Source organism: Harpia harpyja, chromosome 12, assembly GCF_026419915.1.
Source record: "Harpia harpyja isolate bHarHar1 chromosome 12, bHarHar1 primary haplotype, whole genome shotgun sequence".
NCBI classification, from domain to species: Eukaryota; Metazoa; Chordata; class Aves; order Accipitriformes; family Accipitridae; genus Harpia; species Harpia harpyja.
In genome coordinates, this window is record NC_068951.1 from 5,219,443 (window position 1) to 6,225,935 (window position 1,006,493).

A 1,006,493-nucleotide genomic window follows, 5' to 3' on the forward strand; every position below is an offset into this window, starting at 1 on the left:
AAACACTGCTAAAGCCCAAGAACTCGGTTAGTGTGGTTTCCATCCTTGCAAGGCTGTATCAGAAACCCTCCTAGCTTAGTTGCTATGAAAGCAATGTCTTAATCACAGCTGAAGGGAAAGAACCTGAAACCTGGACTGCGCTATCCCATGGCATATGATTTATTATTACTATTACTAGCCCCGTTGCAAGCTTCAGACTGAACTCTCCCTTCCCAGAATGGCTCTCCAGGGCCTTGGCGGTACAATTGCTCTCAAGGGCTGAGCTATGCATATATTATTATTATTATTATTGCTGTGCTATTCAGACATGTTGGGTTGTCTGAATTGAATATGAGTAGCTGCATTACAAATAAGCAAAAGGCCACGCTCACTGCTTTCATTGTAACTGCCCTGGCTATAGTTTTTATTTTGGCAAAGAAAATAACAGACATTTTATAACTGGAAAAGCCAAGCAGAGTCATACTGGTAGCCTCGCTTCCCAGGAGCTTAATCCTGCTGGGAGAACATTGGGTACGTCCTGCTGAATCACTAACCTGAGGAGTTCGTTAGCTTCCTTGATTAGAGTGTGGGAGTGGCTTACTATGTGAGAGAAAGGATGAGCTGTCTGAGAAAAAAAATTACAGCACATCAAGGTGGAGCAAGGGTTTGAACTGCCATATACTCTTTCTAAGCCAAGAGAAGTGGAAAAATGGAGCTTTGCACAGGTGTCCAGCTGTCTGTGTGGAGCAGGTTAGAAAAAGCACTTGCTCCCATGTTAATTCTCTTAATCTTGTTACTTTCTCTTTAACCAGCTTAAACTCATGATGTGTGGGTAAGGATAAAACCTCGGTCATTACTATGTACTTAAGAAGGGACAGCAGTTCACATGCTAGATATGTGAATAATGTTTACCCACATTGGCATTTTACAGCTTTCATTTTCTTCCTGCTATGCTCAATAAAAAAAACACTGATTGCCCCCATAATCTGCCATCTTTTCTGCGTGACATTTACTTCACGGTCCTGTTACCCAGAGTTTGTGCCTATAGTTTTCCAGCATCAAATTCTGAAAAACTATACCTGTGAGACTTCAGCCACCCGGTTCTGACCTTTACAGCCCATCGAGTCTCCATCTGGAAGACTTCTCATTCTACTCGTATTGCTTATGCTTCTTTACCATCTATTACGGCTTACATCTTTCAAGCACACGGATAACCAGGACAACTTCTCAACTAATGCTCACCTGCACTGATTTCCTGTCCAAACATCACTACAGCTAATGCAGCCTAAAAAGAGGAGAGATACAAAGTCGTTATTTTATAGACACTGGTAGCTGGACAGCACAAGAAGATGGGGTAAGGTGTTTGCCTGGCTCTGGAAGCTGGTCAATATGGGGATCAGGAAGGAACTGCTTCCTGCATACTGCACCTTACATCCCTTTTCCTTTCTCCTGAGCCACATGCGCTTTAAAAAGCCAAATTGAAAACAAGGCCATTCTGAATCACAGCACTACAGAAACTTCTGCTCTTCCAGGAAAATTTCTGGCGGTGATGGTCTCTGGAAAGCATGATGACTCTGAAGATTTTGAAGCCCAGTGTCTCTGGGAAGACCTGATAGGAGTCCCAACATCCCTCAAAGTAAGCAAGCAGCGTAGTTCAGAACTTAAAACAGAACCACGATCTGAGGTCCCACCCGTTTAGGTATCAGGAGCCTGGGAATTTGGGGTAAAATGAGCATTATTAATGACTAAGGGGGGACATGAAAGGGTTGGCTCAGAGATGGGGGAGGCTGAAAAATATGTTAATAAGCTTTTCCCCAAAACAAGAGTTTCCTTTTCATCACATGTCATGGAATCACAAATGGGTTCACATAGGTTGACACCATGTTTGTGACTAGCACACCTGCCTCAGTTCCTGTGGAAGGTCTCTGACCATTTTGGGAATGCAAGACTCCTCGAGCTCATCCTGGGCTTTAAACTTTAGACTACACTGCGTTGTCTTCAGCTTCAAATATAGATCAGGTCACGGCACTTTGCTTTCATCTGTCGCTGCCAGGGGCTCCAGCTGAACACAAACCTCAAAATGCTGGAATCCGTGTTTGGAGCAGGTCTGTGTGTTCACAGAGAGGTCTGAGTTCATGATACAAACAAATAAAAACCTCTCCATCTCAAATAAATAGAAGAATGTGCACCCGTCAGGAAGGGAATGCTTCTTTCCACCCCAATCTATGTTTTCTAAGCATTAGGAGACACTTGGCAATGAAAGCGTACTAAGCAGTAAAGCAGTCCTGAATCTTGTCATCTCACCTCATCTACAACCAGCCACAAATAATCCTGGGAAAATATTGGCCTCAACTTTCATTTTCAGTCTCTTGCTGAACCACTTGCAAACATATCCGCATATTTTACTCACTGACAATCTCCACAGAGAATCCAGCTTTTCCCAACAAATAAATCAAAGCACCGGGAATGTATTCTGAAAACAGTTGAGACAGCACAGCCTGTAAGCATCTAACAGCTTACTTCAGGAATGGAAATACCAAGTCTGGCAGCAAGAGGCAGCAGGTCTTTGGAATCAATTGTTCCTAAGCAGAACCTATTTTCTGAAAGATAACAAGGGAATTCACAGACGTTAAGAGTTGCAAATGGCTGAATATAGCCAATTCTGACCAAAAATAAGAATTGTCTTACATCCTTTCCAACTGTAGATCCTGATTGCTGGGCTGTTAATTTTTTGCTGGCTTCCCAGCGTATACTTACCACCGCAAAGGCACCGGCACAGCTTCAGTAACCTGCTGAAGTCAAGCAGCAGAGCAGTGCATCTATTTTAACACAAATATTTTTTGTGAGTGGTTGTTTGGCTGAAGCTTTGTGTCACAGTCTGTGATAGCACGACTTTGTGTTTTGTAGCAATTACAGTCCAAACAAGGATTATGTGGACAGGTTTTTATAGAGCCAACAGAGAGAGATATCTTGTTTGATCATTTGTTTAAAACCAAAGCAAACATGAACTAAAGTAGCTGCAATAACAGGTATCTTGCTACCCACTGGTATCTCCATACTGTACAAAGAACAGATTAACTCTGACAGCACTGTCTCAGGAGACTAATATCTCTTTATAGACAGAGAACGGGATTGAGACTCATCACATGCAATTTTTGTTCTCTGGTCTGTAAGGCAGAAAGGATTTTTGCCTTTCCACATCCCGGGACTCGAGAGTCTATCCCCATCAAAAAATTGCTGGGTGCTACCAGACGTGAAGGATAATGTCCTCTAAGCACACCTAACAGTTTGAGTAATAGAAAAAAAACCCTAAACCCCTCACTTATTGCAGTGGCTGCAACATGCAGACAGAAATGACCAAATTTATGTCTCAGCCAAGATCTGGCTGGGTCACAGGAAGATGGAAACGAGGTAGTCAGTCACACACAGCTTTGAAGGCCAACCTGTAACCGGCTTACGTTACACGGTCATTTCTACTTGTGTCACAAATGCAGGTGGGGAGTCCGGATAGATCACAGCTTCCCTGAGCAGGGCTAGACAACCAGGATTTCACCCTATTGGGACTAAACAACATTACAAAACCAATCTGGTCTGATTATTAATTAGTTTTATTATAATACTGCATATTAACTCTAGCTTGAGGTTGGAGGCTGTATAAACTCCTAGTAAATCCAGCTGTTGGCCCGAAGTTTTTATAGCTAAAAAAGACAAGGACAGACAGAAGGATAGAGAAAACAGATCAATGGATTGGGAATTTAGACAGATGGACATGAACTGCCTTATTCCAAGGTCACACAATCAATGAACTCTAAGCAGAGTCCTGCTCTTTACACTTCAAACATAATATGAGCCTGCATTCCTGGTGATGGTGAGATTTCCAGATAGCAAGACAGGGCTGGTTCTGAGAATTCCTTTGCAGAAGACAACCGAGGTGCAAGTATTGAGTCTAGTGCTTTCTAAGAGCTACAGCAAACCTTCAAAATAGTGCAGTGGCAGCTTGAAAAAATTAGGAACTCTAGTCTGCCATTTCATGTGGTCATACTTTGTCCAGGAGATAAACCTACCCAGATCAGACAAATCATCAAAACAACATTGCTTTGCCTGTGACATTGCCACAAGAAAGGATCAGCCCAGCATTAAAAATCCAGGGCTGAAACACGATACTTAGGTAGGGAACGGCAAAGAACTTTGGATTATGTAAATGAGAAGTTTTTCCCCATAAGGTTTCATCTACCCAGCTGGACACAAATGTACCTGAGAGACTTGAACAGATTTAAATACCCATTTCTTTTATCTTCTTATTTACTTTGCTGACTCAGCGATTTCCATTGTTCTAGTATTGCCACTACGGTCACGAGATAAAAGCAGCCTCTGTGAAAAGTATTCCGGAATTTGATCTCAGCATCTTTGAAAGCTCTGTACATAGACTGGATAGTGGCTGGAGCACAGCATCCATGGGGCTGAATTCCTCAGCAGCAAAGGCAGGCCTCCACAGCTGCCTTTGTGCAGGCTGGAAAAAGGAATTCTATCTAGGGATAGAGCCTAGAATTTAGGAAGCCCTCCTTTACTCCATAGAGAGTGCTTCTAATAAATGTCACCATAAGCGTCGTTGCTTGGCATTCTGGTTTTGACAGGGAGTCATTATTTTTGCCCTCTTTTCCATTCACTCAGCCCTACTTGAAATTCCAACATAAACTTCATTTTCCCTAGCAGTGTCACTAGTCGGATGGTGACGCTCCATCTGCAAGGTGTGGACTCAGTCAGGATGCTCTGGCTTCCTTTCAAAAGATCAGCAGCTGCCAGTCCTCTCTGTTGTGGGAAACAGAATAGGGCCAAGTCTGGTCACTGGCATGCCCGTAGGATTTCAGTCTCTTACGCTTGTATGGTTTGTTTCACAGAAGAGCAGAGGAATCTTTCTAGCACTATGCATGCACTGTGCTCATCCTCTGCATCATGCGTCATGTCCTGTCGCTATCTACTAAGTGGACTGTACCCTGTGAGCTGTAACTCATCTTGCCTCTTAGCTTACCGGTGACTTATTTTTATACTTACTCCAATGAGTCCTTGCTTCCACTTTTTGACTTCCTTCTTAATCCTCTAGTCATTAAAGAGCTCCTAATGCAGAGACATACTGGTTTCTTCTGTGTTCTTTCCTTGCCTTTGCACTAGGATGATTTCCTACTGTCTCTTCAATACTATTTGTTTCAGACACTGAGAGATCTCTTGCACTCCTTTATCCCCAAGACAATCTTCTGAAAGGCATCCAAATGCATCTAAGTCACTTAAAAAATGGAACTTGATGTGTTTATGAAAACAAGATTCTGACCAAATTTTCTTTGCTACCAGCGTAGGAGAATCAATGAACCATGAGTATCTTTTAAAAACTCTCCTGGGGGTCCTGCTTCCCAGCAGACTGCCGAAGAATCTGTTTTATATGTAGGTATTTGAAACATTACAACAAACATCAGAAACAGAAAAAGATTTATTAGAAATATTACACAGATTTTTGCATCATACATTTTAATAATGTTAATCTTTAAATATTAGCATGTCCAAATCTGGCAATGCCTAGTATATACATTCTAATGTGCTCTTTGTATAAATTAGATTACGATGTAACGTCTGTACCCAATAGAGAAAGCTAAAAGTACTTGACTGTTAGAGGTGATTATCCCATATGACAAACTCAAGCCTGGACCAACACTCAATAAAAACGTTGTGTCCAGCACTGCCCAGTGGAACTTGGCACACGTGCAAGTCAAAAATGTAGAGACCATCAGCTGAGAAAAATGTTAATTGCAGTTCAGTTATAAGCTTGATTCTACACCATATTGGTAAGTGAGTCTAAATGGCACTGGAGTTGGTAAGAACCAATATAGTCTAGCATAGTAGAAGTTATTGCTGGGTTTAAAAATGTCTTAACGCTCAGTGCCCTGAGTCTTTTTAGGCAAAAGCCCTCTTCTGACAGGAAAATGCATAATCTCATCCCATACAGACTCTGCCTTTTATCAGACACACAAGGCACAGCTTTGCAAACAGCTGGCCCCATCAGATACTTCCTGCTGGAAGACCCCGTACCGTAAGCACGGGAAGATGAGGGTGGTACAAACAAACTAATGAGCCAATGCTCGTATTTTCATTGCCGAGGGAGGGAGAAAGTCAGTGAAGCAAAAAGGTAGATTTTGAAGAGTTCCAGGTCAGGAATCAAACAGGGAAGAACCGATCATTCTGCCAGTTTGCACTTATTTGGTTTGGACAGAAAACTTGCACATAACTGGTTGCACATACAAAACAATAAAAATCATAGAGAAAACCTGTAAAAAACAACTTCAAATTACAAAAAGAAAACCTGCCAAAACTCAAAGAGAATGTGTCTCACTGAGAGGAAACCGGAGAACATGCATAAGTCAAAAATCACTCTGCTTAGTACAGCTGCCTTGCTGCAGCACAGGAAGAACCAGGAAATCTCTGTCCCCTTTGCATTTCCGTGACTGTCACAGGCACAGGAAGGGGAACCTGGCAAAGGGAGCAAGCTCTCCGCTCTCTTCCCTCCTCATCTTCTGAGATCCACCCCAGGCTGCACTCTTAGGAGAAATGTCACTCAAGATGACAGCCAGTAAGGACTCTCAAGCTTATGTCCTTTGCTGTCCACAATGGCCCAGGTATGTATGTCCCATATATGCCCCTCTCCTCACACGCCAGACTTCCACTCTATTCAGTTTCATTGCGTACTTTCAGAAACAGCTCATCAGCCTTTCCAGAAAACCTTCTTAGAGGGCTGACTCTGGGCTCGCTTCTCAACGCCTCTGTACCTTCCCAAGCCATGAAACAATTTGTACTTTCTATGACTCACCAGAAATTCTGGGAGTCAGATTGTATACTTTTCACACTTTAATCTCCTTTCCTCTCTAACAGCTATAGTACAACAGTCACACGATGCGATATCCCTCCATGGAACTTCACGGAAATCCCCATCCTAACCATTCTTCTCACGTGCTCATCCAAAATCAGCTATTTGGTTTCTTGTAGTCCAGCAGATTACCCAAGTACACACATACAAGCATGTGCAGGTATGTTTAAGAGTGACTGTATAGTTAGGGAGCATATGGTGACATGGTAAAGAGATTTCATCTGCCTGAATCAGGGCAAGATCCATTACTCCTAAGAGGCAAAGTCAGGAAGGATTCAGGCAGTTTAGGCAAACTGTTAACTGATACAACGCATTACACCATCCATGTCATATCATCACATGTTCCATTCTAGGACATTTTCAAAGGATTCTCAGAACTTCTATGAAGACTATCCCTATACCCTCTAGCTTAACTTAATGACAAACTCTCTAATTTTAAAGGCAGCCAGAACTTTAATTTTGCAGTTCAAATTTGAGATGTCTTACAAGGGCCTGTAGATTTTCTGAAAATCAGGCTAGTCTGCAGCATCTTGTGTGGGTCAAATTTAAATTCATATTCAAATTTTAAGGCAGCATGAAAAAACAACAGTAATTTCTCAAAATCCAGATCTAGAAATGTAACTGTGCAAGGTTCAAAAGGAAGAAAAAATACACAACATTGTAAGAGTTAAATGAACAAATAAACAATATTCTTAATCTCAAAAAATAACCTGGAAGAGCATCTCTCAATCTCCAAGTATCAGCATTTCAACATGAGATGTTTTGCAGGTTTGAGGACTGAAAAGTAACATTGAACAGATGGTGAAACTGAGTATCTTCTTCCCTACTGACAGACAGCTCCTTGTTCTAACTCCTAAATAAGTAAAAAACTTTTAAGAATATACCATTAGAATTGAGCAGAATTAGTGTTTGGTCTATGCTACTGGGGAGCATGGGAGAATAAGCTGCAAAGAGATGACAGAAACATTGCTTTGCAAAAATAATTAAAAAAAAAAAAAGCTGCTAGATCAAACAGAATGTTTTGTAAAGTTAGAGTAAGTCTTGGAGAAACAGATTAGAATAAATGTCAGAACAGCGCTTAAAGCAAATGATACTGACACATTAGATAACATACATATTTAGTGTACATCTGACAGTCACATGGAACACACACTTCCAGTGACCAGAGGGTTAAGATTATCTTTCTTTTTTAGATCAAGTGGAGCCCTCTGACTTTGAAATGTTTACCAGACGCTGGGAATTAAAACAGTTTTTCTCATTCCTGCAAGTGCCCGATCCAAAGCCCACTGAGGAATATGGAATTTTCTGTGTTGACTTCACTACGCTTTGAACTACAGCCCATTGGAGAGAATTGGGTTCTCTGCCAATGGATACCTCAAGGGAAAAGAGCCTGCTGCATCCACAAGGCAATGGAGCTCTGCAGTGTGACTGCCTTCCTAAATGAACTATGCTTAGCAGCTATTTTTCTCTTCCATCTTATCACATAACAGGAGACTTGTATCTGAGAACACTTAGAGCAACTCATCCTATGCTCCCTAGGGATGGCAGAGTGTGTGCTGAAAAAAAATGGAGAGTTTATTCAATCTAGAAAGCATTCTCTTGCAAAGAAATAACTCTGGCCAGCACTTAAAACTGCTTTCTCACAGTATAGGATGACACAAAGAGTGCAAGGGCACTGTAAGTGCGTGCCACTGTCCTTTTTTATCAGACAGACTCTCAAAAGATTGGACTCAGACTTTTCTGGGGGCGATGGATTAGAATAAATGTCGAACTAAAACTAAGAGCAAGTGATGCTTTTCTCCTCCTGCGAAATAGGCATACACTGCATTCCTCCAAGTTCCTTTCTATTCAATACACTCACTGACCTTGGCCACTGTCATCTATCCCTTAATCCTGTATTTTGTTGCGAGAAAACCAAAGTCTGAAATAGGTTGTTTACTAATTAAAATGTGTTAAAAAACCCCAAACAACAAAGCACTGTGGGGAAGCCAGAGGCTGAGGATCAGCCACCTGCAAAGCCCCAGAAAACCTGAAACCAAGTTCCTTCTCATGAAATAGAAACAAGTGATTCCACAGCCTTTTTCCAGGAGTTAAGAGCAGTGAGCACACACTATTATTTTTTGTGAGAGAGAAATGATCCCTAGCTCCCTACGATTAACACTCACAAAGCATCAAGTCTGGTCACAGGGTTAAACATGCTAACTAAACAACTTTCTTCTACCAGCATAATCTAAAGCAGCTAGGCAGCCTTCTATGAGGTCCTGTACAAAGCATGCTCCCCAAGACCCGCTCCTAGAACAAATTAAGCAGCCTGTTTGATCCTGCTATCCTTAGAGACAAACAGAAAATTTAATTTCATAAGGTGAAATAAGAGAAACGGTATAATGGAAATTAAACCATATCTTTCAGACATTTTACTAACAGTATTATTGAGCTGGAAATCTATTCTCTGGCGCCTTGGAGATTTCCATGAGACAGAGAGGGGTTCCAGTTACATTCTTTGTAACTTGTGAGGTTGCAACTTCCATGGGTACTAATGTATTACTGCGTTCCTTTACAGGGTAACATCACTTCCAAGCATGTAACAGTGTCCTATGGACTACATTTTATTGGACAGAGCACAGGCTGCCTCAAGATTCATGCCTCTACACAGCAATCACGTATCTGTGCTGATTATACAGGATCGACACAGAATAAAGAAGTTACTCCACTCAATCCACAAAAATATGAACTACTGAGATGTCACTGTATTGCTTAGAGAGTCATCACCTGATTACTGGCACCTTGCAAACTAAAGCCAGTAAATTGCATTTGCAATATTCCTATGATAACTGTGCCTGCACAGTCAGCCGGGAAACCAAGCTCTGGCTTCCCATAGTAATCAAGTAATGAAGTTGTAGTAATAAACCTATTTTTCCTCAAAGAGATTACTTCTGTTTGATCTGAAATGAAGTCCCAGCACCTAACAGGATCTTTCAGAGTTCTTTCACTAACTGGTGATGGAACAGAGTGTGGTTTCTGAGTTACAAATGATCCTATTATTATCCTGCTGGTTAAGCTATGACAAGCAAACCAGTATACTTAGTGGGTCAGATGTGTGAGAATAACTCAGGTTAAGGTTCTACAGACCTATGTGCACCTGTCATGATGTTTTATAAAATATATGGAGGCAAGAAAACAACATGTATTCGGGATGAGTTAAGCATGTTTTGGCAAGAAGAGCATTTTTGTGAGCTTTTGTATTAATATTAATCTCCCAGCCTCCCTTGAGTGCCAGCATAGTCCACATTGATTTAGAACTTCATTTTGTAGCAGGTCTCCTGTTGGTGGAGTCTGGTTTGAGGCAAACATTGTTTAGCACAAGGGATCCTCTTCAGAAATATCCCACGCGTGTTTGAAAATGCTTTGCAATTTCCATGTGGGAATAAAATTACAGATGAATTTGGTTTGTATAGATGGACAATGGATATTTATTTGGTTGCAGTCCCAGATGTAATCAAAATTATGGAAGAGCTTTCTTTCAAAGTAAGAGCTTAGGTTGGTTGTGGAAGAGGAGCAAGCAGATATTTAAAGTGATCGAGTGCATCTGTAGCATTCTTTGTTCTCTTCCCCACTTCTGTCCACCTCTTGCTCTGCATCTCAGGTCTCAAAGTACTTGTAAATCTGGGCGACATACTGCATCACACTCTGCCAGTCTGGCCGGTCTGTGTACATCATCTCACTGAGTTCCTGCATAGGACAGACACATTGTCAAAACTTAGTCAAGCACCACCACTGGGAATATCACTGGGTGCTCTGAGTAGCTGTGGCTATTGAACACTACTTCTGCTTCCACTCCAGAGCTCCTTAAAGCCACATACAGTATAAAAGTCCATGGGAATGATCTACTGGCCTAGTGCAGTTCTGAAACTTGTTAACAAACTAGTTAAACAGCCATATGCATTTTACATTCTGAAAAGATTTCTTCCATCTGCAATCAAAGATCAATTCTCTATATAATTCCATTTAAATTGCTGCTTCTTTGCATGTCTTTGGTTCTGTATTTAGCTCATGAACCCCATAATATTTTTTCCTTCATATTAAACTTCTCTCTTCTGTGTCATCATATTACTGACTTTCAAAAAGGCTTTTTAAACAGTTTAACAAACAAATTATCCTTCTGTTTCTTGAAACGCTAAAACAAAAGGAAAGAAAATGGTCTAACAGGCAAGTCTGCCCATGAAAATAGGAATCATCTGGAATCAGCTTCCAAGCGGAGGACATAATCAATACTCTCATTTCAATACTAGATGACCTCCAGAAGTTCCTTCAAATTATATTAATTCTATGATTCTAGAAATTCTTCCTCGAAGTTCTCCTAACGCTATGAACTCTCAGACATGATGGTGCAGCCTTCCCTAGTGCTATGTGAACATTTTCAGTGCAAGCTGACTGACTGACCACATGGCAACAAAGGCTTTGGAACAGCGTGTGCAGCAAATCTTCCCTTGCTAAAAGAAGGTTACTCACCAGGCTGGGTTTGATGCCCACACTTTCAGCAGCTTGAAATGCTAACAGCAGATTTCTCTTCTGTAAAAATAAAACAAAAATTCAAAAGGATTATCATCAAAGTATGATTCCTGAACCCTACCCCGCAGCCGGTTAATCAGTAAGTTTAAATAAGCAGGTATATTCGAAAACTGAAAAACACTAGATTCAATACTTCCACATAGACACTTTTTTGTATTAGTAAAGTATACTCACAAACAAGTTCTTTGTCTTTAAATAGCTCATCTACTTTTACCCAAGCTACAGCCCTCTGTTTTTGACAAATAGGTTCTTGTGAAACTGATTACAACTGGGCAAAAAACCCCGCTGAGGTTCTGTCTTTATTATGAGTGAAAGGTTTCTGAAGAGGTGTGAACTAAATAAGGCATTCCTGTATATAGTATAATTCTTATTGTAATAGATACTAGCTGTCTGAAGTAAATCCAGTAAATCCAGGTTCCTCCCCTTTGTGAGGGTCTTAATAACATTTTTGGAATCCGCTGACATGGTCTGACTTTCAGATACGTCGCTGTCCAAGTAGTTCAATGAATGATCTGGCTGCTTACTGATCCAGCACTTCTAATGTGTGCTGCTAACTCAGGAGTCCAAAAATGCTTTAGCCTTTCAAAAGGGATGCTGTCTTCATGTTTAGCTGCAGCACTCACTGGATTCAGGCAACTTGTCACTAACTCTTTATCCAGCAGTCCCTGCATTTTGCTCTGGGAGCTCACCGTTGGTTTCCTTCCCCTTTTCATCCATTGTGTTTGCTTTTTAAGTTCTCAACTGACACCTGTCTCTTACTGTTGCTCCCATCTACTTATTTTGTATCAATCAAGATCTTGCAACACTGTCTCTCCACCACATACCCCTCAAAACAGATAATGTTCACTATGAATTCTGCAAATGGTGTAGCAGCCCGTACAACAACACTTACTTTATCCTGGCTGTTGAGCTCCTGGTAAGGAATATGTGCAGGCAAATACGTGTGCAGGAGAGCGCAGAAAGCCAGCCCATCACTCCAGCTGCTGCTGAAGTTGGTAATATCAATATTCTGTAAGAGAAAACATGAACCATCCCTGAAGAGTGCTGCACAGTAACAAAAATCTCCAAACAATAGTTTTTATGCAATCATGAAACAAAATCTCAGAGTATTAAAGGAACATAGATTTACATCTTCCATTCTCCCCTTGTTTTTCATGTCAGGTAGAAAGATATCAAATAGGATGGCAAGTTTCAACATCCCGGATAAGTGATTATTAAGGAGTTAAATGTTTTTCACACCAGGCCTCAGAGAAACTCTCTCCAATGCTTTCTAGAAGGTGAGAAATACCATGGGCAGAACACACTGCAGCTGCAATTTTCCTGTGCTAGCAGGAAGAAGTACTTTATCTGGTCCCTTTCAATTACAGAATGGCAGAGATATGATTTCTCCAGCACCTACAACAGAAGTCACCAACATTTTAAAATGGTGTTTTGTAATTGATTTCATGCTCCCTTGTCTCAGGATGTGTTACAGAGGGATGGATTTGTAGAATGATGAGGCAGTGTAATCAGTGTATTTGTCCACTGTTATCTTTCTGATATTACACAGCAGATACATGCTTTAATGAGAATGTGTAATTAACAATTATGACTTGATTCAGCCCCTTATCAAAAGTGGTATCAAGCTGATGAAATACTAACATAGTCCTCAAGCCCTAAATAAAGAATGTGCTTACTTGTATGAGAGAGAGAGGCTTGAACTTGGCAACAGCAACAGCTGAATGGGCAGCTTTCCAAGAGCTGGGCAGATGTGCCCAGTTTGCAGTCATTTGCATGAATGCATGTCTGCATTCTCATATTCTTTATCAGTGCAGCATCTTTCGTCTGCACATCACAGAGCACTTAAGAAAAGGCAGATAAAGAACGGAAGTCTGAGATATAGAATTTAATCACCTACCCTAATTCACAAAATGAGCTGTAAGCGGTTGAGGAAAGAACAGAGGTTTCCTGATGCTCACTCTTCTCCTACCACCCATAGCCACTGACAAATAAATGTGGCTGCATCACTGGTAACAAGTACAATACAAGATCCTTACAGAACAGAAACAAACAGAAACCTTTAAATCTTGTCTTCACATATTTCCTGACATGACAACAAGGCTGAGTTTGCTTGAGAAAGCAGTGTTTCAGGGGGCATGGATATATTAATAAACACCCAATTGAAACCCCAGAGCTGAACTAGAAAAATCTCTGACTTTGTAGCAACGCTCCCACCACTGCCAGCTCCAATAGGAGGGCAGTGAAAAGGAAACATTTTCAAAGAAATAGTCTAATATGGTTGCAATTTTAAATGGTCAGAAACCATCTTCCTTCCCCTTGTTGCTAGATGGTGGGATTCTTCTTTGCTAGTCATGTAGCTTATCACAAGGTGCACTCAGGTGCACAGAGGAAACCTAGTTTCCCTACTCATGACAACTGAAGTCCAGAACGTGCTACATTCAACAGGTGGATTAGAATGATTACAGAAACAGAAACTGATATTTTAACATCAGCCCATCTGTAAAGAACTCCTTTAAAATACAAAGATTACTGGGGGTACAGAGTGCTCTCGGGGTTCTTCACAGGGATTCTCTTGCGAGGCACAGCTGTAGTTAAACATACACTTGTGGCCCAGTTCTGATCCTGCGAACAAGGTGACCTTTCTAATGCTCTTGTTTGCACTGACTGGCCATACCCGCACACTAATGAATTCTCATGGCTAAGTTTTGCTGCTGTAGTAGCAGCTCTAGCTCCAAATACCAGCTAAAAACAAAACAGCAAACTACGTAACAGCTGCTGGAGCATGGAAGGCTCCAGGTATGATGGTACTGCACCAACTCTCACACTACACGGCAGGTGTGGAGCCACCCTCAAATCACGTTGCCAGCCTCATCTTCCTGGGTGCTAAACTTCAACTCAGACTCTGCCACTTCATTTTCTTTATTCAGCTATTTTCCGGTTTCTTTGAAGATTCCCCAAAAGACAAAGCTTTTACTGCATCTCTCATACGAAAGCTAATGCAGATGCACTAAAACCCAGGCAGGAAGTATTTTAGCATATGCTCTTTACTTATGGTGCCTCACTGATTAGTTGACCAACCTGGACTTTGTCCAGTCAGACAGGATTTCGGGTTAGTCATAGATGTCCATAACCAAACATAACTCAAATTGAAGCAGTACAGAACATTTCAGGTCAAAATACCCTGGCTGTAATAAATCTACAAATCTAATGGGCTCAGAAAGCAGGCCATCAGCAGCAGACATTACCGCACTGCACCAGCCACCACATTGTATTTTGCTCTATTAACATCTGTCAATGGAGATAAAAGAAAAGCGACGTAGTGGCTGAATACCATCACAAGAAAAAACCATTTTGCTCTGAAAGCTGTCTTGGCTTTGCCTAATCCATAAAGTTGCACCATGGAAGTCCAACTTTGTGTTCTGGAATTGACTGAAGCTGGATTACTCTGCTTGATGTTTCGGACAAACAAGTTACTATTTATCAATCTGCAGTTAGTGAGAAAGGACTGACTGCCAAATTACAGAAGTGTTTTTAATGAGGCCAATATATTTTATCAGCAAATAGCCTACCATCAAATGCCAATACTGTCATTGTATATTGTATGATAGAAATGGAAAATGGAGATCATACCCCACCTGGCCCCGCTAAAGGCCATGGAAACAGGAACAAAGCCCTAGTAAACCAGCAGGACTAGACAAAAAGGCAACAAACAAAGCCCTAGTAAAGCAACAGGACTAGACAAAAAGGCAAGACATGTTTGTGCGGGAACATTATATCCTATCCTCATTTTCATGATGCTATTATGAGAGACACATGAGATACAAAACTGTTCCTTCCTACAGTATTTCACCAGCCCAGCATCAGTTTGATAATTTTACTTACCTTCGTAGTTTTAACTATACCTAAAACTCTTCTCCTCCTCCCATCTAACAATATCTAGAGACAAGAAGTGCTAATGTCTACAATAAAATCAGAATTAGGTCCAAAAATCCTCACATGTCCAACAGCATTGTCCAGCCAGTCATCTTCAGTAATTCTCAGATCCAAGTCTAACAAACAAGTAAAAGTTCAAGGATGGGGTTCTGCTGACAATATTTAAACCACAGATGAAATCTACTGCAAAGTAGTATGTCACGACCAACAGAGAAAATGAACTCAAATCTGAATTTTTGTCCTAAATGTAAATCCAAAATGAATGTTTGAAGGTTCAGCTCAACTGTTCAGTTAATAGTAGAACAACAAACACTCAGACATACTCAAAACCACTTAGTTGTCATTTTCACATCCAACAAGCATCAGTGAACTGTGGTTTTTTCCTCTAAACAAATGCATTTCCATTTCATACATGGTATAAACCCCTCTCTGGCATTTCATCTTGGATTCTGTGTTAACTACTTTTCAGTTTGGGATATAAGGACATAGTAAATGAAAAGTGACCTTCTGTGTTTTGCTACACTGCAGCTTTACTTGTAATACCTCCCCACTACACCACACCAAGAGGAATTAAGTCAAAATAGAGGCACTCTGATTTCTCAGAAGACCTCTGGCTCCGCTGAAGCCAGAAAAAAAAAAAAGGAAAACAATTTATGGAATGAAAACCTTGGAAACAATTCACTTCTCTTGATTATTTTGGCAGTAGAACTTGTCTCAGTCTTTCTGCCACACCTCTCTATTCCTCAACACACAGTCCATGACTACGTGGGAGCTATTTGTATACATGCTGGTTGTTAATGTACACTTCCAAACTGCAGGATGGAGAGTTTGGCGATTTCTCTGTCTCCCAGTGTGCTTACAGCAGAACCCCCAACCCAGGCTCTGAAAAACTGCGTGTGGCTTCTCATGAGAGACCTAGAAGTTAACCTATATAGGATAGCACCCTTTAGGAGTAAGATGCACCATCAGAGCATATGCAAAATGAATGTAGGGAGAAATATGAAAATGGAATAGGGACTGCAGATCAAACTGAGCTGTAGTGCTCATTAGGCAGGCTGAAAAATTTGCCATCTTTTGGTCACAGTACGTCTCATGGTCACTAGTACCCCAATGTCTATCTTTAGCATGCTATCAATGGATCCACGCTGCTAAAGACATCTGCACCAGAGATTAACCCCTGGCCCATGGGTCAAGGCATGCCGAGTAGCTTAGGCCTGCAGCGCTCAGGGTTACTAGCTTCCTTTGGAGCAGACATATCATACCCATATTATGCAGCACTTGACGTGGGTCTTCCCTGGTGCTGCTAAGAAAATAACTGGGGAGGTGGGGGTGGTGTAGTTGAAAATCTTGAAAGAACATGAAAGTCAGGCCAGAAGAGAGGTGTTTTTATAGCATGATGACATAACCATCTTTACATACCCTGTGTGGAGTGGCAGAAAGGAGCACGGAAAGATATGAGGGCACAAAGATTGCTGGGATAGTGATAGAGTACTGTGTAGAGCATAGAGGTGTCCAGACTAAACTATTTCCAGCGTAGTTCCCAGGCTTCTTGTCAGGGAAAATAGTTCATTCACTTCAAATGAAAGCTTGAAGCTAGCCTGGAACTCTGTGGAAGAAAGCCTGCAATAAATATGACCTTAGCATCATTCTTCCCACCCTGCCCCCTCAGCATACAACATGCCCTCCTGCCTCTCAGAAGTCATTAACCTTAGCCCCCCACCCCAGGAACAGGACCTTTGCTTGCAGATAACAGAGTGCTATGAGAGCCACGGTAAAGACACACAGGGAAATCTGTGTGATCTGTTCTCACTAAAAACAATGTCTTGTTTATCTGAGGGAAAAACAACCACCCCATTAGATTTCACTAGATCTTTGACTCCAAGTCTTCAGTAAAAAGCAACAATTACATCATCCACTCTTCATTATAGCCTGAGTACGTTAAAATACTGACACAAGATAGTCCCACTACACAGATGTTACTGTGCCCACAGCAATGGCTCTCTGAGTCATAAATTTCTCTGTAAGACCCAGAATTATAAATTATAAACATGAATCAGCTTGAAGCTATCCTAGAACTCCGTGGAAGAAAGCCTGCAATAAATATGACCGTAGCACCATTCTTCCCACCCTCCCCCTTCAGCATACAACATGCCCTCCTGCCTCTCAGAAGTCATTGGTACAGAATGGCACACCAGGAACATGCCAGAGTGGCTAATTGTTGAGTTTCAGCCCATACAGAATGTAAACTCTAAATACTGAAGACAGAACTAGTTAAAGTAAATATATTGAATAAACCAAAGGGAATTGCCTTGTTTTTAATAGCAGCTCCCCCTTAACTGGCTCAACTTTCTGCAATCGGTCCTGCTTATCACTAACCAGAGACCCACATCTCCTCCACAGACCAAAAGTCTTACAGCTCAGTGTTTTTATGTGGTTATATTTAGACACAGATTGTCTGAACAGGAACCTCCTTTTCATGAGCCGCATCTCTGCAAATCTGAACTCTGACCCTTCTAACGTAAAATCTGATCAGGGTACCTTGAAGGCAACTTCCAAAGGTTACCTACACCCACCCATCTTTAACAACAGCAGCATGAAACTGCAAATCTAATTTGGATTTATTATACCCTAACTGGTTGGGGACACGTTAGCGGGCTTCAGCCAAAGAGGTTCTATCAAAGGAAGCATATAAGCTTCGAGCTCTGGGCAGGCAAGTTCTAAATACTTCCTAAGAAGTGATACAAGTGAAGAAGGGCTCCTTTTAACATAACCTAACCTCCTGAGCAAACAAAACACTCCAGTTCATCTAAAATGCTGCAGCAAAGATATGAAACATCTGGGCAATCTACTGGAAATATGGGTGAATTAGAAGTGTGGTCAGGTCCAGTTAACACAGATGAAAGGCACGAATGCCTAAAATTAAAGACTGCCTAGATTCTTCTGTAATTACAGGGTGCACCCAGATAACTTGGACAATTGCACACAGCTATTTTCAATGGGTAGCTGCAAGTCTACAGTGATTTGCATATCACAGTCAATCTACTACAAGGAACCTTTCTGAATTCTCTTACAAATCTTTTTCTGTTAAATGGAATACACAATAAAGTAATGCTTCTTGATTAAAAAAAAAAAATCCAGAATAACTTGTGGAACAGCAATGCTGTTTATTGTATAGAGATTAAGTGGCTAGCCAAGATTGGGAAGGAAGCCAAATGACCTTCTATCCTCCAGGCTGTATTAATATCTCTAGTTCAAATGGTTCAGGCAGCTGCAGTCTCTGTAAGAATTGTTTTAACCTTTCTTTGAAACTTTGTGTTTCTATCCCCATCTTCCATATTTCTAATGTTTCTACCAGCCACGTCAGTAAGTCATGCATCTTGTTGCTGATTACACACGTATGAAACAACATAGCTCAGACAACATAAAATGCTATGTGAAAACGCTGTTAAATTATGTAATTACAGCACAGTGAAATGATAAGGAACTGGTGCCAGCTCTTTAAAGGTTATCCCATTTACTGCATTCCTTTTTATAAAGAAACCCCATTTCCCATCACGTTCCTAGGTTCTGTTTGCTCCTTGCTCCACTGCTGCCACAGGTGTTGACTTGGGTTTACAGTTTATCATTTGCTTCAGTAAGTGTGAATTAATGAGCCTTCTTAGCATAGACAAGACATTAGAAAGAGAGCTTATGACTATATTTTTTTGCAAAAGCATCAAACATCAGTTGACTACAGTAGTCACATGGAGCAGGGACATTTAAAAAGAGGAAATTTAACAAGCTTATTGTCATGCATCCTACACAAAGATTTTTCAGCTCCCAACTATTTCAGTCTCTCAAAAGCCAGAGATCTGAGAAGATACCAAAAAGTTAAGCATGTCCAATTTTCTTTATTACCTTTCCTAGTTGTGTCAGACTGGCAAGAATAGGTAGCATGATGATCTCTGAAGTTCTGTGCTAGAAACAAGCTCATCTGACAGAAGTTGTCTCAGAAGCATCATTCAGAGTAAATTGTAAAGCCATTCTAAAATGATCTGTGCACTCTTCAAGCTCAGCTCTTTCTTCATGAGGTATTGAGGAGGTCCATGACCTCTACAAGGCAGCTTAGTTCTGGTATTTTGATTACAAAAGAGATGTGGCGCTGCTATAGCTGAAGTTTTCATAAGAATAAAAAATGACAGTAATACTAAATGGGAGCTAATTAAAGTAAAAAAATGATAATTATGTGACCTCCCATTTCCTCTGCTTGCAAGGTGAAAAACAGTTACTACTGACACTGAAATCATCACTGTAACTAAACATATGAGTAACCTCCCTAATGAGCCAAATAGCATCCATTCGTGCCCATCAGATCTATTGCTCCCAGCACTGTGTGGACTGGCAAACATTTCACTACACCGTTCACATTTTTTACGTTTTCTTTGCATTTTTATATATAAAGACTGACTTTTCAAAATGAAAACAAATTCTGGTGATCAAGGGCTGAGAGTAGTTGCTGGCACAGTGCACATAACACACAGTGAATGTATTTGAACCTTTCCTAGCAAATAATACAAGTTGTTTTGAATGCAAATTACCCCATGACAACATTCTCATTACTAGAAGTCACCTACTTCAAAGGTCTCACTAAATGCTAGTAAAGTAACAGCGGTTTGTACATATTCCTCCTTTTGGGTCTTAATTGATCACATTGCACACCAGCTTCCACGAGAGAGAGAGAGAGAATGAGAATGTATAATGCTGAGTTTACATGGAGCTGGCTTTTTATTACACAAACATACAGGACCAAATGAGAGCTGGTATAAGCAGAAGCAATTCTATGGACATCTCTGGGCCATTTCAGAGATGAGGTAATGGTGACAAAAGATATATATCAAATGGGACTGGTACTTCTGTAATTTACACCACTGTCACAGTGGGCAAAACAAGTGTTAGTTATATCTGGAGGAGAGGCAGAGGTGGATTACACAGCAAGATCAGGAACTAACAAGTTCTCCTCCTTGTAATAATCCTATTAGATATTGACGAGTTCTTATTTTTGCTACACATCTCTTTTCTGCTCTTCAGTATAAATTATACTTGTTATGCTCACCTGCTGAAAGCCAACTCCCTGCTTGCTACACAACTAACACTTCCATCAATCTTCTCACCAACTCATATAAATGACACCACTGCTGAATGCCACAGAGAAGAAACAGACTGGGCTGTGTTCCTTCATTCCCAAGGCTGCAAGAGTGAAGATGCAGCAGCATAGCTCCGAGGACCACACAGATACTCTGGGGAAGGAGGGAGGCAGAGAGGCGGAGGAACTATCCCCTCTCTGTCCAAGACAGCAGCAGAGCTACTTCCTGCCCGGAGCCCTGGTGCAGAATCACTAATGACCACACTGACTGCTCCCACAGCTATTTCTGATTATCTGTATTGAGAGTTCAGAGATTAGCCATGTCCTGGAATTTCTGGGCAGAGGGGTAGGCTGCAGACTGCAGCAGGCTCACGGTAGAGGATGGAAACCAGGTGGGGAGAGGTCTCAACAGCAAAGAATATTCATGGAACAAGCAGCAGGGCTCAGCTCTCTCCCAGTTAAATTCACAGTTTGGAGCTGTTCCAGCTGGTGACCAATCAATTCAGTGTTTTCACTGATTGTCATTGCATCCCGGCAACACAAGGAAAGCGTCTTGGACTTTGGGATGGATAGAATGTAAAAGCTATTTTTAAAATTACCCAGCAGGATAGAAAGTTACGCATGAGAGAGCTGCATGGGCGTTCATTTTATCCCTCCAATCAAGAGACTTGTATTTGTTTACAGGATAAAGCCCCTTATGTGAAAAAAGGTAGAGCTTGGCTCAAGTTATTGGGCTACACTGGAGAAGCACGTTTATCCACTGGCATCACTGTGAAGGGGGTTTACACATTAGTAATCAACCTGATTATTCCCAACATGCCATGATTTGGCTGCTGCATTTATTTTCCAGACCCAACCCTGGGTGCAGCTGGGACATACAGAGAAACTGCATGTACACATTCAGCTATAAGTGTTTTTATTTAGAAGAAGAAAACTTTTATTCTGGAAAAAAATTGGGAATACCTTGAAATTTTAAGCCCATATTTTCATTAATTAAAAACTCTCAAGATTGCCCTTTTTATGAGAGCATCTTCCCAAATATTACTGAAACTCATCATCATCCAATGATACATGATATGATGATCTACATTTTAACAGCTAGGGAAATCAAGGCAATGGTATTATGCAAGACTGCCAGGTCATAAAGATGGTCCAGAGCAGACTTGGGAGCAAAATTCCTGACCAACTTATTGTCAATTTTTATTTAAATACAGGATAATCCCTCCCATCTCAACAGCTACTACCAAGACTCCCTTCAACTTTTGCATAGATAGGAAAAGTCTTTCTGAAGTCAACATCCTCCTCTTTGGCAAAAATCAAAGAAACACAAAGACAGCCAGAAATTTCACCCATTTCTCAGAAACTCACAGAATAAACTAATAACTTCCTGGGGAAAACCCATTGCACATATGTTCTACTTCTAAATGTCAAAATACTACAAGTACTGTGGCTGCGGAGCTCTTGGTAAGTGTGTGCACCCTCTCATAACAGAAGGGATATGCTAGCGTATGGTACTTTAGGGTAAGTGTCATTGTTAGCCAGAGAACAACTTTGTTGCATTAATGGTATTGGGAAATATAAGACAGACAGCTTTTTCCTGCTTGCTCAGCAGGCTCTGGCCATCAGCTTCTAATCTCAGGCACACAGGTTGGTGTGGCAGAAGGGAAATCTTCCCAGTCCTCCCCTGAAGAGAGAGACTCTGCCATGAATGCTGCTTAGAATGAATGGATGGCTGCTATTTAAATCCGGAGGGGTTTTGTTCAGTGTTTTTCTTCACCCACATCACACAAACTGGCAGTTACTTGTTTTGCCATCGATCTTCAGCACATGAGATCACAGTACTGTGGGAATCCAGCCTTTCCACACTGCACATAAACTGTGCATAACACCAGATGTGATTTACCTGCTACCCTTGTTGCTTGAAGACCTCACTTGAAAAGGTGGCTAGAAAACCTGTACGACCACTCCTCAGTGTTACTGCTGAATTACAGAATGCCACCACTTACGTAGTTCTCACGACTAGTTAAATATTTAGATAGAAACCTGGTTAATACTGATATACGAGAGAGAGAGCGCGATAAAATTTGGAAACATACTGAAACAGTTTTATGCTACTTGTCCACACAAACACAAAAAGTAATGTAGAAAGGGTAAGAGAATCACACCCATACCCAAGTGTACATCTTGTGATTAAGAAACAACTGGGTTCTTTTCTTTATTTCTTTAGGACAGTGCACAGCTGTGCGGGGATTCTCAAGGCTTTAAAACTAAGCTCCATTATATTAGTGTCAAAGGAAGTGTTTGACCAATTGTTTTACGAGCCAAGTCCCAGGAATTATATTCTGCCCAGGTTCAGAGGTTGAGAGGGCTGATCCTGGGTTTTGTCCCATTCAGCTCTTTGATTCTTTACTAGAACTGCCAGCCTGAGCACCAACCGTGAGGACTGTGGTAGCATTTGCAATATAGTCTCTGTTCACTCTCTGTGGTCCAAGGTGGTGCATAACTCAAGTGTTAGTGAGGCAAAGTGCTCAGTCGAGACTTAAGACTGAGACAGTAGTTGCTTAAGTAAAAAGGTAACGTCAACTACCCACGCTAATGACGTACAAAGAAATAACAGACTTCCTGTTTCTAACTATAACCCTTAGTTTCCAGAATAAGGAAGAAACTGTCAAACATGGACATGCTAATGTACTACTGGCCATGAAGGAGCTTTTGGATCTCCTATAAAGTAGGAATATCCCTGCTTGATGCATTGGCAGTCGAAAAATAGTCATCCTGGCTGGCTGTCGTACCAGCAGAGAGAGTCCACCTCCCTAATGAGAACGCATTGGCCCCATGACCGCTTGACCAAAGGGAATACGTTATGTCCTCATCAGCCTATCTGCATTTGTACATCTTTGGGCCACACTTAATCTATGCTGGATCTCATCCAGCCAGCAAACGAGTAAAAAAAATATGAGAAAAACCAGGGAATAATATCATGCAATAGGGCTTGAGAACAAAGAGGATATGGAGGAAAAACCATCTAGTACAAAAAGAAAAGGAATGCAAATCGCTATGAGAAAAACAAAGCCACAAATACATAAACAAAAAGCTAGCATTAGTCCGAATTTAAACTGAATACAAAAAGGTAAAAAGCTTTATATTATATCCACCATCAAACCGCTAGTTAACCAGTCTCTTGCTATAATTACTTGACAAACAGCAAGTAATGCAACAGCCTTTATTTTTCTCCCTAAGCTTTTACATCTTTGCTACATGAAGAACGTAGTACTATGCAGAGACACCAACCTTTACATAGTCTGATATACCAGCTTTATGCTTCTAGTAGCAAAAGCAAAGCATTCAGAATTACATTTAATGACTTTTAGGTTATGTTCAGAAGTAATTTGTTTCCAATTTCTGTCTCTCAAGGCTGGAATAGCCATAATAGCAGGAATATTTCAAGGTAGGGCTTTTTTTTCCTCTATCAGGATATTTCATCAGAGCCCTAAAACTATACGTTTTAAGAAAAGGAAGCTTCAGAAAACAATTCACAACTTTTGAGGCAAATATTCAGAATAGTTGGGCATACAGATATTTGTATTTTGCTAATTTAGACTAAACAATACAATATCAGAGAGTATCGCCCTAAAAATAGTTCCTACATACTCCTAAGCATACTTTCTAAAACTGCACAGTGTTCCTGGGACCTACTGCAAAGTCAAATAACTCTGAGTAAGGCATGGAAACAAATAATTTTCTTCCAGCTTTGCTCGTAGTTGCTAGCGTATTTTATGCAGAAAAATTAAAAGGAATTCTTTTCTCCACTACCTGTACAACGTGAAAGCTATGTAAAGATTGCTCTGGTTAGTAGTTTCTCCATGCTGTTGAGATTCCTCCAGATGGTATGAAATCAGATCTGAGGCTGGTGCTGCAAATCAGTAAGACCAATACCAATTTATCAGCCATCTCATATTGGTGTCAGTGCTAATACGGAGCACTACCTCTTTTCCTGAAGATGCCCACTGCCTTTATCCATAAGCTGGTGTAATGACACTGTCATAGTCAGGGAGATGATATAAAGCAATGGCTTGAACGCACAGGTTGGGAATATATGAAATATAAAAATCTTCAGAGGCATAGCTGCCATTTCCCTTTGTCAGTTCTAGAACATTCCTTGTCTCCTCCTGTTTAGCATTCCTCTACTTAAGATGACCGCAGAGGTAGCTTTACTAAAAGAGATGGTGGTTCTTCAACAAGTGGATCCCAAATGGGTCACGTTAAACCAAATATAACTTTGATAAAAAGAATAATCATGATTGTACATTGGAGAAAAGAGTCGGTCTCAGATTCTCTTCTCCTCTGTGCCATAGGATGGATGTGTAGTGGTTGGAAAAAACATGAAAATAGTTCTTTTAAGTGAACCATATTCATTAACACGGTAGCAATTCCCTCCCCTCTCTGGAGAGGGTATATGTGGCAGAAACAATAATCCTCAGTTCTAATGATCATGGGTTAAGTGCCTCTTTATGTTCTGTGTTTTCACAATACATCTGTGGATAGTAATAGACTTAATCCAGAGAGGTTTGGCCCCTTGACAAATGGTCTCCACAGACAGCAAACAGAACCAGGGCACTTAAATAACACCACAGTCACTAATGATATGATTATGGAAGGTGATAATGCAACAAGAATGACTCTCAGCAGCTTCCAGGAGTTACAACTCCTAGGAACAGAGCCTATTAGAAAAGAGGCACCCAATTTCTACTTCACACTGTTGCTATGATGTATAATCTTTTTAAATAGATGAAAAAAACCAACCCACAAGATGACAGAGAAAAAGCTGTTTTAACATAAATAACTTATTCTCAGCAGGCTTTGTGGTTTAAAGGACTTGTGTGATAATTGAGTTCCAGAGCCACAAAAGCAGTTCTCAAGCCTGGTCATCCCATCACCCTACATTACACACCATGATGTCAACAAATTCAGAGAGACAGAAGGAACAGTCTATGTACGTCTGGCAAAAGAGACCACATGCCAGTGCACAATTCTTATAGGGAACCATACATTAGATTAAGGGTGGTTTTTTTAAGCTGGAGATTTTCCTCAAGGAAGTTCTGTACAAAACCACTGAGCTCAAAGCCTTATTTCACCACAATTTTTTTTACTGGTGAGATTTTTTTTAGCACCTCCCCTGCATAATTATTCAAAATTGATGGCCAAAATGCCAGATAACATTCATCTAGGCATAGAAATATGACAATTGAAATCATATGATCGATCATGCCACAGTTTATGCAATCCCACTTTTATATTCTTTTCTCTTAGTCACTGAACTAAGCTTCCTCTTTATTTTCATTCTAGTGATTCTGTTTTCATGTTCTAAATAATTACTCTTTCTCCTTAGCATTCATATCTTTTTGATATCAAATCACTGTTAAAACAGGGATCTTAGAAATGACATAGCAGATTAGAGAAACATAGACGCTTTCATGTTTCCCCTCAGTTACTGTAAACTCAGGCAATTTCTTTTTTTAAAAAACAAACAAAACCCTCCAGGCCACTACTAATTTGTGTTGCACTTCTCTCAACTCCCTCTGGTGTTCTTCTCTTGTTTTATAAGATTCCCTCCTGGGGAACATGCTGAAGTTCAAAGCCAGGGAATGTTCCCACTGTAATCAATGCAAGGATATATGCCAGGAGCAGGATGTAAATTTCTATCTATAGTATAAGCCTTGTATGGATTAAAGCATTTAAAAAGTGCAGCCTTGTGTGCTGGTCCCTAGGTCTTATCCCCAGATACCTTCCCTGGGTCACTAATCCTGAGGAATCAGGGAATCTGGGACATGGGTAGTAGCTGCTACTGAGAGCATCAGTTATTCTAATCCATTTTGCTCATACTGTTTAATGAAATCTGGTATCTTCATAATTTAAACAGAAAGGAATCTCCCTCTTCCTCACCAGCTAGTAACAGGAACTGTTACTAGACCTCAAAGGCAGTACATTTTGCCACTGAAAAAAGAAGTTAAGCAGTCAATCAGCAAGTCTTTTATTCTCTCATTCCACTGTGTCACAGAGCTGAAAACAGTTTGCATCCAAAGTTATCTGTGGTTCTGGACTTCATGTTAGAAAAAACATGACAGATTATACTGGGATTTGCACAGAAGATGTCTCATAGACAGGGGTATTATCTATGGAAAAGAAGTCATGCACATCATCAGGGTTCTGCTCGGTGGAGTTCATTACCTCATTTCCACCACTGCAGTGGCTAAGGCAGGAAGGAGGATGACTGACTTTATTCCACTCCAGTTCTTTGTACTCAAGAATGATAAAAACTCCCTGTGGAGCTTAATATCAGCCTTATCGTAAGAGTGCAAGGGTCTGGGAAAAGCAAGTTCAAGAAGAGTTAGTGAATGCACCGCAAAGAGCACAATGGGAATGAGAATCTGAGGAAGACTGTCCAAGAGATAATGCCTCTAAATGAAGCAGTGAAGATAGAGAGGCAAGACTCTCACCATAAATCAATACTGTGTTTGTCCTTCAGTTCATCTGACTTTAATTTCTGCCCTGAGATCTTATACTCTGGGTAATAAGGCCCCCCACCACATCACAGTCTGAACTTCTCAGACTCTCCTGGATTATGCAGCGTTTGTCAGTGCTTTACCTGCTTGTTCTCAAGAACTGCTGAAAACTCATTCTGCTGCTTTAGAAAGAGTAATGACAGAGGACAACCATGAACAGAACAAGAGCCTCATCAGACCAGGAACCAAAATGACAAAGTTTTTTCTGAAACATCATCTGGAGAGTCACGTAGCAACAACACTCCAGCAGCCATAGATAGCGCAAAGACTTCCACTGTCCTCTGAAGCATGGACATACTTTCCTCCAGAGACTAATACTAAAAGGAAAAATAAATAGACCCAGATTGCCTTGCATGTCTCCTGGGTGGCCTGCTATCTGATACATAGTTAGCTCCACTACTTGGGTTCAGCACAGAAAAACAAAACTCATTTTCTATTCTATCATGAGGGGAATACTTATCACTCTTGGTGCCAGTCTGGTACCTACAGAATCAGGACAGGCCTCTATATTTGCAAAGCCACACAATAATTTCTAAAAGCAATACATTCAGTCCAGCTTGGGTGTAATGAGAGAAAGAAAACTACAGGCTGACTCTCAGAGAACACTTCTAACAGTGAACTCATCAGAGTTAGACTGTTTTAAGAGAAGTGGAGGAAGCTCACCATATGTGCCATTTGAAACAAAAAAGGGCAACACTGTCAGGAGAAAGTGTTACTTGAGAGATGGGTTTGCTGGCTTAACAGAAGTTGGACTTAGAAAAGTTGTATTTCATGAATCATTTTCTGAGGACTGGATGGGAATGTTCCCCCCAACTTCAAATCCAAGACTGGGAGAATTTTAGTAGATGACATATAAAATAAATCAACACAGCATAGAGCATATAATTTCTGGGGATAGTACTGTAGCCTTTCAGGCAGTATCACAGAACTGGAGGCTAAACGCTAACCCTGGCTTTATTCTTTCTAAGGTGTGTCTAAAGTCAAGAGCTTTCTCTGATACCCGTCCTTCTGTGAAATTGGTGAAAGCCAGATGAATATGCCAGTGCTAAGAAATTACTCAAACTTTTATAGATCAGTTTACTTAAAGGGACAGCTACTGTCTTTTCTTCCAAACTCCTGCACCCTGCAGGTAATGATTCATAAAGAGCTGGTTGTGAAGGAAAAAAAAAATTTATTATTTACTTTAAAAGATGGGCTCTGCTTTTATTAAAGACTTGCTCCAGGGTGCATCTCATGTGGTGATAACTGCTTTTGTCTTTTGCTCTAAGTAACAAACAATATTATTCTTAAGAAAGAAAAATCTCAACATTATATCAAACCAAGACTATCCTGCACACCCAGCATATATCACAGGATGAACTGTTGTATATAGTTGCCTTCTACAGCTCAGTTACAAGTAGAACCAAAGGCCTAACTCAGCTGCATACAAACACTAGCCAGAGCTTGATATAAGCACAGCAATGGCATACAAGAACTGGACAAATCATTATGCCTGTTTAACAGTGAAAATCACTCTGCAAAGAAATGAGACATTCTCAAGCAGTCAAAACTTGCTTTGTAAAATTCCGTTAAACTGCAGCAGGTTAGAAAGAGCGGGGCCCTGAGCCGCAAACTTCATTTGGTCAAGGCCACACAAAGAAATATTTCTTTGGTTTTACAGAAATGACCAATGAAAAAATTCTCACAACAGCACATCGCTCACAGAAGCCTACAGAAAAAATATTAGAATGTAATTTCAAAAATTGATGCCAAATTGAAGCTGCTGCGCATATACACTCTGTTTCTCACCATCAGTGACCTTTGATGCAGTAAATATTTTGGGTTTTGTATACAAATTACTGATGGCAATGTAACATTGGGGACTGCAGTGTTAAAGAAATGAAGGAAGAGGATGGAAACACCCAGTAGGCATAAACATGCAAAAATCAGCAGACTGAAATACATATGTTTCTTTGAAGTGACATTGCTTACTGCACACGTATAGGAAAGTGATGAATTACTCTCCAGAGAAAAGTAAAAATGTACCTATTCCCTTACCTGGTAACCTTCAGTCTTCTTTTGGCACCATTTCAACAGAGCATTCCTCTTCGAACCACCATACTCCCGAGCCAGGGCTGCCAGTGGGTCCTTCCTCTCCACACTAATTTGGGGGGAAGCATAATGGAGTAGAAGATAAATATGCTTGAAGTCTCTTATTTTTTACCAGTGTGTAAATAATATCTGTATGACAAAGCAGAATGGCAGCACAGAACCTAAATGTAAACCAAACTGTAATAGGTTTCAGAGCTTGCATTCTATATTTGCCTTTATATGAGACAAGTTCAGTTTGTATCACTGCATACAAAGAGCCAAAAAAATAGCAGCCTATGGGTACTCGATGGCATGTGTTAACCTAGCATTTCTGCTATTATTTTCATCAGCTTTACTTAAAATTTTCAAGTAACATCTTTGCTTTACATATTGAGAACCAGGATTTAGGGTGTAGAACTGAAAGAAACTATCTGAAGAATCTGTAACAGCAAATTCACATCCAATTGAGCTGCTGCAGAAAGAGTTCTTGAATAAAATGAAAAATCTCGAAGCTGTATTGCAGTCAAGGCCTCGAGGACAGCTAAAAGGCCAACAATAAAAACACCCATATTGTCTCCGCCCTACAGCTTCTACTGTTGGAAATAATGGTGGAGATCAGAGGAAAATATATGGGTTTTTTTCAAGACAGAAGAAAATTATGTGTCCAGCTTCCCCTTAGACCTCAAAGCTTTTAGTTTTTGACTCACCACAACATGCAAAGCTACAGTAGGATAATGAGGGTTGATCACTCGTACACATAATGAAATTCTTGTATACAACTTAGTGGCTCCTGAAACCTTGCTATCCTAATTTTGTCATGATTGCTTATCTTACAGATAGTTGTGGTCATTATAATCTGAATTTTGATATCTGGATCTGACACAGCCTGGTAATTCTGAACTGGACAGACCAGCCAGCAGAGTTTCCACTGGAGGCAGGGGTCCACCAGATTAAAACATTCATCTTCATGCCAGGTAATGCTGTCAATCTTTCCAGTGTGCTGTTTTTCCCAGGAAACTGAGTTGGTACCTGAGTTTGCTTTGGGGTTTCAAGCTGCTAGGGGTAGAGGTAAGCATTCTGCTGCTGAAGGCCATAGGGGGTTTGCTCAGGGATTCCAGGGAGGGGCTTTTACGGAGGTAATGGTCTGGTTTCAGCTCTTCATTTCTCCCCTTCAGAAGGTCTGTGGGAATTAAAAAAAAGCTGTCAGTTTGCAGTCTCAGGAATTTGATTAATCACTGTCCTGCCACCCAGCACACAATATGTAGTCTGTTGTTTTGATTCTAAACAAATGTACTCATTTGTTCATTAAACACACATGGGGCTAGGAAACCTTGAGCAGATTAGAGGTGATCATAACAAGGAATGGCTTTGATGATTTCAACAGTACAAACTGCCTGGTTTCCTGTGATTGATACTCCTGCTGGGGGGTAGGGGCCTCAGGTGAATGAGGGGAAATACCAAAATCTACAGTCTTAAAGGTTCAAAAGCTGATCGCCAGATATCTTCACCAGATGACTGACCAGCCCTAGCACAATAATTTCTTTTCTGCCATTAGCAGACTTGTAACAAGAAAGCCTCTTGTCTCCTGAATACAACCCAGCTTAAGGCAGCAGTAAAAGGCACTTATTATCACATGATGCTTGGCATCCTATCTGATAACTTTGGGAAGTCTCAATATATTTGTAGCAGATGCATCTATATTTTTATTACATGTATTACGTATTTTTATAACATATATTTTATGGTATATATTTATAGATATGTGTGTGTATATATATATGAATAAAATAAAATCAACAAAATTAGTAGCCATAGTATCCAATGTTGATAGGTTTTTGAAGAGAAGCCAAAGACATCACAGAAATCAAATTATCTCCCCATGCATATCAATCATGAGGTAGAGCAAGGTACAACACAGGGAAAGCTGACCGCTTCATTTATGTAGACAAACTGTCAACAAGCCATGATCTACAGCCAGCACACTATGAGCTATTATCAGAAATGAATTGAATGTGGAAAACAACTTTTTCTCCTCCTTCTCAGTTACCTCCCTATGTTAATTATCAATTAATGCTGAATCACCTAGAGGATCTCAGCTTCAGCAAAGGCTAGTATCACTGAATCAGTCCTAAATTTCTTTTCAGCAGTAGCTGCGGTGTGTGTATCAGCAGTTGCCAGATAAGCACATCCTTCCAACAGGCATGCAGCTGCCCTTGCTTTGGCTCCTGAATTTCGTACGACTACACCAGCATTCATAGCTGCTGAGAGCTATAGGCATTTCTGCACCTTCTTTCCACAGCATAAAGGGCTGCTAAGCTCCTATCTATTAAGAAGTCCAGATGGAAAAGGACAGAATCCAGTCCCAGGAGACTGTCTCCTTTCCAGCAGCTTGGCTGTTGGCAGAGCTTTGTTGCATTGCATTGCATGCACCTTGCTCCGTCAGGGTCATCCTTCCTTCGACTCACCTGTCCCTTCCTCGTGTGCACCTTGAATCCATAACAAGAAATAGCACACAGCATACTCTTAAAAAGTCTTTTTGTTGGTTTTCCACTATATATTCCAAATGTGTATGACTCTTCCAGCTCCTCATAAAGTTGGATTTATGGGGAATTCCCTCAAATTTAAATAGCCACACCAATCAGACAGCCAACCAATGAATGATTCTTGGGACCATTTTAAATTTAAGAATATTCCACTTAGAGAAACAGATCTACTGCAGAAAGCATATCTGAAACATTATGAAGAGGAATGTAGGTTTCTCACTAATTTATAAGGATGGCAAAAAAAAAAGTGCACTGTCAAATTGTTATTAACATAACTGGACTGGCTAATGGCATGGTCTAATTAGGAAGTGCTGTGCCAATCATTCAGGATGCATTCATGCATGGTACAGAAAAAGGAAGAAGGAATGATCCCAGATAGGTATAAAGGCTATTGGAAGCATCTAGGTGGACAGAAAAGAGGGAGTAGACGAGGGCATATTAGGAGTCATTTGGAAAGAGAAACAGGATAATAATCGTATGAAAAATATGCAACGTGATTAAGGAAAATCACATTCTGTTAGGGCTATCTATTTGCACTATTTAAAGAAACCTTGTGGTTACCGGCTTGAATTATACAGTAGTGCCTGAAGTGGTGCAAGTTAACAGCATCCAGTTTTGTACTTTGAGTCTCACTTGCATGAGTAATATACTTCCTTTGACTTATTTCTGGCTGCTAGAAACTCCAGGACAGAACCAGTAAACCTCTGATTCTAAATGAAAAGATCATAGCCAAAGATCAGCTCTCTGCGAAGTAATCCATTCTCCTCTCCAACGATGTAACATTTGGGTCATATTAAGGACATCACAGAACCCTGCTGTGATACCGGTCAGATAGAATCAGCCAGAAGATTATTATTATGAAGACTACTTCACTCTGAATTTCCTTGGGGATATTTTTTAATTCAGTGCTGTTTGCATAGGGCTTGGATCAACTGCCTTCTAGGATTATTTAGATTGAAACCAGAGCTATTACAACTTTACAGTGAGTAAGCCTTTGCTATGGATTATTGGAACTAAATTAAACCCAGGTATAAAGAGAAGCTGTAAATACAGGAACTTGTTAGATAAGTGACCATAAATTTTTACCATACAATGGCTAATAAAATATCTGTTGATTTCAAGAGATTTTCACGGAACAATTGTCTATGGGTAATAACAGTAATTATCCATCGCCTGAAGTGGGATATTTATTATTAAGGACTGGCATTATATTACACAGTTGACAGATGACTTCACTCTACAGTAAACTGGTAGACATTAAAAAGGTCTTATGTTCTGTTTAGGATCATTGTATACTCTCATGCAAGACATTTTCTGGAAACCAACTGATACAAACAAACTCTGTCTGTTCCACTGATAATTTCTGCTTGCTTACCATTTACTCCTGCAGGAGAAGCCAGTACCATAGACAAGATGTTATTTGTTTATGCTGCCATCTACCCTATAACCTGTTTTGCTGTTCAGATCCAGTACGTCTTCGTTTTTGAATGATGGAAGGGGAAGCTTAGCAGATTATCTGAAGAGTCTAAAAATGAAGACAGGTTCTAATTTCTCTCCTGTACTAGCAAACTATTGCAGAAAATCCAATCTACCAATGAAGAAGTTGTGACTGATTTTTTTGTCCCTCCCTGTAGTTTCACTGAGGTTTCACTACAGGAATATAATATTTCATCTGTCCTTAAAAATTCAATAATCTGTTGTTACTAGCTTTGATTCCAATGCAACAACAACGTTCAGGACTAGATAATCAAAAAAATGGGCCCAGAGAAAATGGGAAACAAACACTAGTAGAAAAGAATATTAAATGACAAGAGAACAAAAGCAAAGTGTGAAACAAAAACAAACGCATCTCTTGAGAGCTCTCAAAACAAACTATTTCGAGCCCAAATATGACTGCTCCTAAAACAGCCACATTGGTATCTGAAATGTTTGATGTATTTCAAATGAAGTTCAATTTAAAAACAAATAAACCCTGAAAAGACAGTGCTTTGGACTTGATCCAGATGCATACATGTTGAACAAAATCCAATCCTCTCCAGTTCCACAGCATGGATTAGAGAGGTGCCATGGATACTTTGGAATAAAGAAGGCAAGTTTGTGTTGGCAAACCATAATAAATCAGCTATTTTTTAGCTTTCTAAGGCTATGATCAAGATGGGAATGGAAACACAACATAATTAATAAGCTCTCTAAAACAAAGACTCTGAAGACACTTTTTCATGTTTCCTTTGACCATATGAGAAGAAGAAAAATGGCCCAGGCAGAGGCCAACAGTTAAAAACAAGCTTTTGTTAGTAAAAAGAGGCAACATTTTTACATTTACTGCAACTTACCTGCAAGAGGAAGGTCTGAAAGATCTGTGTGTCTGGCAACGCCCTTGCTGGCTGGCTTGGCATTATTATAAACAGAATGTCTCTGTGAAACAAACAAATGTACAAAAGAGAATGAAAAAAATACTAGCCATCATGCTTTTATAGGCAAGCAGAAAGAAGCGTTGTTTCTGCTATCTCAAGATCACAAAGCAGATGCAGAAACCTTTCAACAAGGTATCAGCTGTACCTAGAACTGGATAAATGGTCGTGAAAAATAAAAAGACAAAGGGACAATGTTTTTAGCTAGTAATATATTGGTTCCTGAACTATTTCACATTTCTATTTGCACCATTTTTTCTCTTGCCAAACATAATCTAGTGTCACAAACCCAAAGTAAGAATGCCTGTTCCTAACCCTGCCTCTGTTCCCAGCACCCCGAATGATAAGTCAGAAGGATTCTTGTTTCTGCAGCCTGAGCACCAGTGTTCAGCATTAATATCCCCTCAGCCAGGCATTAATAGAAGGTTCCCAGACCTCTGTCTAATCCCATTCTTTAAACTTCCTTTGCTGATTCTTTGAAGGAAATGTGCTCACACATTTGTTAAGTAGTCTTTCAGTCATCTGATTCTTCAGAACACTCACCTAAACACCCTAGCCTTGCAACTGTTTTTAACTCAGATTCAGAGAGGAATGTCCCGTTTTAAGTCCAATGACCACCCAGTCAAAAAACATACAATGGCTTCTCTAGCCTAGAAAAGTTAGCAGACTGATGGTATGCCACCTTCAGCATATGTGGAAATCAGGAAGCACGGTGCATTTGCTTCTCCATCATTCACAAAAGCAGTATTTCCAATAACATTGCACCACAGATTTGAAAATTGCTAACAGAAAGTTAATTAACTGGTGCAGTGACATAAGTTGTGCTATATTCCAGAACAGTTACGCTTCAGGATGAAAAAACCCAAACTCTAAGAGCCCTTCATTCAGCACTGTATGAACTTACTGGATAACTGGGAGCATACAACTTAGAACCTTATTATCCCGTGTCTCTCAACTCACATGCCAGCTACCTAGTTTAGTTTGATGTTTCTTGTAACTCACTCCCAATAATTGAAACCTATTTTCTGGTCAACAGTGATTAAAGTTCAGAATTGTATTCCAAAGAGCTCACATCCGTCCACTGAGACCTCTAAGCTGAAGTCAAAGACAAACTCACTTTGATCCTTTTTGTTAGTACTACAGTATTTGATGTTTCACAGCAAATAAACAGATGAGTTTCCCCTTCCCCTTGTCAACATATGCATGTTGGCATGCTGAAGCTATGTCATGCTGTAGCAAACACTGCATCTACCCATGTTAAAACTACAAGGATGGAAAGAGCTCCTTGTACCTGCATGGGGGAAACAGCAGCTGCTGGGGCTGTCCTCACTGGAATTCCACTTAGAGGGCTCCTGGGGACCTTGTGAACCGTGATATTTTGTCCAGTGCTACCTGCAAGGAAAAACATGTAAACATTTGCATTTCCAACTCAACTAGCTCCCTCTTGTCAGAACAGGGAACCACTGGTATAGTTGACACAGATACTATTTATGTACCAAGCACTGACAGAGAATATCCATTAAGAAGCAAGAAGGCAAAAATTACACATTCACTGCTAGAAAAATTTTTTACTACAAAATACAGTGTTCAAATACCTGAGCATCCTAAATCAAATGATTTTATCAGTGACTTCACAGTGGCAGCAGATTCTGACGGTGTGGGAGATGCTCTGCTAATGCAGACTCCTTGCCAGCGGTTGGTTGTATCTGTCTCTAGAGATTCTACCTCTTCAGCTGTCAGCCTGCAAAGCAGAAATCAGATCAAACTCAGGGGCAACAGGAAGCGCAAGCAGAAATTAAAGGTCTTTATATGTAGTAAGGCAAATCTAACAATGTACATCTTTTATTGTAATGCCCAGAACATGGACCACTCATTAGAATGTTCATGTTCTTTTCCTGGAGTGCCTGGCAAACATTAAATCATTGAGTCTAACAAACTTTTCTGCACTGTTAACCATACCATTTCCACTCCCCATCCTCACACAGGATGAAGGATTATCATAGAAAAAGGCAGTTTGATGAGACTTGTGAGTAATCGTCAATAGTTACCTGAAGATGGGCTTTCAATACAGCACAGGGGCCAAGGGGCTACTGTGGTCCTCAGTGTATAATGAGGAAAGTAACCAAAGAGAAAGATGTTAATTTACACTCTATGTTTTTAATTGGCGTGACCACTGCTGGAGTAATTGTTACCAGTTAAAATGCCATAATTGAAAATAAAATAAGTAATTGGACAGCGTTCAGATAAGAGCCACAAAAATTAAACCAGAAAATATACCTCATAACGAAAAACTTTGGAAACTCAACTCTTACAGCTTATCAACAAGGACACCTGCTGAACAAGTAAACCCTCAATCACAATCCATAAGCAGTTATATGGGGAATAAAACTGTTAAGTGCTTCATCCTAGCAGACACAAGAATACCAAAATTCAATGGCTGAATGGCTGGAATGAAGATAGACAAACTCAAAATAGAAATAAGGCTCATGTTTTAACAGAAAAGATCATCAAATTACTCCACTGAAAAGAAAATTTGAAGTCAAGATTAGGTGCTGGACTTACAGGAGTTAGTACAGGGAAGTCCACAGCTGTGTTAAAACAGCAAATGTAATCATACAACGTAACTGTTGCTTCTAGTCATGCATTTTATGGATCTGGCTGACATTGCTTAGCACTGTCACTGTACTTACCCAGTAGCTCTCAGGTAGACTTCGAGTGTAATTACCTAGCTTTAGTTTAGGAAAGCTGCAATTACATATCAAAGTCTAGTCACATAAAAAGAGAGTATTTATACATTACTTTCCTGATCTCCTAGCTACTTAAGAAATGTGTGCTAATCTGCAGGTTCTGAGGTATCATCACTTTTCCCTACTTTTTAGTACGGCAGGCACCAAGAGCTACATGAATACAAAAGCAGGAATTATTTCATAAGAAGGCTGGAGAGCTCCATCCAGAAAGCGCCTATAGGGTTGAACAAGTTCTGCTGAGCTAAAAATAGGAGTCAGAGTCTTTTTCCTTTCCCTTTTGGCATCACAGTCTACAAAATGCAAGGGGCTAAAGGGTGTCAATGAATAAGAGAATAAGAGTGACTCATGTTTCTATTTTTGGCAGAGTTAAGGAGGTGCTGTCTTTAAGCAGATATTGGCTATTTCTTTGCTAATTCATTCAAGCTCCTTGTGTGCCAGGGGAGCCTGCAGAGGCAGATGGCTAGAGAAAAAGCCATTTCAGTTCCATTCTCCATTTAATCCAATAAGGAGGAAAGTCAGATTGGGTAAGATTCACCGAGCTCTGAGGGAGCCAGTGTTTTGCTAACTTTAAGTTCTACCCTTCACTTTTTCTTCTGTGGCTTCATAAAGCATAAACAACAAATCAACAGGTGATAGCATCTGCACTTTAGTTATACAAAAACACAAAAGCTAAACGAGTCTTGCTTCTAGTAAAGTATGGAGGAAGGATAGATTTCTGCCTTAAGATATGAAGCCACCCAATGCAATCCATTACACTTTCAAGAATTAAATAGGCCACTGTGCAAGAGTTCTGTCTAGTTATCCGAGTAACAAGGGCATACACCAGGTTTGTGGAGTATTATCAGCGTAAGAAAGGAACAGTAAATGCCTGTAGGCCAACTGGCAATCTTGAGAACAAAGCAAGTCAGAGGCATGCTCTAGGCAGCCATCACTTCATCGGTTAGGATTTAACTCTGAGAACAGCTCAAACCCCACAGACTAGTCTCCTCAGTCTAGCCTTTGATTGCGAAAGGATGCAAACATGTTAAATAAAGTTAGAGTAACTAGACCAGCCCCTACGTCATGCCACAGAAAAGTCCATTGAGAAATCACATGCCATTATTCAGTCGTTGTACGGAGTAGCTGGAGCTACTACCGGTTGCAATTTTGTTAGGATCCTGTCTGTAATCTTAAGGCTGTATATTTGTAATAGGCTTCTAAACGTACCCTGAAACAACCTCCTAGATTAAACACAATCACATCAGAAAACCAAGGCCTCTCATGCTGCAAACCTTGGCATGAAAGGTAGGAAGAACAGTGCCGAGACCTATTTGCTTCAACTAAAACCACACATGCCAGCCAACAAGCAAAGGACAGTTATGAGACTTGGTGAGTACCTTCCATTTTTAAAGAGAAAAATCTGTATGATAAGGGGATGCATGTATGTGTACATATATGGGTTTCTTAATAGAGAAGCAGAAGAGTGGGAGTTTAACTTGCAGTAGCAAGATAATTCAGGAGGACAGTATAGGAGAACATGACTTAGAAAGATTAACGACAAGCCATAACTTCAAACCAAAAATGACCCCTTGTGCACAGAATTTATTCAGCTTAGTATAGCTTAGGCCATCCAAGACGACTAAGCAAGCTTTGCTACAAAAAGGATGGATTTGAACAAAATGTCATCTACTGCTGTATGCTTTCCTTGAAACAAGAATGAATGGTTTACATAGATAAATGCTGCAAGTGCAGCTGGCTTAAGTGGAGCAGGTCCAGGAGGAAGCAGAGCACTTTAGCCACAAAGGAATTAAAACGTCCAGTCCTTTTCACAAAACCACTGCCTAGTTTCATTCATTCATTGATGAGAGAAGTAGACGCAGTAAGCTTTTCTCTAATGGCAAGAGTTAGGCTCCTTGTTTTCTAGGTTTGGAATATGTGGACAACAGACCACCAACAAGGTGCAAGTCTTTCTGTGCTTAATGTATAGATTTTGGCAACAACAGCCTTCGTGTGTTTGTGAAATTTCTAAACTGCTCCAATGACCTCTTCGTTACAGGTGGCCTAGGACCACAGAACCATGTTTTCAGAAATAATTACTCTGCAATCCAGTCTTTGACACAGTTCCTGTCATTGTTGTGAATCCTCCTGAACTCCAAGGAACACAAAGAAGAGACACACAGTTACTGATGCACAGAACAGAAGAGAGGCCAAGGGCAGGCAGCAGACAATTCCAGACACTTAAACATTTATTTGGCACTTCAATATATATTTCTTAAACAAAAAACCCAACATTCAACAGCTGCCAGCACAGAAAAGAAAGGCAACACAAGTGTGCATATATGCATACACTTCAGTAGCACGGCACAAAGGTGAAGGCCATGCCAAAGCCAGGACACCGCGTGGAATTCTCTACTAGCTCAGCCTGCTCTGAGACCAGGCCCTTGCTAGGTCTTCACATCCAGGAGGAAAGAACAGGAATCCCACAGCCAAGACATGAAATTCCAGTCCTGGAATGAATCCTGATGATCTCCTGGTAGAGATGGTGACTTCTGAGTTCCTCCTTAGCATCCAAGTAAAGCTCTCTCCAGGTGTCTCCAGTTGCAAAGCTGAACTTCAGCAAGTTCTCCCTGATCATCATACACTTCACCTGAGTTAAGGGCATGAGAGACTCCTTTCTGAGAGGATATTTACTAGGGGCTTGATATATTCATTTCTTTTCCTTCCCATTTCTCCATCTGCAATTCTCACAGGCAGGACAAACCTCGCATGGGACATTCTCTGTGAAAGTCATAGCAGGACATGCTCCTTGGGCACGACCCTGCTTCCTAACAGACACCAAGTCAGACATGCCACCCAGTGGCGAGTGCCTTGTCAATACAATATTAAAAATCTGAAACCATCAAAGCAGCTGATACTGAATAAATAACTTCATGTTTCCATTCAGTTTTCCTGCTGGATTTCAGTAACCTACCGCTCAAGTTTGTGTGTGTATGTATACATGCTGATCTGTAGGCATACATGTATTTAGACACACAGAGATAGATCTATGAATATAATACTATATGGAGAACTCATAATGTGTATGCTCATTAAATTTTACAAGTTAGACATACACACTCAGTTTTATTTTTTGCTTAAGCTTAAAATGGCGTGTTTGAATTTCTGTTTCAGGGCAAATACCCCCATCCCTCCAAAAAAGCCCTCAGTTATTTCAGTTCCCCAAATATCTCTGATTACTTCTTATGGCCTAGTTGGCTTTAAACTAATTCGGAACTTTTTCCACCTCATGGAGTCTTCTGAAGAGAGAAGCCTTCTGAAACAAAGAAATAGGCTCTTGCCCATGGGGAAGAGGTGGACCCGAGCAGCATTCACACTTTGCGATACACTTGACTTTTGCAGGGCAATAAAAAACTGGAGGTGCTTTCTCGAATTGAAACTTCCCTTTTTCAGCTGCAAGTTGAAGGTGTGTCCTGAAGTGTCTCACAGGCCTGGCTATGCATCCATTCAGGGCTGTGTTAGCTGGTAGAGATCAGGCACCTATGGAGATACAGACAACAATCAGGGAAGTTATAGGAAGCAATACAATGCCCATCCTGAGGTACAGCTCTCTATTTTACAGTTAATCATCCCATCATCACTAAATAAAGGGGAGAGGGGAAAGTGCTGATGGTGTTGCTAGGACAGTTGAAGGAGTGCCTTAACACTCCACTAACTCAGCTTTGGGACGTGATAAGCAAACAACAATACAAAAGAAAAAATATTGATGTTGCTCAGATAGGAAGAAATTAAGTATTTAAAGCCAGGGAACCAATTTCAAAGGACAGGGATGGTAGTGTTCCTGGCTCTCCTCTCTTCTAATCATTTAGGACTATCAATTCAAAACGGGTACATGAACACACCCAGGCAACTAGAGTTGCTCTACCTCAATCAGCTTCTGTTTCAGGGTCCTTACACCAAAGGGGATGGAATAATCTCCATTCAGTGGAAAAAAAAAAAAACCCAACAACAAAAATCCAAAAACAAAATCTCTATAAGACAGAACAGCTGCAAAACACAGGCACAAATGAGCAGCACATCAGCACATATAGACTGACAGCAGGGTTTAATACACAGAGAGTACAAGCTTATTTCCAGGAGAAAAAGCATGTAACACTGCCATGCTGTGGCACTTGAGACTTTAGGAGGAAGAACAGAAGCAAATTAGTGGGATACATCACAATCTTCACTTTAGGCTTCCGTTTGAAGATTTGGTTAATTTTTTTTATTATTCTAAGAAGTCGCTCATTTAATTACAGATATAATTTCTCTGTTTACCAAGTACTACTCCCAGCCCAACTGTCTTCCCTCCGTGTTCTTGGTTCAAGGCACATGATGTTATAGTGCCAAAATAATTTTGCAAACTTGAAGGGAAAGAGTCAAAGCGATACCTTGAAACTTCCACTGCTGCTAAAAACAGTGTATTGCCAGAAAGGCTTGGAAATGGGTGTGTAATGAAGCCAAAAAGAGCCGTCCATAATTTGGGTACTTTCAGCAATAACTTCCTTCCTTTGTGTTACAAACCCAATGTAGCATTTCATTTCACCACTTCAATATTTGATCTTAAAACAGCTACAAAAATGAATTTATTTCCAGGGTGAGTGTTCTGAAAAGATGAAACTTGCTACAGGACCATAGGATAATTCAGGTTGGAAGGAACCTCAGGAAGTCACCTAGTCATCCTGCTCAAAGCAGGGCCAGCTATGAGGTTAGACCAGGTTACTCAGGGTCTTATCCCGTCTGGTCTTGAAAACCTCCAAGGATGGAGACTATATAGTTACAATTTCCACCACCTGCAAGGAGACAGTTACACAACAGTGGATTGTAAGCTTTTGCATTTTACTGCAGAGAAATAACATTAATTAGGATGTAAAATATCATAGAAGACTGTCTGAAACATGGGTTAATCAATTTGTAGGTTTCAATCTGTACTAACGTGGGACAAGTTAAATCCTCTCTTCCTTACTCCATTTGTTTGATGCTGGTCCAACCTCCCCCCAACATTCTTAGTCATAGAATTAGACATTTAATCTGTGTTAAAGATGCCTTTGGGAGGCTCTTACCTTCATTCAGATGAACTCTGATGACCTCATCAGGATTTTTTCTGCAAGTTCTTTGGCTGTTCCTGAACCAAAAATGACTTTTTGTCTCATTAGAAGAATGTAACGGTGAAATCAAACTTGGAGGCAGGAACTCAGGCAGCCACAGGCAAACATTAAAATGGCAGGATGTTGTAGGAGATAAATTGGCTTCAAGATCAATTTATGAGGTGGAGTCTAATGACCCTCAAGAGATGGCTGAGATTTTGCCAAAAACCTTTGAGTAGCAAGCTATTTGGAAGGTACATTTTCCAATCAGACCTTAAAAATCAGACAGGAAACTTTCACTAGGGAGGGTCAGATATTCAGCTCAATGCACAGCTGCTCAGCATTAGCAAATATGAGGAATACTTTATAGACTGCATTAAGGTATCATGCTACAAACTGTTTCCACCAGTGCTGAGCGTGTATTAAAAGTCACCACGGGTACCAGAATCTACTGCTGATTCTGAGCAGTAGCATTTGTGAAAGCTGACTAAAAGCAACAATGAGAATATCCCCAGAACCTTCTGGGTGAAAGAAGCTGAGGTGCTGGGGAAGATAGCGACCTCAGGAATGCAAAAATAACTGGGAGTGTAGAACTGGCTCTCAGCAGGAGCTTTGGCGACTTCAAGGATTTGTTTTATAGGTCGGTACAGTTTTAAAATTTCAGTGCTTAGCTGTTGATCACTGCTTTGTTTAGACAATGCCTTACGTAGGCATCATTACCTTCTCCATACCACTCAGTACAGAAATTTTGCATTCTCTGCACGAACACTGTGAGTCAAATTAGTTATACTTAAATTGAGAAATACAAAATTTGGTCTCAACACCTGTCTTTGAAAGAGAATAAATATTTCCCACTGCAAACAGTATATCTGGCTCCATGACCAACGTAATACTCAAAGCAAGCTATACAGATAGTCAATATGACGCAGAGACAGACATATATCTATATGTATGTGAAAAGAGAAGGAGACACAAATGCCAAAACTGACTTTAATTAAATACGTGTCTGAATACCTCCTTCTGGAACTACATATGTATGGATTCTGGGGATCTAATTTCAAAAGCAGTATTTGCAGCTCAGGCTTCTTCTGCCAAAGAGCTGACAATGCAGCCATGTTCCTTATACATAGAAGATAAATATCCCAGTTTGCAAATTAGCAGGTCATCTTTTATTCAATTTAACTATTATCAAATACATCTTCAGATTAAAAAAATAGAAGAATAACGAGGAGAAACTACAAGTATATGATTCCTGACCTTATATATGGACCCCGCTCTAAACAAGAGAAATTTCATTAAGAACAAATTAGGAATGGAAACAGAGCCCAGAACTTAAGTACTGTCTGGTAATCATTTTGTCTGAATACATAGTCTGTAATAGCTTTTCTTTGCATCCACTGGGGACTCTGATAATGAAACTGGAGCTTAAACACATTCCTTTATTTTTCTGAAAAGAAGTATTTCTGTTCCTTCAATCCAGGAATTCTGATCCATACACCTCTGCACAAAAGCCCTCCCATCTTTTTACTTCCATCTACTGTACAGCTGCTGTGGAAACTCCTGAATGGAAAACAGTGAGCAAATATGTGCAACAAAGCTGGACCACCTGAAAGAAGTGACAGGATTCACCGTGTTCCTGTGGCTATTCTACCAGTGGCCACAAAACTACTGGGAGAGAGATTAAATGGAAAAATCTAGAGAAGCAAAATTCATCTGGCACGCACTTTTGATAAACAGTACCACTGTGTGCGTTATTTTGTCTCTCTTTGTTCCCCCTGTACAAATTTTCATCACCGCAGCTCTGCTGGGTCTGCTTGCGTCAATGCAAAAAAAGAGCAGAGCACCGTCTTCTTTAGAAATTTTGGTTCTTCCTTCTAATACATCTTTTGTTTTCCATCTCTTCTTATTTTGTATTTCAATTGTAGTACGATTTTTAGAATGGAAAGGTGGTACATAAGAAGTCGCGCACTGCATAAAAGCCACATTGTAAGGCATCTGTACTGGTTCCAGATTAAATTGTAAAAGTCGCTTTTGTTCTTACCATGCTCCCACAGAGGGAAGCCCCACATATACAGCTTACCATGCTGGGGTCTATCTCTGAATGGTTCACAACTACTGTTCCCTCTCCAACCACTGAGACTACGGCAATTGTTTTACAGGTGGGTCCACTGCATAACAAAGTCACTTTTGGGCTAAATGCTAACCCACGCCACAGTCCAGACCATTTAAAACAACTAATCACATAACAGGTTTCAAATTAAGGACAGGAGATGTGAGATGAGGAATCCTAGTACTTGCATTGATCACTCAGCCAACACGTATCAGACTTGCAGAACAAAGAAGTCCAGCTAGTCCTCATTTTAATTGGAACATATACAGTCCTTGACTCCTCTCAGGTTAAGTAGTTCTCTTCTGGATGTCCCATTGAATATATGTAGCCAGCCAAACTTTTCACAGATGGTTTAATACAGCTGCACAGAGAGTTATGACGGCAATAAAACACAGCGGAATACCATATTGAGAACAAAGCTATAAGAGGATATTGGCAATTGTTATTAATATTTGCTGATTAAAACCTTCATGGCCTAGTTGACAGAACTAGATCGCCAAAAAGAAAGAGAGGCACATCTTAGAATAAGAGACAACAAAATCCGTCAGAAGAGTTAAAAACAGACAACATGCACATCCAAGCCAATGAATAGTTATTGACAAAGCACTGTTTGCATGCATGTTAGCAGTCACAGAGATCAAATCTTGGCCTTTGTAAGTAACCAACCTGTTGCTGCCCTTCACTTCATCCAGCTCCTTCTGCAGTCTGGCACTCTTCTCCTCTTCCTCCTGAAGCTTCCTCTTTACCACACGGAGCTCCTGCTGGGCTTCACACTTAATATCATTGGCTACAACCACTGCAGTCTGCAGATCAGCTTGAAAACGCCTCCACTCTTCTGTATCTTCCTAGAAAGAGCAATTAGAACCCCAAACTGTTTGCTGTAAAAATGCACCTACTTGAGCTGAGCACTTAAGTTATTGATCTCTCTTTCAGTGATCACAAGTGACCAGGATTTCACTACAATTTCAAGATGATGCCAAGGTCAAACTAAATACTTGCCTCTCTACACAGGACCGACAAGATTGAAAAAGAGGAAACTGATGCTAAGCTCTCCCCTCCAATACAAAAAGTACAATCAAAGTTCTTCCTATAGCTATTGATCATTTGGACTTGTGATACTACTACAAGCACTGCTGCTGAAAAGAGCTCGTTGCTACTGATGATTCATGAAGCAGGAACGGCTGTTCCATAATAGCAGAAGTTCATAGGTAGAAAAAGCAAAAGTAATTTGCAAAGGATGTATTATATTTTTCCTTCACGGGCAAAGAAACAGCTAGAAATAAGTGAAGAGAATGGAGAATGAAAGGATATAGAAAGAACTTTTTACAATTGTTCTACAAAAATACAATGCTTCTCTCAAATCCAGTACTGCAGTAAAAGCTCAGCTTAGCTTTGTTATGGAGTCAAAGCCTTACCTTCATTTGCTTAGTCAGAGCCTTCAGCTGTCTCTCTGTATCTTGTTTTTGTTCTTCCAGCTTCACTGCTTTACCTAGGAACAGTAAAAAAGGGAAAATATTATTAAACACACAAAGGCAAAGGTGAAAAGTGAAAGTGGGAAGGCAGAGCAGCCTATTTGGTTTTGCTTCTAGTAATGCCACTAAATAGACTAAGCTGAAATTAAGATACTCTGTCAATGGATCAGGAATGGAATCAACAGCAGACTTGTTACTCAAACATCTCTGAAATAGGTCATTATTTTGAGGCATTAAACCAGACTTTTAAATTTACAGAATCACATGTGCAGGATCACTTACTCAGTACACACACTCCTGGAACACTCGACGTAACACTGGTAAGCGAAATGTGCCACTCATTCCACCAGGTGGCAGCTCCCCTTCCACAACGCGACAGCAACTTCGACTTCACAGCTCTTACTAGTGCTTTTTCCTAAAAGCTCTTTAAAAGGCCAATAATTCCAGCTTCTAGAACGGGCAATACATCCTTCGCTGAAGCATGAGGCTTGGAGACTGTCTCTAATATTATTGTTATAGCACTAACTGTTAAGATAGTGACTTCTGTGCATGAACAGAAAGGATTGGCCAAAATTGGAATACTTCTAAAGTGAGGCCCTTGTCACACGTATCAAGACATGCTTCCTCCTCCCTACTGCAGCCATAACTAAGCCCCCTGAATAAGGTCACTTAAATCCTTTTTTCAGCTCCACCTACTTTCTAGGTCACTGATGAGCTGGTTATTGTGAAGTTTTATAGCACGATGTTGTTCCACCTGGTCCTCCAACTCGAAAATGGTCTCTTTCAGGTTTTTTATATCTGCTTCATTCTCTGATGTTTTTTCCTGCAGCTTCTGGCTGGTTCTGCTCAGTTGCTCAGCCTGCCGGTCACACACCTCTTTCAGCTGACCACACTCAGTCTCAGCCTGGAAGGGAAGAAAGCAAGCTGCAAGTCTGTCTTTACTTCTTAAGAGATATCATGCATTAGAGGTTTTACTGGGCATCTCATAGACTTAAGAATTGAACTTGTGTTCTAAGCATTGTATAAACTGAGTTTCAATGCGAATGAGACAGTTTCGGGAAACATACATGAGCTATGAGTGTCAGTTTTCTTTCCTGGTAATGAAGATAATAAAACAAGATGCTACAAAGGAAATTAAATTTTCTATATGATGACCATAATTCAAAACCAATCTCTGCAGGTAATGAACAGAGAGGAATTATATTCCTGGAAAGCTCCACATCTGGTTATGTATCACATTATGAGAGTGATATCGCTGCCTTAGGGCCAAGACAACAATTAGTTCATCCACATTAACAATCTTGCTGCTTTTACTATGTGCACTTTCAATGGATTGTGAAAACATACGTAGTGGAGCTAGCTACTGCAGATAAGTGTATTTCTGGATATAGGACATCTGGAATTACTGAAGGGGGAATCTGCTGCACTTCAGTTTGTTGGCTCAGGCCCACAGATCAATGCTTCCAGGTTTGGGGGAAGATCTCCGAGTATGAACAAATTATTCAGTGAGCAGCACTGGCACAGCCTGACTGAAGGGCAGCCTTACAGAAGCCTGTGGTCTTGTTTGGGTGTCACAAATAGGCAATGATTCAAAACAGCTTAATTCGAGGCAAAGGAAGAGTAAAAAGGAGGAAACCTGTGGTTTCCAAACCAAGCAATAAAAGTTTGGTACAGAGTCTGAGCACTCAGCAGTTTTTCATTTATTCTTCATAAACTGCAGCTCCAGTAAGCACTTGGGAGCTTCCTCTACTAACTCCATTTGCTGTGGTCACCTATTAAAGCCGAAAGGACATCTGGATTTTCTAAATCGCTCAAATCATGGAGGCGCTTTTTGGCAATGCTCTCTTCCTCCGCAACTAGCCAATTTCACCATTCTTCTCATGATCCCTTCCCCATACAGGAAAGGCTGCACAAACAATCACTCTTTCTGCAGCGGTGGGACATAGTCACTGGTTTGTGCTTTATTAACACTTGTTCTACGATGCCTTGCATTGCAGCTCTCTTCCGAACATCCGGAATCACACAGAAAATAGAAACAGTAACCGACTTAAGCTTGCTTGCAGCAAAGCTACAAACTATCAAATGAAGCAGAGTAAAATTGTTCTAAAATAACTCAACTTTTTTTGCCATTACTTTACCTATCCCAAAACAGAATACTTCTCAGTTTTGTAAAAATATTTTAGTTTTATGAAAATAATCTCATCTGGAGCTTGACCATGCATCGTTAGTCATGTTGCTGTAAATACCAGCTTCTCTGAGCATTAGCTCATGTCCTTGTGTTCTCATTACCAATGACACCTATAGTTCACTACTAATTAATCATGATTACTTATTCAGAACTTAATATTTGCTCTAACTACTCATGCCCATCTCTTCATCTGAATTACCAAGTGATTTTCACTAATATTTGTTCACATAACATCAAAGCAATATTTATTGACCTGTTCTTTGCTCCAATGCTGATAAACACAATTCTATTTACTAAAATAGTAAACTCTGCAGAAGATATTAGGGGAAATTAGTTTTGAATTTATAAACACAGCTATGCTAACAGTTATTCCTGGGAAAATATGTAGATAACAGCAGAAAGAGAAACAATATCATATGATCCCAGCTTCCATTCAAAACTAACTAATGCAATTTAAATCCTGGAAACTTATAATCAATGGCTCAATAACAATCTAAAGACTAACAATTACCTATTTATGGAAGGACAGATAAACAACCATTATATTTACAGCTGTTACTGCTTTACCTTAGCTAGCAGACCCTGAATGTGCTTCAGTTCACTGTTTGCCTTCAGTAGCTCTTGTTTAAGCTCAGTACAAGATGCTTCTAACTGATCCTTTTCTGCATGGGCTACTTTCAGCATCTCTTGCACCTCAGAATTGTCAGTAGCGCACCCCATCACGTTGATTTCTGCGGCCTTTTGTTTCTCGCTCTCTAACTGAGTTTTGAGAGAGCCATTCTCAATTTTTAGACCTTCTAAGGCAATTTTACAGTCCTCCAGAGTTTTTGTCACTGTGCTGTTACTCTGTTGTTCCACTTCTAGAAGTTTAAGCAGCTTCTCATTTTCTTCTCTCAGGCTTTTAATCACCTGCTGGGCATCTTGATGCTCCCTTTCTAAGCTTCGTAGGCTGCTGGTTAACTGTTGCTGAATGTTAAGCAATTTCTCTCGTTCAAATTGTGCTTTTTCAAGAACTTCTGCACATTTCTGTTCCAGTTCAAGGACCTTCCCCTCCTGAGCTCTGCTTTCTTCATTCTTGGATCGCTCTTGGAGGAGAGTCATTAGCTTCTCATTTTCTTGGCTCAGCTGTTCTGCTCTATCTCTATGTTGACGAAAGGAAGTCTCCAGGAGAGCTTTCTCTTCCACTAGCTTCTCATTTTCTGTTGTCAGCTCCTGCACCATTTGCTGTTGATCTGACAGCTCTTGCAAAGTGGCCTGTAATTCTTCTGCTGTGCTGTGGTGATTCTCTTCCATTTTTTGTATTCTCTCTGTAAGAGATGCAACAGAAAGGTCACTAATATTGTTTGGAGAACTTCCTGTAGTGGAGCATTTGGAACCTTTCAAATGGTTGCTGTTGGAGGATGTTGGCCTGGAAGGTACATCTGCTATATGTTCAAAATCAGATGCATCGGGTGACAAGGAAGCCTTAGTTACATCACTGCTGGAAGAACCTGAATTGCGCAGTGCACCCCCATTCACATGCTGCCTGTGCTCATCCATTTCACCTCTTGACACATTTTTTGATGGGCTTCCAAAACTGGATTCTTGGGTAGTTGGGGTTGGGAGGCTGCTGTCACCTCCACTGCTTGTCGTTGTGTCTGAGAGAGGAGAGTTCTCTAGATAAAGCAATTTCTCTTTCAAAACACGATTTTCTTCGCCCAGGCTAGCAAGCTCTTTTTGAAAAGTCCTGTTTTTTTCCTGAAGGGTCCGTATTAATGGATCTATGTCAACAGGTGATACTGTTTCTACATTTTGGTTGGAAGCACCCATTCCTTCAGCGTTAAGTGACCCTTTCTCTTTGCATTTCTTCAATTCACTACGGAGTTTGGTAATTTCAGAATCTTTTGTCTTTGCTTCTGCCAGGAGTTCTTTAACCTGAGATTCCAGAACAGCCTTGTCACCAGTTTCATTCTCTTGCTTGGACTTGCTAGTGGGGCGCACGTGTTTGGTAGGAGTCGGTGTACCGGAAGAGGTGGGGCTGGGTTGTGTTTTCCTAGTATTGGCTTGACCACGCAATACAGCTCTCTCTCTGGATACAGACGATGATATTTCCCGGGGTGCTGGAATCCCTGTGCGCTTTGCAGCTGAAACTGTTCCTTCAAGAGAAAGAGATGAGGCAAACTGAGTTAGTTCATAAAGTAAACAAGTCACACAACAACAATGCTAAAGCCTAGAGCAGTCTTGGAAAAAACACCTGAGTGTTTGAATAGGTTTAGTCATGACTGAGTGTGTGCATTCATGTTTCAAAGGCTCGTATTATTTTGCATTTCTTCCTCTCCCACCCCCCACAAAGGAACACAGTCTGCTGAACTTTTTCGCAGTGTAATAATATCATATGTAGATGCTGCAATACATGAACTGCAACCCCCAATACCAGGATATTAATAATTTGAAAATAAAAATTCTTCACACTACACTTTGTGAAATGCTGAATTTGAACCTATTCATTTCTGGGGAAAAGTTCAGTAACTTAAGAAAAGATACCATCTTTGAAAAAAATGTATGGTTATCACACATAAAACTAAGGTATTTGCATTACGCTCAGTTTATGCAGATCACCATAAAAAAGGTCTGCGAAATTCATGCTGACTGCAGATTTGGTGAAATACAAAACTCTGCCAGCACTTCTAACACTAAGACAATTGTGTTGCTGCAGCTTCTTGCAGAGATGGACGAGAGATTTTTCGTGTTATAAATTCCCATCCTCTTACAGAGGAAGAGCAAAAGGAGATTAGAAAGTTGATGCTGTTCTGTTTGGTGGTTGTTGGTTTGGTTGGTTGGTTTTTTTCCCCCAACCAACTTAATGCAAAGCGTTATGTGATTACAAGGGAATAAAGTTTCTGAGCTGCTGATCTTCATCTTCCAAAGCACTCTCTTGGAATACGGGACCATGGGTACTGAAGAAACAGTAAGAGCCATCCTAACCATGAAAGCATTAACAAGCTGGTTAAAGAAAAGAAGCTGGTTCAAAGGGAGGTATTATATTCCGCTACAAGTGGCAACACTATGAATTTAAGAAATTCCTGTTTTCAGGACCTTACTCAAAAGGAAAAGCCCTAAAGTACAGAGCCATAACGTTTTGGGATATGGTACAATGAAGAGATATTGTCTAATGTAGCCACATAAACAGGATGCAAGGGCCAGTTATGCAAACAGAAAGGGCTAGTGAGCCAGTGTTTGCAATAAAAACAAGTTCCAGAAGCACTCTGGGGGGAAATCCTAGAATCAATTACATCTCCCCACATTTGGGAGGCTCTCTTTGCTGATACACATGTGCAGCACTCACAGAAAATCAAAAGGCAGTTAGGACCAAAGCGGGAGCGGACTCCCTGCCTTACAGAGCAAGCAGCTTCATAACCCTCCCACAGCATTTTTCACACTGAGGAAATCTTGGTGCAGTGATGCACTGTCAGTAATGCAGGGCACTGAAGGGTTAATCTTAACACCACCCAGTTTGCTCAGCATCTCTTTTGAAGAATGCACTAGGTTTATAAACCCCACACAAACAGGAGCCCCTCCTCCTCTCTCCCAAACAAACACACTCTGCAGCAGGCACAATAAACACCCGGAGACAAAGAGCAGCTGAAGAAAAGACCCCTGAACACAGAGGGGCTGTGCTGGGAGGAGAGCACAGAAAGGGCTCTGTGATGGCAGGGGCACGATAAGGCCAGAAACAAAGGCTCCAGTGTTTATGGGAAGAGATAGCAGGGACAGTCTGGCTGGACAGCAAGCAACCCACACAGCTTCATTTAGTCATCTACAGCTGGAGGCGCCAACATATCAAGGCAGCTCCCAGCTCCCCAGTGGAAAAATGCAATGCAAGCAGAGATGGGAGTTTTTCCACTGCAACTTAAATGGCTGCTGGTGTGACTCCAGCCCTGAGAACTCAGAGAACTCATTTCACTTGTCAGAGGTGAAAGCCCCCGGCTCACTGCTCATGCCACTTCTTAACCCGAGGGCTTCCAACTGCCCAGATCTTGCCCCTGTAAACTGCACTCACACTGAGCTCGGCAGATGAGCAAAGCTTTTAATGTCGATGCAGCTAACACCATAAGATGAAGGACAACGGGGAAATTGAATGGACCATGACATGATACATCACTTCCAGCAGAGAAATACCAGCTGAGCACAGCTCCTCCTTCTTCAGAGGCAGAGTTCATGTGGGGTGAACCCCAGGTGTCCAGGCAAGAAAGCATAAGGCCTTGTTTGAATGCACCTCTTGAACATACGGTGGGACAAGTGTCCAGAGTAGAGGAAGCAGTGCTTACACAAGCTATAACCACACTACAGATTTAAGATGTAAAATACTTACTACAAATGGCCACAGATGTTCTTCAATGGAGCCTAAGGGGTGGATTTAAAGCCTTCTGTTATGTCCTGGACTTTTATTCAATCTGAAGGAGTTTTCTACTGTTATAACAAAATTTTATGACAAAGCAAGTGCCCCAAATAACACTTTTTTTTTTTTTTTTTTTTTTTGCAATGCCCAACCTAGTGCAATGACATGACTGTCATCTGGTCAGCACATGACTGGGTAGTGTTATATAAGTAGTGGGTAGTGCTGACGTATTATATACATTACAAGAAATAATGATGCTACTACACACTGGTAAAAATTGCATGGTACTGAGAAAACCACCTTTTTCTAAGAGAAACGTAGCACTTCTGGTAGCAATGCCAGTGTGCTTCTAATCACCACCAGATGACAACTGCAACATGATCCTGAGCAATGGAAGACATATATACAAGGATAACAATTAAATATATTTAACTGGGATTGATTATCTGTACTTCACCAGTTTGACAACCAGTGCAGGCTCTGAGCTTACTCAACCTGTCCCATGTGTTTTGTAAAGAGTCCATGCTCTGCTGACTTGTTCTGTCATAAATCACGAAGCATTTACTATCGATCAATAACCATTAAGCTACCTGGTTTTTTTCATGACATAGAAGTGTTTATGTATTTTCCTCTCTCCACTCTCCGAAACAGTGCCATGTAATACTAAAAAGCCACAGAGAGCCCAGAAGAAAAATAGTTCTGAATGCATATGTATGTTGATTACAAAGCACCAAAGCAAGTATAAGCACTACTTTAAAATTTATTTTATGGGCAACTCCCCCTCTGAATGACCTTGAAATTGATCAGTGTAGCAGTTATAAATGGAACTGCCAGCCCCACAGCTGAGGCACCCACAATGCAGGAACTGGGGTGACATGATTAGCTCGGTACCCCACACTGGCTATGGGAGACTCCAGACAGACACATGCTTGCCAAGCTACAGAACCCAATCTAGGGTCGATTTATGCTGTTGCTTAAAGTGGCTGGAATCACACAGAATTCCACTTCCTAGAAAGTGCTGCTTGTTTTGAGCAGGAAAGAGAAAAAACAATCAGCCCTGCATCTCAAAGGAGACATTCCGGAAAAAAACCCAAACCATTATTGAATATCTTTCTGTTTGGTCAAAATGGTGCATTGGCACCTCATTCCCGTTTTCACTGTTCATCCACCCTGTCCAACTTGTTAGCTTAACTATTCTTCTGTCAACTTTGAACACAACCTCTTTCCCACTGTCCCACGTATCCAAGCTCAGGCTACCTCTGACCAACAGCATATTTCTCATTCTCTTTGCACCATACCTAACCTCCCATTCTCCCAGTCCCACACCCACTCTGCTACTGGGCTCAGCTTGCATTCTCCCACTTAAGAGGAACTGGGAATTACTCCTGAATTACTGCACTGAGAGTTATTGCCTGAAAACCTGTTTTGCTCAGACCGAGGTCACCTCATCATCATGTTTCTCACCTTGGCACCCAGTAAGAACTCCTCCATTTTCAGTACCAGCCATACTATTCAGGTGTGAGGGATTAAACCTTAATATGTATATAGAGCTTATAATTTTCAAAGTGCTTTAAAATTAATAGCTGTTTAACTCAAATCCTCTGAAACACATAATTGTTACCTCTAGGTTACAGGACAGGGAAGCAGAGAGAAATGAAATGCCTCACCCAAGGTCACAGCAAGTCAGTAAGGATTAGGACCCCAGAGCTCCTGGCTGGTGGCCTGCTGTGCAGCTTTATTTTTTGCACCACTTTCTGCCAAGGAATACTTGCTGACTTTCCGCTGGTGTCAGAAACAAAGCGGGACTTTAATGAGATAAAAGTTGACCCCTCACGATGATTTTTTGCCATTTTAATCCCATTTTCTGCATAGCTACAATGTTTTTCACAGAAGAAAGGATCAGGATTACTCTTCAGTTTTTCCACATAATGATCTATATTTGATCCAAGCTCTCAGCACCTGCCACATCAGCTCCCATAGGGCATCCACAAGCAGAATAAAATGTACTACGGAATGGAGAAAACCACTTCCCAATCCCCCAAGGTGGAACACATAGGATAGCTGTCCAGAAGTAAAGTCCATGTAGTACAGCTAATGTAATTACAGTGATAGCAGGTTAAGGGAGAGTAGGTGACAAACATTTTACTATAGTCACCGGGGACACACACATGACATTTTGGAATGAAGATTCAGTAAATTAATCTGCCTTCACACTCCATGTGCTCTGAGATAGCACATATCACTGTCTTCCCAGTAAAGCACTAGCCTTGAAGCTACATTTATTTTACTTGACTCTTAAGTACAATTAAAAGTTCAAATACCTGCTTCTCCAATCCCAGAGCAGAGGAAGAATCTCAGTTGGGAAGTGACTTCATTTGACCTCAGAAACTTTCTGCTTTGAATCTATTTTTTAGAACTGGAGTCAATATAAGATTATTTGCCTCTGGCCTTTGTGCCATTTGTGTCCCACAACCTGCCCTTTCCTTAATCCTTCCCTCCATCAACGTATTAATAACCCAAAGGTTAATGCCATGAGCTTCTGCTGTTCCAGGGACTGAATTAGCAGGGAATGTTCCATTTTGTGCTTTCTTCCTAAATTTTAATCCTGTCAACTCTTAAGCTAAGAACACCACATTTTCTTCTTCAACATATTAAAAATTCAAGTTAGTAATTAATTCTTCCATAGTTTAAGTAGGTACTAAGTCTCCTGCATGTAGAGTTTATCTATGTAATTTAAGCATGCTGATCACCGATTCATTTCAGAAAGCATTTCAGTCATGTAAGACTAAAGCATGAAGACAGATGCATCTTTGGTGTGATGTTTTTAAACAATAGATACCTTACTTGAATTGCAAGGGCAGGATAACAGGAAATAAAAGAAAGCTATTCATAGCACTCTGCAATGTTAAAGTCATACATTTCAAAAAGGTGAACTCTTGCCTGCAGACAAGTTTGTACTCTCGTGATTATCCGCTGCTCTAGGACTGTTACATCTCTTTCATTCCAGCTCCTGCGTTTGCAAGAGACCAACTATTTCACTGTCTTGCGTCTCTGCCATCCCTCCCACCTCAAAAAGGGATAACAAACCAAAAAAGGAATAGCAAACCAAAAAAGAGATAACAACAAGAAATTATGGGCTAACTCATAGCCTCCCTGCCAACAGAAGACTGTGATTCTTCCGTTGTTCTGGAATTCTGTTCCCTTGTGCTAAGATATTTGAATACATTTTTGCCATCTGAACAGAACTCCCAAGCCTCAGATAGAAAAGTGATTCCTGTGATACCTTGAGGAAAAGGTTAGTATACATCAAGTGGGTTGCAAGCATTTAGCAGAATGGCTAAGTACAGAGAATACTATTAACAGCCCATGCTTGTACAGCAAATAAAAAGACCTCCCCATACAATTTTACTGTGCTCTATCACACGTGGCTTAACTGAATTAGGTCCTTCTTATCAGTTTTGGTTTTCAGCTTATCCTCTGGCTGTGACTTCGGTAGATCCTGGACTCAACATGATTGCATTTACTCAGGCTTTGCCAAGATCTTGCTGAGGATCCACAGCAGCATTGGTAACATACAGCAACAGGCAGGTAATGCAGGCATGTACTCATATGTGCTCAGCCTTGCCTGTGTAAGGTCCTATTACTATTTTTAGCCAAATTTGAGCTTCTTATGCAAAAAACCCTGAGTCTCAGGTGTACCTTAATCCCACCTGGTTTATGACACCTAGTGTAGGAAGCCAAAATACAGATGTCTGCTGCCATTTCAGATGCCCTTTAGGCATATTTAAAACACCTTCACCGAACTGAAAGATTTGACAGTACCTGTGGGAGACCTGTCCTCTGCTCGAGAGGCAGACAGAGAGCAACTGGGATGTCTGAAGACATCTAGGATGCCACTAGACATTGAACTGAATGGTCAGACTTTCACAACAGATTTACAAGCTGTGTTCCAAGGCAGGTAATAGCAGCTTTTATGTGCCATTTTCAAAATTACACCAGTACCCAAGTACCACTTAGGTGATTTCCAGCCATGCAATGAACAACTTAACACAATGCATTAATATGTGACTTCATGACATCATTGATCTGCTGAATTTAGTCACAACTAAATCAGAAAAGATGGTATTAGCTCGGAGCCGTTGCACTCTGTTCACTCCGTACGATAAAGAAGTGCATGTTACAGGGAGCCTAGCCACATTTTCTGTCTTTTGTCAATTCAGAGTAAAGTTTTCAGGAACCTAATTAACTTGGTGCTTAAAATCCATTTTCCAAAAGTGGCTAAGCCACTAAGAGCTCAAAGCTTAACTGAAAACCCAAAGGACTTGGCAGATCACTTTCACTCTGCTCCAGCATTGATCCCGAGATTGATACTGAGACTGACTAAGAGTGAACTAGGAGTGCCCTTTGGGAAATGATGACTATACAGCACAGAAGGATTGGTGTACATTTGTCTCTCTTAAAATACTTTCTTATTAAAAGATTTCAGAGTTTTGCATACATGTCTACTTCATTGAAATGCCCTATTTTGCCCTGCCCTTTTTTCCCTTTGTTTAAGCAAATGAAACAGTTAAAAAACAACTTCCCTGCTAACCAGAGATCTTCTGATATCCTAATTAACAGGAAACAGACTGACACATTTCACGGTAGCATGAGAAAAAGCAAACATAACTGCTGAAAAGTAGGGCAGATATATCAGCAACACTCACCCATGCTGTTGCACTCTTTCATACAGATATCTACACGGAAGCAAAATCCCTATAAATGTTCTGCCACATTGTTTAATGCTCCTACCCTTAAACCTCCGGGCATGCTAACAGTAAGACAGCTTGATGAATGGATGCACATAACTAAATCAACTCATGAAGAAGATCTGAATCAGTTCTAAGTGCTTCTTGGGGGTTAGAACAAGAATGGAACTGGATGCAGAAGGCCCGATTTTCTAAGAGATACAGGTGCCAAGAGACACAGATCAGCACCTTCTGTTATTTTCAGAACTGCTTAAGCTGTTCAGAACTTCATATTTGAGAGTGAAATGTCTAAAACTTCTGGTCCACCATCAGCTTAGGTAAAAGTCAGGATAAAGAATGACACTATTACACTGTGACAAACTATTATGGCTTGATCTGCTTGATAGACAAAGGGAACGAGCTGGACAGGTTAGCTATCAGCATTTTTCAGTGACCAGAGTGTTGGATACTCCTTTGGATAATCCTCAGTAACTCAGAAGAGCAGCATACCATTTTCTATCTCTTTTGGGGTTGTCCTGCAGAAAGACAATGCTCCCTGCTACCCGGTCTTTATGCAACAGCGAACAAAGCAAACCTAGGCTTGGCCAGTCATAGTTCTCCTGAATTAGTCTGTTTGCAGAGTATTAGTCATAGAGCCAACACCTTTACAGGTCAGCAACTCTTTGGGAAGGTTCACTTGGACTCCACCTAGCTTTAAAAAAGACAAGGAGATGGCTGCAGAACAACAAAGGTGGTTTTGATAATCTAGCACTAATTATATAGAAGCATCTGCTCAAATAAGGCCTTCTATTCACTTGACAAACACTGAGACTAAAAAGTAATTATAACATGAACTCTTTTTTCTGAAGAATTGTAATGGCCTGTTAGACTGTCTGGACTGCCTGACTACATTCCCTGTAGAATAGGTACAATATGCAACAGGAGGAAAAAACTAGAAGACTAAATGCAAAGATTTTGATCTATGTAATCATTGTGGGACAGTGTAGGAAAGCAACTCAGGTACTGGTATTTGACACAGAGGAATAGAGTAAGAGACCAAAGAAAGAGAAATAAAAATTGTATTACAAAGTATTAGGTAACAACAGATACCTGTATGTGAAAAGTTACACTACCAGAGGTTCCAAAGAAAAAGCAGCAATAAGCATCTTGATCTGAGCAATTCCTAATTAAGACTACAGAGACCACTGACGTTAGAGCTGAAGACTTTGTAAAGGTTGGCTTATTTTTTGTTTTAATTAGAAGATATGAGTCAAGAGATCTGGGGTGCAAGAAGCACAGGAGAAAAGGCGCTATTTTAGTAACTCAAAGACTAAGTCATGACAAAACTACTTGTCATCAATTTAAATCTGCAAATGAACTACTGGTAGGACATTCTTTTGAAGGGTGGCCACTAGAAGAGACTCTCCCATGGCAGGAATGTAACCCAATAGGAGAGACGACCTTATATTTGAAGTAACTCCATTTAGGTCAAATTTTAACATCTAAACCAAGCAAAAACGTACAGATGTACTGTCCAGTACTCTTAGAATCCACAAAAGGCCCTATTTACACTGTCCCCTTCAGTAAGTTATACAGTGGTTTTAGAAAAGGGAATCTCTGCTGCACAATTAAGGAATTTCTTAAAGATCACAAATATTTTATTTTCAGCTTGTTGGATTCACCCCGATCAATAATTCTGTCATCTTGTTCCTTCTTACATAGAAAGTCACTTTTAACTCTTCCAAAAAAGTGTTAAAATGCAATTAGAAAAAGAAGATTAGCCATTCTCAGCATCTAGTGGTTCTAAGCTCTTAGCACAGCCATGACAACAAGAACTGAAGCTCAAGTTCACAGTCACAGCTCAATGCCATTACAGTGGAAACAAGGTCACATTCAGAAGGTAAATGAGACTAGATCTGATAAAAATCCTGTTCACAAAGTCTCATTGTGAATTTCAGCTGACTTTTTCCTCTTTATGGGCCCGTTCACATACAATTCCTCTCTGAATAACAGCAGTAGTAGTTAAAATCTCTTTACCCTGAGACACATGCCCGTGTCCATACAAAAGAGTTCCTCTGAACATTTCTTACGCCATTTACTTGGAGTTTCTGAAGGTTTGCTAAGTCTCAAATGAAAACTCAAGCTTGGATATGCCTATCTTGAATATAATACAAAAACAGTGCAGGTTGTACTGTAAGAGGGAACTTTTTCTCAGAAGTCAAGGGCCAAAGATGTATCTGTGAAGTACATTGGCAAAGCTAAGAAGAGGCAAGAATTGTTCTGTGCATATGTATCCTTAGCTAGCATGCTCAGTCTTTGCTTTCACAAATACAAATTTCCCTTTCAAATCTGCTCAAGAGTCAAGAAGCATCCAAGGGGCTTCACTGTGCCATAAGCCGCTGGCACCAAGAGAATTATGAGGACACCACTGTGTTCACCTCTGAAATGAGGTATACAAAAACCCACAGCATAACCAAACAATGTACATCATGTCTGCCAGCGCAGGTGCAGATTACAAGTGTAATTGCAATCTACCACAGCGCTGCTTTAGATTTCTAGAGTACCCAGCAACCCGGCGTAACAAACATTGAGACATCCAAAGCAAATGGTCTAGCAAATGTTCAGAGAAACTCTATATCATACACTTACTGGAATGTCCCCCCGGTAAACACAAGCCTCCTTTTTTGGGAACCATTAATACCACTGGGCCTGCCAAAAACTTTAGTCACCTGCTAACTATACCCCTTGTCTACCACCCAAAAAAGAATGACTAAAACTTTCTATATGTACCATTATCCCAAAATTAATCTGGTGGAAGTTACAGAAATTCAGAATTTTCTTTTTTTAAAATAAAGTCACCCCTACTTGCTGCTTCTTTTTATCCAATTTTACAGTTTCCACAACCATTATAGCTCATGATTAAAAAAAAATATAATTCTTATATTCCTTAAGAGGGCCTTGACTCTATATACTTGTGACATTAGCACACCAAAATTATAGGGATTTCTGTGTACTGTGACACTTCCTGATTTTGTTTGTTCTGGAACATTTCCTGCCTATGCACCTGTCACAATGACATGGGATCAGGTATAATCATCTCATACCTACAGCAAAATTAATTTTAAGCTAAACTCTATTCTGGGGCTTTTTTAGACAACTGTTCGAAAAACAAAAACACCAAAAAAACCCAACAAAAAAAACAAAACTGAGAAAAATATCCATAAATATGAATCTTTCAGTGAATGGAGACAAAACCTCTGGTGTTTCACTGAAATAAGGGGAGTTTTAGTTTGATCTGCTTGGTAGGTTTGGGGTTTCCTTTGTTTTCTTACCTGCTAGTTTTGAGGCTTCTGCTGTCCAGAGGGCAGTTAGCAACTGCTTTGGGGGACATCCTTGAAGTTTACTAACACTTCCCCCAGGAAGGTGCTGCTCAGAAAAAGCAGTGGATGTGCTCTGAGGTAAACACAGAAAACTAATTTCTCAACTCATACAGCTGTACTAGGATTATTCCTGAGATAAATGACCGCCAACTGGAGTAAGAATCCCAGGATTTTCCTTGATTCTAGCTTGCATACAAGTAATTCTCTTTAGCTCAGAATATGGCTTCCCAGCTAATCTAGCCCAGAAGTTCATCACTCAGCCATTACTGGGTTAACAGTGGTGACAAGACAGCTGTACTTCCATTTCTGGAAAAGGCAGTTATACTAGATAGAATACGAGTGTTGAGTGTCTCGAGAAGTACAGGAAATTAAAATGCAAACAAAAAAAACCCCAACCCTAAATCTAACCATATAAATTCAGTTAATAATGGTCATCATAGAGTAGCAAGTAGATACATTCCTCCATGTACACTGTATATACAATTGCTCTCACAACTGAATGTTAACATCCGATCTGTGGCTGGAAGTTAATGAAGAAGAGTTACCTAAAACCTCCTGGTCCAAGAATTCAATAGGAAAGAAAAGTGAAAAGAATCCTGCTCCTTCAAGTCAAGTCAGGTGCTGTGGATCACTCCTCTAATCTACCAGACTCTACCTGACATCATATCTATAAGCACAAAGGGTAACGAAAAAGCAATTTTAAGCAGGGAAATGCTTAATATCAACATTGTCACAATTAGAAGGCTAATTTATTCAATCTGTTTATTTAACTGTTCATGAGGTTATGCTGTGAATTGAATCGTGGAATTGATTTGGCTATAAAAATACCTGCATGGGTTTCTCCCCCCCGCCCTCGCTTTCTTTGTTAAAGGCAGATCCTGATCTAAGTCACTGTCCTTCCCATAAACACTTCAGCTTGTACCACTGAGGGAGCAGCAAATCACTACAGAGGAATGGAGCAGCAGAAAATGCCTTTACACAGCACTGCTGTTGAGTGCTTTGTATTAGGAAACCATGACCTGAACCTTCCAGTCCAGGAATGCTGCCCCACACTTGGCCAAAAGGCCAGGGCTGACTGAGCCAAAATAACTTTTTCCTCATGAATTCTCAAACTCTGCTAATCCAGAAAGAGGGGGGGAAAAAAAGGATCAAAAATTGAAACATGAAAGGAGGTTCCTCCTCCTCCCCTAAAACAGACGGCAGAACTTAAAAGCTAAAGACCTTTTTTTTTTTTTTTTTTTTTTTTTAAGTTGTTTGCTTAATGCTTAATAACCAGTATTCATTGCATTGGTATTACAACTGCCTTTTGTTTAATAAAATGTGATGACCACATAATAAACCCAGTTTTATTGTCGTTTCCAGCCTGCTTCAGTGAGGGGGTAGGGAAAGGACTGCCATTTAGTTTCCACAGCTCATCCAGAGCTTTAGCTCTGCCTAGTATAGCAATAAGGGAGGCAGCTAGCACTATCCTGAATAGCTGATACGAGGAACTGGGCTGAAATCATTAAAACTAACAACACAGGATGAGATGCATCAAGAAAAGAAATGAGACAGAAGGGGAGAGAGGAATAAATCTCATAACATAATGAGATGTTTATCTATAAAAAGTTGCCCACTTCAAAGCAGGAAGAGCTTCAACTCCTTGGTAAAAAAAAAAAAGAGCTTTTAATTAAAAGATCAGTCAAAGATTTTCCACAGTCAAGCAGCCTCAAAGAAACTATGTGTGGAGGAGGCTGAGAGTAATTTCTAACATGATTAGTCCATTCTTCAAACTCAACAAGGTTTTACAAAAGCAGCATTTCTCAAGATCTAGAAGATAAGGACTGTGGAAATATCCTCAGTCTCTCACAGAGCACTGTCTCTTCCCTTCTGACACCTCCACCCTCACCAGCTTTTGCTCAGGAAAAGCCTGGAGAAATACTATCAGAGCTTTGTGCCTCCCACCTTGGGGCAAGATAGATTGTAAGCCTAGGACCGATGGATAGCCAAGTGGATACTCTGCTTCAGGCTAACCAAAGTTGCTGCCATGTACTTTAGGAGGCCTGGAAATACACGAAATATTTCTGCACGTTGCTTTAGCCAGCCGAAAGCAGGCCATCTTCTGCACACAACCTTCCATTATATGAAGATTTAAAAACCTTTGAAGATTTATTTAAATTGCACCACTTTTCTGGACCGCTTTTTCCATTCAAGGACTGATATTTGCAGATGGGGATGGATATGACACCAGTGCCTTATCCCTCTCCAGCATTAGAATACCAGCATTATGGCTGACATTACATGCTATTGGGAACAAGACTTAGACCCACTTCTGTTTGGTCATATAATTTTTTCATGCTTTTCTTTTTGTTCTCTGAGAAAACAGGATTTTGACAATTTGCCCTTGAACAAGTAAAATGTTACTTTTTCTCTACAGGCTGCAATGTAGCAACTATTCTATCACGTCACGGACAGACAAACACCAGGGCTATTGCACTCTCAGCAAGCTGGTGCTGTAAGCTTTCTCCAAGCAGAGAATACCAGTCCCCGCCATGACTGGTATTCGTGCAAACTCACAGTCTCATCCTCACCAGCTGTTAACTGTGACTAATAGACCTTACTGCTGAGCTGGTTCTGTTCTGCACAAGCATAGGGAATTTCCTCTGCTTTATTTCAGGAATCATACGTGGTTTTTGTCTATGAGAGTAAATATTCAGATACACTTTCGAAGGTCTTTCTCTTCTCTTCTCTGCCTTGCAAAGAACTAGGTTTCTGCCAACAAATTTATCATTATCCACACTCTTGTAGAAACAACCCCTACAAAAGTGAATATAAGAGGCACAATTATATGGTATTATAAGGATTTCTACATGTCAGTATAAATGCTCCAATGTCAAAATGCAGAAGACCTTTAAGGTGTGAAAAATACAAAAGAATATCCTCTAGATGCAGAGGAGAAACCACCTTTGCATTTTACTTTGTTCATGTTAATTAAAACAGCTTTCTATCCTTAGTACAGGATGAGATTTCTCCAGTCAGACTGGTCAGAGACAGTTCAAACAGTGATGATCAGGAATATGCTTAGTTTCTACCTTTTTCTCTATGGCATTTCAAAAACATTACCTTGGTGTGTTCACATTTGCTTTACGCACTCCTGTTGGAACAGCTGTGTATTAAGACGCTTTTGCACAAACCTATCTAAAGGAAACCATTAAGGTAAAAGGCAAAATGACCTTTTTACCTGTAAAAGGTAAACAGGTCAAAATTAAAAGGCTGTAAGAAAATCATATGGCCTTACAGGTTGTTCAGCTGAATTCAAGAATCCTACTGCAATGTCCTGAGACAGAAGGTGTGAAGAAGGGCAGTGTCCTCAAAGAGTAAGAGTTTGCTCAATAACCATTTTGTCTTTTTTTGAAGTAGCCTTTATATTTTCAGGTATCATCCTAGTTTAGAAATGGAACAGATCATCGAAAGCAATCAAAACATAACTAATTACCATTCATCAAATTATCCTGAATATCAATCACCAGTCCATGGCAAAGAAATGCAAAAGAAAGGTTAAGGATAAACTACAATTCAGTAGGGGAAAAAAGAAAAGTCAGCCAACATAAGTAAAATATGTCAAACAACTAACTGCACCCTGTTCCTAGAGCCCCTTTCCATACATTAATAAATATGACTTCACTGAAGTAACTGGTAAAATTCTTGCTTGATTCAGTAGTGTCCTACTTTCACTGATGATTTTTAACAGCACCAAAGCACCCAGCAGGACAAGAGGAAGAGGAACATAACTTTACTCACAGGACATGGGCCTATTTACTTAGTTTCTAATAATCTTTCCAAGCAATTGAACAAATTCAATTCAAGACACAAAAATTACACAGCTCTTCATCTTGGTAATAAATGGAAGAATGTATGTCCTTGTTTCAGCCAACACATCCCCTGTGCATGCTCAGAACTGGACCCTGCAAACTCATGTTAGCCTTACATTTAACCAAGAATATATTTTTCCAGTCATCAAAATCAAATTTGCCTGTAAGAGCTTTACATTTAAATTTTGCTGTTGACAAAAATATACAGCTTGTTAGTTGTGTGCTATGCAGACTGATTAAAAGGGCAGAAAACCGCCATTCTGCTGCAATTCTATAGCCTAAGAGAATTGACCGATGAGCACAGATCATACAAGGACAGAGTATGCTGTCTCAGAACATGCAATCCATATCTATTGATGCTTATGGAAAAACATTATGGCTCCATGAAAAATAATAGAAGGAACATTGCAAAAGAGATTTGTGAACACAGGTCTACTTTGGATTATGGGAAGAAAAAAGCTGATGCATGGGAAGTCTAGCAGTGTCTATTATCATCAGAGATCCTCAGTTTTATATCATCTTTAATCGTCACGCTCAAATTGCTTGGAGATACAGCATGGGAAAGTATCAAAAGAAAGTATCAAAGATTAATCAACTAGTGGCAATCTGTGAGAGTCACAGAAAAATCAGGTTAAGGTCCTCTTCAAGCAAAACAAGTGCCAACGAAATCAGATAAGTACTTTGCTTCAGTTTTACAATTTCATGTTGTTCTGAAAGCTACACTCCCTGTGGAAATCAGGAAATTTTATGAAGAGTAAATCAGTAAAATAGAGGAGAAATTGAAAAGAGAAAAAAAATAACAGAAATTACTTTGCTGAAATACTAGTAGAAGCTCAAAATACAGGACCGCTTCTGAACAAACTCATGAATACCTGCAGGGCTCTGACAGGTTTCAGTAGGAAGACCAAGGTGCAATACTTGCTCAAATTTCTTTGGCTAGCTTTACAACTTTAAGATCTTGTGCAGCCAAATACAACCCAAACAAAAAAAAGTAAGCTTTGCTTTTCTCCAAGGCCAGCATTATTCCCTCTTCCTTTCACCCTTTTCCCTTGAGTCATTTAATACTGTGTTAGAACCAACACGCACAATCACAACCATCCACTGGCTGTTTCCTTATCACTCTGCCACTGTCAAGCCAACTGCAGCACATTAACTAAACTAATAAAACAGTCTTCAAGAAAATTAGCTTTTACATTTGCTATCATACTAGATCAACTATTCATAGATCCTAAAACACTACCAGCACCGGGGCAAAAGCATAGTCTGCAGAGCTCTAACCACAGGACAAGTTCTTGCTGACCAGCTCATTCAGTAAGATTCCCAGCAGAAGCTCCCTGCCTTCATCCAAAAATGGCTTTAATTTTCATCAGCAAAACAATCTAACACAAAACAAAATGCATAAACCACATCCTGCTGCCTACCATGCCCTAAAAGTTCTTCTTGTAAAAGCCTTGGTCCTGCCCACAGAGAAGGTACTCCCACTCAGCACATCCTCCCAGTCAATGCTGAAAACTATTGTAAAGGCCCTTGCCTTAGTGTAGGAGCACTTGTTGATGATCTCTTCCATTAATTTAGCATTCATTGGCCTCTCATCTTGGGATCAGGGGACCTCAGATTATCACTTAACTCTGCCTCAAACAGATAATTTCAGAGGCAGCAAGTTAGTCATACTCATGACTAAACTCCTCTAAGAGGCCAGTCCAAATTGTGACATAGTCTCTTGGCTGTACTCCTTTCACTGGCCTGCAGAGCAGAAAAGACTACTGCCATTTGACATGTGTTTGTCGGTATTTCTGAAATTATTTAATAATGTCAGTCCAGTCAAGTCACATCACAAGACTAATCAACAGAGCTGGCCCTAATTGGCCTTGGAAGAGAAGCTTAAGTCAAGTAGAAATTACCCTCCAGAGGAAAACAAACTTCTTCAATACCAGTTTAATCAGCAGCGTGTTACTACTCTGAGGAATGACAGCATTTGTAAAACCCCCATGCAAGAATGACTCGTGGGAGGAAGAGGTGACTAAGGAATTAAACTATCCACTGGAGAGCAAATTGTGGTTTGCTGGCTCTACTGGGAACAAAAGGTCTACGGCTCGCTGCCCGAGCTTGAAGAGGACATGACTTGCTGTCGGTATTTCCATGAAAGCTGTTATGTGATTCATTAGCTTTGCTGGCCCCTCTCTCCTCTCTCCCTTCCCCCCACACCATCATTAAATTCATCTGTTCTCTTGAGCTCTTGCTTGGCAGAAATGGTGTGCTGACATATAACAGAGTTAAAGTGAACGGCTCCCATGTTTAGAAGAAAGGAAAAAGGAAAAGAAGCAGATGAGAGAGACTAAAGAGAGTACCCAGAAGAGATCTGACCACACCCCCAAAAAAAACAAAAAACAGAAATCACAAGAAATAACATATTTCTACAATAACCTTTATCTTGAAAGTCTCCATATGTTTTACAAACTATATATCCTACACCGAAGAATCCCTTCCTCAAACATAAAATGAAGCCGCCTCTAGGCCAGGACAGAACACACATAAGAAAACAGATCAATACTGGTTTAGTGTATGCACTGACATTTGATATTCTCATCCAAGCCATGTAAGCATGTTTTACAAATAAGCACAGTCCCAAAAAAAGTCTAACCCTTGGATAACCCCACCCGTCACCTTGTTCCAACTAGAGAAGTTAACATTTCCCATTCAACTGCTTCTTTCAAGAAAGTTTTTCTATGTATTGAGTCATTTTTCCACCTCTTCCCAAAAATATTAATCACATCACCTGCAGATGTTTAGAGGATAAACAAAACCCCACCATCACTGTGTCAACCAATGTCAAAGAATCTTAGCACTCCTGTTCAGAAATACAGGCTGCCTCACTGTTTCCAAGGCAAACTAACATGTGAAAGGCTTTCTCTCAATAAACATGGTGCACTGGATAACACTGTATTGTTCCATACAACTCCCATGAAATGTTCCAACTATTTCACGGGTGCTCTGGCCTGTGTTTTTATATACTAATGGTTCCTTCACAGCTGGGGGTAGCCATTTTCAAAAGCAGAAAACTAACTCTACTGACAAACTGCAGCAATATTCACTATTGTTTTACATCATTTTCTGTACTACTTTATAGGTGTTTTCATTCTAAAACCTCCACACGCTTTATAAATATGAATATTCAGAGCACTTGGGTATAGCAGGAAAAGCGACCACTTGCAAGTAGCAGTTTTGGCAAACAAGGGATGCAAACTTTGGTCACACACCACAAAACAAAAAGTTCTTACAAATGACTGTAAAAAGTAGTTTAAAATAAAAGCCTATAGAATCTAACATTATTACAAGTGATCTCTTAAAATCCTTTTTAGACACTCTTACACTTTTAGCAACATGTAGATTAACTTAAAAAGAGGCTATATTGGGCTGTTAAGAGTCTTGTAAATCTTCTGTTCAAAACATACCCATTAGACACCAGCAGTGGATTACTTTGCAAGAAAGATGCAATGGAAGATGTCTTTCCTTTCTCTGTCTTCACCTCTCCACAATCCCTTCCTCAGCTAGTTACATTTCTTTCTGATTCCCCTGTATTAAATACGTGTTACCTTCAAACTGCTCAGTTTAGGGGCAATAATTTCCTTTCTGTTCCTTGACAGTACTGACCAGCCCACCCAGAACTTGGGGTTATCACAGCTGTAACTTCATATCCCGAACCTTAATTGTTAGCTGTAGAGTCAGGATCACTCACATGGGCACTGTCAGACTCTGAAAGTGTTGCTTCTGGGACTTGTATTATTTTATTTAGTTTCAAAACTAAAATGTATCTTTGTCATAGAACTGTAGACTCGTTAGCCAAAATGTTAGCATCCCCATGTCCTGTTACTCCTATTTACACTGAACAGGAAAACCTGTTAAAGTACATCATACTCTCATAAGTATATGAAAATAAGTATTTTACTCTAGGTTGTAATCTATATCACAACAGAGGCATTTAGGATCAGATTTTTAAAGACTTCAGTGTCCAGTGACACCAACAGGAGGAACATGTGTTTTAAAAATCTGTCCCCAGTACCCCAAGATGGTAAGTTTGGGGTGAAAGACTTACAGATGAACCATGCAGTGTCCGTAAAGTTTCCTGAAAAGAAAAATAAACGAGATGACCCTGAATATCATGCTCAGAGAAACAGGTCAAGATTTGATTGTCTGTATTTAAAGCTGGCTCATGAGCTAGATCAACAGAGAGGTCTGTTCCTGGGGTTTATTTCGGTTAATCCATAAGGACCAAACTTAGAGTACCACTGTTATTCAAGATGTAGGTATTCCTGAATGAGAGCTGAATTAAGTTCATCAAAGCAGAAACAAAGCCCAACACAGATAATTCCATGTATCGCATTCTAATGTGCAAAACAAGTGTTTTCATCCTAGTTGTCAAAATCAACACAAACTCTGCTTCACGTGTCTTGACATTATCCTCTGACTTCCAAAGCCAGAGCTCTCACATACAACAAGGAATATGATGTCAGAATTCATTTTGTCAGCAGGAATGTTCTTGGAACTTTTTTCATGATTAAACAGAGTTTTGAGCGTGTAGTTCAATACAAAATGCTCTGTGTTTTTCAGTCATATTCATACCTCACGAACAGCCAGGACATATTAAAACAAGACTTAGGACAGCTTACACTTAAAAACTGAGAATAGTTTTATAACTGTTTAGGTGCAACAGAAGCATAACTCTTTCCCCTTCAATAAAAAAAATAAAAGAAATCACAGGACAAGAGAAAACAAAGGATGAAAGAGATTTTTCAAAACCCACAGGGGGTCTGCACGCTCATTTATCATCTATGTTAATAGTAATAAGCTGTTCAAATCCCACTGCTGGCCCTGCAAAATCAAAGTCAGTTTTCTCAAACTCTGATCAAAAGTTAGCAGTGTACCTCCCCATGCCATTATCCATCTCTCCCTTAGTTTATTATCAGTATTAACCCTCCTCAAATGACAGTAATCTGTTTAGTTCCAGCAAAACTTCTATAGCTGGCAGTGGCCAGTGGAATATAGATTTCAGGGGCTGGGGATGTTGGCAGCCATACTTTCCAGCCTAAAGTTTAACTTTCCCTTAGGGCAGCATTTCTTCTGGTGACTGGATACTGGCAGCTTTTGTGTTCTTCATTAGCCTGCTGATTAACATAGTGCTAGAGAGTTCTCCACTACACCTAACTGCTGTTCCAGCACTCACTGGCAGATCTATTGTGAGAGATCCTAGAGTAGCAATGCAGCGTTGTCTGCCTCTTGCTTTTCCTCAAAATACTAGAGATCAAGTACATATGTATTTGCTTTTAAACCAATAGCTACATATCTAATCTGAAGTTATAAGGAAACCCTGATCAAGCAATAACAACTTTTATGGAATTTTGTGAATGAAATTCCCATGGCAACAGTAACAAACAGAGTGCCAGGAAATACAACCGATTCCAGTTTTCTGTACGATAGAAGGTTCTAAGCACGAAGAGAAACTAAGAAATAAACAGAAGAAATCAGTGGGCCTACTGTTTTTTTCTCATTCGGCATTTGAGAAACAGTCAAAACAAATCAAAAGGCAACCAAAACAGTACTATGGCATCAGGAACAAATTACTAGCCTTCCTAGCGTACAGCATAGACATTTGGCACAAGGGGAATTAGATATACCTGATACTAGCTCTTAGCTTTCTATAAAATCTGCTACTGATTAACATGCAAAGCACTACACTTCTGAAAGGACAATGGTGGTAAGACCTTCCACAAAGGCATCATTTTAAATTCTAAGGCCTGGAAAATTTCAGGCCTCAGGCCACAAACAAAGGTGAAGGCTAACACAGCCGAGCTGCAGATCCTGACAAGTTGTATGTACATCACTAGATAAGCTTTGTAACTTTTTAGCTGCATCATGCAGACTATGTAAAATAATATCTGTCAGGCAATAAGGTCCCTCCCTTGTAGGCATTCTGTTCCAACCAAAGGATTTCTTTCAGAAAATCTTCCCTAAGGACAGTGCTGTGATTTCAGGTACGGAGCAGTAACAAACAGCATTTACAAGGCACAAGGTAAACAGCAGTAATCTCTCTAGCAGGCTCGAAGCCATCAGCATTAGCTACGACAACAGCCTCCGTTCCCGCTCAGTGGGACACGGCGGTTAAAGGCCCCCGGCCCCAGCCCCGTGCCCCCGAAGAACAAAACCCCATCCCCCGCAGTAAGAGCCCCGAGAGCCGCAGGCAGCAGCCCCGGCATTTCCTACGGTCCGTACAGACCTTGGTCGTGCTCCTCCGCTCGCCCAGGCTGGTTGCCCATCTTCGGTCACTCCCCCGGCTCTTCCCCGAGCTCCTCTAGGACCCCGGCGCCCCGCTCATGCTCGGTGTCAGAGGCGGACCTGCCTCTATCTGCTTTTAACGTCTCCGCTTCAGTCAACTTAAAAAGGGAAGAAGTCAGCTCCTTCCTAGTTCCTGGCACCAGGAACAGAGGCTGCGGCTCATGCTGAAGCAGCCGTGGCTCTCCCTCCTAACTCATTACAATATTATGCACCGAAGGCCGGCCTGGGCAGTTAATTAGCTGCCTGACTGCTGGAATAAAAGGAGGGGGAGAAAGAGAGGCAGAGAAAGAGCGAGCGAGCGCGCAGAGAAAGGAGGAGTGACTCAACGAGCACGGTAAGCCACCCAGGGGCAGCAAGCGCAAACTGCAGGCAAAGAACAGCACTGATTTCATCCAGCCCCGCTGAAGCCAGGAACCCAGCTCCACCGCAGACAAGAACTTAGCTTGGAAACTTGAGCAGAGCTTCAGTGCCCCAAAGCAGCCGTGGCTGCAGGGGGGTGAACGGCCAGAGAGCTGTTTCTAGGCCATACACTAGTATAGTTCAAAACAAAATACTGAAATGCAGCTGGGAGTGAAGAGGGGCTGAAGGACCCTCAGCAAAGACAAGCGCAGCCAAACGCCTCCAAAGCAAAGACAAAATTCATTTTGCTCCCACCTGACAACACCCGAAGCATGCTTACCATGGAGCAAACGGACCCTGCCCATAGATCTAAGTACACGGTTGAGTAGAGATACACTTACGCATCTGGTTAAGGACTGCTCTTAACTAAGCTGTCACAAGAATTAAGGGGACCAAATTTCAGAAATGCTCAGCATCTTCTGAAAACTTAGATACCTGAAAGATACTGAAATGGAGACTGAACTCCCCTGAAAACCTGACCACGATCATGAGCATAAGTCTCTTCTGAAAAGTCCTGTCTATCAGATTTGTTCCAATATCCTCTGGGGCTATTCCTGGGTAAACTCGAGCATTCCCCAGCTCTTATTAGCCTCAACTGGTGCTGAGAATAGTCAGTACATTGCAGGCTCACATCCGTATTATAAAAACGGCGTACAGGATACACTGAGTACTAGTAAAACCTAATTCTCGTTGTTGAAGTAAGGATGTGGTGTTTTATTATTCCTAAAAAACTGTTCCAGTGATCTCCAAAATTCCCCTCGTGCTAGTTCCTTGCAAACACTGAAAAAAACAACCAAACCTTATAGCCACTGCTACATCTAGAAGCTGCAGCCACAAATATGATCTACGTACAGTATCTTTATCACCAGTATTTTTGACTGTGACTTGTACTGTAAGAGCAGCTGCATGAGGCAGGCCTACCCACAGAAACTGGCCAACAGCCGATCTTTCAAAGAAAGAAATCAAGATGCTCCTCACTAATAGAGTCATGATGTACATGGGAAACAAGAATACTGAATAACTCCAGCAATCAGTTTCCATTACATGGATAATTAACAGAATCATCTTAATATCTTGGTTTCAACAAGAGGGTTAAAAACAAATTCAGAAATAATATACTAATATGCATCCTAGGCTCAAAACAGATTGAAAATAAAACATACAGAAATTAATCTAGCTAGTTGTGAATCCATTGTTTCAAATAAAAAAAACCTGGAGTTCATTCAATATGACAGAAACAAAATTTTGCTAATATTTCAATATAACAGGGCGAGCTAGTTGTCAATCCTACATTTTTCATTGTTCTTGCTCTGACACTTTATGAATGAAGCTAAAAGTTTTCATACAGCTGTCTACGTGGATGACATTAAACAAAACTCCTGTCTACTTCTATCTTATGACATGCTAAGTACAAAATGCTTTGTTTAATGGATAAGCCATATAAGTTCTATAAAAAAGGATCACTGATAGTGCATTCTTTTTCTAAAAGTCATCTTACGGTCTCTTAAGTCTTGTATCTTATTAGGATGGATACTCGGCTTGCCCTTCTCAAAGGTACAGATACAAATGTCCTCCAACTGCTGTTGAAACATATCTCTAAGAAAAAGAGGTTTTCTTCTATTATAGACTGAAGAGTGACTTCTGCTTTTCTTCAACAGGATTCACCAGAGGGATTGCATTAGCCAAGATAATCTCTTTGGTTGATAAATCCTGGCACTGAGCATTTATTATTTTAACACCTGCTTTCTATTTCTGTAACACAAAAGGAAATAGCATAACAGGGTCCCAGTACAGTATGGGGTGCAAGCCCGGAGTAATTATAAAATGTAATCACTGAGTCAGAGCAAACACACCTAAAATCTGCGCACTGTAGAAGAGTCATGACCGGAAGAACCAATCTGTTATTTTTGACAGTGGCACGAAACATAAGTCAGAACATTCTAACACTGTGATAGGGAAAATGATGTCAGGCGAAAGACTAGTCTACTAGCCCAAGTCTACAGTGAAAGGTAAGGTATGAATTTTAAAATATAGCTACAGCCTGAGCAGAAGTCATAGATAAGAGATTACTGTTTATGGAGCTTACAGATCAAACTGAGGAAAAAGAAAAAGGAATAATGGCAAGCATTACTTCTAGCATGGTGACTAGGTAATAAATTAAGACAGACACATGGCTAAATCTTTAGACAACTATTTGTTATCTGAACATTTTACATTATTTTCCCTTCCTCCTCAGTAATAAAGGTATAAAAATGAATGAATGAACAATTTCATCTCTATAAAGCAGATTAGCTGGTTTCTTCCTAAGCATGAAGTTTGACTCATACCTTTGCACTAACCACTTGTGGGACTGCCAATAAAACCCCACAAACACCCCTTTTCTATATAGTGAGAAGGAGAATGAATTACTCAAGGTGTGACATATATAATTCTTTCAACTCACTAGTCAGACGACAGGACTTACTTGCCAGCCATAACCTTTCCTTGTATCCTACTCTCACAACACAGCAAATGAATTAGCATAACTTCTGTTGAAATTGTAATCCATGCTCAAAAGAAAAAGTGTGAAGATGCCACAGAATGATTTGCAGTGGCTGGATAGCTGACAGTCTCTTCAGAAGGCTAAGGTCTAAAGAAGTTACAGATGCTGAGCAGGACCTCCAGAGGCTGGACCTTCTGTGGAAGACTGAACTAAACTGAATGGGCCCCAAGGGTGGACACTGATTATCAATACCAGTGTTCACAGTATCATGCTCTACTTCTTCCATTAATGCTAAAGATTTTATGAGCACTAAGTACATATGTAGCAGGGAAAAAAAAAAAATCTACAGAGATGTGTATATCATGCACAGTAGTGGACCCCAAAGGATTAGAAATGTAACATCTATGTTGAAACCCAGAAGAGCAAATGTATTTTTAACCATGCTAAAAACAATTTTTTTGTTGTGAGCATACTTGGTGAGGTCATACTTAAGTTCATGGCACAGAACTACAGCCTTCCAGGAACCCATCTGAGATGCAGCTGTCAATCCCTCCCTCTTACTTTACAGTATTAAAATCTAATGTAAGCCAAAAGCTGCTGAAAAAACAGTGGAAAAAAAAATACAAGGAATGCCAAGCCCTCTCCTGATATGCATACTTGTTAGACCAGGCCAGCTTTGCGTTCCTTTCTTGTGCTCCCTCCCATTCTTTAAGTGCAACCACAGTGGCATGCTGCCAAGGCATTCTGGCTGTGGTACATCTAGGCCTAGAGAATTCGTGTTAAGGACCATTTCTCTTCAAACCAGCTGAAGGAAAGCTGATAATTAACCTAGGGCAGGTAGTCAACACAAGGCTGTGTTGACTTTGCTGAACAACTTCACTAAAGAAGCCTGAAAACAAACAAAAACAGAGAGATCATAGATTTGCACTATTCCTGGACCATCCAAGCATGCGTCCCTTTCTGTTTAGGTATCCCTAGCAAGGCTTTTGTGATCATCACAGTTTGCTTACAGCTGTAATGGATCTTCCCTATGTATGTTGGCTTGAGCCCATTAACTGTCAACAATTTAATGAGTCAAGTCATTACAGTCTTTAAGATTTAGCATTTCAGTATCCCTACCACACACTGAATCCTCTTAACTGGCTCAGGTCCCAGGTTGGTAAACATGTGCCAACAAAGTCATTCTCAGGGAAATATACAACAGAGAAAAGGGTCTCTATTTCACAGATTGTTTTAACAAGAAGTTGCATGCAAAATCTTAAAACACGTTAATAGATTCAGTGCAGTAAACGTAAATTGTGCAGTAGATCAGGACAGCAACAAAACTGAAAGAGGTACATACTGCAGACAGTGTTGTCAGCAGAAGTTAATTCTTACTTGTTTAATAATGCAAGATGACTGCAGACAGCCTGCGAATGCCTCTCAGAAAAACTGTTATCCTTGACAGGATCAGGTATCAGAAATCCCAACAGACAGTCACTAAAATGCACTGCACTCACTCCATTCCCAGTTATGGAAGAAGGTTCATATAATACAGCCAAAAGCAGAACAAAAAAATAATTATGTCAGTCAACGTTCATATGCCACCTTCAGAACAAGGAGAGAGCATCCATCAATAGATCTCTCTAGTTCAAGGAATCATGGGACCGAGATCTCAAGACAACAGAGATCAGATTTTAATGGTGAGACCACTGCTATTTTTTCATGAAAGAACTACTGAGCTCCTCCTGCCCTGCTGGAATAAGTGCCTTTTCCAATTAGAATATCCAACCAGAGTAACATATTTATCAAAGGGGAAAAAGAATCCTGAAGAACAGTTATGTGACACAGTGCCGATTCCAAGCCATTCTAAGATGTAGAACTGTCCATGGGTTACAGAAAGAAAGAGCAAAGATTAGAAGAATTAGAACAAAATTTAACGTGGCAACAAACATCATGCAGGAACTTTTCCAGCAAAGGCATCACAAGTGAACGTATGCATTTGAGTATGCAGGCTATCACAAGGGAAAAAAAAAAAAATCTTTGTAAGAAAAAATATGAGAAACTTGAGAAGTAGCTGCCATAAAATGAATCTGGAATGCCAAATTTGATCTACCTCAATTCTTGAGCCTTCACTTTAGAGGTGAGTGAAATCTTCTAAAAAGGTGCTGAAACGTAGTCTGATTACTTGATACCTGGGGAAATCACAGATAGAGGAAGTATTTTGCTAAGTAACATCAGAGAGGCTAAGGTACAAATTCACATTTGCACCAATACGTTACAACCAACCATGCAGATATTTGTAAGTGTGTGTAGATGTCAATATGCACATCCAGCTACATGTAGAGCTATGGATGTAAATGTAGACACATATTTCCACATTGTTTTGCATGGTAAATTCCTGCAGTACACCTTGCCTGTTTGAATGACATCTTGACAAAGCAATTTTTTTGAGTCTTCCTTTCCTTTTATAACAGTTCTGGAGCTAGAAACTCTTTCTTGGTAAGAAAGAATAATTATGCAAGAGCTGTGTCTTGTACCTGGAAAGCAAAACTCAACTAGCTTTCCAGATGAAGTTTTAAAGCATATTTATTGTTTCTAGGAAACCCCAGATGAGATCAGTCATTAGGTTTCTAGTGAAGTCTTGTGGAACAGAGCGTACCAATCTCATTAGTGTCTCACACTTGTCTCTATCTTTCACAAGAAAAATGAGACAGTAACGAGACTGAATGCAAAGTGCAGCAACCTTTCTACAAACCTATAGTAGTCCTTTGATGTGACAGATCACAAAAAGCAGGCCCTATCAAGAACTGATGTATGGGAGAGTAAAAGGGCCCCAAGGTCAGAGAGCTGTCCTTCAAAAGCAATCACTTTCCTTTTTCCTGTTCTAATTGGGGTGCATTAGCATCTTCTGAAGAACTAAACTGTCAATTACATTTTTTTCAAGGATTTTTTTTTTTTTTAAGAAAGCTTTTTTTAAAAAAAACAAAATACTTTTCTTGAATTTCCTGACCGTGTAGAGAAGGCTTCTGGGTCTGGATTAAATTCACATTTACCTAAATGGTTACCCACATCAGAAAGTGACAAACACTCAGCAAGCAGAAAAGTTAGCAGAAAGAAGACAGTAAATTTGATAGAGTCCATACATTACTCTCAAATAGGAATCTTGAAATGACAATTCTATAAATGTACAGGAAGCTCTGAAATCTGTAGTCTGCCACATTTTCAATGTTGATGGGAAAGAAGCGTATCTAATGAGTGAAATGTGCAATAAAACCATATACCAGTCTCCCTTCTAAAATCAACCACAGTTGAACTTGTTCGAGTTTCACAAGTGACACCTACACCTTCCCAGCACTAACACCAACACTGGTAGTGGCCAGTTGGCCTCATTTAGTTGAAGCCTCTCTTTTCTGAATATCATCACTATCAACACAGAAAAGCTACAAGCAACTGTTTTCCAGGGAAATCAAGATCTTTCTTTTTACATTAACTACATAGCAAACAAATAGTGATGGACAAATGGACTAATGGTATGTGCTCTACTAGAACTAGGAAGGAATTGAAGATATACAGGTATCATATTTAGTCACTGGGACATTAACTCTGACAGTTGGGCAGGAATGTGAGTGACAAGTCACAGAAAAACTCATCAAAATGGAGGCTCTCCTTACTGGAATGGAACATTGTTTAAACCAAACTGTTCCACAACAGAATATAATCTTCAGGGCCTTCTATAGCCTTCACTGATTATACCAAATTTCTTGGTATTTTTATTTTACTATTTAATTTACTAGGCTTATTACAACAGCATGCTTTGTACAGCTTCATTTCTAATGCTGGCAATGTTCCATTCTGGGATTAGTAGCTTTTGTCCAGGTAACCTGCAGAGTTCAGAGTCTCAATGCTAGATGCCTAGGAGATAGTTGAAACTCTTAATATCTTTGAGTTTGCCTCCTTTATACTTCTGTATTGGCACTGTCTCCAACCATTGATGTTAATCAACTCAGCAGACACACATGGAAAAACAACCCACTTTTGTTGCTTTGGTTGAAAATGTATGCCAATCATTAATTTGCCCATTTTATGCATAAAAATAAACAGCCATTTCTGGTGGAGCACGGGATGACACAGTAGGCCAGCCGTCACATGCCTGCTGGCATCTTGGCTTCTCCTGGCCTCCAGAGACACAACACATCCCACTATCATTGTGAGAAGGTATAGCACCTGTCTTCTAACACAGTTTGAGCTTTAGAGAGATGTTGAGCTTGTCAGTAAAATAACTTACTATTTGTAGAAATTCTGGGTAAGTGATTAAAGCATTGTTATTGACAGTTTCCTACTGTTTGAGGCAAATTCAATATGTCTATATAGATTTAGACTTTACTTAGGAACAAAGAAATAAGCTGATGAAGCAGCCTGAGAAAACAAAGTACAGCTATCTGTTACTTACATTTCAAGGATAACTGATACTTCATATTAGAGCTGGCAGGGCTTGATATAAAAATCAATATATTTGTGAGAAATGGGGATGCCTGAAGTATTCTAAATGCTTTCAGATTATGTGCTCACAGCCCAACCCAGTCACACATCCTGGCTGTATCTCTTTTCTAATGTCCAGCATAAGACTTTTTTTTGGTTCCTGTCAAACCTAACAGATAATAGCTGCTGGCACTGAAATAACTTCAAGGAAGCACATGAACATGATTAAACTAGACAGCCTTGAGGGAAATTTTCAGAAAGTGCTTGAATTGGGAGTTTGTAGGGAATGAGTGACAGAACCGAGAGCAAGGATTTGGAATGACTTCTAGGATCCATTGAGCAAGTAATTTCACCTGTCTAAACCTCAAATTTTCCATTTGCATACCAGTACTACCATGCAATGCTCTTCCTGAGAAGTATATCATCACATAAGAAGCTTTGAAATTCTCTGTGAAATTGCATTATTTAAGGTGATTTGGCTTGCAAGCCTCAAAGGATCAGAATCTGAAAAGTCACTGATTTCCTATAATCCTGAACTTTACGGAGAGGACAGTCCTAGTTTTGCATGGAGATATAAATTTCTCTATTTAAACATTTTAAAATAATTTATTTACTATATGGCTTCATAGATTGGATAGCTTTACAAGTACATGCATTAAAGTACATGTTTTTCAAGATTAGTGACCTCTTCCTCCTGTTCTGCAATTTTTCCAACTCTTTTTCATCTATTGAAACATTAAAAGCAATGCAAGAGCTCTGTAAATTTGGTTTTAACATAAAACCAAATTGCTACTTCAGGACAGTACATGGAAAGACATAATACTGTGGATAAGGAAGCTGAATCCAAGACGTTTATTTCTCCCTGCGTGTCATTTCCCATTACTTGGGATTTCAAAACTGCCAAGCAGTTACAAAGCCAAACATCACAGCACAGAACTTCCAGCCAGAATCCATCTCCAGTTTCATTTGCTCAAGTCCACTTGCCAAAAATGGAGACATGAGATTGGCCTCATCTCCCTTTAAGTCGCTTATGATTTACTGCATTAGCTTCCAACAAGGCAGACAGGGGTAGTTATGTCAGCAGAAGGCTAGAATGAATAACTTAAACTCCACCAAGGGCAGCATACAAACAAGCCTATTCAAACAAGCAATCTTGATGTCAATTATTTATTATCTGCAGCATTTGGAACACGTGCTATTGCTCAAGGTCAACACATAAGTGCTGGACAGTCACACTCAAAGAAGAAAGAAACCTAAGCTTTTTTTTTTTTATTTCCGTACCTTGTTTCTTTTAATTTCCCTTACACAATACCATAATACCGAGTACCACCAGAGTGTGGCTGGAACTAATATAATATAATTTCAGTAAAATAATCAAATCACTCTCTTGAATAACAGACAAAGAAAGTCCCATCTAAAAAGCACACATAAGGAAGGGGGTTGGAAGACATGATGTCTGCAGTTAAGACATGAAAGGAAAATACAGAACTGATGAAGGTAATCAAAGAAGCCAAAGAAAGTGGTTTCAGAACAAAATTTCAAGATCTACACAGTTGACTATGTACACAAACATCTGTATTTCCCAGCTACAGGAACATTCTTACTTAGATTAGCTCCACAGTCAGTTAGCATTGCAATGTAGTCTTGATAATCAGTGACTATTTGGGATGCCATTTCAATAAAATATAGAAACTGAAACAATGTTCTCTCCTTTTCTACTCAATGTTCCCAGGAACATGTACCCTCTGTCATATCCGATTTGTAATTTTCCTCTTAACAACAAGATACTGTATTGCAATATGCCTATTGGTATTTTTTCACAGTGTGGCAATCTAGAAGTAGCATTCAGATTTGTAACCTTGCTCACTAATATCTAGCACTTTTCAGTGGCCGTGATAGTGACACATATTCTCAGAATATGGCCAGATTTCCAAGCACCCTTTTGGACTATGGAACCACTGTGAAAATTAAGATATGTAAGATACATGTCTTTTTGTATACCTACCTGTAGATAGCTCCTATAAGACCTGTGACAGTTCTCTCTAGGTTGAAAGGAATTTTAGAGGGGTAGGACATATATTCTTAGCATTTATCTATACAATATACATAGTTCCACACTTGGACTCTTTTCACCCAGCACTAATATTCACGTTCATACTCTACAAATGTTGATGCAAAGCAATATATAAGGTCAGATCTATTGACGTAATTTAAATTGGCAAAACAATATCCAGATGTAACTTGACCTCCATAAACCATTTTACCCTTTGTATTTAAAGTAGTCATCATCATAAATCTTACCCTCCCCCAATCCCAGTTATTATACATGCATGCAGAAGGGGGCTCTCTATTCCTGTGCTAGTATTTTTGTATCTGACATATGTATTCCATTCTGGACTCCCTGCAGTGCTGTTTCCCTGGCTGCATTCCCAGGATCCTATGCTGCATCATCCGTACAGGTTTTCTTCTCCCCTCATTACTCCTCCCAAGCATCTTTTGCCAGCATCATGCCTCTTTATTGGCTGGTGAATCTCAAATGCCTTTGGATACAACTAGTCCCTATTAAATTTGAGGATTTACACACCAATTAACTGCAGAACAGGATCTGTCTTTGGGTTACTGTGAAACATTTATACTGTTACAAGATGCATCATTTTCTTTCAGGGGTGGGAGGAAGTATGTAAAGATTAATTTTTTTTTTTTTTCTCCCCAGAAATCCCTTTCTGGTTAGTAACATTGTTCTGTTACTCAGCCAAACCCTGCAGAGGCTTTGACAAATAGGGAGGTCATGGTCAAATTTAATAAGATCTCACATTCCCTTAGAAATGCCACCAGGGAGCAGACAAAAGCAAGCGTTTGCTGAGCTCCAGGGGGAGAGCAGATCGTTTGCACAGAAGCCCTTGGTATGCAGATGGCGTCGCTGCCTTTAGAAACAAGCTTAGATTTGAAACCAATGGGAACAAGCTGATGGGGCTAACGCTGAGGGAGAGAGCATGCCACAGCGTAGCTTAGGAGCACAAGTTATACATGAAGATGCTAGGGCTGGCTCTTTGTTCTCGCGTCTCTGCCGTGTCCCAGGAACAGCAGGGTAACAGCTCTGCTCATTCAGCAGAGGGAGAAGAGACAATTCTATTCATATGTAATGAAAATGTAAAAAGGAAAGCTTTCAAATTGATTTATTGCTCTGTGAGACAGCGGGCTGCGTACCGCCAACGCCAGCCCTGCGGCACAGCACCGCGCAGGCCGCGACCGCCGCGGGCCGACGGCGCCACCGCGTGGCCGCTCGGGGCGCAGCCACGGGCCCGGGCCCCACGGGGCTCAGCCCTTGACGGCTCCTGGAAACAAACCCCCAGCAGCTTCTCCCTTTTCACTTTGGATTACTGAGTTGTAAGCTGGTCCCCCCCTCCCCGAGGTGGGGTGTAGGATGCAGTGAAAGGCCAGCCTGCAAAGCACAGTATGTCTCGTCCTATATGCTGAATATTACAGCAGGTAAGTTACAGCTGTGCTACGGGGTGGGGGGGGCATAAGGAAAACTCAGCTAGGATCTTGGTCAACCAAGCGAGGCTCACGGCATATTTCATATAAAGTAGACTGTCTTCCAGAATCCGTGTATCTACCTGTGCTGGGCTTCAGTCGACTCTCAGCAAGCTCAGAAATCGCTCCTGTTGTAATGGTCTTCTTCAGCCTAGAGACTCCAGAAGCTGCTGCCACCCCTGGTTTTGTCAGCATGTCATCGCTGCTTGCCCTTTTCAGCTGCAACAGAGATCGTGAGCAACCAGAAGGTTAAGACCTTGAATATTCCCATCAAGTGGTTGAAAATGCAAGGTTCCTGGGAGAAAAGGAACATTTCCATAAAGTAACCCAATGGGAATATTGCTTTGATAACCGTACTAAATAATTTTTTATTAATTTCTACATTTGTTTTGCATTCTAGATATTGGTGAAGTGGGTTAAGAGACACTACTATTTCAACAGTGAAGAATGAAAATGGGAAAGACCATTCAAATAAGCAAATAATTGAGAGGTAGGGAGAAAATAGTTTACAGGAGCAGACTACTGGCAACTCCGGCTTCTCAGATCTTGCTCTGAACAGCATTCATCGTATTTCCTCACTGGTTTACATTTAGTCAAGTATTTGGCCCTGTGCAGGTAAGTGCTAGTTGCAGAGCCTGACACACCCAGCAGGTCAAAGCAGCAAATAACTGGCCTTACTCTATCAAAAAAAGATACTAAAAGTATCTGCTGGTTCTTGTCTCTCCACTCAGGATCATGCAGTTTTGCCCCAATGGTGACCTTTGATCCTCTGAAGAGACTTCTGAGCTATTCCAATAGCAAGCAACTACCAGTTCCTTCCCATGTTTGCCAAACAGGAGTCACCAAACTTTGTGGCATCATAAACTAGGGTGTCTGACATGAACAAAGAACATGCTGGAGACCAAGCCAAAAATCTGAAAATCATTTAGCTGAGAAGCTCAGCCTGCCACAATAAAACGCAAGAGCAGCCAGTGCAAGATCTAACGCAATTACCAATTGGAAATCCCTTATCTTAAACATTATACGATTTCAGCTATTTACCCTCCTTGTTTATTGAAAAACAGTGAACAAAGATGGCCGATGATCTCATGGTGGGACCTAATACTAGTTGTTTTACTAGGGGCTGTAGGACTCAGTAGAAGAGAAACTGCAAAGTCTGTTCACAAGAAAACATTTTGTTCATGTGACCACCAAGGAAATAATTCACAGCAAAAAAGATGCATTGGTTTTCAGAATAGATAAGCTGCAGAATTCTAAAAATTAATACTGACATGTTTCATAAGTTTGGAAGAAGGTAAACTATTTGTTTTACAGGGTATTTTACAGTATGTGGTTTTTAAAACATATTAGTGGATATCACTAATTTACTTAGTAAGCCTTATTGGACATGAGAAAGCAAGGGACCAAGGGACTTGCTGTGTAGTCTTTTTTGGGAGGGGGATTTCTAGTAAAGCAAGTCTACTCTAAATGCGTACTCAAGAAATCCGTGCAGTACAAGCACAATGAACTTAAGATTCAAGGAGAAACGCTGAAATTATGTTGCTTCAGCAAGCCGAAGTAGCAGTTTATCTCAGAACTTTGGTCAGCTGCTTTCCCATTTGTGTGCCTCCATAACAGACTGTGTACCTCTAATAACAGCCTCTAATGTCAGGAAAAATACTTTTAATACTTAAAATAAAAGTATTTTAAAAGACCAAAGCTCTGGAGAGTCTCCCTAGAGCAGTACTTTTTCTATCCTTTTCAGTTTGTGGTCACCTAAACTGCTTTTACAAATCAAAACCCACTTCCTTTGAAGTTGTCCAGTGACACCCAGGGGGTCCATGAACCACAGGCTGAAAACCACTGCTCCGGTTAAATGAAAGGAGAGCACACAACAAGCACTCTCCCCTATTTAGCGGTTCCTGAATGTAAAGTCTTAAAGCAAAATGAAGTCTCTCAGCTCCAATTCTTTCTCCCTTTCATCTCTTTCTCTGACTCAGAGTCTGTGGTTTCCTGGACCCTGTGAGCACGTAAGTTTCAATAGCTGAAGTGTTGATCTGCTCCAGGATACCAAACAGCTAACATTTTGCCTTCTGGCAGAGGTTTTGTCAGCTCACTCTTCAGAGCAGAATGGAATAATCTGACTTTCTGACCTTTAGAGACTTCTGCAGGCTCTACAGTAATTTCTTCAATGTGCCCTCTTCTACAGCAGCAACTATGGTGCCTTTTTCTACCCCGTTTCTTCAAGGAAACCACTTTGATGATCTTGCATTTGCTGATGATCAACACGTTGAAGATATTAGCTGTAATTAGGAAGAAAGCCCTCTACGTTTAACACCATATACAAATTAATTGTATCAGATTTCCTGATTAGGCTCTTCGGTAGTATTCGTTCAGAGATGCTTGCTTCAGCCATACAGCACATACTGCAATGACAAACAATCTGCCTGGAACACCAGGCTGAAATATCCTATTGATAAGATGCTCAGAGCATCTAGGAGTCTACAAAGCAAGTTAAGTAAATTAATCCTTCACTCAAGAAACAGTGACAATTAATGAAGTTTAGACCTCCTCTTGATTAAAATGCTGTACCATGTTATGTATTGTTTACTAAACTTTACTATTGGAAACAGTTACAAACAGGAAGCCCATGGTCTGTTTTCATCACTGGTATCTTGGTCTGTATTTGGACGACAAGGTTATTTTTGTTTGCTGGCTGCAAGGGTACAGATGTAGCAGCATTTCAGGTGTATTACTCCATTTTCTTAAAATTGCTTTGACAGAAGTTTCTGCTATTTTTGAAATATATCTGTATAGAAAGATAGGATTCATAAAATGTGTGTGTTCCATTGCAAGTAATCTCTTTTGTTAATATATTTTGCCTTGAAGGAAGAGAGGCACAGATTTTTAGGAATTCTGGAAATCCATTAATAAATCTCTTTCAGTTTCTTTACATGTGTAACAATTAGTTGAACTAAAAATTTGCCATTTATTTTTCTCCATCTTCAAAGCTAAAGCAATTCCCTCACACACAGACAGTGTAAGAGAACCCACTCATACCTTCTACAAATACAGTGTCTCCCCCATCACATGCAAAATATTTTCAGAAACGTGCATTAGTCTAATACACAACACAATTATAATCTCCCTATGCTTAATACAGTGGTCAAGCTCACTCCAAGTCTTAGGGTCCAAGCTTTTACCTGGAACAAGGCTATAATGCTTGCACAGTCCCTACTGGTTAGTACCTTGCTGAGCCGAGATTCAAAGGCTAGTGAAGTCGAGGACTTGGATGTCTTCATTCCTGTTGAGGTGGTGGAAAGCGATTTTCCTCTGTCAACCCCATGACTCCCTTGCTTTGCCATTGCACTCCAAGGCCTGGCAGTACTCTTCATTTTCTTCCCCAATAACTCAGTCTACAGACCCTAAAAAAAAAAAAAAAGTTTATATATATGTATACACAGGCAAAAGTATAAACTGTCTTTATATCATCTGAAAGAGAGGCAACAGAGATATCTGGCATCAGTTTAAAGGCTGAAAATGCCATGCTAAACTTTATTGCCTCTCTCATACCCATCAAAACTCAGCCTAGAGAATCCCTCACAGTAGGCTGCAGACACTTATTTTTCATACTGACTGGTAACATGAAACACCACAGAAGGAACACCGACTTTTGTTGGGACTATGTAAATCAGAGACTTCTGTCAGCCCCAGCAGAACACCTGTGAATGCTGAAGCACAATGAAAGAGTAACTGAGAACACTGAAGTCCACAGCAATTTAAGACAACCTTGGGATAAAAAGAAAACTACTTCTCTTACTGTTAGATCCAGCATCTACAACTGAAATAATACTCACTTTTAAAAAGTCACATGAGAAGCAAGTTTCCTCAGTTCTACGGAAAATATGATATCTTTAACTTATCAGTCTTCTAGAGAAGCAGCAGTTGATGTTGCCATAGTGATAAAAAGATGTTTCACAATACCAAGTTTTACAAAACACGGTAAAAAAATATCAACTTCCTTGCAAACAAAAATCCAGATCCACTATTCCTCAGAGAGAAACTTACACAAGACAGAAATCCTGCCAGGAATCAGCAAATCAACATGAATTCCTTTTTTTGGATACAGCTGAACAAATTCAATCTGCCAGCAAGAACAACTAGTCTGTTTCTCTCAGTAGGTAGACAGCTGCCAATTAAATCGCTTGTTCAACTTTTGTAGATCTAAAGCCATAAATTTTCACCAGCCATTGCCCAATCCAAACCAGGAGCAGAATAAAATAATCAGTTGGATTTTTTTTTGTTTTTTTTTTAAAGTCCCACCAGCCTGCTGAGTTGGGAGTGGGAAGGAGGGGAGATTGCCTGGTATCTCCCCCACTTCAGTATAAGCAACATTTTTCTTCTGCAGCTTCATTTTCTAAAATAGACATAGGATGTAGCTGCGTATCACTTTTGTGTAGGCAGAGGCTAACTTGCTTCTTGTCTGTTAAACAAGTAACCAAAAGATGTAGGAAGAGATAAGCCTAGTGTCTCAGCTAGGGCAATGCGCTCGCAGTAAGCACACGCTGTTTATCACACTGGAGTCCAGCTGGGCTGGTGTGAACTTGGACAGCAACCCTTTGACAGAGATGCCGAAACAATTTCTTTCTGGCTGTCAGTACAAGGGCTTAGGTCACATTTTGTATCTCATCATTTGCTTTATACTTTATTTCACATTCACAAATAAGAACACTCAGTGAACTCATGGGAAACAAATCTGTTTGGGGCCAAGTCGTATTCAACACTGACGGCACCTTCCAGGTGCCATGATGGTCTATTTAAGGAGTGTTTTGCTGCACAGAGGCAGAAGGGAATGTCAAGTGCTCTGCTGCTGTCTTACAGAGAACAAAGCTAGCAAGTGACATTTCCTCTATTTATCCTTGGTGCCTCTTGCACAGAGGGCTGTCTACTTTCTCCACAGCTCTAACCTGTCATCTCCTAAATAAAGAAATAAAAAAGTTACTAGTGATTATTGCTAAGTATAGCCATGCCTTCATTAAAATTCTTAACACGTACAGTGTGGAGCCATCAACTGATCTCATTAGAGGAGGAAGCAGAGTAATCTTTGTTGAGGATTATGCTGATCACTTGGCTCCTTTTTTAAAAACACTGACAGATACGTAAGCTATATTACAATAGATGATAATGCTTAGCATTCCCACAGTTCATGATCTACCTTAGCAAGCTTTGGTGCTTTACATACTTAACAAACTATTTTTTTAATGGGCATACCGTTCACTGTATTTATATGGGTGAACAAGCAACTACACATGCAAACTACCTTCCTGATTAGATCTCCAAATTATGCAGATTCTGTTTTTTGTAGATCCAGTGCTTGCACACGCATTTTGCTTTATTATACCCTCTGGATTTCTTCATAACTGTATCTCATAATTTCCTGCCTTAAGCTGTACAGATGCTTTCTTGATATCCTAAAGAATTTAATTTTGAGTCATCCATGGCATTTTAAAGTTGCAGTGGAGTGATACGCTCATTAGACCATGATGTTAGAAGTAACAGGATGAGGTACTTAAAAAACCCAAACAAACAAGAAACCATAACTCAAGAAATCTAGCCAGTAGCCTGAGGCAAACTGGCTTTTTCATGTAATGATAGCTGAATTATGTGCCATGTGGATTTAATAATATTTTACTACGCCAAGCAGATGAAATTAAAATTGAAAAGCACATATTTGGATTTATTAGCGTTTATTAGTTTTCCATGTATTTATATGGGAATCGGCATTTGTAAAAGATGGAAATAAGGCTTCTCATGTATTTGGCCAACCTGAATCTGCACTGTAGATAAAGATTTCAGTCTCTGAAGTGAGATCCCAATACATATAAGGCTTGTGGAAAGTACTTCAAAGAATAAAGCAAGGTTGCACACATCTTAAGTTGCTTTCATTCCTAGGTAGGTAACACACACTTGAGTTATTAGAAGTACTGCTTCAGAAGAAGTACTAAACAAAACTACTCCCCCCCCAAAAAAAAGAAAAAAATTCCTGCTGTTCTTTGATGAGAGCAGGAAATCCATTCTCAGAGTCAACGTCAGCTTTTCCTCTCCTCCAAATTCAATTTGTTGCATCACAGGAAAATAAACAACAACAACAAAAAAGTTTCACAGAACTTGTGGGCAGTTGGGACAATGGGAAACCCTAGAAATTCAGTATCATGGAATGGCTCATGGACTGAGTTAGGTAGCCGTGAACTGTCAAAATATTAACTTAGATACATAAAATGCCTGCAGCCAGTTAGCATGAGGAAACCTAACATTAGCAAAGAGAGGTTTCTCTAATCCTTGTGTAAAAATAGCACTTACAGGGACAGTTTATAATAGATTGTATTTAAAAAAATAATATACAGCTTTTATCTAGTTGTCTCAAAATACACCATTTTTTAATACATGAATCATTAAAAACCAACATAATTTTTAAATCTGGAAAGACAAAAAAGCATTTGTGGAGAAACAGATAAGACGACTAAATATGCTGAAAAAAAGAGAGCATAAGGACAGAGTGCTAATAATACAAGCCACAAATATAGAATCATTTAGGTTGGAAAGGACCTTTAAGATCAAGTCCAACTGTTAACCTAACACTGCCAAGTCCATCAAATATATCAGATAATAATGACTGCAGTTTTTGAAGAAGCTCAGGTTAAAAGACACCTCAAATATACCCTTCTGTCCCAAATCTTAAACAAGGCAGTAGTTTGTCACAGCAGTGCAACTACTAAATGGCAGCCTCTGCTTCCTTGATGTGATTTTCAGGCCAAGGCTGGTAACAGTAGCTTGCAGAGACCATCCTTCTGAGCCAGCAGAAATTACATTGCAAGTAGCCAATCATGGCCAGAAACTATCCTTGAATGAGAGCTTGGGAATGGGATCACCACTAACTTATCACAGCTGAATGGATCTTGGAAGACTGTCCCTTTCACAAGTCAGGACAGAGGTAGTATGTATGTACTCATATTGTAACTACTATAACAGGGTATATCGTTCAATACCCTTTTGCACACAACCTTCCAAGCCTTGTGTATCTGCATTTCTGCATCTGTGAAACTGTCACCAGGTAATGGCTCCCAGGGGCTTTAGTACATATTGGTAGAAGTCTACTGTATTTTAACTAAATATCAGCATTTCCTTCCGAAAGGACCCCAGAGAGATTATGACTTGATCTCTAGGCTACCCAGAGAAATCTGAAAGAGAAGCAGCCTTCCACAAGAGATGTAACCAAGCTGCTTTTGCAAATACAGTGACAAAATCACTAGTATTACACCCATTATGTCTCAATATGTTTCAGATGAGACACGCTTCTGCTCATTCTCCCGGAAGATGACTCGCTTTAAGCAACGCCTGGAGCTCTATGATTTTATTTTTAATTTCTTTCTTCACATTTCACAGGGAACTTTCCTTAGGAAGCAAACAGAATGCTGCCATCCCAAGATTCAAAGTCTGTCTTTGGCATCAGCCAGAGCAGGTCACTAGCAGGCCATAATTAAATTCCTGTAACATGCCCTGCTTGGAGCTGTACTCTGAAAACATGTAGAAACTGAAGATAAGCAGCAGCTCCATGTTGAAATAAATGGAGGTTCATGCCAACAATATGTTGCTTCAGAGCAGCAAAATCAGTTCTATTGCCAGTCACTTCCAAACTGCAGGAGTTTGGGGGGGGGGGGGGGTGTTTGTTTTTTAAATCTTTTACACTCAAAAGCACTGGTCTCTGAATACGCCTTTCCTCTGAAACAGGTGCTGCAAATGAGATAATCAGAGGGTTTATAAAAATGTAAAGCTGGTCCTGACAGAGCTTTTTCTCTCAGTAATCATCAGAATTCCCTGCAGGCATCAGAGTTTTAAAAAATTCAGGCCATGCTATATAGTTCATCCTTTCTCACTGGTATTTTTAAAGGGTATTGGGAAAATTTTGATGGGGGCTATTTTGGCAGTTGGCAGAAGTTTTACAGTGGAAAGACAGTCCATTTTACTTGAAATCTTATTGTTTTATTAAAGATTGAGAATGTAGACATTTCTTCATTAGTCAGTCCACACACATTTATTAATAAAAATCTTTAGAACCAGTCTAGAATTATTCCCATTTTATGGCTAGAAAAACTGGATTAAGAATTTATCCTCACTCTCACAGGCAGTCAGCATCAGCAGAAACAATGTTAGGTCTCTTGGATCTTAAGGCTTGGCTATCCATCAAAGGAATAATTCACCAGTCCTGTAGAACAAACTTCTAGGAAACACATTCTGCTGACTATTAAAAGCTATTTTACTCTGAATAACTAAAAAGGATAGAGTGATGACAAGCAATATTATTTCACAGTCAAGAAACTTAGCAGTTACACTATTAAGTAAATAAAAATTATTAGTGTATCTGCAGAAATGAAGTTACATAGGAAAATCCCTGTTGGGGGCTAGAGATACAAATTATCTGTACCCCACATATTTTACACAATTTAGGTTTTGGTTCTCATGTCTGTGCATAACGCTACTCGCTCAACAGGACAGTCAAATTAAAGCAGAGTCATTCAAGTTGCTTTGGGAAAAAGAATGAAAAAAAGAATTATGAAAACTCATTACTAGATCTGGAGAGTAATGTACCAGATGGCACGTTCATTGAGACCTGTGAATGCCCAGCATTTCTGAAAAATGAGGTCAGAAGTACCAACTTTGCAGATAGGAGTCTCAAAGGACAGAAGTCTGTGACACCGGTGGGTTAAAACCCATAGTCCCCAGTGCCGTTTTCCTGTAATTCAGTTACTTTTCATTACATCAAAAGGTCAGGCTATTCCAGAACCTTTATTACACATTCTCATGAAATCAAAGCACAATTTTCTTCTGGTTTGGGTTTGTTGGGGTTTTTTTTAGCATGTAAAATCTGCATCATGCTTATACTATTTTCCTTCCAACCTAATCAATCTCTGCTATTTTCAGACAAACTATCAACTGGAACATAGAAATATCTAACAAGTTCAGTAAACTGTAAAGCATTTTCTAGTGGTGTGTAGGAAGCTATATGGCAGGATAGCCAGCTGGGCTAAAATAGAATTCTTTTCTGCCTTTCACATCAATTCACTTTAAACAACAATTTTTAGACTTGACAGATGCTTCCATATGACTCATCTTGATTTCTTAGCCAATATCAGGAATCAAGCCAGGGTCACAAACCAGGGAAGTTGATAAGTCCAATACAGTAACTGGTAACTTGGAGATAGAAGGCACAGATAAAAATCTATTTGGAAATAAGACTGGGCTAACAATAAAAACAAACGGTTTACTCTTTTGGTCATCTTTAGCAGCTTTCCTTAGGCATCTGCTCCTTTCAGCTGTGTAGTATTTCTGTATCTACCTCATCCATCCTCTCTTTTCTCTAGTTTCTGTTACTTTGTTTTTAGTGTCTTTGAGGCTATCTCAGTGCAACCTTCCTCCATTACTCCTCCAAGTGGAGACACTTGCTGGATTTTTGCTGGTACAAAGCTTAACTTTCATTAGAATTGGATTTAAAAGCCGTGCCCCCCCCCCCCCCAAAAAAAAAAATCACAAGGCAGACCACCTTCTTCCACCCAAACACAACTCAAAGAAACAGACAAGATATGCCCATTGGCCAAAACCTCATCTCTAAGGCTCATCTTGCTTTTGCTGGCCAGAGAAAGAGAATCAATTATAAACCTGACCCCAAACACTGAGCAGCAGTTTCCTCTGGTCTACCTCAGCAGACTTGCTTTCCAATTTCATTTGCAGCTGAATCTTCATGTGTTGCTGGTAAAGTACCAGGAGACAAGACATCACTTGGAAATTTTCATGTCCAGACTGCATGCTACAGCAGGGCAAATTCTGCTGGTTTTATGCAAGCCTCAAGCAAAGATAGTTTTAGTTTTTTGTTTGGTGGGTTGGGGTTTTTCTGTTTTGGTTGGTTGGTTGGTTTTGGGGGTTTTTTTGTTTGGTTTTTTTTTTTTTTACTTTCAAGAGTGAAGAAAAATATATATACAGCTAGGCAGTTTTAGAATCAAGGTGCTTTTGCAAGGAGTTAAAAATGTTGATAATTTCTAGATATAAAACAAATACACAGAAATTAAGACACATACATGCCCAAGGTCACCCAGCTAATAATTGGGAAAATACAAAACAAAATACCAGTCCCAGGATTTAAGCATCAGTGGCTCTGATATAGCTTAAAAGTCACATCTTCAAAAATCTTCATTATGCTAAGGTTGCCCAAAGATTATATCCTCATATGAAAATTATTGGTTTGGGTTTTAGTTTGCTTTGCTTGTTTAATTGCTCTTCTGTAGGACTCTCAAAAAAAATCCCAAACAACTCAGAAAAGCACTTTTAATATGGCATCAGATGAGAATTTTCTTTACAGGGTACACGGCTCACTTCCTCTACAGTATAAGCAACTACTGCAGAGCCAGTTCTTTTTCCCTTCCCTTCACGGTATCAAATGGAACAGACAATGGAAACTCCCTTGGATCTCCCAGAGACAAAGTTACTTTGTCTGTGGTTACAATCGTAAGAGACAATCTTGCATTTCTGTGTTCTTTACGGCATTTCTTGCTTATTTCCTTAGGCTGATTGCTGTAATTCTCTAAAATGGATATTTATTAACCAGTACATAAATACACTGAATGGTTACAAGGACGTCTAAACTACATCAGAAACGGCCCAGGTGAGGACAGTTCCAGCCAGCCACAAATGACAGCTTTCTGGCCATCAGCTCAGCTTCCGAAACCATCCCAACAAGACTGCCACAGTCCAGGTCAGCAACTGCAAAACTCCATGTCTCAACATTGCTTAAAATATAATCCTCTTCCCACCGCAACCATTAGAGTCACTGATAACTTTTCCAGGCATGGACAGATGACAGCAGTGCAAAACCTTCTGCCCACCCTGCTCCACAGAAATTCTCCATGGTGTTTTGGATTTGTGAATCTTTTATTCTTAGTTAGATCCCATGAAAAAAATGCAGAAGTTACAACAAAATCCTCACGTGTGCATATGGACAAAGGATTTATTTAGCTGCATTTCTCTTGTCCTTGTTCCATATTACTGGCCATTTATAAGACAGGAAAATACAGGTATCTTTGCTACTTCTGTAGATAAAATACCCAGAACTGTCATCTGCCACAGGGACTGATGCTTAAAAATCAAGCCAAAGCTGTACTTTGAAACGCCTGGGAACATGCTCCTCCTGTAATTTAAATTACGCTGTTTGTACATGGATATTCAATCTCCTCCTCCTCCTTCCTCACACTGATTACCTAACCAGTCACCATTACATATATCAAGAAAAACTTTGCTACCTCCCTAGGACCCCTGATCTTATAAACAATATTGGGATAAGGAAACAAAAATCCCAACCTATCTGTAATCTTCTGCTCATTAGCCCTCCAGAAGGACAGTGGCCACTACCAGCTGCATGGTGTCACACCTGAAAAAGCCATGAAGCACAATTGTATGCTGGCTGTCAATAAACAGTCCACCATGCTTCTCTGGTTTAAGTAGATTGTGTTGTCTTGGTAAGGTTGAAAGGATGAAAGACTGATATGATCTTTCACTAACTCCAGGGCAGAGATGTAGATTTAAATGTGGCAATTCTGAATCATGTTCATCGCATTACTGATGGATGCACACAAGGAAAAAACCATCATCAGAAGGGTAGGGTGGCAACATGCATTTGTAGGAAGGCGGGCAGGGGCAGCATATTCTCATACTGGGAGAGTGTACATGAAAGCATGTAGTGGCGGAATGCATACATAGAGGTTATGCAATAAATTCCAAGTTTTATCAAGTCACATCAAAACTACATCTAGGAAGTGATTCCACACTACAGAATTTGGAGAATGCATTTTTATAAGTTGTACTTCCCTCATTACTTCAATGTATGGCAAGCAGGGAAAGTGTATCAGTTTACATAGTGCTAACATCCACCCTTTGGAGACCTAAGTCAAAGGGAAGATTCAGGAAGGGTAAAAATGATGCATTGATTCCAAACTTCCTTTTTGAAGTTGCAACCATGTTAGAATCACAAAGAATTAGGTCACTCTGGGCTTTCCCCAATATGACTCTGCCCTGAAGAGATGGGTTTAATTTATGTTCAGTATATTGCGTGCTGAGAACAAAATGTTTTAGAACCATTTCAAGGTAGCTACTGCTCATTAATCCAGGTTCTTTGAACTACTGTCCCAGTGAATACAGCACAAAGCAAGTGACACATACGGTTAACACTTCATGTTTTGCCAACCCGCAAGAAGGAAGAAAAGGTGGTTTCATTTTAGGTAGAGCAAGAGTTATATAACTGCTAAAGAAATTAAGAATAATTACAAGTGGTTTGCCTGATAATTACCTGCCATTACATTTTTCTGTAGCATAGAGGGTAGATACATCTACAAGAAAGAGAAGGAACGATGATGGTTTTTGGAATGGCAGACAGAGACACACAGCACGTGGCTACACGGTAATCCTGACTGGTACATGCACACAGATTGGCAGGTTCCCCGTCCCCTCAAAGTGCAGAGGGATGATATCGCAGCCAATGTGCTGGCTTGGGATTCCACCCGATTCTATCCTCAGCTCCAGCAGAGATTTATTGTACTACCTCAGCCATGTAAGCTTTCTATGCCTTAGTTTTTCCATTTATGAAAAGGGGATCATAATTGTTCACTAAAAAGCATATTTATGAAGATAGGCTCATGCATGTGCCTTGGAAAGGAACCCCCAGAGAAAAAAAAAAAAGTAAAAATGAGATAAATCAACATCTGTCACACAGCATGCAAGTGAGCAGCCTCACATAGATTGCCACATGCTGGGATGTTTCCCCGACTCCCATTTTCAAACCATCACAATGCAGAGAAATAGTCGAGACCTGGAAGCTATCCCTTAGAGGGATATTTATCTTACATTAAAGTGCAGAATAGATCACTGATTAAAGTTAATAAACTGGGAACTTCTGAACATTTATATGAATGACAGTGTGAACTTCTAACAGAAAGGGTTCTTGCAAAGATGGGGACACAACTCCAAAACTGCAGGAGAAACTAGGACTTCTGCATTTTAAGACTATTCATACTGAACAGGAACAGAACAGAACAGATCTAGGCAACAGTATCAATGGTTTACAACTGTGACTTAGGGGACCACTGATGGACTGAAAGACCCACCTCGGTGGACTGCTAATGAAATTAAATTGTTTTAGAACTGAACTGGAAAGGGAAGGGGTAGTACATACATGTGTGCATGTTAGGATGAGGTATTCTTGTGTTAGTTATCTGTCAAATTGTGCAAAGAACACTGTATTTCAGCAAATCAAATATCCTCTCTCCTGCTGAGGTTACAGGGGCAGAGAGCACTTTATAATTTAGAAAGAGTAGAAGAGGAACATGCAAAACAGTCCCTTTCGGAGGTGAGACAGAATGGATTACTAGGGGACATCTAGAAGAACTTAGACTGTGTACAAGAGAAGGGGGTAGAGAATCCCTGTTTTCAAACCAGTTCTACCAGTAATCCTTTACTGCTACACATACAGGACTTAATTACACCTCTACAACTTTGCCATATTACATGCTATATAAATGCTATTATTAGTAGTAGTAGTACGATCAAGCTTCAGTCCACAGTACAATTTTAAGGACAACTGTTAAACTGCTACAATTAAAGGGTCTTGCTGAGAATCCGAACAGCCCTTTGCTGTAGTGTTGTAAGAGGGTACTCATCTAGCATGCTCCCCAGTGCTTTCACTGAACCCCTGCAGAGATGCTAGCTGTCAAACCTATTTGCTTAGCAGCTTGTTCCTTTCTGCCCTTTCTTGACTGGACTATGTGAACATGCAGTAGTAGAGGAAAGTCCGCTCATGTTCCTGCTTCATTTAACTGTTGGAGCACAACCTTAAATTGCTAGAGAAGAAAGCAGAAACAGGCACAGAAACAGTTTCAACCCTTCTGTCACTAAATCTGTAGCAGAGCAGAAGAAAAATACAGTAGCCAGCTCTTACAGACTCACATGGTGGGACTTTTTTTGCTGTTGTGATGGTTTTTAGACCACCTCGAGCCCATTTTCAGCTAATGCAGAATTGTTTGCACTGTACATTTTGTTTCATGCAATTTAGTTTTAGAGTGAGATACTAGGAAAAAAAAGTGTTGAGCAAAGCAGGTCCAGTCACCCTAAGAATACATTACTGATCCTAGAACCCTTCTAGAGGTAATACAGTTCCCACCTTAAAAAATAAAAGATATTAAAATACTTACAGTAAAAGCTTGTCCTCTTTTCTGCATTAAAAAGAAAACTGTCTCCCACCAGCTTCTGACAGCATGTGCAAGCCAGACTGAAAATTCAGGGCTTGAGTGCTTCCCTGAGAGGAAAACCACATTGCAGCGAGACACAGAGAGCTGCTTGAGAAATGATTCACATACGGAAGCAAGCTGGCTTCACCAGCACTTTGGCATTCAGCACACACGCACACACATATGCACACTTGCTTACTCAAGGGAATGAGAAATATCATATTTTCATCAAAGCAAGGAGGATTTATGCAAGAAAGCTATTTGTATCCCACCTCCAAAACACTGAGATGCTTCAATCCGTAAAGCAGACAAAGAGTTTCTTTCAGTATCCCATCATCCCCAAAAGCAGAACTGGACACTGGGCAGAGAGCATAAAACCCAGACTAGTCTGCACGATCCAATCAAGTAAAAACATGCGGTACATACAATGTAGGAAGGGCAAGGAGGTGGCCATAGAAAGAAGGCGTTTTTCAGAGAAAACCACAGAAGCAGCTTTCAGAAGCTTTTGTATTCCACGCTAATAACCTCTCCCCCAGAGTGCCAGCAATCACAGCCAGGACACCTTCCGACATTTCCCTTGCCTCCATCATTGCTTCAAAAAAGTGGAAAAGTGTGTGTGTGCAGGGAAGGAAGATACATTAAGACAGAGGCTTTTACACAAGAAGTAGCTAGAATCAGTCCTGAGTGACTTCTCTTGAGCTGTCCAAGAAGAAGTGTCAATCTGTTCTTTATTTAGAAGAGAGCAAATAAGGGACAAGAGTGAGCAATGCTCAAGATCGTTCCTCTTTCTTATGCTTTCTGAAGATAATTTAGTGTCTGAAAACAAAAAAGAAAGGGCCAGAGATCTTAACGGAGTTAAAGCAGGCAAAGGTAGTATCAAGTTAGAAGAAAGAGAGGGAATGCAAAGAGAAATCAAATCCAAATCTACATTTCAAACACAGAAACCTAAGGTGTTTAGAACTGGGCTTTTTGTTCAACTGTGTCCAGAGGGGGGGCTATTCACTCTCTGATGTCTCTGACCCAAGACATTCCGACTGTGACTACAGATCAGGAATTCTCTCCTGAACTGCAGAGATCCTTTCCCAGCAGTGTGAACCTAGTATATAAGCAATGTTGATGCTACAATAGTAGTCTCATAATACAGATACGGAAGATTTACAATATGAGCCTAAAAAGACTTGCTGCACCTGAATAGTTCAACCTTACCGCACCCTCTGGAACCCCTTACTCTAAAGAAGCTAATGTTATGCCAAGAGCAAATTTACATTTCAGTTCAGTGTTGGCACCACTACTGTTACCTCAGAGTAACCAAACCTTAAGACACAGACTGACTCCAAGCTGAATCCCTTCTGAAGGTATGGATTTGGGATCCAGCTTTCTCATTATATTCTTAAGAGTGTGAAACTCTTGCCTTCAAATCTTAAAACACCAGAATAAGAAGACAACCACACCATGACTTATTTAGCATGTGATAATGGTCTATTTTTGGCAGGTATCAAGCATACATTATTAGTTATAAGTCCCTAAACATTCACCCAATCATGCCAGATGCTATTCCAAGTTCACTGACACCTGCAGTATCAATCCTTCTATCCAGCCTACTTTGCCAGTTTCTTCAGTACCCGAGGACAGGCTGTGTGATCACAGGTAGAAGAACTTATCCATTCCTTACTTTTCATACATCTAACATTTAGAGGTTTTGAGATTATTCATAGCTCGGATAAGAAGGCAATACTTTCTGTCATTCATGTTAACAAAGTTCTTGTAGATATTGTGATCTACATACACTGTGTTTCCCCTCCCTGAGGAAGTGACACTACACTCAGTGATGCATGCATAGGCAAAGAGGTCACTTAGGTACCCAGTGGAGGGACTGCAAGTCTCTCCCTCTGCTTTTATTATGGACCACCTTCAAAACAGAACAGATACAGCTGAAAAATACTGCTGACTCGGAAGCAAACGACTGCAGGTCCCTGGACCCTGAACTCATAAATGGGAGGGACATCAGTTGCAAACACCTTGCTGAAAAGCTTCTTTGTCTGAAGAAAACGCGCACACTTTTTGGACTGCAGCACACTGTCTCTTTGCCATTGCTGGTAAGTTCATATGGGCTCAGTGGGAGAGCAGCATTGTCAGCTCAATAGGTTTTCCTATCCTTCAGCCAAGAGAAATAAAGAACTGAAATGAGCAGCATGGGGAGAGAAGATGAGCTACTATATTTCATTTGCAAAGGTATTTTTAGCTTTGATAAATATAACTTGAGCAAAACCTAAAAATGACAATTCTTGGACATAAGGAGACAGTCACAGCATTTACATGCTTCAGCTTTGGTAGACAGGCTGGAATAGTGGCATACAATTTCCCCAAAGCCAACAAGACCAGACAGTACATTTGTTTATTTAGAGGTTTTCTGGTAGCACTTATTGCTATAATTATCTGATCTCTTTACTTAGACCAAAGAATTAACCAGCACAAAACCTTCTGAATTGAAAAATTGCCTTTCTGTTTAATGAACAAAGAGCCCAGAAACAGACAGCTAAAATGAGTTGGCCAGACTCAGAGAAAGCCTATGGCCTGTCCAGGGCCTTAACCATAATTACTTTCACACAGCCAGGATGAGAAGACAATTTCAAGTAGTGATATAAACTTTTTTAAAGAATCTGCCAGGTTCTCACCCAGCTGGTATATTTGGTTGACAGACAAAATAACAGTGAGCATATTGCTTGCATGCTGCTCAATCCACTAGCTCCCACGACTCTGCAACAAGGTATGAGAGAATAAGACCAAACCCCACTAATCAATACACCTTTAAAATATCGCATTTGAGGAATTCAAATGCTTTATCTTGCAACATGCACTGCCTGTGCAATTTTACAAGAATGAATATGGATGAGACACAACTTAATAGAATGGACAAAGGGCAGAATTTCTAGTAGCATAGCTTATTTGAGAAACAAACGCACATAAAGAGAGTGTGGAAAAAAAGGCTCACACAAGGAACAAGATTTAAAATATCTTTGCATTTACAGATATTTATGCTATATTTAACTGCTTTTGTGCATGCAACAATCTTAATTACAAAGGAGAGAAATTCCATAAACAAGGCTATTATGTCAATAACAATGTCTTTTTAAAGCAAGTCTCTAATTCAGTTATAAGGCTTGGAACATTACTGTCTGGAGTTTTAAACCAAAAGTAATTACAAAGGAAAGTCTGCATCAGACAGCGAATATTAGTGGAGTCAGGCCATGGCTTTGGGACAGCATTTACTCTGTGCTTTCTTCCTCTTTGTACATAACTGATACAAACTTCTTTATTTTCTCAGTTCCACTACAGAAGTCAGGAAGTTCAAGCAGCTAGTGGACATTTGCAGAATGAATCATGGGGCACCACTTTTCACTTTGACAAAAACAACTGCTGTTCAGTTAACAAGATGATGCTGATCAAATGGGTGGCTATAAAGAGTGAACTCCTGGAACTGTTGCCAAAGAGGCTCCGCCAGTGCAAGAAAGCTATGTGTGCTGACTTGGAGAACTCAGATTCCCCCCCCCCCCCCCGCCCCCCCGTGTTTTTAAGAGACTGTTATACAGTTTCATGTTCCCACTCATATACCTGAGGAGCTCAGCCTGTGGCATGGCTACCAGCTTTGACCTGCAACTAGAGAAAATATTTGTTGCTGGAAGAGACTAGAATCATTAAATTTGGAAAAAAGGCAGATATGTTTTATGGAACATGGAGTGCTATAGGAGACAAGAAAAACAGCTTCCTCTGGTGCCTATTGCCAAAATTTCAAAAGACCAGACAACAACTTTAAAATTTCCAAGGGAACAGCCACTAAGTCAAAAATAGAATTAGGCAACTGCCTGTTTCAAAAGTAAGAGTCTGTAAGAGGCACCAGCATTTTTCAGTATTTCTGTCATTTCCAAGTAGAACACTGAAGAGTTAACAGACCTCTATCTACCAAAAAAAAAAAAACCAACCCACAGAACAAGGCAAAATGAGGAAGGAAATCTGTGGTAAAGGAATATTCATTGTATTTCATATATTTAAAATAAAAGTCTCTGATCACTTTTGCACACATTTATCCGAAGTTTATTTTTCTCTGCAATTTTCAAATGTCTGCACTTTCTTAGGCATCAGAGAGACAGCACAAACCAAGGATAGCTTTACTGCAGTCACCCTTCTATTAAAAATGCAGATAAATCCAAATATGTGAAAAAGACAATACTCAGTGCTCTTCCCTGAGAGGGGAAGGTGAGACTTTCAGTGTTCTTTTTTACTTAACTGAAATTTTTTTTATTTCAATGACTAAATGAAAGACTTAGGGGAAAGGGAATATCTCCATTCATTATTATTCCTCACTGTTAGTTTTCTGATATATAAGTTATAATGTGCATTCATTAACAATTCATAGAGAATTACCATATTCAAGTAGCACAGCAAGTTTTTACTACCTACACAGGCAAAATACTGCACAACCCTACTTGCTCCCTTTGTTTATTGTCCGAGAGGGATCACATGCTGGAAAAGCTTGCATTTTATCACCTAACGGGAAAGGAATTACAACAGGTATCCATTAGAAACACTAAGGAGCCTTGAACAGAGAACCATTTCATTAAATTTTTGCTGATCACTGACAATGAAGAGCTGTGCAGGAAAATTAAGGACTGGAAAAGATGTGTGCTGCAGGCTGCCTTAGGATTAAAAAAACCCAACAGGATGGTGGAGGAATGCCCCACTGCTTTGAACTTTTTGGTGTGTTTCAGGGTGATGCAAATAAAAGACCTGAGTTGTCAGCTTTGTTTCAGAGGGACTTGCACTGGAACTGCTGACAGGCCCTGAATGAAGACAGAACTGTGGGGTATGCCTAGATGTACAGAGTGCATCACAGGGAGCCCAGCAGCAACAAAAACTAGGACAAATTAACGGAGAAAACTGATGAAGCACAAGGAGTTCAAGTCCCAGGAGACGAACAAGATCTCTAATGTAGATCAGGATTTCAGAAAAAAAGCTATTGGTAGGGTTTGATTCCCTATACAGCAATGTCTGGAGTTTGTCTTGTTCTTGCTCTCTGCATCTTTTACAGATTATTTGAACAGAATCAGCTAATCATTGCAGTAGCTTAATAACTCATCTGTTTTACAGGTAGGGAAACAAAGGCACCTAAATTACTGACAAAATATCACAAGCTAGTAAGGATCTACAGTGCCCATTGATTTTAGCTCCCGTATAATAAGTCAGCAGTTTTGCGAAAGACATGCATATTGTTATACATAGGCACCCAGAATCAGAGTATAAAAGTCTGGCTTTGGTGACATAAGCAAACCCAGAAAAAAGGGAGAATCTAAATTAAAGTTCAGCAATTCCTTTCTTCCAGACAGCTCGTATGAACAAACATGTTTGCTGCTGCTTAAACTTTTAAATCAACTTAGCACACTTGAGAAATTTAACCACGCAGCTGAAATTTTAAGTACCCAAACACTGAGATCCTCCCAGTATTAACTGCAGTGTTACAGAATAACTATTAAGAAACATGCAGTGGTATAATGCAAGCAAAGTCCATTCTGAGATCCAGGTTCTGCTTTCAGGATTTCTTATGAAAATGACTTCCTTGCATTTCTTGGTTAGTAATCATAATTACTTAAGATTTTAAACCATCAGTCCAAATTTGGCACGCAATAAACATATAACTAAAATAATTTATGAGCACTCTTAAGCTCAGCAAAAAAGATCTTAGTATGTGGATCATGTTGCCTATGAGGCAGGTAAGGACAAATATCAGCGCTTCATCAGCATTAACTCATCCTCCAGACAGGCCAAACTCTTTCCATCAGAGGTGCACAGTACCACTTGCTCTGGCTCTGTCATGTCAGTTGTCCACACACACAAATGCAGAAAGCGAATGCAAATTGCACCTCTCCTCAAGGTCTCTAAGCTCAGCCTCCCATTTTCTCGTACAGAACAGCTACACTGAACAGCCCGTTACATGAATGGAAGCCTCCCTTACCGAAAGGTAGAAGGCCTAAACGCCAAAAGCAGCAGGCACAGCTAATGAAGCGAGAGAGCAGCAGAAACAGGTGCTCAGCTTTCCAAGTTTCCATAAAAGCAAGTGATAATTTAAAATCTCCAGCAGATACTAAAATAGGGGGGTAATAAAGCAAGAGAACAGATTGCATGAAAAGGAAGAAGTATCCTATGGAGTTTGTGACCTGTTTACCATAAAATAAATAAATAAATGAAAGCAAAACAACCCCCTGAGGTGACAGGGTTAGCATGAGGGACATTATGAACCTGCCATGTGGAGAAGCCTATAGAAACAGCAGTACAGAGCAAGAGAGGATGACTGGCCAAGCAACAAGAACTTGGGAAAGAAAGCAGATGAGAGAAGGAAAGGGGAAGATTAGGAAATCCAGGACAGCAGGTAAGTCGCTCTGGGTATTGCCCAACTAACACTGCTAGCCTGGTACACAGCAGCTGAAGCCTAGAGCAAAAAAAATAGCAGTTTGGTAATACAGAGAAATGAGAACACACAAGCCAGCTCAATTTTTTGTACTCCACACTGAATCACTCAACAACTCTGCCTGCTCCTGTGGCAAGTGGAATATCACGATTTTGCATCCTTCATTAGGATTAATTAGTTCATTTGTTGATGGTATCAAAAGAAAGGCCAAGTGTTGGCTCAGTCAAGGAGAGTGAAATTTTCCTATTCCTACAGGAGCTTGCTGATGAGGGCATGCTCTCCAGGGAAAGCTTGGTCTGTCACTACCTGTGTAACTGTCCTCTATTCTCTGATCCGAGGACAGACTCCAGAATCAATCTTACTCCTTTCAGTACCGTTAACATTCACTGTCATTAAAAATAAGAAATATGGGGGTTTTTTCCTCTTTGATATTGTGTGTGATCTCATTCAAACCGTGAAAACAACAGCCTAAGCATTTTGCCCTGTTGTATCTCAGGGAGCTGGAAACCTTCTACCAGCAAGAAACTCTTACAGCAGTTACCATGGTGACACTGGTAATAGATATTTAAAGGCAGCTCACTCATAATCACATCTATTAGATATCAGGAGGCTTTACTCAGAAAGACACAAAAAGCTTGAAACCAGGGAACCAACCAGGTTTAGCGATGGTATAAGTGGACAAGAAATTTATGGAGAGGGATCTGCTTATACCACCATTTAGCTGGACACAAAGGACTCCTGTTCAAATCTGACATGGCACTGAAGCTTGCAGAATAAACTATTTTTAGTTAGTCATTTAAAAATTGGTTCTGAAAGCCTCAATTCAGTAGTGGTGGCTCTATAAATCCTTTCAGAGCAGTCATTGCCAGAAGTATAATAAAAAGCTGTGCTGCAGCTCATCCCACATTAGAACCAGGCTGCTGGAAATTCCCTGGCCTACCAACATCACCTGGAGGGGGTTCCTTCCAACACAGAAACATTGGTGGCGGCTGCAGATAACATTGCTCTCTGCACCCACCCCAATGGCCTGACACCAGGGAACCGATGAGCCCCGCTCCTGCAACGCAGCCACAAACTCAGCTCCAAAGGGACCTTGTCTCCCCATCTGGAGGGTTGGGTAGCCTAAAGAAGCGTCATACTGCTTTTTAGATGTTATTATGCAGTGAGGAAACTTGAAGCTGGATAAACAGGAAGCTCACTGAGTTGAAGAGGTATCTTTGGTTATATAAATGTTAAATAATCTCTTTCTTTAGGTTCTAGTCTGTAGTGTTTCAGTCCACTGGAATGTACAAAGAATCTGCAGAATCAGATCTCTAGATACAAAGCCACTTCACCAAGTTGGCTAAGTCTATGCAACAGTCATCAAATTGAGATTTCCTTTCTCTTTTTGCTGCATATTTCCATGACAACTTTCTTCCAGTATCAACTTCTTTATATTGGAAAGGTCTCTCAAAAGAGAATTGAGGCTTCTATAGCAACAGCTAAAATCCCTGGGAGATGATGATGTCTGAAACTTTATACAGATCTTTTTTTAGACAATGAGTTACAACACAAGTGCATTTGGAATTTCATAGGTGAAAACAAAAGTATATGTAATATTGGGGAAATGGTGAAGATGGGAAGAAGTAACTTGCTGAAGTGGGACAAACAAAAAGAAATCCCCTTACTTTCAAAAAGGACATGCACTTTGAGATATAAAACGTTAAAGAGGACAGGATCATACAGTCATCTTGAAAACCCACATCCTGCTCCTTCTCTCTGGAGTTACAGAACAGTCACAAGGAACAAGTCTGCTGATCCTAAAAGGAGATTTTATTGAAATACCTCCCTCTGCAGTCTATCTTACATTGACCTAAAGAAAAAAAAAAAAGCGTCAGGATGCCTTTTCAGTTTTAACTCCCATATACCCGTCAACTAGCTGCAATCCAACTTTTTTTCAGTACTTTAGCTGTTTGCCACAGTAGTAACAGTATTCTCCAACATTGAAAGCCTTGCTACCTCAGCAGAAAAAAATAACTGCATTCTCAAACAAATAAATTGGTTAAACTCATATAAACCAAGGGAAGTACAGAAGTTAAAACAACTTTCCTTCACTGAATTTAGGTATATTTCACAAAGAACTTTACTTCTCCCATGCCCTTTCAAACCTAAAATCTTCTAAACAACAACAACAACAAAAAATCCCAACAAAAAACCAACTACATTCACAACCTGGATAAGAAGTAGGAAAGCATCAGACTTAACATATAGATGAGAAGACCATAGAATGAAAACATTAAGTGTTGCTGCCAGAATCAGAGCCCAGCAGGCCCCAGCACACTTCCTTTTGTAGCCGCTGGAAACCTCTTTGCTACACAAGAGGCAAGGTCGGCAGTCTGACCAACTGCAAAGCAGCCATACTTTCTTCGGCTTGTGGTGTGACTGAAACCTTCTCCTTTTTTCATGAAAACATCCATTAATTTATCCCCTCTTCCTCTCATTCCCCTAGATCATCACAGTTCTGGTAAGGGGAAAAAGGTGCAGCCAGGTAGGCATGAAAGAAAAAAATTGATTTAATCTAATTATTGTTGGCTTCCACCTTCAGCCACTTCCTGCCCAGTTAGATAACTTCAGAAAAGACTCTGGAACTGGCAGTTTTACAAAATAAAGTTGAGCACTATGAAGACTTTTTTTTTTTTTTTTTTTTTAAATAGCAACGCCAGAAATGACAGCCAAAGCCTATTCAAAACCTGGGAGCTCTACAACTAAGAGACATATGCAAAACCAGGATTTCCAACAAAACCCCCATTATTTCCAAGGTTTATCCTGTCTGGAGAATATTGAAGTGTGGGAGAAAGACTGAGTCACTGTAAAGGTCAAGTGAAATGCAATTATTTAATATCCCCATGTGCTGCCCTCTGCTGAAATAGACGCTGAGCACATTAGAGCATTGCGTCCATTGCAGGCTGTAGAAAAACTCATGATCATCTGCACCTAATGCTGTCATTACACAGGAAAGAGGCACACTCACACCAAACGAAAATATTTCATCTGGGACTAGGCAAGGTTAAAAATAACCTAAGTTCTTATACTGGACTTAACAGCTCAAAGATGAAAGTGTGATTTCAGGGACAGCACTCAGACAGTAAGAGCCTGGTGAAGGAAGAGGATCAAATGCATTGGCTACACGTCTGCAATAATGAAGGTTCACAGGTTTATAAAAAAAAAAAAAGCTGAAAGTTTCATTTGAACAACTTATTTATCAAAGATGTGTTGAACTCTCAGATTCTCTCTCTAAGCCTTAATCCTCCATCTGATTTCACTCACATGAAAAGACTGGTCAGGCAGATCAGATTATTCAAATACTCAAGGACATGTATCTGTTCACGCATAGAACACAGAACAGCATGAATAGGAAAAGGAGAAAACGAAATACCTAAGGGGGGGAAATATATATTTATTTATAAATACTTGTATATATAAATATAAGTATTTTATATAACTGTATTTGCAAAATATTTATTTATAAAAATATTATATTTACAAACAAATAGTAACCCAGCATTTTCTCCAAAACCCAGGAACAGAGAAAAGAAAGTCAAAACAATATTCCAGCTATACATGTAAACTCTTGGTCCTCAGATTCCAAATCCAAAATATCTTTTTTCCCTTTGTGCCTTTGGAAAATAGGCTTTGCAGTGTGACTTCAAGATCAGTCCAACTAGGTTATTTTGGATCAAGGAGAAGATTGAAATCTAAAGTTCAGGGCTCCTTAGGGAGATCATCCTGCTAGCAACCTTCTCTACCTTGTAAAGACACTGTTTTAGTAGATTTTAACTGCACACTTTTCAACAGTTTCTGACCTTTAAAAAAAAAAAAGAAAACCAAGAAAGGAGTAAAAAACAGTGGAGAGGGAAGAGCACTGGGCAGGTGGACCCTACTGGTCCAGCCAGTAGAGGGCAGTGGAATTTAAGAGGAAAGTTGTTGAAAACGAACTTCGTATAATGAAATATTTGAAGAGGTAAAACCATCAATTTAAATTGTTATTTCAACCTACCTATCCAGTCCTAAAATAAGACATAAGCAAGACAAAGTGCAAAGGATAAAAAAAGGAAGAAAACAGATTACTTCAGGATCTCTAGAGAGTTGCGTTTCAGGGTATCAGGAAGATTTCATATTTAATGCATTGTTTAAAAATACTTATTAAGTCTTTAAAAATTTCAGTTATTGAAATACACTACTTCGAAGCATCCTGTCAAAACCATCCCAGATATTTCTCAGGTGTTTAAAAACCTATGGGTAATTTTAACATTAAAATAGAGAAATATTTTTTTAAAAAAGTCAAGAAAGCTATTTTTAAGGCATACCTATCTTCACTTGTGCCGAGCTGAACAGAAAGCTGGTTCTAGTCCACCAGAACAAGAAAGTAAAACAGGCTAAGCAAAATGCAACACAAGCAAAGCAGTAAAAGATTTTTAATGTTCACAGTACCTTGCTTAAAAAAAAAAGGGTACAAAAAAAAAAGGGTACAAAAAAAAAAAAGGGTACAAAAAAAAAAAGGGTACAAAAAAAAAAGGGTACAAAAAAAAAAGGGTACAAAAAAAAAAGGGTACAAAAAAAAGGGTACAAAAAAAAGGGTACAAAAAAAAGGGTACAAAAAAAAAGGGTACAAAAAAAAAGGGTACAAAAAAAAGGGTACAAAAAAAAAGGTACCAAAAAAAAGGGTACCAAAAAAAAAGGGTACCAAAAAAAAAAAGGGTACAAAAAAAAAAAGGTACAAAAAAAAAAAGGGTACAAAAAAAAGGGGGGGGTAAGAAGCACCATTTCTCATCTCATTACCAAAGAGACCAAGCTTCTAAGAGCAAAGGTTTCTATATGATTTGACATGAGTTAAGTTTGCATTTTGTGACAGAAAGACAGATTTTGGTTATTCTCCAAGCCCTTCTGAGATATACACAGGTCCTGAAGTGAAACTGGCACTCTACGCCAGAGGCAGCCAGGGTTTCCTCAGAAAAGCTACCGGAGATGGCCTGACACTCCAGCATTTTCACCTAGCCTGTGGAAAACATGGAAGAGTGAAGATACCTTTCCTGAGCTCAGGCTAAGGAGCTCATACGCTGAGGTGCCATGAGCTCTCACCTCAGACGACGCTTGACGGCTGCCGGGGTAAACCGCAGGCTTCCCGCGCTCCGACCTCCCCCACACGTCCAGCCAGCAGCGCCTCAGGTGCACCACAGCGCTGAACCACCCCGCCGTGGGGCAGGGGCTTCGACAGGAGTCGGTCTCCGCACCGGCAACGGCAGCGGCACCCGGGCTCGGCGCCCACCCCGCTTACCGCCGGGATCCGCTGCCCTCCCCGGAGGGCTGCCCTCGTCCCGGCCGCTCCAGGGACGGCGCGGGGGAGAGGCTGCAACCGCCCGTCCCCGTCGCGGGACCTGTTGCCCCCCCCCAGACACCAGTCAGTCAGGGGGAAACGGCGGGAGGACGGCGCGCGACGCCGCCGATACCTCAAGAGCTTGCCGCCCCCTCCCCGCACCTCAGCCAGGGCACAGGGACTCGGTCCCGCACTGCGGCACCTCAGCCCTCTCCGCCCCAGCCCCGGGGCTGGCCTCGGGCGAGGCCGCCGGCCTGCCCCAGCCGGAACCGGAGCCGGAGCCCGAGCCGCGCTCACCTGCTGCCGCCGCCGCTCTCGAAGATGCTCCAGGAGCCGGAGCCGGAGCCCTCACCTCACCTGCAGCGGCCCCAACGGCCGCCAGGGGGCTGGCGCGCAGCACGCCGGGTAATGTAGTCCCCCTCGGTCCCGAGGGACTGCCAATCCCGTCAGAAGCCGCGCCACTCACCTACCCTCGTCGCGCCGCGGAGCCTGTCGGGAGTTGTAGTTCTCTGCGAAGGCGCTGCCGCGGGGCACGCTGGGATGCGTAGTCGCAGGGGAGCGGAGAGCGGCCGGCGCCTCGCCTCGGCGGAACTACAGCTCCCGTGGGCCCCCGCGCGCCGCCACGGCTGCCGGGAGCCGCGTTACCGGCGCCTCGGGAGGGCCGGGACGCGGTGCCGGGCCGGCGGCGGGTGTCCGAGGCCGGTCATGGCGGCAGTGCCGCCGCCCTCCGCTCCGGGTGGCCCGGAGCCTCCCCCGCTGCAGTACAGCCTGCTGCTGCAGCACCTGGTGGGCGAGCAGCGGCGGCCCCGCGCTTGGGACCCCCGCCGCCCTCGGCGGTATCCCCAGCCCGCCCAAGAGCGAGGAGCAGAAGATGGTGGAGCGGGCCATGGAGAGCTGCGCCTTCAAAGCGGCGCTGGCCTGCGTGGGAGGTGCGGCGGGGGCGGCTGAGGGAGCCGGGGGAGGCTGCAGGGACGGGGCGTTGAGGGGGAGCGGTGGTCGGGGCAGCCAGCTGTGGGAGCGGTTGGGGGGGGGGGGGAGATGCTGCAGCACAGGGCCCCCCGTGTTTAATTTTCCTCCCTCTAAGCCTCTTCCAGTGTCTGTCACAGGTCCCAGGGAGGGTTCTCTGTCTGTCTGCCTTCCTTGCAAAGGATAGATGTGCTCACAGCCTTTCGTCAGCGCAGCACAGGCTGTCGGCAAGGAGGGTGATAGCTGCCGGCGTCTGTAGTATCAAGGGACAGGCCGTTTGTGCTCTTGCACTGGCCCCTTTCACGCTGCAGCGTTGACAGACAGTGGGAGCGGAGGTGGTTGGGTGCCTGCGGGCAATGTGCTGCTCGAATCCAGCCGAGGTTCATTTTATGCTGTTTGTCTTTTACAGGATTTGTTCTGGGAGGCGCATTTGGTGTCTTCACAGCTGGCATCGACACCAACGTTGGGTTTGATCCCAAGGATCCATATCGCACGCCAACCGCAAAAGAGGTCCTCAAAGATATGGGGCAGCGAGGCATATCCTACGCAAAGAACTTTGCCATTGTGGGCGCCATGTTCTCCTGCACAGAATGTGTGGTAGAATCTGTGAGTAATAACTTCTTAAGCATTAAGAAATGTTTTCTTGTACACTTAATCTCTTTTACTAGATGTATATCCCCTGTGTAATAGGGCAAGGGAGTAGGCAAGTTTTTTTTGTTTCTTGGCCATTAAAGCTTTTCAGCTTTGAGACCTGTCTCCAGAACTGCTGTTCTCTGACAGAATAAGCAAAGGAGCGTGCATTAGCGAGGTCCTTTTCAGTTCAAGTCCTGAATGTATTGGCAAGTATAGGCGTTACTTTTTAAAACCCTAGCTATGAGTACTTGTTGTTATTTTAAGACATCAAACTGCAAGTTGCAACACGGTAATTTGAGCCTCTAAAAATTCCATATGCAGAAAGGGATCCTTTGATGAAAGTTCTTAAGTAACAAGCCTGTTTTCTTCTTGTCCCTACAGCAAGTAATGACCTTGTGCAGCTCAGTGGTAACCCTATCATCCATTTTCTTAAATAGGAAAATTAGCCTGCTATGAATTTTGAGTACTGACTTTTAAATGAAAGACACAACTATTTCTTAACTCATGTAGGAGAAAAGTGTATCTGCTTGCACAATGGAGCAGAACAGAGAGATCTCTGTGCTGGTGAAAACTAGCGTGCTCTGGCTATGGAAGTAGTACATCTTTGTCAGCAGGGTGCTCTGGCTCTCACCTGTGCTGAGAACCAGGCTGCATGGCCAGGCTCAGTGTTGCGCTCATGTAGTTATAGTGCCTTTAAAATCTCTGAGCTGGTGCCAGTGCAGAGTGCTGTGTTCTGGGGGCTGTATCGGCTCACCTGAGAATCTTTGCCGTAGCACTGCATTGCACCATATGGATTTGACTTACCTCTGTCGGTGACCCCTTCCTTCCTCTCCTGGCCCTGCAAGTCTTCTGTTTGAGAGTGCAGGGGGCCATCTGCTGAGAATAGAGGGAAGAACATCCTCAGCTGAGAAGGGGCTGGAAGGTCATTTAATCTTTCTTGGTATTAGTACAGATACTGAGTGTTTGTTCCGTATTTACTTGTTGATTCTGATTTTTAATTCCACAGTATCGTGGCAAGTCAGACTGGAAGAATAGTGTTATTAGCGGCTGCATCACAGGAGGAGCAATCGGCTTCAGAGGTTGGTAGAGCCTGCTATGAACTATTTCTGTGATAGGACTCTAATTTGGTTACGCAGCATGCGGTGTTTTTAACGGAACACACACTACAAATCTCTTTGCATGGGGTTGTGGTGATGTCAACGTGAGAGTGTACTCTGGACTGGCAGAACTGCTCTATCGCTTTCCTGTCAGCTTGAAAGAGATGTGTGGGTAGGGAAGGCTTGGTCATACAGGACAGTGAGATTGGAGGAAAATGAACAGAGTTGACTTGAAAGAAAAATCAGGAAATGGTGTTAGCTATCCACACTCTTCTGTGGTGTTGTGGGGAGGGAGCCAAAAATACATACTGAGCAACTCTCTGAAGCTACAGCTCTTGTGTTAACAGAGCTCTGCTTATATGTACTATTTCACTGGCAGTAACTCTGTTAATTTGCACAGTGTGTAAAATGCTTTCCTCCTTTCTCACATATCAATTCAAACAGACAATTCTATTTAGCTGTAAAAGAGCAGGAGCACTGGGATTTTAGTCCAGCAGGCACTAGTGGGGACTTCGGGAAGCCTTGAGTGCTAACAACATCTGGAGAAAAGCCCCAAGTAGGAAGAGAGCTGCTCTGCTCATCAGAAATATCAAACTTCTCTCACCTCTCCTTAAGAAAAAAACCTGTCCACAGAGCATAAAAGAAAAGAAAGTGCTCTTGAAAGTGCTTCTAATTGAGCTTGTTAAGTTGTGTCTGTCCTGGACCTAATCCTCTTAGAGCTTTCAAAGCAGTAGCTGCTCTTCTCATCCCTCCCTAGTCCAACAGCAAAGCCACTGGCAGCGCTCAGATCAGAGCGCACCGAAATCAGCAATGGCCACTGGCGTTTTCTCTTCTATCCTTTGGGGGGAGACTTAGCAACACAGCACCCAGACAGCGTGCCGTGCTAGTCCAGCCGTGGTAGTTTTAAGTAAGTCCGGTGCGTGCCAGGTTCCCCCCTCACCTTGGGCAGTGGTAGTGCCAGTGTTCCCTGGTGGCGGACCGCCAGGTTCCTGCAGGTGTTAAGCTCTTCAAGCCAGCCCAGCGTAAGCTAGTTACTGGGAAGAAAAATATTTTTCCTATTTTGTCTCATTCTTTCCCACCCTTTTTGCATTGCAGCTGGTTTGAAGGCAGGGGTTATCGGCTGTGGTGGATTTGCTGCTTTCTCCGCTGCAATTGATTACTATCTACGGTAACAGTGGGATCCCTTGGGAGCAAGTTTCCCTTTTGTTCCAGTGCTGCTGCTAAGAGCCTGCATCACGGCAGAAGAACCATCAGGCTTACCTTTCCACTGCCTCTGGAGTCCTGATCAGCGCAAGCTGGATGGTGTTGGCCACTTTTCCTGAATGACTAACAATAATCTGGCTCTGAGCCCTGGCGTGCTGCTTCAGGCAGACTTGCGGGAGTATGCGAGGATGGAGCCAGGCGCAGTGAGCAGTATCTCCAGGACAGATCAGCTGACTGTCAGTTTCCAGGAAACAAGCCTGGACTCTGAGCTTTTTCAATCCTTTGGGTCTGACTTTGATTAAGTCTGCTGCTAGCATCAAAAGAGGCAGGAGGACAATCTTCAAAAAGAAAGGCAGTGATTTAGGTTATCATGTATTTGAACGTGCTGCAAGTGTTTTAACAGTTATCAGTTTGCAGCTTGCTACTCTGTTGAGGAGAGGTAAGATCCTGTGGCGAAATAAGTTTGTTCCAGGCTTTTCTTAAAATACCAGCTGAAGACAAACCACCATCTGTACAACTTGTCTTATTTCGAGTACAGAGATGAGAGCCAGATTTCTTTACCATGTCTTAAAGGGAAAAGCAAAAAGGAATCCTTAGCCTTAGAACCGCATGGTTACTGGCAGATGAACAAAACAGTTTAAGGGGGAAAAAAAGAGGTTGTTGCAGAAGTATAATTCTCTGTAGCCACTTGGCTAGCCTGATTTAACCTCACTGTGGGAGTACAAATAATCTTGCTACTGCTTTAACTGCCACAGGCTCACACCATTAGTTCCAGCAGTTTGATAGTAAGACTAGAAAGCAGAGTTGTGAGAATAAACCACTGTTAGACAGATTAACTGGGCATTCACTTAGCACACAGTCTGTTTCCCATCACGTACATCCCTGTACCACCTCTGAGTGCCCCAGTGTTACACTGGGGGAATTGAAGTGCAGAATGTTGGTACTGAAGTCAACATCTGTTCATTAGCTCAAGGAGCTGCTGCCTTTTTGATTTGCATTCATATTAGCCCTCTTGCTCTTCTAACCAAGCTCTGTTCTCAGACCTCAGGGGGTGATTTTTATACTCTGAATAGTTTAGGCTGATTTTAACCTCCATTGAGCCACTCCGCAAGGGCAAACACCCACCCTCATCTTTTTGAGGCAGTGGGATTTCAGATTCAGTGCACACGCCTAATAAGGGTTCTCCCAGCCACTTCTCCTCCTTTGCATCCATGGTTTGACATCCCAGAATAGTGACAGCACTTGCTTACCTGGAAGAGCAATACTAGCAGGGTAGTTTGGCTGATACAGTGGTCAGTGGTCAGTTTGGAGGCATGCTGTCTCTCATTCCCACAGGGGAAGAACTGGGGAGACAGCACCATGTGATCTATCAGATGAGGTTTCCAGATTGCCTGATGTCCCTTGCTGTGCCTGTTCAGTATCCTCAGGCCAGAAGCTGTGCAAGTCAGCTGAATTTTAAGCTTGAGTAATTCTGGGCTGATTAAACAGGCTGGCTCCAGACAGTCCAGGTTTTTTCCTCCAGAATGTACTGAAATGCAAGGATGTAGCCCAAACCATAAGATGTCTCTTAAAAGATTGCCTGGCACAATGCCTGTGCTTATACCACTGGCTTGAAGTGCAACTAGAAAGATTTCCACAACTGAAAGAGAAGCTGTGATGCCAAGGTGATCAGTTAGTGCAAACAGCAACACCACAGGGCTCCTTTTGTGCAAATGTTGGGGCTTTGCATTTTTATTAACATTTTTTTTCTCCTCACATGGTTTACAGCCATTTAAAGTTTATAATCTACAGAAATTGAAACAGAACACAAACAAAAATATATCCTTAACAACTTTTGAAAGTCAAATATTAATTAACAGTTCTATTCTACCTGTAGCTGCAAGAGTCCACCCCCCTTCTTCCTTCCTGTAGGGACAAGCAAAAGCCAGTCATGGGGACGGCCGCAGCCTGTTGTGCCAGGGCTGTGTGGACCGGGCCTCCAGCCACTGTCGCGCGGGGGGAATTTGGCTGTACAGAGTCTCCATCTGGAATGACAGTATCGTGGACAGAGACTTGGACACATGTAACAAATCAGACACACACAGGGATCCATTGTGCAGTCAGATCTAAAACTCGGCCTCCTTACTGGGTCCAGGGCCAAGACAGACGCCTGGTTCTTTTCTGCAATGCTGTTTCCCTTCTGTTTAGCTGGTAGTCAAGAGGAGCAGGGTCTGGAGTGTGAGCCCTTTGGAGGGGGACTGAAAGACCTCCCCTCCTTTAGTCGCTTTGCTGGTGCGGGGCTGGCAAGTGCTGCCTTCCCCGGGGAGGTGGGCTTTGGACATACCTGGTGCATCAGTGGCAGGCGGCCGGGCTCTACCTGGAACAGTCTGTTAGTCAGGAGGGTAAAGGCAACGCCGCTGCTAGCAGGGATACGCTTGGTCACTTCTCATCCATCTCCATTTGGCACAGGAGAGCACGGGGCCAACGCAATCGGGGAGGGGGAGCTTTCCCACAAGGACACGGACTCGGCTCACAGAGCGAAAGGTTTTGTGTCCCAACAGGTACCAGTACCTACCTGTGAGTGTGGGAAGGTGGGGGACATACCGGGAGCCAGGCACTCGGGCAGCCGGAGCACAGCCTGGCAGCGAGCACAGACATGTGGCTGTCCTGCCTTGGGACATGGCATGACAACTCCAGCCATCAGCCTGGGGGTCAGGAACTGGAGCCACTAACTAAAATGGACCTGAGCTGGCTGGGCACGGCTAATCCAGCAGCAACTGCTTTGTGAGAAAGAGAAAATGAAGCACTTCTGCCTTCAGTAGTGAGGGCCACGAAGGCTTTCCTCCTCCTGTCCCTCTGCGCTGGTTTCCAGGCTGGGTGACCATCCAGCTGCCGCAGAGCGCTTGCCTCTGTCAGCCTGGCTGGCACCGAGGCAGGGCCATGTGCTGCCATTTGCCCAGGGCAGTGGGGAAGGCCAAGGAGGGAAACAAAAACCTCCCCATTCTTGTGGCCACATCAGGAATGCTGGTGCCCCGGCAGGCTCTGCCACAGGGCACAGCCAGTGTCGGCAGTCCTTGCGGCAGTGCTGGGCTGGCAGGGGCGTGCGCGCCTCGCTGCGGCAGAGATACGGGTGTACGGCAACGGCAGGGACCCTGTTCCCCGCCCCGCCAGGGCTTGTTGGGGAAACTGGGATCCACATGCCCTGATGGGACCCCCGTCAGTGCCAGAGCACTGCCCTGGGGTCAGCCTGTGGCGGAGGAAGCAGACCTGCCCGGCTGGCCGTGGATCGAGACCAGCACAGCACCTCTCGCTCCAGCCTTGTGTGACAGGTTACCCAAAACGCTACTTGGAGGCGAGATACAGCGAGGGAAGTAACCGCCACGCTACACGCACACAGGCAAAGCGCACGATAAGGGCTGTAGAGGGGACTGGCCTGAAAGCACCCAGAAGAGACGTGGCGAGGAGGAAGCAGCACCCCGCTCCTCTGCTCTCGTGGTCGCAGGTTTGCTCGGGCCAGAGCAGGATCCAGGCACGGGGTCCAACGTTTGCGCAGGCAGCAAGCCAAAGCAGAGCTGGTCATCACCGTCACCGGGGAGGGAAGCCCGTGAGCTCCCAGGCTCTGAAGCAAGCCGGTGCTGCACATGCAGGCGTGGGGCAGGGGAGCTGGGCAGCGAAACAGGCACTCGTGGGACACTGCAGGCTTCGAGCTGGGTGAGACGAGGGGTGCCTGGTAGGAGCGAGCAGGCAGAAAGGAGTCCAGGAGAAAACTAGCCAAGGGGGAAGCCTGTGTCCACAGCCCTTGTCAGTCACTACCTCTTCCGTTGAACAAATATACATAAAACCAATTCTTGAACACAAGAAGGGACATAAGACACGACTACTTTACAGAGAGGCACGGCGCCTGGGGTAGGACCGGGCCACTGGTACGCGATTGTACAGGAGCTGCAGGCGGCACCGTCCTGGGTCCGGGCCGGTCTCCCTGGGGGGCTGCGATCCAGTCCGTGTCCCCCAGCAGGGAGCTGGGAGTGTTTGCAGCTGGTGCCTTCTCCCTGCAGGCTACACGTCCGTGGAGAAGTAAAGTGTGTTGCGTTTCAGCTCAGTGAAGGAGATGGGAGGATGCTGCAGGTAGTAGAGAAGGACCTGGACCTGTAGCAAGCAAATGGGGGGTGTTAGGCCAGAAAGGGGCAGAGCTGCCACCTCCCAGCTTGGCCCTGTGCAGCCACATCCAGCAAAGAGTTACAAACCTACCCAGACAGGCAGGTAAACCCCTCCGCTCCCCACCCCTGGGTGCGGGCCGCAGCCCCACACTGCCAGGACGCCTTCTCACCTGGGCCATCACGTCGTGGGACCAGATGTCGGAGGCCAGGGTGAGATGTGCCTTGCTCTCCCCCTCTGAGGGTCTCAGCAGTGTTGGCCCGAAGACCGTGGCCAGGTTGTGGAGAGACATTTTGTTGATAGGCTCCTTTTCAGCTACCCTGCGGGGTACGGGGAGAGAGGGAACGTGAGCCCCTAACGCTGTTCTCCCGGAGCGGGGCAACCATGGGGCGATGGCAGGGGTAGGGGGGCGAGCGCTGCTCTCCATTCTCCCAGCTCCCAGCCCCGGCAGGGTACCTCCGGCTTGCCATTGCCCGTCACGGCCGCCGGCAAACCCAGGTGCAGGGCAGGGAGCTCTGCCCCCTTCACGGCCTCCGCCGGAGCCGCCGGGCCTGGCCGGGAGCCCCGGGTGTGATGTGGCAGCGACCAAGCCCTTGCTTGCTTATGTGCTGCGGGGCCTCCACCCTTCCCAAACCCTGGCAGGGTACGGCGAGCTCCGCACCAGCCCGTGCCTCCCCGCACCCACTGCCCCCCCCAAAGTCCTCCCTACCCCACCGACCCTGCGGGGACCCCAGCCAGCCTGTGTCGAGCGAACCAGGACCACAACATTGCCATGTTAGGAGGCAGCTGCGCTCCCCGGCACAGGCTGCACGGTTGAGCCCCGGCCAGGGGAGCAGATGTGGGAACTGGCTGTGCCCAGTTCTCAGGATGGAAATGGATTTTTTCCTTCCCCACCCCCCTAGCATCAATCACTTTTTCTGTTTGGTTTTAGCCAAACCAGAGGAAAAAAAAAAAAAAAAACAAAAAAAGCTTCGTGATGCAAGTAACATGAGCCGTGAGCCCTGGTCCCAAATTCGTGGCCAGCTCTGGACAGGCTCTGCGTGCTGCACCACTGCCCTGCCCACAGCCCCGTGCCCTCCATGGGTTTCGGGTCCCCAGCGAGCCCCAAAACTGTCCGCCCCCAGGTTTGCACGGGCTTCATCTGCGCCAAGATAAAGCCTGGCAAACCACGCATTGCTGCACTCGCCCCGGGACAAGTGACACGGGGCGTCACCTGCAGCTTTGGGACATGTCCGCAGAGCTGACTTCTCTGGATTTTGGCCACTCGCTGCAGACAAGTTACAGGGATTATTGCACCTTGTTTTGCAGGACCTACTGCTGGACTGGTGGGAAGGGACTCAGCACTCAGTTTTCCCGCTCAGGGGGACACTGCACAGCTCCCAATTGATTCCTCGTCCTGCACCAAGGCCAGCCGCTCCCCGCAGAGTGCTCGTCCAACCAGCTGCACACCGGCTGCAGCAGCCAAGAGCTGCATCTTGCCAGAGGACGTGTGCTCCCTGCAGAGCTGACCCGCATCAACGGCCGTGCGCTGCAAAATCCCTGCTGGCACCGTGGCCGGTGGTCCTGGGGTGCTGGGGACTGCTCCGTGGGGCACAACGGCTCCAGGATCTCTCCAGGATCCCTCCAGCCAACACTGACATCAGCCAAAGGGACTCGTGGCATGCCGCGTCCCAGCCTGACCCTGGCGAACACGCCGGAGCCCGGGGAGTTACAGCAGGTGGGACACACCTGGGGCTGCACCCTCTTGGAAGGGCTGGGAGAGGAAGGGGCTACTCTGCCGCCTGCCCGACACCGAGCTGCTGTTGCTGGCCCTGGCTGCTGCCTGCAGCCCTGCTCTGCACCAGCACAGCACCATCTGCCTCCAGTTTGGAATCAGCCCGCGGCTGCACAGGCACCACAGGAATCAGACAGCGGCTCTAACTCTGCTCACATCCCATCCCCACGGAAAAGTGGAGACAGACCCATCCTGCACCTCCCACCCGCGCCGGGCAGCCGCCCGGGAGCCGCAAGCCGAGCCGTTACCTTTTCAAGTGCTCCAGCAGGAAGAGGAAGGTGATGAGGTTGGGGTCAGGCAGCGAGCGGAGAAGGTGCATCATGCAGTTCTCCTTGGCAGCAGGATCCGAGAGGGCTGGAGACAAGGAGGGAGAGACCTCAGGATAGGGGCTGGTGACGTCTTGTGCAGCAGCAGGACCCACCACGGCCAGATGCCTCCCGGCAGCCAGCGCATGAGCGGCCGACCCTGCCCTGCAGGGCTCCGCCTGCACCCTGGGGAGCAGCACCACGAGCCGGCAAGGACAGCCAGAACCGAGTGGGCTAAGTTGGGAAGGACCCTCGGGAGTCTCCCATCCCGGAGCAGGCAATGCCAACCAGAGCCACGCTTGGGCACCGACCCCTTCCCCATGCCCGAGCCCTTACCGATCCCCTCCATGAAGGCGGGGTAGAGTCTGTCAGTGAGGAGGGGCTCAGGCAGCTCACGGAAGTACAGCTTCAGCGTGCCGGCGATGGCATTGATGTCCATGTCACTCAGCATGACCAGGATGTCCTTGTTATCTGTCCAGAGAGCACCCACGTGTGATGCCTCCTGCACCTCCTTCCCCTCTGGGTCTCAACCGCCCCAGATCACCCCAGCTGCCTGGGCAGGCTGTCGGCTGGAGGGCAGGGACAGCCCTGCTGGGTCCACAGCACTGTTTTGCCAGGACAGGGCTGGGAAGAGCCGAGCGGTTCCCGCCTGGCTGGGCAACGGGACGCGGAACAATTTGCAAATCCATTTGCAACGTTGCCCTGACTCAGTGTCTCCCAGGAGCCAGCCAGGCGCGGCGGCAGCTCAGAGACACCAAGGCACAAACAAGGCTGGGACCTCTGGGCGTTTGCTTTCCCAGCTACACCCTCCTTCTCTCCCCCAGCCCCTTCCTGGGCGCACCGGCACATTTTGCACACATGCAGTGCAATAACCAGACCCTGGGCTTGCAGGGCAGGGGACCAGGAGCATCTCGGTGCCTGTGAACCCTCCCAGGGTAACGTGACGCGAAGGGCGGCCGTCTCCCGGGACACTCACTTGCATCGAAGACGGCTTTCAACGCCTGGATGTCAGTGGCGACACCAGAGATCCTGTAGATGCCGACCTCTTCGATACCCCTCTTCTCCACCTCCTCGATGCACTGGCGCACGATGTAAGGCACCTTGGAGCGCTCGCGCCTGGCTCGGAAAGCAGAGCCATGAGAAAAAATTCCCGGGGGACCCTACGGCAGCCAGCTCAGCCCTGCAAACCCTGGGCCCACGGGCAGGACGGACTTGCCCGGTGGGAAGGATGGGGCTGGCGAAGGAACAGATGAGACCCCAGCAGAGCGCAAAAGCTGAGCTCTCCGGTGTTGGTGGGAGTAAGGGGACATGGTGCAACCCCACAGCCACAGGGACCGGAGCAGATCAGCCCCCCCCCGAGCCCCGCACGTACTTTGTCACGACGCTGATTTTGACCCCGAAGACGCCGGTCTGCTTTTTGGATGGGGTCCTCTTCAGGCTCATGTCTCTGCTTGTGAACTTCATGGAGAACTCCACCTTGATCTGCAGGAGACAGGAGGTGACTCCCAGCAGCCCGGCCCTGGCCCGTCACCTCCGTATCGCATGAAGGCACAGCACAGCCCCGGGGAAGGGGCTACAATCAAAGCGAGGGGCTGTGTGTCCCCGTGGCCCAGCTTACCCCGTTCATCTCAATCACATCCATGTGCCAGTTCTTCGTCTGCACGGCCTGTGGGTCCAGCTGCGGGGCGAGATGGTGCGTGAGCTCCGCGAGGATGCAGCCCCATGCCAGCCCCGCTGCCGCCCCAGCCTGGCGACCCCCGAAAGCGCCCCGACCCACAGACAGTGTGGGGCACGGGACATGCTCTTCCCTGGCAACGTGCTGCCCATGCCAGAAGGATGGAGAGGGAAGGTCTGGGGTCCCTCTGGCCGTGCCCCGAAGCTGGGTGGGCTCAGCCTCCCCACTCTGGCCCCTGCCGAGACCCTGCTAGGCAGTGCTTTAACCCACACCCGAGAAGCAAGAAATTTCCAAGAAATTAGGACTATTTCTGGCAGCAGATTGATGAAACAGAACTAGGGCAGCGTTTTCCATGCAGAAAAACAACATCTCCCCATAGCCAAGGCTATTTATAACCCCTGGGAATGACGGGCTCCGCTATTTCTGGCTTTGGGGCTAGCGGGGGACTTGGTGATGCTGCCCCGGCACCCGGCCGCCGTGGCGAGGTGCTGGCGTTCCCAAGGCCCCGGCACGTGCCATGGTGGACGCCGGGCCGCAGGGCTGGGCAGAGGTGGGTGCAGTTGCCTTTCGGGGCTTCTCAGTCCCCATCTGGTGGTATCGATCCAGCCCCATCGATCCCCGTAATGCACAGGGCGGGCAGTGGGGCAGAGCCCAGCACTAATGTCCCCTCGGGGAAGGGGATGGGATGTGGGAGCTGGCAGGGACTGGTGGGGGCTCCCAGGGCCACGTGCACGCAGCTGCCATGCGAGGCTCGCGCCAAGCGTGCGGGGTCACTCCTCAAGGACACGGGAGTTTCCTACAGCTGCTGGGTTGGGAAATGCTCCGGGCGAGCGCAAAGATGTCCAGAACCGCTGCTCCGGCCACAGAGCTGCCATTCCCCTGCCCCAGCCTCTGGCTCCTCGTGAAGCCACCACACATCATGATGGGGGGGGGGGGAACCCTGGAGTCCCTCACGTCCCTTCTTGCACACCAAGACCCCACGCTCCCGAGGACAGGATCGAGCTTTCCCGGTTCTCGGCACAGACCCAGCACTGTGGCATCGCCCGACGCCCAGCCCTGTGCCACGGTAAGCCCGAGCAGCTCCTTGGCGACTGCAGTGCCACGGGCAATTCTACGGTCTCCAGCACGGCCCGATGTGCTGCGGTCTCCAGCACGGCCCGGGAATGGCTCCTGACGTGGAGCCTTCCCTGGCGCTCCAGCCTGGCGCAAGGGAGAGCCCGGCCAGCGCCACGCCACCTCCTCCCCGCCAGCCCTGCGGCTGCTGAGAACAGCAGCGGGGGGAGCAGCAGGAGGAGGAGGAGGAGGAGGAGGAAGGCTGCAGCTGCCCTGGGCTCCCGTGGGGCCCTGCAGCAGATTTGGACACCAGGATCACGAGGCTGCAGCCAGCCCGCCGCCAACCCCAGCCCTGCTGCTCCAATTCCCCCGTGTCCCCCCCGCCAGCACCGGATCCCCCCCCCCCCGCAGCGCTACCGTGCACCCACCACGACCAACGCCAGCCCCGCACCACCCGTGCCGTGGGGCTTTCATCCCTTTTCCCCACACAGCCCGGTCCCACTCATGACAGCATCCAACCCTGTGAGCCCCAGGCAGCGGCAGCGAAGCCCTTTGTGCCCCAGCCGGATCGGGAGCTGTGGGCCTCCCCGCTCTGCAGTGCAAGTTTAATTGCAACCACCGCATACGCCTTCCCCATCCCCGTCCCCCCGGGTCCCCCCTGGCTCTGATGGCCCTGGCAGCTCACATCTGGAAGGGCTTTAGCAGGGTTCTGAAGAGAGCTTTAATAAAAGCCAGGTTGGCTGCCGCCAGCACCGCGGACCTTACCCCGAGCACGCCGCCTCCCGCGGCCACTTGTCCCCAGTTGGGCAGAATCGTCCCCATCCAGCGCCCCGCAGCAGCCGGCACGGCTCCAAATTTGGGCTAGTTCAGCCCGGACCACTGGCCTGAACTCCCTTGCAGCTGGGGCAGGTCCCCATACACCCCTGGGGCACCCGCGCACCAGGCAGCACCGCCACGCTGCCTGCTCCCCGCAGGAAGCAAAGCCACCGCCGATGCTTCGTCTCCAGGCGTGGGAGGACGGACGGGAGCATCCACCCACAGAGCCAGAGGCAGCTCCTGCCCACACAGCGCTGGCAAACACCCCGTCTCAGCTCCCACCACCATCTCCTTCTCCTCCAAAGGGAGCCGCCATGCTCCACCACAACGCGGGGACGTCCCGGGCCGGTGGGGAACTGCTGGCCTGGGAGCTCCGGGGAACAGCCCCTGTGCCAGCGCTGTGCAGGATGGCCCAAGAGACATGCTGCTGTCCCAGATGTCAGCTCCTCTTTGGCAGGTCAGCCAGCTTCAACCACCGGCCCGTGCCCAGGGAGACTGCTCAGCCAGGTCACCAGCACCTCTCCGGGCTGCTCCCTTCTGCATCTCAGGGGACGCTCAGCAGCGGTGGTATCCGTGCCCAGGCCAGCATCCGCTGCGGTGCCGCTCTCATCCACGGCGAGGTGAAACACGCTCTGCTCCCGGACACAGGGATGTGCCATCATCCCGTTTTCCCAAATTACCCGAAGGTGTTTGCTCGCAGGACAAGCCCCCAGGTTGCGGAGGAAAAGGCGGCAGCGTGGCGGGCGATGAGCATCCTGGCAGCCCCGCAGCGCTTTGTGCTTCCTGGGGAGACTCCGGTAGCAGAGGGACCCCCAAGTCCTGCTGGTGCTTACCCCCGCAGCCCCTGCCTGCTGCTCATCTCATGCACGGGGTGACTCTGAACTCGAGGGGACAAGGCCACGTCCTGGGATTTTGTCCTCAAGACACCTCCAAGGCCATGTGTGGCGGATACACCTCCTGCGCAGGCAGCCGAGACAGACCCAAGCAGCGCCGGGTCCCCACGGCTCCCAGGTGAGGAGTTGGGATGGCTCCAAACCCCCATGGCGGCTCTCCAGGGCCCCGAGCACCGGGATGCTGCAGCAGGGCAGGGGCTGCCAGGCTGGGCACATCCCTTCCTCGCACCTCACGCCCACGAGGTCACCCAGCCATCAGCTTGGGGCGAAGCCATCGGGAGCAAACTCATGGCTTAGCCAGCGACACCACTTCTGCCATGACCCTACGGAGCGGGTTCCTGGGGGAGCTGCTACAACCAGGGTTGCTTCCCATCAGCGCAGCACCCATAGACATCTCAGCCTGGCCTCCCGCGGCTGCCCCGGTTCCGGCAAGCAGATGCCCCCACCAGACCTCCATGCCAGCAGCTCCCTCCCCAAGGAACAGGCGGTCCCTGAGCCACTCCGTGCCGTGGGGACAGAGCAAACCCCACACCAGCAAACGTTGCCAGCAGCAAAGCACAGCCCTAAAAAAACCGGCGACTCACAGCCCTGTCTGAGAGCGACCCAAGAAGCAGCAGACACCCGCGGCACGCCGGGACCGTGCACAGACCCGCCGGGGCCACATCCTGCCCCTGCAGCCCCAGTGCCTCCCGGTCAGCAGCCGCCAGCCACGGTGGGGACATGTGGGGCTGGGAAACAAAACCCCCTCAGTGTTTTGACCCAGCAACAGCTAGCAGCAGCCACCGAGCAGCCTCCCCGCATAGCCCTCATTGCCCCTTAATCCCCGCTGCGGGAACAGTGGCGGCGGCACAGAATCGAGGTTAATGCCGCTGCGTCACAGGCAGCCCCGCTGCCGCGCCGGCAGCCCCGCCACCGAGCAAACCTTGGCCCCGCTGCTGCCAAACCAAACCCCCACGGGCCCAGGCAGCTCTTGCCCACGGTCACAGCCGAGCCCCAAGCCAGCAGCTCCCCACGCAGGGGTACGGCACGGAGGGAAACCCCCAGAGTCCCCCATGGGATCGTGGGGGCTCTGGGAGAGCCTGCGACGGTGCTGTCCCCCTCCCTTGTCACCTCCGTTGCCCACCCCTGCCCTCCGTCCTCCCACAAATACGGGCAGCATGGGCTGATGTGGCTGCGACATGGCTGGGAGCTGGGGGAAGCCTGGATGGACCCGGGGGGGGCTGGGGGGGGGTCCTTGCAAACCAGGCAAGAGGGGGTACGCAGGCACTGGGTGCTGCAGCACCCCAGGAGCCTGGCCCCAGCTAGCCCACAAGCATCACTGCCTCCTGGGTGAGCCCCAGGGCTGGGCAGGGGGGATCCCCAACTTCCCTCTGCAGGACCCCCCCCCCAATGCAAACACCTCAGCCCCCCCAGCACGCAGAGGGAGAGGAGGGAAACAAACACCCCGCAGGCTGCTAACTGCTTCGAAGAGTTTCCAAAGCACCCAAACAGCTTCCCTGCTCCGCGCACGGACCCCGCAACCCTCTCCCCACAAACAACACAGCCCCCCCATATCAGAACCCCCCCCCACCCCCCCCCCACCCACACAAAGCCACAACCACCACACACACCACAGCCCAGCAACACGACGAAGCTGTCCCAGAGCCCGTTTGGTGCCCACCACCGTGTCCCCAGTCCCCCCAACCCCGTCCCCCGAAAAGCACCTTCTGCCGGAGCAGCTTGCTGCGCACCCTGCCCCACAGACGGGCGCCCGTGTTGGGGGGTCGCTTCCCCTCGGGTTCCTCCACGCCACGCTCCGGCCCTTCGCCCACAGGACCGGGGCTGTCATCCGGCTGCACCAGCACCTCCATCATCGCAGTGAACCGCTTCGGGCTCCGGGTGAAGGGGGAGAATTTGGGGGGGGGGGGGGGGGGGGAGACGAGGGTGGGTCGGGAGGAGCCGGAGTGGGGTGGGGGGGGTGGGTGGGGGGGTGGTCTGGGCTAGGTTAGGAAAGCACCAGCATCCTTTTTGCTCCGGGTGGGGAGATCAGTGGTGGTCAGGGTGGGGGGGGACAGGGAGGGGAGCCCGGTTGGGGCGGTGGGGAGGAAAACGAGCAGGGCTCATCTTCAGGGTGGGAGCCAGGCTGTCGAAAAGCAGCTCGGCAGCCCCAAAAAGCCTCCCTCCCTCCCTCCCTCCCTCCCTCCCTCCCCTTGCGAGGAAGTGACTCAAAGGCAGCCCCCCCCATTCCCCCCCCCCCGGCGGTCCCCACGCGTTTAAACCCTCGCCCTGCTGCCTGCCACCGCTCGGGAAGGTCTGGGGAGCCCCGACATCACAAATCGCCCCCCTTTCCAGAGCGTCCGCCAGCCCAGGGACAGACGGACAGGCAGCTCTTCCCTGCGGGTACAGCAGGCACCGTGCCCACGACAACACAAGGCTCTATTTCAACAGCCACATCCCCCCCCCCCCGGGCATCAAATTGGGGCTGAGGAAGGGGCTGCTCCATCCTGCCCCATCACCCTGAGACCCCCTTCATACACCCGCCGCCTGTCTCCTCACCCACCCCAGGGCATGGGGGCCAGATCCAGCCTCTCCCCTCTGCAACGTGGGCAACGAGCGCTCGCAGCCTGCTCTGCTCACTCCCAGCATCTGTCTGCCACCCCCGCCACAGCACCGGGTACCCCCCCCGCCAGCACCCACCGGACACAGCCCAGCTGCTGGGAGCGACTGGGACAGCTCAGAGCAAAGCTGAGCCTTGCAGTGCCAGGGACACGAGCCCCCCAGGGGGAAAGGACCCCCCCCGGCACCTCTACCCCGACCACGGCACGTCCCAGCCTTGGAAACTGCACGCAAAATGGGGTTAACAACAACAAAACAGGGTTAATGTCAACTGGGAGCGGAGCCGTCCCCTGTGGGCACAGGGTGCCCACCCTCTGCCGGGGACAGGCTCAGGGTGGGGGTCCCACGCTCACCATGCTGCAGACCCCTCGGGGCTCATTGCCAGGATGCTCGAGAGGAGGCTGATGCCAACCCCAGCCCCTCCACGGACCAAGCCACGTCCTCTGTGCCAGCGGGACGTGCCGCCTGCACGTGGCGGCTCTGCAGCCTAGGGAAGCCCCCGCTGCTCCCCACAGAGGGGCTGCAGCATCCCCCTCGCACGCTGACCTGCTCCTGCCAGCCCGTGATGCCGCTAAGCTGCTTTTGTGGCTGACCCACGTGCCTGGGCCATCAGATTAGAGCTGGGCAGCGGGCACCGCGCCGGCTGCAGGGAGAGGTTCGGCCGTCCTGGCAGCCCCACGCACACCACGGGCCTTTGCCGAGATGCTGATGCCAGTGCTCCGTGTCTCCCACTCCTGCCGCTAACTGGAACCAGCAGCGGCTCACGATGAGCCCAGGGACCCGCCGGGGTAAGGACCATCTGGGGCAGCATCTCTGCCTGAACAGCTCAGGGCAGAGGGCAAAGGGGCAGCGCTGGGGCTTGGCCACGACCCACAGCCCCCCCGAGCAGTGCTGCCCATCCTGCCCAGAGCCATGCTGCCTCGTCCCTGCCCCGCCACCCATCCCACTCCCAGGGCAGGGGCCGAGCCGTGGCTCTGGGTGACGGCAGGACGGCCTCAACCCTCACACTGCTCCGTCCAGCCAGGTCCTCTTTGGGATAAGCAGCTCCAGGGCCTCCTCTCTTTCCCTTTCTTCCCCCATGACTTTCGCATGGTGGGGACAAGCTGTGCTGTCCCTGTCCCGACCCCCGTGTCTCCCAGCATGACTCATGTTTGTTGACCCAGGCTATTTCCGAGAGTGCAGCTGGACTGATCCCCACGGGGCATCGAGCCCCTTCCCTGCCCCGGCCCTTCCGCTTGGCCCAATGCCACCCTCACACCGCCGTTTCCCTGCGGAGAGGGCAACAGACGGGTGATTTTTCGGGTATGAACAAGCCGCTGGCGAAGCGGAGCCCCCCCTGCCCCCGTCTCCCACCCTGCGCCCGGCGCGGTGCCGTCCCCCCGCAGCGTCCCATTCCCAGCAGTATTTCCGTGCCGCTCCCTGCTCCCCCAGGACCTGCCCTCAGCCGCTTTCCCACGGAGCAGGCGGCCACGCCGGGCCCTTTGAAGTGGCCTTGGGTCAAGGGCTGCGTCCCAGGCGCGATGCTGTCCCCAGCACAGCGGGGAAAGCAGCCAGACGGGGGGGTCCCCACCAGGAAAACACAGGGGGACCCCCATTCCCAATCAATCCTCGCTGCCCTGGGCCACCCCGCAGCCTGACCAAGGTGGGTGCTGGAGGGATGCGGGGTCTGGGGGCTGCCTGCCCCCCCCCACCTCCATCTGCCCGGTCCTGCTCACCTGGGAGCATCTCAGGGCAGCCCAGGCCTTCATCCTCCCTGCCTGGCAATCGCCAATCAGTGCGGCTCAGCCGTTGCCCTGGAAACCCCCGTTGCCATAACAGCGGCTGATGGAGGCACAGGGGAGGCAGATGGTGGCAGAGGGGGGACAGGATGGCTGGCAGGGGGGGGACAGGGGGCTGCACGCTCAGAGCCCTCCCTGGAGCGGGTGCTAACCCCCTTCCCCACAGCCCCCCGGGGCTGCAGCGCGGAGGGCGGCAGAATGGAAGCGCACGTCTTGGGGGGGGGGGTGACCGCTGGATTTGCCACCTCCACAGGACCCTCTGTCATTTTGTCCCACCTTCTTCTGCAGCCACCGTGCCCTGGGACCAGCCTGATGCCTCGCCCACCTCTCTGCCTTCAACCCCGAGCCACAATCCCTGTACCCAGCTCCCAAAAGCGGAGCTGCCTGTCCACGCTGCCAGGCGTCTCCCAGGCATCACTCCAGGGCAACCCTCCCAGCCCAGGTGCCCCAAAAAAGGTCCACTGTTGAGTAAGAAGATGCCCAAAAGCCCCAGCGCGTACCTGGATCTGCCCCTTGCCCATAATCTTGTCCACGATTTCATTGTTGTCCTTGTTGAGCTTGGTCTTATCGTAGCACTTCTCGTAGCAGAGGATACGCAGGGACTGGGAGCCCTCCAGTTCGATCTCAAACTCCTGGGGCACGGAGGGAGGGTGGCTCAGGCCCAGCACCCCAGAGCAGCTTCAAAACTGGGGCTGGAAGGGAAAGGGGGGCACGGTCCCCTCCCTGCATCCCACCCTCCTCTCACCTCATTCCACTGTGGCTCGGTGGTGTCCCGGAAAACCCTGGTCTTGGCTTTGCTGACAAAGTAGCCGAAGGAGTCCACCTCCAGCGTGCAGTAAAGATCTGGGGGAGCAGACACCGCTCAGCGCCCAAGGAACATCCCCACCGGCTCCCAGGGAACCACTGCGGGCAGAGTGGGGCCACATGCTGGACCCCAGCTCTTCCGATCACGCCGGCCCCTCCGAGCAAGGGTGGGCACCCGCACTTACTGGCAGACTGCTTGAAGCCCTTGGCGGAGTGGACGATGACGTGCAGGAACCCGTAGAGCCCGGGGGACTCGTCATCTGCGGCGGGGAGAGCAGAGGCTGTGTCAGGGCTCAGCTGCCACCTCCTGTGCCCTGGGGCCAGCGTGCGGGCTGGCTGTCCCCGAGGCAGGCTTTTCCATAGTAAGTGCTAGGTGCCTGCGGTGACACCCCAATGTCCCCAACTCCCCCGGAGGGCCATCCCTAAGGCCTGGAAGATGACACATATCCCCCGCTGCCGGTCATCCCTGCCGGACATCCCGAGCTTTCCTGCTGCTGGACAGCCCTGGGGGAAGTTCCCAGTAGGGCTGGCTGGGTCTCGCCCTGGGGATACCCTGGTCCTGCCCAGTCCATGGGGGTGCTAGAGAGACCCCAAAAGCAGCCCCATGTTGCAGCTGGGATTGCTCTGCCTGGGAGCCCGATTCTGCTCCAGTAGTGCCACCTGGTGGGTAGCTGTCCCCCTGCACAGCCAGGGTCCCCGAGCAGGGACCCCGCTCCAGCTGAAGGACCCCCACAACTCCTCCCCAGCATCAGCCGGAGGCAAAGAGGGACCCGCCAGCCCAGCGGACACTCACCATCCTTATTGCTGGTGACCGGGATGTTGTGGACGGTGCGTAGCTTGAAGCAGGATCCCGTGAGCACCTGCAGCTCCACCGAGCTCAGGACAAAGGCCTGGAGGTCTGCGAGAGGACATGAGAGGAGCTTCAGAGGGATGCAGCCAGCACCCATCGTGGGGACTGGAGAACAGCAGGCTGTGATCCTGCAGGACCTCCTGGGGTGGCCAGGAGCCCCAAGAGAGCTTCAGCAGCCCCAAACATACCCTTTTTCTGCAGTTTCTGAATGGCCTCCCTCCACTCGGACCTCTCGTAGTCAGACGACAGCAGGAAGAGGTAGCTCTAGAAGAGAGAGGGCGATGCAGCAGACTGCGCACAGGCAGGGCTGAGCCCGGCCCCCAGCCCACCCTCCTCACCTTCCCGTTGCGGTTGTGGATGCGGAAAGGGATGGCGGGCGAGTTGAGGAGCAGCCAGAATTCGTTCTCAAACATCTTCTTCTTGAGGCGCTCGATGGCCCGGCTCTGCCCCTTGTTGGCTTTCTGCAGGTGGGGAGCAGACAGGAGCTTTTGCAGGCACCCCCGGCCCCCCATGTCCCATCCCTGACCCAGAGGAAGGCACCCACCCAGGCAGCAGGTTCTGCACGGTCCCCAACCACCCACACCCTCCTCTCACCTCCTTCTGCACCTCACTCTTGATGGCTGAGATCTTCATCTTCATGTCCTCCAGCTCGTGGTCAGGGATGACGTGGACCTGCGGGCAGTGCTCCGACTCCTCCGGCGAGGGGAACACCAGGTCGGCCAGGGGCACGTACCACTTGCAGTCGTACTGCTGGTGCTTCCTGCGGCCGGGGCACGGGCACCGATTAATGCCTGACACCCTCCCTGGCTCGTCCCCTGACCCACTGGAGGACGGGGGGGATGGTGACACATTCCCCCCGTGTCCAGCACCCTCCTTACCCCACAGCCGTCTTCTTCAGCTTGGCACAGAGCAGCACGTCGGTGAAGAGGAAGACGTGCCGCAGCTTCCGCGAGCCCTCCGACAGCTCCACCAAGAAGCCATCCTTGACAAGCTGCCGGGTCTGCGGGGCAGCAGGGCTGGCGTGAGAGCGGGCAGGGAGCAAAGGCCAACAAACCGCAGGGGACGGATGCTCCTGTCCCTCTCCGTGGCTCAGCCACCAGGTACATGGGAAGGTCCATGTCCTCTGGGTGCTATTTTGAGTCCCGTACGCTCAGTGGGGTGCCAGCAAGCAGCAAGGACCAGGTAGAGCCCTAAACTTGCACGCAGAACTGCGTCTAGAGGAAACCCTACATCTCCTGACCAAGCACCGTGGAGCTCCTCAGGGTGGAGACACCAGCCAGGGGCTGGCAGAGGGCTCAGCCCTCACCCTGTGCCCAGGCACTGCCCACCCCGCTGGCTCACCTCCCCCTTGGGGGTGGTGACCGCTGTCCTCCGGGGATCGATGTCCTCATTGATGCTGGAGAGGAAGTTCTGTGAGATGCGGAGGGCGTCCTGGAGCAGCGGGTAGTCCGGGTGGTCGGCCGGGGTGTGCTTGAGGAGGTCCTGGAAGGGAACAGGCGCGGGTGAGCTGGCCCTGCGGCACCCACCGCAGAGACCCCCCAGCAGCGCTCCCCATGGCTGCAGGTCCCCAAGAGCAATGGGGGCAGATCCCCCCACCGCCCCCCATGCCAGGACTGGCGTCACACTCACATGCAGGACGAGGGTGCTCCGTGTCACCCGGTCAATGGGTTTGTACAGCAGCGCTGTGGGGAGAGAGGAGGCGTCAGCAGCCACCCGCCGCCGGGACCCCGGCCCCTCTCCCACCCGTGAGAGCCAACACCGCATCCCATGGGGGCAAGGAGGGGAGACCAGATTCCCAGAGACCCCCCCAGGTCCGCACGGAGCCCTGGGCGAGCATCTGGGGTCCGTTCTGCACAGAGTCAGCGACAGCCGGACCACCACATTACTGCCAAGAGCAGGAGAAACCACAGCTGGGCTGGTGTGTGGAGCAAGGGCAGAGCCCAGTTGTCCCCAAGGGACAGGGCACGATGGGGACACCAACCCCGCCACCATGTCCTCCTCCCCTCTGCTGCCACAGGTCACAGCGAGCAAAGCCAGAGAGGCTGTCGTGAACACCAGTCTGCCCTGACTGGGGGACGTCCCCACCATGACTGTGCCAGCGTGTCCCCCCTCCAGGGCAAAGGACCTCCCCGGGCACGGCGCTCGCACTGGCATCGCCAGCTTGCCATGCGGTGGCTGTGGAGCAGAAGAGCTGCTCGTCACCCCCAGCAGCCAGCAGGTTTTTCAGTTTCCCTTTCGGCTCAGCGGCGGGTCCTGTCCCTGCCCTGCCCTCCACGGGCTCTGCCACCCCATAGGACACCCCATATCCCCCCACCCCAGCCAGTCCTGGGTGCGAGAGAAACCCGGGCTGCTCCAGCGGTGGCAAATTCCCCACCCACAGAGAACGCACGGGCCGAGGCATCGTCCCAACACCGCTGCCCCGTCTTCCCTCCCCGCAGCCGCCTGGGCACGTGAAGCTGCGTCCGGGGCAGGGGGGGCAAAGCTGCCCCACACACGGGGCACAGACACCCCCTCCCAGCAGGAAACCAGCCCCAGGGGCTCTTCAGAGGCACATTTCACCCCAAGCAGCTGGACCTTCCTCCTCCTCCTCCCCGGCTCTTTGGGCAGGCGAAGGCACAGAGCACATTCACAGCGCTGTTCCCCGCACCCGGTCGCTCGCAAGCCTCCCCGGGCTGCTTACAGCCATGCCGATGCTTCTGGGTTTTCCCTTCACTTCAGAGCACTTCCCCAAACTGCCAGGGCCAAGCGGGGCCGGCCTTTGGGCCAGGGCAGAGGAGGGAAAGGTGCTGCCCACCCCCACCCTGTGCTATGAGCTGCGGGGGGCTCCCATCCCCTTCCCTCGGAGGGTGGTCCCTCATGGTGCCAGGTCCTGAGAGAGGGGCCCCCATCCTGGCGAACAGGGGGTCTCTGCTCAGGAGACGAGAATGCAGGGCTGGACCCTGAACCAGAGGCTGCATCCCCCGCGACTCTGTGCCAGCTGGTAAAACCGGAGCCCCGCTCCCCTGCAGCAGCCAGCGAGAGCCCTGCTCTGGAATGGAGGGGGCAGGCAGGGTGTTCCCCCCCCTTTCCCCCACCCTAGAGCCATGGGGAGGATGGACCCTCCTGCTGCCATCACTACAGGCACATGCAAAGCACCGGGGAGCCCCGGGAGGGGCTGTCCTGGCACAAGGAAAGGAGCGTTGGGCTCCTCGCCGGCACAGTTCCACCAGCCTGGAAGCCGCACGCAGGCAGCACGGGGCCAGGCACCAGCCGGCAGGGATGCCCGGAGCCTCTCCTCCCCAGCCACAGAAACACGGGCGTTCCAGCCCCATGATGCTCACAGCCTCCGTCAAGCAAACGGGGACCCCTCCCCATCGCCATCCCCCGCGGCACAGCCCAGGCAGAGGGGGTCCCCCCACCCGCCCCGGTCCCTCGCCGTCCCACCACCGGCACGAGCCCCTGCCCGGCGGCGAAGGCGAGCGCGTGGCCCCATGTGCCGGAGCCAAGATGATTCAACAGAGCCTGGAACAAAGACGCTCCCAACTTCAGGCTGCAGAGCACGATGCAGCCTCCACGCCCCCAGCAAGGACAGCCAGCCCCGAGCCAGCGTCCCCGCAGCATCGCTCCCCATCGGCACCCAAATTCAGAGCCACCCCCCTCGCCTCACCGTAGGTGCAGTTACAGCAGAGCCGGACGACGACGAGGATTTCCATGGCAGCCCCGTCTCCACGCAGCCATCTCTGCCGCCCCGTGGCAGCTCAGCCCGGCTGCGGCACGGCATCGGCCCCTCAGCACGGTTCTTGGCGCAGCCGGCGGGCGGGGAGGAGGGGGGTGGGCAGGGGGTGGGGGGCTGCTGCACGCCCCCAGCATCCTAAAGAGCTGCGTCCCCCCCTTCCTCACCGGCTCCGCACACGGCAACACAATGGGCTCCGCTCGCGGGAACCGCTCAGTAATTCATCCGCGCCAGTCCCGCGCGTAGACAAAAGGCTGCGTCCCCCTCCCCACGCCCGCGCCCGCCGTACCCTCCATGGTGACGGACGTGTGGCTCTCCTTCGAGTCCTTGGGGCCCTTCACCTTCAGCTCCTAGGGAGGGAAAGGCCCGTCAGGCAGCCCGCAGGGGGCTGGGGTGGGGGGAAGGTCATTGTTCAAGGTCATGGGGTCCCGTCCCCCCCCCCCTTCCCGCACCCTGATATCTCCCCCTGGACCCAGCCTGGCCACACTGAAGGTGACACATGGGTGCTGGGGTGGACGTGGGGACTGTACGGGACGCTGCCTGGCCAGGAGCAGCTCTGGCTGTGCCCAGCAGTGGGGACACGGTGGACCCATGGGGCATCCTGGAGCAGGACCCAGAGCAGCCCGGGGAGGTTGCTGGTCCCACCGAGCTGAACAGCCCTGCTGTGGAGGGGCTGGAGGGAGCAGGGAGCCAGGCTGCAGCCACGGAGGTCCCCGTTTCTATAGGGGAGCCAGGCATGGAAATGTAGCCAGCAGGAGATGAGCCACAGGTGCCCAGCACCCAGCACCCACGCTCCCTGGATGGGACGAGCAGGTACAGGCTGCCGCGGCATCCCAGAAATGACGGCAGCGAGGGCTGAACCCCACCTGAGCTTGCACGAGGCGGGAGCCAAACCCCTGCAATACTCAGAGATCACGACCCTCCAGCACAGCCACCGATGGCCCTGCCCCTGGGACAGTCCCCAAGGGCAGGGAGAGCATCTCCGCCGGGCAGATGCGGTCGGCGTTCTCTGCCCTGTGCTGGGACAGCCCGGCCGCGGCAGCCCTGTCCCCCCGGCACAGCCCCAGCCCAGCTTACCTCCGAGATCTTCTGGAACTGGTAGTTGCTCTGGCTGCACTTCTCTGCCGTCTCCAGTGCGATTTTGTAGTTATCCACAAAGGCCTTGTAGACCCCCAGTTGGCTGGCCTGCGGGGAGCGGGGGTTAGCCGGGCACCCAGCGGGATGCTGGAAGCCCCCCGCAGCGTGAGGGGCAGGCAGCCACCGAGGGGACACTGGCCAGAGCTGTCCCCTCCCAGCAGGACACTCTACCAGACCATAGCCAGCTGGGGAGCCACACGCTTGGCTCCGCAGGGAAAGCCCTCACCCAGGGCAGGATGGTGGGGCTCCTGCCCAGCCCTGTGCCCCCACAAACCTCCAAAATCCAGCAGAGAGGTAATGAGCGCCTGGACAGCAGAGGCTGAAGCTACAGCCGCTTCCCGGCACCCTTCAGCCTGCCCTCTCCTCCTCCCCTCCCCAGCATGGCCACGGCACCCACGGGCACATCCCCTGCTCCCATCGCAAGTCCAAAGCAGCGGCAGGACCCGGAGCGTGACCCTGGGGAGCCACCGCCGCAGCACCCACAGGCAGCGAAGAGGCAGCAACCTCCTGCCTCTCCCCAGAGGGTCACCCACGCGCCTGGGCTCCCGCCAGCGCCACGGTAAAGCCACACCATTCACCTCCAGCCAAAAACCCGTCACGGCTGACCCACCAGCTGCGGGCATCCCCGCTGCGGCGAGGGGCACGGAGGCTGCCGGGATGGGAGGGCTCAGGCGGGCAGCAGCGGAGGGATGCAACAAGTCCCAGAGCCACCGATGAGCACGTGGCAGGGTGTGAGCTGAGCCACACCGTGGGACCGAGCCCCACAGCATCGTGCTCCATCTCCCTGGCCCTCCTCCTCTTCCAAGCGGAGCAAGCCCCGGGGAAGGCGCATACCAGCTTCTGGAAGAGGTGGCCCATGGTGACGTTGCTGTCCCACTGCTGCACCTTCGGGCACAGGCTGTCGTAGAACTCCTTGTGGATCTCGTAGATATCCTGGATCTTGTAGAAAATCGTCTCGATCTGCTGGAGGGTGAGGACAGGCTGCGACGTAGTGGCCGTGGCCTTCAGTGGCTTCATAGGCTGCCGAAGGAGGAGAAGGGAGAGTGTTTGAGACAAGGGCTGGGAGAGGAACGCTGGGGACAAGGGGGATCTGAGCCGGCAGCGAGGGCTGCCCGGGACTGTGCATCCCCGCAGACTTCCCCGTGGCGGCGGTGACCCCCGCGTTGTGCAACAGCGTCTCTGCCACAAGGGCCAGCAAGTCCACAAGAGGAAGCGGGGCTATAAATACCTCCCCGCCAGGCATACTGGCAGCAGGGGGAGGTGAGACGGGGGCAGCTGGGCCAGAGCAAGGCTGGCTCCGGCGTGCCTCCTGCAGCTTTGCTCCTGTCCAGGTAGTGCCCCGGGTCAGGCCTGCCTGCCGGAGGTAGTCCAGGAAGAAATGACCCCATCCATCCATCCCTCCACCCACCCACCCCTGCTGGGGGACGTCACTGGAGGGGGTGTCCAGTCTGGGGGCTGTACTCACCAACAAGAGGGCCTCCAGCTGGTTGATGTAGATCTCCTCGCTGGCCAAGAAACCGGAGAGCACCAGCTTCCGCATCTCCAGGCCTTTGCCAGCATCTCGCTCACCCTGTACGACACAGCAAGGAGCCTGGCTGAGCCAGCAAGCGGCACGGGAGGAGACCCCTCATCCCACCACCCCATCCCCAGCATCCCTGCACGGGCACGTGTCCCCGCCAGCGTCAGGGAAGCTCCGTGGCAAGGGCCGGACATGTGCCCGCTGGGCGGCACAGCCAGGCTGGAGCCAGCTGGGAAGCCACGGGCTTCGCTCCCCTCCCTGCTCCCGGCTGGCCACGAGCCCAGCGCTGCTGGCAATGCTCCAGCGTGGCGTGCGGCACGGCAGGACTCTCCCAGGGCAGAGTCCAGAGCTGCCCGGTGAAATCATGCCTGGCGGTGGATGGTGCTGCCACATGATCCAGCGCCACCCTTTTCCCCAGCTGAGGCTTTCCCAGGGAAATGCCACTCCAGCGGTCACTGCCCAGTGGCACCGGCGCAGGTCCCAGGCTTTACGGTGCCCTGCTGCCGCTCCGGCTGCCGGCGGCTCAACTCGCACCCAGGTCTGCTGCAGCACTGATGCTCCCGTGGTATGATCCTCCCACGGTATGATCCTCATGGCAGGGAGATGGGAGATGCATGGCTGGGCTGGGGAGCTCTGGGACCCTCAGCGAGGCTCTGCCAGCACCCAATGGGGGTGCCCCAGCCCCTGGACTGCCTCGAACGCCTGGCGTGCCTTGGCCTCCCCCCTTAAAAATCACACTCAGGAACCGGGCTTTGCCACCCAGACGGGGGCCAAGCAGAGCCACGGGGACATCGGTTGCTCCGGGTAATGAGCCATTCGGGACGGTTTCAAGGGGATATTGGTCCTGGCTCACCTCTGCCCGTGCCGCCTGCCCCTGCCAGCCCTGGCTGTTGTATGGGGGGGCCTGGCAGCTCCAACCACCCAAGGAGGGGCACAGTCCCGGGCTGGGCACGGCCACGGATCAGCATCTTCCCGTCCCATTCTGGCGACTGCCAGCCGGCCCTGGGGGCTGCCGCGCCAACCAGGGTGCCCACCCCACGGCTCCCTGCCAGCCTGCACCACTAAGGCCGAGCCGCGGTGACTGGTGCAGCAGGGGGGTGTACGGGGGGGCCAGTTTTGTGTGCTGGGAGCTCACAGGCTCTTTGCCACCGATTAGTCACAGGCTCTTCCTGCTTCCCCCAGCCTGGGCCCTGCGCGGGAGCTGGGAAGATATGGGGCCTGTCTGTGCCCCGCGGGGACGATGCCAGCCGGACCCCCGTGACCCAGAGGGGCAACCCTAGAGCAGAGCCCGGCAGCCGTCCCGTGCAGGAGACCCCCAAGGAGAGCGGAGCCAGAGCCCTCCTCCAGCCCCGTGCCAGCCCCCCGGGGGCACCCAGGCACCCCCGGCAGGGTGGGCGAGAGAAGGGTGCCAGGCTGTACCTGCCAGCACAGGGGTCCCCCCCGGGGCTGCCCCCAAGCCACCGTGGTTTGGGGCCGTTTTGGGGTTGCTGGTGGCTGTGCGGTGGGGCAGTGGCAGAGCGTGGTCCAGCCCCTTCCTGAGCAACCGGCGCCAGCTCTGCTGAGCCACACAGCCCCCCCCGCAGCAGCACGCGTGGCCCCGGCTCCCCCACGGGAGGAAGACCGGGTGCTCGCCCCCACTCTGCGCAAGCACCCACTGAGCTCTTTTGCACCCAATGCCTGGCGCAGCTCTGCCCTGTCCCCCCCGGCCGCAAGCAGTCCCGGGGGAGCGGTGGGTCTGCAGTGATGCTCCCGCTGCCCCCAGAGCTCTGCCCCCCACCAGCACCCACCGCAGCGACCCAGGAGCTGCCCTGAGACCTGGGTGTCACCAGCACTAGCGAGACGCCCCTTGTGCCCCCCCACCCGCCGCCCCAGCACGGGAGCGGGGTGCCCCCGCCGCCCACCTTCTCGCCGGCCGAGAACGGAGACCCGGGGCTGGTGGGGGTTCCTGGCTCAGAGTCATCTTCATCCTCCAGCACTTTATCCAGGTACCCTATGGCCTCCTCTTCCTCCTCCATGGCCGGCCGGGCAGCGGGGGGCAGAGGGGACCCCGCAAGGTTCCGGGCGAGGGCCTCACGCGGCTGAGCCGGCCTGGCCTGACTCAGCCCTGGACGCCGGCCACCGCCGCGGGATGAAAGAAGCCATTATGGGATCCCCGGTGCTCCCGCCTGCCCCGGCTCAGGCCTTCGGCTCCCGCCGCAGCGACAGGCGCTCCCGAGGCGGCCGCACGACCGCTTCCGAGCGGCGACGACGGCAACTCTGGGGTCACCGATGGCGGGCCAAGAGGAACAACCCGGTTCTCCCCTGGCCTCCGCTCACCCCCGGAGGGGGCCGCCGGCGGTGGAGGGCCGCTGCCCGCCGCCGTACACCCCAGCCAGCCCCGCCGCTCCGCCCTGCACGCTCGCTACAGGAAATGCATCTCTTGGCGCTGGAGGTGGGGCTGCTCCGCCGGCGGCATGCGGTCAAGGCTGGGGCGCGCAGCAAGCCGCCTTCTCCGAGCCAGCTCTTCCCCACGCCGGTAGAGCTCGGCGTACCCAGCGAGACTCACGGGGAAGGGTCCCCCGTCCCCTGCCAGGCCCTCCCGTACCCTCGCCCAGCAGAGCGGTCAGCAACGGGAGAGCATCGGTCCCGCCTGCCGCGGCCTCCTGGTCCCTCCGTGTCCCGCGGGCAGGCGGAGAGCCGGAGCGTGGGGATTGGCACCAGGGAGAAGTGACCTTGGAGGGCAGCAGCATCGCCTGGTCCCGTAAGGGGACCTGGTTCTGCACCCCCAGAAGGGTACCGGACCTCTCCCTGCCCCAGGGGGGACTCGGGGCAGGGTAACACAGCTGAGACGCGTGCCTTCCTGCAGCATCTGCCCTGCATCCCATGGGGATCAGCGCTGGCACCTCGCCGCTGCCCCAGTCAGACCACAACCCCCGGGGCAGCCGGGGAGCGGGGACACGAGCGGTGGCGGGGGCACCTGCAAGGGACATCGTGGGCCCTGGCAAATGGGGCAAGACCGGGCTGGAGGAGGGGACGCTAACGCAAGAGCTGTTTCAGCAGTTTCCCCCCTGCTCCTCGGCAGTAAAAGGGGAACCAGCGGCCACATGTGCTCTGCCTGCAGGAGCCAGCTCTCCTCCCCGCGCCTGTCCAATCCTGGAACAAACTCCTGCTGCGAGAAGTGGGCAGGGACACAGACACGGGGACTTTCCAGAGCCCGTGCCCAGCCCTGCGTCCATGCCACAGCTCAGGCTTTACCCAGCCTTTGCTAAGAGGGGTCTGTGCCAGAGCACCGGGACCCTTGCCCACCACGGCTGGGTCCCCAGTGCAGGGAACGCTCCCTGCCCAGGGGAAAGCCACCCGCAGTGCCAAACCCAGCAGCACTGGGGCCACCACCCCACACCATGACCATGGCGCTTGCGTCTCCCAGGTGGGAGAGGGAGAGACAGGCTCTGTCTGCATCCAGTGGCCGGGGGCCCCAGATATGGTCACACCTGCCCCAAGAGCTTGCAAGAAGAGATGCCCCATCAGAAGCCTCCTCCAGCCCTCCGAAAGGCAGCGACACCAGTCCCACCTCACTGGAGAAGAACGATGGGGGCGAGCCCCGCACCCTGTGCCACTGGCCACAGCGGGACCCGCATGCAAGCCCGTGCCCATCACGAGGCTGGACACGTAGGATTAAATGTGCCGGTATTCAGATGGTTCTCCACTAAGCCCCGGCGCAAACAGCTCTAGATAAAGAGATAGAGGCAGAGCCGGTGCTGAGCTCCAACACTTCCCAATCCTGTTAGCGCCAACCAAGCCGGCTTTACTGCCCGCGTCCAGCCCCAACACGCTCCACCAGCCTCCAAGGGCACCGCTTTGCCAGCCTCCCCCAGGATCTCCCCCCCACCCCTGCGTCCCCAGAGCCACCCTCTGCTATCCCTACTGGGAGCCCATCGCCCACAGCACATCGCATCGCCAGGCACCGGGGTGTCAGGGCTGGGACTCGCAGGGCTGTTGCCCAACGTCCTGTTGGGGGACAAGGGACCCTGAGCCCGGGTGGGTTGGACCCAGTCCCGGGGGGACAGGGTCCTTCGCGCAGCGGGGTGGCAGAGGACCGGCACCCACCCACTAGGGACCGCCGTGGGGCCGCGCTGGGTGCCGGGAGGAGGATGCTGCGCAGCAGCGGGCCCTGGGGAGGAAGCCACACCTCTCGCCTCCTCTGCCTCAGCATCCGGGTTAAGGGCTTAACTCTTTCCACGACAAAAAAAAAAAGCAAAACAACCCCCCCAAAAAAAAACTTTCACGTTTTCTTAGACCGGCCTCCTGCCCCGGCCAACCCCCGGCTGGCTGCGGGACCACGGCAGCTTCCCCAGCGCCCGGGGGAGGGGGGGTGTCCCCCAGGGGGGTGTCCCCCCCAGCCCAGGGCCAGGCTGTCGCTCCCCACACCAGTCCCGAGCCCTGTGCCGAGGGACCAGAGACGCCCACTGCCCTGCCAAGAGCCCACTGGTCCAGGGCACACACCGGGGACGCTAGCCCCCATGTCCCCGGGGACAGCGGCCACCCCCCCCCCCCGGGCTCTACAGAAGCTTGTCTTCTGGAAAAAACATTTTTTCCCTTTGGTTTCCCGGCCCGCAGCTCCCCAAGCATCCCCCCCCCCCCCCCCGTGAAACACCCTGGATAAATCCCAAGGGCTTCCCGAGGATGCTCTCGGAAGAGCAGAGGGAGAGAAGGGGTTAAATCTAAGTTCCCCAGAAGAAGAAGGGGGGGGACGGGGGACAAGGTGTCCCTTCCCCAGCTGGCAGCTCGTCCCCAAGTGCCGCTAGATGGAGCCGGCAGCCCGGCGGAGCGGCTGCGCCTTGTCCCCAAGGGCTCCCCGGAGCGGGGGACCCCGGGGACCCCGGGAACCCCAGGCTTCCCAGCAAGGCCGACTGGGCTTCAGCACCCGGACCCCGCTTTCCGACCCGGTTCTGCCACCGGCATGGCGCAACGAGGCAGGGACACAACGCGTCCCACAGCCACGGCACCCTCACCACCAGCAGCAGAACAGGGTGCTGGTCCCCGGAGTCTGCTGGTCCCCGGAGTCCAAAGGGCCACGGCCAGCAGGGTTTGGGATGCCAGGGGACGGTCCCCCAGGTCACAGCAGCACCAGAGGACCACCGACACTGCTGACACAACCGAGCCGGGCACCCACAGCCCCCAGCTTCAACCGCACCCGGTGCAAAGCTCCGCGTCCCGAGCACCTACCCCTGTGCCGAGGCCATCGGTGGGTGTGGGCGAGACACCGTCCCCGCTCTCCTGGCCGCGGGCGCTGAGTTGGGGGGACATGGTGGGCGACTCATCAATGTAGGGCATGGTTTCTGAGCCCTCTGGCAGTGCCTTGGGCTCCTCGTTGCCCTCGGCGTCGTACTCGTCCGCACCATAGTTGAAGTCTGCCAGGGGAAGAGAGGGTGGTGGTGAGCATCCAGGTAGCGGCACGGCCGAGTGTCACCGCACGGCACACCACAACCGCCCCAGTTACCTGCGGCCAACCGACCCCGTGTCCAGGGCCACGCACGGACACGCACGCCCGCACCCGTAGCCCACCCTGGCCCTGCCGGCCTTGGCTGCCTGCTTTCTGCCTGCCCGGCTGAGCAGGCAGAGCATCCTTGGCCCCACAGGGCATCCTCCGCTCCGCTCGCTCGACACACTTCCCTATATTTGCATAATTAACGGCACCGAGAGGCCGCAGGCCTCCTCTGTGCAGGGACAGCTGCTCTGCCAGACACCCTGGCCCCACTCGAGGGGCTCTGCCCTGCCCGCCTGACAGCCGCCATCCCCGTGCCATCCCCGGGGAGGGATGGAGCTGGGCTGGCAGCCACGGCCGCCGTCCTCCCCACTTCCCCGTGCCCATCCTCCTCAGAGCGTGGGAACGGGTGCCAGGACGTCTGGGTCTGCAGCACAGAGGACAGTGCCACCCCCCCTGGAAGAAGGGTGACGGGTGGCAGCTCCATGGCGGGTGGGCAGCCCGGGCCACACGGGGGGGGGGCAGAAGGGGTCTGCTTTCCCCAGCGCAGGATGAGGCCACCGCCATGCCAGGCCAGCACCCATTTTTGGATGCCCCACGCTGTCCCTCATTGCCCATGGCCGAGGGGAAGCCATTTCGGGGAGCCGGAGCCCCAGTGGGAGCAGGGGGGGCCCAGGGTCTGCGGCGGGTCCCTGGGGCGCAGCGGGGGACGGGGGTACATCCTAACCTGTTCCCATGGAAACGGCAGCGGCTCGGTGGCGGTGGGAAGAGGCGGCTGCAGCAGCCCCGAGATGCTGACAAAGGGGAGGGGGAAGGGAGCCCGGCTGCGGCAGGGGCGGCCGTGGGGTGCAGTCGGCACCCCCACCCAGGGCCTGCAGCCAAGACCCCCTCGGCAGCTCCCAAAGAGGCGGTGGGCACGGCTTGCCCAACCCTCCCCAGCCCCTCGCTCCACTCCCCACCCAACAGCCCCATGGCTGTCCCCACAGGCTCCCTGGGCACGGACAGGGGGGAGACCCCAGCCAAGACCCTGGCCGATACTCTGGCCAAAACGGGGTGCGTGGGGGCTGAAGCAGCTGTCCCAGACCAAACCCCACACTGCTGCCGCTTCGTGCCCCCACGGCCCTGCCACCCCCAGCCGGGGACTTCCCTGACTTCCACCAACACCACTCAGCACATTAATATTGCATTCGGCTTCATAATGAAAGTGGATAAATCTTTAAATGAAGGAGCGCTGCGAAGCCTGATCAGGCCGGGAGCCCTGCTGGTGCCAGTGGGGAGGGATGGGGGGACCCATCCTGCATCTGGGGGTGGGATGGAGGAGAGCCCTGACAAGGGCCAGATGCATCTCAGCTCTGCCAGGATAGCCCAGCCCCTCTCAGACCTTGCTTCATTAGCAATTAGCAGCTAATAACCATCCTTCAGAGGCTGGCATGCCACTGTCACCAGGCCACCGCAGCCCCCATCTAACCCTGGAGCTGCCTGGGACTGAACGAGCTGGATGGGCAGAGATGGGGGAGCCCGTAGCTCCTCCTGGTCCTCAGCTTCCAGGGAAAGGGGATCCCTGGCTCTAACCTGTCCTGCCTCCTCATGGTGGGGTGTCCCTCACCCCTCCTGCCTGTGACAGGTCCCAGCTGGGATGCCTCCAGCGCCGGCCAGCAGCCAGGCAGCATGAGGTACATTAACACTGGTGTCACCCCATGATGGCCACCTCCCTGGGACACCCACCCCACCCAGTTCCCCCGAGTCCACCCAACTGGGCACTGTCCTCAGGCTGGGGATGCCCCAGAGAAACCCAAACCTCTCACCCAAGCGTCTTTCCCCATCAGATGGGGTCTAATGGGGAGCCAAGGCAGCAGAGAGGGGACAAAGCTGACGGTCCCCACCACGCACACCAACTCCGAGGCCGTCAGGCTCCACCACCTCCCCACCACCAAGGCCAAGGTCTACAGCTCTGGGCTTTACCGCGGGGTGGGCGTCGGGGGCACCCAGAGTGGCACCGGCACTGTGGGAGACCTGGCAACCCAGGCTGGGGCAGCTCGGCGGCAAGATAATGAGGCACACAGCTTTAATGAGGCGGCTGGGGACCCTGGGAGGTGACACCCGCAGCGGTGCAGGGAAGAAGGCGGCATCAGAAGGTGGCACAGAGGGGGAAGGGACTGGCCTGCGGGGACGCAGGAATGACCCAGCTCTCACGCAGCCGTTGCTCCCAGTTGGAGCAGATCTACGTCCCAGTCCCAGACCCGAGCTGGGGACGAGTCCTACAGGCACCCCAGGGAGAGGGATCCTGCGCTGCCCGCAAGAGGAGGGACGGAGCCATGTCCCCACAGCTCCAGCTGTGCCTCCAGCTGTGCCACCCGCAGCCGTGCAGTATTTACGGGGCTCTCACCTGGGGACGCTGGGCAGAGGGACCTCCCCAGCACCCCCAGCACCCACTGCGGGGAGGGAACCGAGCACCACCAAGCAGCCAGGGCAGGCGAGCGGGACATTGCTGGGCAAGGGGACACAGAGGGGCTGGCCCCTGCATCTCGCTGCCTGTGGGGTGCTCCTGCCACCCAGCAAGCCCAAACCGAGCACCTCCCTCCTTCCCCCGCAGCTGCATTGCCCCTGCAGCCTGTTCCTGCGCCCGTGCCAAAACCCAGTGCTATTTTTGCTCCCGTTTTTTAGCAGCAGTGGAAATCCTCCTGCTCCACCCCAGGCACGGGGACCAAAGGGAGGGAGGCAGCCTGGCCCAGGGGAGCCACTTTGAGGGGTGAGGACACCCCAGCCCGAAACAGCTTTGTAACCCCGGCTGCCGCACACAGCCCCGTGGCCCTGAGCTGGATCCAGCCCCACAACGCACCAAGGGTTGGCACCCATGGGATGCTGACACCCATCAGGGCCAGGGTCCTGCGGGCTGGCACTTGGACCCAGGTGGGTGACAGAGCCAGGAACGCATCCCCACGGGAGATTATTTTCCCCAGGAAAATAATATTTCCGCTCTGCCATGTCTTCCCAGGTCTGACCCAGGCTAATCCCAGCACGATGGTCCCCAAGAAGGAGCACTGCCAAGGGCAGCAGCTGGCTCCTGCCCAGCCTGGGCAGAGGCAGCACAGTCACAGCAGCCCAGGGTGGCATTTTCTTCACTTTCCAGCTGGGCACATGCTGTTCCCCGGCACCCCGGCAGCGTGCCAGCACACCCCAACACTTGCCTGTCCTACCCCACTGCCGGGAGAAGCCCAACATCCACACGGAGCCCGTGAGGTTTTGGGGAAATGCCGTGGTTTCCCTATGCCTGGGTGAAAATTCACCATGACAACACAGATGCGTTAGCTGGCCTCGGACCTGCCTCCGCGGGCCTCCTCCGAAGGGTGGCTCGACACAAACAGCATCTCCTCCGCGCCGTCACTGCCTTCCCAGGTGTGACGAAGGCCGGACCCTGCCCCGCATCCCCCAAAACGTGGGCACGCCGAGTAGCCTCCCCCACGCCTCTCCCCTCCATGGCGAGGGCGGCCGGAGCAGGATTTGGGACGGCAGAGCCATCGCTTTGCAGAGATGCCGCGGCTGGCAAGGAGGGTGCGGAGGCTGGGGCTGGATGTGGCCTCCGGGCTCCAGCTCAGCCGCCTGCACAAGCTGCAGAGCTGCGCCGGACCCCAGGGCTGCCGCTGCTGGATGCGGCCTCCGGCTGCGGGTGTCGGAGGCTTTGGGCTGGAAAACTTGGGGGGGGGGCTCAGCCCTATGCAACGTGCCCCCCCCCCGGCAGCCCCTGCTCCCTCCAGGGCACCGCAGATGCCAGATCTGCGCAGCGGGCACCGTGCCTCCTTCTCCGGAGCATCCCGCCTTCCCACGCACCCATGCCAAATCTGGCTGCCCCACAAACGCCAGGCTCCGAGCTCAACACTGCACCCCAAAAATCACCCCCAGGGTGCCCACACAGCGCAACATTCCCCCAGATTGAACAACGGGGACCCCATGACCGAGCCCCCCCATCCTCTAGCCGTGTCTCTGGCTCCCTTGGCCACCGCTGAGACAGCTGCCGCGGGACCGGGATCGGCACGGCTCCGGCGCCCGTTCCTCCCCGCTGCCTGTCCGTGGGATGGGGGGGGGGGGGATTCGCACTCCCCCCAGACTGCTGCAGGACGCCCCCGGCCCCACCGGCTGCCAGCCCCCCGGTACCCACACCGCGTTACCACAGCATCCTCGGCACAGCGCCTCGGAGCTCGCTGCGAAAATCACGGCTGGGGGAGAGGTACCTTCCCACGGCCACGGAGGGACGGGGATGGAACCTGGGGCAGAAAGCACCCACGTCCCCAAGGACCCCCGTGGGCAGCACCAGCTATCAGGCTGCTCCGGCCCCAGTGAGCCCCACCGTGCCGGGGCCACCATCACCCATCCGGCTCACGCAGGTCCCTGGAGCCTGGGGGTGCTGGACCGACTCCGGCCGGCGTTGCCGTGCCACCGGGGCATGTGGGATGCTCAGGGAGGGGTGCGCGACCCCCTGCCAGCTTCGCCTGCCCCCTGCCCAGGCTCGGCTCAGCTCAGGAGCCCCCCGGTACGGGATCGCCGGCACAGCATCCCTCCCCAGCACGATGCAGCATTACACAACAGGTAGAGGGGGACCCGCCACCCCAGCCCCCCTCGCCACCCCCCAGCCCAGGCCACGTACTGCTGTAGAGGGTGTCGATCCAGGAGAGCCGTGGCAGGCCGCGGTGGCTCAGCGGCTCCATGCTCGGGAGGGTTGTGCCGGCTCTCAGCCCCGCCAGCCGGTTCTCATCTCACAACAAAGGCGACGGACGAGGGCGGGAGGCGGGGGGCCGCAGGCCCAGGCGGAGGCTGGATGGGAGAGCCGGGTACGGCCGCCTGCCCGGGCACACGGTGGTTCTTCTGCCAGGGGTGCCCAAGGAAGGAGGTGCCGCCTGGCAATGGCAGCGCGTCCCGCCTCCCGCCCCTGCTTCGCCGGGGGGAGCCGAGCTCAGCGTCCCCCCGCACGCAGCCACGCCGACCCTCCGCAGGGGTCTGGGGACCGGCGAGGAGGAGGAGGAAGGGACGGTGGTGGTACTGGGGCATGTGGCTGCCCCCCAGGCCACCCCAAGGAAAGTGGGGGGGAAAGGGGAAGCCCAGCTCCATCACCCTTTCCGCCATGGTCTTATCTCCCTCCTATGACCCAGGGATGCTGTGCCCCCTCCCCAGAAAAACCTCACCTGCCCCTCAAATCGCTACGGCTGACGGACGCAGGATCCTCCTGGCCGCGCCATCCCTGGCTCTGGCAGCCCCAGGAGGAACCAGAACCTCCAGGAGCCGGGACCTACCCTGCCCCATACAACCGGGGTCGGCGGAGCGCGGCACAGGCAGGCAGGGGTTAAAGTGCCCTCCCCAGCTGCATGTAGCCAAAGGAAACATAAAGTGCCAGAGTCATCAACCCCAATATGTCAGGGCGTCAGCCAAGCGTTCAAGTGCAGAGACTGCCCTCGTTCAGCCCGTGCCGGCACCGCTGCCCTCATCCCGGCGGTGCGGGCAGCATCCCTCATCGGCGCCCTCGGCCGCATCCTGCCTGCGGGCTCAGCCATGCGGGGAAGGGCCTGGACCAGGCGCCGGGACCAGATGGGAACCAGGCAGGAGGGATAACGCTCCGCCGGGCACAAGGAGAAGGTAGAGCCACCGGAGCGTGAAGTGCCAGGACGCGGGTGGCATTGGCAACCGGCCCGGCTGGGAAACCTGAGGGGACCCTGTCAAGGCACTGCCACCACCTGATCCCCGCTCCCGGGGATGTTGATGCCGGACACAGCCGATACATTTTGGGGGAGCACAGCAATGCCAAGGCTTTGGTTTGGCGTGGCTGGGGCGCATGGAACCACCGGCACCTGGCATCCAGGGTAAGGAGCCACCGCTGCCCCGGCACAGCCCTGCCTCCCAAAGGGGCCGTATCCAGCCCCGGCGTGGCAAGGACCCGCACCCACAGCCCACCACCCCCCCGGGCTGCGAGTCACCGGGTGCAGAGTCAGCGGCAGAGGGTGCAGCCCCGCAGCTGCCATTTCCCACTCCTCACCTGCCCCGCTCCCAGGGATTTCGAGGAGCTGAGTGCATCCCTCCAGCTGCCCCAACGGGATGCTGCTGGGCACCACGACCCCCTTGCACTGCCCAGTGCCGACGTTCCCCTCGTTCCCAGGCCGTTAGCGCCGGGCAGTGCCACCCCTGCCCAAGGGTGACCACGATGCGACAGTGCCACTCTCCGTCCCCCACCAACTTCCCCAAGGCTCCAGCTCAATACCACGGCCTGTCCCCGCTTTGTCCCTTAAAGGTTCCAACGGAGAGTCCCCTCCATCCTCCTCAACCAAACCCCGTGCCCCTGCAGCCCCCACAGCCCCCCGCAGCATGAGGCCCTGCTGCCCGGCGCAGCGAGCTGCCAGGAAGGCGACAGCATTTCGGCTGAGCACATCGACCCTGTTCACGGCAGGAAACCACGCTCCGCTCGCGCCTCGGAAAGCGCCGCAGCAGCACCAGCAGCACCAGTAGCAGCACCAGCAGCACAAGGTGCAGCTGCTGCAGAGCCATGGGGGCAGCAGGCAGCCCACAGCCCCCCCCCCGGGGGCAGCTGGTTTTCCACGCATAGCTCTCCGCATGCACGCAGGGGTTTTTCCACGTGCCTCCCCCAGCCGGACACGCTTCCTGACCACTCCTGCCCATAGCATCAGCCTCTCCACGCCACCATGCAACCCCCCTGCTTCGCATCTCCTCCTCTTTATCCAACTCAGGGCATGAGCTGAGCACTCAGATGAGCCACCCGTAGGCCACCAGGAGCCCTCCACCGGCTGGCCACCCCCCGACGTGACACCACGCAGCAGGCCCTGGCAGTGCCACGGTCCAGGAGGACCAGGCTGGCAAGCGCCCTGCCACCCGGCCAGGCGGGTGGCCTGGAAACGCACCGAGATGTCCAAACCAGAGCTTCCCCCACGCTGCACCCGACGAGCCTTATCTGGCTGCACACAGCGACCTAGGCAGGTGCGCTTGCACAGCCCGGACAAAACAGCCCCACCAAACCATCAGGCTTTATTTTTACTTTAGTTTTCATGCTGTTTTCACCTTTGCAAAACCAACAACAACAAAAAAACCCCAAAACCTACAAAGCGGCTGAACCTCTCTCCAGGGCCGGGGGGGGAGCACCCACCCACATCCAGACACCCATCACCCTGCGGTGACACAGCCCTGGGTGAAGAGACACTGCCAACCACCTTCTCAACTCGCCCCCCCAAACTGCCCCCACCTCCGACTGCAGCACAGCGGCAGCATCCCTGCAGCAAGAGCCGAAAGCTGAATCCTGTGGTTCCTCCCCGCTACCAGCCGGCCCCACGCAGCCTGCCTGGTGTCTGGCTGTCTGCCTGGCATCTGCCCAGCCCCTGCCCACCAGCCCACGCATCGCTATTTCTGGACTCTTGTGCAAGAGGTTCCTCCAGCCACAGCCACACGAGCTTCAGCGCTCGCCCAGGGCCAGACTGGGGCTGGTGGTCAGCGCCCAGGGCTAGCGGTGGGCACCCAGGGCTGGCGGTGGGCACCCAGGGCTGGCGGTGGGCACCCAGGGCTGGCGGCAACCGGAGAGCAGCTCCGCAGTCATCTGCACCTCCAACACTGGCGTGGGGCAAAGGGGTTGTTTTTCTGGGGAAAGAGCGGAGGAGGAGAGGGTGGTTGGGGAGCACCATGCAAGTGGCAGTGTTAGACAAGGATTAAGGGAGCAGCAGAGTCCTTTGGCTGGGAGAGGTGAAGCCTACATGTCCTGGAGCCAGGGCAGGGACACAGCCAGGGCTGCAGAGCCCAGGGCTGCAGTGGGAGACGCCAGCCGAGAGCCCAGCTTTCCGAGCTCCTCCAGCGCCCACTCTGCTGGGCTCTCCAGGAGGTCTGGGCTGTCCCTCGCTGGTGCAGAGCAGCAGCTATCCCCTTGCCAGAGGTTGCAGAGAGGGAAAAGAGGAATAAATGAAAACGTTTCCACCCTCCCCACCAAGGAACATAGCAGGTCCTTCCCGCTGGGCATCCTGAACGTGCTGCTCCTCAGTCCAACTCAGCATTAAACTTCTCCCCCAGTATCACTTTCCTGCAGGACAGGAACCCCAAGGTCTGCGCTGTATCGGCCCCCCAAGCTCCGCTCGCAGCCCCGGGGCATGGCTGAGAGGTGCCCGGAGCGCAGGGCAGCCCCTCCTGCCCTCGGGGAGCCAAGCAGGGTGCCAGAGCCGGGGCAGGTCCTCCCCCAGCTAACCTGGGGAAGAAGGCAGAGACCCAGCCGCAGCCGCAATGCCCTTGGCCTCTCAAAACACCAGACAGAGAAGGAAAGAAAGGTGGTGGCTGCTCACAGGAAAAAGCCTCTAATATCAGATGAAGGCCTGGGCCGGCTATCACATTGTGTCTCTCTTCTGAGAGGGAGGAGATCGTGGCTGTTATCTGCCAGCACGGCAGACCCAGCCTGCTCCTCTCCCACCCAGCCCCAGTGCCAGCACTGCCGAAACGGCTCGGCCAGATTTGCTTGCCACCGCAGGACCTGCGAAGGAGAAGGAAGAGGTGTTGGTTCGCAGTGTCGGAACAAAAACTGCCCATGGCAGAAAGCCCCAGTCCGAGCACAAAGGTCTCCCTATCTGCCAGATCTTCAAACAATCCCTGAACTTTGCAGCTGGAACTTATCTCGGGACAAATCTGCAGGACATCCTCCGCGATTCTGCTTAGGCTGGCCAGGCTCCGCTCCCCAGCTACAGCCAAGAGAGCCAAGAAGTATTGCTGCTACTGATCTACATATGCAAATTGTCCTGCTTAGCAAACACTGATAAAGTAACTAGGGGTGGGAAAGCCAAGTCTATCTGAAGATGTCTCTTGGGGATGCAGCGAGATCGGTGTGCTCCCTCCGGCTGGCTCCCGGCGGCTGCTCCGGCCGACCTCAGCAGGAGGACAAACCCAGCAATGCCATGAACCAGTGGCACAGGTGCCATTTTCCTGGGATGGATGCACACTCCAGTGAGCTGCCTTGGCTAAACCCGGCTCCTCTCTCTAACCCAAGGGAATATTAATCCCCCGCCAGCACGGGGGAAAGCGTCTCCCTCCGTTTGCTGCTGCAGGGTTGGCCGCAACAGACAGCGTCCAGCAGAAGACAGAGCAGAGCCATCCACTGGGATCCCAACTGGCAGCATCGCTGGCCATGCTGGGCAGGAGGGGAGGAGGAACCAGCCGAACAAAGAGCCCCGTTGCACAGAAGTGTCTTTCCAGGGGAAAAAAAAAACAAACAACAAAAAAAAACCAAACCAGATTTCAATAGACTTACAATGCAAATGTATTCAGGCCCCGCAGGGCACTTCTGGCTGTAGCCAGCCACCTAATGAAGGCTTCTGGTGCATCCTGCTGCTGCTCCTGCCTGGGGACCACCGACTGCCCCACAACCGGCCACCGCTGCACCGAGCCTGGAGGTCCAGGGGGGGCCACCTCCGAGCCAAAGCGCTCACCCCCATGGCGGGCACAGCCCGTGGCACCCTTGGCACTAAAAGGGGAACTGCGTCCCCTCCTTCCCTTCCGCAGGGCACCGGGGCAGAGCACGCAGCCCCGTGCTGCTGCCCATCGCCTGAACGCTGCTGAGCAGGGGGAGCTCAGGATCATCTCTGCCCCAAATGCTGGGGGACAAATACCCAGCCAGTGGGACCGTGTTCAGCTGACGGCACACAGAGATGCACAGGGATGCTGCAGCCGGGTGAGATGTCGGCATCTCTAGGCCGATGAGACCAGGTACCGCAGCCGTGCCGGGGGAGAGGAAGAAGCCGCCCCGGGAACGCTCACACCAATTTTAAGGATCTGCTTTGGAGGAGGTGCAGGTTCGTGATGCTGGGCAGCAGCCAGATTCCCACTGCAACCACGCTAAGCTGACGCAAGAGCTGACGGCAGAGGGGAGCAGGCCAGGGGAAAGCCGGACCCAGCCACGACAGCTTGCCTACAGCCCAGACGCACCCACCAGGGCCGGCTCACCCACCGTCCCCCTGCCCGGTGAGAGGGACAGGGACCCCCGTCCCGCCGCACATCCATCCTGCTCGGCGTTCGCAGGGTGCTGGCGCCTGGAAGGGCTGTTTCTCCATCCAGCAGATGCTGTGGCTGCTGGCAGCTCTGCCCCGGGGCAGAGATCCCCAGGGTGCCCGCGGGCAGAGCCGCTCACAGGTTTCCCCTTTGCCCTTCCAGCTCCTTTACAAGCCCTCCACTATTTGCCCATTGCAGGGAAGTTTCTCCAACAACCAGCACTTACTGGTCTCATTTAAAAGGTATGCTTTTAAACAACAACTGTTCTACTCAAAGGCTTTTTAACCTCGTGAACTTTTGCATTTATTTATGATTTTCTTTAACAGCGCCAACCCTGCAGTCCCTGTCTCGGGCAGCACCACTCTCCGGGGAGGCAGCCCCACATCACGCAGGGGTTGTTGTCACGCTGCCATCAGGGGGGTTTCATGGAGAAAAGCCACCTCCCAAAACGCTGCCAGGCCCCAGAGCAGATGGAGATGGTTCAAAGGTCCCCAGGCAGGCCCACACACAGCCACACACGCACACTGCGGTTTTGTACCTTCGCTTAAGCAGTTAAAATTAAACACCGAGACTCTGTCTGGCCTTCTCTGGCCAGAAGAAGAATTTCCAGTATCTTCACAGCCAAACAAGCGCTTTCCAACAGTGGGGAAATATGATGAAGTAAAAATTTAAAAAATAAATACGAGGACACAGAGGTGGTAGATGGGCTCTTGGGGAGGGACAACTCCCACCCACGCACCTCCTCGCTTTGGCACCGACTCCCAGATCCCCTCCTGGTGCTAAAGGAGGGGGAAATGGATGCACAGACAACGCAACACTTCACCGTCCTGGGCGCTGCGGGATCACCGCTCCTTTGCCTCTCGCATGCCGTGACCTACCCCAGACAGAAAGAGATGCACCAGGATAAACTCTGGACTTTGCTTACTATTTTCTGCTCTCCTTTTGCTAGGGTTTTTGGGGATTTTCCAAGAAAGGGACGAGGAACCAGCAGGGTCCAAGGGTGGCTCAGGCCAGCAGGAGAGAACCCTGCCTGCAGCGCTGCCCCATCACCTCCCTGGCTGTGGAGGAGTTTCTGCGGGATGGACAGAGATGCCACTTTTGCAGTATCGTGTATTTGCCAGCAGCAGCATGAGCTGAAAGCAGGGATGGAGCAGCAAGAACAAGCCCTGCCTTTACCCAAACCATGCCAGGAGCCCCCAGCACAACACCCACAGCAATCCAGCCCCCAGCTGGGTGTGCAGGGATGAGGCGACCGATGCCCCGGAGACTCCAGACACCCCAGGGCCCCCTCCCCACCTCAGCCCTTTGGTGCACACACCGACACCGCTGCCTTTCCGTGCTCACCGCCCTTCGAGGCGGGGACCCCACGGCTGCCGGCAGCCTCCCTTCCCATTTCCCAAGGTACTAGTGAAGGTGGTGTGGCAGGGCGAGCAGAAGAGCCCACGTGACTCCAAGATCTTTCCATGACAGAAACTGTAATTCCAGCTAAACAGAGGGCTGGGGATTTCATTTACGGCACAGCTCACAGCCGCAGCATCCTGCTGTAACCAGATCCGCCAGCCAACCCCATCGTGGACTATTCCAGCTATGCCAGTGCTCCCCAGCCCAGAGCTCGCATTTCTGGGGTGCAGGGTGCTGCACAGGGCAGGTCGGGGGCTCCCGAACCCAGCAGCCTTCCAGAGGAGCTTCAGGAGCTCCCACGGCATCCCACCTCCGTGGCAAAGCCGGCCTCTTTCTCCGCTTCCCAAGGGCAAAGCAGGGAAACCCAGCGCCGAGTTTGTTCCACCCCTGTGCACGCTACCTGGCTGCCGGGCACAAAGCATCTCCCGATGAGCATCACCGCATCCCTCCTCTCGGTCACCAGCACAGCCGCCTCCCGCCCGCTCAGCTCACCCTCTCCTCGTGGGTACCAACCCGCAGCACCGGACCCTTTGCCCCAGATTCGTGCTGCGGCAAAAGGGAGGTGACGGAGGCAGCACCCAGCCGAAGCATCGCCGCACCCCGGCACACCCTGACCACCTCCCGGCACGGCCACGCGCGGCACCGCGCATACTCAGCTGTGAGGCCAGCTGCGTGTTTAGCCACAGGGACAGGTGACGGCTGAGATGAAGGGAATTTTAGTCCCTTCCACGCTTCGTTTTTAGCCATCTGCTCGCTGACGCTCAGATTTTGTTGGTCCCGGGTGAGCTGGCACAGGCGTTATCTCAGATGCCAGGATCATGTATCTGGCTGTCACACGCGCTGCTCGCATGCAATAGCCACAAACAGGGGCATCTTGCAGATTTCCTCGCTTTAAATCAGATTAATCACAAGCTACTTAAAGGAAACCACTGTCTTTCCCTGGCAATTCCCAAAAAGACAATATTCAATGCTCCTTTGCTTGCTGTCCAGATAGAGCTGCCGTAGGTTACGGTGAAACAGCCGGGGGCCGACCGCGTTCAGCCACAGCCACAGCACTGTTAAGCTCCAAAATTCACATTAAAATACTGAGAGATGCAGGCAGAGCAGTGCTAACCAAGTTACACACAGCCTGGACTGCTGGCAGGAGAAGCCAACAGCACTGCAATCAGGAATTTTTCATTATATCTGAAAAATAAAAAGAAGTGAGAAGAAAACAATGGGAGCACTAAGTTAACCAACTGTCCGGAGAAAGGGGGACCCAGGCAATGACCGCACGCGTTTTACTGTACTCGCAAATTCTGCTTTTAAATGTCAGCGCCGTCGGTGCACACAGGCACCCTTATAACGCGCAACAAAGAAAAGTGCTGACGCTCGGGAAAGGCTCGGGACAAGGCTGGGGAGAGCTCATCGCCACCGCCGTCAACCGACCTCCGCGCAGAGCCCGGTTGTGCCACAGGGCAAGGAGCCGGGCGCTCGGCAGAGGGGACGCTGCCTCCTCGGATGAGTGCAGGAGCTGGGGACCGTGATGGAGACCCATTTGGGGGGGGAGGAGGAAGAAGAGGAGGAGGAGGAAGGGGCCACATTTAACCACAGCAGACGCAACCTTGGATTTCAAGGTCTTGCCCAAAAGACTCACCCCGACCGGCTGCAAAGGTCTTGGTCCAGCCACCTCGAAGGGCGGCACGGGGCTGGAGGACCCCTCCGAGTTAGGATGCTGGGACCGTCAGGGACTTGCGCTGTGCTCCAGGGAAGCCCCTTTAACAACATCCCCCCGGCCTGAGAGCAGCCTTGCACAGTCCTGGGTGTTTGCAAACATTCAGGAGCATTACCCAGATATAAATAAAATGCAGGATCTGAGTGTAAATCAGAAGGATTTGTGCTTGGTTGCTCCAACATACTCGAGCCCCCTCAGCCGGTGAGCAGCAATCCAAAACTACAACCAGTGCTCGCTGACGGGGAACTGGAGAAGGGCTTGGGGCGGCCCTTTGAAGGCGACACATCGAATGCCCTTGGTCCTCACCGCAGGGCTGGGAGCAGGCTCCCACGGCCAGTCCCCACCGATCGGGGAGAGGCACAAACACACGTGTGGGCGAGCCCGGCGCAGTATGGAGACACCACCGAGAGCAGCCATGTACTTTGGACATTTCACCTCCAGACGGCTCGGGAAGGTGAAATGGAAACCGAGCAGTTCTCCGGCCCTGTAGACTAATGCGATAAATATAAATTACACTAAATACTAAGCACGGTTCGACAGCAGAGCCCTTGCTACCCAGGCCGTCTTAAACCAGCACGATACAGCCTTGGGGAAAAACCACCACCCCAAACAATCGAGCAAGAACAAAATTAACTCAAGTCAGCTGCAGAATTAGCGACATAAAAAGTGACATTCCCTAGCTGTCAGGACTGTGTTTGAACCGGGATTAAAGCTGATGCAATAACAACTTCCAGGCCACTGGAAGTAGGACAGCGTGATGGGCGACAGCGCTAGCTGGCTGCGCCTTCAGTGCCACGAAACAGCCAGTCACTTGCAAAATAACGTTGTCCTCAATCCGCCCAGCGAAACGCCCCGGGACACCTCGCCGCCCCGACACGCTTCCGCTTTAGCGGCTCCAGGACTTCCCCACGGGACATCACAGGGTGTCACCTGAGCAGAGGTGTCCCCGTGAGTCAGGTCACACCTGGACGAAGTGACTCTCCCGCAGTGTCCCAGCCCCAGATGTGGCTCCTGGGTCAGTGGCACATCACCAAGAGCCAGCTGCAGGGGACCGACCAGCCACCCTCCCTCCTCGCATGCCTGAGGATGGGGCCTTGGCACGGGATGCCCTCGGAAGTGGGACAGGGATGACACGGGGCCTTGGGGTGACCTTAGTGGTGGGACGGGGACAGCAAAGGGCTGGGGGTGGCACTGGCCGTTTGATGGAGATGGCACAAGGGCTTGGGGTGGCCTCAGCCACGTGACGGCACGGGGTGCCCCTGGCTGCGTGACGGGGACAGCCCGGGGAGACCGTCAGATCCTCGGCCCTGCCACAGCACGGGGCGCACCGACCGCGTGACGGGGACGGCGCAGCGCCTCGGGATGGCCTTAACGGCGGCACGCCGCGGCACGGGGGGACGCGGGGACGAAGCGGCACGGGGTGCCCTCGACCGTGCCACGGGACCTCCGGACTGGGACACCCCTCGGCCACGCAGCGGCACAGGACGCCCTTGACCACGCGACGGGGACACGGCACAGGGGACCGGGGGGGCCACCCTCGTCCCCGGTGTGGGATGCTCTGGGACGCAGGGTGGTGGATGACCCCCCCCCACCACCACCCCCCCTCGGCCGTGCCGCGGCCCGGGGCACCCCCCCACCCCTCCCCACGGCACCCACCTGCCGAGAAAGCGTCCTCCGCGTCGGAGCTGCCGCCGCTGCCTCCCTCCGGGGAACTGCCCGCGGGTGGACCGGCGGGGCTCGGCGGCGGACTGGGGGCGGCGGGTAGGGACGGTGGTGGCGGTGGTGGTGGCGGAGGGGGGGGACCACGGGCCAGGGCAGCCTCCAGGTAGCCCACTTTAAAGCGTTCCTCGGCCAGCGCCCGCTGTAGGCGACGCAGGTGCCGGCGGCAACGCTCCAGCTCCCGTTCCATGGCCCGTACCGAACCCAGTTCCATACTGGGCGCCGGTTCTCCCGGGAACTCCGCTTGCCAATGCCTTGCGAAGTCCGCCCGGGCCGCCTCGCCCGCCGCCATCCCCCTCCCCACTCCACCCCGGCCCGAAGTTTCTCCCCCCCCTTCTTCTTCCTCCTCCTCCTCCTCCTCCTCTTCCAGCCGCCGCCTTCCGCCCCCCGCCGCCGCCGCGGGGCCTGACGTCGGTGCCCGCCCCCGGCCCGCCCCGCCTCGGTACGGCCCCGCCGGGGCGGAGAGCGGCACTTACCACCGCCCCCCCCCCCCCCCCCCGCCCCACCGGCTCCGGTAAAAGAAGCGGCCGGGTTACCTGTAGCCGGGTAGCTTCGGTTCTGCCGTTCCCCGGGGAGCACGGCCGAACGCTGTCCGGGCTTTGCTACGTGATGGATTTGGGGAGCCCGGGAGGGATGCGGGAAAGGGGGGGGGGGGATGCTGTATTCCCGGCTGTTTTCGACCTTTGGTTTCTGGGGAATGTGGGCCGGGAGGATGCTGTGCAGGCGAGGAAGCGTGTGGTGCTGGCAGCGTTAGAGCAGTTAATAAAGCGAGAGCTAATGACACAAACAATCCCACGCGCTGCGAGAAATTCGTCCCCAAGCCAGGAACGACAGCCTCGAAGGAGCGGGGTAGCTCCTGTGCCACCGAGCTGCCCTTCCCCAGCCACCATGTGCCCTGGCCTTGGCTATGGAGCTCCGTCCGTCTCCTGACCATCCTCATCTTCTGGCCGGTGACACCCCGCCTGCCCTGTCGGGTCTCAGGACGGATGGGCCATCCCCACCAGACGGAGGGGCAGGCAACAAACTCCTGCGGTGGGCGACGAAGGCCCTGCATAAGGCTTTTCGCCCATGCTGTGCCGCAGCACATGTGCCCGCTGCATTTAAGCTGCCCTGCCCCGCGGGATGGGGCTTTCCAACCCCGCACCCTGGGCAGGGTTGGCGGTTCCCCTGTGCCATGCAAGGTGCTGGGGCATGGGACCTCGAGGAGTGCCAAGGCAGAGGCAGGAGTCTCCAGGAGCTGCCTTCCCTTGCCTCCTCCCATGTACTGCACGCTGGCTGGCTGGGGATGACTCACAAGCCTGTTGTCCCTTATGCCACATGGCCGTGCCCCAGCAGGAACAAAGCGCCCTATTTATTTACGCACGGGGCCCAGGCAGTGTCGCAACAACCGCCTCCTCCTTCCCTGCCGTCACCACCTTAGAGCGGGGGGCTGCACAGGGGCGGGCACCTCCCTGCGTGCCAGTCCCTGGCTCTCGTGTCTCGGCACCACGGTGTCCCTCCGGCACAGCCGGGCCTCCCGGTGCAGCCTTCCCGCGTTGGCTGCCCCCTCATCACCCCATCAGGGTTTCATCTCCGGTGAGGGCTGCGCTCCCAGGTGGTCCCGACAGCTCTCACCTGGAAGCAGCAGCAGTTTGGGGGTGCTGGATGAAAGTGGGTGACGGGCAGCCTGTCCGGGGCTCTTTGCGGGAGCTCCAGCCCCCACCCAGCAGTAGCGTTAGGGGCAAAGACACCCAAAACACGCCTTTGGGCTGTGGGACCCGTGAGAGCTGAGACGATGCTGCCCAGGACGGGCAGGTGCCCAGCGCTCAGCAGTGCCCCAAGCCCAGTGTGATACATGCTGGAGAGGTGGGGAATCCCCGGGGGTCAAACCCCTTCGTGGAGGCTGGGGAGGAGGGGGGAGTGCCATGAGTGGCCTGATTTATGCATGGCGACGGATAATTACAGCTCTTTCATCATCTGTCAGGCAGACGGGCCCAGCAGAGCCTTACAACACATTTCTGGCTCCCTGTCTCAGCCCATAAATCTCTCCAGCGCACGGCGATAAATCAGCCGGGGCCAAGGGAGCGGGGCCTGGGTGGGCGTTCCTCCTGGCCTCCCACCCTGTAATGGGCACCTAGGTAGGAAGCATCCAGGACGAGGTGGGGATGGCCCAGCGGGATGCGCTAATTACAGGCGGCAGGTGGCATCCGATGACCCGTGATTTACGGTCTGGCCTTGCCCGCTTCCGAGAGCTGAGGCTGGATCCCTGCAGGGCCAGGGCTGCCCAGAGCCGAGATGCTGGGAACCCCCAGCAGTGCTCCCCAGTGAGCTCCCTGGGGGCTGTGGGCAGGATGGGGACAGCCTCGGGGCTGCTGCCTGCCTTCTGCCCAAGCATCGCCCCAGCTGGGACTGGCTTTGTGCCCAGCTCGGCCACCTCCGGATCTGCTCCGTACTGCACGTCCTGACCTCCCACACCAGCAAAAACTTCCCCGCGGCAGGGATCTATCCTGCTTAGCTGTGTTCTGGACAGGCACGTCTCTAAGTGGGTCCGGCATGCACGTCCTGCCGACATTCAAGCATCCCGAAGAGCCCCTCGCTCCCGAGCTGAGCTCACCGGGTAAGTCAGTGGCCGGTGGAGCATCTGCTCCTAGGCAGAGCGAGACTGGGCGGCCAGAAGGCTGCTGGGGAGAACAAGAGGACCATAGTGAGTGAGCACAGGTGAGTGCTCAAAAATATTTGCAAGCTTCACCTCCCTTTGAAGTCCTTCTGCCTGGTCCTCCCCTCTCCCTGAGGCCCCGGCTCCTGATTTATTGGGTTCCTGGAGCAGAGGCACCTAAATTAGCTCCAACTTCAAAGAGCCAAGAGAGGAGAAGGGCAATAGACAAATAGCCCCCCGCTAATTGTGGCTATTGATCAAACACGAGCCCGGACAATCAGATAGGAAGGGATGGATCAAGGTGGGGGCACGTTCTCCCAGGGCTCTGCTTTTGCACCGGTCACCCCAACAATTTGTCAGACCCACTCCTGGGCCATTTTTCAACATGTTACCCCTCACACAGGAAGGCATTTAGCGACCGCTTGCTAATGAAACGATGGATAAACACACGTGGTGGTCCCACGCTGCTCAGAGGACGGGGACCTGGCCCTCCCCATGGCCTCCGGACCTGCCGCATCTGGCAAGTCCTCCGTCTCACCAGCTTGGGGATGCAGGGAACAAGGAGCTGCTTTCAGCTGCTTCTTCCCCAGAGTAAGTGCCGGGCAGGCCCGGCAGCGCCAGCCCAGACAGCTCTTCCCCCCCGGGCTCCCCGCTGCTGGGAAGGGACAGGAAGGCTCTGGAGGCAGGTAACACTTTAGCTCTTTTATCACCTGCCCCAATCCCCCCTGCCACATTCCTGCTTCCTACTCCGCAGGGCAGAGGCGTGCCAAGCCCCACACATTCCTCCATCGGCTCCCGGGGGCTGCTCCTGCCCAGGCACCCACCTACCTCCGTGCCCACGGATGCTCCCGGCTCGCCGGGGTGCAGATGCGTGGAGCAGCCCTAAGGCACAATCTCAAAGGCAGCTCGGCGCTCCAGCCCCGTACCTGGGGCAGGAGTCATTTTGTCTTCTCCTGCACTCAGGTGCAAGACTCACTGCTCTCCTCAGCAACCTCACCACTCCGTGCCTCAGTTTCCCCTAGCTGGGAAATAACAGAAATGCCGCAGCACCACTGAGCGTGCGGGAGCAGAGCCCAAGCCCTGTGCCAGGGTGGTGATGCCGCATGGGGCTCTGCCCCATGGCACCGTATAAAACCCAGGGATGACCCGACCCAGGCTGAGCCGCCAGCCCGCCCAGCAGAGGAGAGGGCAGAGCAGCATGGGGAACTCCTGCAGCGACCAAACTCTTAGCAGAGACTAAAGCAACCGCTGCATTGTGTGCTTGGTAGAGGTCCTTCCCCGCCTTGGGGCCTGTGAGCACCTCAGCACCAGCACCCCACGCTCCTCCAGCTTGGCACCGTGCTCAGGAGCATCCCCGCGGGCAGAAGCCAGGCAGGCTCACCCTCTGCCTCTCCGCAAGGCAAGCACACCTGCAGGCAGGTAAGGAGGGTCGAGAGGGAGCCACGTGACGAGCCCCGCCGTGGGGTTTTTAGAGGCGGCTGCGTGTCCCTGGAGGAGTGTCTCCCACACCTCGCAGGAGGCAGGACCGCAGCAGCACCTCTCCCGCTCCCCCCTCACCGCGGCCATGTCCAGAGCAGCCATGGGGAAAGGCACGGCGCCAGAACCCGACAGCTCGGAAGAGGAGCTGGAAGCGGGGGCCGCACCCCAGGCATGCTACGGGCAAGGTCTGTGGGTCCCCCAGGGAAGGGAAGCAGCCGCCTGCCTGGGGGACGCCGAAGGGATGAAGGTGAGGAAGAGGAGCAGGCCGGTGCGCTCTAAGGCCAGGAGAATGGCTGCCAACGTCAGAGAGCGCAAGAGGATCCTGGACTACAACCAAGCCTTCAACGCCCTGCGGCTGGCCCTCAAACATGACCTCGGCGGCAAAAGGCTTTCTAAAATCGCTACCCTCCGGCGAGCCATCAACAGGATCACGGCTCTGTCCCTGTCCCTGCACAGCACCGGGCGCTGCTGGCCCTGCGCCCACTCCGAGTGCCGCAGCCGAGCCGGGGTCCCTGCGCCGGAGCTGGGGGTGAAGGCCAGCCACCCCCAGTTCCCCTCGGATCCCAGTTCCGCAGACGCTGCCGGCTCGCAGCGCTGCCCTCCGTCCCCTCTCTATGCCAGGTTTTCCCCTGAAAGGCAGCTCCATCACTACGAGAGCCCGAAGGAGGATCGCTCCATGCCCAACCATGCCTATTGCTCCAGCGGGATCTACCACCCCGGGCTCCGAGGCGCCTGCCAGCAGAGATACACGGGCAGCCTGCAAGACCCCCTGACCGGGACGGTCCCCTGGCAGCTGGGCTATTGCCAGAGCTGGGGCCACCAGCAGTGCCTCCCCATCCACTGACCCGCAGGGCTGGGGTGGTGAGACGGCACCGGGAAGGTAACGCATCCGTGGGATAAACGGGGTGGGGTGGGGGAGCGGGAAGGGACCGTTGCGCACGAGAGAAGCGCTGCAGGATGCAGAGCTCAGCTGCGATGCCGGCAAGAACCGTGAGCCCCCCGACATGTCGTACGGGACCCCAGCGCTGTCCGGCTGCGGGTCTCCGCTTTGCGGGAAAACTGGGGAAGGCGGAAAGTCCTCTGGAAGTGCCAGCTCTGTGTTTCTTGTTGCGAGGTCTCACTGTTGCCGATTGTCACTGTTATTTATTCTCTCTTGCTTGCTCTGTGAGAAAACACGACTGACAAAGCCAACACCAGGGCACTGGCTGTTAATATGTGTGGGGTGGACAGATGGGCCGTGGGGATGACGCTAAAGCCCCTGGCTGGCTGGTCGCTCTGGCTCCCGCCGGTGAAGGAAGGGAGCAGAAACAGGGAAAGGTTAGTGCCCGGGGACTTTTGATGCTAAGCTCATTGGTGCAGACGTTTGTGCCCAGCAGATTTGCGAGGCCAGGCTGGGAGGGGAGACAGATGTCGGCTTTCATAAAACCCACTCGTCCGTTTGCGGCTTCCTCCTGATCGTGGCAAAGTGGCTCTGGTGGGACAGGCCGACAGCGCGTGCCTGGTTGGTCCCAGCGGTGGGGAGGAAAGGGGAAATTTTACTAAAAAGGCCCCTTTGGCCCCCTCCCTCTGGCTTAGAGAGCTCAGACCGGCTGGGAGGGCTCCCTTCTGCCCGAGGCTCAGCAAACTGGAATTGCTGCAGGAATTAGGCAGGGTTTTACAGCCACGCACACACCACAACCAGCAGATTTTTGGATAGGGCAAATTACACGGCATGATTCCCGCAGTGCTGAGCCCCCGCAGAGCTCCTCCAGCCCCAGTGCTCCCAGCGGAGCCCCAGCGCTGGCTGCCCACCCACCAAGGGCAGTCCGAGCTCTTTCCCTGCCCGGGGTGGGGGGGGGCACATGCTGGAACAACCATCTCAACCCTCCGTTCTGGTGTGCCAGTCTCCCTCCCCAGGGTCTCCTCCTCCTCCCTTAAGCCCCGGGTGGGACAAGGGAGCTGGCAATGAGCAGAGGAAAGCTAGCAGCAGCCAGGAGAGAGAGCTCTTTGCTCAGCAAAGGAGCCTCTTTAAAGTGCTGACAGTGTGAGGCATCTCGGCTTTAATCTCCAACAGATGTTCCCCTTACCAGGAGAAGGCCTGCAGCGATGTCCACAGAAGGAATCCTGCTTCTCCCAACAGCATCCCTGCTCTGGGGGGGCTTTCCCTGCTCTGGCTCTCCCCGGAGCAGTGCATACCCCTGCTCTGCCCCGTCAGCATCCATCACACCGGGAGTGAGAGCCCAGCAATACCAGCATTCGAAGAAGGTTTAAGTGAAACCCAGCCCTAAGCCAGACATGAACCAAATTTCAAATTTGTCCCCCTCCCAAATTTGCATCTGCAGGTTTTACCCCCCCCCAGCTTTGGTGGTCAGGCAAAGCGAGATAGATGGAAGCAGATGGCCAGAGAAGCAGGGGGGGCATAACCCTGCGAGACCCCCCTGAAGCAGGGTCACCCCACTGCTCTCAGGTTCACATTTACGAAATGTGCGTCCTAATTCTGTCCAGAGGCTGCAGGATGGGATAAGTCCGGGGGGGGGGGGGGGGGGGGGAGCTGGGGGGGCAGCAGCCTGGCAGGCTCTGGGCAGGGCTGGGCAGCACGTCCCAGCTGGCAGTAAGCTCTTTGGGCACCTCTCAGGGAGGGAGAAGGGGCTGGGTGTGCCCCGTAAATGGCACTCACTGCCAGGGAAATCCTTGACAAATTTGGAACTGAAGCATAACACAGAATGGGTGGAAAACTTCTATCTTATCCAGGCTCTGTGGGTTTTTTTAGCCCTCCCTCCTGCCCCTCACAGCACCCCCCACTCCCAAGGATGCTGTTATTTGCTTTACAGGACATAACCCACCCCCACACCAGCACCCTTTCTCCTTTGCGGGTCCTAGGTAGGGACACCATACCTGCCACTAATCCGGTGTCCCCGTCCCCAGCTGCCACGTCTCCAGGGTCACCCACGCAGAGCGAGAGCAGGGCAAGCTCAGCCCAGCGTGCCCAGTGCCTCCTCTCACCCTGTTACCCGAGGCAAGATGCTTTCCCAGAGCGCCTGGAACCCGGGGTACCACCGAGCACCCCCACACTGCCCAGACACCCTCACACCTCCGGGCAGCAGGCAGCCCCTGCACAGGGCAGCTCAACCACCTCCCCCCCGCAGCGATGAGGGGTTTGTGGGTCCGGTCTGTGTCGCATGTGTCCCCCCACTTGCCTGGGGAAAGGCTTTCAGCCAGGACGGACCCAGGGACAGCAGGACTTGTGGGTACCGGTACCCAGCACAGAGCTGCTCCCGGGACCGGAGGCGGCCACCGAGCGGAGCCCGTGGGAACCCCCGGGAAGAACCGGGGGGGAGATCGGTGGGGCGAGACAGAGCCTCGGGCTTGGGCGACGAGGGGACGCCCCGGTTTTCCCAACCTCTCCCACCCCGTCAGCATCCCGCCGGGGGCGGGGGGGGGGACGACGACACACACGACAGCGGCACCGCCTTGCACGGGGTCGGGCGGAGACCGAGCGCGGGGCGGGGGAGGGAGAAACGGGGGACACCCCGGGGGCGGTCCGAGGCCCCGATCCTGCCCCGGGGAGGGGGGGGGGGCCGAGCCGGGCTGGCCCCTCCTCCGGTACGGCCTCCCGCGGGGCGGCGGGCCCCGAGCTCAGAGCGGCGGCGGCGGGGCTCGTTCGGAGCCCGCTCCGCCGGGCCATGGCGAACAGCGGCTCCGCGCCCGGGGGCTCGGGCTCGGCTTCGGGTTCGGGTACGGTGCTGCCCACCCGCTTCCAGGAGACCGAGAAGCTGCTGGCGGCGAGCGAAGGCCGGGAGGAGAAGGGCCTCCGAGGCTCCAAATCCTTTACGGCCGCTTTAGCCGGCGAGGCGGAGCGCAACGGGCACGGGCTCGCCTACAAGTCGGTGTCGGTCGGGCACCTGGAAGCGGCCCCGCTCTCGCCGTCCCGGCTCAGCCTGGGTAGAGCCTCCTCCACCGCCACCAGCACGGCGGCACCGGAGCAGGGCCGTCCGCGGGACTACCTGGTGCTCGCCATCTTCTCCTGCTTCTGCCCCGTCTGGCCCATCAACGTCGTAGCCCTCGTCTTTTCCATCATGGTGAGTACGGGGACCCACCGGGAGCCCGGAATCCCCGCCGCCGGCTCCCACCCACCCCGCCGCCGCCCTCGACGGCCGGGCAGCGGCCGCCCCGGCGCTGTCCGCGGTGCTGCACCGGCGGCGACCGGGAACGGCGGGGAGCGGGGCGGGAGGAAGCCCCTACAGCTCCCGCAACTCAACCGGGAGAGCCCCGGGGAATTGGGCTGGGCTGTGCCCGTTCCCACCGGACTCTTCGATCGGGCTCCGGGGAAGGGAGGTGGGTGGAGGCGGGATGGGACCGGGACAGCTCCCGGGGGAGGTGGTGGGATGGAGATGGATTTTGGGGAGGGCGGTGGGATGCGGGAGGACCCAGGGCAGGGCTTCGGGAAGCCCGGCGGCTCCGGTAAAGCCGGTCCCTGCCGGCAGGCAGAGGTCCAGAGCGACTCGCCGGGCTTCCCCGGGAAAGAGCTGGGAGGCGAAGCAAGGACAAGGGATCTCCCTCCGCATCTCCTAGCAGCCCAGCCCAGTCCTGCAGCACTGGGGAGACCCTGCCTGGGGGCTGGTTCCTGTCCTCGGATGCTTCAAAGGGACAGCCTGCACCTGCAGCTCTTTTAGTTGCCCTGAAGAAGCAATTTTCTCCATTAAACATCCCCCACACCTCAGCAAATACACCAACATCAGAGCAGGGGAAAATAAAGCCAGCCGGCCTTCCACCTGTCTTGAGTATGGGTGGCTCAGCCAGCACAGCCCTGCAAGTACGGCCACCCCCTTACCCGTCAGGACGCCCCACGGCTGTACAGCCCCCGGGCACCTTTTATACCCTTGATTTGCAACGGAGGCAAATCTTTTCTTTGGAAGTCAGCTTGGGGAAAGCAGTTAGCTGCTTACCACACAGAAATACACTGAGGGGCACCTGCAGCCAGCACTTCCCCTAAAACCACCAAGAACTCGAAGACAGACACCAGCAGTTGCCACAGAAAGCCCTCTAGAGAGACCAGTTTCCATTTTGAGGCGGAATCATCACTTCTGCCAGTGCCAGCTGTCATCTGCGTGGTACAGCTGTGTGGCAGAGCTTGTTCAGGCAGCATACGGGGAAGCCAGCCAGCCTTGTTTGGCTTTGCACTGCAACGAGAGGGGAAGCAGCTGGGTATTGCATATCCATGGTAATAAACAAGGTCTCTCACGGGGATTTTCCAACCACATCAGCCTTCATGCAAAATAGATTCTCACACTCTCCCTTGCAGGCGTTAGAGCCTCTGGCGCGGTGGCGATGTACCTTGGGCCACATAAGCCCCATGGAGTAGAAGACTAAACAGTGAAAAAAGAGCAGGAGTCAGTTCATACTGCTGGGCAGTGAGGTACCAGTACTTATTTACTGTGTTAAACCCGAAGGGAGGCAGGACCAAAAAGGCAATAAGACTATTTGGCTGCCCTCTGCTTCCAAGGCCCTTGACAGCATTGACCAGAGCCCACGCAGAGCTGGGGAAGGAGATGCCCGACCCCAGCCCTCTGGGGCCACCGAAGCAGAAGGCGCACTCGGATGAGCTTGTTCTCCAGGACAAGGTTTCTAGCTCACACGGCACATTAATAGCCAGCGCGCATCCTCTGGCCCCTTCGCAGTCGCCCCTGTACTCCCTGTCCCATGGGACACTTAATTTGCTACTGCCCTTTCTAGTCCTGGCCATGCCTATACCATCACCACCACCACCCCCCTCCCCGGCTTTGTCAGCCAGGGACACTGCGTGGCGGAGCGGAGCAGGACGAGGAGTGATCCTTGCTCCGTGCTGACCCTGGGGAGCCAGGAAACATCTGCCTGGGTCCTCCTGCCAGCAGGAGCAGCTCTCAGGGCATCAGCTGATGTTTCACCTGCTTACACCAGGCAGGAATTTAGTTGCCAGTGACCCCCGAGGTTCCCACAGGCTTAGGTCTCCCCACAGAATAAAACCCAGGAGTGCCTGATCACACACAAATCTGAGCAGGAACCAGGTTTTCGCGATTCCCGGTGCCTGGGGGGGGGCAGGGGGGACCTTTCCACAATGTGCTGATGTTCCTTTAGCTCTGCAATTGTATTTTTCTTTCCTAAGTCAATGCTTTTTGCACATGAAAGCTTTTTTCTGGGTAATAAGCAGCAACCAGAGAGGAAAGCAAATGAATGCTTTTGGGTTTAGTGTCTCATAAATCATTTTTCAAAAGCTGCTCTCAGATCTCAGCAGGGCCTGTGGCCAGAGGTGGAGAAAAAAAAAAACCTGCTCTAGCCCCCAGCCTGTTCCTGATAACACTGGTCTTGTGGAAACGAGTTACCTGGAGGCTCCTCCACTGACCCTTGGATGCATTTTCTTGACCAAGCGAGGACCTGGCTGCACTAAGGGGTTTGGGTCTTTCCCCGAGCCGGGGAGCAGGGCTGATGGACACAAAGGCAGCACAGCCCCACGGGACCCATCTCAGAGGAGTGCAGGGCAGGGCCGGGTCCCACACGCACGCACTGTATTGCTGTTATCAAACCCTTTCCCCTTCCTACAAAAGGGCAGCCACATTGGGGGAAGAAGCAGAGAGGTCAGTTACCCGTGTACAAAACTCCAGACAAATGAAATGAAGTGAAAAAGAAAGGTAAATCCAGCCAGAAGCAGCATATAGTAATGCCAAGGGCAATTCTGCACAGCACTTGGTGTCCAAAATAAGTACTGTCATTCCTGAAAGATGTGGGAGAAGTCAAACTATCGTTACTCATTTCAAATGGCACAGTCATCTATCCGAGTCTGATGTTGACTTATACCTCTCTCTGAATGTTTTCTTCAACAAAATGCAATTGTCGAGGATTAATGATTTATTCTGAGTAACTGGTGGAAGGCAGCAGAGTGCATCCAAAGCCAGTTCATAAATTGGGAAAGATTGCGGGGAAGAGGAGGCGACAATTTGTCTTCTCCGTCCCTGGGACTAGCGCAGAAAAGTAATTGCCTTCATTTGCAACAGGACAACTTAGGTGATCTATTAGGGGACAAAAAAACCCCTTCTGAACAGTAACTTGAACAGATAACAGTTTGAAAACAGGTAAGATTAATAACTCTTTTGAATCACGCAGACTTACCTGGCCCCGTGGGTGCTGCGGTACAGCCTGCCCTTCCAGCCCCACTTCTAGGGTCCTTCAGATTTTCTAATATTCCGCTGTAATACGGAGTCCCTTGGCACACACACAGTGACTCACTCCCCCGTAGCCCTCAAGCCTTTCTGAGATACTCTGCCTCGGCGAGTCTCGATTAATAAACAAGATGTTAATGTTTTTATGTGGAAAGCAAAACACAGGATTAGTGATACTAGAGAGCTATAATCAAACCGTTCCACACCAATGAATAATATATGTACAGTAACAAATGCTTGCTAAACACCCCATGCCAATGCTGATGTATTTTTCATAATTGTTCAGGATAAATGAGCAGTAAACACTTCCAGAAGCTGTAGTGATAAATATATCAAATTTGTTAGCCTATATATTTTCCGTAGAAAACAGCTAAAATGGTGTATTTCACTGCAATCTAACCCACACCCTGCAAAAATACTACACTTGTTACAAAATTTGGAGCCTAAAAAAAAAAAATCCCAAATGTTGGAAGCCGTCAGTGAGCAGGGCAGGGATCTTGTCAGTCCCTGGGCTGCTGCGTCCTCCCCATCTCTCGCCACCAGCCCATGAGGCTTCATTTTGTCACCTCCTGTTCTGTAATGAAAATAGGCTCTTGGCTGCATCCCATCACTTTTAGATACGGTCTGTCAAATGTGCTGTCGAGACCAGAAGAAACAAGGTCTTGAGCTCTCCTGGCGTCAGCGGTGGGGACATCGTTATACAGGGTGGCACGTGAGCGGAGCAGGACGTTCGCAGGGATGCAGTGGAAGCAACCGCCTGTTTGAGGCTCCGCTATGTTATTTACGTGGCGATACAAATGAAAATGAGTACATGGAAACCTTTAAAGCTGCATTTTACCTACCCGAGCACTACGGAGCAGCAGCCAGCGCGCAGCCCGGGCTGGGGCTGGGGGCCTTTTGGTCATGGTGCTGCCAAGAGGGTAGTGGTATTAAAGAAGGCTGAACGGGAAACGGGGTAGTAACATCAAGTATTTGTTTGTTTGGATTCTCAATGATGTTTCACGGCTAGTGCTGGAGCTGTGCTAGGTGTCCTGACTCTTACTTTTTTTTTTTTTTAAACATTTGACAGGGGACCCTTTCCAGCACAGTTATTTCTGAGATACACATTTTTTGAAAGGAAAGTGGGATTGTTTTAATACAGGTCCACCTTTAACTCTTTTTAACTAAATTTTTTTTTTCTTTTAACTTGGAGTTTCCTCAGTTTTAGCAGCCACGCTCCAAAGGAAGGAGCCGGCACATGGTACGGGGCTGTGGGGAGCTGCCGGCCCCACAGCCTGCCCCACATCTCCCACTTCTCCTGAGACCTGGCTCGGCTGAAGCAGCATGGCTGGAGATGGACGGGGCAGGGGAAGAAGCCTTTAACCCCTGTAAAAAATGTTAAATATTTAAAAGCCTCTCTAAAGAAAGAGTAACTGCTTCAAGGCAGTTAAACTATCTACAAAATCCCGCCCCCAGTGAAGTTGAGGGGAATTTTGCCCGACTCCTCCATGGGATCAAGGTGACAGAGGCGGGTGCCAGGCTCCCTCCTCCCCCCAGCCTGCCTTGCTTCCCTTTCCCCCCACTCCAAGCCTTCCCAATCAGGTAAAAACATTACTGCTGGACTTTAAAATTCCTTATCCAATTTCCCTCCCTCCAAAACCCCTTCCCGATGGGTTTCACGGGAGGCAGAAGGGCGCCGCGTGAATTTGGGAAAGCTTTTCGGTCCGGAGAGCCGCGCTACTCACAGACCGTCTGCCTCTTCCCGAGCAGGGAGCTCCCGTTTTGCTGATGGAGGGGCTCCAGCCTCTCCACCACACACGCAGCGAATGCTGACGCACGGTGAGTAATTTCACCGTAATAACCTCGCCGTGGTACTGCGCGGCTGCCCATCTGCTAAGTGCTAGGTCCTCCTTCAGCCAAGTGCAGGAAGCCCAGCACACTCGCTCCGGCAGGCTGGGGAGCACTTTGGGCTCTTCTCTCAGCAGCAATGCTTCTCCCTCACCAGGAATTCTTACTTGCAGTATTTTTCACTTGGGAACCCAATGATTGCCGATTACAAGAGCAAGAAGCGACATTGGTCCTTATTTAATTGCTTACTCTGAAGGTTTACGATGCATCTGCATATTACACTTTTTCTGATGAGCTGTGCTTGGTCTTCAGGTTGCTGTGTGTGCTTGGCATAGGTGCAGGCTTCTCTCGCCCAGCAGGTCAGCACCGCTGCCGAGCATAGGGCTGTAAGAGAGCTGGCACTGAAGCGCAGAGGAGTCAGACCACAGCATCGCCCTCGCTGCCCCGTCAGGCACCGGGCAAGGTTTTGGTGAGCCCATGCTTATCCCATCTTATGTCTTTTGGGTGTGAGCCCAAATCCTGCTCAACCCACCCAGCCCCTTGCAGCTGTGGTCCCAGCAGCACTGCTGGGCAGACCCCGGGGAAGCTTCACTAACCCCCCCCAGAGGTGCGCCCAGGGCCTGGGACTCTGCCGAGCCCATGGGCGGCCAGCCCTGACCGAGCAGTGAAAAGCAAAGTTTCCGAGGGAACCGCCAAGTTGTGTTCTCCATCCACCCTGGGTTGCCACCTGTTCACAAGGACAAGGACCGCTGCAATTTCAGACATTGGAATGGGCTGCCCAGGGAAGTGGTTGAGTCACCATCCCTGGAGGTATTCAAAAAGCGTGTAGATGGGGTACTCCGTAACACAGTTTAGTGGGCATGGATGATGGTTGGACTCGATGATCTTGAAGGTCTTTTCCAACCTAAATGATTCTATGATTCTATGAATTTATCCCACTGAGAGCCTCCCATTAAGACGCCAGTGTCCCCCAACATCAATGCCAGGCAAGTCCTGTTCTAGCTGCAGCTCTTGGGGATTTCTCTTCATCCCTTAATGAGTCCACATCCTCAGCCCTGGCACAGCCAGGGAGCCCTTTCTTTTAGTTACAGAGCAGAGGAAAGCTTTCGCTGAGCTGCCCAAAGAACTCAATAGAGGAAATCACAGTGTAACTGTCCCACGCTGGGGCTATTTTTTAGTCACTCCAATAACACACAGACTTGAGCCAGTCCAGCTCCTACCCAAGGCAAGCAGAACAGCATCCCAGGTGGGCTTCTCCGGGCACATCAGTTTAGCAGGACCACAGGCTGTCAAAGCCGTGGGCTCGCAGAGGTGATACACGTGGAATCCTGCGAGAGCCCAGGATGGCAGATCCAGCTCCCCAGCTGATGCAGCAGCTCTCGTTTTGGGGTCTAGAGGCAGAGAGTCACCCCAGAGCTGCAGCCGTTCTCAAAAGCCTCTTTCTGTGTTTCCCCCCAGTCAAGGAACAGCGGGCAGCAAGGGGACATGGATGGAGCCCGGCGACTCGGCCGCATGGCCAGGCTGCTCAGCATCGTCTCCATTATCCTGGGGACCATCATCATCGTGCTCTACGTTTCACTCAGCGTCAGAGGTAACATCTCCTTCTCTTTTCCCCAGCCCAGCTACAGCAGGAACCTCACAGGGCTCCTGTCTCCAGCCCAGTTTATAGGACAGACCTGCCCACCACCCACCACCACCCTAGAGCAGGCGGTGCTCCATTCCCACCCCACCTGCAGTGGTAGGGCACTAAGCACCTGCACGGTCCAGGCTGGTTTGACCATCGCCAGCTGCACGCACACATGCAAAACACTTTGGAGAACGGGCTCCTTGCAGTAGCAACGCACACGGTTCAAATGACCAGAATGGAAAGTCCTCCCTGTACTCTCCCATAGTGCACCCAATTAATTCGGGTGCAACCTAAGGTCTAACCCTGGCAAAGGCTGTGGTGGGTTTGGAAGAGTGTAGTGGGGTAAAACCAAAGGGGTCCAAGGACACAGATCAACCCGCCCAGAAGTGCAATCCCAAAATGTCTGGGGAACCTCCCAAACACAAACTCACCTGCCAAAACCAGCATGACCAGCATGCAGCTCAGGCAAACGGGAACCTCAGAAACACACAAAGCCCAAACCAAGAGCATAAGGGAAACATCTGTAACTACTGGAAGCTGCCCTAAGACTCTCTTTATTTTACAGTTTCCTAGAAGACAGACATTTTAGCATGCAAACACCTCGAAGAGGAGGAAGACAACTTTCCTTTTGGGGTTTTTACTTTCAGCCTTGCAACAAAAAATTGTCACAGTGTAGGTGGGCAGCCCTGGACAGCCTGCTCTGGAGCGCCGTCTGAAGGAACGCATGCTTCTACTTCACCGCCTCTTGGAAATGAGTTTGTACAAGTGATGGGATAAAAAACATCGCAAGAAGGAATGGGAAAGGACATCGGACGCCGAGTGGAGAGGAGAAGGGGGAAATCTACTACCTCATTCCCCTCCAGCAAAACTCACGGAGTGGGGAGACAACTAAAGTACAAGAGGAGGAGAGAGTTTCAAGAGCGAAGCTTATTTTAAAAGAAAAATTTAAGGCGAGAACAGGACATTTTGAAGAGTCCTAAGAATTTTGGCACAAGTCACTGAATTTTTGGGGGGTTGTTGGTTTTTAAATCATCAAATTCTCTGTCTCTACAAAAAAACCAAAGCTCAAACTGCCATCAGGAGCTGAGAGCTGTTCCACGGAGGAGGAGGGAGAGCAGAGCTGCAGCAGGACCACGGCTCTGCTCCAAACAAAACGCAGCCGCAAAAGCTGGAGGATGTGGTGGGTGCTTTTGTATTTTTGATGACAAAAAAAAAAAAAAAAAAAAAAAAAGAGAGACAATGGCCATTTGCATGCCTTTGGGAATGTTCTCCATGTCTGTTCCTACAAGCTCTTTTGTCACTTAGGGCAGATCTCAGAGCTGGCAGAGCAGGATGTTGCTGCATGAGAACGCCGGGCTCCTCCTCACCCCAATCCCATGGTGGGGTTTTTATGGAAGGAAAAATAATGCTTTCTATGCGAACCCACACATTTCTCTCTCTGTGCACCCAAAGTGAGATTAATACTAGTGGAGGTGAGAAAAGAGCCTGGTTAATCTGTAGCAGCAGTACCAAGGCACGGAAAGCCTGTTCTACCCACTTGCACATTTATGTCACGTCATGTCCATCACACAAAAGCTTCAGCATGATCCAGCCCCCGCCACTGTCAGTGCTCATCTCCCCGACCCTTTTGAGCTTCAGCTTAGGGTCTTCCAGCAGATTTTCAGAGGCACAGAGGAGTTTAAGATCCCTGCTCCTGTCCCTGCACCCTTCACACGCTCTTCTGCATCTCTGAAAATCTCCAGCATCCCCAGAGCTGACGGGCGTCAGTTCCACAAGTTCCACATGTATTATTTTTTAATGTTTTATATTTAACATAACAAGAAAATAGACTTTGCTCCTCCCGATCTGCCTATAGGTACCCCACGCCCCACCACGTCTTCCATACCGTGCGGCTCCTCGGCTGTTTCCCGCGGGATCCGATCCCACCACGCTCCCCCCAGCCCCAGCCCCTCTTCCTCCCCCTCTCCCTGTCCTTGCCGCGGGTTGTTACTGGGGTTGGTCTTCTCTCCGGCCACCCAGACTATGCAAAGTTTCATCGCCTGTTATTTTATTCAGGCTTTGTAGATGGCTTCTGGCCATATCCATTGGCTCCGTATTAGCTGAGCCTCTCTCTTTTATCAAAACTTTGCGGGCACAAGTACATGGCCAAGAGCTGCACTCCCCGGCCCTTCTGTTGTCTCCAGCCGACAGCCTGGGACCTAGAAATATGGACTGCACTGAGAAATAAGGTGTTTCAGGGCAATTCTGCCCCCTACCACCAATCTCCTGAAAAAAAACCCCCAAACTTAGACCAAATCTAATGCTTCTGAGGGCTTGTCTACATGGAGAATCTACTGCACACCATAAGAAACTTCACAACACGGTAACTGCTTGGCACTAACTTCTTCTCTGGAGTATGTGAGTGGGCACGCGTGCGCACGTGGGGTTAGCACAGGGTAGCGGTCCACTGTAAATCCACGCTGTAGTTACTCTGCAGTAACTAATGTGCAAAGCCATGAGCATCGCTGTGAAAATTCTCTTGTCACCTGTTCGATTGCTCCTCTTCAAAGTGTTTTCTTTTGCTAGGTGTTATTTGAATCCAGGGGCTAAGCAAGCCAAATCCCCTAGACACACTGTTAACACTTTTCTCTACATTAAAAGGGATTCCAGAGACTCACAGCAATAGCACATCACCACAGCACTTTCTTGGGCTCCATTCCCATCCGCCCCTTTGCCAGCGCTTTATTACAACCTATTGGCTTCTAAAATGGACAAAAGTTGCAACGTTTCTTTTGCACTTCATTTTTTGTGAGCTTCAGCAAACAGGGGCCCCTGAGCACTGCTGGGTGCGAGATCCCACCCACAGCCGCTGCCACGGTGCCCCTTAGGCACCAGATCTCTTCTTCCCAAGCTCTTCAGAACTCCCCCCTGGAGATTCAAACTCTGATCTCATGATTGATGAAATCCCATCAAATCCCCCAAACGTTTCCTTCTTTAACACTTAGAACCCGAAAGCTGCTTGCTGGGAAACACACATTATTTTTTTCTGAGCTACGTAGGGGCAGTGCTGCCTGTCTGTGCATCTTCTGCCCTTTGTTCTTTGAGCTGCTGAAATTCAGCTTATGGTAAGAGCTGAGCAAGCTCCTCCTTGGGCAGGAAGAGGCGACATTCAGGGAAAACTGCTGCGATGAGTTATAGCACTTGAGAGCGCCAAGTATTTATTAAGTAAGAATTCAAATGGTCTTTTATCATTATATAAAGCCTTTCATCTAAAGTGCTTTACCACATTTAAAGGATTAAACCTTGCCACCCCCCACGAGGTGGGTTAGCATTACGCTGCTCTAATTGCATGGATGGCAAAGTTGCTCAGTCATATGCACTGTACAACTCCAAAAAGAAACCCATTTTTCTTTCTTCTCCTTAGTAGAACCTTGTATGAATACAGATTTCCTTTGAATCTGATTTTTCCAAAGAGATCTAGGCAAACACACACTACACTTCAAAATGGACTGGGATACCTGCAGTTGTAGGAACGAGGGGGCTTTGCGAGGCAGCTGCAATGGTCCTTGCCAGGAGAAGTCCCAGGCTGGTGAAGCAGAGCAGGAGAGGTACCAGAATTCATCTGAACGCAGGAGAAGGCAGAAGCTTTCCCAAAAAACCCCACGGTGATGATTTGTTGCGTGCACCCAAATGTGGTTTGTACCTCATGTCTTAGCCTGTATCATCAGGCTGCTGAGGCAACTCCTTCTCGTCTCACTATTAAGTACAATAAAAAAAGAAAAATTAAGATACTTAAATTCCTTTCATTTTAAAATCTTCTTTCTGATTAGATACAATTGTACTGCACTCTTGAATACAGCTTTTTTTCCTAATCCCGCATTTAAATCCAGGGGAAAGCCTCTACAGTTACTCCTAGCAAAATATTTTCTCTCCTTGTAACCTGGCTCTCCAGTGCTAGAGAAATAAACTCCCCAGGGTTATCTGGGAAGTCTCATCTCCCTGCTCTCCCCCAGCTTCCCTGTACATTTTGCAGCCTGATATTTTGCAAAGGTTTTACCACTAGATCCTTGCTCTCCACGTCACGCAGAGTTTTATCCCAGCTCAGCTGCCTATTTGGCTCTTTTGGGTGCATTAGCGTATATTCACGAAGGCAGAAGTTGCTGGGTCCCCAACCCTCGACACACACCTCACCTGCGATCGTGTTATGAGGAGGTAAATCATGGCAGAACTTCATCCTGAGGCCACCAGCAGGCACGGTTCCTCCTTTGGTCCACATGTGAGGAACAACAGCATCCCTCATAATTTTTCACTGATTTAGTGTTCGCCTAAGCGCAAGCACCTTTTTTTCCACATCCAGGCACGACTGCTCCTCTCCTTACCTTCATTTTTAGCACACAGGAGGACAATCGCAAAAACTATGTCACGAAAAGACTTTCCCTCTCCATCCTCCCAAACAAGCCCTATTACTTATGTCACATCTCTTTGCCACCTGCTGCAGCCTCCTCTAAGCACATACGTCAGAATCGAGTTTTCTGTGTTTGCAATTATAACAGTCACAAAATCCTCAGGATTTGGCCAATTTCTACCCCCTAGTGAAGCAGGCAATAGGGGAGAGGCGAGAGATCCAAGCGATGCGGTGGCAATCCAGGCTTACCTGACAGCAAAGTTGAGCTGGTAGGAGGATAGCTTGCTGAAGAGATGGAGAAGGTGGGAAACGTCTCTAAATGTAAGTTGAAGTAGGAGTTACGATCGACAAGTGTGAGGTCCTGGTGGGATATAAATACACGGTTTGCACTGCTCGGCAAGTCTCTGAGCAGAGCGGATGGCTGATGGCACCTCTCTGCCATTGGTGTCCCCAGGCTCCTCTCCCCAGGGTTTGGCGGAGAGCCGGGCTCTGCGGGGCGGCACAGAAGAGCCCTTGCTGGGTACAGCGATGCTAGATCGAAGGCTTAGGCTGAACAAGCAATTTGCTGCTGCCGAGCAGACAAGCTAGCTTGGGTTCATACCAGCTTCTCGTAGGATGCGATGACTGATGGTCGGAAAAGGTCTAGCACGGGTCAACTGGTCACAGCAACACGCTGGCTGGTGCCCGCCTGGGAGCCTGCAGAGGAGACCAAAGGGATTTGAGCACAAAGGGAGGAAAGAAAAGATTTGATTTCAAAGTTTGCTCTCTTAATGATGTGTTTGCTTTTTCTGGGTGGTATTTCACTCCCTTCCAATTTACCCCTCTCTCCCCATCTTTGTGAGTTTAACGTGCTTTCCTCTCAGCATTTCTGCCCCTAGAGCAGTTCACGAGTCTCACAGGCTCTTCCCTCCCATCCTCGGCCTTTCCTTTAATGCGGGACAGGTCTTGGCAATGAGATGTCATCGCTGGGCCTTGCTGAAAGGGGTTATCGAGGGGTAGGGAACCTGCTCCTCCAAGGCTCTGACCCAGGCTGGCTGCGGACTCAAGCACGTACCGCTGCAGTAGCTGACCTTCCAAATACAGATTTCTCCATGTAGACAAGGGGAGCCGATCCTGCCTTTTATATAAAATTAAAACTCTGTTTGCATTCGGTCTGAGTCCAGGGAGAGGCTGTAGAAACACATGCACTGGGCTGGTCCCATGACTATTTATTCTGTTTTTCCCGATACCCCCAACCTTGCCCTATCACTTTATTATCACAGAACCACAGCCAAGGTTGCACAGTCAAGCTGAAATAATTTCAGGTTTAAGGTTGATTTTCTTTCAGCGTACATCCTTTAATTTTGGCAAAGACAGTTAGGTTCGGACTGAAAACTCCCATGCTTGGGCACAAGCCAAGGGGGTGGTGGGGGAAAGCAGCCTTTTCAAAGTGGGAATATTTGTAAAGCATTTGCTAACACCAGTAGGTAGCGAAATTCAAACCTATAAATACCCATCCAGGATAAGAAACATCAGAAAGGGAACGTGTGCAGGATTCACCAAGGCAACCCTGATACCACTTCGGAGCAGGTGCCCTTGTTAGATGGTGCCCAGGACACGATCCTTTGCGTGGAAGTGCAGGGTCTATCCTCCCCGCTGCCGCAACCACTGTCCATGCACCGGCTCCTCCTGTTTTGAAGCCAAACTGGAAGAGCCGTGTTTCACACGCAGCATGAACACATCAGGAATTGCAGCTGGGCGCTTCTCTTTGCTGATAAACGTTTCTTTTTCTGCAGGATGATATGATATATCTTATATACTTTCTTTGTATTTCTTGGCATGAGAAAAAATTAAAATGTAACATGCATGGTCAAAGCTGAACTTGTTTCTTCTGTCTAAATGAGAAAAAAAAATATCCAAACTACTCGTTTAACTATTGCTTCACACGCCAAGAGCAAGTAGATCAGCTGGTATTTTGGGTGCAATGGGTTGCAAATAAATACATGTCAGCAAAAGGCAGAGGAAAACAGCACAAGTCAGAGCAGAGAAGGGTCCAGAGGGATCAGCCTTGTGCTGCGGAGACAAGCGGCACCGAGCTCCTCGGGAAGCATGGCTATTGCAGGAGATCTCCCCCCAGCCATGCCACCAGGCACGCCAGCCCAGGGAAGCAGGAGAAATCCTCCTTGCTTGCAAGGCACAAGGATGGGATGGGGAGTAGCCACTGGGAACTGCTTCTCGTTGCTGGCCCTGCCTCTGCAGTTCGGTATTATGGGGCACAACCAAGTACGAGAGAACAAATGCCAAATCTGCTCGAAAACCAGAATTATTGTTCAAAACCATAGATTTCAAGAATGAATAGCAATATTTGGTCTCCACTCAAAATCCTAAACGCAGGCTGCTCCCAGGAAACAAGTCCTTTTTAAAGTTTGTTAAGCCAAGTCTTGAAAATTCAGCCATTACCAAAACCATTGGCTTTAGTCTTTTCCCAGGAGGAGTTTTTCCAACCAGTCACACTGGAAGGCTGTTGACTGCGTATAACACGCACCTTGGGTCACTACCAGTTTATTTCTGTGTAACGGCACACCAGTCAATCAAGGCTGTACTGAAGATTAGTTGCACGACAACTTCATTCAGCTGAATCCTAACACCCTCCTCTGACTGCGCATCTCTGGCGTCCTCCGGGAATGAATGGCAACGCAGCTTCCAACCCAACCCAGCTCGGAGAGAAGACTTGCCAAGTCTGAGATGAATTAGTTGTCTTGCAGAGCTCTCTCCTCTGTAGCAATACGCTCGAGCTGTCCAGACTTCAGCTCAGGGTAGGACTTACTGGAGGTAAGAGAGTCCTGCAGCTGCCCGAGGACAACTCCTTCCCTCTCCCAGTAAAGCAGCACACACACGGGAGGCAGGTGCCACCACCACCAGCAGCCGGGATCAAAAATTGAGGCTTTATGGCCCCAGAGCAGGTATCAGACACAACCCTTCCACTTTCATCCGTGTCTACGATGGAAAAAAAAAATAGATGTAAATTCTCTGCAATGTTGGCAGCCCGCAGCGTGATTCAGCAACAAATGGACTTAATGGTCCTGCCTGGAGCGCGTCCTGCCGATGAGATTCCCTCCAAGGCAGAGGCAGGTCACTCCCCACCGAAAATGGCTAGAGGCATTAAGGAACGCTGAGCCCCCAGCGCTGCCTACCTGTCATTTTCATAGGCAATATGATGATACATAAGTCTTTTCCTTTCTTAAAGATGCAAGCTGTAGGGTTTTTTCTTCTAGAGGGAAAAAAAAAATAAATAGGACCACCCCCCCCAGGTACAAAAAGCCAGCGAGGATGTAGATTAAATGTTCATGAACTCATGAAAAACAGACCTGCTATCCTCATATGTATCTCAGAAAATGATCAAAGGAACAGTAATTAGTTCTTCTAGATCTGCTGCTGCCCACAGCACAAAGCTCAGCCCCTATAAGCCGGAGCTTGTCTCGATACTGGATCTGTCCCTAAGGTTTCCTATTTCCTATGGTTCAGGCAGCACCACACAGGTACATCAGTGCCCAAACACCTCCCAGAGAGACAAAGCTGCTCTGCAGCCTCGAACTCACCGGGCAACAAGCTCAGCCTTCTTATTTATCCCACAGCCCTTCTCTTACACTACACTTCCCACCCCCTACCCGCCTCTGTAGCTTGCTGGGGCATTTTTAACAAATCAAGCACATTTCTTCAGTGTGTCCATTCCCCATTGCTTTGAAAACTGCAAGTCCAACTAGATCTGCTGGTTCTTACTCCTAAATACCCATCCCTTGTAACACTACTTAAATTGGTGTTCTTGATATTTAGTTTCACGTGCCAGGGCTAGGTTATCAGCTGCTAAAACCTCTATCTTTAAGAGCCTCCAGCCACGAATACTTACAGCCGCGCAGGTCCCAACTCACACTGTACTACAGCTACTCCCATTTTGCACTAAGGCTGGACTTTGCAGGAAGCCCGTGTTATCTAGCAGCAGTGTTCCCTTGCTGCCTCTGCTCACCCAGAAGTGCAAGAGGTATTAGTGTCTGCACAAGGGACCTTGGCAACACGAGTGGGATTACAGGGGAGGTCCGAAGAGCCACCTCTCTTTGTCCTGACGGAGAAGCAAAACGTAGATGTTTAGAAAATTCAGCGTAACTTACTTCTCACTACTCGGCAAAGCAAAGGGACTTGTGGTTGTGGTTGGTGGTACCCATGCATAACAAAAGACTGGGACAGAGTGGCCCTGGTGGGGAGAGCTTTCGAGGAACAGATGCAATTTGCATCTTAGCACACGATATCTGAGGTTGCTTTAAGTCATCTTTGGCCTTCGTTGTGTATTGCTTTAAGAATTCAGCAGGCAAGAAGGCTGAGCAGGAAAGAACAATGGTTTTGTGCCGGAGGAGGAGAATTTTACTTGAATAAAAGACCCCTGCACCATGGAGAGATTTCCCTTCAGTGGCGAGATGTCCATCGGAGCATCCTGACCGGAGCATCGGAGCAGCTGGGCAGGTGCAAGTTCCAGACTCCACAGACCGAAGCTGGTAGCCTCGCCTCTGATGTTTTGCTAAAGAGATGGGAGTGCCAAGTGCTTTAGCCTCCTGTTTTATTAATATGCTGCTCTGATGGGCTCATGTATAATAGATTCGCAAAGGAACAGCAAGAGGTTTACATCCAATTTCCATGTTGCATATATTTTCTACTAAACACTATAGGCTCTCCATTCACCTCTTAATCTTTGTCTTCGGTAATGAATTTGCATGAGCTTTGGGGTTCAAGCAAAGGACAAAAAGTTGGTCACCAGTTCTTCAACTGGTTTCCATGACTTTGCTCCGGACAGGAGCTACGAATTAAAAGCACAGGGAAAACATTTTCATTTTCTCTCTCATTCCTAACATTGGCTGCTGTTGAAAAAAAACAAGCGTGCAGCTAAGGTACCCTCAAAACAACGCACAGCCTCTTGGCAAGTCATTTGTGAGGCGACGGAGCCGGAGCCCTGGGCTGCTGCAGCCGCCGCAGCCACGCAGGCAGCAGCATCGCGCAGTCGCACCGGGAGAGCTCAGGGCTGCAGATCTGCAGCAGCAAGGCCGTGTGATGGGCAGCACACAAACGTGCCTGGCTCTGGTGCAGCTCACTCCGATTTGCAGAGACACGCAGGGCTTGTAGCTCAATGCTGGCCAGAAAAAATAATAGATTGCACCCCAAACTTCTCGCTACTCACAGAACAGGTTCTTGGCTGTAGAGATGAAGCAAAAGACAAAAGTAGGGTGTATGGTGGATGTCTCCTTCAAAATTTGAAGTTCACCAAACACAACTCCTGGTGGGCTCCGGTAAAAGAGCAGAGAAACTGAATTTGACTTTGTGAGGGTGCCAAAAGCCTCAGTCTTCCTATTTTCCTACCCAGAACCAGCCTTCCCCTTTAGTGATGACAACTTTTTTGCAGCACGACTCCGCACGTTGCCTCCAGTTCAAAGCTGTCACCGCTCCCCTGCAAAGGCAGTCAGAGCGACACAGCCACGGCTCCCACCTCTACATAGCGAGACATTTAATCAGGAGTCTAGCTGATCCTATGTGGCACAAGGGAGACGTTTCTATCGCGTCTCAAACTCATTTTTTTAATCAGACAAGACATATTCGATAAACTTAGAAGGACCGGTGGTTAGGATTTATACAATTGAAAAGAGGAGAGCCTGGCTTGCACAGGTAAGTATGAATTGCACCAGCAGATCTGGGCACTGCTCTAAATGAAGATCTTTCCTTTCTAGTGGTTACTGCTGGATCCTTCAGAAGATGAAAACTCCCATCCTGCAATTTCTAGAATACCTAAAATAGAGTAATGGGGATTTCTCCATGAGCTAAGCTACCTAGTTTACGTGCTTAAAAAAAAAAAAAAAAAAGACGACTGATGGTCCTCATTGTTTCCAGCTTAGCTGTAATGTTAGATGCTATTCTTGCTCAAGAGCTGCCGAACGCTTCTGAAGCTTGTGAAGTTGTTTGCTTTAATAGCACACAGCGTGAAACAAAGCAAAGACGGGAAGTGTTCCCAGCAAAATGCCTCCTTCTGCTGAGCTCGCTGTATCTCGCTGGCTCTTGGAAATGTTTAATTATAGGCTGCAGATTCTAAAGCATTTTCTTCCAATTATTTGGTCTCAGGTCCAATTTCATAAAACCTGAATTTTAAACTCCTTCCCAGTGAGGATCGATGCAAACGGATCACTTCATCAATTCCAGCTGGGCAGAAAAACAAAACAGCACCTCGCCCACTTCACTGTAATTCATTACTGGTCTGAAACAGCTGGCCCAGCTACACAGCAAACCATAATAAAATTAAAGGAATGTTGATACGACCTGGTAGCTTTAAAGCTTTAGCGATCACTTTAGTGATGCTTTATTTTTATCTCCATTTTTTGATTGCAAAACGTACAGCGGGTATAAGCTGAAGTGTTCCCCAAAATGAGCTAACAGCTGTGGAATAGGCTCTTCCTCCCCTGCCCAGGCGATGGCTTGTCTCAGCCTCTCCTGCCGAGATCTCCCAGACCGTGGCCAGTCCAGCACTCACCTCTGAAGGGCATTAGGGGCACCACGCTTGCAGAAGGGACTCGGCTGCTGAATTAAGGAACATCTCTTTCTCAGGAAGCGTAGGAGAAGTTCATTCCCCTGGGATGTAGCCGTGCCTGTGGTCAGACCCGAGAAGGCCGGTGGTGGTACAGGATGGCCAACATCTGCCTGTCCCACACGGCAAAGTGCCCGGCAATGCTCTGCCAGCAAAGACACAGCTGCCTCCGGGAGCCTCAGGTTTTCAAAGGCCAAACAGACACACGTACCTGAACGAATGAAAAGGACGGGAATACCAAAATCCCCACGGCAGCATCCTTCACATCCCTCCTTTCCCCTCCCAGAGGCACCGCGGCACAACTCAAGCTGAAGTATCCCTGAAGTATTACAAGAAGAGATGAACTTACTCATCCCCCAAACGTTTGTGGGTTTTGTTTTTCTTTTTTTTAAAAAACCCTTCATCTAAACCAGAGTGTAGGCTTGAAAATTATTTACATTTCCTGAAATGTATGGAAACGCAGGAAGAGCTGGCCAGCAGATCCCTCAGTCCTGCTGTAAGGTACAGACACAACCTGAAAGCGCGGTTACCATCTGAATACAAAGACCTATTTATTTCGAGAGGGCAGACGTACACCAGGAATGGTCTCTGCTGCAGGCTGAGAGCCCTCCCGCCTTCTGTCTCTTTCTAAGCTGTATTTCTTTACATAAGCAGTGCATGCTTTTATAAACCTGACTCACAAACCTCCCCACCAGTAAATTTAGCGCTGGTGATACATGCCTGACCTAGAGGGAACTCCATTTATAGCACAGCAGGGAAATATCCACGTATAGCCCTTCTGCACTTGGCCTCTCTGCTCGGGTGTTTCTCTTGCGTCCAGGAGACGGGCTGATGAAGTCCAAGCGTCGGTTCAGCCTCCCCCCTACGCTGGAAGGTGGGGGACACTCACGGGATCTCCCGCTTGTTCAGCGCCGTGACACAGGTCCCCACCAGTCTCCACTGGTGACAAGGTCCTTGCGTGGTGCACTTACTTTTTAACGTAATAAATGATCATTTGTGTGGTTTTAGCTGGACCTGCCAGGGACACCTGATCAGCACTTTCGCAGCTACTCACCATTTCTTTTTACATCTGCAATATTCCCGAGCATCCTGCAGAGTCTTAAGAAAAGGTTCCCTTAAAAATCTGACATTTCAGCAGCATTTCACCCTGAAAGAAGCCAGCTCAGCACAGGTCTGAAGTCAGAGGGATCTGCAGCAGATGACACGGCCAGGCACAGGCACGCGCAAACTCTATATAGCTCACAGCTCAATGGGACTTTGGAATCTGCAGCGAGGAGCTTCTAGTTCTTTTCAGTGCACCTTCAAAAAGACAAAAGATGAAGAATATTGTCCCCGCTTCCAAGAACCCTGCATCAGATGGATGGGTATGGGCAAGGAAGATAAGAAAAGAAACAAAACATCATCTGAAGGGACTGAAGCCAACCCGTTTACAGCAGTTGTGGAAGAGCACGCTGGGCTCACGCACCGAAGCAGTTATCAGTGAATTTTCAGCTAGAGCTCTAGGGGTAGCTTTGATCGATAAGCTTCAAGTCACCCTGGGACAGCCTTTCTGGGCTTCAAAGTAAGGATAGATTTTTTTTAAAAGAAGTGAAAATTACGAGACCAAAAATAAATTCATGTGTTTGAAATGTCTAGTTGAAGCCAAACACCCGGGAAGCAAAGGACGAGAATCTGACGGGCAGTGCGGTGAGCAGACGAAGAAAAGTAAAGCAACGCAAGATACGAGACCTAAACGGACACGATCGCAGAAGACCTCTCAAAATCACACCACTGGCTGACAGAGGATTCACAGGGTGTGGAAGTCAAGACAAGCAGAAAATAATCCACAAAGAGAGAATTGCAACTGCTGTTTCAAAGGCAGAGGGACTTTGATTACGGCCAGACTTCTGCTTTACTAGCAGTGCTATCAAAACTGGGTTAGCAAAGCCTCAGGGTCCCATTAAGAACAAAGAGCAAGGAGGGCTGCAGTGACAGGGAAAGATTAAGCAAGGGATGAGCAGCAGCACACATGCTCGTAACGGTCTCAAACAGCTTGCAAAGAAAGGGGAAGATGAAGGCAACAGCAGGCTCCGAGCGTTTAATGAGCACAGCCCAGACGCTAAGGCGCAAGCACTGGCAGCACAGCTTTTGGACCTGAAGACCCCCGTTTTGCATATAGGGCCGGCATTCAGAAAATGTAAATATCTGCTGTAAACATCGAGATTTGCTATTAAAACATTCAAAACTCAAGTCCACGCAGCAGTACGTCTCCCACATTCAGTGAAACGCATAAAACAAAAGACGCTCCTGTCTCTCCCTACGAATTTCTAATGGAGCGCTCAGCTCTCTTTCAGCAGGAAAGCTGCTCATGGAATTGCACCAGGACTAAAGGAGCAGAGCACGGCTCATCCATAATGCACGAACACCCACTGTGCCTGAGCTTGTCAGGAAGGACAGCAGTTTTCAATATGAAACAACAGTATTCTGGGAGGCGGATGGTTAAAAATATGTATCTTACGCCTGTGCCACTATAAATTATTGACTGTACAGGGAGTTGGAAAAAAGGATTCAGCTCCATTAATAATTTATTTTCTAATCCAAATGAAGATGGAATTTTATGCACCACTTATTACCAGCGCTGCAAACTGGAAAAACTAACTGCACTTCCCACTATCCGAAATCAGAATTGCCTTTCCATTTTCGAAACAGTTTTTGAAGTTTCTTCTCTAGCTTGAAATACACAGTCAGAGCCTTCCCTTGAGAAAGCATATGGTCATTCCTGAATATTTAGTAGGCACATTAAGGATACAGAAATCCCTCTCTACTTTAAAGCAGCATTACAGGCACAGCACGACAGCTCTGAAATGAAGAGAACTACCTCTCTTCACTCCCAGCCTTATGCAAATAGATGGGTATCACACTGGCAGGCAGATTTTCTTGTTTGAGAAAATAAATTTGAGTGGCATCAAAAGATTTAGCACCAATTGCAAAACTACCAGATACAGATGGGTCCTTCAGGCACGACGCTGCCTGGTTTGAACACCTGAGGATGGAGGTGGTCCGGACCACAGCAGCGCGAGAAAACAACTGCAGGCCACCAGAGAACTTCAGGGAGAGAGTTTTTACAATTGCTTGTACCATGTTCAAAGTATCAGCTTATTTTTGGCGTTTGTGTTACGATTGGAGAAGTTGGCGGGGGCGGGGGGAAGCTACTCAACTACTGAGATGTGTATTAAACCAGGGGGGAGGCACCTTATGCTGAGAAGGCTCTTCAAATCAACATCAGTTGACGCATCAGTTTTGGTGTGCATTTGGGAATTAAATGTTTTATACTATGGATACATAGAAAACTTTTTAAAGCTTACCTCTAAAGAAAACCATCCTTGGTCCATCTGTCAAAGAACAGCAAGAAAAAAAGTCATGACTATATTCAGACCCTTCCAATGCAGATTCTTGAAACAGAAGGGGAGAAGGGGAGTCCAGGTCTGCACACGCAGGTAGGAGGAACACATCTCCCACCAAACCAAGCGTTTTGGGTCAGGAAATGCTCCATTGCATCTGGTATTTGGTACAAAAATGGAGAACACACTAAATTGTTCAGTGACAATCCCAAACTGGAGAGATGAACCTTCTCTGCGTCTTCCCTGAAGTTTAGGTAGGCAAAGATCATCATGGGGAAAGAACCAAGCACCTTGCTTAGAATTCTAATTTATTATTAAATTACATATCAAAGCTTTTTTAAATACATACAGAGAATGCACAATAGGTGAGAACAAAAATAATTACAGTTACAATAAAATAAGTTTCAAGAAGCTATATGAAAAGCAAAAAAATCAGAAAGTGCAATCAGAAACTCATTTACAAGGGTCTGGACTGGGATATTTTGTGAGAAAGAGTTTTTTTGTCTTGAGTGTTTATTTAAACTGCTCTCCTCACTCAGTAGTAGACAGACCAACAGCCGCTTAGGTATTCAGAACTGAAAGCATCACCACTGGTTTCAAATATCCAGCTGACAGGAGAGATACGGGGCACCAAGAGGACTTGCAGATGTCACCCAGAATATGGCTCAGTTTTGGCTCAGTATGTCTTTCATTGTAGCCTCCTGTACTGCACATTGCTCAATAGGACAATTGCTCTGAAGGATTTTGTAATCTGATACTTGTTATAAGGAGTTTCGGAATTATTTCCTCCTTCAGAAGCAATACAGCTGTTACCTCTCCTTCCTGTTTCAAATGAAAGCTTTGGGGAAAAAAAAAAGAAAGAATAGGAAAACATTATGCATCAAGTGATCTTGGGAAACAACCTGCTATGTTTAGAGAGTTAAAATAGTCCCGACTAAATGAGTTACACAATCAGAAGTGGTGGGCCAGACTTTGCTCCCTGTGCAGCAGTTTTGGGGGTTTCAGAACACAGCTCCTCGGAGGACGCAGCCCTGGGGGACAAGCTGTGAACCATTTCTCGGAAACTTTCACATCAGCTAAAAAAAAAAAAAAAAAATCTACTTTTGCTCTTTTGTTTTCAACATTCAGCGAGGAACCGACTCCTTCTCACAGTAATCTTAAGACCGTCCAAAAGAAAGGACTTCTAAAACTACAAATGAAAAATTCTAGTTGATTATTCAGTGTAATGAATCCAGCAGGAATTTATACCACACTTCGACAGGCAAAAGCTCCTGAAATCAATATTGGTTAAGAAAAAAATGTCGTGCCTTCCCAGGAAGGGCAAACTCTGATATTACCAGAAGCACCACACTGCTTGGTCCCAGAGACATACAGGATCACAAAGCCCTGCCTCCACCCTTGCTCAGGCACGCTCCGGTGAAGGGCTGGGGATAAATTACAGCTGTGGTCTGGGTTATGGCCACACAAACGCTCACTATTGACTGAACACGCAATACTGGGTGTTGCCCGAATGCCATTCCTCTGCTCTAGCAACCAGCCCTTGAAGATCAGATAAACATGTAAAAAAATAGTCTAAAGAGCAAGGATAAAAATATTCGCATCCGTGTGAAGCATGGCATCAAAAGTTATCAATAAGATTCCTTACGTTTTAATGCCTGGCTAGGGGGTTGTTGGACAAGTTTAAAGTAGGTGCTTGTGTACCGGCAAGAATAAAGTAGAAATTAAAAGAGAGTGTGTGTGTGAGAAATGTGCCCTGTAGAAATATTATGGATTTTCTCACTTCATTTCAATGGCTTCGCAATAATTTTCTCAGCACAATTCTATTTGGTTGAGTTACGAAACTGCAGCTTTGCCAGGAATTGCAGAAATGAGAATTCTTTAACCACTTTTTTTTCTCCTTAGAGCAAGAGGAACCACACAGAATGAAAAACTTAGAGAACGTATTTAGCAACAGGAGACATACAAACCTATATTTTGGGATTTGAGATTAAATACTACAATCCACTGTTTTCATTTTACAGTCCATTGCTCTAACTATAGGTCCACGTTATTAGAGACGTTCAGGAGAATTAGCAAGTCTTTCCCCTTGGCTATATGCGAGCGCACCACTTCAGAGAGCAAAGCAGAACTCCTGCTCACATTGCTAGAGGACTACAAGAAAATGATGAAGGGGAGACTACAAGGTTAATTAAATGTATTTTCCAACACAAAACTCTGTCTCAAAACCAACACAAATAAAAACCATGGAGGGGTTGCCAACACTGAAACCATTTCCAGTAAAGCTTTATCAGAGAAAATTCAGCATATTTCCATTATTTTATACTAAAATATATCAGTTCCTCCATAACATTTTCATAACATGAAAAATCAATTATGTTTACATATTTATTATAATCTACATATTTTCCATAGCAGCTTTTTCACACAATAAGATTAAATATATGCACCAAATAATTAAGTCCAGTAAAAAGACTGGTTGTAAGATTAAATAAGTGAATTTATTTACGGTACTGCAGATCTCATATTGCCAACTATATAGCAACCAAATCCTACAAATCCTAAACAGAAGCACGACTGCTGATCAGGGTCCCTTAGGGTGGTGGTGGAATCAAAGAAAAAGCATCGAGAAGAAGAGGTTTGATCTCCCAACACACAGATTCAGTAATAAACCTCCTTTATCCATCAAGGTTTTTCATAAACCCCTTTAATGAACACTTCATTTCAAACCAGAAACATTCCCAAATCAACCAAATAATCACCCTTTATTTAAAATACAAGCCCCACAGTTTTACACATATTAATTCCAAATGCTTTCTAATCCCAACAACAAGACGACTGATTAGAAGCCTCTGTTGACTTTTTAGCACAAAGTTATTAGTCTGCAAATAAGCCTTCAACTCCATACAAACATTTTAGGCGCAACAGTGTGGTTTTGCACACTACACAGGCACAAGTCTCTACTCCCTCCAACAGGTACTTCACAGACACTATAAAAAGCAGTAAAAAATTGCGTCTGTCCCACTAGACTTTGTTCCAGAAAAGAACCTGGAGACTATCTGACATTTGTGGGTAATGGCATACATGAAATCTGTTAGGAGCACTGTAAATTGATTGTGAAAAGAATTAATCAAGTTTTTAGAAAGATATTTCAGTGCCTCAATTTGAATTTATTGGGTTATGATATGACAGATGGAAAAGAGCTGTTGAAAGAGCAGAAAAATCCGTAATTTGTCAATCTGCAATATCAAAGCCATTCCTGACATCAGCTTTGTTTAGAGATGCAAACACAACAGGATTCATGTTGCATGTCTGGACAAAAAAAATCCTCCCCCCCGCCCCAGATAATGGTAAATAATACTTGTTTCGCTATTCATACATTCGACTCTTTACTATGAGGAGTTATGTCCAAAAATTTTGCACGCAGATACATTTGCCTCAGGTATAACTGTCATAATTTTAATTTCTAATTGACAGTTTAGATTATATCCTACTTACAGTGTAAAAATATTAATGCTATTAGAATAACTTTATCTAAATTACAATATAGACTTTTCAAACTGCTTATCATGTCTTTATAAAGACTTTTATGATGCCAGCCAAAATCAAAGTATTTACACCCAAAAGACTACTTTTAGGTGAACTTATGTTTGGTCACTTTTCAGATGACTGAACACTACAGTAAACAGCTGCTAGGACGCTGCGCTCCCTTTTTACAAAGGGGGACTTACTAGTCCCTTTAAAGCCACGAGAAACCTTACAAATCTTCCACTGAGGGTAGTTTATCCATATTGTGTGCAAAAAGTGAACTGAACAATCCTTTTTTTACTTTGAGGAATTTGTGTGAAGCACAGTTTTCACAGCACAAATTATGCAGAAATAACCAGTATCTCAACCATGAGTTAAAAAGAATTACAGAACATGTATTTAGTAGTAAAGCAACCTGATGGCTTAAAGCTGCAATATTCTTCTCACAGGGCAAAAGTGTTCAGTACTGCGCTTGGCCTACACGGGAAACTGGCTTACTGCAGTTTCCACCCAAGGCAAGCGTAACAATCTTTTTCTACTTACCAGCCAACAACAGGCCTCCCCACCGCCGCTGAGCAGAGAAACTGTTCTACCGGTTCTGATAAGCGTCCCATATTCACCTACCTTGCAGTGAGAAAGGGAATTACAGACAAACAAACCCCACAAAATTTAACCAAAGGAAGATGTATGGCAGGGAAGGAGAAACACTGCAGCTTCAACCCAAAACCAGTGTCACAGTCTACCATCATAAGCTCTAGACATCATGCTGATACTCGCAGCCATGACGAGCAGGCTGTTTGAAGTCTGTCGCTTCCCCCACTCACTTTTCCTTGACTGGGGGGGAGGGATGGTGGTGATGAGTTTAGCAGAGTCCATGGGGGAACATCCATCAATGAAAAGCATATAGCAGCAGTAAGATGGTACAGATGCCAATAATGCCACCCAAGATGAGAGAATCTCGTCGCTTCCGAAGGTTGATCCTTTGAATCAGGCTGTTCACTGCTGGAAACCGATCTTTAAGGAATTTGAGTCAAGGTCATATCAGCAAACACTATCTTCACTAGCAAGCCCCAAAGTCTGTATGTAGAAATCCCAATACCGCAAGAAATGCAGAACTACTCTCAAGCTGGAGAAAGCAGATGCAGTAAAAAAACCTGATGGATAGTTAGCAGGATTACAACTGTACTTCACTAATAACAGACAATCAGAGAAGAGAGAGAACAGAACAGCTTAGAATTCACATTTACACAGAATTCATCACCTGATCACCTAAATTACCAGCGTTTGATATACTTTAATCTCTAATATGTGAGGCTTAGTTACTTTTAATAATTGTGTTTAAATGAGAATGAAAAAAAAATAAATGGGGCAGTTATATAAAACATCTGCGGAATTTATTTAATGGAATTCTGTTACTGGTGAAGGGAACAACCAAAGGCATTTGACTGAGAAAATCATGCACATTGCATGACTACGCATTGTTCAAGTATAGCACATAAGGAAGAACTCCTCCTACTGTAGAATCATAAAGATGTAAATCTATCTTTTAATGTACAAAATACAATTGCCAACAAGATAATACATTTCAGAGCTTCATGTCTTTGGAACCAAGAATCTTTTAAGGCCAAAGCTTATTGAATTTTTTTTTGTTCTTGCCAGTTGCTAAGAACTGTAATGAAATTTATGGGTTACCAAGATACATCTCTTCAGGATGTAGTCTGTCTAATCAAATGATGCTAATGTTGTTCTTTGGGCCCTTATGACAGAAAGGAAGGAGTAAGTGGGAAAATGACAAACATGTATGACTTGACAAGCTGGCACATTCTTTAGCCATGAGCACAGAATATGAAGAGAAACCAACAAGCCAAAATCTTAACATCTACAGGACTGTGACAGACAAGAGGATACTCATGTCATGAATACCCTTAGCTGTAAATGATAACAAGCAGCAAAGTATGCCAAGCTTCAGCTCCGGACAGTCTTGAAAGCAAAAAAGTGAGAAGTAAAATGAAATTATACTTTTACAAAAACATATAGCAGGGAAGGCCATAAAATGCTGTTGCAGATCTCCACCTGAGAATCGAGCTACATTGATTTATATGCAGTATTCAATTTTGAGCAAAACCAACTTATTCACCACATTCATCATTAAGATGCTTCAGTCAGATTATCAAGTGAGACTGGTAAAAAAAATGGTCCATTTGTCACTAATGACAATACCACTACAGGTTATACAGCCACTGACATCAAAAAGCATTTTGATCCCCAAATGACAGAGTGAAAAATTGTACTATACCTCTTCTTATGCTCTGGCAGCACAAATTTTTAGGAAAGGATACTAGCCAAGGTATTCATCTTGCTTTGTATTGACTTCAACATCCCTCTCTGTGAAGTCATATTTTCTTTAGTTGCCATGGCAATGCTGGAGAAAGAAAAAGACTGGATCAAGTTGTTGGTGCTAAGAATAATCTACAGCTAAAACAAGAGGAAAGCAAGCAGGCAACGCTTCTTTAGAGAACAATGAATGAGGTGAAGCAATATGAATGAAACCACATTTTTTCCATTAATCTCTATCCTTTACACTTAAATGATTTCTCTTTTTATCTAAGCCATTAACAATTGAAAACTCCGCGATCTCTTGAAACAGGCAGGGTTTTGCCACATCTCCCCCAGCCCCAACAAAAAAAATAGTACTACATTACAAGCAAACCTAAAGGTACTCTTCCGGCATAAATTTTAAATTTAGAAGTTTGTTTAATCACAGAAGCCCCATACTTACTTTCACTCTAGAGAGCATATGAAATTTTTTGTCTGCCATCAGAATATGATGGCTACAGAAATATTAAGCAAGTAAGAGCTGACTCACAATTAAAAATCAATTTGCAAAACGAATATGCTGGTTGAGAGGAGACATAAATGCAGTCTGAGACCCAACACAGCTCACGGAGCTTCACACAGAAGGTTTCCGGACAATTAAGCCGGGACACAGAGTCAGCAGGTCTTTGAAGACATTTAAACACAAATAAGTGTTGGGATCTACTTGCTTTGACTCAAGATTAATACTGTCCCCTGACTCCAGATAAGTGGGCAAAGCTTGGATTCTCTTCCCAGCAAGCCCAACCTGACCGTCTTCCATAAGCTGGAGTTGAGGGAGCTGGTGTATAATGAAATCATATCGAATGATGCTTCCATCACAGCACAGGTAAAATACATTTTTGAGCTTTGGTCTTAATTAAGAATATCATCCATGGGGTATGTAAGCTTTCATACGCTGTTTCTTTACTAATACATGGTCCAGCTGCATGTACTTTATCCAAATATAAGAACACAATACAGATGAATATAAAACAGAATCTCCTATTTCAAATTTAATACATTCTGGAAGTTGGAATAAAGCAACTGTGCTCTTAAAAATAAGACATTTAAATGAAGATTTTAAAGAACTACTCAGCTGACAAAAATTCTTCTCTACCTTGAAGTTTCTCTTCAGCTCGTAAAACAAAGAGTTTTAACATGGAAAATGAAAGGGTAGGCTACTACTTGCAGCCCCAGGTAGTATTTCATGTAGCTACTTCGAATGCAATAGCTTTGTCAAGAAAAACTGCACAGGGTCATTTACATCTAGAGAAACAGCACGTAAAAGTTTAGGCTCTAGAGATACGGTGCTTAAGAAGGAACAGTATGACAAATACTGCTCTCCTTGGCTGGCACGCATTTCAAAAATAAACAAAGTAGGACATAAATACAATATGGCTGGATAATAACTCAGAAAATGTCACCTGTATTGCTGTTGACTATATCTACACGAATAACAATGATTAAAACAAGTTCTTGGACAAGTTTGTGAGCCTTAAATATGGACGGAAAATGTTCTGGAAGAATAAAAGTTAAGTGGAACAACACAATATATCAGATATAAATATGAGAAACGGGAACTAAAGCTGGAATTTCAGAGGAGAACAAACAGGAAAATGCAAAATGCTTCTTTTACCCAATACAAACATCCAGATTTTCAAGAGAATTTTATGCTTGCTCACACTCAGTGTCTGTATACAAACATGATACAAAATCACGGCTAACGTGAGCATTATGTCTAAGGAGGGGCAGGTACAAAGCACTGAAACACACAGTGCTAAGCCCAACATTATTCTCAAGTTCTGCAGTATAAACCGGACATTGCATTTTACATAAAGCCTTAATATTTACTACTGAACTCTCTGAATGCACTTGCTCAATACATCTGATCCTCAAGCACTGTTCTGTACTGAACTCATCTGGGTTTCAAGGCTTTGGGCTTATCTTCCTATAACAGTTAAAATGTTGAAACATCATTTGTCCAGATATTAGTACTAAAGTACTTAGGCTGACCTGGCATTTTAGTACTGGAAGGTGATTAAAAAAAGCACCTTTATCCAGCTTAGTGTCTCTTTCCAGGTAAATCTGGTAGGAAAAGTCAGACACACAAATTATATCCGTACACTTATTAAACATAGAACTGGCATTCCTGACATTTTAATAACAAAGACCATTTGATACGTTTTATTTCGAGTTTCTCTCTGAACAAAACAACATTTGGAATGAGCAGCTCTGGATCATCTCATGTACCCCTGGCTTCTCTTCTAGGACACTAGAGCCTGCATCACAAGAATAGATGGCAAAACCCAGCAGAGCCAAGTCTAACAATTCTCCTTCAAGACTTACAGCAAAAGGTCAGTATCACAGTTCACAAACATCTTAAAGAAGAAAACAGCCCGGATCAATGATCCCTAAAGTATTTCTGGAGCAGTGAGTTCCTCTGGGCTCCTTTCCATTATATCTACCTGCTCCATCTCAAGTAGCCCTTGATACAGTATCTTCAGCCTTCCTCTAATGTGCCAGGCAAACTTTAAGGAAAAAAAAAAAGAAAAGGAAAAAATCTGCTACCACCTCTTCAGGTGGAAGCTGCCTTTTCCAACTCTGGTTTTGCCCATAAAAATTAAGAGATAACCAAGCCAAAGCCCAAGTGTTGTAAGCAGTATGATTTTTTTTTTTTTTTAGCAGTAGCAGAATACTTCGGAAAGCAAGACAAGTTCATCACACAAACATATGAGAGACACAGGCGGCAGAAGGGCCATCCAGCCTATGGCTCTCATAGCTTTCAGGTCATAGAAAATACTCTTCCAAAAGCTCTATACAGTGAATTCTTTTAAATAGAACAACATGCATTGCCAGGGCAGATCAATATATTATTTTAAGGTTATATTAGCATTCTAGTAAACTTGGACATACATTAGGAAATTGGAGTTTATCAGTCATAAAGAGAATATAAACAGTTTGATAACTTGTAGGCAAAACCCTGACATTTTCAATCAGCAACTCTATAAGAACAGATTTAACATTTTAATACTAAGTTTTGAAGCATTAGATTAAAAAAAAAAAAAAAAAAAAGGAAGTTTCAGGGCAGAACTATGAAGAACCTTCAAGCATTTTTTATTTACAGCTGGCTATTTAGCATTTTTTCTTTTATACTTTTCAAGTGCCAAATCAGCACAAAGTAAAAATGAAACTCATGGTTAACTGGAAGCAACAGGGCTTGCAGTCACCTCCTTGGTGTTTATAAAGGGGTTGCCAGAAGCAGTTAACCAATGCTCTCTTCGTTTCTGCAAAAACAACAGAAGAAAGTTTACGAAGCTTCTCTTCTCAGACTGCATAGTACTGTCACTCAGCTCATTGTGTATGCTTGTTCTTGTGGATATACTAACTCAACTAACCCATAAATGCAACAGTGTTATTTGATTACACCGGACAGGCTTTTCAGGACTAAAATTAGAAGAAAAGAAAGGGAAAATTAGATTAGAGGAAAAATGAAGAATCAAATCATTGCCTACCCAACAGTGCATGAGTATACAAAGAAAAGCATCTGGGAGAAGGTGTTAACAGAAATTCTAAACAGACAATAAACAGCTGTATATCAATACAGAAAAAGCAGTTACCATCAAGAGCTGAAAAACAGGCTACAAAATTAGAACAGTAAGTACATCAAATCATACCACACGTGAAAAGATATGGCATTTGACAGATTATATACATCTACAACTCAGCATACAGGTATTTTAATCCTCTAAAAAGCAACAAACTCGCAAAAACATTACATTTGCTATTGAGAAGAGCACTCAGGAAATTTTGAATTACTAGGAACCAAGTTCGGGAAAAAAAAAAATTTCCTAGCTGTACATAGGAAAGCTTGCTCAGTAACCTACAGCTTCTTATCTTACACCCCCACACTGACTTGATACTTGTCCAGATGAAGTTTTAGTACAACATTTCTCAAAGCATTCCTGAATTAAGCCACATGTTTTCATAAGATGCATCCAATGACTCATTAAGGCATCCATTAATTTACAGAAGTGAAAACACAAGATGATTGCCAGGATATAAAGTGTTCCTGAGACACCTCCAAAATGCCTTTGGAAATAATTATTACAGATTATCATGGAACACAAGGTTCCTGCTTTAACTTCTGAGGAGTGGAAGTGTCCATTTCATATAAAAAGGCAGGATGTAACTGTTTAAGTTTACATATTACAAGATTGGAACCTTCTTCATTTCTTTTATCCAGTATTTTGAGAAATCTAGCTCAATGGGCTAGGTTTTACTGAAGAGCTCTGAAGAAAAAAAAATTGTAGTGATTACCATTTTTAGTATGATATGGTCTAGTAATGAAATGTAATTGTGATATCCATGAACAAGACTTTAACTGGATTCTAGCTACCATTAAAAAGTCAAAATTCAAGTACAAAGCACAGTTCTTCATGTATAATTTGATTACTCAAAACATGAGCTGGTTTACCTAAGTCTTTATATCTGTAAATGAGACTATTAAATTTAAGAACTACCACACAGCTCCTGGGGAGTAGTCCACTGATAGGTCTTGGACAGTCTTAAGTATTGAAGCTTTCTCATATCCTTCATTAGACAGTTTTGGTTTCGCTCCCATCCCTAACATATGCTCATTGACTTACTGCTCCCATTTCTTCACTGACAAATGCATTTTTTAAAAAAATAATCACGTTCTTCCCATTCACAATATTGGCCTCACTTAGTTACTCGACACCATAATCTCCCCAGATCAAGAATACCTTTTTCTTACGTTTTGAAACTTCTACACAACATTTATGATAAAAGATTAAATGCTTCTTACTGGAATCAAGATGACCCTGATTTAACATTTCATTTGGAAACTAGCACGAACTAGTCTCAGTGTTGCAGTGGCTTGAACTACTAGACTTGGGTGTAAACCAAGTTTCTAAAACCAGATGGTATTCTGCTCTCTATATTTAATATTAAAGCACTGCTGAAGTACAACATTAGAGTGCTACACTGCTGCAGAAATCTCTTCTAGGTAAGCCCGAGGTCACAGCCACGAAGAACCCACCCATCTCTCCCACAAATCAGCAGGAGTATCTCAAATTCCTATGCCTGCAGCCATATTTCCTCAAAATTTCACTTATAAGTTTGTCCTTGAATGTTCAGTAGTGCTGTGGGTATGCAAGCAACTGAATTTCTCTTCAAAAGTAAAACTGATATTTGTATGTAGTTTGCAGTTTTCACTGGCATGAAAAAGTCCAGAGTAATAAACACTTCCAGCTATTATCACAGTCAAACCAGTCTAACATGCAGAGATACACTTCTAATGCTGCTTGACTTGGAAGCAAAGTGTTTTTACGTAGACAAATGCTTAAGCTGTTGGGTATTTTCACTCTGCGTAGCAGCCATATACATACAGCTTATTATCAAGGGAAATGTACCAAAAAGTCAACTCCTTGCTTCATCCATTGAGACAGCTCAGTCAAATCTACATTGATGAAGAACTAAAACAAAGCTCTAAAGGAACAAGACGTGTTTTTAAAAATCAAATAATTCATGTATTACTGGAACTTCTGCTTCATTTTGTACTCCATGAATCATACTTGCTCATTTAAATTCATGACAACGTCTATGATTAAGGGAATGGACTCTGTGACTCTGCATAGAAATGCAAGCTCTAGTTTTAAATCGGTAAAAATTCTGATTATATCACTTATTCTTTGCGTATACATACATCTATATTAATATCTATAAATATACACGTGTGTGTATATATGCATATGTGTACACACACACACAGTATCTTTCAAATTAAAGACTACTGTGTCTTTTGATGAAGCCTAACTCATGCCTTTCCATTCTGTAAAGTTGAGATTCAATGCAAGTGAATTTCTCCCTTTTGTTAAATCCTATTTATTACCTAAAGAAATACCCCAAATACATAAGGAGATTTTTTTTAACATTAAATCTATGGGTTTGGTCTAGCTTCACAGGGGAAATAAAGTCCAATCTGTTAATTATACAAACACTGACAAATCAGCCTGAATCAGGCCTCAGAAACAGTCTTACAATAAAATCCTAAGAACTTGTCACACTGTACATGCAAAACTATAAAAAAAATTCAAACTGAGCCAACCTAAAAATATAAGTTGTTGGAAAACAAGAAATAAATAGTTTGCTATTTTGGAAAAGTGATAATGTTTGAAAATGAAAACCCGAGAACACCAAACATATTAAGCAGAATCTATGCTTATATTTATATCTGGCCAAGAGAAGTGAGCACTGTTCCAAAAGAACTGCAGTACAAAGTACCACATCCCACTCGTTTCTGGAAAGAAATATGCTGCAGTAAGAACCCATGTCACATAATTCATTTAAAAACTGATTAAAAGTTTAGTACTAACAAAACATCTGGAATGACAGCCCTACTCATCGCTTTAGTTACTGCATCATTGCAGCTTAGGTGCCCATATATGCTCTTGCACCTATGTTTGCTTCCATGGAGGAACCACACAGCGGGAGGGTCGGGCTCTGCACTTCTTCGGCTCTCTTCTCTACAGAAAGTTAGAGCAAGGGTTTCACAATTAGTGCTAACTCTAGAGTCCTGGCAATGGAGTCACCGGTACGCAGCTTGTCAACAAAAGCCTCTGCATGCACAGAAAAATGCTTTCCAGTGTTTAGAATCACCACTTAATAACAACCCCTAAAAGAGTAAAAAGTGATTTCTTGACTTCCTGAAATACACCCAAATAATAAGTAATGAACTACAGCAGATGTAAACCTTGAAGACGGAGCAGTATTAGTAGCCAGAATAAGCTAATTACATCTCACTTCACTCAAGGAATCTGCATTCAAACAGCCTCCCCTGCACAATTCCCTCTTTTACTTGGTTTACAATAGATAAAGCAATTGATCATCAGAAGTTGGGTATATTTCTATCTGCTAAATTCACTTCAAATGCAGCAGGGTTTACCACCAATTAATATCATACCTGAATACTTGCAATTACTGGGGATGACAAGGAAAAAAAAACAAAAAAACAAAATTGACCCTGGTTTCAACCGAGTCAGAATTGAATTAAGATGATACAAATAAAATTACATTTCCTGCTCAATGTAGTTAGTAAACTAGCTCTTTTTCTGCAAGAAGAAACTTAGAGCATTCTTGGCAACAACTGCAACAAGAAGTTCATTTACTACAGATAATAAATGGTGCAACAAGGAGTACTGAAATCCAGCCTCTTAAAAATCCAAGTTAATTTATTAACAGAAGGAACACTTTCAGTAAACAGCACCAAGGAGCTCTGAACCAAGCCGCGTGGTAGGGGACTATTGCATGAGAAGCAGTCACTGTGGAGGTAAGTTGATTTGTAGTCAACCGCAGGACTGGAGCTCATGCAAATGAAACTTAAAGCAGTTTTAAACCAGCCAAGACACCTACTGATGGAGCTCCTACGCATGGAGCTTCTGAGTAGGCTCAAAACTGATGCAGGAACTTGGGTGAGTATTCACGTAGCTGCCCTGTTCTGAGCTCCAGTTTGCCACGGCTAATTTCCCTTGCACAGGTAAATCGACATGGAGGTTCACTTATCACACACACACATACTCTCAAACTTCTCTGATGACACATAATCAAGAGGCTAGGTGAAGAGCTCAAATGATAAAATACAAGTCATTTTGCAGAATATTAAGCTTAAGAAATCACCATACGCTGTTTAATGCTCTAGTTACTGGAGTGGCAGCAAATAAGAGATTCAACAAACGTTGAGTATTTTTACGAGACGGAAAAGTAGGGCTATAAGCATGGCAATAAAGGAGGCGATTTTTAATCAGGAAAAGACTAGAACCCAAAGTAAAACAAACATTCACAGTAACTGTGCTAAGTTTGGCAAATACCTTTATGAGGCTATGGTGAGATTATATCCACATTTTCAGACATTATTGTACTGACCACTTCTGGTTCATCACTGCACATTAATGTGGTTTAACACATTCCTCCACCATGTTAATTATGCCGAGCCCGCTGTGTGTACTTAAGCTAGCTAGCCCTTAATGGACATAGAGCCTTGCTGCACCTCTAATTACTCCTCTTGATCACTTATGCCAGTACATGCATTATCTGAAAGCATACCTTGCTTGCTTTCTTCCTTTTTTTTTTTTAAAGCAATAATCTAAAATTTAAAACCATTAAGTTGGGCACTGTGAATTACTGGTTTGCAAAATCCCAGAGTTCAATGGAAGATTGGGAAGGGCAGATGATAAAAGTAATTCATGATGCTACCGTTCTAAAATTCCTAGATCAGTATCACACAAGTATTCAAATCACAGAAAAACCCCAGAAGATAAGTAACTATACAACAGCAATTACCTCTCTAGCGCTTATGGAAGAAGCCCTTACCTATATCAGCTGCACACTAGGGTGCTGACTACACTGAAGGATTACAGAAAATCATGTTGTAGAAGAGTGTCACTGTGAGAAGAAACAGCTTGACTACTGGAATAGCCCTCAACAGCTCAACCTGAGATTCGCTCTGCTCAATCATCCCCCTTTTTTTTGTAGGGGTTATTCAACTTTGAACAGAAATGCAAATTTTCTAAACTAGGATGAATAAAATATTTAAGCAACACCATTACGTCAACACTGAATAGAAAAAAACCTGAAACCCACCAACACTTCATTGTAATACTGCCTATGAGTTGCAAACAATATAGTTATTGTATAAATAAAATGACTGGTATCTTTAGACACAATTCAATGGAAACGCTGATTGTACAGAAAATAATGAAAATTAGTTAAGTTCATTCCTACCTTATTGTTTCTTCTATCAGTCGATCTGAGCTGAAAGCCAAAAGGAAAAAAATGAAGTTAAAAAAAGTAACAAGAACCAAGTATTATTTTAGATTATTAAATCAATGATCGCCATAATACAAGCCTTAACAAATTTGCCCTTAGAAGGTCTTACTTCAGGATGTTGTCACTTTTTGCTACTACATAGATTTGGAATATGTAATGAGAGTCTTTGGAGAAGATGCACATAGTGTCCTCCGGAGTAGCATTTCCTAACTGTATGCGAGAGCAGATGCTCCGGAGAACACATAAAGCGCTGACTGAGAAGACAGAAAGAGGAATGGACTCCATGATTCATGGCTAATTAATGTTAACTGAGCCTGTGTGTACCAGGTGCCCAGGACAGTGGTGGAAAGGAGTATTGGGGAAGGAAGTACCTAATTTTATTGCATTTTAATCCTGGTGATTCCTGCCCACCCCTTCAAAAAACTTAATTAAAAATAAAAGCTGAGAATTGCTTCCAGGTAGTAACATCTCAAAACACTGCTTCAGAGCAAATTTACCAAACACTGTTTTATGGTTGTTAACGAGGCAAGTTCTTTCTGTAGTAATATCAGTTGGATAGGAATTAAGTGATGCTTATGAGAAACAGAATACAGACCATCTGTAAGAGAAAGACCTTGATAACACGTGCCCCTTCTCCCTCACTGCCACACATTAATCGAGTTTCTATGTAGCATCGCTGGGAAAAGGACAGCCTAAAATACACCACCACAGAGAGAACATTTCATTTAAAAAAATGGATGTGTGAGATTAGGATCACAAACAAGATCCTCAGAAGACTTGAGCAATTTCTCTTTTTCTGTACTCAACTTATATACAGGTTTTTAATCACTGTTTTACAGCCAATTATGAAATCCCAGAAAAACATATATTGTTACAGCAATCAGTATCTAAAATGTGACACTGACATAGAAGAGGTGACTGCATCCCCGATTCCCACGTTGCAGAAACAATGATGCATCCCTACAATTGCTCCATTTAGCCCATAGATTTACGCACACTCTAGTAGAATAACTGAAAAAAATGTGAGTTTGCAGTTTAAGAAGGAAATCAATCTGACAGAAAGAAGTTTTATGTTGTACTGGATATTGCTTCCAGTATTAAAGCAGAGTTTTTTGCTGCCAAAGTAAAAGGATTAAAAGACACTGAAAGGGCATGACCGTCTTCATCTTCCATCCTCCTTGTTCCAAGTGTTTTGCCACCTCAGGAAGGGAAGCTATCAACAGCCTCCGGCGCAGCACAGTTCTGCCTCTGACTCAGCCAGAGCTGCCCGATTTGGAACTTTTCTTCTACCCACAGAAATTCTGGAGATCCCCCCACACCTCCAGCTGGAGGCACGGCAAAGGAGCACGTTGTGCAGCGTGCGTGCGCGTGTGTAAACGGCTGGGGGGGTGGGGGGGAGATGCTAACAGAATGTCCTTATTTGTCTGTGAAGAGAAGTGAAAACATGAAGGTTGCTATTTCAGTCTAGTCCATGGCTTGAAATATGGAGACAGCACACAGAGCACTAAAAATATTTTGCCCAATTTTAAGTTGAGAGGAACTCAACTGGGGCAGCAAACACTGAAAACACTGGAACTGGAACACTTCCTTCTGCTCCCAAAACAAAGCCACACTCCAAAGATTCACATCAGTTGCAAGTACATCGGTTTAATCAAATAAAACCATTTTCATTCACTGTGAGGTATTTATTACCACTGGCACAGAGAAGTAAAACAGCATAGTTATGTACACAAAATGATGTAAGCAGTTTCAAGTCTCACAGCATGTCCCCAAGGCAAGCAGAACAGAAAAGTGATGCATTAAAGATTTCTGTAATTGCTGATTCTCAATGATACAAAATTCAACTGAGAATGTGCCTCTCATACATAGTCTCTAACAAACAAGTGTATTATGTGGGCAGTACATAATAAGAATAAACCACAAAAACATCAGAAAACAGTCTGAAAAGCAAGAATAGTGCATAAGAATGCACAGTTTTTTAAAAAGGATTTTTTTTTTTTTAACTTATTAACAACAAAAAGATATCAGGAGCCTAGCTGGAAATAAGTTACACTTACAAAAATTCTGTGGAACAAAACATTGCTAGAACAGTCCTATTAAAAAAAAACCCGCTACCCTGGAAAAATCACCACCAGCATTACCAGCTCTTTGTCCATTTAACTGATGAAATTATAGTATTTTCATGTTGATGAACTGAAGATGACAGGGAACACATTCAGAGACCTTAAGTGAACTAGGATGTTCTCCAAGGTTTTCAGAGCACAAAAATTAGGCTTGCCAGTTTGCAGCAGAGACACTAACTGCTTTTTATGTTAGCGAAAGCTGTAGTTAGGCAGTTTTATTACTTAATCAGAGATGTAAACTCAGAAAGTATTTAAAAGCTTCAGATTCAATTATATTATACTGCATTATTTTTTATATATGTAAGTATGTATACACATATAAAAATAAAACCTGGAAACATAGCCACCTGTAAAATCATGACACGCAGAAGTTAATAAAAATGTATAAACCCAGTAATAAATAGTTCTTAATACCAGCAAACACAGACATTAGATGCAAGTGCCTACACAAGGCATTTAACAGGCACCTGAAGTCACAAGATCGATGTTTCTCAACTTACGTGGAGGTCACCCCAAGTATTTAAAAGGATGAGGTGCATATGAATTTTCTTCAGAATGACTGATGTATAGATAAGGGCAGACTGAACTAACTCTTATAGTCTTAAATAAATAGCTGGGAAACATACAGATTTACTGAACACAACTTCCAGTATGTTCTTCCCACCCCAAGAAGCATCATCTTTTGACGGCCCTGAGAGGATTTCCAAAAACGTCTCTACCTGCAAGCTTCCAGCAGGTGAACAAACTCCAGCAGAAAATGGCAGTGACATTCCCTGAAGTTTTGGTAAAGGCAGCGTGAGCAGGAACATTTTATGGTAAAAATCTGCACATCACAATCCCTTAGAGTTCTGTTAAATGTAGTGCTTCCTGCAAAAGTTCAGTTTAAGCAGACGCTAGAGGCTTTTCTAAAGGCAGTAATATACACTCATACAGCATCTCTTAAAGTCTTTCAAAGTTCTTGGCAAATACAGATTGTAATGTTCACTTACAGTGATACCCAAACAGAAGCAAGCAGTTGTTTCCTCATTTTACAGTTCATAACCATAGAAAGTAACAGTCAGATTTAAGGAAGATCAGGAACACAAAATACAACAGGGCCCAGAGACCCAAGGGAAGTTTGCAGATCTCTGACTATTAATAACCCATTTTACACAAGTATAAGTTGTTCTCACAATTATGAATAATGTTCATTTCAACTGTTTGACAGAATAAAAAATAACACCGAAAGAGGTAATTTTGCTTAACTTACACATTCCAAACTCTACAAAAAGAGGCTCTTAAAAAAAAAAAAAAAAAAACAACAAAAAAACCCTCTTGACTTTGTTCTGCTTTCCAAGCAAAGACAACAAATCCAGCAGATGTTACCTTATGAACATCCAAGTAAGCAAACGATGGTCCTGGGCATTATCAATCTGATTGGTCATCTGTTTCGATAAGCTATGCATTTTCACCTGTCGAGATGGATGGCACTTTGCCAAAGCCATTTAAAAATACCATACAAAAGAAACGCTTAAAGATGCTGAGGCAATCACCTACTGTAATAAATGGCACAAATCCAACAGTGGCAGTTATGCACATGAAATAATGGGGCCTCTGTGCAACTGCTGTCTTCAGAAAAGATTGTGCAGTTTGTCATTTAAATATGCAGACAGGTAAATTAATCCAAAGGAAAAATTAAGTGAGACATGCCTCTAGGATAGAAAAGAAGCCTGCCCATCACATCAAGCTTTTACAACTAAAGAAAGCATTTTATGTTCTTTGGTGTTTTAAAGCAAATATCTACGCCAGTAGTTAAAATTCAGTAATATAGACAATTACTTAGATGAGGACTGGGCTTCTCCCACATCCATAGATTTTACTGCTGACTTACTAGCTAGATACCCAATACAAGCAGTTGTCAAGAGAAACAAGATACAGCAGTTAAGTCATCTGCACACAACTCACTTCGCAATGCACTTTAAACCCTTCAGGTGAAATTAAGGGCAATATTATCACAAAGAATAATTTAAAAGGACTAGGGAAAAACCCTGTAGAATAAACTAATAGAGCACTTAATTTTCTTACTTTCATAAAGAATAATTACAGAAATAATAATTTTACTCTGTTCTTTCTCTAACTGCAAGATCAATCACTAGTCTCAGCTGTCTCAAACTGCCTGCAATAAATCTTTAATATTTTCACAGTCCTGGATCACCAGGCAATGTGGAGCTTCCAGGGATGCAAATATTGCAAAACATACTTGATACTCTAATACAAATATACAGATTATGATGAAGCAAATCAGACTTATACAGTCAGTTATTTCCATCCTAATTATCATTCCCAACTCACAAGTGAAAGAAACACTGTGTGCACACAAAAAAAACCCAGCTCCAACACATTTTTTCTGCTTGCCATCAACGTACCTCATCATCTAAAAAATTCAGAGATCATTAAGCTCTTTAAAAACTTAAGTAGAAGAATGTAAAGCAGAACACTTTTTTTTCCTGTGATAACAAACAAGATATTCCAGATTTTATCAGACTTGTCTCAAGCTTGGTTCAATTTAGTGTCAAAGAAAGAGCGAATTCCAGGTGCTTATCTAGATTGGACAGTCTCCTACAGTTGCTAATGAAGACAAAAATTGGTGTAGAAGCCTACTCATTGACTGAGACCCAACACAAGAGCGTGGCGAGACAAATGTACCTAGGGTATACAACAGCCAGAGAGAGAAAATTTATAATAGAGGGCTGTGCAGACCCCACAAAATTCACTCCTGTATTTTTATCGAAGAGCAGAAGTAGCACCTGCTACGAATGCACAGCATGCAACAGCACAGGGAGGAAAACGAATATATTTGACTACGAAGCATACATCTTACATTTCCAGCATAAGAAGAGCTAGCTGGCCAAAAACAAAGATGTGAGGTAAAACGAGCATTATTAGGAATGAACAGTTTGCCCACAGAAACCATTCTGAAAGCAGAGAAAGGTTCAAATACCGATGCAAACTGCTACCTTTTGTGGGTTCCCTTTATATGTTAATTAAAGCATAAATCTGAATGCTAAGGAGATACAATGTTTTCATGCTTTCTGTTGCAGTAGGCAAAATGAAATAAGAGCCTACAACCATCAAACATAAAAACCAGCACAAACATGAGCATTAAGTCAATGTATAGATTTGCTCCAAAGGACCAATACATTATTAACAACATCACACCTACAAACTCTGAACACGTAAGTAATCTCATTTCAGCAGATCATTGTACTGGGGAGTCTGACACTCAGTAATCACTTTCAATAACAACGAGGAATAGTTGCAAAATTGGAAAAGAAAAAAAGCACAATAGCACATCCCCACGTTGCTTTTAATCAATGCAAGCAATTTGTTAAATCTAGAATGAAAGGCACTGGAACATAATCCATTGCTCTAGGCAGGAGTTAACCAACATTATTTGGTGTTGAATTTCTGTCCAGATGGTTGACATGTACCTTGTATATGAGAAAAAAAAACCAAGCAAAAGGCATGCTTTTCACCATAGGGAAGAATCTGCCAAAGGATTTCCAGGAAAATAAACTGGTGAAACCCACTCCTGCCAACCTGCAATCCTATGACACAAAATTCACTAAAAATTGGACTCCTAGCTACATCACTAAGTAGCTATCTCGACAGCTTATCAATTCCAACGATTTGGACTTAAGATAAGCTAACGTAAGTACTTTCTTTGCAGCTGTCTAACATCTGTAAACATGTCTACATATGCACTGTAACCAATGAAAAGATTAGTTGTTCTAACTCAGTTTAAAGAACAATTTAATGGATGCAAGCAAATACCAAGGGATGCTCTCCCTTTGCGGGGAGATCCCTGAACACAGGGATCCACCTTCACAGGACTGAGAACACCAACAGGTTGTTTCTCCTGGATTTCCAAGGGGTACTGTCTGCACTTCCACTGAACTCCATGGACTTGTCTGGGAATTATCAACAGAGTGAAAGAAATGTTTCTGCAAAAAGAGGAGTTAGCCAAGAAAGCTCTTTGGCACATACAAAGACTACTGGGGAGAGTGCCTGATGTTTGAGAGTCCCAAGAGGGTGAGCAACAGCAATACTTCTTCCTTTAAAGCAAATCTATAAGGAAATAAGAGCCTTCTCGATAATCTGCAGTATACAGTTTACCCAAAGAACGCAGTTAAAAACTTAAATTGAAAACAGCTCCTATCGTCTAAATGAAGTGCAGCAGCTGGTTGCCTATTAGTAAGCATAAAACCAATGCCAGGATGGCACCAACAGCCACATAATGAGGTTTCTAGAGGCTCTCTATTCATGGTTGTGAAAGTTCCTGGACAGACTGACCCTCCCATATAATTGCTCCATATTACCCATAGGAACAAAGTTAAATGAACTGAGAAGGGCAGGCCTTACTGTAAGTCATTATCAGTAACCACAACTGTCAGAACAATTCCAGTAACTTACTAATGGACTATATCGGCATTTCCTCAAATTTTACATGGTGCATGCAGAACTAGCATTCAGTGGGAGTGCTGTTTTCATGATTTCCTCTGATTTAAAACATATAATTTAGATTATACCTTTAACTAAAGGGAAAACCCCTCAACACCAAGCAACACAGCCTTTGATATCCAACACTGATCTGACAAAAAATGAGCTCTACCAAGATAACCTGTCATTACTGATTTGTTGGGCACACACAGACAAGATAGATAGCCAACTTACAAGAAACACAAGCAGTTTATAATCTGTACTGTAACAAAAAAGATTGTGCCACTTTTCTAGCTCAGTGGTTTTTGACTAAAGCTAGAGAAAGCTAAAAAAATTGTTCTACTACTCACGCACTCCTAAGTAACCCAGAAAAGAGAACACAAGGGAGAATGTCTTCAGAAGAGCCTCATCATATAAACAACGTTGTGATTAATATCTTTTAATTTCCAGTGAAGCTAACACAGAAATGAAGTGAGAGTTATCCCTAGGATGACATCCCAATTTTAATTTAGTACAAAACCCTAAAATACACATTGATAGAAATTTATTCTGCTTCCTAACTGCATTTTCACCTGCTCTGGTTTTGAGGGTTTGTTTGGTAGATGTAGAAAGCTATATGGCTTTCATCCAGGACTTGACCAAGTACCTAATGTTACAACTACCTACCTGCCTGTTCATTAAGGTTCAGAAAATTATTCTTAAAACTGCATAGTTAACTGTACAATATAATGAACAGCTGGGGTTCAGAAATTAAAGTGCACACTACATTTAAACCATCTACAATCCAAATTCAGGATGCAATTCATTAATGGGTAAAGATCTCAACATTTTTCTTCTGACCCAATTTCACTGTGTTCTTAGGCTTGTCTTTTTATCTAGGACTGAACAAGATGCATTCTTCCAAAAGTGCGACTATACCCAATATAAACAAGTCTCTCAAGTGAGAGGAAAGCACTCTGCATCTTTCACTTGACAACAAAACTAAGGTCCTTTAAAGGTTCCAAGCAAAATTGTATTATCAGGCTACAACAGGCATGCTTTAGTGGGAATTTGAATATAGTTCTGCTTACCATCATGGATTTGATAGAAAGTATATATCCTCAGCCGACGGGAGTCAATGCTTTTTATCAAATCACTGGTAAAGCAACACACTAAGATACCTGCATAGCCTATCATTCAGCAGCCAAGAATGATGAGAACCTCCTTCTGATGCATTAGTACAGAGGTTCAACTGAATAAACTCAAGAATGACTTTTATATAGTAATGTGATAACTTTCCAGAGGTACACTCTGTATTTCAGAAAAATGGAAATAATCATTATTTAACATATCCATCCACATCAAATGAAATTCAACAGGTTGTTTTTACTGAAGGTTCCAATAGCAAATAACGAGCAAGCACTTCTGGCCTTAAAAAATAATGAAGTACGCAGCCATGCTGACAAAAAAAAAAATTACATGCTGCATTAGAATAATAAGTAATTCTCAGATTCCACAAAAGAAATTCTATAAAACTCCACAATTGTTGATCCTGTTCAAAAGATGCACCTACTTTTCAGAACCAACCCATGTAAGAAGGATTTAAGTAGTTGTCAAAGTCCTAATTTCAATACAGACCATGGGGGGGGGGTGGAACTGTCCTAGTTAAGAAACAGTGTTGAAAGGAAAGCTAAAAACAAATAAAACATGCATCACTGACTTGTTTATTTCTGAAATGAGCAAGAAACTTCAGAAGCAAACACAGAGCTCTGAAGTTTGAAGTGTGGTTTTATATCCCTCCCTCTTGCCTAATCAAGGGCATCCTGCTGTTTCAAAGGTAAAGCCTGAAACTGAAAACCAGAGCTGAGTTTTAGTCCCAACCACCCTTTTTCTGTGATATATTCAGGTAATCTTTCACACTGTGTTGTGAGGGTTTTTCTTTAGTTTCTGCAGACATTCATAAAGACCTCAGTTCCTGTAGCCTCTTTCCCAGGGGTACATGGAAGTTCACGCATAAACCTTCACATTTTATACAGATGAAAAGCAAACAAGGGGTTTGAGGTTCCTTATGGTAACACCTGTGCGACTGCATCCTTTGTCACCCGGATAATTCAATTTTGTATTGGAAGTTACAAAGGAAGACCCCAAACCAGGTTTTGTGCATGTGTGTGGTGGGTTCATTGGTTTTTTTGCTTGGTGCGTCCCCCCGGCCTTTCTTCAAATATCATTCATTTTAGACACGTTGAGGTATAAAAATATCACAACAGTCATCAGTGTCAGGGAAATTATTGATTACAGTGTTTTTTAAAGCAATCCAACTATAAAGAAAGCATGTAAATAAACCTTATGAGACAAATATAATCTTTGGTTTAGTGTTTTGGGTAGGTTTGGTTTTTTAAGTCATAAATACAGCACAGGAAGATGAAAAGCACTAGTTGATTTTACTCTAATGAAGCTCAATCTATTTTTAGAGGGAAAACCTCTTTTAAATCCTGAAGTGCTTGGCTGATTTTCACGTTCTTTTATTAAGTTATTTATAAATAATAACAATACCCAGGAGAGCATCTTCTTTCATTGCCTGCAAGCTTTGAACCTCCCCAAATTCTCATTAAACTACTTCAGTAACTTGCTCATAGAGTCATATAATTACAGTCACATAATAAGCAGTGAAGTTTCTTTTTTTCCAGAAGACATGAACTGTCTCCCTCATTTAGCAGTGTTTGCTATTAAAATAAGAAAACAGGTAAATTGTGCTCAGTCTGGTGTTGCAGTTAAGCATATGACATGCCCAAGTCTCATATTCAGTCTGGGACTATTACAGGGGAAGCCAATCCAGCCACTTATGAAGTGGCCTTGTGTCATTCTGCCACGAATCTTCAAGAGACAGAGGTTCTGCTGGCAGGCTTGGAGATAAAACCCATTCAATCCCATGTAGAGATAAGGCTAACGGAAGAAATCACTGATGCATAACTGCTATCGAGAGAACTCTGCAGCAATAGGAGACAGAGCAGAAAGAGAAAATAGAATTGTATTTTGAAACAGGATTATGGTACAAGTTGTTGTGCACCTTTAAGTAAGCTTTTGCAATACCAAAAATCCTCCATTGTTCAAATCTCTTCCTTGAAAACCACTTTATCTGTGCTGTCACTCAGACAGAGCATATAGCCCTGCCCAAAAAGTCTGTGTTACAGATATTCAATGGTAAGTCAGTCAGTAAGGTAACTGCTGCAGTCATCCTGACTGGCTAGCTGAGACACTAGCACGCACTTTTAATGCAATAGTTTCTCAAACTTCCTTACTCCAGAAACAAAGAAAACAAGTCAATTGCATTTGGGAAAACAGTGACACACCGATGCCAGAGCTCTTGCAATTAATGGCCAGCAGAGAAACATTTTAACCCAGATTCCTCAATCTCTGCTTGCACTGTATCTTCCAGTTCAATAGATAAAGTGCTGCAGCCTTCCATTACTATTGCACAGCAAGTCTGCAGCCAAACTACACCGTATTCGGTGCTTCTTGGCAAACAGTCCAAACCAAGGCCATAGATAGCATGTACTGTCCTTTCACAGCAGATCTGTTTTGGTTTTTTCGTAACCACTATAAAGCAAAGAAATTTATTCATTATGAAGTGCTGCTTCAGTTAAAATCTGTATTAAAATTAAGAGAATGGACCGACAAGAACACCACATTCTGCTTTGACATGAACAAAAAATAAGTTCAATTTAGAGGCAAGTTTTGCAATTAAAAAACAACAAACAACAAACCCTTATTGGACCTGATTAAAGTGGAACTCAGCAGTTCTGAGGCTGCAGAGCAAGCAGCCAGCAGGCACCCAGGGAAGAGGCTCATCACACTCCTCCCTCCCTGCTGCTTCCCCAACCACCCTGGGAAGGAAAAAGGAATTGGTGAATTAGCTGTTTTTCCTACAGTCTCCTTCTTTCCAAGAGAAGATGAAGGAGATGCAGTAGCGAACCATGTGTCAGCCGGAGCAGTTAATGCCCAGGCATCTGTGTGTTCTCCCCCTGCAACTGGAGGCAAGAGAAAAGATGGAAAGGGAGACAACAGCAGTTCTCTGGTTTTAACCCAACACTGAAGGTCCACTGAAATCCAGAGGAACCTGAGCAGCAGCAGCACAGTGAATGGAAATCAGGGCATGCGGAGCAGAAAACAGGGATAACAAAAGAAAAGGAAATTAAATTCAGGTAGAAAACTGGTAGCTTTTTCCCAAAAGATCAACACACCTGTAACCAAACACCCTTGTAAGGTGTCTCTGCATCTCATTAAGCGGACTTCTCTGTGCAAATCAGTACTGAAGTGAAAATTTGTAAGCAACATCAATATTCAGAGGAAAAATGGTCAACAAGTCACTCCCTCTATTAAGATCTGGACTGTATTACGAACAAAGTTTGAAAGCAGTTTCCCGGTGATTATTCTCTACTGAATGTGGCCATTTCTGCCCAAACAACAACAGGAAATTTGAAATCTGCTGAAAAATGGAATGCAATAATAATAGTAATAAAAGTATTTAGTACTCCAGAATACTTCACATATATGAAGTACTGCACAAACATTAATTTATCCTAATCATCTCCATGAATCAGGTATGTATTATTAATAGCACCATTATGCAACTGCTGCAGATTCCCGTTATTTCTTTTGCTCACTTCTCTTATTCCTCTTCTCTCTTTCACATGCAGAACACATCCCTCTGATTTGTTTGCTCTCCTTTTCTCCTTCCAAGCTTCTCACCCACCTACTCTGGCACCCCTACCCTCTCTGTTCCCAGTGCTAAACATTTTAAGACACACAGGGATGTTTTATGTCCTTAGCTAGCCTGAACACTTTGAGCAGGTTCATCTCATTTACCTGCATCACTTACACCTAATACTCTAAGCTGAAAGTTTTTTTTTTACTGGATAGAGCGATGCCTGCATAGCAACACTCACCAGAAACATGCAATCTTCTGACAACAATTAAAAACACAGCTAATGATATCTGCACCAGCACAGGAACCTGCTTCACCACCAGCCACTTCTTTTGGAAAAGGACAAATGTCTCATTTTTGAGCACTGGAGCTGAGTAATAAAGCAATAGTCATACAATGGCCGTACAATGACAGAACAAATCTACTACAGCAAATTCTGGCGACCACTAAGTGGTCTAGTTTTCATTTAGTTTTACAAAGAATTCATCATAGGCAACAAAATCTGTAATTTCCATCTAAACCTTGGAAGCCTTCATCAATTTTTAGACAAATTCATCAGTATCACCTGATATGATACCATCCACATACAATGCAAGTACTAACCCAAGGGAAATTTTCACTCACATACATAGGCAATATTGCAAATTTAATCAAACACATTAGTCCCTTGTTTGCTGACTTAGACTATAACTCATTAATAACTGCAGAATTTCTCAGGGCAAACACTAAGTTGAAAGGACTCCTTCCTCTGAGGCAGCACTTTTCAGAGCAGTTTTTAAAATGCTAAGCTAGATCTATTCATCAAAATCATTTTCTTTAGATGGAAAAGAGTATTACAAGAAAAAGGATGACTTCTTCACCTCGCTGGCCAAAAGCATACAAACAGAAAAGATAAGACAAACAGCTTTACTGAATGGCACAGACCTGAGAAAACAAGCATTCAAAAATCAACTGCAAACATGACCACACTAGATTTGGTATTTCTTTAAGCATCTGACATGCCAAAAGATCTGAGGTATTAGGTAAAAATATTAACAGGGCATCAATATTTGACAAGACCCATCTTCCAGCCTCATTTTAATTAACAGGTGTTAAAATTTTTATTTAAAAATTTAGGCATTATTGTTTTTCTCTCCAGAGGCAGGTAAAACTATCCTTAAATCGTCTCCCACCTACAGTCAATATAATTTCTAGACAAATCTCCTTTCCCAATAAAACTCAAAATCAGCTAATTTATAAAATTAATTGAACCAGCAGTAAAGCTTTCCATTGAAGAGAGAAGAACACAATATGCTTTCTCTAACCCTCCCAGAACTGGGGTGCAGCAGAGCAGAGAGCCCTGCATGCCCCCAACCTGAGGGCTGCCCCGGCAGCACCACGATCCTAACGTGAAAGTGCACAATACCCTTGTGCCAGCAGCGCTGACACAGCAGCCAGCCCCACCCAGGCAAAGCGAATCCAAATGGATGCACGATCCTCACGGCTTAATGGATAGCAGTTTTATGTATTACAGGCATAGCAAGGGTTTGCACAGTGCTTCAGCTGTTGTAATTCCCATGGTGCTTAATATATGTCAGATCCTTTTATTCATCAAAACTTCGTACTCACAGATTTTTTAATTCCCCTCCTTTTTTATGATTATCTACATATGTAAAATTAAGACAGACAGATTCTCCTTCATTCTTAGTCCTTCCAGAAGAGATGATCTTCAAAATGTGACAGAAAAATAAAAAGCCAGATTTAGGCAAAAAGCAGAGGTCCAGCTTCTCTCCAAAGTCCCTCCCAAGAAGAGCTTTCTGGCTCTCCTACTCTTACTCCCAAGTGAGATACCACCACAAACAATACCGCCTAGGGCTGCCAGCATGCTTTTTAAAGAGCATTCACGGAAAACACCGCCAAGAGTAAACTCAAGTTTCCGCTTACCCTGTCTCACATGGTAGTGCATAAAGAAAAAGGCTGACAGATGAGTCTGGTACTCTGCAGTGGGGTAATAGCTCATATATTCTCCATTATCAGATCATGGAATAAATGTGTAACAGGTTAAAGTACTTAATATCATAAATTAAGGAGGGTCAAGACCAAGAGAATGCTCCAATATTTGATATAAATATATCATTTTTGTGGCATTAGTTCATTACTTTGCAGCATATAATAATACACTTGCAAAGTTTATGTTCCCATCTCCATTTTTCAAGCTCTTTTCATAGGTTTCACAACTTCACTAAAAATACATTTCAATTTTTACTGTAGTGTCTTTGTCACAATGTATATATATTCATCATGTAGTTCTACCAATTAGTCTAGCACCATGACTTACTGCACTGCAAATATTCAGCATCAACACTCAGACAAAGCTTGTCAGCTTATCCTAGGAGCATGTTTGGTGTAATCTGCCAGCTTCTGGTGATTTCTTGGGACCTTTTGCTAGCTTTTACAGCTTTTTGACATTAATAGCTCATTAACTGCTTTCTCTGAAGACAAATATGTTGAAACTCTTTAATAATTTCCTCTGCCAGTATGTCTTTCTGAGCTTACTGATTCTCAATTCAAAGGTTTTGAACATCTTGCAAGCTTTGATTTCTGGCCAAGGCTGTCTTCTGCTTCTACACCAGATTTCTTCACACACCCTACAGTTATCTCCACCTTGCAGTAGTATTCCATGATGAGTTTTGGCCCTGTTTCTTAAAGATCCCCAACTCACACTTATTTGTTTTCTTTTTCTCAGTGTCATGGGGTTTTTTTTATGTCTTGACATTTCCAAATAATCACCTAGAAGATGGTTTAACTGTTTCTGAAACTACCTTATTTAATTCTATTTTTCATGCATTTTTATCCTAAAAACATACTGGAGAGTTTAGCATGTTTAAAGAGATCAAAGTAATCGATGCCTCAATGAATGCGAGGCTCAAATTCTGAAGACATCTGCCAGATAACATTTACAAAATGGTTTAAGTTTTCCTCTCTTCATTGTTTCAAACTTTTCAAAATATTGCACTCAGAGGAATGTCATTTTCTCAGAAGTATATTTTACAACTCCAGAAATATTTTATCTGTAGCCTTCTTTAACAAAATGCCAAATGTATAAAAGAATTTACCACCCCTCCAATAAAAAAACAAAGCAAAATAAAAAAACTCAAACACAACATCTAGAAAGAATCAGGTTTAGTCAGATTAACTGACACTGATTTTTCAAAGTCCAACATTTCAGGCAACATTCACCTCCAAAATATTAAGACTGGGGTTTTTTCCTGGAAACTTTACATTTCCTGATCATGCACGTTTAATAATGAATTTAACCTAACAAAAGTCATAATTCAAGCTTTAAATCAATTAACTTCTAAGTTTTAAAGGTATTAAAGACAATTGAGGATGAACTGGTGGTAAGCCACAATCGAAAAATTTGGTTTTAATTTCCTGTAAAAGCTTTTTGTGCAGTTCTGGCTAGAAGTTTAAGTTATCTTTAAGAAAGCACATTTGAGAAAGCCACAGGCAATTTTTTATTATTTATTTTTTTTAAATGAAAGCCTGCCCTCTTGTGTAAGACTGAGGTTTAGCACGACTACAGTCAAGAACACAGAGGCACAAAGATCAGGGCTACTCCTTGACTGTCTAGAAAACATAAACCTTGCAGTGCTCTTCTACTGAACTGTGCTGCTTTTGCTAAATGGGAAACACGCAAAACAGCTACTCATAATTTAATGCCCTCTCTGCAACAAGAATAAAAAGAATGTGCTTTCTATTCTGCTTGTTATCTTGACCAATAAACCAGAGTCAATTTGGAAATATTGAAGTACGCAGGTAATTTTGGAATTAGTCTCTTCCATCACCTCTCGTAAACTTTCAGTAAAGACAAAAGGAAAAAAAGGTTCTTCTCTGTCCGACTCTGACAAATAAAGCAGAAGAAATGGAAAAACAGCTAAATCATTGGGACTTTCTGTTTTGTTTTTTAACCCTTATCCCAGTTAGTATACTATAAAGGCATCTACCTTCTTAAGAGAGGAGGCCAAGCATGAAGTCTGAGTCACAAGGGACTTGCGAAAGCCCACTGAAGACAACATATAGATGTCACTTAGTGTTGACAAGATCCTAAAGTCAAAATCACCGAAAACTACCATGACTACTACCTACTGTATGCACTTCACAGTCAGCTTAAGCAATAAATGTTTATCCAGATGCATAAATAGCAGCACTGTCACAGAATACATACTGCAAGGCATTGATTGTGGACACACATAACTACAAATGGACAAAGCTTTCACTCATACTTGAAATTAAGAATGTTTCATCCCCCACTAAAGTTAGACACCTCCAACATAAGTAAATAACAAATAACACCTACTTTCGAAGGTGTTCATGTTCCTTCAGGAATAGTTCTGTTCTTCTGTTATTCACGCCAGACCCACTTTTATATGATCTAAAACCCAACAACAAAACAGAATCTTAACACAACCTTAATAAGAGTTGTGAATTCAAGTAACATTTTGCTTTATTCAGAGCACAGATGAATAAGCTATGCCAAGTATTCTGCTACACGAGGGTTTCCACCTTCTCCCTCCAAGGACAGTCCCATACCATTGCTATAACAAACAATACAACTTACTCGATATCTTTTCGTACTGATCCCAACAGATTCTCCCTTTCTCGTATTGCCAGAAAGTTCGCTTTGGTCTTGTGGAATTCATGTGTATAATCCTGTAATGAAACAATTATTCCTAAATTAGGATCCTGAGATCAATTTAACAGTACAATATACTCAAGTAAGATCCAACCATCTTTTAAAACGTTAACTGTTTTCTAATTCAAAGTGGTTCAAATTCAAAGACCAACTTATGAAATTAATGTCAAAAATGCTGGGAAGTTAATGCAAAGTATTTTTAAAACTCACTGATAGCTACAGCTAAGGTCATAAAGGTAAATCCACCGTAATTCCTTCTCCCAATTTCATGTACCTACACCTTTCTGATGAATTATCATTTTCTGTTGGAATTTCCCATTACTGGTTGAATCAGAAGCCCTAGTAAAACCTACTTATTTGGTGCGGTGAAGATGTTCTTGGGTTTATTTTGTTAAGTTACACGAGATGAAAAAAAGTCCTTTCTGAACAGTGAAGACAACTTCTCTTTTTTTTTTTTTTTTTAATGTTCAAGTTACAATTTTACATTTGAAAACATTTCAGGCAGCTGATACTTCTCAAAAACCAACTTAACTGGCAACTGGTGTCCACCAAAACCATTGTAAACATTCAGCACTATTTTTCATATAAATGCTACGGCATTTACAAAATACTAGGCTTTTTACGTTGTGTATTGCACAGATGCAAAACAGAAATCAAACTGTATGTGACCAGCCAAATAAAACATGCGTTTTTAACATTAGTATGCCATGAAAACACCACCAGTTTGAAACATGGTTGATTTATAACACTAATTAGTAGCTTTAGCCATCACACTTCCTTCAGCTCCCTTTAGCAGTTTAGATAGTTTCACAATCAAACTTTTCTTAAGTGTGATGTTCCCTCTCATGTTGCTATGTGACAGACCACACAGACAAGATAATTTATTACAGTACATTTCCCCTTTTGCTATATAAAAGATACCTACATAAGATATCATGCTTTACTGTTTTTTTCTTAGTGAGGTACTAGTCACCAATATGACATAAAAAATGTTATTTTTTCAACTCAGAGTTCACTGACTGGGATGCCTGGAGAGAAGAAAAGTGAGATGGGATTGGTGGCATCTAAATCTTCTGGTAAGACACTCAAGCATGCTGCGATATCAGCACTGCTAATAATTATTCCAAAGAAACAAAATAAAAGCAAGAAGGTCATGTATTTGTTACCTGCAATATGTCCCTATGACGCTGTAACGTATGCATCAGTGCAGCATTCAGGGACGGGACTCCTGCACTATTTGTGTATTCTGCCATTTTGTCATTTATTCCAGTAAGCTAGAGGAAGAAAAAAAAAAAAACCAACCCAAAAACATGAAATGGCTTATTCTTGTAAGAAAGTTACAACGCATAAGTTGAAGGAGCTAACTCTAATGACAGACACATACCTTCACAAACACTTGTCTATCGCTCACACTAGTATTTCCTAATATTCATCACAGAAACCTGTACTGCAGTGTTTCCTAGATGCTGAAGTAAAACCACATAAACTTGAGTTACCTTTCCAAGAAGTTGTTCAATCTCCACAGCCATGGTCTCAAACATTCTGTCCTGGCTTGATCCATTTAAGAGAGGAGTTGTGTCGGAGCTAAGGAAAAAGAGGAGCGGTTACTGAAAAGTACATCATCTTTTCATGAATGCAAGAAATACGGAAACACTAGTGTTAGGTGTTGGCACGCTCCACTACCCAGGTTTCCTAGAGAGATGAATTAAGCTCAGAAAAATTACGTTTTCTTATCATACATGCCTTTAACTCTTATCTGAGCTAATGACACAGTATCATCTGGGGGAAATATAACCTCTCCTTGCCTGACACCAAACACTTGTCTACTACCAGCACATGTCTAGCACCAATGCCCTTCTCCCCCCAACTTTTAAGCTTGATTGATTTATTTATTTATTGGCAGGAGGGACCACTGTACTATTAGTATGTTACACCAGCTATATAATTACACCTTAATAACACAGTGCTAGGGCAAGCCACTGACCTATTAAGCAGTCAGTGTTCTACAGAGCAATGCAAACCACACAATTTATCGCAATTACAGTTTCATACAGTACCACCTTCTCTATGCTTTTTAAAATAAACTAAAACCACAATGAGAAGTCATATCTAAGCAACAGAATAGAAACACAACACTTTGTATGCCAGCCTGCAGAAGTATGACAACTAATACCTTTCAGAGACTACTCTTTGCTTTGGTAAGCTACCGTAACTAGAGTAAGAGAAGTAAGTTTTGCACAGGACAGCAAAAATAAGTAAAACAATTAGATTACATGGCAAGTAACAGCACAGAGCTAGAATCAAGAATGAGACTGGGACTCTGATTCAAGAGTAACGTGATGATTCTTGAGGCGCTCTCAGGCTTCCAGAACCAGAAATTCATGGAGAAGGTTCAAAAGTGATTCAATCACCAAACTAACTAACTAAATAAAAATATCAACACACATACACACAGTAGTCACACTCACAACTAATACTCAGTGCTGGGACCCATGGTTAATAAGCAAAGAATGGCAGTTTTTAAAGGTTGTGCACAGGGACAGAGATGTTGATAATTAGTGCTGTGGAACTGCAGGGAAGACCTCAACTCTGACCCGTAAGCTAGAAAGACTTGAAAAGTTTTATCACATTAATTCTTCAGTCAACCATGAATCTGCCTAAAGCAAACTGAAACTACTCGTATATGTATGTATATATACACACACATACATGTATTTATCTGGTTCATATATACATATAAAAACCTCCGTATATATAGCTCTCACTACTCATCTTAGGAGAAAGCCAGAAAGAAACAGCTACCCCTTCTGAAAAGAGGGCTAGTCCCCTGCGCAACCTTGGACCAGTCACAGCTGCTCAGCGCTCCAGTTCCCTTATCATTAAAACAGAGATTACAAATACTACACCAGCCCACCTGGGAGGTGTAAGGCTAAATTGCCCTAATACTGGAATCCCTGAAAACCTCCTGCTAGTTTAATACAAGAAACACTAGAAAATAAAGTCGATGTAGTGAGCATTAAAAAGCCCTATCATCAGTTCACACGCTAACCCCCGAGTTACAAACTGAAGTTTAAATTCAGCTTCCCCTAGTGACACATACGCTCTCACGATGCACCACGGCAGCCCACGCACCTTCCTGACTCACATGCCAATATCGCTCAATATTGCATCAAGACCAACACCAGCGCCAAGAATTGCTGAAATCAGCTTCTTAAGAAGCTAAGCCTAAAAGCCACAGGTGGGACTAGCACTCAGCAATTTTTAAAAACGAACCAAGTACCACAAGCAGCATTTAAAACATAACGAAACGGGCTAGTACCTATACCTGTCGCGCCTTCCGTCTCGGGTGCTGCTGTAGCTGGTGCAGAGTTTGCTGAAGGAAACCAGCTTCAGGTCCAGCTCGTTCTCCAGCTGCCTCGCCTGCTTCCTGAGATCTGCACGGGGCAGACGAGAACGGGGAAGGGGGGGGAAGCAGTCACAAACCCGCACGGTGACCCCACGCCTTTGGGGGACGCGTTTTCACGAGGTGCTTTCGAGCGGAGCTGGCGCATTCCCCTCGGGAACCCCAGAGAAAGGAACCCCACAGAGGAAAGGGGGGGACCCTCGCAGATGGCGGAGCACCCCACGCTGAAAGGAGGAGGGGGGGGGCTCGGCTGAACACCCACAGGCCCTGTCCCACCCGAGCGGGAGGGTCCGGCGCGGGGTACCGTCCCCCTCACCGCGGGTCCCAAGGCCTCCCCGCCGCGGGGCTCAGCCAGGCACCGGCGCCTCATGGCTACGGGGCCGAGGGGGCCACCGCAGCCTCCGGCAACGGGCGGCGCCGGCCCCCAGAGGCGGGCAGAGGGAACCTGGCGGCGGTTCCGCCCTGCCCGCACCGAGCTGTGCCCCGGGAGGACCCCGCGGCACGCAGCCGCCCCGTCCCCGCCGCCCTCAGGCCCCACTCGCCTTCCCAGTAGTTGCTGCTCCCCGCCGCCATCTTTGTTGTCCAACGTCAGCCGCGGCCCGGAGAGTCCGCGCCGCCGAGAAGAGCGGACTAGAGCGTCTTCCTAGAAGGCGCGGCGCCCGACGGGACGGGCGGACCTCCAGCCGCAGCGCCCCCCAGCGGTTAGGCGGGGCCTCACGCCGGCGGTCTCCGTACAGCGCCGAGCACCGGGCGGGAGGCGCCGGCCCCGGCCCCGGCCGCCCAGCGTCCTCCTTGCAGCCCCGACCCCCCAAGGTCCGTTATAGGAAGAACGAGCCAAGCCAGGTGGACATCAAAATAGTTTTATACAGATTACTGGATCTCGGTATACAGGTAAAAAAACAACCCACACAGAGGGCCCCGCTGAGGGCAGAGCCAGGCTTCGCCTCACGCCGCCCCGTCCCGCTTCGAGGAAAAGGCGATTCAAGTCCCTTTTAAAAATGTACATTTGAAGGCACAGTGCACGGACCGACACGCTCCAGGGGCAAGCGCCCGCGGGGGACCGGCTCCTCGCCAGAAAGGGCACGGGCGCTCCCACGGGTGGACGGATGGACAGACAGACAGACTGACAGGGAGGGGAAGCCGCTCCTGCCTTCCCCAAACTGGCGACAAACAGGCCCAGCGCTTACTTGCTGCGGCACCGAGCACAGAGTGAGAGCCAGACACCCCACCTGGTCCTGCTGCGGAGAGAAGTCTCATGCGTTTGCAAAACATCTCAAATCCACTCACCTTAAAGATACGCACCTACTCCAAGCTAATTGCAAAATGCACTCTCAGAGGGAAAGGGCTGATTCCTAACGAGACTTATTGCTAGTGGGACAAAGCAAGGCCAGCTCAGTCCGTTACCTGCTGCCAGAGCAAACAAAGCCCAAACAGAGCCCCAAGACCCATTTGCAAACTCAACTTTTATATAAAACCCCAGCTGTGGCTCTCGTTAAAGCCCTCAGAAGCAGGAAAAGTTCAGAGATGAGGCAGGGCTAACGCTATTGCGTGCTGCAGCCCATTACACGTGGCAACAGGTCACAGCCCAGGACCAAATCCCATCCTCTGCTCAGCACCATGAGCTGGGAGCAGGCACAGAGATGGTCATGGCTCCTGCAGACAGAGGCAAAAAGAGCAGCTCTTTCACGCCACAGCAATGCAGGACAGGAGCACAGGGAAGGCTCAGCCTCATCTCCCTGTTCCCAGCATACCTCCCCAGCCAGATCTTATCACATGTTTCTTGCAATATAATTCCCCGTGGAACAGGGAAGAAAGTATGCTGGTGTCTATCCCTCCAGGGTGTTTATCCCTCCAGATAGCTACACAAAATCAGCTGAGATGATGAGCATGACAGCATGCCCACAGGCACGTGGTTCTGGAAGGGCATTTACTGCACACAGAGAGGAGGAACAGCTCCTTCCCCAGGTGACATGGCCCAACAGCCTTCAGCGGGGAATCCACTGCACTGTTCCCCCAGAGGAGACCAGGTCAGAGCCCTGCAGAACAGACCCCATTCATACATTTGGGTACAAACACCCCCCCATAGACACCACGTGCAGGTTTCACTAGTGGGCCTCCCCAAGCTCCTGCAGAACAGATGCCTGAGATGTTGCTGCGCCAGGCTCCTGCACCCCAGAGCTCGGGTCAGTGGGGCAAGAATTAAAAGAGAAAATGAGCAGCAAGAAAATAAGTGCCTATTCCAACCCCAGCCTTCTGCCCAGAAAGCACAGGAACATCAGAGATGCATAAAGGCTTTGAAAATCAAACGTTTCAGCCATTCTTCCCTTCTAGACATCCCTTCTGTTCCCCACAAATCCCATGTGTCTTAGGGATGCATGCTGCGGCTCCTCTTTCCAACTTCCCGCCAAGTGCTACAAAACAAAATTTGGCTGCTTTTCCCTTCTCCTTCAGCACAGCCATTCAGCCCTTCCTCATGCTCTGCATCCAGGTCTCCGCAGCAGCGGACACAACTGCAGACACACAAGCAGGTGGAGCTCTTGCTACGTACTTCAGGGACGCTGTAGTAGCAGAACAGAGCCAAGCCAGCAGGCTAATCTGATGCCTACCATCACCAGAGCTTGATGAGAGAGCATTTCCAAAGTGCTCTGATCACTAAATGGTATTAGGTGGACGATGGCAAATGGTACAGCTTTTCTTCAAAATTTAAGACTGAAGTTGGGCCATGGATACTCCCATGACCTCTCCCTGCTGCTGCAATAATGCTCAAATACAGTGGTCAGATTTCACTGTTTCCTCCTGAATAGTGGTGGACTTGAGCAAAACTGATCAGGTGAAGTCAGTAACTGATTGCTTTTCTACAGTATCCACCACAGTTTATCCATTTGCTTAAAACAACCTTCAGCTGCTCTTTCAGACACTGTGCTGTTGTAACACTAACATGAGACCCCAAAGGCCAAGTCTACTACACAAACGAAAAGCAACCAGGGGTGATGGGGATAAAGTTTCTTTCTTCCCCAGAAGTCAGGAACAGCAGTACCGCAGAGCTGGCAAGTAACTGAACTTTGTCAGAGTTCACTGAAGCTCTGACATTTGCTCCTTTCTCCAGCTCACATCAAGAATGGATATCATCTCCCCCAGCTTTCAGGATGCGAAGTCACTGCCTGGAACTAGCAGCACAGTAGAGGTGCTCCACAACCACTGCAGATCATAGCAGGCCACAGCATCTCATGGTGGGGAAAAGCTCCAAGGGACCAGCTGAGAACCAAGGGCTTTTTTTTTTTTTTTTGGTCTTTTTCCAAGGGCTGCTCTGCAGAACGTGGAGTGAAGTGAATCTGGCTTCCCCCAAGTACAGAGTGGAAAACATGAAATCAAAACAGGTAGAGAAACTGCTTTGGAGTGTTGTAACTACAACTCCATGCAGGTCTTGGGGCACTTCCCCACCATCTGCTCACTGTGTTGAGATGCTGGGGAAGTGCTAGGAACTCTGCCGGCCACCCTGTTAAGTTGCCTTTCAAAAAACATCATGTGAACCTCCAGATCTTGACCCAAAATGTAACAAGCCATGTCCTTAGCCCGAACACAGCCTCCAACACCCACTGATTTGCGTGTACATGGGAACAGAGCAAACAGTAGAGGGAAGTTGGGAGCTGCCACCCACACCTCTGGAGGACACATCCTGCAAGCTAATGTTTCAAAACTGAACCACAGGGATCGCCCCCCACCACAGGGTCTGGTCCATGGGAACCTCCTTTGCTGCCCCGGAGGTGTCAGTGTTTGCTGGAGTACAATGTTTCTTCTTCAGTGTCTGTTTCATCCTGGAATTCATGGCTCAGGAGGGACTTCTTTGAGCCAGTGGACATCATGCGGATTTCGTCCTCGTAATCGTCATGGTGCTGCCGGAGGCGGTGGAAGCCATCCTTGTGTCTGTTGGACTTAATTGAGCAGACACACCAGATGATACAGGCGGTGAGGACCAGAGCAGACATACTGGCACCTGCCAGAGAGAAGACATTAAAGTTAATGCCATGTTCCCCTACCCCAGAGGCTCCTAGGCTTGCCACCATCTCCCTCCCCCCTTCTACAGTCACAACCACTTTCCTCACTTCACTGTGACCCTACTTCTTCCTCCTAGGCCACGGAAGACACACCATGCAAGAGAGCTGCTCCCAGAGCAGGACTACACTAGCTTTCTGTGCTTGCAATCTAGGATAGCATCATTGAGTTTCTCTGCAGATCACTGGGTATAAACTCTAGCCTCCCCAGCAGCTGCCACCTCAACAACAACAAAAAAATAATAAAATAAATCTCTTAATGCTTACCTGGTGCCACACCCCTCAAAGAAATCTTGGGGAAGAAGCAAGATCTCCCAGCTCTATGCACAAACATGCTCTCCCCATTCTAGGCATCTCAAAGTCCATTCTGGACCCTTCAGACCTCTGCAACACACTCTACTTCCTTCTTCCCTCCCTTCCTCCCTCCCGCTAGCCCAGCATCACCAGATCCAAGGGTTGTTGGACCAGTTTGCAAGGACAAGCACGTGTTCAGAAGGGAAAGCAGGAGATGGCTTAAGTCTGCAGGCTACTTTTCCAGTTCAGTGAAAAGAAGGGTCATTGTCAGCATGAACTTGTACAGAAAGCAAAGCTCAAAAGCTTTGATCAAAAGTGTCACTTTACCTGCAACAGTTACAACCAGCTCCCTTGGCAGACCAAATATCCTGTTTTCGGTATCAAATACAATGAACACAGAGCTGGGTGCATCATGACGTACAAAGACCTGCAGAAGAAAGATATGAGAGCTCAGACTGTCTCAAAGCCTGCACCTCTATCAGGTGTCCAGACAAAAGAGATACTTGCTGACCAGGGCAGGACCAGGGAGGTGCCAAAGACAAGCGCAATGGAAAGAAAAGCTACTGCCCAAAACAACCCTGCTATGCTGGGAAATTCTTCCCCATCCATTATATCAAGGCAGAAAACAGCTACCCTGGGCACATAATCAGCAGCTAAACACAGCCAACTAGGCAGAGCCCAAACAGGGATGCCTTTATATGACAGGGAGTGGGGGGAAGATCTCGGATACGGACATTCACGTACCTTGACATGTTTCTGCTGGTACCCGTCGGCTATCGCATCGATGTTATGCAAACCTGGAGCCAACAGCACATGGAAATAGCCACCTTCTTTAGTATAGACCCTCAAGCCTTCATTAAGAACAATGGTAGCTTTAGAAATTGCCTTGCCACTCTTGTCTTGGACAAACCCATGGACTCCCTTATGAACCTGAAATAAAGCATTTCAAACACTTCAAGTTCAGATCCAAGCACACGGCACATTTGTAACTAAAATAGGATCTAACCTTCCCCTCAAAATACAGCCCATTCTCCATCCCTGACCCCCATAATAAATAAAAGTGCACAATACTTCAAGGACTGCTTAGCCCACCGTGAGACAACACAGCACAGATGTTTAACTCTTGTGTCAATGCTTTTCCTGGTCACTTGCTGCCTCGGTTCAATCCATTCCTCATACAGTCTAAACTATGACTGTCTGTAATTACACAGCACCAACAAAAACACAAAGACTCTCCATACTGCTTTCTTCCTCTCCCCCTCCCCACCCGGCCCACTACCTTCACTCCTTGCCAGAATTTCCTCCCACAGACTGTGGCTCACCTCCACAAGCATGCTAAGGAGAGATTTCCTGTGGTCTGCCCACAAGCCAGGAAGCTGTCCGGTGCTCGGGAAGTAACAGCAGCTGGTATAAACAGTTATCTCAGGACAATGACCAAACATAACACTGAAATCCTGCAAAAACCAAAACCACGGTTACAAGAGAAGAGGTGGTATTTAAAAAGCTTTGCAAAGTGCAGCTCGAGGTGGGGAAATTTTGCCCAGACGTCAGAACAAATACGCTTTTTAATGCTTGTTTAGTAGAGCTGCAAAGCCTTGTGCTGTGATGAAGTACCTTCATACTTCCCAAGTGACTGTGCCATTCAGAGCCACGGATCACACCGCCAGGAATATTCTCATCTGTGAGAGCAAGAACACAGCTGTCAGACAGATCTGCTCCTAGCAATGTCTAGCACAAGCTGACGGGGGGGGGGGGGGCTAAAGGATTCAACCAAACATACCTGACTTATTTGGACAGCCTGGCTGGCCCAAATGCATCAGCGGATGGTTGTTTGCATACAGAGATGCCAAATGCTTCAGAGTTTCTTTGTTCTCCACTACAAAGAGAAAAGTGAGACTTAGAGTGCAACTCCTATTCACTGGAGGGGCAGATTCCCATTCTAGCCCCACAATCCTGTATTAAACAGTGACACACATTGTTTCAGGGACATTCCAGATTTTGTCTAACACTGAGGGGTGGTATCAAAAGCAGACTTTATACTGGCTTTGGCAGAAGAAGGTTGAAATACTGTTGTAGGAATGGAAATGGTAAGTGTTCTGATCCCTAGCTAAATCCTGCGAGGTTTTATAGCTTTACTTAACAGACTGGGTACTCCACACGCAAAGGGCTGAACACAAAAGGAGGCTACAGAACACCACCAGCGCAAAAAGCTCTTACACCATGCAGTCACATGAACTTCTGCAAAGATAGCCCGAGGGTAACTGTGCGTGCAAGGCCCTGCAGGAGTTAGTCATACCTGTCTGTGCTGGCGTAAGTGTACGTGCAAGGCCCTGGAGGAGTTAGTCATACCTGTCTGTGCTGGTTTATCATACGGATAAGTGACAAGCAGAGATCCTCCATCTAGCGCAACAGAGAGGCTGAAATCCTGCTTCAATATCAAATTCTCTATGATGGCTTTGGTCTCAGGCTCTCGTGTCCCCGAGTACCGGGAGTAATTGCCTGTAAGTCAGAACAACAAATAGAAAAGGGAATTGATAACAGTTTCCTCTGCTATTTGAGAGGCCAGCAGAAGTACATTCTTTGTTTATGTCTGAATTAAGTCTGCTGCATGTATTAAAAGGTATTTGTTAGATCTCAGCAGATGCACCTGACAGATCAAATAAAGCACCTAGTCCACGCTACCCATAGGGGGAATTCATCTGCAAAGCTAAACAAATGTGACACGTCACTATTTCCCAAGCTATTTACTTTTGTGATACAGAAGGTATTTCATGTGTGTTTGCTCTCCTCAATGTCACCAAACGGACATTTTCTTAAGAAAGCATTTGGGATGATCCCAGCCAAACCTGGCCAGAGAGAACACTTTGTCCCCAGGAAGGGTGGGCATAGCACTGATATAGTGCTATGCATATAGCAGGCAGTTACATGGAAAACAGGAAAGCATGAAAAAAGGAGACTGTTTCTGGGGAGCACAAACAGAGGGTATTTTTCAGAAATCCAGGGCTGAAAGAAATCAATTAACAGGAAAAATACATTAGGAGTCATCCAACCTCCAGACTATTCCTAAAGAACTCTGCTTTGTATTTTCCTTGCAAATAAAAGATTGCAAATCACCATCTGTAAAGGGGATTCAAGCTTTGGAAGCTTCCCAGCAGCTGTGCTGCCTGAGCTCCAGGGCAGGAGTACTGCCCTCTTTACAGGTAGACCCTGTAACCAAACAAATACACCCAATCCTAGAGCAGCTAGCAGGAGACTTCTACAGCAGCCTGCATTTCTACAGGGACACTACACATCACTTTGCTTTAGTTTGCTTTACTTGTGAAGTCTGTGTCCAGATCTCTGCCATGAGCATTGGTCTGGCCTATCTTCGATGTGCAGCCTCTCTCCTGTGCTATCTCACGTCCATCTGGATTCAAGGAAGGCACAATCACAATCCGCGTTCGGTCAATCAGCTGAACAAAAGGAGAAGAAACAGTACATAAAGTGCAATTAGTAAGGTTCATTCTCTGTACACCTCATTTGCCTAGGAACTGCAGTTAGATGTTCCCACTCGCCCCATGGATCTCACAACACCTCCCCATTATGCACAGGATCACTGCAAGCCACAAGCCAGTGTTAACAAGGCAAGTCTCTCCCAATGAGCACTGTTTTCTCGGGATATAGCTGGAAGGCTCCAAGACAGTCCCTTGCATTGGCTCCTCACCTTTGTAACAGCAGTATTCTTCTTGTAGTTCATGCAAAGAAATTCTGCCAGTGCCAGGAGCAGCTCTGTACCAACGGGAGCGTTTCCGTGAATACCAGCAACAAATCGGATCTTTGGCTCCTCAGGCTCAGACTGGTTGGGCTTGTTGGAGATTTCAAGGGACCAGAGCTGACGGAACTCAACGCTCTGACCCAAACTGCCAAGAGATGAGAAACCAGAGCGTCAGCTCAGGAAGAGAGCACACCTCTAGCCTGACCTTAAGGAGAAATCCCGGTGTGGAAAGGAACTGCTGCCAACCTCCGTGAGGAGGCTGCAAAGACAAGTGACACACAAAACACAACCACACCATGAGAGATTTGCAGCAGCACCGAACAGAAGTCACTATGAACATCAGTTTGAACACAAGCATCTGTGTAAGATTATATCCAGGTCCAGATGTACAGGACACCCAAAGCTCCATATATCTCTATATAGCCTATGACATCACGATAAATGTGGAACTGCTCAATGCCTCTGTGCTTCCAATATTGGGGGGGGGGGGGGGGGGGGTTGGTTTGGGTTTGGTTGTTTTTTTTTTCCTTCAGAGCATGATACATCTGGACATCAAACTAATTTATAAAGCACCCGGTGTAGAGGACAAAAGCAGGCCTATTTCCAGTAATGCAGAAGTTGTTGCTACAGTCATGCCATTAAGTTAGCAAACTGAATGCAAGCAAAGCAGGCAACACAATCAGGGCTGATGCAACTGGAAGGACAATAGAGGCTACAGATCAGAAAAGCAGCCTTGGCACCAGCAGGGACAGCACATGAGCATGTTGTGCCTGGTAACAACAAGCAAATGAGGTCCTGGGACAAAGAGATTTGTGCTTTCTGAAGCTGACAGAGGGTAAGCGCTACAGGTCACAAAGAAAAGTAGAGGACTGCAGCAGCTGGCCTCCTGCAGGAGGCCAGAGACCTTGGCTCAGGGCAAGCTAACTCAAACATGTCTCGCGCTACTGAATTAAAATCTGAAGGCAGACCATCAAAACAGGCCATCTGAGATTTGTAAGTCAAATTCGATCACTTTTGCTGGGAACTCTTTAGCAGGGTGGATGTCAGAAAGGATTTGGGAAAGGGAGGAAATAGAGACCATGGAACAGAGGTATTGGCAGAAACTTGGCATATCAATGCTGGGAATATTGCCAGTCCCAGGCACCCCTAGGGAACTGACGGCACCCTAGGTTTAAGTCAGTAAAATGATGTCTCAGGAAAAAGCACACGGATGCATTTGCGAGTCCCTGCAGATAATGCTCTGCCACGATGTCCTTACACACGGGGCTCCCTTGAACTTGGGGACCACAGGGAAGGGGAGGGACGAGCTCCCCATCTCTGCGCTGCGTTTATGGCTCATCATTTCACTACTTCCCTACCACAGGCTGCTGCTCAGGGAGGAGCTGAGCACTGCTGCTTTGAGTTTTTACCTGGTGAGATTTGTGATTTGTGGGTAGTTCAGATTGAGGCCTCGGAGGAACTCAGAGAGGTCCTTGTAAGGGCGGTATCGATAAGGAGAGACATCCCCTGAGGAGGTAAGCAGGAGGCGCTCCAGGCCATTCTCAGCAGAGAGATCTTTGATCAGGGTCTCAAACTCCTTCTCGCTGGGGTCACTGGTGTCTGGGGTGTTCAAGACCGGCACCTTCCCCTCCTCCACTTTGATGTCTGTCCGTGAAAGAGTGAAGTTGACCTGCACCCCACCTTTGCTGCCAACTTCCACCATCTTAGTCACTGGATCATACCTGCCCAGGGAAGAGAAGGCACAAGGAAACATCAGGCATTTGAGACCTCACACAACAAGCCATCCCCCTTCCTGACTAGACACTCACACGGGACTGCTACTGCTCCCCAGCCAAAAGTGAGAAGCATAAAAAGGAAGAGCAAGAACACTTCAAAGGGACATGGGAGTGGTAGGAGGACAGGCAGCAGCTCAGGGCCCAACATGGCGCTGAGCTGCTTTTGGCTCAGGTGTTGCAGGGTTACGTGGCAGACTGGCAGGACAAGAAGTCAGGCTGCTTTAACACAGAGGTTTTGGCAGCAGTTGAAGTGATGAAGTCATTTCTGTGGGCTGCTGCCTGCAAGAGAATTTCCCCTAGAGACACCAAGTTATCAACTCCTTCCCCACACCACCTCCAAACAAGGAAAGATTTGGATTATACACCAGTGCCAGGTGAGCAGTCTTTGACACCAGGGTAGCATCACATTGCTAACTCTGCACAGGCCAGAGGGTGGGAGAAACAGCCATGCCTACATCTGCCATAGGCAGAGGCGATGGAACTACTCCTGACTGGGAAGCCAGTCGTGCAGCTGTTTGCTCCTTGTGCCACGGCTTGCTCACCCTCGGGCAGAAGCTGTGATTTTGTATGTCCCCTGGACCAAGAGGCGCCAATAGTCTCCATCCTTGTAGGTGGTCACCGGGTGGTCGATGTCGGCAACGCTGATGGTGGCGTTGAGAATGCCCCTTCCGTCCATAGCATCCAGCACAAATCCCCAGACGCCGCGGTGAACCTGTGCACAGACCCGGAGCCCTGCTGAGTGCCAGCCCTCGCTCTGCCTCCCACCCCACCCATCGCTGTGGGAGCACAGACACCCAGATCCCACCAGCTCCCAGCCCAGGAGGTTCAGCATTCCCAGAGGAGCAACGTGTTCCAAAGGGGTTCAGGTTAGACTTGCCAGCAGCTGGCGTGGACAAAGATCAATTGTTTGGCTCAGGGTGCCACCACAGCACTGTTTGCTCCACATCTTTGTTTTCATGCCCCAGATACGCAGCACTACCACCAGCCCTGGACTCAGATGGGAACAGCACTTAAAGACCCCTCCAGCAGTGGTAAATAACAAGGCCACACCTGCATCACCTGGCTGCTGTTTCCATACAGATTTCTGGTATGTTGAGAAGGAGTGGAGAGGAGTCGTCGAGACGGGTTCTGATGGGAATGATTTCTGTGGAGCAGGTACCCAGTCTAGCCAGGAAGCAGCACTCCCTTCAGCCTAGCAGACTAGCCAGTTCATTCTGGCACATCTAATGTAAACCCCAGAGGCAGCTCACACAATTGCTTGGGGTCAAAGTGTCTCACCTGTTTCATGAACTGGAGGAGAGATCGACGATTCTGCTCCCAGTACTTTGGCAGCTCCTCAGCTTTTGGATATTTCACACAGCCCAACTCAATGGTCACTTCAAAGCAGTTCGTATTTAAGTAATTCCAGTCTTGCATCCCACCTACAACAGGAATGTAAAAAAAGTTTTGACAAGGTCTCCTGAAGGCAATTGTGCCAAAGCTCAAAAAAAAAAAAAAAAATCAAATCAGATAGTAGAGAAAGATGAAGTACAAACTACAGCATGCATTTTATAGCTGAAGAGAGAAGGCTTTTACGCAGGGCAACGTTCAAGCTTCAAAGGGATGCCAAAATAGCAGACAAATAACCATCCTTCTTGTAAATACCTTTCATGCTAATATACTGCTGTAAAATTTTATGAAACCATTTTCCTAATAGCCAGAAAAACTACCCTATAAATTCCTTCCCCCAGGAATAACTTTGTCTGGGTACATTATTTAAGAGGTTATAAAAGAAACCTGAGTCCCAGTAATCTGGGCTGACCAATGCAGAGTTTGCGACTGATCAGGCTAAATTCTTTAAGCTGCACGTGCATTAACTTGGAGGTACACAATGCAAGAGACTTAGGGTTTACTTTACCTGGAACGTTGTACCACTGAGCCCCATTAGTGATGCCATGCGGGAAGTACTCAGTGGGGTACATATCCTTACAAGGGCTTCCCTGATACATCTTTGTATTTTCCTAAAAAAACAAGATACAACATGTGAAGCTGAGCCTGCACTCTACAGCCACTGGCACTTTTGTTCTAACGTTAGTCACACACTCAGGGTTACCAAACGCAGACATTCATGTAGACATGTGTTTGTATGGCTGCAACACAGACAGACTGCACCCACAGCCAGCCCTAACCCATAGACATCCTTGCTCTCCTCCTGGCCCGTGTACAGCATTTTCTACCACCGTTCAGTGTGTTGGCCCCTGTGCCTGCAAAGAGCCCTCCTCCTACAGTGCCTGCAGACAGAACATGCTGGACATCCACTCACGGAACAAGAGCTTCCCGCAGGACCCTTCTGCTGTGCCTGCAACACCAGGTGCTCACAGTACCCGCGCCCTCCTCTACCAGCCGCTCAGGAGATTCCCGACAGCATCAGGAGTTAACCCAGCAGGATGTGCCTGTTTTCCAGTTAGAGCTTTACCTTGGAGTAGGAAAGCGCCAGCTGCTGAAACACAGCGTCGTCTGGGGATTTACTGTATATGGCTATTCCTTGTTCATCATCATCAAAGGGGTAATTAACCACCAGAGAACCTGCAGGGGAAACAAGCTTTGACTCGTACTTGCACGCTTTCCAAGTCATCCCTCAGCCTAATATGGGAAGTTTTTCTTTTTCTCTAAAGAGTCTTCCGTTTCTCAAGACTCGGCATTAAACAAAGTATTAAGCCAGTGGCTAGAAGAGACAACAAAAGCACAGGAAGAGATAAGACCGCACCCAGCTGGGAAGGTGAACCCAAGCCACGACACATCAAAGGTTTGGCTCCTACATGTGGGAGGGATGAGCACAGCCTCATAATGATCATTTTCACAGAGGACGGAAAGCAAGGGGAGGAATTTCCCAGAACATGCATGGTGCTCTTGGCCCAACCACTGTAGTTTTTCAGCCTTCTGGAGTTTATTGCGAGCACTGACAGATTATAACATCTTTGGCTTACTGAAGCTTTCTCTAAGCAAGTTGTACTAATAGCACCGCGGAACCCCAGACACCATCACTGCTGGAGAACTGCCAGCTCCCTCGTACCCACACATGGTACTTCAGCACTACAAAATTAAACATGCTAGCACAAGGCAACCACCTGCAAGTTACCACAGCTACAAGCTTGCAGACAAACTGTCTAGGGAATAAGCTGTAATACAGAGACTTAATTTAGATCACTCCAAAAAGATAATTAAATTACAGCAAATTTCATAGTTCTGCCACGCGATTCAAGGCAGGGAACCCTCAGGATTACAATGTGTTCCCTTCACTTTATAAATACTACGAAGCCTTTAACAGCCGCAGCACTATATCGCATTCCCAGACCCAGCTGCTGAGCAACCGCTGACAAGAGACTCCATCCCCATCTCCCAGCGGGCAGGGTGCTAGCTACTCCCCAATCCACGTGCTCCCTTCAGAGAAGTGGTTGGGATCCTCCCAGCAGCCTCTTCAACTCCCTACAAATGTGCTTGGGGACATGGTTTTCACCCTCTGTTTCTGGCTTCTGATCCATCTTCCAGCAGCGTAAACAAAAGGGTTGATTTACTCTTTGTGTAGGCCCTTTGCAAATGGCCTTACCCCCATTGCAGGAACCTGGCTGCCTTCGCCCCTGTCATTTCACAGCAATGCCAAGGGCAGAGAGCTCTCTGCAAGAGCTCCAGTTCACGCCTAGAACACTACAGAGATACCCCTGCAAACTCCCATCCCTCGAACCTCAGCGCAAAGGAAGGAGCTCGATTTGGCTGCCATACCTCCGTGCAGGTTTGCCGAGAGCACAAATGGGTAATTCTTTAACCAGGTCATGACAGCGCGAGTTTCTGGCTGCAGAGGGTCTGCCACATGGAAGAACTGATCTGGGAAGTTCCGGTTCAGGTCGTAGTTCTTGCTGTTGTTTCTGCCAACGGTACCTCCTCTGTCTCCTGAAAATTAAACACATGTTCAAGCTTGCACCCTATGCAAGCACCCACTTCAGTGCAGAGGCTTCATCCTCTTACTACAGAGCTTACAGTTATCAATTCACAGAAAACAGCAGAGAGCACAACAGTGCTGGCTCCCTACACCCCAGAGTGATGGGACCCCCACGCTCTCCTTCAGCGACAGGCCTGCTCTGCACACAGAGGCATCCGGGGGCCCTTTCAGCAGGTGTTTGCACAGGCTCTCAGCGCCAGCCAGACCACAGCGAGCAGAAAGGCAGCGAACCATGAACAATCCCAGCAGCCGGATGTCACGACCGCAGAAACCTCAGAGCTCACCTTCTGAAACCAGCCGGACAAGTTCTTTGTTAAACCCAAGCAGAGCTCTGCTTCCAGAAAATCATTCTGGACGGACTCTGTTCTGCCAATCTGCAAGAGCCATGCAGTTTTAAGGACCTCCTTGAAGGACGTTTTTGCCAATTTCAACATCATGATAGAAGTCTATATTATCCTTGGACAAGTGCTCTGCAGACAGCCTGGCTCCCGCATCACATGTTACTAAGAGCATGGACCAAAGCACAGCAAGCATGAGCTGTGTCAAAGGAATGTCTTTTTTTAAAATAAGCCTTGGGATAGCCACAAACCATAAGGGGACCCAAACAGGGGCAACATATAGCTCTGCCGAAGCATAAGAGCTCTCTCCAACAGCTTCAAGCATCAGTCGGCTGCCCACATCCTGCAGTGCAGGGTCCACCCACTCATTCCACGGCACGCACCAAGTGCCTTCCCAGCCTCCCTGGGCGGAGAGCACTTCTCCTCCAGCAAGGCTTCCAGATTTCTCAGAGAGGTACCACGAACCCAAAGGATTGTTCTCAGAGCTAGAAACCCCACGGATGTTTCAACACAGACAGCAATACCTTCCTGGGACTTCTCATAGCCATCAGGGTTCATGGACGGCATAATGTGGATCCGTGTGCTCTGGACCAGGTCTGTCACTTCAGGATCCGTGCCAAAGTTCTTGCAGAGGTACTCGATGAGGTTCAGGAGAAGCTCTCGCCCCACAACTTCATTCCCATGCATGTTACCGATGTACTTGAACTCCGGCTCACCTGAATACATAAGGCCACACCAAACAGGCAATTATAACCACTTATATTAAAGCTTGGAGACATCTCACCACCCTGAGCATTGCACTCTCAGGCCTTTCTGCAGGGCCAGAGGGCTTTTACCTAAAATTTACCCTTCTGCTTCCACAACACCAAAAAGGACAAACATTGTTTCAGGGAAGCCGCTTGGTCTTTCTGTCCCCAGAGCTCCACAACCAGCGTACATGTCCCCAGCAATGCACTTTAACTCACACTAGTGCCACCCACTGCACCTGGTCTTTTTAGAAAGGATACTGCAAGGAGCAGCTCAGTGTCTCTTCAGACAGTTGCCAGCTCTACGCTCCTTTTTGCTCTGCCCACAGTCTCCCAAAGCAAAGGGTCTGGCACTAGCGCCTCGCTTAAAAGGATTTCCCACGTTACCTGCTTCATGGACGCCAGGGTTGTCAGAGATCTCCATTACGTAGAGCTCCCGCAGCTCCACCGACTTGCCCACAGAGTAGAGTCGAGTTATGTTGGGGTACTCGTTGGCGTACCGCCGCAGAAAGATCTCCATGTCTGAGAAGTGATGGTGGCGGAAGTCCACAGGTTGGACAGGTTGATGGAGAGAGGTTGGGCTTGGGGCCTCTGCCTGCACCGGGGTGGGGGTGATGGTAGAGACAGGAGCAGGCGTTGCTGTGAACTGCGTGACGTTAAGAGCTGGTGGCATTACAGTTGGCTGCAAGGAGAAATCCACTTCTGTGGCAGCTCCCTCCTTCACCTCGATGTTCTCTCTGGTCACTGGTGTGTAACTGTGAAAAACACAGCTGGCTTCAGGAAGGAGGCTCTGCAGAACAGAGGCCAAAGCCCCCTGCAGCCTCTCCCCCATTCCAGCCTACTCCTCCCAGCCTGAACACACTGGCGTGTTAACGACTACATGAGAGATTCACCAGCAAACAAGCTGACGGGACTCGTCCCGCTGCCACGGGACCCAACTACGCTGCTGTCCTTGCTGTGTCAGAGGCACAAGTTCCTGTTTACAGACTCGCCGGGGAAGAAGCCACAGGCGTATCACAGGGCTAGCCTAGGGGCAAGCTACGCATTCACACCCAGCCTTGAGACAACACAAACTCTTACTGGGGCAAACCTACTCCGCTTTTTCCCTTTGCCCAAAAAGTAAGATGCAAATTGATACAAGCAATCAAACAAAGGCGACAGAAATGCTGTGCACCCAACAGCACCCCGCTGCAGGAGGGCGTGGGGTGAACAAACACAGCTGCAGTTCTAAGCTGGAGTCCTTTACCGCTGCAGCTTCCAGCCAAGCCCCTTAAATACACAAGATGCTTTGGGGGAAGAAATCAAGTGAAGGAACACGAGCAGTTGGCAGTGTGCATGCAGGCTGCCACAGAGACATTACCCCATTACAACTGCAGTCACGTTGTAGGTCCCAGGCACAAGCAGTCGGTGGTAATCACCAAATTTGCCTGCTGTGATGTTATGAGCAATACCAGCAACAACAATGATCGCGTTCTCCAGGCCAGCTCCAGTGACTGCATCCCTGACAAAGCCTTTCACACCAATGTGGACCTGAGGAAAACAATGCAGGAGCATGGCTGAAGACAGGCAACATCAGGGGAACCGTGTCCTCACCCAGCAATACCCCCCAGCCCTTCCCCAAATACGGCAGAGCAGGACAGCTGCCAGGCAAAGACATTCAAGGGCCCATGATTCAGACAGCGTTTGGCCAGATGGCAAGGACAGGAATTCAAGCATGCACTGGGAAGGCAGCAAGATCTCAGAATTGATCCTCCCTAACAAACCCTCTAATTCATCAACAAGGGCACACAACAATATGAACATAGCAGGGTTACACGCCATACTGAAGGACAAGAGGCAGCTGCCTCCCTTTCCAGCCTAAATTGTCACCTACTCAACTCATACACTGGGCATCTGGAGACAGCCTGGCAGAGGATTCTGCAAGCCAAGGCCTCAGCAGTGTTGGTGCTTTTGAACATCACTGGAGATTCACAGCAGTGAGGCTATACAGATACTCTGCATTACTTAGTGAGATCTGCACTGACCAATCCCTCTAACACAACCCCACGAGACCCCTCTCAGCAGAGCTCTGCTATCATGGAGGATGTGGGAACTGTGGCAGAACCACAGAGATACACAGCAGCTTTGTAGCCACCAATCTCTGCACAGCAACTGCAGCAAAGCAAGCCACAAGAGCAACTGAACACAGTGTGCTCAGCCCACCACGGACACGTGGGTTTCACAGCTGCTGTCCCCATGCCCCGTCCCAGCCCACACTACCTTCTCAATGAAAGCAAGGAGAGAGTCCCGGTTGTTCTCCCACTCCTGCTGAAGCTCAGAGGTCGGTGGATATTTGCAGCAGGACAGCTCCAACGTGATCTCAAAGCAGTTGGCCCACACATAGTTGTAATCCTGCATCCCACCTAAGAAAATGAGGCAGAGACATGTCCCAAGAGCAACGCACAGACATCCTGCCACAGGACGCACATTTTTCCTTGTCCTTCAGCCCCCCACAGCATCTCACCATGACGCTGCCCTAGCTCCAGAGTGAACAACCTAAGGAGGAAAGTCAGATCAGATCATTGTGAGAGCCTGTGCTGGGGAAGATTGAGCTCCATTTCTCCCAGTAACCAGCATGCTGGCCATTCAAACCAGCCACAGACAGTTCAAAGATGACAGTCCCTTCAGTCTCACTGCTGTCAGCTGAACTCAGCAGCACAGCACTTGGAAATTCATATGGGTTCACTCTACTGTGAAGACATTTTCCAGACACTACAAATCCAGTATGCCAGGGCAGGCACACCAAGGTTTGAACGCTACTGCTGCCAAGTCCTTCACTATGTGTTCCAAGGTACCTTTAGATTTGTGAGGTCTTCCTGCAAGAGAAGTTACTCCACCCAAATAAGCTTCAGGCCTCTGATACAAAAGAACACACCAGACTATCAACCCAGGAGGTGGCAGCTCAAATCTGCATGCAGAAATCAGTTTCAAGGACCACACAGCTCTTCTACCAAAAAACTCTTAGCAAAACTCCAGATGAGAAGAATGCTTCCCCTTCTCTACTTCCTCAGCTGCTCTTTTTCTCCAACTCCTTATCCGAAGGTCTCCATTTACTTGATATTTAGAGCAGCTCTAGCAGAAAGTCTGACAAGGTCTGACGTGGTGACAGCATGCAGTGAACTGCAGCAAGTCACCTTCAGGAAACTCTCCTCTTGATTTGGGAGGGCAGTGATGCCTCCCTCACCACTGAGGACTCCTGTGACCCCACAGCAGCCAGGTCCTGCAAGAGGAGAACAGGACACAGACTTGTCCACCTGAGAAACTCGAACTGGGAAACTTGCTCTTTTCTCTGAGACCTCCAGCCAAGTCACCAGCCTCCTCCCACATTTCTTCTTTAAGGCAACACACTCAAATCAATTTAAGGATGTTGCAGCACCTGGGCACAGCTTGCTAGCTTAGTGTTAAACCAGCACCACAAAACAGGAGTGCGTGTCCCAGTATTAAGCTCATCTTGCTATTCTTGCCCTTCAGAGAAACCACAGGCACTGCTATGAATTGAAAAGGTCACCTTGTTCCAGCAAGTATCCTGACTCCATTTGCTGAAGTTTACGTTCAACCCTCAGCAAGCAAACCTGTTTCTCAAACAAGAATGAATCATGTACCAGCAGGACTTGAGGTCCGCAGGTATCACCACTCATGATCAGGAGCTCAGAATTCAGCATGCTGCTGAAGGCTGCAAATGTTCAGCCCTCTAAACATTCATGGGAGCTTTCAACAGTAAAAAGGACATTCCAAAAACACCACAAGTCTGTGAAACAGGTTTCAGAATCAAATCCCACCACATGACTGTAGCCAGATGTCATGGCCACATGAGAGGATCGTTCCCACCACTACCACCACCACCAAATCAGGCAGTTGTTTCAGCATGGAAAACACACCACGCTAAGTTTTATGCATACTGATGATATCTTCTGGGTACACAACCTTATTCTGTTACAATCCAGGCAGACTGGCACGCCATGGCCTTGGCCACCACTTCCTAGACAGCTCCATCCCAACCTGCACAGCAGCGCCTGGGACCGCTCAGCCCAGAGACCTCTGCGCACCAACTGAATGACTCCCACCAGCGTCAGCGGGACCCAGGGGTGCAGGCAGTGGGTCTCTTCCAGATGAGTTGAGGAAGTCAAACTGGCTCTCAGAAGCTCATCTGTCACAGAACAGCTATACATTTGCTCTGCAGGAGACAGATGCAAACTTCAGGAGGAACAAAAGCAGAAGACAGCCTGTGGCACGTGTCATGGCACCAGCCTGCAGGACCCCAGCAGGCAAGTCTGTAAGAAATGCATACTTTGCGCTCCCAGCCTTTGCTTTGCCCACCAAAGTGCTACTTTAGTGCTATGCTAATACACCTCACTTGCTTTGTCTGAGCAGTTTCCTAATCATTCACAAGCGAGGGAACCTCCAGGGTGCTGGCCAATTAACCAGCCAGAATGGATCAATACCACAGTGCAAATGCACTACCTGGCATTTGCAGAGGCTGTGTTAATGCACGGCCCGGAAAAGCTATCAGCAGCACTCTACCCAGCAGAGGAGACTTATAATAAACGTGGTGGCTGTAAGCATTCACTGTCCCACAAGGTCAGGGACCGCATCTCTGAATTCAATAGCCCCACTGCACTCAGGTAAAGCAGAGATGGACTGACAGCATAAAGTAGGATTTAGAAGAACAGACCCCTGGGAAGATGTGCGGGACGGTACCACAACAAAGATGTCCCAGTTCCTCTCAATTCTTCTGGGAGCCTGCTGCTAAGGGAACACGAAACTTCTATTGTAACAAATCAAACGTCACTTGCTGCCAGAAAAAGCATTGCAGCTTGTGCACGGGCTGAGATCAAAACAGGAAAGAGACTTTTCTGTCCAGCACAAGGGGCCAAAAAGTGTTGGAGGACTTTAAAACTCTCAAACTCGGTTCAAGAGGTTAGAGGAACAAGGCCTGCAAATCTGATATGTAGTTCTATTCAGCTCCTGTTACCAGGCTCCAAAAAGTAACCCACAGCAGGCTGCTCTCTCGCCAGTAAACACCATGCAGAGTGAAACAATTTGCCAGCCTATAACCATCTGTTCATAGCAGGACGCTAATGCATTTGAAAACATCCATACGTAAACCAGAGCCATTATGAAGCATATTTAGTGCTTCATCTGCCATTCAAGCAAATTTAGGACAGATGCTCACCCATAATAGAGCAGCAACGGACTAAATTAGAGCTTGCTACATCAATTTCGGTAAAACTGTCTCTTCGAGAAAGTAGTCCATTGCATGCTTGAAAATTTGGATTGTATTGGCTGCACTTATTTGGCCTTCACACGGCCCGGCTGCAGAGCAGGACAGTTATTTTTACAGCATATGGAATGACTTATTTTTCCACATACCATCTGCACAGCCTCTCCTGGCTACGCAGAAGATCTGGAGGTGTAAAGAGAAACCTGTACACAGCCTACCATTAGCAGAGCACTACATTGACGGAGCAGAGCAGAAAAAGCACGCCCAAGGCAGAGGACTGTCAAGATTGCAATGCTTCTACTCTACCTATCTGTTTGGGTAATATCTAGGATAACTTGCTGGATTTATTCCAGCATTTTTTAATCACAGGGTGTCTTTTAGCCCACACTCCATAAAGCTTCAGCCTCCCAACGAAGCATCATACCTATTTTACCGGTGAGGAAAGCAAAGCAAAAGCAAGCAGCTTACAGTCACAGCAAGTGACTGCTCTCTCCTGCTCTGTCCCACTCCTTGAGCATCAGGACTGCACTTCGGGGAAGGATCCCAGACCTCTTGCAGCGCAAGTGCCGCAGAGTTCACGCTGACAAGCACGCCTCTGCTCCCTGCCAAGCTCAAACCAGGCAGCCAAGCAGGAGAATGCAGCTCTCTAGAGTCAAGCCCGGGGATCCAGATACCATAAATACACCCCGTGCCAAGAGAAGCCTTCCAGGCCAGCCAGGAAGGACTCTATTTTCAAACTGTTCTACGCAGAAACCTCTCTAATTCCAGGTCTCGCTGGAACAGACATTAGGAGATTAGACCTGCAGCTAAGTTAAAGCAGAGAAATAGTCGTGTCTGCTCTGCAGAGAGAGCAGATGGCACAAAGCAAGCTAGAGACATGATTAAATACGTGGCACAGGTCACTTACTCTGTGGACAGAACCAATTGTCTCGTAGCATGAGACCGGGTGAGCACCAGCACCAAACAGGCAGAGGAATGTTTTGGTCTATTAGTCTGCAATCACTAAAACTCAGAGGAGGTGAGGTCTGAGCCTCCAACTCCAGCAGCTGCATCACACAGCCCAGAGCAGCACAGCCCTGCAGCCTTCTTGGGGCTCTCTCAAAGAGGAGGGCAGGGTCTTCCCAAGAGCTGCACCATCACAGCACCACCCAGCAGCTCACATTAGATGTGAAAAAAGGCATCACACCCTCGAACCATCAAGCCAATACTTTTCTCAAGAAGAAAGAAAGAATTGCAATAAGAATTTTATGAAAACACGTACAAACACATAAGGGCAGCTAATTGTGCATATCCCAGAAAGACATGGCTGAAAACTTCTACGAGAGCTCACGCTGTGCAACTGCCTTCTGCCATGCCCAGGAAACAGAGGCCACCACAGTGATGCCATAAGCACCCACTGTTCTCAGCACTCATTTTAACTGCTCCGAGTTTCACGCCACTAAAAGCTGTTCGGAAGCTCAGTGTGGCTAGTAACCACAGTCAAAACAACCTAGTAAGCACACATGTAACCTAAATCGACTTTCAACCTGAGAAGTGCCTTCTGGTAGACACCAGAAGCACCTCAAACACTTGGACATCAGAGAGTCAAACTAGCCAGGAAAATAACTCTTAGGAAGGGACTGCAAATAACGACACGACCTTCCAAGGCTGCCCACAAAGTACCCTATCGAACGTTACGTTGAATTCAGTTTCTGAACTGGGCTCTTCACAAAATAAAGGCAAGCACGTTCCTCCCACAGACTAAGACTTAAGCGGTTTCTCAACCGCTTTCCAAGCATCATCTGGACCATACACCCGACCAGACTTGCATGCATTTACTTGATCTGAACCAGCCTCTCGGTAGTTAAAACCCCCAGAGGTTAAAAAGGAAGGAAGAGTAAGAGCATGTAAAACAGAGATAGCCTCTAAAAAGCAACCCAGTTACAAACGTGCTTATCTATAGCAGCTGGAATGCAGAAGCCGAATTCAGCTGCCTGGCAGAGAGCCATCTTTCTCTGTGCACACTTGACCTTAACAATTACTCCAATGGTTTGTACTTGCCACCTCGGTTTGACTCGCATAAGAGGTTGTTTGCAAATTCAAATGAAAGTTAATGGGGTCTGGCACCAGCATAAACCTGAACTGGTAACTTCGGAACAATGAATCCCATGGCAGTTTGCTTTCCAGCATGTTTGATTTCACATGATAAAACGTGGCAGGAAAATTTCCACCTGTTGAGACTTTATGTTCTCATTTCTTTGTTTTTCCTGGCTTTAGTTCACTTGGAGCCTGCAGTCTCTCCTGGCACAACCTGATCCAGAGGCCAGAAGTGTGTGCCCTGCATCGTTCACAGAACTCTGTGCTCTGGTTATCTCTAGAGCTCAGCCCAGGGAGCTCCTGCAGAGTACTGGGATTTCCCCAGCCTCATTTTACCACACATTTAAATTCTGCAATCACTGGGAAAGGCCTCCTGATCCGAGTATGAGCCTCAGCAGTCCTTGGCACGGAGCTGAGTGAATCAGATGACTCAATACAGCCACCGTGGTGGTTTTGCTACTTCTGTCACACACTGCCTACAACTGACTCCCCTTTGCCTGCTCTTCATCCACCACTAAAAATAAACGTTAACACCTACAGTCCCTGAAGGGACACAGTAACTTCACACAACATCAAAATACACGTGTACTGGCCTCTGCAGTATCTGTTAGTTCACCCGTGCTCTCCCCTGGATCTCAGCTCCCGTGGGTTACACTTTACATGAACTCCTCAGCCTGGGACGTGCTCCGAGGGCTGCCATCACCCTCCACGTGTGCATCTTTAACAGCAACGAGAGGTAAATCACTGCTTAGGGGAGATACCACACAGGTGCCCAGCAGCTCCTGTCTTCAACCTCAGTAATGCTCCATTCTGAGAGTTAGTGTCGGTACACCCTCCCTATAATCTCTGCCCGTGAACTGCCTACAGCCATCAGCGCTGAGCCCGAGATTGCGGCTTGTCACAGCGAAAGAGTTTATTTCTGCAGAGGCTGAATGCTGGAGGCTATTGGACATAATATAGGCCACAGCAATGGCAGCACAGAGCAAACTGGTCTCAGTTCACACCTTGCCATTTCCTGTGAAAGGAAAGTAGGCGAAACCTCTGCTCTGCTCACTGGCAAGACAAAGGCAGCCTCAAAGGCTCACACACCAGCGCCACAGCCACTAGCCAGGTGCCTCACATCCTAGCAGGAAGATGAAGAAGTTAACCCTGCAGTGAAAAACGCTGCTCACTGCGGGCAGGGGAACACAAGCCCAAAGCTCTGGAACCACCCTCCCTTCAGAGAACGCCCATCCCACTTCATTAGCAAGGGCAGAAAACATGAGAGCTGCCGCTAACAAACTTCCCGGCTGAGGTATTTGCTGGTAACGACTGTCACCAGAACAAGGCGGCACAGATCATCCAGGATATCCTGTTCCCCCATAAGCAAATTCACCAGACTACACAAACCTTTCTCCTGCTGGACTTTTCACAGCAGCAGAGTGAACCTTGAGCCAGCAAACACCAGGGCTGGTGTGCTCAACAGGGTGGAGGGAAGCAGACAGGTGCTAGAGAAAGAGATAAAACTGCATCTTATTTGAACATGACATCTTATTTGATCAGTGAAATCCTGGGGAATGATTCAGCCACCACTGAAATCAAGACTTCCTCTTCCAGCACAGAGGTGATGTGTTCAGGCCCAATAATAGATCCCTCTCCCTCCTTCCCAAGCAAGGTGGATGCAGGGTTAAGATAGGAGTCAGCTCTGAAGCCTATGTTTTGGAAAGACACCGTCTTAGTAGAATTCGTTAAGCTGTAAGCTCTGAAGGATAAACAACATTCAATGTCACTGCTTGCTCAGCACTACTGCCTTCATCCCTCAGCCCTAGCATGAGGGAAAGCAGAGCAGTCCAGGCACAGCAAAGCAACGCAACTTCTTCAGATCATTTATGCAAATTTTTTGTTGTGTCCTCACCACAGAAGTTTCTGCACGGTCTGGCGAGGCCACGGTTGTACAACATCCGCTGAGGGGGCATGGCAATGGTGTAACTTCTTCTAATGTCATGGCCAAGATTTCTCTTTCTGCCAGCCCACAGAGCCTTTTCCACAAGAGCATCTCGTCACAAAAACTGTCATTTAAATCCCATTTACAGCAAAACCAACACACACAGAGCAGCCCACTGCGTGGCTGAGCCAGGACAGCCACCTCCAAACAAGCAGAGTGTGCACCAGGAGATAATTTGCTTATGTTCAGATCACCTCCAACGCAGCTGCCTAATGGAGTGATCAGGAGCTCTCCTAGAAGCCCCAGCAAACTGAATTTCAGATCCCTTCTACATCCTGCCACACTGGTGGATGAGAACAGGCTGTGCTGGTTGTCACCCTCTGCACAAGTCTAACAGCAGAGCAGTTCATGGAAAAGCTGCCTACCCCACTTCCAGCGAGAGCAGCTAGCTTAGCTCAGACCACGCATTTAAGTTTTACGTAGTTTTACAGCAGGCTATTCTATAATCATTTACAAAATTACAAATTTGGAGGTTAAAAAAAACATCACAGAATACTGGCATTGGTTTAATACCTTTAATACTCCATCTAGAGACCTAATGACAGTTCACTTGGCAAACAAAGCCTCCCACAAGCATGATAACTCTCCAGCATCTAACAGGGTCAGGAAGAATTCTCCATTTTGCTGTGATCTCTTCCCTATGAACATCTCCCAAGCTGTGATTCATCAAGCACTTACTGGTGTGCCCGTGATGCCACCTCCCTTCATTTCAAGCTGCTAGAACACATTCAAAGTTAAAAATATCACTTCACCCACCGTCCTTTCCTCTGTGATAATCACCACTGGTTTGGATGTCAGTTCTCAGCAGGAGCAAGAAACTCTTTCTACAAGACACTCTGTTAGGTGAGCTAGCAGTTAGAGCGATTCACCAGCACAGCTTACCTTCTACATCATACCACTGGGCACCGTTTGTGATACCATCTTGGAAGGTTTCTCCCTCCTCGCCAGGACAATTGGGTTTGCCAGTTCTCATTATGGGGTGATGTGACGCGTAAGCTTTTGCCAAATATTTGAACACTTCGTCATCAGCTGATTTACTGTAGACTCCTGTAGGCTTATGTGTGGGAGAGTCATCATAGGGATAGCTTGCAACCACCGAGCCACCATGAAGATTGCCAGAGAGCAGAAACCTGGGGTTGGGAAGGAGAAGAAGAAAAAGAAGAAAGAGTCATACTGGAACAATTTCAACAGGAAGGTGGCTACAGCTGCCCAACCAGTTATTCTGCTGCCTTCCCACCCAAACTGTGTTCTCAAGAGCCTCCAAACTCTATTTGGGATCAATGAGGCAAAACGCGCCCACTGGATAAGGTGCCCAGCAGTAACACCACTTTGGAAGAGGAAGCGTTCAGACCCTGCTCCATCAGCCCCGTGCAGGGAGAATGCCTGTGGAGCTGCTGCTACACCAAGGTTACGTTAACAGATATGCACTCGTCCAACACTGAGTCAGCTACTGCTGGACAAAAAGATACACGGTCCTGGGAGATGTATCCCCTCATATTAACGGCAGCCTCCAACACAGCGAGCAGGATTGTCAAAGGGTCTGAACAGTGTCCGAGTGGGAGCACGTTGGAGACGTCAGCAGATTTTTGCAATAAACCAACTCTCAGGACTGGTTTATTCACTCCCCAAACTGACATCTGGCATTACTGGAGATGAAACAAGTTTCTTGCTGCAGCCTAAGACAGAGCCCTGAAACTCCATGACAGACAAGCAGTGCCCTGCACATAAAGCGATGTACACGGCTCTTTGTCAAGCTTTGAGCAACGCCTGGTAGGTACAACAGAACTGACTTGCACAAAAAACCCCTGGATGTGTGACAGAGCCATTAAAATCCCAAGACAGAAAATATAGCATGGCATGACCTGTATCACACTTTAATTCGATCACGGGCAGCATAAGCATTTCAATGAATCCCAAAGGTAATTGTCTCTGCTCTTCCTCTTTCCACCAAATACAGCACTGAGGGAAAAAGAGCTCTCCTCCTCATTCGGTCAAATGGGATTTAGTTTCTGAGCAGAGGTAACGTGACCAAGACCTTTGCCTTGCTTAAAATAGTGCACACGAATTGCATTACACGCGCTCTCTTTTTTTTTAATCAAACAGTTCTGTTTACCCATTCATTTTTCTATCAGTAGTTATGTTAGTCTAACAATTGTACCAGCATTAACTGGTGCTGCCAGGCAGAGAGATGCACAAAGCACCATGTTCTTCCTGTTTCACCCTGGCTTACATGCAAATCCCACCTCAAACACTCATGCAAAAAAAAAAAAAAAAAAAAAAAAAAAAAAAAAAGCCCAAGGTATTTTCAAAATTATATTAAGAACATGCATTAGTTTCCCTAGTAACTAATTTTGAGTTGAACCAAGTCTGGAGGGATTTTAGTGCAAACTGCTGCATCAGACCTGTCCTAAAGGATCCTTAGGACAAGCAATTACTGGCGCAGTTAATGAAATTCCTCTAGAGCAATAATCCCCATGGGCACTGCCATCCACCAAGTTTTAATAAAGATAGTTTGTCCAAGCAAATTTTGTTCCCTAAAACTGAGCAAACATTATATAACGCTAAACGTTGTGTGTGTTGGTTGGATCCAACCAAGAGCCCTACAGTGCACCGCGGCCGTCAGCCAGCCCCTCTCCGTTTCTCTCTCTATCCCTGTTTTGGGAAGAGGGCCACAGTTTGTTTCAGTGCATTGCTCATATCTGATCAGACTTTGCATTCTGGCTTTCTCTGCCCAACTTCACATGGTTGGTTGCACTGACCTTAGCGGTTTGGACCTTCCACAGTTCTCTAAAGAAGAGCACACAGCAAATGAAGAGACAGTGCCCACTCTGGCCACTGCGCTTTCTGTGGCTGCCCCAGGCCCCAAACCAGAGCTGGGCTTCAACGGTGCCATCTCCCCTCCCGGACTGCCCCGCTCCGGGCACAGAAGCTTCCCACCATCCACCCCCTTGGAAGGCGAGAGCCTAACGGGTCAGCGTGGGCACTTAAGGCTCAGCCCTGCACGCTTCAACAGGAGGACAGGCGGGGAAGAGGGCTGCAGGAACAGGGCCTGTATTTGGAAATGCTGCTGCACAGAGCGTTATTGCTAAATCCAGGGAATTTTCCATAAAACACAAAGACGGGGGGAAGCCCTGCTTGACACAACTCTCTGTTAACGTGTTTGTACACAGACCGGCTACGCACTTAACCCCAAATATTTTAAGCATCCCACAGCTCATGGCAAAAGCCTTATCGGCCCGAAGAGCAAGACCCGCAGACAGGCTCAAGATGAAGTGGACGAGAAGTTTCCAGCTTACAGGCTCCTGGAGAAGGGAGACACGCGGATGACCACAGAGACCGGGAAGGCCTGGCCGCGTGGAGGGCACGGGCTGTGCCCAGCGGGGCTAGCATGGCTCCTCGGCAGGTGCACGGCAAACCGTGGCCACCGAACCAATCTCCCGCACACGCTACCCAGTACGAGGGTTAGCCGGGTCGCTGGGTGCAGGATTGGCCCCAGCTGCCATAAAGGGCCAACCCAGTGCAGAAGGCAGGCTGGGGAGAAACAGGTGGAGAAGCAGCTTGGGGTTTTTCTCCCCCTGCAAGCCCTGCTAGGAAGCGCTGGGAAAGGCTGAAAGCAGGCTGAAGCCCCCAGGGAGCGGAGCCGAGGGTCTCGGGCCGGGGGTGGGGGATCCGGTCCGGTCCGCACTCACTTGTTGCGGCGCATCCAGCCGATGAGGGCTCGCACCTCGGGCACGGGCTCCAGGTCGGGTTCGGCGGCCCCGAACTGGTCGGGGAAGCTGCGGTTGAGGTCGCGGCTGCGGCTGTTCTCCCGGCCGCCCTCCGCTCCGCCGCCGCCGCCGCAGTCGCCCTCGCGGGCGCGCTCGAAGCCGTCGGGGTTGAGGCTGGGCAGCAGGTAGAGGTCGGTGGTGTTGAGCAGGCGGCCGATGCGCTCCTCGCCGCCGGCCCAGCCCCGCACCAGCTCCTGGGCCAGGCGGAGCAGCAGCGGCCGCGCCAGCGGCTCGTCCCCGTGCATGTTCCCCACCAGCTTCACCTGCGGCCGGCCGGGCAGGGCCGAACCGCCGGGCTCCTCGCCGGCCCGTTCCGGTCCCAGCCCCGCCGTCAGGCGCAGCACCCACAGCTGCCGTCCCTCCACCGACTGGCCGATGCTGAAGAGCCGCGCCAGGCCCGGGGGGGCCGCGGCCGCCAGCGCCCGCAGCGCCTCGCCCAGCTCGGTCGAGTGCAGGTACCGCAGCGCCTCGCCGGGCGCCGCCGCCTCCGCTTTCTTGATATGGGCGGCGCGGGCCGGGCCCAGCAGCAAGGCGCAGAGGAGCAGGAGCGGCGGCAGCCCCCGCACCGCGCTCGCCATGGCCCCGCCGCACGCCCAGCCTCGCCGCTCCGCGGAGCCGCCGGGCAGCGGGAGGAGGAGGAGGAGGAGGCGGTGGCGGCTCGCCCCGCCCACGGGCGGGCGCTCCTTCCCCCACCCGCCAATGAGCGGCGGGGGAGGGGGGAGGAGCCGCTAGGGCGAGGCGGTGAGAGGCCAATGAGATGCGGTAGGGAGCGCTGCGTCACGATGCGGTGGGGCGCCGGGGAACACTGCGGCGCCCCCTGCGGGCCGCGCCGCTGCCGTGGCCCGCGCTGCCCCCCGGCCCCGGCCGCCGCGGGGGCCGAGCGGAGAGCGGGAGGAGGCGGCGAGAACCGACCTGCGCTCCCCGAGGAGGTGATTTTTCTTCCTCCTTCGGGAGAAAGCGGCCTTTGGCATTCCGCGCTCAGTATTTCCTCTCCCGAAAGCCCCCGCAGGAGCAGGGCAGGGGCCCGCGGAGCCTGTCCACGGCGCTCCCCGGTGCAGCAGACATCAATAATAATCCAAGACCGAGTTATTGCATAGAGGGGGACAAACACCAGCACATGGCGATACTCCCCATACCTCAGAGGGGTGTCACAACACGCTGTTGCAGCAGCCTCCTGTCCAAAAGATAAAGCCAAGCCGGAGAAACGGAAAACACAAACGTGGCCGGGGCTGGAAGGAGCGGGGTGGCCTCTTGCCTCGACACAGCGACGAGCTGCGGTTCACAGGGGCCAAGGTGCCGCTCCCGGTGCCCGTCTTCCCGGAGGGAAGCACATGTGGCCTGCTCTGACTGCGCTACCGGCTCAGACCAGACCTCCGGGGGATTAAAGACATTTTGACACCGTTTGATGTTTGTTATTGCGTGTTGCTGTATGGCGAGCTACTGCAGAACTGTGTGCCTGAAAAAATATATAAATAGTACTTCGGGGTTTCCTCTATTCAGATCTTTGCTAATTCCTTTTTTGAAGCAGGCCAGATGATAACAAGCAGAATAGCTTACTCCACAAAAATTGCGTTGCAGTCCATAAAACTTTGAAAGTGTCCATCTCCGACAGCAGATTCCTGTTGATTCCCATTTAACTTTTCATTAGTATCTCATGTACGCATCTGCTTCCCAGCTCTGGCATTTCCTGTTGGAGATACAAGCTCCGAGTCTAGCACATAAAACTCATTTTCAGGGGAACCATCAGTGGTATGACTCTTTCATCCCATTCTGGGATCCTTTGCGTGAGAGATCAGATGATGCAAACTGTTGTGTAAGCCAAGCATGGTACAGCATCAAAAGGGCTCTGAGGAAAAGCAGAGTAAATTGGCTTCTCTTTCTTGGGGCTCATCTGCGCTGCACAGTCATTAGGAGGGGACAAGGAGGGAATGGGGATTATCCATCAAAAAGATGCCCCAGATCTAATTAAACTGGAAAAGCCAAAAGACCTTGGTCAACAGGACATTCTTAAACCAAAAGGGAGAAGGAACATCAAGAGGGAATTTGGCTGTCTCAAAAGTCATCACCATTACATAGGTTTAAGTCCTCAGTCTACAAATAAATTGCTCTGGATTTACACAAAGTAACTGAGCTCATTTCCCTTTTTAGCTGATAAAAGCCCAGTTGTCTGGAATTTCAACAAACCAATTGTAAAAGCAGCATGTGGCAGAAGACTGATGAGTCATCCACTCATTTTCTCAGCAGCCAGTAACAACAAAACCTTCTCATTTCCTTGGGCCAACCTAAGGGAGCTCTGCCTTCTGGATCCCTGGGTGAGCAAGTCCGCAGATTAGGGACCGACCTGCAAGAAGCCTCCTCCTCTTCCTCCTCACCTCTGCCCTGTGCTCGTGCTTGCTGAGAGCTTCAGCCCTGGCACTTGAGAAGGTGGTTACTCAGGGGCTGTGGCTTTTGCCTTACAACACTGTCTGCAGTGGTTCCAGCCACAGAGAAAGAGTGCGGTTTCCTCCTGAAGATTGGCAGCAAATGGTTCCCTGTGAACCGGAAAGATGGAGCAGCTCAGTCTTTGCAGATTCCTCGCAGAGGGAACGAGGGATGACGCCACAGCAGGGAAGTTAAAACTGCTAATATTGTTTGGCAGCACTTCACAAGATCAAATCAGCACTTGGTTTTCCAGTAGAGCACTTCCAAGAAATCCCACTGGTGATGAAAGTTCCTAGGTAGACAAAAATATCTGAGGTTCAGGCTGTAGAGCAGCCACAGCAGAATACAGTCTTGAAAGAGAAGCAGATCTGGGAATACTGCTACGGAATGTCCCGTACTGGCCATCAGAGAGCATCTAAATCAGGCAAGAAACAGGCACCCAGATTAGCATCATCCTCAGTCATTTTTGTTTCCCAGAGGAAACAAAAACCCCTTGAAGTCCAGCCCGCCAGTGGCAGAGGCATGTTTTCTGTCCAGGAAAAGCACAAAGCCATGGGAACCTGGCAGATAATCTCTGCTACGATATAGTCTTACCCCGTGGCTGAGGCAGGAGACTGCCTTGCAAATTGGTTCAGTCAGGTAGAAAATGGAGTTTCACGAGTGAATGATGCAAAGCAAAGACTAATAGTATTAATTTCCCTGAGCGCTGCTAAGTGTGAAAGCTGGAAGCTACTAAACAGGACTCCCTAGATAGGAAACTGCAAGGACCAACATTTAAGTATAATTTAATACAGATAAGTCACTTTTATCTCCTGTAGAGGACCTGTATTGCTAATTTACTGCCAAGTTCCTTTCACATTTCCTTTTATTTGGGACCATATTTCTCAGAGTAGGATAGCAACAGCCACACTAGTGTACTATCTTTAGTCTTCTAAGTCAAGATTGGTGACTGTAGGCACCCACCAGTGCTGGATGCAACCCAGAGCGCCTAGGAAAGAGGGGGACCAGTGCTGATTGCTGGTAACAGACAGCTGCACGTACTGCACTGCAGCGGTTTGGGGGGGCTTTCATGCACAGTCCTGAGTTTCTACAGTCACTGGCTGCTTTCTTCACAGCACAGGAAACATTGGCAAGTGCCTCGATGCTCTTGATTAAAGGTTAGACTTGCCCTCTTGGAATGTGGTTCCGTTTCTTGCACTCACTTCAAAAAGGGAGAGTTTAAAAGATCCAGGAGCAATTGTTAAAAGCGATTACGGTGGTTGTCTAAGCCTAATTTACTCACACTCCTGAAAGAGAAGTACGAGTGTAGCAATATCGGTAAAAGCCCAGGATATGGTTCCTTGTTGCATCACTAGGAGCGCAGACTCTCTGGGGGACTTCCCACAGCGCAGATGAAAAACACAAGGGGAATTACCATCTCAGAAATACATCCTCCTCCTCCTCCTCTGAGCCCAAAGGTTTCGGCAGACCTGTCCATGAGTGTGGCATTGCTTTAGCCTTCTGCAGGGTTTACTGTCTCTGAGCTTCTGCCGTGGTGATCACAGGGATCTCATCCTGTTTCCAGTGCTCCCAGAAGGTGACTTTCCTCCCTCCTGGCTGCCAGCTCCTGTGGGTGGGTATCCAGTAGATGGCATCCGCACCCAACACTTGTGCTGGAGCTTCACCTTCCAGAAGGCTTCTCTTCCGCTTTATTTATCTCAGGGTCTGTTTCTCCGTTAATGCCTACTTTTCATTTGAATGTTTAATGCCCTCTAAGCAATTTATTTTAAAATTTCGCAATATTCACTCGTTTAGTGCGCCTTTCGCTATTCTTATTCCTTCCCAAGAATAAAGATCACTTATCGTTCCTCTGTGTTCAGTGGCATAGTGTGTAGTCTTTTACATAAGGACCATCAGAAAATAGAAATATTAACAAAATTATGAAAAAAATACTTGAGATCTGTGCATCTCAACAGTGGAAAATATATGGGGTATGGGCTGGGAGTCTAAGAAATCAGAGCACGTCGCATCTCCATAATATTTATAATTGGGAAAAATAGGTTTTGTGGGAGGGAACAGGAGTGCTGAGTAAGTTCAAGTAGCATTCCCTGACAGCCTCGCTTTCCAGCCCAGATATCTGGCAAGCGGAGGCAGTGGGTTTGGGTGTTACAGTCACTCTCCAACAATGGAAGTGTTGCAAAATATGTAGCACCACATATTAAAAAGGGATTAAGAGTGGGGAACCACAATGAGTAGGAAGACAGGGGCAGCCTTTGAGCAGAGCCTCAGGCACTGTTGCAGAAACATGTTTTCTGGAGCGGGATTACAGCTTTGTTGCAGGCATTGTTTGCCTGACAAACCAAACCATAGATACAATCCCCAGCTCCCACATGTCTGTGCAGATCCTGCTATGCCCCGGACTCCAAGACCAACCTTCAGACCTCACAACGCTGCTGAATATAAATCAAGTTCTCACGTGCCAGTGAAAATGCAGGGGATTATGGGTTGTGCCCCCTACCCCTGCAGGCACCGAGGATAACCAAGTGGAACCCAAACTGCTGTGAAGTTTGGAGTCGGAGGTTAAGAGACCCAGTGGAAAAGAAACTTCTGCCCAATCTCTATCATGTTCTAAATCTTCTCTTCTCAGGTTTCTAAGGCTTGGATTACACCCGGGAATAGACTGGTGTTTATTAATTAATTCCCTTTGGGGCTGTTCAGAGTCATATTTAATAACAGTCTTATTCTGGGTTTGTTAGTCCAGTGTTGCCATAAGGATGACAAGCAGGAACCGGTGTGGTGGATTACTCTGGCTCTGGCCCATGGTCTGTGTAATCCAGCCTTGACAGTGCCCAATCCAAATACCTCAATCAACAGGGCTGGATCCTTTGCCGTAGAGAGTTACGCAGTATCTGCCTCACTGAAGAGGTTCCTCCCAGTCTGAGTCATTAGTGGCTGCTTTACATTCTGGAACATGAGGTTTACGTCCCTCCTAAACATAATGGAAAGGTGGATAACGCAACCCACAAAACTCTAGACCTCAGTAATTAGACACCCACAAGATAATTACGCCCTGTATAAAAAGAAAAGTTTAAAAAGTCATTGCGAAAGTAATTCTTATCAGTTTAAAAATCCTGCCTTTCAGTGCCTCTGGCCAACTAACACCTTGCTTTTCTAGTCTCTCTTCCTTCAGCAGATCTCAAAGCCCATTGCAAAAGAGGACACTGCCACTGCCTTCACTTAAAAAACGTAAACCAGATGTACCTGAGCTCACCCTGCTGCCTGTCACACAGACCTGCCGCAAACCTGGGACAGATTTTGCCCAAGTCCCGCTTGATGCCGTGCCTTGCATCATGACAAACCCACCATAGAACAGCTGTTACCTGACAGTCTTTTCGTTTACTCCCATTTCTAGACTAAAAAAATACCCCCAAACTCCATACTTTTATTCTTTACATCCTCACTTACTCTAAACACCTACTTCTTCTCCTGGATTATCACTGCAATACAGTGACCAGAGGGAGCGCAGACCTCCCTGCACTCTCCTGCCTTCGGCTCATGTCTTGGCAGAAGCACATGAGCCGTTTCGCAGCCCGTTCCTTTGCCTCCCTCTCTATTTCAACTCAGCTTAATACCAAACCACAAAGATCACTTTACTCTTAGGAAGGACATTTTGATTGAAGTTTCTACTGGACCGTAAGCTAAGATTTAGTCAAATGCTACAAGGACAGGACATGCAACTTCCTAAAAATGGTGGAAGAAGCTAAATTTATTTCTTAAAATTTCTTAAATTGAGTTTGAAGGTAAAAAGTGAGTGAAAGGGTGGACACTAATTTCTAAAATAGCAGTTTTCTAGAAGGCAGGCTGAGTACTGTCTCTTTAAGGGACTTTGGTAAACATACTTTTTTTTAACAGAAAATGATTCCCTGTTAGTTTTAAGGATAAACCAACGAACACAGAAAAAGTCATACTAAGAAACACTCAAAGGTGATCCATGTTTGCAACAGCCCCACAAATAAACAGTGCTGTATGCTTGTGTGCTCTCTGCATACAGAGAGCCCTCACTGCCAACCTCTGCGCTGCTGAGTGGGGCCACTGCGTCTACCAGCAAAGAAAACACCGAGGATGTGTACCAGGCTCCTCCTGCTCATGCAATGCACTTTATGGCTCTGCTGAGCTAGTTCCTGACGAGTGACGTGCCCTGTGTCTGCGGGGACACTGACAGCAGTGAGAACACGGTCTGGGGGCTGCGAGGACCCCATCCTTTGCAACCATGTCACCACCATCCTTCTGAAGTATAAGCAGGCAATTTCAGACACTGTTTTCTCCGTAGCCAAGTGCTTCAGTACCCTCCGCAGACAAGTGCTTCAGTACCCTCCGCAGACACGCAGCTGTGCACACAGCTGTCCCAGCAGTGGAGGGGACCCTCGCTTCACGTTGTGGCATGCCCAGGGGCTGAGCTACCCACAGGAGTACCCTGGGCTACACACCAGTGAGCAGGACAGTGTCTCTGCTCTCTCCTCTGCCAACATGCAGTTCAAAGGCTGAATCCGTGCATTTTCTCATTTTCCAGGCAAAGGAGGACAGGGCAACAGAGCTTCGGGTAGGAAGGGGCAAATCAGAGTCTACTCCTGCTCTAAGGTAATCTAGGATAAACTTCCTATGGCTTGAAACAGTGTTGTGAACACCCAGAAAGCTGAGAGGGAAAAGGTATTATTTTTGGCTGAAGGTCTTTATAGCTGATGCAGGAAGTCTCTCATTAGTTACTCATTGCCTCGGCAAGTCTCATAAAACAGCCAGCAGAGCCCAGCAAATACTTTTCTTCAATGTTCTGGGAGCTCAGAAAGCCAGGAATTGAACGAGGCCTTGAACCCATTTTATGGACTCACTTCTTACTAAGCTACCATAAAATATTAAAATTTAGACCTTATAAATAAGGTGGGGAAAGAGCTGTGCATTCCTTAGCAGAAGCAGCCTCTCCAGAGACCTTCCCAAGGTAAGTCCGGTGCTACACAACCCAGAGACGGGTTCCCCTGATAGACAGGTGATTGCAGACAATGAACTCATGCAAGAGGGATTAAAGACATAAAACTCCCTCGATTCTGCTCTGAACAGGAAAAGGCCCTGCAACAAATCGACTTAGTTTATGCCCTGGTGACCCTGTCCCCCTCTGCGAGGGCTCTCCCCAGGGTGTCTTGAGGGCAGCAAGCAATTAATCCCGTGAGCCCCGAGCAGAAGCAGCAACGCTGTGACCCCTCTCCGACAGACACCAAGCAGCTGGGCCCCTCCGAGATGGCACAGAGAAGCAGCCTCGCAGTCCCCTATGAAGTGCCTGTCCTTGCTGTTTGCTTTTTGGCATGCGTAGTCACAGGTAAGCAATGGAAAAAATCCATCATGGCTTTGTCCAAGCCCCATCACGCCAACATGCGAAACTGTCCGGGGTTGGGCAGTGCCCGGGGCGATGTGCCACACCAGCATCCCAGCTTTCAGATGTTCTGGAGGTCATCTCCTGAGGAGCATCTGAAAACTGGTCTCTGATTTTGAGAGCAGCGGAGAAGGGAATGGGGAAGCTTCAGTGTTTTCCAACGTTACTGCAGCAGCTGCACAGGGATGATGAGGCCACCGTTTTCAAACCTGCTCTAAGCAGTGAAAAGTGTGATGGCTTTGGCCACCTGGGAACACCAGGGAAGAGACCGGGAGCTTCAGACTTCTTATATTCACAGGACTAGAGTGCCTTTTTATTCTGCTGTATTTTTAGTTCATTAATCTATGACACAGTCTACAGTAGCGAGTTTCAGCCCGTTACAAAAATTTATTTCCCATACTGGTTCCTCATTTTTAATATGTCCTGAGGTTTGTACATTAGACAAACTGCAGCTCTCCAACAGCTGGACTCAGACTGGCCAGGGTGCGGCTGAGGAGCTGATTAAGTAATTTATGTTCCCAAGCGCATTCAGCTCCAACCAAAAACCAGTGTATCAAACTGTGGGCACAAAACCAGAGGGCACAGGTATGCTGCAACTGTGATTTGCAGCAAGAGGGTGAGCAAGACTGGCGGGATGGGGATGATCTTTTGCTGTGTGTGTTACATGGTCACCGCTGGTTTTCAGACCTTTTCATATTACAGGTCAGGCTTTGGCATTCTTGCAGTCCGTTGCAAAAGCCCGACTTTGATTTTAAATAACTGTGAAGGGAGCTTTGTGATGAAGACAACTTCTTGCCTCAAAAACTAAAGTCCCACCTGAAAACACCTGTTAGACTGAAGCCCGAAACTCTCAGTCCCTCCTCCAAGGTCGAGGCCTGGAGAAGCTAGCAGGGCAGCTTTTGTAGGAAGGGTACAGCTTAGGGTGCTTAGTGCCCTCGTTCTCCTTTTCCAGGTTTGGAGTTGTCTGTGAATAACCATGCTGCTGACTTCTCCCTGTCTACATCAGCTGGCCCTCCCGTCTCCCTCTCCTGCCTAGTACAGAACAGCAGCCAGGCTGAGGAGCTGCTCTGGTATCGAGGAGGCGGCAAAGTGGATCTGAAAGATGGGAATAAAGTGAATGTCAGTAACATCTGCATATCCCCAGTCACCGAGTCTGACAACGGAGTCACCTTCACATGCAAGCTGGCACGGGACAAGTCTGTCCAGGTGTCTGTGATCCTGGATGTCCAGTGTGAGTTGCAGTGGTGGATATTTGTGCAGAATGGCTGGGGTGGGATGAAATAATGGGCTGAGCACCTCGGTGTCTGGGCGCTAGCTGAAGGCGGGGTGTTTTGCACCCTTGTACGCTGTCTTCACCAAGAAAAAATGCGTTTACGAGGAGATAACTCACGTGACAAGACACTCCCTTTCCACAGTGGTGCTTATGGCCTGATCTAATGCCTCTTTTATAGGGAGTGGGTGGGCCCTTAAGGAAGAAGATGTTCTGGATATGTCCCTGCCTCCACCTAGATTCTTTCCCAAGGATGCAAGTCAGGGCAGAGGAGTTGCCGTCTCTGCCACTGATTGCCCTGCTGATTCCCGGGGATCATGAAAGGCTGCACAACTGTGGTGTGTTACACCACTGAACAAGGTGCACAAGGGATGTGTAAAGGGAACTTATTTTGCATTAAATGGTGAGCAGCATTATTAATGACCTGTTGAACTGCATTACTGTGAACAGTTCCTCCCCAGCTGACTGGAGAAGAGTCCCTCCAAATCGAAGAAGACAAAGATGTTACTCTGACCTGCAATGCCAAATCCAACCCTCAAGCCCAAACAGCTTGGTATAAGAACAAGAACACCTTGATCCTACAGCAAAATCGTTACCAGCTGTACCAGACTAGTCAGGTCTTTCAGCTCTCTATCAAAACAGTACAGAAGTCTGACAACGGGACCTACACCTGTGTGGTGAAATCTGCTTTGGGAGAGGGGAGAAAGGATTTCCACCTGATAGTTGAAGGTAACAAGGCTGCTGCCAAACAGTAAGATTTACAAATAACTCTCCATCCTCTTTTATTATGATAGCAATCAATTTCCATTAAGGAGTGTAAGTGGAATGTGGTAAATTCCCCACGTTAACTTTTGAGGGCACAGCGACAGCAAGGAGCATTCCTTGCACCTGTGCCTGGCACCACAGCACCAGGAAGGGGCTTTCCTGCTCTACCTGTTATTCAAAGGCATTTGGCAAGCGTGACCTCAGGCAGGCTCATCCCACTGTCTCACTTTCCACGCTGACAGGGCAAATTCAAGTGTGGTTTAAAGCACCTTAGGTCTTACTTGAAGCTTCTTACTTTGACCATAGTATTCTGTCATGCCTAAAGAGCTGCATAAGGCAAGAGAAGTTGTCCTCCAGAAGTGACTATGGCCCTGCGGACAACAGGGAGGTGGAAGCCTCGCTGGGGCTGGATGCTCAGGTCTCAGACAGGTGATGCTAGGTGAGGTGACCCACCAGGCATCCATTTCCCACCCAGTGTCCAGGCCCCTCTCATTTCTGCACTCTCAGAACAGGGAGGAAAGCAATGTTAGCTGTATCAGTGATACTTCTGGACAACCTTATTTCCATGCGTAAGAGTGCCTTGGGGATCTTCTTCAGGGACCGATGTTTCAATTCTTCCTTCAGTTCACTAAAATACAGGCTTGGCTCCCTTCTTTCCAGGGGACTAATGCACACAGTCAGTCTGCAGACAGCAGAGAGGGCACAATTCAAATCAGCAGTGACAGCCATGGGAAAAGAATTATGTCTTTCCACAGTTCCGTGAAATGTTCTGGTTTATATGACTGTACTAATCTATCATGTATTCAACCTCCCCTCTCTCTTGACAGATAAAAAACCTGTTTTTCCCAAGGAGGCTGTCATTGCTGCTGCCGTGGTGGTTACACTCACGGTACTTTTTGGAATTGTGGCTCGAAAAGATAAAATTTTTAAGGTATGGAAAGCTCTAGTTTCTTAGGAAAAAAATAGTATTGTTTTGTTGCAATGCTCTGGGTTTTTCTACCTTTTCTATTCTACTTTGTAGTGTGTTCCTATCCACTGTTAAAGAACTGCTACATACTACCTCCTGCTCTAGAATTACCAGTAGATTAATCAAATATTAGATACTTTTAAGGTGGAAGGCATTACACACTTGCAAAATATTCATACAAATATCCCTATGGCTGGGAAATACAAAAGATAACAAGACTGTTTCTTTATTTGCAGTGCTTCAAAAGATCAAGTGAAACAGCTCTGTAAGTATTTGGCTGCTTATTCATGCAACTTCCAAACGAACCCCCTTCTTTAAGCCTTGGCAGAACCTGGGAAACAAAAAAACACTCAGCATGCTAAACCCAGCCATGCTGAGTTACCCGAGCTCTTGTTCTGGCTGGCTAAGATGAGCCCGCACTTTCTCTCCCAGCAGAGAGGGGTCCATGGGAACACGGCAGGACACATGCAGATCCTGCCCCAGGCATGGCACGGCTCCTGCCCTCTCCCCGGCCATCCCAGGGTCCTGGCTACGCCTGTGTGGAGGCAGTGGGGAACAAACATAATGGCGTATCCCCAGCCTGCCAAAAGCTTCCTGGAGCTGAATGCAGCCCAGGTGAATTCAACTCACTTGTTGGGTTTTTTCCCTTAGTAGGTCATTTTTCATTTCTTTTTTTCATCTTGCTGCAGGTAAAGACCACGAGGTTCCTGTGCACAGCCAGAAAACAACATTTCTAGTGGTGGAACTAAGCCCTTGAATGAGATGATGAGATAAAGCACTGAAACAAGTTTTTGGGGGTCAAGTTTATATGGTCTTTTCAAAATATAAGTGTTTGTTTGTGCCTGTTCATTCCAACCTACTGCTTAGAGCACCGATCACGGGGATGGACTGCCTGAGCTGTTGCCAGATCTTGCCCTCTATGCCTATTCCTACAAGGTATGCACGTGCAGTCAGGCATGCGGGTTGTGGATCGGTCTACAGAGGAATCCGTACCAGGTTGCCACAGACTACAATGTTGGTGCACGCAAATAAAGTGAGGTGTTGAGCTGGCAGCCGCTTTCCTGGCTCCGTCCTACAGTGCCATTCCACAGGGTTTTAGGGGTGGCGGCCACCCAACTTGCTGCCCCTGCCTTGTAATCCTATGGGCATCTCCACTTCTGTTGGCCAGGGTGAAAGCTGCCCGGCATTTTGCACTGCTGTTCCACCTCCCGTCTCCCTTGGCTGAGAGCAGACCCCAGGGCTCGGAGCAGCCCTAAGTGCTCAATACACAGTGGAAATTTCAGTGTGAATGCTCCAGCACTGCCATGGCAGGAAAAGCTATCCCGCCCCCAGCAAATATGCCACTCGTTTTCTGAAGGTCCGGGCAAACTTTTAAGGCCTGATCATGTCTTGGAATTGTAGATTACCAATACCGTCAATGAACACCATGTGCTGTAAATCTATTTGAGCCTGCGATGTGCAAATACTCTTCTTGGAGGAGCAGGGCTGTTACTCAACAGGAGGCCTCCGCAGCGTGACCCGGAGCGTGTCCTTGACTGACATCTGCCTGTGCTCACGGAGGGCCGTCACCCCGCCATGTCGGTGCCAGCTCACGCTCCCAAGTGCCTGGTCTCGACACACGTAGAGGGGGTGACACCGCGGGGCTACAGCCCCGGGGGCAGCGGGACGGGGGATGCCCCAACGCTGCCTGCCTCCCTCACCCAAACGGCCCTGAGGGAAGGCGGCTGCCATAAGCCGCCCGCCAGCACTGCAGCTCCTCAGGGCGAGGAGAAGGCGGCGGCGGGAGCGCCGCGCGCCGCCTCAGGCGACGCCGCCGAACGTTCTCGAACCGGGGGCGGCGGGGTGAGGGCGGGGGGGGGGGGGGGTGAGGGGGGGCGGTGTGTGCGCGCGCGTGAGGCGATGGAGCAACCGCCGCTAGCTTGTCCCTCGCGGCGCGCCGTCCGCCTCCCGCCCCCCTCCCCGCCGAATCTCTCTCTCTCTCTCTCTCTCTCTCTCTTCCCCCCCCTCCCTTCCCACCCCCGGTGTGTGGCCCCTCTTCCTACTTCCGGTGCCGGGTCTATAAGAGCCGCTTCCGGCCGGGCGCGCGACCTGCGGGTGGGCCCCGGCGGTGGAGCGGCGCTTTCCCGTGCCGGCAGCTCGCGCCGCCTTGTGCCATGAACGCCCGCGGTGAGGGGCGGGGCCAGGCCGTTACCGGGGCAACGGGCTCTGTGTGTGGAGGGAAGGGGGGGGTACCGGTTTGGGGGGGGGGGTTGTCTGGGGATGTCGGTGCCGGCGGTGACGGCTGCCCGTTGTCCCTCAGGGCTGAGCACGGAGAAGGCCGCCGCCTTCAGCCGGCGGCTGCGGGCCGAGCCGCAGTTCCTGCTGGCCCAGAACGTGGCGACGTGCAACGACCCGCTGGAGGTGTGCTTACAGCGGCAGGTGGTGCAGGACACGGTGCAGGTCTTCCAGCACGCCGTGCCCGCCGAGGGCAAACCCGTCACCAACCAGAAGAACTCCGGTAAGGGGCTTCGCCGGCTGCCGGTGGGGATGTGGAGGGGGGTGCTCCTTCGGCGGCTGTGGCGTTTGGGGAATGAATGATGTCATGGTGACTGGGCTCCTGGGAGCGATGGCTGCCTCTGGAGTCCTTTCGGAGGGCTTCGGAGCCAAATTGAATCCCCGCAGCGTCCTCTTGAGGTAATAACAGCCGCTAGACTTGCGGCGGCTGCCTGTTTTTCCCTTCTGTGTAGTACAAGATAAAATCAGTTGAGAGAGCTGCGTTTGCAGCAAAAGATTTGTGAACTTCTTATGAGCTTTTCGGTATTTACAGTCTCAGCCAGAACAGTGGGCCCAAAGGCTTGAGGCGCAACGGTGTCGTGAATCTTGTCTTTAAAAAAACCTGGCAAACCTTATGCAGCTCTTAGAGTACAGGCATTCCAGTTTAATTCTCGTTCCTTTGATCTCTCAGGGAGATGTTGGATCTTTTCCTGTCTCAATGCAATGCGTCTTCCTTTCATGAAGAAATACAACATCGAAGAGTTCGAATTCAGCCAGCCGTATCTCTTTTTCTGGGATAAGGTACAGTAGCACAGGTCGCAGGTTGTGCTAGGACAGCTTATGCAATCGGGTGTTAGTATTGGGGCAGAATTTCTTTTAGGCTGGGCTGTCTTAACAATCCAGGTGGAAAACATACATGAGAAGAAACTTCAAAAGTTGTTTAAATACCTATTTTAAATGTAGGTCGAGCAAAGTGGGACTTTCAGCTTGAGAAGAAAGTTGTCAAGATGTTCATGTTTTGGAACAGTAAAAGACTTCTTTCAAGTGTTCTGCGTATTTTGCAAGTTACTTGTAGGATGCTTATGGGAAACGTGACAGTAACTTTCTGTTGAGGTTTCGGTTGCGCTTGTGACCTACTGATCTGCCAGCTGTGTGCCTGCTTTTTTCCCCCCTAAGGGAAATAGAGAAAATCTAGTACAAGTTTGGGCCAGGGTTCATTGCATAACTTTTGTTTCACATTTCCTATTCCCCTACCCTCCAGCTCTGTACTAACTCACTCCTAAGTATTTGGTCTGTAACAGAAAGAAGTTTATAGGATAAGCGCTGGAATGCTAGAGGGAAAATAAGGACTTCAGTGGATGAGCAGAAGGTAGCTTTACCTAGTTAGGACTTTGAAGAACTGAATATTCAGCAATTAATTAATGCATAGTATGTCAGACTTGAGAGTTTTTTTCCTGTCTGTCCGTTTCAGGTTGAACGTTGTTACTACTTTTTAAATGCCTTTGCGGAAACAGCTCAGAAAAAGGAGCCTGTGGAAGGAAGACTGATACAGTTCCTGCTCTCCAATCCCACGAATGATGGTGGACAGTGGGATATGTTGGTTAACATTATCGGTAAGAGAACGGGTCACTAGGAGTGCTTCCTGAAATTGCACGCTGTTTTGAGATGAGGAATGAAATAGAAGAAGAAATTGAGTTTGAGACGTGGGAGTTTGCTAAGAAACATGATGCCATTAGCCACTACCTTTTTTTAATCAAAGACCTTTTTCATGCCAGTTTATAAGTAGTAGGCTTAAATCTTGTCTGGGATCTTCACTCTTCCATATTGCTGATGATGATAGAAGCTCAACAGAAGTAATTAGATATCCCAGACTTTTCATTTAGTAAAAAGGTTCAGTCCCCTTTTACTTCAGTCATCAACTCAACATTATTTATTTATATCCATGTGTACAATTTTTAGGGCATGTGGTAAGGAAAAAAAAACCATTGCTAGACTAGGGTGTGTCTACAAGGCAGAAGCAAAACTACTTACAGAGTTGCAGCCTGGAGAAAGATGTTATAAAGAGCAGTGAGAGGGAAATGATGTGGAATGTGGCAATGCTGGTCTTGAAAAGATCCAGCTTAAGTGCGAACTTCCTTACACGGATTAAGGAGATACTTCTCTGTGTTTGAATTACACTAGCGCTTGCTTTCATTTGTATTGTGAAACAATGTGACACCTTTGTAAATCAACAAGCCAACAATATAAGTTTAGAATCACAAAAGGAATTTGCTTCTTTGAAGCCTGGAGGTTATGTTTTTTCCCCATCCAATTGTTAGAAATATGTAATCAGGGCAGAGAAGATTTTGGATGCTGCTGTTATATCCAGAGCATTGCGTGGTGTGATCTTTCATTGGTACCATAATGTAGGAAGCAAGTGAGCTGCTGCTGGTGCTTTATATATGTTGAGGAGGAAAGGAGACTGGGAAGTTAGTCACTTAACCTTAGATAAAATACATGGAATAATTCAGAAGAGGCCCAGTTCTTTAGAAGATAGTTCTGGAGCTTAATTTTCAAGTAACCAGGTTGTTTTTTTTCTGGTGAAGAGAGCTCCTTAAAAAGCACTAATTTGTTTAGAACTTTTAAGTGTTGGATTAAATGATACTGAGCAGCTCAGGGATTCCACTTTTTGGGACCCCTGTGGAATGCGGATCAGAGGTCAAGATTCAGTCACAAATTAAAATGTAAACTTTGAATACTTGTAACCTTTAAATAAGAGACTTTCCCTTATAATCTCTGCACAAAACCCAACTATATTTAGCTTTTACGTGGGTATAAGCAGAAGCACGAGCATCTACTGTGTGGAAAACACAATTGTTAACCCATAGTTTTATTACTTTCTTTTAGAGAAGTATGGTGTTGTCCCCAAGAAATACTTCCCGGAGTCTCATACCACAGAGGCTACTAGAAGGATGAATGAGATCTTGAATCATAAGGTAAAATTGCTTTAGATGATATAATTAAGGGGAGTGAATGGGAATGAACCTGCTCCGAGTGTTCCTAGCCACCTTAATTTCTCTTAAGTATTAAGTGCATCTCAGCAACTTAACTTGCTTTTATTCAAAAAACAGCCTAAAGTCTCAGCAAAGTCTGATGTTAATCTTGAAACATGGAGCAGGAAGGTGTGTTTATGGAAGATGGCCATTGCCAGGCTTCAGTAGCTTGAAAGTACCTTACATGGTTCCTAATCCTCAAATTTCCAACATGTTAATTCTTGACGTGTGGCTGATTAAGTCTGTTTCTGCAAAACTAGCACTTGGCATCTAGGTGACTTTTTTCCACCCCCTCAGTATTTCATCTACTAGTACGCCAAGGTTTCTAGAGATTACTGCCAAACTTGATGGAAAGTATGTTTCAAAACACTGAATCTTAAAAATAAGCTTTCAGTATAGAAGTGTGCAGCTTTGTCTGAAGGAAGGTGTAAGATCACTCCCTGAACTACAGGAATGAATTAATCTGGGAAGATGCTAGTGTAGGTAGCTAGATAAAAAGGCAATTCAAGCATATTTTTATAGTGGGCTTTGCTTATTTTTTTTTTCCAGTTCATATGCTACATGCTCAGGGAAAATTGCCTGCTGAAATCCACGTAAAATATGTAAAATGTGTGCTGAAATGAGCTTAGATGCAATGAACAGTGTTAATGTTATTCTAGTCTCGAACATTGCAAACCAGCTGGTCTTGTGGGAGCCCCACTCACTGTTCCTGGCCTTATGGATGGTGACAGTAATGGGAAGCATGTGCTGCTCTTACTGCAATTCTGCATGCAGTGGGGAAATGCTCCATTCTTTTTATCAACCAAGACATCAATTATGCATTAGAATTGCAAAATAAATTTTACAGTATGAAGACAGTCTGTTCTCTGTGAGTCACAGAGGTGGCGATGTGCATGGATGTTGCAGCATCAGTTATGGAACTGGAAGAAATCAAGCCTTAAGAAAATGGCTGTAAGCTTCACATCAGTGGTTGGAAAATAGTAATTAAGTTACAACTATTTGTTAATTTCTGATATTTTTTTTGTGATCTTTTAAATCAGTGAATTATCTTGATTATTTTTTTTTTTTAAGAACTGATATCTAACAAAGCCTTCTGAAAGGGATTTTCTTTTCACTTTGAAAACATGTTACAGAGAGTAAAATAGGTGCTTGAAACAACCAGATAGGAAGTCCTGAAAACTGTTTAGGTGGCACCTTTCATACCCTTATAATAAAATGACTTTCTCTTTAAACAGATGAGAGAATACTGTTTGCGGCTAAGAAATATGGTGGAAAGTGGCACAATTAAAGGAGAACTTTGTGCTGCAATGGACACGATGATAGAAGAGGTAAATATACTTGTGTGACATGAATCTTCTTGGAACATGAGGCTAGAATGGATGAGATTTCTTGCTTACTCTTCGGTAGCTATTGGATCAGCCAAAACAAGTGCCTTTTGTTTGCCTAACTAGGAATGTTTTGTATGGCAGTGTGCTTGGAGGTATTCAAGTGAATTTTTTGAAGTGGTTTGTTGCTTATCTCATTCTGAGTTTTTTCTAATACTTCCAAATATCTTGAATTTATAGATTCCAAAACTATGATGTTCTACAGGTACGTCTGCCCCTTTCTGTAGGAAAGCAGCATTTTGTATCTGAAGAGATTGAAATAGTGGCCTATCAGGCTTTTATAAATAGTAGGAAAGAGGCAGGTTGAAAATTGCATTCTGATGGCTTTGAATGTAAAATCTTACAGCACAAGTGTTATTGCAGAAATTCCCCACAAGAGAGCAGAAAAGAACAACAAAAGGGAGTCCTCTGCATTATGGAAAAGATGCAAGCCGAACACAAGGCTGAATCCAGCTGTGGTCTGATACTGAGGGGCAGCAGAGGAAGGAATCGCAGCATCTGTTTCTGGCTGTGTGAATTAACTCAAAATCAAATCGATCAGCAAGTCTGTAGTATGCAGTGTGTGTGTAGTGGCTGGCCCTCCATCTGTTCACACTGAATATGATAGTGCGGCATGTCACTTTTCTCATTCAGTAGTCGTCATATTTGATTCTTAAATAGCCAAAAGCAATTTTAAAAGTTCAGGATGTTTTATTTTGACCAAGTGCTTGCACTTTAACAAAAAAAGTATATATTTAATTTGTTTCTCAAACATACAATGCAAAGTGACCTAGTGGTTTCAACGTCTGTCTTTAGATGACTCAAGAAATCAAATGTTTTGGTTATGTGTGTTAGTTTTTCTGCAATCCAGTAAACATCAGTATTAGGCAGAACCTAACTTGGGCTATTTCTATAAAGCTTCAGGCAGTTCCACTAATATGCAAATATTGATTAATGTGTTGGTTTGGTTTTTGGAAATTCACCTTTGCACTTCATGTAGAAACCTGTAGCTTCTTTTTATCTAATTTTAAGGTTAGGTTAAAAAAGAAAACTGATTCGTGTTCCTTGGGTTATATTACTGAAACAAGCTTTTGAAAGGTATGCCTTAGTATCAACAGTAATTCTGTGCTTTGAGCCTACCCCAGTATGTTGCCAATCAGCACGTAGTTCAAAAGTGAATTAATACAACTTATATCCAGTGTGTGTGTCCAAAAGCCCTTGGAGGATTTTACAGCAGACATCAAAAGCTTCCTACAGATGTTCATTTTTAGGGCAATGACATACAGTTCACTGCAAAATGTCTCTTTGTTTGTTTAGAGCCTCTTGCCCTCTGTCAAGGAATCCTGGAGACGGCATTAAAGGCTCATTAACTGATTGCAATTTGTTCTGTAAAAAGGTTGTGCTTAATTCTCTGAAGTGAACACAGTTATTTCCTCTCGCAGCAGTAATAGTGGTTTGCAGCTTAAGTGGATTTACTTTCAATAAACATTGTAGCTGAAATGTACAATTGCACCTGTCTTGTATACTTTAAAAACACTTAGTTTTAAAAGTTTGAGATCAATCTTATTTCCTGTGTTTATAAGTGGCATTGCAACTATTTTTTTGTATGTGGCAAAGCAGAACTTGGTTTTGTTCTGTGAAGTTTTATTTCCATAGCAAATCTTCGTTCACTCATGCTGGGAGGCAGTGCTTTAGTTAAAATGGGGCAGTTGTACTGGAACACAAGATTAAATATTCACTCCAGAACTGTATAAACATTCTTCTTATCAAACCAGTGCACAGCAGGTCAGAAGTTGAAATCAGTGCAGTGCATGTGATTGACTTTTTCTTCCTTTACTGTTCTCCTTTGTAGACTATTCCTTATCAGGAGTGTCCTTTTCCCCTCCTCGCTCATTTTGTTTTTTAGCGTAAGCCACTATATCTTTGTCTTATCTTGGTTCTAGTTGTCGCTAGAGTGATATAAGTCACCTTTTAGTTTAAATATTGATAGAGGAAGCTTGTGAGATACTAAGAGATGGCTTATGATGGGTGTGGTGGCAAAACAATTGAGGGAGGCCATTCCCAGGCTCTACTGCCTCTGTTAACTTGAGACTTCTGTCTCCATCATTTTCCTTCCTCTGGCTGGACTCTGCTTGCTCGTTGCTCTCCTTTTAGGCGTTTTTGTTGCTTATTTTGTTTTTGTAGCCTCATTGCTCACCACTTGGGGTTATGTGAGGTAATGCGGGTGTATCCACAGCAAATGCTACCTTTTGTGCAGTCTGTGCAAAATTAAATATTTATATTAGTTTAGGGATTTACATTTGCTCTTTAACATATTTATTGAGAAATAAATGTGTGAGTTCCTCCAGTAAAAACATTAAGCCCACACCCTTGTTTCAACATAATTAATCTCTTCACTTGTTTTCTTAAATTGCTTAGAGCAAGAACACCTTTATTTGTATTTTGTGCACAGCCAAATAGTGTTACTTAGCATGAACATTGCACTCTTTTTGCCATCAGCACAAAGTGCACACTAGCACAAAGCTAGTTCTTACGGAGCCTTAGGATCCATATAAATCAGCTCAATTAGCTCCAGAGAGAGTAAGTCTGCGTTGGGAAAGGTATTCTGTCTCATGTCCTGTGGAAAGTCAGTGAGAGGAAAGTGTGAAGATTGACAGCCTAGGAAAGCTGGCACAAACCACAGGCATTGGATCCTAGTGCAGAAGGTGCTGTTGAGATTTGACTCGCCCTTTTCCTGTTTTAAATAACCTGTTGGTTCCTTGCAAGGAAAAGTCTTGTGCTTGAGACATGAACAGAGCTGAAGTAGACCAATGTCAGCTGAAGTAAAACAGATTCAAACCCATTTAAATATGATTGAATTCTCTGTCCCCAGAGTACCTGTGGCAGGTCCTGCTAAATATCCTTAAAGACAGTCATCTGGTTACACTGCCTATGAGTTAGCACATTTTATGATAAGCCCTGTGAGAAAGTACAGTAGTGATTCTAAAGTGCAGTTTCATATTCTGATTTATAGGGAGGCTGATGACTTAATCTGGTCAACTTTTTGTGCTAAAAATCAGTAGAAAGCTGCCAGCTTCAAAGGATGGTCACAGTCGGCAGGCAGGGATCTTGAATTAAATTACATAACCTGCCAGCTCAACCCTAAACAGAGACTTTGTTAAATGTATTAAAACAGACAAGAAGATTATTCTAGGCTTTTCAAAAGAAGCAAAGGCCCATCTTTGAAATCCAAATGAACATTACAGGAAAAAAGGAATTGGTATAGGGGAAACACTGGGATAAAATGCTTTGCTGCATGCATGTTAGAAGGTCTGGTTTGTCTCTGCATGGGGCAGACCATGTGGTGGAACAGGTGATGCTGAATGCTTAAGTGTTTCTAGAATCACTTTGATAAAGTTTTTCTTCCACTGGCAAGGTATCTTGTTGGAGGAGCTTCAGAATTGCTGATGAAATGTTGGAATGAGACTGGGCAGTGTATTGGCTTTTGCTTTTGGCTGCTGCATTCCTAGGATAACCTGGAATTTCTATGTTCAACCTTAAGCTTCTGTCTTGCCTGATGGTTTGCCTGAGAACGTAGAGTGTGAGAACGGAGAGAGATTCTGCTGATTTTCCTTTCAGATTGGTTTTGAACTGTTGAAACACCTAGATTTCCAGAGTCGAATGCGAATAATTCATGTGTGTACATTTATTTGTGTTCTTCAAAGGTGGCCGTTAAGATCCCATTTCTCCAGTTGGTTCTCATGTGGAGAAATCCATTTGTCATTGGCATTGCTGTGGTGGGAGAGGCAGACCTGCATGTTTCAGCAAGTTCACAGCTCTTTGCTTCTCCGGCCAGGTATTCAGAATAGTGAGCACTTGCCTGGGCAGCCCTCCGGAGACCTTCTGCTGGGAGTTCCGGGATAAGGAGAAGAACTACCACAAATATGGCCCTCTGACACCGGTCCAGTTCTACAATGAGCATGTGAAGCCTTACTTCAACATGGAGGACAAGGTTGGGGATGCTGAAAGGCAGTAGCTTCCCAAGACCTTTTTTTGCTGCTAAGCCACTCATTTTCCGCTGTTGCAAGTGTACTGTCCACCCCTGTAACTGCACCATATGGGATGGGTTTCGTTTCCACAAGTCAAAGATGGCCCTATGTTTATTCTCCCCATTCTCCTGTTTGTGCTCTACCCTTCAATTACCTGGGATCTCGCATTGCACTTCCATGATGATTTTGTAATGATAAAATATGTAATGATCTAATCAGTCATAAAATGCTGCAAGACAGCAATTAGAGAGCAGGAATAACATGCAAAGCTCTATGCCACAGTTATGAGGTGAACTTACAAAACAAAAACCAGACAAACATAACCTTAAAAAGCCTGGTATTTCAGCCAAGTGGCTTGTTTGCTAATGGGACACACAGCTAGCTGGGACAAAAGCAATTCTCTGAAATCCATCTAGATTTACTTCTCAAAGATTTCTGTTAAGTTGCACTTTAATTTATGACATCTTGGTTTTTGGCAGATTTGTCTAGTGAATGATCCTCGGCCTCAGAACCCATACAACAGGCTGTATACAGTGGAGTACCTGGGCAACATGGTAGGAGGGAGGAAAACGCTCTATAACAACCAGCCTGTTGATGTCTTGAAAAAATTAGCTGCAGTGTCTATTAAGGATGGCGAGGTTTGTTTGTTTTCTCTTCATGGATGGCATGGTGAAACTCTCGTAATGTAAAACAGTGGGATATGGCCTAGACATGACTCTTCCTTCTATTTGTAGGCTGTGTGGTTTGGCTGTGATGTTGCAAAGCACTTCTATGGCAAGCTGGGAATCAATGACATGAATATGTAAGTAGAAAATCAAAACAGAATACCATTTGGGATACTTGGCTAGGACATAAACAGTCCTTTACTTTAGCTGTTTGAGAAACTAATTTGTACATACTTCAGATTATATACCCCAGAAGAGTATAATTAAGTAACTCAGCAGCAACAGGAATTTTTTTCACTTGTTAGCTAAAATCTGAATCCTTTAAAGATGCACTACAAGTGGTTGTTAAATATTCTTACTCATTTGAATTGTCTAGTATCTGGTGAGAGAAACTCCAAAAGGGATTACTTTTTGCATTTATTCTGACACTAAAAATACAAGTTGAACTTGCACGCCTGTGCACTGGCTTCTGGGACAGTGCAGTCTACTGATTCCCTGATTTACCTATGAGAATTCTCCCTGAATCCTTTTTGATACTGCTTATGTGGTTTTCTAATAGATTTAATCATGAGCTGGTGTTCGGTGTCTCCGTCAAGAACATGAACAAAGCAGAACGATTAGTCTTTGGAGAGTCAATGATGACCCATGCCATGGTCCTGACAGCTGTCACTGAGAAGGTAGAGTCTCCCTCCAAAAGTTCTGATGCTTTCACAGATGTATTTGGATATTCTGGCAGCTTGTTTGTGTTCTGGGCTCATTCACAGTGTGTAAGCTGTTCTGCTAGAGTTCAGCATGTGTGCCACAACACCCTGGTGCACAAGGCCTAGGTTGTCTATTCTCCTTGTGTTGTTTGTGTCTGAGTGCTCAAAACTATAAATATTTAACAGGCAGGAAAGAATTTTAGACAAGTCAAGGGCTTCTTTCCTTCTGCCCACAAACTTTTACTGGAGAAAGGGAAAAGAAAGTCAGCTTCTATTTTTAAGATACCAGAAAACCTATGTTAACAGATTCTGATATATCTTGCTGAGCAGGAAATCCAGTACGACAGCAAGTATTTCCTACCATGTCCCACTGCATGGGTTAGTCTAATACGTATTTTAGAGCATGAAGCTCCTTCTGTTAAAATGCCAGTAGGAGTCACTTTGCAACAATCTTAACCTCCTGCAGCTTGCTGGCATGTGAGCTCTGACCTACTCATAATTAGGGAAGGAAAACTGTGTCCAAAATAGCTCTGTGGCAAAAAGTAGGCTGAGATGAATCCACAACTGAATCTGCTCCTGGCAGTATAACAAAGCACATACGAAGTAAAAAGAAAAATGTGAAAATTTACAGCTCAGGATTATCTGCAATGTTGATGTTTTCCATTTATTTCCAGAAGCTGTCATTATTAAAGTTTCTTTGAAGTGATCTCTTCCTGTCCAACATGACCTTGGCTTAAGAAATAACAGCGTGCATATAACTAAAAAAGTTTGTTTAAGCTCTGGGGTTTGAGGACTTGAGATGGGACTGCTGAGTCATAGGAGTTTTTCTGAGTTACTTTTTACAACTCAATATAATTTTTCCTGTTATGTTCTGCATTCAGAGCTCTTAACACTTCTGTTTTGTGTATCAGACTGCATGAACATATTTTAAAAGAAATTTTCATTGTTTTTCAGTTAGATACTAAAAATGGTACTTTTCAGTGTTCAAAACCTATTCACAGCTGAAGTGTGTATGTTTGTACTGACTGTAGCCAGTTATTGGCTGGACTTCATTGGCAGCTATAGTCTATGGTCTGTATTTTCAAATTCATACTTTTGCATGCCTAAATGTATAGTTGCATAAAATGTGATCAAACATGACTTGATTTCTTTAAGAAAAGGATGTGTATAAGATCAGTATATGATGGATGGTATCTCTAAAATCAAAAGGTCGTTTAAAAGAAATTATCCTAGAACAAGTTCAGCACTTTGAGGCTTTTCCACATTCAAAATGGACTAAGTTGTTTCTATATTTTGTTTGAACATGTTGTCTTATATTAAACCTTAACTTAATCTAAAGGAGCTTTGACAAATTGTTGTAAAATGTAATACTGTGGATTTACCTACTTTATAAAAAGGCTTTGAAGATTTAAAAAATCCTATTACAATTTTACAATATAAATTGCTGTGGATTAAATGCACCTTTTGGTTAAAAACTTAATGTTCATAAACGTGTTTATCCCCGTTTCTGTCTGATAGCATCAAGAGTTGACTTATCCTTAGGCTGGTAGCTCTTGTGTCTCATTTTAAGGACAGTCCTATATTTTTAAGTGAGAATAGAAGCAATACAACAATATTCCATTGAATATTAAAAAGGGATTTGTGGGGTGTTTTCCAGGTTAGTTTTTTGTATTAAAAAAGAAAAAAAATTTTAGTAGCGAAAGAATAGCTATTCTTTGGTTCCTCAAGGGACCTGCTGTTTTCTCATGAGGCTGCGTGAAGGAAGTAACAGTTTACTTTGTGGCACAGCAAGCCTATGAAGCTGTTTTCAGTGCTTTTATGTACTTGGTAGATTTGAACCAGACTTCAAATACACGCAATGCAGGCTAGAATACTGCACACTTCTGAACATGAAGTCAAGTGTACTTCATGCTTGTTAGAAGTCCTGTATAACTTTCAAAGCACCTGACTTGGAGCTGTATCCTTCAGCTAGATTCTTCAAGTGTTTGCACTTGCTCTCACTAATACTGTTCTAAATTATTACAGTTGCTTCATTGCCCTTGTTCCTTTCCTCTCGTTCCTAGTTTGAGCAAGTTGTGCATTCTGCATTTCAGAAGGCCCCCATGCCCTGATAGGCAGTAGGGAAGGCTGCTTAAATTCTGTCAGTCAGTTAAGTCCAAACTTGAATTGAGTTTAATTTTTCTGGTTAAAATAAATATTTATTGCAGGCTCTCTTCTTGACCACATTTCCTCATATTTTATGTAAGTGGGTAGACAAGTATTTGAGAAAATTACATTTCTCCAACCATTAGCAAGAAACCATTGTCTGAAACTTGCCAATGCCTGTAGGCTTTTGGGAGTGGAGCTCTGTGGTTTACTGGTGCTGGATTTAGTCTTGGAAGGGTTGGCTGCTATAAACTCGCATGGTCCTTCACTACTGAATAGCCATCAACTTGTTTTGTCACAGGATGGGCAAGAAGAGGCATTTGAAAAATGGAGAGTGGAAAACTCCTGGGGTGAAGACCGTGGTAATAAAGGTACAGTAATTTATAGTAATGGGACCAGAAAGCTGAACTTAGTGTTTGGAAATAAGGAGGTGGAAGGGGGAAAGGGGATGTGCTGTGTGTCCTTCACCAGGACATGCACAAAACAAGCCTGCAAGCAGCATGTAGGATCACTGAGTTATGGCACTGTATTCCTGGAAGACAAACATTCTTCACTTAAATGGGATATACATCTAAGTAAGTAAACCAAATGTAAACATTGAATGGAGAAGCAGGAAATGTCACTGGATAAACTCAACACTGTGGTTGCAACTTCAACTGTAGAGGCAATTGCATTTTGGGGAGGTGGCCATAAGTGATTGATGCTGACATTGTTTGACAGACAGGGCATCTTGGTCCCAAGAGCAGGAGGACAAAGTTGACAGAAGCACCTACATTGGAGGCTAGAACTGGAACTCTGAATATAGGTTAATGATGTTGGGCATATATTGCCTTAATACTACAGCTTTTGACAATCCAATAACCAAACTGTTTATTTTATGTATGGAAGGTATGGGAAGATACTGGTTGACTTTAGATAAAGTTCATATTTTATCAAAGTTTAAATACTTCATTATAACTTTAAGGTTGATTAGTTTATTGCTGTAAAGCTGCTTATTTTCCTAAGCAGTGTATACCAGTTTGCTGTTGATCACAAGTAAATTGCCAGCTACTATCCCTGCCAAAAAAACCCAGCAGCTGTAGGAGTTTGACAAGTGTGACGGGGAGAGCAGAACCGTTGCTATTTTGTTGCTCATAATCTTTTGCTGCAGAACACAAGTCTGGAAAAGCTGGTAGCATTAGTCTGAAAATATGGTAGTACTTCTTTTCTGAGATACCAAGAATTCCAGTGGGCATGTAAAACTGATCTTTTAATAAAGGGACAAAAGATAAGAAATGCTTTGCAGTATCAAATAAGATAGGATCACTTCCAAGAACTGCACTGTATAGAAATGCTTTCTCCTTCTAGTATGAAAGCAGAAATAAAGACTTCACTGCAATACCTTTAAATGTACTAAAGTTTTTGGTGACAGCTCAGCTTGAATCTGTACACTACTGTTGTCTCGTCTTTGGGACCTCATACTGGTTGTGTCTGATATTACTTAATTAATCTTCCTGAGTCGTGTGAAACCTAAATGGTTTATATTGTCTTTTAAAGCACTGTTCATCAATCACTGCAAGCTTTTACGTACTGATTTTGTAAATGAGGAAATGAGGGTATGGCTGTTTCCAGCTTGTGCTGTGAACAGCTGCAATGTAAACTGTTCTAGCTTCAACACCTGTCTATAAAAAAAAAAAATTTAAAAATCATAATTCTGGTTGCTTTTCTGAAGCCACGCTGAAAACATGACCTGCAGCATCCTTGCAGTGTTTCCCTCTGGTATGACAAGCACTAGTAACAACAAAATCCACTGTTAACATGCAGTTCCGCTCATGCCAGGCTTTCTGTGTGAACTTGCTTTCCTGTCGAGGACTGTCTCAGCCTGCCTGCACTATTGTTCCTTTACAAAGGGTTTGTAAGTGCTGTAGGGCTGTAGCGGGGCGTATGTGCCAGCCTGGCATGGCACATGGGCAGGCAGTGTGGACAGAATGGTGAGTCACAGCTGAGTGGTGGTTTAGGAAATTGCTTCTAGTTGCTTCCCTGCTCAGTCTGGGAATGACTGGAGAGTGCTGCTCTGCCTGGTCTGGGGGGCCAGCTCTGACCTCCCCTGGCCCTTGGTGAGTGGGGCTGATGGTGTGAGAGCATTTCTACTTTGGTCTGCCAAGGCCTGTGGTCAGTCAGCTTTTCCTAAATGGAGTGAAAGGAAACTCCATGATTTTTGTCATCTCCTATCTGAGATGGGGGCGGATGTGGACTCAGCCATGGCATAAGCTCACTGATGAGCATGCCAAGCCAGACTTCAGTGTGTCCCACAGCATAACACAGTAGTCATTGCTGACCACATTTTTCTGTTGCACATTAATCCCAAATGTTGTGCTCACAAGATCTGGTATGGCTGAAATTTCCCAGGATGTCAGGGTTTTTCTTCTGGGAATAGACTATTTCCAGAAAACTCTATTTTAGGATGTGGTCTTATTCATAAGCTTTTGATATCTTATACATGAACAGCTAACTAAAATGTAGAATATTTTTGGAACAGTGTCTTAATTTATGTTCTTGGTCTTGCAATAGTGTCTGTTCTGAGTTAGCAATATACATTCACAGCAAAGTATTCCAATAAAAATGTTTAGTCTTGACAAAACAATGAAACTGTGTTGATGTTCAGCCTTCAAGGCTCATCAGTGTGGCAGTAATAAAATATAGTTTGGAATGTTGGATTAAGTAAAGAAGCCAAATCAATACTAAAAAGAAGTAACATCAAAACTTTCCTTGTCTCCAAATATGAACTAATAACTATTTTGTTAAGCACCTTTATGTATAACAGAGAATATAAAATATAAAAATGCCTGGTTAGTTGTGCTCTTATTGTCGGAACACTTTGTTTTGAGACACTCCAGATACTTGATTTGTGATGTTAGATGCTACTAGTGTTAGAGGAATGCTTCCAGGAAGGAAGTGCCTTACTTGGCTTGCTTTACAACTGCTCAGCGTGGACTTTGGTTAGTACTCCAAACATTCTGAAGTTAATAGGTGTCTGTCAGCAACTTTGTGCTACCCATATATGCTCCTTGGCCAAGGTTCAAAGTTGTTCTTTGAGTCCTGTCTTTCTCCAGTTCTAATAATTTCAGGATATTGGCTATTACTCCCAAACCACAGTGCAGTAGACTGAAGCCTGACACTGCTAGTAAAAGTTGTACCTGTTGACCTGTGACCGAACAGCGGCAGTTCTGTGCTAGCGTTACTGGGCTGGAGCATCAGTGAATGCTCTGACGGTGCTGCGGAGGCTGTGATCAATACATATGGAGAGCCGCATGCATTTTTGGCTTTCTTTGCTTTAAGCATGTAACCCAAAATCAAAAAATAAGAACTACAGCAACTAGAAATGAAAAGTGTAGTGCCTTAGGCTTTAAGTTAGAAATAACACTAAATTAACCCAGTTACCTAGTCTTCTTTGCCTATTACTTTCAACTTGTTTACTGGCTTTGTAAACTTAACTTGCTACTTGGTTTGCAGTAACAGTTTATCCTCCTTAGACATTATCTCTTTTCCAAATATGGATTCACTTTTCAAGAATGAGTTCTTCTAGAGCCATTTAAGAGGAGCAAGTTGTTCCTTTTGAAATGTAATAGGACCCCACAGTGACTAGAATAAACCCTGCCTGTACCTTGTATGCATGTATTGTATGCATGCCATCTATGTGAACTTTTCTGGGTGAGTCACTGTCATTTATCTGTTTTGTACTGGTAGAGACCACAGTCTGTGGAAGAAGTCTTGCTCACTGTCTATATTTTGTTTTGGTTAGGGAGTTGCCTGGAAAAGTGCCTTGACAGAAAATCCCATCAGAACTAGGAAGCTTGACTCTATTTCAGACTGCTTTTTTCAGGGAGGCGAATCCCTGAATGATTTCCTTAGGTATGACCAGACAACCCACTGTTGAGCTAAAGGCAATTGGACATATTCTTCAGAGTCCATTCTCAAACATTAGAAGAAGTAACTTCACAGGGTTTCCTCCTCTTCCTCCTGCCCTGCTTTTTCACTCTTCAGCATCCAGTACTAGTTTGTGTAGGAGGGTGAAGATTTGTAGTCTGTCCTAGCTCTCTTGCTATGCCACCGAATCTGTCTGGCAGTGATTTTTTTTCTTATCTGCCTTGTTAAGGAATTGGGAAGCTGTGCCTGGGTAAGTCTGGTGCAGATAATCAGAATCCACATCAGTAAAGAGACAGCCAAGAATGATGTTAAACTTGGCACATCCCAGTTGAGGCCCAGTTGGGTGTGGGGAATACAAGTAAGCCCCAACTCCGTTATTTCTTGGACAGGATGATAAAGGGTACAGCCTGCAACAAAACACCAGAGACTAGATTTTGAGTCATTAAAAAAACAAGCAAACAAATGGCTTCTCATTGGTAGGAAATAGAAGTGTTTTTTTTCACATGGGGGGTCCCTCTTGCTTTGCTCTGAGTACAGTTTAAGGTGCCAGGTGACACCTGTTTCCCCAGACTTGCATGGTGCAGGACTGGAAAGACTGTGATTCCTAGTTTGGGCATTGTTAGTTACATGCTCACATTCTGCAGAGTGGGCAGAACTGAATTCTTGTGGTAGCGCTTGTCCTGGAGAAAGGGAAGCCCTGGGAAGAGCCTAGCATTGCCTCTCCTAAATATTTAGTAATTACATTCATATCTGTTGTAAAAGTGTTTCTTGGAATCCTGTCTGTTTTTCCTCAAGAAATGAACACAGCTGCTGACAAACATTGCTTGTTTTTTGAGGTAAAAAAGTCACTTCCCAGTCAAATATTTCCTCTGTGTGTTTTACTGGCACTTTGTCAGCCATACAGGCAAGTTTAATTATTCTGCTTACTCTTTTGTTCTGGAGACACAGTACGTTATTACCTAACTTTGAACCCAGCTTATCCCATCGGATATCTTTTTTTAAAAGCAAGCAAGAGGGGAACACTAAATCACACTATCACATCCATTTGATAGGGGGTCCATCTGCTTGTTTTGGCATGAAAAGAACTTGTGATACATCTCCAGCTAGAAGTCAGCTCCCTTTTGACTTTTTAAATCTCTTGTACTGGCTGTTGCATACATACTCTTCTGCATGAAGACATTTTAAGAATTTAACTGTAGACATTTAGTGTCTGTATATATGTGTATATATATATATCATCCCATAAGTACACTATGACAGAAAGGCACTTAATTTGTCCTCCCTGTGGAGGAGTTATGGCACGAGCATGAAGTGCCTTGTACTAGGTCCTTTGGGAACTTCCAAGGGCTTTATTTTCAGGTGCCCAAATATAGGTTATGCAGTAACTCACAGGCTGTTCATGCTTGACTGACCTCTCCCTGGCCAGCAGCTTGTCAGTTTTAAAATGCTGTGTGTTCAGGTTTTCCTTTGGGTAAGTTAGAGAAATGTGGACCAGCTTCATACACAGAGGAGTACACTTCTGTAGTCAGGTGCTGTGTTGTGTTACAAGGTGATGCTGTTCCAAGTTCTTTGCTGTATTCTGGCCTTAACATACAAATGGTTTGAGTTGAAGCAATCAATTAATTACCTGAGGTAAAACTTCATTGTGTACCCTGCCCAGAAATGCAATAAACTTTTCTGTTTCTTTTTCACTTCTGCCTGTTACCTGGATGGAGTGCAGAGCTCAGTGTTGCCTTAGGCAGGCTCTTAGGTATATGTATTGCTGCGTATAAAGTATGTGTCTCCTTTTAATGAAGAAATTGATAATGGCTTTCATTGTGACACCGGGCACAGGCCTTCTCAAAGAGCGACCTTACTTATTTGCATGTTCTGAAGTTCTGCTTGACGTTTCCTTCTTGTTCAGACACTGCGATCCTAATCAGCACTGTCAAGCTTTGAGATACAGGATGTCAGAAGCAGAGTTCATTATCTTCTCAGGGTGCAATTACTTGTTGGCTCTTGGGAGTGAGAGGTTTTTGTGTGTCCCAAGAACTCATATCCTGAAGAGAGAATAATCAAGGCAGCTCCTTTTGGCAGTGTTTCCAAAATGGCTTCTAGCTTGGATTACAATTGATAGGGTTTTTAATTTATGGGAATTATCTGATCTCTTGCTTTAGAAACAAGATGGTGTAGATAGATGCATTTATTGTCTATATTCTTTGGACATTTTCTTGTTTCATTTGATTGTGTGATGATACTGTATAAGGACATGAGGAACTTTATTACATAAAGTCTTCTCATCTGTCTTCTAAATGCTTTCTTTTTCCCAGCCACTCTTATTTTCAGTTCACCTTGAATAGTTTGTTTCCAACAGTAGCTTTCTGCTAAAACCTGTGATACTCTAAATGTGACTTCCCCTCCCCCCCCCCCCCCCAGTGCAAAGGCTGTTCACTGAAATTCTCAGTAAGAATTATATTAAGGGAGAAAATTAAGATTTAGTTCAGCCAAAGTGTGATTTAGATGGCTTTACGTTTGAGGAAAGCAGGTGGCCTCCTCTTACTGCAAGAAATAAAACAGCAGAGTTTTCTTAAGCTGAAGATGGTTTGGATATTCACCTGGAAAACTTCCCTTTTCTTAACAAGGTCCTGAAAACTTCTGAAAACTTCTAAAGCCAGAGACTCAGTTAATCTTACATTCTGCCTTAAATGCCCTTTTTCTTTTTTTAAGGCATTGTAATTGACTTGAGTATTCTCAATGCCTATTTTAACAGAGGAAGCATAAGTGATGAATATTCTGGGTCTTGTTTTTCCTAGCAGGCTTCTTGCTTGTCTTTTACTGCACATGAAGTACATCCGGTTAGCCTATATCTTAATTTCTTTGATTATTTTTTTTTTCTTTGTCTTGAGAGATATGAAGTATGACTAGGTCCTGTTTGTAATGCATCATTCATAGGTGAGACGTGTATATATGACTGCTTCACTGTATTGGTAATGGTTCTCTGTTGTAATGACCTGTTTTCATCTCCAGGTTACCTGATCATGACTGATGACTGGTTTTCTGAGTACGTGTATGAAGTTGTGGTGGATAAGAAGCATGTACCAGAAGACATCTTGGCAGTGATGCAGCAGGAACCAATTGTTTTGCCAGCTTGGGACCCTATGGGGGCTTTAGCCAAGTGAACTATGGAATATTTGCCTCTTAACGGTCAACCAGAAGTAGATGCAATAGAGAATTCCGGTTGTTGGAAGCCATAGCCAAATGATAATGTGACCAAGCACTCAGCATGGTCCGTATTCTTGAAATGTAAGTTAACGTTTTTTGGGAAATAGTGCTTTACTGACTTGGCTGAATAAAGCTCTCAGACAGGCTACCGTGCAAAACTAAAAAGGGAAAAGGAAAAAAAACTCAAAATGAAAACATATTACAAGTGCTGTCAATGGCAGTTTGATTTTACTTTAAATTTTTACTAAAAATCAGTGTAGTAACTTAGTAGAATTATTTTGACCAGTGTTTTCTCTAGAAAAGATGGCCACAAAAAGCCGTTTAGAATTAACAGCTAGGTGATAGAACAAATACATCAAGATACCTATAAATTAACCATCCATGGTCCGACTTGTACCATAAAAGAATGCCCAAAATATTTTATATATTTACATTTTTAGTTTTGCTGAAGTTTGGGAGGGGACCTAAGAATTGAAACTGCTAAAAATTACCTTTAGAAAATTTTCTCTTCCAGCAGAATTTGGGTGGAAACGGTTTCCTTGGGGTTTCCAGTTTCACTTATTATTCTTCCATTATTGAGCTAGGACTGGATAACCCGTATCAAGGCCCAGCGCTATGCCTGTGTGCACAGGAGCGCTATTTTTCGGTTATATTAGCAAGAACAACTATAAGTATGTTCACAGGTGGAGTTAGTGTCATGCTCAACAGAAAAAAAAAAAACATTTTAATTGCTGCATTTTATTTGGATGTTTTAAAAAAACCAAGATGGTGCTATGAAGCTTTTGAATAAACACTTTCTAAAGTGACTGGTACAGTTCTGTTTTCTTTTTTTAAATGAAACTCATGTGACTAATGAAATGGGAAGATATTAGTGACCCACAAACAAATCTTAAGTGAGCCAGAATGTGAACATATCAGGAAAACACGCTGCTTTATGTTCTCAGTAGTCAAAGATGCTCCTCTCACTGAACAAAGATAAACACAAACATAGTATCTCATGCACTGCAGGCACTCAAATAGTTTGAGCACAGTACTAATCCTTTGATTTAAATTGTGCCAAAATGGCAAGCTGTCTTTGCGTGTAACGTGACAGTTTTCCTGTTCTTTATGGGGTTTAGTCACAGGCAAATAAGAGGGTAAGTAAGGATAAAGAACCGCACAAACACAACTGCCAGCTACCATGGGTAGCAGATAGATGTTGCTTAAGTTAAGTGCAAGCAAAAAAAGGATGTTTGGTATGGCCATGGTACTCTACAATTTGGTTTGACTTTTCTGCCATTTGGACTACAGAGGTAGAAAGTTATTAAAGGATTATGAAAGTGTATCTTAGGTTAGTTACACAAATGTGTGTGTATATGTATGTGTACATATTTACATATATTAAAAATGCCAAGCTAAATCATGTCTGCATGTTGCCTGCTAAACTAAATCCAGATTAGGGTTTGTCTAGGCATCATCCAAGATGATTCAACCTGCTGTGATTAACATTTCCTGAAGTGGGCAGGAGTGCTGGTTAGAGAAGAGAATTTGGTGTGGAACAGCAGCAGGAGGTTATTGTTACTGTCCTTGAGTGATGTGTTTTAAGAGTCCGTGCCCTTTGCAGTGTTTTCTGCACAGGGTAACAAAGCTGTTCTGGAGACGTACAGAATGTATCTTGGCAGTACAGTGATATTAATATTTGATTCCCTTCTAGCAAAATTCAGCTCGTTATCCTGGGCTTATGTCAAAAGGTTTTCTGTCATCTCAAGAACTATGAGGGTACAGGAGCAAATGGCTGTTGCTCTTGGCTTGCCTTTTCTAGTAGCAATGGTCAGAAGCAATAACATAAAGCTATAGTTTCTAGATTTTCCTAATCTAGAAGACTCCAAGTTCAGTGCTCTTTTTCTGTGTCTCCAGACAGGTAGATGACCTTGCTTTCTACAGTCTTGACTGGCACAAGTGTGCATCAAATGGTTATCTTTCTGGAAGTTTGGGCATACCCTTTAATTAGCAGGATATTGTTGAATAGTTCATCTGTCAAATATATTTAATTATCGCATTATTGTAAAATATTTTGCCACCATTTCTGATTTATACTCTATGCTCATCAAAATATGATCTCTAGCAAGCCATGCAAATGTATGTCATATAAGGAACAGTGCCTAGCCAAAAGTAACTGGATATGCAAACAGAGCATGCAGAACAGGTGTGAACTAAGTTTGAGTGGTGTGGAAAGAAAAATATAAAAAGTCATGGTTGATCACATACTCTTGTAGAAAAAAGTAATGTAACATTGGGGTGTATAAACAGAGAAATAGCCTCCAATAGATGCAAAGTTACCCAGCTCTGCCTAAGACTGTTGGGGAGTGAGCTGGAGCGCGGTATCTAGTTTAGGGTACTCCACCTCAGGGCAAATGCAGATCAAAATGAGTGTAGAGAAGAGCGGTAAGAATGATCAGAGGACTTGAAACTGTGATTAGTAAAAGCCTGTTTAGTCAGAGAAAAGGGGACACATCATGCTCTGAATTCGTAAATGGATGCTTTAAAGAAGGGAATTTTGTTCAAAAAGTCATGGTCTTCAACTGCAGCAAGATTTAGTGAGATTAGGAAAAGCTTTCTGGTGATAAAAATAGTGAAGAACTGGAATAGATTGCCTGAGGATGTGTGATGCCTCCATTGGCAGAGATCTTTAAGAACAGGTTACAGAAGAACATGTCAGAAGTGGCACTGGTAGAGTCGACCCTGCCTTTTGGCAAATGGGTGGACCAGATGATCTTTTCAGGTCCCTTTTGGCTTTACAGGTCTGTGATGCGCAGTCTCTACCTCATGCTGTGTTACTTGCATCAAGGCGAGTAAACAGTCTTGTACTTGATGCTGAACCCTGGTGCCTCTGAAACAAAGCCAAATCTCTGGGGAAGCTGTATTATGCACAATATTTTGATTATGACTAATGTATGTGGTGTTTTGGGGGCTTTTTTTTCTTCCAAAAGGTCAGTGTTTTAGTCTTTCAAAATCTTTCTGCTTATGACATTACACTAGTTCTTCTATTTCCTTTATGCTATCTATGAGAGGGGGATAGCAGCCAAAGAGAGTTAAATTTTTCTCTGGAGTTTAACTGACTAACATTTTTGTTGCCCATGGCAGCACTGATGAGGATTGAGTTTGACAAATTAAAAACTGTTTCCAAGCCAGTTTTTTGTTAATTTGAGTATTTAAAAGTATTGTCCAGCATGTGCTTATCTCCACAGCTCTTGCCCAGATATTTCCCTGTACAGCTTATACAATAGTATGTTTTTTTCCTTTCCTTCAAATAAGCACAGAAAATCCACATGGCTAAAACACGTTATAGGAAATGAAGCCAATCTGGCAGAAACAGTTTTGCATTTGTGCCCAGCAGTTTTATAAGTTCTTTGTAAGAAGGAATGGGGAAGAGGAAGGGAAATAGATATGTCAAAGCGAGAGCTGTATTTCTTCTGTTTTGAGGACTAAGGGCAGCTGAACAAACTGTTCTAAGGTTCATGCTAATGACACTCTTGAATTCAAGACTGGCACAATATTAGGTAGGATATTCTCTGTTTTTGCTAATGTGTGGTAACAGCCCATGAAAACCAGTCCTGTGCCTTTGGTAAGAATCAACAGCTGCGCACTCTTGCTAAGTAGCTGTCTTTGTTATCCATACAACAGACTGTCGTATTTTAGGGCGAGTGGGCTTGTTTTTAAACAGTAGTTTGAAACATGAATAAACCCAGTACGTATAAAATTATTTCCCATTAACAGCTCCTGTTGATGTGATGTTTACCGGATCACTCTGCCCTTTTGTCCTAAAGGAAAAATCACTAATGTGATCAGCAGCCCTCAACTGGGGGATTAAGAATTGAGACAGTTGAGCAGATGATTGAGAGGCCATATGCGCCGTACAGAGGCTGAGGAAGTTTTCCTGCATAGCATGAGGCACAACTGGATCCAGAAGAACCTCAGTCTCTTCTGAGGTGCATGGAAGTTAAGAGTACAGCCTGGAGATGACAGAATGGATTAGCAGACTTGGCCCAGCACCTCTCCAGCAGGGTAGTATGGCAGCATGTAAACGAGGAACAGACTACTTAACTCCTGTCAGTTTGCAGGAAATGGTTCAGAGATGATCAAAAATTAAATACTTTCCAACTGATGGAATGGAAATAATGTGGAAATAAGCCTAGCTTGCTACAGGTTTAGTCTCTCAGCAAAGAAAACTCTGCCTTACAAACTGTAAACCCAGATTACAAAAAAAATTAACATCCAACTGGTAAAAAAGATGCTTAGGTTAGAATAAAAAACCAAACCCAATTCATGCCCACTGTGTTTCAGTGCTGCTTCTTCCTTTAGTTTATATCCTTTACAAATCCTTAAAAGGCTTTTGGATTGTTGAGGAACCAGCCATCTAACAGGTAGTTTCCTTTTCCAGTTTGTCAACAAAACCATGTAGTTTTCATGTGGTAATTCAAAGACAGTTTCTCTGACAGGTGGAGAAAAGTCAAGAGTCAGAAAATATTAACTACTGCTAACTAAGAAAAGGAAGAAGCAGGAGGAGAGGTTATGTGTAGTAGCGGTTCGTAGGTTCTCAGAATCAGATTTCTCCACCCAAATGCACTCTCAAAACAGTTGTAGTGGAAATAGCAAAACCTCTCCAAAACTCATCTAACTCCCAGATGTATATCCCAGCACAGTCAGCTTAGAAAATAGCAGGGAAAGACAATCAGAATTTCTTTTATCCCAAAGCCGATCTTAATAGCTTCTAAATGTAGTCTGATTCCTAACTAAGCAAAAGATGGGAACAAATAAATACTTCAGGATTTGTTTGTTTTGTGTTATTTGGAAGATTGTTCCTATCCTCTTATTGGCAGTGAATCAGAGACATGCTTGCAGAATTATTATTAATCTCTTCTTAGTACAGCTGGTACTACTGTTATTAGGTAATTTGATTGATGCTTCCCATTCTTGTGCAGGCATTGGTAACTGGAATCTAAAGCTGCTCTATCTGTTAAGAACTGTGGAAGTGTTTGAAGTTATGTCTTGTGTAAAGTTCGTTTTCTTCCTCTTGTTTTTTCATACTTTCCCTAAATCATTAGGATTTTGCCCATCAATGCACAAAAGATTTAATGAAATTTTGGAACTGACTCAGTACAGGACCTGAAAGTTTTTCACATATGGGATAAATAAGTGTCATAATGTTGAGGTGTCTGCCTGAAATCTCAAGTCTGTTATTTATATTATGCCCCAAAGGCTCCAGACTGTTTGGCAAGAAATTAAAAAAAAAAAAAAAAAAAAAGAAAAAAAGAGCATGCTGCTGCAGAAGACCTTAATTGGGGGAAAAAAAAATCAACTGAACAAAAAGGCCAGGATAATTCATGAAAGGTGGTTTTGTGTTCTTAATATGCTGGTTTTCACATTACAGCTTTGTATGCCCTACAAAAATAACAAAGTACTGACATTGGGTGGCACTGATGTGAGCAGATGAAAGCAATTTAACTGAAGTGTTGACCAAGATGAATGGTATGCAATAGTGTTTCAGAACTTGTTAAAAGAACTTACACTTAAGCAGAGACTAAGATGGAGAAGAACCTCAGACAAAGGTCGTGATGCCTCTAAAACTTAAAAAAAAACAAAAACAAAAACGTAAAGAGCAGAAGGACCCAAAGTAGAGAGAATTTATTTCTTCTAAGAGGGTAGAAAAAGTGAGTTTGGAAAATCCATTCCACTCTCCCAGCAGTGGTGAGCTGGAAATCTGTATGAAAGGGAAGGCACAAATTCCTTGTACCATCTGTCCTCCCACCTCCCAAGAAAGAAAAAGCCTGCTATCCAAAGCATGGGGTCTAATCCACAGATGGCTACTTACACATTAAAACATTGTACTTTGACCTTCATAAAGGTTTAGCAAGTGAGGCATGATAGTATCTGGCCTTGCAAACCCTTCAGAACAGGACAAAACAAGGGCAAGGCTGTGTGTGATTTAATAGGCAAGGACAGTAACTTGTGGGGTTTTTCTCCTGTCTGCAGCTAAGCGGAGATTAACATGACCAAAACTGTTTATTTTGGAAAGAAGAGTACAGGAGGGGAATTCAGCACAGCAGAGAGACGACGAGTTAGATACTGCTATTTTCACTAAAAGAACAATGAATCTCTAACACAACTGAAGACAACAAGCTTAATTTGACAAAACATTTCTAATGTATTGCCCACAAGAATTAATGGGAAAGCAAAAATTATTTTAATATGTTTCCTTAATATTTGCAATTGCAATACCTGAGCTATCCTTGAGATGGTGCAAAAGACATGCTGCTGGCTGACTGCTGCTCTCATTAAGGGACCAGAAGACAGAAAAAGGAAAGTGCTAATTATATCCCTATGCTTTTCAGTTTTAAGAGTTTGTTTTCTTTTCAATTGTTTGGAACAAGTCTCTGAAAACTGGCAACCCCTTACAGCAGAAGGGCTGTTGCTTTAATAATTAGCTATTCTTATTTGTCCCCATTCTGGTTTTCCACCCCCCCCCCCCCCCCCCAAATCTGCCACCTAAACTATGCCACTATTTCGTTGACCTGTGATTTATGACTTCTTACAAACAAATTGTAAAGTCTAGGAATGAAGAAATCCTGGATGAAAGAAGCTGGAGAAAAAGCATGTGTCACATTTTGAGTGAGATATTTTGAGTAGTAGTAAGAAGAAAGGAAATTACTTGTTGAGCTTACTGAAGCAGCAACACGCTTTTAAAGAACTTGTGCTTAATGCTTTAAAACAAAACTAAACCTTATTTCTTTATTAAAATAATGTAAATATTCAGCAATAGCAATTATTCTTTCCAAGCCCTTTTACTGTGATAATACCCCAGTCCTTGCTATCTTTCTGTAATCTACAGACCCACCTGCAAGCTTGTAATTTACTGACTCCCTCAAAACTTCCGTCCCGTTTGTTGTCTCCATCATCATCACCATCCTGTTATTTACAGCTGTAATAACAGCCAGCAAAATTGTCCCTTACCAGAAAAGCTTCCCTCCTTCTCACTCTGCCTTCATTGGATCCTGCTCTTTTGAACAGATCAGAACAGACAAATGTAGCCACCCACCTCTAGGAGGAAAACTGAGCTGCAGCCCTGGTGAAACATAAAGTTTATTTGACTAAAGTGACGCAAAAATTCTTGAAGAGCTCTTTGGCAGCAGATTATCTGGAAATCAGACCATGTGAGGGGGATTGGTGTACAAAAACCTCACCAAGATGCTGAGTTGCCCACAGGCTGACTTCCCGAGACTCTGAAGTAAATGTGGGTGAAGGTTACTCGAGCTTGGATAACACCAAGGAAAGCGCTTCAAACCCATCTGAAAGACAGGTACTTTATAACTTTGTTTTTAACACTCTGCTATCTAAGGTACTTTATGAAATTCAGACAGATTCCTACACGCTGTCTTCAGAGCCTACCTTCTGAAGCAAGCAGATACTAGAGTTTCATTAACTTTCACTCCTCATTGCCTCTTTCCACTTTGGTTATAAAATCTGAAACACTAATGACAGTCTACAATGTGTATAATACTTTTTGTTTCATTTTAAATTAACTTTTAATGTTCTAGAGTAATTTCTAAAACATTGGGACAATGTACATCTAACAAAGCTTTGGGGGGAAAAAAGATACATTGATTTTTGGTGAAAGTTTGCTTTTTTTTTTTTTTTTTAAACTTTTTATGCTTTTTCTTGCTTTTTTGATGTTACATGCTCTACTCCATCTTGTTCAGGCACTTGTCCAGCAGTTATGAATGTTGGGAGTCAAATGCCTGTAGCAGAACATGTTATGACAATCTGAAATTCAGCAGTCCACGTAATTGCATTATGAATGTAAAGTTTATTTAAAATTTACAAAAAAGCATTAAACTATAAAGAAAAATAAAGGAAAGAAGCAGAATCTGAAGAAAAAAAAATCAATGCAAGCTGTTATTTATTTTAAAAGAGTAAAGTAAGCTTTACTAACCACGTTAAGTTATATTTTTAAAAGGTAAACTGTTCCAGCACAGTAAATTATCTAACTGAATGGGACAGATTTATTGTAAGTAATAAACCTGAAGAGTATGTCATAGATATATTTATAGTCAATCATGTTTACTGCTGAAATCAACTGGCTTGCTGTGTTAGTTTGCTAAGTAATATGGAAGTTTAAGTGAGGAATGCAATGTAACTGAATATATAAATAGTCATGGAAAACATGTTTTGATGTATTAAGAAAGCCTGGGGAGAAAAGGATTGTGCATTTAATGGATTTGGATTCTTGAAAACATTGTGGAATTTTTTTAATGTGGCTTGTTAGCTGTCAGGCACTTTACCAGGGAAGGTCTCATACACTTAGGCTTCATCTTCTGGTGCTTTTGATGAGTGAATTGACTGTAATTTTCTTGGAGAGTACTTTGTAAACTTGGAATATAGCAAATGATTGTTGTGGGTCCATTTTCTGATTGGACAGGGTGTGATGAATTTCAAATGGATATATAAATCAAGAAAAACTGCCCCCAAACTGGAATTTAATAAAACCCCTAAATTATTCCCCCACATGGAAATATGCAGTGTATTTAAGCTCTTTCCTGCTTTCCTCCATGGAAATATAAACCGCCGAGTTTTCATTAGGAACAGTATTAAGAGCCTAAAAAAAAAGTTCATTCTGTATGCTGGTATCCTTTCTGATCCTAATGTTTTAACTCTTTTCCAAAACCATGTATTTGCAGCTCTGTTGATCTGGCAATCTGTATCTTATAGAACTTACACAAAATAATGAAGCCTGTCTGTGGGATAAGTGTTTCATAAAGAACTTAAGTAGAATTTGGAGCCTGGATAAAGGGGCTGCAATTTGGAGATAGCCATTAATAAGCCTCCTTCAAAGAAACATCATCTGGAAACAATGGTGATTGTTTCTTTACTTTCTTTATGTAAAAATATCACAAACATAACCATATACATGCTGGCATATATGTGCGGCCAGTCTTTGACTTGAATCTGCAAACAGGTCTTTTACTTGAAACACCGTGCCCATTAATTTGCCGGTGCAGAGTTATATTAAGGAACAGCGCTCTATTTGGTGGTATTTGCTGTGTTATGACTCTTCCTTCAAGTTTATAAAAATAATTTGAGGAAGAATACAAAAGGAGTATCATTCCCTCTAAGCTTATCTGTTTCCTTGCACTACATATGGACACTCTCAAGCCATAAAATGCATTTTCTCCCCCCTTCCTCCGTTCTTTAAGCGACTGTCATAAATTTGGCAGCATTCCCACTACAATGCAGTGTCTGTCTTCTCAACAAATTTTTAAAGGTAAAATCTCTCTTTCCTGCTAACTTTTTAATTTCAGACTCAAACACGGACAAGATTATGACATAAAACTTACAGCACAGGTTTATATTCCCCCAATACTATTGCTTTCAGAAGCACTATTTTCACATCTTACCTATATTTAGCCTTCTCTGGGAATACATGAGTTAATTGGAGAGAGCTCACTGCTTATGCCATTCTCACTTTGGTAAGTAGCCTTTTATTCTCCCAGAAGGGCCATTGTCTCAGTGGGACTACTTGTCCAGTACAGTTCTACTCTGTTTTAGTAAGAATGTGAGCATGCCCTTGGAGACCTGCAATTATTCATATACAGGATCCATTTTGTCATCTACATGCTGCAAGTTTCTTACAAAATACTCACAAATTACAGTAATGTGCAGAAGTACCCAATCCAGTTATATTTAAAATCACTGGCACTGGGATCAGACCTGCTATGTGTGGAAATAATTTACTGGACCTATTAATTTCAGTGGGGTTTGATCACTCCTTATCAAAAGTCAGTTTTGATTCTCTTAAACTAGACTAGAGAAGCATAGCTAAAAAAAATCCTGAAGAAATCAGTTTTCAGTTGTTGAGGGGTGGTCTAGATATCAGCTTATATCTGCTTTGTACCTAATACTTCTGATTCTGTGGTTACCAGCAGCCCTAACAAAGCTGGGACTCTGTATCTTACTATGTCTTTATGAATATCAGTTTTTGAAATCTGAAATACAATCTGTCACACTTGCTATCAGCTCGCCCAATGGAAACAAGCTAATAGAAAAGGATATTCTAGGTACTAATTTGTTAATGAAATCAGTGTACGTGAACACAGTCAAAAGCAAAAGGCATTAATTTTTTGCATTATGAACTCTAAATATGACTCACATGTGACAAACAGCAGGTAAAATTGATCATAATCTAGTACTAGCAATCTAGTTTCAAGATTTAACTGGCTGAAATTTTTATTTTCTAACAACTCCCCACAGTATGGCAGCATCTGAGCTATCCCATAATAACTTTGATTAAAAGGTTACTTCTGGCTTGTGTGAAATCAGAGGAAAAATATGAAGCCTCTATACTCCTTCACACCATACATGCAGCAGAACAGGAACGCACTAGCCCACAAAATGCCGCCAAAAGGAATAATCTTTACGAGGTTCTCACTGTCATCCAGGTCGCGTACCTCCACTCCTGCGCAAAAGGCAAGACTAGGACTGTGTGAGGAGATACAGGTGAAGATCAGAAATGTTTACTGCTATGTTTATCAGAGTCCAGTACCTGGAAACACCCAGGTACGTGGCTGTCGGAGGGTCATGGTTGATACTGTGGCTTAGAGGTGAGAACAGTACCTACAGATAAAAACCACAGCTTTTTCCTGCGTGGGATACGTGATTTCTATCTTGTCATACAAACTTCTCGCTTGATTTTCTAGATAAAAGTAATTTCCTTGGACTCTTTCCATTTACATGCAACAGCCTGTGTGAACTGCATCTTTATTGCAAGGTATAATATGCAGTCAAGCAGCTACATAATTTTAACAGTCTTAAATACTTTGTGATAAAAGTGAGATTTAGGTCAAGTTAACAGAAATCATCGTAATGTTTGCTTCTGTTTGCCAACACTGTAGGCTAACTTTTTGTCTTAAGAGTTCGAAGTACTTTAATTCTTTGCAAGTGCTAGCATGTAAATGGACAGACGTAAGGCAGATGGAGGAGCAGCGTGAGTGATAGCGATAATGTGAGTTTTGCTACAGGAATGCAGCTGTAACCCAGTGAGTGGCTGGTACTCCAGCAAGCATTGGTTTATCAAATTAGCACAGGAAAAAAGAACATAATTTGTATGAAGTGAAATATATGCAAATATACAAATTTTGCAGCTTTGCGACTTAAAATGTATTTGATCATTTGGACGCAAGTAATGACTTCTGTAGTCATGCACAGTGAGGCTGAACAAGCCCTTGTGCTGAGGAATTCAGGAAGTCAGTGCTGCCCTACCTCAAATAAAGTAATCTCCAGGTGACTTGAAGCATTAAGATTTGCCTCCCTTGAAGCATCTGGTATTTGCTGCACCTCAACCTAATTGTTTTAATATCCTAGACACACTAAAAGTCCATCTCCTCCTTTAAAAAAATACAGAGAACAGGAAAATCATTTTGTTTTAAAGTGCTGGAAAGATTTGTTTTACTAGATGGCAGAGCATTAAAGGAAAGGGATTCCCACACTGCCACGAGAGGTCACTGCATGCCTCAAGAAATAAACAAGGCGATGATACATCAGTTGTGCAGCTGCCTGCTCAGGAAGGAACCGGACCCCAGGACAGGGATGATCCTTGAGGATTGCTTTGATAGAGGCAAAGGAGTTGGGTTTGAGCATCAAGGGATGTACAGGCCTTTTACATCTACAGTGCTGGTTCAAATTTAGCTCTGTGTGGGAGTAACAAAAAATTATAATTTAATTAATATTTGGCTTATGTGAACTGTGTTGGTGGCTTCAGCCAAGCTTGTAGAAACACATGTCTTCAATTATCCATCCCAGTGTTTTCAAAAAACAAGCAAAGCGGGGAATAGTTGTGGAGGACACGCTGCCTTGTTCCAGGGTCCTTCTCCGGAGCAGAGCTGAGGGTCACTCCTCTTTAGTCACTCTTTGTGTAAGGAGGAGTGCAATTTACAGGGCTGGCAGCATGGCACCTTTTACATGCTCCTAGACAGCACAGCATTATGGAGATGAAAACTGCCCTTTAGAATTATCTCTGTTCAGAGCTACCGGAGAGAGAAAAGGCGCGGATGCTTAGTGCTTCTCAAAGGAGCAAAGTCATGTCTACAAAATACGGATCAAAACAAAATGAAGGCACAGCTATCTTTCTTCTTTTTTTTTTTTTTTTCTTTCTTCTGTAACTAATTATGTTGGTGATAAGAAGGCAATGTGTATTTATGTAAAAGCAACCTTTGCAACAGCTCAGATTGAAAATAGGTAATAAACTGCCATTTCTTATATCATTCACTATTGTCATTCTAGCACCTGTAACTGAGAGATCGGTGCACAAAGAGGCCTCGGTGGGCAAAATCCTTCACTATAGCGTAATTTTCCCCCGGATGTCTTCCCTAGTGATCCTAGCATACTTCCCAACACCAAAAGCTCTAGTTCTGTAGCTGGTTACACTGTTTGTAGCAGTTACAATTCCTTCAGATAGTTTTTTCTTGAATTGTTAACAAGAGGGTGGAAAAAGTACATTCTCCCACAGTTTTTTACAGTGTAATGAAATCTTCTGATTCTGCAACTGTTCTGTTTTCATGTGCCAACTATGCCACTGTGAACACCACCGCACAGCTGTAGAGTCCGTCACTCCAGAGATTTCCCAGGGTAGCTGACGAGCTGTAATTCTCTTTCAGAAAGGAACAGTTCAAATTCCAGGTGAAGCCCCTGAAATTTCACAAATCATTTTGCATATTTGAGGCTCAAACTACTGAAAATTCTACAAAAATATTTCAAATAATGTGATATTTCTTTCCTGTGGTCTGCAGAAGGCCAGAAGGAGCTTAGATCTGGATAAGACAACTACCTTGATTGTCACAGATCTGGGAAATCAACCAGAAATTCAATGACCTTTCCTCAGTGAAGAAGGTGCCAAGAAGTATCTATGTGCAGTAAGAGTTTAAGTCTCAGGTATGGAAAATTCAGTCTCATGAGATAATGCAGTTAAATCAACATCCTTTACTGCTTTCCTATTTATGAGTAAGAGGTGTAAAGTCCAGAAGGGCTCAGGTTACTTTTCCATATTCCTATCTTATATTTAACATGCTCTATACAAGGGGAGCATTGGCTGTGGCCTTTCCTAGGATTTTTATGTTGCCACAAGTGGTGGTAGGATTGTTTTCATCTCCATAAGCTCTTTTGGGACATTTGGAAGGTTTCGGACTCCAAAGACATTCAGGTTTTATAGTCTTGCAGGTAAAACAGAAACTCCTGTTCTTTCCCATAGTATTCTGGAACGCTGAAGATGTTTCAGTCCTTGTGGATGATTAACTAAAGGTAGCAAAGTACTGCTCTTCTGAGAATTCAGCATTAATGATGCACTGCTTGCTATATGGTGAAAAGAACATTATCTGGGTATAGACAGAATGTAAGCCTGAAGAACTAGAGATTTCTGAAAGTTATAAACAACAACTTCAAGGGACTTTTATCTCAAGAACATCCTCCTGTTTGCTCTGGAGCTCAATAACTTTCATTGTCTTTATGCTTGCACTGATAAATGTTTAGGAAGAGGTCTAACTGTCTTTGCACAAGGCTGAAAGCTGGGAAAAACTTGAGTTTTAAGAGCTCTGGCAATGAGCAAATTCTAGTGATGAGAAAATAATCTCTCTCTGCTTTAGTTTTTTCGACAGTTAGAAGTGAAATAATGCTTATTCTTCTGCTAGGATGTGACAATGATATTTACTGTGGTAAAATACTTTGAAAAGGAAAAAATGGATGTAATTATAATAATTTAATCTGGAGTGGCATCATGTAGATTGTGTAACACTTTGCTAGCTATAACGCAAGGTTACTACCCCAGGGAATTTACAGCACAGAGGATCAGCTCCTATTTCAAGATTTTGTTGAGTAAAGGCAGCTGGGCATTTACATTACCTGAACAAATGACCCACTGAATCACAATACTTTTTGTTCTGAAGGAAAAGTTAATTGTTTTATACCTTTTCTTTATTTTGGAATGGTTTACTTCCCCTGGATTACACTTCTAGCACATAAAAAGAGGACAGGTAAAGCCAGGGATTTTCCCAGTGCCTGGATTTTTGCTGGTGGTGGACAGTAACACAGGAGTAGTGCCCACTACCCTTCCCAGGGCTGGAACTATCATGTTAGCAGATGCAAACAGAATGAAAGATGCCTTTATGTCCCCGATGAGTTAAATAAAACTGGGGACGCGTTTTCTCCTTTAGACCCATATGTTAGTTCTTACTCAAAACAATCAAATTGAAGTTTCCTGATCTTTTTTTCCTTGTTATTAGTGTTGACTTAGCCTCAAAAGTTAGTTGATGCAAACCACTGAGATTTAAATACTTTTCTAACCTTTCATTTAAGCCTTCTAGGTCTGCTGCTAAACATAGGAGACACTGGGATTTCTGAAGAAAGGTGGGCATGAAATGTAGTTTGTATACCCATTGTTCTCTTATATTTGTTGAATTAATTCTTTTCCCTTCATACTGGGTGAATCTAGAAATTGCCAGTAGAAGTCACAGGATGAACTGAAAATGAAAATACAAGCCACACTAAACTCTGCCCTCATTTTTGCAAACGGGGAGTCCCACAACCTCCCTGGTTGTGAAACCAGTGTTCAGAGGGAGAACGTGGTACCAGAAGACAGCAGAACTGTGTCTGCCTGTGAGTTGTCCAGCAACGCACAAAGTCCAGCAAATCTGCCCGAGAGGTTATAAGCCAGGTACACCGACTTCTGCTGTAGAAGAGGATGATTGCTTCCTTCCTTTCTCTGTACAAAATCCTGAATGGATTATCTGCTAAATGATTCACATTGCATGCTGTCATGGTTAATTACTTCCGAAAGTATTCTAATCACAGAATCTGTCAGTTCTATCTTGAAAGTTACCAGCATCAGTAAGCCCTGTAATGGATTTTTAACTATTTGTAATTTCTTAGATGGTGTTTGTGCCTTCAATCTGATGGATTTAAATATGGAAGAGGAATTCTAAAAGTGCTGGCAATACACTGGGAATAAAAGTGTGGGAAGACAAGCCACAAGGGGACTCTGTGCTGCTGTCCGTCTGCAAGTGATCAGAACAAATCTCGGACAAAATGGAAAAAAAGGCAACAAGCAATGAGACTGAGCCGCTGACTTCCAAGAAAGATGTCTCAGACTGTAACGAAGGAGAAGATTGTAAAGAGAACAGACTTCTGGTCAGGAACCCTAAATCTGCCCTACGGCTAGTGGAGGATGGCAATAAAGTCCATCCCAGCCAGGGAGATAAAGGGGAGGCAGCTCAGATCTCAAACGGTTATTCAGGGGTTCAGAGCTCTGTTCCCTGCAATGGAATGGGAGAGGTGGAAGATGCCCAGTGCACTGCCCCAGCAGCCACAACCACCACTACGACCACTACTTCTACCACCTGCGGAGCAGAAGGCCAGCAGCAGCTGATGGAGCTAGAAGACAGAGAGACCTGGAGTAAAAAAATTGACTTTCTACTCTCTGTCATTGGATATGCAGTGGATCTGGGAAATGTGTGGAGATTTCCTTATATATGCTATCAAAATGGAGGAGGTCAGTGACTAGTTCTGTATGCTGTTCCTTAATGCTGAACTTCCTTGCTCATGAATGGATGATTTAGTGGCTTATTTTAATATAATAAATGACCAAGGGGAAATTACTTACTTTTCAAGCAGACTGGAAAACCTAAATACTGGGATAGGATAACTAGACATATTAAGATGGAAGAAAAACTATTTAGCAAGATCTAAAAAATCAGTACAACTAGAAGCTGAAAGCCAGTTAGGTGCAGAACCACCTTCCAAGAGAAAAGACTGAATCCCTGTCCCAAGGAGTATTTTAAAATCAGATAAACCAACATGTCAAAACCAACTCATCAGGAATGCTAGCTCTTAGACTCACTGACATATCAGCCAAAATATAAATCTAATCAAGGAGATCCTGGAAAGGACTTTTGTCTCCCTGATGTAACAAAGGCATTTTACTGAAGAAGTTAACGATTTTATCTGTAGCCCATCTCACAATTGTATCCACTGCAGCCAGTACAGTCTTGATGAATCCTATGTATACTTGTTACAGAACATGAGAAGTTTGGCCTGAGTCTTGCTTCCTATTCACACTGCAAAGTACATACTCTTACGATCGGTGTGGCATACCGGCTAGGGAGGGAATAGGCATTTTCCCTGTGGGATAAAAGGAACTGTTGTTTATGGAGTACTGGTACTGTTGGAAGAGAAGTCCTATGAAGAGTTACAATCATCTGCTTTTTTTCTTGCAGGAGCATTCCTCATTCCTTACACAATTATGGCCATCTTTGGAGGGATTCCTCTCTTCTATATGGAACTAGCACTAGGACAGTACCACAGGAATGGGTGTATTTCAATTTGGAGAAAAATATGTCCTATATTCAAAGGTAAAGAAGGGAAATGGAAAATTCCTAGGAACTTTCTGAATAACTGGAAGATTTTCCTATAAAGGTGAAATTTCTGAAAATAATATGAAAATCTCATAAAACAAAGTGTGCTGGTTTTGGCTGGGGTAGAGTTAATTTTCTTCATAGTGGCTAGTATGAGGCTAAACCACGACACAAAGCGAGGCTTGTTCTACACAAGATTTTGGCTTTACAAAGAACACTTTCATAAAACTTTATGTACACCTGCAGGTGTGTGTGTGTACTCTCATACACACGTATGATGTGCAACTCTCAAATTGATTAGATAGAGGCCAGTCCACTTTCTCTGACCCAAGCCTGAAAATATAAAAAAACCAACCAAACAAAACAAAAATGTAATTAATAAAGTGCAACATTACTGAATCCAAGGCAAAATTATAAGCCAGGAAAGAATAAAGAGCGACTATTTCTATTACAACGAAATGATTCCCCATCTTCAGCCTGGCCTGTCAATTGCTATCCTACAACACAGCCTTCTAGAGTAAAAGGACCTGTTCTATATGCTTGTTTACTCTTGCTCCCAGTGTTATAGCTCTGGTCTTGTCTTTTTTATTTACTGAGTGCAAGATGCCTATTTCTAAATTCCAGGAATTTAGCAACACATGAAAAAAACTATATAAGCATGTTCTGTCTTGATTAAGGATGCTTTCTTGGAATCAGACCCTGAGTGTTTCCGAAGCCACAAGAAATTCCAGTATTGTAAACACTTGAGAGGGTATGTGTACCTCCTGCAGAGCTGCTTTAGACAGTTAGTAATTGTAGTTGATGTGATAACCAATTCCTTACTTTTTTTTTTGGCCTAAAACTTATACTCACTTCATGTAATTATTTCCTGCCTTACTAGGAATTGGCTTTGCCATCTGTATAATAGATCTTTATGTAGCCTCCTACTACAACACCATTATGGCCTGGGCCTTTTACTACCTCGTATCCTCCTTCACGGCGGAGCTGCCATGGACTAGCTGCACAAATGCTTGGAACACGGGCAACTGCACTAACTACTTCAGCAAGGACAATGTCAGCTGGTCCCTGCACTCCATCTCTCCCGCAGAAGAATTTTATACGTAAGTGCATGTAAGTGAGGACAGTGATATTGGACAGAATGGTGGAACATGTAGCAAGCTTTTCTTTAGGGGGAGCAGGGCTGTTTATTAGTGGTACCCTTTTCTGAACTATTCAAATAACTGAATACTTGTAGGTGTATGGGACAGTACTCTATATTTTAGATCAGAGGTTCCCAACCGCTGTCAGCTGTCATCACTTATCATCACTGGTGTACCATTAATATCAAACTCTTAATTAAAAAAAATCCAAAATTACATGACTCTGAAGGCTATTTATCAAGGCCTCAGGACTACTTGTAATGCTCAGACCACAGTATGGGACTGTTCAAAGCATACTTAACACAAGCATTTGTTAAAAAAATACCTATACTGTGTTTTTCTTTCCTCTTTCAGCCGCCAAGTTCTACAGGTGCACAGGTCCAATGGGCTGGATGACCTGGGGGGCATTAGCTGGCAATTGACCCTCTGTTTATTGTTAATCTTCACCATTGTATACTTCAGCATCTGGAAAGGGGTCAAAACATCTGGCAAGGTGAATGCAAAAGCAAGACAAATCAACTTGGTACAGTATAGTCTAGCAGCAGTTCTCAATGAGCCAATTAACTTGACAGAGAATTATCTCAGATTGTCTTCATGACAGGGATTATAGGCTCATGTATTTGGGAAGCACTTACTGTAGTGGCTGCCACTGTCAACCAAGTAATATGTAACAACAGTAAGTTATGCCACTGTTCTCTGGACAACAACCCTGCCAAGAGAAAGTGTGGGTATAGATGTGCAAACTGCCTGTTTACAGACATTCTGAGAAGTTCACATGAAGATGTTATAAATGCTAAGAGCTACAGTAAGAATAACTCATTATCACCTGTTAACTTTCTACCCATGGCAAATGCTGTCTTGCTGTTTTCCCTCACAGGTGGTATGGGTGACTGCCACATTCCCTTACGTCATACTCTTTATCCTGCTAGTGAGAGGTGCGACTTTGCCTGGGGCTTGGAGAGGTGTCCTCTACTACTTAAAACCTGACTGGCAGAAACTCCTGGCCACTGAGGTAAAAAAACATGATAAAAGGGTAGAGATTTGCTTTTAGCCTATTAGCACGTACATACTTCAATGTCTATTTTCAGCATAGAGCATGATTAAACAGATGTCTTAGCATGGACTTAAAAGCCTGACTTCATGCTCTTGTTGAAACAGTCACGCTATTCTTTCCATAATTATAAAGATTTTTTTAAAGATTACGAGTCCACCATGAATTTAGCTTGAACTAATATTAGGGTTCCCATACAGTAGTTGAATAGAATTAGTGATATGATTAGAAAGAAAACAAGTGACCCAACAGTTTTTTGCCAGGAAAACAGTGAACAGCCTGACATTGAGTGAGAAGCTACGATAGCTGCTATACTGCAACAAAATCCTTTACCTATGACAGTCACACTGAGCAAACTAAATTTACTAAGCCCTAACAACTGGTCTAGCTGCAGGTTTTTTGGCTGTGAGGGGATCATTACACACTTGGGCAGGCTGTTCCACAGCCCAACGGTGTTCACAGTTGCCTGTATTTAAGTAATGCAGGTTACTAGAGTTGAAACTTCAGACCTCCATCCTGTGACAAGCTTTGGCAGATAAGCCCAAGGATACTCTCTGTAGCCACCAACTAAAACATGACTCAGTAATCAAGTGCATGTGGAGAAGGAATAAGTAAGTTAGGCCTGCATACACCACCAATATTGGAAAAGAAAGGAGGAATGAGGACAAGACTGAGCTAAACAACAAACCCCAGACATTGCAGTATCTGATTCAGCTTTGAACTCTGTGGATGACAAGTAGTCCATCAGGTCAAGGCTGCACTTACTTCTCTGCCTATGAAAGTGTCTAGTGAGGAGGGTGATGGAAAAAACCCAAAGCAATAAATACTACAAATACAAAGATTAAAAATTCTAATGTTTGCAAGTCTGCTGCTGCCCAGCTGATATGGAGAGTTCTGAATGAAGAGGAAATGAAAAGACACCAGTCTCTGATAAAGCAGCATCTCCAATAAGGGACCACATCTTCTGAAAAAGCAATAAAGGGCATTGATATTGTATTGGATGTATCTGGAGTGAGGACAGCAGATTGCAATCTGTGTGCTGGACGATGACAGAGCTCTGTCTGTGGATGATACAGGATGGCCTCACACGATGGAAGAGAATATTAGAAATGAGTTGTAATGAACTCCATGTTTCAATCAAAAGAGGATAAATGAATGAGGACTTTCACCTTCAGAAAGAGAAATGATACTGTACTTTACAAATGCTACTCATTAAGGCTGTGGCCACTTTTCAAGTACAACAGGCTTTTCATAACAAGATCACCACACTTGCATCTGTCATGGCTACAACAAAGCTGAATCGAGTCCTAAGGACTAGAACTGCATCTACACTGTCAAATGTATTTCCATAAATCTAGGAAAAATCTGGGCAGTGATCATCTACTACTTAGCCTGGAGGACACACAGCCAAACATAGGACTATTCCACAGCACACAGAGTTTGGAGGAAGATGGGCCAAGCCCGCTGCAAAATCATGGCTAGAAAGTTCTCTATACATTGCAAAACTTGTGTTAAACTGATTACAGGCAAATCACTGTGAATTAATCTAAGATGCTGTCAGAAGTGAAACTGCCAGTGAGTACTTAAAACAGTGTAAAGAGATACAATAAGCACTGCATAGGCACTAAAATTATAGTGGATATTTACAACTCTCACAGATCTACAATAAATATTCATATTTCAACATGCTCTCTTAACAAAATGTTTGTTAGACCAGGACTAGGATATAGGCAGACTAGTGAAACACGGTTTTGTAGGCCTAGGCGATATTCTGTATATGCCGAACTCACTCAATCTGTTTCATGTCATTTTTTCTTGATTTTCAATATTTTTCAGGTTTGGGTGGATGCAGCAGCTCAGATTTTTTTCTCCCTTGGTCCAGGTTTTGGTGTCCTATTGGCTTATGCCAGCTACAACAAATTCCATAACAACTGCTACCAGTGAGTTCTACCTTATTCTATAAGTAAAATTGAGTTGTTAAAATATAACTGTGGGTATTTATGAAAAAGAAACACAGTGCTGGTGAAAGGCACTGAATTGTCAGACCTGTGTACCTAGAAATCAGACAAAAGCGTAACAGAACAAAAGTCCTTATTGAAAGAACCTGCAATCTAAAACATTTCTTCTCTGTTGTGCCTACCCTAAAGAAAGATAATCTCTACCAATTACAGCGAGGATTCTAAGATGTAGAAACCTGCCACAAAAAATTGGATTAAACCCCTGCCAAACAATCGTATCATAATTATTTAATCTCAGCAGTCAGTTAGGAGATGACTTTAGAGTCTTGAGCTGAACGGCAATTTACAGTTGTTTCCTTGTTATCTTAAAAACTCTTTTATAACTTGTAAAGTAAAATTCTCAATTCTTTAATATTCCTGTAGTAATTCCTATTTTTTTAAAACACCAGTATACATCCAGCATTGAATCCAGTGTCAGACTAATGTTACAACATCTGTTTAAAGTTGAAGAAAAAGTAGTTATGCTTTTTTTTTTTTCCCTCTTTCTTTCAAATCCGCTGTTTGGTTTTTTCACTGTATTCCCCTAGTTTTTCTAGGAGTCTATCCATATCATTAACTCACCCCATCTGGTAGTAAACTACCCTTTCTAGCAGATGCTGATTCCCTGATATGAGTTAGGTCTTCTGTTGCAGAGATGCTCTGGTTACCAGTACCGTGAACTGTGTGACTAGTTTTGTGTCTGGATTTGTCATTTTCACTGTGCTGGGATACATGGCTGAGATGAGGAATGAAGATGTATCAGAGGTTGCCAAAGATACTGGTAGGCTAACTTTTTGTACATATCTCTCAAACTGCTTCTAAGATAGAATATATTTGTATATTATCTTCTAGACTGACAACAGCCCAAATTATGCAAAATATTTAGTATATAATTCAGGATACTGACTTACTTTATGATAAGGCACTGTTGTACAGCTAAAAATTATTCCATAAAGACAGCATATAGAAATCATAATGCATGCAGCTTCACAGACATGGTGGTAACTGCACACTGCAAAATAGCCTGGGGGGGAGAAGTTTTCCCCTGGAAGACAACATGGTACAGTGAAACTGCCTGTCCTCCTTCCTCGCAGCAGTAGTGCGCTACCAATTATCCCTAATTCTCTGTTCTAATATCAGGACCCAGCCTTCTCTTCATTACGTATGCTGAGGCCATTGCAAACATGCCTGCTTCCACTTTCTTTGCCATCATCTTTTTCCTGATGTTACTCACGCTGGGATTAGACAGCACGGTGAGTAGACAGTATGCGAGAGAGCGGACCTCTCAGATACTTGGTGTATGGCCTTACCCCCGCAAATATAAGAAGAAACAGAATTACAAATCTTGCACTGTCACTAAAGGGTTTAAAGCAGGACTGGCATCTCCATGTGCCTTCTGTAAGACAGCAACTATTACTCCAATTTTGACATAAACAGGCCCAAATAAACTTAAATGATTTGCCAGTGTCATACTGTGACAATTAGTAACAGACCTGGAAACACAACCAAAGCCCTTGATTCATAAATTCCTGGTTGAATGCAGCTTTCCAGGCTCCTTCTCCCTTGTAGTTGTAAACTTACAAAGCAATTACTAAATTCTGCAGTTTTTTCACACTACTTGGATTTAAAAGGTGGGAACTGGAGATGGCCTTCTCAACAGCACTGCGAAAAGGAGACGTTCTAAAAACTTGCCACGTGAGCCTGTTTTTACAGCCTGAGAATCAGCACCTTCCAGGAAGGCTAAACTTGGCTGATTTCACAATCTTGGTTCTACTGAGCCACCAACCACTTATCAGCATCCTGTTACTTGTAATATAGTATTTCCTCTGGATGATAAGCACTTCCTACAGATACATGAAGACTAAATCCCCACCTTAAAGGGTTTAAAAGTTCTGAAGAAAGACTGTTTAAACAAGTCACATCAACTCTACAAGCAGAATAAAGCACCAGTGTTTTAATGCTTTAAAGCTCCTTTAAGCATTGAAACATTCTTTAAAGCAGGTAAAACTGCCCTGATTTTTCCATGCTTTTCAGTTTGCAGGGCTAGAGGGAGTGATTACTGGAGTACTGGATGAATTCCCGCATGTCTGGAGCAAACGCAGGGAATTGTTTGTCCTTGGTCTGACCATCGTTTGCTTTTTGGGGTCATTAGCAACCCTGACATTTGTAAGTATTTTACCCACTCCTCAGCTTTCCTTACTGACAGTTTCCTGCAAATGACATCTTGGAGAGGGTAGTATTTTTTGAAGAGAGTTTCAAGAAATCAGATTAAATCTCCAACCTGTTTTCTTTATGCATTAGAAATCTATATCTGTAATGAATGTGAACAGTATCTCTTACTACGAAATGTGTTGCAAAATGATCTATTGCAATTCAGCAAAACTCTTAATGTGCTACACATCATAAATGACATCATTGCTCCAACTGCTGAATCAGTAAGCAGACAACCTTCCACATTTTGTATATGGTTTACTTCTTGCTCTCAAAAGCTCCATGCTTAATATGAATTATTATTTTAATTTTCACGTTTGAAATGTATTTTGAATTTTAAAAAGAATGATCAAAAAATCATCTGCTAGAAAATGCTGCAATTTACTGTTGCTGTTCTCCAAAAATTTCTAGCAATTTCCTGGATCTTCCTCATCAAATCAGGCCAGAAATCATGAACGGTTGCACCAAATAGTCTCTGTGGGGCTTGCGGGACTTCATTTTCACAACAAGCAACATTTTGAATAATAAGTGTAATGATCATAAGGGACAAGGAAAAATTACTTGGCTTTCCTGTCATGTTTCACTCCACTTGCTCATTTATGTGCAACTTCCTTCTCATTTGAAGCATTTGCTGTAAAAGGAGACTTAGTTCCGCTCCAAGACACAATGCCCTCCTCCTTCATGATTCTAGATCCCACATGGAAAGAAAGCAAAGTAACACCTTATTTATCTCCTGTTCAGTAACTCTAACTTAAGTTGGAGAAAGAAGATGCCATCACAGAAGGCATGCAAAAAGCCATCCCATCAATCCCCATCAAATCTCATTTGTTCATTAAAACGCAGCTAGAACTGCCAGCAATTCAGTTTTATCTTTTCTGCATGGCAGCCCCACTGGTGAAATATGTTCACAGAGAGCGAGCAGATCAGCAGTAGAGTACGCTCAAGGATTTCACTGGCAGGAACAGCCACAAAGCGACAGAACTGACTGAATTATCCATCTGTGGATGCCCTGGTCCAGACGAAGGCAATAACGAACAACAGTATTACAGGATTTCCGTCACTCGATCTTTGGTTCACTGACAATATGATCTCCTTTCTAGGGAGGTGCGTATGTGGTAAAGCTGTTTGAAGAATACGCCACTGGTCCAGCTGTCCTAACAGTCGTGTTTCTGGAAGCAGTTGCTGTGGCCTGGTTCTACGGTACGTCTGCTGCCACGTTGACAATGCTAACCCAAACTTCTGAGCTTCTGCAGTGTAGCATTTCCTCTGTTTCTGCAGACAAGATCACTGATGTCTCTGGAAAAAGTCTGCAAAATCTTTTTTACAAAATCACCAATTACCAAATCTGTGAGAATTATTATTAATTGTTCTCTGACAGAAGTACAGTGACATCTAAAATAAACAAGAGCTACAGTTCAGGATAATTAAGGATTTAATATAATTAAGAGTTATAGGAACAAACCAAGTCTTTCATGATGGATTCTGAATTTATTTGCTATGCCTACAAAATGCTGTGCATCTACTTACAAAAAACTTACCTGCTGTCGCCACTCTCCTCCCACTTGTCTCCACAGGCATCACCCAGTTTTGCAATGATGTGAAAGAAATGCTAGGCTTTACCCCAGGCTGGTACTGGCGAGTTTGCTGGGTAGCAATTAGTCCCATCTTCCTTCTGGTGAGTTTTCTTTATAGCTTGCTTTTTCCAGCACAAGAAAATTACCATTGAACACTGCAGCTACGTAGACTTCTAAAAGCTTAATTACAGAATCTTCTTGTGAAGTTCTTCAGTAACAATTCTTGTTAAACTAAAAAGGCTCAATTAGTGAAAAACCCAACAAAATGCTGCAAGGTCTTGTTACTAAATCACTATAATGATTTTTGTAGATGAGCTAGCTAAATAAGACTGGGTTCTGCATAACTCCCCTTCTTCCCTCTGCTGAACAAAGTTACTATTTACCTGCACAAAATGAAGCAATAAAAGATGATGATGAAACATACTGTCTGGGGAGTAAAACCAAGACAAGTAAATATACTGTCTCAGCAACTGCTGACTGATGACTTTAGAATATTTCACTTAAAATTTACAGCAGTTAATTGCAACCTTTATAAATCTGTAATTCAGAATTGGAAATACTGTCCCAATGTTTGACTTGCTAGTATTATTAATAACATTTTAACGTAAAGTGTTCATTTCCTGATCCAAAATTAGTTCACACTATCTTTTATTGTTACTAGCCTTAGTGGGAGCAGAGCAGGTCAAGATGAAGTTTATGAAACACAGAATGTAGACTTAAGACCTACAGAGTGAATTCAAAACACTTGTAATAATCAATGCACAATTAACAGATTTTCATTTTATTACTCCTAGAAAAAGGGGAAAAAAAAAGCTATAAGTAAGTGTGACACCACAAATAATGTTTATACTACTGTCCTCTTCGTGATCCTAAAACAGTAAAATAAACAGAGAGGAATACAGCTCTGGTGATGTGGTTACTAGGCAGAGCTATTTGTATTCTCTGTGGAAAGTAAACTAAAAAATAAAGCAAGCCCAGAAGGTAGTATGTTATTTCTGTATGGAAATGTTTCTGGTAATCCTGATCTTCTGATGATACTCTGGAAAAAAATGGAGTCAGAGATCCTTCCAACGATAGTCACAAATATTACTCCTGTAGTATTCAACTAAAAGTATTTGTTCTTTCACAAGAAATTTTTCAGTCATGAAGGATATGCACAGGAAAATGATCTGACAGCATTAATTGAGCTGACGACAGAATACTATATCCAAACTAGTATTAACATTTGTCAAAGCTACTGAAGATCCAAAATGCTATGGAAAAATATCACAGGAAAGATAAAATTTGTAGAAAATAAGTAACAGTGAAAAAACAGAATCTGTATAGCTTATCACAGAGAAAGCTGAAAGCTGATGTGATTACCACAGGTTAAGTTCTTTAACCGTTTTTGAAATAGTATTAAAAGGGTCTACAACCCAATAAAGAACAGCATAAAACAACAACATAGCAGCTGCAAGTTAAATTCAGACAAAGCAGAATTGACATTGATCATGATTAAATACAGGACAAGTAGCTAAGGGAAACTGTACACTCCCCATTTCTGGTGGCTTAAAATTAAGACGATGCCTTTCTGGAAGGGGTGCTTTAGCTGCAATCAAGTTATAGGGCTCAATACAAGCATAACTGGATGAAATGCTGCACACTGGTACCAATCAATCTGATTTTGTCCATCTAACATCTTTCTATCCTTTAAATGTACAAGTGTGGTCCTGAGTTTTCTCTCTTAATGCTTCTTAAGCAAGAAACACCACAACATTTATTTATGGAATAAGCAATCCAGAGGAGAATTTTTACCTAGTTCCTTTCAGTTACTGGTTGGGCTATACTCTAAAGCTCCTAAGCTCTTTTAAACTTCCTGAAGGAAAGTCTCAATATCCAAAAGTGGTTTGAGGTTTTTTTTGGTTATGGTTTTTTTTTTTTTAAATCCATACTAATGTCATTTAGGATTTTTTCAGCATTGACATATGTTTAATCCTTCTTGAGTCCTACTCCGTTTTTTTTTTAGTTCAATGCTATGCTGGGACAGAGTTCCCTTAAGTAAATTTGTGCCATCAAAATACATGTATTCATACTTTGTTATCTTATTTTTCAGTTTGTCACTTGCAGCTTTCTGTCCAATCCTCCTGAGCTACGGCTTTTTGATTATAATTATCCCTACTGGACTACAGTAGTGGGTTATTGCATAGGAACTTCTTCAGTCATGTGTATTCCAATCTACATGGTTTATCGGTTGATCATCACTCCAGGAACACTGAAGGAGGTATCCATGATGCTCTCTTGCTTCTATTTGACTGTTGGGAAGGAGGTGATTCCTAGAAACATTACGTGTAGATTTTTCTGGGGTCTGATGCCCCAGGACTTGAGGATTACTGCTGTTCTGTTCCTAGCCAGCTGATCACTAATTGTCTTCTGCCCATTCTGAGCAATTCACAAATCTCCCCAGGTCTTACTGAGGCCATTGACATATTCATATAAAAATTAAATCAAGTATTTCTTTTTAAGCTCTGGTGAACTGGAGGCTTTTCCTAGAAATCACACAAGACACAGTATCATGTGAATGAGGCAGTGAAAAATTGGTTCCCTTGGATATGTCTGTAAGAACAGGTTTCTTTTTCTCTCCCACACTTTGTAAGATTTCTCTGCCATAAATTTGTGGCAGCCTGTGATGACATTTTTGGGCTTTCTTGTAAGTGCACATAAATACCAGTTCAGAAACAATGTGTTCAGTTGGCTCAGGGTATCCAAGTAAGCTCCAAAGTCCTAAAGCATTAATACAACATCTGTCAAACTTTGATTCAAATTGTATGTTACAAATAATTAAAAAATAATGCTGTGCACTTCTATAGCACCTTACATCTTCATAGTGCTGAGGTAACAGAAGCCTGAAACATCCTTGTGTTGTAGTTCAAGAGGTGTAACTCAAACTAAAGTCACATTTTTATTATGAATCTCTTTCCAAATGGCTGTCATATTACGTATTACCTCTAAAATGAATCAATTTCTAATACTGATTTCTTTCCAACAGCGTGTTCTGAAAAGCATTACTCCAGAAACAGCTACAGAAATTCCTTTTGGAGACATCCGCATGAATGCAGTATAAGCTGACCTGTTTTCTGGGGGGAAGAGAGGGAGAGCATAAAATATAACTTTCCCCACACTCTCCCACCCAAAGAATTACGTTTCCAGCTGAGACAACAAAGGGAGGAGTTTTCTGTGGAGGTTGCATCACTGACAACAGGCATTTGGAAACATGATGCCTCCAGCACATTTATCCAAGCAATTCAATGAAATCTACTGTGCACTTCTAACCAGACTGAACTGACTGAGAACTAATTCATTCTGGAAACATGAGGATGGCTGTGTGCATGAGAATACCACTACTCCATGCACGGGCACTGGGGCTGTTTGAAAGTGTGCGTGATTGCACAAGCCACTATAGGACGAATATCAGCGGATAGGACTAGGTGTAGAATCCCAAGTCTGTGGCAGTACTCCTGTATCTTCCTCAATGTGATCGTTCATACTGGGCAATGTCATATTCGCTTCTAAGGTTCTAATTGCTTAAACTACATTGAAAAACACAAAAATATTTCTGATAGCCATACATTACTCAAGTAACACAGGGTTTTATAAACTAGAAAAAAAATCAGTAAATTCCCTAGGTTTGTAGTGGAGTAGACAGAGGAAGAGGAAACAATCCTGAGCAGCACTATATACAGCTCTGCATACATTAGCACACACATCTGATAGCATTATCCTCCCTTTCCTGCATTTTGTAGATGGTAACAGTTTCTATTGTTTCTTGCATAACAAATACCACAAAAGCATTTTTTGTAATGTTGTAGCCTTCACTTTCCTTTAGACCCAATTAAGCTGCAAAAACTCATCATGGGTTACTTGACAAGAACCTAAGTTGCTAGCACTTACTATACTGTTTTCATAACTCATCTAAATATTCACAAAATCATTGTCCTGACAGACCTAACACTTACACGTAAAGAAACTACAGACCAACAATGAATTTTTGAGTTCCGATGCCAAAAAGTGGAATCTTAAAAATCTGCTTCTCTGCTTTTTGGTTTTTATTTAAATTTAAGTTCATGCCTAAAATTTGCTGGAGCCTGTGACTTTTTCTATTCTTTCCTAGTACAGAACTAAAGTTTAGAATAATCCTTTTGGCTGGTTGACAAACATACATTTAACAAACTATAAAAACCTACTTTGAAGATTTATTAGCTCATATTCTAATGAGAGCACATTTGGTTTTCACCCTGAAGAAGAAAAGGAGGGGAAATTTTATTCTAACAAGAAGTTGAGTGGAGTTCAGCAGGATTGATTCTCATCAGAACTATTATATCAAATTTCAAGGCACTGATATACAAATGAACTTCCGTGCACACACTAACCTCTTTATATTATATGCACACACATGCTCTCCAAATGTAACTGCCCTTCAGACTGACTACAGTTGTCAAGTCAGTTCTGCTGCAGTTACATGGAAGTTCAGATAAACCTAAGTAGGCACAATTTATGTAAGAACTTGCATTGTATTTTTACTCTACCACATCATAGATTATAACAAAAGTAAAATAAAATAGAGGATAAAAGTCTCTTTTGTATCTCATGGTCTACGTAGGTAATGTACTGCTAAAATTAACAAGGTTACATATGCATTCATAGCAGCATGCATTAAGAAACCTGTTGAAGAGTTTACATCAGTATGAAGAACTTACCATATTAGAGGAAAGCAGTGACAGTGCATTTGCCTTTTGAAATCGCTTCTGCCAAGGTTTTTCTCCCTTAGGTGTGCAGACACCTCCTGGAGGAAGGCCTCTTACACTTCAGCTATTGACTTGAGTTCACTTAACTTTAGGTCTCAAGCCCAGCTTCTAATAAGGAAATAACTTAAAAGGGACAAGGACTGTTCTTTCAAACTACAAACAAAAAGACTCCTGAACTATTTTTAAAAAGGGAATGTTCTTTCATTGCCACTAGAAAAACATAATAAATCTGTCTTACTGGACAGTTACTCACAAGAAATAGTTTTGTAGCTTATCCCTCAAGAATATTTGAAAACTACTTCCAAAACTGGCTTCATTGTAAGGAAAAGAGGAACAGTTTGGGAATTCTTTTAATATTAGAAAGTCACTTAGTTATTAAGTTGCCAATCAGAAAATCACTGATTTTTTTTTTTTTAATCAAATTTTCTGTTGTGAGTTCATTAATGAAAAAATACATATGAAATGTCAATGTAAGATTAATGAGGTACTCGTATCTATCCAATATCAAAAAGTGTGGGAAATAAAGGAGAAAACCCTACCCTGCTTCTTCACTCTTCAGACTAGTGTTCAGCTAATGCTACATATGTTTCCTCCTAAATGGATAAGTATTTAAATAGATAAACCTTACAAATGGATTTTTTTTTTGCCAGGCTTGATAGTGTTTCATGCTAGGCTCATTAAACAAAACAAAAAAGAAAACCCCACACACCCCTCAAACCAACACAAAACTTACAGTTCCAATTTTTGGTCATTTAAGTATAGCCACTTGCAAAAGCCTCTTTAAACAGACATTCTGCTACCTTTTATTAGAAAGGGTGAAGGTGGGGACAGAAATGATTGAGTTAACTATGGCATTATCTGTGTCAAAGTTTCTCTTCAGCCCTTGCAAACAAACTGAGAACGTTATTTCTAATGGAATAATTTGCAGAGTTATAACTGCAGAAATCACTGCTATTTAGTGTGCAACACTACTGATGTTATTCTTTTATAACAGCATTTGAAATGGCAACAAAAGATGCATCTTTAATTTGTATTTTTTTAAGACACTAATATACGACAGACATTGTCTCTCTGGGTAGTTTTAGCACAGAATGCTCAGCAACTTCCCAAGAAATGCCACTGTTTTCTAGTGGATTAAAAGTCAGCCAAGAAGCCCTGATATTAATACAAGCCCTGCAACAGTCACAGTGCTAAACAGGGCAAGGCCTCTCAGCTTGAATTTCTCAGCTGAAAAATGAGAATAATGCACTCCAAGTACAGATGTACTGAGAAAGGGTGAAAGTTTTTAAAATTATTTGAAGATATAAAACACAGTGTAGACATGCAAAGTCACAGGAAAAATATTTTTAGAAATAGACTGTCCAGATCATTTGTGATGTTAGATCTTTGCTCTCTTTTCACTAGGATAATCCAGTCTGAGGTCTTTATGGGAACAGGAGGCAAGGAAGCCCTCCAGAAGTGGATTAAAAAGGCTTTTTTTTTCCCTGAATAATACAAAGATAAAATACATCCATGTTTTCATTCTATGAAAGCTGAACTTGCAAGGCAGTTCAGTCCTCATTATTTTTTTTGTTACATGGCACGCTGGTTTCAAGTTTTCTAAATTTTCTCATGATAAGTTCATTTTTTAGTATCTCTATTTAGCCAAGTGGTTGAAATATTGAAAAATTTATTTCATTTATTTTTTATCATTGATTCTTTTTTCTTCCTTTTACATATCCATCTGAAAACATTTAGAGTAACCAGTATTTATCAGGTAGCTCAACAAGTAGCCATACATTAAACATTGTTTTTGTAAAAAAGCTAGTTATATTGATACCAAATGGGCTGCACTGCAATTAAAAGTGTTTTGAGGCAAACAAATTCCTTCTCTTCAGCTCACTTTCTGCTTATCTATCATATGAGTATATCCTACCCTCTATTCTGAATAGTGAAAAGGAAATTATGAAACCGGTAAATTAGGATCATGTTTGCCTTTTAAGCAAAGGGAATTAAACTGGAGTTTTAGCTGTACAGAACTAAGTATTCCCTCCAACTTGTACATAATGCACCTGTATTAATTTATGCGGTTGTTACGTTACAAGTGTTGCAAGCTGACTGTAAGTCATCAGTATGTGCCTTGTACTGTAAACTGTTATTGTAATAAATTTAATATTCATAAGCCATCTTTAGACGTCTCTTGTGCCTCTCTCTTACAGGAAGAACAAAGATAAAACTCAATTCCAAGAAAAAGCAGAATATCTAGTCCAGTTTACTACACCAACAAGGCCTCTTTGACAAAAAGCAGAGGATTTCCTTCAGTGTTTGAACCTTGGCCCACTGCTAAATACTCTTTCATTCTACTCCAACAGAAGAACCAATACACATTACATTTGTTTAGACAGAACAGCAAAAACAAACTGATCCACGTTTGGAGTTAAGTGCTTAGTTACTTGATTAGCTTACATATGAAACTCATTCCATTTCAAATCTTTGTACACTGGCAGGCTTGGCATTTAATTTTACTCACATTTTGTCTCATTACTAAATCTGCTGAACAAAATATTAGAGAAACACCAATCTCAAAATCTTTTTTTTAATATTAGTTCACCTTACTGTAGCATAAAAGTGATAAATTTACTAGAAAACAAAGTGAAAGAAACCATTGTGAAAAGCATTGAAAATGTATTCTAAAAACTGCAACCGCTATCAGATAGCCTACTTACCAAGTTATAGTTCGGAGATAGATAACTTTATTCTTGATTACGGACCTTTGAACAGACAGACTGACAAATCTAAAATATTACCTCCAGTAGAACAAGCAGGTATGACTGTAGTACATGAAAAGAGACTTATATACCTTATTTCACACAAAAAAGATGCAGTATAATAACACACGCATTAAAAAAGACCCATGCATTAGATCCAGTACGTATCTTATACTTTATTTAAGTGTTTCTGTACATCAGGTCCCCAAAACCAAAGCCCACACATAAATACAAAATTCATATATCAATATGCATTTAGCTTACAAAACGCCATACTACGTACAGAAATCTCCTAGATTATTATTCAGGCTGTTTTTCTTGCTTTTTTCCCCATTTTTACAGGTCTGTCTGCTTCTCATTTTTGAGAGCATCACTGGGCAACAATGACTCCCACTAAGGTCTGAGAATACCTTTGTTTCAGCAGAGCTCACTGTTTCAGCTGGTGAAAGGAGTAGGGGCTGCCAGGGGGAAGTATTCTCACCTTATGTTGTTTAACACTTCTAGGTCTGTCCCAGAATCTTCAAGTACCAAGGATAGGGTACTGAAGGCCAGAGTCAGCCAAATTTAGTATTTCAACTGTATAAACAGACTAAGGGTGTGTATCAAGGGATCCATTAATCCATTTCAAAAGTTGTTCTTCTATTATGGCACACACAATTTCTTAAATGAAAGCCAGTAATAAATAGCTAGGATACACTTTTACTTCTGTACAAGAGTCCGTGCAGCAGTGGCTTTTCCTCTTGGTTGAGAGACCAAGTGTTTTTGTCCACCACAGGGATATTAATCTTCTTCCTTCTCAATGTAAGATTTAGTACTGACACGTGCCATTTGCCTTGCCAAATAGCGGTCCCTTGCTGACATGACTGTCTCTTCATTGCTCCGTTTGGCAAATTTGCTCATGCTCTCAGATGGTTTCTGGGCTTGTTTTTTCTCCTCTTTCTCCCCTTCTTCTCCAGCTTTACGTTTCTGCTCAGACAAAATTCCAGAGCTGGATCTTCCCTTCTCATCCACCTCTCTTTCTTTTCCCTTTCTCTCTTTTTCCAGATCAGTCTCTCCATCTTTTTCTAAAGACGTAGGAGTACTTTCCCTCCTCTCTCTGTATTTCTTTTCATCACTGCCACATTTCTCTCTCCTCTCCCTCACATGATCTTCCTTTTCTCTGCATTTCTCTCCTCTCTCCTTCTCTCTGTCATTATATCTATCTTTACCGTTTCTTATTCTTTCTTTCTCTCGTTCCTTTTCTGAACCCTTGTCTTCTCTCTCCTTTGCCTTCCTCCATTCTCTGCCATGTCCCTCCCTCTCTCTTCTTTCCTTCCCCCTTTGTTTATCATCTTGCTCTTCCCTCCTTCTGTAGTTATCTTTATTAGTGTGATCTCCGTATCTATGTCGCTCTTCCTTTTCCCTTTGGTGATCCTTTTCATGGGTCTTACTTCTCTCATAATCTTTTTCCCTGTACTGTTCATCATTTCCCCTTCTGCTTGGTCTGCTCTCTCCCCTCTTTGTAAGATGGGCTTTTGTGCGCAGCTCTTCCTCCACACTGGATGAGCTTGGTGACCTGGAACGCCTCTGGCTCTTGTGACGTTTAGCCTCCTCTTCACTGCTCACAGAGCTCTCTCTCCTTTTCTTCTTTTTCAAATTTACTTTACTATTTTTATGTCTCTTATCATCATCACTACTATCAGTTCCTAAGTCAGTATCAGCATCTGGATTACTTTCTTTCTTAGCAGAGGGCTTCAGTCGTTGTCTTTCATATGGGCATTTATTCCTTTGGTTGGATTCATCATAACAACTGTCAGATTTTTCTTCCTTTATCCTACATTTTTATGTTAAAAAAGAAAAAAACAACATTACACAGCCTGAAATCTCAGACTTTTCTACAAACTGGCTTCTGGTCAGTACTTAAGCAAAAGATGCTCCTGCAAAGTCTAAGAAAGCAAATCTATCTGTGGCTCAGGTTCCAGGAATCCAGCGCAAAGGATTTCTGTTAAGTATCTGTATCTGGTTCATTCGTGAATGCGAGCTGTTGAATTTATCTAAAAGAATGACTATGGTTAAGTATCTGTAGCCTCCATCTAAGGAAAAAGACATAGATTTGTATTCCTGTGTAAGCTTTTTGGCAAGCCACACATTTTTTCCTATATGTTTATTCCTCTATTCACATCAAATAATTATCCAGAGAAGCAGCAGGTTGTATGTTTTGTTGAGAGAGGTAGGAACATAGCTTCCATTAGTAGTTGTAGATTTTTTTAATCCGGTATTTCTGAGGATCTCATTCTTGTGGCTAGATAGGAATTAGTATCTATTAACAAGTCATAGATTCTTAAATACAAAAAACCGACCCATGCAGGACAAGTTTGGGCAGTAGACAGAAGGTTATGCTTTGTCATTCTTTTCTGACTGATAGGGAAATATGTGTTTACTCACACAAGGCACATGTCTCTTCTTTTTAATCATACAGCTACAGTAACAGTCAGTGGTAAATTCTTATGAATCAGCACACCATCTAGTTAGATTGAATGTTTGATGAATACTTCAAAGGATTGTTAGTCTATGAACAATGACTAAAAATTATGCTGAAAAGTTTGACAATTTCTTTAGTAATCCAATTAATTAAAATGACAAGTCAAAGGTGGATCACTTTAGGGACAAGTGATACAAATTCTGAGATCTGAAAAAATTGAGCCATTTTCTCTCTGTATCCTAGTGTACCACTGTAAGAAAGAGTAAAATTAAAAAATACACCTGAGCTTATTTGAAAGCCTTGCTGGAAGCACCATCTACAGTACTACTTCTTTTCCCCAAATTAATTTTATATACAATTCACAAAGGGAACATTTCCCTAATTTGCAAGGTTAAGAAACCATCATTTCAAATGATCTCTACACAATACAGAACTACATCATCCAGAAGACGCTCTGAAAGAAGAACTATTAAAGCAAATGGACAACCAAGTGGGCTGACCACTACTGCTACTGTTTTTATAAAGAGATGCAACTGAGTTAACTTAGATTTCATCAATAAAAAGAAAAACCATAAAATGCAAAATTCATTTAACTACCTCAGTAGCAATCTCTGAGCACCACTGAAACCAAGCAGGTATTTCTCTTTGGTGAAAGCCAAAGACAGGATGTTTTTCCAAACACATAGGTATACTAATACTTTAAGTCTCAAATGACAAAACTGTGGTCTCAAATTTCCCATTTTCTGCTTAAATTCAGGAAGCTGTTCTGCTTTTCTTCCAGTCAGTAATTCTTACTTCCTACTTCTTTTACACTACTTTCCCCTATTTATTTCCAATAAGGTGGCATATCCTTATACTAAAGACATAATCGAGAATTCCCTTATTTCAGATAGATAGCTGAGTAACTTCACTGTGATCACATTCTTCATTTAAGCTAAGAATTTACTTTCTAATAATCCAACCTCAGATCTAGAAGATCTCTTGATGAAAGCTGCATTGTCTTTGTGATAGCACGCATTTAACTAGTGACATCCAGGTTTAAGGCCCATCTCAAGTGAGGTTTGACCTGAATGATCCATTGTTGCATATAAGAAACACATCCCCTTCACTGTATTTATCCACAGGGCAGAATTTCACCATCTCAACTACATAAATAATTCAGCCTCATCTCATTACTTTGCCTTGGAATGTGCATATATTAAGATTTTAAAATATTCCCACCGGATTTCCTATATATTTGATTAATTTCCTTTTACCACAGCGTCAACGCTCAATTATTTTTTATGAACCTGTAAATATGGAATAAGGACAAAGTTAGAGACTCACATTCTTTTCAGGAAATTCATATGACAACATCATTTCCTATGACTTACCTCTATGCTCATTATTTTACCTTTTGTCTCCCTCATGATTCAAAATACGTAACTTAATGCAGATTGCCAAATATTATGTAAACCAAAGTAAATGTAGGTTAGAATAATACCAAGCAGTATTACAAGTATGACTGCCCTCTTGACACTTTTTAAACGTCATCCCTCTCCCACTTGTTTCTCTTATAGTTTATACCACTGATGATCATTAGACATTTTCCAAACAATTCAGTAAATCAGATGTATGAAGTAATCAGCCTTCCCTACCAGTGTTTTAGTACTCTCTGTCTAATTGTTACAATGTTCCAGTGAGTCTGAAATCACAAACAGCCAGAAGCTGGTTTATATCTGAAAGCCTTCTGGAATCGCATCCTACCTGGCTTCACGGAAGCTGCATTTAGGCATCTCTTCTTCCCCTACCCTCTGGTTTAAAAGATGTCTGTAAAATCCACTGAGATCCTTCTGTTTAGTCACATCCAGGTACGCTAAGAGAAAGAAAGTAAGGTTGGACTTACTGTGCCACAAATACTCATCAGACACAATTCAAAATTGGTAGACTGCAGTCTCCATCCTGGAGGTTTTCAAGCCCAGAGCAGAATTGACCTCATAGCAGACCACACTTTGAGCAGGAGGCTGGAACAGACGACCTTCAGAGGTCCACTTCAACCTGACTCATCTTATGATCCTATACCCTATTCTTTACACCTATTCTTGGGACACTGTACAGAATGTCTGAAGTAAGCATTGTAAGCATCACCGTACCCCAGTCTTACAAGTCTTCCTTCAACAACTGACCGCTCCTCAAAAATTAAAAGTAGCAACCCAAACAGTACTTGACACACAAACAGAGGAGCTTCCTCTGTTCCTTTAGTAACATGTACAAAGGAAAGTAACATGCAAAGTGGGATCTGATTCAGTATCTGCTATCTGGTCCTTTTTGATTTTAATTATCTCAAGCCTCACTGAGAGACCAGATGATGATGTTGTAAATCATGTATAACGCCATACTTCTTTTTAAGGGGAATTATTTCAGTGTGAATCTCACCCTCAAGAGCTGCCTCTCTTCTTTCTCTTTCCTCCTCCTCAGCCCTTTCTTGCAGCTTCTTCTTATAGGCTGAAGTCACAAAAGCCTCTTTGTGGGCAAACTCTCCTCCTTCCATTTCACGCTCTTTCTGAATTTTTCTTTCCATTCTTTTTTCTTGCTCCTTCTTTCTAATTTCAGCTGCTTTGAGGATATTTTGGATATATCTGGGCTAAAATAGGAGGGAAAAAAGGTATCAGGCTGAGAGGTAATTGAGGTGGCTGAGAAAACACAAATTGGGATTGATGGAGATGTTGAAGAAAGCTGGTAATGGAAGAAAATTGACAGAAGCTAGTCTAACATATTCTCACACTGTTTGATAGCTATCTGAAATAAGCTGTCATTCCCTTTTAGATCACTAACACGGCATGCTTCCCAATAACAAAAGAGGTTGCTGTATTCAGTCAAAACATTCAGCCCATTTTTGACTAGGATGATTTTTGCTCTGACTGAAATTAAATATTTTTTGATTTCTCACCCCTCTGTCTTCTGTTTTGTAATAGTCTTGCCTTTCTATTGCTGTAAAGGAGTGGGAAGCTTCCTTTTATACCCACATGACCTGACAAGAGCTTCCAAATGAAAGAGAGTAAGTAACTATGAAAATATCACTTGTCAGGATAATTCAACAATGCTTTGAAACAAGGCATTGGGCTGTGGAAATTGGCTCACATTTCACAAATGAAAGTTAATTACTTTAGTCTTCTGACAGTCCTCCAGTAACCACACTAGTGAGTGAGGAGGGATGATTTATGTTCGTTGGCTTAATAACGAAAGAGTCCTTATTATCAGAAGTAGTATTGTTGCAGGGCCCATTGTCTCTAATCTTGTTATCCCATTGTAACATTCTCTTCAGAAATACACAGAAAGATATATGTGCATCATAAGTTGGGTGGGAAACTTGTAGACTGCTGCCCTCCAGAATACCACTGAGCAGGACTCTGAAGTATCTGATGAAATAATAGTTTTGCCAAAAGTCTTGAAAATTAATACCTGATATAACAGGATTTCAGCACAATACTTGCATACCCCATGAGAAAATGCATTTGGCAAAGCTTAAAAGGTAATCAATCATAGTTATTCCAAACATACAGAGATAAGACAGACAGCATACATTTTCAGGTATCGACCTTTTTGTCATCTTTTCCAGATAACACTCTGGCATTACTTTCCTTCTTCTGCTGCTGCATTTCATCATAAATACTGTCATATTCATACACTGTAGCATCTTCCTCCAAAGCCTTCTGAATCTCCAATTTAGTCTAAAAGAAAAAAAGGGGGGAGGAGAAGAAAAGATACCAAAAAATTCAACATGAAATTTGTACTATTTTCCAAAATTTTATTCCTATATTGTAATTTAAACAGATCTATAGTATAAACCTATCCATTGGAACACTGAGTGTAAATTAAAACCAGCCTGATCTACAAAGTTCTTGACGGTTTACCAGGATTGAGAAGACAAACAATCAAATCATCACCCGCATTTGCAGTTATAGGAAATACAGGAAGTAAAGCACAACAGTCAAAACAACACTGGAAACTTCTTAATGACCAAACTGTTCCATCAAATAATGTAATTAATTTTTTTCATACACACCATTTAAACGAATTTTACTGTCTGTTTTCATCTATAGTTTATCTCCCTTCCCTAAAGCTCCAAATAACAAATATGTATCAATGTAATTCAGGATACGATTCCATATGTCACAGTTCTATCTTCTGTTTGTACAGTCAAGTTGGAAGTAAGAACTGTGAAACAGTTCAGTTTTTAAAAGCCCTATCAGAAAAAAACAACTACTAGGGGAGCCCTTAGATCAGATAACCTGACAACAGAAGAGGAATGCTGAACAGCACCCATAAAAGTTTCTCTCAAGCACATATTGCCTCCATCAAAAAAAATAAATGTGTTAAATGTATGATGCATAAATAGCTTTTTCTTCTAGCTATGTCTTTTATTGGTCTGGAACTTTTTAAAATGTAAAATTTGTGTTTCTTCTGCACAATTTATTCCTTGATTACAGTAAAAGGCTCACTGTTGGTATATATTTAAATATTTAAAACCCCAATACGTTGTAACATTACATTCTAAAAATGAAACAAACTGTTTGAGAAATTCTAAAAACATCAATGCATTCTATGCCACAAAACAAACTTTGACATCCTACATATTTAAGTGCTTGCATTGAGTAAACAGAAATTTTGTTGTGTTTTAAATTATGACCAGCTCTGTGTTAAACCTCACTCACGCAGCTTTCATCAGGCAGTTCTTCAGCTACTCTGACCATAGCCAGAAGAATTTCAAAAAGAGCAATCTTGCCCAGAAAAGTGAAACAAAATCATTGCTAGAGGAATGGTTCTGAGAATTTCAAGTCAAGTTTTAAATAAAGTCTTGTGCTGCAAAGAGCAATGCACAAGACCATAAAATTATATGGAATTTTTTTAAAGGGTAACTCTAACTCTGAAGTTGCACAATTATGTTACTGCAATTATTTAATAAAAGGGAATGGATGCAGTAATTTCTTAATCTGCTATGTGCCTGAAGAGTCCCCACCGCATCTTACCTGTTTCATTGCCTGTTTTTTCAATGCTTCTTTCTGAAGACTTTCACCAACAGATGGCTATAAGAAGGAAACATTGCAGAAATAAAATTAATTACATTGACACAGCTCATATTATTTTTCTACCATTCTAATGAATCCCATTACATAAGTCAGTCTCTCACTTCAACAGTATTTTTCTGTAAGCAAGAAAAACTGAAAGTTCATTCACAAGCATACAATGAAGCAGCCTTTTCAATGAACACAGTATTGCAGTACCTCAACATATATATGTGTATATTTTTTTTTTAATGAAAATGGTGATGAGCTTAAGAACAGTATTTCAATGACATGTGTACCTCAAAAGCTGCACAAAATTTCATGCCATTTCACAAAACAAGTAATCTCTGTCCAAGAAATGCACAGAGACATAGGTCTGTGAAAACTGTTCAGTTGCAATGCCTTCCTCCAGCCACTGCCATAAAACGGGCAGAAAAGACATACCCGTCCACTATGGCAAGAGTCAGTCTGTTGGTGCAAGAAGCTAGCACATCAGCAGGCAAAACATCGAGCAAAGGACAGCTAAAGCCAGTACTGAAACAAATTCCCAAGAGAAGGATGCTTCTAATACATCTCTTCACTCCCGAACACTACAATTCTTTCAGGTTTTGCCATTAAAAAAAACAACAAGAAAAAAGGAAAACACAGAACACAAACCCCCAAATAAAAATAAATTGGAATGATAACTTCCTACCAATTTATATATCAAAAATGTTTTAATGTTCTTGGGAATTATATGTTTGTGAATAAAGAAGGATAAATGTTCTCAATGACTTTTTAAATTGTATTTCTAATAGTCTGTGAAATAGATAGGTGCTATTCAGAACATACATACTCTTCTTCCAGCATGTAAATGTCATCAGACATGTAGAAGTCACGAGCAGACATTCTTACTGACAATCACATGAAAAAACTGTATTCATAGTAAAAGACAAATATCCAAACGGATATGGCACTTATTTCAAGTCTGATCTGTATCATTAGTTACGTATTTTTAGAAATAAGAATACTGCTGATTTGAACAGCATGTACTTCAAACGTTAATGTTTCATTTTTCAAGATTAATACGCTAAAAAATAGCAGTACTGATCTTCCCTAAGAAAAAACATATCCACTACTGAAAACACGTTTTCTAATCATACTGTCTTTTAAAAAAAGCTTTGCATTTTACTTGGTTTTGTCTTTTAATTAGTGTTGAACTAAACTGCCTATCTACCTTTTCTCATCCAATAGATAATACTGTTTATTAAACAGATTCACTATAAATAACAGGACTCGTATGCTTGTTTATGTCATTAAGTATCTCTTGATCTTAAAAAGCAGAAATAGGAAGGAAAAATCCTTTTGCATTTTGGCAGCTTCCCAAGTTTTGTAACTTTGACTAATACATGCTCTGTATCACATTTTAAAAGGACAAAGAGATTGTGTAATCAGCTCTTAATAAAATTAAAAAATGGTAACCAACTAGCAAGGAGCTTGGCAGCAGGGACTAGGATCTTCTGAAATCAAACAGAATTAGCACCATGTAAATTCAAACAGATCCCCTGAACAAGAAGGCTTTTGAATACATTTGATGTTTAAAATAAAATAATAACTTGTCGTGACCCCTCTTTCTTATGCTATTAAAATTTTAACAGATGTGTCAACAAGGAAAAAAACCAAGTGCTTTTCCACAATTTTCTATATGACAGACTGTAAACAGTCCAAATATTTTTTCACTGGTTAATTTCAGAAACAGGGAACAAGTTGTGCCATGAACAGGAGAATTAATGGAGTTTCATTATATGTGACTTTGCGACCTCTGTCTCTTTATTTCCTTTACCACTTCCTCAGACACCCTGCCTGCTGGCTTTGGCAGGTGGGCAACACTGTGTGTGACCAAAAGCTAGCCCTGTGCTGAGCAGTCAGTGAACAGTTCCTCCTCAACACTGAGAAAGATTAAAATCACAAATTCTCATCTATGGCTGTGCCTTTATCCAGCTGCCACATTTCATCAAGATCACAGGACCGCAGTATCTTCGGGACCGCTGCCACCCAGCAAGGATGGTTAAGATTATTAGTGAGTTCACAAGTCATATGGGACTAACAGGTACATACAGGGATCACTTCTAAGGGACTTTTTTCTGCTATGCAAACCACAAATAATAAAAAGACTTGCAAGCTTCTGTGTAGCTTTTAAAAAAAGCCAGAAAGGTAGTATCTCAGAGGAGTACCAAGTAATTCCAAACTCAGCAAGAGAAGGTGCTAAGGCAACACTGTCAATATTCAGGGAAGTACATATGGTATCACAACATAGCATCCACTGAATTCTAGATACTCAGACCTTTGCTCACTTCCCATAAACATGCCAGTACTTACTTTTGTAAGTAATACTACAATCAGAAAAAACTGAGACACAGAATATTCAAAGTATTCCTTCCTAGCCCACTCCAAGTGAGGGACTTACAGACAAAAATGGGAACTTGAAAGGGCACATATTCCAACTTTTTCTGGTGCTTTAATTGCTACATGCAGACTTAGATAAAATCCAGCTCTGATTTCAAAATGTTAAACCTTGTGGTTAAACTACAGTAATAAAGGGAAACCGTGATGTGTGCTTCCATGGAAGAAAAACCCTGCACTGATTCAGTTATGCTCAGCACTAGAAAGCAGCCTCTCTCTCTTACTCAGCTGCAGATAACCAGGTAAGGAAGCAGACCACACTTCAGGCTTTAGGAAGCTGAGCTTGGCAGATATTAGCAGCACACTCAGAGATTCCACTCTGGTATCAGGGACTACACCCTGTATACTGCAGCTTGCTGATTATCTGGACTAGAATTGGATATAGCCTTTTATTTATTTATGTAGCTGGCTGGCTGGTTGACGGGGAGAAATAGATAGTGGATTATTTAGTTTAAAACAACCTACAAGAATCCTGGCTTCATTCATCTAGTATTTACCTCTGGCTTTCAGGGTTCATGAGCTGATGTTGAGAAATATTTAAAATACTGCACTTGATCTTTATGTCATATGCTTTCTTCTAAAAAAATGCTATAAATGAGTCAGTATACATTTCTTAATGCAAACAACTGTTTTAAATTGACAGTGGAGCACACGCCAGCATTACACAGAAGACCTACACTTCCTCCCGGCTCTTGGGGAAGAAGATGGTCCTCTGCTTGACATATTAAGGGTCATCACTGAAGGATTCCTTTACCAGACACTCTTCCACTGGTTTCACAGAAAGGTACCTGAACAGTAAGGAATCTCCTGGGCATTATGCCAGAAAGCAAGGGCTCAGTAGAAGACAAAACAGATTCTCCAGTTATATTTACAGAATAAGCTTTATTCCACCAAAATATATGAAACACTGCTTAGAATGTTTTCCTTGTCTGCCTACATGAAATGAACACGTTGATCTACAAAGATTGCATAAAAAAAAATGTAATATATAATCCTCATTATTGTACATATAATTGTAAAGAAGTCCACCTGCGATTTGTTTGTCTAGAGTGGCAGTAAGTTTACAAAAAACAAACACCTTCCCTAATAGTTTATGGTTGACAATTTCCTGCCGTGCTATGAGCTCTGATAGATGAGAACTTCCTGTTCTTTTGTATTGTTTTTACTTATCAACTGCCCATTTATTAAAGGCCCTATAAGCTCAGCAATCTGTCTCATACTTTCCCTGAAGTCAAGCTATTCTTCTGAAGCACAAAGCTTATAGTTTAATATTTTCTGGAAGGAGAAAATGTTTTAACCCTAACCTGTGAAATGACACAGAATCCATGCAAATCAAGAAACTCTCAGAAATGAGACTCTCCAGTCTACCACTCCTACGAGACCATGGAAGATAGCTTGTACACAACTGAAAATGTAAAAAATAAAAAAAAAAAAATCACCCCAATCTACTAACATTTCTCATTGTTCTCTCTGATTTCTTATCTCCTTCAGGTATCTATAAGCTTCTTTCAGGTTCTTAAGTGCTTAAGCTACCTCCTTATTTTTATCCTGCAGGCACACACCCCTTCTAAGTTACTTCTTAAAATGTCTTCTTTACATTGCTCCTACACAACCAAAGGAGAACAGACATTCAAACTACTGACCAATGTTTTCGGTTTGTCTCAGCTATGTTCAACTCATGACAGAGCATGCAAACCATTTACAGCTTTATACAAAAAGCTCAATTCAAAGTTCAAATGCAAATACCTAAAAAGGCAATTCCACAAATGAGACAACCAAAATTTCACTCTCTCACAAATTTGCCTTCTCTGCCCTCCCACCACAATGCCCGTCTTCCCACATCTCAGGTCCCAACTGCAGTTCCTCGGTTTCCCTCTGCATCTCCTGCTTCCTCCTGTCTCACCTAGACTAGGCGGCCAGCCCCCAGCTTCCAGTCTTTCTCCTTATCAGGGTACTAACCGGGTCTTTGTTTTGCAGCCAGACACATCTAGTCTTGTCGAATTCACTTGAAATTGGCCAGTACATTCAGAAACTTACTATGGGCAAATGTCAGACAATGAATCCTATAAAGCTTTTTTTAGAAAACCAAACCAAAAGGATAGCAAATGATTTAACTGAATGTGCCTAGTTTAAAGAATACTCAAGCTCTATTTATCCTTCTGAGTTGCTACTCATTTGTGCTTGGGAAAAAAAAGCCAGTTGCTGTCATTGGGGTTTTAGAAGTAATTCCTCCTAAACTACTGCTGTAAATGACATCATTTCTGGAGCAGAGGGTGCAGCACCATTTAAGCACAGTCTCAGAAAACAAGTCTTACTCTGTGACTAGTATAATTTTCAGTGTTGAAAATGGTTTCTAGGAAGTTACAACCTTAAATCTGAAGCTGAGAATGTCTTGTAAAAAACATCACAACTATTTCAAAAGATGCTCTCAAAGTCTATGCGAGATGCCTGACTTGGTTTTCCCCACTGACTGCCACAAGAGGTACAAGACTAACAAATTCTAACATAATAGCTATTCTTAATGGAGTATCTCATATTAGCTGCACAGCCTGCCTCCTAAGGAAAAGCATTTGTGGTTGCTACCAAAACCCCAGGCATGGTACTTACTGATAGACAATATAAGACATCACTCCATTCCTTTTTTAAAGCCAGAAGATGTTTCTGCTCTAGTATAACCTGTTATGAAAGACCCATGAGGGGGCTTTGCCCTCTAACATCGCCCTTTTGAATTCTCTACATGCTGCTTTACAGTAGACACATAAAATAAATTACCTTTGTTTAAAGTGAAATACATTTTAAAGGGAAATGAAATGCTTCAGTGACATCAGGCAGATTATACGCAGTTTGATTTTAATCTCTCACTACAACCATCTAGTTTTAACTGGATGTGCAGAAAAATATTTGACCAAACAGCAACAGCAGGATAATTTGGAGCTCTATTTGATTAGCAAGTGAAAGCACAGATACTCAGCCAGTTCACAAAAAGCAAAGCTTACATTTATACTGAGCTAGCCAGTCCAAAAGCACTTTATTGTTAAAGACTGAGAAATAGACACTTTCAGAGCAAAATTCATCTCACTGATTTTAGCCATCTACTTTAGAACAAGATAAGTTGTGTCTCAGAAGTACCTGCCTCTCTACTGACTGTACAGGGAGCTCAGGGAACTTAAGTGTAGATACCTGCATGTTTTTTATGGATCTTGCCCCAAGTTTGTGGCCCTATGTGGCTATGTCTCTGAAAGGCTAAGATCTGACTCTGCTCACTTCATTCTTCTCACATCAGATAAGGAATCTCAGACTGAGAGATCTTTGGATTCATGACACTTTGGTATCAAAACATCTTAAAATAAGCTACTTACACTCTCATGTATATGTATTTAGCAGTGAATTGTTAAGGCTTGCCCTCATCGAGACCTATATTATCCAACTACAGACTGCACATGGAAGATCACTAAATGTACGTTAGACTCAAGTCTTGGGGGGGGGGGGGGGGGGGGGACACGACCAAAAAACCATCAGGTAACAGATTCATCTCAATTCATACACTATATGAGTCATGGCTACTAGCAGAAGATTAAGAGAAAGAACATGAAAAACAAGTCACGTACAGAATTAGCTTTCCTCGGCATTCCCTCCTAGCTTCCAGAAATGAAGAGGTTAGGGACTTCCTGAACTGGAGGATGCACCTGGACCACTGTTTGACACCAACAGCACCCCTTAATTTGACTAATCCATTTCTGAATCCATTTATATTTTTGGCCATGCCACAATATCCTGTGGCAATGAGTTCCACAACTTAATTACACATTGTGTGGAGAAAAACCCCAACTTCCTTTTGTTTAGCTTAAACCAGTCACTTGGTAATTCCGTAATATACCCTACTGCTCATATTGTGAGAAATGGCAAAATCACTTTACTTTCTCTGAATCATTCTTGATTTTACGTACATCCTCTTGAGCTATTCCTCTCCACTTGCTTCTCCTCAATTATCTCTTTTCTAAGAGCCCCTTTAGTCTACTTAGTCTTATTTTGCCTGAAAAGTGTTGCATCAACTCTGATCATCATCAATACTCATTACTTCGTTAATCTTTTTTTTAGTCATACTGTATCCTTTGCAAAGTTGCAAAGTGAATGGAAGGATCTGTAAGCAAAACCAAAAATCTGAGTCTACAACCAGATATAGTCTTCTGCTTGTTTTCGGTTTCTTCCTTTGCGCCAGCTTAAACACTCCATTTATCTTTTAGACGGTCACTAAAAAAACCCACCAAATCAAGCTGTTACATTCACAGAACTATCCACACTGACTCCACGATCTCTCTCCTGAATTTAGCACCCACTGTGGTCTATGAACAGTTATTTTTTCAGCGACACTTTACATCCTGTAGCAACAAACCAGTTTTGAAAGGCTGGTAAGGTGCAGGAATGTATGTTGGGCAATTCTGATACAATCAAGAAACAGGAATTTTATCTGCTGTGCCACAGAGATATTTTCAACTAAATTCCAAAGTTAAAACAGAACGTGGAACAGTACGCTGGGAATACTGACAAGCCACCTCTCTGAAAATGCAATGCATGAATAAGGCAGTAATACTTTTGGAGAAAATGGATTGGATATATCACAAATAACAGTAAGCCAAAATGGAAATTTATTTCTAACATCTCATAGTTTGTTGAGGTAACATCTATTCTCTACAACAGGCTTTCCTAGGGGTAACAACCTTCCCTCCAGTTTTTTAAAATAGCAACAACTCCTCATTATGAAGGCAAATAATTCAGAACTATGTTGGCTACAAGTAACTACAGTCACCTGGTTTACTTTTTCCCAGTTGACATTGTATTTCAAGAAAATTTCCATCCCAGATGTTCTATTTCTTATGAACTAACCCAAAGATCATCTTCATCAGCAACTAACATCCATTAATGTACTTAGCCACAGCAAAAAACCCTTTCAAATTCCTTCAGCAAGGGTACAGGCAAAATCTTAATGAAATATGCACAGTAACATTAAAAAAAAAGGGGAGCAAAAGTTTGGTATCTAATATATAACCACAGACCAAGTCAGGTGTGCAGATTTCCCAGCACAAATATTAGAGTACAGTTAAAAATACATAATCTCCAGACATTTGAGATGTAGTTCTGACTGATAAGGTAGCAGACAGGAAATGAAACCCCTCCCAAATGCTGCTCCTTATCTTGAAAAGCTCTGAAATTATTATTGAACTAATAAAGTAATTTTGCTTTTTTAAAAAATGATCTTCTTTGATAAAGGCAGTTATGAGATTATTACTTTTTGCCGGGTATGTACCATACTGATGAGCATGACAACTTTTAAGAGCCTTTATAAACAGACTCTGGTAGGGAATCTGTCAGCCTTTCTGAAAGGGAGGATACTTGATCCGTTACACTAAAAGTTAGTAGACAGCAGCATACATTATTATTATTATAATTATTAGCATTCATTATTTTGCTTTAATGTTTAGATATTAAGAGAAAATGGAGAAGTGAAAAAATGCAAGATAGCCCCACAGTCAGGAAGGTTCCCAGTCCTACCGTGTAATGTTTAATGGCAATAGATTAAATCAAGCTCATTCTTGGGATCTGGAAAATGTGGGGTCAGTCCCTTAATGTAGAGAAAGGCACCAAATCCCAAACTGACAAGGAAGTGCTCCTGACATTGAGGACAGCAGATCTGCTGTCATCTCCATTAGCTGTATTTAAAGGAAAGCCTCTCTTTACAGCCATGGTGCTAGGTATGAGCTCAAGTGGAAGGATGCACGTCCTGATAGCACTGAGGACAGCAGCTAAGTGAGGAAAGAGATGGGATTTAAGACATGTTCCTGTGATCTCTGTTTCCTGTAAGTCCTATAAGATGCACTGAGGCAGTTTCATGTTGAGAGTTGAGTGGATGTTACTAGGAAGGCCCTTGGCCCTTCCATGCCCCATATAAAGGTTGCTCAGACACCTTCAAAAGCAGCATTCTGGATTCTGTAATGGAACCAGGCACACAGAGGCTGGGAATTGCTAGATTCAAGCTTTCTGAGACATAAAAATAACAACCGCTAGTTTATTATAAAAAAAAACTTTTTAAAAAGAAATGTTTTGGTAATAGGAGTCAAAACCTGACAAAGATTAATTGATGCTTTATTAGCATTGTTTTTTCAACCACACAAAAGAAAGAGCATTGAATGAAGCTCTAGAGCAGTAAGAACATTTTTGTAACACAGGTTCTCTTTCTGAATTTCAACTGACTCTAAACTTCAACTTCTTAAATGTTAAAATTCTAAACAACAGGTATATGTAAAGTTTATTTTCTGGATTTTGTGGAAAAAAGCTAAATATGCACATAAATGACATTATGATTAAATTATCACAAGTAATTCCAGATTGATAAAAACCAGTAAATTGCAACATCATGTCCAGAAAGCTCCACCCATGTGGAGAGTTCATCTCCACAATTCTGAGTTTCTATTCTTTACCTGTGAACTATGAAGCTACTGGGTTTAAATCCTTCAAAAATTCTGTTTTAAAAGTTGGGTTTCTGTAAGGTATCCAAACCAGCCTATATACCACACCAGTTCTTGAATGCTCCCCATACTCATAGCAGTACATCCAGAAGTGTAATTTTTACAGTGTACAGCACCCTCTACTGGGGCAGGTAGAAAGCCAGTATTTTGAAGGTAATACTTAAAAAAAAAGGATAATTAAAGGAGCCTGTAGAAAAGAACACTATCAACATCATGCAATATAGTCATACATCACGGAGTATCAACAAACTCTGTAATCACAGAAAAGTTGTGTATTGTTCAATCTAATATTAGAAGTATTGTGAGTACCTCCAGAACTACAAGTAATTCTCATTACTTGCCTTTTTTTTTTTTTTTTTTTTTTTGCTTTAGAACTTTTGGGTTGTACAGCTTTGCTTTTGTTTACAGTGAGTCCAAACACCACAGATCAGTTACATCAAATTTGGGTGGAATGAGCTAAAGGATAAAATACACTTAACAACTACACTTTAAAGTTAATATCTAAGAAATGTCTGTTGATTACTGCTGTCTTTCTATCTGCAGACAACTTTACCAGTGATAGCCCACAAATTTCTTTACAAGCTAGATACTGTTAACTCTTGCAAACAGGTTGCCAGTGATGAACTTTTGGAAGAGTTAACAAAAAGTAACTAACAAGTCATCACTTCCATGTAACTTGCAGTAAAGAAAACAGATCATATTTCATGCCCAATTCCAAAATTATGACACATATCTTACGGACACTTGCATAAGCTGATGCAGGCATTAAGGGTTGTAAACAAATAATTCGCAGAATATGGGGCAAATTTCAGAAGAAAACTGTTGAACTGACCTCTTCATCAGAGTCATCTGCAAACACTGAGAGTTTCTTCGAAACCAGATTTTTCTGTGGTAATTTTTTTGGCATAATGAGCCCGTATCTAGGAAAAAAATTAAAAGTTACCTTTAACATTACTTACAACAAAACACATAGCACGTTCCAAAACAAAAATCTACCATTTACAATTTTAGAAACAAATGATCAGCATCAACATAATGTATCAAGTATGGATCAATCTGAGCAGCATTTGCAGCAGTGCGCTTAGCCTTGCCACATGCTTGCCAGCTTCTTCCACAGCTATTGCTTTTTCCATGCAAAGTTTCTGGGTGCAATGATCTTCCTAAATTAGGCCACAAACCCCTCTTGTCCAGAGTTCTCCAAGTTATTTTTTTGTTCTACCTTGGAGAAGTAAAAAATTACTACTGTTTAACCTGCAGAGAGTTAGTCTTAGTCTACACTAGACACTATTCCGTAACGATGTTTGCTGGTGCCATAAGAAGTTCACCTATTTTGCTCGGCAACATAAACCACTAATCCACAGACACAGCTACAGCAAAAGACAAGATTTACACTCAGCTTATGTCATGCAGAGATTGATTAACTACACCTGCAGAACTCTTCTGCTGACACAGCCAACCTGTGTGCTCAGGAACACTTCCTAAATTTTCGGTAACGAGCAATCCCTAAATCAGGAATTTCTCCCCCACCCGCCTTTCCCCAAGTCCATCACTGAGTAAATAGTTCGTCACAGCCTGCACCGTGGAGCTGGAGAACTCCACGATGCCGTAGATACTACATCATCATTGTGACGAACGAGTTGCTTCCGTGTGCTCTGAACACGCTCCCCAACAGCTCCCACGGACCCGGCTGCGGGGAGCCGAGAAGCAAACCGCAGCACCTCGGCCACGTCAGGCTGGTGCTCAGGGGGTGGCTGGGAAGCGGCAGCTGCACAGCGGGTTGTCTAGGAATCCTGAGGGGAACCTACTTCCCAAGAGGAAAAACTATCCCCCGGCAACACCGCAGCAGCCGCCGGTGCCTTCCCACTGTTTGTTGTTTTGTTGTTGTGGTTTTTTTTTTTTTTAACAAACACAGTTTTAAGTTGAGGCCAACACGACAAGGCTACGCGGTAGACATGCGCTGGCGGGGACGAGCGAGCCCCGCTCCTGCGGCCCGGCCCGGGGGTTCTGTCAGAGCTCGCTCCGGCCCGAGGCAGGGCCTCGCCCTCAGCGGCGGCCCCAAGGTTCCCCCCCAGCCGCTGCCCCGCCGAGCAGGGCCCGCTCGGACCCTCCGCCCCGAGGAGCCCGGCGGCGGCGCGGCGGGGCCCCGCAGCCCCAGCTCCACCGTCACTCACTGCTTGCTCAACGCCGCCATCTTGTCCCGGCCGCTGCCCTCGCCGCCGCCAAGTAGAGCCGCCTGCCGTTCCGCGGCCGCAGATTCCTCACGGCCGAAACGCCGCCCTTCCCCGCCAGCCCCGGGGGCCCCCCCCCGCACCGCGCTCCCGTTCCAGAAGGGAAGCAGAGAGCGGGCGGAGAGGGCCGGAGGCGGGGGACGAGTTTTTTTTAACAGCCCATTGCCGAGTGGCGAAAGTGCCGATAGACGAAGGGCTGTTGCGGGCGGCCCGCGTCGCCCTGAGGGGAGCCGAGCCGAGCCGAGCCGAGCCGAGGGCGCCGGCAGCTCCTCGCGGCAGTGGCCGCTGCTGCCCGCGGCCGGGCACGAGGGCCCGCGTGGGCCCGGCGGCGGGAAAGGCCCCTGAGGCGGGAAAGGCCCCTGAGGCGTCCTCCCTGCGGCAGCCGGTGGCCGCCGCTCCTCCGGGGGGGGGGGGAAGCGGTGAGAAGCCAGCGTGCCCCCGCCACTCGTCACCTACCTGGAGATGTCGCTTGTTGCCGACTAAAGAAAGAAAGAAGAGTTTAATTTCCCGGAATTTTATTAAAAAAGTGATTCTGCCCAAAGAAACCTTATTGGAAAGATGAAATCTTGCTGCAGACGGTGCGGTTGGCTGTAATCTCAAGCTTTATGCCAATAAGAAAGTGTTTTTTTTTTTCCTATAGTAAAATGTAGGGCTTTTCCACAACACATTTAGAAGAACTTGACAAAATGCTGATTAACAACCTGTAGTTAAAATTGCTCCTAAAAAGTAATTTAAGGAGACTGAATCTTGAAAATTTTTGCTGTATCATTCATGAACATTGTAGCTTGGTAGTCATAAACTCGCCCCTGCCTCTCTCTCATCAGAATTAATTAAAAAAAAAAACTTCACTCAAGCTTTTTAAAGTGTAGTAGATATATTTATACTAGCAAAATTGTTTCCTTTAATGTTTTTATTGCTTTTTCTTTATAATCCCTAACAGACTTCCTAACATCTTAACAACAAATTCTTAGTAGCTATGCATAAAAAATAAAGAAGCGACAGTTAATTTAATAAAAGATGTCAAATACCAGAATTGCTAAGGTTGGTTGAGGAATTAAGAGATTTAATTGGAGGTACACTGGAATTGGGTGCCAAAAGTGGCTAAAGGTGGGGTTGTTTTACTGTGTAGGCTCCTTGTGATCTCTGCTAGCAACAGGCAGGTGTCTACCCAGTGGTACAAGTACTCGGCTGGAGCTGAGCCCTGCTGCCACACCGCCGCTCGAGGTACACCTGAAACAAAGAAGAGAGGTAAGTCCAAAAGCCCAAGTCAAAACCGTGACCAGTGTTGCTACAAGACTGAACAGAAGATCATCGCATCAGTGGAGCTCCCCCCGAGTCCGATAGTTCCACCCTGGAAAATGGTGATGCTTTGAGAAGCACATAGCGTTGTTGTGACAGTGGCTGGTCAAGCATAGGAATGCTGCCTTTTTATTACAATATATTTTGTATTGTGGTAGGTCTTCTGTTGCACAGAGTGGTCTGCTGTATTTTAATACTAAACATTTGGTAATTAAAAATGTAAAGAGAAAAGTGCTTTTTTCCCAAGCTCAGATTTGATTTGAGAGTGATTATCCTTCAAAGCTCTTTTACTAAATGCTATTAAAGGTCAGCACAGAATCATACCATTAAAGGTTGCTCTGTTGATAGAGTGTAGGTTATTTTGTGCTCTGTTCTATATTACAGCACACATATATGGAACATAAGGGCGTTATCCAACATACACCATGTGTGAACACTGACGGTCATTTTAAAGAAATTGCTATAATTGTGAGTTATACCTGTACTGACACCACTGATCTGACACTACTCTCAGAACAAGTTCCATCCTGGGAAGCCAAATTTTGTAGCGTACCAGCAGTTTGCCAAAGCTGTATTCTTTCTAATTACATCTGCGTCCCCAACTGGAGGAAGACTGGATGCTCTAGGCCTGCTTCATTCTTTCCAGTGAATTAATTTAATATATATGAGGAGAACACATGAAAAGGAGCTATGACTGCATTAAGTGTTCACTGTTCATCAGTAGGCAGGATACTGTTGATAAATATCTCCAGCTAAACTAACAAGTCTTGTCCACATTTGATTTTTAACAGGCCTCTTCAGTCTGGCATTACATCATCAAGTGAAAGATCTCAACAAGAACAATAGTCATTTCTCTTGCAGCAATATTGCATAATAATAATAATAGCCTCTTGACTGCTCTGGCAGCAAAAAAGCCCACATTCATTAAAGGAGAGAAAGACAGACTGAAAACCAGCTCCTGTATATGGCCAGCGAGTATATTAAGTACCTGGCAGATGGTGTTTACAAGGAGGAGGGCTCACGCTGTCCTCCCACCATCATGTTGCTGTTTGGAGCTGGGTGAGTCCCTAGGGCAGGGCACGGAAGTCTGAAGTAGATTTACTTGCCAAAAGAACCATCATTCTTAGTATGTCTTTACATATTACTTGCCAAAAGAACCATCATTCTTAATATGTTTATCTGGAGGTTTACAATGAGATCACTTTTTCTGGTAGGTTTCAAAGCTGATCTGCTCCCCTTTCCTTAAGGCAGTGAATTTTGATTCTAAATTTAACAGGTTTGCTTTTATTGACCAAAAAAGACTGCAGATATTTAGGACCCTTTATCTGTTGTTTAATCTGTTGTGAAATCAAAGTTAATTTCTGAAGTAAGGACCTTAAAAGCACTCAGCTGAAAGTTGCCACTGACACTGTTTCATTGCTGAGCTGTGTCTGGTAATCTCACAATTAGTTCATGATATTTACCAGTGATGCAGTCCAGCAGCAGCTCTGCTTGAACTTGTACAGATGCAGCAGTTGGATCAAAGCAATAAATCTCCTGAATCAAACTGTCATCAAGTTTCTGCAATGCAGAGAACAAAAAGTCAGGTGGCAGTGAAAAACTTAAGAAAGGGTTACAGAATTAAAGGTCGCTGAGAAAAGCACATAGGAAATCTGTAGGTAATGAATTATTTCACTGCCAATTCACCCTTGGCAAATTCTACTGTATTTCTTGAGGGAAGAAGAGCAGAAAACAAAGTCTCAATATTTTGAAGTCTCACCAGTTTACACTGACTCCAGTTCTCAGTCTTCTCTGACCCCTTCCAGTTTGGATGGAGAAGCAACAGCACAGCCTTAACTATGTTATGTACCAGAGCTGGTGGTTCTACGTAGCTCTTTATTTCAGCAAAGCTCTCGGCATCAAGTTTCTGGACACACTCACGCAGGTCCTGTAGCATGAATCGGTGGAACAGAATCCCTGCATGCCTCAAATTTGCCATGTGTTCTACCTCTAGAATCAAAAGCAAACCTTTCAAGAAGTTGCTCAGAAACATCTGCTACTCAAGACTTATGTTATTGACTGAAAGGCTCTGTCCTCTTTATGATTAACTCTTTGTCTCCTTGATCGATTAATTTGTATACAGCCCAAGTATCCTATGCAATTTTAAAAACGGGTATGTGCTTGAGAAGGAGACAAAGCTTGCCTCAGGGGCACGCAGAGGTCCTGACACCATGAAAGGTTCAGGCATGCAGGTAATTCTGTAATTGTGACATTCAAATCCTTTTGATCTTAGTTGGGGCAGTTCTGAGGAGGACATACTAGATCCCTAAAGGGAACAAAGCACCTTGCTTCACACCTTTGATTTCAGTGGGACTTGTGCACAAAATATCCTGTGAACCAGAGTCAAAATCTAAACATTCTGTTTCATTCTACTCTGCTAAGCACTTGGGCTTGCTCAGGAGTAGTTTACATGTACCAAAAGTTTGTATTTGTCTTTCCATATTTGTAGGTATTATACTTTAGATGTGGTTTTACTGAGATTCCTAATTTCATCCCTAAAAAACCTATCTTGGCTCTGTATGCACAATACCCAGTACATAGGTTGGTTCTGTTTCCTCTAAGGACATCTTCAGTATCTCAAAGCAGGCAGCTTGGGCCATCTTTAGCGTTTTCTGCAGGTCTTTGTGTTCCTGAGGTGGTAATTTCTGGTGGCGTCCAATGCTGATATCAAATATCCCAAGAGCTTGTCCTGATAGGTCACGGAGAGGTACTGCAATGTGGTATTCTCCACAGACAGAAGTGTAAATGACCTGTGAACTGTCTGTGCACTTAAATAGGTAATCTCTGAAATGAGAGTAAAGAGAGGAAAGTGTACTAGACGTTACCATTCCCCTTACTTTCGGTAATTTATTTAGCATATTTTAGTAAGATGCCATTCATGTCTTGTTGTTAAAACAAAGGTATTACGTTACTGAATCATTTTTTATTTCCTTGAACTGAAATATGCACAGCTTTAAGTATCACTCAAGCCATATACAAAAAGGAGAAAATAGCATTGTGGAACACAATATTGCTTAGCCAAGGCAATTGCTGAAAATCATAAAAATTTAAGGAACCTTGCTTTAAAAACAGTTTCCTGTTTATAGTCGCATTGACATTTGTTCTATAGAGTTTTATAAAAAGTAAAAACATCTGCTGGAACAGCAAATGGCTGTTCAACCAACTTTGACAACAAGGATGGTATGCTTAAAAGACAAGTCTGTGAGGATCTTGGCAGTGGAAGAAAACAGATAGTTGAAGGAAATGAGACTAATATGGCCAGGGAAAAAGATTATTCTAAAGAGCAAAATGGTTCAGTGTAGGCTCTAATCCTGCAAACCTTTCGCAGCAGATGTAGAGCTTGCTTGGCAGCTCAGCTGGTAAGCATTAAGTCAGACGTTAAGTTTTTGCAGGCCTAAACTCAAAGAAAAACTCACCCCTTCATAACTTAGTATCACATGCAAACACACCAGAAGCCTTGATCGTGAGAGAGCTATAGCCAGACACTCCTGCAGGGTTGCATTACCATGGGCTTTACATAATGTGGATCATGCCTGATGCAGGCTGGAGCATAGGACCAGAGGTGACTAGTTTGATTGCAGGTCCTGGAACCTACCTTAAGAGGTTTTCTTTTCTGAGGAGAAGGACAGGAGAGCTATGATTTTCTTTTTGTCCTGTATTATCTGTAGTAATCATCTTGCGCAGAGCATAGTCCCATGTCTGCCAGAGAGAAAAGGGGGGTTTAGCTGCATCCAAGAAAGGAACAGCCATTTTGAAGCCTGGAGAGGGAGGAAATTGTTTATCTCTTAAAGGAAACTCCTATGTACATTCAAGTGCAATGGGATGGTTTAAAGACATTTCCCAACAATGCTTGGTTTTATTCCCAGAGTGTATTGCTCAAGATGGATGAAGAATGTGCCCTGGACCTCCCTCAGCTATTTAATCCACCCCCAGGCTCCACACTGAGGAACACCCACAGGTCAAGAAGAGGTTTCCCTTCTTTTTCCCATCCTGTTGCAGTCCTCTTTCTCGTGTCATGGTTGTGTCAGTGTGCCTTGACACATGAAAAGCATAGAGGGGAACAACTGACCTCGCTATCAGGCAGCTAACAAGGGAACAGTGCAGACCCTGGAATGACAACAGAAAGCTGCCAACATAAACCATGCTTATCAGAGGAAGCAGCTGAATTATGGCTACAGCAGATGTCATACAGACTTTGTGATGACACAGGATCAGTCCTAAATATTTCATACAATTTTTGTCTTCTTAACTTACTTGTACGTGAAGTGACAAGCTTCCCAGGGCCCAAGTGCCTGCTGAACAATTGGAATATGATCTGCAGGGAGGGGGGCTGCTGTTACAAGCTAGCTAATCGGGAAGCAGCCACTTCCTGAGTTGTATTTATGTCTTGGCTGCTGACATTAGTTCAGAATGAAGAGCTAATACATTAGCTAGGACGTTCTTTTTTCCTATAAAAATACCATAATTTTGACATGCACAAAATCTCCACAGAAGAGCATCTCCCTTTGTGGAGGTCCCAGACAGCAAAGCTTTAGCAGGGACTTGCAGTGTTGGCTAACCTACAGACGGATGGATGGATGGATGGGTGAGTGTGGGGTTTTGCTCTATTGGTTGCTATGCGGCTGTGAGCACTGATGTAGGAGAATATTCCCTTTTCCCATGGAGAATCATAGAATGGTTTGTGTTGGAAGGGACCTTAAAGAGCATCTAGGTCCAACCCCCCTGCAGGTGACAGAGACACCTTCCACTACATCAGGTTGCTCAAAGCCCCGTCCAACCTGGCCTTGAACACTTCCAGGGAGGGGGCATCCACAGCTTCTCTGGGCAACCTGTTCCAGTCCCTCACCACCCTCACAGGGAAGAATTTTTTCCTAGTATATAATCTAAATCTAGCCTCTTTCAGTTTAAAACTGTCACCCCTCGTCCTATCACTACACTCCCTGTTAAAGAGTCCCTCCCCATCTTTCCTGTAGGCCCCCTTTAAGTACTGGAAGGCTGCTGTAAAGTCTCCCTGGAGCCTTCTCTTCCTCAGGCTGAACAACCCCAATTCTCTCAGCCTGTCCTCACAGGGGAGATGCTCCAGCCCCCTGATCATCTTTGTGGGCCTCCTCTGGACCCGCTTGAGAAGGGGCTATACTAGCAGTGCTCTTGAGTTGTTTTACATGGGAGGATGAAAAGACTGAAGAGTGACCTCCTTTACAGAAGGAAACTTCCCTCTCTCCCTTTGTAGCCCTTTTGTTGCACAGGCAGGCGCAAGAATCTCAGGCAGGCTTCAGTTTTTAAGATAAAACCACTGGGAATTCACAGGCAGCTAGAAATTACATGTCCTCACCAGAGCAGCCTACCAGCCCCTGACTATTAGAGGCCTTTTTGCTGCAGCAGTCTGCATACCTTGTCTTTGCCAGGTTCCACCAGGTACGTAATAACAGTGTGGATGCTGGGTGCCCTAGGATACAACCAGTCCAGAGCAGTAACAGTCATTTGTAGAACATTTTCCAGTGTGCAGATATGGTGGTAGGCTTTGCTGAATGCATGAGAAACTCCCTGTGAAAGCAGAATCCTCCAAATGAGCCAGACAGTTCCATATGATTTGGGGAAAAAAAGCTGGGGAAACGTCCATGCAGCAAAACAAAGCAAAATGGTTGTAACAAGTTACTTTAATCAGAACTTGTAAAGCCGAAAAGCGACTGTGAAATGTCCCTTATCAAATAATGCTCTAAAGCTGCAGAGCACCCCCGTCACAGCCAAGTCCTAAAGTAGACAAAGTTGTTTTTTAGTGGCGATAGCCAAATTGCCTGGTAATGTTGGCTTGCTGCGCTCCCTGCTGCCCAGATGATGCATCCACAATGAGGCTGATGCTAAAGAGCATCCCAAAGAAATCCGGACTGCTATTGCTTCTAATTATTCCACCATGTAAAAAGTAAGGTTTCATGCCACTTTATGGAAACTAACAAAAATATGAGGTCCAGAGCTTCAGGGAATAAAAGCTACTATCTTTGGGCTTTGCACAAAAGTGCAATTAGTTTACTAGTCAGGAGAAGCTCAAATACATTCTTGATGAAGTGATACCTCATAATCAATTACAGATAAGATGCTAATCAGTAAGATATTGCTAAGGTGTTCTGCTCACACCACTGTCACCATATACAGTAAAAAGGGCCCCACAGTTCTTTTCCTAGTTGTACATCTTACATTTACTCAGAATGAACATGTAAAATTCACATGGTCCCTACACAGCTTTTTGAAGAGTAGTCTAACAAACTGCTTTGTGATGGTGCCCACCTGATAGAAACTGACCTCATGGGTCAGAAAGATGGTTTTCTCACATTGGTCCCGAAGAGTGTCAAGTCCTAGAATGCCAAAGGCTCTCCAGCGAGCATCATGCAATGGCAGTATCAGGAGTGAACCTTTTCTCTCTTCCACTGGGCGGTCATAATTCCAGAAGTGGATACTTCCATGGAGCTGAACTCTTGGAACATGGATTGGCTTTCCCTCTTCAACAGCTGCAAAGCTGAAAAATAAACTTATGAGGAGGTTTGTTAAGAGTAACAGAAAACCTTTAGCAAAGCAATAAATACTGCAGCTTTGATCTCTCCCTGCTTTTTGGCATCAGAGGAGGAAGGTGTTAGCTCCTTACTCTGACCACACCCAGAAATACCACATTTACCACTTGCATCCCAAAGACAGTGGTAATAAATAAGGCACTTTTCATCCTTAGGACATTTTGAAAACATCAACTAATGAATGTAATGAAAAGGAATACAGAAGCTAGGAGCAGTTACATTTAATAGATTAGAAGCAGCAATATTTAAAGAAAGAGACAAATATGCCTAGCTTTTGAAAATGAGAAGTAAAGAGGCATGAAAGCTGTTTATAGTGTAAACACTAGGGAAGGAAAGGCATTGTTCTCAAAAACATCCTGTGGATGTGAACTGGGAAAAGGGAATTAATTTTTAAAGAAGAGAATGTAGGCCCAATGTAATAGACATTTGCTAAAGGATGAGATTTATTAGACTGTGAGCTAATCTCCCCAAGGAAAGGAGTGAAATCCCAAACAAAGCCATTCTAAGTAGACCACGCAGAGTATAAGGGCATGTATATGATAATGAATCATTCCACAATGGTCCCTGAGGATATTTCCTCTCTGGAGTACTCTATCAACCTCTGTTTCCAGTGCACCCCAAACATTGCCTGGTACCCCAACAGTCCAAATATTTTTTAGAAAAAGGAACAATTATTTGCAACTTTTCTTACCTGACTCCCTTCATGTCTCTGTAAAGTATCTGGTTTAGAACATATGGCGCATCATCTGCGGTACATGCCACATAGTGTAGGAGAATCTGTCCCCGCTCTGGTGAGAGCTGGTTCTCTTCCAAAAGGGCAATATAAGCACTGATCTTGTTATCCCCATGGGTTTCTGCATCCTAGCAACCAAATGTTTCCTATTACATTATGTACATCAGCCATTGGCCATTACACTTATTTCATGTACTTAGCACTTGTCTCATTTTTTGCTGAGATGCTCTTCTGGGTGACTGATTTGGTATGTCATGCACCAACTGCATGACACGTATGTGCCTATGCTGTGATCCCGCCTGACCAGTACTATGCTCTGTTACAAGCAAAACCACTTGGTATTTTAATTGGCAAGGAAAATGGATTTCTTTTTTCCTGCTGCTAATAGGGAGCAGTTCATATAAAAATAATCCCTAATTATAACCTGTGCCTAAGCAAAACTCCTATGGATTTCTTTTCCAATAGGAGATTCCTTTGACACGATCAAACAAGTGCCAGAGTTGCTATTACAAATCTAGAAAATATTGTAAGAACACTTCAGCTACCATGAGAGAAGTTTGGTTTTGTGGAGGGCTTTAATGGTAAGGACAAACATCTAAAGTGTTTAACTTGCAGCTGCAAGTTAAAAATGAAACTATCATCTCCACTACAAATTAAGCAGCTTTGTCCCAAACTGACTCTGGTGTGTTTCATTTCAGAAGCTCCAAAACTGTAACTATGGATTTCCAGATTTGATCTGAGTCAGCTCTTCAAAAAGTGACATAAGTATCCATGAAATGCATTCTGTATTGGCAAAGCATGGATGAGAATTCTTGTATTGCAGATCTGGCCTATGACTGTTTCTGTGTATAACCACGGGCTCTCCTGAACATCGGCTAAGTACAGAACAGCACAAGGAAACCAGCCTCAGACCAACTTCCCATGCTACCTGCGAGTTCCACTCAAATGCAGCAGGGGCTGAAGTCAGTGTCACAATCCCAACACAAGCGATTCTTGTGCTCTGTGAGATGCGTACCTGGGAGAGGGCCTTAAACACTGCTTTGTAAACTGGTTCCATGCTTGCTCCACTGGTCTCAGCTGCTTGCTGGATATTGTACAGCCATTTCCTTCTGGTTAAGCTTTGCAAGCACTTCATGCGACTTTGTTCCACACTTGCGGTCAGAAATTCCACCAAGTTATCAATAGCTTCATTCTCATTGCCAGGGAACTCAGAAGCAACTAACTCAAGGAAAGTCTGGAATGCCTTTGGGGATAGCTTCCCCACTCTGCTGAGCTGGGGGTAACGGCAGCAAAGGTGTTTCTTTGCTAGTAGAAGAAATAGAAAATAAGACAGGGACAATCTAGTTGAATAATAAGTTTTGCTTTTCCTGTGCAAAATATGAATCAAGCCCTAAACTGGCTTTGGGTGGAGTGCTCCAGTCCATCATTCTGGGTTTCTTCCAGCTATCTCCTAAATGGAAGTTGTCATCATGACAGGTAATCTCCAGCTTCCAGACTGGATGCACCTTTTCCTCTAGATGCCTGCTTTCTCACCTACTGAGAAAGAAACCTGCACGGCATTGCTCCTGTGCCCCTTTTGTACCTCTGCAACATACCTAAACAACAAAGGTCAATGGAAAATAGGAAAGCTGCTTGGAGTTATCAAAAATCAGAGGTATCTCCACATCAGAACCAAATTTTATGGACACTTGAGGGGCTGGTGGGACTGGGCTGCAGGTAGGCATTCTGCATACAGTAATAGTAGTTGAGACCTTACAGAAAAACTACTCATCACTCCCATTAAAAATGTAAATGCCAGAGTCTACGGATGATTTCACAGATCACTCATATTCCTCGATTCCCCATTATCTACCATACTTGCAGGCATTATATTTTTCTTTTGAGGCCCTCCAAAATAACTATCGTTCTTAATTACCCTTCTTTAGGTGCCTTGGATGAATTATTGAAATAACATTTGGCTTGTACTAAATCTTATAAACAAAGAAGAAAACAAAAGCTCTATTGAAGTTGTACAGAGGTTGGGACAACAGTGCTCCGGAATCATGTGTACTGGACTAAGAGATGTAGATGTGGAGCAAGAGAACTTTTATAAGAAATACCGGGTTTAGAAGAATAAATTAGTGTGAAAAAAACACCTAAAACAGTCAAGTGCTGCCTGTTAGCTCCCAGGGGAGTGAAGGAGTAAAGATCACTGCACAGAGGCTGCTCCTTCCCATCTTGCACAAGGCTGGAGAGTGGAGCTGTGCCTCAGTCCCCTTTCTCATGTCCCAGGGACTGCAGCTGAGCTTGCCCAAACGCGGGCAAATAAGCTGCAGTAGAAAGGTCTGGCAGAGTTGCCTTTTGCTTGGAGGAAGGGGGAATGAGGAATGCTGTAAGGGTCAAATTATGACTCTCAAGAATCGCTTTCCTGTACCTACTCATTCTAGTTCACAAAATTCCAGTTTGCCCGGAGGTCCTGAAGACAAATGGGACTCACCCTCAGACTTGTAATCCTAACAGACTGAGCATGAAAATCTAAATTTACCTCATCGGTTTCTATTCAGCTGTTACTTAGATCAGCAGCCGGTCTATCAGCATTGTTCAAGCCCTGTGCCAGCTCTCCCAAGACCCGCTGCTGCTGCTGTTGCTGCTGCTGGTGCTGGTGCTGTTGCTGCTGCTGCTGCTGCCGCCCACCCCACAGCTCTGGGCTCACGGGGGAGCTCTTGCACAGCCTGCCGAAGTTGCAGGCAGCCTCCCGGCTTTGGCAAGCCGGGATTCCTCGGGTGCTCTGCCCAATCTGGGCTTGCCGGATCATGCTCCCGGCAGTGTCTCTCCTGAGCATTGCAATGACTAACACTTTCATCAATTATTTTTTTTTTTTCTGCATGCTGATTTCAAATCCTGTTGGACTCGAAGAAGTAAAGAAAAGGGAGTGATTCGTCAAGCCGCTTTCGACTAGCGATATAGGTAGAAGTGTGATTTTGCTGTTAAGCAAAGAGTATTTTGTGATCAATATATACAGCGGGCTATAAGGAACAGTGTAATAGAAAATGCTTTGATTAATGATGCACGGGCACAGGCAGGGAGCTGCTCTGATTGCCTCCCACTGCACCCAAGACACTGATGTTTATGGAAGCTGAGTGCCTCCTCCTTCCCCCACAGAAGTCAGGGGGCATTTTATCACTGATTTTAGCTATAGAAGTAGCAAGTACTGACTGACCCCCATTGTGGTGGAGGTGACTGTTAATGCTGTGTTATCCTGTCCATCATCTAAAGAACACTCGGTACTTTTTAATTTCAGATTTTCTGACAGAAGTAGGATGGAGAATTTTTTATGGTGTAAAAATGTTTGGATTTTCACCTCCACTTTCTCCTCTCTTTGAAGAAAGAGGTGAAGAAAGAAATACAAATGAAGTTGATCATAGCATGATCAGTGCCTTCATTACTGAGCCACAGCATAACAAATTGTTTTCCCCATTGTATCTGTAATGTTACACTTTTCACTTACAAGGAAAATCAAATAATTCTACCCATTTTTCACTCTGTGTTTTCATCCAGAAGGAGTGCAATGTCTGTGAATCCTTCCCGCAAACCTGCTTTTTCCATGATGTCGTTGAGAGATTAGGTTGAAGCTGCTAGGAATAGTTTTATGTTGCTTGTAGGTGGTATTGGGTTTGCTATGCTATCTTTCTATCTATTTGTCCTTTAGTTTATGAGTGCTTCATGGAAGGGACTACATCTTTCCATATTTCTGTAGTGTGTTCTGGCATGCTTTGAATACAGGAGAGCTGTAAACTGCCAGTTTCTTCTGTGGCTGTGCAGCCTGGAGACAATTAACTGTAACATGCCAGTGCACTCCCCACTAGCTTCCCCAAGTGAGCTAAAGGATAAAGAGATTTTGGTTGTTGCCAAAATGAGCCATTTTTAGTAATGTGCAGCAGAACAAGCAACATGAAGATGAACATGAATATACCAGTCCTCTCCACCCAAGAACACACGCAGACATGTTCTTAATTGCTAATACAGTATTTCAGAGCACCTAATGCCCACATGTTAATATGTATGATGCTGTCAGACAGGTCTAGGTGAACCTGCAGCACTTCAGTCTGACCCAAGTCTATTCTGTCAAGGACCAAATTTGCTAAGTTTATTCGAAGAAATGAACCAACAGAGAAGTGAGACTCAAAGTTGCTATCTAATTTATGAGAACTGTGCAACAGTGTGGATTACTAAAGGCTATTTGAGACCCATAAGGAAAGCTGGTGTCCTCTCCTACAAGATACATTCCTGCAGACAGCACAGAAAGTCTATCTATTAAAAATAGCTGGATAACACAGATGGGCTAGACTAAAAGTGCAAACATGTCCTCAGGCTTTACGTGTGTTTTTCACTGCCATATCACATTGCATGTTACAGCTGAAATAATTTTTTAATGCATCACAACATCATGAAAGCATCGGGCTACCTCTCTGATTGGGAATCTTTTGCAGAGGAGACTTGCACAGGAGGAGGGGATGGAGCTATGCATTAACAAGTAGGTCTGGATAACTGTTCCTTTTCATTTTATACATCGTACCATGTATGCTTATGATTGCTTGCAAAAACAAAAAATGACTGGTGCTGGCCAACAACTTCATTAGCACTGTCATTGAATGGTTTAAGGCCTACTGTGTTGACATTGTTCTCTCAGAGCAGAGCTGTTCCCTTACCCTTCCTCAAGGCCTCTTTTTCCATCCCTTCCTTGAATGTGCTTAGAACAGCATCCACCTCTTCCAGGTCCAGAAACCCGGATGCATTGTTGTCCCACTTTTCAAAAAGTGCCTCCAAAAGCAGTTTCCGTTGGGCCAAGCGAGAGATGCGGTGAACCTACAATAAAGGAACAGCTGGTCTTTGATAACTCCTGGACACTGACGCTCAGTGTCTACACAAGTTTGGAAATGGCAATGGTATGCTGATCACATAATTCCTATGGGCCAGGCCAAATCTGTACATACACAGCTCAGACCTGGAGATGAATCATTAAACCTGGGAGATGTTTGGAAACACTAAACACAGCCGACAGTTCAGTTTTACCAGGCAGAATCAGCACTGCAGAGGGTTAGTTCCCAGTGAACAAATGAAGACCGTGCTGGATCTAAGGTGACATCAACTCAGGTAAGTGCAAGTTTTCCAGAATACAAATGTCTTCCCAGCAAGAGCTAACCACAGCCTTGTTATTAACGCCCAAAGATGTGACAGATTGTATTTCTGTACATTGTTATTTTGCTGCTGCTGCCCTGAGGTGCGTGGGCTCTAAGCAAATGCATGTACAATTTGTCCTTTAAACCCAGTCTTTGCACAGTATACAGTGCTAAATGGCCAGAGTGGAATTGTCTCAAAGGCCAAAATACTGGCAGTGTGTGTTGTGTTCAGTCTGAGGACAGTAGAGCCATCAGATCCAATAGCTCATCCAAATTAGGTCAGCAGCACAGAGGGAAACTAGAAAGAGGTCTGAGGAAAATGCAGCCAGAGAGGCTACTATGCATAGACCCACCACGAAATATATCTGTACTCTGAAGTGATATGGGGCACCCTGATGCTGTGCATGGGGATATTGCTGAAGGGGAATATATTTTTTCAACACATGGCAAGAACACTTTGTAACTTAAACACAAAGAAGCATGTGCACGTTCACACACAGCCATGCACATAGCAAAACCAAACACACTTGTTTTAAAATCCTCCCCAAAACATCCCCAACCTCATATGCGCATGCCAGTGCAGTAGGTCAGAGATCAGGTTCTTGGCTATTATAAAGGTGAATAAGCAGAATGGAATGTTTTGAGCTCTTCCACAATTAACTGTCAACCTGCTGTCTCACTGAGTCCGGCTCTAGAACAGACAGACAACCTCTTACACGATGAGTCTGTCATCACTTCTAGAGCTAAGGGCTAGGGAGGGAGGATCCATATGAAAACAAAGGGGTAAAAGGTCTCTTGAAGAAATAGAGAATGCAAGGCTGCAAGTGAATAGCTCTGCCAGCATGAGATTAAAAGTTGACTTTGTCAGTGTCTGTAGGCATTTGCTTGTTTTTTGTTTGGACATGGGATCAGCAAAACTTATCAATATTTACTTTTTCTAGTTGTTCTATTTTTTCGTCTTCTGTCTGTTTGTATTCTTCTTTGATAAATGCAATAAACCTCTTCACAGTAGGCAGAGAAATGTCTTCACCAACAAATGTCTCCATGAGCTGTACAAACTGTGGCAGGTTGAGGCAGCTTTCATCAAAGGCACTCCTAGTACGAGAAGCCCAACGGTTCTGAATCTCTGCCATGATGGGATGTAAGTCTGAAAGACAGAAAGCACAGTGTGTTGCAGGAAGACAAATGCTGCCCTGAAGCTGGCCACGTGGCAGGTATCAACGCGGTCCTGAATCCTGCACTTCCTATCCAGTGAAAGTATGGCTGAATACAGACTGACTCCATGCTGACTAAGGGCCTTAATCTGCTTATACTTTTCAAATAGTATCTCTTCAGATTTATGCTGCAGTCTAGCATGGATGCTATCATACAACCAGATCAAATCACTGAACACAGGTGAGCTGAGATTACTGTTATACAGCAAGTGGCCTTCCGAGACAAAGACTACACTGCTCTTATCTTGAAGTCAGCTTCGGGAATTAGTGTTTGTATTCTTGCCCAAACTTTCAGCTCACAGCAGTTACTGGCATGTCTGCAGACACTGCCAGCCACAATGTGCCCAAGTGAACACACAACTTTGTGACCAAATACCTGGAAATCTAGTGTTCTCACGCTTCCAGTCCTCTGGAATTCTTGCTCCATAGCTGCTATACCTGCAACTTAGGTCACAAGTCAGAAAGTCACCTGATGAAAGATAAAATATACCTTGTAATGATATAAGCTTTTAAAAAAGACACAAGATACAGCTTTTCTAAAAGCCTTTAAATACATATATGCAAGCTATAGTTTCTAAAGCAGATGAAAAGAGCTGACATGAGTAGTTACCTGACCATGGCATTTCAAACTCCTCGCTAGTTTCAGCTGGAGAATCCTGTCTGTCTGAGTGTGCTGGACCTGCAATTTTAAAAAGAAATCTTCTGTGAACCAGAGCTTACTAGTCTGAGCACCCTGCTGATTAATATGTAAAATCTACCTCTGTGTCTCTGGAGTTACCCTTGTTATCAGTAGCTATTTATTTTTACTGTCTGGAAATACTGCTTCCTGAAATTCACCTGGTGAATGTTACATTTCTTAAGCCCAGCTGCAAATACCCATTTTAGCAAGAGTAATAAGATAAATTCTTTTCCAAGATAGGTTCAAAATGATATTCAGACTTCTTGCTTCCATTCGCCTTTCTCTCAAAGAGCATTGTACCACCACACCATCGTTTCTGCGAGAACAGGGTGGGAATCTGCTCTGAAGGTGGAAGTACTGAATGCCCCAAACAATGCAGGATGCGCATCCAGGGACTGGCTGAATGACAGGTTAGCGCTGTGTACTGGAAGTTAACCACAGAAAGCTGTAGGTATCACTGGGCTGTACCATCGGCTTTACAGCCCTTTTTGTAATAAGTCTGTCACTAGACTGCTCTGGCAATGTAGACCCAGTTCTTGCAGTGTTTTAAACTGTGAGACACAAGAGTGTATTCACAGAGCGCTAGCAAGGAGGTTGGTCCTTAAATACCCCTTAGGAAACACAGTTGCCTGACCACAGCCTTCCTGGACTAAGGGCCTTTGTACACAATTAAGAAGTATGGTAGTCCTTTGGAAACACAGTGAGAGATTAAAATGAAAGGTTCCTGCTAAATGATCCCATACTATATCTCCCTATGGGCAATCACAGTCTAAAAATTATTAAAAGTCATTTCTATATTTTACATGCTCAGGCTCCTCTCTTGCTATACTAATATTACAGGGTGAAACAGAACATAAAGTTTCTCCTTATTATAAAAATGCTGCTGCTTCAGAAAGTCCCAGCTTGAATTAAAGTGTCTGCTCAGTGCCTTGAATACAGATCACCAGCAAAGTGACTCACCTGCCGCCCTGTGAGAGGAACACACTCTGAAACCTTGGCAGGAAACACCATGCTGACAAGATACCAAAGCTTATGGTCTTGTGTATTCAGAAATCACTCACATGCTTTCAATAGTTTTGAAATGGATTAAAACCACACCTATAGTTAAACCAGTCCAAATGTATATGTTGAAAAAGATTAAGGTCTGCCAGAATAAAGGAGAATGCTTTACCTTTACCCTGGTCTTGCAGAAGGTCCTCGTCCTGCAGTCTTGTCTCTGAGCTTGTCTGTTGGCCAAACTGGCTGCCATGCTGCTTAGAAAAACTCTCTTTTCTTGCAGAAGTTTCTTTCACAACCTCTGCAACTGGAGCATCCTGTTTTGAAGCAATGATGTCCATGTCTGCCACAGCTCTGTCTTCTGAGGTTGTGGTTATAGCTTCAGGTGCTGGTCCTGAAATTGTGTTGGTTGCTTCTGCAATCCCATTGTCCTCCTTCTGACAAACTTGCTCTTCTGAGCCACGTTCTCCATCCAAGATATGATAATCTTCTTCCCTATTTGTTTCTGTGTCAGGCTCTCTACCGGGGCTAAATTCCTCTTCCTCTACCTGTTTTTCAGATCCAGGTTCTCCATCTCTACTGAGACTGTACCCAGGAGAGGCTGATCCTGGGAAAGCTTCCTCCTGTCTGTCTGCACTTGCAGACTTGGTTTGCCTCTCAGTTTTGATATCTTCACGGAAACTGGATTTCTCCCTATGTATGGTATCTCCATCCAAATCACTAGCTTCAAAATCAGCGCTTTTCACTGCTGACGCAGCGTCCTCACCTTCCTTTCTCAACTCAGCATCACTTGATTCTGCTGCTTGGTTTTCTTCTTCAGAAATTCCTCCAGTCTCAGCTTCACTTATGCTCTTTTGTTCAAAAAGACCTTCTCTGACACTAGTTCTCATTCCATATGTGCCTTGTCTATTATCACCTACAGATTCAGATGCTAAAATCCCTCCCTCAAAAATTCCTGTTTGTGACAAGACTAACTTCTCACTGAGTTCCTCACAAACTTCCTGGTCATCAAGGTCTCCCCATAAATCCACAAGCTCAATCTCTTGCAGCTCAATTATTGGCCCTAAAATAGAAAAAATATTGATAAGTTGATCGTTTGCATTAGTTTTATATTCTCTAGCATTGCACAAGAAAATTCAAAGAAAAAGAAAAGAGGTATTTCCTAGCAAATACAAACACTGTCAGAAAGTACCTTCTGCAAACATGCATCTCAGAAACACAGAACTTCAGAATGTCTTTGCCTGCAGAGAACTGCACTTGTTATTGTGTATTACACCATATTTCCTTTGAAATAAATGTTTCATAATTCTCCATATGAAGAAGGAAAGCTGTAATTTGCCTTGCATTTGATCTTAGCAATTAATGAATGTCCAATATCTTAAAAATATTTTACTTTCCCGTAGATGATTCCCTGTGTTTTTTCTTATTCTTTCCATGTTCCTGGAGAAATTTTAGTGTAAACACAAAATTAACTTCTAATATTGCCCAGTAAGAAAGAACAATTGTTTCAGGCAAAGTAGTCTTTCTTTAATCCTACTTTCAAAAAGTGATTCAGAATTTTGTGGGAAGGAAAAGGTTTGGATGCTGAAGTATTTCTGAACATTGCATCACAGTTTGCAAAACATGTTTGCAAATTATGGTGTATAGGTCACAGCATTCATTTGGGTCCTTTTTTAGGCTCTGTTCACTTCTGGTAACACTTATAAAACATATATTCACTATACAACCCCATATGACCTCCTAATGTTTTAACCACAATTGAAACATCCCATATACTTACACTGTCTTGGGTTACAGAATCCCCTCTTAGCAATCACGGGGCTTCTGTCATAGAAGTCTATCAGCAGGGCAAGTATTTTTTGTCTGTCTAAGAGACCAACCTAGACAAAAAGATTACAACTATTATATTTTTTCTCTGGTTCTTGGGACTTACATCAACATTTGCAGCACTACAAAGGCACCAATACCTAAGAATTACTGTGACTGAAAATTATCCATTACCAGAACATCAGTACAAATTTCAAAGAAGTGAATTTCATTTCATAGAGGCAAAAATTTCTTCTCTGGGCTTAGCTGGAACTCCTCATACCTATCACTTTGCAGGCACATCCTCTTGCATATTCTTGACAAATTACAGTTGATGGTTGTAACCCCTTCTGCCAAAGGAGTTCTTCACGTAAAGATCAAAGCTTCAACATTTCATACTTTCAGGATGGACACTGATTGCCAGACAGTACTGCAGAAGAATTTTCACATATTGTGGGCTGTGCTGTATTATGTTAGTGACTGCACATTGTAGTTTGGTTTTGTGCCCCACCATTTCCTTTGAAGCATTACGTATTGGCAACTGCCTGGGAAAATAATTAGTCCAAAATCTGAGCTATTACGACAACCTGCTTAATTTCCTTTAAAAATCCATACACATTTGATCACAGAGGTGAGAGAGGTATCTGTAGTTACAGTGCAGAGGAACATGCAGAGTTTATTGCTCAGAATGAGTCCTTGTTGCTCAGAATGAGTGTATGTAGACAGTAAAACCAGGAAAAGACAATGAAATGGCTCATTTCCAATCAGGAAATTGTGAATTTAAAAAGTAAAGCAAACCTAAACGATTGCAAGATTTCCATTTTATGGTGAATTCCTGTTGTCATTATTTAAGTCCTACCACCTTTGTAATCTCCCTCCCATTAGGGAAAGACAGTAGTTAATTAGAAAACAGATTTACTTGAGTTCATTATTTGTAACAAGTAGCTTTCCAACTGAATTATTGATTTCCTTTTCACATTTTGCTCTTAAAGACTGCAAAATGTAAAATTCACTGAGCTTTTAATTCTTTGTGAACTTTTCCTGCCCTTAGGCTGAAGAACTAAAGGAAGAAGTTTGCTGCTCTTTTCTGGAAATGAGCTCAAGATGACTGCGTTGTTTATAATCTAAAACCATCATTAATAGCATCAATGTTTAGGAACAGAGGACTTGAAAACAGCTGAGAGATACCCATCATTTAGTGGAGAAGTGCTTCCCAAGGAAGCTAATACTGAAAACTAAGTGAATAAATCACATTTTCTGTTACTGCAACACTTTTACTGTAAAGGGAATTGAAAGTTGTTGCAAATTCTGACAAAGGATAAGAACTGAACTGTAACTTGTTGTCCAGTCCAGTTTTAGTGTTTCAGACTCCTGTATCTTAATTCCTGCTGGTAAAAAAATGCTGGAAATTACAGCTGAATTTCAGCCATGTGTGGGTTTGGAACAACAAATGTCATCACATAAGTCTGTCCCTAAATTTACAAGATGCAGGGCCTGATTCCCAGTACCTTAATCTTCTTGACTTTCACATACAAATATCTTGCATGTTCCCATGCAAACATTTCTTTATGCTGTTTGTTTTTCAGATGAATATATCAGATCGGATTCTGCATCCATTTAGTAGATACGCAAACACAGAACATGTTTTTGAAGACGTTACCAGATCTCCATGGAATATTTGGATTCTCCATTCAGTATTTCCATTACACACACTTAATTTTCCCTTTAAATTTCCTCAGCTGTTACTCGTCACAATCATCTGCTGGTTGCCTTGAAGCTGGCAGCAGTAATGCAAGGCTTTGTTTTATTAAAAAGGTAAATCAATGAATGAAGTACTATTAAAAAGAAAACAATAAAGTATTATTGAAAAGAAAATAAAAATGTTGGTTTGGGATTCAGATACTTTTTTGTCATGTTAAAATAATATACTTGGAGGATTTAGATAACTCAGATTCTAGAAGAGGTTTTTTTGTGATTTAGATGAAATAATTTTATTTTTATATATTGCTAAATATAGTAAATTCCTTTTCAGAAATTACCGAATATGAATTAGGGGTATATTTTCCACCTTTTTTTTAAACATTTCCAATTTATACAGATTTGCCATTCTACCAGAGGTTCCTGTTATTTCAGGACACTTTTCCTTACAACTTACCTTGGGAGGAACATGTCACAGTAAAGCTATGTGTAGAAGAGAGGAGCATTACAACAGGACAACCAATTCCACGGTTCTACCCCCAGTTATGCTACCTTTCGGCGTTCCTAAATTTACTAGCAAAGGTCATGTTTCTTTGTACTTTGTGTGCGACTGGGGAGGCTGATGAAAGATTCCTGCCCATCAGCCCTTTGTACTGAGTCTTGTCGGCAGGACAGGTACGGCATCCACTAGAAATAACAGCAGACCATCTGTGTTTGTACAACCGCCCAAAACTTGTCTCCACTTTTAACCAGTGCCAGCTTTAGTGGCTAGAGAGTTGAAACATGTTGGCCTAATTTTCTTGTCACCTCGATATTGGCAGGTGATGATTCTGAGTTGTTTTCAGCAATGTTCCGTGATCTATGAGTAATTCCTTTAACAACACAGACTAAACCAGACTTGCCATTTAATCGGTGATAGGTCAGTGTTTAACTGCTTGATTGTTTTTCTGGAAATGTGACGTGTGTACCTTGAACACCACAGTATGCTTGTTAGCGAGCAAGATGGGCAGAACAGACACTCAGAAAAGGTCATGAGAAAGCAGACTTTGTTGTTGCTGTACTGCAAGGAAGGTAATCAGAAGTGTCTCAAACGTCATTAGTTTGAAAACTCTGACTAAATTCAGTTACGTTTAAAGATCCCAAGCTTAAAACATCCCTGAAAATTAATGCAGATTCTGTTATAATGTATAAAAGAAACTACACTTGATACATGTGAACACGGAGAGACGATAAGCTTAAAATTCACAGAGCAATAGCTCTTTCTGGGCATTAGAGCAGTAATTCAACTGTGTTCTGGTATTGTCTTGGAAAGTTTCTGCTTCACTGTATAGTCCAGGCTGTTCTTGCTGAGCTGCCATCCTTCTGGATGCATGCATTTGAAATCATAATAATGATCATGTGGATACCTTCTAATTTGACTGTAATTTAAACACTGCTTTCTCAGCTCCCTGGCCCTAATTGCAACTCACTGAGGCAGCCAGCCACACTCACCATGCAGACTGGAATAACTGCCTGCTACCAAACAAATGTAAATTAGGAACTGAAACAACTGCTTTGCTGTGCTTTGCAGAATGAGTACTACAGGTAATGGATCCCATTCAAGTGGTAGAATTCCTTGGGTTAGTTTGCATCTTTTATCTTCCCTGTGGGTACAGTACGGCAGGACTTATTAGAGCTATACAAAAGAAACCAGGTCAGGTTTAAAAGAACTGCATGGTCCACACTACAGTTTAGTGAACTCAATTTGCAGAGCAAGGCTACCTCAGAGGCTAGATACAGCAACCATGTTTGTGCTCTGATCATTTTTTTCTGGGCAGCGATGGCTTCTGTGCTGATAGCTGCTCACTCTTGTTATGTTGTGCTAGTATTTTTGGCTCTTTGCCTCTGAGATTCCACTGGGATTAGTAGCATGGAGATGGTGATTACTGCCACAGAAATAATAGGAAGAAAGTCACATTAAAAAACATGAAAGGGAAAGAAGGGATCCTTTCAAAATGCATGGCAAAGATAGGACTCGGCTTTATATATTACTCTACCCAGGAAGATCCATCATAGCTCTTCTTGACAGAGGAATAGGAAAATGAAATGTCTTCTAGCTAAGAAGTAGACACATTTCTTTCCTCATCCCTGAAACAGCAGCTTGCCTGCTATTCTCTCAAACACACCATTGGTGTTGAAACGTGCTCTGTAATTCCATTCTCTTAGAGGTAATGACATTATTAGCATGACATTGTAGAGCACAGTTCATTCTGGGTAGGCATGCTGTAAACATCACTAGAGGAGTGCTGGATGGAATATATAATTTATGTAGGGGAGAAAACTGTAAGATTATGGCAACCATTTGCTGTGTAGTAGCCAGCAACTGGCTATCTGAGGTACTCATAACAAGTACCATACTTTTTGGATGAAGCCCAAGTTTTTAGCAATAGCTTATGCCATTGATTCTTCAGCTCCTGCAACTTACTGGTTTTCTGATAAGTCTAGCTTTTTTTTTTTTTTTTTAAAGGGCATGCAGGTGTATTCAGAGGATGACAGATAGAGTTTAGAGCTGCTGAAAACCAAATTATGGCTTTTGAGTTCCATTTCCAGCTCTGTAACTGACTTACTGTATTTTAATTTCCTGTCCATAAACTGTGGCTGAAGTTCACAGTACTTTTCTCAGAGAGGTTGTAAAGATAGATTATTTTGCATTTTAAATTTAAACTATGAGATTTATTGATAGAAGCCCTAAAGGTGTATAAATTAATGCAACATAATTAATGCATTATATTAGTATTGTGCACATTTATTAAGGTCAATCTATATCAGGTTATCTTTGCTGAAATACAGCTGAATAGACAAATTAGGACCCAAACATTCTGAACGTGCTGTGGGAACAGGTAATGACCAGAAGTACTAAAGAGCGTAGCTAATTTCTTCTCCAGAATCATCAAACTTCAGCCCCAAGCCATCAGGTTAGGTCATTCCATTACTAATTAGCTATCAGCTCATAGGCTATTGGCTATATCTGTGTCTAAGAGCTATGAATTTGAAGACAATGCAGCACTTACTTACTTATTTTTCTCTAAAATAATGCCGAGTAAGCACAAATATAGTATCTAGAGTCATGAAGAATAAAAAGAAAGCAGTGACCCAGAGAAATACCAAACTGGAAGCATCACCATATTGAAATTAGGTTGAGAGCTGCTTTGCCTACCTTTCCATAATCACAGTCTAGGAAGAGATCAGCAAACATTTGCCTCCACGTATCATGTCTTATTGCTTCTTGGAAGTCATCAGCACACCGACCGAGATGCTTCAGGATTTCTTGGAACATGTCATTTGAAAAATGTTCAGTGTAGGAATGGACATACTATGGAGAGAAAGCAGCAGTGTAAATGGTTAGCTTTCTTCAAGTATTTTCACCTTTATTTGAGCTCCTAAAAACCTGTTGCATGCAATGAAATAGATAGGAATTTGTAGTTGAATCTGCTAACATAATGCAGACTTGGTGCATGGACGCTACGCTGCCTACTTTGTTCTTTCTTTCAGAAGCAGCAATATTCTCCAAATAAGCCTGGGACACCGCTGCGCTAGGCACTGCACAAACACATGTTGAACAGTTCCTTTCCTGGCCCAGAGGTCACTTATCGTGTTCAGTGGTTCACAGATGCTGGATCAGAATCCCTCCTATGAAATGTCATTGCTTAAGCTAGGCTATCTCAGGGAGGATATAAGTCCTCCATGGTTTTCTGTAGCATTTAGTATTCCTGACTTTACTCCCAATGAGGCATTTTGAGCCATTATTTTTTGCAGAACTGACAGTCACTCAACTCTCTAATGCCACAAAATGACCATTGCCCACAATTTCAGTGTTTAGAGAACCAGCCTGGATACAATAAAAAAAGGAAAGAGCCTTTTGAAAATGAGCCTGCTGTCACCTAAGTCCCCTGACACTGGGAATACTACTGACTCGAGATTTATTTTAAGTTCTAGCCTTGGAGACACTTTAACACTTTGGATTTATAGCCATGTGGTTTTTATGAGCAAAAGCAATATGGTTCTAAAAATGTGGTGTGCATGACATAAATAATAATGGCCATCAGAACAAACCACAATCCCAAAGCCTGTGCCGAATTATTATAGCAGGTTTCTGGAGCCAGCCACAGTAACAGGGAGCCCATACAGTTAAAAGGAAGAATTTCCAAAACACAGAATGTTTCCCATTATCCCATTTTTAGAGTATGGATACCTGACATAAGTGCTAGAACGTCTTGGACTTGTTGAAATGCCGCACAGGCATTAACAAACTGAAATATTAATATATGTTATTATTATTCATGTCTATATTGCATAATTTCCAAATATATGGGACAAGTGGAGAAGAGAGGAAGAGCAGAAAAGCAGCAGCCAATGGCCTGAGGGGTGGCTGGTGGGAAAGACGAACTCCTAACGCAATGTGTGGGTTTTCTGCATTTCAGCATAAAAAGAGAGGCTGTAGGTGGGTTGGAGAGAAGGTGGCAGATCTGGGGCTACATGTATCTACTAGCTTTTCAGAGCTATTACCTGGAGCCCTGTGACAGATGAACCTTAAAGATGACAGCAGTTGGGAGGAGGCAAGTTGGACAAGCAGCTTGTTATTTTGTATGTCATCTTGATGACACATCCAAAGGCTTGTGTATTAATACTGCTGTCTAACAGCTTCACAGAAAATTTTTTAGAAGCTTATGTTCAGCTCTGTGTGCAGGAGGAACTATCACAGTCATAAGCTTTTCTTAGCTGATGTGTGTAAAGCACTCTACTGTGTAAAGTACTGTACACATAATAAGCACACATTTATTTATTATTAACCAAGAGATTTTGACACCCATCAGAAGAAAGCTGGCACACGTCCTTCTTGCTATCCGGTGTGAGACCTCACTGTAGTTTGTGAACACATTGTCATCAACAACAATGGATCTTTGCTTTTTGTTCCTACTGATCTCAACAGAAATCGAGTAAGCCACATGCAGTCATGGAAAATAATCTCACCTTTAAAGCCTGATTCTGACCCTATGAAGGCAATGTGAGTATTTCCCTTGGTGTAAACACCTTTCTGTCAAGACTGCTGGGGCGTCTGCATGTTAGAGTACAAAGCCAGTGAAATAAACTATTAAGGACTGGTCCCTGGGATTTAAATGCTTTTAATATAAAAGACCCCACGAGCTTGTCACGAAGGATGTAAAAATACAACAGCCACTCTTTTGCATGTCCGAAAAAAAACCCCAAACCCCAACAACAACGTGTGAGGTCTCTCTACTGAGTTTCTAGCAGCCTTTAAGTAACCCAAAGCTGTACTGAATTCAAGGGGAAAAAAAGCGCCATTTAATTTTAAGGTCCATTAAAAAGCAATGCTTTCCACATGTGAAAGGGCCTAGACCAGTGTGGAGAAAGATCATCTCTCTTTCTGATTTTGGTGGATGATGCAAACTGATGAACAAAGGTAAATTGTAGCTGAGGATTAGAAGCAGCCCTGTCCTGAGAGCGAGGCCTGTGATTATGGAGCAGTTTCCCAAGGGAAGTGATGAAAGCTTCATCATTTGATTCAATTAAAAGCGGGCTGGAAAAAGCATCAGAGAATATATTCTGAGAACAACGTTGCACTGGCTGGTAAATCAGATAGCTTGACAGTCCATGTCTTTTGTACTTCTGAGCTCTGTTGTAATATCTTTAACTGAGTTAAAATAAAGAGTACACAAAATATATTTTAAAACATTTTTCTAATGCTAATGGAGCATGAATTCATTCGGTGCTTGTACATGTACCATAGGGGTTATGGATTGATGCTTCGTTGCAGTGACAAAAGCAACTCTCTGGGCTCCCATTATCCACAACAGTTTTCTTAATTAAATGCAGTTTTTCAGAGGTTAAATTTAAAAATACCTCATTTCATGCTTAAAAAACCCTTCAACAAGTTATCATAAAAATGCATCTCTGTGCAAAATACCAAACATGTGAGTCTCCTGAGAGTGAAGAAGGCACAAAAATCACACATGGTTGCTTGAAATTAGTCTCTGCACAGCTGCTTTATACTCTGTTTTTAATTATTGTAACAGCACCCACTAGCACTGCTGCAATTGAGGGTCTGTCATTATTTCTATTCTAAACATCCCTTTTCACAGGTTTAATTACCCAGCCATAAAATTTAGCTCTGTCGTAGGTAGAAATGGCTGGCAAACTCTTGGCCTGGAGAGTTTTTCAGTAAATATAGTTTGAACAGATTGGGTTGTTTTCAAATTGATGAAGAGTAGAGTAATGGAGTGAAACTTCCAACTACATTTATTGACTTTGGTGAGTTAAAAACACACTTCTGATGTTTCTCAATAACAGCTTTTGACTTTAAAACTGTGTATTTTTCAGCCTGGTTATGCTTCTCACACATTTATGACACTTGTTGCAGTTTGGTAATGGCTCGGGCCAGTAATGGTTCAGGGCAAAAATGGTAGAGCTTCTCATCCCAGTTCATCACTTGTTGGGTTTTAATGTGGTTAATAGAACTTAATCACAAATAACAATACTTTGGGGACAGTACTAATTACCTCAGGTTGTATTGGGACACCAAACCTCCCTTGAGCAGCCAATGCAAAATCTGAATTCATAAGTGATTCAGGGCTTTGGCATTCTAGAAAGGGACTGAGAGGGATGTCCTAAAAACCACTGCTTCGAGGGTAACTTCTCAGAGAGCAGCACAGGCTGTGGCTCTGAGGAAAACAAAATACTTCCCCCTTGCTGGCCAGAATGGAAGCGTTGTGATAGCAGAGGATGGATATGGGGATGGACCATGAAATGTCCTGATACAACCAGTTACATGGGATGCTGGAGAAGTGAAGCCCTTCACTTACTCATCTTAGCCATCCCCAGGGAAATGCTACTAGTTTGTGATAAACATCATATTCTGAATCGGATGCTCTTATTTAATTTCTCACCTCTGTGAATTCATCTATGTTTACTTTTTTTTCCAGTGTCTCTACGATTTCCAGCTTCCTGTCACAGATTGCTAGTAAAAAATGAAGGGATATTGGTTTAGAAAGCAAACAGTTGTGGTTTAGCATATTGTACACATTTTTTTGCACACTGTATGTTACATTAACTTTCTTCTCATGCTGGATTACATTTATTTGAGGTTATCCTACACAGTAGCTGAAGCATCTGACTGTATAGAGGCTACCTAAATCTGATTCTTACATATTTCTCTTGCTGAGAATCTGCACTTACCTATTCAGAACTGTATGGTCATATTTATTCTTGACATATGTTGGTGCAAATTGCAATGACTTTAACAGTACTTACAGCTGATTATGTGAGGGAAGAAATTATTTTTTATTTAACAAGCAGATAAAACTGCCTTAAAATTCTGGGGACATGGATTCTGCTTTGCAAGAGTGGAATCTGAAAATCATAGTAATTTTCCCGGGAAGATCTGTGGGAATATTTTTACTGATGACAATATTCAAAACTATCTTTTGGTCAGCTTCTGGGCTGCTATAATGAAACTGAGAAGATATGTCAAATGTCTACATAGATTTCTGAATGAGGTCTTTGAGCACAGACATACTATTTCTGTTGGGATTATTTTTCTGTTCTTTCTTCTACAATATATCAGGATTAATGAGAAAATTCACCATAGAATGCATTTCTCTCTTGCTGGTTAAGACATTCCTAAACTGTACATTATCTTTATTAAACTATAAAACAAAGCTTAATGTTCTGTTAGTGTATATTGGATGCTATTAAATGAAATAAATTAAGAAATGGAGCCACACTATTAGTGAACTATGACATAAAGCACCTCCAGCATCTGGAGAGCAAGGATCTGGACAGAAACTTTCTTCTCAATCTCACGTCCCAGCATCTGTTCACACTCGAGAACCACAGCCACCACAGCAGGAGCACAAGGGCTGCGTTTGGCATTCTCACAGCGTACTACCAATATAGGATGATTACTCAGAGGAACAATTCTGTAATACAGAAAGGGCTGAGCAAGGGCAAGCTCTAGACAGAGGTGACTCCAGCAGCAAGCAGAAATGCACTCTCGAGGTTCCCTGCTTATCATCCCATCCTCCAGCAAAGGCAGATTCGTTATTATTGATGATTATTACAGGCTCTTGATGTAAAGGGCTGGCAGCAGGCTGTATGTTGCCACTTCAATGTTCCTGGCTCTATCTAGTCAATTATCATTATTCGAGGAGGTGAAGTGTAAGCTATATAAAGTGGACAGGAATTATGTAAATCTGTCTGTGCTGATTGCTCTGGTACAGAGGGAGGCCCTTGTGCTATGTGTCACTGGCATGCCAGGGACTGGCAAAGGGAACAGCTAGACAAGATGGGCTATTTGTTGGAGTGCAGGGTAAGCTTCAGCATTTCCCCTGAAACTATAAGAAATAACAACACTGTCAGACTTTAATTTTGTTGATCCTACCTTTCCTCCACACCTCCCAGTACGCCAAGCTGCCCATGGGGTTTCCAAGACCTCCCATGAGATGAACACCATCTGATAGGGCAGGTGAAGGAGGAGGTTGTTGTTACACTGATTCTTAAAAACAGTGATAAGCACATGGCAATGTCTGGCTAGTGCAGGATGTAAGTGGAAAGCGCCTGCATCTGATCTTTTTATCTCTGAAAGATTTTTTAAACTTCTTTCCATTCTTTTCAAGATCATATTAATGAACCACATGGTGGTTCAGTCTCTTTCCAATCTGTCTGAAGATTTGTGGTGCATATCCTAGCTGGTGTAACTACCCTTAGAGAGTCTTTCTCTATTATCAAATCCATTTGCTGTTTTTTCACAGTTTGCATCAGAATTCAGACCACAGAAATAAAACTAAAGGAGACACATCGAAAACTTACCTTTTCTCACATCTATGGGAGCAGAAGCAATGACATCTGGAAAAGACCTCAGGGCACTCTGAACCTACAAATCAAGGTAATAATAGTCAAAGGCCTGTTTCATGCAGACAACGGTAGGCAATTACTAAAATAAATCACCCAGAATAATCAGTTGTACGGGCCAGCCATGCTTCTTACCACACATAGGTGAGCCCTGTTAAATGCGGACCTTGTCTATGTTGTGCTGTGTGTAACCACAGGCCAATTTCCTAGGGGCCTTGTGTGACTTGTAAGAAAGATGCTTGTGCCAAGAGATGTATGACAATTACTGCAAATCTCATCTTTTATGAGCTGCAGTATCAATTTGTATGAGTCCCAGGGGTAGAAAGAAGATTTAATGGAGGCCACAGGAGAGCAAGGGTGGCTGCCCCAGACCTTTTTAAGGGGATTCTGAGGGATAATCAGCTGCAGAGAAGGACATCCAGTGATGAGGTACATATCCAACAACCTCAGGAGTATCTGAGTACCTTACGGGGCATTTAGCTTCCCAGGACCTCTGTGAAGAACGCATTGCAATCCTTCCACGTGCTCGTGGGGAGTCAGGGCTTGGTGAGGCTAAGTGGTAGGCAGCGACCTGCACCCTGACCCTAAGGGACGTCAGAGCCATTACCCATCCTTGTGCTCCACGCTGCCATGCCAGGGCAGATGACACTACCATAATCTTCCTTTTCCTCCTATCTGGAACAAGCATAGCAGTGTGTTAACAAGGATCTTGCCTAGTTACCAGTGCAACCGGTATTCTGCCACTGACATCCACCGTCCACTCTTTGAACTGAATTGCCAGCACCTCCTTTCTCATCTCTTTCATCTGAGACTTCATATTGTCCACCTGCTCCCTGTCCTTACGTTTGTTCTTTGCCTCCACCTTCATCCTGGCCAGCCTGCAGGACATGGGAATATGGTTTAGAAAGATACCATCATAAACATGTTTAAGATATATAATAGATTAAGCCTACCCTGAAGAACAAAAGGAAAGGAAATAACTTCTTACTGAAATTCTTGTCCTTCTAGTACAAGCAGATTTTTTTCCAAAGAAATACTTGATGTTTGAGGCACAAAATTATTAGTGTGACTACTGGACTAGATACTAGTGATCTGCTTTTCAGAAGGCAGCTCCAAGGAGGTGAGAGTATTTATATTCTGACATGTATCATCTCCTGAAATCTAGTGTAACTATGAATCTGAAGAAATAACCTCTGAGTGTCAGATACGTGCATGTGGACAGAGCCTCTTGTAGAGTACGCGGTAGACATTTAAGGGAAAATCATCTGTACATCTCTCCTAGTCTGTGTAGTTTCAACAGTGATAAATTTTACCTTCACGTTTATAGTAGTATTAATCATTTATTGTGTAGATGTCCTTCAATTTCCTTTCAATTTTAGCAGGAAGAGAGTTGCCTAATTTTGCTACACTTGATTTACCAACAAAATTGCACCACTATGCATTTGTCTCAAAGCCTAAGTACCATTTCACATAAGCACTTCACTGGCAAAGAACAATGTTCAATGAAATTTCTTAAGCAGTCTCACACAATAAAGTCCTTACTGCCTCAGGACAGGGATAATAGACCAACCTCTCCGTCATTTTGAACACATGGCGTTTGCAAGCTTGGACTAAAAGTACCTCCCTTTCTTCTTCCTTCTGTTTTCTTTGTTTCTCTAATCACCCAGCCATGTTTTTCCCAATCCTCCATTTTGCACAACAAAAGAACTGAATCAGATTGATCCTGTAGAACTCATCTGCTTTGGTTTTGACTTTGTTCATTTATGAAACAGAAAAAAAAAAAGCCCTTAGGAAGTTCAAAACACTTAGAGCCAAAGGATCAGTTCATATGGGGAGCACAGTTCCTGCTCACGGGGGCTGCTGGAATTGTCTGCATTGAGACAGCTGCCCTGCTCACCTCTGCGGCTCTCCCTTACACCCTCTTTTGTATTGCTCCTCTTTTGTACCTGAGAACACACTAGTCCAGAAACTATATTTTAACTGATGATTTCTGCTCACTTGTTCCCCGTTTCACACATCATTGTGAAGATGGGGTCATCCTGTCCCTGCTCTCTTCTGTTGCTATGGGGTCATCCTAGACATTATAAAACAATGATAACTGTCTTTAATGAATAGAAAGGCCTGTTCAACACGTTACACCAATACATTTTGATCACAGTCAGTTTTATCACTAGGTACTTGTTCTTCATGGCCACTTACTTACCACAGAAGTTTTTTAATGAATAACCGGGTTCCTTAATCAGTCATGGGCCTTGCACAAGTGCTTGCTGAGGCAGTTCAGCCACCGGCACTTTGATAGCAGGGGAAGGGTAAAACAATTTCCTATCTTCTGACTCCTTCGCAGACACAGCAAAGAGCAGGTATGTAGCAGGTACCAAGCTAAACGGACTAACAGATTTTTCTCCAATGTATGCTACAGATGGAAAGAGAAAACCAGACCATTTCTAGCTGCAGGTCCTCCTCAGGAGTGCTCTGCAAGCTGAAAGCAGAGCTAAGGCCATACTAGGAGTTGCCTCTGGTGATTAATTTGGGCAGTGCCCAGCACAAGTTACAGTGCGTGCTGCACCTGCACTGTGCTCCAGTTTTGCATTTATTTCCAGGATCCTAAAACACCAGGCAGCTGCATCCTCTGCCTGGTGTCCCTGGAGCAGGACAAAATGCTTCCTCCCTAGACAATAACAGCAAAACAGGCTATAGCAGCGCTGGGCACCCGTTTCAAAGTGAGATCATTTCAGTATTAGACATTTCCAGAAAAGATGAGATGGCAGGGAGGGTGACTTGTCCCTGCAGAATGAAACATGTTTCTTCAGGAAGACAGCCGCCTAACTCCCACACAAGGATGGGTGACTCAGATGGAAGGACTATCATTCCTGGACAAATAAAGTCTCTGTTTCAGGTATCAGTCCATTTGGATGAGGAATTTCTCCCATCTGTTCTCCTGCATGCCTTGACTCCCGGTCAGGTGGCAGTTAAGGAGAGACCGGAGGAAGCCTGAGAGAGCTCTCTGAGGACTGGTAAGCTTTAGGTAAGAACCTGTGGTGAAATCCTGCCTTTCCTGAAGGTAAGGTCAAGGCTCCTGGGAGATTCATTGGGGCCAGAATTCCACTCCTCATCTTTCTGGTGCTTATATGAGAGATTTTGAGCACAGACTGGCATCTCTCTTGTAACATTTTTTTCCTGTTTAGAAAGCCAGTGACTGACATTAGGAGCCTCAGTGCTACACGGTGTCGGTAAAATCCTCTGTGCTGCTGTGGTTTAAGAATCCTATGCAAATCCCACAATACAGCCATCACAAATATGTAAATCCTGAGCTGCTCTGAATGCAAATCCCATGATACTACTACCAGCGGATATGCAAAACCTGCTACAGCTATGGCTACATAAACCCCCGTGGCAGAGCTGTCTACAGAGAGATTGATTTCTACAAGTCTTGATAGTCACTTCCTTTGCATCAGGTCTCATAGCTACAAATTGAGAACCTGTCTCCAAATGTAAACATGGACTTACTTAACAACCAAGGCCAAGATAACAAGTCACTGGTAGCCAACACTTTGCATTCTACAGGCAAATCTGACCTCTCCAGAAATAAGCTCTGATTCATAATGAAAGCTAAGAGTATTTTAGCAGGAAAAAAAACCCAAACCCAAAACCAAACGAAAAACCCAACCCAAAACCCCAGGAAATTTTATGTATTTTAATTCAATTTCTTTTGCAAAATAAAAATGATACATGGTTCTGAGCTTCCTGCATCCAGGTGTCCTTCTGTGAAGCAATATGAATGGTGAAACAGTCCCCAAAACAAAGGTGTGGCAAGGCTGGCATCCTAAACATTCCCCCAGAACAGTGTGTGCTTGAGTGAAAGCTCACTGAAAAAGAAGATGTTTCCCCAGATCATTTGTTTCAGTGGACTGGCGTTTAAAAAATAAAAAATAAAATTGAAAATCTTTTACCAGCTCTGGTTGTACTACTGTATGTCTGCTTATGAAGAAAAACCAAAAAGCTGAGCTCTTACACACTGACCACGATCAGTCAGTTATAATTTCTTTTATCTGTGGGGAAAAAGGAAGTTAAGTGACTGTATGAAATTCACTTATCACACTGCTTTAGTTGTATTCACACAAAGCATGTTCCTTTGAACTGTAACAGTATGTGGAGTAGAAATGTAGAGAAACTCAGAGCAGTAGAGAGAGATTTAACACATTCTTTTATTCATTATAGTACCGGGAACTTCAATTATCTTCATTTAGAGTTTATGCATAAGACATGTCAACATTTTACTTCCCTAATTCCTGACACTGAAACCCTGAAACCAATTTTCAAGCTGTATGTACTATTTATGCAAATAGAAGAGACAGCCATTCAAATAGAAGTCATTATTCTACAAACACAGATATAGTATAAAGTGATCTAGTAGTGAATGAGTAATTTTGACATCATTCACAATCACCTCTGGGCCATCTATAGACACAAATGTTCACTTCTATATTTTTCTGAATAGAGCAATGAAAATGAAAGCATTATTGTTCACCTAATGGACTCACATTCCAACCTTAGCATATTGTAAGATGTCATGGAACCCCCTTCCAATATTCAATAAATATTACACTAAAGCACTACACAAAGTGCCTACACTTGCCTACACAAAGGTAGGCAAAGCGTAATATTACACTGAAATACACCCCAGAAATAAGCAACATAATAAAATACAAAACAGTTTCTTCTTTAAAGGGAAAAAAGAATCTGAACGGAAAGCCTAAGTAAAAATTCTAGGAGAAGAAGTTTCTACAGAGAAACCATCCTGAAGGAGGAAAAAAAGGTTTATTTTTATTAAGTTTGGAAGAATATAGAAGAAATTATCTGAAGAGTCCATAGACCTTTGATACTAACAGCTGTCCTAAAGAACTGCTGTCACCAACCTAAACCGGTTTGAAAGCAGTTTGCATTTCACATATGTAATTAAGATAGAGTCTCAAGAGGAATTATATACTTGTGAAGGGCAGAATATGCCTTAAACAGGAATAACTAGTGTTTCATTTTGTGTGACATGGTCTGGCATTTGTCTTGCTTCTCAAGTTTTTATGAGAGACAACTACCATCTCTGGCACTGTACTCCACAAGGTTCATTTTGTTTGACACTTCGCCAGCCAGGCTGCAGTCACACCATTCCTTTTGTAAAACACAGACCAAGACACCAGCTCTGGTCTTGTGACCAGCCACACTTTCAACTCTCTCACCTCTCTGATGTTGTACCTGGCATCTCAGTTTTTAGCTCCTCCGTGACCATCTTCATTCCTCTCAGGTATGGGCTTGGTTTTGTAGAAATACTATACTGAGGATTATGTCTCATCAGATATTCTCCAAGAAAACAAATGGGATTAAATTTGGTTGGTTCTTTGCCTGGTGCAAGCACATTCTTTCTTTCCACTTCCATTAACAGTTTTTCCATTCCTGGGATTAATGTAGGTAGGAGTTTGTCAAGCAAATAGATGCGTGTATCTAGTGACTCTTTCTCTTCACTGAACCACTCTTTGGACAGCCAGTCACAGAGTTCCCTCTTCTTTACCTTTTCTTCTTTTGCCTTTTGTGCACGAATCATCTTCACCTTTGTCTCCTGCAGACTCAGACACCTCTGCTGTACTTTTTCATAAAAACACTCTTTCCACAGAGCATAATTACTAAGACATGGCAGCTCATCATTCCCCTGGTTTCTCTTCATTTCTGTGGCAGTCAAATTCTTACCTCCAAGTTTGGGATGTTTCAGACCTGCAGTTTGGGCTGCTGCTTCTGGCTGAGCAGCCATACTTCAATCACTGTGACACAGAACAAAAGCAGCATGTTATATAATGCCAAAAGATGCAGCAGTGTCCTAGCAGATGACACAGTGTCGTGGTTTAACCCCAGCCAGCAACTAAACACCACGCAGCCGCTCACTCACTCCCCCCCACCCAGTGGGATGGGGAAGAAAATCGGGAAAAGAAGCAAAACCCGTGGGTTGAGATAAGAACGGTTTAATAGAACAGAAAAGAAGAAGCTAATAATGATAATGATAACACTAATAAAATGACAACAGCAATAATGAAAGGATTGGAATGTACAAATGATGCGCAGTGCAATTGCTCACCACCCGCCGACCGACACCCCGCCAGTCCCCGAGCGGCGATTCCCTGCCCCCACTTCCCCGTTCCTATACTGGATGGGACGTCCCATGGTATAGAATACCCCGTTGGCCAGCTTGGGTCAGCTGCCCTGGCTGTGTCCTGTGCCAACTTCTTGTGCCCCTCCAGCTTTCTCGCTGGCTGGGCATGAGAAGCTGAAAAATCCTTGACATTAGTCTAAACACTACTGAGCAACAACTGAAGACATCAGTGTTATCAACATTCTTTGCATACTGAACTCAAAACATACTGTACCAGCTACTAGGAAGACAGTTAACTCTATCCCAGCTGAAACCAGGACACACAGGAAGAAAGTCTATTGTTAGGAATTAACTAATATTCTTTTTCTATGTTCCTTTTTATTCTGTTACTGCTGCTTTGTACTCTTAAAAAAACACAGCCCCTTTACTTCAAAGATCAGTAAATGATTTATAAAGATTAATTATGTATCACAACAGCCCGTGGAGACAGAGCAACTAAATAAGTGTGTTCCTTTCTTACAGGAGAAGAAACTGAGACACAGAAAAGAAGTGATTAATTCCAGGTCACTTAGACACTCAGAAACCAAGCGGTGAACAGTGCTCGGAAGTCTTGTCCCCCAGTTCTAACCAGTGGATTCCTCTTACCCCTAGTATCATTATTTCTGTTTAGGCTTCATTCCATGCCTCCAGGAAATCCAGTGGATATGAGACAAAGGAAGCAAGTAATGGAAAATACCAGATGCCTAGGAGCAAGATTCCTCCACATGCCGCCTTCTGCTTCATCTTTTCTGTAGCTGTGAAAAACAGTGAGGAGGCTTGTCCCATAGACTACTGTATTTCAACTTTAGCAATTATTTTTTCCTCTGGACATTTTGTTAAGGTAACGGGGACACAGGTGTATGGGTCAGCAGAGCTCCTACAGAAAGGGAAACTCTATACCATGAACTCTGTAATTAAGCTGTTCACAAGCACTTAATCTTGTAGATTATTCTGTAAAAGACAGACCTACAGAGAGTTGCAGATACCTCCCTTTACAATTTCCCAAACTCTCCTGTTTTCTTCTCAAAATGTTCATTCTGTGAAATGTCAGGAAGAAACTGAGTTGCTCACAAGGCACAATTTGAAAACTGTTGCTGTATGTCTCCACACATAACTGTCTGCATTTGTAATGGGATTTACACATACAGGACAGAGCAGAATGTTGTCTAACTACTTGATTCAAAGCATGAAAAATCACCAGCATGCTGCAAAAACCCCAGCTCAGTGTTAAACAACAGCAAGGGAAAGATGATATTAATAGAGTGAGCCTAACGTCTTTCAAAATTAAAGATGAAACTCCACTCTGAACTTGCTGCCACACTATCCTTTTCAAGCTCTCATTTAAAAGTGCTTTTCGCTAAGGCCTTTCAGTATCCATAGCAATACCATTGCTTTTGATATGTTTTGCTCTTCATTTTTAAGCATTTGTAGCTGTTCTGAAGAGAGTTCAGCCTTCCAGGAAATGCATAAATGTGATCTACAGCCCTCCTGGCACACAAATGTAATTACTAATATGTTGACCTTCTGGTTCATAATCATTGTTTGAGTCCAAATACTGCTTGGATAGGTAGGATGCTTCACAGCACTAAATTTCTACGTTTTCTCAATGGGCTTGTTGGCATCGTCTTATGATTTGTTTTCAAGATGATTACCTGCTGGGGAGTGAGATGAATTTATGGATCAAGCTGCCTGCCTGACCCACGCAGAGGGTTTTAAGATGGTAGCTGGTTTTGCCACCGAAGGACATGAGCTGTAAAGGAGTCCAGATTAATAACGGTAGAAACAGAAACCTGTCAACCCTGTCAAATTGTTCCTTGCTTAGGTGAGTTTCTTTCAATAAGCTGTAAAACCAGACTCTTTCTGGTTCAAAGCAGGGTGTTAACCAAATGTTCTGGTCACATTCCAAATCAGCTGGTTTTGTCGTGCCAAAATAAACTGTTCTTGCAGTCTCAAATACTTATATTATTTTTTAACATCCTTTATGAAACCGCTTTGCAGTTTCTGTGCAATGTTAAAGTGACAACTGCACGCTGCTTTATGAGGTGGCTGATTCTGAATAATGATGAATATATTTTCTACACTGCTCTCAACCATTTGTTAGGATGATTTTGAGGATTAGTAAATGTTTATAAAGTACCTCTATGTCTCTGAATAAAACAAAGCAAAACAAAACAAAAACTAAGTGTGACTGTTCTATCTCAATTCCATGGCATTCGCGTAACTCCATGAACAGAAGCAGAGCATAGAGAACTATGCCCACTGCTTTAATGCAGGACAGATAAAGAAGAAGAAGAGGGTATGGAAGAACATACAAACAGCAAATAACTGTTAAAATAAACAGCAAAGGAACGCTAGAATCAGACCCTGAAACTGGGAATTTGTGGAGAATTAGAGGGACACACCTCCAGTTTGTATAAGACACCAGTGGCTCATAAACTTCAGTGCTGATTTACATCAGTTGAGAATTTGGCCCATAATATATAGAGCTCTTGTGGCCTATGACATTCCCAAGTGGAGGCTTGATTGTCCAAATAATGGTAAGTATGGTGCACAGAGACAAGCTTTAGAAACACCCAGGAAATTTGAAATGTGATATAAAGTTTCCTGTAAGCCTTTGTCCAAGCTGAAGGCAAGATAAGCTTTTCATTATTTAGTAGGATGCCACTTTCCTGGCTCCTTTTCTGCGAGAGAAATATTCTTGCTGGAATCCCTGCAGGTACAGAAGGGATTACACACAAAAGTAATTATTTTGTGTGTAACAGTACAAACAACAGTACAAAAGATTATTCCTCTGTTTTCTGTACAAAACGCAAATCTGCTCATAAATAAGATTTTTATGGTTTCATTGTTACTCTGTTAGGGGATTTTGATGGGTGGGATAGGGTCAGGAAAGACTAAAGTTTGTCTAAGTAAATATTTTGGAGATGTTTGAGTTACAAAAGTCTTTTCAAAAACAGAGTTCAACCTCTTTGACACTCTATCGATCAGAAATAGGTTTGCCTTTCCCTAATGTGCTTCATAGAGCATGTTTGTCTCACCAATCACAAAAAGCCCAATACCCTTTTCATACATGATCTTCTTTTCAATACAATTAAAATTTAAAAAGTCTTTCTCTTTTGCTTTCTGAAGCTTTGAAGAACTGTTTTTCTTACCTTTGGAGCAGGTATCAAAATAGATGTCATTTGTCCTGCTTTCAAAGTGGCTTTGCAAATGAATAGGAGTTTAATATATGCCCATCTGTTCTCAACCATTAAAAATCTTAAAGTGAATTAGGGATTTCTCAGACCTGCTGTGGAGCTGTGCTGTGAGTTTTACTCCTCTGTGTATTTGCAGTTGCTAAGCAATAATCCCAAAGGTTGCTATGTCTCTTCCACGACTCGGAATTGCTGTAGGTTGTCTTTTGGCTTTGGCAGCCCAACAGACTCTTCTGTACTGAACTTAGATCATTGCATCACATGACTGAAAATAAAATAAAATAAAAAAGACTATGAATAGCAACAGACAACATTAAGGGCACAAATAGTCAGAGAGAGAATCCACAGGTGCCCAGCGACAGGAGGTTTACCTTCAGATTGAAGGTTCACGAACTCCAGAACTGTCGCAAGTCCATTACCAGCTGAACTGAGGACTGTATTAACCAGATGTGAGAATCTGCGAGATAAAAAGAAATTAAATACAAACTCAATTTAAACATTTGCGGGCTCTCGTTTTTGTAAAGAACTGTGTCGCTTTGAAGCAGCCTTGCAGGAAAGGCATGTACAGCACTAGTAAAGGGGGAGTTTGTAGTGACGTTTTCTTAGACTGCCTTTAAACCTGAATCTAAAGGAATTTGATGAATCACCTTTAATAACTTCTCCTATATTCTTGAAGAGTAATATGCAACACAGGGAAAGGAGAAGGGAAATGCCAAAAACATCTATGACAGCCATTCTGCACTCATTTATACTAACGTAAATCAGGTGCCTGTTCAGTGATTTCCTTGGTGTTATGTAGGACTTCCAGCTGAGAAATTTATGGCAATTTCTGCCAGGAAACAAGGTTTATCTAATGCTGTTTTTCCTTTGTATTTTGCACTGGAAGAAGCATGATCTTTGGACTGCCTACCTGCAGGAAAACTGAACTGTGACTTTATGTATGGTATATGTCATTGGAACAGCTGCACGGTACCCTACCCTCTAGCAAAGTATTACTCTCCATTTTATGGGACAGCTGACCTTGTTACAAAACTTGATGAGGTTTAATATAAATAACAGAATTTTTCCAAAATCTGATACAGTTACCGTCAGTCACATTTGTTCTCTAGGAACTCTGGAGTTTTAATTGCAGAATCAAAAATTTCATTCTCTGTCCACTTGTTATTTATTACAGCAACCACAACACCAAGGTAAATAATTATTAATTTGTAAAACTCTGGAACTGGAAATAGCTCTAAGTGACGTGCACCCAGAGCCACAACATACACCCAGTATAACATTTATGCTGCCCTTAAAAAAAAAGTTTTAGTTTTGTTCCTAAGACCTGCCATATAAGTTACAAAGTGTGCATGTTGTGTACGGGTTTTTTACAAGGAGGAAATTTGCTCAGAAATTACAATAACAATTGTACTTTAGTGAACAGTCAAAAGCCCCAATTTTTATTTTATTTTCATACTGTCTTCTGGAAAGTAGGACACCATAGAAACTTCTGGTGTTTGTACCCGACAATGTTTATTTTCTTCTATGTACTCCTGTACATATTTCAGAAAAATTTGTATGGTTGTAACTTCTATAGATACCTTTGGCCATCTATGCTAAGTGTCTCTCTGAAAAAATGTTTCTTCTGGACACTCTCAATACTACTGGAACACCAAGCTTACCAGTGTAGTAATATGCCGTAGACACTACAATATTGACTTGATTTTAGAATTCAGTATTTGCTTGCAGAGAGAAAATACAGCACAAAAACCCCACAAAACACATATAAGTCAACTCTCATGTGAAAAATACGCTGTAATAAAATATCATTTCTTCACTATTCATTTGAAAAAACATGTATCAGAAGGAAATATGCTCATTGCAGTATATTTCCAAGATGTGTTGAAGTATAGTATCAATTATGTCAATAAAATGAAGCAGAAAATTAGTGCACAGGAATAATTTAAAATGAAGCTTTAAACTGGATTGTGCACTTTTTTCCTCAAAGCAGTTTGCACGTGATTAACTCCTGTTATCTCTTCTCCCAGGTGGGCTTGATTTTTCCCCTTTGCAATTCAGAATTCTGTTGCTATTATGATTAACTTATAAAACTTTACCTTTTTCAGTATGAAACATAAATTAGAAAAATACTCTCCCTTTTCTTAAAGTGATTTTTTAACCCCCAAACAAGAGCATACAAAGAGAACTTGGAAGGAAGGATCAAAATGGCTCTATTTTTATTTTTCTGGAAGTGGAATCCCGTGGGTTAAGCAAACCTTTAATCGCACCCTATTTAACTTGGCCGTTATCCCTTAATGTTTTTGCTAAGCAAAGTGTATCCCTTTATTATGCCATCAAATACTTGCACTGTTGACAAAATAATGGGCTGAATATGTCATCACAGATGTTTTGCTGGAATTGCCTCTTCTATCTTTTTTTGTTTTTCTGTGTAAGATACATTTTGGGAGCACTCTGTTGCCTTTTGCAGCCGATGCCAAGACTATGCAATAAGAGCCCTGACATGTAGTAATAATAAGTTGTGTTAGCCAGAGAAATGTTTGCAGTGTATTAAAGAAAAGAGTCAGTTTTGGAAATGCGTACAAAACTGGCCCGTGTATAGCTTCACATCCTTTAAATGATATATTGGGCTAAAGCTGCAGGTGCTGACCGCAGTCCTTTCAGCACAGGAGAATAAGGCCACAGGCTTCCAGTCTCTTTTTTATACCAGCCATGATACTGTGACCACAGGCTGCCCTCTAATTGCTCTTTTCAATCAGAATACATCTGCCTTATAGCTTCCTCCTCCACATTTAAATTCTGCTGCTAAAAAACACTGCACATGCAAATTATACCTTTCTAATGGCTCAGAGAACCATTGCAATCTGTGATTTTTGTAGTGAATAACTGATATGTTGGACCTTTAGCTAACTGTAGATAGCAACTCCATTATTTACTTGTGGGGTAAATGTTTTCAAAAAGTGTTTGCTGTTCAAATACCCGGAAGAGCTACAGGATATATGAAAATTACACAAAAGTCTATTTTGGAAGCTGGTTTAAATAATAATTTCTTGATAGTAATCCCTGCACGACTGTTGCTCAAAATCCAGAATGAAACACCAGTCCCAGATGAGGGAACTGCGAGAATACTCTGGGAACTTGCAGTCTTCCACCTAGCCTCTGTATCAATGCAGGTGTATCTGAACAGAAGCTACATGCCTCGAAGCAGCCCTATAGTTGCAGGAATCCATTTGCGTGAAACAAACCAACCTAGATATTATACTTTAGAGAAAGGTGAATAGCGTTAAGATTCCTGTCATATGCCAGAGAAGAAAAAACTTTCCCATCCTCAAATGTGACTCCTGCCTCCACTGAAAATCATGACAAAAAGTTTACAGCAGCATGGCCTTGTATCTGGCTACCACCTCAACACAGTGGTTGGTAATCACAAAGAATCTCTCTTTCTGCTAAGCTTCACGATGCTTTGTATAACCAATATGTAGCCAAGCACTTCAGTTCATGCTTTTTATGTTCCCAAAACCTTCTCCGAGGGACTACAAAGTGATGCAGGATCATTTTTACCTGAAAGAGAGAAATGCTTTGCCAGGAGACAAAGCACTTCTTCAGTTTCACAGAAAATAAGACAGAAAAATGTAGTTAGGAGAACAAATACCATATTTGAGTAAAATATAACAAAAAGCATCTACAATGAATATAGCAGCAAACCTAAATAATCTTTAAAATTATTGAAAACAGAAAGGTTCCCATGTGCTCCATTATATTGCTGATCCATGACGGTTTTAGTTAACGTTTTACTGCTGTTCTTTCCTGAACTGGGTACGAACTAAATAAAAAGGTGACTAATATGGTCTGAGAAATATACTTTATGCAGTTTAGTTATATAGCTGGAACAAGTAGTAAATATTGATAGGAAAGAAGTTCTGCTGAAATTTCAGCTAGAGCTTTTTTCAGTAGCCACACCTAACAGCCTTACTGGTCTAGCTATGTCATTTGAAAGTGTGAAAAAATCTGGCATGTGCAACTCACAAGCACAGAGCAGTCCTTTTTCTCCCCAAACTTGCAGCTTGCTTTATCTATAAGGGCAAAAGGATGTCTGTATTTGGAATAGTCTTTGCCAGTCTGTATCTACTGTACAGATACACCAAAACCACGTGTATTGCAGATTTGCCCACAGAGAAGATAAGGCATTTAATATATAAATGGGAGGGACCGGACAAGAGGCTGCTCAGAAAAAGATACTGTTTTATTGGGAGGCTGTGGAATATGCAGAACTTAGGGAATACTAATTTTAAAGGGGTCTGGAAGGCATTTTCTTGACCTCTATGCCATAAATCAGAGTGCGCTGCTAGCACACTTCCCATAAGTATTGTGATTCAAAATAACAACATGATGGTTGTAAAACGCAGGACAATGACTCTTTGTTTACCTATGGGTTTTGCTTATTCTCCCCATGTGCTCGGATCCCACTGGGGGCTCTTTTGGACTCGTTCAGGACCCTGGCTTGCTGTGCAGTGTGCTGTGTGGGCTCAACTTTAGTTCCGCTTAGGGAGCCTGTCCTTCCTCCTCTCTTGTCCACGAGGAGGCAAAATGCCTCATTAGTGAGCCCGACTTCTTCACTGCAGCAACGCCCAGCTACCAGAGCCTCCCTGCTAATTATTTTGCCTGCAGGGCCCTGGGGAATAGCCTGAAGAGCTGCCCCATGGCTCCTCTGGTGCTTAGATCTACAGGGGCAAAAGAGTCTCGTACGGTCCTGTCAGTCTGAGCGGCAGATGAAAGCAATATGGACCAAGTGCTCAAAAGGAATCAATGGGTTAATACACACTCTTGACAAAGAAGAGTTTGCTCTGTTTAATACTTAGACTGGCTTCTGTTTACTGTACATAGTGTTGTCATTAGATGCCCAAGACATTTCTCGATCCTAATTACCTCCTTGTCAAAATTCCCACGGATTTGGTAGCACCAGGCTGAAACTGCAAAACAAACGAAGCTTAATAGTATTTGGCCCTTTGTCTCAGAACCCAAACCATCAAGCAGTATTGCATTCTGGGGATGTTTGAACGCTTTAAATGTCATGTATACATATAGGACTAGTTTTTTAATGTGTTTGGGCTTGCGCATTGATGTATAAATAGGTGTTATACGCTGTTTTCATTGCAGAAGGAGTTACTATTGCCCCCTAACCCAAGGAAAAGCTACAGTACGTGAGCATTAAGGCCAAGGCTCACTGAGTACGGTGCCATACGCGTTGTTACGGCTCCCAGCAGGATGGGATTCCAAAAAACCCATCACTTTCGCACACCAGAGCGCCCTGCCAGGAAGGACATTCCGAGTGGCCGCAGCCAAGCTGGCACACATAGCTAAAACTCATCTCTCGGGCTGAGAGGCCGTCGAGGGAATGACGAGACCCCCCCCCCCCCCAAGCCAGGCCCATGAACCGTGGGCGCTGCCAGCCGGCCTCGCAGGGGCCGGGCTGTACCTCGGGAGCCAGGCGGCGCGGCAGGGGTTAACCCGCCGCGGCGGCCCGGGGGCGGCGCCGCGCTGACAGGTGGCGCATGCGCCCTGGCGCCTTATTGTGCCCGGCCGGCCCAGCCCCAGCGCGCCTCAGTCGGCGAGAGGCCGTTGGCGCGTGTGGAGCTGCTGCCCCCTGCGGCCGGCGCCGCGCCACCTCCGCTTCCCTCCCCGCCCTCCCGCCGCCGGTACTCGCTATGGAGTAAGGCCCCCCCCGCGCTCGGCCGGACGGAGGGGGCCTCCGCCGCGCCTCGATGGCTCTGGTCACGGTGCAGCGCTCGCCTACCCCCAGCGCCACCTCCAGCCCCTGCGCCTCGGTGAGTCCGACCGTCAGGCGCCCGCCCGGCGCTGAGGGGAGCGCGGCGGTTGGTGGCCGTTAGGGTCCGGCGCGCGGCGGTGCGCATGCGCGCGCCAGATCGCTCCCTTACCCCCCCCCCCCGCCCTCCTTCCCGCCGGTCGCCGGGCCCTGACAGCTCCGTGTGGGCAGCGGCGGGCGGGCCGGGGCCGCTGAGGTGGGCGGCCGCCGCTGCCCGCGGTCCCTGAAAACGGGGTCAGACAGTCCTGCGGGGCCCTCGCGTCGCTGTGGCCTGGTGACAAGCGAGGGGAGAGGCAGGGGTCCTGGGTGCCCCTCGGCAGGCCCGGGTTGGGGAGGTGGGGGGGAAGCCGGTGGGGCTCAGCGCTCCCAGCCCTCAGGCTGCCGAAGGGGCTCTCGGGCACCTCAGCCCGAGTGGTTCCCGCAGGGTCCCGGGCAGAGCCAGCCCCGATGCTCAGCCCCTGTGTAAAGGTGCTGCTGCCCCATCTGTAGCGCGGAGCTGTCTAAATAAAGCAGGCTGGTTTAATTTTGTTTTCATTGTATGTGGTGGGAGAGAGGCGGGAAGAGTGCGTGGAAGCAAACTGACATTGTTCGGGCTACTGCTGTTGTAAGATGATTTCATCTGACAGTACCCTCTGGGTATCTCCAGTACGTGGTCCTTCCTTTGCGAAGAGCTAAGATTTTTTTTTTTTTTTTCCTTTTTTTGAATGTTGCACATAATCTTCAAGAGGCTGTGTCAAGCCCAAGACAGATACAGAAAGGTCAGATTTCAAATCTCTGGGTGAGCTGTGCAGAATGAGCAGATGTTCTCATTGCTGCCCTGAATCAGGAAGTGAGGCAGTCAGCGCTAAAGATTTCTTGCTTTCCATGCTCTTTAAACTTGGGACGGGCTGTTGTTTTAGTACTTCTGTATTGTAAAATCTTGCACGTTAACCCCTTAAACTGCTACCTACCGATTATGTGTCTTGTTTCTAATATAACTAAGGATGAGAATGAAAACAGTGAGCTTGCTTGCACGTTCTGTATGCTTAGTTCTCAGTTAGCTTTTTTCCTTAAAAAACCTCATGCGTTGTCACACTAGTGTTATGTCTGGTTTGCAGATGTTGGGGGGGGGGAGTGTTGAAATCCCAGTTGCTTCTGTCATGGGGGGGATGAAAAAGCCAACTACTCTGAAAATATTTCTTGCTGCATTAGGTAACCTCTTCTGAAACTAGACCAGTTACTTGACAGGTCCTGCCTGCCCCGACAGCATTTTAGCTGTCAGAACACTTTTTTTTTTTTTTTTTTTTCCCCTCCCCTCTTTCATTCCCATGTCTCTCCTAAGGTATGTTTATTTAGCAACACAGATTAATTTTGCTTATATTTCTCTGCTATAAATATTAATGTGCTGCATTACTTCAGAGGTTGCTTCCCCCTTTTGACTTCTTTACCCTTTCCACTATTCCTTTTCCCACACATTTCTTGCATTTAAGCCATCTTGTGAGAATAGGTAGGTCTTTCTTCGCATCTTACTTCTTTCTCCCAATTGGATGCATAACCCCTTCCTTTGTTAAATATTTAATATATATATGAACAATCAGTTGTATTCTGTAAGGCTTTTCCATTTGGAACAGCCAGGCTGTTTCCCAATCAATTAAATTAAATTGAAACTGTACTGATTTGTGAACACTACTTAGTTTTTAAATATATAAACAACTCCCTCCAGAGCCTGATAAATCCAGAGAATGCAGCTTTCAGTATATTTATCTATGTTCTCTTTCTTCAATCTCGTAGTACGGAGGTGTATTCTGTACCAGTGGTCTTTGTAAATCCTTGGTGCCCTATGCTAAAGTAAGCATGTGACTCTTTTCCTGCCCTGGTTTTGGTTCTCATAATTGCTTCTACTTTCTCAGACATTTTTGCAGTCTAAAGTGGAAATGATGTTCATTACATTCTGCCCTTAACTGCTATTGTTTGAGTACTTCTGCATTTCCTGTTATAACTTCCTAACCACACTTTAGGGTTTTGACTGCCCTTTTGGCCTCTTGTTAGATAGCTTGGGTTGGTTGTTTCTCTTTCCTTCTGTCAGAATTTTGTTGAGCTTGTGTGTGTTCCTCCTCTGTCACAAAGTTGTCATTTCTTAATGAAAACTTTTGGTATCATTTCAGATTATGATCCTTCCTAAGCTGCTAAGGTCTTGTCAACAGCACAGTCACCGTTTTAGTCCTTAGGAAGGCTTTGGTCCTGTGAGCCTTCCACACTTGCTGTTCTTATGGATCCATGTTGACTTCAGCAGGAGGACTTGATTCTTTCAGTTTTAAGTGAAACTGGTTGAAAGAATCTGTTACAAACTGATGGTAACTTCCTTCTGTACGGACTGGTAGCTCTATCTCCAAGTTACCTCTTTAAAAGAAAGCTCATCTTGCTGAATAATTTTTATGAGTAGTATAAGGGTCTAACTTGCTTCGTGAAACTGTGCTGTTTCTGAACAAAGATTATCTGGTAACTGCTGGAACTTTGCTGTTCCAGCTTCTGGGCAAGGAAGAAGCATGTCGGTGTGCAAGCATATGGCTATGTCTAATTCTGTTTCCAGGTCACTAAGAATTTTGAGGACAGAAATGGATTCTCTTTTAAATTGCTCGATGTCTCTTTGCTTTAGAGATAAACTTCTCAGACAAGGAGAAAGGGTGAAATTGATGTCCTCAAACTGAATTTTTGCATTAAGTATGCCCTATAAACAGTTATAATTGGCTCTTATGGATTCAGGGGAATAGCTGATCTGAATCACTCTGAAATTGGATGGCTTTTATTTATAGGTTTTTATCTTGTTCTCATTGCCATGGAGCATCTCATGAGCATTCATTTCAGGTTAGTTCATGCAAAGTGTTGATTATACATTCACAGCCCTCTGGTCGCTCAGTGACTTGTGAAATTCCCTTAATTGTCTGTCCAGACTTATGCTATCTATTTGGTTTGGCCTTTGGTTAATGCAGCCACTTCTGAGAAATAAGACTGCAATCTTCACTTCTATACAGCAGAACAGTTGTCTTCTGATGTGCCATGTTAGCAGAAAGAAGGCAGGACTGTACTAAAGTGTAAAGATACCATGAGCCCGAGAGGGGCTACTTGGTGCTGGTCAAGGCCTTTGTTCGTCTTGTAACACAAAATAAGATATCTTTTTTTTTTTTTTCTTCCCCCTGTCTCCTTTGTGTGTTTGGGGGGAGATGAAGGGGGCAGGTGTTCTCTCTCCCATCCCTCAAAGAAGGTTGTTTTGGGAGGAGGAGGACTTGAGTCAAAGTGACGGAAGGGCCCTGCAAGTATGCATCTGCATTGTAGCAGGCAGGCACAGTAGTCCCATCATGAACAAAAGCGGTGAAATAAAACCACAGTGTTCACAAGTGCTACTCAGACATGCAGTCACAGCTCTCCTAGGGCAATTTAAAAAACTAGCCTGTTGCTTCTTCTATCTGTACCCCAGATTCTTTGACCCAATATCTATGGCATATTTCCTGTCTTGCAGGACAGTAGCTTGTCAAGTGGTAGGGCTTTCCCATCCTTCCCTTCTAGCATCTTCATTTCGGTGGAAAAAAATGAAAGTGTATTTTCTTTGGGTTCTTTCTTGACAACTGTAAGATAGTGAACAGAAAGAAATCTGTATGAATTTAATTTGCTGTATCCTTTGCTTCTGGAGTTTAAATTAAAAAAAAAAAAAAAGTTGCTCACTGTTGTTAACCAAAATATAACATTTTAAAAAGGAGTAAGTTGTTTTGCTTGGCTGTTAGTGTGCATGCATTGTTGTTCGAGGCAGTTGTTCATACTGTCTTTGTTTACATAGAAGTTTTAAGTTAGTTTTGCTGCTTATATCTCTAAGCCACAGAATGTCTCTCAATCTCCTGTTGGTGTTAAGCTGCAGATGTCTTACGCTATCTGACAAACATGGCACATCTCTATTGCTCGCTCTGTAGCAAAAGTATGGGCACAGCACCCACATTGTCAGGTCTAGAAACAAGCTGCAAGAAAGAATTCTAGCTAAAGCAGAGAAAAGCTAGTAAAAGGTGCCTGACTCAAAATCCTTTGTGAGCCTTGTTATCTAAGGCACTGGAAGTTGTTGGGTAACTTCAGTCATAAGGCTAGCATTGAATCTGTGTCATCGTGATGATGGGAGCAGTGGAAAACTGCTCTAATACTCTTTGTAGCTTTCCAAAAGACTTTTGATAATTATCTGTATTGGGAAATAATCTATTGAAACTTGTCCTTTTAAATTATTTTTATGCACAGTTCTAAAAAAAAAAAAATCTGTAATTTCTTTTAAGGGCTGTTTTTCCTTTGTCTATTACATCTCTTTCCTGAGAAGTGAAGAAGCTGGGCAGGCAATCTGGCCCTGACTGCTCTCGCAGTTCACTTGTCTTCCCTACCCTCAGGGAGACAATATGCTTTTATTGGAAGGGAGCGATTGACCCAGAAAGAGAGGATACGCTGCATATATTGTTATAAAATGCACAGTTTAAAAAAAAAAAAGAAGTTTAAAGCAAATGAAAACCTAAGCCATTTGACTTCCCCTCCTTAATCCCAGGAGAACAGCTTGAGCAGGAAGCAGAGTCCTGCAAACGTATTTGGGAGTCTCTGTCATGTTTTGCTTGAGAGCTCCTTGCTCGTGGAACATACAGGAAATATTTTCCCACTTATTTATGGGGAAGCTAAATATAACATTTCTCTACCCCTGGTCCTGCAATTGCTATTAAACAATGTGGTAATTGTGAGTTTACTTAATCATCGGTAAGTCCAGTCTATCTCATGTAGAACTTCTCTTTCCTTTTTTTTTTTTAAAAAAATAGTTAAGATCTTGATAGCTGCTGCTTGTATAGGGTTGTGGAGAGTTGATTTTTGGAGGGGACTACAATGGAGCAAGAACAGAAGCTTCTTATGAAATATTTAGTAGACAGAAATGCCTGATACTTAAAGATGCTATCATCTGTTGTTTGCTGGTTTTCCTCAACTGATGTTTTTCAGGTGTAGCCATAGCTCATTCTGAAAACTGAAGTTTTCAGAGGCAGTGGACCAGAAGAATGTGCTGACTCCTGCTTTAGGCAAACTTCTCATAGTGCCTTACAGACACCTCAATTTCCTGTGTTGCCAGCTGTCACTGTTTGGGAGATAAAACTGTTTTAGTTAGGTGATTTGTAACTTCCTCCCTGTCTTTCAAACTTCTGCTGAAACCTCTGCAAGGAAAACAAGAGGCCTCTACCTCTTGTTGGCTGTGATGCTGTCTTGTTAAAAGATGAAGGTTTCTATCCAGCTGTACAAGACCAGGCTCTTGCATTGCAGGGAATTTTTGTATGTGTAAATGTATTCATATGTGGTGAGACTCTCCTCTTCCTAGAGCAGCTTGATGGTTAACCTGAAGCTGCTTGGTGACAAAAAACCAATCCTTCTTTGAAGATTTGTTGTCCATTGTATACACACATGCCAGGTTCTTACAGAGTTCTGTATGACATGGAAGGTCCTTTTTTAGGTTGAGAATAGTAGTTGGAGCTGAGAAGGAGGATGATGACAGTTGAATTGGAACCTCACTGAGGATCATATAGAAACATTCTTGAAACTTGCAGAGTACAGGAGTCTATTTTTTTCTCTTTTTTTTTTTTTAAGGGATCTAACTGTCCTTTTGTAGGATATCTCAATGACAGCTTGATTTTTTTTTTTTTTAATTTCTTCCTGAAACAGCGAACCCTTTATTTGCATTTCCCAGGTATGTTTATAGTTTTTCTGAGGATTTGTACCTTACAGCCACACTGATGATGGTTAGGTTTGGTTTGTATAGTGGAGTGGTTTACTTTTTGCTGGCTTTTTTTGATCTGATTTATGAGGAGTGTAAATTTGGACCTGGCTTCGACTGACTTTGACTATCAGGTCTAATATGCTGTGCTATTTGTTATTGTGCTTATTGAGCTAAGGAAGTACCGAATATAAAATATCTCTTTCATATTGTGCTTTACATTAGATTGCTCACTCTAAGGTTTCTTTGCAAAGCTGGCAGCTACTTCTCCCGTATCCTCCCCCCCCCCCCCCTTTTTTTTTTTGTTCTGTTTACTGGGGCATTGCTTTACAAGTTGTCAGTTTTGGAGTATTTGTGTCTTGACCAGTGAAGTCCAGGCGAAAGAAGCTATGGTAGCTGGCCTAGAAGCTGAAGCCTGCTTTTCTTGGGGGAAGCCAAGCTTCTTGTAGTACTTTGTCAGTGTTGACCTAAAAATGGCCATTTTTAGGTTAAGAAGGAGATTTTGTCTGTGTACTTATTTCACCTTTTTCTTTTTTTATTCCACTGAATATGATGCCATTTGTGGCATTTTAGATAAAACAATTATACAGCTAAGTTGCATCTTTCAAAATATGAAGTTAGGTTGAAACAAACCGAGTGAAATATACATTGAAGTTGTCACTTCTTGAGTTCCAGGGGTACATAAATTCTTGTGCTTTGAAAAGGAGCTTGTAATTTGAAAATGCAAATAGCCTGTGATACTGTAATAAGTCATTATCTGACCAATATTGATTCTTGCTGTTTAAGCAATGAAAGAAGGTTGAAAAGGGCAGGGTACTGTAATATCTACAGTTACTCTGAGAGTCAGTGACACATTTACTTAAGTGGAGAATGCTATTTTGGGTGGAGACTGCCATTCAAAAAGCAGTCTGCTGGAAGTATTTTAGTGTAAGAGGGCTGCTGTCATGCAGGGGTAATGCCTGAGGATTTCCAGTTACTGGGAAAGAAGAATCCTGAAGGATCTATAGCTGCAACTATTCTGTCTTGGGAAATGAAGAAAAAAAAAAAAAAAAAAGAAAATAGCCTTTGGGCAGCTTAGCTCAATGTAGCTGTTCCCTCATCACAGCCTGCAGCTCAAGGTTTCATTCTTCAGTTACAACAAACCACATCCTCACAGTACCACAGTGCAACTTCACTCTGCTGAAGCAAGAAGGCTGTCTTGCAGACTGGCTCTCAGGAACATCTGTACGCTGGAAACTCTTGTTGTCCTTGCAAGAATGTACTGGACAGGAAGACTTCAGAAATGCTCTTGTACTTTTAGAGTTCAGCTGACATGAAGCTTTTACTGTCTTCATATCTGACTCTTGCTGGTGCCATTAGCAAGAAGTATGTACTAAGCTGCTGGTCTTCTGTGACTTATACTTCTTTTATATAAACTGGCCTTGCAACATGAGAGCACTAGGCTTGTCCACTGCCTGTTCCAAGTCTTCAGGTTGTTTAGTTCAGCCTGTGAATTTAAGAGGAGTCTCTTCTCTGTTCCATTGATTTGCCTGAGCATCCTTTTAATTTGTTTGTTAGGTAGTGACAGTGAAGCTTGTATCTTTCGTGTAAAGGTTGGGGGTGATCTTGGAAGCAAGAGAAAGAAACAGGTGATACCTACTGGAAGTAGTCAGCGATTTAAACAAGGCAGGCAGGGTTTCTTACCTGTTGGCTGGAAGCTGTTCCTCCAGAGTGCTCTGTTTAAAGGGATAAAAAATTATGAGGGCTAAAAACCATTTTTGCATTTCTGAGTTGGGCTGTATAAATTGATTAGATTGCTGTCAGTCATCTGCAAAATGTCTTATTGCAATAGTATAATATTGCAGTGTGTGTGTGTTCATGTGTTTTAGTTGTCATTTGGGTGGGCTTATGTATGTGCGGTTTTGAATGTGTCAATAGCTTTTTGCCCAAATAGAATTGCTCTGAATATGCATCTTATCAACGTTGCTCATTGCAGGCTGATCTCCTCTCAGAAGGCATAAAACGTTGCTGTAAGATGAGTCACACAGTTAAACAGCTTGTTGCTTCCATGGTGAGACGCACCCTTACTGTGTATGCCAGCAATCGTGAAACTCTTGGCAAATACCCTGTGACGTGAACTTCTTATGGCCTTGGTAAATGAAATGCCTGTGGCACTCGCTGAAATGGGTTTTGCTTGTGGGTGCTTGCTGCTTTTGGGTATGCTAGTCCTCCTTTTCCTGAGGAACTCCTCAGCTGAGGCTTCATGGAAATAATGACGTTACTGCATCAGTGTAGGCTGTTTCAAGGTGACATTAGTGGGGAACTTAAGGCCACAGCGTAAACTTCTTGCATTGAAGTAATCAAAGACATCAGAATATTTCATCTGACCTATTTTGAAAGAACTGTTTTATCACAAATCATACCAGAGCTCAGGAGGTGGCTTGGATGCTTGAGCTTTCCACTGCTTTGCAAGTAGAGCAGTGCAGGAGATCTCTGGGAAGTAAATTCCAGAGATGTCATCTTGGGAGTTGTGCGGGTCTGAGACTTGTGATGCCAGGCTCCTTGTTGCACAGCTTACCCCTTGCCCACACCCCAGTGAGGTGAGCCACAAACAAGTCCGAGGTGAGATAAAGCAGAAGGCTTCTGAAAGGCAGAAGACCAAAACCTGACTCCTGTGTACTGTGGGTCCGTTGAGTCACATATTTTCTCTATCTGGTAGGCTTTAACACACTTGCTGTAGCAAGTCTCTCCTTAGGAGACAATCTGCAGGCTGCTTCTGTTAGTTTGCCTGTCACTGGCTTTGCTGTGGTGTGAGTGGGGATGCCCCAAAGGGAATTTGGAGCAGGTTCAATATCCAAGAGTTTGTTCTCCCTCTTAGAACAGATGAGAAGCAATAGGAAGTAGTTGGGAAAGAATGGCACTGGAAGGGTTTTGTTGAGGGATACTGCATTCAGTTGTTAGGTCTTGAGGCCTCATTAGCAAAAACGCAAAAACTGCTGAGCTAGGCGTGTTTGTCTTCAACTTGTAACTGGATTAAATATCTGAAAAGTGGATTTTAATGTGGAAAGCTGGTCCTGTCACAGGGAACTCTGGTTGTCCTATTACTCTTCCTGGCTGCTACCATGTCCCTTCTGTTTTGATGAACAGAATTATGACATTTAAAATTGAAGCAAGAACTTTTAAGACTTGTTGAACTAGCTTGGTGTAGCTTCAATGGCTAACATCTGAGAAATGTGTATACTAGGATTCTTGAGAAAAAACAAAACAAAACACTAGGCTTTTCATCTCTATACCTTTTAGCATGATGATGGGAGGGAGGGATAGGGCATATGCCTTGCATGTGTAAAATGCTTTGCTTTCCAAAGGAGAGCTTTGTTGGTAGTTAGAGGTAGTCTGAGTCTTGTGCGTGATGCAGGACCAACCCTTTGGCTTAATCCATCTGAAGTTGGAATTTCCCACGAATCTCTGAAGCTACTGAATGCTTAAGAGTCCCGAGTGCCACGTTCCAGGCATTTAAAAACAAAAGCCCCTAACCTTCACTTGCGTGTGGAAAATCTGTGGGCTGCTAGCCCTCTGTCTGAAAAAAAATTTGCAAGGTCTTCCTCAGCCAGGAAAGGGCCAGTCCTTAGCAAACTGTCATTAAAAATACAGACCTTCTTCTGTATGTGAATGTCGATGCTTAGGAGCAGAGAGTCAGCAGTTGTCTGTGAGATGGCCCACTTCTTGTATGGTAGCAGGCATCCTTTTGAGTCTGCTGTTTCTTTGCAGTAGTCCTGACTTCTGGAGCATCTTCTGTAGGAAACAGGGTGTCACACTGAAAATTTAGCTCATAAGTAGCTGTGGGGCAAGCAGGAAAGTGACTCAGCTCTCTGACCTACAGACAGGAGCTAAACCTAGTTGCAAGAGGAAATACTAGGTGACAAGATAAAGGTGTTTCTGGAATAAGGATTGATTCTTTTTTTGTTGTTCTTTGTTTTTGTTGTTGTCGGTTTTTTTGTTTGTTTTCCTTTCCACAGTCCTCCTCAAGAGTTTAAAATAGTTTAAAGACAAACAGCTCTGGGCCTGTTCTTCAGATGATGCTGTAACCACTGTATTTAAATACAGTGCTTCAAAATGTGATTATGAAACAGTTAACTAGCTGCCATGTTATATTGTCTTCCTGGGTGAAGTGTAAACCTCGAAATGACAGCCTTCTCTTTAGCCTTTTAAAATTGCAGAATAGTTGACAAAGACTTAATTCACTTTCTGAACAAGTGTTTTTCTTATGTAACATCTAGTGAGTTTCATTACTGGGAGTTTCCTCTGTTTTTGTTTTCAGCTGAGTTGTGCTTATGTGGGGTAGCAAGCTTGTGACTTCAAAAAGTGAAGTGAAACAGGACAACTTAGGCTTTTTTGCTCTTTGTGGCATTTCTTCCTTCTTGGTAGTATTTTGGTTGTGCAGCAGTTCATAGAATGTGTAAGCCTGAATTTCAACACTTAAATGAATCTCCAGACAGCAGCTATCCCTGTACTGTGGGTCAAGTCTAATATTGCATAAACTTGCCAGTACAGTTGCACATGGAAATCAAATATTAATATGTTATCTCTTGCTTTTTGTGTTGGCCTGCCGCTGTGTCCCTCAGCACTTTGCTGTGAGGTGGCTGGGGGTGACTGCCTCAGTGATGTGCTGGGGGTGAATTGTCTTTCTGTGCAGCTTCTGCTCTGCTCCTGATTCTTAAATAGAAGAGATTATCAGGGCAAAACAGTATGAACATAGCATACTTTCAGATGCTTTCCCAAAAGTTGGGCATAGTTATATAAACTTTAAGGCAAAGGAGGAATTATCAGTTAATGTTTATAGTATGACTGGAACAGAGTTTGCATAGTCTCAGTGGGTGAAATGAATATTTTTCACATACTTTGCAGATCCCTGATCTCAACTTGTGCTGCATGCTGCAAAGATAACAACTGTGCCACAGGCTTCTGCAACCTACACTTCTGGTCTTTGAAGTGGAATTTTTCTCTTTTTACACATACACCAGAAATTGCTCTTGTCTGGAGGAAGCTCTATTTAACTTAGATCTGTTCACATTGACTGTAGATGGCTGAGATAGAAACTGCCCCAAAATAACTATTTGGCTCTCTTAGGAGTGAGGAAGTTCAAACTTGACTTTCCCTTGAGGAGAAGGGAAGTTTTACATCTTTTTAGTATTTGGGGAGAAGATGGCATGAGCCAAAATAAATTTTTAAACTTCAGTAATTGCTTGCATCTTGATTCTAAACTTGAGATGTGTCTCATTTAAAAAAAAAAAAAAAAATTAGAAAACAAACACAACAAACCCCACACTAAACAACACCCCCCTCCTAAAAACAAACCCCCCAAAACAAAACCCAAAACAAAACTACTTAGCTTGGTCAAAGTTTAAACTTGCAAGTTTGGTTTTAGAACAGACGAGCCCAGAATGCCTTGAGCCAAAGGGGGTATGTGCAAAGATAACTTCAGGTGAGAAGCAATCTGTATTTGTCAGAATTTCATTTGCTCGCTATGAAGTAGGACATCCTGGACATACTTCACTCTTTTTAAACTTTGCTTTGATGGTGAACATTTCTTTACACATGCTGAAGTTCACTGTGGGAAATACTGAAGAACCCTGAAGTGGTTGAGAGATACCAACAGGGTATTAGGGAAGAATCTTTTCAGGGGGCAGAGGATCGGAAGTGATTTGCCAGCTGACTTCTGATAGCAGTCACTTTTGCTAACGCATAGCGTCACTCTTTTTGGCTTGGTTTCAGTACCTCTGTGTGGTGTGGAAGCACACTGTGTAAAACGTGAGAACTTCCTGCTGTGGTAAGGAACCAACAGCTCTTCCAACAGGTGCAGCCTTTAGCTGCAGTCCTGAAGACAATAGAAATGTTTGCTTTCATGGGCCTTCAATATTGTCAGCCTCAAACTGAGTATCTTGCTCATGAAGGAGTAGTGGAACAGGCCTGAGCCTGGCCTGAACCAGTTCAGAAGGCAGAGCTCTGTTTGCTGCATTGCACTGCTATGGTAAGAGAATTAGGAGGGTAAGCTGTGTTGAAGAATCTCTAGTCCATGATGGTGGCTCTGACTGAAATGGAATAATCTTATTTTAAAGGGTGCTCTAAATGACTAAAGCTTTATAAATATTAATTTTGTTCTTTTGTTTCCTAATAAAAGGCTTTTAGTCATGAAATCACTATTTATTAACCTGACAAACTAATAGCAAGCTCTCTTCTTCCAGTGTATGCATGTGCCATATCACAATTCTGCTTGTCACCATAATAAGAACTTCATTCATCTGCTTTAAAATGTCATTGATGATAACCTGGCAGTGGCCCAGCTTGGAGCAAGTTAACTACAAAAGACTGCATTGTAAACCTTTCTGAGAGTACATGCTACATTAAGTCTAAAATTAAAAAAAAAAAAAAAGAGAGAAAAATGTGCAGGCTGGTTCAGGCTGTATACAACTGCCAAATAGCTTCAAACCTCTGAAAAAATGGAGCTCTGTATAGAGGAGTTCTGGCTGAAAATGGGATAGTTTGGAATTAAGGGTGCATTCTGCTCACTTCAAACCTTTGAGGTACACTGAATTTATAAGCTTCATCTTAAAATGGGAGGGCATGTCTTACTGAACACAGGCAGCTAAATAAGAACTTGTACATGTAAGGATCTTATTTCCTTTAGTATCTTCCTTCTTTGACTGAAGGCCCAGCGTAAAAACTACAGTCTGAAAATACGTCATAAGCCTCTGGGAGTTAACCACTAGTAATACTGTGAGGTAGTTTGTCTCAGTTATAATAACCTTCCCCGACCCCAGCTGCAGTCTGTATACCAACGTATTTATCCACCTGTAGGTTCACACAGTGCAAGCAGGGTGTCTGTCACACACGCTGAAGTTCAAGTGCCTGGTCTGTCTGCCACCTCCTCTGGAGGTATCTTGAGCTGCTCATTGCTCTGGCAATCCTGTATATGGGGCTTCATGTCCATGACAGTTTAGGGCTTCTTGCCTTTGACTGTCCTGTTCTTAAAACTATTACAAATGAAACTTGTAGCCTGGATGAGGGTGAACTGAATTGCTCTTGAAACAGATGCAGAGCTTGTGGACTTCTTTGAGAGAAGCTCTCAGAGATCTTTGAAATGGGCCCTGCCCTGTGCTATATATGAGGGCTGTGTGTTTTTGTACAGCCCCTGCCTAAACTAGCTAGTCTCACTGAACAATTTAACAGTTGAGCAGAACATGAAGGTTTAAGGCATCTTCATCCAAGGTCTTCTGGGAGCAATGTAAGCATGCAGTAAATTACCATTGTTCTCATCCTACATTCTAGAGATGTAAAAGGCTCAGGCAGTGTGGTGAAGGGCTTGCTCAGAACTGATGGGTGTACAGTCTGATTTCTTAACTGGAACGGGGACTGCAAGAGTCTTTAAAAAAAAAAAAAGCTACAATTTCATGCCGCTTCACTTCTGTGGTTTTTTTGTTTTGTCTCTTTCTTAAGTATAGTGTATGGACAGCGCCATGGGTTAGGGAACACTTCAACTTCATCTTCAGAGACTTTTCGTATGTAGCCTTCTGCTGAAGTCAATGGGCGTGGAGGTAAGCAGTGCTGAGTGCTTTATGACAACATCACTACCACCCACTCTGTAGCCTGATGCACACAACACTCCTTGTATTTGAGCATTGTTTTTCTCCGAAAAAGTCGCATGCAGTTGCACAATGAAGACACTGCTTATTTGTGTAATGGAAATCTATTCCTACTTGTTGGTACAAAGTGCAAGCAGTGGGCCTCAAAGTGCGGGAGACTTCACCGATACTGCATGAACACTTGCCACTGAACTTCAGTGACATCCCTGTATTAAGTCAAAATAAAAGATGGCTTCACAGTTGGACTGTGAGTGAGTGGGATTTGAAGGTAGGGTTGAATGTTACCACTTGAAGCATTTGTGCTACTGATGCTCAACACCTTTTGCCCTGCTATTGTTTGTTTGTTTATGTATTTTTACAACTGCTGAGTTTAGTGTCCCTCAATGGTTAATCATTTTATCATGAGCCAGTCAGAATCAGTGAGAGTTTCCTGTTTCCTTGTCTTTCTGTTGATTTCCTTTTCTGTTGAAACAACTTTCTCTGTTGAAACAACTTAGTTACTGCATTCTTCAGTTTCCATCTAGTGGCTTAAAGCGGAGGGAGGGGAAGACTGTCTGAAATGGCCTGATATTCTCACAGAGATATTGACAGCTGGGTCTGGTGACTAAATTGTTATGATAAAACACAAATTCATTAGTTGATGCTGTTGAAATCCGCTGACTTTTCTGTACTCCTAATAGAAGGCTTTAAAATATCCAGCTGCAGACTGATCCTCTCCAAGCATGTGACACTGACATCAGTCCTAGAAGTGAGGCATTGAACTGGCTCCAAAAATGAGCTCATCGGGTGATATTCAATACACTGATTTAGCAAAATATTAGCTAATTGGATTACATGGTCACCTGTACATACTGTTTGAAAGATGGGAATTCATTCCAATTTTAGCTGCTGTGATTCCAGATATCAATGTTATAATCGTAAGATCCTTTTGATAGGATGCTGTGTTCCCACTCTATGTTGGGAGCAGGGCTTGGCAGAGCCCATCTCTAATTGCCACTAATTTGCTCCAAGATTTGCTGGTTTCTTTGCTTTTCTTCTCCCTGCACCCCTCCCAATAAGCTATAGGGAATAAGAGTTTGGGATTCAGTTGTTAAGCCGTCCCTCTAAAGCCACTCATAAAACTTGTTTAATTTTCTTATGGCTCTCTTGACTTGTTTAAATGGCTGCATAAAAACATAACTATGTCCTTTCCCAGGAGTCTGGATAGTGGTTCATCTTCAGCTTGACCTGCCATCCAAAGCAGAGTGACTAGTCATGACCGAAATAAAATTAAACTCTGGCAGAACCATCCTGGAGGCTAGCTACTATGTGCATCTAGCTTCCACCCCTCCTGTAGTTTGACGTTAACAGTAACTGCATACTTCCTCTTATGACCCACACACAGGGTGTGCATTTGGGCAGCACATCAGAGTGATGGTGCCCCTGAATAAACACAGTTGCCCATTATTTTGTAGACTTGAAGAAATTCTGTATTTACTTGTAATTACAGTAGGAGTATGTTCTAGATGCTAGTGTCCCAGCATCTCAACATATGCCTGATTATTTATTTATTTGAAACATGGGCATAAGAGAAACAGTATGTTAGAAGAAGGGTTCATGTGACTTTGTGCAGAAACATTGTTGTCTCCCTCCCCCCACCCGTTATTTTCTGCCTGTTATTGCACATTACAGGATTGTTTGGTTTGGATGCTGTTTCTTGCTGAATAGAAGTCTTTATTGAGCTAGCCATAATGTTGCTCTTTTCTTTCAAGAAATACTGCTGCTAACTTAAGACAGAGGAAGATGCTGTATCTTACAGGGCTGTAACAATGTTGTCTGAATTGTGATCTTTAATTGTGCAACTAAAGAATTATACCGTGAAAAACAGGACGGAAAAACTGCTGCTGATATATACAGAAAGTTGAGGTGACGAGAGGCTCTTAAGAGACATAGGAAGAACTCTGTTCCTGCAAGACTAAATGATCCCTTAGAGTAGCCAAGGAGGCTGGTTGATGTGAACGCTGTGCAAAGTTCAGTGGAGAGTGTGCTCTGATGTCCCAGGTGATACTGTCTCTTCCTACTTCTTGTTTACAAGAAGCTGGCACGTTTTCAGAATAAGCTTCTGAAACATACTTGGTGGGGAGGAGGATGGGGATGACAAAATACTTACTTGCATCCAGAAAGTTAGCTACAGCAGTAACTATTCAAGTTGGCTTAATGGCTGCTGCCTGCTTTTGGTTAACTTTGGGAATTGTGCTGGTGAAAAGTGAGGTCTTGGGGTAGGACTGTTTAGTTCCCGTTGTGCCTCAGCACATGCGTTCTCCAGCAGCAGTTCAGTAGCATACTTCAGATGCTGCCTCTGCAAAACGATGAAATAAACTTCCGCTTTTCCCAATAAAATGCCTGTGGTACACGTGTCACTTAGTTGTTTTGGTTCATCTTTATTTAACAATAGCAAGAGTTGTGCAGAATACATGTAGGGTATGGAAATGGAGAACTGACCCCCATCTATCCTCTGCTGTTGGAGGGCAGGAGGAGGTGGGGAGAGAGGGAAAGGAGGAAAACAGCTTTGCCCGTGCCTGTTTTGATACTGAAGAGCTCTTTCCAGTGATTTGAGAAGGGGGTGGGGAGAGAACCAGATGCTCTTAGGAAGTTCATACCATTGTTAATAATGTAATTCACAGATGGTGGTGAAGGCCTTGAAGAGGCTTTCACGCAGTACTTATGCTCTGTAATAGACAGATCATCACATAAGGGCTCACAAATAGAGATGACTTAATCCCAAGGATGAGTCTACAGTGATCTATTTGGTAGTGGCCCTGCAGATCATTGTAACATTTTTAAACAGTTAAGAGCCTTCAGGATCCCTGAGTGTTGAGCACTACTCCAGGATTGGACCAATCCCTAATTAAATTGTCGGGATAAAATGTTAGTATAGCTTTGAAACTTTTCCAGTGAAAGTGGCTCTTATGAAATAAAAAACAAGTTCCTTTGTCCTGGTACAGAAATCAATACAGATAGAAGTGTGAAAATCAGTTTGTACAGTGCCATGTTGTTAAGAGGCAGTTCTGCTTTTATTTCCATTTACCTGATTGGAGTTGGAAGCAGACCTTGTATGTGTTTTCTTCTGAATAGCTGTCAGTCCTTCTTGACAGCTAAAGAGAGGGATTGTGGGTTGCATGTCCTCTTGCTTTTTGAAAAAGTAGTCACTCTTACATATAAGCTTTATAGCAAATGAACAGGTTGCTGCTCTTCAAACATGCAGAATCAGAAAAGTTTTAGCTCAGGTCTATGCAATTAAATTCAAATATTTGTATCTTTGTGAGAGGCTTATTGATAAGGTCTTCACTGACTGCTGGTCAACTTTTTTATTGACTGTAAGCTATGTAACTAAAAGTATGTATTAGGAACTTTAAGCAATACTAGCCTGTATGGTAGCACTAGCAATCAAAAGTTTCAGATAACATGAGAACTGATCTTTGCTTTGTTGTTCGCTGCTGTCTTTTCAAGTGTAGCTCCTCCCTTCCTAAGAGGTGTTTCCATAATGTTTTTTTTATTATTCTTAACTTCTTCAAGTTTAAATTGTGTTTAGTAAATTGGCTTCTTGTGATGTTTGTCACGTGATCGTTCATGAGCCCTGAAGAATGTGCTCCTGTGACTTCAGCCATGTATTTGCCCGTACCAATGCAGGCTGTATGATGTGTTCTTGTTGGTCTTGCATTTTGAGCTGAGCAGTGAAGGGGGTGGGGGCTAGAAAAAAGGGGGACTATTTCAGGGCTAAGCTACCAGAAATTCTCAGACTGCTTAATTTGTGACCTTGTTCACTAGTTAAATACAATCCAGGATTTTCTACCTCTTCCATATTTTCACAGAAATGCATCAGAAGCTGGTTTGTTTGGTGGTTTGGTTTTGTTTTTTTTTTTTTTTTCCTTGCTATTGTCTTTAAAAAACAGGGGGAAAACCACCATGCTTTGGTAAAAGAAATATCTTGAAATCTTGGGGGAAGAGATTTTTTAATTTTTTTTTTTTTTTTTTTTTTTTTTTTTAGACCTTGGTGAGGGTTGTGTGCTTTAACCAAGAAAGCTGGAAATTATCTACTCTCTTTCACATTTTTGCATATATCAGCTGTGGCATCTGTAAAGCAGTATCCTTATTACTGCAGTAAAATGAACAAAGTTGAAATTACCATATCTGTGCCAAGAGTTTACTGTTTCTCCACAATGGCCAAAGTTTTTTAGCACTAAAGTGCTGTTAGTGAACCTGCATACAGCTCCTAGTCCCACTGCTGGTGTGTGATGTCTGTGTCCATTCCACCTCTGCACAGTGGAAGCTGAGCCCTCCCAGGGCTGAAGACTGACAAGGTCAGACTTCATATTAGGTTTGTTTTAAGCAGTGCTTTCAAGCATTTGGGCATCCTTCTATTTAATTTCCTTCCTTGGCAGCATATAATACTGTTTTTCTATAGATATGTGCTGCTACTGCTGTTCAGTCCTCTGTGTTTATCCCCCCCGCCCCTCCACCCCGCATTTGATACAGCAACTGCTGTTGGGTCTAAATCAGTGTTCTTAACTCTTTGAGATCAAGGCTTTACAGGAGAGATGACTGTCAGCTAAAGTTGTTCGGTGTTGTGAATTTTCTGCTTGTGGATGCCCTGACAGTAAAGCTGTCCATCTTTAGTAGCCTTCATTTTTCAGCAGATGGGCTGTGCTCTGGAGTTCACATACTATTAAGACTTCTTTGTACTTTTTATGTCTGTGTGGGCTAATGCATTTCTTTAGATTTGAATCTAATATCAAAATAGCATCAGTTTAATACAATGTTTTTTGTATCACCTTTTTTCCTCCAAGTTGGATTTTTATTTTCCGCTCTGACTCTAGTATGTGTTGCTTCATAATTTGGGGTTATTTGCTTGCTCTTCACATTGTTTAAAAAAAAAAACCCAAAACAAAATCCAAACCCACAAAACTCTGTTTTGCTTAGCTCATACAGTATTTCCACTTGGCTCAGAAGATGTGAATTTGTGAGCTGAGGGAATCCTCATTTGGCTGGTCACCCAAGCTTTCTTCAAGAGCATTAGAAGGATCTACAGCTTAAGTTCATCAGAGGGCTGACCTGCTCTAGTCTTAATGAGATTTATTATACATGTACCTTTTGGATTCTATGGCTTTGATCGTCAAATCAATCTGTATAAACCTGTTAGTAAAAGCAAAACTGTTGACAGAAAACTGATTCTTTACACTGAATCTGCCCTGTGTTAGGATTATTGATTTTCGAAGTTAAAATAATACCCCTTGTGCCATTGGCATGCAATTTATCTGCGGTGTTTGGCTAAGTGCTTGTATTCATGCTTCCCTTCTTAGCTCCTCCAATCTTCTCTCTCAGAAAACCACATTGATCAAAACCTGATATCACAGCTCAGGCTTGGAGAAGGTGGAAGAAACAAATCTGGATGTTACAGTTGATGAGTGATTGTATGTGAATTTTATGAATAAAGCTGCAATCCTAATACACGCAAGAGAGGTTGGGAGGGGTGGGTCTCGACCAAACGCGTGTGTGTATTTTCCCTAAAATTGCCTTTGGCTTTCATAAAAGCTTGACAGCATTTAATAATTTAAGTCTTGTTAACTTAAAAAACCTGAGAGTTCTTGACTTGCTCCAAAATAAGTTCCTGTGAACTTTCAGCTTGTCAAATAGCTGTGGGACTCCAAGGCCTTGAAAGGATCCAGAGGTACTGGAGGGGTGTAGATGTGCACCGGTTATCACTGGGTGAAGGCAGAGCATGGGCAACACAAGCAGGGAAACTGGTGTCTGGAATGAGACTATCTGAGTTAGTCTCCTCCAGAGCCGCAGGAGATGCAAGATGCTGCAGTAGTTTGGCTTAACTTCTTTGAGTTTGGTGACTTCTATGGCTGTGTTAAATCTCCGTGGAAGATGCAGGTTGACGGGCCTATAACAGAGCTGGCCAGTGAACACAGTGATTTGACTTGTTCCATCAAGGTTTGGCAAGCCTAATGACTAGGTCATCTCTGGAGCTGTGAAGAAAAATGTGGCTTGTCAATAACAGAATTCATTAGCTTTCCTCTGCTTGTGCTGGGTACATGCAGCACTCAAGTCTTCCGAGGCAAATGCATCGCTGGGTGTAACGCCTTTCCTTTTTTTTTTTTTTTTATAAGTAAACCTATTAATGGAAGCAGAGCGCATAATGTAATCTTAAAATAGCTACTCCATGAATGCAGAAACATTCCACTTCTGACTAATTGGCCATTCAGAATGAGCGTTTAAATACACGCTAGAGACTGAGCGGCAGCTTTCCATATCTGTGTGAATGGAGTTAGACATGTATTGCAGCTCAGAGCTGTGCAGGCGTCTTGCTCCTTGTTTTGTCGTCTTACACTGAGATAAGCAGGTGTGGGGTAACTGCTTCTAGCCTGGGAAGCAGAATGCATATTCTACTTGCTATCTCTTTAGTTAGGGAGGCAAGCTGATGGGGTTGTTCATTCTCACTACCCCCGAGACTGAGGATCTTGGGAAGGACTAGGCTGATAAACAGTCCTCAAAACCAGATTTCTCTTTCTGTTGGTTGTGAATGACCAGGAACACAAAGAGCTTATGGTCTGAGTCCTGGCTCTAGTGCATAGCTTGAAGAGCTTGGCAAGCACCAGGGAGCCCATGTGCAGTGTTTTTTCTCTGACAGGCTGCTCCACAGCAATGCGTGCTGCTCCAGAGCCTCTGGCTCAGCTTCACAATGAGAATAAGACATGCAGATGGGTGTGGGGGCTGCGGGGGCAGGATCCGTGTGGTCTGTCGGGTCACTGACCTAAAGCCTGTCCCAGCTTAAGGATTTCTCTTGCAACTGCTCACTGCCTGCCCAGGGGATGGTGCTAGGTTACACAGGGCTCACTCCCAGGGAACAAGTGCCTTTGGAAGTGGGTAAGGTCTCGCCTGTCAGAAAAGGACACACTTTCATACAGCCACTTGTCCTTGCTTTCTCTGTGCTATAGCAGGGAATAGAGAAGACTCTTCGCAGGATTCCTTTGCATCTTCACTGGGTGTGTTTCACTGTGGCTTTTTTGTGGGGGCAGGTACTCATCTTCACTGGGTTGGACTGTTGATGCCTCATGTGTAAGGAGACAGTCCTCATGGTCTGCATGTGTTGGAGTGTATATTACACTGGCCTCTCCTGGCAGGCTGAGTGAGCGCTGAGGACCGGCTGCATCCTCTTAGTACTGCCTTCATTCTCGTGCCCACGAGGTTCAGCACTAAGGGAGCTGGCTGGTCCAGGTCAGCCAGGCAAAGTTTAAAGAAGTGATTTTCTTTTCCTGACCAGTGTTGCTTTTCCAAATACCGCATGGCCTCTATGACTATAATTGTATAGCCATCTCATTTAGACCTGACCTCAAAGGCAAGTTCTCCTCTCCTCCCAAAAAGGGGGATTTTCACATAAGGGCTTACACTGGTTTAAGGCTGCTTTATCTTAGTACAGCATAAACCTGTTTCTAGTTATCTTAAGGCAGAAAGCAACTGGAGGATTTGGATCGGACTGGATGATTGATTCCTGCTGACTTAAGCAATCCATAAGGAGTGCCTTTTGCCCTTACCTAGCTAATCTTAATTTCCTTTTCTGGCATAGGCAGGAAGTACTTACTCTCCACTGTCCCTTGCAGCAGGACAAAGTTCTGGGAAGTGCCATATTCTTGAATATTGGCTTCTGCAGCTCTGCTCTTCAGGGGGTTATTTATGCAAGGCCCCAGCCAAAGGGAAGGGAGAGTTTTAACTGGATTAACCTCAAGAAGAGAGTGTAGGGATTTAGGGATTAAGGAACCAAAGGCAGCCAGCAATCGCTGACTTAAAACCTGCTGTAAGAGAGCCAGTCTCTATAGACTGGAAATACAGTCCTTCCTTACCTGCATAGTGTTGAGATTGGCAGTGTTTTTACCTTTGAGGTATTAGAGAAGATGGTCTTAGGGATGCAGGGAATGTGAAAGGTGTTTTCTCTTAAGACTTGTGTATTGATGGCAAACTGTTCATAATTGGCAACCCTTTAAGAAAAAACTATTGAAGCACTGAGTGCTCAGATGAGATCTTAAACCTGGCACTTGGAAGGTATATTGGTGGCTTGCTCCAATATAATGAGAACATCTGGTTTTGATAGACTTGTAGCTCTTCTAACTTCGTGCATTCCCCTTTTACACCTTCTACCCTTGCCCTAAAGTGTCTCTATCATCCCATATATTTTTTTCCACTGTTGCTGTTATGCATCCCCTGCAGGGAAAATCCTAGTAGATTACAGGATTGATAGAAAGATTGGGAGGCACGGGAGAGATCAACAAAAACCTGTTACTAAGGAGACATGAGTTTTAGCATTGTGTCTCTAATGGCCAGTCTGCCGAAGGGGAAACAGATGGTACAAAGGAGGCTGGGATTATATAGGCAAGTACTGCAGGGCCACAAATCTGATACATCTATTGAACTTCAGGGGTCAGGCAAATCTAGGCTTGTGCGAAGACTAATGGGGTTCCTTTGCCTTTGGCACAGTGTTTCTCTCCTTCTGTCATTAAAGGCGGTTCTGGACAGTGGGCTTCTGCATCAGCCATTCCTGCTCCTGGGAACAGCCAGGTTTGGCATGGAGTGAGGGCAAGTGGCTGTATGGAAGCGTGTCCCTTTGACAGGTCAAGCTGTACCCACTGCAGTGGCACTTGCATCCTGAGGCAGGGAAATAACCAAACATAACACTGCATTCTGGTTTAGTACAGCTTTTCTCCTGTTACTGATATACACATGTAGGAATGTGCCGCCTTTTCTATCCTGGGAGAATGGGAGGACGGGTGGTGGCCACAGTTGCTCCTGGCTTTTGACACAGCCTGGCCTTTATTGCAATATAATGTTTCAGGGGCTTAAATTTCAGGAGTGATGCTCCCAGCTACATGCTGCTCGCTGGGTGCCTGCTTTCCCTGCTGCTGCCTACTGTCTCTGGAGAGACGTGAAACGACACTGCCATTCCGGACTGAGCAGTGGGTAAATAAGCAAAGGCAGAATTCATGCTGGCTGAGGAGAAACAGTGCTGGAGTCACTTTTGCAAGAGACTAATTAAGATCTGTTTTTCTTGTATTTAACTTTCAGGCTCTAGAGAGTGTTGCAGTAAACAGGACACTGATTTGTTAATAGATGGAGAGTGCTAGATGACTACAGTACTAGAATTAATAGCTTGACAGCATTTCCTTTTTTCCTTTTCTCTCCTCCCACAGCAATTTGGACTGATACCCAAATAAACAATAACAAATAGATTTTTGGAGGAGCTGGCTGGGAGAAATAACAAAAGTCAAGGGGCACTCGTTATGCAACTTTGTTCTGCTCATATTTGACTCATCCAGAAAACCCTGTTCTACTCCTCAGCTTCATTTTCCTTTCTCTTTTTTTCTTTTTTCTTCAACCACTGTTGGAGGAGGTGTTATTATATTTGCTGCCTTGCTTTTGGTCTCTCGGAAGCTGCTTAGACCCTTGTATCTCCAGTTGGCTGTAGGCATGCAGTGCTGAAAGAGTGTAGGCAGAACTCTGCTGTGGAGAAACAGTGTACAAGAGCCTATAAACCAGCTTGTATCAGGCAAGAAAAATGGCTCAGCGTGTTGGCTTGAGTTCCAACAGCATGAGACTAATACCTGGGTGTATTTTTTAAAGAAGTGAGTGATTCTGAGTAGTTTATAACTGTTATGTTCCAGTTCTAGTAGCAGTGGTCCCCTGCTAGAAGTGGGGCAGCTGGGAGGCTGTTCTGCGCCCTGGGGATGGAGGATGTGAACAAGGAGTACACTTTGTACCTTGTGATTCCCTCTGCAGTGTCTTGCCAGGGAATATCTTCAGGCGTTCCTTTCCCTCTGCTCTCCAAAGACTCTGCTTTGTGTCCTGCATGTACGGAAAGCTGTCCCAGCAATTCCTTTTGAAGTTTTGCCTGAAACGCTTGGGGTTTTTTTCCCTACCCACATGGAGGCTAGAGGTGAAGAGACTTTGCTGCCAATTCCTGCTCTCATATAGGGTCTAAACTCCTGCTGTTAAACCTCTACCAGCCACTTCTGTTCTAGATGTGTCACTGCAATAGAGCAGAGACTCCCCGGCTGTGCTCTTGCTTGAATCCAGGGTTATGCAATAGCAGCCTGCAAGTGCCAACACAGATGCTGCTGCATCCAGACAATGTAGTTGCTTGGATACCTCTTTTTTTTTTGTTGGTTTTTTTTGGTGGTATTTTTTTTGTTTTTCTCACAAATGCTAGGTAACAATTTGCAACTTGTAATTGTACCATTGAACACAGATTCAGGCTAAGCAATGTTAAGAATTTGAAATATTAATGACTTCCTCTCCATGTTGCTTTTTAGAGGTTGGGTATCATGGAATTCGGAAAGATTGAGTGTTGCTCTCCTCCCTTTTCAGAGTCTTTATTTCACCTTCTTAAGTGTTAAATAACTTCTCACTCTCAGAATTTTTTTCATCTGGAAAATCATCTTTTAATTATTGATGGAGTAGGCCAAGGGCCCTAAGTGGCCTGGCTGCTGGTGCTTATAGTTCAGGTAGGTCATGAAGATTTCTGTGCTGCTCCTAATTCATCCACGGTGTTGTACATTCATGACGTCAAGAGGAGATTTGACAGGAGCTTGCAGGGATTGGATCTCGGAGGAGCTGAGTGGGTGAGAATCTCTTCTAACGTTCTGGCAGGGAGAAAGATGCTTGCGTGTTACAGCCAGCCACTTGGCTTTAAGAGCGTAGTGCTGAGCTGGCATGGGGTGAAGATGCAACTTAAATGTGTCTCATGGATGGCTGGATGTGCTTTCCTCTGTGCAGTTTAAGGCAAGCTGTCAAAATGAAAAGCCTGTGCCTGGTTATGCTGCTGCTGACCAGGAATTAGATTTTTAACAAGAGAGCTATGCTGGCACAGCTTTGTTCTGGGGACACAGTTATGACATAAATAGGAATGGTATCCAGATAGCTCTACTCTTGTCCCATTGTGGGAATAATGTATTTCATATATGTTGCAGGTGAATCAGCATTGCTTTAGTGACCCTACTATACATTTTGGGAAAAGTCAAAGTTCTGGAGTTGCAGCTTGAACTGTGCCTGCACAGAGGCCTAGAATAATGCCCTGGTTTTCAATGGAGATAACTGTAGGGATACAAATGAGGCTGCTGTGAGTGTGCACCAAGGTAAACTAGATGCTAACAGGAAGATGGCTGATTGCAAGACAAAGACCCTTCCCTTTGCAGTGTACCTCCCTTCCTTCCACCCTCCTCCTCCTAAAATAGCTGTTCAGCATGAGGAGTGAAAGCCAAGTATTTTCCTCTTTTAAAAGCACATTTAATGTTTGCTCATTTCAATGGGAAACTGACTTAAACCAGAAGCTGGTGTTGCGCATCTGCTATGTCTGGTCTATGTCCTTATTTCTTGTAATGCGTAATAGTATTGCTCATAAACAATAAAAGATTATCAGTTGCAGTTCCAGGTCTCCAACTTCTCTGTGTAAGGCTCATTAGCAAGTTTGCTTTTCAGGCTCCTTCAACCCTGTTTAGTTCTAGCTGTCTTTTTTTTTGTTTTTTTAATGCAGCAGTTCAGGAGACTCCCTCTCCCAGCTGGAAACAGGCCCAGCTTCTAAAGTGAAGATGTCAGCCTGCTGCTGGCTGAGGAGGTGCATGTAGCCATGCTGCTTCTGAAAGCTCTTGAGCGCATTGGAAGGTTGAGCAAGATCTGTGTATTAACAGGTAGTGAGTGACTGGAGGGGGTCTGAGGTGTGAATGTCCATCCTTCATAATTGCATAGGCACAATTTCATGTGTGTAAATGTGTCACCCTGCATGAATGGATAATGAATGGCTGCTCATTGCAGTAACCTGTGGAGCTGGGATTTCATTTTAATCACAGACTGTACGTTGTGTAGAAGCCCTGCCCTGAGATTCACCAGTGTACGCCGCGTATCTTTGACTTGGTCTTAGTCAAACTATACCCTTGACATCACAAACAGTTCCCAGTATGAAAACTGGAGTTATAGTGCCTGTGTTTATACATCAGGCGAGTTTTCTCACACTTGTCCCATCACTGTAAGTATTTGTTATTGTTGTAGGGAAACAAATGCTTCTAGATTTTAAGATTTCCAGTGGACAACTTCATTAGCTTTGCCTAAAAGGAGATTAAGCGGGGTATCTTCATGGTTCTGGGAGGCATTAAATCTAGCAAAACATTATAATTCTGTTAAATACCTGCCTTTTCTGTCACACTTGCGCAGTGTTGAAAGGTCTTTAAAAGTTAGAGGAAAGGCCTATTCAGGGAGACAATAGATTATTTTTTTCTTGGTGTCTGTAAGTGTCTGGAGATGACATGCTACTACACAGTTTCAGAGAGAAGTTATGTATCCCTTTGGTGTAGGGATATTTAATGTGAATATGTATCTACAATGTTTGGTTGGTTTTTTGTTTTGTTTTGGTTTTTCCTTTGGGTGTGTCTCTGTGATTAAGGCAAAAGCTGTTGTACTCCCCATCAGGCAAGCTTATTTCACTGAAGAAATTCACTTGACAGTAATCTCCTTTTTAATCTGTTCTTGGGGTGTAGTGTAGCAGGCTGTGTCACACTGTATTTCTCATCCTGACTCTTGTTGTACCAGTTGGAGGCTTCTAATTTTTGTCTTCAAGTGTTTGAGTTTTATTTCTGCAATTTTTAGTGAAGCCTAATCTAAACAAGGTTTGCATAAATCTCTTAGCTCCAGCGGGAAGATGAAAGCTTTGATAAGGAACTTGTTTTTTTCTCTCTCCAGAGTAGGAGCGCAATGTCTTTGACCTAAATATACCAATTACTGACACAGCAAAGTGATACAGAAAACAATCTGGAAGGAATGCCAACCACTGAATGAACACTTGGCTGCAGAAAGCTATTGCTTATGTGGTACCTCAAACACAGAAGAAATGTGAGGAGGAAAACTGTTCATTCAAAACATTTCATGCAAATAGTGATGGGTGAGAGAGAAATGGCTGGAGAAAGCTGCTTGTTTACCCCTTATCCCTATAGCTTTGGAAAGGTAAAAGCACTATGCAAAACACAGTGCAGTTCTCCCCTTTCCCGTTTGTGGCCTAGTTTTCGCAGTTTAGCTTTTTGAAGAACTTTTATGTCAAACAAAGGCTTCTTGGTAGCAGCTTCTATTTTTAAAAAGTGTTTGGCAAATGTAAGTATTTCAAAAAGTAGCGATGAACTAGCTCTCTAGAGCATACTAGGTGACTTTATAAATTGGTTTCATAACTTTTAATAATGGTTAAGGTTAACCATCTCCAGAGACCGAGGGATTCTGAAGTGAACAGGTTTTCAGTTCAGCTTTGAGACCTATCCTCCATATGTGAGTACTTGCACATCGCTACCATGTTGATGGTTTCCATAATATACCGAATAAATCGGTTCACACAAACTGCTGCAGATTTCTGGTTGTCTTTGTTCTCCATGCTGCAGCTGTGGAAGTTGCAAACTCTGTCTGCCCATTTTTTTGGTGGTCAAATCACCCTTTTTACTACCAAACTGCTACTAGACAAAGTCAGGCTGGATAGAGTACCTGTTACAGTTCAGTATCCCCCCTCCAGCCCTGGAAGCTCTAGCTGGTGAATTTATGTGTAGTCTTGGGCTTCTTGCAAGAAAAAAGGGAACCTTTTTATCAACCCAGGTTTTCGAGTCAGCCCTTGTTTCTTTTTACCAGCCAGAGTGTTGTTGCTGGCACTTCAGCCTTGCTGCAAATGCAGTATGTGTGGGCTTTTTGCTAACACAGTTTATTTAAGAGATTGATACAACTCAGACTACTGTATGAAAGTCTCTCTGCTACAGAAATGTGTAATAGATATTTGGCAATCTGACTCAAACATTTGTCTGTCTTTGTTCCCGCAGATGTTTTGAGATTATTGATAGGACCAGCCTTGTGCAGGGCCTGCTGTTGAATAGGCATCTGTCAAATATTTCGTCTTGGAAGGTGTTGAACTTCAGTTCTATGTGATGTCCATGCACAGATCCTGGTCCCCTGGACTTCAAGGGCCTCTCCTCATTTTCTTCTTTGGGCATCTAATGCCAGTCTCGTGCAGATGTTGGATACCCCAGGGCACCTCTAATGTCACCATGTGTCTGTGTCAAGGGTTGATTTGAGCCCTAAGTAATCTGAACGTCCAGTAGATGCTCTTATCCCTAGGTGACTTGTACTGCATTAGAGGAAAGGCTGTGGCTGCAGTAATGGCACCCTCTCTGCAATACTCAACCAGACTGGGTTATCCATGCGTTGGGCAATAGTTGGGGGAGGGTGGTTTTTGTACTGACTTGCTTAATAGTTGCTGACACGCAAGGAGAGCTCCTGTATGGAGGAGCTTGCACTGCACTGTACGGCTGTAGCCCAAACAATACACCGGGAGACTGGTGGATGCTATGCAGAGGAGTATTTGCATGGTTTAACAACTGGATCGGTGCCTGGCTGCACAGCCTCCGATTTGACTAAAGCAGCTGCCTTCTTCCCAGCAAAGGTCATGTTCGGCTCAGAGGCACTTAGTGTGTGTTTGAACAACTGGATGGGATCTAGCCAAGGAAAGGGTAGGCAGAGAACTAGAAGATCGCTCATTTAATTACAAGTCTTTTCTTTGTAGTACCTCCTTTGAGACTGGGTCCAGAGTTGTTCACGTGATGGTGGCTTGACAATGTTAAGTGAAAAGCCTCTCTGATGGCGTGGCTACATCTGAATCTTGCTGCGGCTTTGGGGGGATCTATATTACCTCATTTTGTGTTGTATAAATAAGAAGCTGCCAGTTGCACTTCACTAGGAGAGGTAAAAAGGCTCCAAGTTCTTTATCTCATGTAGCTTCTCACAAAGTAGCTTCTGCGTTCCTACTCTTGCACAAGGCCTCTCTGCCCCCTTTTAATAAGGATCTCTTTAAAAAAGAACAATATTGACTTTGAAAATTAACAGCTTCAAGAAATGAGTGTGGTTTCACATCCACCTCTGGGTTCTGCCTTCCTGTGAGGAATTCGGGATCACTCGCTGCTGGCGTTTGCTGTGCAGAGGATTCCTGTAAAAGGGGAAAGTGTACCAAACAATGAAAATAATGAAGTTGCCCATCCAAAAAGCAACACCTAGCCAAGATTTAGAAAATGGAGAAGGGGGAGAGAAGTTCTGTAATGTCTGAAGTGTGCACGTCACAGCTATGAGCAAAATGTTGACTTGTGGGGTGAAAACTGTCTAAATTGTCAGTGCTGTCTTGATATTGATGCCTGTGACCACTGACACTCCTGATAAAAACACTTCCCAGGCATTGTCTTTACAGTCAGGTATGTTGGTATAAAATCATATGTAGCAAGCAGTTATTAAATTGGAATGTCTTTTAAGGTTTGAAAGATGTGTTTTTAGGGTGTAGTCTGTGTGAAATGTTCCTTGGTTAATAGAAATGTAGTGATTGTTAGACACATGGCTTATGCTAATAATCATATCTCTTACAGTAAAAGAACTTGCTGTGATGTTCCTAATGTTAAATACAGGCAGACAGCTCCATTCCCTGTACGTAAGAATGCAGATTGAATCTTGTTTATCGTTACATCAGTGTGCAAAAAGGAGATTTATAAGAGCAGAATTGTTTGCGTGACATGGAGTGACTCCCATTGTATAGAACAGAATAGCACTCAAAAAATTTCTCTCTTCTCCCTTGCCCTTTTGATGACAGATAGTTGGCAGTGGATCAAAGCACAAACAGGATTAATGTTTTGCATATTCTGTCCTACATGGCCTGAAAGGAGCAGAGATGGAATTTTTCATCTTTCACTTTGAACTGCATTTAATATTATGGCCTAGTTTAGAGCTATGCGACTCATTCCTTCCATTTCCCCCGAGGCCTCTGTTTCTGGTCAAGGAAAGCAGGGCATGACTCCCTCTGGACCTCATCAGTGCTGTTCAGCTTCCTCCTCGTTGCAGGCTGGTGGAGGAGGCTGGTTTGAGACTGCAGCAATCCAGCATCAGGAATCTTCAAGTAGCATTTGTGGAAGCTGCTGTCTCTTGCACCTATTGCTGTCGTTACAGCAAGGGTGCTACAGGGCACAGGGAACGTGGGGCTGGGGCAAGATCCAAGGTTCTTGCTACCACCTGTGCGAAGGCAGCTTTAAAAGCCGAAGTGGGTCATTGTCACAGGTCACGCCTCCAAATACCTGGTTTCATTGTCCAAGCATGCTTCTTCTCAAATGTAAACTGCCTTCCCAAAGATGTCCTCAGAAAGGAATGTTTTGGTCCACTTTTTGGCTGATGAATTGTTGCACTGGCAGCAGTATTTCCTCCTCTTTGGAACTATACTGAAAATAACATGAAAATTTGAAGGTGCTTATTTTAGTAGTCATGTCAGTATTGGAGTAATTTCCTTCACTGAAGCTTCCACTTGACCATGCATTGGGCACGTCTTCTCTGTCCTGCCCTCCCCTCTAGTGGGGTGACTTGTCATTGCAGCTTAGTTTTGGCTCACAGTTACTAAGGTTTTTGTGATGTTTTGCAGCTGCAGAATTTCATAGTGACCAGAACACAGCGCAGAGAACTGTAGGATGGGTATGGTATACACTGGATGGTAGCATGGACTTGTGGAAGAGGAGAAATAGTAGTGGTGGGATATGTGAAATGTGGGAGCATTGGCTGTATCTTCTTCTGTGCTGAATGCCCTCTGTCCATGAGAAGGTATGGATGCATTTGCAAAGGAGATAGTTGATGGGGTGAAGATGATTCAGATAACCTGAACCTGACCACTCTGTAAATACCAGGAAAAACATGAGAGACAGGGAAGGAGTAGGCTGCAGGCTGGTCAGAGTTGCTGATGATGAGGAGGTTAGTGAAGGTTAGTTTTGTTCCAGATAGCATCCTAGGTGCTGGCGATGGCTCTCTTGCTCATATCGCACTTGTCTACAGTTCTGTTTTTGTAGACAGTCAGCTATATTCTGAATAGATGTGTTTCTCACACAAATCTGCTACATTTATGTCTAATATTAAAGAGATCTTGTAAGAGCTTCAGCAGGGACAGATGGTAATTGATTGGGCCATGTCTAGCCTCCTCCACACTGAGCTCTTGAGGGCTGAATTTTGAGTGGAGCTAAGATAATGAGCTGCATATTTCAGGATCTTCTCCTGTCATTTCTGGGACTTTCGGCTATGGCGTACCAGGCTTGCCAGTTGCTGTGACAAGGATTTTTTTGGCATGTGGAAATGGCCATTCATTATACACTAAAAATGTTTGCATAGCTGGGGTTCTTGAACAGCACAGTAGAGATTTCAAGTGCTCTTTCAGTTGTTCTACCTTAGTGTGGGTTTGAGGAACTTGTTCTCTAGCCAAATATAGGCTTTTGACCTGTTTTGGCTTATTCAAAAACCCCATCATGTCTTTAGCTGTCCTGCATGTAATGAAACCTCTTCCCATCCCCTCTGACCTCTTCTTCTTGCCCCCCCCCCCCCTTAACTTTTTTTTTTTTTCCAACCCAGGGAACTCATTGGAGCTTGTACTCTGGCAGGATGTGAGAAGTTCCAGTGATAACAAACATATCCACAACAGCTAATGGTGTTTTCAACAGGACTTGAGATAAATAATGAATTTGTTCAAAGGAATCTAACTGCACAGCTGATGCTGGCTTCTGGTTTCTTGTCTTGCTGATTTTGTTCAGGACACTTAGCACACTAAGTCCTTAAGGTGATGCAGTATCCTGAGTGAAAGGTGTTGTGGTTCTAGTATCTTTCTTACACTCAAGTTTGTAACCCCCATCTAACACCACCATGCTAATGCTGTGAGGCCGTTACATCAGGTCATGCCACCCAAAGTAGTGGGGTGGGATTGGGGATTGGGCAAAGCCAGTGGTGGTAACTGTAGTGCTAGTGTCTTTCAGTTTAATAGGGCTGTGATACTTGACTGACTGACCCTTCAAAGATCTGGATCCTCATCCTGCAGATCTTGTGTGCATGTTTTATTTGTGGGGTTTTTTTTAACTGCTGCTACAAGAACTTGTAGTATGTGGGTTCGTTAAGGAGAAGCCATTGAGATGTGTTGCGAGTTGTCCACTGCTCCTAGCAACTAGTAGTGTAAAGGACATGCCACATCCCTCTGTTTCTGCAGGCAGATCTCTAGAAGCTAGTGCAGAGTCTGCACACGATAACCCAGAGAGACCTTATGCTCTCAAATGCAGGGGCAATAGACAGTTGTCCACACTGGCACAGCCCAAGGTGAGTTTAAGTCTGCATGCTATATCTGTTTGCCATAACTGGTGCGTGGCACTGAGGAGGTGGCCTGTGTGGCTTCTCTGGTGACATCAGCTGCCTGGCTAAGAGGAGCACTGTGTGATCTTAGGGATCGGAGCTATCCTTTTCACCACAGTATTTTCTACTCCAACCTACTGGGAGTTGCCTGCACTTTCTACTACTGGGGTGAGAAATGAATATACACTCTTTCAGGAAGTGCTAGTAATTAGGATTACAAATTTAGGGGAAGAGGAGCAAGGCAAGGAGGTATGAGAAGTATTTAGGACTGAAGTAGACTTTCTTTTGCTTGCTGTAGAAATGCAGGTACTTACTGTTTCATGCATGCAAGACAGTTAAACACTAGCAAAATGCTTGGAAGTACTTAATTTCTTACTTTTGCAAACCTAAAATGCTGCTGTTACCACCTGTCAAGCCAAAATAGGCTAAAATACAGAATGAGCAGCATGGTCCATGGAACAGCTACTGCCCCTGAGGCGTTAAGCAACGCAGTTGAAATGTGTGGAGACTTTGGCTGTGTAGGGTGCATGGATCGCCAGGACAGCTGTCCAGTGTCTGGAGCTGTGGACAACAAATAGTCTGGCTCAGATAGGTCCAGAGCCAGTGTGGTTATTACAAAAGCTTGAATAATGGAAAGTGACTTTACGCCATTGGATTCTTTAGCAAGGCCAGTCTCGGGGCTGTATCCCAGAGAGTATCCTGGAGTGTCCTGCCAGACAGGGAACGCAGCTGACACTTTATCTTGGGAACAAGGGCTTGGCTCCCTGGTCTGAAAGAGCTCTGTGGCTGCTCATGTGATGACTGCTCTTCATCTGTGTATTTGCACCCTTCTGAATGATGCTACAGCTTGTTCTCTGTTGACTGTGGAGTTCATTGGTGTTTTCATTTTGAAGGGGTCAGGAATGCTAGCTTCCTTATTGAGTTGCTGCGCTGATTCTAAGGTATGGTGAGTAGAAGGTATTCCTGCCAGCTCTTGCTTGTTGTAGATGGTTTGCAGGTTTTAGCTTGAATTTGTGGTTGCAGGTGGCTCCAAGTGAACTACTTCATGGTGGTGTTCTAGTTCTGTTCTTAGAAATAGAAGACCAGTAGCAAGCATGCATTTTCTAGTTACTCATATCTCTCAGATTCAGATAGTTTAAATAAGAGAGAAACAGAATATCCAGCAGGCGTATCTGCATTTAACTCTATGAAAAAATGAACTGAGTGTGATCTTCACATCCAATAGGCACAAAGAATGTAGTTCAAAAGATTCTCAGGAAAAAACTTCTGTTTGTATGGTTATCTTATGGAAACTTAACTTTTCCACTCCTCCCCTTTTCTGAGCTTGATGCTTTTATGTGTTAGTTTCTGTAGGTTTTGTAAATGTGTCTATTCCAGAATCTTTCCCTCTCCTGTCGCTTCCCTTCCTCTCCTGCCCTGGGCAGCAGGTAGGTACATGTCCTCTTTGGTGGGGCTGAACCAGAGGCCTGGGGACATGCAGTTCCTCATTTCCTTTTTTCCATCAACTTCATTTGGAATTGACATTTATCTCGTTTTCCAGCCTTCCCCCAGCCCATGAAATCTCTTACGCACCTTTCCTTAGTTTCTATCTGTGTGCCGTGGTATGTAGAACAGAAAGCAGTGTGTGCATGATAGAGCATCTTCCAAATTGCTCTCCTGAAGCAAGCTGAAGAGGAAGAAAAGGATAGTTTCCCTTCTCAGAAGAGCTGTATAGTCGCCCCTCGGTTGTTCATGGGAGAATGTTATCAAAGCCTATTGCAGAGGTGTTTGGGCAGGGGCCAGTGCTGGGGAGGAGAGCACCATGACTGTGTTGGTATAAATCGAACTTCATCCTTGCGTGAAACACCATCACTCTCTGCTGACGTTTTGGCTTCAGGGTTTCAGCTCTTCTGCAGGTGTTTGCAGAAAAGCAACTCTGGACTCTCTTTATCCCTGCTTTCCTGCTTCAGAAGCACAGTAGAAGTGCATCATTTTGTGTTTGCCTTCAGGAGTATTATAAAATGACTCGTGAGTAATGCAGTAAACATGACCGTTCACTATACTATTGCCATGATACAACATGTGCCAGCATCTTTGCTCATGAGAGGATGTGTTCATCTTAAATGATGATGGGATGAGTGATAGAAAAGGGAGAGAAATGGAATAACTGTACTGGAGCTTGGGAAAAGTTAGATAGAAAAGAGCTCTGTACCCAGTTAGAAAAAAAAAAAAAAAGAACACTTCAGAGAATTATGTGCCCCCCGCATGACTTCATTAGTAGAACATTAGCAACCCTATTGTCATAGAGGCACAGGTCTCTTGCAACTACCTGCTTGCTGGTTTGTGTCTTGAAAAAAATGACCAAAATACATCATGCCATACTGAGGTCTTGCTCTTTACTGTGGGTCAATTCTGTGCAACTCCTGTTGGACTTTACACTGCCAGCAAATGGTGGGCACTCACTGGAGAGGAGATCTTCTGCAGGAGAGAAGCCCAAAGCAAGCTAGTCACAAAATTATCTTTTTGCTTCCTTTGTCACCTTGTGCTGAACCCTGGTTTTCTTGGGATGCCCTTGCCCTGACTGAATGCTTGGTATGTTTTAAAATGTGTTTGGTCCCGCAGACCTACACGAACGTAGTAAGTTTTCAGTGATAAGACAGATCCTATAACCCATCGCCAGCCAGTGCCTGGCAATGCATATGTAAATGTACTGTGAAGCAGAATTAGTTGCTGAGATCTCTCTACTGAGGTATTGCTTTGGGCTTTAGTAGGTAAGCCTAGTAAAATTCCACAGCATGTTAGAGATAGCGCATATTAATTTTGTATCTAAAGCAGCTTTCTAGTCTATTTGCGCTCACCCAGTCCTGTTTGGTAGGTTTATTACTTGCTGGTTTTGTGGATTCTTACACTTGTTTGCTGACACTGGACTATGAATTCATATGATCTACATAAAGGTAATAAAACCCAGAGGTTTTTGCCTGGAAGTAAACTATGTGTTTGGCTCTTGGTCTACCTTGTTTGGCAGGGGTCATTTGAAGTCCGTGCAAATTCTTGTAATGTTGAGTTTTTAAAAGGGTTTTGAGAGAACATGAAGTGACAGCTGAGCAGAAAGTGAGTTCCTCTATAGTGACAGCTACGTGCAGAAGCAGTGAGAGTTTCCTTTGTCTTCTACCATCAAAAACCAGTGAAATGCAAGTCTTTGGATTTTGCATATATTAAAGCATATTAACTTTTTTCTCCTTTCCTATGTATGCAGGAGGCAGACAGTGGGGAAGAAGAATGCCGGTCCCAGCCCAGAAGGTAAGATTGTCACTTGAGGCTTGTGAGAGTCCTCGAGGATACCTTTCTGTGTGAAATGTTCCACAGGGCTTTTTTTGTTATTCTGGCATGTTCTGCAAACATGCATCATTTTCTGCCTATTGTTAATGTTGCACAACTGTCTTATGTGTACCTTACTGAAAAATATATTTAACTATAGCCTAAATGATGCTCCCAGTAAAGGGGTTGCTGCAGCAGGAAACGGGAGAAGTCAGATTACACGCTGAAAAATACATATGGGGAACAGTTCGCAAAGAAGTCAGTGAGTATATTCTCCAAACTGTTGCTTGCATCCAGGAAGGGGTGTCTTGCCTGTGGACATGTTCTGAGTAAGATGGTGATACTCCATTTCTCTGTGCATGTGGAGACTTTGCTTAATCCTGGTTGTGTTGTTCCTTAGTTCCCTCCAATGTTGTATGTTGTTTCTCAGGATTTGGCCCATCATCAGAATATTCTGAGGAATAACCATACTAATAAACTCTTGTTCTCTGGTTAAAAAATCTCTGTTGCCAACAAGGATTGTTGGATTATCCTAGTTAGCAGGAGCATCACAGGAGAGACTTCAGCAGTGATAGTCATCCTCTAGCTGTGTTTCTTTTCCTGGTTAGGCCCTTGTGTATGTCTTTGGGATTTGCGAAAAGTTGTACTTCTAGAAGCTAAAGTACAGGGTAATCCTATGCCATAAGGGCACCTGCTGCTTAAAACAGTATGTTCAATGGATGTGTAGGTATTTGCCACTGATGCAGGTGGTCAAACACCTACTCGAAAGTTAGGAGAGAATTTGCAGGGATTTTTTTTTTTAATTGGGATTGTTTTGCATGGAGATGTTCACCTTTCATAAATGCTGATTTCAGTTGCTTCAGGAAGAACCTTTTTTGATAAGTGCTTATCCCTAAAAACCAACCAAACATTGAAACTCAACTGATTGAACAGTGACAAATATGAATCGTGATTTTCTAATGTAGTTGTAGTCTTAAGGGGTAGACTTCTTGAAGTCTTGTAAGCTTTGTCTCCTATCCTCTAAGCCATCAAAAGAATGGCTAAACTTAATGAAAGCAAAAAGTGTATATACCAGGTAACTTCTCCAGCAGCAGGAGCGCTTTCTTGGCTTAAAATGTTGCGGTCAAATTTTACGAAAGGCGTAAGATTCCCTCCAGAGTGAGTAAAGGGGAAGTGAAGGTGAAATAGTTCTCCCTTTATGAGCGGTGTGGCTGTTACAGTTCCTTGCTTAATGTTGTTTGTGTGAGTAGGTAACAACAGAAGCCATAATTTCTACTATTTAAAAGGCTTTCAAAAGTACTTAAAAGATTTGGGCTTTGGATCTGGGGCCAACTTGGATGCATCTGCAAAAGAAAAAGCTGTGCTGGTTGCACATTCTCATGATTTCAGTGTAGTCCTATGATTGTGTGGCCCGGGGAAGGTGACTGGTCTGTTTCCTTCAGTCTTCTACCCTTGAAGATGATTTAAGAATTGCTGTTTCTTCATTTTACAGCTTTCATGACTGAGAGGAAAGCTGGAAAGCACAATTCCCAAAGGTTCAAACTGAACTCAGCTAAACTCTGATTTTTAATTTCACTCTTAGCCTTCCAGCAGTCACAAGATCAACTCATGACTTGATCTCAGTATACATAATGTATTGGATGGGGATGGGAGGTATTTAATTGTTGTGGGCACTTACTTAACAACAATTGTAGGTTAGGTTTGAAACAAGGATTTTTTAATATATTTTAAATAACTTCCTGGGGTAGGAAATGACAAACTGCTGTTGATGTGGTGGTCTGAACTCCGTGACTCCTGTTGCTGGGGTCAGAAAGCTAACTGAAACCAGGATCCTTCTTAGGGAAAATAAGGGGGTGGGTGTTAAATGTGTTTGGTTACGATAGGATAAAAATAATAGTCAAATGTGGTAAGTAGTCAACCTGGAGTCCTGCTGTGGAGGAGCAGCAGACGTCTATAAACAGCTTTTGAGTGTGTATAATCCCCAGTTTTCAAGGGAACATAGCAAGTTGTAGCTATTAAAAATCCAGACAGTAAAGAGGCAATGGACTGAATTTGGCTTTAAAAGCAAAGGTACGTTATCAGTTGCAATGTTGCCGAAGTAGCGCACTGCAGCAGCCTGACATTCCTAGCTGCCTGCCTGGGCAAGGCCAGGCTGGTGAAGTTCTCCTGAGGCATAATTCAGGTGACCTGGCTGTAGCTACAGTCAGTGTTTGGGGTGGAATTTTTGCTATTTGTTAAAATTCTTCTGACGAGGAGTCCTTCTGTCTCCTGCACTCATGTAAAATTTGTTCAAACACTACCTCAGGGTAGCATGGTTGGCATCAAGCAGGCCCAAAGTCATCCTGTTAACTAGTCCTGTTAACTGGACATTGAATGCAAGAGTACTACTGTGGCTAAAAGCATGTTTTGGTTAATAAATAACACTTCAATATTTATTAAATAGGATGTTAGTGCATAGAGATGTTAATGCTTGCAAGGGAATTAGCGTAAGACCTAAGGATAAGCACATAGACATGTTGGGTGTCAGAAGATTTTTGCAGTGATCAGTCTTGAAGATGGCTGAGTATAGCCTTCATTTCCATCCTTCTGAGTCCCTATGTCTCTGCAGAGTCTAGGGATTGCTGTCTCAAAAGAGACAAACGTTCCACTTAGATCCAGCTCAACAGCATTGCTAGTCCTGTGACTAGCAATTTCTAGATAGCTTCTTGTGTTAGGTTTCTGCTGTTTATCATTTTCTCACTGATGAGATATGGGATATATATTGAGGTGAAGGGGAACATGCAGAAAAGACTGGCAGTAGGACAGCAGGAGTGATGAGTGCTTGTTGAGCAGAGGCCATGAAGAGCAAACAGTCCAAAATGTCCTCCAGAGAGGCAGAGAAGTGAGTTTCAAATAGGAGCTTAAACTTGTACATAGGTACAAAAAGATCATCATACCTAAAACAAATAATCTCTCTGGTTGCTGACCTGTTCATGCTCTTTATGATCTAACACCACAGAGGACTGATTGCATGGACTCAAGTCTCGTAGACAAAGGAGAGGAAGTGTGTGAAAATGTTGTTTAAACTTAAACCTGCTCTACAGAGCAGTCAAACGACATGACAAGTCTGCACTCGCCACAAGACGGCTTCTGCCAGCACCATCATGGAATGAGGAGCTTTCTGCTTTGTGAATTAGCAGAATCCACTTAAAGCTTTTCTCCAAAAGATGGAAAGAGCTATTAGATATGCAGAAAGAGAGTTCATGTGTGCTCTGCAATTATCCTTGGAAGATGCTTGAAACGGTAGTTTCTGCGAACTCTTTTGTACTGATGCAAAGAGGAATGGTTTGTTTTCCTGCTTGAGGAAAGTACGTGGGTATACTGAACACGGACCTAATTTTTATAAAGACTTATATCTATTACTAAAAACCAAGGCAAATTAATACTGCAAATACATGAAGCTGAGCAAATGGGTGAAAACCAGCTTGGCTTCTGGAACTTTTTTTCTTGCACCCAAGCCCTGCTCTGGGGGAAGCCCGGGAGAGTCTCTGTACCCTGCTGTAGCTGTGACCGTTCTTGCAGTTTATGGGCGAGATCCGCTAACCCTTGATGTGGGTCCAAGTTCTTGCTCTGGAGTCCCTGATTGAGCCAGTCCTTGTCACCTGTCTAACTCTTGGCTAATGGGACTAAGACAGAATACTGCATAAGCAGATGTCCTGAACAATCTATTTATTACATTTATTACCTTCATAGCTACCTTCTAGACATTTTTATTGGACTATCTGGAGGCTGTACAGCTAGCTGGCCTGCGCATCTCTCCTGTCCCCAGACGTGCTGCTGCCATGCTGAATACACTTTTAATGGAGCATCTGTGTTAACAATCTCTTTGCATCATCCCAATGTTGTTGAAACTTACCTAAAATGCACGTGTACTGAGCTTTGAGTTGTGTTTACACTAACTGACCTATTGACATTAAGGTTTTGTGTGCTCTGTGCCAAGGTTGCAAGGATTCAGCATCTTTGTTTTGCTGACAAACTGTATCTCCAGGGCCCGGGGCAGCAGCGGTGCTGCAGTCTGCATTGGATTCGCTGTCAGGATCTGCCAATTGCTTTTTGGGTTTATGTTTGAAATGGTGCCTCTATTTCCACGCTATCTGTGAATTTACCACTTCTGTGTGCCTTGAAACAGCTCTGGTTACTGAAATGCAGCATTTGAGTCTGCACAGTAACTGCTGCATATAAAATTGGGTAAGCCGTATTGCCTAGCGAGGCTGCTGAGGACTTCAGAGGAATTCTTTGAACTTTTATGGCCTGGTGCTTGGTCAGACTGAAGTCCATTTGCTTAGGTAAAGCTGAGGAGCAATGACACATTGCCTTCAAGTGCCACAGAAAGTGATTAGGTCCTACTCGAAATCTGGTGTTTGTTACCTGAAAGTGTTCTCAAAAGTTGCTTGTCCTCCCTTCTTCAGGTGGGGGTGGGAGGGTGGTGTTAAAAAAAGGGAAGAAAAAAGCAACCCAACCCAACACCTTTTGCAGCCTAAGTATGCTTACCTTCTGGTTTGTTTTTTTTAGTCAAAATAGTTCCTTCCAGGAGTGAACTGGGAAGGAAGGCAAATCAGATTATTGCCATGATAACAGTTGGATGTGCCAAGATGCCTCAAGGTTTCAAGCTGCGAGTAAATACTTTTTGTTTTAGGAGTGGAAGACCACAGTCTGATGCAGGAGCTTATGGTTTGTAACAGTATAAAAGTTGTTTTCAAATAGTAAGTGGAATTGGTGCATGTGTTTCCCTGTATGGGGCAACAGCTCAATAAATTGTAAGCCAATTTGTTTGTTTTTTAAACTGACACCCACTGTAAGCTTCTCTCTACCTGAGGGTTATGGCAGATGCGTGCTAGTCTCTGGGAGAAAGAGGGGATTGATTCTGTGATACGGAATTGACTGCACTTCAGAAGGCTCGTTTGCAGTCCACTCTGAGATGTGTGAATCTGCATCATCAAGTGTCTGTTGTGAATTTTGGAGATGTATATCATTGCCATTTGGTGTTCCTGACATTTCTGGTTATCCTTAAAGCCTATCTGGTGTTACAAGAGACTTCCGAAAACCATGCTCTGTGGGTTCTAGCAACTAAACCTTCCTTGTGCTTCTTTTGCTTGCTGCTGTAGCTGCCAAACATTTACTTTGTTGGTACTTGAACGGTAGCTGGATCTTCTAATGGGTGTGCAAGACAGTTTGTTAACTCCAGATCTTGAGTAAGAGGGGACTGTATGTGTGGTGTACAGGAAAGCTTGTGTTTATCCATGCCAGAGATTACTAAGCTTTTGTAGTATGAACCTTATCTTTAGAATGTGTTTCCTGTCTGTCCATCTTTCTGTCTTGCCTTTCAGTGACAGCTTAGCCTCTCTGTGGCATTTACTACAGCTGCTTGTGGAGAATGTAATACCGAGATAAAGAATGGTTCTGTTAATCTGCCAGCTATGCTGACCACCAGAAAAAGTTCCACGGGCCACATATCACAATTCATTATAGTGGGTCTGTAGTCTTCATTTTTGAATACCAGGTGTTTTATCACCAAACTGTGAGCAAAGGTATAGCATTTGTAGTAAAATTTGGGTTTATTAAATTAGTAACAGGTATCTGCAGGGCTAGTTCACAGCAAGGTCTATGTCTGTGGTTGCAACATGTTCAGTCCAGTCTGATTACATACCTGTGGATCACAATAATGTGTAAGATGACTTCAGGTGTGATCTTCAGGTTGAAGGATCAAGCAGACTAATATTGTTGCATTACCAAATTACCAGGTAAACATATGATGCTATAGCAGGGAGCTCGCTCAAAATATGAATGCTTATGAAAAGTTTTATTTAATTTGTCATTCTAAGTGTGTGAACAGAGAAGAATGAGGAACAAGGCAAAGACAAACTGGGAAGTAACAGGAATGAAGGTGGGTCAGATCCTTCAGCTATCAAAAGGGTCTGCTCCGCACAGAGCAAGCCCAGAACAGCTGCCCCCATGCACTTGTGCTGCTTCTTCAGAGGTTAGCAAAGGAGGGGCTGACCAGGAGGTGCCATAAGGATTCCATACATGCTTGTGTCTCCTGCTGAGCATGAACCAGGTGCTCTAAGCTACAGGAATCTAAGTTAAGGAAAGATTCCTGTTGTAAATAGAAAGGGAAGCTCCAAAATAGCCGTTCTGGTCCTTTCCTGGTAGGGCACCTTCACAATTAAACATGAATCCTCAGAGTTTTCAGCTTTGCGTGGATTTCAGGCACATAAATGTATTTTGAGAATCTGGGCCAGGGTTTCTGGACTTGTTGCCATTCAGCTTTTTGGTATCTTTTCATCAAAAACAGTCCTTTATAAAATTAGGGGTGTGTTTTCGACAGTTCAGAGGATTTAGACCTTTCTTTTCCATAGGTCACTGAAATAACACATTACCTATTTTATGATCTCAGACATGTCATTCAGGCATATTTCTTCCTTGCTGGACTTAGAGCAGTGCTTTAACAGTTTGCAAGGGTCTGCATTAAGTTTTTGGTAGTGATGTAGATGTTTGCATGGAGAGCTTTTTGCTGTGCAAATAGAGTGCATTGTAGTTTTTGCATCCGAAGAACTAGTTTCTTCAGAGCTCCTCTTGAATTGCTTGAATGCACGCAGAAGGCAGCTCTCCAGAAAGCAGCAGGGGAAGGTGGCTGTGGGAGAAGATGTTTCAGCAAAAGTCGTGTCGTGGTGCATTACCCCTGTCCAATATTAGTGTGGCTGATTGAGAGACCAGAGGGATAGACACTGCTGCTTGTGTCCCTTTTCCTACCCCTGCTGCCTGGTGGCACTGCTCGGGTCCCTTCAGCCGTCTTTGCTTCTGCCTCTGTAAAATGGGTGTAATTGAGCATTGACCTCTTTGTGTCAGACCCTCTAAGATTTAATGGTAGGTAAACTGTACAACGATTGGGTGTGTGGTTTGTGAGGGAAGGGTTTAATGAAGTGATAATATTGCAAAATAGGTGTTGAATTCTCAACTAAGAAGCCTAATCATTGATCATGATGGGCAGCTGACCAGACGGGCTTTAAAAGTAGGGTTTTGTTCTTTCTGTGATGCTTATCACCCTACCCCTGTGCCTGTCTGATTTCTTTGCTCAAGAACTGGAAACAGAAATACTCTTTGACAGCTTAAATAACCAAATTTAGAATGTAGCTTCCTGTTCTGACTGGTTCTTCAGGATTCAAGTATAGTTTTGCGTGCCTTCCCTGATCCTGCCTCCCCCCTCTTTTTTTTTTTTTTTTTTTTTTAAACTAGATACAGGCTCCTTTATAATTACTTTGTTAAATTTCCCTTACTGTGTGTAATAAAGCTGGTGTATGTAAGCACTGCCTTGGTGGGTGGTATCCCTCTTACTCCCTGGGAAAGCTTTGTTTCTTTACTATACTCTATCTCATTCTGCGCTGCGTGCATTGGCTTGTTAATGATCACTGCTACTGAAATGGCTTCATGTTTTCCTGATAAATTGGACTACATAATACATAACACAGTAGGCTTTGTCTACCATGCTAAAAATGGCCAGAACACTTTTGACAGATCAATTCTTCCCTCTGAGGTGGGGAGGCAGCAGCAGGAGATGAGTGCAGGAGAGGTGCTGCTCTCAATGCATCAGTCTCTACCTGTTTACCGGTTTGCTCTACCAATTTAAGGCTCTCTCCAGATAAGTCATCTGTTTGGACTCTTAACCCACTCAGATTCATCTGTAGACTGTTCATTGCTGAAAGCCATGTGTTCTCACAGCAATAGGATGAATTCACTGACCTCCCACCAAAAGAGCAGAGGCATCAGATCCTTTGACCCTCAAATAGCTGGAGTGTGGCACCATATTCTTCAAAGCTACCTCTTAGGACCCTTTTTCCCCATCAGACCTGATGCTGAGACAGCTGTCTTTGTGGGGAAAGACAGAGTATAGCTGCCGGTGAGAAAAACAAAGCCCTTGGCCCCACCTCCGCACACAAATGAACTTGCTACCTCTGCTCTCTCCGGCAATGCCTGTGCAAGACTCAGTGCTCGGCTGTGGGCAGCAACGTGTTGTTTTCAAAATTCTGTAACTTTTCATAAACGGCACCGGAAACAGCTGCCCAGCAGTAAAGAACAAACTTTCCATATGCGCTGTAAAGGTGGCTGAGCAGGCACTGCTGTAGCTCATCACTCTGTGGGGAGAGGATGTGATGGTGGTGAGGGGGAGGTTTGTCTGCCTAATGCAGCAGCTTCACGAGTTTTTTCGTAATCCCCTGAAAACATGGGTCCGGGTTCTGCATTGCCTTATCTGTTACACTGATGCTAATAGATTGAGGCCAAAATTCCTACACCTGACAACATCCCACTGTTCCCTTTACCTCGAACACAACTAACGTTAGAGCTGTAGTACCTTCCACAGGTTCACCCTGCTGTGTTGGAGGAAGAGAAGAACGTGCCTTGCTTTTGCAGAGAGTACCTGGAGTTCAGTCCAAATGGACTTAAAATAATACCCAACCCTTCATACCCACTGGAATAAGTTTCTAGAGAGACTATGGAAATATATCATCTTCATTAGGGCTCTTCAAAAGGTGAGAACTGAGAGGACCAGAGAAAGTCTTGCTGGCAGACATATTCTGAAGTGAAAAGAGGTCACTGGGCCCCGGTGTAGGCTAAGAATTGAACGTGTCTAATAAGACAATCCGTGCACCAGATTTTATCATTTTAGCATGTGAGCAGACACTAGGCAAACCCCTGTGAGATAGGAGTGGGTGGAATATGGTGACACTCACACCTTTGTTGTGTGGTCTGACAAGAAGCAGCAATTCAGCCTTAAGCTGTTGATCTTGGATCGAAACATTAGCTTGATTAATGCCCTCTTTGCATGTGGACTATGTGAACTGACAGGACTCCGTGTCCAGCTGTAAGCATGCTTTCTGCAAGTGTTAAATCTCTGCATGCTAATGCAAAACCTGACCAGAGCGCTTCATGCATTTTTTTACTGGTGACCTATGTACCGAGGCCTCAGTTGTACAAGCAGAATCCTATTTGCAAGTTGCTAGCCCCGTGCAGGACACAGAATTACTCTGTTACATCACTGCAAGATCAAAACATGTTAAAATGCACAAGGAAAGTAAGGCAGCTGAAGTTGCTGGTGCAAGCAACTGTGGCTGTATAGCTTTGAGATAGACACTGGGGGACATGATGATTGTATGAATAAACCATGTATTTTCAGCTTTGTCTGCCAGACAGAACACTACAAGTCAATACAAGAGATTTGTGCGGGCATGTTCTCTCTCCACCCCCTTAAACTTCTCTCCAGAGGGAGCTCTGGTGGGCATTCCCTCCATTCCCTCTGTCCTGAAGTGCCTGGCCAGACACCCTTAGCACTCTTCATCGTAGGTTTTTTCCTACGTATCGTAGTTTTTTTCCATGATGCTTCCATAACTGGTTCTAGCTGCTGGAATAGCTGGCTTAGCTTTGCAAAGGTTTTGGGATGGGTTTTTTTTTGTACAGTGTGTCTTGCATGATATATAGACAATAAACTGTAGTTTATTGGTCTGTGTGGTGTTCAAAGGTTAAATGAAATCCTGCTGCCCAACAAGGGTTGTGTTGTACTGAGTGCAGATGCGGTGTTGTTTACCGCTTGCCTCTGCAGCAGGTGGCATGGCCCTGCTAATCCTGTGGCCTCCTGGGGAGTGCAAAATGCGGACCGAGAACTCGGACAGGCAGTGAGTGCCCTTTTCCCCGCAGCAAAGTGTAATTTCGTGCACTGGGCTGGGAAGCACTTGAGACCCTAGACAGACTTATTTACATCTTGTCATATAGTGATTAATGGCTGTGCTCACATGCTCTATTGCAGCACAGTAGTGATTTAGACTGCTACCTGTCATCACTGCAATTCTGTGCGCTTTAAATTCTTTATATATTTGTCCCAGCAGAGTGCACCTGCTTCCAGCAAGGAGCAGTTTCTTGGCTCTCTTGTGACCTGCTGCCTTCAGCTCCATCTTGTTGTGCATCCCCTCAAAGCCCCTTCTTTCTGCCTGCTCCTTGCTCCTGCATGCTGAGACGTCAGGTTCTTGGGTCAATACTTTTGCTCATGTCTAAATGTAGGATGCAACTTTGACAAAGAAATAGGGTTGCTCCTTAAGTCTGATTTTAAAATGCAGACTATGAAAATAACACATGCTCTACAAATGGACAGTGGGAACTGAAATGCTAATCTCACTAACATGTAGCCTGAAGGCACTGTCAGTCTCAGGCTGGTATTTCAACCTTTATGGCAACAAAACCAGGTTCAAATAGCTTTTATTAGTGCAGATTTCAATATGTGGACTTACTTGAGGATTTCCTACTCCTGTTTTCTAAAGGTTCAAGAAGAAAAAAGCTGGGATATTTCTATCATTGTTTGGTCTCTTAGCATATGGAGATGCAGTGGATGATTGTATTAATCCAGGACTAATTAATTTACAAATCTATTATCCATATGAGTAGCTGCTTTAAGAGTATTGGTTGTAGTTAATCACTGCACTTGTTTTCAGCAGTTTTTAAGGGCTTGCCTTTGTAATGTTTGTCTTTGTAATGCATGTAAGAAATCTGACATCTGTCTGGACAGTATCTAAGTGCATTTAGTCTTCTACAATGCTTGAATAAAGCCCTTAAGTTATTAATTAGAATAGAACAGAAGTTCTGGGTTTGTTTTTCAGTCTATGAATGTGTGGTATGTGTTACTACTGAGTATGAGGTTCTTGCCAGTCTCCTGACCTCTGGAAGGATTGAGTTACCCTCCATTTCTCTAATGTCCTGATTTTTCCATTGCTTCTTGCAACTGACTTCATTTTTGCCTGACAAAATGATATTTTTTTTTGGCACTGCAGCAAGCTGGCACTGCATTTTCTTTACAGCTGTGAGAAGCCATTACCAGAGATGTGCTCTTGGCTATATAAGATGACATTGCTTATATTAATGCAACCAAACCATATTCTAACAAAACTTCCAGAAACACAAATTCTGCTGCTTTGTCCCTTTCTCTGCGAGTCCCTGAAGTGGGGATGGTTGAGACCTTTCAGACAAGTGTCTATTTTGCTCCTATGAAGTCTCAGACCTGAAGCAGTTGCTGTCATGCTGTCTGGTTGGTTTGGGGTTGTTTTTTTTTTTTTTAAACCCCTCTCTGCTTCTCTGAAAGTTTTAGTTAATAGTTAGAAATACACCCTAGACAAAGCTTTCTTTTGGCTTCTAGCTCTGCTGTCTGATCATAGGGGCAGTTCTGCAGTGATGCGCCAGCAGTATTTTTTTGCTATGGAGTAGGTGTCATTAATAAGTGCAAGTGTTTAAACTTACATTTTCCACTGTCAGCTCACTTGTGCCTTGTTACTACGTCTGAGCATGTGCCATCCACACCAGACGGCTTAAGAACAGTGTATTATTTGTGTCCCTCTGTGCTGGGATGTCCTGCATTCCTATGGGAAACAGAAAACTGAGCTAGCTTCCAAGATTTCTCGGTTGTTTTCCCACACTCCTTAGTTAAACTGCTTGCTTGGTGCAAGGGCTGGAGAAGGCAGATCTGGAATAGAGAGTTTCTGCTTTGGGGCTGTCCTGTGTGCGGGACTGGATTGAGCGAGCTGCCCCCCAACTCTCTCCAGTGGAAAACTGTATTAAGTTTCCCTTGTGCTGTACCATCTGAATTCCCAGCAGCCAGAGGACAAGATTTTTGTTCTAATGAACTTCCTTTCTTCCTTTCCTCTTGAGGGGCGATGGAGCTAAAGATTAAATAGCATTGAAAGGCAGCTGCTTCTCTTCTCCTTTGGCAGAAAATGAGTTTTCAAGTCTCTGCACATGAAAGTTACTGCCGAGAACTATTTTCACCCCCCCGTCTCCTGCAGGAGCGAAATTAAGGTCATTTCCTAAGCACCCGAGTTGTCGCTGCCTGCCTTTTGCAAAAAAATCTTTTTGATGTGCTGCTTCAAACCTAGTTTCAAAGTTTGCAACCTTCCCCGGCTGTTCTGGCCTAGAAAAAAAAAAGGAAAAAAAAAAATACAACAAAATAGCGCACCCACGCTCGCCAGCGTCCCCCTTCCCTCTTTCTCGCCCTCCCGGGGGAACCAGCGATCAAATCCCGGTCCCTGAGCGAAGGGGAGCGCCCGCCTGTGCCCGCCGCCACGTGCGGGCCGGGGGCGGGGCCTGGCCCGGTCCCGCCCCGCTGCCGGGGCCGCTCCTGCGCACTGGGCGGGGGGGCGGCCGGAGCGCGGCGGGCCGCGGGGCAGAGCGGCGGGCGGCGGCGGCTCCCGATGCCGCGGGGCAGGGCGGCCGCCTCCGCGGGGAGCCGCGATGATCCCCTACTTCTCCGACAACGCCGTGATCTCCCAGGGCGCCATCGCTCAGCTGTGAGTACCGGGAGAGAACCGGCAACGACCGGCAAATCTCTCCTCCCGCTTGCACCTCGGGTGCCGCTCCGCCTGCCCGGGCTCCGAACGGGTCTCCTCTTCCCCGGTGTGCCGGGCGGTCGACCGGGCTGGCCGTTCCCAGCTCTCCGTCGTTAGCTCCGCCGCAGATTGCCTTCGGGCAAACTTTCCCCTGGCCGCGGAGCCGGCAGCGCACACCGGGAGGCGGCCGGCGGGAGCGGGACTGCGGGGGGGGGCACCGGCACCGCAGGGCTGCCCGCTTCTCCGTTACCGCTGACTTCCCTTTTTTTTCTTTCTTTCCCTGCAAAAACTCTGGGTCCCAACCAAGCGCTTCGGTGAGTCTTTGTACAGTAGCTGCCCAGGGCGACTCGGGTCTCCTCTCGTCGGAGCCGCCGGTTCCTCCGTCCCGGGGCCGGGCTGCAGCACGCTCCCCTCGCCGCCCCCCGCAGGCACACAGCCGGGCTGTGCGATGGTAGTGAGGTGCAGGCTTCCTGTGGCCATGTACCTTGGCCCTCTTTTGGGCTTAAAGTAGAGATTAGCCCCTTGATTTGATCTCTTGTTTTGGCTTATCACAAGGTGGCAGATAGGGGCTGCGGATTTGGGGTGGGTTGGTTGGGTTGGTTTTTTTCAGGTCGGTGCGATAGGAGCAGGACTGAGACCTGACACTCAGGACCTGCAGGTCGTGAGGGGGAGACATGAGCCGATGCCAGTTTTTAGGTACTGCCAGTCTTGGGCAGCTATGAAGTGCAGAGTGAGTGTCTCTGTACCCCATACTAAGCGGCTTGAAAAAATCAGTCTCTCCAGCTGCACACCCCCCTTTGAAATGCAGATACAAATAATCATTTAATTTGTAGACAATTAACAGTGACTGCCCGAGTTGTGGGGTTTGGCTGGGAGGATTAAGGAGGGAAATGGCTGCTATGGGATGGTAGATAAGGCTTTTAGAGAGATAGTCGCTGCAGTCTAGTCACGCTTGATATTTCTTTAAAGAAGCCAAAGGCTCTTTTATCTCTTGGAAACATCGTGGAAGGTTTCAAGATAGTAGGATAAAACGCTGGGTCCCACCTGGAACTGTGTTCTTGTCGCAAGAAGCTCCTGCTAGAAATTGAGCTGCCTTGCACTTGCGAGGTCTTTAGTAGATAGCCCTGCTTACGCTTGATATGGAAATAAGTCTCTAGACTCTGTGGCCTCTTTTTTGAGCATTAGTAATCACTGCTGTAGTTGGTAATCAGTTTAGGTAAGTCTCTGAGCCTTTCATACTCAACCCAAAATGCTTGTAATTAGTCATTTTTTTTCTGCTCGCAGTGTTGCCTGTAAACTTTATGGCTTTCCCTGTGATTGCTGATAACGTAGGTTTAACAGTGATATATATATCTGAACTGTTCTGTGGAAGCAAGGATGCAAATTGGATGTGCCCTGGGCTTTGGGAAGTAGCGGCAATTCTGGAATTGTGGAGAAAAACTCAACCTACTGTAGGCCGAAACATTTCCTTAGAGCTCAAGATGATTTACCAAGCTATATTAGGTAGCTAGGTAACAATTTAAGTGCTTTCAAGATGTTTGTTGTATACCCTCTCAAACAGTTAACCCACAGTTTGAGACTGTATGGAGAGGGATCAATAGAAAGGGGAAATACTGCTCCCTGCTCTCTACTCCCTCAGTCGCATGTAGCCCTGTGGTGTTGTATCTAGTAGTAGTTTAAATGGCCACTTGGTTGGAAGGACCACCCTTTCCTTTTTCTGGGGAGAGAGATAACTGAGTTATCAGAGGAGCTTATGCTGTGCTTTGCCTCCTGGAAAGAAAGATTAATAAGCATGAGAATGACAGAGCTTTTGGCCCATGCATAAAAGTTTGCACAAGGCTGAGCACTGGATTAATATTTTGATAGCATTCTCAATCAGAACGGTGCTGTGGCTTTCAGGATGGCATAATAAAGACCTGTTTTAGAGTTTATATTTACAAGTTCACAAAGGCAGTTTAATATTGGATGCCCTTATTTAATTGTGGGCAAGACCTAAAAATCCAGATTTTGTTGTTTTGCTGTGCTAAAAATTTGTTCTCTGTGGAATGGGAAGGGCAGTGGTGACCCAAATGTTATCAGAAACTTCTGTTTCAGTGTATTCTTTAGTAGATGTATTCGGCTAATCAGCTCTGACTTTCAGAGATCAGCAGAAATTACTCTTGTGTTGACGCTTTTAGTCAGTAATGTAGTCAGCTGGTCAGGGTTTAATTCATTTCAGGTTCACAAGGATTCAAATAATGTCCGAGAGACTTGTGTTTATCAAAATGCTCAGAATTTATAGTTGTAACTCATTCCAGAAAGTCTTGCTACTCTCATTGAACCTAGTGGGAATTCTGCTGATTTACTAGTTTATTTGTGTGTAGGATTCAAAATTCACTTTGGTCTACTAAAACTTTAAGGCAGCTGATGGAAAGATAGAAAGAAAAAAGCAAAACTTCAGACAGCCTGCAAATACCAAAGAATTTTTGGTAACAGAAGAAACCTGGAGAAATTGCCATAGATCAGTTCTTCCTGCCTGCAGTCACTTCCTCTGCCTTTGGCCAAGTTTTAGGTATCTCATTCATTGTTGGTGCCCCTGAAGTGTTTTTTCCGTGTCCCTGTGATAATGCCAGATTCCTCTGTCGCTCAGTTTTCCTCTTTATCTCGGTAGCAAAGAAGGATTATCCAGGGATCAGGGCGCTCGCTTGGGATTTGGGGAGACCCAGCTCTTGCTCCCTGCTGCGCCACATCCTTCCTGTGCGACTGTGGCCAAGTCCCACCAGGCTGGTGTTCAGCAAGGGAGTGGGGCCTGAAGATGCAGATGGAACCTGAGAATTAACTGCCTCGCCTTGGTGCCCGCATCCCCCTGGCGTTTTTGTGCATTTTTCTGTGTGTTCAAATACTTTTGTCTCTGCCTCAGCTTCCTTTCTGCAAAGCAGCAGTGAGACCCTTCCCTGGGTTCACACTGAGCACGTGTTAAAGCACTCCAATACTGTTTACTACTTCATCCTCCAACACTTTGGGAGCCAGATGGATCTAAAAACATGAATACGCTTGCTACTTTCCATGGTTCTCGTACTTGCTTCATACCAGTCTGTTTTCTATTATAAGATGTTAACTGATAGTTTTATAAGTATTTTAAACCTTGGGGGGGGGGGGGGAGCTAGAATAGATAGTTTCTTCACAGTGTTGTGGGTATATCTTGGAGCTTTAAAAAAAAAAAAAGTAGAACCCACAAGTTAAACAGAATTGTTTTCAGTGAAAGGTTAAAGATAGCCACAAAATGTTCTTGCAGACTTGGCTTAGCAGCCTATTGCTCTCTCACATAATTGGTTTTCTTGTAAGTGACAACCCTTCTTCTGCGTAGTGTGAAGAAACAACACTTTACAACGTAAGAGGAAGTTACAGGCTGTACAGGTAATTACAAACTGTACGCTAAATTACAACACCGGGTAATTCAGTCTCATTGTATTGCCGCCTCCTTGCTGCAACCTGTCTTTGTGCCTAGTTTGCCTTGGCCCTTGTCCTCCCCCACCCCATTCATTTACCTTTGTCATGCGGCCATGGCCTTTATGCTAGGAAATTTCATGACCATCTAATTTTAAATTATGCCAAGTGGCAAGCCAGGAACTTAGGTAGGTGCGTGGCTGCTGTTGCCATTGTTTGGAGAGCTGCTTATTTATTTATTTATTGTATGGGAAACATTACAACCTTTTTATCTGCTCACAATGTTATTGCTGCCAAAAACCTTGACCATTCAGCAATTAGAATGCAGTCCTTCAAGCAGCGTGTTATTGGAAATCTTTAATTGCCTCTGTGCCGTTGTAAGTGCTGTAGCTTTGTGAGTATTTTACCATTGTGCTGAGAGTTGATGATATTTAAGAGTTGACGAGGAGATGCTTGGAAACAGCTGCTCAAAAGAGTGGGAGATCAGCAGAGTGATTCCAGTTACCGCTTTCAGCTCTAGTTGAAGTTGCTTTATGAGCTGAGGGTCACTCTGGTTGGAGGTGCTTGAAATAGAGAAACAAGTTGATTAGTTCTTCATCTCTCGTAGGGGCTGGTAGGATCAGTATGGACTATTGCAGTTCTGTTTTCCATCTAAGTGTGTATTATGCGCTCAGGGTTTGTATGACTGCAGAAGACAGCCTCGTACTCCATCAAGGACGCAATGTGAATGTGCAGGCAGGGGAACCTGACCCCTTACCCTTCCTGCCCACCCCTCCGCACAGCTGAGCTCACCCAGCACAGTGGATGGGCTTCCTGTTGACTGAGCAGAGTCGTCGGGGATTTCTCATCTTTTTTTATTTCTTTGCTGATTGTGATAACACAAATGCAATGTGTAAAAGGCCTCTCACTACCCACTGATTATTAAAAACTATGCAAGTAAGTTGTGGTAATTGGGTAAAAGTAGTATGCTGTGTGCTCCAAAGTTGATCATTAACTAAGCCAGGGCTGTATTGTTCATAACTACTTTTCCTGTTTGGCTTTTCCTTTTATTCCCCTGGAAGCTGTGGGTATTTGTCTCACCGATCCTTCCTGGTAGGGGGTTGGAAGAGAGACAGAGATGGTTATCAGACATAAAATCAAAACTTGAGCAGCAAACTAGTGTTTCAAGGACAAACCCCCCACACCACCACCCATTTTTAAGCAATATGTCTTAGTTAGGAAGCCCATGCTGCTGGGCTGCCAAGTTCACATTTTAAAAGGCTGTGAATGGTGGAGTTGCCTCTGAGATTCTGTGTTGAAACTTCTGCAGATGTTCCTGTCTCTGGAAATGCTTGGGATTTTTCTAAAGACTACAGAGCAGAAGGACCCAAGTGAGATTATCAAGAGAAAAGGACCTTTTGGGGCCAGTGAATAGGCTGGCTGGGATTTTTTTGCAGGACTCTACTTCCTTCTACCTTTATCACGGAACCTCTGGCTAAAATATTACTTCATTGTTTTTTAAACAACTTCAGCCTAACAGTCCTGAAATGTTGCTTCCAACTAGTATTTGTGGGGTCACAGAAAGTTTAAAATTCTGCATCCCGTTCTGCAATAGGCTCTGCAGAGTTGCTGTCTCCTCTGCATCAGTCTGACAAACAGCATTTAAATTATCAGCCCATATGGGTTTAAAACTCGTTCAGCAAATATTTTTTCTCCAGTGTAATGGATGTAATGTGTACAGAGCAAATCTGCAACTTGAGTTTCCAGCCGTGGTGTTTCGTAGCAGCTGGCTGAAGACTCTTATTTCCACAAACACATGGAGTAAAATTCACTCCTGTCGTTAATTCTGAATGCTTGTGCTTTTGCTGAAGTATTCAGAAGACACCCCTTTGCTTTGCGTATGCGCCTGGGCCTTGATTTCAGCAGCTTGGGAAGTAACTGGAGACTGGTGATAGTTGTTCTGCAGCCACATATGGCTGTGTTGTGTAGGATTAACCAAATGTTTTGTGACAGAGAGAAGCCTTCTGGTTTAAGGACATGTCGTGGTTTAACCCCAGCCAGAAACTGAGCCCCATGCAGCCGCTCACTCGCCTCCCTCACAGTGGGATGGGGGAGAGAATCAGAAGGGTAAAAATGAGAAAACTCATGGGCTGAGATAAAGACAGTTTAACAGGTAAAGCAAAAGCCACACACGCAAGCAAAGCAAAACAAGGAATTCATTCACCACTTCCCATCGGCCGGCAGGTGTTCGGCCATCTCCGGGAAGGCAGGGCTCCATCATGTGTCACTCTGAACGTCCGTCCCCCCCTTCCTTCTTCTTCCCCCCACTTTATATGCTAGGCATGACATCATATGGTCTGGAATATCCCTTTGGGCAGTTGGGGTCAGCTGTCCCAGCTGTGTCCCCCCCCAACTTGTTGTGCCCCCCCAGCCTGCTCGCGGGTGGGGTGAGAAGCAGAAAAGGCCTTGGCTCTATGTAAGCACTGCTCAGCAATAACGAAAACATCTCTGTATTATTAACACTGTTTTCAGCACAAATCCAAAACATAGCCCCATACTAGCTACTATGAAGAATATTAACTCTATCCCAGCCAAAACCAGCACAGGACATCAGCCTGCAGATGAGGGAGGCTGGGGAAAAGGAAAAACCTGTAGAGGTGAATGATAAAATTAAGGCGTGCCCTAGCATTCACGAAGGCTGGGGGTAATACAGGAATCCAGCCTGTGAGATCTCCATGTAGGGTCGGCACTTCTTGGCATTGGCAGCTTCTCAGATTTGGGCATTTCTAGGTATTTTAAGGCCACAGGCTCCTCGTTCAGTGCATTTTCCTGTTTATCCAGTACTTATCTGGCCCTCATCAACATTGTATTCAGCCCTTTGGGGTCTCTGGGTTTATTTGTAATAAGCCATTTAAGAAGTACGCTTTTTCTCAAAACACCTTTGTTACAAGTAGGCTAAATCCACAGACTGCTGAACCATAAATGATTTAGTCCTTTCTTTTAAACAAATGATCTTTGTCACTTAGTAGTGAAGTCCTTAGTTTGTTCACACACTTCTCACAATGGCTTAATGAGGTCCATATTGTCCCACCACCCTGGGCTTTCTCCTGCCTGTGATCTCCTCAGTAACAGCACAGTTCTGGGTTTGGTTCACACTCTGTTAAACTTCCAGCTTTTCACTGGAGAAGTGCAGGTTTGTTACCTCTGAATTTTGCAGTATGGCTCTCATGGAGGCACAGAGATGACTTGGAGGAAGTTCATCTCTCGGTCCGGTGCTGTGTTGAAGTACCTCAGGTGGTTTGGGACCCCTGCCCCTGCAGAGGACTGTTGAGATGAGCTGAGCTTAGACTTAATTGTCTGTATACCAGTGTTAACCGTGTATAACGAACTGTGCTGTATTTCCTCTGTCGCTGTGCTTTGTTCGCTAGCGTGAAGAGAATGAATTTGCTCGGCTGAGCGTCTTGTTGCCCTGCAGACTCCGTTCTTACAGCATCCTAGCAGGATGCTTTGGAGTGGGCTGTTACCTGTGTCTTGGCTCCACCACCTCTAGCTCATCGAGATGGTGGCCGGCAGATGGGCACCGGCAGCTGTATTCTGGGTGTATTGCCGATGTTTCGTGGGAGACTCCAAACAGCGGGTGGGACTGGAGGAGGGTCATTTTGATTAGCAAAAGATAAATACACATTTGTCAGGTCAGAATTTAAGGGGGAACCTCATTTGCACAAAGGTACAGATGGGAAAAGCTATCATCAGTCTTACCTTTTTCTTCTAAAACTTAATCTGTTAGTCTTCTGCTTGCTTTCTGCGACTTGATGCTGGATTGAAATGAACCCCAAATCGGTTTTTTTTTCTTTCTTTTAAGGCTCATTGTGTTGTGGTGTGTGAAGAGTTGGTCACTGACTTTTTTGTTGTTGTTATTGTTAGGGTTGTTTGCTTTTTTTTCCTTTGTTTGCTTTGAAAAAGAGGTGGAGAAATCAAAAAACAAATGCAAAGTGGAACAGCTGCATTCCTCCGTGTTGCAGAGACTGAAAGCCGGTTAGTCTAAATAAAAACAAATAATTTGTCAGCACCACTCTAGCCCTCCTGTTGGTTTGCCACGATGAGAAAGTTGTAAGAAAGCAAATGGAGGAATATGCATGTGCCTCATTAACAAGCAGGGCTGACAAGTGAAGAATAAACATCCATTTGAGAGTTACGTGATAATACGTTCAGCCTGTGCATGGGAGCAGGGCTGTATTGCTAAGCCGTCCCTCTAAATGCCAGGGTGGGTGAGCAAGCCCAGGAGCCTGTGTTTTGGAGAGCAGCATCTGCAGGACATAAAGGAGATGGGGCAGGACATCACCAACTTTCCCAGCGCAGTCACCAGAGCAAAAACTTGACACAGTCGTAATGTTACTTTTTTGTCCTTTGTTCTTTCGAGTACGTCATGAAATGTTTTATGAGAGGCTCTCTAGCTTGAAATTAAGCAAATATCTGTTCTGGAGCCTTTTTAAAAGCTGTTTAAGAGCCTTTTTCCTAAAGTACACTCTGTTCTTGTTAGAGACTTCTCTGGGTCTGTGATACTCAGCAGCGTTTAGTATTCTTTTGGTCTTTCTGCTTTAATGTGTGGTTTTTAAAGGGGTTTGCATGCTTTTAGGAAATACAAAGACCTGAGTTAACCACTAGATTTGGATTTGGCTGCCAAACTTCCTAAAGTGCTAATTCTGGTGAAATTTAGCACCCGACTTTTGCAGGGATAAACACATCTGGAATCCCTACTCTTTGGAATTCAAGCTCTTGTAAATTAAAACTTTATTTAATGTGTTTCCAGTCTGAGTCTTAGCCAGCGAAACTTTGCAGGGTTTTTATGTTGAGTTAGAAATGCATTTTGAAGTTAAGCGCTGACATCTCCTTTATCTGAAAGTCACATTAAGGTGCTAAAAGAGTAGGTTAATTTGCACCTGTACTGAGGAATCACAAATGCAAAACTGCAGGGTGATGCTTCAAAATTATGCACGTTGCTTTGTCTCCTTTTATTTACTTTTTTTGTGAGCAGGTATCATGAAGAGTGGATGATTCAAGTGGTACTGCTTCCCCGCTTTTATTTAAAATACCTGTATAAAAACATTGCAATTCTTAGGAACAGTTTGAAGAAGTTCACTTGTCTGCTACTTCAAAATCTCCCGGTTCCTTTTGCCTCTTGGGCTGCCCTTCATTTCAGCCTTTAAGTTGGGAGATGCTGCGGTGGTGTTAGACATCCTACAGTCTGTCAGCTTCTGTTTAAAGTGGTATATGGTGAGTGATTAATGGAAATTATTTCAGGAATAAAGGACTCCTGGTAAGCTGATCCCTATTCAGAGTGCCAAAAGAAAAAGCAGAGTCACAAGGGATGTTGTCTCCAGGAAGAACTTGGTACATCCGTGGGGGGAAGAGTTGGATTAGAAAGTGATGCTGAGTCTGCATTTTGAAATGCATCATAATTATATCTCACGGTCTGATTTGGAGAGCTTTTCCTGATGGCTCCGGAGACTGATTGTCACTTACACCAGCAAAACGTTGGAGTGCTTTTCTTGGCTTCTGCCGGGGTAGGTGTGCTGTACAGGGGAGGGCTGTGTGCACTGAGCACCAGTGGACAAGGCAGTGTCTCACCCATCTGCTGGGGAGCAGGCTGTCTTTAAAGGCTGAGTTACCCCATTCCCCGCAGCGTTGGGTCAATTAACCCAAAGTGATGCTGTATTTCTTCTTTGGTTTGCAGCTTTAAATTAAATCTGAAGTTTGTATTAACCTTGCTTATGCTAAGGACTGTCCTTCTAAGCGTTGCCTTGGATTGAAGAAAAGACACAGAATCCATGAAACTATTCCAACTATAAAATGTTTCTGATCCTTTGTCTTTGATGTTTTCTCACTACTAACTGATTAAAATTTGAAGTTATCATTTACAGCCACATTAAAGTTTGTATTCCCTTAATTGTGGCTTTGCTATTCGAAGTCACTGGCATATTTGCAAGGGTGAGCAGATCAATAGCCTGGTTACGGGCCATATCAGTACAACAGGTAAAGCTCCCTGTGACTTCCAATTTCGAATCAAAACCTATTGAAAGAAATCTGGCACGTGGCTGTTCTCTCTGAAACAGTTGACAAACCATCTCGCATTGCTGGTTACCGCTGACTGTCCTTTTTTGCTAATCTAAAGGGACAGTCAGTCCTAAACGGATTTTACTGTTCCTGCTGGAAACTGTCATTTAGGGATCAAATAGCCCTCGTGCATGGGGAGGATGCAGTAAGAATGAGAGAAAATTGAAAGTGCTGAATGCTGCAGAAGTTAGAATACTGAACAAATAACTTCCTTCTATTTTTTACGAGTCAAATCCAACAGCCTCTTGATGATTTTTGATGCTTTTGGTAAACAAGCATCTGCTTCTTTTTAGCACAGAGGAAAAGGCTTATTATTCAGCATTGATTTCTTTGTGTGGAGACAGAGTGGTCCTTGTTTTGGTGCTCTATTTACAGGGGTCCGTTAATGTATTTACTGAGGGCAGGCAAGGAGGCTGCGATCAGAGCCAGGCTGCTTCCCCAGCGTAATTCCTCCATCCCATGCCCTGCTCCGGGCGTCAGGGCGGTTGCAGAGCTGAGTCCTGGCGCGGTGCCGCTTGACAAGGCGGCAGGACCTCTGCTCCCCGGCTGACCGCAGCCACGCTCACTGCTGGCCACCTCCACCATAACCAGCAAAAGAAGCGATGGAGCGATGTCCTCCTCAACCTGTCCGCACCCGGGCTGTGGCTGCTTTGCCCTTTCCAAATCTGAGGCTGGGCTTGTGCCTGTGGGAGCCGTGGCTGCTGGGGAGGGTGTGGGGCTGTGTTGGGTGCGCAGGGTGCCCTACTTTGAGCGGGTGCCAGGGCACTTGCCAGCTCCTGGTCAGACTGTCCCCGTCTCGGGGAGACGGCCAGCACTGGCGGTGATTCAGGCAATTCAGGGGTCTCCTTCCATCTTTAAAGTGCCGGACATACTTTGTCTAAATATAGGTGCCCCTGGACTTGGCTGCTGCGGGGAGGGACAGTATGTTGACCTTAGCGTGTCTCTTGTGACTTGTGTTACAGTCGTATTTAAAGCCATGGGGTCCTTCTTGCAGGGCGCTGCCAGTCAGGCCAAACATGGTCAGGTCTGTGACAGCGATGAATCATGCACGTGCAGGGAGATGGGAGTAAACATACGTTTAAGACAGGATATTTTATAATTAATTTAAACGCAGTGGGGAGAGACCTTTCAGGCTTGTTGGTTGTTAACCAACTGCTCAAGGATGTGTCAGCTATTGTTTAAGGTTTAAAAAGAAATGTGCTGTGTATGATGGCAATGCTTTCGAACTGGTGGCAGAGGAGATTATTGCGTGGTTTAAAGATGATCAACGTGGACTGTGTTAATTCTGAGAGGGAAAAAAAGATAAGTATATGTCAATCAGAGGGGTGTTCTTTCTGGAGATAACTGATCAAGAAGCTTTTTTTTTTTTTTTCTTCTCTGAGCCTCGATGCAATAGGTTCTTCTTATGAAGTTTTCTCATGTTGATTGAAGTGTTTTTAAGAATATATTTGTGAAAGCATTCTGTTCATACCACAGCAGCTGGCTCGTTTTGGACAGACTGAGCTGGTGGGAGTGCGGCACATGGTGGTAAAACAGTGCAGAGTGCTCTCTTGGGTATAGCTGTCCTGCTCTGTGAACCCGATGGTATGCACTGAAGTCCATGGATGTTTAAACAGTATATAGCGCAGGAAGAATGTTGTGTAGGGCTTTAATCTGGGAATGTCTTGACTTGGAGACCTGGAAGCCTTTGGGGACTATCACGTAAAACAAATTCCTTTCGTGGTCTCGGTTCCGGTTTGGGTCTCTTGCTTAAAAAAGTGCATAGAATCAAATTTCTTCTGTAAACACCAAGTGCCCCGACTTCTTAATAAGCATCCTAATTGTGTTAGTCACCCCCTTTCTAGTACGTGAACTGCCGTGCTCGGACTGTAGAAAAAAATTATTTTGTGTGTATCTTCAGTCTCGAATTCCAGAGCACGTCAGAGCTTTGTTTGCACAACTTGTTTTGCTGTTGCTTTTTGGAATATTTTTCATTCTCTCTGCGTGGATTCTCTGAAGCCACCTTGGAGGCTGACCATGGGCCACCCAACACGTGGCTTGCTGGGACTCCCTTAGTTTTGTATAGCAAGGTAGAGAGTCAGTAAAGTTTTTTGCTATTTGTGCTGCGTGGAAAAAGAGTACATTTCAGTGTGTGATAGCTTGCATCCATCCTTGCATAACTCTGTTCTTCTTCATTGCTGTGGTGAATCATACAGTCTGCACCCAAGTTTGTATTCCTTGAAATAAATTATTACCTGATGATCTGTGCTGCAGCAGGATGTCCCAGCCCATGCTGCGTTTCAGTGGCAGCAGCAGCTCTGCGACTCGGCACATCTCGCTCGCCCACGAGCTGCCCAACCTCGGCGCGAGGATGTTTGCCCGCTTTCTCGGCCGCTGCGCTGAGGCTGCCGAGCGCTGGCGGGAAGCGATGCAGACGGGCTCGGCAGCGAGGTGACGCAGGGAGGGTTGCATGTGTGTGTTACTGTATGAGCACGCGTTGAGCAGCAGCCCTGTGAAACGTAATATGGAGCTGCCGGCAGCAGGCATGGGCGCACAGATGGGTGGGAAGGCAGCGCTGAGCTCGCAGCGTTTGCTCTGCCGGGTGGGCTGGTGAGGAGGGAGCCGATGCCTATGCAAGGGGTCTGCCCGCGTTGCCTTTGATTTAGGAGTTTGTATGTTGTTGAGCTGGTTCATTCGTAGGCTAGGGGTATGTGAGGGGAACAGGAAACCCATGTGGACTTTGACTTCTATCAGACATTATAAAATGTCTTCCTCTGCAGTCCAGCTTAAAACAAAATCCAGTCTGCTTTCCCGCAACAAATAAATCCCAGCCCTGCCTGCAAGGGAATACATTTGATAGGAGTTCAAAGGTCAGCTCACCACTGCAGAGCGAGGCTCAGGGCACCAGGAGGCAGAGGAATGCTGCAGGTGGTTGTGGTTGTCTTCGGCACAGTGCAGACCCGTTGCAGCTGCGTGGGCTGAAAACTTTGGCTGCAAACAGCAGCTGTCATTGCTCCCCTAGCTGGAAGCAAGGCATCTTTGGCAGGGATGAGTTTCTCAGGCCAGAGCTGTCGTCTTCTCTGCTGTCTCCAAAGGATGCCACTGCTCTCACCAGTGTACCCAGGCTGCCCAAGCTGCTTTGACTCTGAAGTTTGCAAAATGGTTTCTGGAGCTCAATTCAAATGATCCTGGTGGCAGAGGAGCACTGATGGCATGTGTGTGTGATGGGTTTTTTCCAGTAGTGGGCTTGACTTGTAGACTGTTGGTGGGGTATTGAGTGGATGTCAGCATTCCCTACAGCCTTGTTGGATGACCTGAGGCTGGTTAGAACCCATCTCTGAAACTGTGAATGTGGTTGTTTTGCGCATCTGAAGAAGTTGCTCTTCACTTGCGGACACAACCATGCTCATCAGTGCTCCCTTTTGCAAGTTGTACCCTCTCTGAATTTACCATAAATTCTCTCCTCACTTGGAGCAAGTAAAAGGAATGCCTTTAGAGTTGCAATGCCTTTAGAGTTCAGATTCACACCCATCATCCTCACTTTTGGGTATCTTCTAGCAAACTGTAAGTTTTTCTTGTTGTCTTAGCTCAGCTTCAGCAAATGTCCATATTGGAGACCAAAGCAAGGGAAAAGATGACTTGGCTATGGTGAGAAGGGATCAATAGGTAAGTTAGTACAAACGAGTTACCATTGGCATTGCAGATCTTTCTGTGATTATGCCTGTCTGTGTCATTGCAGCTAAATTATCTATCCAGGGAGTCCCACCTTGGAGCAGAGGAAATGCCTGTAGACAGTTCCTTAAAAAAAAAAAAAAGACACAAACACAGATGTTGCTAAAAATGCAGTTTGCGTCAAACATCTGAGATGGAGTGGGTTCCCACGCTTTGTTTGTTTTTCTCCTTGTGCTGTTTCTTAAGTTGCAAAAGTGCTGAGTGGTGAGAGACGGCCTTTGTTGGAGAACCGCTTCCCCTTTCTCTCCCTGCCCTCAATGTTGTCACCTCTGTTGACAGTGTTACAGAGCCCTTTTCGGTAAGTCATGGCCCTTGTTTTGCTCTGCACTGGGTTTGTTTCTATTTTGGATATCAGAGAAGCCTAGACTTGTCTGTGTGTGCTGCCAGCTGACCCTGTTAATACAAATGTCAGTGTAGAGCAATCCTGAGTTATCCTTGCCTTTTCCATTTCCCTCTTGTTGTGGTGGCTTTTCGTTTACTGTGTTTTGGGGTGTTTTTTATCAGTGACTGGTAGTACTTTGCTTTACACAGCCCTGAGATCTGGCCTCTGTGTGAAGAGAACCAGGTGCCTTCATCACTTGCCTAGGAGCAAAGGCTTAAACTGGAAGCCAAACATTGCTCTCCTCTATATAATTCATTAATACTGTTGGCAGTTATTAAACCAGAGGCTATAAAAAGTAGGCAAGGGAAATAGGGGTGTTTATTGAAAAACAAACTACAGTGAAGGTGAAAGAGTTAGGCACTTCTTCAGGGAGGGATGCTGAAGGTGTGTGAAGTTCTCGTCCAGTGGTTTGATGGAGAAATGCCTTTGGCTGCCAGGCTGCACATACTTACAGCTGCGTACCCAGCCATCATTGCACCCTTGGCTGGGGGATGGATGCTTTATTAACTAGGACTTTTCTTGTGGCCAGGTAAAGTGAGTGGGAGGCTGGCGGTGAGAGCAGATCCCAGTGCAGGTGTGATGCTGTGCCCCAGGCCTGCCTGCAGAGGAAGGGAAACAGCCAGTTTGGGAAGGGGAGCAGAAGCGGGAGGGAAGTGGCTTGAGGTGCTGAGAAAAACAGCAGGCTGCTTGGCCTGCCCTCCTGTAACTTTTTCCACACCAGACACAGCAAGCTGCAGTTGGAATTGCTGCTCTCGCAGGGTGAGTCCTGGCCTGCTACAAGAGCTTGCTCACTTGTCCCCAGCTGCCCTCCCTCCACGCCTGGCTCCACGGCCTCAGGAATGAGCTAAGCATTGACGCCTGCTACGCCGCTCCTGCCAGTGTGTGAATTTTGGTCTTTTTCTTGGTTTTGTGTTTTGCAGCCTATGGATTAAAGGAGGATGATAGAGCTGAGCTGGCAGCAGATAAGATGTGCAGTGCAGAGATGCGCACTCCCCCCCTGCAGCACACTCCAGCTGCTCGTGTTTCAGCAAAATGTCGGGGGGCTCTTCAGGGAGCAACCTGGCTTGAAACCAAGATTTTTTTCTTTCACTTCCTGGTAGACACCCTTCTGCAGTACATCTGTTTGCTGTCCTATGCCTGTTTAGCTGCTGGCTCTTCAGACGGGGGCTGCCTTTCACTGCACACGCGAGCAGCGTTTGGTAGAACGGACTCCCAGCTGAAATCCCCAGTGCTTTAGTACAGATGTCTGCATTAACACTTCCCATTTTCAGGGCTTGGGCTGCCGAATGCTCCCAGTTAGTCAACAGCAGGGTTAACTTGTGTCTTTCCTTACTGTCAGACTTCCCTGCCGCCTTTCAGTCAGTGTTTGTGCTTTTCTTTTATTTGCCTTTGGTCTCACTGGCCGCTGGAGGGCAAGGGTACGTCCTGCAGATGGGTTGGAAACTTGAAGCCCTTCCTGGTGGTGTACAGTTCTGCCAGGCAGCTTCTTGTGTTTGCAAAGCTTGTGCTGGGTGGTGGTTGTGTCCCAGGAGATGCCCTTTAGGAAAAACTCCTTTTTCTCAGGAGTCGGAAGCCTCTGTGGTTACTGCACAATGCTCTCGTCATGGGGAGCTACACCTGGAGCCGGGCTTGCCATTGAAATCCCAGCGCAGCCTCTTGGTGCTGAGCTGTAGCTTGCTAACTCTGTTAGGATGCTGCTTCAGAGCGCTTTTCTGCAGGGTTCTGGTTAATAAATACGTGAGGCTGACAGAGAAATTATGTTTGTATTTCTGTAAACAGTCCACAGGTAGTGGACTTTTTTTCAAATGTCAAGTATCTTGAAATCTTCGTTTCCCCTAACCCATTGCTTTTTAATCTCCCCCTTTCTTCTAAGGACCAGGGGGAATGGGACAGGAAGATGCGACCTCCCTGCAGGGCCTGTGTTGCTGCCTGTGTGTGGTTGTGGGCACGGCTGGTGAAGAGGTGACAGCATGAGGAGATTTGTTCCTCGCCACACTGACCCATTCCTCTGCGTTGTGCAGGGGGACGGGGTGGGAGGACTTCTCCTGCTGAACCTTTCAGGGGACGGTGCCAGCTCTGTTGGTTGTGCTACTTGGCAAGTGCCCGATTAAGGGCTGGGCTGGACAGGACACAGCCTGCTGTAAAGGAGTTGCTCTGACGAGTAAGTAGAGCTGACTGGAAAGTCATCCTCAGGCTCGCAATAACTTAATTAAGTGTTCATTAGGATAAAACGTTGCCAGAAGCTGTTCAGGTGCCTCTTTGCTTTCCTTGCTGTACTTCTAAAAAGGTTTTCTCTCCTTTCTTTATGAAATAGTTTCTAAAGAAGACTGCAGGGTTCCTTTCTGAGTGTTTTACCTTGAGGACTAAGAATTTTTCATTGAAAACTGGTGGGTGGTGTAGATTCACTTATCTCCTGGCTTGTGGTGCAATACTCCGGACAAGCAGCTCCCCAGCCGAGCAGCCCCTTAGGTGGAAGGCATCGTATGGGGGAGTGGTGGCAAAGCATCAGATGATTCATGTTATCGCATTGCTTTGACATAGTCCATAAACCAGTAACATTTTCTCTTTTGTGTCTTGAAACCAGTTTATTTGGCGTTTGTGCTTCCAGTTTATGAACAGAGCTGTGCAGGGTAACAGCTGGGAGGGCATTCGCTATTTGTTTGCCATCTGTAAGTTTTATGTGGCTCCACAATTTTGTAGCGTAATGAGAATTTGGTATGAACTGTGCAGGGTTTCCCTCGTGCACGAGGAGCTCAGTCGCTGGGCAGCAAGTCAGGGAGCATGGGAATCGCTTCTGTTTCATGCTGTTACTGCTGTTTAGAAACTGGGTCTTCTGAGGGGAGCGTCTGCGCTTTTTGTGCAAAAGACTTTAAATAGTTTTGGTGATGTGCCTTGTACAATTTCTACAAAATCTTTTCTGCCTGGGAAAAAAATTGGTACAAGTAGTCATTTCTGTAGAAGTTGCTTAAGTCTTCCGCTTATGTTGGTTCTCTTCCCAGTAAGCAATGAATTACAAATAGCACATCACTGGTGGCCTTAAGATTTCTACTTCACTTCAGAGGTGAATGGGCTAAACATGGAACTGAAGCTTTTTTTTCCACAGCTGTAGTGCTGAGGGTTGCTTACAGCTTTAATAACTCTTTCATAGATATGTCCCAAATAAGTCTTCTCCAGAAGAAAGCCACTGTGTAGTACGGAGTACTGATGACAAGCCTGGTGTGCTGATAAAATATAACTCAGATTTGTTACCTCTGCCAAGTTGGCTCCCTGTCTTCTGCTCTCCTGGACTCAACTTTTCCCTTAACCACATTTAGTGTCTTTTAATACCCGGTCCATTTCCAGGAGATTGTTTCATAGAGCATTGAAGCTCCACTAGGCTCTGGCAAACCAGATTTTGTGAAGTACTTCAAAGCCCAGGTTATGCTTTGGAGCCATTGAGCTGTCAGCAGGGTAAAATCAGTAGTGGGTGGTAGCGTGGCTCTGCTGTTACAGCGAGCACAGTCCCACATCATGAGAGTTGTTCTGAGCCTCTAATTGCTCTTTTCACACACATGTTTCTACCTTTTGTGTTTCTGAAGCATCTCAGAGTGGGGCCTGCTGTTAGCATCCTACAGGAGGAATCCTCTCTCCTTATATATTGGGGGCAGTATCCAAAGGTGATCTTGCCCTGAAATACGATGCTTTTGGGAAAGATCATGGCTGGGTCTATCCAGGCAGGATGGATCCAGATGGATCAGCCAGCTGTGCGTGGTACAGGGGACATCAGGGCAGTGATTGCTTTTTTTTTTTTTTTTTGGTCCCTGTGTGCATCACAGACACCACAATCAGCATCTCCTGAAAGAGCGGTGTTAAGCTTCGCTGGTAGTTGTTATTACAGCTGCTTGGGCTTTCCTATAAACTTCTTGCCTTTTCTCCCAAGATTTTCTTCACTGCTTGAATCTCAGAGTGGGGGCTTGATTGTGTGTTTGTGTATTATGGAGTTTTTTTGCTAGACTGCTGTGCTGAATACAGATGTGTGGTGTGTTAGGAGTTCATGGCAGGTGATGCCAAGAGTGCCGATAGCATGCCGTGCCCTCCCCTCATCCGCACAGTGGGTGTCCCCAGAGCTGTAACTGGCAGAAGGACGAGGCTCTTGCCTCCACCAGGCTGCTCTTTCCCCAACCGTGCTGATGGCCATCTCCTGCACTCGCTCCTGCCCCGCGGGAGGTGCTGCCCTGCCTGCTTGACCTCCCTGTTCTACAAGAATGATCCGCTTTGCCTCATTCTTCAGCTGGTCCGACCCTTCGTATGGGGAATTACATTCCCTTTCCCTAGTCTTACCAAGTCAAACTTAGTGCTTGTGGTTAATGGCCCAAAACAAGGTTCTCCGTGGTCTTAGGAGAGAAGGTGGAAAGATGTACCTGATGGGAATCTCTTTAGTTCTGCTCATGTTTCCTTTCCAGGTGGGTGGCTGACAGCAGAGCACTGGTGATAAGAGAAAGTGATGGAAGTGAGAAGATTTTTAACCTCCCAGCCCTCTAGCTACCTGCTGCTTTATCCACTAAAAATAGTTGCTAATTCAACCTTCTGGGGAAATCTCAGGCATAGACTAAAGGATTGCTAATATTAGTTGTTGGCTTTGCTGATAAAAACTGGCTGTGACTGCTGAATTCTTTCTCTTCTTGTGCAGCTTAACATTCGTTTGCCTCTGTGGTGAGATTGTAAAGGGAGGAGGAGGAGGAGAGAATGTCTTCTCACTCTTTTCTGTATCATTATCTTGTCTCCTGAAGAGGCTCAGCAAAGCATAGCATGCTGTCTTGCCCCACTCCCATTGTAGGTGCTAGTCTGAAAGCAGAAGTGTACTTCTTCAATACATCAGGGCACTGCTGAATCAAAACATGTTGAGGGAGAAAGATTTTTTTTTTTTTCCTTCTTTTTTTAATTTATTTATTTATTTAAAGTTAGTGGCTTCAGGATAACTCAGTGTTTCTGTAGTTCAGGCTTTAATAAAGTGTGTAGCTTGAGGGCGTTCAGAGGATCTATTTGTCACCAAAAGCCAGAAAGGCTCAGTCAGAACTTTTTGTGAGAAGGGTCTGAGGCAACATCTGTGCTCAGTGTGCCCAATGAATTTAATAGTTTTGTTTGTTTGTTTTTAAGTTTAGCATAGGTAAAGATCTCTGATACCTTTTAATTTGGGATGAGTGATTTTTTTCCTTTTTGAAATTCTGGTTTTATTGAAACATCCAGTGCATGTTTGACATACAGTTTAATTTTAGAAAATAGTCCTGGGAGGAACTTTGTCAGTAAGGAGGAGTGCTGATGTTGTGACAGTGCAGTCTAAACATTGGGATGTGCTACAGGCTTGAAAAAGAAGGTCTTTCTGAGTGTGCATCTGCTTTGCTGGAGCTCAGAAAATTTGCTTTTTTTATATCCCCACCAGCAAAATGGAGAGGTTCCCAGAAATGTGCTTGAGGTTGGGGGGAAGTCCAACTTTAACACAAGCTTTTATAATTCTTGTACCTATAAAAACATAGTCGGGAAAGCCTATTGCTAAAGTGGTCGTGAAACTAGAAGATCACAGGCTCATGCCATGCTGTGTCCAGGTTCTTGGTCACGTTTGATTTCTCTGTGATGCTGTTGTCTTCAGTCGTGCTTAGGTGTGTGCCTGCCTTTGAGTAGCCACTGAAACGTGTCCCTGGAGCAGGGGCTGCAGGCAGCAGTTAGCCTTTGCTTATTCGGTGGAGCAGAAGTAGCTGTGAAGGGCGGTGACTTGGCATGTTCTAGCATTCACCTGCGTTTTGTAACATGGAATTTCTTCAAATATATGGCGGGGCTTTTTACTCTATTATTATTTCCCAGTCCTTGTCCCTTAAAGGAAGGGAATAAGTAATTAGTTTTGGTATTTGTTTAAGGAGAGAAAGGAACTGAGAAGTTCCTAGTCTCTTATTCAGTTGAAGAGAACAAGCCAATGTCTTTTTCAAGGCACAGAGCTGCTGGGGTGCATGATGCCAGGGACTCTCCCATCCTGTCTTATCATATTCATCAACCATCCTGTTGACTGTAGAATTGTTTCTGGCTTTCTTCAAAGTCTGTATGACTATCTTATCAACTCTGAGAAAAGCAGGAACCCTTAACTATGCAACAGGATGGCTTAAATGCAAAATCTGTAGTGTGTCTCCCTTTTTCCATGAGCCACAGCATCTTTTAGAAAACTATTGGAAGATGTTCTTGGAAGTATGAGCTGTTCCACAGAAGTTCAGAACTCTTTATTGCCCCTTTCCAGAAACCTCTCTCCTCATGTGACTTTAGAAAGGGCAAAATCAAGGCTGTAAGTGATGTCTGAATTCAACAGCATTACAGTTTTGCTTGTAATTTATAAGTCTTTGAGAGTTAATTATCATACAACTCATAGACCATAGTTATACGATTTCTTAATCTGTTACGTACACTAATTTTCTTTGGGCTAACTGCTGAAGGGATACATTTGTTTCTGCAGGGCATCAGCTGTGTCTGAACCACAAAGCACAGGGTTAACAGAGTCCATAATTATAGAGATGCGTGGGCTTGCTGTATTAATCGCCGTTTAGAAATGTGGATCTCTCATCTTGACTTTCAAATTGAAAATATAGCCATAGGTTAATCCCCTCTGCCTGCTCAGGTTCCACCTCTGCAGGCAGAGTGGCACCAGTCATATGTTCTGCTTTTCAACATTTCTCTGTTCATGTTGTTCTCAGTTATGCTTTGAATGTTTGCAGTGCTTATATGGGACGGAGGCGGGGAGGAGTTCTTTACCAACAAAATAATTCAGTCTAAATCGCTTCCTTGCAAAAGAACAGAGCATGCATTGAATGCCTTGAACCTCTCTTGTTCTATTGTGTTTCTGCTTTTACAGGCAATAGAGTTTTCCTTATTCACGGTTTGTCTTTCCCCTTGCAGCATAAGCGAAAGCTTCCTCACTGTGAAAGGTGCAGCGCTCTTCCTGCCACGAGGAAATGGGTCGTCTACTCCCAGGATCAGTCACAGGCGTAACAAGCATGCAGGTAATATGTTGTATCTGACAGCTGAGGCTTGTCTGCTCACTCTTGTTTCCGAGTCCACCTTTCTTGAGTTTGTTCTCACCAGATGACACACGTTTCTGTTTACACCAGCTGTGTATTAAAGCTAGACCTGCCAGTCTCAAGACTGTGATATTTAATGCTGATGGAAAAAAAGGTTTCCGTACTCTCTTGTTTATCCTGCAAAATCAAACAAATGAATGACATCAAGGCAGCAATCATGACATCAAGGAGAGCTGAGAACAACTACCCCCCCCCCCCCCCCCCCAATATCGTCCTCTAATTTTTGTATGAGAGGGGCTGGAGGATTGCCATCAAAACCTTCATGCATTGCACTGGGAAACTTGAGGTTATGATACAGGATGAGTAATTGTCCTTCCTGATCTGAAAGTAACCAGTTATGATGGAAGAAAGGGAGGAGACTTGTGGTGGTAAAGAAACCTCTGAGCAAAGTCAGTGTGACTTTTCAGATGGGTGAGCAGAGTGAATAATACAGAGTTGGTCATAATTCCACCCCCTTTATCTGCTGGAAGTTTGGTACGTGTTTTTGCTTTGACTCTTTGTTTGAAAAGTCGGTCTGAATAATGAAAGTTAAACATTTCAGGGTAGGTTGTTTTTCATTGTGTATATGGTGCTTATTCACTGATGGTGTTTTACAGGGATCAGATAGTGTGGAGTTTTTCCCTTCCATTAAACAATCAGCAGGAAAAAAACAACACTGAGACGTTCAGATTTTTGCATATGGGACAGAGGCAGAAACATAGAGATTGGAGTCAACTTTCTTTGCCAAAAAGTGACGACCAAAAGGTGGTTTGGTTTGGTTCCGGGTGTGGATTTCTTTGTGCTTTGATACCATCAGACTGTCATCCAACTCTATATCCGGCAGAGTTACCTACCTGATGACTGGTCCACCTCAAAATCTGTTTACAAACATCTTTATAGGAAGAGTTTAAGTCAAAAGGCAGTTAATTACATACTTCCACTCAGACATAGTACAAGCAGCACCCAAATTGGTTTGAGTGAGATGCATTAATTACCAGTTGTCAGAAGAAAATAAATTGTTCGGAAACTTAATTTAAAGCTGGCCTTTCTGGTTGAGACTGAAGTGAAATGGTGTTCAGCGTGCAAAATAGAGTTAGCAGTCTTTTAAAAGTTTATCTTGACCTGTCTTGGTTTTTAATCTCTCCAAAGTCCTCTGCATAATAGAAGCCCAGGTCAGTTGCTGTCTTGGCTTTACCTTGCAGAGGAGACGCGCTGGATGGGTTTCCTTGTGAACTTGTGCAAGGCAGCACAAACAGCTTTTGAATCTCTCTTGTTGCCTCATCTACTTGCTACAGCTGACTTGCATGAGGTCTGGAGACCTTGCTGGAAAGTAGTTGCTCGTCTAATCAGCCCAGAGCTTTTGGAAGCCAGATTGCCAAAAAAGCAAATACAGTGTGTTGTAATTGCTTACAACAAGACGTATTGTATTGAAGAGGCTGGCTTGCCTAAGGGGGTGGGATTTTTATTCTTAGAAGACTCTCTTTATTCCTGTCTCTGCAACTTACGGGGTGAGATTTAATGAGGCATCAGTACTTGTCCTTTCCTTGGTTTCCCTGCTTGTCAAGTGATGTGAATGGTATAGTATTTTTTTATGGTGCTTGGAGATTTCACTGAAAAGAGACCTTTGTATGAGTGTGCACCATCTTTCTTTTCTGTGAACTTTTCTAACATAACTATATGCCAGCAGACCAAGACACTAAGGGATCAGTGGTGTCGCCTTCCTGAGCAAAAGATCTGTGCCACCAAAATTAAAACAGTGATGTAGAGTGTGTGGCTCTGAGAGGTGAACTGGCCATTAGCCGTGAGCTGGCTGGCAGAGTGTGTGGCAAAGAAAACTGTCTCCTTTCTTGGACTCTGATAATCTGTGCTCAACTTTCATTCCCATGTGTGTGTGGTGACTTATCTCTGGCACACAAAATTAGAAGGGGGGTGGAGAGCGGACATAACTTTGCAGTATGAAATTGCTGCCTATGGATGCAGTAGTGTTTCAAGTGGCTACGAGAGCATTTTCTGGGAAGGTTGACTAACCTTCCTGACCTGCCTTTCTAATTCATCAGAGGTGCTAGAATCCAGCATAAAGAGTAAATGCGTAACAGGAAATAATTAATGTTCACACCCATTTCTTTAATCATATCATCTTCAGCAATGGAAATCACTAGTTGGCAGATTGGCTAGATATGGTACCAGCTGTCCACACTCCTCTTGCTGGGCAGTCCCGCACCCTGTGCCACCTGGCAAACGGGCTGTGTTCTGTAGGATGGTGGGCTTGCTTTTGCGCTCCAACAACACTGGAAGAGGCCATAAAAGGATGGAACTTCCCTGGGGCTTTTGCCATCTCTGGGATACTGTAAATCACTTTTAAGATCCCACCCTAGCTGATGCTTTGCACCTAGCCTGCCAGCTCGAAGGAAACAAAAGCATCTACTTGTTGCTGGACAATGTGATAGGAAGCAGCAGTCTGCCATGAATGCCAGCAAAGCCGATAGCTCTTCATAGGACAGGATGTGATAGCTTTGTGCTGGTTCTGGCATGTTAAAACTTTTCCTTTGCTTTTTCTTAATCCAGGAAGCTTACAAAATGCCTTGTGTCTTTCGGGCTGAAAATGCTGCAAGTCAATTAAAGCTGGCCAAGGAAGCAATACTTTACTTTCTAGCTCTGGAGCTCCCAAGGCTGGTAGGGCAGACTGGGGAACAGGGAGGAGTGCAATAAACTTTCTGAGAATGAGGGATAGTGGAGCTCCTTGACTGATCCTTGCAGAAAGTGTCGTCTTAGAAACTTGCTCTCTTTTTTAAGTATTGAGATAATCCAGTAGTCCTGGTGGTGTGTTTTAAAGTCTGGAAACTTCAGCTCTTAAACTGGTTCCTGATGATGAATTACTGGCAGCAATAGGTGGGAACTGTTACGTTTTGGGGAGAGGAAAACTGAGGTGAGCATCTTTCATTTCAAGCTGCCTAAGACATGTAAATGCCTCATGAGTCAAATACTTGTTGGGCTCCTCCAGGCTGCAGGCAGGAGGTGCTGCCTGAAGCAGAGGGACCTTTGCCTGTTCAGTCGATGGTTCTCCATGATTCCCACCGCACTAGCAGCTGAAACTTCCTGGAACTGAGCAGTATCGCCAGGATTTTGCACTGGTGTTGATGTGGGGAAATCCTGTCTCCCACTGCACCCCTGTGAGGACAAACATCTGATGGATGAGCTGGCCTTTCCTGTGTTACCTATCTCCCTGAATAATTGCTGTTTAGCGAGGCACATGCCAGCCGCTCCAGCGCTGGGAACAATGTCCTTGGGCAGGAAGGAGCTTCAGGTGCTTGTCACCACTGGTACTTCGTATGTGACTTCCCTAGCACTGCAGAGTGCCTCAATTTTTCCCACCCCCAGTTAAAAATGCAGTCCTAGGGCATTGACTCGTTCTCCATATGCTGAAATGTGTTTCAAGGAGGAAGGAAGGGGACAGCAGGGAATGCCGTGTCCTGCATAGCCCACTCCACACAAGGTTGCCTCTGTCCCATCAGGAGAGAGGCTGCAGCAGCCCTTCAGCCCTGCTGTTCCACCAGCTATAAAAATAATTTGGAAACTAGGTACCATGCTCTTGCTGGGCAGTGTTTCTTTCCTTCCCTGTCCCTTTTGTGGCACTTCAAGATGCTGCTTCGTGTCTGAGGTTTCCTTATTTCTGAAAGTTCGTGAAATAGCATGGATTCTAGCACCACCGATGAATTAGAAAGGGAGGTCAGGAAGGTTAGTCAACCTTCCTAGAAAATGCTCCCATAGCCACTCGTGCTGAGTACTTGCTCCGGCATTTGTGCTCTTCCCCGCAGTCTTGCCTAAACTCGGCTTCGTGTCTGTGGGGGAGTGGGAGAGGGTAGAAGAGTAAAGGCTCCTCTTCTTCCCGTTCTGTGCCACCCACCTGGCAGCCTTGCACTCTCCTTTCTGGGAATGTAGATTAATTTTCCGGGTAATGATTGAAAAAACAGCCCATTGCTGGAGGTGTTATTGCTTACTGACACTCGGAAGGTAATGTGCTTGCTTAGCAGAGAAACTCTTGGCTCTCTACGGGCCAGGGCGTAGTGCTGAGAAGTCAGTGTGGTAGGACCAACAGAAAGGTATCTCACTTGTCTTTCAAATGCTTGGTGCTTTAGGAACCTGGGACACTCGGGTCTTTTTAAGAAGACTTTAAAGTTACTGTGTGACTGATTTCCCCCCCCCCCCCCCCCCCCCCCTTTCAATTTTCCTCAGCCCCACCAGTCAAAGTGTAGCAAGCATTTTCTAGGAAAAATTGTAGATGCTTGATTTTTCAGGTGGGAATTCTTAGCCACTTTTGGGTGGAGTTGGTACATAAGCATATGTGGGCACATGCTGCTCTAAGATGGGACTAAATCTCACTTCAAAGGGGATACTCTTGTCTAGGTAGTAGTTCTGCACTAAGTAATAAGGTGGTGTAAAAGAAACGGCAGATTCCTGATTTGAAGCACGTGGTAGAATGAGATGTTGAACCATGGGGCGAGGTCTATTTCTACCTAGTTTTCCTTGTCTTTTAAAGGAACAGAGAGTACCAAAATGCTTTTTATTTCAGTTAAAAAGATAACAGGATTTAGCAGGAGGGAGCATGGTAAGATGGGAACAGGTGAGCACACGGAGCAAAGAACAGCTGACTAAGAGATGGAGTTTTGTCATCTCTGAGTGGGTGGAAGTGACAACGCTCATGGTGACGTGTCAGGTTTCTTGGTGGATGTTTGCTCTGGCTGGACAGCCAGGAACTTGCATGTGATTTAAAACTATTTTTGTGCATTCACCTTTCCCTCTTGCCTGCAGGGGATCTCCAGCAACACCTGCAGGCCATGTTCATACTGCTCCGCCCAGAAGACAACATCAGACTGGTAGGCTGGCTTTTTGCTTATCTGCTGTTAACAAATATAAAGGTTAAGTTCCACTTGACAAATACACCTGTGTAACTCCTGAAAGCAGTGGTGCGTATATGTTTGAGTGGTTTCATCAGTGAGTTTGGGGAGTCGTCTTTGCAACCACAGAGGTAGAAAAGTAGCTAATTAAGAAAGGCCTGCTTATTTGGGTGTTCAGTGAGACAAATTGTATGGCTAGAAGACTGCCTTTGTCTGAACCAAATACTGAATATTTATGCTCTCAAAAAGTACTGTAACTGCCAGAGAAGCTGGGTAAATTAGCTTGGTGTCCTGTTTAAATCAAGAGTAGGTGACTTATGTCTGACCAGCATGAACACCTGCCCTTCTGTGTTAGTTCAGTTGTGTTGCTCACTCTGCTCTCTGAACTTGTTGCATCCCAAAAGACCATGGCTTATCAGGAAGGAGCATGTAGGATTCCCACGTAGCTATGCACCTGTATTGAACTTTGTCTTTCTGCTTTTCTGCGTTGTTGCCTCCTATAATGATGTAATGAGAATTAGGCATTGCTGTTCATAGCACTGATGCACAGTCCTAAAGACCTCTAGAAGCCACAGAAGAGCAGTGAGGAATTTGTCTAGGACATGTTGAAGTGCTCTGCAAGGTCAGGCATGACTGCAGTGTATCTGTATCTCTCATCACTCAGTAGCCTGAAGTTTCTTTCCTGTGTTGTGTTAGTGCATCTTAGCAATGTATGCCCAAAGTAGGACTGTCCGCATCAGAAGTGTTATTCTGGCACCTCTGGTTTGCTGAATCCTCCTGAGCTGTGCTGGAGCTGGACTGATCATATGAGTATAGCTAGGAAACAGCTAAGATTTCTGTGGAATGCTTTAACTTTAAAAACGACCACCAAAAATAATTTGCCAAAAGCAATCTTTGTAAGCAAACTAAAGGACCTACTCTTAAACTTTGCCAGGCACACCTTGCTGTCACTAAAATTTCAGTGAAAGTGATGGGATTGGGGGTGCTCAGTGCTTTTCAGAATCTGAGCCAGGGTTAGAACATTGGAAGCTATTGAACAAGTCATTGTTCAGCAATATCACTGGCTACATTGTGCGATTTGGGACAAATTAGCCTTACAGCTGAATAAGGACTTTGTGGGTTGAGACATAAACCCTTTTGTTCAGAGCTACATTTGGAATGCTGAAATCTTGCATGAGGTTAAGTTCGATAGTCTACTTGAATTTAATTGATTCTTGACGAACGAAGGGTGTGCAGAGCTGCAATAGACTCTCTCATAAAATAGTAGATACAAATGAGATTTGAAATATAAACAGTACTGAGAGAAATGCATTATCTTCTTGGGTTGGCTGCTGTCATTTGGAGGGCAGACTTCACAGCTCAGAGGGCAGCTGAGGAATCTAATCGTCTATAAACCTACACTTAAAATTTAGAACAACTCTTTTTTCTGTTGGAGCTATTGGCAGAGTTTTTTAGCCTTCCATGAGAGCAGGATTAGAGCAATGGTACCAGTGTAAGATGAGTAGGAAGGAGGAAAATGAGTTAAGAGTACAAACTGATTGAACATATTCCTGTAGCTTAGCAGAGTGGGGACTTGTTCACTTACATGTGTTCAGTAATAAAAGAAGTCTTCAGAAAGTTGGGCACTTTTTTTTTGTCTTCAAATCAAATATCCCAATGAGAAATGTGTTCCTGTGTGAAACACCTACTGTCATGTAGCATGAGAAAGATGAAAGGTCAGTATGAACTTCCTTCTTGGAATGTGCTGTTCAGAAGGGCTGGTAAGATACCACATCATACTTCTGACGAAACAAGAATGCAGCAGAAGATAAAGTCGGCTTGTGTTTAGGTGAGCCTAAAACCTAAGAAAAATGTTGCTGGCCCTGAAAGGACTACAGGGGATGACTTGTTCATGAACAGACTATAAATAACCTTCCCAAATTGAGGAGAAAGCTGGCTCCATGTGGATGAGCTGTTGAGAAAGAACCTTCCATCTCATCACAGTCCTTGAAGCTAGGCCATCCTTCCTAGATTGACTGGGATTTCAAATATCTTCATTTAAAAGGCATCAGACCACTTGCGTGATGTGCTCCTGCTGTTGGGTGAGCATATGAAGTAGTGCTTAATGAAAAGGTTAGAGACTAATTTGTGATTTGAGGGGCATGTTGGAGCTCTAATAGTAACTTTTGAGGTTGGCTAGTTTACAGTGTCAAGTTTGCTGTTTTATTATTCCAGTAAGTTTAGCAAAACACATTATCTGCTCCAGTCATGGTTCTTTGCTTTGTGGTAAGGGTATAAGTGTTGAACCTAGAGAACCACAGTAAGTCATGCCCTGTTTGTCTTAATTGGCCCTCTGAAAATCCCACCCGACTGACTTGAAGCTGCGTGACCTTTGTTCGCTGTTTGTCTAGCCCTGTTCTAAAGGGTCTTGCATTAAGACCACACTTCCCATTACTGCTAGCCAAATTGGTTTAGCAAAGTAAGTTAGATTATGTTAATCCTCTTGCTGCTGGACTGTCTTCAAGAGAAGCAGAACAGAACTCATGTGGGGATGTCCCGGACACAGGGCAGCTGTTGTCCGCCTGCTCCCATTTTAGGCAAGTCTATCTTTCTGTTTGAGGTTTGGTTCCTAATGTAGATAATGACTTTAACCACCAAGACTTTGGTGATTGCTTGCTCTTCTAGGTTGAAGAGCACCCTTTCTGTTTTGCTACAAGTGGTTAGTTGTAGAAACAGCCGTCTTTGGCAGAATTTGCACCTTGAAGGACTGACCACTTTGATCCTCCGTGTTTCCAAAGGAATCCCAGTGACTCAAGGAGCAAGAAGGAAAATAAGGCTGGTTTTAGCATGACTTATCCTAAAGAGATGGGGTGGGGCACAGTCTCTCGCTGTACAGAGCACGTCTGTCTGCTGGCATCAGCATTTGGGTAGTTTCTGTTAGTCTTCGGTCCCATTGGACAAGTCTAGAAGACACAGTCTCCTGCCTGCACTTGCTATTCCACCCCCATCACTAGAGCTGCTGCTCCCTGCAATGCCACTGGGAAGCTTTCCCTGCTGCTCTCAGCATAGTCTTCTGCGATAGAGCACTCTGGTGAAATAGCAAGCTCTGTTTTAGCTGCCATGCACTGTTTTAACCTTTGTTGTAGACTCAGCCACATCTTGTGGCTGAGACTTACTGGCTAGCGGACAGGTGAGGTGTGAGGAGGTCAGAGGTGGCTTCCTCTAAGCTAGGAGATGCCATTCTGGCCTCAAGACCAAGTTAGAAAGAACTAAAGGAGCATATTGGGAAAAGCAGCCTAATCCTGAGAGATCCCACACAACAGTTATTTTGTGAGGGTTTTTTTAAGGATAAAATGACTGTTCGAACTGGGCTTTCTGAGCCATGAACTCCTGTGGGCCACCAAGAAGTGTCTACACAAGCAGTGGCTTGGGAGGGCTGCTGGTCTTGAGGAATTCAGGTTCAGTTTGTGAAGGATATCAAACACCCCTTGGAGCTTCAACCGTTGGGTTGCAAGGAATTTGGCAACTGGGTCTTGTCGCAGCAGGCAGGTGTCTGTGCAGCACGGGGCAAGGCTGGGCTGTGACAGCTCCTTCTTGCCTGTGTTTGTTCTCTGCAGGTCCTGCTCAAAGTTCAAGCAGCAGTTTAACAATATGGTAAACATTGAGGCCAGACAGCACCTTGGGGTTGGATTAGGCTGTCCAAAGTTAAGGTTCAGTATACATAATCAAGACACTTCCTTTCTAGGGATGTCCTAGTTTCTCTAGTTGGGATCCTGTGACTAAAGTAACAGCAAATGGCTTGGAACAGAGTCCAGAAAGTGTTGCAAGTAAAGATTGCCTACTGCAGATGTTTATAGGCAAAACTTGCAATGCTGGGCTCCCTTCCCTGGGCTCCTCGCTAACCTGCAGTCTGTTAGTAAGAAGACTTGCTGGAGTGACTTTAGTTCTCACTTCCTCATGGCTTCTGGAGGAGCATTATACTTCAGTGTAGCCTTTCAAGAGCTTCAGTGTTGGTCTGACATTCACAGCTTAGCTGCACAGCTGCTTTCTGAATGCTGTCAGTAGTATTTGATTTGGGGGAGTTTGGGGTGAAGTTCAGGCATCCTGCTAGATCTCTCTTTTGGCACTGGGGTGCACGTGGTTGTGGTAGGAGCAAGGAGGCACAATGACTCTCACCTTTTCTGGACAATCTGAATCCAGCTATGGGTACAGCTTAGTAATAGGGAAATCTTTTCCTGCCAGGTGTAAGGCAGTAAGGTTGCTTCTGCACTGGGGAAGTTGCTAGAAGAATTCAAAGGACCAGCAGGAAACCACATATGAATTAGATCCTAGTTTTCTGTCCAGCTTCCTGGGAAGGTGGTGGAAAGAGTCTCTTTGGAGCTGTTGTAGCACACAGTAGTTTAAAGGAAAGCCCTAGCTCTTTGGACAAAGCCCTCTGAGAGGTGAAGAGCACGTTCAACGCCTGTCTGTCTTGCTGAACACATAATGATTCGTGAAGCTCACTAGGCTGGGACCAGTCAAAGGACTGTGGCAGCCAGCCTCGTAGGCTGCTGTTTAAGCGTAGCCTTGGTGGGACAGAGCAGGCCTACAGCAAGATGAGCAGAAGGCACCAGGAACATCCCAACTGTTCAGGAAAGCGCTGTGTGAGAAGAGTAAGTCGCTTCTCCCTCTTCTGCTGGTTACCCAGCTGAGAAGTACGGGCCATCCGTACTAGTGCAAACTGCATCACTGCTTCTGCGCCTGTCACTCAGCATGAAAAAGTGGCTTGTAAAAGTAATAATGTGTGTTTTGCTGGCTGCACTGCTGATCTCTCTCCTTCCTTTCTTTAGGCTGTAAGACTGGAAAGTACCTACCAGAACCGCACTAGGTACATGGTGGTAGTGTCCACCAACGGCAGGCAAGACACCGAAGAGAGCATTGTCCTAGGAATGGATTTCTCTTCCAATGACAGGTACTCACAGTGTCCAGATGGCGGAAGTCCTTGTGTGCACCCACATGTCAAGTCAAATGTAGAAACCACTGTCTGGTGTCCATCCTTTCTGTGGATAGACTGCTTCAGATTTTCCAGTCTAACACCTTTCTTGAGATCCAGAATTCCCCTTTTATTTCTTGAAAGGAGGTGGCAAATGGGAAGGCAACAGTGCAGGTCAACATTTCCTCCATTCCTCCAAGCCTCAGACTTGTGTGAGGACATTAAGTGCCCTTAAGTGTCTTTGAATGGTGAGGTCCCTAAGCCCTCACATGCATAGAAAAAAAAGCTGCAATTAGAGAAGCTGGACATCAGGGTTCAGGAGAGCAGCTAATAAGAAAGTGACTGCCAGGCAGCCCCTTGCCAAGGTCATGGCACAAAGGGCCTGATGGGAATGTCAGAGTTGCTGATGGCAGATTTTACGCAACGTGTGCTCTCACCGGACATCAGTATGTCATCAGGGTTTAGTGCTTTTGCTTCATTCATTTAAATTGCTGCTGACATCTCCAAAAGGCTGCAGAATGTGGCTGGGAAGGAGCTCTTGCTGCTGGAGTGACTATAAGCCAGGAGGCAGCAGCCCCAGCAGCTTCAGGGGCAGAAGCTTCACATTTAGAAGGGGACACTGGGTGCTTTGGAGGGGGCATGGAGGCACATGACTCTTTTAAAAAAAGAGTGGTATGTAAATCTTGGCCTATGTGGGGAAAGAATCACCTGGATATTCAAATGATTTTGGAAGGATTCATACATGTGCTTACTTCTAGCACAATTGCTACAGGAATGAGTCTTGCTTTTGACCCTAGGTGGAAGAAATTACTTGCAGGTAGCTAGCAGGGTCACTAGAAAATCTGTTTGAACTGTTTGACTAAGAGGTTGCCTTCCAAAGAGCCTGCTGATCACAACAGCCACCATGCTTAATTTCAAGTGCCTTGGTTTGGATGCTTAGCTCAAGTGATGCCTGCTAAAAGGGGGGACCAGCCTGATGCTGCCACTGGCTCCTGTCTCCCTTCCTGTGCATATGTGCCCAGCTGTATCTCAGAGATGCTCTTGCGGTAGTGGAAGAATAACTTGTCCTTGCACAGGTTGCTGTGAGCTTGGAGCTCACTATTGGCTGTGATATACCAGCACAGCCACCTTTGATAACTGAGAGCTTACTGGTATTCAGTCTCTAATAACATAGCAGGGTCATTTTAGCTTTCTGCTAGAGTTACTTAGGTTCTGGATGGTCAGTCTGATGCACCCTCCCCTAGCCCACTTGGTATTTATAACTCAATGTAGACTTGTTGCTATGGTCTCTGATAAGCGCTTGCTGAACAGTATCACTAAAAATACCCTGGCCACCTTGGGAAGCCGTTTAAAAACACATCTTTCCATGAGCTCATCTCATGTTGTCAACAAAAATAGCTGCGTGCCGCAGTGTCTCCTTGTGCTGGGCACCAGTCGCTCCAAGGCATGTGCATTTACAGGGCTTCGTGTCTGCTGACCCTCTGAAGCCTTGAGTCTTGCCCTCTTCCCCCACTTCTCATGAGCTGCAGAGACTGACAGGGGTGTTAGGGCTTGTGGAAATTTGAGTGCAGCTAGTGCAAAGCATAAGAGCAGGAGACAGTTGAATCCAGTTCTTCTTCAAGATGCTGCTTTAATTGTGGACCACTTCTAAAGCTTTGAGGTTCAGCTTTTTCATTTGACAACCTGGTGCAGGTTATGTTGGGGTTCCCCTGCCCCTGACTTTTTTCCATCGCTTGACTCTGCTTTTAACTTAAGCTTTTCGCTTAGCCTTACCGAATGCAGGTGCCTGTGAGGGCAGAGAGGTCAAAGCAGCTGAGAGGGGTGGGATTGCCAAGAGGTGTCTGTCTCAGCTGGCTGTTGTGCTCATCCTCGAGGTGTGGGAGGGTGAAGAAGGGGTAGGAGTCAACAACGGGTGATAGGCTGTGATTGCTAACCTACCATGCTGCCAGTCACCCTGCTATTACACTATACTGATCCCAGTTCCCAGCCGCTGTGGCTGAGGGACAAACAAGAAAACAAAGCTGTGCATTGCAAAATCAGAGCTAGAACCAAACCACTTGAGCCTGAGAGGAACTAATCTGTGAGCTGACTGAAGACTGTGAGCCCCCTCTGACCTTCCGCACAAAGCTTGCTGCTTCTGAATCCTGTTTGCTCTTCTCCTGGGCATATGTTAACCCTTTAAGCTTGCTTGAAAGAGTACTGCTGTACCCTGTGTGTGGTTGATGATCCTTGCCAGACACCTGTAGAACAACACTGGCACTGTTTGCCCTGAAGCAACCATGGGATTTTTCTTTTTTTTTTAATGAGTACAAAAATATGCAATCATTGTGATGAAATTAGAATAATAGCATGGTGCTGTAGCAGATGGGCTGACCTTCTCTTTCTTACTACAGTAGCACTTGTACAATGGGCTTGGTGCTGCCGCTGTGGAGTGACACCTTGATCCACCTGGACGGGGATGGGTGAGTGTCTTTTGTATGTTGTAGGTCAATAGCAGAGGGTCTCCATGTGTGAGCTTATAGCATGGTATATGGGGAAGGATTCAAACGATTGCAGAGCCCTAACAGGTCCAGCAGACCTCCTGCTGTTGACCTGTATCGGGTTAGTAGGCTCAAAGGGCCTAAATCACAGTGGTTGTGACAGGAAACACCAATAATTGACTTATCTGTGAATAAACATTGCACTGAGACAGTGGCTTATGTGTGTGTTTAAGCTGGAGTAAAGGAGCTTTTACTGGTGAGTGGGTGTGTAGTGAAAGCTCCTTAAAGGGATCCTATTATGTGTTCCTCCATCACGCTTGCAGCAGGCAGTGTTCAGCTGAACATAAAATGAGAATGATGATTCTCTGCCAAATAGACACCTGACTTGCAGACTCCTGTTTGTGCCAGTTACAAAGGCTGTCCAGTGAGTGCAGTGCATGGAATGACTTTTCTTTCCTTGGTAGCTGCCCCAGGATCACTTTAGCTGGACTCTGTTGCTCCCAGCTGTGGCACTGAATTTGTGTTGCCAAGGTAAACAGTACAGCCCAGCACTGTCCCACTGTCTTAGTTTTGTTCCTGAACAGCAGCTGCTTAAAAAAAGTTATCTTAGAGCTTTTAGCGTGCTATTTTGATCTGTTTTCTAGCTGAACTCAGCGTTGTTTGTATAGGGCTAGTCCTTTGCTGTTCTAATGTGCTACAAACTATCACTTATTAACTAAAAAGTGGCTTTTGGGACACATTTTTACTGTGCTTTTTTTCTTCTCTCCAGAGGGTTCAGCGTATCAACAGATAACAGGGTTCATATATTCAAGCCAGTGTCTGTACAGGCAATGTGGTAAGTACTTGCTATAATCTGTCCCAGTGATACTTCCTCCAAGGTGTTTTGGCTGCTTGAGCTTTTAAAAAGCAGGTGCTGCTTTGCGTTATTGGTATCTTGAGACCTACTTGAGCAGCCAGAAGTCTCCTTCAGAGACAGGGAAGGAAACCAAAGAAAAAAAAACCATGCAAGTGCTGGTATACAGCAGTGAGTTTATAGTACTGTTGCAGCCATGCCGCCTTCTCAGCCGGGGGCAGGAAGGAATAGGGTACTTTTCCTTGCAAAAGGCTGCTGCTTTGAATCTCTCCGAAGCAGAATTGCTTTGAGCATATGTTTGAGATTTACTTTTTTTTGTCATAAATAAGGAAGTACATGTTGCATGTATTTTGGGAGTCTCTGTCTCCACTGAGACATGTTCATTGTGATAGCGAGAAAGAAAGAGAAGCTGCCTGCGTTTTTCATTCCTTTTAGGGTGGTTCATGTAAGAATGTATTGGCCATGAAAGTATTTCTGGCTCAAGCTTCTTTGCATTGCCGAAATACATCCCCTGTCAGGGTGTCATGCTACTGTGTCACCCCAGTGATTTTGACCTGGATCCTTCTGATCCCAGTCAAAGATTTAAAACAAGCTAAAAATAGGAGAGGGGGATTTGTTTCCCAGCAGCAGCTGAAGAAACTTCTGACATCCCTCATGCAGTGAGAGAGGGCAAACACCTAAACACCTCAGTAAAGTCAAGTCCTAAGCCCCTGGGTGTGCAGCTCTCCATGTCTCATTGCTGGGTGTCCCTGCCCTGCATGCAGGGGAGCTGATGGCACAGTAGGAGCTGTCAGAGCACCCTGTCTTGGACACAAATTCTGCGCATCTTATTTATGGCTTAGGTAGTTGCAGCAGGTTTTGGAGCCAGAGACACAGGTGCCTCTGCCCTCTGAATTGTGGGAACCTTCACTGCTATCCAGGCTTGTCTTGGCATACTTCAGTTAAGACGTGCAAGCTCTTGCAGCATGTGGTTATCCACACCCTTGCAGGACAGCCTAACACTGGGGTTTGTACCAACTGATGGGATGTGAGCAGCATCCTGGATTTGGCTGCTGCTTTATGCTTGTTACCAGCCTGAGGAAGAAATTATAATCCTGCAAGTATTTTTCCCTTTCTAGGTCTGCTCTGCAGAGTTTACATAAGGCTTGTGAGGTGGCACGGAGCAACAATTACTACCCAGGGAGCCTCTTCCTCACGTGGGTCAGTTACTATGAGAGCCATATCAACTCCGACCAGTCATCAGTCAATGAGTGGAACGCCATGCAAGATGTCCAGTCCCACAGGCCTGACTCACCCGCCCTCTTCACAGACGTGTAAGTTGCTCTGGCTCTGCTAAGCCAAAGTGTTTGGCTGTCAAGCACTGCAGTCGCCAAATGAGGAGACAGTTTCCACAAGAGGTGACTCTTAATTAGGTATTGATGAGGAGAGGTTTCCTGTTCCAGGTAATAAGCAGACCCCTAGTTAGGTAGACACCAGCACTGGAAGTTTAGCCCTCCTGGGGCTCCATTGCATCTCCTCCAGCCTCTGTTTTCAGTCTAGTTGTTTACCTTGGGCTTCAGGCTCACAGATCTTGGCTTTTGCAAGCTAAGTTCTGTGTTACTAGTGAGAGAGAGGTGTGGTATATTCTAGTACCTAGGCCTTCCTCTTTCGTAGTTTTGTCCTCTGGTTTCCAGGCCTGGTGTCTCCTGGAAGGAACAGGTTTCTCTGGACTTTGCTCTTATGCTGGTGTGTGTCTGAGCACATTTAGAATAACGTGGTCTTTTTTTCCATACTCAGTTCATTTTGCTGTAAAGTGAAGTGTTTACCTATGGACTTCTGAGACTGTGAGCTTGGAAGCATCCTCATAGGCATCCATCTGACACACCTAAGAATGGGGACAAAGAACAATGCAGTCTTTCATCATTCTGAGGAGCTCTGCAAGTGTGGAACAGGACAGTGTATGGGTCCCAAGCTGTCTCCAGCTAAATGCTTGAATGTCTGGTGATATATGGTCCAAAACAGTGGCTGAGGTAGGCAGGTAGACAGTTTGGAAAGGCAAAATTTATAGGCTGTATCAACACTCAAGGTTTACAACCCCTGTAATTAGTAATTGCTGATGGTACTGATACCATATAACCTCAGAGGCAGTCTGTGTCCAAATGTGATGCCAAGCATGAGGGCTTAGTTGCCTGGTTTGTAGTAGGAGAAATGACTTCACTAGTCCCAGCTGCTTTCCCAGTATAATAGTGCCATTGGTTGATTTATGCTCTCAGATATTTCCTGTTGTTCAGTGGAGTTCAGTGAGTGAATAGTAATGCTAAGCAGTTGTTCAGCTGTGAACAAGTCTTCACACTTGATTGTTTTTTAATATACAAGGAGGGTGGCTGAAAAGTTTTGGCAGGCTGTCAGATTAATATTCTTTTGTAGCTTTTCATATATAAATTTTATGTAACCCACCCTTCCGCTGGTGGCAGCAATTGAATGATTGCCTGAGGACACCTAGACAGCATTCTCTTAATTGAGTCCTGAAATAATGCGTGAGGTTAAAAGCACCATGAACTTTCATGATTTTTATTTGTGAACCACCAGTTGGACACTTGTAAAGCAGAGAAGCGTCTGTGCAGTCACCATCCTGGCAGTCTTCCAGAGAAGCGGAAAGGTGGTGTGAGTTGTTACTGCTGGGTCCTTTCTAAAGATGATAGGTGAGACAGCTCTGTGCTGCTGCTCTCTTACAACTTCCCCTGGTGTTAGGCTATTTTTGCAGCTGGTGATAAAGCCCCTGGCAGCAGAGGCTGGAGGAATGCACAGAGGCTTAGCTGCCCTCGTCTCTCCATGTAAGGAGCTTTCGAGCTGTTACCTTTCCAAGAAAGGTAGGGGGAGGCTTAGATATTGCTCCAGAGAGTATAATGCAGCCTTCCCAATTTAAATTTTACCAAATACCAGAGGTTCTCTGGATGACTACAGTGGATTAGGAGCATTCAGTTGGTCTCTTTCATATACAACTGGGAATCTAAACTGGGCTTTACAGTCACCTGAATTCCTTCCAGCTGAGGACGTGCTTGGGGAAAGTAGTGTGGGTATCTGAGACTCTGCAGAGTATCCAGTCTACACAGTACCTGTTTACAAAGTGCCATGAGTCCAGTTTGTTTCCCCTCCCAGTGACTCTGTTGCTTTCTTCTGATAGCCCAACTGAGCGGGAACGCACAGAACGGCTAATTAAGACCAAGTTAAGGGAGATCATGATGCAGAAGGATTTGGAGAACATCACGTCAAAAGAGGTGAGTGGTGAGGGAGCAGCACTGGAAGCGCTGTTGTGCAAACTAGAGCTCTGTGCTTTATGCCCTGAAGAAAGGCCAGAACAAAAACTTAACATGGCTTCTTTGTGTTCCTCCTCCCCACCCAGATACGCACTGAGCTGGAGATGCAGATGGTGTGTAACCTGCGGGAGTTCAAAGAGTTCATTGACAATGAAATGATAGTGATCCTTGGGCAGATGGACAGCCCCACGCAGATATTTGATCATGTCTTTTTGGTAAGTCTAATGGTGAATTCAAGAGTAAACACGCCTAACGCTTCTCACTATGTCTTGGGTGACACAGGGGCCTCTGGAGGAACATAAAGGAACTCTGAAGGAGAGATTGGCTGATCCTGGGGTCACGTACTCTTAAGCAAGACACAAGATACTAGTGCTATTGAAGAAGAGCAGCCTGGTTTCTTGGCTGCGCTAAACTTTGCCATGCAACACCAGCTAAGCTGTAGACGCTTTCACTAGAGGATGGAAGGGAAAAAGTCTTAATTCTTACTACTTTTCAGGGCTGTTTCCTTTGATGTAGGACCAGTTTTGTAGCCTTAACTGTCCAGGGTACCCACACGCCAAGTTCTTGGAGAATGCCTGTGTTTGGGAAGGGCATAACTACAGCAAAGAGGGAGGGGAGCTGTTGGGGAGAGCTGTGTAACATTCAGGTGGAATGACTCTTGTAACATGGAAAGCTCTGAGTTCGTGTGATCCAGGAGGAACAGAGGAGCTTAAAGAATCCTGGAGATAAGTCACTTAAGGAAACATAAACATTTTGCCTTTAAATGTTTCGCTTGCTTAGTTGCCTTTCATTGCTGCTGGGGCCTGTCTAATTACTGCACCTCCTTCTGGTGAGTCAGCACTCCACTGGATTTCCCAGCCCTGAAGCAACGGACGCAGGTTTGCTTGGGCTGTCTAGCCTATGAGGTTGGCTCAACTTTAAACAAAGCCATTCTTCTTGGACCAGCTGGTCTTTCCAAATGGAGAGGGCCTCTCCCTGTCTCCTGAAGCTTAGTGCTGTAGCTTGGAAGGGATGGTGTATGTTAATGTGAGCGCTCCCAAGAAATTGTGGTGGGGTAGAGCCAGGAAACTTAAAAGTACCTACGATGTAATGGATTTTTTTTTTTTTTTTGCAGACTATATGTTCTCTGGTGAGAGAGACCTGTTACAGGCTTACAGTGCTAGTCAAAAGCAGTACAGGCAATTTGGTCCGCTGCAGGGCTTGGAGTCTTGGCTCTGAGTGCATTTAATGGGAACAAGACCTTTAAAACACGGCTTGCAGGCAGCATCAAGAAGCGCTGTGGCTAATGTGTGGAATAGAAGTATTTGTGAAGCAGCTCTCTGCGGTGAGGAGCAGTGCTGCTGGGGCTGGACACCAGCTTAATTCAGGAGCGTGTATACAGCAAGGCAAAGTCATACAACGAGGTCTCTGGAAAGCATGGAGCTGTTTGCTTCCAGGTGGAGACAAGAGCCCTGTGGGATCCCACTTAAGGAGTGTTAAAATAACTAAGCAGGAAATAAGAGACCTGATAATTGTTGATCAAAGAACAGGAGAAAACGTTTTCACTGCTGCAGCATTGTTCTCCATACCTGTGGAAACTGGTGGTTCCCAGGCCTGAATTAAATTATTCTTCCTTGGCCAGAAAGAGACAACATGAAGCTAACTAAGTCTGGGGGGGCTAGGGTAAATACGGTAGGGATCCAGATATGTTTGTTGACAAATACTGAATAGCGAGAGCCCCCATAGTCCTCCTTCAGGTTGTGCGCAGCTCTGGACTTTGCTGGGATTGACCTGATCTGTGGCTGAAGGCAATGGATTCTGTTGAAATCTGGGCTACCATGGCATATAACATTTGCCCCTTTATTTTGCTCAAAATTTAGAGTCTCATCTGTGCTGAACCCTTGAATGGTGTCCTCATTATCATGATTTCTCTTAGGAAGTAGTTCAGTTTGGGAAGAACCAGCTGCTTTTTGTTTGTTGTATTCCTCGAGTGTCAAAACAGGACAACGGACTTGTCCCCATTAGCTACCAGAATAGTAACGCAGCCCTTCCCTGTGCGTGTACATCTATACGCAGGCTGCGAGTGCTCAGGACTTCTCTGCAAGTGCTGTCATGGGCTGGGCCCGAGTGCATGCCTGTGAGTCAGAGCCCTTGGAGCTCCCCCATCTCAGACACGGGGTGCTTGTGCACGCTTTCTGGGGCAAGCAGCAACCCATCCTCTGGGTGGACACTGCTGCTTCTGCAAGACTGGGAGGTTCTCGCTCTCGGGCTGACGGGGTTTGCGGGCCCGCGGTGGGTATGCTCCAAGGGCCGGCTCACCCTGGCGATGCCAGTCGTGGCCGTGGGGCGATGTGGAAGCCTGTGCTGTAGGAGCAGCCACGAGCAGCGCTGTTCTGCTGGTGGTGGTAGTGCTGCCTGGGTCCCTCTTGCTTACTACTTCATCTGAACTGTCTTTCTATTTAGCAGTCATTTTAGGGCAGGGAAGCAGATAGCTGTGCACCTTAAATTTTGAAGGAAGCCTTTGTCTGAGTGGTTTTGTCCTCGGTCAGGGTTTGTATGTTTGAGCAGGAAGCAAGCAGCTTGGAGGCCCTGTGTGTGCTGCAGAGAAGAGGGTTAGCTAGCCAGGGTTAAATGTGTTTATTTCTCTGCTCACACAGGCTTTGAACTTGGGGAGAAGAGGTGTAACCCAAGTGAGCTTACGGTGTTGCTGCCTTTGATGTGCGAGATGGGTGTTTCATGTATAAAGAGCACCTGGATGGTTTTTAAATGCAGGCGGTCTCTCTTCTGTGGGGTAGAGCTGGCAGCAGCCTCCAGGGAAAGGGTGGAGCGGTCTCCTCTTTGCTGAGGTTGATTTGTCAGCCGTTTGCAGGAAGTGCCAGCATATGGTGCTGAGCTCCTGCTTTGCAGAGCTGCTTGTTGCTTCAGAATGGATCTGGTTAATGGGGTGAGATAAGGTGCTGAACATCAGCCCTGTTATCGCTCTTCTGTGTACCTCTTTACTCAAAAGACACCCTGGTCTCCAACACTTGGCTGGCCAGCTTCCTCTCCCAGTTCACTGGTGACAATCCCTCCCTCCATCAGTTGTCTGGCCATGCCTTCCTTCTGGCTGATGTGTCCCTTTGCATGTTTTCCCTGCAGGGCTCGGAATGGAATGCCTCCAATTTGGAAGACTTGCAGAACAGAGGGTAAGTAGCTTCAGGCCATCAGCTTAAAAGCAAGAGCCTGGCCTCAACACTTGTCTATGCAACAAACTCTATTCCATACCTGCTGTGTAACCTGAGTCTTACTAAAGGGTTTGCAGATCTGAACAAGCTCTTGCTTCCTCCAAACTCCGCGTCCCACAAACAGGCATCCTAAAGTAAAAGAATCTTGTTCCCTGACCTTGACTGACATCCCCTTGGCGAACAAAGGAAGCCAACAATCTCATAGCTATAAGTAGCGAAAAGCTACAATTACTTAACTGGATGCTGCGTGGTTGGCTCTGTGCCCTCTGCTCCAGCCCGTTGTTCTGGACTGAGGTCTCACAATTACAGAGACGCTTTGGAGTCTGGACCTCCGGACTGTGGCAGGAAGGAAAATATGTAAAAGAGCATTTGTTGCTTTGAGTGGGGCCCAGTAGGAAGTAAAGTCCTGTAGCTCTCGGGCTTAGCACTGATGGCTTCCGCTGTCTCCTGCCCTTTCTGCCTTTCAGGCTTAAGCTTAGAGTGTCCTTTCTCTAGGCCAGGTGGATCTAAGCACCAAGATTTTGCAATTAAATAATTATTTATGGGTTTGGCTTATTTGTGCCAATCCAGTGGAAAAAACTAATCGCTCTGCTGAATTGAATTGATAGCATACTTCTGTACCTCAGAGAATCATCCTGGCAAAATTGACTCTCCTCATTCAGCTCAGGGTCTACTGCAGTTTCCTTGGGTCAGACAGGTCCTACTTGACTGCCAGCGATCTCATACTACCTGCTAGGGAAAAAGGGATGTCACTCCCTTGCGGTGCTCTTGTTCTGTCTGATATCCCAGCATGAGTGCAGTTCATAAGCATCTTCCGAGTAACCCTCAGGGCTAAAAATACTGGATGCAGTGTACATAAATACCATCTGCTTTCTTTAGCAGTTTCCTTTCCAGAAAATTTGGGATAAGAACTAAATCCTCCCCAGTGGCTCATTGTCTGTTACATCTTGCTGTAGTTATTTTATGCATTTGTTTAACTATGGTGTTGCTCATGAGCTTATGTCTTCAATCTTCCTGTCTTGTTAGTGCAGCAGGAGGAGAGATTCACAAAGGGGCTTTGAGAAAGTGTCCAAACACTAATTGAACAGTCTGTGCAGGAGCCTCTGTGACACAAGTGTTGCTAACACTTAGAATAGAGAGGTGGTGGGCAAGCACTGTAACCTGACATACTGTAGAGGAAGTTTCTGTCCAGTATGGATGAGCCCTTTTATCAGAGGCTAGGCTCTAAATTGCTCAGCAAAACCTTTTGTCTTGTGTTGGCCGCTGCTTTCTTGCATCAAGTCCCGGTTTCCAAGGATGTAAGTTCAAGACTGCAACTTCAAATGCTTTGAGTTTTGCCACTCGCAAAGCAAGGCAAGGCTGTTGTGTAGCAGCTATGATATATCTCTGAACTTGCTGTGTTCTGCATGCTCTGCATTTTTATCTGCTGTCTGTTTCCATGCAGGGTGCGGTATATTTTGAATGTGACTCGAGAAATAGATAACTTCTTCCCTGGGCTCTTTGAATACCATAATATTCGGGTATACGATGAAGAAGCAACAGATCTTCTGGCTTATTGGAATGACACGTACAAATTCATCTCCAAGGCAAAGTAAGTCTTTTCAGAACAGAAGACAAACTTTCACAAGATGTATACTAAGCATTTTATATTTTCCTACTGGTTTCTTAACTACTTTTCCTCCTTGCCTACCTAGGATCAAAGCATTTTCATTTTGTAGTTTCTGTCTAAGTGTTAGAGTTGCCTTCCATGAATTTTCATTCTTGTGAGTGCTTGTACAAGGAGCAGGTAGACTAGTGAGGGGTTTCTGCCCAGGTGCAGTCCAGGCAAACAGTGGAGGAAATCATTCCTGTAGTAGAGAGCTAACAGTTTGCCTGCTGCTTAGGAAATGCAATGAATCTGCAGAGGTGCTGGTGGGAGGAAAGGGCAGTAACAAATCGAGCAGGGTTTCACAAAAGTAAGAAGCAAAACCTTATAAGCCAAACACAAACATAAGCTGTTCCCTGCATTGTGAGGTTGTATGATGAAGCCCGCAGTCTGGAAGTGATTTCTTGTAGTGTAATGCTCCGGAGCAAACTCCTCCCTTTGACAGAAGTAAATGCCAGTGTAGGTCTCTGAGCTGTCAGTTACAGTGGGTAATCTGATAGCGGATGCTGAAAGTAGGGCCTTTTTACTGCAAAGAACTGCATCCCAGTTATATGAGCCATCTCCAGTTAATTCAGCAGTCTTCTTAAAGGAAAACTGGTCAGAAAGCAGGTTGGCATATGCTGCCTTTAAAGTATTATTTCCATTATAGAAGTCTGTCATCTCTTAACCATGGCTGGTGCTTGCAGTTTCTCATAGCCTTTAAAAGCTGACTTGATTGAGTATGGCTCAAGATTTATTTTATTTAAGATGGTTTCTTTAAAAGACATCATTGTATTCCCTTAAGTATTGATTTCTGAATTGTTGTCATCCTCAGAAGTATTGTCCTGCCCAGAATATTTTCCACTGGGGTTTAAACGATTGGACCTCAGTACTGTATATGAGGTGATGTAAGTTAATAATCTTCCAAATTGGGGCAATTACTGTACCTCCTTCTTTGCCCTGTCTGCTTGTTGTGTTTGGGGGTTTTTTAATCACCAAAAGTATTGCAATGTTTTGACTAATTTGATCTGCAAGGTTGAGAAAGTCTTAGAGCAGTCTAAAGGCTGCTATAGCCCAGTATACCCCAAACAGCGCAGACACCTCTCAGTGTCTGGGGAGTGCGGATGCAGGTACAGGCTCAGACGGCTGCGAGCAGCTGAGGTCTGAGCTTGTCGAGGCATATGACTGTGTGTGCTCTGTGGCCTCCTGGTCTGTCCTGTGGGAACTTCACATGGCTGGCAATCCAGAAAACCTAGCACTTAAAGGAGAAAATTAAAGGTGCCAAACCCAAGTTCTCTCAGCATGCTCCATGCCAATGCTGCCCAGCGCACGGAGTTCACAGAGAAGGGCCGTAGGCTTCCTCCTTGTGTTTCACAGCAGACAAGTGTTTTTGAATTCCTTGGAGCAGACTGCTGGTTGCCCTTTCAGCCTCTGTACCAGCCTCACGAAGCAGAGTAGCTGCTCATTGCACTCAAAGACACTGTTTGCTTTGCCTTCAGTAAGGAAAAATGAATTAAAGGCAAAGGATCTTCCATCGGATTGCAGCTGGGCACTGCACTGCAGCCGTCATTTGAGGTCTCTGCCTCCAGCCATGGGGAGGTCATCTTTTCCACTTGCTTGCATTTGGACAGGTACCGAGGTGAAGGACTGTTATAAACAGAGCGGGAGCAGTGAACTTTCTGCCTATAGACAGCCCTAAGAAATGGTGCTATTAAGAAAAATCTGCCAGGCTGGTCCATGGGGCGTTTGGCTGGATTTGCACCTACTGGTGTCTGGAGAGATGTGGATGGGAGCTAGCTGGGGGTTGAAACACCTGACTGAAGCAATGTTGGTCTTGTACAGCCAATTGCCAAACCCAATAATATGCCATCAGAAGTTTACCATAGAACATATCTCTGTGCTAGAGGCTGCCCTGAACTGCTCAGTATCTTCCAGGGATGTGTTTCTAAACTGTGACGCCACGTTTGTGTGATAGATGCCCTTTTTATTTGGAATACTGCTTGATACCAGTGGGCCATTTGGGCTGAGTTCAAGCATGCCATATTAGTCTTTAGCAGTCTTCATAAATCTCTGCAAACAAGTGATGTTTGTCCACTTTGCGATAAAAGCTTCAGAACTGTTGTAACAAAATCTGTTAAGAATATTAAGACCTTGTTCTTCACTTCTTTGTGTGTCTTGCTCCAGTTTGTAAACTGGATTATCAGATCACATCCCAGACTTCAACTGTGGCCGCAGTGTTGAAAACGTGTTTGATAACACTGTGGTAACGAAGTTGCTATTTTCTTAGGCTTCTCAGAGGCTATGTTTCCTATTTAATGATCCTCTTCTGTCTTTCTCCTGCTTCAGGAAAAATGGTTCTAAGTGCCTGGTGCACTGCAAGATGGGAGTGAGCCGCTCGGCGTCCACGGTGATTGCCTACGCCATGAAGGAGTATGGCTGGAACCTGGACAGGGCTTACGACTACGTGAAGGAACGGCGCACCGTCACCAAGCCCAACCCCAGCTTTATGCGGCAGCTGGAGGAATACCAAGGGATCCTGCTGGCCAGGTGAGTGGAAGGAATGACCCTGATTACCCATGCTAAGGCATAACACTTAAATGATTGACTCCATTATTTTAATTAGAACTTCCATCACTGCATTATGTAAGCTCATGATTGTCTTGGGAAAGAGCGCTCTGTTTTCATGGGTTATCTCAGCTGAGCCTGGGAAAATGGGTATAATAGAGACCTTTTAGGAGGCTGTTTGGTTTCTAGGATGGCTGTTTTTTGGAGACTAGCATCCTGTGAACTGCCATCCAAATGCAGCATTCAGAACTGTGCAGACTCCAGCAGAGATAAACGATGTCCCTATTGCTTGTAACATCACTTGGCAGGGAGCTCGCTTTGTCTCCATCGCAGCCTTACAGCTCGCTGTTGAACATGCCCATCCTCAGCAGCTGGTCTGGTTTTATTTAGATCCCTTCGGTAAGTGCTGGTGTTAGGGGAGGGGACAGGATGTCCTGTGCATTGCAACAGTGGTGTTTATTCCTGCATGGAGTCCTGAGGCTGGTCTGGAGCTGGGCCTGGGTATGGGCAAGTGTGTTGTAATCCCAAGCCTATCACCTGATTAGCAAAAAGACATAAGTATTGCATGTTTCTGAGAAATCCACTTGTAAGCTGTGTTAAGCAATGTCTTCACATGATCAGCTGGAAGGAGGTAGTGATACTCTGTGTTTCACCAGATTACGGTATTTTGTTGAGGATCCTGGTGTGCTTTGCTAGGGAGCAGATCTGAAGCAAGCAGAATTACCCAAGCTGAGCCTCCTGCCACAGGAGATAGCTCTTAGTATGTTTTGACCAAAGTAATTATTTCATAGCTTCTTGGTACTGTTGAAAGGTGCCTGCCTTATGGTATTCTTTACAGCAGCTCAGGCACACATGTGTTCTCTTTAGGGCAAACTTCTCACCGCTGTCCTCTGCTTGGTTTTGTCCCTTCGGCTCTGTCCTATTCACTTGCAAAGACCTCCCTTCCCTTTTTCTGTGCTAATGACTTACCGTTCCCCCTTTGCTTTCTACCTGCTCCCAGCAGTCTGGCTATTTCTGCTTCTGGGCCAGGTCTGGATTCCCAGTTTTTACACCAAACTCCTGGTGTAAGCTCCTCCTGTCGCTGAAGTGTGCTGCTTCTTTCCCTCTGTGCACAGATTAGCAACCTGAGGGCTCCTCCCATCTTAATCCCTGATCGGGTGCACCCACAGGATCTTTGTCCTCCACCTCTTCCCGTGCCTGCGGTCCTCTCCCCTTGCTCCCCAAACGTTGACTGCCATAATGACCCTCTTTCTCTTTGAAAAAGCAGCCAAATAGTATCGAGTCTCAGGATGGATCACAGTGGAATAGATACTTTAAGAAATTGTGCTCTTCTGGACTGAAACCCTTTGAGACAGACACCACACCTGCCTTTGGTGCCTTGTGTGACACCAAACATGCTGCTGGCACCAGTTAATAAAGGTCAGTGCTTAACTCTGAGCTAGAGGTGACCTGACCAGTGTGGTGTGCTATGTAGCATTGAGCAGACTGGGAAATTGGATCTCACTGAGGTAGACTGGATGGAGGAAAAGGAGCTTTTCAGATGTGAAAAACACACCAACATCCTTTGCAACATGTTGGTGAACACCTGTGAGGAGCCCTGGGCTGGTAGCAGCTGGTATATCATATCTTCAAGCCCTCAGCCCTGCAGTTGGTTTAGGTAATCTCTCAGTCTGGTAGTTGGTGGCACACCTGCAAAGCCACCCTGTACAAATATCTTGGTTAGGGATATTCCCCCCCCCCCCCCCCGCCCTTGTCTTCCAGTAATTTATTTTTCAGGAGGTAAATCTTTCTTGCTGCCATCATTTACGTGGTGTGTGGCTCCCCTCCCACTCAAGCACACCACGGCTCCTGACCTACTCTGCAAGTCCCCATACAATGGCACGAACAGGATTACTTGTGAGGCTTTAAAAAATGCAAGAGCAGTGCGTTACATCTGGGGGGGGGGGGGGCTAAAAAGCCTGCAGTAAATGAAGCTTCACTGAAGCAAGGAATGGCCTCTCTGTGCTGCAGAAATGGTCCTTTATGCAGTTCCTCTCTCAGCTCCAAACTGCTTTTTTTGCTTTTTTTTTTTTTTCCCCTCTTTCTTGTCTGTGTTATTTAGCTTTGCCCTCTGGCCTCTGGCTGCCTTGTTTATTGGTGCAGTATTCCAGGACAGGTAAAAAAACAAAAACAAAACCCCAACAGATTCATGCTCATGTGACTGCTCCGGTTTCAGAGGGAAGGTATGTGAGGGCAGCCATGTGCTCGCACTATCTAGTTACGGTTTTGTGTTGGGGTTATAGCAACTGGGATATGTTTTCCAGCTGTAAAATGAAAACCCCCTGCCTGCTTTTAGTCACAACAACAAGTGTGTTTTGCTCTTTGGGACTGTCATACTTCCTGGGGTTAGTTAAACTGTCCCCTCCCTCTGGTGATAGATGCAGAAAGGCTGGGCCAGCCCTGTTTCTTTTATTAGTTATGGTAAGTTACAGGAAAACAGAGTCTGGGATCCCATATGCCTTGTGCAACTTGTGAATCAACGGCAGTAGTTTTATACCAGGGCCTGGAGAGCTGGCTGGAGCGTGGTGGGAGGTATGGGGGTCTCCTGGTCCAAGGCTGGTGTGGACACAAGCTGGCCAGCCCTGGTGCTGCCCCCAGACCTTGTCCCATGCCTGGCACACCGAACGTCTGGGGTGCTGTGGGCTGTTCTCCCTGGTGCTGGGAACGCTACCCAGGAAGGTCAAGAGGTAGCTGTGGGCTCTAGGAAGGGATGTGGGTGGGCTGCTGTTCTCTGACCCTGTTTTTAGCACCTCTCGCAGATTGTAAGACTGGAGGAAGTGTGAGATTAAAAGTTAACACACCTCTCCCAGTGGTTGTTGACATCTGTTTTGATTCTCAGATCAAGGCTGTGCTAGGCAAGTTTTGTTTGTTGATGCACGAGGGTGATTTTGACTTTCAAAATCAGATGTGCAGCAGAGTGCTGGATTTGAGCACCGAAGCAGCCAGGGTGGGAAGTGCCCTCAGAAAACATCAACAATTTCTCCCCAGGTTACATGAGCAGAGACATGGGAACTTTGGCATCCCATACAGAGCCTCAGCAACAACCTGCCTCACGGACAAGCCTGGTTCTGCTGCCAGTGTCAAACTTTGCTCCAAAACCCATTAGAGACAGAGCACATGCACCCCAGAGCAATGCCTTTTGGCGTCTAGTCTTGACCTTCCTCTCCTCTGAAAGGACCCGATTCTGCCCTGTGTCATATATGAAGGTTGTAGCTGACTGTGGGATTGGAAAGCTAAATGTGTGATGGATTATTTTCCTTAGCTGTTGGGCACCCACAGCTAAACTGGTACATTGTAATTAGTTCAATAGCATCTGTTAATTAACTTACTGCAGCCAATGGATGTGTCTGGGAGCATCTGCTCACACTAGCAAGGGACTGGAGAGGTTTTGCAAGGTCTACTGCAGATCCAAGGACCTTTCTGTGGTATCTGCTCTCCTCCTAGGGGCAAACGGTGGAAGCACAGCCCTGTGGCCACGGTCACTCAGCAGGGCCCTTGCAGACACAGCTAGCTGGTGTGGTTTCACTTGGAGAAGTTGCCTCCTTTGCTCTCTGTAAACCCGGAGGCATGGGCCGGGTTGTTTGGCAGGTGGAGATAAGGAAGGTGGTGCAATGCCGCTGGCAGTTGTTTGGCCTTGTGACTGCTCAGACCTTCCTAAAGGGGCTTTCCAAGAGCTGGAGAACTCTTGAGCTTCCTTCCTGTGAAAGGCAGGTGCTGTTTTGGGCTGCTTGTTGACTGTTGAGGATGTCCTCTGTGTTTTACACACACCCATACCCACATCCACTCACTCCACCCTACCCCCTTGGTTACCAGAGCCCAGTTATTGATCACGGAAGCTATTCAAAGAAGGAGTCACAAGGGAAATTGGATTTCATTCAGTGTCCGCCATCCGCTCACGTCCAGGACTAGGGGACCCTGTCTCTTCTGGTCATTGCTGACCTGCTAGCAAATGGAAAAGTGCTTGCTGGCTAAGAAAGGACCAAATTCTGTAGTCAGTTAAACATTGCGTTTGTTGAGTAGACTGATAAAATACTGCTGGGGAATGTGTGTGGAGCAGAATGGTGCCATGGCATTTAGCTACTGGAAAGTGGCTGGTTATTGGATCAACTTCTCCAGCAGCAGGTTTGGCCCTGAACTGTTTAAGTGAAGCTGCAGTTGTGGTCAGTGACTCCAGTATTTGGCACGGTTTTTCATGTAGGTTGCATCCTCTTACAACAAGGTGGGTCTGGCTCCGGTATGTGAAAACACTACTCAACATTTTCGTTTGCTTTTCTTCCCCACAGCAAACAGCGGCATAATAAACTGTGGCGCTCGCACTCAGACAGTGACCTCTCGGACCATCATGAGCCCATCTGCAAATCTGGGCTGGAGTTGAACAAAAAGGAGATCACCACCTCAGCCGACCAGATCTCAGAGGCGAAGACCAACGACAACCAGCAGCCGATGTCTCCTATCTACTCAGCTGAGCTAGACAGGGAGCAGCAGCTCCCAGGGGATGCGAACATGATCGAGGAGGAGATGTGTGTGAAGGAGAGAAGGATCCACCTAGAGTTTACATGTCGAGACTTCCACGCTGAGCAGATGGAGGACAAGCTGAACCTGAACAATATCAATGGCTGTACGGCAGGTTGTTGTGTAGACTCTGTGCCCCCTGATAACTGCCATGCTTCTGAGGCCTTAATGCAGCTCCAGCACCCCTTGGAAATAACAGAGTTTCCTGATTTGACAGTGGACGATCTAGAAAAAGATGCCCTTAAGCTTGATATGAACGTGCACTTGGTTCCCATGGAAGAATTCACTTCGTGCTTAAAAGACTTTCCCCAATCCCCAAACCAAAATTCCCAGAGTCTCCAACAGAATCCCCAGCCCGAAGTGACTGACCTCAGTACAGACAGGATTGATTTCTTCAGTGCTTTGGAGAAATTCGTGGAGCTTTCCCAGGAGAGCCGGTCGCGCACCTGCTCCCATTCCAGGACGGAAGAGCAAGGGAGTGGAAGGAACGGGGTCTCCAGGGTGCCCGTGCTGGAAGTGCCGCCTGCTGCGGATGAGGGTGCAGATGCTCAAAGGAACAGCTCTGGAAACTCTCCTCAGGCATCGGATGACTCTTCCACAGATGAAGAACAACAAAAGGTTAAAATAACTTGCTCGGTGTTTTAGGAACTGCTGCTCAAACCTATCTGTGGGTAGTTCTCTTGCTGTGAGGTTGCTGTGGACAGGGGATTTTCTAGTCCCAGCATTCACTTGAACAGGGTAGCCGTTTGGGGAGGGATTGCTAGATGCTTCCCCTTTTCTTCACTTTTAGATACTCACCCTTTTCTGCACTTTTTCCTTAAACATCTGTTTGCTGGCAGTGGCAGTGCACTGGCTGAGGCAACCTTGACCTGACCTGCTGTGCTGCTCTCATGAGAAACTTATTTTTGAGTTTTGCGTCAGGAAAGCAGATAGGTGGGACTTGACCCACTAATGCAGCTGAACCTTGAACAGCCAAGGCCAGCCAGCATCCCAAACCTGCACAAATATTTATCTGACTTGAGAAATCCACCAAAGAACGGGACAAAGCTGACACCTTTCCCTGATTGGGAAGCACCAGCATTGGGATAGTAAATCAAGGTAGATGTAGAGCTTCCACTGCTGGAGAAAGAAAATGAGCTTGCTCAGGCCTGGGGTGGTGGGATCAGGGATGTCACGGCTCACTTCTCTCCTGGGTAGAAAGATGTTCCTGACAAAATTTAGTAACCTCTGAATTGAGGTACCTTTCTCTTATAATTGCTTTCCACCCTCCCGGACTCTCACAGGGATTGATGATATCCGGGGCCATCATTTTCTGGGAGCCTCTCTTATTTAAATTCCATGCTGCATTGCTTGAATCTTTTCCATCTCCATGTGAGGCAATAAGGCTCTTCCAGATATAATAGGCCAACGCTCTCTCCAGTGATTTGGCAGAAAGAGTGTCTGTGCGGATGGGGGAGCCTCTCTGGCCATTTTCCTCCGGGAAACCAGAGCATTTCAGCGTTCGGTCATTCTTTATGCTGTACTTCTTTTCGCTCCTGTACGTGAGCAGAATCTTTCATGTTTTCAGTTCAAAACTGCACTTTTAGCAGCATCAGGATTTCTTTTGTTAACTGGACTTTTCTTTATTTAAAAAAAAAAAAAAAAAAGGCTAAATTTCCCTTAGAATTAGTTGCAACTAAATAAAAGTTCTTAAATCTCAGTCTAGGTGAAAATCCAGCCTGGAAGATGTTAAATGCAATCTCAGAGACAATTAATGCTTCTACGTTAGTGATCACGGCACTTGTAATGTATCCCCACACACTGGCACGTGCACTTTTTGTTCCTTTGGGGGCATGCACCCCCGTTTCCTTTAAGCTGCTGCCATTTGCTCTACGTCAGCACAGCTGATCCATTTTATCATTCTTCTGTTTCTGTGTTGCAGGAGGTCCCCGAGCTGCCTAGCACAGGCCATCTCACAAGATCCCACTCGGAAAATGCCATTTCTGTGAAGGAAATTATCACAGAGATCGAGTCAATCAACCAGGGAGTAGGAGCTGCCCAGCAGAAAGAGGGTTCAGTCAACCTCACCCAGACGCCAAAGAGGAACACGGTGCACGACCTGGCAGTGGAGGCAATTTGGGCATCAGAAAGGGTGGAACAGAGCGAAGGAGCCTGTGGACACCAGGAAAAGGAGAAGGACCCTCTGCAAGCTGAGCAAGAAGCTGCCCCCTCCTTGCAGCTGTCTTCTGGTAAATCAGACCTGGAGGAAAGCAGCCCTGGGGGCGAGCAGCAAGAGCCTCATGGCTCCATCAATCCTGAGCCCAAGTGGTGCCCTGGTTCCGTCCGGCGAGCCACCCTGGAGTTCGAGGAGCGCTTGAGACAGGAGCAGGAGCACCAGCACGCATCCCCGGTCTGCATCTTACCGACCCGCAAGAACTCCAGGAATGATTCTCCTGCTGCCGAGCTCCTGCCGCGGGGGAAAAACGAGGAGCCACCCCTGGAGCTGGCTCTGGAGGGTGACAAGGCACGGGGTCCAGGTGCTGAGGAGCTGCTGCTGCCTCCTGGGGCAGAGCTGCCTGCAGGCAGACACTTGCCTGCACCCCTCACCTCCCCTGCGCAGGAGTCCCTGCCTGCAGAGCCCAGCCCAGGGCAGGAGGGAACGGATCAAGAACGCAGGACACTGGTCTCATATGATGGGATGGAGGAGCCACCCCTGTCCTCTGTTGTCCCAAAAAGAATTGAAATCGTCGAATACGCTGCCACGGTCAAGTCTGCAGAGCGCCCCGACGCAAGCTGTGAGCAGGGCAGGCTGCCTGCGGCCGTCCCGTCTTTAGATGAAAACTTGAACCCTTCGTTGTGCTCCGAGAAGGCACCGACCTGTCTCAGAGCTCTGACACTGGTAAATCTCTCACTGCCGGAGCACGCGGTACACAAGCAGGCTACCTTCACTGTGGGCAGCCCTAGCGAGGAAGGTGGTGGGTTATCTGTTCACCTCAGTGCTGCTTCTCCCTCTGCCCAGGTGACCTCCACACCTTCGGCCAGCCTAGAACGCCCTTCTTACCCCTGGGTAATTCACCTGGAAGGCGTCACTGAGCAGAGCACAGGTACAGACGATGAGCCGGTCACGTCATGTGGCATTGAGGGAGATGCGACTCTCCCATTCAGGGACAGTCCCAAGCCTCTCTGCAGGGGGGGTGCCGGCACCTCGAGGCAGCTGAGCGGCGAGGACTTCACGAGCCAACGCGCTGAAAACATGGACCTTCTGGACATCTCTTTCCTGTGTTACGGCCTCCCCCACAGCTCCAGCAGCCACAGCGTGGAGGAGCGCAGCAACAGCCCCGGGCTGGTCAAGCAGCGAGCGAAGGAAATAGAGGCTCGGATCCGGCACGCGGGGCTCACCACGCCCTCCCACATGAAACGCTCGGCATCCTTGGCCAAACTGGACTGCCTGGACCTCTCCAAGGACGACTTATCCGAGAGGCAGTCGGCCTCTTCTGATGCCAACCCGGTGCTTCTCACCTGCGTTGCCCTCGGTCGAGGCCTTCGCAGAGGGAGTTTGGAGAGGGACTCGGAAAGCACGTGTGGAAAGCATCACCTTTCCTCCCCTGAGCCCGCTAAGCATTTTGTGGAACAGCTCAGAACAGCCGAGTGCATTGCTCAGAGCAAGCCAGTGGAGAGGCCGCTAGCTCAGTACGCCAAAGAGTGCGGCTCCAGCCAGCAGAATTTGTTTTCCAGCGCAGATCCAACGTGGACTAGCTCCGAGGAGGGTCCTCCGCTGCTCCAGGTGCAGGTCCTGGACTCCTTGTCTCCAGCTCAAGGTCTGGCTGTCGCACCTCGGCAGCAGCACGGGAGAACTCACCCTCTGAGGAGGCTCAAAAAGACCAATGATAAAAAGCGGACAACCAATCCCCTCTACAATACTATGTGATCCTGAGCCCTCGGCTGTGATTTCTTACCGAGAACCCATGGTGTTGCGTTCACGCAAGGGGCAGGTGTAATATAAGGAACATGCACTTTATTGGTTAATTTTATATATATTGTCATTTTACTGTTCCTGGCGCATGTAGGTGTGGGTTGGTTCTTCTGTGTGTGACTCTGACTGCAGGACTGTTTGGGTTTTTTTAAGTTTTTTAACTCAGATAACCTCAAATGTTCTTTTTTTTTTTTTTTTGTTAGTTTGTTTTAAAAGAACACCTTTATCCTGCAAAAATTGATGTTGGCTTGCTTTGGCAAGGTGGAGTTTTGCTTAGAACCAGATCCTAGTTCCTAACTTGAATTTTCCCCATGCCTTGAAATGGTGCTGGGCAGTTGTTGGGGTGAGAGCCCCCATAAATGTGAAGGCTGTGCCAAGGTCCCCTTTGTTTGGCCTTTCTTTTCTGCAAACTGGAACTCCACAATGCTGGCAGATCACTCACAAAGCTGCTTCAGGACAAACTCCCGAGGCTCAGTTCAGCTGGTGCATCCCCAAAAGGAGCACACGGGTAAATATTCCCGATGGATGGGCTCTGAAAACCGCAGGCAGCCTGGCACCGAGATCAGCGCTCACCTCCTGCTGGGGGTCATGCAGAGCCCCCCATTTTGTGGTGAGGTGGAGCAGAGTTCCTCCACGAGCTGCCAAGCTCACCTCTCCTCGGCTGCCCCAGACCAGCGGGTGAGAGGAGGAGAGCCCCCAAAGCCAGAGTGTTCTTTTAAAACAAACGCCTCGTTAGGGTTTTAACCCTCCCGTTACTTGAATACTGCTGTGGGCCTATCCAAGTTCATGGCCATATCATCTGTCCTCTACCCTCCTGCTGCCTCTCCTCCACCCGAAAGCTGTTCTTGTCTCGTGCTGCCTGAGTTTTCTTCTCCCCTCTGCCATGCTCACAGGCACTTCTGATCGCTCCCAAACCTAGAGGCTGTTACAATTGTTACATGACATATTGCCCCTACTGAATGCAAAGCTTTGTCCGCACTGCTGTCACTCCTAACACTTGGCCCGGAGGGAAGATCTTTTCTGGAAGTTTTTTCCTTTTTTTCTTTTTTTTTTTCCTAAATTGTATATATGGTATTTATATAGATTTTTTTTTTTTCCTTGTTCCTACTTTTTTTTTTTTTTAAAAAAAGGGCAAGACTGCATTCTGTAAACTGGAAAACAAAACCACCTTACTCAAACTCAGTGCTGTTCATTGTAATCTGCACAGAAATGGGAGTGGATTTGACATTGTAAGCTGTCTTCCCTTTCCAAAAGTGAGCCTCGATGCCAGCCTTTGCCAAATGTGTCCCTTCTCCTCCAGTCCTGCGTGAAACCCCTGTTACCCCACTGTGGGAGGAGGACTGCCTATCTGCCCGTTTCCTTCCCGCTTGAAGCTGGATTTCAGAAGTGCCAGTCAGACGTGGAAAGCCGTCAGCCGCTCTGAGCCATTCTGCAGGTTCTTACTTCCCCAGAGAACCTGCATTTGAAGGGTCTGCTCTAAATTTCAGCAAATTATTTTCTGGTTCCCGAGCAGTTCAGCTAAATCAAAGCTCCTCGTTTCCAGCCGTGCATATCAGCAAATTGTATGTGTGCTGTAGGAGTGGAGAGAAAGGCACTTGGCCGTGGCAGGAGAGCTTTGGGTCCTGTCTGCAGTCCCGTGGCAGAAGAGCACGTCTGAGCTGGTGCTTGGCTCTGGCCCAGACCTGCCCTCTGGGGAGGAGCGAAGGAGAGAGAAGATGCAGAATGGCTCCAGCTGCTGAAAGCCCAGCATGGAGAGGACACAGGACACGGGGTGGGAGGAGCAGTAGACAAGGCCATGCTTAGAAAGCAGCACTGATGCTGCGGAGCCTTGCAGGCTCCAATGGGACAAGCTTATCTTGAGCCGGAGAGGAGTGCACAGCACCGGAGCGCTGTGGAGTATTGGGAAGCAGCAGGCGTCTGCCCTGGGGAAGGGGTGTCCGTAACCCCCCAGCTTGCCCGCAGCCAGCAGCAGAGGTTAGCCTAGCAGTTTGCAAGGTAACGTGAGCCTGGGGAGGAATCCCGCCTTGCTGTCCTCCTATAGATCCCAGGGATCTTCCCGTGCTGCCTTGCAGAGCCCATACTTGCAGCTTGCGTGCCCGCAGCCTGGGCATGGGGCTGTCAGCGTGTCTGACCTTCTCCAGCAGCAATGTGCGCTTCGTCTCTCCCTTTCCGAGGAGCTTGAGCTCTGCTAGAGGGGGGTTGTCACCCGTGCTAGCTGCACGCTGGAACGCAGCCCGAAGTAGCCCAGCAGGGCCCTGTCCTGGGTCAGATAGCACATCATCCCAGGCCATTTCAGTCACTAGAAGTCATGCAAGTCCCTGGCCCAGGAGGCCAGATACTTCTTTGGGACGCTGAAAGACATTTGGCTTCTCCTAGCCCGCTCCAGCTGGCTTCGGAGCTGGGCAGGCAGTGTAGAAAGGCCAAGTGGCTCGTGTCATTTTGTGAAGGGCAATTTCAGTCCTTGCCTCCCCCACAAACCTCACCAGCCCCTGCTGCCTACCGTTCCTGACCCCAAGGACGTATCTGCCTGCCCCTCCGCAGGCGGAAGGGATGGGGTGCCACCGAGCCTGCCCTGTGGTGGAGGGAGCATGCTTGGCTGGTAGCGTGTCCTGGTGACAAGGATCTGCCTGGGACGGGAAAGCCCCGTGTATAATTTGTTCCCTTGAGAAAGAGAGGAGGAACAGGACGGGAATTGGGTTTCTTTGCCCAGCTTCATCTCAGGAGAAATGCCCTGTAGGAAGGCTCTGCCATGCAGACCAGAATTGCTGCTTCCTTCCAATACTCTGCTGCTGTCTGGGTGCTTCAGCTGGAGAGAGCAGCAAAGGGGCAAAGGCCCTTGCAGGGAGGTTGCTTCGCTGTCCCCTTGTCCTCGGCTCTGGCCCAGCACAACTGTGGTTTTTCTCTGGGAAGCATGTGGACAGATGGAGGGAGTCAGGGAAGGTGGTTTTCTTACAGAGTTATGAAGGCCTTGGAGGTCTGGAGGCTCTGACCTGGATGGCAGAAAGGGGAACGGGCTGGAGGAGCATGTTGTGTGCAGCTCTCTGGGGGTCCTGGGTCCTCCCCGGCCAGTGTCTGGGCAACGAAGCCACCAAGCCCCTGGCATCAGAGGTCTCTGCCTGGAGGCGGTTGTCCCTTCTCCATGCTGGTGACTCATGGGTGGGTGGTGGCTCGCTCCTGGTCCCCGTGGCCACCCCACGAGAGCTTCTTGTGACCCGCTGAGCACCACGGGGAGCAGCATCTTCCCCGGACAGGAAGGAGCGGCACCTCCAGAGCGCATGGCAGCTGACAAGCCTCGCTGATGGGGGAGGGTTTAGGCGAAACCTGTTGTTTTAAGGGCATTTTTGTACAAAGCAACTGTTCTTTTGGTCTCTTGCAAAGCCCTCTTGGAGGACGCTTTATTGTTTACATTGACTCCTGTACAATATCTCAGCCATCACCTCCCCCCTTGCCCGCCCCATCTCCGGCTGTACTGTAATGTGTGAGCCTTGCACAAACGGATAGCGTGTGCGTGAAACTGGTTTTTACACTGCGTTCTGTTGCACTCGATGGTGTGTGTGCGTGTGTGCGTGTGTCCGGTCTGCTTGAGAAGTTGTGACATGTACAAATTTCTCCCCTTTCGGCCCTTTTCTGGGGGTACGGTCCCAGCGGGTGGCAGGGGGGTCAGGAGGTGACGCCGTTTATGGCTCACTTGGGTGTCAAAGGGGCCAGGGATTAGCTCCCTGTCCCTCTACCAGCAAAGGCCTGGTGGAAGGTAACCCACCCCAGCTCCGGCTGCTGCCGGCGACCTCCTGGGAGGAGCGAGCCGCTGGGAATCGGCATGGGCACCGGGGCACTGCGTCTGCCCGGGGGCTCAGAGAGCCCCGCAGCTCTCCCAGCCCGGTGGCAGATGGAAGCCATACCCACCGCAGGTCCCCCGCTCCCGTCACGGTGTGTCCTGCCTTAATCTGGTCCTAGCTCCACGCAAACCCCCACGCTTCTCCCTAAGGGGGGGACCCCCCCCGAGCCCTTGCTGGCGTGAGGCAGAGGCAGGCGCTGGCCTGGCGCAGGAGGGGTCCAGGCTGGGCAGAGGGCTCTCGGTTGCCCTCCGGTAGCGTTGCGAGAGGTGCTAACAGCCTGCCCGTGCTGCAGACATCTCTGTTGGCACAAAAGCAGGTGCCAGTGCCTTTTCTTTTCCTTTATGGAGATGTGATGTCCGTGCGCTGGTTTGTAGGGATCGCTCCAGGGTCGGGCAGTCCAGTCGCACCGTGTGCTGGAGCATGAGCCCTCGGGGGCGGCTGGTGGTGGAGTTGCAAACAGGGGAGGGGAGCGCTTCTGTCTGCCCCTCCTGGATCTTCCTTGGTGGCTGGGATTGTCCCCTTTCCCCCTAAAGACTTTATGAACTGATGTGCTCAGCTGTTTTTAAATGTGAACTTGTGCACTGATGTGCAGATTCAATGTTCTTGTTACCGAATGAATAAAGTTTTATTTTGAAGATGATACAGGCATGCTGCCTCCTGTTTGGGATGGGAGCTGGGGACGATGAGTGATCCGCGCTGCTGTCGGAGCACGGGGCGGCACCGGGGGTCTGGGGAGCCACAGCGGGGTTGTTCATTTGTGTCCGCTGCCAGAAGCATAGATGGACCCATCCTGTCCCAAGTGATCTGTGCAGGGGCCAAGGAGCTGTGCTCCCAAGCAAGATGCTCTTCCAGATCCTGCTGAGATTGCAGGCAAGATGTTCAACCGGGGGTTGTGAACGTAAAAGTTTTGGGATGCTGTGGGTGCCCTGGCTGCACTGCTGCAGGCAGAGGAGCTGTAGGGAGAGTCGGGGGGTTTAAGCTCTAGGCGGGATGCGGCGTTTTAGCAGGGACCCTGGACCAGACCCACCGTGGCCGGCCAAGGAGCCAAGCCAAATCCAAGCACCGAATGACCGCAACACAAGTGGATCTCTGCGTTGGGAAACAGCCCATCACAGGCGAGTTGATTTTGCTCCATCGTGTCCCGTGTCATGGCAAGAAAGCGTGGCACAGAGGTCTCTGCGGGCTCCCTCTGGCCTGCCCGGCTATGGGGAGCAGCGGGGCTGTGAGCAAGGGGGTCCAGAGAGAGCCAAATCCCCCAGAGCTCAGCTTCGCCTTCCCTGCGTGAAGCTTCCTGGGCTCAGCGGGCACCAGGGTGTGGGGCCAGGGGTGCAGGACCATTGCTGCAGGGCATGGCAGGACTGGCGGTGTCCCTGGGGTGCCCCATCCCTTCCCGGTCCCCCCAGCGCCGGCTGGGGAAGGGCTTCCCGGGGCCTTTTCTCCGCTTGCTGGGGATGTGGCTTGGAGTTGGGGACATAGGACACGGGGCTCGCTCTGTCCCCAGGCTCCGAGGGCAGAGCGAGCCAGGGCCATGGTGGGACAGGGCAAGCAGGGGGTGCCTCTGCAGCCCCCCTCCCTCCCTGCCACCCCTTTGGCCGGGTGAGCAAGGATGTCACCTTTTCCCTGCCTTTTTGCCAGCTGCCCCCCTCCTGCCCGGCTCAGCCAATGCTCGTCCTGCTCCGCTCGGTGCCCTTGTAGGGTCCAGGGCTTTGCTGCCTTTCCAGGAACCACGGGCTCCCCTCCCACGGGTCCCCGAGCCCTACAATCCCTTAATCCCCTTGTGCCAGGGCATCCCTGTGGGGCTGGGCTCTGCTAAATCCCAAATCTGGCTTCTGAACGTGCCTGTCACCATCCCGCTACGGCAGGGCTGGGGTTGATGTGGACTCACCCCCATGGGTTTGCAGCCCCCTTGCTCCCTGGGGGGGGACGTGGTGAGCCCACGGGGTGCTGTGGGTGTCGGGACCCCCGGGGCCGGCCCACGGCCATGGTCTCTGTGGGGCTGAGCTGGCCCCAGGGTGCAGGGGGGACCCGTGGCAGGGCGAGCCCTGTGTCCCACTTGAGCCCTGGGTGGGGGTGACCCCCGGGGTGATGGCAGCCGGGGGGGGGGGGGGGGGGCGAATTGTCAAGGGCTCTTGGTTTTCCCCAACGCTTTAGGAAGACGCTGCCTGGCAGGAGGGGGCAGAGGGGCTTCTCCTACCCCCCCTGCACCCCTGGGCCGAGGGGCTCCCATACACCGTGCCGGGGGGGGGGGGGGAGCTGCGGGCACCCTTGGGCCCCCCGCTTTTGGGAAGGGAGCTATGCCAGGGCTGACCCCATCCCTGCGGGCGGAGTGGGGGGGGGGGGCCGGGCAGGGTGCAGGGGCAGGCGGGGCCGGGCCGGGCCCCCCCCTCCCGTCCCCTCCTCCCGGTGCCCGCCGCGGGGGGGCCGTGCCGGCCCCGGCTCCCGGCTCGGCTCAGCTGTTCTCTGCGGCAGCGGCACTGCGCGGTGCACTGAGCCCAGCCGCGCCGGGCGTAAGCGGAGCGGGGCCGGGCCGAGCCGAGCCGAGCCGGGACCGGGGTAGTAGGGGAAGCCGAAGCCGGAGCCAGAACCGGGAACGGGACAGAACCGAGCCGGGCGGAGCCGAGCGGAACGGGGCGCAGCGCCGGGCGCGCCCGGGAGCCGCCGAGCGCAGGTGGGAGCCGGGGAGCGGGCGGGCCGGGCACCGGGAGGGAGGAAAGGGAAGGGAGAGAGGGAAAGGGGGGGCCGGTTGGGCGCTGGGTTGAGGCCCCCCGGGTCCCCCGGCCCCTCGCCCGCCGCCCGGCAGGAGATGGCTATATTTGGAAAGTGACCTCTGGTCGTTCCCGAGCAGCCGCTGCGGATTCAATTGTGGCAACGTAATGGCCCGGCCCGGGGAGCGGGGAGCGGGGCCGTCCTGCCTGTATCCTGCCTTGCACCTTGCCTGCACCCCGCCCGCATCACGCCCGCACCCCGCCTGGCCCCGCCTGCACGCTGCTAGCACCCCGCCTGCTCCCTGCCAGCACCCCACCCGTGTCGTGCCTGCACCCCGCCTGCAGCCTGCTAACCCCCTGCCCGCGCCCCGTCCGGCTGTCACGCCTGCAGCCTGCTAGCACCCAGCCTGCAGCCCGCCTGCAGCCCGCCTGCACCCCATTCAGGCCTGCCTGCACCCTGCTAGCACCCTGCCTGAACTCTGCCTGCGCCCCATTCAGCCCTGCTGCGCCCTGCTAGCACCCTTCCTGAACTCTGCCTGCACCCCGTTAAGCCCTGCCCGCACCCTGCTAGCACCCCGCCTGAGCGCTGCCTGTACCCCATTGAGCCCTGCTAGCACCCCATCTGAACTCTGCCTGTACCCCATTCAGCCCTGCCTGTACCCTGCCCAACTCTGCCTGCACCCCACCCAACCCAGCCCGCACACTACACACTGCCTGCACCCTGCTCAACTCTGCCTGCACCACATTTGCACCTCACCTGCGCCTTCCCTGCGCCCCTGCCTGCATCCTGCCCGTACGCTGCATGCCCTCTGCCCAGCCGGCCAGGCCATCACCCCCTCCCCTGCACGCCTACACCCCAAGCTCTACTCCCACTGGCAATGGATGAGGTGCTGCAAAATACCCGGAGGGTGTCCCCACGGAGCCCACTCACTCCTCCCCAGGGCTGGGGACCATGCCCGGGGCTGTGGGGGTGATGCCAGCAGTGCCAGCGTCCAGCCCCCCTCGGTAGCAGGGCTCTGGGACCCCTCAGCACCTGGTTCCAACCCACACCAGCTCCGCCAGGCCAGGGACGATGCCGAAGGGCCGTGAGGACCCCTGGGGACACCCAGGGACCGGGCAGATGTGGCTTGGCTTGGCGTTGCACGTGCCCTGGCCAAAAGCCACCGGCGGGGACGTGGAGGAGCAGATCTGCTCCTACCTCTGCCCACACCGGCCCCGCAGGCTGGGGACAGCGGTGCCCGGCCCTCCGGGCTGTGGTTTGGTGGCTGGATGTGGCCCCTGGCAATGGCTGAGGCCCCAAAAGAGCACAGGGGAGTCCCCGGGGCGGTCAGTGGCTCATGGGTGCTGCAGAGCCCCAGCTCCATGGGTTTTGGGGTCCCGAGGGGCTCAATGCCCCCCGGGCAGGTCCCAGAAGCAGCGCGGGCTTGGGACAGAGATGGGTGATGGCGGGCGGCGTAGCCGGCGGCGGCCGAGGGCTGGAGACCCCGCCGGGGGGGCTCCTCTGCACCCCGGCGTGCCCATGGGGCTGCGTGGCTGTGCCGGGTCCAGCCCTCGCCCGGGGTGAGTGCCGGGTGAGTGGGTTGGGGGTGTAGAGTGGGTGGCACACGTGGAGCCCCGGGGCAGGAGCCCATGGCGGGACGTGTGGGGCGGGCAATGCTGGAGGCACAGCTTTTCTCCTGGGTGCTGGGTCGAGCCGGGCGACCTCGGGCCACCCATGCAGGACGGGACAGAAGGGGACAAGCTGTGACCTGGTGCGCGGCACCTCCGTGTCCACCCCAAACTGCCCTCAGCCCCGCTTCTCTACTGCAGCCGCTGAGGTGCCAACCCCGGTGCCAGCCACGGGGCATGGCACAGCTGTGGGGCACAGCACAGCCGCGGGGCACGGCACGGCTGCGCATCATGGCACGGCCGCGCATCATGGCACGGCCATGTCCCTGCCCAGCCATCAAGCGGCTCCGGCCACGGGATGCCCGTCCCCAGCACTCGCAGCACTCGCCCCCCCGCCGCCAAGGGCTACCCCCGGTCCCTGCCACGGGGTCGGGGCCACATCGGGCACCATCCTGCACCCTCATCCCTCATCATCTCCGTGTCCCCAGGCTTCCCCCTGTGTCCAGGGTAGGGGGGGTGTCTCGGAGCACAAGGCCTGAGGGGGCCAAAACCCCTCCATGCTGTGTCAAGGGGGGGGTCGTAGCCTGACCCTGCACCCCCCAGCCATGAGCCGCCGCGTGGTGCGCCAGAGCAAGTTCCGGCACGTCTTCGGGCAGCCGGTGAAGGCTGACCAGATGTACGAGGACATTCGTGTCTCCAAGGTGACGTGTGACAGCTCCTTCTGTGCCGTCAACCCCAAGTTTGTGGCCATCATCGTCGAGTCCGGCGGTGGGGGGGCCTTCATCGTCCTGCCTCTTGCCAAGGTGAGCGGGGAGGTTGCCAGGGTCTGGTCCCCCCCCGGGATGTACTGGGGGGACATGCTGATGGGCTCTGCTTTTGCAGAGCTGCTGTGGGCCTGGACCCCCCCCCAGCTTTGCCACAATATCCCCATCCTCGCGTGGGGGCTCGGGGCGGGGACAACCTGGGGTGATCATCGGCACCTGCGAAGGGTGACGTCCCGGGGGTGACCGAGGTGATGGGGGAGACCGCCGGCAGCTTTCTCCCCAGCCCAAATTCCCCGGGGGCACACGATGCCCAGGGAGCATTCAAGTGGGGTGGGGGTCTGCCATGCCCACCCCAGCAGAGGGGCTGGGGACCCCATCCCAGCCCCTCCTTGCCATCAGAAGGGACACAAAACAACTTTTCCCGGCGCACATCGTTCCCCTCTGTGTCCCTACGGGGCCTCGTGCTAAGTGAGCCCCATTCCCACTGCCTGCCTCAGTTTCCCCCTTCGAGGCGGGCGCAAAGCTCTGGCCACCTCCGGGGTCCCCTGCGTGTCCCCGCTTGTGCCACAGCCCCACGTAGTGGCCGGGCTGGGGCTTGGGGGGCACCTGGCAGGGTGTCCCCCCCCAGCCGCTGGGGATTCATCCCAGCACCTCGGCGTTGCAGACGGGACGGGTGGACAAGAACCACCCGCTGGTGACCGGACACACGGCGCCCGTGCTGGACATCGACTGGTGTCCCCACAATGACAACGTCATCGCCAGCGCCTCGGAGGACACCACCGTCATGGTGAGGGGCTGGACCCCGGGTGGGAGGGGGACGGTGGGCACTGGGGGAGCGGCACGGAGCATCCTCCCCCCCTTCGCTGCCTGCGAAGTGTCACTGGCCTATTTTTAGCCCCAGTGCCATGCGTTCACGCTGGCGGCGGCTGCTCTCTCCATGATGCAGCAGTTTGTGCTAAATATACCCGCCCCGGCGACTCAGCACCCAGGAATAGCTGGGGGGGGGGGGAGGCAGGGGGCTGCGCCGTGGCCGTGCCCCCCTCCCTGTGCCCACCAGCACCCCAAGTGCTGGGGATGCACCCCAGGATGCAGGCGCTGCTGTCGTCCCCTCGCCACCCTCCCCGCAGCCTGAGCCGGGATTAACGATGAGGTTAATTGGCTCCGAGGCCCTCAGCCACTTAGCACTCACCTGTGGGGTGATCCCTGCCACCCCGTGCCCCCCTCACCGTCCCGTCACCCCCCCCAGGTGTGGCAGATCCCCGACTACGTCCCCGTGCGCAACATCACGGAGCCGGTGGTGACGCTGGAGGGACACTCCAAACGGGTGGGCATCATCTCGTGGCACCCCACCGCCCGCAACGTCCTGCTCAGCGCAGGTAAGGGGGTCCCGGGTCGCCCTCCCCAGGATCGGGGGGGGGGAGAATCCGTGGGGTGACGACATCTACCCCGTCGGTCCTCCGCAGGCTGTGACAATTTGGTGATCCTCTGGAACGTGGGCACGGGGGAGATGCTGCTGGTGCTGGAGGACATGCACACCGACCTCATCTACAACGTGGGCTGGAACCGCAACGGCAGCCTCCTCGTCACCACCTGCAAGGACAAGAAGGTCCGCGTCATCGACCCCCGCAAGCAGCAGGTCGTGGCGGTGAGTGGTCCTACCATGTGTCCCCCCCACCATCCCGCCGCGGGGTCCCCCCCCCCATGCCCGCCTGACCCTACTAACCTCCCGCACCCCGCGCGTCTCTGTGTTTGGTTTTAACCCGCTAACGGCCGGCGCAGGAGAAAGCCAAACCGCACGACGGCGCCCGTCCCATCCGCGCCATCTTCATGGCGGATGGCAAGATCTTCACCACCGGCTTCAGCAAGATGAGCGAGCGGCAGCTGGGCCTCTGGGACCTGGTACGAGATGGCGGCTCCCCTCCGGCCGGCGCCGTCCCGGGGACCCCGCGGAGCCCGGCCGAGCCGGGGATGCGCCGGGTGCCGGGAATACTCTCCAGCACCGCGTGCGCCCCGAGAGCCTCGTGCGTTCCCCAGGAGCAGGACTCAGCAGCTGTTTTGGGGGACAGATCCGGACCCCCTCTCCCATTTTCCCCTCTTCCCATGCCCCGTGCTGACTCTCTCCCCCTCCTCCTAGGAGAGGTTTGCCCCCCACGAAGGGCTGAGGCCCGTGCGGGCCATCTTCACGCGGGGAAGGATACATCTTTACCACGGGCTTTACCAGAATGAGCCAGCGGGAACTGGGCTTGTGGGACCCGGTAACGAGGCCGCATGGAGTGCCGCCCCGGGAACTTGGCTCCCCCCCACCCCGATCGTCTCCCCCCCCGCCCCTTGCTCCAGCATGGGGTTACCTGCTGCATCCCAACCTCACCGCCCCCAAAAAAAGATGCCAAGTTCCCAAGTGTGCCGTGCTGTGCCAGGCATGGGGAGGGGGCTGGGGGGGGCAGGGAGCGCTGGGGGGGGGGCGGCAAGCCGGGCTGGGGTGCACCCAGTTGTGCAGGTAAGAGGGAGCGGGGCAGGGGGTGCTGGGGGGGGCATGCCAGGCTGCCCACCCGCAGGGTTGTGTACCCCGAGGAGGGGGACGAGCCCCGTCCCTGCAGTGTGCCGTGGCTAACGTGTGTGACTAACCAGGCTGGGGGTTTTGGGGGCCACCGCTCACCCCCCCTCTGCCACTCCGGCCCCGCAGAACAACTTTGAGGAGCCCATCGCCCTGCAGGAGATGGACACGAGCAACGGCGTCCTGCTGCCCTTCTACGACCCCGACTCCAGCATCGTCTACCTCTGCGGGAAGGTAACCCCCCCCACCCCGGGGTGCACACCCCCCCCCCCCGCCGTTCCACCCCATCCCTGGGGGTGCCGGGGCTGGTTGACACCCGTCCCCATACCCGCAGGGTGACAGCAGCATCCGATACTTCGAAATCACAGACGAGGCACCCTACGTGCACTACCTGAACACCTACAGCAGCAAGGAACCGCAGCGGGGCATGGGCTTCATGCCCAAGCGCGGGCTGGACGTCAGCAAGTGTGAAATCGCCAGGTAAGAACCCTGGGGGGGGGCTGGGGGGAGCCAGAAGGGTCAAGGGGATGGCCGGACCCCGACCGCCTCTGTCCCACGCAGGTTCTTCAAGCTGCACGAGCGCAAGTGCGAGCCCATCGTCATGACGGTGCCGCGCAAGGTGAGCTCGCGGGGGGTCCCGGGGGAGATGGGGGGGGGGGTCTGGGACACACGCACACACCCCCCCGTCTCACCGCTGAATCCCTCGCCCCCGCAGTCAGACCTCTTCCAGGACGACCTGTACCCCGACACGCCGGGTCCCGAGCCGGCCCTGGAGGCGGACGAGTGGCTGTCGGGGAAGGACGCGGAGCCCATCCTCATCTCGCTGCGGGACGGCTACGTCCCCATCAAGAACCGGGAGCTGAAGGTGGTCAAAAAGAATATCCTGGACAGCAAGCCCCCCCCGGGCCGCCGCCACAGCCACTCCACCTGTGACCCTGACTTCTCCGTGAGTGTCCTGGGGATTGGGGACGTCGCGGCCGGGGCTGGCTCCCCACCTGCGGTGGGGTTGGAGGGGGCTCCCCAGTGACCCCCCACCTGTGCTCCCCCCCCCATCTGCAGCGGCCAGCCTTGGAGGAGGTGCTGGAGGAGATCCGTGCCCTGAAGGAGATGGTCCAAGCGCAGGAGAAGCGCATCTCCGACCTGGAGGACAAACTCTGCCAGTTCACCAATGGCACGGACTAGCGTGGCGGCCACGGCCATGGGGAGGACTGTCCCGGCCCCCCCCGGGGATTAAAGCCGAGACCCCGCAGAGGGCAGGAGCCCAGAGCCGTGTTCTTTCCCCAGGAGCCAAGGCTGCAGGGAGCGGGGTCGGACCTGACCCCCCACCTCCACTGGCATCGGTCGCATCCTGCTCCTGGGGTGGCCTGCCACATCGACACCCCGCTGCAGCACCGGGGGGGGGGGGGGGGGGGGGGGGTGTCCCGCTTCGTTCCCCGCAGGCTGGGGCTGCTGAGCATCCCTCCTCGGGGACCTGCAAGCTGGATGCCAGCATCCTCCCCGGACGGGGAGCTGTCAGGCCAGGCCCCCCCCGGCCAGGATGTGCTTGGGTACGGTGCTACAACCCCCCCCCCCATCACCCCATCACCCCCCTCGCCTCCCCCTGCCCCATCGCCCCCCTCGGTGGGTGCTCCCAACCGGCTCTTTGCTCCTGGGCCCCCCATTTAATAAAGAGCTCGGCCACCTGTGGCCATGTGGCGGGTACCGGGGACATGGGACTGCCGGGGGGGGGCCCCTGAGTGCACCCCGCTACCCGCACGGCCCCGGCGCAGGCAGAGAGAGGCCGAGAGAGACAAACATTAAAGAGCATTTATTGGTGTTGGCTGTGGTCGGAGCTGCTCGGGCTCCCCCAGCCCTGGCCCAGACGTCGCTTGTGGGGTGCATGGAGTGGTGATGTGGGGGGGGTGGCCGCTACGAAAAGTCCCAGGGGAGCAAACCCGGCCCCCCCCCCCCCAGCCCCCGGTCCCCTGTGTGCAAAGGAGGAGCAGCCCGGGGCGGGGGGAGCCGGGGGTTAGCACCATTTGACGTAAGGTTTCTCTCGGGGTCAGTGCCCAGGACGAGGGGGTGCAGCGCTGCCAAGGGGGGGGCATCCGAGCAGGGCGGGGGGGGGGATGCGAGCAGGGAGTAAGGGGTGGGGGGGGTGACACTGGGCGGCCTTTTGCAGGCACCCCCTTGGCTGCCGCAGTGGACCCCCACGCTGGGGTGGGGGGGGGGTGGCTGTGCAGCCCCGCGCTGGCTGTGGGGTGCAATGGGGCTGACCCCCCCCCCCCCCCGTTGGCAGGCAGAGCAGCTCCCGGGTAAGTGCACTTGGTAGCGCCTGGGCAGAGGGGGGGCGAGGGGGCTGGGCAGAGCCCCCCCCCCCAGCTCTGGGGGCACCTCAGGACCCCCACACGAGTGGCAGCCCCACACGAGCAGCAGCCCCCCCCATCTGGGGCAGGATGTGCCCCCCACCACCTTCCTGGGGTGAGGGGCTGAGCAGCACCCCATAGGGCAGTTGGGGGGGGGGCTAGGGCTGTCCCAGGAGTGGGGTACAGTCTGTGGGGTTGCCACCCCTTGTCCCCGTCACCCCCGCTGCAGGGCTGTCACCCCACCCCCACTCTCACCCTGTCCTGCTGTGGGGTGCTCCCCCCCCCCCAACACCTCAGTACCGCCCCGGCTATGGGGACGATGTCCCCTACACCAGGGCCAAATCCCGCACACACCCCCCTCCCCATTTGCCCTCCGCAGTGCTTGGGCTGGCTCCCCCCATCCCGCTCCCCCCCCCCCCGTACACGGCACCAGCCGCATCCCCAGCCCCATCGGGGTAAGGGGGGGGGGGCTCAGCGGGGGCACGGGGTCACTTCTCCGTCAGCGAGAGCTGCAGGATCCGCTGCAGCTCCTCTTCCTCCTGGCGTGTCCGGCGCTCCGCTTCCTCCTGCTCCCGCGCCGACAGTGCCATGGCCAGCCGCAGCTGCTCCGCGTAACTGGGGAACAGGGCGCTGGGCCCCCCGCCGCCCCCCCCCGGGGCTGGGGTGACTGGGGGACGGGGGGCCGCCGTGTGCTGCGGAGTCCTGGGGGGGGTGGCAGGGTCTCAGCGGGGGTCCCCGCGGGGCTGGCACCCACTCCCGCTCCCCCCCCACCACCACCCCGGGATGGGGGGGGCTGGCCGGACCTTACCAACCTGTCTCCTCGGCGGCTTTCGTGCGACATGGGGTGGGTGCCCGGTTTGCTGTTGGTTAGCGCTTCCCAAATGGTGACCTGTGGCAGGGGGGTGCTCAGGGGGTGGCATCCCCCCCCCACTCTGCCCCCCAGCACCCAAAACCCGGTTCCCCTGCACGAGCCCTGACCCATCACCGTGGGATGCAGGGATGGGGTGAGCATCCCAGGGCAGCGTCAGGACAGGGCGGGCAGCGGGGTACCACAGCCGGGGTGGGGGGGCAGGAGGAAGCTGGGGGGGGTGGCAGTGCCCACCTGGTCGTACTCGCTGCCCGCTTCCAGCAGGCTCTGCTGGATGGCGAACTGCAGCAGGTCATCCTCATCCTCCCGCAGGGCGTCCTGGTGGGTGCCCACCACGCTGTACCCCCGCGGCACCTCGAACAGCGCCGGGTCCATCTCGCACGCCCGGCACGAGGCTGCGGGGAAACAGGCGGCCGGTACGGTTGGGCACCCCGCTGTGTGTGTCCCCCCCTCCCACCCCACCAGCCGTGTTTGTGTCCCCCCACCCCGACCCCACGTACTCAGGGAACTGGAGCTGCTGACGCTGGAGGAGTCGCTGCTGGGCGAGGGTGCCTCGCTGCTGGGGCTGTGCCGCAGGGAGCTGACGGGCTCGTCGCACCCGTTGAGGTTCCCAAAGGTGATGCGGGCGTTGAGGATGTGGAAGATGGGGATTTCTGCAGGAAAGGGAAAAAAAAGCAGGGAGGGAAGCTGGCTGCGCCACCCGTACCGGCGGCAAAGACCCCCCCCGTACCGATCTTGACGGGGAAGCCCGGCGGGAGGCGCAGGGTGATGAAGTCCCGCAGCTTGGCGAAGAGCGCGTTGCTTATTGCCATGAGGTCAATGATGGGGGCAACCTGCTCGCAGAGGGACAGCGGGTGGTCCTCGCACAGCCACAGCTTCGCCTTGAACCTGCCGGGGACAGGCGCTGGGCTGGGGACCCCTGCCTGCCCCCCCACCCCGGGGGCTCTGCAGCGGTCGGAGGGGAGATGGGGGGGGGGTCCCCCCCAATCTGCTCCTTCCCCCCTCACTTCTGTGTCTTGGTGGTGAGCTCCATGGGCCGCCCCATGTCTCGGTTGCCCAGTTCGAAGTTGGGGTTGAAGTACTCCTCAGGGGTGATGGCCGTGGGGTTGGCATGGCTCAGCGTCTGCGTGATCAGCGTCTGCGGGACAGCCCGGTGGGGTGACGGGGGGGGGGAATTTCAACTGCGGGGCCACCCCCCCCCGGACCCCTGGGATGCTCACCCCGTTGTTGGGCCCCACGTGCTGCTCGGCGATGCCCAGGAAGGATTGCAGGGGGGTCTTACTGCCTGCGGGAGAGGAGGGAGTGAGGGCCAGAGCCGGCGCAGCGCCCTGCCCGCCCGGCCCACGCCGGCTCCACCTTTGCTCTTGCCCTTGTGCTGGTCCGAGAGGTGCTCGGTCCGCGTCCGCGTGATCAGCTCCACGTTGGATGCGCCGTAGACCTGGCCGAAGAGGCGGGGAATGGCAGAGGTGGATACCCCCCACCCGCAACCGGCCGTACCCCCTCCGCGGGCGTCTCAACACCCCTGCTCCTCACCTTGGCCTCGTACCCATTCACCATTTCCGTCTTCTCGCTCCTCCAGCCCAGGATCCCGGACTTGTTCCTGGGGTGACGCGAAGTACCGTGAGCAATGGATGGTCTCACTCGGACAGCCCAGGGTGCGAGCACCCTGGGGCCGGGGGGGGGGGCTCGGTGCCGCCCCCAGCCCACCTCTCAAAGGCGATGTTCTTGGTGTCGAGCTGGGTGGTGACGACGGGGGCCGTCAGCCGCCCCATCACCTGCTCCTCGGTGGGCTGCACAGCAGCCAGCAGCACCTCCTGGTCGTGGCCGGCCAGGGCCAACGTCTCCGAGTAGACCACCCGCCGGTCGTGGTCAATCTCCATAACCACCGCGCTGGTGTCTGCAGGGAGGAGGGTCGGGGCACGCGGGGGCAACCACGGTCCCCACCACGTCACCCGGCCCCGCTGCAGTGCCGAGGGGCTCTGCCAGTGCTCCCTGGTGAGGGCGGCATGGGGGACCCCCGTGCCGGCTCACCTTGTCCCCGGAAGACGAAGCTGCGGTTGCCCCGCTGCCAGGTCATATGGTCGAAGCCCAGCAGCGTGGTGTCCACCCGCAGATTCTGGCCGCTCTTCCACACCTTGTAGGTGTCACTGGGGCAGATCTTGGACACCAACGGCACTGGGGAGAGACGGCGATAGCCCAGCCGGGGATGGGGCCACCCTGCACCCCCGAGTGGGCTGCCAGCGCTGAGCTGGGTGGGGGACACATCTGGGGAACCCCACGCCTTGGTGGGACGGGGGTCTGCAAGCTTGGGGGGTGGGGAGGGCAAAGGGCCAGGTGTCCCCCATCTTGGGGATGGATGCTGGGGCTGGGGGACTCTGCTGGGAAACTCCCGCTCCCCTCCCAGCCACGCTCTGCCCCGAGCTTACCCCAGCTGGTGAACTCCCACTTCATCTCCACGTAGAAGTCCTGGGCCTGCAGAGAGCACAGCGGGGTCAGGAGGAGCCCATGGCCGGCATCCCCCCCCCCATCCCCACCCCAGCAGCCCCCTCCGGCGGGAGGTACCTTGCGCAGCTTCTCCAGCAGGATGGGGATCCCGGCCAGGCGCTTGATGGCTCTCTGGTAGTCGCGGTAGCGCAGGACCAGCTGCACCAGCTCCAGGTCGCGGGTGCTCACGGCCTCCTGCAGGACTGCAGGGCAGAGAGGGGCAGTGCCCAGGGGCATCACACGGCACGGCACGGCACGGCGTGGCACGCCGGAGCTGGCCGCTGCACAGGAGCCACGTGCATGTTCCACCGCGTGAGCTGTCCCTTGGGGAGCTGCAGCAGCGAGTTGAGCGTGCCCATGCCCGTACCCGTGCCCGTGCCCATGCCAGGGCAGCTTGATGGAGGACCGAGGCAGCGAGCCCCCCCCGGCTCACCTGTCCAGCCGCTGCGGTTCTCCTTGCCCACGTCAGCGCCATGCTTCAGCAGCACCCTGGCGCACTCGAGGTGGCCCAGCGTGGTGGCCAGGTGCAGCGGGGTGCGTCCTCGGGGGTCCAGCTGCTCGATGTCGGCCTGCTGGGAGGTTGCGAGGCTCAGGGGGCACCGGGGCGGCCGGACCTCGCCCCCCAATGCCCTCCTGCAGATGCGAGGCTCCCGGTCGGAGCAGCCAGGGAAAGCAGACGACATTTGCCGGTATCTCAGAGAGCATCCCCCTTCCTGAGCTCCCTCGAGAGATGCACATGCGCTGCACCCCAAAAGGCTTTCCCTGCTCCCCACAGCCGCTGCTAAACCCATGGGGAGGGTGGGGAGAGCACAGCAGCGGCTGCCAGCACCCAGCACGGCTCGGCACGGTCAGGCTGGGCTGCACCCACCACGCTGGCACAGAGCAGGGGGTACGGCGTGGCAGCAGGGGGCACGGATGCCCCCGGCACGGCGCAGGGATCGATGCAGCTGCAAGCTCGGGAAAAGCCCCCCACCTCTGGGATTTGGAGGGTTTGGGGGGGCTGCTGCCCAGTTGCCAGGCAGCAGCTGCCGGCAGCCCCCCTCCGCCGGGGCCGCGAGCGCGGCGGGCGACGTGGGCTGCGGCGGGCGCACGTGTTCCCTTGCCTGAGCCGGGGGCGGACGGCTGCGTGAGCGGAGCGGCTGCTCGGAGGATCCCCGGGCCCTGGGGAGCTGCGCGCTGGGGCTGCGATTGTTTGTGCCAAGCCCGGAGCCTGGCGCCCAGCCAGCCCCGAGGAATCCCTCGCCCGCCGACAGCGGCGGTGGGCACCCCGAGCACCCACGGGCCCCCGCTTCCCACGCGGGGTGCAACGTCGCACCCGTGCCCAGGGCTGGGGACACGGCTCGGGGCCTGATGGAGTGGCAGGTGGGGGTCCAGCCTCTGTCCCCCCCCCCAGCACCCAGCCGGGACAGAAGCCTTGTGCCCGGAGAGGGGCAGTTGGATGCTGCCGGGGCAGGGGGCACTGGGGACGAACCCCGAATCAAGGCATGGGTTTTGGGGACGCCACCCCTGGGATGTCAAACCTGGGGTACAGGACCCAAAGGTGCCAGCTGGGACCAGGCACCCTGGAGGTGTTTGGAGTGGGGTGTGGGCTTTCCGGCACCCAGGCTCTCGCCCGCAGCAAGTCCCTGCCTCGCTCTTGGGCACGTCCCGCAGTCCCTCTGCCCCAGGGATGTCGCCATCCCTGCCCGGGCTGTGGGCATCCCCATGCCCTTCATCCCCAGGGGCTCAGCAGGCAGGGGGACCCCCCAGGCTGCCCACACTGCCGGAGCAAAACAGCCCCCCCGGTTCCCCGGGAGTCAACGTGCCGCTCCAACGCTCTCCAGGCGACTGCTGCTTCTTAATTGCGCTAATGAAATGACTCTAATTAAAGCAATCGCCCCCCAGCCGGGGGACGGGTGCTGCAGGCTCAGTGGGGCTCCCCAGCCGCAGCCCTGCACCAGCACCGGGCAGGACGAGGGTCCCCACTGTGGGGACACGGTGCCGGAGCCAACCCCGGGGGACATGGCATGACCCAGTTTTTGCCAGCAAGAGCTCAGTCCTGCGCCCTGGCGCTGGGATGGCTCCGGCTCGGGGGCTGCGGCACGGACCTCCGAGCACTGCCCGTCCTGCGACCGTGACACTCACCAGGGCTGGGGACAGGGACAGGGATGGCTTCGGGGTGGCAGCGGTGCAGCGCAGGACTAGAGCTCGGCCGCTCCTCCTGTGCCAGCTGGGCACGTGGCACGGCGCATCCCCTCTGCCGGGGTTGTCCTCGGGGTGGGGGACCCCAACGCCTGCTCCCGGGTGGCAGGGGGGGACACGGGCCAGCGTGGGGAGGTGGTGCCGGGCGCTGCTGTCCCTGCGCACCCCCAGGTCCCTGCCACGCGTGATGGGGCAGGCTGCGGTGTGGGGTGTGCCGGCACGAGGGGCTCTGTGTCACTGCCTGCCACGTCCTCGCGCTGTCCCCACCACGGGGACCCGCTGGCCCTCGCTCCCCAGGTGGAGGCAAGCGTGGACAGGAGGTCGTGGTGACTATTCAGGAGTGACCCACACAGGGCCCGTATGGGGACACGGAGAGGAGCAATGCTGCCAGCTGTCCCGGCGCTTCCCAACCCGAAACGCTTGCATGTGGGGGGGACCCATGCGGTGCCACTGCCCCCGCGTGGGTCCCCAGGCTGGCGGGAGGACAGAGCCCCCGGGCAGGGGGACACCCAGCCCCCAGCATCACATGCAGCACCAGCCCTGACCCGCTTACCCGGGGGATGCTCTGGCAGGGAGAAGGGCTGAGCCGTGTCCCTAGATGCCCTGGAGAGACGGGGGGGGGGGCTCAGCCTGGCCTGGCCCCCACCCCTTTCCCTCAAACCCCCACCTGCCCTGGTGTCTGGCCTGCAGCACCCATGGGCCCCCCCATGCACCCCTGGGGTGCTCTCGCCCTGCAAATGGCAGCAGGGGCCACGGCAAAGCCCCTCCACTGGCCGCGCTTGGGGGGTGGCGGGGGGGGGGGGGTTAGAAAGCCTCTCTGCAGGCGAGCGGGACCGGAGCCACCCTCGCAGCCCCTGCATCTCCCCGCGCCCGCCGAGCCGCTGCCGCCTGCACCCAGCTTTCATCTCCACCGTGCCGGGCTCCTGGGAAAAATGACCCCAAATTACCACGGAAATAAAACAGCCGGCGATGGGGTTGGGGGGGCCGGGGTGATGCTGCCACAGCCCCCCACCCCCCCCCCACCTCGGCTGGCCCCCACAATGGAAGCGGGTGTGGCAGGAGCCATCGCCTGCATCCCGGCAGGAGCATCACGGCGCGACGCGCAGGCCCCCCCCCGTTTCATGCATCAGTGGGGTCCATCCGGCGTGGCCTTCAGCACCCTAGGGTGCCGGGAGCTGGGCCGAGGGAGCGGGGATGCTCGGCACAGCCTCGCTGCCGGCCTCCCTCCAGCGCCTGCGGTTTCCTGCGTCTTCGGGGTTGGGTTTTAATTACCTGAATTGCAACGCCACGGGGGAGAAAGAGGCTGGGAACCCGTCTGGGGATGCACCCGTGGCCCCGCTCCATCACCGGCCGGCTGGAGGGGGGGGTTTCCCGGCCTGGGGGACACAGTGGGTCCCCCCACCCTTAGAAGAACCCTCCTGGCCTCTTGGGGCTGGGAAGCTGCACCCCGGCAGCGTCAGGGCCCTGTGTCCCCCCTCGAGAGGGGCTCAGCCTGAGGGTGGGGAGCTGGGGGCTGCACCCCCAGCGGGGCTGGCAGCACCCCGAGATGCGGGGCGTGGGTCGGGGTGCCGGGGGCCCGCAGAGGCCTAGCGGGGAGCCGAGGACACGTGGGGAGGGATGCCCGGGGCTGCGCGCACCAGGGGATGCAGGGGACCCGCGGGTGGTACCCACAGCTCCGTGCCAACCCCGGAGGCAGCTGACACAGTTCCGGGGTGCAAGGGGACACACACACACACACACACACACACGACCCCCCCCCCCGAACCTGCCAACCCCAGAAAGCACCCTCCTCCTCCTCCTCTCCCTCCTCATCCCAGCCCCAAGCAGGAGCCCAGCTGCAACCCGGCAGCATTGCATCAGCCCGAGCCGAACCGGACCGTGTCGGGTCGTTGTGCGGCCCCCCCCCCGGGGCCACCCCACCTGCTTGGCGCTGAGCTCCCGCTCCAGGTCACGGGCGCGGTTGTGCCAGACGAGGTAATGCAGCGGGTACCTGCCCTCCGGCCCCTTCCTGCCTGAGCAAGACGCGAGCATCCTCCGTGCATGCTGGAGCGGCGCGGCGGGCGCGGCGCGGCGTGGGGCGGAGCGGGGGGCGCGGGGCTCGGGAAGCGGGGGGGGGGCCGCGGGGCGGGGCGGGCACGGCACCTCCCGCCCGGTGCTTCCCCCCGTGGGCCTCCCTCCCCCGCCACCGCACCGCCCGGCCTCATGGGATTTGTAGTCGATCTGTCCGGCATCGCCCCCTTCTTTCGTCTCTTCGCTCCCCCCCCCCCCAGCCCCGCGTTGCTCAGCCCATCACCGTGGCCTCCGACCCCGCGGGGATGGCTGCAAAGGGTCACCTCGCTGGCACTCAGCCCCCCCCCTAATCCTCGAATCCCACCCTTCCTCAAGCTGATTTCCCGGCCGACCCCCGCTCCCCCCCTCCATGGGCCAGCAGGCCCTGGGCACATGGCATGGAAGGGGCGAAGGCGACGGGTGGGAACCGGGTGGGGGGGGACCCCAAGTGTCGTCCCCCCCCCACCCCGAGCAGCGTCAGGCGCGGGCCCCCGGCCCCGTTTCCTTTTCCGCCTGCGTTTCTCCGGGGCGGGCGTCGTGTTTTCCGGCTGCCGCCCGAGAACAATGCGAGGTTGGGCCTCCGCCGGCCGCCTCGGCCTCCCGCCGGCGCCACGCTCCCGGCCCCCCCACCCCGCTGCCCCCCCACCCTGCCACGGGGTCACCGCCGAGGGGTGAACCCCCTCGTTATTATTCTCCGTTCAGCCGTGACGAAGGCGGCGGCGGTCGCATCCCCCACCCCGGTCCCCGCGCAGCATCCCCTATCTCCCTGCCAGCCCCGCTGCCCCATGACGTCACGAGCCATCTCCTCAGCAACCAGCGGTGAGGTCACTTGCGGCGCGGGCCGTACGGCCTGGCCCATGGTGGGGGGGGCAGGATCGGGCCCCATTTCGGTGGCTCCTGCCTGGAGCGGCCGTGCCGCAGAGGTCTGACCCCCACAGCTGCCTGCTGGGCCCCCATGGTGACACCAGGGTGTCCCCCCTGCTCCAAGTGCTTATAGGATCCCAGAGCAAGCAACAGACCCCAAATGGTCCCCAGTCCCCCCAAAATCTCCTGCTGAACACCCCGGGAATGCTGTGGCCCGTCCCGCACATCCCCAGTGCAGTGTCCTGCCTGCACTGCTGGGGCAGGGAGGGAACCCCAGTGTCCCCGGACCCCCAGTCTGACCCTGGCTGCCCACACTGCACCCCTGGGCTGGGGCCAGGGTGGGGAGAGCGGGGGTGCACAGGAGTGGGGTGCACAGTGCCGGAGCTGGCACCGGGAACAGGACTGGGGGGGGTGCTCAGGGCTGGAGCTGGATCCAGGATGAGTGCCCAGAGCTGGTGCTGGGGTGTCCGGAGCAGGACTGGGACAAGTGGGAGGTGGCCAGGGCTGGGACTGGGGTGTGTGGGACCTGGACCAGGACCAGGACCAGGACCGGGACCGGGACCGGGACCACAGGGGTGCCCAGCACCCGAAGCGGGGATGATGAACAGGACCAGGACCAGGACAGTGCCCTGGTCTGAGAATGGGACCAGGAGGGCACCGAGGACTGGGACGGGGGTCAGGGCCAGGGGGATGCCCAGGAGCAGGCGGGGGCGTGCTGAGGGCTGGAACCAGAACCGGGGGTGATACCCAGGACCTGGGTTAGGATAACCGGGACCGGGACCGGGACCGCGACCAGGCTGTGCTGGGTGGCGGGTGCCGGTGTGGATGCGGATTCATCTGTCGGTGCGGGAGCGGGGCGGGGGGGGGGGGGGGGGGTGTTGCGGGCGCGGGGCGGTGCCGGTGCCGGTGCGGGGCGGTCGCGGCGCCGCTGCCGGTGGCGGGGCGGGGGCGGTGCGGCCCCTCCTCCGCCGGGGCCGGGCCTGCGCCGCTTCCTGCGGAGCCGCCGGGCGCTGGGAGCAGCCGGCAGCCCCCGGCGCTCCGCGGCCCCGGGCCCCCGCCGCCCCCGCCCCGCCCCGCCGCCCGGCGCTCCCCCCCCCCCCCCCTTTCCCCCCCCCTCCCCTCCCCCGGCGGGCCCGGGGGTGCCGCCGCCGCCGCCGCCGCCCCGCGCTGGCGCAGAGGCCCGGGCCCGGGCCCGCCTCGCCGCTGAGGATGTCCCGGAAGGCGCCGCGGGCGGAGGTGTGCGCCGACTGCAGCGCCCCAGGTAAGGGCTGCCCCCCTCCCCCGGCACCGGCACCGGACCCCCCCGCTACGACCCCGGTACGACCCATTCCCCCCCCCCCCCCCCCCCAGCCAGCCTACCGCCCCCCCCGCCCCAGCGGCGGGGCCCTTCGCACCTCGTGCTGCCCCCCCCCCCCCCCCCGGAGCCTGGGCAGGAACCTGCCTTGCACTCCCCGGTACGGCTCCAGGACCCCCCCGTGAGTCCCCTCTGTGCCCCACGGTGCTCCCCGGAACACCCACAGCACCCCCGTGCGCCCCCTCTGCGCCCTGCAGTGCCCCCCCGTACACCCACAGCACCCCCGTGAGCCCCCTCTGCGCCCCACGGTGCTCCCCGGTACACCCACAGCACCCCCGTGCGCCCCCTCTGCACCCTGCAGTGCCCCCCCGTACACCCACAGCACCCCCGTGAGCTCCCTCTGCGCCCTGCAGTGCCCCCCCGTACACCCACAGCGCCTCTGTGAGCCCCCGCTGCACCCCACGGTGCTCCCCGGTACACCCACAACACCCCCGTGAGCCCCCTCTGCACTCCATGGTGCCGCCCGGTACATGCCCAGCACCCCTGTGAGCCCCCGCTGCACCCCATGGTGCTCCCCAGTACACCCACAGCACCCCTGTGAGCCCCCTCTGCACCCTGCAGTGCCCCCCGTACACCCACAGCACCCCCGTGAGCCCCCTCCGTGCCCCATGGTACCCCCAGTATGCTCCCAGGGAGCGCTTTTGCATCTCCTTCTACACCCCGCGGCGAGGCCCCTTTGCACCTCCCTGGGTGCCCCCAGGACCCCCCCCGGTGAGTCCCCTCTGCACCCTGCGGTGTGCACCCTAGGGCCCCCCACTGAGTCCCCTGCTCTGCCCCCCCCCCGGAGCCCTCTGACGTGCCCCCAGTGCAACACCCTGGTGAGGCCCCTGGGGTCCCTTGGTGCATCCCCTTCCCCCCTAGGCATCTCCCAGTACACCCCAAATGTGACCCCGATAACCACCCGTGCCCTCCTCAGTGCCGCCCCGGTGCACCCAGTGTACCCCCACTGCACCCAACGCCTCCGTGCACCACCCACAGCCTTTGCACCCTTTGGTGTGGGGGCTGCTGGCGCAGGCTGGGGATGTGCCGGTTGGTGCCAGCAGCACCGAGGACCCTGCAAATGGCAGGATGGGGGGGGACACCCTCCTGTGCCCCCCCAGCACCCCACAGCCGGCACCCACGCTGGCCAGATCCGGACTTGGCGGTGCAGGCAGGCTGAGCCGGGCCGGCGGCGGTTGCGCTGCAAGCCGGAGCCTGAGCCTGGGCAAGATGATTCGTATCCCCGGTGGTGCCGGTGCCCGCAGCCCCCGCACCGGGCACGAGCCCGTGGGCGTCGTGGTGAGGCCGGACCCCCAAACCCTGCCCGCGGTGGCACCGGACCCCCAAACCCTGCCTATGGCCGGCGTGGGTGGCCCCACGGCAATGAATGAATGGGGCTGAGAGTCGAGGCTCGCTCTGAGCCGGACCCGGAAAGCTGCCCGCGGGCCAAGGCTGTGCCGAAATTATTCCGGCCACGTGCCAATGGCCGGATCCTGCCAGGAGAGCCGTCGGCACGCGTGGGCGCGAGGCTGCCCTACCTCCGGGCGGGTCCCCCCCCCCCCCCCCCCGTGTTGGGGGGCTCGGGGTGCCCGGGGCGGTGCCGAGGCTCCCTGCTGGGGCGGGGGGAAATGGAAACCAGTTTCTTCCAATCTCTTATCGCCCGGCAGCCATGTGAGGAAATGAGTTATAAAGTCCAGAGGCCGCTTCCTACTGCGCCGGGAGCACCCGCCACCGCTGCCGGGGATGCGCTGCCCAGCCCTGCGTGGTGGGGGGCACGTGGGGTGCCCCGGTCCCTCTGCCCGGGCTCCCCTTGGCCAAATCCGCTCTGATGGCCCCGGGTGGGAATGCCAGCCGGCCCCAGCCCTCCCCTCACCAGTATGGGGCTGAGTGTTGGGGGTCTCAGCGTCAGCCCGTACCCCGGTGCAGGGATGGAGGTGCCGGGAGCTCCCTTGGGGCTCCAGGATCCCTCCCAGGGTTGGGGGTGTCCCCGTGCCAGCGCTCCCCGAGCTGCTGCAATGCCCACCCGCATCCCACCGCATCCCAGTTGCCCCCTGCAGCGGGAAAGGGTGCCGTCCCCAGGGGTACCCCAGATCCGCCGGGTCGGGGGGCCGCGGGCAGCCTCGCCGGCCGGCTTCCCCCCACTCGGAGCGTCCTGTTCCCGGCAGCGCCCCGTGGGCAGCGGGCGTGAAGGCACAGATGCCGCCGCGTCGGCTGCCAAGGCGCTGCCATCTGTGTGTGCCGCGCTGCCAGGCTGGGGGGGGGCACTGCTCCCCCCAACCACCCCACCTTGGCCTCAGGGCACTGCAGCACTGCAGGGCTGGGTGCCCCCCAAAATGGCATCCTCAGGGCTCTCTGGGGGGGGGCATGGGGAGGGGTCCGGGACCCCACAGGAGGCCCGGTCGCCCACCCGCCTGCCTTCCTCTGTGGGGTCGCGGGGCCACCGTCACCCCCTCGGGGCCATCGTGGCCGGCCAGTGCTGCCACCTCCCTAGACCCTGTGCCCCCCAGGCTGGGGGGGCTCCCCCCCTCCCGTGGGGCCGTGCTGTGTTTGTGTAGGCCCTACAGAAACAAGGGGCGGTGTGGCTGGGCAGAGGCTGGCCGGACTCCCCCGCGGCACTCGGCGGAGGGACCACCCAGGGACGGTTCGGCATCGTCGCCCCGTGCCTGGCTGCGTGTCACGGGAGGGGGCTGTGACCCAGCGTGGGGGGGGGGGAATCCCCAAATCCTGCCTTCGGTGCTGCCGCCGGCATCTGCGGTCCCACAGCCACCCCGTAGGGCCGCGCCCCAACCCAGGCCAACCCCAGGACCCATTTTTTGGGGTGCGGGTGTGGGGAGGTGCCGCCCGGCCGGGAGCGGAGCCCCAGCGGGTGCCGGGGCTGGTGCCAGCGCGGGGCCGGCGCGGCTGCTCAAACGGTCCTTTGTTCCCGACGGGGACACAAAGGGCTCCAGTCCGGCCTGGCCGGGGCCAGCAGCCAGGGCTGGGGGGGCTATGGCAGTATGGGGGGGGGCTACGGGAGCTGGGGTGCCCTGTGGGGCTGGCCTGGGGTGGGGTGCTGAGGCTGCAGAGCCGGTGACCACCGTACGTGGGACCCCACGGGTTGTGGGTGCCCACCGTTGGGGGCCACGCTGTCCTTGTCCAGGACCCCCCCCCCCCCTCCCCAAAAATGCCCAGCCGGGGGCTCAGGGGGTGCGCGGCCTCGCCGGGTGCTGCAGCCGGTCAGGGTGCCCTCGCTCGGGGTGTGCTGCCACGGCGCTGGCATCGTCCCTGCCATCGGCCGCCCTCCTGATGGGGGAGGCCAAATCCTGGCCCCCCCCCCCCCCCCCCCAATTTGGCTGGTGCCTGGTTGCTAGGGGAAACCTGTGGGTTTCCCCTGGTGATGGGCCGAGCCCCTCGCCGTCGCCAGGGAAACGATCGCTGTGGCAATGCGTGTCCCCCCCCCGCCCTAGAAGCAGCGGGGTGGGATGGGGAGGGGACCTGAGTGGCGGGGACACCCGGTGACACCCCCGTGACACCCCCATGCCACCCCGCAGACCCCGGCTGGGCCTCCATCAACCGCGGGGTGCTCATCTGCGACGAGTGCTGCAGCGTGCACCGCAGCCTGGGCCGCCACATCTCCATCGTCAAGCACCTGCGCCACAGCCCCTGGCCCGCCACCCTGCTCCAGGTGGGTGCCGACCCCACGGGGACACGGCGGGGGGGGGGGGACGATGATGGGGACACGCACACCACAGGGACCCCCCCCCCCAACCCCCGGCACCCACCGGGCCCTGCCTCTCCTCCGCAGATGGTTCACACCTTGGCGAGCAACGGGGCCAACTCCATCTGGGAGCACTCGCTGCTGGATCCGGCCCAAGTGCAGAGCGGGCGCCGGAAGGCAAACCCCCAGGACAAAGTGCAGTAAGTGCCCCCCACGCCTCGGGGAGGGGGGGGTCTGCGCTGGCCGGGCACTGCCCTCCCCGCTCACCCCGCAACCTGCTGTGCCCCCCACCCCCCACCCCATCCCGCCCCCAGCCCCACCAAGTCGGAGTTCATCCGCGCCAAGTACCAGATGCTGGCCTTCGTCCACAAGCTGCCCTGCCGGGATGACGACGGTGTCACTGCCAAGGACCTCAGCAAGGTGGGGTGGGGGGGTGCAGGGACACCCCCTGGGTGGTGGGGACAGATTCCACCCCCCCGCTTAACCGGTTCCCTCCTCCGCAGCAATTGCACTCGAGCGTGCGGACGGGCAACCTGGAGACGTGCCTGCGCCTGCTCTCGCTGGGCGCCCAGGCCAACTTCTTCCACCCGGTGAGCGTTGGTGGGGCTCGGGGTCCCTGGGGACGGCTGCTGGGTTTGGGGGGGGCGTCCTGGAGCCCCATCCCGCGGGCAGGCTGCGGGGCTGAGGCTGCCCATACCCGCAGGAGAAGGGGACCACGCCGCTGCATGTGGCCGCCAAGGCCGGGCAGATCCTGCAGGCAGAGCTGCTGGTGGTCTACGGAGCCGACCCCGGGGCACCCGACGTGAACGGCCGGACCCCCATCGACTATGCTAGGTGAGGGCGAGGAATGGTGGGGTGGGGGGGGGGGTCACCCCTGCCTGTACCCCTCCCCTAGGGTGGGCATCACCCCTGCCCATCCTCTCACAGGCAGGCAGCCCAGCACGAGCTGGCGGAGCGACTGGTGGAGTGCCAGTATGAGCTGACCGACCGGCTGGCTTTTTACCTCTGTGGCAGAAAGCCGGGTGAGCGTGGGGGTCCCGGGGGTGGGGTGGGGGGGCTCAGCCCCCATGGGGGGGGGCACGGGGCCCAAGCTCACCACCCCTCTCTTTGCGCAGACCACAAGAACGGGCACTACATCATCCCGCAGATGGCCGACAGGTGAGTGCCCGGCGCCCGCGGCCCTGCTGCCCTGTCCCATGTCCCCCCCGGCGTCCCCGCTGGGCCGAGGGGGGGACCCCGGTCACCTCCCCGTGACTGGCACTGGAGCATCCCTAGGGGGGGGCGGGTGGGGGTCCACTTGCCCGCGCGTTTAACGACCGCCTTTATCCTGTTCTTCCCTCCGCTGCCTTCTCCGGAGCGCAGGGTGCGCCCAAAGTGCATGGCACAGAGGTATTGTCCGCTCGGCTCTCGGCTCCGGGGGAGCCCCCCTGTGCCGCCGGCGCGGGGTCCCCCCTGCAGCCCCGGCCGCTCGGCCCAGCCCGGCACCCGGGGGGCACCCGGGGAGGGGGGGGTCCCTCTTGCCCCCTGCCACCTCTTACACCCCCGTGCCTGCCCGCCAGCCCCGCTCGGTGAAGCCCCCCGTGCCTGGGGAGGGGGTCCCTGTCCTGGTGGGGTGTAGCTGGGGGCCGTTTCGGTGGGGATGGGCCAGGAATAACCCCCACTTTGTGTCTCCCCCCTCCTCACACTCCCCCCCCCCCCCCCCCCCCAAGCCTGGACCTCTCTGAGCTGGCCAAAGCAGCCAAGAAGAAGCTGCAGGCGGTGAGTGGGGGCCGGGGCAGGGCTGGGAGCTGGGGGGGGTCCCATCCGCTCCCCCCATCCTGCCTGACGCCATCCCTCGTCCCGCTGCAGCTCAGCAACCGCCTCTTCGAGGAGCTGGCCATGGACGTCTACGACGAGGTGGATCGCCGGGAGAACGACGCGGGTGAGCGGGGGGCACGGGGTGCAACCCCCCCCCAGGGCTGGGGTTGGGGTAGGCGTCACGGCGTGGGGAGGAGCAGTCAGCGGGGCCACGGCCGAGATCCGTCCGCCGGGACCGCAGGCCCCTCCTTCCTCATTCCTCCGGCCGGGAAGGTTTTCTCTGCGCGAGGGGCCGTCGCTGGGTGCCGGGGTTGGGGTGCTGCTGGAGGTGGGTGCCGGGACACCCCGGGGATGGGGGCTCAGCCTGGAGGGATACACTTGAGCTGGGGGGGTGGTGGGGCGAGGGCCACCCCATTTCCACGGCGGGGTGGGCACCGACGGGCACGCCAAACCCTCTCCCCGCTGGCTGGGGGGGTGCAGAGCTGATGCCCCAAAGGGTGAGGAGCTCGGGGTCCCTGCTGGGGGGCGCGGGGGGGACCCCAGCCCCGCGGGGTGGCCGGGGGAAGCCATTCCCGTCAGCCCGGTCAGGCTCCACTCCCAGCCCCGGCAAGCTGGCCCTGCGCCCGCGCCCGCGCCTGCGTCCTGCCGGCTCTGCCGCTGGCCCCGGGCCCTGCAGCCCGCTCTCTCCGGGGGGGTGGGGGTGTCCGGCCCTCGCAGCCCCCCGGGGGTCTGACACCGGGTGCCTGCCCGCAGTGTGGCTGACGACGCAGAACCACAGCACGCTGGTGACGGAGCGCAGCGCCGTCCCCTTCCTCCCTGTCAACCCTGAGTATTCGGCCACACGCAACCAGGTGAACCCCTCCCCGAGACCCCGTGCCCCCCCCCTTGCACCCAGACCCCTGCTTTTACCCCCTTTACCCCCCTCCCCAGGGCCGGCAGAAGCTGGCCAGGTTCAACGCCAGGGAGTTTGCCACCTTGCTCATCGACATCCTCGGGGAAGCCAAGCGCCGGCAGCAAGGGAAGAGTCTGCTGAGCCCCACAGGTGAGGGATGAGGGGCAGCGAGGGGGGGCTGAGCATCCCCCCCCCCCCCTGCCCTGTGCTCAGCACCCCCCTGCCCTCCCCCAGACGCCCTCGACTACTCGCTGCGGAGCCAGAGTGACCTGGACGACCAGCACGACTACGACAGCGTCGCTTCCGACGAGGACACGGACCAGGAGCTGCTGCGCAACGCCTCCCGCAACAACCGTGCCAGGGTGAGCCTCAGACCCCTGCCCTGGACCCCCATCCCGGCTCCGGGATCCCGGCGCTGAGCCCCTCTCCCCGCAGAGCATGGACTCCTCCGACCTCTCGGACGGCCCCATCACGCTGCAGGAATATCTGGAAGTGAAGAAGGCTCTGGCCGCCTCCGAGGCCAAGGTGCAGCAGCTGATGAAGGTGAACAACAGCCTGAGCGACGAGCTGCGCCGGCTGCAGCGTGAGGTGGGTGCGGGGCCGGTGGGACCCCCCCCGGCTTCAGCATACCCCCCTCCTCGCTGATGCCTTCTCCCCCTTGGCTGCAGATCCACAAGCTGCAGGCAGAGAACACGCAGATCCGGCAGCAGACGGGTCCGGCGCACCCAACCCCGGCTCCCAGCGAGCGGCCGGAGCACGGTCACCCCCCGGGCACAGCCCCCCCGCACCGCCGGGACCGCCAGGCCTTCTCCATGTACGAGCCAGGCTCGGCGCTGAAACCTTTCGGGCAGCCGGTGGAGGATCTGGTGACGCGGCTGCAGCCCTTCGGCGCTGGGGTGAGTGTGCTGGGGTGGGCGGGTGGTTTTTGGGGTGCAGTGGTCTCCTCAGCCCCCCCAGGGTGCTGGGTCCCGTCCCCGCGGGGCCATAACCTTTCCTGTGTCACCAGGAGGTGGAGGACGAGGCTCTGTACTCCATGCACATCCCGGCCAGCGTGTACCGGGTAAGGGGGCCGCAGCGGGGGCAGCTCCTGCATGGAACGTGGTGGCCGTCCCCCTCCTGGGATGTGGCCTCCGTGCCGTCTTGGGACGTCCCGTCCCCCTGCCACCCTGCACCTCCCGGGTCAGGCCGGGGACCTCCCCGGGGGACGGTGGCCGCGGGACGTTCCTGCATGCAGGGTGGTGGTGTCCCCTGTGCTCGTCCTCCCCTGCACGTCACCGGGCTCGACTCCGGACCCTTCTGCGCCCCGGTCAGCACCGGCTTCCCCTCTCTTCCCCCTCCAGATCCGGAAAGGTCCGTCTGCTTCCTCGGTGCCCTTTCCCCCATCCTCCCCGCTGCTCTCCTGCCCGCCCGACGGTGCCCGGCACATGGTGACGTACCGGGGAGCGTGGGGGGGCAGCTCCCAGGGTGGGGGGACCCCAGCCCTGCGTGGGGACGGGGCTGGGCAGCGCCTGACGCCGCTCCTCTCCCCTCTCCAGAGCAAGCTGGACCGGCACGGCAGCGGCACCGACAGCGACTACGACAACACACAGGCGGGTGAGGTCCTGATCAGGTGAGTGCCGGGGCTGGGGATTCGCCGGGGACAGGGGATTGGCGCTGACCCCGGCGGGTCGGTCGATCCCCGCAGCATGGAGGGGAAGCGATTCGTGGAGCTGAGCAAGGATGAGGACTTCCCCCACGAGCTGGACCCGCTGGATGGGGAGCTGGACCCCGGGCTGCCCAGCACGGAGGACGTCATCCTCAAAACCGAGCAGGTCACCAAGAACATCCAGGAGCTGCTGCGGGCGGCACAGGAGTCCAAGCACGACAGGTGGGGCTGGGGCACAGCTTTGGGGTCCCTCCGGACCCCCGGACCAGGGGGCTGCGTTCACACGGGGCCATCCCTGCCACCCCCTGTGGTCGGGAGCCGTCGTCCCCCCGCGCCGCTCACACCGTTCTCCTTGTCCCCAGCTTCATGCCCTGCTCGGAGAAGATCCACTCGGCCGTGACGGAGATGGCATCGCTCTTCCCCAAGGTAGGAGGGGTGGGGGGATCCCCACCAGGCACCCGCAACCGCCCCCCCGGCACGGGTCCTCATGCTGCTCCTCTGCCCCCGCTGCAGAAGCCGGCGCTGGAGACGGTGCGGAGCTCCCTGCGGCTGCTCAACGCCAGCGCCTACCGGCTGCAGAGCGAGTGCCGCAAGACCGTGCCGCCCGAGCCGGGCGCCGCCGTGGACTACCAGCTCCTGACCCAGCAGGTCATCCAGTGTGCCTACGACATCGCCAAGGCCGCCAAACAGCTGGTCACCATCACCACCCGCGAGAAGAAGCAGTGAGCGCTGGCCCGCGTCCCCCCACCCCGGTACTCCCCCCCGGCCCCCGCGCTCTCCGTCTCTCCCTCCCCTCCGGCAGCAGCCGGCACCTGGGATGAGCGCGGCTGCAAGTGGCCTTTAGCCCACGGGGAGCCGGGGTGTGGGGCGAGCCCCCCCCTCGCCCCCCACCCTGCCGAAGAGCTGGTGCTCAGCCTGTGGGGTAGGTGCCTGCGTCCCCCCTGTACAGACCCCTGCCCACCCCCGCGCAGCCCGCCCCGCGGCACGCGCCTAACTTATCCTGTACATAGCCTGTGTAGCTGTCCGTGGCGGCGGTGGCGATGTACCCCCCCCCCACCCCCCCACAAAGCCCTTCGCCGGGCGGCCGGTACCCCTGGGGCCGCCCGTAGCGTTACACTGGACCGGGGCGCCCGTGGGGCCCCCCCCCCACACCCCTCCCCGGGCGTCCTGCCCCCCCCGCCGGGGCCACGCTCCCTACTGTAAGATGTGTCCTTGTACATTTGTATCAATAAAGGTGTGAGCATTGCACGGGCCCTTGGCCCACGGCTCCTGTGGCGATGGGGGGGGTCCCGTCCCCCCCGGGTCATGGCTGTAGGGGATTCCCCCCCCCCAGCGGCGGGCAGAGCTTGGCCACGTGTCCTTCCCGTTTCACCCAGTCCCCTTGGCCACGGCTGGCGGCCGGTCGCGCCGTCCCCGGCACAGCCTTGCCGTCCCCGGCACGGCCCCACCGCTCGCCCAGCCCCGGGGCAGGGCTTTCCCAGCACGGCCCCCGCCATCGCTCTGCGAACCCACCGAGCACCGGGGGCTGCCGGCCGGGGCTCCCGCCACCCGCCCCATGGTGTCCCCCGAGGGTTTGGTGGCCGCAGCTGCGGTGCTCGCCGGCCTGGGCCTCCTGGCCTGGCGTCCTTGGGCAGGGATGCTGGAGGTGCCTGGAGACTCGGGAAAGGAGGAGGAGGAGGAAGAGGAGGGGATCCCCTTCATCACTGAGGATGGCTCGGGGCGCTGCCGGCTGCTGTGCAAGCCCTCGGCGCTGGCCCAGCACCTGGTGCGGAGCTTGGGGCGCTCGGCGGCGTTGCGGGGGGGCCGCTGGCCGTGGTCGCGCTGGCCCCGGCTCCAGATGCTGCGACAGCTCCTGCAGCCGCCCGAGCCGGAGCCGGCGGTGGCCCGGGAGCTCCTGCAGCTGCCCGATGCCGGGGCTGGTGGCCCTGGACTGGCTGGTGGGGCCGTGGGGGGCCGTGGGTAGCTGCGGCGGGGGGCCCCAGCCCGGTGCTGCTGCTCATCCCCAACGCCGCTGGGAAGGTGACGGGGGAGCTGCTGCGGCTGGGGCTGCGGGCGCTGGAGCGGGGCTTCGTCCCCGTCATCTTCAACCGTCGGGGCCACAACGGCTGTCCCCTCACCACCCCCCCGACTCCAGCCCTTCGGGGGACCCCGGGGACCTGCGGGAGGCGGTGACCTACCTACGCTACCGGCACCCGGCTGCCCCGCTGCTGGCCGTCAGCGAGGGCTCGGGCTCGGGGCTACTGCTCGCCTACCTGGGGGAGAGCGGTTCCTCCAGCCGCCTGGCCGCCGCCGCCTGCATCTCCCCAGTCTTCCGTGGCCGGGACTGGTTTGAGGCTGGGATGCCCTGGCTCTACGAGTGGCCGCTGCTCCTGCACCTGAAGCGGGGACTCAGCAGGTCAGTGGGGTCCCTTGGGCCTTGGGGGGGGGGGGGGGCTGGGGTACGAAGGGGGTGCCCCGGGAGCCCCTCGGCCATCCTTGGGGATGTGCATGCAATGGAGGGGGGGGTTGCTGCTGGCAGCGGGAGCCCCAGCGCGGGGGCAGAGGTGCTGAGAGCAGCAAAACGCGCTGGTTAATGAACACCAGCCTGCAGCCGGCTGCCACGGGGCTGGCTTGGCCACCCCTGACCCGCCTGGGGCTGTGGCAGCATCTCGGGGTCCCCAGGGTGGGAGATGCGGCATCTCGGCGCAGCAGCACCGGGTGCATTGGCAAAGCCCCTGTGCTGAACCCCGGGGCGGGAGGGAGGGGGCTGCGCAGGGGCTGCCTGTCCCCCCCCCCCGCCCTCCACTGCTGCTTGCCCCTCGCACCTGACCCCGAGTGTCTGCCCTGTGGGGCTGGGGGGGGGCCATGACCACCAACCCACAGGCTGGGTGGGGGGGGGCTGTGGCAGCTGCCACCCCCTTCCCAAATGCCCTGGGTCCCCATTGCCCAACATGGCCAAATGCTGGTGTGGGCTGGGACGAGATGAACCACCCCATGCCAAGGCTTGAGCAAGAAATACCTCCTTGGGCAGTGCTGAGACCTTGGGGGGGGCACACACAGAAAGGGGCCCACTGGTGGGCAAATGAGGGCCAAAAATGGTAGCTAAACCCCCAAAATGTGGGGGGGGGTTTACCAGATCGAGTCTCAGCAAAGCCCAGGTGGGTGCAGGGTGTTTACTGCAGGGCTGGGGTATTGGGGGGGGGTGGGAGTCTGTTGCCCAGGTGGTGGTGGGGGGGTGCAGGAGGGTGTTGTGTCGTGTGTCCCCCCCCCCCCAATTTCCCGATATCCATTGCAAACGCTGCTGTCACGGCAACGGCGCAGAGTGCTGGCTGCCTCCCGTTGCCATGGTACCCGGGTTGGCACAGGCTGCGCTGTGGGGACCCCCCCCCAGCATCCCTGGCAAAGAGCTGGGATGGGACCCCCCCCCAAACCAGCTGCAGGGGGGGGGTTGAGGCCACCCCCAGTCCCTGCATGCAGGGCTGTGGCCGGATCGCAGCCCTCCCCCAGTTGCTTAGGGTGGGCACGCAAGGCGACAGCATCCCCAGGACAGCCACCCTCTGTGTGTCCCCCCCTCTGTGTGTCCCCCGTCCGTCCCCCCAGGTACGTGGGGTCCCTGACCGAGGCGGTGGACGTGGACAGGCTGCTGGGCAGCCGCTCGCTGCGGGAGCTGGAGGAAGCCCTCTTCTGCCGGACCAAGAGCCGCCCCACCAGCTGGGAGGCTTACTGGGAACGCAACGAGCCCTTACGCGACGCCGACGAGGCGGCCGTGCCGGTGCTGTGCCTCTGCAGCGCCGACGACCCCGTCCGCGGACCCCCGGCCCGCAGCCTGCCCCTGGAGCTATTCCGCAGCAGCCCCTACTTCTTCTTGCTGCTGACCCCACGCGGGGGACACTGCGGCTTCCCCCGGCGGGGACCGGGGCGCTGCTGGGGCCACGAGGCCGTGCTGGAATACTTCAGGGCCATGGCCGAGTTCCTGCGGGCAGAAGAGCGGAGGAAGGGGCTGCCGCGAGCCCGCAGGTGGGGGGGTCCTGCCGTCGAGCCCCCCGACTTCACCTGGCAGAGGTCCTACACCCGGTAGCCCCCGGGCAGGGTCCCACGCGGCGGCGGGGGGGGCTCAGAAAGGCAGGCAGACACTCCGTGTACTAAAATTACTTTATTACAGTTGATTTTTTTTTTTTTAACATTTCCTTTGCTATGATACAAAGGATACTTACAAACAAAATATTACATATGACCTTATTTTTTCTCTTCTCTTATTTTCTGACAACTTGGTAACAGCTTTAAATGCACAATCTATACAATTAATACAGGTTATATATGAGCTATAATGTATGCTGAACCAGAAGAATACCAGAATACTGACAATATACTGTACATTAAGCCTTACCAGTTAGTGCTCGTGGCATTTTCTACAAGAAGGAAAACGCACACCTGTAGATTCACTCATACCAGCTGGTGCTACCAGACATGGATGCAGGAAGGAGTTTAATTCCCCTAGTTAAATCCTTCACAGCCCATCACCGTGGTGCTGGGCCTGGAAACCTCAGACCAGTGTTCATAGTAAAACAGCAGATATGTGTGTGTTTTTTCTAACTAACGCTCTGCGGTGCAAAACCGCGCGGCCAGGCGCCTTCCCCCCGGCACCGCGGCAGCCGGGCTTTGCCATACCTGGAGGATGCCCCAGAGCAGACGGCCACGGCGCTGGGGCCGGACGCTGGGCGAGCTCTTGGTGGTGAGCTGGACCTCCTTACGGAGAGGGAGAGGAGGAAGAGGAGGAAGAGGAGGAGAGGAAAAGCAGCAACAGCTTTGCTGTCATCAGTAGGCAGCTCTGGGGTTTGTGCACGTGAACAGGCAGGCACCGAGGGCGGAAAAGCAAGCCCAAGGCACATCGCTCCCTCGGCATGGCTCGGCCGAACCGTGGGGCTCGGGCCCCGGCTGCACGTGGAGCTCGTGCCCGGCAAAACCTCTGCGGGGTCGGGCAGCCGGCGGGGCTGGGAGCTGCCTTGCGGTTACCTGCTCGCCAGGAAAGGTTTGCTTTTGTTTCGCAGCCAAAGCTAGGGTTGTGTGGCTACAGGTGTGCACTTCCCCTCCTCCCGTCGTGGTCTACATCGGACTGATAAGGTTACTTTTTTGGGTTTTTTTTTTGTTTTTTGTTTTTTGTTTTTAAAGCAACCAGCAAGTGAAGCGTTTTTAGTTGACTGGCAAAAGACCTGGCATTTGCACAGAAGCTGCAAATGGAAAATAGCCATCCCCTCCTCCCACCTGCTGCATCCCAGCCCCGAAAATCCCAAACTGTTGGTGGAAGAAAAAAAAAAACAAACCAACAAAATGGGTGGAGGAGAGGAAGGGCAGGGGGGAACAGGTTGGAAAATACCAGGTTGGAGTTAACATTTCCTTGACTTCACACAATGCTTGTGCAAAAAAGAAACAAAACAAAACCCCCAAACAAATAAAAACCAAAACCAGAAACATGCTGGAAATAATGAAAACAACTGGAAAGTAATATATAAAATTAAAAATATAAATAGGATGTCTGGCTGACTGGTAGAAGAATAGGTCATTTAGGTTACAAAAAGGAATATACATTCAAGAGGCTCTGAACCCAGTGGGGTAACTGATGTTAAACTTGTGTTAATAGTTAGGCTAGAATTCTCAAGTTTGTCTTTAAAATCTTCACAATACAAGCAAGCTATTTTTAAAAAATATACACTATACACACCTCACACAGCTTCTCCTATCCATATTACACACGTTACGCTACCCTCCCATCCACTAAACCACGGGGGTTCCCCACAGCTAAGGTACGCGGCGTGGGCCCCCCCCTTCCCGACCCGCCGGCCCCGAGGTGTCGGTGGGGCAGCGATGGCTGCAGAGCCCCAGGCGGGTCGCTCGGCCCTCCACGTCTCACCACAACCTTCTCAAGCATTTACAAGTCACCAAAGGGCTGTAGCCTTTTATGTTATACACACTTCACTTTGCAACGTTAATTATTTACATCGGGGCTGCCCCCCCCCCCCCATCTTTCAGCTGTTTCTAGGCAGGTAAAAAATGTTCCTGTTCCAAGCAAGCAGGGGGAAGAGCTGCGGGGGGTTAGGAGGGAAGAAAAGCTGAAGAAAGGAAGCGGGTGGTTTGCTTGCCAGAAGCCAAACCTGTACGCGCACGTATGCCTCTCCTTCTTTGATCCTTGAATCCTTACAAGCTCCCGTCCCCTACGACCTCCAGGACAACCAGACCTGGAGAGCACAGCCTCACTGGCGCTCAAACTCCTCTGCTCCCAGCTTCCCGGGACGCCCGGCAAAGCTCTTCTCGACTTGCGGACTTGCCTTTGCCACAAGACAAGGAGCACAGGTCCTTCCTTCGTTCCTAGGAACCCATCCCTCGCTTAGCGGCAGGTCTTGCAGTGCAAGCCAGCCGCAGCCAGGGCAGGGACACCGGGACCCCCGCAAGCCACCGCATCGCACCCACAAACTCGCCCCTCGCGGCTGCCACCGGCTGCAGTCGGGCTCTGCCGGAGCCATGCAAAAACCGCGGCGACGTACTTCAGCTCGTTAACAACCCTGTGCTGATTTCTAAACTCTGCTGAGCTCAGAGTTGCCATAGAAATGCGTGATCCTGGCACTAAAAGCAGGCAACGATCTTAAATGAAAGTCTTTTTTTTTTTTTTTGTCTTTTTTTTTTTTTATTCCCTCCAGTAGGTTTAGATGATCTCAGGTTTAAGACAAAAGCAGTCAGAAGGGGAAAACCAGATCATTTCCAGAGAGGTTGAAAAATAAAAGTCGTAAGCCGGTATTAAACTGCAGCAAAGAACCTGAACTTGGTTCCCATTGAGTTCAGCTCCAGAGAAAGCTCAAAGCCACCGCTCTGTCCCTCGCACTGCCCACCGCACAGCACACGACGCCAAAGGGAAGGAGATTCCACACAGTCGAACACGGAAAACCCAGCTGAAGGCTGGAAGCCGAAAGCCCCAGGTGAGCGGCTGTTGGCCTCCCCGGCCCTCCTGCCCCGTCGGCTGCTTCGCCTCCCCAGCTCGCAATATTGAAGCACAATTCCTTACAGCATCACTTTGACAAGTCTCGGGGATTAGATGCATGCTGAACTACGACTGGCAATTACAGTAGCTTTTTGCTAGCTGGCACATACTGTATCTATAAATTTTAGTACAAAAACTTAAAAAATACAGAAACTAGGTCAATTTGTTAACTACATATTTACAGATAATTACAATTCTTTTCACTCACAATAATTAAACTAATTGTCAGTGAAAATTCAAACTGTGCATGTTCTGAGGTACCCGTACTCAAGGGTGGGGAGCGGGGCAGGGGACCGGAGGGGCGAGGCAGCGGGGAAGATCCCCCCGGGGTTGTTCACATCCGCAGGGGCAACGCTCAGCCCTCCTGTTTACTGGTTCCTGGACTTAGTGTGTGCACTCGGAGAAAGCAAGGAGAGAGGGAACCAATGTTGGGTTTTGTTTTTTTTTTCCTAGGACATGGCTTTAGGATGTTTTGAGGACACCAGACGGGTGCAAAGCCAATCGTCACGTACCAAACTGCCTTCCTCCCCCCCGCCAGAGGAGCCTTCAGGTGAAGTGCAAGTATCGAGACCCACAGCTCGGTGGTTAAGGTGCTTGTTTGCCAGCAAATCCGATTTACTAAGTCCTTCTCTAGCTGACAAAGGCCTCTCCTTCCCCAGTAACGCCTGGGCTGAGGGGCAGGGCAGGGATGCAGCAGGCAGCGTCGCGGCCCCAGCTGGCTGAACCTCATTGTGCAACAGGAACCAGGGTTATCTGCTGCCATCGTTCCCTGGTGGGGTGATGTTCACTATAACCACTAGATCTATCAGCCTTTTTTTTTTTTTTTTTTTTTTTTTTTAGCTGTAAACAGCTACCCACAACCCTCCAAAGCACCTCACACGTATTTCTCAACAGACTCCGGCTCAATCGACTCGTAAAAGTGCAAACTGAAACAAAGACAGCAGAGGGACACCGACCGGCATCCCTGTCTGGGCATCCACCACTCCTCCATCCTTGGCACGTGGCTTTGGGCTCACTGCCAGCCAGCACCAGGGTGGCAAAGTCCCAGAGGCAGGAGCACAGCTAAAGATGACACTACTCCCTTGTGAAAGGGTAAGGATGTCCCAACCAAACCCAAGCCTCTCCTAAAAAACTCAAAAGAGACCATCCAAAAGGGACAGTGGGGAAAATTGCCTCCGAATTCTCCGGTAGCACAAAGAAGAGAGCCCATGGTTGGCACGCTGCTGAGCTGGCTGGACTTCCCTGGGGGGTAAATATCACAGCTGGATGAACATTTGTGACTCAACACATGTGATAACCATTTATCCCCCAAACTGCCAGATGTCTCACTAAGGTGGGGTCTGTAGAGGACAAAGGAGAAGGTGAGAAGGGTCTTCACAGCTTGAGGAGCTCGTGGTATCCAGCATGGCACTCACCCCTCTACTATGAGAAAGACCAGGGCAAGATTTACTAGAAATGCAGAGCAAGCACCCAGGAGAAGAACAAGGCTGTCCTCTGCTTACTGGACTCAAGCAACAAAACACAAATGCCTAAGCAGAATAAAGAATGGACCAAAAAGTGTCTGTGTGTGTATATATATGTATGTATATGTTGTACACACACACATATTTTCAATCTTCCAATTTAGCTTCTCTTTTGATCCTCCACATAACCTGCTCTAGTTATTAGACGCACACAAAGGTAGACGGTGTTCAGAGTTAGCGGCGGCTTAAACTCAGGACTGCCAAAAGTTAGTGCCGGTGCAGCATGCCAAGACCGTGCCAGGCATGTGATCTTTCATGGCGAGACGCAGCTGGGGACTCTGAGCTCAGCCTGCTGAGCACTTCACCGGCCCACTCACCGCCTCCCCAGCAGATCGGTACATTGCCTCAACTGCTTTCCTATCGCTATACCATCTTGTTTTCTTCTCTGCTGTCTTCTGACTTTCTGGCACCCTCTGGGAGCTCTCTTCTCTCCTTTACAGCACACCCATAGCAGCTAGCCTACCCTCCCGCGCCCCAGAAAAAGAAAGCTACAATTAGCAGGGCAGTATTTAAGCGAAGGCTTTTGACTGCGTTCAGCCCTAGCACAGCTTGCGCAGATGTACGTGCCCTCGCCCTAAAGAGCCCTGCCGCAGGGGTTGCTTTTGCTTATGAACAGGAGTGCTAAAGAACGGCAGAACTTAAGTGCCCTGACAGAAATGCACAGCATGAGGTGTGTGTGCACGTATACCCACACACACGTACATACAGAGTATATAAATATATACAAATGAAATACCATATATATCCAGAGATGTGCGTATTCAACAGAGTAATGGTTGACAGTGGTACAATACAATTTATTGCCTCTCAAGAAATGGCATGTAAGCGGGGTCAAGGGGGGGAAGGGCAGCCTGAAGGGCAAGGGGCCCTTTTCCCTGGGGGGGGATATTAATAAACAGCATCATCCCAGGATCGACGAGGGTGCACCCCGTGCAGGTTACAGCTAGTGTGCAACGCACGTTCTTCTGGAGCGGGAGGGCTGGGTGGGATAGAGAGCGATGCCAGCCTGGCCCCAAGCCAGGCAAGGAATGGCTGCAGGGAATTTTCTGTGGAAAGCTCGGTATCATACCCCATTTAGTTCTTCGATCCCTTTGAAGCTCACAGGCTTGGAGCGAATGCAGGTGAAACAGAGCTGTGGCCTCCATTTCAGTGCTGCATCTGAGGAAGAAAGCACGTAACGTTCAACATGGAAGGGAGAGGTGGCTGCTGACTCCCTGGGACCACGGAGAACAAGAAAAATGTGGTCCCTTTCACTGATTTTAATTAAATAAAACCAAAAGAAATTCAAATTAGAAAGAGGTGAAAATGCTGGCTCCTCTGTTTTTTTCATCTCTGGGCTAAACTACATCAGAACTTTCGGTCTTTGTAAAGGGGAGAGAAAAATAACCACAGAATAAGAGATTTCAGGGGTCAAGCTGGTGATTCGAAAATACTGCAAAAAAGTTTGCAAAGTAGTCCGCACAGAAGAGTTTCCCCAGTGTTAAATACGAACATAAAAGATGTAAGAGAACATCTTTGCTGAGGTACTGGAGTAGTTTCCACAATTTACAGATTACAGCATTTTTAAAACCAAAGTTAGGGCATGACTGCAACAAGTACAATATGGAGTAACTGGTGTTACTTTTAAAAATAGAGTTTGCAAACTGATTCAGAGAGTGTTTGCGTCTCTCTAGTGTATAGTTGTTCATGTATCTCAGAAATACACCCGAGATACATTAAAATTCTCAACACCAAGGGCCTCCTCGTATACCTCCAAGGCACAGCCTGACCCTGAGTCCCTCTGGCTACAGCTGCATAATGGGGTGCTTTCTCTTGAGATCACACTTGTTTGGGACAGCTTTCCTTCCCCCACGTACACACAGGGACACACACATTTAGACCAGTTGATCTGAATCAGTTTTTGCAAACTATTTTAATTAAAATATTAACTTGTTGGAATAGTCCAGGTCTGCACATGATATACATGTAAAAATGGTTACTACACAATTCTTTTTGAATACAAAAAAGCCAATATGGGATAGCCATCATTTGGATTCAGCATTCAGTCATGCTTGACATTACACAAAGAGATGGGTTGAGAGAATTCTGTTGAAGTAGCTCAATTTAAGCCAGAGACTTTGACCAAATTCAAACCATAACAGAAGCAAAAGAATGAACCCACTGAACTTGCAGGTATAGCCCGTCCCTGCTGTCGCTGCTGCTGTTTGTGATAAGAGGAGCTGAACTTCAAAACGCTGTGTTAGCACCATGCTCTGGGCACACCCTCCACACTGACATGGTAAATCCCAATACAATTTTGGCCTTTCATTTCATTTTTGTCTTTCCTTCCAACCCCAGGAAAATACAGGTACCTTTCCTAAATCAGTTTCCCTGCATTTCAACAACACTGCAATGCAAAAGAATGACCCCAAAACATCCAATTCCACATAAAAACATAGCAGAGGAAAGGACAGGACAATTCACGGTCACCACTTGCCCCAGGGGGCAACCAGAGTCACCTCCACGGGACCACCGCCTCATCCCAGGCTTCCGTCAACTGTTAGTACTACAAAGCTCCTTACTAAGGGGCTGCTCAAACATATTTCGGTAGAGTTTCCATCTTCAATTAGAGTAATATGCTACGTCAAGATGCTAGAAATCCCAGTTGGATTCACCGGACACTGGCAAAGAGTTAAGGATTGGGAGTGGATGTTAATTTAGCTAACGAAAGAACGTCGCCCTGTTGAGAGTACTGAACAGCAGCGAGACACTAGAGTATTTACTATATAAATATGTCACATGGACAAACACATTCGGAAAACCTTGCTTTTGAGCCCTATAAACATATTAAAGGCAAATCCTAGAGTTAGCAGCTAGTGTTTTCTTCAAGATGATTAGTGTGCAAGGAAAAACATTTACAAAGAACCCTGGCTGGTCAGTCCCCAAGACGGAAATCTTTGCCTCAAGCCAAACTTCATCTACCTGCTCTTTCCCTAGCCCCACAGCGCTGGCTGACCCAGACCGCCCTGGCACTGGCACGAGAGCATGGGGGCATCTCCAGTTCCCAGCGCTAAGGGATGACACGATGCCACAAAGTCATTTGGTTAATGAGACTCCCTGACCCCTTTATCACCGTATGGATTTCACAACCTCCTCTGCTTCCTTTCAGTAGTACAGCAGCTCCAACGAGCCTCTGGAAGTAGTGCCTTCTCGCATGGTGTGATATGCTGCCAAAATACCACGGCATCTCAAGGGACTGTAAAAGTTGTGAAGTATTGCAGCAACAAAAGTAATAAAAAGGAGCCTCACATGCAGCAAGATCTACAGTGGTGATGTGGGTTAGTCATCAGCTGGGAAAGAGTCATTGGCTCAGCTCCTCCTGGTACACTGTGGCAACTAAACATTTAAACAGTTGGCTACACTCTACATGTAAACAGGAAATTGCAACAAGCCAAAAAGGTAATAAATTGGTGGATGTAGTGTAATAATGAAAAACCCGATCAATGGCATTTTGTGACTATGGCATCCTTCAAAATACCTCTGGCATTTGAGACTGATTGGCTGAAAGTCTAACAGTTCTGAATGGAGCAAAAAGGACTACACTGGGCTCCAAGAATTATTCTGATGCTTAGCTAAAATGAGATGTCACAGTATTAGCTGTACAAGTGCATTGCTTACGCTCCTCTGCCCAACCTCGTCTGAGCTACCAGCAGCACAGTCAGGGAGTGCCAAAGCAGGAATACGATTTCAAACATTTCTAGCCTGTTCCCTCCAGACAGGTTTACCTAACACAGTTCTCGGGAAGCTGACCAGTGCCTTCTGAGAGAACGTCACTTCTTACACGACACGGAGCGGGCACTTGGGTAGAAGGGCCCTGCTGAGCCCTGGTGTCTCTTGGCTTCTCTTCTCACCCTTCTTCCTCACCTACAAGTCTCTGAAAATGCCTCTTGGCAGAGGCAATACCCTAGAAATGTATCCAATTTAATGACAAATAAAAATGGAACAGAAGATCCAGCTGTTCCTCCCCTGGATGTTGGTTTAAAGGCAGCTCGCCTGGCTTTTGCAGGGTGGCAGTTCGAAATTTATGGACATGGGAGGAGGTCTCCATTCTCCCTCAGACTTCCTATGGATGGTGTGACGAGGGCAGTCTGAGGCCCTTCTGTCCTGTCAGTGTGACGACCACCAGCCAACTCTTCTGACTAATTGCATATATTTCTCAGACGCCCTCCCAAGACCCCTCCAAAAAGTAAAAAAACAACAAAAAAAAAACCAAACCAAAAAACCACCCCCCCCAAACCCTGCAGCCAAATACTATGACATCCCAGTTAGTAAACACAAAACGTAATGCTTTACAAAATGAATACAATATTCCATGTGCACCCAGCTTCCACACGTCAGCACCGCACTGAGGAGGCTGCTGGGCTGGTGTCTGTAGGCAGTTTCTGTTGGCAGACAGCTCCAGTGGAATTGCCACCCTCAGTTATTGTTTAAGTTATGTATAAGACATGTGTGAACCATTGGATATTTGTGAAGTAACACTTGTGCTCCTGCTCATGCCCTGTTCCGTCCGTCCCCCAGAAGCTGTCCGCCTCAGAGCCTGGGGGCTGTTGCGGACCCCTATAGCACTACTTCGAGGTACCCCCTGCATGGGCCCCGAGGGGTGACCCCATGGCTGGGGTCCACCTTGCATTGGATGGCCCCAAGCTTGTGGTGGGCCACCCATGGGATGACCCCAGTGAGGTCCTGCACCCCCAGTAGGATTGTGGGACCAGCCAGAAGCTCCCGGGTAGCTGTGGCTGAACGCCTCGGGGGAGAGATTAGAAAGAACCATATTACTAAAACCTAGCCTCATGCTTTCTGAGTCAAAGGCTTCGATCTCGCGAGCTTGACGCTCCAGCAGGCTTCGTATCCGTTCGGTACGCTCGTTCTGCAATGCCAGCATCTCCTCCTCGATCTAGGAAGAAGAAAAAAAAAAAAAAAAAAAAAAGAGACAGTCTGTAGTAGCAGGACTCCTTTACAGGCATGGCCTCAAGTCTCTGAAGGACTTGTAACAGCAAGCTAACGAGGAACCCTCTCCCCATGTTTCTACATGGGACTGTATCCAGATCAGATGTCCGCTGACTCACAATCTGTTCTGAATGCAAAAGGGTAAGCCCCATAGACCTGCACATGCCAAAGCATAAATACCAGTTGGAGGGTCTTGGTCCCTGCTCCTGGGTGAATACAGAAGTTTTAGGGATGCGAATCCAAAGTTTGCACTAACAGCTTGACATAGATTAATCTTTTAAGATGCAGCAAAGTCTGCAGCTTCCACACAAGCCTACTGGGAAAGCACCTTCAGAAACAGCCAAGCACAGTGCCCATACACTCAAATACCTGCCAACACAGCTTAATGTGACCTTCACTGTTTGTAGCTGAATCTGATGATGATGACTGCTATTTTCTCCAGGATTCAATGTACGAGCCCACATTCAGTTTCCTCTCCAACGTTCACTGGCCAGATTTTCTTAGCTCATGTTTATCACCTCCTATCTACTTCTTTCCTAAATTGGTTTCTCATATTTCATTACCCTGATACTTTCTCCAGGGTGTGTGGCTGAAGAAAGTAGGCAGCGATGTTTGAACTGTATGGCAGATTACTAGCTAGATGATATGCAAGCTGGCAACTCCAATTTCTTCCCCTTAACACTGTTCCAAATCGGTTTCCAACAGTACTTTGGTAGGGGCACTGGGATCAGCTCCCGAAGTACAGAAAACATGGGGCTATGGCCTCCTGACACCCATCAGACAGGGATGAAAGCCTTTCTTATTGAAACCTTTGCAGTCAGGTGGAGAACCTAAGAATCACTCTATTATCTTCTTGCCAGCACTGAAAAAGCTACTTTTGGCCTCAGTGAAAAAGACCAAATGGGTACAAAGCAGCAGCCAAGACTTTTAGCACAGCTCACTGGCATCTCCCCTGCTGTCAGCAGCAACACAGCCAAGAGGTGTTATCTTGGTCTGTGCTGAAGGTACTGGGCAGAGCCTTGTACTTGTAAGCACTCTCTTGCCTTAGTCAGGGAATATGCAAAGTGATTTCATCTGGAATTTAGGAAACAATCTGCTCCCGCCCGAGTCATCTCCTGAGCCATTTGAGGCTTTCAGAAACAGCCTTATCCACTTGCCTGTTTCTTAGCGCTAGGTGAGTGACACTGACTCTCTCCATAGGGCAGCCTTGCTCACTTGTGCTGAAAGCCACGCAGTGGTCAGCTAGTTTGGGAAAGGCAGAAGAGGAAGAAAGTGCCTTTTCTAACGTTAGCTCTTTAAAATGCTCCACTTGTTTTTCCAGTCCTGCTATCTAAGCAGGATCCTCCTTTTTCAATGTCTTCAGCATGTCCAGTTGCTCACAGTTTTCAGTCTTTGTGACAACATAACACACAGCACTTAGCGCAACTGAACTTCACAGAAAGGCATGCCTAACACACTGCATTAAAATGACATCACTTAGAAACGACCTCAGGATGCAGGACTCTGAAGATGAGGTGTCTGAGGCATGTGGGAAGGAAATGAGTAAATCTGAAGTCTTTTAAAGACACTCTTGGGACGTGCTCATTACTGGTGCAACACAAGCAACATAGTATCAGGGTATAGCTTGTACAGTGCCTCAGTCACTGGCTCTTAAAGGCTGCGCATTGATGGGGCTGGCTACTCCCTCCTTAGCCTCAGTCAGACATGTATGCTCTGGTGAGTTACTATGGTGATGGGCACCATCAAAAATAAAGAGCACTGTGCTGAGAAGGAAGCAGAGTCCTATGCACACACTAACTTCTGGAATCTGGTTTATTATTGAACATCAGGGACTGACTTTGCCACAGGCTACGTATATATTTGTGCATATAAATTCAGACATTCATCTTGCGCACATACCTGCCCTTTCTCTGGCTGCCAGTTTCAGTTAGCACATGCAAGCAAATACCAGGTGACATCCCTGAGCTATCCACACCAGAATACTCACAACTCAATTCTTGCAAAAACAGAACAACACCTATCCTCCCCAAAAATACCCTTGCAAAAGAAGGATGCATCTACCTTTGCACCTACATGTTTTCCCTTGAGCTGCTGCTAAATGACTGTAAACCCACCAAGAAAGAGAGTCTCATTGCTGGGCCACGACTTTGTGACTTGCGATGCGCTAGGACTGCATGTATTACTAAATAAACCTATGGAAGTTGAAGCACCATCCAATTTTTTGCTATTCTAAGGCAACACAGGGACACAAATACACACAAAAAATTATGCTAGGTCTTATTTTAATTGTTTTTTTCCCCTCTGTGAAGTAGCATTCCTAAGCTTCCTAACACCATTACTGATGTCAAATGCTTCGCAGGGGCTTTCTATGCACAGAGACTTCAATCCTGGTCCACAATGAAAGACTTACACGACAATATTATTGGTTGATGTGTGTTTCCTTAAGCCACTGGCCTCACTTCAACTTTTAACATAATGCTCATGCAGTGCAATACATGCTGGTCCCACAGACAAGGAGCAAGGACCAGTAGCAGGCTCACTGTGGCATACTTCTTCCCAGAGCTCTCAGCAGATCATGCCGCCAGAGGGCAATGCACACCCAGCATAAACACATGCTCAAACGCAGGGCTGTGATGGGAGCTGTCCTCTTCTGGACAGGAGCAAAATAACTAGCGATGGGGTCTAAAGACAGCTATTACACATGTGAGCACCACACAGGAACTCTGGGGTTTTTTTTCCACAAATTCAGTTACTTCCAGAGATTCATGTCTACTTGCAGGAGACCAAAGCACAACAGCACTGTACCGTCTTCTTGGAGAAGTTTCCTCGGCTGACCATGAGGTGGAGCAGTTATATGCTGATGAGGGCCCTCTATCAGCCCAGCATCCATCTGTTAGCCTCTGGGAGAAGTTAAATGTAAAGTACCTCGAGGCGACGGTGTAATTGCCCTAACTTAATAATGACCGATCAGCAAAGTTGGGAACTGTTGCGTGAATGGTGATGGCTGGCACAAACAGGGCAAATCAAAGGGGAAAAAGTTTGCAGGAGGAAGGCTGATTGTGTATTTCCTTTCACCGACTGGTGCATTACCCTTCCCCTGGTTGTGTGTGAGGCCACTAACATTTCTATACACACCGTATGTCTGGCACTGCATAAAAAGCATACTTTAACAAGGAGCACTTTAATACACATAGCCAATTACAAGCTGAAATCTAGGAAGCAGCAGGTCACCCATGCCTGTGGGTCTGGCTACTTCAGTTTGCTTAGGGAAATGCTGCAGACAGCAGCATTTCCCATAACAAGCATAATTTCATAGGGAAACTGTAGCCTGGTCTCCACAGACTGACAACGGGAGCAGATCTGCAGTAAAATAGTATTACCATAAAACTCAGGGTCTCAAATACATTTTACCTTTTCTTTTCCCCTCCCCAAAGATACCTACTACTGATACCATGCAAATTCCAAACTCCGCCCCCCCCAGCTTTAAGTTGTTATTGTCTGTCCTCTAATGAGCTGGGGAAGTTAATCTGCAGCTCAGAGACAGAAAGAACAGTTCACTTTCCCTTCTGCCCAGAGAGGCAGGACTCCCTCTGGCACACTTCAAGCAGCTCTATCCCAGCCAGAAGCTGCTCACATAGGACGGCTGAGCTGGCAGAAAGTTTAGCCTATGTGTCACTGAGCTATCATCCCGGAGAGGCAAATACCCAAATGATCTGTGTTACTATATACAGCAAGGTAAAAGCATTTCCCCCTCTATTGATAAGTACAGTGCAATTTAAGATCTGAAATATGTAGCGTGCTAATGATGCTCGCATGCCCATTTTACCTTCTGCTCGAGGAGGGCCCGACGGAGGGATACCCTCTGTTCAAGATCACGCAGCTCCCGATCATGCTGGGCTTCTGCCTGCATCTTGATTTTACTCTGATATGCATTCAGCAGCTCCAATTCTTGCTGCAGCTGCATCTTCAAAACCTGGCACTCTGCTTCCTGTGCTTCATCCAAACGCAGCTGGGAAAGACAGACAATAGAGACGTTTCACTATGGGGTAACCACTCATGACACTCTGGGGGAGGACTGCGGGGAAGGGGGGAGAATGGGATGGGACTTTGTTTTCTTAGCAATACAATTGGTCTCTATTGTATTTCGTTTCACTGAACAGAGGACCTATAGTGACAAAGACTGGTGACAGTGAGCCCACAGTGCTGATGCAAGTGATGCTGATGAGCAGTGGCACCTCAGGAACCACGATCCATACTGCAGAGACCAGACTGCTGGAGGTGCTAACATCCACAGCTCTCCTTTTGCTAGAGGCAAAGAGAAGATCTCTTGCTCTGTTCAACTGGATTAACCAATTACCTGTACACAGGAGGCTTAAGTCCATATCCCTGCCAATGCAGGACTTTGGGCAAAAGAATATAATGACAAACCTAAAAGCAATACGATACTGAACTTTCAGCCTTCCCATACATAAATTAAGCCAGCTACCCTGCCTCACAGCGTCAAAGTTGTACAGAGCGATGTGAGCAGGAAGCAATATGCAAGAAGTGCAAAGAAAACTACACATTCAGTTGTAGCAAGGACTCAAAGCATTGCTCATGTGCTCATTCCTTAAAGATGGAATCTCGGAATGTTCACAACACTTTCGCCATTATTTCAGATTTACAGTCAAAACTCTGGACTCCTCCATGACTCAATGAGCACCTTCCACCAGTGGGACATGCTTTGGTTGGTATCATTGACAAATCAAAACCTAAATGACTTAAGACAGCAAGCTGCACATTATTTAACGATGCTCTAACAGGGATGTTTATGTTGTCAAACTTCATGCAAAAGCAGTCCTCTGGCCGCACAGATGCATCACTTCGCATCTCTGCAACAGCAGCTTCAACTTCAACCTGCCTGAAGGGGGTAATACCTCCTTCCTCTGTGTTTGAATGCTGCTTTTTAAATACAGAGGAACGACTGTGCAGGGTATGGCACATGTAACAAGGAAGCAGATAGCCTGCTGTCAGGATACAGATCGGTTAAAATGCAAACGTCCCTATTTGGCTGAGGAACCCTGGGTCCCTCGGAGGCGACTCACAGCTTGTGTAGAGAGCATTTCATTAATGCTGTGATCATACTGCTCAGCCAGGATAGCCAGCTTCCGGGTCTGCTCCTCCTTGAGCCGTTTGAGGACAGCTTTATGTTCACTCTTTGGCGTGGTCTCCAGCAGATGGTTTCTCAGTGCTTTGTACTGTCTGGTTTGGATCTTGCATGTATCCTGAAACTGCTTCTTTATCTGTAGTTCTTTTGACTGGAAAGACGGAGGGGACACAAACAAAGAAAAAACCAGCATGTTTCAAATGGGAGAAATATCCATTCAAATGGATATTTAGGATTACATTAAGGATATGAGTTCAAGAATCCACAAATGTATATTAACATCTACAGTGCAAGGAGGGAAGCAAAATACACAAGAGGCAATGACTATTGCTGCAGCTGCTTTGACACTGCTACTGTGAGAAACAATTACAATACAGACACTTTTATAACAAAGCTCCAGCCTAAATACAGCTGTCTGCACAAAGAGCCTCACATTTGTCACTGGACTGGATCCAGTCCTGGGTGTTGCTTTTCAAGAAAAGTTCTTGAGGGACAGGACTAATATTTATTAGCACCAAAAGCCATACTTACACATTATTGTGCTTGTATGGCACATATATACGAACAGCACTTAATGTTATGAAAAGAAGCAGGTCTGGTGCATGGGAAGGGACAGGGAAAAAAAGCAACATGTTTTCCATTGAGTGTTTGATGAAGATAAGATGTATTCTAACCCTTGATATTAAAAGCCTGGTTTTCATAAAGATACTAAAAAATGGCTGGGAAAGATTAGACGCTTGAAGACGTACGCCACGAGCAACATTAGCATTGTGCTAGTCTGGCAAACAAAACAATTCCTCAGTCCTAATGGAGGCTCACTGGAGACTAAGTTTTCCCTTTGCACTTGCTAGGACCTCTGTATTGTTTAGAGACATAACTTTGCAATTGCACAAAGGGCTGGGAGACATCAACCCTGGAAAAGGCATCTGGACCCGACTTTGCTGTATGACCTTGAGGAAATTATTTTTTTCTTTCACCTGCCTTACCTGCCCCCAGAGCAGCTCATGAGGGTTAACATCTACTAAGTGTTTTAAGACCCTGAAAAGGAAGGTGTTCTGGAGTTCCCTGTGTCATTCTACAGGAGGGCTGGCAGGGATACTTCTAACTAAGCAAAATCCACAAGCTACGAGCGATGCTGGTTAACTGACAGATAGTCAAGTTCTTCATGGTAAGGAGAAACAAACAAACAAAAAAAACCCTAAACCCACCACATCAAGGCAGTCAGTACACTCTCGGGGTCATTCCCGCTGTCAGCCACCATGGTCAAATCCTGAAGCACTGGGGGCAGGAACAGAGCATAGGACCAGATGCCTGTCCCTTGAATAAGTTGGAAGAGCTCTGGGATCTGAACCAGTAAGGCAGATATATGCGCATGTCTCCCGTCAGCTCCTCCACTGCCTGCTCCTGGCACTAACTCAAGGCTCAGCAGGGTAGGTGATAAGCGCAGCACTTGTAGCTACCTAGAAAGATGCAGTGGGATCAGACAATACATCCAGCCCAACGTAGACATCAGCACGCTTTGCTGCGTAAACCAACAATTCCACTTTGCTAACCTGATGCAGAAAACAGGACAAAGATGGGTTTCATTCAAACCAAAACGTGTATCACAGAGAGGAATACATCACTTTTACCCTTTCTAAATTCACAGGAAGTTATTTCCCTCCAGGAAACCTTTAAGGTTGTTTCTCGCTGCCTTTAAGGGAAGTGTCACCAGGTTACACATTCCCGTCAGGGACCTGGTCACAGCAAAACACTAGCAATCTATTTTGTCCTCACTTTCTGTGAAGTCTTGCTTGGACACCAGACTGTTTACAGGCTTCCAATCCAAAGGCTTTAACAACAGGAAACAGAAGGGAGGGGTAAGATTTCCAGTCAGACTTCTGACAAGATCATTTTGACCTAGTATTGTGAAATACCAGCAAGAGGGTATTCGCATGACAATTAACACACTGGAAATAACAACAGAGCAGTTTTCAGTGAAGGGTGAATTCTAGTTATCGGTCCTTCTAGTGCTGTAATAGCAGCAACAGACACTGACTGTTAAAAACCTGCTTTCAGGACAAAGGACCTCACTAAATGACAAAGGGGAGGCCTGAAACATGTGCCTTCAAGGGAAAAGGTTGCTGGAGAGAGAAACTGAACGAATAGTAAGATTATCTATTCAATTAAGAATACTTGCCTGCATTAGCCAGAAGCAAGAGAAGAGTTAATACCAGGGAACAGTCTCGATAAATAGGGGATTGTACTACAAACTGAACGGTTGTCCAGCAGGCTGCATTATTAGCACTGTGTGTACGCAAAGGTGCTGGATTGACAGCTCAAGCCTGAAATCCTTCACTAATCGCAGAACAGCCATGCAAAGCAAAGTGCAAGCTTTCCATGCTGCCCACAAAACGCTCCAGCCCTGTTCTCACTGGGAAAGGGAAGGGGTTGAAGACTCTGCAGAGGTGAGAAGGCAGCCAAGCCTCTGCAGCCCAGAGAGACCGCTGATCCTGCTGTCCCAACTGCCAGCCAGGGAATGAGAACGGACATGCTGCCCACTCGTGTTTGCACCACATCACCTTAGGGAGGCAGAACTCATTCATACTAATCTCAGAAGGATCAACCTAATACAGCTGCTTCAGTTTTATTCTGCTCAGAGTGCAGCGCAGCTTCCCTGTGAAGTCATCAGCTATTTATACACTATATCCTTGGAGATTCTCAACAGCGATCAGATGGTCCCTTGTTCTCACAAGCTAGGTTTTCACTATTTAATATTATTCTAATATTGACAAATCAGGTATTTATTTTTTTTTGCTGAAGTTCTATTTTCAAGTTGGTTATTTTCTCTGTAAGAAGATAACTTGCAGGTGGTGAAAATTAAGTCAGATGGGAAATATCACGAAGAGGAAAGACCTAGAACAACAAAGAAACCCCATGTTCAGTATGCCATACACTCATTTTGTTACTGGCACAGCTGAACACTGGGTGGAGAGAAGAAGTCTGCCTCCTCAAAGGAAATGTACCAGGCAGCTTTGTGAAAGGCCTTATACTCCCTTCTCAGACACTTCAGAATAAACCACTGGACTTCTTTGGATGAAGTGAAGGCTTACAATGAAAACACTAAGAGCCTCAATTACAGAGGCCCTATAGTTCTGGTCAGCCACCACAGTTACAAGGGCAGCATGAGAAACCCATGAGAGCACAACACAGCAAAGGTCAGCACTAGGAGCTTCCTGAGGACACTGCAGTTGGCTGGTGGTATCTCTCTCTCTTCCCCCTACACTTGCTAGCATACCAGCTTTAATATAAAAACAATAACAAGTTTGAGCTAGCCAAGACCAATAGTGCAGTTCATTTTGCTGCATGCAATAACACAAAGCTTTTGTTTTGTTTTGTTTTTAAATGACACTGCTTCACTACAGAAAAACAGATATTATTCTTGTACATGGAGGGGAGAAAAGGATCAGAAAATGGTGTAGGAGGAAAAGGGGAAAAAAAAGGGCAGTGCAAAGATTAAATGCATTTTAAACTACCACAAAAAAGAAGGCACGTTGCTGTGAACAACAGCTTTTCAAATAAAATGAGGATACACTGCTGCTATGGCCTGCCTACAATACACTGCAACCCTGATCACCATTGCTATGGTTCATACATATGGTGCTTGCAGGGCTGCAGTTGCACCCTGGCAGTTACACAACTCGGCAAATATGACCCTTTTTTAAGGCGGCATTCATTACAGAATGAGACACCTCTTCAAATTAACAAGCTTCAAAATACCTTGGACCTGCATACACTGCAAATGAGAACTGAGCTGCAATGTACCAGTTTTCCGCCACCACCAGCAGCTCGTGCCCAGAGCTCCTACATCACTTAGTACCTTCAGGCTCTTGGGCTGCTGCCGGACCTCCATGACGTGCTTACGCCTCAGCTCCCGCTCCCGGCGCTTGTTGTATTCCAGCTGGTTGGTGAGCTCGGTCTGGTGCTGGAGTCGGATCAGCTCACAGCGCATCTTCTGGATGGTACTGAGATGGCGGAACTCCAGCTCCTGCATGGACTCGTGCTGACGCAGCAGCATGGCGTGCTCCAGGTCCTTCTGTGTCTGCCTTTTGTTTAATTCCTAACAGGAGGACAGAGAGAATTATTAGATTCTTTGTACTTACTTGGATTTCCGCTCACAACGTGACATTTCACTTTGTTCACAAGGGCATTTCTCTCTTTCCAAGGCATTTGAGGACAGAGCGCAGAGTTTCTATGTCTTATCAGAAGCAGACAGCACCGCCACCGGTAATTTTTCCTTCCTCATTTCACTTTTCTTCTTCCTGTTCTAGATGCTCAACAGGATTCACAGTAAGCATTTTCTGGAAAGGACTGAAACTGTTATGTCTGTTGACTTTTTGGATCTAACAATTCTCCCACAACAGGGCACTAATCTGAACATTTGATTCCACATGATCCCCTAAATGCCACAGGGATTACCAGATGGCATTGCAAAACATATCAAACCATTATTTTACCAAAAAACTTTAGATGTAGTAATTAACACTTCAGTGAGACCGGAGTTGGATTGCAGATTGCTTTCACACAGGTGGTTCCAGGTCTTATCTCTGCCTATTCTCTTACCTCCCGAACCAGGTCCTGCTCCAGATTATGGCGGCCAAGGAGCATCCGTCTCTTAAAGCGGCGACACTCCAGCTCCAAGTACTGCCTCTGACGCCTCAGTAAGTTGGCTTCTTCCTCTGCCTGGAAATGCTGGATGTTCTCCTTCTGCTTGGAGAGCCACTCCTGCTTCTCCTTCTTTGGAGTGCTCTGGTTTTCATTCAGCTCCTGATAACAGCAAGATAATTAATTGTGGAATAGTCATATTAAGCTTCTTGGCCCTGAACAACTGGACGGACCTGCCTAATAAACTATGTTTCAAAGCCGTTCCACCTTGTCTTCTCATGGCCAACACCATCCCAGCCTCTCCAAAATGCATCATATCGCATATCTAAGGGAACACCAGGAGACAATTCACAGTGAAGCAAACTTAACTACAACTTGTTTTTGCATTGGCCATTTTAACTGGCCAAAATACTGGTTCATGTCCACAGTTTCCAGACATATGTATTAGCTCAAAATGTAAAAATGATGGTTTGCCACTGAAAACAAAGACACTTGAAGGTCCTGCCATACTGCCTGACAAACATTTTTACAGGCTCCCAAAGGACTGAGAGGTGAAGGAAAGCGTTGTCGACCTGTTGTTCAAAGAAAACTCCAGCCACATGAAGCACATTAGAAAATTTTTGTCTTGCTTGATCAGAACACATACACATTTTTATAAGTAACTCATCAAGGCAGAGCCACTCACTAAGATGCCATAACTTACAAAAGCAATATAAAGGAAGTTCACAGGTGAAATTTAAGGCCACGGTTTCCACATTTGTATTAAATTCAATCCATAGCTTGAAGTATCCTTGGCAAAAGACTTTGCTTGCTTGAATTGCATACTACAGATGCCCATACAGTAACTAGACTTGTTGTGATACATTTCAACTTAAGTATGAGACAGAAATCCTCTGTATTTCATCAGTGTTTCTTGGTGCTCTCTGATCTGCTGCCCACTTAGAAAAAGATTCTATGTTATTATAAAGAGCCCACGCTACTATAGTTTTTGTTAGATCTTTCTTGGCTCTGCTGCTCTTTAGCCTTTTTTTTCTCCTGGGAAATGTCTATGTTTGGGAATATTCCCCTTTGGAGCAAGTTCCAAAGTTGCATCACACAAGTTGGTGGTTGAGCACTAAATGGTTCTTTCAAAAAAATTATTTATAGTGCTTACAGTTTCAGTCACTCCACAAAAAGAATCAGGAAGTTTGATTCTACAGTTTTTCTGCATTTCACAAAGGTCACGATTTTCACTACAATTCAGTGATTATTAAACTATTATTACACAGCTTTCTCCATTAAAATTAAATAGTGTTTTACAGATATTTTCCTTAAAAAAAAATAATCTGCAGGTCATCTTTACTGCTCTGTTCTCTTGCTGCTGCTACAGAAATATCATTTAAGTGATAAGAAACTTCACTAACTGCTGCAGTGCATGGTCAATATCTGCAGCAACAAGGTATGAGAAAAATGCTCATGACCTTTCTTAAACTACCTTTTTTCATTCCTTAGGATTGCCAAATTTGCATGTTTCTGCCTAAAAAGTACTATTAAACAACGGAGGAGTTTGTACTTTCACAAGATAAACATATAGGTGCCAATATATAAATAAACCCTCTTACTCTTAAGGTCAAAGATATGAAACAAATACAGCATGTACAGGACTGCTCATGAAACGCAGAACTTGCTGCAATCCAGCAAAAGATCTCTTGCGCACAGTGGCACTTTTATTTTTGAACGTTCACCGCTCTCGCACTGTATCATACACTGTACTTATATTCACGTTTCTCATTACAGATGAGTTACCTCTTTTAGCTGCTCTTTACGGAGTTTATATTCTCTCTTCTGGGACTCCAGAAAACTGTTCAATTCTTTTTTCTGTTGGGCCTGAATATGCTGTTGAAACTTCTTTTCTTCATTGGCCATCACTTTAGCCTACAGCAAATCCAGCAGCAAATCAGTTTGAGTCCCGATGGATTACAGCTCATGTTCCATTTCAGCCCCAAGACTGGGAACTCATGGTACAGTCACCACGATACTCACCATGATTCTGAATAAGCACGAGTCTCAAGAGCTTGCCCTCACTCTCTTCTCATTCCAACCCCCCATCAACGCACCTTTTTCAGTGCCTCATTTCCTCAGCACTACTGTTCAGCTAGTCTTGCCTAACAAAGTCAACACCTTAGGATAAACTATATCCCTAGCGCTCCACCGAGATCCAAGATGAACAAAGAATCAATAATAATCGCTGTAGGCGGCACCACTTCATTATCAATTATTTAAAAGCATAAAACCCCCCATATCCATAAGCAACTAGATGGCGAACATTTAAGCGTAGTTGGCGTACTTCTCTGCACGCTAATCTGCCTCCATAACACTTGATGGCAGTCAGTTATTGACAGCATATACATGGCAAAAGAAAGGAAAACCCTTACAGTATTTTTTCTGGGCTTAGTCTACTAACATTTAGTATAATGCACTGTGATGAAGGACATACCTTTCCTCTAGTTACATAAACCCCTTAGTGTAAGGAGGTGATGTATTAGCCTTTTTCTAATTAGCAATTTGCTTGGCTCCTGAAAACAGACATGTAAGAGACTACAATGTCATCTCTTCATCAGTGAGGGGAAGTGGACAGTTCAATGTAATTAACAAATATAGACTGGTGTGCTAAACCGTAATCTCCTACCTCTTTCTCCATGGCTGCTTGGTGCTTTTTAATTAGCTTTTCCATTTCTGCAGCAAAATTGTTACGCTGTGTTTCAAGATCTTTGTCCAACCTGAGGCGATGCTCGTCCATCTCTGCCTTCAGTTTATTCTCTAATGCCATCAGTTGCTTCTGGTGTTGCCGTCTCATACGTTTATAGCCAGACATCTGCTCTCGGAGTTCAGAGTCTTGTTCATGTTCCTGCATTTGCCTTGTCACCTAGGAAGATAACCACATCGGGCCAAAGTAAGCTAATGCTTCTTAATCTGCTTTTCAGCAATCTTCAAACCACAAAATAAAACTATTCAGTAAAGAAATATGATTTTGTTGTAAAGAAAAGCACACATCCTAATGGCAGCAGAGCAGATTAAAAACTGAATTCTGCTGTAGAAGATAAGCTCACATGGGCTCCAGCAGAAAAACCGTACAATTGTTATAAAGCTGGTACTAAATAATGTCTTTTTAGCCCACTGCAATGAGGGTGCATCTATACACGCACGTACACACAAATACACAAATATACATAATACGCATATGAAAATAAAAGCCAGCTTACTATTATAAACAGTTTCCTATATTCTACTAGGCATATTGGTTTTGAAAATACCTAATATACACAAATTACATTTGCTCAGGTGTCGCATTTAAACTTTTATTAACTTACATTAAACTATTTCAGTGATAATATCTCAGCCAACAAGGACAGCTCATATTCTGATGAAATCTTAAAAGCTCTAAGTAATTTCACAGAGCAATGTTCAAAGGCAACCCGTCCTATACAACCTCATCAAAATAAGAACTTTAACGTACCAGCGATGCTGTGCGTATAGTAGCAAAGTGCTCTCGGTTGCGATAATGAGACTTGTGGCGAGATACTTGGGGAGGAGACTGGGGTTCTGATGCCCTTGTTCGAGGATCTGACTCCTCTCTGTAGTTTTCTTCCTCCTTATCAGCAAATATTAACATGAGAGAATAAAGAGAATCTGTGTTACTAAGGATTTTTATTTTGGTCTGGTTTAAAAGACATTTAAAAGGAAGGAAAACCATTTTACATTCATCAGCCTTCAAAGATCCTCCTGCCAATAAGCTGGATGAAGGAATATATTGCAACAAGTGCTCTGATCTAGGATCTTTGCTTTTGGAAATTTCACTGTGAATTTTTGTTACTGAGAGAAAAATGACTAATTAAAGCTGAAAATGAGAAAAATAAATGGAAAACTGAAAACTGAGTTAAAACAGTTTACTTCAACAAAACATAGAAGCTATAAAGTAGATTATACCAAGTCTGAAAGACAAAAACAACGTCTTTGTAACCCTGAAAGACAGAGGAAGATTTTCATTACACCCACTACAGAAATACCTCAAAGCAAATTTTAAAATTTGTCACGGTGCATTCCACATTCTTATTTTGAGTTTGTCATTCATCACAGAGCGATTAGTAGTTAGATATGATATACTAATTAACTCCCTGAGGAAATACCTGTGTCTCTCTCGCATATCTGGGCAAAGAACAAAACATTCTAACCACACCTATCATTAGCTAAGGAAACGTTACCGCTTTGCGAAAAGGTGCGATAACCCCTCCATAGCAAGAGCAGCATGGTTCAGAGGGACACTCCCCAGTTTATCCTTCATCATGTAGAGGTAAAGCAGGGGAAGTGGTTTCACAGCTTGCCGTGGCCAGAGTGCTACATTTCTTTTTCCACGCATCTTTGTTCATTAACCAAATATTCGAATCAAGTGCTGGGAAGCTGGGTACTTCAGGAACAGATTTCAGCCACTACTGTGGATCCTGTATTTAAGAATTCACTAACTAGAAGGTAAAAAGGTGGAACTCTCACATCCTTTTGTCCCATGAAGCAGTGCTGCAAATTAAGGGCATCCACTAAATAAACCTATTCGCAACCTGCCGTTCCAACTCCTCACTGTAAAGCAAACTGCTTTTGAAACAATTCAATAAGTAAAAGATTTTTTAGTGAATCAACAGAAATGAACGATTTTTACAGCAATATTCCAAAGTTTCCAGCGTGCATTAATATATTTAGAGCACAATATTAGAACCTGCAGAAAATTACTTGGGATAGCAAGCATTTGACTTTTTGTCATCGTGCCAACCCAACCCTGTCCCATTTTACACCTTCGAAGTTATCCAGTAAAAATCCAATGCTTACCGGCTTTAAATGAATGACAGAGCTATTTGACATCACGGTGTGGTCCCCCTCCATCATATCCAGCTCGCTCTTATCATCCGAGGCATCTGGAAGACTGTTAACACTACTGCTTTGGCTACTGGCACTGATAGACATACTAGGAATGGACTGATTACTTCCGACACTATTCACTGTTCCTGTCCTGCCAACACCGTGATCTTGTTCCTAAGAGAAAGGAATTATTAAGAAAATCCAAATCCATCACAGTTGTATCCTATGGACACTACCAAATGAAATGTTCATTCCATTCCTTTCTAAAGGCATCTACCTGCCACGTCATGGCAGTTCCCACCCTCCAGGCATTGCCATGAAACATTTCTCTTGTGGGATGCCAGGGAGAGAAAGAATCAACCTTGTCAAGATTAACTGGCTGATGTCAGATTCTTTTCAACAGCGAGTCTGTTAACAAGCTGAACTCTATCATGTATCAGCAACAGTGTGTCACCAGAAACTGTTCTGACACCAGCATCTTCTAAGTGCTCAGCTGGGACCCGGCACCTTGCACAGTTCCCTTCCGTACATGACAGAACTGCAATCTAGAGGAATCTCAATTTCTGCATGGTGATTGCAGCATGCAACCCCAAAAAGATACTTTTTTTTAAAATCAAGTACAGACTTCTGTGTCTTAGACTCAGAACAACATTCTCCAGACAAAACTAGAAGACTGTCAAGGGCCTTGTACATATGGTCAAAACAGACGTTAACTGCAGTTGCTGAAAGAGTCCTCATGAAGCCTGACAAACAGGCAAAGAAAGCTAGGATTTACAGAACTGGAAGCTAACTGTTCAAGCATGAACACATGGCACAGCTTCTTGCCAGCACTAGGCATCTACCCTGTTTGTCCTTGTTTGTGCCTTGAGGTAGCTTTATTCCAAGCATAGAGGGGAAGACAGACTTTACAGCCAGGTATGTAAACAGCCTCCATTTGTTTTAGCAATATCTGAGTTGTGGTTATTTAAATGACAGCATCATTCTCCGGTTCAGTGATGAAATCCAAAGTTTCTCTCACCTCCTCCTCCTCCTGTGTTTCGACTGCAGGGCCATTGTGCGCCTCCTGGAAGAGGAGCTTCTTCATTTTACGATACTGCAGGTTGTCCAGTTCTCTCACTGCATCCTTTGTTCTCTGAATCAAGTCTATTAACACCGTTTCGGGCCGCTCCCGAAGAACAAACATGTGCTGTAGAACACACAAATAGGTGAGTGACCTCTTATGCCTCCATTGCACATGCTTTGAGGATAAAATTATGACCACTAGTTGGGTTTGTTAGCTCTCTTCCCTGAAAAGGAGGCGAATACCTTCACAGCTTACACTGGCACTATTTTTAGGCTTCATGATCCAGATAGATTTCAGAATGATTACTTTCTGATGGGAGACGTTGACCAAAAAGTAAAGATGTAAAAAAACCAGAAATGGTATTTCATGTACCATGAAAACAGGCTCTGTTTAAACCTAGACTTCTTTAGATGTTGGGGTATTTAGAGAGTTATCTACTTGTGGTTTAGAGGGGGAAGAGCAACAAATAACATATAAATGCTAAAGGTGTTAGACTGGTTAAGTATCTCTGACCAAATGTTAATTAACACATTGGCTAACTCCCACTTTAAAACCCTTTTCCTTGTTTAGAAAAGCTTGATAATCAAATATTCAGCATATAGCTCTGAGTCATAAAATAGACTGTGAACCTTCAAGCCCAGCCCTAGAACACTTAGCCATGTTATGCTCTTTTTTTGGAAATATTCACTGCATTTCACTGCAAAGGTGGCTACATTTTGCCAATAGGTAAAACAAGTCCTGTCTATGTATGTCAGAAGCAGCTTTTGCAGTCTCCAGATTAAATGTGCTGTGCAAGCATGAGTCATTATTAACACCACTGCTAGTTTCATTTTGTTCCTTTGGAGAACTGCATTGCCATTTCCAACATGTCACATTCCCTACCTGTCTCTGTAAAGTGGCATGCAGCTGTTTCAGACTATAGATATGGAAGGAATACATTCACAAACATTTAATTTCCATCAATGTTCTCTATAATTGCAGTGCATTGCTCAAAATAAAACCAATCTGCAGAATTCTGAAATGGCAGGACTACACACCCACACTGAAACCTCTACTGGATAATTGCATTTAGTTTCCGAATACACAGTTTTTAGAGGCAAAAGTCCTCAGAACCATTTAAGTAAAAACATGCAAAAAGGTGATGATAAAACCTTCATAAATAGCATCCATTTCCCTACAATGCAAAATTTTGGAAAACCGCTGTTTAGCAGAAACATGGCTGGGATAAAAAAAAAAACAAAATAACAAAATAACATCACAAGCACTGTAAAGAAAATGACAAGTTAGTAAAATTCTGAATGCCACGTGATGCCACAAAGGAAATCCATCGAAGTCACACTTACAATAAAGCAGCTTTAACACCTAACTTCTACGTGAGTTGCGTTCACTTAAGAACATTTCAGCTTTTTGCAACAATCTACCACATTGGCTTTGTTTCCAGACTAGAGCAAGGAAAACCAAGTATCTGCAGCATACAGGTGCACAAATGAAGAAAAAAAAAAAAAAAAAGCTAAGAAATAAAGCAAGAGAAAATCTGCAGACAGCTGAGGCTTATTCATGTCAAGGAAAAGTATGGGGAAGAAAAACTGCTTTCCTCTTGCCCCTTTCCCCCAGGGATACTATTAGAACAGAGGATTTCAGTTCTACGTGTAAAGCACATAGGTGATAGGAGAGGATAAAAAGCCTTTAGGGGTATATATAGCATAGAATAAAGAGGGAAGTAACGAAAGGTATTTGTTAACTAGTGCATGGCAGCTCTGTCAGGATTAATTATAATCACTGGAAGGATAGACTGAGCTTAAGAAACTGAAACTCTCGACAAGTTGATGGTCATCCAGTGTCACTTGATGGGGTGTCCTTTTATGATGAGAACCATGCTGGCTGGGAGAGTCACCCGGGGAACTGCCTGAGACACTGCAAAGGGGCAGTAAAGCTAGGACTGCCAGCTCGGTACACTCCACAGCACCCTCAGCTCAATAGGGATAACGGGCAGAGACAGCATTGTTAACCGTAACCTAGTACAGTAGGTGAGACAGAAGAACATCTCAGGGCATGGCCCCTTTTTAATACCACGTGGAAAACAAAAAGGACAAGTAAGCCAACCTTCAGAAGCTCCTCTGATGTAGGCCTGTCTTGAGGAATTTTCTGGAGGCAAGAATCTACGAAGTTTCGAAAATAATCAGACCTGTGGCAAGGAGAGGGGAAAAAAAAAAAAAAAAATCCATCTGAGTTAACGACCCAGTTTAATTCATTAAGGAATCAAGATACTCACATCTGGGTGCTCCTAGCAGAAAGAGTGGGGAGAAACCACACAGACCCAGTACTTCATACTACAGCCTCTATCATCCCTAAGTCAAGCCAAAGGCCACTGCTATTAGTAGGTAGATCCCTTTAACCTCAGCTTCCAGACAAAATGTTTCAGCTTAAGAATGCAAAAATATTAGCCAGTTCAAGAGGAAGGAAAGTTCTGTATAAAAGGCAGACACCCATATATCTCAGTGCAAGCATCAACCCTGTCAAATTCTACATTGCACAAACTCTTCAAGGTCTAATCAGAGCCTCTGCCCTGTTCCACCTCTGTGTGCCAGTGTTTCATCCACAAACTGTATTAGCACACAATCCCTGAAATGCCTTTGGCCCCTCAGACACTTCTACACTATTGTGCAATCTGTCACAAGTAAGACTTAAGGTCATGACTTGTTCAGTAACTTCTCTCCTTCTGTACGCTAAAATTCTGTATTTTGCCCTTTCTCTGACCACAGGTTTTCAGAAGGGCAGGATTATACCCTGAAAACAGCAGCACATCAGTTGTACAGGTTTTATTTCTTTCCTCTCCCACCACTCCCCCTCCCCCATCACGTAATGGGGAGTTTTGCTACTGCAATATTTCAGTAAATTAAATTATTGCATTTTTTGGTCAGAAAAATGCATAAAATGAGCTGAATGTTTTGTCAAGCACCAGGGTGTGAAATAGCCTAACCAGAAAATCTCAGAAGTAGAAAAAATTTCTAAAAATAAGGTACAATGTATTATGTTAGAGGCCTAGGACTACGGCTCGGAAAAATATAATTAGGAAGTTTTTAACTTTAAAATTAGTTTACTGTGTTTGCTGTTTCAAAAGACAGTTGTTGAGGCTGGGAGGCACAAAATGTTACTACTGTGCTTTATTCTTCTGAAGTTTATGCAACAGACACTTGCCACACACAAGCAGTGTCTTCATCTTGCAAAGCACTACTTCAACAAAACAAGATTTAGGAATTGACAGTGTGGTTTGCGATTAAAAAACACTAAAAACCACATTTTTGGCTAGCCTGGGAGCTTCAAAAGTTTACTGACCCTTGAACTGAATTTTTTTACAGGATCTTATGTTCTTCCAGCAGCATGTCCTGTTTCTACTACATTCTAGAGTCTAAAATGCATATTTAGCAATTGGTCAATTTTGTATATAAAATGTATAGTGAACCTAACAAGAACCTTCCAGCTCACATCCTCCCAATAGGAATCCAGCCATTTCAAGAACTCAGCATGACAAAGCACTCCATTTACAGCAATTCCCTACTACATTCCTCCCTCAGTAATACTCACCATTCATTAGACTGTAGTGTAGGGGATTCATTCTGCGCTATGTGATATAAGGCACTCATTGCGTTCATATTAAACAAAGGAGGCTTCCTTTCCGCTACACACAAAAGAAAATAATTTTTATATAGGGAGATAGTCTCATGTGTTTGCTCTTTTTTAGTTTACATCCCTTTAAAAAGAAAACCACATCAGCAGAATCACTATTGCCTGAACATGGAACCCCAAACCAACCCTACCCTGCAATCAGACAGATATGTTGGCATATGTCCTATACCACTGCAGAAGATGAAAGCACTTTGAAGATCAAATGCCTTGTCCTCTCAAGCTTTTAAATTACGTGGTTTATCATAGTTGAGTTCTCTGACTCATTTTAACATACTGAAATAGGAGTAAGTTAACAGTAAGCTCTATACTCGGTGTTTAGCCACTAAGCATTCTTGGTTACATACCCCCCCCCCTTTTTTTTCAACTACAGTTGCTAAAAAGCTAACAAATTTTTAATTCTAGAAGGACAGCAGTGATAAAGAAAAAGCTGGTTACAAGAACCATCAAATCAAACTTAGCTGACTAAGCACATGGGCAGGAAGTCAGTAACAGGCCAACTCTTTATACTATTTTGAGAGTTGCATTCTCTTTGGCTCTTCTCTCTCTTTCAAGCTTGTGTTACTCTTATAGACTGACACAGCATGAAAGCTTAATGAGGAAGGAGATGATCTCACTGTAACAACAAAATCGAAGCTTCATCAGAATGTTTATGGGGTAAACCTATAAAGCTCAGCCTTGCCATAAACATTCCAGAGAAGCTGGTCAGGCCACGAGGACCTTCCTACACTAGTGAAAATGTAACAGAAAACTTTCCTTCCCCCCAAAAAACAAGCAAAGAAAAAAATAATGATAGTTTTCTTATTCTGCTTTTCAATTTTGAGTTGAATAGTAGCAGTAAGCTATGTATCGGAGACCACAGTTCACTCATCGCTACCACAGGACGGACTAAGCCCTACAAATTCCTCAGAACAGGTAAATTGAGGAGTTAAGCCTTTCCTCAAATGTAGCACTTCACCTTCTCTAATCTGTCAGATAACTAGTTGCTGCTATCGAGGATCAGACTGATTATCCATTAAACTATTTTAACTGACCTCTTAAACTATTTTTAACTGACTGTTCTCCCTAGCTTTTTTTTCTTCTTAACTCACCTGAATAAAATAGAAATCTTCAAGAAACTCAGTGAGGCCATTTCTAACACTAAGTGATAATTTGAGAAGGCTACTAGACATCTCATTTTTCTGCTTTCTTCCTTCTTGGCTTATCCAAACCAACACAAATAAGATAACCACACCGACCCAGCCTACAACGCTCTACTGTCCTGACCTAGTCTCACCTCCCACCACGCTAGAAGCCATAGACGAAGCCTAACGCTTCATATTGCAAAAACGCAGCGTGCAGGAAGGCACCCGGGGGTGTGGTGGCCATGAGCTCACTGCATTCCTGGAGCACTGCAGCCAGCCAAGTCTCCTTACTCCACTCGGAGCAGGATTCTGTCATGACAGTCACACCCCTTCAACTTACTTTACATTGGCAACCAAAAAAAATCTCTGCTCTGAAGAAAGAATCTATTTCACGTCCTGGAAGAAAGTGAAGTTGACAGTTTGGAATGCCAGACAGCATTTTTAGCTAAACTGTGCAGTTCACATGGATTAGCGTGTTCCTGAGAGCTCTCGCTGCCCAGCCGGGCTGCTCCTCCACCGACGTCGGTTTGGAGTACGAGCAATGAGATCTGACAAGGATGGTAGGACAGCCTCAGGTGCAACGAGCAGCACTGAACCTCACCATCCTGAGGAAAACTTACAGCTAAGTGCTTCTAGAGAGCTGGATCCTGACTAAAATCCGAGTAGTGCTGTGCATGGTGTTGTGCTTCCATGAGTGTATTTTTGTTCCAAGAAAATACTACATGTTAAATTTAAACAGAATGCCATACTAACATAGGCCTTCTAAATTGACATTCTGCTTTAAGGAGCCTGTTCTAATGGCAATGCCATCATTTCTTTTGGGTTTGATTTATAGGTTACCACTTCAAAACTGGATTATTCTGTATCTTTTTCTTAAAAAAAACAACAAACAAATGAACTACTCACAAGTGAAAAGATACACTGCATATAGCTTTGAAGCTGTCCACTTATCCAAAACTTCATTATTGCAGAACTTGTTAATGTGTCTTAAATTTTCATGCAAACAATATCAACTTATATCATTAAATACATTTTTACACTGGTACTTTTATTGGTTCATTTCTAAAGCTGTTCAGCAAATAGGGTGTTTTTCAGTTCAAAAGTTAACTGCCTCTCCCACAGAACGCGAACACCTTTAGTGAAATAGCTTGGCTATTTTCTTTGTCTAGAAAACTCTTTTTCTTCGGGTAATGAAAACACCAGTTCAATAAACACCAGATTGGAGACTTGGCCTTGAATTCTAGAGAGCACATTTAGATCTTTTCTCTAAAACTCAAGTCCCAGAGAAACCCGGACAATAAAGGAAGCATAGATTTTCTGCACTGTGATTCAGCTGAATAAGTTCTAGGTATTAAATAACTACATTTTATAATTTTTCAAAGGAAATAACTTACCTAACTCAATACAGGTAATTCCAAGAGACCAAACATCTACTTTGCCATCATACTGCCCTTCATCCATGGCTAAAATCACTTCTGGGGCCATCCTAAAATACGAAATTGGTGCTCATAAAATTCTGGGCAATGGAACACATTATCATCATCAGAATTTCAATGAAACAGGCTGTTTCGCTGATTTCAGCTACCATAAACAAATCATTCTCCAAGGTATCAGGCATGAACACAGCATACTGGGAACACAGACCAGGCACCCACACTAGTACAAGCCTGTAGAGAGGCTGCGCGATGTTCTCCTATGCTTTGCCCAACTCTCCATTTATGAGTATCACCACCTTCTCACCCTCCCACATTTCCAATAGTTTAGCTGGCTGCCTAACTCTGGTGAAATAATTATAGCATGCAGTTGTGTAAACACCACAGATTAGGTGTAAGAGATCAAAAGCATACAAGGGATCTGCAAAGGGTTTTGTTCAATGAACCTGGCCTTTCCTATGAAAGAAAAAACACTTCAGTTATTTCAACAACCAGACGTGGTAAGAACATATGAATTGTTAAAACCACTGGGGGGTGTGATTAAAATATATTACAGATGATTCAATCCCACCTCTACCACTTAAAGTCAGCATAAGTAGAACAACAAAATATTTTTATTAAATTTTGTGAACTACAAATACAAGGATTCACAATTTCTTGAAGTCAGAGCCTACTTACTATTTAATCTTTTTTTTGCAAAGTACATTTTATCCCTACCACAACCGGAAGATTACAAAGCTAGCTCCAACAAAGCCCAAGTGTATTAAATCCCAGTAAATGATCTTTTTACTTCACAAAGCCAGAAATGCATAAAACTCTTGGCTTACCAATATGGCGTCCCCACAAATGAGTTGGCAGGAGATGCTATGGAAGCAGACCCAAAGTCAGCAAGTTTCACCTGTCCTGGCTCTGTCAGCAGGATGTTTCCTGCCTTGATATCTCTGGTTATAGAATACAAGTATCAGTATTACTCCTCTCCAAACAAGAAAACCTTCTATAGGACAGACTACAAAACATACCAGTATTCACATGTTCAAGCTCCAGAATACCCACGTTTCCTCCAAATACAAAATATTTAACCTTTAGGTTAATTGCTTAGCACGGCCCTTGATCTTGGAATCTAGTTTGTCTTAAAAATCAACTTAAAATGGCACACCTGGATAAGCTCCATATACAGTTCAGCAAAACCTTCTGAACCAACTACGTCCTTTATAAACGTTTTTCAGAAAGTCCTAATAATGTAACTATTCAAATCCTTCATCCTACTAAAATGCAGCAGATACTTTAAACACAAAGAACATTTGCATCCCATACTTACTGTGTACTTCTCAACATGTGTGTTCATGTAAAACTAATTTTTCAAGTATTAGTGCTCCCCCCGCCCCAGCAATCTTTGCCTTGCAGTGGCTACAAGCTATTTAGGTGAACTCAGCCTGCCTTGCTATTCACTGCTTCAGGGAATAATCAGCATCGTATCAAGTATTGAAAAGCCTAGCAGATTCAAAGCAATTCTGCAGAAATTATGAACACCAGCTGTAAGAGATAGTGCATATGGAGATACATAGCTTGCTAGTATTTGACTACTATAAATCACTAGTTTGGGAGCACATGGGCCCTGCAAAAAGAAAATCTCTGCTTACAAATACTAACTTTGGGATGAAGGGGATACAATCAACAAAATAAATTACCTGCAAGTGTGTGAGACAGCAAAAGTATAACCACTTACCTATGGATCATATTGTGAGAATGCAAGTATGCTAATCCCTGGAGAGCACCATGGGTAATTGCTGCTATTTCCACTTCTTGCAATGGCTTTTTATGAACTTAAGGAAAGAATTTATTTGAAATTCAATATTAAAGAAAACAATGCAGTTTGCAGCATGCAAGTGAGTACTGTTAACAATGTAAACAGAGAGAAAATACTAGAAGTTCATTTTTACTAGGTTCGGTATGAGAAGCAAATGTAAAAATAGTTTGTAGCGTACATTCTATAATCAGATGTAATCTTCTAACTGTAAAACAGCAGCTATTTACTATCAAAAAGAGACTACTTTGCAACCACAAACTACCTTCCTGTCAGTTCCGTGACCATTCTCCTAAATACCTATTTGAGACTCAATACTCAATTTTCCATTAATGAAGCTAAATCCCAAACCCTAGAACTTTACGACAATTCACACATGAATAAACTGTAGCAATACAGATGACTCTCCAGCAGCTCAGCCTTTTGTCCTGAAACGCTTCTGGCAAGGAAAGGAGATGAACAACTTACTGGCCACACATATATCTTCAAAGAAAGTTCACTTCAAGAAGCCTGATAGAAAAACGACCATTTAACAAAAGACCTCATCAAGCAAAACCCTAATACTGCTGCAGTGCTATTTTAGTCAGCAGGCCTACAGTTGTTAGTAAGCATTAGGATCAACAGCAAGGGTTTTCAGAAATAAATCTTGAACTGTCGTGACAGGAGAACCTTAAACTTGGAAGAAAAATAGCTGACTGACAACTTTAAAATATGAACCAAGGAGAAACTAGGCACCTAGGAAAGCCGACATTCTACAGAAAAACCATTACAGACGTGCAAGAATTTGAAAAACTGCACCTGTTCACATACACTCTGCCCCCAAATAAAACTATATACTCAAGGATGATTCTGTGATGCTGTAACTACGCAATACTATACTTCTGACTTTCAATGAAATAAACGTGCGCGCCATACCTTCTAGTAAGTCTGATGCTGATCCTAAGCAATATTCCATAACAAGCTGTATGGGAAGAAATCAAAATAGTTGTTAGAAAGTCTCTAATAGTAAATGTGTGTTTTCTAGATTTCTATGGAGAAATCTAGAAATAATCACTGATGCATACAATGCAGACTGCCATAACAAAATAAGTATTGCTTATAACATAAGCTCCATCCTAGCACTGTCACACCGACCCCTCCCACAAGGACAGCTCTAACTGGAACTAGCACAGCCTTCCTGGGTAAGATAACAAGTAACAAAACTTGTAAGGAAGGCAAAAGCATATTCATAACCAGTTATGTATTGTATTACATACCTTATTTTATATGCACATACTTAACAGGAATGTTAAATTGCACTTAACAAGCTTATCCGAGTATTAAAGGGCTATTTAGGGATTTACTAAAGATTTTGTCCCAGTCAGTTTTCAAAAAAAGAAACTAAAACTTTGTCCTACAGATTTATTGAAGCTAATACATGAACAGTACTTACAGTTTAAACTATTAGTTCAGCAATGTGATTTCTTTAGTATATCATACTACAAAAACTTTGTCAATGAGAGGTGTACGTCACACTTTTTGTTTGACAAAACGCTGCTTCTGCACAGCTAATTGCATCTATTCCTACACATATATTTTTATGCACACAAACTCAAATAACCCAAATTTAGTTTGGGATGGTTGGGGTTTTTTTGTTTGTTTAAATCAAATGTATTCATTTAATTAGGAGATGACAGCCAGAGATAAAACCAGCTAGTTGATTTTTTCTCTGTGTGTGTGTTCAGGTGACATGACAACAGAAGTAAACGATATACAAAAGAATAATTTAGTTAACTAACAGAAATACTAATGACTCAAAATATACTTTAATTACAATTATCAGTAGGATAATTCTAACCTATTCCATTAAAGTACAACTGAACACCTACTTCTGGAACATATTCAGTCAACCTGTAAAGTACTGAACCATTAATACTCTAGTGGCATACCAAATGCATTGTTAAATGACCTGCAAGTATCTAATAAAGTTGCCATTATTTGTCTCCCAGGCAGTACAAGTGAAATTCTCACCTTTCCTTACAGCAAGAAAAGTGATGGATAAATTCTACACCCCCCCCATTTATCGTTTATTTCAAATACTCAGTCCATCAAGGTAAGTACACTAGAACAACAGCACAATCGCCTTACTCTGCAAGTGAAAGGGAAAATTTCCCTAAATCTTGTTTCTAAAAACTACATTCAGTTTTGCTGAGCATCTGTAAGGTCCTTGGTTATTCTCATCTGAGTCTGTGCAATGCAAGTGTTCAGGTGCCTCTTGAAAGCCAGCTGGAGATATTTTAAAGCGCCCTTAACCAAGGCAAGAAGTGCAGAGTGCAGCAGATGCTTACCCATGCTGTATGCTCCCGCAAATAGCAGCCTTTGTATTCTATACTGTTAGGGTGTTTTATTCTTTGGAGGAACTTGACTTCCTTAATAATATCCTGCCATTTCTGTAAAAAATAAAAGAAATAGAAAGACTTAATAAAAATGTTACCTTTTTTTTTGGTTGTTGTTAAGTTAGTATGTCATTTAATTATTTTAAGAGGCAAAATCATCTTAAGGTTCCAAATCAGAATAAATATACACCAACATCATGATGGTCACTGCTTAACTCTTCAACAGATCTACAAAGTTGTTGATTGATTAGGCTGTATGTAAGGATCTCTCATCAATGTAATACTTTATACGTATGCATAGGATATACTGGTAAACAATATCTGAGCAAGTCCTCAAAAAAGCAGCGATCCTTTTTTAAGGGATACCACTTCTGTTGTCAGATCAAACATTTGTCCCAACCTGAAAGAGATGTGGACGATAAGTGTCCTTCAGCAGGATCAGCTCTTGCTTAACTGTTGTAGATATAAAGACCTATCCCTACTAGTAACTATATTACACTGGATGAGGCTCCATTTATCAGCCACCAAATATCTGACTACATTCTTGATAATGTTTCTCCATTACTAGTTTAGTCTTTACAAGGACCGACTTAAAATGAGTTACCTACCAGATAAGGGAATGGTCCTGCAGGAGTAAAAGAATAAACAGATAAAACAAAATCCAGGTTTATACTAAGGGGAGCTCTGCCAGTGCAACTTTAAAGTACAGAAGAGGCCAAAATGTCATGTTCCAACGTGTGCCTAGACACTGCCATTACTCCCCTCGGAGGAAATCACCAAGTCCTCCCATTTGCTGCATATCCACACCTCCTCAGGCAAGAAAGGCAAAAGCTTTTAAGTGCAACAGCAAAAATACAACTACCAGAAAAGATTTTCAAAAACAAATGCAGTAGCTGAAACCATTTAAGTATGCAGACATCAACACAAGAGTGTTGAAACTGAAAATGTTTGTGAGAAAGAGTATTAGTTCTGAAGTTAATCAGAGGTAGGGAAACCTCACCCAAAACCAAAAGGTTCAAAAGCTGTTTTCCAGGTCCTGTTAATCTCTCAGCACACACTTCCTCAGGCATACGTGTGTGGTTAGGATTCACAGATGGACAGAGAGGTCCCATATACCCAAATGCTTTGGAAAATGTGCAAAATCCAAATCCTCCTCAATAAAAATTGTAGGGTTACAGAAACAAATTAAACCAGGGGACATGGTAGCCACAACCGAGGCAGCTGATTGACTAAGCATTTCTCAACACCAGAAATTTCATGAGAATGACATTAGTGCAGTTATACTAACATAAACTCTCTCACCGACACCCTCGTTTCAGTACAAGAACAACTTTAGTTGCCTTTTACCTTTAGCTTCAAAGGCTTTGAGGTACTAAGCAATAAAAGCCAAACCAAGAAAGCAACACGCTAAACTTCTATATTAGGAAGAGAGAGGTGATATATTAGTCAAGAGGTATCCATGATTCCCTGCGTAAAAAAAAAAAAGCTCTGAGATCACATTAAGAGCACAGTACTACATATTTCAAAGGTTTTAAACTTATTTTTAGTATAAAATATGTCCCTATTTTAGAGAATAATTGTTGCCACCAATGATAAAATCTTATTATGAAACCAAAGTAAATATAAACGATACCAGAATGGCCTTCATCAATTTTCTTTACATAGGCTAGATCATAAGTCTAGCAAACTTCTGAACAAAACAAATAAATATAGAAGTAAAATAGAAAGTGTTTTAATCCTGGTCTTATTACTTTCTTCAAAATAAAGAAACATACGCATTGAAGACAAACAAAAGCTATTTCTGAAGCATGCACAGTTTGTTTCATTCATGTGAATAGAGTATTTATAGCTCACAGTAATTAAAACAGTAGGACAAGTAGTAAGTACAAATTATTCTTTCATCAGTACACAGTTAAACAAGTCACCACAGTGACAAAATAGAAACATGCATAGCAAATGTAACTATGAAGCTAGAATTTAGGACTGCTGGAGAGACACTGCCACCTCTACCTCCTACACAGATACACACACATACACACACAGAAAGGAAGGAATAGTTCAGCTCCGTGCAGCGCAGATGATCAATACACAAAAGGCAGGTACAGAAAGCAACGAGTTGTTAGTCAAACTCATCGGAGCAAGACTGCTTCTAAGACTGGAATATAGAGAATGGAAGGAGGGAATCATAAATGCCTTGAACAACATGCTTAAAATAAATACTTCTGTTGAAAAATCATGCCACGATTTGATAGATGTAATTTACCAGAAATAACACCAAATCAGCTGTTCATGTCATGTTGGGCTTTTCAAGAATCTGTATTAACACTTAAACATTTCAAGTATAAAATCAATTTTCTCTGTTAAGCGTCCTAGGGAAAAACACACATCTGGGGTGGCCATGAAAACATTTAACATTTAAATCTCGGAGGCCTACTTTTACAGACCTCTCTGCAAAGACTGCCTTAATCCCTAGCTCTGGCAGTTCTTCCATAATTATACTGCTGTTCAGATTTTCACACTCATTCATTCACTGCTGTTTTGCTTTTGTTTTAGCTCCTCATCAGCACAGTCATTCTAGGGAAGGATGCATTCTGCCTTACTACTTTGTACAAGCAAGACTCCCTTTGAATCTCTCACTACTGCATCCATTGCTATTATTTCTTTGTCCAGTAAGCAACATGGTTATATTGAAAGGTATTTAAAATGGAACATTTAAGGGCAACAAGACATACTAACATACAAATCTACCATTTTTAATTTTCTTTTTCGCTTTCTACACATTTATCTGGTCCCATAAAAGAGCCCTTTCTGTCTGGAAGAAGAGTCCTACCCATCTTTTCCAGGAGCAGACTAGGCAGAAATACAGTGTGAACAGTAAACTAATTTGTTTTGTTTACACAGTACCCTCATTCACCTTTACAGTTATAGGAAAGATTTCTCCTGCTGTAACCCAAGCTAATTAAAATCATCACATATAATAAGTATTTGCAATGGTCAAGATTTAATATGCAACATGTTCTACATACCTCATTGGACTGCTTCCCACTATATGACATTTTCTTGATGGCCACCACTTCATTGGTGCGCACATCACGTGCCTGTAACACGAAAACATGATGCATCAGCTTCTTCAGATCATGATTTCCCATAAGACATAAACCAAACATACTCAAACAAATCTTTATCCATTAGTTAACATTAGCAAAGAGTTAAACTAAAGTATCTTTCAAGGGCTGTGACTGCTGCATCTCTTAGAAATTTCCTTCTGAAGTTAAAGATCAGCCCCCTGTTTGTGAGACAAGGTATGACATTTTTCCATGCTCAGCATCCAGCAAGTCTCTGCCAGAGTCGAGTACCGTCACTTCTGAACTAAAAAGCATAGCTTATAAAAGCAGCTCTGATTCAAGCAGAATGGATTTTCCCTAAATCAACTCCTCTCCCTGCCCAGGTCCATTCGAGACAAAAGCAAGGCTCAGCCCCCTTGTTCCATTCCAAACATAAGCAAAGATGTCACAGATGCACAGGAGATACCAGACACCGGCGGCTTTCTCCCCAGTGCTCCCACAGATTAGCTATTGTGTCTTAAAGGAAGGCAGATGATATACAGAGAGATGGCAGTGGTCTAAGTGACCCATCTTCAGATTCCTATTCAGACTTTCACTTTCTCAGTCCAATCATATTATTATTTACACTGCACAATAAATGTACATGGTTTTTCACACTTCAAAGGCTGACTTCCTGACTTCAGACAGCAACAATCCAAGATAAGACTAGACAAGAAGTTTTGTTTCATTTAGCACCAAAGCAATGGCTCATTCACCCTGGCAGGAGAAGAGGCAGGGCTGCTTGCAGGAAGGATGGCTCAAGACAAGACCCCAGCCACTCCTCTGTTAAGGATTTCAGCGGCACAGGAGGGTGGTGGAGGAAAAGACCTCCGAGTCTCTCTGGTAAGAATAATCAACTTGGATAAGAAGCCAAATGATATAAATCAAAATAATGTGCACCACAGCATTCACTGATGACTGATGAAAATGCTGATTTTTAATATATTTGTACTATCAAGTACAGCCTATCAGAACATGGATTAATGAAATACTAGGACTCTGCCTTTTGTAACAAGGTTTTTCAGTCATGTTTTAATTCTGCTGTTCATCCAAGAGATTCCCAGAATTCCCTGTCAGTCCTCATTTCAACCAGTTATGATAAGCTTGAACCAATAATATTTTTAGTTTTCTTTCTCTTTGAGAGGATCCTTCCTACTGCCTTCCTGATATTACCTCTAAGGTTGGGGGGACGACTATTTTTGGGTTTTGAGACAAAAAAGGAAGAATAAAATTCTGACTCCTAGATCTTTACTAATTAGAGACAATCTCTGAAACATTCAAATCAGTGAAGAACTGCAATAAAACAGGCAAGTAAAATATTGGAGTAGAGCAGAAGGAACGCAGCTCTAACAAAAGAGAGTGGGTTATTCTTCTGCTCCATCTGCAGTGTTCCAGTGTAGTAGGTTTCCTGTGTCAAGAAAAAGCTATTATTACACTGCAGAGCAGGGAGTAGGGTAAGGATAATACCAAAATGATTCAGAGGTGCCAGACTTGCAGTTTCTAAGAAACTAAAACCATGAGGTGAACCAGCAAAATTCATGTCAATTATGAAAGAAAAAAAAGAAACTTTCTGCCACTGCAGGATGTAATAGAAACAAAGAAAGAGACAAGTGTGAACACTCTTGGCCAGTTATCACATAAGCTAAATATACCACACCTTCTCAGGATCACCGCTAAAAGAAAAGAAAGGTAGGTACAACTAACAATGAGAGACTAAACTGCATTTAAAAGAAGGCAGGGGGCGATTTCAGGGTTATATGGATTCTTCTACTTGTTAATTACTACCACATCTATTTATCATCAACATTTTTGGTCCAGGCTGTATGGAATGAAAGCAGCCTGGTGAGGGGGGTGCTATGTATTAGAAAACCCAAGCAAGCAAGCCCTGATTGTGTTTGCCTAAACACCTACAGTCCTTCATCACTACAGCGGGGCTGAGAGAACCATCCCAGCTGACACCCCATGAATGTTAAAATTGTGGAGTTTCATTTGCTTTTTTAGTTTTGTTGCCATCTTGAATAATTGAAAAAAGACGGTTCCTAGACAAAAGCCATGAAGATGTTACAAGGCCAGCTAACTTAAATGATCCAAATGAGCGAGGCTTGTTTTATGGCAGACATTTACACACATACATCCTGCTTTCCTCTGAAAACTCCATACAAAGGATCAACATCTGGTGACCAGAGTAACTTCGGCAGTGATACAAGCAAAGCATGAGCAAAGAAAAGGTGGAGTATGTCATTGGCTTTGGTAATATGCTTCTAAGCAGTTATTAACTATAATCCAATATTACGTTGATTAGAGAAAGTTTGTTTGCATTAGCAGAATCAAAATCTTCTTAAAGAAATTTAAGAGAAGTTTTTTCCCTAGCTTTACAGGGGAATAAAGGACCCAAGACATACACTCCCCTACTTCAGTTCTTTATGCTTATTTAATTCACACTAAATTTATCCCTCCATGATGTTCTTCTCATCTTTTGGGCTTCTGTTTGAGGTATCCAGTACATTACCTGAAACAGTTTAAGGTTGAAGATCTTAGACCTGCCAGTAGTAAAAAGACACCATAATACAACACAAAACTTACAGGTTAAAACTTTGTAACACAGAAATAGCAACAGCGTATCTTCTTTGTTGGAAACTCTCTCTTACTTGACAAAAATAAAAGCCCCCAAATGGGTTGGAGTAGTGCAATGTACTGCTTACGCTTGTCTTTTTTCAAGTGCCAAATTAGACGTACTTTCTGTTAAAAAAGTACAGTCCAAACACCGGCAAGTAATTGCACTCTTTAGTGAATAAATACCAATCTATACTGAATTGGTAGTCTAAAATGGTGGGGAAAAAAAGAGAAAGAAGGGCCTAGAAATTAATGACCTCTTACTTTCGATCCCTTTGTAGAAGGAGCAGGTAATGGGCAATCAGCCCTTACCAAAACTACAGAGTTCGGGCAGTCTGCAAATGCCACAATGGCAGCTTCTTGCTGATGTTTGGGAATGCTGTTAGCATACAGCTCGCAGGTCACCTCCAGCTGTATGCTGGTTTTCCATACCTGTGTGGTTCATGGATGCCTCGCAAGATACAGTGTTCCTGAAAAACTTCAGTAATATTTCCATAATAATATTTCTTCACAATACTATTTCTACATAGCAGGAAGACAGATTTGTCAGTTCCGTCCTTTTATATGCACTCTTTAACCAAAGTGAGTAAATGAGATCAAGTAAAGGGCACAGGTGAGTACTGTTTCACTAGAAAACACTTCCTCCCCCAGATCTGTTCCCAGACAGTGGCGGCTCATAGTTTTAAGCAGGGAACAAAATTAAGAAGCTTTTCCTAATTAGTTCATCTGTGCTGCATTAAATTTGTGCTGGAAGGTTCCCAACATGGTCTGCTGCAATTATTAACAATGAATAGGCATCTCATAAAATACTGACACAAATGGCTTTCTGAAGGAAAATTGGCAGGTTTAGCCACACCTCCTATAATTATAAATGTGAAAAGGTTTTCTGAGGAAAATGTTTTTTTAATAAAAGGTCTCACAGTATGCACTTTGGTTAACATACAGCAACCTGCAAATGAGGTTACCGTGAGACATCCCACCTCCGGTTGAGCTATACAAGCAGCCTGGGAAAAATTCTGCTGTCCAGACGTTCATGTCAAGTAAGTTTTATGCAGATGAATACTGGGATTCTTGCCTGCAGTAGGGAAGGATGTGACAGGACAAATGACAACAAAAGCACCAACATTCAGGTGTCACACACAAAGAATGGCTTTAAGGGAGCCTGAGGGTATGCAGGAAGGGAGAGAGAACTCAATTTCTCTCAAGGAACAAGAGATAAGGAGATGATCAGACCAAAAGAACTGCATTGCCAGTCAGAATCGATGGAGTAGAAGTTCATGTTTTAATTTGCAGATTAATCCCTGCTTGCAGTGTAACGATGCACAAAAAAGCACCAGGCAAGGGCCACATTTCCAGTTTTTCTTTTCAGTTTGCAAACACCTTACAGATGCTGCAAGTCTGAACGCACTGAGACTGTACAGACACACAAGAAAACATCTCTGCCCCAAACACCATAAAAAAAGATTCACAGTAGTTTCTTTTCCTCAATATGTTCAAAAAAAGCCTACGTCCACAGTTTAAACGTAAAAAGAGACACAGCTAAAATTCACAAGTCGCGGAGCTACTTACAAAATAAACTGCTCCGAAGCTTCCATGGCCAATCTCTCGGAGATCTGTGAAGAGCTTTTCTGGATCTTCTTTGAAGAAGAGCTCTGCAATTTCTGGGTCCTTCAGGCTGCCCGCTCGGCTGGTTGATGGCATCCTGCTGGGCAGTTAGCCGACCGACTATCTGGGTTTAAAGTGCTGCCTCAACCCTTGGTTCATCTGTATGAATGGAGCCTCTTCAGCATGGATTACTGCAAGAAAAAGATTGCAATCCTTCACTGATTATCCTCTTCTCAGAGCCAGAAACAAAGCAACAGTAGAGCAGCTTCCACTTCTTCCAGAGCAAGCATCCCTGTTGTGTGAAGCAATACAACCTATCTGCTGAGATAATGTCACAGTCCCACTGTGACACCAGTGAAGCATTTCTATAGAACACCAACCAAAATCAAAACACAAAACAAGACACATTCCTTGCTCCAGCATCTGCTCAGTCATCTGCAGAGCAGTCAACAGAATCTCTCTGACCTACAGCAATAACCGGTTTGTCTCTAGTGAGCCCATATTACCTTGACACCCTCCCTCTGAGGAGTTATACCCACTATGTCTTAAAAGTACTGTTCGGACTTTGTGAAGTGGATGACACAATTGCATATATATATCATGGTCTTTGCAAGACAAGATATATGGTACAAGTATGACGTGTATGAACCACCACTGCCGTTTACTAATCTGTATTTACACTTTTTTAATTCTGCTCAGTATTTTTTTCTTCTGCAATTGTACTCCAGTTAAGAAGCAGCCAGTGATCAATTTTTACTCATTTCAGCATGCACGTGGAGACCTCTCTAAAGCTTCTCCTTCCACAAGTAAATAAGTCATAGTCCTTTCTGGTTTTTTCTCTTATCTAAATTCATGACTCTATCTTAAAGGGCCTGCTCCTCGGAGTCTTATTTGCAACCCCCTTCTTTAGAGGAACAGCATCCAGAACAGGAGATACCCAGTTCCACACACAACACATGTCTTTCTAATCTGCTTCAGCAGATGCAAACATATATTTTGGTTATGATAGCATATGATAGAGCCTTCTACAATAGTCCATTGGCAAACACTTTCTTCAGAAGAACTTGCAACTTCAGATGCCATTGGGAATGTATGAAATCCTTTCTGTTTGCACCATGCATTTGCTTTCACTTACTCAAAGTGTGCCTTGGAATCTTATCCAGAACAAAAGTATACTTTCAAGTTGTGCTAAAATCTTACTGTATCTTTACAACAGGTGAAGCCAAACAACCATTCCAAGTAAAATGCACTTTTTTTTTTCCTCCTAAAGGAAGGGCCTGGCTATTGGGATTTCCTCTCAATTCCCTGTAAATTGTCACCAATAAAAACAATTCTGTGTCACTGGCAAACAGCTAATCACACAGCTCACCTCTTTCCAAAAATCCCTGTCTGGTCAAGACTTGTACTTTTTTATTCGTATTTCATGTCTCAAATTTGTTTTTAAAAAAGTTTTAGATCTTCATAATGAAAAAAAAAAGACAACAAACCTGAGTTTAACCAATGAATCAGAAGGTCCTATACCTGTCCATTTTGCCTCCTTTTCTGGACACTATGAACTCCACCTTTCTCCAAGCCTCTAGACCATCAATGAATCATTTGTTTTCCCGTCCCTGCAGAGCAATTCCTACAAGGATGGAAAAAGACATACTCCTGCATGTTTATGCTCAGTGGTACTCTTCTCTAGACAGTTGCAGCATGTGGAAGTGCCAAAGACTGCCTGCTCCTTGCTAGTTCAAATAACTGCCAGGATCGCTACAAGGAGAGCACGATTGTGCTAGAGACAGCCAAGACATACCTAGTTGTAAAGTCTGCAAGAGTCTCCAGTTTTTCTGATGAAGACATGCGTGGGAGAGAGAACGCAGGGAAGGGAAGCAAAATCCAGCATTTTCATAGCTTTTCTCCAAGCAGTCAGCATTCAAAAAGATTCATAATGCAACGCAAAACATGTTTCCATGATAGCCCGCTCTCAGGGACTAAGGAAAAACCAACATTCAAATCCCAGTGGTGGACCAAGTATAAAAACATATATACGTACACACACACAGAAAATATGCAGCTGTCCACAACTCTGCTACACTGCACTCATGAGCATGCACACACACACATTTCATATTGATGCGGATCATTATAGGAGCCTTCAAAGCAGACGGCATCAGCACATGACATACCCAACTGCCAATGAAGCCGAGTGAGATGCACAGGAACGGGACTGCAATATCTCCACCTTCCATTGCATAACACAGTAACTAATACCGCGTGGGAAGGGAAATAATTAGCTTCAATTCAGCCTGTACCTGAAGCACACTACATTTATGAAGACTGGAAGAAAAGTTTTTTTTGTTATTTTTCTTTCTTTCTTTCAAACAAGCCAACAATATTCCACTTGATTCCAGCTCTAACAAGCACGTAACACTGAAAGACAACTGTTTCACATTTACAGCCCCCGACGAAACAATAGACAAAAAGCATCAGTCAGAAAAGCGAGAGAAAGGAGCTGGGGGAAGGGAGCTGATAACCAGAGCACACTCAGTATTATTGAAGGAATGTTTCTTGGATCGACGGTAATGATGTCATGTTCCATCTTTTAAGAAGCATCAGATTCTTACAAAAAGGACATTGTTGTTCAAAAGCAACTGCTGCAATCCCAGAATGCCCTTTTCCCTACATCTGTTAGTCAGAGGGGCTAGGCTTGGATAAACCTGCTAATATGGCCAAAAGTCACATGTCCCCGCGAGCGAGCGTGCGTGTGAGAGCCAGAGTGAGGAGAAAAACCCTGCGCACACACAGCTGAGATGGATTACAGCTTTCTCCCCCTCCCCACCTACCCCCGATGCCAAACCAGCCACCAGACTCGTTCTTGGCATCATTTCTGAGCATGCCTCTGAAATGTCATCAACAGGCAACACTTTTTACCACTGCTAAAACTCTTACCAGGCTCACTGACAATACGTGCAGGAGTGGTACAGGACTGGCTACTGCGCTGCCGGACTTCAAATGGCAAATCCAAGCAGAACTCTTCATCTATTGCAATACACCTTAAAATACAGCTTTTCCCCCTTTAATCCTGAGAGCATCAAAACAAATTTAATTATCTTTATTCTTGGAAACAATTGCTGCTTTGAAATGCATGAGAATAAAAACATGAAGTATTAAAACCTATTTAACAGAATAGTCACAAACATGTGCATGACACTGTGCTTATCATCTGATCTGCTTAGATGGAACAATAAAATGCATTAATGTAAATTCCATCCATAAGAAAGCTTTACACAGTCTCGCTTAATAAAGTGCTCCCATTTTTTATGGATACTACAATATTAAATTCCCTCAGTCTTCTTTTTACCCAGACAATGCACACTGCCTGCCAAAGCCCAACAGTGCCAGCAGCCGAGATGCTCTGCCTCCTGCCTTGCAGTAATGACACCTGAACACTTTGGGGAAATGGAAGTGAAGTTAGGAGAAGTGGCATGCGACGTGGTTATTGCATTATTTTAAATGTATTAAAAATACAGACGAGTCTTAAGATTGAGAAAAACCCCTGCAACTAAACCGTACTGAAAATTAGATCATATACCAGCAGGCAGCTGCACTTACGTATTTTGCATTCTTCCACCAATGTAGTCTCTTTACTACAGGTTTTTTGGATTGGTGCAGCTATACTGTTAAACACAATTGCTCCCTGTGGATGGGACTGATCACCTCACCTTAGACAGCTCAGATCAGGTGGCCGGATTCTGGTTGTGGCCAAGAGACAGGCAATGCAAACTCCGACTGTGCTCATGTCTCTGCTGGCTGAAGAAGCAGTCTACCTACAAGCCACCTTGCAGGCTGCTAAATTTAGATAAAATAAATCCCACATTTTTTCCTAGTTGTCACTCATACAAAAAGAGAATATTGCATTGCATAAACACAACTACTGGTACTCAGATCAATTCCACTCATAACCAATAAGGTGACGTAGGAATATGAGAAAGATTCAAAATAAACCAGGGAATGACCAAAGCACAAGACTGGACCAACTCTCTTTCCATATAGTAGGCTGAACTAACTACATTTAGTTAGTGGCTACCATTACTAGTGTAAATGACACCGATTACAGGCCAAAAAGTTTTATCAAATTACTTTCATCTGAACAACTACCAGTTAGTAGAAACAGTATGCACACATCCACAAAAGTCTGTGAATCAATCAGATGTTACATTCCCTGTAATTACGGCTATATTAAATGTACACACACCTTGAACCACTGACATAAGGAAGCTGAAGATGAGGACGGGGTAAGACCTGTCCTCTCCTGAGTTTTCTGCCTCCCTGCCTGCCATGTCATCTCAAGCTGAAGCAAGACCCACCCTGGTGACTAACGTCCCCTGGGATCCTGCAGAGCAGAACAAGCAAAGCTCTGAATGGTCAGTTGCCATGGTCAAAGCGCGTATTTAAGCCTTATGCTACAGAGACCTCAGAGAAATTAAAATCTGTCCACACTACACTAAAACATCAGAAGGCTGTCAGTGTCATAGGTCACTCTTTTCATGTAATAAACCAACGTACTAAGAGAATGTATTTAGTCTTCCCTGCAAAGAAAGGAACCTACTCACTGAGACTTCCACCTATCTGTCAAGTTATTTCTCAAGTTCACATCCAGACCGACTCAGTGAGAGTGACAGTGACTAGAAGATACTCAGTTACACTAACCATGAGATGCATCAAAGCATTTGTAGTTCCTTAAGATGGTTCAAAAGTTTGCAGAAACAATACAGGCTTGCTTGGAGATTATTAGCATTAAAAGGCAAGCACACTTTGTCCATACAAATGAAGTTTCAAGGAATCAATGTATTCAACATTCCTTCAGCTTCTATACACAACAATATTATAACCAGAGTTAAACAAATACGATGTGAGCACAAAACGGAAACAACAAACAGATTTATGCATCCATCATCCTGTGTCTCTCTCCATTTCACCAGGTACCAAGAGGCACACTACACAGACTCCTATGATGGCTAATGAGGCCAACAGGAATGCTGCACTCCATTACTGAATTATAAACAAAAAATTATTTGCAATTTGAGACATAAATCTTGTTTTATGGTATAGCCATCTGCTATATAATACACTTAGCACAGTAAAATCTATAAAACCTTATCTTTAGTATCAAATGTAGGTACACTATGTATTTTTCCCTCATAGAATATACACAACACTTTAAAAACAAACAAACAAACAAACCAGGAGACCAGTTACAGCACCTATGATCTTTAGAGCTGCACACTCTAACAGCAAAGACTATAAAGTAAATATTCAATACAGAAAACTACTAAGACCACCTTTGCAGGTCTTCTTACTCAAAGTCAGAGTGGAAATAAAACAACCAGCAAAAAAAAAACCCCAATACCAAAAAAACAACAGCCCACTGCAACATAACTTCATTTGGAAACTGATATTTAGATTTTTTTTTTTTTTTTAAGCATCTGCATTGCATGTAGTGCAAAGAGTTGCTAAATTTTAGTGTAATTTCCTCTGGCAGGATCTAATGCAAGAGCATCAAATAGATGGGGAATGAGTGTCATCATGCAACTGTCGAAAAAGGGAAAAGGGATTTTCTCTTACTTGCATATGGGTCAGATCCGGGGAGTGTATGAAGCTGAGATTAAATTATCCTCTCAACACACTATTAAAAATTTCCTGAATGGCTTCCAGCTGACACTGAAAATTTCCACCACTATCATAAATATGGTAAACTGGAACTATTGAAAGAACTGACTTTTAATTTTTTTTTTCTTTTACTTGCAATTATGCCTAAAGTGAGAGTTAGATAGTAAGAATGCTTAAAATACTGACTTTTAAACATCTCTGTATAACATTGAGTGCTTGACCTGAAAGCACAATTTTTTTTGGAAGTGGCAGAAAAATCATTCCCCATTTTTGACAGACTGAATAAAAGCCTGTAAGGTAAAAAAAGTAAGCAAAATTCTAGAATGCAAGTTGCTGCTTGTATGCAAAATGTGAAGTAGTCACTATTCCATGCATTTTCAGAAAAAAAAAAAAAACCCAACACAACAAACAAACTTAAATAAGAGTTTTCTAGCATATAAACCAAAAATATCAGTACACGTGAGCTGTTTGGTCATAAACCATGCAGAGGAAACCACAACTGGACTTTCAGTATCATATAATATTGCCTTTTGGGTAGAGGAAGTTTCTTTGACATATATTTGAGACACCAAAGAGGCTCTCCCAGCACAATCATAGAATCATAGAATCATTTAGGTTGGAAAAGACCTTCAAGATCATCGAGTCCAACCATCAATCATGCCCACTAAACCATGTCCTGAAGTACCCCGTCTACTTGCTTTTTGAATACCTCCAGGGATGGTGACTCAACCACTTCCCTGGGCAGCCTATTCCAATGTCTGACAACCTTCTCAGTAAAAAATTTTTTCCTAACATCTAACCTAAATCTCCCTTGCCTCAACTTGAGGCCATTTACTCTCGTCCTATCTCCAGCCACCTGATAGAAGAGACCAGCACCCACCTCACTACAACCCCCTTTCAGGTAGTTGTAGAGAGCGATAACGTCTCCCCTCAGCCTCCTCTTTTCTAGACTGAACAGCCCCAGCTCCCTCAGCCGCTCCTCATAAGACTTGTGCTCCAGGCCCCTCACCAACTTGGTTGCCCTTCTCTGAACACGCTCCAGCAGCTCAATGTCTTTCTTGTAGTGACGGGCCCAAAACTGAACACAGTACCCGAGGTGCGGCCTCACCAGTGCCGAGTACAGGGGAAAATGTACAACAATGTACAACTGCATACCCAAGCACGTCACCACTTGATCAAGACTGCACTGCCAAGCACAGGAGGCTGAGCTCCAGCTGTTATGTGACTGTGGGTAAAATATCTGATCTACAACACTGAAAAACAAGGCCACAATGTATGGAAAGAGAAAACAATGTGTTGAACGGCTTATGTACAGTCCGAGTAGAAATAAAAAAAAAATTACTCATTTTACTCTGAGATGTACTCTCTTCAGGCAAAACTGGTATTTTGCAATACCAGCGTACTCTCTTTGGGCAACAACGGTATGTTGCAATACCCACCCCTCAAACTCATGGGGATGTATGTGCAATGATTTGACTCTAACCTGGTATCAGAAGTGGAATGGCTGTACAGTTGGTGGGGATGTATCAGAAGAGATGATGAAGATCCAGCATCAGAAGAAATGAACACTCGTCACACCAGGCAGTGCTGATACATGTGACTTTAGGAATGATGCTACTACCCAACTTATTTTGTGATCTGCATATAAATCAGCCTTTAAAATTTTAGCCCGATGAATTCTGTGCATGGAGTTACATTATCTGGAAAGATTAAGGGCAGACACATTACCTACTACACATCCCATCACTTTAGTTGCTGTTCATCAAAAGCCAGGTGCTAGCCAGCTTGCTGTGGTGGGTCCTTTCTATAAGGGCACAGACAGAAGTAGTTCTGTTGGCTTATCTGAACTTCAGGGCATCTGCAGCCAGTGCATTACTGCCAAGATTCAGGATTGTCTTCTATCCATCCTCTGCACATCTCAGCAAACACAGGGACACATGTTCATCAGGTTCTTCATAATCACGACGTATACCATGTTTTTTATTGCTTTCCAATTAAAAAAAAAAGCAAGCCCTGGCAATCCACCAAGTGCTGTGGACATTCTTTAAAACCTCTTTTAACCTAGGCTCAGGTTCACCCAGTCAACTCTTTTTTCCTGTTCTGACAAAAGCAGAGCAACTCTCAGGTGCCTTAACATGCACTGCACACATGAAAGACGAGTTACTCTCTGCTCACAGCAGAAGAAGGCTGTTTCCTTGAACAGCTAAAAATCAGCTTCCCATCCATGCTCAATTACACCACAGCAGATGGTATCAAGACAGTTGTATTCTAGGTGACTATCACAATGGAAAGTCTATCAGCACCTCCAAGCCTCTCAAAACGGACAGCAATTTTAGTCACTTGATTCATGTAAAACCACATACCACAGACTACTTGCGTACTTGGGTAAGCCTCTCCCACCAAGCTAACAACATGTTACTTTTCCTCCTCCTAGTTCTGCAATTTGGAAATCTTCCTAGAGTGGTAATTAAGGAAGAAGGAAAAAAAAATCCCAGAAATGAAACAAAAAAACCCTGGAGATGCAGCAAATGGCATTTAGCTTCTCCCATGCCCTGCAAAAGGGGCAAGAGGCACTCAGGAACATCTCCCTCAGGATCCTGCTAACTTACTTTTACCACTTAGTAATGAGCTGCAGCTGAGACAAAAAAAATGCTGACAAAGTAATGAACTTGCCTTTCTCTTAATTATCTTAAAATCATTCTTTTTGGTACACTTGTTCTCCACACTGGATCCACTAGGACTATCTGTCATTAAGGAAAAGGGAGGTGCAGATGAATAGCATTCTACAAGACAGTGTTAGAAAAATGTCTAATATTCAGAAAAAAATTCAAAATGCTGTCACAAAACTGATTAAAAAAGGAACCATCCTGAAACAGTGCCAAGTACAAGCAGAACAAAGACATCTGGAATGGGTTGAGAAAACTGGATTGTGGAAGGTAACTGTGGACCACGGAAAGCCCCACTGAGACGTTGCTCTCCTACATTGCTTTTCAGTCTCAAGCTTGTATACAGAAGATGCTCCTCGGCTTTCTGCCAGTCCCCAGGGGAAAGGAAAAGACAAGATCGCCCCACCTCCGAGTCAGGAGCCCCTTCTGCTGCCAAAGCCTGAAGCAGGTGAGATCTTACAGCTGTGCTGGACACTTCCATAACTTGCCTTATGACAGTAAGGAGCACTTCATGTGGTCTACAACCCCACATGTACCTGTGTAACAACAGTACTGCTTACTGCGAATGAACGCAGATCCTCTTCCGTAGCAGGAGTTTACAGCAAAGAATGGTCATCAAATGCTGTCCCCTTTATATCTTCTACATTCCCTCATCTATGTATTTCTAGAAGGAATAGATTATAAGGATAAGATGACTCTGCACCTGGATATTATGATGAATTCTGGCAGCTTTTTGTCTGCGTGAGCACCTATGTTCAAAGAGGCTTTTCTTCCCCAACATGGTAAATTTTCTTCACCTGACAAAGAGCAAGCCTATCATTCCAGTAAGATTCCTTTTTCAATTTCTTTTAAAATTATTTTTGAGGAATGGTTCTATCTTGGAAAAAACTCTTTGCAGATTTTTTTTTTTCCTTCTTTCTTTCTCTGCTTCTCTACCTGTGTTTTTTCTTGTATTATACTTCTTCACAGAATAGCCTCAGGAAGACACTTTTATGTTAGAATACTGCTTGCATTTCTCTTATACATGCACTTGTAGACTCTGTGGCTTACTTTGATTTCCTCTCAAGATTCTGACACTAAAACGTCCATCATCAACTCCCTGAATTACTTACCCCAGCACACTTTCTGATCCTGCTGAGCTATTCTGCTTGGATGTTTACTTTCCAGGAATGTCACTAGCAAAAGGTCGGAAGTTTCCCAAATCTCCACTGACAAGCCCAGGATATGTGTTTTTGAGTTGGGTTGGGTGTAAATGTTTGTTAGGATGATCCAGACCAGCAGTAAAGCCAACAGTGCAACAATTATCCTGTGCTTTCCATTTAAAGCAAAATGGAAAGTTTTCTGTATTTCTGATTATTTCTACAATCTTTCAAGTTTTCTAAGTAGTGGAAAAGATAACTCTAACTGGGTAAGCCTCTTCCTGTGTTAGACAGATATTCTGAACAAATTCAATCTATTTTGACAAGTTACGTAGGCCAGCTATAATAAACACGAATATACCTAGCACTACCAGCACTCCTGAAAATACGAGTTTTGTTAACTGGCAATTTTTGTAACGTCACTCACCCAAGAAATGCCAAATCTACCACTGACCCTACCACTTAAATAACACAAATAAAAGACACTACTGATGAAGTTGAAAGAAACATTAATGCCAAAAAGCATCCTGCATTTTTTCTCCTATTTAAAACAAAACATCCCATGGCATCAAAAGTTAGACCTACAGAAGAGCTGAAGAAATAGCCAGCATTCATTTCTCAAAGACCAATGTCATGAAAGTTCAAGAAGTGCTAACCATACCCTGACATATTCAAGACTAACATCTCCTGAATGTCTTTGCTTGTGATAGTTCTGGTACATTTATTAAGAAGGTCAGCTCTAAATTTAGTAATTCCTTAGGCTAGCAAAGCTATGAGGAAGGCAACTGGAAAAAATGAAATCTTCTGTCCCCCTTCTTTTGCAATTCATTAAGTTCACAGTCATTGCCAACTCTTTCCCTTTACTATGTAAAGCATCGCATTAATACACATTCTGTGACTGCATCACCTACAGACAGCTCTCTGTGGCCACGTCTCTCGGACTAAAGAGATTCCAGTGCAGGAGATGCTGTGCTGGCAGCACACTGGCCAGGAAGAGGTTAGCAAGCGGCCAGCAGATGAGAGTCAATTAAGTCTAGAGGCAAAAATACTGGGAAACTCCAGCTGCCCATAAAAAAAAAATTACTCAGATATCCTAATGGGACTTGAGTTTAAAGAAACCTTTTCTTGACCCCTAAGCAATTTTGCCCCAGAACAATAAATATAGTAAACGTAAGCAAATTAGCTCTTTGGATTCAGCATAAATAACTCAGAAATAAGCTACTAAAGCTCACAATATAGATAATTACCCTTGAGAAAAGAAGTAATTAAAAAGTAGCAGTACCACACACAGTTTTAGAAAGGAGGCCTGAAAGGAAGTAATTCAGCCTTTCTGACCAATAAGTAAAAAAAATGGAAATGTTTAAATTGAGCTTGCAATTGAATTCACCGGAGTGCAGAAGAATGCCAGGACACATGTCCACCCCAGCCAGAGGCTATGTCCAACCCCCCAGTCCACAGGTCAGACTCTTATTTGAGCAAGTATGAACCTGGCGGAACTGAAGCCAGTAGGAAGGACCTAAGGTAGAAAATAGAGTCAAATACAAACAGAAAAATCCGAGAGAGAAAACTGGAAGATTCTATGGGAATAATCTTAAAAACCAAGCTGTGACAGCAAGAAGCCTCAGGTGGTCATCCAGCCTGATCCACTACCAGGCTGGAAAAAAGCCACGCAGGAGAGCAAGGGTACAGGAAAAAAGGTAAATTATCTGCACAAAGAAGATGACTAGGTATAAGGTATGGTGCTGTCACAGACCATACATCAAGAAAGCTGGTCCTTCAAAAAACTCATAAATTAAACATTACTGACCTGTGGAGATGAGTAAGTCGCTGCCCTAAAAGCCTGATGTAGCTCTAGAGTGATGTATACTTTTGTCACAAGTGCTGTCTCCTTCCAACAGTTGCTGCTCCAGAGAAGCTCCCCACAATGGCTGCAGCCAAACTGAACAGAAGGATTAATTGAACTAATAATTAGTGAAAATAACATGCTAACCACTTGGTGACTGTGATACACTAAGAACTAACAAGCCAAACACTTACGCACTACACTATATGTCATTAAAATAACAGAATAACTCAAAAGGATATTCGAGAAGAAGTGGGCAAAGTCTTACCCACAAAATTATATGAGTATTAATTAGTCATAGGTGGCGAACAGAAACATCACCTCTAAACTGATACAAAACTCTGAAAAAATCAAGAGGTCAGATATGTAATTACACATTTTGATCAAGGGAAAAGGCCCTTGCAACCAGAGTGACCACAGTTCTCTGCAGATCCTGCATAATATTTGCATTTAAGATCTGGAATGGGAGGGAAAGGACACGACAAGTTTTATTTAGGGCAGTTGATAGTACCAGAAAGTACACAGGAACCTTAAAAAAACGTGAATGAGCAGCAAGGCAGGAGATGAAAGGTCAAAAAGTAAAGAACCATCAAGCACATACCTACTTTTAAACTAAACATAACTCAGGAACTGAGCCTTGTGCAGACAGCTCAATGAAAGTAATTGCACAATTATGCAAAGACAATGTCAGACTTTTTTTAAAACAACAACATGGAGAATCAATTAGGAAAATAATATAGAATTTCCGACAATACATTAAGGAAGTCTCTGCCATGGTCTGCTCCTGGCTATTATTCTTCATGCACCTCTAGTAATAAAATGAAAGTACAGTACAAAAAGGCCTCAGAAATAAGAAGGCATAAATGCCCAAGACAACAAACTAAGCTTGAAGAGAAAAGGTGTAAGAGTTAAAAATCATATATAAGAAGGCCATGTCAAGTACTCAGACTTCAAGAACAAGGGGAGAGTCCATAAAATGTAAGAGCAGCATATTTATAACAGAGTGAAGGAATTCAACCAATCAAGCTACAAAGAGCAAAATTAACCTGCAGAAAACACTGCAAGGTACTGAGCCCAAGAGATATAAACATTGCTTTTTAAACCAGACATTTACACGAGTAAGAACATCCACAGACAAGTCAGGAAAGGTATTCCTGAATGCTCCTGGCACCTCTTCTGAAGCAGCCAGTTGTTCACTGCCAGAAACAGCAGATAGGACCAGACAGGCGATGTATTAGAATCTGGATGACAATTTTTATATTGATATTCTTCTAGGGTCAAACAAGCATCATTAAACCACACTTTGTTATGAAAAAGGTCAATTTTGTTTAACACAGGAGTTTATAAAATATATGACTACTATCACAAACAGAAAAAAAGTTTTATTGAAAGGCTGCACAGAAATAATGAGAAAATACCTTACTAGGTTCTAGTAAGGTACACGTATGTGATGGACCTTCATCACTGGGCAAATGCAGAAAAACCTTTTCAGAACAGATTACCAGTGAAAGGCTATTCTGTTCTTTAGAAGGAGTGACCAACCTAATGGAGCACACAGAAAGAGGCGTTAGCAGTACAGTACAGCAAGGGTATACAGCTGCTTACGTAAGTTTGTAACTTAAAGCAGGTTCAAAAAGGTGTTCAAACATATTCCAGCATTAAAAGAGTTTAAAACCTTCTGTAACTGTTAAATCTGTTCTACCAGATTATCTGTACCCATAAATGGAGTACCTTTACCGAGCAATTATTTCACACATTTCTAGAGCCTGTGAGCACCTTCTTTCCTGCTGGAATTCCCCAAAGTCATGGCAATTTGTCCAGTTTTACTCCAGCTCGAGTATTTATTTTTCCTGTCTCCACATGACTGAGCAGGACAATCTTTTAAACAGCACACAGCAAGGCATGAATCAAACAACCAAAAGCAAGCAACAACAAATGAAAAAACACCTTTTTTCACTATTTTACCTACTTGAAGAAATGCTTCTCCAGGGAATTCTGCAAGGTCTAGATTATTTCCCTTTATGCCTTTCACTTAAAAAATAGTTCTCAGTATGTATTATTTAAATAACAAGCATACCCTTTTAATTTGATGAGTTTTATCTGCTTTCATGGAGAAAATGCTCCTTTCAACTAATATACAAAACAATTTAGGTAACAATGGTTCAGATACAGAATATGTCTCAATCGGATAGTTAAGATCATAGGACTGAAGGTCTTATTAAGTCCTGTTCCTGCTATTTTAGGCAACTATATAATAGAATCCAATCATCAAATAATAACCAACTCCTGAGAACTTCCCAAAGCCACTACTCCGATTACAAGGCTGCTCCAGATCCCCACTCCTATTTTGATTAGGAATCAATCTAAGATTAAGAACTGATTAAGACTGATTTACAGTTTGTATTTATTATTTGTCAGTTTATACTGACTTACTCTTTTTCCCATACTGTCCCTAAAGTTTAAACAGTTTTTTTCCCTTTTCAATATTGAGGGATAAACACAAGTACAGAGATGCAGTATGTGTCCCCTTAGCCTGTTAGCTCAAAAAAGCAAGCCAGTTTTACCTTCCTGTATGACACAAGAGGGAGAATTGACTTCCCAGACCGTCCTAACAGCCCTTCCTCATATCTGTCCCAAACTAAGGCTTTTTTTTTTTTTTTTTAAACATCCCTGACCGGAATTCTCCACATCTGCTGATTTCCTGGACACAGAGCATTAAAATTTTAACATCACCATGGTATCAATAGATACACTCAAGTCTTTTGCACCTTTCCATTTCTAACTGATAAACCACATTTTTATATATATTATATACATATATTATTATATATATTTATATATTATATGTTATGATATATTTGTTGTTACTGCATGACCATGCACTTTGTACTATCCTGTTTCTGTCTCTATTATTGCAAATCCTCCAGCTCATTCAGTCCGGCCGAGTGAGACTCCAGGCCTCCTCCGGATTGACAATACCCCCCAACTTTGCCCCAGCAAATTTTATTAACACAGTCCTTTCATGTGTACATCAAGACCAAAACACCATTCAAGCAGCTTCCCTCTAGCCCACACTTCCTCCTTCAACAGCATGAATTCACCTTCCCATAGCCAGTCTCTACACCATTACACCATACTTGACTTTAAGAAGTCTCCAACATGATGCTGTGTCCTGTGCTGTACTGACGTTCGCCTACGTGAGATGAACTGTACTCGCAGTGCTCCTCCAGCCCAGCCACTGTCTTGCTCCATCAGCTCTCCAGCAAGTCTCCTGTTGAGGCTAGTCCCCCTCACAACCCATTTGTCCCCAAGCATGGGAAACACCATACAAGTAGTTTTTAAATCAGAAGGTGTGGGTGGGCACACAAAACGTATCCTTGCTGCAGATGGGGGAAGGGAAGGGATAAGAAGTGTGCAAGAACCATCGTCCTTTCCACTCCTGTGTCGATGGCTACCCCACATTTCTGCCTGGCACTCCCCAGGATGCTCTTGCTCCCCATCACCTTCCTCAACTGCTACGGCTGAGCAAGATCACCAAGCTGCCACAATGAAAGCAATGGCTTCTGGCAAAGACTTAAAAAATAGGTACCAGCTGCACTACCTCAAATCCATCTAGACAGGGCACCAACAGTGAGGACAGGGAAACTGGTTGTGTGACCCTGGGAACGAGTCACCCACCCATGGCTCAGCCAGCCCCGACCTTCGAGCAAGGGGGAAGGAGGGTGCCAGAGCAGAGGACAGGCAGCACCAGCCCGCTCCCATCCCACAGGCTGGTGGTCCAGCTGGTCAGTGCAAGTGCACTGGTCCCGCACTTCCAGCAGCTAGGTGGGAACAGAGACCTCCCTGTCTTGGCACGGAAGGGAGGTATGCAGTCTGTTTACCTAGAAATTTTGGGCACATCTGCTGAAATTCTGTAAACCCGAAAGATTTGTTGCAGAAACTCTTACGTCACTTTCACACAGGAAGAGACAGCGAGATGTGAGACTGAAGCAGGAGAAGTTTGTAACGGCCTGCTTCCCAAATTCAGGCAGTCATAGGTTTGTGTGCTACATTACAGCTGTTCCGTTTTCTGACATCTTATCTCTTATGTACTTATATACCCATTACCATAGTAACCAAATTCCTCAGAATATATAATGTAATTTTTGTATCTAGTGTATTAGAACAAAATTATTAAGGTTACAAAGGCAAGCATTCCAAAATTGGAAAGTGTCAGAATTCAGACTGCCATCTCCCTTGCCAACCCATCTTCACCTGCTGCCTCCCTCCCCATCTCCCAGGCTCCCAAGTCACCTCTCCTGCAAACCTCCAGCTCCATTTCTCTACCAGCTGTAGCACCTTCCTCTTCGATCCCTCTGCAGCCCCAGTTTCACTATACTTCTGTCCTGACGTATTCTTATCTCCTCTCTCATCTGACTTTTATACCTCCTGCATTCACACCAGGCATTTTCCTCCTCCACACTGCCTGGGTGCTCTCCAGGAATGATTCACTGAACACAGGACAGAGATTCCCGACAGTCTAGGAACTGGAAACAAGAGGAGCCTCTCTTGCAGGGAAAAGTCCTTCTGATCTCCCATAGACCAGGGCTGGAGCATCTTCAGCTGCTCTCTGAGGATAACTGCCTGCTCAGCACCAGGAGCTGCAAAATGCCTACGCAACGCATAGTGCTGGTTTACCCTCTTATTACCACTGCACATTGCACTGTAAGAGTGGGTGCCACTAAGGACTAAGCCCCTGTTCCAGGAGGTGTTTTGCAAATACAAAGAGTCTCCATCTTGATGGAACTTATATAAAACAAATTAATCTTTATGCTTTACCTGCCTATATCATTGTTTTATGTATATATTGCTAGGAGGAAGACACATGCATGGAATGCTCAAGTGCTACGTTTTCTCTGAACGTCAGCATCTGCAAGCACTATAGAAGCGAAGAGTGGAATCCACTGCAGTGGAACATACTCAGTAAATTCAGCAGATCTCTCCTTACAGAAGGTTTACTAAAAAGTCCATCAAACCACAGACTTAGACATCCTGTTGCTTGACTGCCTCTCCACTAGAAAGACAGGTTAAGTAGATACATTATTGTGCACATACAGAAGGTAAATGACTACATCTTTTCTCCAAAAACCTGCTTTAAAAAAAATTATCTGGCTCTTTTCTGGTTTTGGCAGTATTACTAATTGTCCTGAATACAAGGGATGAAAGAGGTAGGTCAGCATCTGCACCTGAAGCAAATACTTGGAACAACAATTCAGAAACAAGGCCCACAAAGCAGGTTTTAATGCCCAAGGTCCATCCTACCTAGGCTGACTCTTACTGGGAGTATTTAAAAAAATTTTTCTCCTGTACACCAACTCTTCAGCTCCCAAGCATGAAATACAGCACTTTCTTCTGGCCTGAAGAGAGGAGGAAAGCACTTAAGTCGCTTGAACGTACCTAGTAAGCGTTAAAGTATTTTAAGGCTGAAAAGGCAATTTCAGCTCAAGTAGGAACACATCCATCCCAAATTTGACAGAAAACTGTAATCAGAGATTGGTCTATTCCAATAGCACAGATCCAAACACCTTTATATTTCACGGGTTCTTTGTGTGCTCACACACAAAGCCGCTTAATCCAGCTGTTCTCAGCAATCATTCACAAAAGCAAATGAACGAAAAAGAAATAATCAGCAACCATTTCCACTCCTACCCTTTAGCTGAGGTGAATGATAATTTGATTGCTTCAGTCAATGGACAAAACTATTTTCTATGCCTTTAAATAAAAGGTTAATTGAGATATGGTGGAACCTGCTCTCACACTTGGGGTTTCTGAAAACAAGGTTGTCCTGCCTGTTTCACGGACTCTGGCCTCAGCTTTTGCATGAGGTGAGGCAGGGAGCTGCCAACAGGTGACTTTTCCAAGACTGACCTGATCTTTGAGAGATGTAGTAAAGGAATAGCGTTGCAAAGAAAAAGCCAATTAAAATGATCTTATACTTTTCCTTAAGCATTCACTGCTGGCAGGGATTGAGCTCAAAGGCCTTTGTCTCAGCCAGCACAGCTGCCTGCACCTTGCTGGACGGCAGCAGCAGCTGGACTCTGATCTGAAGGCAATCAGTGATTTGGTCAAAGCTAAACCATGCTACTCAGGGGCACACAATCATGCCATCTAATGAAGGATGGTAACTGAAGATGATAAAAGTTCCTACCCAGTGCTATCACCACATGGCTCAGCTATAGCAGGATTAAGCTGTATGGTCTGAAGGGCTTCCTTAAGATGGTCTGCAAATATGCAACATAGGGGTCTGGCTCTATCAAGATATGGAAGAAGTAAAGCACCAGGGGACAAGGACAGCCACGAGAACAGTCCCAAGAGAGCAGTGGGACAGACCTTGCCAGGAGGACATTAGAAATTTTCAAAAATAAATCACCTGCTGGTTTGTTTTAGTGTGTGTGGGGGGGGTTGTTTTGTTGGGGTTTTTTTCCCCAGAAACAGGGCTTGGTATTCTTTCTCCATTTTCATTTTAACAAATGGACAACTCACACAAAACATTACACTTTTCTTTCATGACACCTCCCAGAGACCCTCCTACTTCCCTGGAGAGTTTATCAAAGATTTTTAGACAAAACAAGAGAAGTTGCCTGCATTAGAGTTTCAATACTGTCACCATATCTGTCCAGGTTCCCTTAAAACGGTCCTCTTCCTTACAGTATTTACGAATCTACCCTACGCACAGCTACGGCTGCAGTGAACTAGGCCTTATTCTGAGGTAGAAAAATTTGCAGCATTTTTCACTTAGATTTTAAGAAAACTCATGGAATTTAAAAAGAGCACATGAGAAGACAATCAGTAGTTACCTAAAATCCAGCTTAATTAACGATAGCTATGCATGTTTAGATTTTATCATGCCACAGATACTTCATACTGAGAAACTGTATTAGAAATTCTGTCCTGGTGAACAGTAGAAGCTTTTACAAAGAGCTTTTCCTTTTGGGACAGAAGCAATGGTTTGCACTGGGGTTGATGGTATTTAATTGCTGGTGAAAAGTAAAATAAAATCATCCCTCTGAAATAAAGACCGTTCATTGTGAAGCTGAAATATTATCAGTCTGTGGCATTCAAATGTGTTTTCTACATGGATTGAAGAAAGCAGATCGCAGCTCAGGCTGAGGGTTTCACAGCCTGCAGAGCGAGGAGGACAGCTCTGCATGACTAACATCGGCCGACTGTGTCAACTCACCAGGATGGAGAGGACCACACCTGCGACATCTCCATTCACAGGTTCTTTGGCATTTCTCAGGTCTTATGCTGGGTCTGGAAAAACGTGGAAAGACCAGCGCTTTGGTGACTAGAGGTTGCTCCATCTCCCTGGGTTTTTTTTCATTTTCACTACTTTCTCCTAAGAGGATATTATCAACTGCCAAAACTCACAATGTCACATCTGACCTATACTTTCATTACCAAGGCTTAAAAAGCACCTGATATTTTCTGAGTATTTAGCAGAGTTGCAATAAACTTTCTTACCTTACAAACATGTAAACTGTGTGAATAAGAGGTGACCTGTCCAAGACCATACAAGTTCACAGCAAGAACAGAAAGGTCTGACATCCCATTTCTTATTCTAACCATTAAATACATAGGCTCTGTGTTTCTTTTTCAAGTTTCACCCAGTGCCCAGTCTACTAAAACAAGGACCAGTATTATTTACCTGATTTTATAATCTTATCTCTCAATAGAATTTACATTTATCACAAGACAGAGTGTTCAACTTTTGCAGAAGAATGGCTAAGTCAGTGAATAACAAGACTCAGGACTGCTAGCATCTTTTGACTCGAGAGTACCAGCCTGCATACCACCAGAGAACATGGGGGCTGAAGGCTGCCTTTGCTCCAGTGGCTATTTAGAGGTAGATGATATCAAATTCCTTTCACATCTGTTTAGATTTCAGGAGACAAGCACCCACATCACACACAAAAAAACCCACCCTCACATCCTTCTGGCAGCCAGCTACTGGAAGGGGCACAGAGAAAAAAGGAGCTCCTTGCCCCTGGAGGCTGCCTGTGAAGGGCACTAGTAGGGTATAAAAGCAGAGTAATACAGCAAATTTTTGCACTATTGCAGTCTGCACTGCACCTACTCTAGGGATAAATAAAATTCCAATCTCTACAATCTCCAAGGCTGTCAATCTGACACCTTTTGTGAATACTAAATTCACACATACAAAGAACTTTCTCCTTTGTAGGTTTTGAAACATCTCGCATGCCGTTTCCTACTGGTAACTGAACAAGCAGCATAATTTCATACCTGGCAATTTGAAGCCTCTTTTTCAGCAGTTTGGAATAACGGATTATGCCTTTTGTTTGTCAGTAGGAACAGACAAATAAGAGAAAAAAAACCAGTAAAGTTTCAAGCAACATTTCCTTTATTAAAAGAAGATCTATTTGCTGACTGCTCCTGTTGGCTAATAAACAAAGGGAAAGTCAGGTGTCCATTTTACAAATTCTAAGAATCTTGGATTTTTGAGCTGGGAAAGTAGGACAACCTCCTGATACCTTGGGCAGATACTGCCCTAACAACCGACCAGCAAAAAGCGAGAACTGCTCCCTCATCATGCATGCAGATCACCCATGCAGCCCAGCTGGACAGGGAGCTACTGAGAACTCAACATGCCATGCCAGAAAACAGTATTTACTTTTTGGATGCAAGCTATAAAGAGCAACCAAGAAGTAATTAAGGTTCCTGAACACAATGGGGCAAAGAATATCAGCTCCAGTGTTGCTCGCTGCCCAGTTCTTACTACATCTGGACAGCTTCTCGGACACCACCAGCCTATCCTCTCACAACCAATACTCAGAGTTTATGGCCTCCAAATACCTGAAAAAGGCTCTCTGCAGATCATTTTGCAAAGTCATTTTGAGTGAGGGAATATCTAAAGCTCTAACCTTAAAAAAGAATAAACCTGTCCATATTTATATGAACCATATTGCTTAGTATAGCTAACAAGCTACATGAAAGCCAGTTGCTGCTAGGCCACAAAAGGGCTCCCATAGAAAAGGAAGAACTCGGATACACTCTTATATTAAATTTCACAGGCTTTAACAAAAATCACCCTGGTTATATCAGTCCTGCAGTTGGTTTTGGCTGCTCCCCTGACCCTGGCCAGGACCCAACAGTAATCTTGGTGGAAGGCTGCTGTTAGTACTACCATGATATTTATACAAACATCTGAAGCATATGGGACACTTCTCTGGTAGAAACCAACACAAACGTGACAAGAAGTCACTGTGCAGTACTTATTTAAATATCTCCAAAACAGTAAAAAACAAACAAAGGTTACATTAAAAGAAAAAAGATCCCTGAACTAAGGAGGACTTAGGTATTTATAAAATGCCCATATATTTGCATCTGGCACATAATCTACATCACACCCTCCAGCAAGGCAGGAAGAAGTTATTTTTGAAAACTTGATAGTCAGATCTGAAAAGAAATAACTGTGCTTCTCTCGCTCTCTTTTTTCTATTAAGCTAATTCCTCTTGTATAAAGTCAGCTTGAAAGCTCCTTTCAAAGAAAAAGGGGGAGGGAGGAGAGGAAGAATCAGATCTGCTTGTTTTTTGCATTTGACATTCAGGTCTCGTCCCCCCGTTTTGTTTTCCTGGAGGACACGGTGGCGCAGACCTCGCAGAATGATGACATCACACCTACAAAAAAAAGCAAAACCCAAACAGGAGGGAAGCAGCTCTCCCTCAAACAAGAGCTCAGAACAGCTCTGCTTCTGGCTGTTACCTTTTGGACAACTCAAAACTTAATGTGTCCAGGGGTAAAATAATTTTCCCTTCAGACCCCTGGCCCATGAGAGCAGCCCATCAAAATGGGAGAAGGCAACAGTGCTGATGCTTTCCAGGCCAGGCAGAATAAAGTTAAAGTGTGTTTAGTTACTGTTTGCCTATAAAGATACCTTGAACAGTACATTGTTTTATGCTTGTTTATGCCTGTTTTATTATTGTTTTCGGGTTATACAGGCAAGTGGCTTTCACCAGGATGAAACAAAGCAAAGCATAGCATGTTTAAGTCGCTGTAAATTGGAAACTGCTCTTACTTAAAGGCTTTATAAAGTTATTTCTTCCATATGAGGTAAGCATTCTAAAAAGCATCTTTCCTGCAGAGCAAGTGCATATGCTATACCAGAGACAGAGGAATTGCTAGATGTGTATGCATGCGGAAGGTAGCACCTGCAGAGGGAAAAAACACGCCTCTTGCAGTGAAGAGGCATTTATACCTTGTCTGTATTTATTAAAACTCAGGAGAGGCCCGTGCTAGAACATGTGCACTGACTGCTCCATGTCACAAGGAGATTTATTCTTCATGTAATACCTGAACTCAACATATCGACATGACTGGCAAGCTCAGAAATAACAGGTTTTAAGTGAGAAAAGTCTGCAAATCTTGGAAGCAAATCTCCAAGATGCTTCCTGGAGATTCAAGACACCAAACTAGATGGTACGTGACCATTTTCCTTGCTCCTAACAATTTATCACTTAAACAGCAACAACAAAAAACAGCAAAGATAAAAAAAAAAGGAGAATTATAGAAGGGGAAGATATTAAATACCCAGTGGTCACATGGTTCCACTGATAGCTACTGAACAGCACAATGGTGACAAATCATTCAATAGCTCTTTGCTGTGATTTTTTGGTAATTAAATATGAAATTAAGGAGATTGCCATCTCCACCTTAAGCACAAGCTAATCAGTATTAGCAGCCTGCTCAATTCAGACAGAATACTAATAATTTCTCAAAGCAGCAGAACAAACACAGCCTTGCTATTAACTTAGGGACAATACTCCAACAATAACATCAACTAACCAGGTATCATTCTCAGATTTTGTCCAGAAAAAGATTTTTAAAAGACATCATTATACAGGATGTCTCACACCTACCCAGAACTTACAAGGCCTGTTATTACTGTTCATCATCTACTTTGAGAAATTCTGGCATAACAAATGGTTGATTTCAGATAAAATGCAATTACAGATTTCTGTGAAGCAGCTGAAGTTTTCTAGAGAGTTTGACTTCAAGACTTTAAACAGTAAAATGGTAAGACACTGGAATACGCTATCTAAATATCTCAATCTCCTGCCCCAGTGATTAAAAACAAAGAAAATGAGACAAGCAACTGCCATTAAGGAAGCATCAAAAGGAGGTGGTCACTCCACTCAGAGAAGGAATTTTACTCCTAAGTTTGAAGTCCGAGATCTGTTATATCGGATGGGCCCAATGAAGCATGCTGAGTCCTGTTGGGTTAACTCTAGAGACTAGTCAGGACAGATGGACAATGACCATCTCTGTAATTTTCTGTTTACATATTTACAGAACGTATTTTAGTGGTGAGACCGTATGTGTCATGTCCTTAGAAATGCTAATCACAGGTATGAAATCACATATAGAAAACCCCTAAATCAGCAGGTGCTCGATGCCTCCAAACCAGAAAATAAGCAGACAAGTAGAATCACAACTCACACCATACTCTCCTTCCACTCATGCTGCTCCGTACCACTCATGCTAGTCCGTATCATCCTTGTTTCCCCAACACCTATGTAAATAGGTAGGTAGATTTTGCAATGCACATGATAAACACCTATGAACTATTTCAAACCAGCACAAGGTAGCATTAGTTACAAAGCTGAAAGCAGATCTTGGAGAAAACTTGCTAAATTTCATACTCCATGGTTGTGGCAACATTGAACAAAAATCCCTCAGAAAACCAAGGTCCAAAAATATAGAGCACTTCCACACAGGGACTCAATTTTCAAGGTTTTTATGCTTTTTGGGTTATTCTAGCTTAAAAATAACATGACTGAAGCACCAAAATCCTTAGTTTTATTGTTTCCAAATAAGCCCCAGCAATTTTACTGCATAGATATGCTTTAAATGAATACCAACACCGTAAACCTCTCTGCAGAGACAGTTAAAGTAGAATCTAGAACGGATAAAAGTTACTAGTGATGAGCTGAGCAATGGCTCACTCAGCAATGCTTACAGATTCCTGACAGGTACAGGGGCTCAAAACTCTTCTTCCCTCCTAGTGTACCAGGTGAGGACGCTTTCAGCTTTTTACAGAAAACAGCAGTGTGCATTTGCATTACACAATAACCAGACCCTTAAGAAGAAGTGAGATTCAGCTGTAGTAGGGACTGCACAAACAGGATAAAAGGATACACTCTGCCTCCACAGATCTCCATAAAGATGTCCAGACAATCCCCAAGTCTTGCAATTATATCTGCACAAGAACATTTTTTTACTTGGGTGAGCAGTTCCCAGTTATCCCTGTGTGTGACTGACTCCCAGAATGAAAAGACTTAGTTTGTTGTTCATCAAGTTCAGAGACTAATCTACAATGCACTAAAGGCCCCTTTCAGATTTATTTAAAAATAAAAATCAGCAACAAGTCACATCATAGTAACACATAATATTATAAATTTCAAGATTTAGCCAGCTCATTCATGAACAGCATCAAACTGCCATTATGATAAGAAAAATCTACATAGCGCTTATATGATGAAACAAAAAAAGCAGTCCCCTGCATCATTAGTAGGTCAGCCAGACTTTCAGGAAGAGATCTGGGACAGTGGTGCTGCTGAACTTTGAGGTCTGTACTGTTCCACCACACACCACAGACAATGCAGCATCTCATACACTTCTGCTTTTACTTTAGAACCTAGGAGGTACTGCAGTCCTGCTGGTTAGATGTTAACTGGGGACTGGGGAGACAAATTCTTCTACCTCTGTCACCAGCTATGCTGGGCAAATCGCTCACTCCCCAACCTGTACTTCAGTATCCCCACCTTATATGTGTGAAAAATAAATATGCATTCATCATCCATTTCAAATACCTTGATATTTATAGATGAAATTCAGAACTGGGAATTACTATTATTATTCTGCCAACTCAGAGAAAATTATAAAAACATCACACATGTAAGATAATCTTTCTGTGTTATAGCTTACTTAAATTTCTATTTGTGTATTAATATTTTATTTCTCATAGTATTAATATTAATGCTAGCTATTTCTATTTAAACATAAAAATATTTGTAATACCTACAAAGAGCATAGTGATTATACTAATTTGTAGTCACTACAGTAATTAATTTTCAATACCAGAGAGTGCAACAGGAAGACTATTCAAATGAGGATCACATACCCTGGTGCTGGACCAGCCACTGTGGAAAGACTCCATGTGATTGCCTGCCGGCACAGTCACCCACAATAACCAATTCCAACAACAAGGGAAAATACAAGATAGTTAAAATAATGTGTGAATTAATGTCTTCAAGACATATGGGCTATTTAAGAAAAAGAACCTACCATTAAAATATTTTGGAAAATGTAGAGACTTTTCCAAAATATTTTAAAGAACAGTGTGCATCAAAAACTGCATGTCAAATCTTTTTCAATAAACTAGCAAATAATTCTTTAAGTCTTCTTTATGGTTTTGTGACTAATTATGAGCTAGTGAAGGTAAATCATGTTCTTTGTAAGTAAACTATTTTCATGTTAGATCTAGTATCCAAAGCACTCTGCTTGTTAGTGTCAAATCAGGAACAAATTGTTTGCCCAGTCTTGTTTTTTGCAAACAAATTTAAAACATCAGTATTGCAATGAAATCAGAGGTAATGGTGAGGATGAGAACTTGCTTCTTCCATAATATTTTATTTTGGATAAAAAGCCTGCATATTGACCTCTTCTTAAGTACAGGTTATCTTAGTGTTTGGGACCCTGTGCTCTGTCTTCCCAGTCAGCAACAGAGTGAAATTTTGAAGACTCTGGTCAGTTCAGGACTGCTGTGTAGGTTGATCTGGTAAGAACACGGTCAACTTCTGAGCTAGCAGCTCACAGCAACATCTTCTGAGAGTGGGAGAAGGAAATATCTCCAGTGACTGTCATGCAATCAACTAAACTCAGACCAAGCATCCTCCCTCACCTCCACGGGCATGCACTCCTGCTTGTACAGCTCTGGGCACTTGACGTGGCTTTTGGAGTGGAGATGCTCTAGGATTCCTTTGCCCATGTATTGTGTCAAATGAAGGAAAAATAATCTTCCATCCTCCACAAAGGACAGATGATCAGCATTCAGATGGGTTCGCCTGCATTCTTGCTGCAAAACGGGCAGGTCCCAGCAAGAATTAGCAGGAGGTTCTACCACACACCTCCAGCCAGAGACTAACCTAGTTTTAAATACTTCAAAGCATGGGTTAGAGGGGGTTTTGTGTGGAAAAGGAAGAAGGAAAATTAAGCCAAAAACCCAGGTAAGAGCTCGGGGTTTGCCTATATGGTAATTAACCTATAATAAAAACGGAGCTTGGCATTCTTAGCAAGGCACTGCCTCTGAAACGTACCATTATTTCCTTCCCAACTTTGATACGCACTTCTAGAAGCCAGCATGAAATTTTGTTAAGGCCTAGGTTACCCTCTTTTTTAATTAAAGTTGCAAACCTCCATAAAAACCTCAATCTAGGAGCCTGCCTGCATACTCGGGATATACCGAGTAAGTATAAAGTGGGGTTTATACCAGTTCAGCTGATGCCAGGGAAAATCATATCACTGCAACACAGTTAGTCTTTATGGATGGTGAAACCACATTACTACATTTAGGCCAGTATATAATTCTCAAGACAAGAGTTCGATATGCAAAGTGTAATAAAAAAGCCCAAGGAGATGTGGGAGGGTGGTGGATTTAAAGGCAGAAGATCACGTGCTGTGCATAGATCCTGTGCTGTTTGACCCTTTAAGAGGCAGACAGCTTACCTAGGGGTACAGAGCCAAATCATACATAAATAGATTTCAAAACCAGGGTTTAACTAGTTTGCTATCTAGGCCAAGAAACAGTTCTGGAACATATTTAACACAGTTTAATCGCATCAAATCATGGCTGGCCCAGAACTGATTTTAACAACTGTCAACTGCTCTTTGGAACAGGCAAAGCCAAAAAGCAAAGATCACTGCGTACAGTTTACAGAGAACACAGAAACAACCCAAACATTCAGAGCAGCAGCAGAAAAGCAAGGCACATTCAAATCCCATGATCTTTATTCAGATTGGGTTACAAGGAAGTGAGAACTGGGAGGAGTTATGCTAGTGACAACTGCAAGCCAGAACTAAAGAAGAAACATGTTGCACTGCCACCGGGACCCAGCTTGAGAAATCCTAGTAACTGATGGTTTCCCATGGAGAAAGTTACTGCACTACTTACTGTATACCCGTGGCCTATTTGAGAAACAGCGTTAGCAAAAATAACCTCTCTTCTCATCTCCTCGGCTGGGGGAGGGAGTGACAGTCTCCAATTAAAAGAGGACTGAGGCGGGAAATAAGAACTGCATATTAAGAAGGGGGAGGGAGGCAAAAATAACAAACATGTGCAATACCACATGCGATTCTTTCCAAGAAATCCCAATACAACAATTCTCTGGGAACGGGCTCATGGGTCTGTTATTGCCTTTGAGTAGCGGTATGTCAGGGAAGAGGAAGGATTGCTGGATGCTTGGAAAACAGACTGAACACATGGACGGGGAACAAGCCAAAAACTGTTACAAGAAATATTCCCTACTCTTTCAACATACTTGCATTTGCATATTCTACTTTCCTATGCTCCTGGATCCCAAAGCTTTCCACGGGTTAGAAATCACCCAGACTGGAATGAAGTGAAGCTAAACCAGCAACGCAAAGAGAGGGACTGATCTTAAAGGGCCTAACCCCTCAAAAACTGTGTCTACCGATGCTTAGTAAAGGGAAGAAAAAGGGATTTTGTAGTTTAGCTGAACTAAGTGAAAGGCTGAAAGCAATTTTACTCACATTTTAAGAATTCAGGTGTAATACACATTGGCTTTCAGTCTGAAAGCTATAAGCAAGAATCTCTGAGATTAAGATTAAACATCAAAATTTACTTTTCAAATATGGCTTGACATCACTGACACGCAGCAAAAGCTTCCAACTAAATTCACAGGCACCACTCACCCACATTCTGATAGAAGGCTGCCCTGTAAACATGCTACACTTGATGAGCGTAGGAGAAAACTGTTTTTATAAAATTACATCTCACTCTAAAGAAAATATTTGCATGGCTGTAGCCAGGAGTGTAGTAAGGGTCAGTGGAAGATCACAGGCACAGAAAACTGCACAGCCTGCCAGCTGTAGAGTTCTGTGATTTTCACTTCTTTCCTCAAGATCTAAGTTTTCCCCAAAACAAAACATTTCTAGCTTTTTCCATTCTAAGGACAATATTCAATATGTAAATCTCATGCTGTCACCCCATCCTGACCCCGAGAGAAAAATCAAAACTACTTCTAGCCAAGCAATACAACAGGCAAAACTATTAGCTACTGTCCACTCGTGTTAAGAAGCCATCATCACCGTAACTCAGAATGTCTGTTGGGCTGTCCTCACCACACCTCTATGAGAAGGAAAAACCTCATCTCTAAGCTACAATGTAGGTACGTAACTAACTCTGCATAGCTGGGCTCAGCAAGCTCCGATTAAACTGGAGAAACTTTTCTGTTTAGACAAAACTTATTGCTGCTTTGGCAATTTCATGCTATGTTTACAGTGGCTACCTTGTCTTTTCTTCTGGCAAAGAAACCAAGATTTAGCAGGATGTGAAAAAAAAAAATTGTCAAGAGTAACAATGCACTAATTTCTGACAAAGTATTAAAGGTCTCAGTGGCTTCCCTTTGGTAATTAAAAAAATACTGTCATTCCAGTGATCACCAAATATTTGTTTAAAAACTGCTTTAGAAAACCTCGTTTGGAGCACTCATTGTGCTGTCTAACATCCATTGTGTTTCTAAAGGCCTTCAGAAAGTATTCCTTCCTCCATGTTTTGTACTGTAAATGAGCACTTAGACAAGGAGGAGGGAATACAGCGTCTAAAAGCCAACTGTGCTTTTAAACAGGTCTCCATCCTTTCCTCCCGTTTTGTGCACACTTTTTCCCCTCAGACACTTTGCACTTCACCTCTGATTTCATGTTTTTAAAGTTCTGCCTTCACAGGAAGGACTCTGCTTTGCAGCTCTGCACAGCTGAGCTCCCTCTGGAACTTCACATGAGGGGATTAGTGGTTTTCTGACCCTTTATCCATTGGATTTTTTCCAGTCTCTTCTCCACAGAGAAATCAATGTATGATGAGCAACTCCTGAGCATGTTAAAGAACAATGAAAACAAAGAATCCTGAAACCTAACGACTACAAGTTTAGGGAAAAGTGCCACCAACCACCTCTGTCTCCAAACATTTCTCTTTGTACAAGCTGTGGTTCCATGGCAGCATAAACTGATCTAATTGCTGGCTGTCGTGGTGCAGCCCAGGCCCTTGGGTTGTCTCTAGCATCACCCAACTGTGCACTGAGCCATTTCAGATCACCAAGCCGACACAAAACTCTTTGCATTTTTCCTTAGGTTAGCTTTCTGCTGGTGTGGCTCAGTGCAGGATCAAAGACCAGAGCCAATGGAATGACATACATGGAAAAGCAGGCGGAGGATGGGACCACACACCTAAATCAACTTCTAGCCTAACAGGAACTCACCAGCAAGTACAAGGCCACACAGACCGGGGTTTCACCCTGCATCATGTTGGTCAAAAGTGAGCAGTTTGTGGAGAAGAGTAAGACGCATTCAAGAGTTATAAAAGAAAGGACAGCCATCAGCCTCAGCAGGTATTAAATCATCCCTCTCTGTACCGCTATAGGCAAGCTTGTCTCAAACATGGTTAACCGAGGGACGACATCTGTGTTACCCATGACGGAGACCCTGCTGTCAGACCCAGGATAACTTTCTCATTCAGATGTGATTCTAGTCCAGAGTTGAAGTTAAGCTCTTCCCTTTGTCCAGTTTCACAAAAGGAAATAGAACTAAAAACCTTCATGCTACATGGCATACTTGAACAGGAAAAATGTAATGGCCACCCATAACCATTGTAATTCAGAAGAAAAGAGCCTGGGTCACCCCTGGTAATACCAAAGACTTCTGTAGTTTCTAGTGTGCACTTCAACATACCAATATGTTGTTTACATGATTTTAATATGAACAAAAACACAACAGAAAATGCTTCTAAGATAGGATCTTGGAGATTATGCAAGTGTTCTCCAAAATACACTGAGAATGGAGTAACACAAGTGATATTTATCATAGCTTCCATACCACTTCTGGATCACAAAGAGAGCCAGATCAACCCTAAACATTTTCTTATTTGACACAACATCTATACCGTCAAATAAACTTTTATGAGGCATATTTTGCAAATGACTGTAGTCTCTATTAAGTTAGATCAGAAGTACATCCTTGCAGAAGAGAGAGACAAGAGAGACAACAGCAGTAGTACATCCAGTCTGTCTTTGCTAGAAAGAGAATTAGCACCTGAAAACGAATTACCTGGAAACCACCCAATGTTCCTGTTGAGCATGCAACGGTTGTGTCAAAGTGGAACTCACTACTGCAGAGTCAGCTACCTACAACATCTTTAAAACAAATCTCTGAATTCATTGCCATATCTATTGTTCTCTACAAAACATCCTCATTACAGGAAATCCACTACTAGGATACATCTGAAGATGTAATTATTAGTGTGATATTTGCTTCTCTTCTAATGTATCTCACCAAGCATAAAAACTGAGGCTGTCTTACAACTCATTAAAAATACGTGATTCTGGTGACAAAACCTGATGAATTATAATGGACAGGCAAAGATGAAAGCTGCACAAATGGAAATGTTATTTAGATGGAAGTAAACATTTAAAATTCTCCAGCTTAGCTTACACCAGAATTTAAAGGAAAGACATACGATAGATAACTTTTTCCAATAGTCTAACTTGAGGCCTGTCACCTTATCTCTACATAATTTTAATGCCAACATCTGGTCCTCTACACGCAGCACTTAATTTCAGTCTAGTTGAGAAGGAAAAAAAAAACAAACAAACAAAACCAAACTATCCAAGGAGTTTTTACTTCAGGCAGTTGTGTTTCAACAGGATTAGATTTAATTTAAGCTGTTCTACCAGAATCACTTTCTCTTCAGTGAGATATTCTTAACAGAGGAGAAAAACATTCTCTCAAGTTCAAAGGACAAATTAAGGTTCAAGTTTATCAATATATTTCAGTCTACAGATAAAAGAAAGAGGAGTCCTAAAAATGGCAAACATACCAGTCAGAACTAGGCCAATGTTGTGGAGAATCTAATATGAAGGCTCAAACCAATCGTTGATTAGGTTTGCCCTTGGACATAAGTAGCAAAAACTATGACACACTCACTATGAACAGGCACAAAGGCAAGGAAAAGGTAGACTCAAAGTACTTTCAAGAAGAATGTATCTAAAACCATATTTAGTGCACCAGCAGTTGTTATTCTGTAATCCTGAAATGTGAAAACAAACCTTCACTAGTGTCAAAACACATCACAGTTTTCCACCGTGTTTTCACTATTATGATGTGCTACCTACTAAAGCTATTTTTCAGACACTGAAGATCTGAACTATACTGTTCAACAATATATATGTGTGTGTGTGTGCGTGTATATATATATATATATATATATAATGTTAGGGGTGGTATTTTGGGAACATTTCATTTGAAGCATTCCAAGCTGATAACCTTTATCCAAATACATAAAACAAGAGCCATGTCAAATGCACTATAAATAGCATTAATAGTAAGGAATCAATAACATCCAAACCTTTAGGTAACATCTTATTAATCCGCCCTTGGCATGCATGGGCACACTGCTGTAAGGGCTCTCAAAATGCAACAGTCAAAGGTGAAGGACACAATTGGTTCAACTAGTTAATGCAACTGCTATTTAACCAACTCAGCCACTAAAATGCCACCTAATGAAATACTCCATACCATGATAAACAGCACAGACAAGCACGATAAACACGAAATGCTTTTCTAAGAAAATAAATGAAAGTCCTCAAGGCTAATATCATTCTGTCATTCTTCCTAAGACATGTAAAGATCTACATTTGACAACAACCATTTTTAATCCCTGGTTCTCCCCCCCATTTCTTGTACCGCGCCCAACACAATGGTACAACTGCATGTTACGGGCGCCCAGGTATCGCGTTTATATTTATTTCTGCTTTCACAGTGACAAAGGTGAACTCTAATGCTCCAAAGATGCTTGCAGCAAAGCAGGCTGAACGATATTTCTAAAGACATACCCACACGCGGGTTACAGAAATCTAGCCTCCATGAGATGTTTTAATCTGACAAATTAAAATGGTTGGGAAACGCTATTTGGCTAACGGAATCGGCTGCCACATGCATTGCTGAGGGGAAGCAATAAAAGGTCTTTAAAATAGGTCACTTTCATCCAAATCCCATACCAGCACCGAACAAAATGGTATTTACACTGAAAACTCACCACTTGGGGAGGAGCGAGGGGTAGGGAAGAGAGCTCGGGGGAAGAAAAAAAAAAAAAAAGGGGGGGGGGGCAGGAATCCGCGCCGGTCTCTGAGCGACCCCCCAGTCCCCCGGGGGCTCCGGGCTCGGCCGACGAAGCCCACCGGAGCCACGCAGACAAAAAGGACCGAAACGCTGGGCACGCCTGGCCGGTGGGAACGGGCAGCCCTGCCCCAGCCCTAGGCCCCGGGCGGCCCCTGACAGCGGCGGCCGCGGGGAACACCCCGCCGGCGGCGGCCGCCCCTCCGAGGGAAGAAACGCCATTTCGCCGCCCGTTCCCCCACTGGTGCTCGGCTCCCGCCGCCGGGGCCGAAGCAGCAGCCCCGAGTCCTGCGGCACTGCCGCAGAGCGCGGCGGGGGAGGCGCCGGCCCCACCGGGCCGCCCCCCCCCCATCACCACCACCCCCCCCCTCCTTCCTCCTCCCTCACCCCTCCCGGGGGCGCCCCCGCCACCGACCCGCCCCGGCCGAGCCCCCCGCCGCGATGCCCGCCTTACCCTCCGCCGCAGCCGGGCTGGGAGCGCCGGTCGGCCCCCCGCGGAGGAGGAGGAGGAGGAGAAGGAGGAGGAGGAGGAGCGGGGCAAGGGGCGGCGGCCCCGCGGGGGGAGGCGCCCCCGGAGGGGCGTCGGGCCCGGCCCCCGCGGGTGCCCGGGCGCGGCGGGCACAAAGGCGGCGGGGCACGGCACCTAAGATGGCAGGGCAGGCGCGGCGGAGCTCCCAGCCGCCGCCGCCGCCACCACCACCACCACGGCCGCCGCCGCCGCCTGGGCCCCGTTCGCCGAGCCGCGGCCAGGCCGCGCCGCGGGGGCACGGCGTACGGGATGGCGAGCGGCGCCGGCCGTGCTCTGTCCGCGGCGGAGCGGATCCCTCGGCCGGGCCGCGCCGGGATAGCTGCCTGCCTGCCTGCCGCCTTCCCCTCAGCGCCGCCCGGGCTCCGGCTGCTCCGTCGCCGCCGCTCCGCGCTGCCCGCAGCCAGCGGCCCCCGCCCGCCCCTCTCGCGAGACTTCGCCGCCCTCTCCCCCCCCCCCCCGCCTCAACCACCGCGGCCGGCGGGAGGGGCGGGGGGCGGCGGTTGGGGGGAGGAGGAGGAGGCGGGGCCGGGGGCGGCGGAGGGGCAGTTGTGGCGCGGCGGGGTGAGGGGGCGGCTGGGTTGTGTGAGGGGCAGTTTTCGGGGGAGAGCTCAGGGTAATGCGGGGGGGCAGTTAGGGTGAGGGGTCGCTGAGGGAGAGGAGGGAACCTTGGGGGGGGGGGGCTGGAAGGACTGAGGGTTGTGGAGAAGGAGGGAGTGTGGGGGAGAGGGGTTGTGGGAGCCCCGCGTGGGGACCCGGAGGGGTGAGAGGGGCCTGAGGGAGAAAATGGGGAGGGGGGGTACTGAGGCTGTAAGAGCTCAGCGGGGTTGGGGGGGGGGAGGCTTGAAGGGGAATGGGGAAACTGAGGAAAGGTGTGGAGAAGCTTAGCTGGGGGCTGTGGGGAGGAGCGGTGAGAAGGAGGGCTTGGGGACGCGGCAGGTGGGGCCTGGACACGGGTGGGGAGATGAAGGAGGAGGGCAGGGGAGAGGTCTGGGGCAGGTGGGAGCTTGTTTGGGGGCAGGTGGGGCAAGGAGGGTGGGTTTGGGACAGGCCAGCTGGGGGTGAGGATACCCGGCTGAGTGGAGCTGCCTTGCTGGTAGGGAGCAGCCTAGCTACAGGCAATAATCCCAGGAGGTGGTAGGTGTCTGCTTGAGCTAACTCTTGTGCAACTGGCCTGACCAAATGGGTGCGTTTCAGACTGTCTGCCCTTGGCAGAACTGTATCCGGTTTATGGCCAGAAGAGGGGGGAAAAAAAAAAAAAAAAAAATCTCATGGACCAAGCACATGGCCTCCCGAGCTGTAGTCTTGGCTTTCAGTGGTGGGTTTTGAACTTGGTAGGTTGTTGAGCCTTTGTGTGCTTTGATATCTCCATCTATGAGCTAGAGATAACAGTTGGCTTCATGCAGGGATTAATTATTGTGTCTTGTAGTCACGTATTTGTTTATTTGTTTTTACTATAGATTACAGCTGGAGGAATTCTAAACAGTCCACCTCTCCTTGTCATGGTGTTTAAGTGTATTGTGCTCCTGTCTGAACAGAGGAAATCACTGAGGTCAGTCTCCCTTGTGTTTATAGTTGCTTTCCCTTTCAGAAGTATGGGGGCAAGGAATCATCAAAATAACAATTTGTACTGACATCCTGATAATAAATTAATAGAAACAGTTACATAAGACACAAAGTTTGTAAAAGGTGTGTCTGCAGGGATTGCTTCCACTTTTAAAGTCAGAATTGTATCTGAAGGGACAGTGTTCTCAGTTATGAAATACCCTGCAAATATTCACAGTCTTGAGGTGTCCCCAGTATGAAATAGTACAATTCTGTAAATCCAGTATTACTGATACCACTGAAATAAAACAAGCAAAACAAACTTCCTTCCTATTTTCCCGTAAACTAACAGGTATTTTGTACCATAAGAAGGCTTTGTATCCAGCAAGTGTTGAGGATGATACTGGATACTATTTATGTGAACTTTGCATTTACCTTTAGACAAGCAGAGCTACTGGGGGCTATTTAACCTGGGATGGGGGAAACCTGAGGAAAGTTGAGAACAGACGTTGGCTGTAATAGTTGTGGACTGCATCTAGAGTTTCACGAACTTGTCACATAGTGGTCTGGTACTTTGCTTTTTCAAATCCCAAGAGGAATAGTAAGACAAATGTGGATCACTTCAAACATATGTTGTTGTAAGTATTGGGAGAGGCAAACTAAAGGTTTATCTGATTATCTCAACCTTGAAGTTGGCAGCTATGACAGGAAACTTGGTTTCATTCATCTGCCAAAGATATTTGTAGCGTATCGTTTGACAAGTTAAAAAGCATTTTTGTAATGGCACAAAAATAAAACCATCCACTTTCTGAAAGTACAGTTTCTGTCTTCTAAAACAATATGGGTTTGGAGGCATGCTTCTGGGGAAATTAAGGACATACTTGAAAGGTAAATATTTGTATTTGCAAACGTTAGAACAATGGTGTCTAACACAAATCTGCTCAGCATGGCCTATCAGTATAAATTTGTTCTTGTATGTGTTTTGTCAAATTAGTGGGTATCATTTGCTTTTGCAGATTGGAAAACTAAAATGGAGCAGTATGAGGGAGTGCCCATGGGGTCATAAGGTAGAATTGAGAATCGGGTTCTTCTGAATCTTGATCTTGTACTTCCTCCTGCAGACAAATTGCCTTTAAAGCTCGTGAATTATGAGAGCAAGAGCTTCGGTTAGTGAGGTCCATGGAGCTAACCCGGCAAACACCAGCAGAGAGTCTGGGCCTCAGCTCTTTGTGTTACACACATAAAAAGATAATGATACCTCTAGGTAAAAATCCTTAGAGTCTCTAACGGTGGCTGCAGAAAAATGTGAATAATGCTTTACCATTAACTGTCAAGTATTTTACTTAAAATACTAGATCTGCATTTGATACGTTATTCAGTGACTGCTTAAAAAATAAACACTATCATCTGTGGACCGTCAGTTTAGAAAAAGTCTGCTGAAATTCTGAAGGAACAGACAGTATGAAAATGATGATGTTTATTGTTGCCAGCTAAACTAAACAGGCACATTTAACATGCTTTTCTAGCCCTGTGATATTAAGCATGCTCTTCCTGCCTTCTCAGATGATCATAGTAGGCATCTAGAAAGTTAGTTTAGCTTAGTTTGCTAATTTCCTGATGCAAATTTAGTTCATTTAAAGAAAAACTAAACAGGCTTGTGTATGTCTGCATCTGGGATTTGCACCAGTGTGTCTATCAGATAGCTATACCCAAAGTTAATTCCATCTGAAGGAGGTGCCAGAACATCAATAAATAAAAATTACAAATTGCCTAGCGGTTCTGCTGACAGGCAGAACTGGTTTCAACACGTTGTTCCCAATGTGCTGCCACAGAGCTGGGTCCTGGGGTAGACCCGTACGACATTCCAGTGTAGACAGGACCTTTGTAAGAGCATGCATCAGCACTCCATAATATTGTAGGAAAGGAAGTAGAGAACAATACTATGTCCAACGGAAACTGTGGCAAGAATTTATTCAAGGCACATTGTAATTACTCAAGCTGGGAATTTGGCCAGGACATTGGGGTTAACACCCCTACTTCTTTAGAAGTGTCATAGTTTATTTTTTTTAATGACTTTAAGTGATGAGAAGCTTGGCTTTCTGTCTCAGCAGAATGACACCACCTCTAGCAGTATAAACTTCTTACAGCAACGCGAAGGTGCTGCTTCAGAACTAACTCAGTGCAGTGATGGGGCCTAGTACAGTAATCATTGCTTTATAAACGCTTTCAGTAGATAAGAGTGTGATTAGGGCAGAGTTTCAGCTGCTGTAATCACAGTCATACCTTCCTTAGCCTTCAGTCCACATGCTGCTTTATTCTGACCTTTTTTAAATGAACAATTGTAAATTTTAGAATAAATCGCAGAATGTGAACCAATGAGATTTGGTTATTAATTCCAATAGCAGTTATGAACTGCACTTGTCAATGCTTTTGTTTTGGGAAATTTGTCGTCATACAAGCAGAATGTAATTTAGCCAAATTAGGGAATATTTTAGTTCTTTCATGGCATTGAGATTTTTAGAATGTGTTCTTTGTCTGTATTATGTACCAGTTTAGAAACTAACTTAAGCTTGTTCGCTGTTCGCAAAGATGATAAGTACTTGTGTGTTTTAGTGTGTGACTAGTTGTGAAATGCACAAGTGAGGAACTGTTTTGCTTTTACTAGCTCATGAAACCTGGTGTCATTCCTATAGTGTAGTTTGGGCCATTATTAAGGGTTACAAGGTTATACAGGAAAAACATGTTCTAGAGAAAGGCTGGTCAAAATAAACGAGGTAGAGTCTTCCAGAGTGGTGTAATCTGGTTTTGTATCAATGAGGTAAATGCTTCAGTACATTCACTGGGATGAAGATACTATGTCAGACTATGCCTCTGACAGTTTGTTATGTCATAATGGCTAAAATGAAGCAATACTGATGTTGTTACATAACTGCTTTTGTATTATATGACAACAATAATAACTCTTCACTCTTCTCTCTTACCTTTCATTAGTTTAAACAAACATGTTCCTTGCTGTGCACTTATGATTGTCCCATGAGTCAAGGGAGTGGTTTTATCTATTAAGAAATGGGGAAACAGTGGCACAAGAAGTAGTACTTGCCAAGGTCGTATGGGAAATCAGTGTCAGAGGCATAAACAGAATCTCAGCCTTCTGACTGTCCCACTCTACCCTCTGGGCAACTAGACAAAAGTGGAAAAGCGGCTTGCCGTATGACTCAACAGCTTTTCCTTCCTCAGCAACTGCCATGCTGGGCAATTACAAGTAAATGCCAGTAGGTCATTTCCACCTGAGTCAAACAGGTTTCCAAGAGACTCTAGGTAGGCATGTCTTCTGCTGGTGAGGCCTCCTCGATGGATCTCTGCAATGGTTTTGCTTTGAAATATTTTCAGAACTTGAAAAAAATTCTCTTTTTGCCAGATGTACATTTCCTCTGATTACTTTCAGGGTCTTTTGTAATATATGTTGCCCAGGGACACCCAGGAATTCTTTTTACCCTTCTCTGCAAGAGAATAACAATAAGCTGATTAAGCTGTCATTTTTCAGGTGCTTTTTTTATACATAGCTTATAACATACAGGCCAAATGAACTGATGCTAGGAAGTACTTCCAGAATATCAGTACAATGTATTTTCACCAATACAGCACGTGAAGATGCACTGCACTTTGATAGATTGGATGCTTAAAGGTAAGTGGTGTTTTGGGGTGTCTCTTGAACACAGCTATAGACAACAATGTTCTTGACTCCCTTTTAACAGCAAAATCAAAATGTGTTGCTCTGAAAACTAACTGTTTTTCCAGGCCATAACAACTGAGTATAGGAGGGTCTGTTCAGGTATCTCAGATCTTTTCCCAACAGCAGGGCTAAAGAGGGTTTTACTCTGGAGTTCGTTCAAAATGGCTGAAATGGGCAGCAAGGATCAGTATTGTAGAGGCCTTGACCTTGAAGAGTGACTGGTGGAAAGAAGCAGCACAGGAAAGGCTTGTGTCTTGGCTCTGGTCCTTGGATGGATGGATAAGAAGAAGCCTTTGGCAGAGAAGGGTGAAAGGTGACTAATAATGTGAAACTGGGAGGAAACTCATTATAGTTATGCAATCTCCAGGTGGCTTTCTCTGTGAGAAGACACCCTTTGTTAGTTGTCCCACTGGCATTTGCTGCTCACGCTGTCTTCTGAATAGAAGTCTTAAACAATTATTTTTCTGCTTGACTTAGGAAGCTTAATTTAGCTTTGTAGCAATGAAAATACAACAGCACCTCGTTTCTTTGTTCTCCCTCTGCAGAATTTCTTTTAGATTTAGTTTGCCCCTTCCCTTTCTTATTGATTCTTTTTCTGGCTGTCCAGTAGTTTAGCCAAAATGAAGAAACTTTTTCTGCTGTCATGTACTCAGCCCCCATATCTCACTTATTGCATGGTTTTCTGTGTCCCTCTTGCCACACTTCCAAAGTTTCATGGGCAAGCTCCACTGAATTTTGGTGTGGTGGTTCAGGATGTTGCCGTTGTCTGGTCTAGACCTTCGCCACAGGTTTCCCTCCTGTAGCAGAGCCAGCAGAAGAGAGTTTGTTCTGTGCCTGACCCTGCTCAGTTATAGTTAGATGTCTTAGCTCAAACCCAAGCCTAACAATCCTGTTACTACAGTGGCCTTTGTGCTAGATTGGCTGGTGTACGGACCTGTATTTACGCCTGCTGACTCTGGTACAGTGATGTAGCCTCTAGAAGAGCAACTTGATGGAGATGATGATTTAAACTGCTGGAGCAAGAGTTGGTGGAACTCTTCTGAGAACCCTTAGATTCCTTATTAGCATGGCAGCTTTTCCAGTGATCTGCAATGGACAGCTCTGCTCTTGACCCCATCTGGATCTTGATCTTCCATTTAATAGGTAAACCGTCACATTTTGCATTGTTGTAAACATACTCCCAGGAACTGATTCTTGTTATAATCTGTAAAATGGTTGTGAAAATACGGCCTTGCTCTTCAGCAATTCGTAGTCACCTATCTCTGAGACATTGTGTTCCACTCTTGAATAAGATTCTAGACCAGAAAGAGAGTTAGACTGCATACAGATTAACAAATCTGTTGCTAGTATCTCTGGCTACTGCAGCATGACTCACCCATCAGCACTTGTCAGTGTCTGGTGTGACCTCATTGAAAGCTTCAACATCTCATATATGAAGGCAGGTTGTAATCCAGTGTGGGAATCCTAAATAGGTGGAGAATGAAGTTCTGAGACTGTGATGATGCATACTTCATAAACATCCCCCTAGAAATCAAATGTGCCATCACCAGAAATATTACAGATTTCTGAGGATCTCTTAATGCTAAGTCTGTCTTTCCCATGCTTCTATTAAAAAGCACCTGCAGCTATTCACAACAGCAGTAGAAATCAGTGCTTGTTGGAAGACTTAAGAGTGGATGGGACAGGTCAGGGAGGAGAAGTTCTGTTATTTGCAAGGGCAAGAAAGAGCTAATGGTTCCTTTTTATTTATCACACCTTCCAGAGCCTTTTTCTTTTTTTTTTTTTTTTTTTTTTTTTATGTCGGTACATGGGGCTTCTGGTATGCTGGTTGAGGGAGACGGGTGAGAAGACAGCAAGAGGAGCTATAATAAAGGGAGTGGATGAGCGAATTAGCTCATGGTACCTTACATGTGTAGCTTAGATGTGTGATGATGAGACAAAAAGTGGGAGGCAACAGGAGTTTAGAAATGAGATGGTTCGCTTCTGGTGCTTGCTGAGTAAACATGAAGCTTGTGCTGAGTGCCTCTTCCTCCTTTCCATGGGCTGTTACACACTAGCAGATACTAGCAATGCTGCTCAGCCTAAACTGAGCCAGCTGCTGGCATTTTAGTTGCAGAATCCACATCTAGTAACAGACACAGCTATTGTCCACTCATGTGCTACAGAGGGAACTTAGAGTCTCTAAAAGCACAAGACTGGCATTGTCCCACAGGTATCTGCTGCCACTTGAATGCCTGGCTGAAAGTGAAATCCCTGGTCTGGTTGCTGTCCTTAGGATATGTGAATGTCTGTTCCTGGCTTGCTATGGATGACTTCTGTATGTGGCAAAGTTGTCAGTGCCAGCCCGGCAGCTTTATCCATAAGCAGCAACGGTTGCTGCCTCTTGGCTTCCCAAACCCACTGTCCTCAAAGCTGCTGCTGCTCACTGGCTCTGATGAGGAACCCAGAGCCTGGCACCCTGTGAGAGAGCAAGGATCTTGCAAAAGTTCTCTGCTTCAGTGGATCACTATGCAATCCCCTAATTATTGTGATGGCAGCTTCTTACGTAGCACTTAGAAAAGTGAAGAGTGTCTGGTATGGCAGGACAGAAAGACACCCTGCCTCTAAAGGTGTGCTGTCCTGGCGACACTAAGGGATCATCCATCCTTAGGAAATCCAATAGAGCTGCTTTGTCACAAAGCAGTTAACTGCAGAAGTCACTGCATCCTCTGCTGTGCTGTGGGATGGACCCTGGCACTTGTCTGAATGTAGTTATGTCCCTGCTGCAGACCTGCTCTTCCTATCCAGACTCTTACCTGGCAAGTTTGTTCTCTTACGCTTTGCCTTAGGTGGATGGTAGTATGATTTCTGCGTTCCTTTTTTTTTTTTTTTTTTTTTTTGAGACTGGAAACATGGATTGGGGCGGGGGGTGGGCAGGTGGGCAGGTGGGCAAAGGTCCTGTTCTGAGCAGATTCATTTTATGTTCTGGTCCTTCTTTCACGAAGGCATAGAAGGTCGTAGAGTTGAGGCATGGATGCGATTTGTAAGAAGGAAATAGGCAACCTTATGCCTTTTCGTCCATGATTCCTTACCATGAAGATCAGCCAGATACTATTTGCTTAGCTGTTTTGTGAATCCAGGGTGAAATAAGTTGATGGCTCTGCCCAGTTTCTAGTACAGAGATGTGGACATACACACAAAATACAGCCAGTTCTAGAAATTAACATTTCTTTGCTGTTCTTTGCACAGAGGCCAAGGCCTAAACGATGTTTTGAGACTGAGCATGCTTTCCCTGGATGATCTGATGGATATGCAGCATGATACACTAGTGGACAAGAGATGGAAGCCCCATAGTGGTGCTGTCCACACTGTGTTCAGCTGTGGGTGTGTTGGGTTAAATGATTGATCCAGTATTTGAAGTCCTGTTGCTTGTTTTAGATCTTGATTTTTAGTATCTTGACAGACTTTTCTTTCACATACTAAAGCATACCTCGGGTTCTAGTAGAATCCTGCTCTTACATCAAGCTCAAACCTCATTGCTGGTCCCTGTGTTCAGCTGGAAATGGACAGACACCATTTGTGACTGCCTGAATATCCTGAGTCACCGATTACCAGCTGGCTTGTGTGCTGCAGTTTTCATTTCTTCCTTTACGACTGCACTCCCTAGAGGACACTCGGAACAATTGCAGTTGTCAGCTAAAGCGTATTATTTGCACTTGTCTGGATCCACACAATTGGTGGATGACCTCTGACTACGTCTATGGGGTGAGCTGCCTGTGATTTGTTACTGTATGCCTGGCGTTTCCATACCAGAAAATAGAACAGGTGTAGGAATATTTAAAAATGCGTTTTCTTTATATTTACTAGTAAAATATGTGCATTGTGGAGATGGCGATACGATGTCTTCATTAAATAATTGGTGGAGACAAGTGATGATTCCAGTAATGCTCTCACAGTAAGATAAATTGTGTGGAAAATGGATGAAATATGAGGATCTAGGCAGGTGATGAAAGGTAAACTAGTAACTCCCTACACTGACAAAGCTCTGCTAGCAGGAGCGTGGGTTCACCATGCAGGAGCTGACAGGTCATCTGTTCTGTCCGTTCTGTCAGACACTCTTGTCATGCTGTGTTTGTTACCCTGCTTATGCAGCGTCCCAAAGCAAGGCAGCTAAAGCTCAGCAGGAAAGAATGCAACATGTTGCTATGTTATTTCATCTCACCAAAATGTTTTCACTATGTAACGCTTACTGCTAGTCTTGTGCAGAGCTCTGGGGGAAGCTGAAACACAAACCACTTCATTGAGCTTTTTGACCCAACAGGTCTTGACATATTGCTGCTGGACACGTCTCTGTGTCTGAACTGCAGCAGTTCCATTCTGTCCTGCTAAGATAACATATTAAACAATATTATTCTGTCCATGGCGTTTCCACCTATTGACTAAAAAGTTAAATTCTTACTAAGCTAGTTTTAATTTACGTGTCATAAAATATTAGTTAATGGTCAGCTGATTTCACTGTTGTGAAGATTGTAACGTGTATATTAACATGGACAGATTAACAGTTGCCTGGGACCAAATGAGTTAAAGCAGCTCCTTCCACTGAAATGCCCAGTGAAACACAGTGATGCTCTATAAATCAAATCTTTGTTTGCAACAGGTTGCCGGTGTTTGCCTGGGACAGTCCATCCTGTTAGCAGGCACTGCTATGGAGGAGATATGTGGGTTGTGCTGACTCATGAAAACAGGTGCAAGTTACGTCACTAGAGTAAGGAGTGGCTCACCTTAGGAGCAGGATTTAGGTTTTAGTGTGAGAACTTTTAAAGAAGAACCTTTAGAAGAAAGTTGGGGGAAAAATACATGAGAGAGACTTGGAAGTCTGACACTCAATGAAATTCTGGTTCTCTTGCTGCATGAGGGGCTTGTCCCAAATGAGATAGGTGCACTACTGTTAATACCACTATCTGAAGTGTCTTGGGAAAACATGCACTATAGCTGAAGATGGCAGTAGTTCCAAGAGGAGTTTTGGGGGGGGGGGGGGGGGGCTGACAGCTGTTCAAAAACTTGCATGTACAGTTACTCCCTTGTTCCTCCTTTATAGATCTGCCTCATCCGTCCCTGTCCTAAACACACCAGTTTCAGTATTTTCTTTTCTCTCCTCTCATTTACCTCCTATTTCCTATCCTTCAAGCTTCCTTTTGTATCTATGGGCTTAATTCTGTTAAATCCAGCTTTGGCTTCTACTCTGCCTGTGCTTTGCACCTGCTACATAGCCCCAGCAAATTTGGCAACCAACCCTTGGGCACTCTAGAGAAAACAACTGTCTAGACCAGGCACCTTCTGCCCATTGCCCTGGATGTACCCCAGAGCTCCCAGGCATTAGTCTGTATTCAGAACAACATGTTGCTCTGCAAATGGTTCCTTTCTGCTCTTCCTTCTACCTTCACAGAGTTACGTGCACCCAACTTCTCAGCAGGCACTAGACTAATGTTTATTGGTCTTTTGTGAAGGTCTGATGCAAAGGAAGATTGATAAAATCTTGTCCAGTGTCTTTGTGGACTCATAATTGCACCTGCCTTTTCCTAGCGACTGAGGCAAATGGGAATGAGGGAGCCCACAGAATAAATAGCACCTCCTGCAGACGTAGAAACAGTGCAAGCTAGAGGACAACAATGCAAAGGCCCTACAGAGCCTCTGGTATCTAGCAGAATTCAGGAAGGTGTGTTGCCCTTTTCTAAAACGATGAGAAATCAAATCTTGGTGTAAAGAGCCCTATGGCATAGGAAGGGCAGAGAAGCCTTAGTGCAAAGTCACAAGCCATTCTCATTCACAGTTAAAGCCCCTGTTGCCCTAAGCAAACACAGAGCCTGTCAGTGTCCTGCAGCTTACAGTACAGAGATGTGACCAAAATAGCTCCACGACTTTACAATGTGGCTAAAAATAGCTTGCAGGTCAGCTTTTTTCTTAAAGGTAGTGGTGACATCAGTGGGAGAGCACTCTTGCTGCTGTTCAGTGCAGGTAGAACAGGGTAAACAAAAACAGCAGCAGTTTAATTAGCTAAGCAGCCTTGAGGAAAGAGGTGATAAGGGGTGGGAAATGACTAAGGAGGTGCAGCAAGAGAGATGGACAAAAACATCAAAGGCCTGGGCAGACCCTCTGCCACTGACCAAGACACTTTGCACAGACAACTTGTCCCTTGGATTTTATTTCTATGATGTTTAAGAGGCATCAGTCTGCCCATTTCCGTCTCACTGTGGCCCATGTCAGGATGTGTCACTGGACTGGCCGGCCAGCCAACGGCAGTGTGTTTCTTGTTCCTCATTTCCAGACAGTGAACACAACCCATGATATCAACTCAGGCCAGTGGCAGATCGGAGACTATGGCCGTGGCAATGTCAGGTGTGTTTTGCAGTAGCCATTCAACCAGAGTGTTGATCTTTTGCAGTGCAGATGTGGAGAAGTCTGGATGGCCCTTAGTTCTAGGGGGATTTCAATATTTGTTCTTGGGCCAAAAAAAAGGCTGTTTTTATGGGGTTGAACTGTCTGTTGTTGTAAAGCATTACATTTTACCAAAGGAGCAAAGCTGCTCACCATGATCCTCGGAGTTTTAGTTCTGGTGTGTATGCTAAGTCTGGCCATGGAGATAAATCTCAGCCAAGTTTGGAAGTTACATGCCTGATTTGAAATGTTTTGGGAATCTAATGTAGGTTATGAGAGGTTTGTCATGCCTGCAGTCGCCTGTGTTGCTGAGGGAAGTGTACTGCAGCAGGCTGTGCTAGCGAGAATTTTCTGTGTGCTGCAGGTTTCATGCCTAGTGATTTTTATGGTGCTGAAACAGAGGAAGGAGGTGACAAAATTGTGAAAAATTGAGGCCAGGTCATTACTGTCAGACGAGGACAGAGTCCTGTAGCCAGTCAGATGTGACGGAACACACTTGCTGATGCTGCTACCAGGAAGCTTGAGAGAAATGTGACTGAATGATAGCAGTGCGCATGTGCCTTTGGAGAAAGGAGGCTATCTGTAAGCTCTTGCAATGCTTTTCTCTGCCCAGCAACATCGTTGCTTCTTTTCCTTGCATTCTGCTTAAGCAGCTGTTCTGCATTTATGATCCGATCTATTCTTTGTATAGGGCCATCTTCACACTGAGCCATCTTCATTGTAACAGCAGTTATCTGAGGTGAAGGACTGATAGCACCTTAGGTTTGCTTTGAGTACGCACTATAAAAAGGGCAAAAGCACTATAGTAACTGTTCTCTTAAACTAGTGTGAGCGCCTTGTAGGACCAGCCCCAGTCTCCATCTATGCAAAATGGCTCCTGTTGCCTTGAAGGAGGGAGACTTCAGCCCAGTACATCTCCAAATTGACAAGTATAGAGAGAATTATGCGCAAGATCAGCTCGCTAAGGATTTCATTTGATGCACAGCTAAGCTGAGCTGAAAGTCAGCTGCCAATAAAAAACAAAGCCCTGCATCCCTAGCTGTGTGTTCTAGTGCATTTTGAAGCTACAGGCCATGTTGGTTGCAGACTGTAGTTAGAACGGGTTATAAGTAAAATCAACTCAATACCACTCCCATGACCATTTAGCACAGTCACTTCTGAGCACTGCAATACAGCTCTCGCTACAGCCTGCTCCTTCCCTTCAGTGAGAGTTGGTCCCTGGTCTGCCCTGCCCAGCTTGCAAATGTAGCTCATCAGCCTCTGCTCCTTTGCACATGAGCTGCATAGGTAATGGGAGGAGGAGGAGGGAGCTCACCAACCTGCCCATCCCAGCCAGTCGTAAAGGCTCCGTGCTTCTTAGGCTTCCTGGAGTTATTTGCCACGTGAATTGTGTGGGTATAAAACTTTGCTGTTTCCCTAAATGCTCTGCCTTTTGCAACAGGAGGTCATTTCCCAGTGGGGAAAACAGGCTGTTGATGTGGTAGGCAGTCAGCTTGTCGTTTGGATAAGATCCAGAGCCGATTAATTTGGGCGCAGCAGTGTGCTAACACAGGCAGAATGCACCCAGACTGGCTCCCATCTAGATAGCGCCGATCTCCCCACGCTGCTCCCTGCTGTCCCTGCAGTTCAGCCTAAGCACAGGTCCCTCTCCTTGCCTGTGCTGGCATGCCCACAGTAAACCATAATTTGCACCCAGTGCTGCTTGCCTGTGTCTCGATTGGTGGCAAACCCTCACACAGCAAATAGTGATTTGCCTGTCTGCACTGACTCAGCTATGCTAAAGGCAGGAATCGGAGCTAAATCTGGTTCAGTAAAGTCTATAGGTAAAGAATAGCCTTCCATAGCAAATGTATGAGGCATTTTAAAGGAACTTGACTATTTCCCAGGCAGTGCACTGCAGTGAGCAATGCTGCATTAGGTGAGAGAGCCTACCCAGGAGCCATTAATCTCAACATCTGTAGCCCTGTGGTTGTAAGCACTGGGGGTTTTCTTCCCCTGCCTGCAATTACTAGATAGCAACTGGGAATCCAAAGGAATCTAGGCTATCTTTAGGAAGCAAGTACCTACTCTTTGCCTCCTCTCAGGAAGCAAGGTCCTTTATTACATCAAGGCAAGGGGCTCACGGATAAGGAGGAAGGGCAGGAAACCTGCCAGGCTTCACTTCTTTAGTGACTCTAAATATTTTCCATAGTCCTAGCACTGTGAGTCAGCATTTCTAGAGCCTAGACTTGTTTACAGCAGCAGTCAGTGAGATGGTACTAGGTAGGTGGGGTGTGGAGGTACGTGTGTGTCTAAAATGAGAACCCTTTGCCCGGGTGCAAGTGGGGAAGTTACCAACTGTCTTTCTGAAATGGGACTAACAGGGAGCAAAGGACTGGATACCCTCAGCGGTAACTGCAGTGGAGCCATTTGTAGGGTAAAGAGTTTCCTAGTGTGAGTAAGGGCATCAGAACTTCACAAAGCTGTGCTGTCTTAGTGCACTTAAAATTAAAAAAAAAAAAAAAAAGGACTCTGCAAATATTTGAGATTATCAGTACAGTGGGATAAAGGTAACACTTCCTGCCTCGAGTGGTTGTGAATTCATTTTGCATTGGCCTGGCCAGACTGGCTGCGTGGCAGGAAGGCTCCCAAACTGTACAGGTAAGAGACCAAACGCTGAGGTTTCTATTCAGAGCCCATACCTGCATTGGAATAAGGAACATGAGCCATGGGATATCTTGTATCACCGCATGCAAGCTTTTTGCCTACACCTCGCTGGGCAGCCTGGAAGGATCTCGTGGCAAAGGGACGTAACATCAAAAACAGTATGGGTTATTTTAGATCTGCAACCTCAGTTCTGCAAAGGTATTTATTTTGAAAATTCTAGTTTCCATAGCAATGTAGTGCTATTCTTTCTCATCTCTCTCCTATTACTCCAGTCTTAGCAGCCATTAGATAAATTATCAGTGAGGCAAACCTTAGCATTTTTTTATCTTGAGTGATTTTATATATGTTGGTTCCTTAGTGAATCAGAGCCAGTTAGTCAAGGATTGACTCATATCCTTTCCTGGGGCCAACATGAGGTCTATTGCAGTGTAAAGATGATAATGAAGAATGAATATTATTAATTGGACTTGGTGTATGAATTCCTAGGCTACTTTCCAGTAGAGTGGGGGTCTTATATCTAGAATTCTGGTTCAATTCTAGATGAGTTGTTTATGTTATGTCTTTAGATTTTACTTGTGTTTCACTATAGCTTCATTAGGACATAATATTCTTGTTCCATATGTGTAGTAAATAAATTCTTTTGTAAGGGTTGCTGTGTACTGCTATTCAGCTGCTGTTCTCCACCCCAGAGGTGACTTCTGGACACAGTTCCCCTTCCCATTGTTAACAGAGCCAGCACTTCATTTATTCTTCTCTTTCAATATGTACAAAAAAGAAGCAGTTAAGAAAACAAAGCAAGCTCTTCTTTTTTTTCTTTTCCTTTTTTTTCTTTTTTTTTGTTTGTTTTTTTTTGTTTCCTGGTGCATCTTGTCTTCCTGGTCAAGGAACTACTAGTCTTGCCAGAATGGTTATGCAGGTTGGAATGTAAAAATCCCAGACTTAACCCTGCAGCAATGATGCATGCAAAAAGCAAAGATGTAGAGGTGATTTATTCTGATGGTGTAGTTTGCCTTTTAAGGAGATGGTTTAGTGAGTTCTTTTGCCTATATGAACTGTATCTCCACCTGGGGAGCTGTGCCAAAATAGCTGTTCAACAAACCCTTTGCTGCGAACAATAGCCTTTGTCCTGTAATTCACTCCTCATCAGTAGGTAAGCAGTGAAGTAAAGAAACTGTGTGGGAGAACAAGAGTGGTATTGTGGACCAGATTCCAAGATAAGGAAGTGGGGCTAAAGATGACGCAAGAGTTAGCCTTCGACTGTCTTCTGCAGTGTTGTCACTTAGTAACTGAAATACCTGAATTTTATAAATTGGAGCATAGATCCATTAAGTTGAGGATGCAGGAACCCCTCTATGGAGTCTAGATATTAACAAGCATCTGCTGCACAGTGACCATTGCTTGCCGTGCCAGTCATTACTGGTCTCTGGTGCCTTGCGTTTTCCTCCCTGTCTAGCTAGAGCCATCAGCTGTCTTGTTTATATTCAGTTCATGAGTTCTTTGGAGTAGATGGGTATTTATGAGTAAATTCTGTGCTTCTCTGAGCTCTCCAGGTGCTGGCTACCTAGCAGAAATCTCCTTTTAAATCCTAAGAGGTAGAAGCTCACTTGTGCCCTGAAGAATTTTAGATAATAATCCTTCTAAAACCTTTATTTTAGATGTTAAATATTTACTTTTAGCTGAATTATGCCTATCCTTTGAGAATACTAATACTACCTTGCTCTTCACAATGTTGCATGTCAGTGAATTCATATATATTTTATGCAAAGCATTAACATGTGGTTGCTTATCTTTTAATTTACCTTTTTTTTTTTTTTCCCCTTCATGTTCTTGTGTTCCTATGTTTTGAGATAAGGTGAACAAAAGTTCTCAAACTGCTATCTCTAGGCCATGCATTCTGTAATACCTTCACTGTGGACTTTTGTTATTCACTCCCTCAGAGGAGAATGGTCCCAGTCTTTTTAATTTTCCTTCAGACAAGGGCTCTTCTCAATCCCTAATCTTGTAGTCAACCATCATTGTCCTGTGTCACATAATGAAACAGCCATTGTAGTAATAACTCAAATAATAACCCTTACAGGGTCAATGTTCTGCCAATGCTGGGCACTGTTAGGTTAGAGACCCTGAGTCCAAGCACAAGTATTGAAGTCCCTGTGTGCCAGATGCAGATGTACCCAATACATAATTTAAAAATAATAGTTAAAAAATCCCTGTTTCAAAATAATAGATACTTGGTATCCAAGTGGAATGAGAATGAAATGCGACTAGCGACCACGTGACTGTTGTGTTGTATAACAAGATAAAAAGTGCTTGGGATTTATGGATTGAGCTTTTTCTCATTTGTCTTCCAGAGGTCAAAGTCTACTGCAAACTGTGGCTGATACAATCCCCCATGTAAGTCAGGCTAGACTGCCTGTGTGTCAGGTCCTAACAGCAGGCAGTTTTTGCAAGAGCACCTTGCAAGGTGTTTGTGCAGATTTCTCTGTGGTCCCTGTGATGATCCTAGGAAGCAGGAGGAGATCCAGAACTGTCTGAAAGCCCAGAGCCAGGATTCTTTGAAATCCTAGACAAGTAATGATGAGAGAATTGGCTCAGGCCAACCTGCTAGCTTGCCTCCCGTGCTGCTGCTTATATGTGTCCAAGAAGCTGCCTCCAGTTTATATGATTGCACTCCAGTAAACAATTTTTCATGCAGATACGGGCAGCAGATGTTACTCATGCCTGTGTGAACACTTCAATGTGTTTACAACAGGGGACGTTCCTCAGATCTAGTCCAATTAAACAATGGATGTATCCACCAGAAGGAGGTCCCACTGGTTACAGCCATTCTGTTACAGCTTGCTCAAAACACTTTGAAGGGTGGTCACACCATCCCTCTTTGGGCACTCCAGGGGATTGACTCGCAAATATGAGCAAAATAAAATTAGATGGTTTAAGTGGCGGCAATCCCAGCTGTGTCCCCACTGCCCGATTCCCAGAAGGGGTCATCCCTGCAGCAGGGTTGGCTGTAGAAAGCAACTCCTGAGTTGCTGTAGTGACAGCCCATTCTTAAGGGTATTAATACTTGTCTGGCTCCTCTGTGAAACAGTTTGGGAAGCTTAACCAGCACAAAAATGTGCACTTTTTCATCGGAAGAATTGTCTTTTAGTTTAATTTTGCAAACAGGCTCAGAGAAGCACCAGTGCTGCTGCGAGAGCAGGGCAGAGGCAAGCAGGCATAGGGAGAGAGACGACTTTCCCTTTTGGGAGCAGCTAGCTGTTACGTCAGTTTTGCTGCCTCACAAAACTATGCCCTATGGTTATTTTTGGTGCTGGCCTGCCTTAATTTTCTGGAGAGTGAATGAAGGATTAATGTCGCGTGCTTATGGCATCTGGAAGTTAAGTTTTTAGAAGAAAGAAAATCTTAATTCAGCATGTGCTGTTAGGTGGAAATGCTTAAATTGTTAGGGATGGGAAAGATAAGTGTCCTTGGTATCCATTCCTACAATTCAGTCGGTGGTTAAGTCCTTTCTTTTTTCTTTTTGCTGCTTTTTAAGACCTCTAACCCAAAGTCTACTATCAAGCTGTCTCTAGAGAGAGAAGTCTTTAAAGAGACCAGCTTTGTACCTATAAATAATGTACACAGCAGAGTACAAAAATGGAGTCAAGGAGAGGGTCCACCTTACCTGAATGTAATTGTGAAGGCCGGTATTGTGAGCTCCGTGAGGATAGCTGTACCCCTGGTGAAGCAGAAGGCTGCAAGGACCACTGTCACCCCTGTCATCCATCTTGACTAAACTACTTCTGGGATCTGAGTCTTGCTCCAACATTGAACATCAACCGGTAAATCATGACTGCATTGTACTGAAATACATTAGATTTCAGAGGCTAAATGTGGCAAGGTTTTGAATAGTACGGTTAGAAACATACTTGGAACTAAACATCTGCTTGAGTGCTTTGTTAGGTTGGATGTGTTAGAATATAGAGAATTTAGCAAGTCTGAACTCTTGCTATAAATGAAAACAGTGGTGAAAAAAAATGTAAATAAATGCCACACATACTTTGTATAAGAGCCCTTCCCAGTATCTATAAATATGGTGATTTTGATGTTTCCCAATTTTGAGTTTTAAACAGGAGACAGACACAAGAAATATTACAAAGCCAGCATTTTTCTTTTCATGGATTAATTTTATAGTTTCAGTTTTAACTTACCTGAAAACACTGAATGGAAATTAAATGTAGTGTCTCAAAGAGGATTGCCTTTGAAAGGAAATTATTTGTTCTTAGAAAATCACTAGAATAGCTTCTCAGTTTAACTGCGTTTTCATAGGAATTCAAAACTCATCTCAGGTCAGACTCTCCAGGAAAACTTTCTCATGATTTCTGTAGCAGTTGATTCATTCCTTGCTGCCTTCATTTTGCAGCTTTAAATGGCAGGTTCTCTGAAAAGCCATCTACTTCAAAGCTTTATAAAATAAAGCTTTGAATAAATTACCGAGTTAGAAATTATGATGGCTGTGCCCAACTTTGTGCCTGGATGTGGGAATGCTTGGCACTGGGTGTGGAATTCCAAGGAAAATTACCTCTTTCCTTTGCATGAGACCCTGCTGGCTTGCCAAACTCAAAGAGCAGCAAGAAGGAAAACTCCTGCAGAGGAGGAGGCACGGAAATCTCCGGTTTCCCTTTTCCACAGAGAACGCATCCCAAACAACTGTTGAATATTAATACGCAGCGTAACTGGTGCAACACTGTGCTAATGATGGGATTAATATAAAGTATAGCTTTTGAAGACTACATGTTCCAGCATGGCAGGTAGGAGAAACCAGGCCACAGTGCAGTGCTGCACGCTGGAACTTGTAGTACCTTTAAAATGCATCTCTGCATTAAGCAGGGTGGTGACCCGCCTTGCAGACGCATATGCAGTTAGCCACCCCATGATGTGGGATGCCTACAGTGCGATGCCTGTGCTTCATTTGCTAGGTGCGTTACTAAAGGTGATGGGCCCCAGGCTGTATGGGTTTGGGATTTTTTTTTTTTTTAATCGGTTTTTGCAAGCTTCGTATAATACTGACAACATGACACTTCTAAGCAGCAAAACTGTTGCTTTGTCTTTCAGGAAGAGACAACCCGCTGTCCTCTGTATTTAGATTTCTGGTATATGTGCGTGCAGAGCTGATTTGTTCATAATTGTTTGCTTTCTTCAGAGCCTTTTGAAGTTTATGTGTTCAAGCCAGTCCCTTATATTAAATTCTTCCAAGCCACCAATAAAATGTCAACTGTGATTAAAGCCTGACTCCTCATTTTAAGACTTGTCTCCTAAACAATGTGAGGTCACTCTGTGAGTCAGCGTTTGAAAGGACCGTTATTCCTGAGAGCATGGGTAAAGCCCAAAGTTCATAGTTGCTTACTTAAATGGTTTTGCTGCATCTTAAATTGCTTTGCATTGTACTGAAAGAAGTGTAAACTGTGGGGCCAGTTTGGCACAGAACTCATATTTCAGGTACATCAAATCTTGAAAAAAATCCTCCATATTAATGTAGAAGTTGGTATTTCTGGTAGGAAAAGTTTTACCTCCTATGTATTAAAGAGGAGGGTGGAGTGGGAAGCTGTGCTTGAGGCATAAACTTTCAACTATGTTCTGTTGAAATAAAACTTGGGAACTGTAAAATCTCTGGGCAAGGGCTCTGTCTTTTGTACACTGCCCAGCAGAACTGAGCCAAAGGCTGATAGGGCTTTCTGGACTGCATTAATTTTGTTTACTTTATTAAAAAGCTAAAAAAAAATATAGCAGGGCATTAAAGCTGCAAGTGGATGCCCTGAGAAGCAAGGAAATACTATTCTTAAGATAGTCTATGCAGCTGTTTATTCTTTTTGTGCTTGTTAATTATAACAGTCTTTAATTACATGATCACGTTTTCTTTTGTCACTCTTCCTCCCTGTTTGATGCGGTCTGCACTGTGAGTATTTGGAGGCAATTAATCACGCTGGAGCAGTGAATAACTCGGAGCAGGACTCTGCCTCCGACTCCAGCCTATCTGTGTCAATCGCTGGTCTCCCCATCCCTCTCTCTGCCCTTTTCCTACCCTCCCGATTAACTCCTGCCTCGGTTCCTCACTGCTCTGCATTCAAACCAAACCCCTTTGTCTCCGTGCTGCCTGGCTGTCCGTGGAGAACCCTTGGGTCTGTTTGCGCTCTGTCTCGGTGTTGAGGAGGGAACCGGGAGCTGTTGGCCGGGGGAGGCAACCTGAGGGGAAAGTCCTGCTGGCCTTTTCCTCCTGCGGTGCAGCATGCTCAGGCCTAGAGGCAGGCGTTCAGCTCATTTAGCTGCCAAACACCCCACTGAACATGCCGCAGCGGGGATTATCGGAGGTTTGAAATGGTAGGAAATCTGTTACGAATTTTGACAAGTTTCAGGTTGTCTCCCCCATCCACTATCAGGCATTCCAGCCACCCGACTGTGATTTTTTTCGTTGAGCATCGGTCAAGGTCTCCAGCGCTTCTCTCGGAAGCGGGCGGGAGTATTTGTCGGAACCTACTTTTCCCTCACCAGAGCTGGTGCTGGAGACGTACCGCGCTCGGCCGGGAGCGGCCGGGCCGGGGCCGGGGCGCGCAGCGGGCTCTGTCCCGGGCTGCGCTGCTGTCGGGCGGTCTGCGGGTGGAGCCCGGGAGCAGAGCGGGGCTCCGGCTCCTGCGGGAGCCTCTGCAGCTCAACCTCGGCGTCTTTCCGAGGCTGCTGCTCCCCAGTTCTCCGTGACTGCGGCCGGAAACCCGGCAGTTTACGGTGTTCCCGCTTGACGGCCCCCTGACCAACTCCCCTCCAGTCAGCCCTCTTGGGCGCCGTTCCAGTAACCCCTGCCTTGGCAGCGGGGCGCGGTTTATCGGCTCGCTTACGGTATAAGCGAGGCCGTGCCGCATCCCGAGCCGCCCTCCTCCTCCCCGGTGACCCTGCAGCGAAACCCTGCCGGGGACGCAGGCCGCTCCTCTCCCGAGGAGGCGAGGCTGCGGCGCCGGGTTACGAAACACCCCGCTTCTGTGGAAGCTAAGGCGCGGGGCTGCTCGCTAGGCTGCCAGGCCTGACTCAGCGGCGGGGGAAGGGGAAGGAGACGGAGATGGCTTCGGCCTGGCCCCTTTTTCCGCCTCGACCGCCTTTGCACGGGTGGGGGGGGGGGAAGCCCACCCGCCCCAAGGCGGGCCCCGTCCTAACCGGCAGCGCGGCCTCACCTGCCGCTGCCCCCGGGGAAGGAGGCGGCCAGGCGGGTCCCGGGCTGCCCCGCCACGGCCGGACCGGGCTGGCTTTCCCCCCCCCTCTCCCCGCACCAGCCTCGCCTCTCCGCCGGGCGGCCGGCGCTTCCTTTTCCGCCGGGCGGCCGGGGCGGGGCGGGGGGCGGTCGCGGCGGCGCGGCTCGCTGATTGCAGGGCGGGCGCTGCCAGTCCGCCGCCGCCTCCCCCGCGCCAGCCGCGTCCCAGCGCCGGAGCCGCACGGCCCAGCAGCGAGCGCCCAGCCCGGCCCGGCCCCGCCAGCCGCCCCCCATGGAGGAGCAGCCCCACCACCACCATCACCACCATTACTACTACTACGGCCACCACCACCACCACCACCCGCAGAGCGCCTACCTGCCGCCGCCCGACGGCCGAGCCCAGCCCAAGCCGCCGCTCCGACACGAGCACAAGCACGGCGGCCCGCAGCACCAGGAGGCGCCGAAGCGGAGAGCAGGTCGGGGCGGGCGGGCGGCGGCGGCGACGGGCCGGGGCCTGTGACCTTCGCGGGGCGGCGGCGGGGCCCTCCTTCTCCTCCTCCTCCTCCGCCTCCTCCTCCCCCGGCCCGGCTGGAAGCTTCTCCGCCGCGCTGGGGCCGCTTCCTGTCCGCCATGTTGGGGCCGGCGCGGCTGCGGGAGCCGCGGGGCCCGCCGGCAACCGCCGCCGCCCGCCGGGCACGTGGGGCCGGGCCGCGCCGCCGCCCTGAGGGGCGCTGCCCCCCGCCCGGGCCGCGCCGAGCCGAGCCGGGGGGGGGTGTTGGGGGGGGCGAGGGCAGAGGAGCTGGTTAAAAATTGATTGGGGGGGGGGGGGGAATAAAAAAAATCAATGAGTCAGATAAGGCGGAGGGGCCCGGCCCGGCCCCACCGGCGGGAGCGGCGCGGCCTGGCCTGGCGGCGCCCGGGGGGGCCTTCGGCCGCCTCCTCCTCGGCCGCCGCCCGTAGCCGGGGGGGCGCAGGGGCTGGGGCCGGGGCTGCTCGCTGCGGGCCGGCCGGGAGAGGGGCTGTGCTGGGCCGGCCGCGTACCGGCGCGCTGGCCGGGCGGCAGCGCCGCAGAGGCGGTGGCCGGGCAGCCCTGGCTACGGTGCGGCCGGGGGCGGGGGGGGGGGAATCGGAGCTCCCATCTCGCTCCCGGGGTGGAGGGGGGGGGGGGCTGCCCGGCTGCTGTGTCTTAAAAAAAAAAAAAAATCCCATTTGGGGGCTTGTGTGGGTTCAAAGCAAGTGCGTGATTATAAGAGCAACCAGAATGCCGCGTACGTTTATTTTTTTTTTTTTTTTTTCCCTTGGAATTTTCATTTACATAATCAGGCGGGAGATGGGAAGGGGCCTGGCTTGCATCAGGAGTAGGGTTGGTAGTGCCCCCGTGGACAGCCTCTGGACCTGATCAGGCATATGCTAAAATAAGTTACTGAGCAAAAATAAGTTGAGTAGTCATTTCACTGGTTGCAGGGTGCCCGGGGTTTTAATATGCCCTTATTCTGACACCCCTCCCTTTCCAGCTATGAAATGATTTGTGAGGTTGCCAAATACTCTTCACCTGTTCACTTCCACATCCCCCCCCCCCCTTTTTTTTTTTTCTTCCCTTCCTCCCCTAAATTTTGGTTGCTGCACCTCTGTGTCCAGGCCATGGCCAGCTGTGCCAAATGTTGATTTGGAGAAAACTCAGGCAGCTGAGTTGTGAATACTAGAAAATTGGAACTAGAAACTGCTGACACACTGACTTACTGAAACGGATTTTGTTCTTCATTTTATTCTTTCTCTCCTCATCTGCGATGGTCTTATGACCACTCTTATTGTTTTGTTTCATTAACAAGTGGTGTCAGGAGTCTTGAGTCATACAAGGTCAGCTATAACACGTTGCTCTTGAGAAGGCTTCCTTTGCATGTCATTCTGAAATACTTAATTTTTAGGCCTTGACTCAGCCAAGAATCCCATCCTATCAGTTTTCTCTGGGATGAAGTACTCATGGTTAATATTCTTAACAGCGTATTTGAAAGTTATAGTGGAAGTTGTGGTGGTTACAAATACTTGCGTGTAGTAAAATCCTTTCTGATCCCTTTCGGCAAACTCAGTTGTGGAATTTCTGTAAAGATTCCTACAAGGATTCTTGTGTTCCCGACTTGCACAGAACTTGAGCAGTTACATCTGCCAGACATCTGAGGCTCCAGGATGTGAGGATAACAGTGATTTTTAGTATAGCAGTTAATTTCAACAATATCGGTAACAACAAAAACATTCTTTTTCAAGCTGGAGTTTTGCCCGCTCTCATTCTTGGGGGACTCCGTGTACTGTGCTGGCTTTGTACCACCGTGGCTGCAGATGAAGCCTTAGGTGGGTCAGTTGTTGCAGGAGATGTAAAGCTTTCCACCCTCGGGAAGGAGGACGCATGAGTCAGAGGAGGAGCGAGGCTAGCGTTCTTCCCGGAGGAGCGGGTGCAGTAGGAGGGAGTCCCTCGGCTCGCTCCACAGCTGGAGTGTATTTGTTGAGCAGGGTACAGCACGCTCTTCCCATCTCTCAGTGGGCCTTCAAGGCTTTTCTTGGGGCATTGTAGGCAGGGTCCTCAAAAGCAATGGGTCTCTGGCCAGAGATTTAAAAAAAAAAAAAAAAAAAAAATGTTGAGGAAGATGAGGTGGTTCGGTCTGGACTGTCCTGGGCATCCAGCTTCAGTGGAATTGCACTTAAATTGCGGTCTTGCTTCACTTCAGAATCGTAAGGCCTAGAAATGAACTTGAGAAATAAAAAGGAAAGCTGAGTGTGCAGCATAACCTCAGGGTTTGGTGAGTTGGAGCCCTCAGCAAGTACTGTACTGCTCAGGTCTCAAGCTAGTGCTGGGTCTCCCAGGAACTCTGAAGTACTGAAGTTTCTCAGTGGGCAGGAGGCCACTTGCCAGTGGTGGTGGAAGGGTGCTTGCAGGAATGCATTTCTTCCCAGTTTTATCACCTTTCCAAAGCTAAAGAGCATGTGTAGGGAGGTGTTGGTTACTATTTTGAAATGAAGTGAGGAAATGCAACTTCCAACTGGACTAGCACATGTCCTTTTGGAAAACGGCTCTTTTTTTTTTTTTTTTTTTTTTTTTTTTCTTTTCCCCTTCACTAGAGATGGCGTTTGGGAAGAGGGTGGGAAGGAGGGCTGCTGGTGTTGCAGGCCTGGGAGCTGATGGAGATGATAGGAGTTGGCCTAGGAGTTGTCCCTCGTTCACAGTATAGATTCTGAACTTCAACAAATCTTGTAACAAAGGCAGCAGATCCCTCTGTCTTGAAGCATCCTGGGAATTAATTTTCTTTCCTCTGTGTGACCTGGAAATAGTAGCTGATGAAATAGTTCTCCAGCTTGCCAGTGATCTTTAGTACACTATATTTTCCTTACAAAGTATCTGCATATACTTTTGCTTTGTTTTGTTATCTGTACGTCACAGTGTTGTATGTGAGAGTCGGTGGCAGCTGGTACTTTCTCCTTAACCCTTCTTGCTGTGGCTTCCAGCAAATAAGCATGTGCTTTTGTATGTCAGACACTAGATGTTTTCCTATTTTAAAATGTCTGCTTGAGGAAACTGGATATGTTTGGGACTGATTACAGCTTTCTGCAATCAGAAGTTTAACATTTCACATTCTAATTCTTGCCTTTTGTTGCTTTTGGCTTTCTTCTAGGCTACGGAGAGCTAAATGGTAACGCAGGAGAAAGAGAAGTGTCATTAAAGGGCCTGTGCTCTGATGAAACCACCACCCCAGGATCCAGGGTACCCAATGGCAGCCAGCAGCTCGTAGACACCAACGTGACCCCAAAGCAGACTGTGAAGGCCAGTGCTTTGGGGAAGGCTGGAATCAAAACCAAGAACTTCATTCAGAAAAATAGCATGGACAAAAAGAATGAGAAGTCCTATGAAAATAAACTTAGAGAAAGCCAGTCCTCAGACAAGCCGGAAGGAGTGTCTATTCCAAATGGTGTGGTAACCAATAATTCTAGCTACATCACAAATGGCTACGTAGGCAAAGGGGCCGATAACGATGGTAGTGGCTCTGAGAGTGGATATACTACGCCTAAAAAACGGAAAGGCAGGCGCAACAGTGCCAAGGGTTGTGAGAACTTGAATCTAGTACAGGACAAAATAATGCAACAGGAGGTCAGTGCACCAACCTTAAAGCAGGAACTTGAGAGTTTCAAGCCTGATTATAGTGAACAAAAGGGGAACCGAATTGAAAATACTAAGCCTGTTTGGAAATACGAGGCTGGGGCTGGTGGAGCAGGCCGGGGAAAGCCTGGGCTTGGGGATGTACAGCGAAAAAACTCTGATGCCAAACCTGGGATTAGCAGCAAGAAATTTGATGACCGGCCCAAAGGGAAACATGCCTCGTCGGCTACATCTAAAGAGGACTCATGGACCTTATTTAAACCACCCCCAGTTTTTCCAGTGGACAATAGCAGTGCTAAAATTGTTCCCAAAATAAGTTATGCAAGTAAAGTTAAAGAAAACCTCAACAAAGCAGCTCAAACCCCATCCACGTCGTCTTCGTCATCTTCGTCATCTGCTGGGGAAACTCAGGCCCAAACATCAAGTCGACTGTCCCAAGTCCCCATGTCTGCTATGAAATCTGTTACTTCTGCTAGCTTCTCGAATGGGCCAATTCTAGCAGGGACTGATGGAAGTGCGTATTCTCCAGGGACCCAGCCACTGCTCTCAACTGCTGCTAGTACTGTACCATCGACCTCCTCTGAGTCAGTACCCCAGGACATGAGTACAACTTCAACAGCTCTCGAACAAAAGAAATCTAGCCTTTTTATCTACCCTTCAAATATGCAAACTGTGCTTCTGGGTACAGCGCAAGTCGATTTCCCGTCGCAGACGAATCAGCAGAACCTGGGAGATATCTTCCAGAATCAGTGGGGCTTGTCTTTCATAAACGAGCCCAGCGCTGGACCCGAAACTGTTGTGGGGAAATCTGCGGATAATCAGTTAATGGAAGTGACATTTCAAGGGGAATATCCTGCCACTTTGGTTTCACAGTGTGCTGAAATCATTCCCTCAGGAACTGAACAACCTGTGTTTCCTAAGGCTTATGAGCTGGATAAACGGACTAGCCCTCAAATTCTTAGTGCTATTCTTAAGCCTGGGACTGCTGTTGAGGGTGGTGTCTTAGCTTTGGAGTCGCATCACACAGGTGACCTACAAAAGGCAGACACCGGTAGCCAAGGTGCTTTAGTGTTTCTTTCAAAAGACTATGAAATAGAGAATCCTCTGGCCTCTCCTACGAACAATTTGCTAGCCTCCGCCAAAGAACAGAGGTACCAGAGAGGCCTAGAAAGGAAAGATAGCTGGGGTTCTTTTGACCTGAGGGCTGCTATTATGTATCACACTAAAGGTAATGGCTTAACTTGCTGCCTAAGGGCATTCTCTTTTTTTTTTTTTTTTAATTTTATTTTTTCAAGTGCAATATTCTAACATGATATATTCCTTACAGCAATTCTGATTGTTTTAAAAATGAGCTTTTTGCTTGCATACCTCTAATGGCAATAAGGATTTGCAAAGCTATTCAAATGGTTGTTTAATTAACGTTAAGAGGTATTTATTGCCCTATTCCTGTGGACAAGCGTAAGTGATGTTGATAGGGATGATACTTAGCTAGTGTGTTTTACATTTTAATTCCTGTGGAACGAGCAGGTCCTCCTAAGCTTCTTGGCAATGGAAGGAGTTAAATGTGTACGTTCACCTGCTCTGTTCCAGCTTTACCAGGTGATATTCTGTCACTGAAAAGGCTTCATAATCTGTACTCACACGTCTACCACCAAAGTGTTGCGGCTTCTCCCCAGGCAGATCAGGCCATGAAATCATGCCTTTGAAGGAAGAAAAAAAATTATTCCTACGGCGTTTCATGGTGTGATCTAATTTATTTTTTTAAGCAAATCACACGCACACACACACATGCTTTTCCCCTGCCCTTCTTGAGTATTATGGCAATGGCAAGACAAATCTTTGCTTATCAATTCTTCTATAAGCTGCAGATTGAATTCTCTCCTTGTCTTTGTAGGCCAAATCTTTCAAATGATTTTATTGCTTTCATGGAGTCCTTTGTAGTCCAGCTCCTTTTTTTCCTGTTTTTTTGAGACTGAAATGATTCAAACCCGATAGAGATGCTTTAAACTGGGAACGAAGAGAGGGAAGCCTGTGGGATGGCTTGCTTTCTGCTTTAGCCTCAGCCCCAGAAGCTCCGAGGTCTTGTGGCAGTTCTTGACTTTTGGTCCCAGCTCGGCATTAACACGAGTGGTTGCGTGTTCCCTTTTGGCACGGTGTTACTTACCTACCCTTGATGAACACAGAGGCAGTTCCTTTTTTATTTGCCCCTGCTTCCCTCTCCCTGCATCCCCCTACCCTGAAGGGAAAAAGGTGATCATCCATTTTTTGTTTACTGTTCCACATACATACGTGGACAATGTGTTGCTCCCCTCTGCAGAAGGGTTGGTATTGGCAAATTTGCTGTGTTTTGACCCGCTGCAAAGTTCTTAAATTACCTGTTCACAAACTCTCTGTATAGCATACAGAAACTTAGATGCCTTCCTTTAGTAATAGCAAGCCCTGTCATTTAAAAATAATAACTCCAAATATTTTTTCCAAGTCATCTTACTCTCATGATGTTAACATTTTAAGCTCTAGTATTCTTGAGAATGGTGTTCATCTATTGATTTTATCTGGGTCCTCTACCCTCTGCTCAGTCTATTCCAGTATTAAAGCAAGCTTTCCATTCTCATTTCTTGTGTCTGCCTGCAGCCTAAATCCCAGTTTCCCATCAAAAAATGGGGGTACCAGAAGGCATAGCATGGTGTAGAAGGGAAGTCGTAGGCAATCCTTTTCTTAAGTTTGCGAATTTTCCCAACGCTTAAGTTTGTCTCTTTTTGTTTTTGTCAGCCTGAACTTTCTTGTAGAAAAGCAACTCTGTGCAGCCTCAGCAAGACTCATCAGCTCTCCCTTTCTCACTAGCTGTGTGAAAGACAGACCCCAGTAAAACAATAGTAACAACAGGAAAATAAAGAACACTCCCTTCCCATGTCCTCTTAAGGAGGTGTTAACTTCAAAGTCTGGCTGCGTTTAGTTCTTCTGAACACAGGAGTTAATTACATTCAATGGCAAGAATGGACACCTAAAGCACTCTTTAAAACACTGATTTCTGCTCTTTCCATGCTTCTGCATGTGAATGGTCTTGCTTTGAGCATCCAGAGCAAGCATCCTTGTGATGCCCTGGGGAAACAGGTTCCTGCCCCACTGCTCCTCTGTGCCGATTTATTTTTCAAGCTCTATCTGTGCCAACTTCAAGGTGTTAGAGGTAAAAGATGATGGATGTTTCTAATGGGTGTTGTCATTAATGCAGTGGTAGGGGTGCTCCACAGCTTGAGCTTGTCTTTCTCCTACTTAGTCTTCAGATGCTATTGCTGGTTTACAGAGCAGGAGATCAGTCCAGGTCTTAGTACAGACTTCTGTGATGACGTTGGGTGTTGCATTTCTGTGTGTGTTCGAGTCTGTTGGGGTGAGTTGGGTTAAGGGGTGTTGGGAGGAATGGTGCCTTCCTCTGCCCCATGCAGGTGGAAAACGCTGTCCTCTCCTCATGGCTGTGAACCTGCAGCCAGAGCCCCACGGGTGAGCTCCTGTGGCACAGTGTGCTGCAAAACGTCTAGAAAATGGAGCTGCCAGGGTGTGTTTGCAGGACAGCAGTGCGATGGTTAATTCCCACACCGTTCTCTCCGTTTATCTTGGGCTGTTCTGAGGTCCTACTTCTAGCCGACCAGTTCCTCTGCAATAGGAAAGGAACAATTTCACTTGCTTATTTTTCACAAGCTGCCTTCCCCTCCTCCCCGCTCGGGAGAGCGTTTGGGTTTTCCTGGGCTGGTGTTAGGGTGTCCCGGGCAGTTGGATCCTCAGATTGTTTGGTTTTGATTTCGAGAGGAGGGTGAACTTCTCCCTCTTCAGATTGATCTGTTTGCTTTTGAGCAAAGTCTCGATAGTTTGATCTTCAAATCTGCCCTGCCTCTGGGGTTATGGACACAAAGAGAAACAGTTGTGGGGCAAGGACAGGGGTGAGCATGGAGCACTGGTGGGGTCCTGGTGCATTCCCTACCTTGAGCTCCTCCATGTAGTTCAGTGCAAGCTATCTGTGGTGTGAGGATGAAGCTTTGGGTATTGCAGTGAGGAATGGGCTCTAGCATGAGTGGTTGCAGTGCTTCGACCTGTCTGTCACAAGCTTTGCACCCTTTTTTGCACTGTTTCTGTAGCCGTGATCAGGTTATGTGGATCCTCATCTTGGACTGTAAATAGGCTGTGGGAAAGCCTCCAGCTTACTCAGTAGCTTTGTTCCAGCAAACCAGGCTTTCCTGTGCGTGGTTTGCCCAGTGACTGCAAAGGGCGTTATAGGTTGTAATTGCTTCACAGCTTCCCTGGGAAAGCATGGATGGAGGAGGTAACGCGCAGGGTGTGCTGGCTCTGGTACAGTAATCCTCTTTAAATCACCACAGCACCCTGCGTGCTGGCAAGGCTGTGCTGGGGTGTAAGGCTGGGTGGCTGCAGAGCAGAGTGAGGTCTTGGTGGAGGAAGCTGTGCTCGTTTGCACATGCCCAGATTGCTATTTCCCCAGAAGTCAGGGTACTGGGAATGTGCTGGCAAGGCTGATGATGCACCCTCCTGTTCCTCTCTTCGATACTTTTTGTGCTGGTTTCCTCTGTGCCCCTGCTCTGTGCCTTGCTTTTTTTTTTTTTTTTTTAAAGGGTAGAAAGACTCTCTTGGATCATCTGATCTGCTTGACTGTAAAACACGATCCTTCAACGTGGCTGCTTTCATTGACAGCGCGTGCCATTCAGTGTTTGTGACAGTGCCTTGAAACACTCGCAGGTGACATACCTGATTAGCAAGGTAGATCTGATGTAGTCGAGCACTGGTGGGCCTACTGTTTATGTGGTTGGAGGCAGGGACCGTAGCTTAGTATGGGAGGCTGGAAGGACCAGGAAGGGGTGACAATCTCGCTTAGAGACTTCTGTCTCTATCACTTAAAACTGAACCCCTGCTTCAGTGTGGCGTTGCCAAAATCCTCATTTTTTTGAGGTGAGACTGGTCCTCACAGATTTTTTTTGGTCCCTCAAAAGAGGAGGCTGGGTGTATCTCAGCTCTACTTCGATGGAAATCAGTATCTTCTTACTGCTTTAGTCCTCCTTTTAAAGACAGCTGGATGCAACGTTTCATATCAGAATAATTCCATTGTGTTTGGGCAGTTGTGGTCTTCCAGGCCAGGTTGTCTGTCACTTACACTGGGCTCTATATGGCAAGCTTTGTGGTGGGAAGCTCAGTAGTTTGCTTGTCCTTAGCTAAAAAGCAAATAATCGAGGTCTCCAGTTCAGCTGCACAGTAGCAAAGACCACATAGGTGGAGGAGAGGAAACTGCAGTGTTTCCCTCTTCTGTCTTGCCCCTAAGTTTCTGCCTGTGCTGCTGCTTTGTTCCTTCTCAGCATCTCGGTTGCGCCAGTATCTCTGCTTGCGTGAAGAAGCAGAAGAGCAGCATGGAAAATAGAGCAAGGCAGCGTGGGCCAGCCAGGAGTGGCATTCGCCGGAATGGTGAACTGGGTCAGAAGAAATAGCAGAGCTGTGAATTCAGCAATTTTCATCCTTTACATTAGGAGAGGGGAAAAAAAAAAAAAGCCTCGGTTTCCCATCCCCCATGGTGGGAAGGGGTTAGATCTCAGTCTGTTGCTTATGGTCTTGTGGGGCAAAAGCTGATTTAATTCTCCTTCAAGTCTCTGCTTTTTCCAGTGGTCAGGATGAGTACAGCATATTTGGTACAGTGGTAGGTCTCCACAGCATTGAATTTTTAGTCTTTGCTTTGTTTCCGGGGCAATCCCCTAACTTAATCGTTGTGTCCTGCAGTTAGAAGCAGAAAATCAGGTGAGGATGGTCCCTCTTTGTTACTTTTTTTTTTTTTTTTAGCACTTCATTTTAGGGACAATTGTCAGTTTATATGTTAGATTTATTAGAACAAAGAACTAGTACTGTGGCATTGTGCAGACACTTCTGTTTTCAGGGGCAGCCTCTCTAGCAAGGAAAATGTGTGTAAAAGTGCCTGTCTTAACAAGTTATCACAGAAAGACTTCTTTCCCCTCCAAGGTTATGTACCAGTCCTGCTATAAAGTTTATTGATCTATGAGGAATCTCAGCACAATTCACCAGAGTGTTCCTGACATCAAAGCCTTCCTCCACTGACCCTTTGTTTCGATGACAGTCCCCAGAAAAAAATGGTTTCTCTCCCTAGAGCTTTTTAGGTGGATGCGGCTGGGGCTGTTTGCCCCAGGCAGTTCCTCAGCAAATGGTGAGCCAGAGGGCTGTGGAGAGGCTGGCTAATTGTAAAAAATTCTGGAAAACCTGAGGTTGGAAGGGGCACAGGAGGTGACCTAGTTCTGCCCCTGGCTCAGAGCAGGGCTGGCTTTGACTCCGGGTTGTGCAAGGGTTTGTTGATGGCATTTTCTCCAGCTGGGCTGGAGTCCGCTGAGAAGGAAGCGTGCCATTTCCCTGGCCACATGTCCTGTTTTGGGAATGGTGGCTCCTGTCTGTTGTCGGGTCTTGACCACCTTCTGCTTTGGAAAAAGGCAGTACTAGGTTTTGGGTCAGTATCTGAGAGAGGTGGACTCAGACTAATGGTGAAGATACCCCTTTTCCCATGCAGGGGTGAGCGATTGTAAGAATCCTTGCTTGAACTCACCCTGGAAGCTTTATCTAGGGGTAGCGGGCTCAAGAAAAGAGTTCCTTGAGCCCAAGGAAGGAGGGCTGAAAGCAGCCTTGGGGCCTCTTACATGACCAGCTCGTGGGGGCTGCCTTTTCTTCCAGCCTGCATCCCTGTGCTTACTGCTCGGGTTAGCTGGAGCCAGGCGTTAACGCAGCGGTGGCTCTGCTGAGCTGCCTGTCCGCCAGGTTGGTAACCGAGGTCTGTCCAACCAACCACTGTTACAGTAGTCATGGCACTTGTCACAGCACCTTGTGATGGTCATAGGTGACCACAGCCCTTAACCGATCCAGAACTGGGAGGAAAACTCACTCTAATAATATTACCCAGTAAAGCAGAATAAATCACAAAATTCCATCTTAAGATTGAAGGCAAACCTTTGTTTTCCTAGTTTTGTGTTGCAGTTAGCCCAAGACTTATTTTTTGTTTTCCTCTGTGAAGTTGTTTCAGTTGGTAAATGTGCTTAACCTGTGCTATCCTGTATCCATGTGCTGCTGGCCAGGTAGAGGGGAGGACCTTGCTCTTGCTCTTCTGATGGCAGACGATATTCAGTAACAATTGATATCGCATCCAGTTTACTGATGGTCTTTGTTTTTGTAGCTTTGTCAGGCTGCGCATCTGCCAGCCAACGTGTCCAGGTGTTTGGGATTTACAGGACACTTAACACCACCTTCTCTCCTACCCCTCTTTCTGAAGGAGAAGGAAGATTGAAGTCTGAAAAGGTTGGGAAGTTTGGGTGTTGGTTTGTTAGGTTTTTTTAAAACAGAATTTTGACAACTTAGAAATTTTTTGGTGTGTTTTTGATAGTATCTCACTGTCTGTCTTATTGCCAGGCACATCTTAATACAAGCAGTTCACATTCTTGTGGTGTCCAATGAAGTTAGGATCAAATGGAAGTGCAAAAGAAAGCATGATCTTTTGCGTGGAGATAGAGTAGCAGGCAGCGCTTCAGCCCCTGCCTTGTATTTGATGCTCAAACATTGCTCTAATGTGGAGGAAGCAACAACTTCAGAGTAGTTTTCTGTCCCCTGCCTTTGAGGAAAGCTGTTAAAATAGGTGATGTTCTTCAGCCGTTGGGAAATGATGCATCTAACTTCACTGAATGGAAAACTAGCTCTGCTGGAGGTAATTTTAGTAGCTGGTTCGTTTTACTTCTGGGGAATCTGCATCTGGCAGATGAGGGAGGTAGTCCCTTGCTAGGTTGCTTATATCCCTGGGGGTGTTAGAGTCTGGTTACTATTCCCAAAGCACTTAGGGTTCCCCCGATGAAAGTGCCAAGTATTGCTGTTATTATTGTGACGCAAAAATAACAGACCTCGTAAAATTTTGTCAGGGCCTTCCTTACAAAAGACTTAATTGTGCAGAGAGGGCTGGCAATATTTATTTGCATGCAATTTCCTGCCCCAGGGAGCTTGAGACTGTAGCAGACAAAGGACAGATGAAGGGTTGGAGAAGGGATGCGAACATGCAAGCGATTGATCGAGGTGACACTTGGCACACATCATGCTGAGGCCATGAGTTTTGTAGGGTTTTTTTTCTTCTTCCTTTCCCATGCCTGTTAGTTTACTTATTGCCTTGTTTTGTGCTTTACTGCACATAACTGTGCGGTTTAGTCCATTGCCATTCTCTGTTCCTAGCCCCTACCGAGGTCTAGTCACCCTCCTTTCTGGCAGAAGGCAGACTTGAAAGATTGTTCTTGCAGGTTGTGTTCCTACTAAATGTTCCTTTTCTATAATTTTGTCTCTTAACCTTGGGCACAGGGTACAGTTAGTGTCTTTATAAATATTCTAGCTCACAAAATTCCAACTCGATAGTGGCTAAATGGTAGTTATTTTAAATAGGTCTCTAAAGATGTGACTTAATTTGGGGGATATCTTAAAGGGAAGAGCATTCTGTTTCTTAATGTGAATAAAAAGAGCATTTAACTTTGCTGTTATTTCTTAGGTAAACAAAAGCATGTGCTCTTTCAGTGAGAATTGGGGAGGGTTTGTTTGTCTTTAGCCCACAAGTGTGTTGTAGAAGTAAATTGGGGAAAGCAAGCCAAGCAGGCAGCCGGATGTCTCGAGCATCACACCTTGTTCTCAGATGATATGTTGGCAGCAGTTTTGCAGTGATGTTAGAAGAGGAATCTTTGCATGGTGTGCTTCAGCAGATGGATGCATGCTGTGAACCATGAGAAACTCGCTTTGTCCAGCGGTTCTGATTTCACACACGCTAAGCGTCAACTCGTAAAAATCATCTCTCCAGGCTACTTGTTGAGGCTGTAATGTGTGAAGTCGTGTTGGAGTCGGAGTAGTAAAGCCCGGAGTTAGACTGTGATTTGTAGGTGTGGAAAATGGCGATGACATTTCTGATGCTCAGTTTGGCCATCTGACCCTTAAGACCATGTTACAGCCATCTCACTGCCTTTTATTGCTGGATAATTCATGTCAAATTTATGCAGCCCTGTGGGCTGGGTTGGGGCTGCGCTGCTGGGCTGGACGGGATTGGCTTTGTCTGAAAGCCTCAGCACAACGGCAGCGGTGTCCTGCCATGCTCAGAAAATTAAAGCATGTTTGGAGTTGTCTCTAATGGCAGCATCAATCTGCATAATAATAATGGTCTTCTCATTTTGCCTCCACAGAAATGGAATCGGTTTGGAATTTGCAGAAGCAAGGTAAGGATATTGGAAAGAATAAATAAACCACATTGCTCTGTCCTGGTCTGTCTGTTGATGAGAGCGGATTGTCTTGGTGTCCGGGGATGCCTGGATTTAGTTCTTCAGTGCCTACTGTTTGTAGTCTGGGTTTATCTGTGTTTTGGATCGCTAGAAGTCAGGACAGTAAGCTTTACTGTAATGGCGGGGTGTTCAGAGAGAAGCAGAGTCTCTAAGAGAGCAATAAAAACAGTGTCAAACTAGATTTAATGAGTCTTTCCCCTACGTGTATACAAAATTGCTTTCTATTTCTGGTGTTGGGTGTCACACCCAAGAATTAAGTTTTAAATTCTGGTGCATCCCCACAATTCACCTGTGAAGATGTTCTGTGTTAGCTTGTGGGGAGAGTGGGTACGTGGAGACTCGTGTGCTGCTGCCCTGGGGTGTAACGTGGGGAGCAGGGACTGCTCTGCTAGAGTCAGCCAGGGCTCCTGAGTGCGTTTGCAAGAGGTGGTGTCACTAGGGGTCCTAAGGAAAAGTTTGTTAGCGTCTGATTACCTTGCAGATCTCTTGTGACTGTCTTCAGCCACAGGTCCTGAAAGCAGCTTGTCGAAAACTTAGGATTTTGCTTTCTTTCCAGATCCCAAAAGGATAATCACTTATGATGAAGCCATGGATCGCCCGGATCAATGAAGGTAGCAAGACGAGACTGCCTGTTATAACCTTTCTGCAGCATTTGTGCTGTTCATGGGGGACAAAAGGCTTTTATGCTCCTTCTAAATCTTCAGTGCAGCAGAGGAACCATAACTAGAATCACAGGATAATATATACAAATATATATATAGTTATTTAAAAATGGCAACTGAAAGTAATTAGACTTCTTAAGGAATCTGAAAATTTATTTCAACGAGACTACACACGTGATTATTTAATCTCCGGTACTGAATAGATTTTTTTCGTTTTTTTGTTTTGTTTTTGTTTAAAGAGTGAATGCAAGTGATTAACGAATACAGACTCAATTTACAAGCCCGGTTCTAAAGTTCCTGCTGTCGTCTACATGGGCAACAGCAACCCACTGGAGAGGCATTTCCACTTGACAAGGTTTCTGTTTCTTGTTCTGTGACTGTAGTGACACACTAATCACAGGGAAATCAGGATGATTCACCATCCTTCCATCTCCCCTTTCCCTTCCACCTTCCCTATTTGTTTTGGGGTTTTTTTTTTCTGTTCTGTTTTCCACTGAATGCTGGAGAAACGCCTTGAAGTTTGCAGAGTTTCTTTTTTTTTTCCAGAGAATTATAATCCGCATGTTTTGCCAGGAGTAAAGCAGCAATCCTGTGCTGGGGATGTTGTCTTAAAGCATCATTCTTCTGGGGGAAAGATGGTAATACTGCAGTTCTAGGATGCATGGTGAAGTCACACAGTTGACCTGGCTCCGGTTACATGTTGGACTATTGCAACTGAAGAGTTATTTCATTTTAAAAGACAACATGCAAAAATAAGCAATCTGTTTAGGCATTTAATATGAAAAAAAAAAAAAAACCAACAAAAACCCCACTGTTCCCACAGTTTAATGCCATTGTATTACTGGGAGCAAAAAAAAAAAAAAAAAAGGTATCTTCTGCTTTCAACTGTAGGTGCTTCATATTTGCTCTGTCTGTCTCCTAACACTAAATGTGCTGGATTTTTTTCCCATTTTCATTGGAAAACTGAAGAGGAATTCAGTTCTGCTAACTTTCACCCTTCTTGAATTATTTTTTTTCTCTTAAAAAAAATTTTTTTTCAAAAGAAAAAAAAAAGGAAAAAAGAAAAGGAAAAAAAAAAAAAAAGAAAAATGGGAATTTGAATCCTTTTCAATTTGTCCATAGAATGCCAATGGCTGGGCTTCCCGCACCTGCCCATTGGAAATGCTCTTTTATATTTTAATGCAGTCTGTGTATTTCCGGGCTCTGCTTCTAATTATCTCTTAATAAAAATATATTTTATTACAAAAATGGAGGGCTTAGGAATGAAAATAAAAATTTAAAAATGAAAAAAAAAAAAAAATCCCAAGGAAAGGAAAGCTTCCTAGCAGTGGTAGAGAAGGCTGAGCAGACTGCAGGCTCCAGCTGTGTAACCCGCTCTGTCCCATTGCAGCTTGTTTAGCACGTCCAAATCATCTTGGGGTTGGGTAGTTTTTCTGGGTTTTTTAAAAGGTGGAAAGTTCACAGGATCCAGTGCAAGAGCGAGCAATGAGTGAAGCAAAAATGGGTTTTCTGACCTACCCAAGTTCCATACGTACCCAATGCTCATCGTGGGTGTTTGTGGCCAAATGTTGGCTCATGTATGTCTGGGTATCGAGGTCAGCAGCAGCTGGTGTTTCCTAAAATTTGACTGGATCCTATGGGGCATTACAGGAAGCAGATAAGCCCAAAACTTTCGCCTACCCCTTGTGCTTAGATTTATCCACTTTTTTTCTTTTTTTTTTTTTTTTTTTGTTAACTAGGAGTATGTAGCATGCGTTTTTTAATTGTTTTTATTCTTTTAATAAGATTGTTCCTGAATGAGACGCTTAGGTTCATGGTGGGACAATGAAACTTAATTCTGTACCTTTTGTAAGATTACTAGCTTTCTGCCACGCTTAGTTTTAAAAGTTTGACTATGGATTGCCTACTCCATTTTATGTATAAAATACTATATAGTATAATACTGTAGTGTAATACTATATAGTAATCATGTATTGTATCAGTCCAGGTTCAGAAATGTGTGGTTGGCCAGTCGCAAATAGTTCTGTTTCACCTATAAACTGTACCAGCTTTACAGGTGTGTGTAACTTTCAGATGTATAACATGTTTACAGATGTGTCCGACATCTAGTCCTCTGACGTTCCTATTTTTAATTCTGTTGAGTCTCCCAACTGCTTGCCAAAAGTCGGAATCGCCTCCAGCTCTGCTGCGGAAGAGCTGGGGTGTTCCTGAGCTTTAAAGTGTTGAACAAACTGGATGGTGGGACTGGGAAAATTAAGGTGGAAGAAATGTTTTGGTTTGTTTTTTTTTTTTTAATTATTTTCAAAAAGTTGAAGGCTAATAGCAAAGTTTCCAGTTTGTTTTACTGGCTTTAAGGCTCTGCTGTGTATTTATTTGCCTTGTGTAGTCACTTGTCGCCTTAAGGGCTGGGTTCCATTAAAAAAAAAAAAAAAAAAAAGAAAAAAAGAAAAAAAAAAGATAAAAACAAACCCTGTTTTGCTTACCTGGGGTCTGCGCTGTCCTGGTACCCCCGCCCCCAGATCCGCTTTCGGGGCTGGCACGATGCAGAAGCGGAACAGCAATAACCCATGCTGAATCTGACCCTGCGCGTTTAGAGAGATCCGAGTCTTGCTGAATATTTGAGGACGCTCATCTTGGCCTAGTCCAGTCTATCTTCTAAATAGCGAAAGAAGTGCTGAAAGAAACATGGTTCAAGTGATGGGTTGGGTTGGTTTTTTCCCCGATGTTCGTCCCTGCTGCTTTGCCTCGCTGCGCATGGTCCCTTGCCGGCAGGACCCATCCAGAAACACCCTCTGCAGCTTCTCTGCTGTATTTCTGACCATCCTGTCTTCAAATGTCTGTCTGTCTGTCTCCATGAGCTCCACGGCGTGTGCTCAGCGCTGAGCAGTTAGGAAATTCTCTCTCTGAGCTCCTGTAGCTCTGGCTCACTGGTGCAGGCGGTATTTCTGGGATAGACTATTGCCTAGAGCCAGGCAGGACTGTGGAAGAAACTTCCTCGTGCTGTCGTGTAACTTGCCCTGTCGCTGTCTGCAGTCCTCCCGAAGTCCTCACACAATTCTTTACTGAGCACTTATTAAAAATTAAGATTTAATCTGTTTTCTGATTATTTTTTGTGTAAACTTATAAAAAAAAAAAAGAAAAAAAAAAAACAAAACCCTGAAATTGAGCTGTGACTAATTTAGCACATTTAAATAATGCTAAGGTGTTACTGATAAGTCTCATGTTTTGTTTTGTTTTCGTTTGACTCAGAGTATTAGTACTGTAGCATAAACCAAATACAGCCCGGGAAGGGGTGCAGCCGCCTTCTCTCCCGGGTCTGCACCCAAGGGTGTCTGTGCGTGCGGGGGGGTTGGGGTGGGGGGCATCTTACTTGTGTAAGGAGAGCGAGCGTGTATTTATTTGTGCCATTGTTTTCATTACACTGAGTAAAGTAAGTTTTAAAACAAAACCCCTTAAATATGTGTAGTATCAGAAAGTGGCACTAAGGGTGAGATCATGACCTATTTTTTTATTAGCTCTGAAGATACTTATTCAGGTTAAGGCTTCTTTCCCATTTCTGTTCCCGTCGTGGGTCCGACGAGTCCCTTTCCTCCGGTTCCCTTGCCGAGGCTGTCTGTTGGGTGGAGCAAGGATTTCTGCAGGGGCAGGGGCTGTCTCCTTTCTCCTCTGGTCTTTCCCCACCGCTCCTCCTCTGCCGGCAGGTCCTGTCGGGTGTCTTTTGTCCAGGACCTTGCGTAATGGAGGCTGGAGCGCGTACCGCCGGCCAGATCCAGCATGGGATCTGCTTTCTCTTTGGTGGATCAGGGAGTGTTTCGTCCGTTCCAAGAGATGATTTAAAAGCTGCTCCATGCTCCCGTCTCTGGTGAGGGTGGTTTGGGGACCTTCAGCCTTTCCGTTCCCTCCCGCTCCACCTGTCTGGTGGATTGGCAACGCGATGGCTTTCAAGGTTTGGTTGGAGTTTGGTTTTGGTTTAAACCCACCTTGGTCATCCGTGAAACCTGTTTTCGTTGTTGTTAGAAATCTCTCGTCTCTTTGACAGCGTGGGTAGCTCCAGGGCGTGGATTCTGTCGCTAACCCACTTCAAACCGTTGCCCTTTCTGAACTGTAAATCCCGCTGTTTGCCTTTCATAGCTGCTGTGAACTTCTTTGAAATGTGGGAAAAAAACCCAAATCTCATTAGATTGCGAGTATGCCAGCTATTTGGCGGCTGGGAGCGGGTGACGGGTTGAACCAGCTAGCTAAATCGAAAGGAAAATCGCTTCCTGCTAGGGGGAAAAAAAAAAAAAAGAGATGGAAGTTGTCCTCTCAGTTGCATGTGTAATTAGTGCTTTTCACCTTCAAGACAGTGTTACCGTAGCATGATAGCATCCTTTCCAGAAGTGGCCGGTGGGTGACCTCAGGGACATCTGGGAGTGATGGCATTCACAGACGTGTTTCAGAACTGCTGGTAGTTTTCCTGTGCGTTCAGTTTTTGCTCTTGATTCGGCGTTTTCAGTAAACTGCTATGGTGTCCGAAGCTTTCAGGAGTCTCGTCCCTAGAAGATTTTTCTGTACGTACGTCCGTAGTGATTTGTTTTCCTTACAGAGGCTGTTTACAAGGGAGATGGTCGAGGTCAGGAGGGGAGAGAACAAGGCTACACCTAATTTAAAGCTGCTACACATTTTCACACCGGTGCGTAAGGCAGGAGGAGGGCTGGGGCTGGAGGAGCGCTAGCATGGTGGAGTAGCCGAAGAAGCCAGAGTAATGCTAGCTTTGGCCACCGCAAGAGCATTTTTTCCATGCGAAAAGGCCCTAGCGCAAGCAGTTGAGAAGCAGGAACCTGGGCTGGTGCGAAGGAGCAGAAGATCTCGGTCTGCGCTGCCGGACGCGCTGCCTTCCAGAGATTACAGAGCTTTAGACATTTGCACAATACGTGTTACACCACAGGGTAAGGCTGGCTTTCTTGTATCCTGCTCGAGATCCTCAGAAGTGGCATCGCTCAGCAGCGCGACACCGAAGCAGTGGATGTCTGGGGAGGTACAAGAGAGCTCCGCAGTGGCCTTGTGTTTGGGGCATGAGACCCTCGGAGGCATGCTGCTGGGGGTGTCGGGCTGTTCTCTGTCCTGGGACAGGAGCAAAAATCATACCTGTGCTTTCACTAGGGGATGCTGAGCTGTATTTATCTTGACTGTTAATCGGAAAGCTTCATATAATGTGTCCAGAGCTCTAAAGCCATTTTGTAAGATAGCAGTATCCCTTTTCTACAGCCTTATTGATGAGTAGAGTATCTTTAAAAAGAAGAAGAAAAAAAATAGTTCATTTCTTTCTGTGGTATGAAACTTGTGTACTGCAAACATATGAACGTTTAGCAAAAACACAACTTACAGTTTTCTTAAAAAAACAAAAAAAAACCAACAAAAAAAAAAACCCTGTCTGCTTTCCATACAGTCTTTCCTCAGGTGCTAAATAAGGGTTCCAAAAATGGATACTGCTTTAGGAGTTTCTGCTTTATTCTTAAAATACATATTTTTTTGCTTAGGTGTTGTAAAGATATTTTAACAAGAATGTTTTTTTAATGTAAATAAGATTGTGTCTTTAATTTTTGTTTTATCTCCTTTTTGTCTATATTGAATAGTCTAATTTTCATTTTATCCTTTTGAGAAGGACCCTCTTATGACCTTCCTTGAAGACATTTCATTAAGTGTTGCTGCATTTGAGAACGAATCTACAACTGTTCATTGTTTTGGATTAATGCTGCTGCTGCTATAAGTAACCCTGAAAATCAAGAATGTGTGATGCACTTTTTTTTTACATGACCATATAGTTGCTCTGCAGATAGTTGAACCCTCCTGTAACACAGCCACTAACTCTGCGGGTAGCATAGGAACTGGGGGAGCTGGGGTGTAGGAGAGGGGTGTACCTGATTTTGGTGCTGACCTACGGGAATTTCTATGCAAAAGCAAGCAAAGGAGAACTCTTAACTTGAGAGAACACTGTGCATTTTTTTTTTTTCTTCTTTCCTTCCTTTTCTCAAGCTGCTATTGGAAGGGTAGTACAAATCCCTGAGGTTTTCAACTTCTCCTTCCTCGATGGCTGGTGGTGTGGGAAAGATGCCTGAGTAATTTGTAAGGTAGAAAAATCTCAATCGACTATTGTCTCGTCTCCGGTTTTAATATTTTTGTTTTCTGTTTGAATCTATCTACGGAAGGAAATTGTTCATCTCTGCAAAAAGATCTTTTTAATGCTTTATCTCAATGTGAAGTTAACCAGCAGTATTAAAGATTGCAAGGCCTCCTTCCTGCCCACAGCCCCGGTGTTGCGGTGTCATAGGCTCCTTCTCCAGCTGCCCTCGGCTGCTGGGGAGCGGTCGGTGCCCGGAGTCAGATGTTTTCCAAGAAAAAAAAAGCGAGGCCAGGCCATCTACCCAGCCAAAACCTGACGGCTGAGGCGTGAAAGCCCACGGCTTAGGGAGTGGTGGAGAGAGGTCCTGCTGCATCGAGGTGCTGCCACGGGGCACGGGCAGATCCAGAACCTCTTGTCTTCATGGGTCACACCTGGACCGCCACAGGGGGACGCGTACCGTGAAGGAGGAGTTTACTGGAGGGGGAAAAAAGGGAATTTACTTGACTATTTATAGAAGATCCTTTAGGAAAATAAAGTACCTCTGTAAAGTGAGGGAAGAGTAAGGAAGGTCCAAAGTCATGTAGGAAAAACGCTTGGGGATTACAACTGCCTGGAAAATAGTACCTAAATAGCATAGGCCAGAACTCTCTGCCTGTTTAATTAGTTTATTCAGCATCAGGTTTTTTTTGGCCAGCGTTTGCTCTTTTACACACAGGCGTGTGTGTGTACATCTGACTAAATGTGCCTTGCATGTGTGCTTAGTCTTTCTGAAGAGAGTTTGTAGTGGTGCGTGAGCTGCTGGGACGTGGCGTGGGATGGCTGGGCTCCCGGCGGGCAGCACAATGACCATGCCCCATCTACAGTCGAGGGTTCATTAATGTCCTGGTGACCCATCGGATGGAAATGAGACTTGGACTCGAGCCTGCGTAGTGGCTGTCTTACAGTTTGGGGACGATGTCCTGTGGGGTGGCACCTTTCCTTTGCTAGCACAAGCCGTTTTCTGTGACTTTGGAGGGGAGTGGGGGGGAGAGAAAGAGAAGCTGCTTTGCTGTTCTCCTGCGGACAAAAATAAGCATTGCCATGCTTTGCCTGCAAAGCCCAAACAAGTGAAGGTCTGGAAGCGGCTTTGCTCTGGAGTTAGGGCTCTCTGTGGCACCGGGGATCCCGTTACCCGGGGGATTTATTCCCTTCCAGGTTGTGGTTCTTGTTACTGTGGGGTTTTTTCAGTTTTTTTGTAAAGGAGAAGTAAACAACGCCGTGCTTAAAGTTAACAAAATAGAAACGCTTAAGTTTGCAGTCAGTGACTCAGAATACAAAGCTGTGCAATTCTTGTTTCTTCATCTCTCTCCCGACTCACTCGCCCCAATGTGTGATTCTGTCCGAGTCTTTCTGTACTTCTGCCACTGTAAATGTGAAAGCTTGCTTGCATTATTTTTTAGAAATGCATTTTGCACACTCGGGTTTCGCTGAAGCTCCGTGAAAAGGTTAGTTTGAAGCAGATGAATAAAGCTATGCACATGTTTTGAAAGTTTAATTTGTGTCTCATTACCAGAAGTGACTTATCTGCCCTCTTTTGCATTCCTGTGCTGTCATTGCCTGCATTATCTTCACCATCTCGGAGGGTATGATGTAAGGTGACAGTTCTTTGCTGACAGCTGTAGCAGAAAACTGGCGCTTCTTGATTATTTTAGTAGCCTCTCTCTCTCCTTTGCTTTCTCTGTATCTCTCTGTATAGCTATATAAATATATATATTATTTTTTTATTTTAAAGAGCCTACTTTAGTAATTGAATTGGAGGGAGCGGGGTGTGCTGGCTTGTGTTTCAGATACACTTCATACTGTCGGATGAATGAGTGCCCTTTTTTTCTCTGGTCGAGAGCGTGGCGGTGGTACCCACCGACATTCCACCAGGTGTGCGAGCGGCAAGGGGGACAGGGAGCGCGTGGCCGGACCCCACGCGAAGCAGGTTTGAGGAGGGGATGGAGATCCGTCTGCTGCGTTGCAGGCTGGTGGCATGGGCAAACTTGAGGCTTCTAGTGACAAAGTTAACTGAAGAGAAGCCCTGCTGTTGCGTATTCCCACTGTGAGGTGGGAGGGACAGGCTTCCTCGCTGTCCCTGCTGCGGGAGCTGTAGTCCATGGCCTGCTGGAGTGGAGGGCGGGCTCCCGCCGGTCTCTGGGGCGAGAGCTTTATTTTAGTTGTGTTTTCATGAGTTGGGTGCGTTGGGTTGCAGGTACCACCTTTGGAAACTTGTTGCTTAGCCCAGAGCCTTTGTGCAGGAGAGTCGGGATTTTGTGGCGGGAGAAGGACCCTGACAGCTTTCTCCTCGTGTTCCCTTCGCCGTGGCAGAAATTTGTACTAACTTGACAGCTTTTTTTCATACAGAACAGGGCTGCTTTTCTATCTACCATCACACGTGTACTTACACACCTTCAGCGGCTTGCGAGCCTCTGAAGGTCCTCAACTTGTTTACTGGGGGGACGGATGCCCCTCTCTTCCCCCCCTCCCCCTGAATATTTCAGTGTTAAGGGCGGTGCGAAACACAACCGCGCTCTTCGACTGCGAGCTGGGGCTGGAGAGGTCCTTCCAGGCGGAGCCGCCGGAGCCGTCTCCTGTCCTGTCCCCCCCCCCCCATCGATAAGTTCTCATTTCGTTCGGTTTCCTGGTGTGTATTAAAATCGCCGCGAGGGGTTGTGCTCTACCTGCTCAGGAGCTGAATTACCTCTGACCTGCAGAGAGGGGCAGCCCCTCTTTGTTGTCGATGTTGTAGTGTGTGACCACACGAATCGGTAAAGGTAGTCTTTGTTTTCTTCTCCCCTCCCCGGTATTTCCAATTAGGTTAATGCACTCTGTGTGCCCAGCTGGAAACGTAGGCGTTTTCCCGGTCGTGAGAGGGTGGCTAGAAGAGTTAGTGTAATACCTGCTGTAGCTGTGTCTGGCGCAGCCCCTTGCGCTGGTATGGGTGATGTCACGGACTGTAAGGATAGGTAATGTCCATGAGCTGTAATGGCATGATGTATCTTTACCAATGATGTCATACTTCACACTAAATGTTTAAAAAAAAAAAAAAAAAAGTTACCTGAAATTTTGTTTATTCTGCACCAACAGGTCTTCAAAATTTATCCAAATTTTATTATTTTATCAGGAAAAAAAAGAAATTTGTGTAGATCGAATACGTTAAGACAGACAATAAGTGATGTAAATTGTTGAATAAAAATTTTAAAGTTTGTGGGTGTCAGCGTGAGTTTCTTTTTTGCGCTCTCAGGGAGCATCCCTTAGCCCCGGGGATGCTGCGTGGCTGACGACTCGACTTTCGTTCCCTCAAGCCTGGCAGCGCTGGCCCCAAAGCCCACGAGCAGCGCGGCACCGGTGGCTGTGTGTACGTGGCTGCTCGGTGGGGCAGGGGGCTGGGAGCGTCCTTTACCTCGACAGGGGGAGGGCAGGGAGGAAAGGAAGCCACGCGGCGCAGAGCTGCAGCGACCGGGGTTTTGGCTGCTGTGTTTGTGTGTACGAGACAGTCGGGGGATGAACTTGCCTTGGTGTGAACCCCACCAGGCTTCAGCCCTGCTTAAAATAGGCAGGGAAGAGTCCGGTCCCTGCTACTGGCATGGGGATGCGTGACTTCAATTCCAAACACTCAACAGCAAACACCAAGCTGGTTTATCTTTTTCTTTCAGTCACATTTATTGGCAATTGTGGCAGTTGGTACCGTTTGGGAGTGTTGTTCCATAAGCAGTTGCAGTACAAGAAGGGGTGGTTATTTCAGGAGGGGAGTATTAGCACCAAAAGGGAGCCGGTGAGCTTTAGAAACCTTGCAACGATGTACTGGAAAGTGGGGAGTTACTGCTGGACACGCCTGATGGATTGGATCTGGGAGGTCTGGGCGTGCGAACCCCACTCTCTCCAGTGCTTGTAGTCTCCTCCGTGGTGGTCAGACTCCAGGACGTACTGGTAGCCACGGTACCCGGGATACTGGTAGCAAACCCAGCTGGAAGAAAAGGAGTCGTCAGGCGGGCCGTAAGGGGGACAAGAGGTAAGCTGGGGGTTATGGGGTGTCCCCCTTCCAGCTGTGGTAGCACAGCGACGGCAGTGGTTTGTCCCTGCCCCGTGGTCCTTTGCCCATCACTTACGCGCCACACTGGATCTTCATGGAGCCCACTTCGTTGTTGGCCCAGCCCATGGCCTGCAGCGAGGGGTAGTCGTCGCCTATCTCCCACTGGCGGCCGATGAAGTTGTCTTTCTCGAAGATGGTGATCTTGGATTCCTTGTGATTCTGGGGGGGGAAGAGCAGGGGGTGAGGGGGAGGCAGTGCTCCCTCTGCAGCATGGATGGGAACAGTGGGGCGATGCCTGTTCCTCCCTATGGCATTGCTCACAGTATTTCCTGAAGAGGGAGGTGTTCAGACCCCGGGCTGGCTTTTTTGGGGTGGGGTGCTGGTTTTCCCATAACTCAGATGTGTGGAGGTGCTCAGCAGGGTGGTGCTGGGCCAGGGTGGGGCAGGGGTTGACCCGGGAGGTGTCAGTGAGAGCTATGCCACAGCTACTCTCTCAGGCTCGCTCCCTTGCCCTGGTGCTATTGCCTGGGACGTTTTAATGGCATCAGAGACGCGAGAGCTCCATGGGAGCCAGGACACTCACAGCGGAGCAGACGGGGCGGAAGGACATCAAGCGCTCGATGTGGTAGGCGTTGCTGCCGCTCCAGGCGTCCCAGCGTGGGTACTCTCCCCTCTCCAGGATGAACTGCTGTCCGCAGAAGCCGGTGTGCTCGTAACCGACCCAGCTGCAAAAACAGAGCAAGGGCTGCCAGGGCTTCCTGTGGCAGCTCTGGGCCTCCTGCTTGGGGCTGGCACCGGGGCACAGATGTAGGTGCAAGGAAGAGGTTGGGGTCTGGCCTCTGCCCACAAGTCCGGGAGGAAAGGAAGAGGTGCTGGATGTGTAACCGTGTCTGGTGCCTGGGAGGCTGCCCGCGTGGCAGTGCCGGCATCCCCCGGCTGAGGCGGGTGATGGGGTCTCTCCCTCAAGGGGCCCAGCCTGCGAGGGTGGCTCGCTTTCCCCTAACTGCTCTGTGGTTATTTACGCAGACCGGCATCGCATTAGCATGCCACAGGACACCGGCGGCTGCCCTTCTCTCCCAAAGGCCTCATTTCTTACTTGTTTCCCAATTACAACCTGGTACAGCTGGAAAGACCTCAATTCCTAATGCCCAAACCAGGCAGAACTCATCTGGCTCTGGGCCAGGCAGGGAGCCTTTCCCCTTTCTGGGTCCCCCTCTTTGCTGAAAACAAACAACGAGAGGTGAGAGGGGTGCCTCCGCCCTGCAGGACACATTTTGTAAGCCCTGGTGCTGCCCACAGAGAGCCTGCCTGTCCCCAGGGTGGAGACCTCTCCTGGGCAAGTCCCCTTACGGAGACTGGGGACGGGACAGCCGCAGCCGGGAGGCAGAGGCTGGGCTGGAGGCTGGAAGGAAGGTGGCACAGGCTGTGCAGCCCACAAACCCCCTGCTTTTTGGGTACGCGGGGTGCTGAGGGGCACGCTGAGCTGGGGGGGTTGAGGGCCTCTTGCCACCGACCAAAACTGAGACTCAGTCCCGTGTCTCGCAGTCGGCCTCCCCCCGTGCAAGGTGAACAGCCTGATTAGGAACACGTCAACTGGAGCAGTGAGCTGATTACGGCGTGAGCACGCATGCTGCTGTAATCCCATTAGCATTACAAATCCTAAATATAGCAGCGCAAATCTATCTTGTCTGCTTCCCCGGCCCCAGCGGGATGCTTGCCGTGGGGACCGCTCCTTACACACAGCGTCGCGGAGCAGCTCGGGCAATGTCTTGCCTGTGCCAGGGAAGATTCCCATGCGCAGAGAGAAGCCCGGCTCTGCTCCCTACCCCTATCAGCGACTGGGGCAGCCCAGCGCAGGCTGCGGGAAGGCTCTGCTCTGGCCCTGGGGAGCTGCACGGTGTGGGGAAAGCGTGGGGCAGAGCAGGACTGGGCCCTGGGGCATGAAACAGTGGTTCTTGGGCATGATGCTTCACAGGGTTACACAGGCAAGATGGGGACCAGGCTGAGCTCAAGAACCACTTGCTGAGCACTGATCGCTGCATCCTTGGGCAGCATCCCTGCTGGGCACCAGGGAGCTCCAAACCTGGCTGCTCCCAGACTGCGGGAGGCAGTTTTGGATGATGCCAAAGACACTGCCGCCGTCCTCTGGCCCTCTGTCTGTATCGGTGCTGCCCAGCACTGGCTTGCTCTACCCTCGCAGGGTGGCATCCCCCGTGCCTGGCTTCCCCCAGCTGAGCAAAGAAAGGACAGCCAGCCCTGCTCCATGCTCAGGCACCCCTCGTCCCGCCAGCCTGCCTGGGAAAGCATCCCCACCACTGGCAGCCAGGTACTCACGCGCCGCACTCCACCTTCAGGGAACGGATGTTGTCGAAGCCGCACTCCATGATGTTTGGACAGGCTGAAGTGAACTCCATCCTCTTGCCCTGGAAGTTTTCTTGGTCGTACACAGTGATCTGGAACGGAGAGCGAGCTGCCAAGTTGGGAACCGCCCGGCAGCGGTCCCAGGCCATTCAGTGCCTCTTCGAGACAGAGGGTCGCGCTCCGTCCGGGGAAGAGCCGGCGGAGGCTGCACCGGGCACCCCTCTGGGCTGGGACGCAGCCCCACACGCCTCCACGCATCCCTGCACTGCTGGCCCCGCGGCGCCCTGCCTTGGTGTCGGGGGAGCCGCATGCTGGCCCCCGCTCCGCTCTCCTGCTCACCCCTGCGGAGATCAGTTCCCGGGGCAGCGGTGCCGTCTGGAGAGAGGAGCGGAGCCGTTCTGGGACGGGCGGGTGGCAGGGCTGTGGCTGGCGGTTCTCCCGGCCTCTGCTCCGAAAGCTCTAGGGCAAAGAGGATTAACGGGGGAAAGGGCGAGGGGGAACTCCCCGGTGGGCTGCGGCTGATGGTCTCCTCTCCCACGACAGCTCCAGGCTTCGGCGGGGTGCGCCCTGCTTGCGCACATGCTTCTCCTCTCCCTCTCGGCTCTCTCCTTGAACCGTGTCCCCATAGCTATTGCCAGACCCCTTGGGGCTGCTCCCCACCTTGCTCCGCTGTGCCCACCGCCCCCTTTGCAGCCCTCGTGCCTGGCTGGCCCCTGCCTGCCCTGCCTGCACTGACAGGGGAGGGCGAATAAGAGCGTGTGGCTTTTGGGGACTGCTGTAACTGCCTGGCACAGGACAACCGGTAAGAGCAGGGCACGGCTGGGCCAGGGTGCTGCAAAGAGGCTTACGAAAAACACCCGGGAGGTGCGTGAGCAGGCGGGAGGCAAGTTCCCGTGGGCAGAGAACAGGGGTACCTTGCTTCCTGTGCTCCCCCCTGCCTCACTGCCCGCTGTGCAGCTTTCCTGGCCCCGAAGACTGGCTTCGTCCCTCTCCCTGTGTCCCACCTGCACACCGGGAAAGGCGAGGTACAGGGGGTGCGAGGACGTACCTTCCAAGGGCCCATGGGGACAGGCAGAGGGTTTGTCTGAGCCATCTTTGCTGCTGGAACGGTGTCTGGAGAAGGAAGGAAAAGCCATTTGTACCGCAGCGTGCCCCTGTGCATCCCTGCTGCCTGCTCATGGGGCCGGGGGCCGGCTCTGTGCCCGCTGCCCACGGCGCCTGTTCGAAGGCAGCTGCCCCGCTGCTGGGGACAAGCTATGCCAGTCGTAGCGAGACCCTCTTGCTAGCCGCAGGATGGGGTGGGGGCAAGGCAGGGGGCTCCGGGATACATCCAAAGCAGGGTGCTCCCTTCTCACCGCGCGGTGCCCCTTTCCTCCTCCCAGCCACGGCACGGAGCCGGCACACCTGCCAGGGCACAGTGCCCAGCTCCCCCTTCTCCTTCCCCGAGGCCAGGCCATTGCTAGGAAAAACATCCCCGAGCTGGAGCGGGGAGCTGCGGTGGGGGGCAAGGGCTGCCCGGTACGTGGCGGTGTCCAAGAGACCCGCCTGCGCCTCTGTCCCTGCCCCGGCACCCCGGCTATGCCTCCCTTGGGAAGCACGGTGGGCTCCCACAGATGGCCCCGGCTAATGGTGGGAGATGCCAACCGGTGTGCTGTGCCGGCGACCAGGTCCAGGTGGGTGCCAGGAGCGGGGTGCCCTGCGGTAGAGGGGCTCTCAGCCACCCTGGCTGCCAGCGGGGACATGTGAGCCTGTCTTTTGCCACGGGAAATGGCGACGGTCCCTCTGGGTGTCTTTTGCCACCAGGCAGGAGGAAGGGTGTCTGCCCGGCAAGCCGGCGGCGGCAGGGGCGAGCAGGGGGCGAGGTGGAAGAGGTGCGAATCGGTCCCAGGACTCACCTAGCTCAGGCGGTTACTGCTGCTTCGCCCATGTAATGTTTGCCTACTTCAGCGGCTCGGCTTTTATAGGGTGCTGCTGGCCGGGAGCCGGTGCCAGTGTTTGCAGAGCCGTCAGCACAATGCTTGCTCTGGCATTGTCCCGCTGATCCCCGGAGATTTCAGCTGCTCATCCCCATGGTCTGAGCCACATTCTTAGGGAAAAAGAAAAAAAAAAAAAATTTTGATAATAAAAAAAAAAAAAATAATCGGGGCGGCTGTTTGCACAGATAATCTTGGGCACAAATGACTCAACGTTTTGACTGCTCTGGCATTTTCCAGGGGCAATGCACCGCGCCGTCACGGGGCAAGCGCGGGGGCTGGCCCGGCCCTGGCACCGGTTGGCACGGTGGGGATGGCACGGCACCCTCCCGGCGAGACCCCGCGGGTGGTGGGCTCAGCTGGGTGCCTACCGGGCACCGCCATTGCCCTGCTCCGCCAGCCAACGGCGGGTCCCCGTCTCCATGTCGGTGCGGACACCCTCCTCCCACCGTGGCCTCATGGTGGGCAAGAGGGGGCCGTGAGGCTGCTCCTCCCAGCACGCTGGGAGCCGCTGTGGGGCTTCCCATTCACCGGCCCGGCAACCACGGCCCCACGGCCGCACCGAGCCCCGGTGCTCGCCCTCCGGCTCCACGCAGCGGTGCCATCGCCCCGGCCCTGTTCCCCCGGGGGGAGCCGCCATGGGCCTGGGAGGCCTCAGGCCTGCGGTAGCCATGGCAATGAGGCACCCCTAGGCCTCAGGCCTCACGGTAGCCATGACAACCAGTTCCCGCTCCCCCTTCCCAGCAGCATGGCTCCCTCAAGGACCCTGGCGGGGCGGGCGCTGCAGGCCCCAGGGTGCCATGGCGGGCACAGGCCCAGGCCGTTGGGGGTCACGAGGCGAGCGTGGCGGCGCGGGCTGCTGCCTCAGCGCATGGCTGCCGGCACAATGCACCGCCCGCGTCTGACTGCCCCTTTTGTCTCCCCGCCGGGCGGCCGGCACAAAACAAAATGCCCCGTCAGCGCTGCCCGCGGCGGCACGGCCTGGCACCCGGCCCGGGGGACCGTGGCGGGGCCGTGCTGCAGGGATGGCACCCGACCAGCCCGGCCTGAGGGGGCCCAGGGGGGTCCTGGGGGACCCCTCCTGCGGGCAGCGCTCCGCCATAGCGGGGGGAAGCTGGGGCTCGCCGGGGCCTTTGCCCTCGCCGGCTGCTGCCAGGCGCGGCACCGGAGCCTGGGTGCTGTGGGGGCACGGGGATGGGGATGGGGTTGGCCAAGCTGGGGGGGTGACTGGGAAGCAGAGCTGTGGGGTTGCACCCCCGAGGCTGACTCTGGCTCCCGGGGCTGACCGTACTGCCGCGTCCCGGCAAACGTGGGGTCGGGGAAAGGGAGGAGCAGAGCCACCTGCCCGCTGCGGGGCTGCCAAAAAGTGGGGCTGGTGGTGGGAACACTCCTGCAAAGCCCGCCGGGCACCCTCCCTGCGCACCCTGCCATGTGGACCCCTGGTTGCGAGGGGGAGGCCGGGCTGGAACTCGTCCCCCGGCTCCCTCCAGACCCTCGGGCATGCCCCGGCCGTGGCTTCGGCCGCCCCGGCGATGCGGAGGCTTTGCCAGGAGCTTGGTGCCACTAGAGGGAGAGCGTACCCCGAGCAGGCCACGCCGCAGCAGGCGCATGCGGGTGTACAGCGCGTGTAAGGGGTGTACGGCACCGCACACCCCTCTACACCCCACACCTGGCTCCCCTTGGAAGGGAAGACGCCGGCTCTGGATGCAAACGGTCCCAGGGCAAAGCCTGGAGCCAGCAGCCACCCCAGGCCAGGAGCAGGGTCGGGGGAAGGCCCCCCCTGCACACCCCAGGTCCGGCATGGCCAAGGACAGGTCACCTTCAGCAGAAAGCAGGACCCCAGGGTACGGCTCGGGGTGCTGCGGGCTCCCCAGCCGCTCTCCAAGCTCACACCGAGCACTGCTGGCGGGGCAGGTTCCCCACCTCCCCGCGAGGACCTGGGGGGACGGCGGTGAGCGCCCGGGGAGCCACCGCTGCGACGATGCTGGCGGGTCCACGGGTTGTCTGGAACAACTGGTTTTTCTAGATCCCAGAGCCTATAAAAAAGCAGTGACCTATTTAGGAAACCCCACGGTGCTTCGAAACAGATGCTTTCGCTCCCAGCCCGGCTCGGGGCCCTTGCCGCTCTGGCCAGCCGTCTGCGCCTGCCGGGGTCACCACGAAATGCTGCTGGCACCAGTGCTCTGTCCCGCTTCTCCCTAAAAAGCTTTGGGCAACACAGAGACTTTCCTTGGGCACGGGGCTTGCTGGTGCCTGTGAAACCCCATGCCAGGGGAAAGCTCTTATGGCAGCCCAGCCCCTGGAAAGGGGCTGCAAGGTCGGACGGGATCTTGTGGGTATGGGCACCTGGCTGCCTTGTCGGGAAGCAGGGAGGTGTTTAGCCCTGGGGAGGTGGCAGGACGCTGGCCCCGCTGGGTGGCTGCTCGTGGCAGGGCTGTGTGAGACACCGGAGACGCCGTGCTGTCCCACGGCTCAGCGGTTCCAACCGGCATCAGCCCCGCCACCACCTGCCCAGCATGATAAGGAAGCAGGAGCTGCCGCAAGCTGTAACCGGCTGTTCACCCGCCTGTGCTGGGGAAGCAGGGCAGAGGTACAGTCGCACAACGTGTCCCCTCGCCACCGCAGCCGGAAAACCCTCCTGGCAGCCGAGCCAGGGCTCTGCCTTCCCTCCAGCTCACCCATCCCCGTCCCTGCTTTCCGGACGGCTGCGGCTCCCTGCGCTCGGTGCCACGTGCCTGGGACAAAGGAAAGTGTGACAAAAGCAGGCGCCTGCGCTCGCTGCCGCCGTCCTTTGCCGCTGCAAGGGCTGCGTCTCCTCCACCACCGCCGTGTCCCGAGGCCCAAGGCCCAGCACGGGGCCCCTTGCACGACTGCCAGCTTGCTGTCACCGTGCTCCCGCACACGCGTGCTGCTCCGCTGCTGCAGCGGGGCCGTGTCCTGGGCACGTGTTGTGCACTGGAAATCATACCCAGCCTTACCGCCGCAAGGGAACAGGGGCTTGTGATGCCCAGGCAAGCGTGTCCCAAGACGGGGGGGTGAACACAGCGTGATTCCCAACGCTTGTGGAGGTGCTGTTTGCTGCTGCAGAGATGCTCCATGCTGAGGGCCGGATGGCGGGGGCCTATCCCCCATGCACGGCAGGGCTCAGCCTCCAGCTAGCGCAGAGCCCGGCACTGCTGCGCCGCAAGGCAAGGTGGTGAGGCTGCAGCTGCAGGAAGACCCGAGTCTCCCTCACCCTGTCATGCTCATTGCAGGAGGGCCAGGACCATGTGGCTCAGCCCAGCTCAGCCTCCCATGGACGGTGGCAGGGTTATGGAGCGAGTGCTCTGGGGTGCCCCAGGGCAGGGCAGGAGCCGTGGGAGGTGGCAGGGATGGTGCTGGGGGCAGACCCCTGTCTCTGTAGGTCCCTCTGTCCATCCCGAGCTTTCCAGTGGAGATGAAGTGCTCCCTGCAAAGTGCTTTTGGAAAGAGCTTGTGGATGCCTGTATCTGGGGTCCCTGCTCCCCAAGCCCCGCTCCAGCTTCCCCGGGCTGCTGGGCCACCCACGTCCCGCAAAGGGCCCAGCGGTGGCCCAACGGCTCCCACGTCCGATGCAAAGGGAGGTTGTCCCAGCAGAGAGGCTGCGGGGCTTGTCTTGAAACCATCTGTCCTAGGGCAGCCACTGCCAGCCTTCACGCCGTGCGTGGTCAAGGGGGTGCTGCAGGATTTTAGCTGTATCTGACCGACCCTGATGCGACGTCCCAAAGCTGGGCACGAGTGAAAGGGGTGTAACAAAGGCTTTGCGGCTCTTGCTGCTGGGCTCGCTGAGAGATGCTCGTCGTTAATCACGTGCTGTCTCCTGGCCAAGGCAGCCAGGCACCGTCCTGAACAGTCTGGTTCCTGCAGGCTTACAGCCCTCCCTGGGGACAGGCGGTGTGAGGAGAAGCACCGGCCGCAAAATGGCTCTGCAGGCTGCTCCGCCACGTCCTGCTTTGTATTCCCCAGGCTCAGCCCACGCAGCTGCCGGTGGGGACCAGCCACCCTGCTCCAGCAGCCTGAAGCCCTCCCTACGCCGGATCGGGCGCTGCTCTCGATGGGATCCTTCCGAAAAGGGGAACCCCGGGAACGCGCGCTGGCGCGACGCGCGGCGCTGCGCGTGCACCAGCGTGAACGCACGGCCCGCGAGCGTGTTTTCCAGCGCCCATGTTGCGTTGCAGGGCGAGGACGGGTGCGTGTTGCAGGGCTGTGCCAGCGGGACCACGCGTTACTGCTGCGTGCTTACCACGGGTGTGAGCACACGTGTGTGCGTGTGCACCAGCTGGGCAAAAGCGGGCGTGCAGGTGTTCCCGTGTGCGCTGCGGGGTATGCGTATGCGTGCACGCCCCAGTTTAAGAGCAGGCACGCGTGTTGCGGGGTGCACCCCGTCCGTGGGTATATTCGGGGTGTGCTGCGGACACGCACCGGGGCTGCCTATCGCAACGCCTGAACGTTCCCGAATAAACCAAAAACCCCACCGTACCGTTCCGCACCGCCTCGTTTTATACCGTTCCGTCCCGTACCCAACGGAGCCGCGCCCGGCGCGCCGCGCGGCGCGCGCAGAGCCGGCAGTGCCCGCCCCGGTGCGGACCCGCCCCGCCCCGCCCCGCGCTGCCGCCGCCGCCGCCGCCGGGGCCCGGCACCACCACCACCACCACCACCGCCGCCAGTACCGGGCCCCGTTCCACCGCCGTTGCTGGGTGAGTACCCCCACCGCGTCCTTACCGTTACCGGTAACCGGTACCGGCCCCGGGGCGGGGGCACGCAGCGCCCGGCGTGGGGCGGGGCGGGGCGGGCTGCGGCTGCATCGCTCCCCCCCCCCCCCCCCCGTTTCCCTTCCCTTCCCTTCCACGGGCTGTGCGTGTGCCCGTGCGTGTGCCCGTGCCGTTGCACAAGCGGAGGGGGGGGGGTGCGTGTGCGCGCCTGCCTCCCCCCCCCCCCCGTGCTTTTGCGGGGTGCGTGTATGCGCATGGCCCCGCTGTTGTCTTGCAGCACCCGTGTGCGTGTGCATCCCCCGGTGTCCTGCAGCGTGTGCGTGTGTGCATGCGTGTGCGGCGGCCCCCATTGTGTCACCTTGTGCCTGCTCCCCGTTGCACTGCGGGGCGTGTTTGGATGCGGGGCGTGTGTGTGTGTGTCCCCGCAGCCCCGTTGCATTGCAGCACCTGTGTGTTTACCACACGCGCTGTGGGGTGCTGGAGGTGTGTGCACCCCACTGGGGGCAGCTGTGTCCCCAGGGTGGGCACGCACCCTCCGCGAGGGGACAACCAGCCTGTACCTGCAGGGTGCCCCACGTTGGGTGCCCCAGCACCCACAGCAGGGCTCCTCGGGGCCGGCCCCGCTTCCAGGGAGAAACCACTGGCCTGGGCCTTTCCCGCACCACTGGGGAATTGAGTCCGAAGCCATTAGCCCGGCTCACCGTTAACCGCATCACCGGCACTGGCACCTGGGTCCCTTTCTGGGGTGACACAAGGGGACGGTCGGTGGCTTTGCAGCAAGCTGCTGTGCTGGGGGCGGCGGGGGCTCGTGGGGCCTGCGGCCGCCACGGCGCCTGCCTGCATGTTCATTTGCCCGGGGAGGAATATATAGAGCGGCGGGTGAGGGCTGGGACGCGCGTCCAGAAATAGTGTGGTTTCCAGCCGGCCTGTGAGATGCAAATCCTCTGGTCAACGAGCGCTGGAGCTAAACTTAGGGCAATTACAGAAAAGTGTGGGCCCACGGCGGGTGTGCAAGGGTGTGCGGCAGCCGGCGTTCCCGCACCCCAGGCTGGCTCTGGCACGCCGGCACCGGGGACCCCCACCCGGCAGCACCCACTGCTCCATCCCCCACTGGGAGCCGAGCGTTCTCACAGCGCCTGCATCAGCCCTGAACTTTGCCCACTGACGAGCTGTGGCTCAGCCCTTCGCCTTTACTGTGGGCTGGGCCGTGCAGGGGGTCTGGCTGCAAACTGGGGCCCGAACCGGGCACGGGTGGCGGGGGGAGGCACGTGCCCAATGGCAACGGGGCTGTGACCCACCTGTCCTGCCCCGAGCTGGTCGCTAAATCGTTTCCCGCTTTCGCTCCCACCCAGCAGAGCCTGGCAGCGATCGCCGCCCCGCCACCTCTGTTTTGTAAGGACTCCCAGACTGGTTTATTGCCCGGCTTTGGGGCGAGGCAGGTGCCTGTACCCCACGCATGCACCCTGTGCACCCTCCTGGCCCCTGCTGCCGGCCCCGGGGTGACGTTTCAAAGCCAGGCTTGGTCCCTTTTGCTGCCGCAAACGGGGTTCCCATGGCAGGAGGACCCCAAATCCCACTTTGGAGACAGCCTGGCGGCACATCCTGGCTGTGACTCGGGTAAATCCGCGATTGTTTTCCTCGTGACGCATCCCAGCGTTGTCCGTAAGGGCAGGCAGTTCAGAGGAATTTGGAAACCCCCTAAATTTCCTTGTTCTGTGGAAAACCTGTGTCTGGCAAGGAGGCGAGGAGCCATCGCGCAGGTCAGCCCCTTTTTCCCTGTGTGGGAGCTGGGCTGGCCGCTCGGCATTGCTGCCGGCAGCACCTGCTCCCTGGCATGGCGTTGTCCCTGCCCAGCCGGGCACAGCGGGGGCGTGGGGTGCCCCAACACGGTGCGCCCAAGGAGGCGACAGCCGCCAGCTCCTGTGCTGAAGCGGTGGGCAAGCGTGGCCCTACCGCCGGCATCGCGGCGCGGGGAGCAGAGCGGGGAGGGCAAGCGACTGGGAAACTTGCACTGCAGGTCCCTGCGCGGGGAGCGTGTCGGACGAGATTGCGTCTCGGGGAGGGAAGGAGTGGCCCGGAGTTTCAGTGAACGCCTTCCTCCCTGCCTGAAACTCCCCGGCGCCCTGGCAGGGATGCGGGGGCTCATGGCCGTGGTGGGGGGATGAAGGGGAAGTTACATCCCCCTCGCTCCTGCTTGTGGGGGCTCAGGGAGGGTTTTTGGGTTTGGAGGCCTTGAGCCGGGTCTCCCTTTCTGCCACCGGGCCCTTCGAAGGTGACATCCGCTGTCCCCTGCCAGCTCAGGTGTCACAGCAGCGTCCTTGCGTGCGATCTCCAGGCACAGCCGGCGCCCGCGGGCACCTCTCCCTCCCCTGTTATGGCTCATGCACGCCGCTGCCCTGAACACGCCTGGCGATGGGTAATCCCGGAGCGAGCCCGGGCTTAGTCAGAGAAGGCGCTTTGGGTCTGATTCAGGAGCCAAAAGACGCTCAGCAGCCGCCTCTTGCTCGCAGCGTGGGGCTGCAGCCATCCAGCATCCCCGGTGCGTGCGTGCCGCTGGCGGGAGCCTCCTCGTTGAAAAGGGAGCAAACCGCAACGGCGTCCCACGTGGGCCGGGGACACCGGTGTGTGGAGGATGCTGGGGTCTTCAACCCAGCCCACGAAGCTCCCGTTCCCCCTGTCCTGCTCCTGCCAGCGGTGGCCTTGCGTGGGGCACACGTGGCCGGGCCGCTGGCTGCCGGCGCTGCCTGATTAGCGATGCAGATGGTAACGCTTGTTCCCCCTTTTTGTTGAGCGTACAAAGGCCGGGAGGGAGCGTGTGTGCAGGGGAGAGAAACCACCGAGGACAAAGAGCGCGCCAGCCGCCTGCCTCCCAGCGCCTCGGTTCTAACCAGCACCTGCCCGGTGAGCATCTCTACTTCCGAGGGTCCCCCCACCATGGACCCGGGAAGGGGTCCCGGCAGCCCCCTCCCTGCCATGGGGTGAGCACGGGGTGCTCCCAAGGGTGCAGCCCTTTCTGCATCCCCCTGGCCACGCCGCTTCGGGGATGCCCAGGCAGCTGGGGTACCGGTGGCACGTGGCACGGCAGGGGGACAGGGACGGGCGCAGGTGGTTCCCTCCCTGCTATTGTCTGCGCTGAGGCCCCGGGACCACCGTGGAGGAGCTGGCAGAGAGCAGCCCCCGTAACGGTGCGGCCACGGGGCCCTTTGCCAGCAGCACCTGCTGCAGGTCATGGGAAGGAGCCGTGCCGTCCCCGGGCTCAGGTCAGCCATCAGCCCGCAGCTGGCATTTCTGGAAGAGGAGAAAGGAGCTGGCTTGTTTTCATGCGTTTTGGGGTCCTGCCCAGCCCAGGTTCTGGCTGTGGATCTAGGCAAAGCCCTGGGTGCTGCAGGGGAGGGCAGAACAGGCAGAGCACCGGGGCTGAGTGGTGTGGTCAGAGCCATGGCAGCCCCTCTGGCCGTGGGCAGGAGGCTCGGAGCCGGCGAATGCAGCCGCCCGGCCACACTGCGTGCCCGACCTTGTCCTTCCGACTGCTTCCCCTCACTGCCTCGTCTGTATCACGCGCCCGGGGCCGGCGCCGTGCCGTGGCTTGCAGAGCTCTGCCCTTGCCTGCCCTGTGGCCAGGTCTCACCCGGGCACATGTGCTCCTGCCCCGGCCCCAAGGGACGGCGGGGTTCGGGCAGTCCCCTGCTGTCCCCTGAACCCGTGTGGCTTTGCCAAGGGGAGGCCTGGTTCCCCATGTCCCACTGGGTGCGTTCAGGGGCAGTGGAGGTGGCCCAGGCAGCGGTAGTAATGCAGCACTGATGCTGTGCTGGAGCCAAGGTGCAGCTTGGCATGGCACGGCACGGCACAGCATGGCATCCATGCACCCCAGGGTGCCTGCAAAGCCCACGCTATCAGCATGGGCAGCACCGCCTGTCCCGCCGGGTTGCCCAAACCTTGTCCCCGCACCCATCTGAGAGCTCTAAAGCAGATGCTTCAAATGTGGGGAATTTTCCTGTTGTCCTTTGTGCTGAGGTTAAGTTCCTGCGCAGCTTCCTGCCCCGTTATATATAGCTGTCAGCCCGTCCCGTGCGGCGCTGCCAGCCGGCTGCTCCAGTTTGGAGTTGTTTATCCGCAGCCCGAGCGCTCGATGGAAGTCGAGGGGGGCTGGTGGGCACCAGTTGCCCCGGGGGCAGACAGGTCCCATAGCAGCCCTGCGCGAGGCGAGGCTGTGGGTGCTCCCAGGCGCTGGGTGCACGTAGGGTTTTCTCGGGGAGGGGGGCCAGGCTTTCTGCCGGGCCACGGTTTTGCTACTGGCTGGGTGCTCCCCCCGCCCTGCGCGGGATGCCCAAATGAAAGAGCGACTGTTCCTGGAGGTTGCCGGCAGCGTCATAAGTTTCTACGTTGCCCTGGCTAAAATTAGACGCTTATCAGTGTTTGGGAAGGACGTGATATTACAGGTTCCTGTTTATTAGAGCAGCCTTCACTTAGGGCCGTGTTTCCGGCTCCCTCCCCGCTGGGGAAACTGCCCGCGGCTGTCCCCCGCGGCTTTGTGGTGGCCGGGGCCGGGACGAGTGGCAGAGAGGCCTCTGTTTCTTCGACAAAGGGCTTTTGAACCGGTGGGCGAGACGCCTGTGGTGCCGCAGCCGGCAGGGATGGGCGGTTTTGCCGGGGGAGCGTCCACGCCGGTGGTAACCGCTGCAAATGCAACCGGGATGCCTTCGTCCCCTTCCCACCCGTGCTGCTCCGAAAGGGCTCCTGAGCTGTGAGAGATGCTGGGGGGGGGTCTTGCCCGCAGTCAGCCCCGGTGCTGGCGTGGGGATGCGTGGGGGTGCCAGGCTTCTGGGCTTCTTTCAGGTCATCCCTGGGGATGCAGGGCCACCCTTGTTGCATCTCTGGGGCTTGGTGCCCAGCCAGGGCAAGGACACAATGACCGGGGCAGTCTCAGAGCCCCGCGGTGCCCCCGGGGAGGGGAGGGAGAGTGGGGACACTGGGACATGGCCCAGGGCTGGGGGTGGCAGCTGGGGTGACCAGTGGGGTAGAGCGACGGGCGGCAGGGTGAGTGTTGGCCATGCCACTGTCTGATGGCACCCTTGCCTGTCTGTCCTTCTGCAGGCAGGCGGCCGTGCCGTGACCGGTGACCCGACCCAGCGCCCTGCCGTGGGGGCGAGTGTGCCCCGAGCCCCCCTCCACCATGTTCAACCTGATGAAAAAGGACAAAGAGAAGGATGGGGCCCGAAAGGAGAAGAAGGAAAAGAAGGAGAAGAAGGAGCGGATGTCGGCGGCCGAGCTCAAGAGCCTGGAGGAGATGAGCATGCGCCGGGGCTTCTTCAACCTCAACCGTGCCTCCAAGCGGGACTCCAAGACCCGCCTGGAGATCTCCAACCCCATCCCCATTAAGGTGGCCAGCGGCTCTGACCTACATCTCACGGACATTGACTCTGACAGCAACCGGGGCAGCGTCATCTTGGACTCGGGCCACCTGAGCACGGCCAGCTCCAGCGATGATCTCAAGGTGGATGATGCCAACTTCAAGGGCTCGGTGCTGCAGCGGGCGGCCAAGTTCGGCTCGTTGGCCAAGCAGAACTCCCAGATGATCGTCAAACGGTTCTCCTTCTCCCAGAAGAGCCGGGATGAGAGCACCTCAGAGACGTCCACCCCCTCCGAGCACTCGGCGGCCCCCTCCCCGCAGGTGGAGGTGCGCGCGCTGGAGACCCAGCTCGCCAAGCAAGGGGTCCCCCCGGGACACACCTGCACCCCTCCCACAACCTCCCTGCGTGCCAGGGCGCCGGAGCTCGTCGGCAAGAGGTTCCCCGCCGAGCTGCGGCTGCCCGCCTTGGTGCCCCCGCAGCCCCCCACCCCGCGGCAGCTGGAGCTGCAGAGGCGCAACACCGGCGATTTCGGCTTCTCCCTACGCCGCACCACCATGTTGGACAGGGCCCCCGACGGGCAGGTGTACCGGCGCGTCGTGCACTTTGCTGAACCCGGAGCCGGCACCAAAGACTTGGCATTGGGGTTGGTGCCGGGTGACCGGCTGGTGGAGATCAACGGACGAAATGTGGAGAACAAATCCCGAGATGAGATCGTGGAGATGATCCGGCAGTCGGGGGAGACGGTGCAGCTGAAGGTGCAACCCATCCTGGAGCTGAGCGAGCTGAGCCGCTGCTGGCTGCGGGGCGGCCAGGGGATGCGCCGCGCTACCTGGGATGTGAGTAACGCCGTCCCTGCCGTGTGGCCAGTGCCCTGGGTTTCTGCTGGCCGCCAGCGTCCTTGCAGCGGGTGTTTGCGTTGGCAGGGGTCGTGGGAACCAGCAGGCACCGGGGCTGCTCTGGCCAGGAGCGATGCACAGGGAGGAGCGGGAGGCTGTGGCTGGGATGCAGGGGCGATGCCTGCCTGTGCCCCGGGGCGGCAGAGCGGCTGCAAGGATGGGTTTGCATCAGGGCTTGCAAACCGGCACCGGTGGGTTTTGCCCCCCAAAATGCTCAGTGTGCTGTTGGGTTTGGCCTTCCTTCTGCTGGAGGGGCTCCGGGAGATCCCAGCTCTGCATCGCATGGGGGAAGTCTGTCCCCATCCCTTCACTGAGGTCTGGCAGGGAAGGGAGCTTTGCTCCTTGCTGCCGGGAAATCCCTAATGCTGCTTTGCAGGAGGGGCACTGCCTGCCCCGCTGCCTGCCCCGCTGCCCGTGTCGGCCTCCCCCAGCTGGGATCCCTCCCCGGGGACTGGGGCGGGCGGCGTGGTGTGCCGGGGGACGGGAGCTGCTGATGGCGTGCGCAGCCCTGCGCGTGCGGCTGGTGCTGTATAAATAGAAACTTAATGGCTGGGTGACCCACATCTCTTGTGCGAGCCGCCCAGCTCTGATGACCCTGCCGTGGGCTAACTAGCGACCTGGCCAGCTGGTGGCCCGGCAGAGGCCCCCCAAATGCAGACAGCCTGCAGGGCTGGACCCCCTCCATGGTGGCAGGGGGGTGCAGCAGCGCGGCGTTGGTTTAGCTTATAACTGGGCTTGTTTAGTGTATTTTTAAGCCTTCCTTAGGGAGGGGAGGGTGCCTGTGCCCACGGACCAGGTCGCCTGCACCAGGGAGAGCCATGGTGAGCACGGCGGGGCCCCATCCCGGTGGGGTGGTGGTTGGGACAGAGTGAGAGTGGCCACAGTGAGGCCGTGGCGGTGGCCACGGGGCTCCGTGTGCTCCCCGAGCAGGCGCCGGTGCTGCGGGGTGGAGTCTGTGCCGAGCGGAGCGCTGGCTTTCCGGCACCTCCTCCCCGGAGCCCGGCAGGCGTCACCGGGCAATGCCGGCTGTACCGGCCGGGATAACCCCTGGCCGGATAACCCTACGGGGCCGGGGGCCATGGCTGCTGCCCTTGCTGCGGTACGCTGGCATGGGGGCAGGTACGCGTTCGATGCCAGCGTACGGGGGTCGACGAAGCGCTCGTGCTCGCCAAGAGCACGGTGCTGCGGCTGGGAAGGAGGAAGAGGAGACGCCGGTGCCCTTGGGGCTGCGGGGGAGAGGCTGTAGCATCACGGCCTTGCGCCAGGTCTTGGCACGGTTAGACGGCATCAGCCGGAGGAAACCGGCCAGAGGGGCGGCAGTGACCGTGTTTGTGGCATCTTCGGGTGCCACTGCAGCACGGGCACCTCCTGGCGCAGGATGCTGTCCTCCTGCCGTGTGGTGCAAGGGTGCGCCGGGGAGACCCGCCGCGGTTTTGCCGGTGCTGGGGAGCCGAGGCTGTGGTGCAGGGTACGGTCGGGTGTCCCTCACCCGGCAGGGCCGTGCAAGGTGCCGGCGCACAGGGAGGCCCAGCTCTCCCCCAGGCCCTGCTAAGCTCCCTGGAATGTTTCTGGTCCTAATTTAAATAAAAATGATCCTTTTTGAAACAGGAAATTATAGACATATTTTGGGCTGTTGCTCTGGAAGCCCCTCCCCGGCTGGAGCGGGGATGGTGCCGGGCTCCCTGCATACTGGGGGGGGTTTAACGCCCTTGGCGGGGGCCATGCCGAACCACCCTTGTCCCCGCGGACCCACGCCTCAGCCGGGCAGGGGCAGCACCCGCCGTGTCTGGGGGGGCTCTTGGTGCTGTGGGGTGTGCAGGGGGTCGGCTGGTGGTATGGCGTGGCCGGACATCGGGGACCGGGTGAAACCACCCCCCCCGTGTCCCAGCCTTGCTCCTGGCGCGGGGCAGCCAGGCTGGCTCGGCTCCACGCTTGTATTTATTTATTTACCGGCGAAATTCCTCTGGCAGGGCCCAGGCGTGCGCCGGCCGGGCAGAAATATTCCAGAAACGCCTCCGACTGCTCTAGCACTTCTGTGGGACCACAGGCATTCGGCAGCCACGCCGGCAGACCCCACATGCCATGCTCGCCCGCCGGCCACAGGCGCCCTGGTCCCTGGAGGTTGCTGTCCCCAGGATTCAAGGCCACTGTGCCACAGCGTGGCTGGGTGCCGGCTCTTTGCCATGCCCCACGTCCCACCGGGGGACTCCACCGGGAGATGGGGGGACATGGGGTGGGGGCTGGGGGACTCCCATTGTGCCAGACATGCTTTCTCCTTTTGGCCACGCTTCTTCCAGGGGAAGTTCTTGGGTTGGCTCTTCCTCTGCCCTCACCGTAGGGATGGTGCTGCTGGGGCATCCCCGGTGTAGGGGTCCCCGAGGGACTCTGGGGAGGGGGCTTGTGTCCGGCAGGCTTGTCTGTGGGGTCAGTGCATCTCTGCCGAAGTTCCCGGTGGAGGACCGAGAGGAACCTGCTGGCCGGGCAGAAACACTGCTGTGGCTGCGTGGCTGGACTGGGGGTCCCAGTGGAGATGGGCCGTGGGAGCCGGGCTCCTCCCTGGTGGGTGGCTCCGTGCCCTGCCGTAGGAATGCTCGGGACCCCCTGGGAAGGCAGGACCACTTTGCATCTCCTGGGTCTGTGCGGGTTTGCCTTGCTGTGGAGGGGGCTGCGGCGGCTCTGTGTGCCGGGTCTGGGCCAGTGCCTTCACCAAAGCTTGTTCCTGCTGTCGGGGACGTGACCGCAACTTTTTGCTAATAACCCGGTGGCTGCTGCCAGCACTACCTGGGGACACCGTGGGCACCCTCCACCGCGTTGTGCCAGCCCTGCCAAGGGTGTTTGCCGTGGCCTCTCCCCAGCGTGTGCCTGGTGCGGAGACGGGCCGGGGCTGCCGTGTGGTGCCAGCCACGGGGCAGTACTGCAAAACCTGGCGCTAACAAGGGCCGGACGGGCCAGTGCTGGCTTCCCCGGCACGGGGATTTCCAGCCCGCCGTCAACACAGCCCTCCCGCTCACGCCAGGACCCCCTGCTCCCTCCGGGAGTGGTTTTTTGGCTCAGGACACGTCCGTGTCCCTGGGGTTGGGTAGGGAACCTGCTCAGGCACTGGCTGGAGTCCCCGCCATGCCCGAGCCCAGGCGGTCACCACCTCTCCTCCACGCCGCCGGCGCGCCTGGCTCCCTGCCGCCGGCCTCCTCCCGGCAGGCCCCGCGCGGAGAGGCCCCCGGCCCCTCGCCCGCCACCCCGCTCCCGTTGTTTCCAGGGAGACCTTGGACTTCCAGAGGCAGCTTTGCCGCAAAAGCGGCTTTACCGTGGGCTGCCGTACCGTGCCGGGGGGCTGCTGGGCCGGCACACGTCCGTGGTTCCGGCCCTCGCTTTGGGGGGCTGTCCGTCCCCGGGAGCGTTTTCGGGGGGGGCTGTTGTGTTCATGGGAAAACAAAGGGAGGAGCAAGTAGTGTCAGGGCCGCACCGCCCGACACGATGCCGGACACCCCGCTATGACGTTAGGCACCCCACTCCGCCACCAGGCACCCCGCCACGGGACACCGGGGTGCAGGAGCGTGCAAACCCATCCCTCGCTGCGCAGGACCCTCCCTGGCTCCCCCCAGCCCCGCGGCTGCGCTCGGCCTGGGGACGTCTTTCCCCGCTCGCCCCGGGGCGGGCAGTGGGACGGAGGCCGGGCAGTTCCCCCCGCAGCGCCGGGTTGCCGCAAGCCCACATCACTTCCTCCGGCGGCGGTGGCGGCGGCGGTGGCGGTGGTGTCGGCGAGGCCCCGCTGGCCGCGTGTCCCCCCCCGGCGCTCCCTCCGGCTGCTGCGCGCGCCGGCGGGGCCCTCGCATTCCTTGGCTATTTTTAGGGTGGCCCTATCAGCCCAGCTGTCCCCGCGCCGCCGGCTGCCGCCCCGCTAGTGCCTCTCCCACCGCGCTGCGCCACGCTCGCCCCGGTGGAAACCCCGCTCCCGGCTTGCCCCGACCCTGCGGTAAGGTGGGGACCCCCCTGGCGTGACCAGCACGGCACGGGGGAGCACGAGGGGGGCACGTGGGAGCCAGTCTCGGCATCGGGGTCGGGGGCCGTGAGGCTGCTCTCGACCCTGGGGCGCTGTGGCGGCCGGGGGCTGTTTCATGCAGCCCCCCGGGGACCCCGGCACGGGTGCTCTCCAGGGACCTTTGCGGTGGTGGCAGGCCGCGCGGAGGTGGGAGCGCCGTGGGCGGAGGGTTTGGGGGCTCTGACCCACGGGTGGGTTCGTCTCGGGACCCCCGTGCCCAGCCTGTGCTCTGGGCGCTGGCATTTCACGCTGCGGTGACAGGGGGGTACAGGGGACCCCTTGGGGCCGGGGTGATGTACCCCCAGACGGGTGGGTTGGTTTGGTAGCCAGGTGCTCCTCCATGCTGTGCCTGGCCCTGGGAGGGGGAGTTCTCCCCACCGGCCCTGGGCACGACCCCCCTGGGATTCAGAGCGTGGGGTGGCGGGACCCCACCGGGGCTGCCCGGCCGCTGGCATGGGGTCAGGCTCAGAATAAACCCCGGCTGTCAGGGCAAGCAGGGCGCCCAGGGCAGAAAATATCCCTTCCCTCATCCTGGCATTTGCTTACCGTAGCGGGCTGGCCCGCCCTGGGGGGGAAACCGGGGCACGGTCCTGCGGCCTGACTAAAGGGGCTTTTTTTGCACAATGAGTTTTAACCGGGTCTCAGCCTGGCCACCTGTCTGTCCCCAGAGCCCTTCCTATAGGCACTGCCTGTTTGTACGCTGAGCAGGGCCAGGTGAGCTCAGATCCCCATTCCTGAGGGTCCTGGGTTCCCAGGGCTGGCAGGGAAGGGCACGTGTTCATACACTGTGCCATCGTTCAGCGGCCCGCATGCCGGCCCCAGCCCGTCTCACCTCTCCCTCTCTCCCCAGCCAGGGTTGCGGCTCCATGAGACATCGCCATGGCGTTTTCATCCCGGTTTGCATTCTGGGAGCAGAAGGGAAGTTTCTCACGCGTTTGCCTGCACCCCACATTCGGGTCACGCTGCCACACGCTACTGACCAACTCCCCCAGTTTGCCCAGTGCCAGCACCATGTTCGGAGCGGTGATCCCAGCCTCTCGCTGCGCTGCCATGCCAGGGGCCGCACCGAGCAAACGGGGAGCTGCCCCGCGCCCCTCCGCAGCACGGCTGCGGTCACCGATGCGGCTACGCATGCGATTACTAACGCTACCACTAACGACCGCTTTGCGAGTGGCTAGTGAAGCCCCTAACACGGTGTGAGCCACCTCGGTGCCGCCGGCTGGCCCCGAGCGCTTGCAGGAGCTATGCGATGGCGAGCAGGGGAGCGTTGCCTGCGGGGTACACCACGCGCTGCCGCCGCGGTGCCACGGCCGAGCCCTGGAGCTCAAGAAGCACGACCCATGGCAGGGGAGGGTTTGGCTGCCCACCCCCCTCCCAGAGACCCCTGGTCACCCTGCTCGACAGGGAGCTGGCACGTCCCACGGTGCGGCTGCCGCAGAGATTAGCTGGTGACACTTAAAACGTGCTGTGACGCCCGGCGGAGTGACGTGCAGAAAGGCAGAGCCCCCGTGGGGAGCAGTGACGGGGCTCTATGTACCAGCTCGCTCACCGGCTGCATGCAAGGAGGGGGCCCGGGCCAGGCGGGCAGGGCGCTTTCCTTTCCCACTTTTGGGGTTTGCCATAACCAGGGTGCATCTCTGCGCTTCCTCCCACTTTTTTGGCCGCCGGGAAGCCTGGAAGGACACATGTCCTCACCCCTGGGGCTGCAACGGGCTGCAAATTTGGGCTGTTAAATGCAGCAGCCTCCTGCCCCCCTGGCATGGAGTGATGGTCCCGTTGGCTTTTCCTGGTTTCTGCGGCTTTTCCGGCAGCGAGGCCCCGTGGCGGGCTGAAACGCGCTCCTCTTGTTTGTCTGACCCTCAGGTCAAGGACGAGGACAAATCCTTAGCTGTGAAAAGACCCGGGAAGGAGGATGGGGCTGTAAGTGTCACAGGGCATGGGCAGGGTGGAGCTGTGTCGGGGATGGGGCTCACCCTCAGTGGGGACAGACCCCGTGCCAGGGCTTGGGAGCATCACGGACGGTCTTGGGCTCAGCATCCCTCCCCGCACCCGCCCTGGTCCCTGGGGAGCGCCGGTGGCCGCTCCAGAGCAGCGTGTGGAGGGTGGTGGGTGTTTTTGGCAGGGATGCTCGGCTGCTGGCGCACGGTGATCTCTCCCCCTCCGCCTCCCCAGGGCTTGTCCCTGCCCCGCACACCCCAGCAGGACGGTGGGTCGGTGCCCACCCCGTGGTTACAGTGCCGGCTCCTGTGCTGCCCACCAAAGCTGTTGGCAGAGAAGATCTTGCGGCTTGCCCTGTGCGTTGCGGAGAGGCTGCCGGTGCCCTGAGCACTGAGTTTTACCCCCTTACATACTGGCAGCCTGAGAATTGATGGGTCCCTGCGTGCAGGGCTGGGGAGGTCGCCATCGCTCCCAGCCCTGGGGTCTGGTGGGGAGCTGTAGGTTGGCTGGAGAAGGGGACTGGGTGCTGCGTCCCTCGGTGCCGGGGTCTGGCTGGGAGCTGCGCTCCCATGGCAGGGCATGAAACCCCAGGCACCACCATGACCCGAGCAGTGGGTGCTTGTGGTGGCAGACACCGCACCGTCGGACCTCCACTCACACTGGTGTCGTTGTGGCTGCAGTCAGAGAGCCTGAAGGACGCGGCGTCTGCACCCCCAAATCCTGAGCCCCCGAAGAGCCCCGAGCCACCCCCCGGGCGAGAGAAGAGCCCGGAGCCGGTGCTGAACGGGGCAGCCATGAACGGGCTGGAGGGCCCGACTGCCGAGGCGCAGGGGGACGACGGTCAGGGGCTGTCCCGCCGCAGGGTGGTCCGGGTGGTGCGCAAGGTGGTCCGCAAAGTCCTACCGGGGGAGGACGGCGGCAGTGCCAAGGAGCCGGGGCGAGACGCCAAGTCTGCCGAGCCGGTGCCACCCCCCAGGAAGGAGGAGACGGGCCGTTCTGCTGTCCCAGCTCCCCCCACCGCGCCGCCTCCCCCCGCTGTGCCAGCAGCCCCCGCCAAGCCGGAGCCCAAGGATGAGATCTCGGCGGGGCTCAAAACCCTCATGGCAAAGGGCAAAACCAAAGAGCACCGGCCACGGCTCCGGCCGGGGGACAGGCGGGAGGAGAAGTCCCCCGAGCCGGCCAGGGGGGACGCGAAGCCGTCCCTGTCCCCAGGCGCTGAAGCCAAGCCGGAGCCACTGGTGCAGTCTTCGGGAGGGAAAGCGGAGCCGGCAAAGGCACCCGCTCCGAAACCCACCGCCCTGGAGAGGCACAAGGTACCGGTGTGTGCACGGCGGGGGATGCTCTAACATGGTGGCAGAGCTGTGCCGCCCGGCGTGGCATGGTGTGAGCTCACCCGCATGGTTTGCAGTGGTTTTGGGGTACGTGGTGCTGGGCGGGGGTCACTTTTCGGGACAGTCGTGTGCGCTGCGGCACCCCATCACGCTGGCCCTTGTCTCCCCCATGGCTCGTGTGGAGAAGAAGCTGCAGCCTGGCGAGAAGCGTTCGACCGCTGCGAAAACCGCCCCAGCACCCCCCCAGCAGGTGTGTGGGAGCAGCGACCTGGGTCCTTGGGCATTGCGGGGTATCCGCCGGTACCCCAGCTGCGCCGGCCTCGGCACCCGCGGGTCTGCGCCAGCCTTCACCCTGGTACCCACCCTGAGCGCCGGCGGGCTGCAGGGCCGGGAAAGCCTCTGCAATAGCCCCTCTGGTGCCTGCGTGCCCTGAGTGCGAGGCTGGTGGGGGCTGCGGGGGCCGCGGGGTGGCCAGCCTGGTGCTAATGGTGCTCTGCCTCCAGGCTGCCCCCAGCCCCGCGTCCCGGCTGAGCCCGTCGGAGGAGGCACAGCGCCGGCTGGAGAGGATCTTCACCGCTTCTGTAATTCCGGGGGTGTTGGCGCTCGCGTGCTGCCCGCCCGGGGATGGGGACACGTGGGCAGCGTGCGGCTGCCCCGGCCGTACCGTGTGCTCCGCACGGGGTGATTGTAGCCCTGTGCCTGGCTACCAGCCCCGTGATCCCTCTCTGGGTGGCATCGGTAGCAGGGGACGGATGACCAGGGATGCCAGGGGATGCCAGCGGTTTTGGGGTCATTGCCTGGACCAGTGTGCCCGGCTGTGGGGAGCTGTGATGCCCAGCAGCCCTTGCTGGTGGCATCCCCGCAGCAGCACGGGCATGGCTGCCCGTGGCTGGGGCGATGCCCAGGCAGTGCCGTGGGGGTTGTGGCCGTGCCTGGGCCCCGTGGCGCGTGGCGGTGCCGCTGCTGCTCTCTGCCTCTCACCCCCTCTCTTCTCCTTTCTCTCCTCCTTCCTCGCTGCTGTTAGCTGGACCCCGCCGCCTCCGCCTCGGCACCCAGCCAGGTACCGTACCCCCGTCCTCAGGAGCCCTCTGCCTCCACCGGTGACCCCCCGCCATCCTCTGTCTGCCGCTGGGCTGGCGTCTGCGCCCGCGCCTCGTGCTGGAGCGTAAGGCTTTCCCCGTCCCACCCTGCTCCGTGGGCTGCCGCGTCACCCACGGGGCCGGAGGGTGCCGGGGTGGCCGGAGCTGGGTGCCTCTCCCCAGCGGGGCTGTGCCGGGAAGCTGGGTGTCCCGGGAGGATGCTCTTGGTGGAGGTGGCACGGCTAGGGCGGGCAGGGGTGCAGAGCAGGACAGAAAGGGGCAGAGCATCTGGTATAGGCAGGACGCACGGCTCGTGCCAGAGCAGCCGTGGCGTGCAGCGCTGGCCGGGCTTGCAGCGGGTCAGCACGGCGGCCCCCAACCCTGGGGGCTTTGGCGGCGGGGCCTCATAGCCGATGTCCTTCCCGGCTCTGTGCGTCCCCGGTGTCGTGCTGGACCTGCCGCTCTGCTGGCCACAGTGGTGGCCCTCACCAGAAGCACCCACGGGGTTTGGCACAGCGGCACTTTGCCCCCGCTTGCTTCCCCCCCGCCGCTTTCTGTGCTGTCTGCGGGGCAGAGATTAACCCTTCTCGCCTTCACCCCCCATCTCTCGGCCTCGCCAGGGTCAAGCGGACGATGACCCGGCAGCCCCCTTTGGCCCCGTCCCTGCTGCAGCTCAGGTTTGGCTTTGGGGCTTGCCCTGCTCCTGGGTGGCGGGGACGTCCCCGCTGTGCTGGCTGTGCCAGCCTGGCATTTCCCATGCCGCGGTACTGTCATCACTGTGCCATGTCCCGTGTTCCTCCGTTATGTCCCTGCAGTGTGTCCTGTGTCCCTGCCCCGTGTCCCTGCAGCACGTCCCATGTCCCCACAGCATGCCCGGTGTCCCTGCATCCCAGCATGTGGCTGGCATGGGTGCCCGCTCTCTGGGCTGCGGTTTGGGAGCTCGGCCCCTCCAGGCTTGCCCAAGGTGGCCGTGGTGAATGCGCTCGTGGGCCACCGTGACTTCACGTCTGCCCCGAGCCCATGGCAGGGTCGTGGTGGTCTCTGCAGCCCCGAGCCCACTGGGGTCCCCGGGGGCAGCGAGCAAGCTGGGCGCGCGTGCTGGGAGGACTTGGGGCTTGCGGAGGGTGGCCATGGCTGCCCGGCACGTGGCCCCGTGGCCAGGCAGCCCTGCTCCCTCCAGCCCCAGGGACGTGGGGAGGGGGTGAGATGGAGAGGGGAGGCGGGTGACCACGACTGCCCCACGTCCCGCTGTCCCACAGGCCAAGACGGAGGAGCAGATAGCGGCCGAGGAGGCCTGGTACGAGACCGAGAAGGTGTGGCTGGTGCACAGGGATGGCTTCTCCCTGGGTGAGTCCTTCCCGCGGCACAGCGAGCCCCTCCGGTCCGGCTGCGGTGTCCCCGGGGGGCTGCCCGGCATGGCCCTGCTGAGCACCTCGTGCCCCTCGCAGGCAGCCAGCTGCGGCCGGAGCAGGGCAGCCCCCTGCCCGAGGGCAAGGTGAAGGTGAAGCTGGACCACGACGGAGCTGTCCTGGAGGTGGAGGAGGATGATGTGGAGAAGGTAGGGCCACGGGGTGGGGGACAGCGGGGCAGACCTCCCGTTCCCTGCTTGATGCCCCCCCGCTACCTCACCGCCAGGTGAACCCCCCCTCCTGCGACCGCGTGGAGGACCTCGCCAGCCTCCTCTACCTCAACGAGTCTAGCGTGCTGCACACGCTGCGGCAGCGCTACGGCGGCAACCTCCTGCACACCTACGCCGGCCCCACCATGGTCATCATCAACCCGCTGAGCTCCCCCTCCATGTACTCCGAGAAGGTGACGCTGCTGCCGGGGCCAGGGGGGACCGGAGGGGACAGGCGGCTGGGAGCCGTGTCACCGCGCAGAGGGAGCCGGTGGGGATGGCAGGGTGCTGACCCTCGCCCGCGCCGTGCTTTTCCCTCTACCCCCGCCAGGTCATGCACATGTTCAAAGGGTGCCGCAGGGAGGACACGTCCCCGCACATCTACGCGGTGGCCCAGGCCGCCTACCGCAGCATGCTGATGAGCCGCCAGGACCAGGCGGTCGTGCTGCTGGGCGCCAGCGGCAGCGGCAAAACCACCAACTGCCAGCACCTTGTCCAGTACCTCGCCACCATCGCCGGCAGCACCGGCAAGGTCTTCTCCGGTGAGTCCCCGGCGGGGTGTGGGGTCCCCGTGCCACCTGCGCACGCCCCTTGCTTTGCGGTCACAGCCCTCCGCAGCCTCCTGCACCCGGCAGCGGCCAGACACACGCCACACGGCGCGCTTTCACTTTCTCACGCCGGTCCCTTTACCGCGCTCTCGAGGGCTGCTGCGGCGTGGCGCACGGCACAGGAGCAGCAGTGCTTGCCCGGCCAGCGGTGCCGGCTCTGGCCGCCCGCCGCACAGCCCCTGCACCCCACCGCTCCACTTCTCTTCCCGCAGCGGAGAAGTGGCAGGCTCTCTACACCATCCTGGAAGCTTTTGGCAATAGCAGCACCGGCATGAACGGCAACGCCACCCGCTTCTCCCAGATCATCTCTCTGGACTTCGACCAGGCTGGGCAGGTGGCATCTGCCTCCGTACAGGTGAGGGGGCCAGGGTGGCCTCCACCCCCAGCATGGGAGCCGGTCCATCCTCACCGGGGCAGCTCCCCTTGGCGTGGGAGCCGGTCCATCCTCACCAGCGTGTTTTCCTCCTGGCAGCCCACGAGCCCTGCCGCAGACCCCTGCCGGCCGCCCGGCTGTGCTCGCAGTGCTTAGCAGCTGGGCAACCTGCTCTCATCTTTGTTCGCACCCAGACACGCACAGATCAACTGCCCGTCCTTGCTGAGTTAGCCCCGATATCGGGGTGTCTTTCTTCCAGACGCCACCCCAGTGTCATAACAGCAGAGCCCTTAAAATTCAAGAGAGCCGCTTTGTGCTCCCGTAGTAGCAGACACCCCAGGAGAGGAGATGCTCACGGGTTGCTTGGGTGATGTTTGCATTCATACGATGCCTTGCCGTGTGGGGAGACTCTCATGTCTCCGTGGGGACCCTGGGCAGGCAGCAAGGATGAGGCTGGGGTGGGCTGGGGAGATCTTGGTGGGAGCGGGGCCCTTGGGGATGGTTCCCAACTCTCCCACCTCCATCAGACGCTGTTGCTGGAGAAGCTGCGCGTCGCCAAGCGCCCGGCCAACGAGGCCACCTTCAACGTCTTCTACTACCTGCTGGCCTGCTCTGACAGCACCCTGCGGTGAGCCAGGGAGGGGGGCAAGGTCACGGCCCCTGGCCCAGGGGGTCTCCGGGGTCTCCCACGTGGGGCCAATCTCGGTGTTTATCCCCGCAGGACTGAGCTTCATTTCAACCACCTGGCAGAGAACAACGTCTTCGGCATCGCACCCCTCTCCAAGGTCGCTGCGATCGGGCTGGGTGGGGGACTGTGGGGGGGGGCTGCGGTTCCCCGGCCCATTCAGGTACAGGGGGAGGCAGAGCCGGGCTCCCGCACCAATGGCTCCCATTGCTCTCCACAGCCGGAGGAAAAGCAGAAGGCAACCCAGCAGTTCAACAAGCTCCAGGCTGCCATGAAGGTGATGGGCATCTCCAGCGATGAGCAGAAAGCCTTCTGGCTCGTCCTCGGGGCCATTTATCATCTGGGGGCTGCCGGGGCCACAAAAGGTAACCAGCTGCTCAGGGCTCAGAGGCATTAACAAGCCAAGGCTCGGGGCTGGTGGCTGCATGGGGTCCCGGAGCGATCGCCAGCACCTCAGCACCTTGCAAATGACCCCCGCCTTGGTGTGACCGAGCCCTGGGGGGATGTTTGGGGCTGTGTTAGCTGACAGGGGTGTTTGGGGCAGTGCCCTGCCACCCTGGGTGCTCTGGGGGACCTGGCTTTGCCCCCTCGGTCGGGGTGATCCCGCCGGCTGGTGGGAATCGAACACCTCCAGACCCAGGGCTGGCCCCTGCCAACCTGGGGGACCGGGGGCCTGGCTGGGGCTGAGGGAGTCAGGGGGTGCGTGTCCCCTGTCCCCAGTGTAACACCTCTCCCCCCTGTCCTCCCCGCAGAGCCGCTGGCGGACGGAGCCGGTAATCGGAGCCGTGGGGGGCTCTGCTCCGGGTGGTGCCGCGCGGTGCTGGTTTAGGGGCTGAAATGGGGGCTTGGGATGCTGCTGGTGTGCCAGGACCAACCCTGACCCCTGGCTGGGTTCTGGCAGCCCCAAATTTGCCTGCTGCCCATCAGGACCCCCCACCCGGTCCTCTTGGCACCATTGGTGGCGTGGGGCAGGGCTGCCCCGGCACCCAGAGCTCACCGTGGGCTGCAGGGCTTGCTCTGACGGGCACCGGCTTCACTCTCCATCCCGGGGGGTGGTGAATTAGGCTTCGTGGGGCTGCTCTTCTCCCCCCGGGGGCTTCAGCCTTCCCCCCGCGTCGTGCTGGAAGCCCCCGTGGTGCTGCACGCTGGCGGGAGGGCCTGGGCACAGCACATCCGAAATGGGCACCTGGAGCTGGCGGCTGCACCGAGGGAATTTGCAGCCCTGGGGAAAAAAAGATGAGGCGGGGATGGAGAGGGAGAGACCAGAGGGGTCTTGGGGGCACAGCGGGGTGCAGTGCTGGCCCATGGGGTGCTTCAAGGCACTAGAGGGCAGCAGGGCCGCACTGCAGCCACTGCGGCGGGGTGCTCCGGTGGCTTGGGAGCCTCTTTATGGGGGTCTGTTGGGGGGGGAACCCCAGATCCTGTTCAGGGGGAGCATCCCGGCCCTAACTCCGTGCTGCTTCTGGAGCCTCCCCTGCATCTCGTGGACACTGGGGATGCTCAGAGCCAGCTCAGTCGCATCAGCCCCCATTTCCTTGGCCCCTCGACATTTGTACAAGGCTGGATCCGACAGCGGCTCCCCATGCACTGGGGCAGAGCTGAGCTGCTCCCCGCCAGTGCCCACGGTGCAGCTGGGGTTCACAGGAGAAGGGCCCCCACGCCGGGTCGCAGCGTCTCACTGCAACGATGCCTGGGGGGAGACCAGGCTTGGCATGTGCGTGGGGTGGTGGTGCCTGCGCGTGGCATGTTTTGGCAGGAGGGCGTCCCCGTGCCGCGTGTCCGCGCTGTCACGTGCCGTTGTTTCTAACCCTTGTCTCTGTTCGCATGGTGCATGCTGCCCTTTTGCAATGCAGACGCCGATGAAGGTAAAGTCTCGTTCTCCACGCGTGTCTCTGGCTTCCCCCTTCCGTGTGCCACCGCCTTCCCACTGTCGTGTCCCTGCGTGTCACCATTAACCTGCTCCCACCTCCCCTGCCCTCACCCGGCATCCGTGTGCTTGTGTCCGGCAGCCGCGGTCTGTCCTGCCGCATCACGGCGGGGCTGCTCGGTGCATGCGGCCGAGCAGGGATGTGTCCCTGTGCTGGGGCAGATCAGAGTCCTGCACCGTCACAGGCCCCAGGGGTCCCTGGGCAGCGGTGGCGAGGGGTGACCCCCGCTCCCTGTCCCACGGCGTGGCTCTGGGCTCAGCCCTGCAGAGGCACGAAGCCGTTCACCCCCATCTCCTCTAATCAGACCCCAAAACACGCTTCCTTGGCCCTCCGGCACCAGCCATGTGTTCCCACAGTGCACAGCATCCCCAGCCTACTCTGGGGGACCCTGAGACCATCCCAGGTCTGGCTGGAAATGCCCCCCATTTGGGGGGATGCCCCAGCTGACACTGAGCCTCCTTCTCCACCCTCCAGCCGGGAGGAAGCAGTTTGCACGGCACGAGTGGGCTCAGAAAGCCGCCTACCTGCTGGGCTGCAGCCTGGAGGAGCTCTCCTCCTCCATCTTCAAACACCAGCCCAAGGGCACCCTGCAGCGATCCACCTCGTTCCGGCAGGGCCCCGACGAGCCCCCCCTGGGCGAAGGCAGCACAGGTAGGGTGAGGGACGGTGGGGACAGTGGGTGGCCCGGGGGACGCCAGGATGGGGACACTCAGGGTTGCCTTGGGCAGGTCCCAAGCTGACGGCGCTGGAGTGCCTGGAGGGCATGGCAGCCGGCTTGTACTCCGAGCTCTTCACCCTCCTCATCTCCCTCCTCAACAGGTACGTGCTGGGAGACTGGGGGGAGAGCCGGGGAGGGGGGGGCTGGCAGCACCCGCTCACCCCGCTGTGTCCCTTTGTCCCCCACAGGGCGCTGAAGTCGAGCCAGCACTCGGTGTGCTCAGTGACGGTGGTAGACACCCCCGGGGCGCAAAACCCGGAGCTGGCAGGGCAGAGCCGGGGGGCCACCTTCGAGGAGCTCTGCCACAACTACGCCCAGGAGCGCCTGCAGCTCCTCTTCCACCAGCGCACCTTCGCCCGCGAGCTGGAGCGGTACAAGGAGGTAACGGGGTCGCGCAGGGCTGCCATCGCCTCCTCCCCTCCTGCCCTCCCCTCTCTGCGCAAGCATCTCCTACGGTGTTCCCCCCAGTTTCTTAACCCACAGTCGTTCTGGGCCGGTTCCAGCAGAAGCAGCTCTGACACGACGCTCGATGCAGCAGGGGTTTCCCCAAGGCTCCCGCTGCCAGCGGTGCCTTTGCCGGCAGCTCCGGCCCCAGCCAGGCAGCTTTGCCTGCCAACGTGCCAGACCGGGAGATGGTGGGGTGGCTGTGGGTGGTGGTGGTGGGGAAGATCACTGCTCTTGCTCCATCTCAGCACCGACACCCCAGGGCGACCTTTCCATGTGTCCTGGTCCCCTCTCGGCACCCGACATCGCCCTGTGCCATGCCAGCGCAGTGGGGCAGTGGGACACCGGCAAAGCCCTGCCTCCTGCCCAGACCCCATTGACACCAACGCCCTGATCAGCTGCCGAATCCCTATCGCTGCTCCCCCGTCACGCAGGCACTAACCCCACCTCTCTCCCCCTTCACCAGGAGAACATAGAGCTTGCCCTGGCTGACGCCGAGCCCGGCTCCTCTGGCTCCGTGGCTGTTGTAGACCAGCCCTCGCACCAGGCGCTGGTAAGCACCCGCCGCGCTTCCTCGTGGCCGCCTCACGGCAGTTTGTAGCACGAGGCAGCGGCCGAGTGGCTTTTGTGGCCCTTTGGCGGTGGTTAGTTAGGGGAAGGAGAGGGGCTGTCCCCAACGCTTGGCCATGAGAGCGTGTCTGCGAGCATGCATGCAGCCCACATCCCTGGTGCATCCCCTGGTATGGTGTTCCCTGCTTGTCCCGGGAGCTGCCCATGTCACGGGCAGGAGGGTGAGGAGCCCTTGGGTGATGCCCAGGGTGCTCCGGTCCCCAAGGTGCTCAGGTCCCCAGGGTGCTCAGGTCCCCGGGGTGCGCGGGTCCCTAAGGTTCTCCAGTCCCTGGGGTGCTCTGGTCCTCAGGCTGCATAGGTCCCCAGGGTGCACCAGTCCCTGGGGTGCTCCAGTTCCTGCTGGAGGAGGCTGCAGAGACCGAGGGGGGGCTGCTAGCACCAGTCCAGTGCTGGGTTTCATCCCACGGATGCCTGAGCATAGCGTTTCCCATGCCAGTGAGCATCTCGCTGCCCGGAATATTATGTACTGACTCTTTCCTTACTGGGTCTCCATTAAGCAGGGGCCCTCTCACGTCGTGCCACTTTTCCTTGCTGCTGATAGCGGCTGAGTTTGCATGCTCCCTGGGTGGCCCGGGTCCCCTGTGTCCCCCCATCCCCGCTCCGGCAGACACCGGTGTGCCGGACCAAGCACGGTGTCGCCCACAGGTCCGGTCACTGGCCCGCACAGACGAGGCGCGGGGGCTACTGTGGCTGCTGGAGGAGGAGGCACTGCAGCCGGGCGGCAATGAGGACACCTTGCTGGAGCGGCTTTTCTCCTACTACGGCCCCCAGGAAGGCGGCAAGAAAGGTCATGCGGGGCCCGGCACCACGGGGCCGTGTGTTGGCAAAGCACCGGTTCCGTGCCCATCGGTGCCATTTGTCCCCACAGGGCACAACCCGCTGCTCCCCAGTGACAAGCCCCGACACTTCCTCCTGGGTCACAGCTCGGGGACCAACTGGGTTGAGTACGATGCCACGGGCTGGCTCAACCATGTCAAGCACAACCCGGCCTCCCAAAATGCCTCCGTCCTGCTGCAGGAGTCGCAGAAGTGAGTGGGGTCCTGGGGCAGCGGGGGGAGCACAGCGGGGAGGAGAGGTGATTTTGGGGGGTGACCTCCCCTCCGTGCCCCACAGGAAAGTCATCAGCAGCCTGTTTGCCGGCCGTGGCGGGTCAGCACTGGTACTGTCGGGCTCGGTGGCGGGGCTGGAGGGGGGTTCCCAGCTGGCCCTGCGCCGGGCCACCAGCATGCGCAAGACCTTCACCACCGGCGTGGCCGCCGTCAAGAAGAAATCCCTCTGCATCCAGATCAAGCTGCAAGTGGTGAGTGAAGGGGTGCCAAGGCGGGGTCCCCGGGTCCGGCTGGGGCACCGCCGCGTGTCACCGCTCAGCCCGCTCTCCCATGCCTGCAGGATGCCCTCATCGACAGCATCAAGAAGTCTAAGCTCCACTTCGTGCACTGCTTCCTGCCCAAGGCGGCGGGGGGCGGCGGGGACCCCCGGGCTGTGCCGTGCCGGCGGGTGAGCGGCAGCGAGCTGGAGCTGCCGGCGGAGCACTGCGAAGCCGGGCTCATGCAGCTGGACGTGCCCCTCCTGCGCGCTCAGCTCCGCGGCTCCCGCCTGCTCGACGCCCTCCGCATGTACCGCCAAGGTGAGCCGCGCCGCCGGCACCCCTGGCGCGGGGATGCCAGGGCTGCGGTTCACGTCCCGCTGCGGGGATGGATGCCGGGGGGGGGTCCCGGCTGTGTCTCCTCTCTGGGGAGCCAAAGCCCCCCTGGGGAACCCCTTCGGCTCGTGCCCTTGCTCCGAGCCCCGTAGCTGCCAGCCGTCCTCCCAGGGCGGTCCTGTCCCCGTCCCCCCTCCCCTGCGGGGCCGTTATCTGCGCCGGGGACAGGCATGGCCTTAATTGGGTGTCTCCGCTGGTGCCGCCGGCTCCTGGCAGCTCTCCTGCTGGCAGTCGGCCCCTGTCCCGCTGGGGCGAGGGACTCCGGGTTGTGCTCAGCAAAGCATTTATCGATACGCGTGGCTGGCCGCCCAGCCGAGGTTTTATTGCCTGGAGGCCGGACCCTTCCTGCCACGATCGGAAATCGATGCTGCCCGCACACCTCCTGGATCGACGGCTGTGGCCAGCCGGCTGTGCCGGGGTCAGCGTCTCTGTCAATACCCCATCGTTAATTAAGACGTGGAGGCTCAGCACTGTGAGCCTGATGCAGAAGTTGGCTGCGGCTCAGAGCGGAGCCGGAGCAGGGCCTGTTTGCTTGCACAGGCAACATGTGTGTCCCTGCGCTCCCCTCAGGGTGTGATCTGGCCACTTTCTCCTCAGATCCCGGCCAAAATTGCTGGAGGACACAGCCAAAGAAAACCTCCCGGGGAAGGCCAGGGCACTCTGGCTATGCCTGGCCCCATGGGGACCTTGTGCCAAGTGGGGGTGTCCCCATCAACTCTCCCAAAAGATGGGCACCAGCAAGTCAGGGCACACAGGGCTGTCCCCGGCCATCCCCCGGGCGTCCTGGCTGCCCTTGCAGCCCCGCTCTCTCTTGCTCCCCGCAGGGTACCCTGACCACATGGTGTTTGCGGAGTTCAGACGGCGCTTTGACGTCCTGGCCCCGCACCTGACCAAGAAGCACGGGCGCAACTACATCGTGGTGGATGAGAAGCGGGTGCGTGCCCCGTGCTGGGGCCGGCGCTGCGGTCTGGGGTCCCCTGCACTCCGGGGGTCCCCTGCACCCCTGGGGTGCCGCCAGCCAGCCCTGACACCTCTCCCTCCCTGCAGGCAGTGGAGGAGCTCCTGGAGTCGCTGGACCTGGAAAAGAGCAGCTACCACATGGGCTTGAGCCGGGTATGATGCCCGACACTGGCTGCGGGTAGCGGTGGCGGCACGGGCAAGCGTGGGCGGCATAGCTCGGCACGGCGCGGCAGGGCAGCACAAGGGCGGCACTGTTTGCTCCCACCTACGGCATTCCTCGTGCCTGGGAAATAAAACCCCCACGGCGGGACAGGACCAGTGGCTGCAGAGGGAAGAGCCGCATCCCCACCAGCCGGAGCAGCGGGAAGGTGGCACGGCGTGGCCGGAGGGATGCCGGCACTCGTCGACATCTCATCCCGTTCCCTTCCCGCAGGTGTTTTTTCCGGGCCGGGTCGCTGGCCAGGCTGGAGGAGCAGCGGGACGCGCAGACCAGCAGGAACATCACCCTCTTCCAGGCAGCGTGCAGGGGCTTCCTGGCACGGCAGCAGTTCAAGAAGAGGAAGGTTCGTCCCAGCAGCTCTCCCCTCCCCGCTCCGCCGCACAATTTCGCCTAAAATGGGCAGCGCAGCCTTTCTGCCGGCGCCTGGGCCAGCACCTCCTCCTCCCGCCTCCCCCTGCGACCGCCCAGCCGTGGGGGAGCCGTGGGGGGCCGGGGGGAACTGGGGGGCCGGGGGGAACCGGCAGGGAGGGTGCTGGGCATCGCCGCGGCGGGATGAAGCGGCGTGTCGGCTCCTACTTTTATTATTAAAGAGGGCATAAAATAGGCATCTCGGCGGCACCTTGCCTTCCGCTAGATTAGCGTTTGGAGGGGCTGGAGAGAATCAAAGAGCGGATAAGCCGGGTGCAATTAGCCCAAATGCTAACAAAGGGGAGCAGGCCGGGGTGCCGGCAGGGGTGCTGAGCGCCCGCCCGCCCCACTTTGCCCTGCCGGCAGCACCCCGTGCTGACACCGTACCCTGTGCTGATACTGTGCCCCGCACAGATCCAAGATTTGGCCATCCGGTGCGTGCAGAAGAACATCAAGAAGAACAAGGGGGTGAAGGGCTGGCCCTGGTGGAAGCTCTTCACCACCGTGCGGCCCCTCATCGAGGTGCAGCTCACCGAGGACCAGATCCGTGGCAAAGACGTGGGTATCTCTGTGCCGGGGGATGCTGGATGGAGCAGGGTGGGCTCAGGGGAGCGTTGGACCCGGGAAGGGCCCCCCAGAGGGCTGGGACGCAGGATCCTGCAGTGGGGTGGAATGCAGGACCCCCACGGTGGGGTGGGATGCCGGGTCCTGTGGTGGGGTGGGATGCAGGATCATCCTACTGTGGCACGGTAGGATGCAGGAGCCCACAGTGGGGTGGGAGGCAGGAGCCTAGGGAAGGGTGGGATGCAGGAGCCCACAGTGGGGTGGGATGCAGGACCCCATGGTAGCGTGGGATGCAGGAGCCCGTGATGGGCTGAGATGCAGGACCGCGGCTGCCCTGCACCCCGTCAGTGCCAGGCAGGCTCGAATTGCTCCCTAATTTGCGAATCAGCATGTCATTAGCATCCCGAGAGCCGGCTGTTGCATGAGCCCAATTACAAGGCGTGGAGAATGGAAATGAAACCGTGTGCCGAGAGGCATATGCGGGGCTCCGTGCCGTGCTGGCAACCAGACACTCGTGCCCCCGCCGAGCCCGCCCGGCGTGGAGCCGCTGCCTGGCTCAGCTTTCACCCCAGCCTGCCGAAGACGAGGACCTGGGGTGGGGGCACCTGGGCCCCCTCCTGCCCCCCCCAGCCTGTGCTGGGACCAGAGGAGGGGAGAGAAAGACGCGCTTGAAGCTGGCAGCAGGGCACGCCTCCCCAGTGCTGGCTGGTGGTCCCTTGGGCATCCCGACGGGCCCCCTCCCTCCCCACCTGGGCTGGGTGCACCCAAACCCTTTGGCGAGCTGCCGATGGGTGGGTTTCTTCCCACCCCCTCTCCCGGGGGGGTTGCGGTGACCCCTCTCCAGCTTCACCGGGGCTGCCTGGCGTTTCGACACCATTTATGGGGTTGGAGTCAGCACCGCGGTGGAGCGAGTTGGGGAAAAGTCCCTGCTCAGCCCTTGGCAGGGGAGAGCGGCCCCCGCCTCGGGGAGCCCCCACCCTGCCCACCCAGTGCTGGGGGGGGTGGAATGCTGGGGGGGGGTGCAGAGACCTGCCAGGCTCTTGCTTGCCAACCTCTTCCCCTTACGCCTGCCTCCCTCCCTCACCGCCCGCTCTGTTGCAGGAAGAGATCCAGCAGCTGAAGAGCAAACTCGAGAAGGTGGAGAAGGAGCGTAACGAGCTCCGGCTCAACAGCGACCGCCTGGAGAGTAGGGTAGGTCCTTGCCGGCACCGGGAGGGGTTGCGGTGCTGTGCCGGCCTGCCCCGGCCCATGGTCCCGCTCCCCTCCTCTGCCGCCAGATCACAGAGCTGACATCGGAGCTGACGGACGAGCGAAACACCGGTGAATCGGCCTCCCAGCTGCTGGACGCTGAGACGGCCGAGAGGCTGCGGGCCGAGAAGGAGATGAAGGACCTGCAGGTAAATGCGCCTCTCCCCAGCCTCGCAGCGTCTCCCGGCCCCCCCCGGCTCTCACCACAGCCGTGTTCCCTCCCAGGCCAAGTACGATGCTCTGAAGAAGCAGATGGAGTCCATGGAGATGGAGGTGATGGAGGCTCGGCTCATCCGGGCGGCCGAGCTCAACGGGGAGCTCGACGATGATGATTCAGGTACCGTACCGTCCTGCCTCCAGCGCTCGCCACCGACAGACCCTGGGTTCCCTGTGGTCACAGCACCGTGCCCACCACCTCCACGGTGGCCCCGTACCACTCCACGCAGCCCCTCAGTGACCCCGTTTCCCTGCACAGGTGGCGAATGGCGGCTGAAATATGAGCGGGCGGTGCGGGAGATCGACTTCACCAAGAAACGGCTGCAGCAGGAGCTGGAGGATAAGCTGGAGGTGGAGCAGCAGGGCAAGAGGCAGCTGGAGCGGAGGGTGAGTAGGGCTCGGCCCCGGGGACTCCCCGGTCTGCTCAGCGTGGGGACGGGCAGGGGGTGGGCAGCCGCTGCCTGCTCCGAGCTGAGGGAGGACGTGGCCAGGGCAGCGGGGACGCGGTGGCTTCCCGGAGCCCTCACCGCCCTGCCTGCTCCTGCCTGCAGCTGACGGACCTGCAGGCAGACAGCGAGGAGAGCCAGCGGGCGTTGCAGCAGCTGAAGAAGAAGTGCCAGCGCCTGGCCGCGGAGCTGCAGGACACCAAGCTGCACCTCGAGGGCCAGCAAGGACGCAACCACGACCTGGAGAAGAAGCAGCGGAGGTGGGGACCGCGCGCTGGCGGTGGGAGGGGGGATGCGGGGGCGGACGGCATCCTCGCCGCCTGGCGAGCCTCTTGCAAAGTGGCATTACCATTTTAGCAGGGATTTGGGCACTTCACCAGCTCCCACTTGGCTGAGGTCTCTCCAGCAGGATGGGGCTGCCTGGGTTGGGTGTGTTCATTGGGGGCGGGGACCCCGATGCCCTTTTCGGGGACCCGGAGCCAAGTGATCACACCGTGGGGGGCCGTGCCACATGGTGGAGGCTGCTTATGCCCCACGTCTCTGCTCGGCACTCGCTCTCATCCCATCTCCTCTCCCAGTCCCAAAGTTTGCTAACGTTATTAAGCAGCAGGGACGCTTTCATCTCATTATGGTAATGATCACACACACAAATACAGCGAGAGAATCCAATCTAATTAATTTCAATTTCCGCGGATTGGAGTCTGTGCTAATGCAGCTGTTTATTACCCAGTGCGAGGAAAAATGGGGATTAGCTGCCGAGGTGTTTAAGGGAGGTCACAAACTCAAGCGCAGGGTTGTTTTCCAAGCCCCAAAGGCAGCGATTTTGGAGCAAACCCGGCTGATCCCATCCCAGGGGCATTGAGAGAGGCTGCTCTGGTGCTGCCTGGCTCCAGGCTGTGCTGAGCGCTCCCCCACTGGGGGCTCGTGTCCCCTCCGGGGATGGGACCGGTGCCACCTCCCGTGGGGACCGCGGCACCGGGGCTGCCGCTGGGAGAGCCGAGCTGCCGCAAGAGCCCGTCTCTGCTGCGGACCCCGCCATGCGTTGCAGCCCCTCCACGTCCTGCAGCCCCTCCGCGTCCTGCTTGAAGGGTGCGGTGTCCCTGGCTGCCTCCGGGTAGCCAAGCCCCCACCGTTAGCAGCCACAGTCCCTGCTGGCATGTGCCGGCCCCGCAGGGTGGCTACTGGGGCTGCTGGGGTCTGTGCATTGGTGCTGTGCTCTCCGTTAGCCGCTGAGCGAAGGCGTCGGGAGGAGTTTCTCCAAGTGGCTCCACACCGCCGTGATGGCAATTAAAGGCTCAGCAGCAGCACGTTTCGAATGAGCACTCGGCGGCACGCCGCCCTTCCCGGTGCCTGCTGCTGTGGGATGGGGTTGCTCGGCACTGTGCCAGTGGCGCAGGGCTGGGGACCTGACCCCGGTGCCCGTGGCAGGGTGCTGAGCGCCCGCTCCGCTCTCCCCGCACAGGTTCGACAGCGAGCTCTCGCAGGCGCACGAGGAGGCGCAGCGGGAGAGGCTGCAGCGGGAGAAGCTGAGCCGCGAGAAGGACGTGCTGGTGGCTGAGGTCTTCGGCCTCAAGCAGCTGCTGGAGGTGAGCGGTCCCCGGTCCTCCCCTCAGTCCCCCAACCGGCAGGTGCCCCGGGCTCACGGTGTCCCCTTCTCTCGGCAGGACAAGGACTCGGACATCACGGGGCTGACGCAGAAGGCGGAGGCGCTGGAAGCCGAGCTGCAGGACATCTCCTCCCAGGAGTCAAAGGATGAGGCCTCTCTGGCCAAGGTGAAGAAGCAGCTGAGGGACCTGGAGGCGAAGGTCAAAGACCAGGAGGAGGAACTGGACGAGCAGGCTGGGACCATCCAGATGCTGGAGCAGGTACAGCGGGGAGGGGTGAGGTTTCTGGGTGGGGTGGTTTCATGCAGGGCTGTTATTACCTGGGCCGGGCTTGCCTGGGAAGAGGAGGCGGTCGCCCTCAGCCCGGCGTCGGGCCAGGCATCGCGGCTGCCGACGCGGCTCCTGGCCCTCTGTGCCATGGCCCGGCAGGTCACTGTGGGGCGGGCAGCCCGGCCGGCCTCGGACCGGGGGGTTTTCAGGGTGAGTGGCACCCAGGGAGCGGCGTGGGGGGGTCCCCACGTCCCCTTTGCTCTGACCGCATCCCCCCCGTTTGCAGGCCAAGCTGCGGCTAGAGATGGAGATGGAGAGGCTGCGGCAGACCCACGCCAAGGAGGTGGAGAGCCGCGACGAGGAGGTGGAGGAGATTCGGCAGTCGTGCCAGAAGAAGGTAGGGCTCAGCTGTGGCCCCTCTGCCCAAGGGGGGCCAGGATGCGTCCCGGTGCCCCAGCTGGGTGCCGGGAGCTGCCAGCCGGGCACTGTCACGCAGCACCCGGCTCCCACGCGGCCACGGGCCAGCTTCGCTGGCCTGGCAGGTCCGACCGGTCCCTCCGCTGCCCTGGCCAGCGTACGCCGGGCTTCGTGCCTCTGGTTGCGCAAACACCGGGCTGGTGGGGTCACCTGGCATCCCCGGTATGTGGGGACACACGAGAGGGAGGTCCCGGCCCCTTCCTGCCGCCCTGACTGGGTTGCCCTTGCTGTCCCCCAGCTGAAGCAGATGGAGGTGCAGCTGGAGGAGGAGTACGAGGACAAGCAGAAGGTGCTGAGAGAGAAACGGGAGCTGGAGAGCAAGTTATCCGCCATCAGCGAGCAGGTAGGGCGGGGGACAGCCGGGCACGTGCCTCGCTTTGGAGACCCCGAGGTGGCCATGGAGGGGTGGGCACCCCGCCGGCGCGGTGCCCTGACACGGTCCCCCCCTGCCGCAGGCCAACCAGCGGGACTTCGAGACGGAGAAGCGCCTGCGCCGGGACCTGAAGAGGACGAAGGCGCTACTGGCCGATGCACAGATCATGCTGGACCACCTGAAGAACAACGCGCCCAGCAAGAGAGAGATCGCCCAGCTCAAGAACCAGGTGTGCATCCAGACCCCACCAAAAACGCAGCCCTTGACAGACACGGGGTATACCCATCCCCCGGCCGGGCACTGAGCCGTGTCCCCGCAGCTGGAGGAGTCGGAGTTCACCTGCGCAGCCGCCGTCAAGGCCCGCAAGTCCATGGAGGTGGAGATCGAAGACCTCCACCTGCAGATTGACGACCTCGCCAAGGCTAAGGCAGCAGTAAGTGTTTTTGGGGTGCGATGCACCGTGATGGGGCCGTGCCCCACCTGCACCCAGGGGGAGACCTCCACTGGCACATCGCATGCCGGCAGGGTGATCCCCTGCCGCTCGGTGTGGTTTTGGGGGGTGGGTGCTCCGCTCCCGGGGTGCAGTGGGAGATGCAGGCGGCTCCCCCCAGCTGGAGGAGCAGCTGAGCCGGCTGCAACGGGAAAAGAACGAAGTGCAGAGTCGGCTGGAGGAGGACCAAGAGGACATGAACGAGCTGATGAAGAAGCACAAGGCGGCTGTGGCCCAGGTGAGGGGGAACAGCAGCCACGGCACCCCTGACCCCCCGTAACACCCCTCTTGGAGCTGGCACAGTGGGGTCCCCGCTGACGGCCCCGGTGTGTCCCGCAGGCGTCCCGGGACCTGGCGCAGATGAATGACCTCCAGGCACAGCTGGAGGAGGTCAGCAAGGAGAAGCAGGAGCTGCAGGAGAAGGTGGGGAGCACCGACATTGGGCGCAGGCGTGCGCCCCGAGTGAAGCCAGGGGGACGGGGGGGCACCCAGACACCCACTGCCCACCCTATGGGGTGGCCCCTTGCACCCTGGGGAGTTGCAGAGCAGTCCCATGGGGAGCTCTCCATTGGGACGGGCGCAGTGTGGCTGGCAGCTCTGCTCCACGGCGGTGTGGCGGGGGGCCAGGGAGGTTGTGGTTGAGGCTGAGGCTGTGCACCCCCCCCCCCCTGCAGCTACAAGGCCTGCAGAGCCAGCTGGAGTTCCTGGAGCAATCCATGGTGGACAAGTCGCTGGTGAGCCGGCAAGAGGCCAAGATCCGTGAGCTGGAGACCAGGCTGGAGTTCGAGCGGACACAAGTCAAGCGCCTGGAGGTAGGTGCTGGGCTTTCCCTCCGCTCCGGCTGGGACCGGGATGCAATGGGACCGTGATGTGAAGCTGCCCAGGAGCTCCGCTGAGCAAATCCTCGATATCCCCTCCCTAGGACCCCCCACGCTGCAGCCCTCCCCTGCTGGCAGCCCATCCCCATCCTCACAGGGAAAGCTCCCTGCAAGCACCGATAACAGTAATCCACCACCCAGCCCGGCAAAGTGCTGCTCTTTCCCTGCACTGACTTACGGAAATTATAGACTCTCCCAGCCCCGCTAAACGCAGCCTGCTTTATATTCTGCCTTTGCAGCTCTGCCGGGGGAGCGGAGCAGCTTAGCTCTCCTCTTAATATTTTCCTAGCTGTTATTTCCCTTCCTCACTCTCTCTGCCGGGGCCATAAATATGCAGCGGCTGGCTCAGCGGCTGGGGGAGAATGGGAGCTATTTTTTTCCCTACGTTACACGCTGTAATTACTTCACACACAGTTAAATCTATTTTTCCAATTCGACAAAGCCCCCACGGTTGTTCTGCCCCTTCCTCGGCCCTGGGGGGAGTTTATCCTCCATCTCCTTGTGTAAATTCATGGGGATGGGATCCGTCGTCGCGTGAGCCCTTGGTGGTATTGCTGCAGGGTGAGGGGTCCATGGGGGGATCTGGGGTGACCCCGCGCCCGTCGTTTTGCAGAGCCTGGCCACACGGCTGAAGGAGAACATGGAGAAGCTGACAGAGGAGCGGGATCAGCGCGCGGCCGCCGAGAACCGGGAGAAGGAGCAGAACAAGCGGCTGCAGCGACAGCTCCGCGACGTCAAGGAGGAGATGGGCGAGCTGGCCAAGAAGGAGGCGGAGGCTAGCCGCAAGAAGCACGAACTGGTGAGGCACCCACGATGGGACCGGGCAGGAGGATGGGGGGTTTTCCCCGCGGTACCTGGCTCACCCCGCTCCCTCCCCGCAGGAGATGGACCTGGAGAGCCTGGAAGCCGCCAACCAGAGCCTGCAGTCGGACCTGAAGCTGGCCTTCAAGCGCATCGGGGACCTGCAGGCGGCCATCGAGGATGAGATGGAAAGCGACAGCAACGAGGACCTCATCAACAGGTGAGAGCGCCTGGGTCCGGCTTCCACGCGAGGCACGTCACCAGGGCTCACCGCTTCTCCTCGCCACTTCTGAACTGCCATGGGGACCCCTCGGCTCTGCCTGGCCCTGGCAGGATGCCGCCTGTCCATCCATGCATCGTGCACACGTGCATCTGTCCATCCGTGCGTTGTGCACACGTGCATCAGTCCGTGCATCTGTGCATCCATCCCTCCCTCCACCTGCAGCCCCCGTGCAGCTTCACCCACTTGCGGAGGTGCCTGAAACGCAGCCAGGCCCGTGCTGGCTGGCTGGAAACAGTTTGGGGAGCCCCAGGAGCCAGGGCAGCGCAGGCTGGCAGGAGGTCTGGGTTGCTGGGATCCAGTCCAGCCCGGAACACTGGGATCCAGCCCAGCCCGGGATAGAATCATAGAATCGTTTAGGTTGGAAAAGACCTTTAAGATCATCAAGCCCAACCATTAACGTAACGCTGCCAAGTCCACCACTAAACCGTGTCCCTAAGTGCCACATCCACACGTATTTGAAATACCTCCAGGGACGGTGACTCCACCACTTCCCTGGGCAGCCTGTTCCAATGCACGATAACCCTTTCGGTGAAGAAATTTTTCCCAATATTCAATCTAAACCTCCCCGGCCCAACTTGAGGCTGTTTCCTCTTGTCCTATGGCTTGTTACTTGGGAAAAGAGACTGACAACACGTCACTACAACCTCCTTTCAGGTAGCTGTAGAGAGTGTAGCTCAGAAGACTTGTACTCTAGATCCTTTACCACATTTGTTGCCCTTCTCTGGACACGCTCCAGCACCCGACCCGGGATGCTGGGATCCAGCCCAGGATGCTGGGACCCAGCCGGGTGCAGCCCCACGCCAGGGGTGCAGGGCAGCCACATTTCCCTCCCTTGGCCCTTCCCCACCATTTAATTTGCCCCCCATTTGTTCTCCCCCCACTTGGTCTTTTTTTTTTTTCCCTTTCATTTGATTTCCTTTCTGTTGTGTTTCTTCCCCCTCCAACCCCCTCCCCAACCCCTCCCAGTTTGCAGGACATGGTGGCAAAGTATCAGAAAAGAAAGAGTAAACTGTGAGGAGCTTCTCTTTCCTTCCTCCCCTCCCCTAACCCACACCTCACCCCCGCGGGCCGGGGTCCCGCATGCCACTGGCCCACCTCTGCATGCCCTAACAGCACCCATGGCACGGCACGGCACGGCACGGCACATAACTGCATCCCATGTGGGGGGACAGGGGCTGAGCCCCCGGGGCGGGGGGTGATGCTCTGCCACGGCTAATGATGAGCGTATCGACGTGGAGCGGTGATGGAGCCCCGCTGCCACGCACAATTAATATCCCCCGCCGCGGTCGCTCCCCCGCGACCTGGGTCCCGCTTAACTAACGGCACGCTCGCCCAGACATAAATTGTGTTTGACGTGGAGTTTAATTCTGCTGGTTATAAAACCTTAGCTGCCCCCAGAGTTTGTTTACGGGGCTCGTTGGGGGTTTTTTTGTTGTCATTCTGTGTTTTTTTGTTGGTTTTGTTTTTGTTTTCAAGCCCAGCATTGCCTGGATGTATTGCAGGGGAGGGAGACGCGCGTGATGGAGTGCGGCTCGTTGCTTTGAATTTAACGAGGAGGATTCATATACAGGGTCTATCCCAGCCTGTCCCCTGTGCCGTCTGCTGTGTCCCCAGGCAGGGAATAAGCCCAAAGCCAGGCGGATAAAACGGCCGTTTAAGATCATATGATATATCCCTTCCCCGGCAGCGGCTTGGTGGGAGCCCTCGCCTCTCACTGGCCAGCGGCAGAGCGGGGAGAGAGGGGGCCGTGCCGCTTCGATTTCCTTATAGATCCCGCCGGTACTGCCATAACCCTAATGAAAGCAGTAAGCAGTTAGGTATTAAGGGAGATTTATGCAGGGATGCTTTTAACGTGGAGGAATGGATTTTGCAATGCATACGGCACCTTCTTTCTAAAGGCAATCAATATGGTTACGAACGGCCATTATAAATTAGATGGTTTAAGCCAGATAGGGCTTTTTTTATGCCGGGATGTAAATCAGGGGCTCTCCGGCACGGCAGGGCTGTAAATCTGCCCGCCACGCTCCTGCACCCGCCTTGCCGGAGTCGTTTCTGTTCTGCCTGCTAAACTCCTGTTTACCCAGGGCCATCAACATCGCTCTTCCTCGCTGTAATTTTGCGCTCGACGGTGGCCTATAAAATGAACCCACTTATTTCCTTCCCAGCCTTGGAGCTGGAAATCTCCTGTGTTTCTAGAGTCGTGCCCCTCACTGCCTCGACGCTGGCCTCGCCGTCTTACCTTTCCAGCCCCGGAGCCATGCAGTGGCAGGGGGGGATGTTGGGCAGTGGGTGCAGGAGCCCCTTGGCTGGGCAGGGGGGTGGTTTGGGGGTTCGGGGGGGTGCGTGGCACGGCTGTGCTTTGGGGAGCCCCTAGTATGCAGGTTAAGCTGTATGCATGCAGGTTGTGGCCTGGGAGATGGAGCAGAACCACGGGATGGGGTTTCGCCCATGTCAGGGTACGCAGGCAGCGGGTGCTGGGGGAGTTCGGTGCCCGCCAGTGCAGTTTCGCTTCCCCAGCACCCAAAATCTCACCGGCCCCTGCTCACCTCTTGCTTTCTCCCACCCCGACCCGCTCCTCCGGCAGCGACGGCGACTCGGACGTGGACTCGGAGCTGGAGGAGCGCGTGGATGGGGTGAAGTCCTGGCTCTCCAAGAACAAAGGCTCTTCCAAAGCACTCTCAGACGACGGCAGCCTGAAGGGCAGCAGGTGGGTGCAGGGCTGGGCGCAGGGCCGGCTGGCAGAGGACAGGGTGAGCTGTGCCGGCGGACGGCCGGGGTGGGCACCCGTGGGATGTGACACTCTGGGTGCCGTGCTCCCACCCGGTGCTTGCGTGGCCGGCCAGGGAAGGGTTAACGCCGGCGAGCAGCTCGGTCTCCATTGGGGACACACGTCCCACCGCCCAAGGGGACCTCCCTGGTCCCCCTCCCCGGCATCCCACCCAGTGCGGTACTGGGACCCACCCTGGAGGCGGATGGGCATCCGCAGCCCCCACCCAGTCTGCCTCCCCAAGGTTCCTGGTGGTGGGCTCTAGCCTTGTGCATTCTCCCCCGCTCCGGGGCCGGATCCTCCCTCCATCCTTTGTAGCCCCACCACATCCCTTCCCGCACCTCTCAGCAAACACGGGCTGCCCACACAGCCCCCAGCAGAGGCGGGGGACATGCCTGGGTGCCCCCACGGTGCAGGGCCAGCGTGGGGCTGGGGCACACAGCCCCACTCCTGTTCCCCGGAGAAAGCGCTCGACTGCTGAGAGCAGATTGCTTTTATCCAAACCCAATTTCCTAGCAGGGCTCTGGGAGTCCCAGGGGGCTCCCCCCTCTCTGCCAAGCAGGGGGGAAAGATCTGAGATGGCTTTTTCTTAATTGGTTTAATTTATTCAGCAGTGCAGATGTAAAACATTTTGTTATTGGAGATAATTCCACCTTTTCTGAAGTTGGGAATCAAACGCAGCGGCTCCAGGTAGCTGACAATGAAATACATTGAACCCAACACTTTAGAGGGGAATCAAAGTGCTGGGCTAGAACAATTCCCCCATTTACATGACATTTTTCCGCGATGCTATTTCCCGCTGACGCAAATTACCGAGGCTGCCTCGCCGCCGCTCTCCCCCCCCTTTCCCTCGCCCGCTCATCTCCGTCTCTCTCTTGTCTCCCCGGTGCGTGCGTGGGGCCGTGGGGCCGCCGGCACAGGTCAGCCCCGCCGGATGGTCCCGAGGCCGAGGAGCGGCCGGTGTCCGTGTTGAGCTGCCTCAGCTATAGGAAGCGGCCGGGCCTCAAGGACTCCATAGGTGGCCACGGGGACGAGCAGACGCTCTTCAGCGCGCTCAGCGAGCGACCGGCTTCCCCCGAGCGTGCTGCCCACAGAGCGGCCCGCAGCGGCGAGCCCGAGGACCGGGCGGCCGTCATCGCCCGAGCCTTCGCCGACGCCAGCGGCCGGGCTCGGCAAGGGCTGGGCAAGCGTTGGTCCCTCTCGGCTGCCGACGGCGAGAAAGCCTCCGTTGCCTCCGCCCCGGTGAGCCGGGCCTCCTCCGCCACTTGGCGCGGGCTGGAGGACGGGGATGAGGGGGACGAGGGCTGCTCGGTGCTGAGCTTCGCCCTCTCCAGCCCCGGGAGCTTGCGGAGCCGGCGCGGGGGGCCCGAGGGTCGCCCCGAGTCGCGGCTCTCCCTGGCCCGCAGCCGCCTGGAAGAGGCGGACGAGGGGTCCCGTGGGCAGCCCCCCCTGGGGCGCAGCTTCTCCGTGCCTCCCCGGCCCCGCAGCGCTGCCTCCGAGGAGGGGGTTCCTGGGGACGCCCGCCCCGTGGGGCACCGCTCCTACCTCGACTCCGATCTGGAAGCCGCCATCCAGGAGGTACTGAGCTACCGCCCGCCACGGGCCAGGGGCTGCTCCAGCCCCGAGGCCGATTCGGGGGACGACGGCCGGAGCGTGCGGAGCGTGCGGAGCGCAGCCCCCCTGGGTGCCGCCGACCGCCCCCCTGGCAGCCTCCGTCGCTCCGCATCTGCCCTCGACTTCTCCCGGCGTGCCGGCCGGCGCCGCAGCAGCTCAGCCTCCTCCGAGGAAGAGGAGCGGAAGAAGAAGAGTGCCAAGAAGCATGCCAAGAAGGCCAAGAAGAAATCCAAGAAGAAGAAGAAGAAGCAGCAGTCGTCATCCGACTCAGATTCCTCCTCCGATTCCTCCTCCAATTCCTCCTCCGGCTCTACCAGCTCCTACCGGAGCACCTCCAGCGTCAAGAAGGGCCCGCAGGCGGTGGGGGGCGAGGAGCCAGGACGTCCCGGCCGGGGCAAGAAGGAGGAGAAGCAGCGGAAGAAGCAGGTCGACAGCCTGGTGATGAAGTATTTGTACCGGCCCGAGAGCGACTGAGGCAGGAGGTGGGAGTGGTGTGTGCCGTGCAGCATGAACCTCCCCGTGTGCCACTAACCACTCGCCCTAACCCTCGCCCGGCTCCGGGCATGGAACCCATCTCTGCCGGGCACCCCAGGATGGGGCACCCCGCTGCGCCCGCAACAGCCCTGCTTTTGGGGTGCTGCAGGGCATCCCCGATGCATCTCCGGCCATGGGGAGCATCCCCGGCGTGGTCGCAGCGGGACCGGCAGCTGCCCGTGCTGCCAGGACGCAGCGTGTTTGGGATTAGCGGCTGTAGCGTGCGGGACACCGGGAAGCGCTAATCCCTTCCCGGCTCCCCGGCCACCGGCCCAGGACGCAGCTGAATTTATTCCTTCAGGAAATTTAAGGGCTCGCTGGGCAGCACAGCATCCCCGCTCACCCCAGGGGATTTGCCGCCCCGGGGATGGCAGTGGGTCCCAAAGGCGGTGGGGAGGAGCGGGACGGGTACTAACACGCACCCACTGCAGTGTGTGAGCATGGCGGGGGGAAGGCAGCACCCACGGCGGGGGAGCCGGGGTGGGTGGTTGGGGTTCGGAGGTGTTTCTCAGGGCGGCCGCATCCCGCTGCCCTGCGCCGTGCAGGGTGCCTGTGATGGGGAATCGGGGTGCAAACGGCCTCACCCTGCAGGGCTTTGGGGCTGTGGACCCTGTTTGATGGCAGAGGAGAGGGTGCGCCGGGGCTTGCCGGCAGCGATTTCGGAGCGGGTTCAATCCTTTCCGATGGCTCGAATAGGAGGAGGGCTGGAGGAAGGGAAAAAAGCCTTTTGGAAATGTGGTCACAGTTGGGCTGCCCGCTGCTTGTCCCGGGGCCGGGGAAGGCATCACGGGGTGGCAGCAGGGGGGAAGAAACACCCCCAGCACCCAGCCATGGGCTCTGGTGCAACTGGGACCCTCAAGTGGTGATGTCCGCGAGCATCGGCGTTTGCATCCACGGCCACGTGCCTTTTTCTGAGCGCGTGGTGCTGGGTGCCCGTGGAGGGTGGCAGCCACCAGGCAGGCTCGGCTTGGCCCCGCTGCAGAGCAGGGGCTCAGCTCAGCCCAGCAGGGAGTCAGTCGCAGTGGAGCATGCCCCAAATATCTTGGAAATAATAAAAAAGGTGGTGATCGAGGCTCCATCCAGCTGGCTGCCAGCGTGCCGGCTCACCGCAGCTCCCGGTGTAGCCGGTGGGGAGGTGTGCCCGGAGCTCTGCTGCGGCACTGCAGCACGCTGGGGGCACGGACCCCCCCGCCTCTGCCCCCCACTAACCCCGCTTTCTCCCGCACAGCCCCCCGAGCTCCCGGCACCTTTTCGCCTACGACAGATGGGATGAGGAGCAGGATGCCGGGGAAAGCACACGCCGCTCCTCCCGCAGCTCCCCCAGCGCCAGCGAGGCAGAGAGCCGGACCGCCGAGACCCCCGCCTAGCACCCCCCCACCATTTCCCATCGCCCCAAAACCACTCAGCTCCACGGGGCCAACCCGGGCAGCCGGTATTTCTTCTGCATGGGGCAGGGGGGGACACACGCAGCTGCTCCCCCCAGTCCCGGCCATGGGGGGAGCAGCCCGGCCGGCTCGCTGGCTGCAGCCCCCCCGGCCGCCCCCACCCTCCCACCTCCCGTCTGTCCTCGGCGGCAGAGCCGGCTGCTCCAGCACCCTGGGTTTATTCCTCAGTGCCTGCTGGTTCCTTATTTTATAACTTAAACTCCCCCCAACCCAGGCACCCCCACCCCGGTCCTCTTAAGCCCCTTTTAGTTGAGCCAAAGACGTCTCTCGCTGGCCGGGCCCTGGGGAGCAGCCGCCCCGCAGCCGGGAAGGGGACATGGGGACGGGGTCCCACATGCCCCCTTGGGTTGTCGTCACCCCCCCTTACCCCCACCCCCCACCCCACCTGGTTGTTTTGCACTAGCCCAGCTGTGCGTTTCTCCCCCCCCCCCCCACTTTACTTTCAGTATGAAAATAAACGTCATTTCTGGCTGGTGATACTGGCTGCTGCCTGCTCTGCGTGCTGGGGGGGGGTGATCCCGTTGCAGGGGGGGTCACCCCGTTGCAGGGGAGTGTTTGCATGGTGGTGGGATCTGGCGGGATGGATCCAGCCCCGGCGAGGATGCGGGGCTGCATGGAGGGGCCAAGCTCGGCACCTTCCCTGAGCCTGCTGCACCCACGGGTGATGGGGAGGGGAAGGGGGGAGACGGCCCTCGTGGGTGCCGGCACTGAATCATTTATCAATCTTCATAAATATGCAGATGAGCAGCGGGGATGGGAGCCCTCTGCCTGCTGGCGTTAATTATTTAACGCGGAGGAGATGATGATGTGCATCGCCGGCTGCCTGAGCGGCACACGGCTCGGCCTCGGCTCCGGCACCCGCCGGCCTTGTGCCGGGTGCTGTCCCCTGCCCCCCCCCCAAAAGCCCCAGGGACCCCCTGCACCCCCGGGACCCCCCGCACCCCTGGGACCCTGGCAAACCAGGTCGTTTGTTCCTTTTCCCCACCATCTCTTGGAAACAAATGGGCCGAGCTCAGCGCTCGCTGCCATAAAGCCACGCTGCGCTAATGCGCTTTCATTAAGTAGGAGCGATCTAATGATAATAAAATGGCACATTTAACATTAAAACATTTAACTTGACTCCTAAGCGAGTGTGTCTGCACTGTTCCAGCTCCATCTTCATGAGGCTGACAAAGCTCCTTAATTTGTTTCTGGGGAGCGGGTGCTCGGCAGACAGCTTGGCACCATGCGGGATGCTGGGATGCAGGGATATGGGGATGCTGGGATGTGGGGAGGCAGGGTACCAGGATGCTGGGATGTGGGGGGTACTGGGTTGGCAGGATGCAGGGGTACAGGGATGCAGGGGTGCTGGGATGCGGGATGTGGGGATGGAGGGATGCTGGGATGCAGGTAGCAGGGATGCGGGGGTATGGGGATGCCAAGGTGCTGGGATGTGGGGATGGAGGGGTGCTGGGGTGCACAGATGGGAGCTACTGGGATGGAGGGGTGCCAGGATGCTGGGTGCTGGGATGTGGAGTATGGGGATGTGGGGATGCAGAGTAGCTGGGGTGTGGGGGTGGAGGGGTGCTGGGGTGCAGCATATCGGGACACCGGGATGCAGGGAGATGGAGATACGTGGGGATGCCAACACACTGGGATGTAAGGACACCGGGATGCAGGGACACAGCTGCAGGCCGGTGGGATGCCGTGCAGGCACGGCTGGGGCCCTGCACCTACAGCGCAGCCCGGAGCACGCCGGGGAAGCGGGTGATGGCGAAGGGGGCCGTGCTGTGGGACGGCTCCTCACCCAGGCTCAGCTCACACAGCAGCTTCCCCACCACCGGCGCCAGCTTGAACCCATGGCCTGTGGGGAGGAGAGGGTGGCTGGGGGGGGTACGGCCACCCCCATGGTCCCAGCCAGCTCTGGGGTGCTGGGGCGGAGGGAGGGCTGGGTGTCCTCGCCTACCCGAGAAGCCGGCCCCGATGATGATGTTGCTGAACTTGGGGTGCTTGTCCAGGATGAAGTCTTCATCTGGGGTGTTCTGGGGGAGTCGTGGTGTGAGGGTGTGGGGTCCAGGGTCCTCTCCTGGACCCAAGGTTGAGGGGGGAAGGCATGGCAAGGTCCACCTTGGGGTGAAGGAAGGCTTGGGACCCCAAACACCTGGGTCCTGCTCCTCGGGGTGGGGGGTCTCACCGTGTAGAGGCAGGTCTCCACCACGGCCGGCCGGGGCTCCAGCCCAGGCAGGTAGTTGCTGATGAAGCTGCTCAGGAGGGCGATGTCGGGGTGGGGGGCACCCAGGGGGACCCCATCCCGCTCCTCGGGGTCAGCGGGGCTGCCGTGGTGATAGCACACCTGGGGGCCAGCTGGTCAGGGGGGGGCCGGCTGCGGGGTGCCCTCACTGCCACCGTGCCCCGCTCACCTTGACCAGCCCTGGATACTCGAGGGGGGGCAGCCCGTAGATGCCGTGGGGGGCTCGGCGCAGCCCCAGGGCCATGAAGCAAGGACCAGCTCTGCCTGTGCCGGGGCTCCTCGGCTCCTTCTCCCTCCAGTAGCAGACGTCGATGCGCAGGGGCTGGGGTGACCGCGTTAGCCCTGGCCACGGCCACGCCGTCCCGCGGTGCCACCGACCCTTACCTGCAGCGGCAGATGGAGACCCAGGGGTGCCACGAGGGCACCGGTCCAGGCTCCGGCCGCGATGATGAGCCGGGGGGCTCGGTACGCTCCGGCGGTGGTGGTGACGGTGAGCATGGCCCCGGGATCAATGCGCAGCACCTTCTCCCCATCCCTCAGGGTGCCCCCGTGCCGGCGAAAGACGTCCTGGGTGGGGATGGTGACGGGATGTGACTGCGGGGACGGAGCCAGGGGACACCCAACCCATCCCCTTGGCAGCACCCACCTGCACCGCCCGCAGCGCCCGGTCGGCGAAGAGCACCCCACCGGTGCCATCCCACACGGCCACCTCGCCAGCATGGAGCCGGAGGCCAGGGAACCTCTGGGCCAGTGCCGTGGCGTCGAGGACCTCGCCGGCACGCAGGCTGCGCCGGCAGCCTTCCAGCTCCGGGTTGCCCGCCGGCCCCAGCACCACCAGCCCCGTCCGCCTGTGCCCGGCCAGCCACGTCAGTTCTCCCCTCACCCCCTCCCCGCGCAGACCCCCCCCCTTGCTTTGCCCCTGGGGGAAACTGAGGTACAGTGGCACTGGTGATGCTCAGGATGTGCGGCACCCCACGGCGGGATGCTGGGTGATACGGGCAGGGGGCATGGGCTGATGCGTGGGGAGGGTCTGGATGCCAGCATCGCACTCGCCCCCCCCCAAATACAGCAAGCACCATCAGCCCTGACCCCAGCAGTGGGGGATCGTTTAGATGTTCATTTCCTTAATGGCACTTCCTTTATGGAGCCCCATAAATCAGCCGGAGCTGACGGCTGCCTGCCGGGATGGCCTCATCCTGCCCAGCGCCGTTCCCCAACGGGGTAGCAGCCGCAGCCCCCAGCCCGGACCCACGGGGAGGGAACGGTGCCCGGTGGGGGCTGTGTCCCCATCCCCATCACCTGTAGAGGCTGGTGCCGGCCTCGGCCTCCAGCCGCTGCCAGAGGCGGAAGCTGTCGGGCATCATGCGGGCATAGGGCGCTCGGGGGTAGGCGCTGCGGGTGATGCGGCTCTGCCCGTGCGAGCTGCCCCGCGAGTGGGGCAGGATGAACTGTGGGGCACAAGGGACGTGGGAGTGACCGCGGCCACCGCCACTCCTGACCCCGCCAGCCCCACGGGCACCGGCGCCGTGACGCGGCGGGCACGTGGGGACAGAGCCTGCCCTGCCAACCGCGGCATGGGGAAACAGCAGAAAATGGGGGTCCTGGCCCTGGGGACATGGGGGTCCTGGTGCTGGGGACACGGGACTGCTGGCACTGGGGACGTGGGAGTGCTGGCACTGGGGACATGGGGGTCCTGGGGACATGGGAGTGCTGGCACTGGGGACATGGGGGTCTTGGTGCTGGGGACACAGGAGTGCTGGCACTGGGGATGTGGGGGTCCTGGGGACATGGGGGTGCTGGCACTGGGGACATGGGGGTCTTGGTGCTGGAGACACAGGACTGCTGGCACTGGGGATGTGGGGGTGCTGGCACTGGGGACATGGCGGTCCTGGGGACGTGGGAATGCTGGCACTGGGGACATGGGGGTCCTGGTGCTGGGGACGTGGGACTGCTGGCACCAGGGACCAGGGGTGTCGGCAGCAGCTCCGCTCCGTGCCATGGCAGAGGGCAGCCAGGTCTGCAGGCGCCCACCCCAGCGCATCGGGGCTGGGGATATGGTGGGATGGGGACACGGCAAGGCTGGGGACACCGGTACCTGCTCCAGCAGGAGGGTGTCCCTGTGGCGCTGGGCCAGGTGGTAGGCGGCGAAGGAGCCCTGGATGCCGGCCCCGATGACAATGGCGTCGTAGGTGGCTTGGTGGGGCTGGCTGGGGGCAGCCATCTCTGTCCTCGTCCCTGTCCCCGTCCCCGTGGGCAGCTGGGAACCGAGCCAAGGGGAGGGAAGGGGCAGAGTCCGGCGGAGCCGAGCGGTTGGCAGAACCTTGGCCGCCCTCCAGCCCTTGCGGGGACGGCGGGGGCCGCATCCTTCCCACCCCTCGGGGCTGGCCAGGCGGGAGCATCTCCATACCCCCACCGATGCCAGCGCCCAGTCCTGCTGGGGAAGGCAGCTTGTCCGGCAGCGATGGCCCAGCCGGCAGCGCCAGGAAAAGTTCGGCTTCCTCCTTCCCCAGCCGCCCCCATACCGCTGTGGATAGGTGTTTTTATCCCTTTTTGGCACCCGGTCCCCTCTGCTCACCCCAACCCCAGCACGGCACAGGGACCACCAGGACCAGCTCCCCAACCCCGCAGCCCTGGGGACCACAGAACACCGCGTCTCCCCATCACCTTCACACCCCCCCACTGCAGCGGGGCCCCCCCCAGCCCCACGGCACCTCCGGCAAGATCAGAGTGAGTGGGTGGGATAAACGTGCTGGAAAATTATTTCCAATAAATCCCCCTTTCCCTTCCTGCCGGTGGCTGCCACCTCTGGCTGCGGCGGGATGTGGGGCTCGGCAATGCTCCCATTTGTGTGTCGATGGGAACCCCCCCTTGCTTGCTTCAAGGCAAACAGTTTTTTTTCCTCGGGCACAATTTATTATGGCCATAAACTACTTTGTTGCCACCTTTTGTTGTTGATTTTTTTTTTTTTAACGGGAGATAGGCGTGATTTAGGGCTCGCCAGAGCAGCCGGGATGTGGCGCGGGGCCCCGTGTCCCACTGGCGGTGGTGGATTTTGCAAGCCTGCAGATTTGGGGTTTGGGGACACTCAGCGATGCATCGGTGGGGGGGATAATGTGGGCAGGGGCTGCCGGTTTTGCCCACTGCCGCCACTGCCCAGTGCTGCCTGACAGCTAATTAGGGGAAATAATTTACTCTGGCTTTCATGGAGTAAAAGGCATTATTTACTGGCTAATTGTCGTTATTATGAAATGTTAAATATCATTATTTATTTTGCCGCTCGCCTTCGGTGATGAATGAAGCATTGAGGAGTGCCAAAGGCCCACGCCAGGCCCGGGGGGGATTTCCAGGCTGTCCCCAACCATGGTGCCCAGCTGGGTCACGGGGACACCCCAGGATTGTGCAAAGGCAGAACCGGCAGCTAACAGCGACGGGGAGGTGAGAGGAGGCAAAGAAGGAACGCAGGCAAAGGCCGGGCTCCCCCCGGGGCCCCCATCCACGCCGCTGCCTAGGACCACTTATGCAACGAGTGCGTGCTGGTCTCAGCATCACCGCGATGCCCGGGGCTCTGCATCTCACGGTGCCCCATTAAATCAGCACATCCTCCCTCGCCTTTGATGTTACAAATAATTCACCAATTTCCCTGGGTTTCAGCTTGCTTTTTTTTTTTTTTGCTTTGAACAGCCCCTCTACCTGCTCTTCCTTTTTTGCTGGAAGATGAAGAATAATTAATTATCCGTGAAATGTTAAATGGCAAAAATGAACTCCTCTGCCGTTAACGCTGTGTTAATAGATGGGGCTGGAAAAGCCTCATTCATGCTGCTACAAAGCTGGGGGAGGCTGTCAGTGGGGTGCGGGGACGGTCACCGGCGCTGGAGGGTGTTCCACCCGCCGGTGCACGGCCGTCCCCTCCAGCGCCGGCGACCGTCCCCAAGGCTCTGCAGGACCCCTCAAGCCATCACTTTCATTGCACGGATGACCCCAACCAGGGCTGATCCCAGGCATTGTAGAGGTCTGCACCCCCAGACCCCAAAAAGCGGCTGCATGGGCTCATCTTGCCTTGGGTTGAGTTTTTGGGGGCCCCCCCCAAGCCTTGTGCCTGGTCTCTGGCATCCCTGCTTTCGTTCTCTTGACCTGGCTTTAAATTAACTGGAGGTGATGCTTGTGGCAGGAAGAAATCCGTTTCCTAAAGCAGCCGGCGCGGGTCAGGAGAGCTGCGCTGAGAGCACAGTGAAAATGAAATATTCCCTGAGCAGGCTGGGCGGATGGATGGGAAAGCTCGGGGCTGACACCGGCACCGGGGGGGTGTGATGGGGCTTTGGGAAACAGTCCGGCGCAGGCTGCGGGAGCTGCCCCAGCTCAGATCCATGCGGAGCTGGAGAAATTGGGAACGAGGAGCTTTGGCCAAGGCCAGGGAGGGCTCAGCAGTGGCTTGCTGCCCGCTGAGCTCTGTACTTGCCGCGCCCGCTGCACCATTGCATTTGCTGCACCCATTGCACCCGCTGCACCCTGAGATGGCGGCTGAAGTTTCCCAAAAGCCCATCATGAGCCCTGCAAGCACTTTGTGCCAGGCTGCGCCAGCCCCATCCTCCAGCAAGTGCAAAGCAGCACTTGAAAAAGAATTAGGGAGCGACGTGGCTCCCCGGGGAGCCGAGGCTTCGTGGCTGTGGGGAGCGCGGCGTCCTCACCGCCATGCCGCAGCGTGCCGGCTCCGGCTGCGCTCGCCTCCATTTAACTCCCCGGCCCTCGCCATGCTCGACGCTTCGAAGGCATTTGCAACGGGCTTGTTTGCTTTGTGTCAAAACCAACAGCCGCCAAAGGCAGCCCCTCATTAGCAGTCCAGGTACGTGCCTGGGGAAGCGTCGGGTGGATTAAAATTATTTAAATATCATAATATTAGAAACTTCAATTTGGCCTCAAAATGCTCATCTTCCAAGCCCTACCAGGGTTTTGGTGCATTAAACATTGATGGAGCTACCGGCGGATCAAAGTTTCGGGTTTAGCACTGAAAGTGCTTTGCGGGAACGCCGGCTGCCCTCCGCCCAGAACCGCAGGCCCCCCCGGGACGAGAAGGACCACGGCGGCGTCTCTGCCAGCCCACCACGGCCGTGGGGCTGGTGGCACGCAGCCTGTGCCGTGGGGCTGGCCACTGCTCTTTCCTCCCCGTGCCGAGCCGCGCAGCGCATGGTTTGCCGTTCTCCATGGCAGGAGCGGTGCGTGCCGGCAAAGCAGGGCCTGGGATTAAAAATAAAAAAACCCCACCCGGCGATGGTTGCGTGGGCCGTGTTTGCAGCCGGGGCTGGCCGGGCTGCGGGGGATCCGTGCCGCGCACGGAGTCAGCGCGGAGAGGCGAAGCCATCTGGGCTTTCGTGGAGATGGGGAGGGGGTTATTAAACAAAGAGCTGGGTTTTTCTTTTTTTTTTTTATTTTTTTTTATTTTTAACACACACGAGAGCCGTCCAGCAGCCAGCGCGGAACCGCTCGGTGCTGGTGCCAACACCATCTGCCTGCTACAGGGCTGGCTGCCCCCCGCCACCCCGGGGGGAGTGGGACCCCGAGCTGGAGGGGCTGGGGAGTGGATATCGACCCCTCACCATATAGAATAAGGGTACCCCCCCCCCCCCCTTGCTCTGTGCTGTGCCCAGCTGCCAGGGCTGCCCTGGGCCCAGGTTTCCCTGCTTGGGGGCTGATGAGCCCAGCCCCAGTCGGGGCTATTTAGGGATGGGGAAGGGCAGCTGGGGGGGGCTGTGATGGGTGTTCTGGAAGGTGCAGCGTGGGGGGGCAGGATATGATGGGGTGGGCATGGAGGACCTTTCCCACGGCGGCTCCTCAGCCCGGGGGTCACCAGCATTCGGGGGGGGGGGCGGAGACAGGAGAGATAGGAGATCCCCCTCCCCCAGCCTTCAGCTCCCAGCATTCGGAGGCGCCGCACTCGGAGAGTTACGGCACGGGGAGGGGGGGGGGGGGCTGGCAGGGAGGAGCCCCCCCCTTCCCAGCCCGCAGGATTGGCGGGCGCCGCACTCGGAGCGTTACGGCGGGGAGGGCCCCCTCCCCGCCCGCCCCCCTCCTGCCCTGGGATTGGCGGGCGCCGCACTCGGAGCGTTACGGCGGGGGAGGCCCCCCCCTCCCTCCCGGCCCCGGGATTGGCGGGCGCCGCACTCGGAGCGTTACGGCGCGGCGCGGCCGTGCCCGCAGCGCGGAGCTGTCCGCGGTGCTGACCGCCGCCGGCCATGGGCTCGCCGCCGCCCGCCCTGCTCCTGCCGCTCCTCGCCGCGCTCCTCCGCGTACCGGCCCACGGTAAGAGCCGACCCCCACCCCCCCCCCCCCCCACCCCGATCCCCCCGGTCACCCCCCCATCGCGGTTACACACACACACACACCCCCCCCGTACACACCAATCACCCCCGGTCCCGGTGGTTCCAGCCCCACTCCGTCACCGCCAAACTTTGGCAACTTGCGCTCGCCCCCGGTGCGGCAGGGGAGAGCCCCCGGTGAACCGAGAATCCCCCCCCCCCACCCCGTTATCCGCTCCCAATTCCCCCCCACCCCCTCTCCCCGTTGGCGCGGGGAGCGGGAGCCGCCGGGGGCGCGCAGAACTGGTGCAACGCCGCCCCCGGCGGGCTCCGGCGACAGCCCCTCTGCCGGTATTACCGGTGGTAGTGGGGGGGGGGGGGGGGACGAACACACCGCTGCACCGGGCGCTGGGCAGGCATGGCACCGCCCGGTGGGACCCGCTTTCCCCGCCCGCCGAGCCCTTTGAGCCTACACCCGGCAGCGGGCTGCGAGCCGGTTTCCTCCCTGCGGTCCCCACCGTAGGGCTTGGGGACATTGGGCTTTTCCTCCACCCGCCACCCCCCACCTCGGTTGGGGTGACCCCTCCAGCTCCGGGGAGGGTGTAGGGGAGAGGCAGGGATGGCGGGTGTTGGTCCTTCCCAAGGAGAGCAGCCAACACCCAGCTCGGCTCGTTAGCTCTGCCACCCATGGGGTACGGGCAACCTGGCAGCCTCGACGCCTTGCGGCTCCGCTGCCCCAAAAAAACCAGGATTGAGAACCCGCAGGGGTTTTGGGGGGGACCAGCTGGGGCTTGGGGTGCCCTGGTCCACCATGGCCATGCCGATGGTGGGCAGCATGCACAGGGCGAGGAGCGGGCAGGGGTCTGGTCCCACTGGCCCCAGTGGGATGCAGGCAGCGGGATGCAGGCTGCCCGCATGGCTCAGCCGAGCTGCAGGCAGCAGCCGTGCCGGGAGTTACATAAACTCCCCATCTGGCAGCCGAGCCCAGCCAGGGAAGGGTGCCGTGGCCCTGTGCCCACTGCTATTCCTGTCTCGCTCTCCCACCCAGAGCTGCTGCCGTAGCCCTCTTGCTTGGGGAGAGCGTATGGGGAACCCTCCACAAGGCAGAAAGAGGGACAAGGCCATGGCACCTCCATCTCCTGCCCTGCCGGGGGGGCAGAAGCGAGGCTGGAGGGGGCTCTGTGCCCCTTGCTCTGTCCTGGGAGCAGGGCAGGCTTCCCCCAAGGGAGGCTGGTGCTTACAGTGTCACTTTAATGATTTCTAATGAGCAATTACCTCTAGTCAGTCCCCTAATTTCTGAATATCAATAAAGTTAATTAAACTCTGCATGTGCATTTCCCAGAGTGTTAGAGGTAGGGATGCCCTGGGAGATGCTGAGGTCTTCCCAGGGCTGGGAGCCATGGGGTCCTGTCCACTTTGTCCCCCCACTGTGTGGTGGCAGCTGCCCATGGGCCTTGCTCACCCACCTCCTCCCTGTCTCCCATCAGGCAGGTCTTCCAGCCCAGCACCCCAATTTCTGTGCAGTACTACCATGCTTGCTGTCACCATGGCCTTGACTTAGCATCGATGGGCTGGCGCGTGGTGGGGATGTGCCATGGGTCCAGGGGATGTAGGGACAGGGGTCTCGGACCCCTCACCCAGGCTGGGGGGATTGGCAATGCCTCCTGGGTGGTGGCGATGCAGGGAATGATCCTGTCTCTCTCCTGCTACCCTGTGACCTGCAGGCCTGTCCCAACCATGGGGCAGCACCAGCCCCCAGTGCCCATGGGGTTTGCCCCAGCAGAAAGTGGGGTCTGGGCCCCACGGTGCTGGTGCAGCCAGGGGGTACGGTGCTGGGCACGGCTCCATCCACCCTGCCCCACCGCACACCCTCCCCACCACTCTCCAAAGCCACGGCAGGCTGGCTTTTTTGGAAGGGGGTCATCTTTACCACGCTGAAGGGAGCTCTGTGTAATTTGAGGTCCTGGCAGCATGGGGTAATGGGAAGCAGTGTGGGTTGCGGTGGGGGGCATGGGGCTTGGCTGTGCCCCCATGAGCTGTGCCACTCCGTCCAGTGTCAGCTGGATGCACTGTGCCCGGGGGGATGATGCATCTGGTGGACACGACGTCCCTGGGGATGTGGGTGCTGGTTGGGGCCTCGGTGCGAGGAGGGGGCTGGGAAGGAAGCAGACGTCTGCTACAGTAATTAACGGCGTGTGTGTTCGTCCCTTGCGTGCCTCAGAGGAGTTCATCACCGCCACGCTGCCGTGCCACCAGGCCAGGATTATCTGGATAATGCTCTTAAGCTGGAGGGCGGGCAGGCAGGGCTGCCCCGCGGGGATGTGGGGCGCAGGCTGGGCCAGCCACCGTCCCCCTGGGAGCCTGGTCACCACAGGACCGGCTGTGGGTTAGCGCTGGTTCGGATGAATTTGGCACGTGGCGCTGCGCCGCGCAGGACTGCGGCCGCAGGTTTCGTGCAGCTGCCGGGCAGAGCTGGAGCAGCAGGAATATGGGGGGGAAAATGGGGTGCAAAGGAACCTGGGCAAGGGCACAGCAAGGGCAACCCCAGGCTCGGTGCAGAGCAGTGGGGGGGCCCCCCCATGTGCTGCTGGTGGGACCCCCAGACCGGCACGGGCCTCACCGGCGCTGCGTCTCCCCATGTGCAGCCCTGTGCCAGGTTGGGGGCCGGGGCTGACCCCCGGCTGCTGAGCCCCCCTTGAGCACAGGCAGTCCCCGGGGCAGGTGGCTGAAGTTGTGTCTCTGGCGGGAGAGGATAATTTCACCTCCAATCAATTCTTTAAATGCGCGCAATTGAAAGATTGCCTTTGAAAGCTGCCTATAACCAGGGAGGTAATGGATTCCCTCCAGTCGCAGGCAGCAGCTCAGAAGCGGCAGCATCCCTTCCTCTGGCTGTCAGGGAGACGGGGCCAGCCGGAGGACCAGCGCCTCTCCCGCCACGGGCATACTTGGACGGGCGAAGGGGCTGCCTGGACCCATCGGAGGGAGCTGGGGACATCTCCATCTGCCTGGCTCCCCGCCAGCCTGCCCAGTGCTGAGACCCAACACCGCTCGTCACATCTTCCGAATCGCTGAAGGGTCTCATTGGCCGGGGTTGGGGATGTGCTCGATCCCCTGCCTGCGGGAGAAGCAGCAGGAGCCAGCCCGCGCGCTCGCCGTGCCAGCAGGGGTTATTACATATATAATTTAAATGCAGTAACGAGCTGTGCTGAAGGGATCAAATATTAATCAGCCGCGAGAGCGCTGCTGTGACCCTGTGAAAATGGAGAGAGGTGCTTGAAATGCCAGATCAGCCGGTGCTGGGCGATGCGCCGGGGCGATGCCCGGGCACGGTGGGCTCCGACGGTCCTCAGCTGCCCTGGGGGGTGGCAGCAGAGGGGGACACGTGGCCCTTGGTGGCTTCCAGGACTGGATGGGTGACCCTATGTGAAGAGCGGTGATGGGGCAGGGTACGGGGTCTGCTGGCAAGGGGACGCTCACGTTGAATTCCCAGGGGGGCAAAGGTGGGCGCTGGGGGCAGCCGGGACGCCGACGCCAGCGGGAGCAGGCAGCGATGCTCCGTGCTTCCCGCCTGTTGGAAGGGAATGGTGTCTGCGGGGAGGATGACATGGCTGAGCAGCCCAACACGGAGCCCGACAAGCAGCTCTCGCTCGCCTCCCGCAACCGTATTTCAATTACTGTCACCGGCAGCGGGTGGAGGGAAGGGGAGCCGGGAGAGCAACGTGGCTCTGCTCTCCCTGCCCGCCTTCTGTCCCCATGCCAGGCAGGCACCCTCAGCACCCAGGGGTGCCCTTTGGGCTGGGTGCCCCCTCTGCCACCCTCGGTGTGCTGGGGGGGTGAGCTGTGCTGGGTCCTGGGGGAGCCCAGAGCTGGCACAGAGCCCCGGGGGGGGGGCTGGCACCCATGCCTTGGGCACCCCAGGGTCGCACAGAGTGGGTGCTGCCCAGCGGCGGAGGCTCCGTCACGGGGGATCCTGATGCAGGTCTGGGGGGGCTGATTTGGGCACTGCCAGCACAGGGAGGGGGGACATGGCACCGCACGGCTCCAGCGCTCAGGTCCAAAATAGCAGCAGACATGCAATTTATCACCGCCGCCGCTCAGGGAAATTGCTGTACAAACGCATTAGCTCCGCAGGGAGAGCGGGGGAAGCGGGATTACATGGGCCGTGGGCAGCGAGGAGGGGATGGGGGCACCGCCGGCACCCCGCAGCACCCACCAGGTGGGGAGGGAGGAAAGGCCCGGGGATGGGCACCCTGATGCCTGCCGGGCTCTGGCCTCATGCTCACCCTGTGTCGGTGATGCTCGGGGCCCGGCGTTTGGTATGTCAGCCGGCGCTCGACCGCCGCCGCTGCGATGCTCCAGGGAACCGGTTGCGGCGACATGTGACATGTGTCAGCGGGTAAATGACTGTTCAATTCAAGGAGAATCGCAAAACATACAAGGTCAAATGCTTCCCCGCCAGCGCCGCCATGAATATTAAAGCTGGGCTCCTCCAGCAGCTGCCGGGGCTGGCAGCCATGCTCGCCCGTGATGGCACTGGGGCAGCCCCTTGGGTCGTGTCCCCCCCACAGTGGCTCCGGCAGGCCCGGCTCGGCCGTGGGCATCTGGTCTCACTGGCGATGCCGGGGTGGAGGAGGTCACGGGGTAGCAGGACGTGGATGCCGGCGTAGGTACCAACGGGGTGCCCAGCTTGCCACGCCGGGTGCCGGTGTGTCGGCTGCGTGGCAGCGGTGTCGGCTGGGCGGCACGGGGGAGCAGGGCTGTGCGGTGGGGAGCTGGTCGCACAGCCCTGCCTGCGCCCACCCGGCCCTGCCTGCACCTTCACACCATCTGCCTCCACCTGCCTGCGCTCGCCCACCCGCTCTTGCTTGCACCTATCTGCCCACCCGCTGCCTGCACCCACCCATCCCTGCCTGCACATTTACACCACCCACCCGTGCCTGCCTGCCTCCTGACGCTGCCTGTACTCTCACGCTGCCTACGCCTGCCCACCCGCCGCCTGCGCCTACCCTCCTTCCCTGACTGCTCCTGCCCACAGAGGGTGGCCCCCGCCGCCTCCCGGGGGTCCCCATTCCCCAAGGCCACCGGGGTAGGGGACAGAGATGGGGATCTGGCATCAACCGGGCATGTCCCCCCATCCTGTGACTGCTGGAGGGGCTGGAGGTGGTTGGGGGGGGGGGGCCTGGGGGCCATGGAGGGGGGAGCGTGGCACTGGCTGCCTGACAGCTCATTCATCACGACTGCCGGCCCCGGCCATGGGGGCAAAGCCAGATTGGTTTTTAAATTGGAAAATAAACCTGGACTCCTGTGAGCTCCAACTCCTGTCCTCCCCCCGCGCCAAGGACCTAGCTGCCCGTACCTCCCGCCTGCTCCGGCTGCCAGCCCCCTCCTACAGATGGGGAAACTGAGGCACAGCGCACCACCGTGCCACAGAGCCATGACGCTCCTGGGGCAGCCGAGGGCTCTGCCCTGTCCCCTCTGCTGAGCCGGGAGCTGTGTTATTGCTTTCTTGGCGGGCAGCATCGATCGGTGCTCCCCGGGTGGCTGCGTGCCACCTTATTTATTTATTTGCAACAGCAGGCAGCATCGATTCCTGCCGGGGGGACAGCCGCCTGCCGCAGCCGGATTAGTCTCTGGCGTCTCCCCGGCTCCCGGCTGCCGTTAATAGAGTCCTGCCCGGCAAAGCCGATGTGAGGGATTAGGACCCTGGTCTGGCTGCGAGCACGTGCCACGCATGCCGAGGGGGCCCAGCGGGACTCGACAGCCCCTTTGCAAGGGTCTGTGCCCACCCTGAGCCCTGGGGGGGGTCCCTGCTGGGTGCCGGGCCCATAGGGCTGGGTGCTGGGTAGCAGGGTCCCGTGTCACCAGCCCCTGGTCACCTTGGGGACATGGGAGGGACACAGCTGTGACACGGTCACTGGAGATAAGCTGCTTAGAGACATCTGTGGAGGTGGAGGCTCTAATCCTGAGGTGCTTAAGGGGCATGGGTGGCAACATCTGGGCACAAGTGGCAACATCTGGGCGCCTGCTGCCTTCCCACGGTGCCCCAAGCATTCTGCATCCCCAGAGGACCAAGAGCATCCCAGTCCTGAGCATCCCCCGGTACTGGGAGCATCCCGTGGTACCCAAAGCACCACGCAGAGCCCGGGACAGCACCCGGTGCCTAGGCACTGCCCAGCCCAGCCCCAGCACCCGGATGGGACCTTGCTGCAGGGTCCAGTCTCACCCAGGACCACTGTGGTCCCCAGCACCCCGGGCAGCTGAGATGCCACAGGCAGGGGGGTGCAGGGGGCCACGGTGGGCATCTCTGCCCCAGCCTTCACCGCACGGAGCAGCCGTGACGGCGCAGGGCCCGGTCCCGAGCACTAATCTGCTATTAAAGCCTAAAAGAGATTTTTGGCGCCCTTCAGTATAAACTCATTAACTTTTATGTTCTAATAAATGGATCCTATTAAAAAATAATTCTGGCCTTGCTGGGGGGCAAGTGAACCTTCCGGAGCCGGTGTGGCCAGGTGCTCGCCCCCCCGCTGCGCCCGGGGCATTATCACCGTCCCAGGGCCATGGCAGGTGGGTGGGGGGGATGCCTGCCAGCACCCAGCGGCTCCCCGCCACGCTGCTCACCCATGCTAATGTCTCTTAATAATCCCTTAAAAGTGGCAGTCGCGGAGTAATTAATCTTCGCGGGGCCCTGCCCTGCTACGGATCGGTATAATTACCCGGTAATTGGCAGTATCGTGTCATCAGCACCTGTGCATGGCGGCGAGACGTGCTCACACGCTATCACGGCCTCGTGCCCCACACCGGGTCACGGAGAGATGCTGGGTGCCGCCGTGGCATCCCCGCTGCCGTGGCATCCCCCCTCTCACGGCATGGTGGGGCTGGGGAGCTGTGCCCCCCGGTAGAGGGGACTGCGCCGTGCCAGATCCAGCAGGGAGAGATGTTGGGTGGCTCATTAGGGCTGATAAAATTCTGGGGTTTCTTTGGTCTAAAGGTTGTAAACGGCTGGGCTGGGCACGCCGGGGATTTGCCCAGGGACTAATGCATGGGAGGGCTGGGGGGCCGTGGGGGGGGGATCCCCATGGCTGCGGGTGGGAGGTGGGAAGCGTCGGCAGGGAGAGGGTCCCTGGTAGATTATCATTGCCTGGGGACGGCCTGGCTGGTGGGTGGATGGAGAGAAGCCGAGCTCTCACGGACTCATTACACTGGTGGCCTGGAGCAGGGTCCCAGTGTTCAGGTTCCGGTGGCGTCCCTGGTGCAGCCGGTCACGGCAATCACCTGCGTGTCTGCACCATGCGGATGCGGGGTCCCGGGGGACCCTCGGCACAGGACGGCCACCTCCGTAGAGAGGGACAAGCTGTGACCAGGGACACCCAACCCCAGGGCTGTCCCCACCGGGGCTGGGTCATGGGAGAGGTGGGCACCACTTAACGTGGTACAAGCTGCAGCTGTGCATTAATTATCCAGGGCTTAATTGCCAGGGCTGCCCCAGTGAAGGCTAAGCTGGGGCGAGGTGTGGCAGGGTCCCACTGTATGTGGTCGATGTGCTTGTTTGCCATCCCAGTTTTGGTGCAGTATTGGTGTGCAGGGGAGCACTAGTCCTCAGGGTGGCACTGGCCCGTAGTGAAGCGTTGGTCCATGGTGAAGCGTTGGTCCCCGGTGCAGCACAGGTCTGTGGCACCGCACCAGCATCGCTCCCCGGTACGGTATCAGTCGCCAGTGCCGCATCCATACCTGGCGCAGCATCAGTCCAAGGCTTGGTCCCGGGTGCCACATCGGGCACAGCATTGGTACGTGATGAAGCATCAGTCCCTGGTGCATCACTGGTCCCCGGTGCAGCATCAGTCTACGATCCAGCATCGGTCCACAGGTTCCCGGCACCTCATGCTCTCTCCTTCCCCCAGGCTTCAACGGGCTGGCGAGGAAAACCGGGGAGAGCGCTGAGGCCGAGGGGGAGCCGACGGCCCTACCCACGCCGGCGGAGCGGGAGGCAGAGGCTCACTTCGTGAGCACGGCACCCACACTGAAGCTCCTCAACCATCACCCGCTGCTGGAGGACCTGCTGCACGAAGCCTTCCTGAAGAAGGACTACCTGGGCCAGGCGCCATTCCTGCCTGCTGGCCCCGGCCCCCTTCTGCCCGCCGGTGCCCTCCAGCTGGCCCCCGGCCCCCCGGCCCCTGAACCCCCCCCGCGCACCCCTGCCCTGCCCAGGGCTGCCTTCCCCACCGACCCCCTGACCACGCCGGCAGGGCGCCCGGGGCCATGGGGGGAGGCGTGGGGGGCCGTGCCGGGTGCCGACCCCTCGTGGTCCTCCGCCGGGGTGCCGGAGTCGAGCCCCGCGTCCCCCAGCTGGGCACCCGCCACACCCGGCACATCCCTAGGACCCCGCGCCGGGGCCGGCGTGGTCCCCAGAGATGAGGAGGGGACCACCACCACCTCCACCATCACCACCACCACCGTCACCACGCTGCAGGGACCAGGTGGGCGCTGGGGAGAGACTGGGTGGGGGGAGCTGGGGCAAAGCGGGGCTGAACCAGGGTCTCCTCTGTCACCAGCCCCCTGCAACCGAACACTGGCGGGTCCTGAGGGCTGGCTGGTGTCCCCGGAGCTGGCCGCTGTCCCCTACGATGGCAGCCTGGACTGCACCTACACCATCTCCGTCTACCCTGGCTACGGCGTGGAGCTCAAGGTGAGCTGGGAGCTCCGGGTGGGATGGGGTGCCAAGTGCCCGCAGGCAAGCGTGGTCCTTCCACGCCGCAGCTGGGTGGCTGTGCACGGTGCAGCAAACGCACAGTCTTGTCCTCGTCCCTGTCCCCACGTCCCCGAGCCAGGAGAGCTGGCTCATGGCATCACCCGCCCTCGGGCCCCGGGACAGGGATGCGGACGCACGGGCCGGTGGGGTGCCCCAGGACGTCCTGTTCCCACCGGCTGCCGCGGCTGGCACCCATCACAGAAGAAGCGATGTGGGATTTAATTACCGAAGCACTGATGGAGAAGGCGTAAGCAACGCCGGCGGGTGTGACGCTGTGGTGCAGAGCCAGGAAAACCCGGTGCCCATCTGCCAGGAGCAGAGGCTGACGGCAGCTCCCACGGTGCTGAGGCCTCGTGCTGCTCCCGTCGGCGGCACGTGGCTGCGTGTGCCCACCTCTGCCCGGCCCACCGCGTGAGCTGCTGCGGGGCAGCGCCATGGCTTGCTGAAAGCCAGGGGTGAGCCGGAGGCAACAAGCTCCACGGTCAGCCCCTGCTCCTCCAGCTCGCACAGCAGCACTCGCCGGTGCTGCTGCTCATCACCGTGCAGCACTGCTTAATTAACATCGTTAATAGCAAATTGCTCCGGAGAGTTGGAGCGCACGCTTGGCTGTTGGCGTGGGCCCGGCTGTGTCACGGTGCTCCGGCTCTTTGCACCGCAGAATGGTTTATGGCACTGCTAACCGTGTTTGAAAGGCGCTGCCCCACGCAGACAAGCTCCAGCACGCTATTGACCACAGGGAAGCCATCCGAGGACCGGCTCCGAGGCGGGTGCCGGCATGATGCTGGGGTGGTGATGCTTGGCCATCCCCTGCAGGTACAGAACATCAGCCTGGCGGAGGGGGAGACGCTGACGGTGGAGAGCACGGGGGGCCTGGAGCCCACCCTCCTGGCCAACGAGTCCTTCCTGCTGCGGGGCCAGGTCATCCGCAGCCCGGCCAACCTCCTCACCCTCCGCTTCCAGAGCCCCCGGCCCCCCAGTCCCAGCTCCTACTGCTTCCGCTACCAAGGTACGGGGCAGCACCCACCACCGGCACAAACCCCCCAGTACCTCCCGGTGGGGCTCTCCCACCAGCACGGCACTAATTCAGAGTGTGGCGATGTGCACCGGAGTTAATCTGTGCCGCTGGCGGGTTAAGCGGGCACGGACCAGGGGAAGAACACTAACGGAGAGCTAATTGGCGTGAGCAATTACGGGCTCATTTAGCATCATTACTGTCAGCCATAGGTGGCGTGTCACCCAGCCCTGCAGCACTCAGGTGCTCCCGGGGGGCTGAGAAGGAGGGTGCTGGGGTCCCGGGGGGGTTTATCATCCCACCCCGTAACGCCGCTACCTGCCCCCAGCCTACCTGCTGAGCTGCCCCTTCCCGGCACGGCCGGCTTTCGGGGAGGTCTCGGTCAGCAGCCTGCACCCCGGCGGGGACGCCCGTTTCCGCTGCGCCGCCGGCTACCAGCTGCAGGGCGCCCGGCGGCTCACCTGCCGCAATGCCACCCGTCCCTTCTGGAGCGCCCGTGAGCCCCTCTGCCTCGGTAAGCACCGGCACCGGGGGGACGCAGCACGGCCGGCACGGCACAGCGGCCGCTGACGGTCCTTCTTCTGCAGCGGTGTGCGGCGGGGTGGTCCGGAATGCCACGGTGGGACGCATCGTCTCGCCCGGCTTCCCTGGGAACTACAGCAACAACTTGACGTGCCACTGGCTGCTGGAGGCGCCCGCCGGCCACCGCCTGCACCTCCACTTCGAGAAGGTCTCGCTGGCAGAGGATGACGACAGGTTTGGTACCGGGGCAGGGGAGGAATGGGAGGTTGCACCCTGGGACAGCCCCGCACCAGGCACAGGTTCAAGGATGGGGATGGGTGCCGTTGGCCACAGTCAAGGATGGGTGCCGTTGGCCATATTCAAGGATGAGTGCTGTTGGCCCTGCCCATAGATGGGTGCTGTTGGCCACAGTCAAGGATGGGTGCCACTGGTCATATTCGAGGATGGGTGTCAACTGGCCATATTCAAGGATAGGTGCTGTTGGCCATGTTCAAGGGTGGGTGTCATTGGCCGTGCCCAAGCGTGGTCACTGTTGGCCATCGGCCACGGTCAAGGATAGGTGCTGTTGGCCATGTTCAAGGAAGATACCATTGGCCATGCCCAAGGATGGGTGCCATTCATCATGTTCAACGATGGGTGCTGTTGGCCATGGCTGGGGCTGGGTGCTACCATCCATGCCCAAGGATGGGTGCTGTTGGCCACGGCCAGCACAGCACGCTGCCCCTGCCGTGCCTTGGCAGGCTCATCATCCGCAACGGCAACAACGTGGAGGCACCGCCGGTGTATGACTCTTACGAGGTGGAGTACCTGCCCATTGAGGGGCTGCTCAGCACCGGGCGTCACTTCTTCGTGGAGCTCACCACTGACAGCAGCGGGGCCGCTGCAGGCATGGCACTGCGCTACGAGGGTACGGGGCCAGGGCGTAGCAGGGGCACCCGGGCATCCCCATGCCCGCCTGGCCCCCGCAGACCTTCGCCCCTGTGCCCGCAGCCTTCGAGCAGGGGCATTGCTACGAGCCCTTCGTCAAGTACGGGAACTTCACGGCCAGTGACTCCCGGTACCCCCGTGGGCACCACGGTGGAGTTCAGCTGTGACCCCGGCTACACGCTGGAGCAGGGCTCCACCATCATTGAGTGCGTTGACCCCAGCGACCCGCAGTGGAACGAGACGGAGCCAGCGTGTCGCGGTGGGCGCTGGGGCCGGGGGGTTGAGGGGACGGGAACTGGGGGTCAGCGGGTGCCGGAGTTGGGGGTTGCTATGCATGCTGGAGATGGGGATGGGCCATAATGGATGCTGGAACCACCGTGCTGCAGTGCGTGCTGGAGCCGAGGGACACGGTGGGAGCTGTGGGTGCTGGAGTCAGGGATGGGCTACAACAGATGCTAGAGCCGCTGTGCCATGGTGGGTGCTGGAGCCAGAGCCAACGGGGATGGTGGATGCTGGAACCGGGGGGCTGTGGTGGGCGCTGGACACGGGGTGGCGGGTGCCAGTGGGTGCCGTGGTGGGTGCCCCCATGGCAGTGCCAAGCCCAGCGTGCACCCACAGCGGTGTGCAGCGGGGAGCTGACGGACACGGCCGGTGTGGTGCTGTCGCCCAACTGGCCGGAGGCGTACGGCAAGGGCCAGGACTGCATCTGGGGGCTGCACGTGGAGGAGGACAAGCGCGTCATGCTGGACGTCCGTGTGTGAGTGCGGGGACGACCGCGGGATGGGGACGGTGGGACAGGGGGGTTTGCGCACCCCCCCGCGCTCACGGCTCCACCGCCCCAGGTTGCGGCTGGGCACGGGGGACGTGCTGACCTTCTACGATGGGGACGACCTGACGGCGCGCATCCTGGGCCAGTACACAGGTGCCCGTGGCCGCTTCAAGCTCTACGCCTCCACCGCTGACGTCACCGTCCAGTTCCAGTCCGACCCTGGTGCCGGCGCCTTTGCCTATCGGCAAGGCTTTGTCATCCACTTCTCCGGTGAGCCCCATGGTGGGATGGTGTCCCCGGTGTCCCCGGTGTCCCCGCTGCCCTGCTCACCCCATGGACCCCGCAGAGGTCCCCCGTAACGACACCTGCCCCGAGCTGCCGGACATCGCCAACGGCTGGAAGACGTCCTCGCAGCCAGAACTGCTCCACGGCACCGTGGTCACCTACCATTGCTACCCCGGCTTCCAGCTGGCCGGCACCGACCTCTTGATGTGCCACTGGGACCTGACGTGGAGCGGCGACCTGCCCTCCTGTGAGCGGGGTGAGCGGCACCCACCAGTGTCCCCCTCGCCCTGCGGCGCGTCCCCGGCAGCCGCTGTTACCGCCGGTCCGTCCTGCCCGCAGTGACCTCCTGCCGGGACCCCGGGGATGCCGAGCACAGCCGCAGGGTGGTCTCCAGCCCTAAATTCCCAGTGGGAGCTACCGTGCAGTACGTCTGTGACAAGGGCTACATCCTGGCGGGCGCCGGGACCCTCACCTGCCACGACCGCGCCGCGGGGGGACCCAAGTGGAGCGACCGTCTCCCCAAGTGTATCCGTGAGTCGGGTACCCCCTCCCTGGGCACGTCCCCCAAACCGGCGGCAGGCGTTGACGCCACCGTGCCCTTGCCCCGCAGCGGAGACGTATGAGCCTTGCCACAACCCCGGCGTGCCGGCGGGCGGGCGACAGAGCCCCGAGCGGCGGCTGTACCCGGCGGGAGCCACCTTACGCTTCTCCTGTGCTGCCGGACGGGTGCTGCTGGGCGAGGGCAGCCTGCGCTGCCTGCCCGGGCACCCCTCGCGCTGGAGCGGCTCGCCTCCCATCTGCAAGGCGGGTGAGAAGATCCCCCCCCCCACCCCAGCACCCCGCCAGCACGCCTCGGCACCCCGCTTCTCGCCGCTGATGCCGGCTTCTTTCTTCCGCCCCTTCCAGCGTCCTACGATGAGTTTTACAGCAACCGCAACCTGGATGGTAAGGGCAAGGGTTTGCCGGGGCAGCCTGGGGTGCAGCCGGGCACCAACGGGTGCAGCCGGTGTGGGGTGGCCCCTCGGTGAGCCCCCCAACTCTCGCGGGCAGCTGTGGCCAAGGCCGTGCCCTCGGGGACGGCGCTGGAAGGCACCAACGTCGCCATCGCCGTCTTCCTGCCCATGCTGGTGGTGGCCCTGCTCATCGGGGGCATTTACCTCTACTTCTCCAAGTGAGTGGCCGGGTGGTCCCCCGTCAACCCCTGGGGTCCCCATGGCCCCCCCCCCGTGCCCACTCCAGCTACCGTCTCCCCACAGGCTCCAGGGAAAACCAGCCCTGCAGCTGCCCCTTGCCGGCTCCCACCCTTACGACCACATCACGGTGGAGTCGGCTTTCGACAACCCCACCTACGAGACAGGAGTAAGTACTGGCCCCCGCGCCACGCCAGCCAGGGCCGGGCACCCCGAGGGACCCTGCATCGCATCAGCCACGCGTGCCAGGGGCTGTGCGTGGGGTGGGATGGGGTTATGCCCTCCGGGGACCATGCATGGGATAGGACATCCATTCGGGGACCACGCGTGGGATGGGATATCAATTCAGGGACCATTCACATGATGGACATCGATCCAGGGACCACACATGGGATGGGACATGCATCCCGGGGACCACACATCAGCTGGGGCATCCATCCCGGGGACGATGCATTAGACAGGACATCCATCCAGGGCCCACGCACGGGATGGGACATCCATCTAGGCACCACACATCAGCTGGGACAACCATTCGGGGACCACACGTGGGCTGGGACATTCATCCAAGGACCAGGCGTGGGAAGGGACATCAATCCAAGGACCACATATCATCTGGGACATCCATCCATGGGACCACACGTGGGATGGGACACGCATCCCCAGGGCCATCCACGGGCTGGGATATCCCCCCCTCCCAGGGCCCTACGGGGTGGGAGATGCCCCGTCCCTGTCCCGGGCATGCCGTCGCACTGCCGAGTGTCCAACCCCTCGCAGTCTGTTTTCTTTGCAGGAGACGAGGGAATATGAGGTGTCCATCTAGGCGCGGGCAGCGTGGAGCTGGGCACCGCAGCCACCCCTTCTGGGCCCCCCCCGTGCCCGCCGGCCCCCCGGCATGGGCCAGGCACACCTCTCCCAAGGAGACTCAAGCCGAGGCGCTCGGCGGGACCAACCTGGGTGCCGGCTACCCCCCCTGCCACCCCCAACCCACCCGGACCCCCGTGGGGTCTGCGCGAGCCCCCCGACCCACCCGGACCCCCGTGGGGTCAGCCCGAGCCCCCCTGTCACCCAAACTCCCACCCCGGGCTCACGGGGTGCTGAGCCAGCGGGGATCCCCTGGCCCCATCCTGCCCCCCCCAGGGGCACAGCAGCCCCCCCCCCGGCCCCTGCAATGGAGGAGGGACCCAAGCAGGGGGAGTGGGGCCGTGGGGATCCCCCCAGGTAAGGACAGGGCTCCCGGGGGCTGTGGCGCGGAGGGGGCAGTGGGATATCCTGCAGAGCCCCGGGGGGGGGGCGAGGGGCTTGGGTAGCCATTGGATTTCCCCCCCCCCCCGCCCACCCCCCCCAGCACAGGGCCTGGACCCCCCCCCGCACCCCCGTGTCTCCCACCACCGCCACGCAGGGACGTGCCCCCCCTCCCCCAGACCCCCTCCCTGTGCCCCGAGCATGCTGTGTCGTCCCCCCCCGGCCCCCCGCTTGCTTCCCCCTCCCTGGGGTGTCCCCTCCGCCACCGGCGTGTCCCGTGTCCCGTCCCCCCGTCGTCCCCCCCCGTCCCCCCAGCAGAGCTGGATCCGGGCCGCCAGCCCGGGATAACGGGGTGGGCGGGGGGGGGGTGTCACCGGGCACGGCTGTGCCCCCCCCCCGCGCCCCCCCCGCCGCGTCCCACCCGCGCTGGTGGCCCCGGCTCCGGCCCCAGCCGCCCCCCCCCCCCATCTTTTGGTTGTTTCATTAATAAAAACTGGTGTTTTAGAAGAAGCGGTGGCGTCTTCCTCAGCAGGGCCGGGCACCCCACCCTGCGCACCCACACAGCATCCCCATGGCATTTCCCCCCCTCCCTGCCCCCTCCTCCCGCCCTCTGCGGAGGAAGGGGGGGTCAGTGTCGCTTTAAGAGGCGTGGCCTCCGCGGGGTGACGCCACGAGCAGGGTCCCGCCCTCTCCGCACAGGCGCGCCGCGCGCCGCGCGCCACCTGCCGGCGGGCGGGCCCCGCCGCCCCGCCCCGCTCTGCGCCGTGACGTCACCGACGGCCGCGCTCCCTCCACCCGCTCCCCCCCCTCCCCTGCCCTCCCTCCGGAACGTGACGGCAGCCACGCGCCTGCGCGCCGCCCCTCCTTCGCCCCTCCTCTCTCGCGCCTGCGCGGGAAAGGGAAGGGGGGGGTGTGGGGCGGAGCGAGCCCGAGCGCGCGGCGGAGGGGGGAGGGGGGCGGTGCCGGCGTCGCGCCTGCGCCATGGCGGTGCGTGCGCCACCCCCACCCCGCCCCCCCCTCCCCCGCCAGGGCCGAGAGCGGGAGGCGGCGGCGCGGGGCCGCGCCTGCGCGCGGGGCGGGTGGGGGGCCCGGCGGCGGGGCGCGGTCTGCGCCTGCGCGGGCGGCGCGGCGGCGGCGGCGGGGCCCTGAGCGTCGGCGCCGCCTGTGTGTGGTGCGTGCGCGGTGCGTGTGCGGCGGCGGCGGGCGCGGGGCCGCGCCGCCCCCTCCCTCCCTCCACCCCTTCCTTTACCCCCTTCCCCTCCTCTCTTGCGCGGCATGGCAGCGGGCGCGGGGCCCCCCGCAGCCGCCCCCGGGCCCGGCTGTAGGAGGAGGAGGACGACGACGGGCAAGCTGCAGCGGCCCGTGGGCTAGGCCCCGCCGCCGCCCCCTCCTCGACGCGGAGTCGCCGCCGCTGAGGGGCCGCCGCCGCCCCCCCCCCCCCTTCCCTACACCCCCCCCCCCGCTTCGCTCCCTCTCGCTGGGGGGGGGCTCTCGGGGCCGCTCCCGGGCTGGATGAATGTGGGAGAAGATGGAGACCAAGACGATCGTCTACGACCTGGACACCTCCGGGGGGCTCATGGAGGTGAGGCCCGGGTGGCGGCGGGGAGGGGAAGGCCTGACCGGGGAGGCCGCGGGGCTGCAAAATGGCGAGGGACCCCCCCCCCCCCCCCCCCCCCGAGCCCCGTGGCCATAGAAGGAAGTGCGGAGGGACGGAGGCGGCTCGCCCAATCCCCGGGAGAGGCCCTCCCGGACACGGGGCCGGCGGGCGGGGCGGGCCCGGCGGAGGCCTTGTCGTGTGCCCCCCCCCCCCCCCCCCCCCGCCACCTCGAGTCCTTCCCGGCGGTCCCGGGGCCGCTCTCCCCCGGCAGACAGCTGGGAGAAGGGCGCTTGGGGTATAGGTTCGGTCCCAGCCCCTCTCTGTCTGTCTGTGCATGTGCAGCAAATCCAAGCCCTCCTGGCTCCCCCCAAGAGCGAAGATGGGGAAAAGAAGAGCAGGAGGCCCGAGAAGGAGCCCAGGCGAAGTGGCAGGGCCACTAACCACGATAGCTGCGATAGCTGCAAGGAAGGAGGGGATCTGCTGTGCTGCGATCACTGCCCCGCCGCTTTCCACCTCCAGTGCTGGTAAGGCTCGGTGCGATCTCCCTCCGGATCTGGCCGTCCCGGTCCAGGCAGCACCTTCCCTCCAGCGGCTCCCGCTTCCCGTTAGGTCCCTGCCTTGCCTGGGGAGGGGGGGGAACGGGACACGGGGCCGGGTGTAGCAGGCAGGAACAAAAAGGAGGGGCAAACCCCACTCGGGTCCATCCCCCCCGAGACTAATCCGCAGCAGCTGAGGTGAAAAGCTTCCTCGCTGCTTTCTCTGGGGGGGGGGTGGGGGGGAGTCCACCACCCTCCTTTCTTTTTGTGCTGAGCAGCAGCCGAGAGGCCTAGAGGAGGAGCGAGGCCGATGGCTGCGCGGCCTGGCTGCTCTGGTGCTGCCCTTACCCAGCCTACCACACACCTTCCTCCACCCCGGGGCGGATAACTTCCCCTCCTCGCCCTTCTCTAAGGGTGCGTTGCTTTGGGGTGGGGGGAGCTCCGGAGGGTCCTGGCCAGAGGGGGGGAAGCGGCGGTGGCGTCTCCGCAGCAGGCCTTGACGTTCCCAGCGCTTCCGTGCTGCTGCAGCTGCTGGGAATAATGGAGGTTGCTGTCTCTGTGTCTCCCTGCCTCACTGTTTACAATATGGCGACCTTCCTTTAAATTATATTTTTATTCTCAGCGCCATTTTGGCTGCATATATGACTTCCAAACCCTTGCAGCGCTCCCCCAGTATCTCAAATGTGGAAATACCTTCCCTGTGGAAATCCAGGCCTCCAGACTTTAAAATTGGCCGGGTTTATTTCTTTCCCTCCTTTTTTTCCTTCCTCCTGACCCTTCGGACCTGCTTGTCTCATCCGTAGGAGTGACTGCCGTGAATTGGGGGCAGTCGGGTCCTCTTGCTGGGAGTTGCGTGGCTTTGTTGATGAAGGCAGATCTTCCTGCATGCAAATCGGGGTGCCGTGTGGGAGTCGAGGTGCGTGTGGAGGCGGTGGCAAAGCTCTAGTCGGTAGAGGCTGCAGCGGGGAAGGACTCTCGCTGCCTTCCCTCACGGCTTCCTAAGCTCTCGGCACAAAGCGACCCACCAAAGGCACCTGAACTTTACGCCCCAAAGTTTGTTCCTTTCTGCACTGGGAGCCCAGATGCACCCGAGGCCACCTTACCCGAATCTCCCCTTCAACAGTTGACACAGGCGGGCGGTTTGTGTTAAATTAGCGCAGCCAGAGTGGATAATGGAGTGGAGGAGGGAGCGGGGCAAGTCAAACAGCTGGAGCTCGGGCGTACAGAGTATTCTTCCTTAGGGGAGATTTTTTAACCACATTCCTTTCTCTCTTTCATGCTTTGGAGCTTTGTTTGCCACCCTGTTACAGCTGTCTCCTCTTTGCTTTTTTTTTTTCCTGTTGTTTTTTTTTTTCTTCTTCTTCTTTCGCTTGGTGATTATACTGTGTTTATATGCTAATTGCAGGTCTCTGAACACTTATTAAACTGATTGCTGATACCAGGAAAACTGACTGTGCGGTCACAGTTCTGTAGGGAGTGTCCCGTTAGCAGCATGTAGCCAGACGAACCCGACAATGCTGTAGTGTGCAGCCATGACATCATCCCTCCTACCCTGAGGAAGTGCTACTGGTGGTGGTTGGTGCAGGTCCTCTTAATATTTAGTAGGAGGTTACTTAATTTTTTTATTATTGTCCAGCCTTCTCCGTGAGCTTTAATTTAAGTTTGTTTTTCTTTTATTAGGCATAGTTGCTTAAAACTTGGTGTTTGCTTTCAGGTGCTGCTGAGCACATCCTGATCCTTCTCTTAGTGAGGTTGGGGCGATGGCTAAAACATCACATTTTGAGATGGAGGAGCTGTGACTAATGCTGTAGAGTTTCCTGGTTGATTCTGAATCCTAGTGAAACCTAACTGTAAATGTGACCACTTTGTGCATGGCTTAAATCTGGCTAAATTTCACGGCTCCATTTGGCAAGTTTCTTGTAGTTAGTGAGTGGGAAACAGTCATGTAAATCGGATATCTCTAAAGCTTTGGCTGTAGTTGAGTTAGTTGCATTATAATTATAAAAAAAAAAAATCTTTGGCTAACTAGTCACCCTTCAGAACAGAAATGGAAGGGGCAATTCTGATTACACCTTCTCACTTCACTTGTTGCCTTTCCTGGGGTATCTCTCAGCCAACCATTTTGACAGTAGCCCAAACTCTGCTGCGGGAGGTGGCGTGGTCTGGAGTGGCACAGCGCTGCTGGATAGGCTTTGCCTAAAGGCCTCCGGCTTGGGCCTGGTTCTGCCTCCCTGCTTGTGGACCTCTGTCTGTCGCTCGGCCAAGGCCTTCAAGTGAACCAGGTTGTTTCGAAGGGATGCTCAGGTTTTGTTTTTGTGTTTTCTTCCCTCTACCTCCTACATCTTGCTTAAAGTAAACTTCCGTTCTGGATATAAACTTAGGCATAAAGGCAGCACTTGCAACTTCCTTTCTGCCTCCTTTTTTTATTTAAAGAATAGCAGCTGTAATGCAATTCTTGTTTTAAGTCATTTGAATAGGAGTTTAATATAGTGCTGGGTCATACTAGCTGAATTGGGTTGACAGCTTACCTGTTCTTTAAATATTTATTGTAAGCTTTAGTACCAGGTTGCATTTATTATCAATATAGCAGAAAACAAAAAAGCTCTTAATTGGTCTAGGATTTGTAATCAGTTGATTAAAGCTGTATAGGAGAGGCCATATTATAAAAGAAAATGAATGACAGGGGTGTGATCAGCCCAAGTCATGCAGTCAGCTGGAGGCAAACCCAGGAGTTAACCCAGCTCAGTGGCCCATAAACTAGTTTTGTTTCTTCCTGTGTAGAGAAGGCTCTTCTGTATCACGTTGTTTAAATCTGTAGCGAGCAAGTTGGTTTCATTAGGTGTGTGGTTCTCAAACTTCAGCGGTTTGTCTTAACTTCAGCTTGGTACCTAAACCTGTTGTCTTCTGCAGACAACAGAAGGTGCTCAACCAAAACCCCCAAAACTTTCCGATTCTGATAGTATTACGTGTCTCTGATGGTAAATAACAAGTTTTGTTGATACACTGTGGGAACGACTGCTCTCCTGAATTAATGTGGGTGGAAGGGGCTTCCCAATTCATCTCTCAGGGTGTCAGCTCTTCTCACAACTCCGTTTCAGAATTGCTAGTTCAGCATAAAACTCCTACAGGTACTGTAAGTGTCTGTGGACCGGGAGAGTTACCAGCCTGGCTGCAGATAGACTGGCTTGGTGGGAGAGATACAGGAAAGTGTAAAATCCCTTCCAGATACTTAGTTTCAACTTGGATTAGTATTGTAGTCAGGTGACTGTTTTCAGGTTTGAATTTACGGAGAGTTCTTTTTCCGTCCTTAATAGTTCTTGAAAACAGGACATAGGATTTTTAGCTCTTAAGTCTGCTTTTGGTTATGCTGTTTGCCCATAATCTGCTGCTTTGGGTGATGGTGCAGCGTGCATTTTCATTCTGATGTTCTGCCTTAACCCAGGCCCTTGGGAATGGTGTACACTCTTTCTTTACATGATTGAAAACCAATTTTCCAGTACTACTTCTATTCTTCCCCGTTTATATCCTCCTTCTGGCTATGTGATTGTTAGAATTCCCTGTATTTTCTTGAGCTCATGGTAAACTTGGTTCACGTTGAAGTCGGTTTGCAAAGTGACTGATGTTGCAAATTCATTACAGCTTCGCTGAAGGATTAGAAAGATCCCTGGGAGAGGAAAAGTTTAGTTAACAAGCTGGGGGAGGGGAGTGACAACAGGAGGGAGAACTAACAGAACGGTTTTGTGTTTGTTTGTTCTTTTTTTTTTTTTTTTTTTAAGTCTCACTGCCCAAGTTTCTGGTTGGAGGAGCCCAAAATTGCTAACCTCGCTGAACACTGCTGTTCAAGTCCCTGTTATATATCGCATGCTGCTGGCTGTGAAGCACTGCTAGCATGGCAAAATGACCTGAGTTGCCTAAAGCTGACCAGCTGCCCGTTACGGTAAACAGACAGTACTAGTTTTGTGGCACTGCCCAGCAAAAAGCCTTCCCTTAGCTGCTGGATCACCCCGCGGCTGTGCTGGGAGAGGTACGCTGCATCCATACTGGGGCCTGCTACCTCCATCAGACTTTTTGCAATGCTTGCCTCTTCGTGTTTGTATTTGGAGCGTTTGGCTCCATTTCCCCTCTGATTTGGCAGTCTTCGCCGAAGTGCTGTTGTCGAAGAACTGGAGTAACAGAGCTGCAAAGAGAAGTAGATGAAGCTAAACTAGCCTGAGTTTTGCATGTTTTCTATGAGTCATGTCAGTTAAGTGCTTTGCACAAAGAATGGAAAAAAGTTGCGTTTGACTGGTAGGACATCAATAACTCTTTCCCCACCTTATTCAAGTCTAAAATGTCCTGCCTTATCTTGGCATTTGGTCTAGCTTTGGGGGTTTTACATAAATATCCATTCTGTGTGTGGGGGAACATTAGCCTGTCAATTGTCTTAGCTAATCCTTCCCTTAATGGGCATCTTTGGCTGCCTCGGGGGTTTCAGGTGAAACTTTGGAAACTTTGAATGGTCTGAAGCATCTGCTGCTGCAAGGGGTAGCAGGATGTCCAGAAAGGTGCTGGAGAGGCTAACTTTACGCCTAACAGTGAGCTACAGAGGAGCAGGGTTTCAGTACACTGAATTACATACTGTCACTGGCACCTCTGGCAGCTTCAAAAAAGCTTGTAGTTTAACTGCAGAAAGTTTTTGGTTTGAGGCTTTCTGGGTTTTGGGTTTTTTTACATTAAATGACTGGCAAAAACCTACTTTAATGTTTATGTAATTGCATTTTGAAGATCAGAGTAAGCTGTTCTGTTACAAACATTAAATGTATCTATCTTAACTGATAGTTTGTTAAAACAATATTCTTTTAAGTATATACTTTTTAAAAAGAAAAAAAACCCAACTTTTGTTTTTATGTGTCCTTGGTTCTGATATTTTGGTAGGGTTGGGGCCAGTGTAGTCTTGGTCCTAAACCAGAAGGAAGCAACTGCGCTGGCTTGGTTTCTCGGTGCGGAGGGTAACTGCGCATGTGTCTGCAGATGTGGTAACATGATCAGTCTTGGCAGTTCTGTTCGGCAAAGTTGTACCAATGAGATCTTGTGCTCTCCTTATTTTGTCCTAAATCTCTCGATGCAAAGGCAGATAAGGTCAGCTTAAACCTACAAACTTAAGCTGAGGGCACCAGAGAACCATTCACAGTAAGAATTCGATGAACTAATCTAATTTGGGGACTTGGAAACCACATTTCTCACCTATGTGTGCATGCATGTTGCTCGTGTTAAACTGAGCTTGGGCAGATTTTGCAGTGTGGGCAAGAGTTGGTTGTTCAGATCAAGCTGTGGATGGCTGCTGCTGTTCTCAACATCAGTGTAAAGTGGTAGGAGCAAGGCATTAGGATTCTGACAAAGTCAAGGAGGGGGATGTTTAACTGGTTAACTTACACTTTGTCTTCAGACGTGGCTGCTGGATGGACTAGCATTATCTCAAACATCCATAATGATTTGAAGCTGTTTAAAAAAGGGCACAGTGCCGAGACTGTTAATAAGGAAAGTTCTCCACTGTTTTGTCCCTTTGCTTGGGAAGGTGCCAGTTTTATGTTGACTGGGACTTGTGGAACTGAGAAGTCTCTTTTTTTTTTGTGCTGCTGCAGGGTCCATTTTTGAGTTGACTCCTCAAGTTCAGTAGGATGCAGCGCCTTGATTTGAGGTGGGGTTCACCCACGGCTTTGTTCGTGCTGTGCTGGAGCTGGTCTTTCCTGGTATGTCAGACCCGCAGGCATGACTCACGGGAGCCTTTCAAAACGTGGAAAGGTCTTCCCAGAGGAATTCCAGCTCCTCCAGGCATTTGCAAAGGAAATTCTTAATTGGATTGGATTCATAATACTAATCTGCTAATGACTGTTTGTTATGGAGATCTTAGCGCTATCTTGTAAATATATTCACCTTCATTTAGCTTGCCTTGTGTCTTTTTATCACATACAAGCTCAGTGCTGTTAAGATTGTATAACTGCCTGTGGATCTTATAGTTGGGAATGGGAGGACTACTGTGTTTGTTACACAAAATCATATAATGCTTTCATAATTCTCCCCTCTCTCCATTTCTCAATGTTGCTTTAGGTGTGGTTAGTAAATGGGAAGTGGTTATGATTAGCATGTCTAACATCTGGCTGGGCTTCTCTTACAGCGGGTATGAAGGACATCTTGGATGGGGAGTGCCCCCATGCTGTTGTCAGCAGCAGAACTGTGAATTTCTAGTAAGAGTCAGGACCAAACATGCTTTTTTTTTTTTTTTCCTCCTGAAACTGACCTTTTTGACTTAGGTTGTAGGTGCTGTTGTGATGGTGTGAAGAACACCTGCATGTAGGGCAGGGCTCCTGGCTGTCTCCCTGTGTAGGACAGACTGAGTCAATTGGAGATTTCAGTTGTAGCATCGATACTGAAACAGTTTTTCTATGTAGTAAAGGCACGAACATCAATTCTTCTGTTTATTGACCCACACAAGTGGATGTTAAACTGTTTTTGTTGCTAGACTGACTCACTGGTACGTGTCAGGTTCTTGAGTTTTTCCTGTGCTCTGGAGCCCTTAATAATCCTTGAGTCAGTAGCAAGTAGCAGGAATCTGCTGTGAAGAAAGTGAGCAGTTACTTCCAGAGTAGGAAGGAGGTGTATCTTCCTGAAAGCAAGTGTTACAAAGCCTGAATATTTAGGGAGTGCTACCTCTTGCAATATCAATCACATGTGAGACGGACATACCTGGGTTTTTTTTAACCCGTCAGGAAGTAAGCTTGGACTTCTGAAAATGCTAATGTATCTGAGACTATAATATGGCTTTGTCATAGGGGTATGAAGTACTGGATTTGAAAGAAGTGAGCGTAAGCAAAAAGCGTCTTGCCACGTCAGGTTACTGGCTAAACTTGTGATTTTTGTGACACAGTCAGATTGCCGGAGCTGGCTTTTTCTACTTATAGTAGTCGATCTACGCTGTCTCCAACTCCACTGCTCACTAGATGTCTGCCCAGCTTCCTCAAAGGAATGCTGCAGTATCTAGTAACTCTGTAAGCTGAGTAAAAATAGTGTTGTATCTTCTTTTTAATAAAGGGGTTGACAGATATCAGTTGTAATGCAATTACATACCTTTTTAGGGTATGGAGTAAATGCTCCCTATAGCCAAAAATGAAGAAATTCTATAAATCATTCTTCCAGTTGGTGTATCAGATCTTGAGTACAAAAGGCAAAGAGCATCTCAGCCAGCTGGGGGAAATCTAGCGCCTGAACCCAACTCTAACCTATTTCTGCTGACGTCTGCTCTGCACGAGTCACTTGAAGTAAACTAGATGGAGCTGGAGATTATTGACTTTGAACCCTGCAGAAAGCAGTGGCCTGAGGATGCAATTTAGCAGGCTGAAAACCCCATGCTGAATTTCTGGCAAGCGCTAGCGATTGGTGTGAAACACCTGCCTGTACAGCCTCTGACTTTGGGCGAGGCATCATGTGAACTTCCCAGTGATCTCCGTCTCGAATAGCAACAGGAGCAGCATATGAAGGTGATGGGAAAAGGCAGAAAAGACCGTATACCCTGCTTTAAGGGTTTTTTTGGTGGATATTTCTATTGCTGCTCTTTTCCCTCTCTTCCCCAGTGTTCTTGGGAAAGCCTGGTCCACATGTAGGTGTCAGAATTATACTTCACTTGTGCCTGTGTGAAGACAAATTCATACTTTTGCTTTTATGGGTCTGTCCTTCATCCTCTTCTGATGTGCTGCTTTCCTTTTTTCCACCTTATGGCTTCTGTCCTTTCACCCCTGTCTCCTTTGAACACGTTCAGTATGGCTAGGGCTGAATGTGTTCACTTTTCAGAAACCTCTCAGACCTGTGTTTTGATTATTTTTTTTTTTTTCTCCACCAGAGATGTCTCTTCATTTATTGTTCTTTAAAGACAAAATTGGATGAAGTGATTCTCACTAGAGCTGTCTTGTTCCTCAGCCCTCTTTCTTTTCCCTGATGCTGCCCTATGTGTCATCCTGCTTTGAGAAGATGACTTCTAATCTGTTAAGAAGCTGGTGCTGTAAAGATCTGAACACTTAATAATGAATCTGGACATTGAATTCAGGCTATTGTTACTATTGTCTGCGGTACAGGCATGAGTGATGCATGGGAAAGAAATGGGAGTCAGGTGTGCAGAATGCCTGAATTTCTGGGTCTGACCCAAATTTTCCAAAGTCAACAAGTCTTCCTATTGACTTCGTGATTTCTGCTTGTAAATACAAAGTTGGACAGTTGCCTAGCAGATATGTCCCAAATATCAAGAGTTCATAAAGAACCAAACTGATTTATAAGAAAAAAAGCAAAACAAACCCTCAGTGCGGTACAGGTGGCATTATACACTTTTTTATGCTTGCTTATTTATATAGGTATATACTTGGTTTTTTAATATGTATACAGAAGTCTAATATCTTAAAAAAACAATACTTCCTTTAATTTTTTCGTCAGCTGTTAATGATGCTAATAACTAATGGGTTATCTAGAGAATGGTCTCTGTGGGCCATGCTCTTTCTATAAATAGAAGTCACTAATTACTTCAGGTGATCACATGTTTACATGCAGCTTATCCAGTTTATTGGACTCTCCTGCTTGTCAGGTCTGAGACAAAGTTCTACTTCATCAAGTTGGAGGGAACTTTTTCTGATTCCCCATGAGTCTCAGGATTGCCTGCGCAGGAGTGCATGGGGAGGAGGCTGGAACCCTGGTGACAAGTGGGAAGGGAAGCGAGGTAAGGTAGATAACACGTGCTTCTATGAGGGTGTACTTAGCTCTCTCTTCCCAGGATGAGACTAGCGGGAGCAGTTTGAGGAAGGATACAAGTAAATAACTTCACTGGCTTCAAATTTCACAAAATACTCTAATTCACAATACACTAGCGCTTTGGCTTGTGAAACGGTACCTGGCTCTTAGGAGCATCGATCGTAGTACTGCTGCCAGAGACTTGAGCCGCTAGTCAGCACAATGTTCTACCCTTGCAGTGCTGAACACTGGCTGTTTTAGAAGATAGAAATAAGCACGCAGTGAATGAAATTTTGGGATCTAGCATACTGGGTGATAATACTTCTTAAACTCTTATTTAAGAGTTTGAGTCTTCCTCTGCCCTTGTACTGGTATGTGGACAGATTATGTTAGCGTACCTTTATTTTATCTTTGCATGCGTCTTGTTTCTCACTGTTTGGCCATATAATGGTGTTTTAATCCTGCTTCTGTTCTCTTGTCTGTTGCTGAACCCTTATTTCCAACTCTGGCCATGCTGTTGGAAAGATGCATGCTAAGCAGATGCAGTGTTCCAGATGATGGGATAATTGGTGACCTGTGAAATGGTCATTTTGGTTCCCTTCCTTGCATAGTGGCAGCCAAAATAATCATGTACTGACCTGTCCAGTGATGTCCAGGTCTCCTTGCTGGATGTTACTAATTTAGAACTACTTATATGCATGCTCAAGACTTTCACTTCAATGTAAACAAAGTTACGCTGGCTGCTATCAAGTTTTTTTCACTAGTTCCCCCAGGAGTAGTTGCACTGCAGATGATGCTCTGTAGTTAATGTGAATTGCACTACTGGCTTCAAGTAGGTATAACTTATAAAATATGTGAGCCTAATTGGGACCAGAAAGTGTCTGAAACTCTCTTAGTTTTAAGGTGATCGGGTCATGCTTAGAGGTCTGTAAAGAACAAAAATTATGCCTGGCTTATCTGAAGTTTGGTGGTCTTTGCATTGGTGCTTGAGAAATCTTTGGCTTCATTGAGAAGATGGTTTCTTGTACTCCTGAGTGTCGTGACTTTACCCATGTTAATGAGCAGAACTTGTAGACCCTCGCTGAGTAGTTTGTGCTGAGGAATAATCCTGACACTACTGGAATAGAGGAGAGAACCGACAGTATTCCTAGTAACCATCTTTAAGGTAATGGAGTCTGACTTCTGTCTTCAGAAAATAGTAAACTCTTTGTTGATCCAAGAGCTGCAATAGGAAGGTAAGAGAGTTCCAGTGGGGAGGAACTTGAAACAGGCTGCAGCTGTTAGCTTGTTTTGTGTGTCTTTATTATGTATAAGGTAAAGGCTCCGAGCACTGGGTTCCAGGTGTCCTCCTCCTGCAGGGTTTTGGAGCAGCTGTGAACAGAAGTGTGTAACTTGGGCGCAGTAAAACTGTTTCAAAGAACTGAATTTGTAAATGATGCAACTTTCTCTGTTTCTCAATGGGGCTCTTGTGATGCGCTGACAGTGAGGTTGGTTTCCTGGTTTGTTTTAGTTACGGCTGCCATTGAGGCCCTGCTGTAGGAAGCCAGGGAGCCTTGTTCTTTATGAAGCTGGTAGAACAGCTGTAGCTCTATCCATCATTGGGATAAATAGGAGTCCAGTAGAAGAGCCAAAAGCTTTCTTCGTTTATCTAACTGGCAAACATAACCAGCATCCTTCGTTATAAGCCTGTCATTGAGTCTTGGTGAGTTAATTAGAAGATTTCTGAGAAGGAAAAATGTTCTTGCCTACATTTTTCCGTGGGGTTAATATTTTGCCCTGCACAGAAAAAAATACCTAAGTCCGATTGTTGAAAACAGAATACATCAAAGACAAGTTGTTCAAGAAAGCTTCGCCAAACAGTGGTTTGTTTTCCTGCCACCATTATCCCACCCTGATAGCTGGCTGCAGCCTGGTGGGTCCAGAGCGTGCTCTTAGTAGTGTCAACGTGCCTTTGACGCAAGATGGCCACCAGGAATGCTGAGTGTAAATAACTTCAGGTTTGCTTATAACTGGTTCCTTTGAGAGCTATGGCCCAGTTTGTATTGAAGAAGGTGCCATTCCTTTGAGCGTTTGTTTACTTATTTATTGAGGTCAGCAAAGTGAAGAGTAATTGCAGGATTTAGACTAACAACAGGCATCTGATGTATGAGAGCTCCAGAGTGTGAAATTGAAAAGCTAAGTGGCTTCACGCTATTGTTTGCTTGATAAAAAGTCCTAATATATGGATGACTCTTGAAGATTTTTTTTCTTTTCTTCATCATAGCCATTTAAATTTTATTTAAGGGAGGCTTTGCTTAATGTTCTGACCATAGGAGCTAGTCCAAAAGTTTACAAGAGCAAGTCTTGGCAACACAAATCTGCTATGAATTTCAGGAGATGCTGCTTAACTTTTTTAGAAAAAAGCCATGAGACTAGTATTATGGCAAGTGACTTTGTATCAGCGTAGTGGATTTTGAATAAGCTGTGATAAACATCTCTAATTTTCAGAGGCTTTGTATGAGTTGGTCTTCCATGTGTTTGTATAGGTATTAACTTTGAAAGTCAGCCTCAGTTTTTCAGAGCTGTCTTTGTCTTAAACTCAGAAATATGTTCTGCTGAGCAGATTTGATTTGGGTGACACCAAACCTTCCAGGTAAAATAGTGCTGGCCACCACTCTTGCCTGTGATGACAACAGGGGGAAACTTTCTGAAACAAAGGCTCAGCGAAATTGTACAGAACAGTACAACTGATTGGTTTGTAGTTGAAAGGAGATATGTTGTAACTGAAGATAAAGTTGGTGCTGTACAATTCCAGGTCCTGTTGGCAGCAAACACTAACGGCTGGAGATCTGCATGCTAATGAACCTATGAAAGATGGGGAGAAAACAGCCATGGTGCTCCTGCCAAAGTGCTAATTCTTACCTTGGTTATGAAGATCAAGTATATTGTTCAGATTTAAAAATCAGTTTCTCTTATGCTTAAGGTAAAAGGTTGAAGAATGTGGTCATAACTAGTCAATTAAAACAGCATTCTTTAGCGCTTCCCTGGCTTTATGCTAAGACCCAGGAAATGCTCTCTGCTTGCAGAGAGGCCAGCAGTGCAGGAACAGCATTCATCAGTCTTTGTTAGTGCAGCGAGCTGCCTTGATGAACAGTTCATTAACCAGGAGAAGCAGAATCAGTCTTTTAATACACTTGCTATAGCAGTTAGGCCCTGACAGTGAGCAAAAAACCTCAGGAGGCTAGTCTGAGAGCTAAAACCTTGCTGCTGGTCTGAAACTAATCTTTCATCTTTCGCCCTCCTTCCACAGGCCTTTGGGTAGCAGCATTCATTAAAATGCTTCTCTAAGCTGTCATTTAAGAGTCGTGTGTATGTAGGATCTCATTGGTTTTGAGCAGATAGTTCAAACGTAACAAGTGGGGCAATAACATAAACACTTAAGAAGAAACCTGTTCTAACTCTTCTAGGCATCTCTTAAGATTCACCATGGTATTAATTGTTTCATTGTAAAATGAGTAAGATTGAGGTAACAGTTAAAACAAATAACTGGAGGCATCTGGCAGCGCGTGGATCCCTGGCAGGCCGTGCATCCATTGGAATGGGGCAGACGTGTTTCCAGCAGTTCAGGCACGCTCGTCGGTAGCTTCAGAGGGCTAAAATTCACTACAAACAAATCAAAGTGTGTGGGGTTTTTTCCCCGGGGGTGCTGGGAAGGGAGGAGGGAATAGGCCAGATGAATCCGTACTGGCTGTAGCTGCAGATCTAAGAGCTCGGTTTCCGGCAGGAGTAAAACCTGGACTTGCAGGATCCACCTTAGGACTCAGAATGGATTTATGCTGCAGCAAGCACAGGAGGATCATTTGTTACTTTCCTCCTTCCACCCCCCTTCCCCGCTTCCATTAGCAAAAGATTAGTTTGGGGCAGGGGGGAGTTATTTCAGCCAAACATTTGAAGCTTCGTGTAAAGCAGCCAGTAGTTGAGGCTTTGGTGCTCTCATCTAGAGCCTGATCTCTTGTTCATCCAAGTCCTCCAGGAAATGAGAAACATAAGCTGCAGGTATGTTTGAGCATATATGCAGAGCACTGCATTTCTGGAGCGCCTGGAACACAGAGGCCTCTGAAACCCTGCACTCCTCAAAATGGCTGCCAGATGTGTTGGCTCTACTGAATTCCCCGGAGCCTGACACCAGAAATGCTGAGGTTATTACCAGTTTGGTTCTTGCTGTGTTCTTCCTTCAGTCTTCCAGGCACAGTGTTGCAAGACCGAGTGTGACCCTGGGTGGCTGCAGTACCTGCAGAGGCTTTCTGTTGGCACACTGGCGTGCTCGGGGCAAGGCTCACTGGGACTCTGTTTAAACACAGGAAGCATGTTTGTTTTTACAGCTCAAGCTTGGGAGCCTGGGCTGGGATCCTGTGCCATTTCCCCGTGCTAGGAGCAAGATTCTCGAGGAAGACAGCCTCTCCCTTTGCTGCAAAGTACAGCTCTTACTGGCCAACAAATCTGCATCTTGCCCTCTCTGGCTTGCCACTGCTGGAGAGTTCTTACAGCTTAACTTGGATTTGTTTTGATATTTGTAGGTGCAATAAACAGTATAGAGACTCGTGAAGTGAACACAGTCTGGCTGCCCATGCTCGCATGGCTTCTTGGGCCGGTCTTCTAAGCTCCTCGCTAGTGTGGCTGCACTGCTGCTTGGTCACCTTGTAACCCAGTCAGTCCCTGCTGGATCCCTTGTAACCTCTTTCCCGGTCAGTGGGAAATGGAGCTTCCAGGTCCTGCGATAGCATGTCTATCTGTTGAGTGTTCAGCACAAGAGAGTAGACTCGCTATGGAGCTGTCTCTAGCATCAGTAGGCAGAACTTTTAAAAGCGTATCTTAAAGCCAGGCTGCATGGTAACTGGCTGTTTATCTGACAGCATGTATGCTTTTCCTGCAACAGTCAGCAGTTTGCTAAAATAACAAATCTTAATGATAAAAAGGTGTTGGAAAGTACTTGAGCTAGTAGTAGGATCTGTAAGGAAAGTGTATCATCTAACATATGCTGCTCTGCGTTTAACTGAGGAAGAATGTTTCTCAAAATAGTCCTCCTTACCCCTTCATCTAATTTGCTTTGGTTTATTTCTAGCATCAAAATGAGAATGTGATTTCGATGTGATACAGCTTTTATAGTAAGTGCAGATCCATGTGAGTAGGATGTATCTTGTGCTTTATAGCCAAGGCAAGCTGTATATGGTGACACTTTTAAGAGTATTTGGGTTTTCTTAAGATAGAAAGTGGTTTCCACCATTAAGTAAGTGTGCCCAGGGATGGAGTACATGGGAAGCAGTGGGTAGACTTCATAGCAGCTTGTTCAGTTGGCCTCAAACTGCAAATTCAAAGGATGGAAATGCCTAGATATGTGACTGTGCTTGCTGCACGGGAATCTGTGTAGTCTTACATGGAGTGATTAAGTTATTTAAGGAGGCGTTGGTGTTGGGGGGAGGTATACGAGTTGCACACAAGTGAATCTTCCATTTATCTTTGCTATTCAATTCTAAGACTGTCCTCTGAAACCATGGAGCACGCTACATTGTGGAGATGAGATGGGTGTCATGGAAGACTGGCATCTTAGAGGTGTCTTGCTAAGTGGATGTATGGGGTAGCAAAACTGGGGAGCACCACTGTAAAGAAAAAGAGGAAGTGCCTGGAAGCGGAACTTGCACAGCTACCCTGACTCGGGCTGCATGTATGTGAGAAGAGGCATTCCAGAAATAACAGTAAAGCTTTGTATTTCTCTTGTAGCAACCCTCCGCTCAGTGAGGAGATGCTGCCTCCGGGGGAGTGGATGTGTCACCGCTGCACTGTACGCCGCAAGGTAAAGCCTCTCGTAACAGACATGATCCCTGCCCTGTTGACTGTCCATTTGAAATGTGAACCCTGTGTTTTATACCTTCCTCTCCCCTTAATGTGAACGTATATACCACCAGAGTTGCTCTTTGTGCTCACGGTTGCGAAGGCCTTTGTTAGGAACAGGCTTAAAGAAAATGAAGGGGTCTTGATGAGACCCTCCTGGTATTTTTAACCTTGCTACTAGGAACCAAAACTGAAGTGCCTGATGTGTTCTTGTCAAGCTGTGCCTTTTAAACTGTTTGCCCCACCCCTTCTGGAAAGGAGGGAGAGCTGAGGCACAGAGGGAATGGGAGCCATGCTTGAGGAGGTGAGCTGTCTACAGGTGAAACAGGAGTCAGGTTAATGCAGCTTTGGCATCAGGGCTGTGATTCTGGTTAATCTGTGTTTTTTTAGAAGTGTGGCTTCACAGCAGTTGCACATCAGCAGAGGATGATGTTATGATTTCCTGGGCTGTTGAACAGGATGGGGAGGAGATGATTGGGCAAGATTGTGGCTTGTCTTTGTTTTTTTTCCTTGATGCTCTTTCTCCAGGAAGCTATCTTGCACAATGTAAACATCTTACTGCTGTGCCTACGTAAGACTGCGTAGCAGAGGGTTTAGAAACTGCACCAAACTATCTAGCAACTGTTCCCTTGAAGTGACACCCAAAACAGATTGGAAGAAAACTGTGTACTCAGCCTTTTGTTCCTGAAGCGATTGCCTTGTCATGTTTCCAGGGTACTGTTCAGCCATCTGCCAACAGTAAAAATGAAGGTTGCCAATTTAAAAAATAATAATAAAATAAATAAAAAAACAGAGAGAGAGAAAAAAGGAAAAAAGTCCCCAACTTTTCTGTATTAAAAATTGCCTGATAACACTCTGTTCCTTTTACAGACCATTTTAGTGATCAAGTAGGTTGGTTCATCCATATTGGTGATTCTGTCAGGCACTGGAGCAGTGCACAGGTGCCCATACTAAGCCGTGCAGCATCCTCTCTTGTTACAAAATGGATCTCGCGGTGATTGCAAAGTATTGTTTTCCTCTGCTGTGGTTCTTCCTGCCCACCTTGTTGAAGATTCCTGTCGTCAAGAGATAGGAGAGTGTTGTTTGTATATTGTGCTTGTATTCTCAAGCTGACCTTCTTGTTCCATAATGGGTTTGGATGCACTGCCAGGGTTTAATAGACTGCATCGACAATGAACGGTCTACTGTGGAGTTTCTCAGTGTTGGCTAGCAAAGTAAACAGAGTTGTCTGATTCGTCAGGTATTTAGGACTAGATGCTGTGAAACGTTGTCCTCATCTGGACTCAAATATGGCTATCCTGAAAGGAGAGAGACATGCTAATTTCCTTCCCCATGCTTGGTTCCCTTCAGCTGTTGTCATCTGTATGTTAGCTGCAATCAAATTGGTTTTGCTAGGTCAAGGCTTTAATGACTTTACAGGGGAAGTTGTAGTGGCTCAAGCCTTTTCAGATGCTTTGTCTTCGATTGCATATTTGTCAAGGTTGATGTGCTTTGTTTGTGGCCTCCATGATAAGCCTGCCTATTCATGTCGTGCAGAAGCGAGAACAGAAGAAAGAGCTGGGGCAGGTAAATGGATTGGTGGACAAATCTGGGAAAAGGACCACCTCCCCCACCAGTGACGCAGACCTGTTGGACAGGTCTAGCAGCAGCATCAGGGCTAATGCGCATGCCAGGATCTTGGAAAGGAGAGCAAGCCGGCCTGGCACTCCCACATCCAATGCCAGCACCGAGACCCCCAACTCAGAGCAGAATGATGTCGATGAGGACATAATTGACGTGGATGATGACTCTGCCATTGCAGAAATGGACTGTGGGCAGCCCCAGCTGAAGCGACCCTTTGAGCTTCTTATTGCTGCTGCCATGGAAAGGAACCCAACGCAGTTCCAGTTGCCGAATGAACTGACCTGCACCACAGCACTTCCAGGTGAGCAATGGCTTGTCTAGTGTTGGTGAAGATGTCTGCAGTTGCATCCTGCTGCTAGCTTGCCTCTTTTCCCTCTTGACTCCTTGGTAGCTGTGGCTCCAGTGATACTCACTGGTGAAAGCAGAGGGTACAGAAGTACCCCTGGTCGTCCTCCAGCTGTCCAACAGCAGGTGGCCTTTCAGATGTGAGCTGTGGGGACACTGCTACTACAAACTACACCTCCATCAGCACTTGTGATAGATGCTTGCTGTTGTCACCTTAGTCTAGGTCATCAGTTTGAAGAAAAGAATTCCAATTGTCAAAATACTTGATTTTGATTTATGATATGATAATCTAGTAACAAAGTAATGACTTAATGTATAGGATGTAACTGAAATTATTAAGTGTAAAATATGCCTGTCTTTAAAGCCAACCTCTGTCACTTAAGGCTAGATTTAGTGGTTGATAAGGGTTCCTTAAGCAGCTCTCTTTGCCTTTTCTGTTTGCCTCTGCCTGAGATGATTATGTGTATCTACCAGAAAGCAAACTCTGCTATGTGGGTAACCCAAAGCCTTTTAAAATTTGCTTTCAGGTACTAGTAAGAGGAGGAGAAAGGAAGAAACCACAGGAAAGAACGTGAAGAAAGCACAACACGAGTTAGACCACAATGGTTTGGTTCCCTTGCCGGTGAAAGTCTGCTTCACATGCAACAGGTACTTGACTTCCAGGGAAGCTCTTCAGTGTAGCTGCACCCTTCACAGGAGCAAAGTTCTTGCTGAAAAAAGTAGATTACCTTTTTCCTTTCCCATTCTCCTTCATTGACTTGCTTACAATCCTCTAAATAAATGGGGGAATAATCATCTTTGCTAAATAACAGATGTTTAACCATGGCAAGTGGAGGTGTGGCTTCTGCAGCCTTGCGTGGCTGTAAAGGGTTTTAAAACGTAGCCTGAAGAGAGTGAGCCATCTTGTCCTCAGTATTTTTCTACTAAGAAAAATTCTAAAGTGATGGTGGTTTAGAAAATGGAGATATTTGTTCATGGTTCGTAAAGGAAGTATGCGAGGAGGTGACCTTTAGGAAATAGAAATCTACCGAGAGAGATATAAGCCCAAGACAAATAGGAATATTGTGCTGAAATAGTAAATCTGAAAACCAGTACAAAATACTGCTGTTTTTTATAACTGCATAAAAAAATGCACAGATAAATCCCAATTCAAAATGTCAGTGAAAACGAAAAACTTTATTTCAGGATCCCAGTCAGAGTGAGTTTCTGGAGGTGGGCTGGAGACTCAGGTGGGCTTTTGTGGAGAACAGCTGATGACTTTGTTGTAGAGTGAAGACATCTTTAAAGCCTGGGGAATCGGATGTAGGTAGCTTTCTGGAGTTTGAGACTTGTTCTGAGAACATCTTGTTGAAGTAAATGTCCCAACTTCACACATGATTCATCGGAGGAAAATTGTAATAACCTAAATCTGAGATTCCCTTTTGATTTTTGAATTTTTGCTCTAAATGAAGCCACTCAGAACTAACACACAAGGTCAACTTGAAAAGTTCCTTATGTGAGTCTGACAGGTGCTTACAGCTTTCCAGCAACGGCATCTCCTCCTGCCAGAGGACCTCTTCTGCACCAAGAAACCCTCACGTGCCTGGGCAAGTCCTTTTGCCTTGAGCGGGTCTTGCAGAAGGTCCATATAGATCAAGTTACAAATTGGAAGCCTAATTTTGGATGCAGGTAACATAGTGCAGGGGAATTGGCGGGGAAAGATAAGCTAAAGTGGTTAGCTGAGCTTGCCGGCGTGTTCAGTGTATATTCTGTATGGGAAATAAGATATGGTGCTCTCTTTGCAGGAGTTGCAGAGTGGCACCTCTAATTCAGTGTGATTATTGCCCACTCCTGTTCCACATGGATTGTCTGGAGCCACCGCTTACTGCCATGCCTCTGGGTAGATGGATGTGCCCAAATCACATAGAACATGTGGTGGTAAGCAGGACTATGATTGCAGTATGGTAACCGGATGCTGGAGTGGAACCTGGCAGGTCCATTAAAGGACAAAGTACAACAAATGTAAAACAGCTTCTGAGCTCTTATTGCTCCCTGTAACGCTTGTAAAGCTCCTGCTGCAAGCAACGCACTCTCCAAAGGAATATGCTGCTGCTATCTGCAATAAAATAAAAGATGGGGGAACTCCTTCCTGTAACTGAAGCTGACAGCTCAAATTGTGGCTTACTGACAGCTTGTCTAGTTTTCGGACTGGACTCCTTAAGATCTAGATGAGCTTCCAGAACTGTGATACAAAGCAGCACAGTGCTACAAATAGGGGAAGTAATTGTTTGCATGCTTAACCCAAAAAACTTTCATTCCAAGAGGGAGTTTTCATTTGTGGAAAAGCAGTGTACTTGACACTAAATACTCAGGAAACAGGGGGCTGAAACAAAGGGCTTGTGCCCAGACAAACTGCTTCTGAGAGCATTGATGCTGCTTAGTAGGCCTCTAAATGCTTTTGTATTCATCTCCAGCAATGTGCCCTTTAACAGAAGTGGTTAGTGCTGCAGGAAACGAATAGTCTAAAGCTGAGCTGATGCTGTACTGCCAGTGCTACGAGGCGTTATGAAAGTCTTAGGGTACATTAGAGTGACCCGCAGATCCCTAACTCCTGTGGCATTATCTGATCACCCAGCTGAACCAGAAGAACTTGACCCTGAGTAATCGGTGCCGAGTATTTGACCGGTTCCAGGACACCATATCTCAGCACGTTGTCAAAGTGGATTTCTTAAACCGAATCCATAAGAAACATCCTCCGAATCGCAGAGTTCTTCAATCAGTGAAGAGAAAAGGTTTGAAGGTATGTGTAAACAAGTAGGTGTTGGTGAAACTCCCTGTATATGTATTCTAGTCTGGAAGGGAAAGCAGCATGTCCCGTAGGGATAGCCTTTTGGGGCAGGAGGAAGAGGGTGGGGTCTGAATGAATGTGTTGGTGAGAGGTCTGGAAGTCAGCAGTTACTTTTCACTACATGTAGGGTTTAAGAAGCTTTTTTCCTGCCAACCATAAGGCTCAGCTATTACAAGTAAGCCTTTAAATCTGGCACAAGCATAGAAAGTACAACACAAAACCTCCTGAAGGTGGCCCTGCATTCAGAATTGGGGCTGCTGCATGTTCTGTGTTAAAACCCAAAGAGTATTTGCTGCCGGAATGACTGAAAAATGCCATACAGGTTTCCCTTCTTACTTGGCCTTTTTTGCATGATTTCTTTCATGCTGTAGCCACCACATTGTGCTGAAGTCATGCCTGACCTAAGGGAATAAAACCTATTAATTTCAGCCTAGCTGCATCAATTTAAAGCACTCGGTCCTTGAAACTTCTAATGTATTGTCTGCGGGGTTCCTTTGGGTCAGAAAGCAGCAAACACGAAGCATAGTGCTGGTTAGGCACTTTGTTTAACTAGTCATTCTTGAGTAATTGTTCTCATGTGTGATCTTCTTTCTCTACAATGTAGGTTCCTGATGCTATAAAGTCCCAATATCGGCTTCCACCCCCGTTACTTGCGCCTGCAGCAATTAGAGATGGCGAGCTGATCTGTAACGGGATCCCTGAGGAACCCTTGCAGAAGCACCTTTTGAACACTGAGCACTTAGCCAGCCAGACAGAACAACAGGAGGTAAATGAAGTCAAATGCTTGGACTCTATGTCTGTAGTTGCTTTGGTACAAAAATCTCTTCCATTTCAGTCATGATCAGAGCAGTTGTCTAGGAAACCAGTCTCAAAATCATGTCTGAAGGTGATAGCTTGTCTTGTCTCTGACACCCTTGCCCATTAAAACTTCATTCTGGCTTTCCAGGTGAAATGTAAAACTCCTCATTTGATACTTCAGGGAAGTGGTGAAATAGGCTTCTGGCCTTAAGAGTGGAGTGGAGGGCTTTCTGTCTAGATGTCATTTTTATTTCCTGGCAGAGGGGAAATACTTTCCACTTTGATTATGTAACGCTGCTCTCTGACACGTTTATTTGTATGGTAACGTCACATTTCTGGGCTGCTTTTTATTGCTGATAGAATTGGACTTTTAAATCAAGGTCAAACGAATGTTTAAATCTTGTATGAAACTTCTTGCCAGATTGCACAACGCAAAGGCATGTTGCTTTGCAATCAGTGGTGTAGTCAAGTCCTTCTGTTAGTCAGGCGGGATTCTTCTATGTGGCAGGTGCACATTCACCATGGAGCTTAAAACTTCGAATAAATCTTTTGGTCTTCCTCTACCTTGTGTAAAAGGAAAGGTGCTCTTCACCCCAGCTTTGTCAGGTGACTCCCTATAGCGTGAGGTAGATCAGCATGCTACGCAGTAAGTTGGAGGATTGTGTTTGGATAGAAGCCCGTAGTAGTGAAAGATGTGTTTGTAACTAGCTGAAGAGTTGCAACACTTAACAGGTGAAGAGAGGGAAGAGTTTGGGGGTGAGGAAGTGCATCTTCTGCCTTCTCCCTCCTTTAATCTCAGCTCCTCTCTGTACTATCCCCAGCACGGAGATAAACAGCACGTAATTCCGGTTGTGCTTTTGCACCTCTGGACAAAATTTTCTCCTGATGTAGATGAGCATCAGAGCAGATGCTGTAGTTTCAGGCTGCATCAGAGCAGTCAGCAGCACAGTGAGGCAGCTGAATTTCTTCGAGCTGGGTGAACGATGGAGTAACTGTTAAGGTTTGGAGCACTGTCTGTGGAGCTAACGTGGACTTTTTTCTTCCTCCCAGTGGCTCTGTAGTGTTGTTGCGCTCCAGTGCAGCATATTGAAACATTTATCTGCTAAGCAGATGACTTTGCTTTGGGACTCTGAACAAACAGAGAAGGCTGATATTAAGCCTGTTATTGTGGCAGACGGCTCACTCGCCAACCCTTACCAGGCAGCTGACAAGGCACCCACACCTTCCCTCTATTCCATGTCATCCTGCACCTCAGGGATTACCACCCAGAATTCCTTGAGCTCCTCGCAATCCCAGCAGACTTTATCACAGGAAGATGTCAACTGCAGCTCTTGTATAGATAAATCCAAGAAGGTGTCTTCTTGCGGGACTTCGAATGGGCCGACAGCCTCTGACATTAAAGTAAATGGTCCTCATTTCTATGGCGTTTCATCTGAATCTTCAGCACAGTTGACTGACTCCCAGAGGCTAATCGGGTCTGGTAACACAATACCTGTTTTGTCTCATCGGCAAACGTGGCCTCGGCCCCTCACGCCCCCAGCAACTTGCGGACTTCTGAATCACACCATTGGAACCATTGTCAAAACAGAGAACGTAGCAGGACCCGTTTCTTGTGCACAAAGGGGTTCTGTGCCGGTCACAAGTATGCCTACGTCCATATCGAGCTCCTGTGCCAGCCTGGAGACCACCAGCACTTTGCAAAAGAAGAATGTGCAGACACAGATAGGACCGCCGCTGACAGCAGACCTGCGATCTGTGGGCTCCCCTCTGACTGCCACGAGGGCTCTCACCCCTCCACAGGCTGCTGGAGATGGGATCTCTGCTGTTGGGTCCACAAACAGATTCTGTTCACCAGCACCACCTTCAGGTACGTGCCAAACAGCTGATCTCAGCCCCCAGGGCTAAGAGAGTGTTTGGGCTAAATGTTATTCTGAACCTCAAGGGTTTAGCAGTATGCCCTCATCTAACTGGGAACTGGGCTTTCTGTGGAGAGCTGCGAGAAGTTTCTCAAGTCTCCTCTGTCTTAGGTCCCTCCGTGGGAGCCACAGGATGTATTTTTGCTGGCTGCTTATACCTGAGAGGGGAACTCTGTCCTGAGAAGCAGGATAATAGATCAGTTTAATTCTGGAAAGCAACAGTGGTTTTAAATCAGTTGGCTGCTGTCTCACTGTTTCAACAACTGGCCACTCCAGTGCTGCTTTAAAACTACCGATTTGTTTTAAAGCACTAGTTTGATTGCAAGGTAGTCCTTCTCACAAGAGCAGCTGTCTGGCATCTGATCCTATGATCTCTGTACACGGTAACAGTTCTGGCGGTGGTTGTGTCCCCTAGTACAGACGTGTTTGAAGTCTTCAGCTGCACAGCCTTGATGTTAGAGAAACACGGACTTGGGAACCCGTAGTCTGTTTAGTATCTGCTGGTCTGTTAATACGGGGTAGTTATGGACTTGGATGTACCATCTCTGTCCTGAGTTGTACGCAAAAAACTTGCTGTTAAAGTGTATATACCCATTCTTCAGTATAAAAATAGCAAGTCAAAGATGTTGAAGTCAGAGTAACTGCCCATAACTCAAATTCTGCTAGAATAAGCTTTCACTTAAAGCATTCTTCTTCTCTTCCCTTCCCCCACACCAGCTCAACACTCAAAACTAGTAAACCCTTTGTGCAGGTTGGGTTGAAGCAGTTGCTGAAAAGCACGCGACGAGCTGTCTGTCACTTCTCTTGCAGTTCCTAGCTGCTCTGTGGCAGGCTTGTGTAGAGTGGCTCAGATCTGGTGATTGCAAGCAACAGAGGCAACATCTTTTTATTGTTCTTGTTAAAATTCCTTAATGAATAACTTCTGAGCTTTACCTCATGTTTGGAAGCAGTCCTCAGAGTACTTGGCCTCCTTGCTTATTGCTGAACAAACTTGGTTACTCCAAGGCTGCTAGTTTGACCATGCCCTGCTTAGAAATGCAAGGCTGGGAGAAGTTTTGGTAGTGGAAATGAGACCATACTATAGAAAACTTCTTGCTTGTGGTTTGAAGAGCACTACAAACTCTACATAATTTTGCAGTTACTTAAGATGTTAAATAATTGCTTTTGGTGCAAAGCTTGCATTCTACAAAATGCATATTAAAGCATCATTTTGGTGCAGTGTCTCTTGGGAAAGGTGTAAATATTTAGATGTTCCATCTAACATGATACTTGTATATATTTATAACAAATCTTAAATTACAGTGTGCAAATTCTCTTGCCAAGTACAAAAATACACATAATTCATGTCCTTTTTATTGCCATAAATTTCAGGCATATAGTAGTTCTACTTTTAAGCAAACCAACTCAAGAAGATCTGGTATCAACAATGCATTAAAGGGATTTTGTTTCCTGGCATTTGCCATTGCCTCTTTCAGCTTGCATGGTCACTGCCAAAGCAGTAGGATTTTATTTTGTAAATAATAAAATCTGCTTATGACTGTCAAATTCTTACTGGGCAGTGAAGTACACCCCAGACTTTATAATCGTGCAGAAATAAAAATGTGGCAATTGTCTAGGTCTGAACATGCATAAAAAGTACAAGCTACTTCACAAATGTCTCTAGGTTTAGCAAGCTCTTCAAGCTCCTGGGGACTTGGTGCTCATCTTTCCAGTCTGTGTAGGACATCGCTTACAGCCCATCACTGCTGCTGCTTCGAACAGGGAGTAGGAGCTTAAATGTATAGGTCCAGAATTCCTCCGACAACTGGAGGTGAGAGGCAGAAGCCGGCAGTTGGCTCTGTGTTGAAGGCACACACTAGTCCTTCTGTGAGAAGAAAGCTAATGGCCTCTAGTTCAGGCCTTTTTCGAAGCATGACTATGAGCAAAATTAATCATTCTGAGCAGCTTGGAAGCAAAGTGCCGCCTGAGGGCTGGGTGCATGTCTCACGAACGTCACAGTGACATATCTTCTCTGCACCATCTTTCTCTCTAGATGGTAAGGTCAGTCCCAGCACCTTATCCATAGGAAGCGCTTTAACTCTACCCTCATCACTCACTTCAAACTCTGCAGCTATGTTGGACCTCACCAGTTCCCTGAAAGCATTTATGGATGGCGGTGAGTATTTAGTTCATTATCAGTCTCTACTAGCCCTGTGTGTTTTGCTTCCCTAAAGCATTCTGTCTCTGCTTAAGGAAAAGTTCCAGAGATAAAGAAGGGTTGCAGTCAGGTGAGGGCAGGGCTGGGTATACATTACCTTAAATATGTCACATGCTTCCCTACTTGTAATGTTGCCAAGGCAGCAAGGCCAATGAAGTGTTTCTGCCTGAAGCTTTTCTGGGGAATGATCATGGGCTGCTTTCCAGGTGGAATTCACATGCACAAACCTGCAGCCCTGCCATGTTGTGGTGCTAGCTGCAATCCAGAGCTGCTCCCGATGGGCGTAAAGTCCAGCAACAATAGATCTTGTAGTCGAGCAGTCACCTGAGTGGTGATGCTGTAACGGATTAGTTAATTTTCTGATTTATTTCTGCTTCTGTCAGTCTTCTCCTAGACAGGCCCATTTTTTATTTTCCTTTTGTTGCGCTTGGCAAGAAATGCCAGACCTTAGTGGAGTGACTTCAGGAGGAGGAGATTGCTGAACAGCAGTCATCAGTAGCATAGCAAGGCTGTTGCCAGAGATGACTTCTACATCTGAAGAACAGCCTTTCTGGTGTTGCCTGTGTGACCCTCTTTTCCTGGGTGAAGCCCGACTGCTCAGCCTGCCCAGGCTACCTCTCTGCTATTGGGGAAAGGCTGTTACAGCTCTGCTGCTTCTGCTTGCCCTTTTAAATGTTGTTGATGTGGAGAAAGCTCTTGGAAGAAGAGGTTAGCCAGCCTGCTTGCTGCCAGAAAGCAGACCTCTGTAGGGCTTTACAAATACAAACACTTAAAAGCTATCAGCAACAGATCTGCTTTAAAGCTCGTTAATAATATTGTCTGAATTGCCCTGCTTGGTTTAATTGACCCTGCTACGAAAGCGCGTGACTCAAGAATGAGCCTGTAGCAGCTTCAAAGGTGGTTACAGCTTTCCTCTGTAATGTAGGGTTAGACTTTCAAACTAGGTAATGGAGCTTCACAAGAAGGACCCAACCTGCTACCCAAAGGGGCATGATGTCTGCCTCTGCAGACCTGTTGACTCTGAGCCAAACCAGCAGATTTTCAACTTTAATCAGTCCTTGTTCCCCTAAACTTCTGCTTGCTGCCTCAGTTGTAGCTCTCTGGCCATCGCTGGCACTCTCCTCGCATGCTGCTCATGGGAGATGATATGAAGTAATAGATCACCTATATGTAAGATTCTTGATACTGCAAAATTTGTCAAGTCTTTGCTGTTGAAGCAAATGGCAAGTTTGAAAGTGGGACAGTTAAATCCACTGCAGCTCAGATTGCACCCTTTCCATGAATAACTTACTAATTGCTTTTTGTTTATTAACAGAGATTGAGATAAATATGCTGGATGAGCAGGTGATCAAGTTTCTGGCCTTGCAGAGAATACATCAGCTCTTTCCTTCCAAAGCTCAGTCTCTAGCGAGCAGTGTCAGTTCCCATCAGCAATCTCCTGTGGGAAACCACATTGAAGGTAAGAGCAGCCCTAGAATAGTTGGTTTGTGTTGAGCCATAGCTTTTTGGCACTCCCTTGCCTGTTCTTTGAAGGAGATCTCCCTCTTCTTCTGGTATCTGTCTGATGCTGCCTTTCACGTTTCTTTCCTCTCATCCCCCCACTCTGGATACCCACTGGCCAGAAACTCCTTCAGGTCCCTCTACTTAATTATTTACAAATTATGGCAATGAAAACACCTTCAGTAACTTCTGATTTTCTGCTGGAAATCTTTAGTGAAGTTGTGTTTTATTCATCTTAGAATTAGCAAGAGATGGGAAGGTTCAGCTGCTTTTGTTTTTTCCCCTCCCCTTTGAGATGGGCAAGAGAAGTATGTGAATTCCTGCTCTCTCTTTCTGGAGAAGTTGCTTGTGACACAAGCAAATGAACAGGAGGAACTGGGGCACAGAATATATGTGTGACGTTGTCATTGCCTGTTCAGAATAATGTCACCGTCAAGCTGAAATACTAAATGCAACTAATGCAAATAATGAAAAACAACTTGCGCTTCTGTTGGAAATCTCCAGATTCCTGAGTTCAGCATGGGCCTTGTTTATGGTCACTGGTATTGGCATGCTAACACCTAAAGCTTCAGGGGGAGCATGGCTTCATGTTCCTCCGCATGCAGCCAGGCCATTTAATCTGCTTTCAAGCACTAGCTGGACAGCCTTGTTGTGGGAGCAGTTGTCTGCTCCTCCTTCGCTAAGCCTGGGGGTAAATATCTAAGATAAGATCTTTGGAAGTCTGCTAGCTGTCAGTAACCTTCTTCTGAAACTCCATGCTTGCCTGCTTGCTTGCTGCTGTAGCATCACAGCATTCTCTAAATGCTTTGTCAATCTTCTTTTGAACACTGCTGTAGGACACAGCACCAGGCTGTGACATGAGCTGCGTTCCTGTGCTGCTTGTAACAGACGAGTTCTGGAAATTCTTCAGCAGTCTGCCTTTCAAAAGGCAGATTGATGCTGTTTTAACCCATCACCCTTTTTGGGCAGGAATGATGCATCCAGCTGACTGTTTAGCATTGCTGATGAAATATTAGATCCAAAGCCTTTAGTGAGCCCCGTTGAGCAAGCAGAGCCAAACAGCTGAAAGGACTTGTGCCGGGCAGCTGGGCAGAGGTGGGAACCTGCACGTTTCAGTTGCGTTGAGTGCTGCACGTCCAGTGATGCCACTCAGTGTGGCCAATGTTCTTGATGTAGGTGACTCTGCAAACAGTCCCTCGTAATCCTCATGTTCTGTTCTTTGATTTCACACTCCTGCTGTAAAACTGTCATGCAGATGTGGTACCAGGAGGGGCCTAAACTCTGCATTTAAGCAGCTTATTTTCAAAAGACAGCTGTGGAAATCCTAGCTAGGCCTGTGTGGTCCAGAGTTTGAAACCTGTTCCACAGGAGATGGTTTTCTGTCCAGTTAATGTGGGCACGTGAGAATGTGTGATTTGGACTTGGCTGCTAGGGAGCTGCTCTGGAGGCTCAGCCCTGGAGTAGCCGTTGTCCAGTGTGCCGTAGGGACTGACCTGAGGGTAAAGGAGTCCACTTGATAAATCATCCTGTCCTGGGAGCTGGGTTGGTCCCTGGACAAGCCCTGTTCCACCGGTTTGGTTTTCCTGCAGCTTCACTAAAAGTGAAATTGCAGTTGTTAAGTTGGTAACATTCACCAGCACCAATTTTTTTTAAGTGGCACTTTGACAGCAAGACTCAGCTCTTTTATTACCCAAAGTGGAAGAGATTAAGAAAGAAGCTAGTGGTAGGAGGCTTGTGTTTTCCTCAGTGTGGCTCCATTGTGCACACTCAGTATTAAAACTCCCCCAATTGCATGGCTTGTGTGGGTTACTGGAGAGAGCAATTTTCTCTGACAACTGGCAAAAAGATGTTTAACGCACAAACATTCCTAGGAGGTTGGGAATTGGAGCTGAGGCCAAAGCTGACTGCATCCTCCCTAGGATCTGTGCTTTCTGGAGGGTAGCTCTGTGGGCACTGGGGTCAAGCAGCCTTCGTAGCTGATAACATTGTTCAAGTAATTTCTTTTTATCTTGCAGCGCAAAGAAAGGAAGTACAAGCCCGGGCGGTGTTCTATCCTCTCATGGGCTTAGGGGGTGCAGTCAATATGTGCTATCGAACCCTCTACATTGGGACAGGTGAGTAGCTTTTTCTGCCCTGACCTTTCAGAATCAGGGTGGTTCTCCCTGGCCCTCCCTAAGTGTTTGCCAAGCGGGTATCAAAGAAAACAGACGCATTGTGGCTGCTTGTACTGGGATTCTTCGCTACCAAGAAATGTGGAAATTCCCCGTCAGCTTGAGTCTTTGAGGGGTTGCACCTTTGTAACCTGGCTGGTATCAAAATTAGCGAAATGGCTGTCCTGTAGATTTAATGCCTTACTGAGGGAGAGGAGAGTTACAGTTTGCTTGCAGGTTTCATTTCTTTCTGCCAGATTCTTCTGGTGCTCTGGATAGACCCAGCAACTGTGAAATGCTCTTCAACCTTCGTGGAGCTGCTAGCCTTCCCTTCCCCCGCTGAAACTTTGTTCAGTGGCTTATCACAGCATTATTCATGCAGTCCTGGGAGCTTGAACAAAGGCAGTTGCTCCCCTGTTGTTTTGCTAATTGAAGTTTAATTCTGTCTGTTGTTCTCTGCTGCCTGACAGTTTTTTCTGAAATGAACTGAGCCTGTTTTGTCCTCCCCATTGACAGGAGCTGATATGGATGTGTGCCTTACAAGCTATGGTCACTGTAACTATGTGTCTGGCAAACATGCCTGCATATTCTATGATGAGGTGAGTGCCTGAGTGTTTTGGGTTTGGGGGGGGGTGGTGGTTTGGGTTTTGTTTTTTGTTTGGGTTTTTTTTTTTTTCTTAATTTTTATTATTTGGCATGCATGGCAGTGGGAGCTGGAGATGCAGGCAGCAGGTTGTCTTTGTGTGGTGCTCCTTTGTGGACTACAAAGTAAGAGCCAGGGCTGTGAATGGTTTCACTCCACTGAAGGCTGCGTCAGCGTTTTCTGTCAAACCCTTTTCTGAAGCACAGAGCTCTGCCAGCATGATTTCTCTGAGCTAACTGCTTGTGGACAAAGATTGACCACAAGTAAGCACTGTCACTGCTGGTGTCTGGGGAAAGAAAAAGTCGTAGAAACGGTTCGATACTTTTTGATCCAGCTGCGTTGTTAATAAAAGCTAAACTTTACATGTCAACATCGAACCTCAGCTGGAACAAAACAGGGAACTGCTCTGAGTCTCTTGCTTTCAGGTGTGATGGTGGTGCAAAGCGTTCGTGCCATCTGCAGTACTCTGTATAAATTATTTATGTAGCTAAAATTTCAGTTAAGCTCTCAGCATAAACACAGGTCTACAGTTGCTCCTTAACTACAGTCCAGAGATAAGTTTGTTCTTGAAGTAAATAGACTGGCAGGTCTGCCCATAAAAGCACTGCTGGGGATATCTCTTAGCATGGAAACAGTCTTTGAAGCAAGATAGTCTTTTATATCACCATTTGTCAACCAGCTATTGAGCAGGATCCAGGATTAACCCAGAGCCAGCTTTAGCCATTCCTCCAGTGCACTACAAGCTACAGAACACACTTGGTAATGGGACCCAGACCTTAAATCTGTGTTGAAGCATCTCTTCACAGTGGTCAATGCTAAATCAGACTCTAGGCACTGAACTTCTTCCATACTCCAGCAGGCCTCCTGCAGCTGTGGTCACTCTAGAGGGAGAATTCCCCCTCCTTAGCTCTGTCTGCTGTTTCTGCTTCTGGCCATGGGCAGCTGAGGCTTGGCCTTGGTTTCTGCAGTCTAGCATGTTACTTGAAAACTTACTCCCCTGTGCATGGGGAATTTTTGTAACTTGATTAATGCTCTCTAGTCCCTGGGGGACAAGGTCTTCAGCCCTCAGATGATTCCCGTGAGCTAACCTGAAGTCTCCTTCACTCTGTCAACATCTTCTGCAAAGCTCAGTTGAGTGTGACGCTGCTTGTGTAATGCTTTGTGTCACGGTAATGTCTCTTGGCATTTCAGCGTCTGCAAAAGGCCTGTAAATCCCAGACTGTCTCTTACCTTGTGGCTGCTGCAGCGCGCTGGCATCCCTCTTGCCATCTTGTGTCTACTTTCCAAAGCACACCTTTTCCCTGCTAGGCGCAGGTCTTGGGCCAAGTTTGCATCTAGTGTTAAAATGGTGTGCTCGCTTTGTGAGAATCAGCTTGAATCCCTGTTCCCAAAAGATCTGTCAGTCCAAGTGCAGTAGGTAAAACCTGCTTCTTTTCAAAGCTGCTTTGGCCCTCCTTTCCTGCCGGGAAGCAGCTCTTGCTGGGGAAAGCCAGCTCTTCTGTAAGCATGAGCCATGCACGAGGGTCAGGTTGGTGGTCTCTGAAGCTGGAGGATGTTTAACTGCTCTTATTTAACCATTGACAGTGGAGTGCTCCAAAGAGATATACGGGCAGAAGCCCTTCTGATGCGATGTCTTGATTCCCTCCTCTTCCCTTTTTTTTCAGAATACGAAACATTATGAGCTGTTGAACTACAGTGAGCATGGGACGACCGTGGACAACGTTCTGTATTCGTGTGACTTCTCGGAGAAGATGACTCCCACTCCTCCCAGCAGTATTGTTGCCAAAGTGCAGAGTGTGATAAGTGAGTGTTGAGACAGCACCAGCCCCACGTAACACCACAGGGAGCTATTAGAGGGGGACAGGAGCGGGTGCAAATCGATTCCTTGTTGGTGCACCCCTTGCAAAAAGGGGAGGCTCTCCACTGGCCTCAGCCTGGGTTACACAAGACCTTCCTCTGCAGGCCTAGGGAGTGCCTCAGCCTGCAGAGTGCTCTGCTGTTAACCCCTAGTAACTCCTGCCTCTGGTGCTGGAGTTAACCAAGCTCCAGGTCCGTGCCTGATGTCAGCTCTGGCTGATGAACTCCAGTTCAGAGCTGGACTGAGGAGTTTTCCCATGCACGTCCTCCCCTCCCACGCTGTAAGCAAGCTATCTGGGCTGTGCTACAGGCATCCCATCCCTGCATGGCTTACTCCTGCTCTGCACCTGATTGGTTTCCTCTTTTTTTTTTTTTTTTTTTTTTTTTTGTTTGGCTGCCGATCCTGTTTCCCTTTTATCAGCCGCTCACTGCAGACAACTGAAATGCCTCGTGGCTGGAGGATCTTACCCCTGAGGCACCTCAGCAGTAGCCCCTGTTGATGAAAACAAGCTGCCGCTGGCCTGCCCGAATCTTATGTGTGTTTTTAATTTTCCAGAACGACATAAAAGCAGAAAACAAGAAGAGGAGCTGCATGAAGAAGCTGCTGTGATGAATTCGCAGGCACAAGGGCAGCATCGGAAACCCTGTAACTGCAAAGCCAGCAGCTCCAGCTTAATAGGGGGCAGCGGGGCTGGCTGGGAGGGGACAGCCCTGCTCCACCATGGCAGTTACATCAAGCTGGGCTGCCTGCAGTTTGTTTTCAGCATTACCGAATTTGCGACCAAACAGCCCAAGGGGGACACTGCCTTAGTACAAGACATGGACTTGGAGGAGAAGCTTTCTCTGAAACCCCACCAGGTGCCCGTGCTGCGGTCCAACTCAGTTCCCTAGGAATTTTAGGAAGAGAGCTTTGGAGTAAAGAAAACACCCTCAGACTCTTGCAATGCAAAAATGTACAAACCGAGGTGGGATTTTCTGTGTCGGCCCAGAGACTGTTCACACGCCGTTTGCATGAAATGAAGAACGTTTAACTTTTTTTAATTTTTCTTTTTTGCTCAAGTTTTAGGGGCATTTGCACATATATTTGTACTATACATTTCATTTTAAAAGGAAAACTGCAGTGAGAGCAGGACGTGTCAGAGCGAGGGGCGACCGCTGTCTGACTCGAGGACTCTCTCTGACAGATAGTTCCCATGCAGTTGTAAAATAATCAGAAACTTGTTCTATTTTGTGCCAGTGACAATAGTTTTATATTAAAAGAGAAATACAGTTTTCATACAGCAAATCTATACAATATCATTGTTTTATTTAATGTAAAGAAGCGCTCTTCTTCCCACAGTTATTTTTTCCATCCCTTCCTGCTATGGTTGCACTACAAGTAGCTACTGTGTATTATGGGCAGTGAGAAATGAGTTCTTTTCCTGGTGTCCATCCTATTTTTATTTCAAATAAGGAAAAGTGTTGGATTCTGTGTAAATACATCAGTGATGGCATTTTTCAATGTTTTAAAGCTGTGTACAGTGCTACATGTGGTATGACGTTCCTCAAATTGTCTATTGTAGCAGATCGTTTGTCGTAACCTGTCTGTCTCTTTTGTTTATATGCCACCTCCCCGCAGCAGAACAGCTAGTTCCACTGTACATAGTAATTGTAACGTTTTAGACTTTACAGAAACTTTCCTGTATTCTGTATATAAAAAAAAAATACTTCACATTCTGTTTTCTGACTGTCTGTCTTAACTCTTGTCACCACAACCTGGACCTTCCCCAGAGTGTCTGACTGCAGAAGAGGAGCCCCCAGCTGCGGGAAGGGGCCGTGCCGAGGTGGCAGCAGCCTGGCGCATCCTGCGCGGGGATGTGGGATGATGCTGGTGGTCCAGGATGGGGACCGGAAGGTAGTAGAACAGTTTGGGTCGGAAGGGGACCTTCGCAGGTCATCTGCAGTGAGCAGGGACATCTTCAACTCGATCAGGTCCAACCTGACCTTGAGTATTTCCAGGGATGGAGCATCTACCACCTCTCTGGGCAAGAGAGGTGGGGTCTGGCTCTAGGGGTGACAGCGTGCACCCCTTGCCCTCTCCCTTAGGGCATCGTGCTGTGCAGCAGCCGCCTCTCACTGCTCAGGGTTTGCAGCAGAGGAGGCAGCTTGAGGTTTGCAGGCAGGCGGCCTCGTCCTCTCCCCGTCTCACCTCTGCTCCCACCCGGGGCCGCACGAATCCATCTCATCCCGCAGAAAAAGGCTGGGTGTTTTTTGGTTGTTTTTTTTTTTTTTTTGCAAACCCGGGCGCTGCGCTCTGTCCTGATAACCCCATGCTTCCCTTGCGAAAGAACCCGCCTCGGCCCCTGCCCTCCGTCCTTCCTCCCGCCCCGGGGGAGGCGGAGGCCGGTTGCCGGGGCGGGGCGGGACACCGAGGCGGCGGCGGTGGTCGTAGTACCCGGTAAAACGGCGGCGGGATGGGGTGGACGCTGCTGGGTGCCGGGTTGCTGCTGGCCCTCTACACGCTGCTCCGCCACGGGCTGCGCCGCTCCCCGCCGCTCCGCGCCCGCCCCGAGCTCCGCGGCCGCACCGCCATCGTCACCGGTGAGCGCCGGGAACGAACGGCCCCGGGAAGGAAGGAAGGAGGGGAGGGAGGAAGGAAGGAAAGAAGGGAGGGAGGAAGGAAGGGCCCGGCCCCGCGCTCACCGTTACGCGCTCTGTTCCCGCTCCGCAGGGGGAAGCAGCGGCATCGGGGCGGCCACGGCGCTGGAGCTGGCCCGCTGCGGGGCCCGCGTCGTCCTGGCCACCCGCAACGCCCCGCGGGGGGAGGCCGCCGCCCGCCGCATCCGCACGGTGAGGGCAGCGGCAGCGGCACACACACCCCCCCTCCTCCCGGGACAGCCCCGTGGGACGTCCCCGGGTACCCTCGGGGGGCAACCTTGGGTGACGCCGGGCGCTCCCGTGGGACAGCCCTGGGTATCATATGGGCAGCCCCAGGACACCCCCGTGGGCACCCCGAGGAGACCCCCGTGGCACACCCCGGGGACAACCCCCAGGAGACCCCTGTGGGCGCCCTCAGGGGACCCCCAGGACTCCCCTGGGCACACCATGGGACATCCATGGACATCACATGGGCACCCTCAGGGGACCCCCAGGACACCCTTGGGCACCCCCAGGAGACCCACATGTCACCCCCAGGAGACGTCCCTGGGCATCACATGGGCACCCCCAGGAGACACCCGGGAGACCCACATGGCACACCCCAGGGACACCCCCATGGGACATCCCTGGACATCACATGGGCACCCTCAGGGGACCCCCAGCAGACCCACATGGCACACCCCAGGGACACCCCCAAGCACCCCAAGACACCAGCACCCTGTACCACGGGGGCTGCGTGGACAGCCCCAGCCCCAGCACGGGGCACCCCCCCATCACCACCACCCCCAGCCCACTGCAGCTCCCCCCCCCTCACCCTGGGCCAGATCCAGTCCCCAGAGCATCCCCTCTACCCTCGGCCAGATCCAGCACCCCCACACCCCAAGGCAGGGTGCCCCCCACCCCAGTCCACCCCAGCCCTGTCCCAGCCTGCGCCGTGCCTGCAGGAGACGGGGAACGCAGAGGTGCTCTTCATGCAGCTGGACCTGGCCAGCCTGCGCTCGGTGCGAGCCTTCGCCACTGCCTTCCTGCGCCAGGAACCCCACCTGCACCTCCTCATCAACAATGCCGGTGAGCGCCAGGACCCCCGTCCCCCTTCCCTTGCACCCCCGGATCACCCACCGTGGGTTGCCATCGCCTCCTTTGCAGGGGTGAGCGCCGGGGGCACGACGGAGGATGGTTTCAGCCTCCCCTTCCAGGTGAACCACCTTGGCCATTTCCTACTCACCCAGCTGCTGCTGGAGCGGCTGCAGAGCTGCGCACCCAGCCGTGTGGTCATCGTCGCCTCCCGCGCCCACTGCGCCGGCCGCCTGCGCCCCGACACCCTGGGCCGGCCACCCTCCGGGCTGTTGTCGACTTTCCAGGACTACTGCGACAGCAAGCTGGCCAACATGCTGCACGCCCGCGAGCTGGCCACGCGCTTGCAGGGCACCCAGGTGACGTGCTACGCCGTGCACCCAGGTAGGGACCCGGCTCTGCAACCCGGAGCTGGGGCCGGTGGGACGGGGGTGGGCTCAGCATCAGCATTTGCGTGGGGTGTTCTTTGCACGGGGTGTCCCTTCGTGCAGGGCGGGCTCTGCGTGGTGCGGGCTTCGCACAGGGCTGCCTTTGCACGGTGTGCTTTTTGCACGGTGCGCTTTTTGCACGGTGCAGCCCTTGCACAGAGAATTCCTGCACGTGGAGCATCCCCTCGCGCAGAGTGTCCTCTGCATGGCGTCTCCCTTTGCACGGAGCACGGCGCAACCTTTGCACGGCGTCCCTTTGCGCGATGCCCTTTTCGCGAGCGCGCCCTTTGCACGAAACATCCCTTTGCGTGGGGCGTCCCTTTGCAGGAGCATCCCTTTGCACAGCGTCCCTGTGCACGTTGTGTCCCTTTGCACGAAGCGTCCCTTTGCGCAGCGCACCCTCGCACAGAGCATACTTTTTTGCATGGAGCACCGTGCACCATTGAGCCGCGCGCCACCATTGCGAGGCCAGATGGGGCACGGGCAGCACCCCCCGGGGAAGGCCGCGGCAGAGCTGCCCGTGCAAAGGCCACCCTGGCGCGGCCGCTTCCGTTTCTCGCAGCAGAACCGGCTCCCGCGTGGGCCCTTCCCCGCCGGGAGCCGGGATGCGCCACGGCCGCTTCCCCTCGCCCCAGGGTTCGTCAACACGGAGCTCTTCCGCCACACGCCGCTCTGGCTGAAGCCGCTCTTCCTGCCGCTGGCCTGGCTCTTCTTCCTCGACGCGGCCGAAGGCGCCCAGACCTCCCTCCACTGCGCCACGCAGGAGGGCCTCGAGCGTTTCAGCGGACGCTACTTCGCCGACTGCCGTCTGCAGGAACCGTGGCCGCCGGCCCGCGATGACCGGCTGGCCCGGGCGCTCTGGGAGGCCAGCGAGAGACTGGTGGGACTGGGGGGGCCCGGGGGGAACCCCTCGCCGGCCCCTGCTGCTGGGGTACAATAAAAGTGACGGTGGCAAAAAGGGAGGGAGCCCCGGGTTGGGTGTGAAATGGAGCCCGAGGAGGAGGCAGAGGACGGCCCGCGGGGGGGGGGGAACCTGAGTGGGGGGCAGCGGCCATGTTTGTGGGGCTCTCGCGACGCAGCCGCCCCGCCTTGCACACGCACGCACGCGGCGCCCAACATGGCGGCGGCGCGGGATGCTCGGCCCCGCCCTCGAGGTGAGGCGAGGCGCGGCGCAAGCACTGACCTTCCCAATATGGCTGCGCCCGCTGGTCGCGGCCGCGACGTGCGACGCGCGGGGGCGGGGCGGCGCGGGGGGTTGTGGGAACGGGCGGTGAGGCGGTGGCGGTGGCGGCGGTTGCGGACACCGGGCACCATGGGCAACTGCCACACGGTGGGGCCCAACGAGGCTCTGGTGGTGTCAGGTACGGCCGGTGCCTCGCAGGGGCTGGGGACGGTGTCCCTGCCGTGGGGGGTTGGGGGGGGAGAGGGGCCCTGAGGGGACCCTGTCATGGGGGGGGTCCCTGAGGGAATTGGGGGGGGGGGGGGGTGTCTGTAATGGAGTCTACTAGGAGGGGGCCCTGGTGGGAATTGGGGGGGGTCCTGGCTGTGAGGGGACTCTTGGGGGTCCCTGAAATGGGTGTTGCGGGGAGTGTCTCTGTCCTGAGGGGGTTTTGGGGCACTGAGGGGGGACCCTGCGATGGAGGGGGGGGGTGTCCTGTCATGGAGGGGCACTGGGGAGAAGCAGTCCCTGCCTTGAGGGGACCCTGGGAGGTGGTGGGGAATGAGAGGCCCTGCCTGGGTGGGGAGTGTGGGATCTGGGGGGTGTGTTGGGGGTGCCTGCTGCAGGCTGCTCTGTGATTTGGGGGGGGGGGGGAATCCCCTGTAGGAGCACTGGGGTGTTGTGGCGGGAGGTCCTTCCTTGAGGGGGCACTGGGGAGGGGGTCTCTGTCATGAGGGGACATTGCGGCATTGTTTGGGGGGTGTCCTGCTGTGGGTGGGCACTGGGGTGCTGGGGGTGTCCCTGCCGTGTGGACCCTGGGGCTCCCCGGGGTGGGGGTCCCCGTAGCGCAGAGAGCGGTGGGTGAGGTCGCGATGCCAGCGGCACGCCCCAGTGCTGCTGCTGCTGCTTTTGGATGATGTCAAGCAGTGGCACCAGCAAGGCTGCCAGGCTCTGGGCCGCTGCCAACAGCCCTTAGCTTGGATTACCAAGAAACCATCCTGTTTCTGGGGGGCAGGTTGGCTTTCATGGGGAGGGAGAGCTGGGTGTGAGCATCCCACTGGGGCAGAGAGGGCAGCTTGGGGCAGGGCACCACGGGCCTGTCCCTGGGGTGCCTTTCGCATCCACCATATCCTACTGCTGCTTTGTTACTAGCACGTCACCTGGCCTCTCCGTGGTGCTGTCACTGGACGCAGTTGATGCCCACCAGATATGTACAGTTTTCTCTTCAGGCAAGCTGGTTGCTTAGGTTACGGTTAAATAAACCAGCAGTGCAGTCCCCTGTGTCTGATTCAACCTGTAGCTGCAGGGTTAAATAAACCAGCAGTGAAATCCCCTGTGTCTGATTTAACCTGTAGCTGCTCCAATACTCTGCCGAAGCTCCAGACTGCACTTTGGCATAGACCAGGCTGCATGCAGACAGGACTTAATTACCGTTAGGTGATGTAACAGCTTGCTATAAGGGCTGGATACTCCGCTCTTGTGTGACAGGCTGGGGCCAAGTGCAAGGTAATAACCAGGTTAGATACAGCTGTTGGTCACTTCATGTGTCCTCAATCGTGTTAACGTCCTTTCTGTCAATGCTGGACTAGTTTTGTGGAAGACGCTTTGATGCTCAGACCTAAACTCACCCGGGAGAAAATGCATGTGAACGTCAAGGATGTGCTACGATCACAGCTCTGCCGTGCATGTGAAACTATGTTGTTATGTTTTTGGAGCCAAAGCCTCCAGCGGGCTGTGGCACTTGCTTTTCTGGCTGGTCTGTTATCAGTTCATCTCTCTTGGATAACAGACCTGTTATGGGAATTACTGAGGAGATGCCAGAAGCAGGCTGCAGTTTTGGAAACAAGTATGCCTGCTGTGGCAGCTGCTTCTAAGGAGATACAAACCGCACCCACCAGCTGCCTGGAGCAGCAGTATTTCTTGCAGTTTTCCTGGTCTTCTGCACATTTCTGCAGTTCCCGGCTGGGATCTAGAGCTGATACTGCGCTTCCCTCTGAAAAGACCCCTGTCAAAATCAGCGCTGCTTGGTGAAATGCCATGTCCTGCGGGAGGAATCGGGAAGCTGTGCTCCAGGTGTGCCAGGATGCCCTTCGGTCTTAAGAGCTTGGTTTTGCTTCTGTTCAGCTCTGAAGTTTACAAAATGCGGCTTGCAGGATGAGCCAGCAGGAATTTATGGCATCTGCTTGCAGTTCCAAGCGTTATGCTTTCCCACAGCCGGGAGCGGCAAGCCGAGGACACTCCTCGATGTACAGCCACATTCTGGGAAGGGAGCGTAAATCGTGCCAGGCTCTGCAAGTCAGAATTGGTTTCAGTGCTGCCACCAGACATGGTTTTCCTGTGCTGCTGCCCAATGTGGTCTGCAAATGCTTGCTGTCTCCTGAGAGCACCGGCTGTGAGCTTCAGGGGCAGCCCGAGAGGTTGTGGGAGCTCTGTAGAGCCCCGCAGCTCCTCTGCGCTTATGTGCAGAGTGAACGCCAGGGCATTAGTGGGAGGGAGGCATGTAACTACAAGCAGTTGTGGTTCCAGGAACTTGAGCCGTGTCTCTCCGGGGAAAAGCAGAGAGGACCTCGGGGGCCAGCATTTATTTGTGTGACACTAGGTTGGATTTGGGGAGGGAGGGGGAAGGGAAGAATAAACCAACAACAAATAATATTAAAAGCAGGCATTTGGCTTGGAGTCTTGAATTGTCATATAGTTGTTATTTGAAAGACTTGACTTTGCAGGAAGGCACCTCCAAATCATGAAGCTGATTGGAAAGTTTTCTTTATTGTAAATTTAGCCTGTGCCTCTTGAAGGAAGTTTGATCACATGCCTCCCCTGGCATGTGGGTTTTTTTCTGAGGAGTGATGTTCTTTCTTTTCACTTTCTTGAGAGACGCTCGAGTTCCTCCAGTGCTCAAGGAGCAGCCAGCCATGCCTTGGGGAGGTCTGTGTGTGCAGGAGCTTCGTAGCCTTATTTGGGAAGCTGCTCCCAGGCACGGGTCGGCGTTCCCACTGACACTTGCGTCCTTCCCCGGTTGAGCAACACGGATCTCCTTCTAAGAAATTGCACGTGGTTAGCCAATCTGTCCGTGAAATGTAGACCCCAGGCTTTGTAAGAATGCTCCACAAAGCCCTACAGAGACAATGATGGTCTCTGCAGAATGTGGGTCTAACTTTGCTGGAGGGCAGCCATGCTTGGGAGCCTCCCGGTGAGGTTTGGTACAAGCTCTGAGGAGGCTTTGGCAGGCACCTGGCCCATCACTGGGTCCTCTCCAAGCGCAGCTGCAGCCAGTCAAGTTTTCAGGGAGATATACAAAGTACCTGTTTGTCCTGATATCAAAATGTTCCCACCACCTAAATAAGTTGTCTTAGATGCATAATGCTGGTTTTGGGTTACAGTCTGGTTGAATGCAGCTTTCATGGCTAAGGATCGATCTGCTAATTTTGAAATACAATGCTATAATATTTCTGCAGAGACTTATAATAAAGAGGTATAATTTATAATGGCCGCATTCATCTTACAGTTACCATAAGTAAATAGCGTTGCCCAAATCTCTACAGTTAGGGCATTTTCCTTCTGGCTGTTGAGGGCAGCAGGGTGGCACCACGCAGCAATGGTCCAGCAGCCAGAGGAGCCTCGAGGTGAGCACCTGGAGATATGTGACAGGGGAAGGTTGGCACAGCCCACCGTGTTCCTGGGTCAGAACAAACTGCCGTTTCATCGAAAGTTCAGGGTGTGAAAGGTGGAAAAAAAGTCAGGGGAGTTGCAGCCCAGTCAACCTAGCTTTATTTCCTGGGAGAGTATTGAAACAAATACATTGCTCCTAAATGCCTAGAAGAAAACAACTACACTGTATTTGCTGAGTATGAGCCGTGCCCAGCTGATCTGACTTCCCTCTCAGGTGAGTTAGCACTCTAAGGGAATGAGGAGAAACAGCAGGTATTGTACACCTTGCCTTTGCTAAGGCTTGTTACGCTCTTACGATTTCTCAGAAGTCAGCTTGAGAAATATGGTCCAGCCCAGTTTCTCAAACTTTACTTTAGTGCGGTGCCCTTTGGGGCTCCTTGATCTCTGTCAAAGTAAGAAAAGAGCTAGCAGTTAATTCCAGTTTTGTGTAAACATTTCCTGCCGCACCCCAGCAGTCAGGGGTAGTTAACCCTTCTGGAGGTGCTCTAAGCTCTCACATCCTGTTACTGCATCCTTCTTATTCCTGCAAGAGGAACTGGTCATGATTTTGAGCCAGTGTGACTGTGCTGTTTTTATGGTACTTCTCGAAGTTTTGAAAGCCTGAAATAAAGGCTTCTTGAGGCTTTGCAAGCCCTTCCTGCACAAAAGGAACTTAGGCAGCTCCTCTGTGGTGTTTCCTTCTCGGGAGGTAGTTCTTCAGCTTTTTGCCGGTGGTGGAGCTCAAGGTTTCCCTTGTCAGGTGCTTGTTAAATCTCCAAGACTTGCAAATTACTCTTCAGAAAGCATAGCAGGAGAAAGAGGTGGACAGAATAGCCTTGGGGCTTTCCTTTTGGTTTCCAAGAGGTATTCTAGGGTAGTATGTCTGTAGTTTTGTTGTATAACTTCACTGTGGTTTGTCTTCTCCAAGTTTCTGTTCACAAGATGAGTTAAACTAAACGTGTGTTTTTTAAACTTGCTCCGTAGCATTGATAGCCGTAGTTTAAAACAAGTCATTTTGATATAGATTACATCCAAAACAAGCTAGCCAGCATAATCTGCTTTCGTCTGCTGTGGTGACCGTCAAAGGATTTTATGGATTCAACTTGGAACCCTGCATCTTTTAAAATAAATTTTTGTTAACCTTGTACCATTTCTGCATGTGGACAAAGCCTAATTTATATGCACAGCAGGGCCTAAGAACCAGACACTGACTTTAGTCTAGACCCTGCTTTATTATGTGATTTTCTTTATGTATGCCTTTGCCTTTTTCTCTCCTCTCCATTATGTCTTTTGTCAGTAAATGTTTTCAATTATCAATTTTTTCCCTGTCTTTCTGCACTTGCTTGTTAACACCCCATGACATTTCCCAGCACAGGGCTGTTTCTCTACAAACCCAGCTTCTGTTGGACTGGACCAAGCTGCTTATTCCCAGCTTTGGTGGTGGGTCCTCCTGGAGGAGGAGACTGCAGCACCAGATTGCCCTGAATGGAGGCATGAAGATGGCAGCACTCTCTGTGCAGGTGAAGGCAGTGGTGTCTGCTCAGTTCTTGTCTTCAGCCTGCAACAGTCTTTGGGAAGAAATATAGTTATTGAGTTATCGTAGCAGCCTGTTTACCGTGACCTGATTTCTGAACACTCACCGCTTCCTGCCAGAATACAAGTGTGTTGCCTCGAGTTACCTTGGGAGAGCAAATAACACAGAGCTTGTTCACAACCTCAAATTGTCCCAGCTTTGATGTTTTGAGCCCTGTGTCTCCGTAACTGTTGGGGCTCCTGTTCTTTCTTGCGTTCCGTCCATCAGGGCAGCAGCTTCCTGCATCTGCCGAGAGATCCGTTTATCTACAAACTCCCAAGCGATTAATCTCATTTCATAAAAAACCAAAACAAGACAAAACAAAAAAACCCAGATGATGTGCTTTCTCCTGGCTCTGGGAATTCTTGCTTGAACATGGGACCCCTTCGTTTGGGAAGAGGCCAAGCTGGATGGCAGCTTCCCGGCTATGAATCCTCCGTTTGTAGTGCGCCTGGCCGCCGTACACTGCCCCGGAAGAGGGACGGTGGATGTTTGTGGAAGCAATGGCCAAGTGGCTGTGAGACTCAGGCTGCTAGAACAGTGGGTGTATTATAGCTGGAAAAGGCAATTTCTCTGCCAAATCTCATTGTGCAAGAGGGTTTATTCTTTAGCCTTGCAAAGATTTCACTTTGTTGGTTCCTTTTTCACTTGCTTTCTGAGACTTGGGAAAGAGGCTGCAGGGCTGCAATGGAAAATGAGCGTTCAGCTCATCTGACTTGCGTTACCAGGACGGAGCTCTGCTGTGCTCAGACGTCCGGCTTGCATGAAAGCAACCAGCTGGCATCCCGCTCCTGTTTAATGTGTTAGTTTTCCCTGTTTTTCTTATGCTTTGAACACTTTTTGACATATAATCTAGCTTGGTAAACTGTGCTGTGCAGCAGTGTTGTGTAGCGCTGGGAAGCAAACATGGGGCTTGCTTTGGATGTGCTACTAAATAAGGTATTTCCTTGCATTGCCTGCAAAAGAAAAGAAACGTCTGTGTGGAGAGGCACATTCGTGTAACAACAGTGGGTTTAGGGTGCAGAGTTTTCTCAGAACATTATTATGAAATGATTACCAGAGGTTTGGTAAAGACCACATAGACCCTGTGAAATAAAATACCTTTCCACGTGGAGCTGCTTTTCCCAACTGCCAGGAACACCTCCCTTCCTGTTCTTGGAAAACAAGGGCCTGGCGAAAAGGCTGAACTAACCGGGCTGACATCCTCCAAGAAACGTTAAAAGGCGTTGTGGTTAATACGATGCAGGATATTGTATCATCAGCTCCTGTAACTCCTTGCCTGGCTGAAATAGCCTTCCAGCTACAGGAAGAAGCTATCCAGAAGCCGTCTTGGAGGTGGCAGAATATTCCTCTAGGCTGTGGAGCACAGGAGACCCAAAAAAGTGTGTAAATCTGTCTCACATTTGTGTTTACTTCCTACTGAAATCGGAAGGTGAAGAATTGTAGATGAGGCCGATGTGCCGGTTTATCAACTATTGCGTGGAAGCCAGTGAAGCAGGCAGTATCTTTAGCTGATGGTGGAAGATGGCCAAACACTTGAGGATGGAGAGGACGAGGAGGAGGAGGATGGGGAAGACAGAGTCCCCTCCTGCGGTCCAGAGGGCCCTGCCAGCATGCTGGCCTGGATGTGTACTGCCTTTGCTTCTTCATTTTGACCTACTGCAGCAAACTTAACAATTGTTGTCTTCCTTGAAGGGGCTGTCTTCTGTAGCTGTGGTATGCTGGCTTCATAGTTCTCCCTTTCCCCTCCCACAACACAAAGCTCCCACAGCGCTGCAGCCACGTTGTTTTCCCTGCGTGCCCGCTCTTCCTCTGCGCTGGCTCTGTCTTGCCTGCGTAAATACGTCCCGCAGGGCTGAAACTGTCTGTTGCTCTGTTGGTACAGCGCTTGTCTTGCTGAGGCCCTTGGGCGCTGGTGTAGTAAGTGTGATTATGGATAACAAACTAGGGACGGAGTGCTGGCTTGATCTGCAGCTCGCAGCCCTGCCTGGTCCGAGCCAGAGAGCTGCAGAGCTCCTCCCTTGCCAGGCATGAAACCTAGGGCTGGTCGCTGGCAGGGTGCTCTCTTGAAAGGTAGCAGGCATCTTTTTCCTTGAATCAAAGATATGAAAATCCAGACAGCATCTTCCAGCTTCACTGGGGTCAAATCTTAAATGTGTCAGAGGATTTCTGGAGGCTGCCAGAAGTCTGGGCACAGCAAGCTCTGTGATGGACCACCCGAGCCTCAGGCACTGTAGTACTTGCACGAGTCAGAACTAGCAGATATCTTTGGGGAGCTCAAGGGTTCTTCCATCCTCCAACACTGACCTGCTAGCTTTTTGGTGGGTTTGAGGGTGGTTTGCAGTGTGGGGTGAGGGAAAGGAGGTGGATTTCTTACACGGCTTTCAATAACAGAGCTGGTTAAAGATACTGAAGCATGTACTTACAACGATTCTGGTTGCTAGAAGTGCTTAAACTGCTTAACAAAACTAAAATAAAATCCTGGTTTGAAATACAGTTGCTTTGTGTGTATTATTGTTCATCATACTGAATTATTACAAATACTATTTTCCCATTTTATAAGACAATTCTAAAAAAAGGTTGCCTTTGGAAAATTACTGTGTGAAGCCCATGGAGGTGCGGAAGAGCATTGGGTTCCCCAGTGGCTGGCTGCGTTATGGCCGACTGAAGGGTGTTCCAGGGCTGCTGTGAATCTTGGAAAGAGGTTTCTGTGTTCATTATTTATCAGACACTGCAGGCATGCTTGGATTCTTCTGGGTCATGCTGCAGAGCTTGGCTTGGTAGCAGTGGGTGCTGTAACGCTGCTCTGAGGGGCTGGGGGAACTGATGACCACCCAGGGTGCCCTTTCCTCAGCACTAAGAGGCTGGGCAGGCTTGTTGTGAAGTTGTTCTGCTCGTGACTCACTCTGGGTGCAGGTTTTTCCCTGGCTGAGAGCAACACGTGTGTGTGTGTAATCTCTACAACTCTGTGCTTTCTGCTGTGCTGCAGGTGGCTGTTGTGGCTCTGATGTAAAGCAGTATGTATACGGAGGCTGGGCCTGGGCTTGGTGGTGCATTACTGACACCCAAAGGTAAGGAGACCCCTGTTATTTGTGGGTTTGGAGTAGGAGTTAGGCAAAGCCATCCCAGTGGGGCTGTCAGCAGTATCTTTAGGAACACGGGACTGGGCACTGCATATGAAACCATGGATGAGCGTCAGCCCAGCCTGCTGCCTTTGGCTGTGACCAGCTCCTGGTCCTTCGAAGGAAGGCTGCCTTGCGTACAGCACTGTAAGTAGCTGGAAGGAGCAATATGTGCCCTGTGCCTTGAAGCATGGGGAACGTAGGGTCACTCACAACCACACAGCTTCTGGCTGTCCTCTACTTTGAGTGGTGGGGGCTGAGGTTGTCCAGGGCCCTGCAGGAAGTAATCCTGTCATTTCGGGCTTACCTGACAGTAAACGATGATGTACAAAATAAAATTGCAGGATGGAGGGGTTCTGTGCTGACTATTTGCGTGGGGCAGCTGGGTATCATGGTGCAAAAGACAAAAAAAGAAAAGAAATCCCATGCTTTCAGCTTGGAAGTACTTTCCAAATGGCCTCTCTGTCCACACCTCTCCTCAAACCCAAGTCAATCAGATTTTTGTTTTCTTTTTTTTCTCCTCCCCCCCCCTTTTTGGTTCATTGTTTTTTATTTACATAAAACCCAACAAGCTGAGAGGGCCATAGCCTGGCTGGTCATTGTGTTTCTTCCTGTGCTGGTGCAGTGAGTGCTGAGGAAGGCGGCAGCCCTGCTCTCCTCTGCTGCTGCCTTTGCAGCGCTCCGCAGCTATGAGGCTCTCACAGAGGTACTGGGCAGCGGGGCCACTGGCCTGGCTCATCCATGAGTTCACAAGGGAACCTGAGTTCTGCCCAGTATGGCCCAAATCTCACCCAGTAATAAACACGTTTGTGGCACGCAGTGGGCCAGTGCCCCCTCCTGCTCCTCAAGTCTCCTTTTCTAAAGATACGCTGACTGCTGTCACTTTGGGAGCAGGCTGTGTTCCTATTTAAAACCACGGGATTTCCTTTCTCTCCCTTTCCTCAGTCGTGGATTTTGCTTGCTGCTTCTTACTGTGCTGGTCTCTGAACTAACATGCTGTGACAGTGCTGCTGTCCTGCTAACGTAGCTCTTGGTCTTTAGGATCCATGGGAATGTTACTTTCTCCTAACACCTCCCTCATGCTCATCACCAATGCAGGTTTCCTCCATCTGTGTAAAAGATAATAGGGACAAAGGATAAAGATGTGACTTTTGGGTTTTTGCACTGAGTGATGGCCAGAAGTTGTAGTTAACCCTTCCTGCTTGATCTGGCCACCTCTTTTCCCTGTTCATGTGTTGCCACCAGCAGACAAAGTGAGCATGTTGCTGCCCTCGCTCTGCAGAGGATACACTGCCGTAGCTGCTGCTCACCTGCAGGTCAGGCAGCTTGCCTTGTTCGAAGGGTTTCTGGCTGCTGCTGGCATTTGACTCACGACAGCTCTCGGGTCCTCTCCCAGGTGGCTGGTACTTGGGATTGCTACGAGAGCCTACCATAGTGCTCCCACTGCATGAAGAGGTCTCAGCTAACACCTGCTGCTTTAGCCCGGGCTCTCCAGTGATGCTCGTACGAGGTGGGAAAGGAAGGAAAGGCCCAGCTTGTGGGGTCAATGCTTAAGAACTGCGTTTGATCCAAACAGGCTTCATTCCTGAATTTTTGAGAGGCATCTCATTGGGAGAACTGTTGATTTGAACAAATGGTTTCTGCTCCTCCTCTTGTGTGAGAAGCCCAGAGAACAGTGCAGGACCTTGACCTGCCATGTGCAGGAGATAACAGATGTATTTGGGAGGCTGACTTATTAAGTTAAGCAAAGGCTGAGTCCAGGGCCAAGAACTGCTTGCCAGGAGTGAGCTGTCATATGATAGAGGTCTGTGCATTATTTAGCGAACAGGGCTCTTGACAGGAATGCCAGCACCCAAACAAATCTTTTACTTTAAAATCTATACCCCTGGTTCATGCCATGGGATATGGGGCTTAATTCTCCTTTTGAAAACAGTGCCTTTCCCAAATACCATAAGCCATGCCACAGATGGAGCCTGCTCCATTAACATGAAGAGCGAGACACATTTCCTCCTCTGAAATTAGGACATCTTTTCTGGAACTGCCAGCGCTGAGAGCAAGAGAGACAGCAGCAATTGTGTTGCTGTCAGCGGCATCCCGCCAGGTAGCACTAACCTGGGAACAAAAGGAACAGTTAGAGCTGGCAGGGTGCTGGGCTCTTATCCTGCTGCAACCTTGAGGACTGGAAAAAAAAAAGAAAAAAAAAATCCAATCCCTGTTTAAGGGTCAGAAATAAAAGCAGTGAGAGAGGCAGCATGGTCTTACACGCCTCTGGGGGAACCAAATGGTATTATTCAGCTTCCCAGAACAGCACTTGGAAGCACCTTCTCTCATCAGTGCCTTAGCCAAGGGTGGGTAGCCAGGTCCCTGGCATTTTCATTTTTCTGGCCCCTCTTAAATGTTGGCATAGAAGCATTAAATTATTACAAAAAGGAATTTTCTGTGTGTGAAGATTACTCCAACAGAGAATTCCAGCTGACTCCAGGATGGCAGTTCAGGTAGGATACACAGTTCAGTTTCATCTGCAGTGACTTACGGGGCGCAGGGTGGAGACGAGCCCCCAGCCTGTTTGTCCTCATTAAAAGAAGCAGCTAGATGCTGTAAACTCCCCACAGTGACCAGAGAAGCTGCTCTGGCCCAGCGTTACGCAGCCCTGGGAGCAGGCAGTGGGAGAAAGGCAAACTGAACAGGGAAAATTGGAAACCTGAAAGTCTTGTCTGTCCTTTGCAATGGGTGTCTTACTCTCTGATAACTGCTTTGTATATTTGCTGTCCTACCCTTATTCCTCGCTGCTCAGACTGTCTTTGGAGGTTATGACCATCCTCTGTCGCTGTGAGAATATTGAGACGTCGGAGGGGGTCCCACTGTACGTAACAGGGGTTGCACAGGTAATAATCCACCAGCTTCCTAACATTGTGTCTAACCGTTTATCCCTCTGTTTTGAGCAGCAGCAACAGCAGCAGCAGCAGCAGGATAACATAAAAACTAATGGTTTTCTAATGGGACGGTTGAAATCTCAATACCCTCGTCTCCTTCCCCTTCTCTGGCACTTGCCCTGGGGCGCACTCCACAGTTTATAGGTAATGCAGACAGATGCATATTTGTCAAATTCCAAATTCAGCATTGCTGTACTGGCTCCTTCTGAAAATGCTGCAGACATTTGCTCCAGCTGTAACCCTTTCCTCAACAGCACTGTTTCCATTGTGTGCTTGGTGGAGAGCAGAAGGGCATCTGCTTTTGTGTGGAGCCACAAGCAGGCCAGACTAGCTTCTGGGTTTGGAGCAGGTGGGAAGGCAGGTTTTGCGCTGTTTCAAAAGGAAACCTGTACACATGTGGGGAAATTGCAACTGTACCTGGCTCTGCAGTTTTGGATATGGGTTTCCACTCGGCCCTTCTTCCTCTGCATGGAGACAGTGCCCATTTTGGATGTTGTCACATTTGAAAGTACAGCATAGAGACCTCGGATGAGTTGCAACATACAGGACTAGCGTTTGCACTGTGAGCCGTTATGAACCAGTGTAACAGTAATTGCCAAACATCCCTGTGACTTGCCAGCTAAGAAGCAGCACAGTATTGAAATTAAATGCCAAGTATAGATTAGGTCTTCAGAAGGCTAAAATCCTGCACTAGCTGATCAAAGCTGTGAATACATACGGCAAAAAATGCCTCCGCGTGTTCTGGACAGTGGGATCTGTTTTACCAGCTCCCAGCTTCCGTGCCAGTTTAATTAGGACAGTGGCCAAGGCAAGCATGAACTTGCAGAGATACATTTCGGCACTTCCAGCCAGTCCTGGAGCGACTCGGCGTGCACGCAGCAGCCCAGTGCAGCCCCTTCATGGTTCAAATGTTTGACCTAATGTTCACTGACACAAGCTTTCTGCCCTATGGCTCCCTGTCCTGACTCCCAGCGCCTTCCCGGCTTGTTATGGCCAACACGAGAGCCAGGCTTTGCTTCCTGAAGCAGAACCTGCCACGGCCAAGCATGTCTCTTGTTTTACCAAATCATGACTTGCAAATTGCTGGGTCTGGCCAAAGTACCTCGAGCCCACCCTGGGTGACTGAGAAAGCTCTAGAGCTGCAGGATCTGTTCCTGGGTGCCTGATACTGTACAGGCATGACCCCAAAGAGCTGGAGACTCGCTTCTATCTGCCTTTGGGTCACAGGACACAGGAAAAGGGAGAGGTGAACCAGATCAGGGGGTAGGTCTGCGTTAATGCTAACCCAGCGAGGGCAAAGGCAGGGCTGCTTCTTGCAGCATCAGCACCAGGTTTTTGCCAAGCACCAGGGCTCCCGCGGGGGTGGCAGTGCGGGGCCGGGGGGTGGCATCCTGGGTCCATGCTGTGCTTTTAAACCAGTGACACCAGCCAGCGAGAGCACGTGCTGCCCCGGCGTTGGGCAGCGTGGCACAACAAGCCTCTGACAGGGGGCCCTTTGAGTTCTCAAAGCTGCTAGCTTCTGGCCACCTTGCTAGCCTAGCAGACGGGAAAGGGTCACGGTATCATTTCCAGTCTGGCTCCCAGCCTTTCTCTGCTGATAAATTGCCTTTAAGCGTTATCTGGAAAATCTATTTCTTGGCCAAAGTGACTTGTCTGTCTCCAGTCACAGATGTAGTCCCTCGGCTGCGTTCTGCACCTGTCTTACATTACCTGTGATGAGTGCGGCAGGTAGCCCGGGGCAGGAGATGCAAAGGGAAGAGCTGAGTGTGTGTTACCTGGAAACGTGCAAATATTTTACGTTTTTTGGCAGGATTTCCCTAGAGATAATGACGTTACAGCCCAGGTGTGAGGACGTAGAGACGGCGGAGGGGGTAGCTTTAACTGTCACAGGTGTGGCACAGGTACAGTAACTCCAAAACATCATTTCAGGAATGCATGTCTCTAACTTAAATCTAGTTTTCCCCCTTAAGAGGTTGCTGTTGCCCAGGAACAGAAGCCAAATGCTCTGAAACACATTCTTGTACAAAATCACGCTGACCTTGTTGGTTCAAACACACTACAGCATGTTCCATGTTGTGAAGGGGGTTGTGACCTCTCCTTCTCTCCCCAAAATCATTCCTCTTTTTCTGGTGTCTCATTTGTCCACATGGCAAATGAGGTGTGTGGGGATGACTTGATCTGTTTGTGAAACGCTGAAGTACCACAGTGCCCTTGGAGCCACGTGTGACCCTGCAGGACTGAGCCATTCACTCCTGAGATGGTGTCGAGCATTATGTTGCTTTGGATTATTATTACTAGCATGTGGACCTTGTAATTCTTCATGGTGAGTTAAAGCTTAAAGAAAGAACTTAGTCCCTCCAGGCACTAAAATTTGTGTGTAAAATTTCTGGCTTGAATTGAATTTTGATTCTCTGAAGCTGCCTTCATACGTGAGAACCAGCTCTTGCTGCTTGTGATAGTACACTTAAACACCCATGTTTCTTAGACTCCAAGGCCTGCTGCCCTGATACAGAGTTTGTCCTTGTGACCAGGTCCTGCCTAGGGGAAGATGCTGGGAGGGAAATGTTGTTAGCTTTTGACAAAATTTGACTCCCCGAATAGGCAGCTGGATGCTTTGATTTAAAATTGCTCCCGACAGCTCATTCTGGGTGTATAAAACCAAGATAGCGGTTCTGAGTGCACACAAGGCTGTGGTCACCGCGTGTCCCAAGGCATGTCCAGGTCTGTTGTTGCAGGAGAGGTGACGGTCACATTCGCTGCGGTGAGCAGTGGAGCTGAGGGGACCTGCTGAGTGACACAGTGATGTGACCAAAATCCCACATGCGTCAAAAGGCTCCCCCCAGGGAAGAGCACCGTGGCTGCTGCAGCCCTTTTAAGACCAAGTGCTTGACAGATTTCACCCAGCGCTTTCCAGAGCAGCAGATTCCTCCGTGGGTTCATTGGTTTGCTCTCAGCTGACATTGCAGAGGAGCTGTGTGCTGTGTCTGTGCATAAGTGAGGATATGAATTCAGCCAGGAGCAGTTTCTGGATTGTCACACATGGCAGAAGGGCTGGGCACAACCATGACTCAACAGCGGATAATCCGTCGCCCTGCTGCTGTTGGGGAATGGGGCTACATGCAAGAGCACCAGCACGGGAGCCAGCATCTTGGGCTCATCCTGGCTCTAATGATGTGAACCAGTGTCCTTGTTTTCAGTTTTTCAGTTCTTTATATCCATTTAGCTGCTAATGTGTCACGTAACCGCAGTGGTCTTTGCATGGTTGGCAAAATATGTGCACCCCTCTGTCCCCTCACACACATTTCATAAATCTGTAGGCTTTTCCTTCTGCATTTGGAAAAGGTATTTCTGTGAAGGCAGCATTCCTTTTTGACCTAATTTTGGGACATCCTTGCATTGCCTGCAAAATGGTCTAGGCTGGGCGGCGCATGGTAGCAGAAAGCTGGATCACCAGGTGCCTTGATTTAAAAATGCAGCTCCCAATTCATCTCATTCATGTTATTCTCTTCTCACTGTTCATTTTTTCCACTGTCAATTAATTTTAAAGGTTTAGGCTTGTGAGATGCAAGGAATTGCCCTGCAGAAAGCAGGCTTGAGGCAGCTGGGGACACGCGTGGCAGAGGATACCTTAATTTTGCAGAAGTACTTTTGAGGCAAACGTCTTTCTTTTAAGGGCTTGTGCATAAAAAGGAAAAAAGTAAACAAATTATTACTAGAGAAACACCTTTTAAAATGTTTGCCGTAATAATAGAAGTGCTTAATGTGCATAAGGATGCTGTTCTTTTTTTGAAGAGGGATGTAATGAGTACTCACCAGGAGCCTCCTTCCTGTTGGCTGGGTGCTTTGTGGTGTGCGGGGATGCTGCTGCCTTAGGCCAAGCTGGGCTTCGTATCCTTCAGTACGATTTTTCTGAGCCTCAAGCTAATTGGATTGTCTCTGCTCACCCCTCGCTGTGATTGCAGCTGGCTGGAGCTGGGTGCGGCGGTATCGATCCTTCAGATGGAATTGTTTTATGGAGGCTCTCTGATTTCCTGCCGGCTAAACTCTCTCTCTGATGTGAATGACATTTGAAGAAGCACCAAGTGTCGCAGTGCCCTGTCTGAAATACTGGAAACAAGCTGAGCGCGAATTGCTCAACTCCGTTCTGTTTTGTGCAACCTTTGCTTCGTAGGTTGACATCTATATTCAGTGGATAGCCAGGCTGTTTGGGCTGCAGGCAGGCTGCTGGCTAGCTTTATTCAGAGAGGCTGAATCATTCCTTGCTCCTGTTAAGTACCGCAGGGACTCTCTTAATGAACATCCCGCTCTGTGCTCTGACTGTCCTCTCCATAGCTCCTGAAGGGTGGGGATTGTTTAGAGAGGTGGAATTGCTGGCAGATGCACACCATAAATGCTGCTGCTGAGTCTAATTGGTTTTGGTATTTGCAAAAACCTCCCGTTTGCTGCGAGATGAGCCTTGTGCAGGGCCCACATTCCCGGGTGCAGCTCCATAAGCAGCTCTCCCAACTCCCCCTTGTGTAGAAAGTGCACACTGCTGGCCCGGGGTGCAGGGACGAGAAACCGCTGTGGTCTGGCCCTGTAAGGAACCCAGAGGTCTTGGGGAGAAAGCAGAAGAGGATTGCCACGCTTGCCCTAGTCCCTTTGGTTTTAGACTAGGAGACCCAGCCTGAGAAGCAAAGGTAGGAAATAGGCTCAGCCCAGGTTGATGTTGGTTCATGTTCCTAGGGATAAGGCTGTGGCAGCTGAGTCTTGGTCAGCTCACCGTGTCCAACATGGTCCTCCTCTGGTCCTCTTAGAAGGTGGTGGCTAGTCCCTGTTGTCCTGCTCTCTGGCAGTGCCAGGGCCAGGTGTTGCTGTTTGGCTCCAGAGGTTAGGTTGCAGGATTGTTTCGGATTTGCAGGCTATCAAACCAGGCTTTCTCAAGAAATAGTTGTGCTGCTTTTGCCAGCAGTTTGACCCTGAAAAGTGGTCTTGTAGGTGTCAAGATGAGGTCTATAGGCTGTGAACCCATCAAGAGCATGCATTGGGACCCTTGGAGGGCCCCTGTGCAGCGCCTGAAGCTTTGGAGATCTCTGAGACAGGACCATGCTGGCATTGCAGGTAGCAGCAGGTCCAGCCAGGGCCTTCGGGGCAGGACGCAGGGTGCCACCAGCATCTCATGGGACAGGAGGCACTGCCCAGCCCAAATGTCTCCATGAGAGGGTGCTGTGGGACCCGCTCAGCACCCAGAGGTCCCAGCAGAGCTGTGTGGCTCATATGGCCCTGCTTCCTTCTCTGGTGCTGCCAGACATGTCCCTGTGTCCAGGCATTGCCTGAGCCCTCAGACTGGACCTGGCCACCAGGAGCTGTCACCTTGGTGGGTTGTAGCTCCTCATAGCTGGGTCCTATAGAGCTCCATGAGCACACATCTCCACTGCCTAACGCCCCATAGGGATTTTTAACCCACTTTGCCTTTAAAAAGCAGCCCCGTGACCAGCAGGACCATCGTAAGACCCTGGCTTGTCTGGAACTGGAGATGCTTTTACATCTGGCTCTGACTGTGGGACGTCAAAGCGGCGCTGGGGCGGCTGTGTCCCACCTCTGCAGATTGTTACCAGACTGACTGTGCGGAGTGGGACAACTGGGTCCTGGCTGGGGCACGTTGGGGTCACTGCAAAGCCACAAGCAGGACAAACCAGTGTGCTACGGCCATCTTGTCTGATCTCTCCTTGCAGGGAACGCTGAATGGAGCCCCTGTTCCCAAGCTGCTCCTTGGGCATGTCAGACTCTTCCTTGTTCTCTGCCTTTCCCGTGTCAGAAAAATTAATTCTAGTGAAGGAGGAGGAAGAGAAAGGTAACAAAATGGCTTTTGGCCAGGGGTAGTAATAGAAAGTCTTCTCCTCCTAGGTCTGTTTTTTGGTGCAGTGGCTGAACTGGTAGTTCAGGGCTCTTTGGTAGAGTTTTCATCAGGTGGGACTTATAGGGCCAGGCTCTGTCCCCACATCACCCAGTAGCTGCTGCTGTGGGATAGATGGCTGCAGGGAGCATCTCTCCATGCTGAGCTGCAGTCGGGGTTTGGAGAGGTGTCTGCCCTGGACGCTGGCACTGCTGCATGTGCCTGCAGCAGGGCTCACCCCAGCAGCGGTGAGCAGGGGCTCGCTGGCTGGGCCGGTGGCCCGGCTCAGTGTGGTGACAGCTCAGCATGGTCCCTTGGAGCATCAGTGGCATGGGGGCCTGGCAGCCTGGTGGTGGTACTGCTGCTTCTGCTGCTGCTGCTGCTGTTGGGTGCCTGTCCCTCTTTGGACAGGTGCCTTCAGTCCCTTTGGTTTTATCTCCTGTCTCTAGGTGAAGATAATGACTGAGAAGGAGCTCCTGGCTGTGGCCTGTGAGCAGTTCTTGGGGAAGAATGTGCAGGATGTGAAGAACGTGGTCCTTCAGACGCTGGAGGGGCATCTGCGCTCCATCCTAGGTGCGGACAGGCTCGCGCTCTTGAAGGCATCTTGAGTAGCTTTCTCCCTTCTCTGCTGGCTGGTCCCAGCAGTATTGCAGCCACAACGGATGCTTCCTCTGCTGACTGCAGAGGTGGCATCTTAGATTGTTCCTCCCCTACAGCAGCTCCTGCTGTGTTGCTGGGTGTTGTGGTAAGTGAGTTTTCAGTGCCTGCAGTAAGAGATGTCTGAGTCCCCATAGGTTACAGGTGTGTGTGGTGGTTGCACTTGTGAGACAGATGTCCGTCTGCACTGCAGGGTCTGGGCAGAGGATTATGCCCTTGTGCCCAGACCTCAAGAAATTAGGGGCAACAAGGATGTTGCTGAGCTTAGACCTACACCATTGTGTGTTACCTGTTCCAAATAAAGTGCTTCGCCTTCCTTCCCTCTGCAGGTACCCTGACAGTGGAGCAGATCTACCAGGACAGGGATCAGTTTGCCAAGCTGGTGCGGGAGGTGGCAGCTCCTGATGTGGGTCGCATGGGTATCGAGATCCTGAGCTTCACCATCAAGGTACGCCCAGACGTAGGGTGCTGTGCTATGGGGCTCCGGCAGCGCTGTAGAAGCAGCACGACAGAGCCTGGCCCTGTCTCCTCTGCTGCAGCTGGCTGAAAGGCTCCGGCTGACAGCCTGCCCCAGCTCTCCGGGAGTTTCCATGACAGCCGCCGCAGCATGTCCTGTATCCAGGCAGCGGGGCAAAGAGCACCCGGTAGCTGCCTCTGTAAACATGGCTCGTGGAGAGAGCTTGCTGATAACCAAGCCTCCAGGGAGTCAGAGGGAGGATGGTGGGAGAACCTGCCTCTCCCTGTCACACCTGTTTCTGTTTGGCAGCAGGCTGACATGGCTCGTTCTTAACCTGGCCTAACCGCACAAGTGATTGCTCTGAGCTTCAACAGGAAGAGAGCAAGATGGAGTCGCTCATTTGAAGTGGTTGTGACTTATCTTCCCCTCTCCAGGATGTCTATGATAAAGTAGATTACTTGAGCTCCCTGGGAAAGACTCAGACTGCGGCTGTCCGAAGGGATGCAGACATCGGTGTGGCAGAAGCCGAGCGAGATGCTGGCATTCGGGTGAGTCTGGAGATGTGCTGGGCTTCCCTGCAGCAGCCTGTTTTGCTCCAGCTGCACACCCTGGACCTCTGCTCTCTGTTTCCTCTCTGCAGGAGGCAGAGTGCAAGAAAGAAATGCTGGATGTCAAGTTCATGGCAGATACGAAAATAGCAGATTCCAGACGGGCTTTTGAATTGCAGAAAGCTGCCTTCAGTGAGGAGGTCAACATGAAGGTGAGAGGTATCCAACAGCCCACCGCTGTTCCCTGGCTGGTTTGTGGTGGTATTGGTAGCTCTGGGATTTGCCAGCTTCCTCCTCTTGCATGTGTTAGGAGAGCTGGAGGTGGAGAACCTGGGTTTCTATGTCAGTATGAGCTCCTTGCAGCAGATTCCTCTCCTGTTCGCAACAGTTAGGTGCGACTAGGAGGAGAGGAAAGGGTGGGGAGGGTCATCCAAGCTGAACCTGGTTGGGCTCAAGTGCTGTGGGAAGAGCACACAGGGAAGGACAGCAAGTGCAGTTCTGAGGATTGGGATGTCATCCTTGGATGGGTTTGGGAGCAGGAGCCATGTCTGGTTTCAGGGCCTGCCAAGGGTCCTTATGTCTGCACACAGGAGATCGTGGCCAAGATCCCTCTTCTCATCTCTCCTGTGTGCAGACTGCAGAGGCCCAGCTGGCCTACGAGCTCCAGAGCGCCCGGGAGCAGCAGAAGATCCGCCAGGAGGAAATTGAAATCGAGGTGGTGCAGCGCAAGAAGCAGATCGATGTTGAAGAGAAGGAGATCATCCGGATGGAAAAGGAGCTGATAGCCACTGTGAAGCGGCCGGCCGAGGCTGAAGCCTACCGTATCCAGCAGATCGCCGAGGGCGAGAAGTGAGTGAGCCCGTGACCTGGTCCAGCCCTGAGCCTGGCTGCACGCTGGGCTGGGGTGAGGTGGGAGAAAAGTACAGCAGGTGCTGCTCTGAGACCCAGCTCGTGGGCTCTCTGCAGGGCAGGCACGTGGCTGACAGGGAGGGAAGCAGTGCTGGGTACGCTGCGGGGATCTGGGCTGCTGGAGGGCTGGGTTTCCCTTTCCAGGGTGAAGCAAGTCCTCATTGCGCAGGCGGAGGCAGAAAAGATCCGCAAGATCGGAGAAGCAGAGGCTTTTGTAATTGAGGCCATCGGGATGGCAGAGGCTGAGAGGATGAAGCTGAAAGCTGAAGCGCTCCAGCAATATGGAGAAGCTGCCCAGCTGGCTCTAGTGCTGGATGCGCTGCCTGAGGTGAGGAGGGAGCAGCTTTCCCCTGCTCTGGGCAAGTGGTGGGGAGTTCCCAGGCTGGGCCAGGTCTCCTGGGGGCACAGGGAGGCCCTATGTGGCCTGTAGGGACTTTTCCCAGCAGGCTGATGAGCAGCTCCTTGATTCTTTGCTTGTCCCACCCTCCTTCTGTGCTTCCCCAGATCGCTGCCAAAGTGGCGGCTCCCCTCTCCAAAGTGGACGAGATCGTTATTCTCAGTGGAGAGAGCAGCAATACAACATCCGAGGTAAACCGTCTGCTGGCCGAGATCCCTGCCTCTGTGCGTGCCATCACTGGTGTGGATCTCACAAAGGTGAGCCGGGCACCGGCAGCTGGCAATTTCTGCAGCTCTTAGGGCACAGAGACTTGCCTGAAAACTTACAGACTCCTAGGGACCCTCTCCTCCCCCAGCCCTGCCCAGCCGCAGAGTGCAGGCAGCTCCCTGCTTCCCCCTCCTCCAACCCTAACAGCTTCTCTCTTCCCCTCCTACAGATTCCCCTGATCCAGAAAGCCACCGGGGCCCAGGCATGAGGCTGGGCAACCCAAAGCTAGCGAAGATCACTCCCTGTTATGCACTCAGACATCAACTGCCTTCAACACGTGGGAATTCCTTTTATATCAAAGACAATTGGAGTTTCATTTTTAAGCTCTGGTGCCTTATTTTGTAGGGCCAGAAAGATGCATGTCCAATCAGCTGCTTTTTTTATTACAAAGGCTGGGAGGGGATTTATTTTGTAATTAACTGTATATTGTATCAGGCCGGGGTTTGGATCCGATCCCCAGTTATGACTGGCAGCTTGTCTGGTGTTGCAATCCCAGTGCCTTGCTGTTCTCTGTCCTTGGGTGGCCGCCCAGAGCTTGGAGCAGAGGCTCGGCGGGACACAGAGCATGGAGTGTGGAGCTGTAGGTAGAGAACAGCCAGGACCTACCTCCCCTGGGCTCCCTGCCCTCCCGCAGCAACCCTCCTGGGCACTGCCCAACCCCTGCCTCTGCCCACAAGCTGTTTTTGTGGCTGGCTTTCCCCATCCGAGTGTCTCGCCCACAGGGCCCTTGCAGTGCTAGCACTCCTGCCCAGGCTGGGCTTCCCTGGGGTGGCAGTCACCCCCCGGGGAGGGTGACAATCAGACACTGCCAGTGGGTGCTGCCCACTCCCATGCTGCCTTCCCTCGGGGAAGTTTCCTCCCGGGATCTGGAGAGGAGAGAGCTGGGGGGGGGGAGCTGACAGAGCGTTAGCGGAGGGAGCCCAACTCAGCCCTAGTCTGAGCCAGGCTTGGCAAGGTCCCACCACCAGGAATGCCAAAAAGTAGCGCTGTGCCAAAGCCACCCCCTCCGAGAACGAGGCGAAACCACCGAGGCTGCTGTCCCCGAGTGCTGTGGTACATCTTGTCCCCCCCAACTACTAAACTACCACGGGTCAGAGGGAGGTGGGGGACCAGGCAGGGTGCTGTGGTGGGGACGGGCTCCTCCAGCACCACGGCCTGTACAGCTGGCCGGGGACCAGCGCTCCTGGGACTGGTGCCGTGGCCCTGAGTGCTGGTGGGGGGATGCCCCGACAGGCAGTGCAGAAGCCCCTACCTCGCTCGGTCCCCCTCCCTCTTACGGCCAGTGGCTTTGCTGTCCTGAATGACAATGTGAAAGAGGTTGTCCCCGTGTGTGTCCTGTACTCCCCACAGTGCCACCGTGGCCCTGCGCTGGCCCGTGCCCCTTCCCCAGCTGTCTCGACGCCTGTGTTCAGTGCAGCCGTAGCAGCCAAACCCACGTGTGAAGTCGGCCTGGCGCTGCTGTGGGGTGGTGGGATGGTGACCCGCGCCCGCACCGTGGGGTGCTGGGGGTCCCTCCGCTGGCTCATTCACCCACAGCTCAGTGCTACCCCCCACCTCGTTGCCGTAGGGTGGGTGCAGGGACCCGGGCCAGTACTGGCCAGTCCCTTTGCCAGGAGTGACCTGCCGTGGGGTGGATGGGTGCTGCGGGGGCGAGCGGCACCCCGTCCCCCTCTGTGCCGCCGGGGTGGGGACAACCGGCGTTATCAGCCCCCGGCTTGTGCTCACGCCGCGGGGCCGCCGGCGCAGATCTGGCACTTGCTGGCGGGCGTGCCGGGCGAGGCGTCCTATCTGCATGTGCGTGTGCATGCCTGCGTCCCTGCGACCATCACTGCTGTATGATAATAAAGCCTTGTCACCATGTGCCTTGGCTCTTGTCTTGTGCCTGCTGCACCCATCTCCCCTGCTGTGGCATCCCCGGGCCTAGGGCAGCGCCAGAGCCGGTGCTTGACCGGCCGTGGCATGGGCCGGCTGGGGGCTGCTGGCCCCGGAGCGTGCGGGTGTTCCCGCTGGGATGGGGGAACAGGGGGTGCATGGAATTGAGGTCCCGGCTCACGCTGCTCTTGCAAAGCTGCTGGGAGCTCGTGGCCTCCCCACGGTCACCATGTCCCCGTGGGCTCCTTGCCCCATCCCTGGGGCTGCTCCTGGTCAGCCCTAGGTGGGGGCAGAGCCTTGTCCTGCTCCCGCACGGGGTTGAGCATGGAGACAGGAGCCACTGAGGATGGCTGATGAGCTCCAGGTGCATCGCCCTCGTTAATCCGGGGAGCCGATCACTGTGGGGGCACCCCAACCAGTGGCACCCCAGGGTTCAGAGCAGGGCTGACGTGGACCAAAGGCTCTGCCTGTCCCAGCGGCCAGGCTGGTGGCAGCAGCTCATGCTACCACCATCTCCCCCCGCTCTGCCGCTGGCTGCGCGCAGCCCATGCCCTTGCCCTGCCACGGGAGCCCCGGCCCAGCCCGGTGCACCCTTCCCTGCACTGGGGGACAGCAGGGTGGCTCTGGGGGGTACCTGTCCTTCTTGGGGTCAGCCTACAAGCAGGACCAATGGTGCTCACGTGGGGGGTTTTGCTGCACTGCCCTCCCAGGCGCAAAGGCGATTCCCTCGTGCCCTCAAGTTCTTCCATATCCCTCCCGAGCTGGGCAGGGGCATGGGCAGGACAAAGGGCCCCATCCCAAGCACCCTGCAGCAGGGTGGCCCTGCAGATATACCGGGTGGGGACAGCTTGGCAGCCCCCAGCGGCTCCTTATCTGCAGCCAGACGTGCTGCCCTGGAGCAGCAGGGCTGGCAGGAGGGCTGCAGCACCCGGGGGGTCCCGTGCGGCACCTGGGGGTCCCCACACCAGCTCTGTGGTGCAGGCCTGGGGGACACTCGGGGCCCCCTCTGCCCCACGGGGTGCAGGGCCACAGGGAAGGGCTGCCCTCAGGTGCTGTGGGTGCTGAGCAGGCAGTGGGGCTGGCATTGGGATAATTCCGTGGGGCTCACCTGGGGCTGGCAGGCCTTGGGGGACTCTTGGGGACACTTTGCCTATGTCCCTGCTGCAGGTGCTGGGGTGCCTGTGCTACAGTTTGAGGAGCACTCCAGGCCCCCCCAGGGCACCTCTGGGTCACAGCAGGGGCCAAAGACAGGAGGGGACAGTCCCTTGCAGCCCCCAAGTCCCGGCATCCTCATGCCTGGGGACAGGCTGGTGCCAGGGCTTGACCCTGTGCCACCTCCTGCCAGGGTCTGGCCAGGCTGGGGGGAGCGTGGGTGATGCTGTCCCTGTTCCTGTCACCCAGAGGTGAGAGCGGGTCTGGGGACATCTCGCGTGGCAGGGCAGGGTCCCCGATAGCCGGACACTGCTGCTTATCAGGGCCCCCCCCGCAGGCGGTCCCGGCGGGGGATTATCACCTCCCTGCAGGCGACTTCCAGGAACGCCGTCGTGTGCCAGCGCAAACAACCCGGCGCAATGGCATGGTGCTTGTTGCAGGATGTGGCCCTGTGGGGACAGACAGGGCTGGGGACACGCATAGCTGGAGGGGGGACATATGACCAGGGTCATGCACAGGCAGGTGACACTCATGGCTAGGAACTGCAGCCATTTGGGGACACACATGGCCAGGGGACGAGTATGACCATCATACTTGTCCCCTGGCCACGTGTGTCCCCATTTGGGTCATGCGCAATGAGGTGACACAACCCTCTTGGAGACACACATGGCCAGGGGGACATGTCCTTTGGGGACACACGGCTGGGGGATACATCCCTCCAGGGGACACATCCCCCTGGGACGGGGCACATACAGGCAGGGGACGTGTACTCCCAGAGGACTTGTCCCTGCAAGCTGGGGAGCACATCTTTTTTGGGGGGACACACTGCTAGGGGACACATCCCTTGGGAGCATATATGGCCAGGGGACACAGTGCTTTAGAGGTCACCCACCCCAGGGGGACACAGGCTCCCTACATCCACATGCATGTACCTCATCTGGGGGTGCCTGTGCAGGGTGACCCCCTGCATCCACATGTCGCCCCGCCACCATGCCGGGTCCCATCCCTGTGGGGCTGCCACCCTGCCATGTCCAAAGCCCCTGTCCGGCAACTGGGAACCAGTTTGCAATCTGTAGCTCCCAGTTTGGGGTCCCCCCCACCTATGGGGACAGACCATCCTGGTGACCACAGGGGTCAACACAGGAGGACAGGGGGCTTGCGGGGGGCCACCCCCCGTGCCAGAGGCACGGGGGGTGGCCCCCCGCAAACCCCCTGTCCCCAAGCCCCACTATATGGGCTATGCCAGGCTGGGGGGAGCTGCTTGGGGCTGTGCCCCCCCCCCAGGCATGAAGGGGTTAAGGGGCCCCATCCAGCTGTGCAGTGCAGATGTGAGATATGCAGATGAGGCAGAGCAGGTTTTATAAGGCGGGTGCACACCCAGCATCCCGCAAAGCCCCAGTGCCACCCCCATAGGTAGGTGCCACCTCCTGGGGAGCTGCTGTCCTGCTCTGGGGTGGTGGGACTGTGGGGGGACAAAGATGGGGTAGGGGGGATGTTGGGGTCAGGGGAGTATTGGGAGCCTCCATTCTGCTCCGGGGTGGTGGGATTGGGGGGGGGGGGATAAAGGGGGTGCTGGGGTGGGGAGGCTATTGGGACCCTTCATCCAGCTCTGGGGTGGTGGGACTGGGGGGACAGGGATGGAGTAGGGGGGGTGCTGTGGTCAGGGGGGCTATTGGGAGCCTCTGTCCTGCTCCAGTGTGGTGGGACTGGGGGGGGGGGGTCAAGGAGGGGGTAGGGGGGATGCTGGGCTGGGGAGGTTATTGGAAGCCTCCATCCTGCTCCGGGGGCAGCAAGACTGGGGGGGACTGGGATGGGGTGGGGGGATGCCAGGGTGGGGAGGCGGTGGCCCCGGTGACCGTGCTCTCTAACGGTGCTCTCCCCATCCTGTGCAGGCGCTGCTCTCCGTTCGCCCCGTGGCATGCTGCCCGCCGCCCCGGGCAGGATATCATCGTATACTGTAAGTTCACTATGAGACACTACAGTATAGATGATGTACTCCCCCGGGCTGCACCCGCCGACGGGCCCAGAGCGCCGGCTGCGACGTGGGACCACGGCGTGGGGCACGGATGGATGGGGTTACGCGGGGCTGGGACGTGGGACACGGGACCGGGGGACATGCTCAGGGAGTGTATGGGGTGGGGAAGGTTGGGGGGACGGGGGCACCCCGAGGTGCAGGCGGCTCCGGGAGCAGCCAGGGACCCGTGGCCAGCGGGGAAACCGTTACCATTACTGAGTTTAGTAATGGTAACGGTTCTGCCGACGGTCGCGCACGCGGCACGGCACGGCACGGCATGGCACGGCGTGGCACAGCACGGCACGGCATGGACACAGCGATGGAGCCCAGGGGTCGGGCATGGGGCAATAAAGGGGGTTATGGCACCATGGCTCTGGCTCTCCTTCCTCACCACGTCCCCTGGGGGCTCCAGGCCCAGCGGTGGGGCTGGGTCACTGGGGTGTACTCGGGGGCTCAGGGGGTGCAGGGCGGGACAGGGAACCTTGGGGTGCCTTTGGGTGTTGGGGGGTGCAGGGGTGCCTTGGGGTGCAGGGGACCAGGGGGTGCAGGCAGGGCTTTGGGGTGCAGGGAGCGCTGGAGTGCATTGGGGTGTATTGCAGGGGTTACTGGGAAGAACTGGGAGGCACTGGGGTGTGTTGTGAGGGAGACCGGGGAGACTTGGGGAGCATTGGGGTGTGTTGCAGGAGGTGCACTGGGATGCCCAGGATTACATTGGAGAAGAGAACTGGGAGCATTGGGGCTCACTGGGGAGCATGGAGGAGCAGTCAGATGCATGGGGTGTGTTCTGGGGGCACTGGACATCCTGGGGTGCACTGGGATGGGTTGGGGAGTGCTGCAGGGAGCACTGGGACACACTGGGGTGTGTTGTGGGGGCCACTGGGGTGCACTGGGCTGTGTGATCATAGAATCATAGAATCATTTCAGTTGGAAAAGACCTTCAAGATCATCGAGTCCAACCATTAACCATGCCCCCTAAACCATGCCCTGGAGTACCCTGTCCACTCACTTTTTGAATACCTCCAGGGATGGTGAATCAACCACTTCCCTGGGCAGCCCATTCCAATGTTTGACAACCCTCTCAGTAAAAAAATTTTTCCTAATATCTAACCTAAACCTCCCTTGCCTCAACTTGAGGCCATTCCCTCTTGTCCTATCTCCAGACACCTGACAGAAGAGACCAGCACCCACCTCACTACAACCCCCTTTCAGGTAGTTGTAGAGAGCGATAAGGTCTCCCCTCAGCCTCCTCTTCTCCAGACTGAACAGCCCCAGCTCCCTCAGCCGCTCCTCATAAGACTTGTGCTCCAGGCCCCTCACCAACTTGGTTGCCCTTCTCTGGACACGCTCCAGCAGCTCAATGTCTTTCCTGTAGTGACGGGCCCAAAACTGAACACAGTGCCCGAGGTGCGGCCTCACCAGTGCCCAGTACAGGCGAACAATCACCTCCCTGTTCCTGCTGGCCACACTGTTCCTGATACAGGCCTGGATGCTGTTGGCCTTCTTGGCCACCTGGGCACACTGCTGGCTCATATTCAGCCGGCTGTCAACCAGCACGCCCAGGTCTTTCTCTGCCGGGCAGCTTTCCAGCCACTCTTCCCCAAGCCGGTAGCGCTGCATGGGGTTGCCGTGACCGAAGTGCAGGACCCGGCACTTGGCCGTGTTAAACTTCATACAATTGGCCTCAGCCCATCGATCCAGCCTGTCCAGATCTCTTTGTAGAGCCTCCCTACCCTCAAGCAGATCGACCCTGCCTCCCAACCTGGTGTCGTCTGCAAACTTGCTGAGGGTGCACTCGATCCCCTCATCCAAATCATCAATAAAGATATTAAACAGAACAGGGCCCAACACCGAGCCCTGGGGAACACCACTCGTGACCCGCCGCCAACTGGATTTCACCCCATTCACCACGACCCTCTGGGCTCGGCCATCCAGCCAGTTTTTCACCCAGTGAATAGTGCACTTATCCAGGCCACGAGACGCCAGCTTCTCAAGGAGTATGCCATGAGAGACAGTGTCAAAGGCCTTGCTGAAGTCTAGGAAAATAACATCGACAGCCTTTTCCTCATCCACTAGGCAGGTCACCTGGTCATAGAAGGAGATCAGGTTGGTCAAGCAGGACTTGCCTTTCGTAAACCCATGCTGACTGGGCCTGATCCCCCTTATCCTGGACTTGCCATGTGAGTGCTTTCAAAACAAACCATGATGGAGCACTGGGGTGCACTGGGTGCACTGGTGTGTGTCGCGGGGGCACTGGGGTGTGTCGTGGGGCGCACTGGGGTGCACTGGGCTGTGTGATGGGGCACTGGGGTGCACTGGGCGCAGTGGGGTGTGTTGTGGGGGGCACTGGGGTGCCCTGGGGCGTGCTGCGGGGGGCACTGGGGTGCACTGGCCTGTGTGATGGGGCACTGGGAGCACTGGGAGCACTGGGAGCACTGGGAGCACTGGGCCCTATGCCAGGGTGTCGCCGAACTGCGCCGCGCGGTGTGGCCGGCAGGGGGCGCTCCCGCCGCGGCGTCCCCGCCCATCGCCCCGCCCTCGCCCCGCCCACGCCAGCCCGCACACCGCCCGCCGCCCTCCTCCTCCTCCCCACAACCCCCTGCAGCGGAGAGTGGCGCGCTGGGCCCGCCCGCCTCCTCTCTATGCTCCCCCGCTTTGCGCCAATGAGAGCGGGCGCCGCTCGCGCTCCCAGCCTGCCCCGCGGCGGGGCAAGATGGCGGCACACGTCGCCCTGGCGGTGCCTCGGGCAGTGCGCTGGGCCGTGAGGGTCGCCGCGGCGGGGCCGCTCCTGCCGGGCCCAGGTGGGGAGGGAGCGGCCGAGGCCTTGCTCCGGGGTGGGGGGGGCGGCGGGGGCCGCCGCCGGGCGCGTTTCTGAGGCGAGCCTGGTGGCGGGGCCGCTGCAGAGCGGGGGTGTGAGGCCGAGGCGGGCCGAGCGGGGCCGGCCCCGGAGGCCTTGGGTGAGGGAGGAGGGCTGTCCGGGCGCTGCGGGGTGGGGAGAAAAGGGGACGACACGATTTTGGGGATTTTTCGGTATATGCGGTGGTTGCCGCTGTTGTCCTTCCAGCCCGTCTTCTGGAGAGCTGCGCCCCGCAGGCCACCGTGCTCCCTGCCCGCTGGAGTGGGAGCAGCTCCGGGCTGGGCAGCATCCTGGGCATCCCTGCCGAGAAGCCGAGCGATGCCCTGGGCCAGCACCCACCGCCCGTTGCCACCAGCAAAGGTGAGTGGTACCAGCTGCCGCCCCAGTCCCAGCGCTGGGACAGGTGATCCTGATCCGCTGTGGGTTTAGCAATGTTCAAGTTCTTTCTTTTCCCTCGTAGAGGAACAAGCCCGCCTGATACGGGATCAGCCTGACCAGCCCCAGAACCCCAAGGTTTTAAGAATTGCCATTATTGGAGCGCCCAATGCTGGGAAGTCCACGCTCTCTAATCAGCTCTTGGGCAGAAAGGTAAAGCTGGGGTGGAGAACAAGTTCAGGTTGCTAAATTGCTTTTTTTGACCTATTCTGGCTGTGTAACATGTTTAATTTCTTACAGGTTTTCCCTGTCTCTAAGAAAGTGCACACAACCCGATGCAAAGCCCGGGGTGTTGTCACGTACGAGGACACACAACTGGTAAGCTTTCAGACCCGCTCCTGCCTGGGACAGTGGGGACTGTTAGGCAGACATTGCAGGGTTTTCTCATTTGTATCCCGTGGGGTCCCTTCTAATTGCACAAATATAAGTTTTAGCTTGGCCACTAACTGCAAGCAACTTTACAAGATCTGTCTTTTCTCTCTAGATCATTCTGGACACACCTGGCCTCACTAGTCCCTTTAAAGCCAAAAGGTATCAGCGCTGTTGTGGGGAGAGCGGAGGGGCGTCCTGTCCGTTGTGGTTCGATAAAACCAGAGAGCGATTTCCACTGTACAAAGTTTGTAAAATAAGAGTGGCAGAAATGTGTATTTTCAGCCTTATTTTGGTCTCCAAGTTTATTATTGTTGCAATTTCAGTAGCACACAGAGCCTGTGGCATCCCTTGAGCCCTGTTACATTTGATTCTGCATATGTGCATGTAAGGAGGGATGTCACAGCCCGTAAGGCAGCCTTGTGGCAGCTGGGATTATGGAAAACACTGGTTTTCCCCTGCTTTGAGGGGAAGGAAGATGATTGTGATCAAGTGTGTCTGGCTTACTCGTTTGCATTTGTCTTTTCAGACATAAATTAGATAAAGCCATGCTGACAGACCCATGGGACAGCATGAAACATGCGGATTTAGGTGGGTACTCAAGTCCTCTTGGATGAAGCCAAATCCTTTACCTGCCACAGAAGTTTACAGCTCTCTAGCTGTGGTATCTGGATGCTTATGGGGCAGCAAAGGCAGCCCTGGGAGTGTGAACTTATGAGGGAGGAGGGAAGGGCAGTGAAAAGATTTGAAATATTGAGCTGAGGAGGGGGTGAGAATTGCCTGGTGCTGAGAGGAGGCAGCTTGTGTTAATAATTGGGCTTGGATGTTAAGTTTTAGCATGTGTGATGTCATTACGATGACAGGTATAAACTGCATATTATTATCAATTAAAATGCTCCTTTTTGGTTCCATCCGTGTGCTCTCCTGTAGAAGAGAGAGAAGTAGCAGCAGGAGGGAAGTGACCATAGACTGTAGGGAAGCTGAAAACGAACATTTTGGAAAATGCAGGTTCATTCTCTTTCCCTCACTCTTTTCTGGCAGTTCTTGTTTTGGTGGATGTGTCGGATCACTGGACGCGAAACTCTCTGAGCAAGGAGGTGCTGAAGTGTCTTTCTCAGTTTCCCCAAATCCCCAGTGTCCTGGTTCTGAACAAGGTAAATGAGGAGCTTGTTCTTTCTGCCTTCTACAGTATGTTAGGCTGGCATCTTCAGACAGTACCTGGCATCAGCAGTGGTGTGTTTTCAGGTCACTGAGTCTGGGTGTGTTAAAGGACATCGGTTTCCCCCTCTGTTGCAGAATATTTAAGTGTGTATGTATATATATGTGCTGCATGTGCAAGCATCCCTGAAGCTATATGCTGCAGACTGGGGTTTAAATCGGCCTGGGAAGAGGAGCTGGCACCACAGGGGGGTTGGCCAGCAAGAATCTCAGCAGAGCTGACAGTGAAGGTGTTGCTGTCACGCAGACAGTGTTTGGACAAGCTGTACTGGAACTAGTGACACGCTCTGGTTTGGCCTCTGGTTGTAAAACTGTCCGGTTCTGTTGCAGAATCCTTGTCCTGCAGCAGCTGCCTCCCCTGAGTGGTTTCTTCTGGCTCCTTCAGATCCAGGGCCCAGCTGCCAACCTCATTTAGGACAAATTTCTGACACCTCTCTCTCTCTCACTTTAGGTGGATCTGCTAAAGAACAAGTTTATCCTGCTGGAACTAGTAACTGAACTAACAGAGGGAATTGTAAATGGAAAGAAACTGGAAGTGAGATCTGCATTTAAACATAATTCCAGTTCTTCAGCAAAGTCTGCTCTTCAAATCACTCAGGCTTCTCCACTTGACAATAGGGACCCTGAGTCTCACTGTCTGCAGGAAACAGATCAAGCCCAAGAAGGCTCTAGCTTGGACAACACCAGTGATAGGAGAGCTTCTGAGTCCAGTCTTGTCACAGAAGAAGCAGAAGGGCCAAAGTGCTCTGGACCCAGAGATCTAAAAAATACGAAAGGCTGGCCGTGCTTCCAGGAGATCTTCATGCTGGCAGCTCGCCATGGGGAGGAGGTGGATACGCTTAAGGTAACTGCAGTCTGAACTTCTGTTACGCTTTGAGACTGGTGTGCTCTTACCCTTGTGGGACTCCAGTACTTCATACTGAACTTCATCTCCTGTGAGGAAGTAGCAGAGCTGGTCGTCTTGGCCTGGGGCGGGGGGGGTGTTGTCTGTCAATGTGAAGTATGTCCATACTGTATCTCTAGAGTTTTCTGTACAGAACTCTTTTTATTTGGGGCTCTCCAAACAGCAGCTTGTTCATAATGATGAAGCCACCCGACGCATTATCTTTCAGCTGCAAGGGATACCGTGGGCTTTTGTAACTCATACAAATGGCTCTAGGGAGGTGTGACCCTTTGGCAGGGTTTGAATTTCAGAAGCTTCCCTTTCTCCTTTCCCTGCCAAAGAGACTAAACTACTGCCCTGATGCCTGACTAGCAGCAGCGTCCTCATAGCGACTCACTGCAAGATGAGCACAGGGGTTGGTGGCACCGCGAGAGTGGTACGTGACAGCTGATGGGTGTGATGTGTGTTTTGTGCTGACAGCGGTACCTCCTGATGCAAGCCAAGCCAGGCCCTTGGGAGTTTCACAGTGGGGTCTTGACCAGCCAGTCACCTCAAGAGATCTGTGATAATATCATCAGGGAGAAGGTACTGGAGTACCTGCCACTGGAAGTGCCCTACGGCGTGGTTCAGGTGGGAAGCATGTGCAAGCAGACTTGCCTTTGAGCTGTTTTATTGGAAATATCAGACTATGTGATGAGAATCCCTTTGTCTGAATCTGTGAAATCTGCCAGACTCTTTACAGGCCCCATGGGGTGACTTGGGACTCGCACGTCGGGTGCTGAGAGATCCTTTGTGTGTTTGAAGGGGGGTCCTCCCCTGCGTGCTCGTGTCGGGGAGCTGAGCTGGCGTCTCTGAGGGAGTGGTGTTTGCAGTTCCCGAGGCGCTTTGCAGAACTGCTGAGTGCGCGCTTGCTGTTGCAGGTGACGGAGATGTGGGAGGAAGGACCGAGTGGGGAGCTCCTCATCGTGCAGAACCTCTTGGTCCCAAGGAAGTCTCATATGGTGAGTAACAGAAGAGAGATGGGGCACTGGGGAGCGTGAAAGGAGGTTCCCTCGGTCCAGCCATGCGCATCCTAGCTGTGTCCCCCTCTCCCTCAGCTGAGGGGTCTCTGTTGGGAAGAGCCAGGTGCCTGACACAGTCACAGGCTGTTCAGTAACAGCTTACACCTTTCTGAAGTTGCCCGTGGTTTAATCTTGGGATTTCTCAAACTGCTATACCCCCTTTAATTGCTTCTGTGGCTGCACTGTTGTTTTCTTGGGTGATTCCTCCTCGCAGTTAAGCAATGTAAGGAGGAGTATGATGATCTTCTCTCTGGGTTTTAACACAGATGATGTTGATTGGAAGAGGAGGTAAGGTTATCAGCAGGATCGCTCAGGAGGCTGGCCAGGACCTGATGAATGTTTTCCTGTGTGATGTGCGCTTGAAGCTCAAGGTGGATATGAAGAGTTGAGCTCTTTGCCTATATTTTAACAGCCCTTGGGCTCTCTGGTCATGTGGAGAAACTGGTCCTGTGGGTATCCTGGCACTTTTGTTCAATCCAGAAACAGAGGATGATGGAATCAATATAGCGGGCTGAAGTAGAATATATTATTCTTTGGGGGAATGGCCCAAACTGAAATAAAATCTTCAGACCTTCTACAACACCTTATCTTGTGGAAGCTGGGGACAGACATCGGAGAACCGGCTGCACGCACGATTCTAGTACTGCGTTTACAGAGCTGTCATCCGCTACTTTTGGGCGATGTCTCGCATCCTTGCTGTCAGGTGTTTGTGCCTGGAAGTTCAGGAGCATCTCCTGTCTTTTAGCGGACAAAGGGTTGCAGTGAAGGATTATCAGCACACATTTGCCATCTCTTCTGAAGGCTGAATGACTCCAGCAGTGGTCATGCAGGAGGAAGAGGCTACCGCTGCCCGCACAGTGGTCTTATGTTGGCTTTCCTCCCTGCCCCGTTGAAGTTCATGGGTGTGAGTGTATGGCCGTGTAGGGAGTCGGTATTGCCCAGGCAGCCTGGGTGGAAGGCTTTGCTGGCTAGCAGAAACACTCTGTTATGACTGGGTGTGACAGAGGGAGCTCATAAACTCTCTGTAGATCCTCTAAAGGCCAGTGGTTTCCAACTCCTGTGTGGGAGCCCTTCCCATAGGCTTGCGTGTACCATCCTCTTAGATTACTGCCAGCTGCTGCTTTAATTTTGACCTCTTCTGTGCAGTAGTTTGTAAAAACACTTGTTCCTTCTTTCCCTTGTCATCCTTTCCTCCAACTTCCTAAGCAGTTTGCTGCTCCTGACATGTGCTACTCGCTCCAGAGGGCTGGGTCTGGTCACAGACTCATCTGAGTGGATTCCCGGAGAAGCGAGAAATGGAATCGTGATCCGTTCTCCGTGTGTATACAAGCTGCTTCCCTGGCCACTGGTGAGAGGAGCAGGGAGGTCAGAGAATGGCTCGCTGGGCTTGCGAGCATTTGCTGGAGCATATTAATCAGAAAGGGAAACGGAGCAGGGAATAGGCATCTTTCTGCCTCTGTACATCTTGTTTCTGGTGCGTGCTGAGGTCCTGCCTGTCCACCCCTCTGGAAGATTGGCTAGTGAATGAAAGTGGAGTGGTTTGGTCTGAAGGTGCTGCTAGCAGCATCTTATAGATGCTCACTTCTTCAGAATGGCTTGTCACGCAAAATGAGAGTGGACCCCCTTTTCTTAGGAGTTTAATAGTTTATTGCACCAAAGTTACTTCAAAGTCATTACTCTGCACCAAGATCGCAGATACAAATGTAGAGGCCGTCACAGCTAAAGAAAAGCCCAAAACAGGAACAGCAGCGGGTTCTGCAGCTCAGGTTTAACGGGATGTTGGGGATGGAGAGCAACTGGCACAGGTCAGGGTGCGAGCAAGGCTTGGAGGCTGGAGGAGCAGGGCTGGGGCCCTGCGTGCCGCTCTGCGGAGCCCTTGGCATGGAGCGCGGTGGAGCCTGGCACCACATGTGCGTGCCCGGGGCTCTGCACTCCGCGCCAGTCTGTACGTGGACCTGGTGTTTGGGGGCTTGAGTTTCGTCTTCGCTGTGCTCACGTGTTTGGAGCCCTGGGGAGCTTCCTGCTAGAAATCCAGGTAAATCATCCCTGTGTGCTGTTAATAAATTAACATCCCTGAGTGACGAGACACACAATTAAGAGATGTGGTGGGGTCTGCTGGCGACTCCCTGCTCCTGCCTGGAACCCAAACCCGTTGAGCAAACCCTGTGCCCGCCGTCCTCCGGTGCAACATCAAGGAGATGCTTTACCGGCACCGGCAAAAGCCTGCATCTGAGCCGCTGAAGGATTCTGCCATCAGGAATGCACGATTGTCTGAAAGCCGGGTTGAGAAGCCTCTGGACTGGCCTGCCTTGTTTCCCCCGGAGCAGGGGACACCGTGGTCCCTTGTATGCTGCTATCCGACTTTTGTATTTTCTTTGCAATAAAATGAGGTCCCAGCACAAGCGATTGTTCTCATCTCCTTTCTTCCTCCCCGTCAGCCAGACCTCCCAGCCACCACCTTCCATCCGTTTCATTCCAACTCCAACCAGGCTACTTTTATGTCTTTCCTCCTTTTCTTCCTAGCCGAGCTTAGATCCCGTTTGCTGAGCTGTGGTTTCTGAAGGTTACGCCTTGTAGGGGGAAAAAAAAAAAAATAAAAGCCGGGTAAGCCTGCTTTGAGGGGTCGGCAGTGTTCCATCGGTCAGGGGTACAAGGGGGAGACCGTTCCCTTTGTGCATCTGTGGCGCCCGGAGGTCAGGGTCAGGCTGATGCCGCCGTCCTGGGCGGGAGAAGGGATGGAGCCGAGCCCCTGGGGCCGATGGAAACGCTCCAGGCGTGGGAAGAGGTGAAGTCTCTCGACTTTCTGACCTACAGCTCGTTAATGAGGTTTGATAATTAGGCTAATTAGCCCGGTGCGAGCCAATCGCAGTGGTGGAAATGGCTTGCTTTAATTGACTTTAGGAAGGCGGCGGGGGGGGGGGGGGGGGTTGTTCCTCGAGGCCTCCTTGGTGCAGACGAGCCGGGCTGGGGCCGTGATTGAGCCTCCGCCCCACCGGCCCCGGTGCTCGGCGCTGTACGCGCCACCGGGCGCCGCCAGGGGGCGGGGCGGCGCGGCGCTTTTCCCGCCCCTCCCCCCCGGCCCCTTCTGAGGGGAAACCGGCGCATGCGCGGGGGGGGCGGGGCCGGCGGGGCCGTTGGCGGGCAGCGCGCGTGCGCGGGAGCGGCTGGCGCAGCCACCACGGCGAGAGCGGGCGGCGGCAGCGGCGGTGGCGGCGGCGAACGGTGGGGCCGGCAACGGGCACAGCGGCGGCGGCGCCATGAGGCCCGGGCAGGGGCACCGAGAGTAAGTACGGGAGAGAGGCTGGCCGCCGTTTACCTCACAGGGCGGCGGGACCGGCGCGGCCCACACCCCCCCCCCCATTGTCCTTCCCGGGTGTCCCCTCCCCCCATCTTCTGAGGCAGCGTGAGGTACCCCCGCTGTCGTGATCCTCCTCCTGTCGCGACAGCGCTGCGGGGCCGCTCCCGGGAGGCGGCTGAGGGACGGGACGCGGGGACGGCGGAGCCGTCCCCGCGTCCCGTCCCTCAGCCGCCTCCCGGGAGCGGCCCCGGCCCACCCGCCTCCCCGGGGGCCTCCTCCCCTCAGTCCGGAGCTCCCCGGCTCGTCCTTGTGAGGAGACGAGGGGGTGGGGGGGAAGCAGGCAGCCCGCCTAGGCTCCTCTCCAACGCCGGCACCCTGGAGCTTTAAATACCTTTCCCTTGATATCAACTACACAGCGGGAATCGCGATAATACGTCAGCCGTCGCGACAGAGAAATGCCTTCAGGAAAAAGGAAGGGGGGGGGATTGCGGTTGCGATGTGTGCAAATCCTTTGTGTGATTCTTTCCCGAGAAAAGTGTCTTTTTGCGAGAGGTATGGTTAATAAATTACTCGTCGTTTTTATTTCCTACCAACCATTTTTCAAGCGTCTTAACACAAGCATGGAGAAAACTGCAGAGCTTGACTTATCTGTTTTCAGTCCACTCGTGCAAGCAAAGTGCTTAAATGCTTTTGGTTATGTAGCATATGATCTTCCCAGAGCAGCACCTGCGAGGGCTTACGGACGTGTTTTATCCTTCTCTTGGTATTGCCTCTAATTGCTAGGTACAAGTTTTAGGATTAATTGCAGGTACAGCTTAGTAAGTTAAGTAATAATTCGTTGTACTCGCTTCTTACCATAGTCCTTAATTTTTCTTGCTTTAATCACATCTAACGTCTCAAGAAAATGTAAGTTTATTTGGAAAACTTTTTGCAACAGTACTTTTATCTCTTTATTGCACAGACCCAGTTCTTTGTTGCACTGGTAGTCGCAGGAGAGCACGCTCTCAGTAGACAAGGTTGGGTTCCCGAGTGATGTCATTTGTGCTGGAGCAACGGTGATGACTTTGTGATTGAATAAATCCTACTGGATGTGTCAGGCTTCGTGATTTTGTGTGTGTGCGTTGTAGAAACTTCATCTGATTCAGCAGCCGACTGAGAAAATCCTGTGATCGGCACTACGTAGGCAGTAAGGGAACATAGTGATGATAGTTGCTTTTTCTTTTCAGCACATGTATTTCTGATCAGGTCTTCTTTCACTTAAAGAATTTGAATTTGTTAGAGTCCATTCATTTAAGTAAATTCATAAAGCAATGGGGAAAGACACTGTTGAAGCATATTACAGATAATAGTGTTGGAGAGAGCAGGCTTGCACAGCCAGCAGCCTGGAGGGTGACAGATGCAGGGAGAGCATTCAGGTGGGTCTGGTGTTCTGTAAAGCTAGTCCAGAGGGTCCAAAAACTCCGAGGGAAACGGCAGCGGCAACAGAAAGCAAGCAGTGGTGGATTAACTGATGGGTAATTTTTAGTAGAGGAAGGTCTGGATCAAAAGCAAGTAAGAGTCAGAACAGAGGGTAAGATTTGCAATAAATACAGGATCTAAGCTTTCAGGGGAAAAATACTTCCATAAAAGAAAGGCTATTTATTTTTTAAATTATATTTATACTGTGCAATTGGGTAGAATTTCTGAGGTGAAGAAATCAGAGATTGACCCTTTTCTGGGGGAGCCGCAGGTCGAGCTGGAGCTAGAAGATGAGTTCATGAATAGGCTGTAATTTACAAGCATCGCTTCACGTATTTTCAGTATTTCTCAACTATTTTAAGAAGCCATATTGAGTTCAAGCCCAACCAGCCTGATTGTCTAGAGAGAGGAAGGATGTGTATTGCTGGAACAAGAATTAAGCAAAAATAGATAAATCTGACATAATGGATGACAAGGGAAAGATGATTGCTGAAAGATGCTGGCACGCTCTCTGTTCCTTCATGCTTGGCGTATATTTTGTTACGTTACATGGCTTTTGAAGTGTAAAAAAAGAAGAAAAGAAAAAAATCTCATTTTGTGCTGAGATAAAAGAAAAGGCAGGTGCTTAAATTCTGTTAAGGATCAGCTCTGATACTGGCATTAAGTAGTGACCTTACTTACAGTTACCCTTCTGTCATTTTGTGAATTTCTCAGTGGAATAAATAATGCACTTAGCACCAAATAAATACCATTTAATAAGATGGTATTTTTGATCCCCCTTTCACTTCACATTGCAGACAGATTCACACTTTTTCTGCTTGAGCGTAGCCTCGGGTGCTATTTCTGTTAATAACATTAAAAAACATGTTGGAGAATGTCTACATAGTATTGTTCTTTCTCCAGATGCAAAATTATGTTCTCTGTAACTTGGATATTTGCCTTCATTTAAGTCTTATTTGTGTTTTTTTCAAGTTGTCCCCTGATAGATGAGCTCTTATATCTACGTTTGCTTCTGGGAACTGTTACCAGATCAAGAGGCGAAGTAAGGATTTTTGTCAAGGACTGAAGTATCTGTATTTTCCAGAAATGCAGACTACTGTATGATGTACAGGGAGCCTTAGAGTGTGTCCTCACCTGCACTCGCTGAAATGCCTGGACATGGGATAGAAACTTCTACAGGTGTCTCCTCCCCAGTGCAATACTTTTCTTTTTCACCTTGATTTGTCCATTCATCTTTATTCTTCTTCATTTTTGACCTCAACTTGTTACTGGCCAGCACACGGAGATGGGGAGAGGAGGAGGTGGAGGTGGTTGCCCTGACTGCCCTCACCCCAAAGCCTCCATCGCTGGAACATTTTGTGTTCTGTATATTGCTGGCTCGCTCATCTTCAGCAAGGTAATAGTGAGGGGAGTTACTGATTTATGAAGATGGGAGATGAAGTAATGTCCATTCTGTATTTCTCTAAAGCTTGGTAACTTCCAGGATTCTGGGATTTATGGAATTATTAAATACACCACTGAGAACATAGCCACAACCTGACTTGCTTGATTTATTTAATAGATGATCAGAACTTTTAAAGAATTTCTTTAAGAACATGTAGTTCACTGAAATACTACACCCAACAGTTGAGTAACAGGTCACTCTGTTGTGCTGTAGACTGTAACCAGGGCCTGCTGACTCCTCTAAGGCTGTTTATGGGGTGAGATGCTCCCAAAGATGAGTAAAGGTTTCACAGTTTTCTGCATCTGTAATGGAGTGTATCACCCCACCATTTTCAGCATTTTAAACGTTTTCAAACTGGGAAATTAAGTGAATAATTTAAATTTTTATTCCTTGTGTGGTATGCCATATTCCCATTTTCCCCATTGTATTTTGTGACTCGTATTAAAATCTTAACCGTAATGGTCTTTGAGCAATTTTTCTTTTAATTGCAGATCGTCAGTTTGAATACGAATGCTAAAATGAGTTTGTCACGCTATTCATCGTTTTTTTCTTTCTAAAAAAACCTGCTTTCCAAGTACTGATTCAGCTGCTGAGGAACAGAGCTCCTGAAAAGGCTTTCTGCTGACTGGCATCCAGAAAAGTTGTTTTTAACTTTGCCCAAAGATGTTTTTCCAACGGGTTGTATTCCTCAAAAGCTAAGTTTATTATCTGAAATAGGCATAGTTTGGCCTCGGTCTTGCCTACACCTGGAGCTGACAGAGACTGGTGTGTTCATGGGCTGCTGGTTTCCATGTTTTTAGTAATTTGATTTAAATGGGCACTTAAAAAGATGACAACAACTGTGACGCATGGCTGATCTGGCTTCATAGACCCTGTAGACCCCTTTTCCTTAATTCGGTATGTTCTGTCTGAGTGTCTCTTCATGCCTCCCTGCTCATTTTGTGTTTGGTATGTTGTTGCTATAATTATTCTCCCATTGTGCTCAGGAATTATGCATAGTTTAAGTATTCCTGTTGCTTAACTTCTTTATACTGTTTGAAGATTACTCCCAAGTTTTCAGGGTTCATGAAGAAAATGGTGATATTTCGTTATTGGAATAATTTCACAAGAATATAGTTTGGCTGCAGTCTGGCTTTGGTACAGAATAGCAGGGGTGTAGTACTTAGGGTGTGCTGGGATGAAAACTGGGAGAGATTTTTAATGTAAGTTTTCAAGTCCCATGCTGCGATTCTGGTCTGCTGGATGGTGTTGTGTGTGGAGTGCATGGAGCTGTTGAGTTGAATGTCTGGGTTATTGATGTATGTAAAGATAACTGAACTGCTCCAGGCTTTTAAATAGATGCGTTGATGGGTGTACTATAGGGAAATGTGTTAGAAAACAGGTTTTCTGTAAATGCAACACATCTGAGACAAACCTTTAAGTAAAATTCTGTTGAATTAGGTGACAGACCCTGCCTCCAGCGGGAGTGGGCTCTGTAGCATCTTCAGTGTACAATGAGTGAGAAGGTTTTTTAATTTCTTACGATGTCTGTAGTAATGTGATGCAGAAAAGGTGAACCATGAAAGTGAAGCTATTTTTAGTATTTAAAAAAAAAACAGTCAAAAAATGATCTACCGAGTGATACGTTGCTGACGTCTGTAGTGCAGCCAACCCAATTAAGGTGCCGTATATTGTTTCCAGCAGGATTCTGATTGTTTCTAATTTGGGAACCATGTGAGAGCAAGTGGAAATAGGTGAAATGACATGCTTTGCTCTTTGGAGTGGATCTAGCATCTAGTTATTTTCTGTAATTTCACTTCTCATACTTGGGCAATCTTCCTGTCCTGTGCTTCGCAGATAAGATGGTAGCCATGCACAGCCTTCCCAGGTGACTTCTTCCTATGTGGTGGGTGTGGGGTTCCTGGCAGAGGAAAATGATTTGCTGCTATAGGGAGAGCACAGGGCAGTGGAAAAGAAAAAAAAAATCGTGTGAGTTTTTATTTGGTAAAATATTGCATAAGTCAGTGTTCAGTGGTGTGGATTTTTTTTTCATTTCCTGACCCCAGCGTATCCTTTGCTGTATCCTGCTATCTCTCTTCTCGCCTTCACGTTGTTAAACTTCGAGCGTACATTTTAGAGGACTTGCGTATCACAGTCCTGCCCTTTCCTGTGGCTGTTGCCTTGCCACTCATTTTGTTCCTCTCTGTAGGCAGTTTCTGCACGCAGAACGCTTTGAAAAATGTCGTGTGATTACTGTCTTGAGCCAATACCATTTATATATATATAGTTTAAATTCTGTTGGATGGAAATAGCATTGTATGAGCCTTTTAAAAAAAAATTACGCAGATGCTCCCACTGTCCAAAGTAAACTTCCTCCTCTGCTAATCTTTTTTTAAATCTGGAATGGAAAAAAGCATACATTTTTAACATCTGGAAAGGGGAGCCCTTCATACCTACTTTATTATTCTTCTATCCAGCATTGCACTTCATTCATCCTTCTATTCTGTCACTGTTTTTCTTAAGTTTTTTGTCTTCTAAGCTAGAGGAATGTCGCGTGCTTTGCCTTCATTGTGGACAGGCAAAGTTAGGTATTTGCTTGCCCTTCTCTTCCAGCTCATGACTCTGTTCTGATTCTGGGTTGGGTTTTTTTCTTCAGCTACAGAAAAGTTCTCAGCTTTTGCCTAGAATGGGTACTGTGTTCCTAGAGCTGGTAATTCATGCATCCTTTGACTTTAAATTGTTCACAACTATGCTGAGCATTTGTGAATGAGTGTGGAGGAAAATCAATATATGAAAAGGCCAGAGCAGGCAAGGGAAGACAGCTCTTCCAGCGCCTTTTTCCTGGTCACACCATTGCCTGATTTTTAGTTTTCCTGCCCGTGAACTCTTCAGTGTTTAAATTTAGAAATGGCTTGTTTTGGAACAAGTCACTTTTAAGATCGTTTCCAGAAGATTTGTGTGTAATTTAATCCCATTCAGGTTTGCTCCTCTGCTGCTCTTATCTGTGTTTAGCTTGTTATGCGAGACTTCAGGTTGCTCATTCTCCCTGTACCTCTCCTGGTATTTTCTAGAAATTTGGGTTTTTTACCAGTCAAAACTGCAACAGCATTTATGAAGCCTTTTACACTTTTTCTATTCCCTGTTTCCATTCATTGACAAGGTGGTATTTTTAGAATTGTTATTTTGTTAAAATAGCCTGAATGTTTAAAAAATAAAACTTCAGTTTCTCTGAAGGATCTCATTAGTGATTATTATTTACATGCTCTAGAAATGGAATGCATGTACTTTAGAAATTAGCCAGAATAATATATTTAATATTTCTAATGTATATTATCTTGTATTTACTATTCATTTCCAACACAGCTTAGTTTAATATTTCAGGGCGTCTTCTTAGAGATTATCAATGAGTGAAGTTGCCGATGAAGAACCAAAAAAAGGCTTCTCAAAATGTGACAGTACGACATAACATTTCAACCACTTAAATTTAAGTCGAGGCAGGAAAGAATTAAGATTTTACATACTTCCATCTAGTGTGCGTGAGGGAAATTGCATCACCGGTTAAAATCCCAGCCAGTCTCCTAGCAGTTCCAGTTGGGCAAGGATCATCTCATCCATTGGTCTTTTTTGACCAGTTACTGCTGATAAACTGTGTAGCATCCCAGGGCTGACAGATTTTAGCTCTAAGGGTTTATGTGGCGGTAGCTTTGCGATGTCCATAAAATGGCGACACGCGAAGTTTAAGAAAAATCACCTTTCACCATGTGGCGTTCATACTCTCCTTCAGTGTGTTCTGCTCTATTTGCTTGTCATTCTGTGCTAGAATTTCAGCTGCTTGATTTATGAATTACTGCTATTGAAATAAAATTAAAGCGGCTGTTCAGTTATTTAAAAGCCAATTAAATCTGATTTTATTCTGATGTAACAGTTCCAATGAAAGTGCATAAAACGCAGTCTGTGGAAGAAAGTTAAATCTAAAAATGTTTAGTGTTTATTTTTTATAATCTGTGCTTTAGATGGCTTGACTTGCCAAATACAATCCATTGCAATCTCTCAGCAGTGAGTTCAGATGTTAGAAGTTACTCTAAATAAGAAAATAAAACAGTTTTGGTGTTTTCAGTGATCCTATGTGAACCTTTAGCGGTGGCTGCTGGTTGGAGAATTTATTCAACCCAGAGAAATTAATTTCTCTTGTTTGCAATGCTCTTGGAGAATATAATTTATTTACTAGCCTTTGGTGACTTTTGAAGGTAGAAACAGTGGGTCTTCTGGGACTTGCATTTCTCAAATCATGGGCTGTACTGTCTTGAGGGATCAGCATTTATATTAGTTGAGTTTCCAATATCAGAATGTACCAATTACTGTGAGGTCCCCTGCTCACAGGGTGCTCAGGACGAGATGCTTTTAGAAACACAGCCCAAGAACCTCAAGTGGTCTGCGCAGGACAGACAGAGATGCATCGTTTGTTGTGTGGTGTTGGGGAGCAGAGTTCACTCTCAATGATCTGGTGGGGTGCGGACATGCTGAAAAGCTAACGGTACCAGAAAACACCCTACCGAGCCTTACAGTCCTCAGTTGTGTTAGCAATAAATACAGCAAGTGGAGAATGAGCAGGTACTTTTCATTATGTGTGGCAATTAAAATGTATCTCTTGATTGTGGCATTTCTTATTAGGGGAAATGACAATGCCAATCCCAGTTTTATTTTGACAGTTTAACACTGTACATTATATCTTCTGTGGGGTGGGAGGGTGCTGGCTGAGCCTATTTTGATATTAAGGGTCTGGTTTGCCTTATTTTTTATTAAAAATAAGTCATATTGCTGTGGATGTAATTTTATTTCTAACTAGGCAAGCCTGCACTAGCACTAGCCAGCTCTCAGGTTTGTGGCGTCTGTCTCCGACAAGATCACAGATACGGAGAAAATGATTTATTTTAGTTTCCAACACTTAGATAAAACTCTGTTTTTGTGCAGATGGCACTGAAAGGATAACACATAGCTCAGACAAAATCTGTATAAAGCACCGTATATTTGTTCCAGAATCCAAATCTTCAGTACATCAGTAATATTGAGATTTATACTTGTATCGTACTAGCCTGGGTTTTTTCAGCAGATAGAATTAATTGCCACATGTAGAGGTCAGTGGGGTTGGTGTACTCCAGTCTGTCTGCTCCGTGCATCTTGGTGGAGTGCTTCCAGCTGCCCAGCCTGGTACCCGGAAGAGCTGTTGGGTATTGTCTGGTTGATACTGGAGAATGTGTTGGGGTTTTTGGATGGAAAACGTTAAGAGTGGTGCAGAGCAGGAGTGTGAGGACGCTCGGCTTTTTCGAGAGAATTGGAGATGGTACAAGTGTTTGTGAGGGTACCTGCTCTTCTGTCAAAGGCTTTTATAAAATGCTTTAGTAGAGCATGATAAAGAAAATTCTGATAGTTGCACTAAGTCTAAATAAATATTTACTAAACAACATTAATGGATTTAAAATGTTTTTAGGAATAGTTATTAGTCCTTCAGTCTTGTATGGTGAAGAGAGTTTTGTCTCGATGGGGGGCTGCCATTTTAATGCTTCCTGGCAGGAGGCCTATTTTGATCATGCAAATTAGGTTGGAAAAAGTAGGCTAAGCCATTAAAAAGTAGGAGAGATCATGAAATTTTAAATTTTTAATGTGGCTTTTTTCCTAATGATTAAGATTTTTGTTATCATTGTTTATGTATGTCATTTCATTTCCTTAATTCTCATGTCCTCATCCCTTAACACTGACAACCTCGGTGCCAGTTGCTTTTGCATCCACTGCTCAAAATGGAAGACATAGTCTGTTGGCTATTTTATTCCCAGCAAGGTGCTTGGAAATATTGCCACGTGGTGGGTTTTGTTGTATAATTAGAAATGCAGATACAGACTTTTTTGTTGCACCATGGTTAATTTTTTCTATTCTGTTAATGTTAATAGGGACTGAAGGTTAAACTTGGCTTATGTAAACTCTGAGTATTTGCAGGATGCTTATTGGCAAGGGGATTAATTCTGGCAGTGAGAAAGAGGCACGCATGCAAATGGGCGAGGATCAGAGCTGGTGCCCAGCCCGCTGCTGGATGGGTGTCAAGTGAGAAGACAGTGGGGTTTTCACCAGGATGATCTCTACGGGCTCCACCTTCCCCATCAGTTTCTAGCTAGGGGAACGAGCCACTTGCCAGCAGAGTGGCACGGCACTGGTGGAACATGGGGGCCCGCTGGGGATGTGGGGAAGAGCCCCCCCGCTACTCCTCCTGGCCGGCATGTGGACCTGCTGGCCACCATCCTGCAGAAACACTGCAGCCCGTCCTTTGCATCCCGCTCCTCCGGGCAATGAGCGCGTCAGCAAAATAACTATCTTGGTGCCTGCTGGCTCGCCAGCTTCATTTAATTCTATTAATTTTTAATAGAAAATTAATATTAAGCTAGCATACTTCTAACGTGACTTTGCCTGTGTGCAGAAAGACCCCCCATTTGTGTTTGCTTTGGAGGAGAAGAGTGTTGGATCCTGCAGGAGTGAGACCCTCGTGGTGGTGCCAGCAGCCAGAGCAGCATGGGGCTTTTTGCTGGGGGACGTATCTTTGTAGGGCTGTCACCTTCAGCAAATACAGTAGTAGTGCCCTGTTCCGCTTCAGTGATCACAAATATTGGTTGGATTTCAAATGTATATCTCTAAAAGTAGTGCTCTGTGGCGGGGTGTTGTTTGTATGCTCTGCTGCTTGGATAAACGGAGGGGAACAAGGGATTGCCAGCTAAATGTGTGCAACAAGTGTATTGTGTGTCAATTAGCACAGAGCTGACCTGACCAGTGTCTAGTGGAAAATGCCAAGAGTTGAATAACAATTTTATGAGGACTCCAGTAAATATTAATTTAAGTGATTTAAGGTTTCTATTGGTGAAAAAAAGCGCATATTTTTAACGGTGGTTTTCACTAGGAGCTAATAAAGGAGAGTTGTGTTGGAGTTGGCGAGTTTGTACCCAGTCACTCAACTGTGGCTTTGCTACAGTTGATATTCTGCAGCCTCCAAAACAGTAAACTTGAAACAAGAAGGCCTGCTCTGTGAGTTGATGGTATCTTTCTCGTTAAGGTAGATTCTGGGAAACTAAGCTGCATTCCTTAGCTCTTGCAAACCTTTTTAATTGTTTTTTCTCACAACCTTAGCTCGATCTTATCACGTAAGTAATTGTTGCATCATATTTGCTTTATTCTCTCTACTGGGAAGTCAGATAATTGCTTTATACTTTTTGATGGGAAGTGTTTGGGAAGGCTGTTACCTCCAAGATGCCGATGAGCAGTGCAGCGACTATTGCAACACTTGCGCTTCTCCTAGCTTTTCTGGAGCTCGACAGGCAGCGAGCAGGAGAAGGGAGGCATGGATGGATGGCACCTTCTCTTGGATTGAGTAGCAGCCATAAAGTTACTTGGTGTGTTAGACTCCATCATAAAAGTGAAGCTACCAGCTCTGATGTGCCTTGTATTTGGGTATATCTCATCTGCGGGAATATTCAGCCAGACTTTCCTTATGAAGTAGTATTATAGGGTATTAATTATTCATAGTCAGTTTAATTCTTCTTTCTTGCATATTTAATTGTAATAGCATGCTGTATGTCACAGTGATTTCCCAGAAGAACCGTACACCAAAGGAAAAGCATTCAGGTATATAGTCTTAAATATGTCCGTGCTAATCTTTGTTGTTTAATTTTGGAGCAGAATGGGATATTATCAGATGTTTCTTGCAGGGAAACAATTATGCAAAATCATGATTTCGCTTAATCTTTTCAGCTAAATTCTTCAAGCTGAAATAGCTGGTTTGATTTTTCACTGATGACATTTACGTTGTCTTGCTTTTTTTATGAGGAAAAAATGCTTAATGGGAGGGAGGACGTGACTTTTGTTTTCTTCTCTGAAGGGGGGAACCTCTATCAAAGACTTTGGAAGTGCCAATCGATTCCTTTCAGAAGATGAAGGAAGGGAATAAGATTTTTATTGAGGTTTTTTTTCAGTGATCAGAATAGCAATGCCAAATGCTTGTGTGATTTAAGGTTGGGGTTTTTTAACAACTAGGATGGGCTCTTAGTGCTTGACATGAGAAGATATCTGAGGCACAGAACTGCAAACGCATTCACAATTTGATTTGCATTATCCTCGTTCTAGAGCTGTTTCACGCTTGTAAGGCACTTGGTGAAACTGAACCCCTTGTGTTTGGAGAGCAGGATTGTTCTCAGAGATTTACCGTAGGAGTTTAAACTTCTGAAAAATCTGTTTACAATGTGTCTGAACCGGAGGATAGAGGACACAGTAGAGACTGTTATCTGTTTACTGCTCAGATAAGGAGGTGGAATAGATTGCTGGCCTGTTTCTGAACTCCGCTTAATGAATGGTTGCTAGGCAAATTGCATCTCAATCAGCTTAATCCTCAAGATGTCATTTACAGGTCTGCTCTTTGTGAGGGCCAGAACCGTGTGCTTTCAAACTGTACAGGCCAGAAATTGCTAGCAAAGCAGCTTAGAATAGCTTGTTCAAAAATTCAGCGTACATGTGTTGCTGAGCTGCCCAATTTAAAGTGCCTGTTGTCACAGGGCCATCGTCGCACGGCCATGCGCTAGATTAGATGTTCGGTGATAGACAGGAGGCAGCAGCATCATTAGCACCATTTCTGGATCAGCACAGCATACATCATAACGTTTTGGCACTGGATTAACATGAAAGAAAACGTTTCTAAATGGGGACTGCACTGCTGATATGATGAAAGGTATTTCTGTTTTGACTGAGTTTGCTCAGAGCCGGGTGTGATTTCGGGGTGTATAGGTGGGACATGATTAACTTTGGCAAACAATTGAAAGTGGGAGGTGGTGTTACCTGGCACGGGGCAGGGGGCTGGGGCTGGTCTTGGTGAGAGATCTCTAATTGGGAGAGGGCACGGCCTGGTCATATGAAGGCTTCAGCCTGCCTCTGAAACCGTGGACTTTCTCCCGCGGCATGAGGAGAGAGCCAATTACTTGCATATGTTGGTGTATGTGTTGCCTACATACGTTAGGCTCATGATTTAATCCAAAGGAAAGGTTTCCTAACATAGTTAAGCTTTAACAGTCTCTTTGTAAAGAAAGATAACAAGATACTTGTTTTTATTGGTTTCCCATGACAGTGATTAATCTTACTGCAGGGAGAGCATTGTTCTTTGCATGGCTACACCTTCCTTTCCTTTGAAATATATCCTGTGTGAGTGCTGTATGTCATGACACCGAACAGTGTAAATGCAAACTGGAAAAGACTGGACTTGTTGAATGCTAAAGATGTTTTAGAACCGTTTATGGTCACCGTGTGGTGATACAAAATGTCCTTCATGTGGCATGGTTATTAAAAGTGCAGGTGAAAGTGTAGCATGTGAACTTTGCAGTGCTTGCATAGTTTGGATGTGTGCAGCTTTTGTGCTATTCAAAAATACTGTTAGAATTTTAGGAAAAGATTGTATTAAAACATTGAGAGCCTCTCCAAATAAAGCATAAATAAAATATTCCACCTTAGTCACCAGCAAAGTGACGGTGGTGCTTGCATCTTTATGCTGTAGATGGGAAGAGGACTGTTGAACAGAAGACTTTGTGATCAGAGGGTGCTTTTCATGCAAATGAAGATTTTATTACATGCTGCTGAATCAGGGGCTTGTGTAGCGAGAACAGCACAGAAGTGATAAGATCACTTTGTCATAGCTTGAAATTTTGCCCAGCATGTCTTTCAGATTGCTGAAGCGGGCAAGAAACACTCTTTTTAAGGGCACAGCAGTAACTGATATAATATTTTGAGGACAGGACTTTTTCCTCATGGTGTGGTCTGTCTGCAGTGATCTGCCATGTGTCTACAGCCCTGATTTCAAAGCAGTGAGGAACTGAGTAGGTGACCCTGTGTAGCAGCAAAGTCATAAAAGCTCCCCTTCCTGATGGGATCCCAGTTCTCCTCTTGCCTGAATGGGTACAGAATTTCCTCTCTGCTGCAAGCTAGGAGCCGTTAGTGTTGGGTAGAGCAGAGTTGTCCATCCTCTTGGCTGGGATAGCCTGTGTTGCCTGTTCCAGAGTCGTGTGGGGGCCCTGCACATGCTGTGGAGCTGTGTGTTACTGCGGAGGGAACCCATCCAGGACTGGCTCTGTTGGTTTTCCTTTTATATTGACATTAGCTAATATCGTCTTCCCAATGTCCTTCTTTCATGGTTAGAACCAGTTTGGTTTAATGAGGACTGTTGTTGCCAACAAGCAAATGGATATGTGTAGTAGAATAGGCATCTAAATCTTGCCCTGCAGATGGGTAGTGTTCAGCATCCTGATGTGACCTTGGTAAAAGTTCTCTGGCGTGTTACTTTCCCTCTTTATTTGTCTCTCTTGCTGTGTGGCAGCTTTTCTTACAGCAAAGCGTCTGAGCTATTGGAAATCTGTCCTCTTCTCTTCTTCTCTCCAGAGACATTGTCAGCCTAACACCCAAGCTACTTAGATTGACGCCTGAATATTCTGCTTTTGCACAATCAGGAGGCATTCAATGAAGTAGCAAGGTGACAAGAAGTTTAAGATTTAGGACTGACATTTTTAGGCACTTTTCATTCCGTAATTTTGAATAGTCTTGGTGAGGAAGGTCAAAGGCTTCCTTCACATGGGATGCTCCCATATGTGTGTGTTGAGCATCCATCAAAGTGTATACCACAGGGGAGAAACATGCTTAACAGCCATCAGATTGCAGTGTGGAGCTGTTCATATTTCAAATTCTCACTGAAGAGTCTAGGAACAAAATCTAACCCTGCGTTTTCTTGGAGGGTTTCAGAGTGGCAGGACGGAACCTTTTTCATGTTTTTCTCATGCAGATTATGGTAAGGATTATTCAGTGTTTAAAATCTGGTTTATACTGGCTTCTGAATTTCATCTAAAATAAACATCTGTAGAGCTTTTTGATCTCCTGTGCAAGACTGTTGTCTGCCTCACTTGTTAAAATGACTTCTGCTTAATTTTTAGTGAAAGGCAAAGACCTAGATCATTTCAGCCCAGAGGCAATCGAAATGGTTCACCTTCTGCAGTTAGAAATTTCCACAAACACACAGCCTATCCGACAGATATTTAAAATCCTTTCTCTTAGGGAGCGTGGCAGCAGTAGGTATCTGTTTCTTGTGTGCTGCCCTTTGGGATCTGCAGGGCTGCTACCTGTAGTGTGATTTGTACTTCTGCAAAGCCTCGTTCTTCCAGTGCTGAGCACGTATCGGAGCGGATGCTCCATTCAAGTAGAGTTACAGTCTTGTCCCTTTGCAGCTTGCAGTACAAAGCCCTCCTCGAGAAGATTGCCACGGTTTGCCAGTATCCTGCAGTCAGATAGGTGGAACAGTGTCACATAGGGAGTAATCGGTTATTTATTCAAATAGCCATTACATCTGGAGTATGTTTTCTCTGATTTGACAGGAGCTCGCTTCTCTACTCTTCACTGGAGACTGAAAATGTGTGCCTGTGGTGAGAGTGCTGGGTACGTGCTTCCTCTGTCTTCTGGCTTTGAAATGGGTTCCTGTTGCTCTTTGACAGACCCTGAAGCAGCGATCTGTGGAAGCAGCATATTCATAGCAAGAGTGACTTTACCTCTTTGTTTTCTCTCTTTATTTATGTCTGTATGGAATCAGCTGGTCCCGCATTATGTGTGAAGTAGTTAATTTTTAGCCTGCATCTGTAGGATGTGATTTCTCCCCCTCCCCTCCAGTCGCTTTGATCAAATCAAATAAAAATGCAACGCTTTCATTTCTAGTTTTGTAGTTTCAAAGACAATCTCTTGACATGCTCTAGCAGTCTGGACCCGAGTCCTTTTTTTTCCTTAGTCCAAAGGCATACTGTCTTGCGCCTTTCTCTGTATCAGCAGTTGCTATCTGCATTGGCTTTTATCTGCATCAAAAGACAAATGGAAGAGAGCAAGACACTGCAGGAATGGGAAACAGACTTACATGTGCAATGGAAATATGTAATCCTTACGTTCAGTCTGCCACATAGAGTACAGACCAGTTTCTATATTGGAAATCTGTAGCCTGTACTCCTAGAAATGTGAGTTTAGATTTTAGGCTTTGAAGGTTGGTTAATCCCCCCAGCGGTTAATACCAACATAAAATTTTCTGTGATGTCAAGCCTTTCCTTCTAAATGCTATTTTTTTTTCATATGTCAACTATACAAAGCAATGCTCAATTTGAGAAATTAGCATTCAAACACTCTGTAAGCACTTTATTTTTGTCCGCTTTGTGAGCAGCTGAACACACGTCCAGGCTGAAATACGCTGAGCTACTGCTTCCTGGCGAGCGTGCCAGTGCTGCTTGGCATGAGAAGCAGTGAGAAGGCTCCCGGCCACGCAGACAGGGGAGAATTTGGAACTTTGTCTGGTGTCCTGAAAAGGCACTCCTGACCTCTGTCCTGGAAGAGCACATCTGCGTATCTCCTGCTTGACTGCATCCCGGGGGAGAGGATCCCAGCTAAGCCGTACTAAGTCATACCCAGTTTCTCAGCGAGTTGAGCACTCTGGTCACTGTCATCTGGATCAAAATCTGAACCGTGTCTGATGGCATTTGTAATGTCGTGGTACACATTACTCTTTCAGAGTAGTAGTGCTTAAAGTAAAGTGCATTCCTCTCTGCATTAAGCAGTCAGATTCAGCTGTTCAAAGCAAGTTGATAAATTGCTTTTCATTAAGTGTCTGAGCGCCAAGGGGTTCAGTATGTGTTCCAAGGAAAAAATACATTAATTACAGCTTCTGTAGAGCATTTATCAATCACATAGTTATAAACAGTGCTAATGCAGTTAATTGAAGGTAGAAAAATTTACCTTTTGAATTTGTTGACTGTAGCAATTCCGTGGTTGGAAAGACGAATTGTCTGGAAATTAAAATCAGGCGATACTTTGAGGATTGCCTGAGTAACTGTCTCGAGTATACGCTTGACCAGACCCTCGTGCAGTGTTCAGAGGGCGTGTGCTGCCTTTGAGTGCAAGATGCATCGTGGAGGTCAGGGCTGCCCATGGTTGTTACAGCCCAGGTTATCAGGAGCTCAGCATTTGTGCAAGTGGGTTTGTGCTGTGTTTGCCGTTGAGGTACGGTCGTATGGGCTGCGGTAGCAGTATTTGTTCTTTTCTCACCCACGCAGCCAGGTTGTGTTTACCATGCAAAAAGATGTCTCACTGACTGTAGTACAGTTACAACTGCCTCTGTGTCCTGTCCGTACAATTTATTTATTGCCGTGTGTGTACTGGGGTTTTTTTAAAGGAAAAAGGCAAGTGCAGAGGAGGAAGGATGCACAAAAGCAAACAAAAATCTCCTGCTCACCTGTAGTCAGTAAAACTTACCGTGAAAAAAGAAATCTTTTGTGAATGTAAACTTTGGATAAAGGCGATGTATTGGCAGCTGCTGAAGGAATCGGGTGACATCATGCTGAAGTTTTTTATCAGGCCTGCAGACAAAAATCTCTGGTGCTTGTGGCGTGCAGAGGTTTTGAAAACATCTTGTATGCTCGTGTTGCTTTCCCTGTGGCTCTTCTGAGCTGCCAGCCATGCAACTGGCCAGTTTTCATGCTTCTCAGGAAAACACTGAGAATAGCAGAGACATTTTGCAGTAGCTCACAATTAATGTATTTCTTGTCCTTTCTTCTATCGAGTTGTTATGAGATGGCCTTTGAGTTTCTTGGAAGACTGATAAGGACACTAGGTCTGTGTCAGGAGAAGCCAGCGGGGCACCAGCACCTCGTTCTGAAGGTTGATGGGAAAATGCCATCCCAGTGTCTGGCCCAGCTCTTTGGTATTCACCTGATGGCTTGTATTTTCTGCTGGTGAGTGTTTTGTACTTGTGTTGCAGCTTGTTTCAGGTTCGTGGAATGCTTTTCATCTTTACAGTAGGCTGCACAATATCTCCAGCTACAGAAGAAGGTCTTATCTTGCCCTTACAAATGGTAAAATGTGTATCTAAGAGCTGGTGCGTTCATGGTCCAGCGGGAAGCTCTGGCACTGTGCGCAGTTACACAGAGAACTCCAGTTTTGCATCTTGAGTAAAAATCTGCCATATATTTCTCCGCTTGCTTTGTAAATGGGCTGTTAAAATTTCGCCATGGGTGGGACCTTAATTCAGTATCCAGAGAGCGAAATACCAAACCAAACAACTGTCAGTGTAATTGTACAGGTCAAAATGGTACGCATGCATAACCAATGCAAACTGAAATCCAGCTCCCCGTGAGCCTGCCCACCTGTGTTCATATATCACAGGCACACCTGGTCCACAAGTGAGTCACTTTTTATTTTTTTTCTTAATATGTGAGTTGAGTTTTTTGTTCTGCATGAAGTCTAATTCATTCTGCCTCATCTTATTTGCAAATAAGTTCTCATTTTCAAGTGAATATTTTTGAAACGGGACTCAAAACGTATTTTTCAATATCTAACAAATGTCTGGTTTGTTGTTTGTGTTGCATAGAGGTAAAATTTGTTCAAAGTTAGCTGTGAAAAGATGTTTTTTTGATATAATCAGCTTGTAATAAACAGGGGAAGATAGCTACTTTCCTACTTGGGGAACTGTCATAATCTGTAACTTCTAACGATATTTTAGAAGGAAAAACTGTCATCCTTCTGTCATGTGCAGCCACAAGGATTTCTGTAAGTCATGATTAAGACTTTAATTCTGGGCTTTTACAGAGTAAGTGTGGAATGAGAGAAGATAATGATAATGGTGATCTGTGCAAAGCAGCCACTGGAGAGGGAGCTATTTCATGTTTCCTTTCCCCTTCACCTAGGCAGCTGTTTGCTGTACTTACAAAAAGCTTCCTTTTCAGATCTGGGAAGGCAAGAAAGTTGAGAGGGAGGAATTCTGGCGGAGAGTGGCTTGAGGAAGCTCACAGCTCTTGCATGTTGTGGTAAAGTAAACCCCAGAATTACAACCTTATGCTTCTCCCAGACATTGAACACGTAGGAAAGCTTCACATAATACTGACGCAGTGCACATTCTTGCTCATGATGTTGAGGTTATAACTGCAGACTCTCCGCTATGGCAAAGGGGTCAATGTGTATTTTGGTTTCTTATCACTTGAAGGCAGAAGGAAGTTGCATACGAGGACGGAGAATGTCTGTTGGTGGCAATCTGTGGTGCCTCCATTGGGGTATGTGTTAGCAGCATCCTGTAATTTGGTAGTCATTGGGCTGTTCTGGGTTTGCTTTGGATAGAAGTCATCTCAGCTAACCTTAATACTGTCATGTTCACATGAAAACATGCACACTCCTATCTGTAAGCCTGTCCCGTATTTTACAGCAGCTGCTGTGATATTATAGATGCTGCTTGAGCATGTAAGAAGGTCGGTTTCGTTTGCCCTGAGGATAATGGATGCTTTGGAGGAAGGAATGTTTGTTTGTGCCTCTCAGTATCTTGTTGAAGAAAATGGTATCTTCTGCGAATGTTACAGTGATGGGTAGGGAGTCTGTTTTGCATTTTCAAAATGCAAATGTAAGCCTAATGTCCTGGGAAAGTTATGATTTTGATGACAATGCTGTATTTACCTGGCTTTTGCTCTTAACTGCTGCAGTTCAACTGTAGCATCCTTTGCTCCCTCTCCTAAATGACGGTGCAGATTTATGCACTGTGAAATGTAACTAAGATACATCCCAGACTGTTTCTTCATTCCTGTTTCCCACTAGTATGGCATTAAAAACTTGGAATTGGAGGTTACCATATAAAAGAAGAAAGAAAATTAATTAAAGGTCAGAGTGCTTTAGTGTAGTGAAAACTCAAGAGGAGACAAAGTTATTCAAATCGCTTTTGACTTCAGGCAGGTCGATTTTCCTATTTCTTGCATATGTTCCCATGGTAAAAGTAGTATCTCATCTGTCTCATAACTGACCACTAGCATATGTGTTTCAAGCACAGCCAGAAATACTTCTTTGAAGCTTTGGCCAGGCCCTACAATCGTCCCAACTTGTCTTTTCTACATCTTTCCTTCACCTTAGAAGCAGCCTGCAACACCTGGCAAGACCTACTTATGTCTGTGTTGTCTGTCAGCTCCTGCCACATTGCAGAATACAGAGTTAAATCTAAAAATAGACTTAAAAAGAGGTGAGGGCTTTGAGCAAAGTAAAATAAGCCACTGATTTGGGTCATGAAAGGGAATTGATGTCACTGGTTCTCCATTGCAGCTTTCTTGAGTTAAGAAGTTCTGTTCTGAGCTGCGAAAATGTGGAGGAGCAGTGGTGAGCAAATGGTACTCAGGAGAGGGAAGGGTGATCTGCTTCCACTTCTCCCCAGGAGACTGCCCGGACCATGAGCCTGTAAGCCTGACTTGAGAAGTCAAGGTGGTATTGAATGCTCTGCAGTTTCATTTATCTTCACAGTCTTTTTCAGTTGTAGAAAACTGTCACCCACTGCTGTCCTTTTAATAAGGAGCAACCATGGCATCGGGTGATTAAATGCTTCATCCAAAATTACAATTACATCAGGAACCTGTGATGAGCCAGATACTTCCCTCGATCTCTTCTGTCATAGGCTAGCCCATAATCAGAACACCAGTCTTCTAACATAAATCTGGTCAAAAAAAACCTTAAGCCACTGTAAAAAGAATTGTGTGCAATTTTTGTCGGTTTCAGAGTGGTTATGTGGCTTCAGTAATGTTTGTTAAGTGCTTTGATACGCTTTGGTGAAGGGCAGAGTGTTAATAATTAAAATTGGAAGGAAGTTCTAAAGTAGCATGGAGGATGACGACTGCTTTCTGGTCTGTTAGTTAACAAAAATGCAAAATATAAACGGACGAATCAGCAGGAATTTAGTTTAACGCTCCCTTCCCCCAGCCACCTGCATGGGCTGAGCACAAAAAGCAGCTAATTGTCTGCTCCGCTGCAGAGTTGAAAGAAGCTGGTCCTAGAACAGGAAAGGCTATTGAACTGCATGAAGGTGGTAAATTATCAGCACTGAAAACCTTTTCAGTTGGTATCTTTACGTGCTCAAAAAGTACATTATTTGTACTGGTATTTACAGCGTTTGAGGGCTGATGAAACCAGCATCTCGTGACATGAATCTTACGTTTCAGTCCATGTAATTAAGAGGTCAGTAAAACTGAAACTTGTTTTTGAAACTCTACGCCTTCGCCGTGTTTGGGTATTGTCGAAGGGTGTGTTTGGTGAGGACGGGCCCTCCTAATGGCTTTATCTTGGCCCAGCTAACGAGCTGTTTGCAGAATTGCTCTGTGATTTGCAGTGGGCAGACTGTAAAAGCAGCCTCCTGTTTGTCCATTTTACTGCTAGGAGTTTCATTTGCAAAGTGCAGGCAGGAGCGGGCTTCTTGCCAGCAACAGCTTCATTCAGATTAGGGCTTTAGTTCAATTATGTCCAATTAACTTTTATTGCAGATAGCAGTGATAATTACTTGCAAGTCAATTTTTTGGCTGTGGTTATCCCAAGGCTAAAGTCTGAGCTTGATGGATTTTAATAACTGAAGTGACGTATAGCTTTTCCTCTTTTTTTTCTTCTTTAGGCCTCAATTAGATGAAAGGTCAGAAGCTATGTAAAAATCCATCTTACAATTAAAGCCAACTGTTCTAGTCTTCAGCAGATGCGTAGTACTGTGTTTTAAAATAATCTCTTGGGACCGACCTAAAAAAAGGCTTTTTAAACTCTAAGATCATAACCTTGAGCTCGCTGCTACTTTATCCGAAGAGTGAATTTGATGGAGCTGATGTCACATGTGGCAGTACCTGCCCGCCTGGAGCCGAGAGCCGCCGCCTTGGCTTTTTTTAACTGCACTACATCCTGTTCAAAATTGCTCACCTAGAAGCCTTTAGTGGTAGCCCTTGGGCATGAGGAGCGTGATGTGAACAATATTCCATTTAAGTGCTGTTACCCCAAAGCTTCTTCATTTTCTTCCTTGCTGAGCATTGCCATCTCAGCTCAGGGAGAGGAGCAGAGCTGTGCTGCAGCAGGTACCTCCCCTCTCCCAAAGCACCTCATGTACATTTGAATTCTCTCTGCCTTCCCCTCCAAACTGTTTAATTTTGTTGCCTGAGTAACATTATAAATGGAGGTCAGCCTAAAAGGTGAAATGGTTCACAAGCAAAATCATAGTTAATTAAACTGCAAGAAGCAAAAATTGATTTTGATTGAAACTGTTGGAGGGCTCTACAAAAGGTCCACCTGAATGCAGAAAGCCAAAAGGTCCTGTGCTGGCAGATGCTGACAGTGCACTCCCCTTGTTACAAAAGGCGACTTTCTATTGTTCAGTCTTCCTATTTATTTATCCCCAAGTACACTCGATGCTATTGTGATTTATTGCCATTTCAAAAGACTACCTCTCTGCGCATTATTTTGCAGTTTTCCATTTATAAAACATTAAGAGGATGTGATACTGGCCGGCAATGAATACAGTGCTAGTTTGGTAATTTTGTTCCAGGAAATGGTAAGATTTATCTCTGGCTCTTCAGCAGTCCTGGGAAAGGGCCATTCTGGTAAGTGCCCAAGAATAAAGGGGAGTTTTAGGGCTGGAGAAAGGCAGGAAGCCTGCAGGATCAGTCTAGACACTGTCAGGCGCTGCATGGCTGACTGGAAGGAATCATATTGAACACTGAGGTTGGCGGGGGGTTCAGCGTCTGCAGTTGACATGAACAAATTTTTGAAACCCCTAGATTTTAGGTTACTTTGGGAGAGGGAAAAGGAATGAGTGTCATTTGGTCTCGAGCAGCTTGCTGGGGGGTAAATGAGACACTGAGTTTCCCTTGGAGCATGAAAATTGGCCCAGATTCAACTACATTTCCTGGCAAGCTCTTACAGACATTTGTACCAAAGAAACTTCACAACCCGAGTTAGTTTTTGTTTTTGTTTGCAGCATTTATATATGCTGAACTTGGAATATGCCGCGTGTGCTTGGGGGTTGCCGTAAATCCCACCAGCGGTTATGGAACTTCACAGGACTACCTTGTGAATAACGAGGAGAAGCGAAGCGTATCAGTGCTTAACAACCCTCACACGGCTTACGGGACCCCAGGGTGCTGGAAACTTGGAATAGTTTGGAGCTTTTCTTTTGTATGTGGGTGGATGCTCCTGCTTCCTCCTGGCCCCAGGCTTTGTGAACAAGCCCACAGTTAATCATGGAATTTCAGACATGCGTGTTTACTTTCAGGAACCTAACTTTAGACTTCACCAGCTTGCTTTCGTCTAAACCAGCTCAGTTTCCCATATTTCACTGGCCAGGGATGGTTTGTGGGGAGTGTTTCCTTTGTGTGCTTACCCTGTAAGGCCTCTTGGGAGCTTCAGAGACTGGCGTATTTAAAAACTTGGCAATAACTCTGCATATGTGGTCTGTTTATATAATGATAAAGCTGTGTTAGAGTATTAGAGATTTCCTAGTAGTACCAAGTTGCTTTACACCTAGGTTTTACTCTAGCTTGTAAAAGTACTCCCTGGCCTGAGGAGCACTGGGTCTGGCAGAGGCAATACTTAAACTTTGAATATCAGCCAGAAAATAATATATCTTTTTTTTGTCCAGAAAGGCAATATCATGGTAAGTTTTACTGGAACTGATTCTTAGCTCTACAGGGAGGGTGTCCCTGGGCAGTGGGAGGAGGTGAGTTCTTCCGTCCTACCCCGTGAGCCTTGGTGGTGACAGGACTTACTCTGAAAATCAGTGCAGGGGACACTGTGCTGCCTGGACCAAAAAACACCCTGATGTGCAGGTAAGGCTGAACATAACAGTCCTTGTGGGGATGTGACAACTACCCCCAAATCCCAAGCACTGCAAATTTCTCTTAAGCTTAACATGCTTTGACTTAATTATTAATAACTCTTAGGAGAAAAAAAAAAAATCTGTTCATGTGTCTAAACCTGCTGTTTCATAGACTGTCCTGCAGTAAGTGTGCTGTTAAGATTATATCCTGCAGCCAGATTAGATTAAAATCAGTTCAAAGAGGGGTATTTATTTATTTATTCATTCCAATCTAAAGATTGTTTTCCTCTAGGAATGTACTTTATCTTTTTATATATATTTTGAAGACAAAGCTCGTTACGCTGTGTTTGGCAGTATACAGAATCAGTTTAAAATACAATTTAAAAACTTCAAGGGTTTTACAGCTGCCCTCTATTGCCAGGTGCCAAAGCCTACTTGTCAGCTTGCTCTGCAGTTTGTAGCTGACTGGTTTAGATGACAGCGTTACTGAGCCTGGTACAGCGCAAAAACCCCTTGGTTCTTGATTCACTGTGTCCACTCTGGTTCCCCCAGTAACACACTGCTGTCTTTGGAGGGGCTGGGGCAGCAGCCCTGCGGGGACCTTTGCAGGTGCTGGTGCCCACACAAGTTGCTGCCATGAAGCCAAGTCTGCTAGTGAGAAGTCTTGACGTGCCAAGTTCAGTTTACCTCCTGCTCTGGACTAATTAGAAGCAATAAAGCTGAGCGCAGGAGGGGATGATGGGCCCAGCTGCCTTTGTGTCAAGACCCTGCGCTGCCAACCTGAGACCGTGGGTAACAACAGTTTGAGACAGCCGTTAGTGCTCACCTCAATCCCAAATACAGTCCGTGAGGGGGGTTTCACTTTATTTTAGCTGGGTGGTATGTTGGAGTTGTCTGCGCTAGCTCGGGCTGAAGAAGAGTCAGGTCAGAAAGTAGTAGTCAGGTGCTGAGTATCTCAAAGGGAGTAAATGTTAATTAATTTCTAACAAAAAAAAGGACGGGCTTTTTTGTAAAGATATTTCAGATGCTTTTGTTTTCAAATACTGAGATCTGGGTTTTGAAAAACTATATTAATTTCATAGAGAACAAAAACTGGAGCAGGATTTTTAATTATAATACAGAATTCAGTGATGGAGTTATGGTCAGCACTTCTATATAAGTCTGAATTTCTTTTTTTAATGCTCAGCAGTGACCTAGATGGCATCAATTTGGTTATTGCAAATCAAGCTAAAAGAACGATTTTATGCTTCTACTTAAAAAAATCATTTGAAGTCCAGTATTTCCTTTAAAATGATTATTGCCACCCCAGTCTTTTATGAACCTTTGGCATTGCCTAAAATGATTATCTGCCTGCGGGAAAAACTTGCCTTTATAGCCCTCTCTGAAACGTTACTCTCTGTATTGGAGCTAAAGCTTCTGTAAATACATGTTCTGACCTTCAAGGAAATACTGCTGTCTTACTGCAGAAGCCTGGCTGTTCCGAGTTGAATGCTGTGACCACTCTTAATCACTTGTTCTCTCTCCTAATGTGCCATTATCCTGTTTATTGCTGTGTGCATGGCGCTGAGCCTCTCTATGGCACTTCAGCCAAGAGGCTTACTCAAAGAGTCACAGTGTTCAGGCTATAATGAGCGTTAATGCCGGAGCAGGTGAGCAAACCCTCTGCATATCTTGCTGTCAGAAATGCTACTTGTTCAAAGAGCATGTTGAGTGCAGTGCTGCGCTGCAGAGCGCTTTTCTCTCTCGGGGCTGCGCACAAACTTGCCATCGGTTAAGGTCCTTTGGCCATGCAGGGTTGGGAAGTAATGCTGGGCTGGCATCAGATGTTACTGGAGTAAAAGGTAGATGCTTAGGTGAATATGGGACTGGTGTGATCTGATGGTTTTCTGACTGTGGTGAAGGCTCTTAATTTTGTTTGCCTGCTTTTCACTGTGAAATAGGTCTTGTTTTTGCCAGTCTTCTGAAGTTGATGAAATGAGGAAAAAAGGAAAACACAATTTTTATTTTTTCTTGCTGACTGTGAGTGTTTCTGTTGCTTACTCAGGTAAAGCTCTGGCAACTCACAGTGGTTTTGTCTTCTGATTAAAAGGAGCTGGATTCTTGTTTTGTCTTTTTGGTCTTGCTGGGCATAATTGGGGGCAAGAAACTGCTGCCCACAGGCTCTCTGCAAAGTTTCACTGAACATTGCATACTTATAGCAATGAATGAATCTCATCTATAAAGGTCGAGCAACTTTTCAGTTCCTAAAGCAATTCCTTTTAAGTTGTGGGTGTGAGAGGTTTTCAGTCATCATTTCTGAACACCTTCTGAAAGACTCCAAGAACTCCACCTCCTACAGAGGGTGGGAAGAAAATCCGGGTTTAGATTTATTTTACAGCGTTTTACAAGTACATATCTTGGACTTCTGGTAGTGCAGATCGTTACTGTCTCCTAGGGATGAAATGGAGAATGATGTAAACTTGTTCTGTTGGTGGTTGTGCTGTAGGCCCTGCAGCTTGGTGAGGTTGTGTGTTTGTTTCTCACGGCACTGAGTCACTGTTACTCTGAGTGGGCAGGGTGAATGGGCAATAGCATGGAGTTGTCAAGCTGACATTCAGTGCCCAAAACTATTTTTAATTGTTAGTCACAGTGCCACCCAACGGGCTCGGTCAGCAACGCTCGGTCAGCTTTTGAGAGCACTCGCACAGAGAAGATGCAGAATTTTTTGTAAATTAATATTTGTATGAGGTTTCTTGGCCGCTGGTTTAATCAGCTTTTGCATGTTGAACTGAGGAGGTGCATATAAACATGGAGCTAATGAATTCTACACAGAGAGTAATTGCTGTGCTATGGGAAAGCTTTAAATCCACGCTGTTTGCTGTATTGGTGCAAGTACTCCTTGGGCGGTCTGATTGTGATGGTGGCGTGAGGTTAGGTTTCAAATTAAAGTCTTTAAAACGTTCCTGCAGAGAAATCGGCTTTCAGAGCTTTCTGGAGCATGAAGGCAGTGGTGCTATCCAGGATGCAGCGCTGACGTTGCCGCGTCGGGTGTCATCCAAAGGTTTCATTCACATCACTTACGCAGTCCTCAGCAGTACGGCTCTTTCAGAAGTGGCCTCTGCGGGGTTTCTGCAGCCATGGCTTCTCGTGTCGGTCTCGAGCTTTCCGCTTCGCCTCTTTTGATCTTTGAATGCCTCCCCAGTTGCTTTAATTGGGGTTTGTGAAACAATGACCGAAATTAAATCAGCCTATAACGTTTGAAGCCTTCAACTCTTTCCATGTTTTGGGGGTCATATAACAATCCCCAAGGCCTTTCTAGCTGCTCCTTGGGTGTTTTGGCAAAAGCACTCCCTGTATAGCAGTACCGATGCTTTCGGAGATCTGGGCAAGGAGGAGAAGTCAACTGATTTCTCCAGCTTGGGTCAGCCAGCCCGTTTCCCAGAGCTTTCTAAAGTGCTCGTGGCTGGCTGTGGCTTGCCCCAGTAGCTGCAGCGGGGGGTATTTGAGCAGGGGATTGGGCCAGGTGGTCTCTAGAGACCTTGTTCCAACTTAAATTTCTCTCCATAATTCTAGTAACGTTGGGAGACTTTGAGTCTGAGTTAGCTTTGTTGCTGGGAATCGCCGCTTTGTATGCCAGTGATGGGATTTGAGGGTAGCTGTGCAGTGTTTATATATAAAGAGCTTTCGTGCTCAGTGCATTCATTTCGAGGTTTGATTTCCTAAATGCTGAACCTTTGCAGTAGAGGATGGTGGCACCTCTGCAGCTCCTTTGTGCAGAAGGCACGTCTTGCCGTTTGTCTAACCCAGAGCCGTGCAGGTCAGCGAGTCTCCTATGAAATGAAGGAAGTTGTAGCCATTCATCTTTCAGCCTAATGGACCACAGAAATTACAAGCTGTAGCATGCAGCTTAATCTTGCCACAAGGCAGAGTGCTGCATACTTTGCCTTCAATTTATGCATGCCGTGCCTTTTTATTAAATGTAAAAGAGCAGTTGACAGGATTTCTCCAGAGGACTTGCTTTGGCTATACCTGGTAGATAGCCAGCGCATTTCAATATATAGTAAAATGAATGATGGTGGTTTCTTTACCATTCATAACAACCACCTTTGAAATTTGAGGGTAGAGTTATGGATTATCCTCTGTGTGTCAAGCAGCAGAGGAGAGCGAGATGGCTATTTTGGTTTTAACCCTGCAGACGACACACTTCTTGAAGTATTTCCGTTGCCGTTCTGAGATGCAGTAAGGGCCGGAGCAGCGGTTGCGCATCTGTGCTTGGTCAGGCCTTCACCAAGGGATGGCTCTTTGCCGCTTTCTTTTCTCTGTTCCTCCTTGTATTATAACTTTGAATTGTCTCTCTGTTGTTGCAGTGTGCAGAGGAGTGAATGCCCCATGTTGTGTTAGTGCCTGTCTGCCATGCTGGCCTGTCTGCCAGGACCAGGTGACCTCTCCTTTCAGCTTCTTTCTTACACGCAGATGAACACTGGACTTCAGAAATGTGAGTGACGTTTTGTCTGCAGGATGTGGTTAACTGTTAAATCTGGCTCTGGTACAGCTGTGACATAAACGTTTAGGATACAGTGGAAAAACTATTTAATGTTAGTCTTTCTTTTGTTATGCCTTCAAGGCATCCATCAATAATGGCTCTGAGAAATCGCTGTGGAGGTTCATGTGTGTGCAGCAAGCTCTCCCCGCTTCCTGGCTTTACAAAGGTTAATTTTAACCACAGCAAGATGAAATGCAAGTGAGGTTTCTGTGAGATTCGTGCCTCTTTGCTGAAAACATTTTGTGCTAAAAGTGTGCCAGCTGACTTGCTTCTTAACACAACTTTTTCCTGACTCCTTTCACTTCCATTTGTTTAATTACTCCTAGACACCAATAGAAGTTGGATCAGGCTAATGCAAACCTTTTGAGGTCAGCAGCTCTGTTGTTCTACATACCTGGGGCATATACTGCAAATACTAGTGTTCTAGCCCAAATTACTAAAGTTCAAAGTTTCCATCTTCCTTCTGATGTCTCTTTGGTGCCTCTGAAAGTATGTCTGCAGAGTACTCTGGTAATTCTTTTTTGATAACTTCAGTCATTTTTTCGATAGTTGTGTTAGTATTTTTAAGAACAACTTATGCTTGGGAATGTAAGTTTACTGGCTACAGATTTTTTTAAATCTTACTCTGTCTCTCCTCTTTATCACTGAAGTTGCACATTGATTGTTCAGCTGAAATTTCAGAAATACCAAGGTTTCTATGTAAGATCTGTGTACTTGGTTCTTAGGGCTGTGACCTGTCTCTTGTATTTGAAAGGTGCATTGGGAGATCTCCGTACCCTCAGTTTGCTGATGGACTCCTTGCTCTTTAAAACGAAGTAATTTACAGTCCAGTTGTAGCTAACTTGTTAATACATTAAGGCTTGTGATGCTACTGAAAATAGGTAAGAGAATTTTGCAATTAAGGGTGACATGCTCAAAGTCCTGGTCCTGCCAGAAGTGGATGACACTGTTCACGTACACACATGTGCTCCCCCACAGCACTTGCATAGCATTTATGCTAACTCCACAGGCTTGGTAATTGTAATGACACTTTCGACAATAGTAGAAATCTTTTCTCACAAAAGGACTTCCTTAGATGGCATGAAACCAGGCATTCCTCTCCTTTCTCTTTTCCATTTCCAGTTCAAGCTTTGCTGACCAAAACATGCTTATTCAAAAGATAGGTTGTTGTGGTGAGAACGTGCCTGAGTCCTTGCATTATGTGAAGTTTCTTTGGTGGATTGAAAAGCTTAGTTCTGAAAGCAAATTGTTGAGGTTCATGTGAGGGTAGCTGTGCATAAATCAGGTATTTGCTAATAACACATTTACGAGGCAACATGCTGGTATGTGGGCAGTTTCTTAACCTGATAGTACCTGATGCTGTTTCTGAGAACTGCTTATCCCTGTGCTGAAAAGAATTGCTGTATCCTGCTTACTGAAGAGCTCCGGGTACTGTGTTTAAAAGAATTTAGGACATAAAGTAGCTGGCAGGCACTGGCTGGCAGTGGTAGTGCTCAGCTGTTCCATTTTGTTTTGATTTATATGGAAAATGAAACTGCTCGTACAGACCTTGCTCACCCCTGCTGCAGATGTGTGTAAGATTAATTGGTGCATTTCTCTCCATACTGTATATGCACAAGTAGTCTAGCCCCTGGCCAAAGGAAAGCTGAGTTAATGAGCATTTTTAATGAACGGTGACTTGTGACTTTTGATGGGGGGTTGGAAGCAGTCTTTAATAATAGTGCTCTTGCTTTTATAAAAGGCACAGAACTCCACATGACAGCCTTTATTCAGACTTAGAGTGTTTGTATTAGTAATTTTTTAAGTGTAGTTTTCTGGATCAGGCTTTTTATTAATGCTTAAAAATCCACATTAGCTCAATTATCTTTTTTTTTTAATTATTATTTCACTTTCAAATATGAGGCTTTTTTCTTAAAGGTGGTCTGTGCAAGTAGGAGTTTTGTGGATTAATATGCATATATTTTTTCCTTTAGAAACTAATCATTACAGGACTTCCAATTTCAGTATTTTTCTTTGAATTCCAGCCTGCATCACAGGAAAGGCTAATCCTGAAATTCATCCCTATCCACGCAGGGGATTTCTCACTGACTCCGTATTGATATTCTCTCCTTACTCCCAGTAATTCCAGTATAAACCTGACCAGTCAGTCGGGATACTGGAGGGAAGACTGTTGAGGCAGTGTCCGTAGCCGCTGTCAGACATAGCAGCAGTGCTGCAAGGCCTGGGAGAAAAAGGGTGATTTTTCATGACAGTGGTGCAAAGTCAAGCTGAAAGGTGCTTCTTGGAGAGCTTTTGTTGGGGGGCAGGGGGAACAAAAGAGCAAAGAGCAGGTTGGGACTGAATATGGGGTCATCAGCTAAATTGAGTCCTTTCTAGGGGTGAGGGCTCTTTCTGTAAAGCCTGTAGAGAAACTGCTGCAATTGAGATTTTTATGCAGAAGATGGGCACAGCTGTTTTTCGCCTGTCCCAACACAGATGCTCTCATTAGGGTAGGAATCCTGAAGGCCTGTTTTTATTTTGTTTAATGTTAATGAAGATTTAACCGTAGGCAGTTTTAAAAGCAGTGGGTTTTAAAGCCTTAACGTGAAATGCACTTAAAAGATGTTACATTAGTGCTGAGGTGAGGCAGAGAAATATATCTCATTTCATGATAAAAATAGCTCCAGCGGTGAGACGCGCACAGGAATGTGACCAGATGAATTGGTTGCCACGGGATTAGCAGGAGTGTGAACTTGCAGCTCACCAATTTATTGGGGTAATTGCTCATATGCACAGCTTTACCTTACAGTAAATATGAAATAATTACTTTTCAACAAAAGTATTCAGCCTGGCATTTACCATTAGGTAGCTTTGTGGAGCTCATCCCATTGTTTTCTTAATGTAGCTTGTTCATCTGCCTCATCATTTTATGGCCTGATCCAGAATTCTTGCAGTTGCACACAAATGATGAGTGTATTCCAATACCGGCATTTTCTTTCGGTCTACTCTAGCTGCTTTTCCATTCACTTAGTTACCAGACCTAATTGTTCTTTACTGGTTTGTAGGATATTTGTATGGGATATTCAGACTCTTGCTTGCCCCGTAATGCCCTTCTCCTTTGTCCTAATTTTTTGGTGCCTTAATTATTACAGTCATCGAATCTTGCCTATGGAACTACTAGCAAAGTGCATTTTAAGCAGCACGTTGGGACGCTCAGAAATATATCACCTTCAGGCCTAAGTAGAATGGCTGAGTTAGTCCATAGTAAAAGGAGCGTAATCTTAGTTGTACACAAAACAGGTGCTGTTTGAAATGGTGGTTCATTTCAGAAGATCCTGTCCAAGGGATTTAAAAGATGGTTTACCATTTGGTAGGATGACAAACTTGATGTTGTTGGTGCATCATTTAAGTTTAACTGAGGGGTTATTTTCTCTCGTCAGAGGAAGGAGTTCTTCCAGATTCGGGATTACAGAGGTATTGTAACTGATAGCTGCAGCCTGTTCAAACATTGGTGTTTTAGCTGCTTTCTAAAAGCTTCCATTGCAGTTCCTGTATAACAGAAAAATAGATGCTTAGGTAAAAGAATATTTAGTGTATCTGTTCAGTGTTTATATTTACCACCTAATTTGCTGATATACTTATAGAAATGGAAACCAGCTTGGGAAATTTTGAAGGTAATGGTGTCTTAAAGTATCTACTTAATTTTCCATCTGAAAGTAAAAGCTTTATGTGACAATGGCTGTAAGCGTAACATAAACGGTAATACAGACAGCTGTGGGTTCCTTTGTCCATTGTTGATGGTTCTTCTCTGATTCATGGTGAGTTGCAAGGGTCATCTCTTGAGGAAGAAACAGAATTTAATGAGTGTGGGCAATGCTAAAAATAAAGGTTGGGATTTCATGAAGGCCTTGGCTGTTGAGGCAAGGTAGCACTGGCAAATGCCATTTGGAGGCTCTTCTTTCCATTAGGAGCATAGCAGCTCACTCAGAAGGACAGATACAAACCACCTGCCTGCTGCAGCAGGTACAGGGATGTGAACAGAGGATGTTCGGGTTAATATCAAATGAGCGTTTCCTTTGATTAAGAGAAAGGGTGGTACGTGTCAGTGTTTGGACAGCACAGGGAGTAAGAGTAGAAGCAGTGCCGTGGTACATGCTGTGCTAGAGATGCAAGACAACCTGCTTGCAAAGCTGCGTATTTCACAAAAGATATTTTTAATATTTCTATAATTATCCTTTCTTTTGGTATCCATCCTATTTTCCATTTTCTGACCCTTACTTTCTGAAAGTGAGCGCTCTTAGAGCAGTGCTGTCCCTCACCTGTAAAGACTGGAAGCTGCAGGTTGCAAAGAGAGAGGGAAGGCTGGTACTCATGTATTCAGGAGTCTTTTGGAGGCAATTTGCTTAGAAGAAGCAGAGGTGGATTTTCAAGAGGAAGGGCTGTTTGCCTGGGAGTATCAAGCTCTTTGGAGCATTAGATTTCCTTGGGTCAGAGGACCAGATGTGGGGCTGGGGTGCTCTTGGGCTCTGGAGGAGCTGGCTGCCGCATTTCCCGGTCTTTCAGCACAGCAGCAGATGGCATGGGGATGCTGAAAATTTCATTGAAAAGGATAGGCATTTTTTTCCAGTAAACTGGTTGCAAGGTGGGGGGGGGGGGGAATTAAGCAAAAGCAAAATCGGATTGCCAAAGCTGCAAGCCATTATTTGAAGATTATAAAATCACTTCTAAAGCAGTAGTCCCATAGGAGTTAAGCAGCAGAGCTGTGATAGGGGAATGGCCCAACTCTCTGCTTGGAATATGATTGTAGTGAGAGAGGCACAAACATTTCCCTAGATTTCTGAAGTTCTTTCCAGAAGCAGTTTGAGCTTGTGGGCAGGGTAGGTATCTGGTGAATTGGAGTAAGTGAAACCACACTCCTGTTTCCAGAAGTCTTTTGTCTGTGTCTGGGGAGTAACATGTTTTTAATCTTGTGAGGTAATCACGTAATTTTCCTGTGTGATACAAGGATGCTGTCCTTAGCAAGGTGCCACACTGAAAATTCAGCTGAAGAAATAATTGCAAGCAGTAAAATAATGCACATGTAGCCTCCTTCCATTTGCTGAACTTGGACTGACAAGGGCTTCCTAATGGACAAAAAGACACTCAAAGTGCTTTCAGATGTCAGCATCTAGAAAAGAACTCAGATGTAAACAGAGGCTTGAGCTGAAGTGCTTTGTATGTGTATTGGGTTTGCGTGGCAAGGTTGGGGGGGGGGGGGTTGCTACAGGGCTGGCTTCTGTGGGAAGCTGCTAGAAGCTTCCTCTGTGTCCGATAGAGCCAATGCTGGCCGGTTCCAAGATGGACCCACTGCTGGCCAAGGCCAAGGCCAAGCCCATCAGTGACGGTGGTAGTGCCTCTGGAATAACGTATTTAAGAATGGGGAAAAAAACCTGCGCAATTGCAGCTGGAGAGAGAAGTAAGAATATGTGAGGGAAACAGCCCTGCGGACAGTAAGGTCAGTGAAGAAGGAGGGGGAGGAGGTGCTCCAGGCATCGGAGCAGAGATTCCCCGGCAGGCTGTCCCCCTGCAGCCCGGGGAGGACCCCACGCCGGAGCAGGTGGATGCCTGAAGGAGGCTGTGACCCTGTGGGAAGCCCGTGCTGGAGCAGGCTTCTGGCAGGACCTGTGACCCCATGGAGAGAGGAGCCCACGCTGGAGCAGGTTTGCTGGCAGGACTTGTGACCCCGCAGGGGACCCATGCTGGAGCAGTCCATGCCTGAAGGACTGCAGCCTGTGGAAGGGACAGACGCTGGAGCAGTTCGTGAAGAACTGCAGCCCATGGAAAGGACTCATGTTGGAGAAGTTCGTGAAGGACTGTCTCCCATGGGAGGGACCCCACGCCAGAGCAGGGGAAGAGTGAGGAGTCCTCCCCCTGAGGAGGAAGGAGCGGCACAGACAACGTGTGACAAACTGACCGCAACACCCATTCCCCATCCCCCTGCGTCGCTTGTGGGGAGGAGGTAGAGAAAAATCAGGAGTGAAGTTGAGCCCGGGGAGAAGGGAGAGGTGTGGGGAAGATGTTTTAAGATTTGGTTTTATTTCTCATTATCCTACTGTGATTTTGATGGGGAAATCAGTTTAATGTATTACCAAAGTCAAGTCTGTTTTGCCCGTGACAGTAATTGGTGAGTGATCTCTCCCTGTCCTTATCTCAACCTACGAGCCTTTCGTTATATTTTCTCTCTCCTGTCCCTCTGAGGAGGGGGAGTGATAGGGTGGCTTTGGTGGGCACCTGGTGTCCAGCCAGGGTCAACCCATCACAGTATGGTTCCCACCTCAGCTTTACATGGGTTTAATGTTTAATTCATAACTTTCTGATTTTGAATTACGAGGTAAAGATACTGAGAATGGCTTGAAGAACCATAGGGAGGCAGCCTCAAATTGAGAGAATAGAAACTAGCCCACCACTGCAAGCCATAAGAAATATTTCAAGCTGGAGACAATCTGATGTTTATAGCATGTTACCTGTTTTTCTCCAACTGTAAACATACTCTGATGAAACCACTGGTTTTGTTTTGCTCCCCTAGGCAGGTCTTGCCTTAAGCTGAACTGGGGGTTGTGTTGGTCACCAGGTAATAAAGGGAATGAGGTATCTGGTACACGGTCTGCTGGTCTGGGAAGATGAAGTTCTTGCCTCTTGATTCCTTGGAGATTTTCTACCCTTGTTGTGCAACTGTATTGCCCTGGGGTTGATCCCTTGCTTACCAGAATCGGTATTGACGAATTTTCTTTCTCCGCAGGGGACACTACACAGAAAATGAGATCTGCACAGTATCCTACCCCAGCAGAATTGGATGCTTATGCTAAGAAGGTCGCCAACAATCCACTGACTATAAAAATTTTTCCAAACAGTGTCAAGGTTCCCCAGAGGAAACACATACGCCGTACTGTGAACGGACTTGATACTTCGGGCCAGAGGTACAGTCCCTACCCGTCTCAGGCCACCACAAAAACAGGCCTCCTGGCGATAGTCAAATCTCCAGCAAAAGGAATTATCAAAGACTTTGACGGGACACGCACGCGTCTGCTGCCGGAAGCGATGATGAATCCCCCTTCCACACCATACGTTGCACCTAGCACTTTAACCCACCCCCAGGCGCTTGCTCGCCAGCAGGCTCTCCAGCATGCACAGACTTTGCCGCACCCCCAGAGTATACCGCAGCCACAGACTTTGCAGCACCCTCAGGGTATACCACAGCCACAAAGCTTACCGCACCCTCAGGGGATACCGCAGCCGCAGACGCTGCCGCACCCTCAGAATAGGCAGCAGCCGCAGGGCTTGCAGCATCCTCAGACCATGGCACACCAGACTCTGCAGCACCCCCCAAATCCTTTGCTGCAGCCAGGTTTACATGGAAGCAGAAAGATGCCGGATGCAGATGCGCCGCCGAATGTGACCGTGTCTACCTCAACCATTCCCCTCTCTATGGCTGCCACCCTGCAGCAGAACCAGCCACCGGACCTGAGCAGCATTGTGCACCAGATTAACCAGTTCTGCCAGGCCAGAGCTGGCATTAGCACTACCTCAGTATGTGAGGGACAGATTGCAAACCCCAGCCCTATAAGTCGCAACCTGCTTATCAATGCAAGTACCAGGGTATCTACTCACAATGTCCCTACACCCATGCCTTCCTGTGTAGTAAACCCTGTAGATCATGCTGCTGCTGCTATTCCTCCTGCCTCTGTTAATGTGCCCATGGTGAATATTAACAGGGTGCCGCCCGCGTACCAGAACGAAATCAAATCGGTTGCGTGGAACCAGCACCAGCTTGCACATCTGCAGCAAATGTGTGGGGATGCTGCTGGGCCTGCTGGACTCGCAGGGAAGCACCCTCAGAGAGAGATCGCAGGGCAGAGTTTTCCTGGCAAAACTTCAAACTACTCTCAAGAACTGTGCATGGGCCAGTCGTTCAGCTTGAAGCCCCCCATTGAGAAGCCCACGCCTTCTCCACCTGTGAATGGGTTGCAGGGACCCTTGCCATATACCAATGGGCACTATTTCCAGCCCATCTGGAATAACATTCTGCCCACACCCAACAGTGACAGCTCTGGGTCCCAGGACCTCGCCATGCCTTTTCATGGGGGACAGCCAGCAGGAGCACCGCTAGATTGTGCAGGAGGAACTCATTACAGAGCTGGAGCTGGCCCATCCAGCCAGAATAATGTGATGCAGACCATGGATTACCTAAGCGGGGACTTCCAGCAGTCCTGCTTCAGAGATCAGAGCATGGCCGTGCTGGGAAAAGTCCATCGGCCTCCCATGAACCGAGCACCTGAACCATCCGATAGTCGAAATCTTCATATTCAACACCCAGGGTATAGATAGGCTGCAGTCACTTTCACAGACAAAAATTATAGGTTTAGTCTTAATTTTAATTAATAAGCAAGGCATTTTTAACTTGCAAACTTGTGTGATCATTATAGTAACCATTGGAAGAAGACATACTGTATATTTAAAAGCTTTGCTTACATGTTATCTATCTCCTTTATGCATCAAATATTTAACATGCCTTTTGTGTCAAAGAATTTCATTACACTACTTCACGCCACAGCTGTTTTCCTCACCACAGAATCCCCTTTGTGCAGCTTTTGCCTTCTGCTTAGTAGCTCCTTGCTGGACTGATGTTGAGTTGCTGCAGGGTTTTGCAGTTGCATCTGTTCCCTAGCTCCGTCAAGAGCGAGGTAGCGTAGCTGCTTAAATTTCCATCTCAATTTCCTCTGAAGATTAAGAGTAACAGAATTTGTCAGGAAGCAGGGCTTATTTTCAACTCGAAAGCCCATTTCATTAATGCATTAAACATTGACCATTTGCACTGTCTAGAGGCCTATTTAATTGAAAAAGAAGCCTACATTTGAAAAGAGCTAGCTAGGGGTATGTATTTAGGCATTAATATAGGAAGAAGCTTTTCAGCTGTTTCTTGCCGAGACGCCTGCATTTATTGTTTAGACTTTGTCCAAAGTCAAAAGTCTCTGGCAGATTTTTCTGACGCTTTTGTTTTGCGGACAGGGTATGGAGGAGGGGGGAATGGCGGTTTTAGGACGTAGGCAGCATAGCTGCCATAGGTAGCTGCCTTTTTTCTGCATCGTATTTCCCTTCCCCGCTCCCCTTTCGCCAGCGTAAGAGCTAAGTTTGTCTGAACCCCTTGCTGCTAGGAGTCTGGCCGTCCTGATGTGAAAGGAATCCAGACCCACTGACAACTCCAAAAAGGGTTCAGCCGCCTCTCCAGTAGCTAGAATTAATTTCGGGGCGAGGAGATGTAACTCGAGCTCGTCTCCGGTGCAGTGAGCGGGTGCGCGGGATGTCGTGGCACGGTCCCATTGCGGCAGCAGTACTGCTGAGACGGGAGACGGTCGATCTGAAGCAAAGCTCCCGCTTGCGAGCCGTTGTGGGACCGATGGTCCTGTATTCCTCTCGCATCAAAACACCACGGCAGATTTAACGGAACAATCCTTCTCTCTGGGAATTAGCGAAGCTATTTATAACATCCCTTTTTCCCAGGGTCTCGGTGCCTAACTCCTTCTGTTCCTTTCCCATGTCACTTCTAGCAGCTAGTCAAGTCAGTGACCATAGGACACTAACTACTGGGTAACCTCAGCATCTTGTTCTCCTCAGTGTACCGAAACATACCTTTCCTTTCTAACAGCTGAATTTGTTGTGAGTAGAAAATTTCTCATCTATGTTAATGAGACTAATACTTGAACATAATGATCACAATCAAGTTTGGAAATTAAAAAAATAATAAAAAAATAAATGCATTGATTCTTTATATGTACACTGGCTAAAAATATTGCTCTACACTGTAACTTTTAAGTGTAATATTTCTGTATGAATGTCGCCTGGTAGTGTGGGTTTGAGTAGCATTGTGTATGGGTGAACCCACTGGCCTCCGCCATCCACTGGCCTCCCTCACAGCCCTTTGAAAAACAAAGCCTTAAGTATTTGCTCCTTGAACTTTCCTTAACGAGCATGGTTTAAAATCTTAAGACATCATACAAAATTAAAAAAAAAAAAATAAAAAATAACAAGTTTTGAAGTGACGTCATAGTTGGCTAGAGATTCTTAAAAGTTTTTCGTAAATGGAAAAATTAGAACACATTTATTTGTATTTTTTTAATTTAGACGTGTAGTCCTGGGCTGTAACAAATATTTAGGTTTCAAAGCTTAGCAGAGTACGTTTTCTGACTCCTTGCGTAAGTTAGTACACTTATATCATGTCATTATTTAAATTCTTTTAAGTGTACTATAAACCGTTCTTTAGTGGTAACTCTTTAGCAAAGTTAAGCAATTTGACTAAAGACGGATTAAATTATGTGTTGGCTTGTGTTGCCTTATATTTAAAAAGGAAAAATTGCCTGATTGTGTTATGCCAAATGATAGCAACATGAAGTCCTAATTTATTGTTTATAATCGTATTCCTGCAGTCTTTGTGAAAACTGGTAAATATACATCTATGAAAGAACTAAAATCCTGAGGCTTTTCATGCAATATTTTTCTGAATACATTATATTGGAAGCCAAGGTTTGAGTCTGAAGCTGCTTCCCTTACAGTCTCCCCGCCGTCTTCCCCGTCCTACTCCCCCAAATCGATCTAGGGCTGTGCTATGACTTAACCTTTCCTGCTGAGTTAGTTACTGTAAGGTGTTCTGCTACCTGAATACATACCTTTTTACTAAATAAAATATTGGCATCTCCTCTGTTCAGTAGCCTGCTACAAATCTCAACCCAGACTGTTATTAAAAGCTAATTTTTTCCTCCTGCTCTTCTCCTGAGAGAGAGACTGAGTCGAGTCCCACGTTGGGGTGTTGGTGGAAGTGGTGTCGATGCCTGGGAGGTGTTTGCGTTAGCGATGGCAGCACTCTGCGAGTTGTCGGGGATTGTTCTGCACGGGCAGTCACAGGTAGAGCCATGACCTCTGAGGCTTTGCCCCGGTACAGCAGGACCAGGAAGCAAAAACACTCCTGAGACTCACCCAGGTGGGACATTGCTTGAAAAATAGGAATCGTTTTACTATTAAAATATACTGAAATATTTCCTTTTGTTCTAGGAGTGAGATTTTTCTTTAAACCAACCCTTTTCACTTCTGCAGCAGCCTGTTGCTGACGGGCTCTCCTTCGTTCTCCTTCCCCACTCATCTTCTGTAAGGAGAAACGCAAACACTGGCCTGCCTCATTCCCAGGTACAACTTCAGAGAGCAAACACTGAATACGCTGCGTAGGCGCCCGGCATGGGGATCCAGATGTGGCACTCTCACCAAGGTGACAAAGGGAAGAGCAGATGAGGCGTGAGCCAGAGGCCAGTGCTCCGGTGTGTGGTAGGAGGTCTGCTCTCCTGGAACTGGTTTTCCCCACGCAGTTTTATTTCTGCCCGGTGCAGAAATAAGAGTAACCTAAAGGCCAGGGACACATATTTGCCCTGAGCTCTCCCCGGGACCCCAAAGCAGATGGTCGCCTGCCTTTGGGGTTCACACTGCTGCTCCCGTCACAGGGCTCGCCTCACCTTTCTGTCTGTCTTTCCGTCTGTGGGTCAGTGCCTTCCTGATTGCTGACTCCAGCACAAGGCTTCAGTTCCCCTGATGGAGCCTGGGTACTTGCAGGTGACGGTTCTGCTCCTTGAGGAAAGAGTAAGGTATTTTCAGATTTTTTCCTGAACTATTTACGCTGCCTCATCAGCACTGAAATCTGTCCCCTTTACAGTACCACACTGATTTAGCAGAGTATCGTTATTCTGATGGTTCCTGGCAACTCCCTTGCCAGCTGGAGGTGGACATTAGATAGATCCTAGGAGAGAGAAGCATGAGAAGTGGTGTAAACCCTTCCACGAGGAAGCTTCCATCTCTGACGTGTCTTGTCGTTCCAGCAGAAGCTTTGAAGCTGTTAAATTGCAAGCCCAGTTTGTTACAGCCCAAAGTTAACATTTTATAAAGAGACTCTTGAATTTTCTTTAAGCTTATGATGTGAAAGATGTCTCAGTGGGACTCGGCCGCTCCCGTAGAAACCAAACAGAAATGTTTGCTGGGGCTCACTGGGGAGAGAACTGGGAATTGCTGCTGTATTTCATTAAACTGCAGACTGATGATAAACACTGCTGCTTATGTGCTACGGGTATGAACTAGAATTTTTTTTTTTTAATTTTTTTTTTGTCCGCAGGAAAAATAAAAAGCAAAAAAAAAAGAGTGAAAGAGCGACCTGGTCCCTCTGCCCCTTCTGCTGGTTTTATGCAGTGTGAGTGTGTGGCTTGTGTGGCCGTGGTCAGCAGCACGGGGAGCCACGGGCAGCATGGGGTGGGTGCTTGTCCCAAAGGGAATTTGGGGAAGGGTCTCCGTGGACTTCTGAGGTACAAAGTTGTCGGGCACAGCCTGGCTGCCCTTCTCCAATAAGAGCACCCAGAAGGTCTGGGAAAACAAGAAAGAGACAAAATCTCAGAGCCAGAAAGGTGCCGAAATAATTATTAAAAAAAGGAGTCGTCGAGGAGGTGGTTTAAGTCCTGTCAAGGTGAACTCAGAGAGATGTTTGACGATGTCTGCAAGGGTTAGGGCTGTCCTGCGCCCTGAAGGTCTGCTTTGCCTGGCCGGGACAGAAACATCTTGGGGAGACGTAGGGCTGCTTCAAAAGCTGGACCTGGAAGGTTCCCTAGAAAGTACTGACTGCCCTGCAAATTGCTGACCTAATAGTGTGTAATAAACTCTGAGTTTTGCTTATTAACATAATACTAAATACAAAATTTTAAAGGGGATTCATAATATTTGTAGACCCCCCTTCTGGAAGATAGGAGCTGTGAGGGTTTTCTCCCCTTTCCAGTGATCACACATCTAATTTAATCTGCGTGCTTTCATCTCTAAGAACGACACAACTCAAAACCCATCTCCTCTGCGCTCACTGCAAACATCTGAGCGTCAAAATCCCTCCGATGGCAAACTAATACCTTTCATACTGTTTCCAGTGTTCCCCAGATACTTAGAAACATATTTGGTTCCCACATGCTTTTCCAGGAATTTGGGCTAAACCGGGCAGCTTAGCCCAGCTAAGCTTAGCTGGGAAGAGCTCTGTTTGCCCATAGGCACTGCTGCGTCCCGGTTCCAGCGTCCAGAAACGCCATGCCGACAGCAGCCGCTCCGTCCATCCACCCTGGGGAGACGGAGCTTCAGGATCCTCCTCTCCTTTGACTCGGCATCGCTGGAGCTCCTTCGGTATCTGGATTCTTCATCTGTCCCCCCCCAACAGGAGGAATCCCTTCTGCAAAGCTTCTTCAGGAGACTTTTACGTCGTCTTTGCAGCTAGTTAGACCTGTTTACTGGACCAAAGATCTGGTGCGATAATGAGCCAGCAGGGACTTCGGCGTAAGCAGCTGCTGCCACCGCCGAGGAGTTACCTGCAGCCACAGCTAACTCGCACTGAAGGCTTCTGGCAGATGGCAGAGTAAGATCCAACCTTTTAAAACTTCTTCAGGGCCAAATAGGGGTTTCTTCCAAAAATTTAATTTCTGTGCTTGGACTTTTCGCCCCCCTACACTGAGCTAACTGTACCCTGGTAGAGGGTGGGAGGATGCGAACGTTGAATTTGACCCAAAGTAGGCAACGTGCCGAGGTGTCCTCTGCCGAAAACCAGCAGCACGTCGTCTCGTGATGGAGGCCGTTTGGAGAGGAGCAAAAAAAAATCAGAGCTGAAAGAAGTCCTGCTTGATGGGGGGGGGTCCTGGAGGGTCCACAGGGGGTGGAGGAGCTAAAGGAAAGGGGCACATTGAAGTCAGATCCTCGGGTCTTAGCTGGGGGGGGGGCTCGTGTTGGACATCCCCTAGCAACAGCCGCCGTTCAGATGCTCTTCCAATGCTCAACAAGGCCAAATTGCAATAAAGTTACTGGAGTATTTTATCTAATTAGTTTAAGTTAATTTCAAGGCAATTGGGTACAAACCATTAATTCAGCTGGGATGGCTGCTAGCCTATGAGATGCACTAAAATTGAAGCAGTGAAATCGCACCAAGATTTAAGTGGTCCCACTGTAAAAACCTTCTCCTTCACCCCCCTCAAACCCCCTCGGTCCTGGGGAGGCAAAGGGCTGGGGGAGGGAGGGGAGCCTGGCCGGGTTTTTAATAAAGGATGTGCAAAGCAAATTTGTCTTGCGTTTTTCTCCTGATGAAATACTAATGCCTGGTTTAGCCATCTTGGCTAAGAAGCGTCAATAATCAGCACAAATCGGGGCTCTTACCGCCTGAGCAGTAGATGAAATGGTTTTGCCAAAAATTCTCCCTGTCTACATGCCAAAGGTTTTGTAAGATGTTAAAAGGATTTGGTGTTTAACTAGATAAGCGCATCGCCAGTGTGGTTGGGGATCTTAAACAAGCAAAGTCCAGCCCCTGCCCTCCAGCCTGGGGGGGGCTCCTCTCCCTCTTGTTATAGGGAATTTGATAACACTTTCCCCTATGGCTTGAGCATCTCATGAAATACCCAGCCAGTGTCCAAGCCCCGTTGGGCCAATGGAGCCGGGAGAAAGCTGGCAGGTTCTGAGCCTTTAGAATAAATCTTCAAAACCAACAAGTTTCCAGGAAGTTTATTTTTCTACTAGATATTTGAAGCTAAATTTAGTAGCAAATCGATTTTTCTCCTTCTCCCCCATGAATATTAAGAGCATCACCTCCTGCTTCGCAATCCAAGTCTAGCAAGGGGTTTGCTCCCCCTTTTTATGCAAACACGTGAAGGTTAAGAGGTGCTTGACGCTCCGACTGACATTTCCAGCCAGGCACTGCACGGTGACGTGTGGCTCCGGTAAATGGAGCTGTCGTGCGGCATTCATCGACGCAGGGTGGGTCTGGGCTGGCGTGCCGGCGCTGGGAGCTACTGGAGAGCGGCACCTGATGGCAAATTTCACATTTATGATTGGAGAGTGAAAAAGAAGAAAGGAAAAAAAAACAAACAAACAAAAAAACCCCAACCACCAAGCAGGGAAAGCAGAGGGTTGGCAATAGGTCCCTGGGCAGGGGACGAAGCAGTGCGGGGTCACCGACCCCGGCTCCCAGGGTTTGTTTTTCTTCTCGGCTTCCCGGCGCTGGGCTTTCGCTGAGCACAGCCAGGAGCTGCCGCGCAGGCTTTCACCAGCATCACTTCACCACAATAGCTGAAGCTTTTAGTTCATAAATAATCTATGGATTTTTTTTTTTTTTTTTTTTTTTAAGGTAACTGGTGAGCAACAAGAGGCTGCTGACACCCTGCTGTAGGGCCTGGCTATAGGAACAGGAGAGGTCCCATGCAGACTGTGTGTGCGTGTGTATATACACGCCTCTGTATATAAAAATACATAAAATGTATATAATAAATAGAAAAAAATAAAAAACATAAAATACATATAAATAAAAAGTATGCAGGACAGGCATTGGCCGATGCGCTTACCCGTAGCTAGCTCAGGCCACGTCAGTCCTAACCCAGTGAAAAAGCAGGTTACGGCTCTGTAGGCAGAGAAGAAATAAGAAAAGGGGAAAAACGTGGGGTAGGGCAGCGGGGGTTGGCAGTGGTGGGTGCCGTCTGGGGGGGCTGGAGCAGCCGCCGGGGCCGTGGTTCTGCTCAGCCTGCCCCGGGGCTGAACCCCCCCCCATCCGCCCCATCCCGGGGCTGGGTGCCCCCGAGCCAAGCGCAGCGCCGGGCACCAGCACCGGCACCGGGTGGCCCCAGGCAGCAGCGTGGGCTGACACTGGGCAGCGGTGTAGGGCTTGTGTTGGGTACCAGTATGGGCAAAAACTGGGCATCAGCTGGGGCCAGCACTGGGCATCACTACAGGCTGGCAGTGGGCACCAGTACAGGCTGGTATTCAGCACCAGTACAGGCTGACACCAGTCACAGAACTGAAGAGCATCAGGCACCAGTTTGGACTTGCATTTGGCTCCAGTGTGGGAATGGCAACGGCCACCAGTACAGGCTGGCACTGGGCACCAGAAAAGGCTGATACTGGGCTGGCATTGGCCACCAGTTTGGGGTGGCATTAGGCATCAGGACAGGCTTACACTAGGCAGAGGCATGGGCAAGAACTGGGCATAAGTAGGGGCTGGCACTGGGCACCAGTACAGCCTGCCGTTGAGCACCAGTATAGGGTGGCACTGGGTGCCAGTATGGACACCAGTACAGGCTGGCACTGAGCACCAGCACATGCAACAACTGGGCATCAGGTGGGGCTGGCATTCAGCACCAGTACAGGCTGGCACTGGGCACCAGTACAAGCTGGCACTGGGCACGAGACCAGGATGGCACTGGACACCGAAACTGGAGGCCATCAGGCACCAGTATGGACTTGCATTTGGCTCCAGTGTAAGACTGGCAATTGCCACCAGTACAGGTTGGCACTGGGCACCAGTATGGGCTGGTACTAAGCACCACTACAGGCTGGCAATGGATACTAGAACTGGCTAGCATGAGGCACCACTTTGGACTGGCACTGGGCACCAGAAAAGGCTGATACTGGGCTGGCATCAGCCACCAGTTTAGGCAGGCACTGTGCACCAGTATGGACTGGCATTTGGCTCCAGTGTAGGAATGGCATTGGGCACCAGTATGGGCAAAAACTGGCCATCATTAGGGGCTGGCACTGGACACCAGTACAGGCTGGCACTGGGCACCAGTATGGGCTGGCACTGGGCACCAGTATGGGCTGGCAGCTCGCCCCATCCCCCAGGGCCCCCTAGTGCCACCCCCAGCCCGGGGGATGTGCCATGACCCCGGGCAGCACCAGGCCAACCCACCCCCCCCCCCCATGCTGGGCTGGGACCCACGCGGGGGGGACATTCCTGGGGGGGACGGGGACACCCTGGCAGTGCTGCCCCCCCCACCCCAGCCCAGCCAGGGCCGCGGGGTGCAGCTAATTAGGGGCTAATTGTGTTAAGCTGGGGTGGCACTAATGCAATTGCGGGATTAGCCTGCAGAGATGGTGACCCCCCCCATAGCTGCTGGGGTGATTGGGGGGGGACATGCGACATCACACCTGGGGCCTGATACAGCCGGGCCCCCCCCCAAACTGCCCCAGTGCCCCTCCTGCCCCCAGCCGTTGCCCACCCCCCCTTGTCTGGTCTAAATCCCTGCCTTCCCCCCGTGGCTGTAATTGCCCCGACACTAACGAGGGGCCAGCGGGGAATGGGGGGGGCCGCAGGACAACAGCACCCCGGGGCTGGCAACAACCTTCCCCCCCCCATGGCACATCCCCACTGCCGGCGATTACCGAATTAACCGTCTCCATCTGAGCCCGTCTGCCGCCGGGATGTGGGTCAGGGATTACCCCCCCCCGTGCCCCCCAGCCCAGCCCTGGCTCTCCCCGTCCCCAGCACCCACGGTTGCACCGTGAGCACCCCCGTGCCGGCAGGCGCTGGGGGGGGGGCAGGGGTGTCCCTGTCCCCCCCATTCCGTCCCCGGCCGGGCGAAGGAAGGAGGTTCAGACGGCCGTAATAAATACAAGAAAAGTTTATTGAAAAAAAAAAAAGAGGTGGGGAGGGGGCAGCGGGCCCCAGCCAGGGGTAATAAATAACAACCGTGCTCCTGGGGGGGGCACCAGCTTACAAAATATGGCTCTGGGCAGTGGGGTCCCGCGGGGTCCCCAGCAAGGCTGGTGGCGGGCTGCCGGGCACCCCGGTGAGGGGCTCGAGGGGCCCAGCCCACCCCCCCGGCACCTGAGAAGGGGCTGCCCTTGGGGGGGCAGCTGGGGCTGCAGCGGGGTCCCAGCCCCGGGAGGGACGTGGGGGAGCAGCCCCATCCCAGCCTACCTGAGAGCCGTCGGCTGCGGCCACGGCAGCGTCCTCAAGCCGGGGGCACCGGCTGCGGGCAGGGGCTCAGCACCATCTGGGGCACCCCTGGGTGGGCGCCCGGCTCACGTTCGGTCCCCCACCTCGGGCACCGGGGCTCAGGCCAGGATCTTCTGGGGGATCTCCACCGAGGCTTTGATGAAAATAGCGTTGTCCCGCACGTAGTTCCGCTTCTTGATGTCCTCGTGAGAGATGAACTTGGGGTAGCCGAAGCCCAGGGTGCTCTCGTCCAGGGAGCTGCGCGAGGGTCCTGGCTTCTGGAAGTTTTTCCAGTTGGGATCGGGGTGGAAGGTCTCGGTGATGTGCTGGGGCTTGGAGAGCGAAGGGTCGCTCTGGTCCAGCAAGGAGAAGGTGACACGGTAGGAGAAGGGCCACTCCAGCAGGTTGTCGTACTCGCCCGGCAGCACGCGGATGTAGACGGAGAGGTGGCTGCTCTCCCCGCTCCCGTTGCCGTTGAGGAAAGCCGAGACCTGGAGCTTGTAGCCGTACTTGTGGGTGTAGAAAGGGGGGCTGAAGAACTCGTAGTTGCTGCGGGCTTTGGCCTCCTGCAGCTTGCGGGTGTAGTCGGCGATCTTCCAGATGAGGGTCCCGTCGCTGCTCACCGACAGCTCCTCCACGTCCCGCCGCAGCTCCAGGATCTCCTGCCGCTGCCGGCTCACCAGGGCGCACACCATGCCCAGGTGTGCCTTGGTGCTTTCCTCCAGGTGCCGGCCCATGGCCAGCTTGGGGCACTGCGGGGACAGCGGAACCGTCAGCAGAGGGGTGCCGGGGGCATGGGACAGCGTGGGGACACGGGGTGGGACAGGACAGGAGAAGGATGCCTTGGGGATGTCCTTGGAGCATGGTGGTAGTGGAGCAGGACGGCACAGAGATGCCGTGGGGACACGGGGCTGGCACAGGGACACCTGGGCGGCAAAGTGACGCAGGGGTGAGGCAGGACAAGGATGGGGACACCACGGACACACATGGATGGGACAGAGCAGAACAGGGACACCACAGGGGTGGGACAGATGTCAGGGCAGGAGAGGGGTGGGGATGCTGTGGGGCACAGGCACGCCACGGTGGGGATGGCACAAGGATGCCGGGGCGGGATGGGCACAGGGCCAGGGTCACACTCACCCGGTGCTTGCAGCCAGCTTCCTTGAAGGGGCACAGCAGCATGGCAGTGTTGCAGCTCTCCTTAAGGTGGGTGGGCACGTCCTCCCGGGCGATGCTGGGTGTCCCGCACTGGTTGGGGCAGGGCACAGGGTACCGGGGACACTGGTACTGGTGGTTCTGGGGATAGAGAGTGGCCAGCTGTCAGCCGGGGCCGGGAGCCGGCGGAGCAAGGGTCCCCGTGGGCCCCGTCTCACCTGGATGGTGTCGAAGACGAACTCCTTGGCGCAGTAGGTGCAGGGCTGGGTGCGCTTGGGGCACTCGGCCAGGGTGTGCTGGGACAGCAGGCGCCGCATCATGCGGGCCCCGCACTTGTTTTCGCAGTACACGCTCTCCTGGGGACACGTGCCCTGGTGGCCCTGGGGATGGCGGCAGCATCGTCACCCTCCGGCTGCCCTCACCGGCCAGCCCTGTCAAGGGATGGGGCCACGCGGTGCCCCCCATGGCCAGGCTGTGCCCCCCCCGCCATAGTGTCTGCCACCCAGGCTCTGTCCCCACGCCCAGGTTGTGCTCTCCCCCCCTGGTGTCATGCACTGTCCCCACGGCCAAGCTGTGTCCCCCATGGTGTCCTGCCAGGCTGTCCCCATGGCCAAGCCGTGTCCACCGTGGTGTCCTCCATCCAGGCCATGCCCCCCATGACAGCCCTGCCAGCTGTGTCACCCCCAGTGTCCCCACCACGGCCATGCCCCCCGGCACGGTGACACCCCCCCCCCCGCTCCCGCCACCCACCTCGAAGGCCTCCCCGGTGAAGTCACTGGCGCAGAACTCGCACTTGACCCGGCGCTTGGGGCAGCCGTGCTGGACGTGCTCGGGCAGGTCGCGACGGCTCAGCTTGGCGCTGCACCGGTTGGGGCAGGGGATGACGTTGAAGCCGCAGGTGCCAAGATGGGCCTGGGGAGCACAGGGACGGTGAGGGGGGGGCGGCCGTGGGGCACAGCCTTGCCCCTCTCCTCCATCCTGCCGGACCCTACCTGGAGGTGCTTGATGAGCCCGCTCCAGCGGCAGCCCTCCTCGCTGTGGATGCAGCGGATGGCCAGGCTCAGCACCTGCGCCTCCAGCTCCGGGTCGGGGTAGATCTGGGGAGGCAGCGCCGGGGCATCAGCATCCCGCACCGGGCTGCGGGGGGCTCACGGACCCCCCACCCCAGCCTGGCCGGGAGCCACAGGCACGCTGCCCGGGGCCGGATCCCCCCCACCGGCAAGTGAACAAGCGCCCTTTGTCGGGAGCGGGTTTCCGTTCCCCGGCCCCGCGGCACAAAGGGCTCTTGCTTCCGCACGGGCGCCCGTGCCAGGCTGGCGCGGCTGTGCCAGGCGGGTGCACGGAGCCCGGGGACGGTGCCTTGGCGAGGGGGCGCAGGTGACGGAGACGTCCCCTCGCAGCGGGGTACCACGTCCACGTGCCAGGCTCACCTTGGCGTAGTCCAGGGGCAGCTGGTCCTCGGGGCACTTGAAGACGCCTTCGCTGCAAGACACAGAGAGGGGTCGGGCTCGCTCGGGGCTGGGGAACGGCGTGTCACCGGTGACACAGCCACGATGTCCCCCAGGGTCCCCGCCATCCCACCCCAGGACGTCGGCGCTGCGCCTCTGCCGCCGAGCGCTCGCCCCATGCCAAATCTAGCCGCGGCCCTTGGGGAGCCGCAACTCTAATCCTGCTCCATCTGTTTGAGCTGGGAAATGCCCCCGCCAGACGAACCCCCCCCCCCCGGGCAGTCATCCCCCACCCGAGCCAGGCACGGCGGCCGTGGTCCCTGGGGGCCTGGGCCAGCCGCTACGAGCGTGGCACCATCTGGAGCCCCGACAGCCCCCTCGCCCACCCCGGCCCCCCCAGGGATTAAGGCAGGGTGCCGGCAGCTGGGCAGGAGCGGTGCCGGCGGGGGGCCACGGGCACCCACAACCCCAGGTGCTGGGGCCCTGGGTGGGTGGTGGGTGCAACAGCTGGGCGCCAGATGTGCAGCCCGGATGCGTGGCCCCGGGGCTCCTGTTCCGCAGGAAATGGCCCCACCAGCCACCGCGGTGAACCAGGACAGGGGACAAACAGCCGTCCTGGAGGGGTCTCTATGCCACTGGGGCCCCAGGACCGGGTGCTCCTCCCGAGAGCCGTCCCCGAGGTGGGAACGACCCTGCTCAGCCCTGACCTGCAGAAGGGCAGCGTGGGGTGGAGGGACAGGGACGGAGCCGAACAGGTAGCCTGGCCTGTGACACAGTTGGCCAGGAGCCACCATCAGCCACGACACCGCGCCTGGGGACAGACGAAGACGGCACCCCGCACGCCACCCCTGAGGGGCAGTGGGGCGGGAGGCCATGGGTGCTGCCCACAGGGACACGCAGCAGGGACACGCAGGGACCCCGGGGCTCTGGCGTCCCCGAGGTGGCTCTGGACGGAGGCCACCAGGTCGCCTTGCCGGCGCACAGCCCCCGCACGTCTCATCAGCGTGCATCCTTGGCAGGCGCCGGCACGGCCTCAACCGGGGCTGCCAAGCGGATGCGAGACGGCGCGGCAGAGCCAGCAGTGCCGCCTGGCACGTGCTGGCCTGGGACGTCCGGGCACGGCGCGGTGACATCCCCTGCAGCCACCATCCCTGTGCTGGGGGGGGGGGGGGGGGCCAAGCGACCCCCAAGAAAACCAGCCCAGCGCTTTGGGGCACAAGCTCCGTGGGGTACGGCTTCATCCAGCCCTGCCACGTGCCCGGTCTGTTTGCAGCGGGTGTTTCCGTGGGAGTCACCGGGCACCCGCCGAGATAAGCTGCTCCCAGCCAGGGCTGGGCACCCAGCCCTTTCCGGGGAACCCATGGCTGGCATCGTCCCACGGCTGGCATCTCCCTACGACTGGCATCGACCTACCGCCTTTCTGGGGGCAACTGGCCCTGCCTGCACCCCGTACACGGTGTCGGGGTGCCGGGGCTGGCGGGGAAGCGGGCCCGCGACCCGAAGCCAGCGCCTAATCCCCAACAAAGCCTCCCCCATTCCTCACGCTCGGCCGGGCAGGGAATGTGCTGAGGCAGCGCCCGGGGGGACCGTCCTTGCCTCTGACCTTCGCGGCGTGCCGGGGCGCAGCGAGGTCATGGGGTGGGGGTACCCCCCGGCACCCGCCCCGGCACCCGTCCCGGCACCCACCCCGGCGCCGTGGCGGGGCTGTACGGCTCAGCCCGTGAGATCCCCAAACCTGATCCAGTGCAAACAGGGTGGGGGGCTCGGTGGGGGGACACTCTGCGTCCAGTCACCCCAGTAAAGCCGAAGTGCCCTCGGGGCGGCCGCGGGAGGGGAGCGGAGGTGCTGCCTGGCACCGGCCCCGGTGAACGCCCGGTTTCGTAGAAACCAGCCCGTGGCGGCCGTGCCCGCGGGGGCCCCCGGCCTGGGCAAAGGTCGCTTCGGCCGGGCGAGGCGCAGCCGGAGGCGGCAGCGGAAACCGGGGCCCGGGGTGACGCTTCGCACCGCCACATGCCCACAGAGGAGGGGGGGCGGGCACCGACACCCCCTTTTGCCGCGCTACCCTGGGACCCCCGGTCCCCGCACCGGGCACGACGGTCAACAAGCGGGCAGCACCGGCCCCGGCATGTGTCCCCCACGGGCAGCCCCCGTGGGCTGCCGGTACGTGGGCTGCCAAACCGCTGGGGGGGGTGAGAAAGGGCCCCGTCCCCTCGCTCCCAGCGAGCCCCCACGGCCGGGTCGCGCTCACCCGTGGGACTGGACCCCCCCCACCCCCCCAGTCGCTTCCTCCGGCGGAGCCGGGGCGGGAAGGAGTTAAGCACAAATCTTTGCAAGGGCTCGAAACTCACCGCTCCGGCCTTCACCCAGCCCTCCTCTTCCTCCTCCTCCTCCTCACCGAGACTGGCCACGGGCCGCTGCACCCCACGGGGCGACTGTCACGGGCTGGGCGCTCCCCGCACCCCACTCCCCGACCCGGGGCACCCCGCACCCCCGGAGCACCCCGAACTCCCCCCGGGGCCGCCGTTGAGGGGGGTGGGGGGGGAGAAGAAAGCACCCACTGCCCCCCCCCCAAAGGTGCGAAACCCCGGATCGGTGGGGAGGAGGAGGGGTGGGGGTGACCGGAACGCTCCCTGGGCAAAAAAGGGGGTGCGCGGCGTGACGTCACGCCGGGGCGGCCGTGACGTCGCGGCGAAGCTCACCTGAGAAACTCCTGCAGGCACGTATCGCAGAACCGGTGGCCGCAAGTAGAGACGCGGACCGGTTCCCGCATGGGTTTCCCGCAGAGCGGGCACAGCACCCGCCGCCGCGGCCGTTCCAGCAGTTTGTAATCGTAGCCCGGCATCCCGTAGCCCCGCTCGCCTCCTCCACCGCCTTGCTCGCCACCTCCTCCTCCTCCGAGCTCCGCGCCCGGCTCCGCCCGGGGGCCGGACGGGGAACGGGGGGGGCGGTGGAACCGGCCTGACACCGCCCAGCGCCCCGGGGCTGGGGGCCGGGCACCGCCGCCGCCTCCCGGTCGGGCTCCGCCTCTCAGCACCGGGGCTTGGAGCGGTCCCGGTACCCCGGAGGGAAAAGGGGAGGGGGGGGGGGGTATCCGGGGAGCAGCCGCTCGGGAACGGCCCCACCGGGTGGGGGGACACGGGATGGGACACCCACCGCCCCCGGGGTCAGCCACTCCGGGAGTTTGGGGAGCATCGCATCCCACCCAGCCACCCCGGGGGCTTGGACACCCCCCCCCCCCGGCCTCAGCTTCCCCCTCCCAGGGCCAGGGCTCCGGGGGGAGGACAGGCACCGTGCTCTCCTCACTGAGCCCGCGTCCCCGCCGTGGCAGCCCGGGTTCCCCGGGGGGGGACCCCACTCCTGCACGCAGCCCGGAGCTGCCGCTGAGCCCCTGAGCGAGGCCTGAAGTGGGGGACAGACACGGCTCCCTTACGCCCTCAGTGCCGCAGAGAGCGACCCGTGTCCCAGCCATCACCCGCAGCAGGGTCTGAGCTGGGCAACGGCTGAGCAGGACATGGAGGGGCTGCCCCGAGCCCCCCCACCCACGCCACAGGCACGGGGAGTGGGGGACACACACACACGCTCCCGTGGCTTCATGAGCTGGAAGCTGGTGTCCCAGGCTGCAGCCAACAGCCGCCCTCCAGCCCGTGGTTCCTAACCTCCTAGCAAGGGTTTGGAGGAGGGAGAATAAAAGCAAATCTGTCTGGCTCCAGCCCCCACTTCACTCTTTCAGAAACCAGAGCAGCATATGGGAGTATTTGCCCCTTTCCCTAGAGATGGAGACGAGCAGATGACAGGCTGCGAGCATGTGTTAGTCCCACCAACGCACGCTCCAGCCAGCTTCCCATTAAGGGCGGCAGTTGCTCCAGACCCAAATGTTAGCAGTTTTCAATTAGCAAATGGCAGAGGAGAGGGATTCCTGGGGGACACGCTAAGCAAGTCAAGCTCTATCACTTGTCACTCAAGGAGCTCACGTTACCCTTCTCCCCGAGAGGCTCGGCTTAAAATAAAATCCTCCAGCAGCCCGGGGGAAGGCAGGCGGGCAGCCTGCCTGCTCTCGCTGCTGGAGCTGCCAAGAAGGGGATGGGTGGCTGATTTCTGGGGTTACCCTGAGGGATAACAAACAGGTTACCCTGCCACGGCCCGAGCTGCAACAGGGCTTTAGCTCCCAATACCCAAATAGCGGGGAAGCTTGTACATCGAGTGTGAACAACCACACCGAGGGACGTGACTACCTGGCAGCCTGCTTGGACGGCAGAGAGCACCGAGCTAAACTTTAACCAGCTCCCAGAGAGCCTGGAAACCCAACGCGTAAAAACAAATGACAGTGGGCAACTGTACAGAGAGCAGCAGGGTGCACCGGGCACCTCTGAGCTGTCACGGGGGTGGCAGCCTGGGGTTGAGATGCTCCCGGGCCAGGTTTGCTCAGATCTGTGATCCCCTCACGGCAGGATCTAGAAGCAGCCCCTCGGGTCCATTTGGTTCTGGCACTAAGTCACAGCACGCCCTGGAGCCAGGCTCGCCTCCCAAAGGGAGAAAAGCGCTACGCCAGACACCCGCCCCAACACGCTGCGACCTGGCCCTGTCTAAAAACCATCCCTGGACACCGCTACGGGACCAGGTTCGGGCCAAAAGGATGGGCCCTCGGCCCCGTGTGTCAGCAGCCCGCAGGGCGATGGGACTCCCCGTGCCTCCCGCGCAGAAGGCATGGGACACACCACTCCTGCAAGCTCAGAAAGCCTGCGTCTCCGATGATAGGCATGAAACAGAGCCAAGTTTTATCACTATTTACTGCTTCTCTTTGATGTTCTAAAAATTTTTCTTTCCTAACTTCACTGAAGAGCATCTCTGCTAATTAGCCAGGAGCTGACAAAGCCATCAGAAGGCGCTGGCTGTGGCGACAGGACGGCTGGGAAGTGTCAGACCCTGCAAACAAAGATCCCCTCCTTTTCCCTTCTCCCTACCGAAAGCCCTCCCCGCACTCAACATCACAGCCAGGCGTTTGTCTCGCACAAAGGCGACACTCAACCTCCGGGCAGGGCAATTCCCTTTGTGGATGCGATATGTTCTCGGGACCCCCGTGATGGGTCGGTCCTTGAACCCATCTGGGCTCGGGGAGGCCTCCTGCCTTCTTCCCCCAGCCTCTCCCTGCCCCGCACCCCTGCTCCATCCCTCCGCCTTGTATTTAACTTCAACTGGAGGCACAGAAAACCTCCGCTCCGGTTCCTAAAGAAGTTAAGGTGGAGCATTTTTGCCCCAGGGAAAGGAGCGGGGAGAGTCCTCTCCCCGCTTCTGGGGCCTCGTGCCCAGGGAAGGTAGGGGTAAAGGGAGGGAGGTGGCTGGACAGACGGACAGCAGCCGCACCTTCTGCCAAGCCTCGTGGGAACGGGGATATGACCGCGACAGAGGTGCCGGAATCAAATCAAATCAGCTCTGGGATCAGCAGGCGGTTCGGCCTGTTTCCTGCTGACAACAATGGCCCCGGGTCAGTGGGATCTTAGCGAGCACGGGGACGGGCTTTCCCCGGGTGACAAGGACCAGAGAGGACCCACACCAGCCAGGATACAGAAGACGGGACCGGGCAGCCTCATCCCCGCATCGCCTCCCCTACCCGCTCCCTTCTGGCCTTGCCTTCCTTAGCAGGAAGATCCACGGGGACGTGGCCGATCCACCACCAGTTCCGCAGAACGCGGGAACAAAACAAGGATAAAGGGAGAAGCCCTGAGACCTGCAGTTTTCACCGGGAGCTTCTGCAGGGAAACAAAGCAGCAGACGTGAGGAATGCAACTGGCCTATTTGCCCGGGCTGCTCTCTGCCTCCGGCAGCGCGGACATGCCTCGGCTTGTCGTTTCAAGAGCTATTGTTGCTCGGGGCTGGGGGCCTCTTTGTTTCCTTTACCCTTTCGCCAGGCTTGGTCACAGCCTGGTATTAAATTATTCAAATCATCTCGCTGGGCTTCACAGCTGAACTCCTGCACAGAGCACACAGGCTGCGAAATCCCAAGGGCTCCAGCCCTCGCCGCAAGCCCCTGGCCCAGCACAAAGCACGCTGGTCCATACTGGTTCCCCCTGCCCGGAGCGAAGGGTCCCGATATTCAAGCTGGTGACACCTCCAGCCCCAGCACTGCCGTGCAAAGGCCTCATTAAGCCATAAAACAACCCACCTAACACCAGCACATCAGTGGGAACAGGGGGGCTGCCAGGGGGCTCACCCCTGGATTTGGCAGCCCAGCTGGAGCAGGGAGAGCCCTTCCCCTGGAGCGGTGGCATTTTGGTCCCACCACCGACAAGACAAAGGGTGGCAGAGACCTCTGTCCTGCCTGCCTGCCTTCCTAGCCAGCCCTCAGCTCTGGCGAGGCTGTAGCAGAACACCAGCCCCTTCTTATGGGATGTGTTTGCACGCGGTGTGGGGCGAGGGGAGCCCCGAGAGCAGAGCACAACACAGCCAAGAAGAAATCTGTTGCTGTAGGAGCTGGTGCTGCCGCCAGCTCAGCGCAGGGAGGAGAGGCAGCAGCCCAGAGGGGCTTCGAGGCAATTTAACCCAGCCCAGCAATTATTCTGGTGCCCAGGTCGGTCTGGGAGCGAACGCCTTCCCCTCCGCCGACAGCAGGCTGCCGGAGCCGTCCCTCTAACCTGCAGCACAAGGCGAGTGCCAAGGGACTGGCAGAGCCTTTGAATGCAAGTCAGCTTCCTGGGATAGCAGGGTGTAACCGCCTGAAAAGGCAGCTCCACAAGAAACAAAAACGGCAGGGAAAAACCCATGCACCCACCCTGCCAGGAGCCAAAGAGGGAGGCCATGTCTGCAGTCAGGGCTGCACACGCCTCTCCCGGCTGGACGGGACCTGCTCCCTTCCCCAGCCGGAGCCTGGGAGGCAAAGGAGGAAAGAGCAGGAGACCTGGAGAAATTCATTACCTTTCACATGACAGAGGGATCAGTCGGCTTCTACCAGAGCCCGGCGAGGCTTCCCTCATTGAAAACAGGAAAGAATCACAAAAATAATTAGAGAGATTTCATCTCAGCCAGCTTATGAAAGCACTGACTTTATACACAACAGATTGGCAACAGCACAAAGACGGATGTGAAAGGCAAGAGCATTTGCAATGTCAGGCAGATCAGAGACAGAAGCTCATCAAAAAATGGCCCAGGGCAGATGTAAGTTAAAAAAAGAAAAGAGGAGGAAAAAAAAAAAAGGAAAGGAAAGGACCCTTCTGGAGATAAAAACGTAACTCCTGTCTGTGACATGGCGATATGCCCCCTCCTGCCTGCAGAAAGGATCCCTGGTGAAAACTCATCACCTCCCTGGAGAGATCTGGGTTAAAAAACTTCAATTACTGACAATCGCTCGCTGTGTTTTGCTGCCTTCCGCTAGCTCAGCTGGGAGCCAGTGAGCTGGTCAGCAGCAGGATTTAGGGGCCTGAGGACAAATGTCAGCTGGAGGATCCTCCAGTGAGCTCCCAGGGCCAGGGGAGGCTGTAATTGGAAAGCTCCAGGCAACATTTCAGGAGAGCGAGCCAGGCTGTGCCACACAGAGAGGCTGCTCACGACGGGTTCGGCCAGCCGTGCAGGCCAGGACCCTTGAAAGCATGATGAACAGCTCAACAAACGGGTGAAACGTTTTATGGGGGGGATGGGAAAGGACAGACTTCTCTAATTAGAAAAGAGGTTTGCACTTAGTCACCCAGTGTAGCGCCTGGGGCCTTAACTCCAGACACTGCTGTGCAAAGGCTGACAGCTCTCTCAGACACCAAGCTGTCAGCCTGGGCTTTGTAACCAGAGACACTTTCCACAGGAGAAAACCACCTCTGTGCTCCTCACCCTTCTACACAGGCACTTCCAGCAGGGAGGGGCAGAGCCCCAGCCTGACCCTCTGAATGCAGCACCGGAGCTCTGGGGACGTTTGCCCCACAGCATGGCCAGGGCAGCAGCTCTCAGGCACTGGAGGTTCACAGCGACCCTCGTTGATTTGATGAGACCAGCTCCGGTTCCGTGGGAACCATCGTTACGAGCTCCCTGTTTCCAGACCGCTGCCTTCAGAGCGCGGCCGAGGAGCTCCTGAGCCTGGGGATGCAGGTCCGAGCCAGGCTGTAGCGGGCAGCAGCGAGAGGACAGGCATGCCGAGCGGCTGGGGGGAGCCCCAGCATCTATATGACGAGGCTGGATGCGGCACCTCTCAACTCAAACTCACTGGGAAGGCGACTCTTCCACAGCAGCTGAAACACAAAGGGCGAGAACCAAGAATAAGCCGTAAGCCGCCATCTCAATGAAGCTACAGGGAGCAGTGCCCTGCCCCACACAGGCCAGATACCCAACAGATGGGCACTGCAATCCCTGTCCCACTACCCCAGGAAGCCACTGCAAGGTCTCAGTAATGGCACAAGCAGGAGGCAGGAGGAAATACAGTCTCTTAGGGCTTGCGCCCTCCTCCTCCTCTTCTCCAGCACACCTGGCTTCTCCCAGTTATTCCCGTGTTTGCAGTGGGATTGAGAGAAGGGCGCAGCAGCGGCCTCACGATGAAGTGGGCAGAAGCCCAAGCCAGTCAAAAACAGAGTTGGCCACATGGGAGGGAAACCGCAGAGCGGTGCAGAACTGCCGCCCCAAAGGTGGAATGCTGCTCGCCTGTGCCAGCACCCTCTCTGGGCCAGATCACAGCTAGAGCTGACAGCAGCAATGACATCACACATGTCACTGGTTCTCGTGTTCTCTCTGGAGAGGTTTCCAGGCAGACTGAGCTGCATGAAAGCCCAAAGTTAGATCTCAGCTTTTTACAGAGCCCTCGATGCTTTTTGCACCCTGGTTACTGAGGGATGCTGGAGCAGGTGAGGCTGCTGCCCTGACACCGCTGCTGCTGAGTTTGTACTTCCAGTACTGGGACAGGCGGGTCGAGGCTTCGGACCGGGCAGTGCAGACGGACAGCAGTGGGGCTGCATGCTCAGTTCCTGCTCTTATGGTGCTGCAGGTGGGAGTCCCCAAACCAGCTGCCACAGAGTGCAGGGCAACTCCAGCAGCGGAAGGGGAGAGCAGCCTGCAGCCTTCCTGCAGAGACAAAACCCTTTTACTCCCATGACAAATGCCCTACTTGTTCCCGAGCCCAGGGACTCAGCCGTTCCCTGTCCCCTTCACGTGGCAGCAGGCATCACGTGAAAGCTCGGCACTTGCAGGGGAGGAAAGAGAGCCATGGCCAATTCCGCTGCGCTGGGGCAGTCAGCTGGGCCTCCTCCCCTCCAGGGTGTAATTAGCTTCCTTGAAGTGGGCTGAGACTGGAATCCATCAGCCCAGCGCTGAGACCATAATCAGCCTGGCAGAGGAGGAAGAAAGGCCCCTCCAGCAGTCTGGGCCAGGCTCCCATCGTACATCCAGGCAACGGAAGGGCAGGTCACACCATGGGCACGTTTTAACCGTGCAACGATGCTGCCTTTGGCCCGAGCAGAGAAGAACCACAAAACCATCGCTATCTTTTCCAAACCACAATGGAAAGCCAGCAGCCAAAATGACGCCTCAAATCTCAGCTTCTATTTCAGCAGCATCAATTAGAGAGCTGCTCTTTTTGGATACTCGGTGGACCGCCAGCACACCAGCTCCCCACCAGCCACAGCTTGGCCAGCCCACCTGTCTGGGAGTGCACGAGACCGCCTCTGCTGTCCCTTTGCTCCCCTAGCCCAGCGGAAGCGGCAGCGTCACACTGCTGCACAGCAGAAGGGGAATTTTTGTGGGCTTCAAGTTAGTTCTTTTCATCTCCAGCTCTAGAGGGACTAGAATAACACAGAGCTTACGTGCCAGGGTTACTCGGTACAGCTCCGGTCACAAGGCGTTGTGTCTGGCTGGACCCTCATGGCAGGAATCACAGTAACGAAGCTTCTACTCACGCTTTACTGCCAGCAGTGTGTTCCCGTGGCAGCAGGCTACGGAGGTCACCAGGTACGGATGCGTCTCCTCCAGCTGCACCGGCCTTGGCACTCCCGTTTCCTCATCCTTCCTGCCCAGGCGTCCCCTGGCTCCTTTCCCCCATGTGCACACCTCGCCGTCTGCAGAGGGATAGATACACCTTGCTGCACACAGAGCTCACCAGCAAACAAAAACAGGCCTCCCATCTCCCCAGTACCGCCCTGGGCTATCTCCAAGGCCTGCCTTGGCCACAGCATGGACTGCAGGCAAGAAAGCCAGGGCCTGCTGCAGCCCAGGACACAGGGGCTTCAGCCTCACCTGCTCCGATGGCCACAGTGAAGGCATCCCCACAAGCCACCACGGTGACCTTCATTGCCTGGAGCCCCACAACCAGGTGGGGTACGCGGCTGTTGCGGGAGGAGTTGGTGCCCAGCTGCCCGTGCTGGTTGCTCCCAAAGGTGTAACACTGGCCAGAAGCTGACAACAGAGATGAGAGAAACAACTGGCTGTCACCCAAGGATGCGCTGAAGCCCCTGAAGCTCTTTGCTCTCTACCATGCTGAGCATCCTGCTCCACAGAGCTCCAGCATCGGGAGCAGGGTGCCTCCCGAGCCTCTCTGAGGCCTCTGCCCACGGGAAACAGAGGCAGGGGGAAGACAGAGAAAATGCAGGTTCCCCCTCAGGGATTTGGGCACACACCCCTCACCTGTGACTGCAGCCGAGTGCGCTGTACCAATGTCAGCGCACAAAATCGGCTCTTGGTTCAAGGGGGCTGACTGGGCACACATGAACACGGTGGCCTCTTCCACCTGGTCCTCTGGGGAAGGCTCCTCTGCTGAGCTGATCCGATCTAGGCCCAGTTTGTTACACCTGCATGGGAAAAAACACAGTTCAGAGTCGGCCAAATGCAGCCAGGCACAGACAACCCAGAGGCAACTCTTGCCCTAGCAGAACTGCACCATCAGCAGCATGATGCTGGGGAGTAGGATCACACAGAGATGTCTTCTAGAGCCCCTTGCTCCCTCTTCCTGGGCTGGACACAAATGGACAGGCCCAGGAGGCTGTAGGCAAGCTCTGGAGCACAGACCCTCACCCCTCTTACCTGTTACTCCCACAAGCAAGAACATGGTTCTTCACTGTGAGGACCATGGAGGAATCGATGCCGCAGATGACCCTCTGGGCCTCATGCTCCGGCGGGACTGTGACCTGCTGGGGGGAGTTGTGGCACTCCAGGGTACCCAGCCCAAGGCGACCTGGCAGGAGAAACAGAGCAGGGCTCGGCTGATGGCAACACACAACCCAAGCACAGCCCCATGAACAACAGCCTGCATGTAGCTGCTGCGAGAGCCCAGCCTGGGACCTATCGCCAGAGAAGGCAGCGAAACCCAAACCACGGGGCCCTGGTATGCAGTGAAGCAGCTGCAACTCTTCCACACCCACCTAGCCTGGCACATCTGGAGAGGACTGCAGGCAAGCAGGGCCAGCGAGGGGAGTAGGAACAGGCAATGGAAAGCACAAGCCCTGTTTTGCAAAGCAGACATCTCTTACCATTATCCCCCCTGCCCCAGGCAAACACTTCCCGTTCGTTGGAAACCGCTAGGACGTGAGACGCACCACAGGCCACCTGCACCATCTCGTAGCCCAGCAGGGCCTCCACGATCTTGGGCTGGCAGGGGAAGAGCAGCAGCCGTCAGCTGAGACCTCCCAGCCTGCTCGGCTGCTCCCATCCCTCCCACCCGTCCCCCCCAGCCTCAACACAGTGCTGGCAGCATCCCAGTTTTCATCTAACACAAACACCAGAGAATTTTTTTGTTCCAAACAGTCTTCAAAGGGTTTAGAAACTACGTGCACACAGCACAGAAGATAATGCAAACATCTCTGGGGTGGAAGAAAGCAGCCAGCACAACGGTTTGGAGAGGGAAGAGGTTCAGCCGAAGGGTTGGGATTCGCCCCCCTGCCCATGTGGGGAGTGCCAGGGGCTGTTAACGCACGCTCTGAGCAGGCAGGGGCTTGGTGCAGGATGCGTTGGCTGAAAGGCTCTTGTGCAGAGGAGCTGTGAGCTATCAGCTACATATTCGTTAGGGTGTGGAGAGACCAGGATCTCCGCATTTCGCCCAGCCCCTGCTGTGACCTGCTGTTAGATCTGACACCTCGCCACAGCGAGCCTCTTTCTCATTATCTTCTTCAAGTGAAAAGCACCATTTGTTGGGATCTGGCTGCTGCTCCCAACTGGTCTCCCCTCCCCAGCAATAAGGACGGAGCAGCTCAGCTCTGGACGGAGCAAGAACAAACGAGCCAGCTGACCACAGTGACAAATGGCACCAGTCCCCGGGCTCGGCTGGAAGCCATTGGCTGCTGCCACATCCGAGGGCAGGCGAGGAAGAAGCTGGAAGGGAGCGACGGGCCCTCAGCCCTAGTGTTCCAAGCCAATCGGAAACACACAGCTCTTCTTTAAATACTGGCTCTTTTGAAAAATAACTTTTCTCAGTGAACCCTGGCAGCTGCAGGCCAAGAGTGAAGCAGGCAGGTGTGTGATTGGAGGCAGCCTCCAAGCTGGGAGCCTGCCAACAGCAACCACAAGGCAGCTCTTGACTTCCCCCACGCTCAAAGGGATCATTGTGTAGGGGGGGGAGAGAGAAAGAGAGAGGCAGGTTGGGTCTTTTAAAACCCACAGTGACAGGGAGAGGAGGGGGAGGGGGTCGGATGCCAGAGCATGCCTGGGATGCGCATCCCTGGAGCTGGGATGAGCCCTTTCACGTGGCACAGAGGGCACGATCCATCCTCTACCCTGGGGGAGCAGCACACCCAGCACCCTCATGACAAACCTGGCTTACGTCCGTGAAGTTTCCATGCCCCAAACAGCCATTGCTGCCGCTGCCGAAAGTCATGATTATCCCCCTGTCTGGTAAAGCAGAAAGAAGTCGTGTTACTGGCACACGTGAGGCCCTGCAAGGCACACACAGCCCGTGGAGCTGGCCGTGGCTCCCAGGACAGCGGCTCTGCTTGGACCCACTCTGACTCATAATTTGCTGCGGGGGCCAGAAGCCTTCAGCGAGCTGCCAGAGAGCAGCAGCCTCGATGTGCTGTGACAACTCGCCAAACAAACAGCAGATGATAGCAGAGCACTGAGATAACATTATTGCAGCTGTGTACGCAGGACCTGTTAACTCCACGGTCTGTCAAGGTGTTAAAATACACAGAGACACTCACTGAGCAGCCACCTAGCAGAGGGGTGGCAGGAAACGCCATGGAGAGGTAGGACAAACCCATGCCTACGAAGTTTGCCAGTTGCATATCTGTTGTTTGCTGCCCTGATCCCCAGCAGAAGTGCAAACAGGGCTCCCAGAGGACCGCTGGGAGGGCTTTGCTCCACAAACATGGCCTGGTGTGGGTGCTCCCCTGCCAGCCAGAATGCCTCCTGGCCCACTCTAAGGGGGCTTCAGACCCTGCCTTCCTGCGGCTGAGGGCAACCAGCCCTGCAGGAGCTCACACTGACTTCTCACTGCAACGCCAGTCACTGCTGGTCACTGCTTGTGTCTGCATCACACTCACAGAGTAGGTGACAGAGAAAGGCTGAACTTCCCAGACACTCCTCACACTGCAGTCCCCACTGTACAGGCCAGTTCTGGCTTCAGGTGTCACCACTGCAGCCAGGCCAACAAATTTGTGGCCCTCCCCACAACAGACAGACCTTTGGGACCAAGTTGACCAGTGTGGCATCATAGAAAGACCGTGCCTGCCATTTCTGACTCCCACCTGATGTCACACGAGAGGCCACAGAGGCCTTTGTGTCACCCCAGCCCAGTGCATCTCCTGAGTTCCTCTCTGAGCAGGCTCCCCGGGCAGTCACGCTGCATTTGCAAGCCAGCTGCCATGCAGAGAGGTCTGGGACTCAGCCAGGCAAAGGCAGGAGGCAGCAGCTCACCTGTGAGGCAGGCTGTGAAGAGATCACCGCAGGACACGTGTTTGATGGTCACGCCAGACTGGCCCTCCAGAAAGCGGGACACAAACTGAGGCTGGAGCTGCTCGGTGGCTCCTGGGAGAGAAGGGCCTCCCGCAGCACCCATCGGGGGAGCCTGGCGGAGACAAGCCATGTCAGCTGCTGCACCTCTGTGCAGCAAGAGCTGGGTTGGAGAACTCAGAAGAGCCCCTTCCCACAGGCTTAGCAGTGTTACCCGCACCCTGGACGGGACAGTGGTCCTAGGGGGACGCAGTGCCAGGGCCTATGCATTGAGCAGAAAGGTCTCCTCCTCAGAAATCGCACATCCGAGGCTTCCACAGCCACTGCCCGCCCCAGGTTCCCCGTCACTCACCTCCCACATGATGAGCCGTCCCGATTTGGTGACCCCGGCCTTCTGCGTCCTGCCAGCAGACACCTGCACCACTTCGGTGTTAAGCATGGGCAGGCGGAGGGGGGTGGTGATCCCACTCCCCCAGGTGTAGATGGATGACAGTGGAGGAGGGATTCCTGTCCTGGCTGAACCACCTCGAACACCTATGGGTCAAAGAGAAATCATCAACGTAGATCCCTGACTCTTCTCCCACAAGAAAAGAAATGACACCAGCCAGTCTGGGTGCCAGCAGAGCTGCCTGCCAGCTAGCAGGGCCAGACCAGCGCCAGTCCAAGGCTGGCAAGGGGCTGCTGGGGAGCTCCCAGCCAGGGCTGAGAGAAACACATGGGAACAGCTCCTTGTATTTTATCCCAGAACTGAGGGAAGAGGCACCACGACAGCTCTAGCTAATTGTTACCGGTGCCAGCTGCATTGCGCTGCACTGGGACATCCCCCCTCAGCACCCCTGGCTGGTTCCCAGCCTTTGCTGGGAACAGCAGAGACTTGATTCAAGGGTTCAAAACCTAGAAGAGGCAGCTGGAGAAAGAGCGCTGCTTGGTCCCCAGAGCCAAGGTGCCCGTGGGCTCCTCCAGGCCTCAGGGAAGGGGATGTCTCTTAATTTTCTCTCTGCAGAAGCTCAAGTGCCTCTCTGACCCTCTGTCATCCAAAGGAAAGGGTCCTTCCAAATTGAGCTGTGTTGAACACACTGTGCCAGGACTCACCTCTTGGCCTGGCACTGCTCACTCGTCCCCCCGTCCGGCTGTGGGTTACTGTTGGCACGGGAGCCAAGGGTTTTTCAGGCCTGCCAAACCAAAAATCCAGTCCTTAATGTCAGCTCGGCCCCAGAGGTCCTGCAGAGCCCTGGATCACAGAAGGTCTGGGCAGAGCTACAGCATAAGCCACGGCTGAATAGCTCACAGAATTGCCACAGTAGGTGCTTTAAACCACCTGAGAGAGGGGAGTTGGCATCAGTTCGCTTCCCCCTGAGCACACAACTCTCTATTCACTGTTACTGCGATGACAAGCCCGCACCTGCCATGGCCCCAAGCCACTGGGCCAGGCTTGGCCTGCAGCAGCTGCACGTTGGGTAACACAGGGGAGCTGCATGGGGACAACACTCTCTTCGGAGCTCGTAACAGAGACAGTGAGCCAGTCACACACGTTTTGGGCTGTGGCAGCCCCTCCCAAGGGACACTAAGGTGGCAGTATCACTTGCCTTCTCATTTTGACACTGCCCACGTCAGTGTAGAGGTTCAGAAGGGGCCGAATGCAGATGGCCTGGGCCATGATCTCATTCAGCTGGGGCCGCTTGGAAGGATCCAGGTTCAGCATGCTAAGGATGAGCTGGCGCAGGTCAGGGCTGTATCTATCCGATATTGGGGCAAAGGTCCCGCTCATGATCTTCAATACTAAGGCAGGAAGATTCTGGAGAGAAAACAAGAGAGAGACATGCAGTGGCTGGGCGGTCAGAGGTGAGACCAAGCAGCAAGAAGTTCTCAGCACTGCCCTCTGCCTTCACACCTCCAGGCTCAGTGACAGGAGTGATCCAAGCATAAATTTTCACCTCTGTACGAGGCCACGGCTCCCTGTGCTACATGTAAATCATACCCCTCTTACCGCAGCTTCAAAAGCCCTCTTGAGGCTGGCGAGTTCGTACAGCACACAGCCCAAAGCCCAGATATCACTCTTCTGGTTGTAAGGCTTCCCTTCACAGAGCTCTGGGGAGATGTAGCACGGAGTTCCCACAACCTAGAAGAGACAAAGGATTTTACCATGATGCTGTGAAACTGGGGCAGTGAGGTGGAAAGAGAAAGGCTCAGTTTAGAGCCCAGTGCGCTGGCTGGCTAGAGCACCACCAGCCAAAGCTGAGTGGAGCGGGGCTTTTGTTCCCTGGTGTCAACATCTGCCTGACAATCTCGGTAAAAAACACAAGCATTTGCCTTTCCAGTGACCTCCCTCGCACATACACAGATTACCTCCAATTTTGTTCCTATCCACTTAAGAGAATCAGAGCCCAGAGCAATGAGCGTGATATAAACGTCTAGTCAGATTAGACCAGGTGGGGAATGATACTCAAGTCTCAAGCAGAGAGAGGAGATTAAGACAAGGCAGGGTGGCGGGGCACAGGCAGGAATTCAGTTGCCAAGTATGTGTCAGACAAGCCTGCAAACACCACACCTCCCACTGTGACAGTGGGAGGAACCCTGTCTACCCTCACCAGCAGGCCTAGACACCCCATCCTCTCCCAGGCTTGGGCGGGCAGGCAGGTCTTTTTCTCACCTTTCTGCAGCCTGCAGAGCTGCAGCAAACTTGGGCATGAAGACATCAGCCTATGTAAACTCCAAGGAGCAAAGCAGCATTGTGGCACGTGGATGTGGCCTACTGCATGTATGCTACATCCAACCTCGCTGCCTACAGCAGCTTCCAAGAGACTATCGTGAACCAAGTCCAGAGTTTCTAGCCTGCTGCCATGGTGGTAAGTAGTTCCCCTGCAAAGCCAGGCCACTCACCGTGTAGGCTTTACTCTTGCTGCTCAAGATTTTGGAGATGCCAAAGTCTCCGATCTTGACAATCATGCGATGTTTGTCCAAGAGGATGTTCTGAGTCTTCAGGTCGCGGTGCAGGATCTGCTTGGTGTGCACATGGTGGAGAGCCAGGAGGATCTGCACAAAGAAGTGCAGGATGGTATCCTCATCCAGCAAGGAGTTACAGCGCTTATGAATAAACTCCGCTAGCGTGCCCCCTGCAAAGAACAATAAAGGGCTATCAGCAAGGGTGGCTGCACAGGGCAGCACAAACCCAGCCTAAAAGCCGAGGGGATTTAGCCACGGCATCTTAACAAGTCAAGCGCATGGGAAAAAGCACATCCTGGTGGGACACGCAGCACGTCCTCCAGTGCTCCGGAGACCATGCGGAGAACAATGGCAGCACAGTTGGTGGGACGAAGAAACAGCGAGAGAAAAATTACTGTTGACATATTGTCAAAAGCAGCAGGAAAAGAAACGCTAAAATTACAGCTCTTGGAGGAGGACATAAACCTCGATGGCAGAACAAGATAAGCCTGTTCTGCAAAAGAGAATTCTTGCAGTCCAAGAGGCCACGTGGCACGGAGAGGCCCCTGTCGAGAAGGGGAGGTCCAGATTCAGGGCTCACATACAACATTTAACAAACCCTCATGCAAATGTTGATTTAATCTTAAACTCCACAGCAAATCTCATTAGAAATCACACCTTTCCACACAGAGGTGTGGGACCAACAGCGTGGCTGAGAGCTGACACAGGGAAACGTATGTGAAACCTAAGCCAAGGGCAGATGGTAGCACACTTATCAGCAACAGAAGTGTTAGAAATCTCTTTGTTTTGGATATGACTAGCAGGTGTAAGGCATAGAATCACAGAATCACAGAATGGTTGAGGTTGGAAGGGACCTCGGGAGGTCACCCAGTCCAATCCCCTGCTCAAGCAGGGCCACCGACAGCTGGTTGCCCAGGACCACGACCTGTCTTTTGAAATATCTCCAAGGATGGTGACTCCACAACCTCTCTGAGCAACCTGTGCCAGTGCTCAGTCGCTTGGCTCACGGTCAACTTGGTGTCCACCAGGACCCCCAGATCCTTTTCTGCAGGAATGTCTGTTCAAGAGAGAGGTGTTTGGACTCTTTGGGGGTCCAAAGCACAGGATCTTTACAAGGAGCAGAACACGGGGCCACGCCAGCTCAACCCAAGGAGAGCTGAAGGCTTGGCATCCCCTGGACCAGCAGAGGAACCAGCTGCGGGCGCTGGGGGAGATCAGGGCCCACCTGGGGCGTACTCCATGGCGATCATGAGCGCCTTGTCCTCCAAGAAGTTCTCGTAGTACTCGATGACGTTGGGGTGGCTGAGCAGCTTGAGGACCTGGCACTCGTTCTGCGCCGCCAGCCGCTCGTCCTTGCTCATCTGCTCCACCGGGATCTGCTTCAGGATCACCAGCTTCTGGTCGGCCTTGCGCAGGCAGAGGTGCACGATGCTGCAGGGACAGGGACAGGGCCTCAGCGGGGGGTGGCGGGGGGGGGTGGACGATGGGGACAGGGCCTGGCCACCACCCTGGGGTGACACATGGCCCCTGCCCCCCCCGTTGCCATGGTAACAGGGCCTGCAATCTCCCTCCCCGGGGTGTCACACACCGTGTCACCCCATCGCCATGGCAACAGCCAAGGCCCGGACCCCCTCCTCCCCCCCCCAGGGTGCCACACGCCGGCTGACCCCCCGCGTTGCCATGGCGACAGGGCCCGTGCGCCTCGTTGCCGTGGTAACGCGGCCTGCGGCCTCCCACTCCACCCCGCGGTGCCACACGCCCGGCGCTCTCCCCACACGCGTTGCCACGCTAAAAAGGCCTGGAGACCCCCCCCCAGACTCCCGATGCCCCCCCTCCGGCGCCCCCGGGGCCGCCCTCACCCGAAGGCCCCTCTCCCCACCACCCGGATCCGTTCGTATTTCTCCATCACTGCCCCGGCCCGGCCCGGGCTCCTCCCGTCTCCATGGAGACACTTCCGGGTGTCGCTATGGCGGCCGCGGGAGGACGAAAGACCTCAGGCCGCGCCCGTTCCACCACCACGCGTGTAGGGCCTTGCGGGGGGGCCGGCAGAGGGTAAGACCACCCCAAGGGTAGCACCCTGGGAGAGGGGTTTGGGGTGCCCCGAGCCTGCCCCCCCCCCCAGCTGGGGGGTGCCAGCAGGACCCCCCCACCCGCACCCCCAGAGAGCAGCGGTGCCCGCAGCAGCCTCCTGCCCCACAGCCCCGAGTCCGGGGCGTGGGAGTGGGCTGTGCTGCTGTAGGACCAGGGACAAGGGGGCCCGGGTCCCCTCCCTGTCCCCCCAAGCCCGCTTTAGACCCCCAGGACCACCAGCACCCCTGGGGCCGGCCGTGGTGGCACCTAGAGCATGGAAAAGGGGGGGGGGGGTCCTGCCCCGCACCCAGGGGTGACTGCCCCTGTCCTGGAGCGGGGACAGGGACAGCGGTGGCAGTGCCACCCCCACGCCACGCCACGCCACGGGGCCATGCTGCCATCTAGCGACACCGAGCAGGACCCGGAGTGGGGGGGTGGGGGTGGTGTCAGCCCCCCCTGTGCCTGCCAGCGCCCAGTGTCCTGCACCGGGCCGGGGGGGGAGGCCATGGGGCAGGACCCACGCAGGAACCAGCACCCAGCCGTGTCTCGGTGCCCACAGAGCCGGCCTCGCCCTGCTGCCATCCTGATAGTAGGGGGCACTCACCGCCCCCCCCCCCCCATGTCTTCTTGGGGGCTGTGTGGGGGTGCTCGCTGATGCACACCCAGCCAGTTTGGTGACTATTTTTCCACGGCACCGTGGTTTTTCCGGACGGCTGCGCCATGCCCGGGACACGCACACGGTGCCCGGGACACCACACCAGCTGTGCAGTACTGGGACAGATGTGCAGGGCCCACCGCAGACGTGCGACGCCTGTCACGGATGTGCTGCGCCCACCCTCCTCTGCTGCCCAGTGCGGACGTGCAGCGCCCTGCACGTGTGCGGTACCCGACACCCACGCGTGTAACGCCTCGCACGCTCGCGTGCGGCACCTCCCGCGCACAACAAGCGGCGCTCAGCAGGGATACGCGCGGGAATACGAGCGGGAATGCGCGCTCAGCAGGAACGCGCGCAACGCCCCGTGCACACCTGGCCGCGGCACGCGCCGCGCCGCGCCTCGCCCACGCGCGTCTAACGCCCCGCGCACCCACGCACCAGCCCGCCCTCGCCCGCCCGCTCCCGCGCAGGCGTCGCTGCGGGAAGGCGTGGCCAGAGCCCGGGGGCGTGGCCTGCGCTTTGGAGGCGTGGTCAGAGAGGCGGGAGGCGTGGTCAGCGAGACAAGGGAGGTGTGGCTATCTCCGCCCCGCCCCGCCCGCTCGCCCGCCCGCGCCGCCGTGCGCCCCGCGCCACCGGAGCTGGGGGCGGGGGGGGGGGGCGATGGGCCCGGGGTGGCGGGCGCCCTCGGCGGCGCTGGTGGGCGGCAGCGTGGCTCTCTTCGGGGTGCTGCGGCGGGCTGCCCTGGCTCTGCCCCGGCCCGCCGCCGTACGGAGCCGCCCCGGCCGCGTTTGGCGCTGGCGGAACCTCCTCGTCTCTTTCGCACACTCCGTGCTGGCCGGGCTATGGGCCCTCTTCAGGTACCGGGCACCGCGGGGGGGGGGGGGGGGGGGGGGGGGCAGGGGCACGGTGCACACCCTGAGAACCGGAATCGGGGCTCCGGGACCCCGCGGGAGGACGAGCCCGGGCGCTGCCCCCCGAGGGAGGAGGCACGGGGCGGGATGCTCGGGGTCCCCGTGTCTCCCGTCCCAGCGCCCTGGCTGACCCCCGTCCTCCTCTCCTCGCCTCCAGCCTCTGGCATTCCCCGGAGCTGCTCTCCGACATCCAGGACGGCTACAGCGTCTCAGGGCACCTGCTGGTCTGCTTCTCCTCGGGTAAGGAGCCAGGCAGGGCGATGGCCGTGGCCACCCCACCGGGCTCTGCCCACTCCCTCTTCGGCCTTGCCCGGCACGCTGGCCCGGGATGAGCCCCCGGCTCAAGGGCCGGGCGACTCTCCGTGCCGCCTGCCTTAATCACGAGCGTGGAGCCCACAGGCTGCCAGGGCCCGGCCATCTCCCCACGCTCAACCGGAGCGAAGGCGTTTCCGACGCCTGGAGCACAGTCACGCCACCCTCTTCCTCCTTGCTGCTCCCCCTTAGGTGCACATGCCAGACCCCCTCAATGCTCTCCTTCATCCCACAGGCTACTTCATCCACGACAGCCTTGACATCATCTTCAACCATCAGTCCCGCTCGTCTTGGGAGTACCTGGTGCACCACGCCATGGTGAGTACGGCCCCGGGGAGGTGAGGGGCCAGCATGGGGGGGCTACCACACACCCCAGGGCTCAGCCCATGCAGGTTTTGTGTGCTACGGCAGGGCAAGCCGGAGCCCTTCCCTCCACCTCGCCCTGGCCGCCAGGTAGGCTGCGTATCAACAAGGCAAGGGCGCCCGGCAGGGCAGGACGCCTGCCAGCGTCGGCTCCGAGCGCTGGGAGCCAGACAGGCTGCCGCGCTGGGCGAGGGAAGAGCTGGAGGCTGGTCCCAGCTCCCCAGCGTAGGGAGGTGTAACTGGTCCCGGGGGAACTGGCTCTCCAGACTGGTTTTCTCTTGGCTCAGGTGTCTGGGGGGGCTGCTGGGATCTCTGGATGGTGGGGGAGCAGCACTGTGTATGCCCAAACCTTGGTGGGGAAGGACTTGCCTCCCCCAGGGTGAGGAAAGCTGACCCTGCCGTGCCCACCCCCCCACTCCCAGGCCATCTCTGCCTTCGTCTCGCTCATCATCACGGGCCGTTTCCTGGTGGCGGCAATGCTGCTGCTGCTGGTGGAGGTGAGCAACATCTTCCTCACCGTCCGCATGCTGCTGAAGATGAGCAACGTGCCTTCCCCGGCGCTCTACGAGGCCAACAAGTACATCAACCTGGTGATGTACTTCGCCTTCCGCCTGGCGCCCCAGGCTTACCTCACCTGGTACTTCCTCCGCTACGTGGAGGTGCAGGGCCAGGGTGCCTTCCTCACCGCCAACCTCCTGCTGCTCGACGCCATGATCCTCATGTACTTCTCCCGCCTCCTCCGCTCCGATTTTTTCCCCTCCCTGCACAAGGGCTCTGCGAGGAGAGACGTGGATGGTGAGAAGTTTCTGATAGACTGAGACATGTGTGCCGAGGAGGACCCGGGCTCCAGCTCCTGGAGGTCTTGGCCTCTCCAAACCTGCTCTGATGTGCCTTAGGGCTCGCTCCCTGGCCCCGGGCCCTGCCTCCACCTGCTCTGCTGCCTAAAAGCGCTTCCCTGCTGGACCAGCCCGACAGCCTCGCCCAGCCATAGGGACGCTGCCGAAGCCAGGGGCACGGCTGATGGAGAAGCAGCCCAAGCCGGCTTCTGTGCAGGCAGCCGGAGGGCCAGGGGTGGCTGCGTTTCGGAGCTGATGGCCTGAGAGGGTTGCGAGGGAAGGGACGAGTCCCTCCCGTGGTGATGTTGGGTGTTATGTGCATTAAAATCGGTCTGTTTACTGCTGCCGCAGCACGTCTGGGCTGGCTTTTTCTGTGGGGCAGAGCGGGGTCAGGGAGAGGATGGCAGGGACAGGGCCATGGGAAAGGATGTGGCCCCGTTCCCAGCGGAGGGCTGGTGGTCCTCAGGGAGGGAGAGGGCATATTGCTGCCGCTCACTTTGTTCTAGGGACCCTCCAGGGATGCACTCAAGCCCGCTGGGTCCTACCAGCCCAGCTGCACCGTGCTGAGCCTGAAATTGCAAGGCCCCATCCCTCCCACGGATGGGTCCCTCCCCTCCTTCTTATTCATCTGCTCTTCCAGAGACCCAGGGCTGCGCAGGGAGCAGGGGAAGGAAGCCAGGAGAGGTACCAAGCCGTTGCTGCAGTCCCTGACCTGCCTGTCTCCGGCCCAGGCTGAGGAGCCTGGCTGGGCTGCATGACTCACCCTGCAGCCACATGAAGTGGAGCTGGCATGGAAAAGCCCTCTGAGGCCATGGGCCCTTCCTGGAAGACTGCTGCATGGTCGCATCCCCCCTGGAGCGGTCCTCACCGGCACAGCACAGCTCCGGCCCCCTGCAAGCGTGCTGGGTCCTTTCCTGCAGCAGCAGGACCAGGCTGCTTCCAGCAGCCCCCCCCAGAGCGGTGGGAGGAGAAAGGGGGTTCAGCTGCCCAGGGGAGCAGGGCCAGAACCGGCCCAGCCGGTCCTGTGGAGTACCAGAGCATTGGGAAGGCAAATCCTGCTGACGTGACAGCACCGGACTGGCAGAAGCAGTGGGGCTTAGAGGGACTCCTGACCAGCCCCTGCTCCAGGGCAGGATCCGTCCTACCAACCCCACCGCCAGCCCAGCTCAGGCAGAGACAGGTGCTGCAGTTGAAATAAGCTGGTGATTAAGTGGAAGCAGTGGGGGATCACCTTCCCTCCAGAGAGCCGGGAAACACCCCACAGGGCCGGGATCTTTCCGGAGCTCCCCGGCGTGCACCGATGCAGCAGCAGGCGCAGGGGGTACATGCCGGGAATAGCCTGGCAGCCAGAGCGGAGGAGATGTGATACTCGGGATGCTGCGTGGGCAGGGACCTACACCAGCTTCAAACCCACTACCTCACCCCTTCCTCGCTCAAAGTGGAGCTCAGCAGCCCCAGGCCGAGCTGCGAGGAGCCCCGGCAGGGCACAGCCTTACCCTCAGCAGCACATCCCAACAGCTTTGCATCTTCCCAACTGCAGCTTAAGCCCTGTGGCCGCTGTGCACCGACTCCATCTGCAAATACCCCACACAATCAAGCCCAAATCTGTTTCCCCTCACCCTGATCGCTGCACCTTTCCCCTTGTCTCTCTGCACGGAGCAGACACAGCTCTGCCCCAGCAGGTCACAGGCTCAGGCAGACCAGCCCACGCTCCCACCACCCTTACAGCAGCATCGAAGGGCCGGGCATGACAAAGCTTCCCAAAACAGGGAGCCCAGCACCCCGTTCCCCTCCTGGCTTCCAGCTGGAGCATCTCCCAGCAGCGCAGCACTGGCCAGGCTGGGGCAGCTGTGGGTCAGGCCAGCTGCCAGCCCAGAGCCAGAGGCAAGCGCGGGGAAGCAAAGTGCCAGACAGCAGCAGCCACCGGGCTAAGTTGAGGCAGGGTCAGGGCAGACTGCAAGTCATGCTGATGTGAAATCCCTCCCCAGTCTCCATGCTGCAGCACATACCCGCTCCTCACCCCAGCAGCGATACCAGCTTCGCTACAAGAGGGGCACTTCTCCCCCCCCATCCTTCTTGGGGTGACTACAGCTAAGAAGGCAGCACAGAGCTCAGGCAGACCCCCGGAGCCCCTGCTGCAGCTTGTCCCCTCCCCAGGCTGCACCCAGGCCACGGGCAGGAGGTTGGGTTGGTGCCCTCAACCCACCAGGCAAGCAGAACATCAGAGCCGACCCCAGGAGGGAGCAGGGCTGTCCCAGGTCCTCGCCCCACCATACTCCCAGCAGCAGGGCTGTGTCACCAGCGAGGAAGGCTGCCTGTTGTTGAGCCTTATCTGACCCCGCACAGCCTGCCAACAGCCCTTGCTCTCCAAGTTTCAAGCCTCTGACCTGGGCTCGGGGAGGGCGAGGGGTGAGAGCTTGGGTTCTGCCCTGCGCCCAGGGTGCCAGCAGAGCCCTGCACAGCACCCATAGATCGGGAGGGACCAGCATCCAGGAAAGCAGCAGTTTCTCCAAGCAATTTCTCATCCCTTACAGCAAGGAGGGAGCATCTCTTGCCTCCCCTGCCAGCTGAACAACCCACAGGGCCCAGCAAGAAGGGGGGGTGCTTCCAAGCAGCCCCCAATTCTAACCCCAGCTTTGAGAAGCCGATTGACAGCTGCCAAGGTCTACCTGCACAAAGGCAAGCATGCAGGCTTTGCGATACCCAGAGCCACGCTCCTCGGACAGGGCAAGGGTGTGATGGCAGCTGGCCTCTCCCACACCACCACTACAGCCCCCCAGTCTCCCCAGTGGACACATTCAGCTGCTCTGCAGGCTGCCCCAGTCCCCTCCACATCGCTCTTCCACCCCAGGCAGCTTGTGGTGTACCTAGCAGATCCAGCTGCGCTTCCCCAGCACCTGGAGCTCTGAGCACCAAGGGCCATGCAACCCAGCCCAGATCTTTACCCCACAGTCCCTGCAGCAGCAATTGGGACAGCTCGCCCTTTCCGCCCACCACCATCCTTCACACGTGCAAACCACTGCTCCAGGACTCTGCCAAGCCCTGCAAGAGGCTCGAAGGAACTCTGTGTCCCACTGCCCAAGAGCTTAATTACCCAATCAATATTTGGTCACAGCTTTCACCATCTCAGTCAAGTGAAACTACATACTTAAGATCAAACAGCCCTAAAGGCTTATCTGTACTTCATCTCCATTCCCTCCTCACCCAGGGCTCCACACTCTTGCAACTGTCAAAGCATTCTGAAAAGCTGGTTTCATCCACAAATTTGAGGAAGCAAAATACTGCCGAGGCAGCAACAGCAGCCACTTTGGAAACAGCCCTGACAAGGGCCATGAACCCTGTGAGGTTACAGGCAACAGGAACAGCATTGGGGAAACCAGGCTGCGATTCACACGCTGCAGCATGGGGAGCAGGGATCATACCAGAAAAAAAAAAAACAACCACAAAGCCTCTGCTATTGGATTAGCTCGAGGGCTTCATCAAGTGAAGCTTGCAGCATAAGCAAATAGCTGATACGCTCAGAAAATGGTGCAACACTCCACTTGTGCCAGATCTGAACCATTAAGATGTTTTTGTTGCGGTTACTACCTCCCTCCTGGGTGCTCATCAGCCTGCAGTATGCTCCACAAGAAAGCTATGTAGGACACAGATCACAAACACATGCTAAGTACGTGGTGCAAGAAAATGCAAGAGGCTACCAGAGATCTTGGGTAAATACAGAGACATTTGAGATTTAGGGGAGTGTCACCTCATGTTTACCAACAGCAGAGGTCAATGATCCAGAAGACCCCATCAGCAGGACAGCATTGCCTCTCCGTGCGATCCTCTCACAGAGCAGTCAGTTCTGCCCACCTAGTGCCAGGAAGGGAGGGAGGAACCCACCCCCTTTACTGAAATGAAGCCCCAAAAGTTTGCTGGGCGCTCTCTTTCACACAGGCTATGCTGTCACAAAACACAAGAGCCCCTCAGTGGTGTCACAGGGTTTATTATCCTGTCTGTACAGTCCTTGGTAGATGCAGTTTAGATGATTCCAATCTGGAAAGAAGCAAAGCATGTTAAAACAGATGTTATGGTGGCAGAAAGGCAGAGCCTCCACCACAGACACTGTTGCCACGGCTGCATCTCCCCAGGATTCCTGTCCTCCGAGGACAGGCTTCTTCCTCCCAGACCTGCCCAAGAGCCTCACACAACCACTTTATATAACCCCTCCTTCACCCAAGCCAGCAGCATAGCAGTGCCCCTGCCCTAAGGGTGCCTCTGCCATCACTTCGCCTGTTCGAATCACCTGCCAACAGTGCTGGCCAAGAACGCTGTTAAGACAAATGCTGTGTCAACCCAGAAGCTGCAGGGCAGTTTCCACATCCTCCATGCTAATACTCTGGAGCTCTTCTACTCCTGTAGAGTGGAGCCCCTGCCTGGAGGAGTTGAAGAACAGCAGCAATTCTCTCTCCGTAACTTTTCCCACCTAACCTCAGGATCTTCCAGGCAGAACTGCGTTTTGCTAGACAATGTGGTCTTGCTTCTGAACGCTCAGATCCTGTCTAACTACAAGGACACTCCAGAGAAGTGCCACCGTACTTGAAGTACAAGTACCTCACCTGTATGCCAGGAAGAACAATCAGGTGGAGGAGATACAAGACAGCTAATAGGAGCTGCAAAGTTTCAAAGATTTCTCACCTTGTTGGCTACATCCAGTGCATCGTAATCTGGAGCCAGTCGGACATAAGCCTTCTTCTCCCCATCAGGCCTAGAGTGGAACAGGAGGCATCAGAACAGAGGCACAGAACTCCTCCCACCTGTTCCACATTCCTGCTACACCGATGTGCATCAGTGGTTCCTTTGGAAACATCACTTTACTCAGTGGTAAAGAATGTTCACATCATTTGCACAAGACTCCCTGGGTGTTAGAAGAGCTCCCTGGTGAAGCCAACCCCCTGATCTGCCAACATTGCCCGCTTTCACCAAGATGCGCTTAGTCACAAGTCGCATTTCTCAAAACTTTAACACTGAAAACACTACGGAGCTTAATCCCACACCTCCTGAGAGCACCCACAACTGCTGAAACTCACACGTGTTCCCATTTTCTGCTAAAAGCCACTCCGGGCTCTTGAAGCATCTCACACTCACCAGTGACCTATTCTCCCCCTCTTCTCACCTAATCAGTGTGTTGACCTTGGCCACATCGATATCGTACAGCTTCTTGACAGCTTGTTTGATCTGGTGCTTGTTTGCCTTGACATCAACGATGAAAACCAGAGTATTGTTATCCTCTATCTTCTTCATTGCAGACTCTGTGGTCAAAGGGAACTTGATAATGGCATAATGGTCCAGCCTGCAGGAGAGAGACCCTGTGGTTAACAGAAGGCTGGCAGACAGTGTCTCTGCACTTCAGGGGCTTTCTTTGGGGTGCATCAGCTACGAAAAAAGTTGTAATCACAAACTCTCAGGCTTTGGTCGCTTGAAATCATCACCTGCACCCCAAACACCACCCCCCCAGCCCTCTGACACCAAGGTGTGGCTCAGCTCCCAGGGCGGTACGCTGCCAAGGTCTCACCCTGGGACCTGCAGCAGGGCAGGGCCCAACACCCCACACGTACTTGTTTCTCCGTGGGGCACTCTTCCGGGGGTACTTGGGCTGCCGCCGCAGTCGCAGTGTCTTGGGCCTGCGGAATGTGGGTGACGTGCGGATCTTCTTCTTCTTGTGACTGTGGACCCCCTTCAGAACGGCCTTCTTGGCCTTCAGCGCCTTAGCCTTTGCCTCTGTCTTCGGAGGCACAGCTATGACAACAGCTCAGTCAGCACAGCCAGGATCTGCACGACCAGTGTATGCTCCCCTGCCTGTCCTAACGGACCACGGCTTCCCCTGTCACACAGCTCAATGAACAGGACCTCTCCAAGCGGTCCACGCTCCCTCATCCAACCAAGACCAACCCCAAAACGCCCAAGAGGGCTGAAGTTCCCCCCCCCCCCAACAAACCAGTCTCCCACCTCACCAATGGACAGGGCCACTCATTCCATCCCCAGCTCCCTCAACCCCCCACAGACCCCAGGAGTTCCAGCACCGACATCGCGGCCCACCCTCTCTCAGATAACGGGGTTGCACCCGCCGGTGCAGGCCTCTCCCGCCCCCCCTCCACGTGCCCGCGGCCCAGCACCAGGCTGAAGCCCTCCACCACCCCACCACCTCCCTCAGCCCGGCTCCCCCCCCCTCCACGTACACCCGCACCCCGGAGGATGCCTCAGCACGACCCCCCCTACAACCCCTAGACCCCGCCGCCGCCGCCGCCCCCAGCCCTCACCCTCCTTCTTCGCCTTGGGCGCCATGTTGGCCAGGCGGAAGCCGAAAGGGGCTTCCCGCCCCGCACGGCACGGGCTTATAGCCCCAAATCTCGCGAGACCTTCCCCCGCTCTCCCTTTGCCCACCCAACTCTCGCGATACTTCAGGAGCCCGCCGGGAATGGTAGTACTACCCACTGCCTGCCTCGTTCGCGCATGCGCAGGCGCGTCCCCGCCCCGCGGGGCCTCATGGGAGTTGTAGTTCTACCACGTAGTCGACTACAGCCCCCCCCTCGCCGCCGCCCCGACGGCGGAGAAGCGGGACGAGCCCCGGTGTGGGGAGGGATTACCGGGGTCCCGTCGCCTGGGCAGCATCGTGGTGGCCCAGCCCCGGAGGAACCGGCGTCCTGGCCCCTCCCCCGCCCCTTTCGGGGCGGGGGAGGGGCCAGGACGCCGGTTCCTCCGGGGCTGGGCGTGCAGCGCCGAGCACCGCTACCGGAGCCGGGCGTTTCGCGGTAACGGGGACCCCCCTACACACACACACACCTCATTCTCCCGCGGAAGGGACCAGGACAGGGTGGGGAGGGCTTGGTCGTGGACCGGGAATGCGTCGAGGGGACACGCTTGGGGGACACGGAGTGGGGAGGGACACGGGGACCGTCACGGTCGGGGAGCTGGGGACGGGTGGGACGTGGGGACAGTCACAGTCGGGGACCGGTGGGATATGGGGATGGCTGTGCAGTGGGATGCCACGCTTGGCATGTGGGGGACAGCTGGGGACAGTGGTACCCCAGTGTGCAGGGACATGGGGACAGCTGTATCGCAGGGTGTGGGGACAAGCCACGCTTGGGGACATGGGGACAGCCGTACCCTGGGATGGCCCACTCGGGATGTGGGGATGGCTGGGACATGGGGACAGCTGCACCCCAGGGCGTGGGGACAGCCCCACTCAGGGATCTCGAGGTGGCTGGGACACGGGGACAGCCAGGCTCGGGGATGGGGGGACAGGCAGGACATGGGGACAGCCACGTCCCGGCGATGTGGAGACAATTGGGATGAGGGGACAGCCCCGCTTGGGGACACAGGGACAGCCGTATTCTGGGATGCTGTGCATGAGGACGTGGGGACAGCTGGGACACAGCGACATCGCCGCTCCCTGCTCCTTCTGTCCCCAGGCCTCGCGGTGGCCCTCAGCTTGTCCCCGCTCCCCCCCCCCCGGCCACCCGGCCCACCCAGGCGGCCCCGTGGGACCATGAACGTTCTGGCTCCGGTCCGCAGGGACAGGGTCATCGCCGACCTGCCCTCGGTGAGCAGCAGTGGGGGGACACACACCGGCCCGGGGGTGGCCTCGCCGAGCCCCGTGGTCACACCGGTGTCCCCCTTTGTCCCCCCCAAACAGTGTTTTCGGAAGGAGGCCGCCCTGCACGCCCGCTCCGCCTTCCACCCCACGGTGGCCAGCGCCTGCCAGGAACAGCGGACGGGCACCGTGGGGTGAGTCCGGGGCGATTTGGGGTCCCCAATCCAGGGTTGGGGGGGGGTGACAAGGGGCCCACCGTCACGCCAGCCCCGGGTGGGGGTCCCCGGCACAGGCGCCTCGTGGCTGCCGGCACTGCCCGTGTGCCGAGCCCTGCGTCACGGCGCAGGAATGCGGTGCGGGGGGGGACGACATGGGGGTCCGGGTTGGGCTGTGGCTGACGGCGGGGTGGGAAAGCCGGGTTTGCAGGGTGCTGCCGGACACGGGGGGCTACGGGGCAATTCCCCCCCACCCCGTGAACCCGCCTGCCTGGGGGGCCGGCTGGGGAGGGGCAGGCGGGGAGCCCCCCACGCCGCTGAGCGGCCGTGTGTCCCCCTGCCCTGCAGGTTCAAGATCTCCAAGATCATCGTGGTGGGGGACCTCTCGGTGGGAAAGACCTGCCTGATCAACCGGTAACGGGACGTCCCCCGCCCCAAAAAGGGTCTGCGGGGCGGGGGGCAGGGAGACCCCCCCCCCCATGAGCAGCAGCACCTTGGGCTGAGCTCGACTCCAGCCAGACTCTGGTGCTGGGCACCCCCCGAGGTGGGGGGCACTGACCCCCCATGGGTGGGATTTTGGGGGGCCAGGGGCTGCTGACAGCTCCCCCCCTCCCTCCCCCTAGCTTTTGCAAAGACACCTTCGACAAGAACTACAAGGCGACCATCGGCGTGGATTTTGAGATGGAGCGGTTTGAGGTGCTGGGGGTGCCCTTCAGCCTGCAGCTGTGAGTAGGTGCCAGCCCCCTCCCTGCGCACCCCTGCGGCCCCCCCTCACCTCCCGCACCCCCTCCCCAGGTGGGACACGGCCGGCCAGGAACGCTTCAAGTGCATCGCCTCCACCTACTACCGGGGAGCGCAAGGTGAGGTCCCCACCGCGTCCCACCACACCAGCTGTCCCCGTCCCCATCTCACCCTTCCTTTCCCCCTCGCCAGCCATCGTGATCGTCTTCGATGTCAACGACGTGGCGTCCCTGGAGCACACGCGGTAGGTGACACATGGTCAAGAGGCCGAGGGGGGACTGGGGATGAGTGTGGGGGGCAGTGGGGCTGGATGGAGAGGTGAGAGCCGGGCAGGAGGGCACCGGGCTGCTGGCAACGCTGCGGCGTGTGAGTAAGAGGGTAGCGCTTGGCCACCGGCCGGTGACAGTGGCCCCCTGCAGGCAGTGGCTGGCTGACGCCCTGAAGGAGAACGACCCATCCAACGTGATCCTCTTCTTGGTGGGCTCCAAGAAGGACCTGAGCGTGAGTGTCCCCCCCTTCCCATGGGCTCCCTGTGCCCCAGCTTGGCGGGGCCGTCCCCATCACCCACCCACCCCTCCCGGCTCGGTTGGCAGACGCCGGCGCAGTACAGCCTGATGGAGAAGGATGCTCTCAAGGTGGCCCAGGAGATGCAGGCGGAATACTGGGCTGTCTCCTCACTCACCGGTGGGTCCCCGGCTGGGTGGGGGGGGATGTGGACCCCAGTGTCCAGCCAGGTGTGGGGACACTCAAGGGGTCTCCTCCCACGGGGCAGGGGAGAACGTGCGGGATTTCTTCTTCCGCGTGGCGGCACTGACCTTCGAGAGCAGCGTGCTGGCCGAGCTGGAGCGCAGCAGTGCCCGCAAGATCGGCGACACCGTGCGTGAGTACCCCCGGCCGGCCCTGCGTGGGTGCCCCCCCTCATACCCCACCCACCCACTCACCCCTCTTCCCTCCCTCTGCCCCTCCAGGGATCAGCAGCAACGAGAGTGACCTGTACCTGTCAGCACCCCGCAAGAAACCCAAGTGCTGCCAGTGAGGGGGCAGCCCCCGGCCCACCCCCACGCTCACACCTCTGGACCAAAGAAGGGTGGCCCCGGCCAGCCCCGAGGAGCCGTCCCTGCTGCCCCCCGGCTCCCCCCGGCCCCCCGCCTGCCCGGGCACCCACGGCCGGGGCGGGCAGGAGTGCCCACGTGGCTCCTTTAGCTATGCAAACCCAGGTACTGCTCGCAGCGGGAGATGCCCCCAGGCTCCCATTTGTCTTAATAAAATCTTTTTTATGCTTTTTAAGGAAGGTGTGGAGCTGGGGGGTGGGGAGCAGTTGGGGTCTGCTCCCGGGCACAGCCCCCAGGCTCGTGGGCAGGCGGGAAGATGGAGCCAGGGGAGGATGGCTGCCACCGAGGAGGGGTTACCATCTTGGGTACGGTGAAAGCCAAACCAGGCGGTGGATGCCCTGGACATCCCTGCCCTGAAGAGCCAGCAGCCCTGCACCCCACAGGGGGGATACAGGGGACACGTGAGGTACCAGCCCCACCGTCAGTCCCAGCCGAACTGGTGGCGGTCGAAGCGGGGCTGCAGGCGGGGGGGGACGCAGTGGGCACACTTGTAGTGCTCCTGGATCCACCGCCCGCCCTCGCTGTCCTCGATGCAGATGGCGGCGACGCCTGCGGGGACACGGAGGGGGCTCGGCGTTGGCCACCGTGGGGTACGGGGATGGTGGTCCCGCTGCACCCATGCGTGCACCCCTGGGGTGCCCTGGCCCCCCCCTTCCTACCTGCCACGACCCCCCCCAGCCGCTCCACCAGCTGGATGGCTGCTCGCATGGTGCCCCCAGTTTCAACCCACTGGTCCACGAGGAGGATGCGCAGACCTGGGAGGGGACAAAGGCTGCGGCTGAGTGCCCGGTACCCGTGCCAGCAGCCACACCCCACGACGGGAGCACCCCACTGGCTCACCCGGCGAGATGGCGTCGGTGCGGACCTCCATCACCTTCTCTCGGCCCGAGTAGTCGGTGTAGGGCTGCGTCAGCGTCTGCACGCAGAGGTGCCCGGCTTTGCGGATGGCCAGGAAACCTTTCCGTAGTATGGCGGCGGCCGCAGCGCCTGGGGGTGGGCATGGCATCGTCAGGCCCACGGGGACGAGGGATGGGGACCCAGGGCTCACCCGCGTCCCCGCTCACCCAGGATAAAGCCCATGGCATCAATACCGGCCACCATGTCAATGGGGTCTCCCTGGAAGGGCTGCAGCAGGTCGGCCACGCAGTCCTGCAAGCCCTGGGGAGAGAGAGCGGAGGTGCTGGGTGCCCGCAGCCCACCGTGGGCACCCGCAGCCCATATGCTGGTGCCTGTGGGCACGGCCGGGTGCCCGGGCAGCCCCGTGGAGGTGCAGCCCACCCTGGCACCCCTACGGGTGCCATCCGCCCCAGGCACTGGGTACTTGCGGGTGACAGTAGAGCCGGGAGGGGTCCAGCCAGGCGTAGTTGGGACCCTTGACGTTGGGGGCCATCAGCGCCAGGTACCAGCCCTTCTCCCGGCTGGCGGGGACGTGGCACAAGTCCATGCGTGGGGACCGCCGGCGCTGCAAGCACTGAGCATGAAATGGGGGTGAACCTACCCCCCCCCACAGTCCCCACAGGGCTCCCCATGGCTCGGTGCCACCCACCCTCCCCATCCGCACCCACACGCGGGCACCCCGGGGGCCCAACGCGCCCGAGTCGGCTCCGTACCTGGGTGCCGGCGGTGAGGCTGAGGCGAGCGGGACCGTCACGGGGAGCGTCACAGACAGCGACAGCTGAGCGGGGGCAGCCCCCGTGGCGCTGGGCCCCCGCCAGCGCCCTCGGCCAGCTCGGCCCTGAGCTGGTGCCAGGGCGGGAGCCTTGCCCGTGGGCAAGCGATGTGCCCCCACCGGGCTCTGCTGTCCCAGCCGGGCGGTTGCGTGGTGGGGAGCACCGAGGCTGGGGCATTCGCACCCCGCGTGGGTGTCCCCAGCACGGGTGGCCCAGCGCCCGAGGCACCCCTTGGGTGCAAGGGTCAGCAAACCAGGGTGATGCTCAGGGTGCAGCCCCACCACGGGGGCTCGGGCAGCGCAGGGACATTCCGAGGTCGCACACGTCCCCCTTGGGGTGTCCGGGCACCGTCTCGCCTCGCCGAGCGTTGGCTCCCACGGCCGCCCAGCGTGCCAGATCCGGATCCGGATTGCCAAGGGGCTCCGTGGCAGGGGAGCCGGCCAAGGCGAGGGGGGGGGGGGTGAGCCCTGGCAGCCGTGCTGGGAGCTGCCGGGCCCCCGGGGGGGCTGCCAGCCCCGGCTGGGCACGAAGCACCGGGGCTGCCCCTGGGAAAGACACCGTGGGGCGGGAACGTGGGGCCGCGGGGAGCATCCGTGGGCCGGGACACGGGGCGGCGGGGAGCATCCTTCTCCCGTCGGGGGCCGCTCCGGGGCCGGGGGGCCGTGCGGGGGGCCGGCACGTCACGGGGCGGGAGCCTCGGGGCCGGCTCGTTACCGGCCCCCGGCACATCACCCCACCGGCTGCCACAGCAACGGGGCCCGGCCCCACCGGGAGGGGTAACCCCTCCGGGCAGCGGCTCCGGCAGCCCGGCTGGCCGGGCCCCTCCGTGCCGTGGCAGCCCCACGGTGGCCGGCGGTGCCATGGGGGTCCCGGGGCTGCTCTGCCGCCCCCTCCTCCTCCTCCTCCTTCTGGCAGCCGGCCCCGGAGCGGCCCCGCCGGGACGGCCCCGCGCCCGCCGCGGGCTCACCTACCCCGGGACGCTGTGGTGCGGCGCGGGCAGCAACGCCGACGCCTACGAGCAGCTGGGTAAGGGCGGCGGGGCCGCTGCTACCTGTCTCCTTCCCTTCCCTTCCCATCCCTTCCCATTCCCATCCCTTCCCTTCCCATTTCCTTCCCATCTCTTCCCTTCCCTTCCCTTCCCTTCCCTTCCCTTCCCTTCCCTTCCCTTCCCTTCCCATTTCCTTCCCTTCCCTTCCCATTCCCTTCCCTTCCCTTCCCATTTCCTTCCCATCCCTTCCCTTCCCTTCCCATCCCTTCCCATCCCTTCCCATTCTCTTCCCATCCCTTCCCATCCCTTCCCTTCCCATTTCCTTCCCATCTCTTCCCTTCCCTTCCCATGCCTTCCCTTCCCATCCCATCCCTTCCCTTCCCATCCCTTCCCTTCCCATTTCCTTCCCATCCCTTCCCTTCCCTTCCCATCCCTTCCCTTCCCTTCCCTTCCCTTCCCTTCCCATTTCCTTCCCATCCCTTCCCTTCCCTTCCCATCCCTTCCCATCCCTTCCCATCCCTTCCAATTCCCTTCCCATCCCTTCCCATGCCTTCCCTTCCCATCCCTTCCCTTCCCATCCCATCCCTTCCCTTCCCATCCCTTCCCTTCCCATTCCCTTCCCATCTCTTCCCTTCCCATCCCATCCCATCCCTTCCCATCCCTTCCCTTCCCATCCTACCCCTTCCCATCCCATCCTTTCCCATCCCATCCCATCTCACCCCATCCCATCCCATCCCTTCCTATCCCCAGCCCGGTGCTGCTCCACACCAGCCCAGTCCCAGTCGCAGTCCCATCCCCATGCTAGTTCAGTCCCCGTCTGTCCCAGTTCAGTCTCCACCCCAGTGCCAGTCCAGTCCCGGTTCGCCTCTGTCTACTCCCCATCACAGAGCTGGCCCATCCTGGTCCCCACACTGGTCCCATCATTGTTCCCATCCTGGTGCTGGTCCAGTTCTGATCCACCCTCTGTCCCCAGCCTGATCCCTGGTCCATCCTGCTCCCATTCTGGTCTCCATCCCACTGCTGGTCCAACCTGGTTCACTCCCAGTCCCTGTCCTGATCCCAGCCTAGTCCCTCTCTTGGTCCTGGTCCAGCCCTGGTTCCCATCCTGATCCCAGCCTAGTCCCAGTCCCATCCCCACTGTGGTGCTGGTGCAGCCCCAGTCCCCATGCCAGTGCCAGCCTTGTCCCCTTCCAAGTGCCAGTCCAGTCCCAGCCCCTACCCATCACAGCCTGATCCCAGTCCTGTCTCAGTCCGATCCAACTCTGATCCCAGTCTTAGCCCAGCGCAGCCCCAGTCCAGCCCTGATCCCAACCCCATCTAGCCCCAGCCCACGCGTGTGGGCCCCCCCAGCCCTGCCTGCACCCCGTGCCTTCCCTGCAGGGGAACACCGGGACACGGACCGGTGCTGCCGGGACCATGACCACTGCCAGCACGTCATCCACCCCTTCACCGCCCGCTATGGGTACCGCAACCTGCGCTGGCACACCATCAGCCACTGCGACTGTGACCGCAGGTGAGCGTCCCAGCACCCAACCGTGCCCCTCAGCATCCCTACATCCTGGGGGGGGGGATCCCAGCCCCTCTGGCAGCCCCCCCCGGCTCCTCCTCACCCCAGCTCTGCCCCACGGCAGGTTGAAGGAGTGCCTGCGGCAGGTGAACGACACGGCCTCACGGGTGGTGGGCCAGGCCTTCTTCAACGTCATCCAGGTGCCCTGCTTCGAGTTCGCCTACAAGGAGGAGTGCGTGGAGCCCTACCTCTACGTCTGGTGAGTGCTCCCCGCCGTGGGGACCGGCACCCCTCCCCGGCCCCGCCGGGGCTCGCCTCACCCCGCTCTCTGCAGGTGCAAGGCGTACAACACTGTGGCCATCGCGGTGCCCAAGGAGCCGGTGCTGTATGAGTTCGGCGGGGAGCTGATCGACCGGGCAGCGAGGCCCCGGGGCGTCCCTCTGAGTCCCCCGTGGAGCAGCGCGGGTGGAGAAGGCGTCCCCGTGGAGCATCACGCGCCCGCCCGCCCGCTGTCCCGCCCCAAAGCAGCCAAGAAAGAGAGGAAGGGGAAGAAGAAAGATAAGAAAAAGAAGGGGAAAGGTCTGAAAAAGAAAGGCCCTTCCAAAAACAGGGAGCCGAGCCATCCTGCAGCCGCTGCCCCCCGCTCATCCCACTGTGGGGCAGGACCCATGGGCCCCGCTGCCAGACTTGGGGGAAGCGGCCAACGCCATCCTGAGCGATGCCCCAGCCTGGGAGGGCTTGGGCAGGGACCCAGCGCCTGCCACCCCCATCCTCGGTCCCCACCGCCAGCGGGAAGAAGAGGAGGAAGGAGAGAAACAGAAAGAAGAGGCTGAAAAGCAAAGCTGAGGCAGAGCCTGCATGAGAGCTGCGGCCCTGACTCCCCCCTCGCAGGTCTTGGCTGTGTAATAAAGTTGGTTGCTCGAGCAGACGGTGCAGCCTCGGCCCCGTCTTCGTGGGGAGAAAGGATCGCATCGGGCACAGGAGCCAGGGGTGATCCCGGGGCTGATCCCGCTTGCGGGGCTGCGGGAGGGGAAGCACCCAGAGCCGGGTAGGTAGCGAGTGGGTTTGAGCTGTTCCTCACTGCTCCCACTGGCTCGTGTCATCTTCCTGGGCATTGGGGACAGCGAGTCGCTGCTCTGGCTGGGGACACAGCTCCTGTCCCCAAGCTGGCACAGGGCAGAGCCCTGATTTTATCTCCCCTGCTGCAGAGGGGTTGAGCTCCAGCTCCCCAGGGTTGTATTTCTCTGGAGGACCAGTTAATGAATCACACCACCCCAGCGCTCTCCTCCACTTAACCCGCTGCCTTTTCCCAGTGCTCCCACGCCAGCACTGACTCCTTCTCCAGCCCCCAGCAATGGCAGCAAGGGTTGCGCTGGGAGGAACTGGGGCCTCATCCCTCCCCAGAGGCTCCTCAAATGCCATACAAGAGCTCTTTGGAGTGGGACAATAGAAGCTTTTCCAGCCCTGGGACAAAGGCAGATGCTGCCCTGGGGAGAGGCAGGGGCAGGGCGAGCTGCCTGTGTCCCTGCCTGGCGGATGGTGATCACAGCCCGACTTGTTCCCCTTGCCCATAACTGGGCTCCTGTAGTGAAGAGTTTGAGGGCAGAGCCCAGAGATAGGGCATTGCCACCAACTCCAAGAACGTGCTTCCGAGTGAGAAATGCGGCTGGGCACGGTGGCCCCTCTCCTACCCGGTGAGGCCGGCAGAAAGACCTTCCTGCACCAGCACCAAATTCCAGAATTGGAAAAAGCTGGAGCGACGGGAGCCGAGTGCTGTCTCCTGTTTTGCCACGACATAGACTTGGGAGATCAGGCAGCACCGAGGCCCAGAGAGCAGAGCTGCCCCATGCAACCCCCACTGTTCCCAGAGGATCATGTGGCGCAATCCCAAATCCCCAAAATAAGAAATAAGCGGACCACAAGAGCCCGGGGGGAAATACCAAGGTTGTAGGGAGGCATCGCACACTCTTGAGCACTGCTAATGGGCACAAAGTCCTTGCAGTGACCACAGCGTCATAGCAGGAAGCACAGACATGTGGCATGCAGGCAGTTTCCCAAAAGTAGAATTTTTATTGACGGTAAGGGAAAACTAAAAACAAAGACAGCCAAAAAGGAGAGCTGACAACACACAACTAGCCCCTCCCTGTACAGGTCTGACACATCCCTGGTAAGGAGCTGCTCCCAGTCAAATTCCTGTCATACAGATTTTGATAAAATAAAAAAATAGCATAAGGTTAGTACACCTGCAACCTACAGCAGCCATGGGCCCCGGCACACAGTCCTCCGGCCTGGCCCGCGCAGTTGCAGGGGAGGAACAGGACTGTCAGGCCCCCAGTACTGCTGAGGAGATGGCAAGGAAGCCAGGACCCGCATTTCTCTGTGGAAACAGCTTTGCTTTGTCTCCCGGGTTGCTGCCATTCTTCAGGAGCATTTACATGCAAAGACGACCTTTGTTTCTTAAGATCTGCTGTTCTTGCTCATTTCCTAGCGAGAGGAGGCTAACCAGGAGCACTTGGAAGGAACAAAGACTCTGCTTCCATAGAAAATCCCTGCTAACAAAGCAGGGGAGAGGAAAGTGTGTGCAGCAGGAACTTTCCAGTTCAGAAATGGCTCTCAGTGCTGGCAGTCGCTTTGCAATACTGCAGTGGGCTGTTTCTGACACGACCGAAGCTATCTGCGCTACCTGCCCTCCTCCCCGGCCCCCCAGTACCTCTCCCAGCCAGAGAGACGTGGGCCTCCGAGAGGTGCCCCGGATGTCGGTGTGATGTCTCTATACAACGCATTCAGAACAAAACATTATTCTTTATCAGCTCAACAGAAATCAGCTTCTCTGTGAAAGTTTCAGCACACAGAGGGTAACTCCAAGCAACAAAGGAAGAAGGAGCATCGACTTTCACCACTGAACTCTGCTTCTAAGCAAATCCACTGCTAAGAGGAGAGGGCAGGCAGGCAGCACAGGGTGCAGGCAGAAAACCTCTCAACTAGCGTTCAGTAGAAACTATTTATTCACCCCTCTTGGTTACAACTGGGCAGGGTTAAGCGGATACGGAGGAGGATGCCATGCACTCCCAGCTGCTTTGCGTTCTCCACCATCGGAGCGGCTGCTCTTGCAGCGTTTTAGCCCACGTCTGTCCTGCGCTCAGGAAAGCTGCCGTTGGCTGGCGTTTTGCTTCGGAGTCTGATTAAAAAAAATAATAATCAAAACTAAATAAATATTGTTCCAAAATAAGCCAGAGGAGAGAGCAAGCCTTTGGTACGACAGCTGCATTTCTCTCCAGCAAGACCCCAAGCCCCAGAGCTGCTGTGCTAGACCCCTACGAACACAGCTGGGGGTTGGCACAGACTCCACAGAGCCTGTTACGCACGAAAACATGGAGCAAACAACAACATAAGCTTTTTGAGAACTCCGGTTTGCTTGTCACAACCCCCATGACTTTGTGCTCTCAGGACAAGAAGAGGTGACAGTCAGGGTTTGGGAGAATCCAAATGAAAAAGGCTCACTCCAGGCCAATAGTCTGCACTTTCAGCTACGTTTGCTTCCTAGTCTTTGCAGTGAAAGCAGACTGCTGTACGCATACAAGGACAGACTCATTTGACCTCATAACTACTTTGCCGAGCTTCCAAAGTGGTGAACCAGGGCCTGGAACGCGGAGGCCGCTGCAGCTTCCCTTCCTATGATATATTTATATATATAGTATATGTGTTTAGACCAGCCCTGCCAAGTCTATTCATTTGCTCAGGTGCATGTCACCAAGAGTCATTTCCCACCATCTCACGACGTATAAAACAGGAGTTAATGTGGCTAAGGGAAGGGAAGTTGTTTTCAACTGTTCACTCTCCCTTCCCCTTCCTAGAGAAGGGTACGGAGGTTACGGGTCAGGTCCAGCACAGCCTATCGATCCATCTCATCCAGCAGCGGCGTGGCGTCCCCAGCGATGGACATGGGTGTGCTTTCGATCATGGGGCTGGGAGATGGGCGAGGAGTCAACCTCTGCTTCTGTTTCCTCCTTTCGGCCTCCTTCTCCTGAAGCCACTGCTCGGCCATCTTTCCCCAGTCGATCGCAGCGTGACTGTTGGTCCTGAAACAACACAGGTGGAAAGTGAGACATGCTAGCGGGAGAGCTTCCCTGCCCTCCCTCCGCAAGGGTCCCATGCAGGAAGGTGCAAGGTAACCCCACCATGCTGGTTCCACAAAAATCAACAAAAGCAATCAAGATGGGACACAGATGGATCCATGTACCCAGCACCAGAGACACTCACTTTGGCTGCTGCCTCTGCCTGGAGCTGGACGATGGTTGCGACTGTGTCTGGGACTGGGTGGACTGGGGTGTGGTGTTGGCCTGGAGCTGGTACTGGGGCGTTGTAATTGGCTGGCTGGGGGTAGTGTAGGAGTAACTGGGGGTCATCAGAGGGGTGGCCACCGGTTGCTGTGCTGGAGTCGTGAAGACCTGCAGAGAGCAGATACTGTTAGGGGACAGAGGACAAACCCTGCTAGGCTGTGGGGAAGAGTTCTGGTGTGCTCTGCATTGCCCTACTCGCCCAGGAGGCTGGTGCACACCCTTGCTGCACACTCCCAGCCCTGCTGGAGCCCCTCATATGGGCAAGGAGATGTTTGCAGTGACCATTGCCCAGGGAATGGGGGGCTGCAGGGCAGAAGGAGCAACACCCTGCTGAGCACAGGACATTTGTTCCCCTGAGAGGCCCTGATCGCCCACCCGACCTGGGTCAGCAGGGCCACCACAGCCTGCCTTCCTTGTTCACCCCACACAGGGTACCAGGGAGATGCTTAAGCCGAGCAAAGGTAAGGGCTGCAAAAGACAGGCACAAGAGACACTTCAGGCAAGCTAGCAGAAATGATGTCCTGCAGCAGGCATGAAGAACAGATGAATTCCTCCCCTGTGGGCTGCAGAGAAGGCGCAGCAGCTCCCGAGATGGCTCCTTCCCCCATCCGAAGCTGGCTGGCTCACTATTTGTCCAGTGCAGCGCTCAGTCTCTTTGCCTCCCAGTGTTCACCTCCCTTTTCCTTCAGATTGTCTTGATGATTAATACAGTGGGTTATCCACAGTCCCTGCCTATCCCCAGCTCAGCATTTACTGTGCCAAACTCTGTGAAAGCCTCCCAAGGTGGTCTAAAAGAAGATCACTCCTCCCTGCAAGCCTTGTCTTGCAGCACCTCTTCATTAGGTCTCTCTAACGGCTGGGTGTGGTTTTTGTACCCAGGCACCTCAGTCCTTCTGCAGCTGGATTTAGCCTCGGTGTCAGCTGGTGAACTGGCAGCGTGGGCTGGGAAGAGGCAGGCACCGGCACACATGAGGAAAGGCTTCAGTGTGAGCCAAAACTGTCCAATTCCATCTTATTCCCTGCAAAGCCTCTGGGTGTTCGGTCAGGCTGAGGTGTTCGCCTGCCGGTGCAGCTCAGAGATTAGCACGCTGAGCTGAAAAGCCCTGCAAACTCAGCGCATAGTTTCACAGCTAATCTCTTCCACTGGCAGCTCACGTTGCCAATTCAGGGGCACAATCAGAAGGCTGTGTGCCCTCACCGCTGGATCCCGCCTCTCCACCCTGCCACATTCCTTGGGGGCCAGACCAATTTGCTACTTGCTTCAACTCTCCCCAGAGCAGGGCTGTATTACATGCCTCATTTCCTCAGCCACAGGAGGCAAGAAGAAACGCAGTCCAAGAATCCAGCCAGGCTCCCCCGTGCAGCACCATGGGTACGCAACTAGGACTGGATGGTCCCAGGCAATGAGTAACTCCTTAGGGTTACTTAAAGCCCCCATGGGATGGTTTCTAGCAGCAAGGAAAAGCCATGCAGCACCTCCTGTCAGAAACTTAAGTGACACCTACATGGTACGCGCTGCTGCCGCCTCCGCTGCCTCCATAGCCGTACTGACTGGATGCCCACTGTGCAGGGGTGGCATTTGGGTTCTGTCCCTGTCCTGTGACGGCAGCGATGGCACTGAACATCTGAGAGGTCATGTTCTGCGGTAGAGCGTTCACTGCACGGGTCAGGTCTGCAAGGAAGACCCGTCACGTTAGACAAAGCGGAGCCTGCAGAAGGAGCTTTCATCCCGATTCCAACCAGGAAAGGCCTGCACTGACCTGCCAGGTTAATGTTAGCTGGAGTAGCATTAATGGAGGCTGGAGTCCTGGTCCGACTGCTACTGCTGGGGGTAATACCTGTATAACACACAAACCAAGAGAGATAGATTAGTTCTCCTAGAAGAGCAGCTATTGGCCTGAAACTCAGGATTTGAAAAAATGCAGGCAACACTTGTACTGGCAAGATGCTATGTTACCAGGGAATGGTGTGTGTAGGCTTGTATGGTGGGGTAAGCTAAGGGAGAGGAAAGGGACAAGCCCAGCCTTTGCTGTGTGGCCTACTTGGCTGAAAGATTAACTCTCAGGAGAGCTCTCAGTAGGTCCATGGAAGCCAAACACTTGAGTGTTGCTTTGAAACTTCCTACACGTAGAAAATCCTAGGACACATTTCAGGGACAAAGAACATGACATTGTCCTTTAATAACTGTCCCTATTGTGTGACACCCAGGAAACAAACAGCTGAGGCACTCAGGTTTTGGGGTGCTCACCTGGAACAGGGTCCTGATAATGATCCTTAAACCATCGGAAGAGTCCATTCACGGTAGGGAAGACCTGGCCCCGGTAGCGGAATCCTTCTGGCGTCACTGTCACATACTCTATCCTGTGAGTAGCAGTGAATGCAGGAGAGCACAAGAGATCACAGGCTGCTTCAGAGCCATACCTGCCGCTGTACAGCACCCTCACACTAACAGGTCACAGTCAGAACAGGCATGGCCTACAAACTCTGGCAATGGCCGTACTGATAATGAACAGATAGACCTACCCAAGACACTTTCATTTTATTTTCAAACAACTGCTCCAAAATACCATGCCCTTCCACGCAAAATCTATCAATCACTGCCTATACTCCGGTGACATCCCCAGCACAGGGCAGTACTGCTTGTAGCAGCCAGCTAGTTAGAAACACAGGAGTCTCCTGAGTGAAATTTACTGCTAGACATGGGTCCTCCACCGTCACGAGGCCAAACCCTGGGTAAAGGGAGGGATGACTTATGGGGATACTGACAGAGCTAGAATCAAAACTGGCAGCAATAAGCTGAGGTGTGATACTGGCAGTACTCAGCTGCAGATGCTAGGCTTCCCTCTCACTTACCTTGGTTTGCCTCGAGGCTGATATCCCAAGAGGAATTTGCCAGGTAGATCTTTACAGGCACTGATAAAGTAGGGAATAAATGTCGGCTTCTCTTTCTTGGTCTTTATCAGCAGCTCTTCCAGCTTCTAATTAGAGAAAGAAAGAAGAGAAATGCTCAAGGAGAGCCTACATTTTCAGCAACACACAGAGCCTATGGCTATCTCACTCCATGCTGTGGTCAGCCCTTTTCCCCCCCCGAGCCCTGATGTTAGCAATCCAACAAGGACCACCAACTGCACCATTTCTACACAAGGTTGGTGCACAAATGTCACCAGGTCACAAAAAGCCAGTTACTCTCCTTTCAGTGATATTTGCTGACAGGGCAACCCTTTGCTGCTCTGGCACACCACTCTAGCACACAGTACTCCCATTGCTCTCCTAACTCCACTGCTCCCAGACAAAATCCCCGTGAGACCTACAGCTGGAAAGTGACTGCCAAGCCCCGAGACAAGATGATCAGAGAGCTCACTCCAGCAGCAGCTCATGCCAGACAGAAAGAGTTTAAGACCTGTCCTGCAGTAAAGAAATTTATATAATGCTCCTACATCTCCTACAGAAGCTACCACATCCCAGGACAGGCTTACCTTCTTGTCTCCACCGTTGCAGTCCTGATAGTATTTGTGATTCAACAGGTCTCTGGCAAAAGAAGCCATTGGCTGGACATAGCGCGCAACAATTTCATCCAGGTCTTCAAATTCCTTTGAACAAAACACATTTAAAGAGGTATTTAGGGTGCATGATGAGGAACTCTTATTCTAGTATACAGCTCTCAGTCATACAGTCTGCACAGCAAGGCTGGATGCTTTGAGAAGGAAAAAAAAAAAAAAAAAAAAAAAAAAAAAGAGCTGAGTATTGTCTAAGAATCTGGAGAACTGCAACGGAAGTAACTCTCCAACAGTCTGAAAGCAGCTGCAAGGACAGAAAGGATGTGCCAGCCTGTCCCTGCCAAATAGGTGCTTCTCCTTCCCCACCAACTCCTTCCCAGGCATGCTCTGCAGGGCTCTTACCTCTGTGTTAATCCAAAGCGTGGACCCCAGGCTAAAAGCATTCTCCTTGCCCTCTTCTCGGACATCCACATGCTGGTAAATCCCATCGTTCACCTTCCAGGTGACAGTCAGGTGGTTCTCCCCTTTGCTACTTGGCCGAATAATCACATCCCCTTGGTCCATGGTCTCCATCATCTTCTCGGCTTGCTTGAAGCTAATGTTGTGGAATGATGGGTGAGCAATCACTCTCTTGATGTACGCTAGGGGACAAAGCGAAGTGTTCAGGCTTCCAAGAGGAACTGCTTTATTGGAATTATATGTCTTATTGTGCTTATTCTCCTGAAGCGCCCTGGGAAGGCTGGCATTACAAGAGAGAGAAAAATTAGAGACTCACTTGTCCGCTGCTGCTTTCTTTTCAGGTCTTCTTCCTGTTTGTGATCTGCTGCCTCAGAGTCAAAGTCGTAGTAGGTGTCTTTAGGCAGTTTCCACTCATTGTTCTTATCCATCAGGTCTGAGGTCCTGCAGGTCAGGTCTGCGCTGAACTTCTCAATGTCGATCTTCATAATCCTGCAGTGAACAGTCATTCCCACCTACAAGAAAGGGGCAGGAAAAGCTGATCAGTGGGTTTGGCTGATACGCCAACCTCCCTGCACTACAGAACAATCTGTGTGGGGTCACGCTGACAATAAGGAGGTACAAATTACCTCACCTACTTGAGACTGATACAACCTTTAAAAGTGATCCTTCCATACGAAACAAAAAACAACTGATCCCCAAGTTGACTAGAATCAAAAGAGATTAAAGGAAAAACAGGCAGTTCTCCAGCATGTCTACCACCTATGCCCCATAACACAGAGAAAACTGCACGTCTGGAGGCTGAGGACAATTAAGTTTGCTATTTTACGTATCTTTAACAACGGGAGCAGCAAAACTAGACTTCAGGATGTGCAAGAAAGCAGTTAAGTCTGTTCAGAAACAGAGTGGAAGACATCCAAAGGACTGCCCTAATAAAATGGGAAACAGAAAATTCCACCACAAAAAATGCAATGTCTTAGTCCAGTTAACCGTGCTGAAGTTAACGACTCTTTAAAGAAATGCTGAGAAACCTCTGAGCTTACAGGATTATCAATCACCTGCATGGGCTGTCTGGGCAACCCCAAAAGACAGAAAAGATGTTAAACCTCTATTTTATCATGTGATAAAAAGATGTGATTCTGTTTCTTTCGGAACACCAATCCCTCTCCTGAGCAAGACCAGTAACTGATGACCTCCACAAATGAACTGAGACAGAAGAAAAAGCTATGAGAGAGGGAAAGTGACCCTTGCATATCTAACAGCAGTTCCATGAACTCTTTAGAAAGCCAGAAACAAAGGGCAGCTCTGCATTAGAATGCCTTCTGGTCTCCTAAACCCAGACTATAATAAATCCTCCCGCAGTGCAACATGTTAACTGATTAACATGGTTCCCACCAGCTGCCAAGAGAGATTTGCACTGTGGGAGAACGACACTAACCAGAACCTGAACTCGCTGCTGATTTAAAGTCCTTAAATAAAAATAAGGTTTGAAAAGTCATTTAGGCAACAGTGTTATTAACCAAACTCTGAATCTTTGGTATCGGCTCCATGCTCTTCCAGCTCTTGCTGGTTATGTGGAAATCCACTGCTTTCATACCTTCACTCTTTCTTCTGGCCGCTTGACCACCTTATCACTAAGAAATTTTGTTGGGATGAAGCCAGCGACACCATTATCCAGACGTGTCTTCACTCCGATGGCCTGACCTGGGCAGGAACCGCTGTCAAAGTGGTTCCAAACCTTGAGCAAGGCAAAAGTAAAAGTCATTCAGCATGGAAACAAAATAGCCCCGGCAGCTCACACTCAAACCAGTCTAAAAGCTGTGTCAGCAAACTGGTGCTGCCAGCAGAAACATGTGGAAGGGCAGGGGACAGAGGACTTCAGTGAATGCTACCCAGTAACGCAATCTTCCTACTTCAGGTCTGCTCAACTTATGGGGCTTTGCAACCAGGAAGGTCAGAACATTTTTAGATCCTGAACACAAGCCTGCAGCTAGGGCTGGTTTCTAATGAACGCTATAGGGTTTTAAAGTCATGGATTACCAAGGCTGGAATTCAGCAGTGTTTAGAAGAGACCTAAAGTACAGCTGCATTAAGCAGCAGGGAGTCCAGATAAGTTCTTAAAATTGAGAAGGTGGCAGAACAACCTTCTGTTCTCAGTGTCACAGGCAGTTTCTCTGCATAAAACACAATCCTAGACCACAAACAAGCCTGCTTTTGTATTCGCAAAGAACTGGTCAGCTTAGCTCCAGGTCCATTTCACTCCTAGCCCAATTCACTAACATCCATAACGTAGTCATAAAGGACCTGTCAAATCGATACTGAAGCAATTAGTCAAAAGTGGAACAGATTATATTTGCAGCCAAAGGCCACATTCAGGCTGGGATCCTGGGGCACTGCAGGCACAATCTGGGCTCTGATACCTTGTCTCCCAAGAACCTACAAAACGCTCAAGCCTGCTGACAGCAGACTCCTGACAAAGGCAGGCCCATTAGGAGAAGCAGCCCCACCTCGCTGAGCTCTGGAAAGTTATCCTGCTGACAGAAAGGACACTGCCAAAGGCCAGTTTCATCGTTCCGTATCGCCTGGTCATAGCTTTCTCCTTGTGGCCGCCTGTGGGCTATCCCAGTCACATTGCAGATGATCATTTTACCTGTGGTGTGATGGGAGAGGAGAAGGAAAGAATGAAAAACTTAAAGCCAACTGCCAGGCTGGGCAGTTCCCTTGACGTAAGGTAGTTGTGCATGAAAACGTTAGGATACTACCCAGGTACTTGAAAAGCTGCTTCACGTACATGCAACCATAGCACCATCCCAACATCACGCTCACCAAGATCCCCCTCTGCCCCACCTTTACACATCCTAAGTCAACTTAGGATGACAGAAACCAGGGATGTAAACAGGGAAGTACCTATATAAAAAGTCTCTGGAGTTTCTTTGGTCAGCATATTGAAGACCTCTTCTGTGTTTGGAGAACGGTATGGGGTTCTCAGGTCCTTGTACCTGCAGCTTAGCTCAGCTCGAATGTCATATAAAGTGATATGCTTGTCACCGTAGCCCTGTGTGGTATTCAAAGGTTATAAAGCCATGAGCAGCAGGAAGGAGGTGAGTAGGGAATCCAGTGTAAGTTATGAAAAAACTCAAGGAACTTATCAAACAGCAAATTTAAAAGAGAGAAATGTACAGGGTACCATCAAACTGTAGAACTCAGTCACAGGATGTTGAAGAGGTCAAAAGTACCAATACATTCAGAAAAAAGTTAGATAATTTCAGGGAGAACAACTTAAACAGCCTAATTGCTGTCTCCTGCCTCCTTCCTCCCTCTGCCCCAAGTGTACATTCTGTAAGCATTTACTACATGCCATTGTCAGACACTGAATACTCATCATGGCTGTTTATACATTTTACAACGGCAACAGCTAAATGCTCAGCTCCTAAAAAGGATAAGGGTCACCAGCTATAAAACTTAAGAAACTGAGCTGGACAGCAAAGCTTCTGTTTTTCAGCACCAGGAACCCCCAGTGCACCTGTCTTTCCAGTTCTTCAGCAAAGGCATCGAGATCCAGGTCTTTCAGACGCTCAGGGTTTTCTAAGATCTCCTCTAGAGCTCCTGCGGGATTAGCGTCCTCTGCCGACTCATCGTATTCTAAGGCATCCACTGCCATTTTTCTTGCCCATTCATAGGTTTCAGGATGGACCCTAGACCCATCTAGGACTTCGATGTAGGAATCGGTACTGAAATAAAACCAAAGCAGTGTTAAGATAAGGACTCTGCAGGGTTCAAAATGACCTCCTCCAGCTCAGTAATAAAGCACACTGTTGAGCACCACTGCTGGCTGTGTGGCTGCTTTGCCACAGTTGACCTCCATGGAACAAACTACTCTAAAAAAGGACACAGTGAATTCTTCAGTGCTAAATCAACAGGAGCCAGGGCAAGACATGACAAATTCCAGTCTGCAGCTCCTGCACTGCAAAGATACAGCCAGGCATTTTGGACGTTAGGTAGATTTGATCACTCTATATACTATAGCTGCTCTATGAGCACGCAGCTCTCTACAGTTTCTCTCCTCATACAAATTAAGTGTTGCCAACTGGCAGTGCAGCCATCTGCATCTAGCTCTTTGGATGAGTCTACACTTTGCCCCCTGCATCTCTGGGACTTGTATCCTGCAAGAACCAGGGACCTAGTGGGGTTGGATCACTCAGCGTAAGGATTCAGCCGGGTGTCCTTTCTCAGACATGCTTTTCAAAGGCAAAAAGGATACTGTGCCAACCCTAGAGAAAGGACGTTTCCAACAAATGACCTTTCTGTGCAAAGCAGTCAGAGATTTAGAAACTAAGTTATCGCTGTCTTCCAAACACCTCTCTCTTGTTTAGTTACCAGTAACCTAACGGTCTACAAACTTCCCAGTATTGCTACTAGTTTAAGAGGAAGCTAAATTGCCAAGTTATGCCTCAAGTTTGAAACTTTAGAAAAATAAAATACTGATGGTTGGACTAGGCAGAAACTAAGCAAAAGTGCACAGGGGTTACTGACAGACATGCACGACGACTATGTTGGGGAACAACTGTTTTCAGTTTAGTTCCTCTTGATCACAAAGGGTCTTTCAAGCCATAGCAAGCTATATAATTAATGTTCTGCAGCTTGCACTGCTGTGTGAGTTTAGCTGCCCTTAAGAATCAGATTAATAACCAGCAATACCTGAACTTGGCCAGTGATCAGAGGGGCCACACATAAACTTCTGGCAACATGGACTCCACAGAATATGATTGCTTCAGCCTGTCGCTCATGCTAACTCCGCACCCTGTACAACATTGAATGCAGCCCAATACCCACCTATCACCCAGCGATGCTGTGTCAATTTTGATGAAGCCGGCACAGTTGATAAACACCTTGGGTCCCATGTGACACATCGTAACCAGCTGGGTCCTGTTCTCCAGACGTGTGTTGTTTTGTTTTAAGATCTGCAGAAAGGTAATAGTATAAGCCTTGCTATTCAAACACAAGGATTCTCCAGGAAAAGCAGAGGACTCACACTGGACACTGCAGTGTTCAAAGCATCTGACACAATCAAGCCCATCACAAGTCATAAATTGTTGCCCCCTGTCCGTGTCTCAACATTGTATGAAAGGAGATGACTCCACATGGAACGGCTCCAACTCCAAAAGCGTTGGCTTTTTGCCTTGTGTTTTCTACAGTATGGAGGCGTCTTGATACTGTAACAGCACATCCGTTCCTGTGGGTTCAGAAGCTAGCTAGGATTGACAGATCTGCTGAGTTGCTTGGGTCTATCAAGGACGTTAAGTCCATGCACAGCTTCGGGGTTAGGCGCAGTGAGATAATACATACTAAAACACACGTCAACGAAGCTGTCAGCTGCATCTGGCACATGGGACCCTGACTCATTTCATGACAGCGCTGCCATCAGGCCAACTCGCACATTATTGGCGATGCACAGTTTTTGTCAGCAAGGACAGAAGCCTCCTTACCTTTAGCAGATGAGTGCCTTTGCGTGGTCCCAGGCCACACACGTACTGCAGCAAAGCCTGGCTGTGAGGGTGAGCAATCGCCCGATTGACATCCACTCCCACCTCGTTCACACGGTTTATGAATTCGCAGTAGAGGGCATTCAGCAGTTCCTCCTTCACCACGTGCTCCTGACAGAAAGGAGAGGCGTTAGCCTCGCATGGAGATGTGTGCAACACTTTGCCATAAGCAAGCTGAGCCAAACCCAACACACTGGCTCTCGGGAGCTGTACTGCACCTCAGAGTTACCCCTGAGAGCAGCCTAAAGGTAGCAGGCAGGTGAGCTAAAGGAGGCAAAAAAAGGTGCTGTATAGCCTGAATATGGCATAGAACAGGCAGAACTTGCACTAGTTCAATTTGGAATACTTTTCTTTGACAGCAAACTGTCCCAGGCCACTTTCTCTTGCAGAGAAGGATCTTCCTTGCCCGAGGATCTCACAAGGAAAAGTTACCTGCAGAGGGTGGAGTTTCAGGCAGAGAATATCCTCATCGGAGCTGCAGACCTGGGCAAACTCTATGAGGGGGTCCTGAATACGGCGAGCAAGGGAGACGGCTTGACGCAGCAGAGGTGGGTAATCCCGGAACTCATTCTGCAAGAGGCCAGAGAATCAGGGAAAAGCCTGATGGTGTTTTCACACTTTGTAGCACAAGTAGCAAACACACATCAGACAGGGACTGGAACAAGGGAAGCATTTGGTGCTTGGGGCAAAGAGAGCTGAGGTTAAAGGCTCCCAGGAGCTCTGCTGCAACTACGAGTGAAACAACCTCACTCACTCAGCTGAGCAAGATTGATTTCAGACTACATCAATATCTACTTTGTACCTCTGCTGGTGCTGATCTCTTCAGGGAAGCCTAAATAAGATGTTTTGCCTTGATCCAAAGATCAGTACGTCACTGTCTAGATGGATCACATGAGGCAGCCAATAACGCAAGGCAGGGCCAGCACAACAAATGGAGGATGACACAGCACGAATGAGTGACAGACTAAGCTGGAATAACAGAAGGTTCACCTCAGACTTCTTGCTGTTCATGTAGAGGATAGCCAGTTCATTGTCCACCAGCTCCACTCCGATAGAGGACAGCTGCTGCCCTTGATCCAGCTCATGAACAATTCTCTTTACATCCTCCATCAGCATCTGAGCATCCCTAGGGACAGATGGCCAAGGGGATTGAGGGGAGAGCGCAAAGCTGGGTCCTGGAATCACTTAGGGAGATAATCTCAACGGGTTACCTCACACCACAGACAGAAACAGTGAAATGTGGACAGGCATGAGGAAAGGACTGCAAAGAGACTGGGAAGTGGAAGGAACACAAAGACTGACCTGTTCTCGCCTGCAATTGTCACCACATGAGGCTTCTTGTTCAGGAGAAATTTTTTCAAGGTTTCAATATCCTGAGCCTGGAAAGAAAAGTGAGACAGGTCAGAAAAACTAGATGGTTTCTGTACGGAGCTAGCTACCAGTCCTGGGTTCCTATTTCACAGGGCAAATCCTCCCCCACTGTCACCCTGATCTGCCACCATGACATGAACATGGCTAAACATCTTTTCCACAGGCTGGGTTTGCAGCTCCTCACCACTGTAAGTACAAACAGGAAAGCTCTGCAGAGGAAAGACTGATGGCATCACGCTCTGGTGTTACAGGAAATCAGTGCAAGTAGGCAGTGGAAGTCAAAAGCCTGCCCCAAGCTCCAGTAGGTCCCACAGCCTCTCGCTATTATAATGTGATCAGGGAAAGGGGAGAAAAATTCTGTAGCTGCGACCACTGAAGCTCACAAACCCCCAACCAGCAGAACTCAAGAATGGCAAGGCCCTGCCACTCCCCGTAAGAGGAGCAGAAGAGATGAACTGGAATCTAACTGGAAGCAACTGTTCTGCCAGAATAGTTACAGGGTGGGAAAAAGGCAGTATTCTTGCACGCAGGAGTGACAAGGCCTGAGCTGCCTTCAGGCTGACTATTCCTCTCCAGCCCGCAGTGGATCGCACGGTACCAAAAGCAATGTGCAGACATTCATCTCGACAATAGCTGCACCAAGGTTTACCTTCTTTTCCCTCTCTTCCTCACGCCAGGCGTTCCTTCTCTTTGTGAAATGTGGCAGTCGGAGGAAGTCTGTAACCTCACCCTCTCCATTAACAAGGGCACAAAACACGGGGTGGTCCCTGCAAAACAGAGATCGCTCAGACATGGGGGACTGCTAAAGCTGTACATGGATCCAGAGGCAATTCCTTTCCTCCTACCTGGCTGAGGAAAATGCAATGCCTAGCACCCGAATCCCCTTCCCTTGGTTCTCATCCATGAAATCATCGTCTTCCTCCACTTGCTGATCAGGACGGTATGAAGCTACTTTTAACCAGTTGTACAGTTTCCGGCTGCAAGCCTGGTAAAACAGAGAAGGGGAGAGAGGAGTGAAAAAATCCACTGCAGGTGCTTTGGCATAGCCCTTCTCCAGAGGGAAGGTCATGCTCAAGGCAGCAAGACAGTATATTCTGCCGGGACTGGGACAAGCTCTCCAGTACCATGGAGCCCATCTTCCCTCCCACCGAGATACTTGCTTTTCTCTCCATCCTTGGGAAAGAAAAAGACTCAAACCCCTGCCTGCCTCCTCCTCCTTCCCAAGAGCCTGTGTACAGCCTGTCAGCAGCTATCCCCAGCATGCTGCAGGACTGTTAGCATTTGTAACCCAGCTCTGACTCAAACCCAACTGTCCCCCATCTCACCTTGAGGACATACTCCTTGGCCTCCACCAACAGCTTGTTCTTCAACTCTTTAGCCATCTGCACGTAGAGGAACTGGTTGAGGGACCGCTCAATGGCCATCGTACGCTGCCGATTCCACTCTTGCACCTGGTGGCTGAACTCATCCCGATAATAGAACTGTTTGATTTCCTCAAAGTATGTCTGGTCGCTACCGTAACTGCAAGAAATGAGAGGAGGAGATACAGAACGGCTCCAAACACCTGCAATGACACCATCACTGGCAGATTCCTGCACAGGGATGCAATAGCAGCACCTCAGACTCAGGGAGCTGCCTGGAAAATTTAGTCAAGAACCAATCCTCCCATCAAACACTCCTTTAGCTGCAAAAACGACGTTGCTAGACAGATTGCAGCTGAATGCCATGCTGGCAGCACAGACAGGCCTGATTGGTGCAACACGGGGCAGCCCACAGCCACTCCAGCATATCCATATTGCACAGTGTGGCTACTCAGACGTGCAGGGAATGAACCAAGGACCACGCAGTGAGGGTGGTTGGGAAACAAGCATCATCTTTCACAAAAATCCTAAAGGCTTCAGAGTTTGCCTTCAAATGAATAAGACAGATGTCTGCTAAAGTTTTCACTAAGATGAAGAAAAAAAGCAAGACCCTGAGAGGCTGCTTGACTTTAAGGTGCAGGGACTTAAGGCCATGACTTCCAGGAGCAGTTTGGGTTACAGAGGAGCTCTAACAGCACGGCAGCACTGGATGAACAAACTCTGCCAAGGCACGGCCAGTGAGGACTCACCCCTCCACTCCTTTCATGTCAATGCTGATATCTATAGTGAGCAGTGCTTCGTCCTCTGCCAGGCTCATTTTCAGGAACTGGTCATCTCGCAGCTCTTTCACAGGCTTATTCTTCAAGTATTTAAAGGAATAGGCATAGTGGGCTTCATCAATGTCCTGGGAGAGAGGAGAGACAGTCGCCATGCATGCAGGGCATTCATGAAGAAAGACCCTTCTGTGTACCGAGGCAGACAATGGTTTTTATTCAATACCCTCTCACCCCTATGCCTGCCAGTCTGCATTTCCTTCCCCAGCAGGACACAGCAGAATTCGTTCCCAGTCCCAGAGAAACAGAGACTGTTCCAATAATGGAAGGCAACATCTCAACAGCAAGAATCAGGTCTGATGAAACGCTGAGACTAAAAATGCAGCACGCTGCTGAGTTGGCCTCTGTAACAGCCCAGCTCACATGCTGCTCTGAGATTTATTCAGAGTTGCCACTGACATGGGACAAGTTTTCAGATGCAAAAATGAACATTTGTGTGTTATTTAGAGCCTTCCCTGAATTGACCCACAGAGTCAGAGCTCCCTTCCTTACCTTCTTCCCCTTTTTGGTTGGTGAAATGTTGATTTTAGCTCTTTCTTGGAAAGTCTGTCTCAGGACCTGTCTGACCAAAGGCTCCCTGGCTATCTGCAAAGCCACCATGTACCGGGCTCCTTCCAGCACAGCTTCAGGGCTTGGGAATTGACTAAAAGCAAAAAGGCAACATGAAGGCTTAGGACTTGAGAATGCCCCCAGATGTCCTCCCTTGTGTCACAGCTGCAGGACCTCCACAAAGATCCCCCCCCCCACTGACCTACACACATAATCCTTGGCCAGCTCCAGGGGCTCTGCAGGAAACTGCTCTGTCTCGTGACGCTGGTAACTGTCTCGGAGATTCTCTCCAAACTGCTCAGGTGTCAGACCAAACTTCTTAGCCAGGCCATCTGATTTAAAAAACAAACAAACAAACAAAACCAAACCACAAAAATGATGAGGACAAGGGTATTGTAGCTTATACTGAGCAAAACTATCAGTCCTTCTTCTACAGGTGTAAGCCACAGCACCCAGAAGAGCATGCAGGCTAGGCCACTGCAAGCTCAGCATGACAGAACACAGCCCTTACCCAGCCCAGCTGTTTGACAGATGGTGTACATATCCCGACGGGAAGCCTGCTTCAGCTCAGGCCCTTTCTGCTCATCGTCTTCTGCATCCTCCCCTTCACCTATGGGAAGGATATGTTTAGCAAGGCCTCTTTAGAGGCACCCAGACAGCTGCAGTGTGTCAGAAGCACAGCAAAGGGATTAAACACAACCTACGTTGTGCAACAGAGTCCCTAAATTCCACAACCACACCTCAAAGATCACAGTACCCTTAAAATTATTCAGGGTTAGAAAAACACCCTGAAAACACTATCTTCTCTTCAGTTGCTGGGTTGCACATTAAAACACACATCAAGGTGGCTGATCCTTGCTTTGGCCTCTGCCATGAGGTGTGGTATTCAGTCCGTTGGAAAGCAGCACCTTGTGTGGCAAACTTTAAAAATTTTCAGAGATGCCTAGAAGACCTGGGACTAACTTGAGATAGAGTGAACAGCAGAGATGCTCTGTGCAAACACATAGGCTTTTGAAGAAACTTTCTTACTATTCTTTTGAACCAGGATTTTCAAACAGTCCACAATTAGGAGACTATCAAATCTGGGGACAAACCTTCCTCCTCTTCACCATCCTCTCGGATACGCTTTTGCTTCTTTCGAGCAGCCTTGGCAGCATTCTGCATCTTGGGGATGTCTCGCCCATAGTACAGCAGGAAGTGATTATACACGTCCTTCAGCTCGTCCATGGACTGCACGTCCTTCAGCCTACGGCATGCAAAGCCAGCATGTTACACCCTGCTTGCGGCAGAGCCGTGGTCAGAGCGCTTAAGGAACCTGCCCTGGTACAGGTCAGGCAGAAGGAGCACTTGGGCTCATCTTCCAAAAGAGTTTTAAATATTTCTCATTACTGGCTTTGCGGGGAGGCTAAAGTCAATGCGCTGCAGTGGCCAGAAAGCCTGTGCTGTTTGGGCAAGTTAACGCACATTTTAAGTCATTTTCGAACGAATATAAGAAAGTCATGGCACCATACCTCTCCATGTCAGTAGTATCCAGGGCTCTTATTCCATCAGCCAAGGGCTTGTCTGGGTCAGCAGAGATTTGTTCGTACTGATAGGCCTGCATCTTCTCAAACAGGCGTGTCAGGTTCTGCTTGCGGATCTTCAGCTGGGTCCACTAAAATGAGAACAAAAGACTTCCAGTGAAACGCACCATCGCGATGTGTCACATCTGTCTCCTCCCTTCCCAAACAGGGGCTTCCAGGATCTTGGGATATTTGTCAAAAATAATCATCAAAATCGTCATCCACAGCCAAGCCCAGATGTGACACACATGGCAGGTCTCATCTCAGAGATGGATTATATTAACAGAAAAAAAATAAACCAAGGTTTGGATCTACCTGATAGTAGAGAAGGAACCTGCAATCCTTCCAGGAGAGGTCACTAGACAAAAGAAACTTGGTGAAGGGGAAGGACTGTTTTGAATCCTCTTTTGTCAGATAACCCTTTACCACCACATGATAGCAAACATGCAAATAAACATGGGTAAAAAAGGCACACAAGGTCTCCACGGCGAAAACAAAATCTGCTGAAAGTATCAGGCTAGATGGAAAGACATGTTAAATGTTGATGGGATAACAAGCAGTGAAAACACTCCTCACCTTCTCATCCCACTGCCAGACCCTCCACAGGTCATTGATGTGCAGCTCTGGCTCCACATACTCCTTTCTGTAGAAAGCGATGAATGGGACCTGGGTCAGAAATGAGACTCATCACCACCATGCAGGAGACCAGGCTGTTGCTGGCAGCCAGGAGTCCAGAGAATGCTGAAGTTCCATGTGGAGAACAAGCTAATGAGGCAGCAGTGTGGGAGATGTACCAAGCCATGCCCCCAGCTCTTAAGATCGTTCCACAAAAGAATACACCACATAAACCAAAAAGCTTCCGCAACATCAGGCAACACCTCAGAGAACAGGCTGAATGGACCAAGCAAGGCTCAAGAGACTCTGAAATTCCTCCACCTCATTTAGTATCAATTTGTTCAGGATCAGGCAAAGATGACAATAGCACCAAATAGGCCTTAAAAACCTGCATTGCCACAGCTCACATAAGATGAGCTGCACTTCCCAATGAAGCACCATTTTGTCAAAGGAGAGGCAACCAGGTATGGCATCTCAGTCCCTTCTAGTTTGCTGCCCTAAATGCTTCCAGCAGCCCCTCTGCTGATCTTGTCTGGATAAGGAGACAGGAACTCAGACCTTATTTTGACAAGTCGCAAATTACCTCAAAATGTTGATTTCTCATGAAGTTCAGGGCTTCTTTAATCTTCTGGATGGTGCTGGGCCCCTTGCGGCTGAAGCTGCTGCTGGCTTGTCCACGGTCGAGGTAGTCAGAACTTTCCTAAAAGAAGAAACACACTGTGTTGATCATATTCCCTAACTGACCCCCTAAAAGACCAGCCCAGGCTAAGGCTGGAAAACGGTGGTCCCTTTTTAGCTGGCAATGCAGGCTTAGTTGCATGCTGTGATTTTAGAGACCACAGAGAAGCACCCTAGCCCTGACTGGCTTAAAGGAAAACAGAGAAGCAGCATCTGGCCAGAGTAACTGATGGTTAAAAGCAGATCCTGGCTAATACTAGTTTAGCCCTAAGCACACAGTGGCTCAGAAATCTTTCAATCATTCTTGACAATTATTCTTGCAACTTCTCTGCATTCCTTTTTGTACTGTTTTATGGATGCGAAAGCAAAGACACGTGCATGTTAAATGACTTGCTCAGAAAGAAAGGGTATATTGGGCACCACATTCCTCTGAGCAGACTCCTGGAACAACGTCTCCAGGCTGGAAATCTGCAGCACCTTCAAGTCCTCTTAGGAGAGAAGTCCCAGACATAGTCCTTTACCTGCAAGGAGATGGTGGGTGTTGCAAATGCATTCCTGTAAATCCAGTCAGCTTCTTCCTCCAGCTCATCATCTTCAGCATTCTTCACCGGGATGGATCGCAACTGTGAAAAGACAACAGGATGAAGAGAGGCATGTGCAACACCAGGGCTTGTGCTACCATGTCTTCAAGAAGCCTGGAAATTATTGTTTTGAGCTGCAGGTTGCTTATGGGGTCTCAGCACCTTCCACACCACAGGGCTTTGCTGAGGATAGCACTTCAACGTCTGCATCTTCTGAGCACACAGGAAACGTGCATCAGCTTTACACTAGGTAGAGGCAGTTAACAATTCTGTCAAAGGCTTGTGGAAAGGCCTGCAATGGTGCGAAATCTTCTGTGATGATCAAGTCGGGGTACCCCCACTTCCTACCAGACTCCCAAACGCTCTGCAGCTACATGCTCTGTTCCAATCTATCTGTGCCTGTTCTAGTCTTGTTATCACTTTTCTTGCTGCAGCCATAGAATAACAGAACATAAAGCAGCTCCAAACCCTCTCTGGGCATTTAGTCCCAGCCAATTCTCCTTCACAAGGCCTGCTCTAATCATCACTGACATCCGTGAAGATGACAAAATGTCTGAACAGGCCACATATGGCCAGAAGACATTACACACAGCTTTCCCTTGTGCTATGCACGCTGGCATGGGAAAAAAGGTCCTTCTGAAAAGCTGGCAGCTTCAGATGTCCCATTTTATAAAGGAGGGTAATAAGCCTCTGCACAGAATTACCTTAACATACACTTAAGGGAGATCGAAGAACATGGACTGTTCAGGGAAAACCTGATTACAGGGCAAAATTAGGACAAAAATATGAGATACCACAATGATTCCTAGCAGCACAAACAGATCTCCACATTGAGAGCAGTATAAGTCTCAATCGCTTGGTTAAAGTGTGTTACAGAAACACCTTGTACGGAACAGTTACACGTTGGCTGGCACATCGGTAGGCTAGAAAACCCTAGCAAACCTTCTCCAGCACTGCAGCTTCACTCTTGCTATCCAGAGATACAACTGATGCGATTACTAACAGCATCCAGCATAAAGGACATCTCAGCAGAGCGCAAGCCCTGCACCACCCCCAGGAGTGCAACACTGGCACCCAGTGGCCAAAGAGAAAGTATGACCAGTGCTAAAACCAGGCTTGCACAGCTAGAACAGTTCACAATGTCGCTGACAGGTTTGAATGCAGAGTTTTAGCCTATACATTTGACAGGTGGGATCTTCAAAGAGGGAAGAAGAGATGCCAAAATCCAGCCAGCAGCGAGGTGAAAAAGCTGGCCTGCAGGTCCCAGGCCTGCTGTACTCGGTGGGAGCTGAAATGCTTTCTGCCTGCACACCTGCCCCTCCTCCCTCACCTGGAACCTCTCGGGCATGTCTGTCATGCGGATCTCGTTGTCCTGGTCCGTTAGATGACTGCTCTCCAGCTCACTGGGCTCGTACATCTCAAAGATGCTACGCCGACTGACGCGCTTCTTCGCAGTCTTTTTGGGTCGTACACGGGTCTCCCCTTCGGCTTCTTCATCCTCATACTCATATTCCTCCTCCATCTCCTCATCATACTCGTTGTACTTCTCAAACTCATCATAGTCGAAGTCCACACCAAAGATTTCCTGGGCTTCCTGCAAAGCCCTAGAAGGCAGAAACTATTGTTCAGCCCCATGGTGCAATTCACACAACATCCTTCTAGCCACACAGAGGTGGCCAGAGTACCTAAGTCTAAGCTTTAGTTTTGCACCTAGGCTAAAAAAAATCATGGATAGGTACACAACTCTGAGCTTTACATGCAAATGCTTCTCTTAAGGGACTGGTTTTGGTATCCCCGTAAAAAATCCAGGGGAGAAAGCACAGAGTCAGACATTTAAGAAATCACAGACTAAAAGCCCCATGTTTAAATTTACCAGGTTCCTTTGGGGAGAGACCAGTGGTATCCAACCACAAGCTGAATCACTCTGCAGTTGCAAGAATCAAGCTGAACACTGTTTTCGAGGCTCCAGGCCAATTTCCAATCAATACTTACGCATCTGTGTATCCAGGGAGCTTCTTTCGCCATTTTGGCTTCTTCAGAGGTTGTCCATCGTCATCCACAATGAAGTCATCAATGTCTGGACATTGAGAAACAATTTAGTGGTCAGGACACTTGCATATTCAACTGGTACCTCTGACAAAGCTCAGCTCAGCCAGTGCAACTATGAGCCTCCACCACAGACTTAGGCTGCCGCTGGCTGTCAGTCTGCCCAGCTACCCACAGCATCTCCTACATCAACCTCAGACATTCCAGGAGCCTGAACCACAATAAGAAGCTAGAATGAACTTCCAGACACAGGCAAAGCCATCTGGCAACTATCTGCAGCCCAGTGCACTGAAAATGCAGTCAGAAAAGGCCTTGTTGCTTTGGACAGTAGACAGAAAGAATTCTTCAAACTCTTTCAGTATGGTACTAGCAGTGGTGACGGGTTGATGCTGAAGAGAAGTAAGGCAGGCATGCACTGTGCTACGAGGTACTAAACAGCGCCTTGACTTCCTTCCTTTGAAGCATTTCCATTTTGGAGGCAGCTTAGAGATGTTCAACACCTCAGCACATGTAATGTGCTTCTGGACATAGTGGTTTAGACAGACAAACTAAACCTGCCACCCAGAAACATTTAATTCTAAAGATTGTACTAATCAGACCAGCAAGAGCTTGACCGCAACAGGGCTACAGCCTTTAGTTACTTACAGCTCAGAGAAAGCCTTCACTTGGCTCCTGTGCTTTAATCCTAGGACAAACTTTGGATGTAACTGACCATCCGTACTCACCAGATTCATCTTCCTCCTCCTCCTCTTCCTCTTCTGGTGGAGCAACAGGAGCTTCAACAGCTTCCCCTCCCTCCTCGCCTTCACCATCCTGAAAGATTTCTTCAGCAATGGCTTCCTTCTCATGTTCTTCTTTTCCATAGTCTTCCTCTTCGTCATCCTCATCATCCGACATTTTTCGCACACGCCTGAATTTTTGCTGCAAGTGAAACGGCTTGTTAGTGCACGTAATTCCTGGCACAGACATTGAAAGCTCAGTGTGGTCTCCGCCAGGCCAGAACTGCACTTCTTCTACAGGCACCTGAGTGGGAGCAGGATGGAGCCCAGCACAGCACAGGCACACAGGGGAGAAGAGCCACCCCCTCAGGAGCCATGCTGCAGGTGCTCATTGGGCACAGCGTGTATATAACATAACTGTCTGCTGAGGACTGCACCGTGTCCAGGCCTGTGTCACTTGCATGTCGTCACCACCAGTGTTAACCTGGCTTGATACCTCTCTAGCAAGCGTTACAGAAGGAGCTTTAGAGCTTGCGCTGACTTTGAGGTTAGTACCATGCAGGAGAAAGTTATTGGAAGATGGGCTCCTCTGAGACTGTCTTGCAGAGGTGGGAAGGGAGGAGTACAGCAGACTTTAGGAATCGGAAGAAAGTGTTTTGCAAACTCTAGGAAGCCAGTTCCCAGTTGCCTGGGCAGGGAGAGATCCTGCTTCCTTCAAGCACTCAGTTCTCCCTTTCCAAGAGGGCAGGAGCAGATGGGAGGCACCACTCGCTCACTCCAGGCAGGAGCCCACCCTCCTTCGTGCCAAGACACACCACACCACTAACAGCAGCATGGGAACACAACTCACTCTTTTAACTTTGACGCCCAAGTTCTCTTCAATCAGGTCAAAATCATCATCTTCCAGGCGGTCATCAAAAGCTAAGAGAAGAAAGTAGAGACGAGTTACACTCTCCTTTTACTAATCTGGGAATAGACCAACCAGTGAGAAGGGTATAGCTTACCCAGCCAATGCAGACACCCAGGGCAGAGGGAGAGCTCTGCTCTCCGGCAGGGCACTGAGAGTATTACGCTGTGGCCTGCTATGAACATTCATCACAAAACTTACTGCGCTTTCTCTTTTTGTGCCCAACATCGTCCTCAGAGTCTCCAGAGTCACTAGCTTCTTCCTCCTCTTCCTCCTCCTCATCATCGTCATCGTTAATGAATCCTTTCAGGTTCCCCTGCTCATCTTGATCATCGAGATTCTCCTCCTCCTCTTCCTCATCTGGGGTGGAGAGCAGCAAGTGTTAGACATTTACTCATTGATTATCTGCTGAGACTCCTTCTCGGCTCTGTACAAACAGCATCTTCCTTCACACTGTCCACACAGAGAGTTTTAACTGAACACTTTCACTGACACAGAACCCAGCAAGCTGCTCGTGCCAGAACCCCACTTCTTGTCTTGTGGTCTCATGCTCTCTCTGCAGAGGGAACAGGTGGAGTGACCACACTGGGAGAATTCCTCTGCTTTTACTGTTTACTATCAATTTGTGTGACTGCAAGTCCCACGGGGGTGAAGTAGTGTATTTTCTATTGCCAAATATAAAAACCACCTAAGCACTCTGAGGAAGGGAAGCACTTAAACAGCTGAGATTATCAACTGCAGATGGCCATGCTATTATAGCACAGTTATTGCTCCATCTGCAGAGTCATGGGATGTAAAACAGAGCAGCAAGGCACATAGACAATTTAGCAAACTCCGAACAGACAGGCAGACTCACCATCCTCATCTTCTTCTACGAACTTCTTGGTTACTCTGGGCACAACTTCCCCATCCTGGTTGTACTCCTCCTCAGACTCCTCCGCTTCACTTTCTACAAAGTCAGACATGGCTGCAGCGTCTCACACACAGCTCCACAGGAACTGGGGAAAGAGGAGACATCCATCACATCACAAGCACTTCCCCCTACTGGGTTTTGGAGATAAGACAGCTAAGGCAAGAGGGTTTCAAATTATATATCAAGGCCCTGAATTACCCATGTCCACCTTGCCTGGACATCCCTGTCATCAGAGATTAGGCAAGCAAAGCCAGCAGCCAAGTGCTGCTAGCTCCTGTCAACCCGTGTCTCAGCAAACAGGACAGGATCTGCCACAGCAGCATTTGTTACGCAGCCGAGCTCCTGGCTGTGGCTGAAACGGCGCATGCAGCCAAAGCCCTTCATCCTGTCCATACCCTCCCACGAGGCCAGGAAAGCAACCCCATGCTGCCACCAACACTGCACAGTGTTAGGCACACAGTCCAACCAATTAGGATCTTAATATGATTAATCCTCACTCAGTTCATGAAGCCAGGGTGATCCTGAAAAGGCCCTTGACTGAGTCGCAATTGCAGGCTGTTAGCAAGACTCTGCGGAGCCCCACGGAGCAAACAGGAGAGAGCCCTGGGGAGTGCTGCAGGGTCGGGGCTGGGGGCTGCTGGCTGCCCAGCTCCACTGCCCCACACAGCCAGAGCCACGGCCGAGCCTCTGTCCAGAGATTAGGAAATAACAAGAGACTAAGAAACAGGGTACTTTCTATATCCAGAACCTTTTGTTTGACGTTTTTCCCCCAACTGGGGTTTCTGGAAGCAGTATAAATCAAGCTTGGCACAAAGAAAAAGTGTGTCCCCATAAAGACACAGCTCAAGTTCTGTCTCTCTGAGCCTTCCACTTCTTGTGGTTACAAAACTTGCTGTTGTTTTTAAAATTTTCAAAGGATTTTTTTTTTTTTAGTTCCTTTTTACATACACCAGAACAACAGAAGCTTACAAAAGTCAGCTATAGGAAAAAACAAACCGATTCCTCAAATGGCTGTGAAGATGAAAATGCCAGTCCAGGAAGAAGTACCAGCCTTTGGGAAGGCACAAAAAGCAGCTCAGAGGGGGTGTCAGATCTAAAGCCAAAACCTCCATGTTAAATTACATCTGATGTAATTTAATATACACACACACACAAAAAAAAAAAAAGGAGAAAAAGATGAGAAAAAAATTCCATATGCCAGGGAACGATACCTAAACAAACACGCTTCACAATGTTCCCATAATCATTTCCCCACTGCAAACAAAACAGCTGAAGGAAGGAAATCAGTCCCATACGGGACAACCTGATCAAGGCTTTGCCATGACGCTTCTTGTGTGCGGGACTTCTTGTTCTGCCCTGAGATCCATACATCTGGTGCACAAACACAACAACTTAGAGAAAACCAGAGACTTATTTCTCCCTTAAAGAAAAAAACCAAACAAAACACGCAAGGCCGATCTTGGATAACCTTTTAAGTCTTAAAATACTAATAGTTCCAAACGAATGTGTCGGCTGTACCTTATTAAAGAAAACCCACAACAAAGACAAGGGCAAGACCTCTGCCAGATTTCATACACAAGCAGATAGCAGCTCATACTCCTTGGCTGCAGATTACATGGCTGTGACCAACATCTATCTACGACGCTCCAGACAGGCAGAAATCGCAGCGGGCCAAGGCTACTGCTCTGCACCTGGACAGGACACAGCTGCTCTGGCTTGGTGTGCGGGCACAGGGCGATCTCCATCCTCGAGAGGACACTGTAGGAGTCGCACGCATGTATTTAAGCTTCCCTCTCAGAAATAACACTTCAGAGGGCGGTACAGATGCTAGTTAAATATGTGTTCCTGAAACAAATGCCACTGATGAATTGTGTAACTACATACAGCAGAGGAACAGGAATTATTATGTTTACCAGCCTGCGTATGAATATTATGTCAACTTCACACTTTCTCACCAATTCTTCTTCTACACATATCCATCGGGGTGTACTAACATACACAAAACTGCAGGCTAAGTGGCTTTTCCTAGAGCATTTCCAAGTCTAATTATCTCATTTCTCTCCTGTCCATGATCAACACACAAATCAAGCAAGAAAGAAAACCCCTTGTCATAGCATCACACACAATTTTACTATTCTCTGCCAGTGAAGCGTTTCACTCACACTTCCAACTTTCTTCCTCATCACTTGTTCTAGCATTTCCTAGCAATTTCAGTTCATGTCAAATCAAATTTGTCTGGACACAGGGAACAGCTAGGACTTCAGAAACCCATCTCATTTAATGATCCAGCCGAGCAGGTTCCACACAAGACAACCATCCACGAAACTGCGTGTTTTCAGCTCCAGTGAAATCCACCTCAGGACAGCAGGGATGTCATTTAGCATGGCAAATGGAAGCAAGGGTAGCTATTACCATGGAGATGTTGAATCAGATATGGACTAAAGGTGCCTCTCCCACCCTCAGCACCAGAGAGGCCTTCATTTGAAATAAAACAGGACAGGGAAGCAGGCAGAGATTGCAGACAGTGCGCATGGAGGTGCAGAGGCAGAGCTCAGACCAGTGCTGCTGCCTGGCAGGAGTCCCTCGAGCTGTCGGTCACACAGGGAAAGCCCTGCTCTAGCAACACAGCTTGTCTGGCTTGGGGAGGGTTTGAGAATCTCCAGACTGAGGAGCCTTGGGCCGGCCCAGCTGTATCATGCTACGGGCCTTTCCTCGGAGCAGCACAGCAGCATCCCTGCTCCTGTAACACTCCTGGGAGAAGGTGAGAGATTGCTGCAGCACGGGAGCAAGTACTAAATTGCACTAGAGCACCAAAAAGGCAGGCAGACTGCGCCTAATCCTGCACGCTTACCTGTACACAATCAGACAGGCTCCTATAGGTGATACATATATAGCTTCACCCCAAAGATGCCCGACAGCCACTAGACACCGACCAAGATGGACCAAAGACAACGGCAATGCAGCAAGCAGTGCTGCGACAGCAGCACGGCAGCAGGTGAGGGAAGCGTGAGTGCCTTCACATCGCGCACGGCCTCTCCCACTCGGCAGCAATGCCGGAGCAGCTCAGGGCTGAGCAACTACACAACCTCTGCTTTCTACCAGTGGCATCTGCACTTTGCTCAGCTCAAGGGCACAGTGGCAATTGTCCAGAGTCCACAGCTCCTTTTAACTGAGATGACCCTGAGAAGATAGCTCTCTTTGCTGTCAATACCGAGACTGTAGAGCTCTGATCAGGTCAGCAGGACCAGGCTGGACATCGGCTGCAGGCACTGTGGGCTGCCCCCACCCCGGTTAGGTGGGGCAGCTCCTTTAGAACAAGTGCTGGTTTGTGATGGACCTGAGAATTCTGGAAACCATACATTCAAATACTGTAAAGCCTTGGCCACACATCCAGATACCTGCTGGCTGCTTAGGACCGCAAAACATCGCAGTGCTGGAGGCAGACGCAGCTTTGTACCTCAAACACCAGCAAAATTTAACTAATTCGGTTTAGAAATAGAGATAAGCTGCAAGCACCTGCAAAATATCAGAATATGTTACGGGAAAAGCTCCTGCACCTTGCCAGTTACGGTGGCACTTTGGCAAGGCAGGGACACATCCGCATGCAGGATGGCATCAGGAACGGCAATGCCCCACAGGAGCTTCGCAGCCTGAGCAGGTGTGGGGTGAGGGAAACTAGAAGCATCTCATGCTCTCCAGGCACAGGGATGCCAACTAAGGCATGAGACCTCAGCGGTGCTCACAGAATAACCAAGGAGTGTCCTCACAGTGAGATACATTTATTATTCAGCAATCAACCTCAGGATATCAGTGTCTGCACAAAACAGCAAAAACAAGTGCTAATCTAGGCTTTACTACAGCATGGGTGCTGAAGAGAAGCAAGTCCTTGACTTCTCCCTGTCCTTCGTGGGAGAAACTACATCAAGGCCCTGACGCACACTAATTCTGGTTTTGTGGGGTTTTTGGGGGGCGGGGGAGAGGGTTTGGACAGGGATTGGTTTAACCTCTGCCATTTCATGGTTCAACTCACAGTCCACTTAAGATCATGTAGGTCCATGGAATCACATTGCCAAAGCCACCACTGAACAGTTTCACTCAGTTCTCATGTCTACACTTCGAAGAGAAAAGTTAAATTGGAGAGGATTCGGAAAGCACTGTGAGAATAAGTAGGCTGGGAAACTTCACTCAACTAAAACGTAAAGCCTAAGGAAGCCCAATCTCTTCATTTTGTCAATGAAATGCTCATTAAATTAATTTAAGTATGGCCCTAGTACATCCACAGGAATAAAAGACTGACAAGAAATGGCTCGTTAGGAAAAACCTAAACGAACTGCAAAGGTGATGCCACCATTCCACCCCCTGAAGCTCTCACAATGAAATCAATTTTGGTTTTCTTGGAAAAAAAAAAAAAGTCACAGTTGAGCCGGAACGCATTAACTTAACACTAATGACTAAGCAATGATCTCCAGGCTGCATCCCACCACAGAATTCAGACGAGATCATATTGGTATCTTTTAATTTGAAGCTTATGAGCCTAACAAAAACATCCCCGTGAAGCACTGTAAGGCATTCGCACCACAACAAACTACCCTCACGGGCACCTCGTTGGTGCTGAGCTCTTCCTCAGAGCCACTCCTTGGTACAGGCAGGGACTTCTGTAGGGCCAATCTCCCCCAGGGCCTGCCAGCCCTGATACAGCATCAGCAATATATAGTTTTGTGCTTAGCTTTTATAGCTGTTTTATAAATTTCTGAAGTCGGGACCCAAACCAGACATTCCCACCCTCCTCAGTGGTAGATGTGCGAAGGAGCACAGGGTCAAAATGACAACTGGAGACCGATGATGCTGTGACAGGGGAAGTCCAGCCAGCCAGCCACCGCAGCTCAGGAACTTCCCATACCTGCTTCGCTAGTTTTAATGCTCCCCGTTGGTCCCGTTGGTCCCACCGCCCCCGATGCTACCAGGCGGTGGAACATCCTGTAGCAGAGTGCCGCAGTTTAATAGCATGTTGTGTGAAAAAAGCACTTCCGCCTGTTTATTTTAGACCCGCTGCATTGTAATTTCCTGTAAGAAACAGTAAACTGATGTTCCCTCCTCGCTTTCTCTGACCTGCCTATGACTTCATGCACCTGCATCGTATCTCCTGTCAGCAAGCTTCTCCCCTAAGGTGAGGAAAGGAAAGCTTCACTTGCCCAGAAACCTGCTTGTCCGCACTGCTCCTGCCCCTACTTTTCCAGTGCTCCCCTTTTGAGACGGACTAACCAGAACTGCTGGCAACAGCCAGGGCACAAACTGCCAACCGTTTATGCAGCGGCATAATGATGTTTTCTGTTTTGTTCTCTGCTCCTTTAAAGTAATTCCAAAATATCCTTTTTAGGCTACGGCGGGGCGTTGAAGCGATGTTTTAAAAGAAACAATTGCTGAGACACCAACAGCTCTTTCCTGAATAGTAAAAGCTGATGTAGAGTCAATCACTGCGGTGTTTGTCACCTTCATTACACCCATTGCCATCGTATCTTGTTTACCACACTAGCGCTCAGCCACTCAGTATTATCTGGTCTCTGCAACTTCCCACAGTCCGGTTCAGCTATCCTAAATAACTTAGGATTAAATTTTCCTTCTCCACATCATCATATTAAAAAAAAAAAAAGCAGCAGAGATGGCTGTGAAACTCCACAATAACCTTACTCCACCGTGAGCACCAGTCATTCGTCCCTACCCTTTTTTGCCACCCTTTAATCAATTATTAATCCCCGAAAGGGCCTTCCCAGGCTGCTGCCCCTCGGCTTTTCACGGAAGACCTTGTCAGAAGTTTGCAAAACCAAATGCAGCACTCCGGGAATTACACCCGCGGAGCGGGAGCCGATCCGGACTGCCAGCGTACCTGAGAAACAAAGCTCAGATCCTTTCCCCCCCTCCCTCCAGGAAAACAAGCCGACGCTTTCCATATCCATCACCTCACACCTACCGGCTTTTTCTACCGTGTCAGCGATATTCCCCAGCCCCAGGCTCCGCTGCCGTCTCTGCTACGGGGGAGCCGGGTCGCTCCGGTGGGTGGGGGGGTGTGGGGGACTGCGGCACCCTCCCGTTCCCGGGGGAGCGGCCCCCCACCCCGGCCTTGGGCCCCCCCTACCAACCGCCTCACCTTCCCCCCACCCCAGCCCCGGGTGCTGCCCGTCCCAGCCCGACTCACCCCGCTGCGGCACGGCCCCCTAAACGGGGTCCTCGTCCCGGGAGGCTCCTGCTACCGCCAGCCCCACCCGCCGCCGGCAACCGGGAACGGAGGGGGCCACCGCTGCCTTCACCGCCCACCCACCTGGGCCCCGCGGCCCAGCCTCACGCCAAGCACCGGAACGTCCCTGCCGCCCTCACCGAGACCCAGGCCCGCCGGAGACGCCCAGCCCGGGAGGCCTCGTAACCGCCCCGGGCCCGTCGCGGCCCCACCGTTCCCGTGGCAACGGCCCCCCCCCCCCCCCCCCCGGCCCAGTACCAGGGCGACGCGTGCCTTACCGGCACCGCCCCCTGCCGCCGCTCGCCCCCACCCGGCCCGCCGCGGTTCCCCGTCCCACCCGGTGCGGCCTTACCCGAAGCGCCGAGGGAAAATGGAGGCCTCCGCGGCGGCGGCGGCGAGCGAGGGGGGGCGGAGCAGACGAGCGGCGACCTCCGGGCGGGCGGAGCGGCGCTACTTCCGCTTCCGCCGGCGGCGGGATGGGGACGGAGGTGGCGGGCAGGCGGGTACCGCCGGTTCTGGTGCCGGTGCTGGTGCTGGCGTTGGGCGCGGCGGTGCGCGGTGGTCCCGGGCCCGTCACCTGCGGCTCCGTGGTGAAGCTGCTCAACGTGCGGCACAATGTCCGTCTGCACTCGCACGACGTTCGCTACGGCTCCGGTAACGGAACACGTCGTGTCCCGTCCCCCCCCTTTCTCCGCCCCCGCGGGCACCGCGTCTGCCGGACCGGGCCGGGCCTGAACGCGGTTTTTTTTTTCCCCCCTCCGCAGGCAGCGGGCAGCAGTCGGTGACCGGGGTGTCGGCGGCGGATGACGGGAACAGCTACTGGCGGGTCCGGGGCCGTACGGCGGCCGTCTGCGAGCGGGGCACGCCGGTGCGCTGCGGGCAGGCCATCCGCCTCACCCACCTGGGCACCGGCCGCAACCTCCACAGCCACCGCTTTGCCTCCCCGCTCTCCGGAAACCAGGTACCCGCCTGACACCCCCGGGACACCGGCCGGACCGGGATTACCCCCCCCCCGCCTTGTCCCCCGGGCCCAGCCCCTTTTCCCGGCCCCTACCGGGTCCCCTGAGTCCCTACCGGTCCCAACCGGGTCCGCCTTGTCCCTACCGGCACTGACTTGTTCCCTGGTCCCGACCGGGACCCCCATGTCCCTACCGGTCCCACCTTGTTCCCCAGTTCAGACTGGGTCCCTCTTGTCCCCCATGTCCCTACCATCCCTGCCTTGTTCCCTGGTCCCAACTGGGTCCCTACCAGTCCCACCTTGCTTCCCCATCCCTACCGGCTCCCCCTTGTCCCCCTCAGCACCCAAGTCCCAGCAGAGCCCCAGTCCCAACCAGGTGCCTCCTCGCCCCCCAGCCCCTTCCCCTGCCTCCCCTCCTTGCCCTCTGGGCCCAGCTGAGCACCCCTGAGTTGTGTCCCCCCTTTCCTCCCAGCCCCCAAACGAGCTCTTTTTCACCCGCAGGAGGTGAGCGCGTTCGGGGAGGCCGGTGAGGGCGACTACCTGGATGACTGGACAGTGGTGTGCAGTGGGACCTACTGGGCGCGGGACGGCGAGGTGCGCTTCCAACACGCCTCCACCGATGTCTTCCTCTCGGTGACGGGGGAGCAGTACGGGCGACCCATCCATGGGCAGAAGGAGGTGCACGGCATGGCTGCCTCCAGCCAGAATAACTACTGGAGGGTGATGGAGGGCATCTTTATGCAGCCCAGTGAGGTCTTCAAAGCAGAGCGGCACCACGCTGAGTTGTGATGGACAGACAGACTGCCGCCGAGCCTCTGGGTGCTGCCCTGCGGTGTTCAGGGCTGCTCGACCTGGGGGACGGCCCCTGTCCTCACCCGGGTCTGACACACGCCAGGACGCAGAACCCCAAATCCAACACGAAGCAGATCCTGGTGTCCTGAATTTGACGTGGAGCAGATCCCGGTGCCCCAAATCTGAGACAAAGCGGATCCCAATGTCCAGACCTGACCCAAAGCAGAGCCGAACAGTTGAGATCCAACATGAAGCAGGTCCCCAAGTCCTAAATCCAACCCAAAGCAGATCCCAACATCTGAGATCCAGCACAAAGCAGGTCCCTGTGTCCCAAATCCAGCACAAAGCCGAGCCCAATGTCCAGACCTGACCCAAAACCGAACCTGACATCCAGACCTGACCCAAAGCTAAGCCCAACATCCAGACCCGACCTGGAGCAGATTCCTGAACTCCCCAACCCTCTTCGGAGGACTACCCTCCTCTGTCTGGTCCCCTCCGACCGAGGACCCCCCCCCCCGAAGGGCTGCTGTCCCCCCCGGGACCTGTGCTCCGGTCCCCGCCCCATCTGCTGTACCCCAATCCGCTCCCCGTCCCCGGCGGGAGCCTGAGGCCATAAAAGAGCTGAATCCTCCCCTGTCGTGTGGCTGGTTTGTGCGGGGGGTAGAGGGAACGAACGGGACTGGTGGCGGCGGGGGGCGGACCCGGTACATCCCCATCCCGGTGCTAACCCCGGCGGGGCGCTGCCGCTCCCGCTCACTCCGGGAAAACATCGCTCGGCCCTCGCCGCGCCGCCGGCCCCGCCCCCGCCCCGCCCCTCCCAGCGGCCACTCCGGGTGCGCGGGCGGTCGGCCCCACGGGCGGCGGCGGCGGCGGTGGGAAATATACCGGGACCGGGGGTCGCCATGCCGCCGCCGCTGCCCGCCGTGCTGCTCGGCCTCGTCGTCGTCGCGCTGCTCGCCGGGCTGCTGGCGCGGTCAGGGCCTGGGGGGGGCGGGTTTGGGGGCGTGGGGGGGCCCACGGAGCTGGTACTGGGGTGACAAGGGGTATAGGAGGGCCCGCAGGGATTTGGGGGGGGGGTGACAGGGATGGGGGGGCTCATGGGGCTGGCAGTGGGGTGGCAGGAGGTTTTGGGGGCCTGTAGGGTTTTTGGGGGGGGGTGACAGGGCTGGTTGGGGTGGTGGAAGGGGCCCACGGGGCTGCGTGGGGGCTACCAGGGGTGGGAAGGGACCCACGGGGCTGAGGGTGAGGTGTTGGGGGTCTGGGGGGAGGGCAGCAGGTGTTAAGGGGGACAAAGAGGGCTTGGGGGGGCTGTCAGGAGTTTGGGGTGACTCACACGGCTGGAGGAGAGGTGTCGGGGAGGTGGGAGCTTGCAGGGGCTTGGGGGGGGTCCTAGGGCTGGAGGGGTGGTGTGCAGGGCATGGGGGGTGCTGTGGGGGTTTGGGAGGGCTCATAGGGCTGGGTGGGAGGGTGTCAGGGGCTTGGGGGCTTACAGGAGTCCAGGGGAACCCACAGGGGTGGCATGGGTGTCGGGGAAGTGTGGGAGTGAAAGGGGGTCCTTTAGGGCTGGGGGGGGGGGGTGTGACCCTGTAGGGTCCCTGCCCCAGCTTGGGGCACCTGTGTTGGCAGGGCCAGGCCCTGGGAGCTCCCATCCAGCTGTGGGTGCTGGAGCTGGTGCTGCTGCTCAAAAGGGAAAGAGGGTTCCCAGTGGGGAAGCTGACCCTGGCCTTCCTCCTGTCCCCACAGGTGGCTGGCATGTCGCCTGGCTGTCACCTGGTGCCGGCAGAAGCTTCATGCGGAGCTGAAGATTGGGTCCTTCGGCTTCTTCTGGGCCCAGAACATCAGCCTGAAGTTCCAGCAGGAGCAGCAGACTGTGGTGGGTTCCCGGGCGAGGGGCAGTCACCAGCAGATGAGGGCACGCGGGATGGCTGCGGTTACTTCCAGGCTGGCAGCAAATCCCTGCAGCCAAGCTGCTGTTGCACAGCTCCATAGCTGGTGCCAGGCCCTTCCTCCCATGGCCAAACTTGGGGTTTTTGGCTGCTCCCTGCATGATGCCAGGCATTGGGAGCGGAGTGGGAATGTAGGGATGAGCATCACAAGGCAGAGCCAGGTTGTTTCTTCTCTGACCTACCTGTGCGTCCTTGCAGGAGATCGACAACGTCTGGATCTCCAGTAAACTGAGCCGGGAGCTGCCGTACGTACCCCCACCCCAGCTCCCTCCCTGCTCTCTTGGGGGGTCTGGCTCATCCCTGGCCCCACTGACTGCGGTTCTGCTGCCTTTACACCTTTCTGCAGTCCCTATTTCCCCGTGGTCTGCTCTGTGTGGGAGCGAATCACTCTTCTTTGAGGTGGCAGTGTCTTGTGGATGCCCTTGTGCTGGTCCTGCACATCCCCAGGGTGGGGGGCATCCCTGGCGATGGGGCCGGGTGTGCCATGTGTGAGCTCTTGTAAGAGTTGCCCATGCTGTTCTTCCGCAGGCGCTACTTTGAGCTGTGTTTTGGCGAGGTGCGAATCCGCACAGATCTCCAGAAGGGCCGTGGGTTCCAGCCGTCAGTCCTGGAGGCTCCCAGGGAAGCTGATGGAGATGAAAGCAGAGCAGACCTGACTCTTAAACCCTCCCTGCTGAGGCTCCTTAGCCAGGTGAGACACTGGCTCGGTGAGAGGCTGTTGTGGGCTGTGCTGCTCTTGGACATCCCTCACATCAGCACCTTCCCCCCAGCTCTTTTCCATCCACATGGACTCCATCAACATCATGGTTCTGCATGTGGCCACCTCAGAGTCTCTCTGGCACATCCAGGCCAGCAAGACACGTCTCCTCCTGAATGGTGACGGGAAGAGGTAACGCTGTGTTCGTGCCCCGCTCTGCTTCCCTAGCCTGGCCCTGGGTCTCAGGGGGTAGGGAGGCTCTTCCGACCCCAGTCTGGTGTCTTGCCTCTCTCTGTCCTGCTCAGCAGCATCTCGTGTCACCTGTGATGTGACACATTAACCTCCTCCGAGGCTGGCCTGGTCCCTCTTCCCTTCATGAGAAGCTCAAGTTGTGTGTTCTCCAAATTATGAGTTGCTGCGCTGTGCACAGAGTTAGGGTGTGCTCTGCTTTTGGGAGGACTTGGAGCAGGGACTTGGAGTCCCTGTGTCCCACAGAAAAGAGAAGGCAGGGGCTTGGTTCACAGGCAGCAGGACCCGCATCCTCCATCTGTTCTCTGCTCTCCCCAGCCTGACCTGTGAGGTGAGCCTGACAAAGGTGAACAGCAAAGTCCTCCGGAGCAGCCAGCTGGTGAGTGCTGGGAAAGGGAGAAATTCAACATTTCGAGCCTGGGCACTGGCTCTCTGGGACACCCTGAGGACCTGTTCCAGCATGTCCCTGAGGCTGGGCAATGCTGCAACGCTCTGGGCTCCTTGCTGTGCCCAGTGCTTCACCTGCAGCGTCCACCGGCAGGGAGTTGGGTGACTCTTCGTGCACTCCTTGCCTGTGTCCCTGTACAGGATGACACCTGCCTGGCAGAGCTGGCCCTGGCGCTCTCCCTCTCACTGGAGATCAGCAGCAAGCGGCGGCTGGTGGGCGTCAGGCTGCGCGTCCGGACCCTGCAGGCAGAGCTACACGAAGGGCTCTTCTGCAGCCCGCTGCTGCACCGCATCACTGCCAGGGCCCAGCGCAGCAGCGTGGGGGAACGGCCCAGCGCAGGTCAGGGACGGGGACAGGGACAAGCTCTGGGCAGGGCAGGGGCTGGCAGCCCCCATGCTTACCCTGGAGCCAGAGTGATTTTGCTGTGCCGTCGCTCCCTCCTGCTGCAGGGTGTGGGGGTTTGGGCAAGAGCCTTCCCGTGATTCTGTGTGTCCCTCTCCAGGCTCGGGAGAGCCCCTGAAGTCCCTGTCTCTGCTGAGCAGGGACACACTGCAGCTCATCCCCAGGAGGGTGGAGGTGAAGCTGGAGAGCACCAGCATGGTGCTGTCTATGAACAGCCAGAAGAGGTAAGGAGGCAGGTGGAGGGGGAGGCCATCCTAGCCCCGGTTAGCGCTGGGGACATAGACCTATGGACAGCTGCACCATTCCCTGCTCATCCCCTGCTCGTCCCCTGCTCTGCCAGACTGCAGAGAGCAAGTCCTAGAGCCCACCCTGGTGGGAAGGACTGAGCTTGGCCTGGGGCTGGGCTCTTGGGGAAGGAGGAAGGCACATTAGCTGGTTCTCCAGTAGGACAGCCTGATGGGTTCCTCTGCTGATGAGAGCACTGGGCTGGGCTGTAGCTGGGCACTGGCTGCTGTCTTTTTCTGTGCCAGCATGCTGGTCAGCTGGGAATGAGAGACGGGGAGATGGAGGACATGACGGTTCAGTTCCCTTCTGGCAGTGACTCCCTGCTTCTTACAGGCACCTCACCTGGAGCCTGAAGCTGCTGCAGTTTCTATATCAGCGTGAAGAGGAGCAGATCCCGCTGCGCAACTTCACGCCCACCTCAGACCTGGACCAAATGAGTGTAGACCTCCAGCTGGAGGGCAAGTAGCCAGGAGGGCACCTGCGGGACAGGGCTGCTGTCGCTGCCCTCTGCCACCTCTCACTTCTGCTCCTTTCTCTCCCCAGACGGCCTTCTCCTGTCCCAGAGCCGCCAGCGCATCGTGTGCCTCAACTCCCTGAAGACCAGTGTGCAGGTGAGTGAGTGCTGGGCATGCTCCTGTCCCCTGGGGGTGGCTGGTTCGGCTCCTGGCATGAGTTTTTTGCCACCGGGCCCTCTCCCTTCTCTAGGTCACAGCCATTGACCTCTCAGCTGCTGTGCTGCTCAACACCTGCATCATCCACTACCGTCACCAAGAGTTTTCACACTGGCTGGGCCTGTTGGCACAGGAATACAGGTGCCGGGCGGTGCCTGTCCCCAGCGAAGGGCACAAGGGAAGGTAAACTCAGCCTCAGGGCAGCTGCTGGTATCACAGCTTGTTTCCTCTCACCTGCTATGCTCTGGCAGGGTGCCCACGCACCCAGCACCTTCTCTGCCCTGTGCGTGGCCTGTGGGATGGGGAGGCTGGTATGAAGGGTGGCAGGCGGTCGGGGGGGCCGCTGTGGAGAGGACGTCCCTCTGGGCCTGCTCCCTGCCAGGCTCTGGGGCACGCAGTGCCCCCGTAACAGCCCATCCCTGCTTGCCCTGTGCAGGAGTTATCCCCAAATCATAGCGCCCATCATCCTGTGTGCCTCGCTGTCCAATGTCAATGTGTCAGTGCAGCTGGGGGACACGCCACCCTTCGCCTTGGGCTTCAACTCCATCTCTGCAGGTACGGGCTGGCAGCTGGCACCAGGGTGGCTGCTGGGCTCTTCTTGGGGCTTGGTGGCTCTGCCAGAGAGGCACCAGGACGAAAATGGGGAGGGCCATGCTATCTCTGTGCTTGCCCGTGTCTGTGTCTGGCCAGGGGCTGTGGACTCCTGCCTGGTTGTGTCTGGGTTGCCCCTGTTCGGGGGCAGCTGAGCAGGCAGCAGCGAGCCCTGCCTGCACTCACCCCCTCCTCTCTGCCTGCAGACTACCAGCACCTGCGGCCGCAGAGCGTGCACCAGCGAGCGGTGCTGGCCGTGGACCACCTCTGCTGGCGCGTGGGCAACGACTCACACATCCAGCGTGCCCCACATCCCCCCAACATGCATGTGTGGGGAGAAGCCCTCATCCTCGACTCCTTCAACCTGCAGGTGAGGGGCGAGCTGAGGGGGCGAGGGGTGGCTCTTGGAAGGGGGGATTGCCTGTTTGCAACTCCATGTGGGTGGCATGGGGACACATGGTGGCATGGGGACATCCTGCAGCCTGAGAGTGATCGTCCTGTTTGTCCTGCAGGGCAGCTACAACCAGCCCCTGGGCATGTCCAGCGCCCAGTCGGACACGCTTTTCCTGGACTGCACTATCCGGGGGTTGCAAGTGGAGTCGTCGGACACCTGCACAGAGTGCCTGGCTAGGGTCCTGCCCCTGTTCTGCCCAAGGCCCAGTGGAGCTGGGCTTGCCAAGCAGCCGCCCTCTGCCTCAGCTGAGCCCTGGGGGCTGCTCTGGAAGGTGGATCTGAAGGTGGAGGACGTGAACCTTTTCACACTCTCAGCTCTGGTGGGTAAGTAGCATCCAGACTGATCCCGGATGGCTGTCCTGGAACAGCCCCGCGGTCAGAGGAACGTGGCATGTTGTGGTGTGCCTCCTCCGTGCCTCCAGCACTGACGTGCCATCTCTCTAGGTGCCCTGGAGCTGCGGCTGGACACGTTGACCATCCTGGGGAGTGCCGAGAGCTGCACGGTCAGCATCCAAGGCATGGTGCTGGCCTTGGTGAAGAGCATCACGGAGAAGATGCAGCCGTGCTGCAAAGCTCCTGCCATCCCCAATCCGGTGGCCAACCTCTCCATGCTCTCTGTCACCTACCACAGCAGCATCCGCTCCCTGGAGGTTGGTTTGGGTGTCAGGTCTCTGCTTTATCCTGTACTGGTGGGACTGGGATGGATGGGGCAGGGGGAGGATTGGCTGGCACCGAAAGGTGCTGGAGAGGAGAATGGGGCTGGGCTCTGCTGGACCCGGCGGTGACTTGGTGCCTGCTTGCTCTCTCCGGTGTAGGTGCAGTGCGGCGAGGGGCTGGCGGTGCTGTGGAGCCCACCCGACCACATGCACTTGTACCATCACACCCTGGCCACCCTGCAGTGCCAGGAAGCCTTGCGGAGCGCCCTCGGCCACGGGATGCCTCATTCCCCGCTCCCAGAGAGCCCAGCGTCCCACCCAGTCACCCCTACTGAGACACCAGGGCCCCTCCAGCCAGATGGGACCTCCCCCAAAAGACTCCTGTCCCTGTCACTGGAGCTGAGCTCTGCCAAGCTCACAGCCTTTGTCTCTGAGGCCAACTACATCAGCCTGGCTGCCGAACGGACCTCCGTGAGCTGGCACGGCGGTGCCCTGCACGGCTACTGCCCCGAGCTGGCCGCTGGCTTTGACGGACACAGCATCTTCAGCTTCAAGGAGGTGGAGGTGAACCTGCTGCCAGAACTGGAGGAGGTCATCTTGCACCGCTGCGCCTTCCCCACCCTGCGCACCCTCCGCAACCGCGGCTGGGCCTTCTCCTTTGCCAGCGTGACCATCGAGTTCCCCTACCAGTACGACTTCTCCCGCACGCTGGACGCTGCTGTGGGCGTGCAGAAGTGGCTGAAAGGCCTGCATCGGCACGGCCGCCCTGCCAGCACGGCGCTGCCCCCTGACCTCCTGCTCAAAGTGACGCACTTCTCCTGGGTCTTCCTGGATGACGTCTTTGAGGTCAAGTTACGAGACAACTACGAGCTGATGAAGGACGAGAGCAAGGAGAGTGCCAAGCGGTTGCAGCTGCTGGACACCAAGGTGGCTGCGCTGCGCAAGCAGCACGGCGAGCTGCTGCCTGCCCGTAAGATCGAGGAGCTCTATGCCTCGCTGGAGAAGAAGAACATCGAGATCTACATCCAGCGCTCGCGGCGCCTCTATGCCAACACACCCATGCGGAGGGCCCTCCTCACCTGGACCCTGGCCCACTTGGAGCTGGTGGCCATGGCTGATGAGTCCTTCCACGGCACGGAGCGTGTGTTGGAACAGATGAGGGACCTGGACGGCGTCAGCCCGTTCCCCCCTGAGGGTCTGGAGATGGTCACCCAGTGGTGCCGCATGATGAAGGGCAGAGTTGGCAGCTTCTTCGGTGAGTTGCTTTGCGTGAGGGTGGCATTGGAGGACAGCATGGTGGCTGCGTGGCCTGGGGTCCCAGGACAGGCACCTGCTGGCACCACGTGATGTGTAACCAAACAGGGGCGATGATTTTTGGAGGTTCAAGGGAGTGGGAAGGGAGCCGAGATAGGACAGGACAGCGGCTCCTGCCATGGCCCAGAGTAGGGGACTGGGGCAGCGTCCCTTCACTGCCCCATCTCTCAGCCCATCCTCTGCCCTGCAGTGCGGATCCGTGACTACCCTCGCTACCTCTTTGAGATCCGGAACTGGCAGCTCTCCGGCCGGCTGATCGGAGCCGAGCAGTGTGGCCAGGCCTGCTCCCGGCGCCGCCAGGTCCTGAAGCTGGGACTGCCCTGGGGAGATGCGTCAGTGGAGAGGAACATGCCACCCTTGAAGTTCTACCACGACTTCCACTGTAAGAGCTGGAGGGACAGGGGGGCTCTGTGCCGCGGTGGGGACAGGGCTGCATGGGACATGCAAAGGGCTGAGCCAACCTTTATGTCCCCAGCTGAGATCTCCCAGTACACCATCGTCTGGGGGCCCTGCTGGGACCCGGCCTGGACCCTGATCGGCCAGTGCGTGGATCTCCTCACCAAGCCCTCAGAGGACCCCAGCGCCCCATTGCCCTGGTGGGACAAGAGCCGCCTTCTCTTCCACGGGGACTGGCACATGGACATTGAACAGGCCAACCTGCACCAGCTGGCCACCGAGGTGGGTACTGCCGGGGTAGGGAGCAGAGCGTGGCCTGGGCTCGGCTCACACCTGCCTCTCCCCACGCTTGTCCTTGCAGGACCCCTACAACACCACGGAGAACATGCACTGGGAATGGAGCCACCTCTCCTTCCACTGGAAGCCTGGGCAGTTCGTCTTCAAGGGCAACCTGGACATCAACGTCCGGACAGCCTCCAAGTGAGCGTGGGCCCAGGAGTGCAGGGGCTGCCACCAGTGCTGGGGGATAACTGGGTTCTCTTTCCCCGTTCAGGTATGACGACTGCTGCTTCCTGCACCTGCCCGATCTCTGCATGACGCTGGACCTGCAGTGGCTGTGCCACGGGAACCCCCATGACCACCACGGCGTGGTGCTGCGCTCCCCCGAGTTCCTGCCCGAGGTGCCGGTGGGGCAGCAGTACGACTCCTACCGTGCCTTCCGCTCCGAGAACCTCAACCTCTCCATCCGGATGGACCTGACACGGCCCAGTGAGGGTGGGTGATGGCGCCCCGGGGATCCCTTGGGGCCGAGGGGGATGGGGCGAGGCATGCTGGTTTTAGCGATCCTTATCAGTCCTGGGTTGGGTGCTGCTGTGTCCCTGCCTCGCAGTGCTGGCTGACGGCGGGTGTATTCTCAGAGCACTCCCAGCCCCGGATCCTGCTCTACAGCAGCACCCTCCGCTGGATGCAGAACTTTTGGGCCACGTGGACCAGCGTGACGCGCCCCATCTGTCGCGGGAAGCTCTTCAACAACATGAAACCCAGTAAGAAGAAGCTGGGGCAGCATTACAAGCAGTTGTCTTATACCGCGCTCTTCCCCCGGCTGCAGGCAAGTCCTGGGGGTGGGGGTCCGGTGTTACCTCCCCGCTCTGCCTGCGCTGGGCTCTCAGCCCCTGCTCTCTGCTCCCTCGCAGGTGCATTACTGGGCCTCCTTTGCCCAACAGCGGGGGATCCAGGTGGAGTGCTGCCAGGGGCACATCTTCACTCGCGGCACCCAGCGGCTTATCCCCCAAGGTGAGTGGGGGCCCTGCCGGCAGCACTTCCAGGCAGGGCAGGGCCCCAGCTGACCCCTCTCCCTGTCCCCCAGCCGGCACAGTGATGCGACGCCTCATTTCGGAGTGGAGCATCACACAGATGGTGAGCGACCTGAGCCAGGTCACCGTGCACCTCATGGCCTCCACTTGTGACGAGAATGCTGACCACCGGCTCGACACCCTGGTGAAGAAAACCCATCTGTTGAGCCTGTCTTCCCTCACCTACCAGCGGCACAGCAACCGCACGGCTGAGGAGGTACCGCTGCAAAGACATACGGCATGCAGCCTGTGCTGGCCTGACGGCATCCCTCTGGGACAAGGGGACCTTGGTCTTTGGGTGCAATGGGGGAGGGATTTGGCTGGAGAGGAGACAGACCTGCAAGGCCTCTGATCTCCCCAGCGCCTGGCCAAAGGGATGCCTTGTTCCAGCCACAGCATCCCTGGTATGGGTCCGTGCTGAGGGCTCTGGGGTGGTCCCCTGGGCTCTGGTCCCCATGCTCTGCCTGCAGGGACCGGCAGGGCTCCCAGCCCCAGTGTGTGAAGCCCATGGGCAGGGGCTGGGAGTGGCTTTGCCATGCTGAGGTTCTGACCCTCTGTGCCCAGGAGCTGCCCCTGCGGGATGGGGACGATGGTTTCCACACGCACCAGCTGCACTTGGTGGACCTGCGGGCGTCCTGGACCACCACCAACCGGGACATCGCCTTCGGCCTCTACGACGGCTACAAGAAAGCGGCTGTGCTCAAGCGCAACCTCTCCACCGAGGCCCTGAAGGGGCTGAAGATCGACACGCAGCTGCAAGCCAAGAAGCTGAAGCGGGGCCCGCTCTCTGCTCACTCCGTCCCTGCCAGAGTGACTGCTCCCATCACCAGCGGCCGTCCTGAGAGAGCCTCCTCAGGGGGTGAGCATGGCAGGGAGGGGAGCAAGGGGAAACCCACAGCCAGCAGTGTGCATGCTAGCCCAAAGCCATGCCTGCCTTCACCCTGTCACCCCCAGCCAGCCCCCCGTAGCCTTGCACTGACCCTTTCTCCTCCCCCAGGGGCCTACATGCTGCAGAAGCTCATTGAGGAGACGGACAAGTTCGTGGTCTTCACGGAGGAGGAGTCGGGGGCTAGCGAGCAGCTGTGCGGCATTGCCGCTTGCCAAACCGATGACATCTACAACCGCAACTGCCTCATTGAACTGGTCAACTGCCAGGTACCTGCCCTTGGCCAGCCTGCCTGTCCCCACGCTCTCCGCTCCCCATGGCCTTGCTGTTAGAGAGGCTGTGCCTGCCCCAGAACGGCTCATCTGACCCCCAGGGTCTCTCCCCCTGCAGATGGTGCTGCGCGGTGCGGAGACAGAGGGCTGCGTGATCGTGTCCGCTGCGAAGGCCCAGCTGCTGCAGTGCCAGCACCACCCTGCCTGGTACGGGGACACGCTGAAGCAGAAGACGTCCTGGACCTGCTTGCTGGACGGCATGCAGTACTTCGCCACGACGGAGAGCAGCCCCACCGAGAGGGAGCATGGGCAGCTCTGGCTGGAGGTGAGCGGCTGGGGGGCTGTGATGCGTGAGCTGTGTGGGGGGCAGGCAGTGCTGTCAGTGCCCTGGCCAAGGCAGGGAGAGCAGGGACAGCCAGTGGTGCCTTCTTGCCTCCCCAGGTGAAAAATATTGAGGAGCATCGGCAACGGAGCCTGGATTCAGTGCAGGAGCTGATGGAGAGCGGGCAGGCGGTGGGGGGCATGGTCAGCACCACCACAGGTACTGCCCGCAGAGCTGGCTGCTGCGCCTACCCCAATCCCACTTGCGTGTGACCCCAAGGCTGGTGAAGCTGAGAGCGCCTGGCCTGTCGCCGGATGGCTCCAGGAGCTGGCTGATGCTCTGAGCCCTGTGCTGTAAGGTTCCCAATGTGCTGGGCCATGGCCCTCTGACCGTGGTCTCCCTCCCTGTCCCCAGACTGGAACCAGCCCTCAGAAGCCCAGCAGACCCAGCAGGTGCAGAGGATCATCTCTCGCTGCAGCTGCCGCATGTACTATATCAGCTACAGCCATGACATTGACCCCGAGCTGGCCACGCAGATAAAGCCCCCCGAGACTCCCGCCAACCAGGAGAAGGAGGATCTGCTGAAGAAGCAGGAGGGTGGGTGCATCCAGGCAGTGTGTCTCAGGGGGGCAGAGCTCTGGGTTGACCCACAGGTGCCGGGTAAGCTCAAGGATGGTCTGTCTTGGCCCTGCTGAGATCAGAGGGGTGCCTACAGCAGGGGTCCCCAGCCACATGGCAGTGCACCAAATGATGCTGGACATGCTGTGCCTGCTGGAGCCAGCGTAACCACCTTGGCTTATTCCCCATCCCTCTCCATCTCCGGCTGGCCCCCACACGCATCCCATTTCTGGCCATGTTGAGGCCCAACTTGCCCTTTGTGTGTCCCTACAGGAGCTGTGGATACGTTCACACTGATCCACCACGACCTGGAGATCTCCACCAACCCTGCACAGTATGCCATGATCCTTGACATAGTCAACAACTTGCTGCTGCACGTGGAGCCCAAACGCAAGGTACTGGCAAGGCTTCAGGTCACCGTGTCGCTTGCTGCACCTAGGGCACCTAACCTTCCCCTATCCCCATGTCCAGGAGCACAGCGAGAAGAAACAGCGGGTGCGCTTCCAGCTGGAAATCTCCAGCAATCCTGAGGAGCAGCGCAGCAGTATCCTACACCTGCAAGAGGCTGTGAGGCAGCACGTCGCCCAGATCCGGCAGCTGGAGAAGCAGATGTACTCCAATGTGAAGGTTAGCCCTCTTCCAGGGAGGGCTTGGCTCCCTGGGGTCCCTGCTCTGGGGCAGAGGGTGCTGAGGATTGTCTGTCCTTCAGTCCCTGCAGGACGACAGCAAAAACGAGAGCCTGCTCGACCTCAACCACAGGCTGCAGCAGCAGCTGAGCCAGGAGAAAGCTGACCTGCAGCTAGAGAGTGAGGAGCTGAACATACTGATCAGGTAGGGACCATCTCTGACTTCCCCAGCGTTGTGTCCCCCTTACTCCAGGGCTCCCACATCCCAGCGCTCCCCTCTCTGCTGCAGGTGCTTCAAGGACTTCCAGCTGCAGCGAGCCAACAAGATGGAGCTGCGAAAGCAGCCGGAGGACGTAAGCGTGGCACGGCGGACTGAGTTCTACTTCGCCCAGGCACGTTGGCGCTTGACTGAGGAGGACGGGCAGCTGGGCATAGCCGAGCTGGAGCTCCAGCGCTTCCTCTACAGCAAGGTACCGAGCCAGCCCGTGGCACCCACAGCCCCCAAGCCAGGGCCCGGGACCTGCGGGGCTGATGGGTCTGTGTGCGCAGGTCAACAAGTCTGATGACACGGCTGAGCATCTGCTGGAACTGGGTTGGGTCACGATGAACAACCTCCTGCCCAACGCTGTGTACAAGGCAAGCGGCAGCCTCCGGGAGCAGCCCTGCACCCTGGGGACCCATGGGTGGCCTGGCCAGGGTGGCCTATCCTCACCCCAGCCACCCGTCCTCTTCCCTGCAGGTGGTGCTGCGTCCCCAGAGCTCCTGCCAGTCCGGACGGCAGCTGGCACTGAGGATTTTCAGCAAGGTCCGGCCACCCGTGGGAGGCATCTCCATCAAGGAGCACTTCGAGGTGCCAGCACCAGGCCGGGAGGTGGCAGGGTCCCCCGTGGGGCACAGGCAGCCTGTGCCTGGCTTTGACGTGCCTCTCTCCCTGCAGGTGAACGTGGTGCCCCTCACGATCCAGCTCACCCATCAGTTCTTCCACAGGATGATGGGTTTCTTCTTCCCCGGCCGCAATGTGGAGGAGGAGGAGGTGGGGGATGAGGAAGATAAGTCCAAGCTGGTGACGACAGGTGAGAGGCTTATGGTCACCCTGCTCCCTGGCACCCGAGCCATGTCCTTGAGTGGCTCTGGCTGTGTGTCCAAGATATGTTTGTGGGCAGCTGCTGGTGGACCACACATCGAGGAACAGGGACTTGTGGTCTCCCTTGTGGGCAGGGAGCCAGTGGGGAGAGCAGCGAAGCTGGGAGGAGTCTGGGTCATGGCTAACCCCCAGCCAGACACCAGCCACCGCCTCCCACCCTGTTTGTCCCAGGGATCCCCGTGGTGAAGCCACGGCAGCTGATCGTGGCTGATGACTCGCTGGGCCCAGGGAAGGGGGTCGCTCAGGGACTGAATCGGACGTCAGGGGTCAGAAGATCATTCCGAAAAGCACCCGAGGTACCTGACGCTGCTGCCTTGAGGGGGGAATCGGGGACAGTCCTGCCGTGCAGCCAGTCTGTTTTCCCTCGGCCGCAGGGCTGGGCAGCCATGTCCTACCCCGCTTGCCTGCCCGTTTTCTCCTGCTCCCTCCCACCGTGAGGATTTGCATCCTTTACAACCAAGCACCTGCACACTTGATGTGATCCCTGCAGCATCTCATTTTCCTAACACCATGCCAGAGCAGCTCTTGCCTCTCCCCGGTGAAGCAATGCCATGGCCTAGTGCCCAGCTGTCTCTTCCCCGCTGGTTCCTGGCTGTGTCCCTTCTCCTTCCCTTCTGCTCATGGCTCCTGCTCTGTCCCCAGCATCCCGTGGATGACATCGACAAGATGAAGGAGCGCGCGGCCATGAACAATTCCTTCATCTACATCAAGATCCCGCAGGTGCCACTCTGCGTCAGCTACAAGGTGCGGGGCCAGGGGGACGGGGCGTGCTGGGGAGGGGGCACAGCCCCTCCGGCTGGGGGGGCCCTGGGGCATCGTTCCACCCTGCCTGACACCCCTGTCACCCAGGGCGAGAAGAACAGCGTGGACTGGGGCGACCTGAACCTGGTGCTGCCGTGCCTGGAGTACCACAACAACACGTGGACGTGGCTGGACTTCGCCATGGCGGTGAAGAGGGACAGCCGCAAAGCCTTGGTGGCGCAGGTATGTGGGACCCCATCCCGCGGTGCCTCCTACCTGCTCGCAGGGAGGCTGCCGGAGCCATTCTGCCCAGGACATGGGTGGAAACCCCACGGTGGGTGGCACGTTCTCCAGAGCGGGAAGCAGCCGCGCTGGCTCAGCAGCTCAGGCTTTCACCCGTGCCGAGGAGCCTGGGTGCGGCCCTGGGGTGCTGAACCCCCTAAATCCTGGGGCAGGTGATCAAAGAGAAGCTACGCCTGAAGCCAGCGGCGGGCGCGGAAACGCGAGGGAAGCTGGAGAACAAATCAGATGGGACCATCCAGCAGCAGGAGGAGGACGAGAAGGCGCGTCTGCTCATCGGGCTGAGCGTGGGCGAGAAGAACCCCAGCAAGAAGTCGATCTTCGGCAGGCGCAAATGATGGCAGCACCCGGCAGGCCGGGAAGGGACTGGGGTGTCCCGCGCTCCCCCCTCTGGAGGGGCACCCCTATGGCAGGGGGGGCCCACGCTGCTGGGAGCGGCGATGCCCAAGGCGGGGGTTAGCCACACGCAGGCCCTCGGCAGCCCTGTCGCTGCGGGGCAGGGGCGCAGCAGCACGGGGATGTGGGGCGCAGCGTGCTCCGGGGCCGCTTCGTGGGGCGCAGACCCCCGTGCCAAGGGCTCCCGCGAGCTTCCCCTCTCCCTGCTGTGCGGGTGCTGGGCCCAGCCCGTGGGCCTGGTGAAGCAGCAGGATCGCTCCAGGCTGGGAGAAAGGGGAACTGGAGAGAGTTTAAATAAAGAATTTTTAATTTGGAAGAGTCTTGGGCCAGTGGCTCGTTACTCGCCTCCCCGTTCATGCCGCAGTGCCAGGCTCAGCGCCGTCACCGCCCTCTCAGCTCGGCAGCACCCCACCTGCTATGGCTTCACCCCCTGCCCTTCCCGGGGGGTTGCTCGGGACACCCGCTTTTGGGGGCTCAGGGGTCCCTTGCAGCACTTGCATCGCCCCGGGCTCGTCCCTCTCCCATCTCCTCTGTGACCCCCGTCGGTGCTCGGGGCTCGGTGGGGGCTGCAGGTACCCCACCGGCTGCCCCAGGGCGGGGGGGCTGCTGCAAAAGTGGGGTGCAAGGGGAGAATGAGTGGTTGAAGGGGGAACCCCAAAGTGTGCAAAGGGGGGGTCCCGGAGGGTGTGCCCTGCCCAGAAGCAGGGGGGGGGATCAGTCACGGGTGGGGTGCGCACCCGCTGCAAGGGGGAGCCCCCGGTGCAGAAGCTTGTCCCGGGGTGCGCTCCCGGTGCAAGGGGGCAGCCCCGGCGCTCGACCCCGGGGCGGTGGGTGGTCGCGCCCGGGCGGGGCGGGGCGGGGCGGGGCGGCGGGATTATGTAAGGGCGGCGGATTACCGGGGCCCGGGCCCGGGGCGCGGCCGTGGCGGCGGCGCCGCGATGGGAGCGACGAGCAGCGGCCCCGGGCCGGCCCCTGCCCCGGTGCGGCCCCCCCAGGTGCGTGCGGCGGTGGCCCCGGGGGTGTCGTGTCCCCCCTCCCCGCCCCGGTGTCCCCCCGCTGACTCTGCCCCCGGTTCCGCAGGGCCGAGCCGTGGGGTCGTGGGTGCGGGCGCTGCTGAGCCGCGCCGGGCCGGTACCGGTACCGGGGTCGGTACTCGCCCTGGCCCCGCGGGGCCCCGCCGAGGAGCCGCCGCTGCCCGGGTGGCCGCTGCCGCAGCTCGTCTCGCTTTTCCTGCCGGAGTTCCCCGTCCGCCCCTCCGCCCGCCAGCAGCAGCTCAAGGTGCCGTCCCGGGGCCCCCCACCCTCCTACCGGGGTCCCGGTGTATCCTAACGGGGTTCCCGACCGTCCTCCCGGGGCGCCAGCGCATCCCTGCCCTGGCAGCCCCGAGCGCCCTAACGGGTCCCCTTCGCACCTCGTACCGGGGTCCTTGCACGTCCTACCGGGGTCCCTGCACGTCCTACCGGGGTCCCCCAGCGCCCCGTGCATCCTTCCCGAGCGTCCTCCCGCGCCGTCTGTGCATCCCGTGCCGTCCTACCGGGATCGCCGACCGTCTTACCGGCTCTCCTCGCACGCCGTGCCGGCTCCCTGTGCATCCTACCGGCGTCCCCCGACCGTCCCACCCGGTCCCCTTCTACCCCCGGGGGGGGTCCCCGTGCTCCGTGTCGAGTCTCTCTGTGACTTAATGGAGTCCCCCCGCACGCTAATGGGGTCCCCAGGCGTCTTACCGGGGTCCCGTGTATCCTACCGGGGTCCTGTGCCTCCCACCAGCATCCACAACCGCCCTGCTGGGGTCCCCGTGTCCCTGTCCCCCGTCCCCATGTGCCCCATACTGGGTCCCCATGCATCCCACTGGGGTCCCTATTGGGTCCTCCTGGTCCCCATGTGTCCCCACCGCCTGCCTTGGGTGCCCTGTGCCACCTCACCCCACGCAGGACCCCACACCCTGCCCCACCCTGAGCACCCCGGACCCATCTCTGTGGGGTGCTCAGCCCCTGCCCCCCCCCACCCCCCCCCAGATCCTGGGCTTCGTGGCCAAAGGCTCCTTCGGGACCATCCTCAAAGTGCTGGACTGCGGGCGGGAGAAGGTCTGCGCCGTGAAGGTGGGTGCTGCCCCTGGGGCCCGTGGGTGCTCCCGCCTGCCCTCGGCCCCCCCCCCGACAGCCCCTCGCCCCCCCCCAGGTCGTCCCCAAAGTGGAGGTGCTGCGCCGCGACACCCTCAAGCAGTGCAAGGAAGAAGTCAGCATCCAGGTTAGGGGGGGGTCCAGGGGGGACACCAGCCCATGGCCGGGAGGGGGTCGGGGTGTCCGTGGGGATGGCAGGAGGCCGCCGGAGCTGTGGAGGGAGGGTGGCAGGAGCGGGGTCCCCGGCCCCCCCTGGCCCCCCCCACCCCGGGGGGCCGCTCACCCTCTCTGCTTTGTGTCCCCAGAGACAGGTCAGGCACCCGTTTGTCCACGGGCTGGGGGACAGCTGGCAGGGCCAGCGCCACCTCTTCATCAGTGAGTGACCATCTGCCCGCGGGCTCGCCCCGGCCCCCCCCCGCCAGCGCACGTGTCCCCGCCGCCCGCACACGTGTCCCCGCACACGCGCGCGCTCCCCCCGTGCTGCCCGCTGCCCCATGGGGATCCAGGCGCTCGGCTGCTGGCTCCCACCCCACACCCAGCGTGGGGACGGGGACAGGGGGGACAGGGATGGGGATGAGCCACAGTGGGGCAGGGACCAGCACGGGGGTGAATAAGGCACCCCAGCCCCGGTCCCTGCCTGGCCCCGGTGGCCCTGATGGCCGTGCCACCTCGGTGCCCACGTAGCTTGCGTGTTCCCAGTGCCTGTGTGACCCCGGGGACGGTGTCACTTTGGTACCCATGTGGCCATGGTGCCTGTGCCGCCTTGGAGTTCATGTGGCCCTGGTGCTTGCGTGTTCCCAGTGCCCACATGGCTCTGGTGCCCATGTCACCATGGTACGTGACCCTGGTACTTGCATGCTCCTGTGCCGCCTTAGTCATGCCCATGTCACCTTAGTCCGTGGTCCTGGTGCCAGTGTGGTCCTGGTGCCAGTGCCACCTCACTGCCCTTATGGCCCCAGTGCTTGCATCACCTTGGTGCATGGCCCCAGTGACCCACCAGGCTCCCCATGCCCATGCCACCCCGGTGCCCTTGCCCCTCGTGCCAGCCCGGCCCCGCAGGGCAGCCCATCGGTAAGGCACACCGCCCGTCCCGGCAGTGTGCACCTACTGCAGCACCGGAGACCTGCACGCGCTGTGGCGTGCCGCCGGGCACTTTGCCGAAGCCACCGTCCGCCTGTTTGCAGCCGAGCTGGTGCTGGTGCTGGGTAAGTGTCCCCGCCATGCCGGGGACAGCCACCGCTGTCCCCACTGATGGAGACCAGCAGGCAGGGTCAGCCAGTCCTGGGGGTGGGCAGCTGCCTGCCGGGTGCCGTGGGGGTGGCAGCGGGCACCGTGCCGGGAGGGGACCCGCCAGTCTGACGGCTCCGTCTTCTCCCCAGTGTACCTCCATGACCTGGGCATCATGCACAGAGACGTGAAGGTGGGTGGCAGCGGGGCTGGGGGGCCGGAGGATGGGGTGGGGGGCTCTCCAAACCCCCAACATGGAGAGGCCACCCCAGCGCCTGTCTCGTTTCAGATGGAGAACATCCTCCTGGATGAGAGAGGTAAGAGTCTAGTGGCACTGGCTTGGGGACGCCCCATTCGTGGGGACGCTCCGTCCATTGGGACACCCCATCCATGGGTCCCCACGTGGTGTCTCGCCCCACAGGGCACCTCAAGCTCACCGACTTCGGCCTCTCCCGGCACTTGCGGTGGGGCGAGCGAGCCCACACCATCTGCGGCACCCTGCAGTACATGGGTAAGGGGGCAGCGGGGGGCTGCGGTGGGGGGCACGGACCCCCAGGCACTCACCCACTCATCCCCGCAGCCCCAGAGGTGCTGAGCGGGGGGCCCTACAGCCACACAGCCGACTGGTGGTCCCTGGGAGTCCTGCTCTTCGCCCTGGCCAGCGGGGAGGTGAGGACCACGGCGGGGGGGGGGGAATACGGGCACCCCATGGAGCCCCTAAATCTGCTCCCTGCCCCCCCAGTTCCCTGTGGCACCGGCGGGGGACCACGTGGCCATGCTGGAGCGCGTCAAGGAGAGCAGCTACGAGATCCCACCTGCGTTCAGCCCCGCACTGGCCCGGCTGCTTGCCGAGGTAACCCTCCCACCTGGATTTTGGGGTCCCTGCTGGCCCCCCGGACTGGACGTCGGGGTCTTCACCGCTCACTGTCCTCCCTCCGTCCCCAGCTGCTGTGCCACAACCCCCTGCGCCGCCTGCGCTACCTCCACCATTTCCAGGGCCACCCCTTCTTCCGCGGGGTGGCCTTCGACGCCGACCTGCTGCAGAAGGACCCGGTGGCGATGGCGGTGGCCCCGCGCCCCCTCGAGCAGCCCCCACCCGATCCTGCCACCTTCGCTGACTTCGACTGCGACCTCGCCGTCTCCCCGGGCCGGCCTTGGCCTGGCTGAGCCACCATGGCTGGGACCCCCGACGTCGCTCAGGGACACCCCCCCACCACCCCTTACCCCGGCAGCGGGTTGGACCCTGCTGGGCCGGGTCCCTCTTACCCCAACGCTGTACCTCTCCCCGCGGGAGCAATAAACTCGAGAGCCGCGGGCACCGCTGTGGGTGCTGCTCTGACTCCTGCGGGGGAGAGCGGGACCCCCAGGGGGGGTGTGGGGCTGGTTTTCCCCCCCCCTCCTCCCTCGGGTAGGGGTCGGGGCAGGTCTGGGGGGCCGTGCAGGGCTGGTTCCCCCGGGGTAGGCGCTGGGAAGGCCCCGGGATCGGGGGGGGGGGGGGGGGGGGAGCTGGGCCTGTCCGTCCGTGTGTCCCCCCCTGCACCTCCACGGGCTGCGCGTCCCCGACGGGCTGCGCGCTCCCGACGCGCCCCATGCTCGGCGCTGCACAGCGCCGTAGGGGCGGGACCTCGCCCTCAGACACGCCCACTCCCCCGCCCACCGCCTAGCGTAGCCCCGCCTTTAACAACCTCTCCGGTGGAGTGACGCGTGCGCGGAGCAGCCAATCAGAGCGGTGCGTGGTTTTCAAACGGGCGGCGCGCGGGGAGCGGCGGGACCTGGACCGGGGCCTGGACCGGGACCGGAGAGCGGGACCGGGGCCATGCGGGCCGCCCAAAGCCTCACCGTGAGTGCGATCGGGGACCGGGGGGGCTCAGCACGGGGCGGGCGGGGGAGGGGGGACACCGGTTTGGACGTCCCGGTTTGGGCGTCCCGGCGGGGGGGGGGGTGAGGGTCCCGGCGTGGCGGCTGCGACCGTGCGGGGTTGGCTGGGGGGCGGTGGGTCCGGTGCGGGCCGGAGCGCTCCCGGTATATATGTACACGGGGTTGGGGGGGGGGGGGGGGTGTGCTGCCGGTGGTGCCGCCGGTGACCCCCGGTGCCTCTCCCCAACCCCCCCCGCAGACGCAGCAGCGGCCCCGGCGCCCCCCCCTGCAGGAGCTGCGGCTGCAGTCGGGCGCCGAGCGCACCACCCTCACCCCGCTGCTCCGCCGCCTGCGGCTCAAGGTCGGTGCGGGGGGGGGAAACCGGGACGGGACGGGGGGGGGAGCGGGGAAGGGAACAGGAAAGGGTGCTGGGGTGTACCGGAACCGGGGATACTGGGGGGGGGGGGGTACCAGGGTAGTGGGAGGATAAGTGTATCTACTGGGCTGGGGGAAATGGGGAGACTGGGGGAAACGGCTATGGGGTGTTGGGGGGAAGGGCAGGGCAGCCCTGACCCCCTCTACCCCCCCCCCCCCCCAAATGTCCTGTAGGACCATGACTGCGCCACCCCAGTGTCCTGCACCCGGGGCCCCCCCAGCAGCATCACCTCAGTGCCCTGCACCCCAGGACGCCCCAGAAGTGCTATCCTGCTCCCCCCCAGCAGCACCACCCTGGTGCCTTGCACCCCGGGGCCCCCAGGGACTCCCACCCTAGGCTCCAGCACCTTGGAGCCCCTCGGAACTCCCACTCTGAAGCCTGGTGCCCCTGAGACCCCCAGCAATCCCACCCTGGTGCCCAGTGCCCTGGAGCCTCCCAGCAGGACCAGCCCAGAGCCGCCTGGTAGTCCCACCCCAGGGCTCAGCACCCCGGAGCCCCCCGGCAGCACTGTGCCAGCCCCCCTGTGCAGCCCTGTGCCAGCACCCAGCACCCCAGACGCCTCTGGCAGCACTGTGACAGCCCCCCTGTGCAGCCCTGTCCCAGAGCCCAGCACCCCGGAGCCCCCCAGCAGCACTGTGCCAGCCCCCCTGTGCAGCCCCATGCTGGGGTCCTGCACTTCGGAGCCCCCCAGCAGCATTGTGCCGGCCACCCTGTGCAGTCCTGTCCCAGGGCTCAGCACCCCGGAGCCCCCCAGCAGCACCATGCCAGCCCCCCTGTGCAGCCCCATGCTGGGGTCCTGCACTTCGGAGCCCCCCAGCAGCACCGTGCCAGCCCCCCTGTGCAGCCCTGTCCCAGGTCCCAGCACCCCAGAGCCCCCCAGCAGCACCATGCCAGCCCCCCTGTGCAGCTCCGTCCCAGGTCCCAGCACCCCAGAGCCCCCCAGCAGCACCATGCCAGCCCCCCTGTGCAGCTCCATCCCAGGTCCCAGCACCCCAGAGCCCCCCAGCAGCACCGTGCCAGCCCCCCTGTGCAGCCCTGTCCCAGGGTTGTCTACCCCAGAGCACCCTGGCAGCACCAGCCCAGCACCCTGTACCCCAGGACCCCCCCGACATCATCAGCTCAGTGCCTTGCACTCCAAACTCCCCAGGCAGCACCCCTCTAGCACCCTGCAACCCCAGGTCCCCTGGTAGCGCCAGCCTGGCCTCCTGCACCCCAGGGCCCCCCGGCACCAGCTCCACCCCGCAGGAAGCTCCCTTCCACGGGTGGCGAGTGGCGCCCGCCGACCTCTCCTGCAGCCCTGTGGCCTCCGAGCCCCTGGCTGGAGATGGGGGTGCTGGTTCCCTACCTTGCCAAGGCACTCCTGAGGGAGCCGAGTCCCCTGCCCCCCCACAGCACGGCCCCCCTGGACTGCCTCCCACCGAGGCGGGTAGGTCGGAGCCTGCCGGGTCAGAGGCAACGGCCACCCCCGTCCCCTCGCCTGAGGTGGCCCAGGGTGCCGTGTCCTGGGTGTTGCCGCTGGTGTGGCTGGAGAAGAGCCTCAACGCCTCGTCCCTGCTGGATTCCCTGCGGCACAGCCTGCCCCTGCCCGTGCCGCGGCAGGACATCGGCACCAGCGTCACCCCCGTGCCCACCGCGGTCGCCGGCACCAGCGTCACCCCCCGTGCCCACCGCGGTCGCCGGCACCTTCATGACTCCCCCGGACCTGCGGGATAAGAGCATGAACACATCTGCGGGTGGCCTCCCTCGCCCCAAGGACAGTGCTGCCGAAACAGACTCCCTGCTCTGGCAGTAAGTGTGGGGATGTGCCCACCCAGACAGGGCTGTCACCCGTGGGCTGTCCCTGCCCCAAGCCCTCTCTCTGTCCCCAGCTGTCCCCGGGAGCAGCTGAAGTCCCTGCCACGGGCAGAGCTGGAGGGGCGGCTGGAGAGCACCCTCATCATCATCGAAGCCCTCTCGCTCCAGCTGCGTGACTGGCAGGAGAGCCAGCGGCCGCTGCCCGGCGTGGGGCCAGCCGAGCAGAGGGACGCACTCACGCAGACTGACATCACCCACCCCAAAGGGGTAAGAGTCCTCGCAGAGGCGATGCCGCCCTTGTTCCCTGCGGTGCCGTGACAGTGCCCACGTGCCACCGGCGGGATGGTGGCCCCGGCTGGACCGCAAGCCGGTGGAGCGGAAGTAAAGCGGGGCTGCTGCGGCATGGCACGGCATCACGCGCCTGGCTCAACCCGCTGAGTTTGCTGGATTTGAACCCTTTGTGCGGGGAAACCCCTGGCACACGTGGGGGGAGGATGGGAGCTGTCATGGTTAACCGGCTCTCGCTGGACCCCTGGGTGGAACCGGGCTGGTGCGAAGCCCCCTCCCCTCTGCCGGGATGCCCTTAGGAGGAAGAGATCTACCGCAACCTCTACCTTGAGCTGCGGAGGAAAACGGAGGCTCTGCAGCGGCAGCGGGGAGCCGAACGGGACCTGCAGTGGGAGCTGGAGCTGGCTGCCGCGGGGACGGTGCGTCTTGGCTGGCTGGCGTGTGATGAGTGCGCCAGGTCTCAGCTGGGCAGGGCACGTGTGTGCCCGATGCTGCCTGTGCTAGCTCTGGGAGCGCTGCCTGAGCACCGGTGCCTTTGTCCCTTCCCCAGACTGCCTGGAGCAGGCAGTGCCTGCTGTTTCGGGGCCTCGTAGATGCTGCCTTTCAGAGCTTGCAGGATGAGCAGGGAGCCCTTGCCCAGGAGGTGAGCGCCCAATGCAGCCGGGCTGGCCCCCCCTTGCCCCTGGGTGTTGGGAGATGCTGGTGCTGCTGGCACACGTGGCAGCTGTTGGCTATACCCGGTGCCTCCCGGTGCCGTCTCCTCTCACAGCAGGAGCAGGCGAGGGCCCTGGTGTCCCGGTGTCGGGCTATGCTGGAGAGCGTGCCCGGCAAGCTGCGGAGCTGCCTGGAGGAGCGGGATGCCATGAGGCAGCAAGCAGATGAAGCCCTCCGAGCCAAGGAGGAGGTAGGGGGGGCAGCCGGTGGGGGGGGTCGGGGCAGGGTCTGCTGTCCCCATGCCTTTGATGGGGTGTCCTGCATCTCTGCCCATCTCTGGGGGGTGAAGGTCTCCCTGGCATCCCAGGGGAAAGCCCAATGTGGCCCTGGAAGGCCAGAAGTGCTTGGGGCTGCCCGGAGTGGCTGGAGCTCTCTGGATGGGTTTTTGGCTCAGGCTGTGTCCCGCTGGGAGCAGGAGCCCTGGGCTGCAGCAGCATGCAGGGATGGCTCCTGGGAATTGCCCCTCGTGTGACACCGTGCCCGGAGCAGCATCTTTCCCTCGGCAGGGAGATCGCTTCCTGGAGACCTTCCGCGCCCACGCCAGCGCCCAGATCGGTGCCCGCGACCAGAGCCTGGCGTCCCAGCGAGAGCTGACCACGCTGCTGGCGGATGCCATCGACCAGCAGGTACTGAACGGGCGGGCACCTCCGGCTGTCTCCCACCTGGGTCCCTGGGGGCTGGAAGGGCATCCCCACATCCTGAGCTTGGGTGATGCTCTGAGCAATGGTCTGCGACGGGCTTGGGTCCACCAGAGGTTTCTTGGCACTGCTGCTGCAGATCTGGCCTCGGGGCTGGCGCTTGCCTCCCTCCACGGCCATTGAACGTGGCTCTTCAACCACAGCAGCGCTGACCCATCTCTCCCACCCCCCAGGCATCCCTGGCTGCCGAGGCTCAGCCTTTCTGGGAATTTGTAGATATCACCTTTGAAAATCTGGAGGAGGAAAGGAGAGCCCTGGACGAGGAGGTGAGGGCTGTCCCGGTGGGGGCTGGCGGCGGGCCCAGCCCCTCGCCTCCCTGCCGCTGCGGTGCAAGCTGGTGCCGCTTCGCTCTGTCTCGGAGCGCTTTGTGCCCCGGGTACCGGCAGGCAGCCCGGCTGCCAGACCTGTCCCTGGTCACGCAGTGGGGCAGTGCCACCGGCCGGCATGGCTGCGCTGCCCCGGCACCGAGGCTGGCAGTGCCATGCTAAGCTCTGCCCGATGCCATCTCTTCCCCAACACAGCGGGAGCAGGCGAGGGCCCTGGTGTCCCGGTGCCGGGCTGTGCTGGAGAGCGTGCCCGGCAAGCTACGGAGCTGCCTGGAGGAGCGGGATGCCATGAGGCAACGAGCGGACGAAGCTCTTCAAGCCAAGGAAGAGGTGAGGGGTTGTCTGGTGCTGAGTGGTGCCTGGGGGTGTCTGGGATGCTCCCTCGCAGCCTGGCTGACAGCAGGCATGGGGTGACTTCGGGCGCCCGTTGGTGTGGGAACACCCCATGGGGAAGAGCAGCCCAAAGCGAGCCCGGAGGGCACCGCGTCTCTGCAGGTGTCCTGCCAGCTGGAGGAGACCTCGGTGGCCCTGCAGGACACGGTGGCTCAGCTGGAGCAGCTGACGGTGGCCAACTCACGCCTCAGCGCAGGTAGGGGTGGGTGACGTGGGGGTTGGAGCTGCTCTGTCCCTGCTGCCCCCGTCGTCCCCCCCACCACGCTGACGGCTCTGCCCCTTGCAGACCTGAGCAACCTGATGACAAATCTGGCCAGCCTGGAACAGGAGCGGGATGCGCTGCAGCAGGAGAACGAGGAGCAGTGGGAGGAGATGGCCTGGTGGGTCTGAACCCTGGGGCCGGGCATTCCCTCCCCCCATAGTCACCAAATTGCCACCCCTCACCCCCAAACGTGGCACCCACTGACCCCATCCCTTCCCCGCAGGCTGGCGCGGGAGAGGGACACCCTGCAGCGAGAGTGCAACGGGCTGTGCCAGGAGCTGCGGGAGTCAACCGAGTGCCGGGAGGTAGGAGCTGCCTGACCCTGCCCGCGCCGTCACGCGCTGCCGGCCCCCGTCACGGCCTCGCGGGAACGCTGGCGGCCGGCCAGGAGCGGGATTAGCCCTCCTGCGGTGGGGGGGGATGAGCGCTTCAAGGGTGGTTGACATCCCGCACGTAGCGCAGATCTCTATCCTGCCCGGCGGTGATTCCCGGGGAGAGGGTTGGGCAGCTCTCTGGGATAATTTTCCCCTGGCTGCAGGCGTGGTGCCATTCCCCAGCCTCTCCTATGTCCCTCGTAAACTGTTGGTCTGCTGGGGTAAAGCTGCACCTAATTAGAAACGGCACCCTGAGGCGTGGGAGGGACTGTGTTGAGGGTCCCAAGGGGCCCCCTCAGGTTTCCTGGGCACTCACAGCAGTGTCCCCCCACTCTCTTCTAGTTCCTCGATCAGGAGAACTGCATGTCCCGCACACAGCTGCTGGAGGTAGAGGCCAGGCTGAAGTCCACGCTGGCCACCCTGCAGGAGCGCAGCCTGCAGTACGAGGAGCTGATGGATTCCCACCAGCGCTTGCGGTACCGACCCTGCTCACCACCTCCACTTGAACCCCTCTATTTTTGGGAAATCGAGCCCCTCCTGGGGGGTGGGGGACACACAGGGGGACGTGGTTCTGGTCACTGCTGCCCCAACCAAGTGTGATCGCCCAGGTGGATGGAAGAGGCTGTGGGGAAGCCCAGCAAGACCCCAACTCGGGGGAAGCTGCCTAAATCTGTAGGGTTTGCACCACCCCTGGGTCATGGCAGGAGGCAGGCATGGGAAACGTCCCCATCCTCCACTGAGGAGGGAGAATACTGCTCCCGCTGAGGCTGATGCCATCCCGCAGGGAAGAGCAGGCTGCCCTCGGTAAGGAGCTGGAGACCACCAAGGCCGAGCTCCTTGACTTGCAGCTCAAGAGGGACAAAATCTCCTGGTGCTCCGCGGACATCACCGAGAGCAAGATGCGGCTGCAGGAGCTCGCTGACTGCCTCAGGGCCGCTCTGCAAGAGGAGGTAGGAGCCCTGCCCTGGGGACAAGGACAAGGAGGTGGCCGGGGGGGGGGGGGTCAGACACCTGTGACTCTCCATGGCGTGGCTTCGAGACCCCCCCCTGGCTCGCCAGGGCAGTACAGAGCTGTCGCAAGCTGCACTCTGGCACTGTGTTCTCTCTCCCCTCTGAAGGATGACGATGCCCCACCGAGAAGCAGAGCCTGGACCCCGGCTCCGCGGACGCCGGGCTGGCAGACACCCCGCCGTGCCTGGACCCCCGCCTGCCGCACACCAGCATGCCGCACCCCGTACCATGCCAGGGCCTCTTTTGTAGGCAGTGTCCTGAAAGCGGTGTCGGGGAAAGGTGAGCTGACACTCCCTATCTGGGTGCTGGGGGGGGGGGGGTGTCCCTGTATGGGGATGGGGATCCCTCCCTGCTATGCTGGGGATGTGCACTGGTGCTGCCTGTGGAGGAGATCCCAGTGCCATCCCCGTGCCTTTCCCTGCGGATTCCCCGGTTGCTCCCTTGTGGCAGCCATGGGTTGGGTCACTGCTTCTGCGAGTGTCCGGGGTCTTCTCTGAGCTCCCTGGGGCGGATGGGTGTATGAGTGAGCTCTGGTCGTGCTCCCTGCAGCACGCAGGGCTGGGCACAGCGCCTCTGCACTCTCCTCTCTCAGATGTCGATGAAGCCACCGGAGGTGGGAGTGTATTTACCAAGGACAAACCTGCCTCTACACCAAAGCCAATAGGTACTGGGGCTGTCACCCTGCCCTGAACCCTGCTCCGAAGCTGCAGGGCTGCCTGCATGGGGGGGATGAGCAGGCATGCCTTCCCGCTTGGCTCCGTGTCCCCTGGGGCTGACAGTTTCTTCCATGCAACTCACGAGCCTCTGCCCTGCCCGCAGAGCCCGAGGACGGTCTGCTGGAGAGCGTGAAGGAGCTGAGAGCCATGGTCTCTGACCTCACCATGCTGAGCTCCCGCATCCAGGAGCTGGAGCAGAGCGAGTTCAAGGCGCTGCAGACGGAGATGTGAGTTCAGCGGGGGCTCGTGTCGAGGGCCAGGCACGGGCACCATTCTCCTGGGCATGGCCTCTCCTGCGGGCAGCCTGTCTGGGCTCTGCGTCTCGCCCCAGCCCTGGATTAGACCTCTCCTGCCATGGTTAGAAGGGCTTTTTCCAGCTGGCTGGGCTGGTGGGTTGGCCTCTCCCACCATGGGGCTGGTGGATGGATGCCCAGGAGGGGGTTTGGTAGCCAGCACCATGCTCGGCTGCAATACCCATCCACTCAGCACCGCTATCCTCTCCCAGCTCCGACCTGCAGCTCCGTCTGGAGACAGTGACAGCCGAGAGCCAGGAGAAGATGGATGCCCAGGCTGCCACCATCGTCAAGCTGAACAAGGCGCTGAGGGGCAAGCTAGAGGTGAGCTGGTGCCAGAAGTGGGCCAGCGCTCACCCCAGGGCAGAGCCGAACTGGGACAGGCACTGATCTAGGACACAGAGAAATCTGGGTGACCGGCTCCGGTGATGCCCCATGGGTGCTCCTGGCTTGTCTGACCTTCTCAAACATGAGAAAACCTGCTCCCACCTCGGGTGCTGTGGGTGGCCAGGGCCGGGCACTGCCTGACACCGCTTCTTCCCCCTCCCGCAGAATGAGAAGGAGCTGCAGGACGTGGTGAAACAGCAGGAAGAGAAGATGCTGCAACTCATCGACAAGAGTGGGGAAGTCACGGTGTGTGACGGGGTCCTGGCCAAGCTGCATGCCTGGGGGGTGCCGGCTGCAGGACCCCACTCAGCATCTCCTTTCCCCCCCGCAGAGGCTGAAGGGAGAGGTCTCCCAGCTGAAGCGCTCGCTCCAGCGTGCAGAGACGGAGGCCAAGGTGCTGTGGGAGGAGATGCGGGGGCAGGAGCCCAAGGTAGATGCTGTCTACGTCCAGGAGCGAGTCCTGCTGCGGCAGGAGGTGAGGCCGGGGGGCTGCCGGGGCTGAAAGCTCCTCATGTCACCACCCCTCTGTGGACAAGGGACCTCTCCAGCCCTCGGTCCTCGAGCAGGCGACCAGCAGGATGGCAGGGAAGAGCCCCCCCACACCAGGGCTCTTGCCCCACAGTGATGTCTCAGCGGTGCTTGCTTTTTTTGCAGGTGGACAAACTGCGGCTGCTGCTCCTGGAGAAAGAGGATGAGAATCTGCTGCTCTCCGACAAGTACCTGGAGCAGGTATGGGGACCCCCAAGGGGCTGCCCTGGCTCTTGTGCCCTCTCCCTCCTGGGCCGGTCCCTGCCCAATTTTGGGGCAGGCTCCTGACAGGTATCTCTCACTGCAGGTCCGAGGGTTGGAGCTGAGGCTCCGTCATGCCCAGAAAGTGCTGAGGACCCACGAGGAGATGCAGGAGAAGATGAAAGAGGTGAGGTTTGTTGTGGTTCCTCACTCCCACCCTTGCTGTGACTGCAGCAACACAAAACCCTCATCCCAAACACTGTCACTAATGCTGCTGCTGTCTCCAGGTCCTGTCGGCCGTCCCCGACGTGGCAGCCAGCTGCCAGGAGCTCCACAGCCTGCTGCGGTACTTGGGCCTGAAGCCAGCCAGTGGCAGCAAGGAAGTTGCTGAGCCGCTATAGCCTGTAGCGTGAAACCTTCCTCTTCTTAATGCTGTAATTATTTATTGAATAAAGTTTTGTTGGCTTTCACCCTGCCTGGTGCCACGGATGCAGGAAGCTCCTGGTGCCCTGGGTGGGGACAACTTGTCCAGCCTGCACCGGCTGCTCCCGCTCCATCCCTGTCACGGGGCTATGAGCACAACTCCCTGCCACCCCAGGGCCTCTCCTTCTTGGCGGCGGACATGCACCCACACACCCCCCCCCGCCTCCGCTGGCGTTTGCTCTCATTAAGGCACTGCATTCCCCAGGCTCCCACCCTGCGGCTCCAGCATGCCCAGGCTGACCTAGCTTCCTTCCCTGGGCCCCCGCTCCTCCTCCTGCCCTAGATTCCCTCTGTGCCCCCCCCCCCCCCCCCGCCCCTCCCCGCAGAGGGTATCGAGGCTGGATCCTGCACCCCCATCACGGGGCTGTGGGCCACATGCCTGTTGCGTGGCTCCGGCATGCAGCATCCCTTGGGTCGAGGCGAGCTCTGCCTGCCAGGCGCTGGGAGCTCTGCCAGCTCCTGTTCCCAGCCCCCCCCTCCGCCTTGGCCCCCGCTGCTGCACGGAGGGGGCTCCCTCAGGGGCTCCCCTGTTCCCAGTACAGCTCCAGCCTTATGTCCCTCCTTCCCTGCTAAGGCATCTCCTGCGGGATCCCCCTCCCGGTGTTCCCGACCCCAAGGATGCTCCCCGCCGCCATGGGGGCCATGCGGCACCTCCCTCCCCTGGCACAGCCCAAAATAGCACTGTTCAAACAAGTGCTCTGGTTTTTAATGGCCTGTTTCTCCTGCCCGGGGGTGGAGGGGGGGGGTTCACCTTCCTCTGCCCTCTGCTGCGGCCCTGCTGCCCTGGGCCGGGCTGGTGCTGCAACACGCTGGGTGCTGGCACGTTTATTAGCCCCCGCACCCAGGAAATGGAGATGTTTAGGGTTGTGTGCCTCTATTTACCGGGTGCGTGGGTGGCTCATGGGGAAGCAGCCCTGGCATCGCCTCCTTCCCTGCTATGGCTGTGACCCTGCTGGCAGGGGGTTGGATATGGCCCCCCCCCCAGATGCGAGGCTGGCAGTGGGGGCCCTGGGCTGCGCCCATCTCTGGGATGCGGGGGCAGATGTGCTCCCTTCCCTGGATTAGGGCCATGCGGGGCGGCCGAGCCCTCCTTTTACGGCGGGGATTCAGCAGAGCAAGGCCCTGGCAGCTGGCCCCGTGGGGTGAGCGGGGACACCGCTATTGTCCCTGTGCTGGCTGCGGGCAGCTTTTTTTGGGGGGGTGGGGGGGGCCGGTCTCCTGTGGGAGCCCCCCCCATCCCGGGGGCAGTGCTGGGGCTTGGCCTCTGGTAGCAGAAGTGATGCAGCTGGGGTCCCTGGCACGGCAACAGTGGGGTGGCACGGGGGGGGTCCCTGCCCGTAGTTGACAGTGGCAATAGGGGGGGGCACAGCGGGGGTCCCCAGCAGCGGCAAGGGGGGTGGCAGGGGAAGACCCTCCCCATAACCAAGAACAGCCCCAGCAAGGTCGGTGGCCCAGAGGGGTCTCCAACAGCAACAGTGGGGTGGCACAGTGGGGTGCCCATGTGGCATGGGGGTCCCTACCCATGACAGGGGGGTCACTCAGCTAAGTCCCTGACCGGGGTGGGGGGGGGGGGGGCACAGAGGGGTCCCCACCAGCAGCAGAGGGTTACAAAGGGGTAACACAGCGGGGTCCCCAGCCCGGGGTTGTCGCCCTGAGCTCCCCACCAGCGGCAAGGCGGGCGGCGGCGGCGGCGGGGGGGGGGTGTGGGGGGGCGGAGCGGGCCGTGGGAGGTGGGGGGGGCCGGTCCTGCCGGGTGCCGCCCCGCCGGTCACGTAGCTCTGCGGCACCGCAGCCCCATTTACCGCGGGGCCGGAGCGCACAGCCCGCAGTCCGCGCCCGCCGCCGCCCGCCCTGCACGGTAAGAGGGAACCGGGAGACCGGGGTGGGGTGGGGGGGGGGGCAACCGAAGGAACCCGGCGGCGGGAGCCGGCAGCTCCGCCGAGGTGCCGGGGTTTCTCCGTGCGGCGCCGCCGGTATCCCGGGGGTCGGGTAGGGCTGGGGGGGGGGGGGGGGGCTCCGGGGTAGAGGGAGCGCCGGGTATGGGGGTGTTTTGGGGGGGGGGGGGGGGGTGAGGCCCGGAGATACCCGAGCCCAGGCGGGGCCGGTCGGGGGAATCGCCGCCCCGGGGGGAGCACCGGCTTTCTGGGGCGGCCCCGTCCCCGCGACGGCGGCAGCCCCGGGGGATCCCCAGCCCCGGGGTACCCCAAACCCCGGGTACCCCTAGCCCCGGGTAGTGCCGTCCCCGGGGTCTCTCCCTCCCCAGGTAGCGCCATTCCCGGGTTGTTTCCATGCCCTCAGTATCCCCATCCCCGGGCTATCGCCATCCCCCGCGTACCTCCCGCTCGGGGTATCCCCCACCCCGGTTTATCTCCATCCCCGGGCCCCCCGGGTCCTGCCCCGGCCCCCCCACCCCCCAGGGAGCTGCGCTCCCTCAAGATGGCTGGGCTGGGGGCGGGCGAGCAGGCAGCAAAATGGCTGGGAGCTCCCCGGCATCCTCCACGAGGCCCTGCCCGTCCCGGGGTGAGGGCAGCTGCCTGCATATGCAACTCATCCTCCCCACTGACCGGCAGGACCGGGATCCCAGCCCCGTGGGGGTCCCCGGTCCCCGCAGGATGAGGGTGCGTGGCAGATGGGGGGGGCCCAACCCGCCTGCGCGTGACTCGAGCCCCATCCGCTCGCAGCCACCGCCACCATGACGCACCAATACCCCGCGCTGACGGCCGAGCAGAAGAAGGAGCTGTCGGACATCGCGTTGCGTATCGTGGCCCCCGGCAAGGGCATCTTGGCCGCCGATGAGTCCGTAGGTCAGTGGAAGGCGGGGGGAATCTGTCCCGTCACCCCTTTTCCCCTACGCCTGAGGCTGATGAGGGTGCCGGGTGCCCGCAGGGAGCATGGCGAAGCGCCTCAACCAGATTGGGGTGGAGAACACGGAGGAGAACCGCCGGCTGTACCGCCAGATCCTCTTCAGCGCCGACAGCCGGGTCAAGAAATGTATCGGCGGCGTCATCTTCTTCCACGAGACCCTGTACCAGAAGGCTGACGACGGCACCCCCTTCGTCCAGATGATCAAGGACAAGGGCATCGTCGTGGGCATTAAGGTGTGTAGGGTGTCCGGTGGGTTTGCGGGGCGCTGAGGGTGCTTGGGGGGTGCTGGTGGGGCTCAGCACTGCCTTCCTCTTCTCTCCGCAGGTGGACAAGGGCGTCGTGCCGCTGGCCGGGACGGATGGCGAGACCACCACGCAGGGTAGGTGGAGCGGGTAGCGGGGTGGGGGCCTTGAGGTTTGGGGCTGCGGGGCTGACGCACTGCCCGGCAGGTCTGGACGGGCTGTCGGAGCGCTGTGCCCAGTATAAGAAGGATGGGGCCGACTTCGCCAAGTGGCGCTGCGTGCTGAAGATCAGCGACAACACCCCCTCCGCGCTCGCCATCATGGAGAACGCCAACGTCCTGGCCCGCTACGCCAGCATCTGCCAGCAGGTACGTGTCTGTGGCCGGGCATCGCCCCACGGGTTGGGCATTGACCCATACGGATGGTTGTTGACTTAAGGGGCCACATATTGCCCCACAGGGATGGGCACTGATCCACGGGGCTCAGCATTGGCCCCATGCCTGGTTATCACCCCGCGGGGCTGGGCGTCAACCTGTGGGCTTGGTAACACCTCATGTGGATGGGCATTGACCCCCAGGACAAGGCATTGCCCCATGGGGTGGGCATCACCCGTGGGACCAGGCATCAATCCATGGAGCTGGGCATCACCCCACAAACATGGGCATTGCTCTATGGGGCCAAGAATACACCTTCCCAGGTTGGGCATCACCCCGTGGGGCCGGGCATCACCCCACTGGGATGGGCATCACTGACAAGGGTGGACATTGAACCTGGGGGTTGAGCGTCACCCCCCCAGGTCCAGGCATTGGCCCACATTGCCATGGGGCCAGGGTGATGCCCAGGGACATCCCCATGATGGCATCTGCCTGGTGTTTGCAGAACGGCATCGTGCCCATCGTGGAGCCGGAGATCCTGCCTGATGGTGACCACGACCTCAAGCGGTGCCAGTATGTGACGGAGAAGGTGAGCGGTGGGGCAGGCAGCAGGGTGGGCACCGTGCCACGCTGTGCCACGCCGTGCCGGGAGACACCACGCTGCCCATCCTTCCCAGGTGCTGGCAGCTGTCTACAAGGCACTGAGCGACCACCACGTCTACCTGGAGGGGACCCTGCTGAAGCCCAACATGGTGACCCCCGGGCACTCCTGCCCCACCAAGTACAGCCCCGAGGAGATCGCCATGGCCACTGTCACCGCCCTGCGCCGCACTGTACCCCCAGCCGTGCCAGGTACCAGCACCGGCACGTGGTGGGGACCAGGAGGGGGATGCCCTGTGGACGTCCCGGTGCCATAAGCCCACTCTCTGCAGGTGTCACCTTCCTGTCCGGGGGTCAGAGCGAGGAGGAGGCTTCCATCAACCTCAACGCCATCAACACGTGCCCGCTGGTGCGGCCATGGGCCCTCACCTTCTCCTACGGGCGGGCGCTGCAGGCGTCGGCGCTCAGCGCCTGGCGCGGGCAGCGGGACAATGCCACCGCCGCTACCGAGGAGTTCGTCAAGCGTGCAGAGGTGATGGGGACGGCCCCCCTGCAGGAGAGGGGTGCCAAGGGCTGCGTCCCCTGGGGTGGTGGGGACACCGAGGGCTGTGTCCCCATGGGAGGGGGTACGCTGGTGGCTGTGCCCCCTGGGATAGGGGATGGCGAGGGCCGTGTCCCACGGGGTGACAGGAGACACCAAGGGCTGTGCCCCACAGGCCGAGGGATGCCGAGGACCATGGTCCCCATGGAGGGGACACAGTGTTGTCTCCATGGGGGACAGTGAGGGCTGCGTCCCCACGGGGGAATGGGGGATGCCAAGGGCCATGTGGGATGGGCCATGCCCCCTAGGGTGACACGGGACACCGAGAGCTCTGTCCCTGTGGGAAGAGGGATGCCAAAAGCCGTGTCCCGTGGGGTGACGGGGACACACGGAGGGTTGCGCCCAGTGAGATGGGGGACACCGAGGGCTCTGTCCCCATGGGAGGGGGATGCCAAGGGCTGTGCTGTTGCAGGGGCACGGGGGATGCCAAGGACTGTGTCCCCACGAGCTGGGGGACCCTGAAGGCTTTGTCCCCAGGGACTGGGGGACCCCAAGGGCCATACCCCACAGTGGCGGGGGGAGGGGGGCACACCCCACGGGGGGCCACTGACATTTCCTTTTCCTGCAGGTAAACGGGCTGGCGGCGCTGGGCAAGTACGAGGGCAGCGGGGACGACTCGGGGGCCGCCGGGCAGTCCCTCTACGTGGCCAACCATGCCTACTGAGCCCCGGCCGGGCGCCCCACCGGCCCCCGGCCCCCGCCCCGGCCCCCTCCCCGCCACTGCTCACACCCCGCTTCCACCCCAGCCACCCAGGGGAGCAGCCACGCGGGGAGGGGAAGGGGAGCGCGTCCCGCCGGCTGGCCCCACACCGCCGCGTCCACAGATGAAGTGGGGGGCCCGGGTTACCCGGCCTCCGGAGGGAGCCACCCGGGTGCCCCTTTGGTGGGGGGCTCCGGCCAGGCCATTGTGTGTGTGTGGGGGTCGAGGCCCGGCCGCGTGGGGGGCAGGAGGGGAGGCCTGGGGGGTGCCCCTGCCCTGCCGTAGCTTCGCAGTCCCGGTCGCTGCCGCCCTTGGGGCGCCTGTGTTGTGTTCGCCGTGTGCACCCCGTGTACCAAATAGCCTAACAACAAATAAACGGTAGAGACATCGCTGTGCCGCCTCCTCCCTCGCTGCCGGGCACCCTGGGACCGTGCCCTTCCCCATCCCGGGCTGCCCCGTCCCTCCCCCGGCTCTGGGCACCACCCGCAGCCTGTTGTGCTCACCCATGCAATGAGCTGTGCCTGGCCTCAGCTCACCCACACCCATCGTGAGGCTCTGGGAGATGGTGGGGGGTGGTGGGGGGGTGGCTGGGCCCTCCCTACGGGCCGTGGGGCGGGTGAGGAGTCCCTGTGAAGTCCCCGTTTCCCTCCCCCCCGACCCTTCCCGGCTGCGGTGCTCGGCGCTGCGCAGGCGCCCGCTGAACCCCCCCCCGCCCGCGCAGGGGCACCGCCTGTCCCTCCGCGGCACTCGTAGAGGCCGTGCGGCCAAGGCCCGCCTCCTCGGGGGCGGTGCTGCGCTTTGATTGGTGCTCCTTCCCGCCCGTCTGCGCCGCCGTTCTCCGGCCTCGGCTTCTATTGGCTGTTCTGAGGACTGGGCGCTCTGAATGGCTGGACTGGGCGTAGGCCCCGCCCTCTCGGCTGGGACGGGAAGTGAAGATGGCGGCGGCGGCGGCGTTAGTGGCGGATGAAGCAGGTACCGGCGGCACCCGGGTGCCCGGGGCTCGCTCGCTCTCCTCCAGGCCCGGTCCCCGCCCCGTCCCGGGGGAGCCGGGTCGGTGCTGAGCGCTGTCCCCGTAGAGCGGGCGCGGGGCCGGCGGGCCGCCCTGTCCTTCGCGGCCATCGCTGTGGTGTTGGGGCTGCCGCTGTGGTGGAGGACGACCGAGACCTACCGCGCCGCCCTGCCCTATGGGGACATCGAGGGGCTGGGACAGCAGCCGGTGAGCACCGGGAGGGGGGCCGGGGGCCCTGGGTCCTCGTGGGGGACACACACCAGGCTGACGCTGTCTCTGCTCAGTTCCAGCTGGCGGTCCCCGTCGCCGTGGTCTTCGCCCCGGGGTCGGTGCCCGGGGACCTGCCGAGGCCGCTGCCGTTCAGGGACGTGCAGGAGATGGAGATTTCCGTGAACGGTGAGAGACATCTCTGGCTGTCACTGCCCTGTCTGTCCATCTGTCCGTCCCTCCTGGGTGGCCTCGTCCTTCACCGGGGGGCTCCCTACACCCCCACGGCTTTTCTCCCCGGCTGCCAGCCCGGAGCTCCCTGGACCCCCACCCCACGTTCGCCAGTATCATCCTGTCCCGAGCTGGCAGTACAGTGGAGCATTGGGGACAACAAGTTCCCGGGGGTGCTGCAGGGAAGAAACCGGCTCCCCTCCCTGGGGATGGGGGTGATGGCAGCCCTTAGAGGGTGGGATGTGCCCTGGGTGGCGTGGGGCTGTCCTGCCCACCAGCGTGGACCAGCTGAGGCCACGTGTCATGGTGGGTCACTGAGCTGAGGTTAGAGCTGGTGCCCAAAGGACCTTGTGGCATGAGTCTCCCTGGGGCTGTCCCTTGTCCCTTTTAGCACCTGGCTCTTACAAAGGGTGCGAGGGCCGGGATTAGCAGATTCACTCAAGGCTTTCTCCCCCGGCAGTGAGACCCAGCATCACATCCCGCTATGAGACGGTCTATCGCAGGACCACGGCTCAGGAGGAGGCAGCGCTGGATGTGGCTACTGCACGAGGTACCGGGACGAAGGATTGCGGTTAGCTGGAGGAGCTCTGTGGCAGAGTAGGCTCCTCTTTCTGAGGCTGGTTGAGCAAAGGACTTGGCTTCGCTGCATCTCAGGGTGGGACGGGGATTGGAGTGAAATTCCCAACCCTGCTAATGCCTCCATTTTCCCTAGAGGCTGACGCTGCTCTGCACCCGCTGCAGGACGCCTCGTTGGGCTCTCTGACCATGTACGTGGTCCCCGAAACCTCCTCTCTCCTGCCTCAGGTAGGGAGCAGCACCCTGCGGTGCCAGCCTCTGCACACTTCACCCCTCGAAGGTGCCCTGGGAGGAGGCACCAGACATTGCATCCCCAGGTTGTCGCAGATGGCACCGTGCTGTTCTCTGGCGCGTTGACAGGAGCCAGCCTTGCTCCTGGCCCTCACCCCTGCCCCTTCCCCAGGGCATCAGCGTCTACGTGGGGAAGCACCGCAACGCCCTGCTGAGGGCTGGGGGGGGCCTGGCTGCCCTCCGCACCCGCCTCCAGCAGCTCACACAGGTGATGTCCTTCACGGCCAGCTCCATCTCTGCTGCCCTCTCGGACCGCGTGCCCAATGGCCATCTGGGCCCTGATGCCCGGCGGCACTTGAAATCCAGCCTGGGTATGGATGTGCACCCCAGCCACATTCTCTGACCTGGGGAAAGCCCCCTGTCTCTGGGGGGAGATCCCGTTCCTGCTGTGCTTTTAGCGTCCCTGGATGTCTTCTGGGGTGACAGACCCCGGGGTCTTCCCTTTGCCCTTGGCAGTTGCTGTGGGCCAAGATCCGTGCTGCGGTCGCTGCGTGTTGGGGCGCTGGTGCGTGGCCCCGCGCTGGGGAGGGCCAGGGAGGAGGGGGTCAGGTCCTGCTGCTCTTGGGAGCTCTGTCATGGCCACGTGCCCGGCCTCGGCATCAACAGACAGTAGCCGTGCCAGTGCCTCACAGGCTGCGTGTCCTCGGCAGGGTACGAGATCACCTTCAGCCTGCTGAACCCCGACCCCAAGTCCCACGCCGTGGACTGGGACATCGAGGATGCCGTGAACCGCTACGTGCAGCCCGTCCTGGACAAACTGAGCTTGGTGGCCAACTTCTCTGTTGACTCGCAGGTGAGGACTGGGAGAGGCGATGGGGAGAGCCCAGCCCTGGGCCTTGCCAGGTGCCCTGAGATGCGCTTTTCTGCCAGCAACGTCTTTGTTGTGTGCCTGCAGATCCTGTACTACGCCGTCCTAGGAGTGACACCACGCTTTGACAAGGAGTCCTCCAGCTTCCTCTTGAGCGCTCACAGCCTCCCGCACGTCATCAACCCTGTGGAGGCCCGGCTGGGTGAGCGCTGCGCTCCTGACCTGGCTCTTGTGGGACCGGGCTCTGCTGAGGGAGGAGGGGACAACTGTGCCTGTGGCCTGTGCCCCTTCCCTCCCTGCAGCACCATGCCGTGCCGGCCCCGGGTGGGAGTGAGGGTGACTGAGACCTGCTGGGCTGGCAGTTCTGCTCAGGGCTTGCTGTGGAAGGAGGAGCTGGGCTGGGCTCTGCCTCAGCGCTGCGCATGGGTGGTCTGCTCTCGCTGCCCCTGCCAGCCAGGGGAGTTCTTTGACTCTGTCCTGCTGCAGGCTCCAGCGCTGCCTCACTCTACCCCGTGCTGAACTTCCTGCTGTACGTGCCAGAGCGCTCCCACTCCCCTCTGTACATCCAGGACAAGGATGGAGCCCCAGTGAGCACCAACGCCTTCCACAGCCCCCGCTGGGGCGGCATCATGGTAGGGGGCCATGGGGGTGCTGGCAGTGCCCAGACAAGGCGGTGGCTTCACATCCCCAGTGAGTGCTGGTGGCCCTGCCAGCCCTGGGGCTCCGGCTGTGCCTGGCTGACACGCTCTCCTGCAGGTTTACAACGTTGAAGCCCCTGCTTCCCCCCAAGTCTCCCTCCCGCTGCACGTGGATGTGGACATGGTGCGAGTGATGGAGGTTTTCCTGGCCCAGCTCCGGTGAGGATGCTCTCTTCCCTCCCTGGGCCTCTGTGTGCTCTCCTGGCACACATGGAAATCGTGGGGGGTCAGAGCAGGCTGTACCCATGCAGCTTGTTTGCTTCTCTGTGGGCTCTGGGAGGCTGAGGGGGGCTTTTTGTGGCTTTCGAGATGCTGACCACTGGCCAGAGAGCAGTGCTGGCGCATCTCCCATCTCCTGAGGTAGGCGGCTTGTCTTGTCCTGCCCTGCGTCCAGGAGGCCATTAGGCATGGTTGAGCCCTGCGAGGACTGAATGCAGCAGGGAAGGGGAAGAGCAGGGAGTGCATGTGGGACTGCAGGTTTGTGATGTGGGCTGGGACTTTCCCCTCTACTCCCAGGTTACTCTTTGGGTTATCTCGGGAGGAGCTGCCCCCCGAGTTCCTGCTGGAGAGCCCAGGGACCGAGGGGCTGGCTGACTGGGAGCTGGACCGCCTGCTCTGGGCCCACACTGTGGAGAACATTGCCACTGTGTCCACCACCTTGACCTCACTGGCCCAGCTCTTGGACAAGATCGGGAACATTGTCATCAAAGATGATGTCGCCTCTGAGGTAGGGCTGGGGCACCCTGAGGTGGGGAGCGGAGGGGGACCATGAGCTCTTGCTGGTGTGGTGCTGGGAGCGAAGCCCCCAGGCTGTTCCTGTGGTCCTCCCTGGCCGGGGACTGACCGTTGGCGTTGTTCCCACACAGGTGTACCAAGCGGTGGCCTCAGCGCAGAGTGCCATGGCCGAGCTGGCCGCGGGCCACCTGCACTTGGCTTTCCAGGCCAGCAAGGAGGCAGTCACCTCCTCAGAGCGGGCCTTCTTTGACCCATCTCTCCTCCATCTCCTCTACTTTCCTGATGACCAGAAATTTGCCATCTACATCCCGCTCTTCCTGCCTATGGCCGTCCCCATTCTCCTCTCCCTGGCCAAGATCGTCCGGGAGGCCAGGCAGCGTAAGAAGGAGCCCACCAAGATGGACTGAGCCCATGGTGATGGTGTCCCGTCTTGGGGCTGGAGCTGTACCCGCTTCGTCGAGTGTGTTGTCATGGACCTATGGCCAAAGAAGGCACCCCAGAACGGTGTTAAGGCCAGGCTGCGGCCAAGATGGAGGAGTGGGAAGAGAGGCTGCTTTGAGGGGTGGGAGATGCTCTCAATCTGGGTCCTGCGCCCTCCATCCTGAAAGGCAGAGAGATCATAGAGGAGGGCAGGGGGGGACCTCCCTGTGTGCACCCCTGGCCCTGCACTGTGTTCAGAACATGCTGCTGTATAAATAAAGAAAAACCCCAGTTTTGGGGGGGGGCTGGTGTGGGGCTGTGTGACCCTCCTCTCGTTAGTCCTCCATGTGGGTGCCAGTTGCCCTACCTTTCCCGGGCCTGGCTTGCCTGCCCCCCCCCCCCCCCATTGCTTTTATGGAGGCTGGCTCCTGTCTTTCAGGGATTTAGCCCAAAACGTTTTATTGTGGGGGCCAGTTAGGAGGTTCAGCTGTTGGGGGGGGGGGGGCAGTTCTTAATGGGGTGTCTTATTGATGGGTGTTGGGGCAGAGCCTGGGGGGGGGCACTTACAGCTTAATGGGGTCCAGCTCCTCCATTCAATGTGTGAGCCTCAGGCTGTTGGGGGGTGGTTATGGCCTTCCCCCCCCCCAACCGTGTCGCCGGGCGGTGCTGGGCCGGGCGGGGGGCGGTCCGCGGGGCGGGCAGGGTGGCGATGCCCCTCCCGGTGCGGCGGGGCGGGCGGCGGCGCGCAGCGGGGCCGGGACCGCTCACACCGGCGGGGACGGCGACGTCGGTGGGGCCATGAAGGTGAAGAAGAGCGGTGGGGCCGGGGGGGCGGCGGCGGCGGCAGCGCGTACCGAGGAGGAGCTGGGCCGCAAGACGCTCATCGGGCCCGACGATGTGCTGGGGCTGCAGCGGGTCACCAGCGGTACGTGCTGGGGAGGGGGCTGCCCCGGGGGCTTTTGGGGGGGAAGAAGAGGAGATATGGGACGGGGGGAGGTCGGGGGCCCGGGGTAGGGGATGGGGACTGCGTTCCCCTTGGGGTTATCCGCTGGGGGGGGGGGGGGGGGGGGGAGAGGAAGGCGGCAGGGGGAGCCGGTCCCCCCTCCGCGGGGGGACAAGGAGTGGGGATGCAGTACCGCAGGGGACAGGGTCCTCCCCGGGGATGGGGTACCCCTGGGGTCTGGGTGCCATCTAAGGATCAGGGACCTGGCCTCCCCCAGGGGATGCCCGGACCTGAGGCTCAGGGCTGGGGATGCTGCCCCCCAACCCGCCCCCCCCCCCCCCCCCCCCAGCCCCAGGGATGCACAGGCTGTGGAGCAGCTCCCCCCCCCCCCCCCCCCGGGGCTGAAGGTCGGTGGTGAGATGTCCCTCTGTGCTCCCCCCATCGCCCCTCTCCTGTATCTGTGCCCCTGTGCATAGGGCTGGGCCACACTGAGCCCCTAGCCTGTGCCCACAGCAGTGGGGCTGGCAGGGGGGGCAGACTGGATCCATGGCTGCAATATGAGGGGGCTCCACTGCAGCCCCATCTTGCAGCCCCCGCCCCCCCCCAGTTTCTCCTTCCCCAGTATAGCACCGCCGGTCTTGAGAGCATCCTCGGGATGGCGGGCACGGGAGCGTGCCGGCTGGAAGGTTTGCTGTGCTTGGCAGAACAGCTCGGTCGGGACCAGGCGGCTGCGTTGGACCTGTCGGGTTTGCAGCACTGGGCTGGGAGGAGGCATGTGCCTCAGGCCAGCTTGGCCTTAGCAATGCCCAGGGGCGGCCTGAGCCCCCGCTGTCCCCAAAAAGGTCTTTTTGCGTGTCCTGGGACCTTTGGGTGGTCTCTCTGCGGGCAGCAGGTTGGGCAGGGGGAGAAGATTTCTGGCAGGGAGGAGTGGGCTGGCCTGGGTGTCCGGCCATGCTCCTCTTTGCCTGGGAGCGCTCTGCGATGTGGCGTTAGAAGCAGGTTTCGTGTCGCAGGCCAGGCCGTGCGGCATGACGAGCCCTGGAGAGGAAGGATGCGGCTGTGAGTATCGGTGCGTGCAGGCAGCCCCGTGGGCCCTGTGTGCGGTGGGCAGGGTGGAAGGGAGGGTGGAAGGAAAGCCCTGCGGGGACTTGGTGTTAGCCCTCAGGAAGGGGTTTATGGAGGCTTCTCTGAAGGAGGGGCTGCTGATGCTGGGGAGTCCTTGGCTCCCCTTCTCCTCGCTGAGATGCTCTGATGGGCTGCAGCAGTGTGATTCACTGCCCAGGCCCAGAAATCCCCTGCCTGTGGCAGGGAGAGCTGTGCAGCAGGCACTGAAGCGTACTGCCAGCATACTCCGAGGAGCAGCAGTTAGGTGGTGAATCCAGGCGATGGTCGCATTAAGCACTTTGCACGCTTGCTTTAGGGTAGCCTGCACATCCCTGCCTTTGGTGGTGCTGTCCAGAGGGGCTGCAGGCACATGGCCACCCTGTACCCTTGCTCCCGGGGCGTGCAGACCTCTCAAGGCATCGCTCTGGCCAGGGTGGGTGGCTCATGGCTCTTGGTAAGCGCCCACGTTCCCAGGGCGCAGGGAAGGCTGAGCTGGTCACCCTGGCGTCAGAGCCAGGCTGGGAGTGGAGCTGGTTGTCGCCTGCCTCTTCCAACTGTGGGGCATTGCTCTCTGGAGCACAGGGAAGATGTGAAACGCATAAAAATGTTTTGCTCCCCTCCTGCTATGACACTTGCTGGTAGCGCAGGGGGTGTGGATGGGTCGTGCCGAACAAGAACCAGGTACTGTGATGAGCCATGGGTAATGCCTTTGCACGGGAAGTGCTTGTCTGCCCTGCTGGGAACATGGGAGCCAGCAAATGCTCTCCGCACCTGAAATCCTCAGTGTGTGCTTGGGGATACAGGTCGAGCATATTGTATTTTGTTACCTAGGAGTATTTTGCAGCACCCCTTCTCAAGCTCGGCGTTCAACCTGGTAGGTTTAACATAAAGAGCAAAGATACAAGAATATTTTTCTGTTCCTTAACACGTAATGATTACTTGGGGCATTCTCTGGCCTTTTCTCATTTCCGTGTGCCACAGCAAGCTCTTAAAAACAGATTGCCAAAAATACCAACATGAAACCGTTCCAGTCTTCTGCTCCGAGCGGAGGGTGCTGCAGGGAGGAGGAAGGACCAGACTGTGGGAGAGAAGTTCATGGCTACCCCAGCTCCAACCTCTCCCTTGGAGATGCTGAGTCGAGGCAGACATGGTGCCCTATTTCAGCAATTCTGGTTTTGATGCCCAAAGTTGTGGTGCTCCAGGCAGTTTGAAGTTGAAGGGGGAATTGATGGTGGGGTTGCAGCAGAAATGTCCTGGTGTCCTGGATGTCCTTTGTTGTTCCAGGTGGAGTATGATTCATCTTCATCCAAACTCACGGACCAGTAACACGGTAGCTCGCACTGTTGAGGGACTGCGGTTGAGCTGTGTGCTGCCCAGGGACCTGAAGCGGTCTGGCCACATTTTAACATTGCTTCAGCAGACAGAGCCCAGGATAAACCATGTTGGAGAAGGGCTTGGTACTACAGAAATGTGTCTTTTAGAAATGCTTACACCACGAGTAGCCTGTGTGTTTCTGAACGGCCTTCCAGCTTGCGTGGGGAAAGGCAGAATCCTAGCTACTGTATGGAGCACGGTATGGACCCAGTTACAAAAGGGACTCCGTAACATGGCTGCCTGTGGCAGCAGGGCACCATGCTCACACCCAGGAGGGCCCTTGCAGCCCTGCATGTGCCTGGGGTGTGCTGATCTTGCAGATGCTCTTTTGGAGCCGGGGTTTGCCATCTTATGCTTGCTCTGCCTGCTGCGGAGCTCCTCGATGCTTCCTGATACGCTGGGCAAATCCGCTCGCCCTTCAGCCCTGGAAGAGTTGGGTCTCTGCGGAGCCAAACTGCTGGTTGTGGTTGCTACCTGTCGACCAGGCAGCATGCAGGCAGGCTACAGGCAGGCTGTTAGCCCTGCTCTGGCGTTTGGGTCCAAGGAAAGCCTTTGCTTTTGCATCAAGAAACACAGCTGGGCTTTCCTCTTCCAATAGGTACAGCTGATAAATGACCAAATGTTAAGTCTCAGGCTGGGAGGGTGGAGATGCAGGATGTGGCTCTGTGGCAAAAGCACGCTTACTGCTAACCCAGAGAAACCCCGTCTGTAACCAGCCAGAAAAGCCAGCTGGGCTCTGCTCTTAATGTGCTTCTAATAGGCTTAAAGGGGGAGTTGTGCAAACTGTCCTGCATGTGCTGCGTCCTTTCAATGTTAAATTCTCCAGCAGCTCCGGGCCATAACGTTTCCGGGCACGCTAGGGTTCCAGCCTGACGGACCTGGGGTGCTGCCCTGGAATATCTGGGCCTTTTGGCTGGGCTGGCTCTGGCGCTGCTCCAGCTGGATTAGGTGTAAGGCGAATGAACCGTTTTCTTTGCAATTGGCAAGATTTGTTACTTGCTCACACAACTGCAGCTACAAAAAGAGGAAAAACCTTATGACGCGATTAATTTAGGATTAGCGAAGGAGCGGGGCAGAGCTCAGTTCAAATTGCAATTAATTACTGAAGCAGCCAGAGGATCGGAGGAGTCTGTCTGCAGTTATCGGGATATCGCTGTCTGCAAACGCCATGTCCTGCCTCATGGAGCCAGCTGAGGAGCTGGGGCCTGTCATCCCTGGGCACCATTCCTCGTGTCATTGACCATGCTGCATCTCGCAGCTTTGCTGGGTCACGCTGTGCTACTCCCACGTTAGCTGCAGGGCAAGGTTAATTCAAGCAGAGCTTTAATTTCTTCCTCCATCTTTGGTGTTAGAGTCATCGGTGGTCAGCAGGAAGATGATATTACAGCCCCGGTAATGCCATCCCTTTTTGCCAGTGTGCAATACTACTAGGCTTCAAACAGATACGTAACGAAAAGCAAGCTTCAGCCTCTGAGATGGCCCTGCTTGTCACAGCTTCAGGCACCTGTACGGTTTGTAAGACTAGATTAAAGCTTATATTTTAAGCTTTATTCTAAAGCTTATTTTATTTTAGCAAACCAACAGGTTAAATAATTGATTACATACTTGGAAACATTTACAAAACGAAACCTAAAAATAAGGAACGCGCACACACTTAATCATTTCTGAAACTAATCTCTTCCCCAACCTGCCATTTAGGATTTCTGTGAGACTTCTCTTGGCAGCTTTAGCTGAAGGCCAGCTTGGCAGAGGGCTGCCTCGACAGGTCGGTCAGGGCAGACCCTTCGTGGGTGACTTTCGTACCAGTTTCCCTGTAGCGTTAATGGGAAGCTGAGGTGCGCAAATCAATCTTCAAAGCTGCTCCTGGACCATGACTTTCCTTCCCCAATTAATTAGGAAAATTTATTGTATGAGGAGCTCTGATTAGTTGGGGTTGTTTGTGAGGAGGTTAATGAATCACTGTTCTGAGTTCTCCAGGGCTGTGATGTGTAAAAGCGTTTTGATATGCTGATTTCTTGTCACAGAGCAATATCCCAGAGCTGTGTCAAGCTGCTCTCACCGTGACTCCTTTCCTCGGCAACACCACATACGTTATGAACCTTTTCAAGGCTCTGTGATAACATGCAACTCGAAGTGTTGTGTAGACGAAGGGTATTTTTAGTAGTCTCGCAGTACAATATGGACTGTTAAGATTTCCAGGGCAGCACACGTGGCATGTGTGTAGCACAGGGCGCCGGGCTGGCAGCTGAGTGGGTTCCTCCTTCTGCCAGTGTTGTGGGTTTGGGCCATCCCTGGTGGAAATGGCAAAGGTAAGAGCAAAGCTGTGGTATACCCTGGGGGAGTCAGCCTGGGGGTTTGGGCAGGGCCCAATTGCTCTGGCTTAGCTTTGTGTAAGGGCAAAGCGAGCTGATTTTGTTAAAGTTGCTCACATGTTTTCAGACTTTGAGTGCAATCAGCATGAACGAGAGGGCAGGAAAGAGTGTTTGGATGCCTTGGGGATGGGGGAAGAGCAGCTCCATCTTTCCTTAACAAGGCCTGGAGGGCTGTGATCAAATTAATTGCGAGAGGGTGAAGTCTGGAAAGCTCTAGCAAAACAAAACAAAAAGACAAGCAGGCTGCCACAAAAAGCAGAGCCTGGTGAGCCGCGCAGTAGGATGCGGTGCAAGGCACGCTGCCAGGTGGGTACACCTTACGGGCTATGGGGACCTTTGTAAATGCCCCAGCTTGGAGCCCGCTGGGATGCACCCCCCTGCTTCATTCACAATGTCGGTCAGTAAATGTGCCGCCGCAGAAGAACTCTCGTGGGATCCTCCTGGTGTGAGATTTTTCCTCTGGGGCATTCACAGCAGCCTAATTACTGAGCTAGGCGGGAGGGCTGCAGGTACCTCCCTCCCCATTTACCCCCACTGTCTTTGCTTATCCAAACCCCACGGCTTTAGAAATGGAGTGGATCCTGGCTAGCTTAAGCTTGTTTCACTGCCCCTCTCTTTATGAGACATGAACTCCCGAGGCAGAGGGCAGGGGAAATGGTTTAGTTTTTTCTTTAATTGAACTCTGGTTGTCTGAGCATGCATATCAGTACTGCTTGAAACTTGCCCTGCCTTCCCCTCGAGGTCTTGCACTCTGTCCTGCGTCACTGCTCTGCATCTTCATGGGGTTCGTGCTATTTTTGTTCGCTTCCTCCTGAGACTCTTCAATCTGATAATCTCCTAATCTCCAGCTCCTAGTAATTCATCTGCAGTTGTCTTTGCTTTATACCTGGCTAATGTCTTAGGAGTTGTCTTCAAAATAGCTTCTGACCTTGTTGGCTAATGCATGTTAAGAAATAGGCCTGCATAGCTACAGGAGCCTTCTCATTCCCCAAATTCTTGTTATTGCCTGTGTTGGGGGAGACGTCCCTATTACAGGTCACTGCTGTTGCATCAGTTTCTTGTACAGCATCCTCCTGATTTACACCCATTTTCATGACCAGATTTTGAGTTCTTTCTTACCCCAGGTACACTCTGCTTCCCATTGTGGGCTATTAAAGCGTTAAAGTAGGAGCTGCCCGATCTGAGCTTAGATGCTCTGATGAGCATTGCAGAAATATCTGTAATGTCTGTGAGAGCGGACACGTGCTTTCTCCTGGTTGCAGAGAAGGAGAAGGGAGAAAGGAGTACAACAAGGAGTGCTAACCCTATTGCCCATGAACTCCTCTTGATAAAATGTGCCTGGTGGGGTGGTTGCAAAGGAAACCTGAAAATATAGGATTGACTTTTAGCTTTCGCTGATGAGGATCAAACACCTAATCTCATCCATTGGATAACTGAAATAACAGGGAGAGGGGCAAGAGGAGAAAGTGCCTTTGTTAGCTTTCTTCTATTATCTAGCACTGTATTTCCCTCACCTTTTGTGCTCCTTTGTAACACCAGCTTGCAAAAATACAAGGCTGGAAATACGCACCAGGGTTCACAGTGTACCATTGTTCACAAGAGAATAGGCAGTGCCTGCTGTCATTTTCGAGGCTGATTTGCCGGTTTCTTTTGCAATCTTGGTTGTTCTTGGGAGGGGAGGAAGGTTTCCTGGGTGAGAACCCGCTCTTCTCTGGATTGGACAGCCAAGGTACCACCTCGGAACTGTAAACAGGGAACGAGCATCCACTGTTTCTGATAACAAAGCTAGACACCTCTTAACGAAAGCCTTGCTACAGATTGCTCTTCGGAGTTTTTTTGGAATCACTTTTTCATACAAAGGGAATAGGAGAATTCAGGAAGGAATCCATTGTGTCTGCTCGGGAAGTCCATCACCTCTGCTGCTTCCTCAGACCACCACAGTGTTGCTAGTTGTGCTTCCAAACACTTCAAAACCGTGGTAGAACTTAAGATAGAAAATGTCTCTAATAGTGGGGAGTTGCGGATCTTTGGACATGATACAGAGATTATGGGAAAGAAGCTGCAGAGGCACGAGCAGGAATAGTGATATGTGAATGAAAAGTAGCTGCTAATACCAGGCTTGGCCAAGTTGCAAGAGTTTGCTCTTTTCTTTAAGAACAAGTCCAACTCCGTTGGTGAACTCCTTCCAGGAAGAGCTTGGGTGTGGAGGTCTGGGATATGGCAATTCACTGGGCTTTAGGAAGGAGTAGGAAATGCTCCTCTTTTGTGACCTGTTTTTGCACTACTTAATGTGGGTACTTCAGGACAAAAGCCAATCTGCTGGGTTTCCTAAGACAGTGATGATGTGTCCGTCCCTTCATCCTTTGTTCAGAGTGTGCTCTCTGTCAGCCCTGAATCAGGTGAGTACTGAAGGTTTGTTCAGGAGATACCGTGATTATTTGGTTATTAAAGAGGAAACAATGCAACCTGCTTCAGGGGAAGTGGAAGCAACGAGAAAATGTTCTGTCCTGAGAGACCAATCCTACCTTTCCTGTAATGATCCACTTCATTCCATGGAGGTTTGAGCTGCCTTATGTCTAACTAAAATAGACACGGATGCTGCCTCCATTCCCCAAATTGGGCTGACGGTGAATTAGGATAATGAAAGCAGATGATACATTTAAGTGTGTCACGGAAGTGTGGGCAACTGGGCCCTACAGTAATTTAAAAATAAGTGTGTATGGGATGAGATTAGCAAATTTGACAGTGCTCAGCTAAGCAGAAGTATCTGCCAATTGCAAGCAGCCCATTCCCAATAAGACCTTCCAGTGTAGCTGCAGGCTTCTGTTACGTATGGGGAAAAAAAACAGCACGTGGCTACTTTGATTGACTTTTGAACAGGAATTGCAGCAAGCAAATTTAATACAGACTGAGAGGAATATATATACCTCTTTTTTTTTTTTTTTTTTTTTTTCCTGCTAGGAGACTGGGCACTGCCAGAGGAGGAAAAAAACCACTTGATTGCAGTACTCTGGCAGCTAATCTTCCTAGATGTCATCCAGTTACATACTGGCATGTTGATTTAAAAAAAAAAAAAGGTTTAAAATATTTTCAGTGCAAAAAGAGTTGGAAAATATAGCGCAGGGGTGCAAACATCAATGAGCAGAAGCCTGGTAGGGATTCTGCCTGGGGTTTACTCCTCTTCGATGGCTCTGCTTGGCTCTCCTCTCTTCCAGATGAGTCATGGACACTGTTACTGCAGCAACGCTACTGCCAAGGAGGGGGATAAAGCTGTTGCCATGGTGCTGGATGGGCAGGAATTCTGCAGGAGGAAAAACACTTAATTATTAACTTGCAGACAAACGAGGCTTCAGACTTTGCCTGCGTGCTCTAGGGAAGGTGTCCCGGGCTCCCAGGCGACCGCCAGCCTGTTCTGGTACAGCCTCTTGCCTTCATGGAGAGCAGCTGGTCCGAGCGCGGCCGAGGGAGGCGAAGCCGGGACTGTGGGAAGCTGTGCCTGCTTCTGGCAATTTGTGTTTTGCATGCGGTGGCTTGGAGCGGGGAAGTTGTGGGACGGGTTAAGAATTTGGGTTGGCTGATGTGTTAGAACCTAAAATCATCGTGTAATTGCAGGACGTCTGCCTGAGGATTGCTAAACCTTGGGGCTTAAGGCAAGAGGTTGATTTAAATTTCTGTCCCATCTCCTTGGCTGCTGTTAAAGACAGAAAAGAAGATTTTGTGCAGTTCTTCGGCTATTTTGTCTAACAGTAGGCTTGCATTTTCTTGTGGTAGTAAGAAGGTTGAGCTTTCATCTTGTTCTTCCTGATAGCGTGGGTACTGGTGTTAGTTTTTCTTTGTGCTGGGTTGATAGGAAAGGGAAACCTCCCTGCCAAATGCCAGAGATGCTTCGAACACAGTCCTCTCTCTTAAAGCCCATTCCTTTGAGCATTTACCATATGGTGGTGATGAAGGAGAGCAGTAAAACCCTCCAGAGAGTACGTTTAACACCTCAGTTCCTCGTGCCAGTGAGCACTGGGACAGTTCTCCAAGTTAAGGAGATTTGCAAAGACTAGAAGGCTTCTAGGAAAGTACAGGTGCTAGATGTGCAGTTCATGCTCAGCAGCGCCTAGGAGCAATCTTCCATAGTGCTGACTCCAGCTAGCTTTGTCTCTCACTACACAGGGGCCTGATTTCTGTAATTACAGATCCCAGCATGAGGGCCTTGCTGTCTGGTTGTCGCAATGCCTGGCATTCGGGATGTTTTACTACGCCACAGCAATCTTTTATTAACTCCTTATCTATGGGATGTGCTAACCACCGCCCATGAACTGTAACCCCTGACCATAATGTAGGTACCCGATTTGTTATACCGGCGCTGAAGGAGGGGTTGTAATGGGCAGGTATGATCTCTGAGTACACTGCAACTTGTTTTCATATAGTCAATGAATAAGCCTTAGGTGGATGGGTATATTTGAATTTTAGAAATAGGAAAGCAGACAGAAGTGATTAACCCAGACTAACAGCAGGAATTAGTAGCTGAGAAAGGGCTTAGAATTAGAATGTTAAAGTATTACTTTCACCTTAGAACCTCCAAAACAAGTCTCTTACAACATGCAGATGCACAGTCGTTCAAAAGCTAACCCAGCCTGTATACATACAACATTTATTTAGATTTGTCAGGATAAAGTAAGTTATTGGAGCTGCTGTCAATCTGTGCTTATATGCGTGGTGAAAATGAAGTACCACTGCTCTTTCCCCAGAGAGGAGGCTGATACGCAGGCTGGGAAGCTGTCTTGGGGCACAACAAGGCTGAAGCCAGAAACAAGGACTTTCTCCCAAAGATACCGACTCTGGTGGAAGCAGGGAAGGGCTCTGTTCACAGACTGGTTTCCTGATACAGGGAAAGGCTTCAATGCTGTTTTCAGTGCCGAGGGAAAAAAGTCTTTGCATGGGACAAGCATCGGTGGAGAGAAGAGGCCGTCCTTTGTCTGCGGAGGGCTGGAGATAGGGGAGGTGGCACAAGGGGGGACACTCCTGTTCCAGTTAAGCGCAGTCAGCTTAGTGCTCACAAAGCTGCTTAGCACTTGCATTCTGCCAGAGGGCAGTTTTTAAAACAGGCAAAGCCTCTTACACTGAAAAGGCTAGGATTTGATGGAGGTGCTGACTATTCTCAATACCCTGAGGGGAAATGGATGCAGAAGATGCTGGCACAGGGTTGGAAAAAGGTGATGACCTCCTAGCACTGGGGGAGAGAAGCCTTGTCCCTGTCCTGTCCAAGCAGGGCGGTGTGAGCCTTCAGAACTGAGATTGTCTTCCTAGACATCAGGTTTGGATTAAAAACAGGGTAGTAGTGGAGATGCATTTGGGGTTGTGACCTCCAAAGAATAGCCAGAAATACCTGGTAGTTCTGGGCAGCCTTCATTTAAGTTTGTTTTCCTCTGCAGATTATTTGTGCACTCCAGAGGAAAATGTTTACAAGATAGACTTCACCAGGTTCAAAATCCGGGACATGGAATCTGGCACAGTCCTGTTTGAAATCACCAAACCAGCAGCTTCAGGTGAGTGCACACACAAAATACTGTTTTAATGAACAAACAACTGCTAGTGTCTGCTTCCTTTTGCCTTCTCCCACTCCTTTTACTCGATACATTTCTCCAAAATAGGAGATGCTCTCAACTGCAAGAGGGCTAGAGTCCCAGCTTGCAGCAGAAATACTATTCGGGTGTCCCTCTGTACCAACACACTGAACAGAACTCGTTGCTGCTGTATTCTGATGATTGCCATCTGTGATGAGAAAGGACAGATGGATGTTGTAAACAGAAGCAGAGGAGGAGGAGGAAATCACCGTGTGTTCACTTCTTGGCTGTTCATCAGCTAGTCCCCCTGTACGTAGTTTAACTGCTAGTCTAACATCTTTCACTCAGGAGTCAGGAAAATGGTATTTCCAAAAGGGAGAAACTTGGTCCATTGTGCAAATTAGACAAACTGAAAATTTGCTGCTTTTTTTTTTTCCCTCTTCATAATTTTTAGGTGTTACTTGTAACCATCAAAATGTTACCTGTTGCCAGTGGTAATAAAAACCCGGTGCAACTGTTCTTTTCCTGATCAAGCGCTCTTTTAAGTCTTCCCCATCTCCCTGCAGGTGAGAGGAAGTTTTCTGTAGCTTATAGATAGCAAAGCAGACACGCTAAGGTGAAATGCCTTGTTCAGAGTCACACTGCAATCCTGAATCAGAGGTAAGAGCAGTAAGTCACTTCAGAAAATAAGAAGTGTATCAAACCAAAGGGCCGTCTTGCAATACTCTGTCTCTGAGTGACCAGTAGTGGATGCCTTAGAGAGGACAGGAAGAGGGTAAGCACATCATCGGGCTTTCTCAGAATAGTTCCCTGGCTTATGTGACTCAATAATGTACGACTGCAAGTGTTTTCACCGAGTTTCTGTTTCTCAGACGACTGTGACGGAGCTTTACTTTGCGCTTTTCCAGAACGCGAACACAATGACAAGAAGGACATTGACCCCAATGCCGGACGGTTTGTACGCTATCAGTTTACCCCAGCTTTTCTTAGACTTCGGCAAGTGGGAGCCACGTAAGTAATTCCTCCCGTGCTACTTTTTCTAGCACAGGAAACAACTGAAATCTTATAAAAAACGGCTCTTGCTTGTTGATCCTGTCAGAAAGTTGATTTAATAGGGATCTTTTGTTATTAAAAGGATCTCCAAACATCTTTGCTGGGTGCCTTGCTTTCTCCATCCCTTTAGTTTATTTACCTCAGGAATAGGCATGGGGTTGAAGAGATGAATGCTAAAAAGGGCAAAATAAGGTGGACAGACTACGCAGGTATTCCAGCTCTTCTGCGCATTATAGTTTGTTTGTCAGAGGCTCTGCCAGTTTTGGAAGGTGTGTCTGCAGTCCTCCATGTTGCATTCTCCCCAAAATGTTAATCCATAGATGCATGTGAAATGTTGAAGTAATGTTTGTCACTTTAAGTACTAGAATGATCTTTGACATGTCTGGTAGTACTGCTTGCATCTATCAATAAACCACACCAAAAACGTGACACCTAAAGTATCTTTCTGTAAAGCTTTAGGCCAAAGTTATTGTTACTGTAATACAGGTGACAGAGTGTATTGTTTCTTTAGTAAAAGTTAGTAGTAATTACTACTAACTGTGCTATTACTACTAACTTAACTACAGATTTATCTGCAGTTAAATAGCATGCATGGGGAGATGCAATTTTTGGCTCGTGTTTCCTCTTCTGGCCCTCCAAAGAGCAGGCTGGTGGGCTGCTTTGTCTCTACTGGAGATTTTAGAAGGGTATTGGGTCATAGCATGACAGGTTCTTTGTTGTCTTTGTTTTTCTTTACATTCACTTAAGTTTAAATTAGTATATGTAATGAAGAGCTTTATGCCCATTGCTATTATGTCATTAAGTCCATAATACTATAATCGAGCATCAGTTACAGTTTCCAGCACAAACCTATTTGTTTCAGGTATACAGAAATCATTAGTTTGGATATACGTTGGAGTGCAGTTTGATAGATGCTTTCAACAGCAAATGTGTATTTCACAAGAACTGATGTACAGTACCCTCGCTTGAAAAAAAAAAAGAGTATTTTCAAGAGCTTGATTAAAATCCAGCATTTGGTTATGATGCAAAAGAATTAAAATTTGTTGTCAGAGAATATATTTAGACCAAGGTTGCACATTACTGTTTCCTGCTAATCTTAAAGATGTGCACCATTTCGGTTTTGTTTTGGAAGAAAAATTAGAGTTATGGATCAATTAGCACCTCTTTGGCCACTATTTGGTTAAAATGGTAAATACCCAACTTTTGATTTGTGCCAGACTAGTAATGGTGTCTTCCTGGCTTACTCATAGTGTATCGTAGGTAACTAATACCTATCTTTCTCCAAGAGGTCATGCTTCTTGGTAAGAGAAACTTGAATATAGTGCTGACTGAAACTTGTCCCCCTCTACCACTTACAAAGCAGGAACAGAAGAAAGACCAATTTCTGTAGATCTGGCATTTTTTTTAGTACCCACCAGAAGAATTAAAGTAACTTGTATAAAACCCCAAAGCAATAAGGAACGTCTAGTGAGTGATCTAGTGAAGTGCCTATCCAGAATAGTTGGAGGGATCTTTTCTTCACTGAAGAGGAGTTTAAGATTGTAAAATTGTCTTGCGTGTCTTTTTTTTTTTTTTTTTTTTTAGTAAAATGAATCAAAATATAGTGTAACCTATGATTTGTAATGCTATGTTGTGTCCCTGTAGCATGCTTTAAGAAAAAGAGGAAACGATAATTTGGTTAGTACCATTGCTTTAGATTTTTGGCTTTTTTTAGAAGAGCTCTCTTCTACCTTTCAGGAATGGCTGAAAATCCTCCTTAAGGAAGAAAGCTCACTTCAATCTTATCCTTCTTTTTCAGGGTGGAATTCACAGTAGGGGACAAACCCATTAATAACTTCCGCATGATTGAGAGGCACTACTTCCGGGATCAATTGCTTAAGAGTTTTGATTTTGAATTTGGGTTCTGCATCCCCAGCAGTAAAAATACGTGTGAGCACATCTATGAATTCCCACAGCTCTCTGAGGATCTCAGTAAGCTCTCTTTAATTACTGGGTTACCACACAGCGATGTTAATCTAAGGTGTTTTGAGGAAGCCCTTTCTTAAAAGCTGTCTATAGAAAGTGGGTAGGGTAGAATACTTCCAGGTAGTTTTGTGTCTGTATTAACACAGATTTTGTTTTCTAGTAGCGTGTATCTTGTCACCCACCAGACAGTTGTTTTTGGTTTTTTTTTTAATTCTTAAAAGGGAAGCTTCAGTGTCAGGGAGAAAAAAGATAACTGTGTTATAAAACAACCAAAAAAATAGGATTAAAAAGACATCCAATAAATGGATGACTTAAATGTCATGTTCTGTTTTAATGTTTGATGTGCTATATTGATAGCTGGAGAGGTTTTAGTTTTAGTATGAACGTAACTTTTATTTTCTCTCCTCTCTCCCAAGATACAATAGCATGAGTACTAAATCTGTGTAATCTTATATTCTTTACAACCCCTAATCATGTATGTCAGCACTAATATTACAGAGTCTGTGGAAAATACAGTGATGCACTGCTGCTTACTTATTTTCACACCAGAACAAATTTGAGTTCGCTGTTTTATCACCTTTTTTAAAACAAACAAAAAAACCCAACCAAAAAACCACAAACTCTAGTGTGATACTGTTTTGAGATTAGGTAGAGCACTTACACTTTGTATGGTGCCTTAACATATTTCGATTATGTTTGAGTTCTTTAAAAGATACTGGCATCGAATGGTTTGGGTAGGTGCCCATTTTGGTTTTGGTTTTTCACTTGAGAGTTTGCTGCTATCTGAGCAACGCTATTAAATGTAAATGAAACCCAGTGCAGAGCGTTGCCTCAGTAGGGCTTCCGTGTAACATGATTAATTTTTTTTTCTTCTTCTTTTTTCCCCCTGCAGTTCGAGAGATGATCCTTCATCCATATGAGACACAGTCGGACAGTTTCTACTTTGTAGACAACAAGCTCGTGATGCACAACAAGGCAGATTATTCATACAGTGGAGGACCTTGAGCACAGGACGGACAGCCAACCTGCACTGGCCTTCCCTTTCCTATCGAAGTTGTCAGGGATACCAACACCTTCAGTTCCATTGCCTACAATGTCAACCGGACAAGGATCCACAAACCAAGGACTCTTTGCCACAGTAGGAGTTTCATGACTAGATTTGCCAGTCTTGTCTTTTTTGAGCTTTGAAGCAGACCCAATTCTTCAGAACTTTAAGTGGTTCTACAATGGTAAATGATCTTTGGATACCACTTCCCTAAGTTCTTTAAGTGTCTGCTTTGGAAATGGCCTTGTGGGACCTGGGGGATTTTGCCCTAATTCTGTGGATTTGTGTTCTTGCCCTCAAGTATCTTTTAGGACGTGATTGCTTTCTCAAAGAATGTAATCTGAGAAACCACGTGAGTGGATGGATGCAAATGCAGAGTTTTGTTTATTTGTTTCTCTTTGTGAATGTTCAAAGGCATGGCCAATTTAACTTGTACATCCAGTTGAAAATGTCGAGCATAATATCTTACAAAAGCAAGTTTCATCTTTAGATTAGTTCTCTAAAGAAGTATTTCATCCTTTAGTTTTGTTCCTTCTATGTAATATTCTGTTTAATCTTGGAAACACTGAAACTCACAATGAAGAGCAGCAGTTTAGTGACAGAGCTGTTTTTAATTCAGTACTGTCCTTTTACATTTCAGATGAAGGCAAAATAGCATTGAGGGGCTATGAACCTCCATAAGCATTTTCCATTAATTTCAGTTTTTGCAAACTGATCGCAGAATAATCAGGAGAAATTGAAGGATTTTAGCTTTATTTGGCATTTTTACATAGCTAACATTCAGCCTATTCATGCTATACATTTTCCATGTCTATTTTGTTTCATCTCTGCTCAGTACTAAGATAAGGGCTTCAGCACTGCTTGTTAGAGCAACGCTTTCGTTTGTCTAGGGCACTTGGAGAGTGTGGAATTTCCAATTCTCCATTGTATCTGAATTTGAAGAATGTTATGACAGTGTTTTCCCTTTGTTAAAAATGTTTTGCATCGGATATTAATACAGGTGAAACAGTAAGCCTAATAACATAGGACTTTAAGGCACAGCAAAAATTTAGCAAGAGGTCTCTCTTCAGACTCTATAAGAAGTTTAAGGCCAATTTTGCCCAAGTTTCTAAGCATGTGCTTAGAAAGATAGAAGTGCAAAGAAGTAGCAACATCAAGGGAGTAAACTAGTATATGCAAAACAAGACCTGAGAAGGCTGTGTGGGGTAGCCTGTTGTCATGAAACCCTTACTCTAAAGGTCACTTCACTGACACTTTAAAAAAATAAAAGGCAGTTGCAGTTTGTAGATATTTCTATAAATACTTGATGTCTCCATGTCTAATTCTGTGAGTTTAAGTGGAACATTATATGTTAGCCTCAGATAGGTGTGATTGTAATAATTTTTATAAAATACCATTTCCAGTCGTGATTAGCATCTTTCTAGTCACAGCCTAAGTCAAACAGAACTACAAATGGTTCCAAATGTAGCCATCTGCCTAAGAACAGGGAGGTTTTTTGTGCTCTTATTGGGGTTGTGATCACTATTAAATGTGTTACCATTTGTATTTGGCTTGGCTTTCTTTACTTCTGAAAGAGATTCAATTTTCTAAAGAAAATGCAGTGAGTTTAGGCTACAGCACAGAATTTTTGTACTAAGATTGATAGCTAAGGAAGTATGTAAAGTTCATTGATTTTACAGAACTAGTATCTTGTAGTAATTATCACAATGAGACTTGTATTTATCACTATTTTTTGTCTCTAGTGTATTAAATCATATAATTAGCCTACGGCTGACTTATCTGTTTGAGAGTTACAAAGAATTTCCTCATTATTTGTACAATGCTTGGAGCTACTGATCATCAAGTTTTATAGCACAATAATTACTAAAGGTGAAAGGTGAAAATAGTTTCAAAAAGTCTAGGGTCGTGTCCCCCCCCCCCTTTTTTTTTTTGCATCAGGGCTGTTAAACTATCTATATATTCAATGACATTTTGCAAGTTTAAGTTTTTATTAATTTTGTTCCAACTCTTGGAGAAGAAAATATACCCATTTGAAGACAGAAGAGAGTATGTGTGTTTATAAGTAGTACCTTATCAGGGGTTTTTTTTGGTATCTTTCAACTCTCACCTGCTGTTCATAATAATCCCTTCTGTGCATAAGATTTTTAAAAAAGACTTCTAGCAATGGTGCTTGCCTAGAATTGCCAGTTGTACATTTCAGACAGAAATATACATTTTGGTATATTTTGGTGAGAGCAGTTGTTGTACTTTGGTGCATACTCTTGGGTTATGGTACTGAGTATCCTCTCTGTATAGCATATCACTGTCAGCTGATCTGAAATAGTCCTGTTCTGCTCCTTTTTTATGCTACCTCCTTTTAGGACTTTGGACTTCAAAACCAAAAGTAATTCCATAAAAATATTACTGTAATCAACGAAAACTTGAGTGGTAGATGTGCCCCTTTAAAAAAGAACCTAGAGGAAGTTACCTTGTTCCCAATAGTGTAGTATGTTGTCGAATGGACTTTATGACACTCTGCATTTTGTGGTAGGTTTGACGTTAAACATAAGAGGATGAACTATCCGCTACTGATCTCCTGAATTCTGCTAACTGTTCTGATAATTCAGATTCTATGGGTAATAACTTCAGGCTAACAGAAAATTTAGTGTGAATCATACAGGAGATATTTTATTGAGTGAATTTGTTGTGTTCTATTATTAGGAATACTTTAAAGCAGAAACAAATATTGGACATATTCAATAAAATAAATTTCAACTTTTTTTAGATTTAGTGTTTCAGTTTGAGGAATTTTACTTTTTTTTTAAAAGCCCCCACAGTTGGCTACAAATAACAAGTTCTGATTCTTAAACCAAGGCAAATAACAAAACTTTCTGTGGGAAGTGTAATGAAGGTGCTTTTTTCTGTATCCCACTGCAGCAGTTATCACTGTTATCTCCCTGTTTCACTTCAAACAGGTTGTTTGCATTTCTTTAAGGTCATCTACATCCACAATGTTTAGAAACATGTGGGAATCACTGTCCAAGGGAGAGGTTCCATTCCTTTTCTACCCGTTTATGCAGCAGTATAATGTGTAGTGTTGACATCAGACATTATATTGTTGCACATAAACAGCACTAGAAGAGTGTACCTTCAAAAACTTTTGCAGTACAGTTGCTGTTCTAATCCCACTTCTGTCCTTGTTTTGCATTAAAACTACATACAAAATTTAATGTTAAAGACCACGCTTTGTACAGCACTGAACAACTTCAGCTTTCATCTGAAAGGGAGCCAAGAGCTTTCAGGTCAGTTGTAAAATAAAACCACGTTTTTTTCCCTTAAACTGGCAGCTGATTCTTATTATAAGCCAGTTGAAAGTCAAATCTTAACAGCATTGTTCACAGAATTTGTTAGTCTCCTTGACTAGTTACTATTTTGTATTTTAATATTAATCATTATTGGGTTTACTTGGGAAGTTCATCTACAAAATCACCAAATATTGGCTCTGGAAAAAAGAATTATTGTATTTTTTCTTTAGTTTAATTTTAAAAATTATTTTAATTAGCACTACAGCTCTGTTTTAATAAGCCAGTCTGGAAATTCGGGATCTGACTTTTTGAAAGTGAAAGAAAACATCTAAGAGCTAACCAAGATTATCTGCTAGTAATGACTAGCTGTTTCCTGTCATAAGACAGGATTATATGTGTACTTTACAGAGTGAATTAATCTTGGAAAAAGAAACTAAGTCTCTGTGACTGCTAACAGTGACATAATTTTTCTGAGAGACAAGGAAATTATAACTCAACACATTCTTTCACTTTATCAGTCTTGGATTCCTCTAAACTTCAGTTTTTTTAAAGAAAAGCAACAGTAATACATTTGTGGTTAACTGCCATGCTGCGTGGTCTAATAATTCACAGACTTTAGTGGCAGCAAGAGAACAATTTATTTTTAAAATTAACACACCAAGTATAAGTATGGTTTAAATTGTAGGAACTTTGTTCTCAGATCAGTGACAAAAGCCAAAATTTTTTCTGTGAATGTATCCTTTATGTGGTGACATTTATGAAATAACTGAATAATCCACTCTCCCTGACTCATAAGAATTTCTTTTTTTAAATTTTTAAATGTAGAAAGTCTCCTCATAGTCTCTCTCTATGTGTTGTTTTTGAGCAGGTCAGTAAGATAGCTCTATTTACCACCTCTGTCCTCCATTTGAGTTTCACTTCAAAAACGTGTGTAGAGTGTTAAAGCAGTGGCTGTGTGTGTGTGTGTGAAACATTGCAGGTTACCAAGTTCCAAATTCCTTCATTTTGAGCAAACAGACTATAAAAGTATATGGAGAAATAGTGCTACATGTTGACCCATAAAAACTAAATTCCAATCTTCAAGACAAAAATTAAAGGGAACTCTTTAATCATGTAAAGATTATTTGGGGGCTATTTAAGGTAAGGAAATGCTAACATCCAGTTCTCATACTTAATAAGTATTATAAAAGTGTTCTATTAATTATTCATAACCTGAAAAAATATGGTTAACAGCTCAATTTTAATTAGAGCTGGTTAGGAATGAAACTATAGAGATTATTACTATCCTTTATGGGGGGGGCAAGGGAGGGTGACTAGAACTGTATGTATTGCACAAAAGCTAGACAGGTTTACATGCATTGACCCTAGTGGTAAAAGTTATCTTTGGGAAAAAATGAGGGAGAGGGACAAGGACAGGAAAACAGTGAATTTCAGCTAATTGGAACCAAGAGCTTTAAGGCCATGGTAAGTGTAAATGCTTTTTCTCTTGAGCTTGAGATAGCTGGTAGCTTCTGTTAGCAGTTCTTTTCTATACCCCCAGCATAAGCACTACCTAAGTTTATACAAATGTTTCAATATTAATCAGATCTTAAATATCATTGACAGTTCATATAATTTTCTAAACATGGAAATATATTTGGAGACTGTGATACTCTAGGCCTCAAGCTGCAGCTCAGTTGCTTTCTAAATCACAGGACAGTCTGACTAAGCGGGTGAAATTGTGTGTTTGTGTATCTGTTCACAAGCTGTAGTTAACTGCCTCCCTAGAATCACTGTGTTAATGCCTACTGTGATGTCCGCTTGTATCTTAATGCTACACTGAGAAAACCTGTTTGAATGTGACATTGACTTTTTTGCATAGAATCAGAATTGTCTGTATTAAAATGTATTTATAAAAAATATATATTTTTTGTGGAAGGAAAGTAGGATTCTAGTTAATATACCATTGGGAAAATGTTAGAAACATTTTTACCAAGTTCATTTATAATTCTTTGTATCTTGTTAGTTACCTGATTTGTTTCCTATAAGAACATCCACTGTGGCCCGTTTAGTGGCAATGCAATGCACTGTCATGCAGAGAATCTGGTTTTCAAAAAACTGGGAGTCTTTTGTTTCCTTTTGGGACAGTAGGAAATGGAGTAGGTTGCCAGGAGGAAAAGGAACCTTGGCACCGAATCCACTTCTGTGGCTTTGGCTTCAGTAACTAGTCTGTTTGACTTGTTTGCAGATAAGTAGCGAGAGCAAAGATTGAGACTTCAGGATAAAGAAAATTAGATGTTACAATTTAGTCTTCCTGTAGGAGAAGGAGAGTACTAAAATTAATTTATACAAGGATTAAATAGGGAGTACACTTGCTTAAAATTATTTAATATTGGCAGCTTAGTCATAAGTGTGCATACTAGGGAATATGCTTAACTTTTTCCATTACCTTGGAAAATGGTTAAAAAACATGTCACTTTCATTAGCAAGTGTTTCTTCTCCTGTAACAAACTGCAAAATGTAATAAAACTAAATAAATTATTGATCCTAGAAATAAGGGTGATCGTCTATTTTATTTAAATACTTATATTAGCACATGAAAAACATTCAGATGTTCATTTCAGATGTCTTCCATCAATATTTGAACTCCAGTTTTGTGCAAATTTATGTAACTGGCTTCACTTTCTGATGATTATAAACTAAGCAATGCACATGTAAAAACTCTGCAGTGGTTTGCGTAGTTACATGAGTAAAACAATTACATTAAAAGTGTTTAAATGGGATTCAGCTTTCTGATTGGTGAAAATATCTTGGGGCATAATTAAAATAAATTATTTTCAAAGTACATTAACAGAATTTCAGAGATCCACAGATCACAGTTACGCACCAGGTTGTGCTTTTGAAAAATCTGCCGGCTGCACGATGGAGAATCAGTTTTTGAAACTTAATGACACCTGCAATTGCTGTCTCTGCCATATTGAGTAAAACTGAAACATCTGCTCAGACTGGAGTTGTACTGGGGTAATTCCCTCTTGATGTTTTTGATATTTTAGTCAAAAATTCCTGGGAATATCTCTGTATTTTTCTGTGAAGCAGAACAACTTACCTACTCTCAGAGTAGGAAAGGACGAAGTATAATGTTTTTGTTTGAAAATATCTGCTGTAACTCATTTTGACTCCTCAGAATTACTGGGGATGCCTTAGTAACACAGTATCCAGCAGAACAATTATTGTGTACTGGAACTTGTGGAAGAAATTTATTAACACAAGGCTTTAACTTTTGGACTATTACTTGGAGCTGCATGAAATACCTGCACTGAGTTCTGCAATAAGGTGATGACCTGAGCACAGGTTTGTAATGTGACTATTGTTCAGCTATCACTGATCTGAAATCTGCAGTGAAGATATACTCAAAGTTTGACATCAGTTCTTTTACAGGCTTTTCTAAATCTGAGTATAGTTTCTGGTTTTGCCTGTACAGGTTCTCTGTGGTTAGATGTTCTCTCCTGATTAAGCTTACTCTCGGAATTACCCGAACAACTGGAAGCATCAGGTCTATTTTCTCAGAATTCTTGAAAGGACTAGGTGCTGATTTCACTGAATACCTAAACAGAAGCAATAGCAAAATCAGTACTAATAACTCTAATAAGGCAGGTTAAACAGTCTCTCGGATTTTAATGCTTTAGTACAATTACCTAGACTGGCTGAAAAACTTCTGAGGTTGAAGAGAACCTTTAAAAAAAAAAAAAATCCAAATTTTATTCAAGAGAAAGTTTCCCAGTGTTAAATTTCTGCCAGAAATATGCTGTATTACCAATGCTTTTTCATTTTTTCTTCCTTAGCTAGTATGTCAGTCTCATTTATTAATAAATATGCCTCATCATCCTGGAGATGTTCTGTACCTCTCCTCAGATTCTTATTTCTTCTTATGGCATTCGTCAGCTGCTTAGCTATTGTGGCAAATCTTATGTGTTCGCACATGCTTCTAATTCTTTTGTCATTGTTCAGGGGCATTCATCTATCTGACTTGCATTCCCTTAACATTTCTTAACTATAGTAAGAACAACTCTCAGTGATATACTATTCCAAGTTTCCCAAAATATACTTTTAAGACAATGTATCTTATTTTTAAAGAACATTTTAGAGATTACAGAAGTCTATCATTGCATGCTAGGATAAAACAAAGGTATTTATTCTACCTATTTAAGTCCACAAAAAGGAGTAATTGTTTTACAGACTTTTTTTTCCTTAACCGGTGCTATACAAGAACTTAAAATAGGAGGTGAAATCATGCTGGATAATGTATTTTAATTAAAACTACAAAGAGTATTTAGGTAGGTAGAGCATAATTGCAGTTGGATGATTCCCAGCCATTATTTTGAAAACTGACATGGGACTTTAAAAAACAAAGGCCTGTTTTATTTAATAATAATTTAATTATTCTAGTGGAGGGCGTAAACCATGTTAATGACGCTTGCATATGAAAGTAATTTGTAGCAAGAAATAAAAACAGGCAGGGAAGTTACAAACAGCAATATAGAAAAGACATAATGAAATTTACTTTATGAAAGGAAGTTAACACATACCAGAGAGAAGAGTTTTAAACACTTTCAGTTCTTCCTTTCCTACTGAATGACAGAATGAGTCAGAAGAGGGGAATAGCAAACTGGGTGTTTGATAATCTTTATAGTTTAGCTATAAAGAGTAAAAAAATTGCCAGTTTTACCATATTTACTTAACAGTTATGCACACAGTTGTACTTCTTGGACTTGCTTGGCTATCGATGTGTATGTAGCTTTTGTTTTTACAAGAAAGGCAAGACGAAAACTGGAGTAGCAAAGTTTGGGCAAAGGCAAAGGTCTAGCAATTATAGGTAAAGCTTTTAGTAAAATATCAAACAGTTACATTTATGTATCACTTGCTAGTCCTGTGTATGCTGTAAAGCCTATTTCCCTGCGCATGCAGCCAAGCAAAGAAACGGGTGTACAAAGCATCCTCTGAGCACATGTACAGAGACCCTGTGTCAGCTATGAAAGGTGCTACATGCACCAGACCAGAAACCTAGAAGTATCTAGAACCTATTTTAGTGGAAAAAAACCCCACCAAAACTCAACCCCAGAACATTTTCTCTGTGAATGATGTTGTGAAAGGTATGGTGTACCACAATTATGCAAATGTTACTCTGTTTACTGGCATTCAACTAGTTTTTAAAACCATGTTTTTATTTCCCAAATGCATACCTTACCACCCTTATATATAATTAAGTGTCTAATTAAACCTGCTGACTGCTTTGATGTCTGTACAGTTTCGTAAGTCAGGAGAACAGAGGGTACGCTATGTCCCCTAAAATTAAAGCGTGCACAGAGACCTGAATGTAAGTTCAGAGGAAATAAAATTTCTGCCCCAGACATGCCAAGCCTCTTTAGCACTGAGATGTCATGTACCTCTCAAAGATGTTCCCCCACTAGAGTTCATCAGCTGGCATTCGTCATAAGCTAAATCTGAAATAACAGTCCAGCCGTGTTCTTTGCAGCTGACAAATACATGCATACACTTACTGTGGCTATCTGGCAAGAGACATTTGCGGGAAACAGGAGCACAAGTGTCACCACTTAGATAACTTTGAAGACTATTACTTCAGCTAACATTTAAATTTCTGTAAGAGAAGTTAAAATGAGAAAGATAATTTCTAGCCAGAGCAAAAGCTTGCACTAAAAGCATTGCAGTTTATCTCCTTAGATTAACTGGGTATTTGGTATAAAATATTTTTCTGTAGGTTTTGTTGGCTTGTTTTGTTTGGGGTTTTTTTTTTTTTTTTGATGTTCTAAAGTAATAGAGTTAAAGGTAAGTATACTAAATGCCGTAAGTAATCATTTAAGCCTGGTGCCTCAGACAGGCACAAACACGCTGGGCTTATTCATGTGGCTGAAATTAAATTCTTCAGGAGCTGCCTGATGAGTGAGATCTCAAATTCTTTGTTCATCCAAATCACATAAATTCCCTTCTCTCGTGTTTTTTGTTACGGATTTGCTTCTACCCGAGAGCTCGGTGCGTGGCCACTTGCAGTCACTCACTTCAACAGCACGAATCCTCTGGTCAACCGCCTCCCTGGAGGTTTCTGGAGAGGAAAGCAAAGCCTGTAGGAAACGCAGAGCCACACCTGCCTTGTTTTTAGCTTATTACTCATCCCCGCCCCGCTGCCAGGCCTTTCACCTTTACTTTCAGCGGACGAAACGCGCCTTTCCGACACCACGAGACGCGGCCCTCCTCGCCCGGGGCTGCGGTGGCGACGTGAGGCGGCGAACCCCGTACCCGCCCAACGGCTCTTCCCGCCTTCCCCTTCAAATCCCAACGGCCGCGGCGGCGCGGCCAATCGGCGGGGCTGGGCGCCCCTCCCCCCCGTCGCCGACGGTCCACGCTCGCGCGCGGTGAGGCGGCCGCCCGCCCGCCCGCCTGCCTCGTCCCTGCGGTCGGCAGCCGCTCAAGGGCGCCCGGTCACCGGGCCGGTCACTGTCGCAAGGCAGGCGGCACACCGGAGACGACGGGCGGCAGGAAGGGGCGGCTCCGCGGGCACGGCGCCCGGCGGAGCGGCGGCTCGGACGCTCCCCTGTCGGGCGGGGGCGGATCGCCGCCGGCGAGGTGGGTGCCGGTAAATCACCTCAGGGCTGGCTTGGAAGGCTGTCATCCACCCCGCCTGTGCCTGCTGCTCGTTAGTTGACGTAATTAATTTTTCCGGTGACGATCGTGTGAATAAGAAATTTGAGTAATGCGGCTAATGACGGTCTTCGTTGTGCAGCCGGGCCTCGTTGGTTTTGTCAGGAATAAATGTGTAATGGCTTTAGTCGCCTCTTCTGTGCCCAGGTCAAAAATCGATACATTCAGAATAGGAATTCTTCAATTCATCTAAGCAGCAAAGTGTTTCAGCACTTTGTTATTCAGATGGCTGAATTATTACAGAGGTTTAATAGCAACTGCAGTCTGCTCGTCAGTATTTATTGCCCTTGAGGCCTGTAGCACGCTTTCTATGCGTAAAAATAATTTGCAGCAAAGTTGGTGTGAACTCAGGAGTTCTTGGAAACTATTTCCAGCACTTGCTGGCATCTCGTGCCCCTTCATGATTCAGAGAGATTAATCCTAGAAAAGGCTGCTAGGCTGTCTAGCTTCCTACTTAGTTCTGTGTCCCTCACTGTACTGAGCCGAAACTTAGGAATCTGTAACTAAAGGGTACTAGAACGGTATCCAGTCTTGACACAGAGATAACAAAAGACAAAAAAATCATTATTACAAAATGCTGAACAGCACTGGCTACCAGCTTCCCACCAGGGAGGGCTGTTATTTGGTGATGAGTTCACAATGATGCATGTTTGCTGAGATCTGGCAGTTCATAATCCATTCATCATTTGTTATATTGATATCTAGTATCTAAGATTTTTCATCAATGTGCTAGCTGACTGAGAAGCAGCGAGGGGAAATAAATCCAATATGCATTAATGGTGTTCCTACTGCTGTTTATTTTCAGTGTAAACAAGTATTGTTTGTGTGTGTTTGTTTCTTTGTATGGACAAGAAAAATTTGCCCTTTCCTGCTTCTCGAAAGGACTGAATTTAAATTTTATTTTATGAACTAACTCTATCAATCATTATTTTAGTGAAGAACAAATCAGTAGTTCTCAATTAAATTTTTGCTATGGCCATACATGGGAAATGCTACTTTAAAGCTTCCATTTACATTATTGCAGTGAGGGGATGCATGGTGAGCCATATAGTTTTCTTTAGCTAGTGAATGTTTCAGTTTTGTTTGCGTTAGACTAGAAATGGATTAAGAGGTCAGAAAAAGCTTATGTAAAAGTGTTTACCATTTTTGATACTTAGTAGTCTAAACACAAGCATTTACACACAGATCTGGAAGTCTGACTGAAGTATAAAAATGGAGCATCAGCACTTATAAACTAAGTTCTGGAATCGGGATATGCATTTCAGCCAGTAGTTTAAACTTATCTGAAAGTGCCAGTAAGTCAGTTGCGCTTGTCTTCTCAAGCTTTGTGTACAAAGTTAGAGATGTAAAGTAACACTGATGTGCTATTTAATACTTTATCTGTTCCATAATACCTATTAATCACTGTCATTTTTAAGTAGCTCAGTGCTGTGCCAGGGTTTTGAAAGATTGTGCAAAGGTATGGAAGTATCTGAAAAGAACTGTATCGACAAAAGCGAATGAATCTTCAGGGGTGATGCTTTTATACCAAGTACAGGAAAACATATGGGAGGCACCCTACTTTAGCCAGAAGTCTTGTGACAGTAAATTTGGGCTCATGTCAAGAAAAAAGAGCTTGAAAACATAGTTCCAATATAAATCACTATTATTTGAATTTTCTGAAGTTTAGATGAAACATACATACAATAAAAAAAGGTTAAACTAAGAAATCCTAAACTTTAGAATGCAAATTTTTCCTAATCATATGTTGGAGAGGGCAATAGTGAACACTTTCTTCTGTTTGGTAATAAGATATTTTTATGGTAATTACACTTAAGATTTTATTTTTTTTCCTAGACAGACATAGCTGTTTGCATAATGTGTTTGGTTTAGGCTGATTAAGCAAACATCATTAGCCTTGGACTGGGAAAACTTCATTCTTTTCCTCCTTTCCCCCCCTGTTTTCAGAGTACTACTTAAAATGGTCTTTAATGCAAATGTATCTTAAATAGGTTTGCAATGTGTGCAAAATACTTAATTTATGGTAGGTACAAAGTAAGGTGTCACCAGCTCTACAAGTTCTAAGAGAATGTTTACTGTACTATCAATGACTGTGTCAAAAATTATTTTAAAATTACAAGATAAGTATTGCACAAGATAAGGATTATTCTTCTCTATAAATTTAAATAAATAAATATAGTTTTTTACTTTTAAAAAAATAATTGTTCCAGAATTGTCATTTATAGTATGACTCTTTCCTCATGCAGCTGTATTTCAGTGGGATTTTTTCGCGTGTATGGGAATCACTAATGCTAAACTGAAGCAAGACAATAAAATTCTAGATGTAAGAGCCTGAAGGGGGGGTGGGGTGGTTGGAACCCAGACAATTTATATTAGTTAATAACTTGCAGTCTTTTTATTTTTTTTTAACATGACTTTTTTAATGTAAGAAAAATCATGTAATGACTTTTAACTTCTGTGAAATGTCCAACCATGTTAAATATGGAATGCATTGGAGAAAATACTTTAAGGTGCTTAGAATAAATAACTTTATATAGGGACGACTACAGTATGTCAAGAAAGTCAAGCAAAACACAAGAAAAAACATGTTAGAGTGTTCTTTTCCCTTTTGTTCTTTACGTCTGATCATTCTTCAAAGACTTATTACCAAGAAAAATATAGGATACAGTACGACACTTAGATTTCTTTCTCTATTTCTTCCTCCCTCTCCACCTTGTGATCATGTGTATGGTCACAAGCATGGAATATATTGGTGCATCTGAGAGAATGCCCTAGCCTGTTAAACACAGATCACAGAGTATATGAATTTACAAATCATGAATGAGTTGCTATGCCCATAAATTATAAGTCTTTAACACAGAAAAAGAAGCTTAGCTTTTCTTGATTTAAAATCTGTGCATTTGGAGTTTCTGTAGCATATACTTAGCTCATCTTAGTAAAGTGTTGTCCAGAATCATACTGTCAATTTTAATGGATTTTTTCACGTGCCATGGCATTGCTTTAGTCACAAATATTTTATTACAATTTTGCTTTGTTTTTAGGGTGATGGGCCTTCCTGATGCCCTTCATCTGGTATGTTCTCATGCATTTTCTTGTCACCTCTCCCTCTGCCAAATATAAAATATTGGGAAGCTCGTTAATTCTGTAGGGTAATAATCTTGCAAAGGCCTGTATCATTCTGTATACTGGCCATAATGTGGTTCACTGTATGTTACTCAGTATGTATCATTTTAAGGATTTTAAAAAGGGCTAACAAGAATTTGATGCAAATGGTGATTGGAAGTAATTGAGAACTGAGTATCTCACTCGCTCAGGCCTGTGAAAATTTTGGGCTGTGTACCGACTCTTTGGTGTTTGCAGTGAAGGACTTCAAAACAGAAAGAATCTTATCCTGAAAAGTCCTTAACGATATAGGTAGCTGTATGCAAAAGTCCTGCTGACGTCGAGGGGCTGTTCACTGAAGTTAAGTAAATGTATTTGAGGAGTTTGAGAGACTCCTGGACAGATGGTCCTACCCCAGCGGTGGGGGGTGCCAGCACAGTCGTGTTGTCTTCTGTTGAAGTCAGAGAGAGAGCATACAAACGCACGGAGCTGTGGAAACCAATCTCTAAGTGCAAGCCAGATTTGCTGTAAACAGTCTAATATTTGTAGATAACATTATTTACCAAATATTATTATTTTTGGCTTAAGAGTGATGTTGACATATTTTAAGGAATAATAGTAGCTATGTGTTGCAGAGCCAGCAGGAGTACAAAAACATGCTGCCTGAGTGCAGGGCGGGGGATCGGCTTGGTTTTGCTTTCCCTCAGTGTATGGTTATATTAGGATATATATTTGTTTGATTTTTTCCAAAAAAGGTATCTAGGATAATATTATTGCTCTTAAAGTTTGTACTTGGTAGGTATTTATTTGTAACTTGGTAACTCTTAAATTATGCTGAATATAATGTTTAGCAGCTTTATACTTACTATATGCTTCAGGCTTATCATTTAATATGCATATTTCTAGTAATGTGGCATACTTAATTTTTTCCTTATTTCTTTAGTTGGATGTTAGGATGGTCAAGAATTGATTCACTTAGCTCTAGTATGTTTGCATAACTGTCTTCCTGCTGTCTTTTTGCGTAGACCAGCTTGGTGAACTTGACTGCATTTCTCACTCTGCATATTCTGTTTGCAGGAACACAGAGGACGAGGGGCTCAAGTCAAGTGAGGATTTCTTGACAGCTGCATAAGGGATTATTACAAAGTTGCATCACACGTATTCTTCCTAAGTCTTCTCTATCCATCTGCCCCTAATCTGATTTTACGTCTGGGCTAGTAGGCATGGTTGAGGGTGTAGATTGGAACATGGGTTTGGCTTCAGTCTTAACTGGCAGTACTCCCACCTTGCTGTAAGAAGGCAGGCTAATCAAACCTGCATGCATGTATTTTAACAATACTATCTCGCTGTTCTACCCGGTCTGTACTATTCTTTGTAATTCCTTGCTGCTTTTTTGTAGTGTAAGTGGCTCAGTCTGACTCAAATTGTAACCTGCTTAGTTTCTTCTGAGTTTTCATAATATGTGAATAGACATGTCAACCAAGAAAGTGTACTTTAATATTTTTTTGGTTTGTAGACTATATTCTTTAGTGTTGTTAAAGATTCCTGCTCCAAATTGCTTTGTCTTTAGATTGCTTCACTTGGAATAAAATACTGTTCTATCATGTCACAAGCAGCACCTTTATGGTAAATCAGAGAGAGAAGTGTGTTCCTGAGAGACTGGCTACTGAAATTCCTTAGTTTAGTTCATGTTTGGAACCATATGCTATCCTAATGCAAGGGCTAGTTCAGCATCATAATAAACCATGTTGGATGTTTCAGATGCCAGCTGGATGTTAAAATAGAGATGCTCTCTGGATTTGGCTAACTGCAACAATTATTGTTCTCTTTTTTATTAACATTTTTCAAAATCTTGATTTAATTGTTGAATAATTCATCTTACTGTTTGGCTTATGTGGATAAAAATAGAGGAATGAATGTGAATAATTTCCAGCCAAGTAAAAATTCTACTAAATTGTTTTGTTCTTTTTTATTAAAAAAGCAGGGTTTTAAATTTCTTTTTAAACACAGTAAAACTTAGATTTTTCACTGAAGTATATTTGTTGCTTTGGTTTAGTCTGTCAGCAGCTAGTCCTCTATCTTCTAATACTTGCAGAATTTTCAGTTTATGTTCTTGTTTACCAAAACCCAGAACTTCTTTCAAGGGAACTATAAATGTTTTAATATGTGGATTTTTTTGTTTTTGAGTGGTCTGTGGCAGATGTTGTTGTCATCATTGGCTCCAAGAAATAAGTTAGATTATTGTGTGTTTTGACTTCTGTGTTTGCAAGCAGCTTTCATTTAAAAAAAAAAAAAGAAGAAAAAAGTAAATAATTTGTTTTCCTGTTATAGTCATTTGTTTCTGGAAGATGCAGAAGATGAGCGGCTTGATAAAACAGTGTTGACCAGTTCAGCCGTTAACAATATTATCTTTAAATAGTTTTAAATTTTTTTTAGTATCTGTCTGTAGAAAATTATCATAGTAAAGCTACATATCCTGCAGGCGAGCTCTGGAAAAAGATTATTCTTATTCCGATGGAGACAGTTTCAGCTGACATAAATCAGTTAGGTAAGTGTGTGTGATGGTTAGGACTGTACTTTGACAAAAAAATAATAATAATTAGGTTGGTGCGTGGTTCACATTAGTGCTATAGGTTTGGATCCAGAATTACTTAGGTAGGCAGGAGACACTGTATCCAATTCCATAAAGGCAGAGTAAAGAGTAGTGAGCTGTAGGTCGGGTAAGTTGCTGTGTGGAGTTCCGTTTTGGATGTTGACGTTGTTGCTGCTGCTGTTATCCATCTGGCAGTGAGAAGGGAAACACTGGGAAGACGTTGGGGATGATGAAATGAGAACTAAGGGATCCACAGCTAGGCTGTCATCTTTCAGCTCTTCCCAAAGATTTCCTATAACAAAACAAAATGGATTGATTCAACTTTCTTTATATATACTTTTGGAAACATTGTTTTACGGGAGAAGTCATAATTATACAGTAGTGTATGTGTAGCTACTCTTAATCACTTGTGATTGAGAAAGGAAAAAGATTGTTTAGATAGTTATTATTTGTCTGTCTGCATAATAAATTAAAATCTGGGAGAAAGCAGCATTAATTTAACAAAATTATTTTACTTGATAATTGGCAAGATTCTGTTGCAAATGTATCCTTATGAAGCATAATTTCTATTTGAAAAAAAACCCGACTAATTTTGACAGGGGAAATTCTGTTATCTTTATAAGATGTAAAATGCCATTAGCTCTTCCATGAGACAAATCTGCAAATATTGCTGCACAACTGGACTTCTCGTATTCTTATGGTGTAGTGTTGTCTGAATTGCAAACTAAATTACTGGATATGTGATTGACCTGACAAATCAAAAGATCTGAAATGTTACTTTTTTTCTGACGTGTACCAAAAAGTTTGGTGGCAGGGAGACTGTTGCTCCAATGCTATACCCACCATCTGCAGACTATCTAATGGGATAATACTTAGCCCTTTTGATTTTGCTAATTTTTAAAAAAATTTTTTTTAATGTATGTGTGTATATAATGATTTTGCTCCAAGTATGCAGGCCTTGTCTTAAGTTCTAGGACCTCTGATTTGAGATTTGGTAATTTTAGAAATAAAGAAAGTAAAAAAGTCTAGATAAGGTTAAATAATTTGAGGTAAAGGGCAAGGACAGAGTGAAACTGGAATCGTACCATGTTGGTGAAGTATACAGAGTATTCACAGTATAAATGAGCATGTTCCAGATTAACCGAATAAAATGGAAAGAGGTTAAGAGAAATGAATGGAATGTGAGCTCTGGCTGCCTGAAAGAGAAAGAAGCTGAGGATTCAAGAAACTGTGGTGTTTATATTAGTAAAACAATCTGGGCATGGCAGGATTGCTGATTATTTGTGATAGTACAATGGCAAGGCAATTGCATTCATCGAGTTGTGTAGATAATTAAGACTGCATTTTTTTCTCTATCTTTTAGGTTGCCTTGTGCACCACTTTTTGTCTGTGCAGGAAGGCAATTCTTGCATATTATTTGGTGCAGCAAGAGCTTTATCATTTGGAACCCACAGGTTTTGTTTTATATGTATACATATATAAATATACATGCACACACACACACACTCTTAAACTTGGTGGGTTTTTTTTTCTTATTTTTGCATGGAAGACTGTGTTCAAAATCCTGTCAGTTCAAGATGATTAAATTATTTAATATCAGGAACTTTACTGTCAGAATTACATGACTAAGTATTTAAGAACACACCCTTGAAAATATATTTGTTTGTAGATCATATGAATGCCTTGTGAAGGAGTAAATAGCATTCTTTTGAGCAAAGATGTGGAAGGTGTTTGAATAAATATTGATAAAGAAGAATGTTAACATGTTAATTCAATCAAAATTATTTCTCTTTGTGCTCCTTATATGACAATTCTCTTGCTATGCACCAAATAGTTGTGCTTGAGCAGTTTCCAGTGGAAAATATGTTGAAGTTTAAAAAATACATTCTAAATACTGTCTTGCAGTATTTAATATCAGCAGTCGTAGTCAAGAGTAAGCAGGGTTTTTTTAAACTCTGGATGTAAACCTTTAGTTTTCTTGGGAAACTTTTTAAAGATACAATGCAAAATTCCATGTTGTGCAAAATAATGTAACCTAGTAAGCTGGTCTTTGTAGCAGTGGCAAGGACAAGTAGTTAAAAAAGAAGGACATAAATGCATCTTATGCCGGGTGGGATGTGATGCCATAAGCCTGAGTCTACAAAATAAACATGCCTTTGATACCTACCTTGGAGATCAAAATCAGTCAGGGATGGATTAAGAGCATCGATATCATTGCTGAGATCTCCTTCCTGCATGAGCGTGTCCTGCATTGTCCTCGCTGTAGAGTGCTCTGTCAGCATCTTCACACCACAGATGGGGGGGGTCTGAGCCGGCAGTGGAGAATCCTGGGTGATGCTGGGCTGAGTTCTGAGTTCACTTTGAGCCTCCCCAGAAGGAAATAGGGTCTGAGGATCAGGTGACTGTTGCATTAATGTACTTGAGATTTGAGGAAAACCCTGTGGTGATGTATAGCACGCAGTTTGCTGGCCCCCGAGCAAATTTGGTAATGGGCTCTTGACATGTAGAGCTCCTGATGCGTGGATACTATGTAATGGCTGTGGTATACCGGAGGAAAGAGAGGGCTCGCATAAGGAATGGGATTGGACTGCCATCTGTCTGGAAAGGGATGCACTTGCAACACCAGTCGGACTGCAGGACATGATTGAAGATCTCAGCTTTTCACTTTTGTCGCCTATCAGTGTGTCAAGTTCTTCTACAAAACAAGAAAAAAGTCCATGACTTACTTATTCCTAACAGAGCCTTAATCTTCATAGCTTGCAGCTAGAATTTTAGTGTTCCTCAGGAAATGGGTGAGTGGAATGGCAAACAGAAGTGCTAGCCCATATACGATAAGAACTCCAAAAGCCTGAAATGTTTTTCTAAATTATCAGTGCCAAGTGATACTTAATAAATTGCATTTTTGTGTTTAATGGTTGGATACTTATCAGTTAGTTTCAGATTTTATTCTGTAGTACTTATTCAGTGTTGTTTTTATCTTAAAGTTTAGTGAGTTGTCAAGAGAGAATGTTTTCTTGATGGAGCTTCTTTGTACCTATTTGAAAACACTCCTGCAAAACCAGGTCTTATTTAATTCTGCTTTTTAGTGATTTTTTTTTAATTGTTTTTCCAATACCTTTATAACCAGTAAAAATTCTTAAATGCTTTCCTAAATCATGTATAAATTCTCTTATACAGCTTGGTGCCTATTGCAAAGAAAAGTTCTGGGCACCACTGTCTGAGATCTAATGCACTAACATATTACTGACCTGGCTTTGCCATACTCTTCCTTACAGCAACTGGGTCTTTCCTCTTCCATTTCTGAAGCTCCTCCTGCATCTTATCAATTTTGGCTGGATTCAGAGCCCACAAACAGCCTTTCCGAGAAGAATTGCCTGACTTGTTCTCAACTTTCTCAAAGCATTTGTTCAAAGATAAGTTGTGGCGTACAGAATTCTTCCAGCCATCTGGAGCTGTCTGGAAAAACAAATCCAGTCTAAGAATGGCACTTCAAGGAAAAAAAAATACGAATATATTTCTTTGTTTTGACTGGTGAGATTATAAGAAATGCTGTTTAGATTATACTTTCTAAAATATGAAACTTGTATGTTAGAAGGAAGCCACAAAAATGTTACAGTCATGTTGTGCGGGAAGAGAAGAATCAGATAAAATAGTAACCGATCTTCTAAGCAAGAAGGTTGGCCTTGTCAGAGGTGCTGCTGAATTTTTAAGACTGAGTTTGCAAATCACAAGAATTAAGTGTGTAAAGACTTATATTCTAGAACTGTGAACTAACAGGAAATCTATCTTTATCTATTTTGGAACACCTAGAAAAATTTCAAACACTTAATTGAAGGACTATGTGCTACTTGGACTCAAATTAAGTGTCCAGGCAGACTTCAAAAGAATTTTAGCATGCTACTGTAGGTGTAACTTTGTATGCTAGCCAATTATATAACCAAATGGTTTAATCACAAGCCCTACAGATGAGATACAGGTTTCTACATCTGATCACTGCATCTTTTTGCTTTGCATTTATTTTTAACTCAGTAGTGGAAGCTGGCAGGTTCTTTCAAACTGAACAATACATACAAGCTTCGTTAAAATGATTCCTCTATTTTATTTAGGCTGTTTCTGATCAATGAGGGAAACAAAATTCCCTCCTTCCCCTGAGGACAGTTTTGCATCCAACTGCAAGAATGGAAAGAGAAGAAAACCTAGTGCAAACTCTCTCTTTATACAATTTAATTTTTACAATTTTTTTTTTCCTGATTGCTTGTAAAAGAACTTTGAAAATTAATATTGCTGTAGAGGATGAAGAGGGAAATACCCAGCAAAACAGTCATGCTCAGATTCTGATGGGATATGCCTGTTTGCTTGCCAGTCTGAAATACTGATCTTGAAGAAATGGCACTGTATCCTTTCATTGCATATAAGTCTTTCTGGTGTTTGTTTATTTGATTTCGCTCATTTCTGCTTACTTAGTCATGTAGCCAGAAGATACTGCCCATCACATTAAGGCTTTGTAAATTAGTATGCGCGTTCATACCAGAAGATTCCTATAGTAAATTCCTGATGTGTCGCCTCCTTGCTTTTCTTTTGGTAAGTACTGTACAATGCTGTTTCTTACATATCTGAGTAGAACTGTCTTAGCTCATTGCCACTGCACTATAATCTTAAAAAAAAAAAAAAAAAAAAAAAAAAAAAAAGAGCAGGAAAAATGACTTGCTACATAATGGCAGGAATCAATCGGAGAAACCCAACTTCATTGTAATAGATGTAACTGCTAGTCCAGCTAGACTTCCCCTGTCATTATAAGACCAGTTAAAAAAAAAAAAAAATTGTAGCTTTACCTGTGTCAGTCAAATGATATTCTTTCCAAAAGGTCTGCATTTGCAGAGATGAGAAGTCTCAAGAGAGAGAGAGACTTTAGAGCTCATCAGATTACAATGAATGATCTTCAGTACTAGTGTATGTGAGGCCTTTTTTCTTTTTTTTTAAATCAATTTTGGATGCTTTTTCTTTTCTTGTTTCCAAAAAATCCTCATCTGTGTGTCATAAGAATTAAAAGAAATTAAGCGACTCTCTGAAAGGTACGTGAAGTTGTCTATGTGCCACTATTGATTCATATTCATGGATGCAAAATATTTGTCGTCACAATTGTTTATAACAACCACAGAGAATTATTGAACAGAGAGCACAAGAAATAAATATGATTTTCCATAGTCTTTTTAAAGAGGTTAAAAATTAAAATTTCCCTTTTATGTGCATTAAGTTTCCTTTCCATTTTTATGTTTTATTAATAGGGATCCTTCTCTCATAGAAAGCCAGCTTTTTGATAGTTTCTCTAATTGTTGCCTAGTGTAACAGATTTCCTCTAAGACCACCTTTTATAAATGGACTTTTCTCCATTTTTGCCTTCACATGATACACCATTAATTTTTGAACATACTTTGACAGAAATTCTACTTTTATCAGGAATGTAAAATCTCTTACTTCCTAGCTTGTGAAGGCCTGTCTTGTGGGTTAAGGTGTTAAAAGCCTTACTGAAGAATTTGAGGGTCAAATTTAATACTTGCTTTCTTCATTAAAAAATTAATTAGTTGTGGAAATTAAATACATGGTATTTACTAAAAAAGAAACTATTTTCCTTTCATAGCAGCACAGTTTCTACCCTTTTGGCCCACCTGATGTCAGCATTTCACTATTCTGTTAGCCAGTCCCATAGGTGAGAGAATGTGCATTTCTATTTTAAAAACAAACCACCCCTTTAAAACTCTTTCTGCCATAGGGTAATACTAAAGATGATGAATCAGTTTTTCTCCCTTGCAGATCATATTCAAGTTTCTTTCTGGCAGTTCCAAAAGTAAATAAAACTGTTCCTCCTAGGTAAGATGTGTACTTAGCTACTGAATAAGCTGACCTGAAAGAATATTCATGGTTCTTGCCCTGCACATGAGGCTACATATACCTCTGTCTGTATCTATACAGGATAATTAGTGTTTCTGCTAAGCACCAGAGAAGATGGGAGTGGCATATGTTTCTCAGAGGTTTTCAGAGTGTGTGGGGGTGTAAACTATGATGTAGTTTTAGAAACGTAAGAGCAAAAAGTACATGGATTTATTCTGGAGACTGCTGCCAAGAGTTGAACAGGTTCTTGCATTACACTTGGTATTGCTGAGCAGCGGAAAAATAGTCGTTTACCTAGGTAGGCCCTAAAGGAACACTCCAGCAGTATGTTCATGTTACAACTGTCACCAGTTTTTTTAAGTTAGCATTTGATTGTCTGTTAACGAACTGAGCTTTGGCTACTGAAGTTGCTCTCGTGTAGTTGGAATCTCCTTGCTGTGGCTCGTTTCTGCCATTGCTGCATTCCGCGTAGTGCGAATGAAGCTGTGTGGAGTCGGACACTGCAAGAGAATGCTTGCTGGTATGAGTTCCGTCAGACCACAGACCTTTCTAACCTCTTGGACCACTGGCAATAACTCCAATTAACAAGATTAAAGCTTTCTGTTAGACTCACTAATCACTACAAAGAAGAAAAAGGATGACAAGCAAAAAATATTATTGTACAGACCCATTGATCCTGACCGCCTCTTGAAGTTTAAAGAGTTCAGTGATCTTGCAAAACCCTTTCTCTTTAAATCTAGGTCTCAAAAGAAGGGAGAGGTACATCAAAGAGTAATTCAACTTTAGCTGCGTAGATGTTTTTTTTAGGACGTAGGAGTTGGATTGCTCTGTTTCAACTAGAAATGAGATTGTTGCATCATAGAAACTAAATTTGCTGTGGCAGCGAATACAGGTTAATTTGACTAGGCTTGTATCATCCAATGTCTCCCAGCAAGATTCTGTGTACACTTGTACTCTGTTTCTCTCCAACTTAAATTGCTTCCCCTCCCCCTGTTGTATCCTGCTATTTAGTGAGTTCTGGTAGCAACAACAAAATGTTCTTTGCTGATTTTTATGTTACTTTATCATGCTGAAGACTCTCCAGAAAAGGGAGGATAGAGGATATTAGCTTTTGCCATATATTGATAATTCTGTGGGCTGCTGTAAAAACCAGAGGTAGACAGGGCTTAGTGCTGTAAGCATAATATTTGCTTGCTTATTCTCCCCTGCTTATTTTAAGGATGTTTGGGATGGAACTAGTCAATCATTTGACTGTATTTGTAAGTAAAATGCAAAAATAAAGCCATCACAAAATAGTGAATGTTCCAGTAGTACCCCTTGTACCATTCTTTTCCTATACTGCATATGATGGCAGTAACCTTATTTTAATAAATTTTTAAATGAATTAAGAAAAAGACATGATGATCTGCAGAAAAAAACCCAAACAAAACCACACCACCAAAACCCCCTACCTGTGGAACAGGCAAGTTTTGATAAGTAAGAAGGGAAAAGTTTAGATTAGGTATAAAACAGTTATTTAAAGCTGTGGTAGAAATGTACCTACTGTACAGATGAGCATATGTATACACACGTCTGTATGTATACGCACAGACAGACATAGGAACACACACCTATCTATACACATTTACATGCAAAATATCACAATATATACAATACACAATATTTACACACAATATATAGTTGAGGAAATGATGTATATCTCCCTAATGTTTCTGCTGTCTCAGAATAACTTTAACTTCAGGACCGGGAAGGTGACACCTGATAGAGCCACAGTCTTGTGTCTGAGGAATTCTGTGCGTATTGGCAGCAGCAGCATTTGGTTTGCAACCTGCCGATTAATTTTATAATCAATTGTGTTGTAAGACAAAGGAGAATTAATTTCAGTTTGGTCTGATGAATAAACATGGGCATGCCTGTAAAACTTATTTTTGATATTCCCACCTCTGCTTGAAACTCGTGCTATTTTTCCAGAAAACAGTAAGAATGTATTACTTTGCTGTAGATCTCATGATTTGTGCATTATGCTAAGAAGCATAGTTCTGCAAAATATCAATTTCAAGATGTTGTGACCCAGGACCTTTTTCACAATCCTCAAACTATTTTCCTTTGGATTATTAATATTTCTTGCAATTAGTGGTAAGTGCATGGAAAATAGAGTTAATCTTCTGTTAGGGACAAAATACAAATCTTGAAATTTATTCTTGTTTTGAAAATGAAAAAAAATTTACAGCTACTATGTTCTTGTCATGTGCCGTTCTACCCTTCTTCCTTTCCCTATTTAGATTACTATCATTACTTAATTTCATGTGTGTTTAGCCTAAAAATCAGTTGTGTCTCTGTGACTTAACAAAGTTGGAGTGCTTCAGATTTGTTTCGGTGGATTATGACCAGTCATGTTGTGATGGGATACTTCCTGAATTATGATGGTAGGTTTCTGTATTTTTTCTCCCTTCTCTTGCTTGTAACAAATAATAGAGTAGCTAGTGATTCCTTTGGGACTAAATCTGGGAATACAGAAGTATAATGGATGCTAACATTCTTCCTTCATGATGTGTATTCTTTTTCTCTGATTACTGACACGTTCTATTTTTTTTTTTTTGGCGGGCTTTATTTATCCTCAGTTAGTGTCCAAAACTATTGCCAAATTGTATTGGAACATTTATTTTTAGTTATTCTTAGTGTTCTTTTCTTAATACAAATGTTCGAATTGCCTTCCTGTAGCTGCTTTAAATTTGGTTTAATTGCTGCATGTTTATTTGCAATAAGAAACAGGACAGACTCATATTGCTTTATTTTCAATTTTGGGCCTTACTAACAGCTGCAGTCACCTCATCTGGACTTTCAGTGAGATGTTTTTGAAGAATCAGCAATAACAAAGCTCTGGGTTGAGCAGCAGTCAATGATTCTATTATAGCTCTTTTTAAAATCTTAACTGTAATCCTTCTGCTCTTGGATCATGTGCTGACTAATCTCTTTCCACTTGCATTCCAAGTGCAAGAAACCTTTCTCTTACAGCATGGATTTAAATTTCAATAGTATCTATCTGCTGCAAACCATACACCCTTACCTTCACCAACATTACTGGGTAATTATGAGCTTAGTACCATTTATCACATATTATACTTTCCTTTGTAGAGTGCATGCAACTGATGGAGTTGCCTAAGACGGATATCCCAGCTCCAGAACAGAGCAAGATAACCTTGAACCTCTGCTTCCACTTGAGTCTGGAGGTGCTATTGATGTCAGAGGAAGCCACAAGACCAGTTCTGCCTGTATTTGAGATCTGAGAGGAAGGAATGGATGTGTTTTTAAAAATATTTATCCTTTTTATGAGTTCTTAGTGAGGAATGGCCACTGTTAGCTGCACCAACTCAAAGTTGGAACAGTTCTTAATATCTTTTTTGTGTTAAATATTACCACATATCATGTTCACATTTCTGCCTAGGCCTAAAATGCTGGGTAGTTTGTGATCATGAAGGTATATAGCGTTTAATTGATTTGATATTAATCTACTAAGAAATTATCCTTTTTCATAGATTGAATCCCCTCCCTTATTCCCTCTGATGCCAGGTAAGCTTAGAGAGAGATTCCCCCCCTCCCTGTGGAACTCACCTTAAAGTAAGGAAAGTGTTCCGTCATGAAATTGTAGATCTCACTGACTGGCAAACTCCCTGTCTTGCTGTTTTTGAGTGCCATGAAGATCAGGATGCTGTAGGGAGAGAAAGAAAAGTATTTTAGCCTGTTCTGCTTCACTCCTCAGAAGCAGAAAGAAAGACTATTTTTCACAGTGCATGTAATTACTCTGGCTTTCACTGTCATAGCATGAATACCAATGATGCTTAAAGTTTCCACTCAGTTGTTAATAAGCAAGCTCCTTACACTGCTTAACTTCTAGAGGTAGTTCTCAAAGCGCATATAGAAGGTCCAACCTGGGTTTAAAATAAAGTAATAGAAAGTGGAATCAAGACCACAGCCTTCAAATCCTGCTAGTGTGTATTTATTTAAGGTTGTGTTTGAATGCTTAGACTGATAAAGGCCACAAAGAGAATACCAAACTGACAGTGACAGAAGGTATAATTAAAATTTAATTGTCCGATCTACTTTGTTAGACTGCTATTTGGGGGCTAAACCTGTGTGGTGACTGGCATATCTGATATGTTTTCTAGGCATTTCCTTGCCCTAGTAACTGGAGAAAAAATTAGTTTTAATACAGGTCCTGGAAAGACAACTAAGTGTGATTAGTCTTGTGCTGATGAAATTTGCAACACCTAAGATTTTGTATTAGAGAAATGTCTAGCTTTTGTGGGGGTGATCAAGACTGTTCACATGCTTTACAACATTTCATTTCCCTCTGCCTTGGCCCCAGAGTCTGGAACATCTTGTGATTCATACAAACAGGACAGAGCACACTCAGAACAAGATAAATAAGAGTAAGCATGTTATTGCAAATGATGCTGGAAATAGGCCATGGGTAAACAGTGTATTTCCTGTAACATTAGGACTTGAAAAAATATTTTATTACCTGTAGGAGTAGATGGGTTTGGGAAATAGAGGCTGCTGGGATTCTTGACTGCTTTGAGGAGCAATTCTTTGGTAAGGGTAGTGTGAAGAAGTAATATAAGTCACAGGATAACTGCCTCCTGAGGGATACTGATGATAGAATAAAAGACATGTTACTTGACTTAGCAACAAGCTCTCAAAAATATTTCTTTCTTAGTAACAGTATTAAACTATTAAGTTCTGAGAATATTGTCCTCTGCCTACATGTAATAGCTGTTATGCCAAGTCAGACCTAAAGTCTTTCTAGGATGGCATTGGAAAACATTAATATTACTAGCTAATGCTTAAGAAGTAGAAGAAATGGGGCATGTATGAGGAGGAACTTACTGATGTGTTGGCTGTTACCAGATCCTGTTGCAGTGTGTTCCAAACTGAAGTACGTAAAAAAAGTGCTTTCTTTTATTATTGCCTGCTATGCTATTGAGTTCTTGTGAAAAATGGGAGTAACTGTACCCTATTAATTGTCTCCAGATAATTCATAATTTTATAGACCTAAAGCATACCTCCCTTCAGCCATCTCTTGCAGTTGAAGTATCTTAGCCTGCTCAGCCTCCCCTGAACATTGCACTATGCAGACAAGTAAATGAATGGTGTAATTTTATTTATATAAATAATACCCCCCCCAATACAGTACTTCAAACAATGTGCACCACAGAAAAATAAGCCTATTAAGTAAAGCCACTAAAAATATAGGAAGAAACAGGGAAGTTTTGACTAAGCCTTGTTTGGTTTTGTGTGATGTTTTTTTGTTTTTTAGGTGGAGAGGGATACAACAAAGCAAGAATTCAAAGTGTATAAAATCTACTCCCAAGACAATAGCATCCCAAAGCAACCATTCAATATGCTGTTATCAGCCAAGGCAGTTAAAAAACCAAACAACAACAACATAAGCTTTAGAGGACAAATGGCATCAGAATATATATAAAGTGAATGTATTATTTTAGAATAAATTAGTCATGTCATTCCAGGGATCAGGAGAGTGGCATATGAGACATTTCTCATAGGTGGTTTTCATATTGCCTGACTTGTGCTGAAGCTGTGAGGCTACTCTGTGTAGGTTTCCTCATAGTCAATGACAAGAAACAGGCTTCTCCAGGAGGCTGGGAGTTTAAGTGCTGTTAACCACCACCTCAAGCAGCTTCTTTTTTCCCCCATTTTCTATATCAGAAAGCTAAAAAGAATAGCCAGGACACCTAAAATCAGATAGCATTTATGTTACCCTCACCCCACCCCTAGGGACAAGCAGCAGAATGCTACCGGAGACTGAAATGCTAAGGTATCTCTTGAAGAGCTCTCTAAGCCTGTCCAGCTCACAAGACACACTAAATAAGTGGCTGGTCTATCATGCGATCACCAGGATAGAAATATACCAATGCAAAAAAATAGGTGAAAGAGGGGAGATAATACATATAGATAGCCTTGATTACATCAGAGTTTCTGTAGGTTTGCTCTCGATTTTTTAACACAGCAGTTGGTCACATATTTTTCTTTTCCAAATTACACTTTAAACCTGCTGGCAAGCAACTTTCAAGAACAAAGAAACACTACACTGCTAAGGTTAGATACCATCAGTTGGCTCTCTGTGAGGCAAAGGCTCCCACTGAACTCAGAGCTCAGTGTGAGAGGAATTTCTGCCTCTTACAGATGAATCTTTCCAGATGCCAGTGCTAGGGCATGGCCAAAATTAGGAATCATGTCATATGCTATTAAAAAATCTACCTGCGTGCCTTCCTTAGTACTCAAAGGTTGCTGAGCCCTGTTCTAGTGTTTTACTGCTTAGCTCTAGAAGTCCTGTGTCATGAGGTTTCTATGGTTCCTCTGAAAGATTATAGTGTAGCTTTCGAGACTTGTTGGGAAGATTTCCTTGGTAATTAGTTTATACATCTTCTTAATTTCTTACTGTCATTCCTATTTTTGGACCAATAGCTTCTGTTGCTCTTGGTCTTTGTCCCCATAAAATGCCTGTGAGAGGTTATCACGTGCTTGCAAACTGTTCATAGTTTATTTATTTATTCTGGATTCTGAATAATTTATTTCAGTTTCTCAGTAATTTTATTGTTGTTACTTGAGTTTTTGCCTGTTTGCTTTTATCTTTCTAACATTGAACTGCCTGAAATGGAATGTGGAAAAACATACTGAGTACACTAATTTGTTTGCTACAGTAAGCAGGGTGAAAGAAATGAGATGTACATAATTAATCATGTCCTGCCTTGTTAAACTAAATACTGGGTAGAACTACAGTCTCCAGAGCAGCCATGAACTCATTTCTGTGTGCAGTTCTGTGCTGTCTGCTTTGTTGCATTGTGTGTAGATTTTTCACCAGAGTAGAAAACTGGGCAGTTCATGCAATAATTTTGATTTTATTGGTTTTAGTGGCTCTTTGAAAGGAAAGAATACTAAGATGGGACTGGTTGTGATGTCATCACCAAAGGCAAGAACTGGGCGTTTTAAGGATTATTTCTGTTTTATTGGTTTCATTACTCCTTTTTGAGGGAACAGAGGCTGGGGAATGGTCTGGTATGACAGGCTTGAGCTGGTTTTACAGTCGCACAACTGGCATGAAAGGTGTCCGTGTTTTATGGTGGGTGGGTAAGTGACTTCAGTAAGTGTCTCCTATTTCTTTCAGGTCAATAAGAAGTAATTTTTCTTATGAGTCATCATTTCTGTTGTGTCCAGCAAAGGGCAAGGTGAGGCCATTTTATCATCTGGACAAAATTAACAAAGGAGTTGATCTCTCTCATCCCTCTAATGAAAAGTGAGGCGTAGCTTGAACATCCTTCACTTCAGGCTAAAAGGGCCCGTTCTCTTGAGTGTAACTTCCTAGTGATTTAAATTGCACTGCTCCGTTCAAGTTTGAAATGCTAAGTATTAATACTGGAGCTGCTTCATGCAAAAGATGTTATTCCACTTCTCAGTCTTGTATCACATGTTCTTTCATTTCCCAGTATCTGATTATGGCACATGGGCAGCAATTCTACCTGTTACGACTTTGGCTGCTTATACCCATTGTTTTTTTCCTCTGAGTAGTAGAACATGTTGCCATACTTTTACTGTAGTAACGTTAAGAAGCACAATATTGAAAAGTCTAACAGAAACCGGCTGCATGTAAGAGATCTGTCACAGTGCCAGCCTGCAGGTGGATGGAAGACTTTCCTCTTAGTGCTTGTTGTATCTTGCCTAGCAACTCCCAGAAGGTGTATTTCAGCTTTGATTTTGTAGGTTTTTTGAATGTGGTTAATGGCAATGTATAGGAATAGTACTGGTATCAAATCAGCAGTGACAGGGGGAGGGTGCCTGCTTCAGAACGAATAAAGAAATGAAAAAATATTGAAATGAATTAACAAGCTAACTGGAGTTTCTGCTAAAGCAACACACAAACCTGACATTTATACTGTGTGTGAGATGTATGGCACATCCACAATGTCTGTACTGCAGTCCCAGTGGGGAACTAGTTTATATTTGCAGCAGAGCTTTTGTGGCAAGTTAATCCTTCATCTGGAACCCTTTTCTTCTAAAATAACAATAATAAAATCAATCCATTTGTAAATTAGGATGGTAGTGTAATATCACACTTCTTTTTATTCTAGTTCAATTTTATTATTACCTTTTATCACTTCTATTGAGTTTTAGGCTAACAAGAAAAAACAAGTAAATTAATTTTGATGGTGTTGATAAGAACTTAAAAGATAGTTACCTTTTTGCCACATTATAGTGGGGAAAAAAAAAGGTTCAGTAAATTCTGGCTAGTGGAATGACAGAGTGATAGGTAAAAGAAAAAGCCAGGAGTGAGATTATTCTTTAGCCATATTTCCTGACTTGATGTAAGAGAACTGCTTCATTCTGTTATCTATGCCTTCTCACATCTATTTAGCATCTGTACACTTCTCAAGCTTTACAAGGCTATGCACTGAGGACAGTGGATACAAAAAGCCCATGATATTGAAACTATGTGAACTTCGGTAGTACCTGGATGCCCTAAGCAAATTGGTCTGTCCTTGCACAACACCTAGTTGGAGAAGAACCTCTGTGCCCCTGAGTTCCTAAGCTGATTTAAATACAAAGTCCAGTTAGTGGTCAGGGGCCGGCCGCAGCTGAGGGAGCAAGAAGAGAAAGATGACAGTAATAGGAAATTGATTTTAGAAGTTTACTTCATGCAAGTGTTGATACTTGAAGGTGCTTATTGAGCTGCCTTGCCACACCATCCTGTTGATCATTTTAACTGTCCCAGACGCTAGAAGTTCAGAAAGGCTGTAGAAGTCCCTGAAGCTCTCCAAATGCTTGATACAGTTAGTCCTTATTTTATTCCTCTCTATATCTGAGGAGTTATGTACTGTGATAATGAGACATCTTCCTTTAAGTTTCAGTAGACTGGTGGGGGATTTATAAGTATAAGAAATACACACTTAAAATATGAAAATCCACTACTGCAGTATGGAATACTTTCATTCCTCCTTAGTAATGTTTTACAAAACTCTAACAAATGAAATTCCTAAAAAGTCATCTGTGATGGATGATTTCATTTCATCAATGATCGTAAAATTAGACATATGTGTATTCTTGTTCTTTATGATCATTCACCATCTGTTTTCAGAAGTTACTTAAATTTCCTATTAAAGAAAGCAATGCCAAAAATAACCTTTCTTTTTCCTCATGAGGGACTAAATCTTGATGATGAATGGTATGATTACTATTTCAATGACTCAGACTGGTAACACCATATGAATTAACAATCTCAATGAAATATACGGCAACCTGTTTTTTGTTTTCTTTGCACAGTTTTAGATCACTGCTCTGTTAGTCACATTTTTTGTACTTCTTGAGCAAGTTGAATGGGATGGTACAGTTGATTCTACAATATCAGTCATCAGTCACTGCAATCGAAGGAGTCGTAACTCAAGTGTGAGCTTTTATGTTCAAATATTTTATATATATGAATTTCCTGTAAGTTTAAGTTAATTCAGTTCTAATGGTTGGGAGTTCTCGTAGTTGTGCTATTTTTGTGTTTGGATTTCTACCTATATATCTGAAAAATCCTCGTTGCCTTAATCTCACCTTAAATAAGTTCTGGGGTTTTGTTTGTTTGTTTATTTGTTTGTTTTTTAGATAGGGTGTTTCAAGCATATTTTTATCTCCTCAAATGTCTTTCTTACTGAAAATTTTGTACATTGCAGATAATTGAGCATAAAAGAGGAAAATTTCAATGCATTGAACAGCACCACCATTTATATGTAAAGGAAATTATTTAAAGACATTTCAGAGTCATGAAAATTACCTCTGTAATACACACCCTCCCTCTATGCTAAGTTTTCAAAGCTCAGTAGACCACACTTGCTAACCTCTATAAATATGTACTAGGATCACATGTAAGATTAAGGAATATATGTATGATTTTACAAAGATACTGTGTGCATACTGCTTTGAAAATATGAACTGACATGTATTCAAATGACATCTATCTAAACACACTCAAGAAAAACAAGGTGTCAGTTACTCTTGTGCATTTTTAGTATTAATAATATGGTTACATTACGGAAGAACAACCTTAATATTGTGCATTCTCATGCATCATCAGCATTATGGTCAATTATGCTTCAGCTGAATAATCTTTCACTGGGGATGATGTAACAGTCAAAAGATTGCAAGAGAGATGTGTGTGCCATCAAGCACAAGGAAAGCAAGCATCATCTTGCTGTTAAAATTTTGCTTTAAAAGTGTTTTTCTATGTTAGGTCTGAATTTTAAGTATACAGTCACATCTATTTAATTTTTTATTCTGAATTAAAGCACAGTTAATTCCCTGGGATCCTGAAGTGCCAACAGTTATGTTAATAATTTATCTGGTTTCAAAACCAATTTTCTTGAGCATAATGGTGAAAATATAAATAAGCAGTACCAAGATTCCATTTTTACAAGTTTTTTTTTCTTTTTTTTTTCTGGATGACCATTTAAAAATGCATTTAGCTGTGGTTCTTTTAAGATCTCATTGTCATAAACAAAATGTATGTACACAAACATGGCCCCGCAAACACAAATTTAGCAGGTATTGTTTCATCTGTCTTTTGTATTATTACCATAACTACTATACCATTATAGTGCTAGAAATACGGGGGATTTTGGTCTACATATTATACTGACCTGATGGAAAGGATGTGAGGGGCAATACATCTGCTGCACTTGAGGCTGATAGCAATATAAACCAGGCTGCCCTTCCAGTGGGGATGTCCTAAGCTTGATGTCTGAATCCTGCTAGAAAATGTTTAAGGAAAGAGTTATTAAACACCTCAATTTAAAATAGAGTAAATTCTCTTAGTTCTGATTTGTTTTTCATTATACTTACTACTTTTTTACACTTGATTCTGTCACAGTGTTACATAGAATTTGTTTTATATTCTAGTGGTACAAGAAGAAACATTGTTTTCTGCATTTGTATAATTACTACTTTAAAAAAGAAAATCCCAGTCCAAATTCCAGCAAAGAGCAATTCAGAAAATGTCAGTTTCTGTTTATCTTTTTTCCCTACATACACAAACTGCATACTCCAGCTTTCATTCCTGAGTGTGCACATGTGTCTCTGTCTCTCTCTCTTTTTCATACTCCTTGATTTTTATCTTGCAGACTGTCAGTACCTCAAGCTGACACTAACGTTTTGTCATTAGGTAGAGGGTGAGGTCTAAAATGCACAGGAAGGAGGTGGCAGAGAAGAATCAAAGTAGGCTGACTACTGAATTTGATCAAGATATAGGAAATATAACAAGGATGTGATTTATTTCTGCAACTGTGGAAATAAACATAGAGAAGTTGATCAAGTCTTAATTTCTCACAGATCTGCCCAGCTGCTAGTCCTGGATTCCACGTAGGGCTTGATTCTGTTAAGGGCTCAGACTCCTGGATGTTAAATATTGCTGTCTTTTAGTTAGAATGCTGAGTGTGCCATGCAGTGTGTGTGGTAACACTGTCTGCTTTAGAAGAGCAATTCAAACAAACTGCATGCTAAGCAGAGAGCTAGATAGAGCTCTAGCTGGTAATAAACAGTGCAGGGAATGATGTGTCTTAAGCAGCATCCTTATCCGTAGGTCTGGTGACTGACTTCAGGTTCCTTCCCCCACTTAACATTGATGGCCAGGATTTCTTTTCTGAGAGCTGATGTGATAGACATCTTATTATTTCAAGGAACTAGTAGGACTTATCCTTCTGCTTTAAAGCAAGGCCATAAGGACCATCTTTTATGGTATGGATTAATGTAGGGGTACATATTAGACTTGATTTGATATCCTGGCACCAAACAAATGCCACATCCAGTATTAATAAATGTCCATGCTATTTTGATGACCATAAGATGAAGTTTTTTGGAAATGTCAACTTGTCAGCAGCATGTAAGCTATGTAAGAGCTTTGAAGTTGCATGCTGACTGAACCAGTGGAGACATTAACAAGTAGCCAGCCTTCTCCTGAGTAGTCACATGTACTTGGTAAAGGGTTCCTGCAGTGCTAGCTTTACATTCTCTACATCTCACAGCCCAGGGATTTGGGAAGAAAATGGGAATTTTTTTCATCAACTGCTTATAGGTTTTACATTAAACTCATCTGACCTAGATGAGTATTTATCCAGGAAATAAGAGATTTAGATCAATTTCCTCCTTAACCTGAATGGCTTCAATCCCCAGGTATGTACCCTGACAACATCCCTCCATTCCCTGGTAAATTGTCTTAATCCAATTAAGACTTTTTTTTTTTTTTTTAACCCCCTCTTTCTTTTGGTAACTCTTGAATTCTTTGCCTCACAGCAATTTAGAACCAGTGGTTAGGGCCCTCTCCTGGCAGATGTAGTCATTGTTTTTGTCTGCACTAGATTGTGAAGATATGCTTTATGCTTTGGATCACAGCAGAGCTATCTCGTGGAGATACTAGAGGGTAATTTACCTTGCTTTTCAGGGATCTCTGTGCTGCCCTAAATAGGCAGTCACCTCCATCCAGTATGTGAATTAGCCCAGGTACCTTTACAGTGCACATACCATAAACAGATCTTATGTTTAATTTTAAGTAGTACTGATGTCTTAGAGTTGCTCTTCTATTTGCATCGAGAAAAATGCAGGTCAGCCGAGATGTTGTAACAAATATGATGCACATGTCCTCATGTTTGAAAAATACAGTTTTGTGAACTTTTGTCCCTTGAAAATACTAGTTGATGACAGCTACTGATATAAAACCCGTTGTCAGGAAGAATTTGGATATGTAGGATTCATGTATTGTGTCTAGTGGAAAATAATTTGTCCTTGTGCACCTTTCCAATGACTGTTTTTCAGTAGGGAAAGGCCATAAAATGGAGAACTTTGACAAGTCAATTCGGATGTCTATCCTGAGCTCTACCCTGCAACTTGACAGGAGACTAAATGGCCATGTAATCACATTGAGAGATAAGAAAATAACTCCAAAAGTATATTATTGCCATTGAAAACAGGAAAAAAAACTAGAAAAAATACTGACCATGACTTGTGAACCGTGATCTTGGCCTGTGGTGCCGTATTGGATGCTGTTACACCATGGTTGTTCTGTGGAGATGTTTGGAATGTGTGTAGGAAATGACTCTGACTCATCAGGACCTGTAGATCCTGGTAGACCCTCAAAACCATCGATGCTTCTAGCATTTTTGAAGGGTGAACCTTCTGGTGGGAGGGCTTGATGTGCTTCCTGGAAGACATCTTCGCTGATCTGCCTCTTGTAGGGGTGAAAGGGGTTTCTGCTGCTCTTGAGAAACCTGTCATAATTTCCTACAGTACTTTCCTCGTAACTGTACCGTCTGAATTTTTCAGTACTGAAAGACGCTTTAAATTTGTTCTTGCCACAGTGGATTCCTTGGCTTGTAGGATATCTCCCATGAATTTGATCCTGGGCTGGAGAAGCAGGGCTGGGGCTGTGAGAAGACTCTGAACTCTTTCTTTCTGTCCTGCTGTCTGACTCGTATGCTTGGCAGTTATAGCTGGGATTATCCTGCAATGATTTATCAGCATTTATTTAGGATTAGTACGAGCAAATATTTTATTATTTTCATTATTTACAAAAAAAGTACGTTAAAAATATATTATTGGTGTGAAGTATAAAATTACTAGTCCTAGCCACCTTCATGCAGAGAAGCCCTAAAAGATCTAAAGGGTTGTCTGGTTACTCTGTATCCAAAACTGTTCAAAAGTAAATTAGTAAAAGCTTTGAGAAGACTGAACTATCTTGGAAAAACAGGATGTCTTAGGTGACTATTGACTAGTTGGTCTGACAATTTCAGGGAAAAGATGATGTATGATCAAGTGATGAAAGATTAAATGACAGGAATATGATAAGTGCAAGTCTTGTCATATACAAGTTTAGTCAAATAAGCTTGATCTCATTCTCTGATGGTGTTACAAGCTGCCAGATATGTTGCTAGTTACATCACTTCCTTTCATTAACATAGCCACACTCATTCTGTGAGACAGGTAGGCTCTAGGCAGACATTTTAACCTTCTTCCTGTCTCATCTCCTCCCTTCCCTTTTGCACTTTAGCAAAAAGAAAATAGCAGCTACTAAAGTGCTCTTTAATCTAGAAGAGAAAAGCTTAACAAGGACTAGTGTCTGGATCCTGAAGCCGAACACATTCAGCTTAGAAATTACGCGTATTTTCCCTGACATCAAGGATGAGTAACAACTTGGATGCCTTTTGAGAAGACATGCTTAAGTCAAGAGCAGGTTATTGTGTTCAGTGAAGGGGAAAATGTAATGTTCTGTGTTACACAAAAAGTCACACCAGATTATCAAGCGGTCCCTTTCCTCCTTCCTCCTCCAAATCCAACTTGGTCTTACAGTATTTTAAGAGAACAGGTAAAGGAATATATGGCTTCATGGAAGAACCAGATTTGAAGTCCCAAAGGGAAGTTAGCATAAAACCCAGTGCTTTCTGCAGAGTGGAACATGGCACAGCTTTTTCATTCATTTGCACATGGGTCTGTGTGTCAAAGCTATTAATGTTTTGTTCTGTCATGGATTCCTGCAGAAAGCAAATCTGACCTCATGACACTTTTGGCTTCTCACATGAACACGAACCTGCTCAGTTCGTAACTTCTTGATTCTTACTTCTTCGCTCTCCTCTATAGTCCTAATACATGTGTTGATGATATCTTTTGTTAAATAAGAATTTAAAAAAACCCCTGTATTTCGTGATGTAAAGCTGTATGAATGGCAGTGCTGTCAATTCTCCACCTGAAATTTTCATAATAAAAGTATGACAATGGTTATTTTGCTGTTGTTTGATGAAGAACACTATTCTCAGTTGTACTTTTGTTATAAAAGGTAAACATGATGAATACACAGGCAACAGGAGAGAGATCATTGTATTCCAAAAAAGTACCAAGGAATTCTGAAGTGCTTGAAGGTATCATCTAGTGGCAGGGAGTAGATAAAAAGGTTCTGATGTCTCTGTGTCTGTCTGCTTTTTTATTTATTTATTTTAGAAACAGGATGATAATTACTTTAAATGTAGCATTTTTACTGGATTAGTAGCTAGATGGATTGCCTGTTTTGTTTTTAAAGTAATAGGATTTTTAAGCAATCGAATAAGAAATTTAGCGTGGAGCTTAAGACTAGCTCAGAAGAGTAACTCAGGTTTCTACTCTTCAAGAATAAAACTTTCAGTGCTTACTTTGTTACCAGTTAAGTATGCTGAGATTTAGTACAGAAATTGCTGAATATTGTATCTGAACTTGTGCCTCTGAAGAAATAGAACAGAACTGGGCCGTCTTACTCACAGTTTGCTGAACTGGGGATACTGAATCCCCCTGTGTCTTCATGAGGTCTTGTTGATCCCTTTCCAGAGTGTCCGAAGAAGAAAACTTAATAGTAGATTGATCTTGGAGTAATGAAACCATTACCAAATCCACGTCAGATAGAAATCCTGTTATGACAAAATCAAATTACAATAAATATTTTCTAAAACGTAAACTGTAAAAGAAACCATCTTGTTATGTGCAGATGACTAGACAGTGTTAGATATGCAGCTGGACAATAACCCATCCTGAAGAATTCCTAATACAGTTGAATTTTTTTTTTTTTTTAGCTGTTAAAGAAATGTTCTGTAGGTGCAATTACAATGAAGATGTGATACAGAGTTTATATGGATTTACCACACAATTTTTATAAAAATAAGTCATTACTTTGTTTTCTATAGGTTCATAAGTTAATGAACTATTGCTTTGGGATTATGCAAATTTAGCAATATTGCTTTATTGAGAGATTGTAATATAAATGCACCCCAATTGCTTTCAGTGGGACTATATAAAATAAAAGGGCTTTTTGCTAACATTACTTAGACTGATGGTTACTACAGACTTGTATTTTCGCTTTTGCTTTTTTATTAATACCAATCCCTTTAGCCTTTTCATTCTGTTTTGCATGATTAAATGTATCTGAGATATGTAAATAACTTCATCATTCCATACCTATTTTTGTTAGTTGTATCTCCTCTCAAGTTCCCAATCTTTGATCTTTGGATATATGAGAGATATCTGATGGTGTTCTTCAGATCAAGAGGAATAAATTTAATCTTCTAGTATTTTGTTTTCTACCATGTTTTTTTCCCAGTCCTTGTTCACTGTAACTGTACAGTAAAAATACAAAAGAAGAACTTGCATCCTCTTCTTATGTCATGCACCTATGTAAAGATGTCTTGTGTTCAGTTTAGATTTCAGGTGTACAAGTAGGAGAAAAAAAGCAACTTTAATTCAAGAGTTAATTTGCCACGTGTTTAAATGGCTGTTAGGTAAATAACTAAGGGGTTTATTAGGTTTGGTTAACAAAGATCTATCACCTAAAAATGTGGAAAACCTTTTCTGCCCTCATAGTTCAAAGAGAAATCTATATTTATGATGAGTTAGACTGCACTGCCTGAGGAGATAAAGCACAATGGGGATTGGAAATCAAGTATGAGACCTATAGTAGTATGTCAGGAAAAAATGATGTTAGATAAAGTTCAGAAATGTCTTAGGTGCAGACTCTTCTCCCAGTAGCTTAACTGGAGTCTGATGATGAGATATACTTCTAACTGACGCTCATCTTGAAAGAAGCAGGTGGGAAAACGAACAACTAGGAAATATATGTGTGTGTAGATTTGTAAGTGTTCCACACTGTCTGCCCTCTTAGAGCTGGTTTCCCACTTATCTTCAGGTTATACAAAGCAGCATCTGACCTGTCTTTTATAATGCAATTTTTCAACCCAGCTGCCTAATTTGTGGTCTTAAGCATTAGAATTTTATTAAAAGCTTTTGTACAGTTAGGATTCTTGCCTAATGGCTTTTGCATTGCAAGAGACATTTGACAAATGGTCACAAATAAAGAAAAAAGAAAAAGGAGGAGTTTGATTTCAAGAAAATCAAATTAATGAAAATAAGAAAATAAGTAAGTAAAAAAGCTCTGATTGCAGAGTATAATAATGCCTGAAGCTTTTCTGTTCTTGTTATGTTTAACATTAGGATCTATGACAGATAAAAGGAAGCATTATCTAAAGGGTTAATTCAACAGGTCAGTAAGGTCTGGCTCTGCTTACTGAAGGCAATCAGACTTCCTTTCTGAAAACAAAGTGAATATATCATGGTTATTTGGACAGTCAATACAAAAGGTCCAGGAAAACCCAGTTGTTATTGTCCCTCCCCTGCAAGACTTTTGCCAGGTTCTGTTTATGAATTTCATTTTGCTGTCTCATGGAGGCTGGTAGGAAAGGAGGAGTCTTACTGCCATTTTAGTACTATAAAGATTCCCCCCTGCATAGTGAAAGTGTTTTACTGAATATTAAATGAGAAACAGCCTTGTACTAAAACAATGTCGAGCTGATAATCTGCATTTAATGGCGGTTACTTAATGCCTTTGTCGAGGATGCATTTCAGAGGGATCTCCCATATGGGGAAAAATCCCAAGTCTACGGTCACAGTGCTGTTTTCAGTGTTTACATTAAGATCAGCACCATTCTTCAGCAGCTCAGTAATAACTGCCTCTTATCCTAGAAATGGCATGCTGTGGATATAGCTTGCTGTGAGAGAAAAACCTCTGGCCATGTACTTCTGACTTTCTCATTTTTTTCTTGGAATCCAGACTTCTCGCTCCAAAAGCCATTTGCAACTTTACTTTCACTGATATGTATCACAGCAGGCTATGAGTACAGGTAAGTAGAAACTGCCAAATTAACAAACTGAAAAATCTTTGCTGTTACTGTTCTTTAAATCTCATTTTTTGTTTTTAAAATGTCCCTTAGAGACACTAACTTTATTTTGTAGAAAGAATATATAACAAAAAAACCCCCAAACCACACCACTTTGCATTGTTAATATAGTTTTTAGCAAAGAGAAATCAGACCACTTACTGACAAATCTTCTTTGAGAGAAGAAATTACGGTCAGTGGAGGTTGTCAATAATCAGGATTACAATAAATCATTTACAGTAAACTGTTCCTGGGAGACAGAGAGCTTAAGGAAATGGTAGGTTGCCTAGATGTAGGACGTGTTAAAGAAAACAATGATGCTTTGATTTGGAAAAAGGTATCTGATTATCCCAGATGTAGCTGGAACCATTTCTCCCCAGCCCATGTCATTTTTACTTTTGTAAATGTTGCGTGACAATCCTAGGCTCCTATGATAAGATAACTATCTTTAAAAAAAGAAAATAGTGAGAAACTGTAACCTCAGCTGAGCGTTTGGATAAGCAAGGTAGCAGCAGCTGATCTATTAGCTCTGCATGACTGGAGTCCTGTGGCAGCAATCCATAGTTTGAACAATTCTTGGGTTTGTGTCTTTTCTGGATATTGAAGGGCATTTTGCCGGTGATACACTTCACCAGAGCTCGGCACTGGGCCGTCTAAGCAATCTGAACTGCTCTAAACGCTGTATGTTACTGTAAATGCCCTCTCCATCCCTTGGGGCTGAGATCAGTTTTCATGAGAGGAAGGTGTGTTTGGATGTTCCCCAATTCATAATTCATTCTGCATGCATGCCTTAGGCAGCTCACTGATCCTTGCTTGACACTGGCTTGTGTGATCTGCTGTCTTCTCTGCCCTCACCCCCAAACACTACATCATCTTTTTCTTCTCCAAATCGCACTGATGTTTTCCAGAGCAAGAAAGAAGTAACTATTTGGGATTTTTTTCCCGAGTCTTTTATGAGAAAGGAGTCAGAGAAGCCATGAGGTTTTAGAATTCCACTTTTCAGTTTATAGTTAAAAATCTGCCCCCCAATAATGTCAAGTTCCAAATATTGTAGAAGTGACCAAAATTTTGTAACTAACACTTGCCATGTATACAGGAATATTTCTATGTGTAATTTTTTATATTGGAAACTTACAGAAGAAAAGGATTTTATTAATGAGAATCAGAAACTTTTGTGGCTTACAATGAATACAAGACCTGCTTTCTAAGCTTATTCCTGACAGATTGACACCGAAGGTTGTGCTGGATCATGGTTGGTGATAGCTGTGGTTGCTTTGTTGATCTCTAACATTCTTGTCACGAAGGCTTGCCCTATTTTCAGAAGATGTTTTCAGGAGCAGGATTTCAATCTGCACAGCACAGCACTAAACTCTGGTTTAGCCACATCAATTTCTTACTGCTTTCTTGCTTCTCTTTATAGTGTGCATAGGATACTTGAATAGCTTTTAGAGAGCTTCTAAGGACTGTATTTTCTTCTTTTCTGAATTTGGATCTGTTTGTGAGTCTTTGTTTAATATAACTATGCTATTTTTGCTTTCTTATTCAAGGGTTCTGAGCTCAATTCTCTCATGGTTAGCTAGTGGTTACTGCCCACATTTAGCTATCTCTGGAAATAACTTTTGCATATTTAGTGGGAGCACGTGGAAAATAAGCTTAATTCATCAGGGCCAGAACAGTGATAATCTCAAGTATGGGTGAAGAAAGTTTGCAACCGTGAGACCCTTTCTGCATCATATTACATGGGATGAGTTTGCTACCTTCTTAATAGTAACTGTCGGGAAGGAAAGAAGTTTGGCTACAGCTGCATTACCACTTGCCTGATGTTACATCTCTCTCTATGTGAATCAATTCCTATGGAATAGGTATTCTGAGAGTGATGTAAATAACCTGAATGTTACAACATTGAATGAGTTTACATGTAGGTAGCTGGTTTTCAGAACCCCGTAGAAGTGTAGATTCTACTCAAGTAGACCTGGTTGTGGAATAATTCCATGTGAGTTTGGATTTGAGACTTATTATGTGAACTGACATTTGAGTGGAATAATGATGAACTTAATTTGATAAATCTAGACAGGGCAAGTTGTCTAGTGGGGTACTTCAGGGTTTAGGATTAACTCTAATGTCATTTATTATTTTCATTAGAGATTTGAGAGAAAGTAAATTGATTGATGACATCCACATGTAGTAGTAAATTAAGATTGTGCGTTAAGACAAATATTACTAAAGGGAATTGGGTGCTAGAAGCATGGTGACATTATAAAATAGCAAAAGATGTAGAAGCCTGAATCTAGCAATTCTCTGAGAAATTTAAGAGTGATGGACAGATTGTGGTCTGCAGTATCATAGGCCATTAAGAAGTCTACCAAAATTTTGGGTCACCTACATCAAGGGACTGAATTCATGTAAGAGAAGGATGCCATTTTTTAAGAGATCATTCCTGAATTATCAGGGTTTATTTCTTTTGATTAAGGGCTACCTGTCGGCAAGGCTGAATACCAAGTGATCACTGTGTACTATATAGAGACTTAGGGTAATTGCCACCATGTCCAGATGTGCTCTCAAGCAGGAGTGGTTAGGAGCTCTACAACATCCAGGTGCTTCCCGGTAAGTGGAGAGGAAAGTGGAGTGTTTGTAGCAGGTTTTTAATCTGTTATAGGAACACATTTATAAAATACTACAACTATCTGTATAAGCAAACTTAAAAAAAAAAAAAAAAAAAAAAAAAGCAGGCATTTGTCCTAAATCTATTGTATGGAAAAAACCATTTTAAGAAGCAGATCCAGGACATTTCTCTGCACAGGACAACATAGTAAAATATACAGGCAATGTTACTATCACTCTGGTCTTTAGTCCAGGTTCTGATCCTTACATTGACATTTTAACTTTTCTTTTTTGTTTATATTTTATCCTGCATCTGTAACTTCTGACACTAACTGTGAGGAAGGAGGGGCATATCTGTCCCTGCAGAAGACTTTTGTGATTGTGATTTATTACATTGTTGTTATATTTTCCTCTTTTCTGGGCTGAAACTTACTTAGTAATTTCTCATTCGGAAGCCATTCCAGACCTTTGGTTATACCTGCTTCCTTGAACAGCTTCTAATTCTGCTAACACCTTTCTGGGATGGGAGGACCAAAATTACATGTAGTGTTCAAGATGTAGGCTTGCCATGGTGTTTACACAGCAGATATTCTCCAAGTACACAGCAATTCACTCAAAATAGAGAAAACCAGATCATAGGGTTTCTCCTCAGCTGCATTGCATATCCTATTCGTTTTGGGTATGTATTTTATCTCTAATGCTAAAGTATTCATTTATGCAGAAATAGAAAACATGGCAGAAATTCATGCAGTATGGCTGAGATAACACTGTAAGAACTTACATATTTCTTGTAGACTGGGCAGACCTGTCATTTGGGAAGCCCTTGATAGAGAATAGTCCCTCACAGGTGTTGAACCAATATAATTAGCTCAGCAGAAAGGAAACTCAGCATTGGACAGAAACCAAGCATGGAAAAAATTAGCTAAGAAGGTGAATGAGCTTGTCATTTGGACCTGGTTTTCCCCGCACCTTTTTCCTTGTCATAATAAACACTAATACATCTTTCCAACTACACCAGTTAACTAATAAAAAAAGATGTTAGCTCTCCCTACCAGCTTTGCAACTCTGATGGTATTTTCAAAACCCTATTCTTTGCATACTCTGTCCTGTTTTCTGGATGAATGATTGTGCTGTTTCCTGAATGAGGAGTATGAAATTTCATTGCTCTATACTAGACATCTAAGCCTGAAGTCAGATACAGTTCCAAGAGTTGAAGTAGTTAATATGATACAGAAACTGTGTGATTCTTTCATGAATAACCAACTTGGTTGGCAGGTCAAACCAGCACAAGAGATAACGGCGTAGCGTGTTCACGGGCTGATCATAGCAAGTATGTAACTGAATTCTTTGCACTGAATTCAGAGCAGTTTTCCTCTGCAGCGGGTCTGGGGAGGGCAATGTATAGATGCAACAAATATAGCAGAGCTATCAGTACAATCATGTGACGTATAAAAAAAATCATAGGAAGAAGCAAAGATAAAGCAGCTATAGCCATTAAATTGAACCCTAGATAAAGATATACCTTCTTTGGCTCAAAAATTCATGAACTGCAGATTGCTGAAAGATAGGACAATATACTAGGGAATTATCACTTTGCTCTTCTCCAGCTATGCCTCACAGTCCCTGCATCGGTGCTTCACTCCTACCATTTTTATAGCCCTGTTTATCCATAATCTTTTGTTCCCTTCAGTGTCCCTTTCTCCTATCACTATGTAGGTTATCTCCTTCTAAGTATTCCTTTATCCATCCTCTTTCCTTTCCTCTCCCTGCAATGAAAGTCCATGTCACTTTACTTTCTTCTATCACTTTATTAGTTCTTTTGATACATTCCAACATATCCCTTTCCCTTCTACTATGGCTGTTCTGGTTCCTGGTTTCCAAAGTGGTCTATGGGCTATCCACAATATTTTCTGTAAGATCCCTTTTTTTAGAGTTCACCATTAAATTTTAACTGAAAGGCAAATGTCAGTCAGTTTTGAAGACAAATGCTAAGAGATGAGATTGGTTAATGTTTCAAAAAATGTGAGAACCACTGAATGATATAGTAAGTAACATGGGTCAGGAATTGTCAGCTGCTCTGTATCCGACAGATAACATATTGTGGCCCTGTTCCTTGCTTCTTATGTGCTGGTGTAATAAATGTGATTAATAGTAAGCTGTTCCCCTGAATTACCTATTGATAGCTTAAGGGCTGTATGCAATGCGGTGTACCCTATTAATGCTCTTTGGGGAACATCATGTAGGGGGAACGTGGGGGACACATGGCATAGATCCTTCAGTAGTCTAATAATTTGTTTTACGTTCCTTTTCTCTCTCAGTGAGTCATGCTCATCTCCCTGTGACTTGAGAGTTCATCTTGGGATCTCATGCCATCTTTCTGTCTTTATGAGAAGGTGTGTATGATGATCCACCCTAATGGTTTCTGTTGCTGGCTGTGGCAGCATGTTTTATGATGGGTGTGGTACATTCCCATTTTCTCTGTTGTGCATGTACAGTATTCACCTTGCAGCCCCACCCGTGGCCACTCCCACCCTCCCACTGGGAATCGCCCACAGTAAGCTCTGTAATTACCTTTATTTGATCTGAGGAATGGATTTGGGAATCTTATTTGCACAGTCGTAAGCTGAGTATGTTAAAACAAAAAACAAAAAACTTTGAATGACTGATTCACTGAGCAGTGATGTGTTAAGTAGAAAAACAGCAGAGGCACAGATAACCAAGTTCAGGGGCTATTTAACTGAAGTGGTTTTGGAGTTTTTGCTTTGGAAATGTCTGACTACAATACATGTATACAAAGGGGAATTTCGCCTTTTACCACCTGTTTTGAGTTCTTAATGTTAACAGGCAAAGCTGCTCTAAGTTGCAGTTTTCACTGGAAAAGTTTCTGTTAGTTTTTCTTTGAATTAAACTGAATCAGTGCAAACTACAGTTGTACTTGTTTTACATGTTTAGTCTGGGTTATGCAGTGTAGTTTACACAGGACTCTAAGACTCTCAGTGAAGAAAATAAATTGTATGCAGTCAGAAGTAATGCAGCACTAGTTCAAGCATTTAGTTTCTGGGGAAACCTTTGAAAAGGAAAACCAAAAAACACCCAAGACTCAAGCTCCTACTTTGGCTTCTTAAGATCAAAGGTCTTTGAGCATCCACCTAGCAACTAGTAACTAATTCAGCTAGCTCATAGAAGCACAGCTGATTTGGAGTGATGTATTCTGCTGACACCAATTCCTAGGCATGCATGAAAAATGTTGCATATAAAGTAGTAAAGATGGAGGAACAGGTAATGGAGAATGATATTTATTTCTCTGGAGGGAACCCAGTCCTAGCAATAGCCTTTCTGTCCACAAAACTTAAGTGTTGTTTCTATATGTGCAGCAGTCAATACTGGCTAGCATTTAAAAGTATTTCAAACATTTCAATCAGGTATACTGTGGAAATTGGGCTAATAATTTGCTTAGGTTACCAGAAAGAGCTTTTGACAAGGTGCTTCATCACAAGGTTTTAAGGGAACTAAATATCCACTGAAATCCTGAATATCCACACAAAAGGTCTTTGCATGGATAAATACTTGGTTAAAAGATAGAAAATGAAAAGTAAAGGTGAGCGATCAGTTTTCACAAGGAAGGAGGTCACCAGTGCTGGGCGTGATCTTCAGGGGTCTGCTGAGACTTTGTGTTGCTTAATGTATTCACAAAAAACCCAGAAAAAAGGGTGAAAAGCACCATGACAAAATTTGCAGATGATACTGTTATTCTGAATAGTTATGATGAAAAAAGAAAAGGCATTTAGCTGACCATTAAAACTCAGGAAAGAGTAATGATGGATGCATTCATGAAAATGACAGCTCAATGATAAGAGCAAGCACAAAAGCGAAGTCAAATGGTAAGAATTGTGAGGGCAAACCAGAACAAACATATACATGTTTTTTCCACAATATAAAACCATGATACACTGCCATCTTGAACAGCATGCAGTTCTGGTTCTCCCTATCTTGAAAAGGAGACAGTTGTACAGGATAGGTTGAGGAAAGGGCTGCAAGTCTGATCAAAGGTCTGGACCAGGTTCCACATGAGGAATGATTAAGTGGGCTTTGGCCTGGAAAAAAGGTGATTGATGATGGTGAAAGAATGGAAGAGATGTATTAAATCACAGGTGGCATGGAGAGGGTGAACAGGCTTTGAAGGCAGTCTCCTAATTTAACAGCTGCAGACCATTAAATAAGCCTAATACGAAGGAGATTCAAAACTAGCAAAATGAGGTGGTTCTTTACACAGCATGTATCTGAGCTGTGCAAGCCCCTACCACAGGGTGCTGTAGATGTAAAAACTTGCACGGATTCAAGGGATAGCTGGATAAGTTCATGGAAAGGAAAATCCGTTGTGGCTTATTAAATAGATGGACACCGGCTCCGACTTAAGAGGTCTGTGACTTGCAAACTATGCTGTTTCTATGCTTTTCCCCAGGCATTTAGTCTTGTCCATTGCTGGAAGTAGGATGCTGGGCTAGATGGGCCTTTAGTTTCACCCAGGATGGATGTATTCAGTATCATGTGCACTGCATTGCACAGTTTTAAACACATAAAACCAGAGAATGTTTCATGTTTCAATGCCATGAATTCTCTGCAGTGTAAAAGGTAACATCTTTCCAGAGACATATAGCTACCTACCTGCAGAAGCAAATGCTCTGGTTAGGGAAAAGGGAGAGAGAGAAAAATTTAGGTGAGGAAATAAAAAGGCAAATGCCTGATTATCCCAACAGTCTTCTCTCCCTGCCCCCAAAATTACGAAGTCATTCACACCCCAGCATCAAGTTGAGACCTTAGTTTTGTAATTTAAAGCATCTTCTTTGGAATACTAGGAGGAGCAAGAGACAGACAGACTGAAGAATAAATGAGGGGCAGTTTGGAGATTAAAGAACCTTATGGGAAAATATGGCCTGAGATTGTTTTGCAAAATGAATAACATACAAATACGCTAATCCTTTAGGAAGGAATAACTGCTGAGAACAAGATGAGATACAAGTGACTTGAAATTAGGAAGACTAAAAGAAGAGGGAAGGGGGAAGGAAAAGCAAATCTAATGTGATGAACAAAACAAGAAGTCGCGCATGAAGGCATTAAACTTCCCAGGAACGATTATGTCCATTCTTTGTAAGCCTTGGAAAACCTAATGTCTGCTGTTAATATAAGTACAAAGGAAGTTCCCGGGGAGAAAAAAGATCTGAAAATGAAGGAAGTTGTGAGAGACTAGGCACAGCTAAAACCATCCCTATTTTCCCTATTTACAGTTATGAGATACAAGACCAGCATAAGAGTCTCTAAAAACTGTAAATATGGCCATATCTGACAGACTAAGTTGCACCAAAGTTCATTCACCCAGTTAACCTTCTCTTTGCTTCACTGCAAAGTGACCAATAGTTGTTCTTCCCCTTTACCCTCCCCACTTTCGAAGTACTTGCTCCTCTGCTACACCCACCTGTTTTCCCAATGCCTAATTTATTCCTAGAGTCTAATTCTGTTTCATAAACACTGCTTCCTTACTGTTAAAAGCAAAAGTATCAAGAACAGCTATTTGATTTTTAAGTTAATTTTATTTAATTCTTCATCTTATGCTATTTTAACTCTTTCAGGAAAATTCTTCAAGCTTTGTGAAAAATGTTTCTTCTAAAAGAAGAGCAAAACAAAGCTAAGTTTCTTTCCCCAGTTCTCTTCATTCCTGGTTGTTTAAAAGTACATTGTTCAAGCCAGCATGACTTAAATGCTTGATGCAAAATTTTGGCAAAATAATGTGATTTGTTCATCTAGGATAAACTTTTCAGCCAGGTCCATCTATCTTGTGAAACATGAGGTGCTTTTATATTCATTTTTTTATTTGGCCATTATCTGACTGAACAGGAGAGCAGTACTAAGTAATTAATGGTCCCTGTGCTCAGAAAAAACCACTGAAAAGAAAATACAGATATTTGTGACATGCATACCCCTCTTCAGGGGCTTAAGTGCACCTCTTCAGGGCTTAAATCTAAAAAATATTCTATCAATAGAGTATCTAAGAAATGGAGACCATGATAGTAGTCTTTTCCATGCTTAAATATTTCAACTTTTTTATGAATATCTGAAGCAGTAGAGAATCTCCTTCAAGAGCTATATATGTATTCAAAATAGCGTATCTACTTTCCACTGTTTCTTAACAAATTCTGAATTCTATCTGTTTGTGTGTCTCTCCATCTATTGAGTTGATCCCTTCAGGGTAAGCATGTCTACTATATTGATAACTGAGACAAAAAATATGCTTTTAATTCTTTCTGTCCCAAATTATGGTTAATTAAAATATCTTATGGCAAAGTATAAAAAAACCCCAAACCCTAAAACTAGATTAAATAAACTACAAAAACCAGAAAATGTGAAGTTCATAGCTTTTTTAGGAGAAATTCAGTTCTATTACACGAGTAGCCTTCCCCACCTATCGCTTATAGGAAGGCCCCAATGACTTTAGAAAACAGAGATTTCTTTCACCACAAAACATGAGGTAATAACACCCTTGAAATAAAGGATAGGAGTTTCACAGAAACAGCAAACATCCAAAAACTGTGTGTACAGAAACAGTTTTGCAATAAACAGTCTGAATAAACAGTCTCTGTTTCATTGAGGAAGCATCATTGAAGCAAGTGTATTGAATTATATACACATCCTTGATGTTGTTACAAAACTCTTAATAGAGATGAAAATTAGAAACAAGAAAAAGGCTGAAATTAAATAGGAATCATATAAGTCCTGCCTTTTTCCCTGTACTCATGCTGCATTTCACACACATACATCATGCAGCTTATGAAGCACAATAGATTCTTCCTGGGAGACTCATGCCCCCTCTAACAGGGATTTTGTCCATTCTCTCCTTAGTGTGAAAAATTAACTCCTTTATTGAAATGGAATCTTACATTTTTGGGGGAGCAGCTAGCTATAAAGACGTTGAAATTATGCTCATTTCTTCTCTTAAAATATTACATTTCAGTGATACATAAAACATAATTAACTAATATAAGGGGATTACCACATTAAAGAAAGAGATGTAAAACTAAACATATTACAAAACCCATTCTGTTTTCTTATACATAAAAAATGATGCAAATTAAATTTTTTATAGGTGTTTGTTTCCAATGCTTAAAGCACAGCTGATAAAGAATATTCATTAAGGGACTAGAAGTACGGTTTTATATTATTGCTAACTCTGTCCTCAGAATAGTACTTTCAGGAGAAAAAAGAGAATTGATACATTAAAATATATTTATATTTTATAAAACCCCCACAGATCTATATCAGCATCCATAACAGCAACAGCTCAACATTTTACTTCCTCTTAAAGACCTCTATGTGTAATACAGTTTTTCACTCGTTCTAGTGTTTTAGCTTTTTCAGATTGACTAAACAAGTATAGGACTAAATTTGTAATATTAAAGCATTTTGGGGGACTATAGACTCTAATGCAAAAACAGAACATAGTGTTACAGATTCAGTAGAACAAAAAAGATGTCAGCAAGGGAAAGTAGAGTCCTGAACAAAGAGCATGTTGCTTGGAGACTTTTTAGATGTTTATTCATGAAGTAATGTCTTGAAATTAAAGAATGTGTTTCATTTTAGACTTTTTTGCATTCACATATTTATGCCCTCTGATTTAATATTTTTTCCTGTTGAACCCAGCATTTTATATTGTGGTAGCTATCAGTTATGACGTGTGGAACACGTTTTATAGTCAAGGAGAAGATTTGTGTTTGGGATTAGTTTTATCTGAGGCTGTGTGAAGTGAATGTCCATATGAGAAGCTTTTGTCAGCTTTATTTATTGTTTGCTGCTGAAGAGGCCAGCTAGCTACTGGAAGCAACCTTGTACTTTGCTTTCTTTGTCAACTGTTTTGTGGTGACTGTAGCTTCCTACGGCAGATCTCATGCTATGGTTGAAGACCATTTTTCTCCGTGGTAGGGAGTCTGTAGAGCAGAGCTATAAGGCGCCTGGTTTTCACAGCTATTGTTTCCAATTCATAACAAGATCTATATAGCAGGAATACCATTGGAAAGATTCAGAGTCACAGGAAAGCTGAGGCTGGAACGGACCCCAAGAGGTCATGTAGTCCAACTCACCCTGCTCAATGCCAGGTCAGCTAGATTAAAGTAGAGAGAAGAGTATCAGCAAGAAAACAGCTAAAAAATAAAAAGCACGTGCCTAGTTTCTTCTGTCAGGGAAATCTAGGCTCTATATCTGTTACAAAAAACATGCATGTTTGTTTGAACATTAAACATCACTAATGAACGCATCATCAAATCTGACTTGCTAAACTAGGGCAAAGGAATTCTTCTTATGGGTTCTCTTTATTTGGTTTTCTGTAAAGTATTCCTTTCCTTCTCTCTTTCCAAGTTAAATACTGCCAGTTATCACTTTTCTTATTGTGATTCTTGGCATATCTTATATTTTTTTGAGAAACTCAGTGCTGCTGGAATAGTTGAGTATACAAGAACCACAATTTTTATTTTGTCAAGAATGCATATTTTTGCATTGGTAGTTATGAAATAAAGGTGGAAACTTGATTCTTACAGTGTCTAAAACCATAAGCAAGTATCATAGATCTATCATGTGCTTATTTTTCAGAATTCCATGATGATAAGATTTGATTATCCATATTGTTATATTCAAGGAGTTCACTCCTGGTACATCCTACCTTCAGTTTCAGTATACACCTATTTCCAGTTTCCACATTTTCATTCTCTCTTAAATTTTACTTTGTCATTCCTTCTCAAATCTTTTAGCTTAGCAGTGTCTTTATATGTGGGAAAATCTTCTATTCATGTATACCTGATCTTTTCGTATTTTTGTTGAATGTCTCTTTAAAAATGACTTTTTCTGTGGAGGCTTTCAACAATGAGGAACACCATCACTTTGAGCCAAATTTTGCAGTCCTCTTGAGCCACTTTGCACATAGATGCATAGATAAATATGTCTTAGTGTGCCTGTTGAAAACTGTCCCCTGTTGTATTTTTATAGAGTCAGAGAGGAAAAAAGAACAGGTGTGACTGAATTATGCTGTGCCCCATTTACTTTTTAGCTGTTAAGTTTGTCTGCTGAAAACTACTGCTAGCCAAGGCATGTCACACTAGGCTGCAGGGTACTCTCACCTGTGTGAGGATGGACAGAAATCTAAGAAGCCATTACTAGATTTCTAGTAAGTCTTAATCAGTGAATGAAAATTTTGTGAGGCAAAGAATTTTTCCATACGAGTACAGGTATTTTATGCTGTGTACTGAACTGATATATACTTAGGGACAGTAGATTTCCATAGGTTTAAATAAGTGGTATTATTGCTCAACACCTCTGAAGACTGTGTACAGACTATCCCAAACAGAGTACCTTGCATTAATGGCTAATCTTGAAAATGTTGGTCCTAGTATGTAATTTTTCAGTGCTTTGAAAGGTTCTTATAAAAGATGTTAGACAATAGTATTTCTTGCATGTTGCCAAAACAGAATTCAAGTATCACAAAGCTGACCCCAAGCCCATATGGTAGATCAGGTGCTCTCTAGACACTCTGCATTTCAAAGAAAAAAAAAACCAGCCCAAATCTATTCCTGGGTGGAAAAGTAGGGCATACATTAATTAGTGACCTTAAAGCACAATGGAAAACTAACGGGGCAATGCTAAGTCAGAGTATGAGAAATTCTGGAATATTAATGATGTTTGCCTCTGATCTCATACATTGAAGAATACGTGTGTTCTCACCTCCCAGAGGACAGGGCTGAGGCTTTTTGACGTCTTCAAGTTCAGTGGCCCCAATTAATTTCATTCTAGTGAATTTAGAGAATCAGCTGAAATTACTGCAGAGCTGCAGGTCTTTGTCTCTGAGAATTCGCTGAGTATGAGTGCCATATACAAGGCTGAAAGGAGGTAGATATAGTGCTTGTCTTGAAACTAGAAAGTATGAGGGAACTACAGATGGCAGATTTAACTTCAATTCTCAGAAAAGTACAAAATTAAAAATACACCAAAACACCAAACTAAGGAAAAAAAAGGCAAAAGTAAAAGCCATTATGAATTTGCTAAGAATAAATTGTCATAGTGTAGTTTTCCTGTATACTGGGCTTGCAAGAAGAGGAGAAGGTGTACAGGTAATACAGCTTGACTTTAGTGAGGCTTCTATGCACTTTCCCATGATGTTCTCCTAAGCAAACTAAGAAAATTTATTTTAGATAAAACTCTAGTAGAGAGGAGGTAAAGCTGGGTGGAACAGAGCATTAAGAGTAGTTACTGACTGTTTGTTGTTAGAATGAAAGGGTATTTTGAGTGGATTTCTTAAAAAGCCTAATACTACTTGGTATTTTCACTAATGACTTGTGTGATAGACTAGAGAGGAACACTAATCAAATTTGGAGACAGGGTGAAGATGGAAGGCTTTGCATATGTATTTAGAGGACAGGATTAATATTCAAAAGGAGTCAGGAAAAATGATCTGAAGAAAGTAAAATGCAGTTCAATAATAACCAAGTTCAACATCTAGGCAGGAATAATAAACCCTGCAGATAGTGAATGAGAACAAGTGACTAGGTAGCAGTGCTGCATAAAAACATCTTGAGGTTTTAATGGGTTACAAGCTGAACCTATATCAGCCACATCATGCCGTAATGAAAAAGGCAGACATGCTAGCAGGTATAAGATGCTTACAGAAATGTATTCTGTGAGACTTGTGAAGTTAACTCCTCTTGGTCTTGGTAAAGTATCAGCTGAAGTTTTGTGTCCAGTTTTGGTCACTGCATTTTGAAACAACGGACTCCAGTTTGGAGTCCATAGGAGAGGAGTGAGCATGGTCAGAGGCCTAGAAAATGTGGCTTATGAGGAAAGATTTACAGAACTAAGTTTGTTTTGTCTGGAAGAGAAATTATATTGAAGGACATTCCAGCTCTTTTTTCCCCTCTCATTTGCTCTTCTTTTCTGCAGCTTGGGAGGACAGTGCCTAGCTGTTTAATTATTCCAGCTGGGAAAATAGTAAATTATTTCCTTCTATGAATTACTTACATTCCTGGGAGAACAGGTTCCTGTCTAATATTTCTGGCATCCTACCATTTGCCCACAGAGGGGAATGTTGCAGGGACCTGTCCTGGCAGGTCTGTTGAACCAGCAGTTAAGAGTTTGCAGGGCAGGGATACCTACCCATTCCAGGAGTAAAGTACGGGCTAGGTGTGGAAGTTGTAAGCTGACACTAGATGAGCTCCTTTGAGAGGCTCTAACAAACTGGTGAGGCAGCAGTACAGAGGGAAACAAATTGGGTTAAAATGACAGCATGTTTAGCTTCATTACATGACTCTGATGGAACCTCACCCTATATGCTTCATTCATTTCTGAGCACTTCACCAACAGAAAGATAATAATGCTCTGGATTGCAGTAGCCCTGTCTCATCCAAACATCTTAAAAAGATTTTACATATATTTACTAAGCCTCAAAAGACACTGTTGAGATTTGTAAAGGCTATACAGGGATCACTTTACTAACCACATGTTTAGCAGCTCCCTTCAATACTTGGCAACATTTAACAAGGCACAAAGAATGCAGGTTTCATTTGAAAATGTTAGGGAATTTAGGTAAAATACGAATAATAATCTTATGTATTATTATTTTGTTTATATAATGCAGAAAGTAACATTGTTGTTCTGTGGACAACTCTAAAGGTCTTGCATCCTGAATAAAATAAAGAATAATATATTCTATTGTAGTTTTTTGGAATACGTGGCTCTTTTAAGTGTTGATCTGAAGGAAGAATAGTGGCATATAGGACACTTGGGAAGAAGGTGTTTGCAAGAAGCTAGCAAGTATGGCATGCTGGATTATAGCAAGGGGTCTCAGCTTTCTTGGCATTGTGGAAGAAACCACTGGTAGTATCTCATGTATGACCAGGGGACTTAGCTGCACAAGAGGGGTGCAAAAAATGGGCTGTGTTGTACAGGACTTAATTGATTTCAAAGAAAAGAACAAAAAACCAGGATGTTTGTCTATGGGGTGAGGAGCCAGTTAGGGAAATAGCAGAGGAGCTGGCTACGATTATGAGGGCATGACTTGAATTTATGTTTGAAATGTGGCAAAAGGGTTAATTATTTCCCTAATCTTATTAAAAGTGGCATAGTGTCTTTGATAAATAGAATTGGCCAAGTCCTTAATGTAAGCAGCATCCTGTCGTTAGCACCATGTTAGGGCATTGATTCAATAGTGACTCAGAAGAAAGAGCAGCAGCTCACAGCGCTGCTTCCTAAGGCAGACAGAATGATGCCATTCTGTGGTGATTTATTAGTGGGCTCCTACTCAGGGTATTCCAGCCTCTTTCAACCTTGCATAGCTTCTGAGAACTGCCACCTTGCTTTCAAATCTTAACTAACTGAAGAATTGCCTTGGAAAGATGTGGCACTGGCCATACTCACAGGTGTATGAGAGGAGGATTTTATTTGTACCTCTCGCTTAGTCTGCATTATCTCCATAATTAATCTCTTTGTATTTCAAGCTAATGATTTGTGAGGTGCAGGATAGCAGAGAGGTGTGTTTGACCCAAATCATAAAGCTCAGGCTTTCTGAGTAACAATAGAGGACATGGCCACAAACAGTAAATCCTATCTGCTTGGAAGTTATCTCCATTTACTGTTTCTATGGCTTGTAGACACCGACCTACCAAATACTGTTTCGCTTATGCCACATCCAAAACAACACTTTTCCTTACTTTCCAATAGACACAGTCAGAAAGAGCCAGCTTCCAAAGTTTCTGCATGAGTGAGGTGTAAGCTGCTAGAATATTTTGCATGTGTAATTGTTTGGTTTATAAGCAGGACAGAGTAGTACATGTAAAAATGTTTCACTATGCACTCTTCAGTGCTTTGAGTCCCTACCTTTTAAAGGCTAAATACATGGTGGGGTTTTTGTTTGTTTGTTTTGTTTTGTTTTTCAACTTTATGCCTTTTAAATTTTATTGCATGGATTACTGCAGAACTTCTGACTTCAGATCTAGCTGTGGTCACTCTGGGCTGTAATCAAAGGCTCCTTTTGGTTCTAATGTGAATCAATTATCAATATTTTTTGCAGGACTTGGAAATTTCTGTTTCAGTTTTTTTGGAGGCCGTATCACTGTCTCCCTGTCCTTGGTCATTTAACAGCCTATGAAACTAGGCTATGGGATTGATTTCATGATTGAAAGTAGTTCTGCATGACACCACTTCTTGTGTTAAATTTCTGGAGTTTGCAGCCAAAAAGGTTAGACTGTTGTTGTTGTGGTTAATGTTTAGTTTCCAGAAATCCTAAACAATTATATTTTCTTTCTACTTCTGTTTTTACATAACACATGCTCTAAAAGGACATAGTGCATTTTCTGGTTTATTTTATGTGTCTTTCTCATTATTCCCTTCAAAAACTGTATTTGAGCAGCAAGCTATTCTTCTAAAAAAGAAAAAGCCAGTTATTACAAGGAATGGATCAGAAAGACGTTACTTCACGTAGATGACCCTCTTTCTACGCTTTTCTCTTTCAGCTCAGTGTTTTGCAGTAATGGCAAGTGTCTTCATGTGTTCCTGGCAGGTTCCTATATTATACCTGTCACAGTGGCATACACATATTTCCATTTACTCCCGGGAGTACTCCACTGACTCCTATCTCAGTAACTGACACATGGCTCCAGTTATGTCTAGGAACACAGCAATATTATACAAGTATCTGTGCTCACGTACAAGGTAGTACTTTCTCACACTATACTTTACCTTTTGAGGCGAGTGTAGATGCTCAAATTACCAGCACGTAGTCCCTTATTTCATTTACATTAATACTACTACCCATGTTCATCTCCCCCCCTCACTGGGATGAAGGGTAAACAATGCGCTTTAGTTGTGTATTTTCTTGGCTGCATATATAATGCAAGGTATCACCTGGCTGAAAGCAAACTACACAATCCTTTACTCCTTAAGAAAGATGCACTGTAGGTATTTAATATTTTTTGTTCTTCTATGCTCATAATCAGTTATAAACAAAATACATACATTTTCAGCCTAAAACTCATCCAGATCAACCTAGATCATATCAGTATTCAAGTTAGAAACATATGATTCAGGTAAACCAAAGTGAAACATTTATAGAACAAAGTCTAATTCCCCAAGATTTAATCTGATGTCCAGTAAATTTGCAGGTGGGCCAAGAGTGAATGATGGCTAGTTGTTATTTATAGGTTTGATAATTATTGTGTTTGCAACACAAACAGTTCCCTTCTTGCTGGAAATCTAACAGTCTGAAACCAAGAAGTGAAAAGAAAGTAATATACTTCCTGTGCATATAAAGAAATAAGAAACAAGTTTCCATTTGCAGTACTCAGATTTAGTAATTTCTGCAGTTAACACATCCTAGCTTCTGGATGTCACTTCAGTCACATTTCAATATAGGAGTAAGTCTAAAAAAAAGTTTTCGTCTACTACTACAAAACACACAAGGCAAAAGTAACATTTAAAACGGAGGCCGTAGTAAAAGCAAGCTGGATTTCAAAACATATAACTTCCCAAGTTTTTTGATTCACCATTGGAAAAATTTGAAAGAAATTTATTATGAATCTGTGAGACATGAGACTTCCCACTTTTTTTTAGAAATACTTTTCTTGGTTTGTCTTTCTGTTATTTAATTTTTTTTTCCCAGGTAATGGTAAACACTTCCAGCTTTCTTTGTAACTATGGAACAGATAGTAGCTTAGTTTAAGCTAGTATACACCCGAGACAAGAGGAGCTTTTTTTTTTTTGCTTTGGGAAATCACCTACAGTCTTCATTTCTCCCAGTACTAGACCAATGGATCTATTAACTTACCTGGTGTTTTCTTGACTTCTTCTCTTGCTACTCTTCACTCGCAGCTGATAAATACCTATAGGAGTTGCAGAGGAACGGGATGTAGGTGCTGACCTTCCCCTTCCCTCAGCCTGAAGTTCTTCAAAGTCAGCCTCAGGGACTTCAGATTAAATAGATGAGCCAAGACAAAAGAGTTCTGCTCCCCCTTCCGTTTGGCTTTCACGGCTGAATTCTAAAAAGCTATATGAAGTTGTCAGAGGTTTCCTCTTACCTTTTTACTGAAGCAAAACGGCGTGCTGCTGCTCCAGGACAGGATTAGGTCATTCAAACAGCCCGGCAGAGAGAGTGGAGGCTCAGCGGTACAGAGTCTCCAAAGGCTGGAAAGATCTGATCTTACATCAGGTGAGAGAAGGCAGCTGGCTAGGCAAGCCAATAATTATGATATCAGCTCTTGTTCGCCTCGGGCAGTCCTGCATTTAATAAGAATACAAATATGACTAAGCTGCAGGTTTTTTTTCCTTGTTCTCTTGGTAATTCTTCAGAGAAGTTGGGCAGGTATTGAGCTCTAACTGTCTAGAAAGAGCATGCTCCCTCTCAACCTCTCTGTTTTTCTTTTGATTTAAAATACCCATCTGTTGCTGTGTTTTGCAAACCTATTATCCACCTGTGGTTGTTAAAAAAACTCTTTCCTGGCATGGATTTTGCCATATTATCAGTAAGCATTTAGCTACCAGAAATAGGCATCTTTCTTGCATTTGTTCAGTCTGAACTCTCATCATGGAAAGGAACTGTGGCTCCGTCATAGAATGTCAAAACATGTTGCAGCATTTAAGTGTAAGAGGAACACTACAAGACCAGTATACTCAAGGTAATATTCCTTCCCCAAACCAGAATGCTTTAGCACAGTCAAAAATATAACTAGATTGGAGAAGCGTATGCATTTGTGTGGGCATGTATGTATATATATTTATGTGGAGAGGTTTGTTTTTTGTGTGCAGGTATGTAGAGAGGAATATGAGTTTAAATGTGCAATTGCAGGAATATGTATTTCTGCTGCCCTTACCTGGCTTTGTGCACACTCTACAGTCCCCTACACAAACCTGATCACACCTACTGTAATAATACTTACCTACCTCATAGGGTGTTGTGAGGATTAATTAATGTTTGTAAAGTGCTTTGAAGATGAAAAGCCTTGAATGAGTGCTAAATATAATTATCGTCATTCCACAAAACAGTAGAAACATCTTTGCGGCCCCCAGGTTATTGTATAGGTACACCCATGTTTATCTCCCACGATTATGGTAAGATACTGAATAAGGTCTTGAAACTTTGATAAAAACATGCTCTCTGCTTTGGAGGACATATTTATATTCATGTTAAGTTCATGCTATTCATGAAGTGTTTTTGTGATTCTTGTCGCAGAATACTTCACACAGATTTGTGATAGAAAAGATCTGCCATGGCATCCACATGTCATAATAATAGAACTGGTGGAAGAAAAGCCATGTTTTTACCTGTGATGAATTATTTCCTATCAAGAGTTTGCCGGTTTGATTTTCTTAGATCTATCAGGAACTTCTGATACCAGAAATGAAGACTGTCAATTTATCTGCTGGATCTTGTAGAGATAGTAGGCATGGAGTGTTGGTGGATATGCTCTTTCCTGTCTGGAAGATCTCAAAGATAGTGCTGGATAATTACTTGTCCTTTCCAAGGGCTTTCACATTTGATGTTCCTCAGGGTTACACGTCTAAAGCTGGCAGGGAAGATTCTGAGATGGTTTGGGCTACATTCGACATCTTTACTTAATTATTCCCAAATTCTGCACTACCCTTAATTTACAATTCTTAATCTGATGGCTGAGGCAGACAAATTTGAGATGGTTTTATGTTAGTAACTTGGGTACTAACTGCAATGGCCCAGAACCAAAGTAGACTAATGGCCTGATTATTAACCCAGTCTCTGTAGTGAGCTTTGCAGCCTGCCTTGAAATCCAGACTGTTGCAGCTATGTAGTTACTGGTACCTAAGTTAGCTAGTTTAACATTAACTTGTTGGGTGTGTTTACTTCAGCTGGCGTCACAGGTCGATTGCAGTGCAGAGATAAAATCCTGAATGAAGGTGAACCACTGACTGGCAAGCATTATCTTCTCTTTCCTGGGATAACTATCAGGAGGAAATACCTAGAGGAAAGGGGGGTGTCAGTATTTGCTGCAGACTTTTCCTGTTTCTTACCAATGTGTATCACAGCCTTACATCAACATCCACTTTTGTGGACATAAAGAGCACAGCCCATCTAGCCGTACTGCTTTGTAGCATTTCTCCTTTTGACTGGCAAAACAATTTTGTAGAATTTAAGGTCAGTACTTTTTTTTTTTTTTTATCACAGCTGTCTTATAGTCAGCTTGAAGAGTTTTGTCAAGCCAAACCAGCTTGGTCTTCAGGAGCTGAAGCCATATGGCACAAGCAAAGAACAGAAGAGATCAAGAGGCTTACATCAGAACAAGCTTAGTTTTGTCAGATCCAGACTAGACTATTGTAATGAGTTAGCTTTGTGTCTCTTCTTGGTCTGAGCTTTTATTTGAAAGACTGAGGTGTTTAGTTGGTGTACTGGCAGCTGTTCTAAACTGTTAAATTCTATTCCTAGGTCTGATCTTTCATTTTTGGGGGAAAAAAAATTGCAGCCATCAAAGTTGCAAAGTAAATATTCAAAATGTGAGTCAGTGGAACCAATTCAGTGATGTCTGACTGAGACTATAGTTTGAAGTAATAATGTCAGCAGGTGGAAATGGCTCCTATCTACTTTCATGAGGGCTCAGCTTCCCATTGAAGATTATGAAAGTGGCAGTGCTGTTTGGTACTTCCATACAGGCAGTAGTGCAGAGGGAAAAGAAATGGCAGTCTGCATAACTGACATGGCATGATGTCTTTATAATATGTCCACAATGAGTGGCTCAAGAGCCTGCTTCTGTATTTGTTTCCCTTGCTTAGGGGGAGTCATCCTGCATGATCTGCTTCCTGTGGTGTTACATTTTGGCATCTTGGTATATGAGGTTATTTTTTGATAGAAGCTGGAAAAATATGATTATCTTCTTACGTTCTACCGTTTGATCCTTGTCTCAAAATTTTTTCCTGGACTAGCTAGTGCTTTTCAAAGCAAAGCACTGGAAATGGATAAGCTGAGCTCAACGGTACGCATGACACTTTGTGTCTAATTCAGAATGTTTGATCGATGTTAACATAAAATGTTCTTGGGCTCCCTTACACAGAAAACCACTGTTGACCTCATTATAAACCCCTCTTGCTATTTAAAATTGGC

At 48.9% G+C, this 1,006,493-nt stretch overlaps 44 protein-coding genes, 3 long non-coding RNA genes and 2 other non-coding genes across 111 annotated transcripts; 29 read left to right on the forward strand and 20 right to left on the reverse strand.

Annotated features, from left to right (window-relative positions):
* Window positions 1-5,443: 5,443 nt before the first annotated feature.
* SPECC1 (sperm antigen with calponin homology and coiled-coil domains 1) lies at window positions 5,444-107,716 on the reverse strand. Of its 6 annotated transcripts, none has more exons than XM_052803361.1 (15): window positions 107,675-107,716; window positions 84,489-84,665; window positions 81,345-81,480; window positions 48,287-49,854; window positions 46,228-46,435; window positions 45,475-45,548; window positions 44,726-44,904; window positions 35,696-35,841; window positions 35,392-35,492; window positions 34,023-34,104; window positions 30,176-30,326; window positions 29,114-29,216; window positions 12,351-12,467; window positions 11,399-11,458; window positions 5,444-10,618 (listed from the first exon to the last, which is right to left on the reverse strand). In XM_052803361.1, the coding sequence occupies exons 2-15, from the start codon at window positions 84,633-84,635 to the stop codon at window positions 10,529-10,531; spliced, it is 3,162 nt and encodes a 1,053-aa protein (XP_052659321.1). In that variant the 5' UTR covers window positions 84,636-84,665; window positions 107,675-107,716; the 3' UTR covers window positions 5,444-10,528. The 6 variants fall into 6 exon arrangements, with proteins under 6 accessions (XP_052659321.1, XP_052659320.1, XP_052659319.1 ...); XM_052803360.1 differs by lacking the exon at window positions 107,675-107,716 and adding an exon at window positions 95,837-96,085; XM_052803359.1 differs by lacking the exon at window positions 107,675-107,716 and adding an exon at window positions 95,529-95,641.
* Window positions 107,717-107,999: 283 nt separating this feature from the next.
* TIMM22 (translocase of inner mitochondrial membrane 22) lies at window positions 108,000-112,112 on the forward strand. The gene is given in 5 exon segments (XM_052803487.1): window positions 108,000-108,187; window positions 108,189-108,306; window positions 108,753-108,949; window positions 109,983-110,055; window positions 111,169-112,112. Coding segments are annotated over 5 exon segments (570 nt in total). The 5' UTR covers window positions 108,000-108,082; the 3' UTR covers window positions 111,246-112,112.
* Window positions 112,113-112,975: 863 nt separating this feature from the next.
* ABR (ABR activator of RhoGEF and GTPase) lies at window positions 112,976-154,923 on the reverse strand. Of its 4 annotated transcripts, none has more exons than XM_052803482.1 (23): window positions 154,565-154,923; window positions 139,527-139,711; window positions 134,268-134,372; window positions 133,637-133,822; window positions 132,743-132,850; window positions 131,955-132,015; window positions 129,583-129,635; window positions 129,295-129,435; window positions 128,832-128,953; window positions 128,548-128,713; window positions 128,292-128,414; window positions 128,142-128,217; window positions 127,897-128,001; window positions 127,289-127,363; window positions 127,045-127,142; window positions 126,800-126,931; window positions 119,108-119,167; window positions 118,862-118,971; window positions 118,466-118,605; window positions 117,826-117,960; window positions 117,433-117,538; window positions 115,583-115,730; window positions 112,976-115,401 (listed from the first exon to the last, which is right to left on the reverse strand). In XM_052803482.1, the coding sequence occupies exons 1-23, from the start codon at window positions 154,917-154,919 to the stop codon at window positions 115,312-115,314; spliced, it is 2,880 nt and encodes a 959-aa protein (XP_052659442.1). In that variant the 5' UTR covers window positions 154,920-154,923; the 3' UTR covers window positions 112,976-115,311. The 4 variants fall into 4 exon arrangements, with proteins under 4 accessions (XP_052659442.1, XP_052659443.1, XP_052659444.1 ...); XM_052803483.1 differs by lacking the exon at window positions 154,565-154,923 and adding an exon at window positions 144,428-144,668; XM_052803484.1 differs by lacking the exons at window positions 139,527-139,711; window positions 154,565-154,923 and adding an exon at window positions 136,223-136,715.
* Window positions 154,924-158,826: 3,903 nt separating this feature from the next.
* Window positions 158,827-159,748, forward strand: BHLHA9 (basic helix-loop-helix family member a9). The gene has a single exon (XM_052805158.1). It carries the CDS (start codon window positions 158,827-158,829, stop codon window positions 159,583-159,585), a length of 759 nt encoding a protein of 252 aa, XP_052661118.1. The 3' UTR covers window positions 159,586-159,748.
* A 2,569-nt stretch (window positions 159,749-162,317) lies between these two features.
* Window positions 162,318-175,605, forward strand: TRARG1 (trafficking regulator of GLUT4 (SLC2A4) 1). Of its 2 annotated transcripts, none has more exons than XM_052804438.1 (3): window positions 162,318-162,799; window positions 169,199-169,331; window positions 170,015-175,605. In XM_052804438.1, the coding sequence occupies exons 1-3, from the start codon at window positions 162,404-162,406 to the stop codon at window positions 170,041-170,043; spliced, it is 558 nt and encodes a 185-aa protein (XP_052660398.1). In that variant the 5' UTR covers window positions 162,318-162,403; the 3' UTR covers window positions 170,044-175,605. The 2 variants fall into 2 exon arrangements, with proteins under 2 accessions (XP_052660398.1, XP_052660399.1); XM_052804439.1 differs by having other exon boundaries at window positions 162,321-162,799; window positions 169,933-175,605.
* A 670-nt stretch (window positions 175,606-176,275) lies between these two features.
* LOC128149346 (uncharacterized) lies at window positions 176,276-180,091 on the reverse strand. The gene is made up of 2 exons (XR_008237617.1): window positions 177,634-180,091; window positions 176,276-176,727 (listed from the first exon to the last, which is right to left on the reverse strand). It is a non-coding gene; the product is annotated as an uncharacterized LOC128149346 (long non-coding RNA).
* Window positions 180,092-186,469: 6,378 nt separating this feature from the next.
* Window positions 186,470-218,464, reverse strand: GOSR1 (golgi SNAP receptor complex member 1). Of its 3 annotated transcripts, none has more exons than XM_052805041.1 (9): window positions 218,357-218,464; window positions 217,737-217,845; window positions 215,908-215,995; window positions 215,578-215,685; window positions 214,337-214,428; window positions 214,076-214,150; window positions 198,406-198,435; window positions 189,591-189,673; window positions 186,470-188,265 (listed from the first exon to the last, which is right to left on the reverse strand). In XM_052805041.1, exons 1-9 carry the CDS (start codon window positions 218,385-218,387, stop codon window positions 188,141-188,143), a joined length of 741 nt encoding a protein of 246 aa, XP_052661001.1. In that variant the 5' UTR covers window positions 218,388-218,464; the 3' UTR covers window positions 186,470-188,140. The 3 variants fall into 3 exon arrangements, with proteins under 3 accessions (XP_052661001.1, XP_052661000.1, XP_052661002.1); XM_052805040.1 differs by having other exon boundaries at window positions 217,731-217,845; XM_052805042.1 differs by having other exon boundaries at window positions 186,470-188,328; window positions 189,548-189,673; window positions 217,731-217,845.
* Window positions 218,465-218,658: 194 nt separating this feature from the next.
* Window positions 218,659-246,414, reverse strand: CPD (carboxypeptidase D). Its single transcript, XM_052805038.1, has 21 exons — window positions 245,759-246,414; window positions 242,952-243,199; window positions 235,009-235,151; window positions 234,110-234,279; window positions 233,137-233,504; window positions 232,528-232,719; window positions 231,449-231,616; window positions 230,145-230,254; window positions 229,587-229,689; window positions 228,968-229,110; window positions 228,232-228,401; window positions 227,324-227,635; window positions 225,864-226,059; window positions 225,477-225,612; window positions 224,510-224,659; window positions 223,941-224,036; window positions 223,775-223,839; window positions 223,483-223,614; window positions 222,905-223,090; window positions 222,488-222,587; window positions 218,659-221,808 (listed from the first exon to the last, which is right to left on the reverse strand). The coding sequence occupies exons 1-21, from the start codon at window positions 246,412-246,414 to the stop codon at window positions 221,582-221,584; spliced, it is 4,071 nt and encodes a 1,356-aa protein (XP_052660998.1). The 3' UTR covers window positions 218,659-221,581.
* Window positions 246,415-253,437: 7,023 nt separating this feature from the next.
* Window positions 253,438-256,940, forward strand: TMIGD1 (transmembrane and immunoglobulin domain containing 1). The gene is made up of 5 exons (XM_052804207.1): window positions 253,438-253,604; window positions 254,611-254,889; window positions 255,379-255,657; window positions 256,521-256,624; window positions 256,897-256,940. The coding sequence occupies exons 1-5, from the start codon at window positions 253,526-253,528 to the stop codon at window positions 256,927-256,929; spliced, it is 774 nt and encodes a 257-aa protein (XP_052660167.1). The 5' UTR covers window positions 253,438-253,525; the 3' UTR covers window positions 256,930-256,940.
* Window positions 256,941-258,694: 1,754 nt separating this feature from the next.
* Window positions 258,695-278,761, forward strand: BLMH (bleomycin hydrolase). The gene is made up of 12 exons (XM_052804926.1): window positions 258,695-258,826; window positions 258,960-259,157; window positions 259,605-259,714; window positions 260,385-260,526; window positions 261,800-261,888; window positions 263,181-263,273; window positions 267,145-267,300; window positions 267,817-267,975; window positions 268,072-268,139; window positions 268,562-268,679; window positions 271,150-271,219; window positions 277,761-278,761. Exons 1-12 carry the CDS (start codon window positions 258,814-258,816, stop codon window positions 277,910-277,912), a joined length of 1,368 nt encoding a protein of 455 aa, XP_052660886.1. The 5' UTR covers window positions 258,695-258,813; the 3' UTR covers window positions 277,913-278,761.
* Window positions 278,762-283,622: 4,861 nt separating this feature from the next.
* Window positions 283,623-306,470, forward strand: SLC6A4 (solute carrier family 6 member 4). 2 transcript variants are annotated; one of them, XM_052804923.1, is made up of 15 exons: window positions 283,623-285,291; window positions 292,468-292,689; window positions 292,905-293,523; window positions 294,248-294,382; window positions 295,266-295,485; window positions 295,879-296,017; window positions 296,402-296,536; window positions 298,412-298,515; window positions 299,226-299,353; window positions 299,713-299,825; window positions 300,607-300,738; window positions 301,884-301,983; window positions 302,358-302,458; window positions 304,450-304,617; window positions 305,383-306,470. In XM_052804923.1, exons 3-15 carry the CDS (start codon window positions 293,061-293,063, stop codon window positions 305,455-305,457), a joined length of 2,013 nt encoding a protein of 670 aa, XP_052660883.1. In that variant the 5' UTR covers window positions 283,623-285,291; window positions 292,468-292,689; window positions 292,905-293,060; the 3' UTR covers window positions 305,458-306,470. The 2 variants fall into 2 exon arrangements, with proteins under 2 accessions (XP_052660883.1, XP_052660882.1); XM_052804922.1 differs by lacking the exon at window positions 292,468-292,689 and having other exon boundaries at window positions 283,624-285,291.
* A 3,571-nt stretch (window positions 306,471-310,041) lies between these two features.
* Window positions 310,042-328,652, reverse strand: NSRP1 (nuclear speckle splicing regulatory protein 1). Of its 2 annotated transcripts, XM_052804924.1 has the most exons (7): window positions 328,529-328,652; window positions 327,190-327,277; window positions 317,356-317,412; window positions 315,925-316,056; window positions 314,762-314,969; window positions 314,093-314,201; window positions 310,042-311,698 (listed from the first exon to the last, which is right to left on the reverse strand). In XM_052804924.1, the coding sequence occupies exons 1-7, from the start codon at window positions 328,546-328,548 to the stop codon at window positions 310,666-310,668; spliced, it is 1,647 nt and encodes a 548-aa protein (XP_052660884.1). In that variant the 5' UTR covers window positions 328,549-328,652; the 3' UTR covers window positions 310,042-310,665. The 2 variants fall into 2 exon arrangements, with proteins under 2 accessions (XP_052660884.1, XP_052660885.1); XM_052804925.1 differs by lacking the exons at window positions 327,190-327,277; window positions 328,529-328,652 and having other exon boundaries at window positions 315,909-316,056.
* Window positions 328,653-329,008: 356 nt separating this feature from the next.
* EFCAB5 (EF-hand calcium binding domain 5) lies at window positions 329,009-372,947 on the reverse strand. Of its 4 annotated transcripts, XM_052804958.1 has the most exons (26): window positions 372,839-372,941; window positions 371,920-372,014; window positions 371,071-371,117; window positions 367,419-367,504; window positions 367,140-367,312; window positions 362,913-363,488; window positions 358,400-358,556; window positions 357,637-357,700; window positions 355,716-355,786; window positions 351,968-352,123; window positions 347,048-347,147; window positions 345,443-346,330; window positions 344,203-344,271; window positions 343,969-344,061; window positions 343,311-343,525; window positions 341,908-342,064; window positions 338,235-338,524; window positions 337,178-337,347; window positions 336,206-336,434; window positions 335,315-335,467; window positions 333,519-333,622; window positions 332,454-332,707; window positions 331,644-331,873; window positions 331,348-331,444; window positions 329,614-329,815; window positions 329,009-329,064 (listed from the first exon to the last, which is right to left on the reverse strand). In XM_052804958.1, exons 6-25 carry the CDS (start codon window positions 363,476-363,478, stop codon window positions 329,649-329,651), a joined length of 4,230 nt encoding a protein of 1,409 aa, XP_052660918.1. In that variant the 5' UTR covers window positions 363,479-363,488; window positions 367,140-367,312; window positions 367,419-367,504; window positions 371,071-371,117; window positions 371,920-372,014; window positions 372,839-372,941; the 3' UTR covers window positions 329,009-329,064; window positions 329,614-329,648. The 4 variants fall into 4 exon arrangements, with proteins under 4 accessions (XP_052660918.1, XP_052660917.1, XP_052660920.1 ...); XM_052804957.1 differs by lacking the exons at window positions 371,071-371,117; window positions 371,920-372,014 and having other exon boundaries at window positions 329,019-329,815; window positions 372,839-372,947; XM_052804960.1 differs by lacking the exons at window positions 367,140-367,312; window positions 371,071-371,117; window positions 371,920-372,014 and having other exon boundaries at window positions 329,019-329,815; window positions 372,839-372,947.
* On the forward strand, window positions 372,645-477,693 carry SSH2 (slingshot protein phosphatase 2). Of its 3 annotated transcripts, XM_052804963.1 has the most exons (16): window positions 372,645-372,869; window positions 407,703-407,746; window positions 440,687-440,790; window positions 445,657-445,721; window positions 450,551-450,672; window positions 453,087-453,155; window positions 453,943-454,008; window positions 455,145-455,339; window positions 457,190-457,283; window positions 457,409-457,537; window positions 460,440-460,486; window positions 461,970-462,116; window positions 464,496-464,696; window positions 469,037-469,883; window positions 471,187-472,143; window positions 472,264-477,693. In XM_052804963.1, the coding sequence occupies exons 1-16, from the start codon at window positions 372,807-372,809 to the stop codon at window positions 473,170-473,172; spliced, it is 4,059 nt and encodes a 1,352-aa protein (XP_052660923.1). In that variant the 5' UTR covers window positions 372,645-372,806; the 3' UTR covers window positions 473,173-477,693. The 3 variants fall into 3 exon arrangements, with proteins under 3 accessions (XP_052660923.1, XP_052660922.1, XP_052660921.1); XM_052804962.1 differs by lacking the exon at window positions 372,645-372,869 and adding an exon at window positions 386,162-386,188 and having other exon boundaries at window positions 471,187-477,693; XM_052804961.1 differs by lacking the exons at window positions 372,645-372,869; window positions 407,703-407,746 and adding an exon at window positions 419,985-420,120 and having other exon boundaries at window positions 471,187-477,693.
* A 1,832-nt stretch (window positions 477,694-479,525) lies between these two features.
* CORO6 (coronin 6) lies at window positions 479,526-485,935 on the forward strand. Its single transcript, XM_052804753.1, is given in 12 exon segments — window positions 479,526-479,721; window positions 481,970-482,169; window positions 482,795-482,917; window positions 483,377-483,506; window positions 483,594-483,775; window positions 484,265-484,318; window positions 484,320-484,385; window positions 484,814-484,918; window positions 485,019-485,164; window positions 485,246-485,303; window positions 485,400-485,630; window positions 485,744-485,935. Coding segments are annotated over 11 exon segments (1,416 nt in total). The 5' UTR covers window positions 479,526-479,721; window positions 481,970-481,971; the 3' UTR covers window positions 485,867-485,935.
* Window positions 485,936-487,433: 1,498 nt separating this feature from the next.
* ANKRD13B (ankyrin repeat domain 13B) lies at window positions 487,434-494,655 on the reverse strand. Of its 2 annotated transcripts, none has more exons than XM_052804826.1 (15): window positions 494,483-494,655; window positions 490,815-490,950; window positions 490,460-490,584; window positions 490,324-490,369; window positions 489,929-490,072; window positions 489,605-489,794; window positions 489,431-489,497; window positions 489,254-489,335; window positions 489,118-489,182; window positions 488,905-489,035; window positions 488,628-488,785; window positions 488,398-488,550; window positions 488,132-488,292; window positions 487,838-487,918; window positions 487,434-487,731 (listed from the first exon to the last, which is right to left on the reverse strand). In XM_052804826.1, the coding sequence occupies exons 1-15, from the start codon at window positions 494,591-494,593 to the stop codon at window positions 487,501-487,503; spliced, it is 1,881 nt and encodes a 626-aa protein (XP_052660786.1). In that variant the 5' UTR covers window positions 494,594-494,655; the 3' UTR covers window positions 487,434-487,500. The 2 variants fall into 2 exon arrangements, with proteins under 2 accessions (XP_052660786.1, XP_052660787.1); XM_052804827.1 differs by having other exon boundaries at window positions 487,435-487,731; window positions 487,842-487,918.
* Window positions 494,656-496,586: 1,931 nt separating this feature from the next.
* GIT1 (GIT ArfGAP 1) lies at window positions 496,587-505,983 on the forward strand. Of its 5 annotated transcripts, XM_052803395.1 has the most exons (22): window positions 496,588-496,736; window positions 500,339-500,472; window positions 500,593-500,705; window positions 500,820-500,925; window positions 501,009-501,095; window positions 501,209-501,339; window positions 501,433-501,527; window positions 501,621-501,663; window positions 501,868-501,894; window positions 502,215-502,263; window positions 502,354-502,426; window positions 503,056-503,153; window positions 503,233-503,344; window positions 503,429-503,556; window positions 503,630-503,782; window positions 503,863-504,090; window positions 504,201-504,254; window positions 504,535-504,621; window positions 504,730-504,803; window positions 504,879-505,061; window positions 505,202-505,265; window positions 505,353-505,980. In XM_052803395.1, exons 1-22 carry the CDS (start codon window positions 496,685-496,687, stop codon window positions 505,563-505,565), a joined length of 2,304 nt encoding a protein of 767 aa, XP_052659355.1. In that variant the 5' UTR covers window positions 496,588-496,684; the 3' UTR covers window positions 505,566-505,980. The 5 variants fall into 5 exon arrangements, with proteins under 5 accessions (XP_052659359.1, XP_052659355.1, XP_052659357.1 ...); XM_052803399.1 differs by lacking the exon at window positions 504,535-504,621 and having other exon boundaries at window positions 496,587-496,736; window positions 505,353-505,983; XM_052803397.1 differs by lacking the exon at window positions 504,201-504,254 and having other exon boundaries at window positions 505,353-505,981.
* Window positions 505,984-506,208: 225 nt separating this feature from the next.
* Window positions 506,209-509,386, forward strand: ABHD15 (abhydrolase domain containing 15). Its single transcript, XM_052803408.1, is given in 5 exon segments — window positions 506,209-506,751; window positions 506,753-506,814; window positions 506,816-506,969; window positions 506,972-507,234; window positions 508,419-509,386. Coding segments are annotated over 5 exon segments (1,314 nt in total). The 5' UTR covers window positions 506,209-506,394; the 3' UTR covers window positions 508,897-509,386.
* A 5,878-nt stretch (window positions 509,387-515,264) lies between these two features.
* TAOK1 (TAO kinase 1) lies at window positions 515,265-584,551 on the reverse strand. Of its 3 annotated transcripts, none has more exons than XM_052803392.1 (20): window positions 584,058-584,551; window positions 551,804-552,030; window positions 547,544-547,615; window positions 544,470-544,571; window positions 543,058-543,103; window positions 542,065-542,161; window positions 541,166-541,279; window positions 540,300-540,391; window positions 537,683-537,776; window positions 536,201-536,282; window positions 534,053-534,220; window positions 533,005-533,208; window positions 531,644-531,778; window positions 530,816-531,052; window positions 529,933-530,061; window positions 528,106-528,309; window positions 527,363-527,602; window positions 523,442-523,654; window positions 522,184-522,366; window positions 515,265-518,304 (listed from the first exon to the last, which is right to left on the reverse strand). In XM_052803392.1, the coding sequence occupies exons 2-20, from the start codon at window positions 551,933-551,935 to the stop codon at window positions 517,843-517,845; spliced, it is 3,006 nt and encodes a 1,001-aa protein (XP_052659352.1). In that variant the 5' UTR covers window positions 551,936-552,030; window positions 584,058-584,551; the 3' UTR covers window positions 515,265-517,842. The 3 variants fall into 3 exon arrangements, with proteins under 3 accessions (XP_052659352.1, XP_052659353.1, XP_052659354.1); XM_052803393.1 differs by lacking the exon at window positions 584,058-584,551 and adding an exon at window positions 570,359-570,444; XM_052803394.1 differs by lacking the exon at window positions 584,058-584,551 and adding an exon at window positions 554,008-554,027.
* A 581-nt stretch (window positions 584,552-585,132) lies between these two features.
* On the forward strand, window positions 585,133-629,151 carry NUFIP2 (nuclear FMR1 interacting protein 2). Of its 5 annotated transcripts, none has more exons than XM_052803406.1 (5): window positions 585,133-585,463; window positions 585,590-585,681; window positions 609,343-611,052; window positions 619,064-619,096; window positions 619,716-629,151. In XM_052803406.1, exons 3-5 carry the CDS (start codon window positions 609,549-609,551, stop codon window positions 619,766-619,768), a joined length of 1,590 nt encoding a protein of 529 aa, XP_052659366.1. In that variant the 5' UTR covers window positions 585,133-585,463; window positions 585,590-585,681; window positions 609,343-609,548; the 3' UTR covers window positions 619,769-629,151. The 5 variants fall into 5 exon arrangements, with proteins under 5 accessions (XP_052659366.1, XP_052659365.1, XP_052659363.1 ...); XM_052803405.1 differs by having other exon boundaries at window positions 585,148-585,266; XM_052803403.1 differs by lacking the exons at window positions 585,133-585,463; window positions 585,590-585,681 and adding an exon at window positions 605,815-606,156 and having other exon boundaries at window positions 619,716-619,770; window positions 620,061-629,151.
* Window positions 588,216-602,322, reverse strand: LOC128148944 (uncharacterized). The gene is made up of 3 exons (XR_008237471.1): window positions 602,129-602,322; window positions 590,783-590,871; window positions 588,216-589,174 (listed from the first exon to the last, which is right to left on the reverse strand). It is a non-coding gene; the product is annotated as an uncharacterized LOC128148944 (long non-coding RNA).
* Window positions 629,152-629,572: 421 nt separating the features above from the next.
* CRYBA1 (crystallin beta A1) lies at window positions 629,573-638,897 on the reverse strand. Its single transcript, XM_052802790.1, is given in 9 exon segments — window positions 629,573-629,912; window positions 630,055-630,197; window positions 630,562-630,703; window positions 632,313-632,431; window positions 632,679-632,798; window positions 633,388-633,452; window positions 634,235-634,247; window positions 634,249-634,425; window positions 638,811-638,897. Coding segments are annotated over 8 exon segments (768 nt in total). The 5' UTR covers window positions 634,267-634,425; window positions 638,811-638,897; the 3' UTR covers window positions 629,573-629,764.
* A 2,936-nt stretch (window positions 638,898-641,833) lies between these two features.
* On the forward strand, window positions 641,834-678,457 carry MYO18A (myosin XVIIIA). Its single transcript, XM_052802788.1, is given in 44 exon segments — window positions 641,834-641,943; window positions 644,137-645,229; window positions 654,936-655,023; window positions 655,125-655,234; window positions 655,312-655,488; window positions 655,626-655,836; window positions 656,115-656,257; window positions 656,803-656,903; window positions 656,997-657,060; window positions 657,181-657,325; window positions 658,814-658,825; window positions 659,363-659,539; window positions 659,617-659,707; window positions 659,795-659,987; window positions 660,517-660,603; window positions 661,326-661,467; window positions 661,549-661,708; window positions 661,794-661,980; window positions 662,070-662,307; window positions 663,207-663,316; window positions 663,430-663,497; window positions 663,779-663,905; window positions 664,385-664,528; window positions 665,636-665,725; window positions 665,812-665,931; window positions 666,008-666,119; window positions 666,258-666,385; window positions 666,550-666,704; window positions 667,907-668,030; window positions 668,109-668,309; window positions 668,605-668,715; window positions 669,034-669,138; window positions 669,251-669,397; window positions 669,488-669,601; window positions 669,780-669,896; window positions 669,998-670,081; window positions 670,333-670,470; window positions 671,150-671,335; window positions 671,418-671,557; window positions 672,587-672,631; window positions 674,205-674,327; window positions 675,308-675,882; window positions 675,885-676,483; window positions 677,764-678,457. Coding segments are annotated over 43 exon segments (7,248 nt in total). The 5' UTR covers window positions 641,834-641,943; window positions 644,137-644,215; the 3' UTR covers window positions 677,809-678,457.
* Window positions 678,458-679,074: 617 nt separating this feature from the next.
* Window positions 679,075-682,457, reverse strand: PIPOX (pipecolic acid and sarcosine oxidase). The gene is made up of 8 exons (XM_052802789.1): window positions 682,306-682,457; window positions 681,510-681,658; window positions 680,857-681,058; window positions 680,595-680,777; window positions 680,380-680,532; window positions 680,154-680,312; window positions 679,926-680,001; window positions 679,075-679,823 (listed from the first exon to the last, which is right to left on the reverse strand). Exons 1-8 carry the CDS (start codon window positions 682,429-682,431, stop codon window positions 679,693-679,695), a joined length of 1,179 nt encoding a protein of 392 aa, XP_052658749.1. The 5' UTR covers window positions 682,432-682,457; the 3' UTR covers window positions 679,075-679,692.
* Window positions 682,458-686,346: 3,889 nt separating this feature from the next.
* On the forward strand, window positions 686,347-701,300 carry SEZ6 (seizure related 6 homolog). Its single transcript, XM_052802787.1, is given in 18 exon segments — window positions 686,347-686,504; window positions 694,399-694,974; window positions 695,050-695,183; window positions 696,060-696,252; window positions 696,587-696,772; window positions 696,846-697,014; window positions 697,521-697,687; window positions 697,771-697,829; window positions 697,831-697,966; window positions 698,326-698,464; window positions 698,550-698,746; window positions 698,823-699,017; window positions 699,101-699,292; window positions 699,372-699,569; window positions 699,668-699,706; window positions 699,812-699,932; window positions 700,018-700,120; window positions 700,742-701,300. Coding segments are annotated over 18 exon segments (2,901 nt in total). The 5' UTR covers window positions 686,347-686,437; the 3' UTR covers window positions 700,772-701,300.
* Window positions 701,301-702,307: 1,007 nt separating this feature from the next.
* PHF12 (PHD finger protein 12) lies at window positions 702,308-735,509 on the forward strand. Of its 7 annotated transcripts, none has more exons than XM_052804450.1 (15): window positions 702,311-702,775; window positions 703,133-703,314; window positions 717,832-717,904; window positions 719,479-719,866; window positions 720,438-720,558; window positions 721,695-721,827; window positions 722,525-722,689; window positions 723,342-723,503; window positions 724,586-725,402; window positions 727,484-727,606; window positions 728,964-729,107; window positions 731,164-731,262; window positions 731,815-731,897; window positions 733,606-733,744; window positions 734,355-735,509. In XM_052804450.1, exons 1-15 carry the CDS (start codon window positions 702,710-702,712, stop codon window positions 734,687-734,689), a joined length of 3,030 nt encoding a protein of 1,009 aa, XP_052660410.1. In that variant the 5' UTR covers window positions 702,311-702,709; the 3' UTR covers window positions 734,690-735,509. The 7 variants fall into 7 exon arrangements, with proteins under 7 accessions (XP_052660416.1, XP_052660410.1, XP_052660412.1 ...); XM_052804452.1 differs by lacking the exon at window positions 702,311-702,775 and adding an exon at window positions 704,130-704,242 and having other exon boundaries at window positions 703,193-703,314; XM_052804451.1 differs by lacking the exon at window positions 702,311-702,775 and adding an exon at window positions 708,948-709,055 and having other exon boundaries at window positions 703,215-703,314.
* A 696-nt stretch (window positions 735,510-736,205) lies between these two features.
* Window positions 736,206-738,899, forward strand: DHRS13 (dehydrogenase/reductase 13). 3 transcript variants are annotated; one of them, XM_052804469.1, is made up of 5 exons: window positions 736,206-736,378; window positions 736,509-736,627; window positions 737,380-737,503; window positions 737,582-737,893; window positions 738,573-738,899. In XM_052804469.1, the coding sequence occupies exons 1-5, from the start codon at window positions 736,252-736,254 to the stop codon at window positions 738,875-738,877; spliced, it is 987 nt and encodes a 328-aa protein (XP_052660429.1). In that variant the 5' UTR covers window positions 736,206-736,251; the 3' UTR covers window positions 738,878-738,899. The 3 variants fall into 3 exon arrangements, with proteins under 3 accessions (XP_052660429.1, XP_052660428.1, XP_052660427.1); XM_052804468.1 differs by having other exon boundaries at window positions 737,380-737,893; window positions 738,500-738,899; XM_052804467.1 differs by having other exon boundaries at window positions 737,380-737,893.
* Window positions 738,900-739,180: 281 nt separating this feature from the next.
* Window positions 739,181-761,342, forward strand: FLOT2 (flotillin 2). Of its 9 annotated transcripts, none has more exons than XM_052804458.1 (11): window positions 739,181-739,298; window positions 747,307-747,388; window positions 752,183-752,273; window positions 756,697-756,820; window positions 757,234-757,352; window positions 757,796-757,909; window positions 758,002-758,121; window positions 758,544-758,758; window positions 758,963-759,146; window positions 759,323-759,472; window positions 759,652-761,342. In XM_052804458.1, the coding sequence occupies exons 1-11, from the start codon at window positions 739,250-739,252 to the stop codon at window positions 759,688-759,690; spliced, it is 1,287 nt and encodes a 428-aa protein (XP_052660418.1). In that variant the 5' UTR covers window positions 739,181-739,249; the 3' UTR covers window positions 759,691-761,342. The 9 variants fall into 9 exon arrangements, with proteins under 9 accessions (XP_052660418.1, XP_052660417.1, XP_052660426.1 ...); XM_052804457.1 differs by lacking the exon at window positions 752,183-752,273 and adding an exon at window positions 750,234-750,324 and having other exon boundaries at window positions 739,191-739,298; XM_052804461.1 differs by lacking the exon at window positions 752,183-752,273 and adding an exon at window positions 756,087-756,205 and having other exon boundaries at window positions 739,233-739,298.
* A 3,844-nt stretch (window positions 761,343-765,186) lies between these two features.
* On the forward strand, window positions 765,187-773,742 carry ERAL1 (Era like 12S mitochondrial rRNA chaperone 1). 4 transcript variants are annotated; one of them, XM_052804307.1, is made up of 11 exons: window positions 765,187-765,297; window positions 767,582-767,734; window positions 767,835-767,962; window positions 768,050-768,127; window positions 768,294-768,340; window positions 768,708-768,769; window positions 769,220-769,332; window positions 769,848-770,240; window positions 770,760-770,909; window positions 771,200-771,280; window positions 771,607-773,742. In XM_052804307.1, the coding sequence occupies exons 1-11, from the start codon at window positions 765,273-765,275 to the stop codon at window positions 771,727-771,729; spliced, it is 1,353 nt and encodes a 450-aa protein (XP_052660267.1). In that variant the 5' UTR covers window positions 765,187-765,272; the 3' UTR covers window positions 771,730-773,742. The 4 variants fall into 4 exon arrangements, with proteins under 4 accessions (XP_052660267.1, XP_052660268.1, XP_052660266.1 ...); XM_052804308.1 differs by having other exon boundaries at window positions 765,278-765,297; window positions 767,815-767,962; XM_052804306.1 differs by lacking the exon at window positions 765,187-765,297 and adding an exon at window positions 767,176-767,318 and having other exon boundaries at window positions 771,753-773,742.
* Window positions 773,743-774,484: 742 nt separating this feature from the next.
* Window positions 774,485-812,429, forward strand: FAM222B (family with sequence similarity 222 member B). Of its 5 annotated transcripts, XM_052803220.1 has the most exons (5): window positions 774,544-774,623; window positions 795,847-797,204; window positions 797,747-797,982; window positions 801,541-801,668; window positions 808,474-812,429. In XM_052803220.1, exons 4-5 carry the CDS (start codon window positions 801,587-801,589, stop codon window positions 810,057-810,059), a joined length of 1,668 nt encoding a protein of 555 aa, XP_052659180.1. In that variant the 5' UTR covers window positions 774,544-774,623; window positions 795,847-797,204; window positions 797,747-797,982; window positions 801,541-801,586; the 3' UTR covers window positions 810,060-812,429. The 5 variants fall into 5 exon arrangements, with proteins under 5 accessions (XP_052659183.1, XP_052659179.1, XP_052659180.1 ...); XM_052803221.1 differs by lacking the exon at window positions 797,747-797,982; XM_052803219.1 differs by lacking the exons at window positions 795,847-797,204; window positions 797,747-797,982 and having other exon boundaries at window positions 774,505-774,623.
* A 6,773-nt stretch (window positions 812,430-819,202) lies between these two features.
* TRAF4 (TNF receptor associated factor 4) lies at window positions 819,203-825,002 on the reverse strand. The gene is made up of 7 exons (XM_052804398.1): window positions 824,786-825,002; window positions 822,069-822,120; window positions 821,631-821,735; window positions 821,389-821,550; window positions 820,857-821,018; window positions 820,624-820,779; window positions 819,203-820,235 (listed from the first exon to the last, which is right to left on the reverse strand). Exons 1-7 carry the CDS (start codon window positions 824,926-824,928, stop codon window positions 819,603-819,605), a joined length of 1,413 nt encoding a protein of 470 aa, XP_052660358.1. The 5' UTR covers window positions 824,929-825,002; the 3' UTR covers window positions 819,203-819,602.
* On the reverse strand, window positions 821,684-840,945 carry NEK8 (NIMA related kinase 8). Of its 2 annotated transcripts, XR_008237607.1 has the most exons (18): window positions 840,728-840,945; window positions 840,094-840,299; window positions 838,806-839,038; window positions 837,913-838,044; window positions 837,512-837,720; window positions 837,018-837,097; window positions 836,278-836,459; window positions 835,890-836,040; window positions 834,790-834,866; window positions 833,513-833,630; window positions 833,067-833,217; window positions 832,671-832,834; window positions 832,284-832,442; window positions 831,947-832,105; window positions 829,899-830,293; window positions 828,996-829,044; window positions 822,069-822,120; window positions 821,684-821,735 (listed from the first exon to the last, which is right to left on the reverse strand). XR_008237607.1 is itself a non-coding variant. In XM_052804397.1 (15 exons), the coding sequence occupies exons 1-15, from the start codon at window positions 840,772-840,774 to the stop codon at window positions 830,265-830,267; spliced, it is 2,097 nt and encodes a 698-aa protein (XP_052660357.1). In that variant the 5' UTR covers window positions 840,775-840,945; the 3' UTR covers window positions 829,083-830,264. The 2 variants fall into 2 exon arrangements, 1 of the variants encoding a protein (XP_052660357.1); XM_052804397.1 differs by lacking the exons at window positions 821,684-821,735; window positions 822,069-822,120; window positions 828,996-829,044 and having other exon boundaries at window positions 829,083-830,293.
* A 1,256-nt stretch (window positions 840,946-842,201) lies between these two features.
* Window positions 842,202-844,365, forward strand: TLCD1 (TLC domain containing 1). Its single transcript, XM_052804912.1, has 4 exons — window positions 842,202-842,450; window positions 842,662-842,744; window positions 843,052-843,134; window positions 843,602-844,365. The coding sequence occupies exons 1-4, from the start codon at window positions 842,254-842,256 to the stop codon at window positions 843,995-843,997; spliced, it is 759 nt and encodes a 252-aa protein (XP_052660872.1). The 5' UTR covers window positions 842,202-842,253; the 3' UTR covers window positions 843,998-844,365.
* A 3,619-nt stretch (window positions 844,366-847,984) lies between these two features.
* Window positions 847,985-850,412, reverse strand: RPL23A (ribosomal protein L23a). The gene is made up of 5 exons (XM_052804823.1): window positions 850,315-850,412; window positions 849,613-849,793; window positions 849,171-849,347; window positions 848,693-848,762; window positions 847,985-848,050 (listed from the first exon to the last, which is right to left on the reverse strand). Exons 1-5 carry the CDS (start codon window positions 850,337-850,339, stop codon window positions 848,036-848,038), a joined length of 468 nt encoding a protein of 155 aa, XP_052660783.1. The 5' UTR covers window positions 850,340-850,412; the 3' UTR covers window positions 847,985-848,035.
* LOC128149732 (small nucleolar RNA SNORD42) lies at window positions 848,838-848,904 on the reverse strand. Its single transcript, XR_008237795.1, has one exon. It is a non-coding gene; the product is annotated as a small nucleolar RNA SNORD42 (small nucleolar RNA).
* LOC128149735 (small nucleolar RNA Z17) lies at window positions 849,421-849,493 on the reverse strand. The gene has a single exon (XR_008237799.1). It is a non-coding gene; the product is annotated as a small nucleolar RNA Z17 (small nucleolar RNA).
* Window positions 850,413-850,699: 287 nt separating the features above from the next.
* RAB34 (RAB34, member RAS oncogene family) lies at window positions 850,700-853,800 on the forward strand. 2 transcript variants are annotated; one of them, XM_052804859.1, is made up of 11 exons: window positions 850,700-850,806; window positions 851,467-851,597; window positions 851,691-851,782; window positions 852,152-852,217; window positions 852,427-852,528; window positions 852,599-852,663; window positions 852,737-852,788; window positions 852,964-853,045; window positions 853,138-853,228; window positions 853,317-853,424; window positions 853,513-853,800. In XM_052804859.1, exons 2-11 carry the CDS (start codon window positions 851,544-851,546, stop codon window positions 853,578-853,580), a joined length of 780 nt encoding a protein of 259 aa, XP_052660819.1. In that variant the 5' UTR covers window positions 850,700-850,806; window positions 851,467-851,543; the 3' UTR covers window positions 853,581-853,800. The 2 variants fall into 2 exon arrangements, with proteins under 2 accessions (XP_052660819.1, XP_052660820.1); XM_052804860.1 differs by having other exon boundaries at window positions 850,752-850,868.
* Window positions 853,798-855,769, reverse strand: LOC128149541 (adenine phosphoribosyltransferase-like). 2 transcript variants are annotated; one of them, XM_052804857.1, is made up of 6 exons: window positions 855,267-855,769; window positions 854,978-855,127; window positions 854,721-854,814; window positions 854,497-854,643; window positions 854,316-854,411; window positions 853,798-854,205 (listed from the first exon to the last, which is right to left on the reverse strand). In XM_052804857.1, exons 1-6 carry the CDS (start codon window positions 855,501-855,503, stop codon window positions 854,078-854,080), a joined length of 852 nt encoding a protein of 283 aa, XP_052660817.1. In that variant the 5' UTR covers window positions 855,504-855,769; the 3' UTR covers window positions 853,798-854,077. The 2 variants fall into 2 exon arrangements, with proteins under 2 accessions (XP_052660817.1, XP_052660818.1); XM_052804858.1 differs by having other exon boundaries at window positions 854,978-855,118; window positions 855,267-855,767.
* A 97-nt stretch (window positions 855,770-855,866) lies between these two features.
* PROCA1 (protein interacting with cyclin A1) lies at window positions 855,867-858,749 on the forward strand. The gene is made up of 4 exons (XM_052804097.1): window positions 855,867-856,352; window positions 857,695-857,827; window positions 857,946-858,080; window positions 858,156-858,749. Exons 1-4 carry the CDS (start codon window positions 856,187-856,189, stop codon window positions 858,652-858,654), a joined length of 933 nt encoding a protein of 310 aa, XP_052660057.1. The 5' UTR covers window positions 855,867-856,186; the 3' UTR covers window positions 858,655-858,749.
* Window positions 858,750-859,871: 1,122 nt separating this feature from the next.
* SUPT6H (SPT6 homolog, histone chaperone and transcription elongation factor) lies at window positions 859,872-890,467 on the reverse strand. Of its 2 annotated transcripts, none has more exons than XM_052803296.1 (37): window positions 890,377-890,467; window positions 883,736-883,877; window positions 883,081-883,239; window positions 882,823-882,893; window positions 881,979-882,174; window positions 881,200-881,284; window positions 880,538-880,811; window positions 879,148-879,249; window positions 878,532-878,648; window positions 877,910-877,999; window positions 877,283-877,425; window positions 876,866-877,017; window positions 876,283-876,381; window positions 875,974-876,103; window positions 875,715-875,865; window positions 875,139-875,293; window positions 874,354-874,549; window positions 873,874-874,013; window positions 873,678-873,795; window positions 872,960-873,036; window positions 872,648-872,783; window positions 872,090-872,227; window positions 871,601-871,768; window positions 870,948-871,075; window positions 869,638-869,845; window positions 869,022-869,169; window positions 868,622-868,764; window positions 867,712-867,852; window positions 866,434-866,629; window positions 866,061-866,299; window positions 865,638-865,751; window positions 865,015-865,139; window positions 864,410-864,522; window positions 863,922-863,999; window positions 863,667-863,833; window positions 862,082-862,269; window positions 859,872-861,900 (listed from the first exon to the last, which is right to left on the reverse strand). In XM_052803296.1, exons 2-37 carry the CDS (start codon window positions 883,842-883,844, stop codon window positions 861,714-861,716), a joined length of 5,181 nt encoding a protein of 1,726 aa, XP_052659256.1. In that variant the 5' UTR covers window positions 883,845-883,877; window positions 890,377-890,467; the 3' UTR covers window positions 859,872-861,713. The 2 variants fall into 2 exon arrangements, with proteins under 2 accessions (XP_052659256.1, XP_052659257.1); XM_052803297.1 differs by lacking the exon at window positions 890,377-890,467 and adding an exon at window positions 889,512-889,533.
* Window position 890,468: 1 nt separating this feature from the next.
* On the forward strand, window positions 890,469-892,405 carry SDF2 (stromal cell derived factor 2). Of its 2 annotated transcripts, XR_008237450.1 has the most exons (4): window positions 890,469-890,678; window positions 890,789-890,985; window positions 891,484-892,031; window positions 892,094-892,405. XR_008237450.1 is itself a non-coding variant. In XM_052803298.1 (3 exons), exons 1-3 carry the CDS (start codon window positions 890,501-890,503, stop codon window positions 891,769-891,771), a joined length of 663 nt encoding a protein of 220 aa, XP_052659258.1. In that variant the 5' UTR covers window positions 890,469-890,500; the 3' UTR covers window positions 891,772-892,405. The 2 variants fall into 2 exon arrangements, 1 of the variants encoding a protein (XP_052659258.1); XM_052803298.1 differs by having other exon boundaries at window positions 891,484-892,405.
* Window positions 892,406-892,597: 192 nt separating this feature from the next.
* On the forward strand, window positions 892,598-906,855 carry BLTP2 (bridge-like lipid transfer protein family member 2). 2 transcript variants are annotated; one of them, XM_052803299.1, is made up of 39 exons: window positions 892,598-892,747; window positions 893,518-893,647; window positions 893,919-893,965; window positions 894,249-894,411; window positions 894,491-894,609; window positions 894,985-895,045; window positions 895,255-895,453; window positions 895,617-895,740; window positions 896,135-896,259; window positions 896,345-896,412; window positions 896,507-896,655; window positions 896,909-897,027; window positions 897,270-897,433; window positions 897,576-897,840; window positions 897,961-898,166; window positions 898,332-899,427; window positions 899,677-899,868; window positions 899,962-900,164; window positions 900,244-900,362; window positions 900,436-900,656; window positions 900,800-900,990; window positions 901,076-901,175; window positions 901,249-901,451; window positions 901,799-902,093; window positions 902,232-902,389; window positions 902,511-902,717; window positions 902,834-902,933; window positions 903,129-903,311; window positions 903,606-903,727; window positions 903,804-903,959; window positions 904,042-904,163; window positions 904,248-904,428; window positions 904,508-904,594; window positions 904,698-904,808; window positions 904,896-905,031; window positions 905,274-905,398; window positions 905,745-905,846; window positions 905,952-906,086; window positions 906,299-906,855. In XM_052803299.1, exons 1-39 carry the CDS (start codon window positions 892,677-892,679, stop codon window positions 906,479-906,481), a joined length of 6,738 nt encoding a protein of 2,245 aa, XP_052659259.1. In that variant the 5' UTR covers window positions 892,598-892,676; the 3' UTR covers window positions 906,482-906,855. The 2 variants fall into 2 exon arrangements, 1 of the variants encoding a protein (XP_052659259.1); XR_008237451.1 differs by lacking the exons at window positions 901,249-901,451; window positions 901,799-902,093; window positions 902,232-902,389; ... (12 more) ...; window positions 905,952-906,086; window positions 906,299-906,855 and having other exon boundaries at window positions 900,772-900,990.
* Window positions 906,856-907,381: 526 nt separating this feature from the next.
* On the forward strand, window positions 907,382-911,236 carry RSKR (ribosomal protein S6 kinase related). The gene is made up of 12 exons (XM_052803301.1): window positions 907,382-907,534; window positions 907,620-907,817; window positions 908,555-908,638; window positions 908,718-908,786; window positions 908,965-909,034; window positions 909,757-909,864; window positions 910,039-910,079; window positions 910,176-910,203; window positions 910,308-910,397; window positions 910,467-910,555; window positions 910,629-910,739; window positions 910,832-911,236. Exons 1-12 carry the CDS (start codon window positions 907,478-907,480, stop codon window positions 911,051-911,053), a joined length of 1,167 nt encoding a protein of 388 aa, XP_052659261.1. The 5' UTR covers window positions 907,382-907,477; the 3' UTR covers window positions 911,054-911,236.
* Window positions 911,237-911,384: 148 nt separating this feature from the next.
* On the forward strand, window positions 911,385-920,634 carry SPAG5 (sperm associated antigen 5). Its single transcript, XM_052803302.1, has 24 exons — window positions 911,385-911,726; window positions 912,003-912,104; window positions 912,353-913,967; window positions 914,048-914,240; window positions 914,561-914,680; window positions 914,812-914,904; window positions 915,031-915,165; window positions 915,482-915,601; window positions 915,847-915,939; window positions 916,195-916,329; window positions 916,495-916,588; window positions 916,679-916,772; window positions 916,878-916,959; window positions 917,371-917,504; window positions 917,813-917,978; window positions 918,147-918,318; window positions 918,632-918,703; window positions 918,859-918,982; window positions 919,261-919,372; window positions 919,601-919,681; window positions 919,767-919,910; window positions 920,090-920,164; window positions 920,271-920,351; window positions 920,452-920,634. The coding sequence occupies exons 3-24, from the start codon at window positions 913,504-913,506 to the stop codon at window positions 920,563-920,565; spliced, it is 2,898 nt and encodes a 965-aa protein (XP_052659262.1). The 5' UTR covers window positions 911,385-911,726; window positions 912,003-912,104; window positions 912,353-913,503; the 3' UTR covers window positions 920,566-920,634.
* Window positions 920,635-922,363: 1,729 nt separating this feature from the next.
* On the forward strand, window positions 922,364-926,420 carry ALDOC (aldolase, fructose-bisphosphate C). Its single transcript, XM_052803303.1, has 9 exons — window positions 922,364-922,505; window positions 923,329-923,451; window positions 923,534-923,745; window positions 923,837-923,891; window positions 923,962-924,122; window positions 924,634-924,717; window positions 924,806-924,980; window positions 925,061-925,260; window positions 925,898-926,420. Exons 2-9 carry the CDS (start codon window positions 923,340-923,342, stop codon window positions 925,991-925,993), a joined length of 1,095 nt encoding a protein of 364 aa, XP_052659263.1. The 5' UTR covers window positions 922,364-922,505; window positions 923,329-923,339; the 3' UTR covers window positions 925,994-926,420.
* Window positions 926,421-926,912: 492 nt separating this feature from the next.
* Window positions 926,913-931,315, forward strand: PIGS (phosphatidylinositol glycan anchor biosynthesis class S). Its single transcript, XM_052804603.1, is given in 13 exon segments — window positions 926,913-926,945; window positions 926,947-927,001; window positions 927,106-927,245; window positions 927,323-927,434; window positions 927,937-928,026; window positions 928,189-928,280; window positions 928,456-928,654; window positions 928,994-929,136; window positions 929,239-929,353; window positions 929,638-929,783; window positions 929,908-930,008; window positions 930,366-930,576; window positions 930,716-931,315. Coding segments are annotated over 13 exon segments (1,713 nt in total). The 3' UTR covers window positions 930,992-931,315.
* A 433-nt stretch (window positions 931,316-931,748) lies between these two features.
* UNC119 (unc-119 lipid binding chaperone) lies at window positions 931,749-952,235 on the forward strand. Of its 3 annotated transcripts, none has more exons than XM_052803795.1 (5): window positions 931,749-931,929; window positions 942,221-942,334; window positions 943,225-943,363; window positions 945,204-945,376; window positions 946,263-952,235. In XM_052803795.1, the coding sequence occupies exons 1-5, from the start codon at window positions 931,803-931,805 to the stop codon at window positions 946,373-946,375; spliced, it is 666 nt and encodes a 221-aa protein (XP_052659755.1). In that variant the 5' UTR covers window positions 931,749-931,802; the 3' UTR covers window positions 946,376-952,235. The 3 variants fall into 3 exon arrangements, with proteins under 3 accessions (XP_052659755.1, XP_052659756.1, XP_052659754.1); XM_052803796.1 differs by having other exon boundaries at window positions 931,756-931,929; window positions 943,261-943,363; XM_052803794.1 differs by lacking the exon at window positions 931,749-931,929 and adding an exon at window positions 934,329-934,508.
* A 9,203-nt stretch (window positions 952,236-961,438) lies between these two features.
* On the reverse strand, window positions 961,439-1,003,628 carry FOXN1 (forkhead box N1). 3 transcript variants are annotated; one of them, XM_052802813.1, is made up of 9 exons: window positions 1,003,447-1,003,628; window positions 983,307-983,452; window positions 981,019-981,522; window positions 978,671-978,778; window positions 972,499-972,626; window positions 971,589-971,685; window positions 965,336-965,543; window positions 964,255-964,782; window positions 961,439-962,379 (listed from the first exon to the last, which is right to left on the reverse strand). In XM_052802813.1, exons 2-9 carry the CDS (start codon window positions 983,424-983,426, stop codon window positions 962,111-962,113), a joined length of 1,962 nt encoding a protein of 653 aa, XP_052658773.1. In that variant the 5' UTR covers window positions 983,427-983,452; window positions 1,003,447-1,003,628; the 3' UTR covers window positions 961,439-962,110. The 3 variants fall into 3 exon arrangements, with proteins under 3 accessions (XP_052658773.1, XP_052658770.1, XP_052658771.1); XM_052802810.1 differs by having other exon boundaries at window positions 978,671-978,781; XM_052802811.1 differs by lacking the exon at window positions 1,003,447-1,003,628 and adding an exon at window positions 1,003,197-1,003,318 and having other exon boundaries at window positions 978,671-978,781.
* Window positions 964,854-972,705, forward strand: LOC128148717 (uncharacterized). The gene is made up of 5 exons (XR_008237387.1): window positions 964,854-964,966; window positions 965,363-965,618; window positions 966,352-966,481; window positions 970,335-970,402; window positions 971,112-972,705. It is a non-coding gene; the product is annotated as an uncharacterized LOC128148717 (long non-coding RNA).
* Window positions 1,003,629-1,006,493: the final 2,865 nt, after the last annotated feature.

Coding starts and splice junctions, on each gene's coding strand:
- SPECC1 (XM_052803361.1), bottom strand. CDS start 84,635: ATGAAGAGTACTGCCAGGCCTTGGAGTGCAATGGCAAAGCAAGGGAGT. Junction 44,905..45,474: donor CTCTGACTAAGCAAATGAAG/GTAAGGCTTTGA, acceptor TGCTCTTTCTAG/GAAGATACAGAAGAGTGGAG. Junction 35,842..44,725: donor GAAGTGAAGGGCAGCAACAG/GTTGGTTACTTA, acceptor TCTGCTTTGCAG/GCTGACAGCTGAAGAGGTAG.
- ABR (XM_052803482.1), bottom strand. CDS start 154,919: ATGGCGGCGGGCGAGGCGGCCCGGGCGGACTTCGCAAGGCATTGGCAA. Junction 128,002..128,141: donor TCAGAAACTGCAGAAAAAGG/GTATGTTTGGGG, acceptor GTCCTCTCGCAG/ACCTCCAGGCCTTTGTCCTG. Junction 126,932..127,044: donor CCGAGCCACAGTGGAATGAG/GTGAGAGGAGGG, acceptor TCCGTGCCCCAG/GAGTTTGAGATCGAACTGGA.
- BHLHA9 (XM_052805158.1), top strand. CDS start 158,827: ATGTCCAGAGCAGCCATGGGGAAAGGCACGGCGCCAGAACCCGACAGC.
- TRARG1 (XM_052804438.1), top strand. CDS start 162,404: ATGGCGAACAGCGGCTCCGCGCCCGGGGGCTCGGGCTCGGCTTCGGGT. Junction 162,800..169,198: donor CCCTCGTCTTTTCCATCATG/GTGAGTACGGGG, acceptor GTTTCCCCCCAG/TCAAGGAACAGCGGGCAGCA. Junction 169,332..170,014: donor CGTTTCACTCAGCGTCAGAG/GTAACATCTCCT, acceptor TTTTACTTTCAG/CCTTGCAACAAAAAATTGTC.
- GOSR1 (XM_052805040.1), bottom strand. CDS start 218,387: ATGGCGGCGGGGAGCAGCAACTACTGGGAAG. Junction 214,429..215,577: donor GTCATAGGGACATATTGCAG/GTAACAAATACA, acceptor GTTTCATTACAG/GATTATACACATGAATTCCA. Junction 198,436..214,075: donor GAACATGAACACCTTCGAAA/GTAGGTGTTATT, acceptor TTTGGCTTTCAG/CTCAGATCGACTGATAGAAG.
- CPD (XM_052805038.1), bottom strand. CDS start 246,414: ATGGCGAGCGCGGTGCGGGGGCTGCCGCCGCTCCTGCTCCTCTGCGCC. Junction 224,037..224,509: donor TGATAAACCAGCACAGACAG/GTATGACTAACT, acceptor TTCTCTTTGTAG/TGGAGAACAAAGAAACTCTG. Junction 222,588..222,904: donor ACCAGCAGAAACATGTCAAG/GTACGTGAATGT, acceptor TTTCTTCTGCAG/GTCTTTGTACGTCATGATGC.
- TMIGD1 (XM_052804207.1), top strand. CDS start 253,526: ATGGCACAGAGAAGCAGCCTCGCAGTCCCCTATGAAGTGCCTGTCCTT. Junction 254,890..255,378: donor TGTGATCCTGGATGTCCAGT/GTGAGTTGCAGT, acceptor TACTGTGAACAG/TTCCTCCCCAGCTGACTGGA. Junction 256,625..256,896: donor GAAAAGATAAAATTTTTAAG/GTATGGAAAGCT, acceptor CTTTATTTGCAG/TGCTTCAAAAGATCAAGTGA.
- BLMH (XM_052804926.1), top strand. Junction 268,140..268,561: donor GGAATCAATGACATGAATAT/GTAAGTAGAAAA, acceptor GTTTTCTAATAG/ATTTAATCATGAGCTGGTGT. Junction 268,680..271,149: donor TGACAGCTGTCACTGAGAAG/GTAGAGTCTCCC, acceptor GTTTTGTCACAG/GATGGGCAAGAAGAGGCATT.
- SLC6A4 (XM_052804923.1), top strand. CDS start 293,061: ATGGAAAAAAAGGCAACAAGCAATGAGACTGAGCCGCTGACTTCCAAG. Junction 295,486..295,878: donor CCCGCAGAAGAATTTTATAC/GTAAGTGCATGT, acceptor TTCCTCTTTCAG/CCGCCAAGTTCTACAGGTGC. Junction 298,516..299,225: donor TTCCATAACAACTGCTACCA/GTGAGTTCTACC, acceptor CTTCTGTTGCAG/AGATGCTCTGGTTACCAGTA.
- NSRP1 (XM_052804924.1), bottom strand. CDS start 328,548: ATGGCGGCGTTGAGCAAGCA. Junction 327,278..328,528: donor ATGGCGGCGTTGAGCAAGCA/GTGAGTGACGGT, acceptor TTTTTTTCCTAG/ATACGGGCTCATTATGCCAA. Junction 314,202..314,761: donor AAGAGAGGCAGCTCTTGAGG/GTGAGATTCACA, acceptor TCTTTCTCTTAG/CGTACCTGGATGTGACTAAA.
- EFCAB5 (XM_052804958.1), bottom strand. CDS start 363,478: ATGGCTGCTCAGCCAGAAGCAGCAGCCCAAACTGCAGGTCTGAAACAT. Junction 352,124..355,715: donor ACATAGATGAATTCACAGAG/GTGAGAAATTAA, acceptor TTCTCTCCATAG/TATGTCCATTCCTACACTGA. Junction 346,331..347,047: donor ATTCTGTAACCCAAGACAGT/GTAAGTATATGG, acceptor TTTCTATTTTAG/GGCCAATAATTGAGCTGCAA.
- SSH2 (XM_052804962.1), top strand. Junction 407,747..440,686: donor TGCCGGTCCCAGCCCAGAAG/GTAAGATTGTCA, acceptor TTCCCCTTGCAG/CATAAGCGAAAGCTTCCTCA. Junction 453,156..453,942: donor ATCCACCTGGACGGGGATGG/GTGAGTGTCTTT, acceptor TCTTCTCTCCAG/AGGGTTCAGCGTATCAACAG.
- ANKRD13B (XM_052804826.1), bottom strand. CDS start 494,593: ATGCTCGCGTCTTGCTCAGGCAGGAAGGGGCCGGAGGGCAGGTACCCG. Junction 490,951..494,482: donor GGGAGCTCAGCGCCAAGCAG/GTGGGGTGGCCC, acceptor ACCTCCCAGCAG/GCCGACATCGAGCAGCTGGA. Junction 489,336..489,430: donor TGAATGGGTACGAGGCCAAG/GTGAGGAGCAGG, acceptor CTCTTCGGCCAG/GTCTACGGCGCATCCAACGT.
- GIT1 (XM_052803395.1), top strand. CDS start 496,685: ATGTCCCGGAAGGCGCCGCGGGCGGAGGTGTGCGCCGACTGCAGCGCC. Junction 501,895..502,214: donor CCAAAGTGCATGGCACAGAG/GTATTGTCCGCT, acceptor CCCCCCCCCAAG/CCTGGACCTCTCTGAGCTGG. Junction 504,622..504,729: donor CCGACGGTGCCCGGCACATG/GTGACGTACCGG, acceptor TCCCCTCTCCAG/AGCAAGCTGGACCGGCACGG.
- TAOK1 (XM_052803392.1), bottom strand. CDS start 551,935: ATGCCATCAACCAGCCGAGCGGGCAGCCTGAAGGACCCAGAAATTGCA. Junction 541,280..542,064: donor TCTCACAATATGATCCATAG/GTAAGTGGTTAT, acceptor TTCTATAACCAG/AGATATCAAGGCAGGAAACA. Junction 531,053..531,643: donor CTATACGCACAGCATCGCTG/GTACGTTAAAGT, acceptor TTATCTTCCTAG/GTGACAAGGCAAATGCAGGA.
- NUFIP2 (XM_052803403.1), top strand. CDS start 605,973: ATGGAGGAGCAGCCCCACCACCACCATCACCACCATTACTACTACTAC. Junction 606,157..609,342: donor GGCGCCGAAGCGGAGAGCAG/GTCGGGGCGGGC, acceptor GCTTTCTTCTAG/GCTACGGAGAGCTAAATGGT. Junction 611,053..619,063: donor TATTATGTATCACACTAAAG/GTAATGGCTTAA, acceptor TTGCCTCCACAG/AAATGGAATCGGTTTGGAAT.
- PIPOX (XM_052802789.1), bottom strand. CDS start 682,431: ATGGCTGCCCCCAGCCAGCCCCACCAAGCCACCTACGACGCCATTGTC. Junction 680,778..680,856: donor GGGCGCTGCGGGCGGTGCAG/GTGGGTGCTGCC, acceptor ATCCCCACCCAG/GACGTCTTTCGCCGGCACGG. Junction 680,533..680,594: donor GTCTCCATCTGCCGCTGCAG/GTAAGGGTCGGT, acceptor CGGTCACCCCAG/CCCCTGCGCATCGACGTCTG.
- PHF12 (XM_052804450.1), top strand. CDS start 702,710: ATGTGGGAGAAGATGGAGACCAAGACGATCGTCTACGACCTGGACACC. Junction 702,776..703,132: donor CCTCCGGGGGGCTCATGGAG/GTGAGGCCCGGG, acceptor GTGCATGTGCAG/CAAATCCAAGCCCTCCTGGC. Junction 722,690..723,341: donor TGAAGAGAAAAGGTTTGAAG/GTATGTGTAAAC, acceptor TCTACAATGTAG/GTTCCTGATGCTATAAAGTC.
- DHRS13 (XM_052804467.1), top strand. CDS start 736,252: ATGGGGTGGACGCTGCTGGGTGCCGGGTTGCTGCTGGCCCTCTACACG. Junction 736,628..737,379: donor CCGCCCGCCGCATCCGCACG/GTGAGGGCAGCG, acceptor CCGTGCCTGCAG/GAGACGGGGAACGCAGAGGT. Junction 737,894..738,572: donor GTGCTACGCCGTGCACCCAG/GTAGGGACCCGG, acceptor CCCTCGCCCCAG/GGTTCGTCAACACGGAGCTC.
- FLOT2 (XM_052804458.1), top strand. CDS start 739,250: ATGGGCAACTGCCACACGGTGGGGCCCAACGAGGCTCTGGTGGTGTCA. Junction 739,299..747,306: donor CGAGGCTCTGGTGGTGTCAG/GTACGGCCGGTG, acceptor GCTGTGCTGCAG/GTGGCTGTTGTGGCTCTGAT. Junction 759,473..759,651: donor CTGGTGTGGATCTCACAAAG/GTGAGCCGGGCA, acceptor CCCCTCCTACAG/ATTCCCCTGATCCAGAAAGC.
- ERAL1 (XM_052804305.1), top strand. CDS start 767,231: ATGGCGGCACACGTCGCCCTGGCGGTGCCTCGGGCAGTGCGCTGGGCC. Junction 767,735..767,834: donor GCCCGTTGCCACCAGCAAAG/GTGAGTGGTACC, acceptor TTTCCCTCGTAG/AGGAACAAGCCCGCCTGATA. Junction 771,281..771,606: donor TCCCAAGGAAGTCTCATATG/GTGAGTAACAGA, acceptor GTTTTAACACAG/ATGATGTTGATTGGAAGAGG.
- FAM222B (XM_052803219.1), top strand. CDS start 801,587: ATGCTGGCCTGTCTGCCAGGACCAGGTGACCTCTCCTTTCAGCTTCTT. Junction 801,669..808,473: donor GAACACTGGACTTCAGAAAT/GTGAGTGACGTT, acceptor CTTTCTCCGCAG/GGGACACTACACAGAAAATG.
- TRAF4 (XM_052804398.1), bottom strand. CDS start 824,928: ATGCCGGGCTACGATTACAAACTGCTGGAACGGCCGCGGCGGCGGGTG. Junction 821,736..822,068: donor TGCCCCTGGACTACGCCAAG/GTGAGCCTGGCA, acceptor CTGCCTCCCCAG/ATCTACCCCGACCCGGAGCT. Junction 820,236..820,623: donor AAGCTGGCTGCAAGCACCGG/GTGAGTGTGACC, acceptor CTGTCCCCGCAG/TGCCCCAAGCTGGCCATGGG.
- NEK8 (XM_052804397.1), bottom strand. CDS start 840,774: ATGGAGAAATACGAACGGATCCGGGTGGTGGGGAGAGGGGCCTTCGG. Junction 837,721..837,912: donor AGAGGGCTTTTGAAGCTGCG/GTAAGAGGGGTA, acceptor TTTTCTCTCCAG/AATCTTCCTGCCTTAGTATT. Junction 836,460..837,017: donor GAGCAGTGCCAGGCCAAGAG/GTGAGTCCTGGC, acceptor TTTGACCCATAG/GTGTTCGAGGTGGTTCAGCC.
- TLCD1 (XM_052804912.1), top strand. CDS start 842,254: ATGGGCCCGGGGTGGCGGGCGCCCTCGGCGGCGCTGGTGGGCGGCAGC. Junction 842,745..843,051: donor GCTGGTCTGCTTCTCCTCGG/GTAAGGAGCCAG, acceptor TTCATCCCACAG/GCTACTTCATCCACGACAGC. Junction 843,135..843,601: donor ACCTGGTGCACCACGCCATG/GTGAGTACGGCC, acceptor CCCCACTCCCAG/GCCATCTCTGCCTTCGTCTC.
- RPL23A (XM_052804823.1), bottom strand. CDS start 850,339: ATGGCGCCCAAGGCGAAGAAGGAGG. Junction 849,794..850,314: donor GCCCAAGGCGAAGAAGGAGG/GTGAGGGCTGGG, acceptor CTGTTGTCATAG/CTGTGCCTCCGAAGACAGAG. Junction 848,763..849,170: donor AAGGTCAACACACTGATTAG/GTGAGAAGAGGG, acceptor GTTCCACTCTAG/GCCTGATGGGGAGAAGAAGG.
- RAB34 (XM_052804859.1), top strand. CDS start 851,544: ATGAACGTTCTGGCTCCGGTCCGCAGGGACAGGGTCATCGCCGACCTG. Junction 851,783..852,151: donor CAGCGGACGGGCACCGTGGG/GTGAGTCCGGGG, acceptor CCTGCCCTGCAG/GTTCAAGATCTCCAAGATCA. Junction 853,229..853,316: donor GGCTGTCTCCTCACTCACCG/GTGGGTCCCCGG, acceptor CCCACGGGGCAG/GGGAGAACGTGCGGGATTTC.
- LOC128149541 (XM_052804857.1), bottom strand. CDS start 855,503: ATGCCCCAGCCTCGGTGCTCCCCACCACGCAACCGCCCGGCTGGGACA. Junction 855,128..855,266: donor GCCTCACCGCCGGCACCCAG/GTACGGAGCCGA, acceptor TTTCATGCTCAG/TGCTTGCAGCGCCGGCGGTC. Junction 854,644..854,720: donor TGCCATGGGCTTTATCCTGG/GTGAGCGGGGAC, acceptor GCCCACCCCCAG/GCGCTGCGGCCGCCGCCATA.
- PROCA1 (XM_052804097.1), top strand. CDS start 856,187: ATGGGGGTCCCGGGGCTGCTCTGCCGCCCCCTCCTCCTCCTCCTCCTT. Junction 857,828..857,945: donor CACTGCGACTGTGACCGCAG/GTGAGCGTCCCA, acceptor GCCCCACGGCAG/GTTGAAGGAGTGCCTGCGGC. Junction 858,081..858,155: donor GAGCCCTACCTCTACGTCTG/GTGAGTGCTCCC, acceptor CGCTCTCTGCAG/GTGCAAGGCGTACAACACTG.
- SUPT6H (XM_052803296.1), bottom strand. CDS start 883,844: ATGTCTGACTTTGTAGAAAGTGAAGCGGAGGAGTCTGAGGAGGAGTAC. Junction 868,765..869,021: donor TCCAGAGACTTTTTATATAG/GTACTTCCCTGT, acceptor ATCACACCACAG/GTAAAATGATCATCTGCAAT. Junction 867,853..868,621: donor ACTTTCCAGAGCTCAGCGAG/GTGGGGCTGCTT, acceptor GCCTTGCTCAAG/GTTTGGAACCACTTTGACAG.
- SDF2 (XM_052803298.1), top strand. CDS start 890,501: ATGGGGACGGAGGTGGCGGGCAGGCGGGTACCGCCGGTTCTGGTGCCG. Junction 890,679..890,788: donor CGACGTTCGCTACGGCTCCG/GTAACGGAACAC, acceptor CCCCCTCCGCAG/GCAGCGGGCAGCAGTCGGTG. Junction 890,986..891,483: donor CCCCGCTCTCCGGAAACCAG/GTACCCGCCTGA, acceptor TTTCACCCGCAG/GAGGTGAGCGCGTTCGGGGA.
- BLTP2 (XM_052803299.1), top strand. CDS start 892,677: ATGCCGCCGCCGCTGCCCGCCGTGCTGCTCGGCCTCGTCGTCGTCGCG. Junction 893,648..893,918: donor AGCAGGAGCAGCAGACTGTG/GTGGGTTCCCGG, acceptor GCGTCCTTGCAG/GAGATCGACAACGTCTGGAT. Junction 905,399..905,744: donor CATTCCGAAAAGCACCCGAG/GTACCTGACGCT, acceptor CTCTGTCCCCAG/CATCCCGTGGATGACATCGA.
- RSKR (XM_052803301.1), top strand. CDS start 907,478: ATGGGAGCGACGAGCAGCGGCCCCGGGCCGGCCCCTGCCCCGGTGCGG. Junction 908,639..908,717: donor AGAAGGTCTGCGCCGTGAAG/GTGGGTGCTGCC, acceptor GCCCCCCCCCAG/GTCGTCCCCAAAGTGGAGGT. Junction 909,035..909,756: donor CCAGCGCCACCTCTTCATCA/GTGAGTGACCAT, acceptor CCGTCCCGGCAG/TGTGCACCTACTGCAGCACC.
- SPAG5 (XM_052803302.1), top strand. CDS start 913,504: ATGGGGGTGCTGGTTCCCTACCTTGCCAAGGCACTCCTGAGGGAGCCG. Junction 917,505..917,812: donor GATTCCCACCAGCGCTTGCG/GTACCGACCCTG, acceptor GCCATCCCGCAG/GGAAGAGCAGGCTGCCCTCG. Junction 918,704..918,858: donor CTCTACACCAAAGCCAATAG/GTACTGGGGCTG, acceptor CCCTGCCCGCAG/AGCCCGAGGACGGTCTGCTG.
- ALDOC (XM_052803303.1), top strand. CDS start 923,340: ATGACGCACCAATACCCCGCGCTGACGGCCGAGCAGAAGAAGGAGCTG. Junction 923,452..923,533: donor GGCCGCCGATGAGTCCGTAG/GTCAGTGGAAGG, acceptor GGGTGCCCGCAG/GGAGCATGGCGAAGCGCCTC. Junction 925,261..925,897: donor AGTTCGTCAAGCGTGCAGAG/GTGATGGGGACG, acceptor CTTTTCCTGCAG/GTAAACGGGCTGGCGGCGCT.
- UNC119 (XM_052803794.1), top strand. CDS start 934,343: ATGATTCATCTTCATCCAAACTCACGGACCAGTAACACGGTAGCTCGC. Junction 942,335..943,224: donor CACCAAACCAGCAGCTTCAG/GTGAGTGCACAC, acceptor TCTGTTTCTCAG/ACGACTGTGACGGAGCTTTA. Junction 945,377..946,262: donor ACAGCTCTCTGAGGATCTCA/GTAAGCTCTCTT, acceptor TTCCCCCTGCAG/TTCGAGAGATGATCCTTCAT.
- FOXN1 (XM_052802810.1), bottom strand. CDS start 983,426: ATGGTTTCATTACTCCAAGATCAATCTACTATTAAGTTTTCTTCTTCG. Junction 965,544..971,588: donor AACACTTTCCTTACTTTAAG/GTGAGTTCCACA, acceptor TTGTTTTTCCAG/ACAGCTCCAGATGGCTGGAA. Junction 962,380..964,254: donor GACTGATTTTGATCTCCAAG/GTAGGTATCAAA, acceptor GTTTTGTTATAG/GAAATCTTTGGGAAGAGCTG.